A 1124143-nucleotide genomic window follows, 5' to 3' on the forward strand; every position below is an offset into this window, starting at 1 on the left:
GATTGGAGAGATCCCAGGGAAAGGAGTCTTACTCCCAAGAGCAGATAGCACACAGAGATCAAAGGAGGACACGTCTACAGAGATAAATGGCTAGATTGATTCATGGGGAAGGTCTCATTCCCGCCGTCTTGCCCCTTGTGAGTGTAAAACCACTATCAAATCAAGCTCCCTCCTTCACACCTGTGACAGTGTTATTACACCCTCTTGGCACAGGTGTGACAACACAAGGTACAAAGCAGTGGAAAAAACTTGGAAAGGCTGCTTCTCCAATTCTGTTGTTTATGAGAGAGAAGAATTTTGTGTAAGGTTTAAATTTATAGAGGCGATGTTTTGGTTTTAATAAACCATTTACAGTTCAAAGTCAGTTACACTAAGTTTTAAACTGATATTAGCAGAGGCACAATATAAATCCTGTTCAGAAAAGTATATGCAATCCTTGTTTTAAACCCCAGATGTATAGATTTTGGATATGGGCGTCATGGGGTCATAGCCAACTGCAGGATCAGGGCCTCTGTCTAATATTACTTGCACATTACCAAATAAGACTTTAAAACATATTAAGTTTATTCCTTAAATAAATGCAAGAATGCTCATTGTTTCTTATTGGCAATTTTAATGACTTAAGGGTCTGATCCTGCAAACATGGATGTAGTGGACGGGCACAGAAGTGTCAGCTTTGGGATAAATCCTCCTCTTGTGTGCAGGTATTGCTCCCATCAAATGCAGGCCCCTTGAAATGTGACTCTTAGTTGTGGTTTGTTTCTTCGTTTGTTAAAGGGAAGGGATGGAAGGATTGCTTCCCCTGGATATTTTGAAGTGTACAGAACACAATTTAGGCTATAAATCTTGTTTTCTCCTTGGTGTTCCTTAAATGCCTCCACACTTAAACATGGTTACACCCAAAAAACCAAAAAACCGTCTAGCATAAAAACAAGCACCAATTCTGTGCATTACTTTCAAGTGATATCAACAGCATAATATTTGTAGAGACTTACATATTCTTCATTCTAATCCTGGGATTAATTTTGTGCACGAAAACGAACAGTGAGCATCCTTTAAAAGGGGGCAGCATTGGATACCACTTTTGCTGGTATGTCATCTATCTCACTGAGCATTAGCTGCTGGTAGATAAGAAGAGGAAGTAACACAACTAGTCTAAGAAACCTCTCTTTTGGTTCTCTCTTGTGGTGCTGTGTCTAAACTGCAGGGCTAAAAAGACCCCTTCTTCAGCTAGTTTGAATCCTCATCATATAGAAACAAAAGCAGACATATACAGAGCCCAACTTCCATAATCTGCATAGCCACTGGTACACAATGGCTGTTAAACTGGAAAGGCATTCACATGATGGCAGTGACAGGGAATGGCACTCCTCCCGTTATGCACATATACAAGTGCTTGGCATAAGAGAGGGAGCTTTCATGCACCTACTCACCCACACAGAGCTGGTCTTAGTTTTTTTCCATGCCCCAACTAACCAGCATCTATGTAATGAGAGGTTTCAGAGTAACAGCCGTGTTAGTCTGTATTTGCAAAAAGAAAAGGAGTACTTGTGGCACCTTAGAGACTAACCAATTTATTTGAGCATAAGCTTTCGTGAGCTACAGCTCACTTCATCGGATGCATACTGTGGAAAGTATAGAAGATCTTTTTATACACACAAAGCATGAAAAAATGGGTGTTTACCACTACAAAAGGTTTTCTCTCCCCCCACCCCACTCTCCTGCTGGTAATAGCTTATCTAAAGTGATCACTGTCCTTACAATTTGTATGATAATCAAGTTGGGCCATTTCTAGCACAAATCTGGGGGGCGGGGACGGGGACCTGGATTTGTGCTGGAAATGACCCAACTTGATTATCATACACATTGTAAGGAGAGTGATCACTTTAGATAAGCTATTACCAGCAGGAGAGTGGGGTGGGGGGAGAGAAAACCTTTTGTAGTGGTAAACACCCATTTTTTCATGCTTTGTGTGTATAAAAAGATCTTCTATACTTTGCACAGTATGCATCCGATGAAGTGAGCTGTAGCTCACGAAAGCTTATGCTCAAATAAATTGGTTAGTCTCTAAGGTGCCACAAGTACTCCTTTTCTTTATGTAATGAGAGCACCTTTGGGGGATGGAGCTCTCATCTGTACAGCAGTTTTGACCAAGTGTTCGAAGCCAGTGCCACTCTATCCCCACTCATGCGTCTCTGAACCTTGAATTTCACTTTCCTTTGCTCAGGGACCACAGCTACAGATGCTATTTTCTCCAAAGGCATAGGGAGGAAATGAAAATGTTCCCTACCATTGCTCAGCTTTGGGGGAGACAAACAGATGGTACTCTCCAAAGCTCCACCCACTTGAGACACCACAATGAGATGGTACCCTCCAAAGCTCCACCCGCTTGGGACCCCGAAATGGGATGCCAAAACGAGGCCACCCTCACAACAGATTGTGCAGATGTTCAAAAATGATCATAAAAGCTCTACTAAGCCCCCTGTGCGTGGCTTAGCTTCACTGGGTTTTGGATACAGCCAGTGGCAGGGATGGATTAGGGCATAGACACAAAAGACATGTCTTGCACCTCAGCTCTCACAGTCCTGCAATTACATCATAATCTCACTTTTGATTTAAAAGATAATTCTAGCCTTCACAACCACAAAGAAGGCATGACCTGAGTGTCACCAAGGAAGTGATGTTTGCCTTCAGCAAAGGGAGGAGCTCTGGCCACTAAAGCCACTTAGTCCCACAAACCAGCACTACAGCAGGTCAGGTCCCTGCTGGGCTCTAGAGCGTTGGCTCCCCCTTAGTGAAGCTCAGATGCTCTATTCTGTCCCTTGGTGCTTTTGGCTCCATAGGTCAAACTAGGAGGGGAAAAACTAAAGGTATCACCCTGCTCTTCTTTCCATTGGCCTTTGGAACAGGCTAATGGCAGAAGGGAGTGAATGCAGCACCTTGTTAAACTTGGCACAGGCACCATGTGCTCCCATGTTCCAGTCACATTGCCTCCCAGAGCCCCTGCAGGAGCTATGCATCTCCCAGGGTGGGCCTGTGCTTTAAAGAGCCCCCAGAAGCCACAGGATGAACTGAAAGTAAATATTTCTGCTCCTTTGGCATTGATACTAAATGAGATCATGCTTTTGACAATGAGTTTTCCAATATACTTAATGGATGGTGCCGGGTAGAGTAATTCTCTACTGCTGTTAACTGGCTACTTCAGTTTTTTAATTGTAAACATCTTTCATGCAGCTGCTCCAGGGACACATTTAGGAAACAGCAGCTGGATGGATTTAAAACTTGTCAGAGCATCTTGACCTAACATTTATATTTCAGCAATGTGCAAGCCATGGATTGTAACCAACAAAGCCCTCAGAGAGCTTACACAGCTTCTGTAGGGCAATGCTCAGGAAACAAATGAAGGATGAAGTTACTTTCCTAAACACTTCCAGTGGGTAAGTGATTGAGGTTGAACTGTAAAGGCTGCAGTTCAGATGATTATCAGGTAATTAGGAGCAGAGCTGCATCAAAGGAATCACAGTCAGTGTAGCACTGGGCAAGGGGAGGGAGGATATTCTTCGATTATAAGTTGGGGGTGCTTCTGTACAAACTTTTAGGCTCCCTTGTTGGGACAAGCTTCAGGGGGTGCCACGACCCATCTATTCAGGGCTGGCAGCATTTAATACTCTCTTCTTTTCACTCAAACTTCTTCTCCAGAAAGTAACTGAGAATATGATCAGTATTTGGTCTGACTCATAATTAGAGCTGGGAAGCTACAGAACAACCCACCAGGTAGACAAACATGTCTATGAAGTCTAACAACATAGAGAGCTGGGCTCCCCTGAATGTTCAGGACTTGAAAAAAATGCATTTGACCATTCACTAGTGCCAAGTGTCTCTCTCTCTCTCCCTGGTGAGTGTGAGGGCCTAAGCCATCTATTTCTGCAGAATGTAAACTCTTGTTTAAAAATACAAAACAGTTTCTAGCCTTTGTGATTGTGGAGATAGTTTTCCAAATATGAACCGATGTAGCATCGTCTTCCTGAGTCTGCTCTACTGCCTCATTTGCTGCTCTTAGGTTTTCCAAGCAGTAACAGAGAAAGCTGCAAAACTGTCAAGAATCATATCAGTTTCTCACTGCTGCTGTTGTGGCACACTGGAGATTTATACTGGGGGAAGAAGACCCAAGAAATGGAGGCAGGAGTAGCGATAGTAGAGACTCCCCTGCTTACAGCAGCCGGGAGGTTTGGGAATGGATAGAAGAGACAGGAAGCTTTATCAAACTTACACTCTAATGCAACAGTGACCTCAGCAGTGTTAAGGCAGAATAACTTCCTAAATGCACAGAATGTGGGACAGACAAAAGCATATGAGGGTACAGCTGGGGTTTTACATTAGAGTGCAAGTTTTATGAAACTGGGGAATTGGGCTGTACCCCTTTAAATAGTTTGTGAGCCCTCCAAGGATGCTCACTGTATTCTGTGTTTTGGAAGCCAACCACAGAAGCAATATGTATATACAGTAGAACTTCAGAGTTATGAACACCTTGGGAATGAATGTTGTTTGTAACTCTGAACAAAACATTGTGGTTGTTCTTTCAAAAGTTTACAACTGAACATTGACTTAATACAAAAGAAAAAAGCTGCTTTCCCTGTATTTTTTCAGTAGTTTACATTTAACAGTGTACTGTACTTTATTTGCTTTGTGTGTGTGTGTCTCTCTGCTTCTGCCTGATTGTGTACTTCTGGTTCCAAATGAGGTGTGTGATTGACTGATCATTTTGTAACTCTAGATGCAGCAGAACAGAGTTATGAACACCAGTCTTATGTTTCTGTAGATTTAGTAAACTTGATAACCTGGACCCAGCTGTGCCCATTTGTTTTCTTCTTATTATTGTTGTGTAATGAGCAAAAGCCACAACAGGTATGTATTTTTGGGGGGTATCCACTGAATATGGAAGTAGAAGCCTTGAGGCATGTTGAAGTGTGTTATTTACAGTATGGTAGGCAATATGAAGGGGGAAAGGAATGCACAAGTCTTTCCCCTGAACTTCGTCTTTCCATGCTGTTCAGGGTTTGGGTGGATGGGGTGTGTCCTGATGTAATCTTATCTGTCATTAAATGTAGTATTTGGTTGCGAATATAGAAGCACATACGCTCAAACATATGCGGACACATAAAGTGGGCAGTATTGGGATTTCTACCAGGTGCTCTCTGTGTACCTTCTCTGTTGCCTCCATGCTTCACATCAGCCTTTGACCATATATATCTACACTTACCATACATGTTCTGGCCCCACTGGGGCTTAAGGTACTACATAAGTGTAGATATAATTGTTAATAATAATTAGGAGATAAGCCAACATGTTCTTTATGCTGCCAAATTACTGAAGAGAAGGAGGAATAATCAATATATCATCTTTGTAGGAAAAAAAAGAATAGGTGGAGCTTATAAAACCATATAATATTATCAGTGAAAAACAGCAGGTCAAAAATCCAGCTCCAGAGAATAAACCAATCCTGTTCTGCTAATCTTAGCAGAGAATATTGTCAGCAAATTCCACTTCAGCTAAGAAGTTCTATGAACTCTAAGCCCCTGTAATGTGTTACTCACATTTTTCTGTGTTTAAAGTAAAAGTGAAATTGAACAGACTAACTAGCCAGGACTGTGTTTAAGACATAGCTGGGCTTCTGTGAAAGAAATGTGTTTTACACACTTTTAAAACCACACTCTGTTCCTCTTTTCAATGAATTCCCTTTCTTCCTCTGAATAAAAGATTCTGCACTTAGAGTCTTGTTCTTTTATAGTTGTGGATAGGTTCCAGCCTAACTGTACTGTTGGCCTGAGTTCTGTTTTTCTCCAAAGCCAGACCCCTATAACTTTCAGTGGCATCCACATTTTTTCCTTCTTTTTTTAAAATGCACTAGCGAGGTCAAGTGGGTTGTATGAGCTGTAGCATTGTTCCAAACATTCACACTTAGCACCAAAAAAGGGAACATTTAATAAACAGATCACAACTAGGAATGTGTTGGAATGTTGATCTTTTGATGATCATAAGAACTTTCAGTCATGAGGTCTAGTTAAATATCCCAAGTACTGTGTTGAAAACCCTTCCAGTGACTATTATTTTCCCGTTATCTGGGCATACATTTTTAAGTCAGCTCACAGGGCTTCTGAACCAAAAAGATCTTTTGTGATGCTAAAAAGATACTATATTAAAACCTACCTTAGATGTAGAGTGCCTAGCACAATGCGGTCCTGGTCTAGGACTAAGTACTACGGTAATACAAATAATAAACAAAAATGTTGGCAAATGGGCATCTCAAATTCTAATCTAAAGGCATTTCACTCTTTTGGCATTAGAAAGCAGTACTTTCTTTATAGATAGGCTGGTGGAATTGGCAGTGGAATGACTCTGCAGTGGTACTCAAATGTATTTGTTTATTATGGAACTCTTTAATCTCACAGAAAGTCTTTTATCGAAGTAGCCTGATGTGGAAATTTGGACAACGAACTGTGGACATTCCTGAATTTGCATGTAATGGGTTGAAATAAAAATAGACAATATGTTAGACTGGTTTCCAGAAGAACCACTCTATTTTATTATTTTCCAAGATTAAAATGATATTCCAAAGTGTAATTAAGAAAAAACTAACTAGATATAGTGAATAACCAAAATAACTAATTATTTTGGTTAATGCGAGTGTTCTAGTAGCACTAAAATCAGAGCTCCATTGAACCAGATGCTGTAAAAACACATAGTAAGACACAGTCCCTGCTCTAACGAGTAGATCATCTAAATAGATAAGACCATTGTTTTAGAACTGGGAAACGGAGGCACAGAGAATAAATGACTTGCCTACAGGCAGGTGGCAGAGGTGGTAACTGACCCCACATCTCCTGAATCCCACTGCCGTGCCTTACCCACAAGACCACTCACATTTCATATCCTGTTAGGTCAGCTGAAACAGCCTTTCATTACTGCTCTATCAACATACTAGGAATTACACAAGACCATGAAAGTCTTATAAGTTTGCTTCAAATCTAATTAGCCCCAACACATTGTTTAACAGAGCATGCAGCACATCAGCAATTATTGATAATACACACAAGAGTTCAAACCTGTGTAGCAGTTGGGAATTTTATGCCATATCCTAAAAGTCCTCCACCAGCATGAAAATAAGTTTGTTGCATGATCAGGCTCTTGGCTCCTTTTCCTTCAACAAATTGCTTAAGCATATCCTAGTTCTCCTATGCCCAATGGAGGAAGCTACATTTGTTTTAATGCAACTTATTTAACTGCTTAAGGACCAGCTTGTGATCCCCTACTCACGCAGGACCAGTCACAGATACCCAGACTCACGTTGTGAATAGTACCATACACCACTATCAGTCCCATTGAACTCATTAGGATCACACATGGGGAAAGGAGCTGATCATTCTGAGTAAGGATGTTAGGATCTGGCTCAGAAAGAGTCCCATTGAAGTCAGTGCATCTGTTTGTGTGAATGTCTGATCATCAATGTGAGTAAGAGGTTCATACAGGTCCTACACATTGTCTAATCTGTTGAGCAATTCATTCAGGCGATAAACTAGAGGAAGGATTTGGAAGCTAAATAATGCAAGTTCCTGTGAAATACTTGTCCTAGTTCACTAGCCATGATTAAGAAAAAGATAAACAATTAAACTGTACTTGCAAACCATATCATACATTTCCCCCAACTCATGTGATGATAGAGAACACCATTTAGTTATAGATTTTCACCTTTTAGTTATAGGCTGTGCCTAGCACAACAGTGCCTCACAGTGCTACCACAATGCAAATAACAACCAGTAATCCAAAGTCCAGTCATTTACTTGGCAAAACACCTCATTGCAAAACTCTCTTTTTTATTTCATACTCTAGCATTTTTTGATTCAGTCAAGTCATAACCTATTGGAATTGAAGAACTGCAAAGTCTCTTACAACAAAGCTTTTGGCATCCAGTTTGCTCATGGGAAGGCTTCAAATAATTCTTAAGAGCTAAGGTGGATGGACGATGATGTAAGTGATGGTTCAGTTGCTCACAATGAGGAATCAAAAACAAGAAACACAAATGAAACTGCTAAACAAGCACATTTGCCTGAATTCTTTGTTTTTCAGGACAACACAGAAGTGAAAGTGGTGGTATTCTGCTCTGTTGAACATGCATTTTATTTAGTCCAATGGGCAGTCACATCAGCAACATATTAGGAGCCCAAGGACCGCATGTTATTTGCAAGAAACTGAGATGTCTGTTGCCCTGATATTTAATACAAAGACATATCTTCTGCTGCATGCTGGGGCTTCTATTCCTCATAGGTCTTACTGCAGGACACCTTGTAACACAGACAAGGTGCGTGAAGTAATATCTTTTATTGGACTAACTTCTGTTGGTGAAAGAGAGAAACTTTCACGTTTACACAGAGCTCTTCTTCAGCTCTGCGTAAGAGATTGGCATAAGCTCTCAACACAAGGTTTAATATCCCTTCTAAAAATATTACTGTTAATTAGGATAACTCTGGATATTCTTGACATCCATGTAAATATCCAATCCCTTTTTTAATTTTCCTAAATACTTTGCCTCAACAACTTCCACTGACAATGAGTTCCACAGTTTACATCATTTACACAGTCTGCAGGACATCATTTGGCCTTCTGTCAGTTGGTGGGAATAAAAAGAGTAAATATAAAAATAAATGCCTGTGTCTGGAAGAAGTTTTGTATCTGACAAAACAATTTGATTTGTCTAACTCACTGAGGAAGGTTTAAGGATAGGCAGCCCCTAAGTGGTCTGAACACAGGACTGGGAGCCATGAAAACCTGAGTTCTAATACTGCCTCTGCCAAAGTGTGGCCTTGGTCAAATCACTTCACTTGTCAGTTCCATCTTTGTAAAAATGAAAATAACACTGTCACCCCTTTGCTGAGAGGTAGCAGATAGGAGGGCTTTGCAGATTGGTTTCCCACTGGAGTAGAAATCAGTGATGTGGAATCCATATTTTTCTTAGTGAACTTGTTTTATTTATACTACACATGCACCAGTCCTTGAACGGAGGTGGCCATAAACAGCATGCAGACAATCTACTCTTTCAGAAACCTCAGCCCAAACAGAAATGTTTTGTTCCCAGGAAGCAACTCTGCCCCAAGAATAGTCTAGTTGGAAAGATTAAAGCAAAGAGCAAACTCTCTTGCTGTTCGTGAGAGCTCTCCCAAAAAGAAACTTTACATACCTAAAGCAATATAACATTTCTTCAAAGACTGTATACTGCTTGATACTAAAACTATGTGAAAACAGTGCCACCTGATGACTCCTGCCATAACAATACTTGTCTGCCTCCCATGTGACCTGTTAAGATTCCATACTTTAAATCTGCAAAGCACTTGGAAGATGAAAAGTGCTATCTATATATGTGAGTATGAATTTTTATTATATGTAGAAAATTAATTATACTGTGAATAAAACAGGTCACTGCATAGATGGTTTCCTATAAAGCTGCAGCACCAACTGGCTGAGGGAAAGGAGCAATCATTTCCCACCAACAGAAACTGTAGTGCTGAAAATCATATGTCTTTATCAATTATTATTATAGTTTTAGTGGTTGCAGGGGAGACAACTGCCATATTTAATGTTACACATGGGAAATGTCTTTCTCTGAGATAATGAGCTAGTCTGTGTGACTGCCAGCCTGGCACAGCAGCCATTAATGAATGCACAGCTGAATTCTAGCTCACAAACCAGAGATCTGCTTCCCTATCCTGACCAGCAGGCCTCGTTCCCTCATCCCACCAGTGCCCCGACTGCAAGGATAAAGGAAAGGAGGGGATAAGAAGCGGCTGATTTTGCCAAATGATCAACTCTGAACTATGTGCAAAATGACTTCAGAGTGACCCTGAACTTTGTGGGAGGAGACTGAGTGTGAAAACAACCAATACCCCAGAGAAGCACATGGCACCAATAAAGAAAGGTAGCTAATTTAAACCTACCCTGCACTGCCTGGGGGGCCTTCCCATCCTTCATCTTGCCCAGGTAATATACTGCATCTACCTGTGTCCTCTCACTTTATGTACCGATTGCTGCTGTAATCTAATGTCACTTTGAATTAAAGTCTCCAGGACTAGATTCTCAGCTCTGCTACACCTTAACCATCCTTGCGTCAGGGAATCTCTGGGTGTCATGGGGAGGCATGTCATGGTATAAGAGACATCCCTGAAAGCCAGGAGGCATCCTGGCAAGTTTGTGCTCCTACAGTTCCTGGTTACCAGAATGACATATAGTAGTGAGTTTAACTTACACAGTTATGTAAAGTGCTGTGCTTCCAAGCAACTTTTATGCACCTTTGAGACTGCTCTGAGTTGTGCCACCAGCTGAAGCATTTTTGTAACAGGAGCTAACTCAGCACCCTGTCACTCAAATCCCAACCAATATAGGTTCATTGGGACCTAACTGGAAGAAGATCAATTAACTGAGCAGAGCTACAGCTGGGCAGCTAATTTGAGGGGAGGGGTGGGTGGAAAGCAACCGCAGCAGATGGGAGCATATAAATTAAGAGGAAGGCAACCCTGAGGGCGAGAGACTGGACTGCTTTCCCCAGAAGCAAGTGGAGTAGCTAGCCTGAGGACTGTAAATATATGCAAATAGTGTACTGGTTGGAACAACACAAAAACACGTGATGGTGGTGAAGGAGACCTGAAGTGGCGTGGTCTGCGATTAAAGGCTGAAAGACAGGGGACAGTTATCCAGCCAACCCCAGCACAGGGTGAACATGGAGGTGGTATAAAGCCTGTCCTGCTATCCTTAGTCCTGCACTGAGTTCAGGTTGGCTAGACCACAGAATCTGGATCTCAATGTTTAGGTTAAACGCGCAAAAATGTTCATTGCAAAATATTATTATTAATTATAATTTTTGTCAATATTTAAATATGTGCTCAGTGCTGTACAAGAGAAACAATATTGACAGTCTCTGCTTCAGAGTTTACAATCTAGGCAAGAACGATTCAGAGCACATAGGATACTATGGTCCAACTTTACTTGCTTATTTGAAAGTTCTACAAGAAAGGAATACACTATTATATATATTAAAAAAAATTGAAATGGGGGTCTGGCCCTCTCAGAGGATGGTTAACAGGGCCTGGAGTTTTACACTTTTATTTCATTGAACTTAATCCAGCCCAGGACAGTAGTGACCATAAATCAGTATCACCTAAACGTTTGTTGGATTATGAGAAATGAGTTAGTGGGAACAGGCATCCACTACAATCAGCACCTTCTTGACAAACCTGTTGTAAGTTGTAGCAAAGAGGCCAAATTCTGAATGCTCCAGGAGGGCTGAGGCCCTCAAAGGTATTTTAGGTGCCTAACTCCCATTGATTTCATTGAGCCATCTTCTCAGTGATCCTTCCTGGTCAGGTTTGAGGCTCATTTATTAGATGGTAAGGAAATAACCTGCACTGAGACATTCAGCAGTAGAATATTAGAGCGTAGCCAAGAGCTGATAAGCAGACAGATTGGATGCAGAGGGATCAGAAAACACATAGAGGGTGACGTAGAAAGGTGGGTCATCAGCAGAGAACAGTTGCCCAGTACTGAAATTGACAATAAAAGTACCCAAAGGAGGAGCGGCTAAGGATGTAGCCTTGCAGCATTCCACAGTGGAAGCGATGAGGGAAAAAAGACTCCTTCACCAGAAATAATAAAAGGATCAGTTAGAGGGGATGGTTATTGCTTTACACGTGTATGTAACATTCTGGATGTGCACTGAGAAAGCTGTAATAAACTGAATGAGATGAGTTAATCCATGCTTTTTCACAAGAGCACTAAAGCTAATATACAGTGGCACTAGCCACAGTAATTACTCTATGCAGGTGCATACATTGCTATGCTTGCAGCCAGCTTTGATGCAGCTCCAACACAAGCTGTTAGCAGAGGAAGGAAGGCAGCTATGGACCTGGCATTCATCAGGACGTTTGGAATAGATCCCCTCTGGAGAAGCTGGAATTCAAATCTGGTAAAAGTGTTCACTTCGTAAATTTGTTCCCTGACAATGCTCCTGATACTGAAAACTGCCGCTAATACTTCATCATTCACCTTGAAGATTAACAAGAAATACTAGAAAATTGTATTAAGAATAAAAGTGAGGCTCTGGGGTTTATTTGTCTTTTGACGAATATATATGACTACAGTTAACATTAATGCAAGTTAGGTACCTGTGCCCACCAAGTAGAGGATAACTAGATCTCTCTGATTTAATCTGGCAAAGGCATTCAAGTTGACTCTTTCCACCAAAAGGGACTGATGTACCATAGCAACACAGCTGACAACATCTGGAAATTGTTACCAAGGGCAATTTTCTGAATACGCTTGGAGTATCTGGGCTATCATGGTCACCAGTTCTCAGAGGGTTGCATTCACATTTAGGAGTAAGGGAGCTAAATACAAATATCTTATTAGCAGATCCCAGAAACTTAATATCATATTTAAGCTCTTCTCAAAGAGATGAAAATAGGTACTAAATCTTACCTTCTCTGCTCCACAGATTGTGTGATGACACTGTGTCAGTATGGGATGTTTCATTGCAATGTTGCAAAACACTCCACCAAGATAGCAAAAATACATACAGGACCCAAGTCAAAAGACATCCAACGGTTTGGAATTCAGATAAACATCTGAATGTGTGACTGTTTATCTGAATTTATGAAAAACCAATGAGATCTCATGGCCTTCCCATACACAAACACCCACTTTTGTTCAGTGAGACTTGGCTCCCTTTTCCTGCTTCTTGGAAGGGAGATTGGTATGCCTTGCATCAGATGCCCGTCTTTGAATGCATATATTAGTTCAAACATTGCAGCTATCCTGCCCCAGAAACATCTGAAAAACTGGTATTGCCCATAAAATCAGTCTATACATTTTGCTGCCAGAGTTTCATTTCAAAGTGGAGCTGTTTAACACTTTTATCAGTCGGAAATATTGACAACTATATGACAACTTAATTAACAGTAAAAAATATGACCATCATAGAGATGTGGATATTAGAAGTAACCTAGTCAAATCAGCATGCTTGAAAGCAAGAAGTAAGGATGGTCCTGTGGTTATGTCACCAGACTGGCACTCAGGAAATAAGATTAAAATCTCAGCTCATCCATAGCCTACTCATGTGACTTTGGGCAAGTCACTTAAACTCTCTATGCTTCATTTCCCTGTCTGTAAAATGGGGATGATGATAATACTTCCATACATATACTTTTTGTCTTGTTTCTTTAGATTGTAAGTTCTTCAGGGTAGGGACTGTCTTTTCCTATATGTTTGTACAGCATTTAGTGGAGTGGGTCTAAGGGCATTACTGCAATATGAATAATTATAATCAAAGACTGTGTTTTTTATGAAGTGATGAATTAGTAGAATAAAATGATTCACCAACAAAGAGCCTGATCAAACTCCCAATGAAGTAAATGGGAGTCAGTTCAATCTCTCAATGAATTGCAACAAACTTCTGAAACCAACTCCCCAAACGTTATTCCAGGGCCCCAGCTTTCTGCTGAAAACATTTCAATGCATGTTGCCCAATGGCTAGAGAATGTCCAAATGAGTTATTTCATTCATGGAATTATGATGTTTAATAAATTAACATTGTTAAGGCAAATTTAACAGTGGACTGAAAACAGTGATTAATCATCAAAGTTTAAAAACACATGCTAGACATAAAGTTTGCCTGTTCTCGCTAAATTTTGAAAACTGGTGAAGTATTAATGGCTTTACTCTTATTAACATACCTTGAGGCCTTAGGCTTTTCCACAGCTGTTGGGAAGCCCTTCTTCTCAACACATATAACCTGTCACTCCAGGAACCAGCTTTGTCCAGCAGCTCAATTGGCTTCCGTAAAGCTGAATGACAAAAAATACCATATTCCATGCAATTAACATGGTTTGCTTTTAATATTAACATGTCTGAGAGTCCCTAGTTTAGGGAGGAGACAAATAAGACAGGACATGATAAAGAGATGAATGGTATAGAAATGGCAAATCACTCTGTTTTATTTATCCTGTCTCCTAATGTAGGAATAAGGTGACTTCAGACGAAATGGGGGACTGCAAGGCAACATATTTAGAATGGAAGTAAGAAATACACAGCACACAATTAATCTGTGGAACTCACTGCCACAATATATTATGGAGGCCAAAAGGTTAGTGGGACTCAAACAAGGATTAACCATTTATATGGGTAATAAGAACATCCTCAGCTACATTAGATAGCATAAAAATGTATATATGATATAAACTCTCATTGTTTAGGACCAGTCCCTAACTGGAATGGAACATTGTCATGAGGACTGAAAACTGGCTAGTGGACAACAAACAAAGAAGAACAAGATTGGGGCAAAGCCTGTAGTGGAGTACTGCAGAATTCATAACTCTAGTGTTATTTAAAATTTCCATTAATGATCTGGAAGGGAAGTAAACAGGTAGTTAATTAAATTCTAAAATGATACTAAATTGGAAAGAGTTGCAAAAAAATAGGGATGACTGAAATGTAATGCAAAGTGATGGGTAGAAAGTAACAAAATAAGATTCAGCTAGAAAAATGCAAGCTAATATTGTGACACTGGCAGACCAAGTACCAGCTCATGCCAAGGCCCCCAGGCCTCAATGAACACTGACAAAAGCATTGCTGGAAACCAGTCGGGCTCACCTGTGTGTTAGCACTGTTAAAATAGATATTACGTTTATAAGAATGCGTTTACCACAAAAGTTATCATCTTCTGCCCAACAAAAGAAGGCCCATAGACACCAGAGGAACCATTGTGGAACATCAGTGGACCACAGACTTTGTTGATTGCTCCCCCCTACCCATAAAGAGGGGACATACATCCTTGTTCCATCACAGTTTGGACTCTGAGTAAGGGAATAAAAATTCCTGACCAGAAGGAACTGCATCACTATGCTGCTTGGAATTTGGAGAGTGCAGTATTTCTAAGCAAGGTGTTTCCAAGCGGCTTAGCTTAGGTTAGCCCTAAAGGACATATAAAGCTTGCCTATTATAGCAGCATCTATTCCCTTTTGAAACCTACGACTGTAGCTCATTTGTGGGTGCATGTTTGCCTGCTTTAACCTTGTAAATAACTCTCATTTCTTTATCTTAGTTACTACATCTTTAGTTAGTTTATTACAGGATTGGCTACAAGCGTTGTCTTTGGTAAGAGATCTAAAATACAATTGACCTGGCATAAATGACTGGTCCTTTGGGACTGGGAGTAACCTGAATATTGTGATTTTTGGTGTAAGGGACCATCAGCCACAAGGGCAAGCTTGCCTGGGTGGCAAAACAGACTGGAGTGCCAAAGGCAGTTATAGGGCTTGAGGAGTTCATACTTGATACTTGGTGAAATCTAATTATAGAACACACAGTGAGGTTGGTGTTTGTGCCCTGTAACAGTCTGCCCTGAGGTTGGCACCTATGTTCATGAGCCACTCCAGACAGCCTGATAAATACATGTAGAGAAAAATAACCTGAAATATAAATATTCAATAGGAAGAAGAAACTTGAGAAGTAATGAGGGTAAAGCAGACCTAACAGTCATGGTGGACAGCATAATGGACTATGACTTTGCAATGTGATATCTTAGCAAAAAAAAAGTCAGTGTAATTTTTGGGCTGTCTACATAGAAGCATGACATCACAGAACAGAGAAGTAATAGTCTGTCTATGGCTAGAAGGTGGCTACATCTGGAATACTGTGTTCAGTTCTGGGCACCTCATTAACCATAAAGATACTGACACTTTGGAGGCAGATCAGAGAAAATGCTCAACAAAAATGCTCTGAGGGGGTAACAGAACTGACATATGAGGAAAGATTAGAAGAGCTATTTGTGCAATAGCTTTGGTAAACTGTGACTAATGGCACAGTCTAACCATCATTAATAAGTATTATTTAACACTTAAATAATACTTACTAGGTGCAGGAGGGAGGAAGAGGAATTTTCAGTAGTGCTTAGCATTGGTCTAGCTGCTTTCATTGATACTGATGGAAATTTTACTGTTGATTTCAATGGGAATGTAGTTAAGCCAATGAGGCGTGGTTCTGAAAATCCTGCCCTTCGTGTATAGACCTCAAAGAATTTTATAGATGTGTGTAAAAGCATCATTATCCCCGTTTTACAGAGAAGGCACCTAAGACAGTGAAAGAAGCTATATGATTGAACCATGATCCTGTAAAGACATATGCAGGTGCTTAGCTTTATGAATGTGAGTAGTGCTATCAGTGGGACTATCCTTGGGAGACTATCTATAGTTCTAACGCATCTCCCTGTCAGGAAGATTTTCCTAATATTCAGCCCAGTTTTTTCCATCTCTCAATTTGTTCATTAGAATGGTGGTAATACAGGGTAAACGTTTTTAAAGTGCCTACGTTCCATTTTCAAAAGTGATTTGGAGTCACATTTTTAAAGGCACTTAGGTGCATAAAGATGCAGACAGGCACATAGCTGATTTCAGTGGAGGCAGCTAGGCAATTTTGAAAATTCGACTAGGTCCCTATCTATATCTTTGGGTTTCTAGGCCCTGTTCCAGAAAGGTGCTTAGGCACTTAAGTCTCAGGTTTGGTGCCTAAGTCCCAGGTTTAGGCTCCACTGGGATCCACAAAACTGTTGCTGAACCCTGTAGGTGCCTAAATTTACTCGGCACCTTAGTTTCTAGAGTAAAAGTTCCCTACACATCTATGTTTCTGCCTCTGAGCATGTATGCTGTTGCCTTCTTCCAGGCAGCTGGATGCAATGACAGGGGTCAGCCACCTCCTGAGTGCCCCTTCATGGCCAAAGGTCACTTTGTAGTACCCTGCCTCTGTTTCCCCAATTTCAGGGCCCTTTAGCAGACTCCGCACACTTTTCCTGTGGTCAAAACACCCCCTCTGAGGTCTGAGTTTATTCACAGAAAATAAACAAAAGTCCCAAATTAAAGTCCAACAAACAGACATTTCTCTTCCTACTCCCTGGCTGTTTTGCTTGGAGAGCTCTGCAATCCTTCCGCTGCTTCGGGGTCTCTCCCGGGCCTCCCTGTCTGGACAATTTTGCAGACCCTTCTGTTTGTCCCCCTGCTTATTCAGGGTCTCTCCCAAGACTCCCTGCCTGGAGAACTTTTGCACTGTTTTCCCTGTTGGTTCAGGGGCTCTCCTGCTTTAGCAGGCCACTCCCAGCCATTTCTTGCTGAAGTCTAAGGGAATATCTACACAGCAACGAGATACCCATGTCTGGCCCCTGCCAGTTGACTCGGGCTTGTGGGGCCCAGCCTGCAGGGCTGTTTCATTGATGTGTAGGCTTCCGGGCTCAGGCTGGAGTCTGAGTTCTGGGACCCTTCCACATCACAGGGATCTAGAGCCCAGGCTCTAGCCTGAGCCTGGAAGCCTACACAACAATGAAGCAGCCTGAGCCCTGCGAGCCTGAGTGTCTAGTTGCTGTGTAGACATACCCTTTGTCCCACGTCCCAGGACTCTGCTGGAGCCTGCTCACTCCTAGCAGTCTCTGTTCTCCCTGACTATTTAAGTACTTATCCACAGGGGAACAGTCATTGGGCCAGAGAGAGAAGAGTGGAGTGAGAATGCTTCTGTGATTCTGTGAATAGTTCAGTGATTGGGACACCCATCTAGGAGGTAGGAGACCCAATCCCCCAATACCAACCACTCTTTCCTTATTTACTCTACAATGGAACAGGTTCAAACGGAGAGACAGAAAGTAGTCCCTATCAGAAAATCCTTTAGTTCAGTGCTTAGCTCAACCATCCCTGAGAGGTAGGAGATTCCTTGTTCAAATCCCTGCCTTCTCTGGTAGTGAAGGGGGGGAATTAAACCTGGGTCTCCCACATCCCAGGTGAGTGCTCTAACTACTGGGATAAAAATTATAAGGTGGGCTCCTCCTCCGTGAGCCATTTTGTGTAGAGTGAGGCCAGTAGCTAACTCATTTCTGCAAGAAGCAGTTTAGGCAGCCCGTTCCTATTAGTGGATTTGCAAGCAGAGACAGGTGTCTTCCTGAAGTCTGGACTTAGCCACTTATCTCCTTGAGAGGGGTGGACCTTAGCACACACCCCTCTGGTTGGCATCCTATTGGCTAGCTGAAGTGGCTTCCTGCCTCACATGCTAGCTTTTGATGGATCAGAGTCTAAGGCAGGGATCAGCAACCTTTGGCATCTGGCCCACCAGGGTAAGCCTCCTGGCGGGCTGGGCCAGTTTGTTTACCTGCTGTGTCCACAGATTCGGCTCATTGCAGCTCCCACTGGCTGCCTTTCGCCGCTCCAGGCCAGTGGGGGCTGCGGGAAGTGGCATGGGCCTGGAGTGCCCACCCCTGTTGTAGAGAGACAGAAACAAATTGAAATACTTCTCACTGCACCTTTAAAAGGAAAATGTCTGATTGCTGGGAACCCATTTTGCTTTTTGTATGTAGCTCAGGGGCAGGCAAAAGCCACATCGGGTTTCAGAAATTGTATGGAGGACTGGTTAGGGGAGGCTGTGCCAGGCTGTAACCCTGCCCCCTATCTGCCCCCCCCTTGCGTCTCATCTGCTGATGCCCCTCCCCCCCCCGGGACTCCTGCCCCATCCAACCCCCCCGTTCCCTGACGGCGTCCACAGGACACCTACCCCATCCTCCACACACACACACCCGCTCCCTGACCGCCCCCGGAACCCGATTGCCCCCCCCACCACATCCCCCCTTCCTGACTGCCCCCCAGGACTCCTGCTCCTATTCAACCCCCCACGTTCCCAGCCCTCTGACTGCCCCGACGCCATCCACATCTCCACCCCGACCACCACCCCGAACTGCCTTGCCCTCTAGCCAACCCCCCCATTCCCTGACCCCTTACCGTGCAGCACAGAGCAATGGTGGCTGGCTGCGCTACAGCCGTGCCGCCCAGAGCATTGCGCCGGTGTAGTGTAGTAAATTGCTCTCCATAACTGCTACCAGTAGCACATTCCTACGTGGAGCAGCCTGGAGCGCTGAGGCTGCGGGGGAAGGGGAAGAGCGGGGGAGGGGCCAGGGGTGAGCCTCCGGGGACAGATGCTCAGGGGCTGGGCAGGATGGTCCCACAGGCTGGATGTGGCCCACGGGCCATAGGTTGCCCACCTCTGATGTAGCTAGTACATAAGGGCAAATTCTGATACCCTTTCTCCCCATATGTAGTATCTTATTCCTTGAGTATTCCCGTTGGAACCAATGGGGGTATTGACAGAGTAATGTATTACTCACTAGGCGCATAAGCATGTCAGAATGTGGTCCTTAACAATTACACCTGTGGATCTTTAATCTAATTGAAATTTGCCAATAAGAACAGAACTAGATTTAAATTGCTGACAAGGGTGGCAATTACAAACCCATATCAGAAATATTATTTCTGTCTCTTGTGATGTTTCTAGCAGGAATGGTCTAGTGGTTAGCTGGCAAAATGAGGAAAATAGATTCTAGCAAGAAGCTAATATTAATTAAAGTTTGCTTATATTTTATTGATTTGTTTTATTGGGTAAGATTTTTACTATCTTTTGACTTATCTTTTGTTTAATCCTGTTTGGATCTTGATTAACTTTTTAAAAAACTTCTTGTCATCTGAAAAGTTATGTTTATCACACTAATGAATTCAATGAAAAATATAACTATTTATGTATACCTTTTTAGTTTGATAATAATATATAACTCCTAGATGAATGTTAAGATGTATCCTATGACTAGAGATTAATTTTGAAGTGTGTAATAGGAAATGCTAATCAAGTCTTAATGTTTCTTCTAATCCTATGTAGTCATTTGTTGTTGGGCTTTTGTTTGTTCTGTGGGTTTTGTTTTGTGGTGGTGATGTTGTTGTTTTTTTGTTCTCCTAACAGTTTTTATTATTGTATTGGATGCTATGTAATTAGGGGTTTGTAGGGTGTGTGTGTGTATATAGTCTCAATTTCTCTTAGTGTGTGTGTATATACATAGTAGTGATACAAAATACTATATTTTATAATAGTGATGCTAGAGCATTAGAGTGATTCACTGTAACAAGGATTTATTTATTTTAATCTTTTAGCTAGTGTCTGTTGTAAGATATGTTGTAGGTGATGTGCTGGGTGGTTTGGTTGTTTTGTTTTTTTTTAAAGTTTTCAGTTAATTGCTTGTCTAGGATACTACTTCTAGTTTTTATCCTCCAGTAGTTTGTTGTTAAATGAGTGGCTTCCACCAGTTATATCAACTCTGAACCTGATTTAAAGAGGATTCAAGACTATTAGGAAGGCACTTTTTTCCTTTACGGGGCCTGGTGGAAAATGAAGCTGATCTATTTTAAACTGTGTATTAAAGCTTGACCTGCTTATTTCCCAAGAGTTGAGTATTTGAAAGTCTTGTTTTGGTTTGTGTAATTAACCAGTTATTAATGTGAAAAACTAATCTCTCGCCAGAGAAAGCAGTTAATCACACGCAAACTTTAAACAGCAACATTCTGGAGGAGGTTTTCCAACAAGAGTAAAGAAAGACGCTATGTTACCATAGCCTTATATATAAACCTACTTTTTTTTAAATAGGAATCTTTGTTAGTTACAAGTCTGGTTTCATGCTGAGAGAGGAGGACCTAATCAGCTATTGTGTGTGTCTCAAGTGTAGATATTCTTAAAAGTCGTCTTCTCTCTTTCTCCTCTTAGACTGTAAGGGACTCCCTCCCAGATCTGTTTAAAGGTGGTTCTTTCTTGGTTGGAGGGTTCCTTGTTATATAATAGGCGGTATTTCCCTATCCCTTTCCTAACCTACACTCCTTCCCACCTTTAACTAAAATGGGGAAGATGGGAGCTGCTCACTACTTTAGAACAACTGATGTCAAAAGTCCAACTCTTGTTGCAGTTCACTTTGTCAGTGACCACTGCTGACTCCACCAATCTTGCTTAGAGGAGTCTCTCAACACGTCTTGTTCTGTCCATTCCCATATGCTTGAGAGAGGCAATGGAATGTCTTTACTGCAGCGTTAACTTAAGTGTTGCCCCAATGCAAGCCCATCTCCATTCAAGGATTCTTGTGTGTGATCATGGTGGCCTAAATTGAATTAGCTGGCCCCAGAAGCAGTGCAGGCTACAGCTGGAGTTAGCCCAACTCATTAGCTGCTAACACAACCACAGTGCAGCTCAGGTGTTGTTTCACAGTCTGGTTGCTTTCACTCAAGCTAGGGTAGTCAAGAGGGATTGACTCAACGTTGAAGGTGTAGACAGACCTAGCCAGAAGCAGACTTGGATGCCCTGCCTCTTTTCCTCCCCCACCCATCCCTCCAAAGTCCACGAAAGGCGCAACTTGCTATTATGGTACACTTGGAGATGGGCCTCATTGTAGAGCTGGAAACTACTGTGACTATTGCCTTGAACAAATAGCATGATGTTCCATTGTGCTCAACATGAGATACCAACAAGTAAAATCTCTTCAAAGAGGATTCTTGTATTGTAGTCTCTTCAGTGGGCTGATGGCTATTGGGAGCTACATTTTGATAAAGGATCTTTGATCATTCAGATTGTTCCTATCTGACAGACTTTAATGTTATCTGCTCTCTCCCCCTACTCCTTCCAGGTTTCTGGGGTTGTGCTCCTGTGCATAGGAGTCTCTGTCCAGATGAAACTCCATGATGCTTTCGTGTTGGTGAATGAAACCTCGTCTGGTGTCCCTGTGATTATCACCATTGTTGGTGGTGTGATCATCTCTGTCTCAGCCTTTGGTGCAATTGCCATACTGAAGTCCAGTCATACGATGATCAAAGTGGTAAACCATCTTTAGCTTGATGTCTTGTCTATGTGGGCTCTAGAGTGTAAATTTCAGAGGTTAAAGAAATCTTCCTTAAGCAATAGGGTGAAAGCAGTGGCTATATGTTGAGGGTGCCTTGCTGAACCCCACATACTCACTTCTGCACTGTCCACACCTGCCTTCTAACACTGATGCATCTGATGTTGGTTTACAAACCTCTGAAGGTTAAGGTGGTACTATGGGGTGAAGTGAAACAAGCTTTTATCTCAAATGTAACATGTTTGGGAACTGACTTGCCAGTGCTTATGAGTGTGAAAGGGCTAATTATTGGAGAACAAACAAGTATATCGCTCATTCCAGTTGCAGGGCTACCCAGATTCTGAATTTTATATATAAAACTAACACTCCAGTCTCTGAGCTGAGTGCAGTTACTTTAGTGGGATGGGATAATGGCAAAAAGTTAGCTTCTAAAGGGCTACAGCCAAACTTTTCAAACATGAGCACTTAAGTTAGACTGCTCAAGTCATTTTCTGGCACTAAATGAATAACTTGATTCTTTTCAAAATTGCTCAGCATGTGCATCTCCTATTGACTTCAGTGGGATTTGTGTCTACCTGACACTTAAGCTTTGCCTAAATATGGATTTGGGAGTTCAGCATACTTGGGTTAATCCTCTTATGTGGGGAAGCTTTTTTCCCCCCCATGCACGGTGTTGATTCAGATGCTGCAGACATCTTTTTGCAGCGCAACTTTCCATTGAAACCAGTGTGCAATTCTGATGTTCAAAACAATAGAACAATATACGCAGTGGTCTGTACAGATGTTGATGTTGCCCATTGATTTCCAGGGCTATTTTAGTAGTTTAAAAAATCCTGTTGTCTATAACAAATATGCAAAGTACTAGGTTACCTCTTTCCTCTCCTTGCTCACTCTCCACATACTGGGTTTACCATCCTACAGTTCCTTTCCTGCCTATTATAGGGTCTCTCTTTCCACTAATGCCACTAGGAGTTGAGCACATTTCTTAGAAGACAGGACCTTCTAAGTCCCTCAAATCAATAGAAGCAGCAGACTACAGCTGTAGCCAAATCAGCTTCTGAAATAAACCTCCTAGTTTTGGAAAGAACAAGCCAAATATCAGATATTGAACTTATAGCTGTTACATGTAATAGTAGTTGCAAAAAAGTTTTCATGTATCTTACATTTTTCTTGAACAGTGTGTCTTAAGTACTAAGCACTGTAAACAAAATTGGATGACCTGGCCAGCATATATAGGTCCTGACTCTAAGAGGAGAGATGCAGAGTTTTTGTGGGTTTGGGCCCTAAATACTCAAACTTCACTTAAGCTGAAGGAAATCACTTTTTGTTTTTTAAATGAGCATTCTCTGGGAAATGTGGCTTGGAAATATGGGTCCCTGGACTCTATAGCAGATAATGGCATCTAGATGCCGGTGGCTAGTTTGTTAGCAAACTACTATGTTCTAAATATTTGATCACTCCAATGGGTAACCAAAGTAGCATCTTACTCCAATAAGAATTAAATTGGCTGACTGCAAAGGAGACTTTGGAATTAAGCAGGAAACAGAACCCCTCCTAATGGGAATATTTGTAAGGCAGGAAGGAAAGGGAGAGGTTGTAACATTCATATGCATAAAGCCACAAGAATCAAACCTAGGATCATATAATTCCTCCAAAAAATACCTGGGACAGGAACCCACAAGGGGAGAGGCAACTCTTGATTCAGTCCTGAGTGGAGCACAGGATGTGGTCCAAGAGGTAACTATAACAGGACTGCTTGGAAATAGACACCATAATATAATAACATTTAATATTCCTGTGGTGGGAAGAACACCTCAACGGCCCAACACTGTGGCATTTAATTTCAGAAAGGGGAACTAGGCAAAAATGAGGAGGTTAGTTAAACAGAAATTAAAAGGTACAGTGACTAGAGTGAAATCCCTGCAAGCTGCATGGACACTTTTCAAAGACCCCATAATAGAGGCTCAACTTAAATGTATACCCCAAATTAAAAAACACAGTAAAAGAACTAAAAAAAGAGCCACTGTGGCTTAACAACTATGTAAAAGAAGCAGTGAGAGATAAAAAGGCATCTTTTAAAAAGTGGAAGTCAAATCCTAGTGAGGTAAACAGAAAGGAACATAAACACTGCCAAATTAAGTGTAAAAATGTAATAAGAAAAGCCAAAAAAAGAGTTTGAAGACCAGCTAGCCAAAAACTCAAAAGGTAACAACAAACTGTTTTTAAGTACATCAGAAGCAGGAAGCCTGCTAAACAACCAGTGGGGCCCCTGGATGATCAAGATACAAAAAGAGCACTTAAAGATGATAAAGTCATTGCAGAAAAACTAAATGAATTCTTTGCTTCAGTCTTCACGGCTGAGGACGTTAGGGAGATTCCCAAACCTGAGCCGTCTTTTGTAGGTGACAAATCTGAAGAATTGTCACAGATTGAAGTGTCACTAGAGGAGGTTTTGGAATTAATTGAGAAACTTAAGAGTAACATGTCACCGGGATCAGATGGTATTCACCCAAGAGTTCTGAAAGAACTCAAATGTGAAATTGCAGAACTGTTAACTATGGTTTGTAACCTGTCCTTTAAATCAGCTTCTGTACCCAATGACTGGAAGATAGCTAATGTAACACCAATATTTAAAAAGGGCTCTAGAGGTGATCCTGGCAAGTACGGAGCAGTAAGTCTAACGTCAGTACCAGGCAAATTAGTTGAAACAATAGTAAAGAATAAAATTGTCAGACATATCGAAGGACATAAATTGTTGGGCAAAAGTCAACATGGTTTCTGTAAAGGGAAATCATGTCTTACTAATCTATTAGAGATCTTTGAAGGGGTCAACAAACATGTGGACAAGGGGGATCCAGTGGACATAGTGTACTTATGACAGGTTTCAGAGTAACATCCGTGTTAGTCTGTATTCGCAAAAAGAAAAGGAGTACTTGTGGCACCTTAGAGACTAACCAATTTATTTGAGCATGAGCTTTCGTGAGCTACAGCTCACTTCATCGGATGCATACCGTGGAAACTGCAGCAGACTTCATATACACACAGAGAATATGAAAAAATACCTCCTCCCACCCCACTGTCCTGCTGGTAATAGCTTATCTAAAGTGATCATCAAGTTGGGCCATTTCCAGCACAAGTCCAGGTTTTCTCACCCTCCACCCCCCCAACACAAATTCACTCTCCTGCTGGTGATAGCCCATCCAAAGTGACAACTCTATACACAATGTGCATGATAATCAAGTTGGGCCATTTCCTGTACAAATCCAGGTTCTCTCACACCCTCACCCCCCTCCCAAAAACCACACACACACAAACTCACTATCCTGCTGGTAATAGCTCATGCAAAGTGACCACTCTCCCTACAATGTGCATGATAATCAAGGTGGGCCATTTCCAGCACAAATCCAGGTTTTCTCACCCCCCCCACCCCCATACACACACAAACTCACTCTCCTGTTGGTAATAGCTCATCCAAACTGCCACTCTCCAAGTTTAAATCCAAGTTAAACCAGAACATCGGGGGGGGGGGGGTTGGCTACCTTGCATAATGACTTAGCCACTCCCAGTCTCTATTTAAGCCTAAATTAATAGTATCCAATTTGCAAATGAATTCCAATTCAGCAGTTTCTCGCTGGAGTCTGGATTTGAAGTTTTTTTTGTTGTAAGATAGCGCTATCTTACAACAAAAAAACTTCAAATCCAGACTCCAGCGAGAAGCTGCTGAATTGGAATTCATTTGCAAATTGGATACTATTAATTTAGGCTTAAATAGAGACTGGGAGTGGCTAAGTCATTATGCAAGGTAGCCAACCCCCCCCCCCCCCGATGTTCTGGTTTAACTTGGATTTAAACTTGGAGAGTGGTCAGTTTGGATGAGCTATTACCAACAGGAGAGTGAGTTTGTGTGTGTATGGGGGTGGGGGTGAGAGACCTTGATTTGTGCTGGAAATGGCCCACCTTGATTATCATGCACATTGTGTATAGAGTTGTCACTTTGGATGGGCTATCACCAGCAGGAGAGTGAATTTGTGTGGGGGGGTGGAGGGTGAGAAAACCTGGATTTGTGCTGGAAATGGCCCAACTTGATGATCACTTTAGATAAGCTATTACCAGCAAGACAGTGGGGTGGGAGGAGGTATTTTTTCATATTCTCTGTGTGTATATAAAGTCTGCTGCGGTTTCCACGGTATGCATCCGATGAAGTGAGCTGTAGCTCACGAAAGCTCATGCTCAAATAAATTGGTTAGTCTCTAAGGTGCCACAAGTACTCCTTTTCTTATAGTGTACTTAGATTTCCAGAAAGCCTTTGACAAGGTCCCTCATCAAAGGCTCTTAAGTAAATTAAGTTGTCACGGGATAAGAGGGAAGATCCTTTCATGGATTGAGAACTGGTTAAAAGACAGGGAACAAAGGGTAGGAATAAATTGTAAATTTTCAAAATGGAGAGGGGTAACTAGTGGTGTTCCCCAAAGGTCAGTCCTTGGACCAATCCTATTCAACTTATCCATAAATGATCTGGAGAGAGGTGGCAAAGTTTGCAGATGATACTAAACTGCTCAAGATAGTTAAGACCAAAGAAGACTGTGAAGAACTTAAGAAAGATCTCACAAAATTAAGTGATTGGGCAACAAAATGGCAAATGAAATTTCATGTAAAATAATGCACATGGGAAAAAATAACCCCAACTATACATACAATATGATGGGAGCTAATTTAGCTACAACTAATCAGGAAAAAGATCTTGATGTCATCATGGATAGCTCTCTGAAGATGTCCACACAGTGTGCAGCAGCAGTCAAAAAAGCAAACGGGATGTTAGGAATCATTAAAAATGGGATAGAGAATAAGATGGAGAATATCTTATTGCCCTTATATAAATCTGTGGTACGTCCACATCTTGAATACGGCATACAGATGTGGTCCCCTCATCTCAAAAAAGATATACTGGCATTAGAAAAGGTTCAGAAAAGAGCAACTAAAATGATTAGGGGGTTGGAACAGGTCCCATATGAGGAGCGATTAAAGAGGCTAGGACTCTTCCGCTTGGAAAAGAGTAGACTGGGGGGGTGGCTATGATAGAGGTATATAAAATCATGAGTGGTGTGGAGAAAGTGAATAAGGAAAAGTTATTTACTTGTTCCCATGATGTAAGAACTAGGGGCTACCAAATGAAATTAATGGGCAGCAGGTTAAAAACAAACAAAAGGAAGTTCTTCTTCACTCAGTGCACAGTCAACCTGTGGAACTCCTTGCCTGAGGAGGTTGTGAAGGCTAGGACTATAACAGGGTTTAAAAGAGAACTGGATAAATTCATGGAGGTTAAGTCCATTAATGGCTATGAGCCAGGATGGGTAAGGAATGGTGTCTCTAGCCTCTGTTTGTCAGACGGTGGAGATGGATGGCAGGAGAGAGATCACTTGATTATTACCTGTTAGGTTCACTCCCTCTGGGGCATTGGCCACTGTCGGTAGACAGGATGCTGGGCTGGATGGACCTTTAGTCTGACCCAGTATGGCCGTTCTTATGTTCTTGCCACAGATTATGCCTATTACTACTTGTCCTACTACTTCCATGGACATGGAGAACAATTGAACACAGTCCTTTGGTTAAGTCTTCAAATATGTTAAGGGCTGTTAGAAGAACCATGCATAGTCTCTTTTTTTTTTTTTTTTTTTTTTCCTCAAGACAAAACATGCCCAGTTTTATTTAACCTTCCCTCATAGGTCAGGTTTTCAAAACCTTTTTTATCATTTTTGTTGCTCTCCTCTGGACTCCCCAATTTATTCACATCTTTCTTAAAGCATGATGCCCAAAACTGGACACAGTATTCCAGTTGAGGCCTTACTGGTGCCAAGTAGAGCAGAACAATAACTTCAATGTCTATCTTATGACACTCCTGTTAATACAGCCCAGACTATTAGCCTTTTTTGCAATTGCATATCACTTGTTCACTTGTATTCATTCAGTATGTGATCCACTATAATTTCCAGATCGTTTTTTGCAGTACTCTTGCCTAGCTAGTTATTCCCCATTTTGTAGTTGGTGGTGGTTATTCTTCTCCTTCCTAAGTGTTGTACTTTGCACTTGACTATATATTGCTTCTCCAAACTGTCAAGGTCACTTTGAATTCTAATCCTGTCCTCCAAAGTGCTTGCCCCTGCCTCCGCAAGATCTACAAATCTTCAGCGTATTTTCCATTGCATTATCAGTCATTAATGAAAACATTAAACAGTACTGGACCCAGCATAGGACTCCACTTGATCTGTCCTTCTAGTCTGACACACAACCATTGATAACTACTGAGTATGGCTTTTCAACCAGTTGTTCACTCACCTTATAGTCATTTCATTTGGACCATATTTCCTGAATTTTCTTAGGAGTGTCATGTGGGACTGTGTCAGAAGCTTTATTAAAACCCAGATAAATCCCATCTACAGCTCTCCCCTATCCATTAGGCCAGTAACCCTGTCAAAGGAGGAAATTAGGCCGGTTTGGCATGATTTGTTCTTGAAAAATCCCTGTTGGCTTTTCCTCTACAATTCTACTATCTCTAGGTCAGGGGTGGGCAAACCTTTTGGGCCGAGGGCCACATCTGGGTGGGGAAATTGTATGCAGGGCAGGGGTTGGAGTGTGGGAGGGAGTGCAAGGTGTGGGAGGGGGTGCAGTGTGCAGGAATGGGCTCAGGGCAAGGGATTGGGGCAGAGAAGGGGTGCGGGATGTATGAGGGGTCTCAGGGCAGGGGGCTGGGGTGCAGAAGGGGAGGGAGCTCAGGGCAGGAGGCAGGGGTGCAGCAGGGGGCTCCGGGCAGGGGGCTGGTGTGCAGGAGGGGTGTGGGGTGCAGCAGGGGGCTCAGGGAAGAGGGTTGGGGGGCAGGAGGGGTGTGGGGTGCAGCAGTAGGCTCAGGGCAGGGGGTTGGGGTGCAGGGTGCGGCGGGGGCTCAGGGCAGGCGGTTAGGGTGCATGGGGGTGCAGGGGACTCAGGACAGCGGGTTGGGGTGCACGGGGGCTCAGGATGCAGCGGGACAGCAGGGGGTTGGTGTGCAGGAGGGGCGTGGGGTGCAGCAGGGGGCTCTGGGCAGGGAATTGGGGTGCAGCAGGGGGCTCTGGGCAGGGAGTTGGGGGGCGAGGGGCTCTGGCCCAGCACCGCTTACCTAAAGCAGTTCCGGGGTGGCAGCGGCATGCACCGTGGCCAGGGCAGGCTCCCTGCATGCCTGCCCTGGCCCCACGCCGCGCCACTCTGGGAAGCAGCCGGAACCACGTCCCTGTGCAGCCGCTGGGGGGGGGGGCGCACAGGGCTCCACGTGCTGCCCTTGCCACGTCTCCAGGTACCTCCCCTGAAGCTCCCACTGGCCGTGGTTCCCCGTTCCTGGCCAATGGGAGCTGCGGGGGGTGATACCTGGAGGCAAGGGTAACACACGAAGCCCTCTGTCCCCCCCACCCAGGACCCCAGGGACGTGGTGCTGGCCACTTCTGAGAACGGCGCGGGGCCTGCAGCACCACGGGGGGCAGTCCCGCAGGTTGGTTCCAAAGCCCTCAGGGGCCAGATTCGGCCTGCGGGCCGTAGTTTGCCCACCCCTGCTCTAGGTGCTCACAAATTTTTCTGTTTAATAACTAGTTCCAGTATCTTTCCAGGTATGGATGTTAGGCTGACTAGTCTATAATTCACAAGTCCTCTCAGTACCTATCTTTAAAAAGAGGAACAATGCTTCCCCTTTTCCAATCCTCTGAGACCTCCCCCGTCCTCCATACACTGTCAAAGGTAATCGCTAATGGTTCTGAGATTGCTTTAGCTAGTTCCTTAAGTATCCTTGGCTGAATGTCATCAAGCCCTGCCAATTTGAATACATCTATCCTACCTAAATATTCTTTAAGCTATTTTCTTCATATTGGGCTTTGTCCTTCTCCCCATGTTGTTAGTGTTAATCGTGTTAAGCATCTGGTCACAATATACAGTTTTTTATGTTTTTTTGCTTTTAGTGAAGACTGAACACCTACAATGCAGTCCTCTAAGGCCATCTAGTAACTTTAAAATATTGTCTGTCATATGCCATAAAACTTAATTGCAGTTGAGACAGAAATCTGACTTTAGACAATTACACAATCCCCAGAATATTTGCTGAGTTGCACTAACTATAGCAGCTCTTAACAATTATGGGTTGACACGAAATCTTTCTGGATGTGTTCAAACACCCTCAACCTGGCTACTTGTGACTGACTTACTTGCATCTTATTATTTGTCATAATCTATTACTTCTAGAAGTGACTTGGATGGATGCACAGTGTGCTGGCCCCTTAGGCTTACATTTCCTATGATAGATCTTCCAATTTTATATACATTTAAAATTGAATTATGGGATGATGCAAGGAAAAATAAAACCAAAGTAAAGATGCCAGTGCCTCTTGATATAGTATATGTAACACTGACTAGTGATATGTTTGGTTGGATTAATCTAAAACAAGAGTGTGCTAACTGTGCATTGTGAGAAGATGAATGCTACCTGAAATTATTATTGTTAGTTCACAGGCATGCTGCTGATTATCTTCTTGATTGAAATCATAGTTGGCATCTCTGCCTATGCTTACAGAGCGAAGGTAGGTGTGTGGAAACTTAAAGTATGTGTAGTGCTAACAAATACCATGCTTTCTTTATGTGAGAGGTTTCAAGTACAGGGTCCTTTCCAGGAACCCTAGTTGGCATCACAGATTTCTTTGCTGAAAGTGTATTTATGGTTAAGAAGTTCTTCTATAAAAAGCCACACTAATTGCTCAACAAAACTCTAAAATTAACTTGCTGAGTTGAGTGACTACTTTTTAGCACTGAATTCTTCTCCATACAGCAACATTACTATAGTTTAATCCCAAATGTAGAATATCTGTTACTAGAGATCCATGAAATCACAGCTACACTTCAGGATTCTAGGTTGAATTTTATTGGGACAGATAGAGCAACAACCTATGGAACCACAAGTCTCTTTTATAGTATAACCACATGCTGAAGTATCTACCTGAAAGCTTTGCATATGAGATTGAAGTTTCTGAACCAGTAGCCACCATTGCGACCAGGGAGGTAAGGACTCCAAGTATTAGCATAATAACTTGCAGGTTACAGTTCCACAGGTTTCTCTGACAAAGCTTCATAGTTAAAATTGGTCTGAAAACCTAGTTGGGTTGAGTGGCAGCATGCTAGACTGCCAGTGATTGGTGTTAGCATAGGTTGCAGGTGAGAGAAAGGAGATGGGTAGACCTAGAACTTCAAGCCTTGGCCCACTAAAAGCTATAAAACAGTGTGGAGAAAAACCTCTCTAAAGGGGAGGTCAAAGAGAGCACTAGTACTCAAGGTAACCAAACACCAAGCATGCAGCTGGCTCTTCACCAGGTGGGGCAAGCGGGAAATCAGCAAATGCAAAGGTGTCGAAATAGAAGTATACAAAGCAATACTTTTATACTGGCAGAATTCTAATTCTTCCCTAAGAACTCAGCTAGGTTTTCCTTATGGTTGGAAGCAAGGGTGATCTTAAAATTTAATCTCCAGTATTAACTAGAATTGGTATTCCCTAGAGTTATAAGGATAACCTGAAACTAATGGTAAAGATGTTTATATCGCATCTTCTGCCAAGAAAACATATTTTACATTTAGTTGAACATCATAATGGTAAGTCCAAAATCACCACTGCTATTTCTAAATATAAAATAGAATCTGGGAGGAGGCGGTATGGAGAAGAAAATATATTTTGGCTGTATTACTGGAACAGTCAAATAACTAGAACTCATTATGGGCTTGAGCAAAAGCAGAAGCCTTAAAAAGAACAATGCTCCCATGTCTAAATCTGGCTGGAAATGTTTTCTAACTGCATAAGCCACATAATGTTAATTGTAAGACTGATGGCTACTTTTCTTCCAGCAGCTTAAGAATTGTCCTTCTAGTTAGGGAAATGACAATGCTCACTAGCATCTCTGAACCAGAGCTTAGAGGTGCTCAATGAACCAACTGCTGAGAATGGGGTGCAAAGAAACTCGTCCACAGCAGGCCTCACTACTAGCAGAAATTGAATCAGTACTACATAATGGTCTGTGCCATGACTAATGTCTTGTGTTCAGCAATAACAAGCATTTAGGGATGTATGTGCGCGCGCGCACACACACACACACACACAATGGAGAAATTTATGGAACAAGTTCTTTTTTTGACTTGGGACTTGCACTTAAATATGACTAACAGTGCAGAGACAGGATGTCTGGCTAATAGTTCAATTTAATGTCTGATCTTGAAATTTGCATGTGAAAGGTTCCAAGTGCAAATATTGTGTTTGATACAAGGTCTCCTAGTGAGTTTTCAAAGATCACTTATTCTTTAATACCCCTTCTAGTTAATGTTGCCATTTTTGTGGTGAAAACACATTGCCAGAAATAGCACGCTATGTGGGTCCAGTACTTCCATGATTCTCTGGAGGACAATGCAGTGTGCAGGAACTTGTCCACAGTTACATCTCTTCTGTATGCATATATAACCAATTCTACTTTACTTACAGCTGCATGACAACCTACTGAGAAGCTTTCTGAAGACTCTTGACAAATATAACAGAGAATCCCAAGTAACCAAAGGAATAGACCACCTACAGGAGAATGTAAGTGATCTCTCCTATGCTACAATGAATAGAGGAATTCACTATAACTTTCTTTGTATTGTATGCCTTTGAGGGCACATAAAAATGGAGGCTGTCACTTCTGCGGGCTCTCCATCTTTCTCTTAACCTAAAGCCCCCAAATTTGTTCTGCTTACCCCTTTCATAAGAGACCTACATCTTGCTTTGGTTAATGAATTTCAAGTATACCATCTGCTTCTGCTCAAACTATGAAGTGATCCTACTTGTTTCGTTCAGCTTCTTGGGGCTGGTACAACTGCATTAGACGTGTAACCAAGTTGTAATAAAAGAATGAGATGGGAGAGTTCTTCTCCCACAGGAGATCACCAAGCAAGATGACTTGACTAACTGAAATCCTATTTAAAAAGAATGCTCTTCATATCTAGAACATGTCTAATTTTGGGTAAATAAGAATAGACTTAATCTTGCTTCCTCCAGAAGGGTTAGAAAACAAGTCTAGGCTTGAGATTTAACAAACTAAACCGAACTAATGTGTGTTCAAACCAAAAGCATAAGAAATCTAAGATCTTTGCCTCACGTTGGCAAGAATCTGAACTCTCTCTCTCTCGCTGAATGATGATCAATTATAACTGCAATAACCTAAGGAGTTCTCTCAATGAAGATCTAGTCAAAAGAAACATGCTATAACTTGTTAGATTGTTTTGCAATGAATAATGCAACCAGGCATAAAAAAGGCATTCCACAAAGCCTAAAAACTCAAAGGGAAGGCAAGTAATGGCTTCTGACAAACTCTTTGAATAAGTCTCACTTAACAACTTGACCAGGTCTATTTGTTTTAGAACTGGGAAGTAGGCCACTTACATAGACCAGCTGGAAGGTAACTTGTCATCCCAGGACTGTCTGCTGCTACTGTAATAATCTGAACAGCTTTGGAAGTCTTCCTAAGAGCTCTGCCTTGGGCTCAGGGTGTTACAAAAATCACTGTAGCAGAAATCTTTTTTGCTTAAAATTCCACTATTTCACTTACTTAAACTGTTGTTCGTTCCATTTCCAGTGCTGTGGTGCTCAGAACTACACCGACTGGCTCAATACTACATTTGGATCTCTCAGTTCAGCTGTTCCAAATAGCTGCTGCAAGATGGTAACGAAAAGTTGTGGAATGAATCTAAGCAACGATACTGCTAACATTAACCAACAGGTATCTTTACTCCTCAGCTCTAGCAACAAATTCTCTTACTAGGTAGCATGTGATGCCAACTTGTCAGTGCTCCTGTCACCTTCATTGGGGAAACTTTAAATTACTAAAACTATGGCCTACAGCCTCTGTCTATAATGCAGCTGGCTGTTTCAGAAGAACAGGTAAGCATTCCTTTAGAACAAACCTGTCTAAGGCATCTGTATACCCTTATTACTGTAGTACCTCTCAACTATATTGAGATTATCTTCTATTCACTTCTCTGACGTAGGGAATTACCACTACCCTCTCCCCCTCCAAATCTGTAAAATGGGGAGAGAGACTGTAGCACAGAGAAAGTGACTTGCCCAAGACCACACAGGAAATCTGTGGCAGGGGCCAGGGAACTGAACCCAGACCTCCCAAGTCCCAAGCTAGCACCCTAGGCATGGAACAGGCCTTCCCCCTTCTTTAAAGAGAGAGGTCCAGAAGTATATATCTGTGGCTGAATGTGCAGGAGGTGAACTTGTCTAAAAAGGTGACAAGGTAACTCTTGTTCTCTTAGTACCAATATAATGATAAAAGTAGAATAAAAATAACACTTAGGATTTCTGTTCCTGGTCGCTTCAGACAATTGCTCAAGTAACCTTATTAGAGGTGGTGGGATCCATGTTAACAGTGAAATGACTGATGCTCATTTGCCCCCCTCATCCAGACTTTTATAGGGGAGGTGTAGTATCTTGCTTCACAACTAAACTGACACCAGAATTTCTAAATCTAGCCAATGGCTCTTACATAAAATATATTTTGTATACCAAAGAAATTCTTCACTCCAAATATATCCCTCACTTTTCAGCACTAGCCTATATTAGAAGGCTGAAATATGCATGGAGGAAGCAAGCATGATGCGATTTGAAGCAGCTAACAATCAGCAAAATCACTTGTGTGCCGAGTGGGCTCGGAAACTTTGCTGGATTGCAATGGCATTTGGTTCTGCCTGCTGTAATGCTTGAAAAAACTGGTGAACTACCTATAATTAAAGCTATGCTTAACTGAGTCAGTTGGATCTTTTCTAATTTGGCATCACCTTGTCTTCTCCACTATCCCTTTGACTAGGCAGCTATAAAAACTGCATGGTGGAAGGAAATGCATAATTATGGAAAAACTATTTTCAGTAGGGGGAACCAGTCTATCAAAATCCCCATCCCTCTTCCTATGCCTGAAGTTCTTTTGCTATCCCATTGTTTGTACTTTGGAATTTGCCCTGTGCTTAGAGTCTACATGTCTAGCATGTCTGTTCATGCTACTGTTTCTGGTTTGCTAATCCAAACATGGGCTTTTGACAGTAGGACCTTTAAGCACCACAGAGGTCACCCTCTGACTTTTTCTCCCCCCTCTACCCCCTATCTTTAGTCTGTCTGTTTCTTTCCTAACTATGCAATAATTCTCACTTTAAAAATTGTTGTTCCTTGAACAGTAGTAAATTCTCAGCCATAAGAATTTGTATATTTGAAATTGCAGCCTTATTAATTACTGTCAATTTTTTGTCTCTTGCAAGCCATCTTTTCTTTGATAAATATCTTTAATAAAACTTGATCAGTTACAGTTGCAACAAAGTTTGGATTATCTCTTTTATGGATGGTACAATTGGGCTGCTGTACCCATTGTAATAGATCTTTCTAAAAGGGGTACCATATTTATATGCAGTTCACTTTCTACTCTTATGGGTACTGGATTCCAATGTACATGCCAGATGCAGTAATTAGCAAACATTCTTTCCCCCCTCCCTCCAGGGATGCATTCAAAAGCTGAAGAAGTGGGCTGAAGAACATATTGCTCTTATTGGAGGGGTTTGCATAAGTGTTGGATTTGCACAGGTAAACATTGTGTAGTGCCTGTCTTGTCTTCAAACTGCAGGTGATGGTCCTCATGCAAACGAAACATGGGAAGAAGTACAAGGCTCAATACCTGAAATACTGAGGCAGAACAAACTAAACAGATTTAAATTAGCACATAAGTTACTGGATAGTAAATGGTTTAACCCTGTGAAAGAAGCAAGTCTCTTTAAACTTGGTCCACTACACCCTTGCTTTGTGATGACTGACTGAGCTATGGACTGAGAAAGCACTGGTCATATTTTGACTAACGTGTGAATGGCAGCAGTGCACTAGACAACTTTGATTTAGTTAGTGTTGGTCCTGCTTTGAGCAGGGGGTTGGACTAGATGACCTCCTGAGGTCTCTTCCAAGCCTAATCTTCTATGTTAAATCTACACAAATGTTCTAAGCATCAGTGCCGTGGCAAAAAAGGAATTTTTAGGTCTAGTAGTATTAGTGGATCCCATCTGCAGTGAAATGGTATTCTCCCAACAATGGGTCCATTAAAATGTATGGGTAAATTGTTTAAAAACTACTTTTAAACACTAGCAAGGTTAAGCTTAATTTCTTATCTCTACCCTTTTCTTCCCCCTCAGTTACTTGGGATCTTATTTAGCTACATGCTACTGAGACTACTTAATGAAGATTATGTGAACTTGTGAGCCTTCAGAATGATTGTGCAACTTAATATATGAATTTTTATGAGTTTCCTTACTTGTCTTTTGATCCGACTATGCTTAAAAGGCTATGTTGCATAAATTGAACAATTAAAAGAATTACCTGTCTTCATGAGATGCGATGGATATCTGTTACACTGCTAGCTTTCATGGTAGGAGGTGGTAGATATCAACTGTAGAAGCTCAAGGTTCAATTGCCTTTACAAAGTTAGAATGAAAGGGTGGAAAATTAACTGTCTTGTTCAGGAAAAACTTGTTGGGATTATAGCACATACTAGTAAAAAAAAAAAAACACATGCCTAGCTGAGGGCTATTTCAATTTCTTTTACTTAAGTTATACTAGCTGTCCAAAACAGACTGTGAGGAAAGAATTTTTTATTGTTGGTTTGGTTGTAGGAGGCCTGTGCACGCTTTTGCGTGTGCACACACAAAAAACAAACCAAAACCTTTCCCTGAGGATTGCTGCAGTGATAGTCTTGCCATATACTACTGCATGTGAAGGAGGGGATTAAATTTAACTGCATATGACTTGTCTAATAGTACTACATCACATAGTCAACTCTCCTCCTCTGCATATAACAATGAACAGTGGTGCCCTCAAAGTGAGGGGGAGACACTTTGACAGCTCAGCTGTCATAGCTTCTCTCTGCAATCCACAGCTACCATTGTCTCCCTTCAGAAATGCTACATCTGCCTTGGGAAAAATCTCTTGAATTAGGATATCAAATTGATTCGTCTGCCTTCTATGGACAAAATAAAAGTATTAACATAGTTTGATTGTTTACTTACAGTATCCTATGACAATCTGGAAACCCCCACCCAGTGAATCGCAGCATGTTTTATCACCTGTTTGCAAAGTGGTAACAGGACATTTTTGGGGGAAATTCACTTTCCAACCACCCATTTTACAAAAATGTATTAAGCCATTCAACCTTTATACAACCTGGCATATTGGAGGTTCCTGACTTCTGGTATGAGCATGTATATGTACGCTAGTAAGTCACAGAATATCAGGGTTGGGAGGGACCCCAGGAGGTCTAGTCCAACCCCCTGCTCAAAGCAAGACTAAGCCCCAATTTTTGCCCCAGATCCCTAAATGGCGCCCTCAAGGATTGAGCTCACAACCCTGGGTGTAGCAGACCAATGCTCAAACCACTGAGCTATCCCTCTTCCCCTCCCACACCAACTCAGTAGGAGGAAAGTCCTAAATTTTTGTTTTATATCTTCAACAGTTCCCAAACTTCCAATGCCACTTTGCTTATGAACTGCACAGTTAAACTGCTTATAAATAGAATTTCTTGTGCCTTATCTTCTGTCATCAGCCTGACTTTGAAATCTGAGTATGAACAATGTCTTGAAGGAATAAGAAGGCCAGGCCAAGTCTTAAAAGCATTCTGAATCACTGAAGTCACTATTTAGTCTAACTTCATTTTTCTTAAGTAGGAATGCCAATTGGCATTCCTTACAGTCACTTTCTGCCATCTCATGCCTTAATTACCAATCTGTTGCAATAACTTAAATAATCACATTTCTATAAAACTGCTAGGTAGCATAACTTAACAAATGTCCCAATTGTGGAATGTGCCTTTTCATAATCTTATAGAATCTCTTCAAAGTTGAAACTGGGAGTGAATTTTGACTGTTAACTTCACTTTTGACTGTTTTTTTTCCCCAATGTAGAGACCATGTCAAACTATCACTCACTTGTCTAAATCATACCTAGAAAAGAAGTAGTTTTGGAAGGCATTATCTGTAGTCGGGTGAGAGCAGCAACAAACAGCAAACATACCAGCTCCTAGAAAACTAGACACACCTTTGAAAAGACAGAGTAATGTCAAGAGCCCCTACTAGAGATCAGGACCTAATCAGACTAGGCCTTCTACACTGTCTGACCCTTTGTGTTGTGAAGAGCTTTCTTAAATAGTCAAGATGAGAAAGGGAGATAACACAAGCAGAGCAATGTTTTTAATTGTGGCACTGATGCAACATTTGCAGACTTTCTAATAGGGCTGCATTCTGTAGACCAAATGTAGAATATCCGACTTCTTAAAGCAAGGAGCTCAAATAATTCCTATGACATTTCTTAACCATAAGCAAGAGCTAGTGGTAAGGAATTGAGCATGGCCTCCTTGTGGAATGCAGGTGGTAGGAAGCTATGAACTATTTCTTAAAAGGATCTTAATCTACCTTGCACAAGGCCCTCCAATGCTAATTCAGATGCTTCACCCATTATTCCATGTTCTGGAGGAGGGAAGAAAGCAAAATACCTATAAATAAACTACTTTGTTTATATAATTTCTGCATAGAAATCATGTGGCTGTGCAAGCTTATTGAAAAGGGATATAGCCTTCTGTAATCATGATTAGAAAGCCCCAGAACACTATTCCATTACCTATGCAGGCAGCTAAGCTGTATGGAAGACTTTTCCATGCAGCCTCTGCAGCAGCCCACAGTGTACTTACATGGTCCATTTGTTTGCAATGGATTTTTTTTTTGATGAATTTTTAATGTACCACAGTGTGGTGTCTTTGAGCACAAGAACCAAACTGATCAATAATGTGCTCATCCTTTACGTACACTTTAATTTTCACTACGGCTGGCAAGTGATTAAAAAATTGTGATTAATTGCACTGTAAAACAATAGAATGATTTATTTTTTTTATTTCTACATTTTAGAATATAGACTTTAATTAAAACAACTATAAAGTGAGCACTGTACACTTTAGTTTTTATTACAAATATTTGTGCTGTAAAAAACAGCATTTTCAGTTCACGTCATACAAGTACTGTAATGCAATCTCTTTATCATGAAAGTTGAACTTAAAGGTAGAATTATATACAAAAAAATAACTGTACTCAAAAATAAAACACTGTAAAACTTCAGAGTCTACAAGTCCACTCAGTCCTGCTCCTTGTTCAGCCAGTCATTCAGACAAAAAAGTTTGTTTACATTTGCAGGCGATAATGCTGCCTGCTTCTTGTTTACAATGTTACCTGAAAGTGAGAACAGGTGTTTGTGTGGCATTGTTGTAGCCGGCGTTGCAAGATATTTATGTGCCAGAAGCGTTAAAGATTCATATGTCCCTTCATGCTTCAGCCACCTGACAAAAGAGAGAAAGGAGAGCAGCAGAATACGGATCTTGGACTTCAGAAAAGCAGACTTTGACTCCTTCAGGGAACTGATGGGCAGGATCCCTTGGAAGGGTAATATGATGGGGGGGAAAGGAGTCCAGGAGAGCTGGCTGTGTTTTAAAGAATCATAGAATCATAGAATATCAGGGTTGGAAGGGACCTCAGGAGGTCATCTAGTCCAACCCCCTGCTCAAAGCAGGACCAATCCCCAATTTTTGCCCCAGATCCCTAAATGGCCCCCTCAAGGATTGAACTCACAACCCTGGGTTTAGCAGGCCAATGCTCAAACCACTGAGCTATCCCTCCCCCCCAAGCCTTATTGAGGGCACAGGAACAAACCATCCTGATGTGTATGTAGAAAGAATAGCAAAAATAGCAAGTGACCAGCTTGGCTTAACAGAGAAATCTTTGGTGAGCTTAAATACAAAAAGGAAGCTTAAAAAAAACGGAAACTTGAACAGATGAATAGGGAGGAGTATAAAAATATTGCTCAAGCATGCAGGGGTGTAATCAGGAAGGCCAAAGCACAATTGGGAATTGCAGCTTGCAAGGGATGTGAAGGGTAACATGAAGGGGTTTTACAGGAATGTAAGCAACTAAAAGGTCAGGGAAAGTATGGGACCCTTACTGAATGGGGGAGGCAACCTCGTGACCAATTTGGAAAAAGATGAAGTACTCAATGCTTTTTTTGCCTCAGTCTTCACAGACAAGGTCAGCTCCTAGACTGCTGCACTGGGCAGCACAGTATGGGGAGGAGGTGAGCAGCCCTCAGTGGTGAAAGAACAGGTTAAGGACTATTTAGAAAAGCTGGACATGCACAAGTCCATGAGGCCAGATCCAATGCATCTGAGGGTGCTGAGGGAGTTGGCTGATATGATTGCAGAGCCATTATCTTTGAAAACTGGTGGTGATCGGGGGAGGTCCCGGACGATTGGAAAAAGGCAAATATAGTGTCCATCTTTAAAAAAGGGAAGAAGGAGAATGCGGGGAACTACAGACAGGTCAGCCTCACCTCAGTCCCTGGAAAAATCATGGAGTAGGATGGTCCTTAAGGAATCCATTTTGAAGCACTTGGAGACAAAGGTGATCAGGAACAGTCAACATGGATTCACCAAGGGCAAGTCATGCCTGACCAACCTGATTGCCTTCTATGATGAGATAACTGGCTCTATGGATACGGGGAAAGAGGTGGACCTGATATACCTTGACTTTAGCAAAGCTTTGGATACGGTCTCCCACAGTATTCTTGCCAGCAAGTTAAAGTATGGACTGGATGAATGGACTATAAGGCAGATAGAAATCTGGCTAGATCGTCAGGCTGAATGGGTAGTAATCAATGGCTCCATGTCTAGTTGGCAGCCAGTATCAAGCGGAGTGCTCCAGGGGTCTGTCCTGGGGCTGGTTTTGTTCCAGATCTTCATTAATGATCTGTATGATGGGATGGACTGCACCCTCAGCAGGTTCACAGATAACACTAAGCTGGGGGGAAGAGGTAGATATGCTGGAGGGTAGGGATAGGGTCCAGAGTGACCTAGACAAATTGGAGGATTGGGCAAAAGAAATCTGATGAGGTTTAACAAGGACAAGTGCAGAATCCTGCACTTAGGATGGAAGAATGCACTGCTACAAGCTGGGGACCGACTGGCTAAGCAGCTGTTCTGCAGAAAAGGACCTGGGAATTACAGTGGACGAGAAGCTGGATATGAGGTAAGTGTGCCCTTGTTGCCAAGAAGGTTAACAGCACATTGGGCTGCATTAATAGGAGCATTGCCAGCAGATAGAGGGAAGTGATTATTCTCTATTCGGCACCAGTGAGGCTACATCTTGGAGTACAGTGTCCAGTTTTGGGCCCCTCACTACACAGAGGATGTAGACAAAGTGGAAAGAGTCCAGCGGAGAGCAACAAAAATGATTAGGGAGCTGGGACATATGACTTATGAGGAGAGGCTGAGGGAACTGGGCTTGTTTAGTCTGCAGAAGAGAAGAGTGAGGGAGGATTTGATAGCAGCGTTCATCTACCTGAAGGGGGAGTTCCAAAGAGGGTGGAGCTAGGCTGTTCTCAGTGGTGGCAGATGATAGAACAAGGAGCAGTGGTCTCAAGTTGCAGTGGGGGACGGAGGGCAAGGTTGGATATTAGGAACAACTATTTCACAAGGAGGGTGGTGAAACGCTGGAATGGGTTACCGAGGGACGTGGTGGAATCTCTATCCTTAGAGGTTTTTAAGGCCTGGCTGGAATGATTTAGTTGCGATTGGTCCTGCTTTGAGCAGAGGCTTGGACTAAATGACCTCGTGAGGTCTCTTCCACCCCTAATCTTCTACGATAAAGAGATTGTACTATGGTACTTGTATGAAATTAATTGAAAAATATTTATCATTTTTACAGTGCAAATATTTATTATAATATAAAGTGAGCACTGTACACTTTATTCTGTGTTAATTTAAATCAATATTTTTGAAAATGTAGCAAAATTTAATACATTTCAGTTGGTATTCTATTAACAGTGCAATTAGAACTGATTAAGCACAATTACTTTTGAGTTGTGTGAATTAACTGTGATTAATTGACAGCCCTAATTTTCAAGTTATGTAATGTCAAAGGGACAGTCAGAGATTAGCGAGCCCTCACCCTAATCCTATCAAAATTATCTGTTTTTCACCATGTACAATCTAAAGATGAGGGTTAGAATTATCCCTCCATTTTATGTAGTCAGAGAGCACACCATTCCCCATCTCTGAGTGAGGCAGAAGTCCTAGATTTAAGTTCAGATGTAAAAGACACTCTATACCACCTATGAATTTACACGGTTCTTCACTGCCTTCTTTACACCTTAGTCAGTGCCACTCTCCAAACTGCTGTAAAGAGACTAGCAAATCTGTGTCCAATCACTTATGCTATGCTACTCGAACAACATGTGTTCAGACAGAAAAAGCTTGATTTTTCTACTATCTTCCCACAGTGTGGAGAGACAACCACCATGACAGTTTCAGGGGTGAATGCAGACTGCTGTCTTCCACTCAATGTGTGAAGCTGCTGTCAAACCTGTTAGTCAACATGATTCATTATTCTAACCTTCAAAATTGATATGTCTTATATACCTCACATGCCACCTCAGGATCTCCCTCTCCATAATCATGACTAAAAGTGTCTTCAGAAAGTCCTACTAGAAATATTTAAGGAGACACTGGGAAAACTAAAACTGATACAACCAAACAATGGTGGTTGATGTAGCCTACTAAGAGGCTTTTAGCCAACAAACTTACTGCACCACTGACTTATTTTTGAGAAGTCAGAGCTATAGGGAGGTAGTAAGAAAATAGTTATTGCATTTGGTTTTCTCCAGTCCTCAAAAAAGAAAGTGATCCTGACCATTCATTACAGCCTTACTGTACATTAACCAGTAATACATTTTATATTATAGTAACAGTAATAAACATGCTGATTAAGTCACTGCTTTAGTTATTTGTGGAACTAAGCAAGTCGTATCTGCATTTGATTTCTGATCTCCAGTGGAAAATATTCTTTCAGCAAAATATACAGTTACATCATTTGCAACTTTCAGCAGGTTGTGATATGGATGAGTCTATTTCTTAATGGTTAGGGAAAAGGAAGCAGGCAGTATTTGCACCATTGTAGCTTATTACTACTGAACAAGGATATTGTTTTAGTACTCCTTTTTAAGACAGTTCTGGGGTAGGCTATTTGCACTAACTGTAGACTGAGGCATCGTTATTTGATACCAGGATTACATCAATTTTCAGCTCAACTTTCTCCCACCCTCCGTCCCTGCTTTTAGCAACAAACTACTGTAGAAACCATGCAGTTGCAATGAATGAGTCACAATTACTTGTATTTATTCTTACAAACTTTTACCATCCTGCTGTAAATGTTAATGCTTGATCAATTACTTTATCTTAAGTGAGGAACTGATTGTACCCTCATCTGAACTGCCCACATAGCTTACACAGTTATTGTTTTTCCTTTTTGCTATGTTAGTGTTGATGTTAATTGCTGGTGAAACTTGATACTGTAATCCAATCAAAGAATACCCCAGCCTCTCTGATAGGTTTTGCCTACTATTATTGATCAGCCAATATTCCACATCAGAGAATATCTTCAACAGTCGATGAGCAACTTCATGCTTGTCAGCCACAGTAATTAAGCTGCAATTTATCATATCAATAGTTAAGGGATAACTCTGTTTATACTAATATAAAACATGTAGATTTTGTGTTTTTTGGTAGAAATCCTTGTATTAACTCATTTGTTTCCATACATACCCAAAACATGTCTTGTACTTCTGTAAACCACAAATATGACCAAGCAAACTAAGTAGTACAGGAACAGTATATTTCAGATATCATGAAGGCTGAAAGTTTACTGCTAGTCTAAAAACTTGTTCTAAGTGACATGGATTAATTTTAAAATGATCATTGTAGTCATATGATGATTTCTGCAAAACCCAGGGGCAGGTATTCAGCAAGCATCTGTAGTTATCTAATGAAGATTCTGGAACAAATTCTGCTCTGAGTTATTCTAGCATTTATGCTGCTACAGCAGAGTAGCATTTGGTCTATGTTTAGCCACAAAAATCTACTGTATGAAGAAAATGGCATAAAGTACATTCTGTGCTGATCAAAGTTATGCTTTATATTGAGATGGGATGTTCTTCCTACTAACTTTCCACTTGACTGGATTTGGTCACTAGCATGTAACACTGAATATACTATTCATTTTTAAAAATAAAGTTCAAGTTGTGACTATTTCTCACAAAAGCCAGGGAGGTCACTTTCTGACTCCTGTCATCTTAATGACTTAATGAGATATTAGATTTTATCTGAATATAAACTACTTACTACTTTGAAAAGTATATTGAAACCAAATGAATATTTCATCCACCATTTAATAGAAAAAGGTTTTATTGCCTACAGTATAAAACTTAATTTTAATGTCTGCATTTAGGAATTTTAAATAAACTCTTCCCTTGCACTAATTATGGTAGTTTTCACAAGGGAAATAGCACCTTAATTCATTAACTAAGAAAATAAATTCCAGTCATAATTTAACTGCTAGGAACCAGCCATTTTATACAAAAAGACAATACAAATATTGACATTCCAAAAACAATACATCATATTAAATTACTAAAAAAAACCACCTAACAATTATCTGAACAAAATACAGTCTTTAGTTTCCTCATTCACTGTTTCATAATGCCAGTCTGCAAAGTCCTTTGTAATCTAGCTATGTTGGCATCCAAGGCTGCTAGCCCATTTTTAAAGTCCTCTTCATCTCGTGAAGTAAATGTTGAGAAGGAAGACATGCTCCATTCAGATTTTCCTGACATGCAGTCAAAAGTACAGAAACTAGAGTCAGACATTTCAGTGCCTTTTTTCTGAAAATTCTCCTTTTGATGTGGCATGCAAGTGTAAAGGTATTTATCAGACTGAGGTTTAGCTGATTTGTCTGTAAAATCTTTAGCAGTTCCAATTATTTCTTTTGGCCTTACTAGGAGCTTGTCTCCTTCCAGCTCAGTTGTCTTCCCTGTGGTTTCAGATGTATTTTCTACTGTCTTTCTCAAGTCGTAGCCCCCATTGACTTTATCAAAAATCTTTTTATCATCCAACATCCCAAATCCATTCTGCTTCTGAGAATCAGAGAGCCCACAGTTATAGTTCAAATTCTTGGAAGCCATGCTGACCTGGTGTTGTGCACACATTTTTCTTTCAGATATCAATGGCTGTTTTTTAGAGACACTGCTAGTCAATGGAATATAAATGGTCTCATCCAGTTTGTGTTCTTCCTTTGTTAAAGTCCCAGAATCACTAATTGTTTCTGTATCTTGCTTTGACAGAGTAGGAAGAATTCTTTGAGCAGTTATTTCCTCTGCTAAGAGTGTACTTTTTTTACAAGATCCTTCAGCAACAAACTTTTCACAGGCTAGACCTGGCATTTCCAATTCTCCAGTTTTATTTGAAAATTGAAGTTCTGTATTTGTCAAAATTTGATCACTTTCTAATTTTTTGAGGTAACTCATTATGGAAGTACTCACAGGGAATGGGTTGGGTTTCAGCTGTTTCTCATAGTCTTCCAGAAGAGATTTTGTAAGACCTTTTTCAGGTCTGTGTCTAACATGGTCTACAGTGAGGTCAGAGAGAAGCTTGGCCATGCTGCTCTGCAAGGTTCTGTTAAGAGCAATTCATTAGGTCATCCACTATGTATCATGACTTTTCATAAACCATATTTAAAATTTAATATTTAGATATACTTATCAATTTAAGATTGCAATGATCATTTTAAAAACCTAATTCATATTCCACAGGACAGCACAAAAAAAAAATACAAATTTTAAACTACTCAAGTTCTATTGAGTGTCATTCTTCAATTCAATTAAATGTACCTTTGAAATTAATAGCAAGCAATGAGGTTCTTTCTCACTTATGTGCCCTTATGAAGAGAAGATTAAATGCCTTTAAGACAAGAGAACTTTAACATTTATAAAGTAACTGGAGGACACAGTATAACTGATTTTGGTCTAGATAATTCTTAGTCCTGCCATAAGTGCAGGGGATTGAACTAAATGACCTCAAGGTCCCTTCAAGTCCTACGATTCTATGATTTTCAAAGTCTGTGTTAAGATATGGAGGTCTGCTTTTGAAAGCAATTTGGAAAAAATGCTTCCTTTAAATTGTATACAATGCTTAAGTAAATATTTAAATACAGAAATAGACAAGGGCAATCACAGTTACTCATTTTCTGCTTTCTATGCCAAGACAAATGAAGACTCAGCTCATTACATGTACATATGGCTATCACCATCTGGTGGTCAGCAGTTAGTATAGCTACAGGAAAATATGTAAGGTGTATATACACTGTAAGGAAAATACTGTACACTATTATGGGGGCTGGTAAAATTTGAATTTTGGATAACCCAACTGAATAGTAAAACTCCTAGTGCACATCAGTAAAATATAAATAATCCAAAACAAGTCAAGTAACTAGAGAGATCTATTATCAGAACCACACAATATAGGTGTACAAAAGATTGTGAAGCTCCAAACCTTGCCACCATGAACTCATTAAAAAAAACCCCATAACTTCACAAATAAATGTGATTAAGGCAGCTTCACTCAGGATCTAAAGCTCTCAAAAATAAAGGAAATCTAGTCATAAATTTCATTTTAAGTGTGTCTTTAACAGAGAGAGATCGTTTCTTCCCACAGGAAAACTAATTGTGGGCCCACAAGGGAGAGTATCTGCAAGGTTCTTCTCAGGAAGATTTATTCCAGGTCTTTTCACAAAGAAAAGGGAGACTGCCTCCCCTTCAAACAGGCTGCAGAACTAGTTCCCAAACGCTGCAGGTCCTAGGGAAGGATCACCTGGGTAGCCGCGACTAGAGAGACAAACAAAGTCATTGCCTTCTCCCATGAATACAGCATGTGGCATTTGACCTACCTGACATGATAGTTATTTCTAACTATTGCATAAGTTAGAAAAGGGGAAGCCAAAACTTCTGCTTTTATGCAAAATTATTAGTTTTATTGTTCCATCATCTGACACAACCCACCCCACATGTTTATCTTGTCTACCTGTTTACTTTCTGACCCCTTTAGTGTAAGCTGTCTGGAGGAGGTACTGCGTCTTTGTTATCTGATTGTACAGCATCAGTATAGTCCTGCTCCCTGATTGGGGTTTCTAGGCTCTAGAAAGAGTAAATAAATTGCAAGACTCATAGATAGGCTATAAGATCTTTAGGACTAGACCTTAACACAAAGTTAACACAAAGACAATGTAGGGAGAGACTGCAGTATTATTTTAACATTGTTTCAATAATTCAAAATAAGGAAGAAATGTCAAGAAGAAAAATTGTGTGACCAATATTACCGAGTCAATTCACGCAGTCTGTTTACTTCTGCATCACGTTGACGTAATGTTATGCCCAAGATCTGATTTTCTTTTTCCGAGGCTTCCAACTTAAACTGGAAGCTCTTCACATTTGCCAGTGCCTCATCCACTTCTAAAATGCCAAGTACAATTTTATTTAGTCTTTTTTTAAATGTAAAAGCACCAAGTGAAAAAATCAAGTCAGTTCAAAACACGCACCAATTTTCAGCTTTGTAGCTTCAATGTCATACTGCTGTTTGTTTTCAAGCAGTTCTTTATCTTTCTCCTGGATAACTTTTGCAAACTGTTTATTTTCTTCTTTCTGGTTTTCGATTATTTTAAGCAGTTCTTCATTTTTATTGTGCAGTGATTCAAGGCCCTTTAACGATTCCTTGAGTTGACTCTGGAGTGTCGTATTCAGGGATTGTAGTGAAATTACTATAGGAAGAGAAACATAGCAAGTTTTTTTAAATGTTTCATTTCTATGCCCAAAAGAAATGTAATTTGTAACTATTAAAGCTGAAATCATCATTCAAATTCTTAGAAATTAAGAACAACAGATTACAATATCTATTATGTTACAGTCAGAAGTTCTGTGTGAATATAAGCATAAATCAAAACTGTAGAGAAGGAATTCTCTTCAGCTACCAGTAGATATTTTACATGTTTTTAAGTGGTGTATTTGGAAAAATTTTTATTAGTGCTAAATCTTTAAATCCTATTATCCTGTACTGGAATGACAAGATATAAAGAACATTGTAACTGATGTATTTGCACCTACCACCAAGATAACGCAACACTATTTTCATCAAAATAAAAAAATGTTGTCTCATATCCTATGACAAGCTACCTACAATAAAATATTTAAGGATTAATTTTCTCTTTAAAACGTGACCACAAGACTTGGTATTGCTCAGTGATATCTAAGGCCCTGATCCTGCAGTGACATGAGCATGAGTACATCCATTCAGAGCCGGAGAGACTTCAATACACTTGTACACAGCTCACTACAAGACTAGGGCCTAAAACTTCAAGCCTGTGCGGATAATAGTCCCCATTATCACAGTGATAGAATGTGGAGTGCAGTTTTCTATATTTAAAACATGCAATTAAATTAGTTATTTAATTCTGTACTTGTACTTTGAGTACAGTACTGAACGTGCACGTATAATTTTGCAAAGCGGTATTGCCTTCCCTTCTTTCCCCACGGCTTAGTAAAATATTTTTAGATGGGTGTCATGGTAACATTACCCACTGTCACATTAATTCACAGCAGATAAGCTGTAATTGTCATGTAATGATGTGCTGTGGGTTTTTTGCCCAGTTCTCTCAAAGGAAGATAGAGGAAAACTGCCCTTCTACTTTAAAGTCAGACTCTAATATCAGATGCCTTATGCACTGAGTTATGTAGTTCAAAAACTCTGTTATAATGTGACCTTTGTTTGCAGATAAAAGTAGGAACCTTTGCAAGATACAAGGAGGTTTGCTTTATACCCATCAGTTGTCTGGTGTCTCATCCTTATTATAGTAAAGATACAGTTCCAAATCCTATACTGGAGCTGCTCAGGAGGATCCCACTGTCTGCGTGGTGCTCTACTGAGTTCAGTGGAGCTAAAATCTTTACCCCCATTTCCCACACCATCACTTGCAATATACACTTGCATTCAAAGTTGCAATCCAGGCTGGATTCCTTTTCAGCTCTCTCTCGCTCCCGGAGTTGCTGGTTCAATATTCTTAATCTCCTAAATGTGAATGATAAAGCATAAATGGAGAAAGTCCAAATACAGAGCAAGTTCAAAAGGTTGAATATCGAAATTGGTTTGTATATGAAAGTTTGCTAATTTAATTAGAATAGAACCGTAACAAAAATGTTTTTAATTTTGGAAGTTTAAAAAAAAAGTTTTAATAATCTATTTTGTCAAAGTTTGCATTTCCACCTTTCTTTAGCTGAATGAGCTCTTTTCAAAAATCATGGTACCTTTGCTCCATTTTAGCTCAGAGGAAAGGGGTGTCTACTTTTACATTAAGCATGTATCCTGAAAAGAGATTATTTCTGCATTTGAGAACAGACTGTCTAAAGACATATGCATGCTAACTACTTGGGACCTGCAGTTTAAAAGTTAGAGAACTCACTGGTACTTCTAGGAAAAAGGTTAGTCCTGAGAAAAGATGGCAATAGGTTTCAAATGGAAAAATACACACAGAAAATAATACTCCCTCCTAGTTCTCAACATGCTTTTCTGCATACTTTGGGAAAGCATTCTCTAGACCCTTGTTATGCTGTTACGGTTAGAGATCAGTTAATAAGATAAACTACAGGAGGGGTTTGGGGTGCGGGCTCCAGTCCGGTGCTGCTTACCTCATGTGGCTCTGGGGTGGCAGTGGCATGCAGCAGGGTTAAAGCAGGCTCCCTGCCTGTCTTGGCCCTGCGCCACTCCTGGAAGTGGCCAGCATGTCCAGCAGCAGCTCCTGGGGGTGGGGTGGGGCAGGCAGCTCCAGCGCACACTGCCCTCGCCTGCGGGTACCATCCCCGAAGCTCCCATTTGCTGCAGTTCCCCATTCCCTGCCAATGGGAGCTGCGGGGGGCGGTGCCTGCAGGCAAGGGCAGTGCATGTAGCACACCGCTCCTCCCTCCCCCAGGGGCCGCAGGGACATGGTGCCGGCCACTTCTGGGCGCGGCGCAAGGCCAGGGCAGGCAGGGAGCCTGCCTTAGCCCCGCTACGCCACAGGGCTGGCAAACCCGCAGGCCAGATTGAAAGCTTGGATGGGCCGGATCCAGCCCACGGGCCATAGTTTGCCCTCCCCTGCACTAATGTCTAAGAACAAGCAGCAATTGTTCAACAAAGAGGATATTTAAAAGTTATATTCCTCCTGGATTCTCCAGAGAGAGGCTAAATTACAGTCACTATGCTTTCACATATAGACAAAAACATGTAGCAGAACTTTTATAGGTAGACTTGGCAAAACTCAGTTTTTATTTTTTTCTAATCTTGATAGTTAATATCAATTTTATTTTTAAGGATTTTTAGGGTATTTTTACTGGAAATTGAGGAGGATTAAGGGTGGGGTTGGGGCAGCACTGACAGTAGGGCTGCAGAGGACTCCCTGCACAGCTGAGCAGTCCAAAACAACTGGATGCAAGGTGCATGGGAGACTGCACTCCTAGTTCAGCAGAGATCCCTGACCAAGACTACCAGAAGTAAGACAAGCCCTGGTCACAGGGGGGAGGCCACACTGCTGCTGAATGGCTCTATCCCCAGCCTGGAGTCATTCAGCAGCAGGGAGGCCTTCCCTGCAGCTTCTCGCAGCCCTGGCCAGAGGTCTCTACTCTGCCTCGTCAGGACTGCAGCGTTCCCTGCACCTTATATCTGCAGGGATTGGGCAGCAGTGGCCCCATAGCTGTGAAGAGAACCCTCTGCAACCCCACTGTCAGACCTCTGACACTGCCAGCTGGTGAGTGGGTCGATGACAGTAGAGCTGCAGACACCTGATCCCTGGCAGGCATAAGTGTGGGGAAGGCTTGTAGTCCTAGCTGGGCAGAACGGAGACCCCCCGGCCAGGGCCACAAGGAGGAAGATGAGCCCTGGATGCCGGGGAGGCCACCCCACCACTGAATGGTTCCTGCCCAGGGAAAGAGCCATTCAGCAGCAGGTGGTCTCTCCTGCAGCCAGGTGCTCATCCTCCTCCTATTCCTTGCAGTCCTGGCTGGAGGTCTCTGCTCAACCAGGACCACAGCCTTCTTTGTACCTGCAGGAATTGGATGTCACCTGCTCTGCAGCAGCACAGGGATCGCTGTGCAGCTCTGCTGTCATGGAATGAGGGAATCTGGCCGTGATAGCAGGGCTGCAGAGAGCTCTCTGACCTGTTACAGGGCCGGTGACACCCAATCTCTGCAGGTGCAAAATGGAGTTTGGGGGGGAGGGGGAGTGGTGGGGGAACCTCCTACACTGTTACTGATCAATTTTTGTGTGTGTCAGTTTCAGCATGTCAGCTGAAATCAATGTTTACTGACACATCAATTAAAACTGAATGCTGCCAAACCTATTTGTAGTCTGCTGCTCCTAGACAGATGCACGCTCACCTTTTCCAAAGGACTTCTCACACAATTGATATTTCCGGTTTCAAAATTCCATCCCTTCTACTGGAGCTCTAAGCACAATAATTTCAAAGGTAACACCGAGAACATCTGTCCTATCTATATTAAACATTGTGAAATCTGTTGCCTGCAGTCAAAATGCTTTATTTGAGTTCTAATTTGAAATGTCAACTTTTCATTCAATTTTGCAATTGTATTGCACTTCTCAGCTGAAAATTGCAAAGCACTTTATAAACAGTGGATTCAACTTTACAGTTCTTCTCTAGGCTAATATTTTATTTTACAAATAGGTGAAACTGCTGTTTCAAACAGTCCTACATTAACACACACTAGGGAACTTCTAGTGCATGCCACCAGGTTCCACAGGAGCCAGTTAGTGCATGCCATCCTGTGCGAATTAGAATTTATACCTCTCTGGGGCAGACTAATGCACTCAATACAGTTAGGTTAAGTGATTTACCTAAAGTCACAGAGCAAGTCCATGGAAGAGATAGACCACCTGACTCAGTGCTGCATTTCAACAAGAGACCATCATTCAGTTAGGAAAACTGATGGAAGAAGTAAAACATTCCTATTCATCGGTAGCAAGAAGCTTGTTCAAATATCTATGCACTAAATATGAATACCTTAAAGATTTTTTTCAGAAGCAATATACCATACAAAGCATAGTATAAACAAAACCCCTGCATGTGAATACAATATAGACAACAGAAAACAAGAATGTGATCTAAGAATAATACATTGTAACTATACTACAACATGCAATTTATAACAATGAAGTTAGCTAACACCATACGTATTTTTGAAATAGGTTGCTCACTTGTTGAATGTTTACTGACCTACGCAATTGGGCATTTTCACTTCTAAGAGGTTGTATAGCAAGTGCTATTTCAGCTTGTACATTGGTACTTCCAACTACTGCTGGCAGTAATGAAACACAGTCTTCTACCTCATGTATTAGCCTCAATATTTCAGAATCATCTATAAGAAAAAAAATTAAACACAAAACAGCTGCATATATATACACAATTAAGCAATTTATGAGATGGCTGAACATAAATTCTATTACCTTTTAAGATGTGTAGAGCTTTTAATGTTTAAATTACCCCTCTTTATTTGCACTTCTTAAATTACTATTTGGCTGTGAAATATGGTCTAGATCAGTGGTTCTCAACCAGGTGTACATGTACCCTTGGGGGTACACAGAGGTCTTTCAGGGGGTACATCAACTCATCTAAATATTTGCCTAGTTTTACAACAGGCTACATAAAAAGCACTAGTGAAGTCAGTACAAACTAAAATTTCATATAGACAATGACTTGTTTATATTGCTCTTTATACTATACACTGAAATGTAAGTACCGTATTTATATCCCAATTGATTTATTTATTATATGGTAAAAATGAGAAAGTAAGAAATTTTTCCATAATAGTGCAGTGACACTTTTTTGTATTTTTAGGTCCGATTTAGTAAGCAAGTAGTTTTTAAGTGAGGTGTAATTTGGGGATATGCAAGACAAATCAGACTCCTAAAAGGGGTATAGTAATATGGAAAGATTGAGAGCCATTGGTCTAGATCCCCGTTAAATCACAGCCACCATCTTTCCAACTGATCTCTGAAGGGAAATCTTTTAGAACCTTTCCACACCACTCCCCGATCACCTCTTCTGGGAAGTGTAAGAGCAGAGCTTTCCCACAGACTATACGCAGAATGAAAACACTACTTTTACTAATTGCTATAACAATTTTAAGATCTCAGACACACATTGAAACACTCACTTTATCTTCCTTCAGATCAAAACATACAGCTCTATTAAAAAGAAAACTATTGCACATTGTAATTTTGTAACATCTGAATTACAATAATTCATCACACAATGGTATATTATGGATTTCTACGAATATCCATTCATGTAGCATAGCACCTGTGTGATATATATTCTACTGTGCTGATAAAAACATTTTTACCTTGGTCTGCCAGTGCCTTGAGCTCTCCCAAAAGATATTTTACTGTTTTAACTTTTTGGGCTGTTTTTTCTGGGCTTGCTTTTTTAGGCTTTAAAACTTTGTCAAAACTTGTCTGACAGCTTGTCTCCCTCACTGGTGCTATGTCAACTGCATTCAAGTCCTCTTCTTCACTGGTAGTACCCTCACTATGTTCCTCAGCGGTTTCCTCTTCTTTGGTATCTGAGACCTTGGACTGTGCTGGATCAAACTTCTGGTACTTCTGACCAACTCTGTCACTCTCTGCTTCATGTGGTTCTAAGAGAGCCAGGTGAGCTTGTATACATCTTATCAAGTCTGCCTCCTTTACCCGTTGCTCATGATTTCCTTGGTTTGAAATCACCTCGCTGCCATAAAATGCTGGAAGAAATGTAGATGCTGTGGAATTATTTGGCACAGCTACTGGTGCACAGGGTGTCATCTGAGGACCAGTGGTGACAGACCGTGCCTGTGAAGAAATAGAAGCAGGAACAGAAACTCCAGGGAAAAACACAGTTCCTCCTGCTTGTGGTGCACACTGGTTGTAACTGTGAGCAGGAACACCCTAAACAGAGAATATACATATTAAACAAATTATTATTATTTGTATTTTCATGGCACCTAAATGTAGTAGTGAGGTTTCTTTCAACATTTGGAAGCCAATCTTATTTAATGTGGTGTTGCTCACTGTTTGTCATTTAAAAAACAGTTAAAATAGTACTCAAATTCATTCAGTCTGCAGTGTATGACCTTTCACTGTGTTCAGGAGTAGTTAAAAGGCAAATATAGTTAGGATTACCAATAAGACTGGTTGGTCTGATCTTAAATGTTATCTGTAATTCAGCAATAGAGCTAAATTGATGTTTTCATCTTTTTATATTGGGGAGGGACAAAAGGATTCTGTTTTCTTGGGGTGGGAATTCATTTTCAGTGTGCTTGTAAGAATCTTCCTGATATATTTCCTTACTTTCCCTATCTTTATAACTAGTATTCATTGCTGGTACCCACAGACACAGAGGAAAATAAACACATTGTGTACAAGTCAATATTTTTCTGTATTTTGGCATTTTGACTAATATACTATAAATGTATGTGCTGAATGCTACGAACAACATAAGAAGACAGTCAACATATTTCTAACAATAACTTAATTTTACATAGTTTTTTTTTCGATCTGTGAAGCACAGACTTCCCTCAGTCCAAAACTTCTAGCAAATGAGATGATATCCCATAGAGTGCTGACTGAAGATCATGCTAGCTGTGGAACAATGGTGGCACCCGCAATCTGACTATAGGGGCAATGTAAACCCTCTTCTCACACTTCCCAAAACTGCAGGAGGGGGTTTGCTTTGTTGTTGTTTTTTAATGTTGTACCCTGAAATAGATAAGGATATTAAAATGCAAAGCTTTAACACACAAACCATATTTGAGAACAATGGGTTTTACACTACTTTCCACTGATCACGTTAGCACTTCTAGTCACTGTGGTTTTTAATAGGTTAAAATATTCAAGGTTAGGTTAATGACACAATCATCAGTGCAGTGAGATTGGGATGTTACACTGATCAGTAACTATCAGTCCTCCTCAGGAAGGGGTGGGAAATGGATACTTCACAGAATTCAGCATAAAAAACACATAAGCATAACAAACAGAAGTGAACAGTCCCCCCACTGGCATGCCGCTTACCTCATTTTTGGAGTCTACTGCAGGCACAATATAAGTAGCAATGCTTGCTAACAATATATTTGTGTATCACCTTTACATCACATAATATATTATAAGCACCACCATATCTATACTTTCATCACAGATTTTATGAGACATAAAATGCACTGAGTTTCTTTTTCCTTGCGAAAATTTCCTATTAAGGCCAAGAAAGTGTATAGATTTCAGTAGAAATGAAAGCCACAGAATAAGACAAAGATGACAACACTAACTTAAATGTTTATTTATAGTTTAAATCGTGTACTTACAGACTGAATGAGTAAAGGATTAGCTGAATGCTGCGGGGACAGACTTGGTGTGGAGGTAGGTAAACGATAATTAAATGCTGTAACACTTTGATATCCTGAAACAAATACACAAAAACTAACATTGTTAAATTTAAAGATTTTTTTTCTTGCCAAAAAAACCTAAAAACAACCCCCAAAATAGTGTCTAACTATACGATAACATTCTTACTAACCAGGATCTGAAACAGGGTAAGCAGGTACAGTGGGAATTCCATTACAGCTCGGTGGAACTTGGCCAGTTATCAGAGACATTTGGGTTTGCACATGCTCACACAGTTTTTGATGCATCACAGGAGAGTGTTGATTAAAAGGCACATGAATTGGTTGAATAGGCTGATTTTGTACTGAGCTGGAAAGTTCTCCCTCTTTGTCAACAGCAGGTGTATTACAAGAGGCTGCTTTCCTATTTGACACCGGCACTATAGAAAATAAAGTTGAAGTTTGTATAGTGCTAAAGGAAAACTAACACAAATGTTTACATGAAAATTCTTGACATCAAGAATCAAATGCTATGAACCCATTTGGATTGATTAATTTGATTAAAATTGACAGAAACAATCAAGCCATAGTAAGTTTATTTTATTAAACCAGAGTTTAAAACCAAAATAAGTTGCATAATATTATAACCACATTAATTAATTCTGCAGATGAGGTAACAATGAACACGTATTTGTATTTATTGAGGAAATAAAACAGTTATGGATGAAAACATTGTTTAAGTAAAGGCCAAACCAAGGACAAGTGCTTACCAATTTCTTTATGAATATGGGCAGCAAGAATATTTCTCTTCAGTCCTTTCTTTTTTGAACTATTTCCTTTGGCTAGTATAGGCCTGATAGTAGTCTTAACAGAAGTTACTTTCCCTGGTTTTCGATTTACCGTCTCCATTCCTAATGTTATTTGAAACAAAAGTCATTCAACAAAATAAATAAGAGACCTACAGGAACTAAAATTTAATTCAAAATTTCAATAAGGTACAACCTGTGGCCTCATTTTGCAAAATATCCTGCAGTAAAGCTGCACAGCGATCAAGCCCATTATGTATAGTTACAACCTGCAGAAAGAATGTTGCAGTCAGAATACAGGCACTGATTTATTGTAACACAAAACCAGTAAGGGCAATGAAATAAAGTCAAGAAGTTCCTATTTGGAAAGTGTTTGAGTCACAGTTATTTCTGGACTGGGTTTGAGTCACATATTTATTTACATGCCATCAATGAAATTTTTTTACTGATTTGTTATATTTATATTTGAGAGATTGTATTGTGTTTCTATCAAATGAATTTAATGTTACAGTAATCTTAGTTAATTTCTAATTTGCATGTATAAGGGAGCCAATTCATCTCAAATTACCTGATCCTCAGAGTCGCTGGAATAGAGAGAGTAGCCAGAGCCCACATCAGAATTGCATGCTTTTCTTAAGCCAATCCTGAAAAAGACATTCCCTGTTTACTTCCTCTTATAAATATATAACAAAAAACTACATACACAATGTGCTGCACTTTACAATAGAGCCAAATGCTGTAATGAGATAAGCAAGTAACTGCAGCAGACATTACCAGCATATGTTAGGGTAGGACTGGCCCTTACTCAGAAAGCTTACATATAACTAGTCCCCATATTCATTCAGTAATCTAGGGGGGAAATTTAATTAATATTTCATAAATGCAAAATGGAAGTCTAAGGCATGTTGTTTGCTAAAGGGGTTAATCTTCCCTCTAGTCATTGTACAGTCCAAACTCCCACTAACTTCAATGGACGTTTTGCCTGTCCAAGGACAGCAGGATCTGCCACTTGCAGCATCTTTCAGTTGGGACTTAATATTTAATAAATGCAAAGAGTTGCTGACATTTAATAAACGCAAAGAGTTGCTGGCTTTTGATTTGTATGGCTGTTTTGAATGCTTACAGGTACACCACTAGACAGTATTAATGATTAAATTCTTACTGTTTTTTTCCACTTGCTAACTTAGCTGCTCCTGTTAGCCTTCCAGAAGACAGTACCTGTTGAATTATTACACAAATATACACCAATAAATATTATTTTAATTTCAATTAATTATTTTTGCAATATAATAGAAGTATACCAAATACCATCGGATTGCTAAATCTGAGACAATAAATAAAGTCTAAAAAGGCTAATTTATATTTTTTAAGGAATGAGGGGGAACACAGCAAAGACCACCGAGGGTATGTCTACACTACAAAATCAGGTCACTTTTATAGAAGTCGATTTTTAGAAACCGATTTTATACAGTCGATTGTGTATGTCCACACTAAGTGCATTAAGTCAGCGGAGTGCATCTTCACTATCGTGGCTAGCATCAACTTACAGAGCAGTGCACTGTGGGTAGCTATCCCAGCGTTCCCATAGTCTCCACTGCCCACTGGAATTCTGGGTTAAGCTCCCAATGCCAGATGGGGCAAAAACATTGTTGCAGGTGGTTTTGGGTACATGTCGTCAGGCCCCCATCCCTCTGTCCCTCCCTCCGTGAAAGCAACGGCAGAAAATCGTTTCGTGCCTTTTTTCCTGGGTTACCCGTGTAGGTGGCTAAGACCCACTTAGCTCACCGTCACCGTACATCTCCTGGGTGCTGCTGGCAGACATGGTACTGCATTGCTATAAAGCACAACTCTTTGTCTTCGCGGCAGATGATGCACTAGGATTGATAGCTGTCGTACATCTCCTGGGTGTTCCTGGCAGACCTCAGGGAGGTCAATCGGGGCGCCTGGACAGACATGGCTATTCTCCTCTTAGAGCACCAAATGGGAGCCAGAGACTCCAGGTCATTCTCTTCTTTAAGTTTCATCTCATGGAGATTCAGGCCACGCAGTCGCACCTACCCCAACCTACCCCTTGCTCCCATGGCTCATGAAGCCTGGACAGTAGTAAGGAGCAGTTTAACTATAGGCTGAGCAAGTGCAGAATGGTGGTAGCATGTGCCTTTGGACGTTTAAAAGCTCACTGGCGCTGTTTGCTGACTAGGTCAGACCTCAGCGCAACCAACATTCCCATTGTTGTTGCTGCTTGCTGTGTGCTCCATAATATTTGTGAGAGTAAGGGGGAAGACATTTATGGCAAGGTGGGAGGTTGAGGCAAATCGCCTGGTGTTCGATTTTGAGCAGCCAGACACCAGGGCGATTAGAAGAGCACAGCAAGGTGTGCTGCGCATCAGAGAGGCTTTGAAAACCAGTTTCATGACTGGCCAGGTTTCGGTATGACAGTTGTGTGTGTTTCTCAATGCAAACCCGCCCCCTTTGTTGATTTTAATTCCCTGTAAACCAGTCCCCCTCCCCTTCGAAATAAAGTAACTATTGTTTTGAAACCATGCATTCTTTCTTTATTAATTAAAAAAAAATGAGATAACTGACACGGTAGCCTGGGCGGGGTGGGGGAAGAGGGAAGGACAAGGCCACATTGCTTATTGTAGCCACACTAAAAATCAAACTGTTTGAATGACAGCCTTCTGTTGCTTGGGCCATCCTCTGGAGTGGAGTGGCTGGGTGCCCGGAGCCTCTCCCTCCATGTTCTTGGGCGTCTGGGTGAGGAGGCTATGGAACATGGGGAGGAGGGTAGGCAGTTGTACAGTGGATGCAGCGGGGGTCTGTGCTCTGGTTGGCTTTCCTGGAGCTCCAACAGACGCTTCATCTTGTCCGTTTGCTCCCCCATTAGCCTCAGCATCGCGTCCTGCCTCCGCTCTTCGCGCTCACTTAATTCTTTCCTGGCCTCTGCCACTGAATGTCTCCACGCATTAAGCTGTGTCCTACCAATGTGGGAGGACTGCATGAGCTTGGAAAACATATCATCGCGAGTGTGTTTTTTTTGCCTTCTAATCTGCAATAATCTCAGGGATGGGGATGATAGGGGGAGCGCAGAAACATTCTATGCTCTACAATTCTGGGGGGACTGCATGGTCACCTGTGCTGCTGAGTTTGCCATGCTGACCAAACAGGAAATGAAATTCAAAAGTTCCCAGGGCTTTTCCTGTGTACCTGGCTAGTGCATCAGAGTTCAAACTGCTGTCCCAAGCGGTCACAATGGAGCACTGTGGGATAGCTCCTGGAGGCCAATACCGTCGATTTGTGTCCGCACTACCCCAAATTTGACCCAGCAAGGTCGATTTTAGCGCTACTCCCCTCGTCGGGGAGGAGTACAGAAGTTGATTTTAAGAGCCCTTTAGTGGCTGACGGAACGGGGTTGATTGTGCGGACACAGTCATTTTTAAATCGACCTAACGTAGCTAAATTCGACCTAACCCCATAGCATAGACCAGGCCTGAGCCTCAATCCTGCAATTTACAATGCACAGGTAGAGTCCCGAATGCATGGAGCTTCACTGACTTCATGACACTCTGTGCAGATGCAGCAGTCCACCAACATATAAACTACAGGGTCAGTGTTTACGTGTAGACACATATCAGTTTGTTTTGTGGACAGAAGTTATTTCAGTATAGCCCTTCCACTTTCCTCTAGCACCACTGTCACTGTCTATAGCCTACAGCCTTATCTTCTTTTGATATGTCAAATTTCACAAGTTTAGCTAAATCAGGCCAAGTTCATTCCTGAATGGGAGACATCAATGAAAAACCCAGAGTGGTACAGAAAGTAGTGCTGGTAATTCCCCAAAACATTTCTCTGCAAGTCAGTACTGAACCAATACCTTAGACTGGAGCTAGTGGATATTGTAAAATTGAGGGCCTGACTACTTGCATTTATTAAAAATCCCATAGACTTTTCATAAGAGTTCAGACCCAGACCAGTAACAGGCTTAAGGTGTGATATAACATGACTGTGAAGAGCTTTATAATATATTGCAAAGGAGAAAGTATTCACTTCTTTCCAACTGAATGCACAGCACTAGTTTTTACCAATAAGCTGCTGCCATGGCTCAAATATTTGCAGCTGAAATATTTAATAGCAGAAGACAAGTTCAAGCAAGGGCCTAATGGTGTGTGCGTGTGTGGTACTCATGTAAATAATCTCACTGACCTCAATGAGGGTACTGGCATAAAGATTGCAGGATCAGGCCCACAACAAATATGGATTACGCACACAAGGGCTGAAGCCCATCCCAAAATTCACATCACTACCCTTGATCTTCATAGATCTGCCTCACCTCGCAAATATGTCTCAAGTTTCATATAGCAATGTGATGTCATGACAACATGTCTTCATGTTAGGATACAAAAATCCAATATCACTGGGCAAATTAGTGATGTGAACACGGGAATGTTGTTCACACAGTTTTGTCCCCTTAAGACTGACACAAATAGGCAGATAGAAAAGGGAGTACTAGTGGCACCTAGTACTCCTTTTCTTTTTGTGAATACAGACTAACATGGCTGCTACTCTGAAATAGGCAGATAGCAACCCTGGGCTCTCAAAAATGGGAGAATCTAAATGATTGAGAGCCTAAGTAAGTTGGAAGGAGACTTCAGATGTCCTGTTGTAACACTTTGCAATATCCCAGATCACAAGGCAGGGAAATGTACTTTGGGAATCAACCCCCAACAAGAGGTGAAGCAAAGCAGCTGTTGGCAGTCACCTGTGCAGGAACTGAATACAACAGGTAATAGGGTAGGGGTAGGGGGAAGTGACACCAGCCCCACCAACCAGGGGAGCTCCAAAGAGTCACCTAAGTGCTATTCCTGGAGAGGCTCAGTCACCCGTGCATTCACAAGCGGGGAGTCCTGCATCCCTCATCTAGGCTCCCAGTAACACCTGCCTTTAGTAACCCCTAGAAAAGAGTTCCTCTGACTTATGAGTCCAGTCACCTGCAACCCCTGCAGAAGAGAGCCCCTGAACTGTGAGATGGCACCTGCCAATCCCCCCACTAGTGTCCCCAGTCACCTGACAACTCCCCCAGGGGAGAGCTCCCCCAACCTATGATCCCAGTCTCCTCCCAAACCCTCCCACCCTGAGTGTCCCCCAGAGGAGAGCCTTCCTGACCTGTTAGCCCAGTCACCTCCCAACTCATCCCCTGCCACATCCCTAGTGTCCCCCAGAGCGCCTGCCATGACCTGTGGGGCCAGACAGCTGCCAACCCTCCCCACACAACCCTAGTGTCCCCCAGAGGACAGCCCTCAACCGGAGAGCCCAGTCACCTCCCGACTCCTCCCCCAAGTCTCTAGTGACCCCCAAAGGAGAGTCCCCCTCTGACCTGTGAGGCCAGTTACCTCCTAACCCCCAGAGTGACCCCCAGCGAAGAGCCCCCATGAGCTCAGACACCTCCGTGAGTGTCCCCCAGAGAGCCCCCTCAACCCATGAGCCCAGTCACCTCCCAAACCCCCACAGCCATAATGACCCCCAGAGGAGAGCTCCCCTGACCCGTGAGCCCAGTCACCTCCCAACCCCCCACCCCTAGTAACTCCCAGAGGAAAGTCCCCACACCCTGACCTGGAAGCCCACCCAGTCCCCTCCAAGCCCCCAGGAGCCCCGAAAACGAGACGCCCTCCTCTCCCTGCCTCAGACGCCCAGTGCCCTCAACCCGCAGAGAAAGCGACCCCTAAACCGCCGCTGAAGGCGCCCAGTCCCCCCATAACAGTCCTTCCCCTCAGGATCCCAGAGCGAGAATACACCGCGCCCAGCCCCCAACCTCCAGGGGAGACCCACCCCAACCCCCAGCGCTCGGCCCCCCAACGACCCCCACGGCTGGTACCTTGTGATGCCGGAGGGTGCCCGGCCTCGCCATCGCTCCGTCCATCCGTCCCCAGCCTGGGGGCGGAGCTACCGAGCCATCCCCCAGAGCAGAACCGTGCGGCCAATCTGAGCTCGACTTGCCTGACAGGCCCAACGGCTGCCGCGGCAGGGGAGCAGCCGTCATCCTCTCAGCCCCGCCTCTTCCGGCTCCTTCCCTCCGTGCCCGGCGCCGGCGGTAGCCGGAGCGGGCTGCGGAATAGGGCGGAGTCAGGAAACCAGGGCCAGGATTGGTGGAGGCCACGGCCCAGCGAACCAATAGTAAGAGAGAAGCCGGGCTAACCGGCCAAGTCAGAGAGCAGCTCGCTCTTTCACTCAGTCGGCGGGATCGTCACCAGATCCTTCGCTGCCTGTTGTGCAGGGCAGGGACTCGGTCTGGTCCTCAGAGCCCGGTCCACACGGCCTCTGAGTCAGAGCTGCCTCACCACATAATGCTAAACCGCTCCGGGTCCCCTCAGGACACTGGGCCCCTCAGCCCCCCGCCCCCAGCTCCTGGCGCCCCTTTCGGAGATTACCCCGCAGCGCCCCACTCGACCTCCTGGAATGTCCCGCCCCTGCGCAGCTTTCCCGCCTGGTAAATTGCAGCAAAAGCGACAGGCTGTTGCTTTCACAAGAAGGACAACAAAAAAACTTCGAAAACAGAATCCAAGGAGAGACTGCTGAATTGGAATTAATTTGCAGATTGGATACAATTAACTTAGGCTTGAATAGAGACTGGGAGTGGTTGAATCATTGCACAAAGTAAAACTATTACCCCTTGTTTATTCGTCTCCTCCCCCCCCCCCCCCCCACGGGTCCTCAGAAGTTCTTGTTAACTCCTGGAAATGTGCTGGAAATGGCCCACCTTGATTATCACTTCAAAAGGTTTTCTCTCCCTACATCCCACTCTCCTGCTGGTAATAGCTCATCTTAAGTGATCACTGTCCTTACAATGTGTATGATAAACACCCATTTTTTCATGGTCTGTGTGTATATAAATCTCCTCACTGTATTTTCCACTTTATGCATCCGATCAAGTGAGCTGTAGCTCAGGAAAGCTTATGCTCAAATAAACTGGTTAGTCTCTAAGGTACCACAAGTACTCCTTTTCTTTTAACAAGGACGTTGTTACTTTCTCTTGAACAGGCCCCACTGTTGAACTGATACTTCTTTGCATTCACAGTAAAGTGTAACCAATGTTGTGGGGGAGAAGTCGTTCAAGATTTGTGACCAACTGTTAGAACATAACATACTGGGTCAGACCAAAGGTCCATCTAGCCCTGTATCCTGTGTTCGGACAGTGGTCAATGTTAGGTTCCTCAGAGGGAATGAACAGAACAGGTAATCATCAAGTGATCAGTTCTTTGTCGCTCATTCCCAGCTTCTGGCAATAGCAGTTGTTTTACCTTGTGGTGCAGGGGACACATCAGCGCATGATGAGCTATCAATTTTTCTCAACTGGTGGATTGCAAGCTATTGGGGGGTGTCACAAAAGGCAATCGGATAGATGTGAGCCATTGCAAATTTTTAGGGCTGTCAAGCGGAAAAAAAATTAATCACAATTAATTGCATTTTTATTCACACTGTTAAACAATAGAATACCATTTTAAATTTATTATAAATATTTTGGATGTTTTCCTACATTTTCAAATATATTGATTTTAATTACGACACAGAATACAAAGTGTAGAGTGCTCACTTTATATTATTATTTTTCATTACAAATATTTGCACTGTAAAAAAGTGCAATCTACTCGTCAAAGTATGAAGGGGCATACAACCATTTAGGTTATCCGGCACATAAATACCTTGCAATGCTGGCTATAACAGTGCCATGCATATACCTTTTCTCATTTTCAGGTGATGTAAATAAGAAGCAGGCAGCATTATCTCATGCAAATGTAAACAAACTTGTTTGTCTTAGCGATTGGCTGAACAAGAAGTAGGCTTGAGTAGACTTGTAGGCTCTAAAGTTTTATAAATTGCACTTTCAGGATAGAGATTGCACTACAGTACTTGTATGAGGTGAATTGAAAAATACTATTTCTTTTGTTTATCTTCTTTACAGTACAAATATTTGTAATACAAATAATAATATAAAGTGATCACTGTATACTTTGTATTCTGCATTGTAATTGAAATCAATGTATTTGAAAATGTAGAAAAATAGCCAAATATTTATAATAAATTTAAATTGGTATTCTGTTATTGTCTAACAGTGCAATTAAAACTGTGATTAATCACGGTTAATTTTTTAAATCAAGTTAATTTGTGTTGAGTTAATTGCTTGAGTTAACTGCAATTAATTGAAAGCCTTACAAATTCTATTACAATCTAAAGTAAAGAAAAATCTCACTTCCCCATTGGTCACACACCTTACATTTCAAAGTCAAGTATGCTCTGTCAACCTACACAGACACATACAAACAAATAAATTATATACGGTTACTATTGTTATCCTTGATACTTTTTTTATTCTTACTTTTATAGTAAATGTAAGGTAGAGAGTTGTGATATTTTGTTTACTTTGAATAAAGGGTTGCCAACCTGAAAAGGTTGAGAAACACAGAACTATATAATTAATATCTATTGAGATGCAGGATGTTACCCAATGTGTATGCATTTTCATGAGAGATGGAAGGACTGTGCAATAAATATAAAATCTGATGTCATCAGTTATTTATTGCCACTGAACAGATGATTTACTTGGACAATACCATAAACTGAAGGCTACAGGCTCGTTATGTAGACAACAAGTGCCACCTAGTGGAATAGAGGTTACAATGAAGTTGCAATCAAATATTTTTACAAAAATTGAAAGATCAGTAGATACATTTAAAACAGTAGCTGGGAATGGAAAAGGGAAGAGAGGGGCATTGACCTCGTAGGAGATCCTAGATGCTGGTAAGGGAGGATCCTTTTAGGGAATGGCATTGATGGCCTTGTAAGGTAGGCCTGGCACTGATAGTTTTACAATTGATATGCTGCCCCACTCAGGAAAATGAAATTATAGTAAGACAAATACATATTCATGCCATTTCTATGGTCCATTCACAACTGTAAATGGGACAGTGTAACAGTTGCTTCTACCAGACAAAACAGCTGTGCAGTTCTGGGACTGTGAAACAAATTCTCTCAGGAACTAAGGACCGTCACAAACCTCACCACCTTCTTCTCCAAGTAAAAGATGCATTTATTTGACCTTGACTTTTCTAATACAAATGCATAGTAACATGTATATTTAAAAAAAATATTCTAAACTCTATCACAAAAAGACACTTCATTGCATACGCTTCTTACCATGGGGAGAAGATGAGAGAACAAACAACATGTGACAGATGTGTAGTCACATTGCTTAATTCACTACTGGAAGGCACTTGGCTACTATGGTGATGAACGTGGTGTATAGAAAAAAATAGAAAGTGAGCTTCACAGTAGCATCAGGACTTCAGGGAATTAAGAGTACTTAAGGAACCAGCTGAAGCAATCTCAGAACCATTAGCAATTATCTTTGAGAATTCATGGGGATGGGTGAGGTCTCAGAGGAGTGGAGAAGGGGAAACATAATACTTCCCTTAAAAAAGGGGAACAAAGAGGATCCAGGAAATTATAGACCAGTCAGTCTAACTTCAATATCTGAAAAGACAATAGAAGAAATTATTAAACAATCAATTTGTAAGCACAGAGAGGATAATAGAGTTATAAGGAATAGTCAGCATGGATTTGTCAAGAACAAATCATGCCAAACCAACCAAATTTCCTTCCTGGACAGAGTTACTGGCCTAGTAGTTGGGGGGAAGCAGGAGATGTGTTATGCCTTGATTTTAGTAAGGCTTTTGACACAGTCCCATGCAACAGTCTCATAAGCAAACTGGGGAAATGTAGTCTACATGAAATTACTATAAGGTGAGCGCACAACTGACTGAAATATCTTACTCAAAGAGTAGTTATTAATGGTTTACTGTCAAACTGGGAGGGTGTATCTAGTAAGATCCCCCAGAGGTCAGTCCTAGCTCCAATACTATTCAATATTTTAATTAATAACTTGTATAATGGAGTGGAGAGTATGCTTATAAAATTTGCAGATGACACCAAACTGGGAGTGGTTGCAAGCACTGGAGGACAGAATTTGAATTCAAAATGACCTTGACAGATTGGAGAATTGCTTTGAAATCAACAATATGCAATTCATTAAAGATAAGTACAAAGTACTTCACATAGGAAGGAAAAATCAAGTGCACAATTACAAAATGGGGAATAACTGGCGAGATGATAGTACTTCTGAAAAGGGTTTGCGGATTATAGCGGATCGCAAATTGAATATGAGAGAGAGACAAGGTGGGTGAGGTAATATCTTGTATTGGGCCAACTTCTATTGGTGAGAAAGACAAGCTTTCAAGCTTACACAGAGCTCTTCTTCAAATCTGGGAAATGTACTCAGAGTGTCACAGAAAAATACAAGGTGGAACAGATTGTTTACTTTAAGTACTTAACACATATTTCAAGGGACCATTCGTGCGCCTGTTAACACCTTGCCAGTCATAGGTGCTAAAGGGAAAAAAAGCAAAGAACAAGATGAGAATGTTCACAGAAGATGATGGGCAATTATCAAACTAAAGTCAAATACCTTATGGTGCAACTATTTTCTCTGAGATGCTTTAAGTCACCAAACTACTACTCGACATGAGGGTGAGCGTCCACCAAACTGATCATTGATGGCCATGAATGCAAAGGCTTGAATAATTAAAGAAAGAACTAATCTAAATTATTTAAGAACAAACAACAGCTTCCTCTTCCCCCCCGCTTCATTTAGAATGATTTTCAGAGATGTATTCTACAATGCATATTAGCAGAAGAGACATATGCAACCAGATTTCTTTTTAAAATTGAAAGTGAGTGAGGAGAATAGAAAGAGGTGATGTGACTAGAGGTTACAGTATTGCCAACCACAAGTGATCAAAAATCATGAAACAGACCCCTAAAATCATGAGATTTTATAAATAATCAAGTAATATATCATTACCTCACACATTCATAACTGATAACAAATGTTTGCTTATATTTGGTCCAATCTTTGCTGGATGTTCTAACTCATCTCCAGAAAGAAGATCAAGTCAGCTATGCCCTTGATGAGCCCCAACTGTAATTTCTTGTTCTTTGTAGAAACGGAGTTCTATAAAGCCAGTATAATCACTCCTGGGAGGGGGAAAGCGCCCCTCTCTTACTCAACAGTGTCCTCTATGACCAAGTCAGGGATAATATTGAAAGACTTATGAGAAGGCCCAGTCCCATTCTCTTTGGCCAGAGGATTTAGGCTGGAGCATGAGACCTTAAAGGCAGGTGGTACTAAAAGAAAAATATATGTATATTTCCAGTTTAAATTAAAATACTTTATATTGAATCTCCTAGCCAAGATAGCATGTGGGTAGCTGACCATTCTTTAGAGATACAATTAACACAAATAGAACACTCAAGCAGTCAAACCAACTTTAAAAAGACCTTTAAATAAGCTGCACTTCAGTATCTAAGCTGTTATCTGAATAAACAATAGTTTTGTTCTGTAAGTCAGTTTGGGTACAGAAGGTCAATAATAGTTTAGGCCCAGCTCCTATGGCAAAACTTCAATTAACTTAAGGAGCAGGATCAGAAAACATAGAGACAGATTCTGTGGTCATTTTGCACCAATGGGCTAGGACAGAAGAAGCCTTTCTCATTCCCTTTTCATGGCCTTGCATAAAAGGCGGACAAAATTACTGTCCCTCCTATATGGGGAGCTCAAGGATTGGTCTCTGTAGTCCGTCAGGAGTTTACAATACCCTAAATACGATGAGTAGTTATGGCGAAGAGGCCGAGCTTGTCGCTGTTCTCCACTTTGCCCCAGCCCACGGAGTGGAGCCAATCTCATACGATGGAGTAAGCTGTATCCACAAAGGGTGTAATAGTGGGTGTGTTTCTGGGGAGTGCAGGAAAGACAGAATGTTGTTTGGTGCTTGCACTGTGGTGGTACTGCTTCACCTCTTTCAGGAGTGATCTAGCTCTTTGTCAGGAGCACTGACATGCTCCGTGTCAGGAGCACTGATATTAGATGAGATACTGCTATAACACCATATCCCTGTCACAGGATAATTTTCCATAAGGCTCTCATTGGCCTTACTTGGCAGCAGAAAATCATTAGTTTCCAATCACTGGTTGGAAAACTGGAATTTTTTCCTGCAAGAAATTTTGAATGAAAATCTTTCAATTTTTGCTCAAAAACATTTCAGTTTTCCCATGGGAAGTTTTGAATTAATTTGATTAAGATGTTATGTCTGGTTTTTTTTAAACCGAAAACTGAAACCAAATGGCATTTTAAATGGAAACGAACATTTTTTCATATGAAAACATCAATTCAAAATGAGAACTTTTGTTTAGAAATTTTCTGCAAAATGTTTTTGTTGTAATTGATATATTCTGATGAATAATTTGTTTCAACAAAACTGTATTTTTCAAAGGGAAAACTTTCAGCACAATAAATAAATAAATAAAATACAAAATTGACCAGCTCTAATCATTAACCTGTGACAATGTTCCATTCCACTGACAGTCTCTTAATCCACACTCACACCTTTGTGATTGACTTCTTGGCCAAACTGTTTATTGATAGAAACAAGAAAAAAGACAGTGAAAGGCCTAATAGTAACCATTATTTTGAAGCACGTTTCTTCATTTTCCTATCAAAGTACTTGATAAGCTGTGCCACTATTCCAGTCTGACCCGTGGATTCTGGGTAAAATCATTCACCTTGATTAGGCCATCAGGTCCAATGCTGCATAAAAAATGGAATATATATTAAATTCATTGAGACCTGGATTTTCATGATAGTTGTAAGAGAAAACATAATACTAATTATGTTCACCCAATCTCTGCTCCCTGTGCTGTAGTCAAACTTCTCTTCTCTCCAAACTGTGCTCTTTGGCCCTCCTCCTACTCCAGTTGAAGTCAATGAAAACATTTGCATTGACTTTAGTGGGAGTTGGATGGAATCCTTTGTCTCTTTCATCCATCCCAGATCATGACTTTTCCCATGGCATCCTGTACACTTGGAACAAGTTTTTAATTTATTTACATCAAGATGCTTCCCTTTTTCAAAATACACCTAACAATCCATGAAGCATTTTCTATAATGTTATATTGTTATACCATTTACTATAATGACCATTCGTCATTCTGGGCATACTTGTTTTACTCTATTTAGCTATATTGCACTGTTGTAACTTCAGGGGCAGAGCTTCACCTGGTATAAATTGTCAAAGCTTCTTTGAAATCAGTGGAGCTACGCCAGTTTTTCTAGCTGAGGATCTGCCCCTTAGAGTGTAAGCTATCTGGGACAGGGGCTTGTTACTTGTTTAGTTCTATATAAATAATAAATGGTAACAATCCTTAGGACTCTGCCATTTGAACTCTGTGCTTTTCTTTGGACTGAAAGAATTTGGTGCTGGGACAACATCTTTCTTTGTCTCCTTTGAAGCATTTAGCACACCTTTTGGTGCTATACAATAAATAATAATGATTCCTCCTCTTTCCTGTCTCTTCACTTCCCCATTATTATTGGTCTTTATTGCTCCCTCATAATTAACTTTCACTCCCTCATTTTAACAATTCTTTCTCTATGACTGCTACTATTTTCACTTCTTCCTTTCACTTCACTTCTTTCTCTCTCTCTACCTTCTGCCTCTCTTTTCTACTGTCTCCCTTCCTCGTTTGTTTCTCCATCCTTCCTGCAGTTTAATAACTACAGCATAAATACATGCCTCTGATGAAGGAAGCTTTAACTGTGGTTGACAGTTGACAGAGATTTACTTACACCTCCTGTTCAATGTAATTCAGCATTCGGCTGACATGGGATGCTGAAATCTCCCCGTCCACTTCAGCAATGTATGTGTAGAGAAACTGGAAAGTGCTAAAAGGAATACGTGGAGGTCCACTGTCATAATCGCTGGATAAAACCTCACATATAATCTTCAGTGTTTTTGCAATAGTCTATTGGGAAAATAAAGTAAAATAAGTGAGCCTCACTTTTGGCAATATCAATGAAGAGACTAGAGGCCTACTTTTCTTGGTATGGAGAGAAACACTGTCATAAAGACACCAAAAATTAGTCTGCAAAGCCATAAATAAAGGACTGAATGATAAATGACAATGTAACGAATAAATGGAGAGGTCTGCTGGGATCTCCAGGAGCGGGATTAAGGCTTTATTTTATTTAACTTCTTTATTAATGGTCTGGAAGATGAGATAAGTATTTAGAGATTGTTTGATGGATAGTACTATTATAAATGTGACATTATTCATATTATAAATAGTACATTTATTTTGCAGGTGACACTGAGGGCTAGATTTTGTCTTTAGGCCCAGCTTTGTGTGAGGGCTGATTATTGAACGGTTGCATTTCAGGAATAGCTCTAAGAGACATTGAACCTTTGCGGTTCATCTCCCTCTCTTTTTTCTTGTTACTCTGGCTGGGCAGCACTTTACTTTTGGCCTATACCAGCAGCAAATTTTGACACTCTGTGCTGGCTGGTGCATTAGGGAATGGAGTTAAGGCTTTGCCAATTACCAGCCCCTCCATCCAAACCTGCCTTAGGTAAATGGGCATAGATTATGCACCTGTGCACTTCAATTTAAGGTCTGGTTAACCAGTTAAGGGGGTGTAAGAGGTTTTCAAACTCCGTCTTATTCTCCTGTGTGGGAGCATTTATTATCCAAGTCAAAGTCTAGTGCAAAAGTGGGAAGCAAAAAGAAAAGGAGTACTTGTGGCACCTTAGAGACTAACCAATTTATTTGAGCATAAGCTTTCGTGAGCTACAGCTCACTTCATCGGAGTATGCATCCGATGAAGTGAGCTGTAGCTCACGAAAGGTTATGCTCAAATAAATTGGTTAGTCTCTAAGGTGCCACAAGTACTCCTTTTCTTTTTGCGAATACAGACTAACACGGCTGTTACTCTGAAACATGCAAAAGTGGGAGGTATTCCAAACAAGATCTAATTCTATAATCTGGACTCAAGCAAAATTCCCATTAAAGTCAACTAATATAAAGGGACCTGAAAAGTTATCAGTATGGGACGGAAATACTAAAATAAAATTCATCCTGGAAAAATGCAAACTAAAATATTTTGTGGAGTGGGAACTCAGCTATTCAATGGGAAGGACAAATCTAGAGCACAGTAATGACAAAGTGGTGATGGTGAACAGCAATATGATGGCACAAAACACTCCACTGTGAATGTGGTTTTCATATGTAGAGAAATTATGTCACAGACTACAGGAATAACAATCCTATTGTGCAGTTTATGATTCAGGTGGGATTGCGCCTGCAACACTATACTTCTCAATACCAGAAAGAGGTTGACAAATTGGAGGGAATTCAGAGAATAGCAACAAAAATTATTTAAGGGCTGTAGGAATTAATTTATAAGAAAAGACTCAAAGAAGAAATTATGTAAAAGTTGGGTATGTTATGAGTAATGAAATATATTATAATTATTTGTTGTGGTGTCATTTGAGATCTCAACCCCATTGGGCGGTGTGATGGGGTGGACTAGGCCCTGCCACACCCCACCCCAGAAAAGGGCAGTAAAGCAGTCCTCCAAACTGCCTAGAGCGGCTGTGAGGGAAGCAGCCAATCAGGGCCCAACAGACTAGTGTAAAAAGAGGTGCAGGGCCAGAGTGGGGGAGTTCCTTGCTAGAGCTGGATGGTGTGTGGATGGCTGAGGGATCTGCAGTACCTTGGATGAGGTAGTGCTGCCAGAAGCTGGGGAGAGTGAGAAGGACTCCGGAGTGGGTTGCGGGGACTCCATCAGGACAAGGCCCTAAGGTAAGGGTGAAGATGGCACAGGGCTTCGGGGAAGTGGCCCAAGCAATTAGAACAGTGGTGGGACTTAGATAAAGGGACACAGTGGACAGCTGCTATCTACAGGGTCCTTGGGTTGGCACCTGGAATAGTGGATGGGCCTTGGTCCCTCCCATCTCCATTAACCATTGGGGGAAGTGGCCTGGACACTGAGGCATCCCAGGGCAAGTAAATAAACTGCAACAGCCCAGCTGGAGAGTTGTGGACGGAAAGTAAGGTGACCAGACAGCAAGTGTGAAAAATCAGGACGGGGGTGGGGGTAATAGGAGCCTATATAAGAAAAAGCCCCAAATATTGGAACTGTCCCTTTAAAATCAGGACATCTGGTCACCTTAATGGAAAGGCCCTAAGAGAGTGAAGACTTTATCGCCAGGGAGGGAGCCCTGGGGCACTACCCTATCCTGGAGCAGGGACAACTTGTGGGAGACATTACAGAGGGCACTGAGAGAGACCCCTGTTGGGCTTGTATCCCAGAAGGGGTTTTGCTTTGCTTTTATTACACCGACTGTGTGTGACTTGGCCAGAGGGCTGAGTCACCGAAGACCCACCACAAAGAGAGAGAGAGAGTGCAGGCACATGCACTTGGCCAGAGGGCACTTGTGAGAGGTGAGTGCGACCCCATTACAGGCGGGTAGTATATAAACATAACAAAAGAATGGTCCCTGTTGCAAAAAGTTTACAATATAAGATGACAGACTGGTACAGTACAACAAATAAAAACTGTCTGCAAGATCTGAAATGTGTAAACAACAAGAAAAACTAAGAGTTGCTTAGGATGGTATACTCTGGGGAGCTGGAACCTCACCTTTTTACGAGTGCTGTCATCAGCTAAGGTGAAACAAAGTTCTTTTGCTTAGGAAAGTACAGGAAACAAACGAACAAAAGGAAGGATCTAGGAACAACAGAAGCAGAGCTGCAAGCCACCAAATCACACTAGAAAACAGGATGACCAGCTCTATCGGCAATTATCTATAAGATAGGAAAAAAGCTGCATAATCATGAAGGACTTCAATCTGAGTGACACATGCTGGAGGTCTCATGCCACCAGTACTAAAACATCCTTGGAATTTATAAAAATTATAGATGACTGTTTCCTAACTCAAAAATTGTTGCATCCAACATGGGGCAATATATATTAGACCATCTCTTGACAGATAAAGAGGAATTGATCACAGACATAAAAATTAGAGGATACTTAGGTGTAAGTGATCATGACTTGGCTATATTTGTTATGTGTAAGCACAATAAATTCCAAACCAGTAATATACGTACTTGGTGTTTTTACAAGGACCAGTTTCACAAAACTGAAAACAATTAAGAGACAAATCAGCGGGGAGAAAACTTGAAACTGTTCAAGAAGGTTTTACTAGATGTACAAAAAGGCACAACTGAGGAGGAAGATTATGGTGGTTAAAAAACCTGCCTGGTTTAGAGAGGAAGTGACAACAGCTATAAAAAATAAAAATATATAACAAATGAGAAAAAGAGGTGACTAACAGCAGTGAATATAAATTGGAAGCTAGGAGTTGAAGTAAATTGATAAGGTAAGCAAAAGGACAAAAGGCAAAATCTGTGGACAGCAAAGTTATGGACAAGAAGGAATTTAAGTATATTAGGAAGAAAAGGAATCCTAAAAACAGTACAGATCCATTATTACATGGAAATAGTAGAATTGTCAATAACAATGCAGAAAGGGCAGAAATGTTTAATAAATATTTCTGTTCTGTGTTTGGGGAGAAAAAAATGATGTAGTCATATCATATGACTATTAAATAGTTTCCATTCCAACAGTAACTAAAGGAGGATGTTAAATAGCAACTATTAAAGTGAGATTTTTTTTTAAAACTCCTGGATGCAAGTTAGCTGGGCCTGCTGATTTAAAATTGTCTAAGGAGCTCATTGGACCATTACTGTGGATTTTCAATAAGTCTTGGAACAGTGGGAAAGTTCCAGAGCACTGGAAGAAAGCTAATGTTGTGCTAATATTTAAACAGGCAAATGGGATGATCCAGTTAATTATAGGCCTGTCAGTCTGATATTGATCTCTGGCAAAATAATGGAATGGCTGATATAGGACTCAATTTACACAGAGTTAAAGAATACAATGGTGTTATAGAAAATAGACCTGTCAGACTAATCTATTTTTTTGTTTTGTTTTGAGAGTATGAGCTTGGTTGATAAAGGTAAGAGTATTGATGTGATATACTTAAACTTCTGTTAGGTGCTTGACTTGGTACTGCATGACATTTTGATTAAGAAACTAGAAGAATACAAAATCAACAATGGTACACATTAAATGGATTAAAAACTAGCTAAGTGATAGGTTTCAAAATGTAATTGTAAACAGGGAATCCTCATTAAACCGGTGTGTTTCTCCAGGAGTCCTACAGAGATTGGTTTTTGACGCTATGCAATTTAGCAGTTTTATCAATAACTTGGAAGAAAACAAAATAATTACTGATAAAATGACATAAAGATTGGGGAGTAGTAAATAATGAAGAGGACAGTTCATTGACACAGGGTTATCTGGATCACTTGGTAAGCTGGGTGCCAGCAAACAATGTGTTTCAATGTGACCAAATGTTGTATCGTGGGAAGCAATAACTCTGAAAAAGATTTGGGGGTCAGGGTGGACATCTAGCTGAACATTAGTTCCAAGAGTGATATTGTGACTAAAAGGGCAAATTATTCTTTGATGTATAAATAGGGATAAGGAGATTGCCTTACTTCTGTGTTTGGCCCTGGTGTCCATACTTCAAGAAGGATGATGAAAAATTGGAAAGGGTTCAGAGAAGACCCATGAAAATGATTAAAGGATTGGAAAACATGTCTTTTAGAAAAAGATTCAAGGAGATCAATCTATTTAGCTTAACAAAGAGAAGGTTGAGGGTTGACTTGATCACAGCCTATGAGTACCTACATGGAGAACAGAAATCTGATAATAGAGGACTCTTCAATTTAGCAGACAAAGGTATATCAGGACCAATGGCTGGAAGTTGAAGCTAGACAAATTCAGAGCAGAAATAAGGTGCAAATTTAACAGTGAGGGAAACTAATCATTAGAATAATTTACTGAGGATTGTGGTGGATTCTCTCTTACAATAGATATAAGATCACACCATTCATACAGTGTAAAGCATGCCTGGTTGGTTGGTACTGTTTTTACAGTGACTGCCTTGCACATTGGGGGCCCCCACCCTGCATTCTGTGTGCATCTAAACTTCTGATGAAGAGAGGTTCAGTTGTATAATGGATGATGGACTTAATTTGATGCACCAGTGTTTTCCATTGTGTGCCACTAACCATAACCTTTTAGAGTTCATCATTTGTAAAAACTCACCTTTAATGTAAAGGTCTGAAATATAAAACTATATTTCAAGCCCTCCTGGCCAGGAATCTTGACTTTTAAGAAATATTTCTGAAAAGCACCGAACTCATTTTTGAATGCTGTAAAAATATTAACCTTAATCATGAAGGGATGTGAAACATCCTTCAGATCATGAGAGCTCTGGTGAAGCTGGGATGGTTGTGAACCTTAAATGTTTAGGGCCCTGATATATCATTGTAACAGGATGGCTTGCCCATGGTCTGGAGTGCCTGGGGCTAAGTTAGCCTGATCACAAGATGAGCCCCACCTGCGAGGAATCTGGTGATTCTAATATAAAGGGCAACAGGAAGCTGCAGGGAGGGGTGCGGCCAGGAGTAAAAGTAACTCCAGACACTTACCGGTACTGGGCCTCGGCTGGGGCCTCTGGCAGAAGGGGCGGGGCTGAGGGTCAGCACCCGCTCTTCCAGGCCACTTGGCGCTCCAGTAGTGATTTAAAGGGCCTGGGGCTCCGGACGCCGCTGCTGCAGCCATGCTTTAATGTGGGCTGCATACGGGCCGGTGCGGGTTCTTCCCGGTATGCCGTACCGGCCAGTACCGGCTCACTTTCACCTCTGGGTGTGGCTGAGAGAGAGTAGCTGAGATTGCTAGAGCCAGGAGGTCTGGCAGTAAATTCAGAAAAGAGGAGTTTATGTGGAGAAGGTGGAAAGAGCAGCTATGAAGAACACGTTTGGTTCCTGTAGAACACTAGCCAGATAGAGCCTGTGAATGGGAGTTTAAGAAGGGAAGTTGAGCTGAAACATGTTTGTTTTTGGACTTTTGAGTCCAAAACTTTTTTTTCCAGTTAGCGGTTTAATATTCTATATTGCACAGAAGATTGCAAGACTCTTGAATCCCACAAGATGGAGCCAATTTATTGTATAATGACCAGCCCTACCTTATTCTAAGACCGACAAAGGGTCCCTCATTATTTCTTTGAAATAAACTAGTACACATGTATTTTGTTTAACTGGATTCATGGAAGCGTCACTGGCACCTCATGGAAAACTTTTTACTTAGAGACAATTCTGCTGATGTGAATGTTTCTCACTAGTAGAGGCATTAGCATGAAAACAGGAGCTTTATTGTCTGGGACTTCATTGACTCCAACTGTTTGTTGCTCACCTGAAGTCAAAATTTTCTGTGACATCAAAATTATCTGCACAAAACCTAAGTCTAATGTCACAATTAGAATATTATGAATTTAATTGAGGAATATGCTGAAGGAAGAGATGAATGCCTAAGCACAAATATCCCATTTTCATAAAAAGGTCCCTAATGAAACAAAAGAGAAGTGAAATACAGAAAATAGGATTTCTAAATAGAACTATCTCTAAATGGAATGATTTTTAAGATTTGCTATGATGCAAAAATTCCTAGTGATACTGACTGATCATATTGAACACAATCACCACTGATGTAAAACTTGTAAAGGTTTTAGTTAACTCATTTTAAGCACTGTTATATTTATTGTTTCAGGAGCAGATTGATACATTTTAAAGCCATGAGGGACCATTATGATCATCTAGTCTGACCTGCTAACTATAAGCCATAGAAGATCATCCTAGAACTTCTGCTTCAAGTCCATAACTTCTGTCTGAGCTATAGCATATCTTTTAGAAACATATCTAATCTTGACTTAAAGATTGCAAGTGATGGAGAATCCACCACATGCCTAAGTATTTTGTTCCAATGGCTAACTACCCTCACTTTTTTTTTTAAAGTTTGTCTTAGAGAATACATTCACCTTCTCTGCAATAGATCAGATAGGATTTGAACATGCAGCCACTTACCCACAGAGCACAACATGTTCTGCTGCTCCATTAAGCCATTCCAGGTATGTTGAGAATATAAATATATGTTAATAAAAATGTACATTTATTAATGCCTATTTCAAATTATAAGAATCTAAAAGGGCACCTATCCTAGGTCCTAAGAGCCCCTGACATTTTCCTAAAATGTCCATCATAACAAATCCAGCAGGAAACCCCACCATATACCAAACACAAGTATCTAAACTCTTAACCCAAAGCTTCATTAAAATTTTGAATTTTGCAGCATACCCTGAAGGCCAACAGAATGTGGCTATTTCAGACCCAGCAGGAAAATGAGTTCCAAAGTCAAGGGGCCCTCATGGGGAACACTTCCTAACACTTCTAAACCAAGAGGGTTGCAGATCAAACGGATAGGAAAAATGTGAATCTAGAACATAGGATGTGGTACCAAGTTCCCTCCAACACTTTTAGAATCTCAGTCAGCACCAACAGGTGAAATTTATGTGGAGTGACAAGATGTTGTTCTGTCTTCATGGAAACAGAGAATTTGCTCCAAATGTGCATAATTTTTCTCTTAAAAGAACTATACATTTCCTCACACTGGGAGGAATTTAGACTCTCAGTGCAGAAAGCCAGAATAAACCAAGCTATCCATCACCCAAAGCAAATCTATTGACTGAAATATTGTGGATGCTATGGTGGAGACAACCTCTTTTTGCCTCCCTTGTAGTTATGACATATGTGTCTAGAAAAACCTTTATGTTACAATCAGATAAAGTCTATAACTCTGCCACTGTCACTCCTAGCTGTCTTCCCCTATTGTTGCAAATCATCTGTAAAACAATGTGAACTGTTATAATGAGGTTGGGAAAGAGGATCCAGGTACCACTATATCAGTGGTAGAGAAAATAAATCTTGTTATAAAAGCCTAATATGACATTGATCAGTTGGAGGAGCAATACTCTTGCAGAGCCTTCTATAAATGCTCTGGTTCCTTGACCTCTGAGGGCAGATGGTCAAAATAACTCCCTCATCCCAAAATGAAAGGTGTGTGCTGAACTCAAAGCCAGGAGGTGTGTTTGATCCATGACCTGGGTAAAATATCCAATTGCTCAACCTCCAATCTCAACCCGAAACACTAAATCAGCTATGTAAAGAATATAGAAACGTGAATGAAAAAGTGTAGATAAACTTACAACTCCAAGAGAGCTACATGCCAGGGCTAAAAACTTAAGCCATTCAATTTCTTCGGTAAAACGACCAACATTCATAACACTCTCAAATAAGTCTGTTGGGAGATTCAGCACCTTCCACATGTGGGCCAGTTCATCTACATGGATTATCAGTCTGCCACTCACCTGGAAATAAATACATAATAATATGCATCACAGGTAAAGAAATATCTTTCCCTTTCATTTCCAGTTTTGCTATTCTTTAAACTGAAATCTCAGCCCAAACATCCCCACCCTTATTAACTATGAAATCTGGAGAGTCATTGAGGGGCTTGAACATTTTCTCCAAGAAGTACAGAACAGAAGAAATCTAAAGCACAGAATGGGTTCCTAACAAAGTCCTTGCACTATGCTTGGCATGAAGTAAATTAGTCTTTTGGGTCAGTGGTAAGTACCACCAGGGTACTATGTCAAAATAAAGACAGTATTGATGTCAGAGTATTTGACACAATGGGCACTCTGAGGGTGCTGAAGTTCAGCTTCAGGCCTTGCCATACTGAATCTACACTAACAGAGCAGGATGCCCAGCTGGGGCACTTTACTTAGATTTGTTCTAGACTTTTGCTTTTGAAATAGTCTGGGCTGACTTTGAATTGGATTTATGGAAAGAGCTGATGATGCTAGAGAGCCTTCAGGAGCAACTGGATGTCTGACACACATTTTGCAGGCAGGGTTAAGAAAGCTATTTGTAGATTTGATCCAAATAGAAATGAAGACTGAGGACAGTGATGATTCCAAGCTGTAAATTTTGATATAATTAACAGTGTGAGTTAAGGAAACAAATTGTTTCTGCTGCATCTGGCAGGACTTCAATTTTATGAACATATAGCCTGAGTGCGTAACCTTTACTGTTGCTGAATACTTATGCAAATAATTCCATTGAGTACAGTGGCATTACTTGTGTGAGTAAGTGTTCACCGCATTGGAAAAGGTTGTCCAATCAGGACCAAAGGGAGTACAATTCAAGGAATATTTTATTTTGTACTGTTGCATCTAGCCAAGGAGTCACATTTTTAAAGGTCTTATTTCTCAGTTCTTCATTGGTAGAAACCTGTGATTTTTTTTCAAAGATACCAGCTAATATATTAGTATTCTCCATACACATTTTACTTGTATTCATTGAATAGAGTATTTGCAGAGATAACATTGAAAGCAAATACATTTTCTCAGACTGCAAATGTAGTATCCGTAACATTATTAAAGAAGCAAAATAGCATATGGATGTAAATATTCTGTCTCTATATATTTGCCCCAGAAAGTAAATTAGATGTTTCTTACTCGTTGGTGTAAGACCTTTAAGAGCTCTGGAGTGAGTTCTGCCCAGTTTGACAAAGGTACCCTTTCTGATCGCTCTCTTACTGGAGGTAAATCACCACGGGCCACAGCACTAAAGTAACTAGACAGAGAAAGACAGACAGATGCTTGCTTTCTAAATGCTTTTAACAGAAGCAGATATTAAACATAATGGTTCATATGATTTATGCTTACTAAATAGAAGACAATTGGATTTCAACTATCTGATGCAGCAGCTTCTGTTTAAGCAGCACTGCTTTTAATCAGAGAAGTACTGTGCTATCAAACAACTTTCCTTTCATTCCTGCATATAAGTGGTATTTTTAGGGCTTGAATCATCTCCCGTTGTAGTCAGTGGGAGTTCTTCCATTGACTTCAATGGTCTTTATATTCAGCCCATAGTATTTCTTTGGACATCTAATTTTTGGCCCTGATTCAGGAAGGCATTAAAGCATAAGCGTAATTCCATCCCTATTCAGGATAGTATGTTAGCATATGCTTAAGAGCACTTCATGAATAAAAGTGCTTTCCTGAATCAGGGTCGTTAAATGAAAATCATCTTTTAAAGAAACCATACATTTTCTCACAAATTTTAGGACAAGTCTGTGATATTATCAAATAGAAGCAAATATGTTACAATAAAAGAGAACTTTCCTCCTAATAAAATATTAATGGTCATACAGTATACATCTTTTTCTCTTTAATAATGAACAGCACTACATTCAAAATGCTTTATTGTTGTTCCAAAGGAAACTAGTATTCTGGAAATAATACAGACCGGCTTTAGCTATAATACATTGGTGCCCAAGCTTATTGTACAGGAGGGCCACATAAGCCTAAGCACAACCTACATATATTAAGATGTAAAGTCAGCAGTATTGATTTATATTTTAAGTTCAGCTTGTTTTGTATGTATTTAGATAGACAATACTGTTTACAGAAACAACCTATTTACACACTTGTGTAAACTAAAATAATGCAAACATAACGACAAAATGTAAATGAATTGGCCATTAGTATATTGTGTTGAAGTAGGCTGTGGGCCTTCTGAGTGCTCTGCTGGACCATGTACGACCCATGGGCAGTAGGCTAGGTACCCCTGCTATAATACATTAAACTTATACTGAATAAGGTGAAAGACAATAGGACTGAGGGGGCAGGCATAGCTCAGTGGTTTGAGCATTAGCCTGCTAAACCCAGGATTGCAAGTTCAATCCTTGAGGGGGCCATTTGGGGCAAAAATTGGGGATTGGTCCTGCTTTGAGCAGGGGGTTGGACTAGATGACCTCCTGAGGTCCCTTCCAACCCTGATACTCTATTATTTAAAAAGTAAATAAATAAAATCTTATGGTTCAGTCTATTTATCAACTGTAATTAGCTACTTTTTTTACTTAGGTTAAAGTGTTAACTTTCTCTATCACCCACATATGCCAATATCAGATGAGGGAGTTGACATTTCAGGATAGGCGTGTTCATTAGACAAATTAGATGTCAAATTGATTTAAACACTCATGCCACTCCATGCACTGAATTACCCTGGGAAAAACTCCTTGTGCAGTAATTCAGTCCCCACAGCATTTAAACTTGAAAAAGGATAATAAATTTAACGCATAGTTTGGGATTGCTGCAGTGCTGAACACTGTTTAAAAAACAAAACAATGAAACCACCTTGTAATCTATTGGATTTACTAACAATTTATCCTTTCTGTTGTTCTGGGGGCACTTCAAATCAGGCCACTCACTAATTTAGTGGTCACTGGAGAGTTGTTCCGTGCTAAAGAAAAGGGAGGATGGATTGCAAAGATATGAGGCCATATCCTGGTGTAAATCAGTATAGATACATCAATTTTAAATTGAGCTATGCTGATTTCTACCAGATTAGCATAGAACCCATTTTTAAAAAATGAACTAGCACAATAGATGTGTGCACGTGTGATATACACCTTACTCTCATTGCCCCTGGATGGTGAAGAGTTTTGAGTGTTATAGACCGGTGTTTCTAAAATGTCCATAATTTATTAAAGTGCTGAATTTATCTGGGGACTCACTCTTCAGAGGAATTTCATTTTAAACAGTCTCAATTCCAGGTGGCAACTGTACATCTGGGAACATACAGTGATCACCAGCATCTCAACCTTTGACTAGATTAAATTAATAGTGTGCCTGCTGTAGAGACACTTAAAATACCAGATCTCCAGCCGTAGTGGGGACAAAGAAAAGGTAAGTGTGGGTCTCTCATAAATATTAACTTTGGAGCACAAGACAAGCCAAATCTGGAGAGGAAATGAACACCTGCAATTCACATTGACTTCACAGTGTTGCCAGATGCTCAGTAGATCTCAAAAGCTATTGTGCAGCAGCAATCAGATTTTCAACTGGTGTAAATCAATGTAGCTCCAATGGATATATTCACTGAAGTTGAGTTCAGTGGGTAGATCCAGTGAAGTGATTAACTTTTCCATGGTGGCCAGCAAATCTTTTATAATGGGGGTTTGATTTTTTTTAAGTTAGGAAAAAATGAACATACTCAGACGCCCATTGGAGCAGATCTGGAGGCTGGGTTCGAATAGCAGCTTTTGTAAACTGTTTCAGCAGTTCTGGCAGTTCTGGAGGGATGCATATTTGCTTATCTGTATATGGCATAATTACTGCACCTATGGGGAAAAATAACAGTTTTGTAACATACTCTGTCTATGCTGAAAATGTGTTTAAAAATAAGTAATACAATCTTGTTAGAAAAGCAATCAATACTTTGGAAAGATCTGTTTTAATTTGTGAACTATTTTGGTGGCTCAGTTGCTGGCTATAAATAAGAACAAATAAGGCACTATACTACACATGTTATAAAACCAAATGAAAAAGACACAGATTTCTATAAGTGAAATGATCACTATTAACTTTTATTTTCTGACAATTTCTGTCCATTTTACAATATCTTGCTAATTATGATTTATAGTCATATCTAATGTAATGTACTGTTATGTACAGTAAATATACTATGTACTACAGACTATGTATGACAGGAATTTGTAGATTTGGATCAGACCGAGGATTGAACTACAAGGGTTGCCATTAAAAAGCTAACATTTATTGCATCATGGCATCTGATAAACTTCAGTATTCTCCTGTACTAAAAATAGGAAATAAAGGCCTAATCCAAAACCCAATGAATTCCATCAGAAGACTCCCCATCTCATCAGTAAAAAGAAAAGGAGTACTTGTGGCACCTTAGAGACTAACCAATTTATTTGAGCATGAGCTTTCGTGAGCTACAGCTCACTTCATCGGATGCATACCGTGGAAACTGCAGCAGACTTTATATACACATAGAGATCATAAAACAATACCTCCTCCCACCCCACTGTCCTGCTGGTAATAGCTTATCTAAAGTGATCATCAAGTTGGGCCATTTCCAGCACAAATCCAGGTTTTCTCACCCTCCACCCCCCCCCCCGCCCACAAACTCACTCTCCTGCTGGTAATAGCCCATCCAAAGTGACAACTCTCTACACAATGTGCATGATAATCAAGGTGGGCCATTTCCTGCACAAATCCAGGTTCTCTTACCCCCTCACCTCCCTCCAAAAAACACACACACAAACTCACTATCCTGCTGGTAATAGCTCATCCAAAGTGACCACTCTCCCTACAATGTGCATGATAATCAAGGTGGGCCATTTCCAGCACAAATCCAGGTTTTCTCACCACCCCACCCCCATACACACACAAACTCCCTCTCCTGCTGGTAATAGCTCATCCAAAGTGACCACTCTCCCTACAATGTGCATGGTAATCAAGGTGGGCCATGTCCAGCACAAATCCAGGCTTTCTCACCCCCCCCCCTTTTTTCCCGGGGACACACACACACACACACACAAACTCACTCTCCTGCTGGCAATAGCTCATCCAAACTGACCACTCTCCAAGTTTAAATCCAAGTTTAACCAGAACGTGTGTGGGGGGGGGTAGGAAAAAACAAGGGGAAATAGGCTACCTTGCATAATGACTTAGCCACTCCCAGTCTCTATTTAAGCCTAAATTAATAGTATCCAATTTGCAAATGAATTCCAATTCAGCAGTTTCTCGCTGGAGTCTGGATATGAAGTTTTTTTGTTTTAAGATAGCGACCTTCATGTCTGTGATTGCGTGACCAGAGAGATTGAAGTGTTCTCCGACTGGTTTATGAATGTTATAATTCTTGACATCTGATTTGTGTCCATTTATTCTTTTACGTAGAGACCGTCCAGTTTGACCAATGTAAATGGCCAAATGTACCAATGCTGGCACATGATGGCATATATCACATTGGTGGATGTGCAGGTGAACGAGCCTCTGATAGTGTGGCTGATGTTATTAGGCCCTGTGATGGTGTCCCCTGAATAGATATGTGGGCACAGTTGGCAACGGGCTTTGTTGCAAGGATAAGTTCCTGGGTTAGTGGTTCTGTTGTGTGGTATGTGGTTGTTGGTGAGTATTTGCTTCAGGTTGGGGGGCTGTCTGTAGGCAAGGACGGGCCTGTCTCCCAAGATTTGTGAGAGTGTTGGGTCATCCTTTAGGATAGGTTGTAGATCCTTAATAATGCGTTGGAGGGGTTTTAGTTGGGGGCTGAAGGTGACGGCTAGTGGCGTTCTGTTATCTCATCAGTGCGTGTTTGATCAGGCTCCAGCTATGCTATGTTTAACAGAAAAAACGAAAGTGTCAATCTCAAAGGTCGAATGGTATGAACAATTGGAAATTAGAGCTAGGATTTTCAAAAGAACCAGAGGAAGTTAGGTGCTCAATCCCCATTGAATATTTGTGGGATTTGGGAACCTTGCTCCATTAGGTTCTTTTGACAATCCCAGCCTAGAAACTTAGAATATAATGTTAGAAAAGGAGCTCAGAAGAGTTGGAGGAGATCAAGGACCAGGAGACCAGAAGGGAATAACCAGATGTGGGTAACTTAATTAACTATTATTATTAAGGTGGCGTCTAGCACTAGGAAGAGTAGGAGAAGTAGCAAAGGGCTGAGGATCAAAAAGAATGGAGAGAAAGTGACTTGAATAACCTAGATCACCTTGCATGACTGGAAAAAGTTTCAGAGGAGTGGGTAGAGCTGTGCTTTTTATTATAAGAGCATATCAGGATGAGCATTGGAGGGATTCTATTTTTTACATGACCTGTTTGAAAGAATGGCAGGCTCTGTGCAATATATTCCACTTATGCCAGATTGCCGCCTTGGATATTTACATTCTAAACCTTGTTTAGTTTAAGGAGAGAGCTTACGAAACATCAGAGGCATGAAAGAAGCAAGAAAAACGAGGAGGGGAAAGGAGAGGGAAGTGTAAGCATGGAGCACATTATTTCAGAATTGTGGCTGAGCTCCCCACAGTTGAGCCCCACTTTTTTTTATAAGGAAACCACATTACCTGGATAAAAAAATTCAGTTACGCAGCAGTAGCCCTGGAACCTCCCGCCTCTGAGTGTAAGGGGTGGGAGCCCTGACTCTCCACTTGCAAATGCATTTATATTACTGGTTTTCTTTGATAGGCTGCCATGCAGATAAATGTAGTGCCTCCTTGTCATTCAGTGAGAGGCAGTGCTGCACTTTGTCCAGACACAACTCATTTTCCTTGACTATACCCAGGGCTCTGCCTGAAAAAAGAGATCCTCTTCCAAGCTTTGCACACAAACCTACGACTATCCATTTAGATGCCAAAATGAGTCCTCGCCTTTCTTTCTTGTCTGCTTTCATCAGTAGTGGAATAGTTAACAATATTGACTTTTCAGTTGTCATCATTATGATTCAGAGTTAACACCTCATTGGTATGAATTCACATGTCTCTGAGGTATTGTTTCAGGCTGATTGCAGAGTTGATTTTCCCTCTAAGGACACTGCAAGATTATCTTCATAACCAGAAGGGTTAGAGACACTGGGCCTGATTCATTACTGCTTCACTCCAGGTTTATGCTGGTGTAAAGGTATGTCTGCACTTGAAACACTACAAAAACGCAGCTGCAGTGCTTCAGTGTAGATGCTACCTGTGGCATAAGTAATCCACCTCTCTGAGAGGAGGTAACTAAGTGGACTGAAGAATTCTTCCATCGATCTAGCACTGTCAACACAGGGGAATTAGGTCAGTATAACTGTGTTTGTCAGGAGTGTGAGTTTTTCATGCCACGGAGAGACATAACTATGCTGCGGTAAGGTCCCAGTGTAGACCAGCCCTAGTGCAGAAGTGAACTAGGCTCTTACTTTTTTATAGCTTAGATTCTGACAGTGGGGTAGAGGAGAGACAGGCTCTCACTGAACCTTTTAACTCATGGTATTTATTATAATTTTTGAAGGTTTAACTCCAGTCATCCTTGCTAACAAATGTGCCAGGAATGTGGGATGGAAAGCACCTTTACTGCTGTTCTATGTCTGGTATATTCCCTCTGCTTTGCCAACATTTCTGAAAAAATACAAAACTTGCTTGGAACAGCTCTGCCAAACAGTGGAGAAATTCCCTGAAATTTTCAACAAATTTCCAGTGTCCCTTGCCTGTGAAATCTAGGAGCGTCATTTAATTGTCATGTCTTACATTTCCCGTGAAGTATGCAAAAAAGGGGGCAGCCCAATGGGGACAGTTTCTCAGGTGGTGCAAATAGGCGTAATTCCATTTATCTTCAGTGGAGCGATGCTGATTTATACTAGCTGAGAAACTGGCTCTGTGTTCCTAATTTAATTAGTGGGAGCTCTGCCTGAGTTAGGACTGCAAGATCAGGCTTTAACAAGGTTCAAGTGTATTCAGTAACTTTGGGCCTGACCCAAAACAAACTGAAATCATTGAAAGTCTTTCCATTGACTTCAATAGGCTTTCAATCAGGCTCTTTCAGAATAACAACATAGAACACATAAAGAAAAGGAGTACTTGTGGCACCTTAGAGACTAACCAATTTATTTGAGCATAAGCTTTTGTGAGTTACAGCTCACTTCATCGGATGCATACTGTGGAAAGTGTAGAAATAGAACACATACAATGGCATATGGCAGCTCCAGTGAAACTATACAAAGGGACTTTAAATGACTGGAAATAGGCAAGATCCAGACACATCACTCTCTAGCACTGAAACTGTACCAGGAGATACTGCAAGTAGAAACATAGAGGTAAAATGCTGCCCTAATCCTAAATTATTCAGGTGAAGAAGTAAAGAGCATCAAACCACCAGTCTGGTCACCTACAATTTTCCTATTATCTGAGGAGACAATTATCAATTTAATAAATTCTCTGCAATAGGGATAAACACTCTTTTTCTCTACAGCAGAGTTCCTCCCAATCTGGGTCTTATATACTGGGGAATAGCACCATATATTTATTTACTAGCCGTCACACCATCATTTCCACACACATCTCCTTTTCTCCATCTATCTCCTCTATAATAATTCTTGAGTAAAAAATTCATGCAATTTTTTCCCCAATCCCACTTGTGGAGCAGGCATTTAAAGAATTCAGTGGCTTGCTTCCTTAAAATCTTGGGCAAGGGATGTTGAAAATCCTGCTCTGGAGCTTTCACACCACTACCACCAAACATACCTCTCTCCAGATCAGTGGCTTAAATCCTGCCCAGCTCAGTTGTGAGAGAGCTTTTACCATCTGAAGGCTGTTTGGTGTCCTATATGAAATGAATTTGGTGTTCTCAATTCTCTTTCTAATGGATACATGTCCAAATTACCCTAATTGGTACCATTTATAACCCACTCAGCAGAGAAGATAGGGAATATGTAGGCCTGGAAACTGAATTTTTTTTATCATAGGTCTCTTCAGGCTAGGGTTGAGGCACATTGTTGGGGTTGAATGGGGAAGAATGAACTCTTATATCCATAATAATATAAGAATGGCCATACTGGGTCAGACAATGGTCCATCAAGCCCAGCATTCTATCTTCTGACATTGATTGGTTCCAGATGCTTCAGAGGGAATGAACAGAACAGAGCAATTATCAAGTGATCCATCCCCTGTTGTCCCATCCCAGCCCCTTGACAGTCAGAAGTTTGGGACACTCGGAGCATGGGGGTTGCATCCTTGACCATCTTGGCTAATAGCCATTGATGGACCTATCCTCCATGAACTTATCTAATTCTTTTTTGAACCCAGTTATACTTTTGGCCTTCACAACATCCCCTGGCAATGAGTTCCACATATTGACTATGTGTTGTGTGAAGAAGTACTTCCGTTCGAGAGTTTTAAATTTGCTGCCTATTAATTTCATTGGTTGATCCCCGATTCTCGTGTTATGTGAAGGGGTAAATAACACTTTCCTATTCACTTCCTCCATACCATTAATGATTTTATAGACTTCTATCATATCCCCCCTTAGTCATCTCTTTTCCAAGCTGAACAGTCCCAGTCTTTTTTATCTCTCCTTATACAGAAGCTGTTCCATACACTTAATCATATTTGTTCCCCTTCTCTGTACCTTTTCCAATTCTAATATATCTTTTTTGAGATGGGACAACCAGAACTCATGCAATACTCAGGTATGGGTGTACCAGGGATTTATATATTGGCATTATGATATTTTCTGACTTCTTATCTATCCCTTTCCTAATGGTTCCTAATATTCTGTTAGCCTTTTTGACTGCTGCTGCACATTGAATGGATGTTTTCGGAGAAATAACCACAATAACTCCAAGATCTCTTTCTTGAGTGGTAACGGCTAATTTAGACCCAATCATTTTGTCTGTAAAGTTGGGATTATATTTTCCAGTGTGCATAACTTTGCATTTACCAGTATTGAATTTCATTTGCTATGTTGTTGTCCTTTTGGACAAGGTCCTTTACTGGACCTTTTTTCTATGCATATATGGGATAGTCTCTACGGATGTCAATCTGGTTCTTTGCTTGACTTCCCTGTCTGGTACTCTTGTTTTGAACCTTTGACTTTCCACTTCTGTTCCTGTTTTGTTGTCCCATGCAATCAGTGGTCTTCTGGGCTCTGTGACCCGCTACCTCAACTGAGAAGGCAGGCCTTTTGTCCTAGGTGGACTTAGACCTATTCTCCCAGGATTCAAATAGGCTGGTTCTCTGTTTGGTGTCCCCTTCTAGATCCTTCATTTTGAGCTTGTGCCCTATACTCTCATTCCTGTTTAATATTTGTTGTCCCCTATGTTTTTTTGATTCCTAGCTCTGGGGTTCCTCCTCCATTTGAGAAAGTGGGCATTTTGTCCTGGTGGGCTCTGCCTACCCATCCAGGATTTCAAATAGGCTGGTTCTCTGCTTAGTGTCATCCTCTGCACCCCTCATTTTGAACCTGTGACTTACACGCCCTTCCCTGTTTTTTCATTTTTTGTCCCCTATAATTCTGGGTTCTATGACCCCTCCCTCATTTGAAGGGGCATTGTTTTGATGTCTTCCTCCCATCATCCTTGCACTGAAATGGGCTGGCTTCTTTCGCCAGCGCTAGCATCATCTGAATGGACATTACTAGGTATATTAGGCTCAAAATTTAGGGTTTTTTATTTTTCTAAAAGTTTCACAAATCCTAAAATATAGTTGTCTTCACATTTTTTGAATATCAGTGAAAGTAGTTTTTGTTTGTTTTAAACATTTTCTTCAGTGTTGGAACCTCAACATTACATCACTAAGCCCCTGCATGAGAACCAGAGAATTAAACTGAAACTGACTATAAAAAAATCTTGAAAATAACAAGTCTATTTTTGTTATTCAAGCTGAGTGAAAGCAAAAGATAATTGAAGAGCATCATTGGTCAACGTTAGTTAAAACAGTTCCTTCAGTTGTAATAAACTACAATGTGATTAGTAACAGAAGAAAGGGAACTTTAAAAGTGTTCCCTCAAAAAACATTAAAACATAACCACTTCTGGTATCACATCCCTATACTCCTACAATTTGGTATCCACTACACAGTATGTCAGTCTGATTTGGGGAGCAAGAAAGAAGGCCAACAAAATGACTTCAGCTTGCCAAAGACCAGGGAGCCAAGATGGAAAAGTCAGACGCTAAAAAGGTCTCTTAAAGAAAGTCCTCTGCTTTCATGGCAGTAATGTTAATCCCACAGCTCATGCCCAATCTTTCCATGATAATATCCCACCAAGTCATTTGGCACCTTCAGCCTTACTCTTTGACAATTGCCCATCATTATCTGACAACTTTACCCTGACTCTCTGGCAGCTTTACTCCCTTTGGTGGCCACTCACCCCGGCTCTTTGACAATTAGCCACTTTCCTTTGACAAATTTTCCCCAAAACTGTTCAGGGTTAAGTTCCCATCCCTTGACAATTGCCCTTTACACTTTGACAATAAACTCTCAGCTCTTAACTGTTGCTCCACCCTTGGACAGCGGCCCCCACCCCTGTCACTCCCAACACTCGACAATTTTCTTCTCATTCCTGTTCCTAGACAGCTTCCTCACAATTGCCTCCATCCTTTGATTGCCCCACCTCAGCTACTCTGTACCCCATCATTGTCCCCCCACTCTCATGACAATTGCCCTCACCCCAACTATACCCTTCATTCCCCATTTTTCACCATTACCGGAGGCTGAGGAATCTCAGCCTCTCTGTGGAGCTCCGCCACTCCCTGGTTTGAGGACAGTCAGACCTGGTTCTATGTGTGACTCAGGGAAGCTGACATCCAAGATGGGGGCTGCAGTGACTCAGGACTGGGCCTTTTGTTTCCCTGAATCCCTGAGTGTCCTAGCAACCAATGCCCACCTCACAAAGGCTCTGACTCTGTCAGCTGCACTTGCTGCCAAGAGAAGGTGGAGGGCTTGAAATGGTCATAGGGTTTGCAGTGGGGAGTTACTTACAATAGATCTGGAGTTCACCAGGTAAGGGGATGCATGAAACCTTGGAGGATGGGAACCTTGAAATTTCCATCTATTTTCTTGGATAGGCAATGAAGGGTGGACTTAAACCTCTTTGGTTTTTTGAGGGTCTGTGACTTAAAATCTGTGCAGGGTAGTCAGGAGGCAGACAGGTATGAGAAGAAGAGGAAGAGACCAAATTCCTGAGGGAAGGTGCTGCCTGGGGAAAAGGTATCTGGCAGGGGCAGATGCTGGCTACAGCAAGAGATGACCAAACTTAGCAACTGATGTGCGTATGTGGAAGGGACAGGTGCAATGTGGGCAATATGCCAGGAGTCCTGCAACTGAATGGTGTAAAACCGGGCCTTATCCAGGGAGCTGTGGTCCATGGGGATGATGACTCCCAGTACAGCCCAGGGAGGGACAAAGGACCCCGGAACAGCCTGTGGGCATGATGACTCACAGCATGCAGTGCAGGATGTGGGGATGACTAAGGCCCCAACTCCTGAAGTCACATGAGATCAGAATCTGAGCTTTCATTTTTTATTTTTTATTAAATTATTTTTTTAACATTCATGGATGCAAAGAAAAGGTTGAAAACATGATTCAAGGGCGAATGATGCTCATCTGTAACTGCAGACAGTCTAAAACAATAGCTCTAAGAGGTATGAACTTGTCCATTCATTATAACTGAAACCTGTTGCCACTCCAAGGAACAACAGTGTCATAGAAGAGGTCCACATGTGGGTGGTGTCTGGGCCTCAGATTGCCTTAATTTGGCTCTGATGCTATGGCCCATTTTTAGCCCAAAAGTTAACAAGCAAGAATGCTGTAAGTATTTCCCATGTCGGACTGCATATCTCCTTTGAAAATCGTTTTGGATGCTTCCTCCAAATGAAAGAAGCCTTTTAAAGTATGAAAAGTGAGTGTGAAATAGCATGAGCTGTCCTATCTGAAATATAGGTCTCAACTGATCCATTCCTCAAAAGAGTGTGAACAAAAGTGCTGCCGACAGTAATGGCACTGTATTGTTATGGGAAGGGGAGTACTTTGGTAATGCGTGTATACAGAAATTGTGTCTAATGCCAAGAAGATGAAATAATTTTTTTCTTGTTAAGCATTGAGATGATGTTGGAATGTTATCATTTCAGTAACCATCCTTTATATTCAACAGGGGTCTGTGCCATAGTTTCAGGTGATCAGAAGGCTGCTTTCTTGCATCTTCCAGTGAAGTTTGTCCAGAAGAATGCCCTGGATCACTGCCAAAGGAAGCTGGCAATGCTTATTATTATGCCTTTTATACTACAAAGGAAACATGAATGTTTATTTTATTAATAAAAATGAAGTTTCTCTCTCCTCCTAACCTACTTCCTCTCACTGCCACTGTGTTAAACCCCAATGCTATTTCCTTGAGCTGGAAAGAAATACGCTGTATATGAGTTAAATGACATAACTGCAACCCTCTTCTCCCAAATAGATTCTCCTGTTTCACAAATATGAGGAAACTAAATTATGCCAATATCACATCAAGCCAGAATATTCTATGGATTTGTGTTAAACTAGCTGAATAACTGCAGAGGGATTTCTTGATGGGTTTTGCATCCTCAAATACAGGATATTGCAAATTACTAAGTAGTTCAAGTGGCAACTGGGATTCATGTGTACCAGTGATATTTGTTGCTCACTGATTCACATCAGCTCTTTGGAATAATATGATTTTCTCTTTTTCCAGTGGAAAAATACATAGTTCATGATCCTGCTGTCAGTGTGGAAACTGGTCCTTGAATCTGATTAGAGTAATTTGCCTTAATTACTAAGGGACAGATTGTACTGTCTCAGGGGGAAACCTGTGGGAGTAGCCTGGAAGAAAGGCAAATTCTGCAGATTTGCAACTCACTGAATTTCTTCTTGATTGCCCTTTCCCCTCCTGCCTTTTGCAGGAGTCCAGCCTCCAAATCTTGTAGATCTAGTGGGAGGTACAGGAGACTCCTGGCTGTCCATGAGGGAGACTCTGACCTTCTTCAGACTCCTCACAACATGGTTCAAATGGAGGAGCCTGTGTGGCTCTGAATAAAAGGAAATACAGACTGGGCTATTTTATCTTTTGTTTGCAGGTCCCATGGGACATGGGAAATGATTTACAGTTCCTTTGCCATCCTCTTCTTGCTCCTTCTCCCATCTCAGGACCCACTGAGAGCTCTCTGCAATGCAGGAATGGTGCCACTCCTGCTGCATGCAGAGGCAATTATTGCTATCTGAGCTTGTCTTAGCTGATTCAGAAATACATTGTGTGCCCCAGTGAAGCAGGATTTCATGAGAGAACTTGCAAGTTTCAGTCTGTCTGTGCTAGGTTTGTGTTTTTTCCTCTTTTAAAACATCTCATTATACAATATCTGCATCCGCAGAAAAATGATAATAATTACCAGTATTGGGCAAACACTCACGGGAGGCTAATAACATTTAAATTACTGCTGAGAGGATACAAATGTAATTGAATGTGGGCACAGGTTAATTTTCTCTTGCTTCTCAGAAACGCAGAGACAAAGCCTAGACATTTATGGCAAATAAAACTGAATTGAAGATATTTGTTGGCAAAGCAAGAGACACTTATCCCTTGATAGCATTCTGTTACTCTGGTTTTATTTCTGTTTGATCAAATAATTTATGTGGCTTTATTCATTTTGTTTAATTCTCTTTATTCCTATTGTTTAATTCTCTGTAATAATTGCTCACTGTACAGTATAGTCTATAACCTTACTGAATCATTGCATGTTTTATTGGCTTATAGAGTAGCACGAAAGCTTGATATTGCACAGCACAGATGTTGAATATTGTAAATATAAACATAAGATAAAAAGTGATGAGCAGAGCAGGGACTGCTTGTCTGTCAGTGAGAGTGTAGTTGTATGGCCATCATACTAATTGTAGCAGGAACAAGTGGGTTATTATTAGCATGATGAGGACTACGCATAAGCCCCGGTCTTCACTCATTAGCTGCTAACACCGGCCTCTTTTTTTACCCTATGTACTTGTGAACAAAGAAGTAAGCACCGAGAGGGCTCACCACACAGTGAGTACTCCACCTAGTGGAGTAAGTAGTAGTACCTGATAGGGGATGTCCAGTTGGACAGGTTTTTTCTCTCATCTGCCTCCTTTCTTGCACATGAAGATCTGTCCCCCTGTTAGTTTCCCTTCTCCTCCAGGTGAAAAGATAGACCCCAATACTGGCTTCTCCATTCCTAACCGGAGTCCAGGAAAAGAGCTTGTCTAGTGCCTACGCCTGTAAAGCTCCCACATTTTCTTCCCCTCAGCCCCTGACACAGGGGCATGTTGGGGGAGAGCCAGGGGAATGACTGGGAACGTACTTTGGCTATCCCTAGCTGACAAACGAAGAGCAGACTGACCCCTTTTCACAAGCAGGGGAGGAAGGAGTTGCTAGGCCCTTTCTGCTCCTTCCCCCACCCAAAATCTTCTCTTGGCTTCTGAGAGGAGAGGAGAGAGCTCCATCTGCTCCCTATAGGAGTCCTAATCATCTGGGGAAGGCAACCAGTCACAGGGGGGTCCCCCTTTGTTCCCCTGCAGGGTGAAATTTCATGAGAGATGCAGCTTCCGCATTGTTGCAAGACTGGCTCCAGTGGAGGCCAAAATCGTGAGCATTTCCCACTCTGTTCTACACTTAGAAAAAGGTCTTTTGGTTGGGAGGCAAAGGACACATGGCAGAGGTCCCCAAACTGTGGGGTGCACCCCCACAGGGGGGCGTGGAGGAATGTTTGGGGGGAGGGTGTGGCTGGGGCCTGGGCTAGCCTTGGTCTAGGCTCTGCTCCCTGCCACACCCACATCTGCAGCTGTGGCCCCAGCCTCGCCCCCTTATCTGTGTGTGTCCCCCCTTCCTGGAACCGCAGCCCCACTCCTGGAGCTGGCTCCTGGGAGGGGCATGGACAGGAGTAAGCGGGGGGGGGGGCATGAGATAAAAAATCTGGGGACCACTGATACATGGGGACAGGGGCTATTACACTCCAGAATAGCCCCCATTAGTCCTCAGGCACTAGCCTGAGGTTTGGGGGTCACAATGTTGTATCACAGCTGGAGAGTACAGAGGACACAGGGAACTTGCTAAGGCAGTCAAGAGCCACTACTATGGGCCAGGCTGGCATAAGTCTGTCAAGAGGTGAAGCAAGTCCTGTTCTGCCAGTGACCCTTATGAAATGATTGGCACACTTGGAAGAACCACAGTTGTATGACCACAATAGGTGGGGTGTGATGTGCAGGCAGGCCCAAGTTGTGTTCTGAGTGTCACAGGCAGCCCTGTGGTCAGGGATCCCCCCGTGAGCAAAACATGATGTGAGGCGGGTGGGGCTGTGGGACAAATCCACGGAGCAGAGATAGGGCAGCCGAGGGCAGCGTGCTGCTCTTTCCCTCTGTCTGTGGAGGGGTTAGGTCGCCAGTAGGGGAAGGTTCTGTGGCAGTTAGGAGGGCAGTTGGGAGGGGTGGGTCACTGAGCAGGATGTCTGGAGCCCTGAGAGGAATGTGGTGTTCAAGGCAGCTGGGGGTGCATATTGGGGGATCCACCCCCATGTTGTGGCCCATAGAGCCTTAGGCACTGAAGCCCCAACAGCGCTTGCCTGAGCTGTGGTGCAGCTGGTGTGGGACCACGGACTGTGCAGGACAAGGGCCGATTCCCCACCATGACAGAGACTCCATGGCAGACTGACAATTACAACAGGTAGGCCACTACTGCCCTGCACAGCCCCACCCGCTGTGTACAGGCACAAATACGTGCTACGGGTCCAATTGGGAACAAGGAGCCATTCCTGATACATTTATTCCCTTGCCCCCCTCCACCGCCCTCTGCCAAGTCCTCTCACGCAATTTGATTATTATTGTTATTTATCATTTGTATTGTGGTAGCACCTAGGAGCCCCAGACATGGACCAGGACCCCATGATGCTAGGTGCTGTACAAACACAGAGCAAAAGATGGTCCCTGCCCCAGAGAGATTAGAATCTATGACAATGCAATGTCACTTCATACCATGGTGTCAAACTGATTTGGGGGCTTAAGTGCTACTCTAATCATATTAATAATGGCATTAATGTATAACCAACAAAACTATGAACTGAAGCTTCTAGTTTTTAATATGTTTTAATTGTTGCTGAGGAGTAACCTCACTGAGGCCAATGCCTTGACTTCAGACCTGCCAGCTGGAGGTTCTAAGCCAGGCAGCTCACAGAGGCCTTTGCCTAGAAACCAGCTCAGGAAGCTAGAATTGTGGAGCTAGCAACCTCTCAGAGGCTGGGCCTTGACACAGCCCAGAAGGCAAAAGCTGATGAGGTACTAACTTCAGAGAGGCCTGAGTATTGACATCAGCCCAGCAGATTGAGAGTGCTGTTCTGTTGACCTCAGAGAGGCCTTTCCTTGACAGTAAACCTCAAAAGCTGCAGCGGGTGGGCCAGTTACCTCCCAGAAGTTTTTGCATAAGCCTATCAAGCGAGAAATCATAAGCCAATAATCTCATAAAGGTTTGGGCCTTTGCTTCTGATCAGTAAGTGAGGGATACTGATCCAGAGACCTCACAGAAATATGTGCCTTGAGATCAGCTCAGCATATTAAAGGGGCTAAACCAGTAACTTTAAAGAGGCTTTTGTCTTCATGTTGTCCCAGCAAGTTGAAGAGGCTAAGCAGGGGTTAAATTAAGGGGATGTGTGTTGGAGCAAAGCTCCCTCTCCTTTGCTACCAGCATAGGAAGAGTTCCTCTCCTTTCCTGGGTTTGGTGGATGTAGCTCTGCCATAATCCCCCTTTCCTGCCTCTTAACCAGCTGGTGAAATCAGGACTCATTAGGATGGAAATTCTGGAGTGGGAGCAGCAGGAGGATCTTGTCTCTGGTTAGGGAATTTATGGGGTGCTAAACCATCCCACCAGTAGGTGCAGTAGCATCAGCACCTGATGGTTTGCTGGGAGTCCTCCGCCTGCCTACTTTCTTATGCACCGCAAGTGGAAACAAAATGGTATTGTAAGTTCACTTGCCTCTCCTTGTGTGTGGAGGGTTGTTGGGAGCATACATAAAACCTCCACTGTGATTTGCACAGTTCCACACATATGTTTACAGAAACACACACTTTTGTTGGACTGGCTCTGAGCATGTCTGGGGACATGGAGATTTTTCAGATATATTTGTTCCCTTCTCTGTTGTCTTCCCTGTGCCAGGTGCATTTTTACAATGTGTTGATTCACAATGTAATATCAATCCTCTTGGCAACAGATGAGCATCAGAATTTTGATCTACTTTAATCACTCTGTCATTAAAGAAAATAGACTAGAGGGCAAAGAGCTACAAAGAGACGCATGATATAAACTCGTACACGGATACTCTAAGACAATGGTTCACAACCTTTCCAGACTCCCGTACCTCTTTCAGGAGTCTGATTTGTCTTGCAGACACCAAGATTCACCTCACTTAAAAACTACTTGTTTACAAAATCATCCATAAAAATACAAAAGTGTCACAGCACACTATTACCGAAAAATTGTTTACTTTCTCATTTTTACCATATAATTATAAAATAAATTGATTGGAATATATTGTACTTTCATTTCAGTGTGACATTTCAGTTCAGCCTGTTTTTCATTGTGAGCCTTGTCTGAAACCCAAGCCCTGCTCCCTGGAGGTGAAAATGTAACTTAGCTTCCCGGGACCCCCTGTGGCGTGGGGCCCTGGGCAGGTGCCCTACTTGCTACCCCCTAACACGAGCCCTGCACTTGCAATCCCCCTAAACCTGTCCTGCAATCCCCGTGGGGTCACAACACCAAGGCTGAAAAACACTGAACTAGATGAGTTGAGTACCCCTTGGAAGACCTCTGCCTACCCCCAGGGGTACACTTACCCCGGGTTGAGAATCACTGCTCTGAGATACACACACACACACACACACTTGCTTCATTTGATCTAAAATGATCATGACACAGACTAATTAGAAATATTCACACTGCAGAAGAATCTAAAGTATGATAGCTTTTGCTTTTAATTCCTTGAATTCTTTACTCTATTCCCAAAAAGTGCTATGTCACTATGTTCTGGAGAAAAAAATTATTTTAGCAAAACTAAACTATTATGCTGGAAATAGAAAGTAAGATTACAGATTGCATTTTTGGCTTCTGGGCTTTTCTCAGGCAGTGGGGAAAAAATCAACATTTTTAGTTGAAGAGAAGAGTAACTGGGGAGTCAGTGTACAAAGTTGAGAAAAGATGAAAGCAATAGAGAATGGAAGGGAGGAAATGAATGAGTGAAAAGTGGGTGGATGAGGTATGAAAGGGTCAGGTGGCTTACTAGGAAGGCAAGGGATCAAAGGGTATGAAGCCAAGTACTAGAAGAAAGGATGATAATTTTCCACAGCTGGGGAGAGTACTGAAATAGAGAGGTAATAATGGTGCACAGTTGGAAAGAGAGACAGAAAGGAACTGAATCAAAAAAATGAGAGTGAAATAGAACTAGTGGGAGAAATAGCAGACAAGGGCAAAATAAAGAGACACAGCTAAATGGGAGAGTCCTTTGTCATTTAGACCAGGGAACTGTGGGCAGTGAAAGTATAAAAACAGTAATAGCTTTGGCTTCAGCTGGTCTTTGGTAGGTGTTTGAAAACCCTTTGGGATGGCACTAAGAGAAATGTGTCTTTCCTCACTGCTATGTACAGTGAAGGACTCCAAATAAAATCTTTAAAGCAATTTGCACAGCAAATTACTGTGTGTTTTTTGAATATTGGTGTTTGAGGCATCTTTTCTCTCCCATGGTAACTGTAGTATCTGACTACTGCATTTCCTGCAAAGCATCAAGTTATAAAAAAAAGAACTACATGAGAAATTCCAGGTAACATGGTAAGAGTCTGAAGGGGTTGAAGGAAATGACTAATGAGCAGGGATGACCTCATAATTTTAGGGTCCCATATGATCAGAAATACGGTGAGAGGGGAATCAGAATGAATTACCTCTGCTTCAGGCCTTCTATTTTATGTACCTGTATCAGTTGCTGGGGCATCCTGATTTACAAGTTTGTTGACCATGTGGGTACTAACCCTTTGGCTCATACAGTTGAATCCATAGATTGGCTAGTATAATTTTCCTTAATATAGGTTTGATGGTGTTGTATGTGAAACTGAAATATGAATATTCTCCAGGGCATGAAAATAATGTTTTCTTTCACTTACACCAGTTTTATAGTGGTATGGCTCCACTGACTTCTGTCAAGTTATTCCTGAATTACACCACTGTGAGAGAACAATCAGGCCCATGGTGTTTAACTCGGAATTTTCCCCTGGAGATATCAACAGACTGTCAAGGTTTACTTTGCTTATTCTAGATCCAGTGTGAACCTAGTGCATTAAAGAACTTAATAGATCTTTCCCGTCTCTAATTTCAGTGATTAAAGTACGGAAAAGAACAAATCCACAAAGCTTTGGCAGGGACATAGAAGGTTCCCTGGAGAAAAAAAGAGAGTGCCAAGTGAGAAAGCTTATTGTTTTAGAGAACAGGCTTTGTACACTAAATCATAATTACTGTTGAGGGTCAGCCTGTTTTCAATGAACTGAATAACAGTTTTAAAAGATGTGGCTTTGCTGCCATTAACATGAATGACAGCAGACCTCCATTTCTTTTTTTAAAAATATCTTTCTCCGCTGGGGCAAAAGGAATTGTTGGAATTAGCTTAACGTCCAAAATATTGTACTTTTGATGGAATAAATTAACTGGAACTGAGCTTTCAGAAAGAGCCCCTATGCTATAGAAATGTCAATGCTATTGTTTTATTTTCTATAGAATCCTCTAGCATCCCCATAGGATTCTTTTGTCAGAGTGTGTCACCTCAGTTTTGAACTTGACCCAGCACAATAAAATGTGAGCAGTTCTGTCTCATGTGTTGCTTGTTACATTTAAAACAAAACTGGATGAAACACTAAAACACTGTAGAGAACAATTCTGCATGGGGGGTGTGTGTAATGTGCAGAGTCTTTGTTCTGTTAAGGTCCTTTACACTATTCTGGTAGCATAATGGGGCCTTAATGTAGGAGGAAATAGGGTATATTCCTGTATAAGGGGTCTACCTCTCTGGTGTAGAACTGCTGGAGCAGACCATTGCCTGTCCACTCTCAGTCCCTGCTGTAGGAGCGATAGGTGGGCTGGGAACTTGCAGTGGGAAGGAGAGGGTGAGCCAGAAGTATGAGAGGTTGTGGGTGGAATATATTGCCCTCCAGCTATTCTCTGCTTCCTATGGCACAAAGCAGAGCATAGGTTGGCGCAACCCTGAGGGTCATCTAACTAACGGGTAGAACCACCATTGTACCCCACATCCCTCTCCCTCTCTTCTTGTGTTTAACACAGGAATGGACTAACTGGGAATGGAGTCTTTTACATTCAGTCTTTTCCATTCCATTCAGTCTTTTCCACCTCTATTTTCTATGATTGAGCATGATTGCAGCATTTTATTGTACACTTTCTCTTTGCTTGGACTGAATGACTGCTATTAATTTAGTTAGTGAGTAAACGTCTAAAATGCTCATGGATAATTTGAAAAGTGCATCCCTGCTTTAAAAAGAACTACCAAGTTAACTTAAATGTACCAGGTTTAGGAGCATTTCATAAACCAAAATGTTGCCCAATCTTTCATTTAGAGCAAGAACACTCTTCTGTTTTATCTTCCAAACATTACCGCTTTATCATTTTGCCTTGATCTGACATTGACACTCTTCCTTTTGTTTTTTACCTCCTCCCTCAATCACATCTTCCGTTCCTTCACTAAAATGCAAAACCTGAGTGTGTGTGAGTATGGTGGGGCGGGGGCAGGGAGGGAAGGTGGTAGGTGTAATTGTATGTGCTCATTAATCCCTCTGATTCTAATTATACCCAGGGCAAGATAACTGTAGTTTGAACTCCGGGCTGGTTTTACAGGTCTCATTGAATTTTAATATATGTTTCTGACAAATGGTTTTAATTAGATTCAAGTGATGGTGCTGCTGTTTTGGATAACCTAATCTTCACAAGCTATTTGTCCATGAAGGTTAAAAAAAAGAAGAAACAAATGCATTGAAACTTTAGAAGAGCTCTTTTTCCACAGAAAAGGAGCTTTAAAAGCAGAGACTGATACATTTTAAATGCACAACCATGCTGTATTCTGTTCTGAATCATCATAATGTCAGATTCAGAAGAGCACAGAAAGGATCCTGAGTTCTTTTGCTAAACTTAGAACCTTAGGAGCACAGTTTATATTCAGATATTTTAAACTAATGCAGATTTATGAGACTTTAAAGACAATGGGCCAGACGCTTCCTTGTGCAGCAGGGCATGGTGTGAACAAGATGATTGGAAGTGCCTGACATACACCTGCCTGCGTATGGGAAAAATACCTATATGCTGAGATAACAATTTTGAATCCCTAAAGGCAGTAGTACATCGGGTTATCCAAAGCCTGCTGAAGTCAAAAGGGGTCTTCCCATTGGCTTAATAGGCACTGGATCGAGCCCAAGAGCTACAGTCAGTTGGTGCAAGACTCTAACAGGGAAGTGGACAATGGCATAGTAGAAGGAATCAGTTGAAGAGATTTGCCCTTTGTGATACTAATTATTTTCTGCTAGGTTTAATGGGTAAGGGTCACATTACATCCTCCTGTGAAGACACATCTGGGAGGGGACCAAAAATGCAATTATCTCTGTGAACTTCCTTTCTCAAACTTCCCTACCAAGCGGGAGAGATTTGGGGTGATTTTGCAGGACAAGAGGCTTCCTTCTTGGGGGGGGGGGTCCGTGGAAAAGGGCATCGTCAGCTTCATGATGCTAGAGCTGCCTGCAAGAACATATACTGGCTTCAATAGCATTCATTCCTTTGACAATATGGCTTCTATTTATTGCCTGGGTCTCCCTTGCTGCTGCTGCTTAAAGGACCCCAAAGGAATTAATGCAGTTTTGTATTATCTTCTTGATGGATTCCGTGCGAAAATCCAGCAGATATATTCTTATTCAACATTAGTATGATGCTATAGAGGGTGGATGAGAACTTTTTATTATAAGTTCCTCTCTACAAGGAGTTTGAGCTTTCTGAAAAAAACAAACAAACTCCTCTTGGTGATGAAACTTCTCATTCATGTTCTCTGCAGAAGGGCAAATTATTTTTAGACTATGGATAAAATTAAGTTCAGCCTTTTGGGGATTTGTCAAGGTGCCAAAGGTTGTTTCCAGACATTTGGCACACCCTTTTTATTTTGAACTTTATAACTCAAAAATAGTTTGGATGTAAAGGTCAAACATGGCAAGTGGATAATCACCAGTGATGAATGCATGCTCTGCATTTGTATTTGATAAATACAGTTAGTTGAGAAAGAAAACAGCTATGATAAGTGAAGAAAGTATATTGCTCAGTATGCTATTTTCCATGTAACAAGAGTTGAGAGAGCTCAGCAGCTGCTAGCACTTCACAGGATTGAAGCTAGACAGGTTGCAGATGTATCTGGTAGATACATAGCTTCATCTTCAGAGTCTTCTCTGCACTCAGCCTGTTGCACTGTGAAAGGGTGCAAGGGAACAGTTTGGATACTGACAATCAGGGGGTTAACTGCTACCCAGTTTCCCCCTCTTCTTGGCACAGGTCTCAGGCCAGGGGAAGCTAATGAGACCAGGTGGGACACTGCAAGCCAATCAGATTCTCTAGCAGGATAAGAGTAGTTGCTGGAAAGACAGGAGGGGATAGGGTGGACTGTCTGCCTGCTCACTACAGGCTTGAGAGGTTATTGTGGCTCTGAATTCTGGAAATGCCCTCTGAATGTCTGTGTGAAATAAAAGCCTTTGAAAGGACACAGGCCACCAGAAAGACGTTGGGATTTTAGTTTGGTGGTTTTTATTTTTTATTTTTATTTTTCTGTCCCATCTGGTAAAATGCCCTGCTTGCTTACACTCCCCTTCATCTGTCTCATTCTCTGAGTACCCCAACATTAGTGATGATATAGGGGAGGAGTTCAGCAGATCACTTCCCACTGGACACCAGGTGCCTCCAATTTCAATGATTACAAGCAGTACTGAGATCACTATCAGGCAGGCCCAGTCACTTTTTAAAAGGGGATGGAGGCCCATTTAACGCTCACCTAAGATCATGGGTTGTATTTAAAGTTACAGCTGGCTTGAATTTTCTTTTTAAAATCCAGTTTAAGTGGATCCTGTTTCCACATCATCGCTGTGGAATGCATCCTTTTTCTTATATCCTTTGACAACCTGTGGCTTTTTATTACAGGCTGAGTTAGAGGTTTATTGACTCTGATTATAGCATTTGTAATAAATAATGAATATTTACACTAGAGGGAGCAATAGCACCATAGCTACCCTATTTCTGTTTAGCCACCAAATCAGCAGCACTCTCACAGTCTTATATAGGTATGTAAAAAAGAATAATAATTAAATTAAATGATTTGGTCCTTTATGCAGTAAAGTTCCCCTAATGATTCACATTAACTATTAAAAGAGCTTTATTTTATAAGAAGCTGAAAATACAGCTCAGGGAGTTGTGCGTGAAGATACGGCTGGATAAGCTGTACAGAAGACTTAGTTTTTTTACATGGCATTCCTTCTTTCGGCTGTTACCTTAGAATTCCTGCTGGTGTCTTTATTTTTGTTTAAAATCATTATCTTTTGCACCTTGCTTTCAGTTACCTCAAAATGCTTTAAAACATAATAAATTAGGTGTCACAATACCCATTTAACAAAACCATTTTCATATTGGTATAGAAATTATGATGTTACAACTTGTTCATGATGTACTTCTGGGGGAATTCTGCACCAAAAAAATAAAATTTCTGCACCAAAAAAAAATTCGGCCCACAATATTTTAAAATTCTGCAAAATTCTGCATATTTTATTTGTCAAAATAACACAATATAATCACACAAGTTTCAATTATTTTGGTAATTTATTTCAAAATACCTGTCAGCAAGTATGTCTGTAACAAAACAGACAAGAAAAAAGATTCAGGAAATGTTTTTTGACAAATAGATTTCTTACTAGGCATGTTAATACAGAACTGTGAGTAATAATTCATTTATATGACAGTACAGAACTATATTTTCTGCACCCCTCAGAAGCAGTGCAAAGGCTTGAGGAGTCAGGGGTAATGGAGGAATTGAGGGAGAGGGAAGTAATTGCTGAGAAGGAGCCTCGGTATAAACTTGAAGGGTTATTGGATACTGGTGGGGAAAGTACGGAACAGGGTTTTTTTGGGGGTGGGTGGGGGTAGGGAGGGATTGTTAGGAGCTTCCCCATGCAGACCGTGGCTGACCCCTAGCTTCTCCCATTCAGTCAGGCACATCAACCCCTGTCCTTATGTCTCTGTGCCCCTACTCAGCCACCCTCCTTCCCCCCTGTAGTTCTGCACTCCCTCCCCCTCTGCCCATGTGGCCCTGCACCTCCCTCCCTCCTGTGGCCCTGTACCTCCATTCCCATTCAGACCCTGCCCCAGTCTGTCCTCACCCACTAGCCCTTATGAGCCCCTGTCTGTGACCCTGCCCCAGCAGTCCCACACTATCTGTCTCTCCATATCCCCTGTCTCCTGACCTGGCCTGACAGGCACTGTGAAGAAGGCAGGCTTTTTCTCTTCCCTATCCTGACTGGGTCTTGCCAGGAGTGGCTGCTCTGTTCTAGCATCACAGTACTCTCTGGTGGGCAAAAGGCAGAACTGCAGCAACTTTTCAGCAGAAGCTATTTTCTGCAAAAAATAATTAAAAATATGCACGGGACATGAAATATGCGCACATGCAGTGGTGCAGAATTCCTCCCAGGAATAATGATGCCTTCATGGGAGGGTCAAGTAGGAGTAGATGAGTTGGCCTGTGGATCAGGCACTTTTTGTTTAACTGCAAGTATCTTTGGTCAGAAAAATTATGATAATAATGTTGGACAGGTAAGTGGATGTATCCATATTCAATGAGACCTGCCTTAATGCCATTTGTAACAGGCAGCCTCTTTTCCAGATTGATTTTATCTGACCAGTATTACTAGACAATCCATTTTCATATGTCCTTAGTGTGATCTCTTAAGAGAGGTGTCACTGCAATTGATTGTGTTCCTCTATATAAAAATGTCTCTTTGAAGGAAAGAGAATGAATTTGGTACTGGCTTATAAGCTGGTCAGCCTTACTAAAGTTATCATAAAGAGGCAGCACTTGTTGGCAAAGAATTTGATGCAAGGCCTCAGTACAGATGTAACTGAAAGTGGAATTTTGCTCAAATGCTGGTCTGTTTAATACTCTATTGTAATCCTCTTAACTTTGGTGGGGTTACAGAAAGGCTAAATCTCCTCTATGATTCAGGGTCCCCAGTTAGACTATATTTCCCATTGTGTACCATGATAGAAGGGAAATTGTTGTGTGTCATGGAAGATGTAGTCCAGACCGGTAGCCTCGTCCTCTTAGAGGAGAGGTCATGCGGTACCTGGAGTACAGCTTCCAAGAGGCACTGCATCAGAGCTGGCAGACAGATTAATGTTGACCCTGCCTGAAATGAAATATTTTTGTTTATATTTTCCTGACTGAAAATTGAAATATTGAGGCAAAATTGAAAAATTTCCAAGGAAAATTTTGATTTTTGTGGAAACTGCATTTTCTGTTTAAAAAAACATTTAAATGGAAAATTCCTGACCAGGGCTACTATTTAGATTGTAAACTCTTCTGGGCAGGGAATGTCTAACTGTGTTTGTACAGCGAGGCCCCAGTCTTTGCTGGAGCTTCTGGTTGCCACTGCAATATAAATAATAATAATAGAAATTGGTGTGCAAGGGGTATAGGATTAGATCCTTGTTCTGAAAGTCATTGAGAGTGAATAAATATTGACCCCTGGAATGCAATCTTTCGGGACTCGCTTTTAAAATTATAACAGCACCATAAGTTCCCTTTGGAAGGTGATTTTTTAAAACTATGACTCAAATGATCACCTTGCAGTTCAGTGTGGAATTGTCAAACTATAATCATATATTGTGACTGGCTTACTTAAAAAAAGAATCACAAAGGAATAAACTGTTCTCATTCATAACATGATTTAAATGGAATTTCGTTGACATTGTTTTATTTAATTTGGACATCATGTCATCTTTGTAGACTCACGCTGGTATCATTTTCATTTTCTTTTTAATTTCATTTGAAGGTTGCGCTATAAAGATCTGCAGCTACATTCTTTCATTTCACTTTGACAACGTAATATTGCCTCCATTCGCTTGCATTGACATTGCTCCTTTCTAGTATCATAACATTATCTTGACAGAACCAGACAGAGATTGTTTTGCCTCTATTATGGTATCATAATTACATCATAAAACCTTGAAGCAATTAGTATTATGATAAGAGGATAAAATGTTATGGAAAGTATGTACGATGCATGCTTAGTAGTAAGTTCTCTAGCTTAACCGTCATGATTGCTTTTGAGTTTATTTTCAGGTCTCCAAAAGGCTCTAGTCCATGTTAAGCCCTTTTACATTAACACACTTTTTTGGTCACAGTTTAGAAAAAAATGCATTTTTGTACCAAGTCAGAATGAATTATTTGTTGCTATGTAACTGAAAAAGATTTGACCTATTGAAGAAGCTTGACATATTAAAGCTGTTTTATAATTTAAAAGATAACAATGTTTAGTCAAATTCTAATTAAGTTTATGCATTTCTTAAACCCCTTTAAGCTTTCACAGCACTTGTATGAGGCAGGTAAGAATTGTTATAGCCATTTTATAGAAACAAAGTGAGGCACAGAATAGCGAAGTCAGGTAGCTGTGTTAGTCTGTATCCACAAAAACAACAACTCCTTGTTGTTTTTAAAATAGTGAAGTGACTTCCTCATAACTATATTGCAAATCTGTAGCAGAGCCATTAAAAGAACTCACGATTCCTGATGCTGTTTCTTGCTCTGACAAATAAGTGTTGTCTGGACTAGGATTTAAAGTGCGATGTTGTTAGAATGTGATAGCTAACATGTTTGAAAAATCTAGTGTAGACAAGACACACAGCATTTAACACGTGTAATGATATTAACTCAACTGGTTTAGCTCATGGTATCGCCTACATCTTTTTGCCTACATAAGACTTTTAAAACATGTTAGCTAACATGTTCTAACACTGCACCTCTAAATCATACTTTAGCAAAAGCCATAGATACCACTAACTTTCTGTGGAAAGAGCAGAGACAACAAGACTGACATCAAGGGAAATGAGATGTGTTTGGGGAGTTCAGGGGAGGCTCATTCAATCCGACACAGTCAATGTAGTATTTAAAAACTTACAAATATAAGGATTCAACTTCAAGCATATCAGGACAGAAGGCTCCTCCCCTCACAAAAATATCCAAACACTTTCACCATATTCCTGTTCAGCAAATTCATCACAGCTAAATCTATGTCCTCTTCCTGTAGCAATTAGACTGCATAGAAAAGCTGAACCAGATGAAACTGAACAATAATTTTCTTCTCTTTAAATTGCCCATATGCGCTGAACTAGCTGCAACTTTTCAAGTGTCACAATGGGCAATTTAATGTATATTCCTATTCAATGGGCAGCAGAGAAAAGAGTGAAGAGGATGCTGGACTGCATTAAGAAAAGGTGTAAAATAATACAAGAACATTTAGAATGGGACAAATCCTGACTCATTCCTTTTAAAGGGAAATCTCCCATTGAAGTCAATGGGAGTTTTGCCTGACTGAGGACTTTAGGATTGGTCCCAGTGGCATTTTCTAGATAGCTGATGTATCTGTGACTTACTTTGATTCAGCTGACAGTGTCATTTGAACATGGGACTTTCAGCACTAAATGCATGATGTTCTACTGCTTGATCTAAAATATTAAGAGTGAATTCTGGCCCCTCTGAAGTCAATGGGAGTTTTTCCATTGACTTTAGTGGGGCCAGGATTTCACCCTAAGTTTCATAGCTGGGGCCTTACCAAATTCATAGTCCATTCTGGTCAATTTCACAGTCATAGGATTTGAAAAATAATACATTTCATGATTTCAGCTATTTGAATTTGAAATTTCACAGTGTTGTAATTGTAGGGGTCCTGACCCAAAAAGGAGTTGTGGGCGGAGGGGGGTCTCAAGGTTACTGTACGGGGTGTGGCAAGTGGCCAATGCTATTTTGGTGGGTCCCTCACTTTTCCTTGGTGTGATGGCTTAGGGCGCCATCCCTTGCCCCTATTCTTGGGTGTCAACGGCTCTGCTAGTGCCCTGGTGGGGGAGAGAAGGGGAGTGGGGAAGGGACCCGGGTCCACCCCCTATTCCGGGTCCCAACCCCTTCAGCTTTGCGGGCTTCTTACCCTCTTTCCCCTTGGACAGGGTTTCTCTTGGTCTTCTGTGCTAGGGGAGTCCCTCTGCCCTGCTTGGGCATGGTTTCCCTTCCCCGGTACTCTGATCCTCTGGTTAATAACACTGCTCCTCCAAACTACACTCAGTTCTTCTTCCCTTCTCCTGTCTGACTGAAGCAGCGTTTTTTTAATTAGGTCTCTGGCAGAGCCTTAATTGGCTCCAGGTCCTCTAATTAACCTGTAGTAACCTCTCCTCAGTCCACAGGGAATAAGGCACTGATCATCCTGGGGCTTATATACTCCCCATCTATCAGGCTCCTGTTGCCCTCTGGCCCTGCTGTATCAGAGTGGGGGGGGTTGCCGCACTGCTACCCTTACTTCTGTGCTGCTGTTGGTGGTGGTGCTGCCTTCAGCGCTGGGCAGCTGGAGAGTGGCGGCTGCTGGCCGGGAGCCCAGCTCTGAAGGCAGCACCACTGCCAGCAGCAGCGCAGGAGTAAGGATGGCATGGTATGGTATTGCCACTGTTATTTCTGTGTTGTTGCCTGCAGAGCTGGGCCCTCAGTCAGCAGCTGCCACTCACTCTCTGGCCGCCCAGATCTGCAGGCAGCGCAGAAGTAAGGTTGGCAATACTGTGACCCCCCTAAAATAACCTTGCAATCCCCTGCAACGCCCTTTTGGGTCAGGACCCCCAATTTGAGAAACGCCCCATGAAATCTGTATAGTATAGGGTAAAAGCATGCCAAAGACAAGATTTAATGGGGGCAGACCAGATGTCACAGTCCGTGATGCTTTTTTCATGGCCGTGAATTTGGTAGAGCCCTATTCATAGCTGAAAGAAGTCGCAGACTCATCAACCTCTTATGTAGACCAGCCACTAAAAGAGGACAAAGACCCACACTTTTAAAATGTTGGTTAGACTTCCTTCTTTCTTTCTTTATGTGCTGATGATGTGCCTGTACAAGGCACAGAAGAAAATATGGTCCTTGCTAAAAAAGCTTAAAGTCTAATAAGCCAGACAACAGAAAACACAATGGGAGAAGAGGGACCTCCAGCCAGAGAGTAGAAGAACCACTGAGGAAATGCCTCGAGTCACAGTACTAAGTCTGGAAAGTGGCATGGGAGGCAGTGAGGGGAGCAAAGAACTGCTCAACAACCCCTCCCCACAAGTTTCATTGAGAGAAGCAGCTGTGGGGTCAGGTATAAGGGGAAATCAGGGAGCTTTTGAATAACCACCACTGCATCTCTGGCTTCAGTAAGAGAAGTGGCTATGGTGTAGGGAGCAGAGTTACTGAACAGCTCCTTCCCCCTCAGTGCCAGTGAGAGAAGTGGCTGTGCAAAGTTGGGGGGACAATGGAGAGTCATTGAAAAACACTCTCAGGGTACAGAATCTGGTCCTCACTAACTTACCGATAGTGATCTTCAGTAGCACTGACTAGTTCTGTTTTCAAAAATAAAAATTTGAATGACACCTTGCAATAATTCCTAATAGCTTTCCATATAAGGCTCATTCTGACCTGTTACACATGGTTTGAATTGGTGTCCTTCTGATATTAACAGAGCTGGAAACTCATTTGGTCAGACTCATTCATTTGGGAAATTCAAGCAAATGCATTCCAGTTGCTAGACTGAGTCCAGTGACATAAGCTTTAGAATGTGCATTTTTAATGGTATAGATACTGCAAAGCACTGAGCAGACGAAATATTCTTCTGATACAGTATCTGTAGAGGTTTCTCACAGGATTTATGAAGACTTTAGAGTGTAGTTTGTATAAAGGAGGTCTAAAAACATGCTAGATTTTAAAAGGACATGAAAGGATCTTCAAGCGGATCTGATAAGAATGAATTAATCTCCTTATGTACTCCTATAAGATAATGGTAATATTTTTAGCCAGTAATTTTTAGATTTATCAGGACTTCTTTCATGAGTCTACTTTTTAAAAAACTTAAGTTTTTCTTCCAAGGTTTAATCAAAGAATATTTTAAAATTTTCTGTAAATACAACATAAGCATAATTGGTGGAATAAATTGACCTCACTTTTTATTTTTAAAAAAGAACATTTTTCTTTTACTCAGGACAAGAACTTTTTATTTTTGGCACACAGTTTGTAAGGGTAAAATGGAAAACAGGTTTGTATTTATGCCCAATCATGTGTGAAATTAATATCCTACAAGTGCTCTGAAATGAATGCATGTGGGAATAAAATGGTAGTGAGTGTTTAATTTTAATGCATACTTCATCTTAAAAAGGACTTTTGGAATAGCTAGTATAAATGCTAAAAATGTACTCTGTGTTTTCTTAAATAACTTTTTAATGTTCACTGCCTTGTTTTTTGGTTTTGGCCCAAATCTGCAACTCTTACTCTATTGAGTAGGACTTCTTCATGAGAGTAGTTCCATTGATTTTAATGGGACTCATGTGAGTGAATGCTGTTCCAGGGGACTGGGATTTCGAGAAGCAGGCTGAAAAATTTGAATTAAATGTAGTGGTGGTGAAAGGTTCTGGATTGACAACACTCAAGACTGAAAACCTTTATGCACAGAGAGGTACAACATGGATATAGCCAATGCAAGTTTCCTTATCCTACTCTGCCAGTGTTTATACAACCTGATTTAGGGGCACCACCTCTATAAAGAGTAGTTCAGTCTCCAGCCCATACACTTCTTGGCCTCTCTTCTGAGACTGCCAGCAAGGGTTTTCACTGTGATGATGTTTTTTGTGATATTGACACAGCCACTAGGAACTAAGCTGAGATCAACAACTTATTTTACATAAGCCACCAAATAGCTGCCAGGAGATAAAGATTTTCGGTCATCATTTACTTCTTCCAAACTAAAACTAGTAACCTAAAGGAGAAAGGCTTAATCCTATTCTAAGACTCTTGAGCCATTCTGCTCCCTGCTACCCCATCTAAGTTTTTGTGACAAGGTTAGTAATAGGAACATTTTACAGAAGCAGCAGTTGCTGGCTTTCCAGGGATATAATATTTTACATAATCATACCTTTTGCTTGTCACTATCACTGATATAAACTATAGCATAATTGTAGAAATATCTTTGCAACTGGTAACATCATTTTATTTGGGCTGGTTAGTTTATGAAGATGAGAAACCAATAGTAGTGGCTAGAATCAGTGGCCAAGTTCTGAAATAAGGTTAACTCATCTAAATTGCCAAGTGTATATGCACTGCAAAGGTATTATTAATGTGCAGTCATATTCATGGTGAGACCAGTCCTATGCATGGACCTTCCCCACAATCTGTGTACTAAAAATAGGAATAATTTGCATTGTGTGTATATGGACGTGGGGGGTGTATGCATAAATTCTATTCCCTGATGAGGGAGTATATGTGTTACAAACATATGAAAGATGGCTTTGGCCTATTAGGTCCTGCCCAGAATGCCACTCCATGGCTCCTGTCACTGGGGACCTGCAGAATCTCCTCTGCAGTATTCCAGAGAATCTAGAATAGAGCTGGAAAACTTCCACCCCATACTTCTGCGGATGGCCTTGGGTTTTCTAGTGTGTTCCTTGAAATAAGTGCATGATTCAAGGGCAGTGGAAGCACTTGTATAACCTGTGGTATGGGCTCTAATACCAGACATTGTGGCAGTGCGGGTCCCCTGTAGTGGGACATTTCCCTGACATATCATAGAGTGTAGCTGCAAATAATTTATCATCCACTCCAAGGCAGCCTTAGATGCCTTCTCGTCTCCATTGTTCAGGCTTTCTCTTTGTACACATGGGTATTAATATGTAGGATCATGCCATTGAAAATGATGGACTTACAGCTCAAATGATGGTACTTGTGACTTTATGATAACTGAGGTGTCCCATCTAAACTGGTAAGATGGTTTCCTGACTGAGACTGTCTCTGTAGCCTCTTGAACCAAAATGGTTATCTTGTGCTTTTCAAAGTTAGGCTTTAAATAAGGTTGTCTGTGCAGGGAATCCATCTCTTACAGTATGTGTTCTCTAAATGTGCTGTATCCATTTTTAGTAGTATACAGTCCCAAGACCTTAAAATGTACCACTCATACAGGAGATCTGCTGCCCACAAACGTGAATTTCACTGGTTTCCTTATAAAAAGACAATCCCATGCTATGAGAGAAGTGGAACTGTAAGGCTCCAGAACTGTAGCTGTATGTAAGTGGTCCCAGCAGACCTGGCTCAAAAATGGTTTTGCTTAGCTGGCCCCCACCTCTGTAGAAATGCTTGAAAGTATTAAAGGCCTTAAATCAAAACCCTACTTCTGAGCACCCCAGACTCTGAGGAAGTTCAGGTCTGAATTTTGCAGCTTGGGCCATTCTCTAGTTAAATGGGTTGTTTTAGTGTGTGGATGGGATATGGAACATTTCAGCTTTGCAGAGCCTGAAAATGATTAAAACCAGTGTCTATCAATGAGACTGGTATGTTTTGGCTTAGACATTCTTCTAAATTTTATGGTGTTTTCTACTGCAAGAAAACTGCAGACACTTATCATAGCAATTATATAAAAACATGTTTTTATATGTTGCAATCGATATTTAATTCCATATTTAACTGCTCTTTTATAAACAGTAATAACCGCAGACTTGTCAGCGTGAAACGAACTGAAGTTCTGACTGTTCAGTGTTGTTATATGTACTTTTAGAGTGATGGCTAGATTCTGATTTCATTAACACCAGTGGAAAACAGGAGTGACTCCACTAATGTCATTGACTTGCATTGGAAGTACCGAGATCAGTGTCCTGCATTATCATGTTTGTGTTGCATTGGAGAGGCTAATATAGCATTTTATGACTGCTGCTGTGCTAGTAATGAAAATGGGGTATGCATCACATTAAGCTTTACCACTTAGATAAATTATTAATATAAAAGTACAAATATGTTGTGCATCAATTCACAACAGAGACAAAACACCAAAGTTTCACTCACTGACATGGCTGTATCTTGGGGCACTTCGTAGTGAATTAAGATACAGTGAAACTCTATACTGAAATAGAATGAAAGTCCCTACTTTTTTGAATACATTGAAATGGGCAGGGAGGATTTCTTGTCACAGTGAAGTTGTTCTGTTGACATAGTAGGGGAAGGCTGCCGTGTTCATAATGAAGGGGAAATAGGGTTTCCCCTGCCTTTGGTGGAGTTCATCCCTGTTTCTGGATAATGCCAAATCATCACTGTTAGGGGTTACTTACCCCATCTCATAAAGATGCTTCTGATGGATAAATCTTTTTGCCTTTAGGAAGAACCAGATTATAGCAAATGGTGTGTAAATTCAAAATACCATCCTAAGGGAGGTTTCACGTATTTCACATCAACAAAGGATTTATCCCTCCTCTGGGAATTCAGTTCACACACTGAATTTGGAGGAGAGTGAGTGGGAGTGGAGAAGAGAAGTCCAAGGAATTATAATGGTGCAGCCTTTTAGCAGGACACTACCAAGAGTATCAATTCAGGACAAATTGCTTAGAGCAGGACAGTCACAGCCCAAGGCTGGGATTCTGTAGTGGGGCAGTCACCCCGCTCCGGCTCAGCAAGGGTTAAAAGCCAGCCCTTGAAGAGGGCTGGGGCTGAGAGCGAATCAGAAAAGGCTGAGAGGCAGCCAGGCTGGGCCCTATAAAAGGGTTACAGGACTAGTATGCAAAGAGTTTCTCTCTAGCTGTGGGGAGAGAAGGACCTGGCTGCCTGGGAGCTCAGGGTACTGGGAGTAGAGCAGTGCTGGGGAAAGGCAAAAGGAGTTTGGGAGCTCCAGCCTGACAAATCCTCAGGCTGCAGGCCTTGCTAAAGGCCAAAGCAGGTACAGAGGTTGCAGACATGCAGCCTGAGGTTAGGCAGAGGCAGCTGGTTGGACCCCCTTGCCAATAATGAGTGGCCTTTACAGACTGCAGTATGCCCAAGTGAGAGGGGGCTAGATGATGACTGGCAGTAGCCACTGAGGCAAGGTGATTTTAGAGGGCTTGGGGTTCCCTGGGGAGTGGGGAATAGTGCTGGGGCAAAACTCTGAGGGGAAAAGGGGCACCGGGGTCTGGGAGGTTTCTTCATACCATCCCCTCCACTTACCAAGCTCAGTCTTGAAGCCTGTTTTTCCCCTACTGCTCCCCTTGGAAGGCTGTTCCAGAACTTCACTCCTTTGCTGGTTAGAAACCTTCATCTAATTTCAAGCTAACCATGTTGATGGCCAGTTTATATCCATTTGTTCTTGTGTCAACATGGCTTTTAACTTAAATAACTCCTCTCCCTCACTGGTATTTATCTCTCTGATGTATTTATGGACAGCAATCATATCTTCCCCTCAGCTTTCTTTTGTTTAGTCTAAACAAGCCAAGCTCCTTGAATCTCCTCTTGTAAGGTAGGTTTTCCATTCCTCTGATCATCCTAGTAGTCCTTCAATTTACCTGTTCCAGTTTGAATTCATCTTTCTTAAACATGGGAGACCAGAATTGCACACAGTAGTCCAGATGAGGTCTCACCAGTGCTTTGTATAATGGCATTAATACTTCCCTGACTCTACTGTAAATACCTCACCTGATGCATCCTAGGATTGCATTAGCCTTTTTCATGGCCACATCACATTTGTGGCTCATAGTCATCCTGTGATCAACCAATACACCCAGGTCTTTCTCCTCCTTTGTTGCTTCCAGCTAATGTGTCCCTATCTTATAGCACAAATTCTTGTTAGTCCCTAAGTGCATGACTTTGCACTATTAAATTTCATTCCATTTTGATTACTCCAGTTTTCAAGGTCATCCAGATCCTCTTGTATGATATTTGGGTGCTCTTCCATATTGGCAGTACCTCCCAACTTTGTGTCATCTGCAAATTTTATTAGCACACTCACTTTTTGTGCCAAGGTCATTAATGAAAATGTTAAATAAGATTGGTCCTAAGACTGATCCCTGAGGAACTCTACTAGTAACCCCTCTCCAGCCTGGCAATTTACCTTTCAATGTGACCCGCTGTAGTCTCCTCTGCAACTAGTTCCTTATCCACCTTTCATTCCTCCTATTAATTCCCATCTTCTCCAATTTAATAATTTCCCATGCGGAACTATATCAAATGTCTTAGTGAAATCCAGGAAGATTAGATCTATTGCATTTCCTTTGTCTAAAAAAATCAGTTATCTTCACAAAGAAAGAGATTAGGTTGGTATTATCCACCTTTTGAAAACCATGTTGTATTTTATCCCAATTAACATTGACCTCTATGTCCTTAAATACTTTCTCTTTCAAAATTTGTTGTAAGACCTTACATACAGTTGAGGGAAAACTAACGGGCCTATAGTTCCCCGGATCACCTTTTCTTCCCTTTTTTAAAAGTAGATATTATTAATTCTCTAGTCATAGGCTATGACTCCCAAGTTTATGGATTTATTAAAAGCCCTTGCTATTGGGCTTGCAATTTCATGTGCCAGTTCCTTTAATATTCCTGGATGGAAATTATCCAGGCCCCTCAGTTTGGTCCCATTAAACTGTTTACGTTTGACTTCCACCTCAGATGTGGCAATTTCTACTTCCATATCCTCATTTCCATTAGCCACGCTGCCATGAACCCTAAGCTCCTGATTACCCTTATTAAAATTTGAGTGAAAGTATTCATTTGGGTGGTGGTCCATGACTAGATTATTTTTAATCTCCACCCCATCCTCAGTGTTCAGTGGTCCCATTTCTTCTTTTCTTGTTTTCATTTTTATTTGTATGGCTATAGAATCTTTTTACTTTTGGTTTTAATTTCCTTTGCAAGTTCTACCTCTGCTTGGTTTTTGGTAGTTCTCACTTTTTCCATGCACTTTCTGACCTCCAAGAGGTAGCTTTCTTACTGATCCTTCCCAGCTTCCATTCCTTGCAGACTGTCAGGGTTCCCTCCCCACTCTGAACTCTGGGGTATGGATGTGGGGACCCGCATGAAAGACCCCCTGAGCTCATTTCTACCAGCTTAGGTTATAAACTTCCCCAAGGCACAAGTTCTTCCTTGTCCTTGGACGGTATCACTGCCACCACCGAGTGAGTTAGACAAAGATTCAGGAAAAGGACCACTTGGAGTTCCTGTTTCCCCAAAATATCCCCCCAAGCCCCTTCACCCCCTTTCCTGGGGAGGCTTGAGAATAATATACTAACAAAATAGATAAATAAGATGAGCGCAGACCAGACCCTTGGGTTTTTAGAACACTGAAAACCAATTTGGTTCTTAAAAGCAGAACTTTATTATAAAGAAAAAAGTAAAAGAAGCACCTCTGTAAAATCAGGATGGAAGGTAATTTTATAGGGTAATAAGATTTAAAACACAGAGGATTCCCTTCTAGGCAAAACTTCAAAGTTACAAAAAAAAAAAAACCAGGAATAAACCTCTCTCTTAGCATAGGGAAAATTCACAAGCTAAAAACAAAAGATAAGCTAATGCATTTCCTTGCTTTACTTACAATTTTTGTAATCTAGATGCTTATTTCAGGTAGGGTTTTAGGAGAGGTTTTTTTTCTACCTAGTCCCTCTCTTTGTCCCGTGAGAACACAAAACATAAGAGAGCACAACAAAACCTCCCCTCACAGATTTGAAAGGATCTTCTTCCCTTATTGGTCAATTTGGTCAGGTGCCAACCAAGTTATATGAGCTTCTTAACCCCTTACTGGTAAAGGAGGGATTTTATGCCACCCTTATCCATATGGTTATGACACAGAATTTCTGCTTTCTCTTATTAACCTGTTCGAGATGTTTGGGCTGCAACACTTCTCTCTGATTTTTTTCCCCCTTGCTGGGGATGCAAGCTTCAAATAGGTTCTGCAACTTTTGACTTAAAGTAATTTCAAGCCTCATCCACATTCAGATTCTTGTTGTTCAGTCCAGTCCACTTCTCTAACTAATTCCCGTAATTTTTTAGAATTTGCCCTTTTGAAGTCAAGGACCCTAATTTCAAGCCTATTTTTGTACATCCTTCCATTTAGTTTAAACTGAATTAGCTCATGATCATTAGAACGAAGGTTGTCTTCTACAACCAGTTCTTCTTTGAGGTCCTTGTTATTTACTAATACTAAATCTAAATACTAAATCTAAAATGGCATCACGCCCTGTTAGTTTGGTGACTGTTTGGTGAAGAAATCTGTCTGCTATCACATCCAGGAATATCTGGTTCCTACCATGGCTAGTATCATTTCTCCTCCAAGCTATATCTGGGAAATTAAAGTCTTCCATAATCACACAATTCCCCGTAGTATTTATTTCATTAAATATATTAAAGAAGTCTCTAGCCATATCCAAATTGGATCTTGGGGATCTGTAGCAGATCCCAAGCACTGTTCCAGTGGAGTCTCTTTGTTAGCTTTCTTCCCCAATGAGATTTTGACCAAAACAGATTCTGTTGTGTCTATTCCATTACTTCTAATTTCTTTACAGTCTACCTTATCTATAATATACAATGCTACTCCATCACCTTTACTTCTGTCTTTCCTGTACAGCACATACCCTTCAATACCTGTATTCCAGTCATGACTATTATTCCATTCCTGTTTGTTTCTCTTATTCCTATAATATATGGTTTCACTTCCTGCATCAGCAGTTCTAGTTCCTCCATTTTCTTACCCAGATTCCTTGCATTGATGTACAGACATCTTAGTTGTTTCTGCTTGGCTTTGCCCAGTTTCTTTACCCAATTAGGTACAGCCATTTTACTGCCAGTATCTCCTTCCTGACTGTTAGTGTCATTGGTATTGGCACTATCTTTCCTCTTGATGTCCACACTCCTATCCTCTGTTTCTGTTTCTGTATCCTCTCTTACGTGATTTTCCTCCTGCTCAGTATTAGACTCAGGAGTGGAGATTACATGATCATCTCCCAACCATTTCTCCGTAATTGCTAGTTTAAGGCTCTTTTAATCAATTTGTGCCAACCTCCATCTCAGAAGTCTATTTCCCTCCTTACTCACGGATGAGTCCATCCTCTGAGAACAATTCTCTGTCAGTGAATGCCTCCCAGTTGTTGAACACCCCAAATCCTTCCTTATAGCACCACCTCCTTATGGGTAAGGCCTGAGCCACTAGTTGATCATCATAATCTTTTCTTGCCTTTGCTCTCCTCCTTAAGGGACAGGTAGAATCCCACTAAAGATCACTTGACCCTCCATTTTTTTAAGTGACTTCCACAGCCTGGCATAGTCTCTTGAAGAGTTCCAGTGAGAATTCAGCAATATCATTTGTTCCCATGTGAAGGACAATCGGTGGATTCTTTCCTGCTCCCAGTAAGATCGTCTTCAGCCTCAGGTCCACATCCGTATCTTAGCTCCCAGAGACAGCATACCATTCTGTTCTTTGGATCAACTCTGGTGACTGGCCTGTCCTTCTTAGTAGAGTCCCCAGTTATGAAAGACCTGCCTCTTCCTGGTAATTCTCTGTTTTTTTTCTTTCTGGCTGCAAGTCCTCTTGTCTTTTGTTCTCACTTGCAACCTTCTGCAGATCAACACTCTAGGTGTTAGAAGAGCATTAGCATTTTGTCAGGAGTGGACTAAGCCCTTCACATCTTCATCTGAATTGTTTGTTGCATTTGTGGACAGAATGAGGGGCAGCCCAGTTTCCACACAGAGGATTTTGGCTTGGATATCTGGTTGTATTTCCTGTGCTACCAGTTGGCTAATGCAGAGCCACTGGATAGCATCTTGAGTCATTCAACTAGATTCCGGGTGGCTTCTGTGGCATTTGTGGCTAATGTGCCAGTATTGGACATTTGCAGGGTGACAACCTGGTCATCATGTCACATGTTTGCCTTGCACTATGCAATCTCTCAACAACCTAGAGATTGTTAAATTTTGGATGAAGGGTCCTCCAAGCCTTGTCTATTTGAAAGTGAGAACAGAGTCTATTTGAACTGTTGAACTGTTTGAATGGACTTGTGCAATCACTCAAAGAAGAAAAATGGTTACTAACGTTTCTGTAAGTTTTGTTTTTTGACATGTGTTGCAAGTGTCCACTCCACGACCCACTTTCCTTCCCATCTCTATCTGAGTCATTCCAGAAGGAAAGAACTGATGGGGGAGTAGGTTTGGGATGGCTCAGCCCTTTATGCCTGTGTGATGTGCATGAGACAGCAGCAGGTGCTCAGGCTGCTGTAACAGGTGCTGCTAAGGGTAAAAAATCTCTGACAACTGGGCACTGGAGCATATAAAGACCTACAGAGGAATGGATGTGTGCAACACATCTTGAACAACAGTTACAGAAAGGTGAGTAATCTTTTTTTTTCCCATTACACCACAAATGGATGATCAAACAATGTCTAATCAAATCTGTTTTCAAGGAATGGGGTCATCTATCATTAGATCTGTTCACAACAAGCAAACAGCAAATGCCTCAGCATATGTTCCAGAGGGCATCTAAGCCTAGAATCTTTGTTGAACACATTCCTCATTTTGTGGTCCCAGGACTGATGTATGCTTATCCTACAATTCCTCTGATTCCTAGGATATTTGGAAAGATCAGACAAGCTGCTGCCATGGTCATATTGATCTTGTCTGCTTGAGGTAGTTTTGGTACCCAGAATTGATGCTCTTAATAATTTATCTACTAAAATCCTTATCTCTTCTGCTGGACTTAATATCAGAAGACAACAGGAACATCTTGTATCTGAATCCATCCTCCCTCAACCTCGAAGACTGTCTGCTGGATTGAAGTAAAATATAGAAATATCATGTTCCTCTGATGTCCAAAACAGTTTGGGAAGTAGAAAAGATTCCATCAAACAAACCTATGCTGCTAAATGGAAGAGATTTACGATTTGATGTCAACAGCATTCGCTACAACTGTTGAGGTCTCTGATTTCTACTATTTTGACTATTTACTGTCCCTGAAATGCTCTGGATCGTTGATTAGCTCTATTAGTATGCACTTGCCATTTCTGCATACCACCCTCCTATTAAAAGCTACACAGTTTCCTCCCCTGCCCCTCCACACTATGGTTACAATCTTTAAGGGTCTGATTTATAGTTTTTCTATCAATAAGCAACCCTGCTCCCTATGGGATCTCATTGTGGTTTTGGCAGGCTAATTGGGCTCTCCATTTGAATCCCTGGCAACCTACTTTTTATTGCATTTATTTATGAAAACTTCCTTTTTGGTAGCAATTACTAAAAGAATTGGGGAAATGGTTTCCTGGCAACACCTCCCTATACTGTATTCCATAGGGATAAAGTGTCATTCAGACCCCATCCCAAATTCTTACCAAAAGTAGTTACAGAGTTCTGCTTAAACCAAATGATCCATCGACCAATATTCGTCCCTAAACCACATTCTAATCAAGGGGAGACTTGGCTGCATGCTTTAGATATTCACAGGGCCCTGTCCTTTTATTTGCAGAAGACCAAATCATTTAGATCTTTCCCTAAATTATTTACAGCATTTGCTTACAGAATGAGGTCTCTGGGCTGATACCACCAGATCCTATCCATGTGGATTTGGGGTTGTATTAAGAGTGCAGTCAGGCTTCTCCGGGTGGGACCCCTGAGACAGTGCTTAGCCAGTCATGAAGTCAGGTAGGAGGACCGATGGGGAGCAGCATAAGCTCCTGTGGGGGAAGCCCTGAACAGGATCGGCTCTAGGCATGAGCAAAGCAAGCATGTGCTTGAGATGGCACATTTCCAAGGGCGGCATTCTGGCCATCCTTTTGTTTTCGGGGAACTTGCACTCTTGGAGCTGCGCCACTTAGATGGGGCGCCCTTGCCCCTGGCCGCAGCGGGAAGGGGAAGCCTCAGCCCCGGGATGCTGAGCTGCTAGGGCCCAGCCGCTACCTGGGGAGGAGAGGGCGAGTCCTGCCAGGGAGCCGGGGCTGTGCTGCCTCATCTGCGCACTGGCTGCTGCGCTGCCTTGTGCCAACCCTTATATCGGGGCTTCTCTGCGCGGTCGGGCGGGGAAGGGGGTAAAGCCCTTGCAGGCGCTGGGAGAAGGTGACATCACTCCCACTGCTTCCAGCGCTGCCTGCGAGCCCCAGCCCCACCTGAGCTTGGGGTGGCAAAAAACCTAGAGCCAGCCCTGGCCCTGAGCTAGGGCCTACAAAGAGCAGAAAGAACCCTACGGGAAGCTGCCAGAATCTCTGGGGAAGGAAGACAGTGAGGGGAAAACCTGCTAAGATGCAACAAAGGAGGAGCAGGAGCAGGTTCCTGTGGGAGAGGCCCAGAGGAAGGGTCAGTAAAAACACTTCAGTGGAGGCCAAGAGGGGCAGAAGAGTTGTTAGTTCAGCAGAGAAGGGAGATGTCAGAGGTCTGAGAAGCAAAGGGAGGCTACGTTAAGTACAAGCTGCAGGGAAGTAGCACAAGGCGGCTTAGAGACAGGAGCAGCCCAGGGAAACAGCAGCATTCCTGAAGAAGCAGACCTAGTAGCTTAATACAGGGTCCCTGGGCTGAAATTCAGAGTAGAAGGTGAGCCTGGGTTCCCCTACCAGCCCCTCGGGAAGGGGCAAGGAAGACCAACTGCAGGAGGAGAGTAGACTCCTGGGAAGCAGGGCCTAAGGAAGGGCCAGTTAAGATACATCAGCAAGCAACAGAAGAAAAACTCTGTAGAAGCAGACTGGCCTCTTGTGGAGGAGACCCTGAGGGAGGGCCAGTAAGAACACTTCAGTGGAGCCCGACAAGGGGTGGAAGAATTATTTGGATGGTTTAGGTTGGACTTTCAGTTGAACCTTTTGTTCTCCCAAAAGGGGGCAGAAATGAATGTGACTTGTCTGGAGGGCCAAGCTGTGGAAGACCCAGCGAAATGCATGCAGCCAGTAGGAGGTGCTGGAGATAAGGACATCTACAAAACAGCAACTTTGTGTTCAGTCCAGGCTTTCACTAAACACTGCTTCTTAGGAGAAGCATCAGGTCTGATGTTTGCAGTGCAGCTCTGCCAAAGAAACTTTATTTAAGCAGACTCTGAGCACCTACTGCTGTCACATCAAGTCATTCCTTGTGAGTCACCAAAAGTGTAATACATATGCACAAGCACTAGAGGATGAAAGAAAAATTATTTACCTTACAATAACCAGAGGTCTTTGAGATGTGTTGTCCATATGTATTCCATAACCTGTTCTCCATCCCCGTTACCATAGAGTTCTTTCATATCTGAATTCTGCCATAGCAAAGGAACTGAATGGTGGTTAAGCCTGCTCTGCTCTGTATGCACTTGGTACGGGAGCACAAGGACACTTAATGCACGTGCCCTGCCCAAGCGGACACTGCTGGCCAAAAAGGCTCTGATCTCAAGCACATGGGGTGCATGCGCACCAAGAGTAGAATGTACATGGACAACAGATCTTGAAGAGCTCCAGTTACTGTAAGGTAAGTACCTTTTCTTAATCATGATGAAAGGTGCTGAAGGCATGAATAAGAGTTTCAGAAAAGGTGTGGGCAGTGTCTTGGGGATGAGAGGCAGAATTATAGAGTTGAGCAATAAAGGGAGACAGAGGTAAGTTCAGAGTCAAGTTTGGGTTGAAGTATAAAGACAAGGTTTGAATTGAACAGGAAGATAGACATGGTGGAGTTTCAGTTAAGGTTTCGTTTTTTTTAGGGCCAAGTTTTGTTACCCCCCCTTACTAATAACGTATAGTATCTTGCTCCACAAATAATCCCACTGATTCCAACTGTCACTGTGAGATAGAATGGCAAAATCTGGCCTTAATTAGTAGATTATCAGTTTTGGATATGTTGTGTGGCTATAGTGGAATCGGTAGCTGATGAGGTTGAGAATGGCAGAAAGTGAGGAAAGGTTTTCACCATTTGCCCCTATCTTTCACATTAGTATCTGATTACCTGGATGTCATGGAATAACAGTAGGACATATGCTTTTCATCTTCAAGGCACTTTACAAATAGCAACTAGTTGTTCCTCAGAATACCCTTTTCAGATAAGTGAATAAATGTTATCCCTATATCACAGATAGTGAAACTGTGGTAGAGAAATTAAATCACTTGACAAGGCCACTTGTCAGACTTGGAACTAGAAATCAATGTGTCTTGGTTTCCCGTCCCATTTTCCGACTATTAATCCACGCACCCCATCAGACCCAAAGCCTGCAAAAAGCAGAATGTGAAAGTACCTGCAAGAACAAACACCATTTCAAATATCTGTTTCAGAAACCTGAAATATCAACAGCATGTTATGTAATATTATACTTAAAAACCCAGTTTTGTTACTTGATTCTCTGCACTTTTTACAGATACCACTGCAAAGTGCCTCATTGCTTTTAAATTTGATATGAGAACAATGCAAATTGATGACACAAATGGAGAGGACAGCAAAGCACACATGGAAAAATCAGTGAAATCCTCTTGGAAGTTTAAGTACACAAGTTCAGACATGCACACACATACCTATTCAGGACATGGCACCCTCAGGAATGGAACTGCCAGCACCATGTATACCCTCAAACACTATCCTATTGTAAGGAAAAATATTGTTTTAAAAACCAACTGGCACTGCATTAATTACCAACACTGCATGTTTCTTTGAACTAAAATTCAACAGGAGCTAGCTATTCTGGGACAAAAAGAAAAGGAGTACTTGTGGCACCTTAGAGACTAACCTTATTTGAGCATAAGCTTTCGTGAGCTACAGCTCACTTCATCGGATGCATACTGTGGAAACTGCAGAAGACATGATATACACAGAAACCATGAAACAATACCTCCTCCCACCCCACTCTCCTGCTGGTAATAGCTTATCTAAAGTGACCACTCTCCTTACAATGTGTATGATGATCAAGTTGGGCCATTTCCAGCACAAATCCAGGTTTTCTCACCCTCCATGGATGTGAGATATGAGAGTATCCATTTTTGATTTTACATTTGGGGACAATGTATACCTTCAGATCAGCGGCACTGCTATGGGTACCCGCATGGCCCCACAGTATGCCAACATTTTTATGGATGATTTAGAACAACACTTCCTCAGCTCTCGTCCCCTAACGCCCCTACTCTACTTGCGCTATATTGATGACATCTTCATTATCTGGACCCATGGAAAAGAAGCCCTTGAGGAATTCCACAATGATTTCAACAATTTCCATCCCACCATCAACCTCAGCCTGGTCCAGTCCACACAAGAGATCCACTTCCTGGACGCTACAGTGCTAATAAACAATGGTCACATAAACACCACCCTATACCGGAAACCTACTGACCGCTATTCCTACCTACATGCCTCCAGCTTTCACCCTGACCACACCACACGATTCATCGTCTACAGCCAAGCTCTGCGATACAACCGCATTTGCTCCAACCCCTCAGACAGAGACAAACACCTACAAGATCTCTATCAAGCATTCTTACAACTACAATACCCATCTGCGGAAGTGAAGAAACAGATTGATAGAGCCAGAAGAGTTCCCAGAAGTCACCTACTGCAGGACAGGCCTAACAAAGAAAATAACAGAACGCCACTAGCCGTCACCTTCAGCCCCCAACTAAAACCCCTCCAACGCATTATTAAGGATCTACAACCTATCCTGAAGGATGACCCAACACTCTCACAAATCTTGGGAGACAGGCCAGTCCTTGCCTACAGACAGCCCCCCAACCTGAAGCAAATACTCACCAACAACCACATACCACACAACAGAACCACTAACCCAGGAACCTATCCTTGCAACAAAGCCTGTTGCCAACTGTGCCCACATATCTATTCAGGGGACACCATCACAGGGCCTAATAACATCAGCCACACTATCAGAGGCTCGTTCACCTGCACATCCACCAATGTGATAATGCCATCATGTGCCAGCAATGCCCCTCTGCCATGTACATTGGTCAAACTGGACAGTCTCTACGTAAAAGAATAAATGGACACAAATCAGATGTCAAGAATTATAACATTCATTAACCAGTCGGAGAACACTTCAATCTCTCTGGTCACGCAATTACAGACATGAAGGTCGCTATCTTACAACAAAAAAACTTCAAATCCAGACTCCAGCAAGAAACTGCTGAATTGGAATTCATTTGCAAATTGGATACTATTAATTTAGGCTTAAATAGAGACTGGGAGTGGCTAAGTCATTATGCAAGGTAGCCTATTTCCCTTTGTTTTTTCCTACCCCCACCCCCCGACATTCTGGTTAAACTTGGATTTATGCTGGAAATGGCCCACCTTGATTATCATACACATTGTAAGGAGAGTGGTCAGTTTGGATGAGCTATTACCAGCAGGAGAGTGAGTTTGTGTGTGTGTTGGGGGGGGGAGGTTGAGAGAACCTGGATTTGTGCTGGAATTGGCCCACCTTGATTATCATACACATTGTAAAGAGTGTGGTCACTTTGGATGGACTATTACCAGCAGGAGAGTGAGTTTCTGGGGGGGGGGGGCGGAGGGTGAGAAAACCTGGATTTATGGTGGAAATGGCCCAACTTGATTATCATACACATTGTAAGGAGAGTGGTCAGTTTGGATGAGCTATTACCAGCAGGAGAGTGAGTTTGTGTGTGTGTTGGGGGGGGGAGGTTGAGAGAACCTGGATTTGTGCTGGAATTGGCCCACCTTGATTATCATACACATTGTAAAGAGTGTGGTCACTTTGGATAGACTATTACCAGCAGGAGAGTGAGTTTCGGGGGGGGGGGGGGGCGGGCGGAGGGTGAGAAAACCTGGATTTATGGTGGAAATGGCCCAACTTGATTATCATACACATTGTAAGGAGAGTGGTCACTTTAGATAAGCTATTACCAGCAGGAGAGTGGGGTGGGAGGAGGTATTGTTTCATGGTCTCTGTGTATATAATGTCTTCTGCAGTTTCCACAGTATGCATCCGATGAAGTGAGCTGTAGCTCAGGAAAGCTTATGCTCAAATAAATTGGTTAGTCTCTAAGGTGCCACAAGTACTCCTTTTCTTTTTGCAAATACAGACTAACACGGCTGTTACTCTGAAACCTGTTATTCTGGGACAGATTTCATTTGCCCCATTGTATTTTCATACACACCCAGTAGGGTTTTGTCTTGTTTTGAAAAGAAGAGTGTTCACTGTGATCTGTATATCGGAAGGAAACCTCTGGTGAATGATCCATGTAGTAAGGACTAGAACAAGCATTAGTAAGGGTGTGTGTGTGTGAGAGAGAACTCGGCAGGAGAATATAAATAGGGCACAATCCTGTATTGGCTGGGAGGGGGGGATTAGATGATTTAAGAGAGATGGAAAGAATGGGGGAGAAGAAAGTCCCTTGATCATGCAAAGATAAAGCTCCCACGAAATACACACACACACACCCTCTCCCTCTCTCTCTCTCTCTCTCCCCCTTCCTCTTCCTTTTATAATATCCACATCCCAGTTTTCCTGCCTCCCTCAGGAAGTCCTGACGGCCAGAATAACCCAGGCTGGTTGAAATGATCATTTGGAAAACAACAATAGCTGGTGTGATACTGGCTCAGGCGGCTGCCGCTGCTGTAAGGAATTGAACTGTCATCTATGTAAATACAGCTCGGCTGGAGTCACATGTGCAGCAAGGGGCATTGTTGGCAAAGAAGAGAGGAGGAGGAGGGGAGGGGGAAGAGAGCAGAGCAGGTCTGAACAATAGAGAGAGGAGGGGGGTTGGCAGAGAGCCTGCTGTTGCTGGAGGTGTTGGGGGGCGGGAGGGGACTGCAAACCTCACACGACTGGCAGGCAGTAGGAGCAGCTGCTGCTAAGCCCTGGGAGCAGCAGCCCCAGCAGAGCTCACCAGACACCATGGAAGGGATGATCGCGCTGGTGCACGGCTGGGCTAGCTGCTGAAAGCGCCTCCATCCATCCCTCCCTCTTTCTCTCTCCCTTTGCTTCTCCTCCTCCCTAACTCTCTGGATATTAGCAGCAGCCGGGCTCGCCTCTCCTTTCCCCAGCCATGAATCCCGCAGAAGGGGCAGCGGAGGAAGGCGCTGTCCCCGATTCCGAGGTGGATGCTTTTTTCCGAACAGGTAAGGAAGGAATGGGGAAGGGGAGACGGAGGGGAAGGGGCTGCCATCGCCTGGGCGAGAATGGGATGTGAGAAAGGGGTTGTTTTGCATTGGCATCATCCCGGGGTGGGAAGCCACAAGGGACTGGCTGACTTGCTTTGTTTGGGGGCGCACGGACAGGGTTGGGGTCCCCTGGGTGAAGGGACCCCTGCTGATCTTCTCCTGTTTATATTTTGTTCATTGTCTCCTTCCCGTCCGCCTCCCCCCCCCCAAAAAAAAAAATAATAAAAAGACTTCAGTCTCACGGCTGGTGTGAGAGACATACACAGCCACTGAAGGAGAAGCCCCTTCTCTGGGCAAAGATGCTTTTGTGTTGGGGTTGTTTGCACAAGCACTTAACGAATTGACTGAGGATTGGAAAGTGTTGGTTGTCAGTTTCATAAGAGAAACCAGATTTATCCCCCAGCTTCTTGTTCCGTTTCCATTTGTTCCGTGGCTTGCTAGGAAATGATGCTGCTCTTCGCTTGTTACACAGGAATGGGGCGATCTTAGATCACTTTTTAAATGCAAGAAGGGGAGGGATTACATCTCCTCCCAGTTCTCGCATGGTACAAGATCTTAACATTGCAGGAAATTTATCGTTGCTCTCTCCCTTTCTCCTCTGAGATTGGAAATACAATAAAAGCCTCTCCAAGATGTTCGTTGATGGCTTGTGAGAACTACACATAAAAAAAGACATGGCATTGGGTCTCTAAACACGCCTTCAATTTGGGTTATAGGTTGGGTCAGGTGTTGGAGCCATAGACTCCGATTTTAACCATCCTTTTGCACATTGTCCACAATGTGTAACACCACTTCCTGGATCACTCCTCTGATCAGAATGGAGAATTAGGGTTAGCAAGATGTGGGGAAAGGTCAATAAATAATAATCATAGATCATGATTTTGAAGAGGAGTTTGCTTTCTTCCCTCCTCAGTCTACTAAATTTGTACTTTCACCTGAAAACTATAAATATACTATATGCACAAGTTCCCTTATCCCCTTCCATCTCAAACAACCCTTGCAATCCCTTTAAAGAGGCTTTGTTAACCCAGTGCCATCAGTCATGTGTACTGTGGCAGTGGTATTGGGCATTAGGGACACTAGAAATCAACACGGGTCATTACTGGTGAGCATATTTGCTTGGGTATCTCATTCCTCCTGAGGTGGACTTTGTTAGCAGGATTCAGAAGGTCAGGATCAAGAACAAATCCAATTGTATTTCAGTGAGTAGTGTGAGAAATAAATGTCCTTCAGTTTTAGAGGACAATACTATAACAGAGCATAAGATTAAATGTGACTCTACTTCTTAAAAGAACGTTTGGGCCAAATTCTCTAAGAAATATATATACACTAGATACCCACATAAAGTATTCAGAGTAGCAGCCGTGTTAATCTGTCTTCGCAAAAAGAAAAGGAGTACTTGTGGCACCTAAGAGACTAACAAATTTATTTGAGCATAAGCTTTCGTGAGCTACAGCTCACTTCATCGGATGAAGTGAGCTGTAACTCACGAAAGCTTATGCTCAAATAAATTTGTTAGTCTTTAAGGTGCAACAAGTACTCCTCTTCTTTTCACATAAAGTAGTATTAGTTTGGTGGCCCTTATCTTTGAAACATGATTTTATGTGGGATCAAAGCCCCAAGTGAAACAATTTATGGGATTCCTTCTGATTCTGTAGGCCGAACCTTGAAGCATTACATGCTACTTGATAAATTTTTTTAATTTAAAATTGCAAAGGATTAAACACTCACTTCATAAGGGGATTGACCCTGGTAGTCTGGATTTGACACTTATTGCCACAGCTGTTTGTCAAGGCTTTGCTTTTCAGCTGCCTTTTTCCTTCTACCTGATCATTAGTTATGCAGAGAGCTTCAGGCTCCAGTTACAACAAAACAATCATGTAATCACCAAAACTTTAAAGAAGTTCATTCCTGCAGATCTGCTACAACTATGGTGGACTGAACCCTGTTCATGCGAAAATGCTTTGATCTAGAGGATAACTATAATAAGGTCTGACTGTGCATATCTTGTGATCCACAATCCATTAACCCAATGGATATTTGCCTCTTGACACCCTGCATAGCTACAAGCAAAGCATTTATAGATTTCCCATTCCCCAGTGGTGTAAGTATTCTTGGGCTATTGAAGATTTGTGGAGTGCACTTTTTAAAAAAATTAGCATTTTTTCTTGGTAAAAAATTTATATTGCTTTAGAAATCTCCCCCTTAAAAGCTTAAATCATTGCCTAATGGCATTTAGTTCTCAACATAAGAAAAGATTACAAAGTTGAAGTCAAAGGGACTGTTCACATTTGTGTCTAGTTTGTAAAAGAAAGCATACTAAATAAGAAAAGAACACTCAAAAAGAATCCCATGATCAAACATTTTCCTATTCTGTGTCCTCCTCCAGAACTTCTATGCCTAAGGAATCATGAATATAATCTTGTTAGGTGTCCTATGTGTTTAATTTAAATGGTTCCTGGGAGGTTTTTTGGCATTCCCATTTACTCAAGTAAGTAAATAGTTTGAATCTGAAGGCTTCTATTCCATTGTGTGTCCTCTCATACACAAAACACTGACACTGTTTAAAAAGAAATTGACATGAACAAGCCTCATAGTTATATCAGGCGTGTTTTAAAATTAATACAAACATAAGAACAGCCATACTGGGTCAGACCAAAGGTCCATCTAGCCCAGTATCCTGTCTTCCGACAGTGGCCAATGCCAAGTGCCCAGAGGGAATGTACAGAACAGGTAATCATAAAGTGACCCATCCCATCGCTCATTTCCAGCTTTTGGCATACAGAGGCTAGGGACACCATATCTGTCCATCCTGGCTAATAGCCATTGATGGACCTGATAAACAGAAATCAAGGCATCTGATGTTGGGCCTGACCTTAGTGAAACTGGTTATTTTTTACTGGAATAACCTACTTTTCTATGGATGCTTGCTTGTCCTATTTGGTTCTCTGCTTTGTGTGCTGATATTGTGACTGCCTAGAGTTGCTGTTGATGTCCATCTTAATGGATGCTAGAGAAAACAGCTGATGAGGTATATTCAGGGAGAGAGTCTAGATAGAACACTTGTGAACAAACTGAGAACCTGACCCTCTCAGACTGTCCCCTCTCAGGCAGAATTTCCACATAAGTCAATGGGAGTGTTGCCTGAGACAGGACTGTGAGATCAGACCCTGTATTACTCTTGTCTGTTTTTTTGTTTTTGTCTTTTGTTAAGTGGTTAGTGCTGTATAGATATGAATTACTAGTACTTATGTAGATTTTATAAAAGACAATTTCTTAGTGTCTTGGTGCATTCATGACAATTAAAAAATACTTTTAACATTAGATATCCCCTCCATATACAAGACTACCGTTCAAAGATGCTGCCAAAATTTGGCTATAAAAAGGGCAATTGCAAGAAATTGCAGCTATCACAGGAAATAGCAAAAACTCAGAAGGCAGTGTCCCCAATGAAAACTCAGGGTCCTGACACTGTTCTCCATCAATATAGCAGTCAAAAGGTTTAGTAAACAGATGAGCTTTACACCGAACATCGAAGGTCAGTAGACTCAGCTCTCTTGGATCAACAGAGGAAGTATATGCCAGAGATGAAGGCTCTTCACGACGGATGTTTAGCAAGAGCACCCAGCAATTAAAATGTAGGATCTGTTATCAATGACGATGAAGATAACAGATCTGTAAGCTGTAAGTGGAAAATAAAATCAAATTAATCAATCCAAAGTAATAAGTGATGGGCCTGATTTTGTTCTCATACTGGTGTGAAACAGGGATAACTTGTTTGAAGTCAATGGACATACACCAGTATAATTAAGATCAGAATCCTGTCAAATGTCTCTAAAGAAATGTGTGGCAGAGACTATTCTGATTTTAGTTACCATGGTGTATAAAAGGAGTAATTTCATTTACTTCAGTGGGATTGTATTTGTGTAACTGAAATCAGAATTCATAAATTCATAGACTTTACAGCCGGAAGGGATCATTATAATAATTTAGCCTGATCTTTGACTTCATACAGGCCATAGAACCAAAAGCAATAATTTCCACGTCAAGCCCAGAGCTTCTGTTTGAGCTATAGCAATTTGTGAAAGAATCTGGCCCTATGCCTTTATATACTTTATTAAGTTTTGGAGTTTTGATTTCTATTTGGTGACAAAGATTGAAAGAATAAAATTTTGCATAAGTTCTTAAGAAAAAGTGTCAGTGGTTTATTTCGTATCAGCAAGTTAAATGTATACTGAGTTTTCCAGTTTTTATGTTCTGTGCGACTGAATCCGAATGACTTTGTTGCTTGGAGAATGAGTAGAGTAACGGAAGTCATGATGTAAAGCCATGGTTGGAATGTCAGAACTTTCCCTGGATGTACGAGGACATATAAGAAAAGCTTTGTCTTTGTGCCTGTGTTCTAAGAATTTCTGTTACACTTTGGAAGCTGGTGTGAAACAGACAACAAAAATTTGTCAAACCTTAAATATTTATAGAGGTAAACTGATAGAAGAATCCAGCAAACCAGTGATTTCTTGAAACAGCAATCATTACTTCCTGTATACAGTGGATAGGGTTTTCTTTTCTAATTTGTTTTGTGTCATTTAAATCTAACATTGTTTCTGATGTGAAGAGGCAGAATCTGTCATTGATTCCTGTGGGTGAGTTGAAAGTTGATATTGTTCTATCTTTTTTTTTTTAGTGCAATGAATTATTCTCTTTTCCTTTTGCCTTCCACCAGCATGTTAGACTTTCACCATTGTTCATTTGTGTTCAAGTGACTGGCAGTTCTGCTACTAAATAATTTTAAAATGATTGGCAGTGGACAGGCTGTTTGATCAATAGATGTGCTTCAAATTATGTCTGCAGAAGGAGTGCTCCTTGAGGCTGATGGAATCAAGTGTCTCCTAGTAGGACAGATAAATTGAATCAATCTGCTTGTTTCTGGTGGTAAGGTGTACTCATGGTGTCTGATTTCCTCACCTTCCAACTTTATAAGGTCTGTTTTGATAATGTACACTAATAAAGGAGGCTGTGATATGGAAAAGACTGTAATGTTTTGTGTTCCATTTGGAAAGGACCCCTGTTGTTTAAAGGGACAGTGACAATGTAGAGATCACACTTCTCTCTTTAAAAAGAAAAGGAGTACTTGTGGCACCTTAGAGACTAACCAATTTATTTGAGCATGAGCTTTCGTGAGCTACAGCTCACTTCATCGGATGCATACTGTGGAAACTGCAGAAGACATTATATACACAGAGACCATGAAACAATACCTCCTCCCACCCCACTCTCCTGCTGGTACTAGCTTATCTAAAGTGATCATCAAGTTGGGCCATTTCCAGCACAAATCGGAAATGGCCCAACTTGATGATCACTTTAGATAAGCTAGTACCAGCAGGAGAGTGGGGTGGGAGGAGGTATTGTTTCATGGTCTCTGTGTATATAATGTCTTCTGCAGTTTCCACAGTATGCATCCGATGAAGTGAGCTGTAGCTCACGAAAGCTCATGCTCAAATAAATTGGTTAGTCTCTAAGGTGCCACAAGTACTCCTTTTCTTTTTGCGAAGACAGACTAACACGGCTGTTACTCTTAAACACTTCTCTCTTGAGATTTTGCCCTATGGTATTACCAGGAATGTGGATTTTCATTTTACACTTTGCTGAATATATAATGTGAATTATTTTTCCATATAGTTGAGAGGGTTATCTGGATTAGATTTTAGTCACTACTCACCTAAGACCAGATAGTCATGTGCTCCCCAACATATGTACATGGAGTGGGGCCTCCATGAGCAGATCTCCCCCATTCCATGTGGAAGGGGACTTTCCGTGGCACTGTCTTTTGTCCTCCTCTTGATTTTGTAGCCAATGCTCTATCGGTCTGGGGTCTGAAGACAAAAGGACCAGAAGCTGGGTGTAGCTGTACCAGGGGCTATTAGTGGGGATAGCATCATTTTCCATCTTCAGCTCTGCTGAGAATTCCCAGAAAAGGTATTAGACCCTATGGATTTGTGGAGGGGAAAGACATGAGGATATGATCTGGCCCATGTCTTGGATTTAATTTGGTGACTAAAGTGGAGAAAAGTTCTATATCCCATTAGCAATCCCAGAAGACATTCAGTTCTTTCCCCAATAGCCTCCTGTACCAAGAGGGGAAAAAAAGTAAAACAATTATGCAAAACATAATACGAGTGACATTTTATGTACAATTCATTTTTTCTAGATGAGATCATACTATAGTATGGCACAATAATATTTATATTATTTTGTATTAATTTGAATAGCTAGCTCCCAGATTGATACCTCGTACCCACAGTTTCTGCTCAGAGCTAATCCTTTACTGCCAAGTTAACAATCCTTGATTCACAAAACAAGGGTTGCAGATATAAAGGAAACATCAATACAGCATGGACTTTAGCTGCATTAGTAGGTGTTGCTATAGGGCCTGATCCGGTGCCCACTGAAGTCAGTGGGAAAACTGGCATTGCCTTCATTGAGTTTTAAATCAAACCCACAGGGAAGAACAGTATTACTGTGAAAGAGAAGCCCCAAAGAATAATACAATGGCCATAGTGCTCATGAGTAAAGGAAACCTCTTTACAGTGGAACATAGATGGCCAGATTTGTGTCTCGGTTGTCTCTCATCCATGGAAGGGGTAAACAGGTGTAACTAAGAGTCAGCTTTCACCAGGAAAGTATAACTATCACTGTTTTTTCCATGGCTGTATCAAGGCCTTGACAGAGTGCTGGGGAGTAGAAGATTTTTAAATATAGGATTGGACTTCAGAGATGTAAAAGAACATGCACCTTCTATGCTAAGGACCCTGTGGGGAATTCTCCCACTGCACAGGTGTGTTGGGCCTCTTTCAGGCAGGCAGGGCTGGTATGATGTATTTTGTTGTTTCAGCTGCTGTGACCTTATGGTCCCAAGGAAGTTTGATTATGGATGTATAGAAGCAGCTTTATTACTCCACTGTGACATGTACAATACAGTACCTACTGGTATTTGGAAATACTTCATAGCTATATCAAAGAAAATACTTACAGAGTGTTAGACCTTATAAACCCAAATAGCTGTGCATTTTATGACGTGAACTTAAAGTAAGTCAAGAACAAGCTGAGATATTTGTGCTCTTATTTGATTTGGATTGGTGTCCTGCTTTTAATATTTTGGTGAATAAACAACTCCTTTTTTATAGGTCTATATGGTGCACATGCCCTTTGTTAAACTATGAGGATTCTACCACTTAGGAAACTTTGCCCAATGAGCCTTGTAAGCATAGCTGGGAGGTTTGTAGTACACATGTTGCAAAAGAAACCTGAATATAGGAAAGAAAGAGAAAGCAAATGTAGAAGTAAAATGTGATAGTCTTACTAGAGAACTCTGGAACGCAGGTGGCTATAGAAGAAAAGTCATGGCAGGTTTGAATTTAAAAAAAAAAAATTTAGTCAGAGATTCTAGGACAAATTATGATCTCGGTTATCCTGGTGTAAATCTGGAATAACTCAATTTACTTCAATGAACTTATGTTGGCTTTTTCACTAACATAACTGAAATTAGAACTTGGCCCAAACATCATGATGACATCAATCATAAATGCATTCCTAAGTCAAGCCACCTGTGGAATACATGGGTTGCAGTACCATGTTATGGTCAGTTTTGCACAAGAAAGGAGTCATATTTGGTGGAGATATTTGCAGTTTACATGTCATTTCAGCTGTGGTTTAGACTGAGGCTGGTATTTGAATCCAAGGTACACCTCCATTCCCCCATGCAGCATTACAAAGGAGAGAATCCTATTTACATGACTACCTCATGTGGCTACAGATAATGTTAGTTTCTGGTACTATATCTTTTTGCTCCTTATTACAGTTAAGTGTGACAGCAGATTAGTAGAGACCATCAGTAGTTTAAAAGTTATACATATCCAGTGCTGGAGTGTGAAGGAGTACTGGGAAAAAATCATTGCTGTTTAAATAATTCCTGTTTCCTGATCCAGCACGCCGAAGAGAAGATTGGAGATAGCCAGGGATGAACTTTAGAAGATTGGGATCATATTTATAGTTGTTGCTAAATTTAACCTCAGATAATTTAGGCTTCAAGGCATGAGTAGTGCCATTGTAGTCAATAGCTCTAGTCCTATGCTTAAAATTAAGTAAGTGCTCAAGAGCCTTGCAGAATCTGGGCCCAAGAATGGAATTTCATTTTTACTTTTAAAAGCAATGTGTTTGTTTTAATTAATTAATACATAAACTATGTTGTATTTAATTGGGGGGATCTGTCTCCCTCTCTCTCTTTTGCCTACATTTATGCCTTACAATAGTGTACGAGCACCTCCTAGTTCATAAGAATTGCTCAGATAATATGACGAAACAGGCCATGTAGGTACATAGACAAATTAGGCAACCCCCCCTTAAAGGCAACAAATTGCCTTTAAAGCTAAAAATGAAATTTCTTTCCTGCAGTCTTATCTAAGACACCATTTTTGTTTCACTGATGGAACAAAGAACTGTAAGTAGGCACACTATACTTATTAGTATAAGGTCACATCATGCTTTTCGGAGAATAATAAGAGGAAATTATCTTCAGTTTAACTTCAGTGACTGGTGAACCAGCTGCTCTGGTCACTTGTGTTACTAAAGTGGCCTTGGAGAAAAAAGTGAGTGGTGTTTGCAGCAGAAATTAAATTAACTCATTATATAATCTATAATAGTAGCTCTGTATGTTAACTCAGCTGTGTTTTTCAGGTTTTTGATCACTTCTTTGTAGTAACTTGTACACAAATGGCATAAGATGACCTGCCTTACTCTTTTAAGAAATCATTGATTCAAAAACATTCTCTTTAAAGAACTTGTGTCTCTCCTGGAGATTGCAGGAGTTTCTTGTCAGATATACTCTGTGAACCGTTAGTAAAACAGTAAAGGCAATGGGCCAGACTCTCTCTCACTCCCATGTAAACCCTATTGTCTAAGAGCAAAATTTGACCCAGTATGTTTATTACTTGAAATTAGTATATGCTTAGTAAAAGGAACTTGATAGAGGTTCTTTACTAATATTGTAGTTTCTGGCATAGTTCCTGATTCCTGGAGTGTTCTCTGGCACCCCTACTGTTTTAATCACAACTGGTAGCCTATATTCTGAGCAGCAACATCAGTAGGAAACAATGGTGTCTGATTCTTGTTTGTCAGCTGGGACAATGGGCCTGCTGATGGGTTGTGGTAGAGGGGAGTGTGTTCCTTTTGTATGGCAGTACAGGCATGGCAGATGGCTAATTGGACATGATAAATCACTGGGGCAATGGGGGTAGCAAAAGGAGATCTGCAGGGATTATCAACTCATGATCAACTATCAAATATTAAAGAAAGGAAAGAAGTTTTCTGTCAAAGCAGTTGAGTTTAACTTTTTGCTGCTTGACCATATGTCAGCCAAAAAAAGGGTAGAGGGACATCCTAACTAAACTCCTCGCTCCAGCTAATGTAAAGCATATTTCATTAGCTGAGAGCAAACCATATTACTGTATGGAAAGGTAGGGAAAAACATAGTCCCTAGAGATGCTGGCATGGCACTTAGTAAAATTAACGGAGTGTATCTTTCACTAGTCTTGTAAGAGAACATCAAGCTGTTGTATCAAACAGGATCCAAACTGGAAACAAGAATATTGTTGCAGTACTATTGCAATAGGAGAGGAAACATAAACTGTGCCAAAATTTGGCTTTATATGTCTAAGGACATCAGTGATACAGTCACTGAAAAGTTAGAGTTGATTTGTGAGTATTGAATATATGTGTTTAAAATTGTTTTTGTTGGGTTTTAAGAGTTTGAAAAACAAATATTGTGGGGTCAACTCTTAAGGCCACTGGTCTTTATTCCAGCAACTGAATTAAAACAACTCAGTAAAAATGGAATGACGAGCTCAAGATCTGAATCATTGCTATTTATTTTTTATAGTAAGCATGCCTTAATTACTAGACCTACAAAGCTTAATTGGTGGAATTCTTGGCTCTGGTCAAGAAGATCGTATGTTCAAGTCCTATGCCAGAAGATGCAGCTGATATGTTGACACTATATGGTGGCACTAGTCAGAAGTGCCATCCTTTGGATAAAATGTTAAACTATTCCTTTATGCCCATCCATAGCAGCCTTTCAGGTGAAAGATGAATTGCTCATGGCATTTTTAAAAAAGAGTAGGAGGTAATTCCAGTGTTCTGGTTCACCTTTCCTCTCTCCATAAAACATAGTTTAATACCTAACTCTTTAAGTGAGCAATTGCCGAATATACAATGGCTGCTGCTACGTTTGTCTACACAGCTGTTACCCTGTCACTGTCTCAGTTTGCTGTTTTTTAAAATGTTGTGGGGTGCCTTGGGTGCTTGATTATGAAACGAACTAAAATAACAGGTTTATGGCATTTAATAAATACATTTACATTATAGTAAAAATATATCCACCATAAATGAAAAATAAGTATGTAATACTCTACCAAACAATGGACATGATCTTCTCTCTGTGGAAATATCGTAGTGTCCCCCTTCCACTGTTTATTGCTGACTTTCCCCACACCACCTTAATGGAAATTCTTGCTGAAAATTTTCAACTTGTTTCTGCTGTTTCCAGTAGGCCACTATTGGGACTATTAGTCTATTGTTTCCTGGGACTCTGGGTGCAGAAGAAACCAACAGAGACCAGTGGAAGGATTCTAATGGAATTCAGTGGAATTTCCATGAGGGTACCCTCTTGCTTGCCATGCTGTATTGTCATTTTTTATTATCTCTGTGATGTAACTTGGATTGTGAACTCCTTCAATACGGGAACTTGTCTCTTTATTTGTCTTTAAACCACCATGAATGTGTCTGAAAGGGATTTGAAGAAGAATGTGGTGACCTTATGAACTAGTTTGGAGAGATTGTCCCAAGTGGAAGAAAGTACAAAGACAGCTGTGGGAGAACTGGATAAATGGATGGTGGAGATGAACGTTAGTAGCTGAGTGGAGGGAATGGGGAAGGGCAAATAAAAGATGAGTAGATAAATAGTGGTGGACAGAATTGTCTAGGGCCTTGAAATTTAAGGAGAAGAAGCTTGAATTTAATATGCTAGAAAAGGGAGATCCAGTGGATAGATTCAAAGAAGGGGAGTTCCATGGTCAGAGCAATGGGCAAAGAAGAGGTTCTTAAGCACCTGTATCTTGGGAGTGGACATGTGAGTGTTAGGAAGGCCATATAGGAGGAAGTCACAATAGTAAAGAAGTGAGAGGATGAGGATCTTGAGAGTTTTAGCTGTTGGATGGAAGGAAAAGGTTAGATTTTAGAAATAAGATAGAGGAAAATGTTGCCGGATTTGGACACTGCCTTGATATGTGTGGTGAAAGAGGAGATACCTTATACACATACAGTGGGCAACGTTATAAAATCAACAGCATAAGTTACCACAAAGTGGAATTGCAGGCACAGCAAGTTCTTCCTCTTACGTGTAGTTATATAAGTGTAGGGAGGTAATGTGATGTCTCTGACAGGTCACGTGCCACCTGAGGCACATTGCGTATATGCTAAGAAGAAGATACCCCAGTGTGATAACTTGGCATTTTAATGGTGACCGCATTACACATGCATTCATAGATACAGTACATATGATTTACATTGTTTGTATATTATAAACCAACTAAAGAGTCTTCTTTTTACTTCAAACATGGCCATTCTTGCGTTGATGCTGCAGGGATCAGGTGCTTGATGATGAACCAAAGGCATTAGAGAGAGCCAAATCCTTGTGCATTCTGATTCATATTTATTGCCTTCTGTTCACAGAAATACGTTATAAAGAGCTAGTTGCTTTGGAACTGACTACCACTGTCTTCACAGCAACTGAAACTGTCTGCTTCAGCACAGAAAAGTAGACCAGAGAGTTCTGGGGATGATGCTAATAGAATCAGTCTGAAGCATTCAGATAAATTCAGTATAAGGAGCAAGTCAAGCCTAACGGGTGAAAAGTAATGATCTTGTGAGCTTCAAGGGCCTGGATCTACTGTGTGCAAATCTCCAGCTAACAGCTTGCTCCAGTTCAACTCAGTTCTATTCTAAAGCTAGCCAGGTTGTGAAATAGCTCCGCCACCTATTATAGGATCCTGTTGGTCTGTAATCTATACACTTCTCCAGGTTGTTTATGAATTTCATAATGAGACAGTCTGCTAAGGAAATCTTTTTTTGTGTGTGTGTTTTGTGGGATGCTGATAAATTTTGGCCTCTTAAAAAGACTGACATGAAAACCAGATATAGAGAAAAACAGGATGGTTGGATCATTTTACATTAATTAAAACTGAGTTTTGTCTTTATAATGTTTTGTAGAAATGGTCCTTCTAACATCTAAACCCTTACCACAGAGAAGAGTCAAAATCCCATTTGTCTATACCACTGAATTATGCAGTGGGGCATAACCAGAAGCTCTGAACTGGTTGCTGTGATTGGAATTGATTTCATCTCTTGGTACAGCTGCAGTTCCATCACAGTGCTTTGCGTGGGAGACATACAGTGGTGTTGGTCATGTGCAGTGATCCAAAGAGAATAGATAGTAGTAGATCCTTACTCTGAGTTGCAGTCAAATGATAACTTTCTATAGCATACACCTTGAGATTTAGTCAACTTGAGAGTGGATTTGTGTAGAATAAGCAGTAACTGTTTTGTCTGATTCAGCATTCCTCACGCTCCTTGGTGTTAAGTGATAATAAAGATAATAATTAGTTGATAATACTTTGTATTTATATTGCATCCCAGGATCACAAAGCATCAGAATCCCTCTCTGTAAAATAGGGATAATGATACTGATCTCCCTTTGTAAAGCACTCTGAGATCTATGGATGAAAAGCACTATATTATAGCTAGTTTATTATTATTTTATTTATGAATATTAAATGAAAGAGAAGTATCATACATCTCCATAAAATGGGGATAAGTGAGGCACAGTTATGATCTGTGATTTGCCTAAGTTTACACTCTTACATTATTAAAAAATACCTGGTTAGCTAAACCCATTTTTATAAATACTCACACAGTTTTAATATCCTTTGTCTGGGCAACATGGACCAAGGGAAAGCATGCCAATTCCTTTTTGCAAAACTATTTTCAAACTTCAGAGCCTAAAGTGCAGCACCAAAATCCATATTTAGGAATCGGAAATCAAAGGGAGCTGGGAGCAGTTAGTCCTTCTGAAAATCAAGCCACTTTTATGTAGGTGACCTACTTCAGGCACACAGGTTTGCAAATTTTGGCCTTAATCCTGGAAATGGGATTAACACACCTTTCTCTTGTCCATACTAACCAGTCAAAGTATCTTAAAACTGTGTTAGGCTGATGAACCTGTTTCTAAATATATATGGGCCAGGTCCAGAGTTGATGTAAAAAGTGGCCTAATGCTAGTGAAGTCAGTGGAACTATGCCAATTTATACAGACTGAGGATCTGGTCCAGGTTCAGCTAACATGCTTTTTGTATTGCATAGATGGGGCCTAAATGAATCAATGGCAGAGTAGAAATATCTCTAATTTATGTATCTAGACATTTATATGGTGCTTATCATCATAGAAGCTCTGGACTTCAGCTGAGTGCCTAAACCCTTTTAAAATTAGATGTAGGCTCCCCAGTCAATTAGGCATTGCAACGCTGAGTGCTGCAACACCTAAATATTTAAAAAAATCTGGATCTGAGTGCTTAGAAGCCAGGAGTTTAGACTCCCAGTCCTCTGCACTCACTACTAGACATAGTCCTGTGTTACCTTTTTCTAGTGAGCATGCTATAAAAGTTGCATCTATTCTGAAACACTAAATGTAGGAGAGATTTAATTACATGCTATTAAAAAGTTCCACCTACATAAAAGAGCTTTGCTTTCTAGCCCAGGTTTGGTAATTTATTTAATATTTTACATAGATCTCTCCTGAAGGGAATGTTTTCAGAACCCATTTACAGCCCTCTTTCTGCTGTTTGACTTTTACATTTGCCAGTTACCTTTTTGCCTGAGTTCCCTCCATTCTGCCATCAAACTTTACCATGAATGTCTCATACAAATGTTGAGTCCGTTAGTAACAAGAACATTGGATTTCTGGTCAATTCCTTGCAATCAGGTTTAACAGAACTTTAAACTTAGTATATTGCTTCCTTTTGTTAGTCTAACCTTTCTTCGTCCCTTATTTTCCTGATATAATCTAATAAATATAATTGTAAAAACTGTGCATCTCTGTTCCTGATGAAATCACTCAGTTATTTTTCAAGGTAGAGTGGATATGCCTTATGTGAGTATGTTTTAATGTGTGGGTCCTGAGAGTGGTTCAAACTATTCTATTTCTTTCCTTTATTTACCAGCAACACTCCACAGGTAAAGTACAATTAATAGATTTATTTATACCCATATTTAAACACTATATCAGAAGAACAGACAACCTGCATACAAGAAACATAGAGCCATGGAAAAAACATAGGAGGGGACAGAGGTCTAAACAAACTCACTTGGATGCACTCAGCACAGCTTCCATCTCATATCCTTTTCTGTCAGAGGAGTCTTGGAGGCATTGGGTATGGATCCACTAACCTATGGACCCCTGAGAGGTTTGCCCCAATTGTGTGACTCCTTTGTTGCCTCCGTATTGCTCCACAGCCCCTCCATCTAGCCCTGCTGCCCCCTCTCCCTAGGTGCTTGGTTTTCATGGGTTGCTTTCCCCCCAATAGCATAGTTGCAGACACGGAGGGGACTCTGTGGGATTTAATGATTTTTGGAGCAGAATGAATTTCCAGTCTCATATATACTTAAGTACTTGCCAGGTTTGGAGGGGAGCATACTTTGGGGGCATGGCTGCTCCCTGGCTCCGTTCTCTGCTGTCCTGAATCTGCCTGGGGCCTGTCCCTGCAGAACTCAGCAGAGTGGCTTCTGCAGGCAGGGCCGCATCTAGGCACCAGCAAAACAACCAGGTGCTTGGGGCAGTACATTTCTAGTGGCGGCATTCCGGCGCTGGCCATGCCACTCCGAGAAATGTGCCCCTACCACCCCAGCTTGCCTCCACCTGCTCCCCTGCGTGCGCTGCCACCATTCTGCTTCTCCCCCCTCCCTCCCAGGCTTGCCGCACGTGAAACAGCTGTTTCACGCAGCAAGCCTGGGAGGAGAAGCCGGGAGTTGGCAGTGGTGGAATGGAGGTGAACTGGGGTGGATAGCGGTTCTTCTATCCCTCCCCGTTACTTCCTGTGCTCCCCCCACCCTTGCTCACTTCCGCTTCGCTCCGCCTGCTCCCCTGAACGTGCTGTCTCTCCCTCGCCTGAGAGGGAGGGGGAGAAGTGGAGCGGCGGCGTGTTCAGGGGAGCAGGAGGAGCAGAGGTGAGCTAGGGTGGAGGGTTGCGGGGGAGCTGCGGCACGCCTGGGGGAGGAGGAAGGGTCGGGAGCTTGGGGAAGGGGTTGTGAAGGGGCGAAGTTGGGGCAGAGCCGGGGCTGGGGGGCATGGAAAAAAAGTGGGGGCGGCCAAAAATTTTTTTGCTTGGGGTGGCAAAAATCCTAGAGGTGGCCCTGTCTGCCGGGTTCCAGCATATCTTGCAGGTCCCTATCTCTTTTTACCCTCAATGCACCCAAACTGGATCTCATTCGTGCACTATTGAGATCACAGAAAACAACATCAGACAAACAAAACATGGAACCTTTATCCACACTAAGCTAAAAACCCTGAGACTGATGAGTCTTATGGGATGGTACAGAGTGCAATCTAGCTGTACTTAAGTAGGAGGCCTGATAGTGTGGGGGTGTAGTTAACAAAGAAGACTAAGCTCCTCCTTTATCTAATATGCAGGTATGTTAAAATCTGGGGCTAAAGACTTCTAAAAGTATTTCCCATGATCTGTCCCTTTTTGGTCTTATATATATATATGTGTGTGTGTGTGTGTGTGTTTCTGAGATGACGGCCATATCAGGAACTGAATTAAAGCTTCCCACGTCATTATTTTTCCTTTTAGTTAGAGAAATGTGTGTGGATGTATTCCGAACAGTAGATCAGTCAGGAGCCTGAATCAATTAAATTTCAGAGGAAGCCAATTGTAGCAATCTATTTTTAAAAAATTATTTTCAGGAATTAGATTTCACGACCTGATTTGAACTGGACTTGGGCACATGCTGGACTTTGTGCTGCGGCCTGAGTCCACAGGAATGTCATTTTTCATCATTACAATTCCAGATACTTTGTGGAAACATACAACTTCAAGACTCAGTCTTCACCTGGAACTGCATGAAAAACATTCCAACCACATATCAGACAGTGCCAAATTATTTCCCCCAGTGCCATCAAAGATCTTGCTCATCCTGTGCATTAGTTATTGTGAGCTACAGCGGTTGGGCTGAAAAAGTAAAAATGTGTTTGTAAGATCCCAAAAGGGCTTCTTGGCTACCCCATTTTCCCCCAGGAAACAAAAATCTGGAATCTCTGTTAGTTTGTTTTTAAGAAGTGTTCTTCAGTGACTTATGCTGGTATTTTAACTTTTTTAATTTGACTTTCTATAAAAATGTCTTAAACTCCACCATGAATAAAGGGGCCTGTCATTATTTAAAAGCAGAAAGAACTGTATAGAACAGGGGTGGCCAAACTGGCTCGCGAGCCACATGCGGCTCTTTTACCGTTAAAGTGCGGCTTGCAAGCCCCACATGTCACCCCCATTCTTCGCCTACCAGACTCGGTGGGGGAGCTCAGGAGCTCTGCTTTTCAGGGGAGTGATGGGGTAGGGGCTTCTGTCCAGTGGGGAGGGGGGTCTTGGGGCTTCAGCCCTGCGGGACGCACCTGCTGGGACTCGGGGCTTCAGCAGGAGTGGGGCTGAAGCCCCGAGCCCCAGCTCCTGGCAGGTGTGCCCCAGCTCTTGAACTTCTGAAGATTGTCATATGTGGCTTGGAGGGCCAGTAAGTTTGGCCACCCTGGTATAAAATATGAGTTGATTAGCCACTAAAGATCTTGAAATATCAACACTGAAGCACCCATCCTTCTCTCCCAGATGTCATTATTGTTGGCAGTATAAATGTGGGTTGAAAGAGTCACTCTATTGCAAGATCCTGGTCCTGAAAGGTGCTGAGTGCTCCCAGTGTCAGTACTGTAAGTCAACTGGAGATAAGAGTGTTAAAGGTCCTGATCCAGCTCCCATTACAGTGAACTGGGCATCTCTCAGTTTACTTCAGTGTGCTTTGGATTAGGCGCTGAGCACCTTGTATGGGGTGTTCCCCATGTTGAGAGATTGGACCTTAAAACTTTACATTTACTCTCTCAAAACTGTCTCAGAAATGTTCCTATTGAGCTGAAGTTACTCAAGCTTAGTTTCAGCCCAAAGATGATTGGAAAATTGTAACAAAATTGGGTAAGATGCTTTGAGTTATGCAACCATGAGATAGATATTTGCCTGTTCCAATAAAATTAAAAGGCATTTTTGCAGTTAGATAAGTAAAAGAACAGGTTAATGTTTAAGTTTAAGATTTGACATGAACGCAGTCGTCAATGCTGTAATCCCATCAGAATACTGAACCTAAACATGCTTGGTCTTGGTCTTTATTTGGATGGAAGATCTGCAGAGACATCTTGGTTCTTTTGGAAATGATGCTGGTGATTCCGTAGTTGTCAGTCTTTCCTTTGAGTCAGTAGTGAACTGAAGTGCTGGCTTAGGGGATGCGGTTACTGTAAGTGCAGCCTTTTGAAGGACAGCTAAAAGTGATGTCCTAACTCCTGGGTGTAACTAGGTCCCTTACCGTTTTTGGAGCCCCAGTGTGAGGGCTAGAATCCAATTTAGGTAACTATATTCTGCAGCTTAAATTCCCTCTGTGGATTTAATTCATCTGTTTTTAGCCTAAACTGCTGTGTAATGTTGTTTTGCATGGTTAGGCAGCTGCTAAATTCCCCCTGCCCCCAGGGGCAGCATTTCAGCAGTGAGTGAATTGATTTCTATTCTATAGCTAATTGGCTTCAGTGTTGAAAGCAAAAGCTTTCACTGGAAATAATGTGGAAGTGCATTGTCCCAACATCTAGAGCTTGAGGGAGAGCAGGATGAGCACAGCTGCCACATCAACCTTTTATCAGGTGCAGGATCTGCTCAACTCTGTGCCCAGTTACCCAGGACCAAATTAGAATGAGTAAATTTTTTTTTTGGTCTAAATCTTTTTTGGTGAAAAAGGCAGATTCAGTGTCACGGAAATGTTTCTCAAGTTTATGCTGGATTCACTGAATTGTTTCAGCCAAGAAAACTCTAGAAACAAACAAACTAACCTAAATGACATTTTGACATTTTCAAAATATTGATGTTTTAAATTTGAAACCACATTCCGTTTCAAATTTTCTTTTAACTGTATTAAACAATCACAAACATTTTAAAATGGTTGAAATTGAAATAAAACGTTGAAATTTTGTTGAAACAAAACCTACCAGTCAACACAAATGGAAATTTTTAAAACCTTTTTGATTTGCTGAAAATTTAAAAAAAATATATTTTGCGGCCCTCCCCCCTCCCCCCCAGTTTTTGGAATTGCCAGCAAACAAAAAAAACTTCTTATTGGCACAGTAGATCTGATCCCTTCCCAGCCACTCGGGAGAGGCTGATACCAATAGTGGTGCTAGTTCTTGAAGTCCTTGCAATCCCAGCATAGAATCATAGAAGATTAGGGTTCAAAGACACTCAGCAGGTCATCTAATCCAATCCCCTGCTCAAAGCAGGACCAACCCCAACTGAATCATCCCAGCCAGGGCTTTGTCAAGCCAGGCCTTAAAAACCTCTAAGGATGGAGATTCCACTACCTCCCTAGGCAACCTATGCCAGTGCTTCACCACCCTCCTAGTGAACTAGTTTTTCCTAATATCCAACCTAGACCTCCCACACTGCAACTTGAGACCATTACTCCTTGTTCTGTCATCTGCCACCACTGAGAACAGCCTAGCGCCATCCTTTTTGGAACTCCCCTTCAGGTAGTTGAAGGCTGCTATCAAATCCCCCCTCACTCTTTTCTTCTGCAGACTAAATAAGCCCCGTTTCCTCAGCCTCTCCTCATAAGTCATGTGCCCAAGCCCCCTAATCATTTTCATTGCCCTCCGCTGGACTCTCTCCAATTTGTCCACATCCTTTCTGTAGTGGGAGATCCAAAACTGGATGCAATACTCTACATTTGGCCTCACCAGTGCTGAATAGAGGGGAATAATCCCTTCTCTCAATCTGCTGGCAATGCTCCTACTAATGCAGCCCAATATGTTGTTAGCTTTCTTGGCAACAAGGGCACACTGTTGACTCATATCCAGCTTCTCGTCCACTGTAATCCCCAGGTTCTTTTCTGCAGAACTGCCGCTTAGCCAGTCGGTCCCCAGCCTGTAGAAGTGCATGGGATTCTTCCGTCCTAAGCGCAGGACTCTGCACTTCTCCTCGTTGAACCTCATCAGATTTCTTTTGGCCCAATCCTCCAATTTGTCTAGGTCACTCTGGACCCTGTCCCTACCCTCCAGTGTATCTACCTCTCTCCATCTTAGTGTCATCCGCGAACTTCCTGAGGGTGCAATCCATCCAATCATCCAGATAATTAATGAAGATGTTGAACAAAACTGGTCCCAGGACTGACCCCTGGGGCACTCCTCTTGATACCAACTACCAACTAGACATCGAGCCATTGATCACTACCCGTTAAGCCCGATGATCTAGCCAGTTTTCTATCCACCTTATAGTCCATTCATCCAATCTGTACTACTTTAACTTGCTGGCAAGAATACTGTGGGAGACTATCAGAAGCTTTGCTAAAGTCAAAGTATATCATATCCATCGCTTTCTCCATATCCACAGAACCAGTTATCTCATCCTAGAAGGCAATCAGGTTGGTCAGGCATGACTTGCCTTTGGTGAATCCATGTTTACTGTTCCTGATCACCTTCCTCTCCTCTAAGTGCTTCAAAATGGATTCCTTGAGGACCTGCTCCATGATTTTTTCTGGGGACTGAGGTGAGGCTGATTGGTCTGTAGTTCCCTGGATTCTCCTTCATCCCTTTTTAAAGATGAGCACTATATTTGCCTTTTTCCAATCATCCAGGACCTCCCCTGATTGCCACCAATTTTCAAAGTTAATGGTCAATGGCTCTGCAATCACATCAGCCAACTCCCTCAGCACCCTTGGATGCATTGCATCCAGCCCCATGGACTTGTGCATGTCCAGCTTTTCTAAATAGGGTTGCCCTTGTGTTTGGCTCCTGTGTATGGGTGTAAAGGAGAGGCTCCTTGCATCCTCTCCTCCTCTTGTGCAGCTGAGCAGGAGTTCAGCATGCCACAGCCCGTTCTTTAAAACAGCAAAGTGCTTGAGGATCCAGCAGGATGAAAGGTACCATATAAATGTAAGATGTTATTGTCATTAAAAAAAGTTGTGTTGGCCTGGCAGAGTTTTTACTCTCTGATAACAGGCTTGTAAATGAGTAACTGAGGTGTGCATAAGAGCATGTTCAGTTATAGAAGTGAAAAAGAGACAAGGGCTCACGCTTACGTAAGCATTCCAGGGTTCCCAAAGCAATGGATGCCTCAGTCAGGTCTGGCTGTAGCTGCTCAACCGGTAGGTGGGACCATAACAAGCTAGTCTTCCTGCTGTGTCATTTCTCCTCTATATCTTTGTCTCTGATGCTCCTGCTGGGGAGTCAATGTGGGGTAGTGAATAGTGTAAGTGTTAGACTAGACCAGCAATCACTAGTGAGTTGCAGTCTCATCTTTGCCACTGATCTAGTGTGTAACTTTGAGCAAGTCACCAAATATCTCTGTGCCTCATTCAGCCAAACTGGTGTAAGACTAATTCTGACCTACCTCACAGGAGGATGTCTAAAATACATCCCTCAAGTGTTTGCACCAGTAGCAGCATTGCTGCAAAGGAGGGATGGGTGTAGCAGCAAATACAGAAGATCAAGGGTTGTGTCAGAGAGGGACCCATATTGCACACAACTGAGCAGAAACAAATGCCTTTTTGGATTGTGGGGAATGGGGTGGGGAAGACCAGCTAGGCAGAAGAACCCCTGCAAGAGAATAGCATCGTGCAGGTGAATGATTGGTGGCCTACTTAGCCTTTGCCTACAGCTTCCACTGGTCTACCCATTAGATTTAGCATCAGCATAGACTTAAGTTCTCCCCTGGTTGCAATAATCAAGCCATTGGGATGGAGGAGGATTTTTGCACTAAGAAATCTAAGAAAGTAGATCACTTATCTGAAAAGCAAAGCCATAGCTGATGTTCCATGTTTCCTTGTTATTGCACAGATCTGTGTTACGCTAGGAGTGCTCTTCATCATCACCCACCTTCTCCTGCTGCTGGATCCTTCAGCGAAGCCATAATCCTGCATTTGCTAGCAGTCTCTTTTCATAGAATAGGTTGTGATTTTACAAATCTGACATTATGGCTTCTCTGCAGGAACAAAAAGGAGAAGATGGGCTCTGAATAATCATATTAAGTATTCTGCTGCTTCAAAGTTCTTTACAAACATCAAACTAATCTTCACACTGTAAAAGAGGCAGTGTAGTCCAGTGAATAGTGCAAGGGGCTGGGAGTCTGGAGGTCTGGGTTCTATTTCCGCTGCCTCTGCTGGAGGACCTTGGGCAAGTAACTTCTTTTCATGCCTCATTTCCAAGCATTATAAGGTGGCTAAGGAACTGGCTAAAAGGGAGAAGGCAATAGGTTGTGCTAAAAGGTGAATTATTGGCCTGGATGGAGGTTATTAGTGCAGTTTCTTTAGGGTCAGTCTTGGGAGAAATCATATTGAATATTTTTATTAATGACCTTGGCACAAAAGCTAGGAGTGAACTAATTAAATTTGCTGATGATACAAAGGGGGGATGCATCGTCAATAAAGAGGGGGATTGAAATATTATACAGGAAGATCTGGATGACCTTGAAGACTGGAGTGACAGAAACGGAATTAAATTTAGTAGTGAAAAGTGCAAGGTCACGCACTTAGGGTCTAACAATAAAAGTTTCTTCTACATGCTGGGGGCTCATTAGTTAGAAGCAACAGAGGAGGAGAGAGACCTAGGTATGTGGGTCAATTGCATGACTATGTGCCATCAGTGATGTGGCTGTGAAAACACGCAAATGCAATCCTAGCATGTATCAGGCGAGACATTTCCAGTAGAGAGAGAAGTATTAAAGCCATTGTAAAAGGCACTGTAATATGGAATTATGTACAGTTCTGGTCACCCATGTTCAAGAAAGATGAATTTTAAACTGGAATATGTGCAGAGAAGAGCTACTAGGCTAGTTAGGGGACTGGAGGGCCTATCTTATGAGGGGAGCTTGACTTGTTTAGACCAGAAAACAAAGGTGCAGAGAGGGGATATGATTGCTCTCTATAAATACGTTAGGGGAATACCAGGAAGGGTGAAGTGCTAGTGAAGCTAAAGGACAATGTTGGTAAAGAACAAATGGATATAAATTGGTCATGAACAAATTCAGGCTGGAAACTAGAAGAAGGATTCTAACCATTAGAGGGTGAGGTTCTGGAACAGCTTTCCAATAGGAGCAAGCGACTTAATTAGCTTTGAGAGAGGACAAATTTATGAGTGCAATTGTATGATGGGTTGCTTGTAATGGTAGGGGGCGGGGCTCAAGAGCCCTGGGGCTCACTTCTGGTTTTTGTCTTTCCTAATAGCAAACATGTCAGGGTTTCAGTTGGCCACCTGCTGGAAGGTGGATATTTTCCCTCCCCAGTGTATTCTGGGAAGGTTTATCTCTTTCCTCAGAGGCACCAGAGATGTCCAGAGCTGGAGATGGGACCCTAGATATGGTGGACCAGAGCTCTAAGGCAGCACCAAGTGTTCTCTCTCCGGAGCTTGGCTGGTTGGTTCTTGCTCACGTGCTCAGGGTCTAACTGATCATCATATATGGGATCAGGAAGGAATTTTCCCCTAGGTCAGATTTACAGTTACCTTGGGGTTTTTTGCCTTCCTCTGCAGCATGTGGGTGTGGGTCACTTGCCAGGATTATCAGGATATATTTCCTCAATTATTTCCCTGCCATTGCAGCGGCCTTGGGCACTGATGCACCTGAGTTCTTTCTATTCTCTGCCTGCGACACATAATAGTCTGGTCTCCTGTGGGTCGCAATACTTTGGTCTAATTTCACTTGTGTTTAGTGTGTAGGTGCTGGGTGGTATTGGTGGCTTGTGACATACAGGAGGTCACATGATCTGGTGGTCCCTTTTGGCCTTAAACTCTGACTCTATTTCCACATCTATAAAAGGAAGATAATGATACTTAGCTCCTTTGTGAAGTGCTTTGAGATCTGTGTATGAAAAGTCCCTTATTATATTACCTAGTAAGATGTGTGTATATAATTATTAACACAGAAGCTGCTGTCTCTGTTTCACAAAAGGGGGAAACAGATTTCAAGTGATTTGCCAAAGACTACTGAGGGAGTCAGTATGAGAGCCCTCATTAGAACTCTGGAATTGCTGGCTGCTACTACAATGTGCAGACGACTAGCCGATTCCTCTCTTTACACTATACTCTTTGAGTAACCAAAAATTTGTTTAAATGCAGGTAACTTTGGTGTTTAGTAAACACAGTAAGCAAAATCATGAAAAATTTCAGTATGATAAGGGACATTATCAGGTCAGATATGACTTGGGTTTTTTTAAAATAAGCTTTTTAAAAACTAAAAATCAACAACGTTCCTGTGATTTTAAAAAATACGAACACACAAACATGCCACTGCATTGCTAACCCAATAGCATCATCTTGCTGGTTCAGGACATCCTGAAAATGAAATTGACTAGAAGCTAACCACACTCAAAAATGAAATTGACTGTCATCTAATCTCATTTAGAGTGGTGTAAATCAGGAGTAATTCCACTGAAGTCAATGGAATTAAGCTGAACATGGTAGTAGAACTACGTCCTTTATTTTCATTGTTCAAGATGAAACAAGTGCAAAAAGTACACAAACATATAACTAATGAAAAGAGATTAGATACTCTATTTTAAATAAATTAAGGTGTTACTAATAGCACAGAAATATATGGGATTTTCAGAAGCATTCAGTGTTGGCCTAATTATGCTTCCATTGAAGTTAATGTTAAGCCTCCAATTGAGTTCAATGGTACCGGATTTAGGCCATCACTGAGATCTTTTGAAAATCTTTCCCTACAACTTTTTGCCCTTGAGTTTTAACTGAACCTTCGCCCGCATGGAAGCCCTCTCTTCAAGCACAACTTTACTCTTGATTCTGAATTTTCCCTTTTTTGAGGGATTAAGCCAGATTCTTAATGTAATTTGAATCCATTTTATTGTAGGATGTATATTTAGTATCCAGTTGATTTTTATTTCCTCTAGAGTTCTTGGATAGCAAGTCCATTAAGAAAACTCACGGTTGCCAAACCAGTCTAAGACATTTGGAACTTCAATTACCTGGTGAACTCTTAAAGAGTAATTTAGTAATGAAAGCACTGAATGTATTCTGCAATGTGTAAGGATTGCTTACAGAGATAAAATGGTTTTGGCTGAGAGTCAGAGAAATACTTTTAAGATGATGTATCTGTGCAGCTACTTTGCTCTGCTCAGTCTTTTGAATGAAGCTGCATAGATTAGTACTGCAAAATGTCCCAGAACAAACTCAGCACTGCTGAATCTTGTGCACTAAAAATAAAACAATTAGTTGATATCTTTGCACTTAGAGTGTCTTTCATCTGTGGATCTCACTGTGCTTTATCAAACTGAATTTATTAATCCTAATCACACACCCTTGTGGGATAGGTAAACTGGCAGAAGCACATGCCCAAGATCACATACCAAGGTGGTAGCAGAATGTTGTCTGTGTTATACAATAGATGAGACTAGAGGATCACAATGCTCCATTATGACCTTGGAATCTATGTATATTACCTGGGAGCTGTTAAGGTATGTTAAAGAAGGAGACTGGGAGTCGGGACACTGGAGTTCTTTTACCAGCTCTACCACTGACTCACAATGTGGCCTTGGGCAAAATTATGATTGACTCTTGAAGTGAACAAGAAGGGTAGGTGAAAACAGACTTCCCTCCCATCTTGTGAATCCAACTGCCACCAGCAGTAGCTTCTCAAAGAGGGCAGGATGGGACTTAGTTATACCTTCAGATGTAAATTACACTGCACCCAGTCTGAGATGGGGCACACAATTACTCTATCAACCTGAAAAGAAAAGGAGTACTTGTGGCACCTTAGAGACTAACCAATTTATTTGAGCATGAGCTTTGAAGTGAGCTGTAGCTCACGAAAGCTCATGCTCAAATAAATTGGTTAGTCTCTAAGGTGCCATAAGTACTCCTTTTCTTTTTGCGAATACAGACTAACACGGCTGTTACTCTGAAATCTATCAACCTGCTCATTGAGGCACACTGTCTCCCGAGTTCCTGGATTGGAACGATTCTGCAGTTTCCTCTACTATGTGCAGCTGGTCTCCCTTGTACTGAAACAATTTATGGCTTGATCTTTATATATTTACTTTACCCATCTGTAAACTGGGTATGTTAATAGCCAAACTGTGCTATGAGCATGAATGAATGCTTGGAGGTACTTGGACAACATATTCAGTGTCTTATTGTTCTATCACTAATACTGGTATAAATCATGTGTAATTCCATTAAAGTCAATAGAGTGAGTCTGGTGCAAAACCAACATAAGAGAAAAGAAAATTGAGTCCTATAAGTACCAAGTAATATCACCTACTGCCTGCTCATTCCTGCCCAGTTCGGGTAAGGAAGTGCTAGTGCATTTTGTAATGGGGTAGCGTATATTTCTTGATTTAAATTTTAGGATGTCAGTGTGTCCATGCTAATTTTATGTCTATCGTCACAGGTGACTTGCTGATAGCCTTGCTCAGGCACACTCAATAAAATGTACTTAGCTTCCAGATACCATGGGCATGGATGAAATGTAAATGCTAGATAGCTAAAATCTGAGTAGAGACGTCAGGATTTGGTCCCATGGCAATAGAGTTAGAAAGAAAAGATATGAACAATTTAAAGAGACAGCAGCATGGAACATTTCAACTTCTGGAGTGAAAATATTGAAGCAAATATATATATATATATATATATATAGGGCCAAATCACTGTTTCTGCAGTGCAAAGCAGCTGGAAAGCCAGGAGATCTGGCTGGCTTCAACCTGATGTCACCTGCCCTAATCTGTCACTCACACACTGCTCTTAGTTCAGATCCTGAAGACAAACAAAACTGTGCACTAGCGTCCTGGACTATCTGCATAAATTTGTGTGACTCTGTTTACGTGTGGGAGTGATACTAATAGGGTTTTCTTAACTACCCTGAGCTGGAGAGTTTGATTTGAAAACAAAACTTGTTTGTAGAATCAGGAGACACTAGCATGAAAGGTTTATAGAGTCTGAAGCCTGGTTGTGTCTCTTTTAAATGATGCTCTGATATTTGGTAGAACTATCCGTTTACAGCATCTGTGAAACTGAATGTGATTTGACACATATATTTTTGGCCTGCAGTCCATAACACACTTCTGTCTCGGTCAAGTGGCCCAGGCACAGTGCAAAGTGCTTGCGTTACTTAGGATTCTTAAAAAGCATTAATTGCGAACGAGTTCAGAGAGCCTACCTGACGCTTGGTTTAGACACTTCTCCCATTTTATAAGTGAGAAGGTCCTATAGCAAGAATAAGAAGTTCAGGTCAGGTGATTCTTTCAGGCTTGGTGTTTGATCATCGAAGTTTAAATGTTGCAATGTGTGGGATGTTTTCCCACAGCCTGATCACTCAAATATGCCTGAAGTTGCAGCCCTGCATGAAGGATGGAGGTTGGTTTTGTCCCTGGACAATGTAGAGGAGCCTCAGGGTTTCTCTAAACTGTACCCAGCTGCATTGGCTATCAAAGAACAATTCCACATTTAGGATTGTTGGGTTACAGCATTGCTCTGGCCATGTCCCCAATGCACTCCCTATTGGAGTAAGAAGGGGGTTGTTTTAGGGCAAGTTATACCAGCTCAAACCATCCAGGGATTCCTTCACAGTGGGAGACTTTCATTTGTCCTGATTCGATGGCTTTCCAGCTGCTTTACACTGCTGTAACAGTGCACCACAATATGGTATATCGCAATATTAATGGGCCAGAGCTTGGAGACTATTACACATTCCAGGCCAAATCCTGCCCTCGGTTATGCTGGTATAAAGCTGGAGTCAGTCGACTTGTTTCACATACTTACGTTCCTGTGAGTGAGAGTAGAATTTACCCTTCCTTGCTTAGACAAATCAGTGAGACTAATTTAATAGGACTTTGTTTAAGGAATAGCTGGGTGAAACATAAGGGCCAGATAGTCACTAATAGCAATGGCCTGAGTAGGGGGCTGTGTGGGCACATTTGCTTCATGGGGAGCTTGGAGAAAGGTCTTCACTTAAGAGATCCTCTGGGAGGGGCAATCCCTTTCAAAGTTCACCAGTGGTCAGGGTACATCAGGATGGTGCAGCTTGCTCTCCTGGTCTGCCCAGCTCTGCCTGCGGCAAGGACCTGCCCCCTACTAACAGTCTTGGGCTGCATTCTGTCTAAGAAGTACTCACAATCAGCAATCCCTGTGCTCCTCCATACACAGGAATTGTATTTGTGACCATCCTTTAAAGGGCTGTTAAAGAAGGGAAGGCTACTCATCCTTTTTATGCTCTCGTAAGGGCCTGACACATTCTGGCCCCAAGTATAAATTGGGTAAAGACCGTCAGGCTTTTGCTCAACAACAATAGTGTGAAAACATCCCATAATCCTATTTTAGGGGTATTTGAGGTTGGTATGTTTGCCTAAACATTCACTATAAACACACATGCCTGATACTGATCTCACGCTGATTTTACACTTCTCTAAATCTGCCAACTTCGGGGACTTTCATTTATGCTGAATTAACATCAGTGTGTGTGAGAGCAGAATCAGGCCCATTGAAAAGGACTGCTAAAGTTAATTTCCTTCTAGGGCAGCCTTAGGCAAAGGCTATGCAGGTGGCTGCCTAGTCTGTCACATCTTACAGAGCACTGACTTAAAATGGGACCTCTGTGCCACTCACCAGCAGGACAGTCCCAAACTTCTTTCTAGTAGCTGCAGTGTCTTCTCCCCCTGTTTCTCCTCTCAATGGCATAGGGTGTCTTTGATTCTGCTCCATCATCTCCATAGGCTGCCTCTGTGATTCAGCTCCACCCCAGAATCCTTTGTTCTGGCTAACATGGCGCTTCCTTTAAGTCATTACTGCAGCTGGCATGAAGTGTGGCACATTTGGGAGCAGAGGCTCTCACTGCAAACAACTGAGCATCAACAAAGATACCTGCTTGGCAGAAGGAATGGCACAGAAAATTGGGTGGAATGCTAAGCTGGGTGTGTTGGGGAGACGAAGGGAGCAGGGAGCAATTGAATAGGGTGCACCAAGAAAGCTAGGGGCAATCTTTCCACTCCTAGCAAAATCTGATCTAATGCAAGATGCAGGTATATTTATAACACTGTTTGACAGCTTCATGCTGTCTAGTCCCCAAGTTGATAATATCTGACTAAAAATGACGTTCCCTAGTCAATGTTTATTTCCAAATGCATTCAGAACGTGACTTTTGTGCTTCCCTGGCTCTAGCTGACTGAAGCAAAAGCTCAACCTCTCACTTTTTGTTTCCGCTCTCTTGACATTTACTTGTAATGAACAGATCTGGAAGATGCAGTATATTTTTCTGGGTCACCAAATACATTATGTACTTGTCCTTCACACACAAAAGGCAATGTCTTTCATTTTTCAAACCATCAGCCTTTTTTTTTTTTTTGCCCTTTAAAAAAATCATTTAAACTGAATGATTTTATCAATAAGCATTATTCATACAGGGGGAAAATCAATCAACAAATACTTACACTACATACACACACGCAATTCTATAATCATGTGGTGACAACCATCTATAAACAAAGGCCTGATTCTCCATTGTCTTGCAATTTGTGTGGTCTTTTACACCTGTGCAATGTGGATGTGAAATGCTGCCATTCTGATCAGGTGTAATGGCTGACTCAAGGGGCAGGGCAGAGGAGAATCGGGCTTCACTAGCCATCAGAATTGACAATAACATGGAAACTGGTTGAAATTAAAGCAAATTTCACAAGTGGTGTGTATCTTCTCAGCTCAGGTCCTGCTGCTTGAGGGATGTGCGTGTGTATCACACACACACGTGCTGAGAGGGAAATTAATACACACATAGTCCTGGAATTACATCCCTGCATGAAAGAAGTATCTTTTTTACGGGATCTCAGTGGAATTCAGCCCTTTTTCAGAATTCAAAAGTCTTTGGCTTCTGCCCTCTTTCCACATCAGCTGGTGACATACTCTGTCTCTTCTTCTCTCACAAGATTTAAATTCCACTCCTCCTTTTCCATCCTGATGGCTAAATCTGTTGTCCACACCTTAATTTTTCCTGCCTCAGCTACTGCATCCTCCCCTTTTCTGGTCTTCTGACTATGCAGCTTGCCCTTTCCAGTTGTCCAAAATGCTTCCATGAAAATCATCTTTCTTGACTATTGAACTAACCATCCTCTCTTCAAACGCCTCACATACTCCTCATTACACTGCCCATCAGGTTCCAAGCTCCTCATCCTCACTGTCAAGACTCATCATCATTTAGGGCTGACCTATATTTTTAACTTAATTTCTCTTCATATACCATCATCAGCCCAGTGTGGTCTGCCAACAATACCAGCCTTGATGTTTCTTTGACCCATTCCCATGCCTTATCCATGCTGCCCCTATATGTATAACAACTCGATGGAGTTGGTAAGAAAATTCTCCCCACCCCCAACAAAATTTTGATGAAAACAAAAACTATTATTACTGACATTTTTAGAGGAAGATTTCACCTTTTCATTGAAAATCAGATATTTTTAGCCATTAAATTCAGACTGGAAATAAGTTGTGACTTTTGTCTAGCTTCAGCATCCAGCCATTGGATCATGTTATACCTTTCTCTGCTAGACTGAAGAGCCCATTATTAAATATTTGTTCCCCATGTAGATACTTATATACTGTAATCAAGTTACCTCTTAATCTTCTCTTTGTTGAGCTAAATAGATCGAGCTATTTGAGTCTATCGCTATAAGGCATGTTTTCTAATCCTTTAATTTTCGTGGCTCTTCTCTGAACCCCCTCCAATTTATCAACATCCTTCTTGAATTGTGAACAGCAGAACTGGACACGGTATTCCAGGAGCAGTCACACCAATGCCAAATACAGAGGTTATATAACCTATCTGCTCCTACTTGTGATTCCCTTGTTTATGAAGCTCAGAATTGCATTAGCTCTTTTGGCCACACCATCACACTGGGAGCTCGTGTTCAGCTGATTATTCACCATGACCCCCAAATATTTTTCACAGTCACTTCTTCCCAGGGTGCAGTTCCCCATCCTGTAAGTATGGCCTACATTCTTTGTTCCTAGAATATCTATTTAGCCATATTAAAATGCATGTTGTTTGCTTGTACCCCATTTACCTAGTGATCCAGAATCGGTGACCTGTCCTCTTCAAAAATTGAGGGAGTGGTAAATAATGTATGTTCTACAAACTTTTACAGTGATGGTTTTGTTCCAAGTCATTGATAAAAGTGTTAAATAGTGTAGGGCCAAGGACCAATCCCTGTGGGACCCCACTGGAAACATACTCGATGACGGTTTCTCATTTACAATTACATTTTGAGTCCTATTAGTTAGCCAGTTTTTAATCCATTTAATGTGTGCCATGTTAATTATCCTCATTTATTACATAATGTATTTGTTACAATATGTTTGTCTGACTTTAGATTGCAAGTCCTTGCAGGCAGGGATCATCTCTTTCTTCGTTTCTGTGTAGCATCTGACATACTTTTGGTCACTGAAAATAATAATAATAATAATTCGGCAGAAAATTCGGAAGAATTAAAAATCTCTGGAAGCCCATACACTAATGGCAGAAGAGGGCATCACTTCACTGAAATCACTGGACTTGTATTGGCTTACACTACTTTGAGTGAGCTTGGCTCAGACCCTACCCATGTGCACTCAAAATATACATGGAGCAAATCTTTGACTCAGTGGTTCAAGCGGGGCAGACTCCTTGAAGCCCTAGAAAATGAATTCTCTTTAAAACATGGAAAGGCTGCTCCTTGGAATGGAGAAGGTCTAGATTGTTATTAGGCCACTCTGATGCCCTGTATGCACCCTGTCCTTCCACCTCCTTCTTTCCTATATACTGTTCTTATGCGGCCGGTTCAACATGCTGCTGTCTGCAAATGTTCTCAGATAGTAATAGTTTTAAAGGTGAGGAGAGCCCTGTGGGGAAAATGAATGCATGGGGGAAGCTCATGCCCTGTGTAGCACATATAAGAAGAGAAGGTTCAGCATCTTGGGGGGTAGAGCTAACCAGAAACACTTGTCATCAAAAGGCTATGGGATAGTTTGTGATTACTGGGTGGGAAGGAGCACAGAGGGGTTTTGGAAGAGGAGTGCTAGAAATAGAAGGCAGAGATCACAAAAACTAAAGTGGGGTTGACCCCCCACAGTTAGTTTCTCAAGGTGTGGGGGTCTTGGGTGGGTGGGGAAGGTTCTGGATGCAGGGTGGAAGGGTGGCTATGCAGGGCCCTGTGTACTCAGTACCATGCTCTTCAGGTCAGGTACCATTCCTTCATATATGTTGTACATTTAGCACAATGGGGCCTCTGGGCATATTACTGTGTTACAAATATTATAAATGATGTATAGGGCAGCCCTGTGGAAGTCTCTGAATCCATAATCTGTTAAAAATGCTGAATTTATTTTCTTTGTATTCTCCCTCACCCCCAAAAATGTCTGGATATTGTTCAGTGTGAGTTTATATTCTAAAAATATCACTGGGCACAAGTATATAATGGAAAAAAGAGAAGCAAATTACCACATAGCCACACCTGTGGTCAACCTGTTAGCTAGCTGTAAGTCATAAAGTAACACAATACCAGAGGAACAATAGACGATCAAATGTGAAAACTATGTTGCTTTTTAAACATTTGTATTTATCTGCAGTGTTTTTGAATGTGAATTTGTTGTTGAGAGAAGGCTTGTTTAGAATTTGCATCCAGTGGTTGCTTTTTTCTTTTTTCTTTTTTCTTTTTCTTTTACTTACGCCCCATCTCCCGCCTCTGAGACGTTGGCCTAGCTCTCATCTCCTAATCAAACCACTCTGGAGAGTTTTCAGTGTTTTGTGTATGCCAGTGCATGGTACAGCTGTCATATTCCTGCTGCTTGAGCAGAAATTTATGGTGAAGAAAGACAGATACATGTGGTGTTGGGTTATGAGGCTGACAGATTTGCTGTCATGTCTCATAGCAGTTTGTGTAAGATAAAGTAGGTTTTCATTTTTCACTCTATACTAGAGTGCAAAGATCAAAGTTGAAACGTACTCAGAATTAAATAACATATAACATCTAGACGGAGCCTGATTCTCCTCCTGGTGTAAATCTGGAGGCACTTAACTTAAGTCAATTTATAAAAAAAATAAAAAATTAAAGCTCCCACAGATGTACCTAGAGAAAGGTGAACTTGTACAACATACTGACAAACATAACCCATGCTGTCAAATAGTCTGCTGTCCCCTTCATGGTCTACTAGTTATGCCCAGATATTGGAAGACATGAACTCTTATCTGTTTTATTAGAGCACTGTTTTATGGTGTGAAGAATTGGCTGAGCAGCAATAAATCAGTAGAGGGCATTGGCAAAGGTGAGTGCTGTTCTGCTATTTTCCTTGGGCTGAGAAAGGGATTAGGTCACCAGTAGGCAGTGGTGCTGGAACAATTTTTATCGTGGGGATGCTGAAAGCCATTGAGCAAAACTGTAAATCCTGTATATGATGGAAACCACTTCAAGCCAAGAGGTACTGCTGCACCCCCAGCACCCCTAGTTCCAGCATCTATGCCAGTTGAGGAAGATTCCATGGCAGGAGGAATGGGTCACAGAGGCAGAGTGCCTGGGGCCCTGGAAGGAGCATGGTGTTGAAGGAAGTGCACTTTGGGATCCACCAGGTGTTAGGGTCTTATCGCTTTAGCATCTGGAGCATTGTTTCAGCTATGGATGGTGTCTGGTGCACTACTAGGGACTGTCGTACCACAGCATGCTGGAAATTCTAGAGACAGACGGATATCTGCAATGGGTTTGTCTCAACTTTATTTAAATGTAGTTTACCCATGTGAATTCACTGTATTTCTAGCAGCAGCTGTCAAAATTATGTCTTGGATAAGGTGTCAAAACAGTCTGATCTCAATTCATTGAGGTCGCTGGGAGTCTGGCCTTATGTGGCTTTTGCTACATGTGTTTGAGCAAGAGTGAAACTGCACTGAACCTAATTAAAAGTCAACAATCAGAGAAAGATCTGAAGGAGAGAGAAATTTAGAAGTAGTACAAGATTTTGAAAAGTGTCTATTGATTTTGGATGCCTTGATTTTTGACAGTTCAGTTGGAGACACCTCAAAAGGGCCCTGATTTTCAGGAAGTGCTGAATATCTATCTTCTGAAAATCAGGCCCCTTTAAGGTTGCCTCTAGGTGGGCACCCAATTTCTGAAGCACCCAAAATCACTAGTCATGTATACAGATGGAAAGATTAAATCATGTTCTCTTGGGGTCCAATCCAACACTCATTAAAAGTCAATGGAAAGTTTCATATTGACTTTAATGGGTGCTGTCTTGGGTCTCCTCATGTACATATATAATGTCCATTCATGTTAAAGAAGTTACCACTTTGGTCAAGAGGAGAATATTTCCTAAAATGGAGAACTTCCTAATTAAATGTTAGAAGTGAAGTCGTCTTCTCCTGTTCTCCATCTTGCACAGTAGATTTCTACTCCCATAATCTTCTCTGTGCTTGTTACATATGATAAACATGAAAAGTGGGATACTTGAGCTGACTCCTGCAGTGGAAATTTCAGGGGGAAAATTTTCTCTAGGGTAAACTGTGAAGAATAAGTAAAAAGCCTGTTTATTCCAGGAGGGTGATTTCCCCTCCCTTATACAGTATTATATTTCTCTAAAAATATCATCTATAATGGTGTTTAGATGACCCAGTGTGTTCACCTTAAATATCTTGCCAAACAGGTGATACCAAATATTGACTACTTTCCTAGCAGAAAAAGGGTTTCTGGAGGGTTGCTGTGAATTTCTGCACATCTCATTCATGGTCCCTTGTCCAAATCATAGTCCACGTTTTTTAAAAATACATTGAATTCAGGGAGGCTGACTATATCTGCTATGTTCCTAGTTACTACCATTTGGCTGGATCCCTAACTTGGATAACTCCAGATTTTCAACTTTTCTTCATATCCCATTTGTTTTAATGCTGGAAATGATCTTGTTACACTTCTCAATGCCTTGTCAATGTTGTTGGTATTTATACAGTGCCATAGGTCTGTATGGAACTTGACAAAAATAAAAAAGATAGAGTCCTGGCCCTAACTTAAAATTTAGATAAGACACAACAGATAGCGTTAAGACATAATGGTTGATGGTATGTGTGTTTGGGTTGCAGCATGCAGCGGAACGATGAGAGTTGCATATGAGTCTTGCTTGTTCCAAACATTTTTAGTTTTTGTATTTTATTTTTTAATCTGTTTTCTTTCTTCATTTGTAGCATTGGCATGATCGTATGCTGTAGAAAGAACTTTGAACTGGTCATAGCTTGAATTAATTAGAAAAATGTACTTCAGCCTTCAGGCTGGAGTGGTTTTATCGGAACTGTTCAGAGGAGATCTTGTTTGTCACAGATACACAATAGAATTAATGACCAGGATTGGGGGCTGTCATTGGCTAAAGCCATGTGGGCTCCCTATAGACCTACTAACAGCCTAGGTAACCAGCATAGAACAGCCTCAAGTGGGGAAGTAGGTTCTTTTTCAGTCTGTACCTGACCAAAATGTTCTTCCATAAATACATGGCTATTAACAGACCTTTTCTTATGAGCATATTGGAGGGTCTACATTTGGGGTCCAATCCTGTGTGGTGCAGTGAGATATACTGAATGCCTCCAACTCATATTGAATTCAATGACAAATGTAATTAAAGAGGGGATCCTGTTGTGTACATCCATTGGAGAAAGTACCCAAGTGCTCTCTATCTTTTGATGATCAATCCCATAAGAACCCATCTGGAAAAACAACTTTGCTTTAATTTATGTCTTCTTTGAACCTGATCCTAGGTTCCTTTACCAGGGAAACACTGAATGGGGATTTTGCCCATATAAGGACTAAGGGCTTTTTGTTTAGTATGTATCTGAAGTGTGCTTTCACACATAAATGTCAGCTTTTATGGCTCCTTAAAGATCCCTTGCTGACATTTAGGATATGTCTTACATTTGGGCTGGGAGGTATGATTCCCAGCTTGCTTAGACATACCCGTGCTAGCTTTGCTTTGGCTAGTGCCAAAAAATGGCAGTGTGTGTTTGGTGGCACAGGTGATGGCTTGGGCCAGCTGCCTGAATAAGTACCCCAGGGGGCAGGTGGTGGTGTACTCAGAGCAGCTAGTGGCTGCCCATGCCACTGCAGACACTCTGCTATTTTTAGATCAAGCAGAGCTAACACTGGTATGTCTATGCTAGCAGGGAATCACACTTCCCAGCTCAAATGTAGATGAATGCTTACTTCATTGCACAGAATTTTCCTAGCAAATTTTAGTTTTTACCTTCTTGTATGCATCTCTGTTCATCCCCAATGGTGGATTTGACAAACTGTTTTATCTGCAGAGATGATGGTATGATATGCCTTATGTTACTTCTTTCTGGCCTGGTCTACACTACAAGTTTGTCAGATTTAGCAGCGTTAAATCCGAATTAACCCTGCACCCGTCTACACAACGAAGCCATTTTTTCGACATAAAGGGCTCTTAAAACCGATTTCTGTACTCCTCCCCAACGAGGGGATTAGCTTATGAAATCGACATCGCCGTTTTGAATTAGGGTTAGCGTGGATGCAATTTGAAGGTATTGGCCTCTGGGAGCTATCCCACAGTGCACCATTGTGACCGCTCTGGACAGAACTCTGAACTCGGATGCCCTTACCAGGTGTACAGGAAAAGCCCTGGGAACTTTTGAATCTCATTTCCTGTTTGGCCAGGCGAGCTCATCAGCACAGGTGACTATGCAGAGCTCATCAGCACAGGTGACCATGCAGTCCCAGAATCGAAAAAGAGCTCCAGCATGGACCGAACAGGAGATACTGGATCTGATCGCTGTATGGGGAGAGGAATCCGTGCTATCAGAACTATGTTCCAAAAGACGAAATGCCAAAACATTTCAAAAAATCTCAGAGGCCATGAGGGACAGAGGCTAGATCAGGGATGCAACACAGTGCCGCATGAAACTTAAGGAGCTCAGACAAGTGTACCAGAAAACCAAAGAATCAAACGGATGCTCCGGGAAAGAGCCCCAGACATGCTGCTTCTACGCTGAGCTGCATGCAGTTCTGGGGGGGGCCGCCACCACTACCCCACCCCTGTCCGTGGACTCCAATGATGGGGTACCCTCCGTCATGGCTGAGGATTTTGCAGATGGGGAAGATGATGAGGAGGAGAACGAGCTTGGGGAGAGCACACAGCACACCATTCTCCCCGACAGCCAGGATCTTTTTATCACCCTGACTGAAATACCCTCCCAAACCAACGAAGCCAGAGAAGGGACCTCTGGTGAGTATACCTTTTTAAATATAATACATGTTATAAAAGCAAGCGTTTTTTAATGATTAAGTAGCCCTGAGGACTTGGGATGCATTTGTGGCCAATACTACTACTGGAAAAGTCTGTTAACGTGTCTGGGGATGGAGCGGAAATCCTCCAGGGACATGTCCATGAAGCTCTCCTGGAGGTACTCTAAAAGCCTTTGCAGAAGGTTTCTGGGGAGAGCAGCCTTATTCTGTGCTCCTTGGTAGGACACTTTACCACGCCATGCTAGTAGCAAGTAATCTGGTATCATTGCATGACAAAGCCTGGCAGCGTATGGTCCTGGTGTTTGCTGGCATTCAAGCAACATCTGTTCTTTATCTCTCTGTGTTATCCTCAGGAGAGTGATATCGTTCATGGTAACCTGGTTGAAATAGGGGAATTTGATTAACGGGAAATTCAGAGGTGCCCATTCCTACTGGGTTGTTTGCCTGTGGCTGAAAAGAAATCCTCCCTGCAGTTAGCCACGGGGTGGGAGGGGGGGCCATTGGCGCTGAGCTGTTCGCGTTTGGCTAGCAGGGATCTTCCCTGATACCAGCCAGGCGGTGGGGGGAGGGGAAAAGCGATCATCCCAGAGAATGGATGGGGGGAGGGGGCTAGTTTGGTTTCTGCTGCTGCACGTTAACAGGAAAACTGCAACACTAAATGGCCAACTCAACGGGCTTTGCTTGGTATGGGAAAGGAGGGGGCCGCTGTTATGAAGGTTGCAGAAGCCGAAAGACTATGGCTTACCACGGCCGCCTGCAAGCCGAATTCTGTTGCCCGGCCCTGCGTGTGCGATCTCTAACCCCAAAGCCGCAGGCACTCAATATAAGATGTAAAAGGCGACCTTGTATCAAAATCACATGTGCTATGTAATGTGAATAGTGTTGTTCACCGTGAAAGAGTATAGCCATTGTTCTGTAAAATGTATCTTTTTAAATACTTCACTCCCTTTTCTTCCTCCAGCAGCTGCAAATGTTTCAAGCCTCCGTCCTCCATCCCAGAGGCTATCTCAGATAAGGCGGCGAAAAAAACACATGCACGATGAAATGTTCTGTGAGCTCATGCAGTCGTCCAGCACTGACAGAGCTGTGTGGAGGGACACAATAGCAGAGTACAGAATGGTGGCCAATGAATGTGAGGAGAGGTGGCGGCAGGAAGATAAGAGGAGGCATGAGGAAACGCTGGGGCTACTGTGGGATCAAACGGACATGCTCCGGCGTCTAGTGGAGGTTCATGAACGGCAGCAGGATCACAGACTGCCGCTGCAGCCCCTGCTTAACTGCCCTCTGTCCTCCCCAAGTTCCACAGCCTCCTCACCCAGACGCCCAAGAGTGCGGTGGGGGAGGCTCCTGGCACCCAGCCATTCCACTCCAGTGGACGGCCCAAGCAACAGAAGGCTGGCATTCAACAAGTTTTAAAGTGGCCTTTTCCTTCCCTCCTACCCTCCTCCCACACCCCACCCGGACTACCTTGTGAGTTATCTCCCTATTTTTATAATCAATGAATAAAGAATACATGTTTTTAAAATGATAGTGACTTTATTTCCTTTGCAAGCAAGCTGTGATCGAAGGCGGGAGGGCGGGTGGCTTACAGGGAATTAGAGTCAACCAAGGGGGTGGGTTTTCATCAAGGAGAAACAAACAGAAGTGTCACACAGTACCGTGGCCTGTCATGAAACTCGTTTTCAAAGCTTCTCTGATGCGCACCACTTCCTGCTGTGCTCTTCTAACTGCTCTGGTATCTGGCTGCGCGTATTCAGCGGCCAGGCGATTTTCATCAACCTCCCACCCCGCCATAAACGTCTCCCCCTTACTCTCACAGAGGTTGTGGAGCACACAACAAGCAGCAATAACAATGGGAATATTGGTTTTGCTGAGGTCTGAGCAAGTCAGTAAACTGCGCCAGCGGCCCTTTAAACGTCCAAATGCACACTCTACCACCATTCTCCACTTGCTCAGCCTATAGTTGAACAGCTCCTGACTACTGTCCAGGCTGCCTGTGTATGGCTTCATGAGCCATGGCATTAAGGGGTAGGCTGGGTCCCCAAGGATAACTATAGGCATTTCAACATCTCCAATGGTTATTTTCTGGTCTGGGAATAAAGTTCCTTCCTGCAGCCGTTTAAACAGACCAGAGTTCCTGAAGATGCAAGCGTAATGAACCTTTCCCAGCCATCCCACGTTGATGTTGGTGAAATGTCCCTTGTGATCCACCCGTGCTTGCAGCACCATTGAAAAGTACCCCTTGCGGTTTATGTACTGGCTGCCCTGGTGGTCCGGTGCCAAGATAGGGATATGGGTTCCGTCTATGGCCCCACCACAGTTAGGGAATCCCATTGCAGCAAAGCCATCCACTATGACCTGCACATTTCCCAGGGTGACTACCCTGGATATCAGATCTTTGATTGCGTTGGCTACTTGCATCACAGCAGCCCCCACATTGATTACCGACTGACAGGTAGCTATCTGGCGTTGCAAGCTTCCACAGGGCTATTGACACTCGCTTGTGAACTGTGAGCGCTGCTCTCATCTTGGTATTCTTGTGCTTCAGGGCAGGGGAAAGCAAGTCACAAAGTTCCATGAAAGTGGCCTTACGCATGCGAAAGTTTCGGAGCCACTGAGAATCATCCCAGACTTGCAACACTATGCGGTCCCACCACTCTGTGCTTGTTTCCCGGGCCCAGAATTGGCATTTTATGGCATGAGCCTGCCCCATTAACACCATGATCTCCAAATTGCAGGGGAACGTGGTTTTAGAGAAAAGTGTGTTCATGTCCTCATCACCGCGCTGCCGTTGCCTCCTCACCTGGTTTTTCAGGTGCTGGTTCTGCATACACTGCACGATAATGTGCGAGGTGTTTACAATGGTCATAACTGCTGTGGTGAGCTGAACGGGCTCCATGGTTGCTGTGCTATGGCGTCTGCTACTGCTCGGGCAATCCAGGGAAAAGGGCGCGGAATGATTGTTTGCTGTTGCTCTGGGGGAGGGAGGGGCAACTGACAACATGGCTTACAGGGTTGGCTTACAGGGAATTAAAATCAACAAAGGGGTGGCTTTGTGAGAAACAGAATGGCCCCCTCAAGGATAGAACTCAAAACCTCAAGGATAGAACTCAAAACTGGGTTTAGCAGGCCGTTGATTTCACGGAGGGAGGGAGGAGAACAAGAAAACAAAACAAATCTGGTCTATTTCTTGTTTTGATCCACTTCATCTATCTTTATACATATATATATATGTATATATATGCTGGCAGCAGACTGTGCAGTACGACTGCTAGCCCTTGTCATTTCCTGGGGTGCTCGGCAGAAGACGGTGCAGTATGACTGCTGGCCATTGTCTTCTGCTGGCTGCAGATTAAAAGACAGTGCACTGCTGGTAGGACTCAATCACCATGAGACTAAACTTAAAAGGGGAAATGACCTGGCTGAGTCACTCCCATGTTTGCCAGGCACCCCTGACCTCATCGAGGTTGGTTAAAAGAGCATCCTGGACTACGTCGACGATGGCTACCAGTCATACTGCACTGTCTGCTGCCAAAAGGCAATAAACTGTTGCTGCGTAGCAATGCAGTACCGTGTCTGCCAGCACCCAGGAGACATACGTTGACAGTTAGCTGAGTGGGCTCCATACGTGCCGTGGTATGGTGTCTGCACAGGTAACTCAAGAAAAAAGGCGCAAAATGATTGTCTGTGGTTGCTTTCACGGAGGGAGGCAGGGAGGGAAGGGGGGCCTGACGATATGTACCCAGAACCACCTGCGACAATGTTTTAGCCCCATCAGGCACAGGGATTTCTACCCAGAATTCAAATGGATGGCGGAGACTGCGGGAACTGTGGGATAGCTACCCACAGTGCAACGCTCCAGAACTCGATGGTTGCCTCGGTACCGTGGACACACGCCGCCGACTACATGCACTTAGAGCATTTGTGTGGGGACACACACAATCAACTGTATAAAAACACTTTCTACAAAACCGACTTCTATAAATTTGTCCTAATTTCGTAGTGTAGACAAGGCCTTAGACACATGCTCAGTACTCTCTGAAAATAAGGCTCCTCTACAGTGTCTCAAGTTAGGCACCCAAAAACTGAGGCATTGAAAACCACTACTCATTTTTCAAAATCTTGACCTCTATCCCCTTTTATTTTTGAAGGGACTCCATGGCAGAAACCCATGTCTGTAGCAGAGACAGGCATTCATTCTTTACAGTATTAACTTTTTGTACTTCGGGATAATCATTAATGAACATTTCTGGTTTTGGGAAAAACACTGAGGACTGTAGGTGGAAGATTTTTTCTGTTTATCTCTGAAGCTGTGCTTCTCCATATTTGGAGCATTTAAGAACTGATCCTGAAATGGTGCTGTACACCTTCTATTCCCATTGATTGCTCTGTATCTCTCTGGATCAACCCCCTATACTGCTTAAGATGTAAAGCATTTTGTTCTGATCTCTTTGAAGATTAATTTCCTCTTTACTTGGAGTATTCCCATAGCTATCCCAACAATTTACTGTTATTTATCTTTTTTCCTTTAGACCAACAAGAATTGTTGACAGATGAATGTGTTTTATTAAAATATTAAAGTGCTTTGCTTGTTTTGCTCAGCATGCTGCTTAAATGTACACTTGCTGGTAACTTGTGCATAAGTTTAATATTTCTTATTGACATGAGTCCTTTAGTAGCTAACATATTAGTTATCACCAGTTCATAAAACAACTGTTAGTTCCCAAAGTAATATGATTGCTGTAAATACTAATCCTTTTTGATCTCTAAGCAAGAACAAGCCAAAAGTAGTTGTACTGCATGGTAGTGAAACTATGTTTGGATACCAATGGCTTTATATGTAGTTAGACCAAAATATTTACATTTGGATTTCTAATGTTAAACATATAAGTTCATATTTAGACACCTGTATAAAAACAGCTAGATATTCTGAGGTGCTGAACACCTCCAGCTGCCATTGGTTTCTGAAAATCAAGCCACTCTTGTTTAGGTGTTTAAAATTTGGATTTAGGTGACTAAATTTAGGCACCCATGTTTGAACATTTTGGCCTTAACTAGGCTGTACTGTGTATATGATAATCTATTCTAGTGAATAGGTCGAGCAGACCTAAACCACGGGAGGCTGGAATAAAACAGCAGAATGGTGTATATTGCTGTGTCTCATGCAGACTAAATGGTGCAGTAGCTTTTATCTTATTCTGAGACAGAAATGTTCATGGTCTGATTCAATAAAGATGGCATGTCTGAGCTTCATGCCAAATTAGGTTGTGGTACCACAAAAGATCAATTTTCTATGGCTTTTGCAATCCATGGTTCCTACTGTTGTTTAATTTGGTGCTCAGGTGCTGTGTTAGTGAAGATCAGTTAATCGCTCAGATGTGCAGCATAACAGCACTGCATTGGTAATTTTTTTTTAATAGTGGGAAAAAATAAGATTTTTAAAATCAGATCATTGGGAGCCTAGAAAGGCAAATGCAAGACTGGCAAGTATTACATACTGTTTAGACTCCTTTCTTTTCTGGGTTCTCCTTCAGGGGGTGAATTCATAACTGGCTTAGACTTCAAAAGGTAGAGCCAGTTGGTACAGTAGGTGTCCTGTGGTTTTAAAGACATAAACCCTTTGTAAATTATAGAAATGTTAATTAGGATTTAAATGGGTTTTGACATTGCTGGTATGCAGGAAGTGCTGTTTTCAGTAAGGGCATGATCCTGGTCTCATTGAAATCAATGGAAGATTTGCCATTGAGTACAGTGGAAGCACAATTAGGTCATTGTATAGCTGATAGAAACATATGAAAATAAGAACACTGATTGGAGGAGTAAGAGCCTGTCAAGTCTGTCCCAGCTATCTACCAAGTTTTCCTTTCTTGTACTTGCTCCATTCTTTTTTGAGTATTGCTATAGCAAAGCATTGCAGAAGTTTTGAAGGCTTGTTTACATGCACATCTGTTTGTCTGTCTATCTAAGCTCTGGTATGTTCCATAACTCTGATATCTGCAAGTCTCCCAAAATTATAAAGTATACCAGTACAGAGAGATTATTCTCTTTTCTCCCCAATACAATCTGGACTTTTTGTTTGTTTGCTGTGAACAGTTTTATCTGGTGTTTGTTCTTGTGGGCAGGTTGGTGAAGAAGCGTATTTTGCATGTTGCTCTGGAGGCAATGAGGTTCATGATCATTCTGATCATGTTGCTATTTCACCCATCACTGCTATTTCACCTGTGCCTTCTACACAAATGAGGACCAGAGAAACAAAGTGCCTTATTCAAGGTCACACAATGAGTCAGTAGAAGAGTCTGGGATAAAAACCAGAGCCTCTAGACTCCCTGCCCCTTGCTCTTAACATTAAACATTTCTAACACACATGAATTCAGCTAACACACATGTAAAACAAGTTAGGGTGAAGTGAGTCCCAGGCATCAAACACTGTGGCCTGACCAAGGATCGTAACAAGATTCAAACGCAGCCAGCATTATTCACATTATGGTATCAGCATCAGCAATATATAGAGAAATCTGACAATCAAAGGCCACTCCAAAGCCTGATTCAGGATTGTGATGTGAACAGTTGGCTCTCAAGAACTAGGTTGAAAAGGTTGAACATCGCACCTATGTTCTCAATTAATTACAGCTAAGCCTAAGTGTCCTCCACCCTACCCACTGCCCCATCTATTCTAGTTTATTTCCACAAGTCCTTTAAAATATATGGGGCAGATCTTCATTAACATCAATGAAGCTATGACTATTTACACTATTTGAGGATCTACTCCTATCTATACATTTGAACACTTATCTTGAAAACTCATATCTTGTTTTTGAAACCAACCAAAAAGCAAGAGACAGGATTGAATTTTAAGATATAAGTCCTCTTTTCAGTGCACACATGAAACATCTATCTATCTGTCTTCCTTTTCTATCGTCACATATCCAATACACCCATCACCATAGTAATTAAGCACCAGCTACAAATAGCAAAGAAGCATAATGCTATGCAGTGATGTACTATCTCTGCTTCCCCCTTTTGTTGTCAGTATTTTTTAGAATTCTTTTTGTTGAACCACATGAATTAATGTAGGAAATTATTGCTGTGCATTTAAAAATCAGTTTCTACTGCAGTACTGTTGGGTTGGGAGCCCTCAGTCTAAAAGTTAGATTGAATTTGGACTTTAAATCGTATTACTGACAGGACAAGGGAAGAATGCACTGCCCCAAACTGGATTGCAAAAAAAAGTTGTTCTTGTAAAAGTTGCATGGAAGCTTTTATTACCTGAAGGTGTCATGAACATGGTTTGCCGTGCCAGCTGAACTATGCCATTTCTGACAGCACTGTGCCCCATGACGCACAAGCTATTGGGTTAGTGCTACAGCTGATCAGAAAAATTAGTTTAATCAGAATTTGCTAATGCTGCGAGATTGGAACATTTCACAGAGATGATTTTGCCAAAGTTTTGATGATTAGCTGCTGCCCGCCAGGGCTTCTGAGGCTGGAGACTCTAAGGTATCCAGCGGCTGCAGTCCTGGAACAGCCTGTCAGGTGGATTGCGCTGGGGACCTGAGGGCTTCTAGGGTCCGCAGCTCTAGGACAGCCATTCTGTTTCAGGGAGAATTTTTGATTATTGTTCCTAATTAGAAGGAAAGCATATTCTGAAATATCAAAATCCACTGTGAAATGGAATTACCTGTCTCTGCATAGCCCTGGTTAGTACTGGCTCAAAGAGAAGAGTCCACACTAACACCTCTTCTCCAAACACTAAGGTTTTCTTTGGAGGTCTCCCATCCAAGTATGTATCTTGTATGTGTTATTTAAATAACAATTCAGGGTGATACGGCTGCAGGCAATTTGAGAGAGAATCATTTAGTCAAAAAGATTTTGTATGAAAACTCATTTGTTGGTCCATTAAAAGTGCCACAGCACCTACCTTGTCTACTTTTATTTTTGAAATCTACTATGTCTTCAAACATTTTCCAATGTCCTATTTAGAATAGTGATTGAAATAGGCACTATAAATATGATGCTATAAACATCCAGGCAATAGAATTGAATGGCGAAACATCTGAGCTGCCGACAGCCTTTACCAGTACATTGTTCATCACCAATCTGATATAAGACATAAGCACACCTCCAAAGGAAGATAATCTGTAATGCAGAGACATACTCATTAAATTTATGACCAAGTGAAAATTATGTATTGATATAAGAATTTGTTTATATCCAAGAGTGAGTCATTGATGGTTTGTGATAACTGCCATTTATAGGTGACAGGTAATTGTGTATTTTTAATTCATTTATTTAAATAGTTTAAATGTTCTTAATTGTATAAGGCCTCTGGGAGTATGTGCATGATTAAAAAACAGATGACTTTAAAGCAGAAGACTCCCTTTCCAGATACAATTGCATACCCTCCTACCTGGGCTTCCATCTGACAGAGACCAAAGAGATGGATCTACTTGTGTACCTGCCTAGTCCCTGTCGTGACAGTATCTGAGCACCTCACAAAAATTAATCAGAGTAACTGTTTAAGGTAGGGAAATAATATAAACTTTACAGATAGAAAACTGAAGCATGGAGAGGTTAAGAGATTTGCTCCATCACACAAAATTTGTCAGTGTGCCAGAATGGAACCCAGATTTCCAGCTACCAATCCAGTGCCTTAACCACAAGGCCATCCTTCTTCCCCTTGTAACTTACCGTAAAGGTGAGTAAACTTGGGCTGTGCCAAGTTCCAACTGTTGCCCCAATGCTTCACATGATTCTAACTGCTTTGGTGGTACATGAGGAGAGACATGGTCTCTCAGAGAACATCTACACAGCCTGAAGCAGTGAGCCTCCCAGGCAGGATAAGAGACTCAGGTTTGCAGGGCCTCACACTAGTGTTCTAAAAATAACTGTGTTAGACAGTGCTTTGAAATTACAGTTCAGGCTGGAACTCAGGCTTTAAAGCATCCCTAGGCTTCAGGGCCCCAGCCCACGCTGAACTTTCTATACAGCTATTTTTAGTGAATTAGTGTGAGCCTGAGTCTCTTGGCCTGGGCTGGGAGGCTCACTGCCGTGGATTGTGTAGATGTATCCTCAGACAGCTGGGACTCCGGCCCTATAAGGGTTTATAGAGAAAGTGAAGACCTTGAATTCCACCAGGATACAAACAAGAAAAAAGTACAGCTTATGGAACTGGCACAGTAGGCAGCCTGTGTATTGCTGCAGCAAGCCAGCAGGAAGCTGCAGGCTGCACTAGCTAAAGCATCCACTCTGCAAGTCATAGAGGCATGGATAACTGGTGAGGTTTGGACCTGAGAGAAGAGATTGCAAATACCTGGCTATACACAGCGGGAAGGAAGTAAACCCAGCTATTAATGCCACCTGAGAAAATAATTCCAAATTATTATTTATTGTTGAATGACAGTAGCACCTAGAAACTCGAGTCCAGGATCGAGAACCCATTAGGCTAGGTGATGTAGAAACACAGAACAAAAAGACAGTCCTTGCCTCCCCCACTGGGGAGTCAGTATCTGGCTCCACTATACCTTCCATTACCCCATTTGCAACGGCTGCGTCTTACCTGGATTGAGTTTGTCAGCTCAGTCTCGTCTATTTGCCAATCTCTGTCAAACACTGGAAAAGCAAAGGCATCAGACCTTCTGGGTCTGATAAAAATGAGACACAGGGAGGTATGTTATCCACATGATGATGCCTCCCCTCAGAATGTCTCACTGTCTCTTCTATTTACACACACAAGGTAAACAGCAGGGATGCTCAATTCTAGGTGATTTACAAGCATATTGTAAACAATAGTAACAGTTATAAAAGAAAACTTGTCAATAGTTGGGGATTATCAGGTTATTTTTGCTACTAGCCTGTTCAACTGCCTGATGCTACTGCTGTTACCCTAGTCTTCCTTTCCTCTTATTTCAGAGTGGTAGCCGTGTTAGTCTGTATCAGCAAAAAGAACGAGGAGTACTTGTGGCACCATAGAGACTAACAAATGTATTTGAGCATAAGCTTTTGTGGGCTAAAACCCAATTCATCGGATGCATGCAGTGGAAAATACAGTTGGAAGATATATATATATATATATATATATATATACACACACACAGAGAACATGAAAAAATGGGTGTTGCCATACACACTATAACGAGAGTGATCAATTAAGGTGAGCTATTAGCTGCAGGAGAAAAAAACCCTTTGTAGTGATAATCAGGATGGCCCATTTCCGACAGTTGACAAGAAGGTGTGAGTAACAGTGGGGTGGGAGGGGGAATAAGCATGGGGAAATAGTTTTACTTTGTGTAATGACCCATCCACTCCCAGTCTTTATTCAAGCCCAATTTAATGGTGTTCAGTTTGCAAATTAATTCCAATTCAGCAGTCTCTCTTTGGAGTCTGTTTTTGAAGTTTTTTTGTTGTAATATTGTGACTTTTAAGTCTTAATCGTGTGACCAGGGAGACTGAAGTGTTCTCTGACTGGTTTTTGAAGGTTATAATTCTTGACGTCTAATTTGTGTCCCTTTATTCTTTTACATAGAGACTGTCCGGTTTGGCCAATGTACATGGCAGGGGGGCATTGCTGGCACATGATGGCATATATCACATTGGTAGATGTGCAGGTGAACGAGCCTCTGATAGTGTGGCTGATGTGATTAGGTCCTATGATGGTGTCCCCTGAATAGATATGTGGACAGAGTTGGCAATGGGCTTTGTTGCAAGGATAGGTTCCTGGGTTAGTGTTTTTGGTGTGTGGTTGCTGGTGACTATTTGCTTCAGGTTGGGGGGCTGTCTGTAAGCAGCAACTGGCCTGTCTCCCAAGATCTGTGAGAGTGAGGGATCATCCTTCAGGATAGGTTGTAGATCCTTGATGATGTTCTGGAGAGGTTTTATTTGGGGGCTGAAGGTGATGGCTAGTGGCGTTCTGTTACTTTCTTTGTTGGGCCTGTCCTGTAGTAGGTGACTTCTGGGTACTCTTCTGGCTCTGTCAGTCTGTTTCTTCACTTCAGCAGGTGGGTATTATAGTTGTAAGAATGCTTGACAGAGATCTTGTAGGTGTTTGTCTCTGTCTGAGGGCTTGGAGCAAATGTGGTTGTATTGTAGAGCTTGGCTGTAGACAATGGATCATGTGGTGTGGTCTGGATGAAAGCTGGAGGCATGTAAGTAAGTATAGCGGTCAGTAGGTTTCTGGTATAGGGTGGTGTTTATGTGACCATCGCTTATTAGCACTGTAGCACTAACCCAATAGCTTATGCTCAAATAAATTTGTTAGTCTCTAAGATGCCACAAGTACTCCTCATTCTTTTTCCTTTTATTATTTGTTACACTTACTGGTTGCATTGTGTCTTTAATCTGTAACCTCTTTTGGCAGTAACTGTGGCTTCCTATGTGTTGACATCACCTGCAGGTAGTGCAAGCTGGGCATCAAATTGAAGTGGGAAGCAATGAACTAAAGGCAGCTAAATGCTAGACTTAGGCCTTGTCTACACTACAGAGTTTTGTCAACGAAAGTTATGTTGACACTCAAAAAGCGCTGTAATAAAAGTCGGTATTGCATGTTCATACTCGCTCCCTCTGTAGGCAGAGTGTGTCCACAGTTGGGGCACTATCATTGACAGTGTGAGCAATGCACTGTGGGTACCTATCCCACAGTCCAGCTCGACATCTTCCATCACTAGGTCTTGTGGGAAGATGGAGCGGATCATGGTGCATCTTGGGACCAGGCTCAATGTTCCATGATGCATTGTTTTCTGTCCCAGCATTCCATGGGCTTCCAGCTTTCGTGGCATTTTTCAACATCCCTTGTTTGCTATGCACTCCAGCATCTTTGTGAGAAGGGATGAATCCTGCACTGCTCTCCTATGCTCTGATACCTGTCATTAAGACATTGTGGCTGGCAGTGCAGTTAATCATGAAGTTTCCAACTGAAGAAAACTCCCAGTTGCCTGACATGCTGTCTGATATGGATAGGAGTAACTTTAGATTGCTTTTGGCATTCATGGAACAGCTGCAGAAAGTGGATCATCACTTCTGGGCTCGGAAAACAAGCACTGATTGGTGGGATCGTATTGTCATGTAGGTCTGGGGTGATGAGCAGTGGCTACAGAACTTTCGGATGTGGAAAGCCACCTTCCTGAAAGCGTGTGTGGAGCTTGCCCCAGCACTACGGTGCAAGGACACCAGAATGAGAACTGCCCTATAGGTAGAGAAGCCCTTGGCAATCTCTGTGTGGAAGCTAGCAACTCCAGACTGCTACCATGGTCCTGAATCCATTTGGAGTTGAGAAGTCGACTGTTGGGGCTGCATTAATCCAAGAGTGCAGGGCAATTAATCGTATCCTGCTACGAAGAACCATGACTCTGGGAACTGTGGGTGAAATAGTGGACAGCTTTGCAGAAATGGTTTACCGTAACTGTGGAGGGGCGATAGGTGGCACACATTACAATTTTGGCACCAGATCACCTTGTGACAGAGTACATCAATAGGAAGGGGTACTTCTCCATGTTGTTGCAGGCACTTGTGGATCACCGTGGGCATTTCACTGACATCAATGCAGGGTGGTCCAGGAAGGTGCATGACGCATGTATCTTCAGGAACACAAGCCTGTATAGAAAGCTACAAGCGGGGACTTTCTTTCCAGACAGGAAGATTACAGTGGGGGATGTTGAAATGCCCATAAGTGATCCTGGGAGATCTGGCGTACCCCTTACAGCCATGGCTCATGAACCCTTACATGAGAAACCTGGACAGCAGCAAGGAGTGGTTCAACAACAGGCTGTGTAGGTGCCAGATGACAGTGGAATGTGCCTTTGGAAGATTAAAGGCACGCTGGTGATGCCTTTATGGCAGGTTAGATCTCAATGAGGATAATATTCCCGTGGTTATAGCCGTGTATTGTACATTGCATAATCTTTGTGAAGCTAAAGGTGAAAGGTTTGCTCAGGGGTGGAGTATTGAGGCAGGTTGCTTGGCTGTTGATTTTGAGCAGCCAGATACCAGAGCTATCAGAGGGGCCCACAGGGAGGCAATTCAAATCAGGGAGGCTTTGAAGCAACACTTAGAAAATGAGAACAAGTAATGTATATCTCTGTGATTGTGCTGCAATGTTACATTACATGTAGGTTTCCTAGGAAGCAATGGTGAAATTTGTGGTCTTACATTCCATTAAGCAAATGCTTAAACTGCCTGTGTATGTATTGGTACTGCCTGCTATCTCAATTTGCAGGAAACAAAGATGAGTTACTATTCAAAAACTTGGCTTTTATTGCGCAAGAAACAACACACACGCACACACAGACAAAGATGCTTGGTGGGAAAGGAGGCACCAGGGAAGGACAAACTTTCAGAGCTGTGTGTAGGTCCAGCTATCATTTTGAAAGTTGTCCGATGGGGTGGAGTGAAGGGGAAACTGAGAAGTCCCGGAAAATGGAAAGGACTGTGTGGGTGGAGTTTGGGGTGGCACAGAAAAGAGTTCTGAATGTGCTGCAGGAGAGGGTGGGCATGCATCTGATCAGTCTGCAGCATTATTAAGAACTTCAGCATCTGTGTTTGCTCCTCCATGACTTTCATCATCTCCTCAGTAGCGTCCTTAACAGACTCCTGATTTTCTTTTCTGTCCTGCCTTTCGGCTTCCCTCTGCTTCTTTGGTTCCCTTTTCTCTGCATTGGAGAAGTGAAGTAAATCCTGGAACATGTCTTATGTCTCTCGTTGGGGTGGTTTTATTTGGTTGCCAAAACAGAGCATTTTTGCTGCCAAAATCACATCACAGAGTGTACACGTTCACTGTTTTGTTGACAAAAGCTGCCTTTTGTGACAAGACTCTGAAATGCAGACAAGGCTGTAGAAAACAATAATTCAGCTTTAGATAACTCCGTGTTGAATGTCCCTTTTAGCATATATCTCTAATGCTGATTGGATTTTAAAATTCCACTTAATACCTTTGTCTATGTCAATCCTAATACAACAGGGAAAGAATATCCCCATACTGTTAGGTGTATAAATTGGTAGGCTTTGCGGATTCTCCTTTCTTTTCCTTTGTCCGTTGCCTTGTAGGAGAATTTCAGTATTCTGGGTGCATATATCCTTTTCACCACTGAAGAGTTTAGAGGGTGAATTTTAAGAACATCTAGTGTCTAAAGAGCTGCTGGATTAAAGAATTTTGAAAATGTTTTAACAGGGCTGGGATTCTTTGTGTTTCATTTCTTTCTCTCAGCTTGTTCAGAATAATTTCAACTTGCTCCATTAGCGCAGCGGCCATGGATGAGATTTGCTTTCTCACCATTCCCCAGTGCAAAATTTCAAGAGCATGGCTAGAGAGGTACCAGCCTCTCTCTATTTTCAAATTCCCTCTATGCTAATCTAAATTTTTCAAGACACGCTCCCACCCCCATGGCCTTCAGTTTTCATTTTTGGTCAAAGTACAGGTGGTCAGCAACCCGTTTGTGTGTTTACATGTATGTCTGAGGATCCAGACAGAGTTTCTAATAGCAAAGTGACCTTTGAAGCCTCTAAAGAATATTCACCAACAGTTTTGTACCAATAGGAATCCCTAAATTGTATTCTAAATTTGGCACAAACGCAGGGCTGCTGGTTTCACTGTAAAAATAAACTGCTGTTTCTTTGGACACCTTTTGTTGTACTTCTAGAAGAATGCAGTTGCTTCCATGGGATATTTCCTACCTGCTCATTTACAAAATGTATGTGTAAAATGGACTGGAAATATAAAGTTTCTAAAAATAAATGAAACGCCATGCCAGCTCATGCATGCAATAGATGACAATACCATATGGTACACGAGATTAAATGGTGGTGGTGCCATATTTTTTAAATGGCACAGAAAAAAACGGATTCTTCCTATTATAATTTTACAGCATGCAGGTTGTTGAGCTGCCCAGGGTGTTCCTTTTTATAGCATTTCTTTAAACAGTTGCTTTTGTTTGTGATGTACAGTTGGGAGTGGGCTGTAGCTAGAAGTAAAATTGAAACAAAGAATAAAAAGGCAACCCTTACACACAAACTTCTGGTGTATTTTTAGATGAAGGGACACATTTTGTTGAACTGTAAAAGGTGGAGTCTAGCTGCTGTCTTCCTTGATTTTATAATGGTGCCAAATTTTACTCTGTTACCTCAATGCAAAACTAGATTGATCCGTTGTCATCAGTGAAAATAAATAATATTTATTGTGGTGTATCACAGCAGAATCTGGGCTTTGGCATTTTCTGCTGCTGTATGTTAACTCTTGGTCCAATAGGAATTAAAACTGCATAATGGTACAGACTCAAGGGACTATGTTTATTCACACATACATAATGTATGTTATGTAAATATGTGTATATAAAGAGGACACTGCAGTTTGGTCTGATCAGAGTACCACAAAGGAATTTGACGTTATTGTGGTACGATTAAAAGCAATACGAAAATAGTTTCCAGTGTGCTTTGTTATTGTTTTTCTAATAGAAGATACCAGGGTCAGATTTCTCCAAAGCAGGCATAAATTGACACAGAGATAAGATAGAAAGTAAAAAAAAAACGAATTGAAAGGGGGCACTTCTCCGAGGCCCCGGAAAGTGTCTCTGAGGTGGGAAGAAGTGGCTGGAGCAATGTCACTAGGGGGGAATAAGCATACATGTGAACAGGACTCTTCCATGCAGTGTGAGGTTGAAGCAGATAGGTGGAAAAATGCTGATTGAAGGTAGATCCATTTATCTAAAGCAGGGGCGGGCAAACTTTTTGGCGTGAGGGCCACATTGGGTTTCCAAAATTGTATGGAAGGCTGGTTAGGGGAGGCTGTGTCTCCTGAAACAGCCAGGCATGGCCCGGCCCCCGCCTCCTATCTGACCCCCCCCCCTCGCTTCTTGCCCTCTGACGTCTCCCCCAGGACTTCTGCCCCATCCACCACCCCCTGCTTCCTGTCCCCTGACCACTCCCAGACTTACCACCCCTGACTGCCCCCCTGCCGCCCCATCCAACCCCCTCCCTCATTCCTGACTGTTCCCCCAGGACCCTTACCCCATCCAACCCCCCTGTTCCCTGCCCTCTGAGCACCCAGACCCCTATCTGCACCCCCGACAGCTCCCAAACTCCCCTGCCCTTTATCCAACCCCCCCGCCTCTTTACCACACTGCCTGGAGCACCGGTGGCTGGTGGCGCTACAGCCGTGCCACCCAGAGCACCGGGTCAGGCTGTGGCTCTGCAACTGTGCTGCCCGGCCGCCCAGAGCATTGCCCCGGCGGCACAGCTCGCTGAGGCTGTGAGGGAGAGGGTGCAGCGGGGGAGGGGCCAGGGGTGAGCCTCCCAGGCCAGGAGCTCAGGGGCTGGGCAGGATGGTCCCGCAGGCCGGATGTGGCCCGCGGGCTGTAGTTTACCCACCTCTGATCTAAAGGCTGGGGATTAAAGTCTTTAGGTATGAAGGGACTTCTTAATGTGACAGTTCCTCCAAAGGAACAGGTGAGAATAATGCCATAAAACATCAAAAAAAGAATGACATAATGCCCTGACTGATATGCAAATGTAGAACTATTTATTGTATGCCTGCATCCTCCCCTCTTCTTCAGAACTGAAGGCGAGGACATCTTCATACCAACTGAAAAATCTCAAAGTGGAGGCATTGATGGAATAATGATTTAAAACAAGACAGTGTTATTGTGAGGAATTCTCTAGAACCAGAAAAGCCTCACTTTTTTTACTGTGTGGATTTTGTGAGCTCTTATCAAATTATTGATGGAGTTCAAGGCACAGCAACCAGAGTGATGTCTGCCCTGGGAAAAGAGCAAAAAGAGGATTATTAGACAAAATACATCATAAAGAAAACAGAATAGCATCCAAAGTACAGTGCTTGAAGATATCTTTGGTATACCATATGTTTGACATGTCCCAAAAGGCATCTTCTGGAAATTGGTCCTTTCAGTAGTTATCTTATATAAAGATATAAACAAAGCATGCATGCTGGGACTTTCCATATGTTTGTCATAAAAAAATCCATGTCTATGTATCAAAGGAATAGTTTACAACTTAACAGTATGTGAGAATGGAAAATATTATTTTTGATGTAACCATTATTGGCCAGATTACTTGAGTTACTAATGCAGCATACGAAGTGTCCGAGGTGCCTGTGTCCCTAAAGAAAAGGAGTGCCATGAAAGCTTATGCTCAAATAAATTTGTTAGTCTCTAAGGTGCCACAAGTACTCCTTTTCTTTTTGCGAATACAGACTAGCGCTGCTGCTACTCTGTCCCTAAAGAGAAATTGTTCTATGAAATTGATGTAAATTGTGGCATGAGATTGACTACATTACAGATTTCATGGGAATTTGAAATTTCCATAGGAAATAAAATGCTGTATCTCATACAAACTAGATATTTTTTGCCTTTTAAAAATATTCAGAATGTATAGTCTGCTCCCATTGAGACTAATGGGAGCTTTGCATTAACTTTAACAGGAGCAGGAAAGAATCAGTAACAAGCAACGCATGTCCAAGACATGCAATATTGTAAGTCATGATCTTCCCATTAGTTGCTATTTTTCTTATTATTATTTGTATTATAGTAGTGCCTGGAGACCTCAACCAAGATCTGAACCTCGCTGTAGTGGGCAACGTACAGACACATAGGGATATTCTTACCGAACAAATAGACAAAACAGACAAAGGATGGGCAGGAGAACAGAGGCACAGAAAGGGGAAGTGACTTGCTCTTCCATCCAAGTTCAGTGCTCTAGACCACACTGACCTTTTTTCTGCATTGTACTAATGGAGGGCCTGCTTCTGCTAAGTGAAAGGGATTTTTGCAGTAGATGTCAGTGGGACCAGGATCTGCCCCTAACTTTCCTAGGGTGATGGCAGAAGGGCAGTATTCCTGAATGATAAATCATATCATGTTATTGCAGTGAATAGATTTTGACTGGGCCATCTGTCTTTGACTTATGTTTTTTCCTGTTAGGAAGTGGGTGCTTTCTCAGGAGTGCTATTTTGATGCACACTATATCTGTATTGCATGATGCACTGCCACTATGATAAATGTAAATAATTGGAATTCTTTATTCTGTCTTTGCAGACAGGGCCTGACCATTCTTGTTCAACTAAGAGTTATGCAAAGCTCTTGGAAGCAAAATGTATCATTATGATAAGATTCTCTGACTGTGTTCAAGGCTGCTGTCATTCAGCTTCCTTTATTTATTAGCTTGTACTGGGGAGGAGAATATATACATTTTGATGTGATTCATGGTTAATGAAAGTTCCTTAGTTGCATCAAGCTACTGCTAAATGCAAAGCCTGTTAATTGAGTTCCTATACTTACTTATCTATTTATCTACATTCCTGGAGCCTTAAATATCTATGTCTCTTCCATGAAGGGGTGTCTATTGGTTATTGTTTTACAGGAACTCGCTGATCATCTGGAGCAGGAAATCACCTGCAGGGAAGTGAACTAATATACTTGTAGGACTCTCAGTCTGCTTTAGCTAATTTAATCTATTTTTGTGTAAATACTTCTGTACTTATTCCACCTCTGGGGTGAAACATGGCAACTGTTTAACAGAACAATACTGTGCAACAATTTAGACCAGAAAGCAAAGAATACATTGGAGACCCAAATATATTTTATTTATAGCAGATGTTGGTATCACACATTATAATTAAGGGTGAAAAACACTTTCTGTTATGACCTCCTATTTTCAAATGCTTATAACTTTCCTGGAAAATCATCTTTTGGATTGGAGGTGAATTTTTTGTAACATTTGAGCAAAATTCCATAAGCTATTTTTGATATATAAAAGACTAAAAACACAATACACTTTCTCCATTATAGAAAGAAATCTTCAGTAGATACAACATGATGAGTTGGTATTGCTCTTGGAAGCTTACTTTGTATATGATGTTATTTGAGAAATAGCATGTGATCGTGTAATTTAAGACTGTGTTGTAACGTAAACACACAAGGGGTCATTTCCTGATGTGTGTGCTTAATTGTGCAAACTTTCCATTGGTTCAGTGTAATTTTTTGTACTACATTCAATATGTGTTTGTGTGTGTGTTTGTGAGAGAGAGACTAAAATAGATATTCTATAATAATGGTCGTGTTGAATTTAAACTTATCATTTATCTTTATTTTCATGCTGGAGATTCCATTATGCCGTGTGTGTGTGTTGTGTCTAATATACACATAAAGGCAAATTTTACATGATATACGTACTCATGTCAACCCTGTGTGTTCAAGTGCTTTTTTTACTTCCCTCAGTGTCTCTGCCTCAGTTTTGCAGTAGTACTGAATGTAGATTTTTCAATGAATAAAAGTGTATATGTTTCTGCTACAGTTTCACTTTACTAGAGAGATCAGGGTGGAAAACATAACATGAAACCAAAGTGATGTAATCTCCAAGGGAAAAGTTGCATCAGTTGGCTTTAAGTAGAAATTATGTTTCTTTTTTAGTGAGTGTCTTGGATCAAGCGGTTTAGGGCTTCCAGCAGAAGTGTAAGTGCATCCAAATGGATTTTCTCCAGAGTAAAATGGTCTCTTTTTTTGGCTGTTCTTTTTATAGCAAAAATTATGTTAACGCTCAGCAATTTCTCATAAGTTCAGAACAGCAAAGTCCATTGGATCATCTGAAAAAAGTATCCAATATGCTGTATTGGGAAATCAAACCTTAAGAAGTAAGGAATACAGTATGATCCATATCTGAGGAACTCAAGAAAAAAATGAATAAAATTCATTTTATCAGAGGGGGAAAATGGATGACGTGTGTACTCATTTAGTTCTAAATCAGATAGTGGCAAATGCTTTTCAGAAGTTTATCATTTTATTTCAGTTTTTCGCCTGATGTTGGGAAAACATTTTGATTTCATGTTATCAGACTGACTAAATGCTGTCTGCAGCCATGCCTTGTGGAACCCTGGTGAAGTCAGACTTAGGCTACAACTGAGGGCAGAATTTGGTTTATTAATTAATCCTTCTCAACTCCAAATAGGGGTGAGTATTATTAGCCTCATTTTACTCATGGGGAACCAGAAGCAGAGCAGGTAAGTGACTTTCCCAAGGCCACACAGTGAGGCAATATCAGGGTATTAGAATGCATGAGTTTTTGGATCTCTGCTCTTGTATTCAAGCCACTAGACCACATCTCCCTCTCGAAATATTTTTTCATAAAGTGAGACCACATTATAATTTGGATCTACTCTTTTCTAGTAATGTTTAGTGAGATTAGGGGGTTGAAGCCACTCCCAACATCAGCTAGTTTAGCCTCTGTATGATTAAGGATAAATTGAAAGTTCTTCAGGCCTGTTTTCTAGACTGGAGTGTCCCATTCCTTTCTGTTTTCCCACCCTTCTCACTACATACTCTGGACCAAATTCTCTGCATGTGTAAATGGCAAAACTCCACTGAAGCCTTATATTCTGAGACAAAAACCTGCAATAAGAGGGTGTTAAGGTTCATTGTAGGTATCAGTAATATAAGGGTAAAAAACATTTCAGGGATATTGTAAATATCCCAAAAGCAAGCATCACAAACCCAAGAAATTCAGAGTTAGGGTTACATTTAAAAGAAACCCAATATTTTAAGGTAAGAAATGCACAATTAAGGCAATCAATCAGCCTGAACTCTATGTTGTAGTGATGTCATGCAATAACCATGTGATTATGAATATGACATTTTAATGTTTGTCGTCCCAGATTAGATAAAACTGATTCTAAATACACATTAGATTTTTTTTTACCTTGTAGCATTCTACAAGGCAGACTATATTTCCAGCAAAACAAAGAAGTTGAATCCCTGCTTTAATTGCAAAATGATCTTCAGCATTAACTACTGACTTGCGACCAGTGCCTCCATAATAAAATCAGGCAATACCATACCTCACTTAGGGCCTGATCCCGCTTTCACTGAAATCAGAGGAAGCAGGTTTGGGACCTTAATCTGTACTACTTGCACCACTACTTTTTCCTTGCAGAGCCTGACAAGTGGAGCTGCTCCCAGAGGTGCCAGTTCATTGCCCAGGAAGTCAGGTGGGAAGATATCTGTATTCCTTGGAGGGCTGTTTTAAAATATTCTCCAAACCAAATTTAGCCTGCAGAACATGTTTGTCAGCACTGAATTGCTATAAATTAAATATTTAGTTTAGCTCTATAAAATTACCATGAAGATGTGGATGACGATAAAATGATGGATCCCATTGTGTGATTTGTCTTATGCCAGGTTTACACTCTAAACTGTGACATAGCTATGTTGGTTAGGAACATGATGAAGTGTGATCTCTGATTCCCATAGCTATCCTCGCAAAAGACCTAAGTGAAGATGCAGTTATGCTGCCCAAACTGTGCTTTTGCCGGTATAACTCATTCCAGCCCCCCAATGAAAATAAGTGAGTTTTCATCAATATAATTTTGACTGTCCTAAGCAGTTTTGTTGGCACAGCTGTGTCTATCAGAGATCATACTTCATAACACTTGACCAGCATAGCTAGTTTGGCAAAAATGTATAGTGTACAAGTGGTCTTAGACATGTGCTTTGTGCTGCTTTTATCCTTCAATCCCCTGCTTCCTTTTCTACAATTGCCAGCATAGGGATGCTTATTTTTAAGTAGATCATGAAATTCACACTGATTAAAGTGGACTTCAACTGGAAAAAAAACTATATAAAAACATCTTCTTACTTAGCATATTTGCTCCCTGCATGTAGTGAAAGTCAGATCTTTTTACTTGGGTGACAAAAATAAGTGTTTACTACTGTCAGCCCTGCAGAACCAATACAGCTCTGACAACGATCTGGATTCTTTTCTAGTTTATGCATCCTCAAGAGTATTGTTAACTAAATTCCATTTGCAGGGTCACCTGTCTTCAAATTATGCCATCAATTACACCTATTCAACCCCAGAGAAGACAATAGGGTTGCTCAGGTATTAATGAGACCATAATATGACGACAGAGGCTTTGTGCAGCACTTGGCATGCAGAATTTGCATTATTGGTGATGAGAGCTAGGACAAATCCAGCTTGACTTTCAGATCCTGGGTGATGTTTTCAGGAGTTACTTTTATTAAAAACAGTTTTTATTTGTAACCTGAGGAACTTGCTATGGAAATTGGTGGCGCACAGTTGATGTTCAACCTCATGTTGCCTTTTATGCTGAGTCACATCTCAGAGTAGAATCATACTTTGTAAGTAGAAGCCACTAAAGATTTGAAAGAACCAAAAATCTCCAGCAGACATAACAGTGGTCTGAGGAAGAAAACAATGCATTTTTTCTGACCATCAAAATATAATGAAAACTATTTTGTATCAGGAATAGCTGATGTGAATCTGAAAGTCAGGATTTTTTTTCCATCTCATGTTTTACCACTTTCAGACTTACATCAGGGATATGTCAGTGTTTTGAAAAATTAATGGGTTCAAACTGTGTTTCACCACAGCCACAGGTTTCCTTTTATAGCCCCAAAGAAAAAGTAGGCAGTGCTTGTGCAATGACTCTTGTAGTCATGTCCTTGGGTTTGTTTACTTCAATGTTGTTTAGTTACTGAATGCAATTTTGAGACCTGATTTTCCATTCTGTTACACTTGTTTTATGCCAGTGCAATTCTATTGAAGTTAATGGCATTACACTGTCATAAAAGTGATGTAAAGGAACGCAGAATCAAATCCTTAAATCTAAAAGGTTATTGGACACTAGCAGTCCTAAAGAGAAAGGGCCAACTTTTTCACTTTGGGAACCTAAAAGTTAGATACTTAAAGCCACATTTAGGCATCTAATTAAAAGTGGCCTCTCAGAAATCCTGGGTGTCCGCAGCTTCCGTTGACTTCAGTGGGAGTTGGAGGAGTTCATCACCTTACCCCCAGGTCGTGCTTTACAGCCACTTTGCACAGATGTGAATGACTACACATGGCTACGGTAAGGAGAGTCAGTCCTTTGAGGCAGATGGTCAGCTGGCATAAATCAGTGTAAGCCCACTGAAGTCAATTGGGACTGTGTTGATTTACTTCACCTGTGAAACTGTCCCATTGTCTTTAGATTCACATCAGTTCTGTTCTTGACACAAGATAGCTTTGAGGGTATTTTCAGTGGCCAGAAAATGCATTGTTTTCTTCCAACAAACTAAGGGCCAAATTGTGCCTTGCAAGCAGTGGCCTGAGTAGGGGGGCTGTGTGGTCTTCTGCCACCCACAAGGGAGCACCGGGAGGGGGGTGGGGAGAGGCTCGTCTTTGAGGCTTCTGAACACTCCAGTGTGCACAGAGCTTGTAGAGATTGTGCCATCCATTAGGTTGTAAGTATCCTCTCATCTATGTTAGTAAGGCTTGTTTGTTTTACAGGGTGGATAGGGTCCACCACATCTGAACTCTAACAATACTGCACTCCCCTAAGGTTTTTTCCTTTTGATGTACTTACTTTATTTGTCTTCAAAGATTGCCAGCACAACTACCATGCTTGAAAGCTAAGATGAGCAAATGAGGCTTCCTTCAGAACCCCTCAAAGTCCCTCCTTAATCATCTAGAGCATCATCCAAAGCCCATTGGATCAGGCCCCTAATAGGGTGGCTATTGAACAACGTGAGGCACTCCCTCCTTTAAAGGAAATCACTTGCATTGCCTTTTTAGTACTTCCAGCCCTCGGAGCTGGAGACAGGGACCATTATTCTAACTTGGCTTGGCAGTTCAGAGCTCATTCACGAGGCTTCCAGGCTGGCTACAGCAAGGTTTAGTTGAATAGCTTTATACAAGGCCAGAATAATGATTTTTCTCTATTGTGCTAAGGGGAAGGAGAAACCTCCTGACTCTTTTTGCTTGATTGGAAGGAAAATGATTCTTTACTACTGGATTTCCCGAACTGCCATGTAATCCAAATAAATCTGGATTTTACCGAATTCCCATAAAAGGCTTAGTGATATTTGAGCCATTTTTTTTTAACACTGTGCAATCTAGTGCCATAACATTACACATCAAAAGCTTTTAAAAAAATCATGGATAAATATGAGGGATTAATACAAAGCTTTTATTTCTACTAGGGGCGCACAGGACCGATTCTCGTCCATTTAATGATTCTCCATTTATGACATATAATCTTTGTTGGTTTGCGCTGCTTTCTATCTTACATTCCTTATCAATTTTCAGAGTAACAGCCGTGTTAGTCTGTTTTCGCAAAAAGAAAAGGAGTACTTGTGGCACCTTAGAGACTAACCAATGTATTTGAGCATAAGCCTCCGCGAGCCACAGCTCACCCCATCGGATGCACACTGTGGAAAATACAGAAGATGCTCCCATACACACAAACCATGAAAAAATGGGTGTCTACCACTACAAAAGGTTTTCTCTCCCCTCACCCCACTCTCCTGCTAGTAATAGCTTATCTAAAGTGATCACTCTCCTTACAATCTATCAACTGCATGAAAAAACTTGTACAGATACAGACAGACATCATCTTCCTTTCCAAATGCAAACAGATGGACATCGTACCAAAAGGACTGAAGTATCCATCCGATAAAGTGAGCTGTAGCTCACGAAAGCTTATGCTCAAATAAATTGGTTAGTCTCTAAGGTGCCACAAGTACTCCTTTTCTTTCTCCTTACAATGTGTATGATAATCAAGGTGGGCCATTTCCAGCACAAATCCAGGTTTTCTCTCCCCCCCCCCTTTTTTTTTTCACACACACAAACCCACTCTCCTGTTGGTAACAGCTTATCTAAATTGATCGCTCTCCTTACAATGTGTACGATAATCAAGGTGGGCCATCTCCAGCACAAATCCAGGGCTCAACAAGAATGTCTGAGGAAGGGGAGGGGGGGTAGGCAAGAACAAGGGGAAATAGGTTACCTTGCATAATGACTTAGCCACTCCCAGTCTCTATTCAAGCCTAAGTTAATTGCATCCAACTTGCAAATGAACTCCAACCCAACAGTCTCTCGCTGGAGCCCAGCTTCGAAGCTTTCCTGTTATAATATCACAACCTTCATGTCTGCAATCGCGTGACCAGAGAGACAGATGGCCCACCTTGATTATCGTACACATTGTAAGGAGAGTGATCACTTTAGATAAGCTATTACCAACAAGAGAGTGGGTTTGTGTGTGGAAAAAAAAAAAGGGGGGGGAGAAAACCTGGATTTGTGCTGGAAATGGCCCACCTTGATTATCATACACATTGTAAAGAGAGTGATCACTTTAGATAAGCTATTACCAGCAGGAGAGTGGGGTGGAGAGAGAGAAAACCTTTTGTAGTGGTAGACACCCATTTTTTTCATGGTTTGTGTGTATGGGAGCATCTTCTGTATTTTCCACAGTATGCATCCGATGGGGTGAGCTGTGGCTCGCGGAGGCTTATGCTCAAATACATTGGTTAGTCTCTAAGGTGCCACAAGTACTCGTTTTCTTATTCCTTATCAAGGTTCTGCCATTATTTTCATAATTTTATCTGATGATTTTCTAGGGCTGCAGTTCTTCATCACAGATACCCTATCACTGGGAATTCCACATCTTAGATTTTATTTTCACTGTTGCAAATTTATGATAAATCTATTGGGAATTGCAAGTGTTTGCTTCCCTACCATAAGGGGCCAGATTTATTGATACAGTGTGAATCTCCTATTTTATTCTTGAACAGTTGTATGGTTTGCTGAGTGACTCTTTGTAGATGTCAGATCTGAATTACATTTAGTATTTCTTGTTATACCTTGTGAGGCTACAGCACAATGTGTAAAGACAAAACATCAATTAAGATGTGAAATGTAGAACTTGAAGCTGTAGCTAGTAAACGAGGCAGAGATACTGTCAAAGGAAACATTACTGAAGGCAAAAGAATCTCTCCATGTGGATCTTAGTATGATACAAGGAAAATCTTCGTTCAAGAACTATATAAGTTAGTGTAGATGGAAAATAAATGTAGGATGTCATCATTACGGGTACAGAGCTAAAAGCCTGCTTCCTCTCCCACTGGAACCAATGTCAAACCTCTTATTGACTCTGGAGGTACAGGACCAGCCCACATAAGCAAAGCATAGGACTAAACGCTGCTCTGATTTATGTTAGTGTTAATCACTGATATTAATGAAGTTATTGCTGATTTATAAGTGTCCCTTAGAGCTGAATTTGCCCCTGTGGTGTTGTCGGTTCATCTACAAATATGAAGAAGGGGGACAGATTGTGAATCCAGTCTTGGTCTCATTAGGTTTTCCAGCAGCATGTAGATAACTTGGAGAAGAAGTGGTGAATGGGGATAAGTGACAGGACTTCACTGTTACTCCACATAAGCTTTCGTGAGCTACAGCTCACTTCACCGATGAAGTGAGCTGTAGCTCACGAAAGCTTATGCTCAAATAAATTGGTTAGTCTCTAAGGTGCCACAAGTACTCCTTTTCTTTTTGCGAATACAGACTAACACGGCTGTTACTCTGAAAACTGTTACTCCAGTCAGTACTAGCGTGGAGGTTTCATTGCAATTTGACTTAGATAGGAGAGAGTTAAAAATCTGGCCAAGGTTTCTGATAAATGAGCATGAAAACTTACAAAGGGCTAGAAGAAAGAGGCTAATTTGATTCCACTTTTATATATCCCTGTCTGATATTTTGGTGACATTTACAGCTATTAAATAGATAGAGAGGATCTGTAAACTGTTGGTTTAAAAAAAAGGAAGAAGCAGTCACCACTGCCTCTGGAGATGTGTAAAAAAATAGTTTTTATGCTCTCTTTAGTTATCAAATAATAGAAGACTCAGTAATGTGGCCAGACCATCAGAGACCAGCCTCCTGTATGCACTGTTCCTTTAAAATAACACTGTTAATTATCTTAGCTGTAGTTGAATCTGATCAAAATGTATTACACACTGGGGAACTGTTCATTCCAGCCCTCCTCATTTTGTCTTGTGCATGATGAATGCGATGTCTTCAACAAAAATGTGTCATTTTAACATAATACACTTCCCATGTTTTTGCTGTATGTAGAAGGACTGACAGGTCGTTTTTGTCTCTTGATGATGGACCTCTTATCGGTTCCTAGCATTTCAGATCAATCTTACATGAGTAGGTGATAGAGAGAGAAGTTATGATTACTATTGTTTTATTTATTTGTAATGTGATAACACTGAGAGGCCCCAATTAGGGATTATGGCCACACTGTGCTAGACACTGCATGCATACATAGGAATCTACAGTTTGGAAACCTGAGCCTATGCATATTAAAGTAAGTGAAAAGATTACCATTGACGTCAGTGGCCTTTGGATCAGGACTTAAGGTTTCAATGTCAAGAGGAGAACATGAAGTCTGCTACTGCCTTCAAGCTAAGGACTTCAAACTTTAGTTCAAGCAGTAGAGCATCATAAATATCTGTACATGGCATAGCCATTAGAGGGGGACAAAGAACAACACTATTATTAGCATGGATTACATGAACATGTAAACAGTGACAGGTTTCTTCTTGACAGATTTACAGCCATTACACCTGGACAGTAGTTCAGCTAATCCCAATAAAGGAAACATATGGAGCTGGTTTTGTTGTTGGCAAAAACTGCTTATTTTTATTTGATGGCATTTGAGCCCTATGTAGGGAATATATTATTGTTAATGACTCTTACTGAAAATATTTCATAGTGAATTTATCACTAATGCAAAATGCGCATTTTATTTTCTGAATGGTTTCTTTGATTATATGTTGTAAATTTCTTGTTACAAAGGCAGTAGGAGGAAAACATTGGATTCACTCAAACAATTTCATTCCCAGTATAACTCAATGTAGTTTAATAGAATTACATTAGAGATTCATTTTGTTTGTTGTTATTATTTTAATGTGAATTGTAGCTTTTAATTATTCCCCCAATATCTTGTAAGTGCTGTAATGAATGGCTAAATTTTGGCAGGCAAGAGGGGCCCACCAGAAAACTAATAGCCACCACTGAGGTAGAGGTTGTTGTTATATATTTATAATGCCTCAACACCTAGAAGCTGTGGGCAAGTGCAGGGCCCCATTCTGCTAGGTGCTGTACATATGCAGGCTGCCCAGAAGAACTTAATCTAAATAGTTGTGATAGACAAAGAATGGAAAGGAAACTGAGGCACAGAGAGTAACTTAACCAACATCACATAGTAGGTCAGTGGCAAAACTGGGAATAGAAACCATGTCTTTGAAGGCCCAGTCCAGTAACATAGCCACTGGACCACACGGTCACAATAGAAATGAGAGGCAAACATAAGAACCACAGAGTGGATGCTTTGCAAGCCATGTGCATTAGGAGCACTGGAGGATTGTGTCAAGGCTGATCCTAGGGATGCTACCAGTGTTAGTATGCATCTGATTTCTGACCCTCTACGATTATCCCAGTGCATTTTTGTTCATGCTGTTGGCAAGAATAACTTGCACAGGGGCTGTGTATGGCAATGCAGCTAAACCAATATTTTCTTAGCCCTAAGATGAGCACTCTCTTTAGTTCCCATATGCACATGTTCTTCTAGCAGTATTGCATTCTATGACCTCTGGAAGCTAACATTATATTCCTGCTCTTCTCAAGCACTTTGGTTACGATTTTGGTGATGAATTCAGGGAATGATCAGGGGATTTTGATCGTGGGCTAACCTTTGAAAGAGCAGAACTTGGAGAATAAAGTACTCACTGTACTGTACATCTGCATGCTACTTCTCAGAAATTTTTATTTAAGTGAGGAACCACATAGTATCCCTATGCCCCTGTTTGAGTCTATTTTTTGACATTAGCCTTGCCATGATCTTGGAACTTCTGGTCCTGATTTTCTCTGAGCAAAGATTCTAGGGAGCACAAGATGAGGAACTACTGTGCCAACCAGCTGAGTCATGTCAGCTCGCTTACATAAAGGCACCATACTGTGTGTAACAGGGGACTCTTTATGGGATGGGATTTTCAAAGAGCTTAAAGGAGTTAGATACACAACTCCCAGTGACTTTCAATGATATTTGAGTGCTATCCCTGTTTCCCCTAGGCTCTCTTGAAAACCTCAGTCTATAGCTCTCTTGAGCACCCTTAAAAGGCCCAAGAATGGATGAACTATATTTACTCTCTTACATCCTCTTCATGGAACTGATGTTTAGTATCAGAACATGGTCAGGGATGGCTTGTGTGCAAACCAAGGCAAGAAACCTTAGTAAATTCCCTATTCTCTATTGATATTTTCTGACATACCTGATCCTAATGAGTAAGTGCTCATCAGTCTGAGTAGGGAGTCCATAGTTTGGCCCAAAGCAATAGTTGCTCCATAAGATACTCAATAGAAAGATGAACTTTCTAATTTTGTTAAGGCTTGTCTTCTAAAAAATATTTATCTTGGTTTTATAGATGGAAGAAGTTGGGCTAAAAGAGAAACAGCAACATTCTTGACATGGGTAGCAGCCATTGTGATATTAAATAACCCATTATTTATTTTCAGACGCCCACCAGTAAATGATGCAAAAGATAAAAGTATTGTGTTGGGAGGGCTACTTCAATGTAATCTTTCACCCCACAATTGTTGCCTGAATGATTTTATTATAAGTATAACATGAGTTAAGGTCACTGTGTCAGAAAGTCAGCTGTTGCCTGGAGTATGCATCTGAACATCAGTAACCTCTGTGTAACAAATAGCCCAGAGAAATCCTTTTGCTTCCTCCTTTTAACTTTTGCCTTCTCTTTACTGAACTGTACTACTGAATTTCAAATACAAACCCACTTAAAATGGAAATAACCTCATGTGGGCTGTTTCTTCAATGGTGTTGCTGAATACATCATAGCATGTGTGGATTGCTTCCTATTAGTTTAAATTAATAGCAGGTACCAACATTTTTGTGGTGCCAGATCTTACAAACTGCTTGACTGAAACTCATGTGAGTGCTGGTATAAATTCCAATTTTATACATGAGATTTTGCCTGGAAAAAAATACAGAAGCTCCAGAAAAAGGTACTTTTGTTGGCCAGATCTGTGTTTCTTTTGTTTTGCAATATAATGATGATTTGTGATGCTGTGAACCTGGAAGTGTGCAGAGTTATTACAGAACAAAAATACTTGTCTTAACGTTTTAACCTTTATTGTAGAGGAACTTTCACTTCAGAGGGATATGTGGTCTGCTCCTGGGAGTGATGCACACACACTGAGAAGAGACTTAATTCTCCCAGACTGTGGAGGTGTAAATAGAGCAATATGCAACCCTTATAATTGTATAAAGATTCACATGGCAAAATGGTATGAGTAAGCTTTACCTAATGCAAACATATCGAGGCAAGTTCAACATTGCTCTTCAGCTTGTGTAGTCATTCAGGACCTAATCCAAAACCCATTAAACTCAATGATGGAAAGACTTCCATTGACTTTCAGTGGACTTTGGAACAGGCCCTTAGGCTCCAGATGAACAAGATTCTTACGTATATGCCTAACTTTCAGCATGTGAGTAGTTCCAGTGCAGTTCCACTGCTTATAGTTAGATACATGCTTAAGTATCTTGCTGAATTAGGGCCTTCCATCAGTATACAGTAGGTGTCAAATGCTCCCATTCATATGTCTCATTGACTCCTTCACATGCACAAAGGTCTCCTGCTTGGAGCAGCTTGCAATATTAGGAGGAGAGGGTAATTGCATATTTGACAGAGTTTGATGTTTGGAAATATATTACTTTTGGTGTAGTCTGATCTGGTTTAAAGTCAGGAAGCATGATCTTGGGCTTAAAGCACTGGCCTGGGATTCAGGAGATCTGGATAAAATCCCAGCTCCTCTACTGACTTCCTGTGTGAACTTGGGCTGGTTGCTTTGTCTCTCTGTGCCTCAGCCCACATCTGGGGATATAATCATTTCTTTCTCTCACCCTTTGCCTGTCTTGTCTATTTAAGACTGTAAGCTCTTTGGGGCAGTGACTGTGTGTGTGAATAGCATTTATCTCCATCTTGGTTGGGGGCTTTGGCTGCTACGTAGTACAAACAATGACAAAAAGAAAAATAGCAATTACTTAAAAGACCATGACTTCTGCAACTTCAGACATGTTTTGGCTGATGAGTTTTTGCAGCAGCCAGAGACGTGGTTGATCTTCTCTCCCCCTTCAGTTTGAATACTGATGAAGTAAATACTGCCACATTTAGGTCAACTGGCACATTTAGGCCCCTAGCTATATATTAAGTGGATGAAGGCTCAGATCCTGAAAGTTATTTAGGCTCCTAACTTCCATTTAGATCAATGGAAGTTAGGAGCCTAACTAAAACTTTCAGGATCTGGGCCAAAATGTTTTAATTACAGGGGAGAAGAGGATTCTTCTGGCACCGGGAGTTCAGCCCTAAATAGTGAATCTTACCCCATTATTGAAATCCCTTTGAGGTCCATGCTTTGTGCCTAGCATTTCCAGTTTGCATTGCTGAGAAACCAAAAAGAACACAATTGGAATGTTCTGCTCCTTTCTAGTTTAATAGTGGATTGTAAGGCCTGGGGCCTGTGCAGCTGAACAGACACAATACACAGGAGTATTTGGGTGAACGATGAAAGCCCCTGCCTGGCTTTTGTTTATTTGCCTTTTGAGTGACTCAAATAAAAATGTAATTGAATTAATTAATGTATTTATTTTATTTTGATCCTGAGTTGCAGCTCCCAGAAGGAAGTCATGAGCAACGGGGGAGAGAAAGGGAGATTGAGCCTTGTATTACAGAGCTCTCTGCTGAGACTTCTGGATTCCAGCTGCCTCTCTGGGCACTTCCTACTTGCAAGAAGAGAAGAGCCCTGTTCACTTCACACCTTCATTCTTTACTTATATTTTATTCAGGAATGAAGGGGCCCAGAAAGAAAAACAGTGGTAGCTCTGGTGGGGAAGAAAGAGGTGGGGAGCAAGAGAAGGAGGCAAAGGAGCTGACAAAGGAGCAGGAGGAGTTGGGCAGGAGCAGTGATCCAAACAGGTGACTGGCACACAGTGGGCAAGAAACAGCCTGCTGCCTCTTGTTGGGCAATGGGGTGTTGAAGGAGCTGGCTGCGAGGAGGCGGGGGTTGGAAATGGCAGAGCTGGATGAGTTGAATTCAGGGTTCAATGCAGTTGACATTTTCTGAATTTTAATTTTGCAACAAAAATTTCAGTGACAAAAATGGGTGAAAAATTTATCTTTTTTCCCTCTTGCTTTTTGCCCAGCTGTAGGCGGTAATAAGGCCCAAGTGCCTTCTCTCTCCCACAGTCAAACCAGAGGAGGAGGAACTTCTACCACTCCTCAGGCTTTATGTTCCAGGGATTCATTCTGAAGGCTTCACATTCCCTGAAAGTAATAGTTGGCTTTCTGCACTGTTGTCAGTGGCCTGTATGGGTGGGTCTTAACATATTTTACAAGAATGATGGAGATTTGCTTGGTATTGAAACTAGGGTGGAGGAATGGGCTTTAGGTAGGGTGACCATATTTCCCTATGCTGAAAACAGGACACCTGGTAAAATTACTCATATTCATTTGAGTTCAACGGCAATCAATCAGAACTATGCAGAACAAACATTCAACTTAACATCACGTTGACTGAGCCCATGTTAAAAAGAAATACTGCGTAGTTGGATTATTTTTATTTACTTTCTTATCTTTAAGTCTTTAGGGTTAACATGGGGAGGGGTGACACCCCCTCAACCCATACGGGAGAGGATAAACATACCCCTCTCTCACACAGCGGAAGGGAGGGTGGCCCACCAACCCAACCCTCCCTGCCTGGTGCTCTCCGCCCTCCATGCCTGGCTGGGCCTCCAGGACAGACCCACCTCTTCTGGTACCTAGCAATGTGTCTTTCTGAGGCAACACGTGGTGGTGGCATGCAGGGTCACATGCCCCTCTCCCCAGATTTCTCCCAGGGTTCATACCAGAATGTGGCCAGCAGCAGCCTTTCGGCGCTGTGCAGGAGGGAAAGGACGGGAGCTGCTTCTGGAAATGGGACGAGGGGCAAAGCTCTGCTGGCGTACAGCCAGCACGTAGAGGGGTTGCGCTGATGGACCAGTGGGGGGAGTGGCCAGCCCTGTGTGCTGCTTCTTTGCCCCACCACCATCCTTGCACACCCCCATCGCTGATCACTGGACACCCCACACTCACCACTGGTGGGCAGGCGGCTGGTGAGCAGGGATCTGGCCAGCTGCAGGATCTGCCAGTAGTGATAGACAGGGAGAGACAGAAAATATGGGACAATTTGCCCGTTTTTAAAAGTTTCAGGACACCTTCAGGAGGGCTTTAATATGGGACTGTCCCTTTAAAAACAGGATGACTGGTCACCCTACCTTTAGGGGCTGTACATGCTTTCCCATTACTTAGAGATTTTAAAATTATTTTTTCTTGTGCTTTTGGATGAAGTAGAATGACCAAAGGAACATGAATAATCGGATATACATGTGTGCATAGGAGAGAGATGCCTGTGCATCTATACATGGGTACACACATACACCCATTTTCTGTGGCATAGAGAAAGTAGCACAGAGAAAAGGAATATCTTGAAAAATTAGAACAATACTTTGTAAGCAAAATCTACACATAGAATATCAGGTCTGGAAGGGACCTCAGGAGGTCATCTAGTCCAACCCCCTGCTCAAAGCAGGGCCAATTCCTAACTCCCCAGATCTGTAAATGGCCCCCTCAAGGATTGAGCTCACAACTCTGGGTTTAGCAGGCCAATGCTCAAGACACTGAGCTATCCCTCCCCCATAGCACATGGTTTATGCTGTGCTGGATCTGAATGTTGTATTCCCTTTTTATGGGGCTCTATACAAGTATTATAACAACAGGGCTCTGAAATCCTTTCAACTGAAGTCAATACTCACAATGACCACTTAAAGACAATCTGCAGACCAAAAATTATTCCATGATATTATTCAGCAAATGATATTGAGTAATAAAGAAGTTTGAGAAAATTCAAAAGCTTTTTGGGGGTAATGCATGACAAAAAAGAGGCTATATTCATGGAAGGAATGAGCTGCTTGAATCATTTACTCATCTCTTATTTTATCACAGGTATTTTTAATTTACGTAGCAGATACAGCTTTTCTTATGCAGATATTTAAATGTAATCATGCCTTATTAAGCATCTAAATGTTCTACATGCCATAATTAGCACTGAGTCGTTATTCTTTTTCTCAAACATGGGGAAGTGTTGATACATAAACATCTTGTAATCTTGATTTCCTTTATGACAGCAAGAGTCTGACTTCAAACACTTCCTGCAACTATTTAGAGGTTAATTTAAGCTAAGGTAATTCAAATGCTGGCATAGAGCTATGCATCAGGACTTTTAAAAATCTCTGCAGCATAAAGGGATTCATATTTTGCTAATAAAAACAAACAGCTGTATCTCCCATATGGTATTCTCTTGTAAAATATTTACATTTGAAAGGCGCCCAGACTCTTTGCAGTAGAACACAATTTAAACAATGACTGTAAGTGAACAAAACATCTATTGTTGTCAGCTTTGATCGCAAAGGTTCTTAGCATACATCTTTTTTCTCCCACTCTGCATTAAGCTATCATCTTGTTACTGGAGAAAATGCCTTTTCAAGTAACTCACTACCTAAAAAAACAAACAAACAAAGAAAACCCCAGAAAGGCTCAGTGTAATGCAAGGGATTGTAAGATTTCAGTGGAGTCAAAGGGTGTGTGTAGGAAGAGAAATATTGTGGAAGAACCAGAGAAACAATGAAAGGAGAGAATGAGTTATTTGGATATGAAGTTTTATAATGGTTTGCTATTCTAAACTGCAGAAAAGTTGGCTCCAGATTGTTCTCCCTGGAAGCACTACCACTCCTTAGTTAGTGGCAGCAGTTTCCTTCGCTGTGTGTCTGCCAGAGTCTGTCTTTTTTAGCCTACTGGAAGGATAAATGTTAACTTTCCAGCTGGAATTGCTCTGTTTGCTTTCACAGTGAAAACAGAACTAACAATTCTGGTAATGTTATTAAAAAATATTTGTCATGTCAAAAAGTCTTGCTGGCTGTAATTACATTTAAACATCCCAAACTGAATAGCAATATTCAAACTGAGCTAGAGTATTTGATTAGGCTCAGTTAATAGTTACTAATGGATGTGCAGCTTTTTTGCATGACTCCAGGGAGAGAATGGGAGAATTAATGGCAGTCTTATTTGGAAAACTGTGAATGACTGAAGAGGTCTGAGGTCTTGAATCTTGTACTATTCTGTGTGAGTTTGTGTGTAGTGAGACTAGTGTCAGCATTGTTCTATAAAACAGGGGGTTCTTATTTTTACAATTAAGACAAAATCTTAATAAAATGAGTTTTTATTGTCTGTTGAGCATGAGGGTAGGTTTCGGGTATTTTTTTTAGCCTCTGTTTTGTCTCAAACCATCAGAATTCTCTTTGCAGGTCATGTTTGCTGTTGATGTTATGCTTTGTAGTGCAACGGGGACCTCAGCCTATAGAATTCAAACAATAAGCTACTATTAAAACTCAGCTTCATGTAGCTGGGCACATGGTCTCCTGAGTGTGCCAGAAACCTACTGTAATTTATTAAGAGGTTGTCTACACTGGAGAGTTGTACTACTTTAAATATACTGGCATAGATAAAGTATTGTAACCCCCCTGTACGGTATAAAGATGAATTATGCTGGCATAGCTTGTTCTTGTACAGGAAGGGAAATAAGTGACACCAGTATAAGGCAGCTTCATATCAGTGTATCTGAATTTGGAAAAAATCTGACCCTTAACCAACATAGTTGTACCAGTAGGGTTAGGTGGAAAATTCTACGTCAGACATTTTTTCATTGGACAATGCCATTTTGATGAAACCAGAAATTTTTTTTGAAATCAAATACATGTTGACAAAATTTCATTTAGAAAAAAATTGGAATTTGCGGGGCGGGGGGGGGGAAAGAGTGTGGAATGTCTGGCTTCAACATTTTTTTTCAGCTAGACGTTTTCATTTTTTGTTTTGAAAGTATTTTAATTTTGAAATTTACTTTATATAAAAAAATTTAAAAGGTTCAAAATAAAAAGACAATGTTTTTGATTTATCAAAACAAAACATTTTGATTGACTCAAAGCAAGTTTTTTCCCCACAATTTTGTTTTGTGAAAAGCTGAAAAATTTTGACTTTGTGCCCAGTTCAGGATGGAAAATCTGTTTCCCAGTGAACTCTAATATGAATATAAACACTTTGTGTAGACATGGCTTTTAGTGGCTTGAGAAAGCTGTTGAGGTACACTGTTATTACCAGTTTCAAGGCTCTAATTCAGCAAAACATGAGTCATCATATCCCTATTCAGTAAGGCACGTAAGTGCATGCTTAACTTTAAGCATGTGCTTGTCTATTCCATCCAGTGATAATTGGGCACATAAAGTTTAAATGTGCTTAAACCCTTTCTGAATAGGCTGGCATTACTCACATGCTTAAAGTTCAGCATGTGCTTAATTTTATGTGAAGCCACCCACAGTGCATCAGGTATCCAGTAAGAAGTGAAAAACAAGACAGAGTAAGACCATACAGTGCCAACATGGGATACTAAAGAATTCGTTTTCAGCAAAATCTTTCCCTTTGCTTTGTCTGTATGTTCTTGACGTTATTAAGCGGTTGGGAACTTTCCCATTCATACTAAAAAAGCTATTTCCTTTTAATTTATTTATCAGCTCCATCTTGAAGCACATGTTCCTCTTTAAGTAGGAATAATTATGTACTCTTGGTGGGAGGCTGTAATATTTTTATGTGCTTTTTGACAAGGAGCCAAAAGGTGGTCCAAAAAAGTGACATCTTTTACTATATGGAATGTTTGGACTTCAGGAACAGTCTATATTTGGAAATAATAAATTACCAATGCCTTGAGAAAAACCATAAGATCTAAGAATGTTAATTTTATTTGTTAAAAAGAGCATAAGAATAATATTTATGACACTATCAGGCCATGAAATAACTTGGAGGATCTCTTGCTTTTCAAATAAGGAGATTCAAAGCTCTGTGTTTTTAAAATACATTTTAATTAATAAATAGAGTCATAAGAGATCAAAGAATCTGCAGGTGCAAGCTGTGTGTTTGTTAGGTTGATGGTGGATCTGCAATCCTAGAAGTCATGGATGCTGTGTGTCCCACAGATCATCCGGCAACCATTAAAAAAACTCAGTGCAATAAAGGAGCTATTATTTCATATGGAACTGGAATCTATATAAACACATTTGCTATGTTTTTACTGCCTTGGATCTCTCCCTTATATTTTCTGAGGGGTTCAGAGGTGATAGCAGGAGGACAGTAACACTTTCAGGAGGCAGTGCTTCTGTAGCAGAAATTAAAATAATTTTAACCCCTTAACATCCACGGCTTGCACTTGTAGTGCATGTACTGCCTTGGAACAGCTGTTGGTAACTCTGAGGCCACTAGGCTCTAAGCGCACAAAAGATCAGCTACGTCAGGGTTATGACCCAGTGTTAATAGTGCTGTCATTTATTGTGTGGCTGCCATGTGACTTCCTTTGCTTTATCTTTAGTACTGGCTGGTGCAATATTTTCATCAAAATGCTTCCTTGCATAAACAAGGATTGTGGAAATTTAGCTTGCTCTTTTATTGAACCAGCCTGCTTTGCTTTTACAGTCAGAGTGCTTGCTTTAAAAAAATTTTTTGTGTCACTGATGGGGAAAAGAGTTAGGTTTCTATGTATACTAATCCCATGTAACCTGAATTACAACTAGTTGACATTTGAAAGACGTAGCTGCCATATGATTTTCAGGCAGACAGTCCAGGTTCTTTTTGGACTGATGATAGCCATCTTTCCTGGGTATTTTTGTTTGTCTGGCTCGTCCAGCAGCACCACAGAGTCTTATCCCTTGCAGAATGAAACTGCCTGCCTTTTTAGTGATAAATATTTTTAAATATTGCTTTAAAGCTAAATGTGCCTTTTCTTCATTCCAGGGAAAACACTTAAAACATAATTGATATTCTAGCTATTGTAGTAAATTTATGACCAGCTACGACTTCATCCTTGTCACTAGACTGCATGCCATGGCGACTCTGAACTCCATGGTGGCAGCAGGGATGGAACAAGTAAATACACTCCAGCTCTAAAAGCACACACCCTATACTGCTAACACCTAGAGGAGCCTCTCTATTGGGTGTCAGCAATATAGGACCAATGGCACACAATAATCTGCATTGTAAAAATTCAGTAAAATACTGCTTCATTTGTTTATAATGCCTCCTCTTTTCCCCTTCCCAACTAGTTCCTCATTAGCTACCTCCTCTTCTCTGTCTGCAGCTAGGCATTATGGAGCATTCAGAATCCCAGAGCTCTCCTGGTCTGGATGAAGTGCACCTAGTTTTCTTCCTCTCAAATGTTTGAGCACATGGAGACCATTGACACCAAAATACCCTTCCTTCCATGCTCTGCAGAAAATACCCATTTAGAAGGGAAATGTTAAAAAACACAGTGCAATTAGGTGCCCAATTTCTATTGAGAATGATAGTGAGGCCAAGATTTTCAGATTTGACAAGTGATTTCTGATGCCCAATCTTAGACTCTTCAAAGGGGCCTGATTTCCAAAACCGCGGCACCTAAAATCACTAGTCACTTTGGAAAATCTGTCTCTCTAGTTTCCCATAGAACCCCAGAAGATAGTAAGGAGATAGGCAAAAACAGGGAATGCATCAACATTATAAACATGAAAACATTGTGTAATACCGAAAACATAAAATATCATTTACTTTCTTGCCAAGTAGCCTGGGCTGAAACAGATGAATGAGACTACACCCACATATTTGTGACGGCAGCACTTAGCCACATGTTGAAATTCTAGCCAGCCAACTCTGTTTTGTTACTGGTGAGTATGTTTTAAATTTAAGTTATAAAAAAACCCTATTAAATATAGCTCATTACCAAATTCAGAAAATATCTTTAATGGATATTTCTTAGTCATGCAGATAATAGAGGTTACCCTTTGGAGAGTTTCCTAAAATGATTCTCCTTGCCTCTAAATCATCTGTTAGTACCACTGCAAAAAGAGTGATAGGGATGTGCTTAAACAAATGTATGCATTGATTAAAAAACCTTTGGGATGCTTAAAATGTGGCTCAGACACCTTCACATCACTGTTGGTGCCCTGTAAAGTCTGCCAGGTATTTGGAATTTCATGAATGTTGCATAATGTAGCACAAAGTGCTAGTCCCATCCTATGGCATCCAGAGGTAAAGGGCACAGGATTTCAAATTCATATTTGCAAAAGAAACCTAATTCTAAGAGCTATGTCTGTCCAATCAGGGAATACTAAAGTATCATATTACCTACGGTATGTGTCCAGTCAACCCAGCTGGAATATTAGTTACTTGTGACAAACAGCTCGTGAAGAAGCTACTTACCATAGAATTTATTAGGCAGATTGTTCAACTAATGAATACACTTGGGAAAATGGTGATCATGATCAAAGAGGGCAAAATATGTTGAATGAATTATTCGTTATTCAATCAGCTCTAAGGAAGTTCCAGCCTTCCCTCCTTTATAATTGACTATGGGACTATTGCCCTACTCCAGTGTCTGTAAACATGGGACCAGATCCTCAGTTGGTGTAAATTTCATATACAGCGCCACTGATTTTGATGAAGCAGTGCTGATTTGTATCTTGTGAACATATGGCCAATATAATGAAGTTCATGTGATAGAAGCTTTTGGGATGACTTTATTTTCCTTGCATTGAGCTATGTGTTTTGCCTAAGGACTGTGATTTCTTTGTGTGTTCCCAGTGCTCTCTTCTTGTATTTATTCTTTTCTGCTCTAATCTGCAAGGCTCACATGCTGCTTGTTTTTCAAGTGGTAGTGTTGAGTAGCCAAGAGTGGAACGAAGAGAAACTATGCAGTTGTCAGAGGCTGGAAATTAAGTATTGGATGCTCTGTTATATGTAGCTAACATAGAGGGTGACCTATCGCCAACGTCTTCTACAAACTGCCATCATATCTAGCCTAGTACCTGTCTTGCTGTACATGGATATTCCTGCACAAATCTATTGAGTCGGATGCCTCCATCTGTTTCCTTCTTTCACTATCAGTCTGATATGTCTGTTCCTGGAAGAGCTGGAAGGAAGGTTGACTTTCAATAGGATGATCAGAATCTAAGTCATATGAAGGGCAAAGGACTGCAGATCAGATGAAAGGAAAAGTTTCTGCTTCCACCAGCTCTATGGTGAGCTGTTGTTTCCTCTACCTATTCTGCATTTTGGACTCCACTAGCCTTGCTAGTGATGAAGTAATCTGGGGCAAAAAGTAATTCCCCTTGTGCTGCCTCAATATCCTTAGACTCCTCTGGATACATGATGGATCTGGCTCTGTGTCTAAGGCTAGAAGTTTCATCAGAAGAAATGAGAGGGACTGCAGGGGCCAGTTTCTGTTCTCACTTTCACTGGTATAGATCAAGAGTAAGTGTATACTGGAGACAATGATTTACACTGGTGTAACTGAGAGCAGAATCAGCTCCTAACAGTTAAAAAAAAAAAACAATTTGAGCTTTCAGTGATATCTTTTCATTGCTGATCTGAACAATGTTTTTTAAATTATGATTTAAAATATATTACATATAAGGCATCTACTGAAGGATATTTGCCTTCAGTAGTTTGCTAATGTTCTGGTAAGTTTAACAGGCTTTGTATTTGGGTTCATGACTGTTAATGCTGTTTTCTACTAGCTGATCATTGTCTCTGCTGATTTGTGACTGTGAGATGTGCTTATGTATAATAACACTCTTGCTCCTTCCTACTAAATGAATGGGCCAAATTCAGAAGTAGAGTTGCAAAAGGACTGTAAATTAGGTCCATGTGTATAAATTAATGATTTCAAGGAGGGTGTGGCTTCAATTTGATTTTCTTTTGGACAGAATGTACAAAATGAGGCTCAGATCTTGCCCCATTGAAGTCAATGGGAGTCAATATGAATGAAGTCAATATCCTAAACTGGATATAAATCCTACTTACAGTGATGGAGAAGTGGTCTGGAAGGATGGGTGTTGTCCAACCTGACATACAGAGATCATTAGAAAAGCGGCACTCTTAGCGTGACCGGGTGTGCGGTTTTTGATTGGAACACCCGTTGAGTTTCTGGTTGGTGGCACCATGCAGTGGGGCTGGGAGGCTCCCTGCTAGCCTCCATGCCATGTGGCTCCCAGGAAGCAGCTAGCAAATCACCCCTCTGGCTCCCACATGTTGGAGTCACCAGGGGGCTCCACATAATGCACCTGCCCCAAGCACTGCCCCCGCAGCTTCTGTTGGCTGGGAACTGCAGCCAATGGGAGCTGTGGGGGTGGCACCTGTGGATGGGACAGCGCGCAGAGTCGCCTGGCCATGCCTTCGCATAGGAGCTGGAGGTGGGACATGCTGCTGCTTCTGAGAGCTGCTTGAGGTAAGCGCTACGCAGGGCCCGTACCCCTGACTCCCTCCTGGGCCCCAACCCCCTGTCCTAGCCCTGATCCCCCTCCCACACTTTGAACCCCTCAACCCCACCCTGGAGACCCCTCCTGCACCCCAAACCCTCATCCCTGGCCCCACCCCAAAGCCCGCATTCCCAGCTGGAGCCATCACCCCCTCTCGCATCCCAACCCATTGCCTCAGTCTGAAGCCCCCTCCTGCACTCTGAACTTCTCATTTTGGCCCCCACCCCAGAGTCTGAACCCCCAGCCAGAGCCCCTCACCCCCCTCCCACACCTCAGCCCCCTGAGCCAGCCCGGTCAAAATGAGTGAGTGAGGGTGGGAAGAGCGAGCGACAGAGGGAGGGGGGATGGAGTGAGCAGGGGTGGGGCCTCAGAGCATGGGCAGGACATGGGCATGGCCTCATAGGAGGGGCAGGGGTGGGGGTGGGGCCAGGGTGTTTGGTTTTGTGCAAGTAGAAAGTTAGCAACCCTAGGTTCGCTGATAGCACACCACACTTCGTGATGGGTAGGTAGCTAAATCCAGAGGAATCAAAGACAGAGAGAAAGAAAGCCTTGCAGTTACATAGGCAACTGAACGCAGCAACTTCATTGAGGGTTACACAGCTAGTCCAGCAACAGCACAATATAGGAGGAATTCTATAAAATCAAATATTGTATAATTACTTCAGGTATATATATAGCTATAAGATTTTGCAAAATATATTGATAATATATAGCAAAATCTTATAGCTATGAATCTTTTATGATAAAATGGATAATGTGTATGTGTGCACCACTGCCCTTCATTGGATGGAATCAGAACTGCACATCTGTGAATTATAAGCCCTATACTGCTCAAAGCTGATGACCTATTTTCTTTAGCTCAAGAGGGAGGGGTTTTTACTTTGTGGCAGAAAGAGTTCTCTCTTCACTGGCACTGTGAAGTTCCAAGTGACCTTATGTACAGTGTGGTGATAATAACGATGTCCTCGGTGGGCATGGGTTTGTTAAAGTAAGATCCCTATGTTTTCCATAGTTATAATACCATGCTTGTATTATAAAAAGGGGCCAGTTCCCAAATAAAATATATTGTGAGGACTTTTTTGGTTTTGGTCTGACACCAACTTTGTCACAGTACTTGGTGGCTCCTGTGTGGGGTTGCAGGAATGTTTGGGGTGTCTACACTGGTGTGGATATAAATTAAATTGGGGCTGGGAATATGGAGGATTGCTTTATCTTACCCTATTTCTCAGCCCTCTGCCCTAGAGATGCCTACTTGCATCACCTCTGAATTGCCTTAGTATAACTTGCCACTTGACATGGCTGAAAAAACACCTTGTTTTTCACCTATTACATACATCCTTTTCCAGTTACACCCACCCTCTTCCAATCCATGAATGATTAATGATATTAGATTCCATGGGGCAGACTTTTCAAAAGTGCACACAGCATCAACTAAAGTCAGTGGGAGCTGCAGGCCATTTTCACTTTTGAATATCCAGGCCACTTGTGAACACTGATTAATTTAAAACTGGTACAGACTAGTGCACTTTGGCACTTACATACCATTTCCTGACTGCCCAATTTGCCAGTTACTGAACATCTCAATTTCTCTCAGCAGTGATTATAACCCAGTGTGTATTGTTATTCTGAGATGAATACACTGCTTCATCTTTCCTCACATCCTCTTTCCTAGATTTAATGCATTTACTTCTGGGTTAATCTGTAACACTTTTCATTATGAAGTAGCCTGAGAATGTCTAAAAAGAGGACTGTGTTGTATCTGCCAAGAAGCTAGAGGAAGAGGATGTACAGAGCTTCTTCCCATTGCATCCCCTCCACTTCCACCCCTCACAGAGGCCCACCAGAGCTGCAATCCTTGTGCTTCCTTAAACATGGACTTGTCCTTGCTAGCACCCCTATGGGTACTACCCAGTGGTGAGCTAGAGCTGGTTCGCACCAGTTCGCTAGAACCGGTTGTTAAATTTAGAAGCCCTTTTAGAACTGGTTGTTCCGCGAGGGACAACCGGTTCTAAAAGGGCTTCTAAATTTAATTGGCCCAAAGTGGCGCCTTAGGCACCGACTCCAGCGGTGCTCCCAGGGGAAAATTTGGTGGGTGCAGAGCACCCACGAGCAGCTCCCCACCCCACCCCCGGCCCCAGCTCACCTCCGCTCCGCATCCGCCTCCTCCCCTGAACGCACCGCGCTGCCCCGCTCTGCTTCTCCGCCCCCCCCCAGGCTTCCTGCGAATCAGCTGTTCACGCGGGAAGCTGGGGCGGGCTGAGAAGCAAGCAGCAGTTTCCTGCTCAGGCCCAGGGAGGCAGAGCAGAGGTGAGCTAGGGCGGCGGGGGGGCGCGAGTGCGAGGAGGGCCGCATGTGCCGCAGCAGGTAACCCGGGGTGGGGGGGCGCGCAGGGGAACCGCTCCCTGCCCCAGCTCACCTCCGCCACCCCCGGCCTGGCTGGAAGCCGCGGCCTGCTTCTCAGGCCTCCCAGGCTTCCCACCGAACAGCTGATTTGCGGGAAGCCGGGGCTGGGGTGCGGAGAAGCAGAGCGGGGCAGTGCGTTCAGGGGAGGAGGCGGAGCTGGAGCAGATGTGAGCTGGGGCCGGGCGCAGGGTGGGGAGCTGCTGGTGGGTGCTCTGCACCCACCAATTTTCCCCGTGGGTGCTCCAGCCCTGGAGCACCCACGGAGTCAGCGCCTAAGGTGCCACTTTTGATGTGATCAGTGGGGCAGCGGCCGTTCCCCCCCTAGCTACACTCCCTCGCCCATAGAAGCCAGAGGGACCTGCTGGATGCTTCCTGGGAGTTGCCCCAGGTAAGCACCGCCGGGACTCCCCACCTCACCCCCCGGCAGGTGCCTCTGGCTCTTAGGGGTGGGGTGGGCACCCACTACGGTGGCCCACGAGACCCTCCTGCCCGGTTCTGGGGGAAGACAGGGGACGGGGGTGGATGGGGCAGGAGTCCTTGGGGGGGGGTGTCAAGGAACGTGGAGGGGTTGGATGGGGCAGGAGTCCCGGGGGGCAACGACCCCCTCGTGGGGTGAGGAGGGAACCCGTTGTTAAGATTTTGGCAGCTCATCACTGGTACTACCCACTTCAGAAGGAGTGGGGAGGATATAGTGTCTAGTCTCTATCCCTCTGTCTGCATTGACCAGTGGAATCAGCCAGTGCAGACAGAGGCGCATGCTGCACCACTCTAAGAAATGGTTCCAGGATGTGCTTTCAGTGTGCCTGTGAGCTCTGGAGGGGATTGTGCTTTCTCGAGGCACAGTTCCTCAGGTACTTTCTGTGGATGGGGCAGCTTTGCATTGTCCTCAGTGTGAGCCAGTGCTAAATGTCACAACTGAGCCACAATGTGCTGAACAAAAGCCTCCCAAAGAGGAGAAGTCCTTTCGTTGTCAAGGCACTGACACAGAATCCTGTATTTGCTCATTATCATCTAAATATACTGTATGCTTCTCCCTATCAACCAGTGTGCTATGTCCTTGTCAGAATAACGATTGATGCCTGACAGCAGCCATTCCTGGGAATACAATTCCCCATGCTGCCATGTTATGCATTCATAAGGTAATTACTAAAATGGAGGTGCCATTGATGAGCATATAATTTTGATGCTGGGTAATCCCCCTAAAAATTTGTGGCACTAGTGCTGAATTAAAGTGGAGCTTTTGTATACTCACATATCTATATTTGAAACAACACAATATAACAAGGCAAATCCAACACAGAAACAAAAATAGAAGGTATCAAAATTGCTAGATATCAGGTACCTTTTTGATAACATGTGATCACTTATAGGCGTCCCGTGTCAACTATGACAATGGGCTGTAATGATTTTTCAGTGAACCATTTCCTGTACACTCTCATTCAAAGTCTGGGCATATCGACCTAATTACCTCAACTCTTCTTCCTTAAGTCTGTTTTAAAAATTCTTAACAATTTATCTGATGCTATATATTGCTATAAATTGACTACTGCATAAAATTTCTATCAGACATACCAGATGGCCTCTCTTCCTTTCCAGTTTAGACTCTGACATGGTTCTTCTTCAGTCGTTTTCCACATGATTCTAACATTCAGAGCAGCTTTGACTCTAGTTTCTTTCCGTCCCTACCCTGCTCCCCACCTTTCCTTTCCTTTGTCACTGATGCTTGCTGTGTCATCTTGTCTTCTGGGGTGCCTGCCGCAAGGGACCTGAGCTCCAGCCCATATACATTTAATTCACCAGCTAAAAATACAGAGATGTCATTCCAGTCATTTCCACCCTGAGGGCAGGAAGCCTTGTGGGAACTTTACCATTTAATGAAATGCTTCCAGTGACACATTCTGAATGAGGTATTAGTATCTTCTGGAAATAAATCCAAAACCTAAAAAGGAGGACAAACTGTGTTGAACTAAAGTGTGGAAAAATTTATTTTAAAATTTCTGAACATTTTTCCAAAAGATACTGTATTAAGGCCTGATCCTTTGCAGTGCTGTGCACCCTCAGAGCAAGCTATGTTTGTCTAAGAAATATTTGCTGCACTTTTTCCCTTGGAGTTGAGGCCTCTCAGAACCAGGCATGTAATTCTGGGTGAGAGCCTGATATCCTTACTCCAGCAAAATTCTCATTAAAGCCAAGTAGTTTTGCCTGAATAAAAACTGAGAGCTCAGGTGTAGAGCTACCACTAGCCCTGAGTAATGGATAGCATGTGTTTGCACTGCCCCAGAAGCAGACCATGCATCAAATTGTGACTCAGGGTCACTGTGTCCCCCTTGTTCTAGAGGGGAAATAAGCTGTGCCAACCCTGTACCTCGGCAGATTACTTCCCCCTTCAAGAAGGCTCAGCTGTATGGAAGGGGGAGTAGTCGCTGTGTATAGACTACTTCCCCCTCCCTGCCATGCTGTAATCTGTAATGTACGTAGCCTGCTCAGGGGAACAGAGAAGGAGAACCTGACTCCCTTTCACTCCCCTGTGTAGGATGAGCAACAACTTTACCTTCAGTGAGAGCTTCAGGTTTTGTGTCCTTAAGTTTAGTTGCTTTATGGTGCTGAAAATGGGGTTATATTAGAAGGCGGGCTTCTTTGTGCATCAGGCTTGCTCATGAAATTTACAGTAAGCTTTGAGAGTTTCTTTGGTTGTGAATTTGAAGCTTAAAACCTAAACCCAGAAATAAGCGATCAAGGCAAGATTTTCTTCCAAGCCTCTCAATAGCTTGCTGCTAATGCCTACTTACGCTTTTTGTTTCCGATGTATGATTTTTTTTTTGTTAAACCAAGAGGCCTCATCATGGCCCTAGGATCGCCTCCAGCCCATCTCAACAGGAGCTATGCTCGTGAGCAGTAATACTGATTGACTTAATTGATGGGTTTGCAGATCCAGATCCTTGACTATTGTGCTTATGCATCAGTGTGTGTTCAGCCAGTGCTCTGTAATTGTGCAGCCAATTGGTTTTTGTTCCAAACTTGCATGACAAAATATACTCTATTTTACTAACATTCAATATTTGACAAGCCACTAAAAAATAAAAACAGATGCAGCCATTATGTGGCTGCTTACATTTGCCTGCTTCTACCTGCTTTCTTCAGTCATGAATGAAATTGTAGCTTGTTTAGGGACAGAAACAGACCCCTAAATATGGTGATCAGGCAAAATGTATTCACCCGACTGACTTCACATAGAGGCTCTCATATAAGCCTGTGCTCCCAGTGGGTAACTGTGAGACAGTGTGCAGACAGATATTAGAATTCAAAATAAAGGCAAGTCAACCTCAAAGGCAGTGACACTAGGGAAGGCATATTGTGTGTTTGTGTGCTCGTGCACATATGTGTGTATATGTTAAACCCTAACATTCAAATTAAAATGTATATATATTTGTCTGAAATGGGTGCTTCTGGATGTTTCTATACTGATTCTTTTAAAAAGTATTTCCCAGGGACTTAACTGAAAAATCTTTCTCCACCTGTTTATTTCTTGGTTACAGAAAGCAGGAAAGATTAAATTAATGAAGAAATTGTATTAACATTTGTGTAAGGGGGGAGAAAGGAAGAGTTCTGCCAAAAAGTAAAGGAAGGCTTTCATACTTTGGCAATGACAGTGAAGTCAGTGGAGGAAGAATGGAGGACGTTTAAAGAATGTTTCATTAAGGCAGTGGAGGTAACATGGCAGAACGAGTGGTAAGATGGGGTGCTTTCAGAGAAGAAGCTGGTGGTGGAAATCTAATGTACAAGAGAAGTTAAAAAGAGAGAATTATTCAAAGAGTTTTAGGAAACAGGTCGTGATAATGAGACAGACAAAGTGCATACAAAGAGGCAAAAAAGGAGGCTATAAAGGCAGTTGCTAAGGCAAGAATGGAGGCTGAGGAGGAATTATACAGCAAGCTGGAAGAAAATGATAGCAGGAAATTGGTTTTTGGGTTGGCAAAAACGAGGAGTAATGAAGCACAGGGCATGAAGAAATCTTAGTCTGAAAGATGAGAACTGTGTGGTGACTAACCCTAAAGAGGTGGTAGAGGAATGGAAAAAATATGTTTAAAGTCTGTTAAATGAGAAAAGCGTATTGCAAGTGCAAACACCACCAAAAATTAGGGATAAGCTTGAAAAGTATATTGATCTCTGTAGAGGAGTAAAAGAAGCACTGAATAGGATGACAGAATGGTAAAGCAACTGGTGGAGATGAGACAACTATTGGTGTGCTCAAGATAGTTAGAGATATTGGAGTAAAGTGACTTCATAAATTACTATGTGTTTGCTGGGATCGAGCAAGGATATCAGATGACTGGAGAATGAGATTGATTATGCCTCTTTTGAAGGGTAAGGATGATGCAGATGATCCAACCACCTATTGAGGAATCACCTTGTTAAGTCAGCCTCTCAAAGTCCTTGAGGGAGTTTTGGAGGCAAGGTTGACATGCAAGGTGAAGGAAAATATAGGAGAGGAGCAGCATGGCTTTTGGAAGGGAAGGAGTACTGTAGATGCAATATTTGCAATGAGACAGACGTTTGGAAGAAGATAAATGAAAGGTGTAATTGCTATGGAGTGTTCATTGATCTTGAGAAAACATATGACTCAGTTCTGTGGGAGTGGTCTTTTGCATATTGAGATAACAGGAGGGGGACTTGAAGAAGTTGAGATAATAGAGGCGCTACACTGAGGGTCAAGAGCTAAGGTGGTAACAATACATGGAATTTCGGAGAGTTTTCAGGCATGGTGGGATTGAGACAAGGTAGTGTGCTGAGTCCACTTCTTTTCATCCTAGTTATGGAGTTAATTAGTAGGAGAATCAAGCCTTTGGAGACCCAGAGAAAATTCATTTATGCTGACAATCTGGCTCTTTTGGCTCACAGCAAAGAGGAATTGGTAAATATGGTTTCAGAGTGGGCATATGTGTTTGAAGACCATGGTTTGAAGTTAAACATAAAATTGAAGTTATGCAATTAGGGAAGATGGAAGAAGAGCTGTTGGTTGAAGTATCAGGACAGAAACTGAAGCAGAAGAAGGAATTTGTGTCCTTAGAAAGTACACTTAGAGCCACCAGAGAGAAAAAGAGAGATGGAAAATTGAAAAGAAGAACCCAATATACATGGGTGGCAGAGTATTGAGGGACCGGCAATTAAGTAATAAACTGAGAGAAGACATATATGCTGCATGTGTTTGTCCCTGCCTGCTCTGTAGTTTGGAAATAGTTTTGTCTTACAGAGATGGAATAAAAGAAGGTGTAGGTAGTAGAACATAATATACTGAGGAGAATGGCAGGCAAATGGAGGGTAAACTGAATGTGCATGGAAGAAACTAGGGTAAAATTAAAAAAGAAAGCATGGGAGGAAGAAGATAGCAAGAAAGGACACGGAAGACTAAGAATATGGTGGAAAGTCTCTGTTAAGAGAAGTGTGAAGAGAAAAGGACTGGAACTCCAAGAAGTATGAACCCATGCCATGGACCAGAAGGAGGGGTGAAGAATCATAGGCACCTCCAAACTTGTGTAAATGGGAAAAGGAGAAGTGAAGTGAAGAAATACTGATACTTATTATTCATGACTGACCTCTGCTTCCCCACTTGATTTAGTGTGATCCCTCAAGTTATAATTATAATTATCTATACCTATCCTATATCTATAACAGAAGAGGAACCGGGAAGATGGGAGGAAAAAGGAGAAAAGTAATTTGTTATAGTCTATAGGAGCAGTCAAGGATATCCATGAATATCTGAGAGGCTGGGGCTTTTATTTCTATGACTTTCTGGTGCAGAAGAAGGATGGGAGGGTTTCATCCAATACTTGACTTAAGGGACCTGTGACGGGTTGGACCCCCTTTCTGGGATGCAACCTGATGTACTGGGATTTCACTGAGCCTCTCTTACTCAGACAGCCTGGGTTCCATCTTCCTGCTTTGCTGAATTAAGCCCTTCGGCCTCTTGTAACACACACAGGTAGCGCCACACCCTGCTGCAGACACAGACTGAAGTCAGCTCTGTGTGAGAGGACTCCCCCAACACTCATGTGCACACCCCTTTTGGGAGATAAACCCAAAATAATACTGTCTTGCACAGTCAAGAAAAATCTGCACAGCGCAAGCTCATAAAAATCCGCGCTCTTCCTCAATGTGAGGAGACATGTGCACGACTTCTTGCCCCCCCTACCCAGTTTGAAATTACATAAATTGGGTTTAATAATAAAATAAGTTTATTAATTACAAAAGGTAGATTTTAAGTGCTTAACGGGATAGCAAACAGAATAAAGCAGATTACCTTAGTAAATAAACAAAAGCCGCAAACTGATCTTAACACACTAGATAGGTAGGATACTGTGAAGGAGCAGAGAGACTGCAGCCGGGCACAGCATGGGTTAAAGAACACCTGTGAGTTCAACTAGCCCCACACGTTATACCTGCAGCCAATGCCAGGCATGGAGGGGGGAGAAAATAAGGGAGCCTGGCTCAGTCAGGGGCTGACTGGCGAAGAAGCAGGAGCTCTCTCTATGCCTGCCTGAAGGCACAGACCAGTAACTGGCCTGTCAACACAGCCACTGGAGGCAAGTAAATCTTCTCCTGCCAAGGGGATCCTACAGATAAGCCCCAACTGTGGGGCAACTGGACTAGCGGGGCCAAGCCTCAAACTAAAAGGACTTGCATAGGGAGCAGGCCATGAAAACAGTCCCTGAACCCCCCACTCACAGCTGGGAGAAAGATCCATCTCCCCTGTTTAGGGGTTGAGTGACACAGGACCCTGGGCCAGGACCTGAGGGAGAAGGAGGGGTCAAGTTCCCCTACAGCCCCCTCACCAACGATCTAGCCAGTAGGCTCCCCGGACACTGAGGTCTCTATCACAGATACGAATTAACAAATTCTCACCCAGAGTGATAAACAGGCTGGCAGATTCTTAAGGCACCAGTTGTCTTGGCTTTCCCAGGGGTTTTCATACATAGGCTAAAGATCTTAGCCTGTGACCATCACTTCCCACAGTTCAGTCTTTGTTCCTCAGGTGACTTCAAGTGTGTTGTTGTAGGGAGAGTGAGGACTACTCATGTTGTCATTGTCCCTCTTTTTTATCTTCCCCCCACTTGCTGGAAAGCTTTTTTGCTGTGACCTGGGTCAAACAGTTTTCATTGTATAGAGCTATCTGACCTGGGTCAAACAGGTCAGTTCCCATTGTGTAGAGCTATCTCTGAGAGGTTTCTATTGCACACAGTTCCTGGGGTAATCCTTATGTTTGTGTGCATTTCTTCAATAAGCCACTGATATTGTTTGACCTTATCTCATGTAGCACATTTGAAATACGGAGACATGGTCAATATTCCCAGCTTCAGATACGAAAATGATACATGCATACAAATTGGACAAACACATTCAGTAAATTATAACCTTTCTAATGATATCTTACAAGACCCATCTTGCGTAAAGTTATAGTTATATTCATATCAAACCATATTTCAATAAAGAATATGGAGCATAATGTCACAGGACCTGAACAAATACAGTTGGAATTTATGGTTCAATTTGTTGATTTTGGCTTCCATAATCTCTTCATTGTCAGTCATGGATTGGTTCACAACTTTCAATTTAAAGGATACCTATTATTGTATATAGATTCATCACGCTCATCAAATTTACCTCTTTTTCATGGTGGTCAGATGCAAGTTCCATTACAAGGTTCTTTAATTTGGCGTCTCCATAGTGCTCAGAGTTTTTACAAAATGCCTTCGGGTAGCATCTCATTTGAGGAATTACTGTATTTTTGTTTACCCTTCTTTGGATGATTGGCTACTGAAGGGCACTGTGTGCAAGGACCTGTTAAGTTATATTGTCTTTACAACAAATCTCTTTTCAGATCTCAGGCTTCTCAACCACCCAAAGTCAGTTCTCTGTCCTGTTCAAAGGATTCCCTTTATAAGCTCCATACTGGACTCTGTGGAGGGGAGAGCCTTTCTACCAGAGGACAACTTTCTTAAAATGATCCAGTATCTGTTAAAAATTTAAGTGTCCCTTTCAGAGTGTCAAAATCTTTTTGGGTCTCATGGGCCTTATGGCAGTCACTACTTATGTGATTCCATTTGCTTGTTTGAGAATGAGACCTATGCAGCACTGGATATCTCAGGTCTACAGACCAAGTTGGGCCAGCTTTCAGATGTTGATCACCATACCTCAGAACTTCATAGCTTCCCTAAAATGGTGGTCGGTCAGAGAAAATATGCTCAGAGGCGTACCATTCAATCCCTCAAGTCCATCTTTGACAGAAACTTCAGATGCATCAAGCAAGGGGAGAGGGGAGGGTCATCTGAATTAGTTAACAATTCAAGGGCTTTGTTCATGTGAGGAGACAGCCCTGCACATCAACATGTTGGAATTGAAAGCCATTCATCTGGCCCTCATCTTTCCTTCCTCACCTACAAGGATGGGTTGTGCAGGTGGTGACAGACAATACATTTCTGATGTATCACATCAACAAGCAGGGAGCTGTCTTGTGTGCAGAGGCTATAAATCTGTGGGATTGGAGAATTCTTACAATGTTTATTCTATGGCCTCACATCTGGGAGGGGAGAACAGTGTAGTCACAGATTGTCTCAGCAGAGACAGCTCTCAGATGTATGCATGGTCCTTAAAGGATCAGTTGGTCCAGACCATATTCTCTAGCTGGGGTTGACCACGTGGACCTGTTTGCAACAAAAAGTGTTGCATTTTGTGCTCTAAAGTGGGCAAGGACAGCCTTTCCGTTGGATTCTTTCATTTAGCACTTGGGAAAGGGCTTGATGTATGCCTTTATGGCTGATGAACCTTTCACTTCTTTTCATAGAGACAAGATAGTTCTCAGAACTGATCCCAGATTCTTATCTAACGTGGTGGTCTGATTTTTCACATCAAGCAGATAATTAATTTGCCATTTCTCCCCCTAAACCTCATTCTAATAAGGAGAAATCTGTTTGACACACTTTGGATGCCAGAAGGACCATAGTTTATTTAGACAGAATTAAGTGTTTTTGTAAATTGTCATGATTGTGTGTCATACTAAAAACCACATGAGTTATACAGTTTCTGTCCTGATTGCCTCTTGGTGGATTAAACAATGTGTGACTGAACGTTATATGGTAGTAAAAGTTCCTGTAACTGCTTCGATTAGACCACACTCCACTAGTGCTGTGGTTTGTCCGTCAGTTGTGTTAGGCGGGTGCCAGTTGCTGAAACTTGCAGAGTTGCAACCTTGACTTCAGTGCACGCTTTCACTAAGCACTATGCTTTGGACTTGGTCTCTAGGGAAGATGCTGGATTTGGTAAAGCGGTACTTCAGTCTCTATTCAATTAGGACTCTGTTCCTTCCGCCAGGTTAGTTTTCAGCACTGCTTATCAGTCTATCCCATAAGTGGGAATATTCAGAGCCACTCAAAGAAGAAATAAAAGTTACTTACTTGTCACTGGAATTCCTTGAGATGGCTCTGCACATTCACATTTCCCACCGGCCTTCCTCTCTTTGTCAGAGTCTTTTCTTTGTTTTGTGCCTCTGGCTTTGTGGTGCAAGTTGCTGAGGGCACTCCACCCACTATATAGCCCTGCCCTTAGAACATTGGTGATACTGAAGGGAGGGGTGGGGAAAGAAGAGGAAAATGTAACATGTTAGGCAAATTGCATGGGAGGGAAGATGAACCAGACTTCAGCAAGATGCTTAAGTATGTGCTTAACATTATGCATTTGCTTAAGTGCCTTGCTGAATCAGAGCCTAAATAAGGTCTTTGAAACTCTTTAGTTAATCAGCCAGTTCATACTGTCTTGTGTCCAATACAGTTTTCAAGCTAGTGTTCTAGATCCAGTGGGTATAGTTGGTTTAAAATAACTAAGATAAATGTTAGATCTGGAAGGCTAGTCTAATCCACATTGTATGTTAACAGAAAATACTGTTTGGATAAGCACTACTGAACACAAATAACGTTAAAGAACTGAAAACAGCCCTTGTGTACAATCTCAAAGATGACAAGGGTCAGGAAGAAGAGAGAATAAACAAGCAGGGTATTGACATATTACAAAATAAACCACAGATTCGTGTCAGGCTGGTGACACATGAACCTTGCAGTAGCTAGGGACCTGTATGCATCAGTTTATTTTTTTTTCTTGTGTCACAATTTCTTGACATAAATTTTAGTTCATTCGTGCTTTTCAGTGAAAGTAAGAAGTTCTTCTTGTCGTGGATTCACAGAAACTGGAAACAGAAACTCCTGACAGCAGTATCAAGGACCTCTGATAATGTCTGCTCTATTAAAAGTAGAAGATTCTGGGGGAAGGGTGATTTTGTGGTTAGAATAGGAATCAGGAGAGCTCCATTCAGTTTTTGTCTGCCACAGATTTCCAGTTTGACATTGGAAAACTCAGTTAATCTGCGTGTGCTTCAGTTCCTCATTTACTGCTTGTATGCTGCATCCCTTTCTTCCACCCTTTGTCTGTCTTGTATATTTAGACTCAAAACTTTTCAGAGCAGGGTTGCTTCTTCCTACGTGCGAGTACAGTGCCTAGCACAACACGTGTCTGATCGCAGTTGGGGCCTTATGGTTACTAATACAAATAATAATAATGTTCAACTCAAAATAATCAGTTCATAAAATGGCATAAATCACAATGCTCTTGTTCTCTCCCAGCAGATTCCTTCCCTTTGAAATTGACAAGGCCACTCTCCTCTCTCCTGTGAGATCACCCCTCTTTCCTGTAAGCTCCAGTGTCTTCTTTAGTCCCACGAAGGCTTCCTTCTCTCCTCCTAAGAAAGTCCCTGATATTCTTTCAATCCCTCCATGTTACCTCTAAGGTCATCCCCATTATTCAGAGACTCTGCTAATCTCCATGCTGAGACTCCAAGATCAGCTTTCAGTTCTTCTCCAGAAAACTGGAAGACTAATTTTGAATCCAATCAATCAATGTTTGTTTTGATGTACTGTATATGGTGTGATCAATATGCCTTTTTTTATTTATTTTGAATACTGGATGGAGGTTTTCAAAAAACATTAACTGCTGCTATTTAAATTGTGTGTTTCAAGTTAAAAGAACACCACTTGAGAAAGTTTCTTTGAGGGTAGCTACTATGGTTTGTGGAGCTGTGAAACTGAGATGCTTTTGGCTTTTTTATATACTACATATTTAAATTTCTAAGACCTCTCCTTCTATCAAGAATTTGGAAGCCACTTTGTTCTCGGAATCACTGCAACTGGAGGAGACTCCAACAGTGTGCTCTCTCTCATGGAGACTTGACATTTTCCCATTCTTTTTTTTTATTTTTTAAATCTAAAATAAGCTATTTTGGATGAGAAGTGCATGTTTAGCTCTTGGTGTCTGGAAACACCTAGTTACCAGAGGTGAAATTATACTCTCAATCAAACTTACGCAATTCCATTTGAGTTCCTGTGAAACATTTTCACTTCTCACGCATTCTCTCACAATCTGTGCATGGCAGAACTGCCGCAGTTCTGTTGTAATTTGGTCTTGGCTTGGAGTGGACAGGAAAATTTGGCCCTGCTTTCCACTCTCCCTGGCTTTTCCTGCTTCTAAGGCGTAACGCCAAACATAATGGTCAAAAATTAATGCCATCTTTTCACCAGTCATAGATGTTTCTAATGTAATTGTATAATTAGGTTTGTTTGCTTGGCAGTATTGCTGACATAATGTTAAAAGAAAAGGAGTACTTGTGGCACCGCAGAGTCTAACCAATTTATTTGAGCATAAGCTTTCGTGAGCTACAGCTCATTCATCGGATGCATGCAGTGGAAATTGTATTAACGTTTGTGTAAGGGGGGAGAAAGGAAGATCCACTGAACGCATCCAATGAAGTGAGCTGTAGCTCACGAAAGCTTATGCTCAAATAAATTGGTTAGTCTCTGCGGTGCCACAAGTACTCCTTTTCTTTTTGCAAATACAGACTAACACGGCTGTTACTCTGAAACCTGACATAATGTTGTACATTAACTCTGAAAACAAGAGGATGTATTTAAAAGTCCATTTTTATCATATAGGATTTCAATTTCATTGTGACTTAGGTTCCTAAGTAATTTATGCACTTTGGAAAATATTACATATAGTGAATAATTCATCCATTAATTTGAAATGCAGTGGAAAACTGTTTAGGTCATTGTAATCTCCATGTCACCTACAATTCTTTATGGTAGGGCTAGGTGACATTTTAGGATCTGTCAAAGTTGTTTGCATTTTGATACAGCCGTACTGCATGACTGTGGTTTAGTGAGGAGGAGCTGAGGGAATGATTCATTTAAGGTCTAAAGAGAAAAGCAGCTTGTATCAGTAAAATAACTCTCATCTTCATTTGTAGACAGTACAGTAGACAGAAATCATTTTAAGTGGACATTATTTTTTCCTGTATTTAAGAGTTTTTGCATTCAAGATAGTCACAAACAGAGGTGGTTCAAACTACTTCAGAAATCTATTAATGGGAGGAAAGATGGGTATCCACTGTGAACCTTGGACTGCTTTCCAGTGAGCAATATAAATCATTCCTAATCTTTACAGGTGGGATTTTCTGAAGTGCTCAGTGTTGGCCTAACTCTGCTACTATTCAAGTCAATGAAAATTTTACCATTAACTTCACTAGGTCAGTTAAGCCAATGCTGAACACTTTTGAAAATCCTATCCTAAAAATGCCAAGATTTGATTTAGGTATAAGTGTGCATCAGTACTTTGGAAAGCATATGAGGTGGAAAATTGACAAGAGATAATAAGGAAACACAGCAAAATGATCTAGGATGTTGATGAACCAATTAATTGGTAGAAGGAATGCGTTTCTCTCCTCATGTTTTCTTTTTAACAGCATGGTGCTGAGGGTTCAGAGGTGTGGAGAGGTGTTTTTTAAGGGTATTTCAGATCAGTGTTCAGAAGTTTGAAGTCTGTAAGTTATGAATCAGAATATCTGTCACTTGGCCTGGATTTTATTATGTGCCTTCTCTGATGAGTAGGTTTTGGGGATTCATAATTTGAAAACTTAAGAATTTAACAAGGCAATATTAATTTAATGTATATGCTACTTGATTGGGAGGAACATTCTCTTCTGCAGTCTGTAACAAACTCACAGTATGTTTCACTCATGATGCTTTTTAGAAATCTACAAAAGTTTCATGGCCAGAACAAGTTCAGAATATACAGTGTTGATCCAACAGCTTCATAGTGGGTTTTTGTGGAATAGATTTTTGTTTGTATTGACTGAGTGAAGTTGTTATCAGTGGGAATAATTCTGCTCTCAGTTAAACCTATGCAAACTCGTTGACATCGCTGAGATTAAAGGAATGTAACAGAGGGCAGAATTTGGCAAAAATTGAATGAGTATATGGAATGTAGTATGTTTTGTGGTTAGGAATAACTGACTCCCTTTGTGAGCATTAGTCAGGAATTTGCCACTGATCATGCCTTTTTTTTCTTCTACAGTTTGTTTATGATTTTTTTTAATGGATAGGTGTGTTTTTGTCCTAGTCTGTCACAATCTTTTTAAAGTTTTGCAAAAACATAAAATGTTTTAAAGGTTCATTTCATAGAGATGGCAGAATTATCACCAAAATGCTCCATACAAGAAGGATTGTTTGCCGCCTGCTGCTCCTAGACATGCACGTAACTATGCAATTACATCTTATCATACACTGAAATCTAGAAGAGATTTTTTTAAAATGCTTCAGTTACTTGAGTACATGAATAAATGCACTTCTCAAACCGCTTACTTTATTTTGAATAGTTTTCTCTACTGTATTTTATGAAATTTCATTGCCTATCAAGAGATATAGGGCCAAATTCTGTCCTTAGTTATATCTATGCAATCCCACCGATATAAATGAGGATAGAAGGGAGTAACTGAGAGCAGAATTCAGCCCTCTGTATGTGATTTCTTTGGTTCATATGTCAAATAAGTTGATATTCAGGGTATTTATGGCCACATCATTGGCATTCAGCCTTGTATAACATTGTAAACATTTCACAGTGATGAGGTGCAAAAGGTACTCCCAGTTGGTGTGGTATAAGAACACACAGAGCTGTTCAGTATGAATCTGTGGTGGCATGACGGGCAGCTTGCAATATGATACATGTTGAGTGAACCAAGTAAAGTGACCAGATAGACAGTAATTTGACTGTTTTCCCATGGTGTTGGTGTCAATGCATTATTGGCTCTGTTTCCACACCATAGTTTGTAACAGACATCCATTATTATACCCAGGGAGTCCTCCTTTTGCATCTTCATTAAGTATCAGTATCAGAGGTAACTCTCATTGTGTTATATCTGGAATTTTCTGTACCAATATAATGGGATTTTTCTCCAATTTCATATAATTAAATGATATAAAAAACTGTAGCCCACTACAAATGAAACAGCTTGCTTCCTTCTATCATGTGTGTGAATATTCCTCAAGACACATGGGAGCATAGTAAGTACAACAGGGCAGGTGTCAAGCTGTGGAAGGCTCTGTGTGATGTAAAATGTATGATGATTCAGGCACATTTCTGAATGCTGGTTAACACATCTGACCATGGGGTAGGACACTGCACAGAGTAATGATGCATTAGGAGAATGAAGAAGGGTTTTAGCAACTGGGGTAGTTAGAAATGTGGATGGGGTTCACATCACCACTCATAACTGATCCTAAAGAACCCAATCCTGCAGCCCTTATTCAGACTAAACATCCATTGGATCAAGTAAGGTTTGCTTCAATGGTCCTTAAATACCCAGCCATTGGAAGAACTCAAATTTAACAGTTCCTTTTAGAAAGCTACTTTTAATTATAACTACACAAGTACCTTTGAAATAAATGGCTGAAATGACTGGCTCCTAGGTTCCCAGCCCAGTTGCCAACCAAACATTGTTATCAGCAGATGACTGGAAGCTTATACCTTATACCATGTTCTATATGTTCACAGTATAGATTAAATGTATTTACATTTCAGCATATGGTAGGATTACACAGGGATACTTTAATCCAATATTTATGCATAGGGCTAGTGGTTCACATGTTATAAAGAGCCGCATTGGAAAGCTGTTTCATGACATGGCCAACACAGTTATGTCTGATTAATCTGAATGTCTTCTGCATACTTAGACTGTTTTTAATACTGTGTCTGACCTTCGCACCATAATGCTAATGGTGCAGTGGACTTGCTATTGTCAGCTGAAATACAGTAATGACGGTTAATAAGAAATTAAGTCTCCTGAGAATCTTAGGAAAATAATTAGTACAATAGAAATATAAAACCTTATATGACCGGCTGGATGAGCATCTGATGTGATTTGGAGAAAGGTCTGTTTTAAAAAATTAGATGTTAGGTGCATTTTCCTCCTTCATTAATAATAGAACTTAGTGTTTTACATGTTCAAAGCACTATACAGATATTAACTAAATCATCCTCAAGTTGCCTCTGTGAAGCAGATAAATAAGTATTACTATCCCCATTTTACAGAAGGGAAAAAACGGAGGCAAAGAGATGCTTTGACTTGCTCACTGCCACACACTAGATCAACAGCAGAGCTGTGATTAGAATTTAGGACTGCCAGTTCTGCGCTTAGTCCTCCCGATGTGCTGCCTCTCAGCCACAGGGAGAGAAGTAAAGTATTTCTGGATGGATGCAGGAGTCATCTGCTTGTGCCTGAACACCCTTGCTTTACTGACTAACTAAGGGGGTGTACTGTTGTGCTGCAGGGAAGTTTAGGGTTCATGAAAGCCCTAGAGACTGAAGTCACACAGTAAGTATTGCAATACTGTAAATATCAATACAGTTCCTAGCCCTAGAGGAATATCCACTTGGACAGATGAGGCAGAGTATATGCATCTCTACACTCACTCAGTCCTTGTTGTTTTAGGCTGCCAGGGGGCCAGTCAGTGCTAAATGTATTGGTAGCTTTATGATATGGATTGAGGCCACTAACATTGATCATCAATTCCGAAACTATACTCTGTGGAACACTTGCTGGTGGTCCCCAGAAACCCAGCTGGTCACGCAGTGTTGGCTCATTGCTTTGTTTCCAACTGCTAAAATACATTATAATATAGTTAAAGATACTTAACTTCTTTGTTTCTATGTAAGCAATTGTACAATTGCTACACAGATACAAATGTGACTGGGAAGGGAGGCAGCTCTCACAGTTGTGAATGAGAAGGAAGGTGGTTCACAAGACAATCTCAAAGTCTGAGAAGCCCTGTCATAGACTACTGAATAACCTTTAAGCAGTAAAGGACTTTGCATCACAACAGACCTGAGTTAAATTTGAACTGGTGATCTAGAAATGAAAGACTCTATGTACTGGTCCTAATCCCCTGAATCATCTGGTGCCCCAGAGGAGCTGTTTTGGGCAGACTAATATTTGTTATAGTTACAGTGCTGCAATGCAGCTGATGAGAACAAGAACGGGTTGGGTGAATACAAATGAAAAGTTAGGTAATTTCTTTTGTCATGTGTTCTGTGCTCCATTTTTCATTTTTGGTGCTGTAATACCACAGACCCATTTAAAACTGAATTGTTTATGTTTGAGTAGGATTGCTAAATTACAACTGACATTAACAGCATTGATGATTTAACATTTATTTATAACCAGCCTGCTAGCTAATGAAGGACAATGGTTTTTCTGGCAATCCAGGCCCCCTATTATTTAAAGGAGCCAGGCACAATTTTATGCAATCATGGCTTGTTGTTGTCGTCTTGGAAAGCAATTAGAAGTTTAATTAAAATCAACGCTTTCTCTATTGGCTGCAACTGTAAATATCTGAAAATGATCAGACATGTGTCTGCAGCCTTTGGGATACAATGCTTGCAACGAATAGCGAACGTTTGCCAGATACTGAAATGAAGGAAAGTGTTGGCATGTATTTAAAAACCATATAAATGCTAAATTAAATCTTTTAGATCATATAATAATCTCCATATTTTTAAAGCTATTTTAAGTAGATCTGTCTCAGAATAAAACAAGAAGGAGAAAATAAAAGACATACTTTAGACAGAAAAGCATTACTCATCAGACTTTTAACTTTAATGATCACAAAGCTTTTTTTTTTTTTTTTTTTTTTAAAAAAAACACTCTGTAATACTGTAATGTAAACCATATTTCCTGCTGGATGTTTAGGACAAATAGAGCCAGTTGCTGCAAGATATAATTAAGCTTACAAGTACAGTATAAACCGATAGGATACATTGAGATTCCAGCACAATAGCTATGCTGGAAAAGATGTGTAGAAGCTAAGCACTGTATATGACACTGTCCTTCTCTCTCCATTATAGTTAGTTCAGCACTTAAAGCTCTAGCCATTAAAGAATTAAACAGTAGTTGGTGTGTACTTTTTTCCCTTCCAAGAAGTTTTGGATGTATGGCATATGCAAAGATTCTAGTTCAAGGGAAACATTGGTTTGAGGAGGGAACATACCAATGTGGGCCAGGTTTAAGTAAGTGCAGCTGTATGGATTGAAATCTAATGTGGGCGTGTAGGGGGGAAATGCTCCCCCATTTTCCCTATACAAGACCTGATCACATACTTAGCAGCTAAAATTCCCCCAGATCCGTAACTTTATTTAATAAAAGGGCTGTCACATCCGTTATGTTGCTGGAGTGGGAGCAAATGGAGCAAGGAATTAAGGAAATGTAACCTTTTCATATCGCCTCTCATGTTCAAGTCCTAGAGCCTTAAAGGCCAACTTGACCTGCAGAAAAGGAGTGTCTTTTTATTTTAAAGCAGGAACTCAGTTTTATTCAATGGCATTCACCCTGTAGCTCATGAAAGCTCTTGCAGACTAGATGATGAAGTATTAAGGCTATAGGATTCTGAGTTTTTTTCATATGAGGAGGAAACCACAGTAATGTGTGTAATATTAATATTAACAGACTGTGTGCAGTTAATGATATCACAAGACCTTGATGTAATTACAGCCAGAGAGCCATGTTCTGGTCAACTGCAGCCACACACACACAACCCCTCAGACAGATCACTTTCTGCTAAGTGTTAGAATTATCTGTAGGGAATACATGCATGCAGGGGATGTTGCCTGGTCAGAGGCTGTACTGGCAATATATGAGAACCTGCACCCTGCTTCCCTGGTCCCACTTCTGAATTCTCCTTCATGGCACCGATTGCAGAGGTTTGGTTTTGGAGGAAGCCAGAACCACAATGGAAAAACTCACTCCCTGTCCCATATTTTCCTGTCTGTGCATGGCTGTTCTGGCTGGTGCATACTGTTAGGCACAGCATTGATAAGTATGCAATATACTCTGTATTAGTAGCACTTTGTTTATAGAACATATGACCCAATGTTACTGGCTTTCTGTGGTCATACAGAGGCAGATGTTCTTAAGTCTTAAGAACCCTTTTCTATTCTGGTTTTGTAACTCAATCCCATCAAAATTTTATACTACATATCATGCCTAAAAATTTCATTTCTCTACAGCAAGAGAAAGGAGTAAAATTTCTCTTGGCCAGTTTTGAGGAAAGTAGCAGTGACCTGAACCAGACACCTGGTTCCAAAATGTGATGGTGTTTAGATTTCCAAACCAAATACTATTTTGCACCTTGCTATTATCTCTATAATAGGTTGAAACAATATTTAGAACTTTAAAAGGCATCAAAAACCAAATCTTAACTTTGCAGTTTGGCCCCCTTACTGATGAAGTCTCTTTTCCCAGTGAAATATCTCAAGTGGGCTGTAACCAGCAAGACCTTTGGTTGGCCATTTATGTATCCTTCACCACAAATAAAATAGGAAGGGAAAAAGAAACGAGATAATTAAATGGACACCAACATTACCTTTGTGAATAAATGTGTTAGGATGCTTGATGGCAGTCTTGTTAATATCGCTTTCTGTCTAAAACTTTATAACATGCTCATCATCTTAAGTTCTGAGTTGAACTACTGGTCTCCAAATTTAAGATCAGGGGAGAATTGTCACCTATTACAATGGAAAGGTTGTTTGGGTGGCACGTCTGCCACGATGAGGACTAGAAAAAAATGAAAGTTGAGATTTTCATCTAATCACATGACTCCAGGAGATGAGGCTTTAAGAAAAATACTTAGTATCATAAGACTCAGTAAAACTGGGAGAGTTTGCATACTGTATTTGAATTATATGCTGTACATTCTGGAGTCTGGGTACTAGTCTTGAACTGAATTCCCTCCCTTTCTTTTAGGTTTTTAATTTGTGGTATTTCCAGATAAGAAGCAGGAGAGCAGTGTTTGTCAGTTTCCCAGCAATATAATCTATACATAAGAATTTAATCACATTCAACAACATTTCACGTTTCAAAATGTTACAATTTTGGAAATCGGAAATAATCTGAAGCAAAAATGTAACATGTTTGCCCAAGTTCAGACATTTATTTGAGAACATTTAAATGGCTAGCACAATAACCTACAGGACCCTAAATGTTTTCCATGTCTTGCGAGATCTCTTAAGCCAACTTAGTCAGAGCAAAGTCCATCATTACAAGACCACATAGCTGTCACAATTGTATCTTTCCAACCCATAGTCACAAATATTTCCCACCAGTTTGCCCCACTGAACTCCAATGAAGGCAAATGGGTGTTTACTTACATTGTAAATTGTGCTCCAGTTTAGTAATTTAGTTTCTTCCCTCCCTTTTACTTTGTTTTTTCTGGAATGACAATTTTGTTATATTCATCTAATTGTTGTAAAAGCAGGGGAAATAAAAATTCAAAACTGAAGAGAACTCCTTGGCAGAAAAAGCCATTTGAGGCCACTGGGAAGTTTCTGCTGTCACTTGAAATGACTGCTGCGTGGGAGGATAATAGAAAGGCCTGGGTTTTGAAATGTGATTAGGATAAACAAATACTGGTTCTTATCCTTTAGTTAGTCACAATTTAATCCAACCAGCTCAGTGTAAAAGTGCATTTTTGGCCTTAATTGATATTTTACTAATCTCAGCACACAGGCCAGAACGATCACGTTTTGCTTTGACAGCATAAACTGTTGTGTAAGATTTAATCTGTACCATCAAAATATAAACATTCCCTTGGTCAGCCCATCATAGTTTAAACACCGAGTTACCATGATGGCTTAAATGGAGCTGTTTTTATGGCTGAAAACAAAATTGTCAGTGCTGGCTGGCAGTGGGGTCAAAGGGATCAATAAGGGCTGCTTTCCCCGTTACTGAAATCACTTACATTATTATAGGTCTGATCTTGTAAGCCCTCTGTGCCCTGAACACCTATGCAATCAGAGGGAATTCTATGCACAAGGGCTTGGCAGGATTGGACCCAAAAGTTGTTTGAAGTAGGCGGCTTGATGCCAATATAATTAATGCATTAATTGTGAAGAATTAAAGTCTTTAGGCATTGATTAAGTGAAAGCTCCTGAGGAATATCTGCTGAAATTTATCTTATTGATTATTTTCCTTTGGAGTGTTGAGTCCATCTTTGCTCTGTTTGTGACTGGGGCTGCAATATAGATTGTGGGGCCAGAGTTCTCTCTTTGGAATCCATAATGGTTCAAACACAAGGGTTTGTTCGCTTGTGCCCACAGTGCAGCCACCATTAGCAAACTGCTGCTGTGCCTCTGCTGATCCTTCACTCAGCATTACACCAACCAGCAGAGAATAGCCAGAATAAAACAGCACTCTGGCCTTCCCCCAGAGCTAGGAGGGGACCCACCACAGGCATCTCTTCCACCTTGGCAGTTTCTTACTGTGGAAATATTCCGTGGGTGTAGTTTCTGCCCATTTTTCAAACAGCAGATTGGCATAGATGGCTGTGGAGAAGGAGAGAACTGGACCCAGTTTGTCCCTAGTAGGAGCAGCAGAATGATACTGGGTTGAGTTTACTTTGCTGCTTTTGCTGTGCTTCTGTACAACAGAAGCAATGGCAGGATCTTGCTCTCGGGGATGGTTCTGCATGAGAATTTGAATATTTGGAGAAGGGAAGGATTCCATCAATCAAGCTCCCATTCTTAGGGTATAACATGCATTTATAGTTTAGTGAACTTTATAGTATGTATGTGTTCCACTGTCCTCTACTGCACAGAATCAGAGCTCCTCAGCTGTATGTCACTCAAAGCCCTGTACCACTGGGAAGAACATTCTTTAGATCAGATGGTATTGGCCTGTGCTTTTCAAGCAGTGATGGAAAATTGGTTTTCCTTTAATCTACCTCTCATGTCCCAAGTTAAGAATTTGTGTTCCCTATGTAGTAGCTGATATCACAATTATGAGAAAGTGAAGAGCAATGTCGAAAAATGATGCCTGCTCTGTATTAAGAGTTTATGATATCATCTAGTGTTTTGAGGGAGAGACTGGCTTCAGTTTATCATCTGTGTCCTCACATCGTTCCTAGTTGCAAGACATTTTCAAAATGTTATTTTGATTACCAGAGAATTTCTGTCAACTGGACCATACCTTGTATGTAATAATAACAATAATAGTATAATTAATAATAGATTTTGCATTGTATAGAGCCTTCCATCAAGCCTCTTTTTCAATATTTTGGTTCTTCTGCTTCCATTTTATTCCTGAACGAGGAAGTAAAGAGGTAACAATATGAAATATAAAGGAGGTGAAAACTTGGAACTTTTCCAAATCTCAATATCCATTAGGGTTAGAGCTGGTTGGAAAAAAATCCATGACAATTGTCATAGTGTTTTCTGTTTGTTTTTAGAATTTTAAAATTAAAAAAAATCATCAATATTTTGAAATTCAAAACATTTCAATCGGCTGTAGTTTGGGTTTACGTTTTAGGATGAAGGATCACATTATTTTATCTGAATTGTTACCCATCTGTAATTAGCACCCAAAGTTTCTACCTGGGATCCCTTTGCTTATTCATTTTTTTTTAATTTTGTTATGGCATGTAGTGCTGTGTAAGACAGGAACTAATAGTGCTGGCTTAAGCCAGACACTGTATCAGCAAGCACTGGAGAAGAGTGGGCTTTTCACATGCACATCACTATCAGCATTTATTTATGGCAGATTCTGAGAAGTACTGAAAATTTGCAACTCCCAGTGATTTCTGTGGGAGTTGCAGATGTCCAGTACCTTCCAGGATTTGTGGTCTAAGCCTATTCGGGTCAACACCTATTGAAACCAATGGGAGCATTTCTATTCACTCCACTGGACTTTGGCTCAGGTCCTTGACCCTTATTGGGACTTTGCCAATGTTGGTAAACTCAAACTCTCATGTGCTTTTTTTTTTTAAATGAAATCCATTCTCAGAGTGCGTCTGTCTTTGTTCCTTTTAAAATAAATACCTCAATGCTTTCTGTGTATTTAAAGTGTGAGATCACTCTTTTTCATACCAAACAATAATTATAATATTTTAAAAAATCAGTCTGTTTGAGGTGGTGGGATAAAGAAACAATAAACCCCTATTTTTTAATGTTTAATTCTAGATCAATTTATGGTTTTTACAACCCCAGTTCTGACAGTCTGAAATTAAAAGTCAGACATTTTAAAGTTTGTGAGAAAAAGCTTAAGAAAAATCAAGGACTAGCAGCTCAACCCTATAAGGACAAACAAGTGTACTCAGATGAGCACTAGTGAGCAAAACAGTAACAAATCAGACCACACATAGGATGGAGGAAAACATAACTAGTCAAACTTTAGAGCAGTTGCTATTATAAATCTCTGAGAAATAATGTGTGAAAAAGACTGCACCCCATTATCTGTGTAAACTTGAGGAGGCTCATGTTGATACAACAGTTCTGGAACTGCTCTTAAAAAACCTGTATAGTGTTTTGTCAGTAATCTGTGAATTAAAGGTCTCTAAAAGTACATGTTGATATGACAGAGATTTTCTGTAAGCATGCAAGTGTGGTCTCCTGTGCAGTGTAAAGTAGGTGAGGGGAGTGTGCTGTGAAGTGTTACCAGCTGAGGCTCCTGTTCTTCCTTCCACTTCCAGAAGTCGAGGAGAGGCAGTGCCTGCAGGTTCGCAGGTTCTAGGAAAAGGGAGAATGGAGACTGATAGCTGCCAATCTATGGAATTAGAGTATCAGTGATGGTCATTTAGATTTTGCCTTTTATACTTGTTTTTCGCAGTATATCAGCTGTATCCTTCTCATAGAGCATATGAGGCACTATTGATGCTTTCTGTTATCTATGTCCTGTCTATCTAGGACTCATTTGAAAAAACTAGGGCTCCACAGGTGATTCTCATAATTTCAGTGATTGGACAATCTTAATTTGTTCATTCTTCAGTGTCAAAATACCTATCTTTCTGTCTTTTACATTGGAAACATTAAAAAGCCTGCTGGGGGAGAGGGAGAAGGGAAATGAACAAAGCAAATTAGACTTCACTGATAAAAAATAGTGTTCTGCTATCAGGCCTCCCTTTCATTTACTCACAACACTTGATATTAGGAGTGATTGGGATAAAGAAATAAAGGACCAGCTCTCCAACTGGTATAAATCAGTGTGGATATAGTCAAGGGAGCTGTGCTCATTTACACCACCTGAGCATCTGGCCCCAAAGCTTTTGTTTTGATTTGCTGAAAAAGATGGCAAACCTGGATTAGAGCCCATTTACTGTAATCTCATCAGAAATCTGCAGTATCCCCAAACTGAAAGTGACTAGAAGCAGCCAGAAGGGACAACAAAGCAAGTTGGAGTAGCTTGTCAGAGGAGCAAGACCACTCAGTAAATTTGAGCTACAGTGTAGTAATAAATGAAGAGCACAGTCTATTGTTAGTCATCTAATTTAAACCCGGGGGGGGGGGTAGAAAAAAACAAGGAGAAATAGGCTACCTTGCATAATGACTTAGCCACTCCCAGTCGAGTGGCTAAGTCATTATGCAAGGTAGCCTATTTCCCCTTGTTTTTTTCAACCCCCCCCCCCCCGACGTTCTGGTTAAACTTGGATTTATGCTGGAAATGGCCCACCTTGATTATCATGCACATTGTAAGGAGAGTGGTCAGTTTGGATGACCTATTGCCAGCAGGAGAGTGAGTTTGTGTGTGGGGGTGGGGGGGTGAGAAAACCTGGATTTGTGCTGGAAATGGCCCACCTTGATTTTCATACACATTGTGAAGAGAGTGGTCACTTTGGATAAGCTATTACCAGCAGGAGAGTGAGTTTGTGTGTGTGGTTTTTGGAGGGGGGTGGGAGGGTGAGAAAACCTGGATTTGTGCTGGAAATGGCCCACCTTGATTATCATACACATTTTAAAGAGAGTGGTCACTTTGGATGGGCTATTACCAGCAGGAGAGTGAGTTTGTGTGTGGGGGGGGGCGGAGGGTGAGAAAACCTGCATTTGTGCTGGAAATGGCACAACTTGATGATCACTTTAGATAAGCTATTACCAGCAGGAGAGTGGGGTGGGAGGAGGTATTGTTTTGTGGTCTCTGTGTATATAATGTCTTCTGCAGTTTCCACAGTATGCATCCGATGAAGTGAGCTGTAGCTCACGAAAGCTTATGCTCAAATAAATTGGTTAGTCTCTAAGGTGCCACAAGTACTCCTTTTTTTTTTTAACGGAGTGCCAAGAGCTGTATTCATCATAGTAAAATGCAAATAGCCCATTGGTTCAAACTTAAGTGACAGACGCCAACAAGGAAAGTTTGACTGGGGAACAAAAGGCAGTATGGTTAAGGAAATCATCTAGCCAATGTGTAGTCTCTTTGTTCCTTGTCAATACACATCTCTAAATCTGTTTGCTTAGAACAAATGTTATAATAACAACTTTGCCTGCTGTTTGAACAAGAAATAGGGTCCTTTAAATTGTATAATCAGAGATTAGATAGCATGGAATCAGTTTTCAGAGTAACAGCCGTTTTAGTCTGTATTCGCAAAAAGAAAAGAGTACTTGTGGCACCTTAGAGACTAACCAATTTATCTGAGCATACGCTTTCGTGAGCTACAGCTCACTTCATCAGATGCATACTGTGGAAAGTACAGAAGATCTTTTTATACACACAAAGCATGAAAAAATGGGTGTTTACCACTACAAAAGGTTTTCTCTCCCCCCACCCCACTGTCCTGCTGGTAATAGCTTATCTAAAGTGATTACTCTCCTTACAATGTGTATGATAATCAAGGTGGGTCATTTCCAGCACAAATCCAGGGTTTAACAAGAACGTCTTGTGGGGGGGGGGGTAGGAAAAAACAAGGGCAAATAGGTTACCTTGCATAATGACTTAGCCACTCCCAGTCTCTATTCAAGCCTAAGTAATTGTATCCAATTTGCAAATGAATTCCAATTCAACAGTCTCTCGCTGGAGTCTGGTTTTGAAGTTTTTTTGTTGTAATATCGCAACTTTCATGTCTGTAATCGCGTGACCAGAGAGATTGAAGTGTTCTCCAACTGGTTTATGAAAGTTTTAATTCTTGACATCTGATTTGTGTCCATTTATTCTTTTACGTAGAAACTGTCCAGTTTGACCAATGTACATGGCAGAGGGGCATTGCTGGCACATGATGGCATATATCACATTGGTGGATGTGCAGGTGAACGAGCCTCTGATAGTGTGGCTGATGTTATTAGGCCCTGTGATGGTGTCCCCTGAATAGATATGTGGGCACAATTGGCAACGGGCTTTGTTGCAAGGATAGGTTCCTGGGTTAGTGGTTCTGTTGTGTGGTATGTGGTTGCTGGTGAGTATTTGCTTCTGGTTGGGGGGCTGTCTGTAGGCAAGGACTGGCCTGTCTCCCAAGATTTGTGAGAGTGTTGAGTCATCCTTCAGGATAGGTTGTAGATCCTTAATAATGCGTTGGAGAGGTTTTAGTTGGGGGCTGAAGGTGATGGCTAGTGGCGTTCTGTTATTTTCTTTGTTAGGCCTGTCCTGTAGTAGGTGACTTCTGGGAACTCTTCTGGCTCTATCAATCTGTTTCTTCACTTCCACAGGTGGGTAGTGTAGTTGTAAGAATGCTTGATAGAGATCTTGTAGGTGTTTTTCTCTGTCTGAGGGGTTGGAGCGACTGCGGTTGTATCGCAGAGCTTGGCTGTAGACGATGGATCATGTGGTGTGGTCACGGTGAAAGCTGGAGGCATGTAGGTAGGAATAGCGGTCAGTAGGTTTCCGGTATAGGGTGGTGATTATGTGACCATCGTTTATTAGCAGTGTAGTGTCCAGGAAGTGGATCTCTTGTGTGGACTGGACCAGGCTGAGGTTGATGGTGGGATGGAAATTGTTGAAATCATGGTGGAATTCCTCAAGGGCTTCTTTTCCATGGGTCCAGATGATGAAGATGTCATCAATATAGCACAAGTAGAGTAGGGGCGTTAGGGGACGAGAGCTGAGGAAGCGTTGTTCTAAGTCAGCCATAAAAATGTTAGCATACTGTGGGGCCATGCGGGTACCCATAGCAGTGCCACTGATTTGAAGGTATACATTGTCCCCAGTTGTAAAATAGTTATGGGTAAGGACAAAGTCACAAAGTTCAGCCACCAGGTTAGCCGTGACATTATCGGGGATAGTGTTCTTGACGGCTTGTAGTCCATCTTTGTGTGGAATGTTGGTGTAGAGGGCTTCTACATCCATAGTGGCCAGGATGGTGTTATCAGGAAGATCACCGATGGATTATAGTTTCCTCAGGAAGTCAGTGGTGTCTCGAAGGTAGCTGGGAGTGCTGGTAGCGTAGGGCCTGAGGAGGGAGTCTACATAGCCAGACAATCCTGCTGTCAGGGTGCAATGCCTGAGATGATGGGGTGCCCAGGATTTCCAGGTTTATGGATCTTGGGTAGTAGATAGAATATCCCAGGTCGAGGTTCCAGGGGTGTGTCTGTGTGGATTTGATCTTGTGCTTTTTCAGGGAGTTTCTTGAGCAAATGCTGTAGTTTCTTTTGGTAACTCTCAGTGGGATCAGAGTGTAATGGCTTGTAGAAAGTGGTGTTGGAGAGCTGCCGAGCAGCCTCTTGTTCATATTCCGACCTATTCATGATGACAACAGCACCTCCTTTGTCAGCCTTTTTGATTATGTCAGAGTTATTTTTGAGGCTGTGGATGGCATTGTGTTCTGCACGGCTGAGGTTGTGGGGCAAGTGATGCTGCTTTTCCACAATTTCAGCCCGTGCACGTCGGCGGAAGCACACTATGTAGAAGTCCAGTCTGCTGTCTCGACCTTCAGGAGGAGTCCACCTAGAATCCTTCTTTTTGTAGTGTTGGTATGGAGGTCTCTGTGGATTAGTATGTTGTTCAGAGGTGTGTTGGAAATATTCCTTGAGTCGGAGACGTCGAAAATAGGATTCTAGGTCACCACAGAACTGTATCATGTTCGTGGGGGTGGAGGGGCAGAAGGAGAGGCCCCGAGATAGGACAGCTGCTTCTGCTGGGCTAAGAGTATAGTTGGATAGGTTAACAATATTGCTGAGTGGTTTGAGGGAACCATTGCAGTGGCCCCTTGTGGCATGTAGTAGTTTAGAAAGTTTAGTGTCCTTTTTCTTTTGTAGAGAAGCAAAGTGTGTGTTGTAAATGGCTTGTCTAGTTTTAGTAAAGTCCAACCACGAGGAAGTTTGTGTGGAAGGTTGTTTTTTTATGAGAGTATCCATTTTTGAGAGCTCATTCTTTATCTTTCCCTGTTTGCTGTAGAGGATGTTGATCAGGTGGTTCCGCAGTTTCTTTGAGAGTGTGTGGCACAAGCTGTCAGCATAGTCTGTGTGGTATGTAGATTGTAATGGATTTTTGAGCTAATATATGTGAATGCATACAGTCATAACAAGTTGTTCCTGATGGCTGTAAGTCTGCGAGCTATCAATAAAACACGTTTATTTGCCTCCCCAGTGATAGCAGAACAGGAGAGCTTCTGCAGCAGTCACTTTTTAGGTACTGCAATTACTTGCTCCCCCTACCCCTTAAAATTCATCCAGGCCTTGATAAGAGCTTGTGTCTGCTTGTCCTCTTTAATTTATTGGAGTACTTTAAACCATTCCAGTTATCCATGAGCAGTACAGGGGAACTGATAATGAGCTGATATCGCTGTCTCTCTCTCCAGCAGAATCTTTTCTTTCTGTTAAGGCCTGGGGGAGAAATGGATTCTGACAGTGACAGAAGGGGCCACTGATAGCCACCGGTTGCATTAGTGGCAGTTTGCCAAGAAGCCATCAGCAGATTCACCATAAATCTTCATATTTATTTTCCTATGGCATTTATGAAATGTCACTTCTCTAAGCAGAATCAACTTTAGAAGGGACAGAATGTTAAAGGGGAATTTCAAATCTAAAATGCACTTTCTGCTTGTTTCTCAAGTGTTATGATTTAGATAACATTGGGGGATGTAGGAGCGTAGGAACTCCTGTACTGTTATCAGACCAATAATCCATCTAGCCAACATCCTGTCTTTGGAGTGACCAGTACTACATGCTTCACAAGAAGCAGTAGACCCCTGTAATGGACATTTTTGCATTAATATGCCTAGAGCAGTTTCTTCTTAGCTCTCATAAGTTAGTGATTGATTAGTTTATGTCCTGAAGCGAGACAACTGATAACGCTTACACATTTCTCTCCTAAGCTAGTGTTTGCAATGTACCTGCAGATAATATTATTCATACAAATGTTCAATCTTTTTTAAAAATATCCTGTTAGTTTTTTGCCTCCATAATATCCTGTGGCAGTGAGTTCCACTGATTAAATATGCATTTGTGTTAAAAATTATTCCCTTTTATCAGTTTTACTTTCAGTGAAGTTCCCCTTGTTTCTATATTATGAGAAAAGGTAAATGGGAGCAATTTCTTTGTAACATTTTTAATTTGTATACCTCTATCATATACACTCTTATTTGTCTCTTCTCTAAACTAACTTTTGCAATCTTTGAAATCTCTCCTCATGTGGACATTTTTCCATGCTTCTGATTTTCTATTGCCTTTCTCTGGATCTTTTTTGTTTCTTCTGTACTTTTTTAGATGTGGTTGACCAAGAAGTATTCAAGGTAAGGGAGTACGGTCTACACTATTTATATAAATTAATTATATTTGCATTCAATCTCCTTCTTAATACAGCCTAACATCTTGTTTGTTTGAGTCATATTCAATAAACAGAGGCTTTCATTAACTTGTTCACCTAGTGCTTGTTTCTTTAGTTATTTCAGTTTATGGATGAAATCCTAGCCTCCTTTGAAGTCATACCTACTGGAGTGTTTCTGTTCTCTCAGTAATTGGGGTGAGTTGCTGAGGCAGAGTTTACTTTAGACACAGATGATGTAGGTTACTGCCTCATGCGGCATTAGCACATGAGAGCAATGTGGAGAGCTATCTTCCATGGTCACTCTCTTCAAAGAAGTAGGAACCAACAGGAAGTGAATGGAACCAAAGGAGAGGCAAGCAGTCTCTAGGTAAAGGAGAACCTGTTGTAAGCTTTTAAGATGAGAGAATGAATGAACTGTAGAGAAGTGGAAGAACAAAGGGTTAATTCCTAGGGCTTGTGCTTTTTCCTAGATGAAATAGTAAAGGTTCCTTATTCTCACAGCAATCAGCCATACCAAGGTGTTCGTTACTAGGCTATTAGTGGCTGACAGTGTGGCCAGTGCAGTTACCATAATCTACAGTTTGTGGTGTAGTATTATGTTGATAAATTCCACAGAGCATGGGGAAATATTTCTATACCTATTTAGGAGAGGTACATGTTTTCTCTTATGTAATAAATACAGGAAAAAACTGAAGAGAGAAAATCTTATTTTCCTTTTTTCACAAATACCTTGTCTTGCTTTGTGCTAAATAAATCTCAGATTTTGACACCTCCTGAGAAAATGGAGCAGGAGTTATTTAAGAATGATACCATGAAGAAAGCATCCCTCTTGAGATTGTGGAAAACATTTAGGCTTGGGTTTTCAAAGGAGTCTAAGGGTTTAGGCACTCAATCCTGGTAACTAGGAACCTAACTCCCTTAGGCTTTGTTGACAATCCAGGCTAAAGATTTCACTTGAAGGTAAAATTGGCTTCATTACAATACAGTGGAATACAGACCTGAATGAAGAATTTGACTGCTGCTGATTGAAAGTATATTTGGATTCATTCTTCAGGATTTTTTGTGGCAGCCTCAAATTAAGGAAATGAAAACAAAAATTGTATCTATGACACCAGTCAAGCAGTATTAAGAGGCCCAGTTTTTTTTCTCCTTTCTGAGGGGATGCTGCAGTGGAAACATCTCTTTGGATTATGAAATTGCTGTGCCCAGAGATCCAGCCATTTTGGTTAAATGTCATATTGTTAAAATTACTGCTGTTGATATTAAATTGGCTGGATGGTGGTTCTTACTTACTAGCACAAGAACACAATTCTATCTCTAAGCATTGCTTTCAGGTTCAGTGCCACCAGCGTTGTGCAGCAAATCTATTCAGAATATGGTTAACTAAACCTCTTGGCACTATGGATATGTTGCTTCCACTAGAGCAGTGCTACTCAAAGTGGTGGTCTGCGAGCCATCGGCTGCCGGTCTGCATGCACACTGGAAAAAAAAAATGCCGGTCCCCCACATCAGCTAGCTTGAGAAGCACTGCACTGGAGTACATAAAACAGATCTTACAAGATCCTTAGATGATCCTGAAAGCACTGCCAGGCACTTCAGTTAAAAGATAGGAAACAAAGGGTAGGAATAAAAGGTGAGAATGGAGAGAGGTAAATAGTGGTGTCCCTCAGGGGTCTGTAGTGTTCAACATATTCATAAATGATCTGGAAAAAGGGTTACGCAGTGAGGTGGTAAAATTTTCAGATGACACAAAATTACTCAAGATAGCTAAGTCCAAAGCACACGACGAAGGGTTACAAAAGGATCTCACAAAACGGGATGACTGGGCAATACAATGGCAGAAGAAATTCAGTGTTGATAAATGCAAAGTAATGCACTTGGCAAAATATAATCCCAACTATATATACAAAATGATGGAGTCTAAATTAGCTGAACCTGTCAATAAAGAGATTTTGATGTCATTGTGGATAGTTCTCCGAAAACATCTGCTTAATGTACAGTGGCAATTAAAAAAGCTAACAGAATATTCAGAATAATTAGGAAAGGGATAGATAATAAGAGAAAAATATCATATTGCCTCTATATATAATCCCTGGCATGCCAACACATTGAACAGTGCGTGCAGATTTGGTTACCCCATCTCAAAAAAGATATATTGGATTTGGAAAAGGTACAGAGAAGGGCAACAGAAATGATTAGGGGTATAGAACATCTTCTGTATGAGGAGAGTTTAAAAAGACTGGGTCTTTTCAGCTTGGAAAAGAGATGACTAAGGGGGGGGATATGATAGAGGTCTATAAAATCATGAATGGTGTGGAAAAATTGAATATAGAAATGTTATTTACTCCTTCACATAACACAAGAACTAGTGGTCACCCAATGAAATTAATAGGAAGCAGATTTAAAACAAAAAACAAGTATTTCTTCACAGTCAACCTGTGGAACTCTTTGCCAGGGGATGTTGTGAAGGCCAAAACTATAACAAAGTTCCAATAAGAACTAGATAAGTTCATGAAAGATAGGTCCAATAATGGCTATTAGCCAGGGTGGGCAGGGATCCAATACCATGTTCTGCATGTCCCCTGCCTCTGTTTGCCAGAAGCTGGGAATGGGCGATGTGGGATGGATCACTTGATGATTACCTATTCTGTTCATTCCCTCTGAAGCACCTGATATTGGCCACTGTTGGAAGACAGGATACTGGGCTAGATGTACCATTGGTCTTACATCTGGGTTCTATATAAGAACATCAGAATGGCCATACTGGGTATCTGCTCCCTGCTGTAACCCATTAGACCTGGCTCTCCTCCTAGAGCTGGGATAGAACCCAGGAGTCCTGATGGGGTCTCTCTCTCCACAGAGTTAGTAATAAAATAAGAATATACATTAAAATTTTAAACCTAACCAGTGTCCCTTAAGTGACTTGCCATAAGATGTCAGAACATATTGTTAGAGCTGAGTGGGTCTAATATTTATTTAATTTTCTTTCTTTTATAAAGGAATTAGATACAGGGCTCCTGTCAACTAATTGCTAAGTTATCTGTCAAAAAACTAGAGTTTTCAAGAAGGGACTGCCTAGATACTTGTGTCTTGTACAATAAATAAAAAGCATTTTCATCTTAGATGTTTTGTTTATGTCATGATGTGTATTATTACTGTTATTTATTTGTTAAGCACTGATAACAATCACAACATTGTACAAGACCCAACTATTTAGGCAGTCCCTTCTTCAGGGAATTTCCAATCTAGGAGACAGCAAAATGGAACACACACTGTGAGGCCCAGAGGAAGAAATCCCCTTCAATAATTTAAGTATATACATAAATATATATGTTCTTAATCTGATCATTGTCATTGTGGAAGAAGTGAGCTTTTTGGAGGGATTTGAATGAAGAGGGAATGGAGTCTTGTTGTACTAGGATTGAGGAGGCTATTCCATGCATAGGGATGCTGCATGGAAGAAGGCATAAGGACCAGAATGGGAGAAAGAAATGAAAAGGGCATTGAGGAGGCTGTAGTTACTCAAGCAAGGATGGTGAGGGAGAATGTAATAGGAGTTGAGACCTGAGATGTAGGCCAGAGCACAGTTGCAAGTGTGCGTGAAAAACTTACTTTTGTGATGGTGGATAAGTGGAAGCCAATGGAGTGACTGACAGATAGGAGTGATATGTTCTGGTTTGGGTGAGGAAGATAACTTTGGCTGTGTCTTTTGGTTGGATTGTGTTTTGGACAATTCTATGCTCTTGGGGCAAAATTGAGACCCAGCATCAGCTCACAACAGGTCTGAATTTGCTACTTTTTGTTTAAAATGTACTCTAACTTCTGTGAAAGCATTTTCAACCTTGTACATTTTAGAATGACCTTACCTTGTGGGTGGGGAGAAGCTGATTTTGAGAGACTCTTTAAGCAGAAAGCACTTTATTTTGCCTGTAACTTTCTGACTATTGTTTACACTGCTAAACCATAAATTCTACCTCTTGTACAGTGTCCTGCAATTTGTGAAAGTTAAGTTATGCTAATTATGTTTATTTAAATAACAATTAACTTGCTGCTCCTCTTAGGGTTTACTTCAGATCTCTTATCTTACGCTGGAGTCTTTCATGGTCTGTGGTTCTAAAGAAATAATAATGATGGACAGCTAGAATCTTGATAGTACCAATAAATATAGTGACTATGAAGCCTACCTTAATTGTTCGTGAAAGAGACTGATAAAAATCAATTGCTTAATGTAGGTGATCTCCTAGTAAGAGTGGCGCCAGAAGTGACTCAGTAAACTTGGGGATATTTTGGGATGGTGTCCTAAGATGGGAGATTGCCCAATAACAAAGGGGTCCATTTTATGGATTTCACTGTGCTTTAAATAATGTCATGCTTTTATTTATAATGTGAGACTTGAGTAATTTGCTCCTTTCATTAACCCGTAAAAGTGCAATTGCCAGAGGTCTATCAAAATCAGTAAGCCTAGACAGCCACAATAATTACAATCAGTTTCCAGTTTTAACTTGTGAAAATAACCATGATAGTATTATGTGCAAAGTCACTAAGCCTTTGTAATTAATTTTCTGCCTTCTCCATAACAGTCTTTTTGCCTTGGTCATTTGCATTATAAATCTTTTCTACAATGCCATGGATTTAAATTTTTAAAATTGAATTTTATTAAAGTAAAAATAAATCCCTTTACATAATAAACAGTGTTCAGAGTCCTGATTGAATACCTAAAAAGATTATTTAATTATTGTGTTGTTCCTAGACTACCGAATACTGTCAAGAATTTTAATGGCATTGTTCATACTGATGGATGAAGTGAGCTGTAGCTCACGAAAGCTTATGCTCAAATAAATTGGTTAGACTCTAAGGTGCCACTAGTACTCCTTTTCTTTTTTATAAATAGCAAGGTGGATAAATATTTGAAGTCTAAATTTTCAATAGCCTGTGTAGTCTCTCATTTTCAAACAGAGTAATCAGTTCATATAAACCATTAATAGGCTCTCAGAGGGTTTGGGAGATGGACACCGGGACATCTCCATAATCTATGGAACAGATTTGGGAGAACCTGCACAAAATATATTGATTAGTAGCTACAGGGAGCCAGTATGCTCTTCTGATTAGAGCCCAGGGCTGGGAGTCTGCACACCTGCATTTTAGTCTGGGCTCTGACACTGACTTGCTGTGTGACATTGGACAAATTCCTTAACCCCTCTGAGACTCAGTTTCTCTATCAGTAAAATGGGGGATAAAGTATTATCATACCTACTCGCAGGCATGTTGTGAGGCTTAATCTAAAGGAGTGGGCCTCAGTCTCTTCCATATCAGAATCCCCTTCTCCTTAGCAGGATTATCCTGAAGTTTCCCTCCCTTCTAACTGGGAATGCCCTTCCACTTAGAAATATGGTAGGAAGGGCACGATGATTGATGACCTCCAAAACTTTGTCCAGGATTAACTCAGGTTATCCTAGTCATTCTGCTTGTCCTTTTTGGTTACTGGCATGTCATTAACACTCTTCCAGTCTTCTGGAATTTCCCTGGCATTCCAAGATATATTAAAATTTAACATCCTCGGGCCAGAAATTTCATCAGCCAACATTTTAAGGACTCCTGGGTACAGGTTATATTGGCTTGCTGATTTAAAAATGTTTATCCCTCAAAGATGCTGTCTAACATCTTTCTCAGTTGTTAATGGACTACAAAGTACTTCATCATCCTCCTGTCATATGAGTATGTCATCATACTTTCCAAATAGAGAACAGAAATATTTACTGAACATGTCTGCCTTTTCTGAATCATTATTAACAATTTTACCCTCTCCATCTAGTAATGAGCCTATACCACTGCTAGGATTTCTTTTGTTCCTAATATACAGAAAATTCCTTCTTGTTGTCCTCGGCCCTGTCACAAGTAGATTTTTCCCTAATCAATTTTCTGCATTTTATACTCCTATTTCCCCCTTTTCCCAGTTCTTCTTAAAGAACTCCCAATTTTCATTCACATTTTGGGTCTAAACTTTTCCTCCCAATCCATTTCACTCATACTTTTCCTCAGCTTCAGGATATTAGCCCTTTTGAAGCTCCTAGTGTATACATATTATTGGTTGAGACTGTTATAAACTGAAATGCCATCATTTTGTTCTTTGGTTGCATGAAATGTTGGTTTTGAATTGAAAAATGTTAGAAAGAGAAAGAATGTGGCTAGATTCTCAGTTATGCAAATCAGCAGAGCTCTACTGACTCCAGTGAGGCTACACCTATTTAAGCCAGGTCAGAATCTGGGCCTATGTTTTTAAGCTGTTAGCAAGGTACATTGGGTCCAGATGTACAATAAAGATAGATGAATTCCCTTCCACTAAGATTTAAGCTAGTATACAAGGTAAATGAACATTCTGCTCTTAAAATATTGTTTAAAGAGAAAATTAAACTTGATTTCCTCTCTAAGCAGGTTGCTGGGAAACTATCCCTTAAAAAGCCCTTTTCTCCGTTAGCAGCAGGGAAGCCTTTTCATGAAGTGCTTTGCTCCCTCAAGAAGGTCTCCTGCTGTTTAAGTTCTGTAGCTACACTAAGAGCAAGTCAGGAGGTGGATGTCAGAAAGACAGTATGCTAGGCTTTGGATTCGTGGGGCAACCTAAAAGTAGTACAAAGGGAAAGAGAAAAGCTGAACCTCTCCTGTTACAGGAGCAGGTCATTTTTCCAAGTGGAAACGGGAACCAAAACCAACCCCCGTCCTGTCTCAGTTAAAACTCCTGATAAGGCAATATTCCCATTCTTTAAAAAGCATAAAAACGTATGATATAATGTATTGTGTTGTGTTGTCAGGACCAGACACTTTAATGTGTATCATTATCATTCATCCTCTCATGTGTCTGTTTCAATGTTTCAGTTAAACTTGGTGCTTCAGCCTCTAGCATAACAACTGTGATCTGCATCAGAATAGTCAGTAACATGCTTCCAACTGGCCAGTGTACTGTCATCCTGTTTCCTTGCTTTGGTTTTCTTAACATTTCCTCATTTCTCTTTTTTTACTGTGAGACAAATCCCATGTGCTCACTCAATCAACACTCCCATTGAAGTAAGGACTGAACAGATCCTGAGTAAGGTAGTGGGGATTTCGCTCCCTCGGCATGTGTTAATTATTTTTATGAAAAACATATGCCAAAATCCTTGAGGCTAAATTGTACCAATGAGCCCCAGTCCTGAGCAGAAGATATTACTGAGCTGCATTATCCCAGATGGAGCTCCCTGAAGCACTGTGCCCCAATCTCTTGCCTTTTGAGGATGGCTAGTGCCCACATTGTGCCCCAGACAGTCCTTGTGCTTGATGGAGCTCGATAGCTGAAATTGTGGCTGAGCCTTGTCCAGGGTGGAAAAGGGACAGCAGGCTCCTTGGGGATGGCTACTGGTGTTTATAGAAGATGTAAGGTATTTTCAAAAATTCCAGGGGTAAATAAGAGGATCTTATCCTGAAATCTTTGCACAGGCAAAACTCCCATTGACTGCAGGATTAGGCCCACAAAGTTTTTATTGTTGGCCAGCTATTCATCTATCTTCTGCTCAGTTATATTTTACAATGTAATGGTAATGTTTTCAGGACCATTCAATCTATCATCTGCTTGGAAGATTAGGGTTTTTTGTTTCCAAAGAGAAAATTAATTCCCCTCCTGCTGAATTCACTTCTCTTGCAACTTAGTTTTTATGCCCACTTGACAGACAAGTATGTTTATTTAAGAACATGCTTATTAAAATGGGATAGACTAAATAAATAAATCAGAAAAAAACTATTGAATCTCGGTATTATTTTTGTGTTACAAAAGCCAAATCCTATGCAAGTAGTCCTGGTTTATTGTTCCACATAAGACAAAAGTTGTGCCAACTAATGCTGGGAAACAGATCATCATTTTGGTTCAGATTGTATTTGGGTTTGCTGGTAACGTGATGAGGAAATATTTGGCCCCTGAAAAGGAATAACATCCAAACCTGATCCAAAGGATAGAGGTGGGAGCCAGCAGTAGCACGGGTGTTGTTTGTATGCCTCTCCTGGACATATGAGGAAGGATGATGCTGGAGGTGGAGAAGCAGACCAAAGATTGGACGCCAGATATCTGAATACTGACAGCAAATATTGGATGGCTGATATTCATGTTGTGATGGGTTCCCTTGGGGTGCCAACTGGAACTGGGGTACCACTGAACCGCCTGACCAACCAGCCTGGGCTCCTGCTCACACTGTACTGCTGTAACAATCTGCAAAGCCATCCAGCCTGCACTTTCAGCAACCTTCATACAGGTAGGGTCACACCCAACTGCAGTTATATGCAGGCTCTCTGACCAGCCCTTGCATAGGAAGGCTACAGCCAAGGCAACTCCCAGCTCCCCATGCATGCACCCCCTCTGGAGTATAAATCCAAAATTATACCATCTTGTGCTGCATAGGGAACTGTTCACCCCTTCCCTCAATGTGGAAGGGTATGCAACAGCCTTTGCCCCTGAACTATGATTCCCACACACTTCACTCCAACTCACTGGTTTTGATAAAGCAAAAACAAGTTTATTAACTACAAAGATATATTTTAAGTGATTATAAGTGCTAGCAGACAGATCAAAGCAGATTACCTAGCAAATAAACCAAAAAAGCAAACTAAGCTTAATATACTAAATAGATTGAATATGAATTAGCAGATTCTCACCCTAAGAGATGATATAAGTCGGCTGCAGATTCTTAAGGGGCAAGCTGCACTTGCTTTACAGCTTGGAATCCCCAGGTGTTTCATTCACAGGCTAGAAATCTCTTTAGCCTGGGTCCAGCACTTCCTCCAGTTCAGTCTTTGTTCCTCAGGTGTTTCCAGGAGTCGTCTTGTGTGAGGAGTGAAGAACCACAGATGATGTCACTCCCTGCCTTATATAGCTTTTGCATATGGTGGGAACCCTTTGTTCCCAAAGCTTGGTTCCCAGGCCAGTCTGTGGAAAAATACTGACATCCCAAGATGAAGGCCAGAGACATGTGGTCTGGTCACATGTCCTTGTAGAGTCATAGCAGCCATTACTTGGCGGCTGTCTGTAGCATTCTTAGGAAAGCTCCCCAGGTGGGAGACAAGCTTCCCCTAAGGCAGGGGTGGCAAACTTTTTGGGCCAAGGGCCACATCTGGGTGGGGAAATTGTATGCAGAACTGGGGTTGGGGTGCGGGAGGGAGTGCGAGGTGTGGGAGGGGGTGCGGTGTGCAGGAACAGGCTCAGGGCAAGGGATTGGGGCAGAGGAGGGGTGCGAGGTGTAGCGGGAGCTCAGGGAAGGGGTGGAGGAGGGGTGCATGGGGGTGCAGGCTGCAGCAGGGAGTTGGAGTGCAGGAGGGGTGCAAGGTGCAGACAGGGAGTTGGGGGGGTGGGGTGCAGGAGGGGTTCGGGCTTCAGCCCGGTGCCGCTTACCTAAAGCGGCTCCGGGATGGCAGCGGCGCACAACGGGGCCAGGGCAGGCTCCCTGCATGCCTGCTCTGGCCCCATGCCGCGCCACTCCAGGAAGTGGCCGGAATCACGTCACTGCGCAGCCCCGGGGGGGGGGGGGGGGAGGCACACAGCTCCACGCGCTGTCCTTGCCACGCCTCCAGGTACCTCCCCCAAAGCTCTCATTGGCTGCGGTTCCCCATTCCCGGCCAATGGGAGCTGCGGGGGGCAGTGCCTGGAGGCAAGGGTAACGCACGAAGCCCTCTGTCCCCCCCACCCTCCCCGGGGCCCTAGGGACGTGGTGCTGGCCGCTTCTGAGAGCAGCGCGGGGCCTGTGGCACCACGGGGGGCAATCCTGCAGGCCGGATCCAAAGCCCTGAGGGGCCAGATCTGGCCTGCGGGTCGTAGTTTGCCCACCCCTGTCCTAAGGCCTATTGCTTTTTTCCTAATGGCTCATTGCCCTGAATAGGCCCTTCCCCTCCCAGCAATCTAGATAGATAACATCTTTCTAGGGGCGTTACACAGGTGTAACTACATTTGAAGTACAGTTTCATAGTCAATATTCATAACTTCAGATACAAAAATGATACATGCATACCATTGGATAATCATATTCAGCAAATCATAACTTTTCCAGTGACATGTCACATAACTTATCTTGCATAAAATACATTATAATTATGCCATAATCATATCATAATATCACTGTGCAGAATATGGGGTGCAGTGTTTCACATGCTATTCTGGAAATGTATCTTTCTTTTTGCCTGTCCCTACTGTCAGTACTTTGTATTTCCTTCAGTTTCTCTAGTGAGAGGGGGAAAAATTTGTCGACTGTACTAGATCAGTAGTAATTCCATCATTTGCAATAGCCTTGAGTGGTTCTAAGAGAATAAGCTCCCTTTCACCTTATCACATACAAAAGTTGGGTTAGTTTTTGTAATGCTCCTCTTGATCAGGTATTTGGCAGGCATCTGTGGATACCGGTACTGAGCATGGGTGGGCTGAATATTTCCGTATTTGCAGAGTATTGTGGTACAATAAGGAAACCTCCATACCATTTACAGACATTTGCATAATACACTGAAACATGAGAAAGCCAGGCAATCAGAGTGATACAATATACAGTGATACAATCCTACATGTTATTAATCTTTGTGATGCAGGCTGTCATCTCTGCATTCTTTGTTAAAGAGGACATACTGCGTATATGGAGCAGCATCAGACATACTTTTTTCCCAGTGTAACTGGTACGCTACTCTAGGCAGCACTTGGCTAGTTAATCAAGCTAGGGAGAAAGGATGATGACATGATGATAAATATTTTTCTTACAGTGCTGTTTTTAATAGTCTGATTATCGTGGTGGCTGTGACTGATGGTCAAGATAAAGTGATGCTCAGAGTATGGGGGTTGTGTCTGACCAATGTTCCTTTGTCTGGTAAATGTTTCCAATTGTGCTCTACATTCCCTTTCTCCAATCAATCTTCTTTTGAGCCCATTCAAAGTAAAGAAAATAGGCTTTGGCAAATATTGATACACAGTGGTAACACACACAGGTGATTCATTTTGTATTCTTTAACTGTAAGGAGGAGGCAAAATTTTTGCGATTGTTTGACACAGGTGTGTGTGTGAGAGAGAGGTGTCTATCCATTTACTGTAATATTAATTTCCTGCACCTTTTTAACTACTTGTTCGTTTCATAAACCTCTGGGGTATGGACTTCTGACCTTAAGCAGAAGAAGAGAAAGGGAGTCTAGATTCTACAGCTAGATTCTATTTGGTGTTGAGCAAAGCTTGGTCCAAGCAGGGAGTAGTTATGGCTCCCTCATCCTCAGGGCTGGATGTAGCCCCAATGCCACTTAAAACTGCTGCCGGGCAACTCCCACTGCATCATGGATGTGGATCCTTACTGGACCCTCCACCAGTGGAGGACTGATGGGGTGGAGCAGAGTGGAGGTGCATCTTGACCTGTCCCACCAACATGTACAGGCAGATACAGTGTGTGCAAAATAGGCAAGTGGATACATGACCAGCATCTTCTACAAAGACTTTGCGGGTTGAACGCCCCACTGCAGAGGTCTCTGCACAAACTAAACTGTTATGCCTTGTATTGTATTTGTCTGAGTTAGACTATAAGATCTTCAGAGCTGTGAAGTTCTGTACAACCCTATGTACGTTTATGGTACCATATAAATAAGTGGCCCACTGTGCCTTTTTTATTTTCTTTCCTTTGGTTATTTTTTGCCTATGCGAGACAAGGCTTTATCACATGATAGTAGCCCATAGCAGTGCAATAGGGAAATGAAACATCACTAAAATATATAAGAAATAGATAAAAAGTAAATAATTACATATGTGAGCTGCTAAAATGAAAATAGTTTGATATGTAAACAAATTAATTTTAGTTTGACAGAGTAATTGAGGCAGCTTTACAAGGCACATCAAGAACGGTCTCTGCCCTGAAGATCTTACAGTAGAATCTCAGAGTAACAAACACCTCGGGAATGGAGGTTGTTTGTAACTCTGAAATGTTCGTAACTCTGAACAAAATGTTATGGTGGTTCTTTCAAAAGTTCAAAACTGAACATTGACTTAATGGAGCTTTGAAACTTTACTATGCAGAAAAAAATGCTGCTTTCCCTTTTTTAGTAGTTTACTTTTAACACAGTACTGTACTCTATTTGCTTTTTTTTTTTTTTTGTCTCTGATACCTGATTGTGTATTTCTGGTTCCAAATGAGGTGTGTAGTTGACTGGTCAGTTCATAACTCTGCTGCTTGTAACTCTGAAGTTCTACTGTACGATTTAAAGGTCCAGTACTGTAATGAACTCCACTTTGCAGTGAACTTCTGAATCTATCTGGAGCTCATTTTGGGATCAGGACCTAAAAGCAGACAGATAAGCCCAGAGACGCTGGAAGACCCAGGGGAGGAATTAGAATAGAGCACTTATGTACAGCCCCAATACAAGGTCATGTATCTACAAACAGAGTGAGTATAGACCATACTTACAGGATGTGGGGACTGTATCCTGTAAAGCAGTGACTCTGAAAAGGACTATAGTCTTTGTTAATAATGGGCTAACATGATCCTTGGATATATAAACAAGAATGTATCTATCAGGAGCAGGCAGATGATAATCTCTCTGTATATGGTACTGGTGAGTCCACTGTTCTGGTGTCCTTTACAGAGAACACTGAAAAATTGGAGAGGGTTCAGAGAAGAGCCACAAGGATGATTAGAGGGATGGAAAACCTGCCCTATGGTGAGAGACTTAAGGAATACAATCTATTACATTTAACAAAGAGCAGACTGGAAGATTGCTTGATCATGTTCTTTAAGGATGTATACAGGGAGAAGATATCTCATACTAAAAGTCTCTTTAATTTAACAGACACAGGTATAACAAGATGTAATGGCTGGAAGTTAGCGCCAGAGCAGTTCAAACTGCAACTTTTTTTTTTTTTTTTTTTTTTTAAAGTGAGGTAATTAGCCATTGGAACAGCTTCCTAATGCATGTAGTAAATTCTTCATCATTTGAAGTCTTTCATTTAAGCTCGGATGTCTTTCTAAAAGATATGTTCTAATTCAACCACAAGTTATTGGATTCTATATAGAAATTACTGGGTGGAATTCCATGGCCTTGCGTTACAACTTGAGATTCTATGGAAAATGTTGCTTGGTTTACACACTTAACTTCAAAATATCATATGCTCCCTCTTTTAAAAAAAATATAATGGATATGTCAATTGATTGATATGAATTACTGGACTTTGCAGAGGAAGGAAAGGGTAGGGACTGGGATTGGGAGGTTGTTCCATGCACAGGGGCAGCATGGAAAAGTTATGTCAAGGGTTAATAAGTTTGAATATATTCAGTCAGTATGTCAATAATACATTTTTTAACAGGATCCTATGGATTTTCTTACTCTTGCTCTCATTGTCTGTGAATTCTATACATTGCTATACTTTATGTAGCACCTTTAATCCAAAGACATAAAAGCATTTAACTAATGTTAGCTTCATCGCACTCGTGTGATGTTGTAGGCATTGTTATTATACCTGTTTTACAGATGGGTCAATTGAAGCACAGAGACATAGGGTGACTTGTTCAAGTCACATCAGAAATCTGGGGCATAACTAGGAATGGAACGTGGGAATCCTAGTGGAGAAGATGTATGCACTGTGTGTGAACATTTAGTCAGTTTTTAAGTTAGCTTGAAGTTGTCAACATAGTGGTATCTGATCTGCAGTACTGAGATCTACTGCTCATCTCCAAAGCATAACCTAAATAAAATGCAAGAAAAAACTATCTCAATTTTCAGCCAGTTCTTGAGCTGAAACAAAAGTGCAACTTTGAATTATAATCATTGTTAGCCGACACTGACTTGATGTGGAGTGGTGGGGGAACCTATAAGCACTGGTAGTGAAAGGCAATGAGTAGATGAGTGGCTGTTGAATATTTCTTTCAGTATATTTTCTCCCCAGAGGTGCCCTTTGTATTAGTCTCTTACCATGTGAAAAACTATAGCTTCCTAGTCAAGTCTGAACCAACATATTCTTCACACATTTGTCATTTTCATGTGTATTAGCATGAGCTTTTATTTTTACTTTCAACAGAATAGAAATTGAGCTAAAAGCTCAGTCAAGAGAGTTTTGCGTTTCATCTGGTTCCTAACCAAAAAAAAGTTATAAGCACACCTTCTATTTTACAAATTAATAAATAATAACATACTTTGAATATACATAGTGCTTTGCATATCTCAATTTCCCAACACTTTGGAGGGTGGATAATCATTATCACCACCATTGTACAGATAAATAAAAATGAAGGAAGGAGAGGATAAGCAACTTGCCTGAAGTATCACCATAAATCAGTGTCAGGACTGGGAACAGAACTGGGATTGGGAATGTCCATCTCAATGTACAGTCCACTAGAGCACAGCTTGAGACCTCAGCAAGGCACCCATTCAGTCATGATTTAGGCCTACATTTTCAGAATTTGACTAATGATTCTGGAGTGGCCAACTTGATACCCATTTATGTCTGTTTTCTTTAGATGATTTTGGATCTCCTCCTATTCCCATTGAAGTTAATGTGTTTTGCCATTGACATCAATAGGAGAAGAACTGAGCCCTTAGAATCATCTCCTCTAGCACAAAAGAATATGTTTGTCATTGAAGGATGAATTTTAAATTTTTTAAAGAATTCCTTCTAAGTGTTAGAGTCTTCCTTTTATTTTTATTAGAGAGCATTTTGATTCAGCAGAGATTACTTATAATTTTCTGAAAGTTGTCTGTTAGCATTCCCTCTAGTGAACTTCAACTTTTGAAGGTATTTCAGAAGTTTAAGAAAACCATCAGAAGTCTCTTCTGGTTCAGCTCATGAGCAACACCTGCTAAAATCAATATCCCATTGATGATGTAGAATAAATGATATTGGCAGCTCTTAGCTGGAAACTAGAAACTACAACTTTAAAATATGGGTAGAGGGTCAATAATGCATTTCTGGTGTATTAATACGTTTTTCTATGAGGAAATGCATAGACACTGTTCGATGGATTGGTATAATTTTTAACCCAAGCAGATATTAAAATAAATATTTAATCAGACCACTTATGGTGTGGGTCAGACAGTTAAACATAAATCTTATGAATAAACTTTCCTTCTCTTGTTCTGAATATAAATGCAATATTTATTGAGGAAAATGAAGTAAAATAATTTTGGTTTTAATGGCTAAATTGCTAAGGTAATTTGCAAAGTAATGTGCACTCTGCTTCCATTTATGCTGCAGTCTAAAGATAAGCGTGCCTCAAGTTAGCTGCCCTTTTACTATCCATATTTTGGAAACAAAATGCAAACAAATAAGTCAGCCAATATGTTTGACTCCTGGAAGGTAATACTGAAAGTCTTAAAGTGAATTGGAGAGGCAGTTCTTTTTCTATCAGTAATTTGTTTGTAGAGGAATTTTTTTTTTAAAAAAAAGAGAAAAACAGATTAATGAAAATATTCTTTAAACTGCATAATAAAAATTGCATTCTAAACGTATTCATAGATTCATAGATATTAAGGTCAGAAGGGACCATTAACGATCATCTAGTCTGACCTCCTGCACAATGCAGGCCACAGAATCTCACCCACTCACTCCTACAATAAACCTCTCACCTATGTCTGAGCTATTGAAGTCCTCAAATCATGGTTTAAAGACTTCAAGGTGCAGAGAATTCTCCAGCAAGTGACCCATGCCCCATGCTGCAGAGGAAGGTGAAAAACCCTCTTCCAATCTGCCCTGGAGGAAAATTCCTTCCCGACCCCAAATATGGCGATCAGCTGAACCCTGAGCATGTGGGCAAGATTCACCAGCCAGATACCCAGGAAAGAATTCTCTGTAATAACTCAGATCCCACCCCATCTAACATCCCATCACAGGCCATCGGGCGTATATATCATGAATAGTTAAAGATCAATTAATTGCCAAAATCATGTTATCCCATCATACCATCTCCTCCATAAACTTATCGAGTTTAATCTTGAAGCCAGATAGGTCTTTTGCCCCCACTGCTTCCTTTGGAAGGCTGTTCCAGAACTTCACTCCTCTGATGGTTAGAAACCTTCATCTAATTTCAAGTAATATTGAGAAAGCTGCCATACTTTGTGTCATTTAAGTGGACTGATTCTGGTCTAACTAGCCAGTTTCATTGTCAGTAGCCTTAGCTGTAAAACTTGTCACATATAAAATATGGTTAATTAGATCAGAAAGATTTCCAAAATGAGAGCTTCAGGAGACTGAACTGATCATTAGAAGTCAATTTTTGAAATTAGAACAATTTAAATATCTGATGATTGTAAATTTAAATGGTACACACTACGGCTAAGGTACAAGGAACACATTCTGTTGTTACCCATCTCTGTGGACCAAAGTATCTTCTCTGACTTCATGGAGTCATGGGGCATATAGCTCTTTTCCCTCACAGATCTCTGACATTTCTAGATGAGTTCACTGGCTGGTGCCTTAATCTTGTCTTCAGGCAGATGAACTTTACAATAATGTACTGGCTTTATGGTGGAGTTTAGCACAGAATACATCTTACTGCCAATAACCTCTATGGACTTCAGGCTGAAACACCTGCTTCTAACCTCTCTTAGGTACAGCAGTGATGCTGATCCATAAACAAGGTAGCCTTAGAAGAAGTTTTTTTTTACTGGTAACTGGTTCTTGTTTTCTAACAATAAATAAGCCCCCAATCCTAGGGAAATTCTAATGTTCTTTCATGTCATGCTACTGACAAAGAAACAGTAGCTGCTGCTCTTTGTCTGACTTCTGATGCTTCATCATTCTTCCCTTTTTTGCACTTTCCCCACACTGTTGTAGGCAACAGGACGAAATCTGCTTTTTGGTGCAAGAAACTGGACTGGGGCAGAGGGTCTCCAAATGTTATGGTTTTCTGTACGTGTCTGAATTCTTCAGTAAAGCTGTTTGGCTTCTTATGACTTGTATTCAACAGTCTAGGTACTGAGATACTTCATGGATAAGCATAGTATAAGCACTAGGATTGAGAGGTTGAACAGTCAGAAAAGAAAAAAAGCAGCATCTAGAAGGAAATTTGAACAGTGTAAAAAAGAGAATTTTTGAAGGATTTTAAAAAAATTGAAGCTGGCGAGATTTCAGATCATGGATTGTACTTGGCACCGGACATCTTTATTTTGCACAGTGGAAGCAATACTGCACAGCAGTGACTAAATAAAAATGAAATCTACTTGTTTTTTATTAAATGATATTATATATGGTGTCCAACGTGTATTATTATAACCAGTGTTAACGATATATAGAATGCCAAGGGACAGCTGTAATATGCACACTTTATACTTTTTTTTAAAAGACTATATGACTTGCTCTTTTCTACAGGCCTATTCCTGGACCTATTGAGTTCAAAGAGAATTTGCCTTACCTTAGCTTACCAGTTTCTGCCCTCTGATACATTCACACAGCTACCCTTTTGGCAAAAAATGTTGACTGTGACCCCATCTCTGCTATGATGAATGAGAGATATAAAACATGGAAAATCACTGGGGTTGGGAGAAACATATTGAACATTATTGGGATTTGGGTTTGCAACTGGGTTCTTCATCTGTAACCACATTAGTGCAGACTTCAATATTATCGAAGTGACAACATTTATAATACATATGCTATTGACATAAAAGAGTCACAAGAGATGGAGAAACTTCTCGCTGCAGTTCAGACTTGGATGAAATGTTTTTTGCTTTGTAGTGACTGTGTTGCTTACTGAGCATTTTACTCTAGATACTGTCCATTAAGGGCAAAATACATTGCTGGTGTAACTCACAGCAACTCAATTGAAGTAAATTAATTTGGTTCACAGTCTCCTAGAATAGAGGAATTCAATTAGCCAGTAATGGGGTTAATGATGGGGGCACACAAATGGTTTTCAGCTTTTCTTGTTAGTTGATGACACCTCTATTCATGCTGACTTAATTGGGCCAGATTCTGCCACCCTGAATACACTGAACAGTATCTTACTTCACAAGCAGTCTCATTCATTTCAGTGAGACTGCTTATAGCAAAGCACTACGCAGCGTGAGGAAAGGGTAGCACAGTCTGGCCTGTTGTCTTTTATATGTTAATTCACATGAAACCTACTAACGTTTGCAGCTGTACTTTTTTTATTTATTTAACTTTTTTGTAATGATCTTATAAAGCAGACAAATAAAAACTCCCTTAGTTTTTGTATTGAGAAAAGGCAGGCAATTTCCCCCTGCAACTTAGTTATGGCTCCGTAGGGACTAATAAAAAATAAAATTCTGTATCTTGTTTAAATCATTAAGTAACCTTATCCAGTATTATGGGAGAAATATTGTCAGATTATCTGCCTGCTTTGATGTAGAAACTTTTCCTCAGGTAAAGCTTTTTCCATTGAAAGCTCATTCATGTCGCTTTTATTATCTTATTGCTTTCACACGTGGAGCATATTATCAGCTTAGGGACAAAATGCAGCTTTCCTCTTCCTTTAAATAGAGAGCTCAGTGAAAATATTATGAATCCTTCTGGGGAGTTTACCCTGCATTACTAGTAGCAGATCCATGGCGTCAGTGTTAATGATTTTATGTAGGAAGGAATGAAATCTCTGCACTAACCCTGAAGCACTGTGAGCTTTCCAGGTATTATTTTGCCATGCAGACATTTACTGCTGATTACTCTGGTCCTGTGAAAGGATGTATTAGTTGTAACATTGATTTTCTTGTCCTCTTACATGGATAGAAAAAAATGTATCTGCCACATTTTGGTTGAGGGTAAATAAAACCATGTTTTTTACCCTCAAGCGTGAGCTAAAAAGAGTTCGGGGCAGGGACTGCTAAAGAAAACTATGGCACTTATACCTGTGATGAGGTCTTGGGTGGATTTTTAAACTATAGTAGTACATGTACTACTTATAATCTTTGGACTAAATTCACCCCAGGCTCCATGCTGACGGAAACTGTCGTGGAAAGTCCATCTTCCAGGGGAGGAGGCTCTGCTGGCAGAAAATGGCCTCTAAAAATGGAAGGTAGCACCACCGTTCAGTGGGTAATTGTGGGTGGAAGAAGCTGTAAGCAAGTCAGCCTCTGCAAGCAGGGCTCCTATGGAGTTCAGTCATAACTTATAAATGTCTCTTGGTAGAAGAGTTCAAGGGAAGACTTGCTAAAATAATACCTGCCCTCGGGGAGTGAATTCTGTCACCAACCTGGGCTGAACGGGGCTTAGCTGGCACCGGGGATGGGGGCGGGGGTGTGTGCAATTTAACCATCACCAGGCCAGAAACCATGACTCCTACCCTTCAGTTTTAATTGTATAAAATCCAAATCTGACAACTAGGAAAATGTACAGACTTATCCTTTCCAATTAGGAGTGGTCTCTTTTGTTCATCCCTTTAGCTGTGGCATTCTTGTTTGGCTGTCTCTAAATCTAATCTACCTCTCTAGGCATTTCTATACTGTGCTCATTACTGTGGTATGTAAGCACTTTGTGCAGTGGGGTGAGGAATGTAGTAAAAAACCCAAGGTTGAACCATGTTGCACTAATTTCTTGCCTGTGTGGAAGATTGTGCAGAGTTTGCCTTCTGCTTTCTATATCTTAAAAGGGGATGAAGCTAGTGTGGTTATTATTTATTAGTAGTATTATGTGTAATTTTTTTCAAGTGCCCAAAATGTCTTAGGTGGATTTCCAACCATAGAGGTTTCAAGCCAGAATCTCAGTTGGCATAGTTCCAATGCCTTCCACAGTGCTAGTTTAGAACAGATGAGGATCTGACCTTTCAGTTGCAGAACAAGGTCACGTCCAACTAATGGCAGTAAAATTTCCTCTCTTTTACAACCACCTCAGAAGTCAAGTATGTTTTTAGAATCTCATTTGTTTTGCACACTTTTTGGCTACTTGTTAATACTTCACACTAGCATTTGGATAGTGAAACCAAATTAGTCTTCAAAAACCAGTCAGAGAACACTTCAATCTCTTTGGTCAGTTGATTACAGACCTAAAAGTGGCAATTCTTCAACAAAAAAACCTTCAAAAACAGACTCCAAGGAGAGACTGCTGAATTGGAATTAATTTGCAAACTGGATACAGTTAACTTAGGCTTGAATAAAGACTGGGAGTGGATGTGTCATTACACAAAGTAAAACTATTTCCCCTTGTTTATTTCCCCTCCTACTGTTCCTCACACGTTCTTGTCAACTGCTGGAAATGGCCCACCTTGATTATCACTACAAAAGGTTTCCCCTCCCCCCCGCTGGTAATAGCTCACCTTTCCTGATCACTCTCCTTACAGTGTGTATGGTAACACCCATTGTTCCATGTTCTCTGTGTATATAAAATCTCCCCACTGTATTTTCCACTGTACGCATCCAATGACGTGAGCTGTAGCTCACGAAAGCTTATGCTCTAATAAATTAGTTAGTCTCTAAGGTGCCACAAGAACTCCTTTTCTTTTTGCAGATACAGACTAACACGGCTGCTACTCTGAAACCAAATTAGTCTGTTTCACTTTCTAATTCCCATGCACTAGCACAATCCAGGAATGTGTGGGCTGCAAACATAGCAGGTGATGTATAAATCCAAACAAACATTTGACATTGAAAAATATATAATTTCAGGGTTTGGCAATTTATAAACTTGAACAAATGCTAAATGTTGTTGCCAACCTCGAGCAGAGATGGGCCCAGACGCAATTAGCTCACCTCGTCACGTGTGGATGAGGAAGATGGCCATGGGACCCAATAGGGCCACCTGGGAAAGAGATAAGTGGCTGTGGAAGAGCTGGAGGATTTAGAAGATTCCTGAAGGAGACCTTGGGGCATTTCTTTGTTGCCAGTTGGGGTGGAATTGGTGGAGGGTAAGTCAAAGGGACCAGGGCGAAGCACAATACAAGACCCAGACGGAAGGCTAAGTCAAGTGGGGAGGGTTTCAGCCTAGAGGGTCCCCTGGTAACTGTGTGAAAGATTAAATAATTTAGACCCCACCCAGAAGGGGAACTATTGTTGTGAATACCTTGGAGTGTATGGAGTTTTTTTAAGGAGTCCTGAGAAGGGGAAACTGGGCAGTGCTGCTGCAGAGCCACCCCAGGTCACAAAGGGGCATCTTGAAGTGGTGTAAACTGTTACAAGATTCAACAGGGACTCTAATAAACTACAGGGATTTCTCTTCCTCTCCTTTTCTCTAAAGAATCCCTGTCGAATGGAAGCTTTGTTTTTCTATAGTGATGACAGTATGAAGTACTGGAGTGGTTCTCCATCTGCTGAATTGCACTCAAACTGTTATTCTTCATGCCTTTTCCTTCCTTCAGCTTGTAAAACTGGCAGAAGCAAATGAATCTGTAAAATAACAGCTCTGTGTTAATAAAGCATAATTGTACCTAATGGTGGTAAAAAGAGCATTGCTCCCACTAGGCTCTTTAGATCTCCAGGCCACTGGGAGGAGAGGAGACTTGTTAATCTTTACCTGTCCGGGGAGGGGGTGGGTGAATGAACCCCATGCTAGATCTGGAGGGATGAGATAAAAACGCTGCCCTAAGCAAGCTGAACTTCTGCAGAAACTGCTAGGATTGCAGTGGAATGGAGTCACCTAACAACCTGGCTGCTGTCAGTCTACTAACAAGGGCTGGTGGTGGATCAGTGGGGTCTCCAGTGTAGAAAAGAAGCAAATTGGACCAAGTTACCATGTGAACGACAGACCTAGAAGGAGCATGCAAGATGCTGCAGGAAGTGGCATTGGTATACTTCCATCTGAGTCACTATGGGGTGCTATGGGACAGGAAGTCCTTTTTTCAGTTGTGACTAAGAAGCCATGAATGAGCAGGACACTGAAAGTTTGATACACATCTCTTTGGTTACAGACAGATGTAACCAAATAGGAATAGGTAGGAAGATGTGAGTGAAAATATATTAGAGCTGGTCAGAACATTTTCAACAAATGTATGTTTGTTAAAATATATTGTTTTGGCAAAGTCAAAATGACGAATGACAAAGCCACTTTGATGAAATTTTCAATAGGAAGGGTGAATTCTCTGGTCACCTCTGACAAGAGAGAGCGAGAGAATGAGACTCAACTCAAAAACCTGCCTTTTTGATCCAAAACTGGACATTTCAACACAGTTCCTTCTTTGAAAACCTTTGAAAGCTTTGGTTTTGGTTCCAAAGTGAAATAAAAACAAATTTCAAAACCTCAAAAATTGTCATGAAATGGAATTGTCATTCTCCGGCCTGTCTTAAAATATACCTATGGCTATGAGCCTCACAGGCCTATGAATGTTTTGTGAAAGGGAGCTGACTATTCCAGCTTTGTTTTCTTCAGTCCAACGTGCATGCACGATGACGTACAGACTGAACAGATTTCTGAAAGACCCATGCTGATTTGCATCAAAGTTGTTTTTCCTTTGTGATTATTGGTTGCTGTGTTCTTTTGAGGTGAGGAAAGTGGGACCCTCAAAGCAATAATCCCAAGCCTCTGCTTGTCAGATAGAGATATGAGATTTATCAGCCGGTGCTGGAATGGGGTTCACACTCATATCATTAGCACAGGCTGGCTATAGGTGAGGTAGATGACCTCCTAAGTACAGCTGCCTAAAGATACTGAGGATTGCAGCAGGACTGTTGCTCCTAGTTATGATAGGTCTGAGAGATGCATATGTTTTGTATCTGCATGTCAGTCCATGGGGTAAGCATGGTTTATGTGGGGCCGGATGGAAAAACTAGACAACGGAATAAAACCAGTGAACAGATATTCCCAATTTCCGAGTTGTTTAAAAAACTCATGTACATGTGTCAGAATGTAAAGATTAAGGAAGCTGCAAGGCAGCATTATCCATTGGATTAAGCCAGGGAGGACTAAGTTCAAACTCTGGTTCTGCTACCGATTTAAGGTGTAGCCCTGCTAAATTTTTCAAATGTTATTCCTGAGGGAATTCTGCACCAAAAAATTAAAAATTATGCCCGCAATATTTTAAAATTCTGCAAATTTTATTTGTCAATAAATAAATGTGGCTCCAGCCTGACAGTGGGGAGCACAGGCTACTGACTGCATTGAGATGGGAGATCACCCTGAAGTCCCCCCTCCCTCAGGACAGGGACTTGGCAGTGAGGCTGCACCCGACCCTGATACAGTGCAAGGGCTGTGTTCTGCAGGGAAGCATAGGAATTCCGCAGTGCCGTTTTTTGCAGGTGCAGTCATGCAGAATCCCCCCCGGAGTAAAATGTGCCCATTTATTTTGGATACCCCAATTTGAGAATGCCTGAGCCTGATTTTCACAATGGCTGAGCCACCAGGAAGCCCAGAGGAGTCAGTGGGAGTTGCTGAGCTCAGTATTGCTGAGAATTTAGTTTGAGGTTTCCTCAAGTTAATAATAGCTGTTGTATAGTGCTTTTCTTTAGTAGATCTCAAAGCACTTTACAGAAGAGGTCAATATCATTAGCTCCATTTTACAGATGGGAAAACTGAGGCACAGAAAGCTGGCATGACCTGCCCAAGGTCACCTAGCAGTAGAGCCAGGAGTAGAACCCAAATCTTCTGAGTCCCAGTCTAATGTTCTCTTCACTAGATCATCCTGCCAGCAGTTGAAATTTAAGTCATCTGAAGTCATTGATCACTTTTGAAAACTTTGACCTTAAACTATCTGCAGCTGCAGACTCAGACTTAAAATACACCATCAAGTATGCTGTGACTTATTTTTCAGTTTCTGGTAGTTTGTTACATAAGTGCTAATTATTATTAAGAAGATGGTGAATTATCGGTAGAGCACAGTAGGTACAAATGGCATTTAATGGATCAGGGAGAAAGGCTAAATCCTGAACTGAAGTGCCTTTAGAAGTCAATGGGAGATGCAGTTCCACATGGAATGCAGAATTTGGGCCTTTATTCAAGCAAACAGGATACATGGGGCATTAGTTCCATGAGAAGGAGACATCAGTGGTGAGATGATTAATGCAGGAAGCCCTGATACAAGAAGTGTGATTTAAGGAGGAACTTTTAAGGTGGAGAGGAGGAGAGCTCAGTGGATATGCAGGGGAAGGCTAGGGCACAAGCAGGGCATGGCACAACTCTGCCCCTTCCCTTGGACTTGATATTAATAACTGGAAAAATACATTAGCTGATGCTTCACATTACCGAGTGGAGCAAAAGATGCCATAATTAAGAGAGGGCTGATGCATTATTTAAGGGCAATTTGCAATTAGTGGTTCTAAGTGCCATGCTATATTATTATTTTCTCTCTTCTGTCTCAGTTGAATGCAGTTGGCTAATCTGCAAATTTACAATGATGGAAAGATCACTATGAACACAGCTATGGCTTTCCAAATTGAAGGGAGATGGAAGAGAAATGGAGGGCTTGCTACTATGGTTACAGAGGGAGAGAGAGAGAAAAGACTACAACAGTGGAACTCTGGTACAGCATGAGTGTCATGGATTTATAAATAAGTCAGTGCCGTAGGCACTGATCAGCCAGAGGAGGGGGTGCCAGGAGGGAGAAAATTTGCATGTTGTTCCTCTGGGAAGCATTTTTCTCTAAATCCTTCCTGTAGAGGGCAGGGTTTACCCCTTGCAGAGGAAGCGGAGGGCTGTGTCCACCAAACCTCACAGATCCTAAATATCCACTGAAGGTCAGAGCTTATGTCTCTGGCTCTGGGACCATTTCCTACCATTCACCTCCAGCTCCCTGGCAATGCATCAACAATCAAGCTTTGCTGCAAGGGAACTCACAGATCTTGAACTCCCCTGTAATACGGCACCTGGCTGTATTAACTTTCCTTAGGGGTTGGTGTGGGGAGAATGCATGCCTCCTCTTCCCATTCTCACCCCTTCCCCATGTCCTTGGGGCCACAGAAAGCCCCCACTCTACGTTCCAGGAGGTGGAAGTGGATAAAAGCAACTGTCCACCCCTTTCCTAATAGACTGGAGGAAAGCTGCATAATGTCACACAGCCCAGTGTTTATTATCAAGTACATTCGGATCCCTGTCACCTTCTTGCACTGTTGGTTTATTTCTTTAATAGTTTCACCCTTTCATTTGTTTCATGGACAAGACATCAGACATATTTGTTCATTCCATTCCATCCCCTATTGCTTAATTTATTTCTGCTGCCATGGCAGAGGTATAAAGGTGCTCAACCTGTACTCTTATTGCATAATATTAAATATTTATTATATATGTAATATTGCAGGCAGTGATTCAGAAGTGATTAAACCCAAATAAATGTCATGAAAGCCCACAAGCAATCAATTCACTTTTCAAAATATTTTGTCTTTTTAATATATATATGTATATATATTTTATTTTCAAGGATGTAGATATATTTGTTTAAATCCATTGTAGAATAATCTGCCTGACATGCCCCTATAATTCTATCAACTTCATAGCTGTCATTATTGTACATACTATAGGCACTTAATGGCAGCATCAGGATTAGCACTCACTTTCTTTAGTTGTAAAGCCATGGGCACATATCACTTGAAGTAAAGGAGAAGCTCCTCTTCCTGGTAGCAGAATAAAGCTCTGATCTGAAACATTGCTGTTGGTTTTAGGTTTTTTTAAGAGCTTGAATTTTAGCTATAGGCCAAATTTGACTTAATCATGATCTCCTTTGGGATTGTTCTCCACTCCCCAAACTAGTGCAGAAGAATCTTCCCTTGTGGATGTTTTAATGCAAGGGCCTATGACTTATCTTTTCTCTGCATTCCACTCCCTTTGAATTACATAGGAAGGAAACCATGTTTGTGGCGGGGGGGCCGGAGGGTTAGAAAACCTGGATTTGTGCTGGAAATGGCCCAACTTGATGATCACTTTAGATAAGCTATTACCAGCAGGACAGTGGGGTGGGAGGAGGTATTGTTTCATGGTCTCTGTGTGTATATAATGTCTTCTGCAGTTTCCACGGTATGCATCCGATGAAGTGAGCTGTAGCTCACGAAAGCTCATGCTCAAATAAATTGGTTAGTCTCTAAGGTGCCACAAGTACTCCTTTTCTTTTTGCGAATACAGACTAACACGGCTGTTACTCTGAAACCTATCACAACACTGTGGGATTCAGAGGAACATACAGAAAGCTTGTTGTCCTAATGTTTTGAAAAGAGGATGACGATGGGGTGGGAAGTGGAGTGCGAGAGAGATTATTGAGAAGGGAAGCCGAATTTGATTGATTTAAAGGGGAAATTCACCACTGAAATGAAATTAAGTGAGAACTGGATGTAAAGAAAATCAGTGTCCAGGTTCATAATGGCTGTGGAGTTCAGGTGACTTATTTTCTGTATGGTTCACAGAGGTGTGCAAGAGCTTGGCAACTTCTTGGCTATTGCTGATACTCCTTCCTTGAGTTTCCAGTTGGGTGGCTGTATATCTTTGAGTTAAACCTCGTGCATTTAAACTGTGAGCTCTGAGTCTCGATGTGAAATTATAAATATGATCTAGGTTACTACAGTAGCAAAAATTTCAGTGGACCTCTGATGAGTCTTGATTTTAGACTTAGCCAATGCCAACTGTTATTTTGAAGCCACTATTTTACGCTTTATACCCATTGTCCCTCATCCTATATGGCTACATATGTACAACCATCATAGGAGTAGGAGCTCGTTTCTTCCAGTTGAAAGACAGGAATTTGCTGTCCCAAATGGAAAAGCCATCAACTCTGCTTGATAAAAGAGGATTTTAAATCCCTAACTTCCATGCTTGGGCTGGCTGTAAAGGTGACACATATGCCAGAATCTGGAATAGGAACTTGGTGTCCCATAGGCAGTGTGTATTAATACATTTCACACTGGCCTAGCCAATAGGAACTGTGCTAAACCTTGCTACTTAACTGGAAATCTCTCTTGCATACATCATGTAATATAGTCCAGTGTGCAGTAATTGCAGATGGAAAATGCTGCTGTGTGTGTGACTTTTATTTCACTTTTGTTCCACAGAAAAGCAGAGGGAGCTCACTTTGATAACTGGAACTCACCAACCCCCACAGCATTTAAACAAAATATACAACAGAATTGGGTTAATCCATTGATGCTGTAATCTGCATCCCCCTACCTCTCATTGGTCTCTACCCACTTCTTAGCTGAATTGAGGCCTCATGTTATTAAGACTTCTTTAGTTATGCAAAATATACTACAGCTCACTAGCATGTGATGAAGTTTTAGCACAAATAATTAGACTGCAGTTGTTGAAATGAATGAAAAGGTCCCTATTGGGCTGCATTTCCCTTGCATCTTTTGTTATGTTTGTTTGAACACTCATTAATTTGTAACATCGAGTCATTTGCAACGCACCTCACAGTCATTCATCCAAATTACTGAGTTGCTACTGCAGTTGCCTTTCATAACTATAATAGTAATAATAATAATAGTATGTATGTAACTCTTGACATGTTTAGAGAGCTTTACACATATTAAGTAATTAAATCTATAGATATGTCTGTGAGGTAGAACCCCCCCCCCCCCACACACACACATTTCAATTTCTTAATCTCATGAGGAGCTTTTTGGTCCATCAAGGGAGACCAAAAAGAAAAGGAGGACTTGTGGCACCTTAGAGACTAACCAATTTATTTGAGACCAGATGCTCTAAGATGCCCCTGATATTACTTTTTGTGTCTTGTGAACTATTTTTCTTTTAAATACCAGCTTATTTTTAAAAATTAGTTTTCAGTAGAGTACACCTGCTTGTCCTTACATTAGACATTTGTTTTAATAGGCTTTGCCAAAATATACAGGATCTGTTAAGGTTGATGCAAAAGTATGTTTAACAGCTTTCATCTTCTATCAGGTGTTCAGAGTGCCATGGTACTATCGTAATGAGCAGTCTGGAAATGTGTGTAATAATAATAGATCAGATGGGAATTATGATACCACTCTGTGGATCAGAACAAACTCTGGATACTGAGGGAGTCAGCAATGCCCATTAAAAGAAATGTTGGCTTTCCCATGTTGTTCAAGCTATCAAGGAACAAACCTGAAGGATATTTATTGTTTGCATGTATAGAGCTGAGCATAGTGGGATAGCATGTTGAGTCAGCTGGTTTCAGCACAAAGGTGCCAAGTCCACAGTGTATAAGAAATTCCATGAAAATAAAAAAAGAAAAAGGAACGAGCTAAAACATGAACTCGGAGTTGAAATATTTTATGAAACACGTTCTAAATCTCTTTGCTTTCGGACAGGCGGTCTACAAGCCAAAAGAAGTAAATCTTTCTTTAAATGAATGAGACTTGGTAGACCTACAATTTTGCACACAGCATGAATTTAGCAAGGGAAGGAAATGGAGTGATTATGAGGCCAGGAGAAAGCTGTTTTGAGCTTAGTTTGAACAGCAAGAGGTGGAATATGTCCTGAGTACAATGCAGTAGAAAAAGAGAGGAAAAAAATCTGTGATGTGAACTAAATTAGCACTAACACACTTCTTTATTTTGTAACACTATAACTTCCCTGTCTCAGTCTGCTTTATTATATCCTTCACATGCTAAATCAACTTTTTAGGAAACTTCACTTACACTAAGGATTATGATTACATTGCATTTTACCAAGTCAAATGCTGCTCCAAGTAACTTCAGTGCAAAACTGGAGAACTCTGGGCCTGATTTTGCACCACTGCAACTTCCTTGATTTCAGTGCATAATTTGCACCATTTTTTAAGTTATAAAAAAAATACCCTTTATTAGCAATACTTAGCATTTATAGTTAGGTCTTTTCATCCATGGATCTCAAAATGCTCTGCAAAGGTAGCTAATATCACTTTCGCCATATTGCAGGTGGTAAAACTAAAGCATAGATTAAGTGAATTGACCCGGACCCATGAATAATTACAAAGTTGGGAACAAGATCTCCTGATAACATACCTAATAGACCATAGTGTCTCCTTAAATAAAATAAAAATGGATTTCCTCCATAAAATGTCTTACTCTGTGTTTACACCGCTGTGAGATCAGCTTCAGGGCGTCCATCACTGTTCCCGCTAAGCTGTGCGAGTGTGTGTGCGCACACAGATCCTAAATACCACGCACAAAAATTTGCACAGAAGAAATTTTTTGCACACACAGCCTGTCAAAAATTTGCATCGAAGAAATTTTTTGCGTGCACAACCTGTCAAAAATTAGAGGGAACACTGGCTTCCATTAATAAAATGAGTTACTCCAGATTAGCTAAGATCAGTATTTGGCCTTCTGAATACCTAGAGAGGAAAGTATCTGCATTCTGGTTTCAAACCTTAGACTGAACTTTATAGTTGATCAGAGTAGGAGCACTACAACAGGTGAAAAAATAGGCAATCACTTTCCCAGTTTATATAGCAACCTGTGGTATTTCTTACTGGGCCTCTCTTCCTAAACTGGCAGGCACAGTATTGTCTGGATAGTCTTATTCCCTCCACGGTGAAGTTCTGAAGCTCAGCTGTCTTCACTGGGCAGTACATATTTCCAAGTCCCTTCCCCTCTCACTACCCAATTCTGACTGGAAAATATGTTTTTAATATTGTGAAACAGATTATGTTTCTACACTACAAGCTCCACAGGAAATTCAGCATTTACTAATAATAAAAAATGACTTAGAGATTTCACTTGGAAGGGAGTTTAAGACAAGTCCAGAATGTTGAAGGGGCCACTCTTGCATTCCACTGGAGTGATATGAGGATGTGTGAACTAGGTAGTGAAGGCCTTCAGAAAGGATTTCAAGTGTATGGAAAATATGCCATAATGGGAAAAGATAAAAGCAATGTCAAGCATGTGATGCAGGAAGGATGGCTGTTTGGTCCTGTTGTGTTAGTCAAGTTCACGTTTTGTCCCCTGGAGGAAAGATTCTAAACTACCAAAACCGCTGAGGTGTATTATTATTATTTTGTGGGGAAACAGAGGCACTGAGAAGGAAAGTGACTTGCCCAAGGTCACAGAACAGGTGAGGCAGAGCCAGAATTAGAAAAAAATTCTCCTGACTCCAGTGCCCTATCCACCACACCACACTGCCTCCTGTAATTCTTCTAATGTGAACAAGAAAGTGACATTGTAAGAAAAAAAAGTGTTTCTAAATTTCTTTACAGACAAATAACAGACAATTTTCTGCCCCTTGATACTGAACATGTAAGCCCTCATCCTGCAAATATTTAAGTAGATGTCTAACTTTACTCACAGGAGTAGTCCCCTTAGTAAAGTCAATGAGACTAATCATATGAATAAAGTGAGGCAAGAGCTGTAGTGTTCGCAGGAGTGGGGCCTAATTGCCCTATCTCAATCCCGATGAAGTCAATGAAAAAACTGCCTGACATCAGTGTCAGGTTTGGACCCTAAATTAAGATGCATTGATAAGGAGTGATTAAAAACAAGGGAAGATGGGGAAGGTCTGACTGATGTATACACTAAGATGAGTAGGCTTTAACAACATGTAGCTGCATAGCAGGGAGTGTGATTATTTTCAATGTCATTAAGTGGGAGACTCTGCTTTCAGACGTGTGAGAAATGCAGCTGTAGTTTATCTTTGGTTATGAGGCTTTATGATAGACATTTTAAAAAAAAATCTAACCATTGAGGCTCTTCAACTGTAAAAATTAGCTCCTGCACCCTGTGAGCAATGACCTGATGTCTTTCTTCATTTCTTCATGGGTGTGTGTTAGGGATATCTCTCAAGATAGTTACTCTTGAATGCCAGAGATCAAACGACTATCAATCTGTATTTTTGCAATTGGCCTAAGGCACTTCCTAATGATCCACCATGAGGTTTATTTAGTTCTTAAAAATCACATGGAATGTATTCGCCCAGTGGTGGTACGGAATTTGGATTAATTATTGTAAAACATCTTGATAAAAATGGAGGGCAACTTTGAAGTCAACTGGACATGCTCACCCTGCTGTTCACTCTGCATCTTCACTTTGTGTTTATACAAAATAGAAATACCAGGTTACTATGGCAACTCCTTTTTCACAGGTTGTAATGTACTATAAATCTTTCCTATATGATAGATGGACAAAGAGAGAGGTAAGAACATAAAAAGGTAGACTTGGAGATCATTGTATGTATGTAAAGATAAATAAGCCTAAAAGGTGGACATGTAATAATTCAAGGAAATGCAAAGCTCACAAACTATTCAGATATATCCATGTCTTTCTCTAGGTATATTATGTAGCCAATATTTTCCTCTTGGGAATACCTGCCTCATTTTTTTTTGTTTTTTGTTTTTGGTAAGCCATCTAGTGGAACTGAAGCTGGAATGTTAGGGTTCTATAATGTGTTTTATGCTTCTCTCACTAAACATTGTAGCAGCCTATTTATTAATGGTATTAATTCAAAAATAGATTGATAATGACCCCGGTGGAAAGTCATTACTGGTTTTCAAGGCAGTTAGTGCCTGATAAATCAGTAAAAATATAACTCTTGCTCCCATCACAAAATACAGCTCCTGTCGCTGACAGTCTTCCTGCTGTGCATGCGTGTTTGTGTTGGGGAGAGGATAATCTGCCATTGCAAAAGCAGTTTTTCTGTCTATATTGCAGATGTGTTTTGAGTATAATTTGTAGCCAGTGTCATACTCTTACAAGGAAGAGATTTAAAAACCATGGCAATATGAGTAATAGCTGATATATGTTTCTCTATAGTTATTAAATTATTTGCACTGTTGCAGTGCTCAGTGGCCCCATTTGAAATTGTGGACCCATTGAGGACCCATTGTACTACGTGAATGTACACGTAGTGAGAGACACTGCCTTCATCTCCTTCTTAACTAACGGCCAAAGGGAACTCTGTTAGAACTCTTGCCACTAAATCTGAGTTTAACCCTATGGCTGGGAATAAAGTTCCCAAAGCAATTCAAATGTCAAAGCCTGTGCCAGACCGTCTGGTGGTCTACAACACCAAAATATCATACTTCTCATCACCAGAAAGATTCCGTGGCAGTAAATAAACTGGGATTAACCAATTATCCTTAATTCATGGGCATGTCAGAAAGATTGTGTTGGGTCATAAATATCCATGTTGCCTATTAGTTACTCTGGACGTAGGGACCTGTTCACACACAAGTGAAAGATTCCACTTAGTAAAGGAAAGAAGCTTGTCTGTATTGATTGCTTTACTCATTAAGCTCTTGATACAGGAAAGCTTTTGGAAACCAGGCTGTAGTTAGCGGGATGCTTTCATCTAACTAGTTGCCCCTTGAACTGGAACACCAACTGCCTGTAAACTCTCTGTCATTGAATGGAGTTTCCTTTGCAGAGCTTCCTGCCCTCTGCATGGGCTTTTCAATGAAAAAATACTCTATGGCTTTTGACTAGTTGTACTTTCCCACTGATTGATAAGGTGTCAGACTTTGTTTCTTTCCACGTCTGTCTCTGCCTGACTCAGGAAAAGGATACTGGGCAATGGAGCATTTCACCATTAGGTCAGTGCTGGTTCAACTTTCACACTGATAGATAGTGGCTGAAATATTTTAACCATGAGCGACCTGTGTGTAACAAGTTGGGGGTCTCCAGATCCACCACTGCAACTGACCCTATCAGGCAATCTCAGAAGAGAGGCCAGAACTGAATGTGTCTAGGAATCTGAACTTTCCTCTAAGACCTAGAGACCTACTGTGTGGCTCACTCCCAGGGTGGTGCAGGGAGACCTTGCCATATGCACACGTTGTTCCATTGTCCATAAACAATAGGCACTTCATCCTTTAGTGATGTCAATTCCGCAACATCCTGAGAACTGAATTCACTTTAACAATAAATCTGACTCTTAAATAAAGGTGATTTGCATTAATGGTCTGGGAAATAAGTAATGTGCATCCCAGAACATAGGGCTTCATGCTGTTTTAAAGCTAGACAAAATCTCACTGAACAGTTTAAAATCAATAGCCCAGATGTAGGTGGATCACTCCTGCCATTCAGAGGGATTTTAGGAAAAACTTTGGTTTCTTCTGAGGGTTTTTTAGTTTGATCAAGTACTGAGCAATTTCGCTTGGGACAAGGTGCACTGTTTCACAGCCAGTTCCCTATGAATGCAGTTTGCAGCTTCCTGGTTTATTTTTAACGTATTACTTGGGTAAGACAGAATAACTCTAGCTGAAATCAAAGGAAGTTGTGGATACTCAGCACCTCTAAAAATCAAATACTGAGTGTCTAGAGTTGGGTATTCAAAATTAGAAGTCACTTTAAAAGATTTCCCCTGCCTCAGTTCCCAAATCTGGAAAAGGGGGTAACAATGTGTAACTGCCCCATTGGGGTCTTGTGAATATTGATTTGTTAATGCATGGGAAATAGGAAGCTCTGCAGGGCAGGGACCTTTTTTGTTCTGTGTTTGTACAGCACCTGACACAATGGGATCCTGATTCAAAACTGGGGCTCCTAGGTATATAAAAAATAAGAATAACATTCATTATTGCTGAAACATCTGTTTTATATTTGAATTCATTTCAGTTAGAAGCTGTTATAGGGAAGTCAGAGTACCCATAATTTAGATGGTCAAAGGGCTACAAAAGATAATAAAAAGCTTTCTTTTCACACTGTTATGCCAAGCACTTAATGTATGCTGTGACTTTAGTTCAGCCATCATAGTTGTTGATGGCTATTGAATGATCCTTTTTGAGCTCCATAGCAATGTAGAATAATAGTTTTACGAACTGAAAATATGCATTGATTTTCAGAGAAACAGAGTGCAATTTATTTAGTGCACCACTAATGTTTGTGGAAGTCCTTTAAAATTATTGAAATGGACAGAACTCTGTCGCGCTTGTGAAGTTTGCTCACAATTTTCTTCATTGGAAAAGATAATCTGTTTGTGACCATAATCTAGTTAACATCAAAAGAAAAAGGATAAAGGAGCACTAAAAGAGTAATGAAGTAGAAACTATAATCTGAAAATTACAAGACTTTTTTTCTACTTCATTACTCTTTTAGTGCTCCTTTATGCTTTTCCTTTTCTAATTGTTGAGGTTTGCAAGAATTTTAAAATATTTTTTTTGCTTTCCACTTCGAGCATCCATGATGTAAGCAAAATATACACATCCAAAGGGTAAAAAATTGGCCACTTAAAGTTGTATCATTTTTTATTTTAAAGTACACTGCAATAGACACCCCAGAAATCTCTGTATATGAAATTCTATCCTCAGCTTATATTTATAACTCTCACAATTATCTAGAAGAACACTTTTAGTCCAAATGAAAATTAAAGACCCATATCCTCTGATACACAATGTACAAAATCTAATTCTTCCAGTAAACTTTTGCAAATAACTGCTTAAATATAGATTTTTGTATTTTTTTATAAAATGTTAGTAATTTATTGAAATTGCAGGGAGATGACAGCAATTTCTCCTTTCTGAAATTGAACTTGTTCTGAGCTAAACAGATATCTTCCAGGTGAGAAAAGTGGGTCAGACTTCTCAAATTAACCAGCCACAGAGGAAAATGTTTCAGGACTTTCTTGATGCAAATTCAGTTTTTTTTAAATTATTTTAATTTGGAATTAAAGGCACTTGTGAAGTGGGCTAAAGGTGAGAGAAGGTGGTGTGGAGGGGTATCGTCATTCTTATATATTCCATTCTTATCCTTGCAATTTTTTTTCTTACATTGAAAATGACAGCCATACCACCCATTTGGAAGGGCAGTATCCCATTTTAATGGGATCCAGCTGGAAATAATAGCAAAAGAATGACTGACTTGTATCCAGTTCAGCTCAGTAGTGACTGAATGTTGCTGTCATTCAATAGCTGTCCAGTGCTGTGTGTGAAATGAGTTTCATTGTCACAGGGATTCACAAACAACAACTACTGCCAAAATGAGCACTAGTTAGTCCTGTTACAGATAGTCCATTCTTGACTTTGCTGCTGAGACTATCCTCCTGCACCTAGAGGTGGTCCTATGTATTATGGCTGACACAAAGTAACAGGGAAGCATGAGGGAAATTACCCTGCTGTTTTTCTATGCTGTACCCAACCTGTGACTTCATTCTCCCAGGTTGTCTATCCAGCACCTTTCAATAGGATTAAATTCACTTACAAATTTTAGCCTTAAAAAGAAAATGTGACTGATTTGTTGGGTGTGATCTAGTATTAAGGTACTGGATGGGGATTCAGGAGACCTGGACTCTAATTCTGGTTCTGCCCCTGATCTTCTGTGTGACGCTGAACAAGTCTGTCACTTTTTTGGACTACTCTCACCTTTTATCTGTATTATCTATTTGGAGTGTAAGTTCTTTGGGGGCAGGGATTGTGTCTTACTATGTGTTTATGTAGCACCTACCACAGCACTGCCCTGATTTCATTAGGGGCCTCTATGTGCTACGATATAACAAATAATAATTGTGCAATATTCCTCTAATTGCTTCTACCAACTGCATTAAACATTTTAAGATGTATCACAATCTTCCTACAAATAGAGAGGATTGAAAAGCTATGAATAAAAGGAAGGTCCATAACCAGAAGATCCACCTGAAATTATCCACAGAAAGCTTAAGTTCTGATTTTAAGCTGAAAATTGGTAGCTCAGCAGAAGTCACCTGGACACAGGACAAATGCAACCTTCTTCAGGGAATCATCAATCAGAAGGGAGTTACTTTTTTGCTTACACTGGTTATCCCTTTTAACAATGAAGGATAATGGCAGGACTCTTCATTTCATTCCGATGCTGACAGCTCTAAAAGAAAGATACTTAAATTAAAAAAGTTAACCTCCCCCCAGTGTTAGTTACAGGCTGATATATTTAATAGATGTTTCTATTTAATCATACATTTCCAAGAAGACAATCTAGGAAGTAAAAAAACAAAAAACAAACAAACAAACAAACAAACAAAAACTGTGTGGTTCTCCACATTCATGAAATTCCAACAGCTCCCCTTCCCCCATCTTCTGTATTTCTCAGTGCAAGCTGGCCTACACTGAAGCAATTTAGTTAACTACATTGGGACTGTATTAGTCCAGGAACACAACAAGACAGCTCTTTTCAAATGTCATACCTCCTATGTTTCTCAAGAGTTCCAAGTTTAATCCATCTAGTCGTTTACAGTTTCAACCCAGATGTCAAAAACATCTGTTAACCTGTCTGCGAGCATGAATGAGAAGGGGGGGATTTATGTATATTAGTCAAACTGATTTAAAGGGGGTAATAATTATTGTGAGACAGGAAGAATGGCTGATCTCTGCCTAACACGGAGAGAAATGTCCACATGGCAGTCGTAGACCTTACTTAGCAAGGATGGCATGGGTGCTATGGCGTGTGCATTTGTCACAAAACAATTGTTAAGGGATCAATCATGAGAGGTGCTGAGTAGTGCTGGGGATGCAGAGCACACTCATCTCCTTTTGTTCTCTGGGGGATGTAAGGGTGTTTAGCGTATTCAGGAGTTGTTCAGTACCATGCAGATTCAGACCCTAAGGTCTCAGTTCATCGTTCAGTCCTTATTCAGCAAAGTACTTAAGCACATGCTTAATTTTAAGCATGTATTTAAGTCCCATATGACTAATTAAAGTGAAGCATGTACTTAATTGCTTTCCAGAGTAGGACCCTAAAAGCATAACATATAAATGCAGTCATATAAAATGCCATGTGTTTGGGGAAACATTTATGTCAATCTAATATTTTATTTATTATGTGCCTGATGGGAGAGTGCAACTTATTTTTTTAATTTTGCTGTAACTTCCTGTACGGCTAGAATTGATAATTCTATCATCATTTAGAAGCCACGCTACCTATTACATTTAATTACTTCCCCCTGTGGTTTTTAAATCAATGGTGACTTCAGAATGAGGGTGGTGTATAGTAAATTAGGTTATTTTCCTCTGCCACTTGCACAGTAACATGTGGCTACTAAGCAAATGCTGTTAATGATGGTGTATCTTCATTTACAAGCCACCTTCAGAGAGTGCACTGCAAAGGCCCAATCATCCCAGTTGGTGCCCAGTACCCATTTGACAATAAAAGTGCCAGTTATGTCCAATCATCCCAGAAAAAATGTATGTTCTACCAGAAAAGATGCTATATGCTGATCACAGCTAAGCAAAGTGTGCGTGGTGGGGGTTAAGGGCCTAGTGCGGTGCACTGGAGCTGTAGTATATGTGAGTGTGGCTCACTAAAAAAGGAAGTGAGGTCAAGGTCAAATTGGTTACTCATTCTGGACCAGTTCAGGAAAGCACTTAACCATGTGTTTAATTTTAAGTTTGAAGTCAATGGGAGTACTTAAGTGATTATGTGATGGTCGCTACCTTGGCTAACGTGCAAATTAGCCTGGAACCTCCACCTAGAGTTCAGTTTCAGAGTAGCAGCCGTGTTGGTCTGTATTCGCAAAAAGAAAAGGAGGACTTGTTGCACCTTAGAGACTAACAAATTTATTTGAGCATAAGCTTTCGTGAGCTACAGCTCACTTCATCAGATGCATTCAGACCTAGAGTTCTACATTCAGAGAGCTTCAAGTGCATGTCTGCAAGTCCTGATGGAGGGGAGTAACAAGTAGAGTCCCTACAAGCTCATTGCTTGGACCAGCTCTACTTAACATCTATATTAGTACTTGGAAAAGAGAAGTAGGTCTAATTGTCAGATGAAAGGTATCACTTGGCAGTATGTCCATCACTTGGAGTGGACATGCTAAAGAAATTTCTAATTGGAATTACATACTGTCACTCTAGCTATCATGCAGATGAAAGGAAACTAACATGAAAACCCTTCATGTTATCTAACAAATATTAGAAAGCCACACACAGAGACTCATTAGTATATAGGGTCTGATTCTCCATTCCCGTGCACCAGTTTCAAGAGGAGTAACTTCACGCCAAGTCATTGGTTACACTGATATGAAAGATGTGTAAGTGAGAGGAAGAACAGGCCCACAGTGTAAAGAATCTGCCTCCAAACCTCAAAAGCAGTATGCGTGATGTTCAGGCCTTTGCTCACCCCTGTTGTGCTTAGATATTGCAGTTCACAAGGTGCACGCAAGAGCACTCACTGTTCTGAATTCCCCTCAAAGAGACTATCAGATTTAACATCTACTTGAGTTGCCTGGGGTCTTTGGGTCTAAGCCAGAGCTTTACTGTTATTCTGCCCTCAATTGTTGCATATGCGTTTCTTCCTTTCTTTCTTTTAAAAAATAAAGTGCCAAATTCTCTGCTTGTGTACAGTGGGGCAGCACCATTACAGTTAATAGAAATGAACCAATGTACACCAGCACAAAATTTGGCCCATCGTCTCCATGGAGACAGCAGAAGTGTTTAGGCAGTTTTTAAAATGCATACTGCTTACACGAGGAGACCTTTACCTGTTTTGAATTACATCAACCAGGTCTGGTAATGGTAAGATGCATCCAGAAAAGTTTAAAGAGAATGAGCAAGGGATTTGAGGAACCTTTAAAAACTTTTCTAAAGCTCTTTCAGGAGAGATTCCTGAGGACTGCGAAGTGACAGACAAAACACCTATTATTTTTAAAGGGGTCAAGAGACAAATCAGGAAATGCTAGGCCCGTGTGTTTAACATCTGTTGTTGGGATGAGAAACACTTGGAAGCTATTTTAAGGGATGAAGTGGGAGAACACCTGGAAAAATGCAGTTTCACTAAGGACAGCTAGCATGGATTCAGGAAGGGGAGGTCACGCTTAGCTAATTTGATGGAGTCCTTTTACTAGGTTACTGCTATGACATTGAAAGATGTGCAGTAAGTGGTTTACACACACAAAATCTTTGGTTAAGGATCTATGTCAGAAACAAATAACCAGGGTGAACAGTAATGGAAGAGAGGTTAAGAGTGTGCAGGGTGGAAAGTGGCTTGACACCAGGAGACAAAAGATAGTCATAGGTGGAAACTACTTGAGTTGGAAAGGGGTCGTGAATAGGACTGTGTGGAACCCAGTGGATTCTGTTTGCATAGCTTCCACAAGCCGAAAAAAACAGGTTTGCTTAGGACTTGGGGTTCGGGTTTCACATAAACTCAAGAACTCTGAAATGAATTGGGAACAAACTCTGGACAACTTACTCACATTGAAATAGGAGAATTTTACCACCTTCTCTTCCTACCCACTCATCCTCCACTACCTACTACAATAACACGTGTAGAGGGTGAGGAGCCCCGGTAGGTCAGTCTGTGTTCTACCCTGGTCCCTCGGCCTGCTGGGGATATTAGTCGGCAGCTCCTTCACGAAGCCATGAGTACAGGAGTGTACCTGGAGCGGTTAATGCCCCTCCCCAACACTTGCCCCTTCTGGGCATGAGAGAGACTCTGATGTACATCTGCTTCAAGTGTGCAAGGTTGCAACCCCTCCTCTGGCTCCTCCAGAACCTTCTCCTCAGGTTCTGGCTGCACTTTTCCACACCTCCTGATATTTGCACACCCCATCTGTGGCCCCACGAAGTCATGAGACCTTCTTGTCAACCTCCTTCTTGTGCTGGCCACGGTGGCCATCCATCAGAGCAGGAGGAGGATGTTGGATAGGGAGGTGCTCTGTGACTGTGGGGCCTATTTCCCATAGGTCACATATACAGGCATAGTGCCTCTGGCTCCTGTCCTCTGGCTCCCTAAACACCCTGAAGGAGCAGTGGATGTTGTCCGGAGTTCTCTGTGGGATACCCCCTCTGATTTTGACCCTGTGACCCTTACTCCCATCCCTGTTTTATCATTTGTTGCCTCCTGAAACTCCTTGATATCTGGATCTGCTAGCTCCCACCATTAGGCTGTGGGGATGGGCCTGTAGATGTGGGCGGGCTCATGCCCACCCATTCCCAGATTCTCAATAGGTACCTACTACAGGAACTCAGGACCTATCCCTCATCTAATATTTGCTATGGGGAGAGAGGGTAGTGGATCTCAACTCCACTTCCCCTTTGGACATCTTTTCAGGGCAACCTGCTGTTCTCTTTCTTTTCTGGGGACAGTGAGATGGTCTGTAGTTCCCTGTACCCTCTGGATAGATTTTTAGGGAAGCAGGATGATTTCTCATTACAACTGATTTAGTGATAGGCTAGATGATGAAAGTCCTCTATTCAGTTACAGAAATAGTAAAACATTGGCAGCTGTAGTTCAAACTTCTTGTCCCCCACTAACTAATGTGGTACAAAGAGCTAAAGTTATTGGCAAAAGAAGTTATACGTTCTTTAGGGTACTGTATTATCTTCGTACCCTGATCTCTACAGGGAGGGACAATACATGGTTTGCTCATTCCTCTCCTGGTTTCCTCCCTCCCGACTCCCTCCTCCTGCACAAAAAACAAGGCCCAGGAAAAGGGGGAGACGTCGCAACTAAAATATCTTAGTGACTCCCTCTTTTCATGCTGAAGGGATATAAGCCAGCATGTAAAGGTTGAAACATACAGAACACGGGGGCACAGTCAGGCTCATAGTTTGGTGTGTTGGATGCAAGTTGTGGGGTAGATTTAATGGATAATTGCTTATCTCCACCCAGAAATTCCATTACTGGTCATGAAAGCTATTAGTGTTTTGGAGAAGGTGCTGCATGAAGCAATAAGGCTGCTATCTCTTCTAAATTGAGAGGAAAGGTTAAGGGAATTATTCTCTTTCGGCAGGAAAGAGACAAGTGAGGGTAAGGGAGTCTGAAGTGACCTTTACAGAAATGTCCAAAATTATTTAGGATTACACAAAGTCAATGACAGATTTAAGAACACGGGGACGTAATCTAATAATTAAGAAAATAGAACTAAACCAGGAAAAATTCAGTCCAAACTGCATCACACAAAGACAATAAATGCATGGGATTAGTTAGTGCTGAAGATGAATGAAGCAAAGATGATGTGAATCAAAGAGACATCTTGATCTCTTTCTCTTTCTTGGGAAAGAGAGGATTATGGGATTTAGTGAAAAAGCAAGGTTGGGTGGGGTGGGGTTTAGAGCTACCAAAAGTGGGCAAGTGGATTTTCCTGTTCCTAAAATATGTTGTTCTTTGAATATAATATGCTAACAGTGAAACCCCTGTGCAGGTCCACCCACAGCATTGTCAGATATGAGAGAGATTTCCTCAGGATCCCAAGGTGACAGTTGTTACCTATAGAGCCCACTGGTTTTGTTACAAGCACTCAGGAGGATTGCTCTGATCATTCATTAAGTTTTGTGCATCTTCCTTGGAGAGTGCTAATTACCATGTCAGGAATGTACTAAGCAGCTTGCCAAGAGCTAGAGATAGTACTGTTTCCTTTCAGAGGAACAAAACACTCCCCAAGTCACCAAATACATCAAAGATGCAAGGAAAGTCTTGTGGTTTAGGTGCTGCTGTGCAACTTAGGTGATCTGAATTCAATTCCTGGCCCTGTAACAGACATCTGTGTGACCGTGGGCAAGGCCCACCTCTGTGCCTCAGTTTCCCCATTTGTAAAATGAGGATAATAATACTTAGGATCATAGAATAACAGAGTTGGAAGGGACCTCTGAAGGCCATCTAGTCCAACCCCCTGCCCAGAGCAGGACCAATCCCAACTAAATCCCAACTTCATTTCTTCCACCTTTTATCTTGCCTATTTGTCCTGTGAGTTCTCCAGGACAGGGACTGTCTGTTACTATGTGAATATATAGCACCTAGCACAGTAGGGCTGTGATCTCAGCTAGGGCCCTAGGTGCTACTGTGATAAAAGTATATTTAATCGTTATTAATGAATATCAGTATTTATTCATCTGTGTTAGGACATAGGAGAGGGGAATTCCTCTTTGTGTTCCAAATCTAAAACACTATGTCAGCCCTTAACACAAAATAAGAACAGAATAATAATTAGGGTAGCCAGTATATTCTCCTACTGTATCTATAGTTAACTTCAAGCCCCATTTGAAACCCTGTATATCCTGCAGGCTTAATGCCATAGTTTCAGTTGTATGCAGGAGATGTCTTTATGGTAATAATTGTTTCATGTGTTGCAAATAAATGAAATCATCAAAATGCGCAAGCAGCATCTGACATTAATTGTGTGAAATAAAATTCTGTAGAGAATTACACAAGAGAATCTCACTGCTGGACGCTCCTAATCTTTAAGATTGATGTTTGTGCGGCTCAACAGGCTTGAAGTTCATTACATGTTGGATCGTTATTGTGAGTAGCCTGCATGTCAGCCCAGGTCATTCTCAATGAAGTGCAGTTCTAACGTGGGATTTCCGGATTCCCATGTGGGTTTCCAGGATTTAAACTGGAACGTGGAAGAAAACGTTAAATTTGTTGGGTTTTCTTAATGCTCTCTGTTTCCTCATCAAATCAATACTGTTCCCTAAAACTCTGAGGTTTTTACAGAAATTAGACATTCCAGGTATAGACAGGTGATTACTAGACAGCAAAAAAAAAAAAAGGGCAGCATTTCCATTCCTCTTTTGAAAGCAAAAGCCCTGTTTATTAGAGCTTAATGAACATAATATATTGTAGTTATTACACTCAGGATGATTCCAGACATTGTCCTTGGAGGGGGTAAACTGAATCCTGATAATTGGCATTTAAGCAAAACTGGAAAGCGACACTTTATAATGGGTAGTATAATGCAGAACACCATCACCCTGCCTACCTGCCTCCTGTAGATTCAGTTTTGTCTGGTATTTAAGTACACCTAAACTCCCATTTTCATTCTATTTGTTTTTGCTCCTACAGTTTAAAAAAAACCACCAAAATAAACCTTTAAGCTGAAATAATCATTATCAATTCCAGTATGGCTAGCTGTCAGTATGCAGCTTAGGGAGGAGGAAGATTTTATAGTACTCAGCTTACAGCCATGATGGACATTTATGGACTTTATCAGGCACTTCTTTCCAGGCCTCCTGCTCATATTTTCTTTAAAGACAAGGATAATCATTTTTTCAGTCCACTACAATATCCCAGACCTTTGAAAATGATCTTCTGGTACTAAGAATAGAGAAGAACATGTAGTCCAGTTAAAGCTTTATGTAAAATCCTCTTTGCCCTTTAGAGCATGGTGGGGGAAAACAAACCAATCTATCATTATATTAAAGAGAAATTCAGTAGATAGAGTGAGATCCAGAATATCTGTCAAGAAATAAAGATCAGTGTTGTTTTTAGATTTCTAATGAGGTTCTTTGAAATGTTAACAGAGTTTAGGCGACATGGGTGTTATGAGTTGTTCATTTGAGTGTGTGTGTTCTTGCATGATCACAATAACATGTATATTTAAACCCCAATTATTGCAATGGGTATGGGAGATTTTTCTACACTAAAAGTGCAGTGCATTTAATAAATGTACCCTAGTGCCTAGCAGAGAGCAGCCCAGGTTCCCAACGCACACCACTTACGTGATGTCCAGCATTTAGAATCTGGTTTAGCTCACTGCGGTAAAAACAACATGTTACACTCATTAGAGTGCACTACAACTGGGGTAGGAAATTATTATGCTGTCTGCGCACTGCACAGCAGCCTTTTATACAGTATGCTAGTCAGTATAGGGTGGCAAAATACAGTAACGCTTTTTTTTAGCCGCATCTGCTTTAAAATGTATTATAGACTGGAAAAGTATAGCTGGGAAATTTGGAATTGGAGAAATTTGCAGAGTATGAAGGCTCAGTTGTAAGTCATGAAAAATTGCAAGGATTAAGGAAATAGCATCGTGGTTAAAGGATCCATAGTACTTGAGAATCTTGCTTATTTTTCACAGTAATCATTGTATAACATCCTTACAAAGTTATTTATTAGGTTATCTCACATCTAATGTGATGAGTATTGTTAAAGAGGTGATTAGAAGTATTTATCTTTACTGGAAAATAGCATACCCACATACAAAAGTATTATATGCCTTTACCAGCTGTACCATAAGTTCACTTGTTCAAGAATCTCTGTTCTCCCTTACGCAACTCAGTCAAATTGTGATAGGATAACAGCTGCTTTCAAGTCACATGTGGGGAGATTTTTGTTTTGTTTCCAGGATTCATATTTTATTACATGTGGTGGATTCATTTAAGGTGAGCTGTAGCTCACGAAAGCTTATGCTCAAACAAATTGGTTAGTCTCTAAGGTGCCACAAGTACTCCTTTTCTTTTTGAGAATACAGACTAACACGGCTGTTACTCTGAAACCAGATATTGTATAATAAATCCATTACAGCAGAGAATAATATGAAATTATTGAGATGCTGTGAACTTCTCCCATTTTCGGGAAATAATGTGCAGGAACTATATAGTATGGTTTATAGAGAAGTGTCTGCATTTGAGTAGTGTTTGAAGTGGCGTGTGCATATATGGACAGGTAGGGCAGAAGAATGGTCTTTTAGATAAGCCAGAGAACTGAGAGTCCACCTGTGTTCTTTTTCTGGCTCTGTCCCACATAGGTTGAATCTGAGTCTCCCACAGCCATGCACCATGTGTAGTTCATTTTCAGTTGGGTCTTAGTTCATCCCAGTACTTGCTTAAGTCATTCTCTATTCACCAAAATACTTGAGCACATACTTAAGTCCCATTAAAGTCAACTTAAGCACTTGCTTAATTGATTTGCTGAACAGGGGAGGTCTACTGAATCGGGGCCATCTGTGCAAAACGACTAGAGAATTCTTATCTGGTAGCATTTCACCCTCTGTGTGAGCTCCCCTGTGTAATCTTGGCTAAGTTATTTCAGTTCTCCGTGCCTCGCTTTCATCATCTATACAATGGGAATATTAACACCAACAGTATCTCAAAGGGGTGTGGTGAGACATAATTAATGTTTGTTAAGTGGTTTGAAATCCTCTAAAGGAGGTCCTGTAGAAAGCCAAAATATATCCATTGATCTATAGTTATTAATGGATTTTGGGATCTGTTAAGATGAAAGGTGTTATACAAATGTAAGATTTATAATTATTTTTATAGCATTATTCATGCAAAAGTATCACAGATCTCTTCCCATCTGATTAAAGTCTGTTCTGTTTAATTTCAGATATGTTTAAACACCATTACTGAATTAATTTAAATGATAAAATTCATGTTTTATATCTTTAGTAAAACTTCATTATTTTTTTTGTGTAACTTAATAAAGATAATGTGCAAGAATTCATTATAAACAAACCTGCAGAATTTGTATAATGAAATGGGTCTTGACTGTTGGTAGATCAGTGATTAAAATAACAAAGAAGTGTAGAAAGAAAGAAACAGAAATAAACTGGGTCCCGCTTTTAATTATCAATGTCTCCTGAAACATACTACGTAGGCCCAAGAATGTTGCTGGTGCCATCTATTTCAATTTAAAACTCTCTGAAATATTTCCTCTGTATAAACCCAATTACTCTGAAACCAATTTACATGACATTTGTTTCAATTTAAAACTCTCTGAAATATTTCCTCTGTATAAACCCAATTTACATGACATTTGCTTATAAATTAAAGGGAAGGTTGTGCGTTTTGCAGCTTTGCTGCTGCACCTGTGGCTAATACTGTGGAAAGACTAATGGAAGCAGGATTGGTGTTGTGGATAAGGTACAAGGCATGGATTCAGGCATTCAGGACTCCATTCATAATTCTGCCATGGGCTTTCTGTGTAACCTTGAACAAATGGACTATCTTTTACGTGCCTCTGTTTCCCCATCTCTAAAGAGAGTATAATAATGTTCCATTCCTTATGGAGCTGGCGTGAAGATACCATAACAAATGTTTATAAAACACTTTGAGAGCCTCCAGTAGAAAGGCCAAGTAGGCTGCAGAGAATAAGTTATTATTGGGCTTTTTAATTATAATTTCAACCAGTGTGACAGTAAGGAACTGCATATTCTTAGGCATACTGAATAAGTAATATATTGGGTGAGATTCTCACCCCTGCTTCCAGCCTTTTGAAGGCAGTAAAGGTCTGGAGTAGTGCTAAGAGGCTCTAGAAGCCCCAGTTCCAGGTTGGGGAGGAATTCCCCTGTTCAGGAAATAAGGTTGCCTTCCCAGGCCTGCCTTGAAAGACCCTGTAATTTATCCTCATGGCTCTCTGAATTATGCTGATGGCCTTTCTAGCCGCTGGAACAGCCCAGGGTCGGGACTGCTCTCCCCCATATTCCTCAGCCTGTGAATTTCACCCTTATTGTGCTAGCTGTTATTATGTAACAATAACAGTGTTGAGAGTATTTTATCTCCACTAGGACTGAGGCTTTGTTTGTTTGTTTTGAATGTTTGCTAGAGCTAAATATTTGTCTCTGTGTGTGAGAGAATTTCGTGCCAGCTTTGTAAAATGAAGTCCTCTCTGTACAGATCAGGTCCGGCATAAATAGTGTCACTTTAGTCTTGTACATTGCCTTACCCCTGCATCTTTCCCTAAGCTGCAGAGATCACTCCAGGTGTGTGAAGACCAGAGGTGGAAATAGCAGTCTCCATACTTACCCAGTCATTGGCATCTCTCCTGAGCCTACAGACAAGGCCAGAGGTGCTGGAATGAAGGGTGCTGCTCTACCCCCTGGCTTGGAGTAGTTTCCATCATATACAGGGTTTACAGTTTGGTTCAATGGCTCTCAGTATCCCTACTATACAAATTGTTCCAGCACCCCTGGACAATGCTACCAATTAGTGCCAGTAGTGTGGTGATCTGTGGTAGGTAAACACTTCTTTATTGGCAACTGAACAGGAAGATTGAAATTCTGAAGTGGTGGAAGATATAAAAACAAACTAAACCAACTTTGTCTTAATTGAAAATTTGAAGGCTGCATGGCAGAATCTCTGTAAAACATTTTGTGTGGAGACCAAATTCTAGTACCATTTGAATCCTTCAGAGGGGCCAGTCCTGTGTGGTTCTGAGAAGAACCATTAGCCTTCCTTTGATCATCAAAATAAAAAATGAGTGATATACTTTTCTGGTTCAAGGAAGAGCTTTAAAATGTGATGGATGGCTGCCAGCGCTGGAGCAGTACACTTCATTTACTTAGTTTTTGATGTGCAAGGAAGATGAAGGCATTGCCCTGGAAAAAGTTTGTGCAGTGAGAAGGTAGGGGAAGATAAAAGGGAGAGAGTGGAAAACCAGAGAACAGTCTGGCTTTAAAACGTGTCAAAGCCACTGCACAAAACAGCCTGGGCTCTGTAGAAATGTGTCACAATAGGAAATCGATTGTGAATTACACCATGTGATGCAGGCAACATTTTCCATCCTTCATTATAATGAGCAAGCACAGCCTTACATGATGATGTCACTTAAGAGACTGCCCTTGGCTTAATTTACCCCCAGGCACAAGTATTCTATTGTATTTAACTCATGCATGGCCAGTGCTCTGAAATATGCATGCTGGCTGCAATGGTGGGTGGAGACTTGTAGAAACTCCATGCCAATAAAGGCCCATCTTTCTTCTACTCTTATGCCTCATTGATCTCTTACAATAAGTGAAAAAGGACACTAATCAAGGCTATTGCTTCAAGTCTATTTCGTTTTCATTGTAAAGCAGTAGCGATGGGCTCTGTTGTAAAAGGAAGAAGCCTTTTCGCTCTGCATTGGCAGCTTTAGATGCCTTGAAACAAACCTTGCATAATGACAGGTTTCAGAGTAGCAGCCGTGTTAGTCTGTATCCGTAAAAAGAAAAGGAGTACTTGTGGCTCCTTAGAGACTAACAAATTTATTAGAGCATAAGCTTTCGTGAGCTACAGCTCAGTTCATCAGATGCATACAGTGGAAAATACAGCGGGGAGATTTTATATACACAGAGAACATGAAATAATGGGTGTTACCGTACAGACTGTAACGAGAGTGATCAGGAAAGGTGAGCTATTACCAGCAGGAGAGTGAGCCGGGGGGGGGGCGGGGGCGCAACCTTTTGTAGTGATAATCAAGGTGGGACATTTCTAGCACTTTACAAGAACAGTAGGAGAGGAAATAAACAAGGGGAAATAGTTTTACTTTGTGTAATGACACATCCACTCACAGTCTTTATTCAAGCCTAAGTTAATTGTATCCAGTTTGCAAATTAATTCCAATTCAGCAGTCTCTCCTTGGAGTCTGTTTTTGAAGTTTTTTTGTTGAAGAATTGCCACTTTTAGGTCTGTAATCGAGTGACCAAAGAGACTGAAGTGTTCTCCGACTGGTTTTTGAATGTTATAATTCTTGACGTCTGATTTGTGTCCATTTATTCTTTTACGTAGAGACTGTCCAGTTTGGCCAATGTACATGGCAGAGGGGCATTGTTGGCTCTCCTGCTGGTAATAGCTCACCTTTCCTGATCACTCTTGTTATAGTCTGTATGGTAACACCCATTGTTTCATGTTCTCTGTGTATATAAAATCTCCCCACTATAGTTTCCAATGTATGCATCCGATGAAGTGAGCTGTAACTCACGAAAGCTTATGCTCAAATAAATTTGTTAGTCTCTAAGGTGCCACAAGTACTCCTTTTCTTTTTTGAAACAAACCGTGTCTATGCAAGTGGAAGAATGCAAGAAACCAGCATGGACAAACAGAAAAAATATGGTGATGAATGATGAATAATTCTTTCTATGGAGTCTGAAAGAGAGACATGTATTTTTGGGAAGTTTGAGTGAATTCAGTGAAATGCTGGTGAAAGATGTTGACATGACAGGTCTGGAGACTGAAGTCCTCTCTGTAGCCAGAGGACAGACAGAACATGGGCAATTTTCCCCTCATCACCTCTCCTTTGTTCCTCAACTCTGACCTAGAAAGAACACCTGTGATTTGTATTCTTGTCCACTATGAACCAGATTGAGACAAACAGCTGATTTCATGGAGGCCACCAATCAGATGCTGGTAACAACTTTCAAAAGCTGCTGAGGTGGGCTGCATTTGAAACAGCAAACAAAGGCTGAAGTGCTTTGTCTTTCACTATCTGTGCAATAGCTTAAGTAAGTACTTAATTAGTACAACAAAAATCTCCTACCCGTTATCACTGGTCATTATTGTGGCTGTCTGAAATATTCATGTAGAAGATAAACAAACTCCAACAGTGCCAACAAATCAAATGGTTGGGCGAGGGGTGGCAGGTCATCTCCCTGTTGAAAACACAGTCCTGTCCTTCAGCGCCCTCTTGAGCATTTCCACTCCTCCTCTTTAGCATGGGGACTTTGGGGTCTGGGACCTTGAACAGTAAATGTCGTTTCCAGTTGGGCTCTCACCTGAGGTGAATGTTCTTGTTGTTGTAACGTCCTCTTGCAATGGTTAGGGGAACCCAAGTGTAATCTCTCCACCAGGCTCCAGTCCAGGACCCAATACTGGGCAGCTACACTCTGTACCTTGGGGTTCTGTGCAGCTGTCCCTGGACCACTTCGTACCTAAGTCTCGTTTAGTTTCACACAGTAAATCAACGAATTTTCAGTTTAGTCCCTGACCTGCACCACTCAGTCTACCAGGTAGATTTGTGCAGGTCAGCATTGTCAGGTCTCTTGTAATGAGCTCCTGGGCAGCACTTCCCCTCACAGAGCAGCCATCTGCTCCCTTCCACTGCCTTCCTGTTGCTGAGCTTCCCTGCAAGTTATTTAATCAACAATTAAAAAAGAATAAGGAAAATTGGGAAAGGTTAAAGGAAAACACATCACCCTGCTCTGTGGCAGGGAACATCACAAACAGTGTCTCTGGAATCTCAGGACAGTTCACAGTCTGTTCCTTGTAAGTCCCAGGCCGCCTTCTCAGGCCCTGGCTGTGCTGCAGGGATGCTGTGGGTTGGACACTTGCTCTGGTGGTGGCCACATGCTCTCAGGCTCTAAGTGGTAGGACTCTTCTTCCCAGTGTCCCCCCGCCTTGTCGGGGTTATGATCCGAGCCTGGCCTGCAGAGCCTCTTGGCTGAGGCGTCTCCCTGTGTTGGGCCTGCTGCCCAGGGTCCCCCTTGGTCTCCCCAGCTGCTCACCGCACTCAGCTCCGGACTGCTCCAGCCCCAGGTGCACCACTCTGTCTCTGCACTGCTGCTGCTCTGCCTCCAGCTCCCTGGGCTGCTTCTCTGGCCCCTCTGCCTCTGGTTGCTGCAGCTCTGCTGCCAGGACAGGTCTGCTCTGCAGGCTGCTTCTGTGAGACTGCTCCCAGCACTGACCTGCTTCCTGGGCTGCTTTTCTGGCCCCTCTGGATCTGGTTGCTGCAGCTCTGCTCCCAGGGCAAGTCTGCTCTCTCTGGGCTGCAGCTCAGCTCCCAGGACAGGGTCTGCTCTCTCTGGGCTGCTTTTCTGGTCCCTCTGGATCTGGCACAGCTCTGCTCCCCAGCTTAACTTGGGCTACTGCTTTCTCCTTAGCTCGGCCCCACTCTGTCTGATCCAGGCAAATCCAGCTCACACGGAGGATGGGACCTTCCTGGCCTCCTGACTCTCTGATTAGCCTGCCCACCCTGTCATTCAGACTGACCTGGAGCATTGGCCTCTCCCCATTGCTCCTGGGGACTATCAGTCTCAGGGTCCTGGTTTCCCATAGACCCTTCCTCTTTTAGTACTGGGAGCTAGCCAACCAAAACACCTCCACTGAACGTTAGTAAGGGGGCAACAGTCCCCTTACATTTGCATACTCCATCACAATTCACAACTGTATTGACACATGAGGTTTTCACAATTTGTTTTGACTTGTTTTGACTTGTTCCAGTTTTGCAAAAATAAATAATTAAAAATATCAAAAATTTAAATTTAATAAGTTTTTTGCTAAAAAATTGGACCTTTTTTTAAAAATGAAAATGAACTCCCTTTAAGTTTGACAGGGTAACATTTTCAACAGCACTTAAGTACTAAGTTGAATGTCAATGGGATTTATGATCCTAAGCGCATGAGTTGCTTTTGAAATGTTCACCTGACATCACTCACATTTTGAAATTTCAATCTGATGAATAGCACTTTTCTTACTGAAACATGTTACATTACAAAATTGCACATATTTAGATGCAAAACCATCATTTCACAAACAGGGAAAATTTGTAGACTACAAAATGTACTGGAATGAAATGATCAATTAAAAAACCTTCCAATTATGTCAATTTTCATATACGCTGCTGCTTACAGGGTAGCTTAGTGAACTTAGTGAGACAAATTCAAGCAGGATCTCTGACACCAGGTCTGAATTTCACAATCTCCTCCTCCATCCAGATGAGAGAATAAGCATCTCCTATGCCTGGGACTGAACTGGGGCTACCCAGTACGGAAGTGAACCTCTTACTGAATGGGATACAGTAACCCTTTAACATATACATTCGTGGCAGCCCCAGATATTGGTCAAAATACCAGGAAGAAATAGAACATAACCTCTAGAAATTTGTCATCTTGAATTTCCCTTTCAAATGAAAGTTGTAAAGTTTTAAGTTAATAAGAATAAAAATCTAAAACCTTTAGACAGTTAAGGAGTCTCATTAAATCCTCTAGGACAAGCAGTCCTTTCTCACATGATTTGATATGTTTGCTGCTTAAACTGGTGAGTGCTGAGGCACTGTACTGTTTGTTTTGATTCCCAAAGCACAACTGTTATGAATCCCAAAGTGATAATAGCAGACTTAGAAGTGCTCGGCTCTAACAGATTGATTGGTTGTGCTTGACTATATACTATCCTCAGTCTGAGTCACTGTTTGCACATAACTTACTGGTATATACACATCGCCACTTGAAAATGCAGGTCGATGAAGTCCCTACAGTTTCTTCTGAACAGAAACCTTAGGACATATAAGTTCTGACTAGTTTATTCCAGTTTAACCTCTTCCATTCTCACTCTCCTCCCACTCCAGCCCCCACACATAAACACATTGAGGGTTGCATTTTGTAGTGTAGGACCATTATGATGTGTGGATGGGTGGGGAGGGGTGGGAGCTCTCATTCACATACCAGAAGGGCATGCAGTTTACTTAGACATCAACCACAGTTGCACAGCTTAGATCAAGCTCCTGATTTCCTCAGATCAGGGGTGGGGTGGGTGTATTTGGTTTGATCCATCTCTAAACCTAACTCTGTGGGGCAAGAAGGGAAGGTTAACATCAGATGTGCTACTAGCCAATTGTGTAATGTTATATGTGGGGGTGAAAAGTGGGGGAGGGAATTAATTCCTATCCTGAGCATAAGATTAATGATGGTCTTGTGGTAAAGGCCACTGGACTGAGTCTCAGTGGATCTGGGTTCAAAACAATTCCCAGCTCTGCAACAGACCTACTATACGATCTTTAGCCAAATCATGTTGTTCATCTGTGCCTCTGTTTCACTATCTTTCAAAAGGGGATTTTTCCTAGCTCACAGGGGTGTTGGGAGGACAAGTTTATTCACATTTGTGAGATACTCAGCCATACAGTAAAGGGGTATAAGTTGAAGTATAAACCTATAATCATGAGATTTGATTAGTCTGGTCATGTCTTTTTGAAGGAAGATAATAGGAAAGCACATTTACAGCTGTTAGTTGCATCAAAGAGTCAAATTAATTATTGGTTGGTCTGAGTCCTACTCTTATGGAACTCAGTGGGAAAACTCCCATTAACTTCTGTAGAGGCAGGATGAAGTCCATGTTTGTGCTGTTCTTTGAAAAGTATAAGTGCTATATAGTATTGTTATTACAGTCTTCTCTTAAATGCACGCTGTAGTCAGTGGAAGCCCTGTGTGTGGATCTGAAGCAGAATTTGGCCCTATTTAATATAATTTGTTTGTAAAAACAAATGACAAAAATAAGGCCAAGTTCTGGTCTAATTTTCAACACACCAATCCACAGTGATTTAAAACTGGGATTACTTGGGCCTCACAGCAGGCCAATGATTGTCCTTAAGAGATTGTCTCTGGCATAGCAATAGTCTCTGCTCTGACTCCAGTGAAGTCACCAACAGCCTCTGAGGCTCCCCGCTTGATCAAAACCCCTGCAGAGCTCCACACCAACAATCTCACTTCCTTTCCCAAAATGGAGTCCACCGCCTGCTCTCCCTACAGGAGGAAATCTGTCCCTCTTTCCCCAAGATATCATGGGAACCCAGATATCATGGGAACAACTTTCACGCAGTAAATAAGTACCTAGACTTTCACAATAAGCCAAAAATCAAGCTAATCTCATTTCAAAACAAGGCCAAAACAAGCCAATCCCTAAGAACCCCAACACTCTATGTGACTAGATCCCCCCGGTGTGCAGTCTGGGACTGTGGTGGGCCCGCTGTGCAGCCCTGACTCTCTCCCCTGGCCCTGCCCCCTTGCCCTGCTTGTCCCCCCTTGCCCCTGCTTGCTGGGAGCTGATAAAAGAAAAAAAGAATCTACAAGCCCAACAAGCTACAAGCCAAAAACTAGCCAACAAGCAACTCACAAGCCAATTAAGCCAAAAACAAGCCTAATGGCTGAGGGGTTTTTTGTTTTTTTTTGTGAGTTTGGCATGTTTGCATGGGAATTGTAGTCTCTAAGGCTAGATTTCAGCACACAGGCTTTTCCTCTCAAACACTCCCAATAAAGGTCAGAAGCCTCTCTAGTAAAGGGTGCCTACATATATATATTTGATGTCTTTCTTTTGTATGTTGTATGCAGTGGCTCATCTTAATGGGACTTGTGCCCATAACCCATTTAGGGTATGGCTACACAGCAATTAAACACCTGAAGCTGGCCCCGGTCAGCTGACTTGGGCTTGCAAGGCTCTGGCTAAGGCTCTGTAAAATTGCTGTGTAGACATTCAGGGGAAGGGTTCCAGAGCCCGGGCTCCAGTTTGAGCCTGATCATCTACACAGTAGTTTTTAGCTCTGCAGCCTAAGCCCTGCAAGCCTGAATCAGCTGACATGGGCCACCTGTGGCTGCGCCCCAGGTCTTTTATTCCAGTGTAGACATACCCTAAGTGCTTTTGACAATCAGCCCCAATGTGTATATGCAGCTTGCACACTCCACGCAAATTTGAAGAAAATAGTCTCCAGATTGACAGCCTTCAGCTTGTCTGGAGAGGATGTTGCCAACTGGGGCAACATGGTCTTTCATGGTCTAAGACTGCTGAAGAATCAGTCATTCTGTTTCTGCCTTGGTGGAAGCATACAAAATGTCTTTGACACACTGTTTGATAAAAATCCAGTTTTGCATGCTCTGGGGATGCTCCGTCTTCCCTTTAGAGAACAACAAAGAGAGATATTTATTGACAGTAGCAGCGAGAAAATGCATTACCACGCTATGGCTTACGGGACAAAGCCCTTCAATCAGGATGTGGCTAAAAAATAAATATCAGAAATGGAATATATTACAGCAAGGGCCAGACTGTCTCCAGACGTGTCTGAAAAACGAGGGGCTCCAGCAGATAAGACTTCAATGGCTTTCAGATAAACAACTGCTGAGAGCAGCCAATGCACATGCATTCCAAGGAAACTTGGGAACTGTGATTTGTGGGGCTGATCCTGTAAGCATCCCCCTGGGAGATGGCTGTTAGACTTTCCTGAGGGTCAGCCTCACACATCCACACAATCCATCCTCCTCGGGGAACTGCCAGTATATTTTTCCCCATGACTTGCTGAGTTTCCAAAAGGTTCCCCTTCCTGAACTAAGCTTCCTGATCAGTGAAACTCTTAGCATCACATTTACCTATATAAGTATAATTATAATTGAGAAAGATTTGACCCAATGATCAGTTGGGAGTGCTCCTTTTGTTCCCCTATTACAGTTGTAATCACTGGAGTCTATTTAAAGCCCTGAAACTTTGAGATAATCATGGCCTCAGTCCTGCAAATACACATGTAACTTCATATATATGAAAAGTCCTCCTGAGCTCATCTGTAAAAATGGGACTGCTGACGTGCATATGTGTTTGCAGGAATGTTTAGTTCCATCCTAGCAAAAATCATATATCTTTCTCGAGACTGAGGACCTGATTCTCATTTTCATGAAGACCCCTTTACACTACACCAGAGTTTAAAAGGGTCTTCACGAAAAGGAGAGTTGGGCTGGCTATGAGAACACAGTTCTTGATGGATAGGAAATTATAACCGTTTCATTTTTCAGTGTAACCCTGGCCTAAGATTGTACTTAATTAATCTTGGGAAAAAGAGCAGGAGTACTTGTAGCACCTTAGAGACTAACAAATTTATTACAGCATGTAGCCCACGAAAGCTTATGATATAATAAATTTGTTAGTCTCTAAGGTGCCACAAGTACCCCTATTCTTTTTGCAGATACAGACTAACACAGCTGCTACTCTGAATCTTGGGAAAGTGTCAGCCATTCACTGACTTTTACCATCTCTTTGTACAGCACCTAGCACAATCTTTGCTGGGATCTTTGGACAATACTGTAATAAAAATAATTATGAACGTAGCCATACATTTTTCACCCAGCCATGTGTGTGATATCCCGTTTACACACACATTGTAAGTTTTAATACCCACAAGTTGATCCGACACCAGATTTCAGTCCTGCTTTAAGAAATGAGTTTGAAGATGCTGGAGATGCCTTGGTACTGGTAACCAAATACTGCCAGAGCAAAAAGCACTTTTAACATTTGTCATGGACATTTTCAAACTTCAGTACCTAAAATTAGCCACCTGCAGGAGATTTTCAGAGCATGCAGCTCCCTCTTGTGTCTTTGAAAATCTCCCCCCACATTGTAGTTAGGTACTTAAATATAAGTGGTCTGCTTTTCAGGGTGCTCACAACCTCCACTCCCAATGACTCCGGTGGGTTTTCTGAGGTGTTCACAACCTCTGAGGATCAAGCCACTTTTATTTAGGTGTCTAACCATGTTGTTTTTAACTGCCTAGTTTTAGGCACCCATGCTTGATAATGTTGCCCTATAGGGCCCAATCCTGCTCTCATTGAAGCCAATGGTAAAATTCCATTGATTTCAGTGGAAGAAGGAGAAAGCTCATAGGGCATGTCTACACTGCAATTAAAAACCCGCAGCTGGCCCATGTCAGCTGACTCAGGCTCGCAGGTCTCAAGCTAAGTGACTGTTTAATTGTCGTGTAGATATTTGAGTTCAAGCTGGAGCCCAAGCTCTGGGACCTTCCCCCCTCACAGGGTCCCAAATCCTGGGCTCCAGCCTGAGTGCAAACATCTACACTGCAATTAGCCCATTAGCCCTAGCCCTCCGAGCCTGAAGCAGCTGACATGGGCCAGCCGTGGATGTTTAACTGCAATGTAAACATCCCTGTAGTCACTCACCTGGTTCATCTTTACGCCAGGTATTAATAGCTTTTGATTGTGTTGTTGCTCACTGTTTGCTTCCAGCAAAGGATATGCGTTGATTGTATGCATTTATGGTTGTTCTCTACATCTCCTGACCATGCACTGCTGAGATTGAGAAGGCTTGTGTTAGCCACAGTCCTGTACAAGGAAGAGGGTATGGCAAATCAAGGGTTAAGATAGCTTCACAGTTTTAGTGGTAATTAGAAATAATAGTGATTAAAAACCACAACTGAACTGATTCCAAAGGTCATAGAAAGAGCCCTAGGGCTTTAATGCTTTCGTATAATGGGCATTTTAAACCTAGTAGGTTTCTTCCCCTTATTTCCCCGAATGTATTTTTTCTGGAGATGTCTTTGATATGATGGACCCCATATCTGAAAGGGAATAATTATAGACAATGATACATACTTACACACGGTATATTTTTAACATAGTTTCTATTTGCAATGGAAAAAGAGAGACTGTGGTAGAAACAAGTGCTCTCATAACATGCATTTCACCATAATACACAGCCACATATTGCAATCAGTGAAGCAGACGTTGCAAATGGGCAGCTGATTTATTTCATGCTAGGCACTTGTGAGGCATCTATGGATTGAAGTGGAAGCATAAATAGGCTGATGCCATAAGATCGTCTTAGTAAATATTAATGAGGATGTGCTTTCCTGCTAGTAAAGAGTGAACAATGAAGAGGCAGTATGCACTGATAGCTGTGCAGAAATTAAACTTTTCCTTCTGTTGTGATCTTGTGTATCCTTTGAAGTGTATTCAAAAAGAGGATCCACCAGATTAAGTGAACTTACTTTATTTCCAGTAAGGACTATACAAAGAAAAAAGTATTGGGTAAAATTCATCCCTAGTCTAAGTCCACTGCAATCATGGAGTTACACCAGAAATGCATTTGGCCCATTGTGATTAATTTGAGAAATTTCCTAGTGATTTTTATGCCATGCTCCAACAGTCCATCTTTTGCAGCTTAGTTATTAATTCTTACCACTGGCCTGTGAATCCAGCTAATTTTTTGTGTTCCAGGCTTTTGAAAGCACGTGGATAATCCATTTTGTAAATGCCTTGAATGACAAAAGTCTATCGTGATATCAGTTTTGCTGGTCACATGAAAGGGGATCCTCATTTGTCATTAATTTCTTTAGCCCCCCCGCCCCACCAATTGAAAAAGCAACGGGTGGAAGTTGTAAATCTGAATCTAGTTGCAAACCCTCCCAAAATTGCAGAATGTTGTAACCTGGCTCTGTTCCAGGCCTCACTCAACTTTAAAACGGAGTTGGTTTTCAAATGATTATTATTATTTAATTGCTATTTGTATTACTGTAACACCTAGGAATCTCATGGATGGATCAGGACACCATAGTGCAAATTAGCTCTCTCCGGCTCTGAGTACATACTAAACACTCAAAAAGCTTGTCTTAGCATATGTCTCCATTCCCCAAAATGTGTAACTGGGCCAAACCCCTGTATGGACACACACATATCGGTTTAAAATGGGTTCTATAGGTTTAGCTTTTAGCTGTACATTACTGATAAAGCAAAATGCCTACAACCCAGATTTAAATTTGTTTAAAAGCATCCAGACAGGAATTTGCCCTGGTTTAATGAAAGTGGTTTAAAAATCACACCTGTTGTTCAACCAGTGCAACTTTGTTTAGGCCAGGATTTAGAGCAGTCTTTAGGGCTTTTCTATGATCCACAGGCTTGTAAAGTCCCTCTGAGGGCTTTTATGCTGGCAGGGAGCCTTAAAGGTAGATGTAGGTGAGAATCTTAGAAATAGATACAAGGGATCGCACACTTCACCCAACTGTTTGCAGCCATGGTGATGGAGGGAAAGGGCAGGAGAGGTTTCACCCCTTCCTGAAACTAACTGCAAACACAAAATAATCAAACAAAACTTCCCTAGCAGGACTGAGAGACAGAGTGTCCTTTCAGCACTCTTGGTGTCATAGAGATGGTTGTTTTGATGATCCCTCCACAAGATTTGTGTCTGGAGGAGCAGGCAGACTCTGATGATGCATGTATGGTTGGGAGGTGGGTCTAGTTATGATACCAAGATTGCCAGCCATAATGAAATAGTTGGCCTAATGTCATGACCCATTTGGTATTATATGCAAAGTTTCATGGCATCTGCCAAGTTTCCAGAGCTGCTGTCACAGAACTCCCATACATATAGTCACTTCCTCTGAATTCAATGGAATGGGGATAATGTTAATATTGCTACATTTTCATAAAGGTCTCAGATAGGACAGGTTGTACACTGGTTTCAGTGACAAAGATAGCATAGCCCAGTGGACTAGTTAAGGGTTCGGCCAGGAATTCCTGAGCTCTCACCCTGGCTATTTGCTGTGTGGCCTTGGAAAAGTCACTTATAGAATTTACGTGCCTGAATTTATTAATCTACATTGATATGTAGTCACATAAATAAAAGTGGCCTGATTTTTACAAGCTGTTGTGCACCTACCTCTCCAGTTGACTTCACTGGAAGCTACAGGTGCTCAGGAAATCAGTGTGCTTGTTCAGTTGCCCAACCTAAAAGAAAGGTTATCTTAACTTTTAAAGACCTGTTCCAGTAGCCACAAAAGTCAACAGTATTCTTTATATTGACTTCATTGGGCATTAGATTGGGTCCTAAATACAATGTATTATTCACACCCTATCTCCCAATGGCTGATAGCACTTTGTTATTAGCAGTATCAATGAGGGGTGAGTGAAGTAAGTACTAATACTAGACTGTATCACCAATACTCCAGCTGTGTGATACCTTACTTTGTGAGCAGTTTCATTGAGGCAAATGGATTATATATGAGTAAGGACAGCAGAATCAAATTATGCACATGGCAATGCCAGGCAATCCAACATAAATATATATATAGGGTCTCATATGCAGTGTTTAGTTGTTGAAAAATGTCCTGGAAATTTTTTTCAGTAAAGTTATATTTAACTGAAAATTTAAATGGTTCAGGCATTCCTTGGCCCTTACTGATCAACCTGTGTTGCTGATGGCCTTCCCTGTGATATTTCCTAGTATGAAATTGACAAGAATTGGTTTTACAGAGCTATGAAGATTCTTTCAAGAGACAGAATTTTTTTTTCTTTGGCATCTCTAAAAATTTACTAGATAAATCTAGCTCATAACCTTAATAGGTTTTCAGTGTCAAATATAAGTTTTAACTAAAAGCCGCTTTTATGGTTAGCAGGGATAACAAGCACTTCTAATTGTATAACTTGAAGGGGTACAGAAATTGTTTATACAATGGAAGTCAAACAGAAAATAAAGATTTTATATTTAACAGAAAAAATCCAACATAATATTGCTCTATATTTAGCTGTAAGAGGTTATTAAATTACTGAACTCTTTGTGATATTTAAATAAATAAAGTCTCATTTTTCATTATGCAGCAGATCTCATTAAGAAAAAAAAAGCTTTATATGAAATAATCTTTAGATCATCCTCTAATTCTAAGCAAATCTCTAAAAATGTAATGAGGAGAGAGAATTCTTAAAATGTTGAATTTTGTACACTAATTAAATCTCTCTGACAGCTCTGTACGTTATATGCAGCTCCATTCAGTACTGGGGTTTAGGAAAAGCTTTTCACAGCTACTTTTTCACAAGATGAGGTCCAAATTCTCTTTTATGTATTATAGAGGATGAAGGGCAATTTTCAGGTGATTGAAGCATTTTCACTTCCACAGAAGGTGTGCATATTATTTTTCTCTTCTTGAAGGGGAAGAAAATGTCTGAAGGGTGAACACTGCCAGCATTGTAATCAAGTAGGAGGAGCTGGATTCATTTCTGAAGTTGTGTTGAGAATGAAGTATGGGATTTGACTGATAGATTTTTAACTATAAATGGATTAATTAGAGTGTGACTGAGGTCATGTATAAAAAAGAAGCAAGCTAATTAAGTCTAATCTGCACTGTGAATGTCTTTTGTACTGATGATTGGAGATCAAAAGCTAGAGTAAGTTTTTTAAGACTATATTTTTAAAAACAAATAAATGAGTCTTATTAAGGGTAATTGGGGACATTCTTTCCAGAGGAACATTCAAAATCCTGGTTTTCCATGTGATTTTATGCACAAAAGTGTCTGTTCTGCCGTAGATGCATGGGTGTTTACACACATAGCTTTTCCTTACATTCATGGTTCTCAGGGGTGACTTTAATTTTCCTGATATCTGCTGGGAGAGCAATACAGTGGTGCATAGACAATCCAGGAAGTTTTTGGATAGCGTAGGGGACAATTTCCTGGTGCAAGTGCTAGAGGAGCCAACTAGGGGGGGAGCTTTTCTTGACCTGCTGCTCACAAACTGGGAAGAATTAGTAGGGGAAGCAAAAGTGGATGGGAATCTGGGAGGCAGCGACCATGAGTTGGTTGAGTTCAGGATCCTGACACAGGGAAGAAAGGTAAGCAACAGGATACAGACCCTGGACTTCAGGAAAGCAGACTTCGACTCCCTCAGGGAACAGATGGGTAGGATCCCCTGGGGGACTAACATGAAGGGGAAAGGAGCCCAGGAGAGCTGGCTGTATTTCAAGGAATCCCTGTTGAGGTTACAGGCACAAACCATCCCGATGTGTTGAAAGAATAGTAAATATGGCAGGCGACCAGCTTGGCTTAACGGTGAAATCCTAGCGGAACTTAAGCATAAAAAAGAATGACCTCCTGAGGTCCCTTCCAACCCTGATATTCTATGATTCTATGATTCTATAAGCAGACCTAGTACTCTTGCATTTCTGCATTTGGTTTAACTTGTTGGGATTTTTCATTGCTGCCTTAGGCACTGACATAGGCAATTCTGGAAGTACACTCCCTGTGTAACGGGAAGTGTGTGCACCAATCCAGGAGTAGCACAAAGATTGAATTGTGCCTCAGGGAGGTGCTATTCCTTCTCTGCTTTCCCCTTACTTCAGAGGCATAGTAATATATTACCCTGTCCCTTGTTCCTATCCCTGCACCAGCAGTGCATTCCTCTCCCCTCTCTCTGCCCACCCGATTGAGGGAAGTTAATGGGCATATGATACTTGCTTACCAATATGCACACAGAGCTGTGGTACAAGGAGGCCACCCGTGAGTGTGATGTTTTCTTCCTTCCTGTGTCACTGCACAGCCATGTAGGATGAGCCACGATTTGGCCCTCTGGTTTTGCGTTGGTCTTTAAGAGTTTTGGAATAAGGACCAATCCTTCAAGATACACAGCATCACCTGTGAGATGCTGAGCATCCTCAGTGAAGCCAAGGGAAGCAAAGGATGCTCAACACTTCATAAGAGGCCCTGAGCAGAGCAGAAGCCTTGCTTTGAAATTTTCCTTTACAATTCCTTGATTATAATTAGAATGGAAACCATGATTTCTCCAAGCAGAATAAATCAACCCCAGACAAGAATAACTGTGGAGAAGGATCAGGATGGGAAATAGAAATTTTAAGTGGTAGTTTAAGATTTTTCTCTTAATGAACAATCATAATGAACTGGTTTGACATATTATATATTGTATTTAAAGATACTGCATCATAGTTACTACTTTGCATTTGGCCAGACAGTGTGTGGTAGTTACATGTGCTGTTGAGGGAGTGCAGTAGACAAATGGAAGATAAGGTTTATGGCAGTCTTGGACAACCTGCGGCCTGTGGGCCACATGCAGCCTATCAGGGTAATCTGATCGCAAGACATTTTGCTGACATTGACTGTTTGCAGGCACAGCCCCCTGCAGCTCCCAGTGGCCGCAGCTCACCGTTCCTGGCCAATGGGAGCTGCAGGAAGCAGCGGGCTGCAGGAACATGAAGCTCCCATTGGCCGGGAACAGCAAACTGCGGCCACTGGGAGTTGTGGGGGCCATGCCTGCAGATGGTCAACATCAGCAAAATGTCTCGTGGCCTGCAATCAGATTACCTTGATGGGCCGCAGGTTACTCACCACTGAGTATATCCCGGTGGCATCCTAATGGGTCAAAAGTTGATCTCCCATGCAAAGCCTTGTGAACGGGTTCTGTGCAGGGTTTAACATTCTACCACCCAACCTTGAGACATGGTGTGGGACAACATTGCTGCGGTTCTGCAACCCTATTACAGCCTGTGAGCTGTATGTAACATCCCTATCACTTCTGTCATGCATGCATCATGGCACAAAAAGTTTCATTCTGTAATACTCTTAGAGGAACATAACCTTTCGGTGACAGTAAACATCACTTGATGGATGTGCCAGCAGAGGTTTTACATGACCTTTTCCCCTTTTTATTTTAATTTTTTCTGATCTGTGAGTTTTTGGAGAATCATGTCTGGGATAATCCATCATAGAACAATGTAGTTTCAGATATGGGGCTAGCTACTGATTGAACAATGTCAGTTTGGCTGGGAAGTGTGTTTTTGGAAACCCCTCCCACAGTCGGATCTGAACAGCAAGAACTGTGTTGCAAGGAAGGAAGAATACAGAATAGCCAGTTCCTTGATAGCCAATACCCTCCCCAAGTGCAAAGAAGTTCAGTCAGTCTGGAGATCCATCCACAGATCCACACCATTTCCAATAGTAAAATGAATCCCTGAACGTCTTGTGTGTTGCTATGATTTGTATTACAGTAGCATCTAAAAGCCCCAACAGACATAAGGATTCCATTGTGCTTGATGTTTGTAGTAGTGTGTCCTCCCTTCGTGGGCATCCTCTCGTCTCTGGCTGCAGCATTGCATGGGGTTCTCGTTTCTAATGCCCCTACTGAGCTCTTCCTCAGCACTGCAATGGCCTTTCCCAGCCTTCCTCTTCTCTCAACACCCCACCTGAATATTCTCTGGATTGGCCCTGCAGCCATGTTACATGAAAGTCGAACTCCTTTCTGGTGTAACACGAATGAGTCCCAGTGTAAGTCCAAACAAATCCTCCAACTAATTCCCCTTCGACCTCTCTCAGCCTCCATTGTAGTTCCCTGATTGCCCTACCTCAGGTCTTCTACTTCTATAAAGTTCTTCCTCCATTGTTTCCTGTTTATTAAATGCTATCCTAGGGATTCTCTCTACAAGAGAGACCTGTCTTCTACAAACTATTTCCCCATGTTTATTTCCAACCCCCCCCACCCCCTCACAAGTTCCTCACATGTTCTTGTCAACTGCTGGAAATGGCCCACCTTGATTATCACTACAAAAGGTTTTGTTTTTTTTCCCCCAACTCCCTTGCTGGTAATAGCTCACCTTACCTGATCACTCTCGTTACAGTGTGTATGGTAACACCCATTGTTTCATGTTCTCTGTGTATATAAAATCTCCCCACAGTGAGTGACCCGGCCCCAGCCTGCCCCACTCCAGTCCGCCCAAACATTGGTGGAGCCAAGCCCAAGTTCCTGAATATTGGTGGAGCATGGGCACCATGGGCCCATATAACTCGCCACCCATGGACCTACCTTCGTCCTTTATCCCCATCTATTAGTGGCATCTTTCAGCTAAAGCTAGTTATTCCACTTTTATTTAATGTTTAGTGGAGTTTATTTTTTGTTGTTAGGTGGTGGGCTGGTAGGTTTTGGCAGTGTTTTTTAATGGAAGTTCATGTATTTCATTTGGTGATAGAAGTCATTTGGAATAAGAGCATAACATTTTAAGATACGGACAAAGAGCATAAGCAACTAAAAACACCTCCTAAAACCAGGTACTCATGATAATATTGTGAGAAGCGGGAAGTCTCTGGTGAGTAGACCTGTGTAAAATATTTGCAGGAAACCTGAGTGAGACTAGCCTGATTTGGAGTTTTGCTACAATTTCCACATTTGGACCAGGATTCCAAGCCTCCTGTGTAAATTTCTGAGTGACTCTGGTGCCTTTTGAAATATATCTTTTTTAGAGTATTTATTTTATAGGGCTCCAGGTTAGAGCACTTTAAAAACGGTTGTTATTACTCGATATCCTTCTCTCCTAAGAGTGACTTATGACAGACAGGACAGGACTCTATCTTGATTTCAGTAAAGCTATGTGAATAACAGATGTTTCAGTTTCCTGGAAATTCTGATAAATTTTTAAAAAAAAATTTTGAGTCACCATGAAAACAAAATTATTTGAATTTTTTAGGAAATCAAAGCTTAAAAGAATCTGGTTGAATTAAATGTTTTGTTCGCTCTCAGTGTTGAGCATTTTTTTTACATTCTTATATTTTTATAAATAAAATTGAAAGCAACTACAAAACAAAAAGTAGTTTCAAACTGAAAAATTGAAGCTTTTTGATTTTTTTCATAATTTCATTTTTCTATATGAAAAATTTGGTGAAACTGGCACAAATTTGCTAAACATTTTGGTGTTGCTGAATCTGCATTTTGGCTGGAAAAAAGTTTCAGCTGAAACATTTCACCCAGCTCTAGATTTCAGTGAATGGCCATTCAGATCAAAATGGAACATTGCAGGTGGGGCCTGTAATGGCCACACTCTGATCCCAGTTATGCAGCATTTTAAAATTTGGATACACCTAACACAGCATACCCTAAGAGTTTGTATTTTATTTATGTGCATGACATGCTCTTATGGTTCTCCCAGTGTCTCTTTGTGCATTGAAGGTGATTGTCAGTGGCTCGTTCCCTTTCAACAGATGCTTTGGGGTGCACCTTTGAGGTAATTAGACTCTCATCTCCTAAGTGGTGAGGAAGAATAGTGTGTAGCACAGCTGAGTTGCACCACAATACTTTGTTAATTATAGGTCTCTAAGCAAGCGTGTGTTGTTCAGTCAGTGAACTGTGCCAAACAAATAATGAGTTTCTGCCTCAAAGAACATATAGTCTATGGATCCAGTCCACAAAGATTTACATATGTGCTGAGATGTAACCATATGCGTAGCCCCATTGACATCAATGGGGAGTACTCGTGTGCATGAAGCTAAGCACAGACAAATCATTCTAGGATCAGTGAATTTCACCCCGTGTGGGACTGAATTGTTTCATAGACTTTGTGCCTCTGTACATGGGAGAATTTCACCCTACAGACACAAATGGGAATGATACAGTCCAGTATATTACTGAGCAACCATAGAGTGGGGAATGGACATTTTAGCTGGAATATTTCATGGAAGTGGTGGGTTTTGAAAGAGGAGAGTGCTGGTGCCTGATGTAAATTATTTGTGAGGGTATTCCAGTCATATGTAGGGGGAGAGTATGAAAGGTGGCGGGAAGTCAGGGGATGATAAAGGGGACAAAAAGGGAGATCAGAAGATTAAAAATCAATAAACCCATGTGATCCCTCTCCAAATAGTCCTTTGTTTTTTGTTTATGGAATTTTGTTTTTTAAAGATCAACTGAAATGCAGAGAAAAACACTTGAGATTCTAAATCAATAGCAGAAGGCACATGTAGACTTTACAAAATCATCAATACATTTCAGAACTAAATTGCATACAAAGAGGCATAAACATTGCCTTGTGTGCCTTGGCAAAGCTGCTCAAATGGCCTTAATATATTTTCAAGCAATTTTATTCGGAAGGTAGATGACTATCAGCCAGTGTTTCAGCCATATCTGCCTTCTTTGGGGCTTAATTAAGTGAGGCAATGACTGAAATACACTTTTATTTTTAAATAAAATTTCCTAGAAAATATATTAAGAACAAGTGAACTGTTCCGTGGAGGTGGGCAATGGAATTGTGTATGCCTATTCATGAATGGGCCTGACAAAATTTATCCTAGGATACTTAAGGAAATAGCGGAAACAATCTTGGAGTTAGTAGTTATCTTCAAGAACTCATGGAGAATGGGAGAGGTCCCAGAGGACTGGAGAAGGGCAAACATAGTACTTATCTTTAAAATGGGGAACAAAGAGGACATGGAGAAGTATAGACGTTTAACTTTGATACCTGGAAAGATACCGGAACAAATTATTAAAAAATCAGTTTGTAAGCATCTAGAGGATAATAGAGTTATAAGGACTAGCCAGCATGGATTTGTCAAGAACAAACCATGCTTAACCAACTTAATTTACTTCTTTCACAAGGGCACTGGTCTCTTAGATGTGGGGGGAAGCAGAAGACGTAATATATTTTGATCTTTAATAAGGCTTTTTACGCAGTCTGACATGACATTCTCATAAGCAAACTAGGGAAATGTGCTTCATATGAAATTACTGTAAAGTGAGTGCATAATTGGTTGAAAGACCTTACTAAAAGAGTTGTTATCAATGGTTTGCTGTCAAACGGGGAGGGCATATCTAGTAGAGTCAGGTGTGGGTCTGGTACTATTCAGTAATTTACTTAATGACGTGGATAATGGAAAACAGAATTTATGAGAAAAAGTTTAAAAAACTGGGCATGCTTAGTCATGAGAAAAGACTGAGGGAGGACCTGATAAGTCTTTTTTATAACAGCCCATAATATATTTTAAGACAATGATCAATTGTTCTCCATGTCCCCTGAAGGTTGGACAAGAAGGAATGGACTTAATCTGAAGAAGTGAGATTTAAATTAGATATTAGGAAAAACTTTCTAACTGTAAAGGAAGATTAAGTTCTAGAATAGGATTCTAAGGGAGGTTGTGGAATCCCCATCACTGGAGGTTTTTAAGAACAGGTTAGACCTGTCAAGGGTGGTTTACTTGGTCCTATCTCAGTACAGGAGGCTAGACTAGAAGACCTCTTGAGGTCCCTTTCAATCCTATGATTCCATGATGTTTAAGATAGTGTGAAGCCAGCTCCCTGCATTATGAAACATTATTGTATGTAATAGAAATGAATTCAAAGACTGGCTGACATTAACTTTATGATCCTGATTCCCCAGAGATCTCTGGCCATTTCATGTCATTATGGCAGTGCAAAGCAGTCCTAGAATGGGTGGATTTGGCCACTTAAAAGCTCTTCCTGACTAGGAGAAGAGTTGGATGAGAGAGAGCTGCTAAAACGGTTCCTATGCCATGCTCTTTCCTATCAGCGTAGTGAGGAAAGGTAGTCTAGTGGATAGGGCACTGGTTTTGCATTCAGAACACAGACAGGTTCAATTCGCAGCTTAGCTACAGAGTTCCTGTGTGACCCCGGGCAAGTCACTTAATCTGCCCTGTTCCTTATCTGTAAAATGGGGATAAATATATCCATTGTTCCCTATCCATTTTGGGATAAATATATTAAAGACTGTGAGTGTTTCTGATACTACCTACAGTGGTGACGGTCATGAGTATCTACATCAGGGTGAGGCTACCCAGCTTGAATAAGGAAGAAAGAATCAGGCTCTGTTTATGTAGGATACTTTTGAATGGGCTTAATTCTCTGCAGTGGGTGCCCTGAGAAATCTTGCAGCTGGTGCTTTGGAACCCCCTATAGGAAGGTAGACTTGCAGAGTATACTAACTAGGGCATGGGAGCATCTTGCAATGAATCTATGCTGCAGAAAGCTAGCACAAGAACTAGGGGTCACCCAGTGAAATCAGTAGGCAGCAGATTTAAAACAAACATAAGGAAGTTCTTCTTACAATGCACAGTCAACCTGTGAAACTTATTGCCATGGGACGCTGTGAAGGCCAAAAGTATAAAAGGGTTCAAAAAAGAATTAGATAAGTTCATGGAGTATAGGTCTATCAATGACTATTAGCCAAGATGGTCAGGGATGCAACCCCATGCTCCAGGTGTCCCTAAACTTCCAACTGCCACAAGCATCTGGCACTGGCCATTGTCAGAGACAAGATACTGGGTTAGATGGACCACTGGTCTGACCCAGTAAGGCCGTTCTTATGTTCTCATAAATCTTGCACACTGGGTATGTCTATACGTTGAACTGGGGGTGTGAGTCCCAGCTTGAGGAAATATATTCACACTAGCTCTCAATTAACTAGCACGGGGATGGGCTAACAGTCGCGAGTATATGCCTAGGGTCTCAGACAGATACGTACTTGGGGCAGCTATCCCCTCCGTCAGCTCACGCTGCTGTGGCTACATTCTGTTTTTAGCATGCTAACTGAATGAGATCTAGCAGAAGTATATGTCCTAGAGGTGGGGCTCTCACCCTCAGCTTGAAGTGTAGGCATACCCACTGTTTCAGCAGGCCAGGACAACAGCTCTTGTCCTTTAGCTCTAAAGATACAGTCCTTTTCCACTTGAGATAGAGCAGCATTTCTGTTTTGGATTTTGAATGGACCAACAACTTGATATACACATGCAAAACACTTCTGGCTCTGTCTAGGTTTGTCAGAACCATTTTTCTAACATTTCCAAATGGCACGTAAAGTAAACTCAAAATGAAGGTAAATTGATTTTACTCTGATTGTATTTTCCCATTGTCTGAGTGGTGCAATGATCCTGAGGTTTCCCAGTGCTGCTGTCCACCCCCTCCTTACCTTGGATGGGTCTGTGTTCATGGGATTGGCTGTAGCAGGAGATGGATGGAGGCCTGAACTCCGCCCATGGCAAGTAAGGCTTTATGAGATTAGTGAATGGAAGACACAATCACAATGCTGAGCATTATAGGGTAAAGTTTCAACCAGGGTGGAGCCCAGCTTCTGTTGCATTTTTGCAGCTCAAAATGGATTTGGAGGGAATTTGGACTAGCAAGTGCTAGCTACCTGATCTGCACCCACAATCAGGCAATAAGAGGTGCAAATAGTCCATTTTTGAGTCTCTTTTAAATTACTGTTCCAAGAATGCAGATGCCAAGTAGGTGGGGGCAAACTGCATCTGCAAAAGGGAGGCCACCCTTAGAAAATTTAGCTCTACTCACTGTGCATGGTAGTAAAGGACACCTGTTTTTCAAAGGGCCTCCTGATTAGCATGGTAGATAAAGAACAATTCTTAAGTGAAAGCTATTGTTCTGCTATTTGCTGCTGCTATTGTTTCCTCATAGTGCTAAAGTTTAATATGAATGTGTTTATTAGCAGCTCATAAAGCCACCTAATCTTGCGGAGTAGAATGAGTGCACATCTTTGATGGATTATTCCCCCCCCTTTAGGAATGAAAACAATAACATATTTAAGAAGTCCCCTGAGAGAAAGAGGAGGACACGACTAGGATGCCTTCTGATGTTTCTTGTTGATCTGTAAATAAGGTCAGATCTTTCTGCTGGCTGTTAGCATACCCACCCATCTGTGAAGAGACTTATTCTTAGGAAACCTAGCTATCTATATTTATATTGTTGTTCTTGGAACTAAAATAGGTATTTCACTTACAAGACCTATTTCCGAAACTGATGGATGCAAATTATAGTGGCCCTGTCCATATTTAGCATTATGTAGGCGTGACAGTTATAGTATTCACATTTCACAGTGCTGACTGAATATAGCAAAGGGCTATAGTCCTATCCAACAGGAGGAAGGATGGACCAGAAGGCGTGAAATCTGGGTCGTATTCCTAACTTTACCATAGACTTTCTGTGTGATTTTGGACAAGTAACCGGGATATATTTTAAACCATCTGGAGGCCCAGCCTCCCTCCCTGTGCGCACAAAATTTGAAACCATAAAATGAACTGTAGGTGCAAAACTGGGTGCTATCCATCTGCCTAATCTGCACCTACCATCAGGTGTGCATAGATTACAAGGCCAGAAGGGACCACTCTGATCATTTAGTCCAACCTCTGGTATAACACAGGCAGAGAAATTCCCGCAAATAATTCCTTTCAAATTGGAACATATCTTTTTTTTTTTAAGAATCCAATCTTGATTTAAAAGTTGCCAGTGATGGAGAATCCACCATTACCCTTGGTAAGTTGTTCCAATGGTCAATTACCCTCACTTTTAAAAATCTACACCTTATTTTCAGTTTGAATTTCTCTAGCTTCAACCGCCAGTCACTGGATCTTGTTATACCTTTGTTAGATTGAAGAGCCAATTAGCAAATATTTGTTCCCCATATAGGTACTAACAGACTGTGATCAAGATACCCCTTAACCTTTGCTTTGTTAAATTAAACAGATTGAACTCTGAGGTACAGATAGGTTGTCTGCGAGCACAGATTTCCAGATGCAAATTGCACACAAAAAAGAAGAGGACCCCAATTTGAAAATTGACCCTTAGTGTTTTTGTGTCTTAGCTTTCGGTGATAATATCTCTCTGAAATATAGTGGGAATTAGTCCCTAATCTAGCATCCAGTGAAGTCACTGGAATGTCTCCCTTTGATGTTGATGGACATTGAATCATACCCTTAGTTTATATTTGTAAACTGCTTTGAGATCTTCACGTGAAAGGTGCACAGAAGTGCAAAGTATTGCTGGTATTTTTCCATTCAAAAGCAACATAGTGTTTTTTTGCTATTTCAGTGACCTGAAAGCCAGCCAAACAAAGCTTCAGTCTTCAATCAGTCTATCTTTCTGTCTCTTACAGGGACACTGCCACTAATCTTAGGCTCAAAATATAGATTTTGGAAGGGAATTAAAAAATAAAATATTGCAAGACTTAATGGGCCAGCTAGTGATCTCCTGAGTGTCATTAAATAGTAGGTTTCAGAGTAGCAGCCGTGTTAGTCTGTATCCGCAAAAAGAAAAGGAGGACTTGTGGCACCTTAGAGACTAACAAATTTATTTGAGCATAAGCTTTTGTGAGCTACAGCTCACTCCATTGGATGTACCTTACACCATGGCTCATCTCAGTAAAGTCAGTGATGTTCCTTGTATGGAGTGAGGTATGGCAGTGTGAGAAAGGTTATCCCAATCTGGCCCTAGATGAATAGAAATGTAAAGGTTTTTTAAAATTAAATATTAATCAAAACAATTAAATAGCCTTGCAGTGTTGTGAATCAATCAAACCAGCACTGATCTAATGCAGTGACTCACAACCTTTTCTGTAACATTGACCCCATATTACAACAGAAGAAAGTTTTGGGACCCCCATCGCTCATCTAGCCATAAAGAAAGCGGGGAGGGTTGCAACCCACACTGTCCCTGTTCACAACCCCAAGCTTTGAAAACCAGTTTCATGACTGGCCAGGCTACGGTGTGAAAGTTCTGTTTGTTTCTCCTTGATGACAGTGCACTGTCTTTTAATCAGCAGCCAGCAGAAGATGATGGCCAGCAGTCATACTGCACCGTCTTCTGCCGAGCACCCAGGAGATGACGATGGCTAGCAGTCGTACTGCACAGTCTGCTGCCAGCAAGATGTATAAAGATAGATGAAGTGGCTCAAAACAAGAAATAGACCAGATTTGTTTTGTATTCATTTTCTCCTCCCTCCGTGAAATCAACGGCCTGCTAAACCCAGCTTTGAGTTCTATCCTTGAGGTTTTGAGTTCTATCCTTGAGGGGGCCATTCAGTTTCTCGCAAAGCCACCCCCTTTGTTGATTTAATTCCCTGTAAGCCAACCCTGTAAGCCATGTTGTCAGTCGCCCCTCCCTCCATCAGGGCTACGGCAGACAATCGTTCTGCGCCTTTTTTCTGTGCAGACGCCATACCACGGCAAGCATGGAGCCCGCTCAATTCACTTTGGCAATTAGGAGCACATTAAACACCACACGCATTATCCAGCAGTATATGCAGCACCAGAACCTGGGAAAGCGAAACCGGGCGAGTAGGCGACGTCAGCACGGTGACGAGAGTGATGAGGACATGGACACAGACTTCTCTCAAAGCACAGGCCCTGGCAATGTGGGCATCATGGTGCTAATGGGGCAGGTTCATGCTGTGGAATGCTGATTCTGGGCTCGGGAAACAAGCACAGACTGGTGGGACCGCATAGTGTTGCAGGTCTGGGACGATTCCCAGTGGCTGCGAAACTTTCGCATGCGTAAGGCCACTTTCATGGAACTTTGTGATTTGCTTTCCCCTGCCCTGAGGCGCAAGAATACCAAGATGAGAGCAGCCCTCACAGTTGAGAAGTGAGAGGCAATAGCCCTGTGGAAGCTTGCAATGCCAGACAACTACCGGTCAGTCGGGAATCAATTTGGAGTGGGCAAATCTATTGTGGGGGCTGCTGTGATGCAAGTAGCCAACGCAATCAAAGATCTGATATCCAGGGTAGTCACCCTGGGAAATGTGCAGGTCATAGTGAATGGCTTTGCTGAAATGGGATTCCCTAACTGTGGTGGGGCCATAGACGGAACCCATATCCCTATCTTGGCACCGGAGCACCAAGCTGCCGAGTACATAAACCGCAAGGGGTACTTTTTGATAGTGCTGCAAACACTGGTGGATCACAAGGGACGTTTTACCAACATCAACGTGGGATGGCCGGGAAAGGCACATGACCCTCGCATCTTCAGGAACTCTGGTCTGTTTCAAAAGCTGCAGGAAGGGACTTTATTCCCAGACCAGAAAATAACCATTGGGGATGTTGAAATGCCTATAGTTATCCTTGGGGACCCAGCCTACCCCTTAATGCCATGGCTTATGAAGCCATACACAGGCAGCCTGGACAGTAGTCAGGAGCTGTTCAACTACAGGCTGAGCAAGTGCAGAATGGTGGTAGAATGTGCATTTGGACGTTTAAAGGCACGCTGGCGCAGTTTACTGGCTCGGTTAGACCTCAGCGAAACCAATATTCGCACTGTTATTACTGCTTGCTGTGCGCTCCACAATATCTGTGAGAGTAAGGGGGAGACGTTTATGGTGGGGTGGGAGGTTGAGGCAAATCGCCTGGCTGCTGGTTATGCACAGCCAGATACCAGGGTGGTTAGAAGAGCACAGGAGGGTGTGGTGCGCATCAGAGAAGCTTTGAAAACCAGTTTCATGACTGGCCAGGCTACGGTGTGAAAGTTCTGTTTATTTCTCGTTGATGAAACCCCCCGCCACTTGGTTCACTCTACTTCCCTGTAAACTAACCACCCTCCCTTCCTCCCTTCAATCAGCTCTTGCAGAGGCAATAAAGCCATTGTTGCTTCACATTCATGCATTCTTTATTAACTCATCACACAAATAGGGGGATAACTACCAAGGTAGCCCAGGAGGGTGGTGGAGGAGAGAAGGACAAGGCCACACAGCACTTTAAAAGTTTAAAACTTATTGAATGCCAGCCTTTTGTTGCTTGGGCAATCCTCTGGGGTGGAGTGGCTGGGTGTCCGGAGGCCCCCCCCCCCGCATTCTTGGGCGTCTGGGTGAGGAGGCTATGGAACTTGGGGAGGAGGGCGGTTGGTTACACAGGGGCTGTAGCGGCGGTCTGTGCTCCTGCTGCCTTTCCTGCAGCTCAACCATACGCTGGAGCATATTAGTTTGATCCTCCAGCAGCCTCAGCATTGAATCCTGCCTCCTCTCATCACACTGCTGCCACCTTTCAGCTTCAGCCCTCTCTTCAGCCCGTCACTTACTCTCTTCAGCCTGCCACCTATCCTCCCGGTCATTTTGTGCTTTCCTGCACTCTGACATTGTCTGCCTCCACGCATTCGTCTGTGCTCTGTCAGTGTGGGAGGACAGCATGAGCTCAGAGAACATTTCATCGCGAGTGCGTTTTTTTCGCCTTCTAAATTTCGCTAGCCTCTGGGAAGGAGAAGATCCTGTGATCCTTGAAACACATGCAGCTGGTGGAGAAAAAAAAGGGACAGTGGTATTTAAAAAGACACATTTTATAGAACAATGGGTACACTCTTTCATGGTAAACAAACCTTGCTGTTAACATTACATACATAGCACATGTGCTTTTGTTATAAGGTCGCATTTTGCCTCCCCCCCCACCGCGTGGCTAACCCCTCCCCTCTCCCCGTGGTGAACAGCGGGGAACATTTCTGTTCAGCCACAGGCAAACAGCCCAGCAGGAACGGGCACCTCTGAATGTCCCCTTAAGAAAAGCACCCTATTTCAACCAGGTGACCATGAATGATACAACTCTCCTGAGGATAACACAGAGAGATAAAGAACAGATGTTGTTTGAACACCAGCAAACATACACTGCAATGCTTTGTTCTACAATGATTCCCGAGTACGTGCTACTGGCCTGGAGTGGTAAAGTGTCCTACCATGGAATAAGGCTGCCGTCTCCAGAAACCTTTTGCAAAGGCTTTGGGAGTACATCCAGGAGAGCCGCGAATGCCAGGTCAAATGAATCATTAAACATGCTTGCTTTTAAACCATGTACAGTATTTTAAAAGTACACTCACCAGAGGTCCCTTCTCCGCCTGGCAGGTCCGGGAAGCAGCCTTGGGTGGGTTCGGTGGGTACTGGCTCCAGGTCCAGGGTGAGAAACAGTTCCTGGCTCTCGGGAAAACCGGTTTCTCTGCTGGCTTGTTGTGAGCTATCTACAACCTCCTCATCATCATCTTCCTCGTCCGCAAAACCTGCTTCCGTGTTGCCTCTATCTCCATTGAAGGAGTCAAACAATACGGCTGGGGTAGTGGTGGCTGAACCCCCTAAAATGGCATGCAGCTCATCATAGAAGTGGCATATTTTGGGCTCTGACCCGGAGTGGCTGTTCGCCTCTCTGGTTTTCTGGTAGGCTTGCCTCAGCTCCTTAAGTTTCACGCGGCACTGCTTCGGGTCCCTGTTATGGCCTCTGTCCTTCATGCCCTGGGAGATTTTGACAAATGTTTTGGCATTTCGAAAACTGGAACGTAGTTCTGATAGCACGGATTCCTCTCTCCATACACTGATCAGATCCCGTACCTCCCATTCGGTCCATGCTGGAGCTCTTTTGCGATTCTGGGACTCCATCATGGTCACCTCTGCTGATGAGCTCTGCATGGTCACCTGCAGCTTGCCACGCTGGCCAAACAGGAAATTGAAATTCAAAAGTTTGCGGGCCTTTTCCTGTCTACCAGGCCAGTGCATCTGAGTTGAGAGTGCTGTCCAGAGCGGTCACAATGGAGCACTCTGGGATAGCTCCCAGAGGCCAATACCGTCTAATTGTGTCCACGGTACCCCAAATTTGACCCAGCAAGGCCGATTTCAGCGCTAATCCCCTTTTCAGGGGTGGAGTAAGGAAATTGATTTTAAGAGCCCTTTAAGTCGGAAAAAAAGGGCTTCGTCATGTGGACAGGTGCAGGGTTAAATCGATTTAACGCTGCTAAATTCGACCTCAACTCCTAGTGTAGGCCAGGGCCATGTTACAATTAGCACCAGGATAAGCTTAATTAGAAAGAGAGACCTGCCTGTGTGAGCTGCAGTTTTTATGCAATTGTAGCAATACCCTGAGGAAGGATTACATGGGGGGAGCAGTTTAAATTACTTGGAGATTTAAAGATTAGTTTTTTAACAATCATTGCACGAGAATTCAAGGAAAAAAACTTTCTGAAAAAGACGAAGTTAATTAAAAGATTGGATTTGGAGGCAGCAGGTGAATCAGATTTAAAATAGGAAGGGCCAGAACTCCCCTAGTCTTTCTTAGATGTGAATCACTGGCCTGTTCAGAAGCAACTTTAAAGCTGCAGCCAGTTCAGAGCTACATTATATGTATCCAAAGATCATAGGCTAGACTTGCACGAAGTTGATCAAACACCCCAGAAATAAACAGTTTGGGGCAGAGAGTATTTTGAGAGAATAATTTTCACCATGTCAGAGAGGTTTCATTCCCCTGATCCAGACAAAGAGCTATTGTGATGGGCAGCCTGTATTACCTTCTTATTCATACTAGTGAGGACTTTTCTGTTCAGCTTATTTGAGATTTTGGACTTTGTGTGACTGATCACACTATAATGGAAACCAGACATAGATTCATAGATATTAAGGTCAGAAGGGACCACCATGATCATCTAGTCTGACCTCCTGCACAATGCAGGCCACAGAATCTCACCCACCCACTCCTGCGATAAACCTCTCACCTATGTCTGAGCTACTGAAGTCCTCAAATCATGGTTTAAAGAAAGACTTCAAGTAGCAGAGAATCCTCCAGCAAGTGACATGAGAACCTATGTAATCTGTTCCATCCTCTCTCTATCCTGTGCAGAATTGTGCCCCACAGTATATGTCTTCTCAGCTCGTCTACCATGTTAAAACTAGATGACTAAACACACCACTGCTGATTAGATACATTTGGGCCATAGCCTGCAAGGTGCTGAGCATTCCTTTAATCTGATGAAGTTAAGTGGGAGTTGATAGCACTTAGCGCCTCAAGGATGCACTTAGCATCCTCTAGGGTCTGGCCTGTAAATTAAGACTCCTTGGAACAGGGATCTGTCATGTTTTATTTATCTGTGAAGCACCAATGACCCCAATGGTGCTGAGTAAATAATAACATACTGTCAGGAACAGCCCGTCACAGGCTGGAGTAGGTGACCTAATTCTCTTACCCATCACTCATCTTTGTTACTTTGTGACCAAATGTACAAAATCTGATATCTCAGCTGTGCTGTACAGCAAAGTGCTTAGAGCTGTAATGAGATCTAGGCCACCCATCCCAGCAAACTCACCTTCAGCAGCACATAGCAAAGAGGCACAGGCCCTGGGTGGTTTCTGTGCTCTGGGATTTGGTAGTTCCATCATTTTTCATTAAAAGTTTGAATATAAACTAGTTTACCTGAATGGTGACTTGCAAACACTGCAGAGGAAAGAGTTTTAGGATGATGTGTCAAATGCCCCAAATAGCAAGGGGATGAGGGAGATTCAGCATCTCAATGATTTCAAAATCTATTTTCACTTTCTCTCTGGCCCAATATCTAGGCTCCCAAATGCACCCTGATCCATAAGTTGCACTATATGTGTCATGCTGGAAATGTCACTTTATCAAAGCAAGAGTTCAATCCTGCTCTCAGTGAAGACCGTGGTGGCTTTGCCATTAACTTCAGTGGCAGCAGAACCATCCACACTGTTGGGTTTTAAAAAAAATGCAAACCCAGTTCTTCTGTCCCGTATGTATGCTAATTCCAACCAGCAGTGAAGTCTCATGGTCACTATTGTACATATAGTGCAGAGAGCACCAGCATAACCGGCCACTGCTGGGGACTAAGTGAATCATTCATCTGTTCCACTATGGTGGCTCTGTGCTCTTATGCATGCTGAAGAGACCATGCCACCAGGTGGGAGCCAGGAAGTCTTGCTGTCTAAACCTGGAATCGAGCAAATAAAGATAAAACCTGAAGTCTGTTATGTGCTGAATGCCCTCCTTGCCCCTGGTGTTCTGCACTTAGGGATAATCAGCGCACAACTCTAAAGTTATGGATTTATTTCAGAGAATGAAGTTTTCTCCCTTTTAACACAGCCTGAATGATGCCATTTTATAGGGCTCATTTCTATACCAGTCTCTTTAGAGTAAAAGGTCAAGTGCTGTTTTTCCCACATAAAATAAGCTTTCAGTGATTCACTAAGCCTTCTGGGAGGTGCTACTAATATGCTATTCTTATTGTTGTTCTATATTCTACTGATGACGTTCACGGTCATAATGCAGGAAACAAGATCCTGTAGAAGTGGCCATGTCTCGTTGTCTCTCTCTATATTCTGTGCCTATTTACTCAGTTTGTCAGAGAACATAGTTTATTTTAACCTCAGTGTGGGGGAAGGATTTCAGTCTAAAATTCCCTGCACTTTAAAACGGCAATATGTTTTCAATTAAATACGTAGGGTTAGTAGCATATGTTATATTTCTAAAATATCTTTAAATCAGCTTCCTTAAGCACACACACATGCATGAGTGTGCGCAAACACAGACACACTCAGAGGCCCAGATTGTTGACTACAGACAAGGAATAAACACAACAGCTCAGGAAGGGAGTTGCACTGAAAAATGGCCTTTGCACTCCCCCAAATTTTGGACAGGCCGATCCCAGTCCCGGTCCCTGGTGTAGCTCAGACAATCAGTTACATTGGCCTCTTGGAGCTGTTGGAAGCTAACTCAGCAGCTGTGGTCTGCAGGGAAGCCCCTTCTTTCCTAGCCATGCCCCCTATGTCAGCAGTGAGGTGATGGTATAGGAACTTCTACACCAGGACTACACCACCAGAGGATCCCTCTACACTAGAGTGACCTTCCTGTGGCTAGCTACCAAGATCTATAGCCTGCGAGGTGCATAGCAGCTGCACCAGACTGGAGGATCCAGGCCATTCATTCCCAGGCTCCCAAATTCTCTCTTTTTCTTTGTGTGATTTGAACATCTGTGAGCTTGACATTCTTTGAAAGTCAAAATACACATCAAGCCAAAGGTGGGCAAAGTGTGGCCAAATACAGAATGTAGAATTCTTCAGGGTAGCCAGTACCACTCTAATCTTTAGATTGGGGATGTGACCCATGGAAAGTAGTGGTTCTAGCAAGTGATGATCCCAGCAAATGGCCATTACAGGCAGAATTTTATGTTCTGAGGCCCAGAGTATGACTTGCTGTACTTTCAAATCCTGTGGGATTCTTTATCCATACATATGTATAATATCCATATGTGATTATTGTTGTAAAAAGGATCATATCTGCCCATTCCCCAGTCACCATTACAGATGAATCCAAGAAGTGCAGATGAATGTCAAAATGAAAATATCTTTACAGTTCCCCCCCCAAACCTCTTAAAATGAGGTTCATTGTGAGAGATCAGGCTCTTATTCCATCTCAGCCAGAGTTCATAGATTCCGGGGCCAGAAGAGACCATTGTGATCATCTAGTCTGACCTCCTGTATAACACAGGCCATAGAACTCGCCAAAACAATGGTTAATTACCCTCACTGTTAAAAATGTATGCCTTATTTCCAGTCTAAATTTAGCTTACATCACTATGTTCTCTAATGTATATTTTTAACTCTAGATTTGTGCTTGTGAGATTTTTCTTATATGAGGCTGAATACATAGAAAACTTTAATTCCAGTGTAAAATAGGCAATAGCGTGAGAATATTACTATATATGATGACTTCAAACCCAGTTGTTGAGCTATGAAACATTTTAGCCCTAGAATCCTGGAAGTCTCTCAGCCCAGGGAGTTTCGATTTGCAGTCCTCTGTTATGAAAGGGTCCAAGTGAAATGTCTAGGGAAGTCAACCCCTACTGAGCCTTTTGCAGTTGTTTTATAGCTTCTTCTCTTTTTATTTAATGTTCATCGCTAACAAAAACAAACAAACAAAAAAGGACTTTTTCTTTCAGTTCACTTTTCTAGTCAAATCATCCCTTGTATCACCTGAAAGCATCCCACTCCCAAACATGATACTATAGAGGGCAGAATTGACAGATCCTGAACTGGGAGCTTCCCTGCTAAACTCTACCAATGAAATTACTGATGACCTTTGCAGATATCATGGCTTTTATGTTTCAATTCAGTTTGAACCTTGAGGATCTGATTTTTCTTTACTTTGTGGCAGCAAACACCAGCAGGGAATTCTTGTAGGCAGCCCGTCTGGCAAGCTGGAGCATTAGGTCAGTGGCCAACCACCCCTTTAGGTAGCTAACTATGCAAAAAATAAATGCTTTTAACTTTCCAAGTAACTATATAAATGGCTTTGGAGATATGTTACTGGGAACCCTAATACTTCAAAGTCAAACATTGCTGTGTTATATTGCTAATAATATCCCCTTGTCAAACTCAATAAACATGAAGACATGGAAAGCTACCTTATTTAGAATGAGGAAACCTACCGGTGTGTAAATCCATCCTATTGCAGTGCCTTTCATTATGCATGGGTAATATTTTTGGTGTACTGAAAAGGCTTTTCGATTAGATTGTGCCAACCCTTTGCATAGCAGGATGCAAGGAACTTTCCACTACTACTCTCACAGCCCTGCACAAGAATTGTGCATATTCACATTACCTGTCCTAGGGAAATGTTGCCTACAGACCATTTAATGCTAAACTATCTGATCAGATTTTACATCTGGCAGTTCAGCTACAACTGGGATATGGAATCCTACAGAAGAAGATTGAGAAGTAGTGAAGTAACTCTAGGGCTGCTCCCCAATTCCTGTGACTACAGGATATGGATCATGTGGGATATGCCTTCCTGATCCCTGCTCAGTGCTCTGGAAATAGGCAAGAAGCTGTCCAAGGTCCCTGTCAATAATAACTAGGGGAAAGTAACTTCCAAAAAATCGAAATGTGGGCCTGGGTTCTACCTGGCCTTTATGTGGGTGCACAGTGGGAGGGGAAGGAGTAAGGGGCTTCCCCCTTTCCTTGGGCAGCATATATAAAGGCCAAGGGTATTTCCAGTCTCTGAGCTTTAAGGAGCACAAGGCCAGTTACTATCCTATTCCCCTAGAATATATACCACCCCAAAGGGGGTGGGAAAGAAGGGGGAATGCGCCCCAGTGTGTGACTCAATACCTCCTATTACTACAGGCTACATGCAATTTGTTCAGTCTAGCCCTTGATTAGCACTTCAACCCTGTTCCATAGATGGATGACCAGGTGACTTGTCAGACTTAAATGTCCAAACCAGGGAAAAATCCTTTGGTTGGTTTCAGTAGACATGTGACCGTTTCCTGTGCTGTGAGATTTTTAATAGCTGATTCCTCTTAGTGCTTGAATCTTCTCGGGGATGCTCCATAGTGCAGTATATTTCAGTGCTAAGAAAATGCCTATTGAATCAGAGAACAATTACTTCAATTGATCTCAGCCTGGCCGCACTGCCAAGGCATTCAGTATTTCTGGCAGCAAGATTCTTTCAGGACTGTAGTTTTTTAATAAAAGATCTTGCTAAGCTGTCAGTGTTTTTCTTTTACAGGAAGGAGGTGATGCACAGAAAGGAAATGTAATGGCTGTGTATAGGAAAAGTTTACTTTCTTTGGCTTTGAAAGTTGACATCATGCTAGCCTTGGGAACTTTCCACCTTCCATTGGGAGTCTCAGGTTTTGTCTAGGTATCATGTCATCTGTCCGAATTTATTTTGGATTCAAGAGAAATGATTAAAAGGAACTGACAATTAGACTTTGAAACAATTGGAGACCTGACGGTGTACAAGTGTAAGGCCTGTCTATCACCTTTCAGCTAAGAAGGTCTGGCTTCTTTCTTTCCCATCTGTCAATTCCCCGGGCCCACAGCTTCTTAAAGTTAAAATGCCAGTTCTTCTGATATGAGAGTGCTGCTTATCTGATGTTATAGACACATTGTACTAACAACTCTAGGCTAAGATATTGGTAAACTTTCTAGACAACACTACCATCCGAAAATTAAAGCTGGAAATGCCTTTTAAAAGAAAGATTGAGGGAATCCTGATGAGATCTCCATACCCCAGAGAATTATACAGACCTCAGTCAGATGCTCCATAAATTGAATCTTTTCTAATTATTATAAACTAATCTCTGTCTATTATCATCCATAGACTTTCTGTCCTTGGATCCTTTCTATAGCTTGTCACCATTTAGAGAATAATCCCTAAGTGACTGGTTGGCCCGTTTCCCCATTTTTCCAGGCCTCTTTGGATCCAGTCTCCCTCTTCCTGGGTATTAGCAGGTCCTCTGTATACCCCAATTCAGGAAAGCATCCCTATTCAGGAACTATAATTAAGTGCTTTCTGGAATCTAAGCATAAATTTGTAGACTTTGCTGGGTATTTCCCCTAGCAGCTCATTGGTGCAGAAAACTGTTTCCAAACCATCTTACCAAACTAGGACCTCAGCCATAACCACCAATCTGCTATTCAATTAGTTGCTCAGACAACTTCCTATGCCACCTCCTGGCTCAAATAGCAAGTCTGAGCAAATCAGAGAGACTGGAAATCTCCTCCAATTAGGAGCTTTGTGGGCAGTGCCTCTGGTGAGCTAGGGTCCATCAGCCCCATAATCCCTGCTGTCACTAGCAAGCTGCCAAGTGATCGCTGTGGTCTGAGGACTGCTTGGGCCTCGTGGACCTGGATTCAAGACCTGTGATCCTTCACACAATGGTGGTTTGGTTGCCCTAAGCCCTACTAGTGTGATGAAGTTGGAGAGACTGGGATGTGAAACAGTCTAAACTATGCTGGTGAACAGCACATTGACAACTGAGTGGCTGGCAGGCAGTAGCAGTAAATTTGGGTTCAGCACAGAGTCATAGCGCTAAGGTAGAGGGATGACACATAATATTTGCTAGACCCTGCTGTATTCTGTAAAGAAGACTAGGTCCCACACTGATTTCTTGTCCTTACCTGGATATGTAACCATTTATTCCTGTTCTCTTTTGTGACTGATTCAGCATTCCACCATCACTACCCTACTTGCCATTTGATCCATTAGTCTTTTATGTGGCAGTGCCCCTAAAGCCACCTAGAAGTCCAAGTAAATTCTTCACTTTTGCCTGCCTTTACTGTTACTCCCTAAAGGAAATTACTAAAGTTTGTCTACCATGCCTCCCTTTTGTAAATCTGTGTTCCCTAGCTCATCTCTACCTATTCAAGTTATTTCCCATTTGGCCCTGTTCCAACTCAAAAACCTTTCCCAGTACGGAAGTCAAACTTAGTATGTCTGAAATTTCCTGTTTCCCTTAAAAACCATGAGCCTGTGAAATTTCATGCAGTCCATCATCCCTGAGATTCTGACTGGCTGGGCTATCCTAGAGCTCTGTCTTGTTATAGTTGTTCTCCTTCTCATTTATTTATTTTTTTAACATGTTCAGATGTCACCTCGCATTTCATTAATTTTTCATTTTTGGCCCCCAGGAAACTTCTCTTAATTTTTAGCACATTCTACTCATTCTCCCCACAGACCTTTGAGTCAAATAAATCATTTAGTTTCCTAGCAATATCCGCCTCATCTGTCATCAAGAGATAACATTACTAAAACAATGAACAATAGATTTTAAAAAATGGACATCTGCAACTGCCAGTTGTTTTTGTCTCTACATTAAGATACTGATTCTATGCGCATGTGTGTATTTCTCTTGCATCTTGCTATTTTCCTTCCTGCCCGCCTCTCTCCATTAAAGGAGCTTGCCTGGGCTGACTTACTTTCCTGGCTGAGAAGAACTGGATGTAGAGCCCTCCAGATCTTGTCTTTGGTGCAACCAGAGGGTTTACTTGAGAACAATGTATAGGAGAACCATAATTTAAAGGGAAACATAATGCAGTTTGTATTGCTTTACTGGGATACATGTGAACAGACATGAACAGGAACTGTGCCTCTTCAGGTGTGTGGACAGTGCTTATAATAGCATGGGGGCTGACTTAATACAAATAATAAACAATAACAATAATGAATTATACCAACTATAAAAGAAGGAACTGATGGAGACGGTGTCCTTGTTTCTTACTGTCTTGAATCACATGTTGCCATTTGTACTGTGCAAAGTGGCAGTAAATCTCTAGCATTTTGATTTGGTAGCACCTTCTACTCATTTTGCACGAGTGTAAATTAAGGTGTAGGGCCTGTGACTCTGATCACATATATTCTTGTGTAAATCTGCAGTAACTCCTTTAGACATTCATTGATATAAAATTGGTGTAAGGCAGTGGAGGAAGCCCAAAGGCTTCCATAGTTCTTCCCTTTTGGATAATCAGGGAAGCAGCTGGTAAACCTGAGAATGCTGAATGTTAATGTGTGAAATTCACAAGGTGATTGGGTGAGATTAGAATGCTGAAGACCAAATTCTGCTCACTCTTACACAGGAACAAACACAGGGATCTTAATGGAGTTTTTTCCGATTTACACCTGTGTAATTGAGAGCAGAATCTAGTCCAGAATCACTAATTTATATGACCAACTTCTGTGTTATTAGCAGCACTGTAAAAAGATAGAGGCACTGTATTTTCTAGTATTATACTGCCAGACATTATACTTCAGGTTTAACTTTCCTTTACATCTCATTTGCCAGTTTTGTAGTTTTTGTAGTGACCCATCACTACATTATGTCAGGTTTCAGAGTAGCAGCCCTGTTAGTCTGTATCCACAAAAAGAAAAGGAGTACTTGTGGCACCTTAGTCTCTAAGGTGCCACAAGTACTCCTTTTCTTTTTACTACATTATGTGTTATGGTTATCAAAGCAAATATTCTCAGGAGCATGCACCTAGCAGGACAAAATAAGGATTGGCCTTTACAAAGTGTCTGCTGCAGCCCTAATTCAGAGGCGTACAATATGGAAGTCAGTGGATGCCTTTTGCAGGGCATTCAGTACTTGTTGGATATGATAAGGAAAAAGAAGATTGAACAAAACATTGGTTTGGAAAAAAAAATTCTTGCTCTGTGATGATTTTGTAAGTTCAGTCTTGGGTTCCTGGTAGCTACTCCTCCTCCCCCTTTTTTAAGGCAGGATTCAAAAAGTGTGTAATTGTTGCATGGTCTGGAATATATTAGAATGGTTCTGTAGGTGGGCATAGGCTAAGGATTCAGGAGACCTGTGTTCTGATGCCAGCTTTGCCAATGGCTTGCTGCATGATGTTATCCTGAATCTGTTCCCCATCCCCAGTGAGGATAATGATACTTATCTTTATAAATGTAACTGAATTGCTCAGAAAGTAGGAACAGAGAAAGGGATTCATAAGAATGGCCATACTGGGTCAGACCAAAGGTCCATCTAGCCCAGTATCCTGTCTTCCTACAGTGGCCAATGCCAGGTGCTTCAAAGGGAATGAACAGAACAGGTAATCACCAAGTGATCCATCCCCTGTCACCCATTCCCAGCTTCTGGCAAACAGAGGCTAGGGACCCCATCCCTGCCCATCCTGGCTAATAACCATTCATGGAACTATCTTCCTTGAATTTATCTCGTTCTTTTTTTAACCCTGCTATGGACTTGGTCTTCACAACATCCTCTGGCAAAGAGTTCAATAGGTTGGCTGTGCGTTGCATGAAGAAATACTTCCTTTTGTTTGTTTTAAATCTGCTGCCTATTAATTTCATTTGGTGACCCCTAGTTCCTGTGTTATGAGAAGGAGTAGGTAGCACCTCCTTATTTACTTTCTCCACACCAGTCATGATTTTATAGACCTCTATTATATCGCCCTTTAGTCGTCGCTTTTTCAAGCTGAAAAGTCCCAGTCTTATTAATCTCTCCTCATATGGAAGCTATTTTATACCCCTAATCATTTTTGTTGCCCTTTTCTGTACCTTTTCCAATTCCAATATATCTTTTTTGAGATGGGGCAGCACGCAGTACCATGGATTTATACTGAGGCAATATGATATTTTCTGTCTTATTATCTATCCCTTTCCTAATGATTCCCAACGTTCTGTTACCTTTTTTGACTGCCACTGCACACTGAGTGAATGTTTTCAGTCTTCAGCTGCATGAGGTGATGGGATGAATAGGAGAGGCATGTAAAGAGAAGGACTGTCTCTTCTCCTTCCCATCTATCAACATTGTCTTTCCCGCCCCCAACATCCCCATACAGGTAACAGTGTTGGAATCAGTCCCTGCTTTTGCTGCTGCCCTCCAAGAAGTTCAAAGAAACTTGCAAGCACAGTTTGGTATTTGATCATTTTCTCTGCTGCTCCAGAGGTATCAGTGAAACTAAATAGATACTGTACTTGTCAATATTGTTCTGCTGCTTCCAGCACTTGTCAGACAAAGCATCCAATTCACTCCTAAAAAGTGGGTGAGTGTATATTTCAGGCCTTGACAACAAATTCCTGTGTGCTTCTTGGTGTTTGAGCTATGACTCAGTGTATCATACTTCTCTAAATTTCACTTTTCTAAACTTCTCAGGGCTGGGAATATGTCTTCCTATGTGGGTTTTAAGCATGTGCTTAAATTCTGTTCACTTCAGTGACTGATTTAAGCACATGCATGAGGCTGAGCACATGCTTAAGCACCTTGCTGAATACACGTTTTCCTGAATTGGGGCCATGGTTTGTAAAGCACTGCTCCTATTGTCTATAAATAAATAACAGTAATTGCAAGGTTTGTGGCATGAAGTCAGGGGAAAGTTTGTAAACAGTCACTCCAGTACAGGATGAAGTGTTCTCCTAGATTTTATATCTTCTTAGCATATATTTTTATGATTGTGCCCAAAAAAATGATTATATTTTACAAAATAAAAACTTTTTCATTGCATATAAACCTTCGACTATGGGAACAGTATAGTATCAAGACCTCTCTCTATTCCATAACTGTGTTATTAAAACACAGTAAATTTGCTTGTTTCAGCTGGGCTTGCTAGCCAGCCCAGCAGGATACAAAACAGAATGGCTTATTCCAATATGCTTGCCATGAGCATTTTAATTTGTATCTAGTTGTAAGGGGACTGTTGCCCCCTTACTAACATTCAGTGGGGGTGTTTTAGTTGCTAGCTCCCAGTACTAAAAGAGGAAGGGTCGATGGGGAATCAGGACCCTGAGACTGACAGCCCCCAGGTACAATGGGGAGAGGCCAATGCTCCAGGTCAACCTGAATGACAGGGTGGGCAGGCTAATCAGGGAATCAGGAGGCCAGGGAGGTCCCATCCTCCGTGTGAGCTGGATTTGCCTGGGTCAGACAGAGTGGGGCCAAGCTAAGGAGAAAGCAGGGGCCCAAGCTGAGCTGGGGAGCAGAGCTGTGCCAGATCCAGAGGGGCCAGAAAAGCAGCCCAGGAAGCAGGTCTGTGCTGGGAGCAGTCTCACAGAAGCAGCCTGCAGAGCAGACCTGTCCTGGCAGCAGAGCTGCAGCAACCAGAGCCAGAGGGGCCAAAGAAGCAGCCCAGGGAGCTGGAGGCAGAGCAGCAGTGCAGAGACAGAGTGGTGCAGCTGGGGCTGGAGCAGTCCGGAATTGGGTGCGGTGAGCACTTGGGGAAAGCGAGGGGGACCCTGAGCAGTGGGCCCAGCACAGGGAGACGCCTCAGCCAAGAGGCTCTGCAGGCCAGGCTCGGATCATAATCCCGACAGGGCGGGGGGACACTGGGAAGAAGGGTCCTAGCACTTAGAGCCTGAGAGCGTGTGGCCACCACCAGAGCAAGTGTCCAACCCACAGCATCCCTGCAGCACAGCCAGGGCCTGAGAAGGTGGCCTGGGACTTACAAGGAACAGACTGTGAACTGTCCTGAGATTCCAGAGACACTGTTTGTGATGTTCCCTTTAACCTCTCCCATTTTTCCTTATTCTTTTTTAAATTAATTGTTGATTAAATAACTTGCATTTGCTTTAACTTGTATGTAATGGTCAGTGGGTCAGAGAAGTGCCCAGTGCAGAGAGAGTACCCCGGAGTGGGGACACCCTAGCCCCTGTCCTAGGTGACCGCAACAGGGTTGGGGGTCGAGCCCCCCAGGAATCCTGGGCCCAGCCTTGTTGGGGTTACGAGGACTCTGCCAGACAAGAGAGTGAAAGGGGAGTCCTCAAGGACAGGGAGGCCACTGGGTAAAGGAAGTGGGAGCGAGGACCCGGATCCTTTCGCTAGTCCACTTCACCGGGGTAGTGCAGAAGCCAGGAAAGTTCCCCATAATAGTGGGAAACTATTCCCCCGCTTACATAGTGAAGATTATTGCATCAATTTAATCTTTCTTAATTTAACAGTCAGTATTTAATTTCTTCAGGTATTTTGAGTGTTTCAGATTTGCTCTTTCAAATGCATATTAAAGCATCAGGAGGACACTGTTTTACTTTAAAAAGTAAATATCTTATTTAGTAAGTGAAAATGAAGGCTGGTTAGACTAACTTTCTAAGAATATAATCAAAAAGAAAAGGAGTAGTTGTGGCACCTTATAGAGACTAACCAATTTATTTGAGCATAAGCTTTCGTGAGCTACAGCTCACTTGCATCCGATGAAGTGAGCTGTAGCTCACGAAAGCTTATGCCCAAATAAATTGGTTAGTCTCTAAGGTGCCACAAGTACTCCTTTTCTTTTTGCGAATACAGACTAACACGGCTGCTACTCTGAAACCTAAGAATATAATACAAACCAAGATCTGTTCACTTGTTCAACTAGTTATTTAACAAGATAGATAATATTACTATGCTTGAAATATCTAATGGTTAATTAACATATCTCAGCATTAGCTATAGATAGGGAGGGAACTTCTTCTATCCAGTAATTGTGGGGTATTCAAATCCAGTCCATTTTATTTGTGTAGATACAATATAAAGAATACACATGCTGCAGATACAGTTACTATATAAATTGCCTACACACCTGAAGGATTGCGGACCCACAAGCTTGGTCCTTCATATCCTGAATCACAGGCCACTGTCATTTTGTTTAAAGAAAAGCCCTCCTTTAGCTCAAGTGTCTGGTTGGGTTGGGTCAGTTCTTGAGTGGGAGATTTCTCCAAGATTAACTACAATGCTGCAGAAATTGGTATTGGCATTTAGCAGGCACCTCTCTACTCTCTGAAGTTACAAATGTGAGCATGGTATTAGGGAACACTGTCTGTAATGACCTTTCAGATGAGAAGTAAACCTGAACTCCTAGCCTCTCTTGGTCCTTAAAGCTCTCAGGGTGATTTATTGCAAGGGTAGGGTGTCCTGGAATGAAAAAGGTGGTTGCTCTTCTGGGTTATAAAGAAGGCTAAGTAAATATTGTAATTTGGGGAAAACTTTTAGGGAAATTCCAGTTGCCTATGGTTTGTTGAAGGATTGCCTGGAACAAGCACATATTTTCAGAGAGAGCATTAACTCTTGCAGTGGAAAGTTCTCAGCACAGTTGGAACATTGTACTTCTGAAGAAGCATGATGTATATTCCGACAGCTGTCTGCATGTTCAGGGGTGCACAATTAAATTTGCTGAGCTGTGGTTTTTTCTGCTTCTCTGTTCAGTCAAGATTGCAGCTGCAGAAAGGTGACCATAGACTAGCCATTAAAGATAGATAATCTCCATCAGTTGGGTCCCCTAAGACTGGATTCAGCTGAATGCTAGAAAATGTACATTAAAGAACGATGCTCCATTGGTCAAGGACATAGGCTAAATCATCAAAGTAAATAGGTTTTTCTCACTTCACCTTAATGCTATGACTGGCCCTTGGGAAGTGGGTGTAATTACTGTCAAGTTGGTGAGGAAATTCTATAGTGCTGGGCTTGTTACAGTATGAAAGAAGCCCCATTCCATCCACTATATTTGAAAACTGACAGGGTGCTGAAAATGGTTACAGGGCTACATCCCAGTCCCACTGACATCAATGGTTCAACTCCCATTATCTCCTAAGGAACAAAGATTTGACCTACCTTGGGAAGATTTGGGGACTGTGTAGGAGACAGGAATTTTATTTACATTGCCCTCTTCAGTCTGTGACCATTTTTCATTATCATTTTGTCACATTTGGCTGCAGTCGCCAGCAAGACCCGCTCTCTGGCCCCGCAGTGTTGTTTTCTGTAGAACCATTTCTCTTTAGAAATGTGGCAGATGGGGATGATACAGAAATTTCAAAACAGCATGATTCCAACTAGAGTACCAATTAAGCAGCCACTAAAAGCACCTTTATGGAGGACCTGTCCAGACAACAGAAGCCCCAAAGGAACAAGTGTTTTTTTCTCTCTTTTTTTTTAAAGGGCCAGTGCTCTCAGTTTTTATTTAATACAAAAATTGAAGTGTAATGCTGCATCAATAGCATATAATATACCACAGCTTACCTAATTGTTAATGTTAAAAATAAATTGGGATCCCAAGGATGTCCTGGTGGTTTTGTGATGTGCAGATTGGGCATATTTTTTTAAATATAAAGTCTTTACATTAAGCAGAAAGTGCCATCTGGCCTCAGATTATAAAATCCATGTAGTGCCGTGTATGTTAGAAGTGCAAATTGTTTTCAGTGGTTTGTCATGAATTGTTAAGTGAGCGCACAGGTTCTTACCAGCAAAAGTGGAAGTAATTTCACATTTTTCAGTGATTTGCTCACACCATGTATTAATGCAGGCCATGGTCGTTTGATGTTCTTGTCTGTGTGTGTATGTGTCTGCATGTGTGTGCACGCAAGCATGTATAACCTTTGTTAATGGCTTATAGATTATTAATTAAAACATGCAGAGGTGAAAAACCCTCCGTAACTCGCACTGGAACACACAACAGTCATTGCTGGCTAGTTCTTGTCAGAAGGTAGCTAGTTGATAAATTGGTTAAGATGATATACTGTCTTTACGCTCAGAAAACAAGAGGATATAGAAGCACCCAGCTGAGCAGCTGTGTGAACTCTTGTTTATCCTAAAATTATTTAGGATCCTGTCTCTGGGACTCTGGAATCACATCATGCAAACATACTGGCATCATAAATACTTCAGACTTGTAGAAATGATTACAAAACCTAATGTTCCAAAGTGGTAAAAGGGATTTAAAGCCATTTTGGTGATTTAAATGCTGTCTTAGTTATTTCCAGCTGGTGATATCCAGTTATAAAAATTATTTTCTTAATTAAAGGACATTAGTAATTAACTCTAATATCTATAAAGCAAACCAGAGTAACAACCATCTTCAGAATAATGAGACTTGTAGTCCTTTTGCTTATTTATAGCCCTTTACAATCTTAATCTGAACACTATGGTATGCAGGAGGGGCCAAATCTATTCTTGCCAGCTAAAAGCCTGAATCTGGAAGATACTGAGTATCTGGTTTCAATGAGAGATGAAAGTGTTCCGCACCTGGAAGGATGAGGCTCTTTGGGAGGTGTACATTACACTTCCGTGTGCCATCTGGAATCTCTGACTGCCACAGGATAGTCAACCGAGGGAGGGTCTATTAGTGGCATTACTTCCTACACTCCCTTTGCCGAGGAGTAGTTAAGTTTAACTTGGCTATGGACCTCACCAGTGGAAGCTGCTTAGGGTATGTGGTGAATCAACATATTCTCCAGCCTACTGAGCATATGCTGTCCATGGCTGCTTTCACAACGCTTTCCCCTAGTGTGCTTTCCACCACCAAGGACCCTGTACCTTTGGTTATGCTGGTGGCTGAATTTAGGTCCATATTTTTACCTTTAAATGTGAGGTGTGTGTGTGTGCACACAGTGAGAGAAAGAGGAACCAACATTTTGTTTTAAAAAAGAGAACTTTTTTGCCACTCATTGATTAAGGAGATTTCAAATCTGTCCATAGGACTGTGATGGAGCCTGGATGCCACCCATAGAATCATCCTTCTAAATTTCTCCTCCACACAGGGTGTCTACACTGCAGTGGAATCCCAGAGTTAGTGGGACTTGAGTTAGCTGACCCATGTTAGGGAACGTCTGCATTGTATTTTAACCCTATGTTAAGACTTTTCTAACCCATGCTCGAACCTAGGGAACTGCTATCCGCACTGCAGTGCGCAGACTCGAGTCGAAGTAACCACATGACAGAGTCGCTACGCCCCACTCCCAAATGTGGATGCTCTAGCCCTAGGACTGTGGTGCACTGTGGGAAAACTTTACTGCCTGCCTTGCACATTACCAGGAAGCAGCTCACTTTGCAAAAGTCTTGATTGGTTCTCTCACCATTGCAAACCCAAGAAGCTCTCTGACAGTGTGCTTGCAGATCAGTGATCAGAAGAGACTGAATTAATGCTGACCTGAGCTGAGCTCTTTGCAAAGGAGAGCTGGCTTCCATTTTCAACAACATGGATTGCACATTGTTGAGACAGAGAGGACTACAGAAGTTGCCCCATGGAATTGTGGTCTTTGGTCTCTCAACGACCTCTGAATGCAGCATATTATTCAGTAATGCAGAATTGTTGTACTCAGCCACACTTAAAACCTGTCTCTTTCAGTGGCTTAATTAATACACTGTAATGTTTATGAGCTACGGTAAACATTTTGTTCTCAGTTAGGCTATCTGCAAGATTCAGACTATTGCCATTAGTCCTGAGATGTGTTTGGCATAAGTAACCCTATCCCAATCATTTGCCAGCTCGGGGACTTGTGTATAATGTGCGAAGGCTCTGTGCAGGATACTCACTGTTGTCAAACAATGCCTGCTGGCTGTTGGTAATTAAACATGCCTTTCTATGTTCACATTGCATCTTTTGACATGTTTTTAAAATTTTCTCTCATGATTTTTTGCTTCTCGGATTGGTAATACTGCATTAGATAAATGGTAGGGGTTCAAATGCAAATGACAATGTCATTGAAATCAGTATAAGAGAGCACACAAAAGAAGTTTGCGAAAGGAGGCATTTAGAGGTGGTTAACTTTTATATGATAGTGGGACACTATAACAAATTTAGAGTGTGGGATTGGAACTAAGGGAGCAGGTTCCAGCTGAAAGCAGATTGATGGGGAGTGAATGCAGCAATGTGGAGAGGGTAGGAGGAAATGTAGAGTAGAAACGTTAATGGGGTTTCCCCATTTCTTTTACAGAGTGTGCTACATCTACAATGTTGAGAACAACCAACATACAAGGGTATGTTTGTACCCTTCTCTTAAATGGTCATTCATGTAAACTGACAGAGACTACAGTTCAGATACCTGGAGAGCTTGTTCAGCCTGAACCAAGACTTTAGTATACTTCATACATGGAGCCAATGAACTGCAGAAGTCCATTCTGCAGAGCTGAAAAGGATGCAAATGCAGTGTTTTCTGTTTTACAGATTGTTACAGATACTAATAGAGGAGCCATTTTCCAGTGGCTTGGTGGCTATAGAAAACTCAAATCACACTGTCGGACTCTGCAGTCTGCTAACTGTAGATTCTATAAGTCATTGATCTATTTGATATTCTAGTTGCTATGATGTCAAACAGGAATACAATAGTGTTGTACTTTCAGGATTAGAGGTTGAAAGAATTTTGTCATTCAATAATCCAATCTGTCCAGTTCAATATAATCTATTTCCCCAGTGGAGTATTTAAGTACTTGGGAACATCTTTCAGAGAAACAATGGAGTGTGATATACTGTATTTTTGAAACTGATGTTCCATTTTAATAACAGTGAATATTACGACTAAGCATCACTTTTAGAAATGATACAAGAAGGTCAATAAAACTTCTCTTTAGAAGAACTGCGAGGTCACTACATAGCATTTTTCTCCCTGGTAAACTGCTAGCATCACTGACTGGATGAAACTTTCAAATTTATAGCCAAAAGCTGGCCCTACCTTTCTCATGCATTGGAAAGACTGAGTTTAGTGGTAGCAGATTCCTGGAGGAGGCAATGACAAACCTCCTATTGACCTCAATGTTAGAGGAATGAGATGCAAGAGTACTAAGATGTGAAAGATCATGCCGGATTCTACTGGAGCCAAGAATTCAAAAGTAACTAGTGATTTTGGGTGCCTCAATTTTTGATGTGCCCAATTTGAGCCCCCTTAAGAAGGCCTCGTTTTCCAAAAGTGCTCAACTCACACCTTCTTGAAAATCAAGCCTCTTTAAGGTGTCTCATATTGGGCACCCAAACCACATACTATTTTTGAAAATCTTGGCCTATATTCGGATGTGTCCATAGATATTTTAAAACAACTTTGATCCTCGGTATTAAATCAGATTTTTTCATTCTTTTTGGTCCAATTCTACAGATAGCACCAAATCCTGCCTTCTTTGCTCTGTCCTTATTCACTCAAACACCCGTTGACTTTAAAGCAAGATTTGATGGAGTAAAGACTGAAGAGTGTTATCTGTTATCTTTGGGAACAGGAGACCAAAATCAGCATGGTGGAAGCAGGAGTTTCCCACTGATACCAGGCTATTTTGGCCCAAGTTCCTAACCCCTAGGCTTCTGTGGCAAGCTCTTCCCCCTTCAACTTATGCAGGGAACACACCCAACTGAACTGCATAGTCTTGAATACCCCCATTCCAAGTAACCCCTTCTGTGTGTAGGGAAGTCCCACAGAGCTCAGATCTGCCTTGAACAGGGGGTTCATATGAGTTGTTCCTGAAATCCTGCTCCCTATCCCCCACTCTGTACCAGTAGAAATTCAGGTGAATATTTCCACTCTGCAGTAAAATGTCTCTGAAAAGTTTGCTTACTCTATTCTTGATTGACCAAACCTCTGTAATTGGAACCTGATCCCTCGTGTCTAGTCTGTAGTTTGTTCCATTCTCATTTGAATACATAGATGTTTATCTTCAAGAATATAAACCAAGGGGCCAATTCTGCCAGGATTTATAAATACCAAGCTACCCCATTGAAATTCATGCTCTGGAAGTACTTGGGCCTGATCCTGTAATCATGTCATGCACAGAACTCCCATTTACTTCAATGGGAGTTCCATGTAAAACTGGTTGGGATTTTTTGTTGATGAAATGTTTTTATTGAAACCAAATCTTTTCATAGGAATGGGTCAGTTTTGATTAAACGTTTGTCAGGAAGGTTTCTCAGGTTCAGAATGGAATTTCTGGGGGAGGGGGAGGGAAAGAGAGAGAGAGACAGAGACAGACCCCCATGCCAGAATAGCCCATTGTTTAGGGCACTCACCTGGGATATGGAAGACAGAGATTTAAATGACCCAACATGAGCCAGCAATGAGATGCTGTTCCAAAAAAAGCAAATACAAATGTAGGTTGCTATCAGAGGCATAGCATGGAAGTCATGGGAGGTGATAGTATTGCTCTATTCCGGGCTGGTTAGGCCTCAGCTGGAGCACTGTGTCCAGTTTTGGTCACCAATATACAGAAAGGATGTAGAGAATCTAGAAAGGATCCAGAGGTGAGCAACAAAGAGGATCAAAGGGATGGAATGCCAGCCATATGAACAAAGGCTAAAGGAACTGCGTATGTTTAGTTTGGGGAAAAAGGAAGATAAGAACATAAGAATGGCCATACTGGATCAGACCAAAGGTCCATCTAGCCCAGTATCCTGTCTTCCAACAGTGGCCAATGCCAGGTGCCCCAGAGGGAATGAATAGAACAGGTAATCACTAAGTGATCCATCCTTTGTTGCCCATTCCCAGCTTCTGGCAAACAGAGGCTAGGGACACCATCCCTGTGCATCCTGGCAAATAACCATTGATGGACTTATCCTCCATGAATTTATCTAGTTCTTTTTTGAACCCTGTTATAGCCTTGGCCTTCACAACATCCTCTGGCAAGGAGTTCCACGGGTTGACTGTGCATTGTGTGAAAAAATACTTAATTTTGTTTTAAACCTGCTGTCTATTGATTTCATTTGGTGACCCCTAGTTCTTGTGTTATGAGAAGGAGTAAATAACACTTCCTTATTTACTTTCTCCATAGCAGTCATGATTTTATAGACCTCTGTCATATCCCCCTTGGTCGTTTCTTTTCCAAGCTGAAAAGTCCCAGTCTTATTAATCTCTCCTCATATGGCAGCCATTCCATACCCTTAATCATTCTTGTTGCCCTTTTCTGAATCTTTTCCAATTCCAATATATCTTTTTGGAGATGGAGTGACCACATCTGCATGTAGTATTCAAGATGTGGGCGTACCATGGATTTATACTGAGGCAATATGATATTTTCTGTCTTATTATCTATCCCTTGCTTAATGATTCCCAACATTCTGTTCACTTTTTTGACTGCCGCTGCATATTGAGTGGATGTTTTCAGAGAACTATCCACAATGACTCCAAGATCTCTTTCTTGAGTGATAACAACCAGTTTAGACCCCATCATTTTATATGTATAGGTTGGATTGTGTTTTCCAATGTGCATTACTTTGCATTTATCAACACTGAATTTCATCTGCCATTTTGTTGTTCAGTCACCCAGTTTTGAGAGATCCTTTTGTAGCTCTTCGCAGTCTGCCTGGGACTTAACTATCATGAACAATTTTGTAACATCTGTAAATTTTGCCACCTCACTGTTTACCTCTTTTTCCAGATCATTTACGAATATATTCGATAGGACTGGGCCCAGTACAGACCCCTGGGGGGACACCCCTATTTACCTCTCTCCATTCTGAAAACTGACTGTTTATTCCTACCCTTTGTTTCCTATCTTTTAGCCAGTTACCAATCCATGAGAGTGCCTTCCCTCTTATCCCATGACAGCTTACTTTGCTTTAAGTGCCCTTGGTGAGGGACCTTGTCAAAGGCTTTCTGAAAATTTAAGTACATTATATCCACTGGATCCCCCTTGTCCACATTCTTGTTGACTCCCTCAAAGAATTCTAGTAGATTGGTGAAGCATGATTTCCCTTTACAAAATTCATGTTGACTCGTCCCCCAACAAATTATATTCATCCATGTGTGACAATTTTGAAGGAGATTAAGGGGGTATATGATAGCTGGCTTGAGATACTTGAAAAGCTATAAAAAAGATGTAGAAAAGTTGTTCTCTTTTGCCACTGAGGGCAGGACAAGAGGCAATGGGTTCAAACTACAGTATAGCAGTCTTAGATTAAATCTCAGGAAAAACTTCCTAACTCTAAGAACAGTAGGACAATGGAACAAACTGCCTAGGGAGGTTGTGGAAGCTTCTTCACTGGAGTTTTTCAAAAGGAGGCTTGGTAGCCATCTTTCTTGGATGGTTTAGACACAACAAATCCTTCATCTTGGCAGGGGGTTAGACTAGATGGCCCTTGTGGTCCCTTCTAGTCCTATGATTCTATGATAAATACCAGTTCTGCCTGATGGAAATCAGGTATTTTAGCCTGGGCCTCCCACATGAGTCCTTGAAGAACTGGAGTCTCTCTCTCTCTCTTTGGTTAAAAATTTCAAAAGGTTTTGTTCTCATCCCAATGTGGGACAGAATTTTTTTTTAAATATTGAAAATCTGGGGGATGGGAAAACTGTTTCCCTTCCAGCTCCAGTTCTGCATATAGAGTGCTTACAGACTTGGGCCCTGTAATGATGTTTGCTTGCAGTATATTATTTAGCCTTTAGATGACTCTGTGTTCTGTATAGCATTGAAGATGGGGAGTGTTCCCTGGTAAACAAGGGAGACAAACCTGGAACTTTAACCTGTTCATGTCTTTAGCTTGTAGCTCTTTTCTTTAAGAAATTCCTCCAGTTTGAGAAAGACAGTGATTCCCTATATCTTGTCAGACCCTAATTTGGGACACAATTTTGGCCTGAAAGTTTCAATTTTAGTTGCAAATATATACTCCTTTTATTCCAGACCACAGTCTTATAATATAAGTATGAGTATAATCTTGGCTGGGAGGTCTTGACGAGGCCATGTATCTTCAAGTCCTTGTGAACCAGAACAGTGTCTCCTGATCATCATTCAAGAACTGCTTAGAGCAGTTTCATGTAAAAAAAGCAGCTCATCATCTTGTGCAGATGAGTCTGGAAATGGAGAATTTTGGTTTGGGGTATGGCTTCCTGATCTGCATGATTTACTAATGTCCATGTGAGCTGGCATTGATCTGTAGTCTTTAAAATAGCATGGGGCATTTAATTGAAAAAACAACAACATTACAATGTGCATGAGACAATTGGTTATATACAGATATTGCTAGAGATTTGTTTTAATTGCTTTTGAGACTAAGTAAAATTTTATCCTTTGTGCATATAAAATGAACAGCAATTATTGCTCTTGTTTGAACAGGTCTCTAGATTTCCAGTAATCCAGAGGCATTTTCATTATGGATAAAATTCACCCCTGTGCAGAGAGTCAACACAAGGTCTATGCATCATTTACATCCCATGCAAGCCTCCGGGATTTAGGTAATGCATAGGTCTTGTTCTGGCTCTCTGTACAGGCATGAACTTCACACTCAGCTTGCAAATATCTATGCTACATTTTTCTTTTTATTTGCTGCAAAAGCTTTCCATTAAGGAAACCAAGATCACCCTCTTAAGGTGCATTGGCCCGTTTGACATCTCCAGTACAGATAACAATATAGGTCCTTTTCAAGTAGCTAGAGAAAGGGTAACCACTATGCTCTGAGCCTTGAACTACATCAGCTGAGGTAATGTGCTGTGAAGTTCCTACTCCTCTTGACTTTGAGAGCATTGTGTAGCTATAAGAGGATGACCAGACAAAGTAAATAATTGATATTTTGCATTCTGTTCATATACAAGGGAAGGGAAAGAGAAAGAAAGATCACTAGGAGTTCATAAAAGACTGCAGCATTTTCCCATCATTTTCATTGTTAGATTCCCCATATTTCTTTGTATAGGCAGTTATCTAGGAAAAGGATCACATCCTGTACTGTAATTTGCCCCAATTAATGCTGAATGGTCACTGCTCTAGTAGTTTCAGAATCAAGTGATTCCCTCTAGCAGTGGATTTTGGTGAAGGTTAGTTTCTGTCAGTTTGTAGTTTATTCTCTTGAATCCCTGAAGCTCAGCTGATGTGATGCTATGAAAGACCCACATTTTCATTTGCTTGAAAACTAGTATGTATTTTCGCCTACCGAGCAAATTATGTGAATTTTTTCATTAACCAGTTTTACCAGAGAGCCTAGCAAAATCCAAACTCAGGAAGTGGCTGGATTTCTTAGTCAAGACTTAGCCTTATTTTAAGAACTATTCAATATGGAAGTGTTAGAGATAAGCATATTCACCATATCCTTCCCTAAGATCACGATCTTGCATATTAGTTTTCAGGGCTACCAGTTTCCCAAGTGTTTGGCTGAGCTCTGCAAAAGCCATTGATAAGAGTTTATTTCCTGTCATGGGACCAGACCCTGTTTTCAATTACCATCCTGCAGTTTTATGGGCAACAGATTATTAACTTTTTAGAGGATGGGATGAATAAATACGGTATAAAAATATAATTCTTTTGAACTGGGACCAAGTTTAAAATTGCTTCTTGTGACTTTTAATCTTTTGATTTACCATAGTAACATTTTCATTAAAAAGCATACATGTGTTTCTTTTCTCATTTACACTTTCTTGATTCATTGTCCTCATTTACATTGATTAGTTCATTGTCTCCTCCTATTGAACTTTTAACTACAGCCAGAAAGGTTTGGGAGTTCTAAGTTAATGTGCAAATTTCTTCTGTCTGGAAACTCGAATATGTTCCAGTAAAAATAGGTGTTTGATTAATGGAAGAATTTAGAATGATTAGATTATTCTGTTTTCAAACAATCTTGCGTGTCTATGGCTTGGGATAAAAAATGTATGCGGTCTGAATAAATGATAAGCACCATCTTACCAATGACTCGAAATTCTGTTAGAGGAGCTTCCTGCAAATTGATATTTCTCCGGATTGGACAGTTCACAGAAAAGAATGTCTCTTTATGACTTAATGACCAGCTTTCAACATAAGCCCTCTCACAATTAAATCTAGGTCTTGGCTTAAAACAGGGCTTGGAATTTAGTCATCTGTGCCAGAAGTGCATGTGGCCAAGACCCGTTGTGGTGGAGATACTCCTGAAATCTTGGCTGATTGTCGTGTCTGGAGGAATACATTTGGCTGTCTGATAGAACAAGCCCTCTGTGAGGCCTAGTTTCCCCTACAGCAAAAAGAAATGGAAGATGGAGATCATCTGGCCATTGGTATCTCAAGATGCTGTTTCTCTGGCTGTTACCTACTGTCATCTTACATTGAAAGGGGAACTTCTCCTAGATCACCATGGACTTGGTATTGGTTACCCATGCTAACTTGCAAACATGGAAGCCCATCAAAGATAGTATTTCCAGATGGGGAAACCATAATGAAAAAAAAAAAGATTCCTCTCTGTAGAAATATGTTTTTCTCTTATATTGTGAACCTTTGATTCTGAAGAATTCACAGAAGTGGGAACTGAAGTTTTCTTTGTTTTCTAGCTATAGTTCAAACACAGTTGGCTGCCAGCTTCCTCTCATGGCCTTGTGGGATCAGCATTTTAAAAGTGAGAAGTAATTCAGTTTTGGTACCAGTTCAGCTCTAGGCCTCATCTGAGTAGAGACTGACAACTGTGCAATTGTACCAGATTTCAATGTGTGTAGCTTTTTCTACCAAGGATAGTGCCACCAAACTCATTTCATTTAGGACTCAAGGTGTATTTGGGCTTATGCCATAGAAGTGAGAGGTGAAGGGTTTTGTCAACCAAGCCATCCAGCTCCTACTAAAGAAAGAAAACACAATTTACAAAAGACTTGTGTTTGCTCCCCATCTCAGATTTTTTTGCAACAGCTTTAGCAGTTCTCCAGTTTATAGATGGACAAATGACATGTTCCAATAATGAGATGATTTAGTATATGGTATCATGTTGTATTTTCTAATCTGTCAACTTTTAGAGCCATCTTCACTTTGAAATTTGGTGAGATTACTGTCAGGAGTAAGTAGATGCTTGGGGAGAAAGAGAGAAGCATTGTAAAACCCATTCTGCTTGTAATGTTACTGCTAGTGTTCTTTACAAATGAAGGTAGCTGGGTATTATTTCTCACTTTCAGAAGGTCAGTGATAAATATTGTGTGGTTTTGCAACTTGTGTAATATCTGCTTCTAACTATTTGACAATGTGTAAATAGATCTAGAGACAGAGGTATTTGTAAAGTGTTTAGTAAAAATGCAAGTAAATAGCCTGAATGTGAAGAATAAGTAAATGACTGGTTCAGTTCCCCTTTTGTTGGGGAGGCAGTGTGGTCTACTGGATAGGGCACTGACCTGGGGGTCAGCAGACCTGGTTCTAGGCCTGGCTCTTACACTGACCTGCTGTGTGACCTTGGAGAAGTTGCTTCACTTATCTTTGTGCTTCTGCTTCCTTTATCCTTATGAAGAGCATATACGCTTGGGACAGGAACTGTCTTTCACTGTGTATTTGTACAATACCTACCCCAATAGAACCCCAGTCTTGCTCACAGCCTTGATTCACCGCCTAGGTTCATGGGGACAAATAGACATGGCCTTGATGCACTACACTAATACTAATAATAAGTCGGACCCCCTTCCTCCCCAAAAAGAGGATCATGCTCTTCTCTTTATTTGAAGGAAACTATTTTCCGACTCCTCAAAGTGCCCTTTTCCTCAGGACAGGAGAGCACAAAGCACACTGTTCCCTGTGGAACTAAAGAAGGAATGTTTGCAGAGCAGTTAGCAAAAGATGTTCTTGCTGAAAGCTTTTTCAAGGATGACTCAAACAAGTGGGTTTTCTGAAATTGATATTCCTCAACTCTGATTTGATAAACAAATCATTGATGTGTGGTGGTGTGGGAATGCAGGGCATCACAGGGTCAAAAAAGGGCAGACAACACATGAAAAGGGCAGAAGACCAGCTCAGAAAAGCATTCTGTAAACACAAAATATAGGAAATGTTCTGAGAATTTGCATGCAGTGTGTAGATTACATAGTACCCCGGGAAGTTCAAGTTCAATAGGCTGATGGCTCAAGAGTTTACAGATCTTGGCATCACTGCTAGATGAGAGGATCTTAAATGATTTCTCTAGTCTGCTAGGAATGGACATAGTTTCCTTTAAGAGGAACTTTACATGTCTTCTCTTTCTACTTATTTTTATTTTCTCTTGAACAAATATATTTATTGAGGTCAGTTTTAGAAAAAAAACATTTATGATTGATTTTCATAAGTCTTCTTACCCAGACCTAAAACAGAGAGTGCTGCTTCCACAGATGTCTGTTACACTGAATTCTTTCTCTACAAGGCTCTATTGTGACTACAGAAAAATTGGAGGGGTTTATTGCCAACCCCACCAGAATTTTTACCCCTGGAAACAGAAATTGACTTCATTCATTTTAGTATGTAAAGATACAGAATACTATTTGTATTTCATAAGCCATGTCTTCTGGACACTATCTTAGTTACTTATATGGCCTCTTTACAATAATATCTGAGCACCTCATAGTCTTTAGTGTGTACTTTTCTTCACAATCTCCCTATGAAGTAGGGATGAACTATTATTCCCATTTTACAGATGGGGAACTGTGGCACAAAGAGATGAAATGACTCACCCAGGGTCACACAGGAAATCTTTGGCAGAGTAGGGATTTGAAACTGGGTCTCCTGAGTTCCAGGCTAGCACCATAACCATTACCCTTCCTCTCGCTGGTACCCACATAAAAAGATGTCAAAGCATCAGGTTCCAGGGCACCAGAAATGGCTGCATCAGGACCCCTCAGCATAGTTAGGCTATATTGATGGCAGTCCCTAAACTATGGGCCACCTGCAGCTTTTGTTGACTTTGATTCAACTTTAAGGCATCTGACACTTTACAGGAGGTGCTCAGCAACGGACAGGATTGGGCCAGAGAGAGGTTTCTTCTTTGCTGATGAATACAATGTAGAATGTGAAATCTGTGTTAATATACATACTGAGTTAATGGTGGGGAGCCATTTGCATTACCCATTCTCACATTAGGACTGCAAATAGCACAGAATAGGACTATGAGCATATAAAATATCAGCTGTAATACAAAGTGATCCAGAAATCTTTACATCCTCCTTGCTATTCAGTGCTGTTCTATAGTGTTTCTAGGAAAAGTACATGAAGACAAGCCAGCAGCACTGCTTAATTTGATTGAGTGGTGATATAAGCTTGAAGTCAGGAAAGACAATGAATTCCCCATTGAGATCCCATTGTCATTGGTGCTACCTTGACTGGAGTAAATTATCCAGAGAAGATTATAGACAGTTGTCTCACATTTAAGAGCTCTGTGATTGTGGATGATTTGAAAGGAGCTTCTAGTCAGTGAATGTGTTTGTTGTAAGCTATGTAAATAACAGTTGTTGGGGCACTTCCTTTGACTTTACCCCTGAATACATGAGCAGCACCGGAGAACAGCAGTACATTTTTCACCACCATAACTGCTGTAATTTGCCTGATGATAAATTGTTAACAACTTTCCTTAATTATGGAAGCCAGAAGTGTGCTTTCCAAACCAACAATGTTACACTTAACTAGAAATTATGACATTCTTATTTAAGTACACACCCTCATTTCCCCTTAGTGGGGGAAAAATGATTTGAGGCTCACTGTTCTTGGCTTGGCTGGGCTGCATGTGTCTGTAAGATGCACGCAGAAACTTTTGTTTATAAAACCAGCATGGAAGAAGTGCTGGGCATGCAAAATCTGATAACCTTTTAAAGGATAATTCCAGATCTGTTGACTTATTGCATCCTTAAATACCTTCAATATTCCCAACCTTCACTGTCTAATAGTCCACACTCCCAATGCCTCCTATGCTGCCCTTATACATGGCACAAACTCCCTTAACAATCTAAAAAAACAGTATATAATGCTCCTTCAAGTCCTTCTATAATACCCATTGCAGCCATGATGGCATTGCCTACAGCAGTGTTTCTCAAGGACTGATCTGTGGACCGTGCTGGTCCCTGACATCTCCCTGACACAGTTTAGGAAGGCAATAAGCCACTCCCTGGTATCAAAAAGGTTGGGAAACACTGGCCTACAGAACACGACAGGTAGGTGATGGCTAGGCAGTTGTGACTTTGTATGCACAGATTGTCTACATGATAATTTACTCCTTGGAGCTAAGATCATGTGTATTATCTCATCCCCCTTCTTTTCCATCCCAAATCATGTGTTTATCTGTCTGTTGATTCTTGTCATTAATTTTAGGGCAATTTTCTCAGCTGCTGTCAATCAACATGGACCAATTTACACCAGGATTTAGCCCCGAAAGATTATAACTTCTTTAAAACAAGGAACCATCTTTTTGCTACTTGTTTATACAGTGTCTATAACAACGGGGCCCGAATACCTTATATGGGCCTATAGGCATTACTATAATATAAAAAATAATAATGTATATGTGTTAACTCTTAGAAAATTGGTGTTTTCCAAACTGAGAGGCAGATGAAGGCTTAAGTTGTATGCAAGTATATGTCTTATGTATATGCCTGTCTAATCAATTTGACCATATGTCTAATGGAATAATTTGCAGTTGCTACACGTGGGTGTCTAAAGTTAGGCTGTCTAAATCCACATTTAGGCACTGAAATAAGCAGTCAGATTTTAAGAGGTACAGAGGCCATGCCATTTCAGGGAAGTTAATGGGAGCAGCTTCTGAAAATCAGGTCCCCTATCTGAGTGCCCAAATTATGGATTTAGGTAACTAGCTTTGAAAATATTAGCCTTAATTTTTATTCCTTTTCATTCCTGTTTGACTTGGAGAGCCAGTGCAGCTCTGGGAGACAGAGAAGAATTCTGTTCAGGCTCATACTGGCCTTGTACAAGCCAGAAAGATGACAACTTAACTCTCATATCCCAGTGTGGGTTTATGGGCCTGACAGTTAGAAAAACAAACCAAACATCTTTTTACTTGTAAACTGAGCACATTTGATCTGGAAGTCATTGAGATGCAATAAACATGGAACTCCACAATCCCATTTTTATGGAGTCACTTTTCAGAGTAGAACCGCACTTAACAAAACAGTCATTATAATTGAATAGCAGGGTTTGTGAAAAGTGCTGGATTGAAAACATTGATGACAGAAGCCTTCTGTTTAATCAGGGAACAGCAGTGACAGTGGTAACATAAACTTACAACATGCTGTTCCTCAAACAACCTATACCAAAGGCAGGACTTAATTTGTAATGAAAGAGGTGCCAAGGCTCACGCAATTAGGTGCCAGGGTTCAAGCAATTTTTTTACTTTCATAAATGAAGCAGCAAGCCTAGAAGTGCCGAGGCTCAGCCCTGGCGAACCCTGGCACAAATTAAGCCCTGACCAAAGGGACTGACTGCCATTAGGGACTTGTCTGCATTATTACATTTGGTACCTGTTTCCCACAACTGGTGCAGGGTGCACTGGAGTTAGCAATGGTGGAAGATGAAGTGTGGACACTCTTTTTGGAGCATATTTCTGTGACACAGTGCACCCTGTCGTACTAGCACATTTGCAGCTGCACTGTTGCTAGAAAATAAGAACCACATTTTCAGAAACTCAGGGATGAAAAAGTAGTTCAATTGTTGTTGCCCATTTGGTTTCTGTGCAAATAACCATCCAATGTTGCCAATTACTGCTGGGTATACTTGTGCTTTTTTTTTATGATGTGGACACCTGACTGCTGGGAACTGGAGCTCAGATTTTCAAAGCCACTAACTCATATACTTTACGGAAAGTTTAATTGAAAAAGTATATAAATAATGCCTTTATGCTAAACTCAAGAGAATGGATTCTTCTAACAGTATCAAAATACAGCCTTCTGAATATTTTGACAAAAAGAAGGACGCATTTAAGTGTATTAGATATCATTGGGGGCTTGGGTTCTTTATTGCTGTCTTAGAAAGTTATTCTTTAGGGAGGAGTTTAAAGTGTATGTGAAAAGAAAATAATTTTCTTCCTGTAGTATTATTTGGGCAATTTATGGGCTCATTTGATTCACCGGTTTGCCTCTCATCAATATTTATTCCCATAATCTAGGAGTTTTGTGCGTGGTTCTGTGGTGATGCTTGGGGACAATGGGTGCGTTTGAAATGCATAGACTGACATATGGAGTTACTGCTCAGGGTGACACATGTGTAATTTGTCAGTGTGAGAGCAGTCAGTGTGCTTAGTACTGTAGTTCTTCAGTGGGGTGAAGACACCATCTCTTTATTTCTCTTTGCATATCAATTTGAATTATTTTCTGTGGATGGAATGGTTGCTTGTCCATTTCACAGTACACTACTTAGAACATTGGATACTGTGGGACTGGTTATCTGGCCTCTTCCCCATATGTATGAAACAATGACAATGTAAATTTCCTTCCATAATATTTTTAATATACATTATTTATTCACATTCACGTCATGATTGCTCTATCTTGCAGTTTTCATTAGTAGTCAGCCTTACATATCTCTTACACCAGAGGTTGTCCAACTGTGGTCCGCGAGCTCCGTTCAGGTGGTCCACAGATAGTTCCCTCTAAGGTGTGCGTCTGGGCGGCAGCACATGAGAGAATGAAGATGCCACTCACCTAATTAGTGGAGCTGCGCAGGCGTGGCTCCACTAATTAAGTGCCTGGACCCTGGAGGAGATGCACTTGTAAGATGAGGTGGTGGCCTTGGGGGGAATAGAGGGTAGGTGGGAGGGGGCAGTGGGGTGAGAAGAGGGGGTGGGGGGAATTTGGGATGTGCAGGATTGCAGCGACCAGAGAAAGAAGTGACTTTTCCCAGCTCCAGGGCTGCGGCTGCTGGGGAGAGTCGGCCCTCCTCACCAGCCTTAGCTCTGTGGCTGCTGTGGCGGGGGAGAGACCCCACTCCTTCTCAGCTCCAGGACTGCCGCAGCGGGGGAGAGAGGGCACATCTATCGCATTAGAAAGGTAAAACTACTGATATGAAAATATGAGTTGTGTGCTTTTATTTGTAGAACAAAAAAAATTTAATTTTTGTTTAATTAGCACTTTTATCCAAAGTGCTTTACAATAGTTAGCTAATGGTACAAGCAACATTTGGAAAGATCATTAAGTGGTCCGACGAGACCCTCAAAAATTTTCAAGTGGTCCACGGGAAAAAAAAGTTTGAGAACCACTGTCTTGCACTATGCAGGCAATAGGTGCCTTAATGTAAACTAATATTTTAGCATTTGATATGGATTTGTCCTGCGGAGATTGGTGGAGAGATCAGATTGTGTAGATATGTTTTCATGGATGGCGATCTCATCAGATCACACAAATTAAGCAAGTTTTGTCAGAGACATGGCCAAGGAAAATACAGATGATACAGGAAGTGTCATTGGTGACTCAGCAGGGAATACTCTTCCAGCCAAATCAGTTCCAAACCAATGCCACAGCATGGTTCTAGAGGGGATTATGCAGATCCTGGAGGTGATGACTTTTGGGTGAGATGTAAACCTGAGATTCTGGACTCTTCCGTTCATTATAGATTCCACAACACTTTTTCTAAGATTAAAAGTTTTGGCCTAAAGTCTGGCTACTGTTCTAACACAGGTAATTACAATCTTTTTGCCTAAGTGCTTTAGGGCAAGGACTGTCACCCACTCTGTATTTGTACGGCACCTTGAACAATAGACAGAGATGGCTGGAGGATAACAGTTGTGTTTTGCAGCAACTTTTTAAGTTTTGAAAATTGTTTTTTGTTCCAAAAACTTTCATGTTTTTTTAAAACCAGAATTGTGCCAAAGTGCCCATTTTCAGAACAAAACCTGAGCTTGTCAATTCAGGCAGGGAGGTGTGTATGGCACCAGGGTTTCTGTGGGGGAGAAACATTCAAGCCCCTTCTCTGCCTGATTCAGAGAGATCTGAAAACACTCATCCCAAATAACTCTCAATCAGGGATAGCAAGGATTTGAACCCAGGTCTTCCAAATCCCAGCTAGTGCCCCAACCAGCTGTCTATAGAACATGAGCTCTTGCTACTATCTCTGCCCTATAGCCAGAGGTGTAATTTCCAGCTTGGGTAGCTGTACATGTGCTAGCTCTGATGGCATTACTGCTCTAAAAATAGAAGTGTAACTGTGGGGTAAATGCTCGAGCGCTTAGTTTGTGCTGCTGCCCACGCTGCAGCAACTACGCTTCTATTTTTGGTGTGCTAGCTTGATCAGAGCTAGTGCATGTATGTCTCCCTGTGCTGGAAATTCATTTTTCCTTCACTTTAGAAGCAAATAAGAAAATACTACTAAGTTTCTCTTTTACCTCTTTCATTTAATGTTATTGTTTCTAATTAAACCTAACATTTTATTGACTCCAGACTGTAATTTAAGTCTTTACTTCAAAGCGAATTAGCATGGCAACTCCTAAGTGTTATTGATCAATTGACATAATGGACAAATAATTTCTGCAGCAACACTGGAGTTTGCTGGAAAACAACATGGAAGCCTTCATGTTGAGCCGTAAAATAAAAACATCCACAGACCCAACCAAATAAAATTATTTTGTTAGCAGAAGATTAGGAACAGTAATATAAATGTGTGTTCCAGGGGGTGGGAGGGAAAAACCACAAGATAACTTGGGACAGTGTATATTGTGTCAATTAAAAATACATTTGCAATGGGAAAAATCATAAGTGGCAGTGAAAAAAAATTACAGATGGAGGAGTGAAGTCTTACCCATGGTAGTAAAACTGGCAGAGGGGAATTGTGTATGCCCCTTTTTTGCCAATGGCCTGAACCCCATTGAAGTCAATGGAAGTCTTTCTCTTTACTTCAGTTGGATTTGGATCAGGTCCCTAGTGTTTAGGATTCCAACAGGGTTACAGCAGCAGCCAGTAGCTAGGTCTTGTACAAGAAACCATGGGCTAAAATAGGCCTGAGTTATGACCACAACCTTAAATTCATTTTATTATGGGAGATTTTTAACCCCACCTTGTTATTAATCCACAAGACTATTTTATTAAAAAGAATGGGATGTTTCTCCTTGTCTGGTTTTGCTCATTTTTGCAGAGCACAATGTTCAGTATAACCTGAATAAAAGGAAATAGCAACCAGCAAACCCCCTTTATAAGAGGGAAAGATGTGCCTAGAAAAGGCTTTTATAAAATAGCCTGGGGGAAAAATGAAAATTATACCAAATATGGAGCACTTTTCTCAGACCTGCTGCAGAAAACAGCGTCAGTGCCGTACCCTCTGCCTTTGCAACGTAGCAATGTGATTAGAATACTAGGCTAGAAGGAGGGGCTCTAAATTAGTGGCCTGTGCTTTATAGACAAGTTAGATGGTCATTTGACTCCAGCTGTCAGGGATCTATATGGTAACAGCTTGCACCCTCCAGAGATCAGTCAGATTTCATTAACCTGTAGCGAGTTCTTTGTGCAGCTCTGAGCTCCCTTTAGCAAAGGGAAGCTAATTTGCTGAGTTTAGGCGGTAGCTGGATTAATCTCATTAGATATATTTTTCTCCCTTCTCTAAAGTAAAGCATGTTTAGGATGAAGAGCATGTTTCTGGTAACTGTGGCCTTCAGTTTTACAGTGTAATAGGATATGTGAGATGAGATTAAATGCATATCCTTCTGTCTCAGGCATCAATAAGGCTGCCTGGTAGGTTTATATAACTATACCTCATGTTGTACCAGCTCCGTAAAGTTAAAGTGGTGACTTGTCCGGGAAGGGATCTGAACGGTTGGTGATGTTAGTTTTTATCATAGATTTTTTTTCATCCTGTTTTCACCAAAAGACATGTATAAGGGAAGCTGCATTTTCAAGTCACTGGTGACCCATGTCTTTTCAACATTACAAATACATTTAACGTTCTTGCCACAAGAATCTCAGGGTTCCTAGAGCAATATATCCTAGGGCTATAAACATTGGTCCATTTGAAAGATTTGGATAATAGGGGCTATATTGGCTTTAGACAGTAATTGAAAAGATGAGTAGGCTAACATTACATTAAACACAGACAGGCAGTAATTAATTGCTGTACATATATGGTGTGGAAGAAAAAATGTTAAGCTTAAAAAAAAAAAAGTGTGCCTCGGAAGTCTTTAGCAATCAAGGAGGTAATTTGCTTTCCAAAATGATTCACAGCATCTCAGCTTAACTAATTAACAAAACAGCAGGGTTTTTGAATTTAACAGCAGCAGGGTTAGGACTCTGTGGGTACAACTACAAATGCCATCTAAGAATGTATTTCTAATCCTGCAATCAAATACCTTGGGATATTGGCTTTGCTCTTTCACGTCAATGGGCACCCAGCACCTTCCAGGATCAAACCTGTGGAGCAGTCAGAGTTAAAAGTGGCTACTCTCTGTAATAGGAGCTAGATGAAGGTGAAAGAGGCAGGTGGAGAGGCGGAGGATTTTGCAGTGACAGGCATGACTCAGCGGTCCATAAAATGATTTTTATTAATGTTTAATGCATGTCAAAAATGTCAGAATAAGTAGGAGACATAAATTATTTAGTTTTGTGCGTTTTTTACCCTTTCCCCCCTGCTGATATATGTAAAGTGTTAGTTCCTGATTTGTTTAGGTATCTGATGCTATCTGAGAAGTTAAACTGATCACCTTTACACTTAGAACATTTCACTGCAGCTCTTTTGAGAAGAATTAATGCTACTTTGTGGTCCAGTGTTTCACTAGAGAGCACTGAGAGATCTGGAGTGATTGGTGACTGGATTATATAAAATCTGGTAAAGTGGGTTGTGATTATTTGAGACTGATTTCTGGAGGAGTGGGCCATTGAATAATTGAAACAATGATAATGAAACCTAGAACAACTCTGGGGTCCAGTCTGCTACGTGTACTTACGTGGGCAATTCTTATGGCCCTTGAGTAAAAGACAGTGGACTTGTGACCTGAGTCATAGTTTGGTTCCTAATTCTCCCTTGTTCCAGAATTGGAGTAAACTGTGTCAGCTCTTTTATCTGGCCCAGTTTACTTCAGCATCTGTGCTGGCAGAGGCATGGGTCATGGTTCTGTGAATTGCCCAGCCCTGCTCTACAACATCTTACCCATCAGTACGGGAGAGTAGCAGTCCCTTGGAGGCTGCTCTTCCAGCAGTGCTGTGACTGCTGATGCATGTAGCCACATAGAGGCCGATCATGCCGGCTGCCCCCTTACTTTTCTGTGTGGGCTTATGCCATGGATCAGTTTGGCTCTAAATGGCAAATCCTTACTCATTCAAGAATTCACACTGAAGTCAGTGAGCCTCCTCACCAAAGAGGGACCAGCCACTTCAGTAAGGACTATGCATATCAGTTGCAGGATCCAGCCCTCATTTCATTTAGAGTCTTTTGAACTAGCTGGATCTGAACACACTGCAGAAATAAATAATATCTATGGAATTAAAATCCTAAGCAATGGTAGAATGAGAGTAGGACCAACAGATATAAACAAGGGAGGAAAAGTTTCTCTTCAGATGAGAAGAGTTGGTGAGACAGACATAGGAATAAAAAGATTAAAGAGAACTAATTAATAATTAGACCTGTGCTTCTGAATGTATAACGTGAACCAAAACCAAAGATGGATTATTATTTTTAATTGAAAAAACATAGTGCCATTCACACAAGACCCAATCCTTCTCCCATCCAAGTCAATGGGAACTTTGCTGGTGTATTTGTATGTGTTAGGATTGAGCACATGCACTCTATTAAAGAAAGAATAACAACAACAACAACAAAGGTTTCTATCTTAGAAGAAATTAACAGATTGTTTTTAATTTTGGGGAAAATGCAGTTCTGATTGTTTGGGATTTTGTTAAGGTTCTTAGGAAAGTTACAGGCGCTGAGACTAGGATCTGAATTGGCCTCTAATTAAAGTTGCTTTCTTACTGTCTGGCATTAAATCCCCTTGGGAAGCAGATGTTTGGAAAGCCCACTTTAGGCACTGGCATATGGTTCTTTTGTAAGGCCAGGGTTTCACTCCTGAATGTTGTACATAATTTATTTTTTCATCCTAGAAAAGTTACTGGGGACTGGAGACCTCTAGAAATTTGAGAATCTGGTTTTCTGTTAGATAGGTGGGTGACCTAATGATGTCACTTGATGAATTACAGGTGCAGGCTGATGTCTTGCAACAACACTTATGGAAAAAGCCTATAGAAAATACCAAGAATGAAATCAATGTAGTTTATAGAAATTTTTCTAACCTACAGAATTTAATGCAGAATGAGATCCTTCTGTACCAATCTGTAGAGTTTTTAATGGTGAATTACATCCTTCTTATAGAAACCCATAGGCAGATTTAAAACAGTTTATAGGGTTATTAAATTCTATAGAATGTTTCCATAAGGGATTCAGTTGTGACTGAAAGGAGAGTGAAATGAAAAGGAAATGTTCAAACACATAAGGTTTGGTCAGAGAAAACGCCCTTACTTGAAGCAACTGACAGTATTCTAGAGTAGAAATGGTCCCTAGCCCTGTACTAACAATGTTACAGGCAGCAGTCTTTTTGACAGTTATTGTAGAGCAGGAGTAGTCAATTATTTTTGTCAAGGTTCAAATTTCTTGGTCAAGGTATAGTCAAGGCCCAGAAACCAGAGAAACATTTTTCACACTGCAATAACAATAATGATGGTAATAAGTAAATAAAAGATTTTGCAGTTGTTCAAAAGTGTCTGGTGGTCTGGATTTGGCCCGTGGTCTGCCTATTGACCATCCCTGCTGTAGAGTACAAAAATGTATAAGAGGAAAAGGTTGGTTTTCTGGCTAAAGGCTCAGTCCTGCAAGGTGCTGATTATTCTCAGTTCCCTTTGCAGTCAAGTGTTCAGCAACTTGCACTTTTGAGCCTTAAAAGTACAAGACTTGGCATCAGATGATCCCACAAACTTCCGAAGTGATCTTGAGAAAGTCTCTTAACCTTTCTGTGCCTCAGTTTCCCCATCTGAAAAGGGAAATATTCTGATCTCCTACCTCAGAGGGGCTTTGTGAGGCTAAATTAATTAATGTTTGTAAAGCACTTTGAGATCTTCAGATAATAACAACATTCAACGCTTTTGTAAAACTTTTCATTTACAGATCTCAAAGTATTTTACAAAGGTGGGTAACCATTATTTCCCTTTTATAGTTGGGAAACTAAAACACAAAGAAGTGAAAACAGCTTGTTTAAGGTCACAGAGCAATATAGCAGCAGAGCCAGGAATAGAACACATGTCTTCTGACTCTGAGGCGTGTGCTCTAGCCCTAGGGCTATGGTGGCTAAAGGCATTATAGGAGTGCCAAGAATTGTTACTTTTATGAGGGCAAGAAATGAAACTTCTTAGACTGATCCCAAGCCCCAGATGAAAATAAAAAAGGAATGCCACTAAAGTTTGACTTGCATTAGTTACATCCTCATAGTATTGTTAGTGTTTGTTTAAAATAAAATAAAAATAATCCTCTGCTGATGGACATAAAGTATAGCATTCACCACAGATTGTACATTAATTCAGTTTTCTTCTAGTGCTTTGAGTAGTTTTGTGCCTTCATATGAAAAGACAAAGTCTGGCTGTTAGCTGAGGTGTGATACACAAAGTGTCATGTTTTTGACTTCAGATGCTGAATGCAGTTTGTAAGAGGCCACATGTGCCCTGAAGCTGATGAATTTGCATGTTTGATACAAGTGGGTGTATCTTTATCAAAGCCTTGCCTATTATTTGGCCTCCTCTCAAGCTGTGGGGCCACAGTTTAGATGTTTGTATATTCAGAGGCTGTGTTGTGAGGCCTGGTGCTGCCAAGTGCCTCGTGGAGGGAATAACAATTTTAGCAATCAGCAACCCCCCTCCCCACGCCCCCCCCCCAAAAAAAAAAATTGACAAAACCTGCCAGATCTTAATGTCACAGACAAGGCAATGGGGGAGGGTTTTAGCTCACAGTGGCTACCCCTGTGTGAGGCTCTAAGTGACAGGAAATTTGAGAGACGGACTTTCCACTACAGAATGGGCAAGAGCTGCTGGATCTCTGACAAGTATTGGCAGAGCTTTGAAGGGCTGAGTATTGTTATCAAATAGCTCCGACTGAGGGGATGTTGCAGAAAGCAGTCATGTTGTATAATTAATAGAAGGAAGGATAGAATGGGGAAACATAACAAAATATTAGTTTTGGATTGCGTCTAAGTAATACATATAAAAGGATATTCATCTTTTCATTTTAGAATAAATTCAAGTGTAAGATGAATATAACCTTTGTCTTGGCTGGGATAAATTGTTTGGCATATGGACCAGTGGTATTAGTCTGCTGTGCATACTGTCTGTTTGGTTTCCATGGTTCTTGTGACTGAACTCTTTAAAAAGTTCACTAGGACACAGTTTAGACTATATTGTATGTGTACACTATGCCTAGCAGCATACAAAGATTTACTCGGTATAGTACTAGGGGAAGTGTTACAGTTCAAATTCATAACGTACTGAGAGCTAGAGTCAACTGTCAGGTCCCAGTTCCATGCAGGACTGAGGCATATGTTTAACTTCAAACACATACTAAAGTACATTCTATTCAACAAAGAACTTGTGCACTTTGAGGTCAATGGGATTTAAGCACGTGCTTAAATGCTTTGCTGAATTGGGTCCTCAGTTACATTGGTGTTACAGCAGTGCAAGTCCATTGAGGACAAAGGAGTTATTTGCATTTGCACTAGTGTAACTGAAAGCAGATTCTAGCTCCTGTTCTGTGAAGTGTAAGTAGTACAGTCCAGACAAACTACAGTTCCATGGAAAATACCTGTAATGTTGGGTTTTGGTTCTTTTGTGCTCCCCAGATGAACATTGCTCACTTTGGTCACATCTCCTGTTCAGTGTGTGTTGAATTCAAGCAGCCCATTCACTTGAACACAAATTCATTTAGGAAAGAGACAACATATGGCAGGAACACTAAATTAGATCCTATTGATTGAGAAGGCAAACAATGGAAAGTAGAAGACCGCTACTTTTCTATCCTTGTTGCTTTGGTTTCATTCAATCTGCCTTTTGCCCTGGCCTCACTGCCTTCTAACCTGAAAATCTGTAGTGGTTACTGATTATTGTGAACTCCACAGATATTATTTTACTTTCTTAATTGGTTATTAAGTAGCATAATAATCTCGGCTCTTGCTGAAGTTTGTAGATCCTGGTGTTAAGCTTCAGTAATACTCAGAACTCAATAATGATTTTTACAGATTAATCATGCCTTTCTGTCTTTAGATTTGATTCATTTCTTTCCTTTTTTAACTCCCTCAACAGAATGAGAATGGAAAATGAGATCCTACCTAGTCTAGGAATGACCTTGGTTTGGGCAAAATCTTACCATCTGGGCACCAGGTGGGGGAAAGGGAGGGGAAGACCCTCTTGCTCCTGAGTAAACAGAAAAGGAGTAATGCACTCCTCTTTTGCAATACATTCACAAGAGGTGTGGTCAACAGACAGGGGGCGTATTCACACCACTTGTCTCAGCCAGATGGTGCCTGCAAACACAGGTCGGAAGCACGTGTTGCTTCTCTTCAGCAATATGTGCTCTACCACACAATCCCCTGTCTGGTTCTGAACAAATCTGTCTAAAACCAGCATATTCCTGGTGGCAGAGAGCCCATCAGGCACTGTCTTGGCTCTGCCTCACTGACCCTGCTAGGGCAAGATTTGCTTTTACTCTGCAGGGTTTGAACAATAAATATAATTTATAATAATAGTACATGACATCGCTTTCTTGCCTTCCATCCAAGGATCTCAAAGCCCTTTACAAACTTTAATGTTTTTAATTGCTACAGAAGGTTAAGAGGGGAGGGGATGTGGTTATATGAACCAAAGGAGGAAATGGAGTGCATTATGGGAAACCAGGAAGGACCAAGAGAGCTCAAGAGTAGGGTTGCCGGGTGTCCGGTTTTCGATCAGAACACCCGGTCGAAAAGGGACCCTGGCGGCTCCGGTCAGCACCGCTGACTGGGCCATTAAAAGTCCGGTTGGCAGAGCAGTGGGGCTGGCAGATTCCCTGCCCAGCTCCTTTTGGCTCCCAGGAGGCAGCCAGCATGTCCCTCTGGCTCGGGGATGGCTAAGGGGGCTCCGCACGCCATCCCTGCCCTGAGTGCCCCAGCCCACAGCCCCCTCCTGCACCCCCAACCCCTCATCCCCGGCCCCACTCCAGAACCTGCACCCCCAGATGGAGCCCTCACCCCCTCCTGCACCTCATCCCCCTGCCGCAGCCCAGACTTCCCTCCTACACCCTGAACCCCTCATCTCTGGCCCCACCCCAGAGCCCACACCCCCAGCTGGAGCCCTCACACCCCTCCACATCCCAACTCCCTGCCCTAGCCTGGTAAAAATGGGTGAGTGAGTGAGGGTTGGGGAGAGCAAGTGATAGAGGGAGGGGTGATGGAGTGAGAAGGGGCAGGGCCTCAGAGAAGCAGGGGTTTGGGGCAGGGGTGGGGCAACAGTGTTCGGTTTTCTGCTATTAGAAAGTTGGCAACCCTACTTAAGACAGAAAGAGAACAGGGTGTAATAAGGAACAAAAAGAATTAAAATGAGTATAATAAATGAAAACGGGCAAAAATACTGGAAAAAAAAAGTAATGGAGAGAGGGGAAAATATGAAAAAGAAAAGGGAAAGCATTTAGAGAAGAAAGAACTATAGCATTCTCCAAGAACATAGAAAGGGGAAGGTCTTGTGGTTAAGACATTGGGCTAGGACTCAAGAGATATGGGTTCTAGTCCCAGCTCTAGACAGACTTCATGTCTGATCTTGGGCCAGTTACTTAATTTCTCTGTGTCTCAATTCCCCATCTGTAAAATGGGAAAAATAATACTCCCTTTCTCCCACCCTTAATCTGCCTTGGCTGTTTCCATTGTAAGATGTTTGCAGCAGGGACTGTTTCTTACTATGTGTTTGTACAGTGCCTAGCACTGATATTATTTAGTGCAACTAGGTGCTGCTGTAAGACAAGCAATAATAAAATCAACAGAGATTTAGGACCAAAAGAAGGATGAAGGAAAACAGACTCAAAAATTAGGAAGAAAAAATTATTAAAAAAAACAGAAAAAGATTCTAGGAGGGGCCTTAGTGAAGAAAAGAAGGAACAAAGTCAATGTGACCCAGATTCATCCCACCATAATTCATAGACTTCAGTGAAGTTACACAAGGGATGGGTTTGGCCCAATTTAATGCCAAAGTTCCTTAAGTGGTAAAATCTGTTCTGAGAACTATTAAAAAATGTGGGGTTACTTTCCTAAAACATTGCATGGAGTTTTAGACGGGTAACTCCCATCAAAGTCACATGACTGTAACCCCATGCAGTGCTTTGACAATATGCCCTCTTTTTTCAGACACATACTCATTCTATGTATAAACTATTTCCACGGATTTTCTAACAGCTGATCTTTATTTGAAATTGAGAGAATACTGCATTTTCCAGATTAGAGTTAAATCATTTCTAGGAACAGCCAGACTGGATCATACCACTGGTCCATCAAGTCCAGTATCCTGTCTCCAACAGTGGCCAAAGCTATGTGCTTCAGAGAAAGAAATCCTGAAGTAGGCAGTTATGGGGTAACCTGTCTCCAGGGATAGTTTACTGTACTAACTCTAACTATTAGAGTTTGGCTTACACCCCAAGCTTGAGGGTTTATATCCCTTCCAAAGCTCTTGTCTATATTATTAATCTTTTCTACTATAACCCTGGATATTCTTGTTATCCATGTAAATGTCCAATCTTTTTGAATCCAGCTGAGCTTCTGACTTCAATATCATGTGGCAATGAGTTGCACAGGCTAATTTATGCATTGTGTGGAAAAAAGTATTTCCTTTTATTGGTTTGAATTTGCTATGTTTCACTGACTGTTCTTTTGTGGAAACATTCCTCAAGCTCCCTTCCTCAATCATATGGTGTCTGGGTTACTGTGCCCCACCTAAAACTAGATCTCCCATTCAGAGAACTTGAGGTGGGTAAATGACTGCTTTGAAGTGTTGTTCTGATGTGAAAAGTGACTATGTAAAAATAGCATTATGGGATTAGTTCCATGTTTGTCATTTCTCAGTGACTCCATATCAAATGGGCTCAGTTTACAAGAAGAATTTTTCTAACTGCCAACCCTGTAAACCTGATCTTCTCACACCGTCACTAATAATAAAGGGTTTGGCAGGACTAATTATGCTTCACTGACACTTGTAGTCCAATGGCTGGGGCACTAGACTAAGACTCAGGAAACCTGGAATCTATCTGAGTCTGCTCCATCCTGGTGGGTGATCTTGGGCATGCCACTTCATTGGCTGTTCCTCAGTTTTCCCATGTGTAAAACTGGGACAACAATACTTAACCTTCTTTGTACTGTGCTTTGAGATCTACAGATCAAAAGAGCAGGAGAGATATTGTGGCGTAGTCCCATTCCCATTCATAATTGGTGAATTAGTGACTGGAAATGAGCAATCAGTTCCACTGATGATGCAGAAGGATTGGAATCTAGCTCACTTTTATCTGTCTTGGTCCTGAAGGAATAATAAGAGAAAAGAACAGAGAGAATTTGTATTTTGCCCTTAAAGTCAGCAGATCTGCTGATCTAGGGAGTACCTTTTTACAGTCTTTTTTCAGTGCAGAGCTGTACTTTTACCACAATTCTGTCCTTCCTCCCAACCATTTGCCAATGGCTAGCTCCATTCTTAGGAGGCAGAGTGAGGGTAAAGATGTGTGTAGTTGGATGAAAAGTATTATTGGTGCCATGTTTTATGTATTAATCAGACCTGGGGTTTGTATACACAGGATTCCATAGGAAAAATTATACACTGTCATGCACAGAGGACATAGCATTTGGAAATAGAAACAAACACATCAGAAACCAATGTATTAGAAACAGCTGGTAGTTGGTATGAAAATGTTCTAATCTAAAAATAATAAGAATGGGCATGTTTATAAATTATAAACTAGAGAAAGCATATTTGCTGGGCCAGTTCCTCTCTGAGGCTGGGTTGCTGTTGATTTTTGGGCTGCCTTTTATCTTATTTGATCCTCTACTTTCCCTTTAAACACATATGTACCCCTCCCCTGCAACCCTTATTAGAAAAAGACTACAATATAATACAGTAGTGGTCCAAAACAATACAATTTACAGTAGTATTTTGCCACAGGGTGGGCTGGCTTTTTAAGAGGAGTTGTTACCTGTGACTAATTAGCTGCCTCCCAGGTGACAGGTTTGAGGCCAGGGATCAGGTGATGGCCTGCATGTCACCTGGGGCCAGTTTTTAAAGGTATTTAGGCACCCTATCTTTAAAAGTCTGGTCCCAGGTTCTTAGGTAAAAGACCAACAAGCAGCTTTGTTGGGCGAGAGAGCTGCAAAGAGTGGGTGGGCTCCTACAGAGGACTCTGGCCCAAGGGAAAGGACCTGGTTTACCTGTATGATTTATGTTGGACTGTTTTGGTGTCTGAGAGAGAAACCCATCCCTGAAGAAAGGGGCTGTAAATTTGATACTGTTGGGAGCTTGATTTGGTGCCCTGGCTGATGAGTTGGCCCATGGCTTGCAGTCTTTTCGGTGTTTTTGACCACTACTGAAGAGTACTGTAGTATGTTTTATAAGTGTATGCACACACCTGCATCTATAAACCCTCATTGTTGTGCCCATTCATACTTTCCGTCGCACCTATGCTCTCTTAGTAAAGGCTGTTGTAACATCTTCATTAAGAGGGTCTGAATCTACCACAGGTGCAGTTCCGAGGCTGAGTCAGGTGCAGGTGCAGGTGCCATCATCATGGAAACTAAGTGTATTGCTGCTGTGCTGGTCCAGTGGCAGGTCACTCAAAGTTGTTCTGGAACCCATGGAGCTTTGCTCCTGGTGCATCAGGCTGAGAAGACCCTATTAATTTAATACATATGGCCCAATTCTCCAGCCTTACTCACATAGTGCCCAGTCAGCATCCACTGATATTAGTGGCAAAGGTCCTATGAACTTCAGTGGTGCAGAAACTGGCCAGTCTGCAGTACTGGATCCACTGTTTCCCTCAACATATGCAAGGTAACATTGGGTACAGTTCTTCCACCAGTGAAGTCAATGGTGTTGTATCAGGGAAAAATTTGGCTCAATGCTCTATTTCTGTACCTAAGAAGGATCATGTGCAGCTAATGTATCAGTTGCTCTGGTTTGTTTTATGATTTGTTTTAGAATCATAGGACTGGAAGGGATCTCAAGAAGTCATCTAGTCCAGTCCCCTGCCTCATGACAGGACTAAGTATTATCTAGATCATCCCTGACAGGTGTTTGGAGATTTTTAAGAGCAAATGGAAATTCCACAACCTCCCTAGGCAATTTAACCCTGACAGTTAGGAAGTTTTTCCTAATCTCCAACCTAACCCTCCCTTGCTGCAATTTAAGCCAATTGCTTCTTGTTCTATCCTCAGAGATTAGGAAAAACAATTTTTCTCCCTCCTCTTGTAACAACCTTTTATGTACTTGAAAACTGTTATCATGTCCCTGCTTAGTCTTCTCTTTTCCAGACTAAACAAACAAATTTTTTTCAACTTCCCTCATAGGTCATGTTTTCTAGACCTTTAATCATTTTTGTTGCTCTTCTCTGGACTGTCTCTAATTTGTCCACATCCTTCCTGAAATATGGCACCCAGAACTGGACACAGTACTCCAGTTGAGGCCTAATTAGTGCGGAGTAGAGTGGAAGAATTACTTCTTGTGTCTTGCTTACAACACTCCTGCTAATACATCCCAGAATAATGTTTGCTTTTTTTGCAACAGTGTTACACTGTTGACTTATATTTAGCTTGTGATCCACTCTGATCCCCAGATTCCTGATTGAATAAGGGGGTTAGGTAAATAACTGCATAAATCATCCTAAAATTTTGTCGGAGGCTAAATTACTATTATCCAAGACCTGCAGTAAATCAATCATCTCTCTCCTTTCTATCTCAATTTTCATAAATACATGCAAATTATTTGCTCTTGAAGCTATCAGAAGTGAGTACCAAAAGGTGAGCACATGAGAGGATTCCACAAATCAGGGTTCTTAAAGTGCAATGCAAGATTCAAATATAGCCTTGAAAGGGGTTAAGATGCAGGTTATGGAAACCCTCTCCCTGTAAGTGCAGGAGGAGTGCAAATCGAATCAACTACTGCTATATTCTTCTGGGGAGCTCAGCCAGCAAGCAGTGCCTATTCCTTTATCAAGAAAGATACAAGAACCAGCATAAAACATTTGTTTTATGAGGCTATACATATGCCACTGCTATCAGGATGGATCAAACATGAGCCATTTAGTACCACAAACACAGGCTGGCCTCTTTCGACCAGCTGAATTGAAGAAGAACTTCTGCAATGGCAAACGGCAGCCTTTTGTACTTACGGGGTCAGCCACTAGAGTATGACATGATCACATATGCAAGGCAGGTTATTACGCAAGCAAATACAGACTGTAAATTTAGAATGCTACACTAACTTATCTTTAATAGTAATAATAATAGTATATGTACAGATTAGGTGCGGTTGTTCGGCTGTCTGCAAATTTGCAGTAAGGACCTCGCCCTTGCAAAATGTGGGTAGCCTGCTGTATTATTGTATATGCTAGGGCTAGTTCACCTCTTACTGATTGCACAGACTTGCCGGGATAACGATCCCATGTCTTTGCTGTGTAAATAATGTATGGAACATGACAAAATACTCAGAGGGGCTTTTTTTCCATCCACATTCAATCTCAGACAATTAAAAATCCTCCGCGAGTGGTGCTGCATTCAGCAGCTGTGACAAGACAAACCACAGAGTGTTGAACAACACACGGCAGTCAGATGTTATAGCTGGAGTGAAACGCCTTATTTCAGGCCAATGAACAGAGCTGCTTCTAAGAGAGAGGTTTATCCCACACTCTGCTTTTCTCTCAGACGAATGGTGGATGTCGTCTGTCTGAGAAAGGCTAAAGGTAAAAATAAAGTGTTTCCGTGCACGCTGTCACCTTTTCTGTTCATGTAACCGTGGTGGATTCAAAGTTGTACTGCAGCTATCTTTTTACGATGGGTGTTTGCTCTGCAACGACAGTTGCTCTGTAGACCATGGCAACTGCAAAGATGTCCTTCAAATGTTCATTTTTCAACAGCAGCTGATGGAATAGCAGCATCTGGCCCGCAGTGGGACATTAATATTGGCTTATGGTATATAAGGAATGTGCTCTTGTCTTTTGAAAGAGTAGGAAACTCATGTCTTCTTGTGCTTCCAAGGGACTGAAAAATCTGTGATTTATTGGTGAAATTCCTTGAGGGGGTGAAGTCACTGAAACTGCAGGGGAAGATAAACAGCACATCAAAGTTCATGTAAACTGCAGGACTTGTACAAGGTTCTCTACCCTTTGAAATGGTGCAACAGACTCTCCCCTTGGGTCAGCCCAGCTATACTGAAGGGGAAAAGACCAGGCCCCACATAAACCCAACCCCTTTGGTGAATCTGTCACCAGGGACGATGCTCGATTAGTGCAGGCTCTGTAGTGCCCACTTCACTTGTACTTGGGCTTTGCTTAGGGGCATATACGGGGAAGGCCACACTCTTCCATTCCTATGCACCTGCAAAGGGCGAGCCACAGTCTGGCCTATAGAAGGAAAGAGGGGAAAAAATTGATTCTCTGACTGAAAATTATTGACCCTACAGCACTCTGAAGAGTGAGATAGTCTGGGTGGATGCTTTCTGACTTTCCCCTTATAAATAAATTGCTGGTGAAGCTAATGCTGTTTGTGTCTCAACTACTACAATCTGTCTCATAGCCTATAAATTACAGAAAAGCACTTTCTGTTATTTGATTTGAGCAAATTGGAGTGTGTAGGTAGCTGTATCCAGGGCCCAATCCTTTCTAATTTGGCATTGTTATTCTCCTCTGTTTTGCAGGGTCTTTTCGAAATGATGGCTTAAAAGCTGCTGATGTCCTTCCAATACTAAAGGAGAAAGTGGCCTTTGTGTCAGGTGGGTTCATCCTTTCATTTGTTTTCTCTTCAGAGGATGCAGAGCATCATGCCAATGAAAAGATGAGGAGCTCATTAGTAACAAAGACAACAACTTTTTACATCTTCACAGCACTGCACAGACATTTAAGGGCCAGTTTCTGATATCTGTACTGACATTGAATAATGCTCTGCTCCATGAGTAGTCCCACTGACTTCAATGAGATTACTTGCAGAACAAGATCCTACTCAGCATGTGTAAGGGTATTGGAATCTGGCCCTACGTGACTATGCCTCATGTACTGGGAGATAGGTAAATAGGCAGTACAAATGGACTCCTGGCATGAAGTTAGGATTGCCATTAAGATGTGAACCCAAATGTTCCCAAATTTCAGGGATCTTTGAATTAGCAGTTCCAGTTGGGACTTACTCTAAAGATAAGCCCTCAGGGACAAAGTCTTAATCTAGGTCTACATTACTACAGAGTTTTGGGAGGTTCACATCTGGCATCCTGCTATGGACTCTTTGCCAGTAAACAGCATTATACACATTTTACAGAAAGCACCATACTCTACGCCCTGCTGTGTATTCAGTTTCTAATTCCAGCCTGCAGCTTTCAGAAAACCCAGTGAAGGATAATGATGAGATATTAATATAGCACCTTTCACCCTCAAGGATCCCAGAGGACACTACACATTGATTTACAAATCTACATTCTGAGGAACAATCTCGGCACAGCAGATGTGCAGACATCTGGGGCAGATGGGCTAGCTAGAGGAGGTTGGGCTGGGGTGCTTTCAGCATGGATTGGATTGAGGTTCTATCAAAGTATGTTAGGACTTGCTGGGGTGGGAGGGATGAGGAAGTATGGATTGATAATCTTATACTAAGATGATCATATTTCCAAAATAACAGAGGGACATTTTAGTGGCAGCAGTTTTACAGTTGTGAAATATTCCAGTGTGCTGCATTCTGTCTGTTTTCTTTGATCTTTTCTCCTGGGTGAGAAAAGCTCCACCTGGAACAGCTCTCCCTCTTCCTTTTGCACCCCTCTAATTCTTGCTTCCCTCCTCTCTGTGGTTCTGTTGACTACAGAGAGGAGGGAAGCAACAGAGAGAGAGTCTGTCAGTTACATCTCCTTCAGCAGCCCTCTGCTCCCAGAGGCACAAGAGCAGGGGTTTATGGTGACTAGATTAGATTAGAACATTGATTCATTAGACTCATACTGCAATGGTATTGCCTGACAAGTCACGATAAACATTGGCCTTGATCAATAGTTGGCGTTAAACATGCTCACTGTGTGATGACAATGAAGCAGGTGTAGAAAGTATTTTATACCAGGATAGCAATATGACTTGAATAAATATTTTTGTCATTATGAAAACCTCACAGTTAAACTGGGACATCTCAGGTGTCTTGAAAAGAAGTTCTCAAGACACTAAATGAAAAACCAAGACTATCCTAGTAGAACTGGGAGACGCAGTCATTTTATCTTACACTGGTTTTATCTGAACATCTCAATGGGTTTTATGTACTTAAACTACAGAGCAGGATCCCATCATCAGCCTCTTTGGAAGGTGGAACATGACAATTAACAGAGCACAGCAACTGCAGAACTGTTTTGGACAGGAATTGAAATTGAACAGTGTGTTCAGTGGAACCTGCACGAGAGGATTCAGACAGGGATTATGCTGGAATTGAGCCAGGCCCCTTATGGGGCCTTGGAACACTTGGAACTTCTATTCACTTAGAAATGATCATGGCATCATATGGAAACTCATGGAATCTTTAATAGGACAAGTGGTCTGGACCTTGGTTTTACTTATCTGAAACTCCACACTGTGGCTTGGGTTCAGTTCTGACTCAGAGGGGAAACTTCACTCACTGAATTACTAACTCCTTAAGTACTGACCTGGCTCGAACCTGCTTGGCTTGTGAAATTTAAAGGATTGCTGCCAAACATTTGTATGCTCCTCTTTAGTTTCTCACTGTGATTCACTGCAGACAGGTATACTTGGGAAAGCTTTTCCCTGAAAGCCTCATTGGTCTCTGAAGTTTGTCTGAATGAAAATGTGATCATTCTTGACACAGCTAGCTAAATAGCTAGCTCACGATTTACAGCTTCTTCTCCAGAGTCTTCTACACAATGAATAGGGGTAATAATTGCCGGTGGCTTTTGAAGATGGAATGCATGAGGCTACAGAATCTTATTACTATAGTTCCAGCATCATTCTTCAGTCCGGAGTCTAAGTACAGTTCAGTTTCTCTCTGTGTCATTGTAATGAGACAGATTGAGAAACGGATCTCTGTACGTGAATTGATTACTAGATTCTTTTAATTAAAAGGAACACGTTCCTAGAATATGGCATGACCACAAAGGAGAAAATGTTTGCTTAGAAAAAGAAAGATGAGAAAATTCTTGAGTCTCACAAAAATAATTCACTTGTAGTGTTGTCAGAACCGGTAGTGTGAGTGTTGGATTTGAAGTCTATACATCAGCATAAACGTCCTCAAGAGAAAAGTCATTTTTAGTTTTCTTCACTCAATTATTCTTATATCAAAGATATTTTTATATATTACAATTAACTCCAGCGAGAAGCATATGCCAAAGTTATAGAGTAATTGGGGATGGTCTCCAAATCTTGATATTAAAAAAAAAATGTATCAGTACACAGTCAATTCTCATCTGCTCATTTAGTTGTATGTTGTTTTCCTTTCCCGTAATCTGTGGATATGTCTTCCCTTTCTAGGCCATGATCCTACAATGAGGTCGACCTATTGTAAGATTGGGTCTTTGGAGTATAAATAAACTCCTCATGGCAGGAGCCATACCTTTTGTACTTGTCCAACCCTTAGCACGTTGTGAGTGCTGCTGTTTTGTGATCCCATATCATTGCTTTGAGTCTCCCAACCATTCATTCAAATTGGTGAGATGGACCATTAATAGGAGGGTGTAACCAAGTAGTGTGCATTCCAATAGGGAGGGTCAAAAACAGACACAGCAGGAACTTACAGTGCAGTCCAGTAGTGTCAGAACAGTATGGAGACTTTCCGAGTGCCCTTGATTACAGATAGGGTTGCCAGGTGTTCGTTTTTTGACTGGAACACCTGGTCAAAAAATGGACCCTGGTGGCTCCAGTCAGCACCACTGACCAGGCCGTTAAAACTCTGGTTGGCAGTGCAGGCAGGTTCCCTACCCAGCTTTGTGCGGCTTCCAGAAGCAGCAACATGTTCCTCTGGATCCTAGGTGTAGGGGCGGCCATGGAGGCTCCACGCACTGCCCCCACCCCAAGCATCGGCTCTGCAACTCCCACTGGCTGCGGCCAATGGGAGCTTGAGGGGCAATGCCTGTGGGCAGGGCAGGGCACGGAGCGGGAGGGACATGCCGGCCTTCCCGGGAGCGGTCTGAGGTAAGCACTGCCCGGAGTCTGCACCCCTCACCCCCTCCTGCACCCCAGCCCCCTGACCAGCCCTGAGCCCCTTCCCACACCCAAACTCCCTTCCAGACCCCGTACCGCCTCCTGCACCCCAACCCCCTGCCCCAGTCCTGAGCCTCCTCCCGCACGCTGAACCCCTCGGCCCCAGCCTGGAGCCCCCTCCTGCACCCCAAACCCCTCATACATGGCCCCACCCCAGAGCCCGCACCCTCAGATGGATCCCTCACCCCCTCCCACAGCCCAACCCCCTTCCCCAGCCTGGTGAAAATGAGCAAGTGAGTGAGGGTGGGGGAGAGTGAGTGGAGGGAGAGGGGATGGAGTGAGCAGGGGAGGGGCCTCGGAGAAGGGGCGGGAAAGGTGAGGGGCCTTGGAGAAGGGGCCGGCACAAGGGTGTTCAGTTTTCTACTATTAGAAGGTTGGCAACCCTAATTACAGAGTTGAGGTGCAGCTAAGACCAGTTAGATTGTCCCACCTAAAAGTTAGTCCTAGAACTGCCTCTGGAGGATTGGAAGGAGGGGAAGGCTATGATTTTCTCTGAACTGGTTCTTCATTCCTTTCAATAACCCAGTGAGCTACCATACGTATCAAATATGAATTCTTTATAAACAGCACCTGAGGATTCTATTTCCAGTCCTAACAAACAGAGACACAATCCTAACAGCTGCATGTACAATGTGGCTGCATCATTGAAATTTGATTGTTTTCTTAATTGACCACATGAAAACAGTTTAAGCAGTGGGCCTACTAGAGGCTTTTGCTACTTGCTCATGGCATACACCATAATAAGACCTTGGCTTTGCTCAGTTGATCCATTGTGCTGTGATCAGTAATGGATTTATAAGGGTTTGACAGTATTGGCGCAAACTGGAAGCCAGAAATTGATTTGTATATTGTGAAAAGGGGATGAGCAGAAAGGAAGGAAACAAAAAATGTTGTAGGTGATATTACTTCAGTGAGGAGTGGTGAAAACAGCATTCTGGAGTAGAAGTCCTCAAACTGGGGTACGCCTCCCTAGAGGGGCACAGAGGAACATTCAAGGGGGAGCAGCGGGGCCCAGGCCAGCCCCCATCAGGGATGGGGAGGGAGCCCCACTCTGCTCCCAGCCCCACTCTGCTCCTAGCTCTGCTCTGGCCTGCCCCCAGCCATGGCCCTGGTTCCTGGTCCCACTCCCACAGGGGCGACTCGGCCCCTGGCCATGGCTCTGTTCCCAGCTCTGGCCCCGCCCCCAGCCTCGGCCCCCTTACACCTGTCCGAGTCCCCCCTCCCCCCGCCATCCCAGGTGCTGCGGCCCCGTTCCTGGCTCTGGGGGGATGTGGATGGGGGGGGCATGAATATGAAAAGTTTGTAAATCACTGTTCTAGAGGATGTGATTACAGATGTTCATGAGAAATACAGATGGTCCATTTGAAGAGTGAATTTATGTGGGTGAGTTGTTGTCATGGTTACAGGGCTACCTGCACCTATTTCCCCTTTCTGATCTGTCCAAGTACACCCCCTCAGGTGTAGACCTTCTCCCTTTACTTAGCCTGGTGCCGAATTCCACAATTGTCCCACCCTAAGAGCAGCCCTTGGGCTACAGTGCCCTTTGTATCAACTGTGCTTACCCAGCAGGTCCGACTGAGCTGGATATCTGCAGTTCTTCCCTTTGGGAGTCTGTGATTAGTGGTGAATATAGGGACCAGACAGTCCCTATATTCTGAAACTACAGTATTCTTTATTTTGCAGTAGGAACAAAACATTTAAAGAAAAAAGATTTTAAAATAACAAACACTCTGCATACATTTATATTACCTCAAGGCTCTGATGGTAAGCTAGCCAGGTCTGACTTCTTCAGACACCGCAGTGGGTGCCAGGGGACCCAATCTGGTTCCCTCGGACAATCCCCTGGGAATTCCACAATCTCTTTAGTAACCTATTCTACTACTTAACTATCATTATAGTTTAGAATTTGTTCCTAATATCTAACCTAAATCTCCCTTTCTGCACATTAAGCTGATTACATCTTGTCCTACCTTCAGTGGACATGGAGAACAATTGATAACCCTCCTCTTTATAATAGTCCTTAACGTATTTCAAGACTGTAAACCTAGAGTGCATTTTAAAACCTGCGACACCAAGTCTCAGAGCTTGGGCCTTCAGATTCAGGTTTGTGGGGCTCATGCTATGGCACCGAAAACAGTTGTGCAGACATTTGGGCTTGGGCTGGAACCTCTGCTCTGAAGCCTTGGGAGACAGTGGGCGTCAAAACCTGAGCTCCAGACTGAGCTGCAACATCTACCCTGCTGCTTTTAGCGCCATAGCACAAGGTTGAATCTGAGATCTAGGTTCTGAGTCTCGTTGCCACGGGTTTTTAAAATGCAATGTAGACATACCCTCAGTTTACTTTTCTCGAGACTAAACATACCCATTTTTTTAGCCTTTCCTCATAGATTGTTTTCTAAACCTTGTGTCATTTTTGTTGCTCTCCTCTGTACTTTCCCCAGTTTGTCCACATCTCTTAAGGAGTGGTACCCGAAACTGGACACAATACTCCAGCTAAGGCCTTTCCAGTGCCAACTAGAGTGGAACTATTATCCTCCATGACTTACATAACAACACTGCTGTTAATATGCCCCAGAATGATATTCACCGTTATGAATGTCATCTTGTTGATTTCAGATGCCTGAAGGATGAATACATCAGAATATCATTTGTTCTTATTTAATGTCATACATAAGACATTTTTGCAGAACACTTCACAGCAAATTCCAATCTCTACAGGCAAATACAGTCCAACTAAACTGCAGCATGTAGGTTTTAACATTTCATACAGGTAGCATCTGTTTATGTTTTAAGGCAAGGATGGAAAATTTTAAGCTCTCCAAGTTTCTGGGAGACTGACTGAGCATGGGGAAATCAATAGACATAGGAAGAAAGGTTTAATTGTTTTGGGAACATGTATTTATGGCATGCATTACACAGAGCTCAAACTAAGCCTTTACCAAAGGCTTTTTTTGTTTTGACTAACCGCACACAACAGAGGACACTAAACAGGAAGCAACTGGACAGTGAAACAGTTCTGTCATCCCTCAGTAATTCATTAAGCTTTGCTACCCCAAAAGCACACAGTCATCTTATGTCTTACACGTTAATTGAAGAAACAGTGACTTCTAAGTCTGAGAGGCTAAAGACAGAGATCTTTACTGGATGGTCTTTGAGGGGAAGACATTGAATGTAAATAGATAAGATGAAAGGCTACCCTTGCAATTAAAAAGAAAAGGAGTACTTGTGGCACCTTAGAGACTAACAAATTTATTAGAGCATAAGCTTTCGTGAGCTACAGCTCACTTAAAGCTTATGCTCCGAAAAATTTGTTAGTCTCTAAGGTGCCACAAGTACTCCTTTCCTTTTTACGGAGACAGACTAACACGGCTGCTACTCTGAAACCTTGCAATTAAGTTTTACTAAATTTAGGCCTGACAGGATGAATCAAAGAGGAAGCCTTTAGTTTTTAAGCCTCAACATGAGTCTGGAAAAATCAAGCTCAAAGGTAAAGCAATATTATGGTGGAAGACACTGGCTTCCCTAAAAACTCCTTTGATACTGACACGTTAAGGCCTGACCGCATCTAGAGGTACACGGACCACATATCTGTAATGGTAGTTTCCTTTAGATGTACCCTGTGTAATTCATTTATTGCATTGCTAATTCCCAAAGCTCAATCCTGCTCTTAGAGAGGGAGTGATTGAAAATCCTCCTAAACTTTAAGAAAGTTTAGATCCAAATTTTGCCACTTGGGCCCATCTCTGCTGTTAGGGAGGCTCTTAACTCATTGGAGCAGACTGAGATACCCATTTCTGAAATACTCTGGAACATGTTGGATTGTGAACAGAGCTGGCTGATCAAATTTTTAAGTTTAAAAAAAAAAGCTTTTAGAACAATACAAAAATATTTGTATAAAAGATTTTTCATCCAAATTAAAGTTTTGATTCAAATCAAAATGAATGTTGTTTCACCCTCTTTTCCAGTGAGAAGGAAAAGAAAAGAGGGAGAACCCCAAAGCTGAACTTTTTGTTTCAATTTGATGTTTTTCATTTAAAGAAAAATTTTCTTGTTAATTTCAAATGCAACTTTTTTTCATATCTTTCAAATTTTTGTTGCAGAAAATGTTTATTTTTGACCAACCCTAGGTGTGATTTTAAACTGATCATAATGATAAAAAGGTAAACTAGTTTGTTAGAATTAAAACAACATTGTTTGTGATGTCATTTTGTTCCTTTAGTATTTGCTGATGAAGTGATTCAGGATTTGCTTTGAAGGGAAAAAGGAAGATTTCTGATTATGAAACCACCAAGACTTTTGATTAGACCTGAACCTGCTGATATTGTGAGAAATAAATTAACCTGTAGGGAGAGATGTGGATGGGGCTCTGGGTCTGCACAGCTGCATAGATGCTTTAACCAGGAGTTTAAGACTGAAAGAGAAATAAAAACTCTCTCGATGGTTTCTGGCTTTTTTCACAGGTTGCTGTGGCTCTCAGATAAAACATTAGTAGGATGCAGAGTCAGTGGCCATATTTCTCTCCATATGTTTTAACAATAGCCGTGGTTTAAATCAAACCATTTTAGCAGAGATTAGTTAGTATCTGCCAGCACTCACCGTCCTGGCTCCTAGACACTAACAGCCTGCCAAAAGCAATCCACCTGTCTCCCTTCTGACTAGGGAGAGACCTCCTTTATGTGCTTCCTTAATTGGCTTGTTTAAGGTTAATGAGGCCACCTGTGCTGACTGGCTGAATCACCAATGAGGCTCAAGTGCTTTCAGCCTAGACAAACGAGAGGGTAAAAAGCTCGCCCTCCCAAATTTTGTTCCCATGGGCTCGCAAGACCTTGCTAGACTCCAAATTAGAATCAGGACTCAATACAAACCCATTGCACTCAGCACTGGTTTCTAGGACAACCTACATAGGCTTCTAAGTGTTGTGTGCCCCGAAATCCAATCAGCCAAATAGCCCTTTTAATTGACCACAGTGACTTTAATTGGGTCAGAGTAACAACAAGAAGAAGACTAAAATAACTGCAAAAACCCCAAATTGTTTGCATAGCAAGAGAATCCTTATATACAAGCTACATCTGGTGCCTCCAACCCTGCTCTTGTTGCAAAGTGGCTACCAACTGACCAGTCTTTTGACTTCTGTAACACACTTTTCTAGACCTTACAGATACAGTAGCCACACACATACTCAGTGCTGAAAGCTCTCTATAGCTCAGTAAACATCCCTGCTTCTTGATGAGGACAATGGTGTTTGTCCTGGTAGAGGAATCAAGGGCGGGTTGTTTCTGTCCCAAGAGGGTTCCTTCAGGAAGCTCTGCACACTCAGCCACAGAGACACTTTGACAGGTTTTCCAATTGCTTGATCTAGTGCCTAGTGGTGGCAGTGTCGTCATATATCCACTCCTTGTTCCTGAAGCACTTCTAGTAGATTCCAGGTTTCAGACATCCACCCTAATGGAAATGCACTAAGACACATCACTGGAGCAACTTTTCATTCATATTTAAACCAAGCCTTACTTATTAATATTGTCAGGGCTGGGGAGAGGCTGGTCCCAGAGTGTGAGGACCCAAGGAGGTGACTTGTTTTTAAATTGAGACAATCCTATAGATTGCAGCCGCAGGTTTTAGTCAGGTTGTTGATTTTTCCAGGTGATATTTGTTTCCTTTGCTGTCTCTTAGTGGGATTTTTGACCTCTGAAAAGATGTTCCCTGCATGAAATTCATGCAAGCAGAAATATGGCATTTTCCCAAGGCTGACTAACAAGTGCCAAGGCACAAAACTGAACATGCGGTTAGTGCCACACCTCTAGACTGATGGGTTTCAGCCATATAAGACATCTTCCTCATACAGGGAGGTATGAAAAATGGCCATGATTGCCGACTATGGGAAGTAAAGCTTTGAGACTATCTTTTACAAATTTCAGGATAAATATTTTTAAATTATAAGGAAACTCATTTTCATAGCATTTGTAGAGTTGCTCCAGCCAAGGCCCTGCCAGTTCAGTGCCAGTCGGTTCCCATACAGTAGTGTGGTAGGCAAGGAAGTAAAAAGTATAGCCGTAAACATACAGGTGTGCGAACAGTGAAAGCACCTGAAACCAGTACATAAGTCCAACATGGGTCCAACTCATTGGGTGTTTTGTTTATTTGCAAAATCCCCTACTTGGCTGTAATTGTGCCTCGTTTACATGCCATGGGTGTGTAAAATCCATTCAGCCAGTCAAATTAAAATCAATTGAATACACTGTTAATCTTCACTGATTAACATCAGAAGCTAGGGTCCCTGATGGTTATTTGTATTGATATCAAATCAGAGAGGCAGGTTGAGCCAAGGCAGGTGATCAACTTGGAGTTGGCTGCTGTACAACTGTGGCTGCCTGACTTTCTTCACCTTTCCTGGGATGATATGGGGGAGATTTTTCTGCAGTGGGGTAACTGACAGGGGTTTTTAAAATTTAGTTAGATTTAAAAAAGTGCATGTAAAAGACTGCTTATCTCAGGCCTGGCCACCAATTACAATTACACTACAAAAACGATTACCAAGGCAGAGCATATTGCCCCATAATTCCTCCACATACAAACACAGTCACCAGTCAACAAAAACACATTACAAGTCAAATCAAAATCACCTCATCCCTCATATTCCCATAAGAAACCCTATCCCCAACCACCACCCCAAATGCCAACTCATACAGATGGGTTTTGCGGCATGCCTGGAAAGTCAACTCAGTCAGGCTGTTTCAGGCGAGGAATGAGAGTGGAATTTGAAGTTGAGGAGCTGTCACACACAATGCTCTGTCAGCAGCTGCCTTTCTGATGTACTGTACCATAGATTCATAGACTCTAATGCCAGAAGGGACCATTGTGGTCATGTAGTGTGACCTTCTGTATAGCACAGGCCATAGGACTTCTCCAAAATAATTCCTATAGCATATATTTTAGAAAAACATACAATCTTGATCTAATGATGGAGAATTTACCATGGCCCTTGGTAAGTTGTTCCAATGGTTAATTACTCTCATTGTTAAAAATATAAGCCATATTTGCAGTCTGAATTTGACTAGCTTCAACTTCCAGTCATTGGATTGTGTTATACCTTTGTCTGCTAGATTGAAGAGACCATTATTAAATGTGTGTTCCTCATGCAGGTACTTACAAGTAATCAAGTCATCCCTTAGCCTGCTTTGTGTTAAGCTAAATAGATTGAGCGCCTTGAGTCTATCACTATTATGCTTGTTTTCTAATCCTTTAATCATTCTTGTGGCTCTTCCCCTAACCCTCTCCAGTTTATCATCTTTCTTGAATTGTGGGCACCGTATTCCAGCAGCGGTTCTACAAGTGCCAAATATAGAAATAAAATAACCCCTCTATTCCTATTCGAGAGACCTCTGTTTATGCATCCCTTGATCACATTAGCTTTTTTGGTCACAGTGTCACACTGGGAGCTCCAGGTATGAACATAGAGCCTCATTCTTCACTGCCTCATACTTCTGAGGGTACATCTATACTGTGATGTAAAAAAAAAAACAAAAAAACCCCCCAAAACATGTGGCATGCAGTCTCAGTTTCCAGTTCAGCTGACTTGGGCTTACTGGGCTTGGGCTGTGGGTCTAAAAATTGCAGTGCAGACATTGGGGCTCAGGCTGGAACTCAGGCTCTCAGACTCAGCTGAGCCAGGGAAAGGAAAGGAACATTACTTTCTTTGAGACTCTGGGTATACATGGATTTAAATTATGCTTCCCTAAAAAGTTTGTTGATTGCAGTTAGGACTCCTCAGCATGTTGTTCCTCATAATATAGAGGTCTGTGAACTAAACTGAGCTCATTCTGTCTCCTGGTTCAGCACAGTTCTTCCTTATCATTCAACTGTCACTAAAAACTGGAGCTAAAATCCCTTTTGAGTAGCATTTCATTTTCTTTGGAAAGTTGCTTATGGTGCTAACTCTGCATGTGTCATGGAGATTTATGTTTGAGATTTAAGATAGTCTGGTGAGGCAATATATTCTTTGAACTAAGGTAGACATGGGAATCGAGGCCAGGACTCCTTGTTTTAATCCTACCTAAGGCCACAAGGCAATTCAGTGGCAAAGAAAAGTCACGTAGTGCCACTGTGGAACCCTTATTCACACTGACAAGTGCATATTCATGCACGTAGTCTCACTGAACTCCCATTTGTCAGGAGTGTGTGGGACAGCAACACGGGGCATTTTTGTCTACCATTCCACATTCTGGAGTACAAAAGGGAAAGCAGGCAGAGCTTTTGAATAGAATATAGTCAGTGGGAGAGTGAATAAGAACTGATATAGGTAGAGTGGAATGGTGCAAGGTCTTTGAATGTGAAGCATGATAGATGGAATCACAGCCCATCTTATACAGGGGCTGTTTATTAAAGAAAAGAGATACAAACAATAGTCACAACAAAGAAGCTTCCACACAACTTGAGTCCCTGTTTTGTCTCCCTTACTTACCAGGGGACACACCATGTGCCAACGCTTGAATTGGGCTGGTGCATGCCTGTACATCATACTCTCTGAGTTGTCCACCATCTTACCTCACTTCTTTCCAGCCCTCGTTGTTACCTTTCGCTAGTCAGAGGCATTGATGGCAAAATTCAAAAGCTCTGGGACATGAAAGCCTCAGCTCAGGAAGTTGGTTTGCCAGCAGCTGCCTGCAAGGGGAGCAAGAGGAGGGGCTGCCACCACAAGCCTTTTCCTGTGGGTGGGTGAACAATCGCAGGAGGAGCCAGCAGTGGAAGGTCCTTGGGAATGGCACCAAGGGGCTTCTGCTGCAGGGAAGAGTACCTGCTGTCTGCCTGCTGTCTGCAGCCAGGGAGGAGCAGCTAGTGAGGAAGAAAAACAGCCCTGGAAGGGAAGAAGACAGACTAGGATCAACACAACCCCCAGAGCTGCCAAGTTGAGAAGAGTCTACATTGGCGCAGGGAACCAAAGACCTGGCACACTTCCTAGCAGGAACCAGAGACTCCTAGCACATGGGACCTGAGGCAATTCACACATCCAGTAAGGGACTAGAAAGCTCCACTGTATCCTGTGACTTAATTGGAGACCCCCAGTGGTAGCATTTATGTGTTCTACTATCGCTATCCACTGAAGGTTTCTACCAGGAAGAGGTGCCTTAATTTGTTCTCTAAACTCTGTTGGCTGAAATTCACCCCATTCTATAATCTCTACATATTGAGGTGGAGACCATCTCAAATGAGGTGACATCTGCCCAACACTGTAGTATCTGAGCGTGTTAGTGGACAGAGCTATTGTTCCCCAATTTGACCCTTGCCCTGCCCAAGACTCTATGTAATGCATAGAGACATCTAGTGGGTGAATTGTGCATTGCAGGTAAACATTTCATTACACGAGGAGCTTGAATTTGATGCAGAAGCACAGAGGAGAGATTACCTTAGGGGAGTGCCATGGTCACAGCTGCAGGAGTGGAAGCTGATTTCAGGAGCAGCGTTTGTGTAGCCTGGGAGGCGGTCAGGTGAGATATGGGGAAAGGTCAGAGAAGAGGAGGTTGCAGTTGCTGAAGCAGGTGATGACTAACTGATGAACAAAGGATTTTGCAGTAGGAATGCAGAGGACAGGATTGGTATATGGTTAAATGTTTGTTGTCAGTTCGTTTTGTGCCCACACACCTTCCTTTCTACAAAGCACTAATAACCATGGAACATCTGATTGCCTTTGTAAATCAGTACAAACCCTGTAAAAACTTACCTTGGAAAATAATTTGAAAATATTAACCTTTTGTTTTAGTATTTCATAAATGTAGTTAACAAACTTAATGACATGTTTGATTACTGCAGCTCATGCCTGTGGACCCTGTGGGAGGCAAGAGATGGGGCATATCAACAAGAGCAATCAAGACTCTCTACTCACCATTGCATTTTTTACTTTAAACAAATCCTACATGGATCTAGGAAAAACCAGTGTGCACAGAAAACAGCATTCAAGTGAAAATTGACATGGGATGAGATTGTTCTTGTAGACGGATAATTTCTGTGCAGGGGCAGAGTGTCTGTAATATTTTTAATTGAGGCCAAGAAAGATTTTTAGCCACGCATGGAACCAGTAATGAGTTCACCCCAGAGCACTGAACTGGAACTTGGGGGATGCGGTTTCTAGTCCTGGCTATTGCATGAGGGGTGACCTTCAGCAACCCACTTAACTTCCCTGTGCCTCACTTTCCCCAGTAGAATGGGGCTAATGATACTTAGCATCCTTTGTGAAGCACTCTGAGATCCCTGGACATAAAGTGCTATAGAAGAGCTAATTGTTATTACTAATAGTTCCCATTGATTCCCCGAGTTCTAAAATGGAACAGGAATATATAGAGATTAGTTTTGGAACAAATTCTAGAATAAAACTTGTTATGCAAACTCTTTGTCAAATAATTGTAAATAATACAAAAATTCATAATAATCGTAACCTGTTTGTGGATAATTGGCAAACAGGAAAATGGTTACATTTGTGTGGTGCATTATATTTTCAATGAATATTTCACCCTGTTACACAAATTGGGGTGCTGTATTTCTTACCATGCATAAGAAATATTTGTTTCCTAAACAGTTCTTTTTGGCTCAGGTTTCTCAAGGTTTACTACCTGCCTCCTAGCTCTTGCATGCTGTGGAAGTGAAAATAATTGGTCCAGAGTCATTTCATGTATCCTTCCATCATTTGAAAAAACGTCAACTGGGTCACCGCAGAATCTTTGCTTCTCCAAAGAGAATTGGCTCATTTTCTCCAACCTGTCCTTGTGACTTCAGCTTGTGTGATCTAGTATTATCTGCTCTGTTCCCTGGAGGACAATTAGATGAACTATTAAAAGAGGACTTTCAAACTGACTCAAAGATAGGCCAGAAATGTACTTGACCTGTATTTCTGTTACTATAGCTGAAGATCCTTATATTACTATGTTGGCTTTCTTTCATGAGGTCAGCTTTCCTTCCTGCCTGATACTTCAGTGATGACGTAATGGTTTTGTTGTTGTTATGGATTGTGAAATAATCTCAATGAAGAGTGAATATGCTCAAATCTAGAGTTTTTGATTTTTTTATATGAAAGCTGAACTGGGCCTATATGACTCTACAATTCAGCCTGGGAAATATTAATTATGGCACATCCCTATGTTCGTGCTGAATGGTGCACAGCCACCTCATACCCGGGGGAGGCAGAATTCCGCCTAGAGCTTCCTGTTTGTTCCTGGGAAGCATGCCCATTGCTACACCCTTTCAGCGGCTGCAGCAAAGTCCCTTCTACATGCCCAGACTGCTTAGGAACTAGACTTGTTGTCCCTTTGTTGCTCAGGGGTTCAAGAGAAGGGAGGCTTTTTGTGCTTTCTTCTCCCCTTACATGTCCTTGGAAAGCCAGACACATTCTTCTTTGAGTGATTGCACATGTGCATTCCGTACTTGGTGTCAGTGTACACAGTGCATGGCCGTTGGAAACGTTTTCCCTCAGTGATACCCACCGGGCAGTTTGAGCTCCCCCTGCTGCTGTGCACCACTGCATGCAGGTATAAAGAGCAGAGTCACCTCTATCCCAGCTCATTTCCTTTTTACTGCCTGCGATGGTTGTTGGAACTCTGTTCAATGCCAGAACAGAATAATTCTCTCTCACCTTTGTAAATGGTGTGTGCGTGTAGTTAGTCTAGTCTTCAGGTTAGGATAGTTAATAAGTTTTTGTTGTGTTTAAAAAAAAGTTTTTCGGATTTGTTGTTTTCCCCATTTTGGGGAGTTTTCTATTCACAGTCCCAAGGTATGCTCCGGCTACTGGGCTTTGGGGGAAGCACACATAAAGGACCAGTGCCAGATTTGCAGGGAGGTCAGGCCTAGGATGAAGAAGGGTAGGGAGGCTAGGCTGAAATTTCTGCTAATGGAGGCAGTGCTCCGGCCACCGGTGGGGCCGTCATGGTTTGAATTGGTTTTGAGTGCTGCAGCATCAGTGAGAAGCATGCCTCTAGTTTTAGTGGAATCCTGCCACCATTCTCCTTCACCTGTACCAAAGAAGAAATACAAAACTTCCATAGAGGCCCAAGCCAAAGGAAGGTCTCCATCCTGTAAGTCTGATAAGAGGAACTGGATCAGCCCCACCATGGTCAGAGGAAGGGGAATCTTTATTGTTGGACTCTGAGGTGGGATCTTACATCTCATAACCCCAAAGCAGGACCTGCCAGTTTCCTCAAAGATCCTCTCTTCTGACCTACCACTGTGACCTTAAATGGGACCTGCCGTGTTAATGTGGCCAGTACAGTGGGGCCCTGCCCTGTACCAGTGGTCGTTTTGGAACCCTTGAGGATTTCCTCCAGCTTCCAGATCTTCCCCACACTGTTATATTCAGTGCCCTAGTCTAGAAGGGTAGAGTCTGTGTACCAAGTGGCTCTGTGCCCAGAGTCCAGTACTGGGTCTTGTACCAAATATCAGGAAGATGTTCCAGAACCAGAGCAACAGCTAGTAGAAGGAATTATACCCCCTTCAATCTTGGCATCCTCTTCATCCTCTACAGATCAGGCCACTTTGTCCAGGACAACTTCACCCCCCCTGATAATTTTAAAGTTTATCAGGAGTTGTTAAAGAGAGTGGCTGGGCATACAGATGGAGGTGGTCAGGGAGTCCTCACATCACCTGATAGACATTTTATTATCTGTGCATCTGTGACAGGGTGGACTAGGCCCTGAGGCCCCATGCTGGAGGCCTTGTGGCCTGCCACACCATGCCCCAGAAAAGGGAAGTAGAGAGGTCCTCCACGCTGCCTAGAGCAGCTGTGTGGAAAGCAGCTAATCAGGGCCCAGCAGGCTAGTATAAGAGCTGCAGGGCTAGACTGAGATCAGTTCTTTGCTAGAGCTGTTGTAGAATGGCTAGTGCTCTGGGCTGGCTGCTGGGACTCCACCAGGACAAGGCCCCGAGGTAAGGGTGAAGAATGTGCGGGAGCCATGGGGAAGTGGTCCAGGGAATTATAGCAGCAATGCAGTTTATTTAAAGGGACATTGTGGACAACTGCTATCTATAGGGTCTCTGGGGTGGGACCTGGAGTAGAGGGTGGGCCGGGGTCCCCGCCCCAGCAGTCACTGGGAAAGTGGCCTGGACTTTGAGGCACCCCAGAAGGGTGACTGAACTGTAGTGGCCCAGCTGAGGAGCTGGGGCCAGAAAGATCCTGAGAGAATGAAGACATTGCCTCCAAGGAAGGTGCCCTGGGGCACTGCTCTAGTCCAGAGCAGGGACAAACAGAGACATTACAGAGGGCACTGAGAGAAGCCCCTGTTGGACTTGTACCCCGAAAGGGGTTTGCTTGTCTTTTATCTCACAGACAGACTGTGTATGACTTGGGCTGAGTCAGTGAAGACCCACCACAAAGAGAGAGAGAGTGAAGGTACACACACATGCACTCAGCCAGAGAGCGCTTGCAAGAGCTGAGTGCAACCCCGTTACAGGGTTCCTCCAGGCTACCTTTGCTAGTTAATGATGCAATACTAGAGCCTATAAAGGCTTCATGGCAGATTCCATCCTCTTTTTGCCTCCCACCTCTAAAGGGGAAGAAAGAAAGTACTATGTATCCTTCCAAGGTTTTGAGTACCTTTATACTCCCTCTCACCTCTGGGCTCATTTGTCATCACAGCAGCTAATGAGAGAGCAAGAGAGGCACCAGGCTGCCACCCCCAAATCACAAGATGCTAAAAAGCTAGACTTATTTGTCAGAAAGATTTATTTGACAGGGCATTTGCCGTTGCATATCGCTAACCAATGGGCTTTGTTGGGGTGACATGATTTTAATTTGTGAGGCTCCATGGAAAAGTTCAGAGAGCTGCTTCTACAAAATGCTAGGCAGGAGTTTTCCTCCCTGGTCTATGAGGGCAGAGAACTTCACTGTAGGCATGAGAACGTCACTGTAGGCAGGGCTGGATGCTGCAGACTTGGCCTCTAGAACTATGGCTTCTGCAGTTGCCATGTGTAGATCATCCTGGTTGCAGTCTTCTGATCTTCCCCATTAAGTCCAGAATAGAATTCAGGACTTGCTGTTTAAGGGTTCTTCTCTATTCTTGGACCAGGTGGACAGCAAGCTCCATGAACTTAAGGATGCTAGAGCCACCTTAAAGGCCCTACGTCTATACGCACCGGCCCCAGTCAGGAAGCACTATAGGGCCCAGCAGTTGCACCAATATGCTGCTCCACCTTCTCAACTGGACCTGTCAAAAAAGAGGCTCAGGGGTTATAGGCATAGACCTCACCCTCCTGCTGCTTTGTCTCCAGCTCCGGGCCCTTCAGGACACCTGGGAAGTGCAAAGCAGTCACTTTGATGGGCTGATCGAGGTCTACTTACCAGCCTCCATCTCTCCACACCCAGACTCCTTCATCTCCTCAAACTGTCTATCCCACTTCCACAGTGCTTAGTCCTGAATTTCTTCTGACCAGTGGGTCTTGAGCATTGTGGAAATGGAATACTCTCCAGTTTGCTTTTACCCTTTGCTCCCATTCTCTCTGCCTGTCCCTCTTCAGGGACCACTCTTACAAGAAACTCCTTATCCATGCAATTCAATCACTTCTTCGTTTGGGAGCCATAGAGCAATGGTTCTCAACCAGGGGTATGCAGAAGTCTTCCAGGGGGTACATGAACTCCTCTAGATATTTGCCTAGTTGGCTACATGAAATGCACTAGTCAAGTCAGTACAAACTAAAATTTCAGACAGGCAGTAACTTGTTTATACAGTTCTATATACTGAAATGTAAGTACAATATTTATATTCCAAACATATTATTTTATAATTATATGGTAAAAATGAGAAAGTAAGCAATTTTTCAGTAATAGTGTGCTGTTACATTTTTGTGTATTTGTCTGATTTTGTAAGCAAGTAGCTCTTAAGTGAGGTGAAACTTGGGGTATGCAAGACAGATCAGACTCCTGAAAGGGGTACAGTAGTCTGGAAAGGTTGGGTGTCACTGCCATAGAGGAGCTTCCATGCCGTCTCAGAGGGAAGAGGTTTTATTCCTGATATTTCCTAATCCCAAAAGCAAAAGAGGGTCTCAGTCCAATTTTACACTTGTGTCAACTCAACACATTCATATGGTCACCTTAGCTTCTATTATCCCTTCCCTGGACCCTAGAGACTGGTATGCCACCCCCAACTTAAAAGATGCCTGTTTCCGTGTGGAAATCAATCAAGTTCACAGGAAGTACCTCAGATTTCTGGTAAGTGAAAATCCTTACCAGTTCACTATACTGACTGTTGTCCTGTCAGCAGCTCCCGGAGTCTTATAAAAGTCACGGCAATAGAGCCGCATTCCTCTGAAGCTCAGGAGTTCAGGTTTACTACTATCTGGATGCCTGGCTGGTCAGGGGCTTGTCCAGACTGCAACTACAGAGCAGCATTGCCCTGATCTAGTCAACATTCACTGCTCTGCAACTGTTCATCAACAGAGGAAAAATCTCTCCTCTCCCCAGTCCAGAGGATAGAGTTTACAGGGACTGTATTGGATTTATCTCAAGTGAGGGCCTTTCTTCTGAACTCCAGGTTCCAGGCAATCTAATCAATTGTTATAGGTTTGAAGGCTCACCTGGTCACAACAGTACAAAACTATTTGAGGCTTCCAGTTCACATGTCACCTGTGTGGTGTTTGAGGCTTCTGGGTCACATGGGTCACCCACATGGTTCAGTACGCCCAACTGCACCTCAGAATTCTGCAGGGCTGGCTGGCATCAGTCTCCTTGTCAAATCTCCATCAGTTAGACTCAATGGATAGAACCGCAGAGCCATGTGAAATGTGCCAGGTTGGCTCTGCACAGTTGTGGTAAGCCAACAACTGCCCCTTCAAATCCCAGGGGTTCACAGGGACTTAGGCTCATTGTATACGTCAGAGATTCATGCAAACCTGAAAGCTCTACATGAACCTTTTCTCATCTTCCCATATCCAGTTCTTCCCTCATACTATTCCTCTCCCCACAACAGAGTCCCTTAGAAATCTCTCTCTCCTCTCAGAGGACCTATGGGCATTCCTCCTCAACCCCATCTCCTCCTATTGAAACCTTGTGTATGTGACCTTTGAAGAACAAGCATCAAATGGATACAATGAACCTGTTGTGGTTTTCATTGAAGTCCCCATTCACTTCCATGGAAGTGGGGCCCAGTGTTTATAGTATTAAGGCCTGATACTGCGAGGTTTGGAATGCTTTCAACTCCTATGGAAGCTGAAGGTGCTCAGCCCCTTGCAGGATCATGCCCTTAGAGAACAAGAGTGTATTTATTTCAGACCTGCTAGTGCACTGTCCTTGAATATTTCTTCCCCTCTTTCAGCCCGATGATCTAGTTCACAGAAATGTGTGAGTTCCCTTCTCAGAAGTGATTTTTCTAATAAAGGGACACTATTTCCTTTGGGAGAGATCAAAATTTTAACTAATATATTTTTATTTATCTGCAAGGTCCCTTCAACTCTTTATTATATTTTAAACTGAAGCTTTGCTCTATTTTCCTGCTCAACATTAAAAACAAATGCAACAGTTCACAATTTCCTGAGAGAAACTCTACAATAGCAAATGAAGAAAGAGCAAAATATTGAGTAAGGCAACAAGTTTCAGTTTCAAGCTGTCCAGACTTTATTAACAGAAGAGAATAAAAGATATTCCAAGAGTTTGTATTAATCTCTAATGTGTATGATTCTGTGATTCAGGCTAGAGTCATTCAATAGCATTTTAATGACAATGTATTTTAAGAATTTCTGTGAGACATTTGGTACTAGACATTAGCAGTTCTCCTGGATTTTTTTTTCAAGGGGCAATGAAACTACATAAAATACCTCAAAATTCTCATGCCAATTGTTAAATGCATCCTACAGATGAGAAGCCCTAGGAGCCAGATACCAGATTTTAATTAAACTTTGAATTTGTAAGCAATTGCTAGATACATTAAAATGTCCTACTACATAAATTTTACTTAGGGACCAAAGAAGCAATGCAGATTGGGTAACACTGAAAAAGATTTCAGCTCTTTGGGTTTTGTTACATTTAACTCTCGCTGATGATAGGATTTTGTTAGCAGTTGCTGGTTGTATTAACTGTTATATTAGAAGCTTTGATGGGATTAAGTTAAGGTAAAAAGAAACATCAGTAAGAAGTTTTCTTGCATTTTTCCTTTCCTTGGTGCTCCAGCAAATGCGAGAATGTCTTACTCAATTAAGTGAGCGTGAAATCTACAAATGAATAAGGGGTCTTGAACATACAGTAATTTAAGTTTATCAATTCAGTGCACATACTTTTTTTGACATGTGCTTCCTGCCTGATTTTCTAACAATCCTTTATTTTCTGCAGGTGGCCGTGATAAACGAGGTGGTCCCATCCTGACCTTTCCAGCACGCAGCAATCACGATAGAATAAGGCAGGAAGACCTTCGGAAACTTGTGACTTATTTGGCCAGTGTGCCAAGGTAAAGCTCAAAAGAAAACACTTCAAAGCTGGGGGTGGATGAGTGGGTGGGGGAATTTGTTCTTGGCAGTTGCTGATTTCCAAGTATTAACCTTTTAGTACTTGGAACGGGGAAACATGTGTGTTCTAATTGCTTTCATCCAGTGAGATGTGATGCAAGAGCATGAGAGATTAGAGATGATGCTAGTAAAGCTGGGTCTTTAGCATCTTGCTTGCGCTGAACTGATGACAACAGTTCCTGTTTCTGTCATTTCTTTAGGTTGTTCTAGAGGAATTAAAAGGGGGGAAAGTGCTTTGATTCAGCTGCTTGGAGGTTTGTGTCTGGAGTTCTTTTTAGCAGGCTTGAGGGAGCCATTGTCTGGCATCACTTTTTAATACCTTCATTGCCAGCTTCAGGAAAGCTGGTGCAGGAAGGTATAATTCCCTGTGCAGGAAGGAAGGGATTCACTCAGTTCAGGCAATATTTCTGTGTCAGTACATCCTTGAGGTTTCTGCTGGGCAGTTTGCACTCCCAAGCTTTGCCTAATTTCCACCAACAGGATCTGCTGAGGGAAGGTACTGAGCCTGCTGTCAATTCTCAAATATTGACTATACCCTCTCTTTGGCCATCTCCCCCAATTTTTCAGGGTGTGCTAACTCCTTATATTCACTCCACCAGAATAGGAGAGTTTGCAGCCATTTAGTGTTTCTGCAGCCTTGTTCCTCGGTGAAGTTTCCAGGGTAGGCAGGCATAAACCCTGCACTGAATCTAGTCTTGTTTTGGTGTCTTGGCAGGTTACAAACCCAGATCTGCATATCTGGAGGAGGGTTTAGTTTACTTTCTCAGGATGCTGATTAAAATAAGAGTCCAAACTTCCCCCATCCCCAAAGATACAGGTACCTCTGAAGGTGGAAGCACATCTGCTAGGAGTGATAACACTCTTGCCTCTCCCTGTCATTCGGAAATGAATACAGTCCCTCCCCAAAGGGCCTGATTCCCAATCCTTTCTCAAACCCTGGCTTCTCCTAGCATAGATGCTCTGCTTCACTATCCTTTTTCCAAAGTAAAAAGTCCTGTGTGGGTTATCTGGCCCTCCTTCTAGGGCTCATCTGGGTGAAAGAAGCTACTTCTCTCCCACCGTGATTTGTCCCAACTCCAAGCTACCACTGACTGTCAGGGAACTACATTTATCAGTAATCCATCAACACTGAGGGGAGAGTCATGTTCCAGCCCATCTTGCACTTGGCGCTCTGGCTTGGGCTATAAAACAGAGTTAGCATTCTGGGTTTTTCTCAGACCCCAAATTGCCACCCCTAGTGCATTTCAGTGACTGTGTCACTTGTCCCACAGATTGTCTACAGAAGAACATTTTGGAACAGGTAATTGCTTCCCTTACAATCTTAAAGAGATGGTACCACCCATTTATAGGACTTACTCCTTACAAGTGCTAAAGCCATGCCCACATCCCTCAGAAGGGGTGGAAAACTTACTGCTCTCTTCATCCTATTCATCAGGCCTCCTCTAAAGTATGCCAGCTGGTAATAGTCTCATATGAGCCTTTACATCAGCCAGGGATTACTGAAGGGCAGGATGCTCTTGCCACTCACCTCCCCCTGGAAAGCCTTGACAAACCCATGGTCAGAGGAGGGTTGAGGGGGTTGGTCTAGAGCCATCGTAGTCACTCTGTGCCAGCCAGGCATGCCACCTTTCCCAAAGCCAGGTTCTTGCTCACAGTATACAGTTTGCAGTAATATAAACACTGCAAAATAATGCTAGGAGGGAAGAGGTGTCATTTCCATGACCATCAAGAGATAAGGATATTTGAATAACACACAAAGATTTACACATTATTCCAATCAGTGCCCAAAGTTAAGAGAACACATTCCAAGCACATAAGTGTTTGGGGATCTTTCTGAGATGACCAGTCAGGTGCAGATAGTTACAGGGGCAGACGTGCCTCTGTGTGCCACATATACTGCAGCATGTGATTTTAATTTCCTGCCTGGTGACAAAATATCATATGGCATCTGGCAGGGCTGCTTTCGTTGTTGTTTTTTACTTGTCAAGCCTTTTATTTACACACTGCTTGATGTCTCTCCAGCCGGCTCAATTTGTGATCATATTGTATGGAAGATTATGGATATGCTAGGGATTGAGAGGGCAGTAGGTCAACCAGTGCAAATAAATGTCAGATTGCTTTGCAATTGCCCTCCAGATATTGTAGTAATAAAACTGCTCTTAGATGTTATCATTTTTGCATGAGTCATAGCTATGAAGATATGGCATTGCCTCCTTTCCTTGAGATCAATGTTGCCAACAATTGCTCAGTTAAAATGGCCTTTTAGCATGCTTAGTCTTTATCTGTAGCTTTTCCCTTGTAGTTGTAGCAGAAGCACCCAAGATATGTGCCCTGGGTTTGCCCTCTTATACAAGTAAATCAATAGAGCGGTATCTGGATGCTTGTTTAGGTTGCCTCTCTCTCTGTTGTGTCAGCTATATGCACTCTTTGAGGTTTGGTATTGCCTAGCTTGTTAACTAGGAATGAAGCAGCTGAAAAAGCTTCAGCTAGCACAAAATATAGCAGTCGAGCTGCTTAGCAACATGAATCATTGTGAACACGCTACTTAGCCCAGCTCTTCTCTGTGCTGGTGCCCTATTGAATAGAGTCCAATTCACGGTCTCTGTCCTGAACTTCAAAGCCCTCCCTGGGGTTGGCCATAGTTAGTTATAGAAGAGAGAGCCTCTGCATGTGCAATGTGACCTCTCTCACCATGAAACTGGTAACCAACAGGAGAAGGCTTCTGAGAGGAGAACAAAGAAGTTTTATAGGAGCTGGACCTAAATTATGAAACTCACTCCTGCAAGATTAGGAATAACCACGCGCTTCATCACATTCAAAGCTAAATGCAAATCTCATCCCTTCCTTTTGTCTTTCCCCCAATGACAAATACATAGACATACACATATTCCACCCTGCTTCCTAAGTTGTTTTTCCTACAGATTGTGAAGGGGGGGAATGGGAGAGAACATTGTTTTTAAATACTTGGGCAGGTGCTTACGTACTGCGGTGATGGAGACTAAAAGCACCTAGATGGACAGGGCTGCACAATCTATTCTAGTTTTAAATTGTATTGCAGTCTACTTCTTTCCTAATCTTTTATTACCAATGATTTTCACTAGGGATAGCCAGGAACCGCTCAAAGGTATTTATTTTTTGATGATTGTATCAAAATAACAGTTTGATTCCATATCATCAGCTCCCAGTCCATAGTCATTCATAGAGTATTTAATTTAACCCTGCTCTAATTAACCAATGTGTCAATGACCTACCAAATTACATTAGTATGGATTCTGGATAGCCTGTCAGGAGAAGGAATTCTGATATTGCTATTGCTGAGGAGGTGAGGGCGTGTCAGCCTTGGTGGAAGAACTAGAAAATCTTCCTCAGCAAAAGGGACTATAATTAATCATACTGACATCAATCTAGCAATCCTGTCTTTATTCCCATTTCCTACAGCTCTTGAGAGAGAGATTAGCATCAATGTGGATGCTATCTGTCACTTAACCCTGGTTTCATATCTGAACGGAGAGGGCTGTGATGATATGTTACCATGATCTGTGTGCAGGGATAAGATCGGTGATGACATATGATGAGTTAGGGTGAAGGAAGTCTCTGCCCTAAGATAGCATTCCAAGTTTCTGATTCAGGTTTCTGTTATTCCATTTGTTTTAATAGAATGAAAACTCATTAGATGTTTAACTGACAGTAGTATCTCTTGGAGATGTAGCTGAATAGAAAATACTATTAAACAGCTAAGGCCTGGTCCTGACCCCCTAAATCATTGAAGTACTTGAAGTCAATGGAGCTGCTGGCATGAGTAAAGACTATTTCATGGGAGTAAAGGCTGCAGAACTGGGATCATAGTTTATGTCCAAAAATTATAAAATTCCAATTAGAGATGCTTAGCATCTTAGTTTACATATGGGAATAAAAGGCACAATCCTAGGAGATGATGTGTTCACCTAAGGCAGGGGTGGTCAACCTGAGCCTGAGAAGGAGCCAGAATTTACCAATGTACATTGCCAGAGCCACAGTAATATATCAGTAGCCCACCATCAACTCCCCCACCCTGCTCCCAGCGCCTCCCACCCACTGGCAGCCCTGCTGATCTGCGCCTCCCGCTCCCTCCCTGCACCTCCTGATCAGGTGTTTCATGGCATGCAGGAGGCTCGGGGAGGAGGAGCAAGGGCACTGTAGGCTCAGGGGAGAGGGCGGGAAGGGGTGGAGTGGGGGCAGGGCCTGTGGCAGAGCCAGGGGTTGAGCAGTGAGCCCCCCCCGGCACACTGGAAAGTTGGCGCCTGTAGCCCCAGCCCCGGAGTCGGTGCCTGGACAAGGAGCCGCGTGTTAACTTCTGAAGAGCCGCACGTGGCTCCGGAGCCGCAGGTTGGCCACCCCTGGCCTAAGGCCTGATCCTGTAGTGTCAGTACAAGCTGGGGGAGGGGCAGGGAAGGAGAAGTAACAATGTGTTAGAAATGTGATGCCAGACTCTGACTTTCTTACTCATATTGAGTAGCACCTTATTTCTCAAAGAGTTCCATAGATATCAGTAGGGCTATTCACAGAGTAAGGTTTTACCTTTATTCACCGTGAGTATCTGCCCACTGTTAATCTGCTCCTATTAGTGCTAGCCTTTTCTACTTGTGTTTTCTCGATATGTGGGGCCAGATCTCAGCTGTTGGAAATCAGAGTAGCTTCCATGAACTCAATGGAGCTACCCTAATTTACACAAGCTGAGGATTTGGTCACAATGTCTTAAACTTGAGAAGCATGACCTTATCTCTGATGACAAGGGATTTAGGATCAGAGAAGTTCAGCTATGCTATTTTCCTATACTCCTTATATGGAGCATTATTCTGATCTCACTTACACAGATTTTACTTTGGTGGAGCTCAATTGATTTCAGTGGTGGTAGTCTTGATTTACATGTGTATAAATGAAATAATCAGCAGGCCAATCTTTACTATTGCAGGCCCTTTAGAATCAAGAATTAAGTTTTGTACAGGCTGTAGGAGGATCAAAAAGGAGACAGCATATTATTAGCTTGAGCTTTCTGACTGCTCGCAGATCTCTGTATCTTGGCCTGATATGATGAAGGAAATATTCTTTCTCAGCTATAGTTGGTCTTCCTGCTGAACACATTAACCTGTCTTGGAGCCAAAATCTGCAAACTTGTTTGGTCTCTGCAAAAGGGGAATCCTAAAACACCTTGGAGACCAGTATTTTAAAGAAGTCCATTTTTATTTGTCCCTCTTTAAAAACCTTATCAAATTTCCCCATTCTGGGGGACATCCAGGACTCCTAGCAGCAGAGCAATGTTTTCAAAGGACAGGTCTATATGTTTGAAGAGCTTGTTGGAGATGCATTGATTCTAGCGTCTGTAAAATGTCTCAGAAAGGCAACTATTTAACTGCCTTTTAAAATGTATTTCAAGGTTTGGGAATTTTTTTTAATAATTAAAAATATGATACATGGCCTGGCAAAATGTAGCAATGTGTTTCACAACTCTGGATTAATTTCAAGCTGTTCACTGATGACCTGTGGCTGTGGTTCCCAAACTTGTTCTGCCGCTTGTGCAGGGAAAGCCCCTGTGGGCTGGGCCGGTTTGTTTACCTGCTGCGTCCGCAGGTTTGGCCAATCGTGGCTCCCAGTGGCCATGTTTCGCTTCTCCACGCCAATGGGAGCTGCTGGAAGTGACACAGGCCGAACCTGCGGACGCAGCAGGTAAACAAACTGGCCCGGCCCGCCAGGGGCTTTCCCTGCACAAGTGGCAGAACAAGTTCAGCAACCATTGACCTATGGTAATGTGTATATTAGGTTTTCTGGCCAGGACTAGTGTGAAACTCATTTTGTTGATCGGGATTAAATGCTGCAATTCTATTTTCTGTTACATGATCCTTATACAAAAAAAGCTTTAGAGTTGTTTTTGGAGGTTACAAAAATACTCACATTTTAAAAATAACACTGGGCCTTTAGTACTAATTTTAGTAACTAAATATCTGGTGCCATATGTCAGGTAATTATTCTGCAGTACACTTGCATAAAAAGAGCACATTTATAAATGAAGTGAAACTAATGAAGCTACTGGAGCTTTGGTATTTTCTTTAAATGTAGTTTGATTTTTTTTTAACTTGTATATATATTTCATATGCAGAAGGCTCATTGGGGGGTGGATAATTGAGGGGACTGGTAATGGTGTAAAGAGTCTTTTATTCTTCCTGGTAGCCCCTTCAGACCCAGCCTAGATTGGCACAGTTATTGTGATTTACTACCATCTAATGTCCATTTGGTGGTCTCTGTGAAATTAGTTGTTGGGCTCATTTCAGTTCCTAGGGTTCATGTACTAGGACACTGACCACATCATTTTGTGTTAAGTGGCACTTTGCTGGCAGTCTCAATTAGAGGCCATTGACTCAAACGGCCATGGAGATTGAGCTTTCCACTTACCCCCTTACTAGATGTGAGCCCTTCAGAAGATGATCCCTCATCTCCTTCCAGCTATGAAGATGACCTTTTCAGAGCAGGATTGTCGCATGTTGGTGGGATTGTACAGGGGAAGCTTGTGTTGCCTCAATTGATACTGTACATAGAGAGCATACAGAAGGTCTCCAAGGCTGGGAATTTGGCAATTTTCATCAACACTAAAAGCTGATATGTTTTAAAAATACAGTAATTTATAAAGAGCTTCATCAGGGTTTTCAGTCATTTTCAGGGCACAGAAGCCTTTGAGAGTTAGTCCAAACCTAATGGTGATGCAGGACATTTCACATCAATTCAAGACCACTTCCAATTTTGACTATTGTTGTTACCTTGAACAATTTAGCGGCCTGATCCTATACGGTGCTGAATGCCTTCTGCAAAGTCCTGAATGTCCTCTTCTCCCAGTGACTTCAATGAGATTTGAGGGTGCAGAAGGCTTTGTAGGATTTGGTCCTAAATCTGTTTGTTGCTGAAGGGTCAGTTCTGCTTCAAGAAAAGGAGGACTTGTGGCACCTTAGAGACTAACAAATTTGGGTGCCACAAGTCCTCCTTTTCTTTTTGCGGATACAGACTAACATGGCTGCTACTCTAAGAGTTCTGATTCAGCTTCCAGTTGGATTACAGTGCAAGTGTTTTCAGTTGTATTTTGTAATGAATAACACAAATAGTATAATACAGTGCTTCATGTGTAATGTACTGTGAATTGCACACTTCAGCTAGCCTTTTCCTTCTAAGGACTGATAAATGGCATGATAACTTGGAGGCTGTGTGCAGCACTCTTTCCTAAGTGGTTAGAAAATGCATTGTATTTGCTCTAGCAGGAATTTCCCACATCCATTTGATGGATGTGTTGTGTGGAATAAAAAAGGGGCAAATAAGGCTGAAATAACATTAAGATCAGACAAAGGCAAGAAAACTGGCCTGTCTTATTTAATAATCTGTTAATCCTCAGAGTACATTTTTGTAAATGTCCATAACGTGATCAAGGAGTCCGAAAAAAACTTGGTTATTTCAAGAATTGATCTGTCATTTAAATCAGCTTTCTATGAGTACTAAGAAAATATTTTACCCATTCAGCCGGTGTAAAAGGTTTCTATTTATGTTCAAAAATTATTGTTTACAACATTTTAGAAGACCTGGAGTTCTGCTGTTAGTTTCACCTATCTGATTTCCAAGCATTTCCATTTTATTACACATGAGTTTGTTCTTGTCTGTCATTAGAGAATTGAGATTTTTTTGGGTCTATTGCCCTACTTCTTCAAACTGTCCATATATGACTCCATGTTTCCTACATGCTTTTCAACACCCTGGACAAAAGTCAACATCTAGTCAAATTTCGACCCTGAACCTGTAATCAGATCCATGTACACAGAGCCCTGCACCTGTGCGAATCCACATCTTAACTGTGGTAGTCTCAAAAAGCAGCTTGGTCAAAAATGTTGTCATGGAGTCCCACGTTTATTGTGTCTCAGTGATTTCCATAGCCGTTTTCCTCATTTTATAGGTCAGATGTTTTTCTGCCAGACATGCATTTTAAAGTTATACTGGGTTCTTTCTCACTTGTGCAACATCTCCAGCAATAAAGATTCTGGAGGCTAAATTTGGGGACACGTAGGGAACCCCTTATCTTCCAACTGGTGGCTCAGTTGTAAATGGATGTATAATTTGAAGACTGTGATGTTGCACTGCTGGCCCTGCAAGTGGAACTCAGTTAACAATAAGGATTCACAAGCCAGAAGAGAATTCAGTTCACTGTGCCTCTCTTCCCAGGGCTGAAAAGGAATTGAATCTTGTTTTATTCACTAATGTCAGTGGATGTGACTATATACATCCAGGGAAAAATTCTCCTGAATAAGAAGGTGACCTTTTAATGTAGTCACTTTTCAGAGCAGAAAAGTGGGCACTATGGCCTGGTCCTGATGTCTTTTGGTTTTATTGTTTTGCCCTTTTCTAGTCTCAGTTCTACCCTGTAGTGTTCATGTCGTTACTGTGTGTGTGTGCGTGTGTGTGTTCAGGCTGTAACTCCAGAGCTTACGGCTCTCTTACTTGCTAGGAGACAGAGTGGCAGCCAGCCAGAGTTCCATTTCATAAACAGATCTTCCCAACAAACAAAAGATGAAACTCAAATATGTCCCCATTAAATACAGTGCATGGTCCTGCTCTGCTCAGCCACTGCATGTGCTTTCCCCTTAGAGCCACAAATATGCCACTTCCCTTTAGCACAGAGGTGGGCAAACTGTTTGGTCCGAGGGCCACATCGGGGTTGCGAAACGGTATGGAGGGCTAGGTAGGGAAGGCTGGGCCTCCTCAAACAGCCTGTCCCCCTCCCACTTACTGCCCCCCTCAGAACCTCCGACCCATCCAACCCCCCCCCGCTCCTTATTCCCTGACTGCCCCCTCCCGGGACCCCCGCCCCTAACCACCTCTCTGGACCCCACCCCCTATCCAATCCCCCCTGTTCCCTGACAGGCCCCCCCCGGGACCCCTGACCCATCCAACCCCCCTTTGTCCCCTGACCGCCCCCTCCCGAGACCCCTGTCCCTAACTGCCCCCCTGGGACCCCACCCCTTATCCAACCCCCCTCCCCGGGACCCCTGACCGCCCCCTGGGACCCCACCCTCTATCCAACCTCCCCGTCTCCTGACCACCGCCTCCCCCCGAACCTCCACCCCATCCAACTGCCCCCCAGGACCTCCTGCCCCTTATCCAACCCACCCCCTTCCCATGATGCTCGGAGCGGCAGGACTGGCTTATTGGAAAGCCTGGGAGGTAGGCGGGCGTAAGTTGCATGGCCCGTACAGCTGCAGGGGAGGGGGTATAGCGGGGGAGGGGCCGGGGGCTAGCCTCCCTGGCCGGGAACTCAGGGGTGGGCAGGGCGGTCCCACGGGCCGGATGTGGCCCACGGGCCATAGTTTGCCCACCTCTGCTTTAGTATCATGGGGCTTCTCTCTCTATCCCCTCAGGGAAAAGGTTCAATCATTTTTTATTTCAATAATTTTAATTTTTTTTTAAATCCTTCATAGAAGGCACTGCTAAAAACCTGGCTCTCCTCATAGCAGGAGCCTGATTCTCCCTTCTATAATACTTAAATAGTAAAATGTACAGATGAAAAGAGAGGGATAGTGACAGAAGTACCTTAAAATATTTGGGAAAACAAACATTGTACTGATAGATGGAACCATATAGTGAAGGGGCAATATATGTCAGGGCTCAGTTTTGCCCTGATTTGCAGGGGAGCAATTTGCAAATTGCACCCATGTAAGTGAAAATATACAAGTCCATTATATTGTTAATATAGGGTCTTGAATAAACCTCTTTAAGGTAGTAACTGAGATCTGATGCATATACCATGATTGGATTCCACTTTAGAGACTCTCATCTAATATATCCTTGTGTATAGTATTTTGCTTTACAGCCACTTTCCCAAAGTTAGAGAGTGCACTGAGCTATGCGTGCACTTGGCAATGAACAGTTTTGTGGTGTTTTTAAATATGGCTAGCCTCCAACTGTTCAATAATCTGTTGCTTTCTTGGGTTCTATGCAAAGCAGAAAAGTGAATTGCCTGATTTTTTTTCTACACCATCCTCCAATTCTTACTTTCTTTTTACGTTTTTTTTAGTCCAGATGCTCCATTGGTGCAGCTCCATTGAAGTAAATAGGGCTACTCCAGTTTCCTCCCTCTGTGAACCTGGTCATTTATGTGAATGTAGTATTGATGAATGATAGACTGAGAGCCTGGAAGGTGATAGCATCCATTCATCCATGGGGCAGGTACAGCCTGGGCACTGTCAGCACAAGCTTCTTTACTACCTCCAAGAACAGAGAAACGAAGAAAAGTTATCAGCCCCAGAAAGGGGAGAGCAGAAGTCACTCTTAAAACATGTGTTTTCATACTATGTTCAGCCCCTTGATGCTTCTGTGACTGCTGTAATATCAGTATAAACATACACTTCTAGGAGTGACATACACTTTTAGGAGTGAGAGGGTAATTCTGTTTCCATGTCTTTCTATTCCTTGGATTCTATCTTGAGCCTAACAAAAGATGCCAGTTAGTGTCAATTGTGCCAAGGGAGAATGGTCTTGTGGTTAAGGCACTGAACTGGCATTCAAGAAATCTGGGTTCACTTCTGGCTCTACAACTTCTGGCTCCTTTGTGATTGTGGGCATGTCCTTTAATATCGTTGTGCCTCAGTTCCCCATCTGTAAAATGGGGTTAAAATTACTTCCTGTCTCCTGCCTTTCATCTGTCGTTTCTGTTTAGCTCATATGCTCTTCAGAACAGAAATTCTCTTACCCTATGTTTCCACAGTGCCTTGCAAGATTGCGTCTCTAGACAAAACCATCATACAAATAACTGATAGTAATAAATAGTGATGGGGGACTGAGATCACCAATTAAGTTCACTTAGTTTTACATAACATCTTTCAGAGGGGTGCTGGGGGGGGTAACAACTAGTAGCCACTACTGATCTTGTCTAACTGATGACCTAGAGTTAAACAGTCACCCTGGATTTCTAAAAGTATGAAGGAATCAACAAAATGACAATGTGAACTTTCTTTTCAACCATAGAGATGAGTGAATTGAAAAGTTGCTGAAAGTAGCAAAATGTGTAGGAGTTTTTGTTTTAATTTTCTGCATGCGAAGCACATATTGACAGAGTTTTTCACATACCTTACCTGTAGCTGGTATTGTCTTCTCTTTGTTTGTAGGATGCATCGAGGCTTTCAGATGCACTTGTAAGACCATTTAATGCAGCTGCTATGACTGAATGAGACAGACACTGACAGTAAGTCATGGTCAGGACTGGAAGAGGAAAGGATCAGTTATAGCTTGAAGCATCTGGGAGGTCTCGGGAAGGGAGCCAAATATGATCATGCCCCATGAACTGTCTGACTTAGGGCTGCATGGCCTTGCTTTTTTTTTTTTTTTTTTAACCTCAGTTCAAGTACCTGATCCTTTGATTGGATCAGCATTTGCTCCTTTGTGCTAAATGCTTCTGCCGGTCAATTGTACTGACAGTTGCTGCTTGGAAGAAGGAAGTGATGGGGGGGGGAGAAAACAATAAATCAGATGTTAGTGTCATAGAAAACAAAAACTGTATATTTCCTGCTGTTATTGGCCAGTTTCAGCAGCAAGAGGGTCCAATGTCAATACAATTTAGCTAAGAAGTAGGCACCAGTACAAATTATAAGAATTATACAGAATTTCCATTTTCCCCTTCCTCAGTGGATCTTGAACAAGTGGTGTGAGAGTCTCTGCAGCATAATTTTCAGCACAGTCCTCTATACGCTTTCTCCCTAAAAGTTGATTTAAAGAGGTTGCTTGTGTGCCTTGTGGATTTTTTTTTTAACATTCAAATTTGTGGCTCCATAATATTTATAAAGATCCAGATATCAGCAATATGGAGGTTTCAGTAAAGCAGGCAAGATAATTGCCCAAAGCCAGCGTGAACAGCATTTTAAATGAGCTAAAATTAGCAGGCATTAACCTTTGTGGGAATGGCACACTGGCAACTGGCAGTTTAAATGTGCAGTTCCCTTTTGAAGCCATGTCAGTGGCCATCAGTAGAATTTACAGAATAATCAGTAAGTAATGTTATTCTAGCTAAAATGTAGAAGCGATCTTACTCTGAGAATTTTATAGCAGCAGTAAAATTGTCTTGTAAATTTTGACAACGGACCAATGCTGATGGTTTTTCATGCTGATGGTTTTTCATCCACTGTAAGCAATGTTATCATTGTTATTCCAAACTATCATCATTTGGAGTAAATTTGGTCTCCTTCTGCCTGGGTATGGATGACCCTAGGGGAAGTGGAACCAGGGTGGTTCTCTGTGGTTTGCATTGGGGTGGATCCACTGTGCAAGGGATGGCAAAATGTAGTGCCTAATCCCAAACCTATTGAAGTCAATGGAAAAATGCCCGTTAACCTCAACAGGCATTGAATCAGGCTTTTATTGGGTGCCAGAGTACAGCAAGTATCTGTGGATGGTGCAAAGGCTCCATCAAAGTAGAGATCCTCGGCATAAGACAAGGCAGGAGTCATTGAAGTTAGTATAAACTTTAGGTTCCTTCTACCCCAGCACACAGCCTGACCACTCAGGCTGGGCTCTGGAGAGAGTATTTTTCCTTCACTGTATTGTAATCAGATTATATTACAATATAATAGCAATCAATATCACACTAATGTAGCACAATTCTTATATAATATAAAATATGGGATGGGATTTTCAAGAGTACCTAGGGATTTGGATGCCAATTCCCATTGGAAATTGGTGTCCAGATGCATTAGGACAATTTTGCATATCCTACTTATGGTTTCTTCCCATTTTCCACATGCTGCTCTTAGTGAATTCAATGTGTAACATTTTCCTTGCATGCATGTGGAGCTCCTGGTAGTTTCTATAACTTTATACTCATCAAGAGCAAACGTAGCTGCATGGTGTGTGGTGAGATAGCTACTTTTTTTTTTTTTTAAGAAACAGACAAAATAACCTAACCCCCCAACATAAAATGTTAATGACCAAAATAACATTAGAATTTTCTTTAAAAAAAAAAAAAGTGTGAGGAAAATGTAACTTTAAAGGTTTCAGAGTAACAGCCGTGTTAGTCTGTATTCGCAAAAAGAAAAGGAGTACTTGTGGCACCTTAGAGACTAACCAATTTATTTGAGCATGAGCTGTAGCTCACGAAAGCTCATGCTCAAATAAATTGGTTAGTCTCTAAGGTGCCACAAGTACTCCTTTTCTTTTTGTAACTTTAAACTGCTCCTTGCCCATCTAGTAGAGGCTGGCTCTCAAATATTTGCTACAGTATGTTTTTAAACTGTAAGTAAGAACAGGTTGGTTTCCCTGCATGAGCACATAGGGCTTTATCTCATGTATAATATTGAGGAAAATCTTGTAATATCTTAGATTCTGGTGTGATACTTAACCAGAAAACCAAAGCTTCAGCAGGTCAGACAAAGAAGCTTCCCTTCCAAGATGGAGTTGCACTCATCCTAACACCTAGGTTTTAAAAAAACCTTTCTTTTGAAAAAGAGAGCCAGTATAAAGTTGTTTTGCAGAGTGGGTGCAAAGGATACCTCAGCTTCACCATTCTGTCTGATTAAAATTGCTGAGTTAGCAGCTCACTCGTCTGTGTTGGGTCTGTAAGGTTATCTCCCGCTGGGCACAGAGAACAGTATGATACTCCGTCATTCTGGCAGTAGTAGTTGGCCACTCCTAACCAAATTCAGGATACTTTATTTCTTTCCTACACACAAGTGAAGTGATGTGTTCATGTGAAGTGGAAGTTCTTCTCTATTACCCACTCCCTGGTAGTATGAAGAGGAAGCTGACAGTCTCAAACTTTTATATGATGATTTTGGCACTTGGTCTTTTAATAGAAGGATGAATTAAGTTTTGGATTTTTTTTTAAATTTATTATGTGAGCATCAGGCTTGCCAGATGCTTCTGCAGTTGATGCTGTCATTGAAGATCAAATAAGTACTATGTTTTGAAATCTAATATGAACAAATTATCTGTTTGGAAAACCCTGCCCTTGGTGAAATTTAACCTGTCTTCCTTCCCCTTCTTTTAAACCAATGTTAACTCTGAAAGCAGTCAAAGAATGTGTCCATGTAAATAATATAAATCAATACCAAATCTGCAACCCTTTGACCTTTTCATGCATATTCATTGTCCATTCATGTTGATCTTGAATAGGAAACCAACACTAACGTTAATGTGGCACAAGCAGATGCGTAGGGTCCTTCACAGCATTTTAAAATACATTTGGCCAAATTACCCCCAGAGAAATTCCATTGGATTCAGTGGACTTTAAACCAGGGCTGAATTCGGCCCATAATTCCCATATCCAAGACAAACAGTACAACTTCTCATAGTCAGATGTGCAGTAGATATTGTAGCAAGGCTGATAATTAAAATTTCTGTTATTGTGGTAGAATGTAGCACTTCATTCTGCAGTGCTTTGGGGCTTCCTGTTGTAAACTCAAGTATCCCCCCAGGAGTTAAAGCTTTACAAATCAAGGCAGTGGCTTTTGTTGTCTGGAAGTATCCTCAGCAAATGAGTTTGAGCAGCTCTCAGGTCGATGTTGTTTATTGACAAGATAATATGATGCTCTGTATGCAGCTTTCGCATCCTACTTGAAGCAATATGTATTTTCCATACAATAGTCAGATGGGCATACTATAATTCTCTCATACTGTAGATGTGAAATTTGGATGACACATGCAAAAGGCATCCAGTTGCACATCATCAACAATAGCTGATAGAATACTGTGCATTGTATACGCTGAAATACTCTTTAAATTATATAAGTATAAAATATAGATTCAAATTAATTCCATGCCATCAAATCAGGAAATTCCCTTTTGTTCGTGTGTGAATGTAATGCTTGTGAATGGATTGGGCTCTGGATTAGCTGGAAGATTCATTGGAGGATGATTTGATTAGTATTCCTTGTTGGTAAGCACTAAAAACATACTAGGCTAGGTTGAACTTAATACATTTCTTCATCTCAGTCCTTTAAGATTCAGCACTTGACAGGCATGGAGAGTGAAGTCTTCTGTTAGTGGACAAAACACGGACAGTAGCAATGCAAATCCCCACCCCCATTGTTATGCTTCCTTGTTTCAATCCTGACCAAGTGCTGAAATAGTTGGTCCATGCCAATGGCCTGTTTAGTCCTTGGAGCCTCTGCTCACACCACCAGCAAGAATTCCATTTACTGTCAGTTCTGATGGTGTCTTACTCCTTTCTGATGTGGATATATCTGAAATAGTAACTGGGGTGGAACCTCCCAATTTAACTTCGGTCACATTTGTAGGTCACATGTGCTCGTAGACCTATGTAATGTATCTGATCAACATGGACATAAAATGGCCATGGGGAGGAGGACTAAGATCCTGCTGCATTCTAATTCTGGCTTCAAAACTGACTCACTTTATAACTTGATCAAGTCACGTAACCTCAGCGCACCTCATTTTCTCCATGTATAAAATAGGAATAACAACACTGGCAGGACAAAGACATCCCCTCTGTGACCCCTCTTTCATGCACTGATACAAACAAGTTACATATTGCCCCTCTGACCTGGTTAGTTACCACCCTTTATCTTGTACATGCTGATTCAATCAAAACATCTCTATCCATAACCCTGCCATCCTGACCTTATCCATAGAAGGTGTCAGTCTGTCCCTGTATCATCTGGGGAGTGTGTTTACACTGTAACCTTGATTGGAGTGTTCTGGCGCAATTCTTCTGGAATGTGTTTACGTTAATACTTAGTGCCTAGGGGTGCCTGTGTTTTTGCAATGCCAGCCCTGTTCTTGCCGAGTTCAAGTATCAGATAGTGAACCTGCAAGCAGGCATTTGCTTTGTAACAGGGCCTGACTTTTGCTTATAGCCTGACTCTTGCTAACTTTGCTTTATATCGTCAGGACCTGACTTTAGTTTGGGTCTTACGCCTTATACCGGGCTTCATGTCTAAGGATCTCTCTTTCTACTGCAGTTTGTAAAACGCCATGAAAATGGAAAGAACTATGTATTTTTATTGTAGACCTATTCTGAGAGGTAGGATAATGGGCCCTACAATTTGCATGCCCTAACTGGACTTCTCTTTGCTGGGAAGCAAGTACTTTTGATGTGGCATTTTCCATTATGTTTCGGAATGCTGTTTCAGAGACTGGATATGTCAGTAGTCCCTGTTCTGCACCATCACCTGACACTAGGAAATGGACCGGATAAGAGCTGCATTAGAAATCCCTCATTACAGACATGCTGATTTGATTTTTGTGGTGCTGAGGAATGGGGAAGTTGTGATGCCAATCCCTGATCCAGTTAAAAAAGGTATATATTTGAAACTTGTTGACGCTCTTAACCATATGACAGTGGAAAGGTTGGAGTTACTGCTTTAGTGATGAACTATTATTCTAGGAATTAAATGCATAGACAATATGGGCCTTTTCTATAGCATTTCTTATTACTCCATCTAGAACCCAGAATGCCTCTTTCTGAACACCATAGAGATCAAAGATTAATTTAGATTTTGCTTCCCGCCAGAGACCTATATCAGTTATTTCCTATTCTGTTCCCAACAGATTTATTGGAAAGCTCACTTTCACAATATATGTTCCACAACTGCCTCTCCAATGATTTTGTCATGTCAAATGGTATACACAGTATTATGTGATTTGAAAGCAGGATCTGCTTAAAGTTATCCTTCGATTTTATTGAGAAATGGACGGTTGGACACTTGAACACTGTAGTTTTATAAGCTGTTAAATTGCAGGTGTAGAGTATCAACCCTTTTACTGCTCTTCTGGTCATTAATTGGATACTGCCAAACATATGCATATGGCTAAATTTTTCATTGAAACAATGAGAATTCAACACCATTGAAAATCAGGCTATTTATAAAGGTGCCTGAACATGGATTTTAGGTACATAACTTTGACCAACCAAGGTACTCGGCTGGGGGTGTGGGCTCTGGGGTGGGGCCAGGGATGAGGGGTTTTGGATGCAGGAAGGGGCTCTGGGTTGGGGTGGGGGCTCAGGGTTGGGGCAGGGATAGGAGGTTGAGGCACAGTCTTACCTGAGGCGGCTTCCAGTCAGTGGCGCAGCAGGGCTAAGGCAGGCTCCCTGCCTGTTCTGGCTCCATGCTGTGCCCCGGAAGCACCCAGCAGGTTCAGCTTCTAGGTGGGGGTAGGGGGTAGGAGGCTCCACGCACTGTTCTTGCCCTACAGGCATTGCCCCCTCAGCTCCCACTGAACCACAGCCAATGGGAGTGCAGAGCTGGTGCTTGGGGCGGGGGCAGCACGCAGAGCCCCATGACCCCTTTCCCCCCACCTAGGAGCTGGACCTGTTGCTTCCGGGGTGCAGTGCGGTACCAGGAGAGGTAGGGACTAGTCTGCCTTAGCCCTGCAGCACCGCCAACCGGACTTCTAATGGCCTGTTGGCCAGGGTCCCTTGTTGACTGGGGGTTCCAGTTGAAAACTGGACACCTGGCAACCCTAATTGGCACCCATCTGGTAGTATCCGAGCTTTGTGTAGCCATGTCCCATTTGAATACCAGAGGGAGCTCTTTAAGGGGCAAATCCTGCCCTTTCTTCCACAGCAGGAGAGGGCTCTGAACTGCTGTGATTAAAATGTGGGGGAGGGGCAAGATTCCTGGAACCCCCAAATGGCATATCCCTGCCTGCTGTAGATGTAGCTCTGCGGGGATTTCTTCCACAAAGGGGTCTTTGGAGAGTAGCAGGAGAAGGTTAGTGGAACTGAAAAATGTGGGGGTGGTTCCTTCCAGCCATGCCCTTTTACCATAATTAGGCGTAGTGCAAGGGGTAGGAGTTGTTCTTAAAGACCCATCTGTACTATGAAATTGTATTGCAAAACCATGTTTGTTTGTTTTTTTTTATCCCAGGTATAACGTAGTTTGACGTCATGCACCCAGGCTAGACCCAACTAGGTGTAACAGTCTTAGTTTTCTGCCATATTAAACAACCAGTTTCAACCAGTACAGATGGGGCCTAAATGGACAGTGGTATTGGGAAATAGTGCCTGTTTTTTATTAGGCACTCAATATTATTGTGATGTATGCATGCTGTGGTGATGGATGATCTTAAGTAAACCAAATTTTTGTTTTTATTTACTGATTCATTCATCTAGTATTGTTTCAGTCAGAAGCCCTCTTGCCTTCCATAATCTATGTGGCTGAACTTAAAAATCAGTGACAAATCAGTGCTTCCAAAAGCTGGAGTCCCTCTTGCTCACTTGATCACTCAGTGCTAACTGCTATAGAACTAACGATTTTCATAAGTAAAAATGTTTCCCCTCTTTTTATGGAAGATGCAAATGCACAAAACATACTGCTGTAGTTCACGAAAGCTTATGCTCAAATAAATTTGTTAGTCTCTAAGGTACCACAAGTACTCCTTTTCTTTTTACTTTCACTGTGTTCATGCTGTTTTGAAAATATTCCAAAAAACAGATCTCTAGTTCGGGATGTTCTTAAATGTCTAATCTCTGCACCTGCAGAATTTTCTTGGCCCAAAACATCGAAGTTCTTCAGCATATGCATTTATTTTAGTTTTCCTCATTTTCTTGGCCAAGATTTTTGTTTCCATTCAAACCAGAATGTGGGAAATCTGTTTCTTGTCAAAGCCCAAATAAAAAAGTAGGTCTCCTTATCTTTGTTTCCAGCAACATGTTGCATGGGGTTGATGTTAGGCCCTGTTGAATTTGACATCTGTATTGTAGGTGGTAAAACCCTTTGAGATGCTTCAGGATAACAGGCTGTAAGATATTATTGAGCTGTAGCTCACGAAAGCTTATGCTCAAATAAATCTGTTAGTCTCTAAGGTGCCACAAGTCCTCCTTTTCTTTTTACTATTATATCTAGATCTGCTCTGTCTCAATTTTAGCACAAAGGGGGAGTGTGACATTTTCTCTTTGGATCACATATTGGTGGTGGATCTTGCCAACTAGATATGGACAGAGAAAAGTAGAGAAGGAATCATTACCAGCTGATGATCAAAGGACTTTCAGTTGGACTTTAATTCATTTCCAATATGATACACGCATGTGTTGTGTAGGTAGATCAGTATTGCTTGGTCAAATGAGCAGGTTCAATCCACCACAGCTACAAAATTGGAGGCATTGATTGGAATCTCCTTTGATTACCAACTCTGATAGTTGTCGTTAGAAGAAAAGAAGAACTCTTAGTTGCTATAGGCATATACTCCAAAATCAGGTCTTTCAGCCCAGTTAGGACCCATGTCCATACAATTAAACATAGGTAGCCATTTTGAATAACTTAAGGCTGAGGACTAATCTGAATCTTTGCCCCAAACTTGAACCAAACCCCCCAAAAAATCAATTAAATAAAATGTCTGGGTTATCTTGATCTGGTAGGAACTTGATATAGAAATGCCAAAAACCTTAATAAGAGCTGTTCTGGTGGTAATTATTACCCTATCAGAAATGGGATGTACCAGAAATATCATCTTTCTATTTTAGCATATTATACTGCTACCCATAACAGTAATAATGGAGCCTGTTCTTGTTTGACTTGCAGTGCAATTCTACAGGGTCTAAAAGGATTAGATAAGCATCTGAACATTTTGGGGCCTATCCAGGTCAAACCTAAACTCTGGAACATTTTGAGGTTTGCTGGATGTTTAAATGTTGCTTGAGCAAATTTCATTTGAGCAAATTTCAGTGGCTTTGCCATGCAGGCAGACCCAGTCCAGAAATCTGTGATGGGTTATAAAAATCACCCAAAATACAGCTACCTATGTCTGATTAAAAAAATCAAACTTGCTACTGGATTTGAAGTTCAGCCAAAGTGGCAATAAAATTGTACACTCAATTTTAAAATTTACATGTTTCACATATGAAAATTCTCTAGAAATTTTTCGGGGACTGTGGTTTCCCAACAGGCACAAAAATGGGCCACTACATCAGGGTACAGAATAGAAGTGTTCCTGAGGGATTTTGGATGAGATGTGAGGATTGTTTGGCTGGATTTAAGCTGCAGTTGAGCTGACCCTGCTCACTTGATAAATCAGCACTGATCAATCTAAAAAGGCTATTAATTTAATCATTAGAGGAACATTTTCCTGGGACAAGTTTGCTAGCTACTTACTTACAGGCTTTGGATGCGAGAGTTATTTACTAGGCAGAATAATCCAGAAAATGCTTAATCTTCAGATGTGGTTATATATTATTATTTTCTATTACCATATTGCCTAAGAGCCCACTTATGAACCAATTTCCCCCATTGTGCAAGGGGCTGTACAAACACAGTCCCTGTCCCCAAAAGCTTACAATCTAAGTTTAAGACCAAAACAACAGATGATCACAGTTTAATGGGCTCTAGAGTGAACAGCAGGCCACAGCGGCCCATAACTTTGGAGAGCACACCCTTTACTATTCTAAGCATCATAGAAGTGCTTTGCCATATGCATGTAAGCATTTTATAATATAGTTCGTAACAGTGTCTGAAGTCAGGGGCTTCATTTCTTCCCAGCTCAGAACATTCAGGCTGAGCGTTGAACGTGCACCAGTGTGTTTTACTTGCCTGAGAACTAAATGCTACCTTAATCTGTGAAAATTTACACACCCTAGAAAATGATTATGTAGGCTAGCTCCATCTGGGGAAAACGATAGGATCCAAGGCTTGTGTATTCAACCATTGACCATCTCTGGCAATCTTCCATGACACTAAACTTCAAAGAGTGTCTCATTATAGAACAAAGGCTTGTTAAGTAATATGTAAAGCACTGGGATCATGAGAAGGAAATCATCAGGCTGGAAATGTGCATTTCCCCCATATGCTATTAATTACAAAAGAAGGCAAGGGAAAAATATTGTGTTAGACTAACCTATTAATTACTTGAAATGAACTTGCAAAAATTATGTAAGAGGTCATTGGGGCACAACAAAGGACCTAACTGTTTTACTGGGAGTTTTCTATTATGGTTAAAATGGCATGTTACTTCACATAATCTTTTCTAGGTTTTGTATAGGAATTGTGACCCCGCAATTCAACACAAAAGTTAAGTACATGCTTAAGTCAGTCCCTATTCAGCAAAGCACATAAGCATGTGTTTTAAACATCTGCTTAGCGGCTCTGCTGAATTGGGACCTATATATTGTAAGTAGAGCTGAGGGGAGGATTTTGAGATTTCTTTTATTGTTATTTTGTTTTTTTTTTTTACATTTGGCTTGTTCTGAATCAGAACTAAAACTGAAAATATTGAAATCCTCCACAAAGGAAAATTCTGGTAAAAAAAGTTTTCTATTTCAACTGATTTTTATTGTGTTATACAATTGTGAATTGGCACATTCCCCTCCTATGGGATACACTGGACCTTTTAAGATCCTGTTCTGGTTTTCTAGTCTGTGCCGGCTGCTCTTTAACACCCTGTTGTAATATTCCATTCTCCACCCTCATAGGCTGGAGGAGAAGAAATCCACTGAGCTCTTGCTAGAAATTTCACCCTGCTCCCTGAGGGGTTGCTGGGCCTGTGCCTTAGGTGGCTCCTTGCCAGCCACTGCTGACAAGCTTCTTTGGGATAGTCCCCAGCTTCTCTGGCAGCTGCCACTTTCTGCTTGAGCTGCAGCCTTTTATCCCAGCTGTTCCTAGTCAGGTAATTAGTCACAAGGTGAGGAGGGAGCTGCCTTGTCGATTAAGTGCTTTGTGGCTTTTGCCACATAGGGTTTATACACTCTATAATAATAATAATAATAATAATAATATAATATAAAATGAAACCGTCATTTCAAAATGATAAATCAAGTTTTTTTGTTCCAAAAATGTTGAAACAAACATTTTAAATTGTCTGAATTCTTTTCCACCTTTCTTCCAAAACTAAATTCCAGCAAAATCAACACAAATTCACAAAGTGTTTCGATTTTTGTTGGAACCACATATTCCAGTGGAATATGGTTCCATTGAACTGTCTCCACCAGCTCTAATTGTAAAGCAGAACTCTACAAACAGGAACCAGATGGAGAAGCTGTTTTTTATCAGACAGACAGTCAGTTAGATGGAAAAAGCAGTGCTCTTGAATGCCGCTATCCTTTATAGGTTTGTATGTATGTACATATCTGTCACTGAAGGATCTATCCAGGAGGAATTCCACACAGCTAGGAGTATCAGTCAATACTAGGTCCTCAGCATGGAAACTGCTTAAGATATCTGAAGATCCAGCTGCTTAAATGGAACAGAGAGGTGTATGGGACACACCTGTGGAGGGCTGCTTGATCCAACCTGTAAGAAAATTAAGCGTGGTCAGAAAGAGATCTTCAACCATTCAAGGATGACTGGCTATTCTTGCTGGTGATTCTGTACTAAGAAGAATGGAAAGAAGGGATAAGTGGACAACACGATCGTGTGTATTCTATAAGATTGAATAGGTTTCTAAAGTTGATGAGCAAGGAACTGCTGGTGATAGTGCATATTGGCACTATTGATACTGCATAGTGGTATATCTGACAGATTATAGATGACTTTAGGTAACTCAAAAACAACAAGGAGTCCGTTGGCACCTTAAAGACTAACAGATTTATTTGGGCATAAGCTTTCATGGGTAAAAAAACCCACTTCATCAGACCTCAGAAGCATGGTGAAGGAGAAGAATGTCAAAGAGGATCTTCAAGAAGATCGTTCTGTCTCACAAGCAAAGGAAGACAGAAAGCAGAATATTCTGGCCAATAGCTTTATATGACTTGCATCCAGGAGCTTTAAATGAGCTGGACAAGGAGCTCTCTGGATCATTATTGTTGCTTTTTGGCTAATGTTATGCCAATATTTTAAAAAGTGTAAATGGGACAATTATAGGCCTGACAGTGTAATATCAATCCTGGGCAAAATAATGGAATACCTGATGCAGGACTTGATGGATAAAGGATTAAAGGTGGGTAATATAATTAATGCCCAGCAACACAGGTTTATGGGAAAATTTTTTTTAAATGGGATTATACATTTGGTGATAAAGGTAATAGTGTTGCAGTCGTGTACTTAGATTTCTGTAAAAAATTTGACTTAGTACCACATGACATTTTGATTAAAAATCTAAAGCAATACAAATTTAACATAGCACACATTCAATGGATTAAAAACATGTCTCAAAATGTAATTGTAAACGGGGAATCATCATTAAGTGGGTGTATTACTAGTCAGGCTCTATGCTATTTAACATTTTTTATTAATGACCTTGAAGAAATCCTCACTGATAAATGGTAGGAATGGTAAGTAATGGGACAGGCACTGTTGCAGAGCAATCTGGATTGCTTGTTAAATTGGGTATAAGCAGACAATATGCCTCTTAATATGGCCAAATGTAAAGCTCTAGATCTAGGAACAAAGAATGTAGGCCATACTTTCAAAATGGGTGGGCTTTATCCTGGGAAGTAGTCAGTCTGCAAAACATTTGGGAGTCCTGGTGGATAATCAGATGAACATGAGCTCCCAGTGCTAATGCAATCCGTGGATGAATAAACTGGGGAAACGGAAATAGGAGTAGAGAGGTTATATTAACTCTGTATTTGGCAATGGTGTGACCACTATTTGAATATTGTGTCCAGTTCCAGTGTCCACAATTCAAGAAGGATCTTGATGAATTGGAGACGGTTCAGAGAAGAGCCATATGTATGTACTGAGTTAACAGAGACCTAACAGGTGCCTAGGCACCTAACTTCCATTAAGAAAGGACACAAAAGTAACAATAGTAGATGTACCAATTTGCTGTCTGAGTTTATAAAAATGAGCTACCAGTCTGTTTGTATCAGTGGCACATCCTCAGTTTTGGTAGGTATTTATATTTACCTGTTGTAAATTGGTACTGAGTATCATTTTCACCTCCCCACTTTCTGATGCTAGCACCCTCCACTGGTTTGTGTGATGAACAGAAATACAGGCAGAATGGAGATCATGTCTGAGAAAGGTAAAGTAGTTATTTAATTTTAGAATCTAGTATGGGAAATGTGAACACAGTCGATGTCATTATATTTTTCCTTAGGCCAGTTGTTTTGTAGAAACTAGCTTTTTTTAAAAAAAAAAATACACTGAAAGATCACAAACTGCCATAGTATCAATCTGTATGCAGTGTAATTGGAGCTATGTCGGTCCCAGGATATTAGAAAGGCAAGGTGGGTGAGGTAATATATTTTATTAGATCAACTTCTGTGGACCAGAGCTTTATGTCCTCAGATATTTAGGTGCCAAAAAACTTCCATTGGTGGTTTCACTCAAATGTTTTTGCTCATCTGTGTTGCCAGGTTTTATAGCAAATCCAAAATAATAATTATTTTTACATTTACTACTGCACCATGGGATTCCAATACTTTTAGCTGATTGTGCTGAGATCATCACTTTTACTCGGCACTTGAAGGAAAGCAGCAAACATCTTGATTATCAAATGAACATTCAGTTGCATACAACATTCATCTGTGTGCTTAGTCCAAATGTTGAGCCTTAGTTATGCAAAATGGCCATCAACATGGATCCAGTGCTGTGGTGTGATAGGGATGTCGCTTCGCTCAGAACAAATAAACGTGCAGGTTTGGTGATTAAAATAAGCAGCAGTGAAACGGTTAAAAATGTTGGCATTTAAGCAGTCATAATTTAGCTTTAAAGTTGACACTTAACTAAAATGAAGGATGTAAATTCATCCTCCTCCTAGTCCCATTGTTTCTCTCCACTGGCTGCAGATTCAGCAAGACAAAGTGCATTAGTTTACATAGTAAAGCCTATCTTTGCAAGCAGATGGGCTGGAAATCTAATTAAAACACCCCAAAGCTTTGATTCTGGCAAAAAAAGCAAAATCTGTGGGATGACCCTAAATCCTTTAAATTAAATGGATGTTCTGTGTCAGTGCAGTTCTATTGTCCCAGTTTATAAATAAAATATGAAGGGCTCCATTTTCACACAGGCCCATAAGTGTGCTCATTTATGAGTTTAATAAACCATGTGTATTCAGCACAATTAGATAAGCACATGTATATTGCAATAAATGTTCTCTATATAAAATCAACACGTATAATGCACCGTATAACTGAAGCATGGATAAATTGTCCCGTGTTTAGATTTTAAAATTATCTTTCTTACATTTTGGTGAGTTAACCATGAAAACGAAGGGTTGTATGCAATTTATAATTCTGTTGACAGCATAAATAAATAGCTTTGTCAGAAAATGTGGTAACATAATAGTATCTAGCTCTTAAATAACACTTTTCGTCTGTGGGTCTCACGTGCTTTACAAACAAAGATAAGAAGCGTGATCCCCATTTTACACACAGGGAAACTGAGGCACAGAAAGATGAAGTGACTCAGTCAGCCCACTCAAACTCACACTCAGCAGCAGAGCCAAGGACACCAAGTCTCCTGATTCCCAGTCCAGTGCCTCATTCACTGGACAACACTAAGTAAATGGTGAGCACTATTGGTGAGTCCCTAAAAGATATGAAGGGGAAATCTGGAAGAAAATATACTAGAACCTACCTAGCCTGCACTACATTGAAGCACACACCACTATGGTACCTAGGTGGTAAATAACCCTAACACATTATAATTCACACACAAAGCAGAGCTCTTTGTTCTGTTTACTGTCATTTCAATGGGATTTGGTCACTTAACCCCTTTCAGCAGCTTTGAAAATCCCAGCCTTAGGGCTTTAGATACCTGCAGGTGCTGTATGAACAATGTCTTTTGCTTCGGAGCCCTCTGCTGGACTTTTGCAAACAGGCACTTTCCAGTCTGGGGTACTGGAGCAGTTACCCCTATAGGGATCTTTCATGGAAGGTGGCACTTTTAAAGTAACAGTTGTGCAAGGTGCATCATAGGAATAAAAAGGTGTATTTTTTATTTTCTTGTTTCTCTGAGTGTGTCAGGGCCTTAGGTGATATTTTCTATTGGCAGAGGTCACATATTTTGAGTGGGTGTGGAATTTTTTTTGTCATGGCTGGTTTAAACAATAGCCTCTTATTGCCTGGGAGAAAGTGAACCTTTTCTGCTTAACTGCTGTGGCTAAACAGGTCTACAAAATATCTGCTATGTTTAATGGTAGGCTGAACCTCCACCATTCTTCCCACTCTCCACTCCCGTCCTATGCTAGTACATTATCTATCAGCCAAAGCTGATAGAACCAGTGTGCCTCCAGGCAGTTTGAAGGGAATTTAATTGATTGCTCACTCGATCTGTATAATAATCTTTTTGTCCTTGACTACTACTGATGGCTCGTAAATGTCCTCATCCTTGAGTTCATCCTCACAAGCTACCAGAGCATGTGGAGGCATTATAGAAATAATGTTTGTCACAGGCAGCAGCTGTAGGTAGAGATGAAAAAAATTCTTTACTTCAGCCACTGCATCTTCCATCTCCCAAATGGTGAACTGTTTCATATGGTAAAAAGTTTCATCCAGCACATTGTTTCATCCAGCACATCTCCATCCAGGGACAAAAATCAAGTTTTTCTTGTTTGGAAGACCTTGTGTTACTGTGGTAAGGCTGTGTCAAGGTTCCTCCCCCACTCTGAACACTAGGGTACAGATGTGGGGACCTGCATGAAAACCTCCTAAGCTTATCTTTAGCAGCTCTGGTCAAAAACTTCCCCAAGGTACAAAATATTCCACCCTTTGTCCTTGGATTGGCCGCTACTATCACCAAACAAATACCGGTTACTGGGGAAGAGCTGTTTGGAAACGTCTTTCCCCCCAAAATACTTCCCAAAACCTTGCACCCCACTTCCTGGACAAGGTTTGGTAAAAAGCCTCACCAATTTGCATAGGTGACCACAGACCCAAACCCTTGGACCTGAGAACAATGAAAAAGCATTCAGTTTTCTTACAAGAAGACTTTTAATAGAAATAGGAGTAAATAGAAGTAAAGAAATCCCCGCTGTAAAATCAGGATGGTAGATACCTTACAGGGTAATTAGATTCAAAACATAGAGAATCCCTCTAGGCAAAACCTTAAGTTACAAAAAAGATACACAGACAGAAATAGTTATTCTATTCAGCACAATTCTTTTCTCAGCCATTTAAAGAAATCATAATCTAACACATACCTGGCTAGATTATTTACTAAAAGTTCTAAGACTCCATTCCTGGTCTATCCCTGGCAAAAGCAGCATATAGACAGATAGAGACCCTTTGTTTCTCTCCCTCCTCCCAGCTTTTGAAAGTATCTTGTCTCCTCATGGGTCATTTTGGTCAGGTGCCAGCGAGGTTACCTTTAGCTTCTTAACCCTTTACAGGTGAGAGGAGTTTTCCTTTGGCCAGGAGGGATTTTAAAGGGGTTTACCCTTCCCTTTATATTTATGACAGGCTGCTTACACCCAGATTGAGCTCTCTGCTTCCATGGTAGCATTGCAGCCTGGACATGACTAAAGTACTATCTTTTGTGCTGAGGTTTCTTTGCTATGAAACGAGCCACAGTTCTGTTTTGGAGCCCTTTTTCTTTGGTATGGATATGTGGCTGTTTGGAGGCTTTGGGCGGAGACAAAGGCTATGGTGCTTTCAGTCTGCAGTCTCCATCTCCAGTGACATAGCTAGTGTGGGTGTGTAGTACTTCTAAAAATCAGGATGAAGATGCTTCAAGTTAGTCACCCCATTTCAGAGGATATTTTTGAAAATGTTGTGCATATCCTCAGTGTTACTGGTTCCCACTTGTAAAATACTATGACTACTACTTTGTGTTTATATACTACCTTCCATCCAAAGACTTGATCCTTCATGGTGCAGAGCACTGCTATGACATGCTCATCACGTGTGGGATGATGTCTCTAAATGATGATACAATTACTAGCCCTCGAAGGGAGTTGGGAAGGTTTTCTAAAGTCTTCATAATTAAGTGCAAGTATCATTTTTTTTTAAATTCTGCTGATCTATTGAGCAGCCATCCTTGGGTTTTTGCTTTCTGCTGAAGACAATATCATTGTTTTTTGATGTCCATTTAAAAAAAAAAGTGGTATGTTAATGTTTGCAACCATCCAGTGCTGAAAACAAACTCCTAAACAGTCCTGTCCTTTATAGAAAGTCCCCCAGTCTTAGACATCCAAATAACCTACATAAAAGACAAAACAAACAGAAAAAATATATGTTCTACCCAAACACTAGAGAGGAAAAAAGCCTTGTACTGTAAACGGAAACTCCCCAGACTTCTGCTCTAATGAACAATTCAGGGAGTAAGTTCCAAAGGCAGGAAAGAAACTGTAGTCTTAGAAACTCAGTTCCAGGCAGCTCTGATGCCCTAACTTGAAGTCTCAGTTTTTGCATGGGAGATAGTGAAGGAGGTAGTTTCTTAAATATGATACAATGCTATCCTAGGGTATCGATGGGAGCACTGCAGGGACTATGTTTCAGAGAGAATGACTGAGCTTGGGCAAAAGAGAAGTTCAGGGAGAGTAATGTTTGGCATATACCTGTAAACTGCACAGCACTTGATTTAAAAACAAATAATATTTAGTACTATTGTAACCCTTCTGCCAGGTAGAGCCAGCAGCAACCCAGGGCCAGATTCAATAGCTAGGGGTTCCATTCCATTGATACAACACAGAACTGGCTCAAGCCCCCACCCAATAACCTGGGAAACTTACACACCACCCTTGGGTGCCTTTGAGAGGCAATACTTCCCCACTTGCAAGCACAGTCTGAGTGTTGAAAAGAAACGTTTAATAAAAGGAGAGAAGTAACTGGGCATTAATTTGGGAAAACACCGCAGATGGGATTCATAAACATAAACCATGAGTTTAAGACCCACCCCCAAGTGGGTTGGGCAGTGTCCTTTTCCCCTCAGGTTCTAAAGTCCAGCAACCCAAAATTCCCTTTTACATGCCTGACCCTTCTCTGCAACCCACTCACAGTTGCTGTCCTTGGGCAGTGCAGACCTAGAGTTCAGAGGTGCATCTGCAGAGTTCATCTCCCCCTTCTCCACCTCACGGTGGGGTAAAGAGGTACCTTACTCACTCCGCTGCTCAGGCACTCGCTCGCCACCCCTCTCTGCCAGCCACCCTGCTGGCCACTCACCAGCCACTCCTGCTAGCTGCCTGCTCTCTGCTTCCACCTGCTCACCGCTCTTGCTATGCCTCTCCACCAGCCACCCTGCTGGCCGCTCATCATGCCTCTCTGCCACACCAGCCATTCGTGCTCCAGCTGACTGTCAGTCGCCTTCTGCTGTGATCTCTGCACATCAGTCTCTTAGTAATTTTCAGCTGTTTGCAGGCTGGCAGAAACACTGCCTCCTTGCAAGTGATTTCAGCTCTCAGTGATTTTTAGCTGTTTCTGCCCAGCCTGCAAAGACAGTCCTACTACAACTGCTTTCACCTCTGATTGGGTATTTTACATAACAAAGAAGTTCCTAATGAAACCTATTTAGCTCTATTCTTTGAACAGTGGGGAGTAACAGGTTAAACCATTCTAGGGAGGACCTTTGAGGGTGTGCAGCTCCTGGCTGGGGAGATCTGTCCCCACCCATCTTACTTTCACAGGGCTCTGATGTTCGAGACCCTGGCTTAAAGAGGCTCTTTCAGCTGAGGGTGGCCCCCTTCATTTGGGACAGGTTAAGCACAGTCCTGCTTTCTTGTATTCCTGCAATAAATACAACATTGGTAGTCATATTTCATTACCTCTGCATTCAGTACCAAGGTCATCTGTACCCAACACCAGCCAAAGTTGATCACTTTGACACTGGTATGTCTGCTGAATATGTGAGCAGGAGCAAACAGTATTTACATAAACATACCCAAAGTCTCTTCCCCTCCCAGCTAGCTGTCAGGGAAGCATTCATTCAGATTCTGCTTACTCTATATAGCACTATTACACTTCCAGAGCAACTGTCACAGCACACTTGTGAGGTAAGGGAGTACTGTGATCTCTGTTATGCATTTGGAAAACTGAATCGCAGAAAGCATGACTTGTCCACAGTCACAAAATGACTTGGTGTCAGAGTCAAAGTTAGAACTCAGGAATTCCTGGCTCCTAGATGATCTGTCAAAGCCCTGGCTGGGATGTTTTAGTTGGGGTTGGTCCTGCTTTGAGCAGGGGGTTGGACTAGATGACCTCCTGAGGGGTTCTTCTATGATTCTATGTCCACTGCCTCAGAGCATGATGATGATATCAGAGAGAGTGGTGCCATGGAGAGAAAAGGGAGTTGGTAGTGATCAGATGCAGGGAGGAGCCAGCTAAGGTCCACTGCTGTTCCCACTGAAATCAATAGAAAAAAACTATTGACTTCAGTGGTGTGGGATCAGGCCTCTGTTGCCAAATGCACTAAGACATGGGAGGGAGGACAGAGGCATCTGACAGCTGAGGACCAGGACAAACTGTAGAAGATGAGGTTGGAGCCATTGGGTGGAATATGTGGAACACATAACATAAGAACAGCCATACTGGGTCAGACCAAAGGTCCATCTAGCCCAGGATCCTGTCTTCTGACAGTGGCCAATGCTAGGTGCTCAGAGGGAGTGAACAGAACAGGTAATCAGCAAGTGATCCATCCCCTGTTGCCCATTGCCAGCTTCTGGCAAACAGAGGCTAGGGACACCATCCTGGCTCATAGCCACTGATGCACCTATCCTCCATGAATTTATCTAGTTCTTTTTTGAACCCTTTTGTAGTCTTGGCCTTCACAACATCCTCTGACAAGGAGTTTCACAGATTGACTCCACATGATTGTGGAGGTTGGAAAAGTGGTGGCAAGGTATTACCTCAATTGAGAGAAACTTGGTAGCTGAACAATGACATGCTCACAGCTGTTTGGGTTGTTAGTTCTTTTACTGGCCCTTACAAACACTCAGCGTTTCAGAAGTCGAACATTTCCCTCCAGGTTGGCTGATGGTCTCAGATTGCCTTCTGGAGTTCCTGTCCCTTTACAATGCTGACTGGTGAGCTTGTGTATACACAGTGAGCCTCGGTAATTCTGATGTGTTACACACTCATGCTACTATACAAATAAGCAATACCTCACATCAATTGTACCTGCTTTATCAGCAGGTCTTAACTCCTCCTACTAGGTGGAGTTACATATCCTTGCCTTTTAAGAAAATTTTTTTATCTGGAGAAAAGTATCACCATGTTGTGAGAGGAATATTTTGAATTGCACTGTGAAATGTACATGAGCATCAGATGTCTCTTGGGGTTAGGAAGATACAATAAATAAACCCGACTGTTTGCCTTCTCAGTGCTTTCCTGGTGGTTGTGTATGTACCTTTGCTCTTAAAAAAAAAGGTGTTAGATTTAATCTAAAAAGTATGTTTTAGCAAATAGATTGATTTTGAAGCTGAAGAGGAAGTCCTTCTGGATGTAACACTATAGACAGCTCAAGGATCTCCTCTGTAGTCTGGTATGGGCAGGAAACGTACATCTGATAAGCAAGCTATTTTGGGTAAATCAGCCTGGCTGCAAAGACTTACTTTGTTTGCATTGAGGAGGGGCTCAGAAGAATGAGAAATGTTAGTTAAACTTGGTCAATCATACTGGTGGAGGCGGAGAAAATGGAGGATTTGGCTTTAAAATCATTATCCAATAAGAGCTCCAAATTCACACATACCGTGTTAATAAAAGTCTGTGTGGGGAGTGGGGAATGTTTCTTCGGTGTAGTGCTCAACTTCTCCTTTTTGGGCTGCACTTTGAATCCGGCAGGCAACCTTAAGTTAAATGAATGTGTGGACTTTTGCCAAAGTCTTGTGGACAGCCTAATACAATGGCTATATAATTTCTATTCAGAAGCTAACATGGGAAAGCAACCTGAATACTGAAATACTCAGGGCTAGGAAATACTCAGGTTTTTCATTTCATGGGAGAATCCATGTCGTCAATTTTTTCCTGTTCCAAAACAGATCAAAACCAAAAAAATTCAAAATTTCCCATGAAACAAAGTTCTGAAGAAAAAAATAAATCACTTTTTGGGTCAATCAAAACATTTTGTTCCAATTTTGACACTTTGTTCCATTTTATATTATACAAAATGAAATGAAAAGTGATTTCTAAATGGAAAATCAAAATGTTCCATTCCAAAAAGGTTGAAACAGAATGTTTGTTTTGACCTTATCAAAATGCAATATTTTTCAATTGTTCTTTTAAAACAAACTTTCATCAAAATCAATTTTTTTTGCAAAATATTTTGCTTTTCGCAAACTGGAAAAAACATTCTATTGGAAAATTTATGAGCAGCTCTACTCAAGACCCTTAAGATATGTCTAAACAGCAGCTGGGAGTGTACTTCCCCATGCAGAGGAACAAACTCAAGCTATCTCTGCCTCAGCTAGTGCACTAAAAATTGCAGTGGCCACAGCAGCATGGATGGAAGCTTGAGGTAGCTGCTTGAATGCAAGCCTGCCTGAGCCCCTGGGTATGTACTTGGGTGGCTACCCTCAGCCACTGCTCGTGCTGCCGCAGTCACGCTGGTGTTGTTAGCTCACTCTCTCGAACAGAGCTGGTGTGTGTCTGTCTATCTGCATTGGGAAGCACTCTCCCAGCTCCTCCACAGGCACAGCTTTAGTAGAATTATTTTCCCCTCAGCATGGGTGCATGACTCTTAGTGAAGGTAATGGCAGTTATAAGAGCACTTATCAAGGGAGAAATGTGTACACTACTTTGAGAGAGCATTTTGAACACTTTTGGCAGTAGTATTGCCTGTTCCACACTCTGTGCCTTATTCAGCCCTGGTTAAGCAGGCCCAAGTCCAGAAGACCCCGAGGGGTTGTATATGCTTACATTGGGGCTCAATTTGTCACAATGTCTGTGGACACTTTCAGGGCTTAACCATATGTCCCTGCCAAATGCTTAATCCCCCATTAATCATTTCTTGAAAATACACACACACACACAAAAGTAAAACACTCTCCTATGCCTATTTGTGATGCCTAAGCTCTTCCCACTGCTCATAACTCGGTCTCCCATAATGTATTTTAGCAATCTGTGCACATTTGCAAGCTAGTGGATTTCCACCCTTGGGGATAATTCTTATTCACTCAGGGTACCTGGAGAGTTCCAGGTGCTCAACACCAGTACATACTCACTCTACCTGGAGTCACTGATATTTTGGTCTAATATGCTAGAATCTGATATCCAGGAGATTAATTACTGCCCAGGTAGGCATTCTTTTCCTTTGGTGAGAACCTGGCATTGTTGGATTTAGACTAATTCTTGTTGCAACTGCTTCTCAGTCTCTGCATTAGCCACAGAAAAATGCTGCACATTCAGAACCCACACACAAAGGCTGGAAATTATTCTGGTCTTAATTATTATCTTTGCTACACCAAGTACAGTAATATATATTTCTAACCTAGAGTTCCAGCTGAGTTGCATTCCTAGAAATACTCCCAGGTAAGTCATGCTCCTCCAGACTATTCCCATGAAGAGTGTATATGTCACAACACAGCTCTAACAGTTATTTTTTACAACCAGTAGCAATAATGTGTGGATTTTCATTCAGCTGTTTGTTTGTTTGTTTATTTCTGCCAAATAACCCAAAATCTAGGACAGTCCATGGTACAGAGAGAGTTTCTGCTTCAATATGTTTCTGTTGTAGTAACAAATCTCTCAAACATAGCCTTGGAGAAATAAAACAAACCACCCCGTTTAATTTCATATTTATCCCAGCAGCTGTTTCCAGAGAACCTGCCAGACATTGATATGAATATAGTAAATCTAAGATAACATCATCAGAATAGGGCAGTGGGGTTATATCAAGACGTCATCTGTCAGGGTAGTTTTAACAAGAACCTGAAAAATTATAACACTCACCCTCTGGTTGTGGGTTAACAGCTGTGATCATGTATTCTTGGACGCAGCTGTGTTTTATATCTGTCATTTGAATAAAGATATTAAGCTTCTCAAATACTGTTTTTGGGTCCAATCCAATAAAGTGCTGAGTGACTTTGTAGAAGTGGGCCCGATTCTGCTCTCCATTACAATGATGTAAATTGGAGTAATGGTGTCCAGTCTGGATTTACGCTGGGGTAAGCAACAGCAGAATATGGTTGATGCTGAGTCCTCTCAAATTCTGTTGACTTCAGTAGGATCTGAGAGCACTTTGCCCCTTTCAGGAAGCTCTCAGTATTTTGCAGGATCAGAGTCTATGTTGGGGGATGATTTTCTTATAAGCATGATTGATTAGAGTACTGGGCCTCGTTCTGTTCTGACTTACAGCAGACTTTACTAAAACTCCATTTACTTCAGGCCCATTAATTGAAAAGGAAAGAAAAGTACAACTAAGTGACTTACTTGGTGCCTTGCTTTGAAACAGCAGGGATATGCACTCCACTATCAAGCTGCTGCTTCCAAAGTTGTTTTTTTATGTCTTTGTATTCTCCTCTATTGATGTTTATCCATGATCTCTGGTTGAATGCAGGTATTGTGCAGTCACACATCTGCAGTCTTGTGCCATCCCCAGGCACACTTCATGTCCCCCTAAATACAGCAGCTCTGTTGGCCCTGGTAACCAGAGACTGGAAGTTTAGCTCTGACTGGACCCCTCAGGCTGCTGCTCTTTTTACAGCATGTCACTGGAAATCCTCTGCATTACTGCTTTATGTCTGATCCCAGACAATGTGGAACTGGCTTTGGTTTCTATTCTGAAACCAAGTGTTGGGGGTGCAGATTCTGGGCCGCGGGGGGCGAGGGGTTCAGAGTATGGGAGGGGGTTCAGGGTGTGGGCTCTGGGAGGGAGTTTGGGTATGGTAGGGGGCTCAGGGCTGGGGCAGGGGTGCAGGAGGGGGTGCGGCCTCTGGCTGGGGGTGCAGCCTCTGGAGTGGGGCCAGGGCTGAGGAGTTTGGGGTGCGGGAGGGAGCTCGGAGCAGGGGGTTGGGGTGCAGGAGGGGGTGCTGGGTTGGAGCAGGGAGTTGGGGTGCAGGGAGGGGATGAGGGCTCTGGCTGGGGGTGTGGACTCTGGGTTTGGGCTGGGGATCAGGGGGTTGGGGTGCAGGAAGGGGTTTGGGCTGCAGGCTCTGGCCAGGTGACGCTTACCTCAGGTGGCTCCTGGAAGTGGCTGGCATGTCTGGCTTCTAGGCTCGGGGCAGCCAGGCAACTCTGCATACTGTCCCTGCCTGCAGGCACGGCCCCCACAGCTCCCATTGGCCAGGAACATGGCCAATGGGAGCTGCAGAGTCAGGACTCAGGGCGGGGGCAGCATGCAGAGACCCTCCCATGGCTACCCCTGTGCCTAGTAGCTGGACATGCCAGCTGCTTCCAGGAGTTGCGTGGAGCCAGGGCAGGCAGGGAGCCTGCCTTAGCCCTGCTGCACTACCTGCCAGACTTTTAGCAGCCTATTGAAATCTCCCAGATTGCTTTCAGTAGGCACTGGGAGATCAAAGCCAATTCCAGTAGACTCCTGGCCAATCAGGGAGGGTTGGCAACCCTAGATGGAAACCGCTCCAAGCAAGGGGGTGCAGCAGCACCCCCAGCACTCCTAGTTCCAGCACCTATATATAGGACCCATGACTGAGTGATATACTGTCCTTTGCACCCCACACACGGGCTCCAAAGTGGCAGTAGCCATTAGTTAAGCCTGTGGAATCTAGGAGTCGCCTCAGAGGAACTGCACTGCAGTTGAACATCCTGCCTACTAACTGGGGTAGTGAATGGTCAGGTGGGTGAATTAGGTACTGTGACAAAGTTCCTCCTCTACCTTGGTGGGTCTTTTGCTTATTGGTGGATTTGCTCGCCTTGGAGCATCACAGCAGCCCTCAGTTTGGCTGTTTTCATGAACCCACAGTTCAGGTCAACTCCTCCTGTGTCTGACCAGGAGTTGGGAGGTTTGCGGGGAACCCAGGCCCACCCTCTACTCCGGGTTCCAGTCCAGGGCCCTGTGGAATGCAGCTGTCTAGAGTGCCCTTTGGAACAGCTGTGCGACAGCTAAAACTCCCTGGGCTACTTCCCCATGGCCTCCTCCCAACACCTTCTTTATTCTCACCATAAGACCTTCTTCCTGGTGTCTGATAATGCTTGTACTCCTCAGTCCTCCAACAGTATGCATTCTCACTCTCAGCTCCTAGCGCCTCTTACTCCCAGCTCCTTACACGCGCACCACAAACTGAAGTGAGCTCCTTTTTAAACCCAGGTGCCCTGATTAGCCTGCCTTAATTGATTCTAGCAGCTTCTTGATTGGCTGCAGGTGTTCATAGAATCATAGAATATCAGGGTTGGAAGGGACCTCAGGAGGTCATCTAGTCCAACCCCCTGCTCAAAAGCAGGACCCATCCCCAATTAAATCATCCCAGCCAGGGCTTTGTCAAGCCTGACCTTAAAAACTTCTAAGGAAGGAGATTCCACCACCTCCCTAGGCAACGCATTCCAGTGTTTCACCACCCTCCTAGTGAAAAAGTTTTTCCTAATATCCAACCTAAACCTCCCCCACTGCAACTTGAGACCATTACTCCTTGTCCTGTCCTCTTCCACCACTGAGAATAGTCTAGAACCATCCTCTCTGGAACCACCTCTCAGGTAGTTGAAAGCAGCTATCAAATCCCCCCTCATTCTTCTCTTCCGCAGACTAAACAATCCCAGTTCCCTCAGCCTCTCCTCATAACTCATGTGTTCCAGACCCTTAATCATTTTTGTTGCCCTTCGCTGGACTCTTTCCAATTTATCCACATCCTTCTTGTAGTGTGGGGCCCAAAACTGGACACAGTACTCCAGATGAGGCCTCACCAATGTCGAATAGAGGGGGACGATCACGTCCCTCGATCTGCTCGCTATGCCCCTACTTATACATCCCAAAATGCCATTGGCCTTCTTGGCAACAAGGGCACACTGCTGACTCATATCCAGCTTCTCGTCCACTGTCACCCCTAGGTCCTTTTCCGCAGAACTGCTGCCTAGCCATTCGGTCCCCAGTCTGTAGCTGTGCATTGGGTTCTTCGGTCCTAAGTGCAGGACCCTGCACTTATCCTTATTGAACCTCATCAGATTTCTTTTGGCCCAATCCTCCAATTTGTCTAGGTCCCTCTGTATCCTATCCCTGCCCTCCAGCGTGTCTACCACTCCTCCCAGTTTAGTATCATCCGCAAATTTTCTGAGAGTGCAATCCACACCATTCTCCAGATCATTTATGAAGATATTGAACAAAACCGGCCCCAGGACCGACCCCTAAGGCACTCCACTTGACACCGGCTGCCAACTAGACATGGAGCCGTTGATCACTACCCGTTGAGCCCAACAATCTAGCCAACTTTCTACCCACCTTATAGTGCATTCATCCAGCCCATACTTCTTTAACTTGCTGACAAGAATACTGTGGGAGACCGTGTCAAAAGCTTTGCTAAAGTCAAGATACAATACATCCACTGCTTTCCCTTCATCCACAGAACCAGTAATCTCATCATAGAAGGGGATTAGATTAGTCAGGCATGACCTTCCCTTGGTGAATCCATGCTGACTGTTCCTGATCACTTTCCTCTCATGTAAGTGCTTCAGGATTGATTCCTTGAGGACCTGCTCCATGATTTTTCCGGGGACTGAAGTGAGGCTGACTGGCCTGTAGTTCCCAGGATCCTCCTTCTTCCCTTTTTTAAAGATTGGCACTACATTAGCCTTTTTCCAGTCATCCGGGACTTCCCCCATTCGCCACGAGTTTTCAAAGGTAAAGGCCAACGGCTCTGCAATCACAGCCGCCAGTTCCTTTAGCACTCTCGGATGCAACTCGTCCGGCCCCATGGACTTGTGCATGTCCAGCTTTTCTAAATAGTCCCTAACCACCTCTTTCTCCACAGAGGGCTGGCCATCTATTCCCCATGTTGTGATGCCCAGCGCAGCAGTCTGGGAGCTGACCTTGTTCGTGAAGACAGAGACGAAAAAAGCATTGAGTACATTAGCTTTTTCCACATCCTCTGTCACTAGGTTGCCTCCCTCATTCATTAAGGGGCCCACACTTTCCTTGGCTTTCTTCTTGTTGCCAACATACCTGAAGAAACCCTTCTTGTTACTCTTAACATCTCTCGCTAGCTGCAGCTCCAGGGGCGATTTGGCCCTCCTAATTTCATTCCTACATGCCCGAGCAATATTTTTATACTCTTCCCTGGTCATATGTCCAACCTTCCACTTCTTGTAAGCTTCTTTTTTATGCTTAAGTTCCGCTAGGATTTCACCGTTAAGCCAAGCTGGTCGCCTGCCATATTTACTATTCTTTCAACACATCGGGATGGTTTGTGCCTGTAACCTCAACAGGGATTCCTTGAAATACAGCCAGCTCTCCTGGACTCCTTTCCCCTTCATGTTAGTCCCCCAGGGGATCCTACCCATCCGTTCCCTGAGGGAGTTGAAGTCTGCTTTCCTGAAGTCCAGGGTCCATATCCTGCTGCTTACCTTTCTTCCCTGTGTCAGGATCCTGAACTCAACCAACTCATGGTCACTGCCTCCCAGATTCCCATCCACTTTTGCTTCCCCTACTAATTCTTCCCGGTTTGTGAGCAGCAGGTCAAGAAAAGCTCCCCCGCTAGTTGGCTCCTCTAGCACTTGCACCAGGAAATTGTCCCCTATGCTTTCCAAAAACTTCCTGGATTGTCTATGCACCGCTGTATTGCTCTCCCAGCAGATATCAGAAAAATTAAAGTCACCCATGAGAACCAGGGCATGCGATCTAGTAGCTTCCGCAAGCTGCCGGAAGAAAGCCTCATCCACCTCATCCCCATGTTCTAATCAGCCTGTCTTAATTGTCTCCAGAAGGTTCCTGATTGTTCTGGAACCTTCCCTGTTACCTTACCCAGAGAAAAGGGACCCACTTAACCTGGGGCTAATATATCTGCCTTCTATTACTCTCCTATAGCCATCTGGCCCGACCCTGTCACAGTACATTTTGCTCAAAAAGACCTTCAGGCAAGTTTAATTCTTGCGTAATGATGCTACCACAACAACAATGCTGGACAAAAGTAAATAAGCCACAGATAAAGTGAACAGACGAGTAGATTTTAAAACTTTCTTGTAAAGATATTAGGTGTTATTAGTAACACTAGTATAGAAAACAGATATAATTTTTATACTGACAGTGTCTCCTTAAGATAGGACTAGCTTTAAACATAGCAAATTATTTTTTGAAGATTTGATAAGTATCAGCTTCGTCTTTTACTTTTTGGGCATAAGAAAATATGTCAGACAGAAAGCACGTCAAACAGTGCGTTTTTTCATGAATTCAGGAATGCGAGATGGGAATGGAAACCTTCTGTTATTTCAGCTAATCAGTATTAAAACTTTGAAATGTCAGAAGTTTTGGCCAACCCATAATGGAGAAAAACACATGTAATTATTGACAGGTATCTGAAAAGTTAATCAAAATGCATAGAATGTTGAAACTTGTTTGATACCAAGTAAGCCAGTTCCTGCCAGAGAAAATAGATGTATAATGTGCCCAAATTAAAATGGATATTTGAGAAACAATGCTGTAAAAGTGCCTCAGAAAACAGTATTGTGAGATTTATTTTAACAAATGATCATATTTGCCTCTGGGTTTCAGTTTAACTTTTCCTTGATCAGGCCCAAAACATTATTTTCTTAAAGATGTTTATATTTTTTAAACTAAGACATGGTTGTGACACCTTGATACCCCAATATTCACCACTGTTATGTAATTAGGATATGTCTTATCCAAAGTATGCCTTTTGTGAAGTGTCATTCTAAAGGTTTCAGAGTAACAGCCGTGTTAGTCTGTATTCGCAAAAAGAAAAGGAGGACTTGTGGCACCTTAGAGACTAACCAATTTATTTGAGCATGAGCTTTCATGAAGTGAGCTGTAGCTCACGAAAGCTCATGCTCAAATAAATTGGTTAGTCTCTAAGGTAACACAAGTCCTCCTTTTCTTTTTGTCATTCTAAAAGTCTTGATCTGCTGGACATGAATATCTCGTTGGAGTGCATGTGTCACTGAAATATGTCGTAAGGTTGAAAACAGCCACAAGCAGCCTTTCAGGTACAGACAGTAAAAAAGGCCAAACAATGTTAATGGCTTATTGAGGAAATGCACACAAGCACAACGATTACCCCAGGAACCGTGTATGATGCAAACCTTTCAGAGATAGCACTACACAATGGGAACTGTTTGATCCAGGTCACAGCAAAAGAGCTTTCCAGCAAATGGGGAGAAGATATGAAAGGGGGAAAATGACATCATGCGCTTAGGCGCCGACTCCATGGGTGCTCCGGGGCTGGAGCACCCACAAGAAAAAATGGTGGGTGCTGAGCACCCACTGGCAGCCCCCCTACCAGAACCTCTCCCTCCCCCCATGCCTCCTGGCTGGGGGCGGGCCCCGCCTCCTGCTCCCTCTCAATGCCTACTGCTTGCCACCGATCAGCTGTTTTGCAGCATCAGGAGGCGCTGGGGGGGAGGAGCAAGGGTGCAGTGCACTCAGGGGAGGGGGTGGAACTGGGTGGGGTTGGGAAGAAGTGGGGAAGAGGCAGGGCAGGGGTGAAGTGGGGTGGGAGGAAGCAGGGTGGGGTCTTGGTGGAAGAGGTGTAATGGAGGCAGGGCCTGGGCAGAGCACCCCCTGTCAGATTAGAAACTCGGTGCCTATGATCATGGGGGGACCTCACTTTCCCTACAACACACCTGGAAACACCTGTGGAATTAAGATTGAACTGTGGGAAGTGATAGTCCTAGGCTAGAAGGATTTTCAGCCTGTGTATGAAAACCTGGGAAAGCCAAGGTTACTTGTGCCTTAAGAATCTGCAAGCCTGTTTATCACTGAGGGTGAGAATTTGCTAATTTATATCCTACCTATCTAGCATGTTAAACTCAGTTTGCGGTTTTCGGTAAGGTAATTGCTTTGATCTGTTTGTTATTACTTAATCTCTCTTTCATAGTTAATAAATTTGTTTTGTTTTCTCTATAAAACAAGTGTGGAACTCATACTTGGGGCAGAAAGCTGTTGCATATCTGTCTCCACGTTAAGGAAGAGGGCTAATTTTTTGAGCTTACGCTGTATAGTTCTCTGTGCAGCGCAAGATGATACAATTTTGGGTTTATACTCCAGAGGGGTTGTGCATCTCGATGCTGGGCAATTCCTTAGTTGAGCACTCCTATGCAGAGCTGATCTCAGCATCTGTGTGACTATAGCTGCAGCTGGGTGTGTCTTTACCTGTGTGTGTGCTAGAAGGGGGCTTGAGAGCCTGTCACAGCAGCACAGAGTAAGGGGAACCCAGGCTGGTGGGACAGGCTGGCTTAGTGATATCTGAGTTCCAAGTGACACCCCAGGGGGGAACCCATCACAATGGTCTCAATATTTGTTTGAAAGAAGTTATAGAGACTGGATGGTTCAAGTGGTTGCTAACACACAGACTATTGGGTGCTTTCAATTCACTGGTGCAAATCTAGCCCAGGTCAGTAGTGGCTTATCAGTTTGATGGCTGTTTTGTGTCCCATGTGACATAAACCGGTGATTTGAATCTAGTTCCTAGTAGCCAGTTACTCAGGGCGGGGGCAGCATGCAGAGACCCTCCCATGGCTACCCCTGTGCCTAGGAGCCGGACATGCCAGCTGCTTCCAGGAGCTGCGTGGAGCCAGGGCCGGCGGGGAGAACAGAAAAATCATTCCCCACAATTTACATTATTTGCCAGCCTAAAGTGGGCACAAGGACTGAATGGGCATATGGACTAAATGTCCTCCAGGTAGCTGGCCAGATCAGGGGTAAGACACGTTGGGACATTGTGAAGGAAACTTTGATTGCTGCTGCCCATGCTTTTCCTGGTCAGTGGATAAATTGAGCACATATGAACAGCCATATTGGGTCAGACCAAAGGTCCATCTAGCCCAGTATCCTGTCTTCTGTCAGTGGCCAATGCCAGGTGCATCAGAGGATGCAATTCTACTCTTTTCATTCTCTCACAGAATGTAATAAGTATGGCTAAATATCCAAACCTTTGTGGCCTAAAGTTAGCATCCTCAATCCACATTTAGGCACCTAAAGAAAAGTGACCTGATTTGTGAGTGAGTACTTACTGTTCCCCTTGTCTTCGGTGGAAGTAGTAGAAGTTGTGGATGTTCAGTGTATCTGAAAATCAGGGCAGGTTTCCTTTGGTGCCTAAATATGGATTTAGTAGCTTACCTTTAGATACCCAAAATTGCATTTTTGACTTATATCTTTAAAATCAAAGTATATGTGAAATCTCCACATGCACAGACTTCACTGAGGTGCTGTCTAAGCCTGTCCTACTTCCTCAAATTTGCTGCCTAATTTTGTTTTTGAGAATGTTTTTAATTCATTTAAAAAAAATTCTTTCGTTGTGCATGTATAGTTGAATGAAGAGTCATTTTCAGTATTAACTTACAGGCAGCTGTGTAGCAGTGTTATTAGTGGGGCTGGGAAGCAGCAGCTGAGGTCAGGGCCCCGTGATGCTAGGCACTGTACAAACACAGAGGAAGATACAGTCCTTCCTGTGAACCATTTATAATCGAAATACCTAATTCTCTCCTCTCCTCCTCCCTGTCCAGAGGCATCATCCCTCTGATTAGTACCTGTATGTCTGCTCATGCTGTGAGTGTATGTGCCACTCTTAACAACACACTCTGTCACCTAAAAGTAGAAGTAATTAACAGAAGACTGTTTGTTTGGCTGGAGGCAGCTTAAATACTGTTAACTAATAGCTTCTGACAACTAGGTTTAGAAATCTGGTACTAAATTTGTCCAAAAAGTCACAGAAGGGTGGTGTGGAATTATCACTGTGGGAGAAAGTTCAAACTCAGTGATGAGACACAGGGGCAGAAGCATTATTAGGTGAATGCTATTAATCTAATTAAAGTAATAATTGTAAGGATAGCCAACTCTCAGAAACTGCGAGCAAGATTCTTGAAACTATGTTTTCCTTTGTTCAAAATGAGAAACGCCATCCTTCAGTACATCAGCCTATAAATGCAAAGGACTAGTTTGTCTTCTCAATGTTATTGCCTTGAGTCAAGACATGTCTCTCTCAGGCGCTGTCAATCCACTTCTTTGTAACTGGGAAACTCCAATTTAACACTCATATGGAGATGCTGCTACTTGTTAAGATGAAATATTCTGGCCCAAAAATGTCTCTCTCAAAAAACAACCCCCAGATTTCCCACTTGAACACTTAAGCAGTCTTTTTGTTGGAGCTTTGGACTAATTCAGTCATGACATGGCAGAAATCAAAAAGGCCTCTTGTCCAGCAAATGGGGACAGAGAGACTGATACCCCATAAAGTCAGGTTTCAGAGTAGCAGCCGTGTTAGTCTGTATCCGCAAAAAGAAAAGGAGTACTTGTGGCACCTTAGAGACTCACAAATTTATTTGAGCATAAGCTTTCGTGAGCTACAGCTTTTGTTAGTCTCTAAGGTGCCACAGGTACTCCTTTTCTTTTTAGCCCATAAAGTGCATTTCTTCTCTTACCAACATGCCTACTGTTCTATCTATCGATCTATCTGTCGTCGTGGGAGATTTTCAAATGCACAAATGGCAGTGAGGTACCTATGTATTAATGAGAATTGGATGTATAACTGCCCTTGTACCTTTGAAAACTCCCCTTCTGTCTATCTGTGTTTTCTTTGGGTCTGACCCCAAAAGCCGCTGAAGTCAGTGAAGAGACTCTAATTGGCTTAGGATGCAGCCCATAGTTATCTATCTTTTTTCTCTGTCTTATCGCTAAACGTCCTATTATGGTATCTAAGTGTATCTATCACTGAGATATCTAACAGCCTGAGCTTCAAAGTTTGGATCAAGGTCTGAACTTCTCCAAAGTCCATGGGAGTTTACATTTAAGGTTTTAGTCCAGGCTCATAAACACAAGATGACAGTCCCTCGGGGCATTACTATTTTGCTTAGGTAGGCAGTTCTTTTGTTGTTCATCAGTTGGTATTACATTAATTTGTTATATCTTCACTAGTTATAGGTCAGTTTTGTAAGCTGGCAGGTCAGCAGGACGTATAGAGGTTTGTCATGTGATAGAGATTGGCTGTTTGCCTCAATGTTATTATACTAGTTAGTTTTTCAAGAAAAGACATGTTAAATCTAGTTGTTACTACATCTGTTCTAGGGGCACTCAGTGTACCAGTACAGACAAGCCATTTCATGAACCTCTTTGTCAATTGCTTGAAGGAAAAGCTGCTCCCGGAAAGTCAGCGATGGGAAAGTGGCCTGGCAGAAGCTGTTGAAAACCCCACAAAGCTTTTTTCTTGTTTGTTGGGGGCGGGGTGGGGGGGCGGGGAAGACGGACTCCACCACATCCTACTTCAGTTCAGATCCAGTTTAATTCAGCTCTGTTTCTCAGCTCTGGTACCAAAGGATAAGAGGCAGTAGTACCAATGACAGCCATTTTGGCATAAGTTATGGAAGAATTCAAACTTTTGATCTCCCAGCAATAGATAAAAGAAGAATAGAAAGTTCTGTACTCCTGGAGATATTTGGAGGTACCTGCTCCCTTTGGTTTTTCTTTTGAACTGACTGTTTTATGCAGAGTGTACTGCATGCATCAGAAGTGTTCAGGCATTTGATGTGCTGCTTGGCTTTGAATACACTAAACCCTTGCTGGCATAAGATTGTGTCTCTGTTCATCTTTGGGAACTGTGTATTGTGGACTCAGTTATTTCTCTTTCTCTTCCCTATTTCCCATGTTAACTGTAGGTTTAATATCCATTTAACAAGTATTGTGGTGAACTGTATTAATACATCTCTCTTGTGGACAGATCCTTTTAGACCTGGTTGAGGTCACCAACAACTTTTATTCTTCCTACTATATGGCTGGCTTAAAGTAACCGAAGTACTTTATCTTCTCAATACTTCTCATTTCTCGCATTTTATCCTGAATAGCATCCTAATGCCTGTATAAACCATAACTGGAACAACAACAACAAAAACAAGAAAAGCTAGAAACTTAATTACATGGGTTTTATTTGTCTTAGTTAATGAACACATTTTAGTTCAAATTCAGTGTCAGTTCTATAAAGGATGCTCCTGTTTCTGTTCCAGCACAAAATCTGAACATGATCTTTGTATCAGCATTTCACTGCGATACATAGGTCCTCATTCTCATTCACGCTAAGATCCCTATGAACTGCTCTTTAAGGCCCCTTTACACTGTCAGAGTGGTGAGAAGGGCCCTAGTATAAATGAGAATCAGGCCTTTAGCGTTCAGTGGGAGCGTTTGTGGGGGGTCTGAGCATTAGATGACACTGAGATCCTTTCCAATTCTACATTGTAACAAGACATGCACAAATGCTAAATAAAATGATGAAGTGAGCTGTAGCTCATGAAAGCTTATGCTCAAATAAATTGGTTAGTCTCTAAGGTGCCACAAGTACTCCTTTTCTTTATGCGAATACAGACTAGCACGGCTGTTACTCTGAAATAAAACAGCTGTTCTCTACCTAATCTGGAGTGTCAAACTCATTCTCTGGATAGGGCTAAATTCCATTTTAATGTTTGGTCTGTGGGTTGGAGTATGTATTTAGGACTTCTATACTCCATTGAGTCTTCAGCATTTTTCCTGCTTATGTCAGTAGGTTCACACAAAGATCAAAGGTGGAATATGGCCTTTATGTAGTAACTGAGCTTTTTGTTACAGTTATTTATTACTTGTTCAGTACCTCTTTGTGGCATTCATCATCATTCAGTGGTAGAAATATATTCAACTTTAAGACCACCAAAATTTCTGCCCTTTATTTCTCTTCCATCCCCATCTCCTTTCTGTTTCTTTTCCACTTCCCTGTTTATCTCTGTCCTTCTTTCTTCTTTCTGCATTCCTTCACTGTAGCAACTCCCATCGTCTCATGAGCTTTACTCCCATCCTGTCCCCCATTCCATAAACAAAAATGAGCAGCAAGGAAAAATGTCAATTTTACATATTCAATTGTCATAAATTAGCTTTTCGAAGTTAACATGCCAGTGAGATTGCTGAGGGGTGGGAGAGTTCACATTTCGGAAGTTTTGTTTAGGCTCTCTGCAGACTCAGAAAGACAGTGCTTCACAAGTTTAAATAAGATTCACATCTGGACTGTTATACTCACAGCCAGGAGAGACAGAAACTTCCTTTTTTAAAACACAGAATGCCACATGTGGGCCACAAATACTTTGTGTTTCTCTCCCTAAGTAGCTACACAAGGTGGAGGGAACAGCAGAGCTAGGGTGTCCCTGCACTCTTTCTCATCTATCCTCCTGAATAACAAGGAAAAGAAAATTTGCAAGCTAACATCATGCTGCTTTTGAACTCTGTGTATCTCTCATCATCAGTTCACATTGTCTGCTCTAGTTTTACAGCTCTTCCAAAATGACTAGGGAGGCACAAGGACCAGAAGTTGTGTGAACATTGTCTAAACAGGACCAAGAGACATTTGGAATGTGAATTTCAGTAGTGACTATAAATTGTGGGGGCTTCCATTTTGGGTGCCCAAACTGAGAAACCATACAGGAGACTGATTTTCTGAGGGCAGTTGCTCAGCACCATCTGAAAGTCAGGACCCTTTAAGGGCTCTCAAGTTGGGACTCCATAAATGGAGGCATGCAAAATCACTCATCACTTCTGAAAACTTTGGCCTCGCTTTATAGAATCCAATAAAGATGCTGAAGACAAAATCAATACTATATATTCTATTTATGTGTACATTAACTACTGATATAAATTAGAATTAGATCATAATAAAACTGTTAATATAGTATAATGGCTATATGGTATCTTATCCTCTGCTTTGTATTTCCAAGTATATTATTCCGTGCTTTGCATTAAAATGTTGAATGATAATAAAAGAAGCTGAGGCTTAATGAGTCATATCTCGTGTCTGTAGACAATATTAATAATCCTGCCATGCTTTTATCGCTACAGCGAAGATGTCTGTAAACGAGGATTCACTGTTATTATTGATATGCGGGGATCGAAGTGGGACTTGATCAAGCCTCTTCTGAAGACCCTTCAGGAAGCATTCCCTGCTGAGATCCACGTTGCCTTGATTATCAAACCTGACAACTTCTGGCAGAAGCAGAAAACTAATTTTGGCAGTTCCAAATTCATCTTTGAGGTGAGAGCCCAACTCAGAAGTTTTCTGGGTTGTATTTTGCCCCTCAAGGAATTTTCTTAGGGTAAAGATCAACTCTGTGCAGAGGGCCAAGACAAGGACCATATGCCACTGAAGTTCCACTTTAGCCCCATTTTCAGAATTTAGGTTGTGCTTTGGCCCTGTGTTGGCCCTCTCCACAGGACTGAATTTCACTAGTAAGTTTATGTTGATTTTTTTTGTGTGGTAGTTTTGCTTTCATTCTTTCCTTTTAACTAATGGATGGTTGGTTAGTGGATTTTTGTTTGCATGTTTTTGTGGTTTTTGTGGTTATGGTATGTTCTAAAATACAAAGAAACCTAAAGACACAAAATGCTGTAGACACTTCTTTTAGCTAGTCCTCTTCTAGAGAATTTCGCTAATGGTCCTGTTAAAAGGCATTTAGGTCCAGATTGTTAAAGGTAGTTAGGCATTGCTGTGCTCAATTCTGCAATGCCTAACTGATTTAAGAAATAAAATATTTTGACAAGGGATTTAGGCTCCTAAGTGCCTAAATCACAAATCATTTCATATTTGGAAATGAGAATTTTGTCTCCTAAATCAGTTAGGCATCGCAGTGCTGAGCTTAGCAATGCCTAAATACTTTTAACAATCTGGGCCTTAGACTTGAGGTTTATCTATATATTTTCATTATGTTAGGTTAATTGAAATTTACAACTGAATCTTTTGCATGTTGTGCTGACTATAACAGGATCTTACCTGATTTTCTGAATGTAAAACAATAAAAGGTATGCTACATAATTAAAGAGCATTTTACTAACTTTCCTCTTGGTGAAGGTAAACCAGCTACATTCAGTTCAGGCTTTTTGGTCTTTCTAGAAACTTGAGCTTCTTACTCAAATTGAAGCAAAATTCTGGTATGCAAAAGATTCATATATCAATTGGCATACACTATTAGCTTTTCTTTTCTGCCCCATTTCTAAGATAAGGGTCCATACTTGGTTAATTTACTCCAATGTAAATCCACTGATTTCAGTGAGATTCTGTGAATTTACAGAAGTGTAACTCAGAGAAGAATTTGGCCCATAGTCTATAACACTGAATGTTGAATTGCCTTTTCAGCTAACTATTGCTCCCGTTTAATGACGTTTTTAAGATCTGTTGATGTTAGTGGGACTCGAGCATGTGCTTAAAATTCAGACTATGCTTAAGCTGAATACAAACAGACTGCTGAGCTATTCTAATAGTCAGTCCTGGCTCCAGATAGTAGGGGCACTCCTGTGGGTTCTCTTATGGCATCTGCTGTCTGTCTTAAATTAAGGGCACTTTTGTTTTGAAAGTGCCCCTCAGGCCTTTACTCTGACTGCCATGCTGTTCACTGATATGTGGATGCCCTGACTGAATTCCTGCTGCTACTTTGGAACCCGCTACTGGAAAATGTTACGTAGTCTTGGGCACTGGAGCAGCTACCTCTTCACATAGATCCCTCATTCAGAAGAGCTGCGCTATTAAAGCTCTATAATGTTGTATAGAGCAGGTGTGAAGATACATTTATTCTACTTTGATTTTATTTCTTTTTCCCCCCACTTTTGTTTTTGGTGTGGGTGTGGGGTGGTGCCTGTGTGCCCTAAGGACAGAACTGCCACTGCTGATTTTACACAGCCAAGGTAAATCACAATGGGGTAGATCTCAGCTGAGGTAAATTGGCATAGCTCACCAAAAATCAGTGGCGGTAAATGGTTGATCTGAGCAGAGGATCTGATTACTACTACTATCAATTTTGAGGCCAAATTCTGCCTTTGAGGTTTATGAAAGTAATGCATGCATCGCAAGGCAGAATGTGTCCCTTTGTGAGGGTTGATTACTTGGATTTGGAGTCATAGGAAACTCTGCTGGAGCCAGTTCTGCTTTACAGACTTCATTTTCCCTTAAAGGTAAAATAAGCCATAAGCTGTTGCGAAGCAAAAAAGAGCAAGACAGACACTTGATTGATTAATTCAGACTCCAGGAACTTCCTGTCACTGTGAGGGATGGCCTCAGAAGCCTCATTACCATTAATTCAGAGGTGTTTTTGAAGATTATTTTCTTTTCCTCCTGAAAAGGTTGAATAAGTGGGCAATGATTTTTATTGGTTGCATTTTAAAAGAAAGAGAAATGAGAGCAGATAGACTGTTACCTTGGCTTAGCCCATCCATACCTGCTGAAGTTAAATGTATTCCTCTCAAACAGTTCTCAAGGGGAACAAATCTGAATAACAAATTTGCCTGCAGAACTCTTTAAATAAAAAGTCCTCCTGCCATATCATCATGTCAAAATGCTGATAAGGGAGAGAATGTACTGCAGTGACTTGACAAACGGTGTATTAGCAGTAAGGAGAGAGCTTTTTTTTGACAAGTAATCATACTCTAAATTGAATTATCATATTGCTTCTTTAAAGGGTCAGTGTACAGGTTGACAGGTTATATAATTTTAAATGTCTTTTAAAAATTGCATATTTACCTTCACATTGTTGGTCTGATCTCCCTTAAATGACCCTGTTTGTGAAAGAACATTACAACAGAATTTCAAAATAGCCCTTTTAGTGACCAATTTGATTATATAATTATCTGAGCATATCTTCAGTAAAAAAAACATTTTAATATGTAGCAGAGTTGTCTGAAATCATTTTTAGATGCACAGGAAACTAGAATAACAGATTGTTACCAGTTTACAATCTAGATGTACCAGTGAGCAACCTGTATTGTTGGGCCAAATTCAGACCAATAGCCTTCAATGGGAGTTTTTCCACTGACTTCAATAGGAGTTGGACTGGGCCAGAGATTTAAACAAGTGGCCTATATTTTCCATATTGATGTGATTTTGGGTGCCTCAGTTTTTTTGGGTGTACAAATGGAAACACCACCCAGGGCCTGATTTTGAGGGGTCAGATGTCCGGCACTTTCTGAAAACCAGTTCCCTTTCAGGGCTCTCAAGTTGAGCACGCAAAAATGGAGGATCCCCCCCAAATCACTAGTCAGTTTTGAAAATGTAGGCCTATATTTCAATAAAAAGAATGTATAAAAAGAATGTGAACAGCTGTCCATCATTAGGCCATTCATCTTACTAAATCCAAATTCTGAGTTGCTTTCCACACATCAAATCCCTTTATTTGGCATTGATTTTGTTAACATCTAAATAAATTAGAACAGTGTCTCTTATTGATTTTGCATGATTCATGGGTGGATCCTTTTATTCTTTTTGTTAATAATCCAATTACATTTTGTTTTTACGTTGATTTTGGCTTAATCACAGTAGAAAGTAGTAGTGTGAAAGAGTTCTGACTATGGCATAAAACAACTGGAATAATCTGAAAGAAAATAAGAAGCAGTATGCTGTGTATTTGGGTAAGACAGACTACATGCCTTCCTTCACATGCCCAAAACTTGTTTTACTGTACAGTCACTGACCTGCATATAATGCAGATAAGACAAGTAAGTGTAATATCATGTAGCCACTTAGTAAGTCAGCATAGCCAGTCTTTAGTAAGTCAGCATAGCCAGTCTTCAGTAAGCATACTTTGATATTCAGTTAGAGCATGCGCTTTGGGTAAAGTACGGTAATCTCTGCAGAAGCATTCTCAGATGATCATTTTAGCTAAAAATAAAATAAAAAAGCATTTGATTCCAGTAAAGTTCTCCACTAAAAGAATAAGTACACTTAAATAAAAATAAGCGGTTTAAACATAGCTGAAGTAATTGGAATTAGATATAGTCTCTAGTCTTCTCTGAAATGTTTTTTCAGTGACATATTTATGAGGAAAATAATCCATTCATGCCATTTACAGATTCCAGGATTATTTCTGGTTGGTTAATGAAAACTAATTCAGATTGTGTCATTTTCCTCCCTTAGACAAGTATGGTCTCTGTTGAAGGCCTAGCGAAACTTGTGGATCCTTCCCAGCTGACTGATGAGTTTGAAGGATCCTTGGATTACAACCACGATGAATGGATAGAGCTGCGGGTCTCCTTGGAAGAGTTTTTCAACAGTGCCATCCATTTATTATCAAGGCTAGAGGATCTCCAGGAAATGTTGGCTAGGAAAGAATTTCCAGTTGATGTAGAAGGGTCAAGAAGGCTGATTGATGAGCACACACAGCTTAAAAAGAAAGTGATCAAAGCTCCTGTGGAGGAGCTGGACCGTGAGGGCCAAAGGTTATTACAATGCATACGATGCAGCGATGGTTTTTCTGGTAGGAACTGCATTCCTGGGAGTGCAGACTTCCAAAGTCTTGTGCCAAAGATCACCAGTCTGTTGGACAAGCTGCATTCAACCCGGCAACACTTACATCAGATGTGGCATGTTCGCAAACTGAAACTAGACCAGTGTTTTCAACTCCGACTCTTTGAGCAAGATGCTGAGAAGGTAAGGAATAACCTGCCCCTTCAACACTTTTACTGAGCTATTAACACACAGGTACTATGACCATTATTATTTTTTCTACAATTAGCAACATGAGGAATTATTGAGAGATATGAATCTCAAGTTACCAGCAGATGTTCTTTATGTGACTCGTAAAACAAAACCACTGAATTAATTGTTGGAAGTAGCAGAGATCCAAGAATAACCTGCCTGTGTCAATTCTGACGAAAGCTAATCTGCTTTTTCTACTCACTGTGGGTACAGTTGGTAGACATTAGCATCTAAAATTGGGCTTTATTCAAGTTACTTTTGATATTTATGAATATATCCATGTAGTCCTATGCCAAAAGGAAAATGACAGAGTTTGAGTCACTCTGATTATTGTTTATATTTCTAGTCTAACCATGGAAAAATGTGTAACTAGAGATGAGTTTTCCTTGATTGTTATTCCGATCCATGTTTTCAGTCTCTCTGTCCTAGAGAAGAGTGGCAGGATTTACAGCGGGTAGGCTTTTAATTAATGGAATTCAGTACCAAGAAAATGGACATTTAGGTTCACTAGCACAAGATCGGGGATTGTATTTGGGATAGACTTAACTAACCACATGATTAGACAAAAAGAGTGTTCTGAAATGACCACACTATGTAAACTCAATGTATTTGGTTTGCATTAAACATCACATAAGGATGGCATTTGAATTGATACCTAACTGATGAGTCAGTGTCCAAGACTCATCCTGTTCTCCAGCATGGGATCATGTTTGAAGATTTATGTAAACGTTAAGTTGTACAATGCAATCTTTTTGGCAACTTAAAATTTCATTTGACATTTTTAATACTTCACTACGTCCAAAGAACACACAGTGGTCTTACACAGTATATAAAGAAATCTACATAGGTAAGTAATATGGCTATACCAAGAGTTAGTCGCATAATATGTCAGAAATGATACAATTCAAGTAGAGTTACATTCCCATTTCCTCCTGTGACCAGAGCTGCTCCTTAACCCACTGTTCCCCAGAGTGTGGTTTGTAGTCCCCATCACACATTCATGTCAAATTACAATATCATCTGCTTTAACTGGCTTCTTATTACACATAATACTGACTTCAGTCTGTGTCTGTGTGCAGTGCAAGGTGCTGATTCTGACCTATAAAACTGCATCAGTTTTTGGCTCTTGGCAGATGAAGAGGCTATCTCTGTCTTCATGAAACAGGGAAGCAGTTGAGACCAACTTTGCCCTTTCATGAATAGTCATTACTGTAGGTTTAAAAATCTGCGCAGCAGAGGCAGGGTATTCTCAATGGAGAACCCTTAACTCTGTAATTCAGTCACTCTGTGTTTGTCTACCAGAGGCCAAATCTGTGGATGTTTGTGCTCAGTGTGTGATTCATGTGTCACTTAAGCATTTGCTAGGAGGTGAGGGTGATAGTGGAAACGCTATGGAGCTACTCTGGAGAGAGAGTCCATCCACTATGATATTCTTTAAAAAAACTGCAAATTAATTCTTGCACTTAAGAGCTTTTTGGAGAAACATTGTAAAAACTAATTTAGTAAAATCTCAAGTCATGCAAAGCCAGATATAGGACAAACACATGTTCTCATCCCACATAAAAAATATATCTGAGAAGGGCAGCTACAAAAGAGGAAGTCCTTTCTGGTCTAAGTATCAGATTGGGAAGACTTTGACTTATTGAGTTACGGGTTCAACTTCTGACAGATTGTGTACCATGCAGTTTACTGTACATGTAATCTTTGACATGAGGCCCTACAAAAATGAGATCCTGTCTGCTCAGCATGGCCATTTAAGAGCCCATGGCTTTGCTTCAGTGTCGTTAGCCAAAATTGTCCCTTCTAACCCTCCACTTTTGGGTGGCAAGCTGTATGCTGGTTGATTGCTGCTGTCCACTGCAGAGGTGGCTGCATTTCAATTGTGTTGTATGGATATGGATTTTGAAGCAATTGTAGATCATTCAGATGGAAGGTGCTTTATAATGTAAATGATTATTTTCATCAATTATTATTATTAATATCTGTAACCCCACTTTCCTCCCTGGGTTACTCAAAAGAGGCAACACTCACCTATGTGCCTGGGCACCTGATGTTGTTGACATTAAAGGATATTCTGAGTATCCTAGTGGTGATGCTGGATAGGTGGGAATCATAGAATATCAGGGTTGGAATGTACCTCAGGAGGTCATCTAGTCCGATCCCCATCCTTTATCCCCACACTCTACAGCAGTCCCTTTACTCCTAAAGGAATTTAAATTGGAGGTGCCTTCACCTGTCTGGCCCCTGTAGACACTTAATGGTGTGCCTTGGGAACCTCTAGGATTAAACCTGTTCTAATAATAATAATAAATAATAATTAATAAGATGTGACATGGGTCTAACTCAGAAATACCAATTATAAATAATATACATCCAATGTACTTAAATTAGAGTTAACACACCTTTACTTAACAACTTAAAGAAATTGGGTATAACAGACTAAGATTAAATGTCACTACTAATTTAAATCCACTGGGGGCAGTTGAATAAAATCAGTTAATCAATAGTATACAGTAATAAATTAAGCTTATCTACCTGGCATTTACACTGCAACCATTTACACCACCCTAGAGTGTACACTCCTCTGGATTTCAGAGTCCTAGACGCTTGCATGGGTGCACTTGAAGATCTGACGCTGGAGACAGCACTCTGTTGGTTCTGTGTATCAGTCCAGCCAAGGAAACAAGTCACACAACCCCTCTGACGATTGGAGTTGGCCCCACCAAATGTCAGCAGCTCTGGGTCATGGTTCAATGGGAAGATCATGCTGCCTCTCCTCAGACTCAGTCTCTCTGCTGTGCCCTTTCCCTTACAAGACTTTCCCAAACAAGAGTGGGGGTTACTTAGAGTTCCTTCACTGCAGGCCCACCTCTGTTGGCTTAAGGAACAACAATAGTCTCTCCCCTGGCTCCAGAAAAGCCACAAACCACCTCAGAAGTTCCCTCCTCAATCAAAGCCCCAGGAGGCTCTCAGCAGCAGTTAGTAGCTGCTCCTGATATGGACAGAGCTCCACACCAGAAATCTTGCTCCTCTCCCAAAATGGAGCCTACCACCTGTTCTCCCTGCACTCCCTGGAAGAGGAAGTCTCTCACTCTTTCCCCAAGGTGTCATGGGAGTTGTGGTGCCTAAGTCTGGATTGCAGCACACAGCATCTTCCCAACTGGAACACTTTCAATTAAGTTCAGAGGCCACACTAGTAAAGGGTGCCTACATATCAATAATATAATAATAGTGGTTACAGCTAAAAGACTATCTAACTTCATGAATGCCCGTGAAAATCAGGTAGGATCAGAGGCTAAAATAGGGAAAGAACAAGTTAAAAATTACTTAGACAAGTTAGATATCTTCAAGTCACCAGAGCCTGATGAAATACATCCTAGAATACTCAAGAAGCTGCCCAAGGATTATCTGAGCCATTAGCAATTATCTTTAAAAAGTCATGGAAGGTGGAAGAGATTCCAGAGGACTGGAAAAGAGCAAATATAGTGCCTATCTATAAAAAGGGAATAAGGGCAAATGGGGAATTACAGACCAGTCAGTGTAACTTCAGTACCTGGAAAGATAATGTAGCAAATAATTGAGCAATCAATTTGCAGACACCTAGAAGATAATAAGGTGATAAATAATAGCATGGATTTTTGAAGAACAAATTGTGTCAAACCAACCTAATAGCTTTCTTTCACAGGGTAACAAGCCTTGTGGATAGTGGGGAAGCGGTAGATGTGGTATATCTTGACTTTAGCATGGCTTTTGATACTGTCTCACATGACCTTCTGATAAACAAATTAGGGAAATACAACTTAGATGAAGCTACTATAAGGTGGGTGCATAACTGGTTGGAAAAACATTTCCAATGAGTAGTTATCAGTGGTTCACAGTCAAGTTGGAAGGACGTATTGAGTTCTGGGTCTGGTTCTGTTCAATATCTTTATCAATGATTTAGATAATGGCATGGAGAGTATACCTGTGTAGTTTGTGGACGATACGAAGCTGGGAGGGGTTACATGGAAAATTGAAAGGTGGATAAGGAATTGGTTAAAGGGGAGCCTACAGCGGGTCCTACTGAAAGGTGAACTGTCAGGCTGGAGGGAGGTTACCAGTGGAGTTCCTCAAGGATCGGTTTTGGGACCAATCTTTTTATTACTGACCTTGGCACAAAAAGTGGGAGTGTGCTAATAAAGTTTGCAGATGATACAAAGCTGGGAGGTATTGCCAATTTAGAGAAGGACGAAGATATCCTACAGGAGGATCTGGATGGCCTTGTAAACTGGAGTAATAGTAATAGGATGAAAATTAATAGTGAGACATGTAATGTCAAGCATTTAGGGATTAATAACAAGAATTTTATTTATAAGCTAGGGACGCATCAATTAGAAGTAACGGAGGAGGAAAAGGACCTTGGGGTATTGGTTGATCATAGGATGACTATGAGTTGCCAATGTGATATGGCCGTGAAAAAAGCTAATGCGGTCTTGCGATGCATTAGGAGAGGTATTTCCAGTAGGGATAAGGAGGTTTTAGTACTGGTGGCACTGGTGAGACCTCACCTGGAACACTGTGTGCAGTTCCGGTCTCCCATGTTTAAGAAGGATGAATTCAAACTGGAACAGGTACAGAGAAGGACTACTAGGATGATCCGAGGAATGGAAAACTTGTCTTATGAAAGGAGACTCAAGGAGCTTGGCTTGTTTAGCCTAACTAAAAGAAGGTTGAGGGGAGATATGATTGCTTTCTATAAATATATCAGAGGGATAAATACCGGAGAGGGAGAGGAATTATTTAAGCTCAGTACCAATGTGGACACAAGAACAAATGGATATAAACTGGCCACCAGGAAATTTAGACTAGAAATTAGACGAAGGTTTCTAACCATCAGAGGAGTGAAGTTTTGGAACAGCCTTCCAAGGGAAGCAGTGGGGGCAAAAGATCTATCTGGCTTTAAGATTAAACTTGATAAGTTTATGGAGGAGATGGTATGATGGGATAACATGGTTTTGGTAATTAAATATTCATGGTAAATAGGCCCAATGGCCTGTGATAGGATATTAGATGGGTGCGATCTGAGTTACCCAGGAAAGAATTTTCTGTAGTATCTGGCTGATGAATCTTGCCCATATGCTCAGGGTTTAGCTGATGGCCATGTTTGGGGTCGGGAAGGAATTTTCCTCCAAGGCAGATTGGAAGAGGCCTGGAGGTTTTTTGCCTTCCTCTGTAGCATGGGGCACGGGTCACTTGCTGGAGGATTCTCTGCTCCTTGAAGTCTTTAAACTACGATTTGAGGACTTCAATAGCACAGATATAGGTGTGAGGTATTTTGCAGGAGTGGTGGGTGAAATTCTGTGGCCTGCGTTGTGCAGGAGGTCAGACTAGATGATCATAATGGTCCCTTCTGACCTAAATATCTATGAATCTATGAATCTAAGTGCTTTGGAGGATAGGATTAAAATACAAAGTGATCTGGACAAACTGGAGAAATGGTCTGAAGTAAATAGGATGAAATTCAATAAGGACAAATACAAAGTACTCCACTTAGGAAGGAACAATCACATACAGTTGCTCACATACAAAATGGAAAATGACTGTGTCGGAAGGAGTACTGCTGAAAGGGATCTGGGGGTCATAGTGGATCACAGTCTAAATGTGTGTCAACAGTGTAACACTGTTGCAAAAAAAGAAAACATCATTCTGGGATGTATTAGCAGGAGTGTTGTAAGCAAGACCCTAGAAGTAATTCTTCCGCTCTACTCCCCACTGATTAGGCCTCAGACACATTTCAGGAAAGATGTGGACAAATTGGAGAAAGTCCAGAGAAGAAGCAAGAAACATGATTAAAGGTCTAGAAAACATGACCTCTGAGGGAAGTTTGAAAAAACTGGGTTTGTTTAATCTGGAGAAGAAAAGATTGAGGGGGGGGAATAACACTTTTCAAGTACATAAAAGGTTGTTGCAAGGAGAAGGAAGAAAAATTGTTCTCCTTAACCTGTGAGAATAGGACAAGAGGCAATAGGCTTAAATTGCAGTGAGGGCGGTTTAGGTTAGCCATTAGAAAAAACTTCCTAACTGTCAGGGTGGTTAAACACTGGAATAAATTGCCTAGGGAGGTTGTGGAATCCTCATCTTTGGAGATTTTTAGGAGCAGGTTAGATAAACACCTGTTAGGGATGGTCTAGATAGTACTTAGTCCTGTCATGAGGCAGGGGAGTGGACTAGATGACCTCTCGAGGTCCCTGCCAGTCCTATGATTCTATGACTTTCAAATAGAGCTTCCTGTAATACTTATTGCCCAGTGCCATTTTTAAGCATTAAAGGAAAATTTGCAAGCATCCAAAATTTCAGTCCCTTGCCAGCTCATGAAGAAGGAACTGTCAGGAAGAGTGGAGAGAAAGGACAATACAAATCTATTTGTCCGTGACAAATTAGGTTCTTTGCATATATTACTGGCAGGTGCCCAGCTGAGAGCCTGCATTTGGCAAGCCAGCAGATATCTGGGGCCCTCTCAACTAGTCATGACCAAGTCAGCTCTACCCCTCCTGAATATGCACATCATGGTTACTGTCTTTTGAATATTGGCATTATGACATTGCCTTACCATTCACAAACATCCTCATGTCAAAATACTGACCTAGAAGAGCCTGTATACCTCCAGTTCCTGTGGGCAGCTGCTAGAGTGCGTTTCAGGTTTGGGTTTCTCAGACTTTCTATGAGCTCACCAGTAATGATGTGCTCTTTGGGTGTGGTGATGGGAGAAGGGACCCACAGAGATTCTGACGGAGCAGGCTGGAATCCCTCCCTAAATAGCCATTGGTGTCAGTCTTTTAACTTGGGTGGGGATCTGCAGATGTTTATACTGATGGTAAGTCTTGCTGGCAGCTGATTCCTTTAGGGGTCTCTATTAGTGTACATTAAACAGGGACTCAGAGACTTACTCAGCTTTTCTAGGCCTGTAGTATGCTGTGCCTCTCTAGCACCCTCTTGGGGAGAGGGTGGGCGCTGCTCCTCTCTGAGTCCAGGGCACAGCCCTCTGACTATGCTGTTCCGGGCATCTGCTCCCTTGCAGGGGGCTTTAAAATAGTCCAAACAAAAAGACAGGTTTCAGAGTAGCAGCCGTGTTAGTCTGTATTCGCAAAAAGAAAAGGAGTACTTGTGGCACCTTAGAGACTAACCAATTTATTTGAGCATAAGCTTTTGTGAGCTACAGCTCACTTCATTGGATGCATCCTGTGGAAAATACAGAAGATGTTTGTTTTTATACACACAAATCATGAAAAAATGGGTGTTTATCACTACACAAGGTTTTCTCTCCCCCCACCCCACTCTCCTGCTGGTAATAGCTTATGTAAAGTGATCACTCTCCTTACAATGTGTATGGTAATCAATCAAGGTGGGATAATCAAAGTGCTGGAAATGGCCCACCTTGATTATCATACACATTGTAAGGAGAGTGATCACTTTACATAAGCTATTACCAGCAGGAGAGTGGGGTGGGGGAAGAGAAAACCTTTTGTAGTGATAAACACCCATTTTTTCATGATTTGTGTGTATAAAAACAAACATCTTCTGTATTTTCTACAATATGCATCCGATGAAGTGAGCTGTAGCTCACGAAAGCTTATGCTCAAATAAATTGGTTAGTCTCTAAGGTGCCACAAGTACTCCTTTTCTTTTTTCCAAACAAAAAGTCAGTGTGTTTTCACAGCCAGCAAAAAGCAGAGGTCTAGGCCTTTGGGAAGACCCGCCCAGCCCTCGGAAAGAGAGAGAGAGAAGTACCAGCCCTTCTTTCTGAGAGGGCTTGCGTAGCCAAGGCTCTCAGACCGTTTCCCCTCATCAGCAATCCCTGCTTCCAGGGGCCAGGGATCTCTGAGTTGTAGTCCTACTCCTTCAGAGTGCTGCGTTGCACTGAGTAAGTGTAACCCACACACCTTCTGTGTGTGGTGTTCTGTCCCATCTAGTGGCACTGAGACCACTTAAAGAGAGACATGAAATGAGTCTGCTCTGCAGCCTTAGCTAACAGCCAATTGGCTTTTAGCTCATGCAGTAGAGGCTCATGCACTAAGCTCCAGAGGTGCCAGGTTCTATCCTGCCCGACCATGACCAGGGTCTGTCAGTGTTACATAAGGATCCTCCCTTGTATGGACCTGCCCCACTCCAGGCTTGATAGGCCACACAAATGCACTGGTTTAAGGCTTACTGTGCCAAGAGGAGCTCTTTAACTCCTTCCACACTGGGTGGAGATCTGCCACATCACAGGCCCATGCAGTCTGAAGCAATTCTTGTTTAATAAAGGTGGTGTTAGCTATTTTAGCAATTTCATATGCATCTGTCATTTTAATAACTAAGCACCAAACCTTGATTCAAGCACTGTGTGACCGGGCTGAAAAGCTAGCCTTGCCTTCTCTACCTCATTTTAGACTGCAACAGAGGAAAGCCTTGTACTCTCTTAAAGAGGGAGGGTCAGTTTGCTGTGACTTTTGTATTCTAATATTAACCAGATGCCATACTGCACAGATGCTTAAACTCCCATCCTAGATGTACAGAGTCCATCGTATAAACAGCCACTGCTCCTAATATCCTGTGACAGTGTGTTTAAGTTCAAAGGGTCCTGGTCCCTCCATTAGCCTGGTGAACTCTGCTCTCTCCTGATAGTGTGGTAGCAGTAGACAAGAAGGTCCTGCAGCAGGGACTGGGTTCTCTTTACCTCCAGGGGAGGTATGTTACTGTTTCCTTGTAACCTGGATGTGTCACTCACTTATTTGGTCATCACTGAATAATGACTCTGATATACTGTGCAAGTTCAGCCTGCTATGTAAGAAGCGGAATATAAATAAATACCTTTTTAATATCTCTGTTTGTTGCTTGGATGGTATTTTAGAAAATCAGCTCTAATAGTGAAAGGGTGAAGAACAACTTCCATTTTTCACAGACACTTCTGACTAACAGGGCTAACAAAGTGCCCTCATTTGCCTGACAGATGTTTTTATCAAGATGGGATGGGGAGCAGGAAATGACCTAATTTTTAGGGTAGGTTACTTTTTGAATCTCTCAGTATTTGGATACCATTGGTGTTCCCTTCAAAGCAAGGTGATTCACTTTTGTCACTGCTTATAAGGATATTTTTAAATTAAAACCACTGGATAGTCACTTAAATTGTTCAAAGCAAAAGGCTTCTGTGATAGTTCACCTTTCAGCATTATTATTTTCCTTATGAAGAAATCAACTGCAGTTCCTCAGGATGGGGTTACTAACCCTATGAAAACTGGGTCAACCAGTTGAGCTCCTTCCAGTGTCCAAAAAAGTTTACTAGATACCTGTAAGAAATATGACTGTTTTTTCTATTGAGTGAGTAGAGGCTCCAGTCTGGAACCAGACGGTCTGTAAAGTCGTCATCTGCTGAGTAGCTCACACATTTGGTGGAAGAAAAGGAGGGGGTGGCAGTCCCACTCAAGGCTTCTGTCACTGGAATTGCTTGGAGAAGGAGCGCAGCTGTCTGTGGAGAAACTTAGTTCTCAAGTCAATTATTGTTTTTTCCATGCTGGGGCAGAGGGAGGACAACAGTTAGGATATCACATAGAGCAAAAGCAGTGCACCGAGATTGAATCTACAGATGGCGACTGAAATCTTCTTGTGGCTCAAGTCACCAGACAGTGATTCAGTCAGGTCAACCATGTGGGGAGCATTGGCAGAGCAATGTGAGGAAATTCACATACTGTGCAATCCTGACTGTAATGATCTGTTGATAAATAACACATTGCAGCCTCCAGTACGGTCTCTGACGCTCGTTGTCCAACGAATTAATTCCTTACCAACTATATATGTACATGTCTGAACCAAAACTAGCTAGCTGTGTTTTTAGTGGATAAATATTTTTAACCATAAGTAACATATGAAAAATGCAGCTCGGGTCTAAATGGAATATTGTTTAAAACACAAACCACAGTCAACATAGATCCAGCTATTTGAAATATCTGAGAAATGTTAATTGGCTGGTTGATTTTTGGACAAGGAGAAGGAAAAAAAATCAGACAAGCATACACATACCAAAAAGACAAAAAATATTGTGTCTTTGTTATCAGGTTGTGTACTCGCCAACCCTTCTGGAAATACTTTAGGGCTGGCTTCCACCCCAAATTTGTAGGAATTTCCTGATTATTATGGGGTGGTCCCATTTCATCTTTACTGTCTTTATATATCCGAGTGGGAAACAATTACTACGATGCGATAAATATTGGCCACTAACATACTGACAACATGGACATTAGCTGGGATTGAACCTAGTGCCACAAGGCTGTATCACTTGAGCTAAGAAAGAGCTCCCTTCACTGTAAGTAGCATGCTGTACTAACCACTAGGGCCAGCCACTAGTGGGAGACAAGACATAAGACGAGACTGATCACATATCCCTCCAGCCCCCTCAGTGTATTTGAAAGGCTATTGAAAAGGATAAACTCCAAAAAGTGACAGCCATAGGAACATGAGACACTGTTGGGGGTATATAAACTGCACACTGGAAGTGATGGGGATAAGGAGCAGCTTTGGACCCAAGTGGCCCTGCCTATCCCCACCTGCAGAGTGGGGATGGGGCTTAAAAGGGAGCCTGACAGCTCAGATGGGACCTGAAATGGCAGAGAGAGAGACCTACCCTGAGAGCTCCTGAAGGATGCTACATAAACCTTTCCCTGGGAGAAAGAGCAAAATGAACTCTTTTTGATAATCTAGCTCCTTATTTTGGTGCTTAAAATTCTTCCCATAAAGAAGGTAACTTGGGGTTAAAGGTCAGTAGATGACTGTGCATGACTCATGCATGGCCCTGCTCCTTCTCCCACAGAAGCCAGTGGAAAAACTCATTGATTTCAGAAAGAACAGGAAAAGCCCTATGTGTGGAATTATTCTGAAGCTCCAGAAGAAGTTTCATATTTCCCAATATAGGGTCGGACCTAATGAGGTGCTGAGTGACTCTTCAGAGTTGCTGAGAACCTTCAGTTCTCACTGAAGTCAATGGGTGTTGTGGTTGTTCAGTAGCTATCAAAGCTGAGTATTTATACCATGCTCATCACCATGGTCTCTAAGTATGACAGCACATGAATGGATCATGCCCCTCTAGAGAGAAGAATGTTTATGGGCTTCCTCTGTCTCTCCAATGTTGAACATTTGGTGAATAGCAGCAAGCATGATTGCCGTGTACCCTCTACATTAGGAAAAAGGACACTACTCCATTGCAATGCAAAAGTAAATAGTACAACCTTGTTGCCTTTTTCTTTGGAGAGAAGGTACCCTATTTGTGCGTTCATAACCAGGAGTATGATACATTTCAAGTATTACTTCCTTTTATACTGCACTTAAAAATTCTGATGCTGCATGTGCTGTAATAAAATGACATTACAGAGCTGATGACATGATCCTTCTTGCTAATGGGAGGCAGTTTATTTTATTACAGTCCATTAAGAAAAGCAACAGTAAATGTCCCTTAGAAAACTGCAGTTGATGCTTTTGTGCAGAGAGGCATTTCCTAGAAATGGATCCTCTCTGGCTTTCTGGAATAACAGCATGAGAAAGATTAAAAAGATCAGCAACTGTCAGGGGCACTGGAACAATTTTTGTAGTGGTGGTGCTGAGAGCCATTGAACCAAACTGTAAACCCTGTATATAATGGAATCCACTTCAAGCCAGGGGGTGCAGCAGCAACCCCAGAACCACTAGTTCCAGCACCTATGGCAACGGTAAGATCACTTGTGGCATCTTCCCTTCCCAGAGTCGTATTTATTTTTCCTTCTGTCAGCAGAGTATCAAGAGATTTTGAAAAAGATCTACAGTAGGTTTATATGAAATGGCAGAATGCTCCTATTTATAAGTGACTTGTTCATGATTACATATTAACTCTTACTACACTGTCTAGTTCCTAAGGGCATAACACCAGGGGATGGGCAACTTTCTGGTACATTACAGCTCAGGGAGGAAGATTTCTCTTAGTGAGGAGCAGGGGCATGATGGCACAGTTACCCAGGGGAGCCTAAACCAGTCTCGCCAACCGGCTGCTGGAAACATTCACTTATCCATGCCTGTTTTACATACAATCTGCCTGCTTGCTGCCAGGGTTTGACTGAAATGTTGAGCTAGACACCAGCAGGGGGCAGTGAACCTTTTGGGAACACATGTGGCAGGCCTGTGAGAAAACCATTTGAAAGCTGACTAGGGAGATAGGTTGCCAGAAGAATCCTAGAATCATAGAATATCAGGGTTGAAAGGGACTTCAGGAGATCATCTAGTCCAGCCCCCTGCTCAAAGCAGGACTAATCCCCAACTAAGTCATCCCAGTCAGGGCTTTGTCAAGCCTGACCTTAAAAACCTCTAAGGAAGGAGATTGCACCACCTCCCTAGGTAACAGAGTAGCAGCCGTGTTAGTCTGTATTCCCAAAAAGAAAAGGAGTACTTGTGCCACCTTAGAGACTAACATATTTATTTGAGCATAAGCTTTCGTGAGCTACAGCTCACTTCATCGGATGCATTCACATTCCAGTGTTTCACCACCCTCCTAGTGAAAAAGTTTTTCCTAATATCCAACCTAAACCTCCCCCACTGCAACTTGAAACTATTACTCCTCATTCTGTCATCTGCTACCACTGAGAACAGTCTAGATCCATCCTTTTTGGAACCCCCTTTTAGGTAGTTGAAAGCAGCTATCAAATCCCCCCTCATTCTTCTCTTCTGCAGACTAAACAATCCCAGTTCCTTCAGCCTCTCCTTATAAATCATGTGCTCCAGCCCCCTAATCATTTTTGTTGCCCTCCGTCGGACGCTTTCCAATTTTTCCACATCCTTCTTGTAGTGTGGGGTCCAAAACTGGACACAGTACTCCAGATGAGGCCGCACCAATGTCGAATAGAGGGGAATGATCACGTCCCTCGATCTGCTGGCAATGCCCCTACTTATACAGCCCAAAATGCCGTTAGCCTTCTTGGCAACAAGGGCACGCTGTTTACTCATATCCAGTTTCTCATCCACTGTAATCCCTAGGTCCTTTTCTGCAGAACTGCTGCCTAGTCACTCAGTCCCTAATCTGTAGCAGTGCATGGGATTCCTCTGTCCTAAGTCCAGGACTCTGCACTTGTCCTTGTTGAACCTCATCAGATTTCTTTTGGCCCAATCCTCTTAATTTATCTAGGTTCCTCTGTATCCTATCCCTACCCTCCAAAGTATCTACCTCTCCTCCCAGTTTAGTGTCATCTGCAAACTTGCTGAGGGTGCAATCCACACCATCTTCCAGGTCATTAATGAAGATATTGAACAAAACCAGCCCCAGGACCGACCCTTGGGGCAGCCCGCTTGATACCAGCTGCCAACTAGACATGGAGCCATTGATCACTACCCATTGAGCCCGATGATCTAGCCAGCTTTCTATCCACCTTATAGTCCATTCATCCAGGCCATATTTCTTTAACTTGCTGGCAAGAATACTGTGGGAGACCGTGTCAAAAGCTTTGCTGAAGTCAAGAAATAACACGTCCACTGCTTTCCCCTCATCCACAGAGCCAGTTATCTCATCATAGAAGGCAATTAGGTTAGTCAGGCATGACTTGCCCTTGGTGAATGCATGCTGACTGTTCCTGATCACTTTCCTCTCCTCTAAGTGATTCAAAATTGACTAGCGGTAAGGTGATCAGGAAAGGGAGCGAATTGGTCCTGGGAAGGGTTAGGTGAAGAATCAGAAGTTGGAGGGAAGCCATATGCATATTGGAAGAGGTAGGGAGGGGTGAGGGTAAAGCTGCTGTATGCTGAGAAGAAATACATGCTTGCTGGATGGGTTAATATATTTTACTAATATAGTGCTAGGATTCATTGATGTCGGAATTTTTTTATGAACTTTTGTGTTAAATTGTTAAAAGTAATAACAGTAATAGCAGTAATGTGTTTCATTGTGGACTAAATTGTTAAAGGATTTAGAATTCAATGAAGTATAGTAATGTCATAGTGGAATACACACAATACTCAGTATGCAGGATATTTTCTGTCTATGGACTTGTACCATCATCATCACCATATAGGGTTGGCGGGTGCCTGGTTTATGACCAGAAAGCACTGCTGACCAGACACTAAAAGTCCAGTTACCTGCAGTAACCAGCCTCTGCCACCAGGAGGAAGGAAGAACAGCAGCAGCTGCTGAAGCTTGGAGGAGCACTCAGGGACAACTCTGGCAAGGGAAAGAGGTGGAGAAGGGGCGGGGCCTCAGGTAAAGAGGCGCAGCAGAGGGCAGGGGAGGTTCCGGCATTCAGTGTCTGGTTTTCACAAATTAAAAAGTTGGCCACCTTATCACCATAGTACTGTAAGTGAACATCCCAATGAGGGTCTTTCCAAAGAATCTGAACACACAAAAAGTTACTGTACCAGGGTCAGTTCAGTGAATTTAAGGCCTTCACAAAGTCGCTAGATTGAGGGCTTCTGACTGGTGTGTGACTTTCACTCCTACCCACACTCTGCATTCCTGTGCAATGCCAGCTGGGGAGGGCAATAGAGCAGAAGACTAGATAAAGAATCCAGAACTGAAGAAATACAGAACTGCTATCTATGTGCATGCATAAATGTGTTTGCAGAGAGCATTGTGAGAAAAGTGGATCAAGATTTCCTGCCAAACAAGAGTGATGTATCTCACTCACAGTCACAAAGTAGTCTGGGATGTCCCTAGGGCTCAAGTAATCAACACAAAGTTGTGTCAGCACAAAGCAACTATTTCTCACACACTGGAGCATGATCAGTAAGGATCACAGTAGCTTTGGCTGGGTCCCTGTCACCTGGATTCACTTCACTGCTGCAGGTTTGGCAGCACTGTCCGGATCATCCTTGATTATAACAAATTATTAAGGGCCTGGTGCTCAGGGAGCCATCTGTTTGTTCAGCACCTGTAACAATTGGGTCCTGATCCTGACTGGGACTTCTGCATGTTCCCATAATAATAAACAAAGCAGTGCAAGATTTAAACTTTGCTTCAGAAACGGAAACTGTACATCCAATTTTAGAAATCTGCATATTTGCCATTGAAAACCAGAATGCAAGTTCTACCAAGGCCTAATCAGTTTTACTTAATTACTTCACACATCTTGGAGTAGGGGTGGATCTAATAAGGCAGGTAAGAATTGAATTAATGTAGCAATAGCTCATGGCTTTCTCTATTGGGACGGCACAATTTTTCATTAGTTTTCAGAGTTTCTTCAAATTTGTGCGTTCTCTGTATTTTCTGATTTTAAAATAATTTAAATACTCCCTGCCAAGTGCACCTTTGCCTGAAATGTAGTGGTGTTTTTCCTTGTGGAGGGGGCCCCTATTAGGTGAACTGTCAGTGATTAAACATAGCACTTTGGTTTTGAGCACATCTGGAATTTTTGCTAAAGTGCTGTGGCTTTAGAAGCTTCAGAAGCGCTTGTTTTGTTTTGTTTTAAAGAAACTATATTTGCTTACAAAGACCAAAGGTTACTCATAACAAGGGGATGGTGTAACAAGGTGATTAGCTGAGGTGATACCATGGGCATTGAATGAGTGACGTCATCTGTCAGAGAGAATTGCAACTTGCTGAGAAAAAAGAAAAGGAGTACTTGTGGCACCTTAGAGACTAACAAATTTATTTGAGCATAAGCTTTTGTGAGCTACAGCTCACTTCATCTGATGCATTCAGTGGAAAATACAGTGGGGAGATTTATATACACAGAGAACATGAAACAATGGGTGTTACCATACATACTGTAACGAGAGTGATCAGGTAAGGTGAGCTAGTACCAGCAGGAGAGCTGGGGGGCAGAGGAAACTTTTGTAGTGATAATCAAGGTGGGCCATTTCCAGCAGTTGACAAGAATGTCTGAGGAACAGCGAGGTGGGCGGGTGGGAATAAACAAGGGGAAATAGTTTTACTTTGGGTAATGACCCATCCACTCCCAGTCTTTATTCAAGCCTAAGTTAATTGTATCGTGTTTGCAAATTAATTCCAATTCAGCAGTCTCTCGTTGGAGTCTGTTTTTGATGTTTTTTTGTTGAAGAATTGCCACTTTTAGGTCTGTAATGGAGTGACCAAAGAGATTGAAGTGTTCTCCAACTGGTTTTTGAATGTTAAAATTCTTGATGTCTGATTTGTGTCCATTTATTCTTTTACATAGAGACTGTCCAGTTTTCCCAATGTACATGGCAGAGGGGCATTGCTGGCACATGATGACGTATATCACATTGGTAGATGTGCAGGTGAACGAGCCTCTGATAGTGTGGCTGATGTGATTAGGCCCTATGATGGTGTCCCCTGAATAGATATGTGGACACAGTTGGCAACGGGCTTTGTTGCAAGGATCGCCATCACCTTCAGCCCCCAACTAAAACCTCTCCAACGCATCATCAAGGATCTACAACCTATTCTGAAGGACGACCCATCACTCTCACAGATCTTGGGAGACAGGTCAGTCCTTGCTTACAGACAGCCCCCCAACCTGAAGCAAATACTCACCAGCAACCACACAACAGAAGCACTAACCCAGGAACCTATCTTTGCAACGAAGTCCGTTGCCAACTGTGTCCACATATCTATAAATCTCCCCATTGTATTTTCCACTGAATGCATCCGATGAAGTGAGCTCACAAAATCTTATGCTCAAATAATTTTGTTAGTCTCTAAGGTGCCACAAGTACTCCTTTTCTTTTTGTGGATACAGATTAACATGGCTGCTACTCTGAAACCTGCTGAGAGTAGCAGCTAAATTATGTAAAATCTAAGCTGTCCCATGGAATCACAGACAGTTGAGAGTTATTGGGTGTGAAGAGGTAGGTGTTCAATCCCATTTGAAGGTATTTAGTATGTAGTCAATTCTAGGCTAAATGGCAGGGCATAAGCAGATGTGGCCTGAAGATGTCCTCATCTTTAATATAAAGGTGAATCCCATATAGAATGTAGGTTTTAGTTCAGGATATTGCAATCTGAGACTTGAAATCTTTGTAGGCTACACCTCTGAATTAAAGATACACAACAAGTGTCCTCTGCACCATTTTATAAAAAGTAGGTAGGACTCAGGCTCCTGGCAGGTTGCTAGTGCCATCCTCAATTTGGGTGCCCCCAATGTAGGGGGCAGAGTTGCCAGAGCAGAAAGCAATCATGTCGGGCTTTCTAGGGATTATTTATTACTTTGACCACCAGTGTTCATGCTTAAGGAGATCCTGTTCTTTAAATGCTCAGTATCTATAGTTGAGAGTGGGTTTTGCTAGATCAGGAGGTCATTATGGTTGTTCCTCGTTTTTTTCCTGAAGCTAAGACATGATACATCACTCTAAGATTGGATAGGCTTTTGAAGTTGACGATTCTGGAAATAAACTGCTGGGTAGATAAAAGTGGAGGGGTTTGATTTTGTAGAACATTGGTCCACCTTCTATGAAGCGAGGGGGCTTTATAGTTTGTATGGCCTCCACCTCACTAGAAGGGAAGCCATCTACTCAGGAACAGGCTGGCTGGAGTAGTCAAGAGGGTATTAAACCAATAACAAAAGGGGATGATAAAAAGAAGGCAGATATTAGCAGTCATTTAACACAGAATTAATATATTGAGTACAAAATTAATCAAGGAACCAAAGGAGACGAAAAGGAGAAATTCTTTAATTGCCCCTACCAGGGATTTCCCTACATGCCCCCTGAATTTCCCCAACACTCCCCCTAGTTTTGTGAACTAGTTACATGCGGTGTTGCCAATTTAATGATTGTTTGGAAATTTGAATTGAAATTGAAAAATTAATGCACACTTTAAAAGCATATAAAGTGTATGATAAAATACTTGTATCTGAAAAAGTATAATAGATTTGAAAAGTATGAACACAGACTAGCTTCCTTATACAGCTGTTGTTTTTTAGGACAATGTCAGTGCATTCATTTCGGTGACGTTGGCCAACCTAATTATTTAAAATTATGGTTTGTAAGCAAAGTCTAAATGAGCTCTCCCTGACAACTAGTGATGAGCTGGGGGGAAAAGCTTCAGGACCAGATTGTATTTACATTCACACCTAATCTAGCTAGGTATTCAGTAAACAGAGCTGTGTTGCCCAAGTGATAGATTTTGGCTGGGGTTGGGTTATAAATCACTTGAATGCATGGGGGTAATGAAATGTTATTGTATGAGTAAAGGGCAGTAGAACTGTACTCAGCCTGTGCTGGTTGAGGGCATCAAGAAAAAGGGTAGGGACAGGTGTTTTGCTTGATGGTCTGCCTGAGTCACCAGTACTATTTGACCTGCCGATCTCCACGGTTTAAAAACAGAGCTGACTAGGCTCCATAGATAGTCTTTTGTTTTGTTAAGTGACCACTACAGCTGAAATCACTGATAATCAGGTCTAACTGCTTAGACCTGCTGTGGGACAGTATTTCTGTGGAAGAGATGGCCCAGTCTGCACTAGCAGTGAGGTTCCATCACTGAGAGCTCGGCTTAAATCACTGAGAGGTGGGTGGAACCTCAAGAGACCAACTTGCAAAAGGCACAGTGGCAGGTGGCAGCAGAAGGTGATGGTGTAGGGCCATTGGCAACAGAGCGATGGACTGAATGGTGGCACAACGAACAACAGTGGCCAGAGTGAACAATGAGCAGCTGGAGGAACAAGCAAGGTGCCTTCTTGCCCCCCACCTGGGAGATGAACTCATGTGGAAGCACCTCTGAACTCAGTCTCCACTGACCAAGGACAACACTGGTGAGTGTTAATGAGGCTGTTAAAAATGCTGGAGACACAACATACTTCATGGGAACAAACATGGCTGTGGCATCATGCTTTCTATTTAAGCAAGAGATACCACACACTACAAACTGGAGACCAATGTTAAGTGCATTGTCTCTTGTTCATCCTGAAGTTGAATACTGGTTCTGAACAAGACCAGCAGATGCTCACTATCTTTCTGCAAGAAACTCAACTGACTGGCTAGAAGCATGTGGTGCAAGAGTGAAAGACTCAACAGTTGAAAAAGTGAAGAACTCTCTCACCACATTCAAAAAATTTGCATACATGACTGATGAATGCGCCAATGCAAATGGGCATCAAGTATTAAGTCACTGTGTACGTTATCTTGATGTAAGTGGTTGGCCAGTAGATGCATTTCTAGATATTCAATTTATAGAAGACACGTCGGCTGCATCTGTGACAACCCACATCTTAGAAGAGTTAAATGCTTGTCAAGTAGACCCCAAACAGATGGCTGCTTGTGCATTTGATGGAGCTGTAAACTTCTCTGGAAGACATGGTGGAGTACAAGCTTTGCTCAGAGAAAAGTATAACCCTAATCTCTCCTATGCACACTGCAGAGGCCATCTATTCCAACTAGCGCTTGTACGAGCTGCAGACTCTTCAAAAGACATTTAAAAAGCTATAAATGTAATGTCTTCATTATATTCTTTTTTCAACAAGAGTCCAAAGAGACTGAATATCTTGGAAAATATAGAAGATACACTGGGACTGAAGTTCAAATTAGTTCAACCTGGGAAAACCATCTGGCTTTCTCATGAGTGATCCTTGACTGTTGTCTTAAAATTACTCCAGCTGTTATTACTGGCTTTGGAAAGTATCTACCAAGATGGGATGGATCTAAGTAGTGGGGCTGGTGGATTACTTTTGCTACTACGTTCAGAGAAGACTATTGCCATTCTATCTTTTATAAGTCTACTGTTGAAACCACTTGGGTCATTAAACAATGCCATCCAGGCATCTGTTACAACAGTAGTAGATCTTTGTCCATCAATAGAAGCTACATTTGGATCAATCAGAGAGATATCCATTGAAAAAGTACTGGAAGAAGCAAAGACTTCCGTCCAGAAGTTGACTAATGAAGGCATTTGTATTGAATCCTTAAGTGAAGAGGACAAGAAGTGTTTGTTAAGACAACTGAAAAAGTACACAGACTTGCTTCTTAAAAATCTACAGCAGCGACTTCTAGATTCTATTCAACCTCTACATAACTTTTACAGATCTTTGTCCTATAAAATACCGACAGTTGAGTGGAGTGAGGCACTACCAGCTATGGGGCTGCCATGTGCTCAGGACAGAATAGAGAATTTGAATAGAGTGGAATATCATATGACAAATGAGTGAAGTTTTGACTTCATCTTCTTTTTTATCATCGCTAGTGGCTCTACCCAATCCTTATGCTGTTTCCTGGGATGAAAGAAGCAGGAATTCATCTCTTGCTACTCCCAGTCACAAAAGCTACAGTTGTTCTTTTTCATCATTGAACAGAGTTTTGTGTTCTGAAAGAAGTTGTCTTCTGCCTGATCACATGAATGAACTAATGAGCATATCAATTGAAGGAATGGAAGTACCGGACACACGAGAAGCCACCAAAGATGAACACATTGCATTCAAGAAGTTCATTAACAGAGTTGTGCAAAATTATAACAAGAAACCAAGAAGGATGTAGATGTAGTGCTTCATAGAAGGCTTAAGTAGCCAACTTTAATTTGTGTGATGATTATAAAACATGAGTTAAATCTAATAAAATGGTCACAAAACATTTTTCAGTTTTTACTATGGTGCCATACAGCCCACCTTCACCCCCATGGTCTCACTCCTCATTGGCCCTGAGTGCCCCCCACCCCTGTAAATTCGAACATCCCCCCCCCCCCCGCATTTCAATTCCTGGGGAAAACACTGGCTCCTACTCCAGTGAACCAATGCCTGGGTAACAAACAAGAGGAATTGGAATTGCTCATTTATGAGTATAAATTTGATCTAATTGGTATTAGTGAAACCGAATGTTAAAATCAATGGATATAACCTATTTCGGAAGGATTGAGTGGGTAAAAGTGTGTTTATGGGGGGAGTGGCACTCTGTGTCAAACATATTAACTCTGTGTCAAACATAGTTAACTTGGAAGAAATGATCTTGAATACTTATGCATTAGTATCCTAACAGATAAAGCTCAAGATGGGGTATTAGTTGATGTCTGCTACAGACCACCAAATCAGATGAGGGAACATGATGACCAACTTCTTATGCACTTATCTATAATATATAGGTTTAAAAGATGTGTGATCCTGGGGCAATTCTATATGGGTGAAATATGCCGAAGGGCTCATGCTGCCAGTACTGCAGCATCCCTGGAATTTCTAAATATTACAGATGACAATTTCCTAACTCAAGAAGTGTTGCGTCCTGCACGAGGGAACTCTATATTAGACTTCATCTTGACAGATAAAGAGGAACTGATTGCAGAACTAAAAATTAATGGTAACTTAAGTAGAACTGATCATGACTTGATCCCATTTATAATATGCAAACAGAATAAAATCCAGACCAGTAATATGTATGTATATATATAATACAGGGATCGGCAACCTTTGGCACGCGGCCCGCGAGGGTAAGCCCCCGGCAGGCCAGGCCGGTTTGTTTACCTGCTGCATCCGCAGATTCAGCCGATCGCAGCTCCCACTGGCCAGGGTTCACCGCTCCAGGCCAATGGGGGCTGCGGGAAGCGGCGGCCAGCACATCTCTCGGCCCGTGCCGCTTCTCCCAGCCCCCATTGGCTTGGAGCGGCGAACCGCGGCCAGTGGGAGCTGTGATCAGCCGAACCTGCAGACGTGGCAGGTAAACAAACCAGCCTGGCCCACCAGGGGGCTTACCCTCGCAGGCTGCGTGCCAAAGGTTGTTGATCCTTGATATAATATACACACACACACACACCCGTTGTGCTTTAAAAGGGACAATTTCACAAAGTTGAAAACAATTTACCAAGTGTCGTGGTAGATTCTCCATCACTGCCTATTTTTAAGTCAATACTGGATATTTTTCTAAAAGCTCTGCTCTAGGAATTATTTTGGAGAAGTTGTCTTGCCTGTTTTATACAGAAAGTCAGACTTGATGATTACAGTGGTCACTTCTTGCCTTGGAATATATGAATCCATGTGTATCATTAACATTGTGAACAGTTGCATCCTCTCTACCAGTAAGAAGTTGGGGGATGGATATAATAACAGTGGAACAGATTCATCAATATGCTTTGGCTGGTTTGTGCTGTTCCAGCAATGTAAAGCAACTGCAAACTCAGTTTAGTCATCTAATTAAACTAGTTTTGTGGCTGCTTTGTGTGTGCTGCAGAGCAGTGGAGGGCACTGGTAAATCTGCACCAAAATCTTTGTCTTCCTCATTTATTTTACTCTGATTGCTTTCTCTGCCTATCACTCCATGCAGCCACCATTTCTTCAGCTTAAAAAAATGGAACAAGACCTCCTTTGGAGCCTCTCAGTGCCTCTCTACTGCTGCTGTTAAATACATTTAGTGCTGGTTTTACAGTCCGAGAGACCAGCTTTGTCTGTTTATGCCCAGAATAGCTGCAGGATGGGCAGTGATGGTACAACCTTCCTTCCATACTACTTTACCATCACACCGTTGTGGTTGTGATGGGAGTTCAGTTTCCATTGGCAAGTTAGCATTTTGACTCTACTGAGATTGCTGACAAGACTGGAATTGGTACTAACGGTGGTGTTGATTTTTATTGTATGGACAGTTGGCCACTAAGGCAGCCAAACACCCATGAGTGTTTGACCACTGTTGACCCAGATTGAATTTGGACCAGCAACACAGAAGCAGAATGTACAAGAGATATGACATAGAAGCAGAATGTATGAGGGATGCAACAGACAAGCAGAAGGTTGGGAATTGAGGCTTACAGAGGTTAAGTGACCTGGCCTCATTTCACACACAAGTCTGTTTAGAGCTAGGAATTGAACTCAAGTCTCCTGAGTCCTAGATTGGTATCTTAAACAGAAGACTGTCCTTGCTTCAGTGCCTTCTAGCATCCTGAATTAGGGCCACTGGAGGGATGATGCCATGTATGTTTTCCATGATGGGGCTGAGCATGCCATTTCTACATCATTCACAAGTGAATCAGGTCTTATGCCTGGGAATACAAAATACTAACCATAAGCATTGCTGGCCCTGTTATTACAATTAGATGAGAAATGCTTGCGCTAGATTTCTTTCCTGGCTTAATTGAACATGTCCTAAAATGTTGTTGTACAATTTGGCTACTTCCTATCATATTTGAAAGGGAGCATTCAGCACACTTGTACCTTTCGGTGCATGAGGGCAGGTCATTAACCAAACGATTGCATACTTCTTGCTGTGTGAGAACTGTTCCCAAATTCAGCAGTTCTCGCTTCACAGTCTGTTCACTTCTAACTGTGAGGAAACAGCTCTACTGTCCACGTCTACTGAAACAGGAACATAGTGTACTGTCCTATTTCCAGCTTCCTGATGCCAGCATTGGATACTTAGTTACCAAAAATCACGATTCCTCCGTGAACATCAGAACTGAACTGATCCAAAAATAATTAAAGTCAGAATGTTCTGATGAAGTATTTTTGCATTTGCACCAGTTTCCTTTTTATTTTTATTGCCAATTTTGATATAGAGCATTTCAAGACTGCTTCACCTTCGTTGTCTTGGCACCACAGTAAATGCACAAAAATGTTCCCCGATCAGTATTGCAAGAGCAACTATTTTTGGCTGTCTCAGTAGGGAGTATTTCAATCATTATTTAACAGAGATTACAGCAGGTAATAACCAACATATTCAGTTGTAATTACTGAGGATGCCAAGGGATAAATGATCTAACATAGCAGGAATCCATCACAGAGAGAAGATGATGAGAAGGAGGTTTTTAATTTTTATTTACTTATTGCTTCAACCCTCAAAAAGCCTTGGAGATAAAAACCTGGCTGTCAAAAATTCATACAGTGAAGTGGTATACAAATTCTAATAGTCAAATTAATTGTGCAGCAACTTCCAGACATGGTGTGGCATGGTTTTGGGATTGCTGTGGTACTCAAGGGGCAAAGCCAGGAGAGTTATGCAGGTCATCCCAAATGAGCACCAGTAACACAGTTAAACCATGCCATAACATCCTTTATCTTGGAGATACCATACGTTCTAGTGAAAATTACTTTTAAACTGTTCTAAAGAGTCTTTAACTCTCTATCACTCTTCCTATCAAACCAGGTTGTCTTGGCCTGCAAGATAGACAGTGTAGGGAGAGAAAAATGACAACTTTTTGAAACCTCTAAAAGTGACCTGAAATAGTTTCTTCATACATTATACTATCATGATGTTAAAGTGCCATTAGCACTGAGGAACTGGAACAGCTGGTAAAGGATTTTATGCCTTCATTGACAGAACTGTTTACTAAGGTGTAAACAGTTACACCTGTGCAAGCCCACTGATGGCAAGGGGATTGCACAGGTGTCAATGGGGGCTTAATTTGCCCTGCAGAACATTTATCACTGGTAATGATGCATGACAGGGAAAAATTATTCTTGACATTCAGAGCCCAGGTTGTATTTGCTAGGCTGATGGCTAGAGAACATATTTTCACTCACAAACTGAGCTCATTTGATGTGGAAATCATCAAGGCAAAATGAACTTGGGAACACATATTCTGATCTCCAAGGAATCACTTTTCAAAGGAGACCTTCAATTGAACATTTGTGCACTATTTTAGGATCCCTCAGGGCTAGAAACAAATTCAGCAGTAAGTTAGTATTTCTGGTTTAAAGTTGTTATTCAGTATAAAGCGTCATGAGATGTCAGAGTTTAAACCTGTGACTATTCCACGACTGTGGAATAAAAATAAATAAATAAAAAATCCATGACTGTGGAATAAAAACCAAAAAACTCAATGATAATAACAATGGGGGATTTCAACTATCCCCGTATTGACTGGGTACATATCACCTCAGGAAGGGATGCTGCGATAAATGGCTGCTTCTTGGAGAAGCTAGTCCTGGAACCCACAAGAGGAGAGACAATTCTTGATTTAGTCCTAAGTGGAGCACAGAATCAGGTCCAAGAGGTGAATATAGCTGGACCGCTTGGTAATAGTGACCATAATATCATTAAATTTAACATTCCTGTGGCGGGAAAACTCCACAGCGGCCCAACACTGTAGCATTTAATTTCAGAAAGGGAAACTACACAAAAATGAGGAGGTTAGTGAAACAGAAATTAAAAGGTACAGTACCAAAAGTAAAATCCCTGCAAGCTGCGTGGAAACTTTTTAAAGACACCAAAATAGAGGCTCAACTGAAATTTATACCCCAATTTAAAAAACATACTGAGAGAACCAAAAAAGAGCCACCGTGGTTAAACAACAAAGTAAAAGAAGCAGTGAGAGGCAAAAAGGCATCTTTTAAAAAGTGGAAGATAAATCCTAATGAGGAAAATAGAAAAGAGCATAAACTCTGGCAAATGAAGTGTAAAAATATAATTAGAAAGACCAAAAAAGAATTTGAACAGCTAGCCAAAGACTCCAAAAGTAATAGCAATTTTTTTTTAAATACATCAGAAGCAGAAAGCCTGCTAAATAACCAGTGGGGCCACTGGACGATCGAGATGCTGAAGGAGCACTCAAAGACGATAAGGCCGCTGCGGAGAAACTAAATGAATTCTTTGCATCGGTCTTCACTGTTGAGGATGTGAGGGAGATTCCCAAACCTGAACCATTCTTTTTGGGTTGCAGATCTGAGGAACTGTCCCAAATTGAGATGTCGTTAGAGGAGGTTTTGGAACAAATTGATAAACTAAACAGTAATAAATTACCAGGACCAGATGGTATTCACCCAAAAGTTCTGAAAGAACTCAAAAGTGAAATTGCAGGACTACTAACTGTCATCTATAACCTATCATTTAAATCAGCTTATGTACCAAATGACTGGAGGATAGCTAATATGACGTCAATTTTTAAAAAGGGCTCCAGAGGTGACCCTGGCAACTACAGGCCGGTAAGCCTCATTTCAGTACCAGGCAAATTGGTTGAAACTATTGTAAAGAACAAAATTGTCAGACATAGATGAACAGGAAATATTCAACATGGTCTTTGTAAAGGGAAATCATACCTCACCAATCTGCTAGAATTCTTTGAGGGGGTCAACCAGCATGCGGTCAAAGGAGATCCAGTGGATATAGTGTATTTAGATTTTCAGAAAGCCTTTGACAAGGTCCCTCACCAAAGACTCTTAAGCAAAATAAGCAGTCATGGGATAAGAGGGAAGGTTCTCACATAGATTGATAACTGGTTAAAAGATAGGAAACAAAGGGTAGGAATAAATGGTCAGTTTTCAGAATGGAGAGAGATAAATAGTGGTGTCCCCCAGGGATCTGTACTGGGCCCAGTCCTCTTTAACATATCCATAAATGATCTGGAAAAAGGAGTAAAAAATGAGGTGTCAAAATTTGCAGATGATACAAAACTACTCAAGATAGTTAAGTCCCAGGCAGACTGCAAAGAACTACAACAGGATCTCTCAAAACTGGGTGACTGGGCAACAAAAGGCAGATGAAATTTAATGTTGATAAATGCAAAGTAATGCACATTGGAAAACATCCTAACTGTACATATACAATAATGGTGTCTAAATTAGCTGTTACCACTCAAGAAAGAGATCTTGGAGTCATTGTGGATAGTTCTCTGAAATCGACTCAAATTGCAGCGGCAGTCAAAAAAGCGAACAGAATGTTGGGAATCATCAAGAAAGGGATAGATAATTAGACAGAAAATATCATATTTCCTCTATGTAAATTCATGGTACACCCACATCTTGAATACTGCGTGCAGATGTGATCAGCCCATCTCAAAGAAGATATATTGGAATTGGAAAAGGTTCAGAAAATGGCAACAAAAATTATTAGGGGTGTAGAACGGCTTCCGTATGAGGAAAGGTTAATAAGACTGGGACTTTTCAGATTGGAAAAGAGGCGACTAAGGGGGGATATGATAGAGGTCTCTAAAATCATGACTGCTGTGGAGAAACTAAATAAGGAAGTGTTATTTACTCCTTCTCATAATGCAAGAACAAGGGGCCACCAAATGAAATTAATAGGTAGCAGGTTTAAAACAAACACAAGAAAGTATTTTTTCACACAACACACTGTTAACCTCTGGAACTCCTTGCCAGAGGGTGTTGAGAAGGCCAGTACTATACCGGGGTTCAAAAGGGAGCTAGATAGATTCATGGAAGATAGGTCCATTAATGGCTATTAGCCAGGATGGGCAGGAATGGTGTCCCTAGCCTCTGTTTGCCAGAAGCTGGGATTGGGTGACAGGGCTGCCGGCTTCTCCACTGATGGGGACAGGGCTCGGGCTTCCAGCCCCAACTGCCTGGCCCCGCTCTCCCTGGGGCTCGGGCTGCCAGCCCCGTGTGGAGCACTGGGGCTCGGGCAGCCAGCTCCCCCGCTGACGGGGGCAGGGCTCGGGCTGCTCATGGCGATCGTGGGAGGTCCTGGACGAAAAGGAAGGCTGTAAAAAGGCTAATGTAGTACCCATCTTTAAAAAAGGGAAGAAGGAGGATCTGGGGAACTACAGACCAGTCAGCCTCACCTCAGTCCCTGGAAAAATCATGGAGCAGGTCCTCAAGGAATCAATTCTGAAGCACTTAGAGGAGAGGAAAGTGATCAGGAACAGTCAGCATGCATTCACCAAGGGCAAGTCATGCCTGACTAATCTAATTGCCTTCTATGACGAGATAACTGGCTCTGTGGATGAGGGGAAAGCAGTGGACCTGTTATTCCTTGACTTTAGCAAAGCTTTTGACACGGTCTCCCACAGTATTCTTGCCAGCAAGTTAAAGAAGTATGGCCTGGATGAATGGACTATAAGATGGATAGAAAGCTGGCTAGATTGTTGGGCTCAACGGGTAGTGACCAATGGCTCCATGTTCAGTTGGCAGCTGGTATCAAGCGGACTGCCCCAAGGGTCGGTCCTGGGCCCAGTTTTGTTCATTATCTTCATTAATGATCTGGATGATGGCATGGATTGCACCCTCAGCTAGTTTGCAGATGACACAAAAGTGGGAGGAGAGGTAGATATTTTGGAGGGTAGGGATAGGATACAGAGGAACCTAGACAAATTAGAGGTTTGGGCCAAAAGAAATCTGATGAGGTTCAACAAAGACAAGTACAGAGTCCTGCACTTAGGATGGAAGAATCCCATGCGCCGCTACAGACTAGGGACCGAATGGCTAGGCAGCAGTTCTGCAGAAAAGGACCTAGGGATTACAGTGGACGAGAAGCTGGATATGAGTCAACAGTTTGCCTTTTTTGCCAAGAAGACCAATGGCATTTTGGGCTGTATAAGTAGGGGCATTGCCAGCACATCGACGGTCGTGATCGTTCCCCACTATTCGACATTGGTGAGGCCTCATCTGGAGTACTGTGTCCAGTTTTGGGCCCCACACTACAAGAAGGTTGTGAAAAAATTGGAAAGCGTCCAGCAGAGGGCAACAAAAATGATTAGGGGACTGGAACACAAGACTTATGAGGAGAGGCTGAGGGAACTGGGATTGTTTAGTCTGCAGAAGAGAAGAATGAGGGGGGATTTGATAGCTGCTTTAAACTACCTAAAAGGGGGTTCCAAAAAGGATGGATCTAGACTGTTCTTAGTGGTAGCAGATGACAGAACGAGGAGTAATGGTCTCAAGTTGCAGTGGGGGAGGTTTAGATTGGATATTAGGAAAAACTTATTCACTAGGAGTGTGATGAAGCACTGGAATGTGTTACCTAGGAAGGTGGTGGAATCTCCTTCCTTTGAAGTTTTTAAGGTCAGGCTTGACAAAGTCGTGGTCGAGATGTTTTAGTTGGGGATTGGTCCTGCTTTGATCAGGGGGGTGGACTAGATGACCTCCTGAGGTCCCTTCCAACCCTGATATTCTATGATTCCTCACTCTCTCTGGGGTTCGGGCGGTCTGCCCTGCAACTGGGTCCCACCTGCTGCCTCCAATCCCTGGGGTCCTCCGTTCGCCATTAGTGAAATTTTTCTTTGGCAAACCCCCTGTAACATTCTGCGAACCACCAGGGGTTCGCGAACCCCAGTTTGGGAACCACTGCTCTAGGGTCAGGGTTTTAGTGCATAATTTTGTAAATGCTTACATACATATATAACTTTACCCAAGTGAGTAGATCTTTAGAAGTCCAGTGATAAAGTTAAGCATGGGTAAAACTCTTTGCAGGACCAGGCCCTTCAAGTTCAGTTAGAACTTCCATATCAACCACCAACGGTTTACACAGTAACTTTTTGTGGAAATACTGGTGTATTCATATTATACGCATTGCAAAGACTATGGGCCTGATCTAATTCTCATTAAATTCAGTGGGAATCTTTGCACTGACTTTAATGGGTGATGATCAAGATCTTATATTTGGAAGCTTTATAAACCTCAAGAAAGTGACTTTGACCATTACTCCTATACAAGTATTATTTTGTGAAAAGGAAGTTTTAAATGTTTGCTTAGCTTCAAATGTCCTCCATGTGGAACCTCTCATACTTTTCTCTAGGTGAGCAAATTTAAAACTGGATAGGTGGCACTGGCAACCCAACATGCATGCAACATCTTCTGTAAGTGATGGATTGCTTTGCTTTAATTGGTAAGGAATTTCTCTGGGCCTCCTACTGATTCCTCTAGCCTCGTCATCCCTTCAGATGCATTGCCTGGATTTCTTTGCATTTGATTATATACATAATTGGTTACCTGACCTTCATTCAAATAAAGACCCAAAAGATTCTGTTAGAATAATAACATTTCTTAAGTGTGTACCAGCTCATAAGGAGACAGCGGAGACTAAATATTTGTGTGAAGTATTATGTACCATGTTGAGCAAAGCTCATTATGAAACCTTACCTCATATTTTTGTTGGGTCTTTTCCAATCACTCTTGAGTTTGTTTTTAGTATTTGAAACATATCTCTGGTTGTAATCTTGTCAGATCAAATCAACTAAGCAGTGTCAGGCATGGTCAATACTTGGATGGGAGACTGCCAAGGAAAACTAAGGTGATGGAAGAAGTATAGCTGTTGATTCAATAGGTGGTTCTTTTTTATCTGAGTCCAGAAATCCAAGACATATATGTATAAATTAGATATTCTTTCAGGCTAATTGTTTTTCTTTGTTATCATCATGGTAATATTTTCAGGGATTCTATTCTGCCCCCGCTTACCAGTCCTAGCCTACTTCTTATGGCTTGGGCTGAGGATTCCTGAAAAGAAGGAATTGTTCAGAGGTGCCTTTTGAGAGGTGGAGATTTTTTTTTGTCTCTGTAATTGCTAATGAGCTATTTCTTTAGCAAACATGTTCCGTGTATTTTTTTTTTTTTGGAAGCAGGAGTGCTATCATTCATATTTGCATGCAGTGGGGAAGGTTCATTGTCTTGATGTTCAGACTGAAATAATTAGAGCTTGGACTGAGCTGAGACATTCAGACGTGGATCTGAACCCAAACATCAGCAGAATTTGAGGGTGTTTTTGTAACATACTGGCTAAGTGCTTGTGATGGTGACATTGTAACAACCCACCACTGATCATCGATGGAGCTAGAAGTAGAGATCTTCAGCACCAATACAGGCCACTACCACTGGAGATAAAGCTGGTAGTAGTTGCTGATAGTACTAGTAGTAGCTGGTGGTAGTAGCAGACTTATCCCCACTGTGTTGAGCAGGCACCGGGAGGGGACACATTACCGGCAATTAGCCAGTGTATTACATTTGGATCATTTTTTGCTGTATAGATAGGAGACAACAGAAAAATTTAATCCTACCTTCCCCAGAGTTTGAGGGTATTGAGAACCAGGGTGTGGGCTCAAGCACATCTCTCATGTTAGTGAGTGTTATAAGAAAAATTAAAAAAGGGAGAGTTGTTACAATCATACTTAGGTGTTATGGTAATGAGCGCTATAGAAAACCATAGGTTAGAGTAGTGTCTCTATGGATGCTCCATTTCAGAGGTGCATGTGCACCACGTGCCTTCAATCAGAGATTTTCATTAACAGTGTCAGTTTGGACTGCATGGGCCCTACTCATCTTCATGCCTCACACTAAGGCTATATAGAGCTGTGTGGGCAAATCACCCTCACTTCCTTCTCAGTGGCGTCAGCCTGAGATAGAGCTTTAGAGTATCTGCCTTGAACATGCCTTGACTAGAAGCTTTTTTCTTCTGCTAATGAGTTTAGGTTTTAGATAGTTTGTTAGGTTAGTAGTTGAGAGGATTCATTTTGTTCCTCTCCCTTCTTTCTGGGGAGGCTTGCCTTCCTAGGAAGGGCGTGCCTGTTTCACAGGGTTTCAAATGCTGCATCTCTTGCTAGGAGGCCATCCTAGTTAGCAACAGACACTCTGAGTGCATTTGCTGCCTTGGAAAGTCACATTTCCCTCAGAAGTATAACTTCTGTCTGGCCCTTAAATCCAGGGTGAGGAGGAACTGGGAGATTAAGCTGAGTCTATTCATGGTGGAACATTCACTTTGCCTTTCTCCAGAGCCAGCTGAGGTGAACCCCCCCTGTACACCAGTCTTCAGGCAGATCCAGTGCTCCCATGATGTCTTTCCCCAAATTCCCCTCTCTCTCTCCATCATCCTTGACATCGTCCAGCAGAAAAGGGTACCAGAGATGATGGGAGTCTGGTGACTGAATAGGTCTCACTGCCGAGAGGCACGCAGTACCCCCTGAGCAGAGGAGACTCTGGTTCATCTGTCACCAATAAATCCTTTGCGTACCAAAATTCTTGTGGTACTGACATGATGGTGTGTCTGTCTCTACAGGTAGACGGTACCAAAGATTTAGAGTGCTCCAAGGTTGGCACTGATGGAGTTGGACACTTAGATTTGCATGGTACCCAGGAACCCATGAGAGGCTGTGCCAGCAGCAAAGCTGTGTCCGATGGTACTAATCTGGAGGAATGTTTCCCTTGCCCTCTTTGTCACGTCTGGACTCCACCCAGGTTCAGTTGGAGCAATGGCAGATCTTAGAAGTGCTCTGGGACTTTCCAGCCTCACCAGTACCGGAGCAATCCTTTCCCTTTATGGTATCAAACAGAGAGGTCAAAGCTTTTGGGTCAACCTATGAAAGACCAAAGTTTTTTAGAAACAGGCTCCTTATGAGGGGAATGTGAACTCCTGGAGCCCTTCGAGGAGGTCTCTGGAGTCTACCCCTTTCTTGGGAAGAGTTGAGCTGTGTTAAAAAGGAGCACTGGATCATGGCAAAATATAATTACACAAACTACACAAAATGTACCACTTTTATTGAGTACCTTCCACTGAAGCAATGAGAGCAATTTCAGGTCATAACTGCTGAGGGACAGTTACCGTCCAGGACATCCCTTCAAGCACCCCTAAATGTAGCAGATGCCTTGCCAGTTCCATCTCTATGGTGGTAGTTATGTACAGGGCATCCTGGCTCCAACTTTCTGGCTTTCCCAGAGGTCCACAACACTGGAGCGGACCTCCCCATTGATGGTCTGCAAGTTGTTTTCAGAGAACACAGAAAAGTCCCTGAACACTTTGAAAGATTCCAAGATCACTTTACGATCTCTGAGAATTTACACTCCTACAAACAAAAGAAAATTTAGTAGGTCACAAACCTCCTAGAAATCTGGCCCAATCCACTTCTCTGGATTCCAAAGAACCTCTCAAGAAGAAACAGATTCCAGAAGAGAAGATCCCCTCATGCTTGTGGCCTGAGTACTCAGCCAGCCGCAAAACACCACTTTTGATGGGCTGGTCAAAGGTTCAAATCCTCCTGATTCCTTAGTTCACCAGCTGCAACAGTTTGCCCACCTCCCCACATTTGGAGATTGGCTTCCTCATTTTCAGCATACAAGGATACTGATTTCTCCAAGAATAATTTGTCTGTAGTATCGGTTTCCATATACTCTTTACCTCCCTTCCTCCTTTCCAGCCCACTTCCCCCATCCATCTTCGAGGAACCTTTCTCACAAGCTCTCACTGAGACAGGAAATAAACTCCGTTCTTCATTTAGGAGTGATTGATCCTGTCCATGCTCAACACAAAGGAAAGGGTTTCTACTCAAGATACTTTATCATACAAAACAAAAACAGACAGTGGAGACTGATTTTCGATTTAAGGCTACTAACGCATGTGCCCCTAAAGTGGAGCACCCATAAGGGAACACATCTCGAAGAACCACAGTTACTGCACGGCGTTCATAACCTCCTCTTATCATTTGGAATGATGCTGTAAATCCTGTTGATCTGAATTATCATTGGACTGGGTACAAAATTATTTCGTGTCCTTGTTTGTCTTCTCCATTCTTAAACAAGCAGTCATTATGCTTGCTGAAATGGCAGGTTTTATAGTTAGAGCTGGTCAAAAGTCAGAATTTCCTGAGGAACAAAAATGCTGATATTCTAAAAAAATTTGCTCCACTTCAGAGTGCAAAGCAGAATTTCAGAATGTGTTGCAGAGGGAAAAACACAAAAAAATGTTTTGAAATAATGGGAACATTTTGCTTCAAAAATTTCTAAATGAAATTGACCCTGGGAGCCCAAGCTCTGAAGCTCCTGGCTCAGCCATGGTTCCCACGGCTTCTAGGCGCTTGACTCCCCATGAGCCCTAGCAGACTGATGGAGATCCAGGAGCCTAGAAGTCCTGAGAGTCATGGCTAAGCAAGGAGCATCGGAGCTTGGGAGCCACAGCTCCCACTCTGTAACAAGGAGTTCTCATAGCTCTGAGGCTCCCTGCAGGCTCTAGTTGGGGCTTAGCTCCTGGTTTAGCAGCTGGGAGCCTTCAAATCCTGGGGCAGTCCAAGTAGTGGGGCTTTCCAGAGCTGAAGACCATGGAAGCCCTGGGGTCCCCAGCCCCAAGGCAGTCCATATGGTGAAGCTTCTCCAGAGCCGTGAATCTTGGAAGCTTGTGCTCCCTAGCAGCCTGCTAGTCGAGCTGGCAGGAAATCTTGTCAAAACGCTCCCAATGGTTTGTCAGAATTTCATCAAAACCAATATGTTTCCACAAATCATTTGTTTTGTTGAACAATTCCTAATGAGTTGTAGTAACAGAATCAGCCAGTAGGATCTGAAGCAAGGAGGCAGTACCCTCCTCCACTCTCAGTAAGACTTAGAACTATCATTCATTTATGATCAACTTGGGATCTGTCTTTTGGTCTGCTGTGTACTGGTGCAGGTGGCCCACTCCAGCAGGGGGTGGGGCAGAAGCAGCTAGGGAGCCTGTGGAAATCTGCAGCTAATTAGGGTGAAGCTTGTTAGGAGCCAGACAGGAGGCAGCTGCTGGGGCAGCCCAGAGGGGAGTCTCTTCCTGACAAGCAAGGGAGGAGGACTGGCTCCCAGGGAGAGCACCTGAGATAGAGCAGTGCTGGGCAGGCTCAGGGGAGCGGAGGGTGAGCTCTGGCCTGTTACCTGCTAGGCTGCAGGCCCCTGCCAGAAAGGGCCAAGAGGGTGCAAGGGCCAAGGGGAAGTGGTGTGGTGGAGCAACATGGGTCCGAAACAGTGGAGTAGAACAGACAACGGGCAAGACACCACCCGCAGAAGGCACTCCGGAGCTGGACTGAGCTAATTCACAAAGTGACCAGCAGGAGGCGACGCAGTGGTGAGTCCTGATCCCATTACATGCTGCTTAACTTGGATTTCCCAGTCAACAGTGGACTTTGCTGACAAAATACCACCGGTTTTGGAGCCTGCTTAGAATGTTTTGTGCATCTTGAACTGAGCTAATCAGAGCTAATTAATGCCAGGGTATGGATGGGGCAGTGGAGATACAGTTTTATATCCTAACTCACAAATGAAATAAACTTAGTAGGCTCAGTCTGGGTTCTAGGGGGGATATTTAAGCACTAAAGAGTGGCACTGAACTTAGGGGAAATAGTTTAACAAACCTTTGTGAGAATGCTCTTTGCACAATGCTTGGATCTTATGATTCTTTCATACTGAAGAACTAATTCCCTCCATTAAATGCAATTTTTGTAGCACTTAGCACTGTTCAGTGTGTGCTTTCATTATTCATTCATGTAGCACAAGAGATGCAGACGACAATGATAATCACCTTAGAAGTTATCTGCAAGTTACTTGTGTTTTTAAAAAAATAAGAAAATGAACAGTCACTTAGAAATTCTAAATGCTTAATTGGTCTCCAGATTATTTGGAGCTGTGTGGAGAAGTGTCAATATGGGAGACATTGAGAATTGTTGGTTCATGTGTTTTAACCCATCTAATGTCCAATCCTAGAGTTATTTCAAACTTTCATAAAATTTAGTGTGAATTCCATGGCTGTAAGACTGATTAGCATACGAAAAGTCATTGACAGTCAGTCACTCCAATTAAAAAAATAAGCTGGAATGCTAACCGTAGCAGTAATTAAAGAATCATTAATATAATGGCAATCACTGGACTAGATTAGGGTGATATTTTTCACAAATGGGTTGGAAACCATTGATTCAGTGCTAAGTAACACATTTTAATGATAGGAAAACTATCTGCAGGCTGAGTCCTAAAATCTGGCCTATTTTAAAATAATCTGTGATAGAGAAATTAACCAAACCTTTTATTGTTAAATTATTTAACATTTCTACAGGACTCATAAGACAGCCCTTCAGTTTGAACTCCCCCTGCAGGTTCTGTGAAATAGCAATCACTGTCTCATCGCTTTGCTGACATCTTTAGTCTTTGAAGCAAACCAAGGAACACACTCATTTCATCTACATTAGCAACACAGGAAACACCAGTGTTTTTCAAGTGGGAAAGCTATTGGACCTGAAAACATCTCAGGAAATCTTACACCAATAACCAGAGCCAGGACAACCAGTGCTGTCACACTGACAGACTTACCTCTCTTCTCCAGTGTTGCCAACTCTCATGATTTTATCACGGGTCTTGCAACATTTAGCATTTTTTCTTAAAGCCCCAACTCCTGGAGTCATGTTATTATATGATAAGCTCATTTTTCTTTTTTTTTTTAAATAGTAAATTTCTACCCCTTATGGTTGCAGAGAAAACCTTGGAAACATGAACCCCAAGAGCTCAAAAGTGGAAGGCAAATAAAAAGAATTCAGTTTGTTATTTAAAAAATCCCATGTGAGCCAATCTTGTGGGGGGGTTTTTTGGGTGTGGCTCATGAATTTTGAAAACTTGTCTCCTTACCACCACATGATTGGGGTTTCACAAGTGCTTCTGTGATGTTTACTACTCATGCTTCAGTGTCACATGATGAGGAATGTGAAAGTATGAACCACTCAATGCTGGCAGAGTTCTATGGTGATAACAATGTGAGCCCTCTTCTTCCTCCCCGGGAAATCCCGATGTTTCCACCTTTATCACAGTCCTGGCCCAGACTGAATGTGATTCCTCAGTTTTCCTGAGTAATAGGAAACCACCTGCTAGTATCTGCTAAGGCTCAGATTCAACAAAACACCCCTGTTCATCAAAGCACATATGTAATGGTTCATTGCTTTGCTGAATCTAGGCCTCTTTTGCCACTTGTCAGACACATACTCCAGCTCCAAGGAACTCAACATCTTGTTAGGGACCAGGATGTAGGTGGTGTTGTCTAGTGAGTAGAACAGGCTTTCAGGTCAGGGAGTGGAACTGAGAATCAGCACCATAGTCAACTGCTGATTACCAGAGCCAGGAGACAAGTGAATACGAAGCTGAGGGTCAGAGCTGGGGTCAGATACCAAATGCTAGAGTCCAGAGTCAAGCCAGAGTCGGAGTCAGAAGTCAGAGCTGAGGGTCAGAGCCAGGATTAGTCACCGATGGTCACAGGTGAGGTGTTAGTGCGTGAACCGGCAGAGGGGCAAGGAGCAGTCAGGAGCACAGTGGGAACTAGTACCATGGGCAGGGGCAAGGGAGGAGCTTGAAGCACGAATCAGAAACATGGCTGGATACAGCATGCAGGAAGCAGACACAAGCAGGATCCAGTGCAGCAGCAGGGAATCACCTAATTGCTCAGACAACTTCTTTGTCACCTTTTGGCTTAAATAGCATGGCTGGACCAATCAGTGGAGCCCGGCGATCCTCAAGTCAAGGGTCTCGTGGATGGTGCCTTGGCTGTGGCTATAGTTCTGCTAGCTCTTTAGCTAGCCAGATTTCAGCAGACATCAGATGGTGGTCAGGATATGACAGGTGTGTGGAAACTCACTGGCCTGGATTTGAAAGCCAGGACATCACACACCTCTTCCTTCCCTGAGTTTACCATGTTATGGGAGTTTATAGTAGGTGGAGGGAGAAGGTCACACACTAAATCTTGGACCTTATCAACATGAGATAATTTGCCACAGGCCCTGCAAGTAATTTGGAGTAACATAAATAAATACAGTCAAAATCTGAAACATAGTTGAGAATGCCTTCCTAATTCTGCTGCTGTCCATGAACATGAATGAAGAACTATTTTTGGAAGGCATCACAGAAAAGGATTGTGTGTAGCTCAAAGCTCCTGAGGTACCCTTTCAATTACTATTGTTTGTTTTGATTTATTAAACGAGACAAAAGGATACATTTTTATTCATTTGAAATTTTAATTTTTCTCCTAGTCAGTTATTCTACCTCAAAGTTCATAAATATGGCTTAACTTAACCCAGATCCTTGTTCTATAATACAATTGTGGCTAAGATGAAGAAAGCGCTCTTTCACCCCCAGAAATAATCTGTTACTACTTGTTTTGTTTTATTAATCATTTAAATTCAAGTTGATTCCATTTAGCATTGCTGTGCATAAAATACTAGATTTACTATTTATTTTCAATGGCTTTCAGCCAGGTTTTTTTCCTTAAATGGTTCTAGCTTGGTTAAAAACATGTTCACATTTAACATGTATCTGCTTGAGATAAATCTGGTTTGGTTCTAAACAGAGAGATAAAACTCTGTTGTTTGGACATGAACTTTACTCTTGAAATATCTGTATTGTTTTATGGTAATACTTTTCTTGAGTCCACAGCTGTGTTAAATTCTTTTCTACTCAAATTGTATTAACTCTTAATGAGGCACTGAGATAGCTTTAGGTTGAATTACATTAGGTTGTTTTCTTCAGTTTAATCACTAAAGGTGTTTTGAAAACAGTGGCTACATCCCAGAATGAATCTGGTCAATTTCACAGTCTGAAATAATGAGTGAGCAGCCAGATTCTGATCTGTTACAGTGGTGTAAATCTGGCGTGATTGTACTGAGGTCAACAATGTTGTTCTGGATTTACAATGCTGTGATGGAGATCTGAATCTCTCCCTAAATATCTTCCATCAGCAAATGTAAAATACAAGATAAGGTACAAAATCTCTTCCTGCAAATAAATTCATGTAAAATAACACATTAAGGGGACAGGTTGGTAGGACTCGTCTTTGGAGCAGGGGTCAGTGTAACAGCTCTAAATCTGGTGTTACTAGAGCTTTTATAAGGTTTATTCTTCTCCCTGATGTAACGGGTATTAAATGTTACTTGTGTAAAATCCTCTACACAGTGAGACTAGAACAAATCCTAATGTTGAAATGAGCATTTAGAGCAAAATCCAACTTCACTGGAGAGGAGTTTGAGGTGTATGTACAGAGCCTATTTTCAGCCTAAATGTCTGTGTAACTCTTCATGCCAATGGAACCTATATGTGCACAGGCAGAGGAGAACTGACCTTGGGAAATAATAATAATGTATAATACGCGGATGCTAGAATCTTTCTGTTCTTAAGGTGTCACCAGTCAAACTTTTTGTTATTCCATTGATTGGATGCTGGTATTTATCTGAGGTCACATCAGTAGCATAACAAAGATTTGTAGCAATCACTTGAGCATATGGTTGTTGTAGCTAAGCTGTTCATTTGCCTCCTTCCCACTCACAACAATGTAAAACCTCATGCCTCTTCAGCACCACCAAATGACTGTACTGGTTCTGTACAGCACCACCAAATGTCTGTACTCCTGGTATTATTCATTTATTTATTATTGGTATTCTGGTACAGCTTAGGAACCCTGATCAGGGCCCCATTGTGCTAGGCATTGTACAGACATTTAACAAACAAGACAGTCCTTGACCTAAAGAACTCACTCTCCACATGTCAGAAAGCACATAAAAGGTGGACAAAAGAGACAAACTGTGTGAGAGTGGGTTGGGAGGATAATGTAACAATAAAACAGGGTTTAGTGGAAGAAAATCTGAGTTCATCTTTTGCCTAACCAGTGCCAGACAAGAACGAAGACTTCTAGTTTGTTTGTAATTTATTCTACAGGGAAACATAAAACAATCAAGGTGCTATTTTTCAGTCAGTAAAATTAAAGGCAAAACCATTTGGTTTGGTAGGACTTGTTTGGCATGAGAAGAAGTGTTGTCTTAATGGTCATAGCTCATAACTTGGAGCTGTAATCTAGCACAGAATGTCCTCTGGAGTCTTATTTTTTATTAAACTATAGATCCCAGCCGTGGCTGCTGGGTTCTAGTCCCAGCTTTTCCACTAACATGCTTAGACCTTAACCAAATCACTTAACCTTTACGTACTCAGTTCCTCTATCTGTGAAAATTGAGGTGATATATACTGTGCAATGGTATAGTGTGAGTATGTGTGTATTAAGGCTCAGGATGTTGAGTTGGGACACTTAAATTCTGTTCTGGCTCTTCCTCAAAAAGGCTCTGTAACATTAGACAGGTCAATTAACTTCTCTATTCCTCAGTGCACTCATTTGAATAATGGGTATTATAATCCTTATCTACCTAATAGCTAACTTGTGATATTTAATTCATAAATGAGCTCCTTGGTTGTCAGGTGTTATATAATAAAAGATGGAGACTAATAAAACTGATGTACAGAATTTTGTTAGAGTTAAATCCAACATACCAAACTACTTAGACATCTGTTTTCCTTTGAAATGGAGCTAAGAGCAATGAGACACTGACAGGAGTATGGACCATAGAATTAAATAAAATGTGTATGTGTGTTTCACTGTAAGCTAACGTTTCGAAGCAAGACTGCTCTTTGTTTTTGGGGGGAGCAAGTACTAATAAAAATCAGTGTAAAACCTCAGTTTGGTTTTTAGCTGAAACATGTGAGGAGCTTATTCATATACTACAAAGAAAGAAAAAGAAGAAAACCAAATCATTATTGTGTAAAGATTAGTGGTCCATTCCTAGGTTCTGGTAACATTATGAACCACCAGAGCATTAGTCAATGGAATAACTTCTAATGTAGGCCCTGTCACTGTAGTCTTTCTACTTATGGAACTCCTAACAAAGTATAGGAAAGGACTATAGGATCAGCTTGCAGAGAGACCGGCTTACCATGTGTGTTCATAGAGAAGGTGGTAATAACTTAAATTTTGTCCTTGTTTGAATACACTCTATTCAGATAAGGGATGTTTTTTGTGGCGGTACTAAATCATTTTTTGTCATTCGCATAAATCTATGTCAGAAACGTTCATATTTGTATTTTGCACTTGATCTTACTCTTTTCTCCTCTGACTCTTTCTTTGTCTGGTGTGAACTTTCTATAGATGTTCGACTGGATCAGCCACAACAAAGAATTGTTCCTGCAGAGTCATACAGAGATTGGAGTGAGCTACCAACATGCCCTCGACTTACAGACACAGCATAATCATTTTGCAATGAATTCCATGGTAAGTTCAGAGATGCACTGTAAATATAGATGGGAAGGGACAGGAATGAGCGTCCACTCAAAGGAGACCTGCAGACCTATGAGATGTGAAGAATTAAAGAAGGTCAGGCTGGGCGTGGGGCAGCAGCACTTTGTTCTGGGAAGTTACCTTGTCAGCCCTGATGTTGCTATATGATCATTTCCTTGATTTAAAACCAGGCCAGTCCTGTGGAGCTGTTTACATTTTGGAAAACAAATACAGTATTTTTAAGGGTTTGGCATTTTCTTGACATGGAATTAATGAGACTCAGTAGAACACTAGCTGAGTGCTTTAATAATTTACACTTCTCTTCCCCCACATGGCTGCTCCTCAAAAATCCAAATAGGGGAATCTAATCAAACTGTCAGTTGAGTCCAGAATCAGATTTTGTTTTTCTTAGCTGATTGCAACTTTGGATGCAACTCATCATTACCTGAGATGAAAAAAATTAATCATTGTCCATTTGGAAGTGCCTTGCTTTCTTACTTGGTCTTCCCTAGTATACAGCATTTGTGTCTGCAAGCTGCAATGCTTTCAGTGCAAAAATTGGGGCAGAATGTATTGACATTTTGATCATTGTGCTAATTTAGAACAATGAATGCACGCATCCTATCGAAATGGCATAGGATAGGAATAGTCCTGTCCCCTCTCTCTCAATATTAACTGTCAGCTACAGGAAAAATGCCCTGAGTCAATCAACCACTTCATGCTGTGTTTCTGTCAGTTCTCTGTAAAGTGACGCAGGGTCAAGCGAGGTTGGCACTGGGACGAGAGACCTCCAAGCAATTTGTAGTTGTTTCAGCTTGTGGCATAAGTCACTCGTGAGCCATGGCCCTGCATGCTGCAAGTAGGCTCTGTGCTGCTGGATCAGCTGCCTTTCTGATGAAATGTAAAACAGAGATCCTGACCACTTGTGGTCATTAAAGACCACATGGCACTTGTCATAAGATTAGGAATGAAACCCTGGTGTCCTGGTCAAATTCCAACTCAGGTAATTATATTCCATTGACCTAAATTCCCCCTGCCTTTTTCATGGGCTAGTTATTTTTTTCACTAAACCATCATGCTGTGTGCTCATTAGAACACTGCAGTTCAGTGGTGGATAAGAGGTGCTATGTATGTTTATGTATTTATTGTGATTTTAATTCAAAAGTATGTCAAAACACAGGCTCTAGGAGTCCTGACTGTTGCTAAATTAACAATAAGAAACTATCACTCAGCAGAATACAGTAGAAAATTTAACCTACCTTCCCTTTGCTGCCCTGGGACCCTGCCCTCAAGAGGAGTTTCCACAGCATGGAAGGGTCTCTGATGAAAAGTTAATACTGCTTCATGCATGATAATAACTACTCTCATGTTATCCTCCCTTTACTGTGACAAAACTAAAACACAATTAAAGGGGGGAATATTGTGTATAATACTCCAAAATCCTTTATCTTATATTCTGCATATTCCTTATCTATCAGCGTCATCTGGACTAAACAAACATGATCCCAGCCGATGGAGGAGGATATGTTTTAATTATTGTGTGTGTGTTTACGATGTTTTCATTTTATGCAGTAAATAACCATAATGCATCCAAATTCATTTTGGGGTTTTTCTTTAATTCCCTTAGAAATGATTTCCCAGTTGCTTTTCTTTTTAATCTTTTTTAAAATGCTCTAAGCATGTTGACATTCAAACAGATGAACTATAAACTATGACAGTTGAAGATAGGTATAGGACAATCCTCAAAGTATCAGGTGATAATAAAAACATGATGGGAGAATAAAGAGAGACTGTAACCAAATCAGAAAGAAACTGTAGAAGCATTCCAGGAGATGGCCCATAACTCAGTGCTGCCCAAACTTTACCCAACTGAAGGCCTCATTGGCACTTGCCAGAAGCCTTAAAGCTTTACCTGCTGGTTGAAACTCTCCAGGGTCAGATAGCTCCTGCAAGACCCTCCTCACCAGTGGAGCCCTGCATTTCGAGTGCTTGGAGGAGGTTCTGAGAAGTGCAGCTGCATAGGTGACTTTGGTGATCCCTGAGCATTATGGAGAGGGTTTCTATACCATGTTGGCATAGCTGTGCAAGGAGGGCAGCTTTATGGGCTCTCTGGAGAGTTGCCATGGGTTACACAATTCCATAGGGCAGGTCTACACTAGAAGTGCTATATCAGTGCAGCTGCACTGATGCAGCTGTGTCCCTATGGTGCATCGGGTGAAGATGCTCTATGACAACAGGAAAGTGCTCTCCTGTCGGCATAATTACTCAACCTCTGTGAGAGGTGGAGGCTATGTCAGTGGGAGAGTGTCTCCTGCCAACATAGCACCAGTGTGAACAGTGCTTAATTCACTGTAATGTGTCTTTTTCACCCCCCTGAGCGATGTAAGTTAGATTGACTTAAGTGGTAGTGTAGACCTATAGTGTGAATAGCACTTCCACCCTGCAAAGGATCACAGAAGGGGCATAATTTGGAGTGGTAGCCACGGGAAGGCTTCACTGCAGCCCTGTACCCTAGTGTCAAGTGGATTTGGAAATGAGTTGGAAATTTATCTTACCCAGTTTTGGTCAATTCATATTCATACTTGTGTTTAATATGGAAATGGAGTCAGAAAAGAGTGAGCCTCAATTTGTGATGCTCCATCTTGATCTGAACAAACTTCCACTTGGAAGGATATGAAGCATTACATGTTGGGATGTGTGCATTCCAGGAGCTGCACTGCCATACTAAAGATGTGTTTTCACTGGCAGGCAGCATTGTAGGTTTCAGCGGTAAAGCATGCAGGAAAAGCAGGAAGAAAAAGGATCAAAATAAAAATGACCCTTTTCTGTCCAAAGTCCTCGCTACTTCAGCCCAATCCTGTTATAAGAGGTGTGCAAACACACTCCTGAGCCCCACAGGGATACGCCTGCATGCACTTAGTTGCAAAACTGCAATCTCTGTATCTATTTAAGGGAAAAGGAAACAAAGAGGTAATACATACATGTGAATCCAAATAATGTTGGAAACTATTTCAAACAATGATGAATCCAAAACTGATTCCTTAATTGAACTTGCCAGAATTTAGAGAAATTAGGATCTGACTTTGTGGCAGAACATTATTCTACAATGGAACAGACGAAAATCCCAGATCCAGAAATGTATGGTCCAGATCTGGATTTGGGTCAGATCTGTAACTGAACTTTGCAATATCAGTCCATCTCTAATTTTAAATCAAATGTATATCTTTACCAATTTTATTTTTTTAATGAAGAAAACATGAATAAGGATATTTTTGTCAGTGACAGGGACCTGGTGAAAAATTGTATATAGTAGAGCTAATTAGCTTATTATGGCAAGACTTGTCTGCCTGTGTATATCTTTTCCTAAGGGGTCCCTGATTTAAAGCCTAACAAAATTCTTTTTTTACCTGTTTGTAGGCATCTTTTTAAGAAAAGTGTCAGGCAATGAAATTCAGAAACACAAAGCCACACCACAATGCTTTTGTAAAATGTATAGACTCATAGACTTTAAGGCCAGAATGGACCATCATGATCATATAGTCTGATCTCCTGCACATTGCAGGACACAGAACCACACCCGCCCACTCCTGTGAAAGAACCATAACCTCTGGCCGAGTTACTGAAGTCCTCATATCAAGTCTCCTTATTGTTTATGGTGATGTCTCACTTCAGTTGCAGGTGATACTGTTTGATTTCTGGTGGAGACTGCCTGAAAATAACTGTTGAATTTATACATGGATTTTTGTACTTATGCATATTATCTAATATTTATATTGCACTAATGCCCAGAGGCTCCACTCAGGATCGGGGCCTTGTTGTAGTAAGTGCTGTGTAAACACACAGGACGACATGGTCCCTGCCTTGTAGAATTTACAATCTAAGCCCTGATTCTGACAACACTTGTGTATGTGAATTACTTTTTACACATCAGTAGTCCCTCTGAGCTCACATGCATAAAGTTACTCGTATGTGTACATGATTGCAGGATAATACATGATGAATGGGGGAGACGAAAGCAGTCACACTGGATAATTTTTATATACACATTCATTTGCTTCTTTGCTTTAACTCAGTGTTTCTCAGCCCTCTTCATACCATAACCCCATGTTGCAACAGGAAAAAGTTTCAGAAATCAACTCCCATCTACAAAAGGGAGAGTGGTTGTTAAACTTGTTTGCCACCCTCTAGGTTGAGAGCCCACTTCTCTTTTTTTCTTTTCTTTTGATCTTTACAGACACAGGGAGCAATACAACATTGCCAGGCATTTCTGTCCATGACATCCATTAAGCCCAGCTTGTTATTTCTCTGCATATGATGTCCTGCCAGTCCATGGTCGGACTCCGTGTTGGACTGACCTTGGTTGTGTTTGCATTATTTTCTCAAGCATCCCATCATCTGTTTGCCATTTGCAATGTTCCCACCATTGGAATCTTCAGAACCTACACTTCAACTTATATTTTAGAAATATAAACATAATACCTGACTGTCTCTCAACCTGCCTCCCACTAATTACAGTACTCCCAGCCCCAATCATGAGTTAGGTCCCCAAAAATCCTGAGGTTGTCTTCAAAATCATGAAATAATAAAGTAATAATTAATAATAATATACGTGGGGTTGTTCTGCTTTACCTCCTAGTTTCTGAGCTTTAGCATACACAAAGGTCATGTTTTCAAGCTTTTCTCCACAATTATGAGGGCTAGAAACTTTATGATGTTTTTTAAATGAAAGCTGAGATTTTCCTATAATCTGTTGATTTCACGACAGGGGTGAGAAAACTTTTTGGCCCGAGGGTCACATCTGAGAATAGAAATTGTATGGTGGGCCATGAATGCTCACGAAATTGGGGTTAGGGTGCGGGAGGGGGTGAGGGCTCTGGTTGGGGGCATGGGGTTTAGGGTGGGGCCAGAAATGAATTCAGGGTGCTCTGGGCTGGGGAGTGGGGTGCGGGGCAGGGGGCTGAGGGCTCAGGCTGGGGGTGCGGGCTCTGCAGTGGGGCTGGGGAGTTTGGGGTGTAGGAGGGTGCTCCAGGCTGGGACTGAGGGGTTCGGAGGGCAGGAGGGGGATCAGGGCTGGGGCAGGAGGTTGGGGTGTGGGAAGGGGTGCAGGTTCTGGCTGAGAGTGCAGGCTCTGGGGTGGGGCTGGGGATGAGGAGTTTGGGGTATAGGAGGCGGCTCTGGGCTGGGGCTTGGGGGGTCCGAGTGCGGGAGAGAGCTATGGGCTGGGGCAGGAAGTTTGGGTGCAGGGGGTGTGAGGGCTCCAGCTGGCTGTGTGGGCTCTGGGGTGGGGCTGGGGATGAGGAGTTTGGAGTGCAGGAGGATGCTCTGGGCTGGGATTGAGGTGTTCAGAGGGCGGAAGGGGGATCAGGGTTGGGGCGGGGAGTTTGGGTGTGGGGGTTGGCTCAGGGGTGCAGGTTCCGGGCAGTGCTTACCTCAAGCAGCTCCTGGAAGCTGTGGCCATGTCTGCCCTCCAGCTCCTATGCAGAGCCACAGCCAGGCAGCTCTGCACGCTGCCCCGTCCGCAGGTGCCACACTTCATCTTCCATTGGCCGCAGTTCCTGGCCAATGGGAGCTGTGGGGGCAGCACTTAGGGCAGGCAGCATGCAGAGCGGAGACCCCTGGCTGCCCCTACACGTAGGAGCCAGAGTAAGGCTATGCTGCTGCTTCTGGGAGCCATGTGGAGCGGCCCCCGACCCTGCTCCTCAGTGGGAGCTCAAGGATTAAAATGGCTTGCAGGCTGGATCCAGCCTGCAGGCTGTAGTTTGCCCACCCCTGTTCTAGCAAGTGGGGCTTTAAGAATAACACCCACTATCATGAGATTGGTGATAAAATCATGTGTTGACAGCACTGTATTGGTTGAGCTCTTATAGGCAACACGCTAAAATGGGCTTTAAGAAAGGTTGTGGAGGAGAGAGTAGTCTGAGGGATGCTCTGCATTTTGCAGGAAGAATCCAGTTGATTTCAAGGGAAGTTGAATTGGGTCCTGGATCTTTAAGCACATATTTTTGTGAAGTTCCTAGCACACACTAGGCCCAAGTTAAATAATAATAATAGTTACAATAATCTTCTAAATTCAGCTGAAAAATATATTTGAAGGGTCTTTCTCAGGACAAACCTTTTCACACACACACTTCCCGATACATTCTGATATACTTAACATGGGCCAACTTCCTTTTATAGAAACACTATTTGTAACACTGTTTATTCTTACTATACTACTCCTTCCTCAGAAGTATAGTGTGTGAGGGGGATTAGAGGGGAAGAGCCATAAATTTCAGGTACTAAACTGCAGCTGAGTATTTTTCTTAAAAAACCACAAGTATAAATGTAGATCTTTTCCCCCAGTGAATCATGCCACGTTTGTTTCTGTTTCTTCAGTTCTGAAATATGAATTATGTTAGTCTTTATTACAGTAGTACAATATTTATACCAATGTAATAACATGGTTCACTAAAACAAAACATTGAGCTCTGCCATATATTTAGTAATCCCATTAACCTAGTTAATTTTCTAGCCTAAGACACAATGTCCTAGTTAAATGGGCACAAGTCTGATTGATTGTAGTTTTGCACTTGGATTACCTGATATACGTGCTGTTTATTCTGATTGAAGTTATTCATATCTACTCCACCAAGATTGTTTTAGGCCTATATTCATTACCTCATGAAATGGTGAGTCATCGCTTTCTGATAAACACATGCTAACAGTGCTGTGTTCAGTGGTGGAATCATCAGCCTTTCTGTTGCCAAGGAGTTAATTATCTGAAACTAGACTGAGATGCATGTTGTCCTTAGAGAGTCACAATACATTTTAAATGCATTACAATTATCTGGTAAAGGCTAATGGCATCTTTTGGAAATTCCTGCCATTTATCATTTACATGAACTATAGCCTTCTGTATTAGGCTGAGAGAAAATGCCATTCAATATAATTCTGCATCAAGCCACTGGCTTTGTTACAGAGGCTACAATGGGAATCAAGATATTAAAGGTGTCCTATGAGAAACATTCTTCACTCACTCCATCTCCTCCACTCCTATTGCTCCCTCTCCCCCACCCTCACTCACACACTCATTTTCACTGGGCTGGGGCAGGGCTCTGGCTGGAGGTGCGGGCTTTGGGGTGGGTCTGGAGATGAGGTTTGTGGTGCTGGAGGGGGCTCCAGGCTGGGGGTTGTGGCTGAGGGGTTCATAGTGTGGTCAGGGGCTCCAAACTGGGGCAGGGGGTTGGGGAGGGGTATGGGAGGGGGTGGGAGGGGGTATGGGCTCTGGGTTGAGGGCACGGGCTCTGGGGTGGGGCTGGGAATGAGGGTTTGGGGTGCAGGAAGGGGCTCTGGGCTTGGGGCCGAGGGTTCAGAGTGAGGGAGGGGGCTCCAGCTGGGGGTGCAGGTTCTAGGGTGGGGCCAGGGATGAGGGGCTTGGGGTGCAGGTGGGGGCTCCAGGCTGGGGCTGAGGAGTCTGGAGTGTGGGAATGGGCTCATGGCTGGGGCAGGAGGTTGGGTACTGGCTCCAAGAGAGAATATGGATGCGGGAGGGGATTCAGGGCTGAGGCAGGGGGTTGGGATGTGGGAGGGGGTGCGGAGTGTAGGGTGTGGGCTCCAGGTGGCACTTACCACAGGTGGCTCCCGGAAACAGCGGCTTGTCTGCAACGATACATAAAATGTAAGGTTTCCAGTGATGCAGGAAATACTTTAACCAAAGCTTAGTTATAGCCTAGTGTCTAAACAAGAGAATGTCAACTGTAACATTTTTGCCCTCACTTCTAGACAATAATATATTGTTTTCACATTGTTTGACCTATTGTATTACCATATAGCCATAAATCAAGGGCCTTGTGCAATTCCACGTGAGGAGACCTCTGTTGGCTGAGAGGAGTAGGGGCCTGAAGTATTTTTAAAAATGAGTGCCTCCGTGAGCCTGTTCATAGCAATGAATTTGCGAGCTCAAAGGAAAAGTAAAGTCTCAGACATTACATTCTCCATTCTGTTTACTTCCTGCTAGGATCAAAAGGTTCCTATAATAATATTGAACATCTCAATTTACTCTTTTATGAACATGAACAAAACCAGAGGGATGATTTTGTAATATTTTAACAATTGGGTTTTGGTTGTTGAGATCTGTGTCTCATTTTATTTAAAACTTTATAGATAGGAGAAGTGGTTCCAGTGTTTTCCCATTACTAGGAAGCAAGAGTAATTTGGGTTGTTGCAGAACTTAGGTTTTGGTTTTGAAAAACTAAATCAGAAGTAAAAAGAAAAGGAGTACTTGTGGCACCTTAGAGACTAACCAATTAATTGATAGATTTCCCTGTCCCAATTTACCTCAAATACAGAGAAAAGTTTCCTACTTCCCTCCACATACAGAATATTCCCCCACCCTACCCCCCGCAATCAAAGTCCCTGGCTGAGCAGTATTCAGTACTGCACTAGTGAGAGGCTTAGCATCTGACATGGTGAAGAATGGGCCAGTGCTTAGGTGCTAGCCTGGGACTCAGAAGACCTGTTTTAATTCCCTGCTTTGCCACAGACATCCTGTGCTGCCTTGAGCAAGCCATTTACTTTCTGTGCTTCTGGCCATATAAATATCATAGATTGTGTCCCTGCTGTACTAGAAATGGGAGCTTTATAAGAACACACATACAAATGTCATATTCAGCACTTGATTCCGCTCTGGAAGTGGCTGATCTATAGGACTTTAACAACATGACATTGCTATATATAGAAATGCCATTGAAGTCCTTTTTAAAGGTGATTTAAAAATCTTAGTTTCAATTTCTCTCTTTCTCTCTCCCTCTCTCTGTCCTGTTCAGTTGGGCTTATGGGGCCCTCCTGAGTAACTTTTATAGAGTACCCTGGAGATCTGCCAACCTGGTGCTCACCATGCAGAGAATGACAGGGGAACCTACTGAGACCCATTGTCCCTTGGCAGCTCTCAAAGTCCATTGGGGAGTAAGGGTATAGACTGTCCAAAACTCAAACTCTGCTCCCTGCTGGAGTGGGGAGAGCTGTGGAAGATATCTAGTTAGCTGTAGAACATATTGGTACTCTTCCAGTTTTGTTAATGAAAATCCTCATCTAAATAGATAGATATAAAAATATATAAATCTCCCCTAATTGGAAAACCAGATATTAGGAACATCTGCTCTGTCTCAATCAATCTAGCCTTTTCTCCCTCAGCTATTTAATATATTTATATACTGCAGTTACTGGGAACCAAAGAATTCACAATTGTTTTCCTTCCACTGAGTCATGCTCATTACGTTACAAGTACTGATATAATTCTACAGGGAAATAAAACCAAGTTCGGTAGGAAAGGCTCATTCTTCACGTGAAATCCAAACTGCTGCACTGACTTTCTAGTCCTTCAAAAAAAGCAGCATTCCAGATCTTCAGCTGCAGCAAATGGCATAACTCTATTAATTACAATCACCCGATGCTGATTTAGATCAGCTGAAAGTCTGGCCTAAAAAGTTTGAAAGCTGATCTTGACTGGAGCACAGCCATGAGGATTTTCAGGAAGAAAGCCTTGCTTATTTAGAAGTCTTTTTGCTGCAAGCCTAACTGCTCAGGTTAATTACAGCTTTTGAGCTAGAGGGACCCAAAGACACATTCCATAGTGGACAATAGTCAAAATCCCCAATCATGGCAATTTTAAAATTGTAATTCTAACTCCAAACGAGTTTTACCAGTTTTCTTCCAACTGCACCAAAAAATGAATAAATCTCCTTTACGTTTAGAATTACTTTGCTATTTTCAAGCCAAGCAAAATTTACAAACCAAGGCCATAGGAGCAGCAAAGAGAGGGGCTAAAAATAAGGCTTATAATGGAAGCTGGATGCCATCATGGCTCCATATTACGATATGCTGCACTGCTATATGTAACTGGGCACAAATGATATTAATAACTGATTTGCATTTGAATTGTCTAATACTTATGCATGCTGTGTATTCATACTGAAGTTATGCATCTCTACCACACTGAGGTCCTGATCCTGCAAACACTTACATGTGTGCTTAATTTCAGGCATGTGAATAGTCCCATTGTAGTCACCAGGGGCTACTCACCTACATAGAGTCATGCATGACCTCAAGTGTTTGCAGGATCAGGACCTTAGACTATTTTATGTACATGTTAAGCCCTTGAATCAGTCAGTCATGATTTTGTGACCGAGAAATTCAAATTGCATTCCTCCCAGTTGTGGAATTGTTAGACCAGTGATGCTCATCCTGTGGCTCTCAGATTCTTCAGGTCTGATTGGAGTTCCCAATGCACTTCCAGATCTCAGGCTACATTTGTCATGGGAGCCCACCTCTCCTCTGTTAAGAAAGCTGGAGAATACCGAGTACAGGTAAAGAGTCCTAAATTGCTGGGCCTCTCCCAGCCATCAGTGAGGAATAGAAGGAGACAGAGGTGATTGCATCAAATGAAGTTCCAGAAAGCCATAAGGCTGTTGCTATCCAGTGTCCTGACACTGGCATTTTGATGGTGCATCAATATATTGTTGTGATGATTCTCTGTTATGAGGCTTATGTTGTAATGAAATATTGGGGTATCATGCTGCTGTGTAATGGCTTTCTGAAATTCCACTTGATAACAAAGTGGGTCTTCAGAGCTTCCAGGCTGAGTACAACCCCTGACGGAAAATTCCCATCAAACAAACAGAAAATGATAAGCTTTCAGTGGGTCTTTTGAACTCTTCTACATTTAGAATGTAATATAAAATGTTATCCCTGCTATGGTATGGGTTAAAAAAATCTATAGAAAAGATAGTTTTCATGAAACTATATAACTTTTATAGCAATTTCATACATCTTCTTAAATTTCTATACAATATTGGTATAATCCCGATAAAATTCTATAGGACTTCTCCATAAGGAATTGTATTAGTCCATCTCTTGACAATGCACCCCTCTTTTAAGGGATCTCATTGATCTCTTGAAATGTAGAATGTAAACATTTCTGCAATTATAATTTGCACCAAGAATTGTGAATGAATGTACCCGAAATACCAAGAATAAGATAAAGAGAGAGGGAAATGAGAAGAAGCTAATTGGGTAAGAGACATCTCAGGTGTCGCAGATGATTTCCCCTAAATAAATAAAATGTGTGTGTGAGGGGGAAATAGATGATGTGCTAAAATATTTCTGTAGGATTTATTTTTAGAATGAAAGGTAGTATGTCTACAAACTACAACTCATGCATATTTAAAAAGCTGCTTGATTGTTCTCACCCCAACTTCTCTGCATCCTTCCAGCTGATGGTGTTTTGAATTTGTAATGAAGATGCAGAATGGCCGTGTTTCTCCCTTCTGTTTATTCATGTTTTTTTCCCCCTAATTTTCAGAATGCCTATGTCAACATCAATCGGATCATGTCAGTTGCATCCAGGCTTTCAGAGGCAGGCCATTATGCTTCCCAGCAAATTAAACAAATTTCTACCCAGCTAGATCAAGAATGGAAGAGCTTTGCTGCAGCTCTGGATGAGCGCAGTACCATCCTAGCCATGTCTGCCGTATTTCACCAGAAGGCTGAACAGGTGAGTTACAGTGAGTTGAAAAATTGTCTACAACCATGTTGGTAACCACTAAAATAAACTCTTATCTGATTGCTACTTTGTCTATATGCAGTGAATTTGGGAGTCTCAATCTGGTTCCTAGTGGACAAGTGTCGAAATCACCAATATCACCACTTCTACTGTAATTGACACAAATCGATTCCCTTATTAGTAATCTAAGAAGAAAGGCTTAGGAATTAATGAACATTCCTTTTCCCTTACAGGTGATCCTCCCCAGTCATAGGTGAGGTACATTGGTACAGTAATGCACTGCCTTGTTCTCTGCATTTCCGTGCAGCTGCCAGGACTATCTCTATTCTATGGATAAATTCAGGATTATTGTGGGTAGGAGAGTAGTGATGATAGTGAAATATGTATGTGCACGTATGTATATATCTGCATGCACATACATAATACAGGTCTATACTAGACTATATTTTGTAAGAACAAAGGGCTGTAGGCCAAATTAATATTAATCAAACTCAATAAATTCTTTACTATTATTTAATATTGTAGTAGTACCCATAGTTTTTAATTTCATTTAGTCTCACCATCAGAAGTCCATAAAGGTAGTTAGGGCAGCTCCAAAAGATTTCTTCTTTCCTTTGAGCAAAGTTCTGAAGTATATCTTCTAGGAAATAACATAGTTTAATAATTTCTTAACTAGGAAAGACTTGAAGTCTGCCTGCAGATGATACCTTTGCTTTTTAGGCCCAAATCCACTCTGCTTGCAAGTGATGACCTGCCTTTGATTGCTGGCTGTAAGTGGCATTCTTTCTTCAGCTGCCAAATATTGCTTTGAGGCTGTCTCCTCAGTCTTTTTATGCTCCTTCCTTTGACTCAGTAGTTAATGTCAAGCCCAATGAGTGGATGTGCTTGACGCTCACTTAATAACCCATGATTTGAATGGCTGGAGATTTTCTCCTGAGGTTTCATATACAAACCTGGAGCATGACCAGCTATGTTATATGACTTTTTATTATCCTCTAGACTGTGGGATTCATTTACACAGTAGAATATGTAGTTTTTAGACTGAAGTTTCTTCAGATGCATTTAACAGTTTGTCATCTTCAGATGTCCATTTTTATCTGAATGTGCCAAGAATCCTCTTTATGCAGAATGTAATGTGTATTAGCTGTTTTTGCTAGTCTTTTGGGATTCTCGCAGTCTTTTGCTGTGAAAGTCCTCATGTTTGCAACTAGTCTGGGTTTTGTTTTGGTTTTTTTTGTCTCTTGGAATGCCTTTCTCAAGTAGGATTCAGTTGTGGGGTTAGTTTAGACATGATAATCATTGTTGGTACAATACCCTATAACCGCCTCAGGAATTACAGATGGAGTCTCAGTTGAAGTTTTTCCTAATAGAAACGCCTTCATAGATTAATAAATTCTAAATAAACATTATATTATAATGTTACATTTTCTAACTTTCAGAAATCAACAAAATAAAGGAAGAGGTATGCAGAACCCAGAAAGAGGTATAGAATGTGTATTACACATTATGACAAAGAGGTTGGTAGTTCCAACCCACTCCTAAGGTTTTTTTGCCTTTGAGGCAGTGGGAGAGGGTAGGGGAAAGGGAGGTGGGGGGGTGGCTTTCCTGGTTTATAGGCATCTTGCTTTTCATTAATCATTGCAATAGATTCTGGAATGAGCTAAGAGATACTTCTGTTGGTGATCTTTGACTTCCTGATGGGAAAAGGATACAACTGAATCCCGTTTTCATTAGGCACTCTGTTTTAGCCTGGAAGGGGGAGACATCTAGCAGATGGATCCATGCCAATGGGCCCTTGTGCGCATACACAGCCCCAGATCAATGGGATCTGCATGGATCCGTCCATACAGATGCATTTGCAGGACTGGGGCCATGGTTTGGTCTTTTGAGATAAGTGAAATTGGTTTTGTTTTCAAATAAGTTGGTGAGTACCTTAAAATCTGATGAGGTTCAATAAGGATAAGTGCAGGGTCCTGCACTTAGGATGGAAGAATCCAATGCACCGCTACAGACTAGGGACCGAATGGCTAGGCAGCAGTTCTGCGGAAAGGACCTAGGGGTGACAGTGGACGAGAAGCTGGATATGAGTCAGCAGTGTGCCCTTGTTGCCAAGAAGGCCAATGGCATTTTGGGATGTATAAGTAGGGGCATAGCGAGCAGATCGAGGGACGTGATCGTTCCCCTCTATTCGACATTGGTGAGACCTCATCTGGAGTACTGTGTCCAGTTTTGGGCCCCACACTACAAGAAGGATGTGGATAAATTGGAGAGAGTCCAGCGAAGGGCAACAAAAAAGATTAGGGGTCTAGAACACATGACTTATGAGGAGAGGCTGAGGGAGCTGGGATTGTTTAGCCTGCAGAAGAGAAGAATGAGGGGGGATTTGATAGCTGCTTTCAACTACCTGAAAGGGGGTTCCAAAGAGGATGGCTCTAGACTGTTCTCAATGGTAGCAGATGACAGAACGAGGAGTAATGGTCTCAAGTTGCAGTGGGGGAGGTTTAGATTGGATATTAGGAAAAACTTTTTCACTATGAGGGTGGTGAAACACTGGAATGCGTTACCTAGGGAGGTGGTAGAATCTCCTTCCTTAGAGGTTTTTAAGGTCAGGCTTGACAAAGCCCTGGCTGGGATGATTTAACTGGGAATTGGTCCTGCTTCGAGCAGGGGGTTGGACTAGATGACCTTCTGGGGTCCCTTACAACCCTGATATTCTATGATTCTATGATTCTATGAAAATTACAGGTGTTCATGCAGATAAAGATGTTTACTTGAAATTTTATTTGCTAATAATGTTGATCTCAGAGAAGAAAATAATGTTGGTCTCAGAAGGCAGCTAAAGGTGTCCAGGGAAAGTCCAGCACAAACAGAAAACAGGATATTTATAACTTCTGCCCTAGAATTATGGCAGATTTCCTCTTGATTTTGTATTTTCTGCTTACACTGGACCAGAACGTAGAGCCATTACTCATCCTCCTGGGCACTTACTCATGTGAAAATACACCCTTGTCTCCAGTGGGGCTATTGTTCTGAAGAAGTGCTTATCCACGTGAGTAAGGGTTGTACACACTAACCCTCTTTCATCGGGCTGTCATGTTTCAGATACATTGAGCACCATAGTGTTTAGACACCAGTCTCTCTGCAGGGCTGTTAATCTTCTACCAGGAATACATTCACATGGAAAAAGAGAAAAGAGAATTATTTAAAGATATCATGAAAAATAATACTTTGTTTTTTATGAGTGAACTCCTGTTTTTCTGAACTTTTAGGCTTGTTTGCAATTTATGAAGTGTTGCTAAGAAATTTTATAACATGAAAGGTAATAGAAACCTGGATTGAACTGCTTGTTAGTTTGGGTGAATTTGTTGTCTTCTTGCACTCTGAACATCAGAATAGATACTTTGCCTCAGTTGTAGCTTAAAAACAGCTTCATAATAACATCACTTTTAACAACTCTTCTTTTTTCTTTAAAATTGAAAGAAAGGGTCTAAAAATACAGTCTTCTCTTGGCAGCTCTTTAAAGGAACAAAAGTTTTTGCTTCCTGACAGTGACTGGAGTCTCTCAGCCTTGAGAAAACAAGAGCTTTTGTTAACGCTGAGCGGCAGTTGCTCTGCAGTTGGAATAAGAGACAGTTCAGTGGGAGGGGAGCATTGATGTGAAGCCAATAAACTCTGAATGCTGGAAAAATACGATGTGGGAGTCAGCATGTCCTACTCACAGCTCCATCAGCTGGAACTGAAATATTTGGCTTGCTTCAGTAGCTGTAGTAGGATAAACGATTACTTATACACTGAGGATTTAGTAATTTGATCTCTCTGGTATCCTACAAAATGTTAGGTATCAGGAATTTTGTATGAGACTGAGCTTAATGCCCATCAGACATTCCTATTGAAATGGATTATTTTTAATAACCTGTATACAATAAAGAAGGTTTAGATTTCTGATCCACACTGCCTTGGACCTAAATAATTCTGCCCTGGCTTGCAGCTCAGCTCATGTCTCTTGTTGCACCCTTCTCTCTTCAAATGGTGCCAGCCTTGATGTCACGTTCACCCATTTTACTGACAGTGTTACTCTGTCTTCTTCTTGCCAACCCGATGCATGGATTGCCTATCGGTAATGGGGACTACAAATCCTTCACTGGCCAGGAAAAGGCTACTGAGCTGCTATGGGTTCTATCAGCCTTGCCCACTATACCTGCATTTGAAGGGCGGTATTAGAAGAGGAAAGCACAGCTCAGCTGGGGAGAACAGACATCCAGCTGTCTCTGTGAGAGAGGCCTGGCTGGGGCCAGGAACTGCTTGAGAGCATGCTGCCTGTTAACACCACCTGAAAGGAAGGTAAGATGATGCAGGACTCAAGTTGACGCCCCACCTGCAGTGTTTTTGAGCACCTCCTTGAGAAGAAGACAGACCTGATGTAAGACTATTGGTGAGACTTGCTACCAGTGACCTGTATGAGAGTCTGCCACCTGCTGGAGCCTCCCTGACAGAAGAGAGGCTTGACACGAGATTATTGTTTGCTATCAGAACCTTGCTTGTTGCTGCAAGCTGAGTCTGTGGTGCCCTGTCTGAAGAGGGGGACAGCCAAATAAACTCCTTTTATTTTGTTACACCTGACCTAGGTCTCCGTAGTGGTTTGCCCCAAGCGCCAGAGTGATCCTGGTCAAACCTCCCTAATCCAGTCTGACAGACCGTTACTGTCTTTTTGTTCAGTCTCTCCTAACAACTCACTTTTTCTGTGATGCCAATCGGAAGTGGGTCTAATAGAATCTTTTGACAGGTTTCAGAGTAGCAGCCGTGTTAGTCTGTATTCGCAAAAAGAAAATGAGGACTTGTGGCACCTTAGAGACTAACCAATTTATTTGAGCATAAGCTTTTGTGAGCTACAGCTCACTTCATCGGATGCATCCGATGAAGTGAGCTGTAGCTCACGAAAGCTTATGCTCCGATAAATTGGTTAGTCTCTAAGGTGCCACTAGTACTCCTTTTTTTAATAGAATCTTAGCCATCAAACTTCTGGCATACAGTCCACTGTACCACAGTCCTGGCAAACACAGAGGCAAACACTTTTTTAATGAAAAGAACCAGGGTATCTGTAACATCTAAGCAGAGCAGGCAGGACCTTTGTTTTTCAAAGTTTCATCTTAAAGACTCCCATACAACAAACTATATGGAACTCAATTTGTTTAGCTTGAAAGGATGAAAGACTGAATCAACCATGCTGGGAGCTGAACTTCCCTCTGTCTTCGTATGCCTCACAATTACATTTGCCTTCCTGGATCTTGTACTGTATACCTGTCACGTGTACACAGGTCAAGCTGAACTTGGCTGAAAGAGCTCTAGGATCAAAGCTTTGTTTTTTTTTAAATTAAAAGAAAGGTAGATAAATACCAAATAGATCACAAAGAAACCCCCCAAAATAAAGAAAGGTAGAAAAAAACCTTGGAGAGTCAAACAAAGCTTCCTATAGCACATGTTTTTGGTCAAAGGTGAAAATACTTAGTACTAGACCCCCACCACATCACCCAGGTCAGGGTCTGAGTTTGAGGGCATTCAACAGCATGTTTTCCCAATGCCTCCCACTTCAAATGGTGACAGGCCTGATTTTCCTCTCACAGCAGTATAAATGAGGATTAACTCTACTCATGTAAATGGAGGTGCATTGGTGTAAAACCAGTGTGAGAGAGGAATCAGGCCCTATATTTTTAAGTATGATTGACACCACGTTGTGGCAGGAGGGTATATCGGATTGTGCCTGTTTTAGGAAGGTATATGAAACTGTGCCTTATTCCTGTTTCACTTCACTGGAGCTGTGCTGATTTACACAAGCTGGGATTCTGGCCCATAGACTGTCAAGGGAGGCAGGAATGAAAATACCAGGTTCTTTCTGTACTTGACAGTCGTTCCTAAAAGAGTTTTAAAGTATTCTTAAAGTGTTCACTTTGAAAACCCTGTCAGAAAGAGCAAATTAACGTCTTCAGTTGGCCAAAGATCTGAACCGTTAACTTTGAATCCAGTTCTGACCTCAGAAATGCACGACTCCCATTAAAAGTAATGGGTGTTGCATACATTCAGCATCTGTGAGCAGAATTTGGATGTTTATGCTGATCCTCTGAAAAGTCAATGGACCATTCAGTTTTCCCCCACCCAAGCAGACTTTATGCTCTCAGAAGCTCTCTGCTAGGATCTATACTAGTCAGGGCCACTTTTCCCTACCATTGCAGGGACCTGAGGCACTAGTGCATTTTTCTCCCTCCTATTCTCCACCTGTGGCACATAATAGTTTAGTCTGCTGTGTGGTCTAATTTTGGTTGCTGGGTTTAGTGGATAGGTGCTGGGTGGTGTTGGTGGCCTGTGATATATAGGAGGCCAGACTAGATCATCTGGTGGTCTCCTCTGGTCTTAAACTCTATGATTCTCGGTCTCTGAGTTTAAGCAAATCTGAGATCTCATGTGATTGTGGGAGGAGTGGGGTGGCCTTTCCTGTGTAAACAATCAATCTCCACCAATCCATAGTTCTATATTAAAGTGTGAGATGGGATACACAGGCAGGGATGGGACAGGACGGGCAATGTTTGGAATGTGGGAGGAAAGAAGGGATCTAGAGACAGGTACATTCAGGACATTTTAGCTCAGTCCCTGAAGCAGGAGAAGGTGCCAGCAAATAAAGCAACTAGAGAGAAGAAGAACCTGCCCACAAGTGACTTCTTGCTTGGAGGACTCAACAAGGAATTTCAGCTAATAGGGAACTCCAAAGTGTCAGAGCTTGGCCTGAGAGGCAGTCAGGGGTCACAGACCTTGAGGCATAGCAGGCATGAGACTCAGCTTGCTTACTCACACATTGTATGTTCTGGAGGAAGGGTAAGTAGGAGCATGTGCTGTAACACTGCCTTCTTGTGGTGGGCTTTCCCGACCTGGCTACTGCAGGGTTTGCAGCCTGAGTGAATAAACCCTAGGGCAAGTGATGAATCTGGCTTATGACTTTACAGGGCCTATTTGGGTCAAATCAGAAACACACGGGCTTTTTGTATTGAGGCTTTGTGTTTGTTTGTTTTTAAATGTCTTGGGGGAGGGGTTTTTTGTTTCAGTCTTTCATGGAAGCTTGTAAAACATGTACAGTTATTTAAGAGAGCCATTTTGGTCTATCATTTCAAATCACATTTAAGCAGCTTTTTATGTTCCCAATAGGAGCTGTTCCAGTCTATGGGATAAGTAGGTATTTAAGCAATTAATTTAAACGGTTCTGCACACCCAATAGACAGTAACAGCTTACAGAACTGCCATTCCAACCTAACAGTTAATTAGTTATTTACATTTTAAACGCATCTTTTTCACACAACAAACCACGATTTTATTGTATAAATATATATTTAGCATGAAAATACATGTGCATGTTATAAAGGCACTTGCGTCTTCATAGCGTTTCATACTGTGATAAACTAATGTCTCTGCCATTTTCCAAGGTACCTAAATTAATTGTGCCATAATATGACTAATACTTTGCCGAAGTTCATTTAAAAAAAAAAATTGAGCCCTTTCCCTCCTGCCATCCACATTGGTAAAGTGTGTGTCACACTTCCTCCTAGGGGTTGGTCCTCTAGAGGGTAACAGCACTAATGAAGTTACTCCGTTAGCTCAAGTGGCAGAGGTCTGTTCTCCGGTGCTGAAGAGTTCCAGCCCATGCATGGATGCATTGCACTAACAGGCATTCTAAACCTGAGTGCCACTGTGGTTTTTGGCATCATGGCTGTGGTTATATAATAACTCGGCACTTTTAGAGCATCTTTTACCAAAGAGTCAGGATCGATGGCACCAGACGTACCAACAGTCTATCGGGGAGAATCAAACCCAGGACTTTTCAACCCCATAAAACTCAGGCCTCCATTACAAGAGTTCAAGAGCATGTTGTTATTATAGTCAGTAGGGCCAGTACTAGAGATGTGATTTAATGCACGAAGCCAATGTATTACATACAACTCTCAAAGCCCTTTACAGACATTAAAGAATTCTCACAATGCCCCTGTGAGACAAGTAAGGATTATTATCCCCATTTTACAGAGGGATAAACTGAGACACAGAAGTGGAAATTTACCTAGGTACAGAGGACCATCATAAGGCCCTCCTCATTATGTAGCCCCACTGTGGGAATGTGTGGATATCTGGGGACTATGAGCAGAATAGCTTGTATTAGGGGGTTTCTGCACTGGTCTGAGAGGGAGAATGTGATTAGAAGTCAGGAAAGAAGCCATTGGATCGATGACTATGTAGTTCCAGTGGCAGGAACCCCAGCCTATGCTGGTTTCTCCTAGAGGGAATTCAGTTCAGCCCCATGCCCTGACATGAGATGGGAATGTGAATGCCACTAGCCCTGCATAAAACCTGATTACTTAGTTGCTAAAAAACCTTGCAGAGTCAAACCATGCTTCCTATGGTGCATGTTTTTGATCAAAGGCCAATATATTTGACACTAGCCTCCGTTTACTTAGGCTGTGTGCAGCAGTGTGTGTGTGAATGTCACCTAGATAGGTACTGCAGATCAGCAGCAAAAGTCTACACAGCAGCACCCAGGAGTCCTGACCCCCAATCCCTTCCTCCAGATAACACTCCTTTTGTTCACAGAGTGGTATCTTGTGGGAGTAGTTGCAGGTTTTAGCCCAGAATTCATTTTTATCGCTGAATCATAGAGTCTTGAAAATAAGGATTTATAATGCAGGCATTTTCAAACCTCGACTATAAGCAGTACTGTGAATAAAATTACCCTGATAATAAAAATAACACACTGATTACAGATGAGATTGGGATAGAAACTCTTTGCTTTGAAGCTCAGTGTGTTCTATGCTTTAAGTGAGTGCTTTGCTAACAAGCCACAGGTGAGCACTTCGTGAACAGATAAAGCTGTGATCATGAGGGTGGTTTTGTAGCCATTGTGCGTTCAGCTTCTGGTATACTGCATCTGTTGTTATTATTAGCTGGTTCTTTTATTGATGGCTTTAAAGATCCTTAAGCATAGGGGAGCTAGTTTAACAAGAAGCTGGAGGAAGAGGAAATATTAACAGAGAGTAATGAGGTGACATTAGGTAGTTAGGTGTCTGCAACATCTGAGCACATTAGAAGGTATGTCAATAGATCAGGCTCCATTTTAAAAAGTGATGTGAGCCCTGAAGAGTAAAGTCCTTTTGTTATATAACAGGCAGCAGAAGTGTGGACTTGCTCACATTGTTCTGTCATGGTGTCTCAGCCCTGAGCCCTTAAGGAGTGAAAAGATGTTTCACCCCCTGAGCCTATTCAATCCCTGGCCTCTCTGCTGAGGCTGCCAACAAAGGTGCTAATTCATATCAATTGTGGTGAGGGTTGTTTTTTTTATTTTTTTAACGTGGACATCTGCTCACTAGCAACTGGAATGAGACTAGCCGCTTATTTCAAATAGGCCACTCAACACCATCCGGTGGTATTGATGACTGATTGCTACTGACCTGGGCCAGATTCATATTGATGACCGAGAGGTGAAAGTCTTGGTATCCTATTACCAATTCCCCTGAGCCAGCCTCAGATTGAGAACTGCTTTAACACTTAGAAAATCTTCCTTTCGCTGAAATGAATGTCAAAGATGATTTTAATGGGAGTTTTCTGTTACTCATGTGTGTGCTGTTAGGGCCGGGTGAATAGCTGTGCTGAGCTTGTTGGTGGTAAAATCACCCCTGTGTGGACCTCAAGCATAAACAATTGGGGAGTTCTGACAATATTAAATGCAATTAGAGCACTGACTGCTTCTTTTCGGTCTATATTTTTATGTTGATTTTAGAAGCAGGGTTGTATTTCTCCTGTTTGTTATTCAAAGGTCCTTCCTTTAGGTGTTCCTGAAGTTATTTTGAAAGTGCCCATGCACTTTACTTGTAAAGCAGGAGAAACAGAATCCTCCTCCTTCTAAAGCCTCCCTTAGGCCCAGCTGGTCTACAAAGTTTTGAGTGTATAAGGATCACAATCACCTGTGTGGTCTGTACCATTTTGTTCCCTCCTGTAAACTCCTGGCATTGTGTTATTAGTTTGACACTGTTCACCTTCTGCTCAGTGCTGCATTCATCTATGGCACTCTGTAAATGGTTCACTGCAATAGTAATATTGTTACCTCCTGGCTAGTGAGTTTGAAACACCCTGCTGATTGCTTTTGGAATTGTTTCAGTTCCTTTCAGGTGTGGATGCCTGGTGTAAAATGTGTAGTGAAGGAGGCCTCCCATCGGAAATGCAAGACCTTGAGCTGGCCATCCATCATCATCAGTCTTTGTATGAACAGGTGACCCAGGCCTACACAGAGGTATGTGTTTCCAGGAGAAGAATTTTAACAACTGCTAACTGATTGCTTAGCAATAATATCTATACAATTATGCATTTTGGAGCTATTTTTAATTGAATAAATCAGTTTTACTTTCCATTGACTCATTGATATGATTGCTTAGTAGGGATAAAGCTAATGAACCTTTAAAATGGTACTTGAGAGATATGTGATCTCTTTACTCATGACTTCACATAGGAGGTCAGATTTGCTCCCAGGCAGTGGGCCCCCAATGTAGTAAGTCAATTTGGAGCAACAGCACAAACTGCAGCCACCCCCACACCTCTGGGGTACCTGTGACCAGCCAGGCAGCTCACCGGCTGGCCAAGAGATAGGCTGCTTCGTTACCTTTCCTGGGCATCCTACAGTAGTGGCGTTGCTGTGTAGCCCTGATTAAATTGCTTTCCGTTGGGAGTGAGTCCCTGCTCCAGTGCAGTTATTCTAATGGGGGTAAAGGGTATAATTTGATTTACTTTGCACACCATCAGCTCTTTTCAGTATCATCAAAGTCCCAAGACAGAGATGACAGGTCCTTATCGCAGCAAAAGATGTAAAAGACGGTGCCTTAAAGTTATATCCATTTGCATAAGCTGGGTCTCAGTAGGGAAATAAGCTTTCTCAGATCTAAAGAGCTTGTGTAAAAAGGATGATGTCAAGGTTGCTAAGACTAAAAACTGCCTTATGGCAGTTTGGCAAAAATCCTATAAAGATTTTCATTATGCTTTTGTCCCTGAATTGATCCAGGCTGTAGCAGGAAATAACTCTCCACAAACAGCTGACATTCAGTGCAATTCACTGCAAACAGACCAGTGCTCGTAGTCTGTATGCTTAGCATCTACAGATGGCATAATTTGCTTTGTGCTTCTTTTTTCTCATCAGAGGTTCTTGTTTCTTGTTCTTCACTTCCTCACGCTCAGAAGGCTCTGTATTGTCCTTGATTATCTTTCTGGCCAAAGAGAGCTGGACCTAGTTCCTTACAGGGCTTGCAAAAGCCTCTCCCAAACTGGCTAATAGAAATGTGTACAATAACTGTAGTGATAGTCACTGGACCAGTCAAGGTACCAGGCAACAGAAAATCTGTCTGGAGGCCGAGCACTTCTCCTCCGTTGGGCAGTGTAGGGTTAAAATGTGCCCTGTGAAGGCCAGGAAGGCAGTGTAGCCAAGGGAGCTGGATGATGCACTGATTCAACAACTCTCTAGCCTCTGCCAGGTATACAACCCCCAATGGACCTTAAAACCACCCTTCCATGCCAGAGCTTCCAGGAGAAGATGATGGTTGAAATACTGCCTATTTTTAGGATATAGATATTCAGGCCTGTCTGTAAAGGTCTATACTCTAAGAATTTAGGTGTATTCTTATCACTTAGCTAGTTATAGAGGTATAAAAGAAAGAAACAAAATCAATGTCTGTCGGTGTAAGGGCCTTCTCTTACTGTGACAGTCTAAGGCCCTGTTCTTAGGCTAAGGGCTTTGGCGAAGCAGCAGAGGCAGCCAAAAGCTGGGAAGCGACCGGTCACATCCTCACATTCCAAACTAGTCACATTGAAATAAGGCAATCTGGGGCTGTTAGAAAGGTGATCTAATCTATCACCTCCAGAGAAAAGGAAGAGCCTAGAGGATGTAAAAGGAAGTTTAGTTTGATAGTTTTCTGTTTGGTAAGAACTCACTTATCAATAGACACAGCTGAGAAACCCTCATGTCTTTATAGATGTAGTTGTAAAATCCTCACTTTTGTATTGTTTTGTCATTATAGTTCCCACTTTGCATGGTCTCTGTTTGGTTCTGTGATTGTTTCTGTCTGCTGTATAATTAATTTTGCTGGGTGTAAACTAATTAAGGTGGTGGGATATAGTTGGTTAAATAATCATGTTACAATATGTTAGGATTGGTTAGTTAAATTTCAGTAAAATGATTGGTTGAGGTATAGCTAAGCAGAACTCAAGTTTTACTATATAGTCTGCAGTCCATCAGGAAGTGGGTAAGTGGGTCGGTGGGTGGGAGGAAATGGGAACAGGGAATAGGAGTGGGGAATTGGATTCATGTTTTGCTAAGGGTAGGAATGGGAACAGGGCCACAGGTAAGGCTCTGTGGTGTCAGAGCTGGGAAGGAGGACACTAAGGAAGGAAACTGGAATCATGCTTGCTGGAAGTTCACCCCAATAAACATCGAATTGTTTGCACCTTTGGACTTCGGGTATTGTTGCTCTCTGTTCATGCGAGAAGGACCAGGGAAGTAAGTGGGTGAAGGAATAAGCCCCCTAACACCTACCCTCCCCAGGGAAGGACCCACCACGGTGCAGTGGCCTTCACTGGAACAGTAAGGTGGAATCTGCCCCTCTGTACACCAGCAGGGGTGGGTCTAGCTCACCCTCCTTACTTTTTCCATCATATAAATTGTGAAGGACTGAGCTCCTTTAGATGTTTAGAAAGAGCTTCTTTCTTTTCCTGTACCAGACGAAGAATAGTCAATTAAATATCATCAAGATGAGGAAATGTGTATATTAAAGTCTCTTTGCATAATGTATGCTTAAATGGTTCTTAAATAAAGCCCACTGCTACATCTTACATTATATGCCCCTGATATTTCCATCTTTGATATTCAATCCCACAAATCTGTGTTAAGATAAATAATAGTTAACTTTCAGTTGAAGACTTCACAACAAAGGCTAATGCTCTGTCCCAAACTCATCCTACTGTGCCCTAGGTAAGAGAATAGAATTTGGTACTATAGATTTGTTGTTAGGCACTCACTACCGCGAGTCACAGCCCATCTCCTCAGTAACATGGGCTACCGAGAACATATCAAACTATCCTCCACTTCCTTCCCAAAGAATATTGAATCAAGTTAAAAGTCTCAATCTTTATCTTTAAAGTGCTCCATGGTCTGGGGTCAGGATATCTTAAAGACCATCTAAAACTCTGGGATGAAGATATCATTGACAACTTCACTTCTCTGGTAACGTGGAACTCTCAGCAATAAGAATAAAGCTTGTCTGGGCAGGAGATAGAAATTTCTCTGGGGGGCTATCCGAGACTGTGGAATGAACTTCCCCAGAAAATAAGGACTGTCACAAACCTCTCCACTCCAAGTGCAAGGCACATTTCTTTGACCTGCTTTCTCTAATGCTCTACACAGAGCAAAAGTGGTGTGCATGCATGTGTGTGTTTGTGTCTCCGTATGAAAACAAAAAAAGACACACTATCAAAACAGAGTGCTCCACTGCATGAGTGTCTTCCTCTGGGGAGAGAGTGAGAGAACAAACAGCATCTGACAGATGTGTAGTCACATGATTTAATGCACTACTGGAAGGTGCTCAGATGATGAGTGCTGTATAAAAAACAAATATGCTATAGTTAAGGCTACGATTTAGTTGCAGAGGTCACGGCAGTCACAGATTCCATGACTTTACTGGAGCGCTGTGATTTCTTCCACTTCAGCTGTCAGCAGCTGAAGCCGGGGCTGGAGGCGGGACTATGCACCCCTGCCCTGCTGCAACTGGGGCTGGATGCCTGGAACCAGGACCCTGCTGCCTTGCAGGGGGCTGCAGCCAGGCTGCGCGCCACTGTCCTGCAGCTGTGGCCAGCTCCAGAGCAGGGGCTGTGCACGCCCCCATGGCTATACCCCTCCCACTGTGCCCAAGCCTGGGGGCTGCAGCAGGAGCCGTGTGCCCCTCTTGTGGCATCCCAGGGCTGTGCGCAGTCCCTCCCCTCCCTGCTGCTGCCACACCTTGGTGGGGGTGGCAGCTGGGCCGCGCACCCCTGTTCTGCAGCTAGCTCCAGAGTGGGGGCTGTGCGCCCCCGGTGACTGCACCCCCCACTGCACCCCAGCCCCATGGCTTCTGCCAGGGGCTGCAGCTGGGCCCATGTGCTGCTGCCCAGTGGCTGCAGTGGGGGTCGTGTGCCCCCTTCGTGGCTTCCCAGAGCCGTTCACCACCCCCCATGGCTGCTGCCTGGGCTTGGCATGAGCTGCAGCTAGGCTGTGCGCCCCTGTCCTGCAGCTGCAACCAATTCTGGAGCGGGGACTGTGTGCCCCCCGTGGCTGTACCCCCTCTGCGGTCGCTGGTGCCGGAGGTGTGCCCCCAGCCATGGCGGGGGTTTTGGCCTGTCAGTCCCCCCCCCACATCCATGAGACTCCATTACTCTCCCCTACTTAGCCCTGCCCCTTGTTATTTTTACTAATGTCACAGACAGGTCACAGGCTCCGTTAATTTTCCTTTATTGTCCGTGACCTGTCTGTGACTTTTACTAAAAATAACTGACAAAACCTTAGCCTTAACTATAGTGAAAGTATGTAGATATATAAACTGCAATTCAGTCATCATATTTAATGCAATGGAGGGTGCTCAGGAGTCAGAATGCCTACTTTGAGACAATGCAGATGACACCATATTGCTGAAAGTTTCTGCTACAAGGTATTGTGAAGCTTTTTGGAGATGCTCATCAAAAGCCTCATACAGTGCCCATTAGAGCCTATGGAAAGCCTCACTTTGACTTCTCTGCACTTTTGCTCAGGCTCTAAGCATATGGGGCCCAGTTTCTGCTGGACCCAAGCAAAGCTCACATATCATGGATGCAGGGAGGCAAGCAAGGACTGACAGGAAATCAGTTCGGTTTATTAGCTACCTAGGTGTGAAAGCTTTAGCTTATGCTGCTGGCAGAAGATCTTCCATCATCAGAGAACTGGGAATAATGGAGCCCCCAAGAGGCCCCTCTCCACCTTTTATAATGGGTGGGACAACTCTGGTGGATGAGGTGGTGGAGGTGGTGCAGGAGCCACCATCTTTATATCCCCCTCCACAGGAGGAATTTTTCAGGGTTTCTCTGGCCAGTGGGAGTTCATTTTATACTATCAATATGTCCAATGAATGTTGTGTCATACACACATTGGTCCTGCTTTGAGCAGGGGATTGGACTAGATGACCTCCTGAGGTCCTTTCCAACCCTGGTATTCTATGAACTATAATTGAGATGCCCCCTTTAGTTTAACCTGTTTTTTTTTTTAATTACTCTTGATGTTAGTACTGATTGCTGGGGAAAGGAGAAGGATGAGGAGAATACAGGATTCTAGAGTCAAGCCCAACTTGTGTTGATGAGTACAACATCTTGCTAAATGTGATTGCACCAAGTCTTGTTCATTCTTTGTCCCAAGAGGCACAATGCATCTGCTGTGAAGACCATTCCCTTACTTAGCTTAGCTATATCCACTAATCTGCAGAGGGGACCTTAGTCTGGTCACTTGCTAGGCTCTCAGCATGCTGCAGACCCAACTGGTAGGATATCTGGGATTTTAAAACTTCACAGTAACACCTAGCTGGAGAGTCTGGAGCCAGACTGTAATTTTCAATGCAAACAAGAAAGAAGCATGAATCAGACTAACTTGTTCATATATAGAGTTCTCATGTATAATTCACAGGGGGTGAGGTTCTTCCTGGGCATAGGTACAGCATGAGGTCTATGCAATTTAAGCCTTCAAAGTAGGGTGTAAGTGGAATGCAAATAGTGCATAGGCCCTTTGCTTATTTTCTGCACTTGAGTACCAGTGGTGCTCAAGTGTATTTCCCATAGATTGGCTTTGTTAAAAGTTGTGATGTGACCTGCTAAGCAGGAATGTTAATGCTGCTGTCCTTGAACAATCCTTGAAAAATGCAAAGCATTCACATGAAAGGAAATTCAATGACTTATTTTTCAGTTATAAGGAGAAAGCTGAAAGTGATTGAAAAAGCACTGTAACTAGCTACCCAGACTGGTGAAACTATTCATTTATCTTTTCAAATCAATTCATTAGCAAATCTTTCAGTACACAGATCTTTCATGTCCATTGGTTGAGGGGTGGTATAGCATTCATAAAAGAAACACTTCTGGAATAGGAAATTTTGAATCGAACAAACGTCGATGAGCCATAGAAGGTATGAAGGATTTGGAAAAACTCCTGTAATATTTTATGAATATTATGTGTACCTCTGTTTGACTATTATTGTTTGTTATATAATTACCAAGAGGGTTAATTCCAGCAGGAACAGGTGGGCAGATAGGCAGGAAAGCAGACAAAGACTGATACTTAATGGGACAATACAGGCATCATTCCCTTTGAAGTTTAGCTCTGACCTTATGGGAGGTAAATATCGGTTGGTCCCACTGGGCAAAGGGCCAGCTTGTAACCTCAGGGGACCTCCAGGTGGGAAGCTGAAACAAAGGCCTTTGAAGTAGATACAAACCTGAGTCTCTGATGCACTGGAGAGAGAGAGAGGGAGAGGGGCCGAGATTACAGGTGAGCAGACTGTCCCCTGAGACTCAGAGGGTTGGGTACTGGGGTAAGCTAGATCTACCTAAGCTTTAGGTAAGACAGATGCAAGTAGATGGTTGTGTAAGAAACCCTTTTTCCTGTTACACTGTGTTCCTGCTGTTGAGATTAAACATTACTTTGTTTGGTTTACTGTATGTGCACATTGATCACAGCCCCTAAAGAGAAATCTTATAGGACAGTTGAATCTAGCTGGGTCTGCATGAGCACTCATGGCTAGTACACAGGGTACTGTCCCCCAGGATCCAATTTAGAGAGTGAGAATTTTGGGACGGGTGAAGGCTAGTTGCCTAACACTTTAGGGAACTGCATTTGCAGAGCCTGAGATGGGCCAAAGGAGAAGCTAGCCCTGAACTGTGACAGAACATTTCCAGAAATGTTCTCCGGAATAGAGCATGTCCATAAATGCCGTTATCACCTATGCACTTACAAGTGAATCTAGTGAATATCTTATCTGGTTGCATGTGTTCTGCATCTTCTTTCAGAAAAGGTTCTTGAGTCTTCTCTGTTTGGAATGACTTTGTTCTCACTAACACTTGTATAAATCAAAAGTAACTACACTGAAATCAGTATAATTACAACAGGTGTAAGAGCAGGATCAGATCTATTGTAAAACGTAAGGCCACTAACAGCAACGTATGGTCCACCTGATTATCCCCACTTTGACAACATTATTTGTATATACCTCTGGCTCAACTTTCTCTGCTGAAATCCTCATCTGTATCATCATTTCCTTTTGCCATCCCTATTGCAACTCCATCATCTGTGTCCCCAGCAGGCTGCAGCTCCCCTGGTTCCAGCATGTACAGATTGGTCCTGCCCATTTTCATGAACAAAGGAATTTGAGTATACCCCCCCACACACTTACGCACAGCTCCCTAATCATTTCCAAGTCTAGTTCAAAACTGTCCTTTGTGTTTTGTGACAAAGTTCCTGCTCTACCTTGGTTGGTCTTGCACTTATTGGCAGATTTGCTCACCTTGGAGCTTCACGGCAGCCCTCAGCTTGGCCGTTTTTCTGAATTCACAGTCCAGGTCGACTCCTCCTGTGTCTGACCAGGAGTTGGGAGGATTTGGGGGGAACCCAGACCCGCCCTCTACTCCGGGTTCTAGCCCAGGGCCCTGTGGAATGCAGCTGTCTAGAGTGCCTCCTGGAACAGCTGTGCGACTGCTACAACTCCCTGGGCTACTTCCCCATGGCCTCCTCCCAACACCTTCTTTATCCTCACCATAGGACCTTCCTCCTGGTGTCTGATAATGCTTGTACTCCTCAGTCCTCCAACAGTCCCCATTCTCACTCTCAGCTCCTAGTGCCTCTTGCTCCCAGCTCCTCACACGCACACCACAAACTGAAGTGAGCTCCTTTTTAAAACTCAGGTGCCCTGCCTTAATTGATTCTAGCAGCTTCTTGATTGGCTGCAGGTGTTCTAATCAGCCTGTCTTAATTGTCTCCAGAAGGTTCCTGATTGTTCTGGAACCGTCCCTGTTACCTTACCCAGGGAAAAGGGACCTACTTAACCTGGGGCTAATATATCTGCCTTCGATCACTCTCCTATAGCCATCTGACCCGACCCTGTCACAGTTTATAAAACTGCAGAGACTTGCCCTAGCCTATTTTACAATCATCGGTGACCTTCTGTTCCCAGTAAAACCAGTATCAATCTAAAATAATGCCATTGATTTCACTAGAGTTATTCCAGATATATTCTCCCGTAACTGATTAGGAAGCAGCATGATCTGTGGAAAGTGCTTGGGACTGGGAATCAGGAGTGTCTGTGACAGCCTTATTGTATCACTATGGACAAGTCACTTAATTTCTCAATACATCAATATCCCTATCTGTAAAATAGGGATAATGACACTGACCCATTTTTGAGAAATATTCTGAGATGTACTGATAATACTCAGTAGTAGAAATGATCAAAAAAACTTTGAGAAAACCATTTTCTTTTGAAATCTAAATGTTTTGCAAAATCGTGTCAATTTTGCCTAAATTTATTTACGGAACTAAAAAAAGGGAATAAAAAGGTTCCAACATGTTGGACCATCTTCTTCTAACATTTTCACAACTAAACTTTTGTTTTGTTCCTCTTGAAATGACTTTTTGATTAGAATTTTTTTAATTGTGTTATATAGAATATAATTTTTAAGACATCTAAATTGCAATGAAAATCTGATCTGAAATATTTTTTTTCCTGGAATGTTCTTATGTGAAGAATCTTGGAATGTTCAGGCTTTGTTCCTAATTGGAATGAAAATATATTTAGAAATCTCAAAAGCCTCTATAAAACTGAATTTGCATTGTGTCCACAGCTCTGTTTAGTACTTATAGAGTGCTTTATATTAGTAACTGATATCAGAGCCACACATTGACAATCCATGTATTTCTCAAATCCCCTCTTACAAGACACCAACACCCACATTTGTTAAATTAAGATAGTTGTAGTTCATTTACATTTTGCATTTTATGGCTGAAATTTTCAGTGGGTCCCATAAAATACACAAGAAATACAATTTGGATGCATTCTTTTGCATGCACAGAAACCCTTTGTGTGTGTAAAGGCAGAGTTTCATATGTGAAAATGATTACACTTGCAACATTTGCATGTAGGTTTCTTGGGCCCATTGAAAATGTGGGCCTGTAGTTTTCTCTGAACTATTCCTAGGGAAGGAAAGATACTTTGGAGAAGGTTAGTACTACCACTTACTAATTTATTTTCTCTTCTCTTACTGAATGAAGGAGAGCATGGATTTCACCTTTTGGAATTTGCATTCATATGTCATAAGCTCACAAAGAAATGACTCTCTCTTACCATACCAACTGTGAATGTTTTAATCATCTGTGTATTTCTGAAAATGCTACCTCCTCACCAGAATGTGTCTATATGTCTCCTGCCTCTAAACACCACTCATAACACAACATTATTTCTCAATTAATTTTCAGCACCCAAATGTCTGCAAACCATGCAGTAGTTCAGTGTCTACCTTGGTATCTGTGGCTTTATATGGACCTGTCACTTCAGTGCCTAAGGTCCTACTGAGCAGCACAGTAGGTCCACTGTGAAACTGAGGCAGGTGATTAATACATAAGTAAAAATAAAAAAAAAAATTGCTCAAGGGTTCCTGTCTTTTCCTTCTAAGAGAGCCATTTATTGGGGTGTGGGTGGAGGGGGGGGGCAGGGGAGAACTGGGAGGATGAGACTATTCTTGCTGCAAGCTGTCAGATGTTATGTTATCAGCACCAATGAAGTTGTCCCCTCGAGACTCAATCTATTTCTTTCAGGTAAGCCAGGATGGGAAGGCTTTGCTGGATGTCCTGCAGCGTCCCTTGAGCCCTGGAAACTCTGAATCCCTCACTGCTACTGCTAATTATTCCAAGGCTGTCCACCAGGTCTTGGATGTGGTACATGAAGTCTTGCATCACCAGCGGCGCCTAGAAAGCATCTGGCAGCACAGAAAAGTCCGATTACATCAAAGGCTGCAGCTCTGTGTTTTCCAGCAGGATGTTCAGCAGGTAATGTCATATGTTAGAGCGGTGAAATGGAAGTCCGAATGACTAATACATGTTATGGCTAGATCACTTTGTAGCCATTAAATGTGTATGGTGACTCATCTGGAGGATATTTGTTACCACCTAGTATTATTACATATGCTAGATGTACAGTACTATCCTATTTCACCGTTCAGTACTTTTCAGCTATCTTTCGTAGAGTTCTTCATGTCAGATGCCACCATTGATAATGTAACTTATAACAAGAGACCTTTGATAAAATGTTTTGAAGGTTAATAGCTTTTGGAAGTAGACAGTTGGTTAGCACAGCTACAGTATATGCTTTAGAAAAAGATAGGTAATCGAGAAAAAGTGGGTGACAAGGTTAAAAGAAAAGGCCTGGGTGGAATAGTTTTGAATTGCCCCATTTTCCAGCTTGCCTTATGGAAATAACACTATAATGTTCGACAGAGTTTGGGCTCTTCACAGTAGAGCACAATCTTCTTTTTTGAGTGATCACTGCATATCCCAACTTGTGGGATCCAGGTGCCTGCAGTGACAGCCTGTTGATCAAACTGTACCAGCAGCACATCCCATGAGTGTAAATGTGCAGAGTCCATGTCAAAGAACTTCAGTTAAAAGTCAGTAACCTTCAGATATGCAGAGGTTCATTTTGAAGAACTTTGGTTACAGATAAGTTGCCTTCATTTTCTTAGGGGGAGTAGCTATAAGAATATGATAACTAACAATAATTACAAGAGTTCCATGCTAATAGCTGCCCTTCTGTACACAAGCATGAAGAACATTGCAGGAGTCTGCTCACTTCCAACTATGTGGTATGTTAAGGGGAAGGCTACTGGCTAAGTTGTGTGCTGCTAATATGGTGCCTGCTGTGAGTGAAGGGGCTGTAGGTTCTAATCCTGATATGGCATGTTAAAGTCCTTTTTTGTTTTTAAGTCATCCCTTTACAGTGAAACACAAAGAAGAGGTTGAGGGAGGAAGCTCTCATAAGTGTGTGAGGAAGGCGGGAACTGAGAACTATTGGGACACGCTAGCAGTGCCTGTGATGTTCTCATGTATGCCCAGTTGGGCACTAAAAACAGAGAGAATTGTAAGCATAGTGCTCCCTTGCAAATAGATACATTTCTTACCCAGCTTGAGCATTTTGTGGGCAGCGTTTTTACCTACTAAGGTGAAAAACGTTACTTTTGCTCAGCTTTTATTTAAAATCAAGATATTCACAACAGCGTTAAGGCCATAATTATTTACAAGAGATGCTTAATTTAAGGAACTTCTCTTACATTATATGTCAAAATATGTATGCTGCATGATAATGAAATCTGTAAGCTGCATAGTAAAGCATCCTTATGTGATTGAATGAGTACTGAGTTTCAATACTAGTGTATACTGGAAAATGTCTGAAATCCAAAAATGGCTGAAATCCGTTGTGACAAAGTAAAACAAAAAAAAAAGTTGGGGATTGTCCTGCTTTGGGCAGGGGGTTGGACGAGATGACTTCCTGAGGTCCCTTCCAACCCTGATATTCTATGATTCAATGAAAACATGTAAAAATCAAGTAAATATTAAAGTTTGAATAGTAACCTTCATTCACCCATATGTCACAGATTGTGCTACATTCCAAAGTGGATTTGTGAGTAGCCTAAGGAAGACTAGTCCAAATAAATGTGAGAGACACCTTTTTTCAGTATTTTGGGTCAGGTACTGCCTCCCTTACTCTGGTGAACAATCCTGCTGAACTCCATAGGACTATGCGTGGGGTAAAGCAAGCAGGCTTTGGCTTATTAGTGAAACCCATTCAGTCCTCTAGTCTCCTCCTCTTCCAGTCAATGGGGAATTTTGTCATTGTCTTCAACGAGAGTGGGTCTGGGGCCTTGGTGTGTATTATAACTGCTACATTCGTGAAAAATAAATTTCACATGAGCAGAATCATTTTAGAATGCATCACTGCAAAGCTTTGTAGTGTTCCATTGGCAGCAATCTTTCCAAATTTTCGTTATAATGAGTAGTTATTGTCTAGGAAGCAGCAACTTAATGACAGATGAGTTTCTGTCTTGGCACACACTTACTGTTAGAGGCATCTTTTTACTCTGCTTGTAAAATGGGGAGGAAGAGATGAATCATTTTGTGCTTAAAAACATCTATAGTGTTCAAGATAAATGCATCATAACTCAGTGAATGAAATTACCCTCCAAACAGACTCAGAAATGCGAGATAAAAATGTACACAGGGAAAAAAGATTTGGGGATATGATTTGCAAAATTGATCGGTATTTTTCAGGATCATTCCTATAGATCAGAGGTGGGCAAACTACAGCCCGCGGGCCACATCTGGCCCGCAGGACCCTCCTGCTCGGTCCCTGAGCTCCTGGCCCGGGAGGCTAGCCCCCGGCCCCTCCCCTGCTGACCCCCTCCCCCGCAGCCTCAGCTCACGGCACCACCGGTGCAATGCTCTGGGCGGCGGGGCTGTGACCTCCTGGGGCAGCGCAGCTGCAGAGCCCGGCCTGATTCAGTGCTCTGTGCTGCACTGTGCGGCTGCCTGTCCTGGTGCAGCTGTGCTGCCAGCCACTGGTGCTCCAGGCAGCGCGGTAAGGGGGCAGGGAGTGGGGGGGGGGGTTGGATAGAGGGCAGAGGAGTTCGGGGTGGTGGTGGTCAGGGGCCGGGGGTGTGGATAGGGGTCAGGGCGGTCAGAGGTCCCGAGGGGCCCGTCAGGAACGAGAGGAGGGGTTGGATGGGGCGGCGGGGGGCAGTCAGGGGTGGGGATTCTGAGGGCAGTCAGGAGACAGGGAGAAGGGATGGTTGCATGGGGCAGGGGTCCCATGGGGGGCAGTCAGGAAGGAGAGGGGTTGGATGGGGCTGTGGGGGGCAGTTAGGGGTGGGGGGTCTGTTGGTGGTCAGGGAGAAGGGGTGGTTGGATGGGGTAGGGGCTGCGGGGGGCAGTCAGGAATGAGAGGAAGGGTTGGATGGGGAAGCGGGGGCAGTTAGGGGCAGGGGGTCCAGGGGCGGTCAGGGGACAGAGAGTGGGGGGTGGTGGTGGATGGGGCAGGGGTCCCGGGAGGCCATCAGGGAACAGGGGGGTTGGATGGGGCAGAAGTCCCGGGGGGGGGGCGTTAGGGGGCAAGAAGCAGGGGGGGTCGGATAGTGGGCAGCGGCCATGCCACGCCTGGCTGTCTGGGGAGGCACAGCCTCCCCTAACCGGCCCTTCATACAATTTTGGAAACCCGATGTGGCCCTCGGGCCAAAAAATTTGCCTGCCCCTGGTATAGATCTTGCTTGGCAAGGTATAGTTTAGGTCTGAATTCTGTCACTAACAAACTAATAAATATACAGATTAATTAAAATATCTATTTGGAGATTGAAATGCACCATGTAAGGCAGAGTGATGTCAGAGTCCATCAAAAAAGTTGTCTAAATGGTCTATGCATGATGCCTCAAATTTGCAGCTTATATTTTCAGACACTTTTGTGGCAGGTTGCCCTGCCAGATGTCAAAATGTGGCCTATTGGCACTTATTTATTTTGCAGCCATTATTCCCTTCCCATGAAACCACTCAATCCTTCCTATAGGAAATACTCGCATACCCCTTCAACAGTGAGAGTGATATATGTTTGCTCTTCTCCCAGCTCATTGCCAATGTTGCTCCTTTGATTGAAATGTGATTAGTTTGGCTGCTTCTCAGGGAACACAGCAGCAAACCAGGAGACAAAGATACTTTATTTGCAGATAGTTTCCTTTCATGTACAGAAGCCCTGAGTCAGCTGGGAGCAGCTACTGGATACAAGAGGGAACCATGCCTTTTATGGCTGCTGAAGGGTAAGTGGGAGAAGGGCAGGATGTCAACCAGTTACAAACAAGCTTTGGTCTCTGGCTAGGAAGCAAATCACTAGGTGATAGTGACTTGGACAGTGGTGGCCCTGTCCCAGTTCTCATTGTTTGAGGACTGTTTTTGAGAAGGGCATGCTGGACACAGCGCCAGGCTTACCTGGATTTTTCTGACTTCATAGATATGTTATCCTAGCTTTATGCCCAGATATATTAACAGAGACAAGGTTCCTTGGTTCACTATCTGCCTCTGGACAGAGGCCAGGTGTCCATGTTGATTTCATTACATTTATTAGCAGCCACTGGTATGAAATGTTTAATGTGTAGCTGACACATCTGTAGCATCTTGTGGAGTGGATAGGATTGTTGTTTAGTGGCTCAGTGGGTAGTAGGGGGTAGCTGTCCATCCCCGCTGATGTGGTTCATTTCTCTTGCATCTCCTGTTCAGTGTAAATATGAAACTGCTTGGGGAAATTGCGATGGATATGGGGATGCATTGCCATCCATTTGGTGATAACCTTCAGCTATAGATCTCCTTCTCATAAAGTAGATATCTGGCTTTCTCAGATAGGTCCTTGGATGAGACTGAGCCAACTGATGCTCAGTCCAGAAAAAATCTTAAGGTGGTGCTGATTGGCAGAGGGAGCAACTTGAGAAATTGGGCAGGGGAGAGGAGATTTGTGACTGCTGATCCTTTGGTGGAGAGTGTCCATCAATTGTCTAACAGGCTTGCAAAATTGCAGTATTTTTGGATCCCTGAGGTGTTCTTGAATCTGAGGTAGCTCATGCAGAATGCACCTGCCAACCTTTTTAGTGGTGTTAGTAAGTGTGAGGAGATGTATTTGTGTCCCATGAACTGCAATGCCACCTGTTTCTTTATGATGCACATTCATAATGTGTCCAGCACTGTAGTGACTAGGCACGATGCTAATCTATAAAGCCCTATTATTTGACACTGGGCCACCCTTAGGAACCACCTCTCCTTGAATATACTAACAAGATATCAGAAATCAGCTGAAGTCCTGTTGCTCGCCATTCCTATATGCACATTCTGGGGACTTGAAGTTGGGTGTCCTTAGTGGAAGGCACCTGGGTCTAGAACTTACTACATCCATTGGTCTGCATGAGCTGGAGTTTACTGGCTTTCAGAGCCCAGTGCAAGACTCATCTTTGTAGCCAACCCAACACTTGATAATTCACTGTGGTTGGCTGGAGTGGTCAGATAGGTTGTGGGATGTTTAGTTTAACACGCTGTTACACTTAATTTGTCAGGATGGTGCAGAGAAAGTGTCATTAAAATTCAATATAGATATAAAGCTGGCTGGCAGGAGAAGTGCAGGTGGAAGGAGGAAGCACTCTCCCCTCATAGGCAAGTACTTCAGCATTATAATATCTTTGGTTTTCACTGGCTGGAGAAGCAGATCATGCCCAAACCTATAGCTCTTGCGTGGAGCATAAGGTACTGCCCATATGGCACCTGCCTGATTGTATACAGTCCCCAGATGTATTGGATCCTCCAGGTGATACATAGTGTCTATTTAGCCCATTTACAGAAGAGTGCTAAGGTGTATGAGGTAGTTTATAATCCATTATTCTCCAGCTTTAAGACTAAGAGTCTTTGAAGGATTATATTTATACACTGCCACTACCACTCGGTTTTCCTGATCGCTTCAGGGCAACTGATAGTTCCCATTACGCCGCTGGCAGCTTTCTATCTCTCTTGCAGAGTGTTTCAAAGGCACACCAAATAAGGCTATATATTCCATTTTATGCCTTTATTTACAAGAAGCGTTCTCACTGGGTCTCATAAAATAAAAGAAACTTGCAAATAGTAAGGAAGAGGGATAGTACAATCAAGTCAAGTTCTTATTTACTGCCATGTGACTTCAGCCATGACACTTTGTTAAAATGCAAAATAAAAGCATAATATGAAATATGTACCACACAAGCAGATCTGTCCCATACAAATCCCAAGTAAAGAGTTAGCCTTTGCCAACAACCGACAGTTCAGTAATTAAAAGATTAAAATTCAGAGCATCACCAAGGATCTTCACAGCTCCTTCAGTCATTCCATCAAGTAATAAAATATGCTTAATGTTTATCACTCCCAAGCTTAAATCTCAATAGTGTCACCTCAGAGCCTTCTCTGTTTCTTACTGGTTTATTAGGCATAAGTGGCCAATGCTGTCTGGCGTTCCTCTTACCTATTAGTGAGTAGATGTTCCAATTCTGGAGTTATTGTCTGGAGTTACTGTCCAAAAGAAAAAGGTCTTCCATTCTCCAAAACCTAGAGATAGAGATGTCTTTGTTTTCAGTAAGCTAGATCTTCTAGCAATTATTCAGTCTTCACAGAATCATAGAAGATTAGCATTGGAAGAAAGCTCAGGAGGTCATCTAGTCCAACCTCCTTGCTCAAGGCAGGACCAACCCCAACTAAATCATCCCAGCCAGGGCTTTGTCAAACCAGGCCTTAAAAACCTCTAAGGATGGAGATTCTACCACCTCCCTAGGTAACCTATTCTAGTGCTTCACTACCCTGCTGGTGAAATAAATGTCTCAGCACACAGTTTGGATAGATCATAGAGTGCAGTGTTCCCCTACATAGCTTTGAGAGTTTAGTTAATGTGTATGAATTTTTAAACCACACTTTATATCCCTAACAGCCTCTTATTTAGTACACGACAATTGCTTGTCTAGCAAGCATCCTCTAGTGTTTGCACAGTAAATCTGTAGAAAAAGGATTCCCCTTTTGCTTCCATCCCTTGCTTTGTCACAGATGATGAAATAAAACAACTTGGCAATAGTTTTTTAATGGCAATTTGCTTTCCATTCTATTTGTTCTGACAAAAAATGAGCATCTTTTCAGGCAATATGAGTACCAGTCTAGATGAGAGAGGAGATGTGTGGCCTTCACTCACTATTCTGAGGTGAAGGACTGACAGGATGGGACCTTTTCAGTAACTAATGCTGAATTTCTGTTAAGTTCATTTGGAAATAAATAGTACTCTTCCACTTGTGTACCAGGTACATTCATTAGGATCAGTACTGTGGCAAGGGATGTCAGATGAATAAATAAAAATTGGACCACTTAAGTGTATATTGGCTAGTCATTTACTCATTTTAGATGTAGACTAGAGTTCACTTAACTAGTTTATGAGTGATCATTCTTCAGCTCAAATCCTTAGCGGCACGTGCAAATGCAAAGCTATTATTCAGTAGCATCCTAAGAACTTTCAGGGGGCCTCGTCCTGGGAGGAGCTAAGTGCCCTCATTTCCCATTGATGTCATAGGAAGCATTCAGCATCCTGCAGGACTGGTCCCCTGGGGAGGGCATGGGGATAAAAATGGGTTTAATTAATATTATTCAAACCCTCCCACTTCCCAGAATGCTTTAAAATTAGGACCCTGTTCTTCCTAGAAGTAGCTTTTGCATATTCCCACTCCCTACTGTCCCCTCTCAGCCAGCGTATCAGGTCTTGGAATATCATAGAAGAGTACTGCTTATCATTTGCCACTGCCCCCATCAGCCACTAGAGTTTTATGTACCTTTGAAGGTGTGTAGCAGTGATCATGTTCCCTCTGTACTACCTTGATGTACAGAATTGTAATAGCTCTTTGGGTTCATACAGTCATGGCACCACTCAGCACAGCCTCAGACAGGATTGTGGCTAAAAGCTTTGAGTAATGATCTCAGTATTCATTCAGTAGTATTAGTACTTAACATGTTCAGAGCAGGGTACAAAGATCAATTAATTAATCCTTCCCTCTGAAGCATCTGGCACTGGCCACCGTCAGAAGACAGGATAGTGGGCTAGATGGATCATTGGTCTGACCCAGTATGGCTGTTCTTCTCTAATCCTCATTAGACTCCTGATGAATACAGTGATTACCATTAACAATTACTACACTCTGACATAAATTCTGGGGTACCACACTTATTCCTGGTTTTAACTGCAGAGAAAACTATACAGCCTGACTGACCGTATTTGCAATGTTGCAAATGTTGATGTTTTAGTGGCAAGACTGTCACTAAGTATTGTTCTCCCCATTGTAACTATGGCTAAGCCAAGGCATAGAGAGGTTAAGTGACTTGCCCAATATTGCACTGTAAGTCAGTTTTACAGGCAGGATTAGAATTCAGTAGGTGCTTTATATGCTCAGTTACTACTGTGATGAGTATGGAATAGTTAGATGGGCAGTACCATGATCAATTAGACTGCTTCATGCAAATTTCAAAGCAACAATAATATTTGAAGATTAGCCTTCATTTACTGTTGTTCTGATTGGATTTCTTTAAGAATGTTTTCATAGGTGTATTTCATAAATGGGTTAAAGGTAATCAGCCAAATTGAACTTTTCCAGTGACTTGGGGTTTGATCCAGAACCACTGAAGTCAATGGAACATATAGTCACAGGAGCAGACCCTTTCTAAATCATCATCTTTAATTGCATCCATCTAACATCCAGGCCATCAGAACATTGTTGGCATTTAGCAGTCTTGAAATCATAGCATGGGAGGATAATTTTCAAACCATTTTCACAACACAAAGTTCTGCTCTTAGTCTCTCCTGTGCAAGCCTAATCAAGTCAAGTGTATTCCACGTGTGTGTAAGATAGAGCAGAAATTGATAATTTAATTTAAACTGGACCTTCATATGTTTGGAGAATCAAATAAAATCCAACTCTAAGAGTTCCCCATTTCTCATATTATTTAAAACCCTGTAGACGTTTGCTACCCCTTTAGTCCAATATATATTCCACTGACTGTAAAAATCACCAGGTGACATGATCCAAGTCAGATGGTCTTAATTTAAAGATAAAGAGCCAGATCCTTGGCTGCACAGCATTCTAACCAGAGGGGAACAAGGTGTAAAGCTCACATTTGGTCTTCCCAGTCCTGCTGCTGGCATGTGCAAGGCCAGTCCCACTGTGCTGGCTTAGAGCAGCTTTAGTGTTAACTTCCATCTGTTGTGAATGGCCAGAGGGAGCTGAACTCATTCCCAGGAACTGGTATTGTGTAGGAATGTCCAGGCCATGCTCTGTTTCCTCTGACTACCAACACCTCCTTTTCCCTGCTGTATTGGGAGTAGAGAGAGGAGTGGCATAGAGCACTCATGCTGGCACTATACAACTGAAGGATCCCCTTGCGCTGGGCTTCAGGACTAGATTGCACTGGAACCCCAACACAAAGCAGCTACACTACACAGAAGAATCTTGCCCCAGTTTTTCTTCACTTGCTTCTCATTTTACAACTCCTGAATGTTTCCTTTAATTCTCAAAGACTGATAGCAGAACTTTAGCAAGCAAGCATCTATAACAGGGGTTCTCAAACTTCATTGCACCGCAGCCCCCTTCTGACAACAAAAATTGCCCCAGGAGGGGAGACCGAAGCCTGAGCCCGCCCGAGCCCCACTACCCTGGATGGGCAGGGCTGGCCTTACCATGAGGCAAACTGAGGCGGCCACCTCAGGTCCCAGACTGTGGGGCGGGGGCACCACTAGGACCAAGAGTGTAGAAAATTATGTCTGCTGCTGGTGCATATGTATTCTCTCTGCTCTAGATGCAGAGAGATGGTGGAGTGCTGGAGGAAGGAGGGTACAAGAGACATAACAGGCAGGCAGGAGAAAAGGTGAGAGGGAATAACAAAGCAGCAGGAGCTGCAGGGAGAGAGAGGAGGAGGAGCCTCTTATGTACCTCTCTAGCACCCCCAGGAGCCTTGACCGAAACACCAGCTTCTCAGGGAGCTTCCTGTTTCCTGCTGCTTCCCTGAATCCACTTGAGGAGAACAGGCAGTCAGCTGAAGTAGTAGGAGCCAGTTAGGCCCTTAAGATAATGATATCTTCCCTCACTCTGGACCTGCTATCAGCCTGCTTATTTGTCCCCTTCAACTGAGTGTTGAGAGCCACTATAGCTGGCACAGAACAGCAGTCATGAGTGAAAGAAGAAAACGTCCCTCTGGGACAACATTCAGAAAAAGAAAGAAAGCAAAGGAAGCTTTTCTATCTAAGCAGAAAGGAGCTCTCTTGAGATACATAGGCACAAATGTTCACGGTGAGCCTTACGGCCCCGGTGAGGATGTGAGTGGTAAAAAGATGCCTGATCTTCCAGTTAGTCAGAGTGCAGGTGACCTGGCAGCTACTGCAGCATCCATATCTCCATCTCAAATGGATGTAACCATGCACATTCCTGAAGAAAAGTGTAGATCAGAGAAGAGTGTGGTGGAGGCACAAGAAACAGCTGCTGCTGAGTTTAGTTCCTTAAGTCTAGATGATCCAGGATTGTGGACCCACTTGAGCAGTAGCCTGAGGGACTTCCTTGTACTGCATATGCCACAGCAAGTGAAAAACTTCATGTTCCTCAAAGACAATGAATATAGAAGTTTCCATTCAACACATTATTGGCATGAAATCCCCAATGGTGACAAAGTGGAGAGGCCATGGCTTATGTACTCAAAAACCCAGAATGCTGCATATTGTTTTTGTTGCAAACTCTCCCAGTCTAATGTTCCAGCCGCAGTGGGTTCTACAGGAAAAAAGGACTGGCTAGAAATCTGGCATGCCCTGAGAAGGCAGCAAATCACCAGAGAGCATTCCATAGGTGGAAAGGTTAAAGGCCACCATAGATGATCAGCATTAAAAGAAGATTGCATCAGAGTCTCTTTACTGGCAAAATGTTCTGAAAAGGCTCACTGCCATTGTCAGAATGCGTGCTACTGAAAACCTAGCACTGCGTGGTACTTCAGATCAGCTGGATGTACCAGACAGTGGAAAATTCCTTAAAATTGTGGAGCTGATGGTTGAGTTTGATGCTGTACTCCAGGTGCATCTAAGAGTCACCACCCAAGAAATGTACACGCACCACTACCTTTGAAAAACAATTCAAAATGAGATCACACAGTTACTGGCAACAATAGTCAAACAGAAGATTGTGGCAGATCTGAAGTCAGCAAGATATTACTCTGTTATTCTGGACAGCACCCCTGACATTAACCATCCGGAACAAATGGCTTTAATTGTGCGTTTTGTAACAGAGCCTAGTGAAAATGTCCCTGCAATGGTGACTGTCAGAGAGCATTTTTTAGAATTTATTGACATTGATAATACTACAGGAGCTGGTATGACAAATGTGCTTCTTAAAAAGCTGGAAGATATGGGACTTGCGATAGCTGACATGAGAGGTCAGAGCTACGATAATGGTGCCAACATGAGAGGAAAGAACAGAGGACTACAAATACGGATCTGAGAGTTAAACTCTCGAGCTTTTTTTGTCCCATGCAGTTTTCATTCATTGAACTTGGTGGTCAGTGATGCAGCATCAGCTTCTAGTGAAGCTGCTGAATTTTTTAATGTAATTCAAAGTATCTATGTATTTTTCTCTGCATCAACTCAATGGCAAATTTTGAAGCAACATCTTGGAACATCCTCTGACACGGAAACCACTGAGCATCACACGATGGGAAAGTCAAGTGGAGGTGATAAAGCCTAACACACACCAAATTGGGAAGATAGATGATGCCATAGTTGCCATTATGGAGGATAATGCTATGACAGGAACTGTTCGTGGGAGAACAGTGGCAGAGGGAAATGGAATCACCGGAAACATACATAACTTCAAATTTCTGTGTGGCTTAGTGTTGTGGCATGACATATTGTTTGAAATAAATGTTGTAAGCAAGGGACTCCAAGGTGTTGACCTTGATATATCTGGAGCAATGGAAAAACTGGACAAAGCAAAATCATACCTCTAGTCTTATCAGTCAGATGAGGGATTTCAAAATATTCTGAAGAGTGCACAGAAGTTGGCAGAGGAGCTTCACACTGAAGCTGTTTTGCCACTCATTCAAGAATACAAGAGTCACCGAAGAGGAAGACATTTTGATTATGAGGTACGGGATAATCCCATAAGAGACCCCAAACAACAATTCAAAGTTGAATTCTTTAACCAGGTGCTAGATTGTGCAATACAGTCAGCTGAAGAACGTTTCATGCAGCTCAAGGAACACAGCATTATATTTGGAATGTGGTATGATATTCCAAAACTCCTCACTATACCTGAAGAAGACATACACCAGCAATGCAGGGCACGAGACATAGTGTTGACGCATGATGACATGTGCGATATTGATGCGAGTGATTTAGGGGATGAACTGAAAGCCCTTTCAAGATCCATTTCAGCAGGATCAACTCCAAAGGCTGTTCTGGAATATACGTGTCAAATAAGATGACCACCCTCTTTCCAAATGCTTTTGTTGCTCTGTGCATACTTCTAACACTTCCTGTAACAGTTGCCAGTGGAGAACGCAGCTTCTCCAAGCTGAATTTAATAAAAACACATCTACGCTCCACAATGACACAGGAGAGGCTGTTTGGCCTTGCAGCCATCTCAATAGAGCATGAGCTGGCCCAGACTGTGGACCTTCGGGAGGCAGCTGAAATCTTTGCAACCAAGAAGGCACAGAAAGCACCACTTTGATTATTCAAACAGATAAAAACGCCAGTGTTTACTATGCAGACAAGAAAAGTTAACTTTCAAATGCCTGAACAGCAAATGTAAGTGTTACTTAAAATTTTTGGAACAAGGCATTTTAAGTTGTTAGTTCTCCTTTATTGAGGTAGGTAGCAGAGCAGTGCCATGAGAGGAGTAGAACGGGAAGAAGGCAGAATTGAGACCTTTCAAAGTTTTGGCCCAAGCGCAGGGGCATGGGGGCGTCATTTGAGTACCCCGACTCAGGTGCCAAAATGTGGGCTGGCCCTGTGAATGGGTGAGGGGCCAAAGCCTGAGCCTCACCGCCTTGGGAAGCAGGGGGGGGCCAAAGCCCTCAGGCTTTGGCTTCAGCTCTGGACCGTGGTGCTCGGGCTAAAGCCCTGGGCCCCAGCAAGTCTAAGCCAGCCCTGGCGACCCCATTTAAAGGGGGTCGTGACCCACTTCGGGGTCCCGACCCACAGTCTGAGAACCGCTGATCTATATTATGCACGGATATTGTGGTCAGTGCTGAAAAAGCCACAGGGGAACTGTGTTGCTGACCCTGGAAAAAATTTAAGGAAGAAAAATGTGTTTTATGCTACAGATGATTGAAAGTTGGTAAATTATTTGCTCCCTGGATAGGCTGCAGTGCCCCAACTGAGAAATTTACATTTTTGGCATGCTGTTTTGATATGACTGGCTTTAAATTTCCACACTAAGGCTTCGACTCACCCTGCAAGCGTCTGATGAACATATGGTATAAAAATACCTAAGAGGTATATAGAGCTGTCAGCCTGAGCAATTAATTGCTTTAAATACTTTACAACCCAAAGAAAAACAAAAAGGACTGTTCTGAACTTCTAACAATGCTCCTTAAATACAGCTCAATGTTACCTGGCATTTTCTGTGCCAAAAATATTCACAAAAAACCCTGTTTTTAAATGATAACATTTTCATTTAATTATATTTGTCAGGAAATTCTTTATGGCTCATTGATTAACAATGCTCTATCCTGTGTGTAATTTGATTTAAAGTCTCATTTGAAATTAGTTAGGAACAACCATTCTTTCTTCTGCTCTATAGTTGTTAATCTAAGCAGACTGTTCTTTTTTGTGCTTTAAAAAGCTCTGATTAAAAATAATAATAACTTTCTAATTTCCACCTGGAGAAATAGCATTAAGGAATATACTTCAGGGCTAGGCTTTGGTTTCAAACTAAAGTTGACTTAGCCTTGATGTAAGACTAGAGCAAGACGCTTTGATGGTCTGCACAGCTGTCTCAGGGAATAGGAGCTAAAGAAATCTGAACCAGCTAGTTTGATCTCTGAACCTAATGAAGCCAGAAGAGGAACTAAAAAGTAATTCCTTTGAGGCCAATAAAATGTCTTGCTTGTTTTGGGCCCCCTCTGTCCTTAAAGACAGCTCTGTCAGTCAGGTGATCCATTTTGCTGAACAAAAGAGCATTTGGGTCACAGCTGAGAGTTCAAGGCTCTTCTTAGAAGGCCTAGTCTAAAGCCTGCAGAAATACTATTGGCTTCACTGGGTTTTGGATCAGGCCCATAATGGAGCTTGGAAAGTCTTTTGCTTTATGAAGGATCAGAAGAGGTGATTTAAATACAGAAGTTCTCCGTAATGTAAGTGTGGACTGCAGTCTAACAGTCCGATCTTGCAAACTGTTGCGAACTCTCCACCATTAGAGGGAGGTTGTGATCACTCAGAATCTTGTGGGCTCAGTACCTCAGGATTTGCAGGTGCTTTGTGGGAAACTGAAAGACATTCTGAGGCACACTGAACAAGTGTTGTTGTTATTATTTATGTTTAGGAGAAGTGTCCTTGTAGAGCACATGCTGTATTTCTCTTCTGTATTACTGTACCAGTGGCATGTGCATGAAAATTTCCCTGAAAATATGACACATCAATCAACATAATTGTTTCTAAGTGGCATGTGTTTTCAAGGCACCATTGGATCTTTAATTGGGATGGCAAAAGGTGAGGAAAAAGGAGCGGGGCTATTCATGAGTGAGAAGGCCTCCAAAATAGTGAAGCAAGAGAAATTAAGGGAAAGCGTTTTCTCCAGATGTGTTTTTTGAAAGCAGTTGCTGGAGTGACAGATTGTCACCAGAGACTAGGAGAAAATAGCCCCTTGAATAAATGTAAAATATAATACAATGAAACTTTAAGAAATAATAATATTTCACATCTATTGTGGCCCCTTTCATTCAAGAACCTCATAGTGTTTTTCAAAGGTAACCTCCTATAAATATACTTAAGTGACTTGCCAGAGGTCAGTAAAAGCCTCATGAATAGAACTCAGGATTCTTGATTCATAGTTCCCTGTTCTAATCACTAGTCTTCACTGCTTCTCCAACATTGTTCCTTATAGAAAGGTCTTATAGAATTTAGTGAAGTTCTATAGAAATGAAATAAGGATCAGTTACCCTAAAAAGTAGAGAATTATGTTTATAGGTTGGTTGAGGAATTCTATACAGAAGTTATTGTTTTCTACTACATTCTGTTCTCTTGATCTTTCCTCTCCTTTCCCCACATTTTGTCTTTGTTGCCATCTTCATGATCTTCCCTGTCACTCAAGCATATAAGATAAGGATCATCTTTCACTCTGCCTTTCCCATGTTCCAAACATTCAGATTGTCTTTTTCCAAATCTGCCCTTCTCTTTATGTCCACACAGCTAAAATTCCTGTGCAGGGCTTGACCATTGCCAATCTTAATTGCGTTGTCCTCCTCCTCTGTTTCATCCCTGACAGCAACATTGCCCACTCTGGTTGATTTAAAATGCAGCTGCTACCATTATCTTCCATGCTCATCACTAGAGCTGGCCAGAAAACACAATTTCCCTCCTGGGACAAATTTCAAATCTTTGAAAAAAAATTCTTTACCAAATTGGGACAAAAAGTCAAAAATTTGAAGTTTTTCTCAGGAGAAGTCTCAAAGAATTTCACTTTTGGAGAACTGAAATGGAATTTTTTTGGCTCGCTTCCTTGGCTGCCTGACTGCCCTCGGAGCCAACTGCCTGGAGTGTCAGGCAGCCTGGGGAGCTGGCCACCCAGGGACTTGGTAACACAGCACAGGAAGTTGGTGATCAAGCAGCTCAGTGGAGACAGCTACCCAGGCAGTTGGATGCTGGCTGCCCAGGGAGTCTCGGCAGCCCACCAGGTGGGCTGCAGTGTAATCAGGGAGCTTGGGAACCTTTGGACCTTTCATTTTTTTACTTCTGACAAAAACTGAAATTTTCCTTCAGAAAAGTTTGCAGAGACTGCATTTTCTCTCAGAAAATCTTTCTTATGGAGAATTCCCAACCATCTCTACTCATCACCCTGACTATATCACTCCCTCTTGAATCCTCTAGAGGGTCTTATTTTCCTGTCTCACCAACTTCAAGGTCCTTATCCTTACTAATAGCTCTTTGCTACTCTCTCTCTCCCTATACTTATGGGGTCTTCCACTCTCTGTTCTGCCAGTCTTGAATGTCCATTTATGTGCATTTCCCGCAAAACTCTCCAGATTTTCTTCCGTGCTGCCCCTTATGCATATAACACCATCCTTGAAGCAATGGTCATGCAGTGTGGGGGAGTCCAGGCCCTGCACCCCTCTTCCTGGGATTCACTGAGACTCTCAGCCAGCCAGTAGAACAGAAGAAGGTTTATTGGACAACAGGAAAACAGTCCAAAACAGAGCTTGTGGGTACACCCAGGACCCCTCAGTCCAGTCCTTCTGGGGGAGCAGGGAGCTTAGACCCCAGCCCTGGGGTTCCCTGCGTTCCTCCACCCAGCCCCAAACTGAAAACTAACCCCCCCCCAGCAGGCTCTCTCCTGCAGCATCTGTTCACATTCCTGGGCAGAGGTGTTACCTCCCCCTCCCGACTCAGGTTACAGGCTCTAAGGTCTCCCATCCCCAGGGCACATTCCCAGGTCAACACTCCCCTCTCCCTGCTGCGTCACATCGTCACATCTCTCCCCCCTTCGAGACTGAACTGAGCGGGGTCACTCTGACCAGTGACCTGGGGAAGTTCGGGGCCCCCTCTCCGGGACAGCGCGTCCGCTATCAGGTTGGCACTTCCCTTCACGTGGACCACGTCCATGTTGTAATCCTGCAGGAGCAGGCTCCATCTCAGGAGTTTGGCGTTGGCTCCTTTCATCTGGTGCAGCCAGGTCAGGGGAGAGTGGTCGGTGTACATGGTGAAGTGTCGCCCAAAGAGATACGGCTATAGTTTCTTGAGGGCCCATACCATGGCCAGGCACTCCTTCTCGATGGCTGCGTAATGTTGCTCCCGGGGTAGCAACTTCTTGCTGAGGTACACGATGGGGTGTCTCTCCCCCTTTTCATCTTCCTGCATTAACACCGCCCCCAGTCCCATGTCTGAGGCGTCGGTGAACACCACAAAGGGCTTGTCAAAGTCTGGGTTTGCCAGAACTGGGCCACCGACCAGAGCCTCCTTCAGCCCTGGAAAGCCTCCTGGCACTGCTCTGTCCAGACCACCTTGTCTGGCTTCTCCTTCTTGCATGGCTCAGTGTTGGGGGTGGCTATGGCGCTAAAGTGGGGCACAAATCTTCGGTAGTATCCTGCCATCCCAATAAAGGCTTGGACCTGCTTTTTGGTGTGGGGAGCGGGCCAGTCTCTGATCACCTCCACCTTGGCTGATTCCAGCTTTAGGCAGCCGCTCCCCACCCGATGGCCCAGGTAAGATACTTCAGCCATCCCCACCTTGCACTTCTCCGCTTTTACAGTCAGCCCAGCCCCCTGGAGTCGGTCCAGCACTAGTCTAACCTAGGACACACGGTCCTCCCAGGTCTGGCTAAAGACACAGATGTCATCAATATACGCCACGGCAAAACTCTCCATCCCCCTCAGTAGTTGGTCCACCAGGCGCTGGAAGGTGGCAGGTGCTCCCTTGAGGCCGAAAGGCAGGGTCAGGAACTCATAGAGCCCCAGAGGGGTGATAAAGGCCGATTTCAGCTGGGCATCTGCATCCAGCGGCACTTGCCAGTAGCCCTTTGTAAGGTCCATGGTGGTAAGGTACCGAGCTCCTCCCAGCTTGTCTAGGAGCTCGTCAGGCCTGGGCATGGGGTAGGCATCAGATACAGTGATGACATTGAGCTTCCGATAGTCCACACAGAACCGGACCGACCCATCCTTTTTGGGGACCAGCACCACCGGCGAGGTCCAAGGGCTGGCAGATGGCTGGATCACCCCCAAAGCCAGCATGTCCCGGACCCCTCTTTCCAGGTCCTGAGAAGTTTTCCCTGTGACTCGGAAGGGGGAGCATCTTATCGGCGGGTGAAACCCTGTCTGCACCCGGTGGACAGTCAGATTAGTGCATCCAGGCTGGTTGGAAAACAGCTGTCGGTACGGATGCAGCACCCCCCTGACCTCAGCTTGCTGGGCAGGGGTTAGCTGATCCGAGAGGGGAACTGTTTCCGGGGGGAACCAGCTCTGGTCCCAGGGAATAGATCTACTAAAGGGTCATCTCCCTGCTCCTCCCACTGTCCACACCCGGCCAACACCACATTCCCCTTGGCATAATATGGCTTCATCATATTCATATGGTACACCTGGCGGTGGTGCGCCCAGTTAGATAGCTCCACCACATAGTTTACCTCATTGAGCTGCTTGACAACCTTGAAAGGGCCCTCCCAGACAGCCTGTAGTTTGTTCTTTCTCACGGGGATGAGAATCATCACCGGATCCCCGGTGGTGTAGGCACGGGCCCACGCCGTGCGATCATACCAGACCTTTTGCTTCTTCTGGGCTCTGGCCAGATTCTCCCTGACCAGGCCCATGAGTTCAGCCAGTCTCTCTTGGAAGATCAGGACATACTCCATCACTGACTCTTCATCGGGAGTGGCCTTCCCCTCCCACGCGTCTCTCATCAGGTCCAGGGGCACCCTTACCCTCCTTCCATATAACAGTTCGAAAGGCGAAAATTCGGTAGACTCCTGGGGCACCTCCCTGTACGCGAACAGCAGGTGAGGTAAGTACTTGTCCCAATCCTGCGGGTGCTGGTTCATAAAGGTTTTCAGCATCATCTTTAGCGTCCCATTGAACCTCTCCACCAGCCCATTAGACTGGGGGTGATAAGCTGAGGCCCAGTTGTGCCGGACCCCACATTTCTGCCACAAGCACCAGAGCAGGGCCGACACGAAGTTGAACCCTTGATCTGTCAAGACTTCCTTGGGGAACCCCACTCAGCTGAAAATGGTCAGGAGCACATCCGCCACGGTGTCTGCTTCAGTGGAAGCTAAGGGCACTGCCTCGGGGTAGCGGGTGGCAAAATCTACCACCACCAGAATGTATTTCTTCCCCGACTGGGTCGTCTTGCTGAGAGGCCCCACGATGTCCATGGCCACCTTCTGGAAAGGCTCCTCTATGATGGGCAAAGGTCTCAAAGCCGCTTTCCCCTTGTCCCGGGCCTTCCCCACCCTCTGACAGGGGTCACAGGATCGGCAATACTGCCGGACAGTGGTAAAGACCCCGGGCCAGTAAAAGTTCTGTAGCAACCTCTGCCAGGTGTGCTGGATTCCCTGGTGCCCTGAGAGGGGGATGTCATGGGCCAGGTACAGTAGCTTGCGGCGATACTTCTGGGGGACCACCAGCTGCTTCCTGATCCCACAGGACTCTACTTCCCTTGTGGGAGCCCATTCTCAGTACAGGAACTCCTTCTCCCACAGGAACCTCTCCTGGCAACCTCTCGTCATGGTCCGTACCACACTGAGGTTGGCCAGGTCCCTGAGCTTCCGCAAGGAGGGATCTTTCCTCAACTCGGCCTGGAACTCAGCGGCTGGGGAAGGGATGGGGACCGGTTCCCTCTCATTGGCCGGGTCTGAGGCCACAGCCTCTCTGAACTGTGCCCCTCAGCGCTCCCTCCCCACCAGGGTAGGGTCCTGCGCCTCCGGTGTGGTACCCTCCCCGAGGTCAGGGTGCAGTGCCCCTTGCTGGCTCTGGCTACGGGTCACAACCAGGGCGGTCTGGAGCTTGCTTGGCCAGTCCTCTAGGTTTCCCCCCATCAAAACCTCAGTGGGCAAATGGTGGTGTACCCCCACATCCTTGGGGCTTTCCTTGGCCCCCCATTTCAGGTGTACCCTTGCCATGGGCACCTTAAATGGGGTCCCACCCACCCCCGTCAGGGTCAGGTAGGTGTTGGGCACCACCCGATCTGGGGACACCACCTCGGGCCGGGCCAGCGTCACCTCCGCGCCCGTATCCCAGTATCCATTGACCTTCCCCCCATCCACCTCCAGGGAAACAAGGCACTCTCTCCAGAGGGACAACCCAGCGCCCATCCTGTAAACCGAGCACCCTGAGTCCAGAGCATCCAGCCCTCTGGCGGAGCTGGCCTGGGGTACTCTTCCCTCCTGAGCAGGTGGTAAACTGGCAGCCCCCCTTTCCTGGGTCGTCTTCCCCTTGTCCAGCTGGGTCCCTACCCAGTTAACCCTGGGTAGATTGGGTCTGCTCAGTCTGTCCCTGGGCCTGGGGCACTGGGTCCGTACGTGGCCTCTCTGGCCACAGTGATAGCAGCTCAGATCACGTTGGTCCCCTTGAGCGGGTCGGAGGGGCCCGATGCCAGGCGTTCCCCTTTGGAGGGGGTTCTCCCTATTTCCCCGCTGTGGGGTCCCATGGTGACTCCCTCTCTGCATCGGGGGCGGGGGGGGGCTGTTCTTTTGGGACTCCTCCCTGCTACCCCCTGACCGACTGTTCACAAACTCGTCGGCCAACTGCCCTGCGTGCTGTGGGTTCTCTAGCTTTTTGTCCACCAACCATAGCCTCAGGTCGGATGGGCACTGTTCATACAGTTGCTCCAGTACAATTAGGTCAAGCAGGTCCTCTTTAGCTTGGGCCCCAGCTGTCCACTTGCAGGCATATCCCTGAATTCGGTTGACCAGTTGTAGGTATGTGATCTCAGGCGTTTTACGCTGACTCCGGAATCTTCTCCGGTACATCTCGGGGGTCAGCCCAAACTCACGGAGCAGGGCCTGTTTGAACAGTTCATAGTCCCCTGCCTCCGCCCCTGTCATTCGGCTGTACACCTCCATGGCTTTGGGGTCCAGTAAGGGGGTGAGAAACTGGAGCCTATCTGCAGGGTCAACCCTGTGCATCTCGCAGGCATTCTCAAAGGCTGTCAGGAAGCTATCTGTGTCCTCCCGCTCCTTACGCTGGGCCAGGAAGCACTTATCAAAGCTCCTTGCAGTCTTGGGTCCCCCCGCACTCACTGCAGCCGGGGCCCCACTGCTCCTCAGCCTGGCCAGCTCCAGTTCATGCTGTCTCTGTTTCTCCTTCTCCTCCTGCTCATGCCTACGTTGCCTCTCCTTCTCCTCCTGCTCATGTTGACATTGTTTTTCATGATCCTCCAGCCCCCTCATTTTCATCTCCCTCTCCCATTCCAGCCGCTTCCGCTCCAGGGATGGGCAATCCATAAGGCCACTAGCCACTCCTCCTCCTTCACATTGCTCTCAAGACTAGTTTCTGCTCTGATGCCTACAAGAAATCAGGCAGTCATGAATGGGTTGCAGGAGAGCTGGATTTAGTTATTTAAAAAACTTCTTTTGGATGATTTGAACCTGGAAGCTGTGCAATAACTATCTCTGTAACTCTGTGAATTTATTATTGCTATCCCTGTCCCCTCTTTCCCCCTGGTTGCATCTTGTTCCAGATTAGATTGTAAATCCTTGGGGGAAGGGATTGTATCTTCCTGTGTGTTTGCACAACACCTAAGTACAGTGGAGTCCTGACCCTGATTGGGGTCTTTGGGTGCTCGTCCAATACAAATAGTTTTCTCTAGGACTTGTCCATAACTGGTATGAGAGTGCCTTCAGAAGCCCATTGGTCTGAGTCAGGATTTATTCTGTAAATAATTCATATTTTGGCAACTACGTTGTCATTTTGAGTCTTAACCTCATTGTTGCATCTTGATTACAAAATTCTCTAATCCCAAACCTACACTAATTAATGGGAGTATTTCATTTAAAGTTGTATGCACTCAGCCAGTCTTTTCCCATGTAAAACCAGACAACTCCAGACAATAGAGAGAGGAAGCTTTTACATGCCCCCCAGGGCTAAATGTTGTGATTGGGCATAGCACTTGCTATAAATGCCACATGTCCAAGCCCAGCTGAGAATCTTTACAATACATAGTCCTGCCCAACTTGATCATGACATTTATTAAATATTATTTAACCTTTATAATGTAGTAACACCAAGAGGCCAGTGAGTTCATGGGCTCTCTGTACTAGGTGCTGTGCAAAGATACAGTAAATAGGTTTTAATATTTTGGTTGAACATATAATAATAATAAGTAGCATTTATATAGCACTTTTATTGGTAGGTCTCACAGCACCTTGCAAAGGAAGTCACTATCATTATTCCCATTTTATAGATGGGGAGACTGAGGCACAGAAGGTTGAATGTCTTGCCCCAAGATCACCCAGCAGGCCAGTGCCAGGGCCAGGAATAGTACTCAGGTATTGTGAGTCCCAGTCCAGTGCTCTATCCAGTAGGCTACAGTGGCCCTCCTAAATCCCAAGGGTATATCCTTCATTGAGAAGGACTTTGAAACTACTTGATATCTATATTTTTTAAATTAATATGCTTATTTGAACACAATATATTTACAAATCTGCTTTGCTTCCTTGCTTGCAATTGTTGCATTTCTCAGGCACCAGGTGTGATTTCGTGGTGCCAGCTAGGAAGGACTTGGCCTACCAAAAACATGAAATAAAGTGATGTGAAGAAACTTCTTTGCAAGCCACAAAGGGCCATTTTCAAATACACAGATTTCTCTAGGATGACAGATGCCATTCCTCACAGAAGTGGTAAACAGCTCTGCACAGTTATTGGCAATGATCAATGATTTTCCTAAATTTTTCAAACATCTTCTGGGTTTAAATTAGGGTTTTCAATGAATCCCAAATCAGCCTAGTACTTCAGATGTCTGTATTTATTATCAAAGCTGCAAATGTTATATTCCTATTGGACTGATGTCAGATCAGTGAGATATGAGGTTACTAGTGCTGAAATGGAATGCATGATACCAGCTAACTAATAAAGGTGCTTAAAAGGCATCATTACAAGTAGATCATGGCACCCTTTGTGTGACATTAACTGTAATGATCAATAGGCTTCATTAGTTACTCACCAAAAGCCTAAGCGAGTGATGAGCACACAAAGCTTCATTCAGCATCAGTGGGAACTGGAGGGAACTTTAGGAGGTCAGGCTACATGACTTAATGGGGATCCTGGCCTTAACATCTATGAATGAAAAGCAGGATCTGGAGGCTCCTTTGCTCATTGAACCCTCTGCAGATCCTACTCTTCCTGCCCGGAGTAGGGTCAGTCACATCCACTTACACTGTTTCTCTTGCTTGTGTTTCCACAGAGCTGCCTCTATAATGTTAGTATGAGAGGATGAGAATGGGACTGGAAAGGGATGGCTGGCCAAGAGATGGGGAAAGTTCATTGTTTATTCCTTGAGAAAGGTCTGAGGAGGAACAAAATCATTGACATAAGAGGTGCTGGTGAAAACAGATTAAAATTGAACTCCTGTACCTGTCCCTTGTTCAAAAAACAGTCCTGCCCTTCTGATTGTGAACCATCCCCAATGAGTGACAGGCAGATATAATTGGCTGTGGTGTCTGACCACATAGTGGTAAATCTCCAGAGCAAAGAGTCCCGAATGTTAGAATCGTAGAAGATTTGGGTGTGAAGAGACCTCAGGAGGTTATCTAGTCCAACCCCCTGCTCAAAGCAGGACCAATCCCAACTAAATCATCCCAGCCAGGGTTTTGTCAAGCCGGGCTTTAAAAACCTCTAAGGATGGAGATTCCACTGCCTCCCTAGGCGGCCCATTGCAGTGCTTCACCACCCTCCTAGTGGTGTAGTTTTTCCCTAATATCCAACTGTAACCACATGCAGACTCTCCTGGCGGTGCCTCCTGCTGGTCATCTCTAGGAATTAGTGTTCCAGCCTCCAGAGCGCCCTCTTCAGGCCAGTGTCTTGCCTTGCTTCTGGCTCCTATGTCCCTCCCAGGACCCTGGTGCCCCTTTCACTGGGTGCTGCCCCCTGGCAGTACCTCACAGTTCTGGGTCTCCCCCTCCCAGGGGAACCCACACCCACTATCCCTACCTCACCTCAGTCGTAGGCTCCTGCCAGTCACCAGCTAGCCCCCACACCCTGGGGAAGACTGCAGCGTGAGCCACTCATCACAGGCAAGGTTGGGTTTGGACCTGCTGCCTCTGCCTACCCATGGCTGCCCCTGCAATCCCCGTACCTAATAGACCTTACCAGGCCCACAGCCTGGGGTTTTCCCAGGCCAGAGCTCCCCAGCTCCCTTGGCCTTCCCCCAGCCCTGCTCCAAATTAGATCCTTGGTTAAGCCCGTCCAGTCCAGTCCTTCCCTCCCCCTCTCTCTAGGCAGAGAGAGACACTGCCTGGGCTTCTGGCTCACAGCCTTTATAGAGCCAGCTGGTGCCTGATTGGGGCGTGACCCCCAGCTGAGGCTGCTTCCCCAATCAGCCCGTTGCCTTCCTTTTACAACAGCCCTCTCTCAGGGCTGTTTTAAACCCCTCTGGGCCCGAGCAGGTGTCCACCCTGCTACACCAACCTAGACCTCCCCCACTGCAACTTGAGACCGTTGCTCCTTGTTCTATCATCTGCCACCGCTGAGAACAGCTGAGCTCCATCCTCTTTGGAACCCCCCTTCAGGTAGTTGAAGGCTGCTATCAAATCCCCCCTCACTCTTCTCTTCTGCAGACTAAACAAGCGCAGTTCCCTAAGCCTTTCCTCGTAAGTCATGTGCCCCAGCTCCCTGATAATTTTTGTTGCCCACCACTGGACTCTCTCCAATTTGTCCACATCCTTTCTGTAGTGGAGGGCCCAAAACTGGAGGCAGTGACCTCAACAGTGCCGAATAGAGGGGAACAATCACTTCCCTCGATCTGCTGACAGTGCTCCTACTAATGTAGCCCAACATGCCATTAGCCTTCTTGGCAACAAGGGCACACTGCTGACTCATATCCATTGTAATCCCCAGGTCCTTTTCTGCAGAACTGCTGGTTAGCCAGTTGGTCCCCAGCCTGTAGCGGTGCATGGGATTCTTCCGTCCTAAGTGCAGGACTCTGCACTTGTCCTTGTTGAACCTCATCAGTTTTCTTTTGGCCCAATCCTCCAATTTGTCTAGGTAACTCTGGACCCTATTCTTACCCTCCAGCATATCTACCTCTCCCCCCTAGATTGTGTAATCCGCAAACTTGCTGAGTGTGCAATCTATCCCATTGTCCAGATCATTAATAAAAATGTTGAATGAAACCGGACTCAGGACTGGCCCCTGGGGTACTCCGCTTGATACTGGCTGCCAACTAGACATTGAGCTGTTGATCGCTACCCGTTGAGCCTGACAATCTAGTCAGCTTTCTATCCACCTTATAGTCCATTCATCCAGTCTTGGATGGCTTGCTGGCAGGAATACTGCGGGAGAGCGTATCAAAAGCTTTGCTAAAATCAAGATATATCACATCCACGCTTTCCCCATATCCACAGAGCCAGTTATCTCATTAGAAGGCAATCAGATTGGTCAGGCAATGACTTGCCCTTGGTGAATCCATGTTGACTGTTCCTGATCACCTTCCTCTCCTCCAAGTGCTTTAAAATGGTTTCCCTGAGGACCTGCTCCATGATTTTTCCAGGACTGAGGTGAGACTGACCGGTCTGTAGTTCCCCAGGTTCTCCTCCTTCCCTTTTTAAAAGATGGGCACTATATTTGCCTTTTTCCAGTTGTCCAGGACCTCCCCCGATCGCCACGAGTTTTCAAACATAATGGCCAATGGCTCTGCAATCACATCAGCCAATTACCTCAGCACCCTCGGATGCATTAGATCTGGATCCATGGACTTGTGCGTGTCCAGCTTTTCTAAATAGTCCTTAACCTGTTCTTTCACTACTGCTGGCTGCTCACCTCCTCCCCATACTGTGTTGCCCAGGACAGCAGTGTGGGAGCTAACCTTGTCTGTGAAGACTGAGGCAAAAAAAAGCATAGAGTACTTCAGCTTTTTCCACATCATCTGTCACTAGATTGCCTCCCCTATTCATTAAGTGACCCACACTTTCCCTGACCTTTTTCTTGTTGCTAACATACCCGAGGAAACCCTTCTTGTTACCCTTCACATCCCTTGCTAGCTACAACTCCATTTGTGTTTTGGCCTTCCTGATTACACCCCTGCACGCTCAAGCAATATTTTTGCACTCCTCCCTAATCATCTGAACAAGTTTCCACTTCTTGTAAGCTTCCTTTTTGTGTTTAAGATCACCAGAGATTTCATTGTTAAACCAAGCTGGTTGCCAGCCATATTTGCTATTCTTTCTGCACATCAGGATGGTTTGTTCCTGCACCCTCAATAAGACTTCTTTAAAATACAGCCAGCTTTCCTGGACTCCTTTCCCTCTCATATTAGCCTCCCAGGGGATCCTGCCCATCAGTTCCCAAGGGAGTCAAAGTCTGCTTTTCTGAAGTCCAGGGTCCTTTCTTCCTTTTGTGAGGATCCTGAACTCAACCATCTCATGGTTACTGCTGCCCAGATTGGGCAGAAGCCTTTGATGGCCAGCACCAACACTATAAATCCGTTACAAAAATTCAACAGCAGATGATTTGAAGCCCCATGCAATGTGCAACAGTATCATTATATGCATACAGAGCACATTTTCTCTGTCTTGCACAGAAGGAACATGCACAAATTCAGATATTTATAGCTTCTCTACCCACACACAGCTTTGAAAATTTTGCCTTATAAGAAATATGTTCAGTTTAAAAAGCTAGGATGATTTTTGAATCTGAGGATCATTTTTTTGTTTCCTTACAAAGAGATTCTGAGAATATCGGTACTGGTTGGAGGAAGTAAAGAAGAAACATTCACTCTTCATTCACCTACCTGCCTATTGTTCTCCTGGAATATTTTAAAGGGACAACTGTTAAATGCCCTGTTAAACAGTTAAATGGGATATATTTGTTAAAGGGGATTTAACCAAGAAGACAAGTGGTATGCAGCATTAAGGAAAGAGGAACATGCACAATCCAATTCCTCCTCAGGAGATTATCAACTAGATTGTAGCATTTAGCAGTTGACTAGGGGAACAGTTCAGAGTTGCATGAGCTCAGCCATGCTATGCAGAGGGGAAGTGTGAAAGCCATACCCTGCCTCAGGATGCCACAACTTGCTCGCTGCCTTCCAACTGAACCAAAGCCCTATTTACTTTGGGTTGACTGTGCCCCTGAGAGTTTCACATGGAATGCACTACCCTGCACTCCCCTCAGCACTGAGACTCAGACAGGTAACTGCTCAAATAAATAATAATAGCCATCTGTGGAGAGTTGTTGCAAGGCTTCCTTCACCACATAATCCTACCAAGAGGCTTGGGAGTTATAGGGGAAGCAGCTATACATGGGGTCCTCTGCACCCACTGCACATCAAGGAGCCATACTGTGCTGAAGAGGACAGAACATAGGCGAGATTTGGGAGCAGGCAAGGGATCTGTGACTATTGTATATGTATACAGTGGCCGGAAAGCCTTATATAAGGGGAGTGGAGCAAATGTCAGAGTCTGTGAAAGACTGGTAACAGCGACCAAGATGTGGATGGTTTGGCCTGGTGGTCAGCTTGGTGTTCATGGATCCAGAGGCCAATGTACAGGTCTGGAGTCAGGAGCCAGGAGTTAGAGCCAAGTCAGACAGGAAACAAAGCTGAGAGTCAGTTTTGAGTCAGAAACCAAAGAGGTGTCGCCTAGGGTTGGAGCTGGGATCAGACAAGAAACAGGAACCAAAGAGTCAGCTAAGAAATCAGGCTGATAGGATTCAGGAAATGGAATGAGGCTGATGGTAGGAGCTGGGACCAGTGAGGCTCAAAGTCAGGAACCGGGGGCAAATCTGGGAATCAGATAGTGGACAGCAGGGTCTGCAGAAGCAGCAAGCCAGATCCATTTTGTTGCACAAACAACTTCCTGCATCTCCTTCTGACTTGAATAGTGTACCTGGCCCAATCAGGAACTCTGGAGCTCCTTCAGTCAGGTTCCTGTGGACAGTACCTTTACTGGAATATATGGCCTTAGGGCTTCCAATTCTTTAATCGCTGTGTAGAGCCACCAGGTGGTGTTGTAGGTGCAGCCGGAGAACATGTGGACCTGGGTTCAGGACTCATGAACACTCACAGCAGAAATACCACTATTCCACTCTTAGACCTGAAGTAGCAGCAATCACAGAGCTCTAAGGCTTCAGGGGGAGAGCAGAAAACAAGGCCATTGTTATGGAAGGTCAGCCCTTCAGGATGGCTGTCTTGGACCTTTTTTTTCTAGTATCACAGTTCCCTTTGCAGCTATATGCAAATAAGTAAGTCCCTGCACCTGCATACTACTATTGAGCTACAAGCTGCTGAGAGGGAATTACAGCTGGTGCAAGCTGCAGTAAGCACTGAGTGGATTTCCACTTGGGAAACTGTTAATTACCCAAGGAGCATGCTGTAAAGAGCAGCTGTATCTCCCGAAGGCCTCGGAGTCCCCACTCCATGGTGTGTAACTGTGGGACATCTGCGGTCTCTGGAAGCAAGGGGGAGAATGGAGAAGAGTCTGTGTCTCTGCAGGCTATGGCCTTTCCTGCCTCCTTTTCCTTTGCTCTGCAGTGGGTGACACATCTCAATAAACCCACATAGTCAAATCAGCAGCGCTATGTAATAATTTCAGCCACTTGTAGAACAGAATGCAGTCGTACTCCTGGTGAACTAGTGTTTTTGTTAATGACAGGAATCACGTGTTATTGTAAAAAGGAAATTTGTACAAAGGTGAAACCTTTACAAACTGTCCAGGAAGCTCATAAAATGCACCTGCAATCTGATTTTAAGGGGACTTTGGGGTTTGATGTAGGCAAGAGAATAAAGGAAGATTTAAGAGTCATAATTGGCTCTGCATTTAATTCTTCCCATTAATTTAGTTGCACTGAGTAGATCAATATTGGTAGGTCTTTAAGGTTGCTTTTCCCTTTGAGGGTAGAATAGATTGTGTGTCTTTTCTTTTTAAAAGGCCTCTGTGATTATATGTGGTGCTGGTTGGACTAAACACAGTTTGAGGGGACGGGACAAAGCGGGGAATGATTAGAAAATCATACATAATAGCACTTGGATTAACTCCCAGGATTTTAAGATATGCATATGTGTGGTTTAATGCATGGATACCCCATGGAGAAGATATTGTAGAAGGGGAAGGGCAAGGTGTACATGGCAAAGTCCATGAAGAGCTTCCAGTGCATCTATAAGGTGATGAGTCATCCCTGAACTAGTGCCTGATTAAGCTACATGTGTTGATGAGTCATTCCTATGCTCCATTCCAGCCGATTCATAAACCAGGAGCTGGTGTGGTAACTCGGCCGGTATATAAGCCTCAGAGGAGAAACAGCAGCTCAGTCTGCTCAATGTCACTTCATGGCTTGGAAATCTCCCGTGCCTGATAGTGCGAATGGACTCTGTGAGCCTTAGCCTGCTCCAACCTTTCTTTTGCTCCAGCTCCATTCCTAGTCTTGCTCTGGCCTTGCTATTGCTCTGACCTTGTTCTAACCCCACTCTGGACTCCTGACTCCAGTTCTGATCCCTGGCTCCAAGCACTAGGCCTGACTGCCATGGCTTCACCACTAGGCATCACCATCCTCATCAGTTTCTGACAGTTTGAGCAGCCTGACCCAGTCAGCCTTGGTGGCCCAGAAGGATCTCCTATGTCCACAGGTGCCCTCTACAATTGAAATGAAATCTCCAGGAACCCCCGCTACTGAGATGGCGGAACCAATTTGGGCTAGAACCATGTGGCCCAGCTACAATGTGAAAATGCCTCCCTACGCTCGCAGGTCCCCAGCAGTCCTGGACCCCCTTGCATCATCAGCCATGACAGCCCAAGATCTAGGCCCGAAGATCCCACTATCAAAGAGAGAGATTTGATGGCAATCATCAGAAGTATCAGGGATTTCTCAATCAATGTTGCCTACTGTTCCTGTTGCAGCCAGTGATGTACCTGAATCACCAAACCAAGGTAGGAGTCGTCATCATCTTATTAACAGGTGAAGCTCTGGATTGGGCATGCTACTCCTGGAGCAGGGATACCTGATTCTCAATTACTTTGATGAATTCATTGGTGTTTTTTTGCTCATATTTGATGACCCAAACCATACTTGCTCCACCAAAGTTGCCCTGTAGTTACTCAGACAAGGCCCCTATCCCGTCAAGGCCCCTGTCACCCATTTCCATTGCCTGATTGCTGTCATGGCCTGGAACACAGTAGCACAGATTTACCATTTCTATCTATGCTTCAACAATGAGATTAAAGATCATAGAATCATAGACTTTAAGGTCAGAAGGGACCATTATGATAGTCTAGTCTGACCTCCTGCACAACGCAGGCCACAGAATCTCATCCACCCACTCCTGTAACAAACCCCTAACCTATGTCTGAGCTATTGAAGTCCTCAAATCGTGGTTTAAAGACTTCAAGGTGCAGAATCATCCAGCAAGTGACCCGTGCCCCACGCTGCAGAGGAAGGCGAAAAACCACCAGGGCCTCTGCCAATCTGCCCCGGAGGAAAATTCCTTCCCAGCCCCAAATATGGTGATCAGCTAAACCCTGAGCATGTGGGCAAGATGAACTGGCCTGGGTTGATCCTCCCACTGCATTCCTGTATCTAAATTGACAATCGACTGTTTGAGGAATGCCAGGAAAGGAGGAAGGTGTACACTTGGTGCCTGCCTAGTCCTGATCTATTCCTGCTGCCCCTCAGGCAATCATTGGACCCAAACTCATGCAGATAGACATGACATGAAGGCTCCACTCAGATTGAGAGAAGGGATACCATAGTCTGAATAGCCTCTGCCTGTACAGTGGGCAACGAGGGCACTTTGCCACAATGTGCTCCTTCAGTCCTGTTCTGTGGCTAGCCTGAGAAAACAGGGCAGGTTCAAATTAGAGGCGACCCAGCCGGACAGAATGACAAGGTCATGTTCCCAGGATTTGGTGGAAGCAGTCAATACAGCTTGCTGTCCTGGGGCCCGGTCATCTATGAGACTGCAAATCTCTAAAATGTAATTCAAGACCACCAGGAAACCCTGCAATTAAACCTGATTGACTCACTCCACTTCCCAATAGTGCTTGATCTGGGCATTTTCTGGAGAGCACAAGAAGTGTAGTTTGAGTCTGATTATTGTCAGCATCAATATCTAGTTCAACCTGGTGTCGAAGACAGTAGATGCAGTTTGGACAAGGCCACCATTTTCTGTGCACAGCAGGCTCAAAGTGAGGATAACTCACCAATCCCTACAAAATACAAGGACTTTGTGGGCATATTTGATAAAAGAAATGTTAATGCTCTATCTCCACATAAGCCCTATGACAGCTCCCTAGATCTCCAGAAAGGGGGCATAATCCCCTTTGGGCAAATTTACTCTATGTCAGAATCTGAACTCAGAGCCCTAAGGGGGAACACCTCAGCGAAAATCTAGTGAAGACTTTTGACTGTCCTTCTGTGTGCCCTTCCATGGCCCCAATCATGTTTGTCAAAAAAAAGGATGGCACCTTGTACCTCTGCATAAACTATTGAGTGCTGAACAGGTGCAGATAAGGGCTACTAGGATGATCAGAGGAATGGAAAACCTCTTATGAGAGGAGACTCAAAGAGCTTGGCTTGTTTAACCTAACCAAGTGAAGGCTGAGGAGAGATATGATTGCTCTCTATAAATACATCAGCGGAGTAAATACCAGCCAGGGAGTGGAGTTATTTAAGTTGAGTGCCAGTGTTGACATTAGAAAAAATGGCTATAAATTCGGGATGAACAAGTTGCTTGAAATTAGATGAAGGTTTCTAATTGTCAGAGGAGTGAAATTCTGGAACAGATTTCCAAGGGGAACAGTGGAAGCAAAACACCTAACTTGCTTCAAGACTGACCTTCATAAGTTTATGGAGGGAATACTATGATGAGACTACCTACAATGACATGTGGCCTACCTGTGACTGCTAGTAGCAAATATCCCCAAAAGCTGGAGATGGAACACTAGATAGGGAGAGCTCTGAGTTCCTACAGAGAATTCTTTCCTAGGTGTCTGGTTGATGAGTCTTGCCGACATACTGAGAGTCCAACTGATCACAATATTTGGGGTCAGGAAGGAATTTTGCCGTTGGTCAGATGAGCAGAAACCTTGGGAGGGTTTTGTCTTCCTCTGCAGCATGGGGCACGGATCACTTGCACACATTAAACTAGAGTAAATGGTGGTGGAGCCTCTTGTAACTTGAAGTCTTTAAATCATGATTTGAAGATAAGTAACTCTGCCAGAGATTATGGGTCTGTTACAGGAGTGGGTGGGTTGAGGTTCTGTGGCCTGCATTATGCAGGAGGTCAGACTAGATGATCGTCTGGCCTTAAAGTCTCTGAGTCTATAATATCCCAATCAAGAATAAATATCATTTTCTATTGATCCATGAACTACTGGAGAGGGCCGGCTCAGCTCAAATTGTCACTAAACTTGACATACCAGTAACCTGGTTCGCATCTGAGAAGGCAATGAATGGAAAACTAACTTTTCACACTCGGTATGGATATTTTGATACTTTGTCATGCCTTTTGGTTTCTGCAATGCCCCCGCCACATTTCCAGCACTTGGTTAATGATATCTTCAGGGATGTTCTGGACCAGTTTATCAAAATCTACCTAGATAACATTCTTATTTTTTCAGAGAACCAAACTTTACATGATCAGCATGTCCAGTTAGTACCTGAATGTATTTGAGCAAACGGTCTGTATGGGAAGCCTGAGAAATGGGAATTTGATTGCTTCTCTGTGGCATTCTTGGGTTATACCATCTCTCCCTGTGGAATAAGTATGGATCCCAAAAAAATCTCTGTGATGTTTTTGACTTGGGCAGCACCTAAGAGCATCCGGGATATCCAGACCTTCCTAGGCGTTGCCAGCTTCTATAGACAATTCATATAAGGGTTCTCACAAGTGATGTTCCTTATTACCCAGCTGCTATGGAAGAACTCCACTTTTGCCTGGACACTGGGAGCCTAACTGGCTTTTGATCGTCTGAGGAAAGTGTTTACTTTTGCCCTCATCCAGTGAAACCCTTTGTTGTCGAAACAGATGCCTCTGATTATGTGATTGGGCCAGTGTTATCTTAGTAACATGAGCCCTCAAATGACCTCCACCCATGGGCTTTCTATTCTAGGAAACTGACACCTGAGGAACAAAATTACAAAATCTAAGATAAGGTGTTACTGGTCATCAAGGCTGTATTACAGAAATGGCAGCACCGTCTAGAAGGCACATGTTTTCCAGTCCAGATGTTCACAGATCATCAGAAACCACCACAGCCTCCAGTCAACATCAGATACATTGATCCCTCTTCTTTTCTAGATTAAACTTCACCCTGACCTACTGTCCTGGAACCCGAAATGGCAAACCTGATGTGCTATCCTGCAAGAGAGAGCACCTAGATAAGGGGGATAACCCTCCTGAACCTACCCCTATACTGAAGCCCTGCCATTTTGTAAATGTGCTGGCCAACACTTATCTTTTGGCCTTCTAAATTCCTCACTGCCCAGTGATCCACTTGCAATGACATGGATGTCAGCCAATTCTGACCCAAACTTCTCAGTTAAAAACTAGGGACTCAGGTTTAAGGATCACATTTATGTCTCCAGTGGTCCACCCCATTTAGCCATACTCCAGCTATTCCATGATTCCCCACTGCAGGCCAGTGCGGGTATTGTGAAGCTAATCTCTCGCAATTTTTGGTGGCCAAAAACTGTTCTCATCCATCAAATCTTACATTGCTTCCTGTGAGGCATGTGGCCAGATGAAGACCTCCTCCCCGTCATGGAAAACCTTGAGGTGCCCTGATCCTGCTTTCAACCTACCCCAACCTTAGGCATCTGTCTCAATGGACTTCATCACTGATAGCCCCACTTTTTAGGGTTGCACAGCTATACTGGTCACTGTCAACCTCCTCTCCAAAATGGTGCATTTTTCGCCTTGCCAGAAGTGATGGCTCATTAATTTTTTGACTACATTTGCAAGCTCCATGGGTTACCAACTGACATTACATCTGATCATGGGCCACAATTTGTCTCCCCCTTTTGGAAAAAAATGTTAAAATTCCTGGAAGTCACCCTACTCATTTCCTCTGCTTACCACTTTCAGATGGATGGACATTCAGAATGGGTAAACCAGATTCTAGAACAATATCTCCATTGCTTCATCAACTACCATTAAGATGACTGGTGTTCCAACTTTTACCTTTCATCAAATTTGCTTACAATAACTCACATCGCAGATCAACTCACCAAAGTCTTTTCTATTCCAGTTATGGCTTCCCCCCCAATTTCACTGATCTGTACAACCAACCTTCTGTGTCTCTGTGGCCTCTGATTTTGTTCAACACCTCCACCACATTCAAAAGGAATTAAAATCACACTTAAACTCAGCCAGGTAGGGCTACAAACAATATGCTGACCTTTATCAATAGGACCATCCTCCCATGGTAGTCAGAGACAGGGTATGGCTCTCAGCTCAACGCTTGGATATCTCTCGACCCTCCCGGAAACTAGACCACCATTACCGTGGCCCATTTTGGATCATTCAACAGATTAAGCCAGTGATCTTCAAACTCTAGCTACCCTGTACCATGAAGATACATCCAATATTCCATGTTTCCTTGTTAAATAAATATGTGAATAATGTCTTTCCTGGACAACACAAGCACATCCACCCCCATCGTGGTTCAGGGGCAGGAAGAATACATGGTGAGACAGATCCTGGACTCTGCATTCTCTGAGGACAACTAATGTACTTTGTGAATGGGGAAGAGTCTGACTCAGCCAACCGTTCATGGGAACCAGCTGGTAACATATATGCACCCGGCCCCCTTTGAGAATTCAATTAATTGAATCCTGAAAAGCTGGGTGCCAGGATGCTGGGAAAGCATCATCGGGATGGGGTTCATGTAAGGTGATGATGATTCATCCTTGAACTAGAGCCTGATTTAGCCACCTGCATTGATGAGTCATTTCTGTGCTAGGTTCCAGCCAATCCACAGGCCAGGAGTTGGTCTGATGACTCTCAAAGCAAGTATCTAAGCCTCACAGAAGAAACAGCAGCTCAGTCTGCTCAAAATCACTTCATGGCTTGGAACGCTCCTGTGTCTGATAGTAGCAACAGATTCCACAAGCCTTAGCCTGCTCCAGCCTTCTCCCTAGGCCTGTTACAGCCATACTATTGTTCAATACCTGTTTCTAGTTCCATTCTAGTCTTGCTCTTACTCCAGCCTTGTTCCAACCCTGCTTTGGACTCCTGCTTCCAGCTGTGACCCCCTGGCTTTGAGTGATAGGCCTGACTGCTATGGATCCAAGCAGTAAGCCTGACCATCCCCATCACAGTTTCTGACAGCATCCATTTCAGGGAATTGGGTTAGTAGTGGTCATGGCCCTCCCTCCGTGCTGCTCCTTTACTTTTCCCCTTGGGAATATGACAGAAGCTCAGAAGCATTGCTTCCGCTGATTGTGCAGCATCCCACTCTGTGAGAAGCTATAGAGTGGTGTTAATTGCAGGTGGATTTTTTTTTTTAATGTGTCAGTTTCTGAGCGGGTAATATGATGTAAAGCAGCCACCTCTGGGTTTCTCCTACTCCAGCCAGCCACTTCTCTCCTCAAGACAGCGTCTTCCATTCATGTGGAGAGGCACCATCTCAAGAGGAAAGGGATGATGCCTCACAGGCTCTGCTTTCCTGTCTTCAATCTTACTAGCAACTTCATTTTGTCGGGTATTTGCTTTCCTTTCCTCGCTTACGTACGTTTCAATGAAGTTAATAGTTAATGAAGCTAATAGTCCCTGTGGAACATTTGTTAGTATTACATCACAAGAACTCATCTCTGTGTCCTAGGGATGACAACTGAGGGCACCCCACAGTTTTATGTTTTAGGGGAGATAATGGTAATATAATTCATTTTGAATGAATAAGTAGAAAGAATGCGTCCACCAATAAGGTTTAGAGAAGGCTGGAGAAATATCAAAGATCATAATTATGGGTCTAATCCTCAGCTGGTGTTTAATTAGTATAGCTCCACTGACTTAGTTCCACCTCCAAAAATTGTCAGCCAGCCAGTTTTGTTATACCGAAGTACATCAGGGCAGATCTCCAGCTGGTGTAAATGAAGTACTTCCCCTGACTTCAATGATTTGGCCCCGTATATTTAAATATAGAAAAGGATGATTGGCTGACTTTTTCTTTGAGATGGAACTAAGAACTGATCTTTAGCAATACTGGATCCAGTATTGGCAAGCCTATTATTTTCTAATTAAATAGGCAGAAGTCATGTGGATTGCTAGGTAATTGTTTGTCACTGACTCTGAGCAGCTGTATTTTGTGCTTTTTAATACAGAGATCGGGTGTTTATTTTTTCTGGGTTTCAGTGTTTGTTTTAAAGCAGGTTATGGCTCTTTTTTAAAAGGAGAAATTGATGTTTTACCAGCATTTTAATATAATTATTTCCTTGAATTATATCAGCCCCTTCCGAAGGTCCAGACTGCTAATGTCACAAATGGGTGCACAGAGTGCTGAACAAAGAACAGTCATATTGCAGAGATGGCTAATTTAAATGTAGGTGGCTAATTAAAATTCTGTATAGGATATTAAGGAACAAATCAGTTAATTTTTGTGAGGTATTCCAGTACTTTGATTGTGAGTGCCATGGAAGTGCCCACAAATAAATAGGGCAGGAGTAGGGAACATCACTGTTTAGAACATTAACCTTTTACCTTTGAATCAGTGCCAGATTCTCAAAGGTATTTAGGCATCTAAATTCCATTGATTTCTGGTCACTAGAGAAAATGAGATTGTCAAGGTTCCTTCCCCACTCTGAACTCTAGGGTACAGATGTGGGGACCTGCATGAAAGACCTCCTAAGCTTGTTCTTACCGGCTTAGGCTAAAAGCTTCCCCAAGGTACAAACTTTGCCTTGTCCTTGAACCCTATGCTGCCACCACCAAGTGTGTTAAACAAAGAACAGGGAAAGAGCCCACTTGGAGATGTCTTCCCCCAAAATATTCCCCCAAGCCCTACACCCCCTTTCCTGGGGAAGGCTTGATAAAAATCCTCACCAACTTGCACAGGTGAACACAGACCCAAATCCCTGGATCTTAAGAACAATGAAAAATCAATCGGGTTCTTAAAAGAAGAATTTTAATTAAAGAAAAAGTAAGAGAATCACCTCTGTAAAATCAGGATGGTAAATACCTTACAGGGTAATCAGATTCAAAACATAGAGAATCCCTCTAGGCAAAACCTTAAGACACAAAAACAGGAATATACATTCCATTCAGCACAGCTATTTTACCAGCCATTAAACAAAAGGAAATCTAACGCATTTCTAGCTAGATTACTTACTAACTAACAGTTGTAAGGCTGCATTCCTGATCTGTTCCCAGCAAAAGCATCACACAGACAGACCCTTCCCGCCCCCGCCCCCGCCCCCCCCCCCCCACACTCTAGCTTTGAAAGTATCTTGTCCCCTCATTGGTCATTTTGGTCAGGTGCCAGCGAGGTTATCTTAGCTTCTTAATCCTTTTCAAGTGAAAGGTTTCTGCCTGTGGCCAGGAGGGATTTTATAGCACTGTATACAGAAAGGTGGTTACCCTTTCCTTTATTTTTATAACAGAGATAAATCCCTACTGAAACCAATTGTCTGTTCATTAACGGTCCACTTGTCTACATTAGCTTGTGCTATTTGTAACTCACTTTCATGAGAACTAAATTTGCTCACAAATTGGCAACTGCAACTGGGTGTGGTAGAGGGGAAGCTTGCACTGCTTCAGCCTGTGCTACCCCTGTTCTGTTGGATAGAGGACTTCAGTCTCCAAAGCTGCCATTGGGGTACCTCTGATGAACACTGGGGGCTCAGTCCTGCCCCATATGAGTTTTGCTATTGATTTTAATGGGAGATGGTTCAGGATCTGTATTCAGTGGACCAAATTCTGAACTCATTTATCCTGGTGTAAATCTTCAACAAGTAAATGAAAATACTCCTGTTTTAAACCATTGTAAATTAGATCAGAAACTGGTTCACTGCCTCTTTTAAAATAAAACAAAAGGTTGGAAACAAAATAAAAATGCTCTTAGTTATTACCCTTTGATAAAGACAATCAGTGAGATTAGCTTAGTTTTGTTTTTGGTTCTATTCTAAGTCATTAATAAAGGCAGGAAAAGCCAGAGGATAAATTCCTTTGTGTTTAGATGTATTTTCTCAACTAGACCTTTACTTGACATTACCCTGCTGTGGCAAAACCAGGGATAGATGAGAAAAGAAATCTATTTCCAGCAAAGGTCTTTCATACAACAAAAGGAACTTTATTTTAATTAAATTGGACTTGGATTGCATTATTGGTCATTAAACAGGATTAGGATTTATTAAACCTCCTTGATTTTTTTTTCTGTTCTGTTTCTTAATTGTTCTGTCTTCATTGGTACCATCAGTAACATCATATCCCCCTCAGGGCCTGATGTTTGGCTATAGATCTAGCTGCCTGTCCCAACTTATACAGGGCCAGGCTGCCACCTAGAGACCCTCCCTTTCTCTTTCTACCTCCCCCAGAGGACAGTGGCTTCTAGGAGTGGCCCCCCTCCAAAAAAACCACACAAACTTTGAGCCTTGTGTTACATACACACAAACACACACTTTTTGTAGTTCCCAATCCCTTGTACTTTAAGATGATGAAGTATTTATCTTCTGGCAAAAGATTTCACAAGCTGTTTGTTGCATCTGTAAAGTTCAACCCAACCAGTCAGTATTGTTATCTCGGGTTGTGTAAATTTTGAAAGGCTTTGACAGAACAGATCAAGTTTTGCCACTGTTAAGCAAAATAAAACATTTATAATAAACATTGAATGCAAAATACCGAGGAAAATATATTCTGGAACAAGAACCACTGAGCTAGTATATTATGCGTCAAAGTTACAAAAAGTGCAGGTATCAAAGGAAGAATTTTTTAAGTATTTTAAATACGCAAGGTCTTGGAATTACCCAAATATTAGGAAAAACAGTTTACAGAAAGGGATTTTGTTTAGAAAATAAAGTTTGATCTTTGTGACTGGGGATGGTGAAGATCTTACAAAAATAGAAAATCAAAGGCCCAGATTCATCCCTAAAACTTGTGGAGTTACACTGGAGCTGTAGTTGGCTTAAAATATTTGTAGAGCAAGCACTAAAGTCTACATTATGGACCAAATTATGCTTTCTGAACCTAAATCAGTAAGGTATTTAATCACATGCCTAACTTAAATATGTGAGTTGTCCCATTGAAGCCAATGAGGGTAGTGATGTGCTTAAAGTTAGGCACGTGCTTAAATACCTGGTTGAATCGGGACCTCACTCACGACATGTTTGAATCCTCTGCACGCCACTGAAGTTGTTCTGGGATTATTCCACCCCCAGTGGAGTTGCTACTGTATTAATTCAACCACAATTGAATTACTCCAGATTTTCACCTTTGTACCTGAGATCTAAGATCTGGATCTTTATTTTTTTTAATGTAAAATTGTGTCATTTATTTTCAATTTGAAGGTAGCCTGGTTCTAGAATCACTATAGCAGTGTCTCTTGTAGTTGGCAAAGATTAATGATTAAGCCCCAAACCAGATGATTGCCACAGTGAAGTCGCTTCCTCAGTGGGTCATTCCATTTAGGAGAAACTAAACATTGTTAAATGTAGGTCATTGTCAAATGCGAAGCTAGGTTACCCCATCATTATTGACAAAACACTGTGCATCTAATTCCTGCTTTTAAAAATCAACAGATTACCCATCTCTTCTGCTTTATCTAGGGTGACAGTGGAGCTCTCTGAATCTGATTGTGTGTCAGTGGCTCCTATGCCCTTCTCAAGTCTTTTTCCTTCTAGCTTCACATATTTGTGTCTGAGATGCGGAGCCTGAGTCAGAGCTCTGCTCGCTTACCACAGGACTCAGTTTGGCCCTAATATCAAGGATAAATATGATAGATCTATTTCTCCTTCCATTTTATTATTGACTAAAAAGGATAGTCAATATCCCTTTGTTTGATTACATTTCTGGTTTGTTCTGAAAAATTCTCAAGAGACCAAATGACTGAACTTAGCCATATTTATTGTCTAAAGACAAAGCAATACACTACAAAAAGGAGATATACACACCCTCATTCCAGGAAATGAATTGTCACCGTATATTCACCTTACACAGAAGGTGTGCCTCAAAGATATGCATTTCAGCTAGTAGTATTTATAGTATGATTTTACAAGTTACAAAACTCCTTACATGTCACTAAAATCCAGCCCACCAATTCGTAACTGTTCCTTAAATTGTTGTTTTGTTCTGTACTTTTCTTATCTCTGTTTTGGATGCTACACTCCAAACCAGCTGAACACAGAGGTACATCCTATCCTGTGCAAGGACTCCCCATTCCTGTATCTTAGCTTTTGACAGACTTCCTATTTTCTAAGGCCAAAGCTGATTTCAGCTTTGCAGAGTATTATGGGATACTTGACATGGGTGAACAGAATTCTGAGAAGAGCTTAATACATTCAGTTAATATAACTTCCCAATGCCATGTATATAATTTATATTATATTGTTGCCATACACACAATACCTGTTCATGTGGTGTATACTATGACTAACATAAATGTATTGGCTAACATTATGTGTCTTGGTGTAAATAAGGAGCAGTCCACTGATATCACTATATTTATACTGCAGTCTGTGAGAGGAGAATGTTTTCATCCATTCATTGAGTGTAGTTTTGTTTCATTTCATTGGTGACGTGGGTTTGCTGGCTGATCCAAGGCGTTCTGTTCTGTTCAGTGCATAATCAATGCTTGCCAGGAGAGAAAAAAAGAATGTGATTTGTGTAGAAAACAAATGAAAATTATACTCCTTTTTTTCTCCTTTAAAATAAGGGAAATGTTAAAAATCATCTTTTGAGAGTGGTGTCTTCTATTATTTGTGTGTGTGTGTGTGTGTGTCTTCCTTCCTCCCCCTGCCACATTTCTGCCAAAGGGTACAGCTGTCCTCAGAAGTGATGCTTTTGTATGGTTTATGCTCTCCTGCTGTTAACATCCTAACACTGATTCCTAACAAACAGTGCGTCTGAGCCCTGTTTAATATGAATATTAAATGTATACAGATTAGATTGTGACTCAGAGGCTGCACCCATGAAAGGACACCAGACACCTTTCATGCCTCGCTTATGCTCTTTTGTAGGCCACCTGGGCCCTGAGTCTGGGCATGTAGGGATAAGCAGGGATACCCTCTTATTCCCTTCCATTGTGCAGGTGCTTAGGGAAGGAGCGAGGGAACAAAGGAACCTTGGCTCTACCACTTTCCTTGCTAACCAGAGAAGCTGTGCCAACATGAGTGGTGGGCTGTTGTAAATTGCTGCTGGGATAGATTACTGGGAAATCAGTACCCTAATGTACTACACCACGAGCAAGGAGGAAGCAGGGGAGGCAGCATTCTGACTCCCAGGTGTGTGTAAGAATCACAGTGCTTCCTAGGCAGTGCCCCTTACACTCTGCCCGCTACTCAGGCCTGTGCCTAAAGTGAGAATCCAACTAGACTTTCACTAATGCAACAAGTATTTTCTAACGGGCATTCTGAAGTCTGAGTTGAGCCTCCAGGATAACCCAGCAATCTGTATTGGAAACCTCTGTGGCTTCATAAAATGTGCATCAGCATTGTGGTTCTTTAGTATTATTATTGCAGTAGTATCCACATCTGGATCAGGCACCATTGTGTCAGGTGCTGCACAAACACCTAGTCAGCGAGAGTTCCTGGCCTGAAGAGCTTGATATCTAGATCAAATATCATAGTAATCCTCACTGGAAAGAGATCATTAAAGAAACATTTTGGGATTAAATAATTATTTCATGTTTCAAATTATGGCCCTGACAGTCTCAGATGAGGTGACCAGTTACAGGATGTTGTCATCATTATTATGATTCATGGCATGTAATATTTTTCTTAGTGATTTAAAAATATATTTGGAATATGGAGGACAATTATAAAATCAAAAACATAAACTGGACTAAATGTTCAACTCTGCACTTTTTGACAGCACTCTCAAAATATACAAAAAGTCGTGTGTATTTCGAAGGAATAATTAAATTATTTGAACTAAATCATTGTAATTTTGCTGTTTAGCTATAAACCTGACAAGTATTTTCAGCAACAGAATCAGTCATAAGTACTGTGATCTCAATTTAAAAAATCAGCATTGACCAGTACTTATCTATTGGTGATTCTGGAGTCGTTTCCTTTTCTCGGCATAAGAAAAACTGTGGTCTCTCCAAGACCACAGACAGATAAATGTTTACAAATGCTGATGTTTTTATTTGAGTGCTGACCTTTCAAGGTTGTTCTTGTGGCTAAGTCACAGGACTGGATCTGCTGCAGACTCGGGGCCTTATACTCAGAAGTCTGAGCATCTGCATCTCCTACTGTTTTCAGTTGGAGTGTGAGTGCTCAGCACTGCTGGAAATTAGGCCTCTGATGTATAAACTAAGGCCACTACTCAACTGTCCCATGCCTCAGTTTGCCCCTTTGTACAATGAGCATAATATTTCCTGTACCTCACAGACTTGGTGTAGGTTTAATCTTGTCATGCTTGTAAGCAGCTGTGAGCTTATCAGATGGAAGGCATTATATATAAGGGTGAAGTATTATTTATTAATAATAATAGTAAAGGATGGCCCAGTACTTAGGATGTTAGCCTAGAACTCAGGAGACCTAGGCTCAATTTCCTTCTCTGCCACAGGTTTCTTTTGTGACTTTGGGCAAGTCGCTGAGACCCAGACCCTCAAAAGTATTTAGGTGTCCAACTCCCATTGAAATCATCCAGTCCTCCCTTAATATTAGTATTTATAAATAATACTTTGCCCTTTATATATAATTAGATTGTGACTCAGGCTCCACACCCATATACGGGAGTGAGACATGCCCTCCTTCTGACTCCTCTCTTATGCCATTGTGTAGGCCTAACTGATTTCCGTGGGAGTTAGGTGCCTAAATACCTTTGAGGATCTGGCCTTAGGCTTTCTGTACTTCAGTTCTCCATCTGTAAAATGGGGGATAATTGCACTTCCCTACTTCACAGGGTTGTTGTGAGGATACATATATTAAAGATTGCGAGGCATTTAGGTACGATGGTAAGGGGGCCAGATAAGTACCTTAAATAGATAGACTTTGGTTGATGTAGAACAGGGCCACAAAAGTGTGACTGAGCAAGTCATTATGTTTTAAATAGAAATCTTATTTGACTCATTTCTTGTGGCCATTATGGTAGAAATAGGTCTTAAGGAAGAAATTGTATCAGATGCTTCATGAAGGGAAGGTGCCTAGTGAATCTGTTTAGGAAGGGCATTCCAGGCACAGAGGCAGCATAGAAAAAAGTATGGAGACAGTTGTGAGGGGAGCAGACAAATAGGCACTGAGGCGCATATCATTAGTGAATGATTAATAGGTTTTAGCTGAACTGTTCACCTTGTTTTGATTTATGAAGCGGACATACAACCTTATTATCCCGAGGTGTGATTTTATCTGATCTCATGAGCTAAGTAGTGTTGGGCCAGGTCAGCACTTAGAGAGGGGACCTCAAAGGAAACCTCCCAATGTTGCAGGAAGTGGTGTGGTGATTCAGCAAATGGCACCCTCCCCTGTAAGTTATTATTGAACCAGTGCCACAGCATGGCATTAGGGAGCTCTGTGTTGTGTGGATGAGATGCAAAACTACTGCCGTTACTAGTTATGGATTAAATATCCTATGTCCCTTTTTGTAGCAATACCATGATTTGTATCAGTAGCCAGGCCCTATTAGGTAAAAGTATGTTGCCTACTCGTACTCCCCCTACAGTTCCAAGTGGGTGTGGTATTTTTCATTTCCTATCTTAAATTGTTGTACACTATTGATGTGAGTTGTCTTAAAAAAGGAGGTGTCCCATACCAGAAATAGAAACATTTCAATAGTGATTAAAGCAACCCCTCTGAATACAGTGTGTAAAATGCTTCAGGATGAAAAATGCTATTTATATATAATATATAATGCCGTAAATATGAAAAAGTTGCCCAAAAAATTGAAGCCATTTGTGAGTTTATTGGAAATAACATTTTTACAGTTTACAATTTTCTATTAAAAAAAAGAGACTGTGACCTCGTGGGTTGAGATCTTCTAAGTCATGATTTAGCCTTAATCCAATTTTAATAACAAGTTGCAAACCCCTGACAAAAGGGAAGGGGATGTTAATGGAAGTATTAATAGAGTCATAATGACAGCCATGCTAGCAGGCAACCCTCCAATAATTACTATTATTACAAGTTATACGCAAACAAGACATATCATAGAAAAGCTCTTAGCAGGCCAGGTGTTATGTTGCTGTCATATCATTAAAGGAATGTGTTAGGTTCTATAATGTAGGCAAATGGGAACAGAGTAGATCATAAAAGAAAAAGCATGGATAGGAATTTTGTTTCCAAAATCCCATGTGCTACTAGTTAATCCACAAAATGACATTTGTGACAACTATACATTGTCTCAGCAGGAGGTAGGGTGCTTCAATACCCACTTTTTTGAAGTGCTTTGAACTCTGTAGATGAAAACTACTATGTAAATTTCTAAATATTATTATTACAGTGTTCTTGCCATCAGTGGAAGAAGAAAGGAAAAATGACAATATATAAAAAACTGCAGCTGTAGAGGATCTCATTATAAAGAGGCATTTAGAATATATAATGGAAGGAAAATCTGAAAGTCCAGGTGTTTTAGATCCTATACAGCTACATCATGAAATGACTCCATTTGCCTGAATAAAAGTCACACCTTCTTCCATTTTTTCATTTTTTCAGTTATCTCAGTTTAATCAGCAACAGCTGCTTTCACCAGAGCCACACTTGCCAAATGGCTTCTACACTCAGCCAGTATTTTCTGTCTTGGGCTCTAGGAATCCCTGCTCATGCATGGAGTGGTATTAAAAAGCCACAGTGGTCTATCTAGACAATGCTGATAAACTTGCCGTTGCAATTTCCCTCCCTACCCCCACGCCTACATGTCTGGGGCCCTGCTAATGTGATGTTCTCTGCTTATGCTCCAGTGACACATCATGTGAAGTATGAAAGTAGGAGCCACTTTGTGCTGGCAGAGCTCTATGGTGATGATAATTTTATCTCTAGGGAAATCAGGGTGGTCTTACCCTTTATCATAATACAGGCGCCAACCTTTCTTGGTTAGCAGGAAACCTCCAGCTACTATTCAGTTCTCCATTGACTTCAATGGGAGCTGAAGGAAAACCCCACCTGGAAATAGTACAGGTCACCTTACTTGACGGATGAGATCCTGAATCCCTGCACACACTGTGACACAGAATCACCAGTGCGGGACACATTCCTTATTTACTTTCTCCATTTCTTACCCCTAGTGGATCTGAACAACCCCTATCTCCCGACTGCTTGCATGACCTAGGAGCTTGAGGGCAGCTGGAGAGAGAGGATCACACAATATATCTTAGACCAGTGGTCTCCAGAGCGGGGTGCGTGCGCAAGACCATCCCTGGGGGTGCATGGCAGGAGGAGTGCTGCCGGCACAGCGGCAGCAGTGCTGATTCTTCGGTGGCGTGCCGGTGCGCGATTCAAAAAGTTTGGAGATCCCTGCCTTAGACTTTGCAGACATGTGCTACAATCAGCATGAGCCAGGTCCGCGGGGTCCCAGATTAGCATGAACTGACCCTACGCATGGGACGTCTACATGAGGCATCCAAAATCTTGGCTTTAGTACAAATGATGGTGGCTTAATGGACAGCAGGTTGAGAAACCAAACTAGCATTATTGTGAGAGGCAGGTCCAGACTGACAACAGTGATACAGCTGAACTGTTTTGGAAAGAAAATCCCCCAAACCTTCAGATTATCAGACTTGTGACTTTGCTTTCAGCAGGGTTCAGTTACAGTGGGTAGCTTGAAATCTGAAGTTACTTGAAAAGTTGATACCCATCAGTGTTTTACAGCTTTTAGCTAAGGACCTTAACCTTTCCTTTTTAGATGCCCTGATAACCCTCTCTCCCCTCCTCCTGAGCAATTTAAATGTATCCTTCCCTCATGTGTTTGGACTTGGTTTAGATTTTGCACGCTGAAGTCTGCTGTCTATGTGAAGTCAATCATTGCACAACTAGCACTAGGTTTCAGTTTATGCTGGGAGTGTATTGTGGCAGGTTTGGGCCCTTTGGGGTGTCACCTAATGTGCTGGGATGCCACTGAGTCAGCCTGTTCTGCCAACCTGGGTCCCGTTTATCTGGCCTTCCTGGGTTAGGCTCACAAGTCTCTTCCAGCCAAGCACACAGGCAGGGCCACACCCAGCTGCACAGAGAGACAGAGATCAGCTCTGGTAACATTCAGCCTTAGGGGCTTGCCCCAACACTCTGGTGCCCACTCCCTTTAAGGGGTACAAACCCAAAGGTTTTATGAAATTCACCCCCTCCCTCAATGTGGAGGGAGATATGCACAACTTCTTCCCCCCCTGCCCCCGGTTAGAAATTACTTAAACTGGGTTATATTATAAACAAGAAATAAGTTTATTAACTACAAAAGGTGAATTTTAAGTGAATATAAGAGATAACAGACAGAACAAAGCAGATTACTGACCAAATAAAGCAAAATACGAAAGCTAAGCTCAATATACTTAAGAAAAATTACAGAAATGTAACTTCTTACTCTAAATATTATTTTAGGCAGGTTGCAAAGTTTCTGTGGTTCAGAGTTCCAGTTATATTTCTTTTCAGATTGTACCCCTGTCTTAGTCTGGACTCCGCCCCTGCCTTCACTTCAGGTGGCTTTAGCAGTCTTTCTTCTTGAGCAGACAGGACATGAAGAGGAGGAGTCCCATTTGCCTTCCTCCCCACTCTTACATAGGATTTACATAAGGCGGGAATCCTTTGTTCCCCAAATTTGACCCCCTTTCCCTTCCAGTGGAAAATTACAAGAAGTTCTGGGTAATGTTTAGTATGAGGTGACAAGACCACCTGACTGTAGTTTCACAGCATCCATGAGTCAGTGGCAGTATGGAGCATCCCAAGGAAGGCCAAACCTTTCCACAGTCCATTGTCCTCGCAGATGGGTCATTAGCCCTGTATGGCTTTTCCATTGTTGTACCTGAAGTGTTAGCAGTGGGCATCACACAAAGTAGCATAGTTGAAATACAGATACACAGTCAATATTCCTAACTTTGGATACAGAAATGATACAGGCATACAAATTGAATAATCGTATTCAGGAAATCATAAGCTTTCCAATAATATCTTACAAGACCCATCTTGCATTAATATATCTCAGTTATGTCGTATTCATATCATAAGCATATTTTCATAAAGAATATGGAGTGAAACATCACATGTATAACAAGTGGAAGATATCAGATGTAAAAGACTTCCCGTTTCTTCCCACCACTGCAGTTCAGACAGTCTCAAATTAAATTATTCAAAAGCAAACACTCATGCTCTCTCAAGTGATCATGTTATTTGTAAGCCATATAAACAGGTAATGGCATTCCAATAATGGTAATTTATCACTAACATCTAAAAACACTTTATCTTCTGTCTGATTGGATTAGGCTCTGCCATATGCCAGTGTGTTTTCTACAGCAAACACACACAAATAATTTTTTCATCTATTTTAGCCACTTACTGAGAAATTCTGTGTGATAAAGAGACATAATAGATAATTGGATGTTCTTCTTTTGTGTCCAGGTATTGGACTGGATCGAAAACCATGGGGAAGCCTTTCTTAGTAAACACACTGGAGTGGGAAAGTCTCTTCACAGAGCACGAGCCCTTCAGAAAAGACATGATGATTTTGAAGAAGTAGCACAGGTAAGAGGCTGAAAATCTGGGTTATATGCACAATTTGCGCCTTCATGCTGATTTTGTTTTCCTTTCATAGACTCCTAAGAACAAGTGTTGTTATTTATAGAGCTCTGTAACTGTTCTCAAACACATGAAATGGACAAGGATCCTACCCTGCAAAGTTTAAGATCTATCACCCACAGATGAACAGTTCAAAATGAAAGGTTGGCTTGAGAGCAAAACTGGAAGATTTCTTCACAGCAGTGGTTTTGATGGGAGAGGATTCCTGACACACATGAAATGGGAGGCAGCATAAAGGGAACATGAAAATGGTGCAATTTTGAGTGAGAAAAGAAGGGTGAAATAAGGAGAGCAGATCATGGGAAACAGAAGAGAAGCAAGAGATGAGAACTATCGATGGGGAAAGAGTAATGCAGGCCTTGGAGTTAATGATGGGGCACTTGAATGTGAAGTAGAATTGGAGAGGCAGCCAATGAAGGAACAGAGGAGAAGCTGATGTGGTTGCAATGATGAGAAATATTATCCACTTATTGTGAGTAGATAAATAGATTTTAAGGTCAGAAGGGACCATTATGCTCATCTAGTCGGACCTTCTGCTTAACACAGGCCATAGAACCTCATCCTGTAATTTCTGCATCAAGCCTATAACTTCTGTTTGAAATATGGTATATAGTTTGGAAAGACATCAAGTCTTACTTCAAAGACTTAGTGTGATGGAGAATTTACCATATTTCTAGGTAAGTTCTTCTAATGATTAATTACTATCACTGTTAAAAAATTTCTACCCTATGCCTAGTCTGAATTTATGTCGCGTCACCTTCCAGCCATTGGATCGTAGTATGCCTTTTTTCTGCTAGGCTAAAGAGATGTATATTAGAAATCTCTTCCCCATATAGGTACTTGTAGTCAATTCTTAGCCTTTTCTTAGACAAACTACACTGATCTATTGGGATGACGCTGTATGGCTTCCCTTTATTAAAAACACTTAAAATATATACCAGAATGCAAACTTTTTATCACTAATCACATTTTGCTCTAAGTTCCTCATAAACAGAGTAATGCAGACTTTTGTACGTAAAGTTTATCTCAGCCTTGGTTGCTGATGGTCTTTGAGTCAGGTGCTCCAGTCTCAGGGCATTCTAGATGGAAAGGTGCTCTCGGTAAATTAGATTTTACATAGATCATAGATAGATTTTACTTTGCTTACATGATGGGCACAAGACTTATTGCCCCTCAGATGGTCCCTGATCTATCATAGAAGTATGAAGAAAGTATCATCAAGTGCAACCCTTGGCCATCTTTTTCAGGTGTTTTCCTGGTTCAATTTTAGATGTCCCAAGCAATAGGGCTTACGCATATCCATATGGAGACTGTTTCTCAGCCTGCTGGAGGTCACTGTCTGGAAGTTCTTCTTGACGTTCAGTTTATGATTTCCCTTTTGTAATTTCTTTCCATTTCTCTTGTTTATGCCCCTTTTACTGTCATAATTAATTTATCGCCTTCCTTGGCATTTACAGACTTCATATATTTGTAGCTGTTATCATGGCTCCTCTTAATTGTCTCTTAGTCATGTTGTACATATTTAACTCCACTGGGCTTTTTTATTAGTCAGTCCTTTCAGCCCCCTAATCTTTTATTATTGTCTTTCTCTGAACTCTCTCCAGTTTGTCAATATCTTTCTGGTAATACAGATGCTCAGATATGAATGCAGTATTCCAGAAGTGGTCACACCAGAACTGTACAGTGAAGGACTACAATGGTACCTCCTTTTCTCACAAGCTGAAGCCTTTGCATTGACAGCCTACAATTACGTTGTCTTTGGGGGCATGATCAAAATGTTACTCAATTGGTAGCTCATCTCAGTGGTAATTGGTTGCTCAGCCTGGCGGACTCTGAACTCTAATGACTTTGAGTCTTGTGCTTTAGATTCTAAGCCGTGTTGCCTCCCACTTAGAAATGGTTGGCCTGGCAAAATTCCCATTAACTTCAATGGGAATAGGATCTGGGCCCTTCTTCTGGTAGATTTACATGAGAATATTGTTACTAATTTATGAGGTCTGTCTGAACTATGACATTGGAATGCAGTGTTGGCAAATGGGGCATGGGGATGTATGTTGAGGGGGAAAGTGAAAGGAATCCCACGCTTTATCCAAGGTCAAAGACTTGAAAACACAATACTCTCTGCTTTGGAAAGAGTAATAGGAAGAGTAAAGAGGAAAGACTATAAATTTATCACACCTGGGATTCTTCTGAAGAAATGTCTCATGAGGTAGATTTTGTGGTTTGGGAATAAATCTTCCTTCTTTTCACTGTATTCATGATTTATTCTTTTATTCCCCCCCCCCCCCATCCCTTCCCTTTGGATTTGGGGCTTAACCCTTTAGAGTTTGTCTTCATTAGAATGATTTTTTTCCCCCTCAAGTGAATTAATTACCAGTTAACTCAAGATGCTTAACAGCTTTGTAAAGGCTAGTGTGGATGATCCCATATGATTTGTTCCTGGCTGAGCCCCAGGTTAAAGCAAAAAATGTTTGTATCCTGGGATGAAGGATTGAGGAATGTCCACATTATCCCTTTGCAAAGATTGAGTTAATTGGCAATCAAGTAACTCAGGGTGAAAAAGTGCAGTATATGCATACCGTGGCCTAAGAGACTGAAGACACATGCAGTGGTATTTCGGTTTAGTGATTTCCAGGCATTCATTCTGCCTTATGGATAAACATTTACTCTCCAAAATCTGTTTTCTATTGGTGCTGATGTGTTTGCCTCTGGCTCATACTGATAGTAGGCATTTGGCTTTAAGAATCAGACTGGAGTTTCTCTACAAGTTTCTTTGATGTTTTCAGTGGTAGGTAATTAGTTCATGCTTTTGAATGCTGCTAAACTGCATGTTAATAATATTTGTGTTTCTGGGATAGCAATGTTTCAGAGTAGACTATATCTACACTGCACAGTGTACCTGGGTGATTGGCACCTGGGTCTGATCACCCTGGTTAGTCTACCCCAGGTGTGAGCATCCCCACTTCTAAATCCTACTGGAGTTACACTGTCCTCACTGATTCTGCACTCAGCCGTGTGTGTCTGGGGGCATATCCCATGGTTCTTTGTGCTGAGATGCTCTAGGAGTCTTTCCCAGTCAGTTGTCAGTTATGGGAGAACTTGTCTGCCCTTTGCAGGGTGGGTGGGGTGCAGAATTGTCGAAGGGCACTGGAGAATTATCAGCACTTGAGTGATTTAGCCTGCATCTTCACTGCAAAGTGGGTGGATTCCAGTGTGAGTTAGAGTGGCCTGGGTTCTAACCCCCAGCTAGGTAAGCTAGCCAGGTCTTAAAGCACTTCCAGACCTGGGTAAAAGGTTTTGCTGTGCAGACAGAAAGGGGGAGATTAAGGTTAAAACTTGCATAAGTACAATGGATGAACTGTGCAGTGTAGACATACCCCTAGAGAGAGACCCTATAACCTGACTGATCTGCAAGGGCACTACAATAAGACATGGTACATACTGTCCTGGCAATGTGGAGATTCTTCTTATGTACATACATCTGATTAATAAGTTTGCTGTACACAGGTATACTTGAAAAACACCAGTGATTTAATGAATAATGCATTATGGGTGTGGCAGAGCTAATTTGTGGACCCCTTCTCATGTAGGTACTGTTTGGATAGTGTTTATCATGGACACGTAAGAACATAAGAACGGTCATACTGGGTTAGACCAATGGCCCATCTAGCCCTGTATCCTGTCTTCTGACAGTGGCCAGTGCCACATGCTTCAGAGACAATGAACAGAACAGGGCAATTTTAAGTGATCCATCTCCTGTTTTCCAGTCCCAGCTTCTGGCAGGTGGAGATTTAGGGATGCACAGAGCATAGGGATGTGTCCTTGACCATCTTGGTTAACAGCCTTTGTTGGACTTATTGTCCATGAATTATCTAATTCTTTGTTTAACCCACTTATAGTTTTGGCCTTCATGACATCCCATGACAACCATTTTCACAGGTTAACTGTGCATTGTATGAAGATACCTGTCTCTTGTAAAATTTGGAGATTTTTCTTGTTGTAATTATTCTGGATGAAATGTAAGGATGGCCTATAAAATGAAGATGGACAAAATTGCTGGAGCTCTGAGTGGGCCCTCTGCACCATCCAGAACCCAGGCTTTTCTTGTGCATTTTATAGGCCTTTTTCATATCTCTTGCAAATCTGAGGTCTTTGGCTATTTCTCAGCCAGATAACACTAGCCTATGGCTTGTCACTCCTGAAAAAGCTGCTCTTACAGCACCAGCCAGTAATAAAATGAAAGAATCAGACACAAATGATTAGTTGTTATCAAGATATCATCCGAGGAAATACAGCTGATGCAGTACTACCTGGAATGACAAATAAGCACAGTAACCTCTTTGGGGGCCTAGAGTATCTTTTATGGGTGCATATGAGAATCACAGTTCAGCCAATTCCCCAAATGTTACACATGATGTAAATACAAATAAGGTCCAATTTTAGAATCTACAAGCCTATCTTTCCCCACCAGGTACTTCAATATAGAATAGCACTGAATATTTTTCTTCCAGAACTGAATGAGAAAATATTATAGACTGGATCGTGCTCCCTTGATCCGTTCATGTCTGTATGGAAGGACGAGATCAGCCACTACTGCAGCTCTGTCGGCTTTGAACTGCCCCCTACAAAAAGCTCCCCAGAGTCCACATACGAAGAGGGAGAATGTAGTGCACTGTCCCTCCTGCCAACACTCCAAGAAATCTGCTTAGAAGTTAATAACGGTCTCAGGCTTATTAACTTCTAGGCAGACCCCTCTGCATGCTGTGAAATCTTCCTTCACATAGGGTACTATGGGCATCTCCTGGCAGAAGCCCTGTTGAAACAGCTTGCCTGGATTCATGCTGATTGTTAATTACAGAGGAGGGCTGACAGACAGTATGGAGGCAAATGACCTCTATTTAAGATCTCCCCCAAAATCTCCACAGTCTCAGGGGATATACAGGTTTTGAATGATCTGAAGCTAATTTTTCAAGAGAAACTTTTCTGAGTAGGCTCTTTTGCAGGTGTGGGCAATCTGATCCCATGTTGTTTAGGTCAGGGGTTCTTAACTTTTTTCTTTATGAGTCCCCCCCAACATGCTATAAAAACTCCACAGCCCACCTGTGCCACAATAACTGGTTTTCTACATATAAAAGTCAGGGTCCGTGTTAGGGGGTATCAAGCTGGGCAATTGCCTGGGGCCCCACACCATAGGGCACCCCGCGAAGCTACATTGCTTCGGCTTCAGCTTCAGCTCCGGGTGGCGGAGCTCAGGGCCCTGGGCTTCAGCCCCATGTAGTGGGGCTTTGGCTTTCTGCCCTGGGCCCCAGAGAGTCTAATGCTGGCCCTCCTTGGCAGTCCCCCTGAAAGCTGCTCATGGATCCCTGGTTGAGAACCACTGGTTTAGATTTACCCACCACTTCGCTGGAATGAGAGAATTTGTCTCAATATTGTTTTGGCCTGTAGATGGCACTCCCTGTACATTTTTGAAAAGACCTTCAGGTCTGTAAAGGGCTGAGGCATGGTTTAGTTTTAAATCCAAGTTAAGAGAATGTTGTCTTGTACGGAATTCCCAGGTGGATCCTTGATAGCTGCAATATCTCCCCTAGGCCCCCTCTTACCCCCAAAATGCTTTAATGCTCAGGATCACCTGAGAAAGCAGTAAACCTTAGGGTGGTTGGTTTTTTTGCCTTCCTCTGCGGTATGGGGTGCTACTCACTTGCTAAAATTATCTGGGTATATCTCACTTAATCAGTCCCCTGCCATTGGTATTGGTACACCTCAGTCCCTTCTGTTGTCTACCAGTGGCACACAATTGTTTAGTCTCCCAAAGGCTGTAATACTTTGGTCCAATTGCAATTGTTGAGTTTAGTGTGTGGGTGGCTGGGTGGTGGTGGTCGCCTGTGATACACAGAAGGTCAGACTAGATGATCTAGAGGTCCCCTCTGGCCTTAAACTCTATGATTTGTGACATCTGTTGTTTGTCAATGCACAGTTGGGTATTCAGTACCTAAATATAATACAGTGCTCTCCACTTGTCCTTTTGTTGAGAAATTGCTCAAGCTTTGTTGAGCTACTTCATTGCCCTTTGGTCTCGCATCAGTTAACTAACAAATTTATTTGAGCATAAGCTTTCGTGAGCTACACAGCTCACTTCGAAGTGAGCTGTAGCTCACGAAAGCTCATGCTCAAATAAATTTGTTAGTCTCTAAGGTGCCACTCCTAAGGTGCCACTCCTTTTCTTTTTGCGGATACAGACTAACACGGCTGCTACTCTGAAACCTGTCAGCTATTATTGACTTTTAGGTTTAGATGCTCTAAGATTACAATGTAAAATACCGAAAGTATAATGTGTAACAAGTGCACACATTCTGAATGCCATTGCTTCAGAACTTGGAGAATCATTATTCCATCCTCATCAAACATACCATGTGAGCTAGGGTTGGGCCAGAGATGTCGTGCCCCTAGAGTTTGCGGAGCTTGCATCTGAATCAAAATGCGGCAAATCATGTTGTTCTTATTCATGTTGAATATTTATTCAGGATTAAAACATTGTCTATATTGGTGCATAGATAGCCTGTATTACTGTAGATTCTGAACACCTTAGGATTCCTTAAAACCTATATCCACAAGTGAACTACTGGACCCTCTTCTAACTGCAGCTATTATGGAGGAGCACATCCCAAGCACCACACAGGGAAAGTAGCTGTGCTTCACAGGAAGTGATTATAAATGGATGGTGAAAAGTTACTCACTTTCTCGCCTACACAAGTATCAACTCTTCTATTTAGTCCCATGAGATCAATTGGGAAGGGATAGCTTGAGGTCTAAACATCAGCTTTCAAGTGTCTATGCTTTCTTGTACCTACAAATTCAAATCCCCACAGATTCTACTTTGCCCTTCATTCTTCTTGGGCAGATAATTTCAATTCCATGGTTTCCTGGTTGGGGGCATTCAGATTAGACCTTGAAAACCAAGGGCCCGTCTGTTCTATTTTGAATCAAAGATCATATGGTATTCTTCATGTGAGTAGCAGTTTGCTTTGGATTTCCTGGCTAAAATTTCCCCTTCCTCCATTGTAGTGTGCAGTACATTGGTTGTCCACCTGCCTGTCATCCATTCTGGAGTGGATTACATTCCAGAAGTGCTGTATGTATATAGTTTCCAAAGCACTTTGGGCTTAAAAAGGTGTTATATTATAAGTGTTAATATATTTTAAAATATGCTTAGGTTCTGTTTGTTATGGGAACTACTAAATGTGGTGAGTACTAGAACACCTGCAGGTAAAAGTGTATCCCTATGATCTTTTAGTATTGAAATATTTTTGAACTAGTTCAACCAAAACTAAATGAGGTTATGGGACAGTCAAGCCAAAACTGAATTGCAAACAGCTACTTGTTTGGTCTTGGAGATCAAAATCCAGTGTTTTGTCTTACAAATTCCAACTCTGTTGGATGTCAGCATTGTTAAGTTTGGCATAAAGTCCAGTACTGATTTAAAACATGCATAATTTAGGAAACCATGTTGATAATGAGTGTTTAGTGAGTGTTGTCCCAGGGTAATTTTTGAAAGCGTTGTGGTTTGGTTTTTGACCTACCTGCATGTCTAGAGTTGATGGGAATGCTGGAATTCTCCTCTTTTAGTTGGGCTACTATGGCACAACAAGGGGGGAAATATTGAGCTTTGGCAAGGAAAGTAGAGAACTAAAGCAATAGCAGGTAAAAAAATTGTTTGGAGTTAACAGAAAAACTAACTAAACTTTTGGTAGTGCTGACCCCAGAAGTTCAAAAATCATGAGTCAGTCTCCAAAATATCATGAAATTATTCCAGGATTCTTATACAAAGTTGCATGTCTATATATTTATCACCCCACATGGCTAATCGACCAGGTCTTAACCTACAACCTTCATATCCATGGCACAGATCTGTTTCACTTCAGATATATGAATAACTGGTGGGGGGAGAAATAATGCTGTTATTTTTTATCTGGAACAGTCCTCACAGGGAGAGAAAAAACACACATTCCCGGAGGGTTACAGACCCGTTTGTGAGACAGCACTGGAACTCTGGGCATCAGGTTTCTGGTTTCTCTTCCTGCGTGGAAGCAACTTGTGGACTGTTACTTACAGACAACATAACCAAACGAAACAATGCCCAGATTTGGATTGTCTGTAGGGTCTGACCCTGAGCCTTCTGGATGTAAACGCACGAACCTGTACCACTTTATCTAAAGAACCAGCTCTCGTAGCACGGAAGCAGTAGCAGAGCAGAAACCTCTCTGTAAGGTCTAGCTACTAAAAGGGGGTGACACAGAGCTGCACTATGCTAGGGCTTTTCTGCACTTGAAATGTTACAGTGGCACAGCTGTACCACTGCAGCTGTGCCACTGTAGTGCTTCAGTGTAGACACTACCTACACCAGTGGGAGGGGTTCTCCCGTCAGTGTAGTTAATCCACCTTCCTGCGAGGTGGTGGCTAGGTCAACAGAGGAATTCTTCTGTTGGCCTAGCACCGTCTACTTGGGGACTTAGGTCAGCTTAACCATGTCACTCAGGGGTGTGGATTTTTCGCATCCCTGAGTGACGTAGGTAAGCCGACCTAATTTTCTAGTGTAGATCAGGCTTTGGTGTGTATTACCAAAACACCTAATTTGCCAAGCTTCTTCTCAAAGGCCACATGGCAAAGTGGATGAGACTTGGCTCATTTATATTAGGGAACTGGATTTTATTCTCAGCTCTTGTGACTTTGTGCAAACTCTGAATTATCATACCCATGAATTGGGTGAATGACAGTTATCCCTCACCAGGATAGCAGTTTGAGAACTTGACTCATGATAAGCATTATGAAGTGCACAGAAATATTAACAGCAATTAGTGGAAGAGCTGTGACTAGAGCTCATAATCCCCATTTGCAATTTAGTGCAGCTTCTCCTACAGTACAGGTGGTCTCTTGCTGTCTGTGCTTCTGTTTTCCCCAAAATCTCATGACCAGCTGAATCTTTTCATGAGACTGCCCGAAGTAGGGGCCAATCACATTACTTGCAATATAATCATGAGATTGACAAACACAATAAATCTTCAGCAAACACCAGGGGTCAGCCAAACAGGTTTACTTAAGTTGGTGTATTTCTTTGTCTTTAAGATCTATATATTTTTAATATGCTATAAATTCAAAACATTGTTCCCATGATAGGCTGGTAGAAACATACAGGTATACAAGAGATATGTGTTCTTAGTCAATTCTAGAGCTGGTCAGAAAAAATAAATTTTAGTTGCACAGGAAATTCTGCCATTCTGAAATTTGTTTCATTCTGAATCAGAATGAAAAGCCAGAATTTCCCACAGCAAAAACAAGGAAACTGAAAAATGTTGATTTGGAACCATTGAAACATTTCAATTTGATAATGTTGAAATAATTTAAAATATCACATATATATGTTACTTAAATTAATATTTGAATATAATCATCTAACCAAATGAATTAAAATGATAACGTTGAAACTATATTTTTACCTTGTCGAAACAAATTATTTTGACAATATTGAAATGAGAAAGGCTGAGTGATTTGTTAGACTTTTCCTGTTGAAAATTTTGTCAAAATCTGCACATTCCTGTGAAACATTTCTATTTCAACAAAACTCCATTTCCAGCAGAAAGCTGATGTGTGCAAAAAAATTGCAACTGGCTGTAATCCTTGTGCCATCCTTGCAGGCAGATCAGCTGATTATCAAACCGTAGCTATAGATTCAAGAAGATTAGTCCCCTGGATTCCGGAGTTTAATTTGTTATGGTGATGGATTATTACTGTTTGGTTGATCTCATTTTTGTGGCTGTTGATAGTAAAAATGTTCAGTACAGGAAAAGAAACAAAACAAAAAACCTCTGACAGACTGAACTTAATTTGCTGTGTTATAGCCGTGTTTGTCCCAGGATATTAGAGAGACAAGATGAGTGAGGAAATATCTTCTATTGTTGAAAGAGAGAAACTTTGGAGCTACGCAAAGCTCTTCTGGGAAAGGTACCAATAAAAGATATTACCTCACTTACCTTGAATTGATTTGAACTTTTATCTTTTGCTTTTGTCATGCTGATGCCAAATACAGCCAATACCCCAAGATTTTATTCCTTTGTTTTGGAGAACTAATGGTGTCTCTGTCAGAACCACTAAAATAGTAGCCAGGAATAGTTCATAAGGCAGTATTGTAAATAGTCCACATTTTAAATGTACTGTATTGTCCCACTGGTGCTTTATTGATGATAGTGGGTAAAAAAATAATGAATGTTGTGTACATGTCAGGGGAAAGACCAGGGGCCTGATTCTCTTCTCTGTTACACCAGTTTTACACCAGTGTTACATTGCTGATTTCAAAGGAGTTACAACACTACAAACTGGCTGTAACAGAGTGGAGAATCCTCTACCCTGGGTCCTCAATAGGTATAGTAATGCAGTGTCAGGAGTAAGGCCCTGCAGCTGCTCAGTCTCCTGACAGTCTAACATGTCAGCAGGCCAGTTCTTAAACCCAGCAGCAGCAGTAGCTCACTGGCTGTTCAACACATATGCCCACAGATTGTTTGTCTCCTTGTGCTAGCCTCACTCCAAACTCTGCTCCTGCTTTGCTCCTCCACTGCTCCAGCCTAGACCTTGCCCTACACCCAGCCTTTTTCCATTCCAGTTCCAGTCTTGCTCTTTCCTTGGAACCAGCCCTGCTTCTGGCTTCCCAGACTCCAGGTAATCTGGGTCTGACTCTTGACTCTGATTCCTGGCTCTGACTCTGTCTTGACCCTTGGTTCTGGCATCTGGACTCTGATTTCGGTTCTGACCTGTGACTCTGATCCCCGGCTCTGATGCTGCTTTGACCTTGGACTCTGGCATTCAGACTCCGACCACTGGGCCTGACTCGTTCTCTGACCATTAGGCCTGACCATCGACAACCAGTTCCCCTTACATGCAGTTTCCTGATTCAAGTGTCATTTTCATTGTACATTACATGAAAACTGGTGTTTGCATTACCTAATTTACTTGCCTTTTGCATGACTGTTATACATGCTTCACTTCAATATTGTAATAAATTCTATTTATCAACAGATTTTTAAAATCTGTTGTCATGGGTCAGATTTTGATCTTGGTTATAGCTGTTCAGTGCCAAGAATCCACTGGTTTATGTTGCTGTGTTGTTTGCAAAATTTTATCATCTTTGATTAGTGGCTATTAAAGAGCATTTCCACACACAACAGATCGAATTGAGCTCTCTTTACTCCCTCCCTCTTATTCAGTGAAGAAAATGGAAGACTTGCATAAGTAAAGAAAGCAAAATTTGACCTTCATTTTTAATGCAGTGACAATAATTATGGAGGAAAAATTGCATAATTTGCAAAAAGCAAGAGCACTAACATCAGGAGGTATTTCTGAATTGTCACTGAATATTTGCACAGGTGTTTTTCTAACATGGCTACCTATATTAGTATTCAGCAAATATAATGGCAGCCCACACACGCTCAAAAACAGTCACACAATGCCTTCTCATTATTAGTTCATTTCATTCAAAGCATAGGGATTGCTTTTCCCCCTCAGTGTGTGTGCTTAACTCCCACTGACTCTACTGGGAGTCGCACACAAGCATCTAGGGGAGGATGAACCCCCACTACTTATTATACAGACCCCACAGAACAGAAAACAGTCAGAAATAATCTCACCCATCACACACACACTAAAAGGATCTTTGTGATTGATTGATTGATTAATTCTTCATCACAACTGACTGAAATTAAAACTGCAACCCTCACCTTAAACATGTCAGCATCAGGGCTGCAAATGAACAGTTTCTATTTGGAGTTGAAAGATGTGTTGGATGTACAGGATTAGATTTTCAGTGATGGCTCCTTTTTTGCCAATGTTTCATTATCACTACGTATCCTGTAATTTAGATATGTAACTGCCCATAAATCAGGTAACTGAACATCTAAATTGCATTTATGCAGTGCTCAAAATGTGCTAGGCACCATGTTCCAGAAAGCTTACAATTTACATAGAAATTACAACGGAGAAGATAGGTACTGTACAACATGAGGTGGGTTTTTTTCCAGGCACAGTTAATTTATGCCCACACAAAGTAGGCTGAGTTGAGACCCTTTTAGAACTAAGAACCCAATGTGCAAGCTTAGCACTCCTAGCTCAAAACAATGCAGGGCAGCATTAAATGAACTCATGCTGTCCCTGTGCTATAGGAAGTAACAATCAGTGACTCATTTCACAGTGTGGCAAGTTGTCCCACTGGCATTTGTTTGGCAAATGCCAAAGATATCAGAATATCTCTGACAATAATTCTCATTCTGTGCTGGGGCAAAATTATTCAATGCTTATGAAGCTATTGGCTGCATTCATGTGCCACTTCTGCTATCGTAGGTTCACAGGTCGATGGGACAGAAAGTGTTACCACGGTACAGGGAGCTCTGTAAAGCTGTGATCCTAGAGCTGAAATGCAGCCGAGTCGCTAAAGTATGTGCTTTGCAGAGATTGGTAATTGGGTCACCAGGTCATTTTAACAATAGTAAATTGAATGTCCTTGCTGTGGTACATACATATGGGGCAAAATGAGACACTGAGGCCATTGGGAGTTTTGTGCATATATACGATACAAGGGCAGAATCTGATCCATAAAATGGAATAGCGACAGAGTATAAAGCGTTTATCTGTTTTGAGGTGACATTTACATTTAAACATACTGCACACAGCTGTGAGTAAGCACTGTGCAGAAGAACTGCACAGCTATGACAGGGGGACAGCATCTAACATATGGGCCAAGTACTGCAATCAATACAGCACTGTCTGGACTGGAACAGTGGCATGATCCCCATTCACCCACTTCACTAGCCACTTAATCTGCATAGCCACAGGCTGATCAGTCATAGTCCCATCTCCCATACCCAGTGCCCTATGCTGTGCTGGCTCAGAGCCCTTCATGTCTACTATACTCCTGCGCATTTCACCCTTTTATGTTCTATACTGTATATGCTAGGGATGAGCAATTGACGACCTGGAGACTGCATCTGGCCCCTCAGATCTTTTTTTTCTTGTTTTGGCCCACCACAGCCCAGCTCAGGGCAGGCAATCCAGCAGCACTAGGGCTGTGGAAGGGTGGGGCATTGGGGTGGGGCATTGGGGTGGGGGTGCATGTGCTACGTGACTTTGTGGCGAGATCAGGAAGCCAAGCCCAGCCCCACAGGACAGGAGCAACTGCTGTAGGGTGAGTGAGGTATCCCATCCCCCAAGGGCTGGGACCTTGATCTCAAGCCCCCCTGCCCCCCCCACACACACATCACAACCCCTGGTCTTCTAAAGGGTTTTAGTGGATTTTGTGGCTTTCTGCTATCATAAAGTTGCCCATCGCTGTATATGCAATGCCTGCATTAGGCAATGAAGCTCTCATTACTGCCTCTGCATTGGCCTCATGCCCCAGTTGTCAAGGGCTGTAAAGTATGTACTCCACATAGTATACCATTTCAATACTTGGAAAGCAGAGAGCCTTTGAGCCTGATTCTTCACTACCCTGCACTTTGTGCTGCAACTTACATGAGTGCGCAGTGGGTGTAAAGCCCAGTCAAATCAGAAGAGTAGCATTTCTCAGGTATGGATTTACTGTATAAGGCAGTGGAGAATCAGGCCTTTTGTGTTTTTATTTCTGTACAATATGTATAAAAAGGGGTTTCTAAAAAGTAGTTATTGCAAACACACAGTTTGTATCTATGACCAGATTCTCGTTTAAATTAAGCCCATTTTACACTCCCAGAATGGCGTAAAGGGGTTCTAAAGTAAATGAGAATCAGTCCCTATTCATCTGTTTATCTGTTATGTCTGTCTTTGTCTATTTCTCCATCAAAGTAGATAGATATGACAGAGACGATAATTATCCTATGTAGTCTAGCCAAGGAGCATGGCCCATAGCAGCAAATGGTGGCATGAAGCACCTGAACGACAGCTCCCATGAAGCATTGCCACACCTTAGGCACATGCATTTTAAAGCGAAACTGACTTGATACAGGTTGAATTGATTTCATCTACAGAAAATTTTGATTTTGTGGAAATTGCATTTGCTGTTGAAAAATCATTTTGACAGAAAATGCATGACTAGCTCTGGTTTCAGGCTTTCTGTAGACTCAGGCAAACATCCTTGCATTGTTTACAATTGGGTCACATTTTCAAACTTTTTATTTTTTAAACAAAAGCTTAGATTCTTCCCTCATTCCATCACTCAGGGAGGTATAGCCCTGGTCACAGGCCTATAGTAAAAATGCTTTACAAATGACACTCCTGTCCAGAATGCTATTAGTCATTTTTGCAACTGCATGGCATTGTTGTCTTATGTTCAATTCGTGGTCCACTGTGACTCCCAGATCCTTTTCAGATGTTCTATTGCTAAGCCGGTTATTTTCCATTTTATGTTTGTGCATTTCTTTTTTCCTTCCTAAGTTTAGCAGTTTGCACTTGTCTTTACTGAATTCCATTTTGTTGATTTCAGACCAATTCATCAGTGTCCTTTTAAATGCTAATCCTTCTTCCAAAGTGCTAGCAACCCCTTCCAATTTGGTGTGATCTGCGAATTTTATAAGTATACTCTCCACTCCATTTTCTAAGTCATTAAGGAAAATGTTGGAAAGTTCTGGACCCAGGACAGACCCCTGCAGGACCCCATTAAATACATCCTCCCAGATTGATAGTAAACCATTGATAACTACTCTTTGATTATGGTTTTTTAACCAGTTATGCACCCACTTAATAATAATTTCATCTGGACAAATTGGCCCTACTTTGCTTATGCGACTGTGTCAAAAAGCTTGCTAAACTCAAGATTTATAATGTCTACTACTTACCCCCATTCACTAGGTCAGTAATCCTGTCAAACAGGAAAATTAGGTTGGTTAGGCATGATTTGTTCTTGACAAATTCATGTTGTCTATTACTTATTGCCTATTATCCCTTAGGTGATTACAAATTACAGTTTCCACAGTATGCATCTGATGAAGTGAGCTGTAGCTCACGAAAGCTTATGCTCAAATAAATTGGTTAGTCTCTAAGGTGCCACAAGTACTCCTTTTCTTTTTGCGAATACAGACTAACAGGGCTGTTACTCTGAAACCTACAAATTGATTGTTTTACAAATTTGTTCTGGTATCTTTCCAGGTATGGAAGTTAGGCTGATTGATCTATAATTCCCCGGGTCCCCTGTTCCCCTTCTAATGATAGATAATATATTTGCCCTTTTCCAAACCTCTGGGACGTCACCCGTCCTCTATGAGTTCTCAGAGATAATCACTAATGGTTCTAAGATTGCTTCAGCTAGTTCCTCAAGTACCACAGGGTGAATTTCATCAAGTCCTGCTGACTTGAATGCATCTAACTTATCTAAATATTCTTTCACTTTTCCGGCTTGTGTTCCTTCCCACTCATTGTTAATATTAGTTGTGCTAAGTATCTTGTCATCATTAACCTATTTAGTGAAGACTGAAGCAAAATAGGCATTAAGCACCACAGCCTTTTTATGTCTTCCATTATTAGCTCGCCTTCCCTGCTAAGTATGGACCTACACTTTCCTTTGTCTTTCTATAGCTCCTTACATATTTAGAGAATCTCTTCTTATTGCCTTTTATGTCCCTTGCTAGGAATAATTCATTTTGTGCCTTTTCCTTTCTGATTGTTGTCCCTACCTACTTGTCCTGTTCTTTTGTATTCATCCTTAGCCATTTGACTATGCTTCTACTTCTTGTAAAATTCCTTTTTGAAATTCAGGTCATTAAAGAGTGCCTGATGGACTACCTGGGGTAAAACCCTCTCTGATTGGTTGTCTTTCTCACTTCTACTACCTCCTATGGAAAAGCAGCCAACCAGGGCTGCTGCAAGAGGCAGGCAGAGCTCCCTGCTCTCCCTTGAAGAGTGAGAGGTGTTTGCAGGTTGGAATGGGGAAGCAGCCAATACTGTTTTCACAAGAGGGACAGATAGAGCCCAGCAGCACAGGACAGCACTGCTCCTTGCTTCCCCAGCCTTCCTGTGAGCCATGGGTCTGCTTCTTCCTTCACCCTCACCCCTTGCCTGTTCTATAATCCATCAACACCAGTCCTGGAGGGAGAGGAGAACCCTCCTGGAGCTGCCCTACCCCAAACCCCGGGAAGGGTGTGAAGGTCTGGAAGGGACTGAAGAACTTCTAGAGCTGAAGGAGGAACAGAGGTGTGCTGGGCACAAGAGGCAGATGTGAGGCTTGAGGCCAACAGAGTGCAGACTTATTGTGTGGTTAGGTGTGCAGAGTTGATGTGGTGCCGTGGGCTGGAACAAATCAGAGGGCCAGGGGTACAAAATTTATTCAGTTAGGGCTTGGGGTGCAGAGTTGATGTGTAGATGGGATGCAACATTTAATTGGTGTAGGAGTTAAGTCACTGAAATCATATTTCTCACTATAAGTTGGCAACACTAAAAATTTGTCACAGGCATTTGGTGGATGACAGGGGGAACTCAAAAATCAGAAGACGGATCAAAAAACATTATTTTCATCTAAAAATAAACAGACAGACATGATATTTGGGCCAATCCCATGATAGTTTGCGTCTGACTAATGCTTTCTGATCTTTTGATTTGGCAGTACTTTCTGAATAAGGAATGCACAAGAACAGATTAAGGATCTCAGGATTAGGCCCATGGCCTTTCTAGCAGAAACTTTGGAAGACCCTCACCAGAGAGGCAGTACCCCCAAATGGCTGTTACACATGCCAAAAATCAATACATTTTATAACTTCAGAGCTTCTGGTGGGAATACAGTTCAGTACTAAATTCCGCAGCATAAATCATTGCTAAAGTAAATTTAGCTCAAATCATGGGTGGCCTGCTAATGATGAGCCATAAATCAATAAATGTTATATTTCCTTTAAATCTTTGGTTGCAATTATGTATAATATCAACTGAATTTCACTCTATGGATTATTTTAAAAATGCATTCCATCTAAATCCTATCTGACCAGCGTACAGGATGTTAATCACACGGTGTTTGAGTGAAAACGAGAACTGAATGTGAAATATGGTTTATTTTTACAGAGGAGTGAAGATACAAATGTATTTCTTTGTTTCTTCATTATGTATATACTGTATGTCTTACTAACTTCTGTGGAAGATTTTAATTTTGTTGTATTGCAGGTACCCATGATGAAACTGATTTGATGGGTGAGCCATCAGGACAATTCACATGTCATGGAAATAACAGTGGTGAAAAATTGGTTTATAAATCTAATACAATTCAGAGAATGGTTTTTACTCATTTGAAACAAATTCCAATGTGTAAACCATGACAGAAAACTGAATTAATGTTCACAGATAGGCGCCTCGGAATCCAAAGGCACTCTTCTCACTGACCTGCTCCTAAGAGCACTGAACTGGAATGGGGAGAGAAAACTTAGAAGTTTTTTTAGCTGTAATTGAAACTGGGGTGGGGGGAGGCAGCGGAGAACCATTAAGTGGATCTTCACTGTGGGTTCTTTTTGGCACCTTGTGATCCAGCCTACGTAAATGGCACACTCAGAGAGTTACAGTTCAGTTCCTGCTTTCCCCTTACTCCAGGTGATGTGATCTGTGCCAGTTTTTTCCTGACATCTTATTCTTCTTCAAGTGATTGTACATGTGTATTCCACTTGTGGTGTGCGCGTGTGCCCCGCGCACAGTTGTCAGGATATTTTCCTTCAGTGGTAACCTTCAGGGTGGCTCGAGTGCATTCTGCTGCTGCATGCCACTGTGTGCCCATATAAAGGGTCTAGCCAACCCGAAGCCCACTCAGTTCCTTTTTGTCTCCTTGAATGGTCATTGGAATTGCTCAGCTTGCCTTAGCAAGTGTTCTCAGTGTATTCATATTTTATTGTCGATAGTTGTTATAAGGTTATTCATTAGTTATTATTAGTGTAGATAGTTTGTTTTACCCCACCTGAAGGTTTTGTCTGTTACCTGGCACCGAGGGATGCCTCAGTAACCGGGCTTCAAGCCCTGTGTTTCCTGCAGTAAGCCGATGCCTGTAAGTGACCTGAAATCCTGCTGCTCGAAATGTTTGGAGGAAGTTCATATTTGGGATTGTTGCCAGATTTGCAGAGACTTTAAGCCTTGCATCAAGAAAGACAGAGAAGCCAGGCTAAAGTTCGTACTTACGGGGGCATCTTTGAGACCTCCACTAGAGCCAAGTGGGTCAGACTCAGCATCGAGTGCTCAGGGTCAGTTAGGAGTCCACCTCCTCTCTTGCCTGAGTCCTGACACTGCTCGCCCTTCCCAGTGCCTAAGAAGAGACATAAGACCTCTAAACAGAGAGAGGAAGAGCTCCGGCACCAAAGTCTGCTAGGCATGGGTTTAAGCGTAGAATGTACACAGTCTAAGCACTCCTCTTTTCTGGCACTGCAGAAGCTGGCATCATTGACTCAGGCACTGAGGCAAGTACTGTTGGGTCAGGAGTCTGAGGAGCACCTTCTACATCCGAAGCACCATGCTATTCCAAGACCATCTTGGTACCAGCCACGTGGGATAGGAGTTTATGCTTTCAGTACCAATAGACAGTGCTCACCAAAAACATCACGGTTTTGCTGGATGCAGGGTCAGCCCCAGTTGTCTCAGACAGCACACCCTTTGGTACCGTTGAAGGGGAAGCCTGCAATGTTGGCAGCCTTGATGGGATGCTCTAGAATGCCGTACAAGTTTCCAGGATGCCAGATCCCATTTTTCCTATGTTTGCAAACTACCTTTCCTGCTTCCTCGGGGCTTGGTCCCGCATTACCACAGACCGCTAGGTACTAAGCATTGTATAGGTTGGAAATACCATCCAGTTTATTCCTATGCCCCGCCCCATCCCCCTTCCAGGACCACTCTCACAAGGAGCTCCTAATCCAAAAGGTTCAGTGTCTCCTTCAGGTGGGAGCCATAGAGGATGCGCTGCAGTGTCTCAGAGGGAAGGTATTCTATTCCTGTTATTTCCTAATCCCAAAAGCAAAGGGAGGTCTCAGACCTATTTTAGTCCTATGTCCGCCCAACAAATATTTCAAAAAGATAGTTTTGCATGGTCACCATTCCATTATTCTCTCCCTGGATCCTGGTATGCCACCCTCAACTTAAGAGACGTTTACTTTCATGTTGCAAAATATCAAGGTCACAGGAAGTTTCTCAGGTCATAGTGAAGCACTCTCATTACCACTTCACTGTGCTACCTTTTCGCCTCTCAGCAGTTCCTCAGGTTTTCACAAAATGTATGTCTGTGGTAGTGGCATTCCTGAGGAGACTAGGAGTGCAGGTCTACCCTTACCTGACTAGTCACAGGCGGGTCCAGCGCTCAGGTTCTCTCCAGCATTCAACTCATCCAGTCAATTTTCAAAGCTATAAGTCTGCTGATCAACACAGACAAATCTACCCTTTGTTCAGTTCAGTGGATAGAGTTTATAGGGGCAGTATTGGATGCTACTCAGGCCAGAGCTTTCTTTCCAGACACAAGATTCCAAACAATTCAGTTTCTTGTGGCAGACCTCAAGGTTCATCCAATCACAACAATCCCAAAATTGTATGAGTCTCCTGAGGCATATGGCCTCCTGCTCACATACAGTACAACATGCCAGGTTGCACTTCAGGCCTCTTCCAAGTTGTCTGGCCTCTGTTAATTCACCAAATCACCATCATCTGAATGCTGTGCTCATGGTGCCCTCAGGTGCTGACTTCACTAGATTGGTGGATGAGCCCACTCACTGTTTGTGTGGGCATTCCCTTTGTTTGCCCACAGCCTTCAATGACACTGGTCTTGGACGTGTCTGTACTGGGATGGAGAGCTCATCTTGGCTCCCTTCAAACTCAGGGTCTGTGGTCCTCGAGGGATCTCTTTCATCATATCAGCATCAGAGAGCTAAGGGCTGTCCACCTCGCTTGTCGGGCCTTCCTACCTCATATCAAGAGGAAAAGCCTGTTTGTTCTCACAGACAACACTGCAGTGATGTTTTACCTCAACAAGCAAATGGGAACTCGCTCTTCCCTTTGTCAGGAAACAGTTCTCCTATGGAAATTTTGCATAGCCAATTCAATCAACCTCGAGGTCTCTTACCTTTCAAAGGCGCAAAACAAGCTAGCGGACCACCTAAGCAGGTTATTTATGAGTCACCATGAGTGGTGTCTCTGTCCTGGTGTTGCCAGATGAATTTTACAACAATGGAGGGCTCCCCAGATAGACCTATTTGCAAACAAGGCCAACAGAAAACGTCATCAGTTTTGCTCCCAACAAGGTTATAGTATAGGTTCAATCACAGATGCTTTCCTGCCACCCTAGACAAGCAAGCTTTGCTATACTTTTCCCCCAGTCCCACTTTTACATGGAATGGTGCCAAAGATCAAGCTGGACCAGGTACGAGTTATATTAATAGCCCCAGAGTAGCCCTCCCGTCACTGGTTCTCCACTCTACTGGTGCTTTCGATGACAACTCCAATTTCACTCCACACCTGGACTTAAATAGTAGAAAACTCTCCAACAAAGCTGATTACCTGTCAAAATGGAGGCATTTCACTATCTGGATTCATCAAACTGGAGTCTCACCAATTCAGTCCTTTATTCAGCATATACTGGAGTAGTTATCTATTACACCTAAAGCAGCAGGGATTAGCAATTTCATCTATCACAGTCTAACTGGCAACAATATCAGCTTTCCATCCTCATTCAGATAACCAGTCTATACTCTCTATGATATGACAATCATGTTTGTGAAGGGCCTTGAAAGGTTGTACCCTGAAATAAGAGAACCCATCCATCCCCTGGGGATTGAACCTGGTTTTGGTGACTTTCCTGGTAGCTATCACTTAAGCCAGGAGAGTGGCCAAATTGTTTGCTTTGACATCAGAACCATCTTATACAGTCTTTTTTAAGAATAAAGGGTACTTACACCCTCATCCAAGATTTCTCGCTAAACTGACATCAAACTGTCATACTAATGAGTCACTTTATTTACCTGTGTTTTACCCAAAACTACACACCAATAGCGAAGAGCAACAGCTGCACATCTTAGATGTTAGAAGGACATTGGCATTCTACATAGATGGGACAAAGCAATATCAATTATCAATCCATGGCCATGGGAAACAGAATGAATGGTCTCCCAGTTTCTTCACAAAGAATTTCATTTCAGATAACTTCCTGTATTTGTGTTTATTACAACCTGGCAGGCATTTCCCCACCTGGCAAATTGACGGCACATTCTACAAGATCACAAGCTGCCTCAGCAGCGTTCCTTGCGCAAGTCTCATTAACCTTTTGTAACTGTAGTTCTTCAAGATGTGTTGCATATGTCCATTCCACGACCCACCCTCCTACCCCTTTACAGAGGAGTTATCCGTCAACAAGGAACTGTGGAGGCTCAGGGTCAGCTGGGTCCTCTATATCAGCATACAGAGGTGTGTGGCAGCAGAGGGTGCTCAAGCCGCCCCAATGGGTACTACTGAGGGAAAATTTTCCAATTTCCAAGAGTGGAATGAACATATGCAACATATCTCAAAGAAAAACAGTTATGAAAGGTTAGTAATCATTTTTTCACCCTATGTACCAGCTCAGGTGCACTGCCCAGTGCATTGGGAAGCACAGAGCCTTGGCCTACTCATCTGTGCCCATCTATGTAGCCTGGCAAATCTGGATTGGTAATCTGGGAAGCCGATGCAGTGTAGTAATGTAGCTCCTTACCTGCACTGGCCTCTTGGCTGACTCATAATTGAGCAAAACTGAGGAAAAATTGGCATTCCATCCTCTGGGAAATTGCAATATTTCTACATGGGATTATTTATGTGCTTAAAGTTAGACGTGGTTTTAAGTACCTTGCTGATTCAAAGCCTATACAAGGAACTCAGCAAAAGATTCCATCATCTTTATCTTGGAAATGCTGGCAAAGCCACTGTTCACTAACTGTTGTGGCATCAGTAGCTCTGGTCCTTTAGGAGGCCATAAGTTTGTTCCTACTGGGAAGATATTCAGCAAGGCCTGTCTCTCACAGGGGGCACCTGATTCTGTGTCCATTTAAGTCAATGGCAAAACTCTCATTGACTTCACTAGTGGAGGAGCTAGGCCTGGGACACAGCTGCAGCAAGAACTGCCCATCTCCTTTTCAGTTTCTTGTAAGGAGTGGTTGCAACAAGAACAGGGACCAGAGATTCTATTTTCTGCTTCCCCCTATGGAGTATGTGGAAGTAGCATTGGTTTCTCTTCTCCTCCCCTCTTCCTCTGGTTAGCTAGTCCCCTTGGAATGCATTGCTCTATCACCTTCTCAGTAGGTGGAACATGATTATGGTGAGTTCAGATCCACTGTAAACTGAGTTGGAGCATCATTATCAGAGAAGAGGAAGCCCATTGAAATGAACTGAAGCATTTTGAGATTTTAATTCAGTATGGGCATGATCCTGCCCACTGGAGTAAGTGGAAGAAGGATCAGACCCTGTAAGTGCAGTTTCAGTACTGTGAGGGCCAGATTATGAGAGGTTATGTGTGGCTATGAAGAGTCATGCAAGGAACCTCCTTTCACCTGATAAGGCTACACAAGGGTCTCTCACAATAGCAGAATCTGTGCTCCCTATTCTTTAGGGAATGCACTGAGGGCATGGAGGAGGCAGGGCCATGGTCCCATCTCATCCAAACCTTCATTCCAGTCTGTGGATTGGAGCTAACGTGGTGTGATTGGGGGGAGCAATCTGCATTGAGGAATATCCCTGGCAGAGATTGTGCTTGCCAGAGGCATAATCTCTCATGGCTCCTCTTGAGGTAATGCAGCTCTACACTGCCCTCCATGCAGGGCAGTGGCTTAAATTGCCACAGTGTAGCCTAAAGTGGCTTCCAGTTTTGAACCAGTACCCAAGGGGCCCTCAAAAATCAGTAACCTTGGAGAGGTGGCCTTTAATTTAAGATAAAATAAAATGCACTGGAAATCTTGAGGTTCCTTTAAAGTGATCACTTCAGAGAGAGACTTGTCTATTGGAAATGTCTTTAGTTGCAGATGTCAGTTTATGTTTGTCATCTTTCAGCATATAAATGGGAAACATGACTGTGGTGTTGTGTATTTTACAATATTGCTTTGTATTCTTACAGAATTATTCATTATCTTGATGCTATAGGGATGTATAAATATAGGTAAAAGCTTTTGGGACAATAAGGGCAAGATTTTGCCACCTTTGCTCATGTTGAATAGTGCCTCAGTAGCCCCTCTGAAGTCACGGTACTCTTCAGTGTGATGGTGGCAGAATCTGGCCTTATGGTATAGAGGTTTAGAGGAAGCTGAGACAAGCAGGAGGGGGAAAGAGGAGTGTGTATGAGACACAGAAACGGGCAGGAGGGATTGTATAGAAATGTCTTTGTGTCTCGCCTTCCCATATTAAACAGGACTCCAAAGAATGGACAGATTAGTGACAAAACCAGCCATTTTACAAAATCCACCTTCTTTTTATATTTCTTTAATGGCTGCACAGCTGCCTGTTGTATTTGGTGCTCATTTTTCCCAGCACCGCTGTCTGACCAAAGCCTCTCAATACTATTATCACTGTCTTTGAAATCTCCAAATGCGTAGGGCAATATTAGACACAGAATGCCTGAAGTTATTCCAGTTCAGGAGGCTGGCAGTACTTGATAAAGCTGTAATGATTCTGCTCATGTCTGCAGGGCTCAGAAAAGATAGAAAATAATACCTTGCCCTCCCAGATTGCTGCTCCCCTCTTGAGCTGCCATGCTTCTTCCTATAAAAAAGCACTGAGGCCTTACTATGAACTAGCTGTGCATGCTGGTGGTATTTATCATTTGAGATGCTGTCACACTGCTATGCTTCCCTTCTGCCAGTTTGGCTCATCACATTCTTGTCATTCCCACAAAAGAAAAGGCTTTCTTCAGCTCTGATGAACCTTTTCTAGTTGCTCTGTTATCTAGCAGTCACTGAGCAAGTGCCATTTATTCAGTCCACTGATCACTCAATTATCAGTCAGTTCCAGGGATGATATTTAGGGTTTAAGGTACATTGGCTGCACCAAACAATACCAAATATGGTAGGCTCTTTCTGTCTTAAGTAAAAACAATTCAGTTTCACGTTCAACTCCAATACTAATTTATAGTGATGGGCTGTGACTTTTTTTCAGTGTTCTGTTACCATTGTCGTTGCTTGCTTCCACTCGGCTTTTATCTCAGAAGGTTATTTTCAAAGGAAGAAGAGAACGAGCAGCCTTTATGTACAGTAACTCTTCACTTAAAGTCGTCCTGGTTAACGTTGTTTCATTGTAACGTTACTGATCAATTAGGGAACATGCTCATTTAAAGTTGTGCAATGCTCCCGTCTAACGTCGTTTGGCAGCTGCCTGCTTTGTCCACTGCTTGCAGGAAGAGCAGCCCGTTGCAGCTAGCTGGTGGGGGCTTGGAACCAGGTTGGACCAGCAGCCCCTCATCAGCTCCCCGCTCCCCTAAGTGCCCTGTGCAGCAGCTGCCCAGCAGGCTACCAATTGCCAGCAGTTCAGCTGACCCTCCCCCTTCCCCCACCATGTGCTGCTCCTGCCCTCTTCCTTGGAGCTGCTCCCGGAAGCCTCCTGCTTGCTGTGCAGGGGAGGGGGCAGGGGTGAAAGTAAGGGGGTACAGGCTGGTACAGCATACCGGTAAAAGGTGGCCGCCAGTACCAGCCTGTACCGCTGACTTTAAAGTGCGGCTACCAGCAGGGCTGCCAATGCGGGAAGGGGCACAAAAGGGGAAGCGACAACCCGGTTTTAATATTGCTGCTCCTTTTGCCGCCCCCTTTCCCCCCGGCCGCTGACAGTGTGGGGCAGGTGGAGGCAAAAGAAGTAACTGCCAGCTGAGATCTGGTAATGATATTTTTCAAACAGCATCTAGGATCAAATTAGACTCTTGAACTCAGTACTGTTTCTTGACTGAAAAAATAGTTTAAATAAATATATTTATTTAACCATTCCTGGCAATTAGGAACTATGATGATGGGCAAACACAAATCCATTGTTCAATGACTGAGAATGTTTCAAAAGGAATTATTTTAAGTCTTTTTTGACTTAAAAATGGATAACTAAATTTTAAAATTTTCTGACATTTGAAGATAAAACACATTTTTTATAGAAGCAATAATACACTTCCAGAAGTGCTGTGCTGGATACAAACATTTCTCAAATAGGTGTCGATACAGCACTAACAGGTATCTAACACATACAGGCACCCAGGATAACACACACCCACACACATGCACACACACACACACACCTTGCCATGCATTGCTGCATGTGATAAAATATATATTTTTCCTTTAGACCCAAGCTGCCAAACTTAGACCCAAATCCAGCAAGAATTTATATATATGTTTAACTATACACAGTGTGGGCTAGATCCTTTGCTGGGCCCAGCTGTCATAGCCCCATTTACTTCATTTCAGCTACAACAATCTATACAGGTTGCGGATCCGGTTCACAATGTGTAAAGTTTAGCACATGCATAAGTCATTGCAGAATGAGGCCCTTACTTCCCCATGCTCCCAGGCAACTCCCTAGCTTGAAAAATTCAGATCAGAGGGTCTGGTCATACAGCTCTGTGAAACTACTAACATTATGTTTGAAACCTGAGATCTTTGTGAACAACAGAGAATTTGAAACTTTGATGCATAATGAACTTTTATAAAAGGAGGGGCGATAAACAAAGTTTACTGAACGTGTACCCAACAATATTTTGTCAATTCATCAGTAAAACAATTTTTTTCACCATAAAGAATTAAAGTATTAGAAAACTTGCTTTGTAGTGATTGAGCTCTTTTGGTCTATTTAGCTTAACAAAGAGAAAGTTAAGGGGTGACTTGATTACAGTCTCTAAATGGAGAACAAACACCTAATAATGAGCTCTTCAATCTAGCAGAGAAAAGTATAACACAAGCCAATGGCTGGAAGTGGAAGCTAGACAAATTCAGACTAGAAATAAGGTGCAAATTCATAATGATGAGAGTAGTTAAACATGGAAACAGTTTACCAAGGGTCATAGTGATTCTCCATCACTGAGAATTTTTAAATCAAAACTTGGTGTTTTTTCTAAAAGATCTGCTCTAGGAATTATTTAAGGGAAGTTCTCTGGCCTGTGTTACACAGAAGGTCAGACTAGATAATCACAGTGGTCCCTTCTGGGCTTGGAATCGATGGGTCTATGAAATAGCTGCTATTTTTTTTAGAGCTGAGTAAATTATTCAAAATGAATTATTTATTTAACTAAGGTAGCCACTTTTTTCCTCTCAGAATATCTGTGAGGAGATAACTACTTTCTCACATTTATTATGGGCTTGATTCTGCAAAGTGCTGAAGGATTCTGCATATGCATAAATGTAAGCACATGAGTAATTCCATTAACATCAAAGAGACTGCTCAGATGCTTAAAGTTAAGTACATAAGTAAGGACTTTGCTGCATTGGAACCAGGGTGTGCAGCACCTTGCACAATCAAGCCCTATTGAAATTTATTTGATTAACATCTATTTGATTTGATTTTTATTCTATTTAATGCCTTCATTGTGAACATTAGACATTCCAGCTGTGTTGCTTACGTGTGATTGGGCAGATAAATCACACAGTGTTTTTTCTGTTTCCTGACCAAATTAAAGTACATGCACTTCTGCCACAAAAACACGAGCACCTGAATTTAAAATGAGGTTCTAATCCTGCAAACACTGATGTATGTGTTTAAATAAGCAAAATAATCTTTGCAGAATCAGGGCTTTGGTTTCCATGAATACTTGCTCATGAAACTTTGAAAATCACCTTTTGCTACTATTTTTCCCAGTAAAATGTGAAAGTTCATTAAAAAAAATGGGGACATACACATAGTTTAATCAAATTAATTACAAAATTAAATACGTATCTACAGGGAAAATTTGCATTACTAGCTCTATTTTTAGTTTCTTTCCTCCAAAACACCTTTTTTTATTTTTGAAGAAACCTGCAAAAAACCCAAGGCAAAATATAATGAAAAAAGAAATTTTCACCACTTTTACCTGCGGGGGGAAGTTTAAGCAAATCCCTACATGGATGGAAGGTAAGAAGATGACATGAATAACTTGCTGTACAGCACAGCTCATGAGAACTCCTTGGTTGACACCACACTTCTCCTGGACTTAGCATAGCAAGAAATTAAAAAGGGAGTTTCCATGGCTTAACTTGCTTGTTGCTGAATCAGCAGACTCCTTGCTAAGTCCATTTCAGTGGCTTCCACAGACTTTTAAATAAGCTTCCACACTGCAAAAGCTGGGAAATACTTTGTGTTGACCTTAGAGAACAAGCCCTTTTATTAGCTCATCAGGAGCAGTCATTAAAGGGGCACCATCAACTTCAAATGTAGTCAATTTTTAAAAATCAGGTAAAACTGGTTTCGGAGCATTATACCTCCCCAGAGCCCCCTGCAAATTGTTGTCTTTTTGAAATCACATCCCCCCCCCCATTTTTTTCTTTTACATATTTTTCTATACTGACAAGCTATGGGCCCAACCCTTGAAATATTCACATACATGAATATCTTTACTCTAATGAGTAGTCTCATGGATAAAGTTACTCCTGTGTTTGCAGGATTGAGCCCTAACTGAATATACATTCTTTCATTTCTTTGAGTTATTGTAACGTAAGTATTATCTATAATATTAGTACGTTAAAAAATTAGACAGAAGTATCATTTTTAAATGAGTGTTGTCCCTGTAGTGCACATTTCAAACACAAGTATTAACTTACTGGATTTTCAACCCAATAGATCATCTGTTCCCAGTCGTCAACATCAACACCATTCTGGACTCCTGCTATTGGAACCCTGGCATCGTTGCTCTTCTCCATAGGGTTAAGAGAAAGCCCATAAATGATATTATCTCTTGCAGCAATAAGGAAGGGATGCTTAACTGTGAAAACAACATGATAGAAATCAGAATTATATTCCTATATATTTCAGTCAGTAAAGGAAATGGGATGTTATGGGATGGTGTTTGCTAACTTTGTGCCAGAATTTGTGAGCACACACAGTAAGCTTTTCAAAAATGAGTATTAGTTATAACCCTAAAATGACTTTTAAGCCCTGAAATCAGTGACCTGGTGTCCCCCTTCCCCCTACTCCTGCCCCCCGCTTACCCCTTCTCCATATAGAGCAGGGGGAGACACAACAGGGCTCAGGATGGAGAGAGCTGGCCGCAGCTGCTGTCTCAACTTGCTGATCTTTTTAAAGGCAATGTACTTAGAATGTGGTGTCATCGTACTTAAAGGGGCAATGTGCATCTCGCTCTCTCTCTCACACACACACAGGGTGTGTGTTTCTGTCTCTGTTTGCCATGCTGTCTCCCCTCCCTCCATTCGTGTAGCCTAGAGTGTGAGGCTACATTAACAACAACGTGTTAACCCTTAAGGGCTAAGCCGAATGCTAGTTCATCATTTAGCAGTAAGGCATTCCCTGGGAAATATCCCACCCTCTGATTTCACCACCTCAACCAAGCCTGGGGCTCTGGCTACAGTAACAGCAGTGCATGCCCTTTAAATCAGCGCCAGAACCCGGGGCTCCCAGCTGCCGCCACTACCTTAAATTGCCGGCCTGGGGACGCTGCCCCCTGCCAGTATGGTCAGCTGTACACCGGACTGGACCGGCTTACTTTCACCTTTAAAAATAGGGCTTCAGTGTGCAAGGCCTTTGTAGTGGTATTCAGCCCTGAGGTCAATTTCATCCTGATGAGTAGTGCCTGTAGAAATCTTGATTGTTCTCTTGTATCTTCATGCTACTTCTGTTACTACTAATTCCTTGAGCATATTGAGTGCAATCATCACAATAATGTATCAAAATACATATGCAAAATGTCCATAGTTAAATTATTTTCAGCATTTCCTGACTTGTGTACTTAACCATGCAAACTACTTTTTTTTCTAATGAAGAACTGGTCTAATTAGAACTGGTCAGATTTTTTTTAAAAGTTGATTTCAATGGAGCTATGCCAGTTTACACCAGTTGAGAACCTGTCCTGCTTTGTGTGTGTGTGTATTTCATTGGCGGTTCATGGAATAATGGCCTTTTGGGACCATATTTAAATTAATTAGTGTGAATGTGATAGTAGAGTGTTCTCTACTTGATATGGTGTGACTGCATTCTTCATTGTGATTGATGACTGATGTAATCAAAGCTACATTGTGACATTTCTTATTTAAAGTGGGTACTTAGCTTAAGGGAGCAACTACAGTACTATTTCTATGACTAGAAAGAGAAAAATCAAATCATGGAAAATTAATAGCACAAAGCTTCCTGTTAAGTAGCATATATCCAGCTATTAATAGATCATCTTGATTACTTTCTTGGAATGAAGGGTTTAGGTAAATATCATATCTGGATTTTCATAGAGCATTTTATATAATGCCTCACAGTATTTTACTTTTAAAATTCATAAAATAAATTCAAATTGTCTTGGATGTGAACACTGGTGGGAAGATCCTAAACACAGGGTAAATATATATGGCAAGTTCTGCAATGTGTTTAATGAGATGCCACAGGGATCAATGTTTGTTCCATCTTATTTTATAGCTTCTTAGTGACTGATTCTGCCACCCTTGCTCATATTGAGAAGCACCTTACTCCTCGAGTAGCTCCATTGAATTTATACACTTATTCAAAGATCAAAGCACTAATCAAGGTGAGCATGGTGGCACAGTTGGGACCTTAATCATCTAGGAGCTGAAGTAAACATCATGTTCCTGAAATTCACAGATGTTACTAACTTGGGATGGGTTGCAGACACCTGTGAGGAAAGAGAAATAACACATATGAACCAAGAGACATGAAAACATTAGAAACGTGGGCAGAAAATAACAGAACAGGATTCCACTTGAATAATGCAGCTAATATATCTGTAGAAAAATAATCTAAAAAAAAATACAGTAGTATATGGCAGGGAGAAATCTGGGGAGTAGTGACTGTGACCAAAACTTGTGGTGATAGGAAACAGCAAATTTAGACATGAATTTGCAATTGGATGTGATAGGAGAAAAGGCCAGGGCAGACTTAGGCTGTGTAGGAAAAGGCATCTTGTCATGGATTTATGAGATAATAGCCCCCCTCTATAAAGCTCTGGTGTGACTGCATCTGGAATATTGCATGTCATTTCATAAAACATATTGACAAATTGAAAGGTGTTGAGAGAGCAGCAAGAAGTTTGTGGAGGGTTATGGGACTAATTTACAAAAAAAAAGTTTCTCATATTCTGACTAAGGCCTTGATTCAGCATGTTACTTAAGTACTTCACATTTTTAAATGTCAATGTAAGCAAGTTCTTGAATAGATTCCTAAATCGAGGCCCAAGTGGCGGGCAGAAATGGACATCATAAACTCCAGATATTAAAAGGGTATAAACATCAAGGATGGTAGTACAAGAAAGTGTAACTAGGACTAATCAGACAGAATTTTGAAAAAGAAAGATTTAGGTTGCATATAAGAAAAAATATCCTGACCAAATTTTTTCTGTAAAATAGTCTCCTGAGGGAGATGATGGAAGCCCTATTGCTTTGGACATTTACAGTAAGTCTGAAGAAGACTCTAATCCAATGTACAATGGGGAACCATCCTGCCCTGGCAGGGAGATTGACTGCACCATCTAGGAGATCTTCTCTGCCATTAACTTCTGTGACTATAATTCCTTCTAGGTCTGGTTTGAATTAGAGCAAGAAAACACGAGTAAGAATACAGATCTTGATTTGATAATGTGAAACTCAAACCAAATAAAATCACAGAGTATATCATCATCATGCATTTATCCTCTGACCTGCTTACACGAGGGGGGATTTTGACAAAGATAGATGCAGCTTTAAACACCTAATTTATTTGTCACAGAAATGCCTCATTGTGGTCACTCTTTAATTGTAAAATGTTGAATTACTGTAGAGTTCTCCAGCAAAAGATTGAGTGTGAGATGCAAGTTCCTTTCAGCATTTAACCTAAGAAAACACTGAAGCTATTTTTAACAAGGGGGTTTAACAGAAAGAGTAGGATAGTGGTGATTGGCTTGAATAGTTAAGGGTAAGGACTAGAGTAATTTATAACAATATCTGGGAAATGCAAAATTATCTTAAATCCAACGCTGACTGCAAAGGGTTACAGAGTGACTTCACAAAACTCGGTAACTGAGCAACAAAATCGCAGATGAAATTCAACATTGATAAGTGCAAAGTAATGCACATTGGCAAAAATAATCCCAACTATACATATCTAGTGATGGGTTCTGAATTAGCTTAACCACTCAAGAAAGAGATCTTGGAGTCACTGTGGATAGTTCTTTGAAAACTTCCATTCAATGTCACTGGGTAAATCCATGGTGCACCCACACCTCGAATACTGTGTCCAGTTCTGGTGGCCTCATCTCAAAATGGATATAATAAAACTGGAAAAGGTTCAGAGAAGGGCAACAAAGATGATCGAGGGTATGGAACAGCTTCCATGTGAGGAGAGACTAAAAAGATTAGGACTGCTGATCTTAGAAAAGAGACAATTAAGAGCTCCATATGATAAAGAGCTGTAAAATCACGAATGGTGTGGAAAAAGTGAATAGAGAAGTGTTATTACCCTTTCCCACAATACAAAAACCAGGTGTCACCAAATGAAATTAATAGTCATCAGGTTTAATACAAACAGGAGAAAGTACATTTTTACATAGCACACAATTAACCTGTGGAAATCATTGCTATTGGATGTTGTGAAGGCCAAGAGTATAACTGGCTTCAAAAAAGAACTAGATTAGTTCACGGAGGATAGGTCCTTCAATGGCTATTAGCCAAGATGGTCAGGGATGCAGCCCCATGCTTGGAGCAGCCCTAAATCTCTGAATGCTAGAAGCTGGAGGGGAAGACGGGGTGGATCACTCCAACTGCTCTTTTTTGTACACTCCCTCTGAAGCTATGGTGCTCACCACTGTTGGAGACAGGATACTGGGCGAGATGGACTATTGGTTTGACCCAGTATGGCAGTTCTTAGGTTCTTATCTTTATACTTATTAGCATCTTGAAGTTATGTTAATGCTATAGATTCTTAGGGGAGAAATGTTACCTAGTAATCAATGCCCAGGACTAGGAACTAGGTACTTCTAAGTTCTAGTCCTGGCCTGACTCTCTCTGTATTCTTAGGCAAGTGACTAGGGACCTTATCCAATTCCCAGTAAAGTCAGTTGGCCCATTTCCATTGACTTCAATGAAAACTGGTTCAGGCTCAAAGCTTGCTGCCTCAGTTGTAGAGAAAGTCAGGATGCAGTTGTAGTGAATGAAGGAAGAGACTTGACTGAGCTGCTGAAGTACCCTTATAGTCCGCTGGCTCTAACTTTCAGATTTACAGTTTAATCCAAAACTCACTGAAGTCAGTGAGTCTTTGCCAATAACTTCAATTCACTGCCCCCAAACTTAGCTAACACAGCGTTAAGCTTGCTTCAGGTTAAGTGCCTCATACCCTTCAAGAATGTCAAGTGCACCTGTACTTACACTTCTGAAAGTCAGGAAGTATAGAGTCAGGGTGCACAGCTTTGGTTCAATGGCTAAAGCATGGCACCTTGAACCAGCCATTTACTCTGACATTTACTCTGACATCAGGCTCCCTGCAAACACTCAGGTTTGCAATAGAGCCCCACTCCAGACGCACATAAGTAAATGAGTTTCTCTAGCGCAGCAACTTGGCTTGAATATCTTTTAAAATATTGCTTCTCCAAAGGGGCCGTGGATGCCAGCCGCTAGCTGAGCTTAGTCCTGAGCAGAGGGATATCTATTTGGGAAGGATCAGAACTATAGTTTGAGCCCCATGTGTGTGCAAAAAATGTAAAATGTAGATGTCACATGATTGATGGGGGTGGGGGGCGTATCTCAGCAACCCTATGCTCAACTGGTCAAGTTTGGACCAAGAACCCTACCTTGGACCCCTGTGAGTCACAGCAATTTTCAACACAATCCAGAGTATGTCTGTGGCTTTTAGAGCACTTCAAAAAATTAGCTGTTAAATAATATGCTAGACACAGCCTTAACTATTAGAACTAGTCTTAGAACCTTGGAAATATTTTCCACCTGTTTGGTCAAAACCAGAATGCTTTGCAAAATTGTGTTAATTTGGCTGAAATTTCTTTTTTGGAGGGAAAAAACAAACAAAAAAAGTTCAGGCAATGTTGAAATATCCCATTTTGATATTTTCAGATATTTTAATTTTTTGTTTTGAAATGTTATATTATATATATAAAAAATAGAAAAGTTGAAATCAAAATGACACATTTTGATTGATCAGAACTTTAAAACATTTCAGAATGTTCTTTCATGGGTCATTTTGAAATGTTGAGGTTTTGTTCTGATTCAAAACAAAAACAAATGTTAAAATCACAAAATAGAATCATTGTCCTCAAACCAGGTGTATTAACTGTAGCACCAATGCTGCCATCCCACTATGGGTTTTGGGTTCAAGCACCAACTATACAAATGTGGTCCTGTCTAATGTCACCACCCAGAATCTTCCTGATTCCTAGGCTGAATGAAACAGACCTGGACAGGACTGCTCACTCTTCTTCAAATACTTAACTAGCCCAACACTGGTGTTGAGGGAAGGGGGGGGGGGTGTCAGTTAATGTTTCTTTCAGTGTTTCACCTTTTCTTTTTTTTTTTTTTTTTTTGTGAAAATGTCTTCTCTCTGATCTGCTGGAAAGTCTCAGTTTGAATATTCTGTATTCATTAGAATGATGTCTCTATGCATGCAAAGTGAGAGAGGCAGCAGAATCTCAGAGCTGAGCTCCACCATGCAGATCAGAGAGGAAAAACTGAGTCCTGAGATTTTGACTTTTATTTATGTTTAAATGAATGCACAAGGAGGTGTACAATGTACTGGCAGGCTATGAAATGTCAGTCCACTTTTTTCATAAGCAGCCTTTATTTATCTCCTTAATAACTGATGAAACAAATAGTAGAATGAATGTTGATATCTGACCCCAAAGCAATATCAGCTAACAAACATTTCTGATTATGAATGGAGGGATGGATTTTTTAGCTGCAGTCTTTTCCATAATCTTATTTGATATTTCTTGCAAGCAGAAAATAAAAATAAAACTCTGATAGTTCTTTCTGAAATGAATTCAAAAAGCACAAATTAGATAGGTTTCCATTCTGAAGCCTGAAGTATTTTTCATTTTCTTGTGATTGCAAATTTCATGAGTTTCAGCAGGTGGTTATACAAAGATTACTACAGAAAGGTTATTAAGAGATTTGAGATGAAAATTGGTTTTGTGCTTGAAATGGCACCTAAGCACTACATACTACCATTTAGCAGGTCAGTGGGATAGAATTTCAAGGATTTCCACATTACAGTCTGTTCTTTTGGGGGTTCATGCGTTGTTGGGGGGAAGAATCTTATATCAAAAAGAAAAACCTTCAAGGGTCAAATAAAAAATAATCCAGCAGAAGATTATTAACCAATGAAATTGTTACTGTTGTTATTTAGCTGGCAGTTGTCTCCCCCCAGAGCCACATATGAAAGGGACTTTCTGCATATGGATCTACAATGTAAAAAAGGGATTAGCTGCCTCTGTAGCATTGTTACTCCACACCTGAACATAGCCATTATATGAACAACATACCCTCATGTCTCAATGTCTCTACTTTGACCCGTTAACCTTTTACCCCCAATCGGGGATATTGCACATTATGTATTCCTTACGCCATCCGATCCTAAACTGAATTTTGCACCCCTTGATAATCTGTACCTTATTCCCTGATAACCAGAAACTTCTACACTTAAACTGTGTACCATTTTTTTCTTTATTTTAACATCATCTTAATAAAATTGTTTTCCAGTCCGCTAAGGACTCCTTAGAGAACCTTCCGCAGGTTTGGGGAGCCATACGGAGGCAGCAGCAGGGAGAAGGCTGTACATTGTCTCCTCTTTGCCAGCAACAGTAATTTCACCCACAGGCTGCATTAACTCTTGTATGGTTTCCCATCTCTGCTCTTTAACTCCACTTTAAGGGAGGATTATGGATATGGGTGTACTGGCTTACAAGGCAAGTCCTGGTAGCACGACTTCGGTGGAGTCACGCTACCTGGAAGCAAAGTGGGGAAACAGGGAATCTTGGAGCTTCTGCAGTGACCCAGATCCTAGGTTTCTTATGAATCCTTCAAGATGAGCATGGTTATTGGGCAACCTGGTGGGTTTTGGACCTCCTTTTTTAACTTGGCGGTGAGGGAGCAGGGAGAGGTGTTCAAGAAAAGCTCCCTAAGGGGCACCTCATATATATTTTTCATCCTCCCCAAAGTCCCTCCTTTGGGTTTTCCCTATGTGAAGGGTGATCTGGTACGTTATTATTTATACAGAACCAAAAGAGCAGGAGGAGCGTTAAACAAATAAGACACGGTCTCTGCCCTGAAGAACTTACAGCAGAGGTAACAAATAGGCAGAACATGGGCCAAATCTGAACCCCCAGCTGCTTTTGAATCAACCCTGAAATCTTTTTATTTATTTACTTCTTATCATTATTGTTGCTTTATTATTATTATTATTTATTATTTATTATTATTTTCTCTAGAGTCTGGAACTTGACAATACCTTGACCAAGAAATTTGGACCTTGACAAAAAATAATTGACTACTGCTGTCTTACAGTCTAAACAGAGAAGGAATTGATGAGGGATATGGAATGGCACGTGAAAACATGTGAAACAGCAATGAAATACCAATTTCGAACACAGCGTGTTAGCTTCACCTTAGATGGATTTTTGATTAGCACCCGTCAGCTGGTGGGATGGGGAGAGCTAACGTTCTGGGGAAAGTGTGTTAAAGATTGATCTACAATGAAACACTTGAGTACACGTCACAAAATGCAGGCATGTTTTATAAGTAAATGGGGAAAAAAGACTCTGTGCTTGCTTATTAGATCGTTGTTGTATTTATATTCTTTTATGTCAAGGAATGCCAGTTCTTTTGTGTGTACATCAAGGTCTGGAGTTCAAGTTTAGTTTAGGTAAGCAACTAACCTTTGAGAGTTATCTGGAATTTACATGAACCACTAGGGCTGCAAAGCTGAGCTGGAAATCTCTAAAGAACAGGCTTTGTGATTCCAGTGGGGCAGGAAATGCCCAAGAGCAGCTTCTCCTGTGGAACTTTGCACCTGCTCCAAGCCCTGGCTGGGGTCTGGAAGGACAGAGATGCGTTAAAAAGGAGTGGGGGAATCTCTAGAACTCAAGAAATATTTTATCCAGGCTTGTTCACTCATGCGTATATAAGTGGTACACAGCTGCACTGGTTATTTTTTAAAAAATTAGCATTGCCCTACGTTGTCTGGAATCTAAACATCAATTCACCAAGGGCAAGTGATGCCTGACCAACCTGATCGCCGGTTATGATGAGAGAACTGGCTCTGTGCATATGGGGAAAGTGATGGACATGGTATACCTTGACTTTAGCAAAGCTTTTGATACAATCTCCCACAGTATTCTTGCCCTCAAGTTAAAAAAGTATGGATTGGATGAATGGACTATAAGGTAGATAGAAAACTGGCTAGATCGTTGGGCTCATTGGATAGTGGTCAATGGCTATTATGTTTAGTTGGCAGCCAGTATCAAGCAGAGTGCCCCAGGGGTCGGTCCTGGGGCCGGTTTTGTTCAACATCTTCATTAATGATCTGGATGATGGGATGGATTGCACCCTCAGCAAATTCGCTAATGACACTAAGATGGAAGGAGAGGTAGATATGCTGGAGGGTAGTGATAGGGTCCAGCGTGACCTAGATAAATTGGAGGATTGGGCCAAAAGAAATCTGATGAGGTTCAACAAGGACAAGTGCAGAGTCCTACACTTAGGACGGAATAATCCCATGCACTGCTACAGACTGGGGACCGACTGGTTAAGCGGCAGTTCTGCACAAAAGGACTTAGGGATTACAGAAGACAAGAAGCTGGATATGAGTCAACAATGTGCCCTTGATGCCAAGAAGGCTGACGGCATATTGGGCTGCATTAGTAGGAGCATTGCCAGCAGACCGGGGGAAGTGATTATTCCCCTTGATTCGGCACTGGTGAGGCACTGGTGAGGCCACATCTGGAGTACTGTGTCCAGTTTTGGGCCTCCCTCTACAGAAAGGATATGGACAAATTGGAGAGAGTTCAGCAAAGGGCAACAAAAATGATTAGGGGGCTTGGGCACATGACTTATGAGGACAGACTGAGGGAACTGGGTTTATTTAGTCTGCAGAAGAGAAGAGTGAGGGGGGATTTAATAGCAGCCTTCAACTACCTGAAGGGGGGTTCCAAAGAGGATGGAGCTAGGCTGTTCTCAGTGGTGGCAGATGATAGAATAAGGAACAATGGTCTCAAGTTGCAGTTGGGGAGGGCTAGGTTAGATATTAGGAAAAACTATTTCACTAGGAGGGTGGTGAAGCACTGGAATGGGTTACCTTGGAAGGTGGTGGAATCTCCATCCTTAGAGGTTTTTAAGGCCCGGCTTGACAAAGCCCTGGCTGGGATGATTTAGTTGGGGATTGGTTCTGCTTTGAGCAGGGGGTTGGACTAGATGACCTCCTGAGGTCTCTTCCAGTCCTAATCTTCTGTGATTCTGTGCCTATGGCATTGTGCTACTGCATAAGAACCTGAAAGCGAAAGGAATTTACTATTAGAAGCAAAACTATTATACTGCTTTATTGTCCAAAAGGAGAAATGTAAAAAAGGTTATATTTATACCCAATCAGCAGAAATAGGGAAAATTAACAGTGAATTACATATCCCATATTCATTCTACTTCAATAATCTAAGATTTTTTTTTGTAGTGTAGGTAAGGGATTTTTTTCCTAAATATACGGGGACAGCTTTTGAGACTGTTACCTACTTTTTACTTAGTTTTTACTCTGGTGACTCCTATTGACTCAATCAGCATATCCTCTGTGTGAGGACTTCAGGATTTGATTCATGGCTTTTAGACTGACATTGTTCCTTAAATGCTCAGGGGGATGCATATGTCCACACTTTTCAATAAATTAATGTATATCTCGGCTGAGAAAGATCTCTGCATGGGATTTTCAGAAGCCCTTAGTGCTGGCATAACTCTGCTTCTATTGAAATGAATGGTAAAGCTCCCTTTGACTTCAATGGGAATAGAGTGAGGCCAGTGCTGAGCGCTTTTGAAAATCCTGTCTCCTGATTGGAAACTCCTTTGGGCTGATATGTTATCTCCTTATTTGATTGTAAATTGCCTAGCACTCTTTTTTTATTCATAGATATTAAGGTCAGAAGGGACAATTTTGATCATCTAGTCTGACCTCCTGCACAATGCAGGCCACAGAATCTCACCCACCCACTCCTGCGATAAACATCTCACCTATGTCTGAGCTATTGAAGTCCTCAAATCATGGTTTAAAGACTTGAAGGAGCAGAGAATCCTCCAGCAAGTGACCCGTGCCCCATGCTACAGAGGAAGGCGAAAAACCTCCAGGGCCTCTTCCAATCTGCCCTGGAGGAAAATTCCTTCCTGACCCCAAATATGGCGATCAGCTGAACCCTGAGCATATGGGCAAGATTCCCCAGCCAGATACCCAGGAAAGAATTCTCTGTAGTAACTCAGATCCCACCCCATCTAACATCCCATCATAGGCCATTGGGCCTATTTACCATGAATATTTAAAGATGAATTAATTGCCAAAATCATGTTATCCCATCATACCATCTCCTCCATCAACTTATTGAGTTTAATCTTAAAGCCAGATAGGTCTTTTGCCCCCACTGCTTCCCTTGGAAGGCTATTCCAAAACTTCACTGCTCTGATGGTTAGAAACCTTCGTCTAATTTCAAGTCTAAACTTCGTGATGACCAGTTTAATCCATTTGTTCTTGTGTCCACATTGGTACTGAGCTTTGGTCACTATGGGTTATTGACTTCAGTGGGACTACTTGGGGAAAGTAAGTGCCCATCACTGTGAGCACTGGTTGCACAATCTAGACCTACACAAATAATAATCTTAACAATAAATAATCCATCAAACTGACTGTATAACTCTCTATTTTGGAATTAATGGTCTGTGCTGTCTATACACCATTTCTATTTCATGGGACATACTCTTTGTATATTAGTATAGCAGAGTTTTCCACAGATGGAATGGAAAGGAGGAGAGGAAGGATGGCCCAATGATTAGGGTACTAGATTATGACTTGGGAGACCTGGGTTCAATGCGTGCTCTGCTACAGATTTCCTTGGACAAGTCACTTTGTCACTGTGTGCCTCTGTTTCCCATCTGTAAAATGGGGATAATAGCTCTTCCTTGCCTCACAGGGGTGTTGTGAGGATAAATACATGAAATAATTGTGAGCTGCATAGTTACTATAGTGATAAGGGCCAGGTAAGTACCTCAGACATACTGGGAATGATGTCATTCATAAGCATTTCACATCGTTTGATTAGCCAGTCCACAGTAGCAGTGATTGTCTCCTTCTTATAAATCAAGTGTTCAACAGATAAGAGCAAACATAGAAGCAACTTGAAGACAAAATCTCACACTTGGATTTCTCCCAACTTACCACACAAAAGCCACCGAAATTCATACATTTCTTGCGGATGAGATATTTCGGGCTAATATGATTACATGCTGCAATATGATTGCCATTAGGAGCCCTTCCTAACCAGTGTGCTGCCAAGTGTCACGTGAGACAACTTCTGCCTCTGAAGTGGTTAACTCCAGTTGCTTCATTACTGTATCTTTGAGAAATTCCAGAATTCTGGAAAAAACAAGTACACAGTGATACTTATCTGTCAGGCTAGCTAGCGCTGTAGTGGTGTGCGTTTCAAACAAGAAATTATTTCATGCCTATTCAGGGATTAGTCTATGTGGGTTAATACTTGCTCCTCTCACAGATGGCAGCACCAATAGGAATTATTACCATTGTTTTACAACTCTGATTATCACTCGCTTTCATGCCTTTGAAACTGCAAGCAGCTTGTTTCAGTAGTTTATTTGCCACAGTTATATTACTCATACTCTGTTCCTTGCTTTCTTTTCTGGTAGAATACATACACAAATGCAGACAAGCTTTTAGAGGCTGCAGAGCAGTTGGCTCAGACTGGGGAATGTGATCCTGAAGAGATCTACAAAGCAGCCCGGCATCTGGAAGTGCGGATTCAGGACTTTGTCCGGAGAGTGGAACAGAGGAAACTTCTCTTGGACATGTCTGTCTCCTTCCACACTCACACCAAAGAGGTAAGATGCACGTGATAGAGTTTCTCTATATTGCAGAATGATGCAACAGACTGACTCAATGTACAAAGTGAAAACTCAGAGGACACAAACAGGATGCATTTATTGCACAGGGCGCATGCCAAATTCCTGCCTTATTTGATTTGGATGCTTGGGACCTAACTGCAGTAAAGAGGAGAAATGTGCTTAAGACATTTTTATGCATGATATGGAACAATAGCATAGTGAGACATTATAGCAAAAACAGACCAAACAGTGGTTAATTCACAATTAAAAGGTGACGCTGTAAAATAAATGGCCAGTCATATATGTTTGAGGTCTAAGAACATCAATTAGGATAAACTCATTAGACGTAAACATGTCTGCAGTGCAATATGTACTCCTTGAGGAATTCTGTTTGAATGTAGCATTAATTAATGTAACCACTGTTACTGTTTCTAGAAAAAATAACACAGCCATTATTAGTAAGTGTGTCTAGAAAAATTAAACTGGTTAATGAAGCTGATTTTTGTTTTCCAAATTAACCATAAGGCCTCACAAGCATGCGTACACATGAGGTTTTGATGACTAAGAGAAAACCTGAATACATGCTGTTCAGTGTAAGTGAAAAACATTCAAAGATAAGGCTGTCTCGACTGAGATACAGTGGACAAGACATCAAATAGGAGGCCCCTGGGGACGTAATTAAAGCATACCTCACATTTTTCTGTAGACCAAAGGCCATTCAGCAATGAGTGACTTTTAAAGATAGGCTTTCTTCTGAGGGAGATGGAATTAGTCAGAACCATTGTTTTCATGCACTGTAGCATCAGTTTGCAACAGCATACTTGATCCATAGAGATGCTCTTATTAGCTGAAGGCTTTGCCTGTATTAGTTGAATTGCATACTACAAACAAGTCCTCTATAATAGGCTTCAACAAAGTGGGGGAACGTCCATAAACAAAAGTCTTATGATGACAGAGGTAGCCTCCGAGAAAGTATTAATGATTTGCAGTATATGTCTCACTTTTGTTAAGCCTTGGAGATACAGTAATGAACTTTCAGCTGTTGGAAGAGTAGGGTGCACAAAGTTGCACATACAGGTCCTGATTCTGCAGGGTACTTAAAAAAAAGTCTAAATCTAAGCACATGGTAAGTCCTTTTAACATCAGTATTTATGTGCTTCAGGTTAAGCGTGTGCTTAAGTGCCTTGCTGAATTGGGGCCATAATTCTCAGACCAAGTTATTGCTCTAGTGTCCAATATAGAGTCAGATTCTCATCTCAGTTACACTGGTGTACATCATGTGTAACCTCATTGGTTATGTCTGCACTAGAAATTATTTATAAAAAATTCCTATTGTTGCTAGCACTGGTTCAGCTCCACAGATGGTAGCTTGCAATGCTAGTGTAGAGAGGGCTTCAAGAAGCCATTGGCATTTTAAGCCAGGGGTTCTCAACCTTTTTCTTGCTGAGGCGCCCCTCAACATGCCATAAAAACACCAGAGCCCGCGGGGGCAGGAGACGGGAATTCGGGGTTCTGGGCCGGGGAGGACTCTTGGGCATAGGCATAGTTTTACTTCTATTTGGGGGCAGGGCAAGAGCTGGCAGGGCTTGAGCCAGCCCAGCTCCGCACAGCAGGGTCCAGGGAGGGAGCCCCACCGCCACCCCTGACTCACTCCGGAGGCCACCCAGCCTGTCTGGGCTGTGGGGGAAATGCAACGAAAAATTATAACTCAAAGGGGGAACTCAGTTCAAACAGTTTGAAAACTGCTCAAGGTGCAGGGAGGGGACAGCTAGGGGCTGTGTGTGTGCAGGGGGGTAGCTCAGGGTGCAAGGAGGTGGGTAGCAGAGCTGTGTGCGGGCAAGGGGTAGCGCCGGGTGCAGGGAAGGGGGTAGCTCAGGGTGCAGGCAGGGGGTAGCTAGGGGCTGTGTACAGGCAGGGGTGTCTCCCAGCTTCGGGGTGGGTGCTGGGGCTCCTGGCTTTGCCAGTTTCAGCCCCATGCTGCTCCTGGCTTCAGAGGCTTGAGGGTGTGCTGGCATCAGCCCCATGCTGCTCCCAGCTTGGGTGGGGAGCCCAACAGCTTCAGCCCTGCACCGCTCCCAGCTTGGGGAAGGGGGTGCTGGCTTCAGCCCCATGCTGCTCCCAGCTTGGAGAGGGGGTCGCCGGCTTCTGCCCCGCGTCGCTCCTGGCTGGGGCAGAGGGCCATCGGCTTCAGCACCATGCTGCTCCCAGGTTGGGGGGGGGCCGCCGGCTTCTGCCCCACCTTGCTCCTGGCTGGGGCGGGGGGCCATCGGCTTCAGCACCATGCTGCTCCCAGGTTGGGGTGGGGGGGACCACCGGCTTCAGCCCCGCTGTATTTGAGATCAGCATCTGGTCCATAATTTAAGGTAGCAGTGGGTGAAATCTGAACTAGCTGTCTGAGATCCATAACTAGCCCAGAATCTCTGTCAGAGTGAAATTCACCCATGATGCAGAGAGGATGGTGCTAGGACCTCTGTATCGCATAAACTCCACCTGGCTTCTGTGCAGGGGGACGTGAGTGGAGTGCAGCATGTGCACTATTCACAGCACACGTGGGGTTTGCAAACCCATGTGGAACTGATTCAAAGGCTTCAGTGACAGCAGACTGGGGAAGGAGCCACAGATCCATGTTTATGGGAATCCAGTGGCTTTGATAGCCTTTGCAATTGATGCAGAGCCGCTGCAGCTGCTATTGCAGTTCATAGCAGCCACAAGGAGTTGGGAGATGCACAGTAGCTCTGCTACACAGGGGAAGCTTTCACTTCCCCAGCCCCTTGACACTTTACTCATGTGAATCCAAAGAGTTTGGCAATATGTGGGTGGACTGAATTTCATCCCCTGTTGTTACCTGCATCATTCCTCTAGCATGTTTCCATATCTTAGATTAGAAGCACTGGCATTAATCACATGGCCCCAACAGCATGCTTATTGCCAAGAGAGTTTAGTGAGGAAATTGCTGAGGTTTCAGTGTTCATCTGCCAGATACAGCAAACACCGAAGAGACAATGAAGTAAATTAAGAGTGCCAGAAGTGAGCTTGTGCGAAGGGCAAAATGTTAAACCAGTAGAGTCTAGGCACATGTTTAGGTCTGGAGCTGCCTTTTTATAGTATAAATAGGTTGACCTAAGTGAAAATGACGCATGGCTTGGCTTTGTTTAGACCTTGAATTTTATTGAAAAGTGGAGAATTAACCAACATAAATGTTTTTCAGTATGGCTGTAAAATAGATGGTTGAACTCTTTAAAAGTGAAGAAATTATACTCCTTTGCCATCTTTCCCTATGGTAGTGTTCAAATTCTTTGCCCATTTCTGTGTTAGCTGACTTCCTTCACAGAAAAATAGAGATTTATTGGTCTCTAACTGAAATCCAGTCCACAATCGCTTTGTGAATACCCCAGGTCACACAGATCAGTCTGGAACCAAATCCAGAAGCCTCATGCTCTAACCCCTGAGCTAATATCCATCCCAAACTAGACCCGTAAGCCTCTATTTATTTTTGACACTTTTTCAGAATTGGTCCACACATGGCATATTTCTGTGTATTAGCTGGAATCATTAGGGTCCAATTCTAAAGCCTTCACTCAGTTTTATCAGGCAAAACTCTCTATTGATTTTAACTGAGTTAGGGAAGAAGTTCAGACACATATCTCAAGGCAGAAAATCTTTTAGTGACAGCAGTAACATGTCGACACCTGAGTTCTGTTGCTGCTCTTTTCTAGGAAGTATTCCAGTTACAATGCCAAAATACCCCTCTAGGATTAACTGCAGATCAGTTGTTTGCATTGCAGTGCCTTGTATTGTTTTGTACTGTGCCCATTCACACCTTTAGCCTGTAGGCTCCTCAGGGCAGGGATTATGCTGTTTGTCTGACACATTAAACGCATGTATGCAGTGTAGCTGTAGCTGTGTCGGTCCCAGGATATTAGAGAGACAAGGGGGGCAAAGTAATATCTTTCTCACTTCTGTTGGTGAGAAAGACAAGCTTTTGAGCTACACAGAGCTCTTCTTCAGGTCTTCACAGCTAAATGCAAAGTGGAACTGATTCCTTAGCATTAGTAGTTAGCAAATATACTAAGGGCCCATTTAAGGTGTTGTGGCACGTTAGCACATCTGAAGTCATAGGGCTAAAAGAGGGGTTAGTGGGTTACAGATTGTTGTAATAAGCCATAAATCCAGTGTCTCTGTTCAGTCTATGATTTTCAGTATCTAGCAGAGTTATGAATTTAAGCTCTCAGGCTCATCTTTTGAAAGTGTTGTGCAGGTTTCCTTTGAGGATGAGGACTGATAGGTCAGACATGGAGTGATCACTTTGTGAAAAGTTTTCACCCACAGGTGACTGGATATTTTTCTTTTTTATCTTTTTCCTGTGTGAGTTCATTTGAGAACGTAGTGGTTTCACCCAGATAGTTGCTATTGGGGTATATAGTGCACTGGGTAAGGTATGCCACATGTTGTGATAGACATGTGTAGGATCCGTGGCTCTTGAAAGGCATGTTGTGGAGGGTGTTGATCATTGTAGAAGTGGAAATATGTGTGCAGGTTTTGCATCTGTTGTTCTGGCAGGGCTTGCATTGGTGCATTCTGGTCTTTGGGAAGCTTGCTTCTGATGATGAGTTTGGAGAGTTGGGAGGTCGTTTGAAAGCCAGAAGTGGGGGTTCAGGAAAGATTTCCTTCACGATGGGGTCCCCATCAAGTATGGGTTCTAGTTGTTTGATGATATCCCATATGGGTTCTACTGTGGGGTGGTATACCTCATCCAGTGCTCTAAATGCCCCAGTAACAACTATGTGGGTGAAACCAGACAATCAGCATGCACTTGAATGAACTCCCACAGGAAAAAGACTGAAGACAAAAACACCATATCACCTGTGGGTGAACACTTCACAAAGCGATCACGCCACATCTGACCTATCAGCCAGACACACAGATACCAAAGAATATGCTCTGAGGAGAAAGTCTGTGATACACACTTAAAACCACCTTCTCCAAACAAGGACACTCCATCAGAGAAGTAGATCACATCTTGTAATGGGCCACCTGCATACCTTGAGATAGCCTGCTTCAGTACAGAAATATAACCACCTCTGACTGCACACCCCTTGTTGTCACCTACCACCCCCACACTGGTAGTATTTTCTTAGCAATAATGCAGGAAGCTTTGGTTTAGACCTAGTTTTCATCTAAGTTTCTCAAATTCTCATTTTTTGATAATGGATCTATTGAAACAGCTGTTTAAAGAGAGTTCAGTAGTGGGAAGTCAGTCTTGCTGACACAGTCTTTGTGGAAGTATTCCGACTGTCGTCTTGTGATTAACTCGTGTCTTTGGTAGTCTCTCTAACATGTATATGATTAATTCTAGCACCATATGACTGACTGCATTTATCATGCATCTGTGACCACTTCACGTGCACCCTGCCCATTAATCCATCTCTGTCTGGGACTACGTCTAAGATTCCCAACATCTGAGCAGCTTCAAACAACTCCCATTTCAGAAGTGAATCAATCAATCCATCAACTTGCCAGAAAAATCCTTCCTTCCCTGTTCTTCCCCCAGTTCCCTACCTGATAGGGTTGCCAGGTGCCTGGTTTTCGACCAGAAAGTCCGGTCAAAAAGGGGACCTGGCAGTGTCCAGTCAGATGTACTGACCAGACACCAAAAGGCTGGTTACCACGGGGCAGGGTGAGGTGCTGAGTCATTAACTCACGCCAGCCCCGCTCAGCTAGGGTTGCCTCCTACCAGCAGGCAGGCTCCTTGTCAAGCTGCAGCAAGGAGCCTGGACGCGGGGGAGGGAGCCTAGGGCAGGGGAGGGAGATGGAGGCAATCCCGTGAGCGATGGGGTGGGAGAGGAGTGAGCAATGGGATCAGGTCCTCAGGGGAGGAGGCGGAGAAGGGGCAGGGCCTCAAGGGAAAAGGCGGGGCAGGAGACAGGGCCTCAGGGGTCTGGTTACCAGCAATTACAAAGGTGGAAACCCTACTGCCTGAATTGCACTGGCTGAAGACACAGGACAATATTTAGCCCTGAATCAGTGACTATTTTAAGGACAGATATCTTATGACCTATCAAGGCTAGAAGTCGCTTTTTTACATCATTGGAAAGGGGAGACTCCAAGCACTGCTTCTTGCACATGGTCTCCTGTGAGGCCTGGACTCATTATACTAAGGATGCTTTCTTTACTGATGAAGGGGTATGTAAAATAGTACCAATAAAACATTTTAAAAACTCTCAAAATCATTGCTAAGACTACATGGCATATACCGAAAATACGATTTTCTGGTGCAGTATAAATGTTTCAGTGCCATGAATTTAGGATGAACTACACAAGTCACTCCCACTTGATCATTCATAAGTACTGTAGCTACCGTATCTTATCCTATTTCCAGGCACATAAAAACTTTATACTGTGTGCCTCGCTATTGTAATACATTAAATATCATTTAAGATCATCATACATATCTTTCAAAGCCTGCTAGGCCAAAGACTACTAGACATTCTTTATCCCAAGACCTGAAAGTGCTCTCTTGGGGATCAAATCCAGTAACCCATATGCCAGGGCAGAATTAGAAACGATTGCCAGTGAGCTTTCAGCATAGAAGAATTCTGCAGACTTGTACATGAGTCATTTCCCCAAGCTTTAACGGTGTCTTAGTGTAGGTTTTTGTGTCAAGTCTGTCTGTAGGTTTCACCGTCACTTGCTATGAATTCCAACTTTCATGATCGTACTGTAAGGCTGTGATATTTGGTATTTTTCATAAAGCTCCAGCTCCTGGACTCAAGTGATTTCAATAGAATCTCAGCTTTCATTTAAAAAATAAGTAAGTTTCTAGACTTCATGCTTTTGGAGAAAAGGTTGCAAATGCAACCCAAGGGCACCCTAAAGACTCAAAAACCAGAAGGCAAATAAAAAGAAAATAAAATTTTAGTATTTTTAAATCAAATTATTTTAAAGGTAATTGCATGATTTTAAGGCCAGACTCAAGCTTTTAGAATCCTTGGGGTTGGCAATATCCTGTATCAGAAATGTAAAGATAAAGGGGCACTGTCAACAGCTCTGTATAATTAGTAACTTTTTTAATGGTCTTGTATAATTAAATACCAATTTAGCAACTTATAAATGCTATGTCTTTCTCTACTGATTTTGTTTTCTGTTTAGCGCACATGATGTTTTCTCCCCTTGTTTAGACCTGCAGGAACTCATGTGGCAATGTGCCAGCAGCATTTATGTCTTCAGCCTGAATAAAGACAAGCCTGAGAACAGTTTTTGTTCATTAATTGCTGAAGTTAAGCAGTAAGGGGTGGACACAGGCACACACTTGACTACATTCTTGGCTTCTGGGGGCAAACCACCTGGCCTGGGTCCACAGACTTATGGTAGTGGGGCTTGTGCTGGCAGTCTAAAAAGGAGGTATTGTTTCATATTCTCTGTGTATATATAAAGTCTGCTGCAGTTTCCACGGTATGTATCTGATGAAGTGAGCTGTAGCTCACGAAAGCTCATGCTCAAATAAACTGGTTAGTCTCTAAGGTGCCACAAGTACTCCTTTTCTTCTTGCGAATACAGACTAACACGGCTGTTACTCTGAAACCTGTGTTGTTACAGCTTGGGTTGGAGCCTAGGCTCTGAAGCCTGGGGGACAGGGGATGGTCTTAACAGCCCAAGCTCCAGTCTAAACTGCAACGCTGAAGCACTGACTACACGCCTGTTTTGAGAGAACTAGCACAAGTCCTACCAGAACACGTGTGTGGACCCAGGCTGGGAGAGTGACTCCCAGATGCAGTGTAGACATGCCATAAGGCTACCTGTTAGCATTAATTTGGATGTCTAAAAATGTCCATATGTAGGTGAGCATACACTCCACAGTGTATTGAAGGGTTAAGCAAAACATAAGTTTGGGCACTGCCTTGGTGTTCTTTATGTTGGCTGGCAGTGGAGTGACAGATATAAAACCCCAAAGGAATCCCGACCTGATATAGGCATATTTAAGCTACGTGGGTGCTGCATTAAATGTGACAGTTTTGTAATGTAGAAGGCTGCATATGCAGCTTCCCAGTTTTCTGGGGATTAAACATATGCCGCCTGCATTCAGTTCAGCATCAGACGCCAAACTGGCAGCCAACTGGCCAGTCTGTGGCTTCAAGCCTGTCTTTCGATTGTTTAAACCTTTTTGTTTGTTTATTTATTATGCAGTAAGTCTCACTGTCTGCCTTTTTATGTGTTTCTTAGAAAGCTGCCATTTTAAATGGTAGAAGGGCCAGCCTTGGCCTTCTGTCCCCACATCCTCCCCTTGTCCCCTCCTACTCCTATCCCCTCCATCCCCTGCTTCCCGCCCCTGGTTCCCATACCCAGCTCCTGACCCTTCCCAAGTTCTGCCTGTATCCTCATCTTTCTGCTATACATGCTGGCTCCTGCCTGTCCCCTTCCCATCTGACTCCTGCTCCTTCCTTCCCTCCTGCTTATATCTTCCCCCTTCTCTCTGTTCCTGCCCCATCCCCAGTTCTTGATCCCTCCCTCCACAGCTCCTACCCTCTCCACCCTTCCTCCTGCTCCTGCCCCTTATTCCTATTCCTTCCCATCTTCTGCCCGCCTTTGCTCCTACCACAGTCCCTCCTCCCACTGCGCGCCTATCCCCACCCAAGCTTCTTCCCTAGTCCTTCTCCCCAGCCTGCATCTCTTTCCCCTGCCCCCACGTTTCTCACCTCTCTGTGAATTCCAGTCAGGAGGCTTCCTCCTTGTACACACTGCCTTGGTGCCAGCAGGGAATCACAGAGAGCACAGGAGGGGTTGTCCTGCTGCTCTTAGATCCTGTGTCCAGCACCACCATGGAGAAATGAATGATGTAAGGACAGTCTTGCTCAGCCCTGGCATCCCCAGGATGGAGCATGTTCAGTTGGTCTGTATGAATGGCGCATGCACACTCTGATCAGCACATAGGAACTGTGGGGGGATTGAGCATGCTCAGTACAAATGGAATCTTGAGCAAATGTAGCTTGCAAACTCTAACAAGTCTCTACTGAGCATGTGCAAACTGCAATTTTGCCGATGCTTATATCCTGACAAAATCTGGACAAATTTTCATAAGGATGGCTAAAGGCACCTCTCTGGCTCCGGGGAACAGCCTTCCCAATATCAAGTCCCTGCTCCAAAGCATAGAGGTGCTAGATATTCTCAAGGAAACAGTTGTAAAAATATTTTTAATATATGCAAAACAACTTTTTCCCCCTAGGGTTACCATCTTTGAAATGCAAGAAACCCAGCACCCTCCCCAAAAGTCAAGCCCCTCGCAACCCCAACCACATGGCAACTCCACAACTCGCACCATCCCAACCCCGGATTCAACAGCCACTTATAGTATCAAGAGAGAAAACACATATAGATAAGACTGATAATATCATTGATAGCAAACAGGGTGTTTGTTTTATCAGCCCATTCTGCCAGCCAGTCTTTGTAGTCTGTTTCCTTTAGCCAGTTGTCATTGAATGTGTAGTTTCTGATGCTAGCTTTTTTTTTTTTTTTTTTTTGGGGGGGGGGGGCGAGAGTATAGTAGGATTCACTTGCACCATCTCCCTCATCTTCCATTATTTAATAGGCATTGTACATCTCTGCGCTCTCATATGACTTAAACCCTCTCTCACCCACATGCATGGTGCACTTGAGTGTTCGTGGGCAGACAGCTGCTATATTTTCAACAGTTTTGATCTGTTATTGCGTAAACTGCAGAAGTGGGAACACTGCAGCATCTTTAGCTGGACATAGAAACTTTTAACATTAGATATCCCCGTGTATTGTGATAATAATGCAAAACTTTAGACCCACGTAAAAAAAAACCCTGGCAAATTAAATGATTTTTCGGGCAACTGGCAAATCCATAGAAAACCCGACCAGGCCAATCAAATACCAGCCAGATGGTAACCCTCTTTTTCCCTAACCTCGTTTTCAGAAACTGCAGATCAGTTTTAGCTGAAACTTCCTTGCAAATTTCAGCTTAAGCAGACACCTGCTATGGAGAATGTCAGCCTGAACAGTTTAAGTTTGACAAAGTTATAAGCAACTGAAAACACGGTCTTCTACTGGAAAGCATCAGGTAATCGTAACCATAGGAGTTGCTATCTGTACCATTTAAAATACATATACACACACACACACAGAGTGCTATGGTTATGAAATTAAATTCACTGTGCTTCAGGCAAGTGCCATAACTAGGGGAATCTAGATCTTTTAGGTCTTTAATTTTAACAGAGGTTGGCTTTCATATTGTGGTAGAGACCTTGGGAATCTTTAAATTAAATGCTGGCTTGTTTATGGTCTCCTGCTGTGGATTCTAACAAACGGAACAGATGATGACAATGAATCAAAGTTAATCACAGAGCAAACATGACTGTTTCTGGGACACTGTTTAATTCTGTTGTTCATCTTAAATTGACCCACTTCACAGTTTATTTTTCTATACTTTATAATATATTGCTTAAATTTAACTGTTACTATTGTCATTTTGAAGAATATGCCCATCAAATTCATAGATATTCATAGATATTAAGGTCAGAAGGGACCATTATGATCATCTAGTCTGATCTCCTGCACAACACAGGCCACAGAATCTCACCCACCCACTCCTGCGAAAAATCTTTCACCTGTGTCTGAACTATTGAAGTCCTCAAATCGTGGTTTAAAGACTTGAAGGAGCAGAGAATCCTCCAGCAAGTGGCCTGAGCCCCATGCTACAGAGGAAGGCGAAAAACCTCCAGGGCCTCTTCCAATCTGCCCTGGAGGAAAATTCCTTCCTGACCCCAAATATGGCGATCAGCTGAACCCTGAGCATATGGGCAAGATTCACCAGCCAGATACCCAGGAAAGAATTCTCTGTAGTAACTCAGATCCCACCCCATCTAACATCCCATCACAGGCCATTGGGCCTATTTACCATGAATATTTAAAGATGAATTAATTGCCAAAATCATGTTATCCCATCATACCATCTCCTCCATCAACTTATTGAGTTTAATCTTAAAGCCAGATAGGTCTTTTGCCCCCACTGCTTCCCTTGGAATGCTATTCCAAAATTTCACTCCTCTGATGGTTAGAAACCTTGGTCTAATTTCAAGTCTAAACTTCGTGATGAGCAGTTTATATCCATTTGTTCTTGTGTCCACATTGGTACTGAGCTTAAATAATTTCTCTCCCTCTCCAGTATTTATCCCTCTGATATATTTATAGAGAGCAATCATATCTCCCCTCAACCTTCTTTTAGTTAGGCTAAACAAGCCAAGCTCCTTGAGTCTCCTTTCATAAGACAGGTTTTCCATTCCTCGGATCATCCTATTAGCCCTTCTTTGTACCTGTTCCAGTTTGAATTCATCCTTCTTAAACATGGGAGACCAGAACTGCACACAGTATTCCAGGTGAGGTCTCACCAGTACCTTGTATAACGGTACTAAAACCTCCTTATCTGTACTGGAAATACCTCGCCTGATGCATCCCAAGACCGCATTAGCTTGAGTGCTGTGATGTTCAGGATAATCAATGAAATGACTCCCTTAACTGACAACTTTTAAGATCTCTGGGAAGGTCCACCCTTTTGAAGACACAAAGCTGCTCACCAATATACCCAAGAAGCCTCATCTAATTTTTGGTCCACTGGCATTTTAGCCCCCTCCCACCTCAATTCACTATACAGATAAATTTTAAAAATAATTGAAACACAAACAAAGCATGACCAAAAAAAGAATGGCCAAAATTAGCTTGTTATACATAAACATTTCACTGTTTCAATATCTTATATCTTGCGCCGTTTCGGGGCTAGAATCAAGTGCTGCATGTCTTGTTGAAAAGTCGTGAATCTTCCTTTTCAAACGGTATAAAACTCCCAGCTCAGATTTTCAAGGCTGCCTAGAGATTTGACTTTCAAATATCAGCCCTCTCTGCAGGGTTGTGAAATATCAGACCTTACACATAAACCCCTGGTCCAGTACTGAATATTATGGGTGTTGGGTCGATGAAATTTTTGACGGGGGATTTTGTGAGAGGAAGACTCTCCATTTGAGGGGGGAAAGGAGAGACCTTTGTGACAGGTTCAGTTTTAAAAAATGGCAGTTGTGTAAAGGTGCTCACATGTTTGGAATCTTAGAAATAGTCCTTGTAAAATGGATTAGTGGGCAGAGAGCAGGTGAAGCTGTCAAAGGTGCAGAGTAAATACATTTATCACATGGATATCACCACCATAGATGCATACACACATATAAAATGAAAAAAAAAAAACCCCACACACATGCATTACCATTGTTAGAACAGGAGAAATGGCTTCAAATACATTGCTACAGAGCCTAGGACAATGAGATAGCATTCTTGATTGGGTAGGTGGGGCCTGTGTGGGTACACTACTAACACAATACAAATAATAAATACGTATATGCATATAGTTTCATGTGAGCTAAATGCATAAGAGATCAGCCTATGACATCATCAGCTGATTATCATGAACCATCACTCATGGGGACAAATCCTGCCCTTAGGTATGCACTTGCTACTCCCACTGACTTCAGAATTTGCCCATGATTTTGACAGAAGCGTAAGTGCTCACCAGTCCTTTGTGCTGGTAGGTCCCTTACAGGCTTAAACCTGTCACATACCTTAGCAGTGTTAGCAAAGCTCTGAAGCTGTGGAAGCAGGAGAGCAGGGTCATCAAGGACTGTGCTGAGGTCCAATTCGTTTAATGTCTAGAAATAAGATTATTTTACAAAGGATTAAGGAGCCGGGAAGGGAGAGCTGTGGTATCCTGGCAGCACATCCTACACTCAATCAGAAAAGTCTGAGTCTGAAGTACAGCCAGACCCCTATTGAATAAAAATTCTGCCATCTGTGATCTCTTAAAAAAAAATCAGCTAGAGCAAAATGATTGTAAACACAAACATATGGGCCAAATTTCAATAAATCTAGCATGTAGAAAGCCACGTAAAAGAAAAATAACTTGTCTGTTCATCTGTCATGAACTTGCCAAGGGATTCCTATGTTACATGACACATTCTCAATATACACTGCATAGTCCTCCTTTTCCTTTCAGTCATCTGTTGTTTGTTGTTTTGTTTTGTTTTGTTTTTTCTCTGCTTTGACCATGTTCACTATTAACTTTAGATAGGTTTCAGAGTAGCAGCCGTGTTAGTCTGTATTCACAAAAAGAACAGGAGTACTTGTGGCACCTTAGAGACTAACAAATTTATTTGAGCATAAGCTTTCGTGAGCTACAGCTCACTTCATCGATGCATTCAGTGGAAAATACAGTGGGGTGATTTATATACACAGAGAACGTGAAACAATGGGTGTTACCATACACACTCTAAGGAGAGTGATCACTTAAGGTGAGCTATTACCAGCAGGACAGCAGGGGGGCGGGGGGAGGAACCTTTTGTAGTGATAATCAAGATGGGCCATTTCCAGCAGTTGTCAAGAATGTCTGAGCAACAGTGAGGGGTGGGGTGTGGGGGTGAATAAACAAGGGGAAATAGTTTTACTTTGTGTAATGACCCATCCACTCCCAGTCTCTATTCAAGCCTAAGTTAATTGTATCCAGTTTGCAAATTAATTCCAATTCAGCAGTCTCTCGTTGGAGTCTGTTTTTGAAGTCTTTTTGTTGTAATATTGCGACTTTTAGGTCTGTAATCGAGTGACCAGAGAGATTGAAGTGTTCTCCGACTGGTTTATGAATGTTATAATTCTTGATGTCTGATTTGTGTCCATTTATTCTTTTACGTAGAGACTGTCTAGTTTGACCAATATACATGGCAGAGGGGCATTGCTGGCACATGATGGCATATATCACATTGGTAGATGTGCAGGTGAACGAGCCTCTGATAGTGTGGCTGATGTGATTAAGCCCTATGTTGGTGTCCCCTGAATAGATATGTGGACACAGTTGGCAACGGGCTTTGTTGCAAGGATAGGTTCCTGGGTTAGTGGTTCTGTTGTGTGGTGTGTGGTTGCTGGTGAGTATTTGCTTCAGGTTGGGAGGCTGTCTGTAAGCAAGGACTGGCCTGTCTCCCAAGATCTGTGAGAGTGATGGGTCGTCCTTCAGGATAGGTTGTAGATCCTTGATGATGTGCTGGAGAGGTTTTAGTTGGGAGCTGAAGGTGATGGCTAGTGGTGTTCTGTTATTTTCTTTGTTGGGCCTGTCCTGTAGTAGGTGACTTCTGGGTACTCTTCTGGCTCTGTGAATCTGTTTCTTGACTTCACTCCTTGCAACAAAGCCCTCCCCCACCCCCCACTGTTCCTCAGACATTCTTGTCAACTGCTGGAAATGGCCCACCTTGATTATCACTACAAAAGGTCCCCCCCTCCCCGGCTCTTCTGCTGGTAGTAGCTCACCTTAAGTGATCACTCTCCTTACAGTGTGTATGGTAACACCCATTGTTTCACGTTCTCTATGTATATAAATCTCCCTGCTGTATTTTCCACTGAATGCGTCCGATGAAGTAAGCTGTAGCTCACAAAAGCTTATGCTCAAATAAATTTGTTAGCCTCTAAGGTGCCACAAGTACTCCTTTTCTTTTTATTAACTTTAGAGACTCATTGCATCTACAATCCCACCTCTGATTTGGCATGCCTGCTGTGAATTAACCCTTCATATGCCAGACAAAAAGTGCTTTTTAACTCAGTCATTGATGAGTCAGCAAATTCTACAGAAACTCCTCTTTTTAATGAATATAAATAGTACATTCTGTTGGTACCCTCAAGGTAAGGAGCACAGAACTTTTCCCAGTCCCCCTGAACAAAGAATTTAGGACATACTAGGAACAAAGAATGTAGACAATACTAACAAAATAGGGACTTTATCCTGGGAAGAAGAGACTCTGAAGACAATTTGGGGGTTGTGGTGGTGATGTAATTCTGGGATATATAAACAGGTGAATCTCAACTAGGAATAGAGAGGTTGTTTTACCTCTGTATTTGAATGCTGCTTGAAATCTGTGTCCAGTTCTGGTGCTCACAATTCAAGTAGGATGTTGATAAATTGGGGAGAATTCAGAGAAGAGCCACAAGAATGGTTAAAGAATGAGAAAGGATGCCATATTGTGTTAGACTCAAAGAGCTCAATCTATTTAACTTTACAAATAAAAGGTTATGGGGTGACTTGATTACAGTCTATAAGTATCTACATGGGGAACACATATGTAATAATGGGTTCCTCAATCTAGTAGAGAAAGGTATAACATGATCCAATGGCTGGAAGTTGATGCTAGACAAATTTAGACTGGAAATACAGTGTACATTTTGAGAGTGAGGATAATTAACCACTGAAACAATTTATCAAGGGTCGTGGTGGATTCTCCATCACTGACCATTTTTGAATCAAGATTGGATGTTTTTCTGAAAGCCCTGCTCCAGGAATTATTTTTGGGGAAGTTCTCTGTCCTGTGTTCTACAGGAGATCAGACTAGATGGTCACAATGGTCCCTTTTGGCCTTGGAATCTATGAATCTGTGACTGAGCATACAGCTCTATCAGTAGTATGCACAGTCAGTGGTATGCATTGTCAACATCTGTGACAGTTTCTGTATTCAATAGTCTTCATTAAAGCCATACTGGCAATCTCCTGTAATTCATCCCTGTCACACAAAAATATGTTCTAGTCCCCTGTAAATGCATGTGCCTGATAAGAGTCTATAAAACTAGTTTAAAGTGGCTAATATGAACACGATAGTTTGAGAAGATGGTGGCTTCAGAAAGAGTCTTTGGTAACAGAAAGGCAAAAACACTTAGTTTAATCCTTCAGAAGTTTTCACAAAGTGATTCAGAGTTGTCACAAGTGACTTATTTATGAAATTCCTAGTCAGGGGGTAGGGTGGGGGAGAGGCACACAAAGGTATTGAAGCTGCAGATCAGGGTAAATGTGTATATATGTTTAGCAAATGATAATTCAAGCCACAGGGAAATGTGTAGAGGAAGAGGGATATCTAGATCCCCTGTTGGAGAAGTTATGGAATGTGATGACCCAGAGAACAGTTTTGAATGGGAATTTCGTGGCTCCCACTCCCATCAGTATAGATCACTGAATGTTCAGTGCGTGGTCTTGCAGCTGTTAGGAGCTCCTCCTGTGCCAGATTCTACTTTGTTTCACTGGTGTAAATCTGGGCTAACTCCACTGACTTCCATTGAATTTCTCCTGATTTACACCAGTATAACTGAGTGTTGAATTTTTTCTTCTCTTTGCAGTCTCTCAGTTAATTGTCTTCAGAGTCATAATTACAGACAAATTAAAAATAAAAACTGCTAAAAGGAGACCATGTTTTTGCAATTCATGCTGATAACAGGAGAACTAAAGAGCATGAACATTGGACTCCTCTGTAAAGCCACCTTCATCTGATGCGGTGGTTAGGCCCTGAATTGCATATATATGTCCTTGGGGATCTACATGCTTGATGTAAGTGTAGCTGTCATTGGCATGTTTGCCTCAAGAGGAGATTATACTGTGCTGTATCAGTGTGGTCCATGCAGAACTTGGAAAAAACATCAGATGTTTAGGCTTTGCAAATCCTTTTGCCATGGGCGAGGATACTAATTAAAAAAGCTACACATACAGAAGCACCAGATGCAGCCTAACCAAGGATGAATATCAAGAAACTGGCAAGGGAATGAAAAAGCAAGAAAGAGGTTAAGAAGGGATCAGATCCTTTCTTCACAAACTGTTCCCTTCTTTCCTTGTGTTCTTTCTTCACAAGCACTTTGTTGATGACATCTGGTCATGTTACATCTTGCTGCAGGATGTCTTATTATCATCAGCATATCACCATGGAAGTTGCACATTGTGGTTTCATCATCAGCATTGGGTCACACCCTTGTCACATGATGTTCAACTGATGTCACTTTAGTATGGACATTTCATCATGTGATATTTCATTTGTGATACCTGATCATTAGGGTTGCCAACTTTCTAATCGCACAAAACCGAAGACCGCAAGGCCCCACCACTACCCCGCCCCTTCTCCAAGGCCCTGCCCCTGCTCGCTCCATCCCTCCTCCCTCCATCGCTCGCTCTCCCCAACCCTCACTCACTTTCACCAGGCTGGGGCAGGTGGTTGGGGTGTGGGAGGGTTGAGGACTCCAGCTGGGGGTGAGGGCTCTGGGGTTGGACCGGGGCTGAGGGGTTTGGGGTGTGGGAGAGGGCTCTGGGCTGGGACAGGGGGTTGGGGTGTGGGGAGGGTATGGGCTCTGGGCTGGGGGTGTGGGCTCTGGGTGGGGCCAGAAATGAGGGATTTGGGGTGCGAGAGAGGGCTCCAGGCTGGGGCCGAGGGGTTCGGAGTGTGGGAGGGGGTGTGGGCTCCAGCTGAGGACGTGGGCTCTGGGGTGGAGCCAGGGTTGAGGCGTGAAGGAGGGCACTCTGGGCTGGGGCAGGGGGTTAGGGTGCAGGGGGGTGAGGGCTCTGGCTGACGGGGGGTGGGTTCTTGGGGGGCAGGGATGAGGGTTTTGGGGTGCAGGATAGGGCTCAGGGCTGGGACAGGGTTTTGGGGAGGTGCGGGGTGCAGGTTCTGGGAGGGAGTTTGGGTGCAGTTGGATACTCTGGGTTGCGGCAGGGGGCTGGGATGCAGGGTCCCAGCGGCGCTTACCACAACTTCCAGGAAGCAGCCGCCAGGTCCCTGCAGCCCCTAAGCGCATGGGCGGCCAGGGAGGCTCTGCGCACTGCCCTTGCGCCTGCAGGCGCCACCCCTGCACCTCCCATTGGTCACGGTTCCTGGCCACTGAGAACTGCAAAGCCGGCACTGGGGCAGGGGCATGCGTGGAGTCTCCATGGCCTCCCATGCGCCTAGGGGTTGCAGGGACCTGGCGGCCGCTTTTGGAAGCTGCATGGAGCCAGGACAGGCAGGGAGCCTGCCTTAGCCCCGGGCCTCAGCTGCACCGCCAACTGGACTTTTAACGGCCCAGTCGTCAGGGCTGACCGGAGCCGCCAGGGTCCCTTATTGTCCAGGCATTCCGGTCGAAAACTGGATGCCTGGCAACCCTACCGGTCATGTCATATCTTATCAATCAATATATTGTTTAGTATGTTTCCACTGATATTTCTGTGTTCCATTATTACATGAAAGACATAGGTCCTTCGTGGCATATGAAAATGGTGTGGAAATACCCCAAGGAAACATAACAATAACTTACATTTAGATAGCATTTTACATATTCAAAGTGCTTTATAAACATGAGCTAATTAAGTCTCACAAATACCCTGTAAAGTGTTATTTCCACTTTTTCAGTGTGTAAGTGAGAGAACCCGTGTGGTTACTTTATTTCTCTTTTAATACTGTTTGCTCTAGTTGTCCTGATAACTATTAACCTACTGAGCTACCATGAACATACTTTCCGGGCACACTGTGTAAACAAATGTATCATACCTTATATTGTAAATAGTAGTTTGTGTACTCCTTGCGATTGTATAAATTGTCTGTTTTTTTATTATTCCCATTTTTAATTATTAGTCCAACTGTAAAAAATCTCAATAGTTATTGACCCACTCCTTATTTTGCTTTCTACTAGTATCATTGCTAAATACTTTTAAATCGTATTTTGGGAGATTGAAACTCAATAGCATTTTGAAATAGCAGCATTCAAAGCTGGTGAAGCATAGGGTGCTTAATAGTTATTCTACACTCGCAGACAAAGTTTTCTTAATCATCTTTTCGGATTTCAGATTTTTGATTAATGTGGTCCCTTGCTCTAAGTCAAAGGCAATAATTTCTAGGTAACAAACACAGGTGTCCTTCAAACCTCCAGTAGGTGCTCTCATTAAGTACTTGAGTAAACTGACAGGGGTGCATCAGATGAAAAAGCTGAAAGTAAAGAGCTGTCTTGTTCTTCCATCAAGTGAAGCTGCCTGTGTATTATAGGTGAGAGGAACAGAGAGAAAGTTGCTACAATACAGAAAGAAAAGTGGCAGATGGTCCAAAATAGGGCCTTGGTTTTCTTCCATAGAGCAACAGTCTAGTGATCAGAGAATTAAATATTTTTTTCTTATTTGAAACTATGATTGCCTTAATTTAAAAAAAACAAAACCCTTATCTATATACAGCTTGTTCGTGGACCAGAAGGGCTAAATATTCATCTCAATCTTTCTTGCAGTTGCAGTTTGCAACTACAAAATTTTCACTTGAATGTATTTTGCACCTGTAAAATTTGTGGATGGATATTTTTTGCAGGTGCATATCAGGTTGTTAACCATTAAAGACAATGATTAATATTTGCATCCATGATCTATTGCGGCAGACCATAATTCAGTAAATGTGAATAATCAAGTGTACAAAAATACCTCTATATTATTGCTTCATGTAGGTTTTCCAGATTTTTCTATCGTCTTTGTTTTTATGAGCTGCGACGCGAGATGGAGTAGAGACTGCTTTCTTTTTTTGAGCTACGCAGATTGTTGGCACTTATAATAAAAATGGTAATTACATTTGGAAAATATGTGACTGCAAATTTTGCTAATGCTAAACATTCAGGAGGAAAACTTGCTTCCTGCAAATGTATGCCAAAAACTTTATTACAACACGTAAATGGTTTAAATGAAAAACTGAATCTGTACTCAGCCTAAAGTGAACTGGCTGCCCAGGAGTAAGCTGCAGCATACATTACACTGACTAGGGAAGCCTATGGGCCACGTACCATATGTCTGATGACTTATTCTTTTCTGTCTGGTTACCCACTGAAAAATGATCTGAATCAAAAACTAATGATTTAGAGATAAAAAAGTTGCACTGTTTTTTAAAATCAGTTGTTGGAATGGACTGATTTTGAAGAGAAGCTGAGCACTTTCCACTCCCACTGACGTCTGTGGATATAGAGAATGCTCTGCACCTCTGAAAATCATTTAGTGCCCCTCTGGTATGAACAATGGCTCATGCAGATTTTTTAATGCAGTTTGATGGCAGTTTGTTTAATTTGTGCAGCTCATTTGTTTTCAAATTTCCTTAGTTAAAGGCTTCTGTGGTACAAATGCTGTTTACCAAGTGAAATTTTCTGTTGATTTCCACATTCAATTTCCATTTTTTTAGTGGAAACAGATGAAATTTGAGCCTCACAATTACTATGAGCTGAGAATAACAACTCTTAAATCATTGACGAGAAGTAGCAGTGCTCAGTAATACTCTGCACATTGCAACATAGAAGTATGACTTGAGGTGCAGAATAGCAACCTTTGACATGATTCTGTGGTCATTCCCCATCACACCATGGGCCAAGTGTGGAAAAGCATTATTGAATCCAGGGAAGGGCTACAGTGAAATGCATTATAAACTCTCTCTCTGATAGGGTTTGTATGCCAAATGGGTTTTTTTAAATCAATTCAGTAGTTGCGTCAGAATTAAAAATCAATCCCCCAAAAACACAAAATGTTTTACTGCATTGTATCAAGCCAAAATAAAGAGTGTGGCTTCTTGGTCTCACTTAACAACCAGCTTCACCTCCGAGTGATGCTGTAGTACATTTCATTTTATTACTTTCGCTGCTCTTATAAATGAAAGACCTTGTAGTGAATTATATTAATTGGAATTACTAGTAGTACAACACCTGGGACGTGTGAAATAAAGATAAACTTGAGTCAGATTCCTCTTGCAAGTTGTTTCTGAAATATCTTCTTAATCTTATTAATACTGACTGATCCTTTGTATTAGGATTTCCCAGGGATTGGTGGAGTCTAAAGATTTAAAACCTTCTAGTCAAGGATAACCCTAAACTCTGATAGCTTTTGTTATGCAAATTGTCACAATCAAAGGTCATCCTCTGGAAAAATCTGACATTAATGAGTTCAGATATTCAGATGCTGTCTCAAGCAAATGTAGACATTATGGAAATGCTTTCCTAAGTGACTTACCCATGGTTACACAAATAGTCAGTAACAGAGTTAGGAATAGAACAGAGGAAGCCTGATTCCCACAACAAATCAATAGGCTTATGGTCCATTGGGCCTCATTCTGAAGAGTAACATAGTTTTACCAACTTCACTGACTCTCCCGCGTAGTTGTCTATCTTTTATTGATGTGTAGCCCTAACTCTCTTTGAGGAGAATCACTTTATAGCTGCATGAAAAAGCAGACAAAACACAGTTCCACTGTTGCCCAATGTACTAGCTCTGCACTTTTTAGAATTCCCACAATTGGAATGGCAACACTTCCCAATACAGTGACCTGTCCTGTCACCTTGCACAAGATGCAGCAGAGAGCAACAGAGAATGGGTTAATGGGACACATCAAGTGGAAAATATTCTTTCATAGAGCCATGAGGATTTGCTGGCAGATCGCCAGCTCAGTTGGTGCAATTTTACATTACTCTACAAGGCAAGCTTAATGGGGAAACCTCAGTGCTTTGTAAGGGGCTTTGTAACTATCTAGGAGCTTGGGCTTGTCTGCTGTTCAGATTTCAGTGAGTGAACAGCTGTCTGGAAATTCTAATCTAAACACTTAGTAAAATGATGTTTTTAAGTAATAGTCAGGACCATTTAAAATGAATGGATCAGCATAGAATTGATTGGGGTCTCTGTTGTCCAGTAGAAACAAAGACACCTTTTTATTATGTCTGGATTTCATCTAGATCCTAAAGTCACAATCTCAGATGCAGAGGGCACATTGCAAAAATACTGTATGGAAAGCATAGTTGTCTGGGCACAACTGATTATCAATCAATATCACACACTTGATTTATTTTCTTAGGGCCTGATCCTGCAAGATGCTGAACACATTCAACTTCAAGTAAAGTCAGTGGGATCTGAGGACATGAAAGCTTATGCTCAAATAAATTTGGTAGTCTCTAAGGTGCCACAAGTACTCCTTTTCTTTTTACGGATACAGACTAACATGGCTGCTACTCTGAAACTCAGCTCCTGATAGGATTGTGTCAATTTAAGAGGTTATAATTTATTTGTTGTATGTAGAGTTCATTGCAGCAGTACATTAGTTTAAGGTTAAAGTGATATATAATAGACCGAGATGCCAACTAAATTAAGAAATACAGTGCTTAATATTCTGATATGTGTATTTTACTTTGATGTTTAAAATTAAATTCCATCTACCAGAATCCAGAACTCAATATAGCTTTTTGATTTTGAAACCATAGGTTTAGGTATCATTTAGCATCTGAAACAATTTGTGCGTAGAATCTTGATTAATGCTTTCTAAAATGGGATTAAATGATAAAAGGGTTAAATCTCAACCTCTTTCTCTTTCTGATTTGTATTTCTTTCCCCTCCTTCACAGCTGTGGACATGGATGGAAGATCTGCAGAAGGAGCTCTTAGAGGATGTCTGTGCTGACTCAGTGGATGCGGTTCAGGAGCTTATCAAGCAGTTCCAGCAGCAGCAAACAGCCACCCTGGATGCTACCCTCAATGTCATTAAAGAAGGTGAAGATCTAATCCAACAGCTCAGGTATGTGTCCTACCTCAGGAGAGGTGTCAAGAAATCTGGTGAAGCATTGTGCATTAGGTGCAAGTTAACAGGGGAAATGTAACTTACAATTTAACAGAAGGATTTATTCACTACCTTTTATATTTATGATGGTTCAGGCTCTTATAGTATTTTATTGAAACTGCAAGGAGTGATTTGTAGAGACTAAGAAGAATAGTCTATGAATCAGCATGGATTGCTGTATCTAATGGATTGGTAGATATATAGATTAAATGTTTTTCAGGTGAATATTTTTGAGTGAATATTTATGGAAGATTGTTAAATGGTTGTGAGCTGAGGCCCAGTGGGTTACGTGATTACTCTTGCTGTATGGAAGCTGTATGCCTGTAAATAAAGCCTTTATAGTTGTATAACAGGCCACAGTATTTCACTGTGTGCAGTACATGTAGTTTATTCATGCCGTCAGACTATTCTTGTATTGGCATTTGTATTATAAATTAAAGCTGCTCCTTTTACCCAATTTAGAATGCGCTAGTTGACTGACTTTAAGAAATGTTTCTGTCCTCTCAGTAAATATGAGTTTCTTAAACTTTGTTCCTATCCAGTGTGAATTTATCTTATCAAGAAATTCCACCCCAAGGGTCACGTTCTGCTCTCATTTACACTGGTTTTACGCCAGTTTAACTTTGACTTCAGTGATGTTTTACTGATTTTTCCTGGTGTGACTGAGATTAGAATCAAGCCCTATATTTTTGTATTGTGAGGGTTATCCTAGGATGGAGAATCTTCCAATACCTGCCAGGAATGTAACCAAAAGATCATCACTAAAACAGAAGAAGTAACTTGTTTAACGGGAGTTCACTAAATAAGATTTTTGGCAGTCACAGTAGTACTCTTCTTGAGTCTTCCATACAGAGTCTATAGATACATATTACCTCTCTTCCTTCCTCCATGTGCAGCTATGTACATTCTACCACAAGAACTTCTGCTATATATAATGTGATTATATAGAGCTTGGTTGTGATTCAGCTGATGCAGCTACATGGGGGGAAATGGGGTGTAAATGTCTCTGCCTCACTGTACAACTGCACAAGGCTTACCTGGATCACAGGTAAGCCTTTTGAGTGCAGGAGGGAAGAAAGGGGATTCCTTGCTTGATATTTCTTGCTGTGAGCCGATGGGTAAGGAAGGACAGAAGTAGGCAGAGTCTTGGTTCCATGGACTACAAGCTAGCTGGCCAGGAGTGTGGGGAAATGCTCTGTGTTTGGTAATAAGCTAACTCAGCATGCTTCCCCATGCAACTGTGCAAAACAGGAGCTCAAGTCACAGTTCCTTTTTGGAGCTCCTACACACCACGCATTATACAGGGCTAGGAGTAAACCCTTAATCACCTTCCAGTATCATGGTTAGGTTGCACAGTTTATTGCTGCAGTCCCCGGAATTGATGTTTCAACATGGTTTTCTTTTCCCCAAGACAGAATCACAGACTGATAGGGACTAGCAATGGAAAATGTCTGCTGGTTCATCCTATTACACTACCAGGGCAGGATTTTTCCTTACAGTATATTTTATAGTGCTTCAAACTGTCTTATTTTAAATGTCTCAAGCAACGCAGCTGCCACTGTGTACTTTATGGGGAAAACAAAACATAACTTTCTTTGGCATTTTACTTGTTTTAACTTAAGCACCAAAACTTCGGCACTCAATTCTGTCTTCAGATCTGCCTACATGGCTCCCGCTGAAGTTAGGGGAAGCTACACTGGCATGTCTGAGGAGAGAATTTACCTTTAATGCCCCGAAAAGCTTATTAATCCACAGAACCCACAGGACAAACATATATTAAAGAACCCAAGCTTCCAGATCCCTACTGTTAAATGTGAGAGAGCCAGCAATGAGGAAACGGACAATAATGAAAATAGTTTCTGCCCTGTATTTATAACGCACAACGGGGCCAGATTGTGGCATTAAGGCAGACCCCTGCTATTAAGATGGTGCAACCTGCTCCTCCTGACTGCTTGAGCTGGAGAGTTGGGGGTGGTGCTATGGCCCTTTCTCCTCTCTGCTCCCTTTGGGATGATGTGTGCTTTGGGGGTGCATAGCAGAAGCAGTTCCTGAACACCCCTGGGGACATGGAATGTACAGTGAGGGGAAGATTCCTTGCACCCTACCCATCACCCTGGGCACCTACACAAGGGCAAGTCACAATCCGTCTTTTAGTGTTTTAAAATACTCACAGTGTTGGAATTTTTCCCTGGTTATGTTTCATTCTGACCAATTAATCAAGGGGAATCAGAAGAATCCCAGTCTTGTTAGGCTAAAATATTGGCAATTCAAACTCTCTTAATTCACTAGCAACAATGCAAATGGTGGCATAATTTAACTTGTAAAGATCTACAGCGTGTTAGTAGCAGCTTTGAGGATGATGCTTCTGAGACAGGCTGATTGTAGAAAGAAATGGGTCATTTGGACTAGAATTAAATGGGATTGCCAGTCAGATTCCTCAAGAGATCAGTTCAGATTTATGTGCCATTCTGTTCCCCTCCAACTCCTTGTTAGTGTATCAGGGTCAAAGTGTCACAACATGTGAAAGGATGTGCTCATTGTTTTGACTTTGTGTTGAGTTCAGGAAACACAGGATTTCAACAAGCAGAAGAAATGAGCATTGCATACACCTTCCTCCAGCCCTTTGTGCTTCGGCTCACTTCTCAGCTGTGCACAGAATTGAGAGTGTTTAATTCCTGCTCTTTTCTTGCGTTAATGCTGAGCTTTAACCATTCTCCTGCCTTGACACAGGGATTCAGCGGTATCCAACAATAAGACTCCACACAATAGCTCCATCAGCCACATCGAATCTGTCCTTCAGCAGCTTGATGAGGCCCAGGTACAGATGGAAGAGCTCTTCCATGAACGGAAAATTAAGCTCGACATCTTCCTTCAGCTCCGGATTTTTGAACAGTACACCATAGAGGTAAGAGCTGTGTGGGTGACCTGGGAAAGGTAGCACTGTGGAGGTGGTGACTATGTCTCTGACTAATACTCTAACAGGATACACAGAGTTCCAGGGAATCACAGAAGACTTTGATTACACTGAGATGTCTGGTGGAACTAGGAGGTGAATAGAAATCAGTTGTTAACTTGGAAATTTAGAAACCAGTAATATGCCTTTGTGACATACTGATAAAATACAAGACACGTTCATGTCTGCCCAGCTGATTGTATTCAGAGTGTCTGAATGCTTTGGTGACCAGTTTTATGGCATGCATCGTACAGTGGCTTACATATGCCCCTCATGTACATCTGTCTTTGCTAATCTAAAGTTCACAATTTTTTGCTGGTGAGATTTTTCTCTTTAGATGCATTTTATGGCTTTGAACCCTTCGATGCAACAAAATATTAAGCATCAAATGAAGGGTTCTCTTACAAATCAGGCATAACAGGCAGGCATAACAGTTGTTTTACATAAAGGGGGAAAAGAGAAATACTGTACAAGAAGCCCTAAAGTGCTCATCATGTAATTTTATGTGCCTGGGAGTAGATTTAAAAAGAGGTCTTATATCTCTACCTTGTATTCCTTTTTTTAAATCAAATGCTATTGTTGGAAAAACTGTTATCAGTGCATTAAATAAATGAAGTTTTCTTGGACTGAGTAATTTTAAAGAGATTTTTAACAAATCTGAATAAATATTTACCTGTAAATCAGATGGAATGTGATACCAAAGCATGGAATGTTAATTAATTTGTGTCTCATGTATGCTGGAACATAGTGTTGTGTACATAGCCCATATGAGGTATCAACTTGCGACTGTGTCTTTCTTGTGGTGGTTCAGAGACACCTTTGGGAGTGAATAAATCTGTTAATGTGGCGCTTTTTTTGAAGTGTTCTATGATGATATATTCCCAGAGATGTTGCATGTAATTCAATAGGTGTTCTGATGGAATATATTGATAGTTAATGGAAACTTTAGAATGCTACATAACACTTCATAAGAGACAGTTTATTTTAAGTTAGGACAAGAAATAGTGTTACATTATAGTAGATGGAAAAGCTGTGAATGCAGATTCCTAGATGGGAATTGATCTATAGCAATATGCAACAGATACAGTACAGACCCACATTTCTGTATAGTCATATTTTGTAGGGAAAGCTATTCTACAGTTTTTGCTATAAATATAAATAGAACAGTCTTGTTAAAATAGTTCTTTGCATACCATTCACATACAAACACTTGGATATCCTAATACATACTCTTACACACATGGTATGTTTGTGCAAGAGCAGTGGTTGTCTTAAAAACTCAAACTTCTAGGTACATGCAATAACCATGGCATCTGCATATGCATAGAATAGAAGATACTGTGGTACTGCAGAGTGGCAAATGCTGAGTATTTAATGACTCCCACTCTTCATGAGCATGTGTGTACATGCATGTATATATATGCGTGTACTTTTTAGACTGAAATCAAATTAAATGCAAACTATATAGGTATGTTTGCATGCAGCATACACTGGATGTTCATAGTGGAGCTGTGTGAGCCTTTCATTAAGAACTCCAAATCACGTGAAGCTTTCTGAGTTTCATTGCAGACCGCAAGCCTGGATTATGTACACAGCAGGAAGATTAGGGATGTTCCATGTGGCAGTATGGCTTCACCGTGCCTCCAACTTCAGCAAGTGACACCATCTAGCTTTGAGGGAAGATTTCAGAATTCATTCCAGTTATAACTCTTTGCCCTTATGCAGTGCTTTTCAATCAAGGATCTCAAAGTGATTTTCCAAGGTGGATAGGTATCTTTATCCCTGTTTTATAGATGGGGAAACTGGGGCACAGAGCGGTGACATGACTTGCCCAAGGTCATACAGCTGGTCATGCTCAGAACTGGGTGTAGAGTCCAGGTCCACCGTGTCTACTTTATCGCTGTGTGGGTATTTGCTTTGATGCACACAGACACATCTAGTAGTCCCTGACTCAGCAAGGTGCTTGAAGTTCAACATGTACTTTGACCTTGCTGAATCAGGGCTGTAGTGACTAATAGGGGCTTGAAAGAAAATCAGTGATGTTACTTTGATTTTCTATTGTTTATGTGTGATTTTCTCTTGTTTATTATGAGAACACTAGAACTCACACTACAAGAGTCAGAGAGCATGTTTCTTATTTGCATCGGGAACCTGATAGGCAGAGTCTTGTAGTTAGAGATCTCTTTCTTTAAATGAAAAAAGAAAAGGAGTACTTGTGGCACCTTAGAGACTAACCAGTTTATTTGAGCATGAGCTTTCGTGAGCTACAGCTCACTTCATCAGATACATACCGTGGAAACTGCAGCAGACTTTATATATACACAGAGAATATGAAACAATACCTCCTCCCACCCCACTGTCCTGCTGGTAATAGCTTATCTAAAGTAATCGTCAGGTTAGGCCATTTCCAGCACAAATCCAGGTTTTCACCCTCCACCCCCCCACACAAATTCACTCTCCTGCTGGTGATAGCCAATCCAAAGTGACAACTCTTTACACAATGTGCATGATAATGAAGTTAGGCCATTTCCTGCACAAATCCAGGTTCTCTCACTCCTGGATTTGTGCAGGAAATGGCCTAACTTCATTATCATGCACATTGTGTAAAGAGTTGTCACTTTGGATGGGCTATCACCAGCAGGAGAGTGAATTTGTGTGGGGGGGTGGAGGGTGAGAAAACCTGGATTTGTGCTGGAAATGGCCTAACCTGACGATTACTTTAGATAAGCTATTACCAGCAGGACAGTGGGGTGGGAGGAGGTATTGTTTCATATTCTCTGTGTATATATAAAGTCTGCTGCAGTTTCCACGGTATGTATCTGATGAAGTGAGCTGTAGCTCACGAAAGCTCATGCTCAAATAAACTGGTTAGTCTCTAAGGTGCCACAAGTACTCCTTTTCTTTTTGCGAATACAGACTAACACGGCTGTTACTCTGAAACCTTTCTTTAAATGAAATGTATAACTATGACACATAATTCATAACGAATGACAAAACAGAAAAAGTTTGTAGCCAGATCAATATAGGAACTTATAAATAAGTCTAGCTGCCAAGATTAGTCTTCAAGCAAGGAAATCAACTTAAACGACAATAAAATGAAAAGCAATTTGAAATGTATGTTAAATGTCACCTTTATATTATACATCTCAAGCAATTGTTGATTTGATTCAGCTGACAAAAGAATAATCTTTAAACAGATACTAGATTGCAGTCAGTTGTCTCAAAACTATAATAAAGACTCCTGTGTGTCAATAGTGGAACCATTATCAGAATTAACAGAGCTATTTTATCCTATTTTTAATTTGGGAAGCCAAAAAGATATTCCCATCATCATAATTAAGAAACCTGTAATGCTTTTGATCTTTGTTTATTCTAAGCATGGCAGAGAAGACAACAGAGGCTGGGAGACTAAGAGCAACAAATTATACCTTAAGCAAAATGTGTTTTTATTGATGGTGGTTGGCTTGAGATTTAGCTGGAAATTAAATATTTTTATTGTTTTCCATGATGGCCTGGGTTCTCAGGTGTGGGTGTAAACTGAATATAGAAGCAGAGGCTGTGCTGTGTAAATAAAGCATGCTGATACAATGGACACCACTGTGATTCTCAGATCAATAATTCCTTCTTCTGTGCTGGTTTAAGTCCCCTTCTATCTGTCCAGAGAGCAGAGCTACCTCTGTCATCACCTGCAATCACATTCCCGCCGTGCTCTCATGCTGGAAAACACTGTCACCATTCTGACTGATTAAGCATGCCTTGTCATTTAAGATACGGGAGTGAAGCCCTTCCCTATGGTGGAAAGCTGAAGTGGCTAACCATAAGTGAGAAAAGATGCATGGTAGAGGCACTTTTGTGAGCACATCCTGAAGTCTGTGTTGTGCTTTCAAAACCAAGGCATTTGATGGGCATGCATAAGATTCCAATGGCTTTCCTAGAAACTGTCCTATAGCTTTTACTCTGGTAGATGCATCTGGCTCCATGCCCCTCCCCTCTTGTCAAGCTCCACGTTGCCTACTCTCCCTTCCACTCTACCAATGTTCCCAGCCTTGTCCACATTTTTCTCAGCTTCTGACATCTTCCTGCCTTATTCCCCATTGTCCCCTATGCATAATACAAGCACCCAGAGCTCATTCACAAGGCCCCTACCCAGTCCACATTTAAATCCCTCTTAAAGTCCCTCTTCTGCTGTGCTGCTCACAGTGAGTAGTATTGATTTGTATGTTAATTGCCTGTTGCCCCTCCATGGCTTAATCTCTGTGTGCTTATCTGCCTAGCCTTAGGTTATGAGCTCTTTGGAGCAGGGACTGTCCCTGCCTTAAGTGTTTGGAAAGTACCTAGCAGGTGGTGGGTACTGCTGTAAATAAATAATAAAAATAAAATAACAGTGAGGAAGTCAGAGCCATGGCTTTTTGAATTTCTAATTCCTTTTGTTAATATAATGCAATATTTAATTGATGTAACTAATTCTAGCACTCTTATATGAGTCATTGCATATCATTTCTATAATTATATATAAGGGTTATATTAAATCTAAAAAGAACATAGGATAAAAATGCAGCAAAGCAGCAAAGATCACAGTTAAAGCTAAAATTCCATTCTTAACTTAATCCATTGTTCTTTGCGGATAACCTACTAAAGTCACCCTCTCTTTAGAGTGCCTTGAAATAAATCTGAAAAATGGGCTAAGTTAAGAATGGTTTCAGAGTAACAGCCGTGTTAGTCTGTCTTTGCAAAAAAAAAAATAAATTGGTTAGTCTCTAAGGTGCCACAAGTACTCCTTTTCTTTAAGTTAAGAATGGCTTTTGTTGCATTTGGGCTTGTGCCTTTTTCACTACTGGAAGATTTTGCCTGAATGTTTTTTTTAAATGTTGTCCCCCCTTGCTTATTTCTTTTAACTTTTAGGGCTATCAGAAATACCTGGCTATGTGCGAGGTCCATCTAGAAGTCTCTGCAGATGTAGATTGTTAGTGCTCACTCCTTGATGGAAGTAGTGGTGGTGAAATCTTTAACAGAAATGGCTTTCTCCAAAATGCTCATTAGGCCTTGAAGTTAAATAAATGATAATAGAAACAGGCAAAAACCAAAGAGTTGAAAACAGTCTTACTGAAAATCCCTTCCAATCTCAGTGGCTCATCTTTCACCTTACTGTTGTGTCTCCTGGCAATTCTCCACTACAAGACTCTTTCCTTGGGAGCTTTATCCACTGCTTGAAGCTGCTTCTCCATGGTGGAACCCAGAAGGGGCATCTGCTGAAGGATCACCAATCCATTCCCGGGGCAAATGCCTTTTCTTACTTAACTGCCCCCATGGACATTATGAAGAGGATACAAATTGCACCCTAACCCTCCTCCTTCCTGGAGAAATAGTCACACCCTGTATTGTATTTGGTCAAACATCTCTATTTTAATTCCAAGCATCTGTCTGCTTACTGTTTTCCATATCCCTTGTTTGTCTAGCTTGCTTTTAAAGCTAAAAATATGGAGGATAGTTTCAAAGCTACAAATGGCAGTTAAGTGCCTAGCCACTTTGACTTTCAATGGGAGTCAGATCCTAACTGCCATTTGTGCTTTTGAAAATCTAATCCCTTCTCTCTGGCTTCCCTAGATGGTGAAATCCACATTACAGGCCACTTTCTTTTGCAGTTCCTCTCGTAAACTTCCTCTGAGAATTGTCTTAAATGTCCACTCTGTAGATTTCTGTTGGAGTTGGAGCTTGTCTATAAACTTTTCCTCCTGCTCTGGTGCTTGGAATACAGATAGATCATCTTCAGAGTTAATTGTACTCCACGAACACTACCTATACTTCCATTTATTTAGGTGCATTGGACCTTATCCATTCTGCAAGGAAATCTGCCATCTGTGTGTATTTTCTCTCCAACTTGTATCACTTCCTTTTTTATTTAGAGAAGAGGTATTCTACCTAAAAGGTTTCAGAGTAACAGCCGTGTTAGTCTGTATTCGCAAAAAGAAAAGGAGTACTTGTGGCACCTTAGAGACTAACCAATTTATTTGAGCATGAGCTTTCGTGAGCTACAGCTCACTTCATCAGATACATACCGTGGAAACTGCAGCAGACTTTATATATACACAGAGAATATGAAACAATACCTCCTCCCACCCCACTGTCCTGCTGGTAATAGCTGGTAATAAGCTATTACCAGCAGGACAGTGGGGTGGGAGGAGGTATTGTTTCATATTCTCTGTGTATATATAAAGTCTGCTGCAGTTTCCACGGTATGTATCTGATGAAGTGAGCTGTAGCTCACGAAAGCTCATGCTCAAATAAATTGGTTAGTCTCTAAGGTGCCACAAGTACTCCTTTTCTTTCTACCTAAAAGTGAACCCACGGTGTTTCTGTTGGTGATGGCAAACCAGCTACATTCAGTTAGGAACTCTTGTCTGCACTAGGGACTTCTGCTTCTTACTCAAGTCAAGGCAGATGTTTTGCATACGGATATTATTCCAAAGCCATGTAATGTGATTTGCTGTCTTTTCTTTCCTGCTTCAGTCCTAATATATTGGATAATCTTTAGATAGTGGATATTTGATCTGCTTTTTGACTAAGTATATCGATTCCAAATTGTGACTGGCAACTGGAAACAGGCATAACAGACTACTGAAAGCTTTCAGATACCCCAGTGACAATGGATTCTGATTTATAGCAGCCTCATTAATTACTCTTGGTTGATAGTCCTCCTTTTATTTAAGGGACCTACCCTATTTGGTGCCTGATAGCCCACATTATTTATCAAATCAATGTAGATTTTAAGACAGGAAGGGACTATTATGATCATCTAGCCTGATCTCCTTCATAACACAGGCCAAAGAACTTCATCCAGTGGTTTCTGCATCCAGCCCAATAACCTGTGTTTGAACTAGAGCAGGGATCGGCAACGTTTGACCCGCAGCCCGCCACGGTAAGCCCCCTGGTGAGCCCAGCCGGTTTGTTTACCTGCCGCGTCCGCAGGTTCGGCTGATCACAGCTCCCACTGGCCGCAGTTCACTGCTCCAGGCCAATCAGGGCTGCGGGAAGCGGTGGTCAGCACATCCCTTGAGCCGCACCACTTCCCCCAGCCCCCATTGGCCTGGAACGGCAAACTGCGGCCAGTGGGAGCTGCAATCTGCCGAACCTGCAGACACGGCAGGTAAACAAACCATCTGGGCTCGCCAGAGGGCTTACCCTGGTGGGCCGCGGGCCAAAGGTTGCTGATCCCTGAACTTGAGAATACAAAAGCAATATTTCTTCCCAGTTTTAAGCCAGGGATCTTTCACATGATGTGAACATAGTAACTATTACATTAAAAGGACATTATTATCAGAAGGTCAGGCTGAAAGAGACAGAGAACCATTTGACCCTTGTTGAGAGACATTAGTGGAGGTGCTGAGTATTGAATTGAGGGGCTCATATGTATGAAGCATAGGTTATATCACTGAACGTTATCCCCAACTAATATCTATAAAATGTGCTTTGTCCTGTATTTTAGCACCAGTCATGAAAAGGCTTATAGCTGTGATGGAAATGAATGACACTGTTCTACAAATAAAGGGTAGTGAGGTGCTGTCCCTCAGAAACATGCTCTGCCCTGGTCATGCTGCTTATTCCCCTTCCACAATCATTTACCACTAAAAGCAGGAATAATCTGAACAGGTGTGTGCGCATAGAGACCATTGCCAGGGTCAGGGCTAGAACATGCCTCTGACCACCCTACAGATCCCATAGGCCTTTCTCTGCAGGAAAGCTTCTCCAAGACTTTGCAGGTGGTCCTATAAAGTAGCTGCCAGATTTTTCCCAGTGATTCTGCCATCCACTTTCCTGGTGTGTGTCTGCAAAGCGCCACCCAGAATCCATTCTGTGCGGATTTTACAGTCGCATGCAGTCCATGTTCTTTTCTATTTCTGCCCTTGGAGATTCACAGAAGATGCTCACTGTGAACAGAAGGACAGAATTTGGTTCTTTAGTTTTGTCTTATACTATGAAAGGTCCCTGGGTCACTAAAGTCTGCTATGAGCTGAATTTCGTTTTCCACCTTTACCATTTCGTTGGCTCTATTTTTCCTCCTATCAAATCTTGCAGCTTTGATTTCACTTCTTGGCTCTTCTGGCTTAACATGAATTTGGAAAGGAACAAAAGTCTTCTGTCAGGCAGTAACTCACTTCACTGTTATTTATAACTCACTTGAGTGTCACTTTCCAAGTTTATAACATTAGCAGAGTCTTTCACGTGAATTAGCTGTCTGCTCAGAGATACAGGATTTTTATGGCTCTGTACAGATAGATCTGTATAGTTAACACTCAGATATGTGGATTCTTTGTTCAAAATCAGGTTCCAGAGATCTTGGCTCATAAAATATGAATTACATAATAGGCATCATAAGAAAGATTCCAGCCACTCCTACTTGTAGAGCTTTTATTTTTTCACATGCATCATATTGGATGTCCTTACATTTTCACCTGGAAAGCGAGGCTCGAAGCTGTCTTTTAGAGACATGTTCAGTTTTTTATATTTTGGGATTCAGAATCCAAAGCATCAGAGCACAATCATTGCAATGACATCGTCGATATACCCACTATCAATCCATCCAGTGTGGCATCTCTGCGTATTATCAAAAACAGGGGAATGTATTGTGATATCTTCAGAGCCACCCCACACTGAAGCCTGTCTCGCTGTGTGAGAGACAGGAACAGGGAGCTTTCTGCAGGTGTAGGATTCATAAAAGTGACAGCTTCATTCTCCCTTCCTGCTCCTGCCATCCACATCAGTCTGCTGGCAACGTTCTGCTCTTAGGTGCACTAAATAGATGTCATTCTATGATCTGCTCTACTAATCTACTCTGCACTCCTCTGGTGAGCTGAGTGCTGGAGCTGAGATCCGCTTGCTCTCCATTTCCACTGCCAAAATCCTGGGTCATGCCATGGTTCTGACTCCCCTGGATTGCTGTAAACACCTCCTCAGCAGCCTCCCTGACTCTCCTCTCTTCAGTCTAGCCAACTACTAAAGCAATCTTCCTCTCCCTCTGCTCTGGCCATGTTAGATCTTCATCACCATCTCCTTCCATGTACTCCCTGTCTTCATGTCCAGGCTCTGCCCAGCTCTTTCATTGCCTCTATATGACCTTCCCTCACTCCCCACCTTGACTCTACCCTGCCCACTCTTCTGCTGTTTGCCTGTTCAGTGTTACATATTCCATCTTACTTGACAAATTAACCCTATGAGAGACCTATATAGATTTTTTTTTTGCCATGGAAGAATATTAGAGACAAAATGGGTGAGGTAATATCTTTTATTGGACCAACATCTGTTGGTGAAAGACAAGCTTTCGAGCTTATGCAGAGCTTGGAAGAAGAGCTTTGTGTAAGCTCGAAAGCTTGTCTCCAATAAAAGCTTGTCTCCAGAGGCACTCTGTACCTCAAAGCAGCACCCTAGAATCCCCATATTCACCACTGTCATATAATTATATGTTTTGTACAAAGTTTGCCTTGTGAGGTATCATTTTAACAGCCTTGTTAAACACCAACTGTTGAACACCAATGACCTGTGAGATTGTATGTGCTATCATTGTACATGAAGTTATCAAGTTTTGTTGTGTGTGTGTTAGTGAAATGTATTGTGAGGTTGAGAACACCCACAACCAGCCTTTCTGGTACAACGGTGGAATAGCCAGGTGCACTGATGGCCCATTGAAGGGAATCCACTCTCCCAACCACCATCACAGAGAGAGCGCATATACAATGGAGACTAGCATGTCATAGTAAAAGATCTTTCCAGCAAGCTGTAAGAAACTATAAAGAGGTGAAATGACATCATGACTTGGCCTCACTTCCCCTCCTACCCCCAAATCAACACCTGGAAACATGTCTAGAGAACAAAGACTTTGAACTGTGGGAGAGTGGTCCCAGGCTGGAAGGCAGGTCCAGCCTATGTACTGAAGATCTGTGAACTGTTTGTATCATCTCTCAGGGTGAGACATTGCTTGATTCAAATCCTATTTAGTTTATAGAACTCAAATTGTGAATTTAATTGTATTTCTTAGGTAACCAACTTTAATCTCTACACATTACTTTTAATCACTTAAAATCTATCTTTTTTATATTTTACCTAAAACAGTGTATTTTGGTAGGGGTGCTTGGGAAATCTCAGCTCAGTTTACAAAGGCGAGTATGTCTTCTCTCTACATCAAGGCAGTGGCGGACTGGGTAATGAACTTACACTGATCAGGCTTCTGACCAGAGCAAAACAGTACAGTTCTGGGTGCAAGGCTGGGGAGCTGGGGATGTCCCTGCTTGTGGATGTCTGTGTAAATGCAGGACCTGTCAGATGTTTGTGGCTTGGCAACAGCATCACAGAGTGAAAGGGACACCCAGGTTGGTGGGACAGAGGGTTCAGTAGTCCCACAATCCAGGTTGCACCCCGGGAACCCCATCACAAAGAGATATTACCTCTCACACTGTATCCCTCTAATATCCTGAGATCAACATGCCTACATCCACACTGCATTCAACACTGTGCATAGACAGCCACAGGATGGAGAGATACTTTCTCCACAGTAGGACAGAATCTCCACTATCCTAAATATGGAATTTGTAAGAGAAATCAGATGTGACATATTATTGGATTTCTGATTCCTCTCTGTAACTATTATTCATAAGTGCATTTAGGTAGTTTCCCTAAAGCAGGTGCACAAGAATGTATTCGCATCGACAGGAAACTGGGCAGTACTTTGATTAACTCTGTTATACATTTTCAAATGACTATGTTTTAGCAGCCTGACAATCAATGCAATGAACTATGACTGGCAATATTCTTAATAACTAATAAAAATTAAACCTCCTTCTGATCCAGTAAAATTATATGCCATTCTACCAACACATGCAAGCAAAACAGGCTTCATATGGAACCTCAAGTACTATAGTCATTAATAGTGGAAATCCATTCTCACTTTAAACTGTAGATATTCACTGTGCTGTCTATAGCTTAAAATGAGGTCAAGTCAGCCTTAGTCCTTCTAGCTGTCAGTAGAGGCTCTCTCTTTAAAACCCTTTCTAATTTTCTACCGAGCTCCTTCTCTGATTTCCACCATGACCATCTCTCTAGGGTTGGGTAATTGTTCGAAAATCTGCCAATAAGCCACCACATTCCAGAGACTCCAATTAACTGAGAGTGTGAGTGAATCATAGGCCACGGGAATCAGGAATGGCACCAAAGGGACTGTAAACAGAGATAGTTATTATTTAAAGTTAATTGAGTGGAATGGACAAAGGAATAATCAGAATAAAAATGGAACACCCTCAGGATCTCCTGTGCTCTGCCTTTCGCCCTACGACTTCAGTCCCAGGTTTGTAAAATGGTCACAGATTACCTGGGGTGAACAAAACTGAGTTTCTGCTTTTTTTCAAAGAAGAGTCTAAAAAAGGTTTCTGGGCTTGTGTTCTCATTTTGAATTTAAAACTGTGTCTTTTAAATCCCCATCCAAAACAATATGTAAGGACTTGGAGCCAGAAATCCTTGGTTCTGTGCCCTTGGTTTGCTTTGTGACCATGGGATAAGACGCCAAAATTTTCAAAAGTGGGTTTCTAAAGTTAATCACCTAAGTATATATTTAGGAAACCACAAATCCCATTGATTTCAGTGAGAACTGAGGCTCAGCATCTCTGAAAATGGGGCATCTTTCACATAGGTACCTAAATACGGATTTAGATGTCTAACTTAACAGCACGATTTGATTATCGTTACCTTTGTCCCTGTTCTTCATTTCCTCCTACTGCTTTTTATGCTCACTTGTTTGTTTCTAGTTGCAAGTGTGATTCTGCAGAGGCTAATGCTATTGGACCCATTTACTGTCTTGGTACTATTGGGCAATAACACAGTAAAAATAATAATAGTAGATTAATCTGGCCAATTGTTATAATGAAGAAACAGAGAACACGGAACAAAGGAAGCAAAGTTAGCCAACCTCTCCTAATTACTGCTCGATATTGGTGTAGAGATTAGAGCTGGGAACTGTGGTTCTGTACCTAACTCTGCTACTGGCTTGGTGTGACGTTGAACAAGCCACTTCTGTGCTGTATTTTCCCGGCCTGTAAATGGTGTAACAATACTCACCCACCTTTTTCAAAGCTTTGAGATCCACAGAAGAAAAGTGCCATGCCAAGGGCCTGTTCCAAAGCCCATGGAAGTCAACAGGAAGACTCCCCTTGATTTCAAGGGGCTTAGGATCAGACCCTAAGTGTGGAGTATTACGATGATCCAAATACTGTTTTGGAGTAATCTTTTGTTGGCTTCCAGTGCATACAATATGTGGCTTTTTTCCCTTTGAAGGTAACAGCAGAGTTAGATGCCTGGAATGAAGATTTGCTGAGACAAATGAATGATTTCAATACCGAGGACCTCACTCTGGCTGAGCAGCGCTTGCAGCGCCACACCGAACGGAAACTGGCCATGAACAACATGACCTTTGAGGTTATCCAGCAAGGGCAAGATTTGCACCAGTACATCATGGAAGTCCAGGCTTCAGGTGAGCAGGACAATTTGCTTAATGGGCATCCATTTACAAAAATACAAAAGAAAACACACAATCTGTGAACAGAGTCCTAGCCAGGTAACTGTGTATATTCTTCCTTTAAAGAAGTATTGGAATGTACATTGTTTTCAGTATGAACAGGGCATAAGATGTTGGAATTTTACTTGCAGTGTCCACTTGGAAGTTAAGATAAGCACTTGGTTGTAAAAACCTCCCTGGCATGTGCTCCTAAACAGCAGTCTTGAAGCATATTGGTAGAGAAGTTGCTTTGTATCTTATATCCTGCTTCTCAGCAAAAGGTTCAGGTTTCCAGTGAGTACTGTAAAATCCTGATTTTTGCATTCTCACCCGGGGAAAATAATCATTCAGATTAATCTCTGCATACTGTCCCAGAGGCTATAATTATTTGTGAGATGCTTAAATCTTCTCACATGCCTTGAAAGGCACACAGAGCAATTCCCCCACCCCCTTTTATTAAGATAAGAAGGACTGCTCAGGATACAAACAAAACTGATTTTCTTGGTCTCCTCCCATTCTCTTGCAAACATTTCACCCCAAGATACATTCTGGCAATAGTCAGCATAATTCAGCAAGCTCAGGTTAACAGAAGCTCAGTAGCAACTAAGAGAGAATGTTGCAGGGTAGGAAACCAGGTACATTGGGTGAACCATATGTGGAAGCTTGCACAGCGTCTACTCACAGTACGGCTGGCCCTGTGTTTTGCCTATGCAACTTTTTTTTCTTCCTGGAAGTATCAGAGGAATATGGCCTGGGAGGTACAGGATGTGATCCAGAGCAGAGCACAGGCAGACAGGATCCTAGTTGATTGGTCTGGGAAAAACTCACTGTGTTTGTTTGGAACTCCCAAGCTGCAGGAAAGTAGAAACAACTTCTCTGGATTCCAAACAATGGGACAGAGATTAAATGGATGAGATCTTTAAAAGATTACCTCCGTCTCCCAGTGTGAGGTCCATGTGTATCTGAGAAAAATCATTTGCTTCTAAAGCCAAAGAACCAAAACCTCTTGAGGATCCGGAATAATAGGGGTTAGTTGAAGGTTTTTTTCATACCTGTTTTGTAGGGAATGCAGAATATTGGGAGGATGGCAAAGTAAGGGACAGTAACTGCTCTTTAGAACCTACTGTTTCTTATTTCAATAAAGGACAGTTATACTCTATAAAAATTGCTTTGAATTTTGTTTCCTCTCACTGAATTCTACATCAAGTTTGTTCAGTTTACAAGTCAAAAGCTGATTGTTCTTACTGACAGAGCAGCAAAGTCAGTATGGGACTTCAAAAATCAACTGTTGTCACTGCCTCTTATTGAACATGATCACTGGTGCTGCAGTAAGAACTTAACTGAAAGTTTAGATGATGAAGCCACAAACTTAGTGTTTACAGTTTTGACGATAATTTTTTATTTGGCTAGGAGATCTTTAGGCTAATAAGTCTGTCATTCAAATGCACTCTTAATGGGACTGGTAACAACTTGCTTCTTACCAAAGCTCTACTCTGACACACATGGATAAACCAGACCTTGATTAACCTGATTTCACTATAAGAATATTTGTTTTCAACAAGGTTTTTGTTTTTATAAGTTCATACGAGCTCTCTAAAAATCATGTTGTAGCCTCAATGATTTTGTAGTTCATCTAAATTGTCTTTGGGTTTCATTAACAATGCATATCCTTCAGGAAAGAGTTATATGTTTAGAGAATACTTCTGGTATATCTGTGTTACCAAAAGGATAAGAGCTGTTAGTAAGCTATAATTGTTAATTCACATGCATCAGTCTTCATTCCATTTTTCCATTTTGATTGTAACTCTGCCGTTGAGGTGAGATGACATGTCTGAAAGAAATTAAAGCTTAACACAAGGGCCAAGATTTTCCAAAATGACTAATGATATTTTTGGATGCCCAATTTGAGACTCCTTAAAGGGGTCTGATTTTCACAAGTTTCTGTGCATTTACCCTCTGAAAATGAGGCCCTTTAAGATGTCTCAATTTGGACAAAGATCACTAGTCACTTTTGGAAAATCTTGGCCCATCGTTCAAATTATGGCATTTAAGGCCAAAACCTTAAACCCCCTCCAGAACATCTAGGTAGTGTGACTTTCTGTATATCGCAGGCCACTAAATAGCACCCAACCACCTTCACACCAAGCCCAATTGTCAGCTGACCAGGACAAGGGTGGTCTACCCTAGTAGTCAGAGCAGGTGTCAGGTATAATGGTTGGTGCAGGTGTCAGTAGTTGGAAGCTAGAGCCCAGGGTCAAGCTGGAGTCACTGTTCAGAAGCCAGAGACAAGAGTCAAACTGGAGGGCAGGGACTGGATACCAGAGTCAGAAGTCAAAGCTACAGTTCAAGCCAAAAGTTAGGAATGGGAGCAAGCAAGGTAACAGGCAAGGAGGGGTTCCAGGCAGGGGCAGGACAGAGGCAAGGCTGGGTGCAATGCAGGAGTATTGAAGAGCAGGCACAATGGTGGGCATGAACCACTAGGTTAAGAGTTGGCCTGCTTGCCCTTTCAACCAGTCAGGTGGCACGGCCAGACAGGCAGCTTGCTGCAGGCCTGCTGTACTGATGAGACTATCTCTGCTGCAGGCCCTGATTCCTGACACCAATAACAAGAATGACCCCAAAGTATTACAGCCCTCAAACCAAACTATATCATCCCTGATATAACTCCATTTACCACACATTCGTGTACTTCATCTGATAACTGAGTAATGGCCTGTATACACTTATTTGGGGATCCCAGTTGAGTTCCCAGCAGACAGGTGTCAATATTGCAATGTCACAGCTGGCACTAATTAACATCATTGTAGGCGATCAGTCAAGGAGTGAATGAGACGTCCTGGATACTGAACTACTTTCCTATACCTTAGAAGTGATTTGTCTAGGTCAGGACTGAAGCAGATTGATAAGGCAATGTTGTGGAAGTCTGCACTGTTGCTACCCATCTCATATCTGTTATAAATAGAAAGAAATAGAAATAGAAAGATAGGCACAAATAGAAAGAAGCCTGTAGTATCCAGGGCTGTCAGTCTAGTGCCATTCACCTGCATCACCACAGCATCCACATTCATTATAAAAAGAAAAGGAGTACTTGTGGCACCTTAGAGACTAACAAATTTATTTGAGCATAAGCTTTCATGAGCTACAGCTCACTTCATCAGATGCATTCAGTGGAAAATACAGTGGGGAGATTTATATACATAGAGAACATGAAACAATGGGTGTTACCATACACACTGTAACCAGAGTGATCACTTAAGGTGAGCTGAAGTGCCTTTCCTGAACTAGGATGCGTTCCTGAACTGGGTTCTAAATCAGCACAGGAATAAGTCCCTCTGAGTGTGGGAGTGATTCTTTTTATACAAAGAAATTTCTATTCAATCTGTTCAGTGATTTTATTATCTGACAAATTCAAACTTAAGAGGTTTTGAAATTGAAGTCTCATGATATGTTTCACTATAAACTACAGCCCAATATCACACAAAACACATTTTTGTCAATTATAAGTCAGCAAATGTATTTATTTTTTCCTTGATTTTAGTGTTTAATGGAAACTATTTTCAATTTACATAAATGCATTTCTTCTGTAACGTTTAGCACAGATTTTGTCACAAAACGATGTTAATACATTTAAGGTTATTCAGTGATTTAGTTAAGACCTGATTATGTTGCTACCACTAATAGAATTTGGGCAGTAGTTGTGCTAGTTAGCATAACTACTTATTTAAAAATTGGAAGTCAAGTCAGAAATTTGACTTCTGGCATCCATGCAAACAGAGTGGCCTTTTCTTAAAATTATCAATGGACTATGTGGGTGGATTTTTTTCAGATTTCATCTTATTTTGGCAAATTAGGCTTTTTATAATATCCTAATTGGTTAAAACATAGGCAAAATGTGATGCATAATATAGGCCTGATCCAAAGCCTGTTGAAGTCAATGGTAGTCTTTTCATTGACTTCACTGTACTTTGAATCATGCCTTATATAAATGTGTATAATTTAAAAGGTCTGTAGTTATCCAAGTGATAGAAGAAAATATACGTAGGTAGGCAGATTGTACAATGCACCAAATTATGCTCTCAATTACACCAGCATAAATTCAGAGTAAATCTGGTCACTTCCGTGCTGTTTCTCTAGATTTATGCCAGTATAGCTGAGAGCTGTGGTGTATTTATGTTGTTGTACTTGTGGCTACTCTTTTTAATAAACCTGTTTAAGAGCATGCTCCACTCAATACCAGTCTGTTGAAATCCCCTTCAGTAATGAGATGATTGAAGAAAACAGAAACTGCGTTCAGTTTATTGAAAAAACAGTTGTGCTTACATATCACAAACCTCCAGGTGAGGACGTTTATGTGTGAAATTATTCCAAAAACACAATGTAAAAATGCTTTCTATTTTACAAATCCACCTTTGAGAAGAACGAGCTCTCTTGTTGCATATGCTGGCAATGTGGCATAAATCTGTGTGACATGTGGCAAGCAAGAAAGGGCAAATCATTCATCACTGGGAGAGCAGTCTGCCCTTGAATAACATCCTAGGCAGTTTACTGGTTGCTGATGATGAGTTAGCACAGTCAAAACTACATCAGTCGAGTGTGCATGATGGAAAACTGTGAGTTTAATATCAAATAGGCAGGGTGAAGTCAAGCATACAAAACACCAGCGATGTCCTAAGGACACAGTACCATATGCAGACTAATTATAACAAATATGCACGATGCCTGGCAGTTAGAAGGAACTTCACTCCCAAGAATGGGAGCATAAATTAAATTTCCAGACCCTAAATGTGAAGCCTGGGGCCATTCCACCTTATTTGGTAATGAAGAAGCTGTTTTGTTTTGGCTGGGAAAGAGAATCAGCCAATCAGTTTTACTCCAATGTGGCTTTCATGATAAAACCAGAGACTGGAAGAGACAAGGTGGGGCTGACACTGGGTTGCTTTGGTTTCTAATCCTGCCCTCGGAGGATATCACTGTGACAGAGGGTGACAGTCATGGAACTCTGGGACATAAAAACGGTGCTTCACATGAAATGCCTCTAAACATAATTTCCCTGCTCCCTGTACAACAGCTGTCCACTGCAGGGAGTGGGGGGGGAGAACAGCGCAGTGGTTTCTCACACTTACTTGAATCTGATTATTATAATTATTAGGATCCTGCTTCTGTTGAAGCCAATAACAAAATTCTAAATAACTTCAATGGGAGAAGGATCAGGTCCTGACTGATTTATGATTACATGGATTACAGTAGTGTGGAATGTCAAATAAAGACTCTGGCCAAAGTCTGTCAGTTACACTGGTGAGGTTGCATGTCAAAGAGGACAGTATACTGCTCTGCATTGTTTTTCTTGGGACTGTTACACAGTGAGCCAGATCCTTTGTTCCAGTGGAGCATATTCAATGCCGGACTTTGAAGGATTGGGGAAGGGGGCACTAAGCCACCTTTTCAGGCTTCCAGTTCTAGAGTTGGTTTGGGAATGATTTGACACATGGCATAATTGAGAACAGCCTAAAGGATAGTAAATTACAAGAGTGTTAATGGTCCCCTTAGGACCCAGAAGGACTTTAGGCACACTCCACATTGTGGGCTCCCAGCCCATCCACCATCCTAAATTGAGGACAGGAATTGATCTTTCTTTCTTTCTTTCTTTCTTTCTTTCTTTCTTTCTTTCTTTCTTTCTTTCTTTCTTTCTATAATCAAAGAAAGAATGTGTTTATATGATATTGATTAATGAAATAACATAAGGCTGAGGGAGTATTTTAGTCTTTGATTTGTTAAAATTCATAAAGTATTTTTTAAAATTCCCAGTTCCACATCACCAAAACTGTAGTTAAATCATCTCCGTATGGACAGTTTCAGATGAGCAAAACAAGGAGCAATTAACATAGAAATGTCATTTTATTGGTACACACAGTGATAGGACAATACAGTCATAGCATTCAACAAACATGTGCATCAGGGTAAACCATATGTTGTTTGTGAGAGGGTTTACCAAGAATCAAGAGAGGTTCAAATCAATGTGACAGGTGTTAGAATTGTACTGCAAAAGGAATTGCAAATAAATGAAATTCTCTCTCTCTCTCTCTCTCTCTGTCATTTTGTTGTAGGCATTGAACTAATCTGCGAAAAGGACATTGATCTTGCGACACAAGTGCAAGAGCTGCTGGAGTTCCTTCATGAGAAACAGCATGAGCTAGAGCTTAACGCCGATCAGACTCACAAACGGCTAGAGCAGTGCCTACAGCTCCGGCACCTACAGGCTGAGGTCAAGCAGGTCAGGCTTTCTTCCACAGCCATTAAACCATTTTGTGATAGCTTAAACGCGTCTTGAAAGCAATTACAGTATGCGCAGGCTGTGAAAACCATTTCTGCCAAATTGCCTCCCTTTAGGCGTATGGAGTGTTAATCCTTTTCTTTAGCAGTACTTGATCTATTCACGGGTTCCAAAATGACCCTTTCCAAGTAACTGAGGAGTCTGTTCCATGTTCTGTGCATGTGCAAGACCCCATGAATATTTATGGGAGTTATGTTCACCATCCTTGCAAAACTGACCCCATAGCTTCTAAATTGGAGTGTGCTTCAGAACAGAATGTCCTCTGGGAATATGAGGATGTGGGGTACAAACTGAAAGCATTGGTCTCATTATTGGATATCTCAATGCCCAGGTCTAAAGCTGACTCCACTCTAGTTTGGCCTCCTTACTTAATTTTTTGCATTATTACTGATCTGTGGGGAGCTCGACCAAGGTTATCATCTTTGGTTAAGATGTAGAACCCTGACTATTTGTAGTCTTTAACCTAGGATCTCACAATTTTAGGGTGTTAGTCTGCTAGTCCCAATTACATTAAAGCTCAGTTAGTTGTGCTTTGCCTACCTAAATTTCCCAGTAGCTTCATTTGGACGTGTAATATTTCTTCACTTGCTGTCCTGTGCAGTTGCATGGTGCCTCAGAGCTGCAATTTTTCACTCCAGAGGTGGCTGCATTACAGTGAAATGACTATATGTCCTAATTTAATGGGATAATCTGGGTTTTTCATAGGATGCCCCGGGTATGTCTTTCTGATCACTTGAAATATCCCAGTTTTCCATTTCATCAGTGAAAATGTTTGCTGTTTTTGTTTTTTTTTAAATAATTACAAATGTTTGTTCATTACATTACTTTAGGGAGTAAAAGATGCTCTATGTTTACCAGGAAAAAAAGAGTTCAGTGGAACAAGGGTTCAGTGTTTGGAGTGCAGAGAAAAGTCAAATGAATATAGACTCTATCAAAGCTGTTCTTTTGCAACAAGTGAATGTTTGCACTTGTTCAATGTTTCATGAGAAACTGGTTCAGAACAGGTTTCAGAGTAACAGCCGTGTTAGTCTGTATTCGCAAAAAGAAAAGGAGTACTTGTGGCACCTTAGAGACTAACCAATTTATTTGAGCATGAGCTTTCGTGAGCTACAGCTCACTTGATGAAGTGAGCTGTAGCTCACGAAAGCTCATGCTCAAATAAATTGGTTAGTCTCTAAGGTGCCACAAGTACTCCTTTTCTTTTTGGTTCAGAACATTACATTACCGGCAAAAATCCTTCACTCTGAGAAATATGTACTTGGGGCTGCTGAGTCAGAAGCTGGCATTTGCGACATTAGTGCATGTTAAAAAAAAAAGTGCACTTTTGTATGAGTTGTTTGCACCTTCAAAAATGTCGACAGAAAAGTCTCCTAGATTTTAATTTTCAAAATATAGTCACCTGGCATTTCGGTGGCAGTATAAAGTGTGTGGAATTTATAAAGTGCTTTGGAACCCTTCTGAACGGAAGGCTCTATATTTTAATAATATCTTTGTTTATAAAGTGTCTTTCTTTCTATAATTATTTCAAATATTTCACACACTATATTTACAACAAGCATTTCACTTACTGCAATGTAGCCAATTCTGAAATGAAACCTAGTGGCTATTTAATAGCGCACAGCAGCACTGGTTTAGAACATAGAATACCAGACCCAACAGAAACTCTAGAAATACATGTTGTTATTATTGGGCCCAGTCCAAATCCCAGTAAAGTAAATATGAGTCTTTCACTTAACTTTAGAAAGGGGTTGGATCAGGCCCATTATTATAGCATTGTTTTTTGAGAAATACAGTGATGGCTGCACTCTGGATAACTAAAGCTGTGGGTCTCAGAAGCAAGGATTGGTTAATTTCATTCATAGGCTTGTATCTTAGAATATTCTACAAAGCAGACATTTAAAAATGTAAGTGATAAGACTGAACTGTCTAACTCCTGCAAGAGGAACACAAATAGCTGCTTTGAATTAGTGTTTCCTTAATAGTATTTGAACTGTCAAAGCCTTCATTACTCTGTAACCTTTCAGCCAGCCTATGGCTAAGAATCATTGTATTTGTTCAGCTGAATACTAAAAAACCTATTCCTTATTAACCTGTCAATTATTGTAGCTAGTTTCCCCTGAAAAGAGCCAAATTGAAATATATCTGTGCCCTATCATAAGGTGGCTGTATTTGGTTTCCTGGGGATGAGTCATATTCACAACCACTTAGTGAAATTGGAAAATATATTGATTTTGGCTTGTTGTTCATCGCTGGTCTGGTCCAAATTTCCTTCACTTTTTAGAGCACTTGAGACAATGAATGGTCTCCATCTCATTACCAAATTGCACTTGCTCTTGAGAGTCAATTGAGATTTGGTTGCCACAGACACCTACTGTAGCTCTGGTAAAATTGTGCTGAAACAGCAAACTAGGCTGAGTTCTGAAACATGTACATATGTTTGCATTTTAACATAATGGCTCATGTAAATCCAAAGTCCGTTTCCTGTCTGTATCTATTTAAGTCTCATTTAGGAAAGGTTTCTGCATTAAATCACATGCTTCATAGGTTTGAATGCCAAGAGGATACATGTTTGGAGCCATTTAAGTGGACCATCTCAAAGTGTGATGCTCTGTGACCTGAGACAGAGTGGAAATAATACAGATCACTGGTTCACAAAATCTTTCATATTAAGGAAGAGAGCTTCTCAAGGACACGTCCCCTCTCCCCCCACAACTCACCCTCCCAGCCTCTCCTTCCCTGTTGTAACTATAGAACTTGGTTTCAGAGTAACAGCCGTGTTAGTCTGTATTCGCAAAAAGAAAAGGAGTACTTGTGGCACCTTAGAGACTAACCAATTTATTTGAGCATGAGCTTTCGTGAGCTACAGCTCACTTATAGATGTGAGCTGTAGCTCACGAAAGCTCATGCTCAAATAAATTGGTTAGTCTCTAAGGTGCCACAAGTACTCCTTTTCTTTTTATAGAACTTGGAAGGCTTATGCAGCAATAATAGCAGGATAGTATTAAGGAGATGAGATTAAAAGAAATTCCCTTTAATGCAATGCTGGCAGCTGTTTGGCTTTCCATTCCTGTTCCCCTTTTTTATATTTGTGCATTTATTTCCTTTCACTAGGTATAAGACTTTACTTTTCTTAGTACCCAATGTACCCAATCTCCCCTCACTGCCCCAGTGTTCTCGACTCTCCAGCTCATGTTGCTGGTTAGTTCTTCCCTCCTGTGTGCCTTCTAACCCACCAGCTTTGGTGTCCACTTCAAAGATTTGATGACAATTGAGTGTAACCCAAAGGACTACATGAAGCAACCAGTCTTGACTTTTTTCAGTTTAATAGAATTAAAAGGCCTTTGGAAACCTGAAAAGAGACTTGAGCTGGGCTATAACTACCAGGAGGTGTCCTTGCTTGGAGACTGGCAGATGCTTCCCTGATATACTAAAAGAAACTCCTCAGATCACCTGCAAGGGAATCACCTTCAAAATAAAGATTCTTGTACATTAATTTCTTTACTCATTGGTGGAGTTTCAAGTTGGAAGTTTGAGGAGAATTTGGCCTTCATGTTTAATTACAGTAGGACACAGAAACAGTGAAACTCTGCTTATAGCAAATTGGAACAGAAGTCGATGATTGTTTCAGTGCATTGTAATTACAATCCTGGTGAAACTTCCGCTTACAGTGAAATCATTCTGCAGGGGAGAGATGGCTTTGCTCTAAGAGGGTTCCACTGTTATTGCTTTTCAGTCATAAGGAAAATGATTGGGCCTCTTTGGAGAGACTTGGGGTGGGTACAGTTATTTAATTCCAGAAATATTTAATTTCCACTTCAACAAAATTGATAAAATCTGTAATTTGTAGGAAATGTCTGTTTAAAGGCCATTGCTTAGTGTTAGCCTGCACATTCCCAGATAATAACGAGTCTATAAATATAGGAGAGTGATCGGAGAATTGTCTTGGGGCTATATTAGAAGCATCTATACAAAATTTTAATTAAAAGAATATTAAGCACCATGTAAATCTGAGTCAATTTGTGAACAGGTCTTGTAAACCAGATAAAAAATATGTAAATGTTCACCTCCAAACATTTCCCAGTCCTAATTACAACTCATATACACAGAGAAAAAGGCTCTTTGTGATTGGTTTTTGCCCTGGCTGTGGTGGGTACTCAAGGAAGCTTTTGATATGCAAATGAAAGTTCTGCTTGCTAGAGGTACACAAAAAATAAATATTAGTGCTGGAAAAATTACTTGTAAAAAAAGTTTAGACAGTCTAAGCGGAGAACAGTACATTTCTATAAGCAATGATGAGCATTTGTGAATATGTTTGTGCCATCAGAGTTCTCAGCAAACATTATAGAGTAGGTTTGTGGCTAACTCTGCATGGTTGCTCACTGGGCCTTGGAGGAAGGGTGCAAGGAGCCTTTCCCTGCCTTGCGCTCGTGAGCACAGTTAGCTCCTGGAGTATATGGAGCAGGAGATCCTAGCACCACTGGCAGTTCTAGAAACTCCAGCTGAGCTGAACTACCATGGGGTGAAGGGAATCCCTCTTGCACCCTGTTAAAGAAGAGTTTATACTATGCTATCACTTCTGCAGCCATTATGGATGGTAGATTGTGAAACCAGGTGGACTAGGTGGTGGGGTTGGATCATGAGAAACTGATAAACTACAGGGAGGTGAAAGAGATGGTAGAGAAGAGAAGCTGAGAGGTACCAGGCCTGCCAGAGGAGGTAGAAGGTAGCACTGGGGAAAAGGCCCTAAAAAGAAGGACCAGGAGATGCTGGGCATTCAAAGGAAGGAGCCAATGAAGCAAGAAAAGCAGATGCCATCAAAGTTCTGGTTTGAATGTTGCTGCCCTTTGATCCAAGAATGCCTCCAGCTTTCAGTTTACGGGCAATGTTGGTACAAATGGGATAAAGCAGACCAGACCGAGGGCATTTGACTTGGCCTCACTTTCCTTTTGGACCTGCAGATGGAATGGGCATGTGATAGATTCTAATGTGCTTCTGTACACAGTATGAGTATTGATGGAAGAAAGGAAATGAGAAAAGGTGGGCTATGATAAGCAGGACTTTAGTAATACACCAAGTAGCAAGGTTAATCACTACTAGAAGATTACTGTCGCATTTTTTATAGCTTAAATGTTCTTCCCTTTGATACTGATTAACACAGTTATCCTGTGTGCAAGTTTTGCTTACAAACAACTTCACTAAAGAGTACTTGTACAAAGCTTCGGAAAGGAGAAAAATGAGGATGCTTAGGTGAAGATGATTAACTCTAAATTGGAAACATACATAATTATTGAACAGGCTTCAAAACAAAGGATTTGTCATTCCTGTTCAGACCATCAGTTCTTATATCCTTCCTGAAGCAATCCATACTTGGTGCTTCAGAGAAAGGCTAAGCCCTGCCCTTTCCCCCAGCCAATGCTAGGCAGCTGGTCATACAACACTGTACATAGGGATAAAAATGTCCTTCCTAACTTTCTAGTCACCTGGAACCCTGTGTCATCAGATGTGATTTCCCTTCTTAGCTCTAATAACTACTGCAAATGTTACAGTACATCAAAAATTATTCAGCATCACAATTAGGAGTGGTGATGACAAGGCTACTCATTACATTACTTACAAACTCAGAAATTCTTGCTGAAGCTTTCTGACTGGAAATATAAGGATACACAAATCTGAACTGAAAAATGAAGGTAGTGAGTACAGGATGGAAGGTTTTACATTGCTGGTAAACTTCCAACAAGCTGTGTGTTTTTATAGTGCATATAAAGTGAGCTCTGATTTATAGCCTGACTTAGATGCTTAGAATAATTTCTTGTAATCATTATTACTGAGTTGTTTATTTCAGTTGTTTGTTTAACTTGAGCAACATAAAAGACAGTTGTATTTGTGAGAAGTTGGTGCAGCAGAAGAAATATTGATTTCCAAGTAGTTGGCATTTAGACATAGGCAATTAATTTAGCTGGTATTGATCAGTTGTGCTAAAAGTAGACACTCGACCATGAGGGCGATGGCTGTTATTGTTTTTAAACACATGGACACAGCAAAAAAGTATGTTAAAATACTATCAACAGGAGGGAAGCCGAAAGGACCAGTGAGGCATTGAGTTAAAGCACTAGTGCTTTGATCCTGCAAACATTTACATATGTGCTTCTCTTTAACAACATGACTTGTAAACATTTGCAGGATCAGTGTCTAGCTTTGAATCTCTGAAGACTAGATAATACATTTTCAGAGCTGCATGAAGTTTTAGTTTCCACTGAAATTAAGGAGAGCCATAGGATCCACAGATCTGAGGATGATTAGAATGTACAGTATACAGCTGACCTTTCTGTCTCCTCTTCCTACTTCCCAAATCTTCCTTACCCAGATATCAGAGGAAAGTAGAGTGCAGACTAGTGTTGCTACTAGATGGTAGAGTAGCACTAGTGTGTTACTACTAGATGTCAGTGAATACTGCAAAACATCTGTGAATATTCAACTTGCAATTTTTATCAAATCCATTTTGCTCATGCAAATGGTTTTCACAAATGATTGAGTTTTACTGATTTACGTTAATGAATATTTGCACTTTAAGTACTTGTGCATTCTTCTAATTAGGGAGCAGAAATTATGCCTTTGGCTTACCTGACCAATCAGAACAGACTCAGGTTCACAAAATAGCTGAGTGGAAGAGCCTGCTCTAAGCCATGTAGGTACACACCTGGCTTTCATCAATATTGTTAGTACCTCAGTTTCATGAGAAGAAAATTTAACCAAAAATTTTGGTAAAAGTGTCACTGAATGAAGCCAACAGACTGCAGGGAATGAAGAATCAAGGCTGAAATGCCATGCCCAACCCCGCTAACTATTTCTAGTTGCAGCACATATAATATGTGTGCTCACCTGCTTTCAGACAGTGAGATGAAAGGCAGAGTGACAGATGTACCACTTACGTTTCCAGTGTTTATTGGGCTAGATCAGGCATTTGTCATTTTTGTAAAGTAGGTTTTTTCAGAGCCATTGTGTAAACATAACGTGATTGACAAGACGGAAGAACAGAACTCTGCTTTAAGATGCAAATTATTGATTTCATTGGGTCAAGGTGGCTGTTGCACAGAGAGATCAAGTACAGGGAGGATATCTCATTACCACAGATGTTAGAAAATAAGTCCTATTATGTCATCCAGTCCATTGCCCTGTGTTTACAGCCAACCTGACTTTTAAGGCTGAGGTTTCTGAAGCTGGATGTAGAGAGACAAATTCCTAAAATAATTCTGCATCTAAATCTAATATTTTAGAAAATTTCAGCTTAAAGGTTTGATAAATGAAGGCTGCTTCCTAAAATTCCCTGTGACATTCTGATCACTTTTTTGAAAGAATGATTATGCTCAGCTACTGCTTTTCTAAAAGAAAATACTTCTGTTTTTAAAAAAAAATCACAAAGGCATAGGTCAGCCAACAGTTCAGCAAAAACGTGAAAGTGTTTGCTGGGTTATGCTGTTGTCACTTCATATCTTGTCCAGCTATGGTGATCCTTTAGTTAATTCCTTCCTAAAAGAGACAGAGTTTCAACTCTTGGTACAGTGTAGTTTGTCATACATGGGCTTACTGGTCTGGGGGATTATACAAAATCGTAGACAAAAAGATGGTTGTGTGGTAATCCCATTCCTTTTTCTCAGAAACACTGTTGTGTTTCCCACGGCAACAGTAGCACCTGCTGTTGAAAGAGAGAGAGCTGATAGATCAAGACTGCCCTACTGCTGACTTGAGCAGAATGTTATTTTCTACAAATTAGGGTCAGCTACATGTGTAGACTGGTTCCCTTTTTTCCTCCTAGGAACAACTAATTTCCTTATCCCAGAGGGAGGCAAATGGCTGTGAGGAGGGTGGTGTATGATGTAGGGAGGAGGAAAAATTGTTCCTTTAAGGCACTTGAATGAATCACTGTGGGGGGGAAGAGGGACAAAAGATAAATTGCTATCTAGAATGGTAAGCCAAAGTTATTGAATTTCAAAGCTGTATAGATCCTGAGCTACATTTGTGAAAGTGATTGGGCAGTAAGGATTTCCCGTGCATTTGTGAACTGGATGTAACAATTTGCAAAATAAGGCTGGATTTCTTGCAATAATTTGCAGCTACATTAACAGAAAATAGGACTAAGACTTGTAGGCAAATTCATCCAGGAACTTACATGTGCAGTTTGAGTGATTATTTTTGGATAAAGTGTTTTAAAATAGCAGAATGCGTTTCCACTGTTTTTTAAAAAAATGTTCTAGTAAATCTGTCATACATATATATACAGCCGAATTCTGCCACCCTGACAGTGTGCCTTACTCCAAAAGTAATCTAAGAGCCTGATCCGAAGCCATTGAAGCCAATGGAAAGATACTTTTGACTTCAGTGGTCTTTGATTCAAGCCCTTATTGAAACCTATGGGATTACTTGCAGAATAGGATACTATTCAACATCAGTAAAGGTAGCAGGAATGGACCCATAATGATCGGGGGGGGGGGGGGAATTGTTCACTTACATTTTTGAGAAAATTGATATCCAAGAGAATATCAAGGATATTTGCATTATTCGTAGATAAGTGCAAATATACTTATGGAGCAAGGAGGACAGTTTTGAAAGGCGGGGGGCTAAACTGTACAAGTGCAGAATAAGAATCACAGAGTAAGATTAGAGAATGAAGATGGAAATTGCACTCTGTGCAAATGTGTAAGAAGAAACAATGCACATTGAAATCAAGAAGAACTGGACCAATTGTTAAGTGCAAATTGAAGGAATACTTCATTGTGCCCCACCTGATTCATGCTAGTCCAAACAAGAAAGATAAAAATGAACAGGACAAGCAAGGATAAATGGAGAACTTTTGGAAGGCTGAATACTATGACAATGAGATCACAGTTCAAGGTGGGATAGCTACAGGTCTAAAAGAGTTCTCTGTCACTAGGCTTACTGTGGATACAGGACACCCTCCTTTTTGAAACAATGTAATCAAGAAGCATCCTTAAACTCTGTGTTTGCTAATATGGATCCCTGCCCAGTGTAAACAGGGATAAACTGTAACAAACCCATGCTATAGAGTAAAGGGGGTTCCTTGTCTATAAAATCCATGGGCCCTTGTCTATAGAAGAGTTTGTCCACACTGGTCAAGGAATTGTTGGCATACTGCTATCAAGAATGTGTTCAGAGAAGGCTATGGACAATAGTAGAGTTGAGCCTGAGTTCTAGAGCTTCGTCTGTGATCCAGATCAGACCTAACCTTCCTCCAAATTTCTTGGTGTTCACACTGGGGGGAGAGGGATGCTTTGATTAAAACTAGTCAAACTTTCATGTAGAAATGGGCCCATTTTTTGTTTCAGCAAATATGAAGAGAGTTCCTTAGAAGCATCCAAACCGTGAGTCTCCATGGGACTGACAAACCATCTCTTTCACCTAATCCTGTGCCAGAGGCTTGGTGGTTGAAAAAATACAGTACAGGGCATGAGAACTCACATTGCTAGCTACTGTGACTCCTAAAGTCAATGGGCCTGACCCTGATTTCATTTAAAAGTGAGATCAGAATCGTGCCCCTGGTCTCCATGACACTTTGCTAAGAACTGTTTTATTTGCTAATAAGATGTAAGTACAACAAAGCAGCTTTTAAGGTGAAAATGTGACCTTTCAAACATAAATATGGACAGGAATTTGAAAAAGCAGTGGAAGAGCCTGTCTAATTTGAACTCTGCTCTATTACCCTTTGCATTTCTGCCCCGTGGCATTTACACAGAGGAATATTCACTTTTGTAATCAAAACTTCAGATGAGACTGGGCACTTCCTTGCTATCTAAATACTCCTGCAATGTCTTATAATTTTTCAAGCAATAACTTCTACAGTGTGACCTTTTATCTCTTTGACAATTAATATTATTTATGTAATGAAGTCAGTCCTTATCCCAGGATTTATCTACTACCGATTGACTTGCACTCAGAACATGTTAAGCAAAATACATTTCTTCAGGTGGGCTGAATCACTAGATTATGTGACTGCATGGACAATCAGATCTAGATAACCTTTCAACATATCCTTTCTGTACAGGTGCTCGGCTGGATTCGGAATGGGGAATCAATGCTCAATGCCAGCCTAGTCAATGCAAGCTCCCTTTCAGAAGCTGAGCAGCTCCAGCGAGAACATGAGCAATTCCAACTGGCCATAGAGGTAACACCAATGGGAACATTTTGCTTCTCTTTCGCAGATAAACAGTATAGATGGGGCTGTCTCTCAGGCATACATCAAACCATTGTTTGCTTGAAGAAAAAGAAAAAATAATCTTTGAAAAGGCAATTTATCACTAACCTCATAAGGTAGGAGGAGCTTAACAGTGACATAAATTATTTCTCATCAATAGCTAGTCCTTTTGCTATCAGATGTAAACAGTGGCATTCATGAAAACTCCAGACACACACATCCTGGTCATTCCCTTGCTAACGTTATGACCCAATCAACATTCTTGGAAGTGAACTTGAAATAAGAAAAGTTCACAAAGTCAGTTTCTTTCTGAGAACAAGATTCGTAGATTATTTCCAGGACCCAGCATTATGAATATATTCATCACTGAATATTAAAGCACCCTCTCAGATGAAATCTCTGTCTGACGTAATTCTGCTGTTTTGGAATGAACAGGGGAAGTTCAGGAAAGAAGAGCTCTCCTAAAATATTGTTTTGTCAGAATAGAGAAGTAAAGTTTGTACTAACTGTTGTCTAAATTGTGGTTTTGCCACAAGCCCTTTCCATGGGACAGCACAGAGTTATACTGCCCTGGTTTGGAGATTTATATAATATGTTTTTATAGCTGTAGCTCACGAAAGCTTGTGCTCTAATAAATTTGTTAGTCTCTAAGGTGCCACAAGTACTCCTGTTCTTCTTTCAACACTGTAGTAGCTCAGCATCTTCCAGTATTGCATTAAGCAATGTGATTACCATCTGTCACTGCATTTGATATTACGCCAGTGACATACTAAGAGATGTATTTCCTTCTCCCATTCACGCTGATTAAGGAGTGTCTAGTCCCTTAGCTTATTACTCTAATGGTTACAATTTTCATGGGTAAAGGAACATTCTGTCTTTCCTCAGGTCTCCTCCTGTAATCAAAATGTGTTAAAAACAAACAAACAAAAAAAAACTAGCTAGCGTCAAACTTGCAATTGCCATGAAAATAACATCTCCATAGGGGGAGATCTGGGAGAGTACTTTGCTTAGTAGAAACTGTATTAAATACTCCTGTAAACTTTAAGGAAACTGACATATGTTATCAGTGTTGCTAGTTGGTTTAGGGGTTATAATCTCTGCAAATAACCAATTTTGATCCAATTCTACTAGGATTAAGGAAAGAGTAGCTCTTCACTGATGTTGCTCCCTGCGGGAAAAGCAAAAGTTTAGTATCTGGGGTAGAGGGAGGGTGGAAATTATGTATCAGCTGGTTGGCATTGAATTGTGGTGACTAAATCTTAGCAGCACTAGGCAGACAGCACTGTGAGGAAGGATACACACTGTCTGTATATCACAGCTTGCTACCACTGGGGAGATACTTGTATTCAGCAGGAAATGTGAGCCACATAGGGAGAAGAGGATTACAACATTGTAGGGGAAGAAAGTTTGCAAAGGAGAAAACACTAAATTAAATATTAATAGTGTTTAAAGCTCAACATGTGAGAGAGATCTGCAAAACACATAGGGCAGAGACAGGGCTCTAAAGGATTTCTAGATGTTGCATTCATTTTCATTTAAAATTCTTTAAAGTTTATTTAAAATAAGCATTACTACCCTACCAGCAGTAAAACAGCTGGATATTAAATTAAACCAATTGTTCTTGAACATCTTCCTAAATATTTCTGCCAATTATTCATCCTTTTTGCTAATAGTTTTCTCTACATTGCATTATTCAACAGTATATTACCAGAGGTTTTCAAGCTCCTTTCCTGGTTCAGGGATTAGATCATAAATGTTTCAAGTGTGAATTTGGCATTAACAGTTAAAAACGAAACAAAGACTAGATGTGTCTTTAGGAGACGTGAGTTTCCTTACAGAAGGTTAAAAATAAAATCAAAATATTGAGCTAAACAGTACCCCCTCCATGCAGCCACACCAGATGAGGGGGGAAGGACTGAGGGGTGGTCTTCCTGTTGGCAGCCTGCATAAGGGCTGCCCTTGCACTCAGGGGTGTGCAGAGTCTGCTACTCTGTTACTCCCCCTGGGAGTAATAGCTATGAAAAAGGATGAAGAGTGTGTGGATTCATGATTATGTCCCTCCTACACCCTGGTCCTCATACATCCCTAAAAGCCTTAAATTACTGTAGTAAATTACTCCTCCAGTCAGCACAGCCAGAGGACTCCAGGAGGTACCCTTGTCTCCTGGCATTCCCCGAGGGTGATGTGACTGCAACTCCCCTTACAGTAACATATTTGACATGTTTCAGAGTAACAGCCGTGTTAGTCTGTCTTCGCAAAAAGAAAAGGAGTACTTGTGGCACCTTAGAGACTAACCAATTTATTTGAGCATGAGCTTTCGTGAGCTACAGCTCACTTCATCGGATGCATACCGTGAAAACTGCAGAAGACATTATATACACACAGAGACCATGAAACAATACCTCCTCCCACCCCACTGTCCTGCTGGTAATAGCTTATCTAAAGTGATCATCAAGTTGGGACATTTCCAGCACAAATCCAGGTTTTCTCACCCTCCGCCCCCCCCCCCGTCCCCCCCAAACTCACTCTCCTGCTGGTAATAGCCCATCCAAAGTGACCACTCTCTTCACAATTACAGGTTTCAGAGTAACAGCCGTGTTAGTCTGTATTCGCAAAAAGAAAAGGAGTACTTGTGGCACCTTAGAGACTAACCAATTTATTTGAGCATGAGCTTTCGTGAGCTACAGCTCACTTCATTGGATGCCTGGCATCCGATGAAGTGAGCTGTAGCTCACGAAAGCTCATGCTCAAATAAATTGGTTAGTCTCTAAGGTGCCACAAGTACTCCTTTTCTCTTCACAATGTGTATGATAATCAAGGTGGGCCATTTCCTGCACAAATCCAGGTTCTCTCACCCCCTCTCCCCCCTCCAAAAACCACACACACAAACTCACTCTCCTGCTGGTAATAGCTTATCCAAAGTGACCACTCTCCCTACAATGTGCATGATAATCAAGGTGGGTCATTTCCAGCACAAATCCAGGTTTTCTCACCCTCCCACCTCCATACACACACAAATTCACTCTCCTGCTGGTAATAGCTCATCCAAAGTGACCACTCTCCCTACAATGTGCATGGTAATCAAGGTGGGCCATATCCAGCACAAATCCAGGCTTTCTCACCCGCCCCCCCCAGAAACACACACACACACAAACTCGACTCTCCTGCTGGCAATAGCTCATCCAAACTGACCACTGTATGTATATAATGTCTTCTGCAGTTTCCACGGTATGCATCCGATGAAGTGAGCTGTAGCTCACGAAAGCTCATGCTCAAATATTTGACATGAAATTTTATTGTGGCATATTAGATGGTACAAGGCATGGGGAGTCAAGATCACTAAACTTTTTAAAATCCAGGGGGCTCAAATTCTGTTAAGAATTATGAATAGGGCTTCTAATTTTAGGTTTTAACTGATAAACAGCAATAAAACACTCCCAACAAAAAAAAATGAAACCAGTATTTATCCAATAAACACTGGAAATGGGTACTTGTATCTATGGGCAAGTGTACACGGAGCAGTGATACAGATTATAGGCATGTGATTTCTAAAGCGCACTAATACGTTGTGCATGAATTGGTCTGGTGTGCACTAGAGGTTCCCCAGTGCTCTTTAACATAGTGCTCTTTGAAACTGTATTATGTTAAAGTGCACTAGGAAACATTACAAAGGGATTACTCATTACAGTACATACTACAGCAGTGGTTCTCAAACTGCGTCGGACCCCAAAGTGGGTCACGACCCCGTTTTAACGAGGTTGCCAGGGCTGGCTTAGACTTGCTGGGGTCGAAGCTAAAGCCCAACCCCGAGGGTTTCAGCCCTGGTTGGTGGGGCTCAGGTTACAGGCCCCCTGCCTGGGGCTGAAGCCATTGGGCTTTGGCTTTGCCCCTCGCCTTGGGGTGGCGGGGCTTGGGTGGGCTCAGGCTTCAGTCCCCATTCCTGGGCCCTGTGATAATTTTTATTGTCAGAAGGGGGTCGTAGTGCAATGAAATTTGAGAACCCCTGTGCTACTGTAACGAGTAACATATATAATATACGTTATATAGCTATATGTTATATAGTATGTACCAAATGAGTAACATATATAATATACATTATATAGTATGTACCAAAACCCTAATTGTTGGACATCTACATAAAACTCAAACATTGCTAAAAATAAACCCTTAAAAATGAAATTAATAACCCCCCAAAAAGAAGCCCTTATTATGAAATAAAACTATTATTATTAATAATAAATTTTGAATGGCCATTTACAGAGATTAAAAGAGATAATGGTCCCTTTAAGGCACCTTCATATTTTCCAGAATTGATGGGTTGGAATATTAGGGCCTGATCCCACAGACACCTGGGCCAAGTGAATATCTTTTCTCACATGAATAATCCCTTTTACGTTAATGGAAATACTCATGTGAGTAAAGTTATGAGTTTAAATGTTTCAGGATTGGACCCTTAGTTTGCTAACTGTTATAGATTTGCTGGTTGCTTTCGTCCTTTGCTCCAGAGTGGGGAGAATTAGGCACTGTGTGGAGGCCAGATATAGCTCCTGATTGCCATTAGCTGAATTTTGGGTTCCAAAAAGTATGTAATTCCATCAGGATTCCTAGGTTACTGCCATAGTGGCAGTAGCTAATTTATGGCATTTACCCATTTATCCGCCAGTGCTTGCTGCTCTCCAGCTCTAACAACGTGTTGTGTACTTGTGTCAATAAAGTGCACCAAAGTGCTTTATAAAAAATAACTTAATTCTAGAAAATTATCTGAAAATGTTTCACTCTCTCGCCTCTCCATGCTCACACCTCACTTCATCTCTTTACCATACACCTGGCACATCTGTACAAACCTCTTTTTCTTCCCCTCATACACAGTCCCTCTTTCATGCCACTTCCTTACAGAAGACACACCAGAGTGCTCTGCAGGTACAGCAGAAGGCTGAAGTGTTGCTACAGGCTGGGCACTATGATGCTGATGCCATCCGGGAGTGTGCTGAAAAGGTGGCATTACATTGGCAACAACTGATGTTGAAGATGGAGGACAGGCTCAAGCTGGTCAATGCATCAGTTGCTTTCTATAAAACCTCTGAGCAGGTGAGCTGAACAATGTTGTCCTAGCATATACTCTAACATAGCTGGTTCCCAACCTAAACAGGAAAGATCTTGATTATACCAACTAGTGGCATCTGCCTCCTAGTCACTTGGTTACTCTCTAATCTGCAGAGAACCTTGACTGGCTCCCAGTCCCCTTTCACAATTGCAGGGCATGGTAGCTTTGTGGGGCATAGCACAGAGTTTCAGCTTTAGGGTTCTTCTACCTTATCTTGAGCAGTCCCCAGGTGTGGATGGAGAGTCTGGAGTATCGGGCACAAAACCCAGAAGTAGAGCTGGTCAAAATTGTTGCATCTGAAAGGATTTTTGATAAATGTCACTTGGAACTATCTGAAAACTTTTGTGCCCCCCCACCCGCATTCTTCTTTTCATTAAAATGATATGAAAAATATTTAGTTTGAGTTTTTTCTCTCCCCTTTCCCCAGGGGGAAAAAGGGAAAGAGAAAGGGGGTGAAGGAGGGAAAGAGCCTGAAACCACAATATTTTTGTTTAGAATTTAGATTAATGTTTTTCTTTTATTTCAAACATTTTTTAAAAGGGCTCTGTTAGTTTGTTTCTTTCCTTTGAAATTGCTCCCGCTTAACATTTACAGTTGTTGACGAGCCCTAGCCAGAAGTATCAATGCTAGTTAGGCATCCTGATACCAAAAAAAAAAAAAAAAAGGAAATAAATGATGGAGTGGCCACTCCTAACCCAGTAGTACAGGGCAAGGTAATGTAGACCGCACTAAGAATCATATATCAGCTCTACCTGGCCTTGTTCTAGGAGTCTATATATTGCAAAGTGCATTCGAACTGGCTTCTGGTATGGTTGGATTAGTCCATCCCTTGCATAAACAAGTGCAACTCTTATTGAGATCAATGGGAATTAGGTCTGCTTACCCCGGGCTTCTCATATGGATGCTCAGATGGCATTTCTTGGTTTAACTTAGCACAATCATGCAGTTTGTGTTGGCGTGCACATTGCATGTCTTTGGGTTGGGTATACAAAAGGAAACAGTGATTTACATTGATGCCTGCAGAATTACTCACATGCAGTTAGTTCATGCAGTTGAGAGTGCCAGACAGGCCCTGTCAGGACCAGCCACATTGCCCTGCAATGGGTGTAGTTGATTTCATAGAATCACAGAATCATAGAATATCAGGGTTGGAAGGGACCTCAGGAGGTCATCTAGTCCAACCCCCTGCTCAAAAGCAGGACCCATACCCAATTAAATCATCCCAGCCAGGGCTTTGTCAAGCCTGACCTTAAAAACGTCTAAGGAAGGAGATTCCACCACCTCCCTAGGCAACGCATTCCAGTATTTCACCACCCTCCTAGTGAAAAAGTTTTTCCTAATATCCAACCTGAACCTCCCCCACTGCAACTTGAGACCATTACTCCTTGTCCTGTCCTCTTCCACCACTGAGAATAGTCTAGAACCATCCTCTCTGGAACTACCTCTCAGGTAGTTGAAAGCAGCTATCAAATCCCCCCTCATTCTTCTTTTCTGCAGACTAAACAAGCCCAGTTCCCTCAGCCTCTCCTCATAACTCATGTGTTCCAGACCCCTAATCATTTTTGTTGCCCTTCGCTGGACTCTCTCCAATTTATCCACATCCTTCTTGTAGTGTGGGGCCCAAAACTGGACACAGTACTCCAGATGAGGCCTCACCAATGTCGAATAGAGGGGGACGATCACGTCCCTCGATCTGCTCGCTATGCCCCTACTTATACATCCCAAAATGCCACTGGCCTTCTTGGCAACAAGGGCACACTGCTGGCTCATATCCAGCTTCTCGTCCACTGTCACCCCTAGGTCCTTTTCCGCAGAACTGCTGCCTAGGCATTCGGTCCCTAGTCTGTAGCTGTGCATTGGGTTCTTCCGTCCTAAGTGCAGGACCCTGCACTTATCCTTACTGAACCTCATCAGATTTCTTTTGGCCCAATCCTCCAATTTGTCTAGGTCCCTCTGTATCCGATCCCTGCACTCCAATGTATCTACCACTCCTCCCAGTTTAGTATCATCCGCAAATTTGCTGAGAGTGCAATCCACACCATCCTCCAGATCATTTATGAAGATATTGAACAAAACCGGCCCCAGGACCGACCCCTGGGGCACTCCACTTGACACCGGCTGCCAACTAGACATGGAGCCATTGATCACTACCCATTGAGCCCAACAATCTAGCCAACTTTCTACCCACCTTATGGTGCATTCATTGAGCCCTTACTTCCTTAACTTGCTGACAAGAATACTGTGGGAGACCGTGTCAAAAGCTTTGCTAAAGTCAAGATACAATACATCCACTGCTTTCCCTTCATCCACAGAACCAGTAATCTCATCATAGAAGGCGATTAGATTAGTCAGGCATGACCTTCCCTTGGTGAATCCATGCTGACTCTTCCTGATCACTTTCCTCTCATGTAAGTGCTTCAGGATTGATTCTTTGAGGACCTGCTCCATGATTTTTCCGGGGACTGAGGTGAGGCTGACTGGCCTGTAGTTCCCAGGATCCTCCTTCTTCCCTTTTTTTAAAGATTGGCACTACATTAGCCTTTTTCCAGTCATCCGGGACTTCCCCCGTTCGCCACGAGTTTTCAAAGATAATGGCCAATGGCTCTGCAATCACAGCTGCCAGTTCCTTTAGCACTCTCGGATGCAACTCATCTGGCCCCATGGACTTGTGCATGTCCAGTTTTTCTAAATAGTCCCTAACCACCTCTTTCTCCACAGAGGGCTGGCTATCTATTCCCCATGTTGTGATGCCCAGCACAGCAGTCTGGGAGCTGACCTTGTTCATGAAGACAGAGGCAAAAAAAGCATTGAGTACATTAGCTTTTTCCACATCCTCCGTCACTAGGTTGCCTCCCTCATTCATTAAGGAGCCCACACTTTCCTTGGCTTTCTTCTTGTTGCCAACATACCTGAAGAAACCCTTCTTGTTACTCTTGACGTCTCTCGCTAGCTGCAGCTCCAGGTGCGATTTGGCCCTCCTAATTTCATTCCTACATGCCCGAGCAATATTTTTATACTCTTCCCTGGTCATATGTCCAACCTTCCACTTCTTGTAAGCTTCTTTTTTATGCTTAAGATCCGCTAGGATTTCACCGTTAAGCCAAGCTGGTCGCCTGCCATATTTACTATTCTTTCGACACATCGGGATGGTTTGTCCCTGTAACCTCAACAGGGATTCCTTGAAATACAGCCAGCTCTCCTGGACTCCTTTCCCCTTCATGTTAGTCCCCCAGGGGATCCTACCCATCTGTTCCCTGAGGGAGTCGAAGTCTGCTTTCCTGAAGTCCAGGGTCCGTATCCTGCTGCTTACCTTTCTTCCCTGTGTCAGGATCCTGAACTCAACCAACTCATGGTCACTGCCTCCCAGATTCCCATCCACTTTTGCTTCCCCTACTAATTCTCCCCGGTTTGTGAGCAGCAGGTCAAGAAAAGCTCCCCCCAGTTGGCTCCTCTAGCACTTGCACCAGGAAATTGTCCCCTACGCTTTCCAAAAACTTCCTGGATTGTCTATGCACCGCTGTACTGCTCTCCCAGCAGATATCAGGAAAATTAAAGTCACCCATGAGAACCAGGGCATGCGATCTAGTAGCTTCTGCGAGCTGCCGGAAGAAAGCCTCATCCACCTCATCCCCCGGTGGTCTATAGCAGACTCCCACCACTACATCACTCCTGTTGCTCACACTTCTAAACTTAATCCAGAGACACACAGGTTTTTTTGCAGTATCGTACCGGAGCTCTGAGCAGTCATACTGTTCCCTCACATACAGTGCTACTCCCCCACCTTTTCTGCCCTGCCTGTCCTTCCTGAACAATTTATAACCATCCATGACAGTACACCAGTCATGTGAGTTATCCCACCAAGTCTCTGTTATTCCAATCACGTCATAATTCCTTGACATCACCAGGACCTCCAGTTCTCCCTGCTTGTTTCCAAGGCTTTGTGCATTCGTATATAAGCACTTGAGATAATCTGCTGATCGCCCCTCATTCTCAGTATGAGGCAGGAGCCCTCCTCTCACAGACATTCCTGCCTGTGCTTCCTCCCGGTATCCCGCTTTCCCGCTTACCTCAGGGCTTTGGTCTCCTTCCCCCGGTGAACCTAGTTTAAAGCCCTCCTCACTAGGTTAGCTAGCCTGCTCGCAAAGATGCTCTTCCCTCTCTTCGTAAGGTGGAGCCCGTCTCTGCCCAGCACTCCTCCTTCATGGAACACCATCCCAGGGTCAAAGAATCCAAAGCCTTCTCTCCGACACCACCTGCGTAGCCATTCGTTGACTTCCACTATTCGGCGGTCCCTACCCAGGCCTTTTCCTTCCACGGGGAGGATGGACGAGAACACCACCTGCGCCTCAAACTCCTTTATCCTTCTTCCCAGAGCCACGTAGTCTGCAGTGATCCGCTCAAGGTCATTCTTGGCAGTATCATTGGTGCCCACGTGGAGAAGCAGGAAGGGGTAGTGATCAGAGGGCTTGATGAGTCTCGGCAGTCTCTCCGTCACATCGCGAATCTTAGCCCCTGGCAAGCAGCAGACTTCTCGGTTTTCCCGGTCAGGGCGGCAGATAGATGACTCAGTCTCCCGGAGGAGAGAGTCCCCGACCACCACCACCCACCTCCTTCTCTTGGGAGTGGTGGTCGTGGAACCCCCCATCTCAGGACAGCGCATCTCATGCCTTCCAACCAGCGGAGTCTCCTTCTGCTTTCTCCCACCAGACGTATCATCTGGTCCACTCTCCGCAACGGTACCTGTGGAGAGAACATGAAAGCGGTTAGTTACCTGTGTCCGCGTTGCTGGAACCCGGACATTCCCCCTTCTTCTTCTGGAGGTCACATGTTGCCAAGCTTCTTCACTGGCCTCTTGGCTCCGCTGTGCAACCTGCTCTAAATCTTTAGAGCTTTGTGCCCGTAGAAGCATATCCTGACTTTTGTCCAGAAAATCCTCCGTTTCTCATATGCAACGCAGGGTCATTATCTGTTGCTCCAGACCTTCAATCTTCTCTTCCAGTTTGCACTTTGTGCACACAAAGTCGCTTCTGTCCTGTGGAAGAAAGACAAACATGGCACATCCAGTGCAGGTCACAATAGCTGAACTCCTCCCTTCCATACCACCTTCTTACTATGAGCTTCCTCAGAGAAGTTGGCAAGATGTAAGCCTCACTGGGCTCACTCCAGGCGAACTCCCAGGCAAACTCCTGCTGTGTGCTGCTCTGCTGTCCCCCGCCGCTCAGCTGGTTCGCAAAGCTCTGGCTATTTTTAAACAGCCAGGCTCCCCTGAAACAAACAAACAGACAGCCCCACTGCCCGCCCACTGCAGGCTACCAGCCAATCAGACACTCGCTCAGGCTCTCACACCGCCCTCCCAGCAAACACACGCTCGGATACTTACTCAGCAAACACGCACTCGGATACTCACCAATCCCAGGCAAACTCCTGCTGTGTGCTGCTCTTCTGTCCCCCGCTGCTCAGCTGGTTCGCCGCCGCTCAGCTGGTTCGCGAAGCTCTGGTAGCTCTGATTTGATGGTAGCACAGTTTCTTGTCCATTATGGAAAGAGATTTTTCTAACCCCCCTTGTTACAAACTACCCCTTGGCTAGTCTCCAACATGGTTTGTTAAATGCATTTGTAACCATGTTCAATGTAAATGCAAACCTTGTTACATGTGTCTTTGGCTGGCAAGACTTTTGAACATGGTTACTATCCTTAGTATACATAGGGTTGAAAAGAACTACTGCTGCTAAAGGTATCTGAGGGGAAAAAAACTCACTGAGGGATAAATGGGTGCCTTATGCAGTGAGAAGCGTTGGTCAAAATATATGTAGTTTATTTGTCAAATCTAGACCCTTTTTCCACTGGTGGGTTGTTGATGAGTATATTGCCATGTCCAGCTCATTGGTTGCTTTTATTCAGTGAATGTTTAGTGTAAAGATAGTTCAGCTCACAGACTGTTCTCTGCAAGTAATTGTTCATCAACAATCAGGCTATTTGATTGGTCATCTAGGTCACATGGTGTTTCTGTTCCATGATTAGATGACAATAATTTTTATACACAGGAGGATAGCCTGAAAAGGTAACTGGGGCTTTGATACTCTCAGAAAGGGAGTGGGGAAAACTGTAGGGAGCAGCTGTGGGAGAGAAGCTAGGGCTAAGGAATTGTAAGAAATGTTTGTACTTTTCCATAACTCTGTTCCACAGCAGCTGTTCTGGCTGCCCCTACAGTCCCCTGATTTAAAGTTATCCAAGTTCCTTCCTGACTGTGTTTACGACAGACTTCATGCTAATTTTTCCTCATCATGGTAACAGAGTAATGACATTTGCATATATGAGGCAGTCCTGTTTGTAAAAGGCATGCACACAATGCTGTTCATCTCGTTTGGTTAATTGCCTCAGGGCCAGTACTCCAAACATTTTGATGCCCTCAAGAACCCCAAAATAAAAAGCAGGTAAGCCAAATGTTTATTCCGTGTACAGCACCTGGCACGCTTCCTGCGCAAATAAGTGTTCTTGTGTCGACATGCACATTTGCACACAGACAGTCTCACAAATGCAAGCTTCCTCTGAACATCAGCCTTGTTCATACGAATATTGGTGGGAAGTGTGAACGTGGTCAAATCCACCTTCACTGAAAATTTGGGAGAATGTTTGAAGGACATATTTTTGACATCAATGGGACTTAGCACATGGGCGACAGAGCACTTAGAATCCCAGTCAGTCACTATCAGCATGCAGTCTTTTCACAGCAGCAAAAGCTCTGTTGCTATTAAGGGCTGCTCTGCACACTATTTCCATACTGGTTAACTGTAGGGGTTTAGTTGGCCCATTCTGGTAAATTTACCAGAGTAAGCTATACCTAAGCAGCTTTATACCAGTATAACCACATCAACACTATGGGGTTACACCAATTTAAACTGTAACCTTTTCTAAAAAACTGTTATGGAATCTGGCCACAGACAAGACCGAATGTTCAGCTGAAGAAAATTAATTCCAGATTTAGTTTCTGTTTCAGGAAAGTATTTAAGCATGTGTTTAATTTCAAGCATGTGCTAAATCTTGTTGACTTCAGTGGGATTAAGCACATGTCAAAGCACCTTTCCTGAATAGGGATCATTTCCTGAATGATCTTCTGGGGCCAGATGGAACCCTATCCCAGTATAAACCTCAGGGTTTCTCACCTGTTATTCCTTAGAGGGGGAGTGGGATTTCTCCCCTTAACCAGGATGAGTTACAGACCACAGCCCCAAACTGCAGGAATCCCTAGTGTGAAGAATGGATGACAGGGCCTTCTGTGAAGAGGCCCTTTGCACCCACATATCCAACACTCCCTGGTGGCACTGCTCCCATGGACTCAGATTCCAAATACTTACCTGTGAAACACTTTTGACTGGTCTAACAGCGAGCTAATCAGCTTTTAATGAATCTTTATGTTGCTGATTATGACTCTGGTAACTGCGCTGCTGTATTTTGGGGCCATTCTTCAGGTGTGCAGTGTTCTGGAGAGTCTGGAACAGGAGTACAGAAGGGATGAAGATTGGTGCGGAGGTCGGGATAAGCTTGGACCAGCAGCTGAGATAGACCATGTCATCCCCCTTATCAGCAAGCATCTGGAACAGAAGGAGGCTTTTCTCAAGGTACTTCTGTAATTGCTCGGAAACTCTTTCAGGCTTGGAAGAACAGCATTATTAAGTATTATTATAGTAATTTATTTTCTAGGAGGCAGAGCAGTTTAGAGCAATGTTTTTGCACTTGCAGGGTGGGAGGTTCTAAATTCTAATCCCAACTCTCCTACCGACCTGCTGTGTAACCTCTGGGCAAGTTTCCCACCTGTATAATGGGGATAGTAATACTTACCTGGGAGAGGCATTGCAAGCATTAATTAGGGAACATTTGCATTACAGTTGGAGCATGTTAATTGCTACAAAAATAGTATTATTTGTTCGCAAAATTATTTATTATGAAAATTTAAAATACCAGATACTACAAGGCATTTCATATGTGCTTATTTGAAATTTACAATGCGTAGAATTCCATGTAACTAATGAATTAGAGATTCATGAAGTAGATTTCACCTCCACAGTGCAGCATCAGGGTTGATTCTGGGCTTTCTGCCTGCCATCCAGGTGTTAGACCATATGTGCTGCTGAGCTGGCTGGCTTGAATGTCAACTAGTCAGGAGCCTGCCACCCATTACAAATGATTATACTTATTTGAAACTACTCACATAGGCCAGTCTTAAAAAGTGAAATAAAGTAATAAAAGTAATAAAAGTAAATAGATCACTCATTGTGGTATGCAATGAGCAAACTTCATGAGGCATTAATGGTCACATAGCACTGGAAGGGGCCTCCTGTGTTATCAAGTTCAGTCTTTGCTATCTCAAGCAACCCTATCATATAATCACATTCATAAATTTATCAGTCGATTTCTGCTAGATTAAAAATGTATGCTCTGTACCAGATCTTTGCACAATTACTTTATTAGCATCATTAATTTGCTTCAGGAAATTAAATCAGCCATTGTTTCTAAATAGCCAGGTATTTTAATACTGTGTAATGCACCATCCATGAGATTTTTAGTTTAGTATGTGATATGTGGTGTATGTGACTGTCAGATGTTGTGCTCCAGAATTCTTTCATGCATGAGGACCTGCTTCTGGAGGTCAAGAGAAAAACTCACTATTTAATAAATTTCCTCTTGTTTTATTTTTACTTTTGCAATGGTAACTCTTCTCTTGTGGGGTTTCCATAGGCCTGCACGTTAGCACGAAGGAACGCTGAAGTATTCCTCAAGTACATTCACAGGAACAACGTCAGCATGCCTGGAGTAGCAAGCCATACCAGGGGGCCTGAGCAGCAAGTGAAAGGTTGGTGCATTGATGCAATGGCAATTAAGATTTTTTCTCTCACCAACCTAGATGTCAGAGTCTCATCATGCTAAGGCTTCTAGACATGTCATAAAGGAGCCCAGAAGCTTATTACCTTCTATAACTGAAACAACATCCATTATCAATAACTTTAACAACATCTTGGGACCTTTATGAAGGCGTTCCTTTCTCTATTAGACCGAGTTTCTCATACAAAACACTAACTTTGGTGAATGTTAAATGGACATCAGAAAAACACTGGGTCTGTGGCTCCTCTCATTTGGATGAAGTCTACGGGAATGACAGGGTGGAGTTCCATGGGTTGTGTGATACAGGAGGTCAGACAGGATGATCATAAATGCCTTCTGGCCTTAAAACCTATGAAAGTAAGAATAGACACAAATCAAGTATAAGATCTCAATACACTCCTTTCCTGCCAAGAAAAGCAGAAAATCAAAATCGAAATATGCTTGTCATCAGAATGCAACTCATCAATTCATTTTTTATATTCCAAATCACGCTGCCACATCAAGCACTAACCAACTGTCCTGTCCTTCACTAGTCTCTTTCACTTGGTCAAAAGAACATTGTTGCAACATAATGATATATTTGAAGTTTTTGGCTGTGTTTCCACTGCTACTCCCCCACTCTTAGATTAGCAATCGAACAGTAGCTAATGTATCCCCAGCAATCATGTGAGGTGCTGCTAAAGATGAGCCTAAGTGAATCTGCAGAACTAAGCAATTTTTTTTATTATTGAATTACTTGTGAAGTTGTAGAAAGGAGCAGATTAATGGCAATGCAGACATCATATAGATTAATAACAAGAGAGCAGGAACCTGGGTTATTTGTACTCAGTAAGACGATAAAAATGCCTCTGATCATTACAAAAGACACTTTTTCTTTCTATGAATGCTAGTGTTTCTATTGGTGCCAGATTTAATCTCATACTTAGCTAAAGTTGTCCATGAATTTGACAAATTGGTTGTATTTTGTCACTCTGTGATTTCTGTGTCTATTAAAAATTATGGGCCCTGATTCAGCAAAGTACATAAACACATGCCTAACAGTATGCTAGTGTGTAGTCCTTATGTGAGCATGCAGATAATCAGTTTTTCAGTTCAGTGGCCAAACCAAAAAAGAGGGGGGGAATCATTTTAGGTTAACCTGAAATGAAATGTTTTTGAATTTTTCAGCTAACTGAAAAAAAAATAAAAAATTCATTACAGGTTGCACAAAATGTTTCATTTCATTTTGTTTCTGGGGTGTTTTTACGTTTAAAAAAATTAATAACATGTAAGTAAGATTCAAAGCAAAAAGTGGTTTTGGATCAAAATGTTGAAACATTTCATTTAGAAAATGTCAAAATGAATGTTTCAACTTTTTCAAATGGGGGAGGAGGGGTGTTCAATCAAAACAATTTGGTGAATTCAACACAAATTTACAAAGTGTTTTGGTTGACTCAAATTTGCATTTTTTTTTATGAAAACAATTGCATCTAAAAATTTCACCCAGCTCTAGTCCTTATTGACTTTGACGAGACTACTCACATACTTAAGTGTCTTGCTGAATTTGGGCCTTGGTCCTCAAGCAGGGCTTGACTGGATGGCTATTGACAAATAAACTAGTCCACAATAGCTCCCCATGTGGACACTCTACTCTGGAATAAAAGTCACTTTATTGCAGAATAATTAGTGAGCTTCTAAAGCAGAGTAATTATTCTGGAATAAAATCACTTTTATTTTGGAACAGAGAATGTCCACATGGGGAACTATATTAGCTTATACTGCAATATTGTATTGTATTTTTGTCACTAGTCTTTTTTAACCCAATGGTTTGTTTAAGAAGGATGATCTGAAGGGCTCTACTCCTGCAAGTTCACCCTTGTGACAGTGAAATGAGCTCAGGCTTTGTTGGTTTATGTCTGCGTCCACTTATAGAGCCATTCTGCTTGGCCCCACAGCCATTCTGAGTGAGCTGTTGCAGAGAGAGAACCGGGTTCTTCACTTCTGGACTTTGAAGAAACGGAGATTAGATCAGTGCCAACAGTACGTGGTCTTTGAGCGCAGTGCCAAACAGGTACTGTAATGACCCAGTCCTGTCTGGGGGGTTTATACATCACCATTGTATATATATCACCCTTTTGTGTTGGGCTACCACTGCATCTCAGAATCCTATCTACAGTCTGTGATTTGTAACTGGCAAATGGAAATGGAGGGAAAACCCCTACATTTTGGAGGCATTTTTAAAAAACAAGAATAATAGTTTTGTCAATCCAAATTCTTGGCCAGTTTTGCTCAGTGGTTTGAAAGCAAGAAGAATGAAAAATTAAAATCCACACTTAAGACCCTCCGTAATGAAAGGAGCTTCCAAATATAACTCTGCATCTTACAGAGCACACTGACAGAGCAGAAAAGACTTTGGCCTAGATACAAGGGTAACCTGTAAAGTGGTATGAATTTCCCCTTGGTAGGGGTATTTGAGGGAGTCTGACAGAACCCAGAGAAGTCTCATGTGAATGTAACTTGAAGTCAGTGGGAGTTTTGCTGAATTAAGAACCACAGAATTAGACTGAAAGGGTCTGGAAGAGTGAGATGTAGCAGAAAAAGTACCTAACAGAGAGACGTTTGTCCCTACTGTAACTTATAACCTTTCGCACCTTCTTCCAGTTCCAGGGCCAAATCTAGCAAAGAGGTGTAAGGTGGTGTTATGTGTTGGCAAGTGGGTGTAAGGTAGTCTAAGTGAGTATAAGGAAACATAAAGGTGAAAGTCTCCACAGCTTTCCCCTTGTGTAGTTATTTATAGTAGTGCAAAGTGCTTACTGTGTGAGTGACAGGAGAATTCTGATAGGGCTATCTGTCTATCTCAGGGGTAGGCAACCTACGGCACGCGTGCCAAAGGCAGCATGCAAGCTGATTTTCAGCGGCACTCACACTGCCCGGGTCCTGGCCACTGGTCCGGGGGCTCTGCATTTTAATTTAATTTTAAATAAAGCTTCTTAAACATTTTAAAACCCTTATTTACTTTACATACAACAATAGTTTAGTTGTATATTATAGACTTATAGAAAGAGACCTTCTAAAAATGTTAAAATGTATTACTGGCACACGAAGCCTTAAATTAGAGTGAATAAATGAAGACTCGGCACACCACTTCTGAAAGGTTGCCGACCACTGGTCTATCTTCTGCATTTATAAGACATCCATTTTCTTAATATCTGGGTACCACACACAATATGTTTTTTAAAATTTTGTTATTCTCACAATCCCCATGAGGTAAGGAACTACTGTCATCTCTTCTTTACAGTTGGGGACCTAAGGCGCAGAGAGATTTAGGGTATGTCTACACTGCAGTGAGACACCCGCGGCTGGCCTGTGCCTGCTGACTCGGGTTCACCAGACGCAGGCTAAGGAGCCATTTAATTGCAGTGTAGATATTCTGGCTCAGGCTACAGCTGGAGCTCTGGGACTCTCCCGCCTAGCAGGGTCCTAGAGCCTGGGCTCCAGTCCAAGCCCAAACATCTACGCCACAGCTAAACAGCCCATTAGCCCAAGCTAGCTGGCATGAGCCAGCCGGGAGTGTCTAATTTCAGTGTAGTCATACCCAAGTGACTTGGCCAAGGCCATACAGGAATTCTGTGTCAAAGTAGGGAATTAAACCTGGGTCTCCCAAATCCCAGGTTAAAGCCCTAACCGCTGGACATTCCTTCCTCTCATCCTTCCTCTCCCCCTCCCCCCTTTGCACAGGTATAAATCACTAAACAAGGGGCAAGGCAATGGAGAATCACACCTTACATTTGTGCAACTTGCATACGAGGAGGCTGAACAAGATAAGAAAATGCAGGTTAATAGGTGTAAGAGTTGGGGTGGGGAGGACTCTCACTCATTCTCCTGTTAGCTGGTTTTCCTAGTACAAGCCTCCTTTCTGGCCCCACTCCAGTTGCACATTGCCATCCTGCCAGTACAAAGCAGCTGGAAACCCAGTTGTTCTGGCCCCCTCTGTGTAAGGCGAAACTCGTGGCGAACCGGGGAAGTCCCGGATGACTGGAAAAAGGCTAATGTAGTGCCAATCTTTAAAAAAGGGAAGAAGGAGGATCCTGGGAACTACAGGCCAGTCAGCCTCACCTCAGTCCCTGGAAAAATCATGGAGCAGGTCCTCAAAGAATCAATCCTGATGCACTTGCATGAGAGGAAAGTGATCAGGAACAGCCAGCATGGATTCACCAAGGGAAGGTCATGCCTGACTAATCTAATCGCCTTTTATGATGAGATTACTGGTTCTGTGGATGAAGGGAAAGCAGTGGATGTATTGTTTCTTGACTTTAGCAAAGCTTTTGACACGGTCTCCCACAGTATTCTTGTCAGCAAGTTAAGGAAGTATGGGCTGGATGAATGCACTCTAAGGTGGGTAGAAAGCTGGCTAGATTGTTGGGCTCAACGGGTAGTGATCAATGGCTCCATGTCTAGTTGGCAGCCGGTATCAAGTGGAGTGCCCCAAGGGTCGGTCCTGGGGCCGGTTTTGTTCAATATCTTCATAAATGATCTGGAGGATGGTGTGGATTGCACTCTCAGCAAATTTGCGGATGATACTAAACTGGGAGGAGTGGTAGATACACTGGAGGGGAGGGATAGGATACAGAAGGACCTAGACAAATTGGAGGATTGGGCCAAAAGAAATCTGATGAGGTTCAATAAGGATAAGTGCAGGGTCCTGCACTTAGGATGGAAGAATCCAATGCACCGCTACAGACTAGGGACCGAATGGCTAGGCAGCAGTTCTGCGGAAAAGGACCTAGGGGTGACAGTGGACGAGAAGCTGGATATGAGTCAGCAGTGTGCCCTTGTTGCCAAGAAGGCCAATGGCATTTTGGGATGTATAAGTAGGGGCATAGCGAGCAGATCGAGGGACGTGATCGTTCCCCTCTATTCGACATTGGTGAGGCCTCATCTGGAGTACTGTGTCCAGTTTTGGGCCCCACACTACAAGAAGGATGTGGATAAATTGGAGAGAGTCCAGCGAAGGGCAACAAAAAAGATTAGCGGTCTAGAACACATGACTTATGAGGAGAGGCTGAGGGAGCTGGGATTGTTTAGCTTGCAGAAGAGAAGAACGAGGGGGGATTTGATAGCTGCTTTCAACTACCTGAAAGGGGGTTCCAAAGAGGATGGCTCTAGACTGTTCTCAATGGTAGCAGATGACAGAACGAGGAGTAATGGTCTCAAGTTGCAGTGGGGGAGGTTTAGATTGGATATTAGGAAAAACTTTTTCACTAAGAGGGTGGTGAAACACTGGAATGCGTTACCTAGGGAGGTGGTAGAATCTCCTTCCTTAGAGGTTTTTAAGGTCAGGCTTGACAAAGCCCTGGCTGGGATGATTTAACTGGGAATTGGTCCTGCTTCGAGCAGGGGGTTGGACTAGATGACCTTCAGGGGTCCCTTCCAACCCTGATATTCTATGATTCTGTGATTCTAAGGGGGATTCCTGGATTTTGTTTCACCACTGAACATAGTGTGGCTGAACCAGAGAATCTGTTCTTCCACATGTAAATTACTCTCACTTAAAATCCCTTAACTCACTCACAGGCAATTTATGCCACTTTACATATCCCCTCTGAATCTGGCCAACTGATGGGTTCTCTTGATGTGTCCTTAGAGTATGTTTTAATACACGGAGCACAAGGTCCCACTGGAACCAAGATCCTTCATTTGTAAGAGTTTTCATAAGAGGAGTAATTCTTGAAATACAGACATATTTTTTTAATTTTCTTTGGTTGCTTTTGCCATTCCCAGGCCTTAGACTGGATCCAAGAAACAGGCGAATATTACCTCTCTACTCACAACTCCACAGGGGAATCAGCAGAAGAAACTCAGGAACTCCTGAAAGAATATGGGGAATTCAGAGTACCTGCCAAGGTAAACAGTAACAACATTCTAATTATGGCATCTGCCTTTCGTGAGCCTGTGTTTATGGTTCGTATTTCACACTCCCTTTTTCAGGGCTTAGAACTGTGCAATAAATATTCTCTGGATTCTGGAATCTTCTGTTGACATTCTTGGCCCAGGAGGGAACTTTTTCCTTTGAGAACTGTGACACACCATTTTTTAACCAGTCTTGAGCACAAAAAGGGGATTTTTATGCTGTCTTTTTTGGTGATGGGGTAGTTTTGCTCTGCTCTAAAGCAGGGCGAGCTGATTTGTACAAGGAATAATTCACAGGTATCAAGTTTCTAACTTAGACATTGTGAAACTCCCGCCACAAACAATTTTGTAAAAAATAATTGAATAGTTAATTTAGCCTAACATAGCTGAGGTCACCTTGGCCTGGATGGATGTTCCTTCTGTAATTACTATTGCAATTTGTTTAATTGATTCTCTTTGGACTGGCTACTTACGACCATCCTATTCATTAGAAGTGCTCCATTGATCCCACTGAAGTACTTCTAATGAATGGGTTTGTAAATTCCCAGGATTAGTTCTGTTGTCTCCTGAGCTTCATTAGCAAGAAACTATTAATTGCTATGGACCATTTCTGTGGAATCTGGGGTTGTCATAGATTGATGATGGGATTGGAACTGCTTCAGGCAAACTAATCCAAACCAAAGTTAATTTATAGACAGAAAATACACTGAATCCACAAGGATATTAACAGTCACAGATATGGATCTAAATTGCTAAGCCTGACTACAGCAGGGCACCAGCCTCAGTGTTATGCAGCCTCAATCCACTGTGTATAGAAATGGATATTCCTTAATTCTTCATGTGAATGTCCATGTTTGTGTGGGCTTCTATCACAGACTTCATGTTCATCCTCCTTCCCTTCTTTTTCTTATAAAAGTTTGTGAGTGAATATGTTGTTTGTGAAATGGGGATTAATGACAAAAGAGTGAAGTGGGTATAAGTCAGGGTTCTTTTAAAGCAACAGCTCTCGGTGGTTTTCAGTGCCTTAAGCAACTGGAAAATGTATGCCTCTCCCAGACCATTGCCACCTTCATAATAAGATGTCAATGAGCCGTTTTCCAACCACAATATTTTCTTGTCCAAGGTGAAGATGCAAGAGCAAAGGCACTGATAGTTTTGTGAATTACATACCCTTCTCACAAGGTGAAATTGAATTTAATGAAACAATTTATAATCTTCACACCTACTCCTTCCTCAGTTAATTTTCTAGTGCTACTGAGGTGGCCACAGACTCTCCGATTCATGTGTTTTGCTAGTGGAACTTCTAGAACTGCCTTAAAGTTTGAAATCTCCTGGAAGTTTTGTGGAGTGAAACATACATTTGTACATTCATGGCTAGATTTTCTGAGGTGCCAAGCATGTGAAGCTCTTTTGATTTCAGAGAGAGCTGCAGGTGCTCTTCACCTTTGAAAAGCAGGCCATGCAGCATTCTTCAGGACAGAAGGCAGATGTACTTTGGGGATGTGATTGACTCTCGTTCTGTTTTTGAAGATTAATGTTTGAGTCACAGATGGAACTCAGTTTGATTTGTATACTTTAGACATTTGCTTTTATAAGCAGTTTTCACCACAGACAGACCGGGCTCAAATCTTACATCCAGACACCTTCAATTTCTGGAGGCAGTTTGGAATTCAAACTTAAAATCCAGCTCTAAATGTAATTATTGTTCCATTTGTCTACAATGGACTGAGCCAAAACCCCAGATCTGAAACATCCCTAAACATCAGATCCCATGGTGATTGTGGCAGTACATGAACCTGACTAGAATAGAACTTGAAGAGGGTGGAAGTCTGGGTATGAATGTTATATCTTGGGCCCTTTTTAGTTTTTAATGGTCTGATTAGAACTAGAGCATTGTTTTATATCTGGATCCAGTACTTGGGTAGGACTCTGCGACCTCTATGATCAATCAAACCATATTCAAACTAGTAGAAAGAGAGCCTGAGACATAAGCCCTTGTATTAGAGGCCTGGCATGAGGCAGGTCCTGCTCACAGAATTTGGCAAGAAGAGGGCTAATATTGCAGAAATACACATTCCTAAGAAGTACTAGTCACATAGTGCTTATGCAAACACATCCCAATATCAAGGATGGTACAAAAACATTCCCCAAGGATAACAGGAACACACTGAACCCTCCTAAAAGATAAGGTCAGGATGACAGTACATAATAGAAATGTTTTAATCGAACCAACATATACAAAATGATGGGTGATAACTAACGACATCAGGGGGTGGTAACTAACTATGTCAAAGGGGCAGTACTAACTTGTTTGTACTGGGGTATAAAGATGAATCTCAGAGCAAGTATCTTTGGCCAGCCTAGGGAGCAGTGGAAAGTCCCGCCACTGACTGAGCTGCGTCCATTGTTACGGGCATACATGTATTAGTGGTCCAGTAGAGTCTGCGGGATACTAGTACTGTGCTTTGTCGACAATAAACCTGGCCAGGTGCCTTCTTCCCTTAACGGATCTTGTCGTCTTTGGGTGGTTTGTTTGAGGTCTGCCGTGCCACCTGTCTGCACAGGGCTGGGGCAGCACACAGAGGGAACACACACACACAGCCAAACATCTGTCAACATCTAACCACAGAAATATCCCAGAAATTTCATTCAGAAAGCAGAAATCAATGACTCAAGCCCATCTCCCCAGCTGATGTTTTGAAGTACTGATGACAAAATGTTTAAAAGACCTAAATATGGATTCAGAATGATTGTGTATATATTATGGTGGGAAACTTGAAATGTTATCCACTGTCCAAAATCAGAGCCATTACAAACAATGATTTGATATTTCTGTAGGGTTTATGATATCAAAACAAGAAGTAATAGGTTAAGAAAGAAAAGGTCTGTCAACCTTTCATCATATTTTTCCTTTATGCATTTGTGAGTACAGTTGTGGAGCCTTAACCTTCCATAGTTCATGCAGGGGATTTCTCACCCTGCAAGGTGAATTCCATTGATTAACACTGAGTCCTCCTTGCCAAAATGGCATTGCCTTGCTGCAGGACAGGCGGGAGTTTAAAGCTTCTGGACTGTACGTATTATGAAATAAAGTCTTTATTTTAGTATGTGTAAGATTGTGAACTGCATCTGGCTGCTGTGTGAATTAAAATCAAAGGAAATAATCATAAACCTGTCATAACCACGGACCATGTTTTGGGCAGCAAACCAAGGAGAAAGTGAAGCTTCTCATACAGCTGGCTGACAGCTTTATAGAAAAAGGACATATACATGCCGTTGAAATTAGGAAATGGGTCACCACTGTTGACAAACGCTATCGGGACTTCTCTCTGAGGATGGGGAAATACCGCTACTCACTGGAAAAAGTCCTTGGAATCAATACAGAGGTACTGTAAGTCAATGTCCTGCTGTGATATTACACCAAGCAATCCAGAAACAGCTCTACCTACAGAGAAAAAGCTACTCATCTGAGGTCAATAGGCTAACAGAGTCATAGATGAGAAGGAGGAAGGAAGAGCCTTCTACACAAATGCTTGCGCCCATAAGACAGGGAGATTGTATGGATACTGGGAGGAGTGGGTAATAGATCAATCGGATAAAACAATCCAAGTTAATTTTATCATAAATCACAACTCCTGTTCCCAGCCCCTGGTCTTGATTTCCACATTCCAGCCCTTACAGCTAAGGTCTGAGAGCTCCCCATCACGTCTCTGGGTTCTCCTAGGGAGATGTCCAGTAAAACACAGGAAACAAAAATGTCACACTTTCGGTATTTTGTAGTGGGGATAAAAATCTTTCAGGAATTCATTTTACATCATAAACAAGCAAAGGACACACACAGTCATCACCAGCAAACCCATAATTTAAAGGCACATTTAAGGCCTCTGTTTTACGCACCCCTGCTAATCACTGTCTAGATTGGAATGCCAGGGGCAGAAGAGAATTGGAAGCAGGTATTGAACCTAGTATTGTGAGGAACTAGAAAGAGGCCTTTCTTTCTGAACACATTGTAGGATAAATACCCATAGACTTAGATTGGGGATCAGATTCTGTTCTCCTAACTCAGGTGAATAGTCCCTTTAAAACAAATTGATTTAATCTTAGGCTAGATTGAGATACTTTTACACTGAATAATACCTCACTTCCAATTATTGCACTATTTTTGGAGTAAAGTACTACTGAACTAATTTAGCCTGTTAGGTGTACGGTAAGCAGATTTAGTTCTTTGTCTCCACTTTTGTTCCTAGATAGACATAATGGTAGAGACCTTATTAATACATAGTCATTCAATTTTAAAAAAATTCTCTCTAGGTGAAGCATAAATAAAGGGTGCTGTTGATGTCTCTCTCGCTCTGTCTCCTTAATTCTTCTGTTTATCTCTGAATTTGCTTCATTTTATTTTTGGCAGTTTTGTCCTATTTTTATTCCTTTTTATCTACTCAGTCTTGCGAATGTGCTGCCTATTATATAGCACTGGGATTAGACCCAATTTAAAATCTGTGTTGTTACTGTTTATAGGATAACAAAGACCTGGAACTGGACATCATTCCAGCGAGTCTTTCAGACCGGGAGGTGAAGCTGCGAGATGCAAATCACGAGGTTAATGAAGAAAAAAGGAAGTCAGCCAGAAAGAAAGAGTATGTGCCAAAACACACACTGCAACAACACAGCACATGAAGTGACCCTTTCCCATGGTCACAACCAGTATTAACGACTCCATAATTCCAGCCAGTTGTGGGGCGATGGAGATATGTCTATATGGGCTTGAATAGAAATTGTGACTGTAGGCTGGAGTGATTTCAAAAGATTTAGTTTGAATTTCTTTGTGATTAATTATTTTCAGAAAGGTTAAGGAGTAAGTCAGAGAAGTGGATTAGTACATGCTGGTTATAATAATTGAGAGACTCGTTATCACTAGGGTCTTTCTGTCTGGATAAGAGGGAGAAGAGAAAGTTAAAATAATATGTATATGTGCAATCAAACATTGTTTCCCAATTAACCTTTTATGATCAGATGGTGTGAAATCCTGATCCCATTGAAATCAAGGGGGGTTGTGACATTGACTTCAGTGGGGCCAGGCTTTCACTCACGGTGTTTAAAATTCTCAGGTTGAGATAGGCTTAAAAATCTCAGAACTAAAAGTCATATAGGCCAGGCTAAAATAGGGAAAAACTGTAATTTCAGAGCACACATTTTGGCTTACTTCATATGTGTTATGGTTCTGAGTTTAGTCATTTATACAGATGGTCTTTCTCATGCCTGTGAAATATTAAGTGTGATGGAAGGACTGTACAAGAAGTTGTTTGGTTTTGAGGGCATGTTATATTTGTGGTTTTACAAAGTTTGGGCCCAGATTTTCAAAATTTTGGGTGCACAACTTGGGAAACTTAGGGCCTACTTTTTTCAGAGGCGTAGAACATCCCAAGCTCTGATTGACTTCAGTTGGAGCAGTGGTTGCTCAGAACCTCTGAAAATCAACATCTACATGCTTCAAGCTGGGCACCTAATAACTGAGCCAACTAAAGGGCTAGACTGTGCCAATCCTGACACTGAGTAGTTTACTCTACAAATAGTTCTACTGAAATCAAGGTACTACTCAACATGAGTAAGGGTGACACAAGGTTGCCCATAAATAGTGGATACTTCTAAAAATGTAGGTGGAGTGGGCCAATTTCAAAGTCCTTACTTATACAAAAGTCCAGTACGATTGGTGGGAGTCACATGACTAAGGACTTCAGGACTCCCCCATAGATAAGACATGCCAAAGGATTGGAGAAACACATTGTAATTGGATTTTATTCCGGAAGGCTGTTTTTTAAAATGTGGAACTATACTATATGTAAGATTGGTCCCAAGTGACTAGAAAATACGTGGTATTTTGTTCATAAATTTGTAAGGTATGATTATTATTATTTGAATTCCCGTAGAGCCCAGGTAATACCAGTAGGTGAAAATTAGAGTGGAACTGCACTGATTTATGACAAATATAGAAGAGATTTTTTCTCTTTAGTAATGCCATAAATGTGTATTATGTTCAAGCTGACTGAAAGACCTTCCTCCTTCCAGATTCATTATGGCTGAACTGCTTCAGACTGAAAAAGCGTACGTCAGAGACTTGCATGAATGTTTAGAGGTAAGTTCTTTGCCCTCTAAGATCATAGTATTCTCAGTAATGATACAGCATCCTCGCATATATTTGTGCTGTTCTAGACTGTACAGTAAAGCCTGTGTGTCAGACACTGACTGGCACCTGCAAGGAGTGAGAGGGTGTGTGAGAGGATGCTAAGGCAGGTAGGAGGTTTCCTTCAATTCAGCTTCTCTGGCCCCCGGCAGTGGTGCTTAGGAGAAGATAAAGAGGCAGGCTGGAAAGTGCAGACAATCAGGTTCCACTGGTGGGAGCATAGGCACCAACTTCCTCAGTTCCTGGGGGAAGCTCGACCCTCGCTCTGCCACAGGCCTCACTCCCACTCCACCCCTTCCCACAAGCCTCCACCCCACCTTTTTCTACCCCAAGCCCCGCCCGTACAACACCCCTTCCCCCTACCCCGCCTCATTCTGCCCCCTCCCCTGCTCTTTCTGCCCACAGTCCTCCCCCTCTCCCCGAGCACCTCCTGCACACCACTGAACAGCTGATCACTGGTGCGTGGGAGGGCGGGGGAGGAGCTGATCAGCAGGGCCCGCCAGCAGGCTGGAGGCGCTGAGGGGGAGGGAGAGAAGCTGATCCGGGGAGCTGCCAGTGGGTGCTGAGCACCCACTATTTTTTTTATGGGTGCTCCAGCCCTGGAGCACCCATGGAGACAGCACTTATTGGTGGGAGTTGGGGAAGAAGTAGAATGAGCTATTTTTTTACATTGCCAAAAAGAGAAAGTGTTGCAGATACTCTTATGAATATGTCTGTGTGTAAATATTTGCACCCCAACTGACAGTCTGAGCTCTTCTCTATTTCTAAAAGCTTCATTCATCCATTCAGAGAGTAGAAACACTTCCACATGACTTTGGGGCTCAGGTCACTTGCAGGTTTAAAATAGTGTAAATGGTGGATTCTCTGTAACTTGAAGTCTTTAAAACATGATTTGAGGACTTCAGTAGCTCAGCCAGAGGTTATGGGTCTATTACAGGAGTGGGCAGGTTAGGTTTTGTGGCCTACAATGTGCAGGAAGTCAGACTCACTAGATGATCATGATGGTCCCTTCTGACCTTAAAGTCTATGAGTCTGTGGAAAACTAGGTAATTATGAATAGCAAATACTTCATGAATTAATCCAGAGACTGAAATTTGTTCATTTAAAACATTCCTTAAATAATTTGTGTGTAACATCTCATTAAAAATTGAACTCTGTGCCTGGATAGTTTGTGAACAGAAAAAGGGTCTCCATCACACTGGTAAATACTGTGTTGTAAATAGTTTGCTAAATTCTATTTAAGGGTTTCCTCTGAGTAGATCTATGATACTGAGGACAGTAAACAAGGTAAACCTTACAGACGAGGTTAGCATTCAAGTTCCTACATCTAGAACGTGGCTTTATACATAGAATGATAAATGCTTCACTCTTAAAGTTGTGAACTCATCTTACCTTTGAACTGTTTTCGGTCTGTAGTTCTATTTGGCCATCAGCAGTGAGCATTCAGAGAGAGAGTGAGCTCTGGTTTTGTCGCCATGATTTCACTTCCCCCTCAGACATCCTTCTCTGTGTCAGCACTTCGAATTTCTTGAGACATTTTTCACGTCATTGGAGCATTTCCATTTTATTTCTTTTCAGATTGTTTAATCTCCAAATGCACTATTTCCCTTGTCAATCTGTGCCTTTGGCAAGAAAATAGGAAGCTCTGGTCTTTTGCTTTGTACTTCTTGGTGCTAAGAATTTCTTGTGTCTTCCAGACCTACCTTTGGGAAATTACAAGTGGAGTGGAGGAGATACCTGCTGGGATTCTTAATAAAGAACATATAATCTTTGGCAACATTCAGGAGATTTATGATTTCCATAACAAGTAGGTTTTCCTAATGTGTCCAAGAAGGTTCATTAATTAAAAAACAAAACAAAACAAAACTCCCCAAATCATTTTGTACATATATATAATGTGTGCTGAGAACTGGTACAGTAGTATTTGTAGAAAGGCACGGAGTTATTGATCCAAACTTGGGGAGTACTGACTGTTTCCTTGTTTACTTCTTTGTAAAAATAATTAAAATTTTATTCAAACTTTGCTTATACCTGATTAAAGACATGCAAACCAGACTAGTAATACAATAAAAGCTGTTTTAATCCAGCATGTTGAGGCAATGGGGGATGCCGGTAAGTGAAAAATGCCGGTTAACTAAGAGGGAGGGGATTGGGGTGTAGGAGTGGGTGTGGGGCGCGGGCTCTGGGAAGGAGTTTGGGTCTGGGAGGAGGCTCAGGCAGCTGGTTGGGGCACGGGAAGGGATGCGGGGTGCCGGATCCGGGGAGGTGCCCACCTCTGGCGGCTCCCCACGAGCAGTGACCTGTACTGGCTGCTCCTAGGCGGAGGCGCGGCAATTGGCTCTGCGCGCTGCTTCCACCTGCAGGCGCCGCCCCCACAGCTCCCATTGGCCACAGTTCCCAGCGCTTGGGGTCGGGGCAGGTCAGTGACAGCGCGCAGAGCTGCCTGATGTGCCTCCACCTAGGAGCAGCTGGGACAGGTCACCGATTGTGGGGAGCTGCCCGTTGTGAGGATCCCCAGGATCCAGCAACCCGCGCCCCCTCCTGCACTCCGCGCCCCCTCCCGAACCCAAACGCCCTCTCAGAGCCCATGCTCCACACCCCTCCTGCGCCCCAACCCCCTGCCGGCCCCACGCCAACCAGACTATAAACTGGCATTTCAATGAAGATCAGAAACGCAGGTTTATAGATCTTTTTGGCTGGTGAAGTTCCGGATAAAACAGCTCTTACTGTAATAATATAATAATAATGCTTTGCAGTCTTATAAGCTCTTTCCATCTAAGTATTTCAGAGCACTCTACAAACATTAATGAATTAAGCTTCACACCACTGTGAAGCAGGTATCATTATCCCCATTTTGGGAAAAAACAGGCACCAAGAAGTTATGTAGTATTCCCTCAATTTTAGAGATGGGAAAAATGGGGCCTAGTTTCAGAGTGTATATACCATATATGTATCATAATAAATTTTCTCCTATTTAGAAGTTAAAAGCCCAGATCCCTAGCCATACAAAACATATCTCAGGTTATAAACTGATTAATGTAAATCAATAGGACCCTTGTTACCAAATGAAGTTAATCAAAATTAGAGAAATAGAATCTCTATCCAGCTGGTCTCAGGAAGCAAAACAATCGTTGTTATCACCTCTGAATAATTAGATTAAATTATTGTTAAAAGTCTGAGACTCTCTTGTATGCTTAGCCCACTGAAGGTCTGCCAGATTTAATCACCCATGCCGAATGTATCCAGCCTAATAAAGATCTTCTCATATTACATGGGTCAAACAGAGCATCAGCAGTCTGGTCCTAAATCAGTGAAGTCAGTGGGAGCTTTGCCATTGATGTCATGGGCACAGAATCAAACCCTGTCTGATTCAAGGACTTGATCTAGCCAAGCTGGATGGGAACAACAGACTGCTTGATTTGTAAATTCCATCAGTTTAGTGTACTGAGATGAAATCAATAAAGTCAACCATTTAAGTAGAAGTCTGGAATCTTGCCTGTCAAACATACCATCTCTTGAAAAAGGCTGGAAATAGAAGAAATGATCAATGGGAGATTAAGAAATAGCCAGTCCTACAGCCACCTATACTTACAGCTAACCTGTAGCTCCCCCTACATCAGGTTGGGACTATACCCTTTACATTAATCAGATTTGCATTCACTTATTCTTCCCTTAATGTATATGTGCATGCAATAGGAGTTACATACACAACACCCAACGGACACTGGATCCCATAATTCCAATTCAAATAAAGAGTCTTCAAATTATACATCAAAAAGTGAGGCAATCTTAGAAGCAAACACATCAAAACAACACTTTGCAGTCCTAAGGATTTGTCTACGCTTCAGTCAGATAAAGTGAAACTTGTGATATCTTAAACCAGTACATAAATAGATATGGTCCAACAGAGACCATATCACTCACAGATTGTGCAGTCAGCATTAAAATGAACCAGAATGGTAGGTTCAAACTATTTGTATTACATGAAAAATGTCCTATACCTTGTGGATATATAAATTATTAGACCACTTAAAATGCCCAAACTTCTTATTGGTAGATTTCCCTCCGCCTCTATTTGCTAATTACTTGAGCAATGCGGTGGTCTGGTTTTCACCCCAATTCCCCTTTCTCCCATTGTGGTGTCCCTCCCACCCTTTATGTTTGTTTTGCAGCAATTGATGTTTGTATCCGGGAGATCCTATAGGATTTGCTATTGTAGAAAACCGTAGTGCACAGCACACACAGCTGTTTTCACACCCTCGTATTCATTCTGTTCAGTGACCCTTAAGCCAGAGGAGTAACTTGAGTGATGTGAAATTTTCCATCTTTCAGCAGAGGATGAACATCCCTTGCACTGCTGACCTAGGGAGTGAGTTTAGTCCCAAGGCCCTGGCTGATAACTTGAGACTTGCCCTCAATTCTCTCAATTGCTACCATTGCCTAATTTAGCCTAAAATACTATAGAGGGATTGTGGTGTAGTGGACTGAGTTCAGGCTCAGAAGCCATAAACGTCTGAGCTCCTATCCTTGCTCTGCTACTGACACACTGTGTAAAGTTGGGTAAATCACTTAACTTCTCTGCCTCATTTTTCCATTTGTAAAATAGGGATAATGCCACTAGAGGTGGTTGGGAATTTTTCAACAAAAGGTGTTTTTGACTGAAAATGCCAATTCATTGAAATTTGAACTTTTCATGGGAAATAGTTTTGACGAAACTTTCTTTGGGAAGATTTCTCAGATTTCTTAGAGAGTGAGAAATGTTCCACAACCGCCCAGTGGTGAGAGCGTTCACCTTTGACTTGCAAGACTCAGATTCAAGACCCAGCTTTGCCTGAATTAGAGCAAGGACTGGAATTTGCCGAGTGCTCTAACCACTGGGGTATTGGTTATTTTGGGGTGAGTCTCTCTCTCTCTCTCTCCCCCCCCCCATTTTGTCCTGATGCACAATGGGAACATTTTTGAAATTTTCACAGATGGGAAAAATGTTTCCCACCCCACTCTAAATATTATCTCCCTGACAAGGTTGCAGTGCAGGTGAATCAGCTCATGCCTGCACAGCGCTTTGTTGCCTTTACAGCATTATCCCAGTGCTAAGGATTGTCATCTTTTTATCTGTTGTTGAGCCATGGAGCAAACGTTTCAGATGGAGCAGTCGTGTTCAAAGAAAAAAGCATCCATTGACAGTAACACACTTTTTCAATGGCCAGGCCATAAAACACATTTGATTAGCTTTGTAATAAAGATACTTTTAACAGTAATCTTAGCATGGTGCAGATATTCAGCTATACAGAGTAACTAACTCTAGCTGTCTCTCACATTTTCAGCATTTTCCTGAAAGAACTAGAGAAATATGAACAACTGCCTGAAGACGTGGGTCACTGCTTTGTCACCTGGGTAATGAGGCTTCCTGCTTCACTATTTATTATCTCCTCAAACCCAACCAGAAGCAAGCTAGAGATTGGTGCAAATGATACTTTCCTAGTGATGAGTAGAGGACACTTAGAACTATATTGTGACTTGGAGTGCACATCCGCACAGAGAAGTAAAGGGAACACAGCTCTACGCTGCCTCCCTGTTTGCTCCTTCCATGCAGCAGAGGAAACTAGAGCCTTGACTCCCTCCCTTGACCGCCACCCCACCCCCAGCTTTCCTGCACTCACTGGCCAACACAGTTGAGCCAGTCTGGGTGATAAGTGATATAGCCAACAGTAAATTACTACCTCCCCTGGGAGCAAAGCGGAAGTAGGGAGGGCATTGTGGCTCCATTCAGCACTCAGGTATCCAGAGTAGATGTTTGTGTAATGAACCCCTGAGCCATAATTCCTTCCCTGAGAAGTCTCTGTGGCCCCACAGTGGTGGGCTGTGTCCTTGTGACAAAATATAGCCCTTAACTCTGTAACAGTTGCTTCAAGGCAGAAGTAAATGTTTTCAGACATTGTTCATGTTTTACCAACAATCTGTTGTTAAATGGCCCATCTTCTGTAAGGGACTGGTGTGTGCAGAGTCTAACACTTACTCAGTACCCCAGAATAAAGCTGAAAACGTTTGCCTGAGCCTTCTCTCTGATACCTGTAGATTTGTTAAAGACAAGCATACAGGTCTAATATTTGGTGCACCTCTTATTCCTCAGCTGGAAGAACAGTTTGCCTTTTATTTTTCTATTTAACCTGCAATACTCTCATTACAGTAAGAGGAACTGGTTTACTGCATGTATTTATCCTGCTGAGTCTTAATGGGTGATTGTGGGAGCAGAGCAATAGCTTATCTTGCTTTTCCCTTGATGTTTGTTTTCACAGGCAGATAAATTTCAGATATATGTCACCTATTGCAAAAACAAGCCTGATTCCAGCCAGCTCATCCTGGAGCATGGAGGGACTTTCTTTGATGTAAGCAGCTCTTGACGTTCTCCATCATAGCACACACTGTTGCTGAAAAAGAATATTATAAAATTTTTAACATTTGTCCTTTCTCCTTCTTTGGTATTTGATTCTTTCTTTCCATTGCAAATGTCACATAATGGTTTCCCTCCCGCTGGATAATGTATACGAGCATTGTGTGGTGTGCAGTCTTCATCACTGGGGAAAGTTGGTCCTAGTAGGATTGGGCAATCCTTATGGGAACCTTCATCTGGTTTTAGAATCAAATCATTTTAAGGTTCTGGATGGTTCAGATTTCCTCTGGCCTTCCAGTTCCAGTGACAAAATCAAACAAGAGACTCTGAGCTCATTATATTTATACCTTGAAGTGCCAAAATCCAATAAGGGGATCTCTTCTCACAGCACATCCAAGATAAGAAGCTAATTCTGCAAACACTTACTAAACACTTGCCTAAACATGACAATACGTGACCACATTGATTTCAGCTGGACTATGTCTAGCCCGAAAGCGCTAAGCCTGGTAATAAGTGTGTGCAGGATCCAGCCCCAGCTTTGAAGACAGAGGTGGCTCAGACAAAACATGCATGCTTGTGGATTCTTTATTTGAACTAAATGCGTTCACTGAACCTCTGGAGTCTGGTCTATCTCTCATCCATATTAACACTCTGTTACTCCAGTCCTTTAGGGACCACTGTGGGTTATCCTTAAAATTTTAAATACATCTCCTTTCCTAAACCCTAAATATCATCAGTTACAAATATAATCAGTCAGCAGGGTTCCTATTCATGCAGCTGGTACCATGGTAATAACTGTATGAATCAACTCGTGAACTTGTTATAGGCCATTGATTAAATTGTTTCAGTTAAATTCAGCATTTAGAGCTCTTAAGTGAACCAGAAAAATGAAGAGCATAATATTCTCTTTTAAAAATAATTTGCTCTGGACCTCATAGTGCTCTTTGTAAATTAGCCAGCTCCTCTTCCTAAAAGTGTGTTTGACAGTTAAATAGTTTTACCAGCAGGTGGCACTTGTGCCTATTTAATAGTTTAGAAGTGGCTTCCCTGGGATATGGAACATTTCAGGGGATTTACAGGTTTATCAGTGTGTTCACACAGATGAAAAGGTATTTGCTCTGCGAAGCTTTTCCATCACAGTCGCGTATGTTGACTGGAGATCTTCTGATAGTGCTTAATACTGCTAGTTAAAGTTTCAGCATCTTGATGTTTTGCAGCGGCAAGTTCTGTTTTTATGCGGCCAAGGTAGGGATTCTACTATGCTGAAAAACAACTTGGTATGCAAAGGGAGAAAAAGGACATGCCAGAAACACTGAAGGGTAAAAGGTCTCCATAGTCCCATACCTTGTGAAGTCAATTACACCAGTGCAAAGTGGTTGTAAAACTTGCCCATTCTGATGTGGTTAGTGTTTACTTTGCAGTGGTGTAAATGACTGCACAAATTGAAGGACAGTGGAGAATCAGGCCCTCAGTGTAATATGAAAGAAATTAAATTCATCTTTCCAATTCTTCTTAATGAGATTCGGACAATATCCAGCACATCTTGCTAAAAAGATACTCTCTGCAATAATAATCTTCCATGTGTATAGTATCTCTGAGGATTTCAAAGTACTGCACAAAGTTTGCAAACACTTGAGTCACTCCATCCACCACAGAAATGCAGCCACCAATGGGAGTAAAGTAGCAATCTAGTAAAGGACCTCATTGAACACCCATTCAAGTCAATGGGAATCTTTCCATTTCAGAGATCTTTCCCTAAAAGCACATGGCATTGCTAATGATCAGCATAGGACAGGCAGCAAGGGAGACTGCCACATCAACTCTGAAACTACAGGAAGAAGTTAGGGAGTCAGAATGTAGTTACCCAAATTGGTAATTTGGTTGGGACATTGGAACCAGCACCCTTATTCTTTTGAAAATAGCAGTGAATTCTAACGGCCACAAGTTACTTGATTCACCAAACTCTTCCACCTCTTATATCTGTTCTTCTGTAATACCTAACTGTGTAGCATTAAAATTGTGTATATTTTCTTCATCCAGTAGCTTCAGAGATCACTGATGTCTAATAGACTTGTTAATTTCTTATGACACTTCTTTAATTCAATATATTCTCCAGAGTCACCAGATATAATTGTGGCTAGCATACAGGCCAGATCCCCAGCTAGTGTAAATCAGCATGGCTTTGAAGTCAGTGGAGTTATGCAAGTTCACACCAGCTGAGGATCTGGGACATAGATAAGAAACATTTGATCCCTGTTTCTCTCTTCCATCTGCCTCGTGGACTGTTTCTCTGAATCTGCTGCAATTTAAACAATAACAGAGCTGAGTACTGCTTTCTTATTTAAACTATCATGAGCAAGTTCCCCTTCTGGGAGTGTTGGAGCATGTCAAGGAAAATTTGGCCAGAGCATAGACAGACGGGGTGCCCAAGAGGACACAGAGAAAGTACAAAACAGGGAGGATCTGGTTCAAACAGTTGCCCATATTCTTCCCCTCACTTGAAATATTTTTCTTTCGATCTTAGTAAAAGCTCAGAGTGTTAGTATAGAGCTGCCCCCAGGCACCTTTGATTTGCGTGACCAGCATGCACACAGCACAACATGGTAAGGGTCACGGACCTTGGCGGTGTTATAGGGATTCATATTTCCGCATGGATGGAGTGTTCTTGAACAATGTCTCCAATGAACTAGAGGCCCGTTTTTCTTCCTCAGGAAGCAGGCAGAATCCCTGTGTCTCCTTAGTTAATTCTTCAAGAGATATAGTGCTGCAAATTCATATAGTGCTTTCCAGCAGATCCCACTTTACAGATGTATGTGAAATCTTTTATGTCCTGTCGGCAGTATCACATAGCAGTAACTGCTCAGGATGCAGCTCCATACTCTGGTCCTTGTGTGGATGGCCATTTTGTGTGTTCTAAGGCCCTGTCCTGGCTAAAACTCCTGACTGACTATATAACCAGCCAGAGCCTTCGACACCTCACCACCATTCAGCTTGTGTCCACCCAGCAATTTTGCTTCCCTCATAACTATGTTTGCACATCCACACCTCGCCTGCTTTCTGTGTGTTTTTGTATCAGTGCATCAGACACTGGGTGAGATTTTGTTCTTCACCTATTAGAGATGCAGCACAGAACTTGCAGCCCAGAGGAAGAGGGGAGGAGACTTTAAGCTTCTTCACAACCCCAAGCATAACTGTCTGAGTTACCCCTGGGTGGCAGCACTGCCCAGAATCTCTACAGTGCCATGTTCTGCGATCCCACTCCCCATATGTCCTTCCTGCCCTCACCCCCATGCCTCGTGTGTCTCCTATGCCAGGCTGTGTGAAGGAGTCCTCTGGAGGCTGTCTTGCAGTTCTTGTGGCACCTTAGAGACTAACCAATTTATTTGAGCATGAGCTTTCGTGAGCTACAGCTCACGTGCCACAAGTACTCCTTTTCTTTTTGCGAATACAGACTAACACGGCTGTTACTCTGAAACCTGTCTTGCAGTTGTCTGCCTCCATGTCTTTTCTGGGGAAATCCTCCCTCGGTAGGAACTGAGACTTTTAGGACCCCTCTGGTTCACTCTGGCCTTATTCAGTGTAGAAGGGCTGGGCAGGTATGAAGATTTCACTGTTTCTGAGCAGCTATCCCATAGTGCATCAGCAGGGCCTAGTGTGCCTCGTGAACATTCACCAGCAGCACATAAGGCAGTGCATTCTGGAGTGTCCTACTGCCCCAAGAGCTGGGACACAGGAGGAATGAAACGCTTAGTTACGCAGACAGTACAAACAACCTGTGCTGAACTGGTTCCAGGAAAAGAATCATGTGCCAGCCGGTACACAATGTTGCAGGATGGGCAAATATCACGGGTGGGGAAGAGGAGGGGTCAGACTACATTGTGCTTTAGCTAGATCCTCAGCTGGCAGAATGCTCCTTGGGGCTATTACCAACTGGAGCAAGTCAGTGCAGTGTCCTGGCTGGCTCTCACCTGACCCATGGCTAGGGGCCAAGAAGAGAATAAGGGAGCTGTAACTGGATCTGTGATGGCCCCTCCCTTTCCTCTGTTATGCTGAAACATAAAATCTGGCCCATGGCATCCTGGAGGTTATTAACTAAATGCTCCAGAATATGAAGAATTATGATAAAGGTCCACCCCAGACATGACATTAATGCAGGATTTAATGTTAAGGGTCTGATTTAGACCCTCACGACTAAGGAAAAACAGTTTACATGTCAATAAATACATCCTAAGGCAAAACCTGTGTTATTTACTCAACAGAGTCTGAGCTGGAGTGATTGCACAGAGCTCTCCCTGTTTACAGACCAGAAGAGAACACTAAATAACCCTGTGGTCTATTGTTGTCCTTTATGTGTGTGAACTAAAAACTAGTTAAAGTAAGAACTCCAGGGCTAAAGTTAGTTATGGGTGGTTCCATCTGGTATTGGGTAAAAAATTTTTTATGCCTGTATTTAACAGCATCTTATTTTCACCTCCTGTAGGAAATTCAACAAAGGCACGGCCTGGCCAACTCTATCTCCTCCTATTTAATCAAGCCCGTCCAGAGGATCACCAAATACCAACTTTTACTGAAGGTACAGTAATAATCTAGTCTGATTAGCCACATTGTTCAGATGGGGTACAGAGGGTCACAGAGAGAGTCAATAACTTGACTGGCAGGCACAGTAGCCTGGAGCCACAAGATATGGGGGTCTAGCACTGGTCACGTTAGGTTCAATTAGGAGCCTCTCTGTAAGCCTGTGCAGGGGAGTTAGTGAGTGTAATGATCCCTCTTACTCCCCTTTAGGAGCTAACTGCATGGTCAGACCCTACTGAGGGGTTGAGCAGCTGCTGCAGCTGGGCCCCCCGCACCCTTCCAGATAAGTGGCAAGGAATGGAAAGGAGGGGCAAGGAGTGGATGGAGCCTTGGCTCACCCCTCACTTGCTGACACAATGACCAATGCAGCTGATCTGATGCTGAGGTGGAAATAAGTTGGGCCAGGAAAAGAGCTGTAAATGAGAATCTGACTCAGTAAGAAGAGGAGGAATGATCCAGTGGTTAGGGAGACCTAAGTTCAACAGTCTTTTTGCTGCACTGGTTAGGGAGACCTTGCTGCAACAGTCTTTTGTGTAACTTTGGACAATGGGAGTTAGACATCATAAACACCTTTAAAAATTAGTTGGTTAGTTAGTCTGCATCTCAGTTCCTCATCTGTAAAATGGGGATAATAGCACTTCCTACCTAACAGGGTGTTGTGAAAACAGATATATTACAGATTGTGAGGCACATAGATTCTATGGTAATGGCGGCCAAATAAGTACCTAAAATATAGCGTGAAACGCTGCCATGCTGATCTGCTAGTGGCTTGCACACCTTTTGTTCAGGTGTAAATAACTGCACAATGAATGAAGGCAATGAAGAAGTTGGCCCACCCAGAACATGTGTCTTGTAAAATGATATGGAAATCATAAATGAATCTGATAATGCCTCTAGCAAATTCAAGCCAATTTCTCAACTGTATTTCTGCCCAAGAGGTTCTTTTACCAATGCATTGAAATTACCAAGTTTTTATAAATGTACACCATGGGGTTAAGTATCATATATTAAAGAAAATCTTTCTCTGTGTTTTAATAACATAAGCAATTAAACTGGTAAAAATTGCAAAGCTCCAATTTACTTTTCACCATTAATGCTGTTTATTTACTGTTTGCATTTCATTCATCTCAGTCAGTGGAAATAAGATGGTCAGTTTCTCTTGTGTTTAGTCACTTTCATTTACTGGGTATTATACACTATGCAGTGCTGCAGTATTCAGGCTTCCTACACTGCAGGGCAGAGCTCTCAATTCACCTTCAATATGGAGGGTGATACCAACAAATTAACTCTGTCACCAGCTCAGTCTCTGAAACATTTATGCCATCAACTTGCATTTGAGGGTGAGCCTCATCCCAAAAGGACCCAAGGGGGCAAGGAGAGGGAGACGAATACAGCTCTTACTGAAATCTGTGGAAAGATTCCTATTGACTTTGATGGCAGTTGGATCAGTCATAGGTGGGTACAGAAATAAGGAGAGATTTAATGGTAGGGAATAACTGTGATAGAAAGGGGAGAGGAAAAATGAAATCTTGAATTGTAAAAGTAGATAGGGGAGAAAGACTGAACTGGAAAAGAGAAACATCTTGGGAAAAAAGTGTTTTGTAGAGAAAAATGCAAAGGATGAAGAACTTCTGAGGGGGAGGCATATGGAATATTACAAATAACAGAAGAAAAGATGCATGAAGAGGAAAAGTAGACACAGAGAGACTGATTCTCCACAGGAAATGAGCTCTGAACATCCAGTCTAGCCCTAAGAAGAGAAAAAGGAAAGAAGGGGAAAATCCAGGGGAGATAGAAGTGTTTTCTTATACAGTAAGTTTGCTTTCTGGAACACTTTGGTCAGATGTTTTAATGACAGTTCAGCTGTTTCTAATAATAGCAAACATCTGGATGTTTTCCTGGGTTTGGATAGGGACCCCTACCCAACATCTGCCTCTTTTTGGACGCTGGATATCAGCTTAATTTTTTCTTTGAAACGTTGACAGGTACAGCACAGGAATACTTACACACAAATAAAAGACTCATGAGAGTAACTTTAAAATTAACAATGGGAACATTTTCTATTGATCTTGGATTTTGAAAATTGATCAGACAGTATCCACTTAAAAACTAACCACCAATAGGAGAGTCTCATATAAGACATGGAAGGTCATTGTCCCACTCTGTTTGGCACAGGTGAGGCCTCAGCGGGTGTACTGTGTCCAGTTCCAGTTGCCGCACATTAGGGAAGATCTGGACAAATTGGAGACCATCTAGAAAATAGCTACAAAAATGATAAAAGCTTTAGAAAACCTGATCTGTGAGGAAAGGTTAAAAATGGACATATTTAGTCTAGAGAAGAGAACCTGATGGGGGACACCAATAATAGTCCTCAAATATATTAAGGGCTGTTACAAAGAGCATGGTGATGAATTGTTCTCGATGTCCACTGAAGGTAGGACAAGATGCAATGGGCTTTATCTGCAGCAAGGGAGTTTTAGGCTAGATATTAGAAAAAAACTTTCTAACTATAAGGATGGTTAAGCACTGGAATAGATTACCAAGGACGACTGTGGATTCCCCATCATTGGAGGTTTTTCAGACTAGGTTAGACAAATACCTGTCATGGATGGTCCTGTTTCAGCTCAGGAGGCTGGACTAAATGATCTCTGGAGTCCTTTCCAGCCCTACATTGCTATGATTCTAAACAAAATATATGTAGGGTAAAATCTCACTAGAAATAGAGACAATTTAAGCCTCTTTTAGGCCCTCTCTATAGATGAATTTGTATCCATTTAGTTAAACTGGTTCAGTTAAACTGGCTTAGTTAAATCAGTGCAAACTGCTGTGTAGACACTCTTATATTGGTTTCAGGGTGATCTATTTTGTTGAACCTTAAACTAGTTCTCAATCAACTGAATCCAGGTTTACGTTATATGAGTGTCCACATAGCCTTTGATGCAATTAAACTTCATCAATTTTAAATCTCACCTTTAATTAACCTGTTTCAACACTTCATGGAGACAAGGCTTTTTGGCTGGGAAATGTAATCTGAATTTAAATGAGTGTATATTTTTCTGCCTGTAAAGAAGTTAATTATATATGGCCTGCATTTCTTCTTAGGAACTCTTAACCTGTTGTGAAGAAGGCAAAGGAGAACTCAAAGATGGCCTGGAAGTGATGCTCAGTGTCCCCAAGAAAGCAAACGACGCCATGCACGTCAGCATGCTGGAAGGTAGCAGATTCTCAAAATCATGAGGGGGAAAGCTATGCAGGAATTAATCCTGGGGTGTCTTGTTGCCTAGAGTTTGCAGTGACAGGTTTGTGATTGCTGACTGCCCATTGCTCTCAGATGCTTCCCTACTCCTCATGAGATTTCTCAGAAATACTTGTCATACCTGTAAAAAGGAGAGGAGTGTTCAAGCAAGTAATAGAAGCAATGTCCTACATCTATCTGCACAGCACCTCATGGGATGGTGATTAAAATTGCTGATGGGCAAACTCATCAGCAAAATTAAGAATACACACACACACACACACCCAACCTCGAGCCAAACCGTTTCTGGAAATCTAATATTTGATTGTTTTTCACTCTGGTCTCCGACCAAAAGTAGAAATGCCCTATTACTACAAGAGAATCAGTTCCTGTGAGAATCAAGAGCTATGGACAGTTTATCTAAGGCTTTCACAAGCATCTGGAAGTTTTTTTTTATGAATTGAACCTAAACTCTAAACTGATAAAGCCCAATTCTGATGTCATACCAGTTTTACACTAATATAGTTCCATCGTCTCCAGTGGAATTACTCTCAAACCACATTGGTGTGAGATCAGAAAGGCCCTCTGAAGTTTGCCTATCGTTGGTTACACTGCCCATATTTTGATAGGCTAAGCTAAAATGCTCTGAATTGCCACATGGTACAGAGTTCATCATTAAAGTTTTTACTGTGTCATTTACAAGTAATTAAGATTGTGGTGGCATGCACAGTAGTCCATATATTGCTGCCCTATATACAGTTGTCACCATTAAAATCTTTACCGTGTTTCCCCTTGCCTAATGAATATTGCCACGCACAAATACAGTGGAAAGCACTAAAGGTACATACAGAACAGCAATATAGGTACATTTCACCCAATATATATGGCACACTGAGTACCACAGAAACAATTCAATCCAAAGCAACAGAGAATAAAGTGAACAATGTTCTGACTGTGACAGTGCCTTTCCATTAATATCCATTCAAGAATTAGTTGCATAATAAAGCATGCGACTCTATGTTCCTATTCTTTCATAACACTGTAATCCTCTGAACAGTGAAAACCCTGCTTTGTTGATCATTGGGGATATTGGTTCCAGGAACAAAACTGGATAAAATGTTCTGTTGTGTTTCATTTAGGCTTTGATGAAAACCTGGATGTTCAGGGAGAGCTCATCCTTCAGGATTCCTTTCAAGTGTGGGATCCCAAGTCTCTCATTCGGAAAGGTCGCGAGAGACACTTGTTTCTCTTTGAAATCTCTTTGGTTTTTAGCAAAGAAATCAAAGATTCTTCAGGACACACTAAATATGTTTACAAGAACAAACTACTGGTAGGTCTACCAGAATGAGATATTCTGGGGTTTTTTATAGGTAGAGATGGAAGGGAAGGCTTGTTTGTCTCTGCATTGAGTTTGGAATACTTATGCATTCTGGAACCCCATGCTCAGACCTTGTCGGGGCTCACTGAGCCCTGCTATATCTGAAAAACAAAGCTCAGAGCATTTCTGGAAAGATTAAAGATGACAGTGTGCATGGTGGTTGGGATGGTGGCAGTGGGGTTCGTCTGAACTGATCAAACACCTTTCCCTTGCCATCCCTTGCTTATGGCTTTGTTTTCAGTTTATTTTATCAGTGTACAACATACCAGAGGAGCTGAGCTCCCCCACAATGTAAAATCTCTTGAAACCAGGAGGCTCCATTCATAATGTACGGTCTCCAATCATCTCTCCTTCTCACTAGACCTCAGAACTGGGAGTGACAGAGCACGTCGAGGGAGATCCCTGTAAATTTGCCTTGTGGTCCGGGCGGACACCATCCTCAGACAACAAAACAGTGCTGAAAGTGAGTCTTTTGAGCTTGTTTTCTTTGCCTTCAAAGCATTAAATTCCCAACTGGGGACTGGAAGTGCTAAGTGAAAGGTAGGATTTTTTTCCCTGGAAGCATGCATGTAGTTCCCATTGGAGTCAGGGGTCAATTCTGCCCGCATCTTGGGGCAGAATTTGGTTCTAATATATAGCCTGGCTCAAGAGGGTTCAATTATGCAGCTGCTCAGTCCACTGCAGTCCTCTTCCTATTACGGTCTGTTTTGAGCCACTGCAGAATCTAACTCAGGATGATTCTGAGTTTGAATTTGTATTTACATTGGGGACTTAATTGGTTCAGTTGATTGCCCCTCAATTCATTGGCAGTAGTGCTTTTCTTCAAACTCACAGAGCTGACAATAATTTCGCTGATTGAATTCTTAAAAAAGAACTCACACTAGATATTTTGTTTGAGAAATACCAGCTGTGCACTGATAACCTGTTTCCTCACCAGAGAGCATTTTTTTATTTCTTGTATTAAATATACATCTAGAGATTAACTGCTCTCGTGTTGCTTGTTGAACCTATTAGGTAGGTATGGCAAACATGCGCTTCCAGTTCTGCTAGGTTTACTAGGTATTCCAGCTGCTGTGACAATGGAGTGAGGAACCAACAGTGAAACAGTCAATCATGTGTTAATATCAACAAATCATGACTCTTCAACATAGGAGACGTGCCAAGAATATTATAATGTGCCTATCGTTTTGCCTTTTGGAACTTCAGGCATCCAGTATTGAAACAAAACAGGAATGGATCAAAAATATCCGGGAAGTCATTCAGGAGAGGATTATTCATTTGAAAGGAGCTTTGAAGGAGCCAATCCAGCTCCCCAAGACACCAGCAAAGCAGAGAAATAACAGTAAAAGGTAACCCCAGTGATTCCATAAACAACCCTCCTGTTTGGAGCTTGATTCTCGGTTGGAGCTGTTTTCTTCAGCAGTGCAGGTTTGCTCAGATTAGTTAATTGAATAGAAATTCTCAAAATAACTTCAACTGTTTGAGCAAAAAAAATTTGATTGGACAAGCTGTCCTAAACAAAAAATAAGGGGCCAGATTTTCACATTGTATAAATCCATGAAATCAGTGGACTTTTGCCGTATCATACCAGGAGAGTGTCTGTTTGCTTTTTACAAGATTCACGTAGCATTTTTACGATAACCATCCACAGTCTTCACAGACAAACTTTGCTTTTTTCGACCATGAAATGGAGGAAAACATGTAATGAAAACCTTTTCTGTGGAAACCAAACATTTTCAAATTCAAAATATTCAACCCCCCCAAACTACTAGAGTGATGTATAACATGTAATGAATTAACTGCTGGATCAGAATGAAAATTACCCGTTGAGTCCAAGGATATTTCTCTTGCTGACCCCACCTGAAGAGGAGTCTATTTCTTCTCACAAACAAGCACCTGCGTATTCCCTTTTCTTGTTCGATTTTATGTATCATGTAACAATAAAAATAATAAGTGGTCCTGATAGTATATGAATGGACTTCAGCATTTCAGTGTTACCGTCCATGACAAATAATAAGAAATAATAACAGGACTTTTGTGGACAACAAGGTGGAGTACCTGGTTAGAAAAAAATTATATACAGTGGATTGTTCCTTTCACTGCATTAACTAAGGCTCCAGCCTTGCATTGGGATCCATTAGAACAGACCCCTGAGCCCATGTACAGTCAGTCTGTCCATCTTAGGGGTCTCAAACTCAGTTTACCTTAGGGCCAGTGCCAGTCCTCAAATCCTCCCAGCGGGCCAATAACGTCACTCATGCCACCCAGAACCCGCCCCCCCCCTCAATTCTTCCCCCCACCTTGGCTAAGGCTCTGGGAGGGAGTTTGGGTGGGGGAGGAGGTCTGGGGTAGGGGATTGGGGGGCAGGATCTGGGAGGGAGTTTGGATGCAGAAGGGTGAGAGGTTGGGCTCTGGGAGGGAGTTTGGGTGGGGGAAGGGGTCTGGGGTGCAGGCTCTGGGATGGAGTTTGGGTGCTGGGTGCAGGCTCTGGGTGGGGGCAGGGGTGCAGGAGGAGGGGATGGGGTTGCAGGCTCTCAGAGAAAGTTTGGGGGTGGGAAGGGGGTGTGGGAAGGGGGAGGGGTGCAGGCTCTGGGAGGGATTTTGGGGGTGGGAGGGTGTGTGTGGGGAGGAGATCGGGGAGTGCAGTGCTTACCTGGGGCTCCAAGGCACGGCGGGCTGGGGGGCCTCCGTGTGCTGCTGCTCCCAGGCACCGCCCCGCAGCTTTCCATTGGCCACAGGGTGCTCGGGCCAGGGGCTGTGCGCGGTGGTACAGCCCTGCCCCAGGGTTGCAGGGAGGGAATGGCAGACACGTGGAGCAAGCAGGCAGAAGCCGCTCAGCTCCGCTGCGCTCCCGGTAGTGGGCAGGGCCCCTGGACATTGTAAATCACCCAGCGGACTCGCGGTTGGGAAGCGCCTCAGGGTGGCAGGTGGGGCCAAGAGAGAGACTCGGCCCCAAAATTGCCCCATTGGGGAGGTTCTCGGGCTGCAGATGGCCAGGAGTATGAGAGCCCCCATTTGAGCACCTCTCAATCTTTAACGTGTTTATTATCATAACATCCCTGAGAAGTTGGCCAATGCTTTGATCCCCATTTTACAGATGGAGAACTAAGGCACAGAGAGACTAAGACCCAGATTTTTAAAGGTGATTTGGTGTTGTGTCACTCAGTGTTGCAACATCTAACTGATTTAGGAGCCCAAGCCTCATTTTCAAAAATTAATTAGACACTTAGGAGCATAAGAGTCAATTGAAAGTCAGTGGGACTTAGGTTTCTCAGTGTCTAAGTCACTTCTGCAATGCTGAGTGGAGCAACACCCAAATACCTTTAAAAATCTGGACCCAAGTGATTTGCCTATGGTTTCACAGGAAATCTGTGGCAGAGCAGGAAATTGAACCACAAGCTACCACCCTAAACAGTGGAGCATCCTTGCCCTCACAGTTTTTCATGGGCTTATGGATGGGTTTGCTCTCATAGATCCCAATGAAAGAGTGAGACCTTTGTTGGCAACATCAAAGTCCTGTCAAATGTAACAGGCTGCTTGTATTCCTTGTATACTAATTTCAGTAAAGAAATTCTTAAAAAGAGGCAGAAAGAGGTTCAAAGGAAAAAAATTTCAGGAGGGGGAAAAAATACCCTATGCCAACAGACTGATGTGGTTATATCTTTTCTTTTCTTTTCTTTTTACAATCCTGTCATTTTTATGCTAGTTTTAAACTCCTGAAAATGTGGATTACAGTGAGACTGCAGAGATATCCCTTCGCTTCAGTGTCGTGAACAGCAATGCTATTATTTGGATGGCTGGTTTTGGTTAAGTGAGAAATCTAACTCGAGTGAAATATCTGCCTTACCACCCTCATTAGGGAACTATTTCTAGGAGCAAGAGCCTTCGTTGCTGTAAATATGGACACAAAGGCCATTCCTATTCCAGCAATAAACGTGGTGATTATATGCAGAATTCTAACCCTACAGCAGAGGTGACATCATTTTAAATTACACAGTGTGTAATAATATGAGCTCCATCAATGGGGTAATCTTAGCACAAATCCTGCCCAATGTGCTGAATTGGCAGTTCTCAAATCCACCTGTGAATTTTTGCACTTCTCAAGGCTGGTGCTTTAAGTAAACAGGGTTGTTTTCTCATTGTCCCTGTGCAGAGATGGAGTAGATGATGCAGACAGCCAAGGAGATGGAAGCAGTCAGCCTGATACCATTTCCATTGCATCCAGAACCTCACAGAACACAGTGGACAGTGACAAGGTAGGATCTATCCCTGCATGTGCACTGCAGCTAACTCTTCCCAAGAGAATTTAGGATAAAAGCAGAATAGAAAGAGAGACAAAGAGACTAACCCTTTATGGAGGTTCTTTAGCTGTATTACACTTGGGAACCCCTTTGCTGAGATATTAAAAATCTGGCTATTCTTGTGCTTGTCCTCAGTATTGCTGTGGTACATAGTTTGCCCTTCTTGTTGCTGGTTCTGAGCTGCAGCCTCTGCCCTGTGTGTTAAAATTTAGAGGTTGAGTAGGCGATGAAAAATCACAGCTCAGAGCAACTTTTTTCTTATTAGCACTGTCTCAGAGTGAGCCAGATTGTGAATTACCAGACAGTTGGTTATCTTCTGTAATTGCCATATTAGTGCCAAAAACTAGTCTATTGGAGGGACCATGGGTGCACACACAGCAATTAATATAACAGCACTGAAATGCAAACTCTCCCCCCACCCCCACTCCATTGTGTAATCATGAGAGCCTGGGAGGCCTTCTCCTTCCAGATACGGTGATTCTGGAATCCATTCCTTCTCGACATATGGTGGAACATGTCTGTGGTACCCTTGAGGCTCATTAGATTCCATTTTAATGTTGTATGTTGCTCTGTGTGTGTGTATGATTGTTTTATTTATTGAACAATCCGAGGATTTGGCTGTTTGGGTGCTCCATTACTGCTATGAGGATTGACTTGGGTATATTGCCCTAATTCCTCCAACTGTGATCTTTGGCCATATTTCCAGTTGCCCAGAAGTCTTTGTTCAGAAGCACTGATTCATCAGTGATGTATTGTTAATAACAATAATTTATTCAGTTTAATATAGTTGGGTTTTTCATATCCACCAAGAGTATTTATGCCTTTTCACCTGTTTGGTTTTGAAACCGATGTAAACTTGCAAAATAATGAACTTTCCAGGATCACCTATGGTATATGTGCTCATCGGTGTTTTTATCATGCTGCCAGTGGCACTGAGTAGAAAGTGTTCTTGCAATTACAAAACTTGTATCTGTGATTGTCAGGCTCACCAATGAGCTCCAGTATAAGATGTTTTGAGAGCTGAACTCAGAAATAGGAATGAATTGTAAATGAATAACCTTTAAAAGCCTCCAAGATAATACGTTATTGGAACATGCCTTTTAAGGTAAACATGTTATTACTTTCTTGTTCCACCAATAACCTAAACAAGATTTGGTGTGATCTATATATATCCCAAAAGCCACTGAAACTAGATGAATACCTTGCTGGATGCTGGAAAATACATTTTCGCTTCTTTGATTTACACTGACTTATTCTGCATTTCAGTATTGTTCATCTCTGTTATTCCTGATAAATGTTCTGATTCAGCAAAGCACTTGAGCACATGCTTAACTTTAACCATTTGCCTAAGTCCTGTTGATTTCAATGTGACTTATCCTTATGCTTACTGTTAAAGGCATGGATAAGTGCTTTGCTGTACAGGAATAGACATAAGCATAAGTGTATTCTCAAGTGTTTTGGTGAATCAGACCTATCGACTCAAAGTCAAATTCTGCTAAAATAGGGCCCTTGACATCAATGGCACTAATTGTGGGAGTAGGGTGAGGAGAATTTAGCCTTCACGGTGCTGCATTGCAGCACCTTTATGCTGAGGGGTGTTGTATAACTCACCATTTTACCTCAGAATCATCTCTTCATGTTTCCATACACTAATACTTTAAAGACTGAGGTCTTGATCCTGCATCTGGATCTGCTGTCAGCGGCATTTGTGCTGGCAGATCCCAAAGAAATACTGGAACCTAACAGAGTACAGTACTTCTTACAAAAAGAAAAGGAGTACTTGTGGCACCTTAGAGACTAACCAATTTATTTTAGTCTCTAAGGTGTCACAAGTCCTCCTTTTCTTTTTGCGAATACAGACTAACACGGCTGCTACTCTGAAACCAGTACTTCTTACGTTAACTTCTCCTAAACACAGAGCAGTATTTTGGACATTTGGGGGATTTTAGTCTGGGGCCTTGAAGAGATATTGACTCCTCATGTGTGGTGCATCTCTTCCAGGAGAATTAGAGTGAGGCCTCTTGGTGAGAGGCATCAGTGGTTTATCTTCTCAGCCGGACCAACAGTAAATGATCAGAGAGCTTGTGGGCAGATCTCAGAAAAGCTGCAGCTGCACTCCAGTGTGCTCCCAGCTCAGGTTCTTGGCACAGCTGGTAGCGCTTGGGTAAACTCTGTAACATATGCAGCATAATGAGTTCATGTGCGGCAGATAACAGCACTGCTCAGGCACCCATATGTAATGAATCTGTGATCTGTAAATAATAGACTCAATTACTATCCAACTCCAGTTAGTGGAGTTACCCTGGTGTAAGAGAAATCAGATTCAGGCATTGAGATGTGTCCTAAATATAGCTCTCCATTCTGTGACCTCAGTGAAATCTCTCTCCAGGTGCCCCCCTGGGATTAAATCCAGAAGAAATCGGGGAGAGGCTCCCCCTTTGAAAACAACACACTATCTCTTCATAGAAACCTCTTTTACAAATACATGCAAAGCCACTTCAAAGCAATGTCAGCCAGTCTAGAGGCAGATTAATTTGCACTTGGAACATTTATATATTAACTTAACACTCAAAACAATTTTTAAGTAACATTGAGGTTCACACAATTTTCTCAAAGCAAGGAAATTTAAAGCTAAAGTCAACACACTTTCTCCTTTCCTTCATTCTGGCTATTATGCCTGGGGATTATCCAGGACATAATTGAATGTTAGGGCAAATGAATGGCATGCATCATTTTGGGCTAAAACAACCCAAACAGATTTTTGAGTTTGAGCAGTGCCAACAACTCTCTAAAACTTGTATTTGATCACACCCCTTCAGCCACACTCCTTTATTTCAAATCTTTTCAAAAACAAATCTCTCCTGGTTGAGAGTAAGTTTCATTCTTCTCATATATCAAGCTTCAGCCTTGGAGCAAATTTTGTAAAGCTACATTTTAAACTCATGGGGGCAAGGGGGGTGTTGAGTAGAAATACTGACACAGCTGTTACTCCAGTAGCCTGAATGGGAATTTTCATTGTCTCTGACTGTAGATTAATTAAACAGTACGTTTTAGCAGAGGACATAGTGTGCTGTGGTGGCCAGGGCAATAAACTAAGGGAAAGAAGAACTGGGCTCTAATCCTGGCTCTGTCACTGACCTGCTGTGTGTCCTTAGATAAGTGACTTCACTTCTCTATGCCTCTATCTCCTCACATCCTTTGTCTATTTTGTTTTTTTAATTGTAAGCTCTTCAAGGCAGATATTGTCTCTCACTATGTATTTGCCCAGCACTTGGGGCCTGGATCTCAGCTGAAGACTTTAGGCAGCACTAAAGTAATAATAATTAATGACATTCACATCACATAGGCCTCGGCCCTTATTCAGGAAATATGTGCCTAACTTTAGCAGTGTTTCTAAGTCTCATAATCTGTGATAGGTTTCAGAGTAGCAGCCGTGTTAGTCTGTATCCATAAAAAGAAAAAGAGAACTTGTGGCACCTTAGAGACTAACAAATTTATTAGAGCATAAGCTTTCGTGAGCTACAGCTCACTTCATCGGATGCATACAGTGTAAAATACAGTGGGGAGATTACCATACACACTGTAACGAGAGTGATCAGGTAAGGTGAACTATTACCAGCGGGGGCGGGGGGGAACCTTTTGTAGTGATAATCAAGGTGGGCCATTTCCAGCACTTTACAAGAACAGTAGGAGGGGAAATAAACCAGGGAAATAGTTTTACTTTGTGTAATGACCCATCCACTCCCAGTCTTTATTCAAGCCTAAGTTAATTGTATCCAGTTTGCAAATTAATTCCAATTCAGCAGTCTCTTTGGAGTCTGTTTTTGAAGTTTTTTTGTTGAAGAATTGCCACTTTTAGGTCTGTAATCGAGTGACCAAAGAGATTGTAGTATTCTCCGACTGGTTTTTGAACGTTATAATTCTTGACGTCTGATTTATTCTTTTACATAGAGACTGTCCAGTTTGGCCAATGTACATGGCAGAGGGGCGTTGCTGGCACATGATGACATATATCACATTGGTAGATGTGCAGGTGAACAAGCTTCTGATAGTGTGGCTGATGTGATTAGGCCTTTATGATGGTGTCCCCTGAATAGATATATGGACACAGTTGGCAACGGGCTTTGTTGCAAGGATAGGTTCCCGGGTTAGTGGTTCTGTTGTGTGGTGTCTGGTTGCTGGTGAGTATTTGCTTCAGGTTGGGTGGCTGTCTGTAAGCAAGGACTGGCCTGTCTCCCAAGATCTGTGAGAGTGATGGAGAGTGATGGGTCATCCTTCAGGATAGTTGTAGATCCTTGATGATGCATTGGAGAGGTTTCAGTTGGGGGCTGAAGGTGACGGCTAGTGGCGTTCTGTTATTTTCTTTGTTGGGCCTGTCCTGTAGTAGGTGACTTCTGGGTACTCTTCTGGCTCTGTCAATCTGTTTCTTCACTTCAGCAGGTGGGTATTGTAGTTGTAAGAATGCTTGATAGAGATCTTGTAGGTGTTTGTCTCTGTCTGAAGGGTTGGAGCAAATGCGGTTGTATCGTAGAGCTTGCCTGTAGACAATGGATCGTGTGGTGTTGTCTGGGTGAAAGCTGGAGGCATGTAGGTAAGCATAGCGGTCAGTAGGTTTCCGGTATAGGGTGGTGTTTATGTGACCATCGCTCATTAGCACTGTAGTGTCCAGGAAGTGGATCTCTTGTGTGGACTGGTCCAGGATGAGGTTGATGGTGGGATGGAAATTGTTGAAATCATGGTGGAATTCCTCAAGGGCTTCTTTTCCATGGGTCCAGATGATGAAGATGTCATCAATGTAGCGCAAGTAGAGTAGGGGCATTAGGGGACGAGAGCTGAGGAAGCGTTGTTCTAAGTCAGCCATAAAAATGTCAGCATACGGGTACCCATAGCAGTGCCACTGATTTGAAGGTATACATTGTCCCAAAATGTGAAATAATTATGGGTGAGGACAAAGCCACAAAGTTCAGCCACCAGGTTTGCCGTGACATTATCAGGGTTAGTGTTCCTGATGGCTTGTAGTCCATCTTTGTGTGGAATGTTGGTGTAGAGGGCTTCTACATCCATAGTGGCTAGGATGGTATTTTCAGGAAGATCACCAATGGATTGTAGTTTCCTCAGGAAGTCAGTGGCGTCTCGAAGATAACTGGGAGTGCTGTAGCCTGAGGAGGGAGTCTACATAGCCTACATAGCCAGACAGTCCTGCTGTAGGGGTGCCAATGCCTGAGATGATGGGGCGTTCAGGATTTCCAGGTTTATGGATCTTGGGTAGCAGATAGAATACTCCTGGTCGGGGTTCTAGGGGTGTGTCTGTGCGGATTTGTTCTTGTGCTTTTTCAGGGAGTTTCTTGAGCAGATGGTGTAGTTTCTTTTGGTAACCCTCAGTGGGATCAGAGGGTAATGGCTTGTAGAAAGTGGTGTTGGAGAGAGCTGCCTAGCAGCCTCTTGTTCATATTCCGACCTATTCATGATGACGACAGCACCTCCTTTGTCAGCCATTTTGATTATGATGTCAGAGTTGTTTCTGAGGCTGTGGATGGCATTGTGTTCTGCACGACTGAGGTTATGGGGCAAGTGATGTTGCTTTTCCACAATTTCAGCCCGTGCACGTTGGGGAAGCACTCTATGTAGAAGTCCAGTCTGTTGTTTCGACTTTCAGGAGGAGTCCACCCAGAATCCTTCTTTTTGTAGTGTTGGTAGGAAGGTCTTTGTGGGTTAGTATGTTGTTCAGAGGTGTGTTGGAAATATTCCTTGAGTCGGAGACCTAAAAGTGGCAATTCTTCAACAAAAAAACTTCAAAAACAGACTCCAACGAGAGACTGCTGAATTGGAATTAATGTGCAAACTGGATACATTAATTTAGGCTTGAATAAAGACTGGGAGTGGATGTGTCATTACACAAAGTAAAACTATTTCCCCTTGTTTATTTCCCCTCCTACTGTTTTTGTAAAGTGCTGGAAATGGCCCACCTTGATTATCACTACAAAAGGTCCCTCCCCCCCAACCTCCCACCCACCCACCCCCCGCTCTCCTGCTGGTAATAGCTCACCTTTCCTGGTCACTCTTGTTACAGTCTGTATGGTAACACCCATTGTTTCATGTTCTCTGTGTATATAAAATCTTCCCACTATATTTTCCACTGTATGCATCCAATGAAGTGAGCTGTAGCTCATGAAAGCTTATGCTCAAATAAATTTGTTAGTCTCTAAGGTGTCACGAGTACTCCAATTCTTTTTACATAATGTGTGATGTTTTTCTTAAAGCCTCAACACCTGTAAAACAATTAATTTCTAGCTTTTGGGGCTGTGGAGAAAAGTTGGAAAACATGAATCCTACGGGCTTAAAAAGCAGAAGGCAAATAAAAAGGAATCCAAATTTTTTATTATTAAATTCTCATGACTCTTAAGACAATCTCGTGCTGATTGGGGGTCTGGCTTATGACTTTTAGTGTTAGGGATTGGCAGTACTGTTTTAAACACGTCAGTAATCACTTCCTGGACACTACAGTGCTAATAAACAATGGTCACATAAACACCACCCTATACCGGAAACCTACTGACCGCTATTCCTACCTACATGCCTCCAGCTTTCACCCTGACCACACCACACGATCCATCGTCTACAGCCAAGCTCTGCGATACAACCGCATTTGCTCCAACCCCTCAGACAGAGACAAACACCTACAAGATCTCTGTCAAGCTTTCTTACAACTACAATACCCACCTGCAGAAGTGAAGAAACAGATAGATAGAGCCAGAAGAGTTCCCAGAAGTTACCTACTAGAGGACAGGCCTAACAAAGAAAATAACAGAACGCCACTAGCCGTCACCTTCAGCCCCCAACTAAAACCCCTCCAACGCATTATTAAGGATCTACAACCTATCCTGAAGGATGACCCAACACTCTCACAAATCTTGGGAGACAGGCCAGTCCTTGCCTACAGACAGCCCCGCAACCTGAAGCAAATACTCACCAACAACCACATACCACACAACAGAACCACTAACCCAGGAACTTATCCTTGCAACAAAGCCCATTGCCAACTGTGCCCACATATCTATTCAGGGGACACCATCACAGGGCCTAATAACATCAGCCACACTATCAGAGGCTCGTTCACCTGCACATCCACCAATGTGATATATGCCATCATGTGCCAGCAATGCCCCTCTGCCATTTACATTGGTCAAACTGGACAGTCTCTACGTAAAAGAATAAATGGACACAAATCAGATGTCAAGAATTATAACATTCGTAAACCAATCGGAGAACACTTCAATCTCTCTGGTCACGCAATCACAGACATGAAGGTCGCTATCTTAAAACAAAAAAACTTCAAATCCAGACTCCAGCGAGAAACTGCTGAATTGGAATTCATTTGCAAATTGGACACTATTAATTTAGGCTTAAATAGAGACTGGGAGTGGCTAAGTCATTATGCAAGGTAGCCTGTTTCCCCTTGTTTTTTCCTACACCCCCCCCCCCCAGACGTTCTGGTTAAACTTGGATTTAAACTTGGAGAGTGGTCAGTTTGGATGAGCTATTGCCAGCAGGAGAGTGAGTTTGTGTGTGTGTGTGTGTGTGTGTGTCCCCCGGGGGGGGGGGTGAGAGAGCCTGGACTTGTGCTAGACATGGCCCACCTTGATTACCATGCACATTGTAGGGAGAGTGGTCACTTTGGATGAGCTATTACCAGCAGGAGAGGGAGTTTGTGTGTGTATGGGGGTGGCGGGGTGAGAAAACCTGGATTTGTGCTGGAAATGGCCCACCTTGATTATCATGCACATTGTAGGAGAGTGGTCACTTTGGATGAGCTTTTACCAGCAGGAGAGTGAGTTTGTGTGTGTGATTTTTGGAGAGGGGTGAAGGGGTGAGAGAGCCTGGATTTCACCCAGGAGGTGAGCTCAGGGGAAGGATAGCTCAGTGGTTTGAGCATTGGCCTGCTAAACCCAGGGTTGTGAGTTCAATCCCTGAGGGGGCCATTTGGGATCTGGGGCAAAAATTGGGGATTGGTCCTGCTTTGAGCAGGGGGTTGGACTAGATGACCTCCTGAGGTCCCTTCCAACCCTGATATTCTATGATTCTATGATTCTGCAGGAAATGGCCCACCTTGATTATCATGCACATTGTGAAGAAAGTTGTCACTTTGGATGGGCTATTACCAGCAGGAGAGTGAGTTTGTGTGTGGGGGGGTGGAGGGTGAGAAAACCTGGATTTGTGCTGGAAATGGCCCAACTTGATGATCACTTTAGATAAGCTATTACCAGCAGGACAGTGGGGTGGGAGGAGGTATTGTTTCATGATCTCTGTGTGTATATAATATCTGCTGCAGTTTCCACGGTATGCATCCGATGAAGTGAGCTATAGCTCACGAAAGCTCATGCTCAAATAAATTGGTTAGTCTCTAAGGTGCCACAAGTACTCCTTTTCTTTTTATTGAAATCAGTGGCATTACTCATGCTTAAAGTTAGGCAAGTGCTTGAGTAACTTCCTGAATCTGGGCCCTGGTCCTTAATACTTTTAATATTTTTTTAATAATTTTTCTTTTTCTTGGATTTTATCCTAGAAGCCACAGCATAAAAGTAGTGATAGTGACTATCTGTAGACTACAAATACTTCATCTTTTTACTATATGCTATGTAGCAAAAAGCTTGAATTTCAAATTGGATCTATGAACCCACTTCGTTATAAAAAGAAACAAAAAAAATATATACAATGTTTATACAATACAATATACAACAGGTTTTTTTGTAAAACCTGTATTCTGAAGTATTTTTTAAAAACACTTCTTTCTCCATTTGAGAAAATGTTTTATATGAGAAACGTAGGTACTCTGTACTGTACATGGAATTGAAAGGGAAATAGAAACAACAGGAATGAGTAATATTATAGCAAATAGAAACCTCTGTAAATGCTTGAGACAGGACCTGTGTGATCTACTATACCAAAATTAGTTCATTATCCTCTACAAAGTAAACCAGTTCTCTACTTTTGTCCTGTACAGTAAACACTCTTCAACACACTGTACAAAAACTTCACTTGGGATGAAAACCTTGGCCCATTTAAGTCAGTGGCAAAGCTCCCACCCTCTGTGTATAAAGAAAAGGAGTACTTGTGGCACCTTAGAGACTAACCAATTTATTTGAGCATGCTCAAATAAATTGGTTAGTCTCTAAGGTGCCACAAGTACTCCTTTTCTTTTTGCGAATACAGACTAACACGGCTGTTACTCTGTGACCTCTGTGTATAGACTCATGGCTTGAGGGACCCACACAAAGAAGATGCTAACGTGAAAGACATTCCAACTTGTTTAGATCTATTGGCTTTGAGAGCTTGCTATTTTTAAAAATGTTGGTCTGATTCCTACTGATTTATCTTCTGTTTTCCTTTGGAGGTTGCTGGGGAGAGCCGTCCTCCTCCCATACATGTTGTTTTTGGATCTGAAAAAAGCTCTGAAATGTGAACTGGAAAGTTTAGATGCTGTAAAAATATACAGCAAATACTGTGTATCTTTAATTAGAAAATGGCCTCAATTCCCATTTCAGAGGAATCATAATACTGAGATATTGACCTCTGCCATCTCTACCTGTGGTACTATATAAATAATAATCAAAGTAACAATAATTGTTCTAGTTGAAGTTGATTATTATAAGATGCTTGTTTTTAATAATGGTCATTAACAATTGGAACAACTTATCTTGAAACATGATGGATTCTCATTTTCCATCAGTTGAAATCTTTAAATTAAGACTGAATATCCTTCTCAAAGAGATGCTATTGCTCAAATAGAAATCATGGCTTGATGCAGGAATTACTGGGTGAGATTCTATGGCCTGTGTCATGCAGGAGATTACATGAATGGCTTCTCTACATGGCACCAGCAAAGTGCACTAGAGGGGTGAGATTTGTAAAGTGTTCTAATGTACTGCATGCAAACTGCCCCATGTAGAGCTTACTGATGTGGTCTGAAAGGTATCTACTTTACATTAATGAGTGGGACTATGTTAATGCAAACTAGGTACTTTTCAGAGCATTCCAACAGTATTAACTCAGGGCAGTTAGAGTCCTTTGCAAATCCAACCCCTCTAGTGTGCTTTGTCAGCACCATGTAGACAAGCCTGGGATGATCATAATGGTCCCTTCTTCCTATGTCATCTATGAATGGGTTAATATGAAGAGTCCCCTTATCCGTTTCATAGAATTAGAGCTGTTAACCTTGGTTTTCTGCCAAATTCCCACTCATGTAACTGTGTTTTTTTTACATAACTTCCCACTATAGATACAGAATTTTCTCTGTCAGTGAATGGCCCCCTCACGGCCTCAGGGTAGCCATACAAGTGTCCCCACTTGGTTCCTCAGATAAATTCCACATGGGCTTTCTGTGGCCAAAAATACCCCTTTTAGGGATCTGAGGTTTATTTACATAAAAATAAACTCCAAGTAAAATTCCAGCCTCAAATTAAAGTCTAACAACAGTCTACACAAAACAAAAGTTTCTCTTCCTACTCCCAGGCCTTCCTGCCTGGGGTCTTTCCTACTTTTGCAGGCAACTCCAAGGCCCCACCAGACCTATATGCTGCCCTGGCAATGAACAATGAGGAATCACCCCCACAGGAGGAGGAGGAGAAGCCATGTACCCCCTAGGCTGGGAGGTTCACAGCCACCACTCCCAGGAGGAAATGTAGGGTAATGGTAGTTGGTGACTCTCTTCTGAGGGGTCAGAGGCACCCATCTGTCACCCTGACATGGCGTCCTGGGAGATATGCTGCTTGCCCGGGGCCTGTATCTGAGATGTTATGGAGGGATTGTCAAGGATCATACCGCCCTCCAATTGCTACCCCATGCTGCTCATCCATGTGAATACTAATGATACTGTGAGGTATGACCCTCAGCAGATCAGAAGTGATTACCAGGCTCTGGGAGTACGGGTGAAGGAGTTCGGCGTGCAGGTGGTGTTCTCTTCAATCCTTCCAGTCAAGGGTAGGGGCCCAGGCAGAGAGAGATGCATCCTGGAGGTGAATGCCTGTCTGTGAAGATGGTATCACCAGGAGGGCTTTGGCTTCCTTGACCATGGGATGCTGTTCCAGGAAGGACTGCTAAGCAGAGATGGGGTCCACCTATTGAGAAAGGAGAAGAGTATATTTGGATACAGATTGGCTAACCTACTGAGGAGGGCTTTAAGCTAGGTTTGAAGGGGGCAGGTGACCAAAGCCCACAGATAAGTCAAGAACATGGAGACCTGGGAGAAGGTTTGGAATTTTGGGGGGGCATGGTCTGTTATTCCAGGGATAAAGCAGAGACAAGACAGAACGTGGGGGTGGGGGCAGATCAAATCAGTATCTTAGATGTCTGTATACTAATGCAAGAAGTATGGGGAATAAACAGGAAGAACTCAAAATGCTAGTAAATAAACACAACTATGACATAGTTTGCATTACAGAAACCTGGTGGGATAATACACATGACTGGAATATTGGTATAGAAGGTTACAGCTTGCTCAGGAAGGACAGGCAGAAAGGTTTCTGCATTAAGATTTCTTTATACACCTTCTCATTAATTGTAACCTCTTTGGTTTGAGGCTCTCCTTGGCATGAAACCTGGGGACATCCTCACAATAATGCTCATGGTAAAAAGTTTCACATCATTACAAGGCACACACATTGAATGCATCCGATGAAGTGAGCTGTAGCTCACGAAAGCTTATGCTCAAATAAATTTGCTAGTCTCTAAGGTGCCACAAGTACTCCTTTTCTTTTTGCGAATACAGACTAACACGGCTGCTACTCTGAAACCTGACATTGTTTGAGGCTGTCAGATGTTCTTCATCTTTTATAGTGAGTTATGCTGCTGCTACCAGTTGCATAGCCAGAGGAAATGCAAGAGAGCTACAAAATTAAAAAGAGATTTAATTCTGTTTTTCCCTCTGGTGCAGCATCCTTCTGGCTGATGACTTTGTAGTTTTTTTGTACTGTACTGAAATCCTGCCAAGGTTTTCTAAAAACTGGCTACTGTAAGATATGGAAAGACTAAATCTGTTTTTCCCTCCCGGCATCTGAGATTGCATGGCCGGCCCATAAACACTATGAATTAATAATTATTCAGAAGATGTTTTTGTTCTGCAAAAACATTTCTAGGGAAAATTGTCAATATGTTTATGTGGGGGTGTAACAGTCCACGACTTTTAGGATTTCTGGTGTACAGTAACTTCCCCATCTCTTTGTCTGTTTTATCGCTCTTGAAAAGCTCAAATTGGGGAGCAGTTTTGGATTTCACACGAGGAATATTCCAAAACCTTGACTATTAGTTCAAGGGTAATCCTTACCATAATCTGCATTGATACAGAATTGGGACTAGTACTCCATACTGATCAGACAGATTGTCTTACCTTTGGAGTCTGACATCCAAAGCATTTCCTTCACCCTTTTATAAACATAACAAAATGATGATCAAGAAAAGGGTTACTAACTGTTTTCTCATTCCAGAGGTGATGCACAGTGGCCTATGACTAAAATGTTATATTAGCAAACTCATATCCCATAAATAGAGAGCCTGGGGAACCTATTCTTTTGCTTTCCTATGTGTGTGAACAATGCTGTCTCCCAGTCCTAGGTGAATGCAACACGAGTGGCTATCAAATAGCTGTTGCTGGACGTGTTTATACTTTGTTCCTGAAAATTCACTGATTATAATGATGATAAAGACTGGTGTTTACTGTGCACATATGTACTTGTTGTAAGGGCTGCTGTGGGAATCCTTCCCCAGGGAATTTTTGGAAAATACCAGCCATCTAGTGCAGTTTGATCCATTTCAAAGGCAGTGTACTTTTTGAGTAGTAGGATAATTCCCCTCTCAGGGATGTTGAGAGTGGATGAACCTCAGCAGAGGCGGGGAGATCTTCCCACTCCCCCTTTTAATCTGGTGGCTGAATTTTAACAAGTGTCTCTTAGGAGCCCTGAGTGTTCCCCCCAGATATCCCTGACTGCAGTGGTCCTTACAACCATAGTATGATAAATTATAAAGCCAAAATACAGGAAAGTACAGAACAAAGCTTCACTAGTTGTTCTCTCTCCACCCCCTCAACTGGCTTGTCATGTGAGATTCACTGTATAGTGCATACAAAGCTTTGATGTTGTCTCCTAATGCAATAATTCCTAAAGGGTGCTTAATTCATTCTCAGTGAAAAAGATGCTGGACTTATTTCTAGCTGCAGACAGTTTGTTCATTTACATTGGCAGGCCTTACTTGCTATGGAGCAATCTGTGGTTTCATTTCAGTGTCAAAAGAGAACAAAACATCTGGAAGCTTGGAACATCTGCAATGTCAGTGCTAATGGAAATCATACTTAACATCCCACTATAGATCTTCATAAAATGCATCAGTCAGATTTACCATGACTATGTCTTGAAAATCTCAGGTGAGATTTTCAGAAGTGTTAATGAGTTTCAGTGGGACTTGTGCTCCTAAATCACTTAGACACTTTTAAAAATCCCATTCCTCGGTGACATGACATTACAGTGGTGCCTGAGAAAAAGTGAATGACCCATTCACACAAGCTTATTACCATTAAAATGTACAACGCTAATGGCAGTAGAGGCTTTGTGGATGAAGTTTCTTAGCACAGCACCCAGTTGTATGGGTGCTATTTTGTGCCCACAAATAAATGCAGGCACAAATCCTGCCCCAATCAGGTAATTAGATGCTAGCAAGAGGTAAGGTTGAAGCCTCTTTAAAAATGTGGTCCTGCTCCTACCTGTTCTCAGAAGACATTTTTCAATACTTAAGTGATTTTTCTGGCAATAATTGTTAAACTTACTCAGGAAATATAAAACATACTGTACTTCCATTACAATATAGAGTCTCTTTTGCTCTTTTTAATTTCTAGTACTATCCATTTAATAAAGAAAGGTTGTTATTGATTTTAAAGTTAGTATATAGGGCCTCATTTTCCAACTTGGGAGGTTGAAATTAGGCACCTAAATCTATGGCCTTATTTTTTGATCATTTCAATCTAACGTGACTTTGATGTCAAATAAGAAACTCAGCAATATTAATGAACAAAAGTAAAGTGTCCCTATAATAACATTGGGTATGAGACTCCTTCAGGCTGTACTGACTCTGAGAGCAAGATGGCTGCTGAATTCTGCACACAGGAAGACTTAAACGTAAAAGGTCAGTACATGAAAAGAAGGGTTATTGCAGCGTTCTGGGGTTTGCAGTGTCATAGCTACATACACCTTAGTTTCCATGGCAACCCATTTGCTACATCCTGTCTGATAGCACAGGCAGTGTGAAAATCAAATTACAAAGCAACACACTGATAAATGTACCCTTTGTACAGGCACATGGCCACACAGCTAAAGGTCAAGTTAACGTTAATAATAAATATCCCAGCCTAATTGCGAACACAGTATCTGTAAATCACAAGATGTTCCTGATGTACATGTGATCTTGCTCTAGGCAGAATGGCTTTATCTTACGAGGCATAAGGCTAACTTGGTTACTAGTGTAGAATTGAACTGCACCTACGAATTGCAAAAACAGTTCAAAGTCTCTGCTCTGGATGACGGCATGCTACTAAAGTGCAGGAAATAAATTATGCTGCAAACCAGTAAAGCGTCATGAGCAAATCAAACCCAGAAAAACACTTTCCAATTTGCTTTTTACTGGAAGGAAAGACTTCAGCAGTTGAGCAGTCAGGATGTTAAAGTGGTTCAGTTTGAAGCAATCAAAACAGAACAAGAAGGGAGTAAGTATGATCAGACCCCTACCCTTTGAAAGACATGGTGGATGCAAGAGAATAATAATATGTTGTACAATAGATAGATTAAAATCAGTCATTGATTTACAGGAAGGAAAAAAGGACACTCCGTTTTTCAGATAAGGATACTCTAGTTGCAGTTTCACCTGCATAGAATGTGCCATGATTTTCACAGAATTAAGAAGTCAAATATTTTTTGCTGTTTCTCCTAATAATTCAGAAAGCGTGTGTGACTCTGCCTGGGAGAGGAGGTTTTAGAGTTGGTGGCTGCTCTCACCTTGAACTCAGAAGAGTTAAAAAGCTGATGTGTGTCAGACAGGTCAAAAACACACAATGCTGTCTCCAGCAAGATTCTCTCTGGAATGGGAATGCAAAAATATATACGTTCAGAGACCAAGAAGTTTCAAAAAGTAAATGTTTGAAAATGGGAGTGGAGATTGAAGGCTGTTGTTAGAGCTTATCAGAGCCAGCCTTAGCTTTTTTGGGTGGGCCTGTGAAATAATTTCCCACCCCCTACTTCCAAAAAACAACTCCCATCCACTGTTAGCCCTTCACTATCTACAGTGACAGCTTCAGGATTTTGGAATGGATTGATTAGATAATTGCTTGATCCACCCAAAGACTTAACTGCATAATTGCATCTCAAAAGGGGGCAGTGGGGAAACTTATTGCCATCCGTTGGCATATACTGCAGGACAGGTCAAGTCCAGTTGATCATCTATAATTATCTACATTCAGTAATGCTCATTGTTTTGCTATATAATGTAATGCTGTTGTAGTGTATTATTGGGAAATAGTATATGAGTGTAATATGTACATTCAAGGAGGCCAGGTACAATCTTAACTTTTGGTATCTTTTGAATGCTTAATTATGTGACCTTAATAACTAGGAAAATATGTGCTGTTACCTGTGGAGCTCTTTTGCCAGCAATGGTGGACAATGTTAGGAAAGTAAATGTAGTGTAGCACTGGTCTGAGCATGTAGCATTGTAGCAGAAACAACCTCAGCTTTGCATCAACAAACACGTTCCTTGGCTAGTCAGACTTCCTAGCTTACTAAAGATTATTCTTGAGCCTGTGAGAAAACATGGCAATGTTTAAAAAGTATAAAACTAATAGTCCACCGATCCTATCACCCTGTATTTTACCTCCTGTATTCTTACTAAACAAGAAGCTGTTTTTTATCCAAATTTGATAGTTATCTGATTGTTCTTCCAAGAACTGGAGTTCATATTTATTTATGACAGTAACAGTCAGGGTGAGTCTCTTTTAAGTTTTCATTCCATTAATTAGGGATGTTTGTTTTATTTGGTGATCTCTAACTCAGAATGGAACACAGAATGCTCATTTCTTGAGCAGTGCCTGGAACAATTTGTTATTTGCTGGTGGGAATATTTTTCCTTTTAGTTTTCATCATACATTTTTCAGTAGTTATTACTTGTTGTTATTTATAAAGTGTCAGGGCCAACATACAGACAGCTGGAACTAGTGGTTGGAGTAGGAGTTAGAATTGGGAGTCAAGCCAAAGGACAGAGTTGAAAGTGGAGAGTCAAGCCAAAAGTCAGAGCCAGATTCAGAGACCAGAACAAGGCATTAAGGCAGGAACAGGTCAAGAAAGCAGGAACAAAGAGCAAGGCAGAGAAGCTGCGTTCAGGAGTCAGACACGAAGGCAAGGTCCAGTGTAGCAGCCAGGTAGAGGCCACTTGTGTAGACAAATTCCTCTGCCTCTCTTTGGGTATAAATAGGAAGCCCTGACCAATCAGAATTCACAGTGTTCTTACAGTCAAGTCCCGAGAAAACCTCCCTGATGTAACTTTGAGTTTCATGGTCTCTCCTGGTTAGTTTGTTAGCAGCGAGCTTCTGGGTGGGAGCAGAGCTGCGACAAGTCAACTGGAAACCCTGCAGACCTCATTCAAGACTTGCAGCGTGCCAGAGTTGTACAAGGAGTTTTGCCAACATTTAAAGGACATGGACCCTTCCATGAGGAGCTTGTAATATAACTCAGACAAATCATAGAATCATAGAATCATAGAATATCAGGGTTGGAAGGGACCCCTGAAGGTCATCTAGTCCAACCCCCTGCTCGAAGCAGGACCAATTCCCAGTTAAATCATCCCAGCCAGGGCTTTGTCAAGCCTGACCTTAAAAACCTCTAAGGAAGGAGATTCTACCACCTCCCTAGGTAACGCATTCCAGTGTTTCACCACCCTCTTAGTGAAAAAGTTTTTCCTAATATCCAATCTAAACCTCCCCCACTGCAACTTGAGACCATTACTCCTCGTTCTGTCATCTGCTACCATTGAGAACAGTCTAGAGCCATCCTCTTTGGAACCCCCTTTCAGGTAGTTGAAAGCAGCTATCAAATCCCCCCTCATTCTTCTCTTCTGCAGGCTAAACAATCCCAGCTCCCTCAGCCTCTCCTCATAAGTCATATGTTCTAGACCCCTAATCATTTTTGTTGCCCTTCGCTGGACTCTCTCCAATTTATCCACATCCTTCTTGTAGTGTGGGGCCCAAAACTGGACACAGTACTCCAGATGAGGCCTCACCAATGTCGAATAGAGGGGAACGATCACGTCCCTCGATCTGCTCGCTATGCCCCTACTTATACATCCCAAAATGCCATTGGCCTTCTTGGCAACAAGGGCACACTGCTGACTCATATCCAGCTTCTCGTCCACTGTCACCCCTAGGTCCTTTTCCACAGAACTGCTGCCTAGCCATTCGGTCCCTAGTCTGTAGCGGTGCATTGGATTCTTCCATCCTAAGTGCAGGACCCTGCACTTATCCTTATTGAACCTCATCAGATTTCTTTTGGCCCAATCCTCCAATTTGTCTAGGTCCTTCTGTACCCTATCCCTCCCCTCCAGCGTATCTGCCACTCCTCCCAGTTTAGTATCATCCGCAAATTTGCTGAGAGTGCAATCCACACCATCCTCCAGATCATTTATGAAGATATTGAACAAAACCGGACCCAGGACCGACCCTTGGGGCACTCCACTTGATACCGGCTGCCAACTAGACATGGAGCCATTGATCACTACCCGTTGAGCCCGACAATCTAGCCAGCTTTCTACCCACCTTATAGTGCAATCATCCAGCCCATACTTCCTTAACTTGCTGACAAGAATACTGTGGGAGACCGTGTCAAAAGCTTTGCTAAAGTCAAGAAACAATACATCCACTGCTTTCCCTTCATCCACAGAACCAGTAATCTCATCATAAAAGGCGATTAGATTAGTCAGGCATAACCTTCCCTTGGTGAATCCATGCTGACTGTTCCTGATCACTTTCCTCTCATGCAAGTGCATCAGGATTGATTCTTTGAGGACCTGCTCCATGATTTTTCCAGGGACTGAGGTGAGGCTGACTGGCCTGTAGTTCCCAGGATCCTCCTTCTTCCCTTTTTTAAAGATTGGCACTACATTAGCCTTTTTCCAGTCATCCGGGACTTCCCCGGTTCGCCACGAGTTTTCAAAGATAATGGCCAATGGCTCTGCAATCACAGCCGCCAATTCCTTCAGCACTCTCGGATGCAACTCGTCCGGCCCCATGGACTTGTGCACGTCCAGCTTTTCTAAATAGTCCCTAACCACCTCTATCTCCACAGAGGGCTGGCCATCTCTTCCCCATTTTGTGATGCCCAGCGCAGCAGTCTGGGAGCTGACCTTGTTAGTGAAGACAGAGGCAAAAAAAGCATTGAGTACATTAGCTTTTTCCACATCCTCTGTCACTAGGTTGCCTCCCTCATTCATTAAGGGGCCCACACTTTCCTTGGCTTTCTTCTTGTTGCCAACATACCTGAAGAAACCCTTCTTGTTACTCTTGACATCTCTTGCTAGCTGCAGCTCCAGGTGCGATTTGGCCCTCCTGATATCATTCCTACATGCCCGAGCAATATTTTTATACTCTTCCCTGGTCATATGTCCAACCTTACACTTCTTGTAAGCTTCTTTTTTATGTTTAAGATCCGCTAGGATTTCACCATTAAGCCAAGCTGGTCGCCTGCCATATTTACTATTCTTTCGACTCATCGGGATGGTTTGTCCCTGTAACCTCAACAGGGATTCCTTGAAATACAGCCAGCTCTCCTGGACTCCTTTCCCCTTCAAGTTAGTCCCCCAGAGGATCCTGGCCATCCGTTCCCTGAGGGAGTCGAAGTCTGCTTTCCTGAAGTCCAGGGTCCGTATCCTGCTGCTTACCTTTCTTCCCTGCGTCAGGATCCTATTATTTAGGATCTATTATAAAGGAAGAAAGATCAGGATCAAGTATGATCAGAAAAGATCAAAGATCAATGATCAGAAGAGATTGAACTTTGAGCTCCTTAGATAAGAGTTGAGTGACCAGAAAAATTAGAAGATATCAATGATCAGCAGAGATCAAAGATCAGTGTTACAGAGAAGATCAATACTGGAAAGCAAACCAAAGGTGGGCATGAAGGAGGAGCAGAAGGACAACATTTGGCACATGGTGAGAGAGTGTCCCAAGTATAGGGTCTTCTTGATAAAATACCTGAGCATGTGAGAAGGAAACAAATGGAAGGTTAATTCTTAGATTGTAAACTCTTCAGGACAGGGATTGTTGTCTACTTCTGTTTGTACAGTGCCCAGTACAATTGGGCCCCGGACATGGTTGGGCCTTTAAGTGTTACTATAATACTGTAGCCTTAATAAATAATAATACTAGAAATTTTCCACCCTTACAATATTTATTGATTATTACCATACATTCTTTCTCCAGGCAGGCTACATCAAAGTTTCTTTCAGAAACGCCTCCCTTTCTTTAAGGGATTGGCGTAACTTGTGATAGGGAGATACACAACACAAAAATTACCTGTGGAACTCACTGTTCTGGGATGTTGTGATGGCCAAAAGTATAATTGGGTACAAAAAAGAACTGGATGATAAATTCATGGAGGATAGGTCCATCAATGAATATTAGCCAAGATGGTGAGGGACTCAACGCCATGCTCGGGGTGACACTAAATCTCTGACTGCCAGAAGCCAGGAGGGGAAGACGGAGCAGATCACTCCATAACTGCCCTGTTCTGTACACTCCCCTTCCCTAAAGCTTTGGTACAGGCAATGGGCTGCTGTCAGAGACAAAATATTGTGCAAGATAGACTATCCATGGTCTGACCTATTATGGCAGCTTTCATGTTCTAACTCTGCTTGACGTCAGTGGGAGTTGAGGCTGGGAGCACTTGGCACCTCATAGGACTGGGACTTCAGTTTGCCTCATTACTGCTAAAGTGTTGATACTGTACTGTGTAGTCTCTAGAAGTCAAGGTGAAGTTCCTGCTTGGGTTACTGCGTGCAGTCAGAATTTTATTTGTTAAGCCATAACCCCAAATGCCAGCTGTTAGAACAGTAACATTGTCAGAGGCTGAAGAAAAGTAAAATGAAATACACAAGCACACAGGCTTTTCTTGTTTAAACCTTGTAGCCTGCCACAGATAACAGAGACCAGTTGCATCTTCCTAGGACTTTCACTAAGCAACCATCCATCCTGTATTTTACAGGATATCCTTCTTTTAGAAGCTAATATCCCAGTAAGAATAAGAAGGCTTTCATCAGATAAGAAGTATGCAAGCTTCCAGTCTTTGTTCTCAAGGCCTTACGCCACTCATTCCTGACCATTATCTCATGAACTTCTTTTTTTTCACATTCCTCCTGTCCTCTGGCATTCTTCCAATGGCACTTACCTTGGTGCAACATTCATTCCCTTCTGCCAGACCAAAGTCTTAGTGTATTGCCCCTAGCCCTTGAACACCCTTACTAAACCTGTTCAGAAAGTCACACCTAAATCCTTCTGAGAAAGAAATGTCACCCATGAGAAGAGAGTTTAAAAAAAACCCTGTTGTTTAACAAGACCATCAAGATGTTTCTGGACTTCACGTTATGTCTACACACCAAAGCTATCCCGGCGTAACTATGTTGTTGGCTTAGGAAGGCCAGCATAATCCTTTGGTGCAGGAATATTCCCTTCCTGAATGAAGTTAGCTACATTAGTAGAAGCATTCTTCCCTCAACATACCGGCATTTATACTACCGGTTAAATGAGCATAGTTATGTCAGTGAAGGGTGTGGTTTTTTTTCAACCTAACTTTTATCAGTAGACCAAGCCATAGTTACTATGTGATATTGTTGTTCTCATGCTCCTTCTCTTCCCTCACTCCTTTATTGTTTGTTTATGAAACCCTCTGTTGTGTTATCTACTTTGGGGCAAGGGCTATGTTTCTGTGAGGTGCCTAGCCACATTCTTGTGTGCTCACAAAATTATAATATTTTAAAACTGAAATGCAATAGCGGTGTGCCATAATAATGAAGCAGACAGTTGGGAGATCAGAGGCATCCAACAGGGTTACATGGCTGTTAGTGTGAGATACATGAGACAGTATGTAGCTTTAATTGCTGACTGAGCTCACAGTAAGTGCCTCTAAGTTCAGGAATTTCCTGTTTGGACATACAGAAGCCTCCTAGAATGAAGCCCTCATTTTTTCATAACCCTAGAGGAGTGGTAAATCCCATTTTTTACAAGATCCACAGATCTATGCTGATGGAGAAAAAGCAACCTATATGGAAAAATGGAGGGGAAAATATTCCCCATATTCCCAGCTAATATAAATCAGCTTTGATCCATTGATCTGAATGGAACTATGTTACTTTACATCGGCTGAGAAGCTGACTCAGCACACCTAAAAATCTGGGAACAGAACCCACTCTCATCGAATTCAGGGGCAGTTTTGCCATTCATTTTAGTGGTAGCAGGATTTAGTCCCAGCCTTTGAACGAAGAATTCCCCCCTTTTTCATAAACAAACAAACAAAAATATCCCAAAGCATGGCCAGGCTGGAAGGCTAAACTGTTTGCACTTTCAAACACATGAATGCCCCACTTTCCACATGCCTGATCCCAGTCTTCCAGTGAGCTTTAAGGTACAAAGGAGGAAGAGCCATCTCTGTACTTGTAGCATGAAATCTTGGCCCTACTGGAGTCAATAGCAAAGCTCCCATGGAATTCAGTGGGGCCAGGATATCACCCTTAGAGGTTACCACTGACAGTCACCGATCGGGTGGAGATGTGGCTCAGTTGATAAAGCAGACCAGTAATTGCCACTCCCTTCATACTGCAGAGACTCTGAATAGGAAATCAGTCAGAAAATGGTTCTCTCAGGACAGTTTTAATCAGTTTTAACCAGTTTTAACTGCTTCCGAAGGTTGGGTTCAGAACCTGGAATTTGCATTTGTCTCCCTACAGGTATTCCTAGGAAACCCATTTAACTTTGTGCCAAAAGTTCCTCCTTGTCTGACACATTGTTTAGTATGGTCCTTTGAAGCTCATAACACTGTGCAGGGTTTACACAGGCCATGTCTTCCTTCCTAGATAAGTTATATACTTTGCATTTATAAGTCAGTGGACTACAAAGCTATATAAATTTAATTCAGTACAATCTCCCAAAGATACTGCTGGAAATTGTCATGTCTGTCACACTAAGACACAGTAATGGGGTCCTTATAAGTTCTATAGATAGGCATACCAGGATCCAGGTTTATACAAGGGACATGCAAGGATCAAGCTTCATTAAAGACACTTATATAATCCTGACACTTGTGCTGGTATGGCTGGTGTAGTGGGTGTTAAACTTTTGCCTGATAAATAGGGCTTTCATCTGTGATTCATTGCACCTTTAAATGGTATGTGTGAGAAAGTCACCATTGGAGTCTCTTGTCCCCATGTAGAGAGACATATGTTAAGTGACTTAACAGTTTTTGTTTGATAAGACTCTTTTACAATGTTGTATTTGTCTGCTGCTACTTCAGTAACAAACATAAGGGATACTAGCATCCAATCATGCAGGGGTTTATAGTTACTATTAACTGGTATATGGAAAGACAATATAAGATAAATAAATCCACCAAGAATTAGAACACTGTCACTGTGAATCCTTTTCTCTTTACTCACAACAGATTATCCCTCTCTTACTAAGTGCTCTTTGCACAGTTGGTAGGTAGGAGTAACTCTAGCAAAGATAAATAATTTTAAATTCTTAAGATGAACTTTTCATGTTTACAACAGTAATAAAGCAATTCCAAATGCTGGGGGCAGCATCTACACAACATGAACAATCCAAATGAAATAACGAATATTACTTGTGATAAAGTATATATGTAATAAATGCAGAAAGATGGGAGAATTAAAACTGATCTTTATTATTACCACTTTCCCTTTACATAAATGAGAGGGTTCAGCCGATGAAGGTTCTGTTTGATCTCAGAGCTTCACCAGTGCCTGTTCTTAGAAGTCAGCTAATTTACATTCATGCCCCAAAACAGTAATTGATTTTAATAATACTGGGTCTTATATAATTATGTTCATCCATAGATCTCAAAGTGCTTTATGAAAGAGAGCAGTGTCATCCCCATTTTAAAAGGTAGGGAAACTGAGACATGGTGTCAGAGTAACAGCCGTGTTAGTCTGTATTCACAAAAAGAAAAGAGTACTTGTGGCACCTTAGAGACTAACCAATTTATTTGAGCATAAGCTTTCGTGAGCTACAGCTCACTTCATCGGATGCATACTGTGGAAACTGCAGAAGACATTATATACACAGAGACCATGAAACAATACCTTCTCCCACCCCACTCCCAGCAGGAGAGTGAGTTTGTGTGTTTTGGGGGGGGGGTTTGAGAAAACCTGGGTTTGTGCTGGAAATGGCCCACCTTGATTTTCATACACATTGTAAGGAGAGTGGTCACTTTGGATAAGCTATTACCAGCAGGAGAGTAAGTTTGTGTGTGTGGTTTCTGGAAAAAGGGGGGGGGGGAGTGAGAAAACCTGGATTTGAGCTGGAAATGGCCCACCTTGATTATCATACACATTGTAAAGAGAGGTTTCAGAGTAACAGCCGTGTTAGTCTGTATTCGCAAAAAGAAAAGGAGTACTTGTGGCACCTTAGAGACTAACCAATTTATTTGAGCATGAGCTTTCGTGAGCTACAGCTCACTTCATCAGATGCATACCCTGGAAACTGCAGCAGACTTTATATATACACAGAGAATATGAAACAATACCTCCTCCCACCCCACTGTCCTGCTGGTAATAGCTTATCTAAAGTAATCTTCAGGTTAGGCCATTTCCAGCACAAATCCAGGTTTTCTCACCCTCCACCCCCCCACACAAATTCACTCTCCTGCTGGTGATAGCCCATCCAAAGTGACAGTTCTTTACACAATGTGCATGATAATGAAGTTAGGCCATTTCCTGCACAAATCCAGGTTCTCTCACTCCCTCACCCCCCTCCAAAAACCCACCCCCATACACACACAAACTCACTCTCCTGCTGGTAATAGCTCATCCAAAACTGACCACTCTCCAAGTTTAAATCCAAGTTAAACCAGAACATCTGGGGGGAGGGGGGTAGGAAAAAACAAGAGGAAATAGGCTACCTTGCATAATGACTTAGCCACTCCCAGTCTCTATTTAAGCCTAAATTAATAGTATCCAATTTGCAAATGAATTCCAATTCAGCAGTTTCTCGCTGGAGTCTGGATTTGAAGTTTTTTTTGTTTTAAGATAGCGACCTTCATGTCTGTGATTGCGTGACCAGAAAGATTGAAGTGTTCTCCAACTGGTTTATGAATGTTATAATTCTTGACATCTGATTTGTGTCCATTTATTCTTTTACGTAGAGACTGTCCAGTTTGACCAATGTACATGGCAGAGGGGCATTGCTGGCACATGATGGCATAAATCACATTGGTGGATGTGCAGGTGAACGAGCCTCTGATAGTGTGGCTGATGTTATTAGGCCCTGTGATGGTGTCCCCTGAATAGATATGTGGGCACAATTGGCAACGGGCTTTGTTGCAAGGATAAGTTCCTGGGTTAGTGGTTCTGTTGTGTGGTATGTGGTTGTTGGTGAGTATTTGCTTCAGGTTGTGGGGCTGTCTGTAGGCAAGGACTGGCCTGTCTCCCAAGATTTGTGAGAGTGTTGGGTCATCCTTTAGGATAGGTTGTAGATCCTTAATAATGCGTTGGAGGGGTTTTAGTTGGGGGCTGAAGGTGACGGCTAGTGGCGTTCTGTTATTTTCTTTGTTAGGCCTGTCCTGTAGTAGGTAACTTCTGGGAACTCTTCTGGCTCTATCAATCTGTTTCTTCACTTCCGCAGGTGGGTATTGTAGTTGTAAGAAAGCTTGACAGAGATCTTGTAGGTGTTTGTCTCTGTCTGAGGGGTTGGAGCAAATGCGGTTGTATCGCAGAGCTTGGCTGTAGACGATGGATCATGTGGTGTGGTCAGGGTGAAAGCTGGAGGCATGCAGGTAGGAATAGCGGTCAGTAGGTTTCCGGTATAGGGTGGTGTTTATGTGACCATTGTTTATTAGCACTGTAGTGTCCAGGAAGTGGATCTCTTGTGTGGACTGGACCAGGCTGAGGTTGGTGGTGGGATGGAAATTGTTGAAATCATGGTGGAATTCCTCAAGGGCTTCTTTTCCATGGGTCCAGATGATGAAGATGTCATCAATATAGCGCAAGTAGAGTAGGGGCTTTAGGGGACGAGAGCTGAGGAAGCGTTGTTCTAAGTCAGCCATAAAAATGTTGGCATACTGTGGGGCCATGCGGGTACCCATAGCAGTGCCGCTGATCTGAAGGTATACATTGTCCCCAAATGTGAAATAGTTATGGGTAAGGACAAAGTCACAAAGTTCAGCCACCAGGTTAGCCGTGACATTATCAGGGATAGTGTTCCTGATGGCTTGTAGTCCATCTTTGTGTGGAATGTTGGTGTAGACTGCTTCTACATCCATAGTGGCCAGGATGGTGTTATCAGGAAGATCACCGATGGATTGAAGTTTCCTCAGGAAGTCAGTGGTGTCTCGAAGGTAGCTGGGAGTGCTGGTAGCATAGGGCCTGAGGAGGGAGTCTACATAGCCAGACAATCCTGCTGTCAGGGTGCCAATGCCTGAAATGATGGGGCGCCCAGGAGTTCCAGGTTTATGGATCTTGGGTAGTAGATAGAATATCCCAGGTCGGGGTTCCAGGGGTGTGTCTGTGCGGATTTGATCTTGTGCTTTTTCAGGAAGTTTCTTGAGCAAATGCTGAAGTTGCTTTTGGTAACTCTCAGTGGGATCATAGGGTAATGGCTTGTAGAAACTCGTGTTGGAGAGCTGCCGAGCAGCCTCTTGTTCATATTCCGACCTATTCATGATGACAACAGCACCTCCTTTGTCAGCCTTTTTGATTATGATGTCAGAGTTGTTTCTGAGGCTGTGGATGGCATTGCGTTCCGCATAGCTGAGGTTATGGGGCAAGTGATGCTGCTTTTCCACAATTTCAGCCCGTGCACATCGGCGGAAGCACTCTATGTAGAAGTCCAGTCTGCTGTTTCGACCTTCAGGAGGAGTCCACCTAGAATCCTTCTTTCTGTAGTGTTGGTAGGGAGACCTCTGTGGATTAGTATGTTGTTCAGAGGTATTTTGGAAATATTCCTTGAGTCGAAGACGTCGAAAATAGGATTCTAGGTCACCACAGAACTGTATCATGTTTGTGGGGGTGGAGGGGCAGAAGGAGAGGCCCCGGGATAGAACAGCTGCTTCTGCTGGGCTGAGAGTATAGTTGGATAGGTTAACAATATTGCTAGGTGGGTTGAGGGAACCATTGCTGTGGCCCCTTGTAGCATGTAGCAGTTTAGAAAGTTTAGTGTCCTTTTTCTTTTGTAGAGAAGCAAAGTGTGTGTTGTAAATGGCTTGTCTAGTTTTAGTAAAATCCAGCCACGAGGAAGTTTGTGTGGAAGGTTGGTTTTTTATGAGAGTATCCATTTTTGAGAGCTCATTCTTAATCTTTCCCTGTTTGCTGTAGAGGATGTTGATCAGGTGATTCCGCAGTTTCTTTGAGAGCGTGTGGCACAAGCTGTCAGCATAGTCTGTGTGGTATGTAGATTGTAATGGATTTTTTACCTTCAGTCCTTTTGGTACGATGTCCATCTGTTTGCATTTGGAAAGGAAGATGATGTCTGTCTGTATCTGTGCAAGTTTTTTCATGCAGTTGATAGATTTCCACTCCATACGGCTAAATGCAGTGCCTTGCATAATGACAGGTTTCAGAGTAACAGCCGTGTTAGTCCGTATTCGCAAAAAGAAAAGGAGTACTTGTGGCACCTTAGAGACTAACCAATTTATTTGAGCATGAGCTTTCGTGAGCTAGAGCTCACTTCATCAGATGCATACCGTGGAAACTGCAGCAGACTTTATATATACACAGAGAATATGAAACAATACCTCCTCCCACCCCACTGTCCTGCTGGTAATAGCTTATCTAAAGTAATCTTCAGGTTAGGCCATTTCCAGCACAAATCCAGGTTTTCTCACCCTCCACCCCCCCACACAAATTCACTCTCCTGCTGGTGATAGCCCATCCAAAGTGACAATTCTTTACACAATGTGCATGATAATGAAGTTAGGCCATTTCCTGCACAAATCCAGGTTCTCTCACTCCCTCACCCCCCTCCAAAAACCCACCCCCATACACACACAAACTCACTCTCCTGCTGGTAATAGCTCATCCAAAACTGACCACTCTCCAAGTTTAAATCCAAGTTAAACCAGCAGGAGAGTGAATTTGTGTGGGGGGGTGGAGGGTGAGAAAACCTGGATTTGTGCTGGAAATGGCCTAACCTGAAGATTACTTTAGATAAGCTATTACCAGCAGGACAGTGGGGTGGGAGGAGGTATTGTTTCATATTCTCTGTGTATATATAAAGTCTGCTGCAGTTTCCAGGGTATGCATCTGATGAAGTGAGCTGTAGCTCACGAAAGCTCATGCTCAAATAAATTGGTTAGTCTCTAAGGTGCCACAAGTACTCCTTTTCTTATTGTAAAGAGAGTGGTCACTTTGGATGGGCTATTACCAGCAGGAGGGTGAGGTGGGGGGGGGGCGGAGGGTGAGAAAACCTGGATTTGTGCTGGAAATGGCCCACCTTGATTATCATACACATTGTAAGGAGAGTGATCACTTCAGATAAGCTATTACCAGCAGGAGAGTAGGGTGGGAGAAGGTATTGTTTCATGGTCTCTGTGTATGTAATGTCTTCTGCAGTTTCCACAGTATGCATCCGATGAAGTGAGCTGTAGCTTACGAAAGCTTATGCTCAAATAAATTGCTCTAAGGTGCCACAAGTACTCCTTTTCTTTTTGAGACATAGTGATTTACCTGTAGTCACATAGTTTACCAGTGGTAGGGCCAGATTAGTACTCTGGTCTCTTAAGTCCCAATCCAGAGCTGTATCTGCTCAGCCAAACTCTGCGTGTCTAGGAAATCCATTTACAGTATTTATTCATTGCAGTACCTACCATGTATAAGATGGTGCAATTCAAAACATTAATCGTCTATATCATTCCCCCTTCCCTCTTATTTTCTCAGGGCCAAAGAGTCCAAACTTGATTTAACTTATTTATTTGAAATTAGATCTGGATCCAGATTCAAGTTTTCCCAAAGGTCTTTATTGTTCCAGGCTGGGGTCTTGGTTTGGGAATTTTTTATCAGGCTCCTAAATTGACAGAAACAAGCCGTGACTTTAGTTGAAACCTGATTATACTAAAGAATGATTCAGTGTTCTCTCACTGAGCCTGGGGCTTGAGGAGAGAGAGAGAAGGGAGGAGGCAAGTGAGACCAACAAGCAACTATAATTATAGGAGAGCACTTCATCTAAATGTAGAGTGAATCATTCAAGAGCTGGCAGTCTGGGACAAATGCATTCACTGATTTGCTTTTTTGCACGGACACCGTGACCCCTAAAGGGTTTATGTATCAGAGGGGTCTCTTCTTGGATGCTTGAGAATTCAAGTGCAGTAGCGTATCTGAAGGAGCTCATTGCAAGAATTAAGAGAAGAATTCTGACATGAAGATCTTCCAGAAGGGTCCAGGATTAGCTATATGGAGAGTAAGGGCCATGGCAGAGATCCTCACCTCCTTGGCTTTCCCTCCCCTTTATGTGGTTAAGATGCATGTTCTTATTTAAGGAAGGGCATTTATTTAGTTTCATTTGAAGCATTATGATGAAAGTGGGCCTTATCCTCCTCTCATCTACCACTGTGTAAATCAGGAATATCTCCTTTGACATCACAGTATAAAACTGGTGTGAGAGAAGAATTGGGTTCGATATCTCCAATCAACTGTCTGATCAGGATAGGGTGTATAGTACTTCATTCTATGTCCTGATTGTTGTATAATCTTGTTGTGAGCTGCTCAATGCCTGCCATCTTCCATCCCATAGGAGGCTGGCTGTATTTCAGTGATCGCTAACATCTCTACACAGAGGTGCAGAACTCCTCATAGAAGACAAAAATCAGTGGCATGGCCTAGAGAAACAATTAGAAGTAGATTTCTAATTCTGTTTTATTAGAGGCAAGGTTACTGTTAATCAGAGGACAGAGTCTAATATAGTAATTGATTGAAAGGACTTCTTAATCAATGTAGAAGTTGTTTATAAGAAACTCATAGTGTGAAGAAAGGACCCTGCATTGTTGCTTGTAAATTGTAACTGCTTTGCACTAGACTTCCTTGCTTGCATTTTCCAGAATATATAGAAATTCACTTACCTTTGCTTTGGATCGCTAAAGGGCTCTGGCTCTCACACAATAACATGTCATGAGGAAATCACTTGCCCTGGTATATACATTGCCCCCCAGGTTAAGTAGTAATATAGTTGATAAGGGAGCATGAATGTGGTCTTGCCTTGCAGTTTCAGCCCAGATGCGGTTTGCTTTGTGCAACAAGTCTCTTGCTTTGTTCTTGGGAAAGATTCTGAATGTAAAAATGTAAATAATAATAATAATGAATAATAAAAATAATTCCAGGATCTGATTGGGAGTTTACAAATTCAATGTCCTTTCAGATTCAGACAATGCAGAGGAGGAACCAGTCCACTGAAAAAGACTGAATAATGTCCACTTTTTCTTTTTTTCAAAATGCAGAGGACACAAAAACTTTTGGACCCTCAGAAACTTTAGGAAGCAGTATGCCACGTGGTTGAGGTAAACAGCAGTGGAGATTTATAGTACTTCAGAAACAAAAAAAGAAGAAGAAAACTCTTTGTCACTGGAGTTGAGCATTTATTTCAATCAGTTTTACTTAACTATAGTGTCACTTCCTTTGGTTGTTTACTACTACAGCAGGATGGTTTTGCTGGGTACATAAAAATATAACATATGTCACTTTAAATTGTTGAGCTTGAAAGATTTAGGACTGTTAGATTAGACAGCTGGAATCACTCCCATTGCATTGCATTACAGTCAGCTGCAGGAACTGTTTTGATGTCAGTGAGACAGCAGGAGAGAAGGGGAAGCAGTAAGTATCAGTGGAATGTGCATTATGATTAGTTTTCCTATGTGGTGTCTGAAGCTGCACACCCTGTGTATCTCATTTAGCTTAAGTGGCTGATCTATTCAGTCCTCTACTTGATGCAGGACTGGCAGATAGGAATAGTCATTCTGTGGCCCCAATTCAGCAAAGCATGTGCATAATGTTAAACACGTGCTAACATCCCTCTTAAGTCAACGGGGCTTAAATACGTGCTTTGTTGAATTAGGGCCTGGATGCAGATGTATTTCTTTGTTGTAGGCAGAGGTTAACTGGTTTGTAGCATGGGCGATGCAAAGTATAACGCTCACAGCTAGAGTGAATGTGCACATGACTTTTCTAGAAGTTGTTCAGATAGACTCATATTTTCATAATGAAATCGGTTGTGTCTACCTCCTGGAATAGGAAATTGATTTTTTTTCTCTCTTAGCTGCTTGCATGGGCAATATAACAATCACAAAGGAATCATTGACTTAAACTGTGGATAAGAAAAGGCTTTAGAGCGAAATATTTGGAAAAAAAATACACAAAAGACTGCTTAGATAATGTCTTTATTTGCTAGATAAAAACAGAAGATGGGCAGGATCAAGTTCTGTCAGTGTCCCCCAACCTCCATAATTATAAGGAAAATGATCATATGGGATATGTCTGTTGGAGCCTAGCAGATGATGCCTGCTCACTGCATCAGAGGAAGGCAAACATTCCTGTCTAAGCTACAAGTCAATAAACCCTGCAATAAAAATTCTTGCCAACTGCACATTTGGCAACTAGTTCAACCATGTGCATGGGCTAAATCCTGCCTTCATCAAAGCCAATGGGAGTTTTGACTTCAGTGGGGCCAAGATTGGACCTCATGTTAGTGTAATGCACACTTACACAGTGTGATGCTCTGAGCTCTGATGCCCTTGTGGCTGGACCACACAAGGGTTTATGAGTTTGCTACTGGTTTTAAACTAATAGCGCTGGGTCTTTTATACCTCAGGCAGTAGAGGCTCATACTATTAGATTCAGAGGTTTGGGGTTCAATTACCACTGGTGACAACCTACCTAAAGGTGTCATGTTACATAAAGAATTCACACAATCATTTAAATCTGAAGATATTATTGATATCGAAGTAATTATCTATATGCTGTTCTTGAAACCCAGTGAAAACATGTTCTTTGTACTTGCTTAATGGATCATTTGTCTGATCTCATCTATCTTCTTCACAGCTATGGGTTGGGTGTTTGGTCACTTTATTTTTTATTTTCTTGCATTCACCACACACACCCCCGAATATCCTCCTCCCCCTTGTCAATTAGTCACACGCAGTAAGTTTTCCAACCGTCCACCCCTGTAAATTTGAACACCCCCTCTAATTTCAATTCCTGGGGAAAACACTATTTAGACTGTATTGTTGGTTCTCTTTTGACAAAAGCCAGACTCTTGCTCGTTGGTACTCATCATACTGGCTGACATGATTTGCATGTGCAGCAGCCTAGAGTGCTTTATGACTATGGTATCTTAAGTATTACCAACAGAAGAATGATTTCCAAAAGTGAGCTCTGGAGCTGTTCTGAGCATGTAATTAAAATAATTACAAATCCCTAGAGGATGGTACAGTGCTGTGGGTATTTGCACTTTAATCCTATCATCTATTTTAGTTTTATTAAATGTGCTTCTCCTAATTGTAGATATTCACAGATGGGCCTGATTCTGCTTCCTTTCAGAACGGTTGTACATAGTTGTAATTCCATTGACTTCAGTGGAATTACTCTTGATTCACAACAGTGTAATAGAGAGCAGAATCTGATCCTATGGGACAAATTCAGTGCTGGTGTATGCAGATATAACCCAGTGAATACAGTAGAAACTGCATGCCTCCAGTTACACCAATAGTAAATTGGGCCTAAAGTCTCTGCCTTAACAGCTTCTCAGAAAGCCAAGGGCTACATGAAATTGAATAAACTTCAGCCACCACCCTCTCATACATGGGTATAGCCTGCTCAGAGTACCCTCCCAGCATACAGTGCTCCATCTTGATCTATATAACTTTTTAAATATTTTTCTCCACACTTCTTTTAAATATTTCAGCTCTGAATATGATTAAATTTGTGTGTTTAATGTGTCCATAGCTCCATAAATTGGTGCCACAAGCAATCATGTTGATATGGTTTAGTTGTCCTTGTATGTATGTTATTGTGGATTATATATGTTGTTTCACACATATAATCCACAAAATCAGGCTGAGATATATTGTCCCCTCTTTATTTTATTTTGTAGACTTCAGATACTGCAGGAATTTTGTTAATTTAAGTCTGGATGCTCAGCAAGCCTCTCAGGTTGTGGGGTAGATCAATAAGTAATCAGGTACCCAACCCTGGGGAAACTGGGAACATATCTGTGAATGGCAGCAAGAGATAACTAGCCAGGGAAGAGAAAATATCAAGTGAACCTGTAATCTAAGACAGGTTTCAGAGTAACAGCCGTGTTAGTCTGTATTTGCAAAAAGAAAAGGAGTACTTGTGGCACCTTAGAGACTAACCAATTTATTTGAGCATGAGCTTTCGTGAGCTACAGCTCACTTCATCGGATGCATACCGTGGAAACTGCAGCAGACTTTATATACACACAGAGAATATGAAACAATACCTCCTCCCACCCCACTGTCCTGCTGGTAATAACTTATCTAAAGTGATCATCAAGTTGGGCCATTTCCAGCACAAATCCAGGTTTTCTCACCCTCCACCCCCCAACACAAATTCACTCTCCTGCTGGTGATAGCCCATCCAAAGTGACAACTCTCTACACAATGTGCATGATAACCAGCAGGATAGTGAGTTTGTGTGTGTGGTTTTTGGGAGGGGGGTGAGGGGGTGAGAGAACCTGGATTTGTGCAGGAAATGGCCCAACTTGATTATCATGCACATTGTGCAGAGAGTTGTCACTTTGGATATGGAAATGGCCCACTTTGATTATCATGCACATTGTAGGGAGAGTGGTCACTTTGGATGAGCTATTACCAGCAGGATAGTGAGTTTGTGTGTGTGGTTTTTGGGAGGGGGGTGAGGGGGTGAGAGAACCTGGATTTGTGCAGGAAATGGCCCAACTTGATTATCATGCACATTGTGTAGAGAGCTGTCACTTTGGATGGGCTATCAACAGCAGGAGAGTGAATTTGTGTGGGGGGGTGGAGGGTGAGAAAACCTGGATTTGTGCTGGAAATGGCCCAACTTGATGATCACTTTAGATAAGCTATTACCAGCAGGACAGTGGGGTGGGAGGAGGTATTGTTTCATATTCTCTGTGTGTATATAAAGTCTGCTGCAGTTTCCACGGTATGCATCCGATGAAGTGAGCTATAGCTCACGAAAGCTCATGCTCAAATAAATTGGTTAGTCTCTTCGGTGCCACAAGTACTCCTTTTCTTTTTGTAATCTAAGAGTCTCTCTCGTATAATTGGAGAGACAGGGTATAATCTGAGCAAAGCATTGAAAGCAAAGGGCCTTTGAGTGCTAATTGTGTCTTTAGTACTGATTCTCTCTTTACCCGTACACCAGTTACTTGAATTGTTTGTCTGAGATTCTCTGTCTGTGAAATGGGGAACAAAGGGTGTTGTGATGATTCCTTGGTTCATGTTGTAAAGCAAGTAAGAGATGGACCTAATTCTAACCTGAACCTTACTGGGTATGCAATGCAGAGGAGGGTTTAAGGAGCCTCCCCCAAGTTCTGCAGATTGTTCCGCCCATTGCTGCTTCTGAGATAATGAGGCTGTGTATAATACCTTACTCTGGAAGTTCTTAAATGACACAATCACCCCTTGTATGAGTGCTCAGTACTAGTATTAACAAAGTTATGCTGAAAAATATTCTGAAACTTGTATTATTAAAACACATATATTTTACAGATAATAAAATACATAAAGAATCCTTTTCAAATAATGCCACATAGTCTGAGTGAATCATATCCCTGTTCTAACGTGAATTGCAGGAGAAATAGACTGGAGTTGAGGTATCACTCCTAACTTTATCTGCATCTGACATCTCACTTATAGCATAACCTGAGAGCCAGGAACCCTGCAGCCTTTTAAAAATAGATTGTATAATAATAATTAATAATAAAATGCTCCAAGAGATTAATCCTTTCTCTTTTTTTTAGAAATTCTGTGCAGTGAACAATCACGTACAAACTTAACTTATGTGCTCACACATACACTAGCATGCGATGAAATTAAAGCAGGACCGTTAAATATTTATACCAGACAGGAAATTATTACAGCACTAAATCCTGGTGTGTTAAGGCTTCATGCAACATGCTAAAGCAGATTATTGGAGCATTAATACATTCGGGTAATAGTATACAGCAGAAGATGGTTGGTATATTAATGCACTAGAGTACTGTACCATCATGCAGTATATTGTGAGGTTGTTGAAGCATTAGTTCATTGGGGCGTTAAGGCCTCATGCAATGTAATGAGAGAATATTGCTGGCTGAAATATTCCTGGATGGTCATTTCATGCCAAAATGACCCTGTTTTTAACTTCATGAAACACGGGTTTCTTTGCAGCTACTTTTTTACATTTCATTTTTTTCTCATTGAAGTTTCAAATGGAAAATATTTTGCTGTTGGGTTGACAGACATTCTATAGTTAATTTTGGCTCTATTTTTTCTAATTTTGAGCTGAGCTGGTTGCTTGTTATAGTCACATTGTATTGGTTCTGGTTTCCTCATTGGCTGAGACTACCCAATGCATTTGGATGGTTTGAGGAAGCCATTTTGAGTCACTTTTTAAGAGGGAGTGGTCTCCATTTAGTGTATTCTGCCTCTGAGACACTCCTAAAAAACAATGTTGGCAGCCACTTTATGGGGCAGCTCCTACGCTGCTGTTTATTGTCTCCTGAACACACTAGTTCCAGATTCTGCCTGGAAGCTTCTCCAAAGATACCAGAGGGACAGCTGACCACCAGGCCTTATCTACAAGAAAGACAACACCAGGAAGAGGTGCATACTGGAGCTCTGATATGATTTTGTATTAAACCCTTATGCAATATAATGGGAGAAATTGTTGGGACGCGACTGTTCTGGAACAAGTTTATTACAAGCAAATTATACATCAGGAGAAAGCCACACATTTGAGAGCAGGGCCTTTGTTTTTACTGCACTTTCATGACATCATAGAACATTTAGTACCTTCTTAGCACAGTTAGCAGCATGTGCCAATGCAATTTGAGCAGCTACTAACTGGGTGACAAACTATCCAAATCTTATATGTGCAGTGCTGCTGTAGCTGTGTCCGTCCCAGGATATGAGAGAGAAAGAGGAGTGAGGCAATATCTGTTATTGGGCCAATTTTTGTTGATGAAAGAGTCAAGCTTTTGAGCTCCACGAAGCTTCAAGAAGAGCTCTGTGGAGCTCAAAAGTTTGTCCCTCTCACCAACAGAAGTTGGTCTAGTAAAAGATATTACCTCACCCATCTTGTCTTTCTCATCTCTCATATTGTTGTTAATTCAGAGGAAGCTCATGGTGGGACGAGGGAACAGTTACTTTGCCCTATAGGTGGATTTTTTTCACACGCTCTCTGAGCTCTTTCTTGCACAGTTTGTTAAAATCTCACCATTTAAATCAGCCTTAAGCTGTAGACTTACTTTTTTATCATACTCCAACATGTCAGAATATCACATAACATGTGAAATAGCCTGGGTAAAGCCAAAGCAGCGTGCTAGATTAAAAAAAAAAAAAAAGAAAGGAAGAAAACAAACTGTCTTAAAGTAAGACACTAGTGTAGGCAATGTGAGAACAATAGTAAAATACAGATGAAAGTGTCTCAGGTCAGGAGCTATTAAAAAAACCAACAGCAGCCTTTTATCAAGAGAAAATGGAACATGCTGTATTGCTAATACCACCGCACACGTTAGGCTATGTAACTGATACATCTGCTGGATCGCATTATGGCTGCTGGTGAAAGATTATAGAAATGCCGGAAAGCAAAATCCTGATTTTAATACCCAGAACGGTATTGAGCAACTTCCCCATACTGTCACCATAATGGGTCAGTCCGACTCGGAAAGTTCAGGCCTAATCTTAAAGTATAATTCAGTTATCAAGCCCATTCAGACCATGTTCTCTCTTCTACAGCCACCAGCAAAGGTGCCCATGCAGTTAGACATTTGTCCAGTGGAAACTGGACCTCTGTCTCTTTTCACAAATATACTGCATTATCTGGTCCTTTAGGGAAACTTTTTGACATGTCCTGTACCTTCGTGCAAGCCTCTCGAGCAGTGTCTGAACCTAATGCATATTAGGGAGGACTGAGTGCGTTCTAATAGTCAAAATTCCTACATCACATCTCTTTGGTAGTTTAGGTAAGGACACAGTGTTAGCTCAGAAGCTATGAAAATTTCAAAAGATCCTGAAGAAGCCATTGGTATCACTTGAATTGGATTCTCTAAATCAAAAAAGGCAATAGGTGCTGTAAGCTTCAGAGCACGCTGTGGCCTGATGAAGAGAGAGTGATCCTCAAAATCTTGCTACATTTCATTTTATTTAATAAAATAACAATACCTAGCTCTTACATGAGGTTTTTCACCTGTCGCTCTCACAGTGCTTTGCAAAGGACGTAAATACCAATATCCCTCTTAAAAAAAACAGAGACCAAGGTCACATAGGAAGCTAGAGCTGGGAATAGAACCCACATTGTCTGAATCCCAGGTAAATTCCTATCCACAAGGCCACCCTGTCTTACATTTAGTGGCCATGCAGTTACGAGTAACATTCTCACCGTTAAGCAGCAAATTATTCAATATGGTTTTAAAAAAATCTCTCTTATTGAAGTCAGTGGAAGTTTTGAGGGCACAACCAATCACAGGATCTGGCTCAAGACCTCCTCGTCTGGCCCTTCTGTTATTCTTACAGATTGTGACAGGGTCGGGCCAGATGGCTATAGGAGAGTAATAGAAGGCAGATATATTAGCCCCAGGCTAAGTAGGTCCCTTTTCCCTGGGTAAGGTAACAGAGAAGGTTTCAGAACAATCAGGAACCTTCTGGAGACAATTAAGACAGGCTGATTAGAACATCTGCAGCCAATCAAGAAGCTGCTAGAATCAATTAAGGAAGGCTAATCAGGGCACCTGGGTTTTAAAGAGGAGGTCACTTCAATTTGTGGGTGGGCGTGTGAGGAGCTGGAAGCAAGAGGCACTAGGAGCTGAGAGTGAGAATACATACCATTGGAGGACTGAGGAGTACAAGCATTATCAGACACCAGGAGGAAGGTCCTATGGTGAGGATAAAGAAGGTGTTGGGAGGAGGCCATGGGGAAGTAGCCCAAGGAGTTGTAGCTGTCGCACAGCTGTTCCAGGAGGCACTCTAGACAGCTGCATTCCACAGCGCCCTGGGCTGGAACCCAGAGTAGAGGGCGGGTCTGGGTTCTCCCTAAACCTCCCAACTCCTGGTCAGACATAGGAGGAGTCGACCTGGACTGTGAATTCAGAAAAACGGCCAAGCTGAAGGCTGCTGTGAAGCTCCAAAGTGAGCAAATCTACCAATAAGCGCAAGACCCACCAAGGTAGAGCAGGAACTTTGTCACAAGATTTAATTATTTTGAAAACACATCTGTACAGACACGTACAACAACAGCAACAACAAGATAATAATAATAAAGTTATGATGTGTTCTTTGCAGCAATGATCCAGCTCTCTCTTTGGGAGAAACTCTTTGGCTTCTGGGTTTATAGTTTATCCATTCTGGAACTGGATTATTGCCTCGTAAAACTAGGGTGAGCAGATCACAAGAGTGAAATATCAGGACACATTGGGCGAGCTGGGGGGCAGGGGAGAAGAGACAGACACAGGTGCACACCCCCGACTGGAGCCAGAGGCACACTGCTCCGCCTGGCCCTGTGCTACCACCGTGCCCCTTCCTGTTGCGGGTGGGCCCATACTGCGCCACACAGCTCCCCTGCCCAGCGCCCCCTGGATCCACTATGCCCAGAGCCCACCTACAACCCTTCCACCACAAATGCACAGTGCTGTGCGCACACACACCCCACCCAGCGCCTCCCTGCCCACAGCCCCACCATAGCTGCCCAGCACCCCACACAGAACCTCTCACTCGCTAGTTTCCCAATACACACAGATTTCCCCTCCCTCCATTCCTCCCTCCCTCCCAATGCCCTTCCCCACAGCCCCACCACCACAACTACACAATGCCCCACACAGACCCCCACTGCCCAGTGCCCTGACACACACAGATCTTCCCAGCATCCCCCAACAGGCCCCCACTGTCTAGCACCCCAAAACACACAAACCTCCCCCACTGCCCAGCACCCTCCACATCCTCACAGTCCAGCACCCCAAGCACACCTCTAAGACGCTCACCATCACATCCTGCCTCCTTCCCTGGCTGCACTCACCAGCCCTGCTGGGAGGTCTCTGGCTCCTAGGGTGAGAGCTGCGAGGGGAGTCTCCAGATTCTCCACATGCTGCGCCCACCACAAGCGCAAGCTCCATGGCTCCTATTGGCCAGGAAACGTGCCAGTGGGAGCTGCCAGAGCCGCGGAGCAGGGCTTGCAGGTGCCAGCAGCACGCAGAGCCCACCCACCCTGAGAGCCAGAGGGACCTGCCCGGGGGCGAGGTGGGGAGTCCCGACGGTGCTTACCTGGGGTGGCTCCTGCCCTGGGAAGCATCCATCAGGCAGGTCCCTCTGGCTCCTAGGGTTATGGGTCAGGTGAGCGGAGGGCTCTCTGCCTGCTCCCGGTGCCTGCAAGCCCTGCCCCTGCAGCACACGGCGCTCCTGCTGGTGGGTGGGTGCCGGGAACTGCTGCAGGAGGCAGTGAGCGGAGGCACCGCAGCTGCGGTCCGGATGGTCCAGATATCGGGACAAAGGGCGTCCCGACCGATGTAAGGTTGGGACGCGGGACAAGTCCCCTAAAATCGGGACGTCTGGTCACCCTAAGTAAAACAATGCATCGGCCTTTTTTGCTTTAGTTAGCCATCTACTTTTATTAGGGTGCTCCCTACCAAGCCTGCATTAATATTATAAACGTACAGAAGGTTCATTATTTCACAACAAACAACTAGCTAATACTACTGTTATTTTTACAATGGATAGGCACGCTATTGAAATATAGTTGTGATTATATCCTTTCTGTCCCCTGTCTTTATTTCTTTTTCTATGTTTTGGGGAGACGGGGGGAGATGGGAAGAGCATAGATCTGCAATTGGTCCTTTTCACTGTCACACAAATGTGTCATTTTCGCTGAAATGGACAGATTGTAATGGGAACAGATCAGCGATAGTACATTACTGGAATATAGCCATCCCCCAGAGAGCACATAAAAATATTTATTCCGCCTAAGTCTTAAAACCTGAAACTTGTATGGTCAATGGTCCTCGTATGGAATCTATTTGTGAATTTTATGTGCACTTGTAAGCCTTTGATTCTCATTTACTGTTTTTTCCCTTACCCCCGCAAGTTACCATGACAAATGTGTCAGATAAAATACAGCTCTCAGATAATATGGCCACTGCTTAAAAAAGCATTTCTGGCTTGTAAAAATTGAAACTATTGAAGCATTGAATTTCTGCATTGTTGTTCTAGGGGATTACTGTAGATTAATGAATTTCCAAAGTATGAAATAGAACAGATGCCCCGATAAGCACCATGTAGCAAATTTCTCAAAAATTGTGGTAATTAAATAAAAGCACATACAGTCAATGTGTTTGCAGTGCTAAGGATGTTGTCATTTGCTGAGAATGGGAAAGATGCTGCGTTTGTCCATAGTAAAAGCATCTATGAATTTTAATTCCATATATACTCTATGTATAATATACAGTAAGGGCACTTAAATAACCCTAGTGGGTTTTGTTCATCTGCTCTGGATTAAAGAGATATTTGTGATTGGGAAGAGATTGTCCTCCAGGATGTATTGGCAGGGACTTTGCTGGATAGGTGGGGAGGGGTTGTTTTGTTCTGGATTTTTTTGTTTTTGTTGCTTATTGCTTTCCTTGACCAAAGATCATTTGTTTGGATCAGCTGAATGTATTCTAAATCCTCCATTTCTTGGGATGGTTACCAGTGGCCCCCTGTTCCCTCCACCATTTTGTTCTAGTTTCATGAGAATGTTACTAATTCTGAAAAAGAGGGGTGCATATATGCAAACTGTTTGGATTGAATTACAAATTAGGACTCACCCAATAGGATTTAAGCATCTGACTCATGTTAAGTATGTGCTACATGCTTTGCTTAATAGGAATGGACTTAAGCACATGCTTAAAATTCAGCATGTGTTTCAATTCTGTGCTATATTATGGCCTTAGAGTTGTTCATCTTTTTGGGATAATGAATAAAAAACTGTGACTGTATTTTCAAAAGCGCTGTGTATTTTATGTCCACTACTAAGATCTATAATCAGACATGCTAAAATAGGTGTAATTAGCAGTCGTGCTTCTGGATTTAAACTCATCTTTACAGAGGTCAGGAGGGGCTGTTTGTCCTCTCCCAGGAAAAGAGTGCACAACTGGGTAAGAGTTGTGTGTTCCTCCAAAGGTGCTTAGTACTTCTTGGTATCAGGCCCAAACTCGCATCTGTTCCAAAGCAGAGTATAACAACCTCATTATCAAAAGCAAAAGAAACACGTGTACTAGGAAAGACCTGGCTTATGAAAAGTGTTGTATGTTCTAAGGGGATAAAAATATAAATTTAAACCAGATGCATAAAGATTCAGTACCAAAACAGACTGGAAAGCTGTTTCCAATTGGCCTGACCTGCCACATTAAAAAAAAAAGATTTCTGTTTGTGCCTATCTAGAGAGAGACAACCAGCAGGAATTCATTAAGAAAATCAGAAAGTTGCATTCCACCCAGGAGGCAGTAAGAAAAGGGACATTTATGTGCATTGAGATTTAAACTTTTTAGTTGTTTCTGTTAACTTCCCAAGCAAAAAGCTCACACATCTATATTTTAGTTAGCCTTTTGGGTGGAGTCCTGTTATCATAGGAGCACAGAGCTACATGAATGAGTTGGCTTACAGGGTTTGCCATTTTACACCAGTTTAAGATCTGGCACTGATGTTTAAATACAGCGGAGATTGTGCATTGCTTTGACTAGTAAAATTCATACTGTGGACCAAATTCTGCTCTCAGTTATAACAGTAAAGCCAAGGTGGATGTGCTGGTGTAACTAAACTCTTAAACAATAAACTCTGAGATAGCATTTTTTTTTTGTCTGTGTTTTTATCTCAGGCCTAGCATCATAGGGCCTCTGGATGCTATCTTAATGTAATTAATAAAAATAATAATAGACTTTTGGCCTTGTTTGTAAAACAGGTCATTTCCAATCTGCTGCCCATGACCACATGATTAGTATTCTAGCCTTTCCTTATTTGGCATAATCCGTAGTCCTGTATTTAATATAAAAAAATCTCATGGTGAAATATTCAGGCAGTCATACAGTCTTCTCCTCTCCCCCCCACCAGTTGATTTCTGTTGATTGTTGCAAATAAAAGAAAAACAAGGCATTATATCTATATCTATATCTATATATATATATTACATATATAGCTGCTGACCTTAATCTGTGTCTACAGAACATAAATAATCTTCCCTTTAAAAGGTTAGGATGTATGTTTCTATCACATTAGGAGGGCAACATTGTTTCACTCTGCAGCTGCTATTTAAACAGTGTGAAATCTCTTTTTAATCATAGGCAAAGTTCAAAATGAGATGCTTCAGACATCTGCTAGCTATTAGGGGCTCTGCCTGCTGGAGGTAATAAATTATAGCCAAGGAGAGAGTCAAATGACTTAATAGTATTTGTGTTCATTGCTTTCAAAGTTTGTTCTCATCCAGTGTTATCTGTTCTTTCTGTTAGCCTGGAAGTAGTCAACAGGTCTTGAAAGAACATTGTGTTGTGGGTCATGTAGGTGTAATCACAGTGGGATAAGACTAACACCATGTATTTTAAGTTAGGGAAGAAACAACAAACAACTTGATTTCACTTTTCCACAGTGCAAGGGGTTTGAAATTGAATCACATTAGTGCACCCTCTGTGCATCCTGCCAAAAAGAGGGGAAAAAAAGAAAGAAAGAAAAAAAAAGAGAAAAGCTGAGTGGTTCCTGTAAAGTGTGTGGAAAAAGGGCCACTTTAGACTCCTCAGAATGGGGGATAATGGCTCAGCTTTCTAATTTGCCATGGAAACCTCTTGTCAACCCAGTAACAATGACGTCAAGGTGAAGTGCCAGAGAGACAGTGTTAGTCTGTTTGGTACACACCTGTTCAACAGCAGGAGTACAAGGTATGTAGGCTCTTACATTTTCCATCCATTGTACAAGACAACTTGGACGTTGGTGAGTGTTTAGAAAGTGTTGCCCTGCAATTGGACAACTTTTCTGAGGCTTAATAAAACATTTACTTGTGATCAGGTGGTTTTGAAACTTTAAGTTACACAGAATTGTAATTAATAGGAGTTTGACCTGGAGAATAACTTCATTTTCTGTGTATAACATTGGACATTAATGATGTCAGCTTTGTGTCATGAGAGAAGAGAAGTAACTCCCATCAATTTATTTACTCTATTTGCACGGGAGTAAATACTTTTGATGGCTCTCGCCAAAGTAATACGATATAAAGCATACGTAAAGGGAAAGAGGATACTGCCTCTGCTTCTGATAATGCCACCCCTGTACAAGCCGCAGTCCATGGAGAACGATATTTTTCCTTCATGTTTTTTGCTGTGAGATTGATTATCATGTTTAATGTTGAAGATCAGTTAATTTTCCTTTAATAATATCAGACTAGATCTGTGTTTCTCCTTTTCATAATTGTAATCTACAAATGCATGACTACCCTACTACTTTTGTTAATTAAAAAATAACTGGAACAGAGGCTTTTAGAAAGTATTTAAAACAAACATTTTTCCTTTTTACACTAAAAATACATTAGTGGAGAAAGCAGACTATTTCTGCTGGGCTGTGTCTGTGAGGTATCAAAATCAGGTGTATAAGTGAGACAATGTGTTACATTTGTAATAGATTTTAAATCAGTAGAGGAACTGTACCATGCCAGTTCTTGATGCATTTTCTCTTACCACAGCTAAAACAGTAATTTACAGCAGTTACACATCTTGGCCATGGCAGCATATGATCATTTTAATAAATTAAACTGCACAATTATCATTGCTAAACTGTATGCATGAAACTGACAGATTCCTAGAATGCGAAGGAGAAAGGCACGTGATCTAGTCATATGAATGAAGACAATGAAAATTATGCTGGGTTGATGAGTGAATGTAAAGCTGAGAAAAGGAGCAATATGAAATGACGCTGGGTTAGCATGAGAGGAAAATGGAGTCAGCTAATGCCAAATGATATTTACCGTACAAACGTGAGTCAACAAAAAACAAATGATACCAAATAATAACAGTGGAGCTCATCTGACTCTGAGACAAAGAACTATGTCAGTTTATAGTTCCCAAATAACTGACGAATGAAGATGAATGTTGACAAGCGTCAGTTGCTAAAACAACATAATCCTAATGGAGACGGATGAAGTCAGATGATTGCCAAGTTCCAAGGAGTTGGAAGGCACAATGCAAGGGAGTTGGTTTTATACATAAGTGGGAGAATTGCCATTAGGGAGAAAGAAATAGGGGCCAATCTGCTCATTTGCACGGGTGCAACTACCATTGAGGTCAGTGTGTAATGCACAATTGAGGGTAGAAATGAGCCCATAGTGTGTGCATGCACGTGGAATGTGTGGCTGTGTGAGTATTTCATCCTGCATTCACTGTGATGAAGAAATCTTTTTCTCCCTCTTCTATTTCTGCTCCTTTCATTAACTCCTGAAGGAGAAGCTCACACATTTAATCCAGGCAGAATTGAAGAAATACCTAGAAATACTCTATAAGACACAAAGTGATACGAGGATCAGTTTCTTTCTTTTGAATTTTGGTGAACTTTTTGTGTAATGTTCTACGGTTGTCTTACTTTATTTTATTCATTTTATTCATTGCCAAATAGTAAGTTAACAGGAGAACTGGGAATGCAACTGAAATTTTCTGACTCCCAGTCCACTGCACTTACCACTAGGCTACACTCCATCTTCAGTATATGTATCTTGTGTAAATTATAGAATTGTGTGTTCAGATGGCCTGATCAAGGATTGAAGTGCTTATCAATTTCTTCATAAGCATTTTATTGTTGGCTTGGCTGCGACTCACCTTTTTTTTTAAACTTCCCTAATACTTGTTGGAAGACTATTGCAGCAAAACTTAATGTGTCCTGCAAATTCTTTGCATATGTAGAGGACAGCTTTCTGTTTCAGAAAGTTGAGGAAACAATTCATTTTTGATGAATTAGTTTCAAACGTGAAGTTGGTCGGGAACTTGGGAGGAAGTGACCACGATCTGATAGAATTCAAGATCTTATGGAAAGGAGAACATGAGATCAGTAAAACAAGGACACTGGTCTTCAAAAAGGCGGATTTCAACTGACTCAGAGAAACAGTAGGCAAGGTCCCTTGGAAAGACCAATTAGGAAGAAAAGGAGTCAAGGGGGGCTGGCAGTTCTTAAAAGATGTAATACTAGTGGCTCAACATCAAGCTATTTCCATGCAGCTGAAAGATAAAAAGAGCCACAAGAGGCCAATGTGGCTACAGAAGGAGCTCTTTAGCTGCCTAAAACCAAAAAGGGATACATACAGGAAGGGGAAGGAGTGGCATGTCACCAAGGATGGATGCATGGGAATTGTGTGAGCATGTAGGGACAAAATCAGGAAAGCCAAGGCAAAGAATGAGTTACAGCTGGCAAGAACTGTTGGAGACAACAAGAAGGGGTTCTTCAAATATGTCAGACAAAAAAGAAAGATCAAGGATGGTGTGGGTCTGCTGCTCAGTGAAGAAGGTGAGCTCATAATGGAAGATGATAGGAAGGCAGAGCTGCTCAATGCCTACTTTTCTTCAGTATTCTTACAAAAATAACATGTGATCAGATGACTAGCGAAGTTACCAGAGACAATAATTGGGAAGAGAAGTAGATCGGGATAAGTAAAGAACACATCAGAGATCTTCTGACCAATTTGAATGAATTCAAATCAGTGGGGCCAGATGCTATTCACCTGAGTGTACTGAAGGAATTCTCTGAAGAAATCTTGGCACCACTGGCAATAATATTTACAAACTCATGGATGTCAGGAGAGGTTCCAGAAGACTGGAGAAGGGCTAACATAGTGCTCATCTTTAAAACGGGGAAAAAGGAGGAGCCAGGGAACTATAGACCAGACAGCCTGACTTTGATTCCTGGGAAGCTATTAGAACAAATTATAAAACATTCAGTTTGTGAATACCTGGAGGATGAAGGGATAATCACTAGCAGCCAGCATGAATTTACCACGAACAAATCATGCCAAACCAGCTTGATATCCTTCATTGACAGAGTAACTGATTTGGTGGATAGGAGGAATGTGGTGAACATAATATACCTGGACTTCAGCAAGGTTTTTGACGCAGTCCTAAAAGACATTCTGATAAGTAAGCTGGAGAAATGTGGGCTCGACAGAACTACCATTGAGTAGATACATAATTGGTTAAACAACCACAAACAGAGTAACTATTAATGGAATTATGTTGGATTGGAGGGAATGTCTCAAGTGGGTTCCACAGGGATCTCTTCTGGGTCTGGTGTTTAACATCTTTATTAATGACCTGGATGTAGATATAGAGAGCACACTGATCAAGTTTGCAGATGACACAAAGGTGCGGTGGGGTTGCCAGTACTTTGGAGGATAGAGCTAAAATTCAGAGGGATCTTGATAAATTGGAGAGCTGGGCTATAGATAACAAAATGAAACTCAACAAAGACAAATGTAAGGTGCTATACTTAGAGAAGAAAAAAATGCACAAACACAGAATGGGGGAAAACTAGCATGGCAACAGCACTGTTGAGAAGGATCTGGGAGTTGTGGTGGAGCACAACCTCAGCATGAGTCAGCAATGCAATGCTGTTGCAAAAAAAAGCAAACGCAATTTTAGGTTGCATTAAAAGAGTCATAGCATGCAAGTCATGGGAGGTGATAGTACCGCTCTACTCAGCACTGGTTAAGCCTCAGCTGGAGTACTGTGTCCAGTTTAGGTCACCAAAGTATGGAAAGGACGTAGAGAAACGGGAAAGGATCCAGAGGCAGGCAACAAAGATGACCAAAGGGATGGAATGTAAGCCATCTGAGTAAAAGCTGAAGGAAGTAGGTATGTTTAGTCTGGAAAAGAGGAGATAAGGGGGGATATGATAGCAGTCTTCAGATACTTAAAAGGCTGCCATAAAGATGGAGAAAATTTGTTCTCTTTTGCCACAGAGGGCAGGACAAGAGACAATGGGTTGAAACTCAGTATAGCATATTTAGATTAAATCTCAGGGAAAACTTTCTAACTGTCAGAACATCAGGACAATGGAACAGACTGCCTAGGAAGGTTCTGGAAACTTCTTCAGTGGAGGTATTCAAAAGGAGGCTGGATAGCCATTTGTCTTGGATGGTTTAGACACAACAAATCCTGCATCTTGGCAGAGGGTTAGACTTGATGGCCCTTGTGGTCCCTTCTAACCCTATGGCTCTATGAGTCTGTCACACAGGTGCTGATTCAGAAAAGCACTTTTAAGCACATGCTTAAGTCCTGTTGTCTCTAATGGGACTTAAGCATGTGCTTTCCTGAATCGGGGCCATGATTTGGATACATGCCATACCATATGCATTGGGTTCAAAATAGATCCTGTAAAACAAATGACAAAAAAACCTGGGTTTTGTGTATAAATGAATATTTCTGCAGGAAATGTCCATTTTCAGTGAGGATTTTCATTGTACAAAGCAAAACCTGAAAATGTTGCAGTTTGGGATTTTCCCAACAAAAGCCTGAAAAAAGACAAATTTGAACAAAGTTGGGGAAAATAGGCTAAATTTTTCACAGAAACAAACAAACAAAAATAATCCTGACCTGATGTACTTCAAACCTATTTATCTGACAAGTGGATACCACAGTTATACTATTCTTTTGTGGCAGAGCTGGTCAAAAAATTGTCCTCAGTGTTTTTGTTTGTTTTTGTTTTACCAAAAACAAGAAAAAAATGTCGATGAAAGTTGTCAGGATTTAGCCATATTGTGTAAATACCTTCATATTTTTTTCCTGCATTGCTCTATTTTCTGGGATGAGTTTTTCAGGTTCTCTTCCCATTTTTCCATGCTACTGTGATAGACCCAGGCCAGCTGGGTACAGCAGAGTAGTCAAAGGCAGATATACCGGCCACTGGATAAGCAGTTTTCTGTTCCCTGACTGACCAGAGCACGGGCTGCTCCAGGCCAGGGTGGGCACATGACTCCAATTAGCCTGCAAACAGTCAGTTGAAGCTATTAACCTAATGTGAACACCTGACCCCTATTAAGGCCCCTCTGATACTATAAGAGGGCTCACTCCGGTCAGGCTGAGGGGAGCCAGAGGAGAGGAAGTGTGGCTGAAGGGCTGGGTAATGAAGACAACCTCAAGCCACTGGAAAGGGAGCCCTAAGGTAAGGGTGAAGAAGGCGTTCAGAGAGAGAAGCCGGAGAGCTGTGGGGAAATGGCCCAGGGAAATGTAGCAACTCTGGCAGTGAAAGGTCAGCTGCCAACAGCTGCTGCTATTAGGGTCCCTGGGCCGGAACCCAGAGTAGAGGGCGGGGCCAGGTTCCCCCCAACCTTCCACTACAGAAACACCTCCCAGGAGGGGAAGACAGGCCCCTGTCAGGACAGGAGGCTAAACTGTTTGGGAATAAGCCCATAGGGACAACAGAGACTGTGGGAGTTCTCTCACCAACCTCCTTGCTGGCTTATGATGAAAAGGACTCAGTAGACTGTAACCCTGGCCCTAGAGAGAGAAGGGCTACAGGGAGGGTTGCAGTGAGCCTCTGAGGCTAGCATAAACTGCTTGGAAGTGCGGGACCCATGGGGACAAGGTCAGAGCTCTGCCACACTATATACAACCACTGTTCCCTCTAAGCTATGCACGTGAGCATGCGCACACAGATCCTAAACCCCGTGCACACGGCGAAACACCGCACGCACAAAAATTTGCACAGAAGCACAACAGTTTGCACAGAAGAAATTTTTTGTGCACACAGCCTGTCAAAAATTAGAGGGAACATTGTATACAACATCTCAAAGGTGCAGTCCTTCCTTGTACTTATCACTGAAAATGGGTACCACTGTTTCATTTCTTCCTTGGATGCTGTTTTGTATACAGCCAAAAATATGGTTTTACAGCTGAGGTGTTAGGAAGGTTGTTGCTTAAAAGATTTGCACAGAAAACCTCCAAGGGCAGGCTCTACAGCTGTGCTGCAGGTAATGTAAGGGTGTGATCACTGTATTTCTGCATCAGCGCAGGTATTTATTATTACTGTAGTGCCCAAAGTGTGCTAGCATTTTATGGGTATAAACGGATAAAATCAGAAAGATCTTGACACTAAAAAACCTACAGTCTAGATGAAGAAATGACACAGCAGTGAAACACCTAACAAAAGGTAGTGGTAGGTTGAAGGTGTAGGATACAGAGGTTGCAGATAGCAGCGAGTGTGAACATGCGCCAGGTTACCTAAGAAAGCTGCTAGCGATACTAGTTTATTTTTTTATGTCTTATGGAAGGACGGCAGTTGAGTATGAGAGGAGTTACTAATGAGAAGAGTTTAGATGGGGTATTGAATTACTTATTTCCCTGTGCTTATTAGGGTGAGTAGGTGTCCCGATTTTATAGGGACAGTCCTGATGTTTGGGTCTTTTTCTTATATAGGCTCCTATTACTTCCCGCCCCCATCCCGATTTTTCACACTTGCTCTCTGGTCACCCTAGCTTATTTCCTTGCTTTGGAGTTTATGTTTATGGGCTATGCAGTCTAGTAAACTTTAACTCAAAGTGAACAAAGGAATTTCTCCGTTTTTTTCTGATAAATATTTATCAACATTGATAGTTATTCAAATGGACGGAAATCAGCACTGATGTGTATTGCCGCTCTGCATCCTCCTGCATTGCTCTGATGTATCTAAGGCCCGCCACCCTCCACAACCCACTTCCTTGGCTGGTCTCCTGCGGAGGTATATTCCTACCTGTGTTCTGCCATATAGCCCCATTCTTTTCCACTGCGTAGCCCAAATCCTCCCCATTCTCTAACCAAACACAGCCCTGTTTTCCCCATCAACCACACAGCCGCACTTCACAACACGTTCCCTCATCACCACTCTTTACTTCCCTACCATATTAGGCTTGTAAACATTGATATGTGTCAATATTGTAGCAACAATTATATCTGTCAGTGTTTAAGTATCATTACTGACACATATCTACATTGCTGAATCTAAATGTTGATAACAGCTGAATGTGATAGGTGAGTAGGAGGAATGATGAGAACTTGGGATGTGGGTGTAGTATCATGTTGAGGAACAGAATTCTAGGGACAGGAAACCTGTGGCAGGAAGTGGAGACTCTTGGTGGGCACCTGCAGAAAGCAGAATTCTTGGGACTTATGGGGTCATGGGAATATGTGAGTTGTATGGGGACATGGTGGGTAAGTAGGTCTGTAGCAAGGAATACAGGGAAACTTGGTCTGTGCATAAGGGAGATAGACTTGAGCTGGGGTGGGAGAGCCTAGAGCCTGCAGTGGGAGAACCAATGGTATGAAAATACGAGCTATGCTTTGTTGAGGAGGAGCTGTTCTAAGATAAACCACCTAGGAAAGTAACAGAAGTAGCTGAACAGTTCTGGTGGCTCATCTTGCTGTAATGCACTCAGCTGATGCTGAATATGGGCAGTAAGTATGTGTTTAATTCTAGAATTTCAAAAGTGGCGTGTGACCAAAATAGCATGTGAGAGAGAGAGTGATTGGTTAGGACTGCCATTGTTTAACCAGAAGAACTCAAAAGATGTGCAGAGTATGGGCAAACTTTTAAAAGAGCGTCCTCTACAGCGATTAGTTTTCATTATGAAATTTCCTTATGAAAAGTTATTGTGCCATACATGGAGACTGAATTCAATCATTAAATTATAAAACACAAAGATTTTAGTTTTGTAAAAATCTCTGTCCAGCCTTACCTATGGAATCTCTAGCAATGCCGCCATCATTTCAGAAAGGCTTAGTTTAGTTAGTAGTTAACATGCACTGGTGAAGCTAACAGAAGTTCCACTATACAGGTACATTGTACAGCTTATTCAGTTTATTCTAACAGTGAAGTACAACTGAAACAGACAGGTTTAGGACAGGATTTTCAAAGAAACCCTGGGCAAATGAATGCTTAGCTAGGATGAACTTCAGTGGGCTTTAGCTGCAACTCCCCTAAGTGCCTTTGAAAATTCCAGCCTTCTCTCTGAAATGGAACTTCCCTATAAAGAGGACGGATGGTCTAGTGGATAGGGCACTACCCTAGCATTTGGGAGATCTGACTTCAGTCTTTTGTTCTGCCACAGACTACCTTGGTGAATTTGGGCAAGTTGCCTGGGGCCAGATATACAGGCACCTAAATACCTTTAAAAATCTGGCCTGTAGCCTCTCTGTGCCTCAGTTCCCCATCTGTAAAATGGGGATAGCAGCACGTCCCTACCTCACAAGGGTGTTGTGAGAATAAATACATTAAAGATTGTGAGGCGCTCATATACTACATTGATGGGCCCAGGTAAGTACCTTTGACAGATTCATATACATGTTAAAGGCATGTTGAATATGTTAATGTGAAACATTAAATTTACTTGGCTGTCACACTGCAAACCTTACACTTAGATATGAGAACCTTATGGTTATGCTGTGCATTTAATGTTTCCAGAAAGCCTAAGGAGTATTTTAAATTTAGGGTATATCTCCCATGCCACAGTATATTGCGCAGAAAGTAAAAATATAGAATTTGTGAGCAAAGCAAGTGTGAGCACAAATTTAGTGGGGGTAACTTAGTCAAACTTTGAAAATGAGGCTTTCTGTACTGATTAAGTCAAAATGAAGAACGAAGGGAACAGATTTATTTGAATATGACACCGATTGCATAGGGCACGGTATTTGATTTGAAATGTCTTCAGTGGAAGAACTGAAGCGGAGGCATTGGATTTGCTTATCAATGGATATTATTTTTCAAATCACCCTCTGATCAAAGGAGCATAGCCAGTTCTTTTAGGACAATTCTGTTCTTTCCTTTTTTGCGCTAGACTTCACGGATCCATTTTTAGCTCTTTTATAATGTAACTGGCAACGTTAATGAGCATTTCTTTTCAGCTAAAACAGTTTCGTAAAGCAAGTCAGAGCTACAGTCAAATCCTGGATTTGTATTCTTATTTGCAATAGAATTTAGTGCCCAAGGAGGAACAAAAAAAAAAATGCAATCTGAGATTGTAATAAGAGAAGAACAGATTTTATAGCAGCAGTGTCCTCTGGGCATGCTCAGCTCAATTCTGTCTGAAGGACAGACCAAGAATTATAAAATTCAAAAACTGAAGCTGTTGGTTAATTTGAGACCCACAGTACAGTAGCATAGGCAATATTTTAAAAAGGGAAACATGTTAACGCAGCCAGAGTCTTTTTATTGCTATTTTAAATAAGCTGATCTGTATAAAGACCATTGTAATCTCTCATGCTGTTGTGGTTTAAGCAGTATCCTTATTTTAATAATGCTTTATGTGCAATTAGACCTTTGCTGTAAACACACCAGGCCTAACTGTCCATTCTGTTATAATAGTTGGTACGTGGAGTCACACCAGTGAAATACTGGTGTAATGCAGTGGAAAATCAGACACCAAGGGATCAGCTGGTGGAACCCAAGCTGCAGCCCCTTGTGGTGCAAAGTGCATCCAGTGCAGGAGTGCAAACTGCTGGAAGGATTTGATGTGGCCAACATCCCTTTCCAAGTGAGAGGGGCAACCAGGGGATCTGTCAAGTCACTGTCAGAGCATATGTCTAAAATCCTCTACCAGCTATAGATGCAGAGCCAAATGCAGACGGTTGATTGTTTAGTTGTTGTTTGTTTGTGGACATGGGCATACAGTAATCTTGCAAAAGCCTGGGCATCTTTTATGGCTTGCTTGGGAATGGCCACACTACTCCTACACAGCCATCCACAAAGATTACTCATGCCAGGAGCATTATTAATCTCAATGGAGGAAAGTGCACAGGAAATGTGGGCAGGGGGAGAGTTGTGCACTAAATTCATGGACTAAGCACAGTCCAGCTGCAGCCCAGAATGCCCCCCTCTGCAGCTCCAACTGTGGAGGATCTATGAAAGCATTAATTCTACAGGTACCTGGGGAGGACTCCATGGCGTGTCCTTTTGTTTCCCCTCCCATGCACATATGTATGTGCAGCCCAAGGCTTGAATCTGGCACCCAATATTTTCTAAACAATCACTGTCAATGAAATGTTTTTAATGTTCAACTATATAATATCCTTTTGAAAATTTCCATTCTGTAGTGCAACACCTGTGAGGGTAATGGGGACTGGTGCCAGTCCCTAATAACACTTTGTTAAATACAAAGCATTGTAGCTTTCCTAGCTATGAGGAGAATGCTAGTTACTTTGCTAATTCCTTGAGATACATTCTTCCGTAATCTCAAGTATGAATCTGACTTTGTGTTCTATTAGACAACCTACTAAATATCATTAAGGACAATTTATCTAAATCCGCCCTTGAGTTAATGCTAGGCCTTAGGCCCTGATTTATAGTAACTGAGTCTAGGGACCCTCTATAAAAATGAAAAATAGCAGCTATTAAATTTATAAAAGGGAAACAACTTGGAAAAGGAGAAAGTATGCCAAGGTAGCCTCTCCAGAAATGGCAAAAGGGAGTCTGATTTACAGGACCATATGGTTTAGACATAGTTTGCATAATGTCCTCCAATTAAAAATAAAACCCATTGTATAAAAAACATCTGTTCTCAGATTTCAACATTTGGGGCAAAAAAAAAAAAACAACCCATCAGGGAATAATTTAAATCCTTCATTGTGTTTTTGTTTTCTGAATTCAGCTTTTACCTGTTTTGAGAAGTTAGCATGCCCCACGTCAAACTACACTACACTCTCATGGAGTATTCTTTGACGCATTGTGAGATGCTAGCATTCCTGCACAGGGATTATTTGGTTGCTTGATGTGATGCTACTGTAACCCACACACCTCCTGGGTGTGGTGTTCTGTCCCCTCTAGTGGCCCCAAGACCACTTAGAGATTAATGAGTCTGCTACAGCCTTAGCTAAGAGAATGCGGCTTTTAGCTCATGCAGAAGAGGCTCATGCATTGAGATCCCAGGTTTGATCCCGCCCGACAACAACCAGGGTCTGTCGGCATTACAAGTGGGGACTCATCTGGGATTTCAACTGGGAAGTCCTGAAACGCAGGATGTGCTTCCTCAGGTAGGGGAAGTATGTAACCCACACACCTCCTGGGTGTGGTGCTCTGTCCCCTCTCCGAGACCACTTAGAGATTAATGAATCTGCTACAGCCCTAGCAAAGAGCCACATGGCTTTTAGCTCATGCATTTAGCTCCAGAGATCCCAGGTATGATCCCATCCATTGACGGGGGTCTGTAGGTGTGATACTATCGGTATGATTGCAGACTGTTATGTTTACATTTACAAGACACTATCATTTTTTTGCATTAAACAGGTCAGGTATCCAGCCTTTGTTTCAACCGGATCAATTCATTTTATGAGTTCTCTGGAAGTTGGAATATCTGACCCTATTCAGGCGAACATGGGCAGAGATTTTTGCAATGAAGCAACAATGTAGAGATAGCAACATAAATTATCTAGACAAACTACGAGATTGTATTAAAGTAAACTTAATCCTGGTGATATTAATCTCTTCTGGCTTCATCTCTGTTTGAGGTAAAACCATATTTAATGTGTATACCACCAAATTTCAACTCCATAAATTGAGATTACCTCAGCTCTAACAAAATATTCCTTGGCCCACCAAATCCTGTTTACCCCTTGAGCATCACTTGCCACCTCCTATGGAGAAACTTAATCTGAGATCTGACCTGTGCTATAGACATCAGGAAACAACTTCCAGTTCAATATCATTTAAAAGCAGAGGTGGTTAGTATACTGTAGGTGAATCTCTAACATTTTGCTGAATGTCAAACACCTTGCACCCAGTATTGCTATGGCCAGTGCTTTCTGAAAGGAGCAGGGCACTGGAAGATGGTTCCCCTCTTCTCCAAATAGTCTGACAAGGGCAGGATTCCATGGTCAGGGGAAGGAAGAGGTGCACTATGCTGCTCCTTTGAAAAGGAATTCATGCTGCACATTTCATTATACACATAAGTGTATAAGCAGACACCATACCCAGCAGACCACAGGCCTCCATTGTGGTCTGAGTTGTCTGGGATAGGAGCCAGTGTTGATCCTAGCACTATCTTGCAAGCTGTGGAGGATCCTGCCCTGCTGCATGCTTCAGAGAAGAGGCTGCCCACACAGCACAGCAGAATGCAGGGCTCTCCTGTGTCTGTTTAACAATGAAGAAGTAGGTTATAAGAAAGGGAACGTGTCTGTTAGTTGTGTAGGAGACTAGCAGGCAGGGCCTTGGGCATTACATAACTTTGCCTTTGTCTTATTGGTTGACATTAGAGAACATCTCTTAACCTCTGTGTACCTCGATAAAATGGAACTCCTAATCTCACTGATCTCACAGAAGTGTTGTGAAGCTTGGTGTATTAAAATTCAGAAAGTGCTTTAAGAGCTGAGAGCCTCAGATAACAGCCACTTATATAAGCAAAAGTATTATGTCTAGGGAGAGCCTTGTCAACCAATGAGCATGGCATTCATTAATGTTTGTCTAAATAAAGACAGTTTCTTACCAAAACTTCTGAGAGAGTAGAACTCTCTCCAGCATATTATTGTATCGCTGATATCAGGTAGACATCTTTATGTTCTCCATCCAAGGCCCATTTGAGACTCACCTTTTCAGTTCCCTGGTTAGTTAACACTTACCACATTGTTGAGCTTTGCCTGTGGTGTTTGTACAGTGCCTTGAGCTGTTTACCAGTAAGCTTTTGGTCATAGTATACAATTAGATTTCACAGAGTTGCTGAACAATTTGTTGGGAGATGACATATGATGTATAATACTTCTGCTGAGGGAATTCTTGGCCGTTTAGGTCCAGATACTCTGTTTTTCCCAATCTCTGGGGGAATTTAGAACAAACTGGGGGCTACCGGCTGTAACAGCTGAGTAGCTAAATGTGCTCCTTCCTAACCTCCTACACGCAGGCTGCTATTTTAGCTCTGTGCCCACTAAGGAGGTATAACTGGTTTCTGCTCGTTTTGTACTATTTCAGGGAGCCAAGTGTGAGCTTTGGAGCCATTGAGCACCCTCTGAGAGGTTCTGAGTGCCATAAAGGGTACGCACAATTTTCCAGGATCAAGCCCATACTGACGTTCTGACTGGATTCTAAAGCAAGTTGTTGAACAAACATAATACACTTGACATCTGGTCACCCTTGACCTTGAAAACATTCCAGACAACATTGAATGTGCTCTTTTGGGTAGAGTGAAGCCGTATTTTCCTGAAAAATGCCTCTGAAATTCTTCAGAGTGCCATTCAAGCTGTACTGCAGATGTGTGAGCATGTGCATCAATCCAAAACTCAGCACAGCCAGGATGTGGTTGTGCAGTCTGGCAATGAGATGTTTAACATGAAAGGTATATGTTATTTGAGCTCATAAAAACAGATTTCCTTTCTATTAATATATTTATACATTTCCACTTGCTATCACTGCCTTTTTCTCTTGCCATAGAATCACATGATATGTCTTGATTCCATAGGTTGCTGCATCTTGTAATGTCACTTGGCATTATCGCCTTACTCACAGTAGCATAAGCTGTGAATTTGGGCTGCAGAGCCATCACAGTGATCTCAACCAGATGTGCAACTAATGGGTTACATAGAAAGAGATCGTCCCAGGGAACTGGGGTCCATTGACTGATTGTGTTAATTTTATCAAAGAGAAGAGAAAAGTCAGAGGAAAATGTCATGCCCATCTTAATGAAAATTAAAGTTGAATGTAACCGGTCCAAATCCTGAAGCCAATGAAATTTTGCCTGAAAAAGGACTTCAGCAATGAGTTAAAGACTCCCCAGATAAAGGGTCTAATTCTGATCTAAATCTGGAGTAAATCCATTCACCTCATGACTCCCAATTTAGCCCCTTTGTGCCTGAAATCACAGTCTGGCCCACACTAAAACCTATTCACAGAGATGCAGCAAAATGTTAACCAGAATCTCCAGTGCTCTCAGCCAGGCATTTCAAAGCTGCACAGGCTTTAGATGGAGGAAACTGGGTACCTCAATGCCTGTAGTCTTTGGCAGAGCCAGTCACACCGGGATAAACCTAAAGCCCTTCTCTGATGCCTAATCACCATCTAAGATTTATGCTGTTTGATCTTTTTTAACCTCGCTTTTTCCAAATCTCCTATGGAAATTACACACATTTATACAGAGAACATTCCTTACCTCCTTTCCCTTCCCCCAGGCTGTACATTGAAAATTGTCAGGTGAAATCCAGCAGTGGAAAGCCTAATTTTGTAGTCCCCTTCTGGGCTGTGGTGACAGCTCTGAGATTTTTCAGTACAGACCAAATCAACCTTTAAGAATCTAATTCATTTTTCTGTTTATCTCCTGATATAAATGCAAACCCCATTCTTTTTCTCTCTGCCTCTTTCACCCTCTTAGAATAGTCTGTTTAGGGTAACTAAATGGTTCTATCCAAAACTGGCTGTCATCCAAAACCAGATGGGCAGAAATCCTAATAGCAACAGAAAACTAGCAATTTATATGAGTGCACAATACAGAAATACTTTGTTTAAACCAGCACAGGGCTGCATCTTATTGAATATATGTAAACAGCAAGCTACTGTGAGTTTTTGTAATAATGTTTACATATTTTAGAACAGTTAAATAGCCTGAGCTGTTCTCAGTGACTCTAACAAATTCATCTTCCACCATTTGCTGTTTGTGTGAAAATCAGATATGTTTATTTAAGATTTGTACTGAAGGGGTAAATAGCTCTTCATTTAATTGAAATGTATTCTACATGCTACCTCGATTCTGAGGTGCTATGTATTGTTTTTTACTTCTGGACATCTCTGTTTTTGCAATATTAAAACTGAAATCCAAACAGATATGGAGAAAAAGAAATAAGTTAACTGTGAAAAAGATGTAACACAAGCACAGGAGTTCTGTTAACAATGAAGTCCATGCAAATATACATAGAGCATTAATTAGAGATGGGCCAGAAGTAGAACCTTTTATCCAGACCCTCCCCCAAACAGATTAATATTGCAAAAGAAAATGCCTTGGGCGTTGCCTGCCAATGAACCTTCTAATATTGGCTAGCTATATACAGGGCAATAGCCTAAATGGACAACAGCTTAAATGGACAATTGGCATCACAGTTCAGTTTTAGACCTTGGCAAAAGCATGTCAGGCAAGCAACCTCAGTTGACAGTGTTTGGAGTCCAGTGTGAAATTCACAAGGAATTATTTGAAAAGTAGTGAGTGTTAGGCACAGTGCATAGAATCTCCTCCCAGCTCACTACCTTCCATCCACTATTCAGTTTAGAGATGGACCTCCGTTGCAAAACTTGGATGAAGATTTGAACATTCCCAAAACACAGGGAATTCAGACATAGGTCTTGGAATCAGTCCCACCTGTAATTTGGTTATTTACCTCTCTTCACCCTGGCAGTGAGATTGTCTGACCTGTAATTAACCCCATAACCCTCAGATACAGGAAGTGCTCTGGGTGTTGTTTAGTCCATGTCCACGGGTAGTTGAACAGAGTACATTGTTCTTCAGAGTGTTACAGGTTTGTCAGGATAGTATTTATTTGTTTACCTAGCAACCATCAACAGATTATTATAAGCGACTTCCCAGTTCTCAAACTGAGCTTGGTTTGATCTTTCAGAAGCAGGGTGTGTAAGACCCACTGCAGCATGTGGGATGAACAATTGAGGCTTTGGAGGATTTCCCCTAAACTTGTAAAAAGGTGGCATTCCTGCCCTGTGATGAACAAAACTACACTCTCATAGAGTATTGTTAGTCACCCGTGGTGAGGTTTGGTATATTAATAAAAGATAATACAAATTCCAGGTAAACCTTCACTTAGTGCTTAGCTCCCCACAGTTTATTTTACCTGAGACTAACTTGTCCCCATTTTAGAAGTACTTAGGGTTCCTTCCCTGGGGACACATTTGGCCCAAACCCCAGCTCTCTCTGCCAGAGGACTATTCCCATCTCTCTTTAATATTTGAGTGATAAAGTCATAAGGCACTAGCAAATGTACTGTAGTGAATAGTTCTGCACTGGCAGGGGGATGGACTGGATGTGACCTGGGCAGTCTTTACAATATTAATATTTATGATAAGTAGACTTTGGGGCTCAGTCTGTGGTCCCCTTCACTTTCTCTCATGGCCACTCTGCTGCTTGAGCCCAAACAGATGTGCTGATGCCCATGTTCATATATCAGACTATGATTCAGAAAAGACCATAATACATTAATTCCACATTAAACATTACCATACGGCTCACAAAGTTTTTCTGGCTCCTGTGCTTGGAGCAGCTTGAATTGCCTGACGGCAGGATGTCTTCATGACTGGGAACATTTTTAAGGCTTGTGTTTCATCATCCCAAGGCTGGTGGGCAATTGACAGGGTCCTTCCACATGAAAGCTCCAGTGGGAGCCTGACGTTGTTGTGTAGTTGGGTCAGCAGAGTCAACATAAAGTAAACTGCTCACATCAGTGCTCATAATTTTGTGAGCTTTTCCCCCATGTGTGCATCCTACAGTAGTGATGAATGACTCAGTCACTGCAGATTGTGCTGGCATAGGATGGGGTTCTCTTCTAGCTCCAGCATTCCTCTGAAATTTATTTCCATTGCATAACTGGGATGTGTGGAAGGTCTAGATAGGTGTTCTGTCTGATGCACCTGGTATACTAGGCATAGGGAAAGTGTGTAAAATAACTATAACAGGGATAATCCTGAACTGGCTTGGATAGTTAGTGAAAGGCAGAATAGAGATGACCATGCATCCAAACTGATAGTTCAGACCAGGACCTGAACCCTGCAGTTGTGCCCATCTCTAATTAGTTGCCATGTGTAGCTAGCAACGTGTTCAATGTCTATGGGTCATATTGTGGCTTTTAAGCTGTAGCCTAGGCTTCATGGGATGTGGAGGGACTCAGCCAGAAGTTCTGCAGTGGCTGCTCTGTCAACTTTTCACACAGGTGTGGTGGATACATTTCTCTGTGCTTGCTCAGCTCTGCCATCTCTCTGCCACTCCCCTTTGGATGGCTAGCTCCACTGGGGCACTAACAGGGAGCAGTGGCTGACCTACGGAATGTGCCTGGCTCTCTGCAGCCCACACAGCAAATGGCACATATTCTTTCTATGTTTCTGCTCACTGCCTCATTAAATGGAGTTGGTCACTCCAAGGGACTATTTCTGAGAGCTAATCAGATGGAACTATGTGACTCCTTACAGACACATCTCAGCCTGTAACAGTGTACTGAACTCATCAGTTATATTCTGTGGCTCAGGCACAAAAAAAGCACAGAAGATGTCTTCATGGCCACTGGCTATTGCTGCACAGGAGACCAAGGCACAACTAGTCCAGGGTAGGGGTTTTTGAGTCCAGAATTCCTGGTTGTGCAGGTTTCACCTGGGTCAGAATTGCCAGAGTCCCACACTAGCTGCTTTCAGGTCATGATGGCTGAACTGTTTTTGGGCCCCTTTGTTAAGTGCTAATAGTTTATTATCTGTATTTGCTATTCTCTTTTCTTCCTGATTCTAATATTAATTGGGTATGCCTATGCCTGGGGGTTTCTCTGTGGCTGGGGAGTACTGGGTTTGTCTTTGTGTCTGATCTTATTGTTCTGCTTTATTGTCTATTCAAGGTTGGATCTTTATTTTTATATTCATGTTTTGTACTGTTCCTACTGCACAGTGCTTAGATGCTAACTAACACTCGGCTATCGATTTATTAAATGAATAAAGTGTAACGGGGGGTTATTTCTAAAATAATGAGGGAACACATCACGGAGAACCGTATTAAACTATTTTCATATGAAATACAGGCTCTGAGGCATTATGTATTTTCTTTTTCTCTCTTTCATATCAAATGTAATTGTGGTATGCATGTATTTTATTTTGCATAACTGATTATAGATATGATAACATCATTTTATGGCTGAAATAATTATTCTCTTTTTTTAAAAATGTATTAAACAAGTAATAGACTAAGGGAGCACCTCATAGGTGAAAGGATGTCTACCATCAACGGGCTGATCCATCTGCATTTCACTTATATGCTTTACAGATATTTTTCCAAAACTTGCCATTACTGCCAGGTAGTCAAAGCTCAGATACATACCAGGTGAAACTACTTGCTAACTCCTTTTGTGGATGTAACTGAGAGGATCCTGAAATGATCTGCTGTCACAACTAGAGTAAGATAACCAGAGATCATTTTCCCTCTCCACAACTCTAGCTGAACCTCAGATGTTCGTTCTCAGGCCTTGTCATCCCTCAGACACATAGCAACACCTGAAGCGGATGTGAGGGAAGCTCCATCCTCTCACTGGAATAGTCTAGATAAGTTAGATATGCCCCTATCCCTTTGATGAAACTGAACTCTCCTATTACTTCTCTGCAAGTACAGTTTCAGACCCTTTCTGCCCTTAGTTATACCAGAATAAATCCAGCTTTATTAGCTTTATTAACTATAGTGGAATTGTTCCAAATCCCAGTATAACTTGGCAGAATTTGGCCCATTGCCTTGAGTGACTATTTTTAACAAGTAAGAGGAAAACAATAAGGCTGTAGAAGTCACTAGTTAATGACAATATCTGAGGTTCACCAAGTGAAGGTACTTCCTATGTGGAGGTGTTTAGAAATGCTGTCCTGGTTGAAGGACCCTTTATCACAGACCACTAGGAATTTAACAAGATACTGACAAAGCCACATCATAATTCCATTTTTAGGGTAGCCATTCCTGTGTCTTTTGCACGAGGTGCAGTGTCACAAATAATTGATATGGACATGTCAGATATTCAGTGCAGGGCTTCATAGATTGATGTTCACTGTAACATGCTTTACTGTGTTCTGACTTTCTGAAGCAGTGGCTTCCCAAGGCGACTCACTCTTTTCCTAGGCGATATTAGGGTTATTTCTCCTCTTCGGTTTAAGCAGTGAAAATGGACATACTTTCCAAAAATCAAATCAGCCACCTGAAGAAAGCCTTTGCCTAGTTTGTAACACCTGCCACCCTCATTACTGGAAATGATCAGTCTCTGGCTGTCATTTAAGGAGTATCCAGGGGAACATGCAGCCATTTATTTTCTTGGCTTTAAGCCCAGCTCATTTGAGACAGTGGTTTGTTAATATGCTGTTCAGTACATCCCACCCAGCCTCCCCCATATTTAGATAAAACGGCCATTCAGTCCCTTATTAGCTTGGTGTATGATGGCAAACATAGACATCTAGTGGCACTTTAGTGCAACGCACATAGCTTTTAAAACTGGTTTGTGTGTGTGTGTTTGTGTGTGTGTGAGAGAGAAAAACTGATCTTTATTTTCCAGAAATATACAAACTTATTCTCTCAGTTCTCCATCTTCTTCTACTCTGATGTACAGGACATTGTTACATCTTATCAAAACTTCACCAAGGTGTCCTGACAATGCACCATCTATGTATTCTTCTGTATGTTCAAGCTGCATGTTCATGTAGCTGTCGACAGACACCAGGTAGCCCTTGTACTCCATCCCCCACTTCAGCTTCACCATTACTGGCTTCCCCATCAGCCCATTCAGGAAGGGCTTGGAGTTCAGGGGCAAGCTCATGGTAACGTGACCTGGCACAAGGCAGCAGTAAAAACAAAAATTACTCGCAGGGCCACACGTGCGCCTGTGGAAGGCAAATAGAAATGCCCCAGGCTGCTCCTTCAGGTGTTTATTTTTCCCTTAAAAAGGAGGAGAGGTCTGATTTTCTTCCAAGAGAAGCAGTGGAGGCCTCATAACTTCAAAATAGAGAACATACTGTATGGAACAACCCTCTTTTGGTGAAATGAGGGCAGGTTTCTTTTCTTGTATATTCTGTATTCATTCCCTCATTGAAACCCCTGCTGATGTCATGTGGAGAGGGTGCAGAACATGAATGTAACCCAGTCTGTGGACAGGAGAGTTGGAGCTTACTCTGAGATTGATCAGAATGCTGGGGAATCCTGAACCCCAATCATTACTCTCCTACAAAAAGACGCAAGAAAAACAAGTGTTGGAAAGAAAATCTCCCAAAGCTGGAAAACGTCAGCAAATGTAGGGGTTAACAGATGGGTGGTTTTGAATTTATTACCTAAGGTTGGCAATAGAAATAAAGGAAATCAGAGGCACGGCTAGTTGAACTTTGACAAAGGAAATGACTAACACAGCTGCTAAGGAATTGCAACAGAAATCCTATCAGCCAAAGATCTAGGATTGCCAATACAAATACAGTATACCAGCCAATTGAATTCAGTGCACTTTAACCTGTTGATATTTTTCTTTCTACCTGGGCAGTTGTCTGGAGGGTGTGAACTAACCGTGGTGCTACAAGACTTCACAGCTGGCCACAGCAGTGAGCTGAGCATCCAGGTGGGACAGACAGTGGAGTTACTGGAGAGGCCCAGTGAAAGGCCTGGCTGGTGTTTGGTACGGACAACTGAGCGGAGCCCCCCTCAGGAAGGCCTAGTCCCCAGCAGCACTCTCTGCATCTCCCATTCTCGGAGCAGTGTGGAGATGGACTGCTTCTTCCCTTCAGGAAAAGGTAGGCAGAAATCTATCAGAGTTCCCACAGCAAAGACTATCTCAGGTTTCCCCTTTTGAAATACACAACTGTTTTTCTAGCACCGCCCACTTCCCAAGGAACAGATGTAAATAAGTTACATTTTAGTCATTAATATGTTCTGCTAATACCTTCTTGTAAATCAATACAGTTCTAGGAAATCTCCATGAGAGTGTCTCTCTATTACCAGCATGGAGATTGTTATTATCCTGAGACACTGGAGTCACAGATCATAGTATAATCATAGACTTTAATATACATGTCGGAGAAAATGTCTTTTGAATGTCTTATGGGACCACCTGCAACTCCTAATGGTCTAGGAGAAGAGAAAGTTAAACTGTGTGTATTTTCAGCATCCCCGTATTATATATCTGATGCTTTATGGATGCTGCAGTGTACATTAATGCCAGTTCTTTTGGTTATCTTCCTACACACTTGTCCCTTTGTTAATCCCTGCACACAAACTTTCTTTTCACTGGTACAAGAGTCCATAATTGCAGGTGAGCCCTGGTGATGCCAAGTTTTCCTCTAGGAATATCTGATTGTCTCCATTTTAACTTATTCATCAGCTGAGTAGATTTGCAACTAACAGTGACAAAGGCATAATGTTGAGTAAAATACAGTTTCTTGAGTAAGGGATACAGGAATTGCCATGTTAGACTAGACTTTTGAAGATCAGCTAGTCTTGCTTCTGGAAGTGACATGTACTTGTATCTTAAGAGGAAGGTGAAATGACCTGTGTACTGTGGTACATCATTGTGAGAGAGATTCCTCCACAACTACTTATGCACGGAAACAAGAGGACTGATGCTCTCCTTCCAAATTTTACACTTAGCTGATGTTACTACAAAATGAAAATCCTTTTCATATAAATGCCTACAGTTAAAAAGTGAAATAATATTATTAATGTAGTCAAAAGTATGATTAATTTAGCAAGCATGATTGAAAAAAAAATTCTAACCTAGACAAAGGATATATACTGTTCTAAAAAAAATTCATTGGGGGATAGATGGAGCAGTGCTTTCTATATACTGCTTACTAAAGCCATCCTTCAGTCACCTGGTAGAATAGCTCCAAGCTGTCAATGGTCAATACATGAAGTGCCTAAAAGTCACAATTCTTCAACAAAAAAACTCTCCGAGAGACTGCTGAATTGGAATTAATTTGCAAACTGGACACCATTAAATTAGGCTTGAATAAAGACTGGGAGTGGATGTGTCATTACACTAAGTAAAACTATTTCCCCCACACCCCACTGTTCGTCACACGTTCTTGTCAACTCCTGAAATGGCCCACCTGGATTATCACTACAAAAGGTATTTTTTCTCTCCTGCAGCTAATAGCTCACCTTAATTGATCACTCTTGTTACAGTGTGTATGGTAACACCCATTGTTTCATGTTCTCTATGTATATAAAATCTCCCCACTGTATTTTCCACTGCATGCATCCGATGAAGTGAGCTGTAGCTTATGAAAGCTTATGCTCAAATATATTTGTTAGCCTCTAAGGTGCCACAAGTCCTCCTTTTCTTTTTGCGGACACAGACTAACACGGCTGCTACGCTGAAACCTTCAAAAGAACTAGTATGCTACTCTGACTAGCTGCACAACAACACATATGCTGGAAGCTTGATCATACCCGCAAACTAGCAGACCACAACCTATTGGGTCTATAGTGCATGGCATCCTCATTGTTCAGGTCCCCTTTCAGTGTACTATTGAGCGCTAGGTGAGAATTCTGCCAAGCAAGTGCTCTAAGGAGTGTAGGGAGAAGAGGCTCCTTATATAGTATTCCTGACCCCCAAGATACCAACCTGGCCTCGTCTTTCTGTTTGTGAATTTTCCCATTACAGCATAGGAAACAGAGTTAAATTTATTCTCATGAAACAAAATAAGCTTGGAAGTTTTTATAAAAAGCATGCATTAAAATGAGCTATATTCTGTCCTTGTTCCTTTCAAGAAACCTCCATCACCACAGGCGGGGGCTTGGCACAAAGATGAAAGAAAATAGAAAAATGAGTAGGGCAAACTCCTGTGTATGTATAGTACTAAAGATTTTGAGCATGGTTTTAATTAGAGATGGGCCTGAACTAAAACACCAGATCAGATAACCACAGAACTAAGGGGCAAGGTAATTCACGCTCAGATTTGATATTCCCCAGTGGCCTCTCTCAGTTATGGTCCTTTCCCATGCCCTATATTGCATCGGGAGAGGAGAAAAACATCCTGCTGCCACTGCTGCTGGTTGTAGGTGAGCCTAGAGCCCAAGAATCCTCAAACCTGATCTGAGTTTCACCTGTTTTTTGCTCAGTTCTACTGCGGCTTTTCCTGTCTATCACATCACTGGAGTCATGATGCACTGTGACAACTTTTGTTTATGCTGCAGCAGGTGCTTGTCCTCCGTTCATTCACTAGAGGGTGCTGCTGAATTGTATTGTTACAAATGTGGTTAGTCTAGTGTGCATTTGGGAACTTTAATAATGGTAAAGTGTGGGAGGAGAAACGTGTAATTAAATATCACTCAAGCCTCTGTACTAATAGCTGCACCCTGAAGTGATTACATGATGCAAGAGTATTGTGTTGGGTAGGAATATTGTGACAAGGTACTCATGCTCTGGTATTTCACAGAGGTGAGCTGAAACTGGAAACTCCAGTCATAACCCATTCAGATTCCTGGCACACTAGGCTTTAAAATCCTAGATCAGAACCTGCCCCTATAGTTTTTGTTCTAAGTTATATCTGAGACCACAAAAACCACCGTTTTCCATTACTGGTAGAGATACCACCAAAATTGCATGAAATATGTTGCTCTCATGAGATTTCTGCAATTTTGGGTCAAAATCTCAAGAGACAACTTTGCAGGATTTCAGTGCTGTTGAATCTGAACTCAACAGTAGTTGTAGTTTTCTCTCTGAGTGGGTCAAAGAAGGGTATCAGTTTTTCATAAAAAAAAATCTGTCCCCTCTTTCATTAAAAATGTCTAAACTTGAATTTTTTGAGCAGCTTAGGTTTTTGTATGGTGCCTGTCACTGCAGCAGCTGTTTTCAGACCAAAACCCAATCCCTTGCTTAAACTTAAAAATAAACCAAGAGCAACTTATTAGCCTCGCTCTAATTTCTCAGTATTGCTTCATCAGCTCAGTGGTTCTCCAGCATTTTTGTTCCATGGGCCAATTCACAATTTTATATGGAAAAATATAGCAAGCAGACTTCACCCATCTGTTTCAAATATGAAATTCTGCACAACTATACAAAAGCAGCAGTGGGTTAAGCAGCCTTGGAGATAACATTATTTATAATTGTCTTTATAAGCAATATAATTTCAAGGACGGAAAGTCTCTTCACTTAAAACCTAGTGTCTCTATCAGTAAATTGAGACATAATTTAGCAGATTTCTGTCAAAATATTAAAAAATAACTGCATCTGCTTAGTGAGAAATGGCAAATAATTGTATAATCTTTATATCTTATACTTTTTTTATATAAATCACCTTACACTGTTTATATAAATATGTGGGGTCTTAAAATGGAGTTTATATTGGCCACAAACCCTAAAAACTTGTATGATTTATGGGTTTGCTCCAACATTTTATCTAGCATCAGTGCAAGCTGTCATCTAAAAATATCAATCAATGTTTGTAATATTTAACAATATAAAATTCCTGTTTAACAGCCAGTGAAGACGTAAAGGCAGAACTGACAAGTGCAGATGCATTCAGACACTTTCTGCTGCTGTAGATTGACTGACTGATTCCAAATGTGTTATGAAGGTTCTTTACTGTTGCTTTTAAAATAATAAAAAAAGTAACATAAAAAGATTCAAAAAATTATGAAGAGCCCCAAATAGAATAGAATAAAAACCTGTAAGAATCCCCACTGGTTTTGCCTGATGTCTACTGTTGATGGACAATAGAACTAGAGCTTTAAAATGCTTGTCTCATAGCCTTCCCTTGCCTTTGCTGCTGTTCACTCCTGTGAGAATACACGGTGGTTTTCTCTGTGACTAGATTACAGGTCAGGGTAACAGTGCAGGCCTGAATGTTCTTTATTTCTAACAGTCCAACAGCATTTGAAATTACACGTTCGTAAACAGGCACGTGGTTTTCTAAACTTTCCCATCCCCAAGTAATTTATGGCTGGTTGAGTAAAAGAAACTGTCCTGCAGTTCTGGTACTGTACTTAGGAATTCATGATTTTTTTTTCCCAACTAGCATTCCAAGGGAGAGACAAAGAAGAGTTATGATCTACTAAGACTGAAATACTGTCTGAACTGTCCCACATGGCACATCACAGAAAACAGTGACTTTTATTCCTGTCTGTTTTGCTGTACAATTGTGCTCTAAGAGACAGTAAATCTCAAATTAGGGGAATGAAATCTATATGAATGGAAAGAAACCTAATAACCTAGCAAATGTACATTAAATAAATTGAGGCAAGTTTACCCTTGGTGTCACTCAGTTAATCTCATCTAAAGCTGTGAACCGACTAGCCTGCTCAAGCTAGCTTGAATCCAGCTAGTACAAATAATAGCAGTAAAGACAGCATATTGTGGGCTTCAGCACAATGGTACGGACCCTAGGTGTGTACTCTGCTCGCTGTCTGTGCTGAAGCCTGTACTACTGTTACCTGTGCTAGCTGGATTCCTGCTAGCTCAGGTAAGATAATACATGCACAGCTTTTGCTGTGTGGTGATTCTGAGGATGAATTTGGCCCACGTGGCCCTTAGAAGAAATACAATTACAAGTTGTCTTGAATTTTAGAATTTATCATATTGCTCTATCATTTCAATGTAACATCAAAATGATAGTTTACCTTAAAATTCTAGAGTAGCAAATTAAGGTTCTCACAGTACACGCTGAACACCCACACTGAACAGAAAGGAACTTATTAAAAACAACTCTAAAGTATTCTGCAGCAGTTGTTTTGTACCAATAATGGAAACTGGAGCAGTTGTTTATGAGGGCATATTATATATATCCATAAAACTTCAAAAACAGGTAATGGGACTTGTGCTTGCATATCCACATGGTGCAATTGGGCCAATTGGGTATTCAAGTTATATTTAACAGCATAGCTACTAACAAAAAACATTCCATGTATCTAACATGGGTAAATTAATCTGACTGTGAGATTCTTTTGCATTTCCTGACTCTGGGCCTGATTCTCATTTTAAAAGGTAACAGGGCAAGGTGCCACCAGCCTGTCTGTTAGGGGTCTTGGCCTCTTTAAGGTCATGGACTCTGGGAGTTATAACTCCTCGTGGAGTATGTGACCCGAACGAACACATGACTGATAGAGGAGTCAGATGACTGCCTGCGGGGCTATAAAAGGAGGCTGCCTTCTCTTAGTACAAAGAGGTGAGGCAGGAGGAAGGAAACAGATAAGGGTTTTGCATATGGGGGTCAAGAAAGATGATCTCAATGAACAAAGGGGTCAATAGGAGATTCCCTCTTCCTCCCCTCCCGCACCCGCACCCGGATATACACCTTTCTTCATTCTGTAGTCATTATGTTTGTTCTTTGAGCACATTTTGGAACAAATTGATAAATTAAACAGTAATAAGTCACCAGGACCACCTAATATTCACCCAAGAGTTCTGAAGGAACTCAAATACAAAATTGCAGAACCTCTAACTGTGGTATATAACCTATTCTTAAATCAACCTTTGTACCAGATGACTGGAGGATAGCTAATGTAACACTGATTTTTTTAAAAAGGCTCCAGAGGTGATCCTGGAAATTTCAGGCTGGTAAGCCTAACTTCAGTACCAGGCTAATTCGTCAAAACTATTAAAGAACAGAATTATCAGACACATAAATGAACACAGTACATTGGGGAAGAGTCAACATGTATTTTGTAAGGGGAAATAATGCCTCGCCAATCCATTAGAATTCTTTGAGGTGGTCAACAAGCATGGTGACAAAGGTAATCCAGTGGATATAGCAACTTTCAGAAAGCCTTTGACTCCAAAGGTTCATAAACAGTCATGGGATAAGAGGGAATGTCCTTCCATAGATTAGTAAAAGGTAGGAAACAAAGGGTAGAAATAAATGGTATGTTTTCACAATGGAAAGAGGTAAGTAATGGGGTCTCCCAAAGATCTGTACTGGGACCTGTGCTATTCAACATATTCATAAATGATAAGGAAAAAGGGGTAAACGGTGAGGTGGTAAAGTTTGTAGACTACACATAATTATTCAAGATAGTTAAGTCCAAAGCAGACTGCGAAGAGTTACAAAGAGATCTCACAAAACCGGGTGACTGGGCAACAAAATGGCAGATGAAATTCACTGTTTAAAAATGCAAAGCAATGCACAGTGGAAAACATAATCCCAATTATACATACAAAATGATGGGGTTTAAATTAACTGCTACCACTCAAGAAAGAGATCTTGGATCATTGTGGATAGCTCTCAGAAAACATCTGCTCAGTGTGCAGCAGCAATCAAAATAGCTAACACAATGTTAGGAACCATTAGGAAAGGGATAGATAATATTAGAAAATACAGTACCATTATATAAATCAATGCCATACCAACACCTTGAATATTGCATGCTTTTCTGGTTGCCCCATCTCAAAGATAGATATATTTGAATTGGAAAAAGTACAGAGAAGGGCACCAAAAATTATTAGGGATATGGAACAGCTTTCATCTGGGGAGAGATTGAAAGACTGGGACTGTTCATCTTAGAAAAGAGATGACCAAGGGATGATACGATAGAGGTCTATAACATCACGAATGGTGTGGAGAAAGTGAATAAGGAAGTGTTATTTATCCCTTCACATGACACAAGAAACTGGGGTCTCCCAATGAAATTAATAGTCAGCAGGTTTAAAACAAACATAAGCAAATATTTCTTCACACAATGCAGAGTCAAACTGTGGACCTGTTTGCCAGGGGATGTCGTGAAGGCCGAAAGTATAACTGGGTTCAAAAAAATTAGATAAGTTCATGGAGGGTAGCTCCATCAATGGCTATATGCCAAGCTGGTCAGGGATGCAACCTATGCCCTGGGTGTCCCTAAACCTCTGACTGCCAGACACTGGCACTGGATGATGGGATGGATCACTCAGTAATTATCCTGCTCTGTTCATTCCCTTTGTAGTATCTGGCACCAGCCACTGTCGGAAGACAGGATACTGGCCTAAATGGACCGTTGGTGTTACCAAGTACGGACATTCACATGTTCTTATCTATGAGTGCAAAAGCTGTTGTGGAAGAGAACAGCTTCTGGTTGGCTGTCTTGGCTTTTGTGCCCTCCAGCCCTCCCAAAAGGATTCCAATAAATATTCTTGTAATAATAGGCATTATAACTACTTCCCACATTTCTGTTCAATTTTTGCATCTTAGATTTTATTAACCTTTCAGGACTAGACTGCTTTAGTTTGCTCCTGTTCAGCTCTGGTTATGCTGAGTATTAAATTACAATCCACATTGGTTTATGTGGTTTCTCCGCTTTGGCTAAAATAATCCCTTTTACAAAATCTATTTAATGGTAATGATTCCTGATTTCCCAGGAGAGCTGTGAGAGGATGATTCAGAAAATTTTAGTATATTAAATGAAACCTTCAGTTGGTTTTATAAAGGCTGAGAAATTGTTTGGGTTTCTAAGAGTTTTAATTAAGAGCACTCAGTTAAAGAGTTTAGGCTGTGTGATCTCAAGGAAACATTATTAGTTAACACAATCAATATAACTGGCACATAAACAGCCCATGGAGTTTCTCTTGAGCAAACAATACTCGGGCTCCCACTATCAGCATAAGTAGACAGTATCTAAATAAAAAACATTCCTTTACCTGTGTTCCAAATCACACTTCAGCAGGTGGGCTCAAGCTCTTTCACTGATTATCTCTTAATAGAGAGATGGTTTCATGGCTATTTCCCCCTGCCATTTGTAATTGCATATTATCCCTGTAAAAAGCACAGCAGTAACTTACGTATAAAAATAACGCTAGGAAAGGATGGCACTTTCACTTGTCTTCTAACATGATAGAGCAGCTGGAAAAAAGGTGGATAACCAGCACTGTATGACCTTCCTACCATCTCTTCATGGACCACCACCAAATGCTACGCACACAACCATTTGTCTAAAGACCACACTTTGGGAACAACTGATTTTTGCTATTAAAAGTGGAAGATTTAAAAAGCTTATTTAGAGAGGAGGCCTGGACCAAAACACACTTAAGCCTTAGAAAAGTTCAAATCTGAACTTGGCAGCATAAGACCATCTATAATTTAATTTGCTTTTTATTATCTACTGAATTTTTGCCTTCTGCTCCCAGCCCAGTCCTGCATCTCTACTCCTATGAGTAGTGCAAGTGAAGTTAATGAGAATATAAAAAATGAGAAATCAAAATTGAAAGTACTCTGAAGGGAAAGTGAAGCTAGTCCAGCTTCATCTTTCTAAACTAGTGTTTCCCCAAGTCTGGGGTGGCCCCTGAGGTGGGGCACAATGGTCCAGCTCAGGGTCATGGATAGGCCTTTCAGTTCTTCTCCAGAGTCTCATTTTACATACAAATAAATTAAGGGTGAAATTCAGACCCTTTTGAAGTAAGTGACAAAACTATCAGGCTGAGATCCTCAAAGGCTCCTAACTTCCATTGATTTCATTCTGAGAATGTTGTCATATACTTCAAAAGGGTCTGAATTTCACCCTTACGTTATTTGAAATCAATGGAAATTAGGAGCCTAAATACCTTTGAGAATCTGGGCCTCACTGATTACAGTGGGGCCAGGATTTCACCCTAAGTCTTTTGCTCTTATACTTGTGAAAACCTTTGAAATTTGGCCCCAGTGTAAGCAATGTCTGCCTGAGTTTACAGATACCTTGAAACAACGGCTCTGAGGTGTTAACCATATATAGTAATTTGGGAAATAACAATGTCAGTAAAGTCAAATGTACTTGCTGCTTCAGCTGGAATAATATATATCCAAAGCAAAGGACCCCGAGGCACTCCACCTGAATCCTTATTTTTACTGAGAATGACTTTTCTGATGAATGCTGTGATAAAACAGGAAAGACTCTTTAGAGAAGCAATTCTGCTATTGTTTAGCTGATTTTTATTATTTCAAACAAAGAAGACTTTGTTTAAAGAGAAAAGGCCTGTGAATTTCCTTATTTACTTTGTCTTCGCTTCCCCTTTATTGGGAGGTGAAACTTCACCCATCTACTTCACCCATCCCATTACTTTAACCTAAAATTCAGCAATAACATAGGTCATGCTCTGGTTTCATTATAACAGACACAAGCCTGGTTTTGAATATGTGATGGACGAGTGAGATTATCAAGAACAACAGAGGAATTCCATATCTTGTCCTAGTACAGAAGGTTGGCCAAATTAGGCAGTCACATAAATGGTGTTGTAAATTACACATCGGTGTCAAGGAAAATTAGAATGTGATGGCATAATTTGCACTGATTTGACATTCATTGGGACTCATTCTCTTCACATCAGTGTAAATAAGAAGTAACTCCACTGTAGCTGATGGAGTTATACCACTGTAACTGAAAAGAGACTAAGGCCCCATAGATGTATCTTACTCATCAAGGGACCAGAAGGGAGCGGGTGGCAGGAAAAGCAATTAATTGCAGGATGTAAAATAAAATAGGCCCCCTCATTGTTGCTTTTCTAGCTACATCTCCTTCCACCTTTTCAGCATGTAAATTACACCCACTTTGCGTAATTATTGAATGCCATGCTATTTGTTTGGTCATGGTGTGTATTAGCCCCTAATCAAGAGTTAGGGCCCCACTGTGCAAGGCACTGTACACAAACAATGTGCACGTACACACAATGAAAAGTTAGTTGTTGTCCCAAAGAATGTACAGTCTAAGTATAAAACAAGAGACTACCGATGGATGCAATAAATATGGGGAGCACAAGGTAAAATTGGATGGAACTGTAACTGGATTAAATTCTATGGTCAATATTACACAAGAGGTCAGATTAGATGATTTAATGGTCCCTTCTGGCCTTAACGTCTACAAAAATGTTACTATTTGACCACTAGCACTCTCTTTCTAACATGTAACCTACCGCACCATTTAGGTCACAGCTAATTTGGCCTGAAGTCTCTCATGCAGTCGCATTTCCTGGCAATTTGGCCGTGTTAATTTCTGTGTTGAAATACTGGCACAATTTTCTCCAATTGGGACTGAACGTGGAATATAATTGCTGCCTGTGGAGATCAGCAAATCATTTGTCGGTGTATTTTCAGGATGGATGCTCAAACAAAGCTTCAGTGGCATAGAAAATAGAACATAAATTGCAGACACCTCAAAGTGGCAAAATGGGACGAGTAAGACACCAGACATGTGTCAGAGAAAAAAGGTGTCATTGCGTAGGATAATGCTAAACATGCTTCCAGTGATCTCCCTGAGAACAGGGAATTAATGCTTCAGAAGTGTTAAAAACTAAAGTCTCTGAGGAAGGAAATAGTCAAGAGTGTATCGCCAGTATGCAGACTCCTGGCAACACTGCTTTTAGTGTTGCTGCTGAAATGCCTATCTCAGCAGAAAAATCTTCCCTCTCAGGATAAGTGGTTATTTGTTTCCTTCTGATATGCTTGTGGCTTTGCTGGTGAGGCATTTTTTAGAACTGAATTTATCTTCTCCAGTTGCAGCTATTTTATGGTGAGATGATCCTTTGCAACCGGACTAGCCAGGCTGCAGAACAGACATCTCCACCGGGGATTGTGGGGGAAGAGCAATAAGGATCTTCTGAGGCTCCCTCTTCTGACCTCCCTAAACCTGTTGACCCAGACACTCATCTCAATCAACTGGTTTCTGCTGCAGTGCCTACAAAACGTGAAGTGGGACATGTGGTTTAGCCAGGAGATCCAATACAGAGAAGAAAAGCAATGGAAAGATCAAGATATGCATGTGCTTTCCCAAGTGACCATGTGACCTTACTATAAATTCCCTTCTCTTGCTTCTCGACATTTGTCTTCTTATGAGCTTACTTTTGTCCCATTGCAGTTTGATTGTAAAGCCTTTCATGGAAGGACATTTTGGAGCCCTCCGGAGGAAAAACGTAATGCAGATTGACAGCAGTCATCCACAGCTGTAACTGCAGTCTCAGAGTTGTAGTAGTCTCCAGACCAGCATGCTCCCCCTGTGTTGGGGAAACTGACCGGTGAATCTGCAGAATTACAGGTCTACCATGCACTTCTCTCCTGGCTTCATTCAGCCCCTTTCTGAGAAGGCCAGATTAAGGCAAATTGGAATCCTAGCTACTGCATGAAATGAGGCCACCCATTTACTCCCCTGTATTGACTGATGGCAGGGGTGCTCTTTCTCCCCTGCCCCAAAACACACAGCAGTACAGTGCCTCCTTCTCCCTCCATAGAGTGGTAACAGAAGCCCCTCCCCTTTGGAACAACAAGGATGGCAGCAGGGATCCTCTTTACCATTCATAGATGAAGCAGTGTCAGAAAGGGGCCTCAATACTTGCCCCAGCAGCTGGGACATGTCTAGTTGAGTAGTTGGATTTGGCCACTAAATGTGTAATGACCCAGCCACTCCCAGTCTGTATTCAAACCCAACACATATTGAATCTATTTCCCCATGTTAAGTATCCTCACACCTTCTTGTCAACTGTCTAAATGGGCCATCGTGATTGTCACTACAAAAGTTTTTTTCTCCTGCTGATAATAGCCCATCTTAATTAATTAGCCTCTTACTCCACCTTTTCATGTTCTCTGTATGTATGTATATATTTATCTTCTTACTATATGTTCCATTCTATGCATCCGATGAAGTGGGCTGTAGCCCACGAAAGCTTATGCTCAAATAAATTTGTTAGAATCTAAGGTGCCACAAGTACTTCTGTTCTTTAAGTTAGAAATTAAGTCTTTATTTTTGAATGAAAACTGAGGTTCTGATGCATTGACTTGACTGCCAGGGCTCTACACACAAGCGTTGTGGCAATGAATGCTCCATTAGGTAAACAATTCTATTTTTAAACCTTTAAGCAAGACTGCCTTGTGGGGACAGTTTTAACTGTGGAGTATCTCCTAGCACCCAAGAAAAAAAGAAATACGGTTTGCCATGGGTGGATGTATCTGAAGGGGTTCCACATGAAGTACTGATTATGCTTCTCAAATCATAGGACAGGGTTTTTATTAGCACTAGCCTGAAGTCAACAATTATAACCCCTCTTCCCTCCCCCACAAATAAAAACATGCAGCCCAGAGAAAGGGTGTAAAAATAACATGTCTTGGTTTGAATAAAATGTATACACTACTTTCTCTGTATCTGCTCCTGCTTCTTGAAATGTATGAGGTAGGTGAGAGGGTTGTGTAGTAGCACTTCGCCCAGCCAGCTAGCAGGAAAGTAACCAATGTGAATTACCAGAAGAGAGTGACTGGAGCCTGTGAGTGGCTTGGGTCTTGCTTTTCATCTGCAGCTCTGGTTGAACTAAATATAGCAAAGTAACATGCTGCTGTCTGACTGTAATCCACCTGAGATTATGTGGGGAAGAGTGGGATCTGGACCACTGACCTAGAGTTTCTGCTGTGTAAGTTCAGTGGGCCACCATTCATTATTATACTCCTGGCCTGTTGAACATGGATTTATTCACCAGTCTTTTTTGCCCTGAAATCCATAAGATTTAAGAGTGAAGAACAGATTCTGGGTTTATGCCTGTTTTCTTTACTAATCTAATGTTGATGCATGGATTATCGGGGCATGTCCTAGTAAAAATGGTACCCAAGTGTGCTGGCTTTTCAGCTCTACCAGAAAGCAAGGAGAACAAACCCAGGACCAGTATTCACATCCTTACTGGCTGCTGTGCAGCCCTTCTGTTATTAATTTTAAACAAATAGTTTATGAACCAGTTTTAAAGTGAGCTAGCTGTGATGAAAGTTTGATTTCACTCAACAGTCAGAGCCAAAGACCAGCACACTGAAGTGCCCAGCACACAAGTATTAAATAACTGATTGCAGTTTATTGAGACTGTTTCTGTAAATGGGCTACAGCAGATGCATCACAGATTTGATATACTTACGCTAACGCAACGAGCCTGATTCTCTTCTCATTTATACCAGTCTATCAACTTCATTACTTTGAAAGATGTAAATCAGGAATAAGAGTCAAAACTAATGTCAGTTTCATTAGGGGCAGATTAGTCCCAGACTCCAAAAATGCATTCATTTATATTTGTTTTCTTTTACAACACATTATATATTTATATTACTGCCAGTGAAAAGGTGCCAGTTAAAAGGCAATTCCCTTCCATATTAGGACAGGTTCAAGCATTCTTGGCTGTAGTCTGCCGTAGAGAATCTTCAAAGTTACATTTACATATATTTCCACAGAGGCGTGCACAAGGGGGAAGCAAGCAGGGGCACAGGCCTCCCCAATAATCGGCGGGGACACAGAGCAAGCTCCTCCAAAAGTTGTCAATTTTAAATACATGCACACCCCTGTATTTCCTTATCAGTGCTTCGTGGTATTCTTTGCAAGTTCTGAGTATAGAATCACTTAGTGATTCTACAGAACCATGTCCCAGTGAAATAATGATCTATTTTCCTGTAGTATTCTACAGTATGTACAATACTTCTTAAATATCATAACGTTTAAAGAAACCAAGGAACAATTGCATAAGTATCACAGTGAAAGTTGGCTCGGTTTCCAATCTGCTAAAAAGTGTGTCATCACACAGAAGCAATAGCAGTGCACTGCCCAACATTTCACATAATAAAGACTGCCCTGACTTTTGCCTTTAATAATGAGATTTGAAAGTCACATCTCTAGGTACTTCTGGTTTTCATACAGGGAATCTAATACTTCATTTGTCTTTCCAGTAATGTTAAGCTGCTTGATACCAAATCACATTCTTATTAAGGCACTTTTCTAAATACAAGGGATTAAGAATTAAACAGCAACACCCAGTGATTTTAATTCCAGGACACTTTTCTGTTCTGGAGATTAGGGAACTGAAATCTTTCAGCTCAAAATATTGATTTATGTAGGTAATAGTACTTTAACCTTATGGGGCTTAGGTTGCTGTAAATTTCAATTTTATTATTTCAAAAGGCACCTGGCCCTGCATATTGTTCATAATGTGTAAGATTCTAAGACATTTTAAGCCAACGTGCAAATTCTGCCTTTAAATATGCACATGTGGCTTCCACTAAAGTCTATGGGAAGTGCGCCCATGCACCAGACTGCAGCATGTAATCCTGAAGGGCAAATCTTCCCTCATACCAGCCTATGCAAAGCCTAGGTTAAAAAAAAAAAAGTTTTGTGCCTCAGTGTATCCTCTCCCTCAGGTTACAGCCACTGGGTTGCAATAGCCTCTTTGGCCACTGTAAAGCTCCTATGTAGCTAAGTACAGCCCAGTGGAGCCATATCTTTACAGTCATCATAGAATACAAGAGTGCAACCTCTCTGCACATTATCCTTACTTTGGAGTCATGCACATTCTGCTTAATTCAAAGCCTTCTGCAGTCTTTACTTGTTTGTTTGAAGATATGGACCACTGCATCTGAAGATACAGAAATATATGTTCTTCTTGCAACCATAGCATCAACTCATCTTGTTGCCTGCCCCCTTTTCTCAAATAGGGTAGGGAGGGTGTAGACACAAGGTGGTTTTTAATATTATAAAAAGGTTATAATTGTATCTTATGTATTTAGTTGTAAACTCTTTGTTTTTTTGCTGTAAGGTATGCATGGACACTGCCTACCCCAACGAGGTTTTGATCACAGAGTGGGGCCCATCAAAGCTACTACAGTACCAGTGATTAATAAGTTACTTGATGACTAATGTTTAATATAATATGAACACAGAAGAAGTGAAAAGTACATGTTGTTAGGTTTACAAGGAAATCTGTTGACTGTGGGAAAAACCAGAAATGTCCCAGGTCTTAGTGTGCTGTACCCTCTGACAGGAGGACAGCAAGTTTGGTTACATAATAGTAACTGGAAGTTTAGGTGTGTGAAATTTCAGATCCAATTAGAGTATGATCCAAATAGCAGAGACTATGGGTGGGATATTTGAAACCCTGGCCTAATAATGCTCCTACTGACTTTAATACAAGGAGAATTGCAATGCTGAACACCTACGGAAATCCCACCTCACATGGTGTATGTGGTGTACATGTATCTACAATCTAGAAATGCTTGCAACTCTTGCCAAACTGTGGAGATTACAATATGCAACAGGACAGAGAAGATGCATGCTGGCAGTACAAAACAGAGGGCTTTTTTCTGTCAGAGGCCATTCTGTGAACTATATAAAATGATCTTGTTTTATATTCTTCCACAGAAGGCCTCCTGTCACTTCTGGCCTTGCTGTTTATTTCCACCATACATTTTAATAACAGCTTTACGTTTTCTTTTACATCACTCTTAAATCAGATACAGCAGATCAGAAAGCTTTGCAGTGATGGCACCTTTACACTATTAAATGTCTCCTGTTAAGAATTCCTCTGCATTTTCTAGCAAAAAAGGAAAGTGGACAAAGGGCCATATCCACACTTGTTAATATAGTGATTTGGCCCCCAAAGTGAAGGGTTTTACAGCATTGATCCTGTACATAGTATTTTAATTTCAGTCCAGCTCCTCTCTAGCAGAAAGCAGAGATTCCCCTCCCACCCCCGAGACACACACAACACGAAGATTTTCAGGTCTAACTAGCATAGTGTATACCATTTACACTTTTTAAAAATATATAGAAGCACAAATGTGTTGGATACTCAGAAAAAAGCAAAAGGTGCCAAACAGCATTTGCCACTTTCTCTAAAGCACCTTAGGTGACCAGAATGGTATTTTCCCAATAAGAAGGAAGGAAGCAGATTACCTGGCAGGGAGCAGTGGCATCAGAAGAGAAATTTATCTTCGATTTTATCATGAAAGTTGAACAAACTCAGAGAGAGAGACTAGCTGATGGTTTTTTTCTGCTACTACTTTTGATGCACTCCCATTTTGTATACACCATTTATTCATCATTGCAAGAGCTAGCTCTATAAATTATGCTACGTTGTTATGGTTGCCAGAATTGAAGAAAAGTTCCACACACATCAGGCCTGGGTGGAAAAGGCCCCTGTTTCCTTTGAAAAAGAATATGTGAAGGACTGATACAAGCTCATAATTTCTCTCCACACCCAAATACTGTAGCAGAGGACCCAAAACTGTCCAAAAGGCAGGTTTTGTACATGCTGTTTGTCCTTCCTTATTTGATGATACTGGCTAGGCAGTAGTACTGCCAAAAAGAACCGGGAGGTCATTCTACATCACAAATTGAATATATGAGCCAACCATGCAATGCAGTTGCAAAAAAGGCAAATCTCACTCTGGAGTGTAACAACAGGAGTGTCATATTTTTCCTCTTTACTCCACACTGGCCTCGGCTGGAATACTTTGCCCAGTTCTGGGCACCACACTTTAGGAAGGACATGGACAAACTCAAGTGAGTCCAGAGGAGAGCAACAAATATAATAAAAGGTTTAGAAAACATAATCTATGAGGAAAAGATTTTAAAAAAGCATGTTTAGTCGTGAGAAAAGAAGATTGAGTTGGGACCTGATAATCATCAAAAATGTGAAGAGCTGTTATAAAGTGGACGGTGACCAGTTTTCTCCATATACTCTAAAGGCAGGAAAGACGTAATGGGCTTAAACTGTAGTAAGGCAGATTTAGGTTAGATTTTAGGAAAAACTTTCTAACTATAAGGATAGTTAAGCTCTGGAATAGGCTTCCAAGGGAGATTGTGGAATCCCCATCACTGGAGGTTTTTAAGAACAGTTCGACTAACAGATGTGTAGGGATGGTTTAGGTCTCCTGAGTCTTGCCTTGGTGCAAGAGGTTGGACTAAACAACCTCTTGAGGTCCCTTCCAGTCCTACATTTCTGTGACTCTGTGTTGCTAGTGGACAGTCATTCCCATAGATCTGCTTTTGATCTCCTTGAGATAAATATTTCTGGAAGCAAATACAAAATCTGCTTTTTCTTTTTTTAAACTGAAGACACGATAATCTTTTATTTTGACAGACCGCTTATTTCAATTAGTATCCATCACCTTATTGGCATGGCTCTCTTGAAGCCAGTTCATGCAGGCCACAAGATAATGTTAGCTATATCTCCAAAATACTGGACTATTGCATACTGGTTTATGTGTATGGGGACACCAGAGAGGAATCACTGCTGCAGCCACATTCAATCATGGTTCATCAGGTGCCGTTGCTGGCTCAGTAGAGACATTCCCTCTGGTTATGCAAGGATGGTCAGACTCAGCGTAGGCATTTGTTGGTGGATACAGCTGTCCCACTGAAGTAGCAACCATCTGAGTGAAATGTTAGCAGGGGAGTTTGCACAGAGGTCAGTAAAGATCTTCTAGAATATTTGAGAAAGAGGGAGAGGCATCACTGCGTGTAGCCCTATTAACTGAAGTGCATTTTACTTCCCAGCTGCACCTAGAGAATAGGAATATGGCTTCTAATGACCATTGCAAATACTTAACAAGCAACAGACCTGTACAGCATGCCCCTGCATCTCTGTGCTTTTTTGCTGTTCTGCCTAAGCTGGTTACAGGGAGAAATTGACCAACTTGATTATGTAGTACTATTATGTACAGATTAGCAAGCATTGTGACTAGAAATCAGATGAACTGGCCAGAGATGGCAGGTTCTTCATGGTTGGATTTGCATTCTGAAGGTGTCAGAGAGCCAAAATCATTATAAAATAAGTGCATAGGTCTGATCCAGACGTCATAGAAGTCAGGGAAAAAAACCCTCAACTACAATGGGTTTGTGATCAGGACCTACCTGCTCAGGATTCCAGTTCAAGCATCGAGGTCTCGTATGTTAAGTACTCTCAAGGAAAGAATAGTTAAAGCAAGGGGTGGACACTGGCCTGGATTAAGGCATAAGTACTATAGGCCCATGCCTAGGGTTTAGCTTCTAGAGACTGCCACCTCATCAGATTTTAAGCTTTAATTTAAAAAAAAAGTTTCTATCCCTCATGGTTGCAAAGAGAAACTTGAAAATGTGACTAAAGTGTGACTGATGCAGTGATGTCTGCCTGAGTTTGTAGGGAGCCTGAAACAGTAGCTCGGAGAGGTGTAAACTGCCCTCTGTATCTCAATGAAGTATTAACACCAAGATCCAATGCTCTTGAGTCCCACCATTCCCCCAGCAGAGGACTGTGTGTGTGCCAGAAGGAATGTAGTGCAGTGGGCCCAGCTAACACATCCATACAGAAAACTGAGGAAATTTAGAAGAGCCGCTTGTTGTCATCCATTCCTCTCCAGGCAAAAGAGGGGAACCCTGCTGCTCTCAAGGGGTGGAAGATGCCCTCCTATTGGTCCCAGTTGGGGGCAGGGCAGGCAGAGGGAGTCCCATTACTTTACCACCTCTTCTCTAGCAAGGGAGGGGGACCGTTCTTCCCTTTCTACTCCAAATAGGGGCTATGCCATAGTTTATCAGATTACATTAATCCAGTCATAAATTGAAGTAATCTCTGAAAGGGGGACTGGTCTAGCCAAACATACGTATATCATGGGTAGTTCAGTTAGAAGTGTGCACTGAGCATACATGTCTTTTTCTTCTTTTTGTTTTAAACTAGTTGATAATGTTCTTCATCCCCACCCCCCCATCACCGCTGTGTTAAGTAGACGGGACAAAAATCTCTCCCTGGAGTTGTGTCAGGAGGGAATCTGACCTTGATTTTATTATTTATGTAATTTTATCTGTTTTTTAAAAATATGAAGTTTGGGCTAACTAGCATGACCAAACTTCAGTTACTTATAAGAATTTGGTTAATTTGATTTCATTTAACGAGCGTTTAGTGCTGTTTAACAGCAGTAGCCAGAGCCAAGAATAATGTACAGGAATTTGCTATGTAAGCAACCACCACACAGTTCTGCCAAGTCACTGTCCTTAAAATATTTCCGCCCTCGCTGCGTTTGGCAGTAAGCACACATGGAATAGTATTTTTTATAAATATTTAGTAGAAGTAAAGCTGACAGTGTTTAATTCATATTTTGTTACCGATCCTCAGACATAAAACAATAAATTTGTTGCCTTTATATGTTGCTTTCATCCCTAGGCCTCAGAGCACATTAGAAGAAACAGAAGTATTATTATCACCATTTTACACACGGAGAAACTGAGGTACTAAAAGGGAAGGTGACTTCCCTGTGGTCACAGAGTAAGTCTGTGGCAGAGCTGGGAACAGAACCTAATTTACCTGATTCCCAGGGTCCTAACCACTAGGTAAGGTAGCCTCCAACCCCAGCTGCCACTCCAGAGCTGTAGGCTGGTGCATTACATATGGTAGCATCATTTTCTGGAGTTCTTAGTGAACCATGTGTGTATACAGTGTGCCGATGCAGACAATAGGTATCACTTATTTAAAGATGTATGATTCAGATTGTAGGTGTGTCAGTCCCATGATATTAGAGAGAGAAATATGTTTTATTGGACCACCTTCTGGTGGGGACAGAGAGACAAGCTTTCGAGCCAAGAGCTTTGTGTAGTTTGAAAGCCTGTCTCTCTCACCAACAGAAGTTGCTCTAATCGAATGATATCAATGCAAGTTACATTATTCAGCTCCCGTGTGTATATATATATATAGAGAGAGAGAGAGAATTTAAGAGACTATTACAAGAGAAATCCGTCCATTGTGTGGCTCACAAGCTAAATATGAGTCAACAGTCTAACACTGTTCGGGAAAAAAAAAGCAGGCATTATTCTGGGATGTATTAATAAGAGTGTTGTAAGTAAGACAGAAGTGATTCTTCCACTGTACCCTACATTGATAAGGCCACAGGTGGAGTACTGTGTCCAGTTCTGGGTGCCACATTTCAGGAAAGATGTAGACAAACTGGAGAAAGTCTAGAGAAGAGCAACAAAAACGATTACAGGTCTAGAAAACGTGTCCGACGAGGAAAGATTGAAAAAAAAATGTGTTTGTTTAGTTTGGAGAAAAGGAGACTGAGGGGGGACATGATGACAGTTATCAAGTACATAAAAAGTTGTTTAAAAAAAAAAAGGCAAAAAATTGTTCTCTTTAACCTCTGAGGACAGGACAGGAAGCAATGGGCTTAAATTCCAATAAGGGAGATTGAGGTTGGATATTAGAAAAAACTTCCTAACGGTCAGGGTGGTAAGGCATTGGAACAAATTGATTAGGGAGGTTGTGGAATCTCTGTCATAGGAAGTTTTAAAAAAACAGGTTAGACAAACACCTGTCAGGAATGGTCTAGTTATTACATACTCCTGCCTTGAGTGCAGGGGACTGGACTAGTTGACCTACTGAGGTCCCTTCCAGTCCTACACATCTAGGATTCTATGATTGTTAGAGAGGGAAAAATCTCTACAGACGACCTAGTCTTCTGTGTGACTAAGGATTCTTCAAGGGCAGTTTCTGATACATATACCCACCACTGAGGCTGAATGCATGAGCAGATTGAACTAATTTTCTCAAGATTCCTGTGATGGGATATAATGGCATCCATACACTCCTTTCTGTAATCCACTGAGCAGCACACTTTCCCTCTGTGTAATTTGGTCTTCATTATGCTCAGGTTTATGTACATTTAACCAATTAAAAGGTACCCAGAAGAAATGCATGACAGTTGCTGTATCATCTCCAGGGATCCTAGAAATCTATTTGCCATGGAAAAATGTGGAATTTTCATTTTTACAGAGAACCTTTAGCTTTTTTTTAATAGGGGCTTGGACCGTCAGCCCTGGTTTGGTTAATAGAGAGCGAGCCGCATAACAGAGGCGGGGAGAAATGGGGTTCTACTGTATATCAATAAAACATTGTGTTCAACTGATACCTCTATACACAGTGTGGCTAGGTAAACTAAAATTCAGCATTTCATTTTAATCGCAGAAAAACACTGATGTTTAGGGTTTATTGGGTTTGTTTGTTTTTTAAAAATCACATCAAACTAGAATCCCTGCTCATCTCTATCACTGTGGAGTTCAGAGCACTGTTAAGGAAGAGTTAATAAATTAACCTTCAGGATGCAGCACACAACTTATCTTTTTATTTTAGCAATTGCTTGACGTTGGACTAAACTTGTGGAGGATGATTTATACAAGTGGGGCTGTAATTATTGCTTTGGGGACAAGACCCCATGCTGCAGTCTCTCACTGACAGAAGGAGTCCTGTCAGCTTCAGAAGGAGCAAGATTGGGATCCTAAAATGACAGCAAAGTGACTGTTGCAGACATCAGCAATTTTGTTTTGATTGGTGCACCAGAAAATGTGCTTTACAGGAACCATGGACTTCAGGTTCATTTTTGTTTTACCTTTGTAATTTATGAATGCTGCAGCTCATAGGGATTATTTCCATATACTGACAAGCACTTCTATACCCTACATATTTAATTTTAAGAAATTCCTCTTTGAAGTTACAGGACCAAATTCAATCACTAGTACAAGTTCCAATGACAAGTTAATGGCAGCTGTGTCCACTTAGTCATAGGATGAACTGATTCTGTAGGGCTCTTCTCTTCTTTCACCTGGAAGGGACAAATAGATATAACATGAATTTGCATTTAATCATGTATTCTTATTTAGTAAATATTTTGCTAAGTGAGATACAATATTATAACTTTAGCCCTCTTAAGAAAATCTCCAGGGCTAATGTCTAGCTTTAATCTTAGCAGTATTGCCAACCCCACATATTCAGAAATCAAGCCCCCACCCCCAAATCACAAGATTTAAAATATATGCAAAATTGGGTTTCTTTTGATTTCCCTTCTGGTTTTTGAGCAGTTAGGTGACATATGAAATCAGGATTTCAAGCTTTCCTCTACAATCATGAGGGATGGAAACATTTTGTTTGTTTGCTTGTTTTAAATGAAAAGCAGAGATTCTCATGTATCCGAAGTCCCAGTTCCTTGAGTCACATAAGGAAAACACCAAATATTGACAAACTCCAACAATAAAGCCACAAGAGCTGGCACTACTCACTTACTAACATATCAATTGGTCTTCAATACACATTTTAAGGGGCTGTTTATCAAGTTAATAGATCAAATCCTGCCCTGATTCCAGTCAATGGCAAAATTGCAATGCATTTCAATAGGTACAGGGTCTCAAGCTGGCTGCTAGGGCCATCAACATAACGGTTAGATTTATTCCCTGTGATACAAGAACTGGACACTAGGGGTCTCTGTGAACTCACCAAAACAGAGACTTTCTGTTTGTCATATAGTCTAACCCTAACAGAAATAGAACTACACGTACAGAGGCATTAGGGATACTGTACCATTACTGTTTGCTGCCTAATACCATCTGCTCATCTATATAACTAAAGCAGTGGCCCTCACAGCCACTTTAAATATAAAATGTTAGTCCCAACATGTTTATTAGGTTCTTCTTAAACCAAGGGTTCTCAACACAGACTGTCTCTCCTTTTAAGAAATGCCTTAGGGCATTTGGCATGAGAGTACTGCATGCTTCAAGAAGAAGTTATTCCCATGTTTATCATCTAGGTAGACAGTGCATTTCTTCAGCCTGAAATACCAACACATCACAGGGAAGTGGAAGCAAGGAGTTAAGACTCACCTTTGTTTCCGCATATCAAAGAGCACTGGGGCACTCAGAGAGGTATGGTTTGCAGAAAGAGGTTTTGCACTTTGAATCAGTTAATAAGTTGCCTATGTTCCAAATGAGGCTGCAGCATAACCAGGATTGCCTGCTCTCTTTAAAGACAAAGGGGTAAGGATAAGAATCTCATTGTGGGCCCTGTTTAGCCCTCCCTGCTTCATTCATTGGCCTCAATTCACTGCATCTGACACAGTGTTAATGCAAATTCTACCCCTCTGCACCAGCAGGAGCATATCAGCCTGGAGGTTCTTTGGCAGGGGAGATCTAACCTGCATAGGATTCAATCCAGCAGATGCACTAAATCAGCCCTGGTATGCTCCCTCCTTGGCCAGCATTGCTCATTGTTGGGGTCATACTAATTAGCGCTGCACGTTCCCTATTACATCAGGGTTTGTGAACACGGCACACCTTGCTGGTGTTGTGACCCTAACCCAAGGTGTCAAAGAGGGCTCTCAGGCACTGGCAAAACGTGAATTATTCACAGCCACTATATAATGAAACAAACATCTGTCCCTTAGTTTAAATCACTAAAGTAATGGCAGTCCTCAGCCATGGTCCAAAACATATAGCATGAAGGAAATGAGAAGCCATAGGCTAACAGGAGAAAGCAAAATGCAGCACCTGTTTGTTCTCCGCTTACTGCTTTCTGATGTATATTACCTCTTAGAAATGTTAACAGGCTCTGTCTCTTTCATAGCAAGAACACAAAAAGTAATTGTAAAAATTATAGACCACTTAAAGGTCACACAGACCATGGGATTGGTAGTCAGACATCCTGTTCCCACCTACCTGCTGTATAAATCCTAAGTATTGTTATAAAAAAATGAAATTCCAAGTGCAAATCATTCACAAAACAAATTTTGCCTCTGAACACTTGGAAAGAAAGAAGCATAACTCAGATCAACATTGTGTCAACTAAAACCTAGTCAATCCTCATTCCTTTTTACCCTAGGGTTTATTTGTCTAACTCTATACTTTTTCTTTCTGTTACACTTGTTTAGCTCAGTAGCAGATATAGCTCCAGTGGAGTTACACATTTTCTTAGGGGTTTTGGTTTGTTTGTTTGTTTCTTGACTACTACTTCACATTCTTCACTGAAGAGGTAACTCACCAGCCCTTGTTAATAGATCACAGGCAACGAGGTTGTCAGGTGCTTTCATTCCACAGCAATCCTAACAGTTTTTGTATTTGGAACACGTTTTAACTGCATCCCAGGCAGATCCACCATTATGCAATCTAGTTTCAGAAATAATGGATTTGGCACCAGTTATCAAGTATTGCAAAAGCAATATGAAATGCCCTATCAAAAGAAAGGAGTTCCAAATTCAGAAAATGTCACAGTTAAAGGCTGGAGAACTGACAGGCTTGAATCTAAGTACAAGCATTACTAGAAGACCTTGCATCAGAAATCTTCTGACTCCTGACAGATATAATCTACTAGAAACATTGATTGCGTAATTAACAGAATTATGAGTCTTCTCCCATAGACTCTCACAGTGAGCATGTGTGTACTGGTAAGAACGATGTTGATCATTAAACAGTGTTTTGTATCTGTAGCCAAAGCCACTTGATTGAAAACTACATTGAAGTAGAAGGGACGTGTGTAGTTTTCTTAGTATATCCAGCTGCTAGAAGAATCCAGTCAAAGCCTCTCCAGAGGTGAACTGCATGCTCTAGTTAATACTTATTTTATTTCTTTATGGGTATGACTGTAATTTGGTTTCTTGATAGAGGAAAGGGTCCTTGTATAATATTTTGGTTCCAAAGTAGCATGCCTGATGATAGGTTCATCCAAGGAGGAGTTTCACCCCTGTGGTGTCTTTATATTGCATAATGTGGTGAGACTACTCTTCTGGGATGGGAATTCAGCCAACAGCTGGGGGTGTGGGTGTAACTCCACCCTCCTCCACTCCCCCTGCTTAAGTAGCTCCTCCCATTTCTAAGGTGGTTTGCTTGCAAGTTAGAGTAGAGGCAATACCTATAGTGTTTAGTGCTGAGTTTAGGTAGTATTACACTTTCCTGGTGGATTTTTTTTATGGGGGTTGGTGACCACTTGCTATGAACAGCACAGAGACAGAATGAAAGGTGGGAGGCACGGTTATTCCAGCAGTTCGTGTTTGGGATGGTTCTTTTCAAAGTGTTGCTGCTGTTTCCCATGCAAAGGTCAGTAGCTACTGAACTGTATTTCTCTTTTGAAATCGATATGAGAGTAACAGCTGAGCTGGAAAAGGGGCACCGGGGAGGACAGCTTCCTGAGCAAGCATTTGATGTTTGTTACTCTGCATAGAATTAGATACTTCAAACTGACTAGGTTAATAACAAATATTTAAGTAGCTTTCATGCTGACTGGAATGGGTAGCAATGTAGTAGCATTCTTTTTTTGTAAAGCTCACTGTAGTTGCTAAAGCTTTTGGAAAGGGGTTATGTGTACTGGATGTAGAAACTATGATTAAAATAATGACGTATTTTTCCACTTGTGTATGGCTCTAATCTGCCTGATTAACCACTATAGTGTCACATCATTGTTGTACATCTTCCTTGTCAGTTTGCCCATCATGGGAGTGATCTTTATAATGTGACAAATGCCTTTAAGATAATAATGCTTTGTGCTGTCAGTAGTGTAGCTGCTCTTAATCAGGAGTTTTAAATAAGTGAACTTCTTATACAAAACAAAAACCACTTAGGGTGTAGTTTTTGCGTAACTTGGCTTTTGCTACAGGTTGACCTCTGAATATAAAACAGGAATTACTTTTCCACAAGGCAGTCTTAAGTACAAAATCCCAAGCATTTACTACTAGCTGCTACTCTTGGGTAAACGAGATTTAAGAATAGATAAATCCCTACTTCAGTGCAGTCAAGACTAAAGTTGTCCTTGCTGTTATCTCTGTTGTTTACAGATGGGGGTGGGAAATATGCGAGTGGCTTTATGGAAAAGTCCTATAGCATTTCAGAGAAAGTAACTTATCAGAAAAAGTAGTTCTTGTAACCATTCAATACATAACTATTTTCCTTCTATAAGCTGACTCAAAAATCTACAGAAAGGATATTCTCTCGAGCTGTATTGGGCGGCTATTTGATGGTTAAATACACTAACCCAAATTACATAGATTTTTAGAGTAACTTTGATAGAAGCCTATTGAAATGCTGTACACCTAGTTCTATGGAACTCTTGCGAAAGGGAGGTGGCTTGGACATAAACAATTCTGTAATTTTAAAATGGCAATGGCTAAGTCTAATTTTATCCTTTTTTCTGTTTTTGCAATACCACACTTGTAGATTCATAAGCTTTTGGCTTTAAAAATAAGAGTGCGCAGAAGGAACCACTCCACACCCCAGACAGTTTTGATGAAAACAAAACCTAATTCATTTGACAGGTTTCAGAGTAACAGCCGTGTTAGTCTGTATTTGCAAAAAGAAAAGGAGTACTTGTGGCACCTTAGAGACTAACCAATTTATTTGAGCATAAGCTCCTGCTGTGGAGAGTGAGTTTGTGTGGGGGGGGGCGGAGGGTGAGAAAACCTGGATTTGTGCTGGAAATGGCCCAACTTGATTATCATACACATTGTAAGGAGAGTGATCACTTTAGATAAGCTATTACCAGCAGGAGAGTGGGGTGGGAGGAGGTATTGTTTCATGGCCTCTGTGTATATAATGTCTTCTGCAGTTTCCATAGTATGCATCCGATGAAGTGAGCTGTAGCTCACAAAAGCTTATGCTTAAATAAATTGGTTAGTCTCTAAGGTGCCACAAGTACTCCTTTTCTTAATTCATTTGAGTTTCCCTGTTTCTCTCCCTGCCACTCCTCCCCCCGCCCAAACTGCTGTGCTGTATGCCTCCGCAGGCCTCTTCAATCTCAGCTGAGCTGTGCATCAGAACAGCTTGTAACAAGGACGTACAGTCCTTAAGCCATAAAAAGTGGCCGTTTCATGCCGAGGTCTGTAAACACAGATACACAAATTGTTTTTAGGAAAGCAACTGGTTTGGGGATATCTTCTGCAGGGAGAAGGCTCTGAATAAATTGCTAGTTAAGCATGTGCTGCAAGACCAGTTCTGTGTGTATTCAAGACTGTAAATGGCACAGTCTGCTGTAGCCCTTAATAATCAGCATGTTATTCAAATACCCCTTGTTTATTCACATCCATAAGGGAAGCTTTTCCTTAGCTTGCCTGTGCTAAAAAATACTCCCAGAAATGCCTCTTACTGAAAGTTATTTCTATGGCTTGCTTTTTGCTTTCCCCCCCTTTTTTTTGAATGGAGGAGCCATTCTCTAGGAGTACAAAGGGAGAGGATACCCTCGGAAGCCACTTTCTATGCTGAAGCCCAGTGTGAGCACTCTTTGTTAGAAGAACCTCAGGCTCAGAAAACTGACTTATAAACCAGGGATATCAGTGGTCTTAATCAGTGTGTGTGTGTGTGAGGGTTCAACTGGGCAGAGTTCAGTGCCGTGACTTTTCAGCTTGTACAATGGGCCCTTCAGTAAGAGCAATGATGATTGATTGGGTTTATTAGTGAGAAACAATGAGTGCTTTCACTATTCCCTAGGTTAGTTTACCAGTGTGGGTCATCCTCCATCTTTGTCCCAAAGGTTCAGGAGAGGTTGATTGCCACAGCTACTTTCTGCAGAGGGGGAAAAAAATGGTTTGTTTGTGTCAATATCTGAAGGCAAATAACCCACCATGCAGGTCACCAAGGAGGGAATGGGCCAAAGTTGAAAGGATACATTTTATCATAGCTGCCAGGAAACACTCTGGACTATAAGGTCAATGAGATAGGAACTCTTTGCCCAATGGCATGCTAAGGCTTTATTATGAGACTCAGCATTTCCTGGGTTTGGATGGGATTGAAATACATTGTGCTCCTCACAGTTGGGCGCAACCAACCTTCCGAGTGGCTGGGGGAGGGGTATGTGCCAGTGCTTCATACTTCAAAACCTGCAGAGCCAACACCTTCTAAAGTATGTAGGCATTACTGACTTTCCCAAAACAAGGTCAAGAGTGATTCGGAAGAGTAAAGACTGCAGGACCGCAGACTCCACAGGGCACTGGAAGCCTTAACTTAGTCCTATCATGCCTTGGGAAACAGGCTTTTACAGAAACAAAGCTGTACTGTATTTCAGTGCTTCCTGTTCCATGGCAGGTTGGCAATAAACGGGCAAAATAAAAACAAGGTGAGGAAAACACTTAAGCTATGTCCTTTTTGAAGAGTTTGGTTCAATGCAGCATTTTGGTGAAGGCTGGAACGGTTCTTGATCGGGTACAAATCAGCTGTCCCTTTTTATATTACATTTTCCAATAATTAAAATAAAGGTAAATGAAGGGGGCTCAAGGACAGACTGACTTACTAAATTCATGCATCATGAATTTGCAATGCATGTGCTTTGCTCAGCTGGTATTGAGCTAGGTTCACAATTCTGCAAAAGCAACAAACCAGAAAAGGAAGCATGTTCAGTTTGCCTTGATTTTTAGCATGATTTAATAGAATGTTGATCTGCAACAACGCAAGAAGACCTATCATCAAACGAGTGAGTGATTCTGGAGCTTCGGATATTGCATTCTTGTCCTTTGCAGGGTTTGACAGTTACCTACTGAACAGAGATGGTGGCAGGATTGTCACCCAAACCAAATTGATTGAACAAGCTATAGGACAAGTCCACTCTGAAAGCACAGTTGGCACTCCCAGAGTTAGCACACATAGCAGGTTCAGAACAGGTTAGTGCTAGCTGACATGGCTTTGCACTTCAAAGTGTTGATCCCTGTTGCTGCTTGTTTTCCTGGGAATGCCACTGGGAGAGGGAAACAGCTGATATTACTCTCTTCTCTGGAATGTTAGCTGACCATATTGGCAATTCTCATTTGCCTATACAATAATGAAAGGTGGGATATTTATTTTTGATAGCGGATTTATTTTCATCTTGCCTTCTCCCTAATAGTGAAGGGAGCATGAGCGGGAAGGAGAGAGATTAATAATAGTCATGGTGCTTTTTCAGGAAAAAAACAAAGGTGGTCGGATGGTGGAAATGCGCTTATGTATGCATTCTACATGCACTTGTTGATGGTGTGGGCACTCCAGACTACCACATCACCATGCTAATGTTAGTAGCACATGTCATTAAGCTTGGAGACAATTCCTTAATGCTGTAACTTGACTTTTGAACATCTAACTTCACTTCTTTGTCATTGCCCAAAGACAGGCTTCATATTTTTAGGGCCATTTCTCTGCCCTTCTTAGGGTAACCAGATAGACAGTGTGGAAAAATTGGGACAGGAGGTGGGGGGGTAACAGGTGCTTATATAAGAAAAAGCCTTGAATATTGGGACTGTCCCTATAAAATCAGGACATCTGGTCACCATAGCCCTTCTCCACTTTGCTTCAATCTCAGATTTGCTGTGGAAAGTGCATAACTATAAAGAGGGCTCATCTATAACATGGATACAGGGCAACTTGACTTCGATTTGTTCTTGCTGCTGCCCTGTAAATGACCTCTCCTGCTTCAGAGGGTGGATCTCTTTACTGGTGACAGATGCCTGATATCTTGTACTTTGGCAACACTTACATAGATTGTCATGCCAGTAAAGTGTCTCCTGAACTGAATCTGAAAAAAATTGGCAAGATTAGTTTGCAGCCCATTGTCAGTGAGAGGTCACGCATCCGTGTTAAGCAAAAGTATTTTGTGCTCTGGAACTTGGAGATGATGCAGATAATTGATCTGGGGGAGTGTGGTTGGGGTGGAGGGGGGAGAGCATAGTGCAGTGTAAAAAGTCTGAGGCTTAATTCTTGTGTGAAATTTTGCTGAGACACGTATGTGGAGCCTTTCGTTTGGAAAAGTTTGGATTTTGTGTAATAGGGTAATTTTGAAAAGAGTTTTGTCAGATGTCTAAAAATACTGCTTGAATTTCAATCTCCTGCAGTCTTTCACAACAGTAGTGTTCATGGTATCTTTTTGGCATGACTTCTGTAAGGTGGACTCCTGATCTAGTCAGCTATGCCCACGTGTACAGAACTAGTGGAGAACAGTCAGGGAAAGTGATCTGGCACTGGGTACCATTTGCAGTTGTGGTCTAACTCAACTCAAGGTGAACTAGACAAGAATTCCTTCTGTGCTCAAGTGAAGTGCAGAGATACTCAGTCTAATATAGGAACATGTTTCATGGCAGAAATATTCAGTCTGATTTGCTTTCATTCATGAAAATGATAGTAAAGAGCAGTAGGCTCGTGCAATTCTTCTGGCCAATTAATTTAATCAGGCAAAGTTTGAGAAACAGTTTTTGCAATGTCATTATGTTTGCACACAAGAGACAGAGTAATAAGACACTTCCTAGCAGTCACTGACTGTAAAAGCAATGTGACACAGGCTTGAATTCTGAATATGATCTTATAAGCAGGAGAGAGAGTCACTGAATTCTCAGTAAGAATCAGTACCATGGGGAAGGAATCTCCTTTATTTAACAAAAATGTGCAAAACGCCCATCAGCTGCATTTTTCTGTCTTGGGTTAGAAGCAGTTGTTTTTCTAATTATGAGTAGTGTACCAGCACCCCCCAGAGTCTGAGCCCTTTTAAAGAGCCTAGAAAATGGGAAAAATAAATGCCAGAAATTTTCTTGATTAGTGGAAAGTCTGGGTAAAAGAGGAGTCTTCCAGTATGTTCTAAATGTGGTCAGGTCAGGCTGTGTTTTTTTTGTTTTTTTTTTTTTTTAAGATGCCTTCCTTCAGAAGCAAACTTCAGAGGTGAAGTTCCACCACTAAGAATGCCCTGGCTCCAGCTCCGTTGAGCTTCAGTCTGGAGCAGAGAGCTGAAATATTGTTGATTGAATGAATGTGATGTGGTAGGCCCTGAGACATAGCCTCTTCCTCTCAGACCCAAGTCATTTGGAGTTTTATGGAAAGCAGCTAGCACCTTGAATTTCACTTGGAGATGAATGTCAGTAATCCAGATCATAGGTATAGTGTACCTGCACCACTCTGCCTCACTTGGAAACCAGGCACCTCCTGTATTTGATGAAGTTGGGTGTCATATGTTAGCCCCAGGTAGGGTGTATTGAGTTCTAATTCTCCTAGCTAACAGGTCATAAAGATATGGATCACTGTAGCAATGTCTGCATCGTAGAAAGAAAGATGGAGAAGTATTTATGGCCACTGATTAAATTTGGAAATCAAGGAGCCCAACTGTGTATGTGGAATTGTGTATACTGCTCCAAACTCTCAGCTAACTAGTCTGTGGTACAAATAAACAGCCTATTGTAAACTTTTGCTCTGAACATTTTTTAAGTTGACACCCTGCTGTAAGGCCGAACTGTGACAGGTTCGGTCACAGAGACCCCCTTGGGACTGTCCCCTGACGTGCTGGAATTACCTCTGAGCCTATTTTCCCTGCCAGCTTGGGACTCCAGAACCCTGTCTTGTTAAGCCAAACACGCTAGCCTGTTGCAACACAGACTTGGGGATCTGAGCCACACTCCCAAAGCTGCAGACTTTTTAACCAAAAACTGCTCAGCAGGTCAGTTATCTCCAGCACCCAGACACCCAGTTCCCAATGAGATCCAAACACCAAATAAATTGCTTACTCTGCATAAAGTTTATACGGGGTAAACCCATAAACACTGATAGGAGGCGGGAGGGATAGCTCAGTGGTTTGAGGATTGGCCTGCTAAACCCAGGGTTGTGAGCTCAATATTTGAGGGGGCCATTTAGGGATCTGGGGCAAAAATTGGGGATTGGCCCTGCTTTGAGCAGGGGGTTGGACTAGATCTCCTGAGGTACCTTCCAACCTTGAGATTCTATGATAGAGAAAGAGAGATGCACAGCTGTCTGCTCCCCCGGGTATTAATCACTTTGGGTTTACTAATAAACAAATCCTACTTGTAATATGTAATAAAATCACTTTTAAGTGGTTTTAAATAATATCAGACAGAACAAAGTAAGTTACCAAGTAAAATAAAGCAAAAACATGCAAATCTAAGCCTAATACACTAAGAAACTGATTACAGATAATATCTTAATCTTAGATGTTTTAATAAGCTTCTTTCACAGACTAGACTCCTTCCCAGTCTGAGTCCAATTCTTTCCCCTGGTACAATCCTTGTTAGTTCCAGCTCAGGTGGTAACTAGGGTTTTTCTCATGACTGCCGCCTCCTTTGTTAGCTTTGGGACAAGGTGGGAATCTTTTGTTTCTCTGGATCGTCTCCCCCCCCCCCCCCCCAATGGAAAATGGTTCTAAATGGTTTAAGATGGATTCTACCATTCTTCCTGGGCTGGCTTACACGAACACAGGAAGGCTTGCAAGTAAACAGAGCCATTTACAATCAATTGTCCTAGTCCATCAAGATTCTAAACAATCATTAATGGCCCACACTTTGCATAATTACAATAGGACCTTAGAGTTTATATTTCTAGCTTCAGGTACAAGAATGATACATGCATACAAATAGGATGAACACTCAGTAGATTATAAGATTTGTAATGATACCTTACAAGAGACCGTTTGCATAAAGCATACTCCAGTTACATCATATTTACACTCATAAGCGTATTTCCATAAAACATTATGGAGTGCAGTGTCACAGGAACTATACAGTAATTGTACCACATGGCTCTTATGGATGACTTAAATAGTTTTCGCTGTTACCCTGTAATGGAAAGTGACCTAATGCAAGACATGGATCTGTTGTGAATGGCTGATGTAAATATCTGAAATCAAGAGCTTGCCCCTTCCCCTTCTTCAGCAGTCATCCTGTGTATATGACTAGTCATGTACTTGTGTGTGACTGCTCTAAACTTTTTATTTCATAAAATAAGAAGCTTAGGTGAATGTTAGACCCTCCCACTTATGTTTATTATATGGAAAACAAAAGCTGAGTGTCGGGGAAGGTTCTTTTATTTTAAGGAGCCTGTCCTTTTCTTCTGTCCTCTCCCCCTTAACCCCCCCCGCCCAAGTCTTTTGCTCTCTTTCCTCTTCCATGTCTTGCATCTCCTTTACCCCGTTTTTTTCATTCTCCTTTTGTTAATCTCAAAAATTCATTGACTCATGCTAAGGAAGATGTGTAGTGTAAGACTAATTAAATAGACTTTCCTTGGCTTCAATTTTAGTGACTCTGATGTATGGTAAAGACTGTTCAGCCAGTCACCTCTTAGATCTTCTCTAAGCTGTCAGAAACATTGTGCCATACTGGAAGATGGAGAAATTGGCATAACCACAAGCGCTGTCAGAGCATTAGTACAAGTTATCTCTTTATTAGATAAAAGGCAAGTTTTCTTAGGAAAACCATTTTTAGAAGATATGAGGGTTATAGGCATTAAAGTCAACTGTAGAGCATTGTTAAGGAAATCAGTACCTTTCTGCTGCATGATAGCAAGGGTATGATCTGCAATAAACTCATTCATATTGGGAAATATTATGGACTTGAACATTCTATTTTCTGTTTAAAACTGAACCATGGTTACAGTACATGAAGCATACTGGAATGTGTGTCCAAAACAGCTTTGTTGAAATCAACATGGAGGTAAAAACAATGGTGAAGATTAAGAATGTCTGACAAGTTTGTCCAGTTTCTTAGTGCTTCCTGAATAGCAAATATGAGGAAACTACTAAATTCTTCAATAGGCTTTCTGGGAAAAACCATTGAATTGCTTACTAGTTGTGACGTTAGAATGTCTATAGACTCAGCAGTACTAGCCTTCTGTCCGTGCAGTTTTTCATTTGTTCAGTCCTTTGTGTTTAAGGGTTCTTGGTGCTCTCACACCAAAGTGGCTTTTTAAATTTTGACCCAGTTCCACTATGGCAGTTGTTTTCAGCCTTTTTTCATTTGCAGACCCCTAAAATATTTCAAATTAGAGGTGCAGACCCCTTTGGAAATCTTAGACTTAGTCTGTGGACTACCAGGTGTCCACAGACCACAGGCTGAAAATCACTGTTCTGTGGTAACAGCCACCTTTCACGGACCCCTTAGACATAGTCTGTAGACACACCCCACCCCACCCCGGTTGAAAACCCCTGCACTAGGGAAACTTCTACATCCCTAATAGAACTTTCTCTTGTCCCTTCAAAGTCACTGCATCCTCACATGCCTAAGGATTGTACCTGGAGTCAAGGCAGGCCATGCCATCCTTTGAGAGACAGTTGCATTTGGGATGTGGCAAAGGGGATGTACAGACAAGACTTTCAGATCTCACATTGTACAAGTATACAGATCAGCCACATGCTATCAAGTCTGAAACTAAATGAGTGGTGTCAAGTATCAGAGGAGTAGCCGTGTTAGTCTGGATCTGTAATAGTGGCAGAGTCATGTGACACCTGATAGACTAAAAGACGTATCGGAGCATAAGCTTTGGTGGGTGAATACCCACTTCGTCAGATGCATGGAGTGGAAATTTCCAGAGGCAGGTATAAATATGCAAGCAAGAATCAGGCTAGGGATAATGAGGTTAGCTTAATCAGGGAGGATGAGGCCCTCTTCTAGTAGTTGAGATGTGAACACCAAGGGAGGAAAAACTGCTTTTGTAGTTGGCTAGCCATTCACAGTCTTTGTTTAATCCTGAGCTGATAGTGTCAAATTTGCAAATGAACTGAAGCTCAAAGAGAAACTGCTGAAGTCTGATCCTGAAGTTTTTTTGCTGCAGGATGGCTGCCTTTTAAATCTGCTATTGTGTGTTCAGGGAGGTTGAAGTGTTCTCCTACAGGTTTTTGTATATTGCCAATCCTAATATCTGATTTGTGTCCATTTATCCTCTTATGGAGGGACTGTTCAGTTTGGCTGATGTACAAAGCAGAGGGGCATTTCTGGCACATGATGGCATATATTACATTGGTGGATGTGCAGGTGAATGAACCGGTGATGGTGTGGCTGATCTGATTAGGTCCTGTGATGGTGTCACTGGTGTAGATGTGGGCAGAGTTGGCATCGAGGTTTGTTGCATGGATTGGTTCCTGAGTTAGTTACTATGGTGTGGTGTGTTGTTGCTGGTGAGAATATGCTTCAGGTTGGTGGTTTGTCTGTGGGCAAGCACTGGCTGGCCTGTCTCCCACGGCCTAAGTGAGGGATCGTTGTCCAGGATGGGTTGTAGATCACTGATGATGCGTTGGGGAGATTTTAGCTGAGGACTGTATGTGATGGCCAGTGGAGTTCTGTTGGTTTCTTTCTTGGGCTTGTCTTGCAGCAGGAGGCTTCTGGGTACATGTCTGGCTCTGTTGATCTGTTTCCTTATTTCCTCATGCGGGTATCGTAGTTTTGAGAATGCTTGGTGAAGATCTTTTTTCAGAGTAGCAGCCGTGTTAGTCTGTGTTTGCAAAAAGAAAGAGTACTTGTGGCACCTTAGAGACTTAGAGATCTTGTAGGTGTTGGCATCTTTCTGAGGGGTTGGAGCAAATGCGGTTGTACCTCAGTGCTTGGCTGTAGACAATGGATCGTGTGGTGTGTCCGGGATGGAAGCTGGAGGTATGAAGGTAGGTATAGTGGTCGGTGGGTTTTCAGTATAGGGTGGTAACGTGACCATCCCTTATTTGCACCATGAGGTCTAGGAAGTGGACCTCCCATGTAGATTGGTCCAGGCTGAGGTTGATGGTGGGGTGGAAGCTGTTGAAATTGTGGCGGAATTCTTTCAGGGTTTCCTTCCCATGGGTCCAGATGATGAAGATATCATCTATGTAGCATAGGTAGAGAAGGGACGTGAGTGGACAACAGCTGAGCAAGTGTTGTTCCAGGTCAGCCATAAAAATGTTGGCATATTGTGGGGCCATGCGGATGCCCATAGCGGTGCCACTGGTCTGGAGGTGTATATTGTCACCAAATTTGAAATAATTGTGTGTGAGGATAAAGTCACAGAGCTCGGCAACCAGTTGTGCTGTGGCATCATTAGGGATACTGTTCCTGACAGCTTGTATTCCATCTGTGTGTGGGATGTTTGTGTAGAGAGCCTCTACGTCCATGGTGGCTAGAATGGTGTTTTCTGGAAGATCACCAATGCATTATAGTCTTCTCAGGAAATCAGTGATGTCACTGAGATAGCTGGGAGTGCTGGTGGTATAGGGTCTGAGTAGAGAGCGGTGCTGATCCTAATTCTTGAGGTTACTGTATTGTTTTCAGCTCTCATAAGTTCAGCTGATTTAAAAGAGAATACATGAATTTTGCTTTCATGCCCGCAAAACTCCCAAACCATCTCTTTCACTTCAAGCACATATGAGAGATCACAAGACTTATCTTGCCACAAGGCTCCGGGTGAAAGACTTGACTCTTAAGGGAAAAACACTTGTGATAAGTACACACTGGCTGAGCACTGATAAAGAGCAGAGTAAACAGGGTGTATTACTTTTCTACAAAGCATTTCAAGACTGGAGAGGAATTGTCCTGAATATTCCAAGTAGGGTTAATGGGGGGAGGAGAGCAATTCTTTCCCAAGTTGTCTTTCCTGATATTCAGTCTAGCACTGATCTTCTAGACTGGGGATGAAGTGGTGGAAGCTCCATTGAGATACTTGTAGACTAGACAAAGCACTTTGAAAACTATATACCATAGGGAATGCTCATAGGAGGAGTGGACTCTTCGGCTAACTGGACAACTTAATACAGTAGATAAGTGTCATTCTCAGTTTCTACTTGGGGGTGGGTACAGATAGATCTTTCAAGCAAAGTCTTGAATATGTTTCTACTCTTAATATGACTCCAACTCAAGTGTTACAAGCACTGAAGAGTGAAATATAAAGTAAACACATAGACGAGGTAGCAGGTGTAAGCAATTAGGAGCCTAGGAAATACACCTAGTCCTGTCATCTCTTCCAAAATGTTTTCAGCCTCTGAGCTTGAGGAAGACCATAGGCTTCACAGGAGAGTTTCATGTCAGTTCCTTTTGCATAATCAGACTATATCATGACAAGTGAACTCTTGCAGAAGAATGCAGCACACAAATGAAACCATCCACCTTCTGAGTCATAGGGAGGTAGTGATTTAAGTCAGTTTGACAGTCTCAAAGAAGGGATCTTGCTAGTTTGGTAGTCAATAGGCATCATATACACTGCAGAAGAATCTGCAGAAGCATTTTTCACATCACAAAATAAGTAGCCCTTAAAGATCCAGTTCACTTGTAGGTGGATACACCAAACTAGTTGTTATCACATAAGAATTACATTGCTACCATTTAAACACTCTTATTATGGTGTAAAGCAGAGAGAAGCAACAACAGCTTGTCAGACATTTTTGTGAAAAACACATTGTAAATAATATTCTGTTCTTTAAAAAGGAGCAGCTTAGTGGGTAAAGAAAAATCCTATCAGATATGATGGAAAATGTCTTCTCTTCTAATTTCTTTCCAATTGGGAAATATTAACTTTTATTTCACACCTGAAAGTAACATGTCCTCTCTGATTTGTCCTGGTTTGTGTGTCACTGTAGTCAGTCATGTCAACCTTATTGTGGGTTTAAAGTAGGTTCAGCTGACTAGCATATCAGCTGTGACTGACAGGGGTCTCAGACAATCAGCAATGTGAGATACATGCCTCTCCCTTGTGAATTGTCCATTTTTGTCCAATTAATTCTTTTTGGATTGCTATAAATTTATCCCCTCTTCCTCCCCTCGATCCCAAAACTCACCATGACTCTCCCCACTGGCTTCAGACCTTTTTGAGGTTAGAGTTCCATTAATTAAAATGATTATCCTGGACTGCTTCATGTGTAATTGAAAAATTCCCCTTGGTTAGGTCCTAGCAAGGTGAGCATTAGAACCTGCAAATAGAATTAAAAAAATGTATAAAACTGAATTTATTGTCTTATATGAAAGGATTACTACATTTAGGTTTTGCTTCACTTTTTCTTTGTCACGCACTTTTTTCCTTCAGTGTGACGTGTACAAAACAACTTTCATAGGAAAGCACTGAAAATCAACTCTTTTGACAACATTTGTTGGGTGTTTGAAAGATATATTTAGTGGTGGTTTGGAGGAGTGGCAATAACATTCTTGGTTTTCTTGGCAGGTTTCTTACAACTTACTCTATACTGTAGTACAAGTATAGTACAGTGTAAGTGGCAGTGTGACAGTGGCTCCCAAAGGGAGTGAATTTAATGGCCTTAAGGAAGGAGTCCACAGTTAGCCAGAGGCGACTAGCACAGGTTTCTATGCAGTTTCAAGTAAAGATCTCTTGTTTGTCAATGCAAGACAAAGTATCTAGTTCAAAGTATCTTTTTCCATACTCCTGTTGAGTGGGTTGGAGCAGAATTGGGGTCCTGAAGGATACAATGGGAAAAGGGAGCAGCACCTCCTGAGACACTGATGAAGCTACTAGAAAATCCCAACGTCATTTCGTTATAAGTTTGAGCACCACAACTACAAAATCTTGTAATGTGCTATATCATACTTTCTCAAGAATCTCAAAAAGCTTTACAGAGTCAATGAAGCCTATCAAATCCTCATGACACACACTAATGTTTAATATCCATTTTACAGATTATCAAACTGAGTCAGACACCAGTTAAATGACTTTCCCAAGCTGTTCGGTTTTGACCAGAAAGTCTGGTCAAAAAGGGGACCTGCCAGTGTCCAGTCAGACACACTGAATGGACACCAAAAGTCCAGTTGTAGCTGGGAGGGTATTCCACCTATGCCAGGCCCTGCTCAGTCAGGGCTGCCTCTTGCCTGCATCTGTGGGTAGGCAGGCAGCAGGTTCGGAGTCAGGCTGCAGCTCCCAGCCCCACAGCAGAGGGGGACCTGCTGGGGTGGGAAGAAGGTGGAGGGCAAGCAAGTGATGGGGGGGTGGGGATGACAGGCAGAGCAGGAAGCAGGCCCAAGGGGAAGAGCTGGAGTGTGTGCGGGCGGGGGGTCCAGTTTTCAGAAACGTGTAACCCTAACAGCAAATTTGGGGCAATAGGAGTCAGGTTTTCTGATTCCCAGAATCATGTTCTAACTGCTAGATATGTTCTACAGTAAGACAGGTTAGCATGGCTCAGTAAGTACCTTTTTACTGCTGTCCATGGCCTTAACACTGTTACCCAGCACAAAGGCTAACCGTGGCTAAAACCTCCTGCAAAATAGTGTTCAATAAAATTATTCATGAGTAAGAGTGACAGAATTGGGCCCTGTTGAAAATAATGGCACGGAGATAGTGCCCCAAATGGCCTGGGTGTTCATGCCAATTTCAAGAGGCAGGGAGCATCCACATACTTCAATAAGACCTACAAATGCTTCAAACCTCTGAAAATCAGGACACAACTGGACAGTGCCATGGAACAGTTCTGTAAGATGCTGTCAAGTATTGCACAACTCGGCATAACTTAACCACACACTGAATAAATACACTTTGAGAATGTTTTGAAGAGATGTAGCCTAATTAATCCTCTGGGGGTATAATATGTATATCACTGAGATCCAATTTAGCATCATGCGATCTAGCTTTTTGTGGCCTAAGGACTCTGCTTTAAGACAAACACATTACCATTGGTAACTAATGGATTACTTAGAAATGCAAATGTGTTCAATGAGTAGAATATAAAAATAAGATGGTACCAAAGCTTCATATAACTGAAGTGCATCAAATCTTGTATATTTCAGATCCTTCATATTTTATATGTGAGTTAACCATCTGAAATAATGTTCAAACATTTAATTCAAATCATCTATACTTCAAGTGAGAGTAACTACTGCTTACTTCACCTGCAAAAAATCTTTAGTGTAAAGTGATAACACTTAAACATTCTGGGTTTGTCTTGAATTATGTTACCTGAGTATTTACAGTATTCCCTCTAAGTGACCTGAAATGCATGACTATCTGGCAAATGGCTCTCTCTCCCTCAGCACAGTAGACAATCATGTCAGTAAAATGCCAGTTCATAGTGAAGCCTGTGCAGAATATGAGAGCATCTGGCAGCTTTTGAGGCTTCTACTTTTTTGTTTTGCAAAAATAGGTTTGTAAAAATGTCCAGTTTTCTTACTGAAATCTAAGTTGAGAGTGAGATTTACTCCAGAATACCCAATAGCCTGGTGGGTAGGGCACTGGCCTCAGGCCTCTCTCAAACCAGATCAGCTCCCTGCTTTACCTGGTTCAAAGTGATCTGGGATGAGATAATTCTACTCTGAATTGGTGTTTGATATCCCAGGTCACTGCCCTAACCGCCAGGCTACACAGTGGAAGAATATCTGTCATGCACCATCTCTCACCCCTACCATAAAAAAGTATTCCAAGTTACTTTTCTCAGTTGTTTTGGAAGTTGGCTTTGAAATGAGAGTAATTACTTGGTAGAGCACACCCTCAAGTTGAAAGTTTGACTGGTGGCTCCCCCTTTCCAAAATGCCGTGGTGCAGCGTGTAACGTAAATGATTCACATTATAAAATGCAGTATTAAAGATCTAAGCAAAACTGAATTTTGACATTGATTACTACCTAGCCACTCATAAGGAACACTGGCACAGACTGCTGTATTTTGAAAGTCAGTGGGCTGTTCCAACCTTGGAAATCAAAATCAGACAGTTAGGAATAAGATATCGCCTGGGTAACTCTTGAAAGGTCTGTGGTTATATCAGAACATTAACACGGCTTCAGAATGTTGAGAGCTCAGTATGTACTGCAGAGATTTTCCTCAATCCAGGGAAACCCTTTCCCAAGGGGCAGAATGGAGAAATCTTCCTTCTTGCTGGTCTCAGAAATCCAGCATTCATACTTCAGCACGTGAAAGATAACCTCTCCTGAGGGCCTGTCTTGCTCATGCCAGTTTCTTAGGTTTTGACAAAGCTACTCCCTCCCCTTATGAGCTGTTAAATGAAAACAAAGGGACAGAGTAGAATTAGAACATTCAAAAATCAGTCAGAGAACACTGTAACCTCCCTGGTCACTCAATTTCAGACCTGAAAGTCGCAATTCTCCAACAAAAAAACTTCAAAACAGACTCCAGCGAGAAACTGCAGAATTGGAATTAATTTGCAAACTGGACACCATTAAATTAGGCTTGAATAAAGACTGGGAGTTTTTACTTTGTGTAATGACCCATGCTAATTTTTTCCCCTACTGTTACTCGGACCTTGTCAACTGTTGGAAATGGGCCATCCTGATTATTACTACAAAATATTTTTTCTCCTCTAGATAATAGCCCACCTTAATTAATTGGTCTCGTTACAGTTGGTATGGCAACACCCATTTTTTCATGGGAGTGTGTGTATATGTATATATAATATAATCTTCCTACTGTATTTTCCACTGCATGCATCGGATGAAGTGGGTTTTAGCCCACGAAAGCTTATGCCCAAATAAACTTTAGTCTCTAAAGTGCCACAAATACTCCTCGGTTTTTGTTTTTGTTTTGTTGTTTGCTGATACAGACTAACACGGCTACCGCTCTGAAACCTGTATTCTTCTTGTCACTATCTGGGGGCATCTTGTGATGATTTGAGTTTCTGAAAAGTGTATTGAAACCTCTTGCAAATCTAACAGCCTTATGAGGGTAATTAGTGTCTTTTGAAGCTGGTTGCCTGTTCTCCCTCTGTAATTTTCAAACAGTAAAATATAAAACACCAGTAATTCAGATCTTCCTGTTTTACTTGGTGACGACCATTTACACTTATTCAGACCTCCTTTAACCCATGTTCGTTATCTTTGCTACAAGGATATATTTTTCTTTAAGTAATTTTAGAAGTCAAGCGGGTGGAGGAAGTAGCTTCTGGGAATTGGCACTGGGAGCTCAGGCACAGAAGTATGCAATGTGGCTTTGGGCATATTTATCATCTAACAGCTCTACTCTCATTCTCGTTAGTCATATGGTGTCCACTGTAGCCCCAGGACCATCCACAACTTATTTTTTATTCCATCCTTCTGTCTTTGGGACTATCAGAGCTGAATAATATATTAAGAGTGAGCAAGTGAAAACAGTCCAGCATGAACATCTACTTGACTGTACTGTTTTTCTGTCATTGCCTAATCCTAGTCACAATTAGACATGCATGTAGATCATATTGGGGGTTCTGCCCTGGCTGTAACCAGTTTTTTTCTTTACCATGAGGCTTCCTATGACCTCAATAGAGGAGTGTAGTGGGACTCTTCCCCCAGTACACATTTCCCTTTGTACACTTGTATCCCTCTCATCCTATCTTGTAGTGTTACTTAGTAGCATTATATGACTTAAGCAGTATATTCTGCACTGGTCGGTATGTAGAGGAAGAATTAGTCTCTGCTGTGAGTTCTTTACAGCCTCAGAATGTCAAAGGAGAACATCTCCTCACTGAATAGGCTTTGTAAACCCTGTGTGTGCTTGGAAGGGTTAGTGACATCATTCTAACCATAGACTTTTCCTCCAAACCTGTGCAAAAAATGTTTTTTGGTTCCCAGTAATCTGATTGTGGCTTCTATTTTTTTTTTCCATTAGAAATTGGCCAGGGTGCATGTCTGCAGATTCCTTTTGAGATACAGAAATAGGTGCTCCTGGGCTGTAAACAAGCTAGTCAGATGTCTTCATGCTGTCTCTTTTCTCTGAGCTCTCTGAGTAGGGGCAGTGGTTTGTTCTACAGCAGAAAAGGCCTGCTCTGAGCCTAGGGCAACATTGGCTTCAGTGGTGATGTCATGTCACTGAGGAATCACTTAATTAAAAGTGGAAAAATTCTTACTGTAGCTCAATTTTGAGAGCTGCTGAATGAAGCTGACCCTTGACACCCTGTAAAAGAATAGGCCTTGTGTTTTATTAACAGCTGCTTGGAAAGTATGTGTAACAAATTTGTTTTTGTGCCCACCACTAGGATAAAAGATGGTATTCCACAGACTGCTACCATGCCATCCATAGCAGAAATAAAATAGCTAGATCCAAATTAAAAAGCTGATCAGTTGGACTCCATATGGATGTTTAAACATTTTATAGTGATCTATGCTAAAAGGAGGGTATATTTATAATTTCTAGTGAATGGTTTTATTAGTGCTATGCAAAAATGATGCACTGCTTCTTGCATGTGCAACTTCACACCTACTGGGTGGGTGGCAGTGGGCAGGTTTTTAAAAATTCTAGGTTACGTCACACTTCAGGTTTCCACAAAGGGTTCTTAACATAACTGAATTCATGTTGAGAATGCAGAAATCTCTCTTGCTAAATAGAATTTCAGAAATAAAAATTTTAGGGTTTTTGTTGCTATGAGTGGCCCTCTCTTAGGGTGACCAGGTGTCTGGTTTTCAACCAGAACACCTGGTAGAAAAGGGACCCTGGTGGCTCAGGTCCGCACTGCTAACCGGGCCATTAAAAGTCTGGTTGGCAGTGCTGCAGAGCTAAAGCAGGCTAGTCTCTACGCGCCCCACCCCAGAGCCTGCACCCCCAGCTGGAGCCCTCGTCCCCTCCCTCACTCCAGCCTAGTGAAAGTGAGTGAGGGTGGGGGAGAGCGAGCCAGCGAGGGACAGGTAATGTAGTGAGTGGGGGGCAGGGCCTCAGGGAAGCAGCAGGACAGAGGGTGTGGTCTCAGGGAAGGGGCAAGGCTAGGGTGTTCAGTTTTGTGTGATTAGGAAGTGGGCAACCCATGCTGGGAAAGAGGATAGGAACTTCCAGAATTATTGTTTGTCATGGATTCACAAAATGTTTCAATTTCAAAATGAAAAGTGAAAGGAGTTTGGCGCTTAAAAATTCCTCCAAAGAAACATGCAATAGATTTGACCTAAACATTAGTTTGTACGAAAAAGAACCCCCCCCCAGCCAGAAACTAAACCAAGCAGCATTCAAAGTTGAGTCTTCTCCAGAAACCTGCTACCCAGCTCCATTGCCTTGTGGGAAGAATACTCAATTCTTAATTTTTGCCAGGGCTGAGCCCCAGCACGTCTGGGCTTCGTGCATCAATTATGAATTTTTTTGTTAGTTTGCTTGAGCTCCAGCCCCTCTTTCATTACTAATTAAACACTGAGAATGCTCCTATCTGTCTTTGCCAGCCAAGTGATATTTGTTGCAGCTGTGCTCTGAGCTGGTTCACAATGTGTCCTCTCTGCCTGGTATGTGTGGGGGTTTCTGGAAACTTATGAACAAGCGTGCCTGAGATTTCCACAGAAAATACATTTTAACACTTACTCATGGCATCCTGACTTCTTTCACCCTTCAGAATGATTCCTCTAGTAAATGTTCATTTGGCGCCAACTTTCATTGGCGCTAGTGGTGCTCGCGCCCCCCTGGCCCCGCCCCAACTCCACCCCCTCTCTGCCCCTATTGGACCCTTCCCCAAATCATGCCCTGGCCCCACCTCTTCCCCCAGTGCGCCACGTTCTTCCTCCTCCTCCTCCTCCTCCCCGTCCCTCCCAGTGCCTGCCACGCGAAACAGCTGTTTCGAGGCACAAGCACTGGGAGGGAGGGGGAAGAAGCAGGATGCGGCGGCACACTCGGGAGGAGGCGGAGGTGAGCTAGGGAGGGGAGCTTCTGGTGGGTACAGAGCACCCACCAATTTTTCCTCATGGGTGCTCCAGCCCTGGAGCACCCACAGAGTCTGCGCCTATGGCGGTGGTCTGTAGGGAGCTAAGTAAGGCTTCCCTTCTTGGCGTAGCTCTCACCCCTCTGGCTCTTCAACTCTAGATTGAGGCTGGCTGGGACTACCTCACACACTGAGCTGCTTGATGAACTCTCTTTTGCTTCCTTGTGATTCTTGCCACAAACTCCAGAGTGGCTACTATAAATAAGACACAAGTGGTGTGGGTGAGGTGTGAATTGTGAAAAGAGACTAGCTTGTCAAGAAGACTGATAAGAGCAGTAAAGCAAAAAAACCTCCCTAAGGAAGGTGGTGATGTTGGTCTATGCTTTTCTGCGTGAGCACACTCCAGAGAGACTGGGACAACCAGAGTATGACGGGCTCACCCAACAGCAGGTGTCTATGCTGTTACTTCTAACTCTGTAGGTGTTAGGTCAGGTCGTAGCCTCTCTGGCTGGCTGCTCTCCTAGCTTGTAAGTAATTACTGCATGTACTACCCTGCTCTTAGCTTTAGGTACTCCTCCATAGAGCATGTGCACTCTCGTCCTCCAGATACTCTGCAATAAGACTCCTTTCCCCAAAAGATCACCTACAACAGCTTTAATTCTGCATGCTACACCAAGACTAATTGTTCTAGCTATTTCTCTGCCAGACTGACTTCAACAGTTACTTCTAATAGGACAGTAACAAGATGCAGTGTCTGGGTTTTGTTACTGATTTCTTTCCCTTGTGCTGCCTCTCTTTTCCTAGAGATGCTAGACGTGTTCATATCGCACTCTCAGTACCCTTCTTTATTTTTTTTATTTTTAAAGAATCTTGAAGACTGCACCGTTCAGAGCTGCTTTTTTTAGTCCTTTGGTTTAGCTCCATCTTTGAAACTTTCCTAGAGTTGCAGTAACTCATTCCTGACCTCCAGTTTGATAAGTGGAGTTCTTAGACGTAACCCCTTATTGATTGACACAACCTAAACCTGGCGACTGGTTTGGTTTCTCAGCTTTCCAAGAGTGTTCTGAGAAAATTCATGTCTGAAGAACTGAGCTAAAATAAAACTGTTCAGCTGAAGTTAATGGCAGGTTGCCTTTTGGGGATTTATTGCTAGTTAGAATGAACTGTCACATGCTTAACCTCAACTAATTTCCTGCTGGGAGATGCGACTGATACAAAGTACACCAAGTCCCTGGATTGTTCATTTTGCTTTGGCCTGCTATCCTGTCTGAATAGCATAACCAGGGAGATGTACATTCCTTAACTCCAGGGAGATCAGTGACTATTACTCTAAGACATAGAAGCCCCCGGTAGCATTCGTTATGCTTTCTAGAAATCGCTGGATATTAATGTTTTTTTTATTCTAAAACTTTGTATTGACTCGGGCAGTGTAGGTGGAGTGCCCTCTTCTAAATACTATCTGAATCAAAGCAAGCTCTGTTTTCTTGCCCATTACAAGTAATACCAGGTTTTCAGTAAAGAAACTATTTTTAAGTTCTAAATGTCTAGCATAACTTCGAGTTTAGTCTTTTTTTGGTTAATTTTGGAGGTCAGATTTACATGTTCATAGTGGAACCAGGAAGTCAGACTTCTGAATTTCATTAGATTGAAAGTCTGTCACACTTCTGGCTCTAACTCCTTTTTATCTTTTTAGCCAGGTATGTTGCTTTCTATTTCTCAAATATTTTGTGTAATTCTAACACAACTTTTACTCTAGGAAGTCTATATAATTTTGCCAGTTGAATATGTGGATGAAATTATTTATCCCAAGAAACTGACCTGTGAGAATTCTGGCAACTTCATTTGATGCCTTTTCAGTGTTACTTTGAGTTGGGGCATCAGATGAGCCCCCAAAAATAAAATAAAAAACTGCCAACATCTGCCTGATCTCCAGTACAGATGGGCCCAAAGTAAAATGCTGAACCCAAACATCTTCCATACTTTGGAGGGTAGGTGAAAATTTTGCAGGTGAATCTGAACTTATTTTCAGACATGAAACCAGGTAGCATGGAGTTTCTTCTGACTTCTGCCTGAGCTTACTTGAAATTCAGCCACATCTTTTTGAAACATATGAATACTAACAAAATTGACCAGCATTCTGAACCTACAAGGAAATCTGAAATGTGCACAATTTTGTGCCTAGGTTTTGTTAAAGTTTAGCACCACTCTAATTTTAAATAATTCCCACTCCAATTGTCGTCTTTCTCCATCTATGTGGGTGCTTAGGACTATTTGCATATTCTTGTGGCTTTTTCACTGAAACCTTTTGTGGTGGCTTTGATTTGAAAAGGTGGTCTTCTGTATAATAGAATGTTGACAAATGTTAGCTTTTTAGCAGTGTAACTAGCTGCGTTTGTATAAGCAATGGGAAGATTTCTTCCTTTACTGACAAACCTGACTCTAATGCAGTAGGTTGTTGGCCAGGAATCCAAAGTAGATGGATTGTTTCTTGAACTCTGCTGCAAATTCACAGTAGGTGCATGTAGTGACTAGAATCTACTCAAGCTGTAAAGCTTGGATTTAGATTTCAATCCTCCCAAACGCTGAAGTTTTTTAATGCGTGTTAGCACCCACTAGCATGTCTAAATGCTTTACACAAAAACACCTGCAAGACCAAAAGAGCTTGCAATCCAACGGCCTTATTCAGTCACCCTTAAATGCATTGAGTAGAACTTCACCTCCTGACTAGTCCTCCTCACTTTAAATGGTGTGGCATGAGAAGTAAGGTATTAGTATGAATAAAGGAACCTGAATCAGTCCCTAAATTATAGACTTGAGACCATTCCGTATGTACATTGGGAATGGGATGTACTTGGGAAGGAAGAGAACGTTACAGACTGCAAGAATAAGAGTGAGCATCTCACTGATTGAGATGAAGATTTTGTGTAAATGCACATTTTAAAAATAACTGCTTATGTAAATGTTCTCATTGCACACACACACACGGTAGGCACAGAAGAACCCTGCTTTCCAAGACACTCAAGTTCAAAGGAATTCAAGGTCTCCAAAACTGGTAATTTGAATGGAATCCATATTCTCCTCCTATGCTGATATTTCACCCCTGCACCATAAAGGAGATATCATTTTTTCTTGCAATAACCGCTGCAGATGGAAAATGGGCTCTGGAAGGCACAATAGAGCTCAGTTGACGGTTTATTGGGAGAGATCATGAAGCCATTACTCCCACTAGTGAGTGGCTATTCACAGGTATAGTCCCATTGACTTCAGTGAGTTTGCCAGTGGGGTTCACAATCTTGTTAACTGTATTTGACATCCTTGAGGTACAATCCTTCTGCCCTACCTGGAATGATGCTTAGATGACTTGGAAATGCAACACAGAAATCAAATTCCTACACTGTGTTTTTTTTTGTTTTTTTTGAGGAAGCCTGCAGTTGTCCATCACTGCTACAGAAAATTGCTTTGAGATAGTAAGGTCATCCCAGTTAAACTTCACATTAAGATACTGTGATCTTGCTCTTCTGACTTTAAAACAGAATTTTATCCTTTTGTAAGTCACTGACATTTTTACAGCTGTAAGCTATTCTAATGCCTAGCTATCAAGAACGAAAGCCATTTGGGACATCTGAACTAGTTTCTCTCTTTAGATAGATAGTTTGAATAGTGTGGCTCTAAAAGATTTCTTTTCTGTAATTTGATGTGAGAAGTCTTTTCAGCACCTCATTGGAGAGACTAGTGCCTGTAATGCTGAATCAGATATTTCTAACATAATGTCATCACATTCTTCTAGTTCCTACTCTGTAGGGGGTGGGGAAGTTAAATTGAAATGACTTATATTAGTCACCTGGCACCACATTCTCTTTTTGGAACGTTTCAAGGGCTATGCTTTCAATACTCTGAATCCTCAAATTCTGAATTTTCATTCAGAATGTTATATTTAAATAGCCTCTTCCTGAGTAGTAGCCTTAAATCTAGGAGATGTTTATTCTTGTTGCTAAAATGGACCAAGTTCACTAATTTAGCAGTGCAAAACCATCAAATGTTAAGGCTTTTTAATCTGACTGTAAATATCTGCTACTGTCATGTTGCCAAGCAACAGATTTCTTGGAGACTTGTATAGAGGTGCAAGCTGGGTTGTGAATGTACCTCATACTAGCTTGCCATCCCCTAACTGACCATCTGTACCATGCTGACGCACACTAATAATCTGTTATTGGGCTTTGATCTAATCTTTGAAACAGGACCAGATCGAAGAGTATTAAAGACCTGTTAATGTGAGTCAGCAGTGTCCATATTCAAGTAGAAAGGCCCTCACACTCTTTTTATTTTTTGTGTCTGAGTGGTTTGGGCAGGAAACTTATCCAGCCGTATTAGTCTACTGAACCCAATGTAGACATTTTGGTTTACCAGGTAAACATTTAAAAGTTCTGTCCTGGCATAGTGGTGACATTATGATACACATGGATATGCCCATTTGCTGTACTCTGCAGCTGTTCCAGAAGAACCTGGTGTTCCCATAGTCTGTCCTTGAAGTGAGGGCAAAAGTTAATCAGTCTTTATGGGTAACGTTTCCACACTTCACCTGGATCATCTTAATGAAATTGTTTCCAGTGCACATTCACACCTGTAGTTTTGTGACTAGGAGAGAGTCATAGCAAATCTTCACTGTTGCACTTGATACCTCTTGCTGTCTGAATTTCAATCTATTTGAAGACCTCAGACTGAAGAAATCCACTGATAAGTCTAAAAAATAATTGACTTAATTTTCCCCCATCAGAGATCTGACCTGGTCTGAACTTTTGGAGTTTCTGGAGACTTTATCAAGAGTGACTAGTGACTTGGATGCTCAATTTGGCACACTTTCAGAGGGCCTAATTTTCAGTGAGCAGATTTTTTTTTTTCCAGGACTTTCTGAACATCAAGCCCCTGTAAAAAGATTCAGTAAACTGGGCATCTAAACCGCAAGGCACCCAAAGTCCCTTTTCAGACCATCTATAGGGTTGTCAATTTTTGGTTTGGCATATTTCTGGAGGTTTAGTCACATAGATTAATCTTTAATTCCTGGAGACTCCAGGACAATCCTGGAGGCGTGGCAACCTTACCACTCGAACGAACACACACAGCAAGTTTCAGAGAGGTAGCCATGTTAGTCTGTATCAGTAAAAACAACGAGGAATCCTTGTGGCACCTTAGAGACTAACAAATTTATTTGGGCATAAGCTTTTGTGGGATATAACCCACTTCATCAGATGCATGGAGTGGAAAATAAAGTAAGCAGGTATAAAGATGGGAGTTGCCTTACCGAGTGCTAACGAAGTCAATTCAATTAGGGTGGCCCATTCCTAACAGTTGACAACAAGAAGCGGTGAATATCAACAGAGGGAAAAATTATTTTTTGTAGTGACCCAGCCACTCCCAGTCTTTATTCAAGCCTAATTTGATGGTGTCCAGTTTGCAAACTAATTCCAGTTCGCAAACTAATTCCAGTTCTGCAGTTTCTCATTGAAGGGTTTTTTTGTTGGAGAATGGTGACTTTTAATTCTGTTGAGTGTCCAGGGAGACTGAAGTGCTCTCCTACTGGTTTTTGAATGTTACAATTCTTGATGTCTGATTTGTGTCCAGCAACTACACACCACACAACAGAAACACTAACCCAGGAACCAACCCCTGCAACAAACCCCGTTGCCAACTCTGCATATCTATTCAAGGAACATCATCATAGGACCCAACCACATCAGAGACACCATTAAGGGCGGTGTGGCTGATGTGGTTGGGTCCTATGATGATGTTCCTTGAATAGATATGCAGAGTTGGCAACGGGGTTTGTTGCAGGGGTTGGTTCCTGGGTTAGTGTTTCTGTTGTGTGGTGTGTAGTTGCTGGACACAAATCAGACATCAAGAATTGTAACATTCAAAAACCAGTAGGAGAGCACTTCAGTCTCCCTGGACACTCAATAACAGAATTAAGTTGCCATTAAAGTAGAAGGAGCTGTGACTGGAACCTAAAGAGGGGTGTGGTGGTTTTTGTTTAATTTTGGGATTATTGCTTTTTATCTGGGCTCTGAGGAAAGAGCCTTTTAAACAATTGTATGAGTGTTCCTTTCAGAAGGCTTTACTGTAGGGAGATATACTGCCATAAAGTAGTGTGTATTGGCTTCTTGACTAGGCTGTTTAAGTGACTTCATTGTTCAGCATAGGGGGAGGAGGGAAACTGAGGCAGGCCACTACAGAATGGTACTTGGCTGCAAGCAGATGCTCAGGAAGCAACAGTGGCCCTTCTATAGCCATGATTTTATGATGTATAGTTAATCTGGTAGTATCCATTTTTTGTACTGTCCCAGGATAAATTGGGTAACATTAAAAAATGTATGTTTTTTATATAATACACATACCTCTAAATACCCCTATAAATTGTGTCCCATTCTTTAGTCATCACTAGGGCAGAGTCTTCATTGACCACTGTGGGATATTTGCCTAAGTAAAGATACTCCAAATTAGCCTAAAAGAAAAGGAGTACTTGTGGCACCTTAGAGACTAAAATTTATTTGAGCATAAGCTTTTGTGAGGTACAGCTCACTTCATCAGATGCATTCAGTGGAAAATACAGTGACAGCTGCTACTCTGAAACCTGTCATTATGCAAGGCACTGAATTTAGCCGTATGGCGTGGAAATCTATCAACTTCATGAAAAAACTCGTACCCCATTGTATTTTCCACTGAATGCATCCAATGAAGTGAGCTGTACCTCACAAAATCTTATGCTCAAATAAATTAGTTAGTCTCTAAGGTGCCACAAGTACTCCTTTTCTTTTCACTTAAGGTGAGCTATTAAGCAGGAGAGCAGGGGGAGGGGAACCTTTTGTAGTGATAATCAAGGTGGGCCATTTCCAGCAGTTGACAAGAACGTCTAAGGAACGGGGGGGGGGGGGGGGGGTGAGGAAAATAAATATTGGGAAATAATTTTACTTTGTGTAATGACCCATCCACTCCCAGTCTTTATTCAAGCCTAAGTTAATTGTATCCAGTTTGCAAATTAATTCTAGTTCTGCTGTCTTTCCTGGTTTAACCAATTTGGTCCAAGTTTATAAAGTAGTAATATTTTTGCCAGCAGAGAGCCGCCCTGGAGGGAGAGGGTTACTATTTTACAGTTTTAGGTCACTAAACAAAGCATTTTACTGCATGTTTAGAGTTAATTTATGAACAGCGGAGGGGATTACTTAATTTGCAATAGGCTAAGAGAAGTTAAAGTTTGGCTCCTCAAACATTAAGAATGCCCAGATTATCACTTCTCTGCTGGAGTGGGGAAAGGAAGAACTATTTTGAAAATGGCCAGATGATAGACGGCCCTTTTGGAATGTCTTGTTCCAAAGGCGGGGGGGGGGAGAAAGTTGTGGGGGTGTTTTGTTTTTTGTTTGTTTGGGCCCACCAACTTTGACTCCTTTCCTTTTAAGGTCAAAGAACCAGCCTTATCTATGAAAATGCATGGCTTTGGTCAGTTACTATTGATTTTATTTTCAGCCTATTTTGTGTTAATCAACTAATTTTAAATAGGTACAAGGGAGGCTTACAGAACTGTTTTCAGAGGCTAGCTTATCTGCTGTCTGATAGGCTTCAGACACTTTCCATTCACAGAACTCACGTGTTCCTTTGAAAGCCAAACTTTATCAGCATACCCTGTTGTGTCAGCAAAATTCAAGGTTTTAGAATAGTAACTTTGCACTTTTGAGCAATATGCAGGACATAAGTTCCCTTCCCTCTCCAGTTTAAACTCCCTTGCATGTTAGCTGTGGAATGCAAACTTTCCACATCTCTTCACTCAGCAAAGTTTCTACTACTGAAATATTCCCCTTTGAAACAGAACAGCCATCTGTTTCCAGGAAGCTGTCTTATTTTAACTGCTAGCTACTCTAGCAGTTAAAATAACTTTTAAAGTTACTGTCCTGTACAAAACTCCTTCATGGGCTCATGGAAGGTGTCACTTCAGTGGCCATGGAGAGTGGATTCTTTTGTTTCTCAGTTTAAATGTGTACTGCGCACAAATCCTATCGAGGCTAGCCCCATTTGCAGGGTATTCAAGGCCAAAGGGTACTATGCTTGTTGGAGGGCCAGGTGGGAGGGGATTCTAACAGCAGATGTTAGCATGCACAGCCAAACATGAAAAGAAGCCCCTAACTTGCATTCAAAGTAACATTATGATCCAAAACAAACTCCAGCAGATCAGCCATCTTGAATCTTTTTACTGAGGCACTGATGGAAAGGTAAATAAATCCAGTGATCACTACCCATTTGAATTCATTGCGGTATAATCACAATTTGTCAGAACAAGACTCTGACATTAGGAAAACAAAACAATAAATGAAACAAGTAAGGTGAACTTGTCCTGAAGGGAAAAAGTCTTGTTTTGTGGGAAATCAGTGTTATGCTATGGAATTTGCCCTATAAGCAGGAAACTCCTGTAGGGCAAGTGGGATTTTAAGTCTCCAGTATTGTAAAACACATGAGATTAAAGGAAAAGGGAAAGCATTCTGACAGCAACCTGTGCTGTGCAATGGTCTCCCATTGGAGTAGGTTCCCCATAACCTAATCAGCCTCTCTTGTAGAATCAGTTTGAGAAGAAAGGGCAATTTTCACGATTCTCTGGATGTGTGTAATTCAATCTTGCTGCTGTGCCTGCTAGAGAGGATGCCAAATGTGGTGGTGGTTTTAGTGATGTGCAAAACCATTTACTGAATACCAGTCACACCTCCTTTCACACCATCTGCTGAATAGTCAAGATGTGAGCTTTTAGTCCTTATTGACTTGGGCTGGATTTGAGTTTGCAGCCTTGGAGGTAAAGGGTCCATTATCCTATTATTGATCCACAGAGCCATTATGTCAGTTTTGAGCTCCAACCAATCCTAGAGCCAGCAAGTGCCCGCACCAATAGGGTGACCAGATGTCCCAATTTTATAGGGGCAGTCTCAATTTTTGGTTCTTTATATATAGGCTATTTTTTTCCTCTCTCCTCCTCCCCTCCTGCAATTTTTCACACTTCCTGTCTGGTCACCGTATGTATCAATCACCTGGTACAAGCTAGGACTTTGCTATTTTGTCAGATATCAACAGCCTCCAGGCAGCTTGGAATTTCAGGGGTATAGAGAGGGAGAGAGTCGGTTTTAAGGCTAGAGAGGCGCACCAGATCATCTAGTCTGACCTCCTGTATATTATAGCCCACCCGCACACTAAACCCAACCCACCCGCATTCTCTATTCCCTGGCTGTTTACTCTGTGCTGTTTGTGGGGTAGGAAAGACAAGATAATAATAAGAGCTTCTGCAATGACTTTATGCCACCCCAGAATCCCCATATGCTGGGTGCTCTTCCGTCTGCACTGAGGGAAGCAGACCTGGTACACTGAACAACACTTTCAATTCAACTTCTGTAATGTCTGGCTGATTTAATCAGGCAATGGCAAAGTGTCACTTTCTTCTGTACATTGAAGGAACACTGTAGTCTCCCTTTGGCTGTAGAGCTTCTGCCCACTACTTTCCCTGGCTGCCCTACAGCCTAGCTCCTTGCTAATCTTTAAAAGATACAGTAATATAACCTCTGCTGTCCTGAAAACAAAATCCAGCTACCCCAGTGGAATCTGTACAAAATTCCTAATCCTGTTTTTCTAAAAAAAGTTTCAATGCTTTGAAATAAATGGAGTGACGTTCACCTTTTTGCCAGATCTAAAGATGTCAGTATTTTGCTCAGCATGATTCACTTTTAAATCTAGAGCTGGCCACTACTGATCCAGATCAAAGGTGCAAGGGCTTCACTTAAACCAAGGACATTGTTTACTGAGCAGGAGGAGGGAATGGGCAAAAAGAGGAGCCTGTCAGGAATTACTTCTGAAGCAGTTCTCAAAGCTATACTTTACTTTCCCACTTCTTGCAAGAAGCTAGCACAAGCTCAGGGACGCAGCCTAAAAACCCATCATTGTATAGCTAACAGAAGACGCACAGTACGTACTTATGATCACTTAAGTTTCCAGTGGAAACAAAATGGAACAGACTGACTAGGTGCTGATGGCTGGAAAAGCTTTATGGTAGTAGCTGTTGCTGTAGCTATTTTGTGCCTTGCTCTCACTTCACAGTGGAGTCTGGGGTAGGAACGGAGAAAATCTAGTTGCATTTTTTGTCTGTGATGTTTCACAAGTACAGGTAATATGGAGGGAAATGAGAAGTATATAGGATTTAGAGGAATCTTAACCATCTTTTTCAATCAGGTGTGCAGTAAATATAGGTGTGCTATAGAATTAATTTCTGAAGAAAACAGACTGACTTGTTCAACACTTGACAGATTTATTTTTCAAAACATCTTTATTTTGTTCTGCTTTGCACAAATCCCCATGCACTGTAACATGGTACATCCTAATTGAGGGTAGTCCCAGAAAGCCAGCAGGCAGTGTCATCAGTCATCTGTTTTGTTTCCTTCAGATGCGTATTCAGTCTCCTCCGGTGAAAATGGAGGGAAGTCAGAATCGGTGGCCAACTTGCAGCCTCAGTCATCCCTTAACTCAATCCAGAGCTCTCCTGGCCCAAAGCGTTCAACAAACACACTGAAAAAATGGCTGACAAGTCCTGTGCGTCGGCTGAACAGTGGGAAGGCTGAGAGTAACCTCAAAAAACAGAAGAAAGTGCGAGATGGCAGGAAGAGCTTTGACCTGGGTTCACCAAAGCCTGGTGATGAGACCACTCCTCAAGGGGACAGTGCAGATGAGGTACGTATTAACAGTAATGTAGATGAGACTGCATCTTGGGCAGAGCATTCAGTGATGTCTGTCTGCCAGTCCAGAATAAGGATGTATTATACATAATCAGGAACAGCTGTTCCTGACTAACTGTGTACACTCACTGTTCTGGAATAATGGTGCCTTGTTCTCATTTACTTTCACTTGAAAGTGTGCTAAATTAGGTGGGGGGGCTGAGTGGAGTGGTGGAGAACCTCCTTTTGTGCTTACAGGAAAACTACTGTGATTATGAAAGATGTAATATCTTTTCAGAATAACTAAAACAAAATTGATTATATTTATACCACAGATATGATCCTGCCATCTTGAATATCTAACATTAATTCGGGCTAAAACTTTCAAAATTATTGTACACCAGGATGTTTGGTGTTTGTTTCAATTTAATTACTAAACAAGACGTTCCAGATTAAGATGCACAGTAAGCTTTCTTGAGTAATGATTAACAATTTATGCTGATACCTATATTTGTTTTAAACTGACTTATTTTCTATTAAGTAAGCCATACCAACTTTTTTTTCTGTTAAATATATTTATCTGCAGCAATAATGGTCATTGTCTCCCTGTGTCACACTGACTAGAATGTTACTTCGTGATCCATCCTGTCAGCAGCTCTAGCTTGAAAGTTGAACAGAAAATGGTCACGCTATTTGAATGCATGGGGAGATAAGAAATTCAAAGCTTTACATTACCTTTTATTAATGTAAATTAGATGTGGCCTCTAAGGCAATAGAGGTAAATAATAAAAAAATCTTAGGTGTCCCATTAACTATTATTTAATGGCTTTCAACAACTTGCTTTGGAAGAGTATATTGTCCCTGGCTGATCTCTCAATAGTGAAAAAAATATTTACTATGACTTCCCTTTGTCATGGCAGCCAGACTTATCCATAATCCTCCCGGCCCCGTATCTGTGTTGATACAGCTATTGTATTAGAAATAAGCATAAAGGTAGCTAGCTAGGCTTTGAAGTGGTGTGTTCGGATAACTAGCCTTTTTGTGTCTAACAATGATCTTGCTTTCAGAAGAGTAAGAAGGGTTGGGGAGAAGATGAGCCAGATGAAGAATCCCACACACCGCTTCCTCCTCCTATGAAGATTTTTGACAATGACCCTACGCAGGATGAAATGGTAGGGCTTTGCAGCTAACCAGTTTGTTTGCTAGTTGTGGTTCCCCATATGACTGTGCTTTATTCATTTGACTATATTGTTAACAGTGAATAATTCTTCCAGTATACATAGGTCAGTCAGGTTACAGTGGACAATTTTCTTGTGGTGTCACTGTTCAGAACCCTTCACTGAATAGCTTTTAAGAAAATGGTGTCTGCTGAGCAATCCAGTTGTGTAGTCTTTGCTTTGGTGCATAAGGACGCTTGTTCTTTGTTTTGTGTTAAAATTTTCTATAACTTAAATTCCACACTGGGGTGGGTGGGGGGGGTGTGTGCTGGTTGGTGACTGTTTTGGCCGCAGTGAATAGGGCAGATGTAGTATCATCAAATGCAGGAGATCCAGAAAGGAAACTGACTGGGAGTCAGGAGACCTGGGCACTAATCCAAGTCCTGCCAGTGTCTTCCTGTGTGACCTCAGTTAAGTCACTTCACTTCTCTGTGCCCCAGCTTTCCTATCTGTGAAATGGGGAGAAAGGTCCTTATGCACCATTCTAAACTGCTTTGGAACTTTGAAAAGTGCTATATAAATTCAAAGTGTTATTTGCTGGGTCTTTCCAAAGACAACTGGGGGTATTCACTCGCCTGACCAAAAAAAGAAAACCAATGCCAACTTCTCTTGTTATGTGCTGGAGCAACAATTTAGGTCCTATAGGAATCTTCAGTTCTTTCCCGTGCTTGTGCATCATGCTGATAGGCTACTTGTCAATAGGTTTTTCTCTTCTATTGTGCCATCTGTATTTCTGCTACTACAGGCCCAGATTTCAAACTTGGGCATCTTAGACTAGCCATTTGGAGACTCAGGCACCCAGATTACTGTTTAGGTGCCTGAATGTCCATTTAGTCACCCAATGTGGATATTAAGGTGCCTGTGTTTTGGAAAGTGAGCTCTTTGGCCCTTTTGGGTGTTTTACTTATTGTTAGTGCCATTTAGCTGCATGTGATGGAGAGGCTGCTGGAGGCATTCTGTTGTGGTGAATGACATAGTGGTGTATAAAATGAATCCTTGGATTATTTCAGTTTGCTTTGGAGTGAGGGGAGACTTTAACCTGTGAATTTGATCCATGGATCTGCTTTGTTTTCACTTAATTGCCTTGGTTGTCTGTCTTGTCTACATATTTTATTTTTTTCCTTGTTCTGCCAACTCCTACAAAACTGTTCTCCTGTAAGCGGCTTCCTTTCTTTCCTCGTGGCATCTGTTTTAACACTATACTTCCCACCCCTCACGATCCAGTTAGTTAATGTGTGCAAAGAGGCAAAAATGGGAGAGATCAGGAAGTCATCCCCAAAACCTGCTGGTTCTGGGGAGGATTATTGCTGGTTAGGAGCTTCAGAAAGGGCAGTGAGCAGCAAGTCTCTGCCAGCTAGCCAGTGCATGGACCCATGGATCAGAGTGATACAGGGTGGATTCAGGGGCACTCCTCTCATCTGTCAGCTTCTGTTACAACATTGGGTGGAGGCAGCAAGATGGGCAGGCAGCAGCTGGGAGTCATGGACTCTTGACCTTATGTATTGCATGTACTACTGGCTGTCTGGAGGGGTAAGGGGTGGTGGGGGAGCAAAGCTTTGGATCCATGCCAGTATGGTGTTAGTCTGCTCCTGGCTGGTTGCCTGCAGAATTTAGATTTTGTTTTTAATCTGTCTCATGCCTCTGGTCACAACTTCTGATGTTTAACATGCCAGGAGATTTTAGGGTCTATGGTGCATGCGTGACCCTCTAACACTTGATGCTGATGAACTAATCTGTTATCTTCTCCATATAGATAAACTTTACAGAGCCTTTTGGCATCCTGATTACTTCCCCCATCCCAAAGGAGAATAACTGGCAGACTTGGCTTGTATTCTAACTTTTGAGCATGGATCCAAAATTAGGTGTTTTAAAATGCAGGTCCAGGCACTCCCCTTCAAACATTCACCCTTGTGTAAACAGCCTGGTATGGGCCTTCTCCACTTGCTGGAAACTGTGCCTCTGACTTGCCTGACAAAGACAACTTTACTCTACTCTGCATTGAGGTTCTGTCTTTTATGAGAGGAAGGATGGTCTGGTACAGAACACTAATGTGGAACTTGGGCGGCCTGGATTCAATTCCTTGCTCCTCCACAGACGACTTGAGCAAATTGCTTAGTCGCTGTGCCTCAGTTGTCTATTTGTAAAACCAGAATAATAGTATGTCCCTATTAGAGCTGGCCACACTTTTTCTTAACGAATAGCAAACTTGCCAAAAGCCACACTTTTCAGGGCATCACAACTAGTTGTAAATTCAAGGAATAGTTTCAGCCAAAAAATTGAGCGGGGTGCAGGGGAAAAACTTCAGACACATCAAAACAAAACGTATTGATGTTTTTGAAACCAAGTATTTTCAAATTAACACTCCATTTTGAAATGACATTAAAACACTTTAAACAATTTCTTTGCCTTTTGGTTTTGGCAAGGAAAAATTCTTCTTTTTAAAAGGAACTGTTTTTTTTGTTTTTAAACTTTTTTGGTTTGGCTGGAGAAAGTCGGTGATTAGCTCCATTCTGTTCCCTATCTAACTGGAATATTGTGTTTCTGCACGTGCTGATTGTGAGGCCCTTGACTACCATAATGAGGAACACAGCTTGCATATGGGGAAATTCTAACACTACTTTCGTTTGTCCCTGTAAACGCCCATTGTCAAAGAGAATCTAGTTTACCTTCATTTGAAGCTGGAAGACTTGTGCATTTTAATTTTTTAATTCCATATCAAGACTTTTTTTCTTGTGAAACCATTTAAAAGTTCCAGTATTGGCACAAATCATCCCCCCCTCTCCCTGTGCTACATCTTTCCCCCTCCCCTCAGCTTTGGCTTACTGTCTCTACAGTGGTCTGAAGATGTAAAATAATATAAATGCAAAAAACAGAAGTGCTCAGTATTAAGCATCTAATCACCACTGAGGTACCTACGTTGCTGACTTTTTGCTAGCGTTGAGCAGGCTCAACGCTACTTGAAATAAGTGGGAGCTACAGGCGTTGAGCACTTCTGAAAATCAGACCCACTTACTTATGCACCTACATTTGAAAATGGTGGCTTAAACATCCAGCTGTTTTTCCTCTCTTCAGAGCCCTGCTTGTCAGTCATTTTTTGCTAGAGATGCCTCTCCTGCTTCAACATCTGCATGTAATCTTGAATAAAAATTTAAAGATTATTAGCTTCAAAACCAGAATGTAATTCCTCTGTTGAATAGTAAACTAACAACCTGATAATCTGTAACTTTGTGTTTTAATTAGAGCTGTTAGATGCGTCACTTGGGTGAAAGCAAAACTACAAAAGAGAGTGGCAATATGTTCACATTTTCTGTACTGCCTCAAGAAAAGTGGGTAGGATGAGTCTCCTCTTCCCCCTTTCCCTGCTGCCGTATCATTCAACAAAAGCAAGCCCTCCCCTGTCAGTTTTCTGACTCCCCCAATAGTTTGTCTAATGAGATGGCCACATGCCTAATCTTCAATGTCACTTCTCCTGGGTCTCATTCTCCAACACTTCTTAATCTCCAGTGTGCACTTACTAGAGCTTGAATAGTGACTTCATTGAAGCAGTACCCTTCTTTCTTCTCTCCCCCCCTCCCCACTTCACTAAGTGACTGAGGAGATAAATAAGCCGTTGTTAATTCTAACGGGATAGACTGTAAAGGCAGCTGAATCTTTATAGCTGGCTGCCATTAAAGCATGCACAGAACCTATTATCAAGGGGCACAGAGTTGCAGTCAGCACTTGTCTGAAAATACATTTATCCTGTACTGCAGACGAGCTAGCATAGCTCTCTTCTATCAGCCTGACTCTTTACACCTAGGAGAGTTTGTCTTTGGGGTGCTAGAGGTTCATAGCACCTATTGATTGTGCTCCATTGTGAGTGCTCATCATTTACAACTAGAGCCCTTTTGTTTTTTTTTAGTGTAGATGCTAAATATGGATTTAGATGCTGAACTTTGGGCACCCAAGTTCAAAAATATTAGGGTTTTGTAAGACGCAATAGAAAGCGAATACCTGTAGAGATGTTTCTTTGAACATAGGGGTGTGTTTGAAGCACTTTTCCTTTCATAGGCCTGGTCCCGAGTAGTATCACCTTACAGGTATTCCTACATCGGTATGCTGTACTGGCAAAGCACTCCTAGTGTGGACCTGGCTTATGCTGGCAAACATTACACACACACACACACACACACACACACACACACACACACACACACACACACACACACACACACACACACACACACACACACACACACACACACACACCTGAGCAGAACAAGCTATGTTGGTTCAGCTTTGCCAGTATCACTAAATCTATACTGGGGACTTTTTCTGGTGGGTGCGATGCATAACCATTGAGAGTGTGTGGGGGGCACAATTTAAAGGTTTTGGGGGGTGAGGGGGACATGATTGCCACATGTCCCAGTTAGAAAGTCTCTGTTCTAGACCAGAGGAAACACATGGGGCAATGCCGGGGGATGGGGAGGCCTGGGGGGCAGGCCACCTAGCAGAAATTGGGGGTGGGGTGGGGTTACACATTGTCTCAGTTTGCTGGCCTAGCTATGTTGGTCAGGGATTGCATTTGTTCACATCGCTGACAGCTGGGCCTGCCGAACCCGTAGTATAGGCGTGGCCATAGTTTTAAAATTAAAAAAAAAAAAAAAACCTCTGCAACCCAAATGTTGCAGAATGGTGCTAATGTATGAGAACCAGCAAGTGAAACTGACTAAATTCCTTGCCCACATTGTTGACTTTGCCTCAGTTTTTGGATGCCCAACACCAGACACCTGATGCCTGACTTATTTATCTTTTCCCAAGGAGTACTGATCATCCACAGCTCTAATTTACTTGAAAATGTTTTTTTAAACCCTGTGTGCCTTCACTTTCCCACTTGTAAAATCAAGGTAATGGTATTGTCTACCTTTGTGTAAGCAAGATCAGTTTTGTAGTGTCTGTAAAGCTATTGAGTTCCTTGAAAGGAAAAAACTGAATTTTAAAGTATTTATTCATTATAATCTACCTGTGACTTGCAACATGGGTAAGGAAACTTGCTTTCCGAAGTTATAGGGTGACCATATGTCCTATTTTGGCTGGAACTGTCCTTTTTTTTTTTTAAAAAAAGCCCTGTCCTGGCTGTCCCTGTTATTTATTATTATGATGAAAGTGGGCATTTGTCCCTGATCAAGTTGGCATGAGCAAATGGGGAAAAATTCCCCTTTTTGTCCCCCCTTCCCCCTCCCCCCCAAAAAAAGAGGGTTATGCCAGCCTCATGCAGAGGGGGAGGCAGGGCTTGAGCAAGCAGCAACGCCAGCCCCAGTTTCATACAGGGGAGTGCTGGGCAAATGACTTGGGCCAGTCCCGTGGGGAGGCTCAGGCAAGCTGGTCAGGCCAGCCCCGCACAGTGTTCTTTTAGCAACTAAGTTTTGAACCCTGCACAGAAATGCCACCCAGAATTCTAGTGCTAATTCTGTGCTTTGCTAGTCTGGTGACAGTTAGCTACCTGACACCATGCATGTGATCCTCACACGCCCATGTTCTTCCTGCTTGAGTCCCAAACATTACCTCACTGATTGCTGGTTTGGTCACTTTCCTAACCCCTTCTCATCCTGCTAACCTGCTTTTCCTTTGCAAACTGGTGTCTTGCAGTCCTCCTCTTTGCTAGCTGCTCGTCAGAGCTCCTCTGATGTCCCAACTGCTGCGGATCTTGTCAGTGCAATAGAAAAGTTGGTCAAAAGTAAGCTGGTAAGTGTAGTGTCCTGGAAATTATGTACAGAATAGGCATAACTTGTCTCTGTAGCATGAGTTCAACTGTCTGCCTTATTTCCTTGCTCCTTTGCACCTGCTGAATTTTTATTAACCTTTAGGCTCTCCAGTTCAGTGTAGAAGTTCTAACAATTGTTACGCCACAACTAAAATTAAATGCAGTTGCAAGCTTCTGTGCAGATGTTGCAACAAAGTCCGTTAAATTTTCAAAGCATTGTATAGCCTTTGAACTGTATGATACCCATGAATTTCATATATTAGTGTCTAAGAGCCATTCATCAGAACAGACATAAACATTTGGATTATATTAAAGGCAAGGCCTTATTCATCATATGGTAATTTTTTTTACCATGGGAGTTTAGCTATGAAGCAGCTGTCAATTATTTCTTGACCTAAGTCTCTCTGAAAATTTTAATGAATCTGCATTCCTACTAAATAGCGAAATTGTTTAACTTCTTAATGTGTAATAGATGGTGCTTTAATTTCAATAAGGTTCATCAAAACTGTCACTTCCTCTTCTGCTATTTAAAAAAATCTCGTCAGTTTTGTTCTCATCTCTACCATGGTGGAAGCACCACAAATCCTCTGGTTTTAGTCTATTCTAGAATTTACTGTAATGCGTTTGCAATTTTCAATCTTCTTTCTACTGGGCAGTTGCTTATAGTGTGGAAGAGATGATTTTGGCTTCCTTTAATTGTTGCTTGAAACAATCCTCTATAGGGTAAAACATCCCTAGGCCTGTAAACTTGGGCAAATGCTACAGCTTAAACAAGTTTTGCTCAATGAAAAAGTCAGAGTTGAGGCAGACCTATGTGGAATCTGAAAGTTCATTTTCTTGCACTCATTTTAAGGGTGAGGAGAATAAGAAAACAAGCAGTGCTGGAATTCCTACAAATCTGTGGAACCAGCTTTATCTGGTAAAGTGATTCCACAGTAGAAGTAGTAATTTGGTGTCGGTGTTTTATCAGTCTGAGATTTCAGCACACAGAGGTAGTATCTGGTTGGGGAAAGTGTTGTCCTCAGGTTTGTATGCTCTTGGATGAGGGCTAAGTTGAGCATTTGAAGGAAACAGATATTTCAGAATGAAATAGGCTTGTTATGACTGGAGAAGCAGGACACTAGAAAAGAAGGGGAACTTCTAGAAATTTCACAGCTACCAAAAAGGTTTAAATTACAGTGAGACTGATAAATGTAAAAAGTGTGTATTAACTCTGTTAGAGGTTTTCATAGCAGGATATCTATTCTCCCTCCCCCTCCGCCCCCACTTATTGAACTCAGTAATATTTAATGGGTTTCAGACCAATGTTTCAGTTTTTGTATGTTCCTTTTCTGGAAGGTATCTTCATTTAATCTTCCATAGAACAACGTTATATATGCTTGTAGCCTAATTCTATCCGATTTTGGAGGGCAATGGGATTTTTCTCTTTGCAGATTGCTCTGAATAATTTGAGATGTTTGTTTTTTAGCATAACCAACATTTTCATCCTGTGCTTAATGGTGTATGCCTTCTGCTGTGCTGCAGTGAATCAGACTGTAGGTTTCAGGTTGTTTTTTCTGTATCCACTTGAAATATAACCAAACTGGTTTCAACTAAATATCTGAGGTGGGACAGTGGGGGACATAACTGAACATCAATATGTTTTTAGTTTCCCCTACTCACAATTGCCAAGGCGACTATTGCAACAGAAGGTAACTCTAGCGTTGTAGCTCAAGGATAACGTTTGTTCTATAATCCTTTGGTTTTTTAGACCCTAGAAGGAGGAACTTATCGAGGAAGCTTAAAAGATGGCACTGGGTGTTTAAATGAAGGGCTGACGCCTTCAACTCCCCCAAGAAACCTTGAAGAGGAACAAAAAGCCAAAGCAATGAGAGGCAGGATGTAAGTTATCTAGCTGCTTTTTATTTCTCAAATACACCCTGTAGAAGTGTGCACAGCTATAAATTAGGGAACACTGCTCTGGCAAAGGATACACAAGACTGGTAGTCTAAAGGCTGGATTTCTATTCTCTCCGCTTGTCTGGTTTTCTCAGGCTATTAAAAAAAATCAGAGATCGATGCCTTTTTCTGTACTGTGGGGAAGAGGGGAAAATGATGCATCTTTATCATGGGATAGCTAAACTTACCAGTAAGTACCATTATCAATCCTGCTGTAAAATCGTAGTAGAGACAAGGCTCTGTAGGTAAACTAGGCCAGGTGAAACCTGGGGCAGCGCAGTAAAATATTAACCTCCCTTCAGGTAAAAACTTCAGGGACCTTGTCTCAGCTAGGATTTTACAGCGAGATAACTATTGCACAGTACTTAATCTCATGAGAAGTGGAATCCCCTTTTTTTAGCATTGACATCAAAGCCTTATTCTGTAAAGCTGCTGTATACATGCTGACAGGGTGGTGGCTAGTTTAGATAGATCTTCATTTTTCTTTATACAGTACCAGAAATGTGCCTTGATTTACAGACAAAAGAGAACACTCCTGCCCTGACCGCGCTTATCTAAATTAAAGCATGCCTTACAGTATGTTTATCACGAGGCAAGGATGAGAGAGATAGTGAGGATTGGGGAAGGGAAGTAAAGGGTTATAACAATAAGATCATGTGGTTGCTTCGATTATGAAACCTTGCAGCATGAACACTATTAACATCTCTCTTTAGACTTTGAGGGGAAAAGCTAGGATGCATAGACCTCATGGAAGTGTTCAAGGGGTGAGTCAGTGGAGGAATAGCAGACTGGTTTGGGAAAGGTTCTAGGCATGGAAAGGAAACCAGGCAGGGGGAAGATGTAGCTGAGAGGCTAGCAAGAGCAAAATAGCATAAGGCTTTGAAAGATGGTATGAGTCCTTTGAATTTGATGCAGAAGCCAGAGAAGCAATTTGGTGAAGAGCTTGATGTATTCATCATAGCAGACAAAGTGTGACTTTTTTTCAGATGCATTTTTCAATGGACTAGAGAGGCAGGTTGGAGATCAGCACCCAGCTTTACCTGTAGAGAACTCCTCTGGTATATAAACTGTTATCTTTTTCTGAAGATTGCCCCAATATGGCACATACTTGGTTTCAGTATCTGTCTGATTAATGAATTACTAGTTTACCATTGTAAGTTTTAGTCTTCTCTTTTCACTATAGAGAAACTTACCACTTTGTACATATCTATACATGTGACTTTCTGAAATGCAGAAAGCTCTGGCAGCTGTACACTACATATATTTTGTGTCCATTTCAGTCCAAATAATTCCTATTATTCCAGGATGTTTAGAAACAGCTGCTAGTGGCTTTCAAGATCAGTCAGCTTTTTAGTTTCTGTGGTCTGTATGTGGTGCCATTTTGTTTCTTGTTTTTAATAACCTATTAAGGAGCTCAAATCCAAACTCAAATTATGACCCTTATTTCTTAGTAAACAAACAATATATTACCACCTATGGATAGGATTTTACAAGTAATCTTCTGTGTGGACACATGTATGTGTCCTTTTACCTTTAATCTCTGTGCTGTGAGCCCCTTGTGACGGGTTCCCTTGGGGCACCACCTAGAACTGGGGTATCCCTGGGCTCCCTTTTACATTGCACCACTTTGACAAGCTACAAAGCCTTCCAGCTTACAAATACATACAGGTAGGGACACACCCAGGTGCAGTTACAAGCAGACTTTGTCCAGCCCCTGCATGGGAAAGCTACTCCCAGCTCCTTAGGCACTCATCCCTGCTGGTATATAAACCCAAAATTATACTGTCTTGTGCTGTACAGCGTAAGCTCATAAGATTTGCCCCCTCTCTCAATGTGGAGGGGAATATGCAACACCCTTTTGCCCCTGAGTTCTGATAAAGCAAAAATAAGTTAATTTTAAATTTTTTATAGTTGTTAACAAGTGATGACAAATGTATAAAAGCAGATTACCTAGCAAATAAACAAAAAATGCAAACTAAACTTTGTATCCAATCTAAGTATATTAATAGCAGATTTTCACCCTAAGAGGAGACATAAGCAGGCTGCAAATTAAGGGGCAAGCTTCACTTGCTTTACAGTTTGAAATCCCCTGTGATCTAGACAGAAAGTATCTGGTCTAGTGGGTGTTACCCAGGTGTAACTACATTTGAAATACAGATATAGTCAATATTCATAACTTTGGGTACAAAAATGATACATGCATACAAATAGAATAATCATTCTGCAAATCATAACCTCTTCAATGACCTCTCACCTGACTTACCTTGCATAAAATACATTATCAATGTTCCCTTTAATTTTTTACATCCCTGTGCAGAATGAATTTTATGTGCACCAATATGGAGTGGTGTGTGGTAGGAGTGGGTTTGGGGGGTTTGGCGTGTGTGTGGTGGGGAGGAGGTGCTCAGGGCTAGAGCAGAAGGCTAGGATAGAGGGGGTCTGGGCTCTGGGGTGGGACTGGGGATGAGGGGATCAGGGCACAGGAGGGGGCTCAGGGCTGGGGCAGAGGATTGGGGTGTAGGAAGGGGGAGGGCTGGGGGTGCAGCTGGGGATGAGGGGTTTGGGGTACAGGCTGCCCCAGCTCTGTGATGGGGAGAGAGGACAGACACACAGAGCCCTCTCTCACTGCAGCAGCTATGGGGCTGGGGCTGGGGCCAGGGGAGATGTGCCTCTCCCTGCCAGCAGCAGCTCGGGAACCCCATCCCTCAGAATTCTCTATCCCTGGACCACTAAGGTACCAAATTCTGCTGGGCCAGAAAAGGCCATCCTTACATGGTGGTAACTGCTACTGGCGGGAAAACATGCCAGTTGCAGTTTGTATCCACACACTAGCAGCAGCTCCAAGGGAGCGGCAGCTCTCCCTGCTGGCAGCTGTGCACACCCCAATTTGTTCCTCTCCTTTCCAGGCCCCTGTGGCTGCATACCTGAACAACCTTTTATAGCCTGCTGTGCAGCCGTGCAGCTTCGAGGGAACTTAGCTTATAATGTCAACATCATATCACTGTGAAAAATATGGGCTGTGGTGTCATATCCCTATTCCAGCAGATATTGCTGAATTATTTCCACCGGATTAAAGGGATATTTTCTGATTGCTGTGATACATGAGAGTAAATTTGCAGGAGTTGTCAATATGTAGGAATACTTATGTTTGTTTTTAAAGTGAGGGAATGGTCCACATCCACTTGACATTTCCCCCGCACTCCTTCCAATACCATGTAGAAGAAAATACCTTCTATAACGGGAAAAATGCATGTAATATGCCTGTATTCCCCACGATTACATCATTGTAAATGACTTCATTTTTGCTAACCTACAGTAAACACAGGTAAAGGAACTTGTTCTCTGGCAGCGTCCCTCTTCTTCTTTTTTTTTTTTTAAATGTATAATTTGGAAGTAGTAATTACATGTCATACATGGTAAAACAATGGATATAAGTATCGAGTGACATTTGAACACAAATGTCTGTTTCAAATGATGGGGGCGGGGGAAAAGCCATGTGGTCTTCTATAGCTGTGAGTGAATGTATTTTAAGCAGTGTAGATGCTGAACTAAGCTCCTGAAGCAAGAGTAAATGTACCATTTTGCTTTGTATCTCTGCGTTGGCAAAACTGATCCTGCACCTTTGTTCATCAGAGGTTGTTACAATTTATCCTGAAGGATGCTTAAATTCTAGCCCTCAGACCTATGAACACTGGAGCATGGCCACCATTGGTGTTCTGTGATTTTGATCTCATGGACACTTAATGCCAGATTCTCCCTCATATTAACCTAAGTGTAGATGGAGAGGAGAAATGTTCTTGAGAACAGGGAGCAATTCTTCCCTCAACACCCAACATTCCTGGATAGCAACAGGACAGGAGTCCTACCTAGTGGTAAGTGCAGGGTTCCCCTCTCAGCTAGTAAATCTGTTGGTATATCCATGCCGAAGGAGGTGTAGCATATTCCTTACAGGGACATGTAGGTCAGCCAGGGGAACAGAAGCATAGGGCATATGCTTGCCCAGGGACACATGCTGCTGCTTTGTAAAGGAGCAGCAGTTTGCCCAGCATGTATTTTACACAAGTATGGAACTTGACAGAGTGGCTCTTGGAACTCATGAGCAGCTGGCCTTTCCACTGCCGCTCCATGGCTCCTACCCAAAGGGGCTGGATTTTGCTGTTAAATAAACAAGAAGCTGCATGACCTCTTCTACAGAAAGTTTCCTCTCTGCTTTGCCTAAACAAGATGAATGAGTGCGACCAACACTGCCGTCACACTATATGACAATCTCCATATGTCTCACAGGTGTTCTGTACCTCACACATCACTATGGAATTGTCTTTAATGTTTCGTCTTAGTTCATGATGTTTTTGTAGGCAGGGAAGTTTTTCCACATGAAATGGCACCTGGTGGCGTCATTGCTGTTTCATCTCATAGTTTGTCTGTAGAGTTTAATCGTACAGAATACCAACGTTTTCTGTTCTGAGACATGAGCTCAGAATGCCTTCACCCACCGGTTAAGTCTGTCTCACAGTATCACTTCGGTTAGCACTTAATCTTATCAAATAATTTTAGGTTTTTTACCAGTCACCAAACATGTCTTGTCTTATCTTCAGAATTCTCACTAGCCCATGTGATCTTTTTCCTCTTCAGAATGCCTATCTTTTCTGTTTCAGTCTTTACAAGGGCTTCCGTATAGCACAGTATTGTCTACAGAGCTGTCATTTCAAGTGGGTCACTGTTGATTGAGGTATACATGTGACACTAGGCATGAAAGCATTCCCCTATCTTGTTAGTCTCATCATTGCATTATTGAATTTGAACTTGGATGGAATTTAGTTCATAGCGCTAAATTGTTTCTGTGTAATTGAGAGGGACACTATCTGTAGAAAGACAGGTAGAACTCTCTTGAAATTGTCATGTAGAGAACAGTACGTGACTAATCAGTTTGACTGAGATGAGTTTGTGTGCAATGAAGCTTCCTCTACCCAGGATTACTGGCTTTGAAATAAGCATAAAGCCTTTGACTGCCACACCTGCATTATTTACTATAAGATCAGTCCTTTGGAAAGGAAATGGGATTCATTCTCCTAGCATTGAATCTCAAGAAGTGAAATTTAAAGCCAGTTCCTTTAAGATAGAATAAATGAACTTTACTCATGGGAGGGCTTGCTAGGGGAACAAAATACTCATCTTCCACAAGGCTATAAAGTACTTGAACAGAGATTCTATGGTTACTGCTGTATCTCTTCTATGCACCCTCTCATGTGTGGAGTTGGGGGTCCTTTGGACAAGGGTCTAGTTCTTTTTGTGGTGCACATACCTTCTTCTTAGATATGAATGCAACTAGCACACTGGAGCTGGAATGGTTTGTTTTTGTTGTGCAGCCATACCCATTGGGTTGATGTCTCCTCATTGCCCTTCCTGAGACTATATAAGGGCAGCACCACTCAGTCCCCTTCAGTTCCTTCTCACTGCCCCTGGCCTGAGCTGGTGCTACCTGTGAAGTTTGCCTCACTTTTTTTCTGCAGTTAGCTCTCTACCTTCCTTGTTAATAGTTAGCAGTTGGTACCCAGTAGATAAGTGTTTCTTCATTTTAATTAAAATTTAGTTCAGTACTAGGCATTGGTGACATGCAGAGCTTTCTGGGCTTTAAGTACTGCCCATCCTCCACTCCAGTACAGGGCATGTTAGCAGTACCAATGCTGGTCTCAGCTAAGAAATTGAATGGCACCTTGGACCTGGTACTATCTTGGCTCTGGCGAACACTATGCAGACTTCAGCTCAGTCCTCCGTTCTGCTGCCTGTTTAGGATCCTACAGCCTCTTTACTGGAACATGTATCAGCATGGGCACCAACTACAGATTATTCCTTGGCGCGGACTTTGAGATCTTTGGTGTACGATGACAACCATCATCTCAGCATGTTTACAGTGCCAAAGACAAGGCCTGCTCCAGTACCTACCTTGGTGCCCGCGTTGGGCTATGGAAGTTGGTTGCCCAGTAGCCCAATCAGGTTTGGCACTTTCAATTTCTATGGACTATTCACGTGACTTACGATCTGGTTTGGAGTCATCCAGCACGTTGACTAACTGTAATTAGGAGGGGACGGTGAAGTCCTCTGGGCCAACTCTATAAGGAGAACATTGGTAGTAAGAGCATCTGAAAAAGCACAGACAGATTGTCATGGCCTAGCACCTACTGGTCCCCATGTCTTCTGCTCTTCTGTAATGGCTGAATCCATGGAGTGTTTATTTCCCCCAGGCAGGACTCACTGAACCTGTCAAGGGGAAGGTCACTAGGCCATCCAGCAAGGCAGCTTTCAGAGCTGTCTAGGTTGAAAGCACATGCAGATATTGTTCCCCTTGAGCAGCCAGTGCTATGAGGGCACCCATTGTAGGAGGAGCAAATTCCTTTTTCCCCCACTCATCCCCCTAGGAGGATCACTTTGCTCCAGTTCACCTGTCCCTCTCCTCATAGGTGCCAACTTCCTCTGTTCCTTGGGGGTGCTCGATCCCCGCTCCGCCTCAGGCCCTGTTCCTACTCCACCCCATCCGCCAAGCCCCACCTCACTCCATTTCTTCCTCTCCCCGCTCCTCCCCCTCGCCCTCAGTACCTCCTGCATGCCACTGGACAGTTAATCCACAGTGTGTGGGAGGCATGGGGAGGGAGGGGCAGGAGCTTATCGGCAGCACCGCTAGGGATGGAAGGCACTGATCCATGCGGCTGCCAGTAAGTGAGCACCCGCTACCTTTTTTCTGTGGATGCTTCAGCCCTGAAGCACCCCTGGAGTCTGCACCTATGCCTTTCCTCACCTGAAAACCTGATGATGCCGTACTCCTCTTCTCTGGTCCCTGAGGACTTTAAGCTCTCAAGACCTGCTGAGGAGAATGGAAGCAGTTTTAAGCATAGAAGTTGAGCTTGTACAAGAGAAACACTCAAAGCTGGTATTCATTCTCCAGTTGTCTGCCCCTGGAAGGGGTAGCCCTCTCGATTTAATGACACTCTTCTAGATCTAGCAAAGACTTTATGGCACATGCCAGCTTTTTTAGCTCCCACAGCTGAGCTCACAGACAAACATTATCATATCCTGTTGCAAGACTTTGCATGCTTTTTCTTCTCTTCCTGCTCCAAATTCCTTGGTGGCTACAGCTGCCAATGAGAGATCGTGTCCAGGAAGACTTAAATCAACCCCCAGTGAAAAAGGGCCAAATTGTTCGGGAGAAAAATGTATTCCACATCCTCTCTCCAGATGCACATAGCAAACCAGCAGATACCGTTACCATCCCTGTTTACAAAGTTGTATTTGGCTATGTCTAGGTTTACTGACAAACTTCTGGAGGAATCACAGAAGGAGTTCAGAGCTTTCCTTGAAGGCTGCATCATAGGCAAAACATCCCCCCGCCCCCAGTCTGTATTTGATACACTGGACACTTTTTAGGATAATGGCCTCTGCAATAGCAGTGAGGAAAACCTTATGGTTGCAGAACTCAGACATAACCCCAGACACTCAGCAAACTATAGAGAATCTCCCGTTTTGATGGATTTTTTGTTTTCAGAGAAGACCAATGAGACTTTACATTCATTTAAGGGCTCTCTGGGTACCCGTTTTGGCTCCTTAGGGGTCTATGCTCGAGCACCCAAGTGGTATGAATACAGACCACATCAACAGGAGTATCAACACGAGTGTTATAGGCAGTTTATGTACCCATCAAGTTAGAACGAGTTTTCAAGACAGAAGTGCACATCACAGAAGAAGACCCTCAAGCTCCACAACACAGCATACTCCTCTTCAGTCATTCTTGGGGGTAGCAGCCTATTTGACCTCTTCCTTGAGGACAGCAATACTGTAATCAGCAATCTTCCTATGATTTCCCCTCCCTCCATGTGTGGATGGATTGTCCCACTTCCTCAATGCTTGGGAAGCTATAACAATGGACGACTGGTGAGACGGAAATATTCTATCCAGTTCCTCTCCAATCACCCTTCTTACCCTGTCCCTTTTCAGGGACCAAACTCATGAGTCAGTGCTCTGTCAAGAAGTTCAGATTCTGCTCTCTCTATGGGCTATAGAAGAAGTTCCCACATCCACATCAGGGAAAGGGGTTTTACTCATGATATTTTCTGATCCCTGAAGTCCAAGGTGGATCTCCGCTCCATACTGGATCCTTGAAATTTCCACAAGTTAATCAAGCACATAAGATTTTGCATGGTCTCTCTAGTGTCAATCATTCACTGCCATCTAGGACAGACTGGTTTGCTGCCCTTGATCTCCAGGATGCCTACTGCCTGTGACTTGGTAGAATTGTCACATGGAGGTTCCAGAGATTCGCAGTAGCAAGTCAACACTATTGATACACAATACTTCCCTTTGGCCTGTCATTCTTGTATGTATTCACCATGTTCCTGGTGGTGGTGATCTCTTTGAGGAAGAAGGGAATTCCCCTCTTCCCATATTTGGACAATTAGATGGTGCAGGGCAAATCCAAACAGCATGTTCAGTTCATCGTCCATTTCTTGATTTGTCTGAGCCTCATGCTGCATAAAGGCAAATCCAGATTAGGGCCATATTTTCTATGTGGGGACTATTTGATTCTACAAGCTCGATGACATTCCTCCCTCACTATAGGTTTCAGGCCATTCACCGCCTGTCCCTTGGATCACATCCCACCACATGGTCTGGGCATGTCTGAGACCACTGAGCCTTATGTGATCCGACATATGCCGGCTGCATGTGTGCTCCCTTCAAACTTGGCTAAAGCTAGTCTATCAACTGAAAAGACACCCTTAGACAAGTTGATCCGGGTACCTCTGGTGCTCCTGTGTTCCCTGGAGTGGTGGATGAATCAAGTGTGTGGGGAGGGAGTGCGGTGGGGGGAGGTACGCTTTTTCTCTCCTTCCGCTTCCATTCAAGACAGTCATTTGTCTCTTTCTGATAGGTTGAGGTGCGTATCTTGAGTGGCTGCAAATCCATGCTTTATGGATGGAGCATGAAGTGACTCTTCATATTGCGGTTCTCAGACTGGGAAATTTCACAGGGCTTGCCACACGTTTCTCCCTTGCATCAAGGGCTTGTCATTCTGGATACTGCATGACGATACAACTGCAATGTACTACGTAAACTGACAGGGAGCGGCACAATCTGATCAGCTTTGTCAGGAAGCTTTGGTTCTTTTTGCATCAGGAAAGGTGTTCCTCTCATTGCCACTGACTGACTTGGTTCCCAGATTTGGCTGCTTATCCCCTCAGCAGGAGATTCTGCCCGGATCGCAGGAGATTCCCTCGAACAATGTTTTCAAGGCCCTTTTCCAAATGTGGGTGTTCCAACAGTCCTCTTGTTCGCAATAAAGGACAACTAAAAATGGTGTCAATTTTGTTCTCAAGTGGATTTCCATTCAATCTCCCTATTCAGTACCTTTCTTCTTAGATAGGGGACTGGATTTCATGTATGCATTCCTCCCTATCCTACTCCTCCCCCAGAATATACTCAAATAGAAAAAGGGTCATGACCAACCTGGCATGATAGGAATCATCTTGGCAACACTGTGTAGTTCTCTAATCTTCACAGCCTCTCAACTCTGCCCCTATTCATGGATCTGCCATCCCAGCAACATGGACAGATTTTGCACCCAGATCCCAGCAAACTGCACTTCACAACATGGATGTTAGGTTTTTTTTTTTTTTCTGCTTGACCTAATCACTTAAGTGGCAGTTCAAGAAATATTGCTTAATAGGAAACAATCCACAAGACCCACCAATGTGGCGAAATGGAAGCATTTTTTCTGTATAGTCCAATCTCCATGGAATACAACCACAGAGGCTAAGATTCAGGACATTGTAGAGTACCTGTTGCACCTTAAATCCTCAGGTCTTACGCTAAGCAACCTGAGGTTTCACTTAGCAGTGATATCAGCTATCCATCCCCCTAGCCAGGTGACATCTCCTCCTCTCCAACTTTGGCTCTCAGCCCCATGATTTCTAGATTTTTTTTTTTTTTTTTAAGGGGTTGTTTGGCTTTCCTCCTGTTAAAGATACAGTACCTCTTTGGGACCTCCAACATTGTGTTGGCTGTTTTGATGTGTTCTCCATTTCAGCTTTGGCAACCTGTTCTAGTCCCCATCTGTCAGACATCCTTCCCAATGGCTATTATATTGCCCAGAAGAGTGGCAGGGCCTCCTTATGTGCTGCTTCTCTGCGCCCTCCCCCCTCCCCCCCAGGATAAAGTAGCTTTAAGGCCACATCTAAAACATTTTATATGTAGTATTGACATTTCATTTAAACAAGACAATATACTTCCCAATTTTTTCCTGAAGCTGCATTCAATGAATGTCTGCATACTCTAGATGTAAGGTGAATATTGGTGTTCTATCTAGACGGGACCAAACACTTCAAGCTATTGCCTTGTCCTTTTTATTTCTTATGCTGACAGGATGAGAGGTCAAGCTGTTGCAGTGCATGTAATCTCCAGGTGGATTATTACTTCCTATATTATGACTGTCGGCCCACTCTACAGAGCTCAAGCTACTTCAGCGACTTTTCTAAAGGATGTCCCTATACTGGACATTTGTAGGACTGCTGCATGGTCCTTTGCGCACACCTTCACTCAGTCAGTACTATGTAGTTACAACTGCTTCAGGATCGGTGCTAACTTGAGGAAAGCTATATTGGTTTCTCTATCTAAATAGACTCAGAGCCCCCTCCTGTGGGTACTGTTTTAGATACCTACGTAGAATACATGTGTGCAACCTCTTCTTGAACAACAGTTTAGAATTAATAACTGCTTTTGTTTGGTGTTTTGTGTTTTGTTATATTTTTGTTCTGTATAATCAGACCAACTGACTGTCTCTACCCAAGGATTAAAAAAAAAACCCCTGGTGAGAAGGATTTCCATTACCTGTGGAACAGATGAAGAATGTTCTGAACTGACAGGGTTAAGTTTTCATCAGACAGTAGCTATTGAGCCATGAAGTCATAGGTGCTGGAACTAGGAGTGCTGGGGGTATAGCAGCACCCCTTGGTTTAAAGTAGCTTCCATTATGTACAGGTTTACAGTTTGGTTCAATGGCTTTCAGCACCCCCGCTATAAAAATTGTTTTAGAACCTATGCATGAAACTGAGTTGAGGGAGAACTAGGTCATGTGAACTGGAATAAGGATGTAGTCTTTGGTTAGAAACTGTGTGTGGGGGGGGAGAGAGAGAGAGATGGAGAGGCAGTAACTTGTATTGAGAAATGATGCAGCTGTTTTTTATCTAGGTTTGTCTTAAATGAGCTGGTGCAGACTGAGAAAGACTACGTCAAAGACTTGGGAATCGTGGTAGAGGTGAGTTTAAAAAGTCAATTTAATACCTTTAAACTCTGGTTGTAATTGCTCAGATCAGCAAAAGGATGTCTTCCTAACTGGAAACTGTGCTAAAAAGTGCCTAAAGTAAATGTTTCTAAATACTAAATTTAAAACCTACAATGAAGTGTGCAAAGGCTTATCTTGGCTGACTTGTTTCTCTTGGGTTGTGATACATGAGATCCTTTCAGCTGTAGTATAGTCTTCCAGGTGATGAAGAATAGATTTTTCTTCTTGCACTTCTTGTATTCTCCTGTTGCTATTAGACAGAGATCCTACCTGAAACTGGAACTGATCAATAATGGCACTCTCTTTATTTAGAGAAGGGCCCAAACCAAAGTTCCAAATTTGAACACCTCTAAAAATTGGTATCTTGATCCAAACTTCATCTCAGGCCCATATGTAGCAGCTGAGTTATTTGTTTGTAACACTCTTTGGGATGAAAGGAACTATATCAAAGTTTCAAAAGTGTCCATTAATTTTGGATGCTTCAATTTTTGAGTGCCCCATTGATACGTAGAGGTTTTCAGCACATACAACACCAGTTGCTCCAAGGTGAGGACCAAAAAACAAAGGCACTGAAAACTTGTGACCTCTAGGAAAATCTTTTGCTTTTTGCAAACTTATTAGCTCAGTGAGTGCTGCCAACCAATTTAGTGGTGGCTTTCAAAGGCTTCCAAGCTTTTAGAACTCATGTGTTCTCCTACTCAGATAATGAAGTGTGAGGTAAACGTAAACCGACATTTGTAATGCTACAAAGACTCAAATAGGATTTCTCATGCCTTCTGAGCATTCCATTTCTGACTCTCCCTAAATTTACTACATGATTTTGTGCACCCAAGAAGTACTTTTTTTTTTCTTTTCTTTTTTTTTTGATAAATGAATCTTATCTGTGCCGAGTTTGGCTTCTTGCACTTATCAGGGAATCCAAGAATTTTGGACAAACCCCTTATGTAACTTTTAATTGTACTTGTCCCTTTAGTGACATTACAATAGATTTGTACAACCTTTATGAGAAATTACAGAATAAATCCCTTTATAGCTTTTTCTTTTACGGCAAGTGTGTAATTTTAAAATATAAGATGGGTGTCTGGTTTTAAACTGCATAACATGTGTTTTAAGTACCTGGTTTTCTTCTAAAGAAAGAGATTCTACCAGTTATGGCATGTAACTTGTGCTTGTCCTGAAAAACGAAATTATTATTATTATTCAGCTGGGCCATTAGTTAATCACTGATCTTTCATACTACAGGGCTTCATGAAGAGAATAGAAGAAAAAGGGGTTACTGAAGATATGAAAGGGAAAGACAAGATTGTATTTGGCAATATCCACCAGATTTATGACTGGCACAAGGAGTAAGTTGGATTTTTAGATATCTTTGACAACTGTACTTCTCCAAAGGGGAGAGAATTGGAAATCAGGGTGCCTGGGTTCTATACCTGTCTCTACTACCAAATTTACTTTGAATGGACTTTGTGCAAGTCATTAAGGCCCAAACTTGCAAGCTTTGGGTCCCAAATAAAAATGGTATGATTTTCAGAGGTGCTGCGAAGTACCCTCCACTCCCCTGGACTTCAGCGGGTACTAGCACTTCAGAAAACAACGGCAGCTTTTTATTTAGGTTGTAAAATGTGGTTTTAATCCTGATGCTGGAGATTCCTGACGTTGACACTGTGGTGTCATTGGATGGTAGGCGTATAAAATAAAAATGGGCTCAAGGTAACTTTCACTCAAAGAATCTGACTGGGCTTCATTTAAGAATGTTTGATACTGGGACTTGTGGATGCTCAATACCTCCAAAAATCAGCCCATGCAATGTGTCCCACTAAAACAAGATTCAGACTGGAATTCAGAAACAGGCTAACCTGGATATGGATGTGGAAGGAATGGTGCACGTATGTGAAAAGAGAAAACAGTACATGGAAAAGCTGCATCAGTCAATGTTTCCTAATCTGACGTAGGAGTTGGGTCAAACACAAGAAAGCTTTGGAATTCCTCAGGGTGGGGATGTGTTGCTGGACACTAGCTCCCAGAAATCTGCCCAAGATAAATGCTTATTTCAAGTCCCAGAAGTAGGTTATTTACAATGTAACACTGTGAGCAGCATCTTGCTTTTAACCTTGAGCAGCAACTATTGCTGGTTTTTAACCATACGAGAACAATAGTCCCATTGACTCTGAAGTGCATTTCAACTCTGGCATTCATAAACATTCAGCAGCTACAGCTCACTGCTGCAGAGCTTGCCTTAACTGAATTGAGTTTCAACAAATTCTTTTTTTTTTTTTTTAATTAAATGTTGCAAGGTGCCTGATTAGAGGAATAAATGTCTGAATTCAATAGTCAAGTGTTACCCAGACTTTCTAAATAAGGTCAGATTTCCTCTAGATCTTCTGTATTGAAAATCCCATATTGACGCAAATGGACTTAGAGTTAATGCTATCTTGTGCCAGCCTCACAGGGCAGGGATATGCACTTCAAAAATTCCATTACAATAAGAAATCAATAGAACTATAGATAAACTAGAAATCATTAACAGAAATCTCTCTCCATCTTTTAACACAGGGTTGGGCAAACTATGGCCCGCAGGCCAGATCCGGCCCGTCAGGGCTTTCAGTCTGACCCATGGGATTGCCAGCCCCATGATGCAGCGTGGCTAAAGCAGGCTCCCTGGTCCCGTGCCGCTCCTGGAAGTGGCTGGCACCATGTCCCTGCGGCCGCTGGAGAAGGGGGGCAGAGAGCTTCATGCTCTGCCCTCGCCTGCAGGCACCGCCCCCTGCAACTCCCATTGGCCAGGAACAGGGAACCACGGACAATGGCAGCTTCAGGGTCATCCTTCAGGATAGGTTGTAGATCCTTAATAATGCGTTGGAGGGGTTTTAGTTGGGGGCTGAAGGTGACGGCTAGTAGCGTTCTGTTGTTTTCTTTGTTAGGCCTGTCCTGTAGTAAGTGACTTACCAGCAGGTGAGTGGGTCTGTGGTGGGGGGGGGAACCTGGATTTGTGCTGGAAATGGCCCAACTTGATTATCATACACATTGTAAGGAGAGTGATCACTTTAGATAAGCTATTACCAGCAGGAGAGTGGGGTGGGGGGAGAGAAAACCTTTTGTAGTGGTAAACACCGATTTTTTTCATGCTTTGTGTGTATAAAAAGATCTTCTATACTTTCCACAGTATGCATCCGATGAAGTGAGCTGTAGCTCACGAAAGCTTATGCTCAAATAAATTGGTTAGTCTAGTCTCTAAGGTGCCACAAGTACTCCTTTTCTTTTTGCGAATACAGACTAACACGGCTGTTACTCTGAAACTTAGACACCGATAACTTTTGACCAGCTCTAGTTAGTTTGTAGTCAAAATGTTTAGTGACTAAACATAGCCTTAGACAAAAAATGAAAGATTTTCTACAGAAGTTTTCATTTTGGTGAAAACTCTTCATGGTTTTGTCCAACTGTACCTTTTTTAAATGTCAATTTTCAGTTTTCAGAAGTTGTTTTTGGTAAATGGTTTTTATTTTTTTTTTAATGTTGGGGGGTTTAAATAACTCCAAACTTCTGCAGAGTGTCTCTTGGCATTTTTCAACCATCTCTAATGAAAACCACAGAACAGAGTAAAAGTGAACACTTAAAATCCAAGAACTGATTTCCCTGACTTTTTTTTCTCTCTCCCCTCCTTCCCCCACCACCCCCAATCCCAACAATGTTTTGATAGGTGTAACATGGACCTAAAGGAAAAAGCCAGGTTTCCCCCTCTCGTTCAGTTGTTGTGGAATTCTCTAGCTGGATTGGATAATTGTGGGTGTAATGATGCTGGTTCTGGTGGGGTCCAACTGAGCTTGCCAATTCAGGACAGATTGCCTAGAGCAGGGCAGTTACAGCCCTACACTGGAATTCCTTTACTATTAAGGCAAACCAAACCAGCCAAATGGAGAGGACTTTGGTTTTACCCCACTGGCTAACCACAAGTCACACAAGCAATTTCCTTAGGGTATGTCTACACTACAAAATTAGGTCGATATTATAGAAGTCCATTTTTAGAAATCGATTTTATACAGTCGATTGCATATGTCCACACTAAGCGTATTAAGTCGTAGTGCATCCTCACTACTGTGGCTAGCATCGACTTACAGAGCAGTGCATTGTGGGTAGCTATCCCGCAGTCTCCGCCACCCATTGGAATTCTGGGTTAAGCACCCAATGCCTGATGGGGCAAAAACATTGTCGCGGGTGATTTAGGGTACATGTAGTCAGTCACCCCTCCCTCCATGAAAGCAACAGCAGACAATCGTTTTGCGCCTTTTTTCTGCGCAGACGCCATACCACGGCAAACGTGCAGCCCGCTCAGCTCAGCTCACGGACACCGCCGCTGTTGTGTCCTGGGTGCTTCTGGCAGCAGACGGTGCAGTAGGACTGCTAACCATCGTCATCCACCGCTTCTGCTGCAACTCTGCTCTGCTGCTATTGTCTCAATAGCGAATTTCTCCATGTTGTCTGTCATGGGCTCCTGGGTACATGTGTTCTTCTTCAGGAAATGTGCGCAGTGCTAATCATCATCCTCCACCGCTTCCGCTGTAACTCCGCTCTCATGAATCCACTTTGCAGGTCCTCTCATCGTTCTCTGTAAAGATCTATTCTTGTGGCTTCCGTTGTCAGCCACCACTTCCTCTGCAACTCTGCTCTCCTGCATACAGCATATCACAGCAATCATGGAGCCCGCTCAGATCACCGTGGCAGTTATGAGCATTGTAAACACCTCGCGCATTATCCTGCAGTATGTGGAGAACCAGAACCTGCAAAAGCAGGCGAAGAGTTGACAGCAGCGCAGTGATGAGGACATGGACACAGACTTCTCTCAAAGCCAGGGCCCCGGCAATTTGGACATCCTGATGGCAATGGGGCAGGCTCATGCCATGGAACGCTGATTTTGGGCCTGGGAAACAAGCACAGACTGGTGGGACCACATAGTGTTGCAGGTCTGGGACAATTCCCAGTGGCTGCAAAACTTTCCCATGCGTAAGGGCACTTTCATGGAACTTTGACTTGCTTTTCCCTGCCCTGAAGCGCAAGAATACCAAGATGAGAGCAGCCCTCACAGTTCAGAAGCGAGTGGCAATAGCCCCCTGGAAGCTTGCAACACCAAACAGCTACTGGTTAGTCAGGAATCAATTTGGAGTGGGCAAATCTACTGTGGGGGCTGCTATGATCAGGATCCAGTTTGGATTCCCTAACTGTGGTGGGGCAATAGACAGAATGCATATCCCTATCTTGGGACTGGACCACCTTGGCAGCCGGTACATAAACCGCAAGGGGGGTACTTTTCAATGGTGTTGCAAGCACTGGTGTATCACAAGGGACGTTTCACCGACATCAACGTGGGATGGCCAAGAAAGGTACATGAGGCTCACGTCTTCAGGAACTCTGGTCTGTTTGAACAGCTGCAGGAAGGGACTTACTTCCCAGAAAATCACTGTTGGGGATGTTGAAATGCCTATAGTTATCCTTGGGGACCCAGCCTACCCTTTAATGCCATGGCTCATGAAGCCATACACAGGCACCCTGGAGAGTCAGGAGCTGTTCAACTATAGGCTGAGCAAGTGCAGAATGGTGGTAGAATGTGCATTTGGATGTTTAAAAGCGCGCTGGCGCAGTTTACTGACTCGGTTAGACCTTCGCAAAACCAATATTCCCATTGTTGCTGCTTGCTGTGTGCTCCACAATATGTGTGAGTAAGGGGGAGACATTTATGGCAGGGTGGGAGGTTGCACCAAATCGCCTGGCCACTGCTTATGCACAGCCAGACACCCATGGTGATTAGAAGAGCACAACAGGGCACGCTGCACATCAGAGAAGCTTTGAAAACCAGTTTCTTGACTGGCCAGGCGTTCATTTTCTGCTTTCCTGGACTCTGACGTTGTTTGCCTCCATGCATTCTGCTGAGCTCTTTCAGTGCAGGAGTACTGCATGAGCTCAGAACGTTTCATCGCAAGTCCGTGCTTTTTTTTTTTTTTTTCCAACTTATCTCCTTTGGGACGGAGATGATAGGAGGAGCGTAAAAACATTTGCAGTTGCAGAAGGGGGGAAAAAAGGGAGAGTAGTATTTAAAGACACGTTTTAGAGAACAATGGGTAGACTCTTTTTAACGTTACATAGCACGTGCTTTTGGTACAAGGTCGTATTTTGCCTCTTACATTGGGGGCATGCCAGTTTGGTATGAGAGATCACACACGCAGGGCCCGGCAACATAATTTGGCTTGCAGGCAGCCATGGTAAGCCACAGTCTTTTGGCTTCAACCTTCATAACGCGTGGGAATGGTTTCAAACAGCAGCACCCTCCTTTCCCATACCAAGCACCCATTGAGTTGGCCATTTAAAAGGAGGGGCTGTACTGGCCGCGAATACATCCCAAGTCTTTAAGGCAAATCGATCATTAAACATGCTTGCTTTTAAACCATGTATTATATTTACAAAAGTACACTCACCAGAGGTGCCTTCTCCGGGTTCATGGTCCAGGAGCCTGCCTTGGGAAGGTATTGGCTCCTGGGCGATAAACCGTTCCTGGCTGTCGGGGAGAATGGTTTCTCCTCTTGCCTGCTGTGCGCTATCCTCCCTCTTTCTTGGCCCCCTAAATCCTCATGCCTGTTGCATGAGACTCCCCCTTGCAGGTGTCCACAGACCTAGTAGTAGCCCACCTAGTAGTAGCCTAGTAGTAGCCCACCCCCCAGAATTGCATGCAGCTAATCATAGAAGCAGCATGTCTGGGGCTCTGACCCAGAGCGGCCGTTTGCCTCTTTGATTTGTTGGTAGGGTTGCCTGAGCTCCTTAATTTTCATGTGGCACTGCTGCAGGTCCCTGTTGTAGCCTCTGTCCATCATGCCCTTGGAGATTTTTGCAAATATTTTGGCATTTCGTCTCTTGGAACAGAGTTCTGATAGCACGGATTCATCTCCCCATACAGAGATCAGATCAGTATCTCCCATTCGGTCCATGCTGGAGCTCTTTGCAGTTCTGGGACTGCATGGTCACCTGTGTTGAGCTCGCCATGCTGGCCAAACAGGAAATGAAATTCAAAAGTTCCCAGGGCTTTTCCTGTGTACCTGGCTAGTGCATCTGAGTTGAAAGTACTGTTCAGAGCGGTCACAATGGAGCACTCTGGGATAGCTCCTGGAGGCCACTGCCATCGAATTTCATCCACACTACCCCAATTCGACCCGGCAATGTCGATTTCAGTGCTAATCCCCTTGTCGGGGGAAGAGTACAAAAATCTATTCTAAGAGCCCTTTAAGTCAACAAAAATGGCTTCATCATGTGGACGGGTGCAGGGTTAAATCGATCCAATGCTGCTAAATTTGACCTAAACTTGTAGTGTAGACCAGGGCCTAAACACTCCAGTTTCCCAGCATTGCCCCCAGGGCCACTCGTTATAGGGATGAATGATTATGAAAACCAATACCCATGTAAAAGAAAAAAGGTTCTCCTGATCCCAAAGGACCAAGCCCCAGACCCAGGTCAAGATACAAGTTAGATCTTACCCACAAATCATGCTGTTGCCAATCCTTTAGAATCTAAAATCTTAAGGTTTATTCATAAAAAGAAAAAGATATAGATGAGAGCTAGAATTGTTTAAACAGAATCAATTATATACAGTAATGGCAAAGTTCTTGGTTCAGGCTTGTAGCAGTGATGGAATAAGCTGCAGGTTCAAATCAAGTCTCTGGAGTACATCCACAGTCTGGGATGGGTCAGAGCTTCAGTTTGTAGCAAAAACCCTCCAGAGGTATGAAGGATTGAAGACAAGATGTAGATGAGGCAGCTGCCTTTTATAGTCTCTTCCAGATGTAAGAACACCTCTTCGTTCTTACTCTGGAAAACTACAGCAAAATGGAGTTTGCCGTCACATAGGCAGGTCACATGACCATGCGTGACTCAATTGTTTATGGGTGGCAGCCATTGCTCACATGCTACCTTGAAAGTTCCCAGGAAGACTTCTTATGTGGATTGGAGTCTTCCAAGATCCATTGTCAGTTAAGTGTTTCTTGATTGAGCATTTAATTTGCATATTCCTTTCTCAAGAAGCTGACCAAATGCTTTACTAAGGCTACTTTAGAATCAAAACATATTGATATATTCATAACTTTTACTACAAAAACGATACAGATAGCATAATCATACCCAGCAAATCATAACCTTCCTATAGACATCTTACACAACATCCTTTGTACAAAATTTGCTGCAAATATATAACAGTCATCTATAGTTACAGATTATGTCAATACCGTCAGGGGTGGGGGGGAGGTGTGGTGGGGGTAGGAAGGGGAAACTATTCTGGATTGCTGATCTTCTTTTTACTTTCAGTTTTTTCCTGGCTGAACTGGAAAAATGTCTCCAGGAACATGAGCGTTTAGCACAGCTTTTTATCAAACACGTGAGTGTTTCTATGTTCTCAGAAAAAGTCTCTTCCTTCTAAATTCAGTTTGACCATGTTGAATTGCTATGCTCATGTATTAACACTTTCAATCCAGATATAAAATAAGGCTTACACTTTCTGTTTCCTCAGCTACTGAATGGCTGGGTTTCCCTAAATCATAAAAACCAGAGGCCACCCTTCTCCTCCCCCTCACCCCCATTTGCTACTTGGATTGACGGGACTGAGCATGTATATAGCTCAGATACTCTGCTTACTTTCTCCAGACTTGAGGGAAGAGCTCTGTGAAGCTTGTCCCTTACACCATCAGAAGCTGGTCCAATAAAAGATATGCATCACCTTCCTTGTATCTCGTATTCTGGGACCAACAAGCTGAACATGTACATGTGAAATTAAAATTTGAAAGCCATTTACTTATTTCCTGGCTAGGAGTCTTTAGCTTTTTAAAAGCACAAAATGGGAGACACTAAAACTTGAGTACATCTTGATGTACTCATTTATTTATTTATTTTTGGCTGAAGTGCAGAGAGCAAAAACACATTTTTCCAGGAATATTTCTCATTTGGTTATCAACATTGTATTTTTTCTGCTAGGAATACTTTGTATTGTGCAAGACTGAAATAACCTTGGCACATGGCATGCTGTGTACTCTGAAGATCATGTGTTTAATAGTTTTTATCATTAAATTTACAATTTATCATTGGTTGCCATAATGTTTAAAACAGGGGTGGGCAAACTTTTTGGCCTGAGGGCCACATCTAGGAATAGAAATTGTATAGTGGTTCATGAATGCTCACAAAATTGGAGTTGGGGTGGGGGCTCTGGGGTGGGGCCAGAAATGACTAGTTCAGGATGTGGGATGGAGCTTCAGGGTGGGGCACAGGGGTGGGGGAGGGCTCCAGATGGGGGTGTGGGCTCTGGGGTGTGGGTGTGGAGTTTGGGGTGTAGAAAAGTGCTCTGGGCTGGGACCGAGGGGTTTGGAGGGTGGGAGGGGGATCAGGGCTGGGGCAGGGGGCTGGGGTGTGGGAAGGGGTGCAGGCTCTGGGGTGGGGTTGCGGATGAGGGGTCCAGGGTGCAGGAGAGTGCTCCAGGCTTGGACTGAGGCGTTCGGAGGGCAGGAGAGGGATCAGATCTGGGGCAGGGAATTAGGGCACGGGGAGAGGCTCAGGTGTAGGCTCCAGGCGGCGCTTGCCTCAAGCGGCTCACAGAAGCAGCAGCATGTCCCTTTTCTAGCTCCTATGTGGAGGTGCGGCCAGGTGGTGCTGCATGCTGCCCTGTCCGCAGGTGCTGCCCTGTCCGCAGGTACTGCCCCTGCAGCTCCCACTGGCTGCGGTTCCCAGCCAATGGGAGCTAGGGGGTGGCGTTTGGGGCAGGGACGGTGTGCAGAGCAGAGCCCCCTGGCTGCCCGTACATGTAGGAGCCAGAGGGGGGCCATGCCACTGCTTCCAGGAGCTGCATGGAGCAGCCCCCTAACCTGCTCCCTGACTGGAGCACCGGAGCGGGGCAAGCACCAGACCCCGTGCCCTAGTGGGAGCTTGAGGGCTGGATTAAAACAGCTGGCAGGCCGTAGTTTGCCCACCCCTGGCTTAAAAAATAAAAGTACATGTTGTTTTTAACTTAAAGTATGTTGTCCAACTTATTTTAAAAGTAACTGAACACCAAGAAGTAAAAACACTGGACCATACCCTTGGCTAGCATAACTCTTATGTGGAGCTATGTTGAATTACATGCAGTGAGGATCTGGCCCCTTGTTTAAAGCCTCCATCTGTCAAACATAAGTGCACTTGACTCGCACCGTTGAACTCAATGGGGCCACTTGCCAAAGTAAAGCTACTCAAGTGCCTGAGTGTTTAGAGGATCAGGGCTGCATTGTGCAAATATCCTATATTGGAGGAGGAATATTGCCTTGATTGTTTTTCATCAAGGAGTGACTCATGGTCAGCTAGAACAGACCTGATTCCATTACATGATTTCGTTGTAAATGAGCATGATCAAGCAGAGCAATTTTAGCAACTTTCTGCCACTCCAATCATTTAATAAAAATATAGTAGTGAATTTCTTACTAGGTTCCTGTGCATCTTGCCTTCACAGGAGAGGAGATTACACATGTATGTGGTGTATTGTCAAAACAAACCACGATCAGAATACGTAGTAGCTGAATATGATGCATACTTTGAGGTAAGGTTGGCCACATTCACTGTATACTATTGCTACCTAAATCTGTCATGTGAGGTTAAAGGCAAATTACTCAAAAACCTATGGGTTTTGGCTCTGTTTTGCTAAGGTAAAGGATTTTGTGATACAGTTTATTCTTGTATACAAGTATATTCTGTTTACAGTATCTTTCAAGCAATTTCTTGTATATTTATCTCAAATTCCCATTCTTCTGTTACTTTCCAGTTAATGACGAGGCTATTGCGTTCCCAAAGTGCAATTCGTTTTCTTCTCACTCTTAGTCTGAAATGGCTTTTGCCACCTGTGATCTTTGCAGAGAATAGTCAGGAGTTTGCGTGGGGTATATTTTGTTTGAATAATTGGCTGACTACTGTTGTGGTGTTTAGGGGTTTGTTGTTCTGCTGGATGATTTACAGTTAATCTCCCCTCCCTTCCCCCCCCCCCACAAGACTTTTTGTGTTCACTCCAGGAAGTCTTTGGGGCTATCCACACTTTATAATGCAAAAAGGAATGGTGCTTCATTTCATTAAAGGGTATGTCACTGCAACCTTTCATGCTCTTCAGGATTTCTTCATGGCCATTACCTGACTATAATGGGAAGAGCAGTCTCCAGATCTTCAATTCCTACTCTACCAGCTCAAACTGAAAATGAATCCCAAGTATTTAAATTAGCTTCCAAGTATTTTGCCCAGTACATGCCAAAAAGGGACACTTACAGATTTTTGAAATCCTTTGGTTTTCTAAAATGTCCCTTTGCTCTGGCAGAAAATTATTCTTAATCTTCTTTTTATTTTGAGTGTGTCAATTACCGTGTCCTGTTTCCTGTCTTTGCTAATAGAACAGCTATAAATGTCTTCATGTGGTTTGTTGTTTCTTAATATTGTTATAATTAATATTCCTTTTTAGGAGGTACAACAAGAAATAAACCAACGGTTAAGCCTAAGTGACTTTTTAATCAAACCGATTCAAAGAATAACCAAGTACCAGCTTCTACTCAAGGTGAGTGTAAAGATGCAATTCAGGTTAAACAATGGATAGTTTTAATCTTGCATTAGACTCGAATCAGTCTGAATTTCATTGTAACTTATTAGGTTTGTCTCTTTAAAATTTGACTTTAAAATTATCTTATGGGTATGTTGTAATTAACCATCTCTTTAACTCAAGTGAAAAGTTAATGGAAGTTCTGCGTTAGCCCCTAAAATATTTGTTTGTCTGCAGACAGACATTCAGCCAGCAGAGGGGCCCCAGTTAGGACATCTCTGAGAACAGAGCTTGGTAGCTGATGATGGCTAATGTCTTCTGTATGTCAGTCTTCGTTTTTTGAGACGCTTCAGTTGCTTTACCCAGTCTTGCTAGAATAATTAAAGGTTTAGGGATGTTCTACATGAGTTGAATTGAAATTAGCTGATCGATGCTTTTGAGGTTTCTCATTTAAAAAAAAAAAAGTCTTCATTGAAAATGAGTTTGTTTTTTTTTAAATCAAATCTCATTTTGATTAATTTTGTTGCGGGGGGGGGGGAGGGGGGAATGAACAACTTGATGGGAACCTAACTTTAAATTTTTCATTTCATAATTGTGGGGAAAATGCCCACTGCTAACTTTTTTCCACCCCTAGAAAATAAAACTAGCAAAAGGTAGAAAACAGTCACTGGAGAAAATAGCTAATTTCCCCCTTACATATACACTTCCTTAATGTTTCAAATTTTCCTATGGGGTGTAAGTTATTTTCTGACAAGAAAATTTCAAATGAGGATTTTTCCTATGGAAATGCCCACCATAAACATTCCTGTTTTCTGGCCAGCTCTAAGTGGAATAAACCAATCTAGAAATATCACCAGCACAGACTGGCACTGAATGAAGGCAAATGCTTTTAACAGATGTGACTGAGCTTCTGTACGTTGATATCCCATGCCCCAGGATGAGAAACGGATAGATCCAAATTTTTGTCTAATTTATGAGTCCGACTTGGACACATGACATGATTTTTCAAGGATTCTGAGCACCCACGGCTCTTATTGACTTCTTCCACCACTCTTGCTGCTCATCATCTCTTAAAATCTAACCTGGGGTGTCTAATTTTAGTTGCCCAACTTGAATCACTTCTGAAATTTGGCCCATAATCTACAAAGGTACTGGTGGTTTTTTTTAGTTTTTGTTTAAGCTACTTAGCATATGAAACTGACTGCCATCAGCCTACACTTTGGTAAATGTATTAGTTGCAAAACAGTAATTGCATTTGTCTATAAGATTTCAAAAGGGAAAAAAGGGTATCTTCAAATGTGTGGTCTTGTGGCTTAAAAGAGGGGACTGAGTCAGCATTCCCAAACTCTAATTTTAGTTCTGTTCTGTCCTGTCCTGCTTTGTGAATTTCAGCAAGTCATTCAACCTTTTGTGCTTTTTAATAAAATGGGTAGCATATTTTCCCTACCTCACAAGCATGTTTTGAAAACTAATTCATGTATATTAAGTTTCTCAGAGTCGCAAAGTGTTGTCTAATTACATCTTTCATTTTCTGTGGAGTTGCATCCTGCTGCTTGCTGGTGGATTTCTTTTTAAACTGGATAATGGATATCTTTCCTAAAACATCTTATGAGAACGGTCTTGTTTTCTTTAGGACTTCCTGCGATACAGTGAAAAAGCTGGGCTGGAATGTTCGGATATAGAGGTATCCTTTCATATCCTAGACTCTCTTGCTTTATCTGGATATTGCCAAATAATTCAGTGGAATTTTGTAGAGCGAAAGCCAATTGCCAATAGAATATTGGAGATGAGCTAAGGAACGATTACTTATGTTTCATTTAAGTTAAACTAGAAAAGGAAAATAAATTAAGCTACATGTAGTTGGGGCCCATGCCTGCATGCCAGACCTCCCATTGACATTAGTGAAACACTTAGGTCCACCAGAATCATGCCTTTATAACTTCTAAAAATGAGCGTGCCTCATTCATTTATCATTTGATTGCTGGCGCCTGTGTTTTTAATCATTCCTTAAAGAGCGCTCTGCTCTGACTGTCTCATAATTAATAAATATATCATTTTTATTTAACAGAAAGCAGTTGAATTAATGTGCCTTGTACCAAAACGTTGCAATGACATGATGAACCTGGGCCGTCTTCAGGGCTTTGAGGTATGCATCTGTTGTGCTTGCTTAAAGAGCAGTGCTCAAGGGACTATGAGGGGCTATTGTCTTTTTCAGTAATTATCTCCAAAGATTGTCCTTCAGCCTCTTTAGCCAGTATTCTGCTCTCTTAACTGTGAGCTACATTCCTGAGCTTCAGGGGGAGGGGTGGGATGAATGTATACCTGTAGTTCTAAAAATCGAACAATCCTATACAGGCATCAAAATCTGAGGCCTGTTACTGCTTCTCAAAACTTGAATTGCAGACTTATTTTCTCTGCCAGAACAAGTGGTCTCCCATCCAGACTCCTCTGCTGCTTAGCATGATAACCCAAATCCTTGAGTGAGGTAGCTCAACATGAGGGTATGAGCACCAGTACAGCTTCAGAGGGGGCTCTTGAATGATGTACCACGTTGACCGATTCAACGCAGGAATTGGCTAATCCTGGTAAAATGCCTAATCTCAAAAATTAGGTTTAGCGTGTCTTAAATAGTAGCTCAAATTTATAATGGGAATATAGTTGGAAACAGGTATAAAAACATTCCATTGGAGACATGGCATTTTCTGTCTTGGAAACACAGTTTGTGGCCATGAGAATCAAGAACAGCTGTGTTAGCAGTCTGAGTGAACTCCTGTCAAGGAAGGCAAAGACTTCTTTGGCGTCAGGTCCAGAGGAATTCTGCCTTTCTGAAAATTCAGTGCTCCTTGGAAACCCCAGAATATGTGAACATTAGCAGATCAGCCCTTGGGCTCTGTGATTTTGTTCTTACCCATGTGTGTGTTTATGTTGGCAACTTCTCTATTTCTCAGGGCAAACTGACTGCTCAAGGAAAGCTGCTGCAGCAGGATACATTCTATGTAACTGAGCAGGATTCTGGAGGGCTGTCTCGGCCAAAGGAGCGCAGGGTCTTCCTATTTGAGCAAATAGTCATCTTTAGTGAACTTCTTAGGAAAGGTTCTTTAACACCAGGCTACATGTTTAAGAGAAGCATAAAGGTAAGAAATGAGAGTCCTATTTGATGAGAGTTTGCTACTTAACTGTGACTTTTCTTTGCTCTGGACTGACTTTTAGGCATACCGGTCTTCAAGTGCCAGATGTAGACCTTGGTCTGCAGAGCGTTCCCATTAATTTTCAGTAATATGGACCAAGGAGAGTATAGGGACAACAATTGTAAATCTGCCCCTGCACAGTTCAGAACTGCCCTTTGCTGCATATCTTGTAAAGTCAGCTACTGAACAGTTAACATCTGTTGCCTGGAGCTCCGCATGAATAAGAGTTGGGTCTACTGAAGAACTAATGGTAGCAAGAGAATGGGCTTGCTAATTTTATCTTAACTAGGAGTGGAGGAGGGGAAACTGAACCAAAATGATTTTGGACCCCAACTCAGAACTTAAGCACATGCCTAACCCTAATAGGGATGCTTTCCTGAATCGGGAGGCCTTAATCGTCAGTCTTTGCTATTACTTTATTGGCCTACTTAGTGTTGCAAGAGAGACTATTCCAGGTGGAAATATTCGTAAGAACACAAAACCCAAAAACATTAAACTATAAATCTCAAGTAAAGTTGTTGTAAATCCTGATGTCTTTAAATCCATTTAATTTTAAAATCACTTCCTACCTTTCCCCTTCCATTGGTTGCGGGCAGGGTGAGGTGAGGAGAAAAACATCAAGTGACAAGAATGAGCCCTAATTTTTACTCTAGGGGGGGAAAGTTGACTTCTCCATAGGTGGTGATTCTAGAAAGTGTGAAAATATAGGTTCTCTGCAAAAAGCAATTCTTGCGTTGTATGTTAGATATTTTTTTCTATATATCTACCAATGCCAAAAGAAGCAAATTTGGCCTAGGGCTATCTGGTAGCTTCCAGTTAAACTGCACTTCAGGGCATGTCTTTGGTACATTGTTAGCTTGAGCTATAACTCCAGTTTTGCCCCAACCCAACTCCTGTTTACGCACAGGTCTCTAATTTGAGTTAAGTGGCGCTTTAAGCGTCAACTAGCAACCCATCGGGGAGTAAATTGAAGCTTGAGTGCTCTACTCATGCTCAAGTGAGGACGTAGCTGTTTGGTTTTGATTAGATGCTGGTGTGTTCTAACACTCTGCTAATACAATCACTCTGTAGCTTGAGTTGACAGCAATGATTTTGTGGTCTGATCATCACTCTTGTGGATTGGCTGGCAGCTGGCAACACTGCATAGGCTTCTCCTGTCCTCATAGGTAATCCACCTCCCCAAGAAGCAGTAGCTGGGTCAACAGAAAGTCTTCCATCGACCAAATGCTGTCTGCACTAGGAATATAAGTGGGCATAGCTCCATTTCTCAGGGGTGTGGATTTTTCAGACCCCTGACATGTAGCTATTCGATGTAAGTTCCCAGTATGGAACAGTCCTCACTTGAGCTAGCTTGAGTTTACTCTGCTCGATCTAGGCTAACTGTTACAGTGAAGACCTGCCCTTAGAATGATGTGGAGCGTGATGTTCTTCTGCTTGCTTTGGTGGTGGTGGTTTTCTTTTAAACTGAGTTAATTTGCAGAATTTCTTCCCCATTCACTTGATAGGCAGTTTTTATGTATTTGGGGAACTGAAAATGAGATGACTTCACTTTGAGCTGGTTCATGCATGTTGTAGGTGGATGCTCAACGCCTCACTGATATGCATATTGGAAATACATTAGCTGGATGGTGCACCATCCATCCCCTCTCTACTTAATTTTGTGGGCTGTAGAGTAAAACAGCAGTGTACCTGCTTGCAAGAATGGCTAAAGCTGACAGATCAGAAGTGTGTTTTTTTGATCATTCGTGCATGTTCACATCATGTTTCACAGACACCTGAAATGTTTAACAGGACTAGCGGCATCCTGGATGAAGGACACAATCCTGCAAACACTTACTTGCATGCTTATCTTTAGACACATGAGTAGCCACAATAAAGTCAAAGATAGGCACATAAAGTGTTTGCAGGATCATAGCCTAATGGAATCTTTGCACAGCAAGTGACTTAAGTGGTAGAATAATCAGAGGGGAAATACCACTGGATCGTCAGTGGAGAATTATTCCTTTTAGTATGTCTTTGTACACAGTCCAATTTTAAGTGTCTAATGATGGAGTTCCCATTACTCCCCTTAGGAGAAACAGTGATGTAAACATTGCTGTCAACTCTTGTATTAGAGGGATGGTAGGGTTTTTGTGGGGCAGGAGTGTTTTAGTTCTTAGGAGGAATTTTTTTTAATGTCACTTTCAGGTTATGCTTATTTTTGACCCATCAACCACGGTCACGTTATCTTTTCAAAGGAAGTTGTAACTCAAGACCATGCAGATGGATGTTGAGAGATCTGGGAGAGCTATTGAGGCATGATACTTAAACCTGAAAAATCTGCCTGTAGGATGCTAGACCTTCATTAGACGTTGTCTGGAACTTCAAGCACATTGGCATTTTGTTCTCCTTCTAGTAATCAAATGATAGTTTAAGCTAATTTATGTTCAGGAAATTAGTGAAACCCTTTATCTTTGAATGCTCCTGAGCCTTCTCCAATGTAACCCATGCTTCATTGGGCTTATTGCAGATGAACTATTTAATCATTGAAGAAATAGTGGAGGATGATCCCTGTAAATTTGCTCTTATGAGCCGGGAAACTTCAGAACGAGTCATTTTACAGGCTGCCAATCCTGAAATTCAACAAGCTTGGATACAGGACATCAATCAGGTTCTGGACACACAAAGAGACTTCCTAAATGGTACGTAGTCTATCTCTGGACAGTGTCTTCTGCATTAATCCGAATCTATGATCTTCAAATGTTGTCTTTGCTGAAAAACACTCATCACCTTCAGGTTCATAAGGAAATATCTCAAGCAGAAAGCTGAATCCAAACTTCCAATCTTTAAGTAGTTGTTGGCACAAGGCCAGGCCGTGTCCCTTTGAGAGTTCATGTAGAGGAATCCTTGATATATTGACCTTCCCTTTTTCTTGCAGAGGAAAGGCTCATGTGCTTGTACAGTCCCACCCCATGCAATGATCTGTCTACCTAATTCAGGGACTGCATTGTGATGGGGAGAATCTAGATGGCCGGTGAGGGGGACGGGTGGGGGAAAGGCATATAATGCCACCATAATCCTCAGACCTTTTAAGTTGTCTAGAAAAGTTTGTACAGCTCCATGCTGTGTTAACTGTTCCATGGAATTCTTGGCTGGCCCAGGAACAACTGTGGCTAGTGGGGTCTGACTCTGGCAGCGCTTGTGATTTCCTGCTAAAGTGTATGGTTGGTAGTGTGTTAGCCAGGTTCAGAGGCAGGTTTTATCCCAGAGAGCCAAATCCCTCTCCCCAGTAGCATGCTGCTGGGACATATCTGTGGTGAAAGCCTCACAAAACTTCCTTGCTTTTTCAAGGTCATGTCTCCTGATGCCTGTTAACTGCACTCAACATTGTAAATATAGTAGCACTCAGAGGCCATAATCAGAATCCACTCACTCCAGAATGGTAGCCTGGCCTTCAGCTTGCACCCCTGATATGGAGAGACTGTCAGGCTAGAATAGTCTCAACTCAGAGGTGTTTGTAAAAACAAAAATTTGCCCCAGAAATCTGAATGTCTTAAACATTTGATGCTGTGCTTCTGGGAGAGTGCAGAGCATTGCATGTGTCTGACATTTGGGGCGCCTGAAGGGTTTGGTTAGCTGAATTGACTTTTATATGGGTCTGATTGCCCTTTTGCACTGCAGCAGCTCCAAAGGTTGTCATCTGACCATCAGTTCAGTCAAACTAACGCAGAGAGCAGCTGCAGAAGTGGGCTCTCTCTCTCAAATGTAAAGTGTGCAGAGGAAAGGAAGATATCTGAGACTTATTTTTTGAATTAAATTATTCCTTTTCTTTCTCCCCTCCTCTCCCCCCCCCAACCCGTTTTTAGTAAAAATGCTGGAGTCTGTATCTATCCCTTGTGAGGTTTTTCATCTCCTCAGTGTTAGGAGGGATGCTTCTGTTGTGTTTTCTTGATTGGATTAATTTGATCTGTGACACTTTATCCTGCATTTTCCCATTGCTGAATTAATTTCTCCGCATTCCATTTAGTTTACAGTCTGAATGACCAATGTACAGAGTGCTGATTCTCTAGGAATGATCTGTCCAGAGCCATTGAAGCTGCATACACTTAGGAATTTCTAGTCTTCGATCCTGTTGACTCTTCCTCTCTTCCCTCTTCTGAATAATGGCAATAAGTGTAGAAAGATTTATGAGCTCAGTCTGCCCCTAAAACTTTTGTCTGAGGCCAGTTCACAGTGATAGCTGGTGCATAATAATACCAGGTGGGGCTCTAGATACAAGCTGTGTCACAGGGCCTCTTACCATCTCCTGTAGGTTGATCAACTCTTCAAGTGGAAAAGAGGACGTGTGTGTGTGTGTGTTGGGGAGGGGGGAGATGAAGTCAGGAGAAAAAGGGTCCCCTCTTTCCTTCCCCTTAGCCCTTCAGAATGATCAACTAGGATATTTCTCAGTAAAAGAGAGGCTGAGAAAACTGCAGCCTCTTTACATTTCTCTCCAGTTCCACACTTCTCCCCCTCGAAACTACCTCTAACCTGCCAGTTCCCCACCTACACCTTCATTTATCATTGACTCCTATTCTCAAATCTGCCAACCCAACCTTTCTCCCCTACTGCCTCAGAAAACCCAATCTTTTCTGCTCCCGCCAGCTCAAATATACACACCTATTTCCTTTCCAATCTCTCCACAGCTAAGCACCTTCTCCTGCTCCCAGACTTACTATTTTGGGTTTGCAAAATCTGACTTAGCTTGTGGGCATGCCCACAAACTCTCTTAACCTCAGCTGGTCATTCATCTCCAGAAGATGCCCTTACTAAGGTTAACATTCTGATGCCATCAACAGCAATTGCCTAGTTGGTAGTTTCCAGGAACTGCCCTGCATCAAGGTAGTTACAGATCATGTACAAATCCTACACCTTGGCAGGGGGGTGAGACTAGATGACCCTTCCAGTCCCTTCTAACTCTGTGGTTCTACACAAAGATGTAACCAGGTCCAGAGTAAACTACATTTGGTGATAATTTCGTAGCCATGGCTTCTTGTCTATATAGGTGGGTTCTGTGAGTAGGAGGTTTTCGGAGTGTAACAGGGGCCAGTAACTCTTAGTGGCCTGGGTGTCAAGTACTTCAATAAATACACACTACATACTTAAGTTTTGTCATTTGTACCTATAAGGGAACTCTGAATCATTCTGATAGATGTGCTGTTTGAAATTAAAACGTGAACTTATTTGTTTCCGTTGAAGGGCTAAGTTTTCAGCATGATGTAGCATTAGACAAGCAACTCCATCATAGCAGTAAGAGGAGTCTCTTGTGTTGAATCATTATATCCTGTACTGCGAGGTGGTCTCAAGATGTCTAAATGTAAATGCTCTTCCAAGTGTGATGCAGTTGAGTATCCCTTGGGTTTACTTTGAAAGCAATATCGGTTTAATTGAAATGACATGCAAGTCATGTACTGCACATCCGGCTATGCTGTGTCACAAGCAGCAATACATCTAATTCTCTTCCTCTCCTGCAGCACTACAGTCGCCCATAGAGTATCAACGCAAAGAAAGTACCTCGGCAGTAATGAGACCACAAGCTAGTAGGGTGTCTCAGCCCAACAGCAGACCCTATTCTTCTGTTCCAGTAGGGTCTGAGAAGCCTTCAAAGGCTACAAGCCGTAACCCATCCATGCCACCCCTGAAGATATCTACCTCTAATGGCAGTGCAGGGTATGAACACCACCAGTCTGGAGACAAATACGAACAAAACAAGGTACTTTCTCTGTTCACCATTTATACTCAAGCATACCTTTCTTTGTATCATGGAATATCCATGAGATTATGAGCTAATCAGGTCAGTAGAAACCAGCTTGCCAAACTTGTGGCACAGCAGAATAGGTGGTTAAAGATCAAAGATGTGCAGAACTTAAACACTTACAAACAACTGTAAGAAAACTTAAGGCTCATGAAAAGTGTGGTGTTCACAACCCTGGTGACTGAATTTTCATTTACAGCACAGGCAGCTGCCATAAAACCTTCCACCTCAATCTTGGAACAATATGCCTAGCACCCTGACTTGAAGATCAGCTCTGTGCTTGTCCTCTGTGAGGCTGCTAACGAGTGCCAGTTGTGGAGATAGGGTTTCCTCTGTGATGTATACTATTGCAAACAGAGCTGAGTTCATGAACTCCAGTTCCCATAGGCCACCAAATCAGCACTGGTTCAAATGCAGCCTTGACAGGGACTAAAAGCTGTTGTTGCAAGTCAAATTACTGTGTGATGTGTACCTCCCATTGTGAAATGGCTCTTGAGTGTTAATTTCACATTCAGATATCAGCTTTCACTGCTCTTTTCCCCACATCCTGGTATAGAATGGTTTTGCTACAATAAAATGCAAATAAGTCTTTTCTTAGCACTCCTAGAACAAAATTACCATTGAACCAAATACGAATTATGATAGGAAACAGGACTCTGTCTTTAATTCTGAGGGTATTTGGATTACTAGATTATAGATTTTTTTTTTCTTCTGGTGTAAATTTATAATTATTTAAGGATTTTAAAACACCCTCTTTTCTTCACTAGTCTGAAAACTGTGCCCTGGCTGCTCCTAAAAAAGGTAACTCTTACTTCTTCCCCAGCAACACAACTTTCTAAGAATTTCTATTGTCCCCTTCACAGAGTGACTTGGGAGGGTGCAATGGGACCTCTTCCATGGTGGTAGTCAAAGATTACTATGCACTGAAGGAGAATGAGATCTGCGTGAATCAGGGCGAGGTGGTTCAGATCCTTGCCATCAACCAGCAAAACATGTTCCTGGTGTACCAGCCTGCGAACGACCACTCCCCGGCCGCTGAAGGATGGATTCCAGGCAATATCTTGGCTCCCCTCACTAAATCCACTACAGATAATAGCGACGGAAGCATCAAGTAAGTGCCATGTTGGCTTCCCTGGGAGCAGTGTATGGATTTTTGAGGAAAAAACAAAAAAATGGTAGGGAATTCCTGCTGGTTTTTTTTTTTTTTTTCTACAGTGCCATTGGAACAAACTTTGAATGCTCAATCCACAGCATGGGGCATCCATGTTGGATAGTTCGGGTTTTGGTTATTTTTGTTTGATTTTTTTTGTTTATACTTTGTAAAGAGTTTAAAGGCATGTTTTACATTGATCCATTTTACACCGACATGGACCTGATTGGACTGGACTTATATTTATGTTGTATTAAGTTACTAATTATATATATATATATTGGTTATAACAGCTTCTAGCAAAAAATCAGGCCTTGTGTTGGACTGAGGCCTGCTTCTCAAGGAGGAGAGATTTTGTTGTCTATGGCAATTTCTTTGTACAGCTTGTATCTTTTATTTTGACATTTTTCTGTTCACGGTAACTTTTGTAAAATTTTTGTTGGCAAGACCCCCTTCTAAGTACATTCCTGTATAAAGTATTTTGCACTATTTAAAGAAACCCATATTGATGAAGTCAGGTTGTGCAATATAATGGATAGTCGCAATGTTCATCATTGTACCTGTAATGTAACTAATAATTTTAAATGTACTATTTTAAATATGTAAAATAAATTTTCACCATGAGCATGTTTTAATGAGGTTTAAAAGGACTAGCTTGACCCTTTTGTTTTCTTTTTGTTATAATGTTTTGTTGCTTATTTAACAAATGTGTGGATATTTTTTTCTGATTTTTAGAAATTTGTCAATCTGAAATGACTAAATGCAAGAAAGTGGTTTTTTGGTATTAAATACAGAAGGTACAACCCTGTTTAGTAATACCTGTTTTCTTTTGATATCTAAAATTTATTAGCATGATGGATGCTAAATCTTATCTCACATGAGTGCCTCAAGGTGTAGATTTGAAGTGGGGATGAACAAAGCCTTTAAAAATATATATATATATATATATATATATATATATATATATATATATTCTGCTGAAGTTAGTTGTGTCAGTGGTATTGGGTTTACCTGTATTGTTCTAAAAGATCAATGCTCCTGGTCAAAACATGTCTGAAATGTATACTAAACCTATGGAATTATTTAGCATCTTTCTGATGGCTAGAGACTTGATTGCATTCTTCTCTAGCACTGGTGTGGAATTGGGTGCTGTTATATTTTGTCAACAGCATTAGATTTTTCCAGTAAGTGATGTCCAATTGAAACTTCCTGTGCGGTCGTACTCTGCAACGATTTCCGCAAAGAGAACGAAACAAAAATTGTTGTCGTGAATGATGCACATGTTGCACTTTTTCCTTTTCCCTTTTTGAGATTTAGATCTCAAATATTCTCTTCATGCTCTGGGAATAAATAGTTGCTTGACTGAACTCTCTAATGGGTGTCCTATAAAACAAAAACAATGGCCAGCTGTGGGTGTGGTCTGCTGCTCTATCTATGTTGCTAGGTAATATGGTTTAAAAGTGGGGTGAATGACTTAGTCTGTCTGACTAGTCTATCCATAACCCATACTAAAGCAGTTACAGTACAGTGTTCACACCCTACTCTGTCTGATCTTGCTGGTCATAGTTCAGCCAGTTGGAGGTAAGGGGAGAGAAACCCATCAACCCACCACTGACTCCATCCAGATCTTCAAAGAAAGCTTAAACTTGAATTCTGGTGAGAGTTCTGCAGTGTTTGGATAACTCCCCACTGCTTTGCATATCCAATTTGGATCTCGCCTAGAGGTGCCAAAATATCCCAAGCAAGAATATTGTCATCAGATTTCTAGCCAAATTTTATAGATGTGAGCAGTTTATAGAAGGCTGCTCCTTTCTGGTGCTCATCTTCACTGGATGTGAATGCCCATAACTAGTTCTCAAAGACACCATGCACGTGACCTTGTTTGTGTTGCTGTAGTGTGGACACTCTCTAAAAGTGGTTGTGGACACAGTTTCAGTTAACATAAACCAGTTTAGTCTTGTGCTGGTGACGCTGTTAGAGGTCTGTAGTTTTAATCTTGACGTGACCTACTGTACTATTCTAATCTGATGCCAAAGCATAATGAACACACGAACACTTAAGAATTGGAATACAGAATGTCTACTGTTTCTGGAGTTTCAGATCCTAACAGGTCATATTTGATTGGCATCACAAGTTATCATTGGATTACATGCAACTTTCTGTATAAAATGTGTCAAGGTACTGTAGATGCGACATGAGCCAAACATTGGCTTCAAACATGCAAATAAATTTGCATGCTTTAAAGGTGGGCAGATGTAGCATAATGCTTCTGACCGGGGTCCCAGCTCATTCCACTGCTATTCTTGAACTTTCTGCTTTAGGTGAATATTAAAAAAATAAACACACACCCTGCAAATGGCAAACTTTCTGCTGTGATAGTAAATTAAATCCATATTTTAAACTGATTTTTTTTTCTTAATTTGATGTCTGGTCTGGTCTGATCTGATCTGATTTTTCTCTTGTCTCCACAGCATTTTTCTTGTAAAGGGTGCCATGGCATTTTTTCCAAGGATAAGGTCATGGGGACAGTAAATAGGGGTTGGACATGAAAATCACTAATTCCGTATTCTGTTTAGTCAACAAATAAAGATTTGATAATGTCAGATAATTGGATTGACAAAATGCAACCATGTTAAACTAACAGGAAATTCTTGGCCCCAAGAAGTATAGCAAAGCTTGTAGTTCTGGGAAACTACTTCTCTTGGTGGTTTTTTAGCTTTTCATGTTCTTAGCAACACTGAGGGATCCACCTTGAACTTCTGAACTCTTGTACTTGCTGTATCAAATCAGTCCATTAAGACCCATTCCCATCACATTTGCATCAGTTTCACTGCTTGAATTGACAAGATTTAAATTGAATGGACACTTTAGCAAGAAACGTTTGCGACAAATGCAAGCACTAAAGTCCCTGAAGCCTGATGGATTATCTGAAGCTGAGGCAGCCCAGTTCCCTGTTTATCTAGGGAACTGGCTATCTGCTAAATGTATTAAAACAGCAAATGTGGCACAACATCTGCTGGTAGAACTATTGAAATTTTTTCAAATAAATGTTATTGCTGAAACTGAAATAGATGCATTCCTGGTGGCTTTCACTTTCTAGGGAATTGCAGTACTCACAAATGTAGCTGCTGGTCCCCTTTTCCACATCCTTCCTTCCCTGCCATGAGCTGCCTTTTGATTGGTGCGTTTTTTGGTACAACAGGAAGTCATGTTCATGGCATACCCTGCGCATGAGAAAGCGGGCGGAAAAGGAGAGCAGTGGCAAAAATGAATCCAATGGGCCACGTAAATCCAAGGATATTCTGGGCAACAAAGTCTCTGTTAAAGTGAGTAAGGCCATCCAAAGCCGTGGGCCGCTCTCCTGCTTCCCATCCTCCTCACCCCCTCTGCCATCCTCTCTCAGGAGAGGTGGGGGGTGACGTTTTGATTTTTGTTTATAATTCTATAATTTTTGGTAGTTCCTATGCTAACAGGATTTTGCATGCAAAATAAAATGCAGCCTTTGTGTTTGGTTGGGGTTTTTTTGGTTTGGTGTTTTTGTTTTTTTCTGGCATCCAAACTACAAGTAAGTATTTATTTCTCATTTTTATAAAATATTTATAAAATTAAATATATATGCACAATGGAAGAAATGCAAAATGTGGGCAGCAGTGTGGGGTTTTTTTTGTTTTTGCTCCTTTTACCCTGGCTAAACTTGGAGCTGCATCATACCAGATAGTGAGCAACAGCCTATGTGAAAGCTGAGTGAAATCCTGGCACCATTGAAGTCAATATGAGTTTTGCCACTCACTTCAATAGGGCCAGGATTTTACCTTCTGTCTTAAACTAACAGGGTTTTCAACTTTGGGGTCACAGCCAAGTGTTTGGGGGAGGTGTCCTCAACCCTTTTCCCATATTAAAAGAGTGGGGGACCAGCCTGGATCTTGGTGTGTATGGGGGTGGGGAATGGTAGGAGGATGTATTTTAATATGGGAAAGATGAACTATGGTTTAAGATCCATCTTCTGCTATGGTTGCATGACTAATATTTTCTAAGTCTGAGCACAAATCCCTGTAAAAGATGATAAAGGAGCCTCCTCAGCACCTATATGGGGCTTGTTTCTCCCAACAAGGACAAGCAAATTCTCATAGTAAAATTTTCTGCAACAAACAAAACCCAGGTTTGCACAGATATAAAATCTTTACAGAAGATGTAAGGTAGCCAAGAATCCAGACTCAAAGAAGTAGCTGGTCTATCTTGGCAGACAAATTCTTCATTCTGTGGCTTTCTTTGCTATTTTTTTTATTGCCTAAACAACTGTCGCAAGATTGTTACCTCTCCTTTCGCAAAAGCATGTTGCTGACTTTTTTTCTGTTTTTAAAGCATTTCCTTTACCAGTACACATTTTCATGCTGCTCGCAAGTCGGCTGCTGCTGCTCACGCAGCCTAACCAATCTCTGTTCTAACCTTTTACTTCTTTCTTCCTCTTCATGCTGCCAAACAAGGAGACCAACAGCTCCGAGGAATCAGAGTGTGATGACCTTGACCCCAATACTAGCATGGAGGTACAGACAACCATTGTGATATTCTTTTCCAGAGAATATGTACCATTCTTTTAAATTTTTTTTTAAATGCTTGTGTCCATACAGTACATGGATATACACTTAAATTCAGTATAACATACACAGACTGCCAGCTCTGTTTTGTTGAGAACCTACTTGGAGTTTGGGCAAATGTTGGGGGTGGAGGGGTAAGGGAGGTGTTAAGCCATGTGAGACTGCTGGCCAGGAAGCTAATTTGGTTTTTCCTGAAGATACCTCTGATTTAGATTTCCTCGGGTGAGATTTCTCTGACTGAAAGGGTCACACAATTGCCAATATGTGCTGCTCTATTTCCATTTTATATTATTAAGATGGTGGGTTTTATGTTGAACTGCTCTAGCTAGGCTAGTGTTGAAATCTGGTATGGCCAATGCTATTGTACTGACAGACTAGATTGATACTTTCCAAAAAAAAAAAATAATGTTGATCCAGCACTTAGGTATCAAAAGTCCAGATTAAATTTGGTTGGTCTTGCAGCAAGTAGGCTTTTTTTAAACAGGAAGCTACAGTTGCATGGAAGTCTAAATAGTGCACTGCGGTTAGATGGTCTTTATTTCAGGGAAGGCTGAGATTGATAAGTAGACCTCATTTGATGTCTTTACTCTAGTTTTATTCCAATGTAACTCAGTTAACTTGAGTGGAGATATCCCTGATGTGCACCCATGTCAGAGGAAAATCAAATTAGAGTTTAAGAACTCTAGACCTTAAAAGGAAATAATCTGTATGATAGTAACAGCTAACCGCCCCAATGTATCAAGCACTATACAAACCTTCTGAGAGACCGTCCCTGCCCCCAAAGATTTTACAGTCCAAATAGACAAGACAAGGAGACAGACAAGTGATTGCCCAGTGTGTGGTGCCTTTCCCAGCGACATGCTAGGATTAGAATACCAGTATCTGGCCTCCAATAAAGTATATTTTTCATTCGGACATTCTGTAACTTTTGCATGAAGGAAAAGGTAAGAATCTCCTGTAAGAATCTGAGAGGAAATTGAGATGGACCTGGTCAAATCTGTCACCTTACCTGACCAGGAACGCTTTTTTCATTACAGTAGCTTCATCAAACAGATATTTATAGGAGGAATGTAGCCTAAAGGAAATCTTGACTCCTACAGTTTCAAAAGTAGCCTAAGGCTCTACAGTAGTTATAATTCAGGTTAAATTACACTTTAATAGTATATGCTTTACATTTTAAGAGCTGTGCAAACATTACCTATCAGATGCTGTGAGGGTTAGTTATGGGGCAAGAAAGCAAAACCACCATAACTGTTGGCAAGACCAGTATGGGTTTCAGCTGCATGCCAAACTGCTGAGGAGGTGGGTGGGCAAGCAGGTTGGCAGGAAGCTAAGTAGGCTTCAGGGGTAACCATGCCTGTGTTTCATCAGAACTTCAGTGAAATTGGACAATTTCCATAAAATGGTTCAACCTGCTATAGTAATATACTCTGGGAAAGAGAAGTTCTTAACAACGGACCCAGAGAGAGGACAGGGGATGGTGACAGGGCTCACTCAGCCCAGGTGCTACTCAGTGGCCAGATGGGGCATGACAGGTCCTCTTCTCTTCTGGGCTTCCCTGTTTACAGCTGACCAGATCCTGTGGTGATCTGGCCTTTCTGTGTGTCAGCCCTCCAGCTAGGTCTCGCATTTTATGTCCGTCCCTTTTGGACTTGTAAAGTCAACCAATGGGCATAGCCCTCTGGGTCTACCCCTGGGTTGAGGTTTCAGGGTCTTCTCTCCCGTAGACTCCCCATATAAGGGGTTCCAAAGGCAGAAGTGGATCCCTGAGGAGTTAGAGGAACCTGGCCCCACCCTCTCCACCAGGTTCTAATCCAGGGACCAGGGTAGGTAGCTATGTCTACTGCTCCTCCCTGGATCACTTCCTACCTACCCCTCTTCCAACAAGTAAAGTGAAGACCTCAAATAAGGGGAAATCAAAGTCTCAAATCTTCTACAACTCCCATGCCTCTTTCCTTTGAGTTTAGCCACACTGGAGTCAGGCCTCAGGAGCTCAAAATGTAGGCCTGCTGCCCTGCTCCGCTTTTGACCTCCTCCAAACCAGGCATACTTTGCAGGTGTGGCAGTGTGGGACTACCTAGGCCCAAAGTAGCTGCTTAACCCCTTCCTTACTGTTGCAGGGTTTGTATGCCCTGTCACATAGAATATCAGGGTTGGAAGGGACCTCAGGAGGTCATCTAGTCCAACCCCCTGATCAAAGCAGGACCTAATCCCCAACTAAATCATCCCAGCCAAGGCTTTGTCAAGCCTGACCTTAAAAACCTTTAAGGAAGGAGATTCCACCACCTCCCTAGGTAACCCATTCCAGTGCTTCACCACCCTCCTAGTGAAAAAGTTTTTCCTAATATCCAACCTAAACCTTCCCCACTGCAACTTGAGACCATTACTCCTTGTTCTGTCATCTGCTGCCACTGAAAACAGTCTAGATCCATCCTCTTTGGAACCCCCTTTCAGGTAGTTAAAAGCAGCTATCAAATCCCCCCTCATTCTTGTCTTTTGCAGACTAAATAAGCCCAGTTCCCTCCCCCTCTCCTCATAAGTCATGTGCTCCAGCCCCCTAATCATTTTTGTTGCCCTCTGCTGGACTCTTTCTAATTTTTCCACATCCTTCTTGTAGTGTGGGACCCAAAACGGGACACAGTACTCCAGATGAGGCCTCACCAATGCCGAATAGAGGGGAATGATCATGTCCCTTGATCTGCTGGCAGTGATCTTACATATACAGCCCAAAATGCCATTAGCCTTCTTGGCAACAAGGGCACACTGTTGACTCATATACAGCTTCTTGTCCACTATAACCCCTAGGTCCTTTTCTGCAGAACTGCTGCCAGCCATTCGGTCCCTAGTCTGTAGCAGTACATGGGATTCTTCCGTCCTAAGTGCAGGACTCTGCACTTGTCCTTGTTGAACCTCATCAGATTTCTTTTGGCCCAATCCTCTAATTTGTCTAGGTCCCTCTGTATCGTATCCTATCCCTACCCTCCAGCATATCTACCACTCCTCCCAGTTTAGTGTCATCTGCAAACTTGCTGAGGGTGCAATCCATGTCATCTTCCAGATCTTTAATAAAAATATTGAACAAAACTGGCCCCTAGACCGACCCATGGGGCACTCCACTTGATACCAGCTGCCAACTAGACATGGAGCCATTGATCACTACCCATTGAGCCTGACAATCTAGCCAGCGTTTTGTCCACCTTATAGTCCATTCATCCAGCCCATATGTTAACTTGCTGGTAAGAATACTGTGGGAGACCGTATCAAAAGCTTTGCTAAAGTTGAGAAATAACACGTCTACTGCTTTTCCCTCATCCACAGAGCCAGTTATCTCATCATAGAAGGCAATTAGGTTAGTCAGGCATGACCTTCCCTTGGTGAATCCATGCTGACTGTTCCTGGTTACTTTCATCTCCTCAAAGTGCTTCAAAATTGATTCCTTGAGGACCTGCTCCATGATTTTTTCAGGGACTGAGGTGAGGCTGGATACTTTTCCCCCATCAAGACAGGGCCCAGGGTACTGTCCTCAACAAATGGTTCTCTGCCCTTTGTGGGGGGGGGGGAGAGGAATCTGCATTTTGCTGAGCTGCTCCACCTTGGGTGGAGTACCTCAAAGTTGTATGGTTGTAGCACTCTTGAAGGATTGGTGTCTTTCATGGAGCTTGATCAGTCACTTAGAGAAATGTTCCCTTAGATACTATTTTTTTGGAGGCATCCATATCCCACTTCACAGCCAAGCGTCCTTCCAATGACTGAGTAAACTTCTTCCTAAGGGAATCTCTTTTGACTTTTATGCAGAGGACTAGGCATTCTTTTCTGTCTGGCTGCTTGGATTCCCGCTTCTGAAGCGTCTGCCAGCATGATAAAGGGTTTTGAAAAACCCAGGTAAAGGAGTACCATTCTTAGCAGAGGTGACCATTTAAGGTTCTAAATGTTGCATCACAGACTTCTGACCAGATAATCTTTTGGGGTCAACTGTCCTTGATAAGGTCCATGAGCAGGGGCTGCAATCATGGTGAATTCTAGAACAAATTGCTTATAATACCCTGCCAATCCCAAGAAGCATTGCACCTGCTTCATTGTTGTTTGTATGGGGCAGGGCATGAAGGCTTGTTAGCTATGTGACTAACAGCTGGAATTGGGCTGTCCCTACTGTATAGCCCAGATACATGACCTCTTAGTTCCCCATCTTGCATTTAGCCAGGCTCACCATGAGCCGTACATCTGAGGGCCTGCAGCATGGCTGTGACCTTCATATGGGGTTGCCCCAGTTCTGCCAATAGATGATATTGAGATGCTGCTGTGTACTGTCCATGTGGTCTAAGTACGTGGTCCATAAATTGCTCAAATGTCACTGCTACCCCATGGGGGCTGAATGGTGTAGTGTGGAACTGGTAAAGGCTGTCTTCATTCTCCCTCTTCTCCACCCCCTCTTCCCCCCCCCCCCCGAATATAGGTGTCAAAGGGATCTGCCAATACCCTTTTGACAAATCCAGGGTGATAATATATTTGAATGTTCCTAGGCATTCTAGTAGCTTGTCCATCCTGGGGATTGGGTATGCATCAAATTTTGATATTGCATTAAGCTTTCTAAAGTTAATAAGCATGTAATGCCATCTGGTTTTGTTACCAGCACAATGGCACTCCTCCACTCATGTCTAGCATTGCTTATTATTCCTCCAGGACAGCTTCTCATATTTTCTGAGAAAAGGGCTGAGGAGTCTCTTGTATCTGTTCCTATTCTGTGGTTCTTTATGGTAAGTCAAGTAGATTTGTCCAGGTAGAGCTGAAAATACAGAGGATAAAGACTCAACCAAACATTATATCAGGGCTTTTTGCTCAGTCTGGAGATCTTCTCAGTCTGTATGATCTCTGAACTCTGGGTGACTGGGGATCTAGTTCAGGGTCAGGAGGATAAGGTGGTGGTAGTTGTCCTGCTCTGACTTTGCAAGTCTTTAAAAGGTTAACATGCAAAAGAGAGACCCGACTATATCTCCTCTCCTGGCTGTCAGATTTCAGAGTCCACTGGTCCAACTTGTCTTACTACCGCAAATGGTCCTTAGCATCTGGCCAGCAACTTAGATTCCAGAGTTAGTAGGGATAACAGCACTTGGTCACCATGCCTAAAGACACACAGATGGGTCCCTTGGTTGTATGGACCTCATCAAGCTCTCTTTTGAGAGATTGCCTAAAGACTTAAGCCTCTCATGCAATCTGAAGAACATACTGGACCATGTTTGTGGCCTGTGGCCTCTGTTTCTCCCCAATTTCTAGGGGAAGCTTAGGATGCCATAAGGCTGTCTCCCGTATAGTAGCTCAAACTGTGAGAATCAAGTGAAAGCTTGTGGGATTTCTCCTGTGACACATAATAGTGAGGGAAGTAGTTGGTCAATGGTGAGGATCTGACATCCCAAATTTTTTTACCATCTTTCAGCATTTTGGCAAACCATTCCACTAAGCCATCTGTCTGGAGGTGACAAACTGATAAGTTTGTTTTGACCTTTAGCAGGTCACAGGTCAGTATCTGGGTGAATTGTTCTACTAAGACTGGCTCTGCCACCTTTCTTGGGCTGTAGCCAGCGCCAACAGTGGTCCCTTCGCTTCCGGGCTACCACCTGGGGCAGGGCCCCCTGTGGATACATTTCTTTGCAAAAGCAATGCTGATATTTGGATATTACATACAAAACCTAATACAAAATAGTCCTGTGTGGCCACTGGGTTGAGTCCCCTGTAGGCAGCCTGAGGTGGCCCCATAAAATATGGAGCCAGCGAAATGGCCCGGTGTGTGGGAGGCTGCTGTGCAGCTGTCACCACTTGTTCAAATGTAGCTAGAAAAACCTCAGTCATCCTCTGGTCTCATCTTTGAGTTTCACTGGGATCGTGGGGAGTGAAGATGAGCTCGGTGTTCCTGTGAGGGAATTAGTCATCAGGGGCCACAACAATGTGAGCATCCGATGTCCGTTGGACAAGGCACGGCTGTTGCTCTTGTTGCTGTGCAGCCAGTTTTCTGACAAGCTGCTGCTGTTGTAACTGGAGGGCTGCTTGTTGCTGCTGTTAGGCAGCCATCTGTTGCAACACCTGGTATTGTCATTCGTGTGGTTGCATAGCCTGCTGCGGCTGGTTATGTCAGCCATTTGAACAGTTTCTCCACATCCATCTGTCCGGTAGCCCCACCTGGCATAGTCTGCCCAAATGCTTTTAGCAGATTTGGATGAGTTGCCTGCATTCTCCACCAACTGTGAAGGGGCTCACTTGCCACAGATGCCCCCCAGTGGTCTGGTGGGGTGGAGCAGATCCTCTTCACTCCTGGTGCCCCTGTGGACAGCTGCTCTGATACCACAGTGATCTGGCCTTTCTGAGAGTCCATCCTCCAGCCAGGTCATGCCTTTCGGGGTAGCTGAACAAGGGGGTAGCTCTCTGGGTTAGGTAAGGGTCTCCCCCGAGTTGAGGTCTTGTCCTTCAGGGCCAATCCCCTGTACCTGTCAGGTTGCCATTCATTTCCTGTAGCTAAAAATACCATTACTCACTCTAATTCACAAAGGTCTCATTAGCCTGTAATAAATTCAAATCAATGCAAGAGCAAAACTGGTGCTGATCTGGGCCCTTAAAAATACCTTCTCATACTGCAGTGGAAAAAAACAAACAAAAAAAACCTAGGAGAAGCAGAGCAAGGACAACCTGTTCTCAGCTGCCAGTAATGTTGCCAACCCTCCAGGATTGTCCTGGAGTCTCCAGGAATTTAATCTTTAATTAAAGATCATTATGTGATTGAAACCTCCAGGAATATGTCCAACCAAAATCGGCAATCCTAGCTGCGAGTAAATTAAACATTTATAGTCTGGTTTTAGTTGCCATACAACAAAGGTTTTCTTAAATCTACTATTCTTCCCCTGAGACGAGTTTCTAGACCATGGGTGTAGGGGAGAGGGGGCGCATTTATGCTCTCAGTAGAGTGCTGGTGCTGGAAGTCTCTTGTCCACGGGATTGCCATGCTTCTTGTGTAGCTATCTTCCTCCTCCACCATTCTGGCTGCTAAACCTTAACATGGAGGGACTGCCTCAGCATGAGTGATTCCTTCTCCATGCTCATTCATGTCTTGGGGTCTCAACTGTTAGCAAGGCTCCCAATTGGGAGAATTGTTTGGTGGAGTGGACACCTGAGACACTGAGAGGACAGAGTCCAATAAATCCTTCTAAATTGCTTTCCAAACCACTGCCCATTTGGGCCAGACTCATCCCAGTGCCATCGAGATGAAAAGCTCTCTGTCCAGGAGGGATGCCCTAGCCCATCTAGTCTCCTTGTGAAGAGAGATGTTTAGGAAATGAATAGGCAGTCATCTTGCAACCTGATTGGGTTTCTTCTTCTTTTGTGGAAACTCCCCTGACAATGCTACTGCAGTCATTGTTCTAAAAATGTAAGGTAGCTATAATTTTGTACTGCTCAGAAGAGCTACACTCCAGGCTAAGAAAAGTATGTAAACAGGACCCCAAGAGCCTTCTATAACTCGCCTCAAAACCTATGCAAGACTACTTGGGTGCAGGAGGGGAATAGGATCACCAATTTGTTCTCATTTAGATTTGGCAGAAATAGTCATATCCTCTCCTTTTGTTACCATTTCTAGAAGCTGGAGGACTTCACTAGGCCTTAGAGACGTGATCTAGACACCTCAAAGTATTTGCATAACTATAAGATTAATATCTTGCCTTAGCATCTCTGCTTTTGTTCAGATTTTTATCCTATGCCTCACTGACTGTTAGCAAAATAAATAGTTTCTCTGGAGACAAGGTGGCCGGGAAGCATGAGCACAGAGTTAGGAATCAGGAAGTCACAAATTCTAAACCTGGATCAGCTAGTGTGTGGCCTTTCAAATAAAAGTCTAACACGTAGGAGTGCTAGTAAGAGGCCAATCTTTATGGCAGTGGCAAATTTAGAGTTAGTGGGGCCCTGTGTGCAGGTTCATTTCTTCCTCCCCCTTCCCCCCCCCCCCCCCCCGGACCCAGCCAAGAAACGGAACGTTTTCTCATCTCCCCTCAGTTTTTCATTTTTTTTTTCTTCCTTCTCCTCCTCCTCCTCTATTATAAGTAATAGGAAGTAAATGAAAATAAAGTGAGGTACCTTGATTGTTGCAGGGGGTCAGACTCTGGGAGGGAGTTTGGGTGCAGGCTCTGGGCTGGGACAGAGGGTTGGGGTGCGGGAGCGGTTAGGGGGACGGCACTTACCTTGAGCAGCTCGGCCCCCAAAGCAACCAGCACACCCCTCTGGCAGTGGCTCCTAGGCGGGGAGGGAACCAGGCGGTCTCTCTGCACCACTGCCCACCGGCGCCACCCCCACAGCTTCCATTGGCCGCAGTTCCCAACCAATGGGAATTGCGGAGTTGGCACTCGGGGTGGGAGCAATGCACGGAGACACCCCCAGGGGCCACATGGACATGCCGGCTGCTTCTGTGAGTGGCGTGACACGGAGGGAGGGAGGCAGTGCGGGCAGGGAGCCACCTTAGCCCTGCTGCACTGCTGCTGGCATGTCTCTGCGCGCCACTGGGGGGGGCGGGGGAGCGGGTCTCCATGCGCTGCCTGGGGCGGGGCAGCATGTGGACCCGCCTCCTCCCACTAGGGGCATGCAGAGACATGCCAACAGCCAGCCGCTTCCAGGAGCAGCATGGGGCCACCGGCCACGGAATGCAGGCTGCCTGCCTGAGCCCGGCTGTGCTGCCGCCCGGGACTCAGGGGCAGGTTGTCAGATGAGGTGTGTCCTGCATTTTGGGGGGCCCCCTGTCCTTGTGGGCCTTGTACCACCTCACTGTTTGTTTCATGGTAAATCCACCCCTGGTTTATAGTGTGGCTCCAGTCAGTTGATTAGGGTTAGGGTTAGGGTTACACATGATCATGCCACATCTCTGCAGGAAAGGAGTCAGTGGCTGCTATTATAACCTTTCAGAGTAACAGCCGTGTTAGTCTGTATTCGCAAAAGGAAAAGGAGTACTTGTGGCACCTTAGAGACTAAAGTGAGCTGTAGCTCACGAAAGCTCATGCTCAAATAAATTGGTTAGTCTCTAAGGTGCCACAAGTACTCCTTTTCTTATTATAACCTTGGGTGAGTCACTTCATCTCTCTGCACCTGTGCTCCCATCTGTCAAATGCTGATCGTGGTCTACCTTTCAGGCTTTCTGTGAGGATTGTGAATTAGTATAATTGCTGGGTCATGCTTGGCACATGGAAAGCAATGTGTAAAATCCTTATGAACAATTTTGAAATATGGTTGCCTTTAACTCCCAGCACAGGAGGAGGATGAGTCATTCACAACACCTGTCCAGCCACTTTAGCAGTGCTAGCCAGATCTTGTGGCTTTCAATTTTCAAGTCTAACTTTGCCTCTGTTAACTTAAACAAACAAAAAAACCACAAAAAAACCCTGGAGTGTTGGAAGCATTTGCTTTTGTGTGGGCTAGTGGGGAAATTTGCATCGACTTTGCAACTAATATATATGTATTATGAGAGCAAATGTAGGGAGCACAAAGTTTGCGATTAAATATCTATAGCTTCATTATGATGTTCCCTTTGGTCTAAACAATGGTACCTGATACTGTAGAACTTCTTACTCAGAATATTAACATTGCTCATTTAATAATTTGAATAGGCAGTGTATTCTGTGATATTGTACTCTTTGCTTATCCACATCCACAAGGTATATGGACAAAGAATGATGAGCCTGGGGTGAACTGAGATGGCTTCTTCCCCCTCTAGTTCCCCATTGTGGAAAAACTGTAGACACTTGGTATTATTGTTTCATCAAAGAAGAGCTCTGCATGTTCACCTGTTGGCAATGTGATGGGAGAATGTAACCTACCATTAGGCAAGGGGTCTGTCCGCATGCCTATAGTTCATTGCACTCCAATGGGCAGACACACCCTTTGAGACTGATGGTTTCCTTTGTGAATCATGTGGACGCTTTCCACACCCAACACTTGTGCTTTGAACAATTACGGGAAAGAACACGACTGACAGTCTTTATATGTTTTGAGGACAGAGTCCTTGAAAAGTGTCATTTAAGTTAACAAAGCAAATCCTGGTCAGGCTCCTTCCATTATCAAACCAGTGTACCCCCTCAAGTCAGAAGGCCTGATCGAAAGCTAGGTTTTGTTGGGTCCTGACAATAAGACCACCAAGTTGGGAAGGTGGGTAGATACTGCATGCAGTGACGGATGCTCTAGGGAGAAAGTCAGATTTCTCTGGCTCCTTGAGTAGTTACAGAGCCCGTACGTCCAGCCCCTTCCAGGCACTTCTCTAGGGAACTCTGCTCAACTGCCCAAGCATTTTGCAGGTCGGCATTTTCTTTTTAAATCAGACCTTCGCTGTGACGGTACCAGTTTCTCTATGACGGCATCTTCAATCTTTTAATGCTCCGGCAGCGCTTTCCTTCGTAACAAGCGTTGTCCTTTTCGGAATAACGGGAGGCTTCTGAGAGTGTCAGAAGGCAACATTAGCTCTGCTTTGATCAGTGGAGTTCTGGTTTTGCTGTGGATTAAGGTTTTTTGTTTTCGTTTTTGGGGTTTTTTTTTCTTTTTCTTTCTCCTGAAAGCTAGTAATGATTATGAAGGAATCCTACTAAATCTTTTGCTTTTCCAGTGATCCTTAAATTTTTCTTAAATTTAAAAATAAAGGAACAAGAAACATGTTGACACTGGATTCTGCAACCCTCATTTGCAAATGATAGTGTGTGTTTTTCTTTTTAATCTTTAGACAAGGAAGAGAACAGAGAATAGCTTGCAAACACTGACCTGCCTGTCCTAGAGTAAACCCTGCCCTCTACTGTTAAAATGAAGAATGACTCCTATTATGAAAGGTTTCAGAGTAACAGCCGTGTTAGTCTGTATTCGCAAAAAGAAAAGGAGTACTTGTGGCACCTTAGAGACTAACCAATTTATTTGAGCATAAGCTTTCGTGAGCTGCATCCGATGAAGTGAGCTGTAGCTCCCGAAAGCTTATGCTCAAATAAATTGGTTAGTCTCTAAGGTGCCACAAGTACTCCTTTTCTTTTTCCTATTATGAAGGCTTTTACATTTTGACTTTGTGGGAGTCAGTTTGAAAACGATGACTGGGAAAGTTCATTACTATACTATAGTTTGTTACTGTAGTACTGGAATGTTGGGTTGTATGGATCTGAGCTTCTGTGCAGAAGGGTCAATCAGTAGTTATGTGACTGCTGCATGAGATCCCACAAGCATCCTCCTAAGAGAGCTGTACAGCTCACAGTCCATAATGAAGTGTTCGTCAGGAGGGGAATCAAATCCTTTAATAAATGGACAAGCCACCTGAAAGCTGTTGAGCTTTCCGGAATAGAAATGAGGCATTTTGACTTGTGCTCACACCAACAAACTACAAAGAAGAGTACAGGGCTTGTGTAAACAAAAAAATATAAGCACTTGCTAGGATCTCAAGATGTTCAAAGGCACTTTGCTGGGAACTGACTGCCTTATTGCTGCAAATATGTCTGCTACTGTGCAAAGTATTCATACTGCAGGCAGACCTGTACCTTAACCTGATTTTAGTGACCAAAAAGGTGAATAGCTGTTGTCCAATATCTTAATATTAGGTGCTGTCATAGGCTTTTGCAATGCTTGTCTAAAGACTAATATTAAACCCTAAATTCTTACTATTTCTCTACAGCTGTAGCATTTGTTACACAAAGACACACAGTTGCTGGAAAGTTAACTATGTGCCCAAAGGGCTTGATCCTGTTTGGTATGGAGGGTGAACCTTGTCAGTCCCGTTATCTGAAGAAGCTCGCTTGCATAAGCGCTGACCTATTTGGCCTTTATGCTAATTATCAGAGCTACTGGAGAAAAATGAGAAGAGTTGATTGCATATTCATCTCATTCATTTTGTTCGGTTTGGAAAAGTCCAGTGAGGACTCAGAGTGTAGTGTGTAGACAGCAAGTGTAAGGGTATGTAATCGTTTACTAATGGCAGCAGGTTCAGCTTCTGTCACACTTCAGTGTTCGACCTCTCAGCAGCATTCTCCATGCTAGGTCATGGTAGTCACTGAATCCATTTCAGTCAGGTGTGTTTTTTTTATATATATATAACCGTGATTAGCATGCCATTCGCTGACCATCTCATCAAGCCAATAAACGCTTGTCAGATTGTGCTTCCTTTGCTTACTATGGCCCTTGGGGCCACTTTTCTTTGCTATTTATATGAGCCTGCTTAGTTTGCATTTCCTTATAATTAATCTGCCCTTCTATCAAATTTTATAGTTTACTGTTCCACCTGAATCCTATTGCAGTTTCTACTCTGCCCACTGGTTTATGGAGCATTTGGCAATGGATGCGTGACTACTTTACGTAGCTGAATTGAAACACAACAGAAATCCAGTTTATTGGCCATAAGTAGTTGCTAAGTGATGCTTCCACCCTGATAATTCTGTTCAATAACGTCCTAATCTGTAAGTACAGTTTACATAGTTTGTGTCAAACCACCCACATCCTGGTTGTGTATATTAGGTCCACTATTAATGCTTCTCTTTGTCACTTATAAAACTGTGCCAGGCTCAGCAAAACAGACTTTAGATAAATGCTCTGGTTATCTTAATATCACGTTACCAGTTTTATCTTTAGGAGCCCCACTAACACTGTATTTAGGATGCAGATTAAAATGTAAGCAGCTTACGTTTTTATGGGCATTCACCTGGCTGAGCATCTTACTCTTGTTTTCACATCTTTGCTTAGTTTGCTGCTTAAATTACATAGACTCCAACCAGATCTCTTTTGCTGTTGGTCTTTTAGCTGAGATGACCCCAGCCATCCCCTTTGGAGGGGAGTGGCAGGTAAAGTCAATATTAGTACTGGCAGTGTTTAAATTTAAACTCCTGCAAGTATGTCCCTAAGGTTTTGCCAGGATGAAGCCATGTAGAGTGAAGGGTTCTGGTCCACACCTCCATAAATCTTCAGACTAGAGCCCCAACTCGCTGGTATTTACTAGTAAGGCCTTGCCCCTGGGAGGAGCCTGTACTCCTGATACACACTTTCAGTCTGTTCTGTCTGTGGCTTGCCTCTGCCTTTCACAGCCTTCTATTGTTTTCTCACTCAAAGGGATATATATATTGACTATAACAGGGTTCAAAAAAGAACTAGATAAGTTCATGGAGGATAGGTCCATCAATGGCCATTAGCCAGTATGGACAGGGCTGGTGGCCCTAGCTTCTGTTTGCCAGAAGCTGGGAATGGGCAACGGGATGGATCACTTGAAGATTACCTGTTCTGTTCATTCCCTCTGGGGCACTTGGCATTGGCCACTGTCAGAAGACAGGATACGGGCTAGATGGACCTTTGGTCTGACCCAATATGGCCATTCTTATGATAGCATTATACCCCTAGAGCTGTACATAGAGGTGACCTGCCTGCTGGTCTCCCCAGTGTTCATGCAGAAGGGGAATGTGGTCCGTTGTCTTTACGCTGCCATTCCCCTCCTCTTGGGGAACCCAGGGAGGGTGCTCTTGTAGGGCTGCATGCTGGGAAAGGGGTAGAGACTAACTGGGATGGAGGCAGGGGCATGCAGTGCAGGAGTAGGGCTGGCCAGGAGTGTTGCAGAGACTGCACATCTTCCCCCTCAATTCAAAAGCAGATTACCTGTGAAAATGAATGGCCTGAAACTGGCTATGTTCTCTCAAGTGATACCCCCCCCCCCCCATACATACAGCTTTCGGTCCCAGGGACAGTCCTGGCCATGGGCAGCAATGGAGCTGTGCTGCCAGGCATAGGTGCTGACTTTATTTTTCCTGGTGGGTACTTTACCCTGGCTCTGCCCTCAGGCCCTGCTCCACCCCCTCTCCAGACCCGCCCCCCTGCCCTTTGCTTGCTCCTCTCCGCCCCCTCCCCCAACACCCGCTCACCCGGTGCTGGCTCCTCCCTCCCCCGCAGTGCCTTCTGACAGCCAACAAACAGCTGAGCAGCAGCTAGCCAGCTCCATGGCCCCACCAAACAACTGTGGCTGATGGGTGCTGAGCACCCCCAGTTTTTTTCTGTGGGTGCTCCCCCCGGTGTTAATGACTCTGCTGCCAAGAACAGGGACTTGCAACAGGGGCACAGGTCTCAGTGTAGCTGGCCTTGTTTCTTCAAGAGGTCCTCTAACTCCTCCCTGTGATAAGCTGGCATCAGGGATCTCTAAAAGGGAATCTTTAAGGATGTTTCCTCTCAGGACCCTGTGCCTGTTGGTCATTCCATGTATGGGGATGATCCTCTATTCTGCTTAATCAGCAACTGGATACGGGGGTGTGAAGGATGCTATATAAATACACCTTTGTATTGTTCTACTGATGGATTTGCGCTACATGAACATGGCAGCTCAAGGGACTTTTGGCTCAGAACTTAGCTTTCGGGCACGTTCGGTTAGTGACGTATCTTGGTTGGGCTAATCCAGCTGTGTAGTACCATTTCACCAGCCTGTGTGTCCAGCTCTCTACTACTGATTTCACTCTTCTCAGGGTGCAGAGTTCATGGAAAATACTTTCCAGAGACCCTTTCTTCTCTGTATGCTACAGTTCGTATTTTGCCATCATCATCCTGTTGTCAGTGGAGGGAGCAAACTTCAGAATGGCAGTTGCCCTACTTTCTCAACTCTCTCCACGCATGCTGGAAATAAACGGATATATAAATAAATATCTGGTACGCTGACTAAAAGGAGCCAGGAGCAATTAACTGAGTCCTAAACCATAATGCTTCCTTTAGGTTTGTCACATGACTTCAGCACTGAAGGATCTTCTTAAGCCCAAGGAAACTGTGGACCAGTTCAGTCTGCAAACAGAAACCCTGGAGCTGGAGTTGGCTAATGTTAAAAGGGAGGGTGTGGGGGTGTATATGGAGTGGGGAGTTTGTATAGTCCATGGAAAGATAAGGAATTTTACATCCTCCAAAATAGAGCAGACCATATTTACCCTATCAGGGAAATCTTCTAAAAAAGATTATAGAAGTGAATTAAAACAGTTTTTTTGTACGTGTATGTTTTAAGAGCCCTCCTGGCTTTTGTGCAAGCCACTGTCTTGGAGACTTTCAGAAAAACATGGCACGCTCCCTGATCAGGGAGAATACCCAACCTACAGCGATAAAGCAGTTTGAAAAGAGTCACATAAACTTGCCCAAAGCTAACAGGGCAGATTCTTAGCAGAAATAAGTCAATGGTTCTGGCGGCTTATATCAGCCCAAGATGTCTTGTGTACCTCTGCCATAATGACAAAAAGTTACAAGTCTGTTTGGTGGCTTGAAGAAAACACTTGACTCCACAGAAGAAATGTTGGTTTAGCTTACAGTATGTCTACACTGCAATCATGAGTCTGATTACAGCTCATGCAGACTGCTCAGGTACTGAAGCAGTGATGCCATGGCAGCCTGGACTTCAGCATGAGCTAGCTGTGCAAATAATTACAAAGGGTTCCAGGCAGGCTTTCACAGGCTCTGTAGAAGTCTGCACTGCCACAAGCTTTTCTAGCTCAGATATGTCTACACAAGTTGCAATCTCACATCCCAATTGTAGTGTAGACGTACTCTGTCATGCAGAGATAGGTGCTGATTAAATTCTAATCACCACCTGCTCCCCACGCACAAGCTTTTTGCAAAGTCCAGGGAATAGGAATCTGGACTTTGAGTTGGGGGATCCGGGTTCTATATCCAGTTTTGTCACTGACACTTTCTTTGCTTCTGAACAAGTAGTTTAATCTTCCTGTACCTCCATTTCCCTGTTCCCATGAGTGATAGCTCCCTAATGTTTTACAAAAGGAGAGGGAATAAGTATAGTAACTGACCTACTGAAACCAATAGCTGAATCATATGGGGAACACTTTGAATTAAGGATTTATTTGCAAAAATGTTCTCTTTTTGGTCCAATATCCCATTTTTCTAAATTGCAGTCATGTAATAACTTACACGTAGGGGATAGGAATTTCAAAAGGCCAATTTTTTGAAAGAGACTTAGGCGGTCTCAGGTTAAGTCTTGTTGAAAGACAATGAAAATTTTACCAGTAGGCTCGATCAATGCTATCTAGCTGTAGTAATTTTCTTTCTGGGTACTAAAATATAAAATACCTTGTAAGGTTGTTATTGCAAATGCATCATGTCTCACAAGTTATTAAAGAAGGTAGCATTATTTATTCATATTTTTATTGCTTTAATATCTGAGACATCATAGCTGTATCTATTAATTAAACATTTATGTACAGGAACTCATATGTGATGTGTTAAGAGCATTTCATTCTCTTGCTCCCCAATCCAATAAAGGCAGAAATCAATTTAATATAAAAGGCACTTTAATGGGTGAGTGCAGGGAGGATGTGCAGATTTAAAGTTCCGGAGTAGGGTGGGTATGGAGTTCACTTATACTGTGATTCTTAAGTTGTGTATATTGGTTAACCTAAAAAGTCCAGAATGCTGGAGCCTTCATGCAAATGAGTTAATGCCCAGATCTGCATATTTGATAGATATGCATTTCTCATTTACATAAACATCAGTAAGTGTCCTGAATGTTCAGCTCCTGGTGTCTTACCATGAAACTTATTCCAATTCCTTTTCTGTTTCCTATAAATGAGAGAAGCACTTAATCACAAGGGCAGGTCTCACCTCCTCTGCCCTTGTGTCAGAGCAGGAGAGAATTAACTAGAATGTATGTAAGTTAATGATTATCCAGGAAACGGTATTAATCCACACAGTAACTGGCTGGCTGCATAACATACGACTCCAGAAAGGAAACCCCCTGATGACAAGCTGCATTGTAACTTCCCCCTTCTCTGCTTCTACAGAACCTAAAATGCACAGCTAGGGCCAAATCTGAAGATCATTGGTTCCATTGGCCTTTGGATCAGGCCCTTTTAGGTGGTAGGATGGGTGGCTGGCAGTAATGTGGAAGGGAATCATCTGGCATAACCATCCTTTCCTCTGGGTTGCCTCCCTTCAGCCCAGCGTGAGGTTATTGAGCACATGCTTAGGATCCTCAGTTCTTTGCAAAGGCATCCTTAAATACTTGTCCGAAGATGTGGTTCGGCTCTGAAAAGCTACTTTTAAAATGGCCCCATTGTCTCAGTGATTTCCAGATCAAATCTTCTCTGTTCACAAGCAAAGAGATGCTTGGGTTTTTGTTTGTTTTCTTTCCCCCACCCAGGCTGAAATGCCTGCAAACTCAACCTAGGAGGATAAAGTCGAGCCGGATTTGATACTTTCTCATGCATTGCTGCCAATACTAAAGGTTCCCTTTGCCATGTTATGCGTCTGTGGGTTTGCACATTTCACTCAGGCCTTGTCTACGCTAATGTAAGTTACGTTAGTTAGGTTACGTAAATTACATAACTTACTTATGACAGGAGACGTTCTCCCATCGAGGTAGATTCCGCCTCTCTCTGAGGTGGAGTACTGAAATCAACAGGAGAGTGCTCTCCCATCGACTTATGTCTTCACCAGACCCGCTAAATCAATGCCGCTGCATTGATCACAGCAGCATCGATTTTTAGCGCTGTAGTAAAGACTAGCCCTCAATTAACAATGCACATGGTGATACGCAAGAAGGAATAGAATCCTAACTCCCACACCCAGGCCAGGAGGGGAAAAACTCTACAGTATGGTCAGTAAAGTCAGCAGATCTGCCTCTTTATGCAGCCAGGGAGCAGATCTGTCAAGGGAGAAAGCCACAGTTATTTTTCAGAGCAGAACTGCTCCTCAGACATTTCCTACAGGAACCTTTGGAATGTTTCCTTTGCTTTTCTGCCTGTTTTTTCTTAACTGTGTGAAGACAAAGCACTTTAATTTAAAGCACTTTAATTTAAAGCAGCAGCTGTCCACATCTGATTCCAATTACATATTTAGGAGTGTTCACGTCATCCATTAAATGTCATTACTGTCAGAAGGGATGACAGAGTTCTCCAATATCTTGGGGAGACTAATCATTTTTATGCAGAATATATTTTAGATCCATTATTATTAACACATTCTTTCACGTTAAAGTCAATACTAGGTTTGAAAAAAAAATCCCAACAGACTTCTTGGACGAAGACAATGGTTTAAGTCTTTATAAGCTTCCGAGAATGAAAAGATGGGGTCTCTGTTATTTCCAGAATGTCAGAGTGTCAAAATGATGTCCCCTGTGTACAGAATTCTAGTTTGTTAGGTACATTATTAGGAAAAGTTTTGGGGGCTTTGCTCCCGAGTATCAATTACTGACTGTTTCTAGAGTACTAGATGTACAGTACTGGCTTGTATGGAGCAATGATCTCATTCACTACAATAAATTTCTGATTCCTATCAGATCTACCGTGAAGGACCAAATTCTGGCCAGTGCTAGGAAGTTAGGTAACCCACATCCCAAATGGAAATATATATGCAGCAAACCTGTGTTGGTATGTGCCCCTATTTTGCCTGAGTCTGGGCCTGAGCATGGTGGTCTCCTACATTCTCTTTTTGCTAAGAAAGGAAGATAATACATGAAGAGCTCTGATGCCTAAGAGCATGCTCTGGTCAGCTGCAGAAGTGGGTGTATATGTACACTGGAGGCCTTCTTCATTTCCCTCTTGCCACTTGCAGTTACACCTTTCCATGCTGAAAATTGAAGGGGGCCTGACAAGTGCTGTCTTTTTACACCTTCTGGAGGAGGCACAGTCAGGCAACCAACTTCCGGCATGTGTCTCTGCTGCAACCTGAAGGTTTGCAGGCATGCATGAATGAGCATCATCAGCAGAATTTAGCCCAAAGGTTGAAACCTTCCTGTGCTATATTCATGTTCTAGCACTTTTCTCACTCTGCGTTATTTGCTATGGAAAGGTATTTGTAAGCCAAAAAATGCTGAATTAATCTCTTTGCCTTTAAAAGGTTACCTTTAAACATTACTGTTTCTGCTCTTGAGGCCTGAATGGTCCCAGTGTGGCAATGGATAGACTCCATCAGTGTCACTAGGCTTTGAATCAGACCTTCACTGCACTGATATCTCACAGATTGGCACCTAGATAAATGCATGTAAAGATGTTTAAGTAGAGGAAAAGGGTTACTGGTGTGTACATGGTGCTGGTACAGTGTTTTACTGGCCTGAACTTGGCTCATGAATCAACAGTGGGTTAATGAATTTACCCTAAACAAGTGCCAATAAAATCTTCTTACCACTCTTCACCATCATGTATTTTGTGTATGCCAAACTATAGAGAGGCGTTGTTATAGATGTAGCATTGTAAAAATTATTGGTATTGGTTTTGTATCCCTCTATCTTTAAAAGTTCAAGTTGCCTCAATCACCATGTGTGGGTCATTGAATGATAAATCATTTCTAATTTTGACTGCATTCCATCATTGTATAAAAGAGCTCACAAATAGCATGACTAGGTGCAAATAATTTAGAAAGTAGAGAGAGCCAGTGAGATAAGACAAGATTTTTATAGCCATGACAGGCCATGAGATATTAGATCTTAATGCTGTCATTGGACTGGAATCTGTCAGCCCTGGGGCTTGAACCATTGTAATTGAGAGTGAGGGCAAAGAAGTAAATATCTTTGTGACATGGGTTACCTAGGGAGGTGGTAGAACCTCCTTCCTTAGAGGTTTTTAAGGTCAGGCTTGACAAAGCCCTGGCTGGGATGATTTAGTTGGGGATTGGTCCTGCTTTGAGCAGGGGATTGGACTAGATGACCTCCTGAGGTCCCTTCCAACCCTGATATTCTGTGCTCACTGTCCCCCCCCCCTTCCCCCCTTTTTACCAAAGCATTTCGGAGATTAAAAGGTGTCTCAGCAGAGATGGGTTAGTGAGCAGAGTGCAGGTGAGATGGTCAAAGGTACATGATAAATGCATTTGATCACGTGTCTGTGCAATTGATCACATGGTGGAACAATATATCATGTGGTTGCAGAAAGAAAGGAATTAATAGCATGAGCATCACCACATATGTGATAAAAATAAACTATAGCCTACAGTCTTCAGAGAGTTAGATGATTGCCTGTTGCCTATGCTGCAATTAACACTGAAAAGGGTTATGCTTTATTAAAGTAACAGTTCTTAAAATTTTAATTTGCCTTTTTAACTATGCACTAGCCATTTAGAACTCCCTTATAGATGCTTGCTGTGTATGTTGGTTGTTAGCGATTCCTCTCGTGCTCTCTGATCAGTCGGTCTCTCTGCATTTCATGTCCATTTCTTCACTTTACCTTGCAGAAGAAAGGTGTTGCTTCTCTATTGTCCAAAAAAAATTAAATGTTTCTATTTCTTCTCATTTTTCAGATAATGAACCCAAATTTCATCCAAGAAGGTGAGTGAAAGACAGCTGTGCACTGCAATGTTTTCCTGCCATGCCAGCAACCTGGATCAACCCACATAAAACAGAACTTCACAGGGTTTGATCATAGTGACTCGCATTAGGGCAGGTCCCCCATGGGCACACTGCCTGAGTAATCTTGGCTAGATTCTAGGGTAATCAGCATGAGGAGGATTCCTTCTGGTCCTAGTACGTCCTGTCAACAACCAAAGGATCCATGCAGTGCTGAAATCGCCAGACCTGCACTTCCCCCAAATGCCCTTTTCAAAACAAGAGTGTCAGACTTCCTGTGAAATACACAGTGCCTGACCGTTAGCCTCTTAAGGGTGGTGGTACAGCCCTGCCAAAGAGGCAGGGTGGAGCTGTATTGACCCAGGAAGAGCACCAGGAGATTGTGCTTCAGGCCAGTGCAGTCTTTCCCGTGGCTGCTCAGTGTGAACAGAAAGGAGCAGGAGCTCACTCTGCACCATTTATTATGCTGGTATGGCGTGCCATTGTAACCCAGACACCTCCTGGATGTGGTGTTCTGTCCCATCTAGTGGCACCAAGACCACTTGGAGAGAGAAAATGAATCTGCTCTACATCCTTAGCCAACAGCCAGGTGGCTTTTAGCTCATCCAGTAGAGGCTCATGCACTAAGCTCCAGAGGTCCCCGGTTCGATCCCACACGCCGATGACTGGGGTCTGTCGGTGTTGCACCATCTTCCCCAGTGTGCCAGTGTTATTCGTCAGGCTGCAGGGACACAGCCCGCTTCCTTCTCACCCATTCACCTGCTTCCCAGGTGGAGAAAAGAAGCCAGCAGTCTCTGCGCTTTCCCGAGCAAAGGAACTGCTACTGTGGGAGGCCCTTGCACGTTGGGCTTTTTGCAGGGCTCCCACCCCTGCCAGGCCATGCAAGAGCCATCACAGTCTGGCTCTTAGTGAAGTCGCAGTTTCAGCAATTTCCCTTCCAGCCTCCTGTATCCTCAGCACTTGGTACCAAGGTTTTAAAGGCATCATTCAGGCACATGATCCTATATAAACCCCCACTGTGATGGGTAGGATTAAATGCTTGTATTCAAATATCGGATTTGGGTGGGGGCACATTTCTTCTGCTTGGCTAAAAGGATTTGTGTGGGGTTTTTTTTTTTTTTTCTCCAGTGGCTCCAGAGTTTCTCGTGCCATTAGTGGATATCACCTGTTTGCTTGGTGACACGGTGATGCTGCAGTGCAAAGTCTGTGGACGGCCAAAGCCCAACATAACCTGGAAGGGACCGGATCAAAATATTCTCGACAATGAGAACAGCACAGCCACTTATACAGTTTCATCCTGGTAAGTTCATGTATTGGACTCCCGAAGTATTCAGGCTTGTTAGTAGTTTCCCTCCTATCAAACGAGGTGACGGCACCAATCTGACTGCAAGACACATTAAAGACAAACGATTATCTGAGCCAGCCTGGCGTGCTGCAGTAGCAGCACATTATGTATGTCCGCTATGGGGGGGTCAAAGTTTGGGACTCGAGTGAAGTCTGGCTCCCCAACCTGGGAATATGCTTCGCCTCGGGGACGAGGCAGTGTCTTGTGTGACCCTCTAGGGACCTCCTTCAGCTGTTCCAAGAAGAGCGTGGATTGTCTCTAGGGGAAGTCATAGCTGACTGTGCTTGGACAGAAAGACAGATCATCAGAATGCTGGATGCCCTAAAAGCCCCATGTGGGGAGGGAAAAGAGATTTTTCCAGAGAGCTTTGCAGTCAGCTTTGGGCAAACCTTGCCAGCTCTGGAGTTTGAGTAGTTCAGATAAGCAGCCTGAGTTCAGATGCTCATCTACAGCTTATCTAAACCACTCGGGAGGACAAAATTAAAGTGGAAATCTCAGGGGAACGAGCTTTCTCGAAAGATTTTTTTTTTTCAGTGCTTCTGGTTCTGGCACAGGTGTACCCTGGGAATGCAGAGTCGGGTGAAAATGAGAAATCAAAAAGAAGTTACTGTGCTCATTCATCAAAACGCACTGCCAGGTCAAGAGATCCCCTGGAGACCATCAGTTTTCACAGCTGCCCTTACTCTAACTTGCCCTGCTTGTACTTACTCAGCAGACTGACTCTCTGTGGTATTTAGAGGGGTGATATTCCCATACAGGTGATGTGTTTACATCAGTGGTTCCCTTTTTTCTTCAGAACTGGGGATCAATCTAGTCTTGTTGCCTTGATTCTTTTTTTCCAACATCCCTTTTCCCACCCCAATGCTGCCAAACGCATGACTGCACGTAAATTGTCTGTCAATGGGCCAAATTCAGGCCTAGTGCAACCTTGTGCAAATCCACTGGACTCAATGGAGCAATGTCACAGGTCTGAATTTGGCCCAGTAGAACTAAAATACCCTTAGTATGTATTTCTCCTTAGTGCTTTGCGTTGACATCCTTTATCTGTGCCCACTGTACCCTCTAAGACATCTTCATCGTTCCAATACGCTACAAGAGATGCCAGTGTAAGTATTCGCTAGTAAAACAGCATTTTCAAATGTGATGTTTCTGACACCTGTAGTGATTCTGGGGAAATCACCCTGAAGATTTGTAACCTGATGCCTCAGGACAGTGGTATATACACCTGTGTGGCAACAAATGAACACGGAACAGCCTCGACCTCCGCTACAGTCAAAGTGCAAGGTATTGGATTTTACCTTATCTTTTTGTGCTTCTGAAACATAATGCAGCAACAGCTTTGCTGAGCCCCTTTGTGGAGGCTGGGAGCGCTTACAAATAGCCACTGTCCAAACAAGTAGGTAAGGAGCTGTTGCAAGTGGATGACAAACAAGGGGGCCAAACCATGCAGACTTTACTCAACCCCAATTCCCACTCGTGTCAGAGGGAGCAGCTGATGCTTAGCTCTAGATTTAGGTGCCTTAACTTTAAGGGCCACATTTTAAAATCTTGGCCTAACATGCATCATAACCTTTACCCATCCTAGCTGAGAATGCAGCTTCCTGTAACCACAGCACCCTGTGGGCCCAGACTGGGCCCCAATGCAAAGACCAAGTGTGATTTGCATAAACGCTTTCAGTGAGGGTAAGAAGGAAATTGAGTCCTCTCCAAGTTACAAATCATTAGCATAGATGATGATGTTGCCCCTGCTCTTCCCTCTTTGCAGGATGTTTTGGCTGGGGGAGCCTACACCTAAGCAAGGGGGCAAGAAGTTTACTGGTGGTGAGTTTAGGGCTTTCCACCTCTTTGAATGGAGGGGGCAAGGATTTGGCCCTTAGAAAACACTTTGAGGGAACTCACCTTTGAAGAATGTTGAAGGATCCGTGGAATTGTAATGAGTCCCAATGGTGAGCTGATTGTTGGTGACCTCCACTCCAACAAAGCATATTTTAGAAATTCAAATGAGAGATGCCTGAGGCATTAGAGGCAACGCAGCTGTAAAGAATGTATAACTGATGGCTTGTGGAGGTGCGAGTCCTGAACAGTTAGGAAGTCAATTTGTCTGTTCTCACAATGGGCCCCATTGGTTTGATTTGTCAGATTTACCGGAAAAGTAAGTGGGTAAATGAGCTGCCACCGTATTCCAGACAGTGCTTCGCTACATGCGTAGCAATTGCTGATTGACTCCTAAGTGCTACAGTAATTCAAATAAGTATTATTATTATTATTAATTCCACCCCATGTGCCTTGTCTGTCACCTTTTGCAATGTTAGCCATTCAAAAGTCATTACTCTGAGCTCAACACACCAACGGGCCATTCAGTTCAGTGAACTCATCGGAAATTTTTTAACTTCAGTGGGTTTGGATCAGGCACTGAGATTGCAGCAGAAACCAGTAGCAATGGGCTAAGGACACCAATGCACCTGCATTTACCATAGTTAGAATAAACTAATACAAATCGCCATGTGTCTGAGTGAAAATTCCCGTCCCCCCTTGCTGTTCTCCAAGGTCAAAGGTGATGATATTGCCATGCCATCCTCAGTGATGCTGAAATATACCGTGGCTGCACTTGCCTTCCTTTGTTCCTCAAATATCACTAGAGAGAGGGGGCGCTCAGGCTTCAGAGCAAAGCTGAGCACCAGCTGAGAGCAAGAAGAAACTCCCACCCGTGCTATAGTGTTGCACAACTGAGTAAGCACATTATGGTCTAGAGGACATTGGCCTTCCTCTCAAACCTTTTTAGTATAGACCCGTGTTGGAAACAGGATACCTGACTGGATGGACCAGTTCTGATATAACAATTCCTGTGATTGCTCCAGTCGCTGTCCAGACAACTCTCATGTCTACAGTGGACAGTGGTAGGGCTTTCTTTTATATGCTCTAAGCAGTAAAGTACAAACAATAGGTGATGGGGTACTGATTTTTCTTTTCAAGGTGTTCCAGCAGCCCCAAACCGTCCCATCGCTCAGGAAAGAAGCTGCACTTCAGTGATCCTTCGCTGGCTGCCCCCATCCAGTACAGGCAATTGCACCATTTCAGGCTACACTGTAGAGTACAGAGAAGAAGGTAGGAAAACGTTAGCCTTTACAGCCGGGGTGCCATTAAGGGGGTACAAGGGAGCCTGGCACCCCCCCTCCCCTCCCCCGGGTTTCATACAGAAGGTGTGCTCCCAGGCAGAGCTCTTGGGGTATGTCTACATGGGCAGAGTTACAGCACCGCTCAGAGAGCCCTGCTGGGAAACCGCTGTTGTGTGTTGACACGGTCAGCTGCCTGCGCAACAGCGTGTTCACACTTGCGGCACTTGCAGCGGTATTCGGAGTGGTGCACTCTGGGCAGCTATCCCCCAGAGCATCTCTTCCTCTTCTGCCGCTAAGAGTTGTGGGAAGGCGGAGGGGGTTGTGGGGCATCCTGGGTCCTGTCCCAATGCCCCGTGATGCATTGCTTCGCACCCCAGCAACCCCTGTGCTTCCGTTTGCATTTGGCACCATCTTTCAACGGTTTGTGTACTGCACGCCCTGCCCTGCTTCTTCGGTCTGCAGGAATGGATTCTGAACTGTTGACCAATATGCTGCTTGCTCTGACTAACCCATCACAAGTGGCAGTGGAGTTGTTCCTTAAACTACAAAGGCAAGAGGAATGCGACATTGATCTCGCCACGCATAGTAGCTACAACATGAGATTGCTTGTGGCCTTCACAGAGGTACTGACCAGGGTGGAACACTGCTTTCAGGCTCAGGAAACAAGCAGTGGGTGGTGGGATCACATTGTCATGCACGTCTGGGATGGCGAGCAGTGGCTGCAGAACTTTTGGATGAGGAAAGCCACATTCGTGGGACTGTGTGATGAGCTCGCCCCAGTCCTGCAGCGCAGGAACACGAGAATGAGAGCTGCCCTGCCCTTGGAGAAGCGCATGGTGATTGCACTGTGGAAACGGGCTACTCCAGACTGCTACCGATCAGTCGCTAACCAGTTTGGAGTGGCAAAGTGGACCATCGGACTCATGCTGACGGAAGTGTGCAGGGCCATTAATCGCATCCTGCTCTGAAACACCGTGACCCTGGGCAACGTGCGTGACCTTGTGGATGGCTTTGCACAAATGGGCTTTCCTAACTGCAGAGGGGCGATAGATGGCACGCATATTCCAATTCTGGCACCAGACCACCTAGCTACCAAGTACGTTAATCGCAATGAATATTTCTCAGTGGTTCTCCAGGCACTTGTGGATCATCGTGGGCATTTCACAGACATTAACGCAGGCTGGTCCGGAAAGGTGCATGACACACACATCTTTCGGAACACTGGCCTGTTCAGGAAGCTGCAAGCAGGGACTTTCTTCTCGGACCAGAAGATCACCGTAGGGGAAGTTGAAATGCCCATTGTGATCCTGGGAGACCCCGCCTACCCCTTAATGCCGTGGCTTATGAAGCCATACACAGGGCAACTTGACAGCAGCAAGGAGCAGTTCAACAACAGTGTGAGCAAGTGCAGAATGACTTGAGTGTGCTTTTTGACATTTAAAGGCCCACTGGCGCTGCATATATGGGAAGCTGGACCTGGTCGATGACAATATTCCTGTGCTTATAGCTGTGTGCTGTACATTCCATAATATTTTTGAAGGGAAGAGTGAAAGCTTCACTTTGAACTGTCCGATGAGTCTTCTCATTTGAGTGGATGAAATTGACAATTTCCAGGACTGTTTTTCATAACATTTTCATACTTGAAGTATCTGCCTGTGGGATGTGATGGATGATGCAATGAACAGGGAGAAACTCCAGAAACTTAGTCGCTTTGAAAAGTCTGATAAGACCTACTTTTTTTTCCCCACCATTGCAGGTGCTCCATCCGTTGCAACACTGACAAGTTTATCCAGCAGTGCATTGCCATTTGTCAATGCTTTGTCAAGTGCATTTTTTGTCAACACTGCCGTCTGTTTCTTTCAGCGCCACTAAGTCCAACACTTCTTCTTTCACAATTAAATCCGTGGAAACATAGTGAACAAATATTGCTAGTTGTGGTTTATCTTGAATATCTGTGGATTTGTCGACAGCTAGGCTGAATGCTAGAGCATTCTTTAGATCATTTTGCATCTTGCTTGCAACATCAGCACCGATCTGGGAGATCCGCCTCACCATAGTGTGGCACAAAATTGGAATTTGGTGTATTAGTTGTTTGTTTTGTGTTACTTAAATTTAAAATTGCAACAACGTCTGCTATACTCTTCTTAACAAATTCTCTATCACAATACGGATGTTTCGTACAAGCGATGCTCCATGCCATAACAAAATTAGTTTCAGTTGTTGTCAGCTACCTTACTGAATGCCAAAAGTAGTGTCTGCTGACTGTTGCAGTGTTTAATGCGGTTATCTTGTTTTTCCTTAATTCTGATCCAGGAGTGTATTTAGAGGAAACGTTATTGTGAGTTGTTTCATAGTGACGTTTGTCGTGAGAGAGCATACATTGCAGATAAGGCACAGGGGTTTGTCACCTTTCCTAGTGAATGCAAAATCTTCCCCCCATTCTGGCTGAAAACTTTGGTTTTCTTCTTCATACTTGGTTTCTTACAGTTTGAAGATGTCGCTGTCATCCATGAAATTAATGTAGGGTTAATGCTTTTATCTAAAACTGTTCAGCTGCGACTTATGAATAGTAAACATTGTCTGTAGTGTGCAGCATGCAAGGAGATCACAGCACATGAGGTCTACATGGTGCCACAGTGACGCAATTTCCTGTTATAATGAGCATGTGCTGCTGAAGCCAGAGCCTAGGCACTACCTGCAGGGCTGAAGCCCCCAGCAGCGGTGCCCCTCCCATGGGACTGAAGCCTAGCCTTGCCACCCTCTTGCAGGCTTGAAGCCAAAAGCACCAGCTCACCCCCCAGAGGGCTGAAGCCCCGAGCTTCAACTCATCCCCCAGCCGGGCTGAAGCCCTGAGCCATGGTGCCCTGCTACGGGGCTGAAGCTGCGAGTGCCAGCTCGTCCCACTGTGGGGTGAAGACCCGGGCACTGGGTCTTCCCCATCCCCCTGCGGGATGAAGCCCTGAGCTCCACAAGCCCCAGCTGACCCTTTAAAGAGCCACATTTGGCTCGTGAGCCCCAGTTTGGCCACACCTGTCATAGGCCATTAAATTTCTCCCAGCTACTCCTGCATTGAGCCCAGTAACTTGGGTTTGGCTAATGCAAAGGTGTCCAGTCTTGATTCAAAGTCTTATCATACTGTCACTGTATCAGACAGGCTTTTCTGATGGGCTCTTACTGTGGGTACGTTAAGCTGCCTGTTTCTGAGCCAAATAATTTTATTTCCTGCATTCCAGTAACGTCCCACTTCCTGTATTTCTTCTATCCAGCACTGCATTCTACCACCTTTCTCCATTCCAACACTCCTTTCCCCCTGAAGAAATAAATGCACTGCCATCCCTATGGGCCTAGCAACACATTATGCCAAGGTAATATGAAATGATTCACATTCCTGTTTGCCTTCTGCCCACAAAGGCGCAATGTTCACTGGGTGGAACGCCTTGCCTTAGGCATGTGGCCTCTTTTTTTGGTTTTTTGTTTTGTTTTTTTTTCCCTTCATCATTCTACAACAAAAACGTAAGAAGCAATTTTGAATTTAATCGTCTAAATCCCGTCACTTAGTGAATGATCTACCTTAACCCTCATCGCATCGATTTGACTGGCACATCTGACAAAGAACAATAGCCTTTGCATTAACAGTAATCCAAAACATTTTAAAAAGCAGTAGTTTTGAGTATTTTGATTATTTGGATCAAAAACACAGGCAGCTTAACATATCCACAGTAAGGATCACAAGGATCACTGACTCTTCCCTGTCTGTGTCTGCCTTGTAAGCGAACCTCCCAGATAGTCACATTCATGTACTTTATGCAAAGCATATACTTTATGGTAAGAAGTTAAGGTTAAATAGTAAGTATTATACACACAAATTCCGCCTCCTGACTCTAATTTATATAAAAATACTCCATGCCTGTGCATCTTGCTCTTCTCTTGCCACGTGAATGCCCAATACTACTGTGACTTACATGGATGTTAATGGATGTCATGCAGCTCACGTGCCCCAGATCAAAACATACCCCAGGTTGTTTTTCAGGCCCAGAGGTTGAAGATTTGTGATATGGAGTCATGCCATCTTCAGTGAATCTGGACTGTAACGTGGCTGCCTGTGCCTCCTTCCCAGATGTGATTACTACCACTGGTCCAGTTGTCTTCATTCTTTTTTCCCACATTTGGTACATTACATCCGAAAATTCTCCAGTGCATCCCAAAATCCTTTGTGCTGGTTTCCATTGTTTTTCAAACAAGACACCAAGGTCCATGAACAATTCCTGTAGCCCTTCCTGTGAAGGGTCCCCTGGGTTTCCGGGCATTCACAGAAGACCCAGTTGCAAATGACTGAACCAATCTGCATCTGCACAGGTGAGGAGAGACTGAATGGGACTCAGTTATTTGTGGTAACGAGAGGCCCCTCTTTTAAATAAATCTCCAGTACAGAATCTCCTTTTCTGCTGATTCCTTTGGTATTTCACCCAGTTGTTCCACTGTCATTTCCAGATCTGTCTGGATATTTTTTCGTGGGATGTATTTTGGTCTCGTTGTCCATGAATTTTATTCCTGGAAGGCTCCATATTTAGCAGATCTCATTATGTATGCCACAGACATGTTTTGAAAATCCTGACAACTTGTTCTTCATCTAGGTCCTTCAAAGAATCCTATCTAAGGCCTAGTCCCCTCTTGCCATTGTAAATAATGCATCATAGAATTTCTCCCACTGTATTTCACCGTAATCAAAGAGAGAAAATCATCAAGTCAATGTCCCATTTCTTTACCTGATTTCACACTCACTGAAACATTGTACACAGGCACATCAACATAAGCCTGTGAGAGGGAACCTCAAATGCTGTGCCCAGAAAGATGTTGGCAAACTGAAGGGAGTTCAGAGAACAATAGAAATGACAGGTTTCAGGGATTGACTTAAAGGAAAGAGTAAATGTATTACATAGCGGTAGCTTGGTTAAACAATAACTAGAGAGAAGATGTGTTTGGAGGGAGAAAAATTGTCCCAGGGTAGTCTGAGGAGATATTAGCAAAGAATAATTGGATGACATTGTGAGAAGAAAAGTTTAGGATGCACTATTGTTTACTAAACCATGTACTAAACTGCCATGTACTAAACAATGGAATAGTCTCCTGGGGGATGTGGTGGAAGCCCCATCACAAGGGAGGCCTGATTCTCCTTGACACCAGTATAACTCCAAAGGGAGGCTACATGCCTAATGCAAGTTAGAACCTCTTGGATCACTCTACACAATGAAATGAAAAGTTTCAGAGTAGCAGCCGTGTTGGTCTGTATTCGCAAAAAAAAAAGGAGTACTAGTGGAATCTTACAGACTAACCAATTTATTTGAGCATAAGCTTTTGTGAGCTACAGCTCACTTCATCGGATGCATTCAGTGGAAAATACAGTGAGGAGATTTATATACACACGGAACATGAAAAAATAGGTGTTATCATACACACTGCAAGGAGAGTGATCGCTTAAGATGAGCTATTACCAGCAGGAGAGTGGGGGGGAGAACCTTTTGTAGTGATGATCAAGGTGGGCCATTTCCAGCAGTTAACAGGAATATTCTAAGAGCAGTGTGGGGGGCGGAATAGTTTTACTTTGTGTAATGACACATCCATTCCCAGTCTCTATTCAAGCTTAAGTTAATTGTATCCAGTTTGCAAATTAACCACCTTGATTATCACTACAAAAGGTTTTCTCCCCCCCCCCCCCCACTCTCCTGCTGGTAATAACTCATCTTAAGTGATCACTCTCCTTAGCCCTGGTCTACACTAGGACTTTAGGTCGAATTTAGCAGCATTAAATCGATGTAAACGTGCACCTGTCCACATGATGAAGCCCTTTTTCTCGACTTAAAGGGCTCTTAAAATCGATTTCCTTACTCCACCCCTGACAAATGGATTAGTGCTTAAATCGGCCTTGCCGGGTCAAATTTGGGGGACTGTGGACAAAATTCGATGGTATTGGCCTCCGGGAGCTATCCCAGAGTGCTCCATTGTGACCGCTCTGGACAGCACTCTCAACTCAGATGCACTGGCCAGGTAGACAGGAAAAGAACCGCGAACTTTTGAATCTCATTTCCGGAGACTGCGGGAACTGTGGGATAGCTACCCACAGTGCAACACTCCGGAAGTCGATGCTTGCCTCGGTACTGTGGAAGCACTCCGCCGAGTTAATGCACTTAGAGCATTTTCTGTGGGGACACACACACTTGAATGTATAAAAACGATTTCTAAAAAACAGACTTCTATAAATTCAACCTAATTTCGTAGTGTAGACATACCCTTACAGTGTGTATGATAACACCCATTTTTTCATGTTCTGTGTGTATATAAATCTCCTCACTGTATTTTCCACTGGATGCATCTGATGAAGTGAGCTGTAGCTCACGAAAGCTTATGCTCAAATTGGTTAGTCTCCAAGGTGCCACAAGTACTCCTTTTCTTTTTAATGAAATTAAAGCAGCTCAAAACCAGCGTATTGGAGTAGAGCATTAGGCCCATCAAAACTAATCTTGAGCAAATCACTCAAGAATGTATCATTGCAAACAATTCTGTGTGTTTTCAGGTCAGTGGTCAAAATTAACTACATAATAATAGAGGCTTTTTTATTTCTACCTTTTAAAAAAGCCCATGGATTTTAGCTGCTACAATATATGCAGCCTCATGTGACATATATATGGGTGTGAGAGAGAGAATTCTTACTGAGTATGCTTCATTCACACACTGATTTCTTTATGAATTGGCCTTGTCATTCTGCTATATAACCTGTAAACGGTGGTGGCTAATAGTGCTAGGTAGCTTTAAGAACTGGCATTCTACTTCTGAGCTAAATCAAACTGTATTTTCTTCAGCTAGCTCTTTCTCTCCATAAAATTCAGGATCCCAGGTCTGGCAGCAGTCAGTAGCCTCCACTTTGGATACCTATCTCGTCATTGAAGATCTCACTCCAGGCTGTCGATATCAGTTCAGAGTCAGCGCCAGCAATCCCTGGGGAATTAGTTTACCTAGTGAGCCATCGGAGTTTGTGAGTCTCCCTGAGTATGGTGAGTACTTTGTGAAAAGGAAAAGGCCAGCTGATGGATGAGAAGGAGAATGTAGTGCTTGAAAGGAGAATTGTTCTTTGATTGGTCAACATTAAATTTCCCTTCCAGAGCTGAGATTCAGGTGATGAATAAGGTGATGAATATCAGAGAGAGCTAGATACTTCCTCAGAGTAGTCCTAAATGTTACTAGCTTCACCAAGTCCTAGCATCAACACAACTCCTTTCTCTCTAAAAAGAAAAGGCATTTGAATAACTGAGTATCTGATGGATCCCAGAAATCTTGCCATTCCTCCACCCCACCATAACAGGATTCCTCCATATCCCCCAATGCCAGGGAATGTATGCCCAATTCCTCTCTTGCCCTCCCCACCCCCACATGCCACCGGCTTTGTCTGGAAAGTAGGCCATTTTGAGAAATATAATCAAGTTAAATGAAGACCCAGCCAATAATCCTCTTCACTCCTGTAAGGCATTTCATCTGAGGCTTTCAAATCCGTTTACAAATATTAATCCTCCTCACACCTTTGAGATGTGAATAAGGCAGGATTACTAACCTCATTTTACAGATAAGGAAACTGAGGTTCTCTTGGTTTAAAACCTATGAATGTATTTCATCAAGTCATAAATGGAGAGGGAGGATGGACTTGCGGTCAAGGTCCTGTGTGACCTTGGACAAGTCACTTGATCCACAGTGCCTCAGTTCCCATCTGTAAAATAGGGATAATACTTTCCATCTCCCCGACTCTGCCTTGCCTATCTAGACCATAAACTCTTTGGAGCAAGGTCTGACTCTTACTACGTGCAATGCCTAGCATCATGGAGCTCTGGTCTTGGTTGGTGGGTCTAGGCACTAACTGTAATATAAATAATTTTGTTTTATATTGTAAGAAATAATAGAATACTGAATACTGTGTGCAAATGCAGTCACTCCATCTCAAAAAGATGTATTGGAATTGGAGAAGGTACAGAAAAGGGCAACAAAAATTATTAAGTTATGGAACGGCTGCCATATGAGGAGAGATTAATAAGACTTGGACTTTTCAGCTTGGAAAAGAGAAGACTAAGCAGGGATATGATAGTAGTCCATAAAATCATGACTGGTGTGGGGAAAGTAAATAAGGGGGGAAAGTGCTATTTACTCCTTCTCATAACACAAGAACTAGGGGTCACCAAATGAAATGAATAGGCAGCAGGTTTAAACCAAACAAAAATAAGTATTTCTTTGCACAACCTGTGGAACTCCTTGCCAGAGGATGTTGTGAAGGCCAAGACTATAACAGGTTCAAAAAGAACTAGAGAAGTTCATGAAGGATAGGTCCACCCATAGCTATTAGCCAGGATGGGCAAGGATGGTGTCCAAAGCCTGTTTGCCAGAAGCTGGGAATGGGCAATGAGATGGATCACTTGATGATTACCTGTTCTGTTCATTCCCTCTGGGCACCTGGCATTGGCTACGGTTGGAAGACAAGATACTGGGCTAGGTGGACCATTGGTCTGACCTAGTATGGCCATTCTTATGTTCTCCATGCCGTGATAGCCTGCACTCCAGCCCAACCTGCAACATCTGCGCTGCTATTTTTAGTGCACTAGTTCAAACCCCATTAGTGTGAATCTGTCTACAGGGGCTGGGTGGCTCATTCCCAGCTGCAGTGTAGTTGTGCCCAGAGAGGCAACTATAACTTCGGCCCCGCAGGTTGTCTTTGTTATAGTGAAGACTCCTGCAGCCACTGGAGCAGCCCAGCACAAAGGTAACTTCAAGTCACCGTAACTTCCTCTTCTCCTGGGATGCACCTTTTAGAGGCACAGTGCAGAATCTCCCCATGGCAGTTTTGCCTAGGGAAGAGATATGGAAACGGACTTTTAATTGTTAGTTTTTCTTTTAAGACACTTAAAATTTTTCATGCTATATGATCAATCAAACATGTTTTATGTTACCTAGGAAACTTTTCTTAACCTGGATCTTTCTTGAATGTTTTTCCCCAAAGATGCTGCCGCTGATGGTGCCACTGTTTCATGGAAAGAAAACTTTGACTTTGCTTATATGGAATTACATGAGATTGGGAGGTAATATTAGCATTGTAATAGAACACAAAAACAACCAGGTGAAGCTTTCCCATCAGGAGAATGTTTAGGGTTCTTTTTATAGCTACCAAGTAAATGCAGCATCTCCTTCTTGCCTTTTCAAAAATGCCATTTTTTTCATGGTGTTGTGCAATAAAATCAGTACAAAATATGTCACTTTCAAGACAGAGTTTAGAATGTAGTCTGAGGAGTGTAATTCAGAAATGAATGGCTGAATGTGAACTCCTAACCTATTAGTTGTGGAAATCTGTATCTGTCATTGGAAGTTTTTGCTAGCATCTGCTCTCATTTCTCTAGTTTGACCTGGGCTTTTGATATCCTGATAATCCAGCCAATCTTGATATACTTATTTCTCAGCGCCCTAGTTCAGCAAAGTGCTTAAGCGTCTGCTTAAGTCCATCACTATCCAACAAAGTATTTAAGTGCATGATTAAAGTTAATCATGCATGCAAGTGCTTTGCTGAATAGAGATGATCTGTTGAACTGGAGCCCAAATGGGTAATGTAGAATACTTTGTGTGAGGTCACCCTCTAGGGGTTGGCCAATATATAAAGATAAGGGATCTACTACTAGGGCAGTCTAAGAGAGCTGCTTTAGGTCAAGAGGTGGAAGCCAGAGTTTCTGGGGCTAATGGGTTATGGTTCTATGGTGGCTCTGTAGGGCGATGTACAATTAATCTAGTATCTGTCTGTTCAGTATATGGATTCTTTAACTACTTTACTAGTTACAAGACAGGAGTATTTCACTTTGTTCCTCCACTGCGGAACAATTGTGGACAGCTTTGGACAAGTCTCACCTGCCCTGTATAAGTGATTTACTGCTGCTTGTCCCTCATAATCACTTTATCTTATCTGAAATGACTAGGTGAAATGATTAATTATTGTTAATTAATGGGGAGGGGGCTCTTTTGGCTTCCTGAGAATTGTAGTTTTTATTAAGAAAATTTTTTGTGCTTATTTAAAAGAAAAAGTAGCAGCTGCAAATTGAACATGCGGGAGATTATTAGACAACAGCACAATGACTGTACAAAGAGAAATGACACCTTTTGCTCATCCCAAAAAATCTCAACTCCCAGGATAGGGAACATAGGTTCTTTGTAGGGAAATATTATGAATAACTAGACCTATCTGATTCCTTGTAAAATATTAATGCGCTGAATCCAATAACACTTTGAAAATCACTGTTATTGCACTGAAAAAACAGACATGATTTATTCATGGATCGTCTTCATTGTCATGTCTTCCAGGGGTCGATTCTCCATAGTAAAGAAATGTATTCACAAAGCCACCAGGAAGGATGTCGCCGTGAAATTCATTAGTAAAAAAATGAAAAAGAAAGAGCAGGCAGCACACGAAGCAGCTTTGTTACAGCATTTGCAGCATCCTCAGTACATAACGATCCACGATACCTATGAGTCGCCCACGTCCTATATCTTAGTTTTAGAGCTGTAAGTACCTGGCAGGATCAGGATTTAAGTGAGGCTGTCCCATTGACTTCAGTGAGCCTAGGATTTCACCCGCTGCCCCTTTTTTTTTAGATTATAGTTCCAAGTACAGCACCCGTTACACACTGGTCTTCTACTGTCTCATCTATGGATTAAAGGAAACTAAGAATCATTGGGACAAGTTCATGTTTGATGTTACTCCACTGAAGGCAGTGGGAATACATCAGAGATTAATTTGGCACACTCTGTCCATTTTTTAATAATTGTGTTCAAATATATATCAGTCAAATCTCACCCAAATGCTGCACTGCATTTGTCACTATAAAACATAGGCAAGTGCCCTTGCTCTGTAAAGAAAAGGTTTTTGGAGACAAGGTGGCTTAGTGGACAGAGCAATGGTTTAAGACTCCTGAGTTCTAGTCCTGGCTCTGCCACTAACCTGCAGGATTACCTTGGGGAAGTCACTGTCCTCCCTGTGCCTCAGTTTCCCCAGCTGTCAAATGGGGATAATAACAGTGGCCTGCTTTGAAATCTAATGTTTAAAAGAGCTTGATATTATTATTGTAAAATGCTACTGAGATAGAGACTGTCCCATGAAATACATGTGGGCTATGTGTATATATATTTACACAGTTAAATAGACCTGGGTGGACATCTTTCAGTGTGTGCATTTTCAAAAGGAAAATATTTTCATTTGAAAATTTTGGGTTTTTTTACAGCTTTATCCATCAGCTCTACAGATAAATAGACCAATCCCAGTAAATACATGTATTTGCTTTCAGAGAAATTGCCACCATATGTTGAATCAGTTTTTGAGCAAATTACGATATCTTGAGGCTGCTTTAGATTTTTCAAAGACCGTTGATAAATTAATGGTTGAGAAATAATCATGCTACTGCTTTCATGGCCTGCCAGTGTCTTTAGCGATCATTAGCTACATGCTGAGCCTTACATTTTAGTTTCCTCCATTTTTAGGTCATTTGCAGTTATATTTTCTAATATTAGCCGTTCCTGGAGGTTTCATGTGGTGATTTTTTTTTCAAGCTGGGTTTTTTATTTGTTTTTAGTATGGATGATGGCCGTCTCTTGGATTATCTGATGAATCATGATGAACTGATGGAGGAAAAAGTAGCTTTCTACATAAGAGACACAATGGAAGCCTTACAATATCTTCACAATTGCAGAGTGGCTCATTTAGATATAAAGGTAGGAAGAAAAGAGGATGAAGCTGTTCATTGGTCAAGCACCGCCCCAGAATGCTTAGGAGACACAGTGTGTGACCTAATGAGTTTACAGTCTAAATAGACAGCTCAGATCAAAAAAGCGCCAGGCGGCCAGCAGACAGGCTGATCACACGGGTGGTGCAGGATTTCTTTCTTCCTTTTAATATGTAAGACATCCCTTCCCTATTTCATGGGTTTATACTGCTGGGCTTTGTGGAAGAGCCATGTTTTAAGGAGGGATTTGGTTAGGAGAGTGGATGCCTGGCACATGAGAAAAGTTGCTCTTGCGAAAAAGAGAAGAGTAGGAGAAGGATGCAAAGGGAGAAGTTGGGCAAGAGGAGCAAAGTAGGGACTATGAAAAGAAAAGAGCAGAGAGGCAGACAAGAGTATAGTAGTGCAAAGCCTTGAAGGTGAGGACAAGGAGCTTAAACTTGAATGGGATGGGACAGGAGCCCCGCGGAGAGATTCAAGGAGGGGAGTGACTTCATCAGAGGGGAAAAAGGATTTTCCCAACTGCATTTTGGAGAATTAGGGAGGCTCAAAAGTCCATAGTGTCATTAACATGAATCAAACCTTGTTTTGTTAACACACCTGGCAGGAGGCAGCTCTGCTGTCAGAGTCTGACAGATAATGTCCTGAATTCATTATTGTAATGTTTTACTTATTGGCATTCCAATTCTTTTGACTGATTGTAACTAGCACAGAATACAGTCACTAGAATTTCATTGGGGGTTGACACAAACCTTGGCTCAAGCTGCCCTGGGTAGCAGTTAAGGTTGTATTGGTTGTTTTGGGATTGATTTATTTTTATACAAAGTGCAGGTGCAGACTTAAATGGCAATCAAAAATAGACACTAAGGCACCAACCTGCCCTCTTATATGAATTCCCTTTCCACTTAGTGACTCAATCCCTAGTAATAGACTCAGCTCAGTGGAGGAGTCTCCTGGAATCATCAGACCAGAAATGTGTCCTTGCAGGTGGTGCTTTGGTTCTTCCATTGCCCATGACCAAATCTTTTTTCCAAAATAACATATAAAAAGGTTAAGTCCCAATTGGCGAAGCTACTCAAAATGCTTTTCAATATGTATTTTTATGTTCTTTGCTGGACCCATAGGAGCTTTCAGGAAGTCTATAGATGTTCCTGCAAATTACTTAGAAATTACACTGAATCCTAAATTAGCAACTTTGTTAGACCATAGGGTAGCTTCCCAAAGCAAGTGGTGGGAGTCCCCATCACTTGAGTCATTCAGAGATGCATTGACGGGAACAAAACTGTGCTGGTAAGTGAGAAGCAAGAGGGGCAGAAGTCACAGTAGTCCGTAGACTGAGTCATGCACTTATAAAACTGGGTAAAGGAAGGGATGCTGGTGTTGCCAACAATGATTTGAGAACGGGGAGAGAGAAGAGTGTTTGGAAAGCTCTATGATTTGTTTAATTTTAGACATGTTGAGCTTGAGGTAGCAGTAAGAACTGCATGAGGATGAGGAGACAGAGACCAGCAGAGAGGTATGAGTAGATGATGGTGAAGAAATAAATTTGAAAGTTATCACAAGCTAGATGAGAGCTGAATCCACGGTTCAAATGAAAACTCCTGGGGAAAGTGCAAAAGGAGGGAGACAGCCAGAGGGAGAGAGCCATAAGAAATGATGAAATAGCTGTGAGTAGGAAGAAACCACAAAAAACTCCTATACTCTTGTTTGGAAGACAAATAGTTATATCCATATATAATTGCTCTAGGAAGATTAATTTGGGAAAAATAAACGTATCTCCTAGAAACCAAGAGTCAAGTCCTGCTCCATTACACTGGTGTAAAACCCGAATAACTCCATTGATGCTAAAGGTGGTGTTCTGCCTTAACAGCTGTTTAAATGGGAGCTGAATTTGTTCCCAGGCATTCAGTGTCCTGGTTGGTATTTCACATCTCTGATTCAGTATAAGTCTTGATGAGCTACTACACATGAAAAGCAAAGCTCAATATTGGTGTAGACCAGGGGTTCTCAACCTTTTTCTTTCTGAGGCCCCCCGCCCCCCCCAAACATGCTATAAAAACTCCACGGCCCACCTGTGCCACAATAACTATTTTTCTGCATATAAAAGCCACGGCCGGTGTTATGGGTTAGCAAGCTGGGCAGTTGCCCAGGGCTCCATGCCACGGGGCACCGTGAAGCTAAGTTGCTCAGAATTCTACTTCAGCCCCAGGTGGCGGGTCTCAGGACCCCAAGTTTCAGCTCCATGCAGGGGCCTATGCAGCTTTCTGCCCTGGGCCCCAGCAAGTCTAACACTGGCCCTGCTTAGTGGACCCCCTGAAACCTGCTCACAGCCCCCCAGGGAGCCCTGGGCCTCAGGTTGAGAACCACTGATATTGACTTCTCTTAAAATGAAAGCCACAAATTTAATTTACAAAACAATCCTACAATTTAGTCTGTTTTAAAATTTCAACAGCCAGAAAATCTGCTCATTGACTTAAGGATCCCAGTGCCTCGTGTCAAGCTTATAGACTTGGAAGATGCAGTTCAGATCACGGGTCATTACCATGTTCATCAGCTGCTTGGAAACCCTGAGTTTGCAGCTCCTGAAGTTATCCAAGGTGCCCCTGTCTCACTGGGCACGGACATCTGGAGCATTGGGGTCCTCACCTACGTCATGTTAAGTGGTGTCTCTCCATTCCTGGATGAAAGCAAAGAGGAGACATGTATAAACGTGTGCAGAGTGGATTTCAGCTTCCCTCATGAGTATTTCTGTGATGTGAGTCATGCAGCCAGAGACTTCATCAATGTTATCCTCCAGGAAGACTTCAGGAGGAGGCCAACAGCAGCCACTTGTTTACAGCATCCTTGGCTGCAGCCTCACAATGGCAGCTATTCCAAAATCCCACTGGATACCTCCCGTCTGGCTTGCTTCATTGAGCGCCGCAGACACCAGTATGATGTGCATCCAGTTCCCAATGTTAAGAGCTTCATAATGAGCAGGATGAACCCGGGAACGTGATGCAGTGTAGTCCTGTGATACTACACAGCTGGGCCTGAGGCAAGGCATACAGTATAAACAGACACAAGGCAGAATCTGTCTGTATATAATTCTGTATTAAGTATTACATACATTTCATGTGGTTTCCCAAACTGAGGGATGTAACTCATGCTAGTGGTTGCAGTATCTGTCCAGTTACTCAGAACCAAAGTTACTGTAGGTGCTGTTAAGTCTGCATACACACCCTCTTGACAAGGCTGTTCTTGGAAAGCAAGCAATCTTCTGGTTATAATGTCCATAATATAAACAGGGTGTTTAAAATGGGAGCCAAAATAATGTTGCCTTGTTTTTTCTGAAAGGCAGCCTTATAAGACAGCCTCACGATCTTGCCAGACTGATTTGGAAGAGAGTAGTGATTGGTGGAGTAAAACTAGGTTGACCCTAGGCAGTCGGCATTTACTGCAAAACTGTGTTGGATTCAGATTTTGCTGAAATCATTGCTAGCCAAGTGCCAGTTACAGGCCGGACTTTGCAAGCCCTTAATACACATGACTCCCATTGACATCAGTGGGGACTCAGCCTGCAGAGGGCATGCAGGATCAGGCCCTATTCATTGTAATATCAGCTTTTGTGGTTAACTGATTTAAATACAATGTGATTTCAGACATGCTGTCGTTACATGTTATTGCTCACGCATACCTCTCCAGATGAGAATACTAGTGGGATTCCAGAGCTTTCTGCTATATCAAACCACCATGCAGTAACTTTTAGAGCTTCGGTTAAGGCAGTGAATTCACTGCGCCAGAAAGCTGTTTTGACTAAGCACAATGAGACGCTGATGGTTTTTTAAAACATTTTATAAACATTGTACAGAAATCTTTTCCAAAACCTGTGCACTGAGAAAAGGCTATGTCTGATTTTTGCCGTATCTGTAAATTAGATGATTTTTTTTCTATCAGGTTGTTCAATTTACATATGGGGGGTGGGTGTGTGGGTGTGGGTGTGTGTGGGTATAATATATATAAAAGGATCCTGTTCCATTTCTAGCTCTGAAATTGCTCGGCCCAAAGTCCATCCAAAGCTGGTCAAAGTGCAGAAAGAATAGTGGGTTCATCTTTGTGTTTACAGCTTCAAAATGGTTTTCAGTGTTTAAAATTGGTTGCTTATTACACTTCCAGATTCATAAATCTCGCTCCAGGCACTTCAAGGCCTCCACTACCAAAGCATCCATGAGGTTATTTTTATGTCCTAGGCAATTCATTGGCTGGCCAAATCTTCTTCCGGTCCTGCGGCTAAAAAGGGGAAGAGGCAACTCACTGCCTAGTGTTTTTCCTCCTCCTGCTCCAATAGCTTGTGGACCCTACAAATTGTAAGGCCAGCCGTGTGGTGGGGGGGGTGGATCTGATAATCAGCAATGCAGTATATTCTGTCCAGGTTCGTGGGTAAGTTCTGTCAGTGCTGAGAACTATCTGCATGCCTGGAGTAGGCAATACCACTGATGTTACCAAGCCAGATAATAGTAAACCCTTCATTCATGGCGTTGGGATTTCTCGAGGCAAAGGGCTTGATCCAATAACCTGTGCTATCTAGTCTATCTAGAGAAATCACTTAGGGGCAGTAGCAAAATCCAGAGCACAGTCCAAGTGACTAGGCTGTGTCCCGGGAATATCCCCAGGAGTTGGTTGGTGGGCAGAGAGGAATTCTCTCCACCGCCAAGTGATGTAGTCACTCCACAAGAACTACGATAGCCTCAGGGCTTCTGTCTTTGACCCCCTTCAAAGCCCAAATTCATAGCATGCAGGAGCCCTCTACCTTTCTGTGGGATCCCAGCAATATGCTTGCCCTACACAATGAAATCACATTGACTGAAGTGAAGGTAGGGCCTCCTCTGCCCTTCAGGTGGGGCAGTATATTTTGCTAGTGGACACAGAAGCCAGCAAGAGCACATTCAGAGATGCTCAGCCCTGTGTAACTTAGATAAAAGAATGGGTTCTGGGGATCTGGGACCTGCAGTCGGAGAAGAGAGACACTGTAACGGGGAGGGTCAGAGGCAGCGTAACAGGCACTATCAGTGAGGAGGGAGAGCCAAGCACTCCGAAGTGGAGGGGAGGCAGGAGTCCATCTGGAGGACTTGGAAGGGAAAGGCTTGTCAAGGGCTGGATATTATGGATCATCTGGAATCCATTCCACTTTTCTAAGCAAATCAGCGGCACCTCCCACAAATCAGAGAATAGAATCACCTCCTCAGCAAGACTGCAACATGGCGTTAGCATTGGCAGCAGAAGCTCCTCCAGACTACAGCCACCGATGGGTTTCCTACATGAGTGCGGCACTCAGGTACTTTCTCACTGCAGGACTATTCATACTTCCCTTCTCCCTACTTGTAAAAGTTGGCTCTTGGGGACATTTCACTTATCTGCTTTGATTGTGCTGCCCTTAAGTATCATATTGCCTCTATATAAATCCATGGTACACCCACATCTTGAATATTAGTTGCAGATGTGGCTGCCCCATCTCAAAGATATATTGGAAAAGGTTTAGAAAAGGGCAACAAAAATTGTTAGGAGTATGGAACAGCTTCCATAGGAGGAGAGATTAATAAGACTGGGACTTTCCATCTTGCAAAGGAGACTACTAAGGGGACCTATAGAGGGCTATAAAATCATGACTGGTGTGGAGAAAGAAAATAAGGAAGTGCTAGTTACTCCTTCTCATAACACATGAACTAGGGGCCACCAAATGAAATTAATAGGCAGCAAGTTTAAAACAAACTAAGTATTTTTTTCACACAATGCACAGCCAACCTGTGGAACTCCTTGCCAGAGGATGTTGTGAAGGCCAAGACTATAAAAGGGTTCAAAAAAGAACTAGATAAATTAATGGAGGATAGGTCTATCAATGGCTATTAGCCAGGATGGGCAGGGATGGTGTCCCTAGCCTCTGTTTGTCAAAAGCTGGGAATGGGCAACAGGGGATAGATCACTTGATGATTCCCTGTTCTGTTCATTCCCTCTGGGGCACCTGGCATTGGCCACTGTCGGAAGACAGGACCTGGGCTAGATGGACCTTTAGTCTGAACCAGTATGGCCGTTCTTATGTTTATGGGAGTTCAGTTAAAAATCCCAACAACTTTTCTAAAATCTGTGTACTTTGTAAGCCACAAACTTTCTCCTGGGCATTAGTACAAAAAAAGTCACATGGATCTTGCTCAGTATGGAGTCCGTTCTTGTTTTATTTTCTTGCAATCTGCATTCAAGTCTCAAATTGCCACACAGAGTAAATGCACTTGCAGCTTTGAGGCTTGTGGGAAAAGAGATTGGAATGACAGCCAGAATGTTTAGGGCCTCTTGCTGCCATAAAATGATAGAAAAAGGAAGGATGAAAGACTGGGAGATAGGTTAGGCCCTGTAGCTCAAAAAACATCTTTAAAAAGTGAGGTGCCTTTTAGACGAGAGATTGGAAAATGCTAAACTTGAAACCTTTAGATTTTTATGCAGGGGGTTTCCTTTTTGCTTTTGCCTCTTTCTCATTAGACAATTCCATTTCCCATGCACTGCTTTTTTAGTTAGCTCAAAAATCCTTGAACCTTTTAATCACAAGGTTATCTACAAATGTTATGAGCCTGATCTTGCATTCCTCACACAAATAAAACTCCCACTGATTTTAATAGGTGTTTTCCCTAAATAAGAAATGCCGAATTGCACTGTAAGTGCTAGTTTACATTAAACACTAAGGAATTATGTCTGATCTTGCTCCCACTGAAACAATTTATGGCCAAATCTTGACCTCTCCACTGCAGATGCAGAAGAACCTGAAAAGTATAACTCTGCCCAAAGGAGTCCTTGAACTTCAGCAAATAGGAAAAGTGGATCCTCAAAGTGGACTAGTGGTTCCAGAACCGCAACATCCGCTGTGGTACGCCGTTGGAGAGCTTGCATATTAAGTATTGCCTATAACAAACAGTGAAGAGCTCATTGTTTTTCATGAGGTACAGATAGGCAGTTAAGAGGTTTGAAACCAGAAGACGAACCTGTACTGTGAAATTTTAACCATCAGTGTGGCATAATGAAAGGTAGCAGCAATGAAGTTAATGAAACACCAACATGTACGATACCATCCTGTATGTATTTACTGAATTCTGACAATAGAATTGTAAACGGCCACATGGCAAATGGATATTAAGTGGAGAAAGTTGAATTTCTAGTTGCACAGAGGTCTGGAGGCTCTGCTTGAAGTGGTCAGGTCACATGTACTTTGTAATACCTTACTAATTCTTTGTGTCTACGCAATATTGAAAATCCTAAAGAAAGGGCTGCTGCTTAGATCGTGACCCACCAAGAGCAAACCTAAGATGCTGCATTAACCGAAAAATCACAGTGCAGCAGCGTGTGTGTGTGTGTGTGTGTGTATCCATCTAGCTCTGTCTCTGTTCTTGTGAGCAGGCATGCTTTTGACACTGAAACACTCTGGCCGCTTACAAGAAGGGAGCGAATAGGCAAAGAAGACGACTGGCACCCAGTCAAGGTTTTTCAATACCGGTAACTTAAACAGTAACTCGTGGCCCTCAGGGACAGAGTACAAATTCTTTAGACCCGGGTGGCTGATCTGGAGGAGCTAACGGAGAAAGAGAGGTACACAGACCAAGACTGACTAAAGCAGTCCCACCCCCTATCTGACAGATTCTGTGGTGTTGATGAGAAAACAATCCCATAGTTGGGACCCTCTTTCCAGATGATGTCATGGTATCCTCTTGCACTGAGGACACATTGACAGATGGGTGCAGTGTGGGGGAGAAACTGGTTGATGTGGTACATGAAGGTACTAATGATGTAGGGAAACATAGGAGAGATGTCCTAGAGACCAAATTAGGCTGCTAGAAAAGAGATTACTGTCCAGGACCTCCATGGTGGCAGTCTCTGAAATGCTTCTAATTCCATGCACAGGACCAGTTAACTAGTTAAGATAGGAAACAAAAGGTAGGGGAAAATGGTCAGTTTCACAGTGGAGAGAGGTAAGTTTCTGGGTCACCCAAAGATCTGTACTAGGACCAGTGCTGTTCAACATATTCATAAGTGATCTGGAAATGGGGTAAACAGTGAGGTGGCAAAGTTTGTAGAAGATACAAAATTACTCAAGATAGTTAAGTCCAAAGCAGATTGTGAAGAATTACAAAGGGATCTCACAAAAGTGCATGACACTGCAACAAAATGGTAGATGAAATTCAATATTGCTAAGTGCAAAGTAAAGCATATTGGAAAACATAAGACCCACCTATATTTACAAAATGACGGCATCTAAATTAGCTGTTACCTCTCAAGAAAGAGAACTTGGAATCATGCTGGATAGTTCTCCAAAAACATCTGGTCAATGTGCAGTGGCAGTCAAAAAAAAGCTAACCATGTTAGGAACCATTAGGAAAGGGATAGACAATAAGACAGAAGATACCATGTTGCCTCTCTATAAATCCATGGTATGCCCACACCTTGAATACTGTGTACAGTTCTGGTTGTCCCATCTCAAAAAAGATATATTAGGACTGGGAAAAGTACAGAGAAGGGCAACAAAAACTGAGGGCTACGGAACAGCTTCATCTGAGGAGAGATTAAAGACTGAGACTGTTCAGCATGGAAAAGAGACGACTAAGGGGAGATATGATAGAGGTCTATACAATCATGACTGGTGAGGAGAAAGTAAATAAGGAAGTGCTATTTACCACTTCACATAACACATGAACCAGGGGTCATCCAATGTAATTAATAGGCAGCAGGTTTAAAATGAACGAAAGGAAGAACTTCTTCACACAGTGCGGTCAACCTGGGGATGTTGTGAAGCTCAAAAGTATAATTGGTTTCAAAAAAGAATTAGATAAATTCATAGAGGTTAGGCCCATCAATGGCTATTTGCGAAGATAGTCAGGGACATAACACCATGCTCTGGGTGTCTCTAAACCTCTTGACTGTTAGAAGCTGGGAGTGGATGACAGGGGATGGATCACTTGATAAATATCCCTGTTCTTTTCACTGCTGCTGAAGCATCCAACACTGCCACCGTCGGAAGACAGGATACTGGGCCAGATAGACCATTGGTCTGATCCAGTATGGCTGTTCTTATGTAAAATAATCAAAGCTTTCCACATCCCACCCCCCACTCTGTCACCTCCATGTCTTGTTCCTTCTCTTCTTTTTCTCGAATAACTGATCCTTTTGGCAGGAATGCTATTTTGAAGTGCTAAGAGACAAGGTGTGTAAGAGCTTTTATTGGACCAACTTCTGTTGGTGAAAGAGTCAGGCTTAGGCAGAGGTCTTCTTTAGGTCTGGGAAAGGTCTATTTTGAAGTGCTGGCAGTTGAAACAAGCATCATTTTTCAAGTAAGTAAATTTGGGGCCAAATTCTGCTTAGTTTCCTGTGGTGTCAGAGGGTTTCACAGGTGTAATTGAGGGCATAATTTGGCCTTTGATATGCTAACCATCAAAAGAGGCTAAATATGGAACCCCAGAATGCTATTTGTATGGATGCTTTGGGACTATAACCATACGTTAATGCCTTTCAAAGTAGAAGATAAAAAGCAAATTATCTAAAATACAATACAATCTTCAGAGACGAGTTTAGCGACTAGTGCATACACAGAGGTCTGACTGACAATCACACAGTTGGTTCTGTTTCCAGTCATTCACTATGAGGCAGATTCTTCTCTCCCACAGGACTCAGATTTATTATTCAGTTCATTCTTTTGTGTTCCAGCAGAAGATGGGGCTTTTCTGAGGGGAACAAAATATAATCCTATTTTACAAGGCTGATTGCACACTGCCATCAAGTGATGAATTCCTATTCTGGAATCTGTATATTGATGAATGTTACCATACTGTCAGGATTCTGAATATTTGCTGTAATTGTGGTCTTTTAATATGAAGCTACTAAAACAAACATCTTCTCTAGTCACTTAAGCCATATTTCACCTCCCATGTCTAACTTTCGATGCTGGTGCTTTTACTTCTCTTTCTACCAAACTGTTCAAAATTACTCTGCCAGTGAGGTCAATAAAACCAGATATGCCTTCCACTGATACCATAAGGAAGGCAAAGGCACAGACTGTTTTGTTTTTTAAAAGAAGGAAATTTCACAATGAGAGTTAGAATATACTGATGCTTTTCAATCTTTGCAACAATCAACTGAAAGAGGAGCAAAAAAAAAAAAAAACTGCTAGGAGCGCAGCATTTTCAAGGTGCAAACTAATTCCACAGCCTTAATTTCAGTGTCCTGCTGGTCTGCCTTAAGTGTATGTTCTATTACAAATTTCATTTTGTATACACACAATGTGGTTTTGTAAAGGTAAGTTTGTAAATAGTTTATTTGAAAGTCCAATCACTCGTGTAACATTGTAAAGTGATTAGCTGCTGTCACGTGTTAATATTACTATGCTACAGTACGTTATCTACAGAAGCTTCAAAATGTACATCTTCTTTCATTGTGTTCCTATAAATACAGTATATTAAAGATGCAGTTTCTGGGTTTTTTGAGTAAAGACAATTGTTCAGAGAAAATGAGTCAGTTTTATTTTACAAACTCTGGATTCTGTAGAGCCTTAAGACACTAAAACACATCAGCTACTTTACTTAATACACCCTTTCTGACTGGATGTCCAAAGGGAACTCAAACATTGAAGGTATCACCTAATAATGTGCTAGGTCTTACATACAGCTGAGCAAACAATAATTGCTTTTGTAGTTCAGTAGTCAAATTGGAAAATCCCCCAAAAAGTTCATTTTGGATCAACCCAACAAAGAACTAGGAGCGGTGGTTCTTGCTGAAATGAAAAAACAAAAACTGAAAATCAAGTTGGGTCAAACATGTTTTGATGCAAAATAATTTGGCGGCGTTGGGGGTATTTTACCTTTTTAAAATAAATCTAGCCATGTTTCATGAAGGAAACATTTAAAAATCAAAAGTTTTTTTTTTAATATGTTGAAATGACATGTTTTGACTTTTTTTTTCAGCTGAAACTATTTGCAAATTCTACCCCTATAGTTTTATTCGATCCAAAACTGCATTTTTCAGCAAGTAAATGATTCGTCCTAACGTTTCACCTAGCTCTTGCCTAGTGTATGTAAAATACAGGATGGAACTGCTTTTTCTTTATTCACTATAAGGTTCAGCAGGGGGCGCGGATCTCTGGACGTGACTGTTTGAAGCTGCGCTGCTCTTCAAGCATGCTCTCCCCATGCAGTCAAAGACTAAGCACCACTTGGAAACATCCCATCGCTCTCCCTGCAGATACCAAGAGGAGGCTCTCTGCCAAGGCAACAAGAGGCCATCACACCCACAGGCTAGCCCCCTTGCCAGCCCCAAGAAAGGCTCCTGTCAGCCACGGTGTTGTCAACACTTTAGATTTTACCATGTCTCGAGGCATATGGGGTGTTTCTTAAAGCCCCTGCTCCTGGAGTCAGGTGATTGTGGGGAACCTCTGCTTTTAGTCAAAGAAACAACATGCCCTTCTAGGGGCAGAGAAAAGCTGGAGGGGGTGACCCCTGCCCCAAACGCCTGGAGAGAGGAGCCCCCAGCCCTCCGTTTTCCGTTTACAGCTAAGGGCCGAGTATTTTTTGAGCCCCGAAGCAGGATCCAGGGAGGCGACGGCGGGTAACAGCGACCATTGCCCGATGAGCCACGTGCGGCCGGGTCACCCACCGCCATGGGCCCCCTGTCTCCGGGGGGCTGAACGGGGAGCCCCCGATACCCCTAAGCCCATGCGAGGGGCCGGCTACGGGGGCCGGGATGAAGATCTTCGTGACGCTCCACCCACTCCCGCCAAGCGGGACAGGTCCTGGCGGGAACCCGGACTGCCCGGCCCCGAATCAGCCCGCCGGCTGACACAGCGCATGCGCATACTGCGGCGGTGCCAGCCACGGGATGGGACAGAGCCCCTTCTTTTCCCGTTGCGAGCCCCGCGGCTCGCTCTTTGTCACGTCATCATTGGGCGCCGGCCGGGAGAGGTGGATGACGCGCGGGGCGCGCGGGCCGGCTTTCCTCTGAGGGAGCATGGTGGAGGCGGGCTCCCTGGAGCGGCTGGTGTCCGGGCTGCACCGGGCCCAGGCCCTGCGCTTCGGGGACTTCGTGCTTAAGAGCGGCCTCGCCTCCCCCGTCTACGTCGACCTACGGGTCATCGTCTCCCACCCGCCCCTCCTCAACCAGGTACATGGCCGGGGGGGGGCCTCCTGCTGCTGCTGCTGCTGGGTGGGGGGCGGCGGCCCGCGGGCTCTACTGCTGCGGGGAGTGGCCCCTGTTGCGGCGGGGGCGAGGGGTCCGGTCCTGTCCGGTCTGCGGGCCCTGCTCTACTTTTGAGCAGAGCAGCCTGGAGACCGTAGCCTGGGCATATCTGGGACAGTGCTGCGCCCGAAACCCCTTCCGTCCCGGTTCCTTGGCCGGCTGTTCCGCGAGCGCGCGGCGGCCGCTCGCCGCCGACCCGCACGTGACCTGGCTCTGCGCGCGCCCTCAGGCTCGGTTGTGTCAGCGCGGCGCGGGTTAAGCGCGGCCGTTCCCTGGCGAGGAGGCGCTCGCTGCACCGGGAGGCGCTGCTGGGGCGTTTTACAGGCAGAAGTCAAAGCAAATTTATTCGTGTTGGGGTATGGAAAAATCGCTTCTCTTTCACGTCTTTTATCCAGACGGCTGCAGAGGGCAGAGAGCTTTATGCTGAAATGAAGCAGGAACAAGACCTGCTGGTTTCTGTACATAAGTATTTATTGCAGCTTGTAGCTCTCCTCTTCGGCCTCCTGACCTTGGGATAGGCCAGTGGCTCGCTTGGTTTATAATCCTCCTTTCATCCTCTGGCTGGAGTGCAGTAAATATTGATGAATATCTGACCTTGAGCTAACCAGGAATTTGTTAGTTGTCTGTTTTGAATAACTGAGGCTTTCCTTTATTAAAAAAAAAATATATGTAGTACTCATGGTGGCAAGACTGGAAAACATTTTCTTTCTCTCTTTGTGTGTATAAAAACAGTACTACAAGCATGGATCTGTAATATGGAATAAACAATATCTTCCAATTTTTTTTCTTTTTTCTTTTTTTTTTTTTTGGCCACTGTGCTAGCACTACCATTTTGGAACTAATGTAATCTGTTGAAATGGTCTATTATACATACCCAGTCCCCCAGCCTGTACAGAATACAGCCCCACATTCCACTTTTTATTTTTAGGTAGTATCCTTAATGGTGATTGTCAGTAGTTCACAGTGAGAAAAAGAAGGTGAGAGTAAATTTAAAAGAAGAGATGACTTGTTGGCTAAAGGAATGATGACAATGCAAAAAAAAAAAAAAATCCAGTGGAGAGCATGTTTTGTGTGACTCCTTGAATAACTGGTCGCTGACCACTAATTCCATGAATGAAGTTACCAGACATTTTTCTTAGCTAATCCTTCCCCCAAAGAGTTTAATCTTAATCTATTTTGATAGCACCCAAAATGTGTTAGGAGCTATCAGAGTACAAATAGTACTGGCAGAATATTGCTTACAAACTTCTGAGGAAGTAGCTTCTGACCATACACCAATCAGTCAGGAATATCTGAAATTGCTTCCATGGGTGATATATGCTTGTAGTTTAATTTAGTACTGCTTTAAAATATGATGTATTTTTAGATTGCAGATCTCCTGTTCCAAACAGCAAAAAATGCAAGGATCAGGTATGACTCAGTGTGTGGTGTTCCATACACAGCATTGCCTTTGGCTACAATTATCTGCTCGTCCAACCAGATCCCAATGCTTATACGGAGGAAGGAAGCAAAAGACTATGGTAAAATGATTCAAGTTAATTAAAGTTAAATTGTCTTTTCTGGTTGAAAGATTTTGCTTGTGAAAGTACTTTAAATAGTTTTTATGACTTGCATTCCTTGTGTTCCAATGGAAGACCATCTCTCCAATTGAAAGGAAAAAAATTCCCACTCTCTTGCCCCCAAAATGTGTAACTGTCTCATCAGTACACTCATTGCTCCTGGTTCTCCTAGAGCAAGTGCCTTTTGTTGCATCCCCCTAACAGGTGCTGCATGAGCTTGTGCCCTTTTACTGGTTATGAGGAAAGGTGCTAGGGACTCAGTAGTCTCCATAATCTCTGCAGTGGGGTGTTAAACTGTTTTTTGTTGAGTGTAGAACTAGGATATTGGTAAATATATTAAACAGTATGTCTCAGTGGTGGAGATAATTTTCATGCCATTGCAAATAGCTACAGAAGAGATTAATTTTATGGGTTTAGTACTGGTTTCATTCACAATAATTTGCTCTTCTATAGTGCCTGTCACCCAAGGAATAGTAGAATGTGTGTGCTGGTGCCTGTAAGAGCAAATAAATCATAAAGATCTCAAGTTGTTTTGCAAATACGAATAAACCTCACAACTTCCTGGGGTATAAAGGAGTATTTTATCTACTCAGGAAGGTCAAGTCACTTTTATGTTAATTTTTTTAAACCGGTAATTCAGTGGATTGTGCCTTTATTGATTTAAAGGTACCAAACGTCTGGTGGAAGGCATCATTAATCCAGGAGAAACCTGTTTGATCATTGAGGATGTGGTCACAAGTGGATCTAGTATCTTGGAAACTGTAGAGGTTCTTCAGAAAGAAGGATTAAAAATCACTGATGCCATAGTGCTGCTGGATAGAGAGCAGGGAGGAAAGCAACGGTTAGAAGAACAAGGGATTTGCCTACATTCTGTGTGCACCTTGTCCACGATGCTAGAGATTCTCCAGCAGCAGCAAAAAGTTGACTCTGAGATGGTTGAAAAGGTGAAGAAATTCATTCTGGAGAATGTCTTCAAACCAGCAGAGCAAAATGATGCTGCTCCCATCAAACAAATGTGCAAAGAAATGAGCTTTAGCACTCGTGCTCAGCTACCTGGAATCCATCCTGTTGCAGCGCGACTTCTCAAGCTCATGGAGAAGAAACGAACTAACTTATGCCTCTCTGCTGATGTCACGGACTCCAAAGAACTTCTACAGCTGGCTGCCACTCTAGGCCCCAGCATTTGTATCTTAAAGACTCACATAGATATCCTGAATGATTTCACCCAAGAGGTAATAAAGGAGTTGCGAGCACTTGCAGACCAACATGAGTACCTGATATTCGAAGACCGCAAGTTTGCAGACATTGGAAACACTGTGAAACATCAGTATCAAGGTGATTATTTGCAACCTTAGTTTATTGTGACTTTTCTGCCAATACCTTTGCCTGCTAAATATAATGTGATTCCCTTTAGTGCAAAGATATGATGATGATGACACCTATATTGATTTTTAAAATACCATTTACTTGTGCATGCTTGATTTTGTTTGTCTGAACCTGTTCATTTAAGCTATGACAGTATCTGTGTAGAGCCTTCATCACCTGAATCTGTTTTGTTCTGTTTGTTTTTCTTTCTCATTATTTTGTTGCATGTTGCCCTGAAAGGTAATACTAGTGATAGTAGGCTCTAGGTGTTGATAAACACCTCTCCAAACAATGAAGACAAAACCTTACCGGTTTTGTGAAAAATATGATTTAGAGACAGTGGCCGGTTGTGTTTAGGCAGTTTACAGGTTGTTCAATCAGATTGTACATGCAGCCGCCGGAAACTGCAGTGGTTAAAACATCTTAAAAATGTGCACTGCTTAGTGTGCTCTGTCTTCGTTAAAACACATTTCCTGCTTGAGGATAAACTCATAGTGGTACTTAACTGAAAATATGTGCTTCTCTGTTCCTTTCTTCTCAGGTGGTGTATTCAAAATAGCTTCCTGGGCAGATATAGTTAATGCCCATGTGGTTCCAGGCTCTGGAGTTGTGAAAGGGCTGAAAGAAGTAGGGCTTCCTTCACAGCGAGGCTGTCTTTTGATTGCTGAGATGAGTTCTCAAGGGTCACTTGCCACTGGTGACTACACAAAATCTGCAGTAAGTTGGAATTTCTGTTTTGCTTGGAAGACTTCCAGATTGCTTTGGCAATGGAGATTGGTTGCGTGCACTTCATAACATTATAGCCTGCATTTACAAACAGCTTTTCAAGTACAGCTACAAGTTACCAGACTTCTCTGCAGTGCTTTAAAGACAATAAACTTGTAGACTTTCAAATCTTAAGAGGTTGCCCACAGCTTCCATGTGGTATCACCAGTCTGTTACTGACTTGTTTTGAACTATCATGGTGACCACTGCAAAAGTGTGTTTGCTCTTTACTACTTTCCTTAGCAATCACATCCTGTTAGCTTTTGTTTTACATTCCCTGTTTAATGTCCAGTCTTCTGTTATATATCTTCTAGTTACATCTAGGTTCTAATAAGGAGCTGTCAATTCTGCATGCTGTGTTTATTTCTTAAGTAGTGAGGTTTTGACATGGATTGAAACACTGCAAAAAGCTGATTTCTCTCTGGCATCTTACACTGTCAGAAAAAAACATGAAGCATGCAGGTGGCAGAGCATGAGACGATTGGTCAGGTTTAGTTTTAAGCATGGGAATTTGTAAACTTTGTTCTTTGGTTTTTGTTATATTTAGGTACAAATGGCTGAAGAAAACTCAGATTTTGTTTTTGGATTCATTTCTGGTTCCAGAGTTAGTAACAAACCAGAATTTCTTCACTTGACTCCGGGGGTCCAGATGCAAGCTGGAGGTAAAAACACCCCTGGGGAGGTAGAATTTGCAATTAAATTTCTCACGGTCATTTCAGAAGTGACTTTTAAATTATAGAATGTTTATAGTGTAATTTTTTTGCAGCTGTCTCTAATGTAACTGTCTGTTTTGAAGGGGGGAAAAACTGGTTGTTATCCCATGAAAATAGTATTGTGCATATGCAGTGCATCTTATCTAATAGGTGTGGATACTTGGATACAAGTATGAGAGCGTATGTGCCTAGAAACAACAGCCCTCAATCCTCAATACTTTCTCCTGCAGATCTCTGGAAACTTTCGGAAGGAGAACAGTAGGCTAGGCAGCCTTTTTGCTAGGCTTCTTGCTACCTCAAGTTTTGCGTGCAATGGAGTGCGCAGCTCCTGAGTACATGACAGACGTGTTAAATGTGCTATCGTTAGACTGCAAATTCAAATGTGTAAGTGAACACAGTCAAAAAGCATAACTAAATGCAAACAATGTAAAATCCTAACCATAACATATTAACATTTTTATTTCATAGAATCATCATAGAATATCAGGGTTGGAAGGGACCTCAGGAGGTCATCTAGTCCAACCCCCTGCTCAAAGCAGGACCAATTCCCAACTGAATCATCCCAGCCAGGGCTTTGTCAAGCCTGACTTTAAAAACTTCTAAGGAAGGAGATTCCACCACCTCCCTAGGTAACATTTTCCAGTGCTTCACCACCTTCCTAGTGAAAAAGTTTTTCCTAATATCCAACCTAAACGTTCCCCACTGCAACTTGAGACCATTACTCCTTGTTCTGTCATCTGCTACCACTGAGAACAGTCTAGAGCCATCCTCTTTGGAACCCCCCTTCAGGTAGTTGAAAGCAGCTATCAAATCCCCCCTCGTTCTTCTCTCCTGCAGACTAAACAATCCCAGTTCCCTCAGCCTCTCCTCATAAGTCATGTGCCCCAATACCCCTAATCATTTTTGTTGCCCTCCACTGGACGTTTTCCAATTTTTCCACATCCTTCTTGTAGTGTGGGGCCCAAAAAAGGACACAGTACTCCAGATGAGGCCTCACCAATGTCGAATAGAGGGGAACGATCACGTCTCTCGATCTGCTCGCTATGCCCCTACTTATACAGCCCAAAATGCCATTGGCCTTCTTGGCAACAAGGGCACACTGTTGACTCATATCCAGCTTCTTGTCCACTGTAACCCCTAGGTCCTTTTCTGCAGAACTGCTGCCTAGCCATTCGGTTCCTAGTCTGTAGCAGTGCATGGGATTCTTCCATCCTAAGTGCAGGACCCTGCACTTATCCTTGTTGAACCTCATCAGATTTCTTTTGGCCCAATCCTCTAATTTGTCTAGGTCCCTCTGTATGCTATCCCTACCCTCCAGCGTATCTACCTCTCCTCCCAGTTTAGTGTCAACTGCAAACTTGCTGAGGGTGCAATCCACACCATCCTCCAGATCATTAATGAAGATATTGAACAAAACCAGCCCCAGGACCGACCCTTGGGGCACTCCACTTGATACCAGCTGCCAAGTAGACATGGAGACATTGATCACTACTCCTTGAGCCTGATGGTCTAGCCAGCTTTCTATCCACCTTTATTTAATAGAATTGAATACAAAAGAATCAGAAGTCTTATGTTGAGTAAGTTATGCATTTCCCAAAACTGTTTCAGTGAGATGTTTTCCTTTTATCAGTAGCTGCTTCATGTAATCAAAAGCAAAATCACATATCTTCATTTGAATGCAGAAAATTCTGTTTAGTTATGATACTATTTTGTTAGCAGTCAAGTTCTATAAATCAGACACGCTGTGTAAGATATGTATGTAAGCAGCAATCCAATCATATGCAACACAAATAACCAATAATCCTGCCAGGGACTTTTTGGCTAACTAGTCCATATGGTAGAGAATGAAAAATGAGACCCTGGATATTGAATTCTGTGTGAATGATATTTAACTGAGCATTCAAAGCAGTCTCATATAAAATGCGTCAAGTCTGAGGTGTTAAGAACTCAAGCTTGTCTCTCCTCTTGAGTCCTAATGTCTGTTTTAGAACTTCTAGGAGATGGCATTACTTATTACAAATCAGAAAACTGATGTAGCATATATGTTATGTGTTTCAGGTGATAACTTTGGACAGAAGTACTTAAGTCCACAGGAAGTTATTAGCAAAAAAGGCTCAGATGTCATTATTGTGGGTCGTGGCATCTTGTCTGCATCAAATCGTCCAGAGGAAGCAGAGATGTACAGGAAGGCAGCATGGGAGAGCTATTTAAGCAGACTTGCTGTTCATACACAAGACTAATTCGAGCCTAGGATTCCAGTGAACAAACTAACCCAATGCATTCTAAAAGAAGCTGGAGTAATTAGGAGGATGTTTCTCCCCATTGGTTAGGTCGTCATCTACTCTGAACTCAATTGAATATTTTGCTTTACATAAAATCTGCCAATGACTAAGTTTTTTAGTAATGTGTAAAGGCTAAATCACATTAATTGTGACCATTGTTTCTTTGCATGTGAGACTGTGAAACCAAAAATCACCGCCCAACTTTAGTCTTACTTCTAACTGGTCCTCCAGTCTGTTACTTTGGAAAAAAATAAATGAAAACACTCCAGGTGGTACTTGCGGGTTATTACTGCCCTCTGGCATTTCCTTTAGGTATGGAAACAGTGCAGATGGAGCTTTTTCAATACTGTACAACAAAGCTGACCATTCACTACATTGAATGGGACAACACAACTTGTAGGGAGCACAAACCAGTCTGAATCTGTTACTTAATAAACATTTGAATTGACTCTCCTTCAAATGTGAGTTTTTATATTCATAGTATTTTCCCTCTTTCGTAAATATCTTGGATTAAAAACTCAGGGTACGATAAACTTAAGCCTCTAACTTTCAATTACTGCCCCTTCCTGGTATTTGTAACTGCTATTGTGACTGGTATGAATTATTGGTACCATGGTTCCTCTCCAAATTTGCTATGACAAAATTACAGCTGCAGCTATTAGTTAACCCAGGGTGAAACTGATTTGCAGTGAGGCTTGGTGGGTCTATTAATGAGAGGCAAAAGGACAAAGTCCTGAGGTTATACAACTGTTGAATTTCTAGTAGGCTGGTTATTTTTATGGAAAATCTTCAGTACTTTTCCATATTTTTTCACCGTTTGAGATTTTTAATTAAAGGATGTAAAAATATGTCTGATGGATGTTGATTAAAGAGATGGAGTCACCTTAAATTTGCACCAAAATGCACTTCAGAGTGAAACTAAATTGGATTTTCATTGTTCAGATCAAGAAAAGCAAGAGTATAAATAACTGGAATTCTGAGTTACTACTTTTAATAAGCTACATCATAATTAGAATTAAAACATGTATATAACATAAATACCTTAAGCTGAGAGTCCCCCTTTCTCACTGAGCTGGTCTTTTCTTAGCAAAGCTGAAGAGCTTCTATGGCCTGTCTCACCAGTGAAACTTGATCAATCCATCATCTCTTGTGCGAAGTATTAGCTGCATGGCTTTCACAATGAGTTCTTGATCTCCAGTTTATTGCTAAAGATAGTAATACTAAGGCTTTCTTTCTTTGTTTTGTTTTTTAAGAAGGTCATAGGACATTCTTAAATCTCTGCTGCCTGTCCTCCTGTTGTAAGTGGTAGCTAAGCAGAAAGAAACTTGCCTGATGCATGGTCTCTTATACTTTACCCTTCTCTGCTAAAACTATTACCGTTTCCCCTTTCTTCCACCAGAGGGAGCTGTGACTCCCTTGGGCGCTTTTAGAAGCCACAGTACCATTTTAGCTAATAGATTTCATCATAAGCATGTATTGTTGCTGTTTCTCATCAGAAGTAGTCTGTTTTTCAACAAAAGTGTAATACTCTCACTGCACTGAAGCTGATCCCATGATTGAGAGTTGCAGGGATTTATGTGAATTATCTTGAGCACAATATTTGTCTTAAGTGGTGATTCAGTCCTGCCTGATAGAACAGTCTCAGTCTCTGCTATTGCAGTGCAGGGCGATTAATGAATTTTGTGACCTCCATTGTTACCTAAGCCAGCCTATTATTTACTGGATGGGTCATAAAGACCTTGAACCAGCAGCTAAATCTCTGGCTTAAGCCCTCTGTTTACAACCAGTTAATTAGCTTTATCAAAAGGTGACATATCTCTGGAATCAAACAGTGGTGACTGTTGGAGAGAGTGATCCTAGTGTCCAATTTTTTTAGCAAGTCCCTGTGTCCCAGAGCATGGCACTATTTCTTTTTTGTTGAAACAAGTGAGGGTATTGATTTTTTTTTTATTTGCTCAGAATTGTTCACAGCCCTTCATTAATGAGCGGCATTCATTCTATTGTACAATTTATACTTCAGTGCTTCAGTTCACCCTGATGACGTCCAAAACATTTCACTTAGTAAACAAGACCAAATTATCGCTCCTGCCTGCACTGTCCCACATGGTCTTTTATAATCAGGACTGTTCCAGCAAACAAGCATGTGTGGCTCTAATCTGAGAGAACAATTGTTTTCTTTCAGGCACCTGAAATGGATGAAATCCACTTCAAATTAGGCATAATGTTAATTTCTTTTGCATGTCCCTGCTGTTTACATTCCACAAAGTGTAGTTCCCATGGTTGGTCAAAACTGCATTTGTAACATGGGAACTAGGTCACAATTTAAAAAACTCATTTGTATATGAAGCTGATCAGGCCAGAGAATGAATTACAAAGACTTTGTCAGTCAGGGATGGAGGCAAATGACTACCGTAATCTTAATCTCTTTATAGTTTATGAAATCCATATCTATAGTGAAACTCCATTTATAGTGAAATAGAAGGGAAGTTCCATATTTTTCATTGTGAATTATAATAATGAATAATTGTTCTTAGCCCTTCATCATTGTACATTGCTACACCAGCACTAATGATGGCAACTAATACTTGGTTAGCTGCACATTGTTCAGCAATGGTACTTTCCCTGTATAACATGACACGCATTAAGTGTTATGCTTCTGATACAGACACTGAGTGGGTTTAGGCAAGATGAAATTTACTCCTAGTTCTATATTCAACGTCCTAGGAAATGAGCCAAGTAGCATTTCAAATGTGATTATATTCACTGATCCCCAATGACCATGTTCATTGGCATGAGTCTTACAGGAAGCAACACAAACATTGTTTGAGGTTAGGGAAGAGTTTGCACCAAAGGAATGTGAAATACCCTCAGGAGGGTTGTCTGGAATCTTGTTTTGGGAGGCCACTGACTCTGGGGATGTGGATTCCATTTTGGAAGGACTTGACCTGAAACTGTCTAGACTGTTTAATCAGTTTCAGAGACACAGTTGACTCTTGACATGGCTTGAGCCGCACCCACTGTGGTTAAGCTTTCTCAGGACCAGTGGTAAAACAGCTATCCTTGAAAGCAGCCTGCACTAGCCCTGGATTTTCTTCTTCTAATGGTTTTCATACACATTACTGGAGTTGTGGCAGAACCCCAATTGTCTTATTGGTTTGCCACCTGATTGTGCATTACCTTATGTTCAATGCCCATCCCTCCAGCTGTGCTAGACCCATCTGGGGCAACAGAGCCAACTTGTCCCAGAAGGAAATGCTACCAACCCACGCTGGCGGTGTGGAGGATGGGAATGCATACACATGCTTAACCTACGGTTCAGTGTACGGAAAAAAACTGCTGTGTGAGTATAACTGTTTACAGCCATTGCAACAGAGGCAAGTGTCACAGCCTAGTTACCAGAACACAACAAACCAAAGTTTAAAAGTTAATGGTGACTCACAGTTACAAAGAAGGTGACAGGTTGGAGGTTGAGGATCAGATCAAGCAGCTTGGGGAGTCAATCAAATCTGGGTTTCCCACTGCTCAGGTCAGTGGGCTAGCTCTTTGTGGCCCATCTTTTGTACAGGTAGCACATGCCTCCTGGATCAGGCTCCGCAGGAGAGATGGGCGTCACGCAGTAGAATGTTCCAACCAGGTAGGAGCTAGACTTCTGACAGCTCAGTAGTGGTGGGGGTGGTGGCAGGACTTAGGTGGCTTTGTGCAGGCTCACTAGGGCAACTGTAGGCGGGTACAGGATGAGGCAGCTAAGTGGTTTTGTAAATATCAGTGGGATTTAATATACATCTAGTGCCTCGGCCCTAATCCTCAGGCACCTAACTCCCCTTTCCTTGAAAAGCCCAATAGGCAGCTGAGTGAATCTTTAGGCTCCTTCTCACTTTGAGTCTCAGTTCCTCATGTGTAAAATTGGGCTAATAGCTCTGCCCTAGCTCAAAGAAAAGTGATAAAGAAGGGGAGGTGCCCAGCTACTACAGTAATTGTGTGTGTGGAGGGGGTGGAACCCCCACAGAAAAGCTATTTATTCGAAAGATGTGCCTTCTTCCTCAGTCCCACAGCCTTTGGGGTGGAGGGGGTGTCTCTCGTCCCTGCTTGAGGGTGGATAGTACAATATTGTTGAAGCTGTTATGTATTTAGATTTTTTGCACTCTACTGCTGTGATTAGCATCAACTGAATATACACACCGGGAGGTTTCGCAGCCTTATCCAAAGCGTGCCATTGTTAGGAACATGAAAATGAATGAATGAAATGCAAGGTGATGGGTTTTCTGATTGCCCATAATGATGTAGACCAGAATCCACTTCAGAACATGAACACCCAAACCCCTCTCCCTTCCCACCCACCGCCCCCTCCCCTCCCTCACCTTCCCCCCCCCCCCCCCCCCAAAAGCATCCCCTGGCTATGCTATGAGCTCCACAAACAGAAGATGGCTGTTGTAATGTCATGGTGGCTCCAATTTGGCCAGACCTGTACTGACATTTTTCCATCACATGAGACCCTAAGTTATTTTCCTCCTTAGGTTTCATGCAGGAATGCGAGTTGTGGTCAGGCTGCGTAACCACAAACAGGCATTATGTATCATTCCCATGGCTTGACCCTGCACTCGCATATCAAAGGGATGGTCTTAATCACTAGTTAACTGTTTACTTTTATTCCCCTTTCTTTTAACTTGGAAATACTGTACTGGGCTCAGCTGTTGACTCCCATGGTATGTACATGCTAGTTCTGTAAAATGATCTAAGCAAAGGATGACTAACAGTGAGAGGGTGCGGGGCTGAGTAGGCCCAGTAGCGGGAGATCTTGCTCTCGCCAGCTGAGCTGGTAGGTGCACCAGGTCAGCTGCTTAGTTGCCAAAGCCCCTCTTCAGCATGTCACTCCTCAGTAGCTGACCAGGGAGCTGCCTCTAAATGTGCTTGCTTCTGAGGATCTCGTTCTGACTCCCTCATGCATTGTACGGAGAGCTGAGCTGAGCTAGCGATTTTACCCAGCAGACCACACAGGAGGTTAAGTGGTCCAGTGTTGAGTGAAGAAATGCCTAAGCATGCATGCTTTGAGGAACTGGGCCGGAGCGATTAAATTAATGGGTTCAGGCCAAGAGGAAGGCTGTGGCAGAACCGAAAGCAGAGCCCTGGTCTCCTTGGTGCAAGCTGGATGGGTCAACCACAAGATCAGATTATTTTCCTCATATGTTAATAGAACTTTCATACCGTTCACTGAAGCAACCGAAGTGTCACTTCTGCCACCCTGAACTAAATGGAGCAGTGGTCGGGTGTAAGAGGTTTTGTGCTTGCTATAGCAAACATTAATCAAAGCTGCTGTGGGGAGCTGGCGGGCTGCAGAAAATAACCCCGCGAGCCACATGGTCTATCCTAACCCCAGAGGTTTATACTCTCACGAATATCCAAAAAGCACCACGGACTGCTCAGTGGTTTGAGCATTGGCCTGCTAAACCCAGGGTTGTGAGTTCAATCCTTGAGGGGGCCATTTAGGGATCTGTGGCAAAAATTGGGGATTGGTCCTGCTTTGAGCAGGGGGTTGGACTAGATGACCTCCTGAGGTCCCTTCCAACCCTGATATTCTATGACTCTATGATCACACACAGCTGTGTTAGGAGACCCTGGCAGAGGGCACTGTACTACTGAACGCCTCAGGTAGCGGAAAGGGCTGGAGCAGAGCCCTCAGCAGTCATTTGGCAGGCACCTTCCAGCAGTGACCGATCCAGCTTCTAAACCAGAGGTGGGCAAACTACGGCCCGCAGGCCCTTCCTGCCCAGCCCATGAGCTCCCGGGAGCCAGGAGGGGTGTGTGGATAGGGGTCGAGGCTGTCAGGGGCCAGGGAGCAGAGGGGAGTTGGATGGGGGGGCGTCCCGGGGAAGTCTCTGAAGAGCAGCACATCAGGGCAGAGTTGCCCCCTGGAACGTCAGCTGATCGTTACAGGATGGCTGCCGTCGTGTCCCATTGACCCGAAGTCATTGGCCTGTAGGCGCCCCACAGCCACCTGTCCCCTCTGAACTGCTGCACAAGGAGTCGTGCCAACCCCTGCCCCCTCCTATGCAGAAAAACGGCATCATTTCTGTTGCTGCTAGACCTGCCGTGACTGCGATGAGAGGAAGCCGAGCCTCTGCATCCCTGGGTGTTTTAAGCCTCCCGGAGCTTGAAGAGAGGCTAGTCACTGCACCAGGCTTGGGGTTCCTATTTAGCACCTGCTGTCTCCTGCCTGAGAGCTGTCATCTGTGGCTTTCTGGCTGCCTAGCCCCTGGGTGCAGTGTTGACCTTTCAGACTTCCCCTGGCACTTAGGGTATGGCTACACAGCTGCTGGCAGGTGAAATTCCCAGCATGGACCAACATACACATGGTTGTGGCCCTCGAGCTAGTGCCTAAACACAGCACTCTGCCCATGGTGGCATGAGTGACAGCTTGGGCTAGCTGCCCAGGTACATACTGGCGTGACATGCTAGATACCCATATGTTTGTGATACAGTGTTTTCATATGAGCCACTCTGTAATATTACCACAATGCGTACAGCCATCTCCCCCTAAATTACCACAGAGAACTGTTCCCCTTCTTTGCCCTCCCGGCCACAGGCATGGACCCACCTCCTCTCCTGCCTCCCTGTTGCTTGGTTCTCAGAAATGATTCATTCAGGAAAATCTCTGCAACCACAGCTTCCACTGATGCTGACAGGCTGCAATTTGCAGAGCTGCAGCAATTGCCGTTCAGCTATTTTTAGTAGTGTCTCACCAGGTCCTTCAGCATTTCCATTCAAGCATGGGGGAGGGGGCTGAAAACATCCTGAAGGCACGTTGTGTATGATGAGAAAATAAGTGTTGCTGTTTACACAGGCAGGGGAAAAAAATCAAAATGGGATGGCTAGGACCATGACCCATTTCCAGAGGGAAAAGCAGTGAAAATCATTTGTTTGTGCTCTTTCCTGGCACATTTCCTGCAATTGACTAGCTCGCATGAGCTGCTCAGGGCAAAGTGACAAAGTCAGCAACACAGACCGGAACAGTGGCAGCTGGACTGTCTTGTATGTATTTTCCTCCGCCAAAGGCCTGCCACAACATTCACATTGGGCCAGCGTTACAGCAGCCATGTAGAATAGCTTAAACCCTGTGGTATGGACATGGACAGGAAGCTTCAGTCTCTTAAAAACATCAGCTATTTGGTACCAAAAGCACAGGCCATTACCCCAGTGCTCGTGAAAGAAGACGGCTTGTAAGTACCAGGCTGTTCTAGCCCCAGGGCCCGGCTGCTTTAGTCGTAAGTTTTAAGGCCAGAAGGGACCATTACGATCACCGAGTCTGACCTTTTGCATAACACAGGACAAAGAACCTTTCCATACTCAGGCCACCTTTGCCATAGGATTCCCCCAGGATGCCCCTTCCATTTAGCAATACGGGAAGGCTCGGCTGGTTGCAACAACTGACAACTCTTTGTGTCCCACACACCAAGCTGAGAACCCCTGCACTAAGCTGATGCAGGACATCGTCAGCAGTCGCCATGGCTGCAATTGCTTTTTCGCTTTCACTTTTTTAGATGTATAGCTCTGCTGATAAGGGTGGAAACCAGATCCATTTGTGCGTACAAGAGTTAAAAGCAGTAGCCTCCCAAAAATGCATTTGCCGTAGGGCATGCCAGGGAACCACTGGACGGCACTGATAACATCACAGGTGCACAACAGGGTTATTTTTTTAATATAAAAAAAAGATTTTCAAGACTGCAGAACACCCGGACCCTAGTTTTTTTTACACAACTGCTTCCAGCACCCCCGCTTCAAGCTAATTGCCCCCTAAAGACTTGCAATGACACGGTCTCCCCTGAATTTGGCCTAGTTACCTCTTCTACCGGGTGTATATGTCTGAAGCGGCAATATGGCACTTCTTTCTCTGAGCTGGAGGGTTTAAGGTATCCAGAAAGCTGGGGTATGAAGAGTTCCGCACCTCTCAGAGTCAATGAGCACCAGCAATGAGCCCAGGAGCATGTCTTTGTGTCCAGGAATCATACGGCACATGCCCTGCTGAGCCACTTGTCTTTACTGTGCAAATAACAGCCTTCTGTCCACGATCAGTCTTGCTTTAAAGGTATTCTCCACTGAAAAGGATTCCAGCTTCAGTTCAGGAAGCAGCAGCAAAGTCAAGCAATTGTCCACAGCACTCCAGTTCTGGCTGCGTCAGATTTCCAATATGCAGTCAATCAATTGTGCCATTATAGGACTTGCTTAGCTTGTTGAATGTGAAATCTAAGCTATGCGTAGAGATAGGCTTTCGGTAAAGAGGATTGGATGCCTAAAAAAAAAAAGTCAAACAGAAAAGCATATAAGTGACAATAACACTGCTATGTAACCACATTTGCTCAGAGATCTAGCTCCATTTGGCTTCCTCGGGAATGTGTTATTCAAACACAAACAGAAACTGGGTTGCTGTGCTGTCTTCACAGGAAACCTGGTAAGCAAACTGCACCTGTGTTCCATCTAATTCAGTACCCTGTCTCCTTATTCCAGGAGAATTTCCTGGTACCTAGAGCAGAGAAGATTCAAAGGTAAGGCAAAGCAGCCTACACAGGAAACCCTGCAGAAGCTGTTTCCTTATGGACATCTTCAATGGGCAAAGCTAACCAGGATGGGGGCAGAATCACGATAAAAACCATCTTATAGGTTTATCAAAAAGACAATGTAAATTTTAAGTAACAGGCTAATCTTCAATGCAATTATAATGGGCTTGCTCAAAGTTAGTACTTCTAGTCTGCAACGGGTAGTTACAATCTAGACTGTAAATTCTGTCTCCTAATGGGTGAGTGTACAAAATCTAGCACAATAGAGCCCTGATCTCAGTTATCAATATTAAAATTGAAGACTGAACAAAATATTGCTGAGTATTTGGATTATTCCCTGATGCAGGGTGCAGCATTATTCCCTTATAAGGAGCTGCAATTAGCCAGAGTAAGAGCACACACAGCTCAATGGGGCCAGACTGCCCCAGCCGCACCCTGAAGCACACCTGCGTGAAGCAGGGCACAATTTTGCCAATAGCATCTTCATATCAAGTCAGACAAGTCTTCCTTTAAGTCTGACACCCTCATCATGAGTCTCCATGTGCCTTATGCCCCCCTCCCATCCCCAATCCATGAACCTTCTCCAACCCTACCCCTAGCCCTTCCCCATGAAGTGCCCCTCACCATTTCATATCTCGCCCGGGAGCGTTCGCTTTGGAATCTGGCAAACTCCCGTCTGTCGTGAATGGTGACAAGCAGCTTCCAGACAACCAGAAGTACAATTCCTATCAGTAAAATGCTGCCCACCACGGCCAGCAAGATGGTCAGGGCATTGGGTGCAGAGCCACACTCTAGAGAGGAAAAAAAGAAAATTAGCCTTGATGAGGGACATGCCCTAACATGGGATGTGCACTGGGTAACATTAGACCATTCAGATGCGGGGAGCAGACAGAGAGAGAGAGAGAGAGCACAGCCTCTGATTGGTCAGTCACTGGAGACCAGTGGAACGCCACGGACACGGATGGAATCACTCCGGATTTACACTGCTGTCACAAAGCGTTTACCTTGGCGTTGTCCTTTCTAACTGAAGTTTTAAAGCGATTTTCTCTAACACAAATCCTGCCCCATTGACATAAATCGCAAAATTCCCATTGACTTCAATGGGGTGAGAGTTTCACCCAACATTTGTTTACGATGGACGTTTCATCTACGGCAATGCGGCCAGCAACACCAGCAGTGTGTCTGTAATGCAGGAGGACCAGTGCAAGCACAGAGGGTTAAGGGCTTAGGGCAACTGACAAAGTGCCTGGAGCAAGTGGCTATTTCAGCTCCTGGTCATCCCTGAGCATGAAAATAGGAGATCATTAGAATCATTAAGCGAGTCTATTAACTAATGGCTCTGCTATTTCAATCAGGCATAAGATGCTGCAAATGCAAAATGTGAAGTCTCTTGAGGCCAGGTCCATAATGGCTTATGCCTCCAGAGACATGTGCGGACTTGCTAGCAGCTCCTGTGCCATACTCACACCATTTCACACCACCACAAGGGTGCTTGTTTGGGAAAATGGCTTGCAGCTTATTAAAGTACCACTCGCTTCACGTGCCAGAAACACAGATGTCTTCAGCCATGGTCTCGGGAGATCAGCAGGATCACATGCTAGGGGACACACATACATTATGTGCTGCTTGGGCCAGGAGCAGTGTTTGGAAATAGAGAAAATATCTGTAGTTGCTATGGTTTATAAACAGGCGTGCTGAGAATCCCACAATTAATTCAGTGGACAAGTGACTGCATGGGGGCTATATTTGGAAACTTAACCCACTGGATGCTTTTAGGTATGACAGTAGATGTTTCTGATTTCTTCAGCCAGGTTTGTGATAAGAGTTTTGCAGTCATCTAATGCCAATATTAGAGAGGAGCACGGGCCATGAAATTCAGCATTTAGATCAGGGGTGTTGGTTCTCTAGCCAACGCATTTTAAGTCATCCAGATTCCTTTGCTCTCTTCGGGACTGGCTTTCAGCCCTACCAGTTCAAGCAGCTGTTTGGGGACCCACACAGTTAGGGGCTTTGTGGCAGCTCAGCTGACAGGTTGCACCAATCCCAAAATGATTGTGACCCTTCACTGCTCCCCAACTGTCCCCCACTGCGATGTCTCCCCTTTCCCTCCACTGTCTCGTGCTCTGTTGCACATTTGGGAGGGAAATCTCTGTCACCTGTGCTCTCTCAGACTTCTCCCTCTCCTCAGTGGTGTCTCTCCCAGAACCTACCTCACTCCTCCTTTTGGTGCCATATCTTCAGAGTACCCCTGCTACCCCAGTTCAAAAACACACCCCATCATTTCACATGGAGGCTGACACTATGTCTAGGGACAGGAAGAAACAAGGCAGCACACACACACACACACCATAGAGCCTCTCTCTACCCCATCTTGGTGGTCTCTCTATTGTGGGAGAATTTAACAGCAGGATCTAGAAAATGTGCTTGCTATAGCGAACATTAATCAAAGCTGCTGTGGGGAGCTGGCGGGCTGCAGAAAATAACCCCAAAATATCTATATGGGCGTAGGACCAGAGGCAGCGGCACTGACATCCTGATGTTTCCCTCCCAATCTAACCCAGCTTAGAGTTCCATGAACTGTAAGGTCAGCCCTGACTCAGTTTCCCCAAACATCAATCTTAGTTTCCTTAAAAGCCTGTTTTGGAGGAGGCCTTCAAGCTTTCTCCTCACCTAGAATCTGCTAAGGCCTCAATTACTGGGGAGCACTTAGCCTTTCTGACAAGCAGGCACATTCAGCGGTAGCCTAGCACTTCTCAGGAGCTGGCATTTTATATCAAAACAAAAAACAAATGCAGAAACAACCTGGCTCTTTGAGGACTGTGAGATTGGACTTTCCATTGGGAAGTTCTGAGTAGGTGAACTTCATCACACAGTTATTCACGGGGTAGACACACAGGACCGAGTGCTGGTCATCCGTTTCTGGAATGAAATGAACATTCCTGAGGTTCTCTTAGCAGTGTAAAGGAGCCCAATGCATCTAAAACACACGTTAGACAGTGAAGACATTCTGTAGCATTTGGTGATATGGCATCTCCACATGGTGACATAACGTTCAGACATTTGTTGTTCAGCTGTTTTCTTTCTGCAGGAAGAAAAGCCTCTACCATTCAAAGATCTGGCCTCAGAGCTGGATGTGTTTTCTGGAACTCTATAGCTCTGGGGACTTTGAATTCCTTTAAATACAAGGAGCTTCCTGTTGGTACATATGGTGCACATTACAGAACAATTCAAATAGCTGAAATAGAAGAAACCATTAACACTAGAGGGAAGAAAAAAAAAAAACACAACCCAACCACGGTACCTTAGATTTGCATCTATCATCTGGATGCTCTTCTATGAACACAAATAAATGGCTGTGAAGGAAATGTCTCGGTGGGTTTAGCCTACTTCATACAAAGAGAGAAATTAATATGGGTCTCGAAAGAAGGTCGAGCAAATTAGAACCTTTGAAAAATCCATTTGCAAGTTCAGCAGCACTTCCCTTCACATACTGGAGGAGTTGGGGGAAAAATACACAACAAAGAGAGCCTGGAAATGAGCACAATCTGATTCTGATTTGTGAGGAAGGTTGAGGTTTAAATAGAACAATAGAGCACTAGTAAACATGAAGATCTGGAGAGATCAAAATACTCAGTGCTGACATCCTTCAGTGACGGGCACTCTACAGATAGCCAGATCGCTACACTGGGGAGCCAGTGTGGTCTGGTGGGCAGGGCACCACCTTGAGCATGAGGAGAACGGGGTTCTAATCCCCTGCCTACTGCATGACTGAGCAAGGCACTTCCCTTCCTAGCTTTAGCCCTATTTAGGCTGTAAGATCTTCAGGGCAAGGACCATCTCCCACTATGGGTATGTTCACCCTGCAAATCAGAGGTGTGACTGCATCTTGAGTAGGCATGCCCATGCTCGTTTTAATCTAGCTAGTGTGGCTAAAAAGCAGCCATGATGCAGTGGCACAGATCCCAGCACGGCTAGGAACACGAGTATATACCCAGGGTTCCAGGCAGGCTTGTACAGCCAGGCTGATGCCTGGGCCACCAGTCACCCTTTTTAGCCACGTTAGCGAGATTAAAGGTAGGGCGCGTATCCCAAGCTGCAATCACACCTCTGACTGCAAGGTAGACACACGCTGTGTGTTTCTACAGTGCGTTGGCTGGGACTTCTCGGCACTAGCATAACACAAGTAATAATTAACGATCATGCACACAAACATTTTGAAGAAGTGAAACTTACACTCAGTGGTGCATGTAACAGTAAGATACTCAGGACAAATCTAAAAGCTGCCAAGATCTTTTCTTTCGACAGTACCACCCTATGCAGTTCAAAAAGGAAGCCATTTTTCTTTTCCTTTCTCTTGCTCTTAAATTTGGAAAGCTGTGGATAAAGTGATGGATATAGGTCCATTTTATGAGGAAAGCAGTGAACTGTGGACATAAATGAGGATGTTATCAAAACCACAATTCATCACTCGACTTGCATTCCAAATGTGCTCAATTGTTTTATCTCCGGAAATAATCAGGAGGTTTATTTTTTCAAGACTGAGACGGAAGTGGGGAGTGTGTGTGGTGGGGGAGAGGAATAAGTTGAGAGCGAAAAGGTGAAAGTGGAGGAGTGGCAGGAAATTTAGAAGACTTGTTTGACGCAGGAATTTGTTTTGTTTTTTTTTAATGTACCATAGAAGAAAGAGCAGGCTGTTTGTGCTACTGCTGCCATTATAACTAACAGGCCGTGGTTTCTTTGGAAATCTTGTCATTGCAGGGAAGTTATAACGTGGGTGCAAAACAATCAGTTTGATTTCAAATTTGCTGCCCTGACCAGTCTCAGTTCCAAGCAGCTCTTTGTAGTGTTTAAAGCAGAGGGCTGAATTCCATGTAAAATTAAGGTCGGTGAGCTGGGGTACAAATTTCAGAGTACTCACGGTTCCCCCTCAATCCCCACTGGGGTCAGTGCGACGTTTGCACCATGATCAAGGGTAGAATATGGCCTTTGTGTACTGACTAAGCTTGTAGGCTGGGATTTGCAAATGAGTCTAAAGGAGTTAGACAGCCACATCCCATTAATTTGAAATGAGAGCAGGGCAGCTAACTTGCTTAGGCACCTTGAAAATCCAGGCGACAGTTACCATTGTTAGTAGTAGCTGCTGAGTGCCTTCCTCTCAGATTCAGTATCAGTGGAAAAATGATCACATTTATGAGCCTGCTAGTTCACCCTATTATTTTTCTTCCTTCTGCATTTCCTCTGTCTCCCTTTTCCTTTCTGTCTTTGACCTGGCCTCCCTAGGGAAATGATTACCCCTCTGTTACAGTAACGGCTGATAAGCATGCAGTGATACAGCTGTATCCATGTTAACACTAGTGTAAGTAAATATCAACATTCCAGGCTTTAACAAGCATCTGAAATGTGCACTATATAGTGAGAATATACTGTCAGCCAGGTTTTGGTCTCGGTCTTAACAGGCCTCAGATCCTTTAGTAATTGAAATTAAAAAAAAAAAAAAAGAATAAAAACTCAGCTCCTGGCCAAAACAAGAAAGTTTAAAACCCTTGGCTGTTAGTTGCCCTGCCCCATCTTCCAAAACAGCTGGGGAGCTTGCAAACCACAGGCATGATCCTGTGCTTCTACCCAGCGCCATCTCCCAGGGTGCAAGTCAGCACAAAAACGTGGCCATGTGTGTTGCAAGACTTAGGCATGAGAATGTAACTTCAGCTTACACCCCTGCATTTTCCGCCTGCAAACAAACAACAGACTAGCTACGTGAAAGTAGCTTTTTGTGGTTAGAAGGGACTGGAGGGGTTTAAAGTGGCCTGATGACCTTGCAGCTTTTGCAGTGAGCTGTTATTAAATGTAGTGTCACAGACCCACAGTTCGAATCTCTTGGTGCTTGTAACAAGGCTGGAAATAATATGGGAAGAGGTAGAAACCCCACTGCTCACATTGTTTAAAACTAGCTCAAAGCACGTGAGAAGGGACCTCGGATGGCAGATTGGGAGGAAGCTGGAAAAGCTCAAGGTTACCTATCACATTTTCACCACAAATTGCTGATTCTATGAGGAGGGAAGGGGGAAAAAGAACAGTGAAAAAAGTTACAAATGTGAAGGTTAGAGATGACCTAATTTATCTGCTCCTTCAGAAAAGGCCGTCCATTCCACCCCAATGCCCTCATCTTTCTACGCCAAGCCCCTCCCTTAAACCTCATTCTTCCAAGAGGCCCAGAAAACATCCCACCTCTATGAAGTGTTCATGTTACAGACACAAGGAGGGAGTGTGCCATACAAACAACACCACAAAAAATGTTGCTCTAACAAGATATTTGCTAACTCTTCCTGCTCAATCACTTTCCATTGGGTTGCATCCTGTTCCCCTTACTTCATCTATTAACTATAGCCAAAAAGCACATAACACAACTCAGGTGGTCTTCATATTCTTTACTCCTAGGCCATGTGCGCACTAGTAGCCCTGGACAGTGTAACTTCATGGCTGCCCTAAATATTGCTGGCTGTTAACAGCTCTTCAGGGCAAGGATCTTGTCTTCTTACCTATCTATAATGGGCCTAGACATCCTCGGTATTGTGTATATAAAAATATCTTTTTAAGTAATTTTTGCTTCACTACATGGCCAAAGCTTCTCCATCATGATTAATTTCTCCTGCTGAAGGATTTATTTGACTGGGATCTTGGCAAGTTTTGGCAGTGCAGACTGGTATGGGTGTATCACTTAACCAAGACAGCTTCGTACTGACTCTATGGATCACAATGTTATTAGGGTGTAACCAGGCATGCTAGTTTTGCATTGTCCCTGTCATCAGAAACTCTCCCATTTACTCCTGCCTCTGTAACAAAGCAGAGAAAAATCTAGGTGTATCTCTAAGACCTTCCAGAAGGAAGAAAGAGAGCAGACTCCCACAAGGCAATTAATTGAATATGAAATTTTACTTAAAAAAACATTGATTCAGAAGATAGAGCCAGCATAGCAGCAATCCTCAAAAAGAAAGCTGACAGCAAAAGTGCAACCAGTATGACTTATGTAAACTACATATTAAAACCAAACAGAGAAACCTATTTGATTAACAAAAATGGTTCTTCACTATTAAGAGATTAGGAAGAAAACTGGTTGATTTTACTTTTAAAAACAAATCAGTTGCATGCTCATAATGTACCAGGTGAATTGAAATGTAGCGTTTAGATCAGAGGTGGGCAAACTACGGCCCCTCCCCTGCTGTTCCCCCTCCCACGCAGACACGCTGCCGCAAGGGCAGCAGGGCTGCGAGCTGCTGCCGCTCTGAGTGGCATGGTAAGGGGGTGGTGGTGCACGCACACAGCAGTTGGGGGGGTTGGATAGGGGGTCCTGGGGGGCAGTCAGGGGACAGGGAGCAGGGGGCAGTTGGATGGGGTGGAGGTTCTGGGGCGGTCAGGGGCTGGGGAACGCGGAGGGTTGGATAGGGCCTGGGAGTCCCAGGGGGCCTGTCAGGGGGCGGGGGTGTGGATAGGTCAGGGCAGTCAGGGGACAGGGAGCAGGGGGGGTTGGATCCTGGGGGGTGGTTTGGGGTCGGGGCGGGGGTCCCAGGAGGGGGCAGTCAGGGGACAAGGAGCAGGGGGGACTTGATCCTGGGGGGCGGTTTGGGGCGGGGGAGGGTCCCAGGAGGGGGCAGTCAGGGGACAAGGAGCAGGGGGGATTGGATCCTGGGGGGCGGTTTGGGGTAGGGGGGGGTCCCAGGAGGGGGCAGTCAGGCGACAAGAAGCAGGGGGGATTGGATGGGTCAGGGGTTCTGAGGGGAACAGTTAGGGGGCGGGAAGTGGGAGGGGGAGAATGGGGGCAGAGGCCAGGCTGTTTGGAGGGCACAGCCTTCCCTACCCAGCCCTCCATACAGTTCCGCACCCCAATGTGGCCCTTGGGCCAAAAAGTTTGCCCACCCCTGGTTTAGATTCTGAATTCCAGATCTAATCTGAATCTAGTAACATTTACTGTGTCAAGATTACAAGTGTTACGCGTAGCTGATATGGATAAGAGAATAAACCCAGCATATGGTAAATAGTTGGATCTGGGGTGAACATTGTAACAGTGAAGAGATTATAACCTGGAGGTAGGAAAATGGATTAGCCTTTCTAAATCCATATTTTTATTTGTGACCTACTTTATGGAAAAGCTTCGATGCCAATCAGGGTAAATACAATTCTTTGCAAAGACCAGTTAAATCTAGCCAGTTGCAACGCCGCATGCCTGAAGTTCCCATATGAGTCTGCTGTACATTACTTACTGAGGACATCCACACGTGTAATGATCTCATCCTTGCAGTGTTTTGGGCAGGTTTGGTTATCAGCCAGTCCTCCTGAGTTATGTAACATGCACTCAATGCAGTCCCTTCAGGAGTGAGACACAAAGAGAAAGACTAAACATCTTTGAAACCACGGGAACATGCAGACCTGCCACCCAAATTGTTTGCCAAAGGGAATCTTGACCTGTTAATCCACAGAGTCAGAGGCATGCGCAGGAATTTAAATGTTACTTCTTTGGCCAGGGGGTGGGGGTCACATGGATCGTGGGGGGCGCAAAACTCCTCTGGTGGGGGGAGAGAGCAAACTCCCCTGCAGAACTTCTCCTGCTCCTGGGCTGCGGGGGGTGGGGGGAGCTCCTCCACGCAGTTCAGAAGTAGGAGGAGTTCTGCATCCCCCGCCTGTTATTGAGGGGGGGCATGCCTCTGCTTGCCCCCTTCTGCATGCCCCTGCACAGTCACACATTTGCATCATAAAAGAAATAGAAACCTTTTGGCCAAACTCTCCAAATTAAGGACAGATTAACCCTGGAGGTGGGGCTGAATCGCAAACTTCCCTAATTGTCTGGGTGTGTTTGTATTTGGAACTTTGGTTTAACCCACTACAGAGATGGGTGTTGGCTGTTCAATTTGGATTCAGCCCTGAATGTTTTCTAATTTGGGGATCCAGATTTCTCGTATGGGACCATCTCGGAAATGGCTCAAAGCAGAAAAGGCAGACACCATAAATATTTGTTGTGGGGCTACAAGCATTTAAATGATCAAAGCAGCTTTTCCAGTGTATTTTCAGTCTCTTAAATCACAACCATCCCCTGGCATCCTAGTGCTCTCTCCGTACCACATAGCAAGATCCATTGAAATAAAATCCTTGCTCTAGGCAGGGGAAGCAGATCTGGCTGCCAGTAATTACCCAGTAGAACCCGCATTAGAACAAGGCATGAAATGACCTGTATTGGTCACTTTCTGCCAGGCTCAGACTGTTTTGCAGGAAAATTTCCCAGAGAGGCATCTGGATACCTCCAGCCATATGCTAACAATCCCTCAGTGCCTTCCCATAATTCCGTGTCTGTGCCCAAAAGGACAGGCAAATTCTCCAACAATTCACTGGAAAAGACTCAGCCCGGTGCAGCATACTGCTGCACAAAGAACCATGGGAGCCCCCAGACATCCTAGTGACACACACATGGGGGAACACAGGGCAGACACTGTTCACACCTGGGCTAGGCTAACTCAGGTGCCATCCCTGCAGTGAAGGCATACCCTTAGGCAGCCGGTCCAACCTGAAGCAGTGATAGAGGGCCCTTATTTGAAGGACTTCTGAAATCAAACACGATTTCCCTTCATGACGCAGAGTAAGCCATTAATGAGCACAGTTGGTGAGGTACCTTTTAGTGCTGCAGACATTTGGGCAGGTAGGACATTTCTCACACGTCTCTCCAAAGGCTCCGGGCTCGGTGCATTGGCATTTCCCACAGACACAGTTGCCTCTGCCACTGCACATCTGACTGTCATTCGAAATGCAACGGTTAGTCTCTGTCGAGCAGTTGCAGTTGTCTCCAATGTAACCAGCATGGCACTTGCACTCCCCACAGTGACACTCCCCATGGCCTAAAGATAATCGATAACAAGCACAAACAGCAGACGTCAGTGCAAGTAAACATAGGTGTTACTCGGAAAAAACCTGGGGTTGGAATGTAGTGACTGTGCAGGAGGTAGAAAGGAACAGAGACGCATCAGTAACATTCTTGATGTTACGGAGCTGAAGGGAGGGAGGTTATCTGGAGGGCGGGGGGAGATAAGAAGATGAATGCAAGACAAGTGCTTAAGTATCAAGTTACTTGGGGCCTTAGATAGAAAGTTCTTAGTCTCTAGTTATTGTTCTTACTATTGTAACACACAGAGTGGCCTGCAGTGGGGAAATCAGTCTGAACTTTTACAGCCCAGGGACAATAGTTTTCTGTTATAACCTACCTCTCCAGCCAACATATGACTGGCTACTACAGATTTTATGCTTCAGCCAGAGCAATCAGAATTTGGCTAAAGCATGGTTGTCTTCATCTCTGTTTTCTCTGTCCTATGGATTAACATTTCGGATTCCTAGAGTCCCCTTTAAAGTGTTACTCCTCCTATTCTATTACACACTTATACAGTGATGGACATTAAAGTGCAAATGAAGCCCTGTTAGCACCTTTCAGCAACAACTCACTGCAGGAGTAAAATATTCTTAACTGCTGCAGAGGGCTCAATATATACTTTACTATGCCCATTACTATACGTTTCAGCAAAAACGACGAGAAGTACTTATGGTACCTTAGAGACGAACACATTTATTTGGGCACAAGCTTTCATGGGCTAAAACCCACTTCATCAGATGCATGGAGTGAAAAATACAGTCGGCAGAATATATATACACAGTACATAAAAAGATGGGAGTTGCCTTACCACGTGGGGGGTCAGTTCTAATGAGACAATTCAATGAAAGTGTAAGTGGGCTATTATCAACAGGAGGAAAAATCACTTTTGTAGTGGATTCTAGGCTTTCAATACCATGCAGAATGTGCCTAGAAGATTTCCTCTTTCATCTTCTATTTTTATAAGAAAAATGTCAGCAGTAGACTAAAGTTTGTTGCCGTGTCAACATGAAGACTCCAGTTAAGTGAAATGGAGAATTGTTACTCTCTGGTCTAGCATTAGGATTTCTGCTGTTATTGGATCAGTTTAAAAAAGGGGAAAAAGCCCTCAGATAATTTAAAGCGGAGGACAGCTAGAGGTGAAGTTAAGTTCTTTCAGCATGTAGAGTTCTTCATTGTTCCAGCCTGCTAAAAGAAACATGCTAATAAAGGATACGTTTGTTTATATATCTGAAGAGGGCTTTCGAAATGGCCTGAGAATTTCAATGTACATCCAGCTCTCCCAGTTTACCACAGAGGGAAGCAAAGAAAACCCAACCCTGACAGTGATTTAAAGCAGAAGGGCCGGAAAAGTAGCAAAAGAGCAGCTGAGCCTTTGATTCTTCACACCCACCCTCCCCGCCGAAAGCTGGCAAAGGTTCTGAAACAACACCTTTAGGAATATTGCTTTTTAAACCAGATGTGGCTGTGTCTCAGCTGCACAGAAGACGATGTTTAACAGATACATACTGCTGGGTGCTGGAGAGCTATAGTACAGTTAATATAATCTCAATACTCACTGTAGTTAAGCAGTGGAAGCTGAAGCAGATACAGAAAAAACAGAGTTTGTGGTCAGTTTTCTACAGTCTTCTTAGTATAGCATCAGACTTTCCTAATGTACCCCATGTGGCAATCAATGGAACAGCCCTTGCTGGGTTTTATGCCTGGCCTCCTCTAGTTCACATGTCTCAGAAAGAAGAGCTTTCTCTCTCCATCTTTCCCCATGCTCCTTCTGTCCCTCAGGTGTGGGACTTGGCTTTATTATAGAGCGATCAAAGGTTGTTAGAGTGCTCTTTACAGCACTTCCCTGTTTAATGAACAAGGAATGTGCCGCAATAATCAGGCTCTCTGATGAACTACTGGACGCTCACTTCCTATGCTACCTTTTCTAGGCAGATCCCTAGCTAGATTCAGATGGGTTATCATAGAATATCAGGGTTGGACAGGACCTCAGGAGGTCATCTAGTCCAACCCCCTGCTCAAAGCAGGACCAACCCCCAATTTTTGCCCCCGATCCCTAAATGGCCCCCTCAAGGATTGAACTCACAACCCCTGGATTTAGCAGGCCAATGTTCAAACCACTGAGCTATCCCTCCCAACCTACTGCACAAGGATGTTGGGAGGACAAATGTATTAGATTGTCAGGTGCTCTGATACTCAGGTGAGGGGCACCCAGATAAATACCACAGATAGCTTCACTGTGTGCATTTTTAAAAACAATGCTGGAAATTAGTGAGTAACGGCATTGGTCCAAGCCAGGCACAGAGTGGGCAGCTGCTGTACAAATGCTTCCTCCTCCCACTATCCTACCAGTCTCTGCAGTGGTTTGTGATAAATCCAAATCCCTCGGGTTCAGTCTTTCATGTGACTGGTTTTGAACCGAGGTCCTAGCAGTGGAAGGCTACTGGATTAACCATTTCATAAACCAGTTCACCATTTCTTCCTCCCCTCTCCTTTAACAGATGGAAATATCTAAGGCCTTCTTTGGGAGAGTTTTCCCACATTACACTACACAGAGGGAGGAAATGCACCAGAATAAGCCCGGCCCACCCTCCAAATAAATCCAGTACCTCAGATTTATTTGCCAAAAAATTATCCTCCTAACTATAAGTTACAGTCCTGTTTCTCAGACACTGTCATTGATGGTCCTTTGTCAACTCAAAGGAGAAGCAGCTGCACCTGTTACTGAAAATACCTCTCCATAGACTCAAAGCACCTTGCTCATCAAACAATGCAGGAGATCTGGCAGCAGTCCCTCGGGTTTGTGGGCATTAGACAAGAGTTCCAATCGTTATGGATACACAGAGAATCCAATACAGTGGTTCTCCTCCAGCAAAGCTTCCTACTGCAGCTGTGGGACTTGGAGACAGCCTGAAAAGTCGATCATCTCAAAGGCTTTCAGCTATTGTAAGTGGAGCATCAGGTTGTCAAGTGTGCGGTTTCATGAATCAGCTCCCTGGAAATAATGCTGGGATTCTTAACTGCTTAACCCCAGAAGGAGATCGCTTTCAAATACATATTTTATAAAGCCAAACAGTTTGCATATATGCTCATCAGCAAATTAATTACATCTTCAGTTTCCCCACTGGAAACAGTCTCATGTTTCTCAGACAAGATTGCTAAAAAATTATATGCAGATTCTTCTGTTCACCACAAGCACTCCGATTTCTCTGGCTTTCCACGACTCCTGTGTTGGCAGCAGTGCCACAGCACAAATGCAGACGCTGGAAACACAGAAACTTCTTTTCTTTCACTAGCCGCCTCATAAGCCTCATAAGGAGCATTCACACAGCCCCTTTTCATCCCCATCATTTGCTTGGGACCAAACTCGCTACTTCAAACTAGTACAAGCCATAAGGTGTCCGCATGTTCATACTCTCTCCAGATGCAACATTCTGTACCTGATATTGATAAGTAATCAGTAATCCAGGAGGGGCAGATGGAATAGGGTGTCTATTTTAGGCATGTAAATATCTGATTTACATATGCAAGTTGGCTGCTTGCACATGGCCATTGAGTTTCAGAACTGGTCACACCCACGCACAAATTAGCAAGTACATATATTGCCGTAGCCCAGCTACATCAATTATGATTTTCTTACACATTCAGTGTAAGACTGCCATGGGACTTTCCCTATTATCAGCTGTATTACAGTAGAGCCTAGGGGCCCCAATCAAGGATCAGGGTCCCTCTGTACGAGGTGCTGTACACACATGTAGTTAAAAAATAAAACAATAGAAATTCCTTGCCCCAGGGTGTTCACAATGTGGGATTGCGATAGGACTCAACAAGTGGATGCCAGACAAACCTTGTATTTAACAGTGACACTTTGAGTTAGTTTCCCAGACCTGAAGAAGAGCTTCGTGTAAGCTCGAAAGTTTGTCTCTCTCACCAACACTAGTTGGTCCAGTAAAAGATATTCCCTCACCCACCTTGTCAGACAAAAATAAGGAGGGAGAGAACAAGGTAACTGTAAAATAAACGTGTTTTTGTATAACAAACTTATCAAGAACTTAGTGAAATTCAAAGAGGAACTGGACATTTATATGGGTAACAATAGTACTGAGAGTCACAATAGTGAACATTAACAAACATTTCAGAAGGGATATAAAACCGAATTCTCTAAGGTTTAAGCCAATTAGGGATTCGGATGAGACCCTCACAAGGTGCCGCTTATTCCACATCTGCCTACCATGGGGCTTCTTGAGTCTTTTTCTGAAGCATCTGGTACTGGCTCCACTCTGAGCCCAGAAGTCTACACCGCAATTAAACAGCCCCCTAGCCCAAGCCCCATGAGCCTGAGTCAGCTGGCACGGGGCAGCAGCAGGTTTTTAACTGCAGTATAGACATACCCAATATGTCTAAGACCTGACAAACTCCTAAAACTTAGGTCAACCTAGCTTCATCATTCATGAGTGTGAAAGATTCACACCCCTGAGAGGCATTATTAAGCCAACCTAAGCCCTAGTACAGACATTGCTAGGTTGATGGAAGATTTTTCCATTGACCTAGCTACCGCCTCAATGGTGTGGATTAACTACAGCGACGGAAAAATCCCATCTATCACCGTAGCAGGTGTCTATGCATGGCAGTGCTAGAGCCTGGGGTAGACAAGCCCTCAGAGCAAAGTCTCCATTAGCTCTAGAGGAAGAGGGAGAGACCTATATTTCTGGACTAGAAGGTCTTACGGAGAGCTCTGTGATTTGGCAGTTTCAGGCCACAGGGATTTTGATAACTTGTCGTGTTTGTTTCTGTTTGTTCAAGTCCAATACTCCAGCCTCATTAGGGTAGCCACCTTTCTAATTGCTGGTAACCAGACCCCAGTGGCCCCCATCCCCTGCCCTGCCTCTTCTCCAGGTTCCATCCCTTTCCTGCCTCTTCCACCCAATGGCCCACCCCTGCTCCGTCTCTTCCCCCATCTCAAGGGACCTGCCTGCAGGTAAGAGGCGGCCCCGGCTGAGAACAGGGGCTGGGACAGGTTAATGATCCAGCACCTCTCCCCACCCTGCAGTAACCGGACTTTTGGTTCAGATGCCATTTAGGGTTGTCAGGTCCCCTGTTCGACTGGACTTTCCGGTCGAAAACTGGGCACCTGGAAACCCTAAATGGCACCCGGACACAGAAGCCAAAAACCGGACTGTCCGGGTAAAATCTGGATCAGTGGCAACTCTAAGCCTAGCCCAAGACTGAATGATAAAGCAAACCTAGCTGACACTAGGATTCCAAATTAAACCACCAAGCTCTCTTGAGAACGTGCTCAAAGGGAGAGATTCACTGTAAAGGAGCCCCGAACCTGATCTGGTTTGCAAGCCTCACTAAGCATTTCGATGAATCTGAGCCTGATTTCAGGTTTGCAGCAAAATTTCCAAAACCTTGGAATACTGCATGGTATTTGCATTTCATAGCAGAAAAGTGTGTATGCTTCCAGCCCTATCTGCCTCACTGACATATGTTGAGTGTCCAACGAGTTATTACTTTACATAAGATAATGTCTATGGGGAAGTATTCCAGGACTCCGGCTCTAAATATAAACCAAGGAATGGTACTGCTCACCAGGAAAGGGTCTCACTTCCAAACTGGGAATGTAATCTCAGACTAAGAGAGAAGGTGTATTTTAATACACCTCCAAGCTAATAAAGTATCATGGTGCAGAGTTTTAATGTGTACAGTATTTTAAAAAAAAATCTTTGTTTTGTTTGGTTTGGTTTTGAATGTAATCTACTAGGGCGGGTCTGTACAGCCAAAGAGATTAACTGAATTTTCCAGCCATAAAAAGATACATTTTCTTCTGTTCCATCCCTTAAATTAAATTATCTTAGACCCTTTAAGTCTCCAGATAAGACTAGGAAATGAAATGTTCCCTCTGAATTTGCCCTTAAACATCACAGATTATTAACTGGAAACCTCCATTAAATATCCCTGAATAAAGCTGTCTAGCTGAACCGTGTACTTGCCAAACCCCACTGCAGTCAAAAGAGAAATCCAGACAAATAAAAGTCTGTAACCTGTCAAAATGCCCCTATTCTGCATCTCTGTAGGATTCAACACCAGCTCCTGTAAAGCTGTGTCAGAGATCTGAGACTGGGAACAGAACAGCATAGGCAGTTTGTTGGATAGGAGCTGAGGTGCACAGTGCTGTTTAGGGAACCCCAGCACGCTTCACCTAATACAGCAAAGAGGCCAGTTGTACGGCCTGATCTTTAAAGATGCTGAGCACCCACAGCTCTCAGAAAAGTCTAAGAAGCAGGTGCTCTGCAATTCTGAAAGCCAGCCAGTCCCGCTTTGTGTGTGCTGCACTTCAGCCATGCTCAGATCTGGGCTGCACAGTCGTGTCCTGCTGTTACTTAAACATTTGGCAGAACATCTACTTGTCCTCATTTCACCCACCCACCCCCTTTCTGGGATTCTTGATGAGCAAACAAGGGCCATCCAGAAGGCTCCCCCACCCCACCCCACCCCATCCCCAGCTTCTCCTTTTCACACGGGTGGCAAGAGCACAGAACAAATTAGAAGAATTGGCAGGGTGAGGCTCGGCTCTCTGTGCTGCTGCTGCTTTGGACTGCAAAGTAATGTGTTCACAGGAACACATGCCATTCTTCCTTGGAGTGTCTGTGTTGTACAAGAAACCCCTGAAGGGGTTGTAGCAATTAGATTAACAGATATTAGAGATCAAAAAGACTTCCTGCGTCATCTAGGATATGCAAACACACATGCATATGGAGGCCAGTGCAGGATTGTTCCCTTCCCTACATCAGATTTTCCTGTACAATCAGACTCATAGAATATCAGGGTTGGAAGGGACCTCAGGAGGTCATCTAGTCCAACCCCCTGCTCAAAGCAGGACCGATACCCAATTAAATCATCCCAGCCAGGGCTTTGTCAAGCCTGATCTTAAAAACTTCTAAGGAAGGAGATTCCACCACCTCCCTAGGTAACGCATTCCAGTGTTTCACCACCCTCCTAGTGAAAAAGTTTTTCAAAATATCCAACCTAAATCTCCTCCAGTGCAACTTGAGACCATTACTCCTTGTTCTGTCATCTGCTACCACTGAGAACAGTGTAGATTCATCCTCTTTGGAACCCCCTTTCAGGTAGTTGAAAGCAGCTATCAAATCCCCCCTCGTTCTTCTCTTCTGCAGACTAAACAACCCCAGTTCCCTCAGCCTCTCCTCATAAGTCATGTGTTCCAGTCCCCTAATCATTTTTGTTGCCCTCCGCTGGATGTTTTCCAATTTTTCCACATCCTTCTTGTAGTACTGGACACAGTACTCCATATGAGGCCTCACCAATGTCGAATAGAGGGGAACGATCACGTCCCTCGATCTGCTGGCAATGCCCCTACTTATACAACCCAAAATGCCATTGGCCTTCTTGGCAGCAAGGGCACACTGTTGACTCATATCCAGCTTCTCATCCGCTGTAACCCCTAGGTCCTTTTCTGCAGAACTGCTGCCAAGCCATTCGGTCCCTAGTCTGTAGCGGTGCACGGGATTCTTCCATCCTAAGTGCAGGAGTCTGCACTTGTCCTTGTTGAACCTCATCAGATTTCTTTTGGCCCAACCCTCTAATTTGTCTAGGTCCCTCTGTATCCTATCCCTACCCTCCAAAGTATCTACCTCTCCTCCCAGTTTAGTGTCATCTGCAAACTTGCTGAGGGTGCAATCCACATCATCCTCCAGATCATTAATGAAGATATTGCACAAAACCGGCCCCAGGACCAACCCTTGGGGCACTCCACTTGATACCGGCTGCCAACTAGACATGGAACCATTGATCACTACCCGTTGAGCCTGACAATCTAGCCAGCTTTCTATCCACCTTATAGTCCATTCATCCAGCCCATACTTCTTTAACTTGCTGGCAAGAATACTGTGGGAGACAGTGTCAAAGCTTTGCTAAAGTCAAGGAACAACACGTCCACTGCTTTCCCTTCATCCACAGAACCACTTATCTCGTCACAGAAGGCAATTAGATTAGTCAGGCATGACTTGCCCTTGGTGAATCCATGCTGACTGTTCCTGATCACTTTCCTCTCCTCTAAGTGCTTCAGAATTGATTCCTTGAGGACCTGCTCCATGATTTTTCCAGGGACTGAGGTGAGGCTGACTGGCCTGTAGTTCCCAGGATCCTCCTTCTTCCCTTTTTTAAAGATGGGCACTACATTAGCCTTTTTCCAGTCATCCGGGACTTCCCCCGATCGCCATGAGTTTTCAAAGATAATGGCCAGTGGCTCTGCAATCACATCCGCCACCTCCTTTAGCACTCTCGGATGCAACGCATCCGGCCCCATGGACTTGTGCATGTCCAGCTTTTCTAAATAGTCCAGAACCACTTCTTTCTCCACAGAGGGCTGGTCACCTCCTCCCCATGCTGTGCTGCCCAGTGCAGTAGTCTGGGAGCTGACCTTGTTCGTGAAGATAGAAGCAAAAAAAGCATTGAGTACATTAGCTTTTTCCACATCCTCTGTCACTAGGTTGCCTCCCTCATTCAGTAAGGGGCCCACACTTTCCTTGACTTTCTTCTTGTTGCTAACATACCTGAAGAAACCCTGTACTTTGTTCAGTTTAATGTTAGAAGCTTCCACCATTTCCCATGGGACGTTATTCCATCAATCAAGAACCTCTCTGCAGGACCTTTCGCCCAAAATCCATCCTATGTTTTCCTTTGATTAATTTCATCCCATGATTCCTACTAAGGTCCCCCCTCATACTCTAGTTGTCACCATTTACAATTCTCCAAAAGGCAGTGGGGGCCTCATAGACTTTAAGGCTAGAAGAGACCATCATGATCATCTAGTCTGCCCTCCTGCAAGTCGCAGGCCACAGAACCTCGCCCCCTGCTCCTATAATAGACCCATAACCTCTGGCTGAGTTAGTGAAGTCCTCAAATCATGATGTAAAGACTTCAAGTTACAGAAAATCTGCCATTTACACTAGTTTAAACCTGCAAGTGACCCATGCCCTTTGCTGCAGAGGAAAGCAAACCCCCCCCACCATCATTTCTGCCAATTTGACCTAGGGCAAAATTTCTTCCCGACTCCAAACATGACAGTCATTTGGACCCTGAGCATTTCAGCAATACTCCACAGCCAGACACCTAGGAAGGAATTCTCTGTAGTAACTCAGAGTTCTTCCCAACTAGTGTTCCATCACCGGCCTTTGGGGATATTTGCAGTTGCAGATCGGCTACATGCCATTGTAGGCAGTTTCATCACACCTTCCCCTCCACAAACTTATCAAGCTCAGTCTTGAAGACAGTTAGGTGTTTTGCCCCCCACTGGTACCCTTGGGAGACAGTTCCAGAACTTCACTACTCTGATGGTTAGAAACCTTCATTTAATTTCAAGCCTAAACTTGTTGATGGCCAGTTTATATCCATTTGTTTTTGTGTCAACATTGGTGCTTAACTTAAATAACTCCTTTCTCTCGCTGGTATTTATCCTTCTGATGTATTTATAGAGAGCAATCATATCTCCCCTCAGCCTTCTTTTGGTTAGGCTAAACAAGCCAAGCTCTTGGAGTCTCTTCTCCTAAGGTAGGTTTTCCTTTCCTCTCATCCTAGTAGCTCTTATCTGCACTTGTTCCCATTTGAATTCATCTTTCTTAAATATGGAAGGACAGAATTGCACACGGTATTCCAGATGAGGTTACACCTGTTGTATATAATACTGTATACACCTTCCAGAAGAACTTTCAGTTCTTTTTAATGGCTGTATTGATTATCAGGACCACAAAAGATTTGGGGTTCAAATAAGCATCTGGAAGGTTGGTCATTCTTCCTCATGAGGCCCATCACCTCCAAACAAGTTCTGTCAAAAGGGTGCTCTGACCTACAGTTGCCTTGATAGTGTAGGGTGGTTGCTCTCAGAGTCCATTTAAACCACAGAGCTTCTCTAGAGAAGCTTCTCTAGAGAAGCTCTGTCAGAAAATCCTGGGATGTGGGAGTGTGTAGGAAGTGCAAGTCCCAATGTCTCAGTAAAGAATGGCTGGATACGCCAATGTCAGATTTCAGAGAAGGTTTCAGGTCTCTTCCATTAACCAGAAATTTTGTCCACCTATCAAACCCGTCATTTCTCAGCATTGTTTTCCCCATAAAACCTACCCTTCGGGTAGCTAGAACAAATTAATGTTGACAACTCTCAAGATTTTGCCACAAGTCTCGTGATATTAAGCTTGTTTCTTCACTCTCCCAGATCCTGGAGTCACATGATTATGAGAGAATCTCAGCTTTCCCTTAAAATAAATTTACAGTAAGTTTCTAGCCTCTCGGTTGTGGAGAAAATCTTGAAAGCCCTAAAGGCTCTAACACCAACAAGGAAATATTTTTAAGCCAATTTCATGATTTTGGGGCCTGATTTATTCCTTTTGAATGCTTGGGGCTGGCATTGGCGTTACTGTGGATTAAAGAGGGTTGTTGTTTTTTAAGGCGGTACTAAATTTAGTTCCTGACAAATCCAGGTGTGTGCTCCTGTGCTGCTACCATAGTGTACATGCACAGACTTTGTCCTTCACAGAATCACAGAAATGTAGGCCTGGAAATGTAGGCCTCAAGAGCTCCTCTAGGCCATTCCCCCCACAGCGAGGCAGAATTAAATATACCTAGACCATCCCTGACAAGTGTTTGTTCAACCTGTTTTTTAAAACCTCAGTCTTCTTTTCTCAAGACTAAACATGCCCAGTTTTTTTAACCTTTGCTTATCCAGGTAAGGTTTTCTAAACCTCTGTCATTTTTGTTGCTCTCCTCTGGACTTTCTCCAGTTTGTTCCCATCTTTCTTAAAGTGTGGTGCCCAAAACTGGACACAGTACTCCATCTGAGGCCTCACCAATGCCAAATAGAGCAGAATTACCTCCCCTTTCTTACATACGATGCTCCTATTAATACATCCCCGAATGACAACTGCCTTTTTCACAGCAGCACCACACTGTGGACTCAGATTCTATTCGTGATCCACTGTAACCCTCAGATCATTTTTGGCAACATTTCTGTCTACCTGTAGTAGTGCTTTGCATATGTCTTTATTGACTATTTATCTACCTTTGTACCTCACTGGCCTAATTTTCCACCAGCCGATGTTTCAGTGACAAGCAGCTGATGTCAAGGCTGGAAACGAGATCTTTAGGACTATGAAGTGTAAATAAATATATCGTGGGGACTCCAGGAGATTAATATTTGCAGGGGAAGGAAGCAGCGGGGTAGAAGATACTTTGAACGCTTGGAAAACATAGACCTCTATGTTTAGAAAAGAGTTATAGTTAGAAACAGTGTCTGCTTAGGCAAATAAATGAAACCACTTCCTGCTAAACTATTTCCATGACTCAGATGAGCCACAAGCTTTAGCTTTTGTCTGAGTTCCAAGGGTGCAGATAACTGAGTTTTATGCAACGCAAGTCATCTAGCGTGCACTGTACTTTGGGTAACTGCAGTCGCTCTGGCAGATGTTTTGCATTGGTCAGAGAGGCAGGGAAAGCTCAGAAGCAGAGGAAGTTTTCAAGAGGAGGAGGGTATTAGTGTTCACTCTCATAAGCACACAACACTGTTGCTGCTCTAAAATGGCCTGGCAAAGGTAACATGTAAGCAAGGCTGGTATGAACATGTAAGGAGACTAATGGGAACAGCGACTTCCTTGTTTGATGAAGGTTACTATGTAACCAGCAAATTAAGAGTCAGGGGGTCAAAATTCTTTGCTGGTGTAAATGGGTACAGATCCCTGACTTCAGTGGACTTTTTCCCATTTACACCAGAGAGAATTTGGCTCACCTGTGCTCAGCCACAAGATAGTATTGAAAAAACAAGGCATTAAAGGGCAAATTGTAGGGTATGCCCTTTGGTGAAATTAAGAGAGTCCCCGGGTACATTATAACTTCTAGCAGATGCCTTCCAGGCATCCTGCTTGTGCATTGATTTCAATGGATTATCATATCTCAAGAGGCAGCACAGAGAGGAGATGAGCCCCAGTGGTTGTCATTTCAAGACAAGTCCCTCATTTCAGTCCCAAAGTTAACTACATTCTGCACAAATATGATGTCCCCTCATTTTTATGGTTGAAAATTATTTACATCAGAAATGCAGGTCCATGAACCTGGCATTAGTAAAGAGTCAAATACACTGAAGGAATCAATCCCACAGCCTTCTAAATTTACAGCGTGAATGCTTTGTGTCACTCCCCACCTCTTTTTGGGTCTTTATCCCAGGTGTCCCACATTTGGGTATTGAGAGACACACAGCTAATTCTGCACTGTTTTCAAGATCCCAGCTACCAGACACCTGTGGCTGTGAAAGTGACACACTCACTCAGTTTGCTCACTTGTTTGGATACTTTCAGGGGAAATGAGGACTTCACCTAGCACACGTGGCTTCAGAAACTGCTGTCCCATAAAGCCAGCTAAGACTTACTTCAGGGCACAGTGGATCCATAGCTCCTGCAACAGCTACCACCAGACCGTTCCCATTTTATTTCTCTATGCTCATATGCAACTGAAATTTAAACACTAAATAGCATATGTGTTCATTCTAACAAGCAGCATGTGATAAGCAGAAGGCCAAAATGGACAGGTAGGCTGGATTTCTTAAAATAAAATCCTTTGTTTAATAAACTCTTACCACCTTGCAGGTCTCCCGCCTTTAGCTGACATTACTGGATATCTGCTGCTAAGTGAGTAGTGTCTCAGCCTAGCCTTGATGTGAGTCACATGTGGTCTGTTGGTGACAGGTTTAGTGGAGGGGCCTGGGAGCTAGGACTCCTGGGTTCTATTCCTGGCTCTGCTATTGACTCACTGTGTGATCTTGGGACAGTCACTCTGTGTCTTTGTGCTTCACTTTACTGGCCTGTTTCCGACCCTAGTGTGTTTGGGGCTTAAATTAAAGCTTGAAAGCACTTAGAGAACCATACATGGAAGACATTATCCAAGTGCTCACAAGCATTAATATTTTAGTATTAACCCTTTTGAGGATGTCATAATCTCTCCCCTGGGGAAAGGAGGGGACCCTTCAACTTCCTCCCCCCACTTACTTCTCCCTCAATTCCCCCTACACTCAGTTAGAGGAAAGACAGATTGCGGGCCTTGGGAGAGACTACAGAGTTTTAACCCTTTCATTACCACTTATCATGCCGTGCCTGGTGGAAGGAAATGCATGTGTTTGACTGGACTGGCAATGGAACATCATGGCATAGCCACGGAAAGCTGGCACAGCAGAGATGCAGCAATGCAGGGCCATCAGTGATGCTGTTAAACGGGTTAGCTTGAGCGTGCATGGAAAGGGGTAGTTCTCGGTCCCATTCTTGAGTCAAAAGAAGAAGCAATTCCAAAACAAGACTCCAGATCCCAACATCCCTGAACTGGGGGGTCCAAACTTTGTGGCTCAAGCCCATCTTTAAAAAAAAAAAAAAAAGGTAGGAGGAACAGTGTTCTCCCAAGGCACAGGCACTTAATGCCCCTTGGCTGGACTTCATTACGAGGGATCATCCCTAGAACAGAGAGATTCTTTCTGTGCAAAATCCCAACCCACGGGAAACTCACCTGGTTCCACATTTTCATATAAACACAAGAGTCTGGGCCAAGTTTGCAAAGCTTCACAAGGTTTGGCAGGGGTCTTGGAGCGAGTTAAGGTTTTTATTCAAAAAACAAGACAAACTCTGCAGCTTGGGCAGCACCACTTTAAAAACCAGAGCCCAATTGACAGAATGCTTCCATCGGGACTGTGGCCAAGTATTTCACCCCTTTTCTCTTTAATTCCGTGATGGTGTTTAATGCCTCATTAGCATGCCTTAGCGATAGCAAAAGGTCTGCTGGAGGACAAGAGGGGGACACCTGTGGAAGAGGGGCAGCTCTGGCAGCATTTTCTGCAGCTGGGTTTCCTAGGGAAGGCTGCCAGATTTCAGAAGGGTTACAAGTGGCTTCTATACAGATAAGGGTCTGTATGGGGTAAAAAAGGATAAACAGGGGAAAGTTTCCCTTCAGTGCAGGGAGTGGAAACCCTGCCAAGTAAGCTTTGGTCCATTTGGGAAAGAACAAGCAGTCGACGACTGTTCTGCTTTGAGTTGCACACAGCAAGATGATGCCATCTCAGAGAGCAATGGTGAGGTGTTATTATTCTAGACACACAGAGGACCAGTTTAAAAAAAAAATTATGAATTGAAACAAGGGCAGAAAAATGATTAATTTCCCAATGGAGATCCCGTGCAAAAGCAATGATAACTATGATATTTATGGCATAGTTCATTTAACCTGAAAGGAGACCTAAGCACTTTATAACCTAACATACAAAACTATATCCAAGATTAATTTTTCCCACCACAACAATGCAGTCACTTCTGGGGTGAAACATGGCAACTGTTTAACAGAATGCAGCTATACAGCACATCAACTTTGGCCAGAAAGTAAAGACTCCTGGACTCATCTGAAACTGCAGGGAGTTTACACGGGCAAAATATAATCACCAGAGGAGTAGAAATACCCTGTTTTTGAGAAAAGGTAACATAGGTTCTTTAATGGCCATAGGCGGTGTCCTAGGACTGTAAGGTTTACATTTCATCAGAAAGACGATACCTCTAGCAAATCCAGTGACCGCATGACATTTATCAGATGTTAAAGGAAAAGATCTCTAAGGAAAAAAGGAAAAAAACCATATTGTGACAATTTTGGGTTAGTTAGTCCCATTAAACTCTCCACACGAAGCACAGAAAAATAAAACCATGTGCTAGTAAAGCAGCATTTGAGTAATTGTACTGTCTGTTTTCAGGGCTAGCCCTCAGCCAAGCTGCTGGCTCGGTTGTCGACCCGTAATTCTTAGAAGTCAGATAAAGCTGACCTTGACCCACTCTATTGCTGGACTGACTGCCAAGTTACTGCCACTCTGCTGGGGAAGGAAGCTGGGAGTTGCTAGCTGGCATTCCAGATATGTAAAAAGACCCTTGGAACAAAGGATGGAAAGCTGGAAACTTACGAGATGGCTGAATGCGTGGGCGCCATACTAAAACGGAGGGTAGGAGGGTTAGTGGAGAAAAATCCCTTAAGCTGTCATTTCAGTGTACAGTTGCAGGGAGCGAGGCAAGGAAGGTAGCAGGCTGTATTGCCAAAGGATACAAAGTGAATTTGTGACAGAAGGGCCTCTCAGGGTTCAGTTTGGTTAGTTCCCCAAGCTTCTGAGTTCTGCAAAGTTGGGCTGCAAATATTTATCATTCTTACCAATTTAAGCATTTCTTCATATTTAATATTTAGTGCTTCCTCATTCATTTAATTCAATACCCATTAATCTCTGGAGAACAGGCCTGTGAGATTCCCAGTGCTTCTGTTTCCAGCTGGAAATCCTGGGGGAAAGGCCTCTTGTGGTACTTCCAGGTCTGGTACAGGCCAAACTCACTGGAACATTTTAGTCTTTTCACAGAGGCCTGTGGTTATGGGGCAGCTGGTCACAAGTTTGAGCTTTTGTAATGCCTGGATGCAGTCGAGCAGATGACCAGGTATATGAGCCAATGTGAGAGGTGAGTATGGGGCCTTGGTCCTGTCATCTGCCCAGTCTCCTTTCCAAGTCCTGTTATTGAAGGGAGAGCAAGAGCAAGGAGTCCATGCTCTTCCTAGAACACAGGTTGCTGTTTGAATGTACCCTGCACAGCCACATTTGGGGAAGCTTATTGTCCACCCCTCGATGGCTGCACCAGGGCCTCTGCCAGTTGTGTAACCAGGGGAAGCTTCTCCAGTCAGCGAAGCGGTCCGTGGACAACCTGATGCCAGCCTAGAGCTAACCGTGAATCTTTTTCTTCCTGTGCACAATCCCAGAATGAGACTCAGTTAAAAACAAAAAATCCACAATCATTTTGATTTCTGAAGCCACTTCGCTGTGAACCAGAGAGGAGGAGCCCCAGGCAGCATGCAGCTGCCAAACCCGGAGGTGCATATTTGTTCTATTTAACACATAGGCTAGGGCTAGAGAAAGGGTGGTGTCTGATTTGTACAGCGCTGCATTGCACATCCCTGGGCTAAATTAATTCTAGTCGTCCCTTCGCACTTACATAGAAACAAGGGACAGAGGAAGCAAAACTGAGAGGGAGAGGGCGACTGAGGGAGAGAAAACCTTATGTTGTTATTCTACCAATCCAGAGTACGTGCATGCCACAGGAACACACAGTGCTGTAAAGCACAAGAGGAAAGAGAGAACAAGTTTACAGAGACAGACTCAGAGGAGGAAAGGTTAAGGGGTAAACAGGAAAAAGAAAAACAAAAATAGGGACGAGATGTAAAGAGCCAAGAAAATGCTGCTGGATTTTTACTGCACCTTATTCAAACTGTCTCTGTTAGCCAGGTGGTGCAAGATCTACAGATTACCATTCCCCAAAGTGGACATTCTGTCATGAAATATTCCTTTATTTTCTTTACTGTGTGAAGCTGCAAACCTCTATGAAGTGTCATAGGCCACACAGAGCACATGCACCAGCGAAATCAGGCAGGATGCCCTATGCTGCTAGCCCTCCTCCTGCAGGATCTCAGCTCAGCCACAAGAATCCCTTGGGCCTACATGACTTGCAGTCTAAATGGCTGCTAAAAGACATAAAGGAGAGTTGTGCAAATACCCGATTTTTCCGTTCATTAGCAGTTAAAAAAATTAATTTTGGATCAACGAAAATGTTTTGTTCAACCCAGAACTAATGTTTCATTTTTGAGCTTTTTAATTTTTTTTATAAAATTGAAATAAATTTGAAAAATGATAGGTCACTTTGAATCAAAAAGTTTGATTTTTTTCAAATCCCCCTCCCCCCCCAAACCAGTTTGGCAAAATCATTATGAATTCACAAAACATTTCAATTAACCCAACTGCATTTTGTGGCAAAAGAGTACCAGCCAAAAAATTCTGCCCAGCACGAGTATAATGCAAAAGGTGGAAGAAAAAGGAAACGTGCACTCAGTTACCTTAGTGATAAGTGCAGTAAAAATACTTGAATTAGATAAGGACAGATCAGATGGATGAAATTTTTCTAAAGGCTGATTTTTGTGCCCCCAGCAATAAAGACTTGACCTCAAATTCCCTATTCAGATTAAAAAAAAAAAAAAAAAAAAAGTATCATTGGAAAGTTGTCTCCAGACCCATTTTCCTTCACTCTTTTCTTCAACCCAAGAAACCCAAGTCAACCCAAGAGAGTGACAGCAGCATCCCAAGACACCATTGGCCTGATTACATCAGGAATAAATGCCACCCTACAGATGAAGAGACTACCACACATTAGGCTGAAGCTGCAACACACATTATACACACCCTTGAGAGGTGTACACTGAATATACAACAAAAGGAAGAGTGGTCAATGCTACTTGAAAGGCACTCAGTTGAAGAGTAAGAAAATAGCAACAGCTCTAAAACAGGTTGAGGTTCTACTGCACTGTAACCACCACCATGTTTTTGTAACACACTCATCTGACTCAACTACACCAATCACAGTTGAGTTGTGTCCCCACAGTAGCCCATCTACCATCACAGTTACATGTTCATCACACACACAAGTCCACACCTCCTCCGTGGTCCAACTAGGAAACATTTCAATCCAAGAAATGAATGTTTTGGAAAGTTATGAGCATATAAAATGGGATTTGCAACAGAGATTGCTTTGCAACCTTAACTACAGGAGGTGCTACTAGGGGATGACAACAACAAACAACAGAACAACACTCATCACTATGCAGTTAAGTTGTGTCTCCATATCTTCTTCTGTTGATAAATCCACACACCTTGCAGATCCAGTCTGCTACAAAGAGGGTTATGACGAAGTGCAAGCTATACTTCATTTGCTCTACAGCAGCTACAAACAGTGAGAATGAAAATGGAGCATGTTTGTCAACGGTCTTCCCAAAGCTGAAATTTGAGCATGTTACCCAGTGGGTTGCTCCAGCTTCCTCTTGGGTTGTAGTTCTTTTGGAACATTGTTGAAGAGAATCCCAAACGTGGTGTTTTTAAACAACACATTCAATATCAACTAATAAATATTTTAGTGGGAAGAAAATATCTCTCGTTGATAAACTCTTTGCTTACTATTTTAATAAAACAAGTGTTATTTTAAGGATAAATGGTTAATGACTTTCCAAAACAGTACAAGAGGCACATACAGAAGCCAGAGAAGTTAGGTACATAAGAATTGCGAAACTGGAACAGATCTGTAGTTCAATCAGTCCAGTGCCTCTCTCTTACCCTTGCCAGCACCAGATGCTTCAGAAGAAGGTACAAGAAAATCCCATGGTAGGTAGATATAGGATAATCCGCACCTCAGGAAGTTCTCTTCCTAATTCTTAATACAGTAGTTACAGATGGATTTAAGTCCGGAAGAATGAGGTTCTATATCTTTTCCAATACTCTTTTGTTAGCATCAATTATCACAACTCTGGCTATTCTTGTTATCCAAAAAAAAAATGTCCAATCCTACTTTGCATCTTGCTAAATTCTTGACCTCAACAATATCCTGTGGCAGTAAGTTCCAAAGTCTAATGGCACAGGACATGAAAATAGATTTCCTTTTACCAGTTTTGTCACTTCTCAATTTCACAGACCATCCCCTTTCTATCTGTGTTATGAGAGACTGAGAACAGGCTACTGATCTACTTTTTCTAGGTAAAAGGAAGAAATTTTTTTTCCCCAACTGAATCTTAAATTGCCTTTATTCTGTGCCACTGAGGACTGCTATTTTCCTGAATCTGAGGAGACTGTTTTGTAAACCTATTGCATGTTGGGTGATCTTTGCAATAATATGTTTCAGGAAAGTAGAAATGAATTAGAAATATATCCCTACTGACATGTGACTCAAGTTTCCCCCTATATTTAAACACATATACAAAACGTAAAAATAGAGATGTGGTCAAATCACTAACTTTGATACTGACTTTCCTAAAAAGTTTGGAGCTGTTTAGAACTGGGATCTTGATTCAGATCTTCGGTTCAAGACCATCTCAATTTTCATTTTTTCTTAAATTTTGCTTTCTGGGTTTTCTTCCCCTCCCAAAAGGCACATATGTTAGCACTAAAAACATGTATTTTGAGAACTCACTCTTCCAGTGAAGGTGAGGTGAATAGGAGGAAAGCAGGGCCATGCATATCTAGCTATGCCTGTCCCACATGAAGTGCCCTAATAGGATGAACCAAGGATTCATTCCAGAGGCAGGGAGAGGATCTAAATCTAATACTATCGAAGTCTGGATGTGAGGGAAATGAAATGCTTAATATTCAGCATTCTCTGTCCCACTCAGAATGTGTTGGCAGAATCTACTTTAATAAGATAAAAGAAATAAATGGACAATTACATGGATGCCAATGGTACCTCTGGGTACAAATGGGATAAGATGCTTAATTACTGCCATTCCTGTTCACATGAACCATCAATTGCTAAACTGGGGACTGGGGATATACTCATCGACTTTCTCCCCCAGACATATTGGAGGGACCTCTCTGCTTTATTTTGGCCTTTGCCCAGACACATCACATAGGGATTGCTCTTTGCAATTATGTGGGTGTCCTCATGTGCTCGATTATGTGCAACTGCTGGAGACTGGGCACTGATGGGTTTTGATCCTTTTCATCTTCTAGATCTATATTTTTCTTTTAAATAGTTAGAAGTGTCCCAGAATGTACATCCCTTTTTTTTTTTTTTTTTTTGACAAGAGGAAACCAGACGTACCAGGAGTAAACCGTAAACAGAATAGAAACCAGATTGAGGAAAAATAAAAACAGAAGAAAATAGAGATATACCTGAGAAAAATTTGACTGTCAGAGAAAGAGGAAGTGAACCTTTAAGAGGGCTCTTGTACTTGAGAAAGACTAATGTAAGCAAAACACAGAGTACCTCTAAACATTCCCTAAAAGTCTCAACATAGAAAGAGCATACTTAGCCTGAGTGTCCTCAGAAATTTAAACAGAACATATAGAGTACCTCTTATACAATATGCATATTGACATATGTACACTGGACCTGTAAGAATTATTGTATGGAAAGAAAATAAAAAGTTTGTAAAAATGAATCTCAGAAATTGCCCAATGCCCACACACATTTGTGCACCTATGCAGCTACAACAGGTATTTAAGACTGGTGAATGGAAATCCATGTATGAATCAGAATAGAATTTGCTGTCGTAAGAGCAAGACTTATAATATAATTAAACTTGACATCCTTGTGGGGAGACAATACCAAAGAAACCCACCAAAGTAGCATTTAACTTCAGAAAGGGGAACTATACAAAAATGAGGAATCTAGTTAAAAGAAAATTAAAAGGTAAAGTCACAAAAGTGAAATGCCTGCTAGCTTCATGGAAACTTTTTAAGAACACCATAATAGCTCAAATTAAATGTATACCCCAAATTAAAAAAATGTTAGAGGACCAAAAAAAGTGCCTCTGTGGCTAAACAACAAAGAAAAAGAAGCAGTTAGAGGCAAAAATGCATCCTTTATAAATTGGAAGCCAAATACTACTGAGGAAAATAGAGAGGAACATAAACTGGCAAATCGGGTGTAAAAGTATAATTGGGCAGGCCAAAAAAAGAATTTGAAGAGCAACTAGCAAAGGACTCAAAAACTAAAAGCAAAAATGTTTTTAAGCACATCAGAAGCAGGAGCCTGCCAAACAACCAGTGGGGCCACTGGGCAATCGAGGTGTTAAAGGAGCACTCCAGGAAAATAAGGCTATTGTGGAGAAGTTGCTAATTCTTTGCATCGGTCTTCACTGCAGAGAATGCGAGGGAGATTTCCACATCTGAACTATTCTTTTTAGGTGACGAATCTGATGAACTGCCCCAGATCGAAGTGTCATAACAGACAGCTGCTGCTTCCCACCCATGACGTAGCTGCATTTCAGTGATCAATGAAATTAAGCCTATATCTAGGATGTTTGCCAAAGGCAGAGGCAATCCTGGTTTGTACTTATTTAAAATGAAAGTCAGTCTCTACTAGAAAAACACACATGAAAAAGGGCTACAGAGTAAATGGCAGCTGCACCTGATTTGAGATTGGAGTGTTGTTCTGCAGACAGATCAGCCCAGATGCATGGTCAAACAGGACCCACAATTAAACCTGCTACAGTAGCAAGAGCTACCTCACTATGAGTGAAACTAACAACTGGCTGCTGCTTACTACTGTTCAAATCAGTCCTCATTACATTGGCAAGACCTGTCTGCTCCAGTTGACCTCAACCTTACATTTCCTTACACTAATCAGGTTGACAACAGTAAATGGAACATGCTCAGCCTAATGGTTCTAACTCAATCAGCAAGAGAACAAGACAGGGTTAGTAGGCCCCAAGTTTGGCTCACTTTCTCATCAAATATGTGGAGCCAAAACATTTCATGAATCAGGGGGGAAAAATACAGCTTAAGCATACAAAGATGTAATACCTATAAAAGCTGATGCATGGGGTTAGCCTTTTAAATGGTCACAGAAGACACAGAGCCCCTCATTCCTTCATTCAGAGTTTACGTGTGTGTAGTCTATGAATCCAAGATTAGGACAGAAGAAGTCTCAATGGGGTTTTGTTTAACTTAATTGGTTTCCTAATCTATTTTTTGTCCTTATTCAGCTAAATTGTTTCTGATTTGTTTTACTATATTAAATGCTTTGAATCAGGGTTTTGGTTGCTGGGTTTTATCAGCAATAAAAATTAACATAAGATGGAATTGTGTAGCTGAATTAAGGCCATATAAACTCATAGATTTATGGACTAAGTCCAGAAGGGACCATCATGATCATCTAGTCTGACCTCCTGCACATTGCAGGCCACAGAACCTTGCTCACTCACTCCTGTAATAGGCCCATAACCTCTGGCTTAGTTACTGAAGTCCTCAAATCATGATTTAAAAGACTTCAGGTTACAGAGAATCTGCATTTACACTAGTTTAAAGCTGCAAGTGACCCATGTCCCATGCTTCAGAGGAAGGCGAAAACCCCCAGGGTCTCTAAAGAACTTTAGGAAAACGTGTAGCCTGAATGGAAGGGCTCTCAAGCTTTCTCACAGTGTGAACCACAACTTAATAGAGAGATCCTCAAGTGGACACATCCTCCTGCCTTTGCACTTGCACAACATCCCTCTGGCAAACACAGCCATTGCTTACATGGAAAAGTATTTAATGTATTTTAGCTGACTCAATGAAATTTAGCAGCTGGAAACAAGATGGAGGAGCCAGAATCATTAGGACTAGTTATCTCTCTAGCAACTGCCATAGACCACAGTATAAGACTTGCTGTCTTAACAGGAACTCAACTCCATACTTTTAAAATATAAAGACATGTATTTTATCCACGAGGCCACATGATATTACATTAGCATGCAGGAGAAGTTAGAAGTTTTTTGGCCACTGGTTTGCTCTCACATTTATCCATACATCCAACATGAATACATTAAGAACATAAAAATAAAAAGAGGTAATTTTTAAAAGCACTGCAGAATTTAGAGTGTGCTAGAGTTCATTCCAAGATCTCCAAAAATGGAAACTTTCCCTAAGTCAGATCTAGCGTACTGCATCTTTATTTGTTGAACAAAAATGTAAGACAGATGAAGGAGAACAGGAACTTTCTATATGCTGGTTTTATATTTCTCCATACAGAAGGAACCAGCTATCTTTGTATATGATCTTCACAAAGTAACACTGCAATGCTTGGTTTAGTAAATTCAGATTCCACAACCAATTCGGTCCTGTTTGGACTGTACTTTTTCTACCTTAACACAAGTTGCTGTCGCCATTTTCAATGTAGGTGTTTTTTTCATCCCTAAAAAAAATTCTCATAACATTTTTCTTTAGAACAATTCATGTCTGAAGCTCAACTGAATTAAAAGTACATTTTAAAAGTGGGGAAAGGAAATAAGTTTTCATACAGCGCATGATTAGTTTGTGGAACTCATTGCAACAAGGTGTTAATAAAGATTCGAAAAAGGGCTGGGCATTTATAAGGGAAACAAGACTAGCTAGAGTGATGATGATAACATTACAAAAATCCATTACAAAAATCCCCAGAGTTCTGAAATGGATATAAAGCCTTATGTTTTGAATAGCATAAGCCAACCTCTCACTATTTGGAGTAAGGAAGAAACTGTCCCTGGAGGTAGATTATCTCATAACTGCTACTGTAGGGTTCCTTGCACCTTCCTCTGAGGCCTTTGGTGCCGGCCACTGTCAGAGACAGGACACTGGACTAGATGGACCTTTAGTCTGATCTACGATGTCAGCTCCTATGCTATAGCCTTCAGGAACCCTATCTGAATCAACCAGCAGGCTTGCATGATAAAGAAGGGGAGAAGAGAGGTGCTATTAATGGAGGAATCAGTATGGAAAGCATCTTCCAAGCATATACTACCCTAACGGTGATCTGAAACTTTGCAACCCACATTTCCCATTGCTCCTGCTGCCATTTGCGGTTCTGCAGCTCAGGGCAGGAGAGCGAGAGATCTAGAGAAACCCACAGTACTATAAACCTCCCTAATAAATGAACATCTGATCCAGAGAGTGTTTTGAGTTCAACCTGCCCCAACTGCCCTCCCTTCCCCCTAGTCCTTATAACCACCATAAGCAACCACTGTTTGAATGGCACATCAGGAGCCTTCGAACTGCTGCTAATGATTTGGGCTGTGATCTCTAACCAAACAGCTGGCGCCAAGGGATTGCTCAATAGTCTTCTGACAGTTTAGGAACGACAGTACAGTGACTCTCAACTGAGCCTCAAAAGATTTCATATCATTTGGGTGCTCCTGCTCAGCACTCTGTCTTCAACCTCCTGTAACTGCTGCAGAATTACACATAATGTGAAAGTACAGGCTACATATGAATTCCAGTAGCAGCAATTAAAGAGACCGTGCATATTTTACTCCACAGCTGCATGATTCATCTTTATAGCATGGCATCTGCAGCCACCGCACAATCATAAACATTTCGGCATACTTTAAACAATATTCTGTCCAAATCAAAAGCCTATTTTTAACTTCTACACCCATGTCTCTAGTAGCCTTTTTGTCTTTCCCAGTTATCTTCAGGTTTTCCATTCAATGCACTGCATTAACCTTAGGACTTTGCTTATACTCTTTTGCAAGAACAAAAAAGGGGGGAAAAATGTTGACATGACAAAAACATTAGAAGTGTGGTTTAGGCGTCATTCCCTTATGAATGCCTCTTTCATCCACAGGGCGCAGTGTCCTGTTCTGACATGCCTTCAATTTGCTTTGGAAAGCTCCCAAACATCAGAGTCATCAGACACAAAGTATAAACAAGCTCTCTTGCTTTCCCCTCAAAAATCCCAAACTCATAATCCACACCCTGTAAGTTATTACATAAAATGTTTACAGTGGCGATGATTCCTTTTTAAGCCTACCAGAATTCTAGGCTGAAATTTTGAAAATTATCAAACTAAAATTAGGTCCCTCAGCAAAAGTGGCCTCATTTTCAGAGGTATTGGATACCCAGAGCTGTCAGGAATGAACACGTGTTATTTAGGTGACTCACTTTCAGTGCAAGTGCTTAGCTTTACACACCCATGTTTAAAATATTTAGGTAAAAACAGTCTGAAGCAGGAGTTCTCAATCTTTTTCTTTCTGAGCGCCCCACCCCGCACCTGTGCCACAACTGTTTTTCAATAGATTAAAAGCCAGGGGGTAGCAAGCAGAGCAACTGCCCAGGGCCCATGCCACAGGGGGCCCTGCGAAGCTAAATTGCTTGGGCTTCAGCTTCAGTCCCGGGCAGCAGAGCTTGGCATTTGGCTTTCTGCCCTGGGCCCCAGTGAGTCTAATGCTGGGCCTGCTCTCTGGTTTATTTTGGTGGAACCCCTGAAACCTGCTCGCGGCTCCCCAGTTGACCCCGGACTCCTGGTTGAGGACTGCTGGTCTGAAGGTTCATTCTGCTTTAGCGAAGAGTTGTGAACATAGGGCAGATGAACTGCCGTCCTGTCTGTATTAATGGAAGCCAATTATCTGGAATGTCAGAGCTTGGTACCGCTTATGTTTTCGCTGCTAAAAATGCCATGCTTTTTTACCTCAGGGTAACTAATGTGCATAAGCTAGCCTGGGCTTAAAACACAGTGAAGACAAAGCACTCTAGGTTTATTGTGAAGTAATCTAAGGGTTTGTCTACAACTAGGGAACTTACAGTGGCACCCCTGTAAGATTGCCCATGTAGCCTGTCATGGAGTCCCCGGGCGATGCTCTGGGACTGCTCCCTACGAAGCCTGGCAGGACTCTAGTGAAGTTTCCTCTCTGTGAGCTGACTGTCTGCAGGGAAAACAGCTCACACAGCTTCCACCTTCCTGGGTCTGACCTCAGAGCATTCAGCATCCTCTGCCCCTCCGTGCACTTCCCACAGCGAGTCCGCCCAGGCGGGGTCCTGGGAAAGCCAGAGGGTCCTTCACCCCAACTTCACAGTCAGACGTAACTCTTAGCCAGCCAGTAAAACAGAGGTTTATTAGATGACATGAACATGGTCTAAAACAGAGCTTGTAGGTACAGAGAACAGGACCCCTCAGCCAGGTCCATTTTGGGGGGCAGTGAGCCAGACAACCACATCTGCACTTTACTCCATGTCCCCAGCCAGCCCCAAACTGAAACTCTCTCTCGCCCCTCCTCCTCTGGGCTTTGTCCCTTTCCCGGGCCAGGAGGCCACCTGATCTCTTTGTCTTCAACCCTTTAGCTATCACCTTGCAGGGGGGAAGGGCCAGGCCATCAGTGGCCAGGAAACAGGGTGCTGGCCATTCTCTGTGTCCAGACCCCTGCACATACCTGCCCTCTAGGGCTCTGCGATGATCATACATCCTTATCCCACCACCTAGATACTTAAGAACTGCATAGGGAAACTGAGGCACCCCCACAATATTCAGAGAAAACATTAAGAACAGTCCCACTTCATCACATAGCTGCTGTACGCTGACAGGAGAGAGCTCTCCCGTCGACATAATAAAACCACCTCCCTGAGTGGTGGTAGCTATGTTGGTGGGAGAAGCTCTCCCCCCGCCCCGACATAGCGCTGTCCACACCGTTGCTTCTGTTGATGAATCTCATGTCGCTCAGGGGTGTGGTTTTTTCATATCCCTCCGCGACATATTATACCAACAAAAGTGGCAGTGTAAACAAGCTCGTGGTGAGGTCAGCCCTATACCCCCGCCTAGGATTGAGCTCGCCTAATTTATCTCACAGTCAACCCACAGTGCCTTGCCTTCACTGTGTTTTTTCTCAGGAAAGCTCACATGCAGACATCAGTTATCTTGAGGTAAAAGACACACCCTTGTTAGCAGGGAAGGCAAGGTCTACAAAAATGCTTATCAAGAGATGTCATTGGAGTTGGGAGTAGGAGTTTGGCAGATTATATCCAGGATAATTAAGAAGCCTTTCTAAGAGGGAGCCCTGCACTGGAAAATGTATAATGGCATGTTTGACATCGCAGACTCTGATTTGTAATCGAATGCAGGTTTGGTTTTGACCCAGTGGACCAAATTTATCCCTGTTCTAACTTCACTAAAATGATTGGAATTGCACTATGGTACTTGGATTGTAAGGTCTTTAGAACAGGGAACGTTTTGTTGTTTGTACAGTGCTTAGCACAATGGGGTCTCGATGCATGACCGGGGCTCCTAGTGCAACCTCAATACAATAACAACCACCCACACCACTATGGATGAATAAGTCTATAGGAAGTATCTAGGATTGTGGTAATTAGCCTGATAGCAGGCCTCAATGCTGGTCTCACAGTGCCTGCTCCAGGGGAGAAGTGCCACCCACAATATCAGTGCCAAGAGCTGGTATTGCAGAGTTTGGCAAACACCGTCCCCTCTCTATTGCCTAACCAAGGTACCAGGGATAACTGGGATACCATTCCGACCTAAGCAGTGCACCTTCCTGCTGGATCTCCTGGAAGGTCCGGGTTAACAAATATCATCATGGAGCCAGGGGTTAGGGCACCAGAAATTGAATTACAGCACCTGGGAGTTAGATGTCTAATCAAAGAGTTTGCTTAAAAACAAAAAATTTGCTTTACCTGGTTTAAAATGTATTGGTCACTTCCAGTTCTTCTCTTTTTAATAAAATAAAAAAGAACTCAAAACAAAATATTGCCAAGACTGCAAAGGATTTGCTGATTCTCAGCACCTCTAAGGATCAAGTCCTTGGGTAGGTGGCTATTGCTGCATCATACACAAAGCTAGCCCGTTAGCGGCTAAATACACATGTAATCTGCTAACTTGGATTCCTAAATCACTATTGAAAATGGACCTTTAAGGGATTTTGCATATTTTACCCATGGTGCTTTACTCCCACATACTCATATGGTATCTTCTCACATAGCATCTGCTCTTGAGAGGCAGTGTGGTCTAGTGGTTAGCACACAGACACAGAAGTAGAAGTCAGGATTCCTGGTTCGATCCTCAGATACATCATTTAACTTCTTTGTGCCTCTGGTTATCAACCTGTAAAATTGTTACTATACATTTAATAGTTATAATAATTAGGAGGGTGTCGCAAGGATTAATTAATATTTGAAAAATGCTTGATAAACCACAGAGTCCGCTCGACTTTTTTAAAAGGGCAGGATAGACTATAAATTCCTGATCCCACAGGCCCACTAATTCCTCATACGAGTAAGTTCCATGTCAGGTAGCGGGAGAAGCAATTTAGAGTTTACATCAACATTATTATTCTTTATTTATAGTGCATTTGTGGTTAGAGGCTCTTCCCTGTTGTGCTAGACACTGTACAAACATAACAAAAGAGATGGTCCTAGTCCTGAAGGGTTTACAAACTATGTATAAGGTTACAGACAACAGGAAGCTACAACAAACAGACCAGGAGCACGGGATAGCAAGGAACTGATTAAACAGCATGAGCTTGAAGTGACTTTCTATAAAGCTACTACTAAAATACAGTAGACACTGCAAATAACAGATTATCGTGACTATTTAAAAAACCATAGGAATGTTCTTTTTCCTCCCCGACATAGCAATCCAAATGTTACAGATCAGAAATCAGAGTTGTGCATTTCCCAGCATGATGTGCACCACTGTGCTGTATTCAGAAAGCTTGTCTAGTTTCAGCATCCAGTGGCAGTTGTCTCATCAGCAGATTTACGAAACAGCAACTTCTGTTTAGCCTAGGAGTGGTTCATTCCTCATTTCAATAATCAACTGATTCATTCTTCAAAGGGAAAAAAAACCAGATTTCCAGTGAAATGCTGTTTGTTTGTCTCTTGTGTTTTGGGGACGGTGGAAGTTATATAAAGCATTCTATGCCTCCTGTCCAGGAATCATTCAACTGTGGTTTAAAACAGCTATTCTTGGATTTAGGAAACAGTGGAACAATGTCACTGGTTTGTAAAGAGCTGGAAGCAATCTTTGTCAACAGTTATAGTGCATCATAATGCCAGTGAATTATTTTCACAGCCATTCTTCAGGGATGCACAGTACTGAACTGCCTCTCAATGGTACGGCTATTTACAGGAATAGGCCTAATATCTTGGGTAATTACATGAATGCCACCTTGTTTAGTGTGGGACATATATTCAGACACATGAGTTGGCCTATGATGTTCCAGTTCTACATCTAGAGTAGTGACATTCTTGTTTCCCTTTAGAGTGGGTCCCATCCAACCTCCATATAACTCATCCACTCGTTTTGCTGCATGGAAGGAGAACCTACATCCATTACTGTCTCCAGAACTTTCTGCCCTGGGAACAGTGAAAAGAACAGGCGGTGCAATGTAGCTCTTTGTAATGACTGAGGAGGAAGCTGAGTGCTTCTTAAAGTGAGTTATCCATTGGGAACAAGGGTTTGGCATGCGGGCTCATGGGAGATACTTACAAATGAAGACAGGAGAGAGCTCTCTCTCATTGACCACAGTATTGAGTTACGTGCTGTGCAGCTCCCAGTAGTCTCAGACTGAGAGGCCAAAAGGTCATTTCTTACTAATAGTCATTATTCTATTAAAGTAATAATGAGGAGGAGAGGTGGGCCCAAGCCACAAAGTTTAGATCAAGACATGCACTGCCTGAGAGAGTTAGGGGATGTTAGATCCAGGGATACCAGAGATGATCCCACTGCAAAACCAGGCTGTGACTTCCCCAAAGGTTGGATCTGTTCAATCAAGACTGGGGTTTTCCATCAGGCCCATCCACAGTTTAAAGCAAAAAAGAGGTAGAAGTGTCCCAGATTAGTCGCTGGTTGGGATACAATACTGGAGGGCAGGCTATTCTGTGAACAAGCCAGTGGAATGGGACTTGACAGACATGGGTTCTATTTCCAGCTCTGCCACTGAACTGGTGTGTGACCGTGGGCAGGTCTCTTCACCTCTCTCTGCCTCTATTTTCCCTGGTCTTCAGGGCAGGAACGGTCTTTTATTATGTATATGAACAGTGTCTAGCACAATGGGATCCTGATCTCAGTTAGAGCTTTAGACATTACAGCAATACAAATATAATAAAGGTCTGAAGATTTTTATATTTTTAAATCTGTTTTTAGAACAGTTTAAAACCCCACAATCCAAAACCACTTGGCTGCCGGTCGAGATGCCAGAAGCACTTTATAGGCCCATCTCCCTTTGATCTTGTGGTACTTCCTATGGTGCGCAAGGGTGCAAAGGATTCCGGAGAGTATGACAGGGGATGACTAAACGGCTGATTGGGGTGAACCAATATGAGCAAAGCCTGAGAACACAAATGTCACAGGGGGGTGGGGGACAACCTTTTTTTCCCCATTTACCCTTTTAATTTCATTTTTCTAGAGGATGGTGCCAATGACTCTAACACAAGCATAGGAAAATCTAAGAAAAACATAGATTCATAGATTCTAAGGCCAGAAGGAACCAATGTGATCATCTAGTACAGAGGTGGGCAAACTACGGCCCGTGGGACCCTCCTATTCGGCCCCTGAACATCTGGCCCGGGAGGCTCCCCCTCCCCCGCAGCCTCAGTGAGCCATGCCGCCGGCACAACGCTCTGGGCGGCCGGGCAGCACAGTTGCAGAGCCGCAGCCTGACCCAGTGCTCTGGCTGGAGTAGCTGGAGCACCGCCAGCCACCAGAGCTCCAGGTAGCGTGGTAAGGGGGCAGGGAGCAGGGGGGGTTGGATAGAGGGCAGGGGATCTGGGGGTGGTGGTCAGGGGGCGGGGGTGTGGATAGGGGGCGGGGCGGTCAGAGGACGGGGAACACAGGGGTTGGATGGGGCAGGAGTCCCGGGGGGCAAGTCAGGAATGAGAGGGGGGGTTGGATGGGGCGGCAGGGGGCAGTCAGGGGTGGGGAGTCCGGGGGTGGTCAGGGGAAAGGGAGCAGGGGGTGAGAAGTGGGGGGAGGGTCAGATAGGAGGCAGGGGCCGGGTCACGGCTGGCTGTTTGGGGAGATCCAGCCTCCCCTAACCAGCCCTCCATTCAATTTTGGAAACCTGATGGGGCCCTCAAGCCAAAAAGTTTGTCTGCCCCGATCTAGTATGACTTCCTGTACAACGCAGGGCAGAGAACTTCTCCAAAATAATTCCTGTTTAAACTGGAGCAAGAGTTTTAGAAAAACATCCACTCTTAACTTAAGAATTGCCAGTAATGGAAAATTCACCACAACCCTTGGTAAATTTTTCCCTTGGTTAACTCCCCTTACTGTTAAAAATGTACACCTTATTTCCAGTCTGAATTTGTCTGGCTTCAACTTCTTGCCACTGGATCTTGTTATAACTTTGTCTGCCAGACTAAAGAGCCCATTATTAAATATTTGTTCCTCAGGTAGGTATTTACAAACTTTAACCGAGTCACCACTTAACCCAGTGTTTCCCAAACGGTGGGTCTTAACCCACCAGTGGGTTGCAGTAAATGTCTAGGCAAGTCACCTGTCACTGATCCTCCCATGTCACTTCTCACACTGTACATGCTTTAGGAGTGCTCCTGCCCACCAGAGCCACTTGCAGGAAGGGGTATTGACCCAGCTGCCCCTCCACCATGACGGAGGAGCGGTTGGGCCAAATATGAGTGAGTGGTGTTGCGACCTGGCACGTTGCAGCTCTACGCAGGTTTGGCCCAGCCACCCCTTCATCATGAGAGAGGGGCAGCTGGGACAATCCTGAGTGGTGCTGAGACCCTGTGTGGTAGGTCGTAATGCCTGGAGTGGGGAGCTGGGTTTCAGTTAGGCCTCTCAAACATCAAAGGATCTTTGACCAGCTAATTCTCTCTAGGACAGAGAGAGGCTGGAGGGCTGTTCTGTGTTTTCTGGTGTTTTGTTGTAGCCTGTCTTCTACTCGCACTTTAAGGAGTGATGACCTCAAACTACAGGGGAGTAGCAGGCATCGGAGCTCTCTATCCACAGAGGCTGGGAAAGTGAGAACAAGGGCACTGAAGGTTGCTGAGAAGAGGACTTGGGCTGGAGTGCTAGCACCGCGGAAAGCACATCATTTTGTGTTTTGTGGTGTTAGAATAAAAAAAATAGTAAACAGTAGTTACACACACATGCACAATAAATAGGTAATGGTGGGTCCCCCAAAAAAGAAAAATGAAGTGGATGGGTCACCTTAGTAAAAAGTTTGGGAACCATTGCCTTGACCTTCTCTTTCCTAAACTACATCGACAGAGTACTTTGAGTCTAACACTATACAGCATATTTTGCAATCCAAATAATTGCTAAAAAGATCCAAACAACAGTGATGGTCTGAACAGAGTAAAGTGCTGAGCTATCCCGATAATTCAGTGGTTAGACATACAAAGGTATTGCTATGTGAGTTAAAAACCCAGACAAATCCAAGATCCCCAAAGGTGACTGAGCAGAATATGGGGCAGAGTCCATTTTAGAGGCACCAAATTTATTTGCAAACCACAACATCAGCTGCGTGCCTTGAATATTCTTAGCCTGCCAATAGTATTGGATCCTGCCACAGGAATAAAACAGACACCACATGGAAGAACTCAAAGCCAGCTTTCACGCGCCGATCTGAGAAAGCTGCCCAAGAGACTATACACTTCCCACTCACCCTTTAAATAGCAACCTTAGTCAAAACCAGCAGCGTAAAGACGTTATAGCTAGCAAGTCTGGTTTAGCAAGGGAGTCCTAGCTCTACAGTTGAGCAAGATCAGGGAAGCTCTGTGCGCTGTAGAAGACCCAGAATAGCATTAGCATAGCCTAAAAATAAATAAAGTATGGCAACACTTTGCATTATAGGCTTATGCGGTGCCGGTGACTGGAACATACATCATTAATGGAGAAAAGCCCCAGCATGATTCTATGGAGGACAGGTGCTATCTTTTAGAGGCGGCAAAGAGGCATGGCCATGTGAACCAAGATCCCCCTCCCCACACACTTTTTTGGGGAGGGAGCGGGCAGGAAAAGAACATGAGCTGCAGCATCCTGACCAGCTTCTCTGCAGTATGGCCAACCCCAAATGTTCAAAGATCATGAGTCAGGTTCACCAAAGATCATGAGGTTGGCTTTAAAATCATGATGTTTCATGTAAAATAATAGATTGTGTGTTCTTTTTATTTGCCTTCTGCTTTTTGAATCTTTAGAGTGGACTGGGGTCACATTTTGAAGCTTTTTCCACAGCCATGAGGGCAAGAAACTTTATTCTTAAAAAAAAAAAAAAAGTAAGGCTCAAATCAGCACATATCTGCTTGACTCCAGGAGCTGGGGCTTTAAGGAAAACAATAATTATCATGAGTCTTATGACAAAATCATGAGAATTGGCAAGACTCTTAAGTTTGGACAATTATATTCTTCCTATTTAAAACTCCCACTTCAGTTTTGACTGGATACTGTATTCATCTTCCCAGTTGCAGCTGGTAAGATCCCTGAGGCAGGCTACACAGGGGACTAAATGAGTCTCTCTGCGTTGTTTTGTTCTATTCAGTAGCAGCTGTGTTCTGACCCAGAGGTAGCTGCATTTCAGTGGAGGATGCCATGCCCCCAAATGTATATGATACAGTCTGTAAAGTCCTGGGGGATCCTTTAGGATGAAGAGGCCACTGCACACATAGTAATCCGTAGTCAGCTGAGTGGCATGAAGTCTTACAGATTTTTTAAAAGTCATAAAGTTAACAACAATACACAGAAAGAAAAGGAGTACTTGTGGCACCTTAGAGACTAACCAATTTATTTGAGCATGAGCTTTCGTGAGCTACAGCTCACTTCATCAGATGCATACCGTGGAAACTGCAGCAGACTTTATATATACACAGAGAATATGAAACAATACCTCCTCCCACCCCACTGTCCTGCTGGTAATAGCTTATCTAAAGTAATCTTCAGGTTAGGCCATTTCCAGCACAAATCCAGGTTTTCTCACCCTCCACCCCCCCACACAAATTCACTCTCCTGCTGGTGATAGCCCATCCAAAGTGACAACATCTGGGGGGGGGGGGGTAGGATGTTCTGGTTTAACTTGGATTTAAACTTGGAGAATGGTCAGTTTGGATGAGCTATTACCAGCAGGAGAGTGAGTTTGTGTGTGTATGGGGGTGGGTTTTTGGAGGGGGGTGAGGGAGTGAGAGAACCTGGATTTGTGCAGGAAATGGCCTAACTTCATTATCATGCACATTGTGTAAAGAGTTGTCACTTTGGATGGGCTATCACCAGCAGGAGAGTGAATTTGTGTGGGGGGGTGGAGGGTGAGAAAACCTGGATTTGTGCTGGAAATGGCCTAACCTGAAGATTACTTTAGATAAGCTATTACCAGCAGGACAGTGGGGTGGGAGGAGGTATTGTTTCATATTCTCTGTGTATATATAAAGTCTGCTGCGGTTTCCACGGTATGCATCTGATGAAGTGAGCTGTAGCTCACGAAAGCTCATGCTCAAATAAATTGGTTAGTCTCTAAGGTGCCACAAGTACTCCTTTTCTTTTTGCGAATACAGACTAACACGGCTGTTACTCTGAAACAATACACAGAGAGATTTATATAAGCTGCTTCTGCTTCTCCCTGCAAGTTAAGGGTTTTAACTAAAGAATTCCAGAAGGAGAGCAAAGGTCTATAAGCAGAATGTTTCTGTGACAGGGTGAGAGTAGCCTAAGGCTGACTCATCGCTCTGTGCGCCGTGGAAGGTCCTCATTTGGCCCAGCTGAGGATATAATTAGCGATTCAAGCTCCTCAGCTAAGGACAATGAAAAGAGAGACAGGAAGAGATGAGAAAAGCCAGGCCCTCAGGGAGGTGAGATCTCTCACCCTGTGCCTAACTGAATCTCTCACACCAGGTGTGATTCACTGTCTGCAAGAACCGGGTGTAGACATGCACAGAATAGAAGTGGTTGCTGACTGCAATCATGAAGGGGACAGAGCATTTCAAAGACAGAAGGCTGAGCCGGAGAGGCAGGAAAAAGGGGATGTAGGAAGCTTCTTCTCCTTGTATGTGCATCTGGGCAAAATCTCTCTATAGTGCACAGGAATGTTGGAGTTGGGGAGACTGGCTAATGTGCTGCCCCAAGGATCACCCTGAGGCATAGGTGCTGGAACTAGGGGTGCAAGGGGTGCTGCAGCACCCCCTGACTTGAAGTGGTTTCCATTATATACAGAGTTTACAGTTTGGTTCAATTGCTTTCAGCACCCCAACTATAAAAATTGTTCCAGCACCCCTGCCCTGAGGGGAGTAAGATCTACACATTAGTGTCTGTGCCCACACTCGTTTCCCAAGAAAGTACGACAAAATGGCTTCTGCTAACCCTCCGGAGTAATAAGGAGAAGGCTCAGCTAATCAAAGATGCAAAACCAACAACAGATGGCCAATCAAAACCGACCCAGCTCAACCAACCCAGACTTCTCATTCCCCAGGGATCTTGGAGAACGTCCCAATTTGGAGAGTACAGCTCGTTCTACACTCTTTGCCAGTGCCAATGAAAGGCCAATTCTCAGAGACAACGTGCATTCTATTCATTATCACAGTGAGAGTTTCTTTCTAGATCTCATTTTTTAAACAAACCTAAAAGCAGAGATGGCATGATACTTACCAGAGGCCGTTTTTACCAGCTATATTACTGCCCCCGGAAAAACTACTTAGTCCCAGTTTAAGGCATCTTCTATTTTAAAAACTGTTTTGTTAATACACACCACATTACACTTAGTTTTAGATACATATTCAAATTGTGGTTACATAAGACAGTAGATTCAGAGATTAATTTAGGGCGGTCCAAATAAAAAGTAAAACTGCAGTACATAGAATACTAACATATGTAGTTATAATACTGACCATATGAATGTCTGTATACATTTTGGTTTGGTATTTTCTCAAGAAAGTTATACATGTCATGACTCATATCTCGGTTTTCATTACTATATAAGTGAAAGTCGAAAATATTTGATGATATGAAATGGACAATAATGCAGAGTTGTAGGCTTGAAGCATTAAGCAATAAGAGGCATGCAGGGTTTACCGGTCCAGGGCCATTTGGCAGTGCAGCATACTGTAGTAAGAGGCCAATTTTGAGGTAGTGGACAGACCGAGCTAATTCCTCAGTTCTGAAAAGATTCATTCTATGCTTGTTGAACTCACTGGACACTGATGCAATTATTTTGCCCAGTTTAAACTGGATTTAAGCCGGTATTTACCAGCACCATGTCCTAAACTGGTTTTTCCTGGGAAATTGCCAACCCTGTGTTGAAGGAAGAGCACAAATCTCAACATGGAAAGAACACATGGCAATTTGCAAGTACCAGCATACGAAGCATGCTGGAGTGATCTAAAATCATTTCTCAGCCAAGCAAGCATAGGAGAGTCAGTGGACAGTAACAGCTTTTGAATGAGGAGAAATAAAGAGAGGGACACATACTCACCTGAACAGAGGACACCCTTGTATCTGGCACAGGAGAAGTCATTGCATTCACAGAATAATCCATAGATCCTTCCAAACTCACTCTTGTAGCAGACGCACTGGTTGCAGCTGCATTCCCCCCTGCCACTGCAGACAGGTTTGCCTTCAGCCTCCCGGCACATGTTCTGATACATGTTCCCGTTCTCTCCCTCTTCGCATTCACACTTGGATCCCAAATAGCCTGAGTTACATTCACATAATCCACATGTGTAAGTCCCATTCCCACTGCACTTGCTGCTGTTCCGTTCCATCCGCTTCGTACATCCACAAGTGCAGTTGTAAGCAACCTCCACCTCCAGAGTGTCCCGGAACCCAGCTGGCTTTATGGTGAAAGTGTGCGAGGTGTTTTCGGCAGGGCAGCTCCGAGCTTCGACAGACACCTCAAAGGAAACCTAAAGAGGAATGTAGAGACATTTAAAAAATAAATAAATAAAAGACCGAATCGGGAGCTTAAATTGTAGCTTCTGAAACATCAAACGGCAGAATGGTTCAGTGGGAGGGGTAGTGACTTGAGATACAGGAGACTTGGGGTCCAAGCTCTGCCATGCGACCTTGGGCAAATCACCTCTCCTTTGTTTCCCTTTCCAACTCTTTGGTGCACTTGTCTATTTAGACTGTACACTTTTCAGAGCAGGGACTGTCTTTTCCCATATGTATGTATACTGCCTAGTGCAGAGGGGCCCTGATGTTAATTGAGGCCTCTAGATGCTATTGTAATACAAATAATTAACAAATAAAGAGACTTTTAGAACTTCACGGGTTCTAGAATTCAAAAAACTTTTCAGAACTTAAAAGCAAGATTCTACTTGAAATAACAACAACCCGGGGAATTACAGACCAGACATCTTAACTTCAGTACCATAAAAGATAATGGTGCAAATAATTAAGCAATCAATTTGCAAACATCTAGAAGATAATAAGATGATGAGTAACAGTCAGCATGGATTTGTCAAGAACAAATTGTGTCAAACCAACCGAATAGCTTTCTTTGACAGGGTAACAAGCCTTGTGAATGGGGGGGAAGCGGTTGTTGTGGTACACTTCTACCCCGATATAATGCGACCCAATATAAACACAAATTCAGATATAACGTGGTAAAGCAGTGGGGGGGGGGGGCTGCGCGCTCCGGGGAATCAAAGCAAGTTCGATATAACACGGTTTCACCTATAACGCAGTAAGATTTTTTGGCTCCTGAGGACAGCGTTATTTCGGGGTAGAGGTGTATATCTTGACCTTAGTAAGGCTTTTGAAGCAGTCTCGCATGACCTCAAACAAATTTGGGAAATACAACCTAGATGGAGCTACTATAAGGTGGGTGCATAACTGTTTTGAAAACTATTCGCAGAGAGTAGTTATCAGTGATTCACAATCAAGCTGGAATGGCATATGAGGTAGGGTCCTGCAGAAATCAGTTCTGGATCCAATTCTGTTCAATATCTTCACCGGTGCTTTAGATAATGGCATACAGAGTACACTTATAAAGTTTGCAGACAATACCAAGCTGGGATGGGTTGCAAGTGCTTTGGAGGATGGGATTAAAATTCAAAATGATCTGGACAAACTGGAGAAATGGTCTGAAGTAAATAGGATGAAACTGAATAAAGACAAATGCAAAGTACTCCACTTAGTAAGGAACAATCAGTTGCACACCTACAACATGGGAAATGACTGCCTAGGAAGGAGTACTGTGTAAAGGGATCTGGGGGTCCTAGTAGATCACAAGCTAAATATGAGTCAACAGTGCAACACTGCTACAAAAAAAGCAAACATCATTCTGGAATGTATTAGCAGGAGTAAGCAAGACATGAGAAGTAATTTTTCTGCTCTACTCCGTGCTGATTAGGCCTCAACTGGAGTATTGTGTCCAGTTCTGGGCATCACATTTCAGGAAAGATGTGGACAAATTGGAGAAAGTCCAGAGAAGACAACAAAAATGATTAAAGGCCTAGAAAATATGTCCTTAGAGGAAAGATTGAAAAAATTGTGTTTGTTTAGTCTGGAGAAGAGAAGACTAAGCGGGGACATGATAACAGTTTTCAAGAACATAAAAGGCTGTTACAAGGAGGAGGGAGAAACATTGTTCTCCTTAACCTCTGAGGACAGGACAAGAAGCAATGGGCTTAATTTGCTGCAAAGGCAGTTTAGGTTGGACATTAGGAAAAACTTCCTGTCAGGGTAGTTAAGCACTGGAATAAACTGCCTAGGGAGGTTGTGGAATCTCTGTCATTGGAGATTTTTAAGAGCAGGTTAGACACCTGTCAGAGATGGTCTAGATATGATAACACTTAGTCCTGCCATGAGTGCAGGGGACTGGACTAGATGACCTCTCAAGGTCCCTTCCTGTCCGACAGATCTATGATTCTATCTGAAGACAGAGGGTAAAAACTGGCTTTGAATGGTCCTGTTTATTGTCTGAGTGATTCTGTGTCCAATGTGCTCAAAAGAGGGTTTGGTTTGTTTTTCTAATTTCCAGCCCTGAAACATAATCTAGGATCTGAAAGTCCAGATGGGATCTTTCTGGCTTGTTCATCTAACCAGTTTCAAGATGGATCTTTATAAATTTATGAATAGGATTATATGACCGGATTGCCTTCAGTTGCCTTTGCCTCAGTCTTTAATAAGGCTAAAGAGGATCTTAGGGATAATGGTAACAGGACAAATGGGAATGAGGATATGGAGGTAGATATTACCATATCTGAGGTAGAAGCGAAACTCGAACAGCTTAATGGGACTAAATTGGGTGGGCCCAGATAATCTTCATCCAAGAATATTAAAGGAATTGGCACATGAAATCGCAAGCCCATTAGCAAGAATTTTTAATGAATCTGTAAACTCAGGGGTTGTACCATATGACTGGAGAATTGCTAACATAGTTCCTATTTTTAAGAAAGGAAAAAAAGTGATCAGGGTAACTACAGGCCTGTTAGTTTGACATTTGTAGTATGCAAGGTCTTGGAAACAATTTTGAAGGAGAAAGTAGTTAAGCACATTGAGGTCAATGGTAAATGGGACAAAATACAACATGCTTTTACAAAAGGTAGATCGTGCCAAACCAACCTGATCTCCTTTTTTGAGAAAGTAACAGATTTTTTACACAAAGGAAATGCAGTGGATCTAATTTACCTAGATTTCAATAAGGCATTTGATACCATGCCACATGGGGAATTATTAAATTGGAAAAGATGGGGATCAATATGAAAATTGAAAAGTGGATAAGGAATTAGTTAACAGGGAGACTACAGTGGGTCCTACTGAAAGGTGAACTGTCAGGCTGGAGGGAGGTTACCAGTGGAGTTCCTCAGGGATCAGTTTTGGGACCAATCTTATTATTAATGACCTTGGCACAAAAAGTGGGAGTGTGCTAATAAAGTTTGCGGATGATACAAAGCTGGGAGGTATTGCCAATTTAGAGAAGGACCGGGAAATCATACAGGAAGATTTGGATGACCTTGTAAACTGGAGTAATAGTAATAGGATGAAATTTAATAGTGAGAAGTGTAAGGTTATACATTTAGGGATTAATAACAAGAATTTTAGTTATAAGCTGGGGACGCATCAATTAGAAGTAACGGAGGAGGAGAAGGACTTTGGCGTACTGGTTGATCATAGGATGACTATGAGCCGCCAATGTGATGTGGCCGTAAAAAAAGCTAATGCGGTCTTGCGATGCATCAGGAGAGGTATTTCCAGTACAGATAAGGAGGTTTTAGTACCGTTATACAAGGCACTGGTAAGACCTCACCTGGAATACTGTGTGCAGTTCTGGTCTCCCACGTTTAAGAAAGATGAATTCAAACTGGAACAGGTACAGAGAAGGGCTACTAGGATGATCCGAGGAATGGAAAACCTGTCTTATGAAAGGAGACTCCAGGAGCTTGGCTTGTTTAGCCTAACTAAAAGAAGGTTGAGGGGAGATATGATTGCTCTCTATAAATATATCAGAGGGCTAAATACCGGAGAGGGAGAGGAATTATTTAAGATCAATACCAATGTGGACACAAGAACAAATGGATATAAACTGGTCATTCGGAAGTTTAGACTTGAAAATAGACGAAGGTTTCTAACCATCAGAGGAGTGAAGTTTTGGAATAGCCTTCCAAGGGAAGCAGTGGGTGCAAAAGACCTATCTGGCTTTAAGATTAAACTCGATAAATTTATGGAGGAGATGGTATGATGGGATAACATGATTTTGGTAATTAATTGATCTTCATGGTAAATAGGCTGTCATAAATATAAAGGGAAGGATAAACACCTTTAAAATCCTTCCTGGCCAGAGAAAAGACCCTTTCACCTGTAAAGGGTTAAGAAGCTAGGATAACCATGCTGGCACCTGACCAAAATGACCAATGAGGAGACAAGATACTTTCAAAAGCTGCGGGGGGTGGGGAGAAAACAAATCTCTCTCTGCCTGTCTGTGTGATGCTTTTGCCGGGGACAGAACAGGAATAGAGTCTTAGAACTTAGTAAGTAATCTAGCTAGATATGCATTAGATTATGATTTCTTTGAATGGCTGAGAAAATAAGCTGTGCTGAATAGAATGGATATTCCTGTCTGTGTGTCTTTTTTGTAACTTAAGGTTTTGCCTCGAGGGATTCTCTATGTTTTGAATCAAATTATCCTGTAAGGTATTTACCATCCTGATTTTACAGAGGTGATACTTTTTTACTGTTCCTTCTATTAAAATTCTTCTTTTCAAGAACTGAATGTTTTTTTCATTGTTCTTAAGATCCAAGGGTTTGGGTCTGTGGTCACCTATGCAAATTGGTGAGGCTTTTTACCAAACCTTGTCCATGAAGTGGGGTGCAAGGGTTGGAGGGGAGGATTTTGGGGGGAAAAAATATTTCCAAACAACGCTTTCCTAATAAAATAAACCTGGATAAACGTTTGGTGGTTGCAGTGGAAGTCCAAGGGCAAAGGGTAAAATAGTTTGTACCTTGGGGAAGTTTTAACCTAAGCTGGTAAAAGTAAGCTTAGGAGGTTTTCATGCAGGTCCCCACATCTGTACCCTAGAGTTCAGAGTGGGGAAGGAACCTTGACATAGGCCTAATGGCCTGTGATGGGATGTTAGATGGGGTGGGATCTGAGTTACTATAGAAAATTCTTTCCTGGGTATCTGGCTGGTGAATCTTGCCCATAAGCTCAGGGTTTAGCTGATCGCAATATTTGGGATCGGGAAGGAATTTTCCTCCAGGGCAGATTCGAAGAGGCCCTGGAGGTTTTTCGCCTTCCTCTGTAGCATGGGGCACGGGTCACTTCCTGGAGGATTCTCTGCTCCTTGAAGTCTTTAAACCATGAGGACTTCAATCGCTCAGACATAGGTGAGAGGTTTTTTGCAGGAGTGGGTGGGTGAGATTCTGCAGCCTGCATTGTGCAGGAGGTCGGACTAGATGATCATAATGGTCCCTTCTGACCTTAGTATCTATGAATCTATGAATAGCAGAGGACTGAACTCAATGACCCAGGAGGTCCCTTCCAGTCCTATGTTCTCATGTTCTTCATCATCACCAGTAATGAAGATACCACAGGCTAAATGCAGCCCTCACCTACACCTATTCAATCCCACTGCCTTCACTGTAGCCTCGTAGGTGTAACACAGGGCAGCATCTGACCTTGCAACGGGATCCTAGTTAACAATTCTTTTGCTGGAGCATGAGCCAGAACAGCCTCTAGCTCTCACTCTCTCATGGTATTGTAGGGTGAACACAGCTAATAGGAGCACAAACCTATTTTTGTCCCGAATTAAGTGATTCTGAATTCACACAGGGGCCAGATTTGTTAAGAAGAAGGTGCAGTTTATACATAGTTCCTTTATCAGGCAGATCTGCACTTTGGGTTTCATTCCAGTGGAGGTGAAAAAGATGTTTGTTTTTATGCCTTTGAAACAGTATTGCAGGTTTCAGTTTTAAACAGTTTAGTGAGAACACCTAGAGCTAAAAATTGTGAAATTGCCAAAGCCCTCTGGGTTCTTGCATCCTGAAATACCATAAGCGTCATTCTAGCTTGGTGAGGGAGGTTAAAAATATCATATGATCCAGGTGAAAGGAGCACAGGGATCAAACAGAAATTTAATCTTAGCAAGCTGCACAATATAGATCCCCACAGCAATGTCTATTTCTATTTTAAAAACTCTCCACATGGTTTGTGGGGAGAGGAGGGACGACAAATAGCTACACCACGTTACCATGTGTTGCATTGCCTAAAAAATAAGCTAAAGCCTAACTGTGGAGTGTTTCAGTCTCCTGATAGGTATACAGACGTCCCTGGGAAGATACATGCGGGTTAAATATCTTGTTTGCATTACTGTTTGTAACAAAGCATTTTCAATCTGAACTGGAGCCAGCTCTAACTTCACCTGTTTATCCTGCATTTAGATGCAGGAAATGTCACCCACTAACCAAAATGTTTATTTTTTTGTGGACACCTCCTTCTAAAAGAAGCCACAAGTATAAAAGAGAAGATTTGCAATAATATTAGCGTCACCAGCAGTTAGTGGTAATTTTCTTCATTATTGCTCACTCTGGTTTCTGTGCAACGGGAAGGAGTTATAACTGGAGCAGCCGTTCTTGTCTATTCTATTTAAAGAACAAATGTAATGATCTGGCAAAGGTTAACAAATATTCAGAAATCCAGGGTTAGAGTCAAAACTGTGCACAGCTCCATAATTAATTTGTATATATAATGTCCATACCTATGTACCGAAATTGGGTATAACGGGTCAGTTGTGAACACAAATTCCTTATTTGCACATGAAATCATGATAGTTGCATATGCAAATTTAGCAAGCATCATATGGCCCAATCTCCTGAGGTTTTGAGAAATCAGACCTACATTTTATCAAAGTCTCCACCCACACAATGTTATTGGTATTTAGATGGATACTTCTGTTAGAATCTGTTTTTCTCTCTCTCTCTGATTATATATGTAGCACCTCATCATCCCAATTCATTCTGTGATGCTGCAATCAATGTGAGGGATTTTCTCCTTGAGAACCAAGAAAATGTCACAGCCAATGACTTGGACTATGAAGACTGAAGAAGTCTTGCCCTTTTATAGGCTGCAGGGAGCTGCTATTGTTACTAACAAACACAGAGTGCTTCACATCTTGCAGTCCAGACAGACACAACCAGTTGAGGAAAAAATACTTTGAGATCTTTGCATGGAAGGCATTATGTTAGGACAAAGTATTTTCATTCCAGGCCTCTGAATAAACTCTTCTTTTATCTACTACAGTCACTTGGGTTTATTTTGAAGACACAAAACAAAAACAGATGGGGGAAAAGATCCTTCTCCTTTAAAGAGTCACCTTGAATTCTTGTTGCTATTGGAATCATAGAATATCAGAGTTGGAAGGAACCTCAGGAGATCATCCAGTCCAACCCCCTGCTCAAAGCAGGACCAATCTCCAATTTCTGCCCCAGATCCCAAATGGCCCCCCCTCAAGGATTGAACTCACAACCCTGGGTTTAGCAGGCCAATGCTCAAACCACTGAGCTATCCCTCCCCACAATACATCTACTCTGTTCTGTTCTTATTTGCCAAATGGCAGCATGCAAAATGGAATTTCAGCACCCAGTTCCACCTAATGGAAACAGCAGCAATACTGGCCCTTCTTTGGAAAAAGGGGATCGGGGGTGGGAGACTGATTTCCAAGACCTGAAATGGTTACAGAGAATAGAAAAAATGCTAAATTACAGAGGAAATCAGATCAGAGAGACTGAGCTAAGGGGATCTGTGAAAAGCCAGCAGGATTACATGGACTGACACCAGTGCTTCTAGGACTAAACCATAGCAGCTTAGGACCCCAATACCAGCATTATCCTCTTTTAAGAAAGTTTCCCTTCAGCTTTAAGAGCCAGATCCTGCTGCCTTTGAAGTCAATGGGAATTTTACCATTGACTTTAACTGGGGCAGGATGTAGCCCCACACATGAATTGAGGGAACTTCTACTGCTACAAAGACCATTGTTCCCTTTCAAGTTTTCTGCAGAGAGGCAAACTTTACAGCACTAATGGGTCATTGAGAGAAAGCAGAGAAGCATGAAAATTAAAGGTGGCAGAGACCTCCAGCTTATATCCAATTCCCCCACTGCCAGCACAGAATTGTGCCTTACAGCAGACCCATTAGTGCTCTGTTCACGTCAGGGGGGCTTCTCATTACTAATCTGCCTGACTCTCTGTCCTAGGTAGGAAATGCTCATGCTGTGCTGCCTGCCATTTGTAGCTCCCCCCGCCCCCATCCCCAAAATTATGATGCTTTCTCCTAGTTTCTCTCTCACTTCCTGGGCCAGCAAGGGCTAGCATCTCTGCAGAGAGGCTGTGCACTCGGTCCGCAGGGAAGATATAGACTGTGTCCACAATCTATGGTTGATACATGGAGCAATCCTGACCATCTCCCCAGCGATTCACACTCAGCTGGAAACGGACAGTTATTCACTATTTATACACCACTAGACTGCTTACAGGAATTAGCCAGTGCATTCCATTCAGATTGCCAACCCCTGTGCCAAGACAGAGCAACCTTAGTGGAAGCACCATAAAACAGACCATGGGACACTGCAAACATAGATAAATGTATGCCTCAAAGGGTTTTCCTGCCTTTAAGAGTTTACAAGATAAATCCAAAACAAGACACAGGGCAGCAGTTCAAGAAAGGGAGGGCATGAAGATTATTGAGGAAGAGGAGGAGGAAGGATTGTTTGAAGGAGTGGACTTTATAGAGGGTTTCAAGGCGATGACAGAGGGCAGTTGCTGGATGCAGACAAGGAGAGAGTTCTGTGGCAGGGAGCAACACGAGATAAAATGAAGCAGTAAATCAGGAGCAGTGGGAAGACAGAAAGCCACAGTGTGTAGCCGGAGGTTATCAGGAGGTGGAGGGATGAACAGAGGAAAACTTGATGATTCAGAAGACCCCTTCCTGCCTCCCAGCTGTACTTTGCTATGAAGTATGTCACTTTCAGACCCAAATATACCTCCTTGCACAGAAGCCTGGTGTTACCATTCTAGCATGCTGCTCTAAAAGCAGGTGCCAGAAAATCCTGTAAATGGCAAAGAAAGGAATCCCACACACCACTGAAAGCTGCCTCCCCCAGACTGTTTGGAACTCTCTCACTCATTAAGCCTCAGCAAGTTGAGTGTTATTGCATTCCTTTTACCTTCCTGCACTTATCCAACAAGTCATAACCCATAATGCAAAATGCTTTCTGCAGAGTACGCTGGGGATGAGATGGCAGCTGAAGGGACCTTCATGTATGTGCCAAACCATAGTGAGCGTGACCAAGCGTTGTATCCGATGATTCATTGGGAGCTCTATCCTTAGCACTATCTTTGCCAGCGGATGCATTAGATTATCTGATTAGTCCACCTCTATCTACCACAATCCGAATTGTTGTCTACCCAGGAAGACAAGACTATTGATCAGTTTTTCATTTCCCCAGAAAGCCACTGGGTTTGAAAAGGCCCATGTCTCAAAATGCTTAAAATGCCTGAAGAGGTCTTTCCGGGGGTCCTCTTTTGCCTTTCCCAGACTCAGTAATGTGCCAGCTGTCGTGGGCTGGGTGGCAGTAGCTCCATGCCAACTTCTTTAGCTGGCTAACACAAAAGGGAATGGCTGGAGATTGGTGCAAAGATGGTATGTGACCTTTTCTGTTTCAAAGCATTTTAACATTCCAAGCACTGATTTACTCTTAACCTCAGGAAAAATCTGTAATTCCTCTAAAATAAGGAAAATAAAATAATGGCATTCAGCTACTCCATGCATCAGTGCAACAAATATATCACTGAGGGCAAGATTCTCTGGTGGTGTAAGATGGCCTGGCTCCATTGACTTCATGGCTCCATGATGATTTATACCCACAGACAATCTGGCTGTCTGAAGTTCAGCCTCCTGTTTTGCATGCCAGATAGAAATAAACTAGGATAGAGTAGCAAGTCCAAGACAACACATGTCTTAAAGACTGTTTATCCCTTGAAATTTGTGTAGCAAGGTACTGAATCTATCATGTCCAAACAGTATCATAGAATCACAGAAGATTAGGGTTGGAAGAGACCTCAGGAGGTCATCTAATTCAACCCCCTGCTCAAAGCAGGACAACCCCAACTAAATTATCCCAGCCAGGGCTTTGTCAAGCCTGACCTTAAAAAGCTCTAAGGATGGAGATTCCACCACCTCCCTAGGTAATCCATTCCAGTGCTTCACCACCTCCTAGTGAAATAGTGTTTACTAATATCCAACCTAGACCGCCCCCACTGCAACTTGAGACCATTACTCCTTGTTCTGTCAAGTTAGTCTTGGACAGAACCAAGAACCATCTCTCACTACCAGAGGACAATCATTTCCTCAGGAGATGCCATGCTGCAGGCCTTACTGTCCACCCAGGGGATTGTCAATAGGAAAGAAAAAGACCAAAGATCCAACCACTAAATCCTCCTAGGAGAACTGAAAGCTGAAAACAAAAACATCTTTCTGATCTTATCCTGATTTTGGCCCAAAAGTTTCATCCTTTGTCTTTTGTAGTAATTTATCATGTTGCAACATTTCCCTAAATGTCCTGAAAACCGACTTGATATAGTTGAACAATTTATTTATCTTACAAACATGCAACTTTAAGACAAGCAGAGCTAAGCTTTCCTATTTATTAATTAGCACACAACAGAGTCCAATATGGGATAATGTTAGCATTTAGGGGCAAGATGTGTTTTTACCTCACAGTGCCACCTCGAGTTATATCTCAGATTCACCAAATGAAATAATAGTGCCATCCACGCGTGAGTAGCTTTTTGTACGTTTCTTACTTTTTGAAATACTGTAGAAGGTCACTGAAATAGAATACTGGTAAGTGATTGAGTTTTGGGAGAGACAGAAGACTAAGGATCTCAGACTTAATCGCAATAACATCTGTAATATCTAAAGAGATAGAGAGATTTGAGGAAATAAAAGGAGATAGGTAAGAAGATGACACAGATGCCTGGGATCAGAGTCTATTCCTCCCTTTCACAGTCTATAAAATGCTCAAGAAAACTCCATGCCTGTGATTGAAAACAAGACACCTGTTTTCCCTCAGAGCTGACCTTGAATTGATTTACTTCTCACAAAGCCACCATCTCTTAGCACTTTTGTGGTACCATCATCAGAGGATTTCAACATTAACTAGGCCTCAATATGTTGCCCAAAGGAGGAAGGCAAGTATTATTATCCATTTAACGGAGGGGAACAATAAACAAACAAGAGTGAAGTGAACTCCCAGAAGATCACAGAGTATCACAACAACCCATCTAATGAAGATGCAAAAATCAAACTTACTGTGTCTCCTATTTGGAGATCTGCACACTTCCTGAGTCCAGGATACAAGAAACCGTCTTGGCATGTAGCTGTGAACGTCAGGCTGACATCCTCAGGACTGTCCCAAACGGTTAGTTCTACTTTAGACCGAATACTCTAGAAAGCAAACGGAAAAGAAACCCATCAGATTACTAAAATCAGTAGGCATCTTTCTTGTCTATGTGGTTCTTCTTAGTCTATTGAGGTTCTTATACTGTGCTCAGTGTGGCTGGGCATCTATATATATATATAAAAAAAAATTTTAAAAATAATGCGTGCACACACGTGTATATGTAACATTATATCAGCTCAGTGTACTTTTGACCAGCACAGCTAGAATTGTGGGCAGCTATCCATTCACACACATGCACCCACTCCTTCACAGAAAGGATAGTCATCTTCAAACAGTCACAAAAGGTATTTTTTCCATTGAAAAGTAAAGGACTGATAAAACATGGCTCGTATCCTGAAGACATCAGTTGGAGGTTTTATGGCGGATCAAGGACAGTACTGTGCATGTGTCCATAATGCTGCATATTCAAATCACAGACTAATATACCTGAGGATTGTTTGTGCACAATGTGACTGGAATGCAGAGATGTATAACTAGATCTTAAAACAGATATTTCTCTGCCAGGAAGAAAAACTGCTTTAGAGTATGAATGGGCTCTGTTGTCTACCTCTGAGGAAAAGGTCAGCATCTGGCCTGAACATCCATAACTCTCCTGTATAAAATTACTGTTATTAAAATATAGGGCCTGATTCTTCACTCTCTTGCACCCTGAGACATCATTTACATCTGTGGAAAGGGTGTGGAAAACTTTACCAAGTCAGAATTACCATGCCAGCAATTGTACTGTATTCGCTCGCTGATTAACAATGCTGATCAGAAAACCAATAGATTTCCAGATAAAACATTTCTCAGAGGGAAGGGGGGAAAAAACAGACAAGTTTTGAAATTTTTTCTGTTGAAAGATATCATGTCAGGTTTTCTATGGGAATTTTTGTTGAGAACTAAAAAGAAATTTTTTGTTTTGTTTCATTTCAGAACATTTCAGACTAAAGAACTGTGTTTCTTTTCCATTTTCAGATTTGAGGGGTTGGGGGAGGGTTCCTCATCCCTCTCTTATACTCTTCTTCCTGCCCTTTCTCCCCCTCCCCCCAACTGGGACATTTTAAGTCAAACTGAAACCAAACTATTCATTTCATTTTGAAATATTTATTTGAAACCAAGTTTCTTGTTTGTTTCTGATCAGAAAAAATCAAAATAAATTTTTTTGTCAAGGAATATTTTGGTGCATAAAATTGTTTTGATCAGCTCTACTAATGCTCTGGTAGGTTCTCCAACCCACTCTGGCTTAACTCCATGGCCAATCAGTCTGCTAATGAACTCTGTGTTCACACTGAAAGGCAATGCTAGCAAAAGGCTAATGCTTTTGGAAAGCAGCAGGGGAGAAACTGGTTTAGACGATGCAAATCTGAACAACCCAAGACAAAAAACCCTAACTTCCCATATCCATGTTGTAATACAGGAAACTATTTCCTGTCTGGAGTCTGGATTGTGCTGTCAGGTTCATGGGTTCACATTACAACCCCTACAGAGGTTCTATTACTTGGAGTCTGAACACAGTATGTTTCTATAAAGTTCAAATGCACTCCACACACATCTGCCAACCCACTCCCCCTAAAACTAATCTCACAAAAATGAACATTGACCTGTCAGAATAATGTGCTATCTCTTCTTCCTGATCTGGGAAAATTTCAGCAGCCAGCTGTATCCTAGAAAGGAGACTAACTATCAGTAATGTAAATACACTGAGTTATCACTTGATCAAGACTGAGTCTATTTAAAGAGCTGGAGAAAAGCTGTCTTGGCATTTTTCTATCAGCACTTGGAATACTCCAGCCAGCATCCTTTCCTAACTATCATTTAACCACTTGGTGCTATCTCACGTACCCAATAAGCCAGGAGAAGCAATATGCTCTATGGTGCCCCCATAGCTATTAGACTCTGATCGTCTCTGAGGATCTGTCTACACTGAGGGGGTGAAATGTCTGTTCTTAGATTAACTAACTTGAGTTAAAAAAGCAGTGAAGATATGGCAAGTCTATTTTTAACTTGGGTTAGCAGTTCCAGTTACAGCCTATAAAGGAGCTTGGAGTTGAACTCAAGCTACTAACCCCAGTTAAAAGCGGAGTTGCCTTGTCTGCACTGCTATTTTAACCCAAGTTAGCTAATGTGGGTTAGCTAAACTGAGTCAAGAACACACCTTTTATTTGCAGTGGAGACATACCCTTAAGGGACTGGTGGGAGCTCTCAATAGGGTACTCATTTAAAACCAGACTGAACACAGCACTGAAGTGCAGACTGGGGAGAACAACCCCACGCTGCTCACAAGATAGCTTAGGGGTCTTTTCTCTTATTTCTAGGATTCTATGATAGCCTTACTGACAAATGCATGTTGTTGTTTTTTAAATCAGCAACACTACATAGCTCCAAAAGCTATAGAGGAGCCAGACAAGTGGGGAGAACAACCCCACGCTGCTCACAAGATAGCTTAGGGGTCTTTTCTCTTATTTCTAGGATTCTATGATAGCCTTACTGACAAATGCATGTTGTTGTTTTTTAAATCAGCAACACTACATAGCTCCAAAAGCTATAGAGGAGCCAGACAAGTTCTATTTCATCTCATGCTTCCTCAAAGTAACAGACAAATGTGATGTGATGTTGGTGGCTGGTGGTGATGTGCAAGGCAGAAAGAACACAGCTGGATTGTCAGATGCCAGATTGAGAGTAGGAAAAGCAGAGCAAGAGGTGGAGGGAATCCAGTTGTGGCTTATACAGTGAAAGTTTGATATGGAAAATAAACAGGGAAGCACCAGAGAGGGAGAAGGATTGAGGGAAATCTCACTAATCTTCCTTCTTCCTAGCCATGGCTGACTTTCCCTCAGGACAGAAGTGCAAGATGCTGGCTTCCCTGGTCTTCCTACTTGAAAGAACTTTGCCTAAGCAGGTTTCTCATCTATATTCAGTTCCCAAAGATCTCAACCCCCTCTTGGTTGAAGGACTTATCTTTCTCGGCTTGCAAGAGCTCTGTTTCCTTGTGTCTATCTAGTGATAAGATGTCAAAATGGCCTTCTGTCTCGGCTAATATCTTCCAAAGTTCAGTGACCTTGTTTCAAGAGGCAGGATGACCTCATGTTGTTTCCCCCTTCCTGTGGGTTTCCCCTCCCCCTGTACGTACATAGGGCTTCCATGGTTTTGATTCTAGGAAGCTTAATTTACATAGAAGACAGTGTGATGTTCCCTCCTGTCTGGGAGAGACCCATTTCCGACTTTGTTTGAGCACAGACTGACAAGCCTAATATTCATGAGTATTCATAATTCCTTATGTAGTGTTAATACATACAATTCACAATGTCAACTACCAGTTGCTATAGGCATTCATAAAACACCTCACTTATTATACTTTTATAACACAGCAATATTGTCTATAATCAGTTGATTCAATTGCTCATCACTTGAGGTTCAGGCCCCCTTCCCCCACCTCTTCAGAGACCAGTAAAACTTTGTAATGTATTCTTTGAAAAGTAAAACCCAGACCAAGGTGTAGATGCCATGCTGTCTCTTCCCCATGGGTTAGCTTGACAGTTTTGTTTACCTAACATCTTAATGGACCTTCAATGTCTCTGCCTGACAGCTGGACTGGTCAGAGAAGCAAATACACATTCCTTTGTCTAGGAAGACCTGTTTATCAACTCCCCGTGACATGCCTGGCTTAAACACAGTTTAGTCAGCATTCCAGCACATATCCATAACTCTTAATACACACCTCCAGGGCTTAAATTCATCTGGAGCTATCTGGAGCGGAGCTCTGGTAAATATTTTCAAACCTCTGGGGGGCCGTGAGCCAGATTCAGGGGAGTTGCGGGGCTGAAGCCCCGAGCCCTGGGGCTCCAGGAAATACTCTAAGAGAATTTAAGCCCTGCACACTGCATACATACATCACACAAGAATATTAATGATCAGGGAGATATTAGTTTTCCAATGACATGTTACAGGACATCTTTTAGATACAGATTGTAACCACAGTGAGTTGGGGCACACTGAATTGGTCAAGCCAGCTGAAACTCATTACCTGATACCAGTGAGCCCCTTACCCTTTGGCACTAGGATGCTCTGAGTGTCAGAGAGCTGGATCAGGCCCACAGTGAGCTGCCTGACAAAGACACACTAGCGAAGATATCACTGGCTTTACCATCATCAGGGTACTCTGATTTAGGGACAGCAATACTCAGGAAGAGAGAAAACTACCCTGTCTTAGCCTGCCGTGCACTGGCTGTCCATGTGGGCCCTGCTGACACGTTAACAGTTCATTAACGTGCTTTGATTAGTCCTTTTTCAAATAGCAGTAGAATTAGATCAAGGCGCATTAACAAAGTGTTAATACACGTCAGCAGGGTCAACATGGATGGTTAGTGCAGGGTAGAGTCACAGCCCAGCTTGCCACGTTCAGATAGACAAGCCCTTAGTCTCACTGTGCCTCAGTTCTCCATCTGTAAAATGGGGATAAGAGCAGTTCTCTGTCTCATGGGGTGTTAAGAGGATAAATACATTCAAGACTGTAAGGGGATCAAATACTACAGTAAGGGCCGCTGTATAAGTATCTAAGATAGACAGGGCGTGAAACCAGCACAAACAACCTCATCCTAAGTCTGACCTAGACGCTACAATCCCTGCAGGGTGGAGGCAGCAGTTCTAGTGATAGTTCTGGTCCTACAGACAGCTGGTTCAGAAGGAACCAATTATGGGTGGAGCCCACAAGGGAGGAATAAGCAAGTTGAACTGAACTCAGTTTTTACTACACATCAGCTGAAATGTTAAAGTAAAAGAGAAACTTACATTGTATGCCTTGACTATCAGCTGGATAATGTTGTTGGAGTCTTGATGTAAAATCTCCACTGTCGTTCCGGGAATTAGTGCTGTAAAATTCTTAAAAACAAACACAGAAAGATTCACAAAATGAAATACAGAGCATGGGTTAAATTGTGCTCTCAATTCTACCAGTGTAGCCATTAACCTCAATTGTTGCTTGCATGGGATGGAGGACACAGTTTTGCCCAGAATCTATTAATTAGAGTACATGATACAGTGTAATTTTAATATGGAGCACTTGACAAAGGAAATAGGAGCATTATGGGTCCATAAAATGCTAATCAAAATCTACAGCCAAAGAAACTGGCCAAATAATGATCAGTAACCCACTCCCAACCAACCAAGGCCCACACCCATTAGATGGAGCAAGATCCAGTGGATTTGAACTTGTGTAAATGAGAGCAGAATTTGGCACACATTCCTGCCGTACAAGAAGCAAGCCTTGGATTGCATCAGAGACTGCTCTGGTGGATATGCTAGTTTGCACTGAAAAGGGTGTGGAGAATGAGATAATAAGCCATTTAGCTCTCTGTGGGTTACTAGCATGATTTTGAAATTACCAGCATTTACGATTGTCCTGCCTTTAGTGCAAGGGATGAGTTTCTGGGATAAGGTATTTTTTTAAAACCTGGATGCAAACATTTATGAGAGCACCTTCCATGCAACCATTTGCCCCCTCTCCACTTTATTTTTTATGCTGAACAACATGGTTTCCTTCTTTAAAAAATAAAAATTAAAAAGACAGCAGTGGTGGTAGGAACCCAGACTCACTTTGTGTGCGTTTCTAGAAATCCTTGAGACTGAGAATAGAAACTCTACATGTGTTTTAGCCCAGATACTATTTGAATTCCCTCAGAAAAAATATTTTTTGCTTGAAAGCTCTGGATTTAGTGATGGAAAAAATACAGCCAGGCAGAAACACCGTGCGTTCTTAGGTAATGGGATTAAGTAACAGCAGTGGGGTGAACAGGTGTGTGCTCTCTCAGATGCTGAATGGCTGGCAACTTTCCTAAAATCAGGATCAGACCAGACTCTATTTTAGGTATTCACATGATCGTAAACATTTATCTGTTTACTTTAAGACGCTTACGTGCTTTTCACTGAAACGACAAGACTTTCAGTGTCTGCAGAGGCACAACTGGGTGAGTTCAACTTATGCAAGAATTTCCAGGCTTTACAGCACAGCTCTTGCTCACATGTATTTAATTCAGAGTTGTTCCTCCTTTCCTTCCACACCAGCCTGCTTCATTCTATTCCTGTTAGAAGGAAGACTATTCCAAGTGTCACTAACGGCTCTTTCCCCACCAATTGATCACATAAAAACCATCTCCCTGCTGGGTTGTTCAACAGCACTTACCTTGTAAAGTATATAATGAGCTTTTGTCACAGCAAATATGAGATGAATGTTGTTTTCATCCAGTTTCTCCCCAAGAAGTGCTAGGGAAGGATAATCCTAGGAAAACAGATCAGAAAGACTCATTTGTGACACAGAAACAAAGAGCAATTTAATGTTTATTCTAACTAGAGCAGCAGATTTCCTTATGGAAACACAGCATGTGTTATTCTTATGCAGAGTCCTTATAGTGTAGTTATAGCCAGAAAAGTGACATATTCTCTCTGTATATGTATTTCTTACACACCTATCACATGCAAATGCCAACAAAATCAGCTACAGCAAACAACCCATCTGAAACACTGAACTTCCCACTCTTTACTTTGCCATCAGTGAGTGCATGGATTTAAATTAGTTGCTATCTTCAAGGAAGGGAGATGAGGCCATTATCTGGGGTTACTGTCATGGGAAATCTACTGCAGAGAGAGAGAGAGAGAGAGAGAGATCTGACATTATTTTGCCCTGAAAGTGGTAAAATCCATTGTCTGCTCCTTGTGTCTTAGAGTAATGACAAGAAAATAAGCAGCTTAACATCAGAGTTTTAACTTTAGCCCTGCAAAGCCCACATAGATGTGGGGGAGTGAGATGGATTCTATGTGGCCCTGCACACCATCAATAGACCATCTGCAGGATCTTCACTGTGTTGATTAAATGAAGACGACAGAAAGAGGTTGGCTGGAATTTCAGATCCCAGGCTGAGTTTGCAGTTAGGGGAGAAAACCCCACCATCTTTTTACTTGCATACTGATCAAGTTTAATTTGGAGCCAGTGAGATGAAAAACATGGAAGCCCGTGGATTCCTTCTTTGCCAATTTCACAATATAACGCCACACCAATACACAGAAAGTAGGAGTGACCAATGGAAATGTAATTTTATTGGTTACAAATTCAAACAGGCAAAACAAAAATTAGCTTGCTTCAAGGACTCCAGCCTGTTGTCATAAGGCAGCCAGCCAGGAAAGCCTGGCATAATGAGGGTGGGGAACCTTCTATGTACATTCAGGAACACAACAATCATTAGGGTTTGTAAGCAGCAGAATAAAGCGTAGATCTGCAGAACACTTGATAATTACACAGAATACAAGGACTCATTCACCCAGGAAGTAACCTGCAGTCTCCTCTGTTGACTCACTTGTAATTTCCAAAGAAAGAAAGAAAGAAAGAAAGAAAGAAAGAAAGAAAGAAAGAAAGAAAGAAAGAAAGAAAGAAAGAAAGAAAGAAAGAAAGAAAGAAAGAAAGGTTATTTTGTCTATTATCATTTAATATTTATATAACTATCAGACCCAGAAGCCCCAGTCAGGAACAGGGCTACATTGTCTAGATAATGTACACACAGGCCCTGCACTGAAGAGATGACAGACAATCTACTGCACATGTACTAGAAGAGGAGTATGACATTTTACATTTTCTTTACACTCTGTGGACGAATCTTGCCATGATTTGGGATGTCAAATGAACCTTTCCCATGTGCAACTAACCCTGAGGGGTCTGCAGGCTTGAAAGTCTGTTTAGCCATTTTTGGATGCTACAGGAAACAATGGGACTGGATAGGAGGGATAGCTCAGTGGTTTGAGCATTGGCTTGCTAAACCCAGGTTTGTGAGTTCAATCCTTGAGGGGGCCATTTAGGGATCAGAGGCAAAAAAAAACTGGGGATTGGTCCTGCTTTGAGCAGGGGGGTGGACTAGATGACCTCTTGAGGTCCCTTCCAACCTTGATATTCTGTGATGGCTCAGGGACTTGGCAGTGCAAGAGGAGTCTTTCACTTGTAGACTGCCGACTCAAATTAAGCCCCCACGGTAGTAGGGAGTGCAAGTTGTTGACATCTGTCAAAGGGTCCTGCAAGATCAGCTCTTTTAAGAGGGGTATTTTGAAACCAAATAAATAAATGCAAGGAATTTGCTGACACTCAAAGCTTTCGAAGCGCCCAATAAAAAGGGAACCCAGCACACAGGAGGCACTGTGGTTTATTCTCACCAGCTGGTTGGACGCACTGTATTCGTTCGCCTCATTCAGGTGACACTGGCCATCATGTGGCTGGACCAGTCCACCTAACTTCCCGTCCAGTGCTATGTGCGGCACGTCGTCTGTCGTGAAGACCAGCAAGTGAGAGGCCTCTTTCCGCCAGCCAATCTTCTCCTGGGTGGAAACAAAACCAGGAGAGAGTCATCAGTCTCCTTTTCTGAGCCAAGTGCTTCTCAGGTTGTGCTGTGTATTGTCCCAGCCCCACTCCCATACAACAGAGGAGTCTCTGTTATCACTGATTAAAAGGATACTGCCGGCCTGTCCGCCGACTCCTGACCAGGGATAAAACTCAGGAACCCCTTTGGGTACCATTTCCCAACATTTCTTTCCAGTAAGATTATTTAAAAAGGCACTAGGAGGTATGTACATAAGTGAACCATCCACCAGACCCTCTCTATGCTGCTCCAGGAATAAGCATTTCAGCTGCTTTTATAGCCAAAGGAGACCTGCCAAATTCCTCCAAACACAGTAAATCTGATCTTGTTTCCTCAGCAACATGGAATTGCCATGCTGCTGCAAACAGCATGGAGCGATAGTGAGAGCTGTACTCATAATGGATGGCATTTTCATTAAATACTGATCATAAAAAGCTATTCCGAGGTGTAATACACCAGACGAGGTCTCTACCCATATAGCACTCACACCCCATACACAAACTCAGCGTAGGTTTTTACTTCACAGTTAATCTGGGCTCTTACTTGGTGTCATCGTAGGGCTACAACTTTGTCACCGAGGTCATGGTGGTCAGAGAAATCATGAATTTGAGCAACATTCATGAAATCTTGGCAGTGGCTGTAAAAACACATTTGATTAGGTCCCCAAGCCAAGTGGCGTTGTGATCCTGTGCACCAGGTCGCAATGCCTGGGGTGGAGAGCCAGGTCCAGACACATGGGACAGGAGCTGTCATTATGGGGTGAGTGTGGCGTGGGCTTGCTCTCCAGTCCCCCGGCAAACCCCATCCCAAACGTCACCTGTTGTGTCTGTTGATGTAGTGGAAATTACATTATTTGGTGACCTTTTCATTACTGATCCTTTTCTTCCTGCATCTCTACTATGAAATTAACTAAAAATTTCCCTGCTAAAATCAGAGCCTTATTTATCCCTAACTGTTTTGGACTAGGATGTAGGTGGTCTTGCCTAGTAGTTAGAGCAGGAGTCTGTTCTAGTGGGCAGTGCAGGCAGCCAGGTTGGGGAACAAAGCCAAGGCTCATCACCAGAGGCAACTGTCAGTTACCAGAGCCAGGAGTCAAGCCAGATCAAAGCTGAGGGTCAAAGCCAAGGTCAGATGCCATATGCCAGAGGCAAGGGTCAAGCCAGACTCAGGGACAGAAATCAGAGGATCAGGGTCGGAGCCAGGACTGGTCACTGACGACTGGAGTCGAGGCATAAGGGCAGGAGGAGAGGCAAGGATTAAGCATGGTGCAGGAGCATGGTGGAAACAGGAGTGAAGGTGGGGTAAGGCAGGAGCCAGAAGCAGACCAGGAAGCTGGGTGCAAGAGACGGACACAAGCATGGTCCAATGGAGCACCACAGGGAACCACCTTGTTACTCAGACAAACTTCCTGTTCCTCCTCCTGGGTTAAAATAGCGTAGTTGGACCAATCAGTGGAGCTGGGTGATCCTCCAATCACAGCTCCTGTGGGTGGTGCCTTGGCTGGGGCTATAGCTCTAGTAGATTCTCAGCCCACCTGGTTTCAGTAGCCATTAGATGGAAGCTAGAATGTGGTAGGTGTCTGGGGATTCTCTTGAACCAAGGCCACCACACTAACTCTCCTCCTGGCTGCACACAAAACCCTCCCATCCGAGTTTGGTGGTGTTTTACACCCAGGTTAGCTGGCTCATCTGGAGCTGGGGGCTAAAACCCAAGTGGTACTTTCACTTGAGCTGATAACCTGCCCACTTTGCAGTGAGGACAGGGGTCTGGGGCTAAACTACACAAGCACTGATAGTCCTCCAGTGCCTTCCCACAATTCCCCCATCTGCCCAAAAGGACAGACATGTTCTCCCACAATTCACAGGGAAAGTATCACAGAGCAGCTCAGCTTACCTCTGCACAAAGGACCATGGGGTAGGCCCCCAGAAGCCCTAGTGACATACAGTGAGAGTGCAGCACTAGTGAGGACACAATAACTTGGGTGGGGCTGTGCAGTGAGCCTGCTCACTATCAGGCTAGGCTATACCCAGATATCAATCAACCACATTAACTCTGCAGGGAAGGCACATCCTTCAACAGAGAAATCCTCCTAGCTACCTGGAGAGAATGCTCACTCAGGTCATACTCTGACTGGCTCCTCCGAGAGCCTGCAGTACGGGCTGCAGAACAGTGCCAGGAGTATCCCTTGCTACTTATGCATAAGGGCCAGACACAATTACAATCTGTGCTCAGGAGAGCACAGGGACTGCTCCCTCTGCACTCCTCCATGGAGGCAGGGCACTGCGTGGGGAAGTGCTCTACCCTATATGTTTCCATCCTTTGGAGCTCCGGGAGGCATTCTTCCTTCATGATGTAAAATGCTTCCCTGTCCTCTCCTAAGGCACTCCAGCTCTGCACCACCCACAAAAGCACCGCTGTGCTTTTAAAAGCACAATCAAGGTTTAGATCCCCTTTTTGGGGCACCTGTAAGGCAAGAATGGCATTTCAAAATTCATTGTTGCTGGTTGTTAATCCATAATGTTACAGCACATTCCACCAATGCTCCTGGATTGCATGGACCCCAGGCTACATGTAGGTGCAATTCAAAGCCCAGATGATTGCACTAACAAGCCCTAGATACATATGATGGGGCAGAACAGTCCCAGAATAGGCCCTCCACTCTTAGCTTCTCCCTTTGGTGCAGTGGAGTCCAAGGCTGGGATTTTCAAATACACCTAAGCAGTTTGGGAGTACAAGTTCTCTCGACTTTGACAGACACGTGTTTTCATGAGTGATTTAGGCACTTCTGAAAACCGCAATCCAACTCTGGTGAGTTTCCTGGTAATTTCAATATTTCAATTCAATCAATCAAAGAAACAACTTCCCAGTTTATATTTCTCCTTTTTGACATGGTTGCTAACCCGAGGTTTTCATAATGGCATTTCTAAAGAGCCACACAATGAATATAAGATTGTAGGAACAAATACTTGCCAGTCACGTGGCTAACACACCAGTCTCACTCATTCTCTCTCCCACCCCCACTGTCCTGGAACAGGCACATTCCAGCTCATTTTGCAATGTGCATTTTTGATCTGGCAAGCACAAGGTATTTGACAGACCTGATCTCTTGGACAAATGGCAAAAAAAACTTCTCAGCAACATGCAACTCCTCACGTACTGGAGTGAAAAAAAACACTTTAATGTTAAACCATATCAAGCATTGGATGTGCAAGTACTTTGCGATACCTCCCTTCTCTATCCCTTTGGGAGGTCAAAAGCTGACATAGTTCGCAGGACTGAGTCCAAAACAACCCCAATGAGGTTAGAAGGATTAAGCTAGAGTTTCATTAGCTGTGAAACGTGTCTGCATAGACAGAACTGGCTGCATTTAAAAAGTGGTTATTAGGCCATTCAAAAGTATGCTGCTTCTATTCATCGGACTATTGAGACCACCTTTAAATCAAGAGCCGACTCTCTTTTAATGTAGTTTCCCTTATTCTTGTACTTAAGCCAAACACAGGGAAACTTAAAAAATGACTTTTCTTTAAAAAGGGAAAGAGATTTTGTACTAAGCCAGACAAATCACACTGGAGATTTCTGGTCCAATTAATAATAAGCATAGTCCCCTGGAAGAAGAAAACTGGCCCAAGATTTTGTTTGAAGAAAAAAACAAATGTTGATATTTAACCATTTACCTGTTGCCTTTGTTAGCTAAGGAGCAAAATCTATCACCTGAAAGGGTTGGAGGCTGCGTTAATTTTCAGGCTCACTCATTTTTGTATTTTCAAAAAGCAGGGCTCTGAACAAGTGCATTGGTGCTCTAGACAACACTGAAGTTTGGCATTTAATTCCCTTCCCTGGCTACTATCACCTAACCCACCATTTCACCCATCCTTCTCCTGCCATCTCGTCCTCCAAAAGGACACCATTTTCTGCCTGGTGAGCAGCACCCATGAAGGGCCAAATCCTGAGAGGTATTAAGCACCTTCTGGCTCCCACCAATTTCAGTGGCAGTTGAAGGTGCCCAGAACCACTCAAGATCTGGGTCTAAATTTTCAATAGCATCCACCAGTTTTAACCCTCTAAACCCAATACTCAGGGAAGCTGATCCCCTCACAGCCACAGCGCAGATCAATGGGAGCTGCAGGCATTCAGCACCGTTGAGGAGTAGGTCCCAGATGTCTCAAATTGGGCGCCAAAATTAGACATGCACATTATTTGTAGCAAAAAAACGGATGGTAACTGGAAAGGGAAAGATGCCTCTATGGATTGTAAGTTTTTCACGAAAATTCCTATTAACTAGAATCTTTGCTGGTGGTGTGGCTCACCGTTCACTGGATAGGGAAGACATCGGGGAAAGGAGCAACTCTTGTAGCTTCCTACCAGATCTGGCTTTAGTAGCCACGTGCTTCCCAATTATTCCCGGAATGAAACTAGCTTCTCTTTCTAATATATGACTTGTGTTATGGACAGGCAGGGCTAGACCCAAGGTTTGTGGAAGGAAGCCATTAAATACTCCCCAAAGTAGAGGAAGGTCAAGGGAAGTTTAAGCAGTGCATATATATATATTTAATATGTTTATTTTGGCACTAACCTTTGACTAAGTTAAAGGTGGCAAGGGCATGTGTGGAGCAGGAAAGGAGACTTTCAGGGCAGGGAATGCATAGGAGGGGAATGGAGAGGAAAACCAAATTGCGGTAGGGCTGCCAATGCACTGGGTGGAACTACTAGGAACCAGGAGGACATGTGAAACCTGCACAAGGCCAGCCAACCAAGTGTACGTAACCAGTTCAGAGGAAACCAGCATTTCACACAGCCTTAAGCAACTACATCATAAAAGTGCTGAAACATGCAGCCAGTCATTCTTCGGTAGTTAGTTTCTATCATGAAATGCAGAACACACTGCTCCGTTTATGATCATAAAAACATCCAACCAGACTTTAGTTTATTTCTACCCAGCTAACAATTTGAAAAAAAAACGTGGAGATATATTTGTTCCCCCCCCCCACACACATCCTTTTAAAAAAATCTATATCCGCGAGACAGAAGGTGACCTTACAAAAGGAAGGGATACAGGGTCTGATCTCAAGCCAAGCGACGTCAATAGGAGCTTTTCCATTGGTTTCAATGGGGTTTGCATCAGGCCCGTAACTCCATGAGTAAGCAACATTGCTTCCTCTAGAGAGGGAGCAACAACTGAAAGCATAAAGCAGCAACGAGCTTCAAGCCTTCTGTACTAAAACCAGTATTTCCAATGGTAAAAAAATAAATCAAGCCTTCACTGCAATTTTAGCAGATCCCAAGATCTCTGAACTCTGCTGGAGAATGAAAAACCAACAAATCTTATACCAAATTTTTCAAACTTGGATGCCTAAAGTATCTAAATTCCTATTTAGGCACCCAAATAAAAGAGGCCTGATTTTCAGATGCACTGGGCACTCTGAGCCCCCAGTGAACACGTGTAGAAAAACAGGGCATTTTATTATTGTGATATAGGATCTTTAGAAGCACATATATGATTTAGGAGCACAAATCCCAGTGGCTCTCAAAGGTACTTGTGTTCCTAAGTCACTTAGGCACTTCTGAAAATATTGCCCTAAAAGTTAGGTACCTAGAGTGGGATTTTCAGATTATGCGCCAAATGTATAGACATGAATTGGAGGAGGAATGGAAAGCAATGAGTTCGGGGTTTGTTTCTAAGTGATTTGCCCTTTGTACTGCTCAAGTCAAATTTCCAAAGGGAAAATATATATATAACCAAGCAATCGGGACTAATCACTCTTATTTTCTTCCTGCAGCTCACTTCATAGAACGTAGGAGTCACAAACTTCTTAGGCATTGACAATATTTGTACTTTTAAAATTAAACACAGCAGGAAGCCAAAAAGCTGCAAGTAGAAAATGTAATTACAGAAGACTGGTTAATATTCCTGTCTAGCCAGTTTAGCCTCAGTATAAAAGCTCATTGTGCCTGGCTTTTTCATTGCCTAAGACAGTTAGCCCATCCGTGTTGATTTTTACCATAACATCTTTCAAAAAGAAGCCAGATGTTGGTACTGCTATTAGTTTGTATTTATTGTACAAATCTTTCCCACTCTAGGATCTAAAAAAAAAAAAAAGAGCGAAATGAGACCGGCCAAAAGAGTAATGACTCGGGGATACAGAACTTCTCAGACAGCTAACTCAGAAAAGCAGCACTGTACTAGGCATTGAATACACTTAAATATTTAGACAATTTAGATATTCAAAGAAACTAGCACTGCCTCCAAATGTGGGTATCCAACCTGAGACACCTTAAAAAGGGGCCTGATTTTCAGAAATGCCGATCAGGAAAGTTGGGCACCCAAAAATCAAGGCACCTAAAGATCTCTAGTCTAGTCTTTTGAAAATCTTGGCCCTGTAATTGGGATAACATTAAGGGAAACACAGGAAGTGCAGGAGCCAGATGCCAAGCAAAACGCATGTATAAGACAGAAGATACCCATACCGACTGCCAAAGTGACTGCTGATATTGTTTGTATTGTGTCCCTTCACTGTGATCAGTGGAGGTGTCCTGGAGATCCCAGCCACACAGTGGGAACTTGGCCATTTACACCACAATTCAAGATGGTGCAATGTGCATTGACTTCCCTGGTTGACCTGGTCTCCTAACTGGAATGGAAGGGATTGTCAGTGCCATGCCCCTTCTGTCCCACCTCCAGAAGAAGCCAGTAGTTCCTCTCCCCTTACTCAGGAGGATCTACAAAGAGCTATCCTTTCCATATGGGGGGAATAAATATTATCACATTTTAAACAATCATAACAAAACCTCACCTGGGGTCACCAGTACGAAGTGAAACTGAGGCCATAAGCACCAAAAACACAGGCCTTCACTGCTTGAACTAAAGGAAAACACTCCTTTAGCTGTTAGCAAAAGTATGCTCTTATCATCTCTGAAAACAAATTCCTAGAGGAATGTAACACTACTTAAACTGCAATCAGGCCGTGTTATTGCAGCATAGACATGCCCCTAGATTTCAAGTTCCTTGGAGCAGTTATTGTGTCTCCCTCTACATTTTGTACAGTGTTGAAAGTGCTGTTGGAGCACAGCAAATAATACACTAATGATTAATTAATACACTACATTGTTCAGAACTTTCAGCACCAAAAGCACAGGATTTTAACAGCTTGAGTCAAAGGAGTTATACCATTAGCTAGTAACACTAATTGGTTGTTATCCTCAATGTAGGCCAGCCATTATAAGAAGATATGATTCACACACACACTCAACAGGTGTGTTATGCACAGATATATATTGTTGGCACTTCAAAGAATTCCATCACTTCACTCAAGCATATAGAATGCAGATTTCTTCCAAGATAGTCAATAGGGGCACCCACAGAACTGACAATGGAATCAACTCTTACAGCTCTAAATTCACATCTGCAAGGACTCACATTCTTTATCCCTTTGAACTATGCAAGATACTAATGGTTGTTTTCCATACATAAAAATCTATAAAATAATAATAAAAAACCCCTTTCCACTGTATCTTTGTTATGTACTCTCTGCAAATTTAATCGTGATTTCCAAGAAATCACCAAATGCTGAAGGTCTTTTTTCTATTGCAAGAATAGAGTTGAGGAAAGCTCCTAAACCTCCTTTTTGTTGTGCTTTAAAACTCAAGCAGCACAAGCAACCAGTGACTCACCTTGCACACAGCAGCCTGCAGGATTGCATCAAAGCCACCTTCTGGAGCATCTCTGTTCCGGGAAACCTTCTGTTTCTGAACTTCTTCATTGAAACTGTCCACTTTATCCGTGAGGGACAAGAGATGGCGGAATCCAAAGGATGGGACACAGTGTGGAAATAACTTGTAACTGGAAGCAGAAATAGAGAAATAGAAATGAAAGGGGTGTGCTTAAGTGCCCTGAGGACAGAATGAGGAGCTAGGAATTGCAGAGTTCTGTTCCCAGTTCTAACACAGGTAAGTCCCCCCAGACAAGTCACCCAAAGCCAAGTGTTCCAATGCTGCTTCTCAATTTGATAACCCCCAGTTCTGGATGCTCAACTAGAAACGCCTCCCAAAGAGCAGGAATTGTGGTTGCTCAACAGTCCTGGGAAAACTCAAAAGTTGAGGCACCCAAAGTCAGAGGTCACTTTTGAAAACATGGGCTTCGCCGTTAAGTTTTGGCTCCTGTATGATAGGGCTAGGATTGCTTTATCACTTAGGACTGTTTGAATCTACAGCACACTAGCTGCTGCACCATGTAAGCGATATTAGAAAGACAAAACAAAGCAATGAACCAGAGATCTGAGCATGATAAACCAGAAGGCTCAGGGCTCTGGACCCAGCTGATGTCACAGATTAGCATGATGTCTAGGAAACACTGCCAACTCCTGGTTGAGCACTTCCACCCTGATCTCTAACATGCTTACACTACGTGACATTCATGACACCTAAGCAGTTTTCCAAATTGATAATCATCCTTATTATTGATATTGCACTTAAAGCACCACACAGATATGAACTAATTCATCCCTACAGCATCAATCTGAGGCAGGTGAGTAACTATTATCTCAGTTTTCCCAGTCCCCAGATAAGTCAGTGGCAGAGTTGGGATTAGAATGCCCTTCAGCCCCTGTGCCAATTCCACCATGTTACTCTGCTTTTGGCTCAAGCACTAGGTTCTGATTGGAGTTAATATCTTCAGCCCAATTGATTGTGTCTCACAAAACACATCACATGTGTAAGCACTGCAGCTTTAGCTCTCAACCTGTTTTGCTGGGGTAGGAGATTTTCACAGTTTAACAACCTCAAACCCAAATAGCTAACATTCTGCAGCCTAAACAGAGACTATCTTTTAGTGCTAGGTTAATTACGTGGAAAAAACAGTGAATGCATGGGGGTTTGGGAGGGGAGGAAAAAACCAATGATTTTAAAGTAAGTGAGTCTAGAGAGTAAGACTTTTACTGATTCATTATTAACTTGTAAAATAACCCAAGAGAACAATTAAAGGCCTTTGGTGCCAGCTTTATATTCAGGGCACCATTTGACTTAACATAGCTTAAAAGATGCTTTTAATAGGCCGAAGATTCTTTTTTAACATAACCCACTGAGAATTCAGATTCCTTACTCGCCAGTCATGTATGCAGGTGTACAATGTTCAGTCTCCAGGGACCAAGGATAAGCTCTTTTAACTGAACTTCAGGTATTTATCACACTGCTATGTACATACCCATATGTAAGTGCACTTTACAGTAGTGATTGTATTGTGTGCAATGACATCATCTACCTTGGGTACCCTACATGCAGAAGGGAACAAATCATCCAGTGAGGTTTCTAGCTTTGTAGGGTTAAAAAAAAAAAGAACTAGATAAATTCATGGAGGATAGGTCCATCAATGGCTATTAGCCAGGATGGGCAGGGATGGTGTCCCTAGCCTCTGTTTGCCAGAAGCTGTGTGACAGGAGATGAATTACTTGGTGATTACCTGTTCTGTTCATTCCCTCTGGGGCACTTGGCATTGGCCACTGTCGGAAGACAGGACACTGGGCTAGATGGACCTTTGGTCTGACCAAGTATGGCCATTCTTATGTTCGTATGTACATATTTGCCTACCGATTTAAAATGCATGATGGCATACAGGAAGAATGAAGAAAAGAAAGAGGATATAAACAACAGCTCAGAGGGGCCTGCTACATGTGCAGGGGATAGCATGGTGTGATCACTTGTGATCAAGCTTTTGCTCAGGGTTCCTATTCACTTATAGGGGCAACTCAAGGTGTTTGTGCTCTTCAAAGCCTTGACTTATCTGGGGCTCAGCAAGAGGCTCCTATTGCTGGCTCTGAGTAAAATGCCTGGGGGGCTAGTAGTCAGATTCTATCAGCTGAGGACCCTCTCACCTTTGAGATCTGCTCATCTTGGCACATCACCAGAGCCCAGGCTAGTGCACATCAGGGCAGGGAGAAGATGCTGAGTTAGCACTGGGTGTGTTCATTTCCCCCTACACATAGTTTTATGGACATTTACGATAGTCACTTGTTGACATGAACCTGACTGAGCCAGAGATGTGGGCTCTGGACAGCAGCAAAATAAGAAACAGACCACGGAAATAGAAATAAATAGCATATTTTCATCATCACCGCATGCTCCCCAAGCCTTTACACTGTTCATGTCAAGACATTGTACATGCCAGTGCATAAAGATGATTGTTTCCTGGGTCCTGGTTTTTTAATACTGTCCCTGTGACAATTCAGATCTTCAGGTGAGTGATGCTGGGTGTCTGTTCATATTCTTAGAGGCCAAATCCTGGATCTTGGGTGTAACCCAAAACAAGGCACACATTAACACTGCAAAAGCACCAGAGCTCGGACTTACTCACACACACACACACACACACACACATCGCGTGCGCGTTCAGAGTTTGGGGTGATTCAGAGCTCATACCCAGCTCAGCACAGTAAGTGCTGAAAGAAACGGGCCACCCCACATCAGCTGCAATCTCTAAATCCTGCTCCAGAAACCATCTGCAAGTCAGTATCCAGAAAGCCTGTAGAGTGGGAACTCTACTGCTTTTGGTAGCCAGGAATGGGGCAAAACAGTTGTGCCCCCAGTTCCACTCCTGGCTGCAGTTTTTTGGGTGCTGGTCGGCAGAGAGCTCGGGATTTTTTACGTGTGTTTAAAAACAGCCAACCGAAAAGACCTAACTCCCTAATAAGCAAACGACCTGTGCTCTGCAAGGTAAACATGGCAATGCAATCCACTTCTATGGCAGCAATCAGGGTACAATGGCAATCCAGAGGAAAACAAACAAATAGACAAGAGGAGAAAGAACAACCCTGAAGCAGGCATTCCAGCCAAACCACTCAGATTTCTCAAGCCTCTTAAATCTCTTCCCAACCCCCCACAGCTGCTTTGGACACCTCATAAAGGTGAAGAATGTTATGATATAAAGATAGTCCGATCTAACAGGAATGTGCGCACGATGGGAAAGAAGAAGGCAGCAGCTCTAGGCTGATTTAATCAAAGGACTGCAACAGTTTGCAACTTCTCACTGCATACTCAGTTCCCCTTCCTCTTATTCCCCCTTCACCCTCCCAATGTCTCTTTCATTAGCACTGCATTTCACTGGATATAATTCATTTAATCGTATCTTATCTGTACCTCAACAAGCTCTTGCAGATCTGATTTAAATCCCTTCCCCAGCCTGCCAGAAATGTGAGACAATGGCAGTGAAGATGGCTGAGCATGTACGCTCCAGGCAGTGCTCAGATTGCAGGGGGAAAGTAGAAAGCCCTGGGTATCCCATATCTTGGTGGCAATAAGCCATCCCTATGCCCTGGAGCCTTGTCGACCGCAGCAGGTGAGCACAGCATTCAGAAGCATGGGCTTTGACTGAGTGACCCAGGACAGCCTTCAGAGTGAAAGAAAACATTCATCCCCAGAGCCAAGCGTTCATCGTTTTCGCTGCATCAGCATCCCAAAGTTGGCAACACAGGATACTTTACTTTAAGCTAAATTGAATGAAGGCCACTTTAATTCTGAATAAGTGCCTCCACACAAGGGTTTAATGCGGTTTAATTAATCCACTTTAAATTCACACTGTTAGATAATTTGGATTAATTTTCCAAAGTGTATCCCTACAGTCAAATCTTAAATCTGGTGTAAGGATATTGACGTCAATGGAGTTACACCAACATTTAATGGGCATGAGAACTAACCTGTCCTGGGGCGTATATACCCTATTCTGGCCTGGCAACCCAGGGGCTAATGCAGGAACTGCCAGCCAACCCTGATTGGCAGCCCCACAGCAGCTGGGAGAAAAAAAGAGATCTGGAGAGCAGAGGGGTGGGGTTAGGGTGACCAGACGTCCCGATTTCGGGACTGTCCCGATTTTTAGTTCTTTGTCCTGCGTCCCGACTGATGCACGGCTGATATTGCGGCTTTGGCCGCTCCAGCGTTTCTTTCTTTTTTTTCTTTTTTGCTTCCCCCATATTTTGTCCATTTCATCTGGTCACCGTAGGTGGGGCGGCTGCCAGAGGAGCAAACAGGCTAAAGAAGGAAATTCCAGCCAGCAAGCAACTGAAAAGCTGCCCAGAGAAGGGACAATCACATCTATGAGCTGGAGAAGCCTACAGAAACCAAGGGAGGTAGGAAGGAGCTCAGGGCACAGTGCAAGGAGTTGCTGAGGCCTGATTCTGCCTGCCTAGTTTAAGGGCCCTGAGCTGGAACCCAGTGGAATTGGCAGGCCTCATCCCCTACTGGATCCTTGGGACACATAAGAACTGAAGGGGTTTCCAGACCCCGCAAGCACAAGGACCCATTGACCTCGCCAATTATAAGGGGGAAACCCACACACCGCAGCAGGCCTGAGGCTAACACCCTTCATTGCCCGATTGGGACTACCACAGAGATTCAGGCAAGAGGAGATGACTGACTGTCCTGACAGATTGAGTGAACTCTGGTGCAGTGCTCCACCTGGCCAAGGGAGGAGTTGTTGCATCAGCACACCCACTCACACAAGCAATTCAACATGCCTTCAATGACCACCTGACATTACTCCCCCCCCCCCAAAGTTTCATTGTTAGAGGCCAGCCAAAACGTCTCATCTCATCTTTGAATTGAGGATTGCAGTTCACATTCGCACCCATGGTTCTGAAATTTTGGTTCCAAATCAAACCCAAAATAGACAGCAAATGTTTTTCAGTTAAGAGTTGGATGGTGCCAAAATCTCACAAGAAATGTTGTTCTTTTATGGTCTTTGGCCTAAGATAGCAGAAGCTCATAAGAACAGTTCACCCACTTTGAGTCGACTCCTGGCCCTGAGTGAGATAATCCAGATGGGAACAGCACATCCTCAGACCATCACAATTAATTTGGAAGCTACACATATGAAAACATGTCTACTAATGTGAAGCACTGACCAACCAAAAGTTTTCCCAGAGACTGCTGGCTCCAGGAACACAACTGTTCTTGGCATTTTCATGGTCAAGGGGTCAAGAGTTGCTGTGGGTGGGATTTTCAGAAGTGCTCTGAATTGATCTAACACTACTCCCACTGAAGTAAATTGGAGTTTTATCATTGACTTTAATGGGAGAGTGTTAGTTTAATGCTGAGCACTTTTGAAAAATCTCACCCCACGTGTCTAAAGCAGGAGCGTCTGGCCTTTTTCACAATAGCACAACACCACATGTAGTTGGTGCCCCCAAAAAAATGCGGGAGGGGGTTTGATGGCCAGAGGGTGTTCACATGTCCAGCAAATAAACAAAATTCCTGTCAGAAAATGCACTAACATTCCTCTCCTTTTCTGCCAAGCCAGACTCTAAGGGCCTGATTCTTCTCTCACTTAGACCAGTCTTCCTCTGGTATAATTCTACAAATTTACTCTATTTTACACTGGTGTAGATGGAAGATTTCAGGCCCAGAGTCTCTAGGCAGAGCAAACCAGAGCAAAGAAGGCTCTGAAATGACTGCAGAGCTAACAACTGAGCTGTATGGATGAGCAATAGCTTCCGGACTCCATCCATACTCTCTCCACCCGCTCCATACCCAGCATCATCATTAAAGAATGAAAAAAAAAAATAGCAACAGTTTCTAGCTCATTATCTTCAAAATACTTCAGAAGCATACATTAGTCCTCCTAAGACCAGTCCTCCCAATACCCCTGTAAGGTAGGCAAGTATTAATGTGGTCTCCATTTTAAAGAAAAGAAAGGGGAGGCAAAGAAGCTGAAGTGATTTGTCGAGGGCCACAGAGTGAGTCAGTGTCAGGGCAGGATTAGAATTCAGAAGTTGCTGCCTCCTGGTCCTTTGCTCCAACCACACCTATGTCTGCTCCTTCATCTGAGCATCCAACTGCACTGAAGAGTCTGTTATAAAGTGGGGGTTTTGCACATCTTGATGTTCTGCTGCTCCTGAGCTGTAAAAAGCTGTCCTTCTTTGTATAGCACTAGAGCATTACAACAGTGTGGCTGTGGGTGCTCAGCCCCTCTGAAAATCTGGACATAAATGTGTGTAATCCAGCTGACTCTAAAACAGCAACAACAAATCAAATCTTTCAATAATGGCCCAGGAGAACACCACTGAACCTGCAATGAGAATTACGTAGGTGGGCAACGGACAGAGTATTTTTTGGTGGAATTACATAGGGCCTGAGACAAAAATGCTCATCAAAGCCAGTGGAAAGACTCCTTATATTGTATTTTTCCATAACTGGAGATGTGCCTGAAAGAACAACAGAGCTTAACCATCATGAAGTTGGAGAGGAAGAAGGGCGAGTTAAAATCCATATTGGAATTTTGCTGATTGGACCGAGTGCTATCCCTGAATGTAAATGCGCTGTAAAGAAAAACAGTGAGCTGTATTTGCTTGCTCAGTTCCTAAACAATGCTCAGTATTGTAACCCAAATGGAAAGAAAGGATCTTATGGAACCATTGTCAAAGAAAAGTCAGCAAGAAGACGCAGCTTGCAACTGATGCATGCTGATTGAGCTGTTGCCTGCAGTAGTCCCATAATCACCCGAAGTAGACACGTCATTTCATCCAGCAGGTTCACTAACATAGTGCCTGCAGCTAGTCAGAGAGCTGTGGCAGGGTGTTATCAATCTTGCAAATGTGAAAGATCATGCAAGTCACCATAAAACAAAGAAAACTGCCTGGCATCTCTACTCTACAGGACATATGCCAGCCTAATAATAATAAATAATAATACCACCTAGCTCTTATATAGCACTTTTCATCAGTAGAGCTCAAACTAAGGTATGTATTACTACCCCTGTTTTACAGATGGGGAAACTGAGCAGGGAAGTCACACAGCGGGGAAGTGACTTGCCCTAGGCACCCAGCAGGCCAGTAGCAGAGCCAGGAATAGATCCGGGTCTCCCAAGATGTAATCCAGTGCTCTATCCACTAGGAAACACTACCTCTCTCAGCCTGCATCCCCACCCACCCCCAACTGAAGCCTGCATCACAACTGGTCAGTGGGGCTCCAGAGAACACTTACCCAATGCAGGGATTGTTTTGATATCGCGGAGCTGTGTAGGAGAAAGGAGAAATATTTTTGTCCACAAACGACCCAAACCCCAGCCGGAAATTGCTGGTGAGCTTTCTCATCTCCTCAGCCAGCTTGGTTCCCAGATTCCGAATGTTATCCAGATCATCCTTCATGGATAGCGAGAGATCCATCAAGTAATACAAATCCACAGGATAGTCTTCTACCTGACGAACCTGCACTCGGAAGGAGGTCTTGTCACCTGCAGGAATAGAACATTAGGAGGCACTGAGAAGAACTGCATTGTAGAAAGAGTCCCCTACCACAACACACACTCTTTTGAATCTGGGTCCATATTTATTCTGCTTCTACTAGATCAGTGTAACCATCAACAGCAATAGACATAAGGATTCATGTTGAAAATAGGAGCTGTTCTGCAAAGTTTCCTGTTGCAAAGTGAAACTGATATATGCAAAATCCAGATAGCACACTTTTCTTGCTGTAGCCCATTCCAACATGTATACCATTCCTTCCCTAAACTGACCACAGAAATAGCTGGAGATAAGCAAGAAAGGGGAGAGGGAAAGGAGGCTAAACATGCTTTTTGTAAATCCATTCCCATGTATATGAACTGAGAAATGTTACTCTAGTCTGTATCTACATATAGTTTTGGTGGGGGAGGTGAGGAGTCCCTCATTTTTAGTTTAGGTAGCACCTAAGTATATGCAGCACTGTATATATTATGCCAAACAAACAACAAAATGCTTATAATCTAGATACACACTTGGGTCCAAAACAATACAGAAAGAAAAGGAAGCAGCATGGATCACAGCTGAGATGCTTCATTGAATAGAGCAGATTTTTAGAAGGCTATCGAAATAGGGACCTTGGCAAACCTTGTTTGGCGGTCTGTTCAAAATAGAATGGGCATAGTCAATGAAGGAACAAGGTGGGTATGGGCAAAAGAGACAAACGGAATGGTCCAGAAAGAATCTTCAGTGGAACAGAAGGAGTGAGAAGAGTGTGGGAGGAAAGGAGGGCAAGAGATGTAGACAAGGAGGAGAAAACAAGAAGTCTGGACTTTATGCAGAAGACAAGTCAATAAAGAGATTAAAGAAAGGAGGAGACCTGGTCAGTCTCTCTGATCATGAGAAGGGATCATGTCAGCGGCATTTTGGATAGACTGGGAGTGGAGGAAAGATGAATTAGAGAGAAGACTGCTGTAGTTATAAGAGCAATGTATTTACCTGTGGTAACTGGAAGTTCTTTGAGATATGTGGCCTCGATCTGTATTCCACTGTGGGTGTGCGCACGCACTCCATGCACCGCAAGTTGTAGAATTCTTGCAAGCAGTGTTCACTGGATCGCGCATGAGCTTTTGGCCTCCTCAATGTTGAGTGCATAAAGGGCAGAGCATACTGACCACCTCCCCAATTAAATCCAATAAAGACCCGAAGTAGAAGGAAAGGAGGGCGGAAAGTAGAATACAGGCAGGAACCACACATCTCAAAGAACCTCCAGTTGCCACAAGGTAAGTAACTTCCTCTTCTTCTTTGAGTGCTTGTTCCAATGGGTATTCCACTGTGGGTGACTGACGGGCAGTACTCAAGTTGGAGGAGGATGTGAGGATGCAGACAGCAGAGTCATTTGGAGACCTCTGTCCCAAAGGATGCATCAGTGGAGGAGTTAGGTTCTAGTGCAGAACGTCTCGCAAACGTGTGGATGGAACTCCACTTGGCTGCCCTGCAAATGTCAAGCAAAGGTACTTCCTAAAGCGATGCCACTGAAGTTGCTTGAGTTCTTGTAGAATAAGCCCTCAATCCATGAGGGGGAGGAAGATGCAACAATTGGGTAACAGAGCAGGATACAGCCCAAGATCCATTTAGAGATCCTCTGGGAGACTACAGCTTGACCTCTGACTCATTCTGCTATAGTGAAATACAGTCTAGGTGATTTTTTGATTGCTTTTGTCCTTTGCAGGCAACAGCACAACGTACACTGAGGGAATGAAGTCTCCTCTCCTGCTCAGATGAATGTGGTTTTGGGGAAAAAAAAACAAAACACAGGTAAGTGGATTGGCTGGTTTATGTGAAACTCCAAAACTACTCTGAGGGTCAATTTTGGATGTAGTTGTAAAGAGACTTTGTCCTTATGGAATACAAGTGTATGGAGGATCTGCCATGAGGGCTACCAGCTCACCTACCCTCCTGGCTGAAGTAATAGCCATAAGGAATGCAACTTTCATTGACAATTGAGACATAGAACATATAGCTAATGGTTCAAAGTGAGGCTGAGTGAGTGCTGAAAATAAAAGGTTTAGATCCCACTGAGGAGTACGTTTCCTTACTGGCAAGAAGCTTCTGATTAGACCCTTCAAGAATCTGTTAATTAACAGCCGAGTGAAAATTAAATTATCATCTGATGGTGGATAGAACACACTCATTACTGCCCAGTGGACTCGAATAGAACTGAGGGAAAGCCCAGCCATTTTGAGAGAAAGATGATAGTCCAAAATAAGGGGAATATCTGCTGACTCAGGAGATAAGTATTTCTGCTGTGTCCAGATGGACAAACGCTTCTATTTCCTAGCAGAACCTTTTCTGCTATTCTTAAGGATGGTTTGGTACAGCTTCAGAGCAAGAATGTTCTGGTGTCAATGCCCGTTCAAAAACCAAGCCAGGAGATGAAGCGCTTTAGGGTTGGAATGGTTGATCCTGCTCTTCTTGTGGGTCAAGAGATTAGGAAAGTACTCAATGCTGATTAGAAGGAGATTCGGGAATCAAAATTATCTGGGCCAAATAGGGGTGATGAAAATGACTTGTGCCCTATCCTGATGAATTTTCCCTATGACCTGAAGGAGTGATAAAAGAAGAAAGGCAAAGCTCAGATGGTCGGACTGAGAGAGAAGGAAAGCATCATCTTGGGAGTGTAGCCTAGAGATCTTCTGGAAAAATGTATGTTGCATTTCTTGTTTGTTTGGGAGGAAAATAGATCCCAGTTGGGTTTCTACCATTCATTGAGCGAAGATACTATACACTTTGTCTCTTACGAGGACAGTCATAAGATCAGGTTTCAGAGTAGCAGCCGTGTTAGTCTGTATTCGCAAAAAGAAAAGGAGTACTTGTGGCACCTTAGAGACTAACAAATCGCCGATGATAAAACTGTCGAGATGCTGGTCTAGGTTTGCAAGTATTCTACGCAGCCCATGGCAGCGAGCTTCCCAGCCCAGGTCAACATTTGTATTTTTAGTGCAGTAGTGCAAGCCCAAGTCTGCCAACCTGCTACGGGCTGTGTAAACATGCCCTTAGTGTCTTCTCACTGATGGGCAAACACGCGTGGAGCTGCGCAAAACCTGGTGCCTATGCTTGTTATGAAGCATCACTGTCAAGCAGTGTAGATCCTAGATTCTCCTCTCTTCCACTGGACTAACTCCATTTAATTCAATGGGTAAAACCAGGAGGAGACTCAGATTTTGCAGCTTGGTTTAGGAGCCACAGCTATTTAAATTATTTCCCTACAGCTCTAGTTCAAGAGATACTTCCAAAGCAGGCCCCTTTTATTACATGTAACTGCTTTGCCCTGAGGCTTGCATAGGAAGAGTTCCTGATAAAGGCATAGCTATTAAAGAAGGGCAGTTTCTATATTAACAATTGCACTATAGGTTGTAGCTACTAGATAACAGCTTAATTGGTTAGTCTCTAAGGTGCCACAAGTACTCCTTTTCTTTTTGTTAAAACAAATGATGTGTCTTCACTGGCACTTCCTCTGCAAAACTTTTGTCGTTCAGGGAGCGTTGAAAAAAACCCCACACCCTGAATGACAAAATTTTTACTGACAAAAAGCAGCACCGGTGTGAACAGCGCTTTGTCAGCAAGAGCGTTCTCCTGCCGACAAAACCGCTGCGCTCGTTAGGGATGAAAGTTTTTTGTTGGTGGGAGAACTCTCTCCTGACGACAAACAGACAAACATCAGCTACACTTCTGTGTCACTAAAAGCCTCATAAAAGCCAAAACCAAAGAGTATCAAAGAGGCTGCATGCTATACTAGTAACTACTCCCCCCATCCAATCCAAGTTTCTGTTTAAATACCATTTTCTTTCTGTAGCACTGGAAAGCCATTACACCACAGGGCATGAATTTGCACAGGGCCTACAAGTAAACAAAGTTCTCAGGAGGGCTATGTTTGATCAGCTAAACGTAACATGCTACCAAAAATATATATTGGTGGGGAGAGGTGGTAAAGGGAAAATGATACGTGTGCAATACCTATCAACACTGAAGGGGTGGGTGGGAGAACAGATGCCCCCAATTGCAGACGTGGCTGTTTGAATTTAGTGCTGTAAGGATCAGTTTTAAATAGGAAAAAACAGGAACATGTAAGTGAGAATCAGAACGAATTTCCTGCTGAAACGTTCAGCCTTTTCAGAAATAAAGTTTTGGACCTAACCAATTTGAATGAAACCTTTTAAACTCAGCCACAAAAATTATCCCACCGTTCTAACATGTTCAGCTGCTGCAGGAAGAAGCGGTTCTGTACATTGCAGGGAAGGGGAATACTGCACAATCCGTGAGGTGGCATTTGACCAGTTGATCCTGGGGTTCTCAACTCTCTTGTTGAAGAGATGCACACAAACTGAAGGCACTTTAATTATATGTATTTAATTTCACATCATCACCTATGATAATTTAAGATCTGTCACAACTACTGTACATTAAACACACAGTACAACTTCACATAGAAAGTTAGGGTTGGAAGGGACCTCAGGAGGTCATCTAGTCCAACCCCCTGCTTGAAGCAGGACCAATCCCCAATTTTTGCCCTAGATCCCTAAATGGCCCCCTCAAGGATTGAACTCATAACCCTGGGTTTAGCAGGCCAATGCTCAAACCACTGAGCTATCCCTCAGTCCAAGTCTGTTTAATCTTCAGACACATTAATGGCTTCCGTCTCTTCCCTAGAGAGCAAGAGATGTTTTAATCATTAACATTTATTTAAAGCTACAATCCTTTCCTTATTCCCTGCACTGAGCAAGATTCTTCTGAGTAACAATTTCACCTGCAGCACTAAATATGCATTCAGTGGAAGTGATTGATGTGACAGGAGGCTTAGCTAAAGAATAGCCTTTTCCCCACTCCTCCCTAAAACTGTTAACAAGCAGGTTTTTTCTTTCCAATTGGTAAAAGGATTTTCCTTTGTGCATGAAGAGCAGTTTTTGCATGGTGTTCTTCTCTCGTCTAGAGACGCATATGGACTTTACAGTCATAGGGTGAAATTCTGTCTCAGTTGAAATCAGTGGGAGCTTTGGGATTGACTTCCGTGGGGCCAAGATTTCACCCAGGGTGTTTATAACCCAAATAACTGAAGAATAAGTCCACAACTGTAGATCTCAAGGCAGGGAACAAGTCTTCTCTATGGCTACAATCCTACTAACATTTACCCATGTGCTTAAACTTTACACTGTGCAAGCAGTCCCATTGAAGTCTGCAAACTAAGCATGTCATTGTTTGCAAGATCAGGGGCTGCATTTCTAAAGCATCACGCATATAGCGACAATCTGTGAAAGTATTTTAATAACAACCTGCACATGGAATTGCTTTCATCCATTCAGCTGGGACTAACATAGCGCTGGTTGCTTCCACTCCCCACCCAGTGTCACCCCACCACTAACAACGTCTTGCACTAAAATGATCCCTTTCATCGTAAGACCTCAAAACCCTTTACAAACTCTACTTAAAGCTCATAGAAACACTATGGTAAGGTGACGCTAGGGGCCCAGGTTCTGAAATGCATCCAAATAAGAGGGAAGAATCTGGCACAGGGAAACAGATTTTAAGTGACAAGTTCAACAATCCACAGCAAGTCAGGGAAAGCACCTTTAAGTATAAGCCCTTTTAAGTTTTGACTCCCAGTCACCAGCTCTTTCTATTAGATCATATTGCCACACTTATGTTTTAAAGAACTTATTCAAATCCCTCAAAAATGGAGGAACACAGAAGTTGCAGTATAGGATCAGATGATTAGTCTGTTATATCAAGTGTCCTTACCACTGCAGTAGTCACTGAGAAAGGAGAAAACCCCTTTAAATACACCTAGCCACTTGAACAATGCTGTCTGTACATGAAGGAACAACACTTCTTCTTGACCCTTGCAACCTACACCTTTGAACATGGAGATGCAATTACCTTTTTGATCTCAGTTTGCAAACCACACTTCCTCTCAAGAAGAGGGTCAATACAGCAGTAATTGGATGAAATTCTATGGCCTGGGTTATGCTGGAGGTCAGACTAGATGATTTAGTGGTCACTTTTGGCCTTAAAATATAGGAATCAATTAATCTATGAAAGACTTGCACTGAGAAGGAGTGAGATACTGGGTCCAAATCTCCTCTCTAATAAATCCATCGATTTCAATGGAGTTACCGCTGATGCACACTGGTCCATCTTTTCCACTCCATTACTCCTAGACAGTTTCACCCCCAGGAATAATCCACAACCCCCAGAGCTTTGATTTTAAACTTTCCCTAAACCTGAATTAAGGAACACTGCTGATACATTGTCTCAAACAGTTCATTTGAGAACTAGAAAGACTGCTTTTACCTGACTTAAGAATGAAACCTCAGCAATTTTTCTCCTCACTGCTGTAAAAATGAGCAGAGGAAGATTTATATACATTGGGCTTTAATGTGGAGAAAGCATCTGTCTTGTTTATTTAGCACGTGACAATCTTTCTAGGTACCCTGAAATGCAACTGTTCTCCCAAAAGCGCTCTTAGTCCTATTTCGTAATGCTTAGGGCTAAATGGCCAATAAAACATGCATTCTATTTTATATTTTTAATTCCATCTCTATGTTCCCACCATTCACATTTCTGATAGCCAACCAGGGCACGGTGCATTAATGCTAGAGACAAGCTTTAAACCATGGTGTTAAAAACTGCACACCTGACTTTGATGCCCCTTCTATGTCTGTAAATCTGGAGTGACTCCCATAAAGTCAGTGGAGTTATCCCACTTTGAACTAGGAGCCTGCCTCAAGATTTAGGATCTAACTTTACACACTGAGATTTGAAAATTTGGTATTAGGACATTAGAAATACCTTGAGAGAGTCAGAAGGATAGATCAGATTGGAGATTGATACCTCCCAACTATCTACTCTGTTCTGCTTCTAGTTACTAGTCAAAGATACAGACACGTTGATTCATCTTCAAAGTATTAAGACACTTATGCAAAGTTTCCTGATGTAACACAAAATTGGAAGCACATGCAAAGTCCAGACAATGCTGTTTCCTTTCTGTTTCATATTTATTGTCCTGCCATTAAGTGAAACCATCGGAACTCAAATTCTTACATAAGGATTAATATGTAATTTCCACAGGAGATGCTAACCTACCGGATTAGGAAATCATTAGTCCTAAATGAGATGGGATCCTGCTCAACGTTAATGGAAAAGAATGAAAGTGGGAGATTCCATTACAAACATCCAGAATTATTCCTCCCTGCAATGGTCCCTATACCCTGCTGTGCCAGCATACAGGTGATGGGAAAGCCCTATAGCTGGCTGGGGAAGAATTTCCTCCGCTCAGACACTGGGTAGGCACCACTACACAATCCCCCTGGAGTAGTGGGTGCACCAAAGGCAAAGATAAGTCCCTATAGCACTGAAAACTATGTGCATTCTGGACAGTTCAGGTAACACAGATGCCCATTAGCAGCCCAGACAGAGCAGGTTTAACTTAGAGCAACCCCTGGGGTAGCTAGTTTACATCAGGGGCTGCACTGGCCTCCAGCCAGCCCGGAACAGAGAGAGCACAAAGATGGACTAAAATCATTTTTGCCTCCCACTGTGCTGTGGGCTGTGCCTCCTAGAGATGCAGGGCGCACACTACCCTAAATCTCTATTTTGGAATGCTCCTTTCTATTGATCTGCCATGCAAACAAACAGAGACCAGTTCACAGCAACCCCAAAGACACGTTATATCTAGCACAGGTGTTTCTAAAGCACCCTTCGCCTAGGAGTTGTACAAGTAAAGACAGCGCCAAGTGGATTCCAAATGGCAACATTCCCACGATCTCTCTCCCTTGCAAACCTCCCTCTTCTCCTCTCTCCAATAAAGAAGGCCTTATCTAGGCATGGGATCTTACACTGTGATCCTAAAAAGGCCAGTGTGCATTGCACATCTAGTCAGAACTGAAGCCTGCCCACCATTCTGCACAAAACTCTACCACCAGAGTACCTATCAAACAGGAGAACTGCTCTTATTTCTGAAGGCTACTGGCCAGTAGCTAAAAGGCCAGCCTGGGGGAGTTCCACCACCTTCTCTCTAGCTACAGTATAAAAAGGTCAATTTAAATGTTGCAATCTGTGCAGAACTGTCCTGGGAAGCTCTGGAATTTGCTGGTTACAAGAAGTTTCATGGTAGGGAGGGTTTTGGGGAGTCAAGGTTTGAAAGCAATGCTCTGCTGATACAGTGTTTTCTGCCAGCAATTGCTTCAGGAAACTCTTTAGCATAAAAGAATTAGAGCTGGTCTTCTGCGACAGTAAACTTATTTGGTATACAACACTAAGTCCCAGACACCATCTGCATGGCCAGCAGCAATTCCATGCATGCCTGTGATTTGTCTACTATAGTAGCAGCGTTCGCTCACTCTCTCTCAAGAGCAGACCATGGCTTTGTCTACACTGCCAAGTGAACGACAGGTGCTTAAAAGAGCCCCCCCACTCTCCCCAAAAGACAAAAGCTTTGCCATGGCGAGTGGCAGTGTAAGCGGTTCGTTGTTGGCAGGAACGCTCTCCTGCCAACAACGCGAACCCTGCTCGGAGAGGGTGGAAGTATTTTGTCGGCAAACGTATCTTGTCGCTAAAAGCTATGTAGTGTAGACAAAGCCCATGCTTCCCTCCCTACTCCTGGGCTGCTTAGTCTTTATCACCGCAGCCAAAAGAGTGATTGGAGAGGCTCTGTCCTGGGATGGAAGAGCGGGTTTGATCTGCCTTTTCAGAAGCATCCACTAATACTGGGTGCCCAATTTAAAACAGTATTGGCCTTGAGACACTAGGGCCTGCTGCTTTGCAGAATAAGGTACTTTCCAATGTCAGTAGCCCTAAGAGAGCACTGCATTGATTCACAGTGGGAAGAGTTTATTCAGACCCTTAAGGGCTAGAATATTTGTAACGTTACAGCTTGCATCGTGCAGAAACCAACGGACGCCCTAGAGCCGCACTGGCGCTAGAAGCCACCAGCTCAATCTTCCCCCTCTTCATGGGAGAAAACGACATACTTCCTCTTTACCTCTATGCTTGAAAAAGCTAGAGCAAAAACACAGGTCTCAGATTCACTCCTACTTTCCTTTGACGAAGCAAGCGCTTATATCGGCTGTTAGCTTTGCTCTAAAGGGTCTTACGCACCAAACGCCAAATGTATTTGTAAGAATGCTGAACCCACACGACAGCTTTTTTTCCCTTTGCAAGAAACGTTAAATAACAAACATGCTTCCACGGCTGAGTCCCGCTCTTTCAATTATAAATGCTTTGCTTTGTAATTGGAAGTTCCAGGGGAACGGGTGGCGTGGGGTCACAAGTTCAGACCTCCTATGGCAGTGACAGCCAAAGCCCTGATCTTGCCATTTGTATTTTTCTGGGTCTTTCACACAGCAACAGGGACCAGCAGTTTTTAAATGTGGTTAATTAGAACATTATGATTGTAAACCACAACAATTATCAGGCTGGGGGTTATGTGTAGGAACTTTCATTTTAATTGACTAATTTTGAAGTTGAGAATGTCCGTTTACATTTTATAAAGGATTAAGATTTGTACTTATAAGGGTTTTATAAAGAATTAACTCATCTGGAGGTCACCATAACAGGAGTACCCTCTCGAGTGAGCAGAAATACTGAGGCCCTTACTTCACAGTGCACAGGTGGACTGAAGTCAATAGGACTGTGTGGGTTTAGCAGTTCCCCTTTGTGTTGTAAGTTACAGGATCAGGGCCTGAGATCTCAAATCTACTCAGAATTTTACACACCACACACACACACACCCCTCAAATATCTTCTAATCCAGAACAAAGGTCAGCATCATTGTTAACTCACCAGGCCGCAGATTCAACGAGATCTTCTGTGGCATTATTTGTGTCACATCCGAAAGGGTCAAGCTGGAGCCCTTGCTACTTAGAGGAAGATTCTCCATGATGTTAATGCTGCTTTTGGGAGTCTCAAGTTCCCCCGCACAGCCATTCGTAATCAGGTTTTCTACGAAGTCGCACCTCGATGTGATGAATTTCGTGCTGCCAAATTCCTAGGAGTTGGAGAAGGAACAAAAGAGAAAAAAAAATCAATTCCGCAACGGGAACCTTGTTTTGACATGCAGCGATCTGCAGCAAGAGGGAGGTGAGCGGGAGAGGACAATGTCATCTAGATTGGCTGCACTGCCAATGCATCCAGCACCTAGAGGGACTGAACCATTCAGATCAAACTAGTGCAACAGTGAGAAAGCAGGGGGGATATGGGAGAGGACAATTCTTCAGAAATGTTGTGAAAGCTGGAGAGTATGGTGTGACCAAGAGGCACTGCTCTGTGACAGCAACTCCTGGCAGGCCTGACAAACTCATTACACCTAACATATTGCTGTCATAGTATTTGTCTATAACGAGTGTCTTGTAAGGTATCAAATGAAAGCTGTAACTAGGGCTCCATGTCTGTCACAGAAGTCACGGTGAGAAAGACAAACTTTCAAGTCTCACAGAGCTCTTCTTCAAGTCTGGGAAATGTACTGCCAGGATCACAGTAAAATGCAAGGTGGAACAGATTGTTTAACATAAATAGTTAGCACATACTGTAAGGGACCATTCAAGGTAGAGTTGCTTGTTAACACCTCTGCAGTCTTAGGACAAAAAGAGGGGGTTAGTGGGTTACAGATTGTCGTTATAAGCCATAAACTTTGTCTCTCTAATATCCAGGGACAGACACAGCTACAACACTGCATACAACAATGGAAGATATTGAATTTAGCCATTTGAAATGGAAACTCCACAACATGAAGAAAAAAGAAGAAAAACTTAACAGCAACATCTGCTTCCAGAGCAAATGCAAGAAACAAATCATCATCCCTAGAGGCCTCGCCATCTATAACTCTCTGACCACTACACACAACTCTATATATGCTGAACAGCTCTGCACAGACACTAAAAATCATGGACTGAACAGAGACACTGGATTTTTGGCTTATAAGAAAAATCAGTAACTCTCTTTTTTTGACCTAGGACTGCAGAGGTGTTAACAGGCCACTCTACCTTGAATGGTCCCTTACAATATTGCAGTGATGCTGGGAGTACCTTTCCAAGACTTGAGGAAGAGCTGTGTGTGGCTAGAAAGCTTGTCTCTCTCAGCAACAGAAGTTGGTCTAATAAAAGATATTACCTGCCCCACCTTGTCTCTCTAATAAAAGGAAGAGTGAGGAGAGATTCTGGGATCGCTGGGAGGGAGTGGGAGCAGAAATAGGTGGGAAATGGAATGTTTTAAAGGGGAAGGGGAGAAATAAGCTGTATATGTTGAGGAAGATGTTAAAACCTAATATGGGCTCGTAGATAAATGGACTCAATCTCCAACTTGCCCTCATGTATGTCTAGCGATTAATGTTGAACCAAACTACAGAAAATGTGTATCCTATCTATTTAGAAGGAAGAGTGCTGGGGTGTAGGCCACAATTGATATCTTGCTCTGGGGCAACAAATGGCTGTTATAATCACAGGGAGTTTACCAACTGCATTGAGATGTCCCTCAGCCCTAGCAACAAAGAAACTTAATCCAAACACACAGCATTCCCTGGGGCAGTGGCTTTGTAACAGCCGGACACATAAAGAGGCCAAGTATTTTTCCAAAGAGTTTTTAGAAACTATGGAGTGGGGATTTTCAAAGATGCCGGAGGAAGTTGGTACCCAAAGCTCAATGAATTTTGATAGATTTCCTCCAATTTCTGGAAGATAGCTGCATAGAGACACCCATCCTATGCTCTGAGTGCCGACCCCATAGGTTAAAACCACACAAAATAATACAAAAATAAAAGGACAGCCCATAAATACAACCACTCCAACCATCCCTCCAATTCACTCAATAGCCTGGGAAAAATAAAAATAAGCAATTACTCAGTTTAGGCATCTTCACATCTTTCTATACAGCTCTTTTCCTCAGAAGATCTCAAAGCATTTTACAAACAAAGTCATCCTCTCACAACCCCCATTTGTGGTAGGGAAGTGTTACTTATCCCTACTTTTCAGAGGGGGAAACTGAGGCACAGAACCATCTAATGAGTTGCTCACGGTCACACAGCAAATCAGTGGCAAAACCAATGATAGAATCTACATTTCATGGCCTCATCTTTAACCATCAGACCGGCTTCTTCTTAATAATGAACAGAAGAGCTTCCCACTACCTCCTAAAACATGAGGGAAGAACTTGAATATTGTGCCACCAACACACACACAGAATCCCCAAAACATTTTTTTAATACAAGGTTAGAATGTTTATATTTGAAATATACTTGATTTACATTCCAGCTTCCAAATACTAAGTCTAACCAAAGGAATGGTATGTCATACAGATATTAACATTAATTTCTTGGAACATATAATGCAAACAGATGACCTTCCAGATAGAAAGACTATTTAAATCATTTTCTTTTCTTTTTTTCTTAAAAAACAAAAACAAAATCAGAACAGTGGGTAAAGGGACAGATTTTAAAAAGATTACCTAGGGTCTGTTGATACGTTGTAAGGGTTTGATTTAAGCCCCACTGAAGTCAATGAAAATACCCCCACTGACTTCAATGGGGGTCTCTGCATAGCCTGAGTGACATATTGTACAAATGGTGGGAGGAGTTAAGGGAAATCTAAAAGGAAGGAGGCTCTGCTGACTAAAGCCCCCTCTGGGAGTCAGGAGACTCGGGGCCTGATTCTTGATCTCATTTACACAGGCTTTACACTTGCACAGCCCCATGGATTTCAGTGGTGTTGCTCCTGGCTTAGCTGAGACCAGAATCAGGCCCTGGAGTTCTACTGCCAGTTTTGCTACAGTCTCCCTCTGTCATCACAACCTCTCTATGCCTCAAAATCCCCATCTGGAAAATGGGAATATGTTATTAATCATGTTTATTACAGTAGTGTGTAGGGACCAAGCAAGATCAGGGCCCCAGTGTGCTAGGCACTGTATAAACTCAGAGGAGCAGATAACCCCTGCCTCTAAGCGCTTACAGTATCAACTGCCAGATTGTGCAGCCCTTACTCACCCTGGCAGGCACTTACTCAAGCAAGTAGTCTCCCTGAAAGCAATGGAGCTAATTGAATGAGTAAGTTCACCAGGGGGAGCATGGGCTCCACAGTCTATAGTGTCTGTAAAGCATTTTGCAGAGGTGTCAGCTCTTGGAGGCAGGGAGTATGTTTGTACAGCTCCTAGCACAATGGGGTCCTGTCCATGACCAGCACCTCTAGGTGCTACCACAATACAAATAATAATCATTTGAAAACCTCTCAGGGAAGGCACTACAGAAATGTGAAGTACTATAACCATCCTGATTGTATATGAGACCTTTCCTGCAGCCTACGCGCTATGGTTGGCACTGACCTGGCTGTGTGGCTTTATTTGTGTTGGTTGTCCACCAGCACGTTAGAAAGAGCGCTATCACTGCACTAACGTAACCTACACAAGAGCAACAGAAAGTTTCAACCAGTCGCATAGCCGTGCGTGATTATCCCTAAAGTACTAATACTGGTCAAAGCTTTAGTACAGAAACTTCAAACCAGGTGACATTTGGGGTTCATCGCGGACCAGAAATACAGCCCGACCTGGCATGACATGAAACGTCTACCAAATGTCTCCAGGAATCTTCGGGCTTGACCCAAAGTCCATGAATATTAATCGTAAGGCTAGGGCTACTCTAGAGACCCTACAGCCGTGCAGCTGCACCAAGAGAGAGAACTGTCCCATCGGCTTAATTACTCCAGCCTCCTCCCCGAGCAGCGGGAGCTATGTTGGCAGGAGAAGTTCTCCCCTCAACATAGCGCTGTACACACCGGAACTTAAATCGGCATAAATTATATTGCTCAAGGGGATGGCTAATTCACACCCCTGTCAACTTAAGCTGTAGTGAAGCCATAGACAAAGACTCCCACTGACTTCAATGAGCCTTGCATCTGGCCTTTATTTTTTGGAAGGGGAGAAGTAAACACAGACCTACTTAGGAAGATAGGGCAGGCAGGAGCAGCAAGGTCAGCTGCAATTCTTTCCTCATCAGTGTGTGACAGCACTGTGAAAAAGGTCTCTAGATACAGCATTGTTTACCATGTTGTTGAGCTTCTCTGTCCGTGTTATTTAGAGAAGAAGGAAGAAGCCAGTATGCAATGGCCTGAGTATACATGGATCTGTATTTGAGTGAGGGGAAAGACACAGCAGAACATATGTAGCAATGACACTCTGGTGGCCTATTTTCCTCCTTTTGGTAGAGCTGGAGAAGATGGAGTCACCAAAGCCACCCACAAGGGAAAGAATCAATTAGACTTAGGGAGGGGAAGATCCACTGAAGAACTATGACTGTTATTGACTAGATGGGCTACCAGCCACATTCAGCCCAGGTTTCTGCAAACAGCACAGGCCACACACCCCTCTCGTCCAGAAAGTTACCAGGAATGGTGGGTATTGCAACACTAGATAGCAACCACAACACATGAAATTGAAGGGGAAAAGAAAAAGGGATCAGCACAACTCAAGGAGTGGCCCATTTATGTGAGGGGTATGGCAAAGGTGTCTGGATGCACTGGTTCAGCACATCTCCTCAGCAACCTCCACTACTGGGACTGCCATGAAGCCACCTTTCCTCCTCCTTCAGCGCCCCGAGTCTAAAGCTTCACACCCTTGGCAGAGACCATGAGGGAGGAACGGGGAGGTTACCACTGCATGCCTCCCTGGGAGTTTTCATGGGGCAGAGGGTGGGGCTCAGTTATTGCTGGGAAGTCTCTGTGCTCCTTTGGGCAAATCTCGCCCTGTAGAGGTCACCCCTAAAAGCTTGTCTGGTTTTCCTTATACTAAGAGATACGGTTCTCTCAGTGGCTACAGCATCCCCATGTATATTTCTGTAATTACGGTCGGGAATACACCGCATACTACAAACACTGACTCAAAGCTATTTAGTTACTATCCAGAAAATTTAAGGGCAACCACTGTACATAGCCATCTCCTAACAATAACTGTTAATGCCTCTCAGCTCATTGTCATCTGCGCACTCACTAAACATTAATCCACCCATTTTTTTGACATTTAAGTCTTTTCTATTGAAATTTCTTCTTCTAAAATAACCCAAAGTAGGACCACAGGAATTGCCAAACTGGATCAGATCGTGGTCCATCTAGTCCAATATCCTGCCTTCAACAGCATTCAGCACCCAGGCCCTTCCCTCTAAGTTTTGCACTGATCAGGGAATTGTCTTGCTCCTGTTAGTTTTTTAAAAACAGATGTATCAGCAGGGGAAACAGTAGCAGTCTGCCTCTGACGTGCTGGCTCCAACAGAGCTGAAAAGCCGGGTGATCTTTATAGCAGTTCACTACCGAGAACCTTTCACATTTCTTTATAATGTGAATGAGATCAAATTAATAAACAGATCAATTAAATGCAGTGCTTCTAGCAAAACCCCCAGCCCCCACTAAGCTACACATAGGAAGAAGTAGTACAGGTTTCTCACATCATTGCTTCAGGAACCAATTGCCCACTTGCGACCCTATATTTACATTGTCCTGAGCTGTCCGGAGTGGCTCAGGAACATGAGTACCAACCTCAGGGGACAGATTTCAGAGTAACAGCCGTGTTAGTCTGTATTCGCAAAAAGAAAAGGAGTACTTGTGGCACCTTAGAGACTAACCAATTTATTTGAGCATGAGCTTTCGTGAGCTACAGCTCACTTCATCAGATGCATACCGTGGAAACTGCAGCAGACTTTATATATACACAGAGAATGTGAAACAATACCTCCTCCCACCCCACTGTCCTGCTGGTAATAGCTTATCTAAAGTAATCTTCAGGTTAGGCCATTTCCAGCACAAATCCAGGTTTTCTCACCCTCCACCCCCCCACACAAATTCACTCTCCTGCTGGTGATAGCCCATCCAAAGTGACAACTCTTTACACAATGTGCATGATAATGAAGTTAGGCCATTTCCTGCACAAATCCAAGTTAGGCCATTTCCTGCACAAATCCAGGTTCTAAACCTGGATTTGTGCAGGAAATGGCCTAACTTCATTATCATGCACATTGTGTAAAGAGTTGTCACTTTGGATGGGCTATCACCAGCAGGAGAGTGAATTTGTGTGGGGGGGTGGAGGGTGAGAAAACCTGGATTTGTGCTGGAAATGGCCTAACTTCATTATCATGCACATTGTGTAAAGAGTTGTCACTTTGGATGGGCTATCACCAGCAGGAGAGTGAATTTGTGTGGGGGGGTGGAGGGTGAGAAAACCTGGATTTGTGCTGGAAATGGCCTAACCTGAAGATTACTTTAGATAAGCTATTACCAGCAGGACAGTGGGGTGGGAGGAGGTATTGTTTCACATTCTCTGTGTATATATAAAGTCTGCTGCAGTTTCCACGGTATGCATCTGATGAAGTGAGCTGTAGCTCACGAAAGCTCATGCTCAAATAAATTGGTTAGTCTCTAAGGTGCCACAAGTACTCCTTTTCTTTTTGCGAACCTCAGGGGAGAATGTTACCAACCAGGGCACAAACCTCAGACTGGTAGTGAGTTCTGTACTTAGATTTCACCAACCGAGTATCCAGTGTGAAGTCCTGAAGCACTATAACAGCCTTAACTTGGAGTCACAGACAGTCCCCTTGGGCACTCAGTCTATCTTGCCATCCAGGCAAGCCTGCATTTGTGTCAGATGGCCCCTTACACCAAAAATCACAACAGTATTTAAGTTACTCCCAGTTCCAGAAGACCAGTCACTTACTAGTCAATTGCACCTTAGATCTGATACCAAAGACAACACTTGTAGCCAACACACAGATGAGCCAGACTGGTTTCCAGCTATGTGCTGGTCAGTGTTCAGTTCAGGACTAGTGGCCTTGGCATGAGCTGGCACCGGGTCTGCTAGCGTCACATACATGCTTTTGATTTTTTAGCGTACCTTACCAAGGCCCCAGAAGAAACTTTGAAGGCATATGTCTGCAGTTGGTGAGTGCAGGAAATCATGGTAACTTGTTGCAGAATGTATCTCATAAGCTCAAGCAGCAGCCAAGATTTCATGCTTGGTAACTGATGTGGGGCTGGTACCAAACCACAGGTCCAAATACTCCTGAATGCATCTAAATGCAGTAATCTAAATGCAGTGGTTCAGACTCTTTGCTGTTTGTTTGGATACTATACTAATACGTGGGGAAGAAAACATGCCACCCAGAGGTTTAAATGCACAGGTAGTATAACTCAGACACTGAGGGACTAGAGCGTAGCAAGAAAAGCAACTAAGAGGAAGGTGTAAGAAGGGGCATTGCAGGACTCCCTCACATATACACACATAGGCACCAGCTTCCCCTCTTCCCCATGGGTGCTCGACCCTGCCTCTGCCACTGGCCCCGCCCCCAGCCCACCCCTTCCATGAGGCCCTGGCCCTGCCCCACCTCTTTCCACTCCTGCGCCGCCCCCATTCCAATCCCTTCCCCAAAGTCCCCGCCCCAACTCCGCCCCCTCCCTGCCCCTATTCCAACTACTTCCCCAAATCCCCGCCCCGGCCCCACCTCCTCCCCTGAGCGCATCATGTTCCAGCTCCTCCCCCTCCCTCCCGAAGCGTGCGAACGCTGCCAGACAGCCCCAGAGCACCCATGGAGTCGGCGTCTATGTATACACATACAAACTACACTGTCTTCTGGCTCCTCCATGTGTAGGTTACACCAATTTAGACCCAGTTATTGATATATGCTTATACATTGTTCTAGCATTTGGCCTCAAAAATCATAAATTGGTACAAAGAGGGCTCAGAAAAACATAAGAATGGCCATACTGGCTCAGACCAAAGGTCCATCTATCCCAGTATCCTGTCTTCCGACAGTGGCCAATGCCAGGTGCTTCAGAGAAAATGAACAGAACAGGTAATCATCAAGTGATCCATGCCCTGTCACCCATTCCCAGCTTCTGGCAAACAGAGGCTAAGGACACCATACCTGCCCATCCTGACTAATAGCCATTGATGGACCTATCCTCCATGAACTTATCTAGTTCTGTTTCAAACCCTGTTAGTGTCTTGGACTTCACAACATTCTCTGGCAAAGAGTTCCACAGGTTGACTTTATGTCAAGAAATACTTCCTTTTATTTGTTTTAAACCTGCTGCCTATTAATTTCATTTGGTGACCCCCTAGTTCTTGTGTTATGAGAAGGAGTAAATAACACTTCCTTATTTACTTTCTCCACACCAGTCATGATTTTATAGACCTCAATCATATCCTCCCTTACTCGTCTCTTTTCCAAGCTGAAAAGTCCTAGTTTTATTAATCTCTCCTCATACAGAAGCCGTTTCATATCCTTATTCACTTTTGTTGACCTTTTCTGAACCTTTTCCAATTCCAATATATCTTTTTTGAGATGGGGTGACCACATCTGCACGCAGTATTCAAGATGTGGGCGTACCATGGATTTATACTGAGGCAATATGATATTTTCTGTCTTATTATCTATCCCTTTCCTAATGATTCCCAACATTCTGTTTGATTTTGCACATTGAGGGGACGTTTTCAGAGAACTATCCACAATGACTCCAAAATCTCTTTCTTGAGTGGCAACAGCTAATTTAGACCCCATCATTTTATATGTATAGTTGGGACTATGTTTTCCAATGTGCATTACTTTGCATTTATCATCATTGAATTTAATCTGCCATTTTGTTGCCCAGTCACCCAGTTCTGAGAGATCCTTTTGTTGCTCTTCGCAGTCTGCCTGGGACTTAACTATCTTGAGTAGGGTTGCCCACTTTCTACTCACACAAAACCAAACACCCTTGCCCTGCCCCACCCTCCTCCAAGGCCCTGCCCATCTCCTACTCCTTCTCTGAGGCCCCGCCCCCGCTCGCTCTCCTCACCCTCACTCACTTGCTCATTTTCACCATGCTGGCTCAGGGGGCTGGGGTGCAGAAGGGGGTGAGGGCTCCAGCTGGGGGTGTGGCAGCAATAAAGTCCAAGGGCAAAAGGTAAAATAGTTTGTACCTTGGGGAAGATTTAACCTAAGCTGGTAAAAATAAGCTTAGGGGGGTTTTCATGCAGGTCCCCACATCTATACCCTAGAGTTCAGAGTGGGAAAGGAACCTTGACAACCCCTTTTTCCAGATCATTTATGAATACGTTGAACAGGTCCCAGTACAGACCCTTGCAAGGGGACATCACTGTTTACCTCTCTCCATTCTGAAAACTGGCCATTTATTCCTATTCTTTGTCTCCTATCTTTTAACCAGTTACCAATCCATGAGAGGACTTTCCCTCTTATCCCATGAGAGCTTACTTTGCTTCAGAGCCTTTGGTGAGGGACCTTGTCAAAGGCTTTCTGAAAATCTAAGTACATTATATCCACTGGATCCCCCTTGTCCACATGTTTGTTGACCTCTGTCAAGGTTCCCTTCCGACTCTGAACTCTAGGGTACAGATGTGGGGACCTGCATGAAAAACCCCCTAAGCTTATTTGTACCAGCTTAGATTAAAACTTCCCCAAGGTACAAACTATTTTACCTTTTGCCCCTGGATCTTATTGCTGCCACCACCAAGCGTCTAACAAATATATGACAGGGAAAGAGCCCGCTTGGAAACGTCTTACCCCCCAAAATCCCCCCAAGCCCTACACCCCCTTTTCTGGGGAAGGCTTGATAAAAATCCTCACCAATTTGCATAGGTGAACACAGACCCAAACCCTTGGATCTTAAGAACAATGAAAAAGCAATCAGGTTCTTAAAAGAAGAATTTTAATTAAAGAAAAGGTAAAACAATCACCTTTGTAAAATCAGGATGGTAAATACCTCACAGGGTAATCAGATTCAAAACATAGAGAATCCCTCTAGGCAAAACCTTAAGTTACAAAAAGACACAAAAACAGGAATATACATTCCATTCAGCACAACTTATTTTATCAGCCATTTAAACAAAACAGAATCTAACGCATATCTAACTAGATTGCTTACTGACTTTTTACAGGAGTTCTGACCTGCATTCCTGCTCTGGTCCTGGCAAAAGCAACACACAGACAGAGAGAACCCTTTGTTTCCTCCCCCTCCAGCTTCAAAAGTATCTTGTCTCCTCATTGGTCATTTTGGTCAGGTGCCAGCAAGGTTATCTTAGCTTCTTAACCCTTTACAGGTGAAAAGGTTTTTCCTCTGGCCACGACAGATTTAAAGGTGTTTACCCTTCCCTTTATATTTATGACAACCCCCCTCAAAGAATTCTAGTAGATTGGTGAGGCATGATTTCCCTTTACAAAACCCATGTTGACTCTTCCCCAACAAGTTATGTTCATCTATGTGTATGACAATTTTGTTCTTTACTATAGTTTCAATCAGTTTGCAGGTACTGAAATTAGGCTTATCGGCAATAGGTATGATAATCTGCAGACACACATAACTAACTACAGAAGCAACATTACAAGTTACCCATACGATGGCATCAGTGACTTACTATCAGCAAACAACTATTCACACCTCCGGGTGGCATAACAGAAACACTTCGGAGAGTTTCCAGTGTACAATGGCCATCTGTCAAAGGAAAGGAGTATGTGGACTTCATCTGGGACAGCTAAGGGCTCTGGAATGAGTGATGCATGCTTACATAGGCTCTGGCCCGCTATCCATTGGCAGACACATGCAAAGGAGCAGAATTCCACACACCAGCCTCAACACAAGATCAGCAGGTTTTAGTTCCTTCATGCTGTGGTTTTTGAAGCTTTATCAATTACCTGCATCTGGGTTTCTCTGTGGAATCCACAGAATGTCAAGTCGCAACTTCCCATGCTTCTTTTTCAGACATTTCTGTCCCTTCCGCACTCATCCCACCCTAGTTTGCTTACTTCCTAGGATGTCTGGCACGAAACCAAAGAATTTAAAAAAAAAAATCAAGATGATGTGCAGATGTTTTATTTATGCTATGCCATGATTTATAAAATCTACAGTATTTCACTGATCTACTTCATACCTTGCAGGAGCAATGAACAAACAGTCTATCAGGAAATTAAAAAAAAAAAGTCACTACATTATCTCACTCCTACACGATCAGTAAGGTGCCAAGCACGCTTTTGGCACCAGATCCATAACAAACACTAAAGCCAAGTCTTCAATGACAGACAAGTAAGATGCTCCCAAAGATTGTACGGAAAGAAGCAGAGGGAGGAAGGGGAAGAGGAGAGGATATTATACAGTCTACAATAGTTTATAAGCAAAACAGAATCTAGGGATGAACTGAAACCAAACTCCCTGACCCAAACTTTACAAAAGCTGAAATTCAGACCCAGACTTTGCAGCTTGCTCCCATTTGTAAATTAACATCAAAACACTCAAATAAGCACCATGTATGCAAGAATATGAATGCATTCTTGCCAATAAGTTCACCGTCTGCCTCTCCTACAAAGAAACCCATTAAATAGCCACCAGAGGTTAGCAACCAAACGTTGTTTGTTCTAGAGCAAAGCTAATCTGGCTAGAAAGTGCCTGAATGTTTTCATTTGTTTACAGTAGCACTCACGATGTGCTAGGTGCTTGCCAAATACTGTCCCTTCCCCAAGAATTTCCCAAACTAATGGCAGCCAAGCAAACAAAGGTTAGACAAAAAAAGAACTGGAACAACAATAGACAAATTATATACAAAACAACTTGATTCACTGTAGGAAACATTTAGTTCATATAATAATTTAATTCCTGCCTTGATCTGTGCCGGATTTTTCCCTGGCATTTATTTCTTCTTTATTCAGTCCAATCTTACATTAATTCAGCCTAAATTTCCCTTTCCTTAGCTTCATCATTTGATTCATTTCTCAATAATATCTCTTGTTCCCCCCTCAGCTTCCCAGCATAAATACCAAAGATGACATTTTTTCCAGTGGTTTTGATGAGACCAGCTTTTTTTTTTTTTTCTCCTTTTGCTCGTTCCATATGAGGCTAAGTTTGGCAGGAAATAAAGGTGCAATGGCAGCTCCCACTATGAAAGAAGAGCTTCCATCAGAGCCATCTGCTTTCACCAGCACACCTGAGCAGCTCCAGCAATATTGGCAAACAGGCCTCCAAGGGGAGGTCAGCTAGATTCCTCTGCTGCCACCCAGAAAACATTACGCTGATGAAAAAGCCCAAACACTGTACAAATTAGTACAAGTTTGAAAGGAATATGTAAGGCCTTAGCAGTCTGAAGAAAGGATTCTGGTTTTTCTCTAGATTCCAGCAGAAAGGGGCAGGCTGTAGCTGTTTCAATCACTTTGCAAATCCATATTCTATTTCTCTGACATATTTTTACTCAGATACCCCTGCCATTGCATCATCTTTAAAAACCACACTATGGAGAGGCTTTCAATACTATCCACTTAAATCTGCATATCTTGCAGTTTCTTCTTTAAGAGATTATTAATCATGTTTATCAGGGTAGTGCCTAAGGACCAGCCACGAATGGGGCCCCTTTGTGCTAGGCACTGTACAAACAGAGTAACAAACAGCCCTTGCCTAGAAGAGATCACAAATTTAAGTAGACTAGAGACACGGGAAAGGGGGAAAGGGTAGAACACACAAGCAGAGTGAACAAGGTAATGGTGGCAAATATGTTTGTTTCATTATTTGGAAGAGGGGTTAGTTAGGAGTGGATCAGATGAATGGAAACAACAGGAAAGAGAGAGGGGGCATTAAAAGAAACAGGAATGAAGGGGACAGGGCAGTGGAAAAGAGGGTAGGAGGGGAAGATGTGAAGTGAAGAGACTAAGAGATTGGAGCAAATGATCAATCAGCACAGGGCAGAAAAAGTCCAGTCAAACCTGCAGAAAGTTGTCTGAATGGCCAAAGATCCCTGTTCCAGCTGTTTCTACAGCTGCTCCCACCAGCTGGAGTCTCTGACTCGTTCTTCTCTACAGTTCTTCCCTCCCCGCAAGGTCACATGGTGCGGAGTAGGCGATTTAAATTGACACATTTCAGTCCCAGCTTTCAAGGTGCTCTGCCATGAGCCAACCAAATTTGTGTTCATTTCCAGGTTTTTAATAGGGGCAGTAGATATTTCACACCCCTGAGCGATGTAGCTATGTCGATCTACATTTTAAGTGTAGACGAGGCCTAAGACAGGCAGAACTCACACTGGGCAATGAACTGGAATTGCTTGCTGGGAGCCCCTCAGAACACACACACTGCACTTTAAAGACATTTTGCCTCAATCACAACGAAAGGAGGTAGGATTCAAACTGTTAATCACATTTTAAAGAGTCCCTTGTTCCATCTGGTCACATAAGAAGAGGGAAAAGGTTATTACAGCACTTTCAATTATCTAACCACAAGCCACCAGCTACATGCAGGGAAAGTTCAGCTAGAGCCAGCTGTGTGATAGTTCTCATCAGAGCCCACACCCTAACATGCAGTTCTGCTCTGAAAAGTGACTGTCAAAATGGCATCGTTGGCTTCCATGTTTATTGGGTCTTTGTCATAAATATAAAGGGAAGGGTAAACACCTTTAAAATTCCTCCTGGCCAGAGGAAAAACCCTTTCACCTGTAAAGGGTTAAGAAGCTAGGATAACCTCGCTGGCACCTGACCAAAATGACCAATGAGGAGACAAGATACTTTCAAAGCTGGAGGGGAGGAGAAACAAAGGGTCTCTCTGTTTGTGTGATGCTTTTGCCGGGAACAGAAAAGGAATGGAGTCTTAGAACTTAGTAAGTAATCTAGCTAGATATGTGTTCGATTCTGTTTTGTTTAAATGGCTGATAAAATAAGTTGTGCTGAATGGAATGTATACTCCTGTTTTGTGTCTTCTTGTAACTTAAGGTTTTGACTAGAGGGATTCTCTATGTTTTGAATCTGATTACCCTGTAAGGTATTTACCATCCTGATTTTACAGAGGTGATTCTTTTACTTTTTTTCTTCAATTAAAATTCTTCTTTTAAGAACCTGATTGATTTTTCATTGTTCTTAAGACCCAAGGGTTTGGGTCTGTGTTCACCTATGCAAATTGGTGAGGATTTTTATCAAGCCTTCCCCAGGAAAGGGGGTGTAGGGTTTGGGGAGGATCTGGGGGGGAAGACGTTTCTAAGCGGGCTCCTTCCCTGTCATATATTTGTTAGATGCTTGGTGGTGGCAGCAATAAAGTCCAAGAGCAAAAGGTAAAATAGTTTGTACCTTGGGGAAGTTTTAACCTAAGCTGGTAAAAATAAGCTTAAGGGGTTTTCATGCAGGTCCCCACATCCGTACCCTAGAGTTCAGAGTCAGGAAGGAAACTTGACAGTCTTAGTGATTTCTGTTCTGACCGTGCTAACACAATACCACGGAGTAACTAAAACACCAAAAGCTATCCATTTTTGAGGGCTCTTTTTCAGTATTGGAGTGCATTAAGTTAGTACTATACCCATAAATATTTCATGGGTTTTAGGAGCTAACACTATAAAGATCACTGGTCAGAAAATTATTTTGGGGAATACAAACTGAGAATATAATACATGCTATTATACTGATACCATTTTAACACCCAAATTATTTATATTTTGTAAAAACATCCATCTACAAAACTTTAGACATGGGAAATACCTCCATGAGTTTAAGTTCCAATGGAGCCATATTTGGTTTAAAATCGGCATTCCCTGGCAGAATAATGCTACAATGCTTGGGCTATAAATGCTAATTAATGAAAATATGAAAGTGAAATGGTCTAGAAATCCACTATCAGAAAATATAACTGACTAGACTACTGTGTTTTCATTGTTCAAGTTTAAGAGAAATAGACAAAAGTGATATGCAAACCAAGAATGTTTTTAGATTTTCAGAATTAATAATCCAAGGTGACATTTATAATACAGTTAAAAACACTGTCTTTTAGAAATACATGGTTCTTAACTGGCCAGTTTATTATTTCATTATTATGATTGGTATTTGCAAAGAAAGGCTTTGAAATGGATATTTAAATAGCTGACCCAACCTAGATCGAAGAATGTATTTCTCTCTTGTAAATAGATTTTTCCCCTTTTTGCCCCAAATTCCATTTAGAAATCATTACAAAAAAAAAAAAAATCTATGGCTTGCTATGCAACATCACACTAGTGCCAAAAACTGACCTACAATTAACAGTCACCACAACTACCAGACAAACATTTGCACTGGCAGAATTGTTCAAAAATTGCCTTTCTATGCCAAGAAAAAAAGCCTATTGAATACCCACAGCTTAATAGACAACATTCCTGTATTCTAAAATCACCACCACCGATTACTTGGCTGAAATAGTTTTTGCAGCTGTATACAAGATGTCTCAAAAGCAGAGGCTTTTGCTGCATTCCTCCTCCCTGTACACACTATGCACTCTTTTCAATGGCATGAAAACTATTACGATTTTAGGTTACACAGTAATGCAGTCTTAACAGGTTTCCCCTAACAGTCGTAGCTGTGCCTATGAATAAATGAAAGCTAACAAAGTGTCTGAGCACTACAGCGGTTCTGCCTTTCAGCTCAAGACTATGACAAAAGAAATTTAAAAAAGAAATGACACAAAATGTCCTAACTGAACTAGAAGAAAAGTAGCAGTGCAGAAATGGGCAGCAAAAAACTTGAGAATTTTACCTCTGGCCAAACCAGTTGATGGCCACACAAGCAGTGAACCTCCTTAATCACAGATCTAGGGCCCAGCAATAAAACAGCTACAGTAAGTCACAACTGCTCTTTGTTCTTCATACAATGACTTTTGCTCAGTTTCTTATGCAAGCTCCTAAAGGGATTATGAACAGAATTTCTTGATCTTTTTCCCCCTCTCCATTTGAGGATCCAGATAATTAAACTCACGTAGGGCCCAATACACTAGGCACATGGCAATGATGAGCTCGACAACCAGCATCAGTTCTTCAGAACCCACATGACATCTGCATTTCTAAGCAAAGTGACCACAAGATCTTTGCAGTACACTGTACTTCCCCTCCCAGTCCAGCGTTTGGAATCATAGCTCATCAGGTAGGTTTTAACTTAGGTCCCAGCCCTCCAAGGAGATGAGCACTCTGTGCATACATTATAAGCTCTTTAGGGCAGGGATCATGCTTTTTGTTTCTCTCAAGCACTATGCACAATTTAGGACACTACATAAGTAATAATTTAAGGCTATCATTTTATTAGGTAGTGTATATATTATAAACACGCACTGTAAATCTGGACACAAGACAGTGTGGCAGTACGTTTTTATGGGCTACACTGCCAGTTTTCAATCTGTCCTGTGAAAAGGGCAGCATGTAGCTGCAGTGCCCCAGGAAGAGTCGGGGGGGGGGGGGAATCGCCACAATTCCCTCCCTGATTCCACCTTTCCTCCAGGGGGAAAAACAAGCCTATATTTAATGTAGATTGCTTCCTCCTCTGTTTCAGAGTAACAGCCGTGTTAGTCTGTATTCGCAAAAAGAAAAGGAGTACTTGTGGCACCTTAGAGACTAACCAATTTATTTGAGCATAAGCTTTCGTGAGCTACAGCTCACTTCCGATGAAGTGAGCTGTAGCTCACGAAAGCTTATGCTCAAATAAATTGGTTAGTCTCTAAGGTGCCACAAGTACTCCTTTTCTTCTTCCTCCTCTGTGTTGGCTCAGCTATACAGAACAGCACATGGCAAGGGTAGATCAAAGGCTCTGCCCTCTCTCAGTCCCAGCCTGCCCACCTGCGTGGCAGAGGGGAGTAGCAGCCCAGTCGAGACTGCTCTTCTTCCTGGTCTGTAACCTTTCCAAGCATTTAGCCTATACAGGGGTGTAAGAGGGTATAATCTTGCCCTATATTTCCAAACCCAGCCCCTGACCTTTGAGCACTCTGCAATCCTCCTCCATTTGGATACTATTTAAGGAAGAGATCCAATCATTTCTGCCCACACAGGAAGTTTGGAAGCTGAATATTCCCAGATCTGACCACCAGGTCCTGGCATTATGCAAACACTATGGAAAGTATGGCCAAGCGCACAATCAGATTCTTTCCAGGCTTTGCAGAAACAGTAGCTAGTTTATAAAATATAAAGTCAAATGCTAGTGACTAGGGTCGTTAGAACTCCAGTAAAACCGACTGAGGATGTGACCATCGTCCAACCTTCAGTGAAAAGGAATTCACATAGTGCAACATTCAGCAACACACAGTGGTCTGAAAATACGACGTATGGGATTAATTCAGCAAAACATGCTGACCCAGCGAGGTTATTGCACTCTAGCATTTGCTCAGTGCAAGTATATTTAGGATGCATAGAAAGGGAAAAGCAGATCCACTTCTCGGTTTGTCAAAGAGCTTATAAATTATGTGTGTGAGATAGTCTAAACAGGTGGGGCGTGGAAGAACTCCCCTCGTCTTTACCAATCTTTTTCAGTGGGGAATGGTTCTGGGAAGAGGGAAAGGAAAGGAAAGTCCATCTCTGTGTTTTGCAGTGAGCAGTTTATATTAACCCACAACTAACTAAAAGCCCACAAGCGAAACAGAAAAGCAAGACCATGTACGTACCTCTTTGGAGCACCAAGCGCATTTTGGATGAATGAGCAGACACTCTTCACAGGAGGTAGCACTTCCACTTGTGCAAATATTGAGACCTTCAACAATAAAAAACAACAGCGAATGGGGTCATCTTACAGGTGAAATAGCTTGAAATTGGTAACTTATTGCTCATCGCAATACACTCTATGTAACCATTAATGTAAGATTAAACATTTCACAGGCCTTTGGAGTTTGAACCACCGAAAATTAGGACTCTAGTGATTTCCTTTCCTCCCCGCTCAGATCAATTAATTTTTGGAAGAGTTAGTCAATTGATCAATCTAATTAAATATTTCCAAGACTTCTGCTAGAACACAACAGTCATTACGTTGACATGAATGTTGCTCCTTGCAAATCCTAGATAACACTGACTTTTAAAAGCTGGCAAAACAAGTCCCAGTAGGCTTTTTATGATTATTATTGTTATTATTCCTTTTCATCTGAATGAACTAGTAGGGTAAAATATTAATATATCTTTTAAATCTTAAATTAACCTTTAATTATCTCCGATCCCCACTTCCACACGAGTGATTTACATAACTGAGTCACCTCCTTACTCAAAATTGCTTTAATTTATTAAGAGTCATTTCCATAGGATATCCAGGTTAAGCAAGACAGCTCGTTTATATTGGGTAGTGTCCAATGCATCTTAGAATGGAACATGTTGGTCCGCGCTTTATGGTAGTATGTTTTTTACGTGGAGTGCTAATGCAAAACACACATTGACTCCGGCACACACAACTTGCAATGTTATCGGCACCCTTAAATTATTAGCGTCATGCAGAGTAAAGACAACCAACAGGATTTTATACCCAGAATCTAGTATGGAGGTTCTGAGCACATTAAATTAGTGCTGAGTTGTCATCACTAGGGTTAAATCGTACTAAACATCAAAAGTATTAGATTTGAATGCAACAGCGTAAGTTTAATGGTGTCTGTAGATATGATGAAAATAACCATTGATGTCTCTGTGCTCCAGTGTGCAGCTATTAACGTCAACTGTCGATAACTAATTAGACAAAATTCCAACAGACGAGTCTATGTGGATGCTGCACAGTCTAAAAGGAAATGCCTTGGGCTTGAATTCTGAGCCCACTTATTTTTCCCACACTGAATGTCAATGAAAGCATTTCATGCCTCGTGCTACAGCTCATCTATTAGCAGACAGTTATATCCACAGACACTATTGCACTATGCATAAAGCCAGTGAAGGCTGAGTGGACTTGGTGATGTCTGGAATGGGCTGATTAAAGTTTTGCTCTTTAGGAGGAACTTTTTGTTGTAATGTCGGCTTCTGAGTCCCAACTGCTGCCCTCCTTGAATGCATTTATATTTAAAAATTTTAAATGTTGGATTTGGCTGTATGAGTCACTCAAGTTTGAGGGATGTATCGAAGAGGAAGGAAGTAGTGAATCAAGCTGGACAGCTGTATAAGGGAATGCCATGCTCTAGGTTAGAAGCTAGTAAAGGGTAATTTTCACATCACAATTTTTAAGTCATGATTGTGCCCTGACTGTTTATGTCAATGTCTCACACTGGCAATTATCTACCCACAGGATGATTCATTTTAACTCACTCTCCCTAAATCAAGGGAGCTATGACTTGTACTTTTTCAATGGTTTTCACTGAAGGATACCGTCTGGTTTTGTTTTCATTTAACAATAGTTAAAAATTACAATAATGTTATTTAATTGATTGCTATTATATACATGCAATTTACTCCTTAAACCAAGCCCAATTTCTGGACTTTTCAAGAATTCAAAAAATGACACAAAATATTGATTATAAAACTGAGCTACTGTCTGCACAGATCTGTAATTAACACGTTGAACTCTATTTCCAAACCATGCAATTAGATGTGGTTTTCAGAGAAGCTGTAAAGCTTGCCCCACTCACAAGAAGTCTTGTAACAATGGGTTTTGTAGTATAGCAAAACTGCTGTGTTTTATTTTCCTTATAAATTAATTCAGGGGGCAAAGGAGGGGCCTAATTGGAGAGAAAACAAACTGTTGTAGAAATCAGCCTTCCTGTTGCAGGTACAGCCAGCACCACTGCTCTAAATGTCCAAGATGTGTCTCTGATACTGGTTTTGAAAAGTCAGTGCCTCACTAATGATATTTTGTGATGTTTACCAAGTAGTATGGTTAAGAGGACATCTCTAGAAGCCAGCAGCAGCTGAGTTCTAATCCTGGCTTTCCCACTGACATTTAGACATCACTTGACCTTCTGTCTGGAAAATGAGGCTAATGTTTACCTACCTTCTTTACAAAATATTGTAAATGGGTTATCCTCATTTATAGATGGGACTGTGAGGATTTACGTATTAATAGAGTTTAAGGTCAGAAGCAACCACAAGATCATCTAGTCTTAATGTTATTATTAAAATGAAAACCAAGAGTTCCCTTCATTGGGCCTTTCCCATTCTGTACCAGGGCTAATGCCTCCTCCACAGCACCCTACTCACGCCACTCAGCAAGGTGCAGGGAACATGGCAGCTTTTGAAGTTTCAACATTTGTTTTCATTATGCACTGGAATAAAACCAAACCTTTCAACCGTTGCTGGAAAAAAGGGAATTGTGTCACAATGCCCATTTTTGGATCAAAACCTGAGCTTTTTGATTTGAGTGGTGTGCATCACCACTGGCCTGGGAGATCCAGATTCAAGTCCCTGCTCTGCCCAAGTCAGTGCTGACTTTTTCATCTCAGATTATGCTAAATCAGGTGGAGCAGAGACATGAACCTAAATTTCCTACATCCCAGGCCAGTGCCCTGACCACCAAACTTTAGAGTGTGAGTCTTAGGCTCTCTCTAACTTGATTAAAATAGATACACCTCCATCTAACACATTTCAGCTTCAGCAAAACAGCATATTTGGACAAAAATGTTCAAACAAGCTCTAGCTGGGAAAGGAATCCACCCCTCAGAAGCCACAGATCTCCACAGCTGCTAACATGCCATCCGTCTGGCATAACCCAAGCTTGCATGCCACCAACCACAAGAGGCTGGAGGATCAGCACCGATTCTCCATATTGCTCTGCCCTGTATCTAGTTCCACGCTGCTCAAGCACCCAGCAGGCTCTGAGTGGCTTCCTCAAATCGTGCCATTTCCTTGGAACAGCAGAACTGCACTGGTTCCAATGCAAGAGGGACCTCTGCACCCATGGGTGAAAAGGGCAAGATTTGCACCCAGGAGGATAACTCAGCTATGATCCCAAAATTCTGATGATGCAGAATGAGCTACACCAAACAGCAACTTTGTGAGAGGCGCCCAGGGAGGCCACCAAACAGATGCTCCATGCAAATTGCTGCGACCTTTTTTTAAGCCAGTTCTGCCATAAAGCCCAGTATAGCCAACTCCATAGTACATAACACATTTTAATGTACCAGCTTGCCTCAAACAGAGATAGCTCTGTATCCATGTAGTTAGGTGCGAGATTTCATCCACCTTAGCTATGTAGGGGCTGAAGTCAGTAGGAGTTATGAGTACTCAGCATCTCTTAGGATGGAAGAAAATCTATGGTGAAAATCTGTTGAGTTTTACTGCCCCATGCCATAGCACTCTCCACAGGATGACGAGCTTGTAAATGTAGCTAGTTAATAATGTAAACACAAGGGGTAAATAAATGAATAGTGGACTCAAAGAAGTTTATTGGGCTCACCTTATAAGAGACCAGCACTACACTAATAAAGAGGGTGGCCATTTCCAGTATTATCAGAGCACAATCACAAATTGCTGCTGTTTTAATAGGTGTCCAGGAGCCATAAAAGCATCCCTGCTGAGGAGAACAATGACAGCTCTCTGGATTAAGTACATCTTTCACATTAGGGCTGAACCTGTGCCAGGAGCAATATAAGGAAAGGAGGCCTAGATATCAACAGATAATAAAATGAATGTTTTAGATTTTATGATTATTAATGCTGCCACTTGCCATCTAGATCACTGAAGACCTGTAACCCAAACACTCAGTGAGCCTAATCAATATTCTAGGGAGGAATCTTTCTTCTGTTGAAGTTGATTATAATCAAACTTTATTCCTTTTCATGCCAAGTAGAGAATGGCTTGAGTTGTAAAATCCAGACCCACAAAGTTTAAGGCAGTTCATATCCAGGGATATGGTCTTCTAGGCCACATTCAATAGCAAGTCTCTACCAACTCTGAAAATAAATAATCACATTAAAAAGAAAAACCTTGAAGTGGGGACCTTGGAGAATATCTATGAGCAAGAATTTGCCTGTTCTTTGTAATTAGGAGTGAAATCCAAAATTGTTCAGAAACTATTGGAAATCAAAGCTGAGCCCTTCGTTCAAATGGTTCAAGTCAATATGACTGCTGGCTAGCTCTCCACTGGCCTCTCAGGACACTTAGAGAAGGATAATCAGGTCTGTTCACATAACAACTGCTCCTTGTACTATCGTTACAATATTTGCTCCAAATGGACACAGAGATCTGGTACTTTTGAGAAACAGCAAAAAGCAATAGTATATATGGAAACCTGAGCACACGCAATTCCAGGCTTAGCTGAAGACAACTCACCTCAAGTGTGACTTACTCAAAACATCTGTATTTTTAAGAGCAAGGCATATGTGGCTATTATTTACCACTGTGATATTTGGCAATTTGGTAAACATTTGGGAATATAAAACACAATCAAAACACAGGAGGAAAAAATCAAGAGAACCTTTGGGCTGGTGAACTGCTCTATTTCATTGGGACTGTTGATTTTCATGCTCTGTATTTTTATTCTCAGTTATAATAATTATATATAGTCTCTGGGGGAAAAATGTTTTTTATTGGGATTGCTAGTAAAAAGGGATACCAGTCCAAAAACTCTTGAGCACCCTGACACCACTTACAAAAAAAAAATTTAACAGCCTGTCCCCAAATTTGATGGGAGTTTGTTGTTTTCAGAACCACATGTAGAATGAACGAGCGCTTTCATTGTGTGGCCTAAAATGAGGAGAACCAAGGACTGTAACATGATGCATGTGCGAGCACTTTGTGAGGTCTACTCCTTTCCTGATACGGTTATCTCATTTCGGTAGGTGTGTCAGAGTCATGTCGGGCAGTATCATTAACCACATACCAGCTACTGCACTACATTCTGCCTTGAAACCAGTTCAACTCCTTTATAAAGAGCCCCTTATAACATGCCAAACCCAGCATTAAAAACACCTCCTCACAACGTGCACATTTTCCCTTGGCTCAGATGGGGGAACCCTACCACGGAGACCTCTTTCCTGCTTCCGGATAAACAACCCCAGTCATTGGTGGCTGCACCTGGGTGGTGGACGAAGTGAACTCTGTGATATATATAGCGCCTGTACAGAGCTTTGAGTCCAAAGGCCCTGTAGACAACGTACAGTATCAAGGTTATGGAATTTAAAAAACCCCGATTATTTAGAAACCCGACCTCACACTTGGCAAGGCAATTCCCATCTTTTCATGTATTTATACCTGCTCCTGTATTTTCCACTCCATGCATCTGATGAAGTGAGTTCTAGCCCACGAAAGCTTATGCCCAAATAAATGTGTTCATCTCTAAGGTGCCACAAGGACTCCTCTTGTTTTTGCTGATACAGACTAACAGGGCTACCCCCTCTGAAACAGATTATTGATAACCTTCGCTCCAGAAAGTGTTTCAAGGAGTCTTTTGTGCTGGGGGATGGGGGGAGATCACCTGCCCCTCTAAGGGGGGGAGGGAAGGAATCCAGAACCCAGTTTGCCCCCAGAATCTGGAACATCAATGGGGCACTTCATCTGTCTTTAGCTGCTTCAGGGGAAGGCCGCCCTTCCTGAGCACTTGGCAAAGGGATGCCTTGCCAGGAAGAAACAACCCCTCCTCCCCCCCCCGCCCCAGCTAGTCACTTTCCCCACCCCCCTCTCTCTTGCCACAAGCCCCTGTGCAGCCCCAGGAAGCCACCACAGAGCTGATGGTTAGTACTATTATCCCTGCAGCGCAATCTTCGCAATTTCCACTCAGAACAGCCCCCCAGCTTCCCGGTCGGGTGAGACCTGAACAGCCAGCTTACCCCTGAGGTGGTGGAGCAGGGCGGAGAGGACGAAGAGGCGGGCGGCGCTGGGGGAAGACAGCCCCCGTCCCCGGGGCATAGTGCCTGCAGCCGGCGGTGGGGTTGCGCTGCAGCGGAGGAGCCCGCCGAGCTAGCAGCGGCCACAGCTGCCTGGCCGGCGGGAGGCAGCGAGCCGCTCGGCCGCTGCAGCAGGAGCGATCCCGGGCTGCCGGGCGCGCATTACTGTCCCGGCGAACAGGTCACGGAGACGGGCTGGGCGCAGAGCATGCCCCGCTCCCCGGGGGACCAGGCAGCGAGCCCTGCGGCGCCTCAGGGGGTCCCCTCCCCGACCATCAGCAGCGGGCAACGGCCTGGAGCGCAGCGCCACCGGCTCAGGAGTTGCGTGGCGGGACCTCCCGGTTTGCAGCCAAGTTTCCCAAGCCTTGGATTAATCCCTTCATTTCTCCCTCCCCGGGTCTGCCCCGCGCCCGCTGTCCCCTCCCTCCCTGGGCCTGGCTCCCGCTGTCCCCTCCCTCCCGGGTCTGCCCCGCGCCCTCTGTCGGTCCCCTCCCTCCCTGGGCCTGGCTCCCGCTGTCCCCTCCCTCCCGGGTCTGCCCCGCGCCCTCTGTCGGTCCCCTCCCTCCCTGGGTCGGTCCCCCGTGCTCCGAGGCTGAGCAACTTTCTTCCTGCAGGAGGGTGCGAATATGAAACCTCCGCCCAGCCTGTCCAGTGTGCACGCCGGGATCCTTAACACTTAACCGCCCGCTGGGGATGCCTCTCTCAAGTCAAACACACACATGCCCCAGCCGCCGCGCCAATTGACACACGTACTCCCCCCCAACACACACACACACACGTACCCGCTCCTAGACGCCACCCAGACACACAAACAGCAGACATGCGTCCACTCACACTCTTCACCCACACTGGCACACAAGTCCCATACTCCCCCCAACACACACACACACACACAGCAGACATGCACACACATACTCTGCCCACACACTGGACACAAGTCCCATACTCCTTCCGCTACACTGCAAGCACAAGCCTTCGAACTAGTGTACACACACACACACACACACACACACTCTCCAAGTGGGTATAGTTTCCTAATCTGTTCATAGGCTTAGAAGAATTCACTTTTTATTTTTTTGTCATTTCAATGGCTAATATCACTGTTTATTCTTAAGCATTTTCTGTTTTTATCCATTTACATTGTCAGAGTTGTGAGAAATTGGGGGAGGAGGGCTCAGCCAAGAAGGACGACAGACAAGCACCATTTAATGACAGCGTATGCCGAGATTCAAAAAGTTAAAGTTTTATGACCATTTAAACACAAATTGTCAACATCAAATGTAAAAATATACAAAGTTACAATACAAATATACAATAGCCTTTAAACAAACTAGTAAATTTTCAAACCACATTTTTCTTACTTTGGCTATCTGTAAATGTGTGTCATCAATAGAAATAGTTTTTCATCAGTTGTGTATGCACTGTGAAATCAACATTTTCCAACATTTACTAATAAAAATCTAGTTTTTAAAGCCTGCCCATCCATTTGCTTTCATTACTTTTCTTTTCCAGAAATGCATTAAGTATGTCTGCATTACTAAACATTAAAGAACAATTCAAATCAACTGAATTGCCTGTCCTCTGTTAACTCCAAATGGAAGAATTATTTAAATATCACTGATAATTCCCTTAATTCCCTCCCGGCCTTCTACAGTTTCAGAAGCAGGTTCCAAAAACATATTTTCTGTCCATTTGTAACAGAGTGAGAGAACAAACATTTCAGATCTAGAGGATGATTGTGGATTTATGAGGGCGTTTCAGTTGCTGTTTGGATTTACTAGTTTCTTCTGTTTTCATGGATTATAACTCAGTTATGCAACATTAAAGGAAAATTCCAGTAATTAGTTATACTAGTTTAGGCTTGGATCCTGAAAAGCTTTACCACTCATGGTGCTACATGTTTGCTGGAGCGGAGCATTAGAGTTTGAGCCTAAGAGATACTGAGCACTCACATCTCTATTCCTAATCTAATATTGACATTATTTTGTGTATGTAAATCATATTAACTATAATATTTGCTCTATTCCCATTAACTTTCATAGTTATTTTTTACAAATATGGCCAATTGTTTCAGTATTGCCATAACTGTGAAAGGTCATGGAACTGGGTTTAATTTAACTAATTATTTGTAATCTGTCTTCAAGGCCACTGTTAGGAATTGTCCGCACACAAAAGTTGTGCCACTTTCACTGTACCAATATCTTTAAAGCAGTACAATCCCCTTAGGGTGGGCACAGTTATATCAGTACACATGTATAGCTCCTTCTCATGTAGAAAGGGGAATAAACAGTATTATCAGCCCCGAAGGTTAAAAAAACATCAATCAGACCCCCAACAATCATGGGATTGGCCCAAAATCATGGTGATTTGGGTTTTGTTTTTTTAAGATTACATTACATTTTTGGCCTGTCTTTTGATTTCTGTACTCCCCCCACCAGCCCCCAATCTGTGTGTGTGAGAGAGACATAATTAGATTGCCAACACTTCCAAATTTGAGGTGATTGTGGCCCCCACTGCAGAAGCTTTTACCCCCACATCTGCCCAACCCCCTGCCAAGCAATCAGTTCTACACCCCACCCCCTCCCGCCCCCTTCTCCTGCAGCTCCTGGGTCTTCACCCCTTGTCCCAGGCCAGAGTTATGTGGGGATGCAACAGGATTCTTTTCTCCCCATTCCAGGCAGGGGAGACTGGCAACTCCAGGGGTTCTTCACCCCCCTCTCTGCCCCTTCCCAGACCTGGTATTATACAGCTGCCCTGAGCTGCTGGGCACTTTCTGCTCCTAGTACCTGCTCCCCTCTCCCCTTCTGTGAGAAAGGGGTCTGCTCCTGAGAGGAGGGGGAGAGAGCTGCGTCCACTTCCTGCAGCAGCTCTGATTGGCTGCTTTCCCCCAGGAGGCAGAACTGGAAAAGCAGCTAATCAGAGGAGAGGGCCACTCTCCCACTCCCCCAGCTGAAATTCTGGAGTGACTGGTTTCTGAGTCATTTTGTTGCCAGACTAGTTCTGCTCCACCAAAGTGGGGTGATGCGTGAGATAACTGGGAGAGTTGGCAACACTGGATCAGCAATGCCAGTAGAAGGGCAGATAAAAGGTGCCGAATTTGTGCCGAGGCTTGCCAGGGCTGAGCCCCAGCACTGCTGGGCTTGCCGCGTCAGTTGTGAAAGTAAAGAAGTTGCTCAAGCCCAGGCACCTCTTTCCTTACAAATTAAGCACTGCCTTTATCCCAGTGCAATCGCGTCCATACTAGGACAGAGTTGTACTGCTATCTCGGTAAAACCCAAAAGGAAAAAAAAAGTCACACTCCAAACTGACGTCGTTATTCTGAAACAAACCTGTGCATAGCCCAAGCTTAGCTGCCGTATTGAAAAGAGAAGAGCCACCATTAGCTGGCCATTTTGTTGCAGGTATCACAGCCAAAGTGGGGTCTTGAGGAGAGATCTGAAGGAGGAATGTGTGTGTAGTGTTCATTGAAAGTGCAGTGTGCAAAGCGTGCCTGAAACAAATTGACCCCTGCTGTAATTTCAGCCATGTCAAGTTGCACCAGGGAGGAATATGTCCCAAAGGTTTGATAACAGAGAGGAGAATGTAGCCTGTTATGTGTGTATATCTGTCTGTTCTACAAACTGAATCAAATTCATCCCTGGATTTACAGTGCAGATCCACCTGGCCCACAGCGCACTCTGTTGCTGACATGCCTCTAGAATAAAAGGCATTCCTTTGTGGGGAGCCTGGATAAAGGAAATCTGTGCCACAGAACCCCTGTGAAGGTGTAATGAGATAGGTAAAGCAGCAGTGCAGGGGGTTCTCTACCCTTTGCCCACCATGGTAGTGAGTTCTGTCCAAACTCTGAATATGCCAGCCTAGAGTGGACAGTAAGGGTATATCTACGCTGCAATAAGACACCCGCAGCTGGCCTAGCTTGTGGGACTCAGGCTTGCAGGGCTATAAAATTGCAGACATGGTGAAGCCCAGGCTCTGGGATCCTGAGACATCATCATGCTCTAGGTAATCCAGTGTTCTGAATAAAGAATGATATTGGCTATACCCTATAAGCAGACTGCAGTACTTGAGTGCTTTAAAACACCCTGCTTGTCAAGAAAAGAAACTACCAGGAGCTCCCTGTGCTGGCCCAGCTCACCCATAATCCCTCCTCTTGCTACACAGGAAAACAATGGGGATTAAAAAAAACCCACAGATGTACAAGGGAGAGCTGAAGAATGGTAAATAAGTAACACAGAGAAAGGAAACCCAAGAGGTAAGAGGAGAAATCTACAACAGTGGAAAAGTCAGGCAAAAAAAACCCCACCACTGAAAGAGATGGAAGACATACAGGGTATATTTTTGAAGAGAAGTTGCCTCAGGAGCTTGGTTCCAGGAGATGCAGCCTTTCACCACTATATCACTGGTTGTATTTAGCCCAGCTAGGTAGCATCCAAAGTTCGTATACTGACTATTTGGTGGCCCGTGTGAAACTAGTGACTAGTTGGTGTCATTGCAGTTCCACTGGGATGGTGGATTTTGTGTGTGTGTGTGTGTGTGTGTGTGTGTTGTGGATACCAAATGGCACTGGGGGCCGGGTCCTGCTCAGTGCGAGTTTTGCCATCGACTTCAGTGGGAGAAGGATTGGCCCAAGAGTTTCAGTTCCATCATTCCCTCCCACAGTGAATCTTGACAGAGGGAGACAGCTAATCCAGGAGCCCCTGTGTGTGGTTCACTTTACAGACTTAGCTTTGAGAGTTCCACTTAGCCATGGAGGGGAATCAGCAGGGTATTAATGCTGCTTTAAGCAGCATTAACACAGGGTCACATTTCCAATGGGAAATCTATGGAGTGTGATTGCTCCTTGATTCCATGGCTCCTGCCCTGCTCCCCAGTTCCTGTAGAGGAATAACCCTGTAGAGCTTTAGTGGAGGAAGTTCTCTGGGTCCCTGGGGGAGAGTATGGTGCAAAGTCAGTTGTCTCCCATTTGGTCACGTGCAGAAGCAGCAGGAAGGATATTGCCCTAGATATTTATAGAGCAGCAGTAAAGTCAAGAGAAGGACTTTTTCATAGTTTTCCATTAAATGTGAGGAATCCACCCCACAACAGTGAGGACAGCCACTGTGTCTGTAAGGTTGGCTACACAGCCAGGAAATAACCCATTAAATGAGGTTATGTGCAGCCTGAATTGAAGCTCCTAGACTAGTCTTTATCTAATCCTTTCTAATTGCCTGCTACGGTGGGCTCTGAACTACATTCCTATTGCTGACACTCTGGAGGATTCGGGGACAAGCTGAGAGCAGCTACCAGCATAGAGCAAAGTCAGAGAATGAGGATTACCTCCTGCATTCCTCTGTGTGACAGCATTTAATGAGCCACACACCTTTTCCCTAGAATTCCCTTATACAAAAGAAGGGACCAAAACCAGAAAGATGCAAGCGTAATCTGTGGAAACAGAATTATTCAATATAAGGTGCAATGCAAATTGATGAGGAAATGGCATCTCGGGAAGCAGTGTGGTGCTGGGATTAGAGCGCAACCTCAGGAGATTTGTGTTCCATTCACAAAGCGAATGTGTCAGAGCTGGGATCATGGATGGACAAGTTGCATAAAGGCCAATCCTGCTCTATTGAAGTCAAGGAAAGTTTTGCCATTAACTTCAATGGTGCAGGATCAGGCCCTTAACCTCTCTAAGCCTCAAGTTCTTCATCTGTAAAATAAGGATACCACCACCTCTCATAGGACTATTCTGAGGCCCAGTTGATTAATGGTAGCAAAGTACACTGGGATCCTTGAATGTGAAATGGTAAGTATTACACTTACTGTATTGTGAGGTCACGTGGTTCAATCCTGTGAGACGCTGAGCACCCACTCAATGGTGCAGAGAACACTTACCTCCCACTGAAACCATTGAGGACATTCAGTACCTTGCTGGATAAGGCCCGTGAACTGTCCAAACAAAAAACCTGACTTGTAGTTAAGTGTCACAGCGCATTTCCTCTGGAAAAGGAAACAGGAAGAGCACTTGGACTCTGCGGGGCTCATCTTTTTTGTTTGCTTCATCTGGCACATCTTAAAGCTACTGTTAAGGCAGGACTTTCACCCAAGAGAGTCCTCTCCAGTACATCTGAGCTTAAGATCCGTTTTAAACTCAGTTCTCTTGATCCCCAATCATCAGTAGAGAGGAACAAACTCAATGGGACTGATTTGGATTTTGCAAAACCCAATCAGGTATGTTTTGTTTGCAAAAGCCAAATCAGAGATGATTTGGATCTGAGTTCCAAATATCTGAATCCCTGGATCCTGCCTGGGGCAAGGAGGGAAGATAATAAGGGCTGGGATATCTCTAGATACCAAGTGATTCATTTAATAGGCCCTAGTCCAGATTTTTAATATGGCTCCTATCTTTATAAGGATTGATGCAAAACTCTGGTCTCAGACATGCTCTAACCTTGTTCAGATCTGAATACTGGTATGTGAGTCCAGCTCTAATTTAAAATAGAAGTTGCATTTTCACAGCCCATTGCTTTGCCCCTAGTTGACACTGCAATGAAATCCTAGTCCTGAAATTGTGACACCTCAATCCTTCCCTGATAACTTCCCTGATGGCTGTAAAGTCATAAACGTAGGGTTGTAATTTACTATGAGAGCCAAAAGGAGGAGAAGCCAGGTGGTGAGAGCATGAACTCTTAATCAAATCCCAGTAGGTGCAATAATAGGAGAAGCAATAGGACTCTGCAACCAGGGAACTGTAGTGTCCTGGGGACACCCCTTTAGAATCCTGGAAAGGACTTTGGAGCAACTAAGATAATCCCCTCCTGGCCAGGTTTCACACTGAAGCCTGTGAATGCTGGGATAGGACCCAAGAATTTAGATTGCATTAGAGGGATGCCTGTATCATGTAGATATGATCATTAAAGCTCATAGGTGCTGCATATATCATTATTAATTGTTTGCATTCATGCAAACAACAGCTAGGAGCCCTGGTCATTGATCAGAAGCCCATCGTACTAGGTGCTGTACAAACACAGAACAAGACAGTCCCTGCCCCAAGGAGCTTACACTTCAAATTGCAAGACCAGGAGACAACAGATGGCTACAGACACATAGGAAAGTACAAGGAAACAGTGACACGAATATGGCCAGCAAGATAGGCGGTGGACTCAGCACATCAGCAGCCTAAACAGTGACGATTTATTATAGGAATCAATGCAAAAAGAGAGAGTTTTTAGGAGAGAGATGTGAAGGTGGATAAGGAGGTAGCTTGATAGATGTTTATCCAGAACTTCTTTCGAGTGTGTGTGGGGCAGCCTGGCCGAAAGCATGAAGGTGTTTGTTTGAAAATTTAACAAGTGAGTGATGGCGGCTGATGTCATGGGCCAATCAGAGGCGAGCATGGCCAGCTGGCTCGTGAGTGAGAAATGCTGGATTGACAGAGTGGGGATTGACCATGAATACAAGCACAATATGTTTGATGTGATAAAGAAGGGGAAGCCAGCAAAGGGATGCAAAAGAGAGGAGTGACATGGTCAAATTGATGGGATAGGGAAATGATCTTTGCAATAGCATTCTGAATAGTTATGGGTTTGGCAACATTGCATTTGTGAAGGCCAGACAGAAGGATGTTGCAGTAATCCAGATGTGTTGTAAGGAGACCAGAGTTGTAGCTGCATGGATGGATCAGAAAGGCCGTACCTTAGAGATGTGAGAAGAATTGGAGAGAGTCAGACATAGGCCTGTAAACTGGGTATCATCTTCAACTCAGACCTTTCTAGGTCCTCACATCCAGGCTGAGTGACAAGCAGGATGATAGTGTTATCCACAGTTATTGCAAAAGGAGGTAGTAGGGAGGGCTTGTCAGGGGGAGAAGAAGATTAGGAACTTTGTTACAGTCATGTTTAGCTTCAGCTGATGGGTGGACATCCATGAGGTGACGGCAAAAAGACAGGCTGAGATTTTAGTTTGGACAGGTCTGGAATAGCGAGGTAGATCTGTAAATCATCAGCCTAGGAATGGTAGTTAAATGGTTTACAGATGAGATTACCCAGAGGTAAGGTGTAGAGTGAGAAGAAAAGGACAGGGATCTGGAGGAGGATTCTTTGAAGAACATGCTGAAGGAGCAATTAGAGAGGTAGGGGGAGAACCAGGAGAGGACACTGTCACGGAAGCCAAGGGAGGACAAGATTTCAAGAAGAGGAACATAGTAGATTGTGTCAGAGGCAGCTGACAGGTCAAGGAGGAGGAGCAGCATGTACCTCAGTATCCAGTCAATCTTTTGATTCAAGCAGCTCCTAGTTAAATGGAAGACTGCACATACCTAGGCTCAGATTGAACAACCTGGACTGATTTATGATTTTCCAAAACAATCCACAAAAGGGAGATGTGCTGGCTTCAGGTGAGATTTGCTTGGAGTTTTTCTGGCTTTTGTTTGAACCCAAAACTCAAAGTCAGAGAGAATGAAGCTCAGTGAAATGAAACAAATGAAAAAGCAAACTTGTGTGAATCCTGGTGCCCCATAGCACATTATGGAAAGCTCTGGTTTTAATACACCTTCTCACCAGCTTCTTATCTGAGCTGTTGCCAGACTTCCTTAAGCATCAGGAAGTAGACACAGTGGTAGGCGAGATATGGGACTTGATAGATCAGTTTTCTTACCAGGTTAATAACCAATTCTCTGTTTTCCTTCTCTTTCCAAAGATCTTCAAAGAAATGCCATTGGCTGAGACCCGATTTCTCCCTGACTTCACCACCTCATTTATTCACCAGAGGCTAGATCCTTATCACTGTTCCAGATCACAGCCCAAGTAACCATCAAGGAATCCCCTCCAGGCCACGGAGCCACTCTGCGGTTGCCACTAACGCTTCAGTGCTGCGGTAGCCTCCACTTCTACTGCATCCCCTTGGATTGCTACAGTGACAGTGCCACCTTCCCTGCCCACTCTTTCCCTTCCCCCAGTTTTTTGCTGTGAGCTTGGACACAGGAAGACCCTGCAGAGTTATGTCAGCACACAGGGAGTCAAGATCCCCCGTGTGACGGGTCTGGGCCCTTTGGGGTCACCTGATGTGCTGGGATGCCACTGACTCGGCCTATTTTTCCCAGCGTGGGTCCCCTTTACTGGGCCTTGCTGGGCTAGGCTCACAAGCCTCTTCCAGCCAAGCACACAGGCAGGGCCACACCCAGGTTGGCAGAATAGGCTGACTCAGTGGCATCCCAAACCCAGTTTATGTAATTTCGAATGGAGGGGGTGGGGCAGGGAAGAAGTTGTGCATATCTCCCTCCACACTGAGGGAGGGGGCGAATTTCATAAAACCTTTGCGTTTGTACCCCTTAAAGGGAGTGGGCACCAGAGCATTGGGGAAAACCCCTAAGGTTGAATCTTTGCAGAGAGGATCTCTGTCTCTCTGTGCAGCTGGGTGCGGCCCTGCCTGCCAAAATAGCACTTGTTATGTGGACAATTTACTGTACAGGCTGTGTGTGTGATTCTGCCTTTTAGTGGCTGGGCCCACAGAGAGGATATCAGACCTGCTACAGCTACAACCTGAGGGAACATTCTTCTAGCCCAAGTGATAGATACCTGTATTTTTGGAGATGGAGGACCAGGAGCGTGTTTGATTAATTGTCTCTGTTATTGATTGATCGACTGACAGTTTTCAGAAATGAAGTAGGCACTTTACAGGAACATATGAAAATATCATTCCTGGGAACACAATCCATAGATTATTTACATCAGAGCCCTGCACATCCTTGAAGGGAGGAGTGGGACATGCTCCCAAATCATCTCAGACAAAACCGGAAGGATTTTTGTTTGGCTGTCAAGTTATTCCAGATTTAATTTTTAGAATCTAAAGAAATTGTGGATTGGCTGGTGTGCTGTATTAAAAACTGTGTTAAAATTGTAGGCTGTCTCTTTAAATTTCAGGATATTTTCCTGGTCCTGCTTGCAGGCTAGGGGGTTCTGTGAGCTAGGGGGTGCTGTAGGGAAGTGTGCAGACTGACTGCTGTTAGGCCCAGATGCAGCCAGCCAGCCTATAGTAAGGGTGGGGGAGTTGTGCCTCTCTGTTCGGGAGGAGCCTGTTTTGGGGTCCTTGTGTGTTATCATGCTGAATTCTAAGAAAGAAAGTAGTGTTATGTTCCAGCAAGAGTATTTATATTTGTCTCTAACTTGTCTGTGTGTGTGCCATGAACATAACAGCTGAAAAGCTGACCGTGGTGGGCTACATCATTCATTTCAGCAGTGCGGTTAATTAAAATGTGGATATACAAGTGTCATCTATTCAGTGCATGAGGTCAGAGGATATCTATGGCTCAAATGAAGGGTCACACCTGTGATCCTGATAAGCGTGCCATGATCTGTGACATTAATAAGAATACCATCAATGGGATAGACCCATGGTTGCATGAGGTTATGACACAGAAGGGGGTTAAAAATTAACTCCAAGCCAATGTTTAGCATCTGTTACTGGTTGACCCAGAAGTAGAATGAATGCATTAAGAGTTCTTTGGTTTCTAAAGGATATTCCTGCTGTTGAGAAGTGACAGTACCACCTTGTGGCTGAACAAAGACTTTGCCGAGTAGAATAAATGAAAGTCACTTTGTGCAACACTATAAAAGAGCAACATAAAACAACTATGACAATTTATAACACAGATCTAATAGATTCTATCAGAAGAGTAAATGGAATGGAAACAATGGAGAGGTTTCCTTGGTGGAAATCATCATTGGGTCGTATTTCATTTTGCTTTGGTATGTCAAAGAATCAGGGAAATCCTGGCTATACCAAAGTCAATGGCAAAACTCCCATTGACTTCAATGGAGCAGGGATTTCAAGTGAGTGAAATGCTATGAAAGCGTGAAAGCTGAGATTTGCAAAGCTGCCTAAACAAATTCTCACTAAAGTTAGCTGGTGTTAGCCTCCAAATCCCCTATTCAGCTTTTTAAAATCTCATCTGAAACTTTTAAAACATTAGCAGATTATTGTTCTAAGCAAATCCCTACACATTTTCCTTTGCCCTTTTCACCATGAAACATCCAGAATTTTAAATTGCTTACTGTCTAGATACATAAAAGGAAGCTTATGCAACTTTTGAAAGATAAAATCCTTTACAACTGGAAGGAATGAAAATCCTAAAAAGAAAGTCCTTGTCTTGTAAAATCATTTAACCTACAATGACTAGAGGTGGGACACATGCATTGTTTGGTTTGTAGTTAGTTAAGTTACACACTCTCTTTTCATATTTATTACATTTAACAAAATAACATGAATGGCTAAAAAAAACCTTAACAGCTAATCAGAAAAATAAGGAATTCCTGCAAGGTTCTCTGTGAAGGTAGCTCAGAGTGCCCGTTTAGTTACCTTGAAAAATTAACCAGTTATATAAAATATTTCTCAAGGGATTGTCAGATATTTTCCAGAGATTCAGCCATGCAACTCACTTCCTCTTCCTGGCTATATCTCTGATTTATTTGTAGAGTAACTGCAGGAGTGATCTTATTTTGTAATCAGTCTCACTTCAGAGGAGACAGGACATCCAATAAACTGTGCAGTAAAACAATTGTTCTTTGAGACAGGTGGGGATGGGAGGGAGGGCCCTAAAAATGGGTTTGAGTGTCTTCCTCCTCCCACTCTCCAAAAAATGTAACAAGCACTATGTTGGGAAACTATTAATATCCCATTAGAAAATTTATTACAGCACCCATTTTTTACCCCGAAACCCAACCACTTCTGAGAAAGATGTACCAGCATGATGGGTGGGGATGGTGAGTTCTGATTAATATTAAATGAAATAAAACTTCAGGAGTTCGTAGACGCTATTGGACAGTTTAAATATAACCCCAGGAGTTGTTGAACACTATGGGTGACTCTTTCTAGCAACTCAAAATCATTAAAATAATATATTTACAAATTTAAATAAGGGTCTAACCCAAAACTGAAATGTTTCAAGGGTTCACAAACATCCACCATACTTTTATAGAACAAGCATTTGCTGTAAAAAATTTAAAAGCTATGGGTATTTGTAGGGTGTTTACTATGATTGTGATACATCCATTTTATTTCAAAATAACCCAAAACTTTAAGCAAGAAAAAAACATATTTAAAAAAAACCCACCAATATATTCATTGATACCAGTAACATTAAGGATTGTTGTGCATGGTGATTTACTGTTTAATACTGTAAGAAGGCCCTACAGTGCTATGTTTTTTAATTGAAACAGAAAAATGTATCTTACCTAAAAAAAAAAAAAAGCGCAGCCCAATTGTGCAGATAGCTTAATTCCCCCACCCCTTAGATCGCAAAAGGGAATGTTGGGGATGGGTGCCTAATTTCCTTACGTATCGATTAATTCCGAATTGCAAGTGATCAAGTCAACCTGCTAACTATAGACTATGAAACAAAGTGTTAGGATGGTATAAAAATCTCAGTTTTTTGGACACTGTCCTCTTTCAACAGAAACGATTTTGAACAGAAAAGCTGCTGGACTGCAAGACTAGGTATGCTGCTTGTTTTTAACTCTGAAAATATATATTATATAATGTCACTCTTTGTCCATGCTGCCCTTACTAAATAATGGTACCTATCTTTATTGCTGTGTGATCTGTTTAGCATGGAAATAGCAACTTCATGCTGCTTTTCACCAGGGCCAGCTAATACCCCATTTTTAACTATAGGTGTGCTTAATACTGTTAAATAAAAAAAAACACCAGGTATAACACAGATTGCATAGGGATTTGATGCAATTGGGGAATAATACTAACTAAAAATTTTGTGTGTTCTTTAATCCAAAGGCCCAGATACACATGGAGGAAAAACAGAATAACCATGTGCCAGCATCCCTTTACCCTGTGGTTGAAGGTAGCTTTCTGCAATTGGCTTTTAAAAGCTTGTGTGTGTTTTAAAATGTTTGTAATTAGTTTTAATGCTTAAATTGTGAGTTAGGGGTCTATGCAAGACATAAGTGCGGAGTTTTTTTAAAGTATATGGTTGAAAACTGTTGGTTTGGCATGTTTCAAACTAACAGTGTTTTTACACTCTGCAAAATGTGATGTGTTTTTTAAAATGGGTTGTTTTAAAATTAGTGTTTAAATTGTTGTGGGTGATTTAGGGGGCCTGTGCAAGACATAGTTATGGTGGGGGATTTTAAAAGTATTTTATTACACACTTTGTTTTTGGGTGCATGGTGGAAACATGCGCTTGTATTAAAAAATGTCTAGGTTTTAGAGAAACACTAGAGGTAGAAATAAACCAAAATCGGTGTTTGTTGTACAGCCTGAAATGGATTATTTTGTTTTAAAGCTATGACTCTTTAAATAGAAAAAACACCCTAATGAGTATTTTATTTTTTAAGTTTACAAGACAGTTTCATGTGTTTTATAAGAATAATGTTGTCTGCTCCACAGTATGGTCAAAACATGAGAGATCCTTAGACCAGAGGGTAAACAAGCTCAAAAGTAAAAGGAAAGAGACAGCTGGAAAGGAAAATTCACCAACATCAACTGCTGATGGATGGATGAAGCCCAGTAAACATATTTTTGCTTATTGGTTTGGTTATCTTATGAGGTTTTGTAATGTAAGCAAATACATAGGTGTGGGTAAGAAAAATGGTAAAGTTAAGTTTTGTAAAATGTTTATTTGATGCTAAATTGGAACATCTGTTTTTCTTAATCAGGCATGGGCAGCTCTCCTGACAATGCTGTAGTCAGAGCTACAGGGACACCTCCACCAGAACCGCCAAAGAACCAGGAATCTGCTCTGAGATCTTTAACACCACCACCACCAATGCAAAACAGCACAAGAACGCAAACAAAGCATCAGGCAGTCCAAAACTCATATACGTCAAACCCAAGGACAAAACAAAAGACTCTGGTAAAAAGCAACCCATTGCAAACACAGCACCTTAGTGGTCAGCACCACACCAAGCCCTGAGAAAACAGAGCGAAAACACATATTCACAAACCCGGAGCACGCACTTTAGGGGTTGTGAATAAAAAAATCAAGGACTGAAAGCTCCTGTGATGCTGGGGTATTACAACCACAACTCCAGTTCCTCTGTAGTCAACATCACACCAAACCCTGAAAAAACTGAGAGTGAACACACACACACATTCACAAACCTTGGAACATGTGCTTTAGGGGTTGTGAATAAAAAAACCAAGGACTGAAAGCTCCTGCAATGCTGGGGTATCTGAAAATTATTACAAACCATTCTCCCTACACAATAAGCTTGGCACAGCTCTTCATATTTTTCCCAAATCCTTTAAAAATACCGATGCTAGGTTCAGAAAGCTGAGGGACGCTGTATCCTCAGGGCTTCTAAAATAAAGAAGGAATGGAAACTACATCAAAAATGCAAAAGCTCTTGCGGGTGACTTTTTGCAAAATACTTCAAATTTTCCAGAGGTTGGCTCTGAGCAGGCGTGACTATTCATGGAAAGGGGCCTGGGTAAAAGGGACACCCTCAAGGGTACACATCAGCTAAGTTGTAAACAAAAGCGGGGGACAGCATTTGGGGGGGGATAACCAGATGGCTGCCCAAAAGTTATGAGCTGGGGACACTGTAAAAATTTTTTAAAAGGCTAAAGAGAAAAAAATAAAAAGAGATGCCCCCTATTGGAGGCTCTCAGACTGATGTGTCTGAGAATAGGGAGGCAGAATCTGACCTGCAGTGTGGAGGTAACTCTCACACAGTCTAATTTAGAAAATTCCCCAGAAGGCTGTCTAGATGGGTCCCTGTCTACTCCTGATGATCCTTTCGGTGGCCCCTCATAGTCTGACTCTCAAATAGTGTCTGACGTAGAAGACGCAGCTGATGGTCCCATAGAGGAACCCCCAGGTAACCCTGAAAATGCAGATGCAGACCCCCAAACAGACATGAGTGAGTGAGAAGTTGGCAACAGGAATTACCTAGATTTGGGGGTTTGGTGTATTGTGAGGAATTTCGTTTCGTCGATCTTGAGTGAATAAATTCAGCTCAGCAGGTTGTTGAAGCCATACACAGGTGGATACAGTTAGTTCTCGATGACGTTAACAGTAGGGTAGCCCCCGACGATTACATTCAGTTACATTTAGAGAGTGATAATTTAACCAACCCTTTGTTTTCGGTAAGGAGAACTAGGGTTGAGCTGTCTGCTGAAGACTTCTTAAATCAGACCTCAGAGCTGTTACAGAGTAAAACAGAGATGCATGTCAATGGGACATTGCGCCTCATTGTGACAGTTGTAAAAAACATGGGCAGGGTGGCCATAGAGTTTTAAATTCTATTCTTAGTAGTCAAATCATCCATAAAAAGAGACAGTGTTTAGCATAGGTGCTGACTCCGTGGGTGCTCTGGGGCTGGAGCACCCACGGGGAAAAATTAGTGGGTGCTCTGCACCTACTGGCAGCCAAGCTCCCCTCACCCCCTGCCCCATCTCTTCCTCCTTCCCTGAGTGCACCACATCCCCGCCCCTCCACCTACTGCTGTTTGGCAGCGTTAGCATGTTCCAGGGGCAGGGGGAGGAGTGGGAATGTGGCATGCTCAGGGGAGCAGGCGGGGAAGAGGCAGGACCAGGGTGGGCATTTGGGCAAGGAGTTTGAATATTGGCAGGGAGGGGGCAGAGTTGAGGCAGGGACTTTGGGAAGGGCTTGGAATGGGGGTGGGGAAGAGGTGGGGCAGGAGAGTGGCTGAGGGGGGGGTCAAGCACCCACAGGAAAGAGAGGACGTCGGAACCTATAGTGTTTAGTAGGCCTGACTTACACTGGTACCAATCTGTGTTTTGCGGGCGGGTTCTTGGCCGTCATGTCCGTCTGTAAACCCACAGATGCGAAATTGCTAGACAGGGAGAGAAAGTTGTATGAGAAACTGGGGTGGTCAGATAAAAAAAAAAAAAAAAAGATTATGCTCAGTGATGTAGCGGCATTTGAACAGAATTTAGGAGTCAACATACAGGTGGTGCTTTATGCGGCGAAAGGTAGGTGGGTTTTTTTTTTTTAAAACGGGAGGCCCAGTGTACCCCAAGCCTTTTTCATCCTGTTGCACGATGAGCATTATTATGGGGTTCTGGACGTGAAAAAGTTGTTTGGTGCGAAAAATTATTGTGAGTTTTGCCACATGGTGTACAGTCACGACCACTCTTGCAGGTATCATTGCCACCTCTCCTTGAGTGCGACATACTCAGACAGCGTGGGCGTGCAGCCGAGGTGTCCTAGCTGCAGACTGTATTGTCGGTCCAAAGAGTGTTTAGACAGACACGTCGACTGCGCATCGAAAAAACGAGTCGAATGCCTGTCTAAAACTTTGTGTGATAAGTGTTAGTCTTATGTGGACAAGGGGCACAGGTGTAAAGGGAGGCAGTGTCAGGGTTTGATCACTGATGATATAGATAGCCACCTGTGTTTTACGGAGAAAGCCCAAATCATTGGAAAAGTATATTTTTTATGATTTTGAATGCACGCAGGAGACGGGGTTGCATGTGCCCAATTACATTTTTGCTATGTTCCTAAAGCTGGAAAAATCCTGGGAATTTAAGGGCAGTGAGTGTCTTTCTACCTTCGTTAAGACCTTTATTGGCAAAATGTTCTGGGACTATGCTTTCCTAGCGCACAATTTCAAAGGTTACGATGCGTGCTTTGTCGTTAGACAGTTACTGAAGGAAAAGATGTGCATAGAACTTATAACTCGGGGTAGTAAACTAATGTGTGTGGAAGTTAAGGCCCTGGGCGTTTGTTTTATAGACTCTTAACTTTTTGCCTATGAAGCTTAGCAAGCTCCTTCAGGCAATGGGGTTTGAAGGTTGCAAAGGGTATTTTCCACACTTCTTTAACACTTTAGAAAACCAAAATTATATGGGGCCCATGCCCAAGGTGGAGCACTATGGCATAGACAGCATGATGCCCAGCAAGAAAGCATTTCTTGACTGCTATCAGGAAAACAGATATGAGACATTTGACTTGCAGAAAGAGCTCGCATAGTATTGTTAGCAGGATGTCAAAATTTTGAGACGGGCCTGTATCCTGTACAGAGAAGAGATTATGAAAATGACAGAGATGGGAAATATTGTATAGAGAGGCCCTGGTAAATTCACAGAGGTAAAATTGTGTATAGATCCTTTCTGGTACATAATACTGGCATCTGTCTGCATGGCTATGTACAGGTTTATGTTTTTGCAGCCTAACACAGTAGATCTTCTTCCTCCAGACAACTATAACAGGCACAAAAAGAGATATTCGACCCCCTTTATTCAGTGGCTGTTGTATACTGCTCAAAGAAAATATACAGATACGGCATGCTTTACGGAGTGGGGAATTACAGGTAGGCCCCTACTTTCTAGATGGTTACGCCATTGTTGACAGTGTACGTACAGCCTTTGAGTTTAGTGGGTGTTTTTTCCACAGCTGTGTCACCTGTTATTGTGAAAAAGCACAGAACCCTATGATGGGGACAACTTTTGGGTTTCTTTATTACAAGATGCAGCTCAAGACCAACCTGATTGCCTTCTATGATGAGATAACTGGCTCTGTCAATATGGAGAAAACGGTGAATGTGATATATCTTGACTTTAGCAAAGCTTTTGATATGGTCTCCCACAGTATTCTTGCCAGCAAATTAAAAAATGTATTGATTGGATGAATGGACTATAAGGTGGATAGAAAGCTGGCTAGATTGTCAGGCTCAACAGATAGTGATCAACAGCTCGATGTCTAGTTGGCAGCCGGTATCAAGCGGAGTACCCCAGGGGTCGGTCCTGGGGCCAGTTTTGTTCAACATCTTTATTAATGATCTGGATGATGGAATTAATTGCACCCTTATCAAGTTCGCAGATGACACTAATCTTTGGGGAGAGATAGATACGATGGAGGGTAAGGATAGAGTCCAGAGTGACCTAGACAAATTGGAGGATTGGGCCAAAAGAAATCTGATGAGGTTCAACAAGGACAAGTGCAGAGTTCTGCACTTAGGAAGGGAGAATCCCATGCACCGCTACAGGCTGGGGACCGACTGGCTAAGCAACAGTTCTGGGGATTACTGTGGACGAGAAGCTAGATATGAGTCAGCAGTGTGCCCTTGTTGCCAAGAAGGCCAATGGCATATTGGGCTGCATTAGTAGGAGCATTTCCAGCAGATCAAGGGAAGTGATTATGCCCCTCTATTCGGCACTGCTGAGGCCACACCTGGAGTATTGTGTCCAGTTTTGGTCCTCCCACTACAGAAGGGATGTGGACAAATTGGAAAGAGTCCAGCGGAGGGCAACAAAAATGTTTAGGGGGCTGGGGCACATGACTTATGAGGAGAGGCTGAGGGAACTGGGGTTATTTAGTCTTCAGAAGAGAAGAGTGAGGGGGGATTTGATAGCAGCCTTCAATTACCTGAAGGAGGGTTCCAAAGAGGATGGAGCTAAGCTGTTCTCAGTGGTGGCAGATGACAGAACAAGAAACAATGGTCTCAAGTTGCAGTGGGGGAGGTCTAGGTTGGATTAGGAAACACTATTTCACTAGGAGGGTGGTGAAGCACTGAAATGACTTACCTAGGGAGGCAGTCGAATCTCCATCCTTAGAGGTTTTTAAGTGCCGGCTTGACAAAGCCTTGGCTGGGATGATTTAGTTGGTGTTGGTCCTGCTTTGAGCAGGGGATTAGACTAGATGACCTGCTGAGGTCTTTTCTAACCATAATATTCTATGATTCTATAAGACCAACTGTCTGAAAAGACTTGGTTAAGTAGTGAGGACCCTCTGGGAGCATGAGTGGGAGGTGATAGAAACAGACATGGAACTTGCAGATTTCTTAAACAAAGCCCAGCTGCTTCAGCCCCTCCTGCTTCTGAGGCTTCTGAGGGTGATGCTGCACTCTCATTGGAAGAGGGTGGTAGGGGGAGTTCTTAGAGGGGTAATACAACCCTCTTCTGGGCGGGTCACCCTGCCCCAGAACTCCCCCCGATTGGTCAAATCCACTCTCAGGGATGTTCTCTGTGACTGAAACCCATCCTGATTGGTAGAGGATGGTGGGAAGAATTCTTAGATGGGTCACATGACCCACTTTTAGACAGATCACCCCACCCCGGAACACCCCTGATTGGTCAAATCTCCTCTCGCGGCAGTCCTACGAGGGGGTGTGTGAAACCCATCCTGATTGGTAGAGGGTGGTGGGAGAAGTTCTTAGAGGGGTCACATGACATCCTTTGCTTCCGGTCATGTGTCCGTCTTGACCCTGGAAGTAATACCCCACTGAAGGCACAGTCTTGCTGCAGTGGGATTCCACATGTATCACTAGCAGGGGTCTATACTTTTGCCTGCAGAATCTCAGTTACTTGCAATAATAGAAGAGGACTGGATCCAGTTTCATTCTCAGATCCCAGGCTGATTTGGCAGGCTGGGCAGCTAGAATAACCTTTTGAACTAAAAGCCAATAATCACAAAACCCCACAATGCTGTTTTCCCAGACACATTTCAGAGTAGAAAAATACTTTAAAATAGCCAAACAGAAAACAAATCCCTCCCACTTTGCCTTTTATAACTACAGAGTTGCAGCCTAGATCAGATGTTTATGGCTGAGTCTGAAATCCTGAAGAATAGGGGTTTTAAAAGAAACTCTGACAGACCCTTGTAGCACAAGCAGAGGATGCTGTTGCTGCTGCTATGAAAGTTAACTTTGAATGCAATTAAAATTCCTCAGTGTTCAAATGACATGAACATCTGACAGCTCTTGCAGTGTGTCTCGTCATTGACCCACAAATAACTTACTGAGCATAATACAGCAGATTTAATTAAAGAGTAACTCATGATTCAGCCTTCAAATACAGTTCAAATTCCTATCATTTGCTTTGCAAGAAAAAAAGGATTTTAATAATTATTTACAAAAATGTTTTTAACAGCCAACAGCTGTATGTATTTTTAAAAAAATCACTGATATTAGGAGGTAGAACTGGAGATCTCTCTTAGATTAGAAATCTCAATGGACAGTCTTTTGCTTTACATACCGGAAGACATAATTTAAAAAAAAAATGAAAAAAAAATCACACACACTGAAAAGACTAAACTTAATTAAAATAATACATCTGTTCACTGAGACTTTGGCAGAGAGAATTAAGGCATCCATAGATATTGACTGCATAAATCAATAAATTCATTTGTAGGTTTTGAAGATGCAGACTGATATATCTTCAGATATAATCCCTATGAGTCCTAAAGTTATTAACCAGAATAGTTTGGAGTATTATTTATCTCCTAAGAAGTATTTCTGTTATAAGTATTTATTACCGTTATACGTAGGTATAGTCCAGCACTTCTATACAGCCATAATACTAACTAGAATATGGAATACCCATGGAAAGGTCTAAAAACCTATTGTGATGTCTGAACTTCAAAAAGTTCAGCAGTTCAGTATAGGACCATTGTATCCTAAGCTTCTCTGAACCAATTTGGTCTAGGCATCAGGCTCGAAAGCTTGCAAGATCAGTCTGCCTTGGCAAGGTTTCTAGTACATCTTGGATTCAGCTGGGTCAGAACAGTATGGTCAAGATATTCTGGACCATCTACATATGGTCCTATTGAAGAACAGAAGCTGAAGCAGCAACAAAAAATGAGAAGTGTTCAGATTCTGGTTAAGGTACATTGTTTTTAATTGGAACCTGTCCACAAGTCTCTACCAAACCACGCCTCACTGTTGCTTGTGTTTCATGGTTTATACATGACCAGCATTGTGAGTAGAAAAGTATTGAAGGTTCAATCCCTGGCTGGTGTTGGAGCCCATCCATCTCTGTCATGCCCTGCCTGCAGCTACTTGGGCCATTCTGGGTATGCCTACACAGCAAAGAAAAACCCACAGCTGGCCTATGCCAGCTGACTCGGGCTCATGGGGCTCAGGCTATGGGGCTGTTTCACTGATGTGAATGCTTCTGGGCTCAGGCTAGAGCTTGAGCTCTGGGACCCTCCCACCTTGCAGGGTGCTAGAGCCTGGGCTCCAGCTGGATACAGCAGTGAAACAGCCTCAGATCTCTACCAAACCACCCCTCTGCCTGAAGCCCACAAGCCTAAGTCGGCTGGCACAGGCCAGCCACAGGTATCTGGTTGCTGTGTAGACATGCCCGCTGTGGTCTGTTCCTTCTTATGACTCATCCAGAGAGCTGAGAGCCTCACCCCTCCTAGGGAAACAAGAAGTCCAAACAAAAATCTAAAGCCTTAGTGACCATGAACCAGGTCTTCAGCCCCAGTGTAGGCTCAGTAGTCCTTGCCCCTTTCCTCTTGCGGCTAACACTGCCTCTCCTGTAGGGGGGGGTGCAAGGGAACCCAGGCCCACCCTCTCCTCTGGGTGATAAGCAGCTAGGGTCTGTTTCTTATGATCCTTTGCTAGTTCCCTTGGCTATTTCCTACCTTTGCCTGTTTGCAGGTGTCTCTCCTGGAGCTGTGTTCTCCACTCCTCTCTCCTTGGAGCTTCTTCTCTCTGTGCAGCTTCTCCCAGTTTGTTGCTGAGTTTTCTCCTCAGGATGGCTCCCCACTGGCAGTCACCTGGAACCCCTGTTAGCCTCTCCTTTCAGGACCAGTCCCAGGGTAAAAGCTCACTGTTGTAGCTCTCTTCTCTTGTGTTCTGCTTTTGGCCCCACTTTCCTTCCTTGATAGAAACCACCCAGTCTGGCTATCCTCAGTTGGATCTAATCCTTAATTACCTGTCTCCCCTCCAGGTGTCACAAAATGGACTAATTGGGATCTCGGTCTGCCTTTAACCCTGTCATTGCCAGTGTGGGGTCAACCCCAGATGGCCAGTTGTCTGGTGTGACTTTATCAGAGGACATGAAGTAAGACTAAAGAATAATCATTCAAATATTGAAGCTTATCAGAGAGGGCCCATGAAAAAAATCAGAACCACTTGGCACATCCTCCATTCTTCACAACTGGCTGGTATCCTTCCAGTCACATATTGGTTGCGTTAGAACATTTAAAGTATTGACGAAGTGCATAGCTGCATACAAGTGTCATAGGTATCAGCAGGAGCAGACCTGTAGTCCCCAAACCAAAAGCCTCTACATTCTGAGCTAATGGAGAACTTCCTTACCTGGGAGAAAGTAGCAGACTGTTATGGGCATAGGGGCCAGCCAGAAGAAAGATAGATGATCATATACCCAAGGCTGGCATATCACAGAACCATTAAGAATCCAGGCTGGAATTTTCAGAGGCCTTTGGGAGTTAGGCACCCAACTCTCATTGAAAGTCAATGGCACTGGGTACAAAACCCCTAAGCAGCATCACTACATTGAGATTTAACCAATATTTCTAATTTGATCATCTGAATGCAAGGTGGGCACAAACCAAACTCCTGGATCCAACCCCTCTCTGCCCTTGGGGGTGTTCAGAAGCTGTATTCAGACACCTACAACTAATTATACTGCATTCATCAGTGTAGTATCTGAGCATCTTCAGTTGCTCATTAAGTAACATGACTAACATCTGTCCTGTGTTTGTTCTCTTCTCCTCTCCCCTGGGGAAGAAGTGTGTACAGTGGAGTGTTTTGTTTTGATTTTTTTTAAATAACACACACTGCTATGTATTTATATTGGAGAGAGCAGGTAAAAGAAATGTGCCTTTCACTTAAAGTGGAAGGGGTGGGGTTTGTGGTGGTCCTTAGTTCTTGTGGGAGCTCATTCAGAGTCTCACATTAGCTCCTAAGAAAGCTCTGTCTCCTGCACAGACGAGCTTTACCCTTACTATAAAGAGCTCCATCATGGTCTTCATCCTGCGGCTTTAGTCAATCTTTTAGGTACCCTGACCCCAGATCATAGAGTGCCTGGAAGAGAAGGACTGAGATTTTGAACTTGATTTGATATTCTGTGGGAGCCAGTGTAGGGTGCAGAGGACAGGTCTGATGTGTGCAAGGGAACCCCACATCTCTGTGAACAGCATTATATGAAAGTCAGTTTATTGAGCAAGTGCTGTGTTTAATAGAACACAAGTTAGTTTGTATGTCCCAAGAACACAAATCACAAACTGTAACATGGTAATTAAATTAAATTAAATTAAATTATATTTTATAGGCACCTAACCTTTTTAAATATATATACAGAGTTTGAAATGCTAGTGCTAATCAATGGAGACATTATATGATAAATTATACAGTAAAATATGGATTAGGTATCATATTAAAAAAGATTTACTGAATGTAAAAAGACAGCGAAATTGAATAATAAAAATAATAAGGGGAAAAAAATCCAAGTAACAATTCTTTTCAGGAAGCTTAGTAGAAATATGCTTTATACCAGCCTTACGTCCAGAGAAGCTGAAAGTGATCACAAACCATATGTGATGGGAAGCTATAGCTTTTGTAAAAGGCATCCTTGGGAGGTAGTGGCCCTGCCATTGTATGCAGAGGGAAGTGTAAATGGGTTCAGACCAAAGCCCTGGCTCTGGACACCAGGCTCAGGCCTCGATTTGGGTCTCACAGAACTGAAGACCCTCCAACATGAAGGGGCTGTGGCAAGCAAGAGTTGGAATCTGAAACCAGATCTTTTATTATTTGTTTTATAGCAACACTTAGGGGCTCCAGTTGAGATTGGAGCTCATCTGTTTGAATGCTCCCAAGACAGCGCTATCTATTTGGAACCCAAAGCAGTATGAAATCTGGGATACTGTTCTTTGTAGCCTGGACTTACACTACTTTTTTTGTGTAGCAGTTTTTCATGATGTTAACAAATCTTTGCCCGTGGTAGCAATGGCAAGAGTGCTGGTGCAGACCAGCTCAGATGGCTGTCATCACCATGTCATCTGGACCTTCTCTGAATAGAGTTAGGCAACACCGGGGTTAAAATGCTGGTGCCCTGTATACGCTAGCTCTCCCACTATGGCTGCCACTGCTAAAGCTGCAAGGGTGGGAGGCTTCCTGAAAAAATCTTGTGTAGACACAATCTGTGATGGACAAGCCCATAGTGTCCTTAAATACATCTTGTCTCCATTTTAATTTTCACTTATTTAAGCAGATTAGTTATACAGATGTCTCCCTCAGATTGCTGTCTTCATTTAAAAAGTCGTCTGCAGAATTTGTCGTCAATTTAAGCATTCTAATTGCTACCCAATGAAAATCCTCTGGTAGGTGATGAAGCTGCAGAACCCATCGACTGTGGTCTGTTGTCATGGCTCTCATATCTCTCCAAGCTGCTGGTCTCTTGTTCTGCTTAAATTCAGTATCTGCGCTGAAGCCTGAAGCCATCACCCTTTGATGTCGTTTCAAACTTGAAAAAGCAATATGAACAAGTTGATGGGACAGAAAATACAGGTCAGTGTTCATGTGTTCTACTGCAGTAGCCCTTCCTCAGCCTAACTTGAGCTTTGATGGAAAACAGAGAGTTTTGGGGCAATTATTTTTCAAGATACGTTTTCATCTGTGAAAAGTTAATCTTGATCAGTCAGGAAAGTCTGACAAAATCACTATTTGGCTAAATCAGATCAAGTGATTGTTACCTGAAGTAATTAGTTCCTTTTTATCAGCAGTTTTTGTATATTACACAATGTAAAATTTACCATGTTTCTCGGATTCAAGGATTAGGCCTCAATTCAGCACAAGCATGTGCTTAAAATTAAAGCCCTTGTACAAGTTCTTTACTAAATAGGGACAGTTTGCTGCATCAGGTCCTTACTGAGGTGGACCTAAAATACTTTTTTAAAAGGCTTTGGATATTCAAGGTCCAATTCTGCACTCTGTATCCAGACAAAACTCCAAGTCACTTCACGTGGGTGTTTTCCCTAAGCCAGGACTGCAAAATTGGGATGCCAAACATTTAAAAAACACTTTTTCCCCTAAAAGGTATGTGTGTGTGCGTGTGTGTATGCGTGCAAATGTTCAAGGATTGCAAGGCTCCAGATGAAATTGAATTTGATGGAAAAAATCTAAAACCTGGGAAAAACAACATTCGATATAAGTTATTGGGGGAGGGGGGGAAGGGAGGAAAATGACACACAAAGCATAGAGAAAAGGAGGACTTGTGGCACCTTAGAGACTAACAAATTTATTTGAGCATAAGGTTTCATGAGCTACAGCTCACTTCTGAAATCTCTGAAATCACGCATCTGCCTGTACTACCGATGTGTTATTTATGAGGCGCACGCAGGATACAGCACATGCCTTTTATTGATCGCTATGTTCTCAATGTGATTAAAACTGCCGCACCAAGTGCCACGGTGCACTGCAGTTCTCCAGCTGAGTATAAAGAGCCAAAATCCAGGCAGTGCATCCCAGTGTGTCAGAAAACACCCTCTAGTGTAACTCGTCTATGCTTGTTGGGCTCCCCTGTGCAGTGTTAAAGCAATGGGTGAGGTTCTCGGTTATGCCTCTTACGGCCCTTTAAGCCCCCTTCGTGCCCTCCAAAACCTGGGCTGCTCTGGCGGGCTGGAGTGGCCCCCAGTATAAATCAGACAGTTCTGAGAGTTTGTCTAAGTTTCAGCAGCCTCCCTGGGCAGCAGCACTGCATGCTGTGGCCTCCCCCATGACACCCTTTCCCACCCCTGCAGCTCTACCCACAGCACAAAAGCATGAGGGCTTTTAAGGGGGTCCTCAGAAGGCAGCCTACAGCTGTCTTCTTCAGCTCCTGTGATAGGGGTATGTTTCCAGGGCTTGATCAAGGGCTTTCAGACCCACCACTCTATCCCTTTTACCCACTATGAAGGGGCTGGAGTGGAGGTGAGGATCTCACCCTTTCCCTGCATTACTAGGGTTAAAATATACATTCTCTTAGTCATGTATGAATCACCTACCTCATCTTCATCATAATCCCTCTCAGGAAGTCTCCTTGTTTGTGGTCCCATCTCATAAGGGTTCACTTGACTAGCATTGCTAGTCTGGATTGTGGGAAAGATTTTCTCATTTGCAGCAGGGTTGATGGCAGAAACAAGTCCAGGTGTTTCTCTGTTATCTGAATAGTCCTCTCTCAGCAAATGCCTCTTCTCTGGATTTTGCCTTTTATTTGCTCTTTAATGAAAAAGAAAAGCGTCTTTTCCAAGGCTTAACTTTTTAGATGTATCTTGATCCATTTAACCCCCCACTCCTCCTTATTTTTCACACTCTCTTGTCCCTCTTTTTGAAATATGCAATGAGAGTAAATGTTGGTGCACTGCTGCGTGCTATGACATCACTTGTTACAAAGGCCAGACAGCGCAGTTTATAAAGCAAGCCCCAAAACTTCTTATTACAAATATGGTTTAAGGTGCCAGGAGGGGCAGAGATCAGAGAAACCCCTTTCTGTTTTGTCATGGGAAGAGGGAATTCTCCCTGACACAACACTAATTGCACTTGTAACTGTGTATGCAAACAAGAAACTGGTATGTTAATTTATACCCATTACAAAAGCTACTTTCATACATGCAATCAAGGTCCTCCACCCTGCAAATGCCACATTGTATTCCTCCAGGAGTGGGCAAGGGTAGAGTGACTATGCTTGAGTGGCTTCCATACCCCCTGCTTGGGAGGATCATAGGCTCCATGGCAATTCAGAATAGGCCAGTGCACAGGGGAGCATTGGAGCTGGGCTGAGAAAGGGGCCATTGGGTTTAAGATTAGGCAGATCTAGTGGCTGGGAACCCCAGATAAAAGATGCAGAGACAGCTGTTGTCATTCCAGCCCATAGGCTGGAGTAGTGGCTGATGGGGTTGCCCCCTCTGAGGTATAGAACACTGCAACATGCCTATCAGTTACATGCCAGAGACCCAACTACCCCACTATCATGCCAGGGCACAGTGCAGCAGGTACCATCTCCCTCTGCCACCCATGCCAGGGTGAGGAACCTGAAGCCCCCAAGCCAGGCCCACCGCAGCCCCTCTTCTTCCTACGGCCTCAAGCACCTAGGCTATGCCCCCATCTTCTGCTGCTCTGAGCCCATGACCCCAGCCTCTGTTGCTGGACACCCTGGGTTGGTCCCTGTTGCCTACCTGGTGGCTTGCTTAAGGGTAGGTTGGCCCTGCAGCACCCCAGCCTTCTTGTTATTGCCACTCTCTGTCCCTCAACCACGAGTTGCCCCTGCAGCCAGTCCTGTCCCACCTCCTGGAGCTCACCCTCATTGGCTTCCCACCTGGCAGCCCTGGCTGCCCATTGGGGCTCAGTGCAGATGCAGCCCGCATCCCTGAGAAACTTTCTGAGAAAACCCGGGACTTTTACTGTCCCAAGAAGACTTACAGATTTCCCACAACAGCTACCTCAAAAAAAGGGATGATCCTGGGAAAACCTGGACAGGGGGCAACTCACGTGGCTAAGGAGGACCACAGAGGTGCTGAACTTGAGCTCCACAGTCTGTCCCTGGGCTCAAGGGGTGGAGTCTGACCTCCTTTCGGGTTGTGTGTTGTGGCAGAGATATGAATTTAGAGGCTTTAAGCAGGGGGAGGGGGTACATTTCAGCCATATTTGCGTATTTTGGAAACAGACATCCAGGGCCAGATTCTCAACAATGTGAGCACACATTTCTCATGACAGCACACAAATTATTAGAGGAACACATTCAAAGGGGAAAATACCTTACCTTCATGCAAAATGGTGGCAATGATGTGTCCCAAATAGAGAGACAATTGCATTGGCAGCTTTAAAAATCTGGCCCCTCTTTTTGAAACTAGCCCACTCTGTAGAGTTTAGCAATCTCCCTTGTGTTTAAGTGCCTAGCAAGCAACTATTTGTACCTCATTGAAGTGAAAATGAGTCCTGCAGCTAAGCCCAGGATCAGAGCCCCACATAGGACAGCCACAATGATAAGGATCAACAAGGAATCTGAAAAGAGAGAGATTAAAAATTCATAGCAAACATGATATACAAGGGAACCTCTCCTTTTCTACAATAAGAATATATTTTGGAGTAAAATAGATTCTGTACCATCAAAACATATCTATCTTTCATGCTATTACTCTTGGGGCAGTGCTTATGAGATGGCCACCATCATGGATTGAACCCGTCTGCTCCAGAGCTAAAGGCATAAGCTGCTATAGTTTGAGCTAAAGCTCAGAGAGAACTGTAACACTTCATATCCGCTGTGAATCTGCAGAGGGGGACCCCATAACACCCACTCACCAGTGAGTTACATACTTTTTCAGCTCAAAGGAAGCTCATCCAAAGCATCTGAGGCCCATAGCAGTTTGAATCCTGGATCATCCCCACTGACATGACATCTGCCATCTTATCTTGGCCAACTCACACTGGGGATTGAACTAGGAACCTCCAGAGCTAAAAGTATAAGCTACTACAGCTCGAACTAAAGAGCTAAACCTGTACGTGTAGGGATTACAACAACTCATGTCCTCTGTGGATGTGCACGGGGGAGGGGGAGACTCTTTAACACTCACCGGTGGGTTACACTTGCCGTCAGCAAACTCCTGCTCCTGCATTAGGCTCTGCTAGTAAAGACCCTTGCATGGGTGAAGAGTTCTCTTGAAGTAAATGGTCCTCAGCACATGTTCCATACCAGCAGACCCCAGTGCAGGCTCAAGGTCTAAGGTTGCAAATTAACCTCTTTTGCAACCTCCTATTTACATTTGCTTGTGCTTCACTGACATATTTTCTTTTTGTACTGAAATATCACCTGTTTGCTCTCAGTCAAAGGCTGGAGTTTTTGAAAAATTGGAGAAAATCCCTTTGTACAGTTACAACTGATGGAAGGGTGGGAAAAAATGATTTTTTTCTCCTGACTGGCTGCTATTTTCCAAATTTTGTTTGTGAAAACAAAACACCCCCGCCCCCAGCCCCAGTTTTCCTAAAGCCCTTATTTACCCTCCCAAAAAAATCATTAAAAAATTGTTTTCGTTCAATTGTTATGGGGGGTGGGGCATGAAGGAAAGTTCCAGCTAGGTATGCTCTGAACATTTAAATGTTTTTCTCTTCACAGGGGAGGAAGGATGGGCTTGTGGTGCAAGTATGAGCCAGAAGGGCTGGGTTTAATTCCCAGTTCTGCTACAGACTTCTTATATGACCAGGGCAAATCATTTAAACACACTCTGCCTCAACTGTCTTTCTATAAAATGGGCCTCGTACTGACCTCATAGGGCTGTTGTGTAGATTAAAGTTTGTGACAACACTATGAACTCCTGAGTCAAGAATCATTGAGTTGATCAATTTGGGGAGGAAATTTCAGAAGGGAAGTTCTCTTTTACACTTGCTTAGGATGACGTTTTTTCTGATGCTTTTAGTTGTGTAATTGCCTGAAGCACTGTGGAATAATGAAAACCAGCTGCCCAATGCCAGGGTGCTCCAGCTATGTTTTTTCTCCATCTACAGTGTGGCGGAGTTTAAAAAAAAATCCACATGGAATTAAGCAAACTACATTTGCACAACTCCATAATGCTGCCGCTTCAGTGTCTGCTTTAAGATAGAGTAATCAGAATCTTATTTGCTAACTTTGGTGAGTAAAATAACTTTTCATTGCTCTTTACTCCTGCAGAGTCAACACAATTGAGGGCAGATCTACACTAGAAGTGCTACATCAGCGCAGCGGTGCCCCTGTAGAGCATCTAGTGAAGACACTCTATGCTGATGGGAGAGTGCTCTCCTGTTGGCATAATTACTCCATCTCCGTGAGCAGCAGAAGCTATGTCAGCGGGAGAGCGTCTCCTGCCATCATAGCATCGGTGTGAACAGCGCTTAGGTCGCTGTAACTTGCATCACTCAGGAAGGTGGTTTTTTCACTCCCTTGAGCGACGTAAGTGAGATCGACTTAAGCGGTAGTGGAGATTTGCCCTCAGAGAGCGTGAACTGGATTCCATTTCCTCTTGCACATTATTAATGCAGTTGCCTACTAAAATCCAGTCACTTAGCTCTGTGCAGCTACACTGTAGGCAATGAGGGTACAAAGTGTCTCTAAAGGTTTACTCTGAAGATAGTGGGGTGGAGGGGAAGAGGTATAATTGAGACTATCACTTTGCCCACACAACCTTTAGTACTAGTAATGCTGTACTATTTTGGATCATGAGTTAGTCTGTTAAATGTATATATTTGAGAGACACCATATGGTGTGCGGGTGAGTTGATGTTGCCCTCTGAATTTTATTGTTAGAATTTCCCAAGATTGTCTTTAAATTCATAACCTTGCTGTTGCATTTGTGCATATTTTAAGCAATTGGTTTTCTTAAATTGTTTTAGAAAAGGCATTAGAAGTAAGAACCCAAAAGCCTTCTTAACAAAATACATGCAGAGCATTTAACAGGGTCAAAAATTTCTTCCTCCTATAACTTACGCTTATGCCTGGCCAGCTTTACCCTGTGCTGTGTTAAAACTATTATTAGCCATTTCCCTAAAAACTTTCAGGCAAAACATGCAAAGGTTTTGAGGTCTTAGAGTTGAATACACACACAGGTTAAACATATACCAATTTAAGAATATAGTGATGGTAAGAGGAGTTGAAACATTCACATGCAAATGCACCATGCACTGAATTAGACCCCAGCCAGTCACAGTGATTAAACAGTCATAAGTGTCAAGTTCTTCAGCAAACTTCTCTCTACACAGGATGATACTGTCAGCACAACCTCTGAGAGGGATGAGGGGGACATTTCTCTCAACAATATTTTCCTATCCTGTAAGATGTTGAAAAATTGGAGAGTTTGCAGATAAAACTCACAAGAATGAAGGAGCTCAATCTGTTCAGCTATCAAAAAGAAGATCAAGAGGTGACTTAATCATAGTGTATAAATACCTTCCTGAGGAGAAAATATGGGGTACTAAATGGCACTTTAATGTAGCAGAGAAAGGTATGATGAGAACCAGTGGATGAAATTAAAGTTAGACAAATTCAAACTAGAAAAAAGGCATGAAGCATGATTAATCACTGGAACAAATTAACTACCAAGGAAAGTGGTGGATTCTCCATCTCTTGATGCCTTCAGATCAAGACTGGATGGTTTTCTGAAAGACGTGCTCTAGCCAAACACAAGTTATTGGGCTCAACGCAGGCATAATTGGATGCAATTCGATAGCCTGTGTTCTATGGCCAGAAGGAGATCAAACTGGATAATCTAATGGTTTCTTCTGGCCTTAGTGTCTATAATGCTTCCTGCCACATGGCTACAGGACTCACGCTTTTTAACTCATCCTTCCCTAACTTTGTGTTGTTGTTAACATGGTGTGTTTGCATCTCCATATGCTACTAATGCTCACTCTACTATTGCAGGGTCTGCTCTGCAAGTAAAACGTTGCTGGAAATCTTTCCTATAAGTAAACATCAGAAACTCTTGTACTCACTGTTGCTACAGTTTACTCCAGAGTAGCCCACATCACACCTAAACAATAGTAAAAGAAATGGAAATTGAGTTCATGCTGTTCAGTAGATGGTCATGAAACAATGGAACAGTCCCACCCACCACCATCTTCTCTTATTGATGGGTTTCATATTTGTGATCTTATCTCTAAATCTACATCGTTTCTGTGTTGATTTGGGTGAGAAGAAACAGTTGAGGAACACCAATTTCCTTTCTAAACTAAAATTTCTTTGTCCAAGATTTTCAGACATGACTACTGATTTTGGATGTCTCCATTTTTGAAGTGCCCAACTTGATACACCTTAGAAGGGGCTAATTTTCAGAACGTGCCAAGCACCCGTCTATGAAAATCAAGCCCCCATAGGTGTTTCAAGATGGGTGCCCAAAAATGGAGGCACTCACAGTCACTAGCCACTTCTGAAAAACTTGGCCTTTGTGTGTCATAGTCTTTCTTGGGCACCTGAGTGCCGACAGCGACTCACTTTTCATACCAATGCTACCATTTTGAAATAAAAAACTTATGCTAGTGTCAGAATTAATTTTGCTGGTGAATGTAACAGTCATAGGAACAGCTGGATTGACAGAGAATGAAGAAGTTCTCTGTTTATCCAGAGGTACAGCCTGGGTAGTAGCATAGCTTCCCCACACTACTCCAGTAATGAGTTTCAACCCTGTCCTGGAGGAAGCATCTCTAGAGGGAAACCCAAGCAAAATACTATAGGACTTATACTGGTCAGCACATGTGCTTCCCCTGGACCTCAATGGAAGTTCTGCCATGAATTTGAAGCAGTATAGCTCAGTCTTTGTTGGTTACTTAATGTCATTTAATTTGTGCAGTTGAGGGCTGTGATTCTAAAAGCAATATTGTCAACTCCATCCTGTTTTAAATACCACGTTGCCTTATCTTGATAGAACAAAGGAAGTAGCTGAGTACTCACTTCACGCAGTTTCCATCTTTGTTTTTGAAATTAGGAAGACATTGGCAAACTGGGGCGCTGTTTTTACCCGTAACACAATGCATGTGATCTTCTTCAGAACATCTGTTATCACAATCTACATTTTCAATGGAAAAAAACCGAGAGTTGTTTTAAAGACAGTCTGAAAATGGATATTCTGACATAGAGGCTTAATACTTCAATATGCAAATATTTACATTTTCAGTTAACAAAGAAGGTGGCAAAATACACCTGTTTATTTCCTGTCCCCTTATAAACTCACAGAATTCTGATTTGCCTCTGTGCTATGTTATGTCTTTAAGGGCTATCGAATGATCTTTTAATAGAAATACACACACAGAAAAGAAACTTAAATACAGGCACAATAGCAGAAGAAAAAGTACCATTGCTTGGTTCCCACCAGTCTGTGGCCTTGCCAACTCTTGTGATTTTATCATGAATTTTTCCAAGATTTGCTGTTTTTCTTAAAGGCTCAGCTCTTGGAATCAATTAATTAGGTGAGAATCTCAGTTAATAAAGCATGTTTCTAGCACTCGTGGTTACGGAGAAAGGCTTGAAAACATGAACTGAATGTCTGGTAAAGGCTCCAAAACCAAAAGGCAAATAAGAACCCCAAATTTGTTATCTTCTGAAAACCCCTCATGATTGTTGAATGCTTAGGGCTGGCAACGCTGTCTTTGCAGCACAGTCACAATACCACCCCTAAAACCCAGTGGGCAGCAGGGCAGCTGAATCCTAGAAAGGGGATTAGGGGTAGCTGGACTGCTGGCTAGCTCTGGGTCATGGTGAGGCAATGGGCCAACCTCATAAGCCCCAAGAAAATCTGCAAACCGTCAGGGAAAATAATAACACCGAGTCCTACAGGCATGCTAGTAAGAGACAATAATTCATTCAATAGGTCCTGTTAAATAACAAAGACCTGCTATTTGTAAACCGCTGGTATGCACAGTCAGGCTCCAGATTTTTTTTAAGCCCAGCAGCCCTGGTGGATTGACTCCTGAACCATTTGCAAGGAGAATAGGTTATCTACCCAATGCTCAGCTGGCTATGTGGTACCAATACTGTGATTTCAATCACAATACCCAGATGGTTTAAATTAGTCACATGCTTAAGAGCGTTGCTAAATTGGGATGGAATGACTCATGTGATTAAAGTGAAGCACCTGCTTAAGATCACTGTTTCATCAGGGCTTCAGTGCCCAATTTTCAGAGCTGCAGATGCTCAGCACCTGAGAAAATCCCTTCTTCTCAAATGGTGCTGACACAGAGTGCAACCAAGGGGAAATGAAGGCGGGGAGAGGAAAGCCCAACCCATTATAAGAGCTTATAATGGTCATAAAGCTCTCACCTGAACAGGTTTTTTCTTCTTTGTTCTTCTTAGCGAATCCTGATTTGCACTCACACGTTAGTCCATCAGTGTCCACACAATTAGTAGTTACCTCATCACAGCCATAAATGTCACATTGTGAAAGTTCTAAAAACACAATGAAATATTTCAAAGACTGATCATAAAATAAAATCTATAATTAGCAGCAGCCTTTAATACGAAGTAGTGTGCCTGCTTAATAGCCTATGTACTGTATAGTTAGTATTTCTGAATTCAATTTTAAGCTATATTTAGGGTACAAATACCCCCCCCCGTCACCTTGAATTAACCTTTACAGTATTGATGACCTTCCCAGCAACTGAACCATTCCTATCACAGGTGCTGATCTCTCATCTCTCCCTGCCTACAACTGGCCTGATTTGCCTCCCAGCAGCCTAACCTTCCTCAATGCCATCCAGAAAGAAGTTCTCGTGAAGGTTTCTTCCTTTAGCCCCTTTAAAAAACATGCAATCCACCCCCTGCCCTCCCATACAGGGAGTTGCGCTTTAGTGGAGACGACTGATGGATGTAAAGCTGAGCATACATGTAAGTATTTGCAGGATCCGAGCTTATAAGTAATATGTCATACAGTGTTCAACTTATATATAACTTGAAATTGGGATAGAAGCTCAGCATAGGAGAGGAGCTCTATAATTGATTGGGGTTAGAAAAAATATCCCCTGTGGATGGGTTATTCAATAATTTCCACTATGGAGGTTGTTCTATCTTTTTCTGAGGTATTTGGTACTGACCACTCAGAGACATTAGGTTCACTTGATTGTCTAAACTAGCATAGCAATTTCTATAGTTTTAAATTATTTAAAATTGATTCAGGAAAATAAACCTCAAAATGATACTTTGAAAAGAAATCTATCAGGATTTTGTTTCAAGTTGGTTCCAAAAGCTATGGCTTTGTTTGATTTGCACAGCTGTAAGTGATGACAAATGAGTAAATGGCACTAATAAAGCCATGCTTACATCTTAGTTTAATTTTTCCATTTAGAATGTTACATCCTCAAAAAAAAAAAAGAAAAAAAAGGACTAGCATAAAATATTCTGTCCGACTCAAACTTCAAATATCAAACTTGCTGCTACAGCACTGAGAGTGCTCAGACACCCCATGCACAGAAGGAATCTTCTTGAGAAGATAATTAGGCATCTTAAATTATTTAATAATTGACTATAAATAGAAGGGACTGAATTGTAGATTTTAAAGATTCAGTTTTACAAAGCAATCTTAATCCACCAGGACTCACAAGGAGTTCAAAGCTATTGTAATTCCGGCAAAATTGAGTCACATACTAGGTCATCCTCTGAGCCCTCCCACAAATTTTCAGCAAAAGATTCAGCTCAGTTCCTAACTATGGGCTTAATCCTGCAAGGCGCTCAGTGATCTGACCTTGATCTATCAAAGCACTTAAGCACATGCTTAACTTTAAGCACGTGAATAGTATTACTGGGTAAATATGCTGGCCTTGTTTTAGCAAGGCAATAAAGTACAAAAATAGTCCCACTGAACTCAGTGGAATTATTCATGTGCTTAAAGTTAAACATATGCGTTCGTGCTTTACTGGCTAAGGACAAAGGGATTTGGCATCTGTACAAATGAGCCCTAAGGCCCTGTCCCATCACGAGCTCTGCATGGACACAGGTGTCCATTTGCATGGAGCTCAGTAGCAGGATCAGGGCACTGGTGTGCAAGTTTTATTTTTGCCAGAGTTCATTAAAAATGTGAACATTTTTCACAAACATTTTAGAAAAAAATACCTTGTGCCTGTTTTTCCTTGAAAAATGTCAACGTTTTTTGACTGGTCCCAGCTTCTGCTGATTTTTAATTAATGATACTTTTGCAGGAAATAATAGAGAAAGTGCAAAACGTAACAAAAGATGTTCAGCTCTAAGCGTTAATGCACTTTTCCTGCAAGAGTTGGTTGTTTTAGTAACGTAAGAATTTCCATACTGGATTACACTGGTGAGACATCTCTTCCGGTACCTGGTCACTGTGGCCCCAGTTCAGGAAAGTGCTCAAGCATGTGCTTAATCCGTCCCTATTCAGAAAACACTTAAGCTCATGCTTAAGTTAAGCATTTACTTAAATATTTTCCTAAACTGGGATGCTGGCCTAAATGTGGCCAATACCAGATGCTTCCGAGGATGGGGTAAGAAACCCACCTACTGGACAATTATGAATAATCAGACAATAGGGAATTTTCCTTACTCACTCGCCAATAAGAGATTGTCTTATACTCAGAAACACAGGAGTCATATTTCTTTTATTTTTGTCCTGTGTAAAGAGAGGGACTGTATTTTTATTCTGTGTTTGTCCCGCAGCTGGTACAATGGGTTCCTGGTCCATGGCTCCTAAGTGCTATGACAATACAAACAATAAATAATAATGCTCCCATTAGCTACATAAACTGTAACATTCAGAAAAACATTCATTTTGGAAATGAATATTCCTCTTCTATTCCCAAATACAAATATAACATTGTCTGTGTCTCAAAAAGACAAAAAGTTACAATGAATGGTTGAGTTTTCAAAGTAGATTAGGGGATTTAGACATAACTCATTAAAATTAATGGAGGGTATGTTTCAAAGAGCTCTGTCCTCATCAGCTCGGAAAATCTCCGCCAGTGTTCTTAGTCTAGTACTTACTTTGATAGCTGCCATTATTGAAATAGGAATGGACTTTCAATGCTTCTTCTATAAGGCTAGCAACACCATTAGCGTTTAATTCTGTGGTCACTTCAAACATGTTGCTTATTGTCACGATAGTTCCACTGGTCTCCGCTTTAATCTGTATTTTAGATTTTGCTGAACTTTGTCTGAAAAATAAGAATCTAGTGTAATTGGAGAAAGTACCATAAAAACCACATTTACTTTAACAACAGATTTTTGTAATCAATCACACAGGCATATCATAGGCAGTGAGAGCAGATTTGCCCACAGACACATTATACCACTGTGCGGTGCCTCTTGGTTCTCACCCGGCGATAACATCTTGAGGGGGTGAAGATCATTCAGTCTCCACATCCCATTCTTTAGTCTCTGCTCTGCCAACACGTGATCCAATGAATGCAAATGAGTTGCAACAGGATTTTATGAATTGGTCATTTTCTCACTAGAAATTAGACTGAGATCACAAATTCACTGACTACTGGTTATTTGCACCAACCTGGATCTCATGTCAATTGGTAACCAAGAGGTTTACGATGCTCTATCCTACTTAGTAACTCCTTGAGGCATCCAGTCCCTGTTGTGATGAGGTTTTCACTCTTAACCCTAATCATTACACTTTCAAGAGCCAGATTTTCAAATAACATGGGTGTACAATTGCCCAAATAATTTTTGCATATTGTGTTAAGTGCATACGTACGTGAACAAATAAGTAAAAGGCTGAAGTCAGAGTGGTCCTAAATGTGCCCCAAACATTTTTCCCTCTTAATGCTGCTGAATACAATAGTAACTTTACTAAGGGCCAGATTCTGATACCTATATTCATGATGAACAGGGTCTTATGCCATGTTTGTCTTACCCCTTTGGCTATTATCAATAGGAATACCCATGGAGTAAAGTGCTACTCAGCATAAGTTAAGCTCTTGGAATCTGGCCCTAAAAATTTACGTACCACATCAATACCATATTCTACTCTCAGTATTTTTGCAAAACTCCCATTGTTACTAGAGGGGGTTCTACTGTGCATCAAGAGGTATTGTCTCAGATCACCCTACACACAGGATGAGTCTGAAACTTCTGATGCTAAAATGTGTATTTTCCAAAGTGGGCCACATTCCCAAAAGCAAGAAGTCCTCACTGATCTGAAACCTCGTTTAGCTGAGTTCATTTCATATTGCTCATCTGAATTGATTAAAGGAGGATTGACAGTATATAAGTTGGGGCAAACTAAGAAAGCAATGTGAGCGATGCGTTCTGTATCTATGCTATGTACACAAAGAGAGATCACAAACACACACACACAAACACAGGAGCTGCTGAACTTACCTTATATTCACAATTATTGTCTCTCCATAGTCTGTCTTATTTTTGAAAGTTGTGTTGAACTATGAAAGATAAAATGAATTTGGTTTATACCTTTGTAAAACCACAGAACAAAATAGCCAAGGGAAATTTGTGGGTTCATCTCTCTCAGAGCCAGTTAGGGAAATTAAAGGCCCAGAGCTCCCCATGCCATGTCCAGGCAAATTCGTATTGGCTCCTAAGAGAGCTCTGCCTAAACAAGGAGTGCCGGAGTGGGCCATAAAATTGAGTATAATAATAAATGACCACTACATACAGACACTGTAGGGTGCACCATCCACCCAGGCTCCACACTTAAAGGGATGCCTCTATGCACAGATCTTCCTCATCCAGCTTGGACAGAGGGAGAGGGGGACTCAGCCTCCCCAGCGGAACCAAAGCCCTGTTCCCCATGACACTATGGAGGGGCATCCTTGGGCCTCTGATATCCATGGTGAGGAGCAGACCAGGGACAGAGGCAGTGGGGTGGGTTCAGGATGAACATCATTTCCCGCCCTGCCGCCTTGGCAAGCTGCGAACGGTGAGTGGAGTCTCAAGCCGTGGTAACTTTTCTGTGGCTCCATCTCCTCCCCATCTAGCCCTCAAACATGTGCACTGGAGCTTCCCTCCCCCCCCCCCCCGCGTAAGGTAGGGGGAGGTTCTCAGAAGCATTGGATAATGGAGGAATCCTTGGTAGCACAAGTCCAATGGAGGCTCACAGCTAGAGAGCATGTGCAGGACAGTGAGCCCAGGAGACGGTGGGGAGGCACATCCGCCCACAGATGTTTCTGTTCCTCCAGCAGATCACAGATATTCATGCGACTCTGGGAGGTTCAGTGGCTGAGCCCCCTTCTTATGGCACAAGGATGTGCGTGTGCGGGTACACTCATACACAGAGTCCATCTCTCTGGCTGAAGTACCCAGAGGAAATCCCACAATGGGAAACTCATAGTGGCTTCTGTTCCTAGACCTCTTCACACAGGTTTCTTAGCAGGAGGGGAAGATCTCTCCTCCCTTCACCAATCAGTGCGACATGGGGCACCAAGAAGCAACTCTTATAATGAGCAAATCCATCATCATAGTCCATTAAAGAACATTAGTATAATCACCCAGTATATCCCACTTCCCCAGGAAAGCTCTTCCAAGACTTCATTCAATGTTTATACAAAAGCACATTGTGTTTAACATTCCCCTCATTCATACTATTCATCTACTTATAGAACGGAAATTAGGACTCTTATTTAGGTGCCTAAATCCATATTTAGACATCTAAACTTTAGGCACCAATGTCTGAAAATGCTGGCCTTTACTTATGCTCATATGGTAGGAATACATTTTCCCGTATAAAACTGTAACTTACTTTTACTCTTATTAATGAGAATTACTGTCTCAAACCTGCTGATGATGTTCAAATAGTTATCACTGAGTAGGATCATGTTTACTATGATGTACAAGTTATTCCAATCAAGGCATGAGGCCTACAAAAAGTACAGAATTTGTAATAAGAAAATAAATATGTATTCGTCCACCCTCCTTGTAGAAACATTTGAATTAAAAAAAGGGTGCAGATACAGCAGCCTTAGGACATAGGTGCCCAGAGCTTTAAAACTGTACAGATTCAAGGCACACAACAGAGGCTGGTCAGCAAATTTCCAGTTGAACAGTTTTCCAGCAGAAAATGCTGTTTTGTCAAAAAATTTAAATGTTTTGCAGGAACATGTTGATTTCTATGAAAGCTGCAATAGAAAAAGTGGAGATGGTGATGGAGTTTTCCCTTCTATCAGCCTGGGGGGGGGGTTCCCTCTCCACCTCAGACTTCCTCCTGTCGCCAGTTTGGGGGTTTCTCCATCCACCTCCCTGCCATCTTAAGTCAGCCGGGAGGAAGAAGCAGTGCAAGGGGACAGGGAGACCTGGGACAGGTGCCAGCAGCATTGATATGTTCTCAAATGGGAATTTTCCCTTTCATGGGAAATTCTGAAGTTCGACGTTTTGATCCAATTTGGAACAAAACAAAATCTTGCACACTTGGAATTTCCTGTGTGACAGAAATCCCATTTGTTGACCAGCTCTAGTATACAAGGCCAAATTTTGGTTTCTTATCTATGAAAGAAAGAGAACAATACTTCAGGCACAACCTGTACTGTCAAACTCAGTTTCTTATCCGCCTCTAGGCCCTGTCTTCACCACAGCCTGCCCCCAGACTGCATTCCCTGCACCAACTCTTCTTTAATACCTGCCTTTCTCTTAAAGAGATAGAACCCTGTCATAGGGTCTGTTTGTTTTACATTCTATGGGACTTTTTAATAAGGGAAGCAAGTAAGCAAATTAGGGGCAAATTCTGATCTCCGACACATACATGCAACTTCCACTGACTTCAGTAGGAATGATGTGTGTACATCTCTGAGGGTAGAATTTGGCTGTCATGTAAAGGAGTCTAGACTGATGTAGCATATCCCGTGACGGAGGTTGAAGAAGGTGTAAGTTATGCTGACCAAGACACCACTTTGAGGCCCCATATCTTCCTGCACATATCTCATTCCAGGAAGCAGATCTCAAGATTAAATATATATGGAAGAATTTTTTTAAATGACTCACAAAATCTGTGACATTTTTGTATAATTGCTTATACTCTGGAGAGTTTTCATGTGCCATGCTGTCGGTATACGGTGTTTTCAGCGTCAACTGTCCAGGGAATACTTTTCCTAAAAATAAAGCAGAGACATTAATTCATTACACTGCATTTGTAATAAACAGGGTTACAATGTTGGGTTATCCATGTTTTAGAGATGAGAAGCAACTCTGCATAGGATCTATATTTGCTAATTTTCTTCTATTGGAGGAGACAGGAAGGGATAAGTATTCACTTAACCAACCCTTATCAAAAAAGGGTTAAACCCTGCTATCAGTGGCACGGAAGGAAGAGAAACTGATGTGGTTCTTCTAGTAAAATAATGTTAAACTATGAGTGTGGCTCAACACAAACAAAAACAGGATATGTCCAAGTATTACCGCATTTAATGGCATAAGCCAAGATTTTCATGAATGGGTGCATAGATGTCAACATGGGGTCCCCAGGGATCAGTTCTGGGTCTGGTTCTATTCAATATCTTCATCAGTGATTTAGATAATGGCACACAGAGTACACTTATAAAGTTTGCAGAGGATACCAAGCTGGGAGGGGTTCAAAGTGCTTTGGAGGATAGGATTAAAATGCAAAATGATCTGGATAGTGGATCAAAAGCTAAATATGAGTGAACAGTGTAACACTGTTGCCAAAAAAGCAAACATCATTCTGGGATGTATTAGCAGGAGAGTTGTAAGCAAGACATGAGAAGTAATTCTTCTACTCTACTCCGCACTGATTACTTCTCAACTGGAGTATTGTGTCCAGTTCTGGGCACCACATTTCAGGAAAGATGTGGACAAACCGGAGAAAGTCCAGAGAAGAGTAACAAAAATGATTAAAGGTCTAGAAAACATGACCTATGAGGGAAGATTGAAAAAAAAACTGGGTTTGTTTAATCTGGAGAAGAGAGGATGGAGAGGGAACAGAAGACTCACAGGGGACATTTTTCAAGTACATAAAAAGTTGTTACAAGGAGGAGGAAGAAAAATTAACCTTATCCTCAGCGGATAGGACAAGAAGCAATGGGCTTAATTTGCAGCAGGGGTGGCTTAGTTTGGACATTAGGAAAAACTTTCCAACTGTCAGGGTGGGTAAGCACTGGAATAAATTGCCAGGGGAGGTTGTGGAATCTCCATCACTGGAAATTTTTTAAGAGCAGGTTAGACAAACACCTGTCAGGGACTGTCTAATACTTAGTCCTTCCATGAGTGCAGGGGACTGGATTAGATGACCTCTTGAGGTCCCCTCCAGTCCTATGATTCTATGGCATATGGATTTTGGGGCAGATTTTCAAAGGTCTAGGGGTGCCCAAAGGTGTCTAATGATTGAAATTATGGGTGTTAGGTGCCTAACCTGCTTAGGCACTTCAGAAAATCCTACTTGGTGCCAATCTGCATCTCTAGGTGCCTAAATAACTTTGAAAAGCTGGCCTTTGGGCACCTAAGTAAGAGGCCTAATTTCCCCAAATGCTGAGCACCCAGCAGCTCCTATGCAGTCCCACTTCAACAGGACTTGGGTGGGTGCTCACCAGTTTGGAAAATAAGGCCATTTTTTTAGAAGCCTATTTTTGGCACCTGCTTTTTTAGTCTTGGCCATAAACATTAGCTTTCACTTACCCCGGGGTTTCTGTCTGCTTTTCATGCAATTTAATTCACACCCTTAGCCCTGTGGGAGTACAGTTTTTTCTAGTGGGTTAAATCCTTTTGTTTCAATAATGCTTCAGGAGGTAAAACAGGTCAACCCAATGGGAACTATTTGCAGAGTAAAGTGCTACTCAGTGTGGGTCAGAGTGGAGGAGACTTGCCCAGACCATGTACATTTTCACTGAGAAAATTAGAATGAGTATAGAAAATGCACCATTGTCTGTGCAGTGGATTAAGAAAACAGATCACCAGCAGCCAACTCACCTTCCTGACATCTTGATGTGCTATAGTAGTATCCATATGGGCACTGGCACATATAACCTTGATATAGGTTAATGCACTTAGCATTGCCACCACACGGTTTATTTGCACAGCCCAGAGGTGCTTCTAAGAGGAAAGATATTGACACAGCTGAACAATGCACTAGACCAGGAGGATGGAAGCTTTTTCGTTTTCCTCCTGTTAAACTAGTCATGCCTCGAGAAGAGTCACACACTTAAACATGCCTTATGACAGTAGGCCAAATCCTCAGCTGGTATGAGTTGGTGTTACTCCATTGACTTCCATGGAGCTATGCCTGTTTACACCATCTGAGGATCTGGCCCAGTATGCAACAGTAAGGCCGCAGATGAATCATGATATGCAATCAATTCTAAACTGTTAAGTTTCCTCTAAGCAAACAAGGCCAAAAAGGACTCTAAGCAACCTGTCCCAGCTGCTCCTAGGTGGAGGCCTGGCAAGCAGCTCTGCGCACTTCCCCTGTCCCACCCCGAGCACTGGTACCCAGCTTCCATGAGCCGGGAACTGCAGCCAATGGGAGCTGCAGGTGGAGGCAGTGAGTGTCTCCCGGATCTGGCACCCCGCACCCACTCCTGTGCCCCAAGCTCCCTCCTCCACCCAAACTCCCTCCCACAGCCTGCATGCCACAGCCCGCTCATGCCCCAACCCCCTGCCAGCCCAGCGACAACCCGACTATAAACCGGACTTTCAATGAAGATCAGAAATGCCAGTTTATAGAGCTTTCCAGTTGGTGAAATGCTGGATAAAACAGCTTTTACTCTGTGTGTGTGTGTGTGTGTGTGCACGCGCGCACTGAAAAGATAGGAAATTCCACAATTAAGGTTGCCTGTGCAACCTTAATTTAGCCCCTTAGTGCATATGCATTACAATACAGTTTTTAATTGCATGATCACATACTATTTTTTCCACAAGACCCCTGCCTCACTCAGTGCACAGGATGGATGGTGCTCACTGCACAGATGACTGTTACTATTACTTTTTACACTGAGAGTGTGGCCCAGGTGATATTTCCTGCACAATATTCATTCCCTGCTCTGAATATAGAATTATTAATTTCCTCATGGGCATCTCTATGGCACTCATCACTATTATATCTGAGTGCTTCACAGACTCTAAAGACCTTACCTTCCATCACTCCTGCAGAGTAGGGATGTATTATTATCCCATTTTACCAATGAGGAACTGAGGCACAAGGAGATTAAGGCCAAAAGTGTCCACTAATGTTGAGTGCTCAGCTTCAGACACTAAGGGCCTGATTTTTCATAAGGACATAAGAGCATAAGGACGGCCATACTGGGTCAGACCAAAGGTCCATCTAACCCAATATCCTGTCTTCCGACAGTGGCCAATGCCATGTGCCCCAAAGGGAATGAACAGAAGAGGTAATCACCAAGTGATCCATCCCCTGTTGCTCATTCTCAGCTTCTGGCAAACTGAGGCTAGGGACACTATCCCTGCCCATCTTGGCTAATAGCCATTGATGGACCTCTCCTCCATGAATTCATCGAGTTCTTTTTTTAACCCTATTACAGTCTTGGCCTTCACAACATCCTCCAACATCATTTCAGAGTGCTTGGCCGTTTTATACCACTCGATATTCTCAATGCACAGCTCCCATTCACTTCAGTTGCCATTTTATGAGCAGGTGAGTGCATTTCTGCAAATGTGACCTATAAAATACAGCACACACAGTTAGCAGACACCAGTAAAAAAATGTGGTTTAAGGGACTTGACCAGCATCACCCTAGAACTCTGTGGCAGAGGCAGGGATAGAACTCGATTCTCCAGGAGGCTAATTCAACCATTTTAACAACAAGACCATCCTTTCTAATGAGGCCCAAAGAGGCCTGTAAACAAATGTGGGTCCCACAGCCAACAGCCCCATTCACAACACAGTCTTGATACTAAATGCATGTGATGGACCTGCTCCAGGAATGTGAGGCCAGGGTCTTGTGGAAAAAATATTAGTGATCATGTAACAAAGACTGTATTGTAATGCATATGCACAAGAGGGCCACATCATAAACTTGTTAGCTGCAGTAGCTACAAGATGGTAATAACAGAGAGATTGGAGGAAAAACCTGTTTTTCTTTCTTTAGTCAGTTTGTTTCCTTTTTCATTTGACAACACTTTGTGACTAGTCTGTCAGTGTTTCCCCTGTAGAGCCAGGCAATTCTATGTATGGGTGTCCCATTGCTAGAGGGTGATGGAAAGAGAGGACCTGAAGCTTCTTTTAAACAACTTTTATGAACTGACTGGGAGCTGCCCAAGGCAAGCGCCACCCGGCTGGAGCCTGCACCCTGAACCTCCTGCCCCAGGTCAGAATGCCCTCCCGCACCCCAAGCCCCTCCTCAAGGTTGGAACCCCCTTCTGCACCCCTCCCTCTCAGAACCTGTACCCCAACCCTCTGTCCCAGCCCTGAGCCCCCTCCCGGAGTCTGCACCCCCTCCTGCACCCCAGCCCCCTACCCCAGCCCAATGAAAGTTAGGCAGGGTGGGGGAGAGTGAGCGATGGAGGTAGGGGGATGGAGTCAGTGTGGGCGTGGCCTCAGGGAAGCCGGGGGGGGGGGGGGGCAGAGGTTTTTGGTTTTGTGCAATTAGAGTGTAGAGTTTTTGTATGTATGATGTCACTTCCATTCCATTCAATCTCTTACCTGTAGAAGATGCAGATTGTGTAGCAGAGGTATCTCCTGTAAAAGAATGAACATCTTACAATGCAAACCTCAGATAATTATTTTTCAACAACCTAGTTTTCTACAACTACCCATCCAAATCAAACTGATTTTTTAAAGGAAATTGTATCTACTTAAAAATCTCTCTTCTATCCGGAAACTTATTCGCTGCTGCATCTGCAAAATGGCAATAACAGAGAGATTGGAGGAAAAAACTGTTTTTCCTCTATTTAGTCAGTTTGTTGCCTTTTTCATTTGACAACACCTTGTGATTAGTCTGTGTTGGGGGGGCAGGGGTTCTGGGGGGCAGTCAGGAAGGAGGGGGCAGTGGATGGGGTGGTGGGGGGCAGTCAGGGGCAGGGATTCCAGGGGAGGTCGGGAACAGGGGGCGGGGGGGAGGGTCCTGGGTGGGGATGTCAGGGAACAGGGGGGGTTGGATGGGGCAGGAATCCCGGGGGGGGGGGGGCCGTCAAGGGGCGAGAAGCAAGGGGGAGCAGAGGCACAGCCTGTCACAGCCTCCCCTAACCAGCCCTCCATACCATTTCTGAAACCCGATGTGGCCCTCAGGCCAAAAAGTTTGTCCACCCCTGGATTAGAGGAAAAAGCCCTATTTTTCTCTGTGTAGTCAGTTTCTTTACTTTGGGCAGTTGATAACACTTTGTGCCTAGCCTGTGGCAATGGTTCCCCTGTAGAGTCAGACAATCAGTTCCACCCCCATTCTTTGTATGGGTGTCCCACTGCTAGACGTGACGAAAATGGAGGACTTGAAAGCTTCCTTTAAACACCCATTATAAACTGACTAAATTTGAAATTGATGTCAGCTACTCCGTTGAGCTTCACTATTATATCATCATCTTTATCAGTTATATTTTACAATTCTTTTCTGTAGCAAAGTATTTTTTATTATGATTTTAAGATATATACTTATCAATCAGCTCCATTCTTCCCGCTTACCTGTCGTAGTTATGGGTGCCTGGGTAGCGGTGGGTCCCTGGGTAGTGGTACTTTCTGTAAAATAAGAAACAAATCTTTAAATGCAAGCCACACTATGGCATCCTAGTAAATATATATAGACGTTAGACTTGACCTGACTAAATTTGAAATTGACATCAGCTACTCTGTTGGATCCTCACAATTAAATCATCGTCTTTATCAGTTATATTTTACAATTCTTTTCTGTAGCAAAATATTTTTGATTATGATTTTAAGATTTATACTTATCAATCAGCTCCATTCCTCCCACTTACCTGTCAGTGCCTGGGTAGCGGCGGGTCCCTGGATAGTAGTACTTTCTGTAAAATAAGAAACAAATCTTTAAATGCAAGCCACACTATGGCATCCTAGTAAATATATATATACTTTAGACTTGACCTGACTAAATTTGAAATTGACATCAGCTACTCTGTTGGGTCCTCACAATTAAATCATCGTCTTTATCAGTTATATTTTACAATTCTTTTCTGTAGCAAAATATTTTTTATTATGATTTTAAGATTTATACTTATCAATCAGCTCCATTCCTCCCACTTACCTGTCAGTGCCTGGGTAGCGGCGGGTCCCTGGATAGTGGTACTTTCTGTAAAATAAGAAACAAATCTTTAAATGCAAGCCACACTATGGCATCCTAGTAAATATATATAGACATTAGACCTGACCTGACTAAATTTGAAATTGACGTCAGCTACTCCATTGCGTCTTCACAATTAAATCATCATCATTCTCAGTTATATTTTACAATTCTTTTCTGTGGCAAAATATTTTTGATTGTGATTTTAAGATTCATACTTATCAATCAGTTTGATTCCTCCTGCTTACCTGCTACAATTTTGGGTGTCTGGGTAGTGATACTTACTGTAAAATAAGAAACAAACCTTTAAATGCAAACCACACTATGACATCCTGGTAAATATATATAGACATCAGACCTGACCCTAACTCAGAGAACTGACATGAAGGTTTTAACTTCCTTGCAAACGGAAGATGTGCTGTTCTTGGCCGTTTGTTATGGTAATGTCCCAAATATTAACATATACATTGAATGTTCTCATGTTATACTCCTGGGGGCATTCTGCACTAAAAATCAAAAATTCTGCACCCAAAAATTAAAAATTCTGTGCACAATATTAAAAATTCTGCAAGTTTTGTTTGTCAACATAATGCTACACAATCACACCAGTTTCAATTATTTTGGTAATTAATTTCAAAATACCTGCCAGCAAGTATGTCTGTAACATTACAGACACACACATTAATTCCCCCAGGAGCAGAGAGTTAAAGAAACCCTCTGACAACCCAGTTTCTGTTTCTCCGCTCCCTTCACTACCACTCCCGAGCCCAGCCATGACCACCCCTCACCCACCCCAGACATCTGCACCTTTCCTCCCCCAGAGCCCAGGGATCCAGAGGGAGAAACAGCCTGATGCTTGGTCCCAGGTTTGGACTGATTTTTCTGTGCACTGCCCTCTCCTTCCCTCAGGGCATGCTCAGAACTGCAGCTGCCAGGAACTCTCTAGTTCCCTTCCCCTCACCTCAGCATAGTCTTCTATGTGCGAGCTGGGGTCTGCCAGGTTCAATAGCCCCTAGTGGCAGCTAGTAGCATTGAAGTCCATTTCTGTGGGGGAAAGGAAATTCTGTGCGCACGTTAATTTCTGCAAAATTCTGCATTGCGCAGTGGCACAGAATTCCCCCAGGAGTAACGTTAGGATAAGATATATTCATTGAAAGCACTAAGGGGCATCAGAGGAAAGAAGCCCTAGGATTGTCAGTGCCATGTGTTCAGCAGCAGCTGCAGCAGGTTGGCAGACCCCAAAGAGCCGTAGCCTCCTTGCAGATCATGCTAGTGCCCCACGATGAGTTGCTCAGTAATAATGATTTTTCTTCAGCGTCATAGCTGTGCCTGATGCTTTGAAACATCCGGTGTACTCATCCCCACTCCACTCCTATTCCTTCTGCTTACCTGACATGGCTGTGAAAGCTGCAGCAGAACCTCCTACCAAAGAGCTAACTACATGACATCTCTGGAGATCAGCTCTGATTTTTACATACGTAATATTCCAGGTGAGTAACCCATGGGAGTTAGAACTCCCTACAAAGTGAGAGATGGGATGTTCTTGTCTATTTGTTATGCTTATGTTTCAAGTGTAAACATTTAAAGTACCCGTGACCAGGTTTGTGGACAGCTTGTTTATCAAAACCACAAGGGAGATTCAGCCGGAACAAAGTCCTGCTCCTATAGCACCAAAGACGAAATTCACCAGGTACTGTGTTGACTTACCACAGTGATATTATCACTATTATTTAGACTAATAATTCTTTTCCACAGAACTATATTTGTGCCTGGTGTTTTTATGCCTTTGACATTTTTATTCCTTCTGCTTAGCTCTTGCAACTGCGGAAGGTGTGGGGGAGATACCTCCTATATATGATTTCTGTCACCTTTTAACAGAAACTTCACAACCGCAGTCCAGTAAACATATACTGACCCAGGGACCCTACCAACAGGCACATATAGAAATACATATCAGTACTTTTAAAGGAACCTCCACCAGCCTAAAAATCTTGCTCATGGCTGACATACATGTTACCTGCTATCGTTACAAAATGGCTACAGCTGAAAGACTAGTGCAGGGAAAATGTTTTCTCTGTTTAGTTTATTTACTCCATATATTTGACAGCACCATGTGTATAGTCAGTTTCACTATTTCCCCTGCATAATCAGTTTCTTCTTTTGTTTATATGGGTCGCACACGACTACAGAGTGGGGCAAACACAGGAAACACAATTTTAACTCCACAGAATTTGGCCAGGTGGCACAGGGACTTATATAGGTTCTGAAATTACTGTAAAGTCATGTTTTTAATTGACTGGATTTCAAGTGAGTAATGTGCTCTTTGATATCACCAGCAAATGTCCTGGCTATTTGATAGCCACCAAACATCCATTTGGAATTTTAAAGAGACATTGTACATTTAAAAATAATATTGGTTTCTTACTCCCCACCACTTACCATTACATGGAACGCTAACTTGATTGTTTTTGAAAGTGTTCAGAAGGGAATACTTTGGGGTCAGAGTCAGGTGGCACGTGATCAAGACTTGTTACTGAATTTGGTCTGATTAGCTTCCCCAGCATGGGCCAGGTACGGACGGTGAGTGCGACGAGAACGCTGAGCCGGTGTTTGATACTCCAATGAATCACTCCAGGGGTGGATGATGTCTTGCAGGTTGAGCAGACCAGGTTCAGGAAAGGACTTAGTACCTGTGACCAAGTCGTGGCCTTGACCACCTTTATCAAAAATAGTTTTCAACAAAATCTAAAGACAGAAACAGTCTTCCTGGATTTGACCGCTGCTTATGACACGGTTTGGGGCAGAAGCCTTCTGTGTAAACTCTCTCGAGTTGCCCTGCTTTGAGTGGTTGAAGTTGCAGAGCTCTTCCTCCAAAATAGGCAGTTCAGAGTACACATGGGCAACTGTTGCAGTTCCTGGAAACGTCAGATTAACAGTCTTTCTCAAGGTTCATTTCTTTCACCAATACTGTTCGATGTGTTGATCAGTGACTTGCCAGCAACACTCTCGTGCAAGCTTATCTATGCCGAGATCAATCTGCCGCAGCTATCAAGCTCAGCCCTTCTTAGAAACGGACCAAGTCCAGAATGATATGAAGCTCATGGCAGACGAAGCTCCTGCAGCCAAGCTTTTCCAAGATGGTTTCTATCCTATTTCATCTGCATAATGCAAATGCAAGCCACGAGTTAAATACTTTTTTAAATGGCCAACACCTGCAGCACAACTCAAACCCGGTTTGCCCTCGGCGTCCTTGTTAGGATATAGATATTCAGGCCTGCCTGTAAAGGCCTGTACTTTAAGAATTTAGGTGTATTCTTATCACTTGGCTAGTTAGAGGTATAAAAGAAAGAATCAAAATCACTGTCTGCCAGTGTAAGGTCCTTCTCTTACTGTGACAGTCTGGGGCCCTGTTCTTAGGCTAAGGCCTTTGGCGAAGCAGCAGAGGCAGCCATAAGCTGGGAAGCGACCGGTCACATCCTCACATCCCAAACTAGTCACATTGAAATAAGGTGCTATTGGGCTGTTAGGCACTATCAGGACAGGATTGTATTCCCATCACCTCCAGAGAAAGGGAAGTGCCTAGAAAATGTAAAAGAAAACTTAGTTTGACAGCATCCTGTCTGGCAAGAACTCACGTATCAATACTGGGATGTGAAATCCTCACTTCTGTATTGTCTTGCCATTATAGTTCCCACTTTGCTATTGTTTGTCTGTATAATCTCTGTCTGGTTCTGTGATTGTTCCTGTCTGCTGCATAATTAATTTTGCTGGGTGTAAACTAATTAAGGTGGTGGGATATAATTGGTTACATAATCATGTTACAATATGTTAGGATTGGTTAGTTAAATTTTAGTAGAATGATTGGTTAAGGTATAGCTAAGAATATTACTATATAAATTAGGGGCAAACAGGAAGTAAGTGGGGATTCGGAAATAAGGAAAAGGAACTTGTATTTAAGCTTGCTGGAAGTTCACCCCAATAAACATCGAATTGTTTGCACCTTTGGACTTCGGGTATTGTTGCTCTCTGTTCATGTGAGAAGGACCAGGGAAGTGGGAGAGTGAAGGAATAAGCTCTCTAACATCTTGGTGCCGGGACTTGGATACATCACATTGGATAGGTGAGTGGCAGCCTGTAAGTCCCCCTCCCCAACAGTCCGCGCAGCTGCTTGGAGCGGGTATGGCGAACTCTCATGATGGTAGTTGCGGGTTCTGGCAAGCTGGGGTAATGGATTTTTTGAACAAATGGATAAGGAAGAATCAGGGCCCATACCAGGTGCAGGGGCTCACCTGGGATGAGATTGAGAAGGAGATGGGAGAGGTTTTGGGAGACCCCAAGGGAAAGGAGTGTAGGAAAAAGGGAATGGTATTACAAGGTTTGTGTGCTGGGATGGCATACTGGGTAAAAAGGGAAGCTGATCTCCTCCAACACATTAAGGATTTGGAGGGGATTGTGGATCAGCAACGGATTTTAACAGAAAAATCTGTGTTAGCAGTAGAGGTAGCGGATTTGAAGGCAAGGGATGCTGCACGGACAGAGGAGTCTTGTGAGGCAATCCGGAGAGAGAGGGATGAACTGCTGGGGAGAGTAGGAGACTTAGAGGAGGAATTGTATCATTGTAAACATGGGGGCAATGGACTTGGGGACCCCAAACCATCCGCCCCACTAATGGAACTGAAGGAGCCACCTCCACCACCCTACCCTGAAAAAACACTGTACCCACCACTGCCGGTGGATGTTGTAAACTGGCGATCCACAGTTACAGCCCCTGCGAGAGAGGCTACCCGGGAGGAACTGCAGGAGGCAGGAATAGTGGCCCCGGTTGCAGGGTGGGGGGACCATGCCCCACAAGTAGTAGAACAGGCAGAAATCCGCCCCTTGTCCCTGAAGGACCGGGAGGCAGTACTGGGCCGTTTGGGAAAGGTACCCCGGAATGATTGGGATCAGTTTGTACTGTGGCTAGCGGAGGTGGGCAGGGAGATGGAGGGTCTAACTTGTGAGGACCAGGTGATCTTATGGCGTAGTCTTTTGGGACGAGGTACCTTGGGAATCGATGTGGCAGGAGTGGCACACCCATTTCTAATCCCCGGACAGGTGGCAAAACAGTTGTTTGGGGTGTACTCTCGTACTGCAGGGATGAATAAGATGAAGCGAATCCCTGGGGAAACAGGGCGGGATACACTTAATCACATACAGGCATGGGCACGGTGTTGGGTGGATCCCCTGGATGGTCCATGGGTGCTGCCACAGGCAGGGGCACCGGGACCTGGTGGGGGTATGGAGCAGGGTAGGGGTTTGGAATTGCTGGAGAAATGGTTGGAGCTGAGCAATCCGCAGTTCGTGGGGCATTTAAGGTTGCAGCACCCTGAACTTGCTCCCAATCAGCTACCCCAGTTTCTGGAACAGGCAGATGTGTGGAGGCAGATGCATCATGGGGAAGAGCCAGTCCATGCTATTACTGCGGGGGATCAATACAAGGTGGAAAGGAGTGGGTCAGCCTGGAGAGGAGGCGGTAGAGGGAGAGTTCGTGGCTTTGGGGGGCTAGTCAGGGACGAGCGGGCAGCTATAGAGCAACAGATCCAGAGACTGCAGGCTAAACTGACTACCCACGATCTTACCAGATCAGGGGGAAAGTGGTCCCGGAGGCCAAGGGACTGGGACTGCCTGAAATGTCAGACACACAATTTTGCATGGAGACCGGAATGCGTTCGGTGCCAGGACCCCCGGTCCCCTCATGAACCAGTGGGAGGGACAGAGGTGGGTGCTGCAACTTAGGGGTGCCCTGGGAGGCGTCCTGTCCATGTTCTCAGTTTAGGACGGGATGCGTCTGGTCGCCCTACGCTCCAGGGGGCAATCGAAGGGAGTCCCATGAGGGATTTTTTGATAGACACTGGAGCAGCCATCAGTTTGACCACATGGGGGCAGGGGAGACCCTCAGAAGGGACTGTGACAATTGTAGGGGCAACGGGAGGGGAGACACAGTTAACCCTGAGGCGGGGACAAATCAAAGGAATCTGGGGGGAAGGGGAGATTATGTGGGGTTGTAATGATATGCTTAATCTGTTGGGGGCAGGAGATTTACACAAACTGGGACTCGTACTGGATTTAGCCAATTGGGTGTGTTTACTGGGGCAAACGCAGGACGGTCAGGGCTTTACCATTCCCATGGGGATAGCCACTATGACCATTAAGGCGGCACATGCCCTCCCACCACCCCCGGCTGGGTGGGAACACATCCCTGTGTGGGCGAAGGATAACCTGGATTGTGGGAGGGGCAGCATGGAGATACTGATGGAGGGAGGGGACCCTCCCCCACAGAAACAGTACCCTATTCCTCGGGAGGCGTTGGCAGAGGTGGGGGCAACTATTGGGGAGTTGGAACAGAGGGGACTGATTCGGGCAGTTGCATCCCCTTGTAATGCTGCTGTGTGGCCCGTGAGGAAGCCAAACGGTACCTGGCGTCTCACTGTGGATTACAGGGCACTAAATGCTCTGGCCAATTCACCAGCCTCAGTGGTGGCAGCGTACCCTGAAATGTTGGCCCGTATTGGACCCCAATTCCGAATTTTCACTGTTTTGGACATAGCTAATGGGTTTTGGTCTCTGCCACTAGCTACCTCATGTCAGTATAAAACTGCATTCACATGGGAGGGCAGACAGTTCTGCTGGACAGTCCTACCCCAGGGATATAGGGACTCCCCTGCAATTTTTCACAGATACATGAGACAGGCTCTGGAGGGGGTGGATTCAGCAAGGTGCATACAATATGTAGACGACCTGTTGCTAATGTCAGAGACAGAGGAAGAAGACAGGGAACTAACCGAGCAGGTCCTGCAAGCTTTGGCAAGAGCAGGATTGAAGGTCAATGGGAAAAAGGCTCAGATGGGACAGACAAGAGTGACCTACTTAGGAGTGGAAGTGTCTCAGATGGGAAGGGAAATCGATAAGGGACGGGTGCAACTGATCCAGTCCCTGCCACTGCCTACGGATGTTAAAAGCTTGCAAAGTTTTCTGGGTCTAACTGGATTTTGCAGGGATTTTGTGGCCAATTATGCAGAAATAGCCCAGCCTCTATTTGACCTAACCCGAGCCTCAACTTGGGAGTGGTCAGACGAGTGTATTGAGGCAGTGAGAGTGCTAAAGGAAAACCTGGCCAGTGCTCCAGTGCTGGCCTCCCCAGATGGGGAGAAATTCTTTTATCTGTATCCTTTGGTATCAGACACTACCATTGGTTGTGCATTAACACAGGAGTATGGAGCAAAGGACCGACCTGTGGCCTTTGCCTCTCGACTTTTGAGTGCTGTGGAATTGAAGTATGGGTGGTGTGAAAAGGTGCTGTTGTGCTCCTACTGGGGGTAGGGAAATTTCAATACCTTACGGGAATGCAGAAAGTCATAGTCCGATCTCATCATGACCCCCTGCGGCTGTTAAACATGCACACTATCTTACAGGGACAAGTGAGTGGGCAGCGAATTGCTAAATGGTTGCTGGCTCTACAGGCAGAAAACATTAAAGCAGAGGTGTTAAAGGAACCCATAGTCTGGGTAGCTGGATTACATCTGGCTGGCACCCCACACCAATGTGAAGCCAGCCCAGGTAAAACCCAACATCAGGTGTTTCGGGCGGCTAACCCCAATCAGGTAAAGGAGGGGACACTGGTATGGTTTTTGCTGTATAATTAATTTTGCTGGGTGTAAACTAATTAAGGTGGTGGGATATAATTGGTTACATAATCATGTTACAATATGTTAGGATTGGTTAGTTAAATTTTAGTAGAATGATTGGTTAAGGTATAGCTAAGAATATTACTATATAAATTAGGGGCAAACAGGAAGTAAGTGGGGATTCGGAAATAAGGAAAAGGAACTTGTATTTAAGCTTGCTGGAAGTTCACCCCAATAAACATCGAATTGTTTGCACCTTCGGACTTCGGGTATTGTTGCTCTCTGTTCATGTGAGAAGGACCAGGGAAGTGGGAGAGTGAAGGAATAAGCTCTCTAACAGTCCTATTGGATAGATCATTGACGTACTGCAACCACTTGAAGACAGCAGCCAAAGTTAGTACTCAGAATAACTTGCTCAGAAAACTGGCCGGCTCACCCTGGGGTGCAAGCAGCCAGACACTTAGAACATCAGTCCTTGCCCTGTGCGATTCAACAGCAGAGGACTGTGCTCCTGTCTGGTGTTGCTCGTCTCACACGAGGCTGGTTGATGTAGAGCTTATCAAAGCTATACACATTATTACCGGGACTTTACAGGCAACTCTGTTGCCGTGGCTGCCAATACTTAGTAACAAAGCATATTCGCTGTGAGGGAGCTTCCATCATGCTCCTGGCCAAGATCCATGAGAACAGCAACTTGCCTCTGTGCTCAGACCTCTTCAACCACCCTCCAGTTCGCCTGTCTTCTAGCTGCCCTTTATGGTCTCTTCTGCCATATGACGATGGAATTCGCTTGGTGTGACGAGTGGTCAGCAACAACTACCATCAATCACATTCTCGTCACCAACTGAACCATCTGTCCACCAGGTTTTCACTTGCCATGGCACCTGTGATCATCCCTGAACTGGTTCCAAACAGGACAGGGCAATTGTGTGGCCAGTCTCTTTAAATGGGGTATTTCTAATGACCCGCTACGTAGATGTGGTCAACTTCAGACTATGTCGCATATCCTTGACTATTGCCTGCTGACTTATTTCTACGGGGGCTACTGGCTCTTCACCAGGCTGATGACAATACGATCAAATGGCTGGGCACACTGCACTTATGCTGATGATGATGATCAGAGGGGGAAAATACAATATTTTCTTCAGTTCTTGTTTTGGTTTGTTTGTTCACTTGGGACTGCACTTTGTATACAGTCATTTTCGCTGTTTCACTGGGATAACCAGTAAATGCATCAGTTTCCCCCCCTTTGTTTTTGTGTGGGTCTTTCACAGCAATGGGGGAGAGAAAACATCTAGGAAAATGTGATTGTAAAACCATAAAAACTGTCAGGGGATTCAGGGGCAGGTGTACTTGAAACTATATTTAATATATATTTGAAGTTGACTATCCATTACGTAGCCAATACCCTTCTAATATCACCAGCTATTGATATTAGCTTAGCACAGTTACATTACTGTCACTATTGTTTCTTATCCACTATTAGCTTTTAAAGCAGTGTATTTCCGCACAGTGATTTTAAATTTCAGATTGAGTGGTTCTTTCTGCTTACCTGCTGTGGCTGGGGTAAGTGTGGTAGAGTCTATAAAAGATAAAACGTCTTCAAATGTAAATCACAGAAGAACAGTCTGGCAAATATGTATTGACATGAGCTCTGATTCTTACTCAGGCAAATCACCCTGGGGAATGGGGGGTGCTGGTATGTGAAAAATGCCGGTTAACTAAGGGGGAGGGAGTTTGGGTGTGGGAGGGGGTGTGGAGTTGGGGTGCGGGATGGGGTGCAGCTTCTGGGAGAAAGTTTGGGTAAGAGAGGGGGTGCGGTGCTGGAGGTTGGGGCATGGGATGGATGGGGGCGCAGGTTCTGGGAGGGAGTTTGGGTGCGGAAGGGGCTGCGGGGCTGGAGGTTGGGGCATGGGATGGGGTGTGGGTTCTGGGAGGGAGTGCAGGGCTGGGGGTCGGGGCGCGGGATGTGGGCTCTGGGAGGGAGTTTGGGTGTGGGAGGGGGCTTTGGGTGCTGGATCCAGGTGGCGCTCACCTTTGGCAGCTCCCTGCAAGAGGCAACCTGTCCCAGCTGCTCCTAGGTGGAGGCCTGGCAAGCAGCTCTGCGCAGTTCCCCTGTCCCACCCCGAGCACTGGCTCCCCAGCTCCCATGAGCCGGGAACTGCAGCCAATGGGAGCTGCAGGTGGAGGCAGTGAGTATCTCCCGCATCTGGCACCCCGCACCCACTCCTGTGCCCCAAGCTCCCTCCTCCACCCAAACTCCCTCCCACAGCCTGCATGCCACACCCCGCTCATGCCCCAACCCCCTGCCAGCCCCGCGCCAACCTGACTATAAACCGGACTTTCAATGAAGATCAGAAATGCCAGTTAATAGAGCTTTCCAGTTGGTGAAGTGCTGGATAAAGCAGCTTTTACTCTGTGTGTGTGTGTGTGTGTGTGTGTGTGCACGCGCACACACACACACAATCTATAAAACACTACATAAAAATGTTAAGGTATAAAAGTCAAGCACTGAAAAGTTAGGAAATTCCACAATTAAGGTTGCCTATGCAACCTTAATTTAGCCCCCTGGAGCATATGCATTACAACACAGTTTTTAATTGCATGATCACATACTGTTTTTTCCACAAGACCCCTGCCTCACTCAGTGCACAGGATGGATGGTGCTCACTGCACAGATGGCTGTTACTATTACTTTTTATACTGAGAGTGTGGCCCGGGTGATATTTCCTGCACAATATTCAATCCCTGCTCTGAATACAGAATTATTAATTTCCTTATGGACATCTCCATGGCACTCTTCACTACAATGTCTGAGTGCTTCATAAACTCTAAAGACCTTACCTTCCATCACTCCTGCAGAGTAGGGACATATTATTGTCCCGTTTTACCGATGGGGAACTGAGGCACAAGGAGATTAAGGCCAAAAGTGTCACAAGTGTCCAGTAATGTTGAGTGCTCAGCTTCAGACACTAAGGGCCTGATTTTTCATAAGAACATAAGAGCATAAGGACGGCCATACTGGGTCAGACCAAAGGTCCATCTAGCCCAATATCCTGTCTTCCGACAGTGGCCAATGCCATGTGCCCCAAAGGGAATGAACAGAAGAGGTAATCACCAAGTGATCCATCCCCTGTTGCTCATTCTCAGCTTCTGGCAAACTGAGGCTAGGGACACTATCCCTGCCCATCTTGGCTAATAGCCATTGATGGACCTCTCCTCCATGAATTCATTGAGTTCTTTTTTTAACTCTGTTACAGTCTTGGCCTTCACAACATCCTCCAACATCATTTCAGAGTGCTTGGCCGTCTTATACCGCTCGATATTCTCAGTGCACAGCTCCCATTCACTTCAGTTGCCATTTTATGAGCAGGTGAGTGCATTTCTGCAAATGTGACCTATAAAATATGGCACACACAGTTAGCAGACACCAGTAAAAAAATGTGGTTTAAGGGACTTGACCAGCATCACCCTAGAACTCTGTGGCAGAGGCAGGGATAGAACTCGATTCTCCAGGAGGCTAATTCAACCATTTTAACGACAAGACCATCCTTTCTAATGAGGCCCAAAGAGGCCTGTAAACAAATGTGGGTCCCACAGCCAACAGCCCCATTCACAACACAGTCTTGATACTAAGTGCATGTGATGGACCTGGTCTGGGAATGTGAGGCCAGGGTCTTGTGGAAAAAATATTAGTGATCATGTAACAAAGACTGTATTGTAATGCATATGCACAAGAGGGCCACATCATAAACTTGTTAGCTGCAGTAGCTACAAGATGGTAATAACTGAGAGAGATTGGAGGAAAAACCTGTTTTTCTTTCTTTAGTCAGTTTGTTTCCTTTTTCGTTTGACAACACTTTGTGACTAGTCTGTCAGTGTTTCCCCTGTAGAGCCAGGCAATTCTATGTATGGGTGTCCCATTGCTAGAGGGTGATGGAAAGAGAGGACCTGAAGCTTCTTTTAAACAACTTTTATGAACTGACTGGGAGCTGCCCAAGGCAAGTGCCACCCGGCTGGAGCCTGCACCCTGAACCTCCTGCCCCAGGTCAGAATGCCCTCCTGCACCCCAAGCCCCTCCTCAAGGTTGGAACCCCCTTCTGCACCCTTCCCTCTCAGAACCTGTACCCCAACCCCCTGTCCCAGCCCTGAGCCCCCTCCCGGAGTCTGCACCCCTCCTGCACCCCAGCCCCCTACCCCAGCCCAATGAAAGTTAGGCAGGGTGGGGGAGAGTGAGCAATGGAGGGAGGGGGATGGAGTCAGTGTGGGCGTGGCCTCAGGGAAGCCGGGGGGGCAGAGGTTTTTGGTTTTGTGCAATTAGAGTGTAGAGTTTTTGTATGTATGATAGGTTTCAGAGTAGCAGCCGTGTTAGTCTGTATTTGCAAAAAAAAAAAGGAGTACTTGTGGCACCTTAGAGACTAATCAATTTATTTGAGCATAAGTCGCATCCGATGAAGTGAGCTGTAGCTCACGAAAGCTTATGCCCAAATAAATTGGTAAGTCTCTAAGGTGCCACAAGTACTCCTTTTCTTGTGTGTATGATGTCACTTCCATTCCATTCAACCTCTTACCTGGAGAAGATGCAGATTGTGTAGCAGAGGTATCTCCTGTAAAAGAATGAACATCTTACAATGCAAACCTCAGATAATTATTTTTTATCAACCTAGTTTTCTACAACTACCCATCCAAATCAAACTGATTTTTTAAAGGAAATTGTATCTACTTAAAAATCTCTCTTCTATCCGGAAACTTATTCGCTGCTGCATCTGCAAAATGGCAATAACAGAGAGATTGGAGGAAAAAACTGTTTTTCCTCTATTTAGTCAGTTTGTTGCCTTTTTCATTTGACAACACCTTGTGATTAGTCTGTGTTGGGGGGGCAGAGATTCTGGGGGGCAGTCAGGAAGGAGGGGACAGTGGATGGGGTGGTGGGGGGCAGTCAGGGGTAGGGATTCCAGGGGAGGTTGGGGACAGGAAGTGGGGGGAAGGGTCCTGAGTGGGGACGTCAGGGAACGGGGGGGTTGGATGGGGCAGGAGTCCCGGGGGGGGGCGTCAAGGGGTGAGAAGCAAGGGGGAGCAGAGGCACAGCCTCCCCTAACCAGCCCTCCATACCATTTGTGAAACCCAATGTGGCCCTCAGGCCAAAAAGTTTGCCCGCCCCGGATGAGAGGAAAAAGCCCTATTTTTCTCTGTGTAGTCAGTTTCTTTACTTTGGGCAGTTGATAACACTTTGTGCCTAGCCTGTGGCAATGGTTCCCCTGTAGAGTCAGACAATCAGTTCCACCCCCATTCTTTGTATGGGTGTCCCACTGCTAGACGTGACGAAAATGGAGGACTTGAAAGCTTCCTTTAAACACCCATTATAAACTGACTAATTTTGAAATTGACGTCAGCTACTCTGTAGGGTCTTCACAATTAAATCATCATCATTCTCAGTTATATTTTACAATTCTTTTCTGTAGCAAAATATTTTTGATTATGATTTTAAGATTCATACTTATTGATCAGTTCCATTCCTCCCGCTTACCTGGCGCAGCTGTGGGTGCCTGGATAGTGGTACTTACTGTGAAATAAGAAACAAATCTTTAAATGCAAGCCACACTATGGCATCCTAGTAAATATATATAGACATCAGACCTGACCCTGCTGCTGCTCTGCCTCCAGCCCCCTGGGATGCTTTTCTGGCCCCGCTGGCTGGCACGGCTCTGTTCCTTAGCTCAGCTCGGGACCCTGCCCTCTCCTTAGTTCGGCCCCACTCTGTCCGACCCAGGCAATTCCAGCTCACACAGGAGGCCATGGGGGTTCCATCCTCTGACTCCCTGATTAGCCTGCCTGGCCTGTCAAGCAGGCTGACCTGGAGTGTTGCCCTCTCCCCATTGTTCCCGGGAACTGTCAGTCTCAGGGTTCTGATTTCCCATCAATCCTTCCCCTTTTAGTACTGGGAGCTAGCCAACCAAAACACCCCCATTGAATGTTAGTCGGGGGCAACAATCCCCTTACATATGTGCGAGGTGGGCTCTTCCAGGTTCAGTAGCCCCTAGTAGTGGCTAGCAGCTGCAGCAGGTTGGCAGACCCCAAAGGGCCGTAGCCTCCTTGCAGATCATGCTAGTGCCCCACGATGAGTTGCTCAGTAATAATGATTTTTCTTCAGCGTCATAGCTGTGCCTGATGCTTGAAACATCCGGTGTACTCATCCCCACTCCACTCCTATTCCTTCTGCTTACCTGACATGGCTGTGAAAGCTGCAGCAGAACCTCCTACCAAAGAGCTAACTACATGACATCTCTGGAGATCAGCTCTGATTTTTACATACGTAATATTCCAGGTGAGTAACCCATGGGAGTTAGAACTCCCTACAAAGTGAGAGATGGGATGTTCTTGTCTATTTGTTATGCTTATGTTTCAAGTGTAAACATTTAAAGTACCCATGACCAGGTTTGTGGACAGCTTGTTTATCAAAACCACAAGGGAGATTCAGCCGGAACAAAGTCCTGCTCCTATAGCACCAAAGACGAAATTCACCAGGTACTGTGTTGACTTACCACAGTGATATTATCACTATTATTTAGACTAATAATTCTTTTCCACAGAACTATATTTGTGCCTCGTGTTTTTATGCCTTTGACATTTTTATTCCTTCTGCTTAGCTCTTGCAACTGTGGAAGGTGTGGGGGAGATACCTCCTATATATGATTTCTGTCACCTTTTAACAGAAACCTCACAACCGCAGTCCAGTATACATATACTGACCCAGGGACCCTACCAACAGACACATATGGAAATAAATATCAGTATTTTTAAAGGAACCTCCACCAGCCTAAAAATCTTGCTCATGGCTGACATACATGTTACCTGCTATCGTTACAAAATGGCTACAACTGAAAGACTAGTGCAGGGAAAATGTTTTCTCTGTTTAGTTTATTTACTCCATATATTTGACAGCACCATGTGTATAGTCAGTTTCACTATTTCCCCTGCATAATCGGTTTCTTCTTTTGTTTATATGGGTCGCACACGACTACAGAGTGAGGCAAACACAGGAAACACAATTTTAACTCCACAGAATTTGGCCAGGTGGCACAGGGACTTATATAGGTTCTGAAATTACTGTAAAGTCATGTTTTTAATTGACTGGATTTCAAGTGAGTAATGTGCTCTTTGATATCACCAGCAAATGTCCTGGCTATTCACCATTATATCATCAGTAGTTGCACGTGTTGTTTACAATTATTTTTCAACACCCAAGTTTTCTAGCGCCACATGTTTAAATAAAACTCTGGATTTTTAAAAAGAACTTCCATCTACTTAAAACCTGCTTCTGTCCAAAAAAACTTGTTACATGCTTTGTTTGCAAAATGGCTTTGACAGAGAGATTTGAGGGGAAAAATCTATTTTTCTCTATGTAGTCAGTTTCTTTACTTTGGGCAGTTGATAACACTTTGTGCCTAGCCTGTGGCAATGGTTCCCCTGTAGAGTCAGACAATCAGTTCCACCCCCATTCTTTGTATGGGTCTCCCACTCCCTAGGCGGTGACGAAAACGGAGGACCTGAAAGCTTCCTTTAAACACCCATTATAAACTGACTAAATTTGAAATTGACGTCAGCTACTCCTTTGAGTCTTCACAATTAAATCATCATCATTCTCAGTTATATTTTACAATTCTTTTCTGTAGCAAAATATTTTTGATTATGATTTTAAGATTCATACTTATCGATCAGTTCCATTCCTCCCGCTTACCTGTCGCAGCTGTGGGTTCCCGGACAGTGGTACTTACTGTGAAATAAGAAACAAATCTTTAAATGCAAGCCACACTATGGCATCCTAGTAAATATATATAGACATCAGACCTGACCCTGCTGCTGCTCTGCCTCCAGCCCCCTGGGATGCTTTTCTGGCCCCGCTGGCTGGCACGGCTCTGTTCCTTAGCTCAGCTCGGGACCCTGCCCTCTCCTTAGTTCGGCCCCACTCTGTCCGACCCAGGCAATTCCAGCTCACACAGGAGGCCATGGGGGTTCCATCCTCTGACTCCCTGATTAGCCTGCCTGGCCTGTCAAGCAGGCTGACCTGGAGTGTTGCCCTCTCCCCATTGTTCCCGGGAACTGTCAGTCTCAGGGTTCTGATTTCCCATCAATCCTTCCCTTTTTAGTACTGGGAGCTAGCCAACCAAAACACCCCCATTGAATGTTAGTCAGGGGGCAACAATCCCCTTACATATGTGCGAGGTGGGCTCTTCCAGGTTCAGTAGCCCCTAGTAGTGGCTAGCAGCTGCAGCAGGTTGGCAGACCCCAAAGGGCCGTAGCCTCCTTGCAGATCATGCTAGTGCCCCACGATGAGTTGTACTTACTGTGAAATAAGAAACAAATCTTTAAATGCAAACCACACTATGACATCCTAGTAAATATATATGGACATCAGACCTGACCCTAACTCAGAGAACTGACATGAAGGTTTTAACTTCCTTGCAAAAGGAAGATGTGCTGTTCTTGACTGTTTGTTATGGTAATGTCCCAAATATTAACATATACACTGAATGTTATCAGGTTATACGCCTGGGGGCATTCTGCACTAAAAATTGAAAAATTCTGCACCCAAAAATTAAAAATTCTGTGCACAATATTTAAAAATTCTGCAAATTTTGTTTGACAAAATAACACTACATAAACCAACCTGCTGCAGCTGTAGGAGTTGCAGTTGATGAACAAATGAAAACAAATATCCATATCACTAGAATATTAGGATAAGATATATTTATTGAAACCACCAGGGGGCATCAGAGGAACAAACCCTGGGATTGTCAGCACCATGCGTTCAGCAGCAGCCTCCTTGGAGTTGCAGCTGATGAACTAAAGAAAACAAATATTCACACCACTATAACAGCGGACATCGGCTCTGATCATAACTCGGGCAAGTAGCGCATGGGAGTTTTAACTTCCTAGAATTTGGGAGATGTGATGTTCTAGCCCAATTATTATGCTCAGGCTCCAAAAGGTAACAAGCATTGGTAGGACAAATTTATCTAAATCCTTAGGGGGTATCCGTGGGGTCACCACTTGGGACCTTCAGAACCAAGGGTGAAATTCACCAGCTACTCCACAATTTTATGAATACAACCAATAAATATATTATTTATTAATCATTACTATTTGTCTACATCATATTTGTGCTTGTAAGCCCCAGAGTGAGCAATCTCTACTGTGCCTCCTCAATTTCAAAACCCAACTTGACAATCTGATTAAAACATAATTTATATATAGCCCTCAGGTCTGATCCTTACTCAGGGAAAAATCACCTGTGGGAATTTTAACTTCTGAGCAATAGGACATGTGATTTCCTTAACTGTTTGTTATGGTAAAGTTAACTTTTAACATAAATGTATCTATGATTTGGTATAACATGAATCAAAACCACCATTGGGACCCAGAGAGAAAAACCTAGATCATGAAGCGCTCACGGAGAAGTTCACCAGCTATTTGCTGGATCTTCACCTTTGGGGTTGTAAGTTAATTGGGGCTCGGATGGTCTTTTTGTTCCATCCGTACAGCGCCTAGCACTGTAGGATCATGGTCCATGATAGGGGCTCCTAAGTCTACCACAACACAAATAATTAGATAAATCAATGTTACCAACAGATTGGGTGTTATTTATTATCAATAATTATTTTTCTACAGCATCATATTTGTTCCTCCTTCCTTTAAGCCTCGTAGTATAGGCAGGGCAGGTAGCACCTCTTCTGATTAAAGTTGCTAAACACTTCTATTATAGGACCTTGTTTTCAACTGCTTGTAACTTTGCCAAACTTCAACTGTTTGGGCTGAAATTTTCCATGCTGGGTAACTGCCTCAGGCTGAATTCTTGTGGACAGGAGCCAGGGACTGGGATCAGAAATGGGACTGGCTGGATAAAAAGACTGGGACAAAGAGCCAGAGGCCTGGGGAGGTGATTGGACAAGGATTCCAGGGAAGGATTCTGGGACCTGAAGCTTCCTTTAAATGTATTTTATAAACTAACTAAATTTCAGATTGACAGTATCTCTTTAATATTATCAGCTGGTCTGTTGGTTCTACACAATTAAATCATCTTTGGCATTATTTACACTTTTTCAATAGAAAAATATTTGTGACAGGTGATTTTAATACTTATCAATAGGGGTGGCAGAATTCAATTTTTTAAAAATAATTTTGATATATAATATAGATGTTTATTTTTAAGCTTTTTAACATTTTGGATCATTTAAGTTTTCACAGGTCGGGGAAGTAATGGGGCTGGTGTCAAGAAAGCTTTTAATGACAGCAGGTGGTAAGATTAAATAAGTAAAAGTTTTATAAACCATAAAAACACACTGTTATCATTAAAAAGAAAAGGAGTACTTGTGGCACCTTAGAGACTAACCAATTTATTTGAGCATGAGCTTATATATGAAGTAAATATTCTTATATTAAACTCTAAGAAGGTCTCAAGTAGCATTTTTTTTCTTTGCTTATCTGTACATTTCAACTAGTATAAAAGGAAATATTTTTTCTGGTTTGTCTATTTACGGTGAAATTGAGGTTTACCAACATTTAGCAATAAAAATGTAATCCTTCCAAGCCTACTAATCAGTTAATTCCATTCCTCCTGCTTTTCTGATCCTAACTCAGATAAATAGCTCATGAAAGTAAATTTCCTTGAAAATGGGAGATGTGATGTTCTTGTCCATTTGTTATGTTAATGTCCCAAATATTAACATGTAAATTAAACGTTATCACAAGTTGCAATAATATATATTTATTGAAACCACTAGGGGACATCAGTGGGAACAAATCCTGAGATTGTTGTCAGTGTTAACATCTAAAGTAAATGTAACTGTAGATTGAAATAACAGAGTTCTCTAAATTACCAGCTATCGTGTGGGAAGAAAATATGGTACTATCAGCACCATTACCTTCCATTTCTTCTGCTTAACTCTTGGAGCTGGGGAAGGTGTGGGTAGAAAGAAGTTTTATAAAAGAGTAAAGAACTCCTAAAATGGAAACCTCACTACAACAATCTGGTAAAGATATATTGAGCAAGGGACAGACTCAGTCCAGATTGAAGCTAAGGACAAAACTTCTGTAAGAACAGGCTTTTCTTTTGAAATTACCATGGAATGAACGTGTCCCCATACTTGATTAACATTACAAATGCTAACATGTAAACTACAGATTAACACATATTTTAAAAAATCATATTCTAGTTCCCGTTTGAATTTGAGGAAGATTGACTTAGGTCTTATCCTGTTCCTGCTGAAGCCACCAGCAAAACTCTCCTTGACTTCAGTGGGATCAGGCCCATAGTACATTTTATTTAAAAAATGGTCCCGGTCTGAAAAGTGACTAATGAATAATAACACCTTTTCACTCAGCAGCTCCTGTGTCTCTGGACAGCAAACCATGAAACACCTAAATCAGTAGTTCCTGTTGGAAGTCTGCTGTATGTTCCTGTTGCAGGGGCAAAACTTGACTCTAGTTTTATCTGTGCAGCTCTGCCTTGTGTGAGCAAAACAACCCTTAAACAAACAAACAACCTTATTGTTTTTTCAGACCCAGACGTGAGTTTGCAGTGCTGAGTTGGGAATGGGAGTTTTCAGTTGTAAACTGACCACATTTGGTAAGGAGCCACTGAGTTACAATAAACATGGTACCCTATTATGCTATTTGTACAGTCAGGTTTTGGAGTAGAATTTCACTAGAGAATTTCAGCCCTTTTAGGTATCCTTAACTGTTGAATTTGATGAAAATGTGGTATTGTTTGGGTCTAGAAAAAAGGAAAATAAATCTTAATAGGCATGCTGGTAAATATATTATACTGACATAGGCCCAGATTCTGATCTCAGTTCAACAGATTCTGGTGAAAATTGTTCCCCATTAGTCACTGTAGTATCCACACTCACTTTCACCCCAATGTTCTAATTTCAAAGCCATGCACGTAGGTTGCCAGTGAAAGTGAGCTAGTGTGGGGTCCCATCTGGGATACAGGAGACCACTATGCCTGCTCCAAAGAAGCCCTGGACTGGGATCCTTTCAGAAGCTGAGTACATCCTAGCAGCAATTGCAGGCTAGAAATGAAGCCAGTTTGCAGCTTCTGGGGACAAGCGATCCACAGGAGAGGAGTCTGGACCATGGGTAAGACTCAACTGAGAGGGGAGGAGAGGGACCTGCCCCTTTTCCCTCCCACACTCTCTGCCTGGAAATTAGGAAGAGACATAGTGGGGGAGCTGCTGGGACTGTTTTGGAATTCCAACGGGAGAGAAAGCAGGCGGTGACCACGCCCCAAACTGAAGAGGGAGGTAGGAAGTGGTCCTGGGAAGGCTGGTCAGTGCACTAGGAAGAGGTGACTGAGACATTCCTTGTCTCTCCCCTTTGGGCCCTGGGTCCCCCTACTTACCCCTCTTCTCCCTTTCCCCTGTCTGTCTGGGAGAGCTCTGGGGCACCAGGGAATTGATGAGCCATGGTTGGCCCATTGGTCCTGTTGGCCTCTGATTGAAACCTGCTACAGGAGGCTTAATATAGGTTTTGTCAACAAGATAGCCCGCACTAGTGAGTTTCAGTCCCTTATTTTAATGAGCAGCCATCTGATTTCAAAAGCAACAGAATTAGATTAGATTTGAGGTTTGTTGGCTTAATTCCCAAAGAACAGGTGCTTTGCATTCTCTACAGGATTCACTTACATATGTATTAACCTTAACCTGAAGGAAGGCCATACTCCTGTGTTATCAGCACCAGCTACTGCAGACAAAGATTTCCATTAAACCTCGTCTAGACTCCACAAGGGTGGAGGAGGTTTTACATATTTAAAGGTAAATTTAAGGTTCAAGCACAATGCCAAATGGACACCCATGGAGACTGAAATTATGCATTTAGCCACAGAACTGGTTCAGAACAGACAACAGCTTCCCACTGCCTTCCCTGCATGCTTGCCAATCAGCTCCTCCTCATCCCTCCTAGTGCCTCCTGTCCGCTGTGACTCAGCTGTTCAGCGGCATGCAGGAGGTGCTTGGGCGGAGGAGGAGTGAGGGCAGGGCGTGCTCGGGGGAGGCGTTGGAATGGGGCAGGGGGCGGAGTGGGGGTGGGAAGAGGCAGGGCTGGGGTGGGGACTTGGGGGAAGGGGGGGAGTGGGGGCAGGGCCTGGGGCAGAGCAGGGATTGAGCACCCCCTGGCAACTCATAAAGATGGCGCCTATGCATGAGGTATTGCTGCCCTGAAACAACTCAAAAGGATTTTCATTTAAAAATTAAAGATTTGGGAACAAGCACAGCAGTTCCCATGTCTCCATGCTTATAATATATATTTATAGGTCATTGGACTGTTCGCTATTCATGTTCGTACAGTGCCTAATACATTGTGAGTGCAACTGGAAATTATAATAATACCACCTAGCTCTTATGCAGCACTTTTCATCAGCAGATCTCAAAGCAATTTGTGATGGCATTGGAAGAAATGAATGTGTCACAATGACTGGTTTATCTAATGCATTGTGTGTGTATCACCATAGTCACTGAGATTGTGTCCTCCTCTCACATTGCTCTAAAGCAGTGAAGACCTTCAGACAGCTGCCATCCAAGCACCTGCTCTTTCCCACCCCTCCCTTTTCTCCTACATTAAAAGAAAAATCAGGAAGGAAGGAGTTAAGGCTGATCCTGTCTCATGTTTATATCAGTGGCAATGCTCCAGTCAAATAAAGTAAGTTAAAGATTGACTCTCAGCTTTCACTTTGCAGATTCCTGGCTTTTGTTGATTTGATACTTAATTAGATGTAACCCTGGATATCAGATACATATCCCTGGCCCCTTATCATTTATTGTGTACCCAATCCCAAGCCTTCAAACTCAACGGAAAACTCCCATTGACTTCAATGGGGCAGGATCAAATCCTGGGTGAATCAGATGGTGTGGAGCTGTTTTTTGTGAAGATTATTCTTTCAGGGATTAAGTGTTTTGCTGAAATAAGGGACACCTACAGCACTCCGGTCTCCTGGAGCTGAAGTTGAATAGTTACTTATTTACTAATGAAAATAGCCCTGCTTCTTATCTTTTCTAATGAAGGGTTAATCTCTGTGCTCCAGTACATAGGTCATACAAACAGATTGATGCACTAAATTAATTTAATCACAAACAACAATGTTTTTGTCTGGGTCTGTGAATGGGTAAAACTTGGTTTCAGTTAAATTTTTCCACCCCTTAATTAATCAGAAACTAGAAGCGCTAAAATGTAACCATTCTTCTGCTGAATATTGGATTATTTTAGGAACCATCTTAGTAAATGCACCACTAGGAAAATGTTATCCATTCCCTGTGTAGATGAATTGGGTTGTTATTTAATAGTCCCAGAATAGAAGATAGCGTTTCTTACCTGACTTGGCACAGGAAGCAAAGCTAAGCAGAAGGGCGAGAGATACGTAGCCTTTCATTTTTGAGGCTGCTCTCAGGTAATCCTACGAGGAAGTGGTTTCTCTCCTTATGTCTGCTCATTTAAGATTGTTCTAACGGGTACAGAGTTCAACCTCTAACTGACGTCAGAATTGCAAATGGCAGCAAATGGATGATGTTAATTTATTTTAGCTTCCTCTTTAGACTTTGAGACAGACTGATGCTAGCTTGCTTAATACCAACAATTAACTTGCTGTAAACTGACGGCACTTTAAGCCTCAGCTCATAATTGCATTAGTCATATAAGCAAACGATTCTTTCCATATGCTCAGTGGGATACAAATTCTAGGCCAAGACATACAGAAAAGTAAAAGGTAACAGAAAACAGCTGGCGTTTGGAAGCCACAGAAATGGGAGTTGGATTGAGCCTGAACAAAGCAGATTTGTGAAATAAACACTCTTTATCCTCAACTCCTGGCAAGACGAGTGTTAGCATAACCAACTGTCGACATAATCGACTGTGGGGTCAATTATAAATTTCTTTGCTGCTGTTTAAGGTTTGAAGTTGCTCTGCTAGGCCTGTAGGACTGGGTTCAATCTGTCTAGAAGGCCTTTCCTAAGAATGCATAAAGCTTAGCCTCGAGGCCTGAGTCAGAGTCGTAGCTCTATTATTTGCTCTGGGAAATTAAAATGTAACGTCCCTGGTCTCCTTTGCAGGCACCTCTTCCCTATGCGTAAGCCCTCAGATTTCTTTGGGAACATGGAACCACAAGGGTCTGGGGGAAGAGGGGACAAGCCGTCACTAGATACGTGAAAACCCTCTATATATTTACATAAACAAAACAGAGCCACCCAAATCAGAGCATCAGGAGTGTGGGCACCCCACAGTTCTAATAATAATTGTCTGATATCTGGAGGTCCAGAACTCGTAGTCCCACCCCAACCGCCTGAAACCCCCATCCTGAGTCCAGTTAGTGATAGGCAAGGGGCACCAAGGGGCAACTCAACACCACCTCTGTTCCAGTCCAGAGAACCACTCTATCAGGTCCTGGTCCAGTGCTGTAATATCAGCCCTGCTTTCACCAGCCTGGTGGGCTGGGGCACTGTGAAGTCAGCTCAGCATTGTTGCTGTCTGTCAGGTTGCTGCACCTACATATTTGTGTCATTGTTGTTACTGCTCCAGTCGGGCCTTGCTGCAAAGTCAGCTCTGCACCACAGCCATTTGTCTGGCTGGGTCTCACTGCAAAGTCAGCTCAGAGCAAACTAGGACTCTGGCTCCTGACCTTTAGGACACAGCCCTCCTCCCTGGTAAGCCTGAGTTTTGTTACCAAACCTTAGTTCACTTCCCATGAAGTCAAGGTGGCTCACTCTTTCCAGGTCCTCACCTGCATGTTATGCCCTTCCAAGAGCACAGGAATAAGAATAATCTATTCTCACTCCTACAATCAAAGCATAAAGGCATTCCAGCCAAACTCAGGAGATGGAATTATGGGTAAGCAATATTATAATTCATTTAAATGAAGCTGACCAGAGCTGGGCTTTCCTCGTCTCCCTTAGGCTGGTGAGCAGAGTTCCATCCAACTAAATCTTCTAGCCTGGCAGGTGTATAGAGCTGAAGACTAGCTCTCTGCCGAGAGGGGCAAAATACACTAAGCCCATCTACTGCCATGAGAAGAACGTAGAAATTGCCATCCAGCTCTTTCTTCCCCAAACACGTACATACGTATGTACATACGTGTGTGTGTGTGTGTGTGTGTGTGAGAGAGAGAGAGATGGCTGTTTATGGTAGTGGGGAGTCTGGGGAAGGGAGTGCTGGAAGGCTGTCATCGCAACTGGGACAGAGTTATGGTTATGGTCTGATATATAGTGGTTGTTCTAGCAGTGAGATGTGCCTCTCTGATGGGAGCAGTAACAGGCGTGTCCTGTTAGATGCCTTACCTTTTCATCTCTATGGTTTTGTGTTAGGTATGTGATGTGCACAGTAGCAACAACCTTAACACACACACAAGATAATGCTCACAGCGTGGCCGTCTTGATATTCCAAGAAGGTGATGCTGGGAAGGAGCAGACAAACACAGCTTGATTCACTGTTTAGCTTGGGATTGTACCTATGTTTTAATTTCCACCAAACTATGAAACATCTGTATTCAAGAATCAAGCATGATCATGGGAAGGGAAGGAGTGTTTCAAAATTATGAATGTTAGATGGTTTCCCCCTCACACAGACTTCTGGTTTCTAGCCAGATCCAAAAATGGAAAAACACAAGTCTTTGCAGTATTTATGGCTGGGTGGAGAATCCATTCCCCTCTCCAGGTAAATTAGTGGAGATGGAATCTACCAGCCAAATCTATACTGATAGATTTTCTTAAACCTTTTAAAAAACCTCTCTTTTAGAGAGCACAATTCATATGCCTCAGTGCTTGTATAGAGAACCAATTTCTTTCTTGTGTCTGTGATACTGAGCCCTATGGAGGCTCCAAACTTCCAAGTCTGGCTCCAGCTGGAATCCCAAGGAGACCTTCCCTCTTCTATAGAGTGAATGGAGCTGGACCATCTCTCATGTGCTTTTGGGGAATGGTGTCAAGGAGGATCTGAGCAAGCAGAGAGCCTCAATCTGCAGAGCCCAGAGCAAGTCTCTGTGGCTTACTGATAATCAGCCATGGAGATCAGCTCCAAAACAGAACTGTTATCAGAGTGAAAACCTCTCACCTACCCCCTCCTCCAGACAATAGGAGGGATGTCTGATAGAAAGGCCACCCCAACCATCCCAGGAAGCATCCTCCTGCAGGGGATCACTTTGTACCTTCATCCTAATCACTCTTTCTCCCCCCACACATTTCCACTGGTGTGACTGAAGCAGTGGATTCCACAAGGGAAGGTGTGTGTGTGGGGAGGGGGGAAAAGCTGGCTCTTTGGAGGCCCAGTTTAGAGGGTGACGTTCAATTGCACATTTCCCCCACCTCCCTACACACACCTCCTCAGCAGCTGTGTCCCCCAGCCACAGCCCAGTGCTGCTTAACATCTCCGAAAGTCAGGCCATTTTCCTTTTAAATATATGACTTCTAACCGCTCAGAGTCCATTTGATCCTGGAAATGGATATGAAAAACCTTTACTAACCAGGCTCTGGAGGGCATTCAAAAGAGGGGTTAATCTTAAATAATTGTTTTGTCACTGTTTCCCTACCTCAATGTGAGATCCTCCTGGCACTTCCTGGTTCACTAAAAAGAGCTCAGAATTCATTACCAAAAATGCAATGGTATTTGACACAATGCTACCTGTGAAACAGGAAATACAGCACCAAATATATTGGCAAATATAGTGCCAATCTATAAAAAGTGAAATAAGAAAAACCCGGGGAATTACTAACAGACCAGTCAGCTTAACTTCTGTACCCGGAAAGATAATGGAGCAAATAATCAAGCAATCAACTTGCAAACATCTAGAAGATAAGGTGATAAGTAACAGTCAGCATGGATTTGTCAGGAACAAATCATGTCAAATCAACCTCATAGCTTTCTTTGATAGGGTAACAAGCCTTGTGGATGGGGGGAAGCGGTAGATGTGGTATTTCTTGATTTCAGTAAAGCTTTTGATACTGCCTCGCATAACATCATAAACAAACTAGGGTAATACAATCTAGATGGAACTATTATAAGGTGGGTGCATAACTGGTTGGAAAACCATTCCCAGAGCGTGGTTATCAGTGGTTCGCAGTCATGATGGAGGGGCATAATGAGTGGGGTCCTGCAGGGATCAGTTCTGGGTCCGGTTCTGTTCAATAGCTTCATCAATGATTTAGATAATGGCATAGAGAGTACACTTATAAAGTTTGTGGATGATACCAAGCTAGGAGGAGGTTGAAAGTTCTTTGGAGGATAGAATTATAATTCAAAATGATCTGGACAAACTAGAGAAATGGTCTGAAGTAAATAGGATGAAAGTCAATAAGGACAAATGCAAAGTACTCCACTTAGGAAGGAACAACCAGTTGCACACATGCAAAATGGGAAATGATAGCCTAGGAAGGAGTACTGTGGAAAGGGATCTGGGGTCCATAGTGTATCACAAGCTAAATGTGAGTCAACAGTGTAACACTGTTGCAAAAAAAAAAAAAGGGCAGCAAACATCATTCTGGGATGTATTAGCAGGAGTGTTGTAAACAAGACATGAGAAGTAATTCTTCCACTCTACTCTGCACTGGTTAGGCCTCACTGGAGTATTGTATCCAGTTCTGGGCGCTACATTTCAGGCAAGATGTGGACAAAAGAAATTCCAGAGAAGAGCAACAAAAATGATTAAAGGTCTAGAAAACATGATCTATGAGGGAAGATTGAAAAAAATTGGGTTTGTTTATTCTGGAAAAGAGAAGCCTGAGCGGGGACATGATAACAGTTTTCAAGAACATAAAAGGTTGTTACAAGGAGGAGGGAGAAAAATTGTTGTTCTTAACCTCCGAGGATAGGACAAGCAATGGGCTTAAATTGCAGCAAGTTGGACATTAGGTTTAGGTTGACATTAGGAAAAACTTCTAAATTGACAGGGTGGTTAAGCACTGGAATAAATTGCCTAGGGAGGTGATGGAATCTCCATCATTGGAGAATTTTAAGACCAGGTTAGACAAACACCTGTCAGGGATGGCCTAGATAACACTTAGTCCTGCCATGAGTGCAGGGGACTGGACTAGAAGAACTCTCGAGGTCCCTTCCAGTCCTATAATTCTAAGAGGATTGCAAAGAGGGAAGATTATGAAAGAATTGTGTGTAGATCCTTAGTGGTATAAATTGGCGGAGCTTTGCTGGCTATGCAAATGTATGTCAATTGAGTATCTGGCCCTGACTATTTTTATAAGGTAAATTAAAACTTATTTCTGTGAGGAATGCACTTCAAGGCCTGGATAGTGGGGGGGCATTTAGCACATTATTTTAAACTTAATTTCAATTTTTATTTTTGCCTTGTCATTTTCTGTTAACGCAGTTACATCTTGAAGAAGCCCATTTGTATCTGAAACACGTGTCATGGAGCACTCACTCGCGGACTGGCACCTCCTCCTGGTCATTCTGGGGATCAGCTTGAGGCTGACACCCCCGTCTGCGTTCTGCACCCCACCACTCCTTCTCCGCAGTCCGCCTGCAGCCCCCCTTCACAGTGTCAGAAACCGTAGTGTCCTCTTCATGGCTCGGCCCTCCGGCCACGTCACTGTCCATGTTCCCCACTTCCAGGGGAATTTAGCTTCTAGTCCAGCCACTTCCCCAGTGGTGAGTGGGGGGACCCAGGGCTGCCCACTATTCCATGTCCCAGCACAGGGACCTGGTGGATTTCAGCCTCCTTCTGCACCCCTTTGTCTCTACTACCGGTACATTTCCCTAAGGCCACTTTCCAAGGCCACAGCACCCTCCTCAGTCTCAGCAGCCCATCCAGAGCTCTCTCTCTTCTCCCCAGGTTCCTGCCTGCACTGCTCTGTCCAAGGTGCTACAGGTCTGCAGCCTACTCCAGGCACAGTGTTCCCTCCTCAAGCTCCAGGCAGCTACTGACATTGGGAGCCCCCACATCCCCCCCACCATGGGGCCCCACCTCCCCACTCCTCCCCTTCCCCCCAAGGCCCTGCCTCCTGGCCTGGCTGGAAGTCAGGCTGTGGTATGACCTGCCCAGGGAGCCTGGGCTGCTGTGGGGAGTCCGGGATCCTCCACATGTCCTGGATGGCGGGCCCTGGGAGGCAGAGGCATGGGTCAGGGTCTGGTCTCAGGTACCCCAGCTCCTTGCCCAGGGCAGGTGGAGGGTCTGGGGCTCCCCACAGCTGCCCTGGCTCCCTGGGAGGCTGTTACTACAGTCTAGGGTGACCATACATCCTGTTTTGTCCAGGACAGTCCCCTTTTTAAGCTCTGGCCCAGACATCCCAAATTTTTTGGCAAAACTGGGCCTTTGTCCAGCATCAACTGGCAAGAGCAAGTGGGACAAATTCCCAGTTTGGCCAAAAAGGAACTTGGAGAGGGGACAGCTCTGTGGGAGGTGGTGGGAAAATGAGTTCAGGAGGGCCCTAAAAGGAAGGTCTGTTTACAAATACAGGGAACAAAGGAGCAGTATGTATATATATTTTAAGAAGAGGGCAAATTTTGGTTGTCTAAAAGGCCCATTCAAACAGGGAATGAAGGAATCTGAGTGTGGGTGAGAGGGGAGCAGAGCCAAGCCCAGATAGCTGAAAGATAATGTACTGGGCTGGCTGGAAAAGTCTTTTAAAAAAAACAGCTATGGGGGGAAATCAGCTATTTACTAAAAACAAAGGAACCGTATACAGTTGCTGTACGTTATTTTACCCCCTTTATTGTTTTACATGAGTTAGAACTGCCTATCTTATGGCAACTGGTTTAATACAGAAAAACACAATGATTTAAAATACTTCAGTTATTCCTGTTTAACTTAGATACGATATGTACATTTCCCTTTTTTAGGTGGTTTGAGAAGCTGATGTAGTCAGAGCATCTGAGCACGGGCAGTGGAAACGAGTTCTCTTCCTCGCGAGGTGATCTTTGCTTCTTGCATACCTTTGCATTGTCTGAGTTTCCACATCATAAACGATTTGTATGTACTTACCTCCCAGCAGGGAGTGAGGATTAATTATTTAGCTTTTATAAAGCAGCTCGACGTTTAAAAACACTAAATATAAGCTTCATATTTATTGGGAAACTACTAGATGGTAAGCTGCTCAGAATGGGAGCCGTGTCTCTTTACATGTCAAAGAACCCAACAATAATATAACATAGGCAGCATAGAAATACATATGAATGAAAATAAGTGGTTCAATGGACTAAAAATGTGGCTATCTTAAAGTTGTGATCTTGTCAATAAATTGTTTGGTTTTGAATTAATAACCCCGCTGCTACCTGTGATGGTAGTTTTGGAACCTGTAGTTTCCGGTGAGTGAGTGTGGCCAGCCGCAGCTGTCTGTACACATAATACAGCGTTATGCCAGAGAACTCTGCCTAAGTGCCAAATATTGTAATAGCTAAGACATGAGGTTTGTTATTAAAACAGTGTTGTCTCTTGGTAAGTGTTGGAGACTGGCAGTCAGAACTGTTGAGTTCTCTAACTAGCTGTGACAGTTGATTCACTTTCTGCTTGAGTGTAGGCAATTCCCTTAACCTCTGTGTGTGTTTCACTATACCCATGTGTAAACTGGGTGGAAGGAGAGGGTTTGGGGGGGGCAGTTCCGCACGGGAGGGAGGGGGGAACATACTCACCCACACACAGCTCCGGCGTCTGGCCTAGCCAGGGGATGGGGCCTCAGAAGGAAGAGGAGGAGCTGGGTGACATCGCCCCAGCGGGAAGGAGAGGAGGAGCGGGGCTGGTGTTACGGCTATCCTATGCGGCCCCTCAATTGGCTGGGGCCCTGCCCCTGGTTAGGGCTCATTGGCAAGTTTTAGCAAAGAGTCTTGGGTATTCACTTGCATGTCCTTATTCAGAATGCTCTTTTAGGTCACATTGATTCCATGGCAGCATGGGTGTCCATTTTCAGGGAACAAATGTAAAGGTCCAAGTGTTGCATCTGGATTCAGGTAGTGATTTCTTGTAGGCTTTGCAAGTTACAATCGTAGCTGGATTTTATTGCTTTTGGCATCCAAACCTCTATTGCACCTGAACAGTCAATGAAGATTTTTCATAGCTCATCTGTAGTCCAGGATTTCAGTTCTCCTCTTGTAGGCCATACAACAATTATAGCTGTGATCATAAGATAAAGGGGTAAGGAATTGATAGCAGGAATGCAAGAGACCTGTAGGCCTAGACTTGCAAGAATAGTTTAAGCAGTTAGCATAAGTATAAGGCCTTATAGCCTAAGTAGGACTAGTTGATCAATAAAATAGCTTTAGTAAACTAACAGTGACCTTAAGTCACAAGATGGCACAAGATTTTGTTTATTGTTTTGTAATAATCATGAGTGTTGTAAACTGCTCGTTGGTAACTGCATGCAGGCCGTTTGTACCATCATCGTGTTTTTGGAGGGCTACATTAGCAGATACTCAACCACAGGTAACCATAGTAATCCAACTGATGTATATGTTACTGAGCCTTGCCTAATTAGTATCCTAATATACAGCACCAGCGTGGCTCACCGTCCTCACCTGAAGAAATAGAAAAGGCAATCAGTATGATGAGCTCAGGAAAGTCCTGGGGCAGAGATGGAATACTGGCAGAAATATATAAATCTACAGGTCCAAATATATAAATCTGTGGTAACAACACTCCAGAAGATCCTTACTGACATCTGGGACAATGACAAAATGCCACAAGACTTCAAAGATGCCACAATTATTCCTTTATTTAAAAATAAAGGCAGCAAAATGGTCTGTGATAATACTGTGGGATATCTCTCCTGTTTGTTGCCAGAAAAATCTTTGCTCATGTCCTCCTGAACCGACTAATTTCATCTGTCTCAGAAGCCAGTCTATCTGAGACTCAGTATGGATTCAGACCTGGTCGTAGCACCATAGACATGATTTTCAGTATCAGGCAAATACAAGAAAAATGTATTGAACAAAACATGGATCTGTTCAGTGTCTTCATTGATCTGACAAAAGCATTTGATATAGTCAATAGAGAAGGATTATGGATGATCCTCAGCAAACTTAGTTGCCCACCAAAACTGGTAAAGATCATTCGTTTATTTCATGTGGGGATGCAAGGTCAGGTACTTTTTAATAGAAATCTCACTGACTCCTTTCCCATTTCAAACGGAGTCAAACAAAGCTGTGTCCTTGCCCCTGTACTGTTCAACCTCTTCTTCACTCAAGTTCTCAACCATGCTACAAACAGGCTCCACAGAAGCACATACATCAGACACAGACACGACGGCTCAGTCTTCAATCTTAAAAGGCTTAGAGCGAAAAAAAAAGTAACAGAACTACTAACAAGAGAAGTGCTCTTTGCGGATGATTGTGCCCTCCTAGAACACACAGAGGGAGCTCTCCAGTGCATCGTAGATTGCTTCACTGAAGCATCAAAATGGTTTGGCCTCACCATCACCCTGGAGAAAACTGAGGGGTTGCATCAACCATCGTCACCGCTCCATGCCCTATCCCCAAGCATCTCCACGAGTGGAATCCCGCTAAAGGAAGTTGACAGTTTTACCTGTCTCGACAGCAACATCTCCCGTGATGGCTCTCTTGACCAAGAGATCACGAACAGGGTACGGAAAGCTTCTCTGTCATTAGGAAAGCTGTGTAACAAAGTCCTGAAATCCCACAACATACCCCTCTCAACAAAAATAAAACATTATCATGCTTTTGTGCTCACATCTCTCCTCTCCGGCTGTGAGACCTGGACACCATACAAATGGCATATCAAACAGCTAGAGGCCTCCCATAGGCGGTCTCTGTGCGCCATTATGGGGATCTGCTGGCAGGACAAAATTAGCAATCTGGAGGTTCTCCAAAAGTCAAATGCCATAAGCATCGAGGCCATGCTGATAAAAGCCCAACTACGCTGGGTTGGACACATTATTAGGATGCCTGAACATCGACTCCCCAGAAACATTTTCTATGGAGAATTGGCACAAAGACATGAGAATCAAGACCGCCCCAGAAAGCACTACAAGGACAGCATCAAGAACAGCACACACTTTGGTGCAATAAAACCGGATGATCTTGAGAAGGCTGTGTTAAGTAGATCAGCATGGCACCACACAGCACTCAGAGCTTTCCAAGCCTTTGAAGAGGACAGAAGTAATCGACTGTTAGCTGCAAAGGAAAAGCATCATACTACTGCTATAGCTACCAAGACGCTCACAGATGACTTTGTCTGCCTGATCTCCTCACAAGCATGTGCGTCTCGCTTTGGACTTCAGAGTCCCTCCAGAATCCCTCCAGAATCCACAAAAAGAGAGAGCATGAAAACGTCATCATCAAACCGACGGACTACACATATATACATTTCCTACAGACTAACCTATACGATACGGGAACCCCAATATTATTAGAGTGAGAAGTTAAGATATAGTAAAGGAGGGAAGAGCTATGCATACATATGCATGAAGGACAGTGAGGCTTATACAACATGTGGTCTCAGGTACAGCCATTGGAGGTCTTCATCAGCATGCTGAAGTTGTACTAGGATCTGTCTCAACCCTTTGGAGCTCCCCCCAAGGACACAGTGAGTATATACCTGTGACGGTCATGCTGACAGTGTTATATTACATCACCTCACTTGTTTGGACTGTTTTACTTATTGGACTAATCATTGTAATCATAAAACTTTTATAGTTACGGCGAGTCTTCCGTGAGTGTGAGTGCTGTTGTCCTTGCCAGGCCCTATGGGGCTGCCAAACCAGTAATTCTGATAATACTGGGCCCGATCTTGGAACAAGAACCTACCAGTTACAGAGTGCTAATTGGGCAAACTAAATCAATACTATAATCACTAAACAATCAATACGTCAGACAACAGGTGTCCCTGGGTAAGCCCTGAGAGGCACATGGCAACTCCTCCTAGACTGGAGTCAAGATATCTCACTTCTGGAAGATTTAGAGTTAAAAATAATATTCAGTCTGTGGTGAAGATTTAAATGCCTGTTTGCTGCAGTAGCATGGTACTTCCTCTTTGGTTTCTTCTTGGTTTTGTTGTGCTGTTCCTCATGTGGTATTTCTTCATTTTTCTTGCTCAGCTTATATAATTAGAGGAAGAGTTGGAACGCACTCTTGGCCAGAGGAGGGGGAGGGAGAAGGCGGCGATTGGGTGATCACTATTTTGAGTAACAATTGGTAAGGAAGGAGAGTTGTTTTGTTTGCTTGTTACATAGGAGTCTTGTTGTTGCTGAGGGAGTGAGCGTTAGAGACACCAGCCACAGGAATAGAACCAAAATAAGGAAAAGGCTCCTGAATAAGAAATAAGTGGTTGTACAGGACCCTGTAACCCATACTTAGCAGTGGCAGAGGAAGCTGATTTTCTTCGGTAAGGAACAACATAATACAGAGCATAACTGTGGTGGTGTCTGTAACAGTTGAAAGGTCCCAGAGCACCTCTGGACCGTTCCCCTTAATGGTGGTCAGGTATGAGTATGCGGATTTACCCTGATCCCACAGCGACCTTGGTGGAAAGCTTGGGGCAATAACAAAAGAGGGAACTACCCTGACCCTCTATTGATGTAATACTTTTTTGGGACCGTAAGGGATAAGAAAGGAATACACGCAGACCGGTCAATAAGGAGAATGAGAAAAGCTAGGTATGGGGAGGTGGGGATTGACTCCGCTACACAAGCTTATAAGTGTTTTTGTTGTTGAAGCAATTGTAATATATTTTGGGGGGAAATGAGTATCAGGGTACACAGTGTTCAGTGGTGGCTACAATCCCTTTGGCCTTGCAATTGTAGTTATATGTGTTCAAATACATTGAGGCAGCTGTGGTCATGAACAGGGACAAGACGTTTTTGAGCAACTCAACAGGCTTTCTAGGTCATCTGTTTGAAGCAAAGGCGATTAAAGAAAAGGGCAAGGAGATAAAAGGCGCAGCTGTAGAGTGTCAGTTTGTGGCAATGTGTTAGGGCAAAGATTAAGGAGAAAGGTAAAGCAACTTGGCCAGGTGCAACAGGAATTAAAGAAGGAGAGGAGGTTCTCTCAGGGTTAAACAAGCAACTAGGGTCATTGAGACAGACACATCTCACTCTTACCCATAAGCAGCAAGAGTTGGAGGATACATTTGAAGGAAGTAAGTGTGAGATGGGGGAAATCTGGGAAGGTGCATGTGTGAGGCATCTGAAGGTGATTGAGAGCTTGAGGTCTTTTGCAGAGCGTAGGGTAGAAACGGGGCAGCTGCTAGAGCACATTAATGGGTTGCAAAGTTCTTGTCATGAGCTGGAGACAGCCATGGATAGGGTGAATCAACAAGTGGTGACAGTCACAGCAGGAGCCTCTTCTGGGAGCTCACAGGCTGTAGAAAAGCTGAGTATTCAAGAGCAAGTGATTCCTTTGAAGGTTGCCAAGATGGAGGATGCAAGCAAGGAAGGGAGTCAGCCAGCTGTTCCCATTAGTAGGTGGCTCTGGACCTGGAGACATCAGTACCTCTGGGACTTGTCACTAGAAGCAGAGCTAAGCAGATGGCAGAGCTGGAGGAATTTGCTTGGTTGCAGTAGGCTATAGCAACACAGCACACCTGGCAGGGAGCGTAAGGAAGTTGGCAGTTTCAGTACAGTGGGTGGTGTGCAGGCTGAAAGGGTGATAAAAGGGAGGTGACAGGCAGCTCAGAGAGAGACAGGGGTGATTGGAAGCAGCAGTAGAAGAGAGATATAGTGCTTCAGAAGGATCAGATCAGGAAGATGTAGGAGGCAAGACTGGCTCAGAAGTGGTGGTGACTGTGGACAAGGGGTGTAGCCCATACTTTCCCAGGAACGTAGTGGCAAGCCAGCCTTTGTTTACTAGTCTTGTTGCGGGGCTGGAAAGAGTTACAGCAGAAGTGAAATGAGCATTGGCTGCAGGTGATGATTTTATTGAAAAAAAAAATCCAGTGATGACTCTATGGAACCACCTGCCCTTACACCTGGTTTATGCTATCGGACAACCCCTCTCGAGCACATGAAGACAAGGCTGGCTTGCCAGCCATTCTGCCTAGATCACTACCCCAGTCTAGGGAAGGAAGCCAAACAATCAGGCGTTTGACTTTGACTGTTCCCATTGCTCACTCCCTCCGCCCTGCCTCTCCCCTGGACGATGAAGAGCTGGAAAGAGTCCCAGTTGGGATTATAGTGATCACCAGTTGTGCCTCAGGGATTCTGAGGTTGACCCTGCTATGAATGGTCTAATGACGAGGAGGTTGGATGCGAAACCTCTCCTTTTCCCATAGCTGTGGTCACTGATGTAAAAACATTAGATTTTGTAGCCAAGTCTGCTGGTCCTATGCAAAAAGGAGGCGGTGGCTGTGAATGCCCAGCATCTGGAAGCCAGAGCCTCTATGCTGCAGAAACTAAAAGATGTAACACTCCGGTAGCATAAGGGTCACAAACACAACCTGTGGTTATGATGGAAGGAGCCCCCAGCCACCAGGGGGTGGAGCACATGGGCATTCCTTCTTCTCCCCGAGATTCAGCAGGAGGCAAAGTCATGCCCGTACACCTCATGGGAGTGGGGCTTTGCCCTCTCCTAGTTGTCAGGGTCCACCCTGAACAGGCGCTGTGGGGGAGGTATGTACTCTGTTTCAGGTGACACACCCAGGCCCAGGCAGTTACTGGAGGAAAGATGATCCACCCCGCCTAGAGCTTAGCAGAAAGAGGAATTTGGACCTGCTTTGCTTAAACTGCAATGAGCAGTGACTGCACAACACAGATGTCAAAGGCCTTCAGCAATAAATGAAAGATATGATCCTAGCCTGTCAGCCCCACCCGTCCCATTCCATGAGCTACATCATAGGAGCCTTCCTTTCTCATGGCTTCTCCTCCCCGCTTCAGGGTCAGCTGGCCATCATGGAGGGGAACCACAGGCATGACTCCAACAAGCCCTGTGTAGTATTGGGGCCTCTTTAGGCACTGACACAAACAGAAGACCCCTATATCAGCAATGGTGAGGGGCTGCCATCTTATTTTTGCTATCAATACTGGGGCAGCCATCAGCATAATTTGGGACGGGGATCCACAACATTCTCCCTGGTCCTCGGGAACAACCAAAGTCCTAGCCACATTTATAAACATCTGTGTAACAGTGAGACTTTCACGACCACTTGTAATTCAAGTGGGAAACATGAGGAGAGTGCTTATATTTCCAAATATCAAATTACCTAACCCTTACAGTAATTTATTGGGATCAGATTTTTCTGAGTGATCTTGGAGGTATTGTTGATCTGACTAACCAGCTTTTGTGTGTTCCAGCAGCAAGGGAATTAGACTGTCGACTGGTGGTCATACCTGTGTGTGGTTTGGTGACACCAGTGGAAAAGCCAGTGGCCTGTGACCTGGATAAAGTGGTAGAGAAACATGCAAGACAGAAGGTGTTGCAGGCATTGAGTCTGAAACTTGGAAATGTCTGTGCCAAACACAAGCATGATTTGTGGGCGTATGGTAGTTACCATTTTCGTGGATGGTGGAGACGTGCCTGCACAAAGACAGCACCCCTTCCTGGATAAAGCTAACCCCCTATACATGTTCCTATGGCATCCCGTTTAGAGCAAGGAGTTCTTCACAGATGTACATCAACTGCTTATTTACCTTTCTGGCTCATCCAGAAGCCAGATGGCTCCTCATGCCTTATCATTGATTACAGGCACCTCAATCAGGCCACACCTTCCTATACAACCACAATAGCTAAAATGGCAGATTTAACTAAGTCATTTTCCCCCAAGGCTGTGTGGTTTACAGTCCTGGATATAGGTAATGGCTTTTGGGCTTTACTGCTAGTCAGAGCGTCACAGTACAGGTTTGCATTTACCTTCCAGGCGGTCCAGTTCACTGGGGAAAGATTACCCCAGGGATATCATAACACTCCCACAATACTCCATGCCCAGCTGGAGCAGGTGTTATCATGATTTTCCCAACTTTCTGTTGTGTTTCAGTATGTAGATGACATCTGTCTAGTAACTCGGATGAAAGAAGACCATCTAGAGAGACTGGATGAGCTGCCAGATTAAAGTGTAGCCCTACCGAAGCACAACTAATGGCCACTCAAACTTTCTTTCTTAGGAATCACCTTGACAAGATGGGGAAGGACCCTTGCATAGAAAAAGGCAGGTGCTGTCCGAGCATTGCCTCTGCCGAAGAGGCTGCAGCCTTGCAGAACTTTTGGGCATTAACAGGATATCACTGGGATTTTATTCCTAACTAGGCCTCTACTGCGTGGCCTTTATACCAACTTTGGAAAAACTGTGTAGCTTGGGAATGGACTCAGCAACACACGGAAGTATTGCCACTCAAACCTACCACAGTCCCCAGTGGAAATTGCTCTCAGGATCATCTTCTATCATTAGATACTTTTTCCCTACCCAGAAAGCCTTCAACATGCCCATTAAATGTTATTCAACAATACAAGACCAGAGTCATAATATTAATAGTTTTATTGTATTCTTTTATGATGCTGACTAGAACGCCAGACATAATTGTACTGGATGCAGGTATAAAAATAATCCAATCCTTAAAAATTATACTTTGCTACTACAGTGCTTTATAATTAGTGGAGGTTGCAAATATGATACAACTTTAAATAACACTGGTTTGGAAAATTAATTAAAAAACTACTCAGAAGCTAACATTCAGAGATATGAGAAAGGAAATCCAGAACAATGTAAAAGACATAAAGCAGGTCTACTGACTGTACATTCATTTTAATAATAGAAACATAAACAAATGTCACATCTTTGCCTTTTGCCACAGACTTTGCTGAAGGTGAACTTTACTGATGCAATTCTGAAGACTATTCCAGCAGTAGTAATGATTCGTGTATCATGTTTGCTTCGTCTTAAGAAAAAGTCCTAGAGAATTTAACAGGGATGAAACCAATAGGTTTCCTCTAAAAACCTAAACCATTTAATAAGGGAGAATATCCTTCTTGTAAGTTAATAAGGGAAGATATCCTTCCTGTAAGTTCTTCTTTAACCATTCTACATGATTGTATAGCAGGGATACAATTCTCTATCAAATTTTGTAGGATTGTTCAAGAAAAGTTATCCTTTTCTGTTACGTTCCATAGGACTTTCCCACAGCTCACTGTTGTAGTTTTCAGACCTGTGGGCCACAACCTTCACTTGTTACTTTAACAAAGCTCCCATTGATTTCAATTAGAGTTTTGCCAGAATAGGCACTCCAGGACCTCACCATTTAATTACTACTTCAAAAGAATATCAGGCCAATATTTCTCAGGTCTCCCTCATCATTAGGGATATCCCTCAGGTTGAACCCAAATTCCACGCATCACACATGAAATAATTATTGCCCTACTTGGAGCAAGGTTTTTACAAAAAACAAGCCAAATAATTTAACTGGCTGAGCCATTTATTTCTTCTTTTTGGCTTATTGTTTTGGCTCATTTTCTCGCATCATTATGGGTCTTTGTCCTCCATTGGACCTTTGTGGATTCAGGGCAATGAAAAAATAAATATGATTTATTTGGCTCTGTGAAACTTACAAGACACACACAGTATATTAGACACAGCCCATCAACATTGGCATGCTCTGTGTTCTTATTTCCAATGGGGCATTTGAGAGTAAATTGGCCAGTGGTTTCTCAGTACAGGAAACACCATCTTTAGCCCTAGAAGGCCTTCATATAGGAGAAATGTTGCTCAATTATTAAAGGTTTCCCCACCTAAAACAACGTACGAAATTCTCATTCATTCTTTCTTTAAGAAGGTGCTCCAGATCTTGAAAAATAACATATGTACAAGCTCACATACCACAGGGTTTGCTACACTATTAAGTACACATTTTAAAATTAAACACAATATTAAAGGTGGTAAATAGTCATACAAATGGCCAGAGCTGAAGTAATGCATGCAGTGAAGCACAATTCATCCTGAAGTTGGCGTGAATTGAGGCTTGAATCAAACACCCATTAAAATCAGTGGGAGTGTGTTCCCATTGACTTTAATGGCAGTTGGATTAGGTCCTGGGTCTGCTAAGAAGCACAAATAATAGCACAGAAAGAAGAACATTTAAGTAAAATGTATCTGTTTCTTTTGATTTTAAGGAAGAAATCTGAAGATTAAACATTGACTAGAGGGAATGAGGAATCCAGATAAATTTGGAAAAGAGACTGGAACTGACAAGTGCTGGGAAGGAATCCCTATAAAGTACTACAGCATTCTACAGTAATGGCCAAACCCACTACATTTGATCATAGTGCTCAGGGAAAGTCCGGTGGAATACTGCAGGAGAAATATATATAATAAGGGAACAAGTTCCTATTTAGATGCATCAGTACAGGATTTTTAAAGGTATTTTGCTCCTGATACCTCAGGCAAATGCAACTGCAGTGCTGAGCCCTGTCGGGGCTAGGAGGGGTGGAGTGCGATGGCATTAGACAGGGGTGTCAGAACTTTATAGGAAACGTGGCAACAGAACAAGGATGAATTGTCTCAGTGTTGCTTAATGTATTAGGGGGCACAGGGCAAATTGCATTGACAGTTCTGCTCTTTGTTCTGGTTACGGCCCTGTTTAAAGCTCTGAAGTTCTGTTCGCACATTGCCACGTTCTACTGCAGACGAGAGGGTAGCAGCAAATCACACCAACAAAGCAATCAAGTCCCCTCTCAAATTTAGTGGTGGGTCTTGAACGCCCCCAATAGCCAGGCCAAATTTTGCTGTTCTATTCATCTTAAGTTGGCTGTCCCTCTGAACCTGGCTATTGGGGGCATTCAGCTCATAAAAGCCCCTCGGGCACAGCCGTGTCAAAACAATTGATAAGTCACCATAAAAAAACCCCAACCACATAGACAGCTTTTCCTACCAAGTAACAAAGTTGGTACTTTTTCAAAAGTGAATCAACACCCCACCTACAAGGCTGCCTGTTGGCCTGGTTCTGCTATGATTGGCCAAGCAAGCTGACCTAGCTTTGATGCCTGCTCCTGGTCTCTTGCTCTGCATGCCAGCAGGGGCTAGGAGACCTGCAGATGCAACATGCTAAATTTATGGTGGATGCATAAGTGGAGATGGGATAAACCTCATCTTGCTGAATCACTTGTAGCCTATTAATCAGCAATACTGAAATACTCTGAATGGAGTTCTATCCAACCCTCCTTGCTCAGGAGAATGGCGGCCGTGACACATGGAAGCAGTATTAAGAGTGGCCTAAATGTTCAATTTCAGGTACCTAAAATTAGGAAACATAACCACTGGAAAAACCAGGCTACCTTGATTTAGCTGTGTGTCTATGGATTTAGCTTAACATAAGGTGCCAAAGTTTGAAAACATTGCCCTAGGGGCTGAGGGTAAAGAGGAGGAATGGTTTATCATCTGGAACACTTCCATACCTACAGATAGGAATAACAAACAATGTACCATTAGTGTATGGGGCTTAGATACCAAGGTGATAGCGAGATAGAAATAGATGCAGTAGATAGAAATAGACAGGATTAGTGTTTTGTTTTTAATTGAAGCAAACAATGAAAAAAATGTATCATATCCTCGTCACATGTAGTGATGATCAGGACGGACTCTAGCTGTTGCATTTATAGCACTAAACACTAAGGTGCATTGCACCCAACTAGCATTCTCTGCATTAGCAGAGTTAGGATTGTGTCGGTATGTGGCAAAAATTGGAAAATTATATTCTCCACATACTGTGTTTGAGGGCATCAGCAATCAGAAAGACTGGCTTCGAAGTGGCCTGTTTCATGGGGGACATTTTTGATAGCACTGGTATTCTGAAGAATTTCACACAAAAAGTGAAATTCACCCTTGTGCAGAGAGCCACCACCAGCCCTATGCACTAAGTCCCACTTAAATTCTCTAAGTAGAGTTTAAGTCGGAATTGTATGAGGCATAGGTTGCATGCTGACTGTTTACACAGGGTAGATTTCACCCTGGCTGCAGATAACCATTGCAAATTTTCCTAAATGTTGCTGTGAGAAAAAGCGATGTTTCCATTTGCAACCAAGACTGAATGTACAGTAGCTCTATGAGCCCAAGAGTTCATTTAGGTACCAGTCTGAAAGCATGTGGCGTCTTTAAAGGATAAACACTAGTGTAAAAAAATATTTTCTTATCACTACCTGCTGTGCTATGTACAAAGGTTCAATAAAATAAAGATAAGAGTTCTTTCTGGAAAAATCCTGCAGCCATTACCCATGGACTAGAATCAATGTTTCTCAACCTTTTTGCTACCAGGAACCAGCTTGCTGCCTTCCTACAGTGTGTCAGAGAGATCTTGGGGACCAGTGCTGGTCCATGAACTCGTCATTGAGAAACACTCTTGAGGTCTCTCGCAGTCCTACATTTCTGTGATTCAGGTAATCCCGCTGATTTTAATGGGACTGTTCACATGATTACAGGCTGCAGGTATGCACCCAAACGGGGGTTTAGAAACAAAGACATTAAAATGAACACTTAACAGTTAGAAAAGGAATACTTGTGGCACCTTAGAGACTAACAAATTTATTTGAGCATAAGCTGTAGCTCACGAAAGCTTATGCTCAAATAAAGTGGTTAGTCTCTAAGGTGCCACAAGTACTCCTTTTCTTTTTGCAAATACAGACTAACACAGCGGCTACTCTGAAAGTTAACAATTAGACTGTTTAGTGATCCAAAGTTGGAGTGATCCTTTCAGTTCTAGGTACTGGTCCTGCAGCCCTTACTCACACAGGTAGTCCCACTAACTTCAGTGGGACTGCTCATATAGAGCTCAACTCCTGTGAGTGATTGGGCCTCCTTAACTCTTAGTGAATCATTAGGAACTGAGCACTTTGCAGGATTAGATGCCTAAAGGCTACTTGTGTGAGGGCTGCAGGATCAAGTCCCTCATTTGTATCCTCAGATAAGCCTATGATGGGATGTAGCACTAAGACAGCAGCCCCCAGTGAGGGGGGCAAAAGCATCATTCACTGAATGGAAATACTGATTAAAGTGCCAGGGGTTTCTAACAGCTATATTGAAAGTTTAGATCCTTTATCATAGAATCATAGACGTGTAGGACTGGAAGGGATCTTCAGAGGTCCTCTAGTCCATCCTCTGCAATGAGCAGAACCAACTAAACCTAGACCATTCCTGACAGGTGTTTGTCGAACCTGTTCTTAAACACTGCCAGTGCCAAAAATTCCACAGCCTCCCTTGGTAACCTATTCCAGTGCTTACCTATCCCTCCACTGTTACAATGATCAACACCCCCACAACATACCTTTCAAAATCCTACACATGCCTATCACAACATATGATGGTACCTCATCCAGTGCACTAACTGCCCCAACAACAACTATGTGGGTGAAACCAGGCAACCACTACGCCCTCAAATGAACTCACATAGGAAAATGATAAAAGACAAAAACACCCAGTCACTTGTGGGTGAACACTTTTCACAAAGCAATGTGACCTTTCAGTCCTCGTCCTCAAAGGAAACCTGCACAACACTTTCAAAAGATGAGCCGGGGAGCTTATATTCATTATTCTGCTAGACCCTAAAAAACATGGACTGAAGTGAGACATTGGATTTATTGTTTATTACAATAATCTGTAACCCACTAACCCCTCTTTTTGTTAACAGGCCACTCTACGTTGAATGGTTCCTTACCATATGTACTAACTACTTATGCTAAACAATCTGTTCCACTTGCATTTTGCTGTGATGCTGGGAGTATCTTTTCCCAGACCCAAAGAAGAACTCAGTGTGGTTCGAAAGCTTGTCTCTCTCACCAACAGAAGTTGGTCCAACAAAAGATATTACCTCACCCACTTTGTCTCTCTAATATCCTTGTAGTTAGACAGTTTTTCCAATCATGTAACCTACATCTCCCTTGCTGCAGACTAAGCCCATTACTTCTTGTCCTACCTTCAGTGGACAAGGAGAACAACTGATCACTGTCTTCTTTATAACAGCCCTATCTGACTGCTGTTATCAGGTCCCTCCTCAGTCTTCTTTTCTCAACACTAAACACACCGGTTTTTTAACCTTTCCTTATAGGTCTGGTTTTCTAAACTTTTTATCATTTTTGTTGCTCTCCTCCAGACTCTCCTCCATTTGTCCACATCTTTCCTAAAGTGTGGCACCCGGAAATGGGCACAGTACTCCATATGAGGTCTCATCAGTGCACAGCAGAGCGGTTAACATATACCAGAATGTTATTTGTCTTTTTTACAACTGCATCACATTGTTGGCTCATGCTTAATTTGTGATCCACTATAACCATCAGCTCCTTTTCTCACCTTGTGCAGTAATACTTTCTAGCCAGTTATGTTTATCTATTAAGCTGTTTTGTGTATTATAACTAATCACTAGAGTTTTCCTTTAAGTAGAGCTCCTTAGGCAGGAGCGGATTATGCAAGAATCACACCGCCTGCTTGTTCAGACTTGAGATATGTTAAATATTACCATCTGTGGCCTTAAGCCTGCACAAGGTAGGTATGAAGTTCAAGGCAAGATCAAAAGCCATAAGCAGGGTGGGAAGAACAGGCGACGCTGACCCTGCATCACTGAGAATGCTGGTGCACAATCACATTGTTACTTCTGCCTATTGCTTGCAGCAGTAACATAAAAAGCAGAGTGCGCAGTTAAGTGCTGTATTTACACACTACGGATCACACGTAAGCAAATGTTTCCTCAGATACACTCCTCTGTTGCACCTCTCTTATCTCGCAATCTCAAGAGCAAGGGACAAGGCATGAACAGGGGTCTGAAACCTACTGCCATGAAGTACACAGAAGGAGAGGTTACTCACCTAGTGCAGCAACTGGAGTTCTTTGAGATGTATGTTCCTGTGGGTGCTCCACTTCAGTTGCACCTGCGCCTTTGATCAGAGGTTTTTGATAGCAGCACCCGTTCGGCCCATATATGTGCCCCACACATCCTTGTACACCGGCACTAAGCCTATATGGGGCCGCTGGGTGAACCACCCTCAGTTCCTTCTCCACCGCAAGTCCCACAAAGGAGACTCCAAAGCCAAGGGGAAGGAGGGCGGGTAGTGGAGCACCCATAGGGACACACATGTCGAAGAACTACAGTTACTGCACAAGGTGAGTAACCTCTCCTTCTTCCTCAAGTAGTGTCCCTGTGGGTGCGCCATTTCAGGGGACGTCAGAGCAGTCACCCCTAAGAAGGTGAGAGGTTTGGACCAGGGTCCAATACAGAAGAGAGAACTGCATCGCCTACAGCCACCTCTGATCTTGCAGCAGACACCAAGGCATAGTGATTAGAAAAGGTAGGTGCCGAGGGTCATGTCACGCTCCACAGATGTCTACAATTGACACATCCGAAAGCCAGACTGTAGAAGGAGAAAGTACTCTAGTGGAATGTACTATCACTCTTGAAGGGGGCTGAATCTGACTTTTGTCATAATAGACTGTAATACATCAGAGATTCACTTTGATAACTTCTGTTTTGAAATAACCAAACCTTTGTTTCTGTCTGCAATGGACACAAATAGTCTAGGAGACCTTCTAAAAGGTTTGGTCCTATCTAAATAAAAAGCTAATGCTTTCCCAACATCTAGAGTATGCAACATGGCTTCTTGACTAGTCCAATGTGGTGCTGGGGGAAAACAAACAAACCAGGCAATTGATGGCTTGATTAATAAGAAATTCTGAGGACATTTTAGGTAAAAATCTGGGATGGGCCCACAGAGAGACTTTCTCTGTAAAGAATACCATAAATGGGGGTGGTGGTGGTGGTCCACCATTAAAGTCCCCAATTCTCTGACCCTTTGGGCAGAAGTTATAGCTATCAAGAAGAATGTCTTCACTGATTGATCTAATAAAGAACAAGTACCTAGTGGTTCAAAGGGGTACTTCATCAGGCAATACAGGACTAGGTTCAGGTCCCAGCTAGGAGTAGAGTCTCTGATTTGTGGGTAGAGATTCGACAAACCTCTTAGGAATCTTACCATGGCTGGATGAGCAAAAAGCGAAAAACCCCTTATGGGTATGTGAAAGGCTGTTATTGCTGCTAAGTTATAGCCTAATGCAGTTCATAGAAAGACCCAATGTTTTCAATTCCAGCAGGTAATCCAGTTGATGACTAGAATAGCCTCATGACAAGAGAAACACTTTTTAAATCCCAGGAAGCCTAGCAATCCCAAGAAAATTAACAACAAATTGATCCCTACTGAAGGGGGGGACGGGACTCAACACTAACTATATATATGAACAAAAATGTTTTAAATAATATTTAAACTTTTTTGTTGAAAGAAAGAAAGAAAGAAAGAAAGAAAGAAAGAAAGAAAGAAAGAAAGAAAGCTGTTCCAACAACTACAAACAGTACATATTAACCAACAAACTAAATTCTGAATACAAGCAGAGAACAGGCACAATTGTAGACTCTGTCTCAGGCCGCAGGTGCTTGAGAAGGAACTGAGGGTGGTTCGTCCGCACAGCCTCATATAGTCTCTGTGTGGGGCAGGAGGAGTGTGGGGTACATATGCGGACCAAGCAGATGCTGCTACCAAAAATCTCCAATCAATGGCTTAAGCACACCTGAAGTAGAGCACCCACAGGGACACTGCTCTCAAAGAAGAACTAATGCCTAGTACTGAATCTTACTTGTGTGTCTGTTCACACTTGAGATGGGACACAACAACTTGCTGAGTGCTGGGCAAGACTCTTTAGGATCACAGGCTCTATGGCAAACAAACACTATTAAGTATCAGAGGGGTAGCCGTGTTAGTCTGGATCTGTAAAAGCGGCAAAGAGTCCTGTGGCACCTTATATAAGGTGCCATAGGACTCTTAAACACTATTAAGTGTCAGTTAATTGAGGGTCTGTCTTCACTATAGAGTTAACTCATGTGACCTTCACTGCAGTTACTGCTCTAGATTTAGCCTAGCCAGAGTGAGAGCAGCCACTCTGGGATACAGCACTCAAGTTCCTGCATCCACACTCATGCTGTACTCATTCATATGTGGCACTAAGAATTCTAAGGGCACGTTCCATTGTTAAGCGGTGCAGTAAGCAAAGCCACTCTATAAATTCTCCCCCATGTATTATGGGAGAACTTGTCAGCCTTTTCTGAGCACACAGGAGGAATTGTGGGAAAGCATTGTAAGATTAGTGGCACTAGAGTGGAGCTAGCCTGCATCCACACTGCAAAGAGATTATGTTAATAGCTGATTTGAGTTTAGTTTATACCCCACCTCAGATCAGCTAACTCGAGTTAAGGATTTTTGTGTGTGGAAGGGCATTGAGCTAGGGCCAATTTGAGTTATAATTTGAGTTCACTTTGCAATGAAGACAAACTCTAAGAGTATTTGATTAACTTGATCTTCACCAAGCACCCAACCCTGCACAGAGTGAAGTCAGAGAGCTTTGGATCAGACCCTTAGTTAGGAATGTAATAAATTATCAATTTGGAGCTTCTTCCTCAATGATCAACAGACATTTTTACAACAGCCAAATGTGATATCTTCAAAAATACGTATGTTCAGGGAAGCTACATAGTATTACCAAACAGGATGGGAGAAACAAGTTCAGAGTTTTTCAAGAATGAAACAATTGTGAAGTTAGACCCTATTGAAAAATGCAGAAAGACCTTCATAACAAATATTTTGTAGTTTTTCATGCAAATTTGTTGGTGATCATTCAAATTTTCTAGAATCACAGACTATACAATAAGCTTGTAAAAAATGCTTTTTAGTAAAAATGTTGAATTTTTTTGGGTCAAAATGTCACAAATTCCCGACCAGCTCCATTTGCAGTGACTAACTGTCAATCCAATGCGAATTGCCAGCTAATAGGACTGATACAGAGAAGACAGATGGAAGTCCTTAACAGTTTTTTTGTGATCCAAAGCCTTGTGCTGCTCCCACAGTCAAATGCATCTGGCTACAACAGGCCTGATTTTCTGATGTGCTGAGTAGCTCTGCAGCGCCCATTGAAATCATGGCAGCTGTGG

At 42.5% G+C, this 1124143-nt stretch overlaps 8 protein-coding genes and 1 pseudogene across 11 annotated transcripts; 4 read left to right on the top strand and 5 right to left on the bottom strand.

Annotated features, from left to right (window-relative positions):
* The first annotated feature begins 19424 nt into the window (after window positions 1-19424).
* LOC144272471 (tetraspanin-7-like) lies at window positions 19425-36082 on the top strand. Its single transcript, XM_077830548.1, has 9 exons — window positions 19425-19499; window positions 21557-21745; window positions 22548-22549; window positions 29461-29524; window positions 30283-30357; window positions 32295-32388; window positions 33416-33567; window positions 35337-35420; window positions 36017-36082. Exons 1-9 carry the CDS (start codon window positions 19425-19427, stop codon window positions 36080-36082), a joined length of 801 nt encoding a protein of 266 aa, XP_077686674.1.
* Window positions 36083-44290: 8208 nt separating this feature from the next.
* CCDC14 (coiled-coil domain containing 14) lies at window positions 44291-62027 on the bottom strand. 2 transcript variants are annotated; one of them, XM_077829990.1, is made up of 13 exons: window positions 61863-62027; window positions 57153-57208; window positions 56559-56634; window positions 56187-56259; window positions 55955-56095; window positions 55379-55624; window positions 55167-55261; window positions 53178-53757; window positions 52049-52190; window positions 48776-48855; window positions 47333-47551; window positions 47114-47246; window positions 44291-45414 (listed from the first exon to the last, which is right to left on the bottom strand). In XM_077829990.1, the coding sequence occupies exons 1-13, from the start codon at window positions 62025-62027 to the stop codon at window positions 44430-44432; spliced, it is 2991 nt and encodes a 996-aa protein (XP_077686116.1). In that variant the 3' UTR covers window positions 44291-44429. The 2 variants fall into 2 exon arrangements, with proteins under 2 accessions (XP_077686116.1, XP_077686117.1); XM_077829991.1 differs by having other exon boundaries at window positions 53178-53661; window positions 61863-61987.
* Window positions 62028-68617: 6590 nt separating this feature from the next.
* On the bottom strand, window positions 68618-82077 carry LOC144272418 (ropporin-1). The gene is made up of 5 exons (XM_077830437.1): window positions 81962-82077; window positions 79420-79537; window positions 78106-78267; window positions 69723-69898; window positions 68618-68684 (listed from the first exon to the last, which is right to left on the bottom strand). The coding sequence occupies exons 1-5, from the start codon at window positions 82075-82077 to the stop codon at window positions 68618-68620; spliced, it is 639 nt and encodes a 212-aa protein (XP_077686563.1).
* A 44229-nt stretch (window positions 82078-126306) lies between these two features.
* On the top strand, window positions 126307-689033 carry LOC144272365 (kalirin). Its single transcript, XM_077830366.1, has 33 exons — window positions 126307-126379; window positions 356801-356875; window positions 377626-377740; window positions 424514-424706; window positions 428571-429083; window positions 469353-469475; window positions 480820-481011; window positions 491204-491335; window positions 500936-501166; window positions 548264-548386; window positions 588445-588636; window positions 610854-611023; window positions 613796-613970; window positions 626334-626529; window positions 632658-632824; window positions 642942-643061; window positions 647961-648179; window positions 655664-655813; window positions 656931-657045; window positions 659009-659124; window positions 662835-662957; window positions 666167-666349; window positions 667482-667600; window positions 669030-669096; window positions 670842-670951; window positions 674469-674538; window positions 675441-675530; window positions 680016-680108; window positions 683213-683324; window positions 684485-684675; window positions 685085-685186; window positions 685930-686072; window positions 688877-689033. The coding sequence occupies exons 1-33, from the start codon at window positions 126307-126309 to the stop codon at window positions 689031-689033; spliced, it is 4950 nt and encodes a 1649-aa protein (XP_077686492.1).
* Window positions 689034-750732: 61699 nt separating this feature from the next.
* LOC144272236 (small nuclear ribonucleoprotein F pseudogene) lies at window positions 750733-750981 on the bottom strand (annotated as a pseudogene).
* A 25520-nt stretch (window positions 750982-776501) lies between these two features.
* LOC144272063 (kalirin-like) lies at window positions 776502-893469 on the top strand. The gene is made up of 26 exons (XM_077829859.1): window positions 776502-776690; window positions 806316-806599; window positions 807651-807755; window positions 815294-815424; window positions 826713-826779; window positions 828049-828152; window positions 835144-835213; window positions 837305-837391; window positions 838295-838387; window positions 840003-840053; window positions 840438-840515; window positions 841318-841503; window positions 844067-844238; window positions 847050-847288; window positions 848194-848441; window positions 851683-851806; window positions 852965-853024; window positions 873302-873329; window positions 874476-874647; window positions 875855-875976; window positions 877666-877797; window positions 884693-884857; window positions 886843-886921; window positions 888186-888386; window positions 889451-889589; window positions 892050-893469. Exons 1-26 carry the CDS (start codon window positions 776606-776608, stop codon window positions 892593-892595), a joined length of 3768 nt encoding a protein of 1255 aa, XP_077685985.1. The 5' UTR covers window positions 776502-776605; the 3' UTR covers window positions 892596-893469.
* Window positions 893470-901469: 8000 nt separating this feature from the next.
* On the top strand, window positions 901470-908971 carry UMPS (uridine monophosphate synthetase). Of its 3 annotated transcripts, XR_013347519.1 has the most exons (7): window positions 901470-901759; window positions 903201-903354; window positions 904060-904728; window positions 905300-905475; window positions 906071-906185; window positions 906467-906620; window positions 908295-908426. XR_013347519.1 is itself a non-coding variant. In XM_077830203.1 (6 exons), exons 1-6 carry the CDS (start codon window positions 901607-901609, stop codon window positions 908474-908476), a joined length of 1449 nt encoding a protein of 482 aa, XP_077686329.1. In that variant the 5' UTR covers window positions 901470-901606; the 3' UTR covers window positions 908477-908971. The 3 variants fall into 3 exon arrangements, 2 of the variants coding, with proteins under 2 accessions (XP_077686329.1, XP_077686330.1); XM_077830203.1 differs by lacking the exon at window positions 906467-906620 and having other exon boundaries at window positions 908295-908971; XM_077830204.1 differs by lacking the exons at window positions 901470-901759; window positions 906467-906620 and adding an exon at window positions 901902-902190 and having other exon boundaries at window positions 908295-908971.
* Window positions 908972-916216: 7245 nt separating this feature from the next.
* Window positions 916217-1031699, bottom strand: ITGB5 (integrin subunit beta 5). Its single transcript, XM_077830246.1, has 15 exons — window positions 1031253-1031699; window positions 1025193-1025278; window positions 1007608-1007812; window positions 997535-997784; window positions 990242-990410; window positions 982371-982532; window positions 980359-980454; window positions 978969-979058; window positions 974048-974182; window positions 962711-963140; window positions 926723-926945; window positions 925323-925426; window positions 919870-919986; window positions 917692-917858; window positions 916217-916802 (listed from the first exon to the last, which is right to left on the bottom strand). Exons 1-15 carry the CDS (start codon window positions 1031329-1031331, stop codon window positions 916707-916709), a joined length of 2409 nt encoding a protein of 802 aa, XP_077686372.1. The 5' UTR covers window positions 1031332-1031699; the 3' UTR covers window positions 916217-916706.
* A 23724-nt stretch (window positions 1031700-1055423) lies between these two features.
* MUC13 (mucin 13, cell surface associated) lies at window positions 1055424-1079002 on the bottom strand. Its single transcript, XM_077830367.1, has 15 exons — window positions 1078996-1079002; window positions 1077571-1077615; window positions 1077287-1077331; window positions 1076994-1077047; window positions 1076022-1076057; window positions 1073333-1073455; window positions 1071395-1071501; window positions 1068785-1068843; window positions 1067438-1067607; window positions 1064765-1064890; window positions 1063400-1063514; window positions 1062445-1062482; window positions 1058902-1058989; window positions 1056994-1057207; window positions 1055424-1055474 (listed from the first exon to the last, which is right to left on the bottom strand). The coding sequence occupies exons 1-15, from the start codon at window positions 1079000-1079002 to the stop codon at window positions 1055424-1055426; spliced, it is 1278 nt and encodes a 425-aa protein (XP_077686493.1).
* Window positions 1079003-1124143: the final 45141 nt, after the last annotated feature.

This window comes from Eretmochelys imbricata, chromosome 11, assembly GCF_965152235.1.
Source record: "Eretmochelys imbricata isolate rEreImb1 chromosome 11, rEreImb1.hap1, whole genome shotgun sequence".
NCBI lineage: Eukaryota > Metazoa > Chordata > Testudines > Cheloniidae > Eretmochelys > Eretmochelys imbricata.

Coding starts and splice junctions, on each gene's coding strand:
- LOC144272471 (XM_077830548.1), top strand. CDS start 19,425: ATGAGGAAAATAGATTCTAGCAAGAAGCTAATATTAATTAAAGTTTGC. Junction 19,500..21,556: donor TTATTGATTTGTTTTATTGG/GTAAGATTTTTA, acceptor TACTCCTTCCAG/GTTTCTGGGGTTGTGCTCCT. Junction 29,525..30,282: donor TCCTCCATACACTGTCAAAG/GTAATCGCTAAT, acceptor TATTATTGTTAG/TTCACAGGCATGCTGCTGAT.
- CCDC14 (XM_077829990.1), bottom strand. CDS start 62,027: ATGACGGCTGCTCCCCTGCCGCGGCAGCCGTTGGGCCTGTCAGGCAAG. Junction 56,635..57,152: donor TTAGCAAGTGGAAAAAAACA/GTAAGAATTTAA, acceptor TGTCTTTTTCAG/GATTGGCTTAAGAAAAGCAT. Junction 47,247..47,332: donor AGCTACAAAGCTGAAAATTG/GTGCGTGTTTTG, acceptor TTGGCATTTTAG/AAGTGGATGAGGCACTGGCA.
- LOC144272418 (XM_077830437.1), bottom strand. CDS start 82,077: ATGCCATATACAGATAAGCAAATATGCATCCCTCCAGAACTGCCAGAA. Junction 79,538..81,961: donor CTGCTCCAATGGGCGTCTGA/GTATGTTCATTT, acceptor TTCTCTGTCTAG/TTACTTTAGTGCTGTGGCCC. Junction 78,268..79,419: donor TAAAGGTCTTACACCAACGA/GTAAGAAACATC, acceptor ATTTATTTCCAG/GTGAGTGGCAGACTGATAAT.
- LOC144272365 (XM_077830366.1), top strand. CDS start 126,307: ATGAATCCCGCAGAAGGGGCAGCGGAGGAAGGCGCTGTCCCCGATTCC. Junction 655,814..656,930: donor AGAAGGAGGCTTTTCTCAAG/GTACTTCTGTAA, acceptor GGGTTTCCATAG/GCCTGCACGTTAGCACGAAG. Junction 685,187..685,929: donor ACAACAAAACAGTGCTGAAA/GTGAGTCTTTTG, acceptor TTGGAACTTCAG/GCATCCAGTATTGAAACAAA.
- LOC144272063 (XM_077829859.1), top strand. CDS start 776,606: ATGAAAGGTGGGAGGCACGGTTATTCCAGCAGTTCGTGTTTGGGATGG. Junction 828,153..835,143: donor ATTTATGACTGGCACAAGGA/GTAAGTTGGATT, acceptor TTTTACTTTCAG/TTTTTTCCTGGCTGAACTGG. Junction 889,590..892,049: donor TGGCTCATTTAGATATAAAG/GTAGGAAGAAAA, acceptor AAATTTCAACAG/CCAGAAAATCTGCTCATTGA.
- UMPS (XM_077830203.1), top strand. CDS start 901,607: ATGGTGGAGGCGGGCTCCCTGGAGCGGCTGGTGTCCGGGCTGCACCGG. Junction 904,729..905,299: donor TGTGAAACATCAGTATCAAG/GTGATTATTTGC, acceptor CTTTCTTCTCAG/GTGGTGTATTCAAAATAGCT. Junction 905,476..906,070: donor GTGACTACACAAAATCTGCA/GTAAGTTGGAAT, acceptor TGTTATATTTAG/GTACAAATGGCTGAAGAAAA.
- ITGB5 (XM_077830246.1), bottom strand. CDS start 1,031,331: ATGCCCCGGGGACGGGGGCTGTCTTCCCCCAGCGCCGCCCGCCTCTTC. Junction 963,141..974,047: donor ATCTCCAAATAGGAGACACA/GTAAGTTTGATT, acceptor ATTCCTCTTTAG/GTTTCCTTTGAGGTGTCTGT. Junction 919,987..925,322: donor TACACGTGTGGATGTCCTCA/GTAAGTAATGTA, acceptor ATTTCATTCCAG/AAACGGATGACCAGCACTCG.
- MUC13 (XM_077830367.1), bottom strand. Junction 1,063,515..1,064,764: donor AGAAGAAAAAACCTGTTCAG/GTGAGAGCTTTA, acceptor TTGAAAATGTAG/ATTGTGATAACAGATGTTCT. Junction 1,057,208..1,058,901: donor CTCATTTTCACTTCAATGAG/GTACAAATAGTT, acceptor TTTTCATTAAAG/AGCAAATAAAAGGCAAAATC.